Source organism: Prionailurus bengalensis, chromosome C2, assembly GCF_016509475.1.
Source record: "Prionailurus bengalensis isolate Pbe53 chromosome C2, Fcat_Pben_1.1_paternal_pri, whole genome shotgun sequence".
Classification (NCBI taxonomy): domain Eukaryota; kingdom Metazoa; phylum Chordata; class Mammalia; order Carnivora; family Felidae; genus Prionailurus; species Prionailurus bengalensis.
In genome coordinates, this window is record NC_057350.1 from 69791914 (window position 1) to 70863213 (window position 1071300).

The window sequence follows — 1071300 nt, forward strand, 5'->3', positions numbered from 1 at the left end:
TCAAAAAAAAAGTCAGAGTAGCAATACTTACATCAGACAAAACAGACTTAAAAATTTTTTTTAATGTTTATTTATTTTTGAGAGAGAGACAGAGACAGAATGCAAGTGGGAGAGGGGCAGAGAGAGAGGGAGACACAGAATCTGAAGCAAGATCCAGGCTCTGAGCTGTCAGCAAAAAGCCTGACATGTGGCTCGAACCCACAAACCGTGAGATCATGACCTGAGCTGAAGTAGAATGCTTAACCAACTGAGTCACCCAGGTACCCCATAGGCAAAATAGACTTTAAAACAAAGACTGTAGCAAGAGACAAATAAAAACACTACATAATAATAAAGGGGATAATCCAACAAGAAGATAGAAAAATTGTGAATATTTATGCACTCAACATGGAGCGCGCAAATACATAAGACAGTTAATAACAAATATAAAAGGAATTCGTCAATTGATAATAATATAATAATAGTAGCAGACTTTAATACCCCACTTACATCAATGGACAGACCATTTAAACAGAAAATCAACAAGGGAATAGCAGTTTGGAATGACACACTGAAACACATGGATTTAACACATATATTCAGAACATTCCATCCTAAAACAGCACAATACACATTCTTTTCAAGTACACACAGAACATTCTCCAGAGTAGATCACATATTAGTTCACAAAGCAAGCCTCAACAAATTCAAGAAGATTGAAGTCATACCATGCATCTTTTCTGACCACAGTGCAATGAAACTTGAAGTCAACCACAAGAAAAAGTTTGGAAAAACCACAAATACATGGAAGCTAAAACACACGCTACTAAATAATGAATGAGTCAACCAGAAAATAAAAGAAGAAATTAAAAAGTACATGAAAACAGACAAAAATGAAAACACAGTGGTCCAAAATCTTTGGAATGTAACAAAAGTGGTCCAAAGAGGGAAGTATACAGCAATACAGGCCTACCTCAAGAAGCAAGAAAAATCACAAATAAACAACCTAAACTTACACCTAAAGGAGCTACAGAAAGAACAACAAACAATGCCTAAAACTGGCAGAAAAAAAGGATATAATAAAGATTAGAGCAGATATAAATGATATAGAAACCAAAAAAAAAAGTAAAAGAACAGATCAATGAAACCAGGATCTGTTTTTTTTTAAATCAATAAAATTGATAAACATTTAGCCAGACTTAACATGAAAAAAAGAGAAAGAACCCAAATAAATAAAATAACAAGTGACAGAAGAGAAATAACAACCAACACCACAGAAATACAAACAATTATAAGAAAAACTATATGCCAATAAATTGGATAAGCTAGAAGACATGGGAAATTCCTAGACACATATAAACTACCAAAACTGAAATAGGAAGAAATAGAAAAATTGAACAGATTGAACCAGCAAAGAAATTGAATCAGTAGTCAAAAATTCCCCAAAAACAAAAGTCTAGGGCCATATGGTTCCACAGGCAAATTCTAGCAAACATCTAAACAAGAGTTAATACCTATTCTTCTCAAACTATTCCAAAAATAGAAAAGGAAGGAAAACTTCCAAATTCATTCTATGAGGCCTGCCTTACTCTGATACCAAAACCAAATAAAAACACCACTAAAAAACAGAACTACAGGCCAATAACTTCATGAACATAGATGCAAAAATCCTCAACAAAATACTAGCAAATCAAATCCAACAATACATTAAAAAAAAAATCATTCACCACAATCAAGTGGGATTTACGGGATACAAGGGGGGTTCAATATTCACAAATCAATCAATGTGATAGATAACATCAGTAATAGAAAGTAAGAAACATATGATCATTTCAATAGGCACAGAAAAAGCATTTGACAAAGTACAACATCCATTCACAATAAAAGTCCTCAACAAGTAGGTTTAGAGGGAACATATCTCAACATAATAAAGGCCGTATGTTAAAAATCCACAGCTAACATCATCTCTAATGGGGAAAAACTGAGAGCTGTTCCCCTAAGATCAGGGACAAGACAAAGATGCCCACTCTCACCACTTTTATTCAACATGTACCAGAAGTCCTAGACAGCAATCAGACAACCCAAAGAAATAAAAGGCATACAAATCAGTAAGGAAGAAGTAAAACTTTCAATATTTGCAGATTACATGATACCATATATAGAACAGAAAACCTTAAAGACCACCCAAAAAACTGCTAGAACTGATAAATAAATTCAGTAAAGCCACAGGATACAAAATCAATGTACAGAAATCTGTTGCATTTCTATACACCAATATTGAAGCAGCAGAAAGAAAAATTAAGAAAACAACCCCACTTCAACTGCACCAAAACCAAAAAAATATCTGGGAATAAACTTAAAGAGGTGAAAGACTTGTACTCAGAAAACTATAAAACACTGATGAAAGAAATTCAAGATGACACGAAGAAATAAAAAGATATTCGATGTTCATGGATTGGAAGAACAAATATTGTCAAAATGTCCATAGTCCCCAAAGCAATCTACACATTTAATTCAATCTCTATCAAAATACCACCAGCATTTTCAAGGAACTATAACAATCCTAATATTTGTATGCAACCACAGAAGACCCCAAATAGCAAAAGCAATCTTAAAAAAAGAAAAACAAAACTGGAGGCACCATAATTTTGGACTTCAAATTATATTACAAAGCCGTAGTAATCAAAACAGTATGCCACTGGCACAAAAAACAGACACATAGATCAATGTAACAGAACAGAAAACCCAGAAATAAACCCATAACTATATAGTCAATTAATCTTCAACAAAGCAGGAAAGAAAGCCAATGGGAAAAGGACGCTCCCTTCAACAAATGGTATTAGGAAAACTGGACAGCAACATGCAAAAGAAAGAAACTGAACCACTTTCACCACACACCTAAATAAATACAAAATGGATTAAAGACCTAAATGTTAGACCTGAAGCCACATAAATCCTAGAAAACAGGCAATAACCTTTTTGACGTCAGCCACGGCAATTTTTTTCTAGATACGACGCCTGAGGCAAGGGAAACAAAAGCAAAAATAAACTATTGGGACTACTTCAAAATAAAAAGCTTCTGCACAGCGAAGGAAACAAATCAACAAAACTAAAAGGCAACCTACAGAATGGGAGAATATATTTGCAAATAACATATCCAATAAAGGGCTAACATCCAAAATGTATGAAGAACTTATACAACTCAACATCCAGAAAACAAATAATCCAATTAAAAAAATGAGAAGACATGAAAAGACGTTTCTCCAAAAGAGACATCCAGATGGCCAAAAGACACAGGAAAATATGCTCATCAACATTTATCCTCAAGGAAATGCAAATGAAACTACAAGTAGGTATCACCTCCGCCTGTCAGAATGGTTAAAATCAACAGCGTAAGAAGTAACAGGTGTTGGCGAGGATGTGAAGAAAAAGAACACTTACACACAGTTGGTGGGAATGCAAACTGGTGCAGCCACTGTGGAAAACAGTATGGAGGTTCCTCAAAAAGCTAAAGATAGAATTACCTTATGATCCCACAACTGCACTACTAGGTATTTACTAGTAAATAGTAGGTATTCACCCAAAGAATACAAAAACACTAATTCAAAGTGATACAGGCACCCCTGTGTTTATAGCAGCATTATTTACAATAGCCAAGATATGGAAGCAGCCCAGTGTTCACTGACTGATGAATGGATAAAGAAGATGTGGTATACAGACACAGTGGAATATTATTCAGCCATAAAAAAGAATGAAATCTTGCCATGTGCAACAACATGGATACAGCTACAGAGTATAATGCTATGGGAAATAAGTCAGTCAGAGAAAGACAAATACCATATGATTTCACTCATATGTGGAATTCAAGAAACAAAACAAACAAGCAAAGGGAAAAAGAGAGAGAGAGACAAACCAAGAAACAGACTCTTACCTATAGAGAATAAACTGATGGTTACCTGAGGGGAGTTGGGGGGGTTGAGTGAAATAGGTGATGGTGATTAAGGAGTGTACTTGTAATGAGCACTGAATGATGTATGGAATTGTTGAGTCACTATACTGTATATGTGAAACTAATATAACACTGTATGTTAACTAACTGGAATTAAAATAAAAACTTAAAATCAAATACAATATTGAAGCCTTAATGACCTTGAATTAGGTAAATAGTTCTTGGACACAATGCCAAAAGAATACATTTTTAAAAATTGATAAATTAGACTTCATTAAAATTAAAATCTTCTGCTCAGCAATAGCAGACATTGTTAAGAGAATGAAGAGACAAGCCATACACAATGAGAAAATATTTGCCCAACATGTACCTGATAAAAGATTCACGTTCAGAATATAAAAGAATTATATCTCAAATCTCAACCATAAGGAAACAATACAATAAAACGTAGGCAAAAGATTTAAACAGACACTTCATCAAAAAAGACAAATAACAAAGAATAGGCCAAATAACAAAGATGTTCAACATCATTAAGGAAATGGAAATTAAAACCACAATGAAAAAACTATACCTATTAGAATATCTAAAATGTTTAAAATCTGACAAATACTAAGTGCTTACAAGGATGTGGAAACTATAACCCTCGCACATTGTTAGTGGGAACGCAAAATGGTACAGCCACTTTGGAAAAAAGTTGGACATTTTATTAGAATACACTTACCATGCTACCAGCAATCCCACGCCTAGGTGTTTACCCAAGGGAAATGAAAATCTATGTTCACATAAAAACCTGTATACCAATATTTATAGTGAATTATTCATTATCACCCCAAACTGGAAACAACCCAATGTCCTTCATTTGGTGAATAAATCTCTTGTGGTACATCCACACAATGAAATAAAAGTCAGCAACAACAAGGAGCAACCTACTGATACACCCAACAACGTGGATGAATCTCAAACACATTGTGCTAAGTAAAAGAAGGCAAACTAAAAAGGCTACATATCATGCGACTCCATTTAAATGACATTCTGAAGAAGGCAAAACCACAGGGACAGAAAAAAGATCAGTGGCTCCTTGAGTCTCCTCAGAACAACTCAACATCCAGTTGGACTACAAAAGTCAAGGTGGGGTGCCTGGGTGGCTCGGTCAGTTGGGCATCCAACTCTTGGTTCCAGCTCAGGTCATGATCCCAGGATGATGGTGGGATCGAGCCCCAGGTGGGGCTCTGCACTGAGTGTGGAGCCTGCTTAAGATTCTCTCTCTCTCTCTCTCTCTCTCTCTCCCTCTGCCCCTCTTCCCAACTCACATGCTTTCTCCCTCTCTCGAAAAATAAAAAAAAATTTAAGAAATACAAAAGGCAATTTTCTGGGAAATGGAACTTCCTGCACCTTGACTGTGATGGTGCTTATATGACTATGTATGTTGTCAAAATTCAGAACTGCACAATGAGTGAATGAGTGAATTTTATTGCATGTAAATTATACCTCAAATTTTTTAAAATGAAAAAAGAAAAAAATGTCTCTAAAGAGATTTCATCATGATGCAGCATTGAAAAGAAAAGTTATTGCATACCTAAAATAATGCTTACCACCTGTCAAGCAGTGGAATCAAACAGCAGTAAGAACTGCCAAATTTATCAGAATAAAGTATAGACTTTTCAAAACTAGGAAAATGTGAACTGATCATGTGCAACACATGATCATTTGGGTACTGAACAATAAGTGTTTCAAAGCTTCTGGTTAACTGTCAGAAGATATGTAACTTTTAGCAACATTATTTACTTCTAATAAAACCTGTAAGTTTGACCTAAAGAAAGTATAGATAGAAAAACCTGTAAGTTTTACCTAAAGAAAGTGTAGATAAAATTCTGGTATAATTTAACATTCCTCAGAATTATTCTGTTAATCCTGAAGGGGTTAAGATGTTAAAATTGTGGTCACATATGAAATTGGCCAAGGACAGAAAAGACTATAGCTATGCTTCTCACTTATGACCATAAATGCAATAAACCCAATAAAATATTAGCAAATCAAAGCCAACAGGGTATTTTTTAAAAACTATATGTATATGTCATGACCAAGAAGTTAACCCAGGATTTAAGAAGGAGTGAACACTGAAAACTCATGAGCACAGACTATGAAAAACAGCATTTCATCTTGAAATCATGTGTAACTGAAATAGACCAACACAATTCAGAAGGAGCTCAGTCAGTATTTTCATCGTGATAATGATGAAGAAAGTGACAGTTTCATGAATGAAGGCATATTGTAATCTAGAAGATTTCTAAAATTGTGTATATTAAAGAACGTGCTTTATTCCTAAGAAACTATAAAGTGTCTTACAGCCTATGGTAACTTGGAATCAAGAAAATATGCAATGTCATCTCCTTTTACCACACAACTATTATTACGTTTCTTTTCCTCATCAGCTAGCCTGAGTTGGTTTCTATTAATTTTAAAGAATCCTTCCTAATATATAAATCAAAGAAATAATTATACAATGAAAATTTGACCTAAACTGATTCCCAAATCTGGCTGACACAAGAAACACTTGGGAAGCTCTGGAAAAACAAAGATTCCCTGACTCCACAGGGGAGGCATGCATTATTTTGCAAACAAGGCTCCCAAAGGGATTTTGTTATCAGCTAGTTCTGGAACCACCACCATGAGAAAATAAAGGCATTAGGCATGTCCTTCCTTTGAAGTTTTTTCAATGTAGTTATAGATCTAAAATTTACCATGAAAAAAAAATGAAAACAAAAGATAAAAACATTCCATAATAATAAATGATGTATCACCACCAAAAGAATTTTGCAGAGACTAATTGCAACAGAAGTTGGAACAAAAACAAGAACTTGAAGCTAAAGAGGTCAGCTTCCATGTTGGGGCAGCACCTGACAGGTATTGGGAACTTAATTAATTCCCTGAGCAAATATTTAAGGATAGGACATGTTACTCAAAGAGGCAAGTGAAGAATATTCCAGAAGAGGATTAAGTCATAGTCAAAAGCAGAGAAGAAAGTGTATACATTGGCTTCAAGGACAATAAGTGAATCAGTCTCTCTGGTTTTGAGGTCAGATTATGGAAGCCGCTGAACTTCAGGTTAAGGTTGTACTGTAAGATGTGGGGAGCCACTGAAAGTTTCTGAAAGTGGAGTGAGGCAGTCAGGCCGGGCTTTTTATCAAGTGTGAAATGTATTTGTGCCACAGAGAGACTGTAGTTAATACTCCAAGTGTGAGTTAGCGAAGGTCTGGTTAGCAGCAATAACAATATGAAAATAAAACCAAGGGATTCTCTGTCTGGGAAAACCAGAGGGCCCATAGGAGGAGGGCCTGAGGTGGCTGCATTCATCTATGATCAGAAGGGGCCCTAGGTGGCTGTCCAATCACAACAAAAACCCTTAGAACTCCCCAAAACACCACTGGTTGAAATGCCATGGGGTAAAGTCAGTAGCAATTGCATTAATTTTATCATGCCCACCATGAGGCCCTACTGTGAAGACAGTAGCTTTTGGTAGTAAGAGGCAAGTTCCAGGCACTCTGAAACAACCTGTTGCCTCCTTATTTACATATTCATTTCCACATGGTTAGCAACCAAGTGGCTACAGAAATGATCACTCTGTTGACACTAATATGAAAATATCAAATAGTAACTTAACCTGGTTAATGGGGAAGGGTAGGAATAGGTCCACTGTAGGCATGTTCTATGACTAGGCTTAGCACTCAGCTAGAAAAATGCATAAAGTTCAGGAGAAGAATTAGAATGGTTATACCTAACCATAAAGACATAACTGCAAAAAATAGGAAGATGAGTGGAAAGTGCCTTCTTATAGAGCAGCAGATGGGAAATCCCTTAGAATCTTTTGCTGAACACTTCAATTCACCCCATTACCAAGTCTTAGACCAAGGAAGGTGGCCTTCTAGACTCTGGAAAACCAGGTGGAGATGATGGAACCAAACTGCATCCACTCCTATCCACTGCCTACATCAGGCCCTCTCACCCCATCACTGTCCTCCATCAGATTGGGGTGATAAGAACACTGGCTGCTTCCAGTTCTGCCACCCAATTGCTTGGCCTCTTAGGCCAGGGTTTCCACCTCAATATAATGCAGGGATCAGGTGGACTGGTCTCCCCCAGCCCCAATGCCTGCCATTCCAGAACCAGGAAATGAGCTACAATAAATGAATCACAAGGAAAGAACACAAAGCCCTGGGAACCCAAAAGTCTTTCATGGGTCTGGGCTTTCACTCTGGCTGTGGATTTGCCTCTCATCATTTTTGATTCAGTATAAAATTAAAACAAAAATTTTCCAGGAATATTCTGGGCAGCAGAGGGAAAACAAGCCTGGAATGAAAACCATCCCCCAAAGAAATCTCAGAACAAGCAGGCCTGCATGGCTGAAAGCTCACCGCAGGGTCAAAGGTGTGGCACCAGCTTCCCACAAAGGAGAGGCTGGAGCTTTCAGACACTAGACACTAGAGCCAAGTAATCCCACCTTCCTCTCTCCTGGTGAGTACCCATCCTCCCTTCAGGGTCTGCTCATGCCCACCTTCCTACCTCATCATCTTTGAGGCCTTTCCTGACCACTCCAGCCCTGAATTTTTGGCCACCCTTAATTCCCCTGATTGAGTCTGTGCCACAGAACTTGTCTGTTTTCTAATTTCTCCGTAATAGTTAGCTTTTCCCCCAAATAGACCCAAAGTCTCTTGGGCATACTACCTTTGTTTCATAAACCTCTACAGGGCCAGATGGAGGGCAGGTCCAGTAATTAATGTTTGTTGGCTGAGGTATAGGTCATTCTGTAAAGAGAACACTACTCAATTTGCATGGTAACAGTTATTCCTTCTTTTGTGCCTCTTATATTCATATATTCATTTAATTTTTATAACTACCCTCGTTGTCAGATGAGGAAACTGAAGTCACTCACCAAGGTTAAATACCATGGTCAAGAACCAGAGCCAGTAAGGGAACAGGATGGCTCTGAACCCAAGTTTAAAGCCAAAGTTCACATTCTACCCTTGTGCTGCTTCCTCCTGCCAGAAATCTGAAGGAGAGCTAGTCTGTACTAGAAATCTCAGTCCTGAAAATAAAGAAATAAAAAGCATCCTCAACTATGAAAATCCATAACGTAAGAGTTTGGTTCCCACAAGATTATGAGAAATAACTCATAAGATCCCAGATTAACAAATTAGCATCAGATCTGGGGGCCCAGAGTAGAGGTGGGGGTAAAGAGATCTAAAAAGGAATCTCTCATCATCCTTTTTGTCTCCAGAGGGCTCTGCACTCAGGGCCCAGGAGAAGAAGAGAGGAGGGGAGGAAGGGGACAGAAGTACCAACGGTGGGGGGGATGGGGACAATGGTGGGAAATCTAAGAAGCTGGATCTACATAAAAATTCCCACAGCTTCCTAGTGAGGTGCCCATTGTGGGCATTCACCCTCAGACACCAAGGGACAGTGGGCAGGAGGACAATGAAAATAAGGTGGTGTGACCATCTGGAAATTCAGCCTTATCCCCATTAGCTGCAAACAGAGACCTATTCTTACTGGTCCTCTTCCTGCCCCAGCCCCACTGGGCTAGCTGTCACTGTCCATTTTACAAGAGCCTCAGCCGGTGCGTACAAGACAAGGAAGGATGCATCTGCCCGGGTGTAGTGACAAACACTGAGGTCTGCTGACCTTGAGATTGTAAGAATTGCATTTTCTTGATACAATGACTTAAAACACATGGAAAGATACGAAGCCAAAACTCAATAAGGAGACAGGAATTCGTCTGCAGAATGGCACAGGTGGGAGAGGTGAGTGGCTGGCTCAGCAGACCCTAGCCCAGCACATTCACTTTCTGTGCTTGTGGGGCAAGAAGATGGAGGAGTGAAGGGAAAGGGGGCAAAAGTCACATGGCATGGGAACCTATCCCAGTGACATGTGCGACGTCCTCACTCTGGATTAATGCTGGATGGTTGCTTGAGTCTGAGCCTACATGCCACCCAAGTGTCCACCTGTAGATTTCCCACACAAATGGTCCTATCTAGGCTTCTCTGGGTGCACCTTCTGTTGGTCAGAGAAAAGTGACACAACAGTCAAGATAGGCAAAGACAGGGGCGCCTGGGTGGTGCAGTCGGTTAAGCGTCCGACTTCAGCCAGGTCACGATCTCGCAGTCCGGGAGTTCGAGCCCCGCGTCGGGCTCTGGGCTGATGGCTCAGAGCCTGGAGCCTGTTTCCGATTCTGTGTCTCCCTCTCTCTCTGCCCCTCCCCCATTCATGCTCTGTCTCTCTCTGTCCCAAAAATAAATAAAAAACGTTGAAAAAAAATTTTTTTTTAAAAAGATAGGCAAAGACGACATCTTCTGTGGGGAAAAGTTATTTTCTACGGCTTGTTCTCTAAATTCTACTACATTTCAGAAAGGATAGATGGGATGCTTTCGAGAATGAATAATTTTCTAACCTGCTTGTGTTGGTCTGAATTGGGGTAAAGGCAGTCAGGCTTCCAAGTGGGCTTGGTGTGTATTTCCAGAATACCAAGAAGTGCTGTTTCCAGAAAGATACTAAATAAAACTTCACGTGTTCATGGGTTACCTGGACCCGTACCTACATTCTGGGCTGCATTCTGAGCCCCTTAAAAGGCCAAGAGCCAAAAAACCAACTAGTTTCATAGACTTGACTCATATTTTGGGGGAAAAAATCTAGGGGTCATTCTTGTGGACACTGAGTACATGATGACCCCAGAGTGTTCATGATCTATTCCTCTGAGACTGGTGAAGACCCCTAACCAGGAACAAGACTCCTCCCACATCTTGTTGGCCCCTGGGAAAACAGTCTCTTGCTGAGGGGGTCAGCAAACCTCACACAAAGAAAAACTATTATAAGCCCCCAGCTAGCCCCCTCCTCAGTTAGCTAGCTATTGCACAAAAGAAACCAAATGAAGGAGGCTGGACCAGCACAAATCCTTTACCACTGTGGGGTCGTTCTCCAGGCTCATGCCTACTGGTGTGTGAGAACGAGCATCATTTTGCATCATCAGTGAATGAGGAAAAAGACACCTCCAGAGTACCCACTACCCAATCCAGCATCCAGTGTCCAGTCACTCCCCACCTAGAACCAATTCCCCAGACCCCTACCTGCTCTGGCTCAAGGACCCTGGTCCACTGAGGGTGGGAGACAAAGGGGGAACCTCACCAGGAGGGAACATTCCAAGCTGGCCTAGGGCACTGTGGTGCCACAGCATCAGACTCCACAGACCCTGGAGTGTGGGGAAGAGACAAAGGCTCACAGAAGAGAGAAGGGAAGGAGGTCAAGAATTTAAGGGAAAAGAAAAGACAGGGAAAGAAAGTGATAAAAACAAAAACTTTATTTTACTAGAACCCGAAATGCCCTTTAGGGACCCAATAAGGTTAGCACAAGCACCTACACTTCCCCCAGAGACTTGTATTGTGGATACCTGATGCTTTGAAGTGTCAAGCATTCCCCAATGGTCCTCTCAAGCCCCCCATTTGGAGATAATTTATTAACAAGTTGTTCACTTTGACCTAAAGGATTTTACCTTGTCCGGGAAGAAACCATACCCCCACTTGGAAGAGGAATGCAGTTCTAGGGCAAGCACCCAAAGCCTGGAGGGGGGAGGGGAGGGTGAGGGGGATGGGGACATTTCACATACTGCTCTTGGCACCTGGGGAGAGGAGGGAAAGTGAAAAACAGTGGCCTGGGGCCTGGCACCATGCCCACTGCCCAATTGTACTCCACACCCCGACCCAATTCCCTGGACTGAAATAGCTACTTTTACCCTTCTTTAGGTCCCAAAGGCCTGGGTCTTTCTCCTTCAGGTTATGATACACAGGGCATGTCCCCTAACCAAAGAAGGCCTAGTAAACCTCTCCCCATCAGTCCATCTTCCCATCTGTAGTATCACCCCTAAAAACAGTCCTTTGGGTCTTGAAGGGTGCTAGTAGTCACAAGTTCCAAGGAAGAGTTCTACATCAACCACTGACATCTAACGCGTCCTGGGAATTAGTTATCCAAAACTCTCTAACCGCAATGATCTGCAAACAAGGGTCCTTCAACCACAGAACCCCAGTAGAAGCTAACGAGGAAGAGGGAGGGGAGGAGTTTGAGAAAGTAGCTGGGAGAGAAAGCAAGACCGCAATGCCCGAAGCGCCAATTTTGCCCGGGACCCCGCGGCTGCCTCTACTGCCTCACCTTCCCAGACTCACGTTTGGGCTGGGAGGACCTTTACGTGGCACCCTGGGAACTGGCAGATGAGCCCACACCCTTCTTCCTTGAGGGCTTCGGCGATTAGCACACCTAAAAGCAAAGGCACCCCCCTTTCGAAAGACGCCTGTCCAGACCACCGTATCACTGTTCCCCAGGACCTCACTCCGCAAAAGAAAACTCCCGGCTGTCCGGAGTCACTGCGGTCGTTCCCTTACGCTGCTCCCCCTCGCCCCGAAAAAAAATCCTCCTTGCTGCACGTAGGAGCCCCTCTACAACTGGGGAGTCTGGGACAGGCTTCCCAACAAGGGTCCCGACCCCCGACCCCCACCCTCAGAGACTGACTCCCAGGGGCCGCGCCGGGACAAAAGCACGGGGCGGGCTCACTCACCCGCGCGGGGAGGGCGGCCGGGTAGCCAAGGCACCGCGCTTGGCGAGGGCGCCCCTGCTGCAGTCGCGCGGCGCGGGCCCCGAGCTCACTCAGCCGCGGGCAGCCGGCCCGGCAGCCGGGGAGACGACGAGGCGCGTCCTGGGCGGGCCGGATGGGACAGGGGTGAGCGCCCGGCGAGAAAGCAAGTGCGAGAGCGAAGAGCGAATGCGCGTGTGTGCGAGAACTGAGAGCTCGGTGCTCGGGATCGGACTCGGACGGCCGGCAGCGGCTCGCACGCGCTGATTTACATGTCATTTGCATAGCGCTCCGGGAATGGCCCGAGGTCCTTCCCGTCACGCCCACCGTCAATACGCCTTGGAGCCTGGAGCCCTGAATCCACGGCAAATCCAGCGCCCGACGCCGAGCCGCCCCGGGTCTTCTGGCTGCGGTCAGTGTGTTTTCTCGATTTGTTTTGTATTTTCGCCTGAAGACCACCCGATGTGGGACAAAAGAAGTCCGCTCACTGGAAAAACGCAGCGTAGGCTTCAAAATTAATTTCCTTTCTCTCTGATGTGGCGATCAAAAACAACGAATCGAGTAGATCCATCAAAGGGATACAATTTTGTTTCTTATATAAAGTATCGTGAAAAACTTAATGCGCCCACTTTTAAAATTAGAACAAGTTATGTGCCATTTTGTTCAATAAGTGAAGAAACACAAATTGTACAATCAGGATAACCTAGTTCTTAAGAGCACGGATTCTGGAGTTGAGAACCCTACTCTTTATAGCCGCAAAACTTTGGGCAAGTGATTTAGGATCTCTGTTACTCGGTTCTACCTCTCAAATAGAGTTAATCTAAGTGCGTCAAAGGAGTGTGAAGCTTCAATGAGATACGGCAGGTAGAGCTCTTAGGAAAGTACCCTCCATTCAGTTACTGTTAACTTTTTAAAAAATTTTTGTTAATGTTCGTTTGTTTTTGAGAAAGTGCGAGCGGGGGAGGGGCAGAGAGAAAGGGAAACACCGAATCCCAAGCAGGCTCCAGGCTCTGAGCTGTCAGCACAAGAGTCCTATGTAGGGCTCCAACGTAGGAACCATAACATCATGATCTGAGCCAAGTCGGAGGCTTAACCAACTGAGCCACCCAGGTGTCCCCAGTTATTGTTAACTCTTAAATGTGCAAGCATGATTAATATCTCTTTAACTGAGAGTCAGAGCAAGGAAAGGCACGGAGAGAGAAAGGGGAAGAAGTTATAGAAGGTAAAGAGAAAACGCCCTAAGGTTAGAGATAATATCTGGAAGATTCAGACCAGGGTTTTCCACCCAACTCTGCTGTCAGGCTAACTAGCCCTAGCTCTGAGAAAGCAGTTAATCTTTCTCCCCAGAAGATCCAACTTTGAATGCATTCTTTGAAACGTCCTCTTAGGAATGTTTTGGAGAAACATAAAAATTTCAACTAGCCATTTCTTTAAAAAAGAAAGGAAGAAAAGAAGAGAAAAGAAAAAGGGAAAGAAAAGAATTAAAGTGTAAAGGTAGCAAAGTCTGTGCTCTGGTGGGAAAAGTCCCAGACTGACAGACCTAGGTGTTAGACCTGCTTCTAGTACTAGCTTTGCGGAGCTTGCACAAGACACTCACTGTCTCTGGGCCTCAATTTTCTAATCGGTAAAATGGAGACTCCATGGGATTTTTTTTTTTTTTCAGGGATCTTTCATCTCTGAAATTTTAGCTCCAGGGTTCCTCTGACACTTTCCCTTCGTTGTGTGTTAAGAATCTCTTACTGGTTTGTAAGATACCGACAAAGTCTTAAAAAAAAAAAAAAAACTATATATATATGGCTCGCCTAATATATAGTTTGCACCGGAAATGAAATATATTGTGGAATTTTCTGATCTGTTCACTTGGTGTGTGAGGTAAATATCTTTGCAGTGACTACCTCAGTCAACACAGAGAACTCTGCCAGGCACCTTGCAAGTCTCTCCATTATCCCAGCCTAATAAGAGCCCCCAGTCTCTGTGCTCCTAAAAGCAACCATTAGCCTTGCTTTTTATGTAACCACTTTTGTGGTTGAACATCGGACTTTGGCTCAGGTCATAATCTCCTGGTGTGTGAGTTTGAGCCCTGCAACCTGTTCACTGCTGTCAGGGCAGAGCCTGCTTCAGATCTTCTGTCCCCCTCTGTCTGCCCCTTCCCTGCTTGTGCTATCTCCCAAAAATAAATAAATCCTTAAAAAAATTTATATATATATATATATATATATATATATATACACACACACACACATATATATAGTGATTTTATATATGTAAAGTGATTATATATATATATATATATATATATATACACACACATACATTTTGCTAGCTTCTTTGCAGTGTTATCTCCTAAATGCATCTTGTGGCTTGTTTGGTTTCGCTTTTGTTTTTAGCTTGAGGTCCCTTTTAAGTCTTTGTTACAATTATCAGTTGAAGAACTTAGGCCTTTTGACCTGTGGAGTTTCCCACAGTCTGGGAATTGCACTTTTATGGGGCAGTTCAGCATATTCCTGTCCTTTGCTTTTCCTTGAATTTGGCTGCTGATCCAGGGGCTTCACCAGACGGAGGTTTCATCCCTTTTGCAAGATTATAAGTAGTCGTGTAGTCTTTGATCAAGAGGCACATGATATTTGGTTTTGTTCTTTTCTAAGGTTAGCAGCTGTTAATGCTCAATTCTTAGATCCATGAATTCACTGAGGGTTGCAAAATGATGATATTTTAATTCTGTCATTTTGTCTTTATCTATTAGCTGAATACGTTTATAAGGAGGTGTTTCCTCTCATCTCATATCTGGTTGCTAGGAGGTAAGTTCATATAGGAAAGTCTGTATAAGTATTTGCTTCTTTCTTTTAATTTACCTCATTTTCAAGATAATAAATTGGTTCTGTCATCCCCAGAAGGTAACTTGTAAGTTTCTTTCTTAATATTTTTAAAAATTCATAGATTTAAAGGTATTTGATGGATTGCCATCTATTGCAATTTTAATCCTTATTAAAGCAAAAATTGTCCCTCCCATCTGTAGCCAGTAGGTAACTTCCTTGCTACCTGATGTGACAGGACGTTCCAGGCTCATCATTACACACTTGTTGTCCCAGACATGGAATCATCCATTTCTCCAAGAAGCTCTACTTCCTTTTCTTGACATTTTAAGATGACAATATGGGAACTAGGGGTATTCATTACTACTAGATTGGTAACTGTCTCTAGGCCTTTTCAAAAGATAAAACTAGGATAGAATACTTCATGAGTCCATATTAATATTTCAAATTCAGTTTCAGGACTATGGGGTTTTTACTTAACCTATTCTATATTTTCTATATTATACCCTTTCTTTCCTTTCGCACACATGAAGAATTCTGGTTCTCAAGGATAATGGAATTAAAATACTTACTAATTTGAAATGTACTATTTACAGTGTTGTATAACCATTGCCACTATTTCCAGACCTTTTTCATCATCTCAGATAGAAACTCTGTACATATTAAGCAACAACTCCCCCATACCCCACCCCCTCCAGTCCCTGGTAACCTCCATTCTACTTTCTGTCTCTCAATTTGCCTATTCTAGATACCCCATATAGTTGGACTCACACAATATTTGTCCTTCTATGTGTGTTCGTTTCATTTAAAATAATGCTTTCAAAAGCCATCCATGTTGTACTGTGCACCAAAGAGCTTCATTCCTTTTTATGGCTGAATAACACTCCATTGCACTTTACCTATTCATTCATCTATTGACAGACACTTGGGTTGATTCTACCTTTTTGCTATTGTGAACAATGCCATTATGAATATTGGCATATAAGTATCTGTTTGAGTCCTGTTTTCAACTCTGTTGAATATATATCTAGAAGTGGAATTGCTGGCTCACATGGTAAGTCTATTTATTTGAGGAACCACTAAAAGTTTTAGAGGAAACACCAAACTTTTTCCATAATGTTTGCACCTTTTATATTCTCACCAGCAATGCAGAAGGGTTCCAACTTCTCCTCATCCTCACCAATGTTAAGATTTCTTCTTTGATCCATGTGTTATATAGAAGTGTGTTATTTAATCCCCAAGTATTTTATGATTTTTCAGTTATCTTTCTGTTATTGGTTCCTAGTTCAATTCCACTGTGGTGTGAGAGCAGACATGTGATTTCTATTCTATTTGTTAAATGTGTTTTATGGTCCAGAATATGGTCTTTCAGTGAATGTTCCACGTGAGCTTGAGAAGATTGTTTATTCTGCTGTTACTAGATAAAGTAGTCAATAGATGTCAATTATATCCCATTGATTGATGGTGTTGTTGAATTCAACTATGTCCTTACTGATTTTCTGACTGCTGATTTGTCCATTTCTGATAGACAGTGATGATGGCTCCTACTATTAGTAGTGGATTCATCTATTTCTCCTTGCAGTTCTGTCATTCTTTGCTTCATGTATTTTGTTGCTCTGTTGTTAGGCACATACATACATGTTAAGGATTATTATGTCTTCTTGGAGAATTGAATCCTTCATCATTACATGATGCCCTCTTTATCTCCAATTACTTTCTTTGCTCTGAAGTCTGCTCTTTCTGAAATTAATATAACTACAACTGTGTTTGTAAATTGGTGTTAGCATAGGGTATCTTTCTCCAACCACATATTTTGTATTTATAAGTGTTTTTATATTTAAAGTGTGCTTGTTGCAGACAACATATAGTTGGGTCTTATTTTTTATCTACTGTGAATATTTCTGTGTTTTAATTTGGCACATTTAGACCATTAATATTCAAAGGGATTGTTGATATAGCTGGATTAATAGCTACCATATTTGCTACTGTTTTCTACTTGTTCCCTTTGTCCTTTTCTCTGATATTCACTGTGAAAGCCATGTTGAGCTACGGGAGGTAAAACTCACAAAAGTGTGGTTCCTTCTTCCCTCCATGTCTGGGATCCTCTGAAGGATTTCGATAGGGATTATATGGATTACTTTGGTAGTGTCATCTTAACAATACGAAGTCTTGCAACCATGAACATAGGATGTCTTCCTATTTATTTACATCTTCTTTAATTTCTTTCAGCAATGTCTTATAGTTTACAGTGTACAAGTCTCACCTTCTTGGTTAAATTTATTCCCAAGTACTTTATGCTTTTTGATGCTATCAAAAATGGAATTATTAATTTCCTTTTCAGATTGTTCATTGCTAGTGTATAGAAATACAACTGATTTTTTTGCTTGTTGATTTAGTATCTTGCCCTATTATGTCAATTTTATTCCACCTCTAAAAATTTCTTCTTAGAAAGAGTCCTGTCTTAAAAGGGAGACTTAGGGACGCCTGGGTGGCTCAGTCGGTTAAGCATCAGACTTCAGCTCAGGTCACAATCTCGCAGTCCATGAGTTCGAGCCCCGCGTCGGGCTCTGGGTTGATGGCTCGGAGCCTGGAGCCTGCTTCTGGTTCTGTGTCTCCCTCTCTCTCTGCCCCTCCCCCGTTCATGCTCTGTCTCTCTCTGTCTCAAAAATAAATAAAAAACGTTAAAAAAAATTAAAAAAAAAAAAGGAGACTTAGCTGGTCATTTTTAAGAGTTAATGAGAGCTAAACTGCACCAGTCCTTCCAAATTCTGGCTACTGACTGGAGATGAAGAGGTTTTGCCCAAAGTTCTAGGAAATATCTCACTTAGTCTGAAAAAAATGCCATGGTCCAAACACACAAACCCAGCAAATACTTCTGGTTTGTCAGGATGAAATAAATCTGCTTCGGAGAGAAACTTGTTTTTTGTTCCTTAAATAACCTGAAATGATGCACGTTAGCTCCTTTGCCCAAAAGCAAGAAACTAGTTGTAGAATACATTCCTTTCCTTGGTGGAGAAGGGGTGTCTTTTTATCTATACTGCCTTCCCAGGAAGTTTAATCTGCAAACCCTGGCCTCCATCTGTCTGTGCATATCCTCTACACTTCCTTCCTATCTCTGGATCCCTTCATTGGCCTGACCCCCTTTGCTTTTGGGCCCTTGTTAGGAAAGCCAAAGGAGAAGAAAAGGGAAAGAAGAGAACATAAAATGTCACCATTTATTAATCTTTCATAAGTATAAAATAATAAATGACTCACCTTAGTTTCTGAATTTATTAAATCCACCTAGATCAGCATTCATGGATTAAGGCTAAAGACTTGCTGGCTCTCAATTCTGTCTGCATGTTGTATTCACCTGTGGAGATTTTTAAAACTACTTATGTCTGGGTTCCTCCTCCAGAAATTGATTCAGTTGGTCTGGGGTGTGGCCTGGAAATTTTTTTTTTTTAATTCCCTGTAATTCTGATATGAGACCAGAGTTGAGAACTACTTATAGTTTAGGTAAAATCCAAAACAGAAAGAACAGTTTAGAAATCAACCAACTGTGCTTCTGTTTGCTCTTCAGTTCTTAAGGCTAATTATTTGTTTGAAGATCAGTGCCTTGACCAGAGGAATGAACATATGAAAATATAGACATACTGAACTCCATAATGTGCTTGTGGATTTGTTCCTGTAAATATTTACTGTAAATTGATTTTCTATTACAGTTGACCCTTGAACAACAAGAGTTTGAACTGTGTGGGTACACTTACATGTAGATTTTTTTTATATAGTACAATACTGTAAATGCATTTTCTCTTCTTCGTTAATGACATTTTCCCCCCTCTGGCTTACTTTATTGTAACAATACAATATACAATACATATAACATACAAAATATGTGTTAATTAATTGTTTATTTTATTGGTAAGGCTCCCAGTCAACAGTAGGCTATTAGTAGTTAAGTTTTGGGGGAGTCAAAAGTTATACATGGATTTTTGACTGCATATGGGGCTGGTTCCTCTAACCCCTCAGAATTTTCAAGGGTCAACGGCCTTTAAATCTTATTATTTCATGCATTATCATTATATAATTGAAAAGGTTAGTCTTTGGGGGAAAATATTTGACTACAAAACCAGAAATTAAAATATAATTCCTAAGTCCAGAAAAATGTTTAAATTAATTTTTTAACCATAAAAGTCACAATTCTAATTGGTAGGAAAAGAAATAAAGAAGAGAACAGTTTAGTAGGTAGAAAGTAAAAGGTAACCATCATATCCCCCACAGTTGCACACTGCAAACCCCGCAAGTATCCTGTAGTGAGTATTTCTTGGGTATCTTTCAGGAAAGGGCTATTTTATTAGGTCACTTCTTATAATAACAACTCTAAAATTTAGTCTGTGATGTTGTGGCTAGTATGTTAGAAACAAATTTAATCCAAGTCAATGATTTCAAACTGCAGAACCCCAGAATTCCAGAGGTGACTGGAGTGGATGGATTGGAGACTCAGGCAAGGTTCTCAAGTACTCATCCACTCCTTGTCCAGAGCAACTCTGCTTTTCTTCACTTTACGTATTAGGTTTTCATGTGTGACTTTGCAGAACACTTAAATCTTCTGTTTTATATAGTCAGAAAGAATAACAACAGTTTAAATAAACAGACAAATATGAACTCAAGTGATCACGTCCTATTATTTCACATTCTACCTATCGTTCTCCCTCATATTTTACTGCTAAACCTATAGGTTCTCTGTTTGCTCCCCTTCCCAACCAAACACACTGTAGAGGTTTACCTTAGAAACCACAGAAGGAAGTGCTATAAAAATACAGCACAGCAAAGACCACATTTAAGGACCAAATGAGCACATGAAAATCATGGCTGAGAAATCTATCTATTGTGTAAAGCACATTTGGGGCATCTCTATGTAAGGCCCTTGATTTACAAATTCGGTAAACTCAGTTTTCTGCATCATGAGAATCTACAACCAGATGATATTATCTACTAAAATTCCGTGTTTTACAGAAAGGGAAATGGAGGTTAGAGGTAAGTTGTACGTGTCTGTCTCAAATTCTTTGTGTGGAGGGAATATAGTATAGTGGTAAGATCTGAGTCAGCCACTTGGTTTGCATTGAAGCTTTGCCATTAACTAGTTGTGTGATCTTTGACAAGTAAATTCTTCTGAGTCTTAATTTTCTAACTGTTAAAAATGAGAGAAGTGAAATAAACCATGACTGCTTTATAGGGTTGTTTTGAAGGCTGAATGAGAAGATACACTGCAAAGCATACCAGCAAAGTCCTTGATACCTAATAATTGTTCCACAGATGGTAACTATTATTCTGCAGAGTATCAATTAGTTATTCAATCCTGCCATGCCAAATTCAATACTCTGGCCTCTGATGGGCAGAAATTTTCCATTATTTGTGAATATACAAAGTGAATAAATGGGTATATTTATTGTATTACTTACCTGTGGAAATTTTTTAAAAGGCAGTCATTGCAAAACAAAACAACAAAACTGTATCATAACAACAAAATGGAATTTCTAAGAGGAAAAGAAAATAACAGAAGAAATCCTTCTTTAGGAAATTTTTGCTCTGGATTTACCCCTGCATATTTTATATATAATGGCTTCCTATAAGTCCATGTACCCACTGGAAAAACTGGTCAATTAAGTCAAGAACCCTCACATAAACAGAAGCCTGACATTAAGAGGTTGGCTAAAACAATAATGTTCCAGATTCCTCTTCTTTGTAGGTCTTCCAGGACTCATCTGGTCATTCTTCCTACCACCAGCAAGACCATACCTAAATGGTCTTAGGTGCATATAGTCCTTTCCTTTCTGATAATATGAGAAGCAGACTTCAGTTATGAGTTCCAGTGACTGGACATTCTGTCTGGAAAGTTTTTTCTTATGTCTACGTAATCATTAATGCTGCTAATAAAATCCACTCAAATCATGACAGTGACAGCAATTCTAAATACTTGTAGATTTAACAAGATAGACTCAGGATCTATACTGAAAAAAACTGGAAAAAGAACATAACTATTAAAACAAAAAACCAGGATTTGAATACATTGAAAGTTATATTATGTTCCTAGAAGGAAAGAAAATATAAAACTATTAATACTAATAAATTTATTTTTTAAGTTTATTTTGAGAGAGTGAGCACGTGAGCAGGGGAGGGGCAGAGTGAGAGAGAGGCAGAGAGAGAGAATCCCAAGCAGCCTCCATGCTGCCAGCGCAGAGCCTGATGCGGGGCTTTATCTCACAAATTGTGAGATCATGGCATGAGCTGAAGTCAAGAGTCAGATGTTTAACCGATTGAGCCACCCGGGCACCCCTCTAGTAAATTTAATATATACATTTTATGTAGTTCCAATTATAATTCTAACAGTGTTTTTCTTGGAATTCGGTAAAATGATTCTAAAATTCACATGGGAAATGAATGCCAAAGAAGAGCTAATACAACTAAAAAATGTAAGAAAAGAGAGTGTGTACGGGGAAGGGCTTACTAAGATATCAGTTGTATGATAAACTTTATGTGTTCAAATCAATATGGCAGGATCAATATGGAACAGAATAAATAATTGCTAATTACATGACAGTGGTTATTAGAAATGTGCCAAAGTGGTAGTTCAATGGGGGAAAAGATGAAGTATTAAAAAAAAAAGTATAGGCACAACTGGCTACCCATCTGAAAGAAAATATAAATGGACTATATTCAAAAGTAAATTACAATGGATTAAAGATTTAAATATAAAGGAAAAATAATTTTAAAACTTGAAAAAAAATCTAAGAGATTACATGAACAATCTATGGTTTGGGGAGACTTTCCTTACTAAGAACCAAGAAACTATAAAATAAAAGGCATATTTGACCACATACAAATAACTTTTTTCTTTCTGGTATAGCAAAAGATACTAAAACAAAGTTAATAGCAATCAAGATATTAGGGAAAATGTTTGTGCAACTATATTCTTGCAAAGGATTCCTTTCTATACAAAGCACCCTTAAAACCTCATAAGATAAAACCAACAACTAAATAGAAAATTGTGCAAAAGACACAAACAATTCACTAGTGAGTAAAGTCAAAAGCCCAATAAACATGAATATGCCCAAATTCACTAGAAATTAAAGAAATAAAAATGAAAGCAACATAAAATGATTGTTACCCACCAAACTGGCACACATAAAAATAGCCATAGCAAAGCTTCCACTGATCAATTCAAGTATCAGTAAGAATCATAATTGCAATGAATTGAAACACATGAAATAAGTTTAATCCATGAATTTATAATGATACTAAAAAACATGTCGCCAATTGAAGAATGCCTGGAAACCAATTCATTATTTTGAAAACTGGTAAAAACCTGGAAAGAACCTAGCATTTTTCTTGTCTAATGCATATAAACTGTCTCATTGGGCAACCAAAAAGCAGAGTTGAGAAAGTTTTTACATCCTAAATGAAAAAGGACGGAGTTGGACTATCATCATTTTGCAACCCTAATGTATCTTGACACAGAGCATCAATGGTTGCTAACATCAAAAAGGGAGAGATAATCAGATATCATGTGACTTTGATGGAGGAACAGACACCGTCTATGAATTATTCTTGCCATAAAGGTCAAACCTGAATCTGACCAAATCTTTACATTCCACTAACAATTCACAGGAAATAACTAGGACAAGGAATACACTCCATTACAACATAGGGGTGCAATCTGCAAAATTCAGACTGTGGGAAACTTTACAGCACTGATACCCTGGTTCTTCCAACAAATAAATTGTAAGGAACAAAAGATGGAGGAGGGAACTATAAATTAAAAAGGACACAAAGACTTTAATTAATTGCAATTTGTGGGTCTTATTTGAATTTCTGCCCAAACAAAATGTAAACACCATTTGAATATTTTAAAAATCATTAATTTTTAAAGGTATGATAATATGCTTATTTTATATTTTAGAAATACATTTTTACTTATACTTATGGCTGGAATAATATGGTATCTAGGCTTTGCTTTAGCATATATGAAACAGGATAAATGGATGAGACAGGATTGGCCATGGATAGATGGTGGTTGAGACTGACTGATGGGAACATGAAAATTTATTATACTATTTGCCTACTCTATGCATATTTGAAATTCTCCATGATAAAAAGTAAACACACACACACATACACATACACATACACATACACATACACATACACAAAGCCATAGTGCCTATTGCTGTTTGCTGGTAGTGTGATGAAGGCAATTCTCACATGTTGCTGGCAGGAATGTAAAGTGGTACAGCCTTTTTAGAAGGCAATTTGGCAAGATCTATTTTGAAAGACACGTATCTCTGGTGACCCAGAGATTCTACTTCTGGGATGCTATTCCTTAGAAATAGAAATAGAGAATAGAAACACATGAGGCTGCATGACAAGTATGTTTGCTGTGAGAATGTTCCTGGTGGACCTCAAACTGGAAACAAAGTGAATCACAGAAGATTTGGGGACTGGCCCACTCTCCCTCCAATTAGCACTTTTCTTTTTCTTTTTTCTTCTTCTTCTTTTTTTAAATGTTTATTTATTTTTGAGAGAGAGAGAGAAAGAAAGAGAGAGAGAGACAAAGACAGAGAGTCTGAAACAGGCTCCAGGCTCCAAGTTGTCAGCACAGAGCCCAACACAGGGCTCAAACTTAGGAACGGTGAGATCATGACCAGAGACGAAATCAGATGCTTAACCAACTGAGCCACCCAGGTGCCCCCAGTTAACACTTTTCTTGTGCGTCTATTTTGCAGAGACTGGAAAGCTAAAGACATATTTCCCAGACTCTTTTGAAGCTAGGGGTTTAGACTGGGATTTAATTTTGCCAATTGTTAGTGCCAGTGCAGATCTGACTGACACAGTCTAGGTCTGGAGTCAAAAGTTCTGGTGGCAGCTACCTGATCCCCAGGTTACAGCTAAAGTGGAATGATTCTGGAACCAGCAACTGGGACAGCATCTTCCTGACTTTGATGGATACAGATGTCCCCTTGGGCGATAGGTTCTGTGGGACTGCTATGGGAGCCCTTCCTGAAAGCCCAGCCTAGAGTTTGCCTCTTGGGTCCCTCTAATAATTTTTTAAGTCCTGAGTTCCCCACATTAAATCCTTTTCTACTTAAGATAACTAATTTCTTTATTATACAATGAGCCAAACTGTTGAATAAATTATAGTATTATATTTCCATATCATGGAATATTAAGCAGCCATTGAAAAGAATAAATTGGATGCATACTGAATGACTTTCTGGTCATCTAGAGGGATTTTCATAGGTACTTCTAAGTGTGAGAAAATAAAAACAGAGAAAAATGAGTATAACATGACCCATTTTTGTTTTTTTTTTTTTTTTTAATTTTTTTTTTTCAACGTTTTATTTATTTTTTGGGACAGAGAGAGACAGAGCATGAATGGGGGAGGGGCAGAGAGAGAGGGAGACACAGAATTGGAAACAGGCTCCAGGCTCTGAGCCATCAGCCCAGAGCCTGATGCGGGGCTCGAACTCACGGACCGCGAGATCGTGACCTGGCTGAAGTCGGACGCTTAACCGACTGCGCCACCCAGGCGCCCCAACATGACCCATTTTTGTAAAATAATGATCAAGTCCCTGAAATCCCCATGAATCCATGTAAGATTTTATGAGCATGGAGAAAATACTGGGTTATGAATATAGGTTACAGGTATATAGCTAGGGAATAGAAAAGGTGCTAATATGGGAAGAGGAAGTGGAGAGGGAAGGTACTGATGAAAAAAATAGCAAGCACAATATGATCCTATATATATATGTGTGTGTGTGTGTGTGTGTGTGTGTGTTGTGTGTGTGTATATATACATTTATTTGTCTATGTATATTGCATGCATAAAGAATGCTTGAATGGAAAACCAACATGTCTCAGGATGTCAGGATGATGAAATTTTAGGTGGGATTTACTTTCTTCATATATTTATATAAAGATCAAATTTTTACAATGACCATTTGGTTTTTGGTTTTTTGGGGTTTCTTGGTATGATCAGAAAAAATAAAAGTATTTTCACTGTGGAAAAAAAAAGCCCAAAAAAACTGATTTACAATAGTAGTAAAAGCTATAAGGTACCTACAAATAAATCCCACAAAATTTTAACAAGATCTTTATGGGGCAAATAAATGGAGCATTATAAAATATTAATGGATTAAAGTTCTCGATATAATAAAGATGGCAATTCTCCAAATTAACCTATAAATTCAGAGCAATTCCAATAAAATCTCAAGAGGATTTTTCATAGAACTTGACAAACTGATCCCTGAATTCACACAGAAGAGTAAAGGGCCCAGAATAGCCAAGACAATTTACAAGATGAATGAGAAAGGATCACCCTATCAGATTTCAAGACACTATAAATCTGCAATAATTAAAAATGTCCTATTGCACAGAGGCAGATAATGCCTCAGTGAAACAGACTTGAGGGAGTAGCAATGGACCCACAGATATTGCAGAACATGGTGAGTGACAGAGGTGATATTACACATTATTGGGAAGGACAAGATGACAAACAAACATAGGTTGCTGGCCCCCTTTCACAATTCACCCTAAAAATGCTACGGAAGTGATGGGTGGGTTAATGAACAAGAGAATATTATATTAAAACATTGAGAAACATTCAGGAAGAGAGGAAGTGGCTTTGTTCCAGCATATATTTGGACAATGGCACCTTAGAATAGAAGAAGGCAAGGCAGAGGACAGGTTGCAGAAGAACAATTTTATTGTATTTTCTTCCCTCCCCCACACTGTTCTGGGTGTGTCACTGCTCACCTTGTCACTTCTGTGGAACAGAAGAGTAATGCTAGCACAGCACTCTGGATGGAAGAATAATACTATGGCACAGCTGCAGTCTTGCTGGTGGAGAGTGGCTAACACCAGGTGTAGATCAATGTTTTGACCCTGGAGCAATCCTTATTCCTATCCCAATAGTAAGGAAGGAAATCTTGAAAAAGAGCAGAGCTGAGGGAGAAGATACAGGAAAAGCCAGGTCACGAGGGTAGGTAAATAGGGAGTGATCAAATCCAGACTGAAATAACAGAAGTCATCAGTCTAAGGAATATTTCCTGCCACACATTGTATAAACTCATCACGAGAGGTCTTAGAGTATGGACTTCAGTCTCTTCTCCCAGGTATGAACTGCCTGTCTAGGTAGCTAGTATTCCCAAAGTAATATGAAATTATAGGGGGAAAGAATGATACAAATGAGGTGCACATGGTTAATGGCCCATGCTAAAGGGAACAGAATCAATAGATCAAAGATTTACAATATACATAATAAATGTATTGAACCAGATAAGAAGAGTATTAGAAATATGAAGCATGAACAACATAACAATTGAAATTAAGAATTCAATAAATGAATTTATCAGCAAAATATAGATGAAGAAAAAATTACTAAGATGAAAGACCAGATCAGGAAACTTTCCACATAAAAGTTAAGAATAGACAAAAAGATGGCAAAAATAAGAGAGAAGTTAAGAGACATGAAGGTTTGAAGTAAAAACTTAATACAGATCACAGTAGGAGACAGGAAAACAAATTATGAGGAAATACCAGAAGAAATACTGAGAATTTTCCAGAATTAGAAAAAGGTGTAAAATTATTGATTTAAAGAGTTCATAAAGCACTAATAGGAGACACTTAAAAACACACAGACACAGGGGCACCTGGGTAGCTGAGTTAAGCTTCCGACTTCAGCTCAGGTCATGATCTCATAGTTCGTAGATTTAAGCCCCGAGTCAGGCTCTGTGCTGACAGCTCAGAGCCTGGAGCCTGCTTCAGATTCTGTCTCTCTTTCTCTCTCCCCAACCCCCCCCTCTCTGCCCCTCCCCCACTCACGCGAGTGTGCATGCTCTCTAAAAAATAAATAAACATTAAAAAAAATTAAAAAACCCACACAGACACAAACACAATACTGTCATATTCATTAGAGTGAAATTGAAGATCAAATCCAGAGAAAATTCTAAAGGCTTCCAGAGAGACAAATTATATCACCTTCAAAGCAATAAGGATCTATGACAGGCTTCTTGCAAGCCACACTGGGAGCCAGAAGTCAACGGTGTAGTGTAATATGCAAAGTGCTGAAGGAAAACAAATTTGAACCTAGGATTTTGTAACAAAACTATCATGTTTTAATTTTATTGATTTTCCCATCATTTCTGAGATGGCTTAATTTTTGTCTTTCATTTCTTTCCTAAGCTCTGCTAGCATCTGCTTCATCAGCTATTGTCTCATCTTGTCCTTAAACTCTTGCTTCTCTGCTCAATGCTCTTGATTTGAGTAGTTATTTACTATATAATATAATAGCTTATATAATACTATAAATACTATATAATATAATAACTTAATAGCTATTAAGTCAGTTTTAAAAATTCATGGTCAAATATTTAGTCATAACTTGTATCTATTCTATGGCAACATTTTTCTGGTGGTTTTTAGTTTATAATTTGATTTTTCTATTTCTTTCATTTTCTTCTCTCAAAATATTTTAGTATAGATTCTCTGCTGGTCCTTTTTGATGACTCATTTTGTGAAGCAAATAAGGAAGTTTTCCCTGGATCAGCTATCTGCAGAATGCTTGTGTGTAAGAAGGGTTAGAATTTTCCTTAATGTTCAGAGTTCCGTGCAGTAATTTGTTAAGTGTTTCTTCTCTACATCGTTAATAGGCATCTGTGTGTTTTCCCCTAACGTAAAGCCTATGAATCTTCTTCTTGTGTCATAAACTAAGGATTTAAAATTTCTCTCTTTTGGGTGAGTTGTTCATCGCTGAGAAGTGTGCTTTACTAGCTCTTTCTTCTTCTATCTGGAGTCATAGCATCTTCCCTCTATTCCCTCTCATATGAACCCTGCTTGAAGACTATTACTTTTGGCAACCCTTCTAATCTGTGGCCTGGTTTTAGATCTGTCTCCTGTTTTCCCCCACAAATGGTATTTGTACTCCTCTTGTTCATTTTGATTTCTACAAAAGAAGGGAAAAGGACTTTACACTACCATCTTCACATTGAAATCCAATGGAAACTATTGTTTAAATGTGAGGGTGAAATTAAGATATTCAGTCATTAGAAAGTCACCACACAAAGATACTCTTTGAAAGTGACATCATCCAGAAGAAAAATAAATATAGGACAGCAATGCAAAGCTAAACTTCTATATGACGCCAACATGGTTTGAGTGTCTATCAGAGCTACATGCCTACTTGCTTGGAAATTCCTTTGGTATTGGGAGCCCTCTCCTTGGAAAATACAGCATTTTGAGCTGGAGAGTCTTCAAGATCCCATCTCCTCATTTGGCAGTTTCTGGGGCCCAAGGTTCCTCAGAGGCACACTTTGTGTGCACTTTGTGCTCAGTGTGTAGAACACAGTAGAGATATAATGTTATAAATAAATGAAGGTCACATAGAATATGAAGAGTCACTTGATCATCTGACTCATGATGCAGAATTCTTGCTCTTCTAATGCATTGTTATTAAAATGACCTTATCCACTGAAATATCCGTGTTATCCAGTGAAATATCACTGCTAAGTGTCTTATATTCATCAATGATCTCTCCTGACCTTTCCTCAATCTTTGGCCAAAGATACAAAACTACAATTTAAATTCTCATATGCTTTCTGGGTAAGTTAGGGGTTGAAGGAGTTGCTTTATGCATTAGTCATCCATTATTACAGAAATCTGATGAGATGGATTTTAATACAGTTGGGATGGGGAGAGGGAAGAGATGATGACAGAGGGCTCAGTTCTCTGGTGAAAAAATGATCATTAGCATTGTGGTGTGGGAAGAATGGAGAGGTGGCATATAGGTCACTGCTCTAAATAGTGAAGACCTACTTACTCACATATTTATGTATTAACTTGTTCTAGTAGTGTCTCATCTTCCACCAATCTCCCTACCCTAAGACAGCAAGTCTGATGATACTGACCTAAAAAAAAAGATTAATTTTCTCTCCATCCAGTTAGTCTCTGGATTTGAAACTTTATTTTCCCAAGGGGCGCCTGGGTGGCGCAGTCGGTTAAGCGTCCGACTTCAGCCAGGTCACGATCTCGCGGTCCGTGAGTTCGAGCCCCGTGTGGGGCTCTGGGCTGATGGCTCAGAGCCTGGAGCCTGTTTCCGATTCTGTGTCTCCCTCTCTCTCTGCCCCTCCCCCGTTCATGCTCTGTCTCTCTCTGTCCCAAAAATAAATAAACGTTGAAAAAAAAAATTAAAAAAAAAAAAAGAAACTTTATTTTCCCTTTACTTCTTTCTTATCATCAAACCACAAACAAACGACTACCCTCTGAGAAGGTCTGTTCTGCTTGTTTTGGAGCTGCTTAGTTTGAAATATTTGATTCTCCTAGCCTACCCCATTCTAGGCCTAGAGCTCACAGCCAAGTACAGAATAATCTGGAAAGGATGGTGGGGTAAATATGTACCTTGGCTGTGTGTTCCCTACTGAGCAGTGGACATTTCTTGCTGTAGATCTTAACAAATGTGTACTCCTACAGCTCCAAAGGGCATCAAAATTTCCTCCCGGATAGTTTGTGATGCCTCTGCATGTCTTTTTGAAGCGTTCAGGGAGAAATGAACACTTTAATCCCTTAGGCTGAGTAGATGGTAGTACTGGGGTCCTGGAAATGTCAGAATTCACTGTGAATGCCAGTGTTGATAGGAGAAAAACTCATGTAACTTTCTCCATCTACTTTAAAAACAAGTTTAAATAGTGACTTCTGATGAAATTAGCCAAGTGATTGGTTGGAGGATTGTCTTACTAGTATTATGCCAAATGCAAAACAGAGATTTTAAAAACATTGTGTGCCTCTCAGAAAGCAAAAGTAAAACCTTAAGTATCTAGTACAGTATATACACAGGTACATAGATCAACTATATATAGTGATCATTATCATCTATTTAGGGTTCATAATTCACAAAGTGGTTTTTACTTAATCCTTATGATAAATTCCAGGAGGAATTTTTATTTATTTATTTATTCATTCATTCATTCATTCATTCCATATTAGACCATACTAGTAGAGAAAGAATGCCATATAGCTAGATTCTGGTGACAGATTTGGGGCCCTGGGACTCAAATGGTCATGAGAGTTAGCTGATATCAGGGAAATTTTGACAAAAGTAGACTGAAAATCACAGTATCTGTTCAAGGATTTAGTTGTGTGGCTTTGAGCAAGGGTCTTTAAAATATTTTTTTGGTTTCAGTTTCCATATTTCTAAAAATGAGATTGGAGTAGAGAATCATAAGGTCCCTTTTATCTATAAAAGTCACTGTAAAAAATAAAGCAAAAATTATCCACAATCTTTTTTATACCAGGAGTATTTCAAACTTCTAAGTATAGAATGCTAATAGAAATGGTGATGTTCAAAAATTAGTCCTGTGATAGAATAATTAATAGAACAGTAATATCAGAATTTTTTTTTTTTTGAGACAGAGAGACAGAGCATGAATGGGGGAGGGGCAGAGAGAGAGGGAGACACAGAATCGGAAGCAGGCTCCAGGCTCTGGGCCATCAGCCCAGAGCCTGACGTGGGGCTCGAACTCACGGACCGCAAGATCGTGACCTGAGCCGAAGTCGGACGCTCAACCGACTGAGCCACCCAGGAGCCCCAATATCAGAATTTTTGAATCATAGGTGACAAATAATGACCTCCCTTCTATAAATCTTCTCTAGAGTTGACAGGGCCATCCCATTGATAGGGAAATGGGCTTTTCACTTCATCTGAAGTTCTACATACCCTGAGCATAACCTCCACAGCTGACTAATTGAAAGATGTCTAGTCAAAATGCTAGAATACAATATTAAAAAGAACGTCAAATCATGGAATGACCAAAGAACTTTAGTCAAATCCTCACATTTTATAACTGGAGAACCAAGTTCACACAGAGAAACAGTAGCAGAACCTGAATCTGGGTCTCCTGATGCCCAGTCTGCCTCTTTTCATGGTCCTTTACGGCCTCTATGAACAGTCCTGGCTTCAAGGACAGGGGAGTTTGTGGTAAATGTGAACTGTGGGGCAGCTGAGACCACTTGGTTGGTCAGAACCTCAGCTTTGAAGAACTGCTCACCAGCTGGACAGGAGCTGGGTCCCCCTGACCTGTCCTAATACGATGCTACTCAACACCAAGAACGACCATGTGAATACTATTTGGAAATGAACTATAGCCCTAATATGATCTGTAGTAGAATATAATGGCTAAAACAACTTTAACAAGATTTAGGAAGTGATAATCTAATTGCATTCTGCTTGATAACATCACATCTGGAGTTCATCTGCTCATTGCTGGATTTAAGTTTTAAGACATTGACAAACTAGAGGACATCAAGACAAGGCAAGCAGGATGGCGAGGGCTCTCTAAATGTTGTTGTAAATCAGGTTATACAGTGCCCTCCAGTTTTCAAAGTGCTTTGCCTACATTTATCCCTCCCACAAGGTGGTAAAGTAGGCTGGTAGGATAAATTATCCCTGCAATGGTGACAGAGTTAAATAAACGTTTCACCCTATCTCCCCTTCTAAATATTAAAGAAATCTGTGGCTTCTCCACAGCACAAGCAGTGTGCAGATGTTTGCTAAACAAATGAATTTTGCTTCAGAAGTGAATAAAGGGAATAAAGAATAAAAAATACAGGGAGGTTAATGCCAGGGGCTTAGATGTGTGTAATAAAGCTATCAACTGTTGCATGAACTTGCTGACATTAAGAGAAAATCAAGTGAAGCCGAGATGACCATTTGTCAGGGATTTAGTTAAGTCCAACAATTGTTATGAACTGCCTACTATATGACAGGCACCAAGTGCCATGAGGGGTGTCAAAAATGAATAAATCCTGGTCCCTACCCTTGAGAAGCATTCAGGGTAGGAAAGGTTAATATGTAAACTGATACATGCATCACTGGAGGCATATACAAGGTACAGTCGTAGTACCAGGGGTTTGAAGAATGAGGAAGAATTTGTCAGGAGGAGCCTGGACAAAAGGGTGGTCCAGGCAAAAGGAATATATGTGGTGTGCTTGGGATCTTACCAGTAGCAGGTATTCCTGTAGAAAAGATTCCTTCTTTGGGTGTAAGTGTGATATAGAGGACTTTTAAAGTTCTTTCAAAAACCCATCTTTAAGCCCCTCAGAAGTCTTTAACATCTTGCTCTCTCTGATTATAATTCTCAGGGAGGTCCTACTCAGGCCAACTGCTTTAAATAAGAGTGCCAAATTCTCTACAAATGTTGTACTAAAACGTCAAAATATGAGGCACATTCAAGCAATTGTGAGCAGGAGGAAACCAAAAATCAACAGATCTAAAAAATGATTAAGGGAGTGTTAGCTCACAAATCAAATCCAGCTTTATCTGGTGGTATGCTTAAATTCTAGATTCCTAAACAGAAGTCTTGAGAAGGAGCTTCTTACCCTAATAATGGAAAATTAAACCAATTCTATCATCTTTGTCCCCTTCCCATTTTTCTTCCAGCACTTATAACTTCTGTTCCTTTGCTTGTGCCCCACTGTAATGTAACCTCCTTGAGGGCAGAGAAAATGTCTCATTTATTGTATTCTCAGAGCCTAGAATAGTTGCTGGCAAATATTAAAGCTTTCATTTCATGTATTAATTTAATGAAGGAATCCTTAGCTGAAGAGATCACCCCACGATGTGAGCAGTAAATACTAAGTTGTGATTTGGCTGATGCCCTTTCTCTCTAATTACACTTTGCAATTCTGCCCTCCTCTCCATGTGGTTGAAGCAGGCCTTTATAACTTTTAAGGCACTTGACATAAATGCCACCATTAGTGAAAAGAAAAGATTTTTGCGAGACTTGCTAAACTCCAAGAGCAGCAGGAATAAAGGAAGAATGTGTACAAAGTACTTCTTTGGCTTCTTTGGCCCTTAGGATCTCTACACTTGGTGAGACAGAATCAGATGCTCTTCAGTGGTATGTATTCACAAATACTAAATCCATGTTGACATTTGCACATTATCTCCACAGATCCAAGACAGGACAGAACAGTGACAAAATGTTGGAGGATGGTTCTTTCCCATTCTACACTGAGTTCACCTTCTCAGAGGCTGGGAGAAACCTCACTAATCTGCTTTTCACATTCTGGGACATACGAAAAGGCTGTGTGTGGGGGTGCTGGGATTTGGGGCCAGACTGACCCTTCTGAGACTTACACTGACTTCTCATGTGAAGATTTCTAAAGAGGACTACTGAGAACAGGCATGCTGTCTCTCCTTTTTATCCCACTCTCCATTATCAGTATTGTTATCAAGACTTAATTTAGAACTTGACCAAGAATTTTATTTTTCACTTGAGACATTGCTCAGTGGACTCAAACTGATCAAACCGGAAAATTTGGGAGTCATCTTTGATTTCTCCTTCATTTTCTATCAAATCACCAAGCCAAATGAAAATTTTTCAATTTCCCTCTCCTTTTTCACTTTTATTGCCACTTTTATTTCTGTTTGTTGATTTGTCTGGACTACTGCCACAGCTTTCTAGGTGGTTTCCAGCCTCCCCTTCCTCTAATCTTTGTGTATGACCACTAAATGCAATTTTGAGAACACCCAGTTTTATCTGGTGATCCTCAATTAACAACAACAAAAACCACCACCACCAAATATTCCCAAATATCCAATGACTTCATGATTAGTGATCATTCCTCAGCCTGGAGCTCAAGACATTCTAGTCTGACCCTAACTATTCTAATTGTGCTATCATCATCTACTGTTACCATTATCATATACATTTGACCCTTGAACACAGGTTTGAACTATGCAGGTCACCTTACACATGGATTTTTTTTTTCTGATAAATATAGCACTGTGAATGTATTTTCTCTTCCTCGTGATTCTAACATTTCTTCTAGCTTATTCTAAAGATACAGTATATTAATACATGATAACATACAAAAAATATGTTAATCGATTACTTATGTTACCAGTAAGGCTTCTGGCTAACAGCAGGCTATAAGTAGTAGAGTTTTTGAGGAGTCTAAGTTATACATGGATTTTTGACTGCAGAGGGGGGTTGGTGTCCCTAACCCTTGTGTTGTTCAAGAGTTAACTGTAGTAATCTTAGTCCCTCTATTTTATAGTCAGGTTGGTATACCTATCATGTTTTTAATATACTACTCAACTCCATGTTTTGATGGTACTTTATGGGTAAACATTTTGAGGATACCCACATGATTATTCAGATCCTATATGTTCTTAAACATCCAAGTGAAGTTTCTTTTCTTCTAGGCCTTCCTCGACCATTTGTTGGCTTCCTTGTATTCTAAACTTCTATGAAGCTCACTGTCTATCTCATCCTTTTTGCTAGAATCTTATTCCACCTTGAAATTTAACCCAATTTTTCATGTTTCTGTGCCATATGTGTGTCTTATATTAAATAAAGACTAAGCTCCTGGTAAGGCTTCTAGAGGATTTTCTAGTCTCTTCTTTTTCAATCACATTGCTAACCCTAATTAACTGAAACTTATGGAAGCATTTAATAATTTTCTTTGCACATAAGAATGCCCATCCTGTTTTAAGGGGAAAATTCGATGCTCTTCTTGTATTATCATATAATAATCTTAAGAATTTACTTCTGCATATGAATAACAATTGAATATTTGGGCGTGGGCAGATGACACAATTTTCTTCCTTCCTGTATTTTATGTTTCTGAACTGTACTTCTGAACTTATATGTTAGAGTTGTGGCCTATTGCCTCCAAATGCATCAATTGATTAATTTATGAATACTGGAAGAAAAGCTAAAAATAGTCATGGACAATCCTGTGAAAATAACTGAAGATTCATTTAATATTTTTAGACTTAAATCTCTATAAAATCTGGACATGCCAAAGAGATTATATCTGGGTCCACCAGAAGATGCAGCACCAACACTTAAAAACTAATAGGGAGAGATCCTGCAGTCAGCAGAACACTTTAATGCTAAAGCCTGCCCAAGCACTCTGTAGAAAGGTACCAGGCAGTGGACCTGTAGGAAGTATTAGTGATAGGACAACCCTCAGCCTTCTAATTGCTCAAATGTGCTGCTCACACAGATGGTGCCGATACTGAATAGTTAAGAGCTGCTAGTAGAGAGAAGCAGAAACTAACTTAATTCATATTATTTACAAATAGAGAATGTTCTCAGCTAATGGGCTGAAAAAGAGTTATTAGTGCAGAAACGCAGAATTATAACCAGTGAAAGATTTAAAAACTCCTTTATGTTCAAATATAATAAGGACAAAAAAACCCAAATAAACATTTCGCATTTATTTAAAAACACAAATTTCCCAAGCTATGACTTATCTATTAGCATTTATCAGTCTGACTTTATTTTTAAAAGGTCTTAAACACCTATTCAGAATAAAACAAATAAAAGTGCCAAAGTTTTAAGAAACCATACGCTAACTGAGGATGTTATCTATATTTTCTTGGCCCAATCAATGTTTTTTAAGAGGTGGAGATATTGGCATTTTTCTCTTAAAAGAAATGTTTATACGTAACACTAGCCTGTAGCACAGAGCATCCCACAGAAAAACACGATGCCATTAAAAAACAAACAGGAATCCTGAAAGAGGAAAGAAAGCCTAGTTTGAATACAATAAATTGTACCCAGAGACTCCCTTCCCATTATTCTTTAGGACAACCAGAGAATCCTGACCTGGACCCTTAGCCCAGCTGGGTTAGAAAAGACCTCAAACTGCTAAGTACTAAAAATATTACTTGTGATACTTTCCCAATTACCTGTAATTGTCTTCTCTTAACAAATGTCAATTTCTTAAGATGACTTGTTTGTATAAGCTCCAGACTGTCAATATACTCTAACAATAAATTTATTATTCATACAATTAATTATAATACATAATTAATATCCATTTCGCTAAAGAAATTTAAAGTATACATTCAATTATAGCCAAGTTCTAGTCTTAAAAAGAGGTACTCAATCCCTTTTCTTCTGAGTTCATTTCTCCAGAAGACCAGTCCTTAAGGACTTCTGGAGTCGAGCGATATTGGCATCCAGCGCTGCAAGGCCATTTCGGAAGTCTTGTTCATCTCGAGAAGTGAACGTTGAAAAAGAGGAGATGCTCCAGTCAGACGTCAAGTCAGAATTAAAAAAGCTACCATCGGAGACAGCACTACTTTTCACTTGAATGCTGCCGCTCTGACAAGTAGAGGGGCCATGACACGCCGCCAGTTCTGGTGGCTCCTCAGGGGCGGCAGGTATCTTGCAGATGGCTTCCTTTATTTTCTTGAGGAGCTGCTTGTCTTCCATATCAGGTGTTCTGGAAAGTTTCTCAGGGGTATCTTCTGCTTCCTTTTTGGAAGAGGAACCAACTCCGGGTGTACACGATTTATTTTCTTTTTCAGAGACAAGTCCACTGTTGCTGACCAGCTGCGGTGAAGCCACAGTGATCTGTGGCTGGGGGGATAATCTCTTAGATAATGGTGATTTCTTTTTAGAAGTGCTTCTAGCAAATGGAATGTAAATTGTATTATCCAAATTATACTCATCGTCTATTAAAGTTGTGACTTCACTCTCATCAGAATCCTGTTTTGAAAGGGTAGGAATGATCCCAGGGGCTGATACTTCCTCCTTGTTCCTTGTGTTACCATGCTGAGGGCTTTTGGAGGGCAGAACATTTTCGTAAGGCCTACCTGGTTCTATGTTCTCCTCATTGTTAACTGTAGAAAGTGGCTGTGAATGTATGAAAGCGTGATCTGTTTCTAACTTATTTAGGTAGCTCATTATGGAAGTGTGAGCTGGGATTGGGTCACACTTGGGTTGTTTTTCATAAATGTTCAAAAGTGATTTGGTAAGATTATTTCCAGACTTGGAGCGAGCACTGTCCATACTAAGATCTGAGAGAAGCTTTGCCATACTGCTCTGTAAAGTTCTGTTAAGAAGAATTCAGTACACTAATTATTCTTTTTACCGGTTTCTTTCATTTATTTGTTTATACAGCTTCTTTAAAAGAAAGGATCTGAGGCAAGCACCTGGTTCATAACATTGAAAAAAAGTAACTAAAAGCAAAATTCAAGGAATGAACTCTGGAATGAGTACATTACAATAAAATCAATCAAAGATCTCAGTCTGTATCAAATCTAATATTATGATATTTAGAAATAGAGGCTCAGTATTTTTTTCTCTTAGGGTATAAAATGCTTTATTTTTGAGCAACATTGTAAAATGGTGTGAATTCTGTTAGTAATTAAGCTATTTCTCTCCATTCAAAAGATATATGCAAAGGACACTGGAACAATACTGGGAAAAAAGGATAGTTAGAGATAAATTCTGGTATAATTAGGTATGACCAGCAGCTAGGTACCAGAAGTGTGGCATACGAAAAACCACTCAGGGTCACATACTATCATCACTAGCTGTGATCTTGGGTAAGTCACTCAACCTTTCTGAATCTCAAGTTCCTCAATTGCAAAGTGAAGGTATCTACTTCAGAATTACAATGAACATCAAATAAGATAAAATATGAGGGTAATGTGCTTATTATCATTAGCACAGCTTCAGGCTATATGGGTGTTCATTTGATGGCAGCTTTTATTAGCAGACCTATTAAAGCCATTTTCTATCAAGCTTTTGGACTTTTTGAATTGAATCATATATATATTCTTACGTATCGATAAGAAAAGAAATACATCAATTTTTTAAAAGATACAAAGGACATTAACAGGAAATTTTGAAAGATTAAAAGTAGCCAGTAAGCATATCTTAAAAGTTCAACTTTTAAGTAGAGAAATTCAAATTTTGAAAATGTGATTATTTTGGAGGAGGCCTATCAAATTAACATAGTAAAATAAGAATAATACCCACTGTCAGAGAAGCTTGAAGAAGCAGGTACTATCAGTGGGACACGTACACTGGTATAACCCTTCCCGAGAGCAAACTGGCAATCCATCAGAAGACTTAAATATTTGTATATCGCACATTTTTGGATCCACTAATTTGCACTTCTAGGAATTCATCCTATATATATATATATATACCAAGAGGCTGTACCCAAGATATACTTGCAAAGATATAATTTATAATAGAAAATAGGTGGATTTAGTATCTTTATCTTCAAATAGAGTAGAATGATTTAGGTAAATTATGCTCTAATTGTACCATAGCTATTTATAGTTGTGTTGTAAGGAATATTTGTTGGGTCCATTATATAAGGTTAAATTTAAAAGAGCAGTCCATAAATAACATGGATACAATACTATTTTTTTTTTTTTGTAAAAACAGTCACACACGGCCAAATAAAATACTAAGAGGAAATCTATATTAAACAGCAGTGATTATATCTCTGGATATAGAATGAGTGGGTTTTTTCCTACAGAAGGAAAAATAAATTTTTTTCTAACCTGGCTTACTTATTACACTGTCATCTTAAACATACTTTGAGTTCTGACTGCTCTTCAAATGGTTATAGTTCTTACCACTTTTCCTCATGCCTTTTCAAAAAGCCAATGAGCTATTATTAAAAGAAAAAAATATGTTGTATGAACATATCTTTAAAAAAATTCTGAAATGATCCACTAATTAATTCGATCAGACTACATACTGGAACTTTCATTTTTATTTGTTTTTAGAAAAGGAATACTTATGTTGAGGTTTCTTTCCTGACTTAAAGAAAAGTGCTATCTTCACTGTGAACAAAATCAGTGATGAAGAAAGGGAGAAAGGGACAATGACATTAATAAGAGTTTAATCTCTGGAAATTAATAGCAATCATTAAGCATCCGATTTATAAACAAAATGTGACTCACCATTATCTCTGAAACTAAAAGAAAAATCTCTGTAAGTAAAGAAATGACAGTATGTCAAAAATTTAAAGGAAGCAATACGAGCACCTGAATAGCTACAAAGTAGATATATTTGTTTCTATTATATGGGAGACACTATTTAAATACACTGATTTTTAATGCTTAGAAAATGGACACATTTTTACAAGAAATTCAAGGTTCTCAGCTACTTATAAAAATATACTAATTTAAATAACTATCAGCACTAAGAGTGCTCTTAGAAGCTATTAGAATATTTACTACTTATTTACTGAAAATCTATTAATTTCCTCACATTTTAATGGTTTTGTAACATGTGTTGTAGTGAATTTTTGAAAAAGTGGTAAGGATATATTTCAAAATTATTCAAGGTTTCAGAAAGGAGAGACAGCGACGGTTTAGGGTGTTTGTTTAAAACTCCTATGTGTACCTTCTAGTCCCACTATCCTTCCCCAACATTCTGAAAAAGGCATTTAGAAATTTTTTGAAATCTTTAAGAGGTTACTTAAAACATGTGCAAAAAAACATCCATCCTTCTTACTGCAGTGTACGACTACAGGGAAGATGGAGGGGAGCTGAACGTGAAGATTTAGCTGTGCTGTCAGATGGTGCCGCTTTACCCTCTGGCAAAAGTAAAACTAAAGTGGTCACAGTAGCCCAGCTATAGTATTGGAGACGTTCCTAATTAACTGAATTGCACAGGGTATCACCAAACACAGTGTAAATCACCAACGTGGGTGAATTTTGATATAATTAAGCTCAACTACCAACTTTTTGTTTTGTTTTGACAAAACAAAAATTACCATCCATGGGTATACTTGGCATTTTGAAGTTCTTACTGAATCTTCAGAAAATGTAGGGGTAGTACTAAACTCTGTAAGACATTGTGCTAATTTAAGCTTGCCCACCATGTGTCTATAATCATTTAAAGAGACCCGCTAATCTAACAGGTGAGCTAGTAGTCAAGACACAGGATTTATGCCCAGAGTAAGAAGAAAACGTCCTTGACGACAATGGAAAAAACTGACAGGAAAAATCTTGGAGTCTTAAGAGTGTAAAACATTTACACCTAATATTTCAGACACAGTCTTCTAAAAGCAGATAATATACAAGAAGTAATAACCTTTTTCATTTCCTATGCTTCTATGTTAGGGTGAGTGTTAAGAAAAGGCTCTACTTGCAAACAAATCCTTTTTCATTCCTAGTGAAAAGGCAGACTGTTATTTTGAAAGAATGAGCAGGTACAAAGTTAGAAGAATCTCTCAAAACCACATCCTCTTCTCAAAGAGAAGCTGTCCTTTCCAAAAGAGAAAGCAAGGCTCAAGAGGGAAACTAACATCTTGGCTCAAGTCCCAGCTTGGGCCCCAACTAGCTGTGAAAGGCAGGCAAGTCCTTTCATTTCTTTGAGCTTCCATTTATGCTAATTTCTCTAATAATTAAACTATTACTTACTCTGAAAATTGCCCTTACATCTTTTTTATCAATTTTCTCCACAAATGGACCACTATGTTAAATAGTATTCAGTCAGGGCGACTGGGTAGCTCAGTCAGTTAAGCGTCCGACTTCGGCTCAGGTCATGATCTCACAGTTCTCGTGGGTTTGAGCCCCATATCGGCTCTGTGCTGACAGCTTGGAGCCTGGAGCCTGCTTCTGATTCTGTATCTCCCTCTCTCTCTGCCCCTTCCCCACGTGTGCCCTTCCCCACTTGTGCTCTGTCTCTCAAAAATAAATAAATGTACAAATTTTTAAAAATTAAATAGTAGTCAGTCAAGTTTAAAAAAAATTTTTTTAATGTTTATTTTTGAGAGAGAGAGAGAGAGAGAGAGAGAGGCAGGCAGAGAGAGAGGGAGACACAGAATCCAAAGCAGGCTCCAGGCTCCAAGCTGTCAGCACACAGCCCAACGCGGGGCTCGAACTCCTGAACTGAGAGATCATGACCTGAGCTGAGGTGGGATGCTTTACCGACTGAGCCACCCAGGCGCCTCTTCAGTCAAGTTTATTCTTAAAAAAGGCTGTATATGGGGCACCTGGGTGGCTCAGTCGGTTGAGTGTCCGACTTCGGCTCAGGTCATGATCTTGCGGTCTGTGAGTTCGAGCCCCGCATCAGGCTCTGTGCTGTCAGCTCAAAGCCTGGGGCCTGCTTTGGATTCTGTGTTTCCCTCTCTCTCTGCCCCTCCCCCACTCATGCTCTGTCTCTCTCTCAGTCAAAAATAAATAAAACATTAAAAAAATTTTTTTTAATTAAAAAAAAGGCTGTATCTTTCTATATACATCATCAAAGCACTAGAATAAGCTTTTAGCTTGATGACATGGATATTTAGCAACTAAAATGATTACATATTTTTGTATTTCACACATATATATTTGGAATATAATATACAATAAATGTTTGATGAATAAATGAATAAGTAAATGAATCCATCCATTCATCCCTACATCTCTCAGGTAAAACAAAACAAAACAAAACAAAACAAAACAAAACAAAACAAAACATCGAAGGTTCACTCAGACTAGCAGTTACGAGGAAGTGTTACCAGGAATAAACTATTTTAGCTAAGGACATACCATGTGCAAGAGAGAAAACCTGGCTAGGGATTAAGAGATGTGAGTTCTAGTCCTTGCTTATTAACTTTCTATTAATATTTAACTTGTATGGTCCCAGTTTCCCCATCTATGAAAATGCATTTATTAAAATCTTTCCATCATAGATGAGGAGACAAAATAATAGATATGAGAGAGAGAAGACTTCGGGGAAAAAAAATCAAAATAGACTATTAATAAAAGATAAACCAGTTTCTGATTTCATGCTCATAAAGGAGCTAGATTTAGTAGTATGAAAAAAAAAAACATTTTGAGAAGAAAAGCAATTTCTCAGGACACTAAATCCTCTGCTGCACTTTCTGCGAGAGGCTGAACACCACGCCCCTTAATGAGGAGATGCTCCCAGGGACACCTAAGCAACTGCTCATGGAACCTGACCATGCTGAGTGGCTATCCTATTTTTCTCTTCCAAATGGATTATATGCCATAGGTATGTTTTAAAAAACATTTATTGAGGGGCATCTGGGTGGTTCAGTCAGTTAAGCGTCCGACTCTTGGTTTTGGCTCAGGTCATGATCTCACAGTTCCTGAGTTTGAGCCCTGAGTCGGGCCTTGTGCTGACAGCGCGGAGCCTACTTGGGATTTCTCTCTCTCTCCCTCCCCAGCTTGATCTCTCTCTCTCTCTCAAAAATAAATAAATAAATAAATAAATAAATAAATAAATAAATAAATAAAAATAAACATTACAAAAATTAAAAATAAATTTTGTTATATAATTTACTATAAAATTCACCCCTTTAAAGTGTGCAACTGAGTTGTTTTTAATATATTCATACAGTTATATAATCATTACCTCTATCCAATTTCAGAATATTTTCATTACCCTAAAAAGAAACTCTGTATCCATCAGCACTCACTCCTCCTTCTTCCCCTTTTCTCTCAGCCCTTGGCAACCATCAATCTATTTTTTGTCTCCATGGGTTTGCCTATTCTGAACACTTCATATTAAGTGGAATAATACAATATGTGGTCTTTTGTGACTGGCTTCTTTTACCATAAATACTTGATAATAACAGAGTTTTCATCCCAAAAGTAGTCCTCAAAAAAGAGGAGATGCTTTTCTTTGGAGACTTTATAAAGGCTTTCATAAGGGGGACATTCTTTCACTTTTACTTTGAATAAGAGTGGTATAAGCCAACATTTTAGAAACTCTCACTAGAGCCTAATTAATTATAACACTACATGGATACACAAGTGTCTTGTTTTTCCCTATTGTTCAATAAATATTTGAATGAAATATGAATGTGGAAAAAAAACAGTATTTCTATGTTCACATAGCTTATATAGAATCATTTCAAATATATTTATAAAATTAAATAGATTAAGTATTATAGATACATTACTATTTCATCTATTTTCCTAAGTGTGTCATTCAAAATGGATCTTCTCATTTGAAATACGAAGGAGATTATTTTATATTCAAAATTATTTTATATCTGAACTATGAACTTCCAGTATCATTCAAGTGTATGGTCAGATCTAATGATATTCAGGCCTAAAATAACAGACTTCTCTAGGATTTAAGTAAGTAGTTGGAAATCCAATTCTTAACAAATGTCTCAAGAGAAAATTGTACTTTTAAAGTACCTATCAGGTAAAAATTGAGTGCAGTGATTTTATTGATTTGAGAAAAGACATATTAGGGAACAAAGGGCTCTTAGGGGTTGCTGCTGACTCCCTCACTTCACTGATGAAATAACTGAGGCTCACAGAGGCTACATGACTTTCCCAAGATCATCTGGCATGAGGGCTTACTGTGCTCAGTGCTTCATGTGAGTTATTTCTTAGTGTTCCCATCAACCCTAATCATGCTCCACGTTAAAGCGGAGGTTTATAGAGGTTAAATAACTTGGTTAAAGCCATACAGCTAGCACAGGGTAGAAATGGGATTCCATTCAGGTCTCTCTGGCGTCAGAACCAGAGGGCTCTTAACAATTTGCTAAGTGAGTCTTCAGCTTATGTACATATAATAAGCTGAAGCTCTTTACAAGAGCCCTTTTCTTGGAATCACATGGTTTAGAAAAGCATTGAGCCAGGTTTGGCATTTCTAAACCTAATTGGAGCAGAAGAAAACATCATTAGAAATTAGCAAAAACATTGACAAGAGAGAAAGGGGAAAGAGAGCAGACCTAAAATCATTTTTGAAGTCATAAGTAATCTGGCAAGAGGCATGTTATTCAAATGAAATCAACATTACCTTGTTAATTCTCTCAGTCGGGTCACCTCAGCGTCACGCTGACGTAATGTTATTCCCAATATTTGATTTTCCTTTTCAGCAGCTTCTAACTTAAACCGGGAGCTTTTCACATTGACTAAGGCTTCCTCCAATTCTGAAACCACAATAAAATTTCAGTTTCCTTTTCCTTTTTAAAAAATGTGACCACAACTATAGTTCAAATACATACCAATTTTTATTCTTGTCGTCTCAATGTCAAATTGCTGTTTATTTTCAAGTAGAGCTTGCTCTTTCTCTTTAAATATACCAGCAAATTTTTTGTTTTCATCTTTCTGATTTTCAATCACTTTTAAAAGTTCTTCATTTTTATTCTGTAGTAATTCCTGGCTCTTCAGTGACTCCTGTAATTGGTTTTGCAGGGACTTGTTCAATGACTGAAGAGAAAACACTGCAAGACAAAACAGATCAAATCATTGTTTCTCTAATTTAAAAAGATCTGTGTATAAAAAGGAAAAGATCTGGAACTTACTGATTTGTTTAACCATTATGTTTGAGCAGTTCCACGTAAATATTAAATATATTTCTAAAATTTGATGCAGGGATCATACCTTTCTTCTCCAACTGATATTTTGGGCATTAAGATTTTTTTTTTTTTTACCTTCGTTAATGAAAAAATAATACATGCACAAAGTAAAAAGAATTCAAACACGACGAAATACCAATTACCAAATTATTCTCAGTGAAGAATCTCCCTCCCCACCCCACCTCCACTCTCCTCCCAAAGGCAACCACAATTAACTTTGGTATCTTTCTGGAAAAACACTTGTGCATATAACATATATATTTAAACAGAGATGAATAACACTTTTTCTCCCATAAGATTAATATGTAATTAGCATATAGATTTATCACATTCTTTTTAATCTCTGTAAAAGTATACGGCACCATTCATTTAATAAATACAGCCTTGAGTGAAGACTTACTATGTGTGAGGCACGGAATTAGAACTTGGACATACAGTAGTGAATAGCAGAGACACAGCTGGTGCTCTCAAAGAGCTGATAACAAACAAGTAATCATAAATAGCGATAAATGCTTTCAAGAAAATAAGGCAAATGGTCAGAGACTAAAAAGATATAAGCTATTTAGAATGGCAACTACCAATCTCCTCATTTCCCTCTTTGCCCCTCTCTCCCACATATCTCCACCCCCACTGTTTATTCATAGTGGAATCAGAGTGACTTTTTCCAAGATTACTTTGGTGAAGATGAACACTTTTATGAAGTGTGTGTTCTGTTGGGTACTCGTATTTTTCTTATTGCTTTGTAAGAGCTATTTATATATTAAGAAAATTAAGCCTTTGTTATATCATGTATTATGAAAAAATTGTCTCCATTTTATTAATGCACTTTGAATGTGTTTACAATTTTGCCATGCAGAAAATGACAAAAAATTCTGAGAACAAATCTTATCAGTCTTTTCCTTTGTGTCATCTGAGTTTTGTCAAACTTAGGAAAAGATCCCAAGAATAAAAAAACAAAGAAACAAATTGTTCTAATCTTCTCCTTGTTAAGAGCAGTTTTTTTCTTTTTCCTAATATTTTAAGCTTTAGGATCCATAAGCACAATTTGGCAATATCTGTCAAAATTCGACTGACTCATTAATTCTACAGCTATTATCTACAAAATGCTCACACATGTGCACAAAGACACACGTACAAGATTTTCACTGTACCACTGTTTGCACTGGGAAAATACCTAGATAGCTATCATCAGAGGACTTCAAATGCATAATGCTAGAAGCAACATAAGCAGAATATTCAAATAGTTCTTAAACAGAATCTATGTATTTTGATACAGAAAAATGCGCACTACAGGTTTTACTGGAAGGGGGAGCTAAGATGGCAGCATAGCAGGAGGACCCTAGGCCTGCCTTATCCCTCGAACATAGCTGAGTAACTATCAAATCATTCTGAATACACAAGAAATTGACCTGAGGACTGACAGAACAAACTGTACAACTGGAGGGAGAAAAGAGGTCACATGGAGGAAGGTAAGAAGTGCAGAGACATGGTTTGGGGGAGAAACAGATCATGGGTGCTATGGAAGCAAAGGAGCCCTTACATACAAGGAGAACACTTTCACAAAGCATTGGCTGGGAAAACGAGACGGGCTGATTTTCATGAGTTTTTGCAATCAGTGGGGCACAAAGACTGGAGTTTTAGAGGTCTACCAGCTTGGCTGGGAAGAGAGACCTGAGGGGGCTGCCCTACTCCTGGAAAGAAGGCAGGCAAGCAACCCCGGGGCAAATGGCATGATCTGGGGATCGCCTAAGGCGCATTGGGAGAGACGGTTCCTACTTCTTGGAGCACATCTGTGAGAGGTGACGTTGCTTCTCCCGGGACAAAAGAGCTGGTGGGTGCCATTTCTCTCCCTTGCCCTCAGCAAAGGTACAGACACCTGCTGAGGGAAGCTAACCTGGATACCGGCTGGTTAGCCTGCTCCAAATCCCATGCCCCTGAGCTCCGGCACAACTGCCCTTCTCAGTCAAATCTGCATCACCCCCAGCGAGGCAAGACTCTCACCCTGAAGACCAGTGCAGGCCCCCCTCCACAGCACTTCCTTGAAGTTTGGAATTTTAAAAGTCAGCAGGTTTGGCTGGGATAGAGACCAAAGTGCACTGTGCTGCCCCAGACAGGCAAGCAAACTACAGACAAGCAGTGTGAAAACAGTGATCTGAAAAACACCTGAGAGGTACAAGGGGAAATCACTCACTCTTCTGGGAGTGCTTCTCTGAGAGCACCAAGCACTGAGTACCCTCTCCAGGACAAAGGAGCTGGCTGGAGCCATTTCTTTCCTCTACCCATAGGCATAAACCAACTTCAAAAAAAAAAAAGCACAGCACCAACACTGGTTGCTTAATCTGCTTACACGAAGACCTGTCCTCCTGTGCTCTGTTTGTACTGCTTTTCTCAGGCAAGTTTAAGGACCAGTGCAGTAGGCCCTTCCCCAAGAACACCAGCACAAACCCCTGCACACATCAGGTCTACTGACCATAGAGTTCTGCAAAGCATCAGTTCTAGTGGAAGTAGAATCAAGTCTCATTTAAGAAGGAGGCCAGACACCTAGATAAAACTGACCACAGTCTAGCCAAGGTCAAAGCACTGCCCACTGCAGGTAAGGAGAACCTCAGCAGAGGACTGACCTAAGGGATAGAGCAGCCAAAACACATTAGTGGAGTGCATGTAGCACACACCAAGGCACTCCCTGAAGCACCAGGCCCTACATACTATATAACCTCTTCATAAAGTCATTACTCTCAGGAGCAGGAAACACAACAGGCTTTTCTAACACACAGAAGAAGACAGAGACCTAGACAAAATGCCAAGATGGAGGAATTCATCCCAAAAGAAATAACAAGAAATGGTCATGGCTAGAAATCTAATTGAAACAGATATAAGTAATAAGACTGATGGAGATTTTAAAATAACAGTCATAAGGATACTCCCTGGGCTTGAGAACAGCATGGAAGATATCAGGGAAACCCTTACTACAGAAATAAGAGTTAAAAAACAATCAGACAGATATGAAAAATGCAATAACTGAGATTCGAAACAACCTGGATGTAATGACCACAAGGATGGAAGGATGAATAAGTGATACAGCAGATAGAATTATGGAAAATAATTGGGCTGCCTGGGTGGCTCAGTCAGTTAAGCATCCGACTCTTGATCTGGGCTCAGGTCACGATCTCATGGTTCGTGAGTTTGAGCCCCACATCAGGCTCCATGCTGTCAGCTTGGGATTCTGTCTCTTCCTTTCTCTGCCCCTTTCCTGCTTGCACACCCACGTTCTCCCTCAAACAAATAAATAAAAACTTAAAAAAAAAAAGAATTATGGAAAACAATGAAGCTGAACAAAAGAACGAAGAATGATGAATCAGGAGAGTAGACTTGGGGAACTCAGTGACTCCATTAAATGTAGTAACATTTGCATCGTAGGAGTCCCAGAAGAAAAAGAGAGAGAAAAGGGGAAAGAAAGTTTATTTGAGGAAATAATAGCTGAAAACTTCCCTAATCTGAGGAAGGAAACAGACATCCAAATCCAGGAGTTAGAGAGAACTGCTAACAAAATCAACAAAAGCAGGCCAACACCAAGACATATTATATTTAAATTTGCAAAATATAGTGATAAAGAAAAAAATCTAAAACCAGTAGGACAAAAAAGTCCCTAACTTACAAGGGAAGACCCATAAGGTTAGCTGTAGATCTCTCCACAGATCACTCCCTTGGCAAGCCAGAAGGGAGTGGCATGATATATTCTACATGCTGAATGGGAAAAATCTGCAGCCAAGAAAGAATACTCTATCCAGCAAGGTTGTCATTCAGAATAGAATGAGTTTCCCAGACAAACAAAAACTAAAGGAGTTCATGAACACTAAACCAGTCCTGCAAAAATATTGAAGGGGCTTCTTTGAGTGGGAAGGACAGATCAAAAGTGACAAAGACTAGAAAGGAACAGAAAATCTCTAGAAACAATGATAAAACAAGCAATAAAATGGCACTAAATACATATCTATCAATAATTACTCTGAATGTAAATGGACTAAATGTTCTAATCAAGACATAGAGTGTCAGAATGGACTAAAAAAAAAAAAAAAAAGACACATCTATATGCTGCCTACAAGAGACTCATTTTAGACCTAAAGACACCTGCAGATTGAAAGTGAGGGGATGGAGAAAGATCTATCATGCAAATGGACATTAAAATAAGCTGGAGTAGCAATACTTCTACCAGACCAACTAGATTTTAAAACAAAGACTGTAACAAGAGATGAAGAAGGGCACTATATCATGATAAAGGGGACTATCCAACAAGATCTAACAATTATAAATATTTATGCCCCCAAATTGAGAGAACCCAAACATATAAAACAATTAATAACAAACATAAAGGAACTCATTGATAGTAATACAATAATAGTAAGGGACTTTAACACCCCACTTACACCAATGAACAGATCATCTAAGAAGAAAATCAACAAGGAAACAATGGCTTTGAAAGACACCAGACCAGACTGATTTAACAGATATATTCAGAATATTTCATCCTAAAGCAGCAGAATACACATTCTTTTTGAGTGCACATGGGTCAGTCTCCAGAATAGATCACATACTAGGTCACAAATCAGGCTTCAACAAGTACAAAAAGATTGAGATCATACCATGCATATTTTCTGACCACAATGCTATGAAACTTGAAGTCAACCACAAGAAAAAACTTGGGAAGACCACAAATATAAGGAGGTTAAACAACATGCTACTAAAGAATGAATGGGTCAAGCAGGAAATTAAAGAAGAAATAAAAAATACATGGAAACAAATGAAAATGAAAACATGATGGTCTAAAACCTTTGGGATGCAGCAAAAGTGGTCATAAGAGGGAAGTATATAGCAATACAGGCCTACCTCAAGAAGCAAGAAAATTCTCAAATAAACAACCTAATCTTACACCTAAAGGAGCTAAAAACAACAACAACAACAACAAAATGAATCCTAAAGCCAGCAAAAGAAGGGAAATAATAAAGAATAGAGTAGAAGTAAGTGATAAAGAAACTGGAAAAAAACCCCCAAAACCAGAACAAATCAATGAAACCAGGAGCTGGTTCTTTGAAAAAATTAATAAACTTGATAAATCCCTAGCCAGACTTATCAAAACAAAAGAGAAAGGACCCAAATAAACAAAATCATAAATGAGAGAAGAGAAATAACAACCAATATCACAGAAATACAAATAATTATAAAAGAATATTATGAAAAACTATATGCCAACAAATTAGACAATCTGGAAGAAATGATAAGTTCCTAGAAACATATAAACTACCAAAACTGAAACAGGAAGAAATAGAAAACTAGAACAGACCGATACCAGCAAAGAAACTGGATCAGTAATAAAAAATCTCCCAAAAAGCAAAAGTCCAGGGCAAGACGGCTTCACAGGCAAATTCTAGCAAACATTTAAAGTTATAAATTTAATAGTTATAATATAAATATATATAACTATAACTATAAATTTAAATTTATAAAAAGACTTAACACCTATTCTTCTTAAACTATTCTAAAAAAATAGAAAAGGAAAGAAAACTTCCAAACTCATTCTATGGGGCCAGCATTACCCTGATTCCAAAACCAGACAAAGACTCCACTAAAACAAAGAACTACAGGCCAGTATCCCTGATGAAGATGGCTGCAAAAATTCTCAACACATTGCTAGCAAATCAAATCCAACAGTACATTAAAAGAATCATTCACCATCATCAAGTGGGATTTATTCCTGGGATGCAATAATGGCTCAATATTTGCAAATCAACCAATGTGATACATCACATTAAGAAGAGAAAGGATAAGAACCATATGATCCTCTCAATAGATGCAGAGAAAGCATTAGACAAAGTACAATATCCATTCATAATAAAAACCCTCAACAAAGTATAGATGGAGGGAACATACCTCAACATAATAAAGGCCATATACAAAAAAACCCACAGCTGATATCATCCTCAATGGGGAAAAACTGCAAACTTTTCCTCTATATAGTCAGGAACAAGACAGGAACAAGTCCACTCTCACCCTGTTATTTAACATAATACTAGAAGTTCTAGCCTCAGCAATCAGACAACACAAAAAAATAAAGGCATCCAAATCAGCAAGGAAGAAGTCAAACTCTCACTATTTGTAGATGACGTGATACTCTATGTAGAAAACCCAAAAGACCACCAAAAAAATTGCTAGAACTGATACATGAATTCAGTAAAGTCTCAGGATACAAAATCAATGTACGGTAATCTGTTGTACTTCTATACACCAACAATGAAACAGCCAAAAGAGAAATCAAGGACTCGATCCCATTTATAATTGCACCAAAAACCGTAAGATACCTAGGAATAAACCTAACCAAAGAGGTTAAAGATTTGTATTCTGAAAACTATAAAACACTAATGAAGGAAATTCAACACAACACAAAGCAATGGAAAAACATTCCATGTTCATGGATTGGAAGAATAAATATTGTTAAAATGTCTATACTACCCAAAGCAATCTACACATTTAATGCAATGCCTATCAAAATACCACCAGCATTTTTCACAGAGCTAGAACAAAAAATCCTAAAATTTGTATGGAACCACAAAAGACCCCGAATAGCCAAAGCAAAGGAAAGCAAAGCAAAGCAAAGCAAATGCAAAGCAAAGCAAAGAGGAGGCATCACAACTTCAGGCTTGAAGTTATATTACAAAGCTGTAGTGATCAAAACAGTATGATACTGGCAGAAAAACAACACAAAGATTGATGGAACAGAATAAAAACCCAGGAATAAACCCACAACTGTACAGTCAACTAATCTTCAACAAAGCAAGAAAGAATATCCAATGAAAAAAAGTCTCTTCAACAAATGGTGTTGGCAAAACTGGACAGCAACATGCAAAAGAATGGAACTGGACTGCTTTCTTACATCATACACAAAAATAAATTCAAAATGGATGAAAGACCTAAATGTGAGACAGGAAACCATCAAAATCCTAGAGGAGAACATAGGCAGTAACCTCTTTAACATCAGCCATGGCAACTTCTTACTATATATGTCTTCTGAGGCAAGTGAAACAAAAGCAAAAATAAACTATTGGGACTACTTCAAAATAAAAAGCTTCTGTACAGTGAAGGAACAATCAACAAAACTAAAAAGCAACTTACACAGTGGGAGAAGATATCTGCAAATGACATATTGGTTAAAGGATTAGTATCCAAAATACATAAAGAACTCACAAAATTGAACACCCAAAAAACAAATAATCCACTTAAAAAATGGGCAGAAGAAATGAGTAGACATTTTTCCAAAGATGACATACAGATGGCTAACAGAAAAGATGCTCAACATCACTCATCATCAGGAAAATACAAATCAAAACTATCATGAGAGGGGTGCCTGGTCAGTTAAGCTTCTGACTCTTGATTTCAGCTCAGGTTGTTCTCTCAATGTTTTGGGAGTTCGAGCCCCACATGGGGCCCCATGCTGAGAGTGCAGAGTCTGTTTGGGATTCTCCCTCTCCCTCTTTCTCTGCCCCTCCCCTGCTCACACATGCACACTCTCTTTCTCTCTCTCAAAATAGATTTAAAAAACCCAATGAGGTATCACCTCACACCTGTCAGAATGGCTAAAATGAACCACACAGGAAACAGGTGTTGGTGAGGTTGCAGAGAAAGGGGAACACTCTTACACTGTTGGTGGGAATGCAAACAGGTGCAGCCTATCTGGAAAACAGTATGGAGGTTCTTCAACGAGTTAAAAATAAAGCCAAGAGTGCCTGGGTGGCTCAGTTCGTTAAGCACCCACTTCGGCTCAGGTCATGATCTCACGGTTCATGGGTTTGAACCCCACATCAGGCTCTGTGCTGACAGTTCGGAGCCTAGAGCCTGCTTCCGATTCTGTGTCTCCCTCTTTCTTTGCCCCTCCCCCACTTGCACTCTGTTTCTCTCAAAAATAAAAATAAACATTAAAAAAAATATAAATAAATAAAATAAAACTATCCTATGATTCAGCAACTGCACTACTATCTAATAACCCAAAAGATACAAAAATACCGATTCAAAGAGATACATGCACTCTGTTGTTTACAGTAGCCTTATCAACAACAGCCAAATTATGGAAAAAGCCCAAATGGCCATCTACTGATGAATGGATAAAGAAGATGCGGTGTGTGTGTATGTATACACAATGGAATATTACTCAGCCATAAAAAGAATAAAATCTTGCATTTGCAATGACGTGGATGGAGCCAGAGAGTATCAATGATAAACAAAGTAAATCGGTCAGAGAGAGAAAATACCATATGATTTCACTCATATGTGGAATTTAATAAACAAAACAGGTGAACATAGGAAAAAAAGGGAGGCAAACCAGGAAACAGACTCTTAACAATAGAGAACAAACTAAGGGTTACTGGAGGAGAGGCAGGTGGGAGAATGGGTTAAATTGGTGATGGGTATTCAGGAGGGCACTTGTGATGAGCACTGGGTATTGTATGTAAGTGATGAGTCACTAAATTTTATATCTGAAACTAACAATACACTGTACACTAACAAACTGGAATTTAAATAAAAACCTGAACAAGAAAGGAAAAAAAAGAAAAATGCTCCCTACATGTTAAGTGAATAAATGCAAGCTACAGAAGAGCATATCGAGTGTAATCTCATTTTTAAAAAGAAAAAATAAAATACATATATAGTTCTATTAGTGCCTGGCATACAGTAGGAACTCAGTATTTATGAAACACATTAATTCTATATGAACAGAAGACATGTGAAAGGAAGTACAGCCTTTTAAAAAAGAAATAGGGGTGTATTATTGGGACATAATAGCACAGATCTTATATTTTTGTTTCTGTGCTATTTTAATTTTTAATAAGGGTATTATTCCTATTTTTTCAAATGTAGATTAAAAGAAAGTCCTCTTATGACAAAATAATTAAGAAAGCTCAATTCTTTATCAGTATTTCCAGAACCACAAAGAATTTATCATCAGTTCTTAAAGTTCTTTTACCTACATTCAAGGTTGCATTCCAGAGAACCAGGTGCCTTTTGAGTTTTTTCTTGTTCTCTAAGTTGTCGGTTTAAAATTCTCAGTTGCCTAAACGAAATAATAAAGAAACATGATTCCCAAACTCATTTAACACTGTACATCTAACAGCCTGTTAAAAAGGATAACACCTCCCCTCTCCTAACCATCAGTTTCTTCTCTGTAATTGAAAGTCTGTTTTTTGATTTGTCTCTTTTTCTCTCTTTGCTCATTTGTTTCTTAAATTCCACATGAGTGAGATCATATGGTATTTGTCTTCCTCTGACTTATTTCGCTCAGGGGTGGGGATTAAAGAGTACACTGATGTTGAAAAAAAAGATTAAAACAATAAAAAATAAAAAAGAGCATGAAAGACAGTACCCACTTAGGATAACAGAAGTCCATCTCATCCCCAGAAAAAAAGGCAAAAAACCAAATAAAACAACAAAACCACATCACTGCTACTATGTATAGAGCTTTTTTTTTTCTTAATGTGATATTTTTTAAAAGATTGCCTGGGACAACATTAAACTCTCCCCTCACAAGAAAAAGGCTGACATTTATTCTTCTTTTTTCCTTCTCTCAATGATTTCTTTGTCTTTTTTTTTTTTTACGTTTCCTATCTCCTCTTGCTATTTTCTTCTTCTGTCTTCCTTCTCTGTATTTTCATTACTGTAGTAACAATGTACTCTTTAAAAGATCTAACTATGCACTAGAACACCTACAGGGACTGACTGTTATCAGACATGTATTTGCTTGGTCTGTCATACATTGAAAAAATTGGGAAATGCAAATCTATGTTTCTAATAATTTCTTTATTAGATGGAAAATGTAATGGCCTTATTTTAAACGACAGAATGCTAAGAAGCAGCAACTTTGCCCTACAGTGAACTTCACAATGTGTAGTCCCCTCACAAATAGGAACATACAAAAGGAACTACAAAAATGTTTACTTCTAGGAAGTTAATGCTGAAAAAAAGTTGTCTCTATTATCTTTCCAAAATTAATTACCTGAACATAATTCTGTACTAAAATATTTATTTTTGTTACTGAATCTAAAATTACAGTGCTCTACCTCACATCACTTGCATGTATTAATTCCAGATAGATGAAAGAGGTATACAGAAAATATACAAACAAACAAGAGCAACTATACAAGCTTTAGGTAGAAATCTACATAATCTTGAAGTGGGGAAGGCATTTCTAAGCAAGATTCGAAACCCAGCAACCATCAAGGAAAAGAATAAAAGATTTAACAGTATCAAAATTTAAAACTTGTTCTAGAATTAACATTCTGGAAGACAATACCTGCCACATATATAAAAGACAAAAGATCCATAACACTTAAAGAGCTCCTGCAAATTGGTAAGAAAGGCAATAAAAACGGGCAATTCACATAAGAAATAGAAATGGCTTAAAAGCATATGAAAAATGCTCAGCGTCACTAATATGAAGAAATGCAAATTTAAAACAGGAGATATTTTATGGCCACAGGATTGACAAAAATGAAAAGAAATAACATTATTTGTTGGTGAGGCAAATTAATTCTCGACTGGTGAGAGCCTACTGATATAACCAATTGAACGGCAATTTGACAGTATCCAATGTGATACTGTGAAAATGTATTATCTTTAATGTGAAATGTTAATGTGAAATGTTTATTATCTTTAACAAAATAATTCTAACTCTAAATTATCTAGCCTAGAAATATAATTGAGCCTTGAATAACATGGGTTTCAACTGTGCAGGTCTACTTATCCACAGATTTTTGATAAACACAGTGCAGTACTGTTAATGTATTTTCTCTTCCTTATGATTTTCTTAATATTTTCTTTTTTCTAGCTTACTTTATTGCAAAAATATAGTACATAATACATATAACATACAAAATATATGTTAGTCAACAATACATTCAATGTTATTGATAAGGCTTCTGGTCAATAGTAGGCTATTAGCAGTTAAATTTTGGGGGAATCAAAAGTTACACACAGATTTTTTACTTTGTAGGGTGTAAGGACCCCTAACTCTTGCATTGCTCAAGGGTCAACGGTAGTACATGTGCAAAAGCATCTACAATCTTTAGATATATACAAAGATGTTCACAATAGCAATATTTAATAGCGAGAAGTTAGAAATAACTTAAAAGCCACATAAATTATGGTACATCCATAGTAAGAAATACTAATACACAGGTGTTGTTTTTAAAAAGAGATATCTACATGTACTGACATGGAAATATCTTCCAGACACATTATAAAATGAAAAAAAGCAAGCAACAGAAGAACAACAGTATAATACAATCCCATGTTTGTTTCAATACAATTCTACTTTTCTGAAATTTCCCCTTTATAATAAAGAGTGAGAATCTAGAAAAGGCAACAGAGACTGGCAATCTGCAACTCCAACTAGAATGCTGCTTTTGGTATTTTCTAGGAAAACAGAAGGTACTGAGGTCCTCTTACACACCAAGTATGTGACAGAAGCTTTGCTTGACAATCTTTTTGTACAACCATGGTCAATTTCTTCTCTTCTTCCCTTATATGACCAGCCTAAACTCTCATCCCTCACTGTAAGCCTGTCATTCCTATCCTCCAACTCTCAGTAGGATGCTTTCCTGTTTTCACTAAAAATAATATGGCTTGGGGACAAACCGTTATCCTTCTGCCCAGGGTGTACAAATGTATCCATATATATACACTAATCCTCACCTCTTTCTTCTAGTCTTAGAGAAGGGGAACCTCATCAACTGCCTCGATCCCATTTCTTCCTCTACCTTAAAGGACTCTGCTCCTATTCCACACCTTTTCTCTTCTGCACCTACAGCTTCTCACTCTTTACTGGCTCATGTGCCTTAGCTGAGAATATTAACAAAACAGCCCCCATATTTAAGAAGATATTCCCTCCAACCCAACTGTACAGTTACCTATTCTCCTTCCCTCTCATTCCCAGTTTTCAAAGCCAGACTTTTAAAACATAATTGATCTAGGGGCACCTGGAGTGGCTCACTCGGTTGGGTGTCTGACTTCGGCTCAGGTCATGATCTCACAGTTCATGAGTTCAAGCCCTACATCGGGCTCTGTGATAACAGCTCAGAGTCTGGAGCCTGCTTTGGATTCTGTCTCCATCACTCTCCTCCCCTCCCCCACTCACACTCTGTCTCTCTCAAAAATAAACAAACATTAAAAAAAATAAAACATGACTATTCTATAAAAAATGATATGACAAAAAATCTTTTAAAATAGTTGCACATGTTTTTAGCAAATATTATGTATTATATTTTCATATACTTGATTTAAACAAAGGAAAAGAACTGCTGACATTTAGGCAAATATTTCTTTTTTCAGTGTACTCATTGTTTTTAAATACAGCTTTATTAAAATAAAACATATTAAACTGCACATATTTGAAGTATATAATTTGATTAGTTTTAACATATGATGTGGTGGAACCATCACCACAATTACTATATTCATCACACCCCAAAATTTCCACATGCTCCATTTCAAAATATCCCCTTCCCAAACAACCACTAATTTATAAATTAGTTTGCATTTTCTGGAACTTTATACTATATATTTATATAGTATACAATTATATTAGTTTTTTGTTTTGTTTTGTTTTGTTTTGAGAGAGAGAGAAAGAGCATGAGCAGGGGAGGAACAGAGAAACAGGGAGAGAGAGGATCTCAAGCAGGCTCCGTGCCCAGCATGGAGCCCCATGTGGGGCTCAATCCCATGACTGTGAGATCATGACCTGAACTGACATCGAGTTGGATGCTTAACCAACTAAGCCACCCAGGCACCCCTACAATTATATTGTAAATAGAATCATATGATACATATTTATCCCGCCTTCTTTCATTCAGCATAATGATTTTGAGACTCATCCATGCTGTTGCACATATCAATAGTTCTTTCCTTTCCACTACTGAATGGTATTCTATTGTGTGAACATACCACCATCTGTTTATCCATTCACCTGCTAACAGACATTTAGCTTGTTTCCTTATGGACATTCACAAGTAAGCATTTATGTGGACATATGCTTTTACTTCTCTGAATACATACCTAAGAACAAAATGACTGGATCATATGGTTTATGTTTAATTTCTAAGAAACTACCAAACTATTTTCCAAAGTATTCATACCATTTTATATTCCCACCAGTAAATTATGCAAGTGCCAGTTCCTCCACATCCTTACATCTGGTATAGTCTTTTGAATTTTTAGCCATTCTAATGGATATGTAGTGTTATCTCATCATGGTTTTAGTTTGCATTTTCCTAATGATTAATGATGAGATACTTTCATGTGCTTATTTGATATCCATCTATCTTCTTTGATGTAGTGTCCATTATAATACTTTGCCAGTTTTTTGAGTTGTAACAGTTCTTCATATGTCCTATATGTATAAGTCCTTCATTAAATATATTGCAAATATTCTCTGTTGTTTGCCTCTTCACTTTTAGTAATAGTGTCTTTTGAAGAGCAAATTTTATATTTTGATGAAGTCCAACTTACAAATTTTTTCTACTTATATTTTCGTTATATTTAAGAAATCTTTTCTAACCCAGAATGACTAAGATTTTTTTTTTATCTTTTCTATAAGTTCTGTATATTTTAGTTATACATTTAGACTTGTGATTTATTTCAAGTTAATTTTTATATGTGGTGTAAGGTAAAGTTTGAAGTGGTTTTTTTTTTCTTTCCTTTTTTTGTTTTTGTTTTTGTTTTGTATATGGCTCTCCAATTGTTCCAGCACTGTTTATTGAAAAGGCTATTCTTTCTTTCCCCATTGAATTTCCCTGGCATCTTTGTCAAGAATTGGTTATCTTTGTGTGTGAGTTTATTTCTGGACTCCATTCTGTTTCAATTATACATGTCTCTCCTTACACCAATGCCACACTGTCTTGATAACTATAACTTTATGTCTTGAAATAGTATAGTACCAATTTTATTCTCCTTAAGTTGTTTTGGTTTGGTTATTTTAGATTCTTTGAATTTCCATATAAATTTTCAAATCACCTTTCTACAGAAAAACCTCTTGGGATTTTGACCACAATTACATAGAATCTATAGATCAATTTGGGGAGAACTAACATCTTAACAATAATAAGTCTTTTAATCTATGCATCTGGTTTATTTCTCACTTATATAGGTCTTCTTTAATTTCTCTCAGCAATGTTTTATAATGTTCAGTATACAGGTCTCAAACGTTTTTAATCAAACTTACCCCTAAATTGATCATATTTTTTGACCATACTATTAAAAGTATTGTTTTTAAATTTCATTTCAAATTGTTCATTGCCAGTATATAAAAATATAATTGCCTACGGTATATTGATCTCATATCCTACAACCTTGCTAGACTCATTTATTAATTTTAGTTGCTTTTTTGTAGGTTCTGTAGTATTTTCTACAAAGACTATCATGTCACCTGTGAATAATACAGCCTGTACTTTAAAAGGCTGTTATAGGGGCACCTGGGTGGCCCAGTTGGGTAAGTGTTGGACTTGAGGATCCTTAAGTCAGGTCAGGATATCACAGCTCATGAGTTTGAGCCTCGCATCGGACTGTTGTGGACAGCTCAGATCCTGGAATCTACTTCGAATTCTGTGTTTCCATCTCTCTCTGCCCCTCCCCCACTCATGCTTTGTCTCTCTCTCTCAAAAATAAATAAACATTACAAAAACATTAAAAAAATTAAATAAATAAAAGACGTTTACTTCCTTTTTTTGCCTTATTTTACTAGTTAGAACCTCTAGCACAATTCTAAGCAGAAATAATAATCACTACTTGTTGGACATCATTTAGACATTTTTTAAGCCTATAGAAAGAGGAAAAAATTAGCCAAACAGAATTTTTAAATAATAGGATAATATTACAAATACTATTTTATAGGTGTCTGGGTGGCTCAGTCAGTTAAGTGGCCGACTTCGGTCCAGGTCAGGATCTCACGGTTTGTGAGTTCAAGCCCCATAACGGGCTCTGTGTTGACAGCTCAGAGCCTGGAGCTTGCTTCAAATTCTGTGTCTCCCTCTCTCTCTCTGTCCCTCTCCTACTTGCACTCTGTCTCTCTTCTCTCTCAAAAATAAATAAACATTAAAAAAATACTATGTATTGAATTTAGGATTACATGATTTTATCTGAAGGAAAAAGTAACAAGTGAAATTAGAACTAATGAACTTTAGACAAATATTTCTCTACCTCATGAAATATTATTCCTAGATAACTTTAAATAAAGGAAATAGGATATAAAAACATTAATTTTGGAATCTATATTGTGAAGATTACTAACACATTCTACTCTGTAACCTGAATTCCCATAGTTGTCTTAGTTCTATGTATAGATTCAATGTTCATCTCTAATCCACTCCTTTATTTGAATTCATTTCTTGGTTGATTGGAATTTGCCATTCAATAATTTTTTTGTTCGTTTTAAAGGAGTCCAAGAGTGCTGTATTTTCTAAGTTCTTGCACTCCTGAGATTATGACTGATGACTTTACATGGAAAGGACTGCTGGGTCACATATGGGATTCTTGGGGCATCCTCACTTTCCCTTAGCTCTTTGTAAATAATGCTCTAAGATCTTCAGGCAATGAATATTCCTGTGAAAAGGCTGAGGCCAGCCTGATATTTTTCTTTTTATATATTTGCTTTTATTTTGAGTATCTATAAAACTTAATTTTATTTTATCCTTATGATATAGTGACTTTATTAGCTTATGTGTTGGTGTGGATCATTATAATAGTTTTCCTGGGACCCTGAATGCCCTGCTGATCCACTGACACAGATCTTTAGATTACTAAATTTCCCATTATTTACTTATCTTTAAAAAAATTTTTTTTATAAATGTTTATTTATTTTTGACAGAGAGAAAGAGACAGAGACAGAGCATGAGTGGGGGAGGGGCAAAGAGAGAGGGAGACCCAGAATTTGAAACAGGTTCCAGGTTCTGAGCTGTCAGCACAGAGCCTGACGCGGGCCGGAACTCACGGATTGTGAGATCGTGACCTGAGCCAAAGTCCGACGCTCAACCAACTGAGCCATCCAGGCACCCTTACATATCTTTTATCTTTAATCCATTTGTTCTGTTCTCTTTATCAGGAACGCTAATTATGCCAAATTTTGCATTCTTTGTTTCTCTTCCATATGTATCTTCTTTACAATAATTTTTAATTATTCTCTATTTTGTTTTGTTTCTTCAAGCTTATCCACCATGCCTTCAGTCATTTAACAAACATTTATCAGAGTGTTAGGCACAATTCTCAGCACTAGAAATACAGCAGCAAATAAAAGGGACAAACATTCAGCCTTCTCAAACTCACATGGAAAAGAGAACAGGCATTACCAGAGGCTAAGGGGAAGGAAGAAAGGCAATTACTGTTTAATGGGTACAAAGTTTATGTTGGGGATGAAAAAATTGGGGGAAACAGATAGTGGTTGAAGGAACACAGCATTGTGAATGTATTTAATGACCCTGAAATGTATACTTACAAAATGGTTAAAAAGACAAATATTATGTCATATATATTTTACCACAAAATTATATATATGTTTGCTTACCACAAAATCATATATATATCAATTATATATATAGGTATATATCAATTATATATATATATATATATGTATGTATATATCAATACTTTTTTTGAAAAAGGGTTTGGGAAGAAGAATAAGTGAAGGCTGGTTGGAGCCACTGAACTATGAATTTAGTAGTAATTGAAACCAAAAGATTTGGGGGGAAAAGAGCAAAACCTAAAAAAACAACAAAAATGAGCGTTCATATTACTTAGGTTCTAATGGAATATAAAAAAATATCCTAATGGAATATAAGATCCCTGACTTCATATTTGTTTGTTTTCATTTTTGTGAGATTTTTTGCTTCATTTTCCTGACCTCATCTAATTCACTTTTCTTCTCCTTTTCCTGTCTTTTCTCCTTTAAACATTCTCTCTTTTCCTGCCTTTAAGAAGGATTCTATTATCCTTAATTTCCTTAAAACTATGGAATACTGTTTCAAGTTTTCTTGGGTTTTCTTTGAGCCATTCATCTGGTGATGTTTATTCTCCACCCTCTTTTATCTCTTTTGTCAGTCTGTTTAGTCTGAATGCTATGCAAAGATCTTTCCTATAAAGTCTTCCTTCCCATGGCTTTTGTGACATCCCTCTCCCAGCTTTCCTGCTATATCCTGACTTGCTCCTTCTTGGGTTTCTCTCAGTCTCCTCCTCCTGTATTCTTTCCCTAAAAAGCTGTTATTCCCACCAGTTCACCCTTGCCTAAGTTCGCACTCTATACCTTCCTGATGAATTTACCACTTACACGCTGATAACAAATCACTTGTTCTTTTTTTTTTTAATTAATCTATTTAAATTTAAGTTAGTTAACATACAGTGTAGTTTAAGTTTCAGGAGTTGAACCCAGTGATTCATCACTTACAATGTAACACCCAGTGCTCATCCCAAGGAGTGGCCTCCTTAAGCCCATCATGCGTTTAGCCCATTTCCCCAATCACTTCCCCTCCAGCAACCTTCAGTTTGTTCTTTGTATTTAAGAGTCTCATGGTTTGCCTCTCTCTGTGTTTTTATCTTATTTTTCTTTCCCTTCCCTATGTTATCTGTTATGTTTCTCAAATTCTACGTGAGTGAAATTATATTGTATCTGTCTTTCCCTGACTAATTTTGCTTAGCATCAAACACTCTAGCTCCATCCTGGGTCACATCACTTCACAAATCACTTAGGGTTTTTTTGTTCATTTTTTTTAACAAATCACTTGTTCTTAATCACCGTTTTCTCCAGTGCCTACAACAGTGCCAAATCTATAACTCAACAAAAATGTGTTCAGGGAGTAACTCCCAAGTCTGCATTTCTATCCTGGATCTTGTTCCTGTGCTCTACTTATTACCATATAGATCTCCAGATGGTCTAAATGACAAACTGCATATCTAAATCTTAACTCACAGGCTTTCCCCTATCTTCGAACTCAAAAATAACATGAATAAACAAATAAACAATATATTCTTCCTCCAGTGGCTTCCATCTGAGAGAATTATGTACCATCTGTCAAATGACTAAGCCCAAAGACCAAATGCCACCCATGTCTCCTCCCACTCACTTCTATTTCATTTTTGTTGTTGTTGTTGTTCTATTATGAGTACATAGTGGTCTCAGACTTGAGTCTAAAGTCAGGAAGTGGTCATGAATTCTAACCTACCCTATAAATATTAAGGAACTCTCTAGCTCAATGGTTCTTAACTGGAAGTAGTACCCCTGCAAAACCTCATGCAGGAAATCTGGGAATGTGCCAGGGCTTTTGGGGGTCACAATGAATTGGGCACTATAGATATTTCATGGGAAGGGACGAGGAAGGCTAAATGTTGAGGATTTTATCAGAAGTTTCAAATAAAAATTGTGCAGCCCAAATTGCCATGCCCAAATACCATAGAATCATTGCACCTGGCTATTTTTTTTAAGCCACAAGATGGCAATAAACTCCAAGAGAAGTCCTGAAAGATCACTTTTCTGGCTAAATAGAAACATGTAGTTTCTAAATGTCCTGACAGAAAAAAAATGTTTTTGATTGAAAATGCTGAAAAACACTTTTTAATAAACCTATGTATAATGGAAATTACAGATGACTCTTTCCAAATAAAGTTACCAAAGAGGCACAAAACTTCCTATACCTCTGCTGGAAACCTCATTCCACTAAAAAGACAAACAGACAAATTCTTTATTTTTCAATAATTTCATTTTTAGAAGGTCAAGTAAACAGTGGGAATAGTATGGTATATAATCTTTGTCCTCTAAGGACACAGAACCAAAAGATCTGGTGCCATGTCTGAAGAAAGTGGTTGAACATCAAACTAATACCTTTTTAAAAAATGAAACACAAGCAGTGACCAATAAAGTAGTATGTCTCATTTTCCTGAGTGGCTTGTAAATTAGCTCCTAAAACAATTCTAAAATGTTCTAAAGAAGGAAAATAAATAAGAACTCCTGATACTTCCCATCGGCACATGTTAAAACAGACAATAGTCTGAGACTAAGTTCTGGTATGTTTATTTAAGAAAAAAAAAATTACTTGACAGTCATACCTTTAAAAACATTTCTTTCAAACAGCTTACAGTACAGTTTTGTTCCACAAAATACACTTAAATATTGAAGTACTGAAGTATAAGTAAGTTAGATTCTACTTCCTAGCAAAAGCAATGCAGAAATGTACAAATTAAGATAATTTGGCCTCTAAAAGCAAACTGCCTGGTTTGAATCTTCTTATATACATGACATTGGATAAATTATATAACCTCTCTGTGCATTGGTTTCACCATGTGTAAATGAGAATAACACAACAGAGCCATTCTGAGAATTTAAAGAGATGACATATATAAAGGACATAACCTGGCACATCAGAAACTTTCAATAAATGTTAGTAGTACTCCTGGCTATTACCATTACTATTATTCATACTTGTTTTTTATTTTGAAAAATTAATGCTATCGCTTAGGTCAGAACTGAAGACGTTATTATTAAAATTTAAAACCAGCAACCTCATCTTATATCATAGTATCTTAGAGACTAATGACCATTAGAGAAATAATCCTAAGCAAGTAAATCTCACTAGGTGTCATGCCTTTGCAGGCTCCAGATCTATAAATTTAAGCTGCTCTCCCAACTAGGAATCCTATTTTACTGCTTTCTGATTTCTTAAAAATGTTTGTGCAGGTCCTTTCAGGTCCTACCCAATACAATGTCTACAGCTCATACAACTCTTAGTACCTTCTCAGGACGCACTCACACTGCAGTGCTGCAGAAGCACTGAAAATGGATTCTAATTCTCTGCAAAGTATAAACCCTGGAGTAGTGGCCTTGGTGGTCATCGCTGAAACACGCAGAGTTAGGATATTGCTAATAATATGCAAATGGTTTCCAACATAAGTTATGATAGCCAAAAGACAAAATATCTAAGAATTTAAGTGAGTTTTTTCTGTGACTGAGTGTGGTGGAGCTACTGGTGCTCACCCCCATCAGGTTCTCCTTTCCTTCCGGGGTGCAGGGGCAGTATGGGAAAATGTTATGTCCCAGACCTTTACATTAGGCACGGCCATATGTGTCATTGCCCCATTTTAGCCCACAAAATAGAAGTGGAAGTGCGACTGTCGCTTCTGGGCTGGGAGGTACAGAGACGGTGTGCCAGATCCATGTTCTCTTTTCCCTGAAAAACATTATCTTATGAGACAGTGGCCTCAGAAGATAGAGGGAATCTAAATCCTGCGTCCTAGGATGACGGCCCATGCTGGTCTCGGCATGAGGGAGAAAGAAACTTTCACCGTGCTATACCACTGAGATTCTTAAGTTTCATATTGCAGCAGAGCCTAGACTAGCCTGACAAATACCTTGAGGAACTTCATTTTTCCTCTGTACCCTATGACCAAGTGACGATGGAGGTAAAGGAGGTGGGAGGAAAGACGTACCAGTGAGCAGAAGCAACAGAAGAGAAGTTAGAGAACGCTGGCAATGTTTAGAAATGGAGAGGTAAAAGTAGAAACACAATAAAATACTAAATCTATTTTTCACACAGAGTCCTAGATATCTCATTTCGCACCTTTGTTCTGGCTATGGGACATCTCTGCAAATGACAAAAATATGCAAAGAACAATGCTTACCTGCGTAACTGGGCATTTTCACTTCTTAGTGGTTGCATAGCCAGTGCTATTTCAACTTGAATATTTGTGTTTCCACTTATTGCTGGAAGCAGAGATATACACACCTCCAATTCTGCAATCAATCTCTGAATTTCTGAATCCTCTATGTACGGGCAAAGAAATAATAAAAACAATACCATTAATTGCTTTTGGATAAGATTATTTATGTATATTACTAAAAAAGAAAATTTCCCAGATATGTACATACTTGCTATAAACAAACAACTTGATTACTTATAAATTTGATATATAAATTTTATTTTCCTCTTTTCTGCTGCCTGAATTTGCTTACTCAAAAGAATTCTAAAGAAATTCAGTAAACTAAAGATTAATTTTCAATCACAGGATCATTAGTGTTTTGGGTTTTTTTCCAGTTCAAGAGTCTAGTAAGAAGATAACTATGTCTCCCAGTTCACATTCATATTCCCAAAGGACTACTGGATTCCTTATCATTGCTGAAGGGATTCCTAGAATTGATTACAGTATTAACGTTTACAACACAACCTTTGATCCTGGCATAAGCAAATAATTCTCTTAAGGTGATTCAATTTGGCAAAATATTGAAGGAGGATCTTCTCTGATAAGGTTTTAGTATTTAATATTATAAAGTAGATTTAAAACAACCAGTCACACCTTATTTGGTGTTGCATCAAAAGCAGTACCATTTCTGCTATTAATTGTGGAGACTGAATGGTTTTAGAGGTGGCAAACAGACAGGTAGGTGGATTTTAGATCTTTTGTCCTTTTATATTTGCCCCTTCATTTCCATTCAAATTTTCTGTCGACTGAAAACACTTAATAATTATAATATTAACTCTCTTATACCCTAAAGAAGTAGAAAGTATATTTTAAATTATAAAATGTGACTCAATCCCACGGGTGTTTTAATGTTTTATTATTTATTCTTGAGAGACAGAGAGAGACACAGCGTGAGTGGAGGAGGGGCAGCGAGAGGGAGACCCAGAATCCGCAGCAGGTTCCAAGATCTGAGCTGTCAGCACAGGGCCCAACTCAGGGCTTGAACTCACAAACTGTGAGATCATGACCTGAGCTGAAGTCGGACACTTAACCACTGAGCCACCCAGGCGCCCCAATCCCACGGGTATTTTAGCCCCCTAATGTAAAGTATATGTACATAGTAAACATCTGAGCACATAGTAAACAATTACTGAGAAGTTCCCTACCAATCCTTTGTAGAATGGTTTTGATCATAAGCATTAGAGGCAGAGACCTGAGCTCTGCCATTTTCTAGCAATAGAGTTTTAGTCAAACTTCTTAACTCTTGAGCCTAGATTTCTTCTCCATAGTTACCTGGAGATAACAACAATACCTCATAGGATTGCTGCGAGGATTAAATGAGATAATGCATATAAAATAGCACAGTGCCAGGCACATGTAAGTATCCAATAAATGATACCTCACATTATTACTCTTATTATTACTGTTATCATGACTCAGTATTTGGTCAAGAGAATAGTGATAAATTGAAAGTCTGAAAACACAGAGATTTTAATATATTGAGCCTTCAAATTAATAGTGCTATGTTCTTCCTATAAGACATTTTAAGATTTGGAATTTCTTTTTGTCTGAAAATATTAGGTATTCAGTCAGTGCTTCCACAATCAATTACTGTGTTTTCTAAGATGCCAAAACTGTAACTCACTCCCAGTGAAAGCCATTATTTAGCATATACACACAATGAAAACAAATGAATACAACTTGGCTCAAATATCTCATAATTCCATCTGAGACATTTGTCTTGATTTAATTAAAAAACCCACAAGTAAATTGAAAAGGGCATTAAAAAGTTTGGATTACTCCTCCGAGTCAGATTTGTTAAACCTTTGCAACAGTTGGTTATTAAAGAAATTATAGGAAGAAAATCTGCATCTTTTTAAAATAGGAAAAATTACCAGTCTATGCTAGGGAGCTAATCATCTTTAGGGGTCTTCTAACCCCTAAAAGTTTATGGCTATAAATTCTCTTTGATTGAATCTTTCCAAGGTCCTTCGGAATCAAGTAGAATGAATACATGCTTGCAAGTAAAAGAATGTTTTGATTCTTTCTTGTACATTTCAAACCCATAGGAAACATGAGGGATCAAAATCTAAACAATAAAATAGGCAGAACTCACTTCCTTATTAGCTCAAGACATATTCCTATGGAAAATATCACAAACTCTGTTTATTTTTCTAAATTTAAATGATGACTAAATAATAGGATACTGCTATTTAGCATTACCACCACAGAAATTCATTTTAAAAGTGCTCATATACCTTGCTCTGCTACCAGGGCCTTGAGCTCTCCCAACAAATACTTTATAGTTCTGACTTTTTCAGCACTCTGGTTCACATTTTTTGCTTTCTGCACATCCTTTATTCTTGAATCTTGCATGTGTATGTTTAAATCCTTTCTTTCACTTGGGACTTCTCCAATGTGTTCTTTGGCACATCTATCTTCATTACTGGACAGGAAAGCTGGTGGAAACAGAGTGGGGCTTTGGTGTGTCTGACTGTGCTGACGAGAATGCAATAGATTCATATATGTTTGAAAACATTTTAGTAGGTCTGGTTCCTTAGGAACTTCGTGTTGTGGCAGAATCCCACTGACAAGACCCAGCTGCTGGAATGGTGGAAGAGGTGGCCTGTCACTTTTGGGCAGGCTGCGTGGAACTCCAAGACCAGTACTGAAGGAATTCTGTAGAACGTTTGTACAGTTCATAGAAGCAGTTTTACCTTGTGATGCAAACTGGTTGTCACCATCAGTCTGAACTTCCTAAAGACAGAAAAAAACAAGGTAAGCCTTCAAAAATGTGAGCACTGACTTGTAGGCATTAACTATAATCAACTCAAACCAAAAATATTAGAAAATGACTTCTGCAGAATGGAGTTATAGATTACCAGTGAGGAAGCCAGATTTCCCCTCAGCACAATATTCTAGTTTTTTCAAGCTTATTAATTAGTTCCCCCTGCAATATGGGAACATTATAAAGCCATGACTACAATAAATTGTTTACAAATATCACATATGGTTTAAAGGCATCAAAAATCAGTCCACCTTGGGACTGAAACAAACTTCCACTTTGGGAAATTGCATTGCAAGAAAATAAGCTCAAACATACAAAAAGCTTTTGCACAAACATGTTTACAGAATTGTTATGGTAGTAAAAACCTATTACTTAAATGTCTAACCATAGGGGAGCAATTACATAGAGCACAGTATATCCACTAACTAGAGTATTCATTCACTTATTAAAAATTTACAAAAGGTATATATTAATACAGAAACACGTTCACAGTAAAATGCTAAATAAAAAAAGTAGTATATAAAACTTATAAAATTTAATTATGACCATATTCTTAAAAGTAAACTTAAATAAAAACCAGAAAACAAAATCAGAGAATTGATTAGAAAGTGCTCTATCAATATGTTAACAGCAATTGTGCTTAAGTGGTAGGTATGGGTGATTTCTTTTTTCTACTGATCTCTTTCCCTCCCCCTCCCACATTGTCCTTAATGAATGGGTAAAATATTTCTAGTAAAAAGTAATTTGAATAATTAATGTTTACATCCTAGGGCATTACTACAATCAGTAAATTCAAATTTCTCTCTTAAGGTGACAATTTCTAAAGGCAAATAATTATTTGTAGAATGTATAAAATGTACCCACAGAATGAACCATAGGAGGGCAGGATGGAGGCTGAAGTAACTGGACTGGGGTGGAGGTTGATAAGCCATAACTAGAATGTGGAGTTGCCTGAGACTCTAAAAGGTAAGAGGGGGAAAAGTTATCACATCTCATACTGCTTTTACAAAAAGTAGGAAACTTAGAGTTTATATTCATGCATTTTAAAACATCATTCATACTAACCAGAACCAGACATGGTATGGTAGGGTATAGCAGGAATTCCATCCGGGTTGTTCTTTGAAGCCAAGTTATTCATCAGTGACATTTGGGTCTGCACATGCTCACAGAGGGCTTGGTATATTATCGGTGAATACATTCTATAATGATCTTGAAATGACCAATTCTGTGGTATATCTGATGAGTCTCTCTCACTTCCAGCAGAAGTTTCATTAGGTACATATTTCTTATTATCTGAAGATACTAATGTGGAAGAAGGAAAAAAAAATTCTTGAAATAGGATTCTTCAAAAACTTTTATCATAAAATACAAGGTAAGAAAAAGACTCTCAGAAATAGCTCAATTCACCATATACTTTACAGAAGGGCTTTACCACTATCACCCCCTAAAGAAAATCACCTCAAATTCTCTTTTAAAAGTAGTTAATGAATTGTGTAAGCTCTCCAGTCAAAAATTATCTACACTACATCTTTAAAGTCTCTATTAAATGGTATTTGTGAAATCTCTCCTTCAATTATAAGACCTCTCTTTAAGGGTGTTATTTTAAAAATCCAGTAAAACTCTTTCACCTTGCTCCTTGTCCAGCTCATGCTCTCAGGGGAAAACGGAATAGGAGAGACAGAATAGTCTGTAAAAATTTGAATGCTTGGATCATTTTTTAAAAAATCAGAGCTCCAAGATGAAGAATAAAAGTGTACTTAATCTAGACAATGGGCCCTCAAAGAAAATCTTAACCTGGCATTTAAAGTTTCCAAAGCCTGACCACAACCAACTTTTCCCACCAACTTTTTCCAACTCAAATTTTCATTCCAGTCAAGTCAATTTAGACACCCAAAAAGCTTCTCTCACCTTCCTATAACATTACTTGTAATGAACCATTCTTCCAACTCTCAATTCTACCCACGCACCAAGGCTCATCTGAAGGCTTCCCTCTTCCATGAAGCCTTTTCCAATCATTCTACTCCAATGACCGCTCTTCACCATCCCAGAGCACATAGTGTCTATATGAGTTATATGTCACCTGCACATTACACTATATTGCTTATCTTTCATTCTCTTGTCTATCTGACTAAACTGTAAGCTTCTTTAGGCAGGGCTGTATCTTGTGCTTCATTATTTGCCCCCATAGAGTCTCATTATTAGTCTACCTACAAAGTAGTACAAGGGAGAAACCCGGAATTAATAAACTAATACATGAAAAGCAATGTTTTCTACATAGCACTACTCTAGAGATCTAGAGAGAAAAGTATCAAGATCTATTTCCCTAATGAGATCCCCTTCACAAACTTTTTCTATAAAATTATTAATAGAAATGAGAGTATTCTCGGTAGATCATTGGTTATCAGGGTGCAAAATAAATTCAGAAAATATCTAGCTTTTGGTAGTAGCTAAATATATATTCTAGATACAGCAAATGTATTCCCAGGTGTGAGTGTTCATGGTTACCAAAAGATCTGTACAAGGATATTCACAACAGCTTTATTTGCAGTAGCCAAAAATGTTAACATCCAAATAGCCATGAATAGTAGAAATGGATAAACTGTGGTATACTCGTACAATGGAACACTATGCAGCAATGGAAAAGAACAAATTACTCATTTTTCAACTGCCTCTATGAATCTGACAGACATAATGTATGAAAGATGTCAGACACAGACTACATAGTATATAAGTATATTTATATGAAGTTCAAATATAGGTAAAATTCTCCAATGCAGAATAGGTAAAATTCTCCAGTGCAGATAGAAGTCAGAAAACTAGTTACTTAAGGATGAGGGTAGGTGGTGAGGATGATGATGGGGCAGAAGCATAGTAGAGTGCTAAAAATGTTCTGTATCTTCATCTGGGTGGAAGCTACATGAGTGTATACATACGCAAAAATTTGTCAATTTGTGCAACTGATTTATGCAAGTTACTCATTGTTTAAAAAAGTGAAGTTTTAAAAAATGGTATGGAATTCTCCAAATATATATAGCTTACTAAAAATAAAAACATTGCCAAAGCATATAACTTACATGTAAAAGCAAAAAGTTAAAGGCAGATTAACTAATATAACCAATGAAGATTGAAAAAAAATCTAAAGAAAAAAACTACTAAATTATTATTTGACTATGAAAATGGATGAGATAGTAGATGCTTCTATTTAGACTTGGGGTATGCTTCCTTTTGAGATGATCTATTCCTGTGAACATATTTCCCAGACTTGAGTACAAGTTCTAACAGTTACTAGCTGAGTAACTTTTGGCAAATTACTGAACCTCTCTTGGCCTCTTCTTCCTCATCATAAAAATGATAATAATAAAAGTATCACCTACTTCTAGCACACAGTAAGAACTTAATGTTAGATCTATTACCAAATTGCTACAAAGTCTTAACTCAGACAAGTAAATATTTCATATTCACAAATATTCCCATCCGATATCAACACTATACCTCTAAACATGTGCCCTCTGAGGTGATTAAAACGAAAAAGAATGGCACAAAAACAGACACATAGACCAATGGAATAGAATAGAAACCCCAGAACTAGACCCACAAACGTATGGCCAACTCATCTTTGACAAAGCAGGAAAGAACATCCAATGGAAAAAAGACAGCCTCTTTAACAAATGGTGCTGGGAGAACTGGACAGCAACATGCAGAAGGTTGAAACTAGACCACTTTCTCACACCATTCACAAAAATAAACTCAAAATGGATAAAGGACCTAAATGTGAGACAGGAAACCATCAAAACCTTAGAGGAGAAAGCAGGAAAAGACCTCTCTGACCTCAGCCGTAGCAATCTCTTACTCGACACATCCCCAAAGGCAAGGGAATTAAAAGCAAAAGTGAATTACTGGGACCTTATGAAGATAAAAAGCTTCTGCACAGCAAAGGAAACAACCAACAAAACTAAAAGGCAACCAACGGAATGGGAAAAGATATTCGCAAATGACATATCGGACAAAGGGCTAGTATCCAAAATCTATAAAGAGCTCACCAAACTCCACACCCGAAAAACAAATAACCCAGTGAAGAAATGGGCAGAAAACATGAATAGACACTTCTCTAAAGAAGACATCCGGATGGCCAACAGGCATATGAAAAGATGTTCAGCGTCGCTCCTTATCAGGGAAATACAAATCAAAACCACACTCAGGTATCACCTCACGCCAGTCAGAGTGGCCAAAATGAACAAATCAGGAGACTATAGATGCTGGAGAGGATGTGGAGAAACGGGAACCCTCTTGCACTGTTGGTGGGAATGCAAATTGGTGCAGCCGCTCTGGAAAGCAGTGTGGAGGTTCCTCAGAAAATTAAAAATAGACCTACCCTATGACCCAGCAATAGCACTGCTAGGAATTTATCCAAGGGATACAGGAGTACTGATGCATAGGGGCACTTGTACCCCAATGTTCATAGCAGCACTCTCAACAATAGCCAAATTATGGAAAGAGCCTAAATGTCCATCAACTGATGAATGGATAAAGAAATTGTGGTTTATATACACAATGGAATATTACGTGGCAATGAGAAAAAATGAAATATGGCCTTTTGTAGCAACGTGGATGGAACTGGAGAGTGTGATGCTAAGTGAAATAAGCCACACAGAGAAAGACAGATACCATATGGTTTCACTCTTATGTGGATCCTGAGAAACTTAACAGGAACCCATGGGGGAGGGGAAGGAAAAAAAAAAAAAAGAGGTTAGAATGGGAGAGAGCCAAAGCATAAGAGACTGTTAAAAACTGAGAACAAACTGAGGGTTGATGGGGGGTGGGAGGGAGGAGAGGGTGGGTGATGGGTATTGAGGAGGGCACCTTTTGGGATGAGCACTGGGTGTTGTATGGAAACCAATTTGTCAATAAATTTCATTAAAAAAAAAAAAAAGAAAATGGAAGAAAAATAAAACAAAAAAAACCCAAAAAAAAACAAAAATGAAAAAGAAGTTATTCTTCATTATCTGAATAGATGAGCAACAAACTGGTTAATGAACATTTCTGCAAAAAAATTATTTCTTATTGGAAATACAATTTTATAATAAATCAAGTGGAAAAGTATCTCTAAAATATTTTTAGCTTTGAAACCTAAAATGGTGGAGGATGAGATCACAGGCAGCCCATGGCCATCCTGCACACTGGTCTTCCTTTCCTCCTGATTCCAGGTCTCTCTTCTGCACTTGAATTTTCTTTGGTCCCATAAGACAGAATTGCCTGGTTTGATGAATTCTAGATTTTACAGTTAGGGGTCCCAAGCATTGGCTCTCATTCACCTTCTTTTCAAGGAGTAGTTTTCACAATCTCTGATAAAGCTGAGCTACACTATTTTGCCTCTGCATCTGCTAGAAGATGTCATCATCCAACATAAATTAATAAACTTCAAACATATCTCTTAAAAAATCAAAGCCTTAGAATTAAAATGACTCAATTTATTCCTTTATTAACTTAGTCTATACAAAACTCTACTGATAATGCTACAGACTTGTATTTAAGAGGCAAATCTTAAAGCAAATTATTCAAGACAAGGTAAAAACCATAAATTCATATAAAAGATTGCATTTATGGGCACCTGGGTGGCTCTGTTGGTTAAGTGGTCAACTTTTGATTTCGGCTCAAGTCATGATATCATGGTTTGTGAGTTTAAGCCCCCTTCGGGCTCCTTGCTGACAATGTGGATCCGGCTTGGGATACTCTCTCTTTCCCTCTCTCTCTGCCCCTCCCCCGACCCACCCCCCCCCAAAAAAAATAAACTTAAAATTTTTTTAAATAAATAAATAAAAGACTGCAATTAAATTACTACTAATTTTAAAATTAAAAAAAAAAAACAAAACAGACAAACCACCACCAACAAAATGAGCCTGTTAATACACAAACACAAATAAGATATATTTTCTTGCTCTTGTTCATTACACCAAACCACACTACATGAAAATGTTACCTAACACATTAGGATGATGATATGTCTAATTGGTGTCAGTTGATAACTAGAACTCATGAAAGGAATGTACTCATTATTCAGTCCACAAAACTTCTTTAGTCCTTGAATCCTAGCTTCTATACAAGCACTACTGCTTGGATGTACAAGCATTGTCCAGTGGTAAGATACTTTCTGCCACTCATATAGAACAAATAACCACTACAGATAAGAGCTGCTGGATGCCTATTATAATTTGAAATATGTAAAAGAACACCTAGCCTTGAAGGGGGCAATCAATGCTCTCCCTGTAGCAGTTTATTTCCCCAAGGTGAGGGCAGCAATAGATGTATGTTACTGAAAGCAGAGCCATGTGCCCATAGCACTCAACAGCTATCAAATGTAAAAAGTTGCTTATTAAAAAAATGTTTTTTCTTTAAATGTCAGGAGCACTCTCAAGAAGCTCCATGCATTTCTGGAACTGCCTTTCTGCCTCCTTACTCCCAGTCTGCATAAGGTGGGTGAGCTTGACCCCACAGACACTCAATGATCAGGCAGGTTCCAGACAGAAAATACATAAGATCACACCCCAGGAGACGGTTAACATAAAATAGTAAGATAATGTATCTTAAAACTGAAATAATACATAAGATACTAGTTAACGTGCTGTAATAAATTCCTTAAAATTCTAGAGTCTGAGGATCTAGAAAGCCAGGTATCTCTCATCTGCTCCTCCAAATCCATCCTCTACTTGTCTCCACACTGCTCTTCCTGGGATGCTAATCCATATGGATTACACTGTTAAGAGACAGTCCTCATGGGCCTCTTGTCCTCCTACGTGTCTTGCTCAGTATACTAAGAAAGTAAGACCTTGACCTAAGCTCTTTATCTGGGCCATTTCTCAGGGTTGTGTTTGTAGTGAATAACCTCAAAGGATAAGGTAATGTTTCCCTGAGACAAGTGCTCACTACCAACACAATGGGTTTCCCAAGCTCAGTGTTCCTCAGCTGAAAGAAACCTACAGGATGAGCAGCATCCATCTGGGTCCATCACATTACCCCCACAGGAACTGGGAGTGAGGGGAAAATACGCTAACATACATGTTGCTTACTTTATTTACTGTGTGAGTAATAAAGTCCTTTGTCTCTGACCCAGGAATCTTGTGTCTCCTGCCAGCATCCATGACACAGTAAGGCTAACTTATTAGCCTGTAAGAATAAAAATCAAGTCCCAGACTTGATATACATCAAAAAGGGTCCAATTGGGTCTGACCCACTGGGAGTCTTGCAAGTACCAAAGAAAGAAGAAGCATGAAGTCAGAGTATTTATTCCCAAACCCCTCTCTTTGAAGAAACTTGGGTCAGCTTTGTTCCTTAAATGAAGCTCACCACTCTTCTCATGGCAGTCTACTCTAAATAACAGTGTCTGGGTCCTAGTAACCTCTCCCTAACCTCATCTCTTAAGGCCTCTGCTGCTGCTGCTTGCACTGGGTTAGCATAATCCCTTGCGGTTTCCCTATACCCCACTCACTCCTTTGTAATGAGTTCCTCTGTAAATAAACCCTCCTTGAATTATCTTAGAGTGTTGCCATCTCTTTTCTGTTGCAACTCTGACTAGTAAGCAGTTAAGCTGGGATCCAGAAAGTTGCTACCATGGCACCATTGTCAGCCACATATATTCCAAATGAGAGTTCCCTAAAGAGGAATGCCCTGGACAAGAAATAGCCTGCCTTGAGAAAAAAAAGAGGAGATTAGAGGAATGAGCAATTGGTGCTACCATTCCTTTATTTGTCCATTGGGCCCCAGTAAATAGACATTGGCTTTAAGAATTTGGACCAGGGGTTAGCACACTTTTCCTTAAAAGGCTAGAGAATAAATATTTCAGGCTTAGCAGACCAGATGGTCTCTGTCACAACACTCAACTCTATTGCTGCAGCACAAAAGTAGTCATAGAAAATACATAAATGAACTAGCATGGCTGCACTCCAATAAACCTTTATTTACAAAATAAATAACAAAACATTACTTATAAATAAACCAGGCTATACTATGCTTGTCCCTAGTTTAGATCAATGTTGCCCAATAGAAATATAATGTAAACCATGTATGCAATTAAAAATTTTCCAGTAGCTATATTAAAAAAGTAAAAATAGGTAAAATTTCAACATTTTATTTAAATCAATATATCCGAAACATTAACATTTCAACATGTAATTAATGTAAAATTTTTAGATATTTGTGTATTAAATCTTTTAAACCTAGTGTGTACTTTACACAAAGCACATCTCAACTTGGATGCAAAATTTTCATCAGAAATATCTGATCTGAATTTAGATTTAATAAAATTGACAGTTGAAAAAGTAGATTCATATATACAAGTTATTCCAAACATGCTTAAAAGTTTTCTAATAACTGGGTCAAGTATCTGTTTTCAAATTTAAGTTAATTAAAGTAAATAACATTTGCAATTCAGCTCCTTGGTTGTACTAGCCATACTTCAAGTGCTCAATGGCCACATGCACCTAAATACCTTCTTGAACAGTGCAAGTCAAGATAATATGAAGCTAAAAATGACTACCCTCCAAGATGGATTAGTAAGTTGTTCAGTTCTCTGCCTTATTCTCCAACTCATGACATTCCGAACATCAACCTCTACTCCTATAAATGCTCTACTCTCATTTTCTCAGCCTGTTTGCCTGGATCCAGATCTCTTAATATTCAGGGCTGTTGCTGTGGATAACTTTCTAGACTTTACCTCTTGCCTAAGCTGATTCTAATCATGCACTGCTGCACTGATATTTTTGGCCTGCCTGAACCACAGAACTAGCTAGTCTCATTCTTGTCTATCTGAATTCCCATTGTGGATATTTTCATCTCCATTTTGGGCTATCTTGTTCTACAGGCCTCCAGGGGGCAACATAATCAAAACTTGTTTGTTCTAAACTGTTTGCTGAATTATTACACTTTATAAAGTCAGCAAAGTTAACAGGGAGGATGTAAAATATTCTTGGCTACATTCACCATCAAGCAGTGGAAGGCTGTCTTTCCTTACTTACCTACCCAACTTGGAATTTTACCTTCTTAGGTACCATGTATTCTAACTGTGCAGCTCAACAAGTTGAGTTGCTAAACCTACTTAGGATATATACACATAAAATGATTTTAAATCAATTAGTATCTGTAAGTATGCACATGAAACAAAACCAATTTGTGGTTATCTATAGAAAGAAGTGGTAAGGAGAACAAAGATAACTCTATATACCTCCCAAATGTCATTCTGAGTTTGAACCTTTTCTTCTACAAAACCCAGTCAGTCACTTTTTCTACTTTTCTTCTTGGGAAAGTGATAGTAAACAAAGCAACTACCCACTAATTAGAAGCTGAATAGAGAAAGAGAAGCATAAGCACACACATACACCTTAATAACCACATATTATTAAAATGAAAGACCAACTGCATAATCCCAATAGTTTATCAAAACCCTCATAATTAAAGATTATATATATATTAAAGATTTTATTTATTCTTTAAGTAACCTCTGTATCCAACATGGGGGTCAAACACTGAACCCCACGATCAAGAGTCTCATATTCCACTGACTGAGCCAGCCAGGTACCCCAAAGCTTATATTTAAACAAAAAAAGGGGCGCCTGGGTGGCTCAGTCTGTTAAGTATCTGATTCTTGATTTGGGCTTGGGTCATAATCTCAGTTTGTGGGATCAAGTCCTGAGTTGGGCTCTGCACTGAAAGTGTGGAGCCTGCTTGGGATACTCTCCTTCTGCCCCTCCCCGACTTGTGTGTGCTCATGTGCACGTTCTCTGTCTCAAAATAAATAAATAAACATCAAAAAAAACCAAAAAAACAAAAAAGAGAAAACACTTACAAATTTCTTTCCGGACTCCTGAAGGAACATGTTTTTCATGTCCTTTCTTTTTGGATCCAAATCTTTTGCCTTCTAAAGATCTGGGGTTATATCTATTTTCTGAATATGCTATTTCTGAACCTATTAATAATTAAAACAAAACTTCATTTGTATTAAGAGAATTATTAATTTAGAAAAGGTGGTTAGCAAAGGGCATTTAAAAAATTAAAAAACCTGAATCTTCATTTCTTAAAATGTCCCGCAGCAAAGAAGCACAACCATCAAGCCCTTGCACAGTTTCAGTCTGTAAGGAGAAACTCATTTAGAAATTCATATATAAAATTTTAGCACAGAAAACAACAACAAATTATATAGTTTTAAAAAAATTTTTAGAAGCAATTTATTATTGGTAGAAAACATGTTTTAAAGCAAAAAGCCTTCATATGTCCTTAAGGCAATTAATACTTAACCTCTGCACTTTTATTCCTACTTTTTAGCTTTTACCTGAAGACTAATTAAGATACTGCGTATTGTAGGGGCATCTGGGTGGCTCAGTCAGTCAATCCTCTGACTCTTGATTTTGGCTCAGGTCACGAACTCATAGTTGGTGAGATGGAGCCCCACATCAGGCTCTACACTGATAACACGGAGTCTCCTTGAGATTCTCTCTTTCCCTCTCTCTCTGTCCCTCTCCCACTCTTGCTCTTTCTTCCTCCCTCAAAAATAAATAAACATTTTAAAAAAGATAGTATATATTTTATCTATTCAATCTTACCTGACTTTCTGAGTCAGAATGGATAGGATAGCCAGAATCTGCATTACAACGTGATATCTTTCTTAAATGTGTCCTAGAAAACAAGTTCATTAATATTTTCACATACTACAAAATTTGTTTCTAAAATATAAGTAGTCATTTTCTTTCCAGCAAAGGTTGAATAAGGAAGCTTGTCCATAAGATGGGATTTATATAAGATTTTATAATGATTATAAAGATTATTAAACACTAAGATGATCAACATGGGTAGATATGGAAGGTTCCTCCCCAGAGTCTGTGAAGGTAGATACCTATCTAGTTTTCTGGGATAGGCAAAATTTAGTCCAGCCCAAAGACTCAAGGAAAACTCTCTTGACATTTTCTCAAGTGGTGAACTTCTTTCAGTACTTACCCTTTCTTTCCATTTGTTAATTTAGCAGGCCCAGTGTGTTTCACTGATGATATCACCTATGGTATAATGCATTAAATTATAGTAAATATACACATATTTTTCTATTATATTCTCAGTAGGTTGTCTTGACAAAACCTGAAATGTTGTTTCCTTTCTTTTTGTCATAAAAATATAACATGAAATTTGCCAGTGTGGCCACTTTTTATTGCACAGTTCTGTGGCATTAAATATATTCAGTGACATTAAATATATTCACACTGCTGTACTTAACATCCATCTCCAGAACCTTCTCATCTTGCCAAAATGAAATTCTGTATCCATTACACATTAACTTCTCATCCACTCCTTCCCTCAGCCCCTGACAACCACACTTCTACTTAGAGTCTCTATGAATTTGACTACTCTAGGAAGCTCATATAAGTGGAATCATACAGTGTTTGTCCTTTTGTGACTGGCTTATTTCACTTAATCTAATGTCTTGTATTAAGTGTCAAAATTCCCTTCCTTTTTAAGGCTGAATAATATTCCATTTGATGTATATATCATGTTATTCATTTTTTAAAGGTGATATATCATACAAATCCACAATTACAATTGAAGTCAATAAATTATTTGTTCTAAGTAAAATGTCAAGCAAACAAGACATATTTGTCCCTTAAGTTTAAGTTGAAAATAAGGTTGAGATATTATTTTAACCAGAAGTATCTACTAGAGTAAATTTGGACTAAACTCAATCTCTGAACATGTTCTATATTCCCCAGTCTTCAAAACATGTAAGTTAAAGATAGAGCGCAGAGTTCATAACTCTGATTCTACTTATCTACATTTATTTATTGATTGATTGATTGATTGATTTATAAAATTTATTGTCAAGTTGGCTACCATACAGAGTATACAGTGTGCTCTTGGTTTTGGGGGTAGATTCCCGTGATCCATTGCTTATATACAATACCCAGTGCTCATCCCAACAAGTGCCCTCCTCAATGCCCATCACCCATTTTCCCCTCTCTCCCACCCCCACCCCCGCATCAACCTTCAGTTTGTTCTCTGTATTTAAGAGTCTGTTATAGGGGCGCCTGGGTGGCGCAGTCGGTTAAGCGTCCGACTTCAGCCAGGTCACGATCTCGCGGTCGGTGAGTTCGAGCCCCGCGTCGGGCTCTGGGCTGATGGCTCAGAGCCTGGAGCCTGTTTCCGATTCTGTGTCTCCCTCTCTATCTGCCCCTCCCCCGTTCATGCTCTGTCTCTCTCTGTCCCAAAAATAAATAAACGTTGAAAAAAAAAATTTTTTTAAGAGTCTGTTATGTTTGCCTCCCTCCCTCTCTGTTTATAACTATTTTTCCCCTTCCCTTCCCCCATGGTCTTCAGTTAAGTTTCTCAAGTTGCACCTATGAGTGAAAACATATTTTATCTGTCTCTCTCTGACTGACTTATTTCACTTAGCATAATACCCTCCAGTTCCATCCACGTTGCTACAAATGGCAGGATTTCATTCTTTCTCATTGCCAGGTAGTATCCCATTGTATACATAAACCACATCTTCTTTATCCATTCATCAGTTGATGGACATTTAGGCTCTTTCCACAATTTGGCTATTATTGAAAAGCACTGCTATAAACATTGGGGTACATGTGTCCCTATGCATCAGCATTCCTGTGTCTTTGGATAAATTCCTAGTAGTGCTATTGATGGGTTGTAGGGTAGTTCTATTTTTAATTTTTTGAAGAGCCTCCACACTGTTTTCCAGAGCAGCTGTACCAGTTTGCATTCCCACCAACAGTGCAAGAGGGTTTCCATTTCTCCACATTCCCACCAGCATCTGTAGTCTCCTGAGTTGTTCATTTTAGCCACTCTGACCAGTGTGAGCTGGTATCTGTGTGGTTTTGATTTGTATTTCCCTGATGATGAGTGACACTGAGCATCTTTTCATGTGTCTATTTGTCATCTGGATGTCTTCTTCAGAAAAGTGTCTATTCATGTCTTCTGCCCATTTCTTCATTGGGTTATTTGTTTTTTGGGTGTTGAATTTGGTAAGTTCCATATAGATGTTGGATACTAACCCTTTATCTAATTTGTCATTTGCAAATATCTTTTCTCATTCTGTTGGTTACCTTTTAGTTTTGTTGTTTCCTCTGCAGTGCAGAAGCTTTTTATCTTGATGAGGTCCCAACAAGGGACCTAGGTTTTTCATGCATTTTGAGTTCATTTTTGTGTATGGTGTAAGAAAGTGGTCTAGTTTCATTCTTCTGTTATGTTGCTGTCCAGTTCTCCCAGCACCATTTGCTAAAAAGACTTTTTTCCATTGAATACTCTTTCCTGCTTTGTCAAAAATTAGTTGGCCATACATTTGTGGGTCCAACCCTGGGTTCTCTATTCTATTCCATTGGTGTATGTGTCCATTGGTGTATGGTGCCTCTACTACAAAGTAGAGGCTAAAGTCTGGGATTGTGATGCCTTCCACTTTGGTTTTCTTTCTCAACATTATTTTGGCTATTTGGGGTCTTTTGTGGTTCCATACAAATTTTAGGATTGTTTGTTCTAGCTTTGAGAAAAATGCTGGCACAATTTTGATTGGGATTGCATTAAATGTGTAGATTGCTTTGGGTAGTATTGACATTTTAACAATAATTATTCTTCCAACCCATGAGCATGGAATGTTTTTCCATTTCTTTGTGTCTTCTTCAATTTCCTTCACAAGTTTTCTATAGTTTTCAGCATACATATCTTTTACATATTTGATTAGGCTTATTCCTAGGTATTTTATGGTTCTTGGGGCAATTGCAAATGGGATCCATTTCTTGATTTCTCTTTCTGTTGCTTCATTATTGGTGTACAGAAGTGCAACCAATTTCTGTACATTGATTTTGTATCCTGCAACTTTGCTGAATTCATTTATCAGCTCTAGCAGCTTTTTGGTGGTCTTTCAGGTTTTCCATGTAAAGTATCATGTCATCTGTGAAAAGTGAAAGTTTAACTTCTTCTTTGCCAATGTGGATGCCTTTTATTTCATTTTGTTGTTTGCCTGCTGAGGCTAGGACTTCCAACAGTGTGTTAAACAATAGTTATCCACATTATTTAGAATGCCTGACAAGACCAGCCCATGGAAACTCTACCATTCTTCTTTACCTACAGCTCATTCCCTCACTTTTTCTTTTCAAACTCATATAACAATATTGTTTTTCAAAAAACAATTTTATTTTAAAAGTAAAATAAGTGGGCTAATTTTTGTGTAGAAGAAAAAAAACGCACTTGCTTTAACATGCATCCATGTTATCTTGAAAGTTAGGCAACAAACAGTTCATTGTGTTTGCCTCTGGGGAGGGAAACTGAGAATCTAGAGGACAGAGCAAGGGAGATTTTCCAAGGTATGCCTCTTTATATCTTAATAACTTATATCAATAAATATAATCTCTATTTAAAATGTAATTTTTAGGGGTGCCTAGGTGGCTCAGTCGGTTAAGCAACTGACTTCAGTTCAGGTCATGATTTCACAGTCGTGAATCTGAGCCACAAGTTGGGCTCTGTGCTGACAGCTCAGAACCCGGAGACTGCTTCGAGTTTTGTGTCTCCCTCTCTCTGCCCTTCCCCAGCTTGCACGTGCGCTCTCTCTCTCTCTCTCAAAAATAAACATTCAAAAAATTTTTAATTAAAATACAATTTTTAAAAGACATAATGGGGTGCCTGGGTGGCTCAGTCAGTTGAGCGTCCAACTTTAGCTCAGGTCATAATCTCATGGTCAGTGGATTCAAACCCTGCATTGGGCTCTGTACTGACAGTTCAGAGCCTGGAGGCTGCTTCAGATTCTGTCTCTCCCCCTCTCTCTGCTCCTCCCCCACTCACGCTCTATTTCTCAAAATTGAATAAATGTTAAAAAAAATTTTTAAAGACATGAGTTAAATTCCCTACTCACCCCCTCATTTCACCCTTCACAAGTAGTCACTGTTGGCAGTTACATTTATGGTTTTTCTTTACATGTTGACATCTTTCATCCCAAGATAGCTTTGAGCAGTAACTATTAAACTAATCTGGAGTTATATGCTACTGAGAATACATTTTAAAAATTGGGTTAATGGAGTTATATTTCTTCTTGAGATAACTTGGGATATGATAGTCACGAAGCCAGTAAAGAGAACCAACCTTATAGGAAATAAGATCCTACATAGTACTGCTCCACTGGTCCCTGCATGACACCTTCAGGGTCCTTCCCTTTTATATATACATATGTTGGTGTCCTGGCCAAAACCGTAATAAAATTCCAAACCATGGTATTCTAATACACTGGACCAAGTCCAAAAACAGCTACCGCAATTATTATCTGTCAAAATTAAAAACAAAAAGTATACAGAGGTAAATGTATGGCATAATTGTAAGATTACACGTGATCTTTCTCCAAAAAACATGCATGAGCTTATATAACAGAAAGTCAGGTAATGAAAATTACCCAGGATAAAAGCACCCTAAAAAAGTAACTATCATATTGGCACATTTTCATCAAAACTCTTTTGTAATTTTCATTCTGAAATAACAGTCCAAAGAATTTCTATATACACTTTACCCAGATTCCCCAACTGTTGACATTTTACTACATCTGCCATGTTCTCTCAAAATATATGCAAAAACAAAATATATACAATAAAAACATAGAGAAATACTAAGTATTAGTGGTTTTCCTGAACTATTTCAGGCTAAGTTACAGATATGATACCCCTTTATATTAAATATTTACTCCTAAATATTTTCTAAGAACGAGGTCACTTATATAACTATGATATAATTATCAAAATCAGGAAATTAATATTGACACTGTATTATAAACTACAGATTTTATTCACATTTTGCCAATTATTCCAATAATGTCCTTTATTTAAAAAAATATTCTGGTCCATAACCAATGCAGGATCATATGTTGCATTTAATTGTCATACCTCATTAGTCTCCTTTAATCTGGAACAGTTCCTTGGATTATCGCTCATTGTCTTCCATAACCTTCACATATTTAAAGAGTACAAGCCACTTACATTGTAGAATGTCCCTCTTGACATTTAGACTTGTCTGATGTTCCCCCATGATTAGATTCAGGTTGTGCATTTTTGGCAGGAATACCACAAAAGGGAAATTTTGTCCTTCTTAATGTAAGTAGGCATATGGTACCAGTTTGTCCCATTACTGGTAATGTAAACTTTGATCATTTAAGATGGCATCTGCCAGGTTTTTCACTGTTAGTATTAAGGTTAGTATTTTTAACATTGTATTAAGTAATTAATGGGGAGATACTTTGAGATTATGCAGACTTCTATTCATCAGATTCACCCAGTAGTTGTAGCATCCCTTGATGATTGCCTTAATCCCAGCTTTTGTGAAATGGTGATTTGTGTAACTTCCATCTTCCTTCTATAGTTATTAGTTGGCATTCAACTGTAGGTAAGCACTTTTCCTTTGTTGTTTGTTAGTATGGATCAGTGATTCCTGTTATACCATGGGTTATGATCCATCATCATCATTATTTAAAATACTTTGATGCTCCAATTGTCCCAGATTCTATCAGTGGTAGTCTCTTCAAACTAGCTCCTGTATCATTTTAACATGGCCCCATTATTTTTTGAGCAATTCCTTACTTTCTGCAACAAGGTGCTCTGGGCTCATCTTTTGTTGTTGTTTTCATTGTAGTAAGAATACATAACACGAAATCTACTTTCTTAAATTTTTAAGTGCACAATACTATACAGGTGATTACTTGTATGATATTGTACAGCAGATCTCTAGAACTTATTTATCTTGTATAACTGAAACTTTATACCCAGTGGATAGCAACTCCCCGATTCCCCCTCCCTCCAGACCAGCCCCTGGCATCTACCATTCCGCTCTCTGCTTCTGAGTGTGACTATCTTAGGTCCCTTATGGAAGTGGAATAATGCACTGTCTGTCCTTTTGACTGGCTTATTTCACTTAGCATAATATCCTCAAGGTTCATCCATGTTGCACATGGCAGGATTTTTTTTTAAGGCTGAAAAATATTCTATTGTGTGTATATAGCATATTTTCTTTACCCATTTAACTATCAATAGACATTTAGATTATTTCCACATCTTGACTAATAATGTGAATAATGCTGCACTGAACAGAGAAGTGCAAATATCTCTTTGAGATCATGTTTTCAATTCTTTTGGAAAAAAAATCTGGAGTAGAACTTCTGGACCATACAAGAGCTCTATTTTTAATTTTTTGAGAAACCGTCATACTGTTTTCCATAGCAACTGCACCATTTTTCATTTCTGCAAAAAGTGTACAAGTATTCCAATTTCTCCACATTCTCACCAATGAGAATAGCCATCTAAAGAGGTGTAAGGTGTTATCTCACCGTGGTTTTGATTTGCATTTCCCTAATGACTAGTAACGTTGAGCACCTTTTCATGTGCTTTTTCATGTGCCTTTTATGTATCTTCTTTGGAGAAATGTCTATTCAGGCCCTTTGCTCATTTTTTAATCAGATTATTTGGTTTTTTGCTATTGGGTTGTAGGAGTTCCTTATATATTTTAGGTGTTAACCCTTTAGTAGGCAGAGGGTTTACAAATCTTTTTTCCCATTCCATAAGTTGCCTTTTCACTCTGTTGTTTCCTTTACTCTGCAGATGCTTTTTATTTTGATGTATCCAGGCTCATCTTATAATTTTCCTGTTCCAGCTGTGGAGTTGACCATTCCTCCTAGAAGTCATGGTTCCTTTTAGCGAATGATATTTAGAAACCAGATGTAGACACTAGATTTTGCTACTGGGTCTTCCAATCTTTTCCCATATGGATTTTCTTAGTCATAATGACTAGCTAGTTGCAAAAAAGTAAATTTTATGATATTATTTTTAAATTTTTCCATATTAACATAACTTCACAAAATTTTTTAATGGTTTTCTTGAGTGGAAGTAATATAACACATCCTTGGTTTGCTTCTATTTTTCACAATTGAAAAACAAGCCTGAAATAAACATTTCCATGTACAGAAAAAAGCGTTTTCATACTCAGGATTAAAAGCTTATTTATTTGGTGAAAGGCTATAATTCATTTAATAGCTCTTGATACAATTTACAAAAACACTCTCAAAAAGGAGTGCCCCAAACCACAATGCATGAGACCATAATTTTTCTTTATCTCACATTTACTTCTACTGGGTATTATCATTAAACTTTTTTTCTTTGCTATTTGAGAAAAATATATGCATTTCTTACAAGTTGTATCTCCTACTAACAGGTGCAAAGTAAGATTACATTTGTAGAATAATCCACACCCTATGATTTATCATTTCTGTGAGCTAGGAACCTAAATTACAGAAAGGAGGCTTGTTCAAAGTCATACATCTGATTATAGTATAATGTTTAAAAGAAGGGACTCTGGGACCAACTATGTGGGTCTGAATCCTGCTCCACTGCTAACCAGTTTTGTAACTGTAGGAAAATTATTCGAAGTCTTCATCCCTCAATTTCCTCATCTATAAAATGGAGATGATAATAGTATCTACTTCATAAGGCTATTATGAATATTAAATGAATTAGAAGCACTGTGGAAAAACACTTAAGAGTAACATCTACCACACAAGTGCTACCTCAGTGTTAGCTATTCTTTTTTTTTTTTTAATTTTTTAAAATGTTTATTTACTTTTGAGAGAAAGAATGAGAGAAACAGAGGTGTGAGCATGGGAGGGACAGAGAGAGGGAGACACAGAATCTGAAGCAGGCTCCAGGCTCTGAGCGGTCAGCACAGAGCCCGATGCGGGGCTTGAACCCACAGACTGAGAGATCATGACCTAAGCTGAAGTCGGAGGCCCAACCGACTGAGCCACCCAGGCGCCCCATTTTTCTTTTCTTTTTAATGTTTATTTATTTTTGAGAGACAGAGAGAGATACAGCATGAGCAGGGGAGGGGCAGAGAGAGAGACACACACAGAATTCGAAGCAGTCTCCAGACTCAGCTGTCAGCACAGAGCCGATGTGGGACTTGAACTCACAGACCACGAGTTCATGACCTGAGCCAAAGTCAGACACTTAACGACTGAGCCACCCAGGCACCCCAGTGTTAGCTATTCTTACCATTAAGATGATCGTAAACTGTTTTTAAGGGGACCAAATTTTGTTGCACATTTATGCCAAGAGTGAGATAGATGTTTTACCAGGTTCTCTCATGTAATTCTCCCCAATTCTTTGAGGCAGGATTTTATACCTATTTACAACTACTTTATGGCTAAGGGAAAGGAGGCTCAGAGTAGAAAGCACTTTGCTTAATATCACTACCATAGTAATGGCAGAATTGGAATGTGAATCTTGAAGGTGACCATGATTACAAAAACCACGTTTTCCCCCTTCCTGACTGCATGTATTCTGAGTTCATTCAATGTAAGAGAAAGACCTATAAGGGTGAGGATGCTCAGGAAGTACTCATGAAGAAAGTCTGAGCCAGGTATTTTTTTAAAAAGCATTAAGATTAATATTAATGGGGAAGACAGTATCATAGGTGAGTTGATATCAAGTGAGAGAATGAGAGACGTGGATATATTAAAGAGGATAAGATCACTCCAGGTAGTGAGTCTGTGTGAGAAATAGTTGATTCATTACCTAGAAATCTACTATATGCTATGTGCTATCCCAGGCCTTGAGGATATAGAGATAAATTGTGCAGTAAGGGAGGTATATAGATTAGGAAGGTCCCTAGTATGACAGTTTAATAATGGTCAGCACAAAGCACAAAAGGGGGAAGCAAGGAGCACCCAAACAATGGGAAAGTGAGAGGGGTAGGGAAGGCTCTTGAGTGGCTCCTGAGCTGAGGAAAAAGATAGAAAGTGGAGGTACCAGGAACAGAGGTTCATTCCAGGCAGTACAGAAAGGAAAGTGCAAAGACATGGAAGCATGAGAGGGCATGGGGCATCCAGGACACTGAAGAACATATCAGTGAACAGTTCTGGATATACTTGGAGTGGGGACGGGTCTGGTAAGAAATGCACTAGGGGAATCCAAAAATAGCTGTGTTGACAGGCCAAAGAACTGACATTTTACCTTGAAAGAGGATTCGTGTAGATTTTAAAGCAGAAAATAAATCATTTAGTGACAACGAGGGGGTGCTTTTGGAAAGGGTACGGCTGTCGGTGGGGGCACTAACTGGGAGACTTTAGTTTTTACAAGTAGTTGTAAAATACCAGTAATTGTGACGGAAGACCAGCTAATAGCAACACTTGGTGGAAAGCCAAGAAACTGTATTTGATGCAACAATATACTGAGCGTTGGAGAGGTTAAGTCACCCTAACCACGACGGAGGCTGGCCTCGAACCGGCGCCCTACACCAAAGCCAACGCTCTGGAAGACTACAATTGAAACAGAGCATACATCTATGGACAGTGCGGCTGTGTTAGGATGTTAACATTGGGTGTCCCCCCAACTCCCTTCTCCCAGCATTTTTAACGCCGCCACATTGTCTTTGCTTTTATTTTTTTCAGAGTTTTGCACTTCTCCTGGCCCTTGCCCCCTCAGTCCCTCTATACTCCCATAGTGGACGCCTCAGGTCCGCAGCCCTCACCTGGCCCGATCGAGATCCGGACCTGACCATCTCTTGCAGCCTCAGAAAAGCCCAGACGCAGGGAAGTAAAGCCAAACGATAAAAGAAATTAACCGCCGTGGACTCCCGGATCCCCTTGGCCCGCCCCCCGAGCTTCCGCTTCCGGGAAGGAGCCCGCCGAATATCGCGCCTCATAGTCTCGTGAGTGCTGCCGGGTCGTTTCCAGTACTCCCAGCGCAGCACCCTGAGCTTGCGCAATAGACCCCTCCCGGCGCCTTGCTCGTCACACACTGGCAGAGAAAGTGGGAGAAGTCCGCAGAACGCCGCAGGCCGGGCGGGGCGGGGCGGGGCGGGGTGGGACGGGGAGGGTCCGGGGTAGTGGGGGCGAGGTTGGCAGGAGGGGGCGGGGTCAGCCGGGAGGGGCGGGGCCGAAAGGAGCGGGGTTCCTGAACGCTTGAAAGAACTTCTGAAGAACCGCTACCCTGAATGAGCCGAGGGAAGAGGCGACTAGGACTCTCAAGGGCCAGAGGAAGGGACTGAGGGAGAGGACCAACAGGTTTCAAAAAGAATTGGCTCGGCTCGGTGTTTTGTGTGCCATTTTGAATGATTTTGATTTTGATAGTCAATAAAAGTCAATCCTTGGTCTGTTTAGCTTTGTGTAATTCTGATTGCAATTTCAGAATTACTCACTGTGGCCCTTGATCTCAGAATGGTGCTCATTAGTTGGGATTTTGTTTTACTTCCATGCATAGTTTGCTCTTCAGTCGAGGTAATTACTGTTAATGAAGAATGACTCCGTATTCTTACATTAGCATGCTTCACGATTTTTAATGGAAATTAGTCTTTGGTGTTTTAAGACATTGAGTTTGGGGTTAATGTTTTAAATCATATGGGGAGAAATTAAATAAGCCAACTAATTACATTTTTTAATAAGAAGGGCTAGATTTTGAAAATCTTAATTACAATGAAAATAAAAACTCAGAAACTAAAATCATACTGATTTGGGGAAACTGGGTATTTAATAAATTTAGCTTTGTATTGAATTAGACTTGAAAACTTCTCCCGTCTTCATCCTTCTATAAGTGTTTAACATATTTACTTGAGATTACAGGGTTTTTTCCTTAAGCTGACTTGATTTTTTTAGAAGCTTACATGGGTTTTTCTTAATACATGCTTATTTTAGAAAATAAAGATAAGAAATAAAAAATCACCCATAATCCCAAAGAGTACCACTGTTAGCAGTTTGGTACATTCCCTTCTAGACTTTTCCCAACTGTGTATATATGTATAAATATATTACAACAATAGGATATGATGCATATTACTGTCAGTGTTTTAATATCTCATCAACATCGCTTCTCAGTAATTTACAATTACAAAATGGCTGCCTGGTGTACCATTTTTCTACTGTTTGGAATTTTATGCTTCTCCCCTCCTTTTTGTTTGTGTTTTTTTGAGTTTTTCTTTTTTTCTCCCTTTTTAAATTTTTGAGGTAATCGCTTCCAGGGTTTTTTGTTTTTATTTTCTCAAATGTTTTTTTATTGTGGCAAAATACACAAATAATAAAATATACCATCTTAACCATCTTTAAGCGCACAATTCAGTGGTACTAAATACATTTATAATATTGTACAACCATCACCACCATCATCTCCAGAACTTTTTTCATCTTGTGAAAGTGAAATTCTATATGCATTGAACAACACCCCATTCTACTCTCCCCAAAAGCCCCTGGAAACCACCATTGTACTTTCTGTCTCTATGATTTTGACTAAGTACCTCATATAAACAAGATTATACAGTATTGATCCTTTTGTAACTGGCTTATTTCACTTATCTTTAAAAGTTTGTCCATGTTATAGCATATATCAAAATTCCGTTCCTTTTTAAGGCTAAATAATATTTCATTGTGCATATATAACACATTTTGTTTAGTTATCTGTTGACAGACACTTGGGTTGCTTCCATATTTTAGCTATCATAAATATTGTTGCTCTGAACATGTGTGTACCAATATCTCTGCTGGACCCTGCTTTCAATTTTGGGGGGGTATATATTCAGAATTGCTGGATCATATGGTAATTCTATTTTTAACTTTTTGAGGAACTGCTATACTGTTTTCTATATGCCTGTACCATTTTATATCCCCGCCAACAGTGATAAGGGTTCTAATTTCTCCACATTCTCCCCACCACTTGTTTTCCATTTATTTTGTTGTTTATTTTTTGGTTTTGGTAGTAGCCACCCTAATGAGGGTGAGGAGGTATTTCATTGTAATTTTGATTTGCATTTCCATAATGATTAGTAATGTTGAACATCTTTTCTTGTGATTATTGGTTATTTGTGTATCTTTTTTGGACAAATATCTGTTCAAGTCCTTTGCCCATTTTCTCTTATTCTGTGGGTTGCCTTTTTACTCTCTTGATACTGTCTTTTGATGTACAAACTTTATTTTCGTGAAGTTTTCAATTCATCCATTTTTATTTTGTTGCCTGTGTCTTTAGTGTCATATCCAAGATATCCATGGCAAAGCCAATATCATGAAATTTGCCTTATGTTTTTTCTAAGATTTCTATAGTTTAAAGTCTTATTTGTAGGTCTTTGATCTAGTTTTAGTTAATTTTTGTGTACAGTATCAGCTAAGGGTCCAACTTCATTCTTACATGTAGCTATCCACTTTTCCTGGCATCCTTTGTTCAGAAAATTATGCGTTTTTCATTGAATGGTCTTTTGACAATGTATGTAAGGGGTTATTTCTGGACTATCTACTCATTGGTCTGTATATCTGCCATTACCCCTGTACCACACTGTTTTTTTATTTCTGCTAAAACTGTCACTGGGATTGTGATAGGGATTAAGCTGTAAATCTCTGGGTAATACTGACATCTTAACAATATTAGGTATTTCAATCCATGAACATAGGATGTGTTTGCATTTTTTAAATTTCTTTGAACATAATTTTAAAGTTTTTATTGTACAAGTCTTTTACCTCCTTGATTAAGTTAATTCCTGGATATTTTATTCTTTTTTGAAGACTATTGTAAATGTAATTGTGTTCTTAACTTCCTTTTCAGGTTGTTCATTAGTTGTATATAAGTGCAACCAATTTTTGTGTGTTGACTTTGTATTCTGTTACTTTATTGAATTCATTTATTAGTTCTAACAGTTTTTTGGTAGAAACTTTAGGGTGTTCTACATGTAAGATCACATACTCTGTGGACAAGATTATTTTACTTCTTCCTTTCCAATTTGAATGTGTTTTATTTCTTTTTCTTGCTCAATTGCTCTGGCTTGAACTTCCAGTACTATGTTGAATAGAAGTGGTGAAAATGGGCATTCTTGTCATGTTCCTGATCTTAGAGGAAAATCTTTCAGTCTTACCATTAAATATGATGTTCACTGTGAGGTTTTCATATATGGCTTTTATTATGTTGAAGTAGTTTCCTTCTATTTCTATTTTGTTGAATGTATTTATCATAAAAGGATGTTGAGTTTTGTCAAATGCTTTTCAGCATCAGTTGAGATGATCATGTGTTTTTTCCCCCTCCATTCTATTAGTGTGATAAATTATATTGATCATTTTTCATGTGTTGAGCCATCCTTGCATCCCAGGAATAAATCCCACTTGATCATGGTATATAATACTTTTTTTAATATGGTGATGAAATCAGTTTGCAAGTATTTTGTTGAGGATTTTTACATCAGTATTCATAAGAGATATTGGTCTGTAGTTTTCTTATAGTGTCTTTGGCTTTCATATGAGAATAATGCTGGTTTTATGAAATGTGTTTTGAAGGGTTCCCTCCTCTTCAGTTTTTTCGAAAAGCTTAAGAATGATTAATATTAATTCCTATTTAGGTGTTTGGTAATATTCACTAGGGAAGCCCTCAGGTCCAGGACTTTTCATTATTAGGAGATTAAAAAAATAATTTTTAATGTTTATTATTTTTGAGAGAGAGACAGACAGAGAGCAAGCAGGGGAGGGGCAGAGAGAGAGAGGTAGACACAGAATCCGAAGCAGGCACCATGTTCCAAGCTGTCAGCACAGAGCTGGACACAGGGCTTGAACTCACAGACCACAAGATCATGACCTGAGCTGAAGTTGGCCGCTCAACCAACTGAGCCACTCAGGCGCCCCTGTCTGGAGATTTTTGATTGCAGCTTCAATCTCTTTATTACAGGTCTATTCAGATTTTCAATTTCTTCATGATTGGTAGTCTTGGTAGGTTTGATTTCTGGAATTTGTCCCATTTAGTGTAGGTTATCCAATATGTTCAAAGTACTCTCTTATATTTATTTCTGTAGACTCAGTAGTAATGTCACTACTTCATTTCTGATTTTAGTAATTTCAGTCTTTTCTCTTTTTTTCTTAGTCCATCTAGCTAATGTTTTGTCGATTTTGTTGATCTTTTGAAAAATCAACTTTTGGTTTCATGGATTTTTTCTAATGTTTTTCTGTTCTCTATCTCTGCTTTAATCATTATTCTTACCTTCAGCTGGCTTCCGGTTCAGGTTTTTTTTGTTTTTCTTTTTTGGCTCCTTAAGTTGTAAAGTTAGGCAGTTGATTTGTGGTTTTTCTTGTTTTTTAATGTAAGCATTTGTAAATTTTTCCCTTAGCACTACTTTTACTGTATCCTGTAAGTTTTGCCATGTTCTGTTTTTTTCATTGAGCTCAAAGTACTTTCTAATTTCTCTTGTGATTTCTTTTTTGATCCATTGGTTAAGAGTATGTTGTTTAATTTCCACAAATTTGTGACCTTCTCAGTTTTATTTTTGATATCTAACTTCATCCTGTTATAATTGGAGAAGAGACTTTGCATGATAATCTATCTTTTTAAATCTATTGAAACCTAATTTGTGGTCTAACATCTGGTCTATTCAGAAAATGTCCCATGTGCATTTGAAAAGAATGTGTATGCTGTTGTTGGATGGAATGTTCAATGTATGTCTGTTAAATTTACTTGGTTTATTGTGGTACTTAAGTCCTGTATTTCCTTATCTTCTGTCTAGCTGTTGTATCCATTATTGAAAGGGTGGTATTCATGTCTCCAACTATTATTATATGGCTGTTTATTTCTCCTTTCATTCTGTCAGTTTTGCTTTATCTATTTTGATGGTCTGTTATTAGGATTATTCAGGACTCAGCCCTTTGAGCCTGTTGTGGAACTTTAGGTCCCTCTAGTGTCATGGTTAGTGACTCTGCTTAGTCTAGGCAGTGTTATAATTTACAGCATTGGATCAATGGCTTTTCCAATTGGCTCACTTTTGAAGTGTGAAAGTGTCTGTTCATGTCAACCCAATTTCAGTTTATAGAAAACAAGCAAAGTTGAAAAATATATGAAAATCTAAAAACACGGTTATGATTTATAGCCAGGATATAAGAATCAAAAAGTAAGAAGCTGTGGACTGGATTATAAATTACATGTTGGAAGTATGAGCTTGGTTCTGCTTAGAAAAATCTGAGACTACCCTGTTGCTTTTCCTCAAGCCATTTAGTGTCTTGTGGAATTATTTGTTACCCAAAGGTTCTTAACCTTTTTTGATCATATACAATTTTGAAAATTTGCTAAAAGCTTTGTATTTTTTCCCCAGAAAAATGCTAATGTGCACATTTCATATATATATATATATATATACACATATATAGTACTCATATATATATAATGTGCACATTTCATATATATATATACATATATATGTATATATATATATACACATATATATATATATATACACACACACATATATATATATATATATATATATATATAGTTATCAGAAACATTCAGGAGCCTCTCCAAGGATTTTAGGTTAAGAATCCTATTCATACCTAATTCAAAATCAACTTTCCACATGTGAGTGTCCAGCTCCTTCTATTGTAGGACCCTGGTGATCTTGGATGTTGGTTAACTAGGGATGGTGAGGTGTCTGATTAAACAGTGTCAAGGGGAAAGAGGGCATGAAGCACAGAGAAAATGGAATTGAGCCATAATCTTTGCATTTCCCACTGAAGCTTTAAATGTATCTGCAGTCTTCACTTTAATCAAAATAGCTTAATTTAGGAAGGAAAGATCCCACTTCTTTTTCTTTATAAAATCCTGATTTTATTGCTTCCTGAATGTTTTTCTTTTTAAGGAGAAATATAAACCATATGTTATAGGGGTCTCAGTTTGACAGCTTGGCTGAGGTCATGCTAGGATTCATTTATTTCTGTTTATAATAGGAAGGTTAATGGAAAGGATCTGACAAGGGTCTGTTGGCATCAAGGACCAAGAAAACCCCCTTGGAATGATCTCATCACAAGGAAGAAACCATTGGTTTGGGACCATGTGCCAGGTTTGAGGGTCAAGTGTGATTTTAACACACACTGTCAGTCACTTACTGGCCTGCTGCCCCTACGGACTTGTGCCTAACCCAAGGAGAGAAACAATAGCGATTAAAATGCTAAAAAATTTTTTTTACTGAAATCTCTGTAAGGTATTGCAGCAGTTGTTGGTGGTACCCCATGCAAATGCCTTCAAAAGCTGCTTATTGTAAACACCTAGGACTTCCCACCTGAGAGCATTTTTTTTTTTTTTCTGCAGCAAAAGGAGCGAGCTCAGGCCTTAAGCCAGGCAAGTAAGTTAATGCCCCTGGAAACAGCCCTCAATGACAGAGGAGAACTGGGTGAGGAAGCAGCCTGTAGCCGATGATGAAGAGCTTCCTTGTCCCTCAGATTGGGATAATTCTTACATATGTTCCACCCTGTCTCCCAGAGTCCTCCAGCACAACTGGACTTTAGGGATAATTGCCTGGTAACACACTGTCTATTGGCTTTCTTTCCTTCACTATATTACTTTTCCTACTCCCTTTCCACTGTTCCTGACATTGCCTCCCAAATAAGCTATTTGCACTTAAATTCTTTTTATTTATTTTTTATTTTTTTTTATTTGCACTTAAATTCTTATCTCAGAGGCTGTTTCTGGGGAGATGCTACTAAAAGCATTGAGCAAACAAGACAGCACAAGGTTGGAGTCAGAAAGGCCTGGATGCAAATTCCTTCTCACCAGTGGCAGTGAACAACTTAATTTCTCTAAGGCTGTTTCTTCATCTATAGAATGGGGAGAATAGTACTGACTTTACAAGGTCAGGCTGTAAAGAAAATTTATATAAAGTGTTGTGCATAGTGGCTACCCATAGTAAGTGCTTAATACATGTTGGCAATTACCACTGATATAGTATTTATAATATTGTTACTACAGCACAGCACAGGCCGAGGCCAGCTGTTTCTCACCTTTGGGGTGACTGCTGAAGTAGGTTGATTTGGCTGACGTGCTATAAAGGCTGTCTCTAATGAGCATCTGTGGCTTAGCGGTATCAGTGGCTTAGAGGAAGCATCGCCGCAGTGAGCCAGGGCAGGAGAGGAGGAAAATGGCAGACATCAAGTTTAGAAGATGAACTAGTGGCACTGCCGACTGTGCTCAGTTTCAGTGGATGGCTACAGTACCATCAGTGACTTCATACATGGGTCCAGTATTCACTTTGATGGCTGGGGTCACATTGCCTCACTCTTGAGGGATTATGCTCAGGGCTCCTGAGGTTTAATTTCTAATTTCAGTCCGTTTTCTCAGACGTACAAAGGCCCCTTCTGCTTTCGTCTACGACCTTAACTTGTCTTAGGTCCTTTTAAATTGGGGCTATTCCCTCTGCTCCCCTTCACTCCCCACTCCCAGGCAAGATCCTATTTGAACTCTTTGGTCACAGTGAAAGAGAAATGGAGAGACTGAGGCAGGTTAGAGGACTTCACACTCATTCCCTAATCCCAGTTCATCAGGGTGCCAGGTCTCACCTGCAGGGCTTCAGCCTTTTCCAGCAGCCTCGGGTCCAGGAGTGGATAGACATGATAGGCCGCTTTGGCTAAGACGGCAGACAGCAGGGACAAATTGCTTGTTGCCCACCCCCTGCAGGTGCAGCTGGATGACCATGGGGGGAGAATGTGTTTCAGCTCTTTATTCTTTTACTCTAGGCCAAAATAAAAGACCTGCGGTGACGTCCCTTCACGATCTTCTCTTACTTATTTATCTTTACTTATTTTACTTTTACTAAATAGACACATTTCTCCCCAATTCAGTAGGAAGATATGTGTATATGAAAAGGCATGCCAACCTGATTGTTACACAAAAACAACTTTTATGAGAGAAGAGTATTACAAAAGGAAGGAATCCAGCAATCTTGGCACACGTGGCCTTAAAAACAATGACCCTATAGCCTGTTCATCTTGTCTGCTTCCTGGAAGAAAGAAAAATCTTTCAGTGACCATGTCAGAGGTCTTAAACTCATGCAGGGCAATTCCCAAGAGGGACCCATTATATCTGTATCTGGTGTCAGAGAAATCTGCTGACGTTGACACTTTAATACTGATCTCTGAAACATGTTATAGTACATCTCAGGGTGACTTACATTAAAGTGATTTAAGTTCATGAGGGCAGAATTCAGATATGATTTATTTGTATATGCCCAGAAGCCAGCATATTTCCTAGCTGGGTTGCCAGGTTTAGCAAGAATACAAAACAAAGCAAAGCAAAAATACTGAAAAGTTATCTGTTTATCCAAAATTCAAACTAAACTGGGTGTCCTGTATTTTGTCTGTCAGTCCTATTCCTCACATAAAGGTAATCTCAATAAATATTGGAGAGTGAGTGAGTGAATGATGAGCATCACACCCACAAATGGAGAACTAAACTGGTAAAAATGTGGGTTAACCATGTAAAAGATACTTATCTAAGTTATGCCTAATAGTCACAAAACATCAAAACTGTGTCTGGTTAACGTTCTACCTTTGAAAATCTGCCAGCCTGGCTTTGACTTGAGATACATTTTCTATCCACGCTTTGTTAGCCACTTTCATTCAGTGTCCATATGGGAAGAATACTAATCTTCTGTTAATGTAGGTGTTTTGTTCCAACAATTTTACATCTTAATTCCACACATTTCTGGTTTCGCATGTTTGCTTAATTGTTTATTAGTGTGTACCAGTTGTACAAGAAAATTGACATTGGATGGCACGTGGGATTCAGTCATTCTGAAGCTCAATCATCTCTGTATCTTCCTTTAAAATTGCCAAAACTGTGCTTTTACTCCAGCCGAACCCTGGGGTTTTGGGTAAAGTCATTGACCTTGATTAAACCATCAGGACCAATTCTGTTTGGGAAAAATATATATCTGGGGTTAGTTCGTTTAACAATCAATCTTAAGAAAGACAATATATTAACTCTCTCACTCCAAGTGAATTCTGCTGTGGCTTCTGCCCTTATCACCCTCTTTTTCTCTGACCTCTTGGCCCCCTGCTCCTCCTCCTCCTCCACTCCTACCCTACTCGTCAAACCTGAGCGTGAGCCAGAATCATCTGGGGGGCTTGCTAAGACACAGATGCCTGGGCTCTGCCCCTGAGTTTGTGACTGGGTATTTTAGGCAACAGCCTGAGAAGTAGCATTTCCAACCCCTCACCAGAATCACTGTCCTATGCCATTCTTTTTGCCTTTCCCCTTTGCTTTTGGGTCCTTATTTCTTGTTCTTTACAACATATCTCTGTTCCCAGGGCAGTATAATGTAGTAACTTCCCTATATCTTGGCCTGCTATGTTTGTTTTATTGGTATTCTTTCCCCTTCAATGTGTAACAGTTTACTTACACTTCCTGTTCAATGTAGTTCAGCATTCGGCTGACGTGTGAGGCAGAGATCTCCCCATCCACTTCGGCAATATATGTGTACAGAAACTGGAAGGTGCTAAATGGGATCCGGGGAGGTCCACAGTCATGGTCAGATGATAACACTTCACACACTATCTTGAGAGTTTTGGCAATGGTCTATAAAGCCATAAGATAAAATGAGAAAAAAGTCACTATTCCAAATTAAATTCCTAAGATGAGTTTAGAAGCCAGAAAGAAAACAAAAATATTGCTCTCATAAAATGAAATGGGAATGATGTAATACTCTGGAAAGCTTAAATATTTTTTACCCCCAAATGTCATTTAATTCGATCTAAAAAATATTGATATCCTGGGTGTCTTTCTTTTTTCCTTTCCTTTCTTTGTTGGAGGGATACTCTCAAGGGACTAAGTTTATGAACTGCTCAATACTTTACGATATTTATTACTTTAATCAGAATAACCTCACAATTTTTATATTATAAAAAATTAAAATTATTCTTATTGCTTTCCAATCTTACCTCTAAAGAGCTGAGGTAGTCTAGTTTATATGCTCCAGCAGTCTGTGGAACAATGCCACAGTAGGGGCAAGGAGGGAGGAGAAGGTGAGTCCCTGGGAAGATAGGAGTCCCGGATACAGGAAAAGTGACACTGAACATTAAAACCACTTCTTCTAAAACACGTAGATCCATCTAATCAGAACACCTAGTATTTTTTTTTTTTACATTTATTTATGTTTGAGAGAGAGAGACAGCGTGAGCAGGGGAGGCGGAGAGAGAGAGGGAGACACAGAATCTGAAGCAGGCTCCAGCCTCCAAGCTGTCAGCACAGAGCCCGATGCGGGGCTCGAACCATGAACTGTGAGATCATGACCTGAGCCGAAGTCAGATGCTCAACCGACTGAGCCACCCAGGTGCCCCAGAACACCTAGTATTTTTTTTTAATTTTTTTTATTTTTTGAGAAAGAGTGAGAGAGAGTGTGCATGCATGCAAGCAGGGTAGGGACAGAAGGAGAGGAAGGGAGAGAATCCCAAGCAGGCTCCACACTCTGCATGATGCCTGACACAGGGCTCGATCCCACAACCCTGGGATCATGACCACGCCATAATCAAGAGTCGAGCACTTAACTGACTGAGCCACCCAGGTGCCCCAAAACACCTAGTATTTTATATGACATAACATTCACCTTGTTGTTGCTGGGGAAAAATTAAGTAGATGATGGATTCCAGAGGGTTTATGGTACAGAAGCAAACACTGCTTACAATGAAACTTGAACATTTAAAAAGATCATGTTCAGAACTGAGGTTTTACCTGTGTCTATAAATAAACCTACTGTTTATATAAATTTCACAAGTGAAAAAGTTGTGAAATTATGGGATAAAGGAAAGAAGTGATTCGAAGAAAGGATTTTTTAGTTCTGAATTAGCAGAGATAGGTCAGCAAAAATGTCTTGATGGTTTACCAAAACAGATGATGTGCAGATTATCCTTAAACAGCTTCCAGGGATCAGTGAAAAATGAGTCTGGAGTGGTGAACTGGGTGTGCCTGGGTGAAAGAAAAGGCAGCTGCACTATCTCCCCAAAGGCTGGCCAGCACAGTTCTTTCTTTGCAATTGCTATTAGCTGTTCTGTTCCCTTCCTCCCCCTGAATATAATGGAAGTCTCAATAATGGTTCTTTAACTGGTGTGTGTTACCCAGGGGTGTAAATGGGTATGTCAGGAGGTATACGGGGATGCTGAGTAAACTTGGCCATCTTCCTAACAGTGACAAGTGATTTAAACATTTTTTGCATTAACTATTAATTTTAATTGATTTAATATTTACATTTTGTTTCTCTGCATTTACAAACATTGCCATTTTATGAAACAGAAGCATCAATGCACATGAATTTTAAAATGATAAGCCACATTATGTCAAAGAAATTTTGGTTTGCAGTAGGCCACTTTCATTGACTCTCCCCTGCCCTCGGGAGTCCTCACCTGGAAATCCTGTGAAGTGCTGTATGTGGCAGAGGGCCAGGCACTTCCAGGAAGGAGGGTGAGAGGCAGGCAGACAAAAGGCTGGGTAAGAGGCTGTCAGGGAGAGGGAGGGGCATGTAAGTGACATGACATCAAAGGGGTTTGGGGACTCTATGATCTCCATTCAGGGCTCATCCTCTCTGCTTCTCTTTAAATAAATAAAATTAAAAAAAGAATCCCCTACTGCCTTTGTTCTGCAGACTCATCCAGGTGGGGGTGCTGTTAAGGGCTGAACTGTGTTCATCCAAAATTCATATATTGAAGCCCTAACCCCAGGACCTCAGAATGTGACTGTATTTGGAGATGGGGCCTTTAAAGAGGTAATTAAGTTAAAATTAAGTCATCAGAGTGGGCCCTAACCCAATAGGACTGCTGTCCTTATAAGAAGAGGAGATTAGGACATAGAGACACCAGATATATGCATACCCAGAGGGACAGCCATATGAAGAAACAGGGAGACAAGGGCAATTTACAAGCCAAGGGGAGTGGCCTCAGACACCTTGATCTCAGACTTCCAGCCTCCAGGACTGTGAGACAATAAATTCCTGGTGTTTAAGCTGCCCAGTCTGTGGTACTTCGTTCTGGCAGCTCTACAAGCTAATGCAGGTGCTTTCTACTCTAAATAGTATCTTTTGCTGATCACTCAAACACAAACCTTTAAGCTCTATTGTCTTCATAAGATTTTAAAATATTTTAAAAGATTTAATACATGGATGAATGGGTAAAGAATTCTCTGGACAAGAGCTTTTTGGAAAACTTAAATAAATCTAACATAAACAGGGATCTGCCTTCTGTTGCACAAGATTTTTTTGGTCATGTGGGGCTCTACTTCATAAAGAGAGCCTTTATAAGCATCTTCTGAGACTCATTTTCAAACCCAGAGGTGAAAGGCTCAGAAAGTGAATCATTTGCTAACAAAATATGTCCTTCCTTCCAGTGAACACAATTACATGATCTTCCTTTTCTATAACCAGTCTCAGTGGAACAGGAGGTAATATATGCTAGTCTAACGGAAGGAGTGCTGAGAGAGAAGAGGAATACAAGTCTGCGTGCCACAGTCTTTTGAATCACGAGTGTAGAGCCAGAGAGCTCAAGAAAGTACCTGCTATCTAAAATTCCTGCCAGTAGACTGTAAGGAGGGAAGTGGTTTTTCTAAATGGCACCAAGATCATGGCTGGCTGGTGAATTGGCAAAGGAAGGAGGAAATTCCTGGGCTTGCCTCTAAGGATTTATGACTTAACTAGAATGCAAAGCCTCCACCAGACTGATGGCTCCTACCTCCACTTTTAAGTTCCTAGCAATAGTCCAGCATGAAAAAAATGGGTAAAATGGGCCAATTCCTGGATTCACAGAGCACCTTTTATTTACAGATTAGCCCTTTAGACTGACTTCACCTCTAGGTTTTCTATGATCTTGGGATGAGGAGGGGCACAGATACCTCAGGACCTCTCAGTATTGGAGGAGCCCACTGTTATCCAAAGCCAGGCCTGAGGGTATCTCAGTGGAAGCAGAGAAGGGGGAATAGAATCACAGAATGTTAGAGATGAAAGAACTTCATGGAACATCTAATTCAACCTCCTCATTTTAGAAGGAGGTAGAAAGATACAATTCCCCTCATGGTTTCCCCTCCCCAGCTTGGAGGCAGACATATCAAAGTAAACCTAAGCAACTGCGCTGTGAGCTAAGCAGAGGGAGGAATGGAATTTAGCTTTCCATAGTTACTCTTGGTTCCTGTGAGGTATGTGGACAAGGAAAGGACTCACACACCTCACCAAGGGATGTGGGAACCCCTTTCTTTGGTGGCTTTGCAGTCCTGAAGTCACTCTTTCCCTATTATGCACTCTGCTGCCATCTTGAAGAGTGGGGTGGTGTGAAGAAATCTGAGAGGCTGGGCCTTTACCTCAAAGCTGTTTCAGTTACTGCATCAGACTAAAATTCCTGGACTAGATCGAATCTACTTATTTTCTTACTCAACCCTTTGTGGGTAGGGTAGACCAGGGAAATCAGAATTAACTACAGACAGGGGTTCCCGGGTGGCTCAGTCGGTTAAGTGGCCAACTCTTGGTTTTGGCTCAAGTCATGATCCCTCAGTTCATGAGATCCAGTCCCAAACTGGGCTGTACAGTGACAGTATGGGGCCTGCTTGGGTTTCTCTCTCTGCCTCTCCCCCTCTCTGTCTCTCTCTCTCAAAATAAATAAACATTGAAAAAAATAACAAACTACAGATAAAATACAGTATGTCCCCCTCTCCTCACCCCAAACACTTCTGCAAGTAGTATGAATACATTTGTGACCCTATGAGAATTTAATAAAATGTGTCAATTTTTAATTTTCCCTTCTGGATTTCCCCCAATCTTTGGGGCTATTTCCACAAAAGTGTGATAGTGATGACAGGCAAAACATCTACTCTGGCTGCATTTTCCTCTCCTCTTTGGAGGAGAGCAATTTATTCATTATATAATGTTATTATTAGGACAATGAGACAAAAAACCATGAATGAATGGCCTCTCCTCACCTTGTCTCTGAAGAAATGGTTATAATGATGGGGCACCTAGGTTGCTCAGTCGGTTAAGTGTCCAACTTCAGGTCGTGATCTCGCAGTCTGTGAGCTTGAGCCCCAGGTCAGGCTCTGTGCTGACAGCTCAGAGCCTGGAGCCTGCTTCAGATTCTGTGTCTCCCTCTCTCTCTCTGACCCTCCCCCACTCACACTGTGTCTCTCAGTCTCTCTCAAAAATATACATTAAAAAAAATTATAAAAAAGAAATGATTGTAATGAAAGTTGTAGGGGAAACCCATAGGAAAAGTTGAACTATGTAGTTATTTCTCGTAACTTTTGTCAGAAACAAAAATGTCAGATACATATCCCAAGCATATTCAAGAACAAAGAATAAGATGGTGTTTAGATTTGTTGACTGATTCAAACTACCTCTGTGTACCATTTGCTTTTGGTGGAGGCAATGATTTTCTCATTAACTTTCAAACTTGCATGTATTCCAGGGATTTTTAAAAAACCATGTTTCTGATTCATTTTATTTATTTTTATTATTTTTTTAACATTTGTTCGTTTTTGAGAGACAGAGATAGAGTGCAAATGGGGGAGGAGCAGAGAAAAAGGGAGACACAGAATCTGAAGCAGGCTCCAGGCTCTGAGCTGTCAGCACAGAGCCTGATGCAGGGCTGGAACACATGAACCACGAGATTATGACCTGAGCCAAAGTCAGACGCTTAACCGAGTGAGCCACCGAGGTGCCCCCAGATTCATTTTCATTTAAGCTATTATAACAGTGTTTAACAAGAGTGAGTCCACATCTAAGAGGATACCTAAATATATATATATATATATATATGAACTGTGTGCAGTATCTTTTTCTTTAAAACAGAAACATTCCTTTTCCAATTGTAAATCAAGTCAAATTTGGAAAAGGCATGAATTTGTATGAGCATCCTGCATCCATGATGATGTCAAGACTATAAGTCTGGAAATAGCCTCATATCTCCTTTCCTGCTCTCTCATCTCTGATTTTTATATACAGTTAAGCTTATCAAATAGTAGTTTCTATAAGGCTGTACATCTTTTTAAAAGTCTCTATTGGTATATCTTCTAGGTATCTGAAACCCAAGTATAAGCAAATCTACAGCTGTCTCTTGGTTATCTTTAGGAATATGGGTGGAGTGGTGAGAGAAATAAATCTGAGTGCAATGTCTGAAATTCACAAATAATCCAAAATCCACACTCTAGTAACCTCTCTCCAGGGTCTGATGACAGTTTTCCCCTCTCTCCTCCTTCCCCCTGCTTCTGGCTGATGAGCAGAGGAAAGACCTAACTCAGAGAGGAGGAGAAGTAGACAAAAGAGGTATGCCCATCCTCAGCCCAGGAGACTGACCCTGTGTGCAGAACCACTGCTCTTCCAGGCTCAGACAGAGCTTTTCCTGTAAGGAACAAAAAAGCAGTAAAGCTCACTTACAACTCCAAGAGAACTGCAAGCAAGGGCTAAAAACTTCAGCCACTCAATCTCCTCCGTGAAGCGGCCCACGTTCATCACACTGTTAAACAGATCTGTTGGGAGACTCAGCACCTTCCATATCTGGGCCAGCTCATCTACATGGATGATCAGTCTGCCAGCAACCTGCAGGCCAGGGCACAGACGCAAGACAGAGAGTGAGGGACAGAATGAGAGGATGTCCCGAGGGACAATGCACAGCAAAGCCCATGTTCTCCCAGCACACAGCAAAGGGTTTGGTAGGGGGTGGTGGTCAGGGGTGGACCCTGGCAGTTCTCTTTGTAGGGTAGAGAAACATTCAGTGGAGTGGAAAGCATGCTGAGGTATAATTCAATCATTTTAACTCTAGATGTGAAAATCATAGGGAAATAATACACTTATTACATTTTCGTTTTTTTCTGATGCTTTTATTGTCTGCTGTTTCATCCCTAGTTTGTCCCTAGTTTGGCAGATAGGATAGACTGAAAATGAAACACCAAGGGGCAGAAGACTTGTCTGAGACCACTGATCAGTGAGGAAATAAAAACTAGATATTAAGTCTTTTGCTCCTAGGGTCTATGGACATCTTTGCACTAGACTTCCCATGCAACCCTCACACTTTCCCAAGAATATTATGGGGTCTGTGGTCTGGATGCCTAATATTACTTGGTCCCAGGCATGTCAGATCTCTGTCACATCTGTTGCATAAGGTGCTTGATGGTTAAGAGGAGGAAGGGAACAAATGGCCAGTTGTTGGCCAACGATGTAAGAAGGCTACAGATGCCCCAACAAAGTACTACTGCACCTTCCCTGCCCCTCTCACTCTAGTGAAATGCTAAGCCTCTGGGAGCAAGGCAGTTGGCTGTCAGTCCTGAATCACCGCAATCATCTCTGTCCTGGATTTTAAAGTGGAGTTTGGTGGTGCTAAACATTATTGCCTGAGAACTGGCCAAGCTGCAGCTTTGTCAAGTCAGACCTTCCTCATCCACTCACTGGGAAGTTCCCAGAATTATGTGGCTGTGAAGAGAGCCAGGATTTTCTCCAAAAGCTAGGTTATGTCTGCACCTGAGATAACTGGGGAACTAAATCACGCTCCTCTCCAAACTGTGACGGGCATCATATTATGATCTTGATGAGTAAGGCAGACATTGTCAAGGGACTCTGGATCTGCACTCCTCTGGGGTGAAGGGATTAGTATTGAATTGAGCCCCTGGACGTTCTGCCAGCTTCAGGGAAACCTGGGATGACTCCACTGATAACTCAGCTTACGGTCTATTTCATTATCATTCCTATTTCCCCAAGAGAAGATTTACTTCCAAGGCATCTTTAGTGAATTTCATGATACTGAGTGGCCAGCTGGCTGGACAGAGGATGGTGAGCTTTTGTTTTTATCCACCTGGACTCAGCATTGCCCATCCTCCCCCTTGATGCTGGGGTGTAGCCCTTACCCGAGAATGCAGGATCTTTAGCAGCTCAGGTGTAAGCTCTGCCCAGTTAGACAAAGTCACTCGCTCAGACCGCTCTCTCACTGGAGGAATCTCTCCACGAGACATAGCCCCAAAATAACTACAAGAAAAAAGTTAGGTGGGTGGGGAGAACATCCTATATGCCAGTGGCCTCTGGCTGCTTTGAGAATCCCCTTCCCCTTTTCTTGAGGGGAGGGGATGGAGAAAGAGCATTTGTTAGGGGCTTCTATATGCCAGACACTTTGTTTCGTTACATCAATGTACAGGAAAAGCCTGAATGTTACTTTCCCCTCAAGGTATAAAGAACACTTAGGGAGTAAAAAGATTTGCTTCTCTCTAAGGATGAGGAATGATCAATAAAAATTTTGGTATGGAATTCCCTGAAGCATCTTGAGCCTGGGTTTTTTCCCCAGTCACCCCTCCTAAGTGTTTTATATACACGTGTGTGCGCGCACACACATATACATACACACACACACACACATATATAATAGGAGATATATGTGTTCTATACAATAGATATGCATATAATATATATGTAATATAACAGTAATTTGTTTCTCTCTCCTATCATATACATTACACATACTACATATAATTATATAATATATGATATGTATATACACATATGCACATATACATACATATGTACATAGACTATACGTATTATACACATTATATATATATGTATATATAACACCACACACACACACACACATATATATATATATAATAGAGAGGAAAAGGTCACTGTTATTTTAAATCCACCTCTCTCTTTTATGGAGGAAGAATCCTAGTTACCTAGAGGACTGTCTTTCAAACATAAAATCTTTATTTTCAGTAAAATGGCTATTGACATACTAAAAGGTGACATTAGGTAGGGGGTAGGGATATGTGCTCTTGGAAAAAAGCTGGAAGAGCACTAAAGTGACCTGTATAAGAAAGAGGAGGAGAGGAAGCCGCTCTAGGGGTGATCCAGGAAAGGTCTCCAGCTGGAGGTGGTGAGGCTTGGGCTTAAAGGAGGAAGGGAGAGAAGGTTGGCAGGGCACTAAGGGAGGCTCAGGTGAGAAGACAAGCCACAGAGGGTCGAGACCACCTTATGTGGGGTGTGTGAAGTAAAACTGTTCTCTACCTTCCTTCAAAAATTTTCATAAAAACTTGCCTGCTCATAGATGTTTTGTGGCGTGGACTTTGTTTTGATGCAAGGTGAAAAAAATGCTGAGTCCTGTTTCAAAACTGGCTTCAGATAAAAAGGGCTGCCTGCAGCAGGCATGGACATAAGCAGTTGACACACGGGTCACCAATGCTGTCGGGAAGGGACTGTCTCCTTCAAAAGCCTTGTTAGTAATTATCCCTGGATCACATGCCTCTGCCTCTCTCTGGTTTAGTTTTCATGAATAAATATTTTCACTATTTTTTCCCCAAATCCGGGTAGTATAAAAAGAATGCAGAGGGAATTTTGTAGAAGCCCATTTTAGGGTCAAGCCATACAATGATGGGGATGAACCACTGCCTGTCCCTATGCCACAGACCAATGCAGAGCTAAAGCTACAAGGCCTAAAACAATACCTTCCAGGTACCCCTCAGACGTCAGCAGCAGAGAGGGCAGAAGAAATACTGTCTGGACGCCTTTTACAGTGTGCAGTGTTGGGGTACACGTGGGTTCAGACTGACAACAGGAGTGGACTAGAGAAACTTGGGTGGCATAAGTGGGAGAGACAGAAACATGGCACCTCATTTGACAGAAGTGACTGTGCAGATAGAGAGTGAGACTCAGCAGCAGTGTCTTTGGACTTCCTGGCCAAGTTATTTAGAGAATGTGGAAATGAGGCTGTACTCCCGGATTTAGTACCCTGTGGGTCATTTAGCTTCATTTGCAACCAACAGTTGCAGGGTTATTCGCATCTATGACCAATTCGTGTGGTCACACATACCATGAGACAAGTGTATGTCCTGCTGACGTCCAGGAGATGATTTCTTCACTGAGAGCACCTATGTAGGGAGATGCTTGCTTGTGATGAATTAAGCACAAAATTAAGACATATTTTGTCTTGGAAATACTTTATGGGGTTCCTAAAGTGCCATGGGCTTGTAAGTCACATAAAACCATCTGATAAGTGCTTTTCAGGTCTGAATAGATGGAGAGTGCTCTCAGGTCACGCTCTCCTTTTTCACTGCAGTTAAACTACAAACTGATTCTTCACGGATACTTAAAAAATTTATAGCACACGATACAAAATGGGAGCAAGCTGGCTACAACAGTGGAATGTTTTCTCCCATAAATGTCAGGGACAATCGCAAGAAATGTCATTTTCCTTGTTACAAAGCAGCAACATAATAAAATGGGGCTTTAAACTATTGTATGGTATAAAACAAAGTCTGTCTGAGTATGCCAAAAGAAATTAGTCTTCTGATGCCAAAGTTCAGTCTGAGAGAGAATATATAAAATTTAGAATGGAAAACGAAACAGTGTTCGTTACTAGCAAAGCAACCCCATTATGTTCCCTTTTACGAGCACCACTGGCTTATTTTCCTTCCATCTGTGAAAGCTTCATCCTGACCCAAACCCTGAGCGGGAGTGCACCGACTCAGAGACTGAGGCTCCACTCAGATAACACTGTGCGCCTTCTCGAGGTGCCCACATCCTCCCACCTGCTCAGTACTCCTCATGCTGAACTTTCTCCCTTCCCCCAGCCGACCGGCGAGGCTCCACAAGCCTCTCTGACTCCCCTATTCCCCCTGAAACGCTGCTGAGGAGGTCAGCATTAAGCAGTAAAACTAGCCTGAAAATGGTCCAGGAGGTCTGGTAAGCGCCCACCCCCTGCCTCAAGCCCCAGATCCCCAGTTTCGAGAGGGCATGTCTGTCTAAGAAGCAATTCCATAGCTGAGAGGCTTTCTGCGCAAAGCTGTTGCAATCCGGGCCAGCGGCTGGCTACCGCGGCGTGAGCTCCTTCCACCCAGCAGCCTCCGGGGGTCGCTCCCGAAAACGGGCCCTGAGCTAGAGGCACGGTGTTTTCAGCCAGGCCCGCGCTCCTCCGGCCCTCGGCACCCCGTTTTGCCTCCTTGCTCCTCAGTGCGGCGTGCACTGGGTGGACATCTTCATGTTGAGGGAACAAATTAGCTCCGAGAAACACTAAAGAAAATAACGATTTCCCCGAAGACCAGGTACAGAATGTCTGGCTGGGGCAAGAACGGGGCTGAACGGCCGCAGAGGAACGGGTCTCAAGAAAGCGCAACGGCAGAGGTGAACCAGCGTGGACTGAGCGCGCGCTGCCCGGCCCGCGGCCACATAGCCTCGCTCCCCGAGGCGCGTTGCTGCTCTCTAGTGGTGAGACCAGAGACCCGGCCTGGTTTAGACCAGGGACTGACTGCAGGCGCGGTTGCTGCGGGGCTCCAGGCGCCTGTGTCCTCTGGGACGGGGGAGGGGTGCAGGGACCGCCCTGGGACGTGTGCGGCCGAGCTGTGGGACTCTACTCCTGCTGATCGCCCCAGGACACTTGGCCGAGTGCTCTAGCGGCCTGTCGCTCAGTCTGGGTCGCTTAGGGGAGGGCAACCCACCCCGGCCCGGTGTGTTTTCTTGCGGTGTGGATTTTAAAGCATCAAAGCCATTCGAGAGCTGAACATCGCAAAGATTATGCTAATCAGTCCTGATTCCCAGTCTGCAGTCCTGACACCCTCCTCAGTTTTCCGGACGACCACCCCTCCTCCACCTCCAATGGGAACCCGGGGCTGAGGTGAGAAGGAGTACGTACTCAGCCGCCCACTGGATGAGGTCCTGTGGCTGGGTCCGAATGGCGGCTTTGGTGAATTGCTTCAGCAATTCCGGCAGCTCCGGGGGGATGCATATTTGCTTATCTGTCTGAGGCATTGATTGGTTGACCTAATGGCAGGGGAAAGATAAATTAATTGAGAATCTTTGAATCATAAGATGACAGGAATCCTGGACCAGAGGTCACCCAGCTTCTGTTTGATCTCCATCCTGGGGAGTTCATTACCCCACAAGGTATATACATTCCATTGTTACACAACTCCGAAGTTAGAAAATGGGTTACTAACCGCTGCTTTGTGTTCTTGTAAATAATTACGTCCTCTACTTAAAAACCGCACAATTCGTCTTCATTTAAAAAGTAAAGATCAGCAAGAAGTAAGCAAAAATATCCCCTAATGATGTCACCCCAAAATATTGGACATCTTCCAGAATGTTTTCAATATAAATACATGTATTTGTATAAATAAAAATGGGGTCGTGCACAACAGCATATCATGAACATCTTCCATGTCACACACACACAACTCTTATGGCAGGATAAGTTGTAGCAAAATTTACTCTGTGAATATTATTTGATACTAGGCTATTTCCAAATAAAAATAATCATTAAACAGCTCTCTGGTGAACATCTCTCCCTACATCTGCATGTATTTATCTTTTCTAATTGTAAAAGACAAAACTTGTACATTTCATTCAAAAAGTTCCAGGACAAATTGAAACAAAACATAAAAATCCATAGATGGTACACAAACAGCAGATTAAAAGATTTTGTCTGCTGTTAGCAGAGAAAAAGAGACAAGATAATCCAAAAAGTCCCACATTGGGTGCCTGGCTGGCTCATTTGGAGGAACTTGCAACTCATGATCTCAGGGCAGTGAGTTTGAGCCCCACGTTGGGTGTAAAGATTACTTACATAAATAAACCTTTAAAAAGAAAAAGCAAAACAAAGCCCCCCGCCCCTTCAAATCACATACATGTTGGACAAATCCCAGAAAACACACCTTTCAGATTGCCTTGCTGACATGGAAGAAAGGGAGGGATATCCTCAAGTGCCAAATAAAATGAGTAAAGCAGAAACCAAACTGGTAAGCAAATGAAGAAGGTAAGATGCAAATGTAGATGCCCAAAACTTGAAACTCTCAGACAAATGACCAGGCAAGTTGCAAACAAATCAGGTCTTAGGCCCACAAAAAGTGAACTGAACCAAAGGACTCTCTTACGCCCACCCCACAAACCTGATACCCTCCCAAGTTCACACACCCTCAACATAAACGGTGGAAATACTCTGCCGGTTGGCAGGGGGGAAAATACTGAAATGTGTCTCCATTGTTGCTTCTTGTTGGGGGCAAGCTAGTCTCCCACCAGTTTGTTGCCACAAACTAGGTCTTAGTGTAATAGGTCAACTTATAAGATAGCAGAAAGCTTATTGTATATAAGTTCAGCTTAACCTCACCTTTCATGAATAATTGAGATAAAAGCTTATGTAGTTCCCTATTAGGGTTATCGGAAATTACTAACCACCCTATCTCGCTTCTGTAACTTCACCGGCTTGCTAAATAGATAACTTAGGTTGCAAAACGCTCCCCCACCCCTTCTACCAAGATCTGGCCTAGGCAAGACCAACATGTAAAAAGTCACAAACTCACTGCCCCACAGTATCTTGGGTGTCTAACTATGATTGGTCATTTTCAACCCTCTTAGAACAAAGAACTTTAAATTGATAGGTTCTCACCAAAACTAATATCTATGTGTCACAATATAATTGGTTACCATGAAATGTTGTAAATTGTAATTGGTTAGCTAAATAATGACGTATTCTGACTTGCTAAAATCCATATAAGCTCACTGCTACCTTTGTTCAGGGCCATTCTCTGCACTTTTCTCCTTAAGATCAGGAGATCAGGTTTGGCCCGGATGTAAATAAAATCTTGCCTCACTTCTATTCGGCGTCTGGTTGTTTTTTTGACAGCGCCCTGTTTCATTAGTTGTAGATTTATACCTCCGACCCTGTTGGGAAGTCCCAAGACAAGAAACTAAAGTGGCTTCAGGTTGGTAGTACTCCATTATCATTCACTGTATGTTCTTTTATTTGGAAGAGTAGAAAGATTTGATTAATTTTAGACTTTGTAAAAACTCAAGTATGCATAGCAACATTTCAAGAGTAATTACTATGAAAATAATATAAACACCAAACTAGTAGAAAGGAGAAAAGGAATTAAAAACAATAGCAACAATGGGGCGCCTGGGTGGCTTAGTAGGTTGAGCATCAGACTTCGGCTCAGGTCATGACCTCACAGTTTGTGAGTTCCAGCCCCTCATCAGGCTCTGCACTGACAGTTCAGAGCCTGGAGCCTGCTTCAGATTCTGTGTCTCCCTCTCTCTCTGCTCCTCCCCCACTTGTACTCTGTCTCTGTCTGTCTCTCTCTCTCGAATAAACAAACATTAAAAAAAAACAAAAAATTCCCCACAAACAATAGCAACAAAACAACTTGATCAACCCACAAGAAGCCGAGAAAGGAGTGGGGAAAGCATAGGAAAAATGGGTAAACAACATGATAGTAAAGAACCCATTTACAGTATATCCATAATCAAAACAAAAAGAAATGGTCTTAAGTGTGGCCATTAAAATTATCAGACCAGATTTTTCAAAAATCCAAATTTGGGCACATCTGAGAAGACATAAGGACACAAAACAACTGAAGGTGAGAGGCTACATGGACAAATAGGCAAATAAAACCAAAAGAAATGTTCATACCAGACAGGAAACTTAAAGGCAAAATGCATTATTAGGAACAAGGAGGGTCAGCTCATAATGATAAAAGCTTCAATTCATTGAGAAGATAGCACAGTTCTCAGTGAGTATTGCTACAGATACCATCAGGGGTGAATGCTGGATGGAAAGGAAATCTGTTGTTTAGGGTTACATATATATGTCATAATATTACAACAAATAGCAAGGGATGACAAACACAGATTCCAACTTTGAGTTTCCTCTTTTGGGGAGGGAGAGAAGGTCGTCAGGGAGATGCAACAGAGATACCAACACCATTAGTGATAGTCTATATTTTAAATTGGATGGTGGCTGCATAGATGTTTGTTTCATTAGCTTTAATCCTATATTTATGTCATGCATTTTATTTTATATGTATGAAATATTTCGTAATTTAAAAGTTACCATTACATTTGTTTCTGATAACTTTTCAATCCATTTTATCTAGGAAAGGGCAGTGCCTTATTTTCTCATATTGTCTGAATATATGTATAAAATTGTGGTTAAGCACACATGACAAAATTTACCACTGTAACCATTTTTGAGCGTATGGTTCAGAGGCATGAAATGCATTCACACTGTTGTGCAACCATCACCACCATCCATCTCCAGGATTTTTTCATCTTCCAAGACTTAAAACTCTGTACCCATTATACAATAATTCTCCATTTCCCTCTCCTCTTAACACCTGGCAACCACCATTCTGCTTTCTTTATTTATGAATTTGACTACCCTAGGTACTTCATATAAGTAGAATCACACAATATTTGTTCTTTTGTATTTGGCTTGTTTCACTTAGCATAATGTCCTCAAGTTTCATCCATGTTGTAGAGTGTTAATATTCCATTGTGCGTGTGTGTGTGTGTGTGTGTTCAACCTGTTGTTGAACATTTGGGTTGTTTTTGTCTTTTGGCTATTGTGAGTAATGCTGTGATGAACTAGGTATACAAACACCTGTTCAAGTCCCTGCTTTCAATTCTTTTGGTATATACCCAGAAGTGGGGTCGCTGGATCAGATGGAAATTCAATTTTTGATTTTCTCAGGCAGTGCCATACTGTTCCTTCAAAGAGGCTGTACTTTTGCCTATTTGTATTTATTTTGACAGGATATTTTAGTTGTGCAATTGTTTGATTTCTATTCTAAAGGTTAAAATGGCATCATGTAAATGAAAAGATGGTCGGACCCTAATTAACCAGGCTTCCATGATAACAGTAAGAATGACAGCCCTTGGTCATTGCAGAGTAAATTTAAGCAAAGCCTTTACCCCATTGCCTCTTCTAAGAATATTCCGAGATCTCGCTCCATTTTTGGCCAATCTCTAGTGAGTTCTCCATATCTACAGTCTTTTCGGAATGCTTACTCCTTTTATAACCTCTTGCAATTCTTTCTGCTCTCACCACCCCATTTTTCCCTTAAAAGTCATCAGTTATACCTATTAACTTCTGGTCTATGCCAGATACTATGTTAAGTATTCTGTATACATATTCTCACTTAATCCTCAAAATATCCCTATGAGGTAGATTATATTATCACCATTCCACAGATGATGAAACTAAGGAGAAATAAAACTTTTGAAAGGACATGTAGCTCTTAAGAGACAGAAGCAGGGTTTGAACACACACAGTCTGATGTGGGAGATGCCTGTTAAACATGACTGTCCTTTCCTTCTTGAGGTTTTCTCTTCCTTTGATGGCGTATACCATTCTTGTCTTTCTATTTTTGTCAGCACTCCTCCTCTGTCACCATAACTTTTTTCCTCCTTCCTGGTGACAGACGAGTTTTCAATCTTCCCAAAACTCAGTCTTCAGCACCCTGAGCTCCTGTCTTTCTGTCCTTCTTGAAGAGCTCACATCCTCTCATGGCTCCATCTACCACAAAATGGCATTGATTATACTTGTCTGTCCATCCCTGATCTCACTTCCTACTATCTCCAGGACACATCTCTACTAAAATTCACTCTCCATCTCCCAACTAAGTCCCATGCCTAAATTCATTTCTGAACATCATGCCACTATTTTCTCAGTCATTTGACCTCCAAGCCCTGGGGAGAAGCTTCATCAACCCACAAGAAGGCAAGAATGGAATGGAGAAAGCATAGGAAAAATGGATAAAGGATAAACGACATGATAGCAAAGAATCCATATACAGTATATCCGTAATCACAATAAAAAGAAATGGTCTTAAGTGTAGCCATTAAAATACAGAAATTATCAGACCAGATTTTTCAAAAATCTCTCACTAAATCCCATTGATGCTTCCTCTGAAATATGTCTCCAAATCTTCCCTTCCTCTCTATTTCTACTCCTTTTATTCTGGTTCAGCCCCTCACCACCCGCTGTGCACTTCCTAACTGGCATCCCTGTCTCAGGTCATTCTCTGGTCTAGTCTGTGTGTCCAGCATGTCCACATCTATATTCTACGCTGCTGTTAATAGGTCAGAGAGCCCTGCTCACAAAATGGCAATCATATCCTGACTTTCAAGGTTCTCTATGATTTATACACAATTTTAAACTAGAATTTTTCTACTAATGTTTACCAACACAAATTTCCAATACGTAGTCTACTCTGGCATATTTCCAAGAGATTATATATCTGAAGGTTAGCACTTGTTCATCCATTGTTAGTAGAACTCTATCTTGCTTTTCTATTTTCCTCAGTGTTTTGCTAATTCTGGCTGGCTTACTTGAAGTGCTCTCTTTTTTTCCATCTATTCAAACTCTACACACCCCTAAGGTTCATCTTGCATCCTACTATGCCATAGGCCTTCCTAGAAAACTTGAGAATCATCAGATAGTATTGTAATACACATTTTACCATTTCACCCAATTCTATCTTTTACAGATCTCTATAGCTGAGTTTTCCACAAGTGGCCAAAGCAGAATGGGCTACAGGTGTCTCCAGGAGAGATCGATGGTTGTAAACTTTTTATAGTGATACAAAATTTACAACCATTTCACAACCATTCACCTACTTATAACGGTTGAAATTATATGTGGATACTGTTTGGCTCAGTCAGTAAACTTCCATATTCCAGTAATTATTGTTTTTGTGCTTAAGGTTTTATGTGCAGCACCTGCCAGAGGAGATGATTGTATAGTGTTTTCCACTTTAACCATCATGTTAGAACCATCTCCATAAGTCTGATAAACATAGCTTAATTGTAATGTATTTGTTATTAGTGATAATCATTTGTGCATATGTTTCAAATACTTAGGTCTTCCTTTGATTTAATTTGCTCTTATTTTTCACATTTTTTCCCCAACAAAGAAGGCACATATGCCTCATCATTATCATCATCACTTATTCATTTTTTGAAATTTTGACTTGATTTGTATAGTTATTTATTCTTGGCTTTTGATGTAAAATATTCAAAATCTGATAATGAAATTTTATAATGACATTTGTTATAGAAATAAAAAACAATATTTCTAAAAAGAAATAATAATGGAAAATAATTGGTTTAGTTGAGGGGTTTGAACCTTTTTAATATCTTACAAAAAATAGTTTTCAAACTATTTTAACTCCATTTGATTATAAGTAATCATTTATATTTTTAGAAATCTAACACTCTGATTATTAAATAATAGTATTTTCAAAATTCCCACTTTACTTATCAAATGCTCAGTTTTCAAAAATTTTGTGATTTATTTAAAAATACTTATAAGAAAATGGACCTTATTTTCTTTGCAAATTGATTTGTTATGGTCAAAAGACTTGTAGTCACCTTAATACTTGAAATATATTTTTTATTTTCCTACCATAAAGTAAAATTTAAAATTAAATATTAATCACTTTTATTTATACCTATTACTATTTTTTTTTTTTAAATTTTAGAGAGAGAGAGCATGAGCAGGGGAGAGGGGCAGAGGGAGAGAGAGAGACTCTTAAGCTGGCTCCACACCCAGTGCAGAGCCCAACACGGGGCTGGATTCCACGACCCTGGGATCATGACCTGAGCCAAAATCAAGAGTGTGATGCGCAACTGACTGAGCCACTCAGGAGCCCCTAATATATATTATTTTTAGTGTTATTTAAAATTTAGATTTGTTTTACCCTGATCATTTTTTGTCTATCTAAGTATCTTATTTTCATGGAAAAGTTATCAAATGAAGAAAATGGTGCCAGACAAATTATGCCAGGGACTTAGCAGAAAATACATTACACAGACAATTTCTTAAGAGACCAATTCTTAAAGTCTCTGGTCTCAGGACCCCTTAAAAGTTACTGAGGACCCCAAAGAGCTTTTGTTAATATGGGTTTTATCTATCAATATTTATCATTTTAGAAATTAAAACAAAAAATTTAAATATTAGTTTTAAAATAAAAATAAACCCTTTACATATCAACATAAGTAACATTTTAATGAAAAATAACTATACCTTCCACAAACAAAAAACCCCATAGTGAGAAGAGTGGCATTGTTTTACATTTTTTGCAAATCTCTTCATGTCTGGCTTAATGGACGATAGCCAGATTCTCATATCTACTTTGTACTCAATCTGTTATAGTATCACACATCATGTAGCTTCTGGAAAACACTGTACGCTCTTAAGAAAAAGAGTGAAGAAAGCATATCGTGTATTAACATTATTACAAAAAGTTTTAATTTCATGGACTCCTACTCCCCAAAGTCTCCAGGCTCCTCTGAAGTCCCTGAAATCACACTTTAAAAACCACTATTTTTAGGAAACTTTACAACAGTATTTACAATAGTAGTTTACATCAGATTGGATCCAAGATGCTAAGTAAAAGGTCCCATAATTAAGAAATAAAGCCAACATGTCTCTCACAGTTGTAGAATTACTCATTTTACCAACCTGCCTGGGAAATGACCACATGTTTGGGATCAAACGAAGCCAAGGAAAGATATAAATGCTATTCTGGAATAATACTATTAGAAGATTCATTGATGACATTCTGTACAAGACTAATGAATCAAAGCATTTCCTTGCAGAGTGGTGAATCTGCAGTTGTTAAGTAACTGCATTCAGTTAATAGCACTAGTTAGAATCCCTGGCGAGAAATGCTTGGAAAAGTATTGTTTTGCCAAAAAGTACCATAACTACTCAGGGCGATGTACATGGAGTAGTAACTAAGTACTTTAAAACAAATCAGATGTTCTAGATTATGCAAGCACAGCCGTTCCTATACCGGTGGGAAATCTGTGATGACAGGAAGGTGGGAAGGCTTTACACTCTATCTGCTCTCCATGTTCTCCGTGCCTGTGATGCAAGTAAGACATTATTTTGTTCACAATGAGCTCTTGTCTATACTTCCCCTGTAAATGTGAATTCCACATTAAAGTATGTTACTAATAAAATCCAAGCCATTCTGGTTCCGTCTGTTTTCAGCTTATGTGAAGAAACTGCTGTTTCCTACCAAGGTAATTATCAAAGGAAAATCTTTTTCTCTGGAGATTAGGAGCTAAAAGAAAAATTGGAAAAAAAAAAAAAAAGTCAATGATCTTTGTTGAAGAGAGATTATTGTCTTCAGAAAATTGGCCTGCTTGACATTTTTGAGCACCAGAATGAATTTAATCAAAATCTCAAGGAGTGTCTGAAAATAAGTATACTAACAATCCTTGCAGATTGAAAGGAAATGTGAAGTTACATGATACTGGTACTCTAGCTTCAATCCTAAAGAGACTAGCAGCAAAACATCTGTTAAGTGTCACATTATTTGGAAATACATGATATGAAAAAGTTCAAGTGCATTAGAAATCTATCATGTTATCATGAGAATTTCAATGAAAAAAAGAAAGAAGTTAAATGATCCAGGTTCTGGTTAAGAGTGAGAAAGGAGTTTCTGTCAACTGCAGAAAAATCAATAAATACCCTTCTACTATTTGCTAAAAGCCATATGTGAGGCAAACTTTTCCACTGATGTTAACTGTAAGAATTCGAAGAAAACATCATTAAAAGATTTTTGTCAGGAACCTCATGTATTCATTTCAACACAAAACTTGATATAAAGCAAAGTCATGATAAGAAAACAAACTTGACTTCTCTTTATAAAGTTTTCAAATGTTTATTTGGGAGTTTTATTCAAATTAAACAGTTATATCTTTACTGTTACTTTGTATTTTACTTTTTATTATAGTAATGTAATAAAAATGCACTGAATTTTTGTATAAGCTCCATAAAAACCTCCCAGTACCCTCCAGTTTACCTCAGTGTGTGCCTTCCATTTATTTCTTTGTGTGCCGTCACTTGAAAAAGGTTGAGGAAGTGCAAGCACTTCTGTAGAAAAACTTTTAAGTTTCCTTTTAATGTTTAAGTTTCAATGTTTTAAGATTATGTGTTACAGAAGAAATTCTGGTAACTATTGCGATTGATTTCTAGTAAAACCTGAGATTTCTATAACTTAAAAAGAATGTCCATTAGAAAACAAACTGTAAAAATAGTGGTTGTTAAAGGAAAAATTAGCTTCTAGTTTAAAATACTCACCTAGAGTATTAGAAGCCAGCAAGACAGTTTGGGACAAATTAGCAAAGTGGATAGATTTCTTTTGATTGCAGGGAAATAGAATTCACAGAATATTCCATGGGCCAAAGACACCTGGGACTTTCTAAAGAAAACAAGAGCCAAGGGAAGAAAGTAGGAACATCTGGTTAATCACTGGCAGAACCTCTCTTACTGAGGAAGCATTCTAAGGCAGTGTAACCTTACACTAGTTTTATAAATAGGAGCTGGGATTCCCTCATGAGAATTGACGTTGCTTGCTGGGTTGTTAGAGGAGGGGTCTTTAAGATTTCTGACACTTATAAAACACCATAGCACGAACAAGTTTTAAGATGGCCATGTGATTCTAAGATTGAGATCAGCTGAGTGCATTTGAAAGAACAGAAAAGTTCTAATCTATTACTAATCTATTCTTATTTTATAAAGCAGTAACAGCATAATAATCTTTACAATATCAGCGAGTGCATTACACTCCAACCATGCCTCACTTCTACTCTGTAACTGCTTTACTCCTGCTTCCACCTTGCTTGATTTGTGTGTTTTCCATCACTATAATTCTATTTTTTGTTTAATTTCCAGTGGACGACTTTCCCCTCAAGGCTGCATCCCACCCAACTATTACTGTCCCTACTCTCAGTACATGAAGTCATTACCTACCTGAGTGAGATGTCAGAATGAATTCACACAGCCATCCTTTGCCTACCTCAGTGTATCTAAACACATTTTCATGCTTCTTTGCATACCCAGTACTTTTTAAATTATATACCAGACATGTAAAAACTAAAGTTTCTAGTCTGTTGTGCCACTGGTGTTTGACTAACAAAAGCCTTGTCAGTTTCACTTTCCCCCCAGATAGTCTCTCTGCAAAGGGTCAAGCACAATCCTCAGTCCACAGCCAGAGTTGGCAAATAGCTCCAGGGGAAAAAATGGCTTGTGATCTTCAGCTCACCTTGGAAGGGCTCCACACCCTCCTGGAATTTTAATCAATCTAGTCCTCATTGCTTCTAAAGCCCTCTGCTGTCTTTACAATGTTTTCAAAACTATTTTCTCTAGATTTTTTAAAGATGTCGCAGTTGGAATCTTGAGCTGCTGCACCCTCCTGTATTCTAGCTGGAGGTCAGGCTGATTATTGTGGCTGCAACCAGAGCTCTACCCCAATGCTTCCCAAATCTCCAACTGTAGACTCTCAACCACGCTGCAGTCCTATCTACCAGCTACCCCTTCCTATCAGTTCCTCTTTCCCATAAAAGCACCTGAAACATACTTCTTTTACTTTCTCAGTTGCCTTGTCTAATACATCATGGCCATTTTAAAAAAATGGTTATTTTTGAGAGAGAAAGAGGGAGAGAACTAGTGGGGGAGGGGCAGAGAGGCAGGGGACAACAGAGAATCCGAAGGAGGCTCGTGCTGTCAGTGCAGAGCCTTACATGGGGCTCTAACTCAGGAACCATGAGATCATGACCTAAGCTGAAGTCAGACGTTTAACCAACTAAACCACCCAGGTGCCCCCATTATGGCCATTTTTGATTTATCCTCCTTCTCTTTCATTCCCTACTTCAGTCCCTGATGAGTTTTAGAAAACTGTCAAGAAAACAAAAAGGAGCACCTTTAAAAAAAAAAAAGGAAGGAGTTCAATTTGACTTACACTAATTTCCGTTTACAGATGAGAGAACTGACATACAAAAAGGTGGAGTGCATTGGCGCAAGGTAACAGTTTTATGTTGGAGCTGAAGCAAGAATCTGGGGCTACGTCACTGCTCTTTCCATACTATACTCCCTCCCTCTCTCTAAATAACACACTTACACATTACGGATTTTCTCTAGGACAAACCTAGTCTCAAATATTATGTCCTGCTGTCCCCCTAAATCACTGAAATATCCAAGATATTCCCATTTGTATCATGAAAAGTACATTTTTAGAACGTTGAAGTGGAACAAAAATTATTTGTCAGAGTATGTCCTAATTTTTTTGTCCTGGTGATATGGTAATTGTCTAACTACATTACACCCAGTTGCAAAGAATGAAAGGATGCCCAGCATAAGAAGGGCCTAAGAGCAGTCATTGCTCATTCATGATCTCATTTAATCTTTACAACACCCTATTTGTAGGTAATTTCTAATATTATAATCATTTTCCCAATGGCAGGAAACTCAGGCTTAGTTTTCCCACATAAAATGTCTTAACCACTCATCACATCACTCTCAAAAATCTTTAGTGGATCTTCATGTCTTTTCTTGTCAAAATGATGCCATGTCTGACTTCCAAGTTCTCCACAATTCAACTTATTCATATTAATTAGCTTTGCCTCTCCAACTTTATTTCACAGAAATCTGAATCTTTTTCCATCCTGGGCTTGATCCACGGTCCAGCCAATTTAGCATTTGGATGCCAACAGCAATATTGCTAAGAGCTGTCCTACCCGACCTTGTCCTTTTTTTTGAGCAGTAGTTTTTGGCTTTGTTATCAGCAAATTTATCAAAATTGCTTATATATCATGCTAATACCACCTCTTGGAAGTTATGAGTTCCACATATTTATCATTTAACAGGTGAACAGGTAACTCTTTTGATTTATCTTAAACTAGCCACGCTAATATTTTAAATCCCTCAGGTTCATATCACGGTCCACAAGCCCAGGACACCCTTTACAGACTGCTACATTAACTGTGCTCTCTAAAGTTGCATGACACGTCTTCTAATTTGGGGATCAGTGTACAAAACTGGGGTCACTTTAACACCGTCTGTCATAAGTTTATCAGCCTTCATTTTTTCAGAATGAAGTTGTCAGAATACCCCCAACATCACGTTCATACTTTTCCTTGTCTTCCCTACCTCCCATTTCATTATAGCATTACTATGATTTAGAAACTCAAAATATGTGACAACTCTGAGGGAAAGCACCACAGTTTTCCATATAAGATAGGGATCTATTTTTTTTTTCTGTTTCTTTTGTTATTCATGATGATGTTCAACATTGCACTTGTCTTTTCCAACAGAAAAACACTGTCCTTCACAGCAGGGTGAGGTATAACACCCACAGAGCAGAGAAAGCTCTAGTGAAGAGGCATTCTTGGCTATTAGACAGGAGACCAGGATTCTTGTCCTAGGCCTGTATTTGACTGATTATGTGATCCTGAGCTAATAATCCAATAAAACTTTATGGATCAGGACTAGTGCTGAATACTGTGATACAGAAATAAATGAGTCATACACTCTGCCCTCAGAGAGCTCATGGGTAGTAGAAGAGATTGATAGGACAATAAGTGACTAAAGTAGAGTATGATAAGTGTTAAAAAGTCTGCACTAGATATAGGAAAACAGAATCTTCTAGGTAAGACATCTAACATTTACAGGTAGGAGAAAGTCATCAGAAAATTCTTCCCAAAGAGTGATGGTATTTGAACAGAGACTTCGGAAGCCTGGTTTGTTCATTGTTGTATTGTCAATTCCCACAATAGTGCCAGGTATAGATACTCAGTAAGCATCTATTTACTGATAAGAGCAAGGAAGGATTTTTTTTTTTTTTAATGGCTAGGACTCCTTAGACAAAGGTATGGAAGTATCAGAGAATGTAGTGAATTAAGGGAACTGTGAGTAATTATGGAGGATTAGGGTGGGCAGAGGTGGAGTGGTTGGGTCTAGGCCTGGAACTATAGACCAAGTCCAGAATATAAAAGCCCTGGTAAGCTTTGCTAAGGCTTTAGAACTTTATCTTGAAGGCAATAGAGAGACACTAGAGGATTTAAGCACTAGGGTCACACAATCAGATTTGGGTGTTAGTTTGATATGCTTGTTACCAATTTATTGCCTCTCAGCTCCAAATTCACCCTGCATTGCCTTCTCAGCAAAAATTGAAGTAGGTTCTTTAAATATTTCTCCTTTGTTATCTGCCGTGTCAAACTCTGTTGGTAGAGTTTGACACTGGAGGGATACTGGAGGAAGAAAGGGTTTCTCTTGCAGTTTCCATATGCTCCACTTGCTAGGCGTCAGGAGCATGAAGTTTCTCCAGTGATGCAATCCTGTAGTGCACAGCTTCTTCAGCCTCTGGTTCCTACAGGATGTGATCTCATGCATGTCTGACTGCCACAATGCATGGCAGCTAGCAGGGCCCAATGCCTAGCAGCTTCCCCTGGCACCTCTCTTGGGAAGCTTTGTAGTAGAGTGCTCCCACTAAGTTTGGGCAGAGAACAATATTCACCCATGGTCATATTCTTTTCGTAAATGACTTCTTCAGTGTCCTAGACTGTGGATTTTTGCCTGCCTGGCACTTCAGCAATTTTTCTACCATTCAGTGAGTTGTGGCCACACTCTCTTTGACAAGCTCTTGGGAGGTCAGCTCTTTCTTGGGCAATCTATCTCGAGGGTAGTGGTTGCTCCTTACGTTTGTGATTACTTTATACTTCAGATCTCTCCTTACATCTTAACTAGCCAATCTTCCATTAGTCCAATCCCATTATAGCTAAAAACTCTTAATGTTGAACGCTGTTAAATTTGTATATGATTTCTTACTCTTTCTTGGACTCTGAAACACACATTGAAGGATCAACAGCTGTGTAGATGGGCTGAAGGAAGTGGAGTGAAGCTCCAGGCAGGGAGGTTGGTTAAAAGAATATGGTGGCACATTTAGCAACAACTCTTGAGAGCATCATTACCTTTTAGCAGTTACAATGGGGAGGGATAAGAGAGGCAGAAGTAAAGGACTTGGGAACCAGTGTAGGAGGAGGAGGAGAGAAGAGTATAGGGTGACCCCACTTTTCAAGTGTGCGTGACTGGGTAGATGGTAGTAGAAATGGAGGACACTGAAGGAGGGGCAGGTCAAATTCTCCTTCCATGTTTCATTTGACTCTCAGGAGTTCCATGTACTTTTGAGCCACAGAGACTTAGAATCATAGTCTTCTCAGGTTGAAGAGGCACCAAAGCCCAACTTTTCTGCCTTTGAGCAATAGAGACCATTTGTTCACATTAGATAAGTGAGGAAAGGTCCATTCTATCTTAATGTTCCATGATTCTAACGTTCTACAAAGTTCTTTTCCACTCCTAAAGCTCTCAGTATGGTAGACCTTCCTCAATTATTTATTCCAGGCCCCACAACTCTAAAATTCAATGGGTTTCCTTTTTTTCTGAAGCATACATGCCACCCAGTGTGGAATGGCAGGTTAACACATATGTGCTGGGTGCTGAAGAATATAGGACTTATCAAACGTGGAATATAGATTTGTTTCTGGAATTGCTCATTTGGTTTTATTGGTGTGGGCTAAGTAGAGCTTCAGTTCTATTAACGAAAGGCCACAGTTATGTGAATGAAAGGCTCCAGACACCAGAATCTCAGAGGCAGTTTCTACGAACAGCTCTTGGAAACAAGGACCAGGCAATCGTATACACTAGTCAGGGTTTGGAATAGAAGGTAGTGGGTTTGGGACACATGGTTCCCCTTGTTCGGAATTAACTCCTCACTTTTTCACAGGTTCTTAGATTTCAGGTCAGTTCCATTACACCTTCTCAGAGCACCACTTACCTGCCTCTCTCCTGGACAGCACTTGTCTCAGCTCTAATTACATTATTTGTGCGATTTTTAATGAACACCTGCCACCCCCATTAGACTATATACTTGAAGGTAGGGACAGTTTCTGCTCACTATAGGAATAGCCTAGCCTAGAATATAGTCACTGATCAATAGACATTAGGAAAATGAATGATTGATAGCAGTTTTTATAGTGCTACTCATGTCCACTAATCCTCATGACAATCCCCCCACAGGTAGGAAAAAAAAAAAGTGGTTTGGCTAGTCAGTAGGGGTCTCTGATCCTAGATTCCGTTCGGTTTTCAAATCACCATCGTCTGTGTAAGAAATCATAAAATAGTAGCCCTGGGTACAAAATATACACGTAGCTTGGGTACAGAGCCGTAATCTCCCAAGATCATATTCTCTTAAAGATCACAGTCCCCTCCTCTTGCTCGGTGAACAAGGAGGGATTCAGAATCCAGGTGAGCCCAAGGGCAGGACTCTTCCCTCAGACCCGCACAGCCCTCGGGGCGCTTGGGGCACTTCCCTCCCTCTTCTTCCCCTAGGGGTTGCTACCTGAGGCTAGTTCTCAAACAGGCTGTCGGGGACAAGGCCTCACCTCGCACCTGGCCTCAGGCGGAAGGAGATGTGAGGACAGATGGAGTCCCACACACCCTGGGCGGGGGCTGGGGAAAGCCGCAGAACTTGGGCGGGGAAAGGCGGTACCAGCTTTGGCCTCAAGGGACAGGAGAGGTGGGGCGGGACCAGGCTTTGTTAGCGCTTCGCCTTCCCCTGGCAACCCCGACGCCGCGCTGCGTTGCCTGGCAACCACGGGGGGGGAGGGGCCCTGTCGTGACGTCACAGAGCTGACCTCCCGCCGCCCTCCCGCCTCCCTCGGGCGGCGCCCCGCCCCCGCGCCCGCCACCATCCTGCAAAGTCTGGGTGGCGGAAGTTCAGAACCTGCAGGGCCCGGAGAGTTGAGAACTGCTTAGGGTTAGCTTGTGGTGGGAGGACCAGATGGCTTGGCTGTTTAAGATTAGGGCTGGGGGCGTTAGGGAACCTAGAGGGATGTGTGGCAATTTACGGTGGGCTTTGTATATTAAAGAGCGGAAGTGGAGGAGCTTAAAATGATGTTTTACCTTGTGGAAAGTGGACAGGTGAAGCCCTTGGGAATAATAGTTGCGAGCACTTCTTGCAGTGCTTTTTTTGTGTGCCAAAACGATCCCTAAATGCGTGACACATATTAATCCTTACAATCTCCCCACAAGGCAAGTACTGTTATTACCTCCCATTTTCACAGGTGAGGAAACAGCACAGAGCGGTCAAGTAACTTGCCCAAGATCACAGAAAGTGATAGGATTTGAACCATGTTGCCTGGTTCCAGATTCCTCATTCTTAATCTCTATGATGCTAAGAGAGGGAGCCCTTGTTAGTATGGAAATGAGCAGAGCTCGAGATGCCTGAGGCAACAGGGAAAGAAGAAAAATATTCACCGTGTAGCAAGGCATTAAAGTCTCACAGTAACTCTGAAGGTACGTACTTACCTTTGTTTTAGAAATAAGAAATAAGTTCAAAACTTCGAGTAACTGGCCTGTGGTCAAACAGCTGACGATAGGGACAAATTTGATTCCATGTCTTCTGATTTCAAGATTTTTTTTTTTTTTAAGCTCCCAAGGAGACAAAAGACCCATCTTTCTCTGCTTTACCTCTTGTCCCTTCACACTCGTTTTTAAAGATGTCCGTTGCATCATCCAGTCTTTTCAGTCCTTTTACATGGCTAGAGTGCGCTAGTCTAAATCATTGAGTTAGTTCATCCAGGGCCTTCAAAGCTTTCTCCAGTTGTGAGATGAAAGCCTGTTGTCTCTCCTTAAAGCAATTTCAAGCATCAGTGAGTAAGCGCGGGGGCTGGGTGTTTGGATTATGTATGCAGAAGGCTTCTCAGAACCTGCTGTCATCCATTTGTAAAGGGCCCAGTCTTTTGGCATTTGTCAAAGTTTTGCAGATCCCTGCATACCCTGAGAGTCCTTGCCCATGGGTGATTGGGCCACTTGCCCATGGGTGATTGGGGATCAAAGAAACCTGACAACCGCCTTCCTGAGCTCTCTGTGGAGGGGCCACCAGGAATTGATACCTGCCCCTCGGGGTGTGCCTTAGGACGAGAGGGGGAGGCTTGAGGTTTGAGGACTTGCAGGAGAAAAAGGGTGCTACGGCCAATGGGGTCTGTTCTGTGTGCACATGAGTGAAGAAGATGTGCTTGTCTCTTCCTGCTTTCATGTGGAGGACGTGATACAGAGAGGAATGACTAATATGATCCTCATGTCAAAGAAGGGGTGTTTCTGGTAAAGCAGTAGCCAGCTGGAGATGGAAGATGAAAAATGGACTTTTAGTGTGCAGGTTCAGTGTAAGAAAGGAATTTCATGAGACGGACCAAGGTGGTCTGATGCCTGTCTGCAGAAGGTAGGTTGAGGGGCAGAGAAGAGGTCTTCCTTGATCTATCAGTCAATAAATACAACAGATTATAGTGAAGAGATATGACTTTACAAGGAAATGACAACTGCAAAATTCAGGGAACTTGTTTTCTTCTGAGAGGCAGAGGGCTCGAGAGGGGAGGAGCACACATATAGATGTGATTGGTGGTGGTCCAGCTGTTGGTGTGGATGGTGGTTTTGTGGGTGTTCGTTGTGTTTCAGAATTTACATATTCTCTTTTATATATGTCAGCTATTACATACAATCTAAGTAAACTCATCAAATGGGCCACACTATTTCTGTTTTCTTGTGTAACGGAGAATTGACTATACACATTTTGTCATTATCCCTTTGCTCCCATCAACATACAGATACGCTCTAATTTCTCCCATCATAGTCCCGTGCAGCTCTGCCCCACTGCTCTACTCCTTTACTGCACAGCTCATTAAAAGAGTTGTCTGTACTTGCTGCCTCTAATTTCTCTCCGTCCAGTCTCTCTTGATGCTAATTGAATTGGGCTTTCATCCTCATCACTCCATCAAAACTATTCTTGTCAAGATCCCAGATGACATGATGCTAAATTGAAGGTTCTTAGCCTCAACTCAACCTGTCAGCAACATTTGACCCTGATGACCAGTCTCTCATCCTTGAAACTCTTGCCTTGGCTTCCAGAACATTACACTCTCTTGCTTTTTCTCCTTCTTTACTGCCTCTTCCTATCACTTTTGCTAGTTGCTGTGGACTCAAATGTTTTTGTCCCCCTCTTCCAAATTCTTTTTTTTAATGTTTATGTATTTTTGAGAGAAAGAGGGAGAAACAGAACGTGAGTGGGGGAGGGGCAGAGAGCGAGGGAGACACAGAATCCAAAGCAGACTCCAGGCTCTGAGCTGTCAGCACAGAGCCCCCTCTCCCAAATTCTTATGTTGGAGCCCTAAACCCCAGTGAGATGGTATTTGGTGGTAGGACCTTTGGGAGTTAATTAGGTTTAGATGAGGTCATTAGGGTGGAGTCCCTACGATGTGCTTAGTGTCCTTAGGAGAGAGAGACCGTTGCTTGCTCTCTGTGACATGTGAGGATACAGCAAGAAGGTGGCTATCTGCAAACCTTGATTAGGACCTCCCAGGAACCACATCTGCCAGCACTTTGATCTTGGACTTCCAGCATCTAGAACTGGGAGAAATAAATGTCTGTTGTTTTAAGTGCCCCCAGTCTGTGGTACTTTGTTATGGAAGCCTGGACTCAGACACTGGTTCTTTCTTTTCTCTGTGATACCTTAATGTCAGAGGCTCCCAGGATTTACCCTCATACTTCTTGATCCACATATACTCCCTTTTAATCTCAGCTGATCTCGTGTTTTAGATACTAAATTTATATCTCCAGTCCCAATGCTTCCCCAAACTCCACACTGGAATATCCCACTGTCTACAGGATAGCACCAATGGGTGTCCAATAGGCTCCTCAAACTTAACATGTCCCAAACTGCACTCCTGATATCCTTTTCCAAACCCTTTCCCTTCCAGCTCCTCTTTTGCTTTTCTGTCACTCCACACTATACTTTTAGATTTTTGTTTTATTAACTGGCCTCTCTTCTTTCACTGGAGTGTATGGATTTTTGTTTTATTCACTGTGTGTTGCTGGGGCCTAGAACAGGGCTGCCCATGTAATGAGCACCATAAATGTTTGTTTGCTGAATAAAATTCTCCTTTTTTTCTTCTCCTTCCACCTTTCTTCCATATCCTTCCTGCTTCGAAGAGGCCCTCCTGAGAAGCGATACATCAGTGCCCATTCAGCTTCGCTAGCTCAGTATCTGAAGGGCTAAAGTTATACTTGGCCAAGGAAGGGACAGATCTGTCACCAGGAGTAGGAATCCTGAGCAGACTTAGTGCCATGACGATCTCAGTTCAGAAAATAAGTTCTGCCTGTTCTGTGTGGCTTCTATTGTGTTTCAATTTCTCAGGTCTGAAGTTTGCCCTCTCATAGGAGGAGATGAGTTATGGCCCTATATGCTGTGGGCTGCTTGGGTCCTGGTGAAGCTGGGTCTGAGAAACAGCAAGGGTCACACCGTCTCAGCCTGCCCAGTCCCTGCATACTTGTGGGGCTCAGCTGTGGGTTGTGGTTGTCAGTCTCTTCATGGAGCCAACCCACCCTATGGACACAGTCTCTCTTCATATATGCCTTAGTTTTCTTTTGCTGCATAACAAATTACCACAAATGTAGTATCTAAAAACAACACAAATTTATGAACTCAATGTTTCCAGGACAGGACCCTCTGCTAAGGGTCTCATCAGGCTAAAATATAAGGGCTGGTTGGGGATCTGAGCTTATATGAAGCTCAGGGTCGTTTTTCATGATCACTGATTATAGGCAGAATTCAATTCCTTGTTGTTATAGGACTGAAGTCCATGTTTGCTTGCTCACTGTTGGCCAGGAATCACTCTCAGCTCCTAGAAGCCTCCGTCTGGTCCCAGTGATGTGGTCTTTTCAGGGCAGTTCACAACATGGCTGCTTTCTCTTTATCTGTTTTTTTTTTTAATTTTTTTTTCAACGTTTATTTATTTTTTGGGACAGAGAGAGACAGAGCATGAACGGGGGAGGGGCAGAGAGAGAGGGAGACACAGAATCGGAAACAGGCTCCAGGCTCTGAGCCATCAGCCCAGAGCCCGACGCGGGGCTCGAACTCACGGACCGCGAGATCGTGACCTGGCTGAAGTCGGACGCTTAACCGACTGAGCCACCCAGGCGCCCCTCTCTTTATCTGTTTTAAAGGCTCACCTGATTAGGTCAGGCTCACCCAGGACAATATCCTTTTTGAGGAACCCAAAGTCAACTAATTAGGGACCTTAATTACATCTGAAAATTCCTTTTTGCCCCATAATGTTAATCATGAATGTTAATCATCACCCTGTCACATCTACAGGTTCCACTCACAATCAAAGGGATGAGATTACACAAGGCATGTACAGCAGGGCCTGGAATCTTGGGGGGCATCTTAGAATTCTGCCTACCACAAATACATCTTTGTGAGAGGGAAAAAAAATACCCCAAGAAGATCCACCATTTTTCTTCATGTAGAAGGATGGAGACAGACAAGCAAGCTACCTTTGTGGATCTGGATCCTCAGGTCTTCCTACTACATTTGTGTGCAACCTCTCCTTCAGAACTCTAGGGGGATGACACTTCCTATAACTGCTCCCTCCCTGATGAAGAGCTGTTTATTCCACATAAGTGAAAATGTCCACCTAATCAAAGTCTCCTTCTTTCAGGATTTGAGTGATTTTAAAAAATAGAGGACTGTTAACTACGTGTGCGTGGGGGGTGGACAAGGCTCCTCTCCTGCCTTGACACTTGTGGCTCCCGTGGCATCTTTGATTCTCTTCAGGACTGCTCCTAGCCCAGCGGCACCTTTGTATATATTATAAAAGGTAGTTTCTTGTGGTAGACATAGCCCTTGGGGCATATGGACTGGTGAGAGGGTCTGGGGCTGGGCTTCACGACTTCCCCCCTCAGAAAACTGCCTGGTTTTCTTGCCTCTGGCACTTTCTATTTCTATCTCACATTATTCTTCTAAATATGCACGTCACCCTGCCCACCCACCCCCCACCCGCCCCCCCCACCCGCCAAAAAAAAAAAAAAAAAAAAAAGAGTAAGAGAGAGAAAACTTCAGTGCTTGGCTTCTCTACCTTCCTCTGGGAGAACTTCTATCCATAGGAGGTTTAGAAGCTTGTCTCTCTGTGGATGACTCAAATTCACACCTCCAGTCCCAGTCTCCCTCCTCAAGTCAGTCTCTTATCTAAATATCCCAGGCTTCCTTCAAACAAATTCACAGAAGACACATCATCCTTCCCCAAGGCCAGCCCCACACATTCCTGCCTCTTCAGTTAGAGATGTCATTCTCCCTGTGATCCAATCTACAAACTGAAATCACCCTCCACCACTCCCTCTACCCCTCCTCATGCAGCCTGCTTCCTCCTCCTTCATAGAGACTGCGACATTGGTTCTTGTCAGTGTCACCGTGCCACACTGGACTAAGCCCTTAGTGTCACCCGTCTGCACTGTATTTCAACAGTTATCTGCCTTCTTTGGTCTCTTTCCTTTCCTGTCCCAGTGGTTCTCAATCGGGGGCAATTTTGTGCCCCCCAAAAGATATCTGTCAATGTTTGAAGATACCTTCAGTTACCACCGCCAGGAGTGCATGCTAGCATCTAATGGGTAGTGGCCAGGGATGTTGCTAAACACCCTACAGTACACAGAACAGTCCCCAAAAAGAATCATCCATCCCCAGATGTCAATAGTGCTGAGATCAAGAAACCTTGCTTAGTGTCTTTTCCTCCAAGCTTCCTGAATGTTATAGCCTGACTTTTCTGTACAAAAAAAAAAAGCACTTTGTGTACATTACCTCCTGACAGAAAAAAAAAATTCCTTACTTCTTATATATATATGCTTGTCTTTCTCTGCCTCAGATGCCCTCCCCCTTCATTTTTTTAAATAAGTTTTTTTAACATCTATTTATTTTTGAGAGAGAGACAGAGGGTGAGTCGGGGAGGGGCAGAGAGAGAGGGAGACACAGAATCCAAAGCAGGCTCCAGGCTCTGAGCCGTCAGCACAGAGCCTAATGTGGAGCTTGAACCCACAGATGGTGAGATCATGACCTGAGCTGAAGTCAGACACTTAACCGACTGAGCCACCTAGGCACCCCTATCCTCCTCCTTCATTTTTATGCCAAGAAATCTCGTCTTTCTCTTAAGGCTCATAGCAAGGTGTCTAGCCCAGGTGCTGAGCTAGTCCATTTGTCCCTCTGGATCCACTCTCTGCTCTTCTCTCTCCTTATCTGTGCCCTAGGACTGTGTCTTCTGGCTCCCTTTCCCTCTAGTTTCTGGGTAGGTTTGGCTTATGGGAGGTATCAGCAGGGGATCGCAGGCTGGGTCTTTACTCCCCAATCCCAGCCTGAGTGTCCTGCCCCTCTACAGTCTCAGCTTGCGTGGGGCATCCCCTCTTCCATCGCACCAACTTTTGTGGGGCTCCAGTGACACCAACCTTGCCTTGCCTCAGGCCAAGAGTGGTGATGGCTCCCCACTGTTGCTAGTCCAGGAGTTCACCACTGTGATTAGTTGTCTTAAGTCTCCCCACATCTCAGTCAGTATTTCCTTAGTTAAACTCTCTCTAGTTAAATCCTTTGAGTGTGCCATCTGCTTCCTGCTAGATCCTCAGGGCCTTGGCAGTCACTTGAGGATTCGCCTTTCTCTTGGTTCCCACACAGAACTTATAGTCGGGACTGGTCCCATGTCATTCATTGTATACACCATTTAAACATCTATTTCCCAAACACATTGCAAACTCCTGTGGGTGGAGGCTGTTTAATATATCATGTACAAGCCCTTGGCACAGAGCCATGTTCAATGAACATTTACCAAGGAAAATTATGATAAAATGTATTGAAAAAAATCACCTGATTTCATGAACAAAGTGTTCTGAATTTAAATTACTTATTTTCTTTCGTACCATTGGTATTTGGGGTGATTTGAACTCAACTTTTACACAACATTTTAAAACCAACGGAGGCATGGGGTTTAAGACTTGAGAGTGGCTCTTCAGCTGCTGTGTGTGCTTCCTTCTTGGTTCCTGGTGGCATTCTGTGTGTTTGTGGCTGCTGAATAAGGGACTTGGAGTAAAATCGGGGCTTTCTGTATTGGCTCCCTCCCTTGAAACCAACATTCTCTCCCTTCAGATCTCTTTGATGTGCTCATTCTATTGCTGGTCTGCAGGGACCAAATGTTCTACTTGCTCCCTGAGCCTAAGACTTGGCGCTGCATTGTGCCCAAACATGTGCTTCATAAATGCCTTTTTGTCCCACAATTCACTTCGAGTTTTTATTTAAATATTTAATGATGCAAAAATTGGTGTAAGTGCCTCCTTAGGGAATCTTGGGAAAGTACAGGGATGTAATCAAATGGTTTGCAAATTGTACTTACTTATTTATAACTCTAATTTGAAAAGAAGGACCAGGGTTATTAAAGAGGATGTTCGCATTTCACAGACACCTTACCCTAAGGAATGAGGGATAATCATTCTTAAGAAAAAGGGGAAATGCCAAGTCATTTCTTAGAGTTATTGCTTCTTATCTTTCCTGTGTTGTAATGGTTGTTTGTGTGGGCAATTAAAAAAGCTATTTCTTCTTCTGTCTGCTAAATAGATCTTCATCTGCCTAATTCTGCTGTGGGGTTTCAGTTTGACCGAATGGTTAGTTATTTTCATGCCAAAAATCCACACCCAAGTTCTGTTTCTTTTGTACCAGAAACATGACAAAGATGAATAGAGAGGAGTGGTAGGCATGCTTGTCCACAGTCCACCTTTATTTCATGGAAGGGCTTGGAAAATATGGGGCTGATATGGTCTGAGCAGGGGCGTATTATGACTTTCATGGGCCTTAGGCACTTTTGCCTTCATGGGCAAAAAATATGAAAGCTTATATTGTACAACCATGTTGGCAAATATAAGATAAGGACAAATATGTTATCTATTAAAATGTTATGGACGTATAAAAGCACTATGGTCCCTAGGTACCGTGTCTCTTATGCCTAACGAATGTTAGCCCTATAAATGGGCCATGGGAAAAGAAGGTAGCTTGACTCCCCTTTTTCGAGAACTAAAGATACCTAGATGCCAGTCTGTTCTCAACAGTGCCTAAATCGGGAGATTTTGATCACAAATAAGGTGAATGAATCATCTTCCTTTGACAGGCATGGGGTCTTTGGAGGGGTGAGGAGAGGTGAATCATGCAGCTCAGCCACCTCCCAGATATGGGCTGGTTATCTTTTCATCTTGTCCAAGGACGGTGTGACATCTATAAAGGTTAGAGATGGTGTTAACAGTCTCTACTACGGAAGGTCCAGGGTGACTGTCCCATTTCACAGATGGAGAGCCTAAGGCATGATAAGATGAGCTTGAGTGGCCTCTTCACTGTAGCTGATTCAGATTCCAATGCCTTGCTGCTTTCTTGGCAGCCGAAAGAGGAAACACTTAAAATAATTTTTTTCTGACTATAAGAGTCATACTGGTTTATTAAGAAATTTGGAAAATAAAAGAAATCAAGAGAAGATTAAAAAACCAAACTCTTTTAATCCTACCTCTTAGACCAACTACTGCCCACTGCCCCATGAAATTGTATAAATAGGTGAACCAAACCCTTGGGATAGGACTACTCAAGTTGCCAGGAGCCAACCCAGCAGTGCTGGTCATTGCTGCCAATTCTGCCTGGTGTCATCCTCAATTGTAACATGGCTAGATTTTACTGCACCCCTTACCGCCCGCCCCCAAGGCTTATAAGCTACAATGTTAACTAAAGGAGATAGATTATAAAATTCATATATAATATGATCTCAATAATATAGGACCATGCATAAAAAATTGAGCAAGTCAATATAATTATGTCAACAGAGGGACTAGTCCATAGAGGCTCCTGTATGGGTGAGGAACAGCTTTCTGGGGGGATGGCAGCTTTTTAGCACCACATACACTCACCTCACAGGCAATTTCCTGTGCATGGGAAATTTCCTATGCAATTTTCAAGCAGTTTCCTATGAATAACATTGCTGCCGTTTCTACTCCCAGAAGAGTTCACTAGGGACAGTGACACCTCCATGCATAAACCCCAAACTTTTAGAGGTAGCTGTCCTCCCTGATGTCCTTTTCCCTGTGCCCACCCATGAAGCAGCAGTTTCAGCAGGCTCCCATTTGTATTCCAAGGCTGGCGATGGGGTTTCCTAGCTATCCTCTTGGGAACATGAATCTATTCTGTACATAAAAGCAAGGATGCAATTAAAGCTATGCATCAGAGAGCAATCAAGGGAACTAACAACTTCACATTACTGTGAAAAGGATGCCATTGAGTGAGGACAGTTTCTGCGACAGCTTCTCTTACCACAAATGCAGAAGAACGGCTCCTGGTGCCTCTGCAGACCCTCAGAGGCAAAGCCTTACCAGCAGGCAGGAATCTGGCTCATCCCAGAGAGATGGGGACCTGCAGGCAAAATATTTTGTCTTTCTTGTTGGTCTGGTCCAGTGTCTTATGTTTCCCTTAGTTCTAACCTAGATCCTGCCTGCTGAGCTTTCATCCTGTGTCTGTTTTCCTTGATGAAGACAGAGAACATAGGCCTGTGTGTCCCCATCTGATAATCTTCTAAAGCTTGATGGTGGATTTCCTCTAAAGTGTCTATATCAAGCCCAGAATGTTAGAATGTCATGCTAAGAAACTAAGCTGGAATGATATATCTGATAATTTAATTAAAATATTTGAGTAGCTACTATGTGCCAAACAGAAAAGAAATAGGCAGGGGGACACAGATTGAACCAGAGGTCATTAGCATGCGCTACCTTGGATGCTGTGTTCAAAGGCCCCAAATCCTCTTTAGGTTTTTGAAGTGAGCTTTGAGGGCAGATAGATTTGGGGTGAATCCACTTACTCTTTCTAGGGCAGTTTTGTTACCTACAAATGGGGATCAAAATCTTATTTCAGAGATTGTAGAATAAATGAAATAATTTAAGCAAAGCACCATTCCTAATAGTGGAAGACACCTTGTAAATGTTGCTCCTTCCTTTAGGTTTTATAATGATTCAGTGATGGGGACATCAGAGACGTTGGGTGTAATAAGAAACTGTTTTTTTTTTTTAATGTGAATTTTTATATGTAATGTTGACTTTGTGGATCAGCTATAATTCTAAATTGGCTTCCCACAAACTCAGTTATGACCTGTTATTAACATGCCAACATTTATTCACCCAACAAATATTTCTTAAATATCTTTTATGGTGTAGCCAATGTATGTTAGGGAATAGCACCTACCTTTAATATAAGCTTGGTCTAGACATAATCAGGAAGGGAAATCTGCCAGGAAGAAAATCCTATATGGCAGGAGTTTCCAGGACAGCGGAAGATGGGCTCAGAGAAACACAGCTGCCATCAGAGACATTTCTCAAATGCTGGCAAAAAAACTCCTAACCAATGCCTGACTGTAGAAGAATCCTGGGAGCCTGGACTTGTCTCTTATTCTTGAATTGCATTTATTCTGGGAACCAAGCAGAGTGCTGTGTCAATCTGCTAAGAGGGAGGCAGAATTATAAATAGGATATGTGCTGGAAATAGGAAATAAGATGAAAGATGGCATTTGGGGCTTTCACGGCTCATCCCCCCACTCCCTTAAGCAGCGGGAGAAAAGCCATCCAGTTCTGCTGGGGGCAAAAAATTCAGGAGCCATCCTTCCAAGAGAAGTGGAAGGGAGAGAGGAAGTGGAAAGTATGGTGGTGAAAGCAGGGATGGGGAAGAACCCAGTGAGGTGCCAGCAGAGGGGTGGGAAGGTGAGCTGCCCCCCCAGGCAGATGAGATGACATCAAAGAGAAAAACTCAGTGCTAAAACGTGTGTGAAGATTTTACCCAGCTGGACAGAAACCTGAAATAGCAAGATAGTAATCACACATGGCCAGAGAGAGGGATTAGGTAGGAAAAGAATTAAAAAGCTTAAGCCATAGGGGCGCCTGGGTGGCGCAGTCGGTTGGGCGTCCGACTTCAGCCAGGTCACGATCTCGAGGTCCAGGAGTTCGAGCCCCGTGTCAGGCTCTGGGCTGATGGCTCAGAGCCTGGAGGCTGTTTCCGATTCTGTGTCTCCCTCTCTCTCTGCCCCTCCCCCATTCATGCTCTGTCTCTCTCTGTCGCAGAAATGAATAAACGTTGAAAAAAAAATTAAAAAAAAAAAAAAAGCTTAATCCATAAAGATGGAATTAGGTGACAAGGTGAATATGACTGTGGGAAAGAAGACCAGGCCTGATCAGTAGCATTCCCAGGTAGCTCCATTTACCCTTCTCCCTCAGCTCTTAAGCTGGATTTCTTCAAAGGCATTAGTGAATCTATAATCCGAGTGGGGAAAGGGTATCCCAGCTATGGTTAAGGGAGACTGGAGTGGAAAAAAGTCTTGGAATTGGAGGCAGTTCTAGTCTTGCTGTTGCCATCAACCAGAAATATGGCCTCAAACAATTTACCTGACCTCTGTGAGCTGGGTCTCTGCTATGAACTGTTTGATCTTGAATGATTTTCCTGTCTTATAAACTTCCTTTTCTTTTTCCATATAGTGATATATAGTAGATTGTGTCTTAAAGCTGCTGCCATGTATAAAATTGGATGAATACTTAGGGTGGGAGAGAATAGTAACCCTTAATCTATTCTATAATAGGGAACAGCTCTCAAAGACAACATCCAACTTAGGTGCTAGAAGAATGGATAGCCTTAAGTCCTATTCTAGCCAGAGTGTGCCCCCTTTTGATAATACATACAGTCATGCCTTTTACCATCTCTCTCTTGCACGGATGCCAAGTCTGGATCTGTGCTGCTTGAATCAGGGAGGCCCAGCAATGTTAGACCATACAAAAGAGTTTCTAGCAACTATCCATCCAAGATAAGGTGAGAAGGACGTCTATAGATAACATGAAATGGAGGGTCCTCACAGAGCCATTGAGGGAAACAGTAAAGAAGCACTCTGCCAAGAAGATGAGACATACCTAGTTGTCTTGCAAATAGAAGGTATGGAACTGTAGGTATGGTTCTGTTTCATTGCCCTAAGTGATCTCTTTCTGAGGTCAAAACAAGGATTTGGAGAAGTCATAGGTCAGAGTATACTCAAGTACATTAATATTCAGAAGGGTGCTATGAAGTGGTTTTGCCCAAACTCATTAATCAAGAACGGCCACGTGTATATATAGAAACTTGCCTCCTTTAACCTTACAAATTACATTAACAATTCACTTGATAATATGACACACATAATGTGTCCTCCCATTGGTCCATGTGCTCTATTAAGGTTTCATGGGCCCTATAAAGATTATCTACATTATCTATAGGGATTCTCTTGCTTCTGCTCTGCCCTCCTGCCCATCTCACCCCTTCAGTCCCCAAAGGACCTAGTATATAAATCAAATCCTCATTAGAGAGATAAGGTTGAATCTTATCAGCCATTTATTACCTTGTCTGGTAGGGGAATCCTCAAATAGTTCAAACCTTAGAAATTTTCAAGAATAGGTATCAGTCTGGGGACTGGCTCTCTCAGTCACTGCCAGGGGACATAAGCCTTGGATGTTGGCCTATAAATCCTGGCCTAGGAGACAGGAGACTCATTATTATATTAAAGATTGTAAAATGTACCCCCCCCCCTCCATCGGGATGAATGTGAGTTTGGGTCAAAAACCATCCTTGTGGGAAACCATTATCAGTAGGCAGAGTTTCCCCTCTGCTACAGGTGTTTGATCATAGTGACAAAGTGTGGTGTTATGGTTAACATGTTGAGTACCATTACCTCTTGGGAGGCAAACCTTCATAAGGATGAAGGTAGAGTCAGACTGAATATTGTTTGGGATTAGAACTTCTTTTGAGTTAGGGCCTTGTTCCTCCACCTGCTATCCTGGATGGGCAGTGTCAGCATGGCCTGGGGGCTTGTCAGAGAAGCAGAATCTCAGGCCTCATGCCAGGCCTACTGGATCAAAATTGCAAGTGACAAGATTCCCAGGTAATTTGTATGCCCGTTAAAGTTTAAGAGCTGGGTTAGGGTGCTCCTTTAAAACAAATATACATGTCTCTTCTAGAAGGTTACTACTGGCCAGTCATTTAATGTAATGAGGACAGTTTAATCAGATTACTTCTCATTTATTCCTTAGCTAAAATAAGCCAGGGTGGGAATTTTGTTTGAAAGAGAAGGAAAAAATACCAAACTCCCAATCCCTAACCCCTACTGTAACCTTAGCTCTCACCACAGAGATCTGGCACATAGTAGGACTCAGGATATTTTATTTGGCCAAATAACTGATTCACAAGAAGAAAGAATATGTGGTTTTGTGGTTTCACTGTTTGCCATATGTAGTAGGCAGAATACTGGATCTCAAAATGTCAATGTCCTAATCCCTCAAACCTGTGAATCTGTTACCTTATGTGCAAAGGGGGATTAATCAGCTGATCTTAAGATAGGAAGATTATCCTGGATTACCCAGGTAAATCCCATGTAATTACAATGGTTCTGAAAAGTGGAAGAGGGAGACCAGAGAGAAGGTCAGAGTCAGGGAAGGAATGTGAGAAGACTTGCCTTTGGTGGCTTTGAAGACAGAGGAAGGGAGCCATGAGTCAAGGGATGTGGGCGATCTCTAGAAGCAAGAAAAAGCAAGGAAGCAGATTCTTCCATGGAGCCTCCAGAAAGGAAGGCAGTCCTTCTGACACTTTGTTTTTTGCCCAGGGACACCTGTGTTGGATTATTGGACTTCTTACCAACAGAGAACTGTCTGACACTGAGTTTATGTTGTTTTAAGCCACTAAATTTGTGGCACTTTGTAGCATCAATAGGAAAGTGATACACTACACTAGAAAAGTTTGTTCATTTTGAATATGAAAACAAACACAGAAGCAGCATGTGTATGTGTGTGTATATATGTATATGTGTGTGTATTTGTGTGTGTATGTTTGTGTATTTGTGTGTATATGTGTGTATATGTGTAATGTATATGTGTATATATGTGTCTATGTGTATGTGTTTGTATGTATGTACCAATCATCTGTCTATGTCTAACTTTTTTCTTTTTTAATTTTTTTAAGTTTATTTATTTATTTTTAAATATATATATTTTTTTCAACGTTTATTTATTTTTTTGGGACAGAGAGAGACAGAGCATGAACGGGGGAGGGGCAGAGAGAGAGGGAGACACAGAATCGGAAGCAGGCTCCAGGCTCTGAGCCATCAGCCCAGAGCCTGACGTGGGGCTGGAACTCACGGACCGCGAGATCGTGACCTGGCTGAAGTCAGACACTTAACCGACTGCGCCACCCAGGCGCCCCTATTTATTTATTTTTAGAGAGAGAGAAAGTTGGGGATGGGCAGAGAGAGGAGAGAGAATCCCAAGTAGGCTCCCACTGTCAGTGCAGAACCTGATACTGGGCTCGATATCATGAACAATGAGATCATGGCCTGAGCTGAAATCAAGAATCAGTCACTTAACCAACTGAACCACCCAGGTGCCCCCTAATTCTCTTCTTTCTTATATACTTTGGAAGTCAGATGCACATGCTTGCATTAATCCTCTTCTCATTTCACAGAATATCATCATCTATCCATGGAAGGGTTCTCTCTTTTCATAAGAAAATGTTTACTTTATTGTTTTTTTCCCCTTCATCCACCATTCCTAATCCCATGCCCTCCTCCCATAGGCATCCACTTGAATATATTTAATATAGTCTTTCCAATCCATCTGACAGATGTTTATTTAGCTATAAGAGCACACTTACAAAAATACACAAGGCTGTTTTATGTGGGTGTGTAATATATAAATGGAATTGTTCTATAAATCTCATTCTGTCTTTACTTTTTTTCTCTCAACTCTGTTCTTGAGATCAATCCAGATTGCTATATGGAAATCTAGTTCATTATCCTGGTGTGTACATATTGTACATTTTACTTGTACATTTCTTAAAGATGGACACCTAGGTTACCCCCAACAGTGTGACAGTAAACTTCCTTAGATACATCTTCTTGTGTTCCTAGGAAGAATTTTCCTAGGTGGGTACCCATAGGTCAGCTTGCTGGATTTTAAGGTACTTGATTGCCCTTCAGAATCTGCACTAGCAGTGAGTGTAGGTCTGGTTTCCCCCATGTCCTTGCCAATGCTTGGTAATCTCTAACCCAAAAAGCACAAATAGCTGTGGGCAAAAACTAGCTGCGAAAGGAAGTATAGATGATTTGGTGGAAATCATGCTGTGAATGCACAATGGGCAGGGATAAATTAGAAAATAATTCTTGGAAGAGGAGAGAGTCTTGCAAGAAGTGACATGTGGCTAGGAAGGGGAAAGCCTTTCAGGCAGAGAGGATGTGTTCAGGGCACACAGGGCTCGGACTGATCACCAGTGAGTGGTCCTTAAGGTCAGAGATCTCCCTTCTTCTGAACGGTCACTCCACTCTGTTTGCAGACTCCTACTCACCTTCCCACCCAAGGAAACAGGTCTTCTCTGAACTTCCCTGAGGATATGAGGGCTCTCAGGTTCTAACTCCCTCTCTTTAACTCTTCTCTTTGTCACTTTGTAAATTTATACAGTTTGACAAAATGTATAAAATTGATGCGTTTTGACAGATACGTAGCCCTGGGACATCACCAGCACAATCAACGTATAGAACATTTCCATCATCTCCCAAACCTTCCTTGTACATGTTTGCAGTCACCTTTCCCTCTGCCCCTAGCCCCATGGATCCACTGATCTGCCTTCTGTTACTATAGGGAAGTTTGCATTTTCCAGAATTCTGTGTAAATTGGATTTACAGTAAGTACTCTTTTGTGTCTGGCTCTTTTTCCCCCCACTGAGTATAATTATTTTGAGATTCATTCATCTTAGTGGCATATCAGTAATTTGTGATTGTTTTTTTTTTGTTTTTTTGGGTTTTTTTTTTTTTTGCTGAATGGTATTCCCTTGTGTGAATGTATGACATTTTCTTTATTCACTTGTTGAGAAATATTTAAACTATTTTCTATTTGGGGCTGTGATGATTAAAGCTGCTGTGAATATTCACGTATAAATTTTTGTGTTTGTTTTAACTCTTTGGGATAAATAGGAGTTCAGTGGCTGGATCAAATGACAGGTATGTTTCACATTTTAAAAACCAACACTCTCTTTTTCAAAGGGGTTGTACAATTTTCACTCTTAACAGCACTGTAGGAGAGTTCCAGCTGGTCCACATTCGTGCCAACAGTTTATACAGTCAGTCTTTTTAAATTTTTACCATTTGAATGGTATTTCATTGTGGTTTTAACTAGTACAATGACCAGTGCACAATACCAAGTAATGATGTTAAGGATTTCTTTGGTGCTTGTTGGCCATTCATATATCTTCCTTGGTGAACTGTCACTTTGAATTTTTGCCCCTAGTAAAATTGTTTTGTTTGTATTTTTATTATTGAGTTGTAAGAGTTCTTTATTTATTCTGGATATAAGTCCTTTGGCAGATTTGTGTATTGCAAATAATTTCTCCCATTCTGTGGCATAACTTTTCATTTTTTTTTTTTAACAATGTCTTTCAAAGAGCAACATTTAAAAATTTTGGCTACGGGGCTCCTGGGTGTCTCAGTTGGTTAATTGTCTGACCTCGGCTCAGGCCATGATCTTGTACTCTGTGAGTTCGAGCCCCGCATTGGGCTCTGTGCCAGCAGCTGAGAGCTCAGAGCCTAGGGCCTGCTTAGGATTCTGTGTCTCTCTCTCTTCTACCCCTCCCTGACTTGTGTGCTCTCTCTCGCGCGTGCGCACTCTCTCAAAAATAAACATTAAAAATGTTTTTTGGAATAAACTCAAAATGGTTGAAGGACCTAAATGTGAGACAGGAAACCATCAAAATCCTAGAGGAGAAAGCAGGAAAAAACTTCTCTGACCTCAGCCACAGCAATTTCTTACTTGAAATTTCCAAAGGCAAGGGAATTAAAAGCAAAATTGAACTATTGGGACCTCATCAAGATAAAAAGCTTCTGCACTGCAAAGGAAATAATCAACAAAAATAAAAGGCAACCGATGGAATGGGAAAATATATTTGCAAATGACATATTGGATAAAGGGCTAGCATCCAAAATCTATAAAGAACTCACCAAACTCCACACCTGAAAAACAAATAACCCAGTGAAGAAATGGGCAGAAGACATGAATAGACACTTTTCTAAAGAAGACATCCAGATGGCCAACAGGCATATTAAAAGATGCTCAATGTCACTCCTCATCAGGGAAATACAAATCAAAACCATACTGAGATACCACCTCATGCCAGTCAGAGCGGCTAAAATGAACAAATCAGGAGACTATAGATGCTGGCGAGGATGTGGAGAAATGGGTGGGAATGAAAACTGGTGCCACCACTCTGGGAAACAGTGTGGAGATTCCTTAAAAAATTAAAAATTGATCTACCCTATGACCCAGCAATAGCACTGCTAGGAATTTACCCAAGGGATACAGGAGTGCTGATGCATACGAGCACTTGTACCCCAATGTTTATAGCAGCACTTTTGACAAGAGCCAAATTATGGAAAGAGCCTAAATGTCCATCAACTGACGAATGGATAAAGAAGATGTGGTTTATATATACAATGGAATACTACTTGGCAATGAGAAAGAATGAAATCTGGCCATTTGTAGCAATGTGAATGGAACTGAAGAGTATTATGCTAAGTGAAATAAGTCAGGCAGAGAAAGACAGATACTATATGTTTTCACTCATATCTGGATCCTGAGAAACTCAACACAAGACCAGGGGGGAGGAGAAGGGGGAAAAAAAAAGTTACAGAGAGGGAAGGAGACAAACCGTAAGAGACTCTTAAATACTAAGAATAAACTGAGGGCTTATGGGGGGGGAGGGGAAAGTGGGTGATGGGCATTGAGGAGGGCACCTGTTGGGATGAGCACTGGGTGTTGTATGGAAGCCAATTTGACAATAAACTTCATATAAAAAAAGAAAATTACAACAGGTAAAAATAAAACATTTAAAAATATTTTTTGCTTAGATAAAATTTATCAACTCACTTTTCTATTGTTCATGTTTTCTGTAAACTAAGACATCTTTGCCTACCCTAAGGTTGCAAAAATTTTTCTATGTTTCATTCTAGAAATTGTGTTTTAGATTTTATACCACTTGTGCATAAACTTAACTTCCTCCTTTGATTCTGAGATCCTTGGATCCATTAGGTTTTCCTAGAAGGGTCAGTATCTCTTTTTATCTATAATGGGAATAAACTTTAAAACCTAGCTGAAGTCTCATAAATACATCATCATCCATTTGGGCTCACAGGTATAACAAAAGATAGAAGAAAAATTTTAATTTCCAGTGAGTGGTTCTCTCACTTAAGTACCACACATGTAGAATATGACTAGTTGTCTGTTATGGAACCCAAAGGAGATTCATATCTCCCCAAAGAAAAGAGAGCAGGTATGACAGGGGCTGATTTAGCTAAAGGAAGAGGGAAGGTGTTTTTGTTCAAGTACCTGGGGAAAAAGGGGGGAATCAGGAGGGAGCATAGTGTCTCTCCTGGGTATTTATGATGAGCCATGTTCTAGCAACTCAAGAAGTATCTGATGAATATGATCTCACAATTGATATTGTGAGCAGAGGAACATAAATAGAGGTGCTACAGTGGTACCAATGGGGGAAAGTGTTCTATGCAGTTACAAAAGGCCCTTTTCCCCACTTCACATAGACTCAGTAAGATTTTAACCCGGGAAGACTCTGGGTAGTATATGGCCAATGGTTCTGTGGGAGTTTGTGGCTCTAGGAGCTCCTAGAACCACCAGCATTGGCCCAGACACAGACATCAGTGTGGTCACAGAAAAAATAAGTGGGGAGGGAGATGAAAAACAAGAGAAAACCTTTTGAGTGCACAAGAGATTTCCCTTGGGAACTCTAAAAAATGTAGGAGTAGAGGGTTATTGCCAGTAACAAGACAGATTCTCATGTACCACCTCTAAGGGAATGCAGCTTCCTTCTACCTTGGCTTTTGAGAGTCACTGCTTGTAATGAGAAATATTAGTGATGTGGAGCCAGAAAAAAAGTCTGAGAGACACTGAATCATAGGAAAGAGAAGGTATTTTCTTGGCCTGGCACTATGGACTCAAGCTCATAAGAGACACAGAAGCAGACCCATATCCCTCAGGCCTTACCATTTCAGTGTGTTCCTTCTTCCTACTGCCAGTATCTGCATCTTGGTGCTTGAGGACTTCATATGGAAACCTGTAAGGTCACTAGGCCTGAGGTACATGGCAGTTCAGACATTCTGAGAGATTAACTGTCCCCTGTCCCCTAGAGCATCTTTCAACCAATAAGTGATGGGAGATGATGTGTAAATATCCCAGCAACCTCATCCCTTGGGTGGGATAATTCTGAGGTATATGTTTTGCATTGTTCCCCAGCAGGATTAAGCTGTGGTTGTCCACTGTATAGTTGGCTTAATAATCCACTTTTTATTGGCTGTCTTCCCCTCCCTGACTCATTTCCTTACGCTCTTGCTGGTATTTCCTTGGATTAAATCCCAAATAAACTACTTGCTCTCCAATCTTTGTTTCAAGGTCAGCTTCTGGAGGATCCCAAACTAAGACAATTCTCCATGATAAGTTAGCATCATGGCACACACATTGCCAGACAGCTGCTAAATGAGAGACACCCTTCCTCTTATTCCTCTCTTCTCATCTAAGCGAGTGGGGCCGGCACCCAGAGACCTATGGGTGTGTTGTATGTACTGTCATCTGTGCAGGCCTGGTATTGTGCAAACATGTTCACAGGCATTGAGGAATCTCTCATTGTGATCTTCTCAATTTCCTCACTGTTAAGTGGAAGGTGATCACCATGGAAAGAGTGACTGAGATGCTGTACTGATGGGGGATGAGGCGAGCCATCTTTATTGACAGTGGCATCTCTTGAACTGTGTTCCCTGGTGTTTTGGGAGATGCTTAAAGGAGACCCCAAAATCAAGTTCCTGAGGTCACATGTTTAGGAATTGCTGAGTTAAGCAGAGACTATTTTATGGTAAGACTTCTCAGGATCTTTAATAAGACAAGGTGCATTGTGATCTCTGAGAGATGGTGTTTTCCAAATCTCTCTGACCATAGACCTTTTGAGGAAACATCTATTAATACCCCACTGAAAACATTTTGGGAAGTAATGGTAGAGATACATGTATTTTCCTTCTTCCAAACTCATGTCTTTCAATCATGAGTGTTTTGAAATGAGTTCTGGCTTCCATCCCAGTGGTTGAAATGTCTTATGTCTTCTCTCTTCCCTGTGAAGCTAGACTTTGGTGGGGCTGTTACTCCTTAGTATATATGTAAAGTACCATAATCATCATAAGACCCAGAAATTTCCTGGCTTTTGCAGTCTCCAGACTGTGTTCCTATACATTAATCTTCACAACATCCCAGGAGGTAGTCTTCTAGATCCTTATTTAATCTTTTATTTTTTTAATGTGTATTTATTTTTGAGAGAGAGAGAGAGAGAGAATGAGCAGGGGACAGGCAGAGAGAGAAGGAGACACAGAATTCAAAGCAGGCTCCAGGCTCTGAACTATTAGCACAGAGGCTGATGTAGGACTCGAGCCCACAAACCGTGAGATTGTGACCTGAGCCAAAGTCAGATGCTTAACGGACAGAGCCACCCAGGTGCCCCTAGATCCTTATTTAATAGTGAGGAGTCTAGAGTTCAGAGGTTTTCCCAGGATTTCTTGGTAGTATCTCAGTGCAGGAAAACTGGGATTTGAAGAAAGCAACACAAGCAAGGGACTGTGATTTTCTCTAGATGGTCTGAACTTTGGGTAAAGATTCAGTTAACAGAGTAGACTTTTCTAAGACTTCGGGGTTTGAAAGGGTCATTGGACCAGGTCCAGAGAGAGATGAAGGCACATCAGTTCTCAGAGGATGACATTTGGGATTCCTCCAGGTGGTCTGTGGGCTGGGTCCATGACACCACCAAAGGAGGTGGCATCCTGAAGAAGACGGGGTTTCCAAAGTGAACCTTGGGTTTGAATTTTTGCTCCATCATTTAGCAGCAGTGTAGCTTTGGGCAAGGTACTTAAACAATCTGAATCTCAGTTTCCTCATCTCTGAAGCAGAGAGAATAATATTTTTCATGGGGCTGCTGTGAGGATGAAATCAGATAGTACACTCAAATTTCTTCACACAGAAGGTGCCTGGCATATAATAAAATGAAAAAGAAAAATCAGCTCTTACTAGTAGAATAGTATCCACAATTTTTACTTTCTGGCATGAATTAATCCATTTAACAAAAACCAGACATCATTTTTGTTGGTGCCTTACTAGAAATAGTGCTGTTTTCTAATGACTTCTGGCAGTAGTTTTAAAAAATTGTTGTTGTTTGTTTTGGGTTTTATTTTGTGTAAAAATAGGACTAAGCGAGACAGGTCTTTGCAGTTTTTTTCCCCTCCAGTTACACAGCCCATCTACACTCCCTCACACTCCACCCTGCCCCCTGAAAAGAAGGCAAAAGAACAAATTGAGAACGTATGGAACCACAACTCAGAAACCTGAGCGTTTTCCATTTCAGCTTTTCTTGGAATAATTTGATGAAAAGCCTATGCTGTGGTTTTAAATGGCATTAGGGTGCCCATCTTCTGTCCCTACCCCTAAGCTCCTGAACATGATTTATATTTCCCTATTTTAAGCTAGTGCAGATTTATGAGACTTTAAACACCATACTTGGAGTTATTGGAGGCTTAAAGGGATTAAGCAGGTCCAGCAGTACCTGGGGGGTGTACAGGTTGTTTGAAAGATTTATCAGTATTTCCATGTTAAAATCCACTTTTCAAGGATTCTCATAGCCTGGGTCTGAATCTGTGTATTTTGGACAGAGGAATGAATTTTTAGGATTTCTCTTAGGTGGAAAAAAAAAATCCATCCGTCTATTGCTTCCTGCTTTGTTGTATGGGTTGTGCCTCTGCCCTTTACCTCTTCATCTTTCAAGTCTAGCTTGCTCTGTCTTCTCTGGGGTTTCCTTTCTTCTCTCTGTCCCTGTCTTCTCTCAAGCAGTCTCTTGGTATTCCTCTATGTTCACGTGTTCACAAGCTCCGCCTCTGACCCATGAACCTAACAGCAGCTGGGAGGGAGTCTGATACTTCCCTGCTTGAGGGGGTCAGGGAAACGTGAAGGCAGGGGAGGGCTGCAGCGGGTGATAGATATATGGCTGTGTAGGTGGGAATGCCTTATGCCACAGGGGTGACAGATCCCCAGGTTTACACCAGAGGGTGCAATGACTCCGTTGCTGAGAGGGGCTGGCTGGAGTCTGGAGTTTCCAAATAAAGTGCCCATTCAAGGCAAAGAACACAAAATTCCTAGGCAGTTAGGTTTAAGACAAGCTGCATTGTGTGACATTGAAAATAGGTTCAGGGCACAAAGTGGGCACATGCTCTTTGTCATTTTCTACCAATGCTGTGAAAAGCCAACGTTCTTCTCATTGCCAAGTATTTTCTCATCAGCCTCCACTTACCTCTCAGATTTCGTCCACATCCTAGCTCTGCCCACCCTGTCAAATCACTGTGGGTGTAGGGAACATGAACTCATTTTAATATCAGCCTGAACCAGACATCACTTGGGAAGGAAATCAGAGAAGCTATTCCAAAGTCTAGTAAAAATAACTTTAGTGAGTACATACTCTATGATTCCATTTATATGAAAACCCTAGAAGAGACAAATCTAATCTATAGTGACAGAAAGCAGATTGGTGGTTGCCTGGGCGAAGGTAGGGGAAGATTAACTGAGATGGGACACATGAAAATGTTTTGGGATGCTGGAAATGTTCTTTGTCTTGATTATGGCAATGTTTGCACATCTTAAAACTCATTAAAGTGTACAGTTAGAACACGTATAAGTTATACCTTGATTTTTTAAAAAAAATTTAATGTTTATTTTTGAGAGGGAGAGAGAGACTGAGAAAGAGACAGAGTACAAGTGGAGGAGGGGCAGAGAGAGGGAGACACAGAATCTGAAGTAGGCTCCAGGCTCTGAGCTGTCAGCACAGAGCCCAATGCGGGGTTCCAACTCATGAACTGCGAGATCATGACTTGAGCCAAAGTCAGATACTTAACTGACTGAGCCACCTGTACTCCCCTATACCTTGGTTTTTAAAAATGTATCCTATGGGCATCCATACTCCTCACCCCTCTCTTATGATAGATAGGGGAAAGCTGAATACAAATCTTAGAAGATTCCCTAATCTGTGGCTGGTTGTTTACCTAGCCTATGCTATCTGTCTACACAGAGCATGGAGATAATCCAAAGCAGTAGATAAACACCTAATCAGTTTTAATTGACTTTGAAATGCTTTCTATGCCTTTACTTTCCCTGAATACAACCTGACTGACAAGGGCAGAAGGGAGCAGGCAGCCAAGAAATGTGGTGGGGAAGCCAGATTAAACAATTACCAGGGAGAGACAAGAACAGGGTGAATGACCACACAGATGATAAAGAACTGTTGACTTTGTAATATGAACTGCGCATTGTATGAAAGTGTAAAGGGATTGGTGAGGGGGAGCAGATGCTCATTAGAAATCAAACCAACCACACTGAACGGTCCTGGCATTTAGATTACAGGAGATCTTCACCAACTTCATCTTTTCCACATCTCTAATTACATCTTTGATATTGCTTAAGTCAGGCACAGTGCCCTATTCATTTTGACTCCAAATATCCACTTTAAAGTTGGCCAGGCTCACCCAAAGGATGATGTAAATAAATCAAAGATGGAGTTAAGATTTAGGACATTGGAGTTTTGTCCCTGCTGTGTGACCTTCTGAAAAATTACTTAACTTATTTATTTGCTCACTGATTCATTTATTCAATAAAATTATGGAGCACCTGCTATTAATCAGGTGTTTTGCAAGACACTGGGGATACATGGCTCTAGGCATAACTTTCCTCATTTGTAAATGTTCATTCTGGGATCCCTGCACCATCCCCCCACTGTGTCCATGGATAGTATGGGTAGTGATGTAGTCAGGCTCTGAGACCCTCGGGGCTGTGCCTCAATGATAAAGCTGACTAGGAGGTATAACAAAAATCGGACTCCCTAACTTCTCTGATGTGTATCTTTCCAAAGGATAATTCTAGGCCACTTAAAGCATCTTTGGCATAAAAAGTTCCATGGAAATGAAATTAAGCATTTTAGCTTTGTTTGTTGAAAAAATGCCCTTAAAAAACCTTCTTAGGCAGTTTTTAAATTAATTCCTCACTGTTTCGAAGCACAAACTCATATATAGTTATAAACTAAGTTTATGTTTGAGCTCATGCAGAGCAGTAGACCAAGGCTTTTGTCTAGCCTTCCCCTGATTTGCCGCATCCCCTGTCCTACCCACCCCCTCCCCAAGCAAGATTTAGAAGTCAACAGACACAAAATTGCTTCTCTTCCTGAAGTTCTTTTCACACTTATCTTCAAGTATACAGATTCTGTTCCTTTTCAGGTCATCAAACCAACTTTCAGAAGAGTCTGACAGAGTAGGACTCAAATTCAACTGTATAATATGTGACACAGGGAAAGTTCCCTAAACTTTCTGTGCCTCATCTTGAAGTGGGAATAACAATATCTACTTTGCGTTGTTGTGCAGTTTAAATAGGATAATAGATATAAAAATATCTAGCATGTAAAATATCTAGCAATTGTAGAAAACCAATTTATGGTTGTTATTAAAGCCAAGCAGAAATGAAGTCTGGGGATTGAAGGGAAAAAAAGTCCCCTGCAGAGATAGAAGTAGTCCATTGATTCTTGGAATGGAGGAACCAGGACTTTCAGCCTTATTGAGTGGGTGGTAACTATGGGGGATAGGACCATCAGGTTGTGAAGCTCATACCCCCAATCTGGAAGAAGGGTTTACTTTTTTATGAGGTAAATTAAGTATCCATATGCCCTTGACTCAAGAATGGAAGAGTTTTTCTCTTTCACCCAGTATCCAGCTATAGGAGGAATGCATATGGAACAATGATGGAAAAAAAGTCATGCCCAGCTAGCTGTGATGGCCACATCAGCAGACACAACAGTCAGATTACTTCCATATTCTCTTAGGAAAGGTTCAGATCTCCTGGCCCTTTCCAAAGAGAGCACTGTTCCACCCAACAGGTCAAAATTAGTGTCTCTATCTTTGGGCTGAGAACCCAAAGATAGAGTATGCCTGCTGATCCAAGAACAACAGACAACTGGCTCAGGCTGTGATTAAAGTTGGTTGGAATTCACAGCCATCAGAACAATGGCCACATTCATGAACTGAACTTCTGCTTACTCTCCTATTCCAAAGTTCTTCATCTTCCTTCCACATGGACAGCCAGCTGTGCTGGGAGATTTGTGTGTTAGCACCTGAAACTGTTGGATGGACTTGATTACTGTGTAATAGAATCTAACATGAATGACTTGAAAGTATAAAGGATGAAAACCTATCTGTAATTACTGGGGACCCCCCCCCCCCAGGCCCTTACCAAAGAAAAGCCCACTAGATTGTAGAGATCCTTATGAGCAGGGACTATATCTGTCTTCCTCACTGCTTTATATCCAATATCAAACACAGATCTTTGGGGGAATCTGACCATCTTGGTTTGCCTGGGACTCTGGTTTTAGCACTAAAAAATCCTGCATCTCAGGAAACCCCTATTTCACAGGCAAACTAGGATGACTGGTTATTCCAGGCTTGGCACATAGTAGATGTTTAAAAAAATTTAGTTAAACAAAAGAAATTAAATAAATAAGCAGTAGAAGTGTAGCTGGAATTATAATGCAATACATTGGATAGGAGTCTACCTTCAGCAGATGCTGGTTTGAAGTTGAGTTTGGTGAAACCAGCATACTATTTTGATTGTATATAGGTCCAGTCTTGCTTTAAATATCATCTCATTTCTGTCCCTCCTTTTACCTTTTTTTAAATACATCTGGGCCATCAGTCAGCAATAGGCTGCACAGTTTCAAAACTGTCAAAACATGGTGAAAATATGACTAAGATTTCTAAAGTCTTTTCCCAGTTGGCAACTTTCTCGCCCCATCTACATGGAAACCAGGTGTTTTAAACTGATCCATAATATACACTTGGGAAGGAAGGAGCATTTCTCCAATCAAAGTAAACAACCCTTTATTGAGTGACTGCTCTGGGCAATGTGCTGGGTGCTGCAGGGCATTCAGAATTAGTGACATAGGATCTTTGCACTTAGCAGCTCTCAACCTAGCAGGGGTGTGTCTGAATAAACATATATATGTATTTATGACATGAAGCAGGCTTGACACATGCATGCTATTTTAATGATTTCAGTTGTGCCCTATGTGACTGTGAGAGAATGGGAGATCAATTTTGAGATGTCATAGAATGCCTTCCAAAAGGAGGTGGGATTTAGGGTGGGCTTTGAAGAAAGCAACAGGACATCAAATACTGGCTATGCGGTGAGGAGAAAGCAACTTTCCAGGTGGAAGGAGTAGTATGGGTGTGACAAACAGTTGCATTAGGCTACTCATCACCTGAACCTGTAGGGCTTTAACTAAATGGAGGCATAATACTCTCACATACCAAGAAGTCCAAGTCTTTGCAGGAGCTCCAAGGTGGCATCAGCGTTCTAGGCTCCTTTCCTCCTTCTGCTCCATCATCCTTAGCTTGTGGCTTTGTTGTCTTCTGCTCCCAAGATGGTTACTCTACTTCCAGCCTCCTGTTTGTGGACCGGGCAGGAGAAAGAAGAAAAGAATGAAGGAACAAAAGGAGAAGAGAGAAAGGAGAGGCATGTGTGAGGGAAAGGCAGGGTCCTTACGAAGTGGGAAAACATTTTCCCCAACTCCCAACCTGACTCTCAGAGTCATGTCTCATAACAAGAAATGGGTTACATGGCACCCCAGGTATAAAGGAGTTGGGGCAGGGAGCATTTTTGCTGGGCACATTGCTCTTCTGAATAATATGGCAATTCTCTTAGTAAGGAGGCATGACTTTGGGGGTAGATAACCAGCAGTGTCTGTGCCTTTGAGTAGAAAGCTAGGGATGGGGACAGGGCAGGGATTGCTGGGTAGAGAAAGAAAAGTAGAATCTTGTACAAGAGATGGAGTGTGAGTGTATGTGTAGGCAGGACAAGATAGAATGGGATGACTTTGGAGGGTATGGAAAGGAGTAATTTGAAGAAGATAAGATTGGAAAAATATACACCAAATGGAGGAGACATGGGGTTTTTATTTGGCTCTTTAATTTCTCTGCAGAAGGTCCAGCACAGCCTAGATGATCCTGGTTCACATTCTGTGAGGTGGCTTTCATCCTTTACTCGCTGCTTTCGTCTTCCTCAGCCTCATGTTATCAAGCATCTTGGGTAGAGATATAAAAAACACCACTTTCACACTTGTCCCCTCATGTCATATAAAAAGATGATAAGGGAAACATTTAAACCATTTTCTTTCCCTAAATTCACCTGTTACCCATATTTTAATTTTATGTTATTATTATTCCTGTATTCTATTGATAAACTCCTTTAATTCCCTTGGGCACTATACTATACCAACTTTTACACCATGAAACAGTTGTGAGTTGTGTACTGCTAAATACTAATTGGAAAAAAATGTATATACAGAAACATTATACTTAGAAATATACACACATATATTTCTGTATATAGATTTCTAATTAGTATTTAGCAGTACTAAAATTGTATCTCTCTCTTGCTCTCTCACACACACACTCATACACACACACATACACACACACACACACACACACACGCATTTCCCATCCATAACTGTCTTTTGAGAGTCAGATTTGTTCTTCAGCTTTGCAATTTCTTTTGTACCTTAATGTAATTTGCTTTGGTCACTCTCTAAGCTACAATTCTGAATAATTTTCCCATTGCTTGGCTCCAGCCCTTTTTTTCTTCCAGGATAATAGTTTCTGAAGATAACTTTAAGCATTAAGAACAGTTGAAGAACCACAAAGAGTTTACTAGTATTAGAGGAAATTATGACATCCTTTATTACTCTAAGTCAGGAGTCAGCAAAACTTATTGTAAAAGGCCAGATAGTAAATATTTCCAACTTTGCAGACCATATGGTGTCTGTCACAACTCCTCAGCTCTGCTGCTATAACACAAAAGCAGCCATAGACACTAATTATATGAATGGGCATGGCTGTGTTGGAATAAAACTTTATTTATCAGACCCCTGCTTTAAGTGAACAGCAGAGATTCTCTCCCTTGCTCTCCATCTTTTTCTCTCTCCCTTTTTGTTGTCTTCTTATCACCATCTTTCTTCCATTTTTGTTTTTATTCCTTCTTCATCCAACCTGTTTCTTGCTTTCTTTTCCACATCTTGATTTCCTTCTTGTCACTTGCTACAAGACATATCCCCAAGGGATGCTTGGCAGATCCTCCTTAGCCTCTTGAGATGGCATCAGAGAGGAAACTTTACTCTTCCTTGAGTCCACTTGGTGACACAGAGAGACTCCTGGGGCTGACTGGATTATATGTCTGGTGACTTCTTAAACATATGTAACTCTTCTTGGCTAGCTTAAGATGTGCTTTAGTTTATTAGCTGCAGAATTCCTTCTGGCTTCCTTGGACCTGAATCTTTGAGATGACTAAAGAGGTCTTTCTCTTATAATGTCAGTGGAAATTGGCATGTATTTGAATGTTCTTTAATCTTTTTGAGTGCCCCTATCTTTTTAGGATAGGCAAGGCTGGCAGGTAACATGGGTGTACAGTCAATAACAACTTCCTTAGGATCTGGAGGAAATCCATGTTACTTTACCTGCTGCAGATTTCCTCATCCAGGCAGGCTTTTTGGCCATCACAGGCTTCCCCCGAAGACAGGATGAGAGGGAATTTGCTTCAGTTGGAGCAGGAAAGATTAAGAGTAGAGGTCAGGAAGAACTTTGGTTCTGTCACAACTGTATATTGAACAAGGCCAAGACCAGGGGATGTTTTGGCGTTCCCTTGGAATTGTTAAAAGAACAGGACAGATTACTTCCTATGCTTACTCTAAACAGAAAATAGTGTGACAAAGGAAGCAGCTTTGTGTTAGAAATTTCCTGTGCTGTATGGGCTGAGGGCTGGGAATCACGATTTGAGGCCCAAATATCTTCTACCAGCTTCCTCTATGCAGACCAACCCTCAGGATGCTGGCTGATCACTGCAACAGGGAGAGCCACCCACCCTTCCAGTTTCTGAGTGACTCTGATAGTTTTCCAGCTTCAGAATTTTCTAACTCCCTCTTATTCTTTCAGTTGTCTCTCAAGTCTGCACAGCTAGCTCCATTTTGAAAACCAGATAGAAACAAACATTTGGAAACTTGATCGTACTGTGGAACGACTGTCTGTCTGTCTGTCTGTCTGCCTTCGCTGCCCAAACTTCAGGGACAGATGATTCAGGTCTGCTGCTTCCATTCCCCTCAGGACACATTGGCCCCTGTCCTGTCTGCAGCCAGGTTCCGCCCTCTGCTTTCCCTCTCCAGGCCACTTGTAGCCTGCACTGACCAAATCCTGTCTCCATGCCCCAGTCCTTGCTGCCCCTCACTTCTCTGTGACATCTGACATTTTGGATCTGTCTGCCTGCCGACACCGCTTGTCTCCTATCTCCATGGCCAACATGCTCCTGTGACTTGTCTGTCTCTGTTTCTTTCATGTATTGGCTTTATTTCCACACCTTGCCTGGGAAAGCCAGTTGGCAAGCTATTGTAGAAATTCAAGATTATGGAGTCAAAGCCTGGTTTGGATGGTGTTGGTGGGAAAGGAGGCAATGGATACCATTTCAAAGGAAAACTTTGGCTTAATGAGAGCATGAAGGCAGGAAGTAGAGAGGGCAGAGGAGCCAGGCAAGTCTCCTAGGGTTCTAGTCTTTGACACTGGGATAATGAAGTCAGTAAAGTCAGGAAGAGGTGCTGGTTCCAAGGCAGATTTGATTTGAGTAGAAAGCAGGACATAGAAGTGGATAATATGTCTAAAGAGGGAAAGTTAATGGAAATGGATAGAAAACCTTTTATCTCATTTGCTGTTGCTGCTTCAGCCAACTTCTGGCTCCTTAATCAATATTTCCAGCTCCCAAGCTGTCCCAGGCTCTGCACTGACTGTTCTAATTGCTGGAAGGACACTACCACCTGGATGCCTATCATCCTTCAGACTCCTCAAGTGGGAGATGTGTTGTTATAGGGAAGCAGCCTGGAAAACTGGCCTAGGAGTCATGAGTTCTGGGGTTGGCTGTGTGACTTGGGGCAGGTCACTTTACTCTCCAGTTTATAGTTTTCTCATCAGTGAACTGAGGGGTAAAACTAAATAACATCTTTTAAAAATGTTTATTTATTTATTTTGAAAGAGAGAGGGAGGGAGAGAGAATGGGGTAGGGACAGAGAGAGAGGGGGAGAGAATCCCAAGCAGGCCTGATGTGGGTCTCAATCACACGAACCATGAGATCATGACCTGAGCTGAAATCAAGAGTAGGATGCTTAACTGGCTGAGCCACCCAGGCACCCCTAAAAGTAAGTAATATTAATCACTTTTCTGTATTTCCCCAGTTTGGTTTCTCACCTAGATCGTTTTTTCTTCTGTTAGTGGTGCCGCCATTTTCTCAGTTGCCTAGTGCCCAGAGGTATCCTGAACTACTCTTTACCACCATTCCCTCTTTCCTGCCCACATCTTCTCCCCTCCACATATACGCTTTCAACACATGCTATTGCTCTGTCCTTCTTATTGACTTCCACAACCTTCTGCTTCAGTCTCACAGCCATACCCTCCTTGAATTATTTACCACCTGCTCTTAGACTGTTGCTATGGACTCTGGTTGCCCCCTCCATTCTCCTGGGCATGTCTACCTTCCTAAGCATTTCTTCCATCCTGTCCTATTCTGATCCATTCCTCCTTAAATCTTCAAAGAGGAGTGGAGAAAAGGCAGTGTCTGTCAAGACTGAGAGTTTTTTTTTCCAAAATACTTGTACCTTAATATCTCTCCTCCTTCCTCCACCCTGACATTCTTGTGCTCCATGTAAGAAAGACTCCCCAGGGGATGATTCTCTCTCTTTCTCCTCATTGTAAAGAATCATGTTATGAAGTTTTAAATATTTAAATATAATGTTAAAATTTTGAGACCATGAAAATCCCATATATTCCTCACATGATAACTGCTATTTCCTTGTAAGTACATGGAGCTTTACCACATTTCCCCCCACATTTTTAAATTAATTAATTAATTTTAAAAGTTTATTTATGTACTTTGAGAGGGAGAAAGAGAGAGCAAGCTGGGGAGGGGCAGAGAGAGGGAGAGAGAGAGAATCCCAAGCAGGCTCCACACTGCCAGCATGGAGCCTGATGTGGGGCTTGAACCCATGAACCGTGAGACCATGACCTGATTTGAAGTTGGATGCTTAACCAACTGAGCCACCCAGGTGCCCCTATCACATTCTTTTTAACAAAAATTATTTTAAAAAATAGCTTTATTGAGGCATGATTGATATTTGATAAATTGAATGTATTTAAACTGCACAATTTGATCAGTTTTGACATAAGCATACACCTACACAACAATTGACACAATCAAGAACATACCCTTCACCTCCAAAAGTTTCAGTGTTCCTCTTCATTGTCCCAACTTCCTGCTCCTCCCCTCCCAGTCTCTGCCCTGCTGGTCATCTCTAGACAACCACTGATCTGCTTTCTGCCAGCATAGATCATTCGCATTTCCTAGAACTTTATATAAATGGAATAATTTAGTATGTGCTTTTTTTTGGTCTGACTTCTTTCACTCAGCATAATTAGTTTGAATTTCATCCACATGTTATTGGTATAGCAATAATTCATTTCTTTTTATTACCGAGTAGTAGTCCATCGTGTGTATATATGGTAATTCGTTTATCCTATCACTTGTTAATGGATTTTTGGATTGCTTCCAGATTTTGGCTATTATAAATAAAGCAGTTATGAGCATTTGTGTACAAGTCTTTGCATGATATATGCTTTTATTTCTCTTGGGTAAATACCAAGAATGATTGGGTCATACGGCAGGTGCATGTTTAACTATTTAATAAACTGTCAAACTGTTTTCTGAAGTGGTTGCACCCTTTTACATTCCACCAGAAGTGCAGGAGAGCTCCAGTTGTTTCACATTTTCACCAACACTGGAGATGAGCAAGTCTTTTTAATTTGAGACATTTTAATAGATTGTGGTATCTCATTGTGGTTTGGAAATTTGTATATCCCTAATGACGAATGATGTTGAATATTTTCTCAAGTGTTTATTTGCCATCCATGTATCTGCGAATATGGGTTTCTATTCAAATCTTTTGCCCAACTTTTAAAAATTGGGTTGTTTTCTTATTTAAAAAATTTGAGGGTTCTTTATGTATTCCAGAGATAGTCCTTCATCAGATATGTGATTTTCAAATATTTTCTCTGATGGCTTGTCTTTTCATTATCTTAATATCTTTTATTTTTATTTTTTTTCACCTCATACTTCTTTTTTTTTAATTTTTTTCAACGTTTTTTATTTATTTTTGGGACAGAGAGAGACAGAGCATGAACGGGGGAGGGGCAGAGAGAGAGGGAGTCACAGAATCAGAAACAGGCTCCAGGCTCCGAGCCATCAGCCCAGAGCCTGACGCAGGGCTCGAACTCACGGACCGCGAGATAGTGACCTGGCTGAAGTTGGACGCTTAACCGACTGCGCCACCCAGGCGCCCCTCTTAATATCTTTTAAAGAGTAGAACTTCTTAATTTTGTTGAAATTTTATAATTACAAGTTTATAATTTTTTCTTTTAGAGAATATGCCTTAGGTGTCATATCTGAGAAATCTTTGCCTACTCTAAGGTCACAAAGATTTTCTTCAATGTCTTCAAGAAATTTTATAGTGTTAGACTTTACATTTAGGTCTATGATCCATTTTGAGTTAATTTGTGTGAGATATTGATCTAAGTTTATTTTCTTTTTGCATATGGATATTATGTAGGCAGAATAATGCCTTTCCCCAAAGATGTCTATGTCCTGGCCCCCAGAACCTGTGGATACATTATGTTACATTGCAAATGGGAATTAAGGTTTCAGATGCAATTAAGATTGGTAATCAGATGACCTTAAAATAGGGAGATTATCTTAGATTTATCTGGGCAGGCCCTATGTAATCACAAGGGTCTTTAAGAGTGGGAGAGGGGGACTGAAAGAGAACCAGAGAAATGGCAGTGTAGAATGGAATTGGCCTATATTGTTGGTTTTGAAGATGGAAGAAGGGAGACATAAGCCAAAAAAAAAAAAAAAAAAAGCCTTCTAGAAGATGGGAAAAGCAAGGAAACAGTTCTCCCCAAGAACCTCTAGAAAGAATAGGAATCCCTTTTAATACCTCAATTTTAGCTCAGTGAGACCTGTTATGGACCTTTGACTTCCACAACTATAAGATAATAAAATGTGTGTTGTTTTAAGCCACTGAGTTTGTGGTAATTTGCTATTTGAGTCATAGAAACTAATACAGGTTTTCAGTTTTTCAGGCACCATTGTAAAGACTATCCTTATTATACCAAATTTCCTTTGATCTTTGTTGAAAATCACTTGAACATAAATATGTGGGTTTGTTTCTGGACTCCATTCTATTCCATTCATCTATTTTTCTATCTTAATGCCCAAATCACATTGTCTTGATAACTCTAACCTTATAGTGAGTCTTGAAGTTGGATAGGGTAAGTCCTCCTACTTTATTCTTTCTCAGATTTTTGAATTTTCTAGTTTATTTGGATTGAACCAGCTTGTCAATATCTACAGAAAAAATAAAAACAAAAAATGAAAAAACCCTACAAAACAATCCTCTGGGATCTTAGTTGGTATTGCATTGAATCCACAGATCAATTTGGAGAAAATTGATGTCTTAAGCATTTTGAGTCTTCTGACCCATGACACAGTATCTTTTCATTTATTTAAGTCTTCTTTAATTTCTTTCAGCAGTGTATTGTAGTTTGCAATGTGTGGGTCTTGCATATCTTTAATCAGAGTTAGCCTTCATCTTTATATTTTTCCAAGCAAATGTAAATAGTGATTTTTAAAATTTCAATTTCTAAACCTTCATTGCTAGTGTAGAGAAATACAATGTATTTTTATGTTGGTCTTACATCCTGAAATCTTGCTAAACACATTATTAGTTCTAGAGGCATTTGGATAGATTTCATGGAATTTTCTAAATAACCAATCATCTTGTCTGTGAATAAAGTTCTACCCCCTACTCTCTAATTTGGATGCCTTTAACTTCCTTTTCTTGCCTTATCATACTTGTTAGAACATCCAGTACAATGTTGAATAGGAGTCAGAGTGGACATACTTGCTTTGTTCTGATCCTAGGGGAAAAGCAGTCTTCTACCATTAATTTGAGTATTAGCCATAAGTTTTTAAAAATGTTTTTATTTATTTTTTGGGGGTAGGGGCAGGGACAGAGAGGGCAGAGGCTTTGCACTGACAGTAGGTGAGCCCGACGTGGGGCTTGAATTCACAAACCATGAGATCAGAATCTGAGCCGAAGTCAGATGCTCAACTGACTAAGCCAACCAGGTGCCCTGGCTTTTTTTTTTTTAATAGATGCTCTTTATTAAGTTGAGGAAGTTCCTTCTATTCCTAGTTTGCTGAGAGTCTTGATCAAAAACGAATATTGTATTTTGTCAAATGCTTTTCCTACATCTATTGAGATGATTGTATGGTTTTTCTTTTTTGATATGGCTTTTTTGATAGGGCTGCTGTAACAAAGTATCACAACTGGTTGGCTTAGAAGAACAAAAATTTATTTTGTCAGAGCTCTGGAGTCTAGGGGTCCAAAATCAAGGTGTCAGCAGGACTGTCCTCCCTCTGAAACTGGGTGGAATCCTTCCTTGCTTCTTCCTAGCTTCTGGTGGTGACCATTAATTTTTGGCATTCCTTGGCTTGTAGCTGCACCATTCCAGTCTCTGCCTCTATTGTCACATGGTGTTTTCCCTGTATGCCTCTTCTTCACAACACGTTTTTCTATCATAAGAACACCAGTCATATTGGACTAGGACCTACCATAATGACCCCATCCATAAGTCATTACATCTGTAAAGACCTTATTTCCAAAGTAGGTTATATTCACAGGTACTGGGGATTAAGATTTTTTTTTTTTTTTTTTTAAATTTTTTTTTTTTTTTCAACGTTTATTTATTTTTGGGACAGAGAGAGACAGAGCATGAACGGGGGAGGGGCAGAGAGAGGGAGACACAGAATCGGAAACAGGCTCCAGGCTCTGAGCCATCAGCCCAGAGCCCGACGCGGGGCTCGAACTCACGGACCGCGAGATCGTGACCTGGCTGAAGTCGGACGCTTAACCGACTGCGCCACCCAGGCGCCCCATTGGGGATTAAGATTTTAACTTATCTTTTGGGGGGACACAATTCAACCCATGACATATGGTAAATTACATTGGTAAATTTTCAAATGTCAAACCAACCTTTCATCCTTGCAAAAATGCACTTTATTATAATGTATTATCCTTTTTATATATTAGTGGATTTGATTTGCTAAAGTTTCATTAAGAATTTTGCATCTATGTTCACAAAGGAGAGTGGACAACAGTTTTGTTTTTGTTTTTTCTTTTCTCCTCTTCATTGGTCTTTGTTTAGTTTTAGCATAAGAGTAATGTTGGCATTGGGGTGCCTGGGTGGCTGAGTGTGTTAAGTGGCTCAGCTCAGGATCTCGTGGTTCATGAGTTTGAGCCCTGCATTGGGCTCTGTGCTGTTAGCTCAGAACCTGGAGCCTGCTTCAGATTCTGTGTCTCTCTCTCTCTCTGCACCTCCCCCACTCATGTTCTGTCTCTCAAAAATGAATAGACATTAAAAAAATTAAAAAAAAAAAAAAAAAAGAGTAATGTTGGCTTCATGCAAATAGCTGGGAATTATTTCCTCTTCTTCCCTTTTCTGGAAATGTGTGTGTGGATTGGTATTACTTTTCCTTTAAATGTTTCATAGAATTCACCAGTAAAGCCACATGGGTCTTGAATTTTCTTTATGGAAAATTTTAAGCTACAAATTTAATTTCTTTAATAGATATATGGCTATTTAAGTTATCTGTTTCTTCTTGAGTAAGCTTTAGTAGTTTGTGCCTTTCAAGAAATGTGTCCATTTTATGTAAGTTGTTGAATTTATTGGCATAAATAGCTCATAATATTTCCTTTTGTTGTTTTTACATCTCCATTATTTGTAGTGATGTCACCTCTCTCATTCCTGCTAATAGTAATTTAATTCTTCTCTCTTGTTTCCTTATTTCAGTTTGGCTAGAGATTTATCAATTTTGTTGATCTTTTCAAAGAACACAGTTTTGGTTTCATTGATTTTTCTCTTTTTTTCAGTTATCTATTTCATTGATTTCTGCCTTTTTAAAATGCTGTTCTTATGCTTTGGGTTTCATTTACTCTTAAGGTAGAACAGGAGATCCCTGGTGTGAGATATTTCATTTCAAAATAGGTATTTTAGTACTCTAAATTCCCCTCTAAATACTGCTTTAACTGTATCCCACAGATTCTTATATGACATATTCATTTTAATTCACTTTAAAATTCTTTCTAATATTCCTTTCAAGTTCTTAGTTGAGCATGGATTATTCAGAAATATGTTATTAAGTTTCCAAATATTTGGGGGATGTCCCATATATTTGTCATTGATTTGTTTTTTTCTTTTGAAATATGACTTATTTTAAAAATTTATTTATTTAAATTCAAGTTACTTAGTACACAATATAGTATTGATTTCAGGAGTACAGCCCAATGATTTACCACTTACATACAACACCCAGTGCTCATCCCAGCAAGTGCCCTCCTTAATAATGCCATCACTCATTCAGTCTAACCCTCTACTCACCTCCCCTCAAGCAACCCTGTTTGTTCTCTGTCTTTAAGAGTCTCTTATGGGTTGCCTCCCTCTGTTATCTTACTTTTCCTTCCCTTCCTCTATCTGTTATGTTTCTCAAATTTCACATTTGAGTGAAATCACATGATATTTATCTTTCTCTGACTGACTTATTTCACTTAGCATAATATACTCTGGTTCCATGCACATTCTTGCAAATGGCAAGATTTCATTTTTGCTGACTGGTATTCCACTGTATATATATGCCACATTTTCTTTGTCCATTCATCAGTCAACATCATTGATTTCTAATTTAACTCTATTGTGCTCAGAAAACATACTTTATATGATTTTAAAAAACCCCAAACAGGGGTGCCTGGGTGGCTCAGTCAGTTAAGCCTCCGACTTCAGCTCAGGTCATGATCTCACAGTCTGTGAGTTTGAGCCCCGCGTCGGGCTCTGTGCTGACAGCTTCAGATTCTGTGTCTCCCTCTCTCTCTGCCCCTCCCCTGCTCATGCTCTGTCTCTCTCTGTCTCAAAAATAAATAAAAACATTAAAAAAAAAAACCCAAACAACTGAGGTATAATTTACCTACTAGTCTGCATGGGGTTAATCCTTTTAAATTTGTTAGAGACTTGTTTTATGGCTTAGCACATGATTTATCTTGTGACATGTTACCTGTGCACTTGAAAAAAATGTGTACCTGCTGTTGTTGAGTGGAGTATTCTATAAACATCAGTTGGGTTAAATTGCACTGTTCATATTCTTACTGATGATCTGTCTCCTTATTCTATCAATTATTGAGACAGATATTAAAATGTCTGACCATAATTATCAATTTGTCTGCTTCTCCTTATAGTCCTATCGGTTTTGCTTCATATATTTTGAAACTCCCTTATTAAATGCAAAAACTCTTTGAATTGTTACATGTATCTGATGAATTGAAATGTCCCTCTTGATCTCTGGTAATATTCTTTGCTCTGAAATCTTCTTTGATAATGATATAGCTACATACATTTAAGATTTTAATACAAATTGCCAAATTTCCTCTCAAAAACTGGTGTTGTATAAGGTTTCCCCCCATTCTGGTTCACATTTATTGAGACTTTGATATGAAACTTCTTCTAAACATGTAATGTTTCTTCTGAATTTGGGATCAGCTAATACTCTTGCCAGACTTCTGGTTCTCTATCTGCACAAGTAGCTGTTAACAGCTCTGCCATCATGTGTATGGGGGAGTACAGGAAAGGGTTTAGGCATGGGGTTAAGCGGAGGCAAAAGTTAGAAAAGACAAATGAGAAGTACTTTCATTGTCAGAAAAGGTGGTAGGTAGGGGGGCATCTGGATGCTTTAAGCCAATTTAAGGTATCAGATGAATTAGATCTCATGGCAGTGAACTTGTGATCTCAGCGTCACTATTAATAATTTTTAAGAAATGGAGCCTGATAGATGTACCCAAGACTGGAGACAGGCAACAGTACTTATATTTTTAGTGGGTGAAAAAAAATGTGTGACATTCAGTAAAGAAAGTGATGAGTACTGGGAGCTAGAAAGGGTTCACTAAAATCTTATTTAATTCATTCTATTTGCTGTTAGAGTTACCCAGTTAATAGATCTGGAAAGGTCCCAGGTGCTTTGAACCGGAGAGAGGTGGAACCAAAGACGTTGTTAGAGATAAATACATCCAGGAGTGGGCCATCAAATTTAGACGAGAACCTGGTTTTTCTATTCCGTGTGTTTTAACACATTAGGTCAGGCCACAGCCTCTCCATCTGCCTGGATGAGGCAGCAGCAACACCTCCCAACACACCACATTAAGTACTTAGGTCTAAAGAGCCTCTGTTTTGTAGTCTCTGCAGTCACTAGAACTATAAACAGAATACTGGCTAATTATTGTTTAATTATTGCTTAAAAAACCAATTGGCACAATACAATCACTGCATTAATTACCCCATACAGCATCTGCTTTCTTTTTTGCCGTCATCCCCATTCCTCCCCAGCCCCTCTCCCCACTTTAATTGAAATTCAGCTTGCCGTAACACCTCCTTTCTCCAGGCCAACTGGATCTCTCCATTCACACGAGGGAGAGGAACAAAACAGAGAAGGCCCCCGGGGATTAGGGAGTTTTGACAGCTGTCCAAGAGGAGCTCAGAGATACGGGCCAAGTACAGAGGCAGGACAGAGACAAATGAGAGACAGAAGAGAGTGACAGAGGGAGGGAGAGATGGGCAGGGAGACATCGCAAGAGGAATGAGTGGGACAAAGAGTCACAGAGACAGGCAGAGATGTTTAAAGGGGCGCTGAAAAGGGGAAAAAGGAAACGAAAGGCTAAAAACGAGAGGAACTAAGGCGAGACGGAGAGGAAAATGCGAGAGGCTCAGGAGGGGAGGGAGACAGGAGAGAGCTTTGTCGGGAAGGAGAGGGAAAAGTCCGGTCTCTGAGGACAGGTCAGTGCAGCTTGGGTACCGGTCTGAAGAGGAGGCGGGCAGGCAGCGTGGGGTTCCCCTCGCATACCTGGGCGGCGGGTGGGGCGGAGAACCGCCGCCGGGCCCGGAGCATCGCAGCGCGAGCCGAGAGCTGAGCGCGCGGGACCGCGGCGGCAGGGCCCCTGGGCGAGCCCGGCGGCCCCGCACTAGCCCGGCGGCCCCGCCCCCTCCTCAGCCGCCTCCTTCGCCGGGGCTTTTCCTGCGGGGCTCAGGAAGCCGGCCTAGTGCCGCCACGAACAATAGCTCGCTGCTCGGGCTCGGCTCCGGGAGAGGCCGGCGCGCGGCCGCGGGGGAGGGAGGCGTCCGCGCCGCCGGGGGCCCGCGGTGAGCGGCCGGCCCGGGCCGGAGCTTCAGTTCAGCTCCGCGCCGTCCGGGTCATTGTTGGCCGGGACTGAGGGAGCGGGAGCCGGGGGAGGAGCTGGAGAGGCGGCGGCGGCGGCGGCGGCGGGAGCCAGAGGGGGAGCCAGAGAGCGAGCGAGCGAGCGCGGGAGGGAGGAGGTAGAGAGACAGGGAGGGTGGGAGGGAGGAGGAAAAATAAAGAGGAGAGCCGAGCAGGGCTGAACAATAGAGACAGGCGGACGGGCGAGGAGAAGAGCCAGCTGCCGCTGCTGGGGAAGAGCGGGCGCCCAGGCAGCGCGGACCCCGGCCCCGGCCCGGTCCGGCTCCGGCCAGACAGCAGGGCGGCCAGCGCCCGCGGGGAAGGGGTACCATGGGGGAGCCGGCGGCAGGCGCCCCCAGCCCGCCGCGCGCCTCCGCCTGAGGGAGGCTGGGCGTCCTTTGCCCCAGCCCCGCCGTCCCAGCCGCCCGAGCCGCCCGCCCTCGAAGCCGCGAGTCCTCCTGGTCTGCGGCCGCGGCCGCTGCGCCCCGCGCCCTCCGCCCAGCGGGCGCCCCGCAGCCCTCGGCCCCGGGCTCGGCCGGCCCCGGCTGCCCGCGGACGCCTCCCCCAGTCATGAACCCCCCGGAGGGGGCAGCGGAGGAAGGAGGAGCAGCCGACTCGGACGTAGATGCCTTTTTCCGGACAGGTAAGCTGGGCAGGGCGCGGGGGGCCCGGGGGAGGGCTGCTGCTCGGGACGCGGCGTCTCGGACAAGTTTGGGGAAGGAGGGCTGTTGCTGGGGTGTGCGTGTCGGGGGGCAGTCCTCGGTGTCGTGGGACTGGAGTTGCCGAGATTCTTGTTGTTATGGCAATGCTGCTTGCGTTTTGGGGAGGGGTGGGGGCTGGGAGCCCGGCACCCCTCGGCGTTCACCCCACTTGCGAGAGTCGGTGTTGGGGAGGCGGGAGGCGGTCCCCTCGGCCGCCTTCTCCTGGAGCGCGGGGATGGGGCGATGTTGGATCACTTTGCAGCGCGCGGCTCAGCTACCGGCGTCCCCGGCCCCTCCCTCGTCTCCCCCCTCCCCCAGCGCCTGTCAGCCAGCCTCCGGCCGCCCTGGGCTGGCACCCCATCTGGGGCCAGGGGCCCGGGGTCCTGACGTGTGGAGAGGGGCAAGAGGGGACCGGGAGTCGCGCACGCTGCAGACTGACAGTCAGGAGCCGGGCGGACCAAGGACGGTCATGCCTGGTGCGTGTGGGGAGTCGGCGTCTCGGACTTAAGAGGCAGACCGGGCTGGGAGGGCGGTGGGCGCCTTGGACCTCCTCCGTGTCCTCCTCTTCTCCAGTTCTGGGAACGGATGAGCTTTTCTTAGGAATCACTCATTCCTGGAAGTGTGAGTTAGCGTCCTCCTCATACACACCCACTGAATCTTTTGCTTGCCTGTGGTATAAGAGCCCCCAGATCTGTCTTTACAGCTGTTTGTTGCCCCTGCCACCTCCCATCCCCCAGGTCTATAGCTCTTGCTCCTGGGCTCCACAGCCCGTTCTCCAAAACAGACACCGACCACCCTCGTCTCCCACCACCTGTGGCCCTATTTCTCTGGCAGCCAGAGATTCCCCATCTCCCGTTTACCTGTGGCTTCCGCCAGTTCCTCATCTCCCGTGTCTGGAACCATTTTGTCTGGAATCTTTGTCCCAAGGAGTCCAATAAGTTATGGGGACCCTGCACATCTGCCCTGTCCTTCCATAAGTTGGATTAGAGGACATGAACTGGTGGGGTCAAGGATCAGGTTAGCTCTGAAGGCTGTCTGCACACCCATCTGTTTCCTAATCTCATTGCCTTGCCCTAGAGGTCATCTCTAGGGAAGAGGGTGGGGTGCTTTGTTGGGGGAGACTTGTGGCTTTAGAAGTCAAGACTTGATTGGCCCATATGTTCATTTTCTGGTTGGTCTGAAGAGGAAAGAGCTGGAGGGCAGGAGCTCATGCCAGGGCCTGGAGAAAGCAGAGGAAGAAGCCTCTGTTATACGCTACTGCTTCCCAGGGCTCAGCACCCCCCCCCCCCCCCCCCCCCCCATCAATCTCTATCTCTTGCACTCACACATACTCACACACACTGCCCAGGACCCAAAGCATGGATTCTAAAGAGGTGCCTGACCTAAGTTTATAACTTGACATCTAGGTTATAAGGTTCTGGGGCCTGAGTGATAACCAGAAATACTCATCAGGAGGTCTCCCCTGACACCCCCTGCTGCCCCACTCACCCCCCCTCTCTGTCCTCCCATCTCTGGACAAAGTCTGCCTTTTTTTAGCTCTAGGGAAAAAAAAAAAAACTCTTGGAGTGTGACCTTTCCCACCTTCCTTTTCTGGATCCCACTTTCATCTTTTGACAACCACTCCTCCTTCACCTTTCTTATTACCTTGTCCTGTCCATTCCTTGTCCCAGGCCCTTGGGCTGAGTTCAGTTTCTGGAGGCTTGATAATTTTGACAAATTCACACAGTGTTAATGGTGTTAATGGCCTATAATGGTCCAATGTGTTACTTTTCCCAGGGCCTTTCCAAATACAATGTGTGGCTTATGTATGGCTCAAATCACAGAATAAATAGCAGACTAGGGTCTGTCTCCTGTGGGACTCCTGTTGAGGATATTCCCCTTCCTCCTTGGGGAGCCTTTTTTTTGGGGGGGGGTTAGATCTGATGTGCACTTAGAATCAGAGAAAGCTTAAATCTGCAATGAAGAAGGCTGGAAATGACTGATGACCTGTAACAAGTTGCAAGTGGGGATGCACACTGCCAGTCGCTAGGTCTAGGACTGCTTCCCTCCCAGCCCCCCAACATGGTCCTCTGTGCTTTGCTTCCTGATTTTACCCCCACTAGTCTCTAGCCTGGGCTCTTGCTGAAGATTCTTAAGCCTGGGATAAGGCCACATTTTGTAACCTTCTCCCTTCTGATTCTCCAACATTATGGACCATAGCACTGTACCTGGTAGCTAGACAGATTATAAATTTATTCAGTTGAACTGAGAAAATTTCAAACACATTTTCAAAGTCCCTAGCACCAAAGTTACCCCCTACTTTCTGGTGGAAAATTTTGCATGCACAAGGACGAGACTGGCAATTGCTTTGTCAAACCCTGGCATACTGTGCTTCTAATTAGGAATGTTTCAAATAATTCTGTCATTTTGGTCCCTTACTAGTCCTCTTGTGATTATTTTGGTATCTCAAGTCTCCTGACCAGTTGATAAAGCTATATTCCCTAAATTTCAACTCCCTTGCACACATGTACATATGCACACACACAAACACACACACATACACACATGTACACACACCAGCCCACTATTCTTATTGGTGGATTCCATATTGTCTTCTTAGGAATTCTCTGTTCCAAGCCTGGGAGTGTGTCACAATAGTTTTATTTATCATTTTTATTAGGTAGAGGAGGGGAAATATGGGAACTCAAAACTGGGAATAGAAACCAATTGGAACAGAAAACCAACAAGGACTCGGGGCACCTGGGTGGCTCAGTCGGTTAAGTGTCCGACTTTGGCTCAGGTCATGATCTCACAGTTCGTGGGATTGAGCCCTGCATTTGGCTCTGTGCTGACAGCTCGGAGCCTGGAGCCTGCTTCTGATTCTGTGTCTCCCTCTCTCTCTAACCCTCCCCTACTCATGCTGTCTCTCTCTGTCTCTCAAAAATAAATAAATGTAAAAAAAATTTTTTTTAAAAAGAAAACCAACAAGGACTTTTCAACTCCTACTGGGAGTCTTCTGCTGTCCAGGGTGCTGTGGAATACAAAAGAAATATTCAGAGTGGTCTTTGACCTCAAAGAACTTTTAAAAGGAGTTTGACAATTATTGCTCAATTGGAGATTAATTAATTGGTAAACATGGTTCTATAAGATAAGAAGTTGACAGAACTATAGATGAGGTAGAACCAAAGGTAGTTCTATGTGGGCAAAAGGCACATAGGAGTTTGGGGCATGGACATTGAGGTTTCTGGGCTGACCAAATAGAAGGGGTAGGTTAGGGAGGAATAGGAAACAGGGATAGGTAAGTGGGGCAGGACAGATAGGGAGAGTCTGGGAAATCCAAGAAAGGATTTGGATTTGATTAAGAGTTAGTAGGGAGTCATTTTAGGTTCTTGAGCAAGGGCATATCATGAAGAAAGTGGTATTTGGAAAGGTTAATCTGGGGGTAATATGACTGATGAAGTGGAAAAGGGAGAGAAAGAATCCAGGGAGATGGAAAAGTGATTCAGAGCTGAGGGGGAGGGGGCTTGCTCTAGGTTGGTGGCAAAAAGGATGAGGAGTCAGGGACAGCTCTGAGAGACATTTTCAAAGGCAGAAAAGTGGGGATTTGTTGACAAACTGGCTATAGGGGGAAAAGAAAAGTAAGCCCATGAGGAAACAGAAGTAGCTGGGTTGAGAGTGTAGAGGACTAACAGTGTGCCATTGACATGGTCCGATTGGGACAGGAACCGATTTGCAAGGCAGGTGATGATATTGGCTTTGGAACTAGTGAACTGGAGATGACTGATGGACATCCAGGTGGAGTTTTTTTATGTGTGTGTGGGGAAAATGGGACTCAATACAGGAGCATAGGCAGGAGATTAGGGCTGGCGATGTGGACTTGGAAAGCTTCTGGGTCAAGGTTGGATGCAGCTGAAGCTTTGTGAATACACCATTTGTCAGAGGGAGGGACTGGAGGAAAGAGGGGAAGAACTAAAGTTAGAATTTGGGGGATAAACCCTTATTTATAACATGGCAGCAAAGGAGACTTGATTTTGGAGACCCCAGGGAGTCAGCGTGGGTTCTGAGGTGAAGACAGGCTGCAGACAGGTTGAGCAAGAGGAGTGCTGGGTAAGTGTCACCAGATGTGATTAAAACAAGGCCACTGTGAGCTCTCAGGAGCGCAGTATTAGAAGAGGCAGTCAGAGTAAGGATTTGGGGTAGTGGATAGGAACCCATTACTTGCACAGTTGATCAGTGAAAGGAAAAAGAGATTGGGTGCCAGTCAGAAGGAGTGTTAGTATGAAGAAAAGGAGTTTCATTTTTTTGCCAGGGAATCAGAAGAGGTTTGCAGGTGGAAGGGAGAAAGCTTGTGGACAGGGAACACTGCAGATGCTACATTAATTGTTGACTTAGATACCTGGAACCTGAGACAAAAGTAGGTTCCCTAACAAAAATAAGAGCTTAGCTTCGGTGAGCAGAGGAGAAAATTCTTTTTTTTTTTTTTGAGACTAAAAGGAAAAAAGTTAAAAGTTATAAGTGAAAAGAGATTGATATGGAAATATCTTCTACCTATATCTTTCTGTTGAGCTTTGGTCCTGTGAGTCCAGACATTTTCAACTGAAGTGTTTGCTGCTACTTGGACTTCATCCAGCTTCAAACTCAACTCTGTGTGTCTTTCCAACTCCCCACATTAACTTCTTCTCTTGTCTTCTTAGTTCTGTAAGTGACATCTCCCCTCTCCCAGTCATGATAGTTAAAACCTTGGTTTTGTCTGTGAGGAGTTTCTTTCCTCTAACAAATCCTATTGAATTATCTGTCATCATCAGCCCTTCCTGTTCATCAACAGCCTCTGCCCTAGTCCAGGATCTGTTATGCTGCCTGTGACCTCCTTTCTTGTCCCTTGGAATCTGCTCTCTCACCCCCACTCCAAATTGGCACCTGCAGGCAAGATGGCACTAATTTCATCACATTGCTGCCTGGTTTATGAACCTACAGTGACTTCCTAGTGTCTTCAGGGTCAAGTCTGTACTTCATATCTCAGCTCCAGCCAGGGTGCTTTTCTCACTTCCCAAGGGCATCATCTACCTTTGCACCCCCACTCTCCAAATCCAGTTCATTCTTCAAAGACTTGTGTCCTACCTTCTTCTGGGAGTCTTCACAGCTCACAGAACCAACTGTCTCCTCTGAATTCCTAAAACACTCACTTATCTATACTCATATTCTCACTGTATTAGTGGTATTATATTGTTTTTAGCCCTTTCATATGCATAAGGCTTGTCTCCCCCATTGAAGTTACTTGTTCTTTGCAGGTAAGGAAAAAGATATTTTAAAAACCTTGAAATTCATCAAAAACAAAAACAAATCACCTCCTCCTAATATAGATAAAACAAACATGGTAAAGTATATGCAATTGTTAAATCTAGGTGGTGGTATATTGATATTCACTATATGATTCTTTAAACTTTTGTCTCAGATGACAAACCTCATTCTTCCTGGACAGAGGAACTGGACAACATCATGTCCAGATCATCAAGAAGATGTTATTTTGGAGTAACACCTATTTTGTGCAATTATTTGAGTAAATATCACCTCTCCATCTGTGCCGTGCCAGGCACTGAAGGGGAGTGGTTTCTTCTGCAGCAAAGGAAAACATCTCTTTTTGACACTGGGCTTGATGCGATGCTCCAGAATCATGCTTAATTCATGTTTGTTTTCCTTTTTGATTCTCTTCTACTTCTGCCCACCATGAATTGGGCTTTAGGTCACATCACTTTCCAGGAACTTCTTGGGGAGTATGGAGAGGACTTTTTTTTTTCTGGAGATGGAATGTTGTTAATATTTCTAATATTGTATTTATGCAGGCTATTTCTACACTAATATATTTTAGAACATATCAACGACAGCCAAGCACACTATAAGATTTGGGAGGTTTTGCTTTATCCTGTGCCACCAATCATAAATAGTTTGATTATTGACACATTCTGTTCAATTGTATTTGAAAATCCTTTGGGGGAATGGAAGAAGTGTTGGAACAAACTGAAGCTGTAGAACAAAATTAGGTGAGAAGTAATAAAAATCTCTGTGGCTCTAAATATCAGTAAAACACTAGAACTGGTGAATTAGGAGTCCTTCTCAGATGTTAGAGAATTAACACTTTTACTTTACAGACTTCTTTCTGCTTCCAGAGGTAGGCAGTATGGTATAGTCCAGTGGTTCTCAGGTGGTGACAATTTTGTCCCTCAGGGAACATTTGGCAATATCTGGAGAGTTTTTTGATTGGCACACCTTGGCATCTAGTGGGTAGAGGTCAAGTGTTCTACTAACATCTTATAATGTACAGGACAACAAAGAATTTTCTAGCCCCCAGATGTCAATTGTGTTGAGGTTGAGAAACCCTGGAATAGCCTGAAGATCATGGGCTTTGGATCAGATAGGCCTGACACTAACCAGGGGTAGAATCTTGGGTAAATTATTTAATCTCTCTCATTTTCAGTCTTTTGCAAAATGGAACTAAGAATGCTTATTTCACAGGTTTGGAGGACTAAATAGGAAAAACGTGTAAACAGCATCTAGCCATTTCTGATACACAGTGGTAGCACAAGACATCCTAGCTGCCCCTGTTGTTCCTGTATCAATTATTAGGTGAATATGCTTACACACAGGCCGGGGGATCTCCAGAAGAGGTGTTGTGTAGGGCTTTTTCCAGGAGGTGGGAGAGGGTGCCAGAGAGGTACATGATGAAGTACAGGGAGCCTGTGTGTGGAATCAGAAGGTTAGGGTTTGGGCTTCAGCTGTCTTTTATTCATTCATTCAGTCATTTGTTTGACAGATATTTATGGCGTACCTACTGCAGCCATGTACTGTTCTATGGGAGTGTATAAAATCATTACAACAAAGAATATAGAGCAGGAAGGGGAATGGATATAAATATACCCCTTCAGGGAGCACTTGGATATAAGAGGTGGGAAAGGAAGGAAAAGCCTGTGAAGGAGGCTGAGAAGGTCAGACAAGAGAGCAGGAGATGAACACTCCCCTTTGAGCTCTACTTCTCTGAATGACTTGGGCAAGTGACTTTAATATCTGTGTAGCATGAGGATAATAGCCCTCTCTCCCCTTTCCTGTATAGGGCTGCTGAGAGACTCAAATAAGATACTGTATGTGAAGGGTCTTTATAAGTTGTACAGTTCTATCCACATATATGTAGATAGTTCCTTCTAAATCGAACATTCTATTACTCTAAGTGCCTCTCCTGACAAATATTATTTTATTTAATCTGACCTCTATGAGATCTTTCCAGTCCAGGAAGAAAGCAGTCCTTTTCAATTTGGTTTCCCAAAGGGACTGGATGGGGCACCCTTCTTACGACAGGTCAGGACACTCCTGTTCTCTCTCCCTCCACAAAAGTATAAAGATGCCAACCCCCAGCCCTCCAGACCCTGGCACATGGCCCCGTGCTTTCTGGAGGAGCCCAGTGAGAATGGAGTTCTTGCTTCTGCCAAGCCTCAGGTGGGTGCAGTGAATCAGTCCTTTCCTGCTCCTTCTCTGTCTGCATGCAGTTCAGACTCCTCCTGCCACTCCTTTGTGTGTGAATGACTGGCAGCAAAATAACTAGGAAATGATTGATGGTCACAGGGCTGTTGGATCAATAGAACTGCTTGAAATCGTGTCTACTGAGGAGTGAGGGAACAGAAAGAATAAGCTGGGAGGACAGAGGAATTAATTTAAAGAAGTAAAGAAACTGTTGGGGAATTAGCTTTGTCTCCTCCCCTTCTGCGTTATTAGAAGGGAACTGGAGACTAGCTAGAAAACATGGATACAAGGGATAAACAGGTGGGAAAATGAAAAGTGGCTGATGAGCTGTGCTGTCAAGGAAGTGGTTACTTATTGAGCTGAGGCTTGAAAGATGGGTGGGATTTAGATGGGGAGGACAGAAAGTGATGTGTTCCCATGTTGGGACAGTGTTAGAAGGAGGTACGAGGGCCCATGGCATGTTTGGGCCAGTAAGTGGTCCAGTTAATGTGACTTAGGGGATGCAGGTGGAGGGTCAATGGGAGATAAAACTCAGAAGGGGGTCGGGACGAGGTTGATTGATTGCTACATTTATCAAACATTTACTGGGCTCCCAGAGCCTACAGGGCTTTAAATGGCAGGCCAAGGAGTTTGGTCTTTATCTGCAGTTTCCTTTTGGGAGCTGCTAAAAATTTCTGGATGGGATGGAGGCACGATCAGGAAGATAAATCTGGCAGCCCCACAGAGGGTCAAATGGAATGGAGGAGGAACTTTTGGCCCGTGCCGGATTAGGAGGCCACTGTGATAGGTCTGAACTTGAGATGCTACAGTGGAAATGGAGAGGAGGGGGTGGCTGTGAGGGACCTTGTGGACGTAGGGTCTATGGGACTTGACAACTTGAATGTAGAGGTGTCAAGGAAGAGGCAGTAATCAAGGATGATGCCAAAGCTTAGAGCCTGGGTGACTGGAGGGATGGAGGTACCCTAAATGAAAATCAGGAGTTAGGAAGAGGAGGAGCAGCTATAGGGAGGCAGGAGGAGAGGGAGGATTTGGGAGTTTACTTTGGGACATGTTGCATTTCAGGTGTCAGTGAAATAGCTAGGGGAGGTGTCGGTTCTGTAGGCGGGTAAGGAAGGGAATCTGGAGCTTTGGAAGGAGGCCAGAGCCAGAAATATAGGTTTGGGAGATATCCGTAAGAAGTTGTGGCTGGAGCTATCAGAGTAGATGAGATAATAAATGAAAAGCATGTACAGACTTAAGGGCAGAGGGCCAAGGACAGGGCTGGAGGAGAACCAGGGGAGAGCAGTGCTTGGAGAAAAATGCTGCAGATGGCTTGAGGGAGATGAGGACTAAGCATACAGACTTGGTTCTGGAAATTGGGGGATCAGCGGTAACCTTTGCAAGAACAGTTTCAATCATGTAGGGGAGGTGGAATTCAAATTGCAAGGGGAATGGGGAGTGAGTGGATGGGAGGAAGTGGTGGGAGTGCATAGAGATGACTCTTTGGAAAGGTTTGGCTGTGAAAGGAAGGTTAAAAATAGTGAGGTAGTTGGAGATGGGTAGCAGTTGAGGGGAGGCTTTTTTTAGGTAGGGAAGATACATGAATACCTAGGGGTGGGGAGGAGGAAGAAGGCAGGCATGGGGAAGAGAATGAATATTTAGGAAAGAGAGAAGTCATGGATGGAGGAAGGTCCTGGATGGGTCTGGAGAGGTGGATCTCAAGGTCAGTTTAGGGATGAGCCTTGGGCCAGAGAAGGGGGTGGGGTAGGCAGACCTTAGTAAAGTAGCTGTCCAGAAAGGACCTTGGCTGAGGGCTCAATGTGCCTGATCAACAGCCCCACTAGAGGGAGTATCAGCTGGTTGGAGGTCTGGGGGCTACTGGTGGTGTGCTTGAGAGGGTAGCACGAGCTGAGGGCAGCTGTGAAGTGGACAGGCTGGGTTGGCATGGCCCTAGGAGGCCCTTGGGCAGAGAAGATGGGGAGCCAGCTGGGAGATCCCAAATTAGCAATCCTTTTCGAAGTGCTGGTGGCTTCTTTTTGTAGACTGAGGTGGGATTTGCTTCAGCCAATGGTGGGGTCTGCATAATTATCTCCTGCAGAGTATTAGGCAGAGAGGCAAGTCCCTGGGCTGGAGGGTAAGTGAGTAGAGGAGAGAGGGAGGTGGACCCATGCAAGAAGGTGTCACACGGCTTCCTGAGGAGGGGTACAGGCCTGGTCATGAGGCAGTATGTCTGTCAAGGATGGGACCTGCTCTTGAATTTCTAGAATTTCCTTAGAATTTCTAGAAGTCTCAGAAGAAAGAGGAAGCAGAGTAGGGATTATGGGAGAGCCTCTTGCACATTCTTCTCCATGAGTAGGAACCCTTCACACAAGAGGGAAGATGCCAGTTAGCACACCCATTTCTTTGGCCCCAAAGCACTCCCTCTGACTCTCATTTTAGGGGCAAATCCAAGAGCTGTCATCAAGTGAGGGGTCTTAGGTGGCCCTCCAGAGTGAGGGGAAATAGGAATCCAGGGGCTGCTATTACCATAAGGTGGGCTGTGTGGGACTGGGTTTAGAATCCCTAGACTTAGAGGAAGTGAGGGTTTCTTTAGGTATGGCTATAAACAGTAATAGAAAGGGCATTATAATAGAGTGTAATTGTATGTATATGACTATTTTACACATATATTACGATCATATTATTAGTTAGATAAATCCTTACATTGTCAAAATGATGAAAATTATGATGCTTCAATAGTTTCTTTCCCTCTCTTCTTCCTTCCTTCCTTCCTTCCTTCCTTCCTTCCTTCCTTCCTTCCTTCCTTCCTTCCCTAACAGTGCAGAGATAGATGAAGATGAAATTTTTGAGCTTGCAACTACAGTTATTCCAGGGCATGGCAGTCAGGGACTGGGAATGTAGCTAAAATCCCTGCCTTTTACACTCTTACCCTGCAGTGAGGGACAATGGCCGTATCTATTGGGGGGTGGGGGTGGGGAAACAGTATTGAGTTGGCAGCTGGACAGTGGGCCTAGGAAGAGGCCCAGGAGACTGGCAGATGGTTAATTGGATGTGACAAAAGGGGGCTGGGAGGAGGAGTCTGGGGTCTCCTGGGGGATTCTTGTCTCTGACTTCTTACTGTCCTAGAAATGATGTGAGGAGAGAGAGGAGTGGCTCCAGAAACAGTTGAGGAAAAAGGTTGGCAGGACTCCATGTTGGGTATGTGGCCATGGAAGGACAGAGTGCCATTGGGAGTAATGTCACAGCTTTAATTTGGAGGATGGGTGCAAGATATTAAGTCTCTTGTCTGTACCCCAGTGCATTGGCACATAACACGCTCAGATACTTAGATATAAAGAGAATACTTAACCAAATATTGGAACAATTTTCTAGCTATTCTTTCTGATCCCAACAACTAAGTTTTGACAACCAAATATCATTATTACTTTTGATAAGAACTGGACAAAGAACTGATTAATTTTAGCAGAATATCAGATTTCAGTGAGTGGATCTCTTCATTCATTCTTGCACTCATTCATTTAAGTGTCAAACACCAGCTGTACACCTACTGAGTGCCAGGCACTGGGAATACACAAACGAGTTGGAAATAATCTTTTCCACGGGAGGGTAACAGTCTAGTGGGATTGACTGATGCATAAGCAAACAATTGTGTTGTAGCATAGTAAGTGCCATAAAGAGGATTGGGTGTTGTACATTGAATGTATAGAGGGAAGATCAACAGCCTCACCTGGATGGGTGTGGGATTCAATGAAGAGGGGGTGCCTAGGCTGAAATAGATGAGGAGGTGGTGAAAATGAAGACAGACCACTGTTCAAGAAGTTTGGCAGTAAAAGTAAGGAGAAAATGAAAACAGTAATTGAAAGGACATTTTGGGAGTACAGTAGTGTTCTGTTTCTTGATCACAGATGTGATCTGTTTGTGAAATTTCAGAGTCCCATAAACTTATGTGTACAATTTCATGCATACACATTGTGCTTCAATAAAAATCTTTAGGGGTGCCTGAGTAGCTCAGTCAGTTGAGCATCTGACTCTTGATTTCAGCTTAGGTCAGGATCTCACAGTCTTGAGATAGAGCCTCATGTCAAGCATGAGATTCCCAGTTAAGAGGTTATCTCTGGAATGGAGGGACAGTTCTTCTTCTGTGGCCATGGGAAAAGACCAGGTGGTTATAGGTCAAATGCTAGAGCTTTTATTAAACTGACCTGCATCTTCAGATAGCCAAGGTTATCTGACAGACTGAGGGATACTGAGAGCCTGAGAAGAGAGGAGATGAAATGGATCTATTTGCTGGAGAATGAGTGAGAATTGCATGAAAAATGATCTGTCCATTGGAGTTCAGAGTGGGCTGAGGATGCAGGCTTCTGCATCTTGCTCAGCCCTGGAGACTCTGGAGTGGATGTGACACCAGTGGACTCTTGAGTTCTTGGGCGGTGACTGGACAAGATGTCTGGGGTAGGGATGAGATGTGCAACAGACTTGTTTGGAAACTAGCCTCTTCCCTGAACCTTACTGAACATTGATGACCCTAACGCCTCTTGGAGGCCCTACCTTGGAAAATGGTCATGTCTAGTTTCCCCATGTAGGATGTACATACCTTTTGCTTTGGACTTGTTTGTATTCTTCTCAACACCCAGATCAGTGCCTTGTGGTTAATACTTGCTTGTTTAGTATTTGTTGTCTTGAGTTTTTTTTTTTTTAAGAGCTATTTATTGGTGTGTAGGTCATTTGGGAGTTTCATAATAAAACACTATACTAAGGAAATAAATCATTTTTTTTGTGCGTGGACAGGCAGTTCTACCTTAAACAAATAGACTTATGAAATCAATATTGACTATGAAATATATCCCATAGCTCTTGTTGCTTCTGGATTAATTAGAGGGGATCCCTTTTATTGCTTGCTTATAATATTCATATATTTCATAGCCACGGGAAAACTGAAACTTCACTCTTTCTTCAGAAAAACCCGTGTAGAAAGTTCAAACACACAAATGGATTAGCTAATCAATATTGAATGAGTGTCTGCTACGTGCCAAATATTATGCTAGATATTAAGGGTGCTTCTAAAGATGGGCAACAAATGGTCCCTATTTCTGAAGAGTTTATGGTCTTGTTGAGTTTAGGGGACTGAAATAGGAAAAAATGGCTAATTGGAGATCAATCAGAAAGGGAGTTTCACTCACTCATTGATTCCTTTAATATGTGTTTATTGCCAATAAGCTAAAAGATCATTTAATTTAAATAAGTGGTAAACAAGGTCGCATTTAGAGAGATTTGATTTTTGGTATACCTTCATAGAACATTTATTTTTTATTCTACAGTTATTTTTCTATTATAAAAGCAATGCTGACTTACTGTAGAGTATTTAGAAAATGTGATGGAGTGTAACGGATGGAAAAGCCACTGTAACCTTCTCGCCCAGGGAGAGCCCCTATGTTAATTTGAGATACTTCCTTGTGGTCTTGTTTCCTATGTGCATTCTCTCCCTTGATCTATGGTTTGTTTTTTGATCATCAAATTAAGGTGAAAAACAAATTGACGGGTGATAGACTTTTTCCTAAATGAGGCCATTTTTCCCAGTTAATATAAATGTATGATGTACGTTTTTATGTGTACAGTATACACATATCTGTTGAGCAAAGTAAGACATTCATAAGCCAATTAGCCTTTATATGGGGATAATGTAGGAAGACAGAGGATATGTTGGTTTTTTGGAGGGGTAAAGGCATTGACGCTTATTGTTAAAACAATAGTTATGCAAAACAAAAGTGCCGAATCTAAAGTCAAAAGCAAATACTATTTCTCCCTTCTCCTCCCTGATGTTAAGATAAATTCAACAGACATACATGCCTGTTGAATATACAAGTACATGTTTATACAAATGCATAGCTTTCTTTTTTATTGTACTTAACAAAAAGAGAATCATGCTATTCCTGTTATTCTGCAACTTGTTCTTATCACTTTATAATCATGGACATTTTTCCATGTCAGTACATATAACTCTACCTCATTTGTTTTAGAGTTGTGCTACTTTCTGTTGTATGGATGCGCCGTGTTTTATTTAACCGTTCTCCTAATGATGGACATTTATAACCTGGCTTTTCTGTGGACCAGTGTCTGATCTGGGACATTATTTTGTCCAAAGAGTAGCAAGAAGGGTCACCCATTATTTGATCTTTTTCAAAGGTGACTGTAGGACGACTAATCATAGGTTCGGGATGTTCTCTGCTTTTATCCTCAGAAGAGCGTGAGGACAGCTAGTCCCTGTTTTCTGAAGGGTACCACTCTATGTAATATTTAAGGATGCTTTTGTTAGTGACATTTAAATAAGTGGTCTAGGCCATTAGCCTCTTTTGCTGTGTGTCTTTAAGTGATTTAGGAGCCAGATTTGTAGTCATAATTAGCCAAAAAAAAAAAAAAAACCAAACCAAAACAAAACAAAAAAACCCACATGTGTTCTGTGGGCTTGAGTGAAAGTTAATTCCAATACCACAGGTATGGAAGTGTTTTAGGTTGTGTGTGCAAAAGCCATAGTCTGCATTTGACTAGAAGAATCCAAGGATGTGATTTGAGAGACCTTGGTTTCCAATGCTCCCCACCATTAATTAGCTCTGTGACTTGGCCAGGCCAGTTAACATGTCTGTTTTTACAGATGGGGCCTCTCTTTCCTCATCTGGAGAAAGTGGTAAACATACTTGTCCTGCCATACCTCATAAGAAGAGTATGAGAGAAAGTGGGATAATAGAAGATCACTTTGGGCAAACAAAATTGCTGACTAAATGAAAGGAATTTTCGTCAGCTGCCTTTCTCTGAGCTCTCCCTTGGTTCTGAGTGTGGTTGAAAGCTGAGCTAGGGGACTTGGATGGGAGTGACAGCCCATACTGTGTTTGAGGACTGTACATTTTTTCATGTCTGGTAGGAAATTGGCAGCACTAGAGATGGAGTGAAACATTTCATGATATGTTCCATTTGCTTTTGGAAGAGACACGTGTGTATAGGAATGAAGAGTGGCTGGTCTAACTGCCCAGAACAGGGGAGGTTTTCTTTTTGATGGGTGGCAGTGTGGCTCAGCTGCAAACTTTCTCCTTATTACCCAAATATGCAAAGAAAACGTAGCTTTTAAATTTTCTAACGTGGAGCTAATCTTTCTCATGAGACCCTAACCCACCTTAACTAGTTTATAGTATACCAAGGTTTTTTTTTTTTTTTTTTCTTTTTTTTTCTGTTCTCTTCTGGATTAGTTTTTTTGGATGATTATTTTTTTCAGATGAATTGCTCAATCACTCAGATTTTCTCCCATTCTCCCACTTCTCTTCAGCATGACGTCTGGGTGTGTAGAGGTGGGGGAAGGGAGAGAAGGGTGCTTGGAGCTACTGTGTAATGACTGGTCTGGTCTGATGCTTGCACTGGTATTTGCAAAGGTGTGGCTAGACCTGTCTTGCTTTTTGGGGTATTTTGTTGATACTCAGCACTAACATTCATATTCTAACTATTTGCCTATGGAGTCGAAGTCCCTGTACATGACAGCCTCAGTGTTCTGACCCCAAGCCTTTGGTCACTGACTCTCTGAGTACCTCTGAGTACCATTATCATAGCCTCTTCCACACCATGTGGATCATGGTATGTGATTGATTGGTAGGCATTCTACAGGTCCACTGCTTCCTCAGGGGTGGCCTTAGGGTTGTTCAGTGTCATCACACCCACTGAGATCTTCTTTTCTACCTATTAGATCTTCTTTTCTAAAACTGCCTCCCTAAAACCTATCAGGTGTTCAGTTGCTCATATAGGAGGAAACCAAGACCCTGGTGTCTGATTTCCTAGGCTGAATTTTCCTGTGTTCCCCTGATGTTTGATCCTTCCCTCATGGCAAGAATCTGTCACTTTTTAAAACTTTATTTATTTATTCTGAGAGAGAGCGAGGGAGGGAGGGAGAGAGAGAACATATGCATGCACACATGCATGAGAGAGGGAGGGGCAGAGAGAGAGAATTTCATGCAGGCTCTGTGCTGACAGCTCAAAGCCCTACACAGGGCTCAAATTCATGAACTTTGAGATCATGACCTGAGCTGAAAACCATCCAAGAGTTGGATGTTTAACTGACTGAGCCACCCAGGTGCCCCCTGAATACTCTTTACCTCTCATTTAAAGTGATCTTAATGGTTAAGTCCACCCAGTGTGGATCTTGATATGTTAATGGGAGTTGAGAATTCAAGCTGCATACTAAAAAAACTCCTATCCTGGACGTTAGTAGCTGAACATTGATGCTTTCTCTTTGTCTGCTACTGTAACTAACCTAAACTTCCATGAGACAAATAGATGCTTCTGGCAGCGTAAAGGGAGGATAAATATATGTAATGACATACGAAAGAGAAAAATACATTATATTTTAAAGAGTATTATCCTAGTTAAAGCAATAACTTTGGGAAGAAAAGGTTTAGAAGTGGAGCTTCTAAAGCTGTCTTCTTTAGGATTCCATCCACACACATGTGTGTTTCTGTGTGCACGTAAACATGCCAGGGTATGATGATGTTGATTCTTCCTGCAGGCCTTTAGTGAGCACTCCTGACATCCCTTGCACTGTGCTAGAGAGGGGAGTATGGTACCGCCTCTGTCTTCAAGGGGCTCCCAGTCTTCAGAAGGTGAAAGAGTGGCAATAGATTATATACAGAGCTGCACTGCTGAATCCTGCTTTTCGAGAGGTTGGTGTTTCAGTCTGGTAACGTGACTGATGTTTGAGTTAGAAGTCTTAATGGGACTGGTGTCCCCTTACCTTGCTTGGATCTGCTTTTCAGTCCCCTAAAATGGCCAGTTCTGGTTAGTTTTGCTTTTTCCAAAAAAAGCTAATTCCTTTGGCATCGGTCTAAGTTTCCATGAGCATATATTCTATAGAAAGGCCATGGTAAACAAGATCAATTTAAATCGATAATAAATAAATAGAGAAATGAAGTCCAACTCAGGGCTGTTGCTCTGCTTCTTCTGTGATGGAGTTGTTTGTTGTTTATAACTAAAATTCTTTCATCACTTTTAGCACAGGAAAACTTCTGTGTTTTATAGGGTGTTTCCACTCCAAGGCTCTGGGGCTTAAATAGTCCTAGTGGCTATGAGCAGTGTTTCTATTTTGACCAGGGAAAATGGGAGCTTTGGTCTTTGTGAAGGTGGCAGAAACTGGGAGACTGGCAAGTCAGATGGGCCAGGAAAGTACAGAGCAGAAATAAAAAAGCAGGTAAATATGGTGCCAGATGGTTGGGTCCAAGAGGAAAGAATAGTAGGCTAGGTGCCAGGAGAACAGTATTGTTATTGATAAACTTGGTAAATCCCTTTCCCTCTCTGACACTGCTGAGAGTATTGAGCTAAGTGGCCTTGAATGCATCTACAACATTCTGAGCCAACTGGACACCAGAAAAGTCAACAGGGATAGAAACCAGGTGGTAAGTAGTCTCAGGACATTTGTGCCCTGGTTCTGTGAAGACTTTCCATCTTTCTGAGGCTTTCTGTCTCTGCAGCTTGAGACTGCTTAGTCAGTCCACCTGGTGCCAGAGCTAGTAGGTGACCCAACATTCTTGCTTGGGGAAGAAGGGCTCTAATTTCCTTGGGGAGAATCATCCTGGTGGTTAGCAAGTGGCCTCAAACTATTTTGGCCCTTAGAATCTTTTGAAATAAGGACCAAGCTCTGGGATTTCTGGGCCTGTGTTGAAAAGGCTATACTTTCTCAGCTTGTTCCTTTGGATCCCAAACCTATAATTAGAGATATACCTCAATACCCTAGATAATGCCTTCATCAAGGCTCCATCAGAGCTTCTCTGCCAAGGCACAGGGGGGACTAACTTATTGATCTTCCTGCCAGCTCATGTCCTTGAACTTTTCTTCTTTTGGGTCAGATAGAGAAGATAGTGAAAGCTACCCGAAATGTTCATTTCCTAGGGCATGTGCAAACCCAGCCACATCATCTCAAAAGGAGGCATGAGGTAATTAAGCAGCTGTCTTGGCTTTCTTCTAGGTTTCCTTCCACCCAGAACTCCTTATCCTTTCCTGCACATTCTGTAGACCTTCTGAGAACTCACATTTTGACAGAGAGAAACATTCCAATTTTGAAAAGTACACTAAAACATTCCAGGTACATGGTATGACTACGCAATGGAATACAGGGACCCAAACCAGGGAGTGGGGAAGCCTATTTAGGCAACTGTGGTGGTATGGTGGTCATAGAGTAAATGTGCTTCAATGGCAGTTGGAAGATGAGCTCATTATCCAGTGTGACATGGTGGAGAGGGGCATTCCTGGCAGAGGGAGAAGGGTGGGCAAAGGCAGAGAGTTGTACAGGGTCATGGAGTTAGAGGTTATAGGGTGAGAGAGACTGGAGATACATGTGAGATTTTGGATTTTCATATTCCAGGATTTGGATTTTATCCTGTAAGCAGTGGGGAATCATAAGGGATTGAAGTGATGGAATAAAAATTATAACTTAGGCTAGTACAGTGTTGGAAGGGACACAATTGGAGATGAAAATTCTAGTTAGGAAACTACTGAAAGATAGTTGATGATACAAGGGATGTAATGGTGGTAGATTTCATGTCTAGTTGATGTAAGGTTGAAGGGGTGGTAAAGTGTCAGATAATCAACAGGGTTTTGGCTTTGGTTGTGGATAAAGGGCGATGATAGTGCTTTCACCAAAACTGGCACCACAGAAATCACAGTGGAATCCTAGGAGAATTTCACAAGCTACCAGAACTTTTTACTGTGAAAGGGTTTAGCACTGCTGTATTCTTGCACTTCTTTCAACATTTTGAATACAAAACATAAACAAAATGACTGAAGGCTGGACAATTACACACCCAGATATCTTATTCCATGAGGATGGCAAGTGTGTATGCCTGTGTATGTGCATATATGTGCTTGTGTGTGTTGTTGCTCATGCTCTGGATGCATATATGTGTGCTGCTTCCATCATACTGGGTTCTCGACACAGTATCATTTTTCAGTATTATAATTCTCATCACCTCCCAGAAGTGCTCCCTTTAGGATCCATTTCTGCTTGGCTCAGTGTGCACAAACATTCCAGTGGGATTGATTGCTTGTGTCAAATTAATTTTTTCCCTTCCCATGGAGTGTCTGCCATGTGCAAAATGGGGAAATCCCTAGGCCTCTAGCCAAATGCAAGTTCAGATAGACGAGTAAAGTCAGGCTTGGGTCAAGAATTGGCTTAGATGGCCACAGAGGCTGCACCTGTATACTTAAGACACTTTTCCCAGCATGCTTTGTGTCTGTTCCTAGGCAACAGGAAACTTGAGGCTGGGTACAGATGGCTGCAGATGAGAGGCTTGGGTCTTTGTAGTATTAGCTGTGGTACCACTTCCTGATCTCTGCTCCATTTTCCTGTTACTGATTTATATAAAGGTTGCAAAAGCCTCTGGAAGCAAATGGAGAAAATGCTGACTGTCTTTCACCTGACTGTTGGGCAGTCAGTTTGCTGGACAAACTTTGGAGAGAAGCTCTGGGGTAGTTTTCCTTTCAGCCCCAATCCTGATGCTTCCCTGCAGGTTTTGGTGGATACTCAGAATGGACCTCCTAGGCCTTTCCCTAGCAGGTAGCCTTTAGTTTCATGGTGCTCAGCCAGCAGTCTTATCATATTATGCCTGATTCCAGACACCAGACCAGGGACCTTTCCCACAGTTGGAACCATTGGTCAACTGACCTGTGTACACCAGGGTGGTCTAGGCTATGATGAACTAATTTGTATCTCAGCAGTTTGAAGCTTTGTGAGATGTATGGTAAAGTTACCCTGAGGATGGTTATGTGTTCTTTTTCTATAACCTGAAATTCTGAAAGTCCTGATTAGCATTCATTTACTTTAAGTTCAGCTTTGTGGCTAATGGCTACCAGTAGTTCTAACCAAAGTTTCTTTAGCAGTTTATTGTCTATAGTCTAGTTGAATATAGCTCTTTAATTAGTGGGATTATGGCAAGTATCTTAGCTCATTCAGTTAACCACTAGCCTTCAGAACCTTTGGAACTTGAAGAAGTCTGATGAATTCCTCATCCCAAAGAGTAAAACGCTTAACTTCCACATTATTGGTGTAACAGTTACTGCTTTTGGTGCGTGTATGTGGGATTTGGATTCCATTTGCCAAGAACTTTTACATAAATCAATAACAGAAATGATTTTTAGCATTTCCCAACAGATTCTGTAATGTATCACTTCTAGTGGAGGGCACACATCAGACTTGGTTATACAATTTAATTCTCTATAATTCTTATAGAATCCGATTGTAATGTCTGGTTTTTGAGCCAGGACAATTGGATTGCTGGAAGGGTACTGAGTTCACAGAAGTCTGCTAAACTGTTTCCAGAGTGTTTCCTCCTCCCCACCTCTCATGACACCCAACATGTCTCTTGAATCCAAAAGGAGGTCATCTAATTTCTTCCCTTTACCCAGTTTCTAAACTCTTAGAGCCATTCAGTATAGTATACCTAGTTTGTTTTGATGTATTTATTTGATTTGTTATCCACAAGGGTAATTCTCTGACTGAGACTTTTTTCAGACCATCCTAATTATTTTATCTAGCATTATGCTAGTCGTGGAATAAGCATATTTGTGACTTTCCCTTTGGTTTTTAGTTTTCCTCGTGAGAAAGACCAAGGTAGCTACTCAGATGAGGTCCTTTATGTCAGACCCAGAGCCAAGTATGTAATCATGTGCTCCCTTAGGTTTCCCAGAGGCCCTAGGACTGTAGAACTCTAGATCTGGCAGGACCTGATGCCAAAAGTGGCACCATGAAATCCAACCCTGAATCTCTTTAATGTAGAGCAGAAGGACAATTCCTTTAGGACTCTGTCAAATACTCTGGTGGGTGCCATCTTTTTTCCATGTCAAGACTTTTAAATTCTTATGCATTTAAATAGTTCTGTATCCAGGTAAATGCTTTATTCATTCCTTCTGGGACTCTTGATATGTGCACTTGTGGGGCTTTGTTCTCAGGGACTTTTCCATTTCTGGGCTGTTGGATTCAATTTTATCTCCCCATACATCAGCTTATGGTGAGAACCTTGCAAATTCCTGGAGAGCCTTTGTAGAGGTTAAGAACAAAGGAGGTAATTTATCTCTTCAAGTGTCAGAGCTTTTAACCCTATGTTAGTTGTAGTTGGGGCTGTGCTTTCCAGATACTTCTCAGCCCTTGAAAGGAAATTTGCATATGATTGTTTTATTTTTTTTGGAGAGGGACTTACCCCAAAATATGAGCAGTGGAAGGCTGTTCTGTTTTGGATGTCAGTAGAGATCTTCTCAAGTTTTCTGGCTGGCTTGTAGCACAGACTGTGGCTGCAGTATGGTACAAAGGCACGTGTCCCCAGTCTGGAGAGCCCTGTGTGCTGCTCTTAGCTCTGCGCTGGCCTTCTGTGTGTTCTTGGACAGGCCACCTCACCTCCCTGGGCTTGAGTTTCTTCACTATAAAGTGAAGGTCCTAAAAGGGATTGTTACTGAGGTTCCCTAAGTCTCTAAGTCATTTTGAGAGTCATTTTGAGAGTCTACTTAGGAGAAGGTCCTCCTTTGCCTGTCTCAGCTCTGAGAAAATGCTGGCCTATAAAGATGGACTGAGGTGGGGGTGGGTCCTTATGTTTGCATATGACACACAACATTCAGAATAAATTACCACCGGCTGATCTGTTCCTAGCCATTAAAAATCCAACAATAATGAACTAGCTTGCCAATCTCTGGGTGAGTTGTATGAATAAATTCTGAGACAGTTATAGTATCCTTAGTTCATACTTTTATAGGACCTGCCAGATATTTATGGGCTTCCTAAGAAAGTACAGTCAACAATTTTAGGGTAGCTATAATCTATTTATAACAACTATCCTTAAACATGGTTTGTTTCCTCTCCTGGTCTGTAAAGAAGATTTTTAAAGGAAAAAAAAAATGTTTGAATTTTCTCAGAGGCTCCAACTTCTTTAAATTGGATATTTGGCAAATCTCTTTCCCCAGAGATACTCGTCTTGGCTGGCCCTACCAGATCTTTTCCCTCCCTATTAGAGGGAGTTTTAACTTTCATTGATTTATCCTTTACCACATTTGGCTTGGTCAAGAGTTGGTGGGGAGAGCAGTTGTCAGAGTGCTCCTTCCTCTGGACATTATACCTCCCGGACCATATCCTGTTATTGTTGTTGTTGTCGTCCTTCTTTTTCTCCTCCTCCTCCTTTTCTTTCTTCCTTCCTTCCTTCCTTTCTTTCTTTCTTTCTTTCTTTCTTTCTTTCTTTCTTTCTTTCTTTCTTTCTTTCTTTCTTTCTTTCTTTCTTTCTTTCTTTCTTTTCTTTCTTTCTTTCTTTCTTTCTTTCTTTCTTTCTTTCTTTCTTTCTTTCTTTCTTTCTTTCTTTCTTTCTTTCTTTCTTTCTTTCTTTCTTTCTTTCTTTCTTTCTTTCTTTCTTTCTTTCTTTCTTTCTTTCTTTCTTTCTTTCTTTCTTTCTTTCTTTCTTTCTTTCTTTCTTTTCTTTCTTTCTTTCTTTCTTTCTTTCTTTCTTTCTTTCTTTCTTTCTTTCTTTCTTTCTTTCTTTCTTTCTTTCTTTCTTTCTTTCTTTCTTTCTTTCTTTCTTTCTTTCTTTCTTTCTTTCTTTCTTTCTATGATGTGGGGCTCAATCTGTGAGATCATGACCCGAGCCAAAATCTAGAGCCAGATGCTTAACTGACTGAGCCACCTAGGTGCCTCCTGTTCTTTTTCTTAGAACCTCCCCCACCACATCCCATCTTCTGCCACTCTGTCTTCAGATACAAGTATTATTCTGGAAGCTGGGCAGAGGGTGAGAAACTGGGACTGAGGAAACAGAAGCAAGGTTTAAAGGCCAAGAAATTCTCTAAGTTTATAGAATGGCCATCAGTCAGACCAGAGAGCATAGCAAGGTCAGAGTACACCCCAAACCCAGATTCAGGACAGCAAGGGGCCAGGGAGGAGGAAGATAGATGAAGGCCAAGAAGATGAAATGGTAGAGGGTCAGTCAGGGAAAGCAGTAAAGGATCCACTCAGCATCTGGGGCATCTGCAGAAGTGAAGGGGCTGCAGGAGAGGGAGAGATGGATGGGAGTTCCAGCTATAGAAGTCTTATTGATTGAGGAGTCTCTTCACTTTGTCCCTGTCCCCTGCATGTACAGGTGCCAGCTCCCAAATAGGAGGAGCCCAGTGACAGCACCTGGTTGGGCATGGTTCTTGCTGTCATTAGCTGCTATCCCCATACCTCCCTCTAGATCAAGTCATTCCGTGAGGCTTTGCCATTTCTGCTGCTCATGGGCCTTCTGTTTTCTCCATTTAGTGAGCCTGCCTGTATCCAGGCTATTCTCTAAGCTTGGAGTTACAATTTGAAGGTTCAAACTATCTTACTGTTAAGAAAGTGAGACACTGGGCATCCACATTCCACACAGGACATTATCATTTAGTCCTAGAGGGTCTTTGCGTTGAGTCCTTGGGTGCAGTTAACTCACTCTGATGGGTGGGCCAGGTGCTCTTTCTGGCCACAGATAAAACAGATTGTACCCCGAAGCGGCCCATTTATCTTTGTCCTTTTATTCTGTAAACACGGGTGTCCCTTACTATTTTTTAATCCAAACTCTCCTCTGAATTCTTACCTCTCGAGCTTGCAAGTTTGGAAGTTATACACCTCCCTGTCGTGCCAGAGAGCATCAGCCTTATCTGTGGCCTGCCTCAGCACTGCAGGCTCTGTAGTCCTGACCTGCAATTGGATTTTTCTGGGATTTCCTACTAGAATTGATCCAGCCCAATGAAATTGTGAACTTCCCTGTAATATCTGTCTTTGCATCCTTTATCAATGGATTTAATGTCTTCTTCAACCTTTTCCAAATTGGCCCTTCCATCCTCCAGGCTGAAGATGAAAGTGTCTCGATTTATAATTTTTTTTTTTTTAGCATCTAGGTTTGAGTTTTGGAAGTAGCTTTTTAAAATGTAATGTGAGAAACGTCACTGTGCATCACTTATTGGTTAATACCTGGTTGAGTCCAGCTCTTGTTCCATTGGAGATATGCTCCTCATAATCCTCTTCCTTGTCCTCTCCTTGCAGAGACTTTCATTATTTGAAAAGAAGGGATTGGGTAGGGCAGAGGTTCCCAAACTTTCTCGGCTCATGGTACCTTCATGCCTCACTAATTTTCCCATGGCACCATTAGGCCAAACAAGACACTTAATAGATCTGTTCATAAAATAGTTAGATCCCCAAACCTTAACAAGTACTTATGTACTTTACTAACAATGTAGTAGCCATTTGAAAAAGTAGTACACATATATTGAGAGAAAAGTATTTTTATTTCATTCCTTAATAACCATGGTTACTTGGACATATGTGCCTGTTGGGCACTGCACAACTTCTCAGACCTTGGAATCAGATTAGATATTACTCCCTTCATTTCCTGCTGTCTATTGATTATTGTGTTATGTTTGTTTTTATCATAGCAACTGCCCCAACTCCAGTTTTGCAAAGATCTGATGTCATTGAAAGGAATGAAGTACAATTTAACGTTGAAGCTGACAACTGTCTTTTGCTAGTAGCCGTGTGGTGTCTGACAGACATCAAACATTGATATATTTCCCTCAAACATTTAAACATTCCACAGAGAACTGATGAATTTTCTTTGGTGCCTGGGTGCCTTGGTCATAGTTTGGGAACCATGGGGATAGTGGCATAAGTGTTGGGGAATCTTTTCTGGGGTGATTTTAGTGCTTTTTATCTCCTCAGCATAGTTGCCGTTCTCTAGCTTGCCATATATCTCCTGAGAATCCCTTAGATTCCAGGTGGCTGTGATTATTTTTTTAATTAAAAAAATTTTGTTTAATGTTTATTTATGTTTGAGAGAGAGAGAGAGGGAGGAGGAGGGGCAGAGACAGAGAGGATTCAGAGCTGGCTTTGTGCTGACAGCAGCAAGCCCAGTGTGGGGCTTGAACTCACGAGCTGTGATATCATGACCTGAGCCAAAGTCGGGTGCTCAATCGACAGCCACCCAGGTGCCCCAAGTGGCCATGATTCTTAAGCATTGCTTTCTCTCCACCCTCCATCTGCTCTGCTGACCATTCTTGAGACTGATTTGCACCTCTGATATAAGAGGCCTATATCAGAGGTCTCTTTCATGAGAAAGGGCTACATCTTGTTCCCCTTAAAGAGAGGAAGGGGAGATAAAAGCAGCATTAAGTAGGGGAGCTGGGTGGGGTGGGGCTGGAGGCTCATATTCAGGATGAGCAACATAATTTACAGGGCCCAGTACAAAATGAGAATGCAAAGCCTCTTGTTCGAAAACAGGAAAAAGTGCCATTAAAGGTGTCAAAATATAAAGCCTTTCCTTTCTCCCACGGTCTCTCTCTTGACCTGCCATGTGTTTTTTAAATGTTGTGGTCCATTAGCCAGTGCAGACTCTCACAGGTGCCTGGTCCCTTCTCTCTTGTCATTTGGATTGCTGGGTCCTGTCAGCTGCAGGACTGACCCCCTGGCCAGGGCCAGAGAGGGTGAGCCAGGCATCTCCCTTTTCCCATGGGCCCATGCCTCAACCTAGAATGGACAGTCCACCCCCAAGGACACTGCAAGCACAGGGACATGCTAGCTACCTAGATAGCAGGTGAGTGAGAGGCCTACTCCTGATGTTGCCTATTGAGCATGCTGTGGTATGGCCAGCTTGGAGGAGAAATGGCTGCCACCATGCCTTGTTTTGTCACTGTGGGTGTGTGTGTGTGACGTTGATTCCCCCACCCTCTGTGTTTGTGCTCAGGTCCCTGTGAGAGCCCAGGAATGGAGAGGCCAGGCAAAGCCCAGGGCCCCAGGGTATAGGAGAATGAATGGCTGAAAACCTGTCCCTGGAAGGTGGTCTGTGTATACGATTAGGCCCCAGTCCTCTGGCACGTGCTTCATTTCCCATCAGATTTCACTTACAAAACACAGATTCAAAGATTAAATTGTTAAGAATTTCAAGAGAGTGACCACAGAGCATTAAATCCCAAGCATAGGGCCTTCTGGATGCAGGATCCTGTGTGGCTACACACCCATGAAGCCAATAGTGAGGGCTGCTAAGGACAGTAGCAAGTACCCAGACATGGCCAACAGTGCACACGTGTCCCTGTCATAGGCCACGTTGCCTATCAGGGAGTTGCCCCAAGAAAATAGAAAAGACTGAACCAGTTGCCTTTCTCTGTGTTTTGTCCTACAAGCGAAGGCCTATAAGCCTTTGAGAGCCACATTTAGCAGACAATGCTGCCTTGTGTCTGAGCACGTTGAGCTCCCAGGGGTTGAGGAATTCACTAACCTGTGGTTCATTGGCTGTGCTCACATCTCTGGAGATGTAACCAGTTTGTATTGAATCTCACCATGTGTCAGGAATCATGCGGAATCCTCATTTGATTCTCATAATAACCCCATTTTACAGATGAGAAAGCTGAGGTTAGGTGACTTGCTCCAAATCCTGTGGTCTGTAAGTGGCAGAGCCAAGTTTTGAAAGCAGACAGGATGGTCTCAGAGCCCACCTACGAGCCTGCATGCCATTCTCTTCTGGGTATAATTCAGCTTTTGTTCACAGTGATAGTGCTACGTTCATCTCTATTTCCTGATCCCAAACAACATCTTTCCTTTGATTGTAGACGTATTTCCATACAAGGACATTTATTTTTAAGTTGAAAGTTTTTTTTCAAAATGAAATAATCTCCTAATTTACTAAATGTGTTTAAATTTTTTTATATTGTTTTTATTTATTTTTGAGAGAGAGCAGAGAGAGAGAGAGAGACACAGAATCTGAAGCAGGTTCCAGTCCAGGCCCTGAGCTGTCAGCACAGAGCCTGATGCGGTGCTCAAACTCATGAACTGTGAGCTCATGACCGGAGCCGAAGTCTGATGCTCAACTGACTAAGCCACCCAGGCACCCCAAAATGTGTTAAGAACAGCATGTGGCTACATTTTTTTTAAAGTCCCCAGTTTCCATCATCCCATTGCACTTCCAACATGGATGTTTTTGTGGTAGGGCCTAGGCCTGAGGTGTGTTAGCCCCATTTTGTTCTGGGCTCCATCCCTGCAGGCTGGCAGTCAGTGTTTAGTGGTCTAATCTGAGGCAGCGATGCAGCCAGTCCACTCCACACAGTGTGGCAGAGGAAACAAGGCTATGCTGCTTTCTGCAGCACAAGCGCTCACTGTAAAGAAATAGATTGTTGATTCAGAACAAGACAAGAATAGTTATTTTACTTTCTGAGACCTTACTACTCAACGAGTGGGTCACAAACCAGCCGCAGCTTCATCACCTGGGAGCTTGTTAGGAATGCAGGATCTCAGGCCCTCCCAGACTTGCTAAATCAGTTCTGCATATTAAAAAGAGCTTCATGTAATTCATTTGCACATTAAAATTTGAGATGTACTGTTTTAAGCGTGTGTGTGTGTGTGTGTGTGTGCTTATTTTGGAAAAAGACCTCCTTTGTCATTTATGTTAAACACTCTGCCTTGGACTTGTGTGGCTTTGGGTAGGTAGCAAACCTCCTCTGAGATTCAGTTTTCCTTTGTGAAATGTAGAAGTGAGACCAGATAATTTCTGTGGTCTTATCCTGGTTCTATGGTTTTAGTAGAAATCCCTATGCAACAGAACTTTGTAACAGTTTATTGTTTCTATTTAAAGCTACCTTTGGGCATTTTTGCATTTTTAGCCTTGTCTACTTTATCTTGTACACAACTACTAAAACCCAGTCTTTCCAGAATATGACTTGTGTGACTATTTGCACCAGAATCACTTGGCAGGGGCCGGAGGGGGAGGGACCATTGTTAAAATGCAGATTCCTGGGCCTCAGCCCAGACTTCCTGAATTGGAGTCTCTGGGGGTGGGACCTAGGCATCCACATCTTTAACCTCTGTGTTCCAGAGTGAGTGTTAACACTTTTCTGTTACTTTCTAAGTATAAAAATCTCTACTGGATGTCTATGATTATTTTCTCTTGCTTTTTTAACATCCCACACTTCCTTGGTGCCTTAGAAAAATGGAGCACAATGGAAGAAAGGAGGACGTTGGGAAAGGGAGCTAATTTGGAGAGATTTGACACTGAGTGCGTGGTGATAGCAGGTGACTCCAATGCAGTTGTCTAGAAAACACTTGAGGCTGTGGGACTAAGCATATAGAAGAGAAGAGGGTTGAGCTCTGGATTTGGCAGTGTCTGAGCTAGGATTAGGAAACAGTAGGGCACTGAGAGATGTAAAGGAAGAAGAATGCAGTTCGTTCAAGTGTGAGAAGATATTTTTGCATACGGCAGCAGAGCCTTTCCAGGAGTGGGAGTGCATGGGCAGTGGGAGGAGAGAGGTTGCAGGTGGCTCCATGACTCAGCTCTGAGAATGGCTCAGAGTTAGAGTTTGTGGGTAGAAAGGGGTCCATGAGTGTCCAAGCTGCATTGGAGGGGCAGAAGGAGAGCCAGGACAGCTCAAGGTGAGGACACCAGGAGAGAAGAGTGTAGAGTGGTCAACAGTCCAACACTGGAGACCAGTCTATCTCCAGGACTCATGCATTTGTGATTGAGGGCCGAGTAGCACCATGGCAACTAGATTATATGTGATTTAAGATGGTAGTGGGAAAAGAAGCTGAGGAAGGCAACAGGCCTGAGAGTGGGGTGATGGCATGGCTAGCACTTGTGCAGGGTAGGAGACCCACTGGGACACTGTGATGGTGGGCTTTTCCAGGAAGCAGAGCTGGTGGCTTGGCCTCCTCAGTGGGGTTGGGTATTTGCCCTTGGTGCCCACTTAGTGCTTACCCGGTAATGCCTGAGAAGTTGCCAGCTTGGGAAGGAAGTGATGGGGGAAGATGGTTGGTAAAGATGCAAATATTCTTGGCCAGTTGGCAAACATTGGGAGCAGCAAGCTGGAGGCAAACAGATGTCAGTATTTAGAACAAGATGTTTGGACATTTTGGAAGCAAGAGAGCCCTTCTCTTCACTCACTTCCAGGAAGGATTGGTAATTTTCTTCCTCCCTTGAACTTTGTCAGCTACTTAACATAATTCCAACACACTGTAGCTATATTTGGCAGATAGCCAGCTTCTCTGGGGAGCTTGGACACCATCAGGTCAATTCAACAAGGATTTCTTGAGGGGGTGCTCTATGTAAAGCACTGACTTTGGTGGAGTGAGGATCGAAAAAGTCTGGGCCAACTCTTCAGGAGTCTTCGTATAAAGGGATTGATGTCCACAACTCTAATAATAGTAATAATAATAATAATAATAATAACAACAACAACAACGACAACAACAAAGAGGCAGACTTACATTCTTTCTACACAGACACAAGTTTTTTTAGATGTGTGCTGTTTTCCAGTTGCTTTGATTATCAAGTAAGCTACTGAGGAGCAATTGGGATTTTTTTTTTTTAAGTAAGAGGAAGTAGGAGAAAGAAACACTCTAGTGCCATTAGCAAGACACAGAAGGTGGTTTTGGGAGGAGTGCTGGAATTCGGTTCATTTTGGCCAACCAAATGACTGATATCTGACAGGCCCTGTGGGCACAGCGATACATAAGACATGCTTTTGGCCTTAGGAGCTCAGAGTCTAGCAGGGAGACAACCAAGGAAACAGATAATTACAGCTCATTCTGACACATCCCGCAAGTGGGTCATCACTGGATGCTAAGCAAGCAGAGATGGGAGCACCAAACTCAGGAGGTGATTTTGGTTAAGCCTTAAAGAACTAGGAGGGGTTTAAAGGGCTGAGAGATGGTAAGAAACTTTTTTTTTCTTTTGTGAATCAGTGAATGAAATGATGTGATTCCTCTGGCAGCCCTTTAGCAGCAGGGCATACATTTAGGTATTTAGAGTTTTGTTGGGGACTTCCAGCTCCTGATTGCAAGCGGGGGGACTTCGGTGATGCTCTTGCTTCTGTACTCTTGTGCTTCTGTACTCTTTCCCCTCCATTTCTCCCTTCATTATGTTCCTCCTTCCTCAGAGAGGTCTGAAGCAGCAGTAATGATGACCCCTTCTGCTTGTCAACCCCCCCACCGCACACAGTCTACCTGAGGCTGGGGAGGATGTCTAAAGGTTTTTGGGAGGGTGCCCAAAGATGACATCTGAGCAACGAATGCGGTGCTTAGCTGGGAAATGAGGAAAAGATCGTGGTGTGTACATTAGGACTGCTTTGGGTTTGGGTCTAGAATATCAAAGTTGCCTCTCTGTACCTGTGAATGACCCAGTATTTCCTGACACACACATTGTTTTCAGAGCAAGAGTGCCCCTTGAAGCCATGAAGCAGATTGTAACAATTTCCTCCCCTCTGGGTGAGACTCCTCACCTCAGAGAGACCCCCCTCCTTCCCTTCAGGAGCCTCCCCACCTGTCTGGACTTCCTTGAGTCCCAGCAGACAGAAGCAGTGCTGTGTCTCATGCTTGTTTCTGTGTCTGTTACATGGTGGTGTCTGCAGTTGGGCAGTAGCTACATTGGGAAAGTTGGTCTTTTCCAGTCATGAAAGACTGCTTTGCACTAAATTTATACAGAACTGTGTGGAAGGAGAACTGGAATAAGAGAGAAGGTTTTTCATTTTAAAAGACTATTTAAGAAGGAAAAAGCCCAGCAAGCAGCAGATAGCATAGTGGCGATGGGGGTATGTACAGCATATGAACTAAAACTGGAACAATTCAGACAAGGTCAACCTGGCCCACACAAACTCATAAAAAGCCCCACGTGTTGTGGGGACAGTTGGGGAAATAGACTTGAATATAGACTAGTTATTAGATGATATGAAGGAATTATTATAATTATTTTTTAAATGTTTATTTTTGAGAGAGAGAAAGAGCACACTCTTGCATGCCTGTGTCGGGGAAGGGGCAGAGAAAGAGGGAGACAGAGGATTCGAAGCCGGGATCCATGCTTTCGGCCTGTCAACACAGAGGCTGACGCGGGCCTCTTACTTCACGAACTGTGTGAGATCATGACCCAAGCTGAAGTCAGATGCGAAACCGACTGAGCCACCGAGGTACCCCAGGAATTATTAAATTATTGTTTGGTAGGTGTGATAATGGTATTGTGGATAAGAAAATACCCTCATATTTAAGAGATTCACGTTGTAGTATTTATGGATAGAATGTCATGCTGTCTGTTATTTCCTTCAAAATACTGTAAAAATGATGAAGCAAATGTGGTGATGAGTTAATAATTGTTAAATCTAGGTTATTAGTATATGGGAACTAGCTATACTATTCTTTCTACTTTTCTATATGATTAAAATGTTTCATAATAAAACATTACCAAGAAAAAAAAAAAGAGTGAAGTCTCTGGAGCCAGACTTCCTGGCCTGAATCCTGGCGCATGGATTGAACTCTTTGTGCCACTTTCTTTTCTTTAAGATGGGGTGGGATGATAAAGGTACCGACTGCAGAGGACTGTGTGAAGATTGAATTGTGTAGCACATCAAATATTTAGATCAGTGTCTGGCAAACAAATAATAACTTTTATTATTATTACTATTATTATTGAAGAGAAACCATCTTGGGGCACCTGGGTGGCTCAGTTGGTTAAGTGTCTGACTTCAGCTCAGGTCATGATCTTGTGGTTCATGAGTTCGAGCCCCGCACTGGGCTCTGTGCTGATAGCTCAGAGCCTGGAGCCTGCTTCAGATTCTATGTCTCCCTCTCTCTGTCCCTCCTCTGCTCATGCTCTGTCTCTCTCTCTCTCTCTCTCTCTGTTAAAAATAAATAAACATAAAAAAAAAAGAAACCATCTCAAGAAGTTGAGATATGAAGCACAGACTGAGACTGAGAGAGGGTCATCTATCCAGAGGCTGAGGGACATCCTACCATCGGTGACAGCTCAGATGGGCCTAGAGGGCTTTATGCTGAGCAAAATAAGCCAGGCAGAGAAAGACAAATGCTACATGGTATCACTTACCTGTGGAATCTAAAAAAAAGAAAAAGCCAGACGCTTAGAAATAGAGTAGGAAAGTGGTTGCCAGAGGCACAGGGAAATAGGGAGAGTTTGGTAGAAGGGTACAAACTTTCAGCTGTTAAGATGAATAAGGTGTGAGGAGCTAATGTATAACATGGTGACTACAGTTGGCAATACTGTATTATATGATTGAAATTTGCTAAGGGAGTAGAACTTAAAAGTTCTCTCACACACAAAAAAAGATACGTATGTGAGGTGATGGATGTGTTAATCAACTAGATAGACAGGAATCTTTTCACAATGTATATGTGTATCAAATCACCATGATGTATACTTTAAATATCTTATATGTCAGTTATACCTCAATAAAGATGAAATTAAAATTTTTTTCTCTAAAGTCCAGACAAAAACATCCAATGTGGGTCACCTTTAAGTTTGCGTTGTGTCTAGGGGGGCAGAGGTGGATCTGGGCTTGATGGGGTCTAGGATCCCAGCTGGCACCCTTTTCGCTATAGGATGTGTGGGGTGTTGTCAGGGAGAGGCTTGTAAGTAGGAAGATGTTGCTGTGAGGGGTGACAAGCCTACCTCCAAGGAGAGACGTTGAGTCACCAGGTTGGGTGGAAGAGCTTAGTAGACAACGACATGAATGTTATGCTGCTTATCCACACGTGGAACTGAGGTTTTTAAGCCATTGTGATGCTTTTTGTTTTCTGTAGAACAGGAAATTTTGCAGGTAGGCATGAAGAGGGCTACAGAGAAAAGCTTCTGTCTGAGGATTCAGTTGCACCAGAGAAAGTCTGGAATGTGAGTTGCCTAGTGCATAAATTTTCAGAATGAATCTATCATTGAAAGATGGGACTAGGGTGGAAATGGATTCATTAGGTGTACCAGTCAGAGCCCCAGCAGGAAATAGGTGGCTCAGGCATGTTGGGCAATCTGGAGAAGATTATGAAGGGGCTCTTTACATAGGTGTGGACAGGGATTAATAATGGGGGGGGGGAGAGTTAGTTTCTCCAGACATACTTGAATGAGGGAAGGAGTAGTTACTAGACCCTGGGGACAGAGAGTCTGTGTGAGAGGGCTACCTCAAAAGGAGCCATGACTTTTGGTCTAGGGACACAGTTAGCACATCAGAACCCCATAGAGAGCTTGTGGAGAGCTAGGAATTATCCCAGGCTCATTCTCCTTGCTTCTCCTGATCTCTTGCTAGGGCTTTCCAGTGTCTGAACTCAGCAGGGCACCAGACAGCAAAGGAGCCTTGATGCAATCCAAACATGTCGGCCTCCCAGGGTGTGGAACAAGCTGGAGAAGGGTGGAGGGTGTACATAACACTTGCTGGAGAGCGATGGAGGGTGGATCTGGAGGGGCAAACAGGAGACCTCTAGTCCACTAGGAGAATATGAAACTTTTAGGAAAAACATTTTTTCCCCTGACCTTACTCTTAGTTACTTCCCCATTGCTAATATAGGAGCCAAGAGGTCTCTTTACACAAGCACCAGCAGCTTTATGCAAACACCATTTCGAAGGATGCAATGTTAGCTATGGAGTATAAGCTGGAAGCAGAGTATATATTCCCAAATGGGAGATCCAGAAGAGATAATTTCACCTGTCTCATTTCTACAGATAAGAAAACTGAATTCTCAAGACCTAAAGTGATATGTCCACAGCTTCTTAGTGGCAGAGCTGGAAAGAGGTCTCTCAGTGAAATGATCTTTCCTTGGGGCCCTAATTCTACTCTGACTTCAGACATGAAATTGGCACTTTTCCTCCTTTTCTACATTGCCTGACCTTGATTATTTTTTTAAAAACATTTTTATTTATTTATTTATTTATTTATTTATTTATTTATTATTTATTAAAAAAAATTTTTTTTTCAACGTTTATTTATTTTTGGGACAGAGAGAGACAGAGCATGAACGGGCGAGGGGCAGAGAGAGAGGGAGACACAGAATGGGAAACAGGCTCCAGGCTCTGAGCCATCAGCCCAGAGCCCGACGCGGGGCTCGAACTCACGGACCGCGAGATCGTGACCTGGCTGAAGTCGGACGCTTAACCGACTGCGCCACCCAGGCACCCCACATTTTTACTTATTTTTGAGAGAGAGAGAGAGAGAGAGAGAGAGAGAGAGAGAGAACGAGCGCACAGGGGAGGGGCAGAGAGAGAGGGAGACTCAGAATCCGAAGCAGGCTTCAGGCTCTGAGCTGTCAGCACAGAGCCCGATAGGAGGATCAAACCCACCAACTGTAAGATCATGACCTGAGTTGAAGTCTGATACTTAACTGACTGAGCCACCCAGGTGCTCCAACCTGACCTTGACTCTTTAAGGTCATCCCACCCACTCCTGTTATGGTAAGAAATTGCCTTTATTCAATCGTGTCCTCTAAGTGTGCTCTACACAGAATGGGTCATGGAACTGAAGGCTCGTGGCCAAAGTCATGGGATAGGTTTATGCACTTAGGATGGGTTACCTGTGGGTGGAAGGACCACATCCCTGACTTCTGTATTCTACAGGGTCATAGGTCCTGTTTGTCTCACTGCCATATCAGCTTTCCTGCTGCTGCTGTGGTTCTGGAAACCAGAATTGAGAGGTGAACAAGAGGGCACAGAAGGCAAAAGTTGCCTGTGGCAAGTACATACTTGCTTTTTTGGAGAGATTCTAGGGAGATAAGCCTGGCCGGAGCAATTTCAGTGAATAGCTATGGATCTTGTGTACATGGTTTAGGCAGAAGATCCATGAGGCCTCAGTGAATGCCACCAATGAGCGGTTGATGTCTGACACGAATGTTAGGTATCTACTTGGTCCTTCCCTCCCTTCCTAGCTTCTCTTCAACAGATGTACACTCTGTTTTTTCTAAATAGCTAAGCAAGTAGCTCACAAAGCATGTTAGAGATGCTTAGTTTTATCATCTTTATTTTGTTTTTGTTTGTTTTCTGTAGAGAAGAATTGAACATTCTTAAATAACAGAGCAAATACACATTACATTCTCTGAGCATTCAGGCTGAATGTTTATATTTTGTACCTTAGTTTCTAGGCTTTGGAGATAAAAAAAATTCTTTAACTTCTAAAGATAAAAAGAGCTAGAGGGCCCTCAAGTGACTTTTCTTCACTAAAATTATTTCCACCTGCTCATCTTCATAAGTCTCAGAATTGGATCATTAGATTATCTCCAACTATAAGATGTGAAGACACAGTCAAGAGGCTCCTCACATGGTCTGCTGACTGTCTACCTGCTTCTTGATGTCTTACACGTGTCTCCTCAGGACCTGTGTTGTTAGCTCAGCTGGTTAGCAGTGGCAACCAGGAGGCCAGAGCATGGGTCTGATCCCCATAGGGCCCAACTCATGTTGCACCAAGGAAGACATGGCTTCCCTTCCACAGATGGTGGAAGCTATTTAACCCTGGACAGCTAGTCTGACAATCCCTTTGTGAAGGGGGCAGTATGACAAAATTTGGATAACTTCATTCAACCAGATCTCAGCTCTAGGATCAACTAGAAGTTGGGGATGGGGTGTGGTCTTCCTTCATGAAGGAAACCACTCCATCTCCATCCATGGAACTCAAGGCCTTTGTCAGCCTCCACTTAGTGTAACATTGCTTTTCCATATGTGGCTGCCTCAGTGACATTCTGATTGTGACACTGAAGAGTCCAGTGAAATTGGGACTAAAATTAAAAAGGATGGTTGGTCCAGTGACACTGATGATAGCCCCAAACAGCACTTACTTTCTGAGTTCCTGGGAGAGGCTCTTTTTCTGAGTGTGCTATGGAGTGAGATTTAGCCCTTAGAGTTCATCTAGTACTAACCATTCCCCTGCCTTTTCCATGGAACACACTCAGTACTTCTGTTTAGCCCAGAGATACAAATATGAGGCAGCTAGAATAAAACCCCTTTCCCTGACTGCCTGTATCACAAACTAACAGTTAATTTTTCATTTGGACATCGAGACCTCCTGCTCCCTGCCATGTCTGGAGATGATAGAGAAACTGATGGAGTTTAGGTTTTTACTGATTCAGACCCTTTTCCCCAACAGTTGAATAATGCTTATTGACAGAAGCATTTGGAATATATCATTTTTACAAAAGGAAAAAAAAATCATAGAGCTTGGAGGATTGGGAGGGGTGAAGAGGTTCCCCTACTGAATGATGGTCTAAGGGAGGACTAGTGTGGCATTTTCCACTTGATGTATGAGGAAGCAATGCAATAGTGATTGGGGAAGGACCTCCAGGCTCTGAGCAGTGCCTGTGTTGAGACTGGAGACCATGGCCATGATGTGGGAGTCTGACTTTCTGCTCTTGTCTTTTATGACAAGGAAGCATGAATAATAAGGTCACTAGCCATCAGTCATCATACCTAGTATTATTTATTGAGCACCTTCCAGTGTTTGGGACAAGGCTGAGCATTTCCACAAATATCTAATTTAATTTTTAAAATAACATTTGTGGTCCCTATTTTAAAGGTAAAGAAACAGAAAGGTCAGGAACTTGCCTAAAATCTCACAGCTATTAAATGGCAGAGCTAGAATTTGAACCTAGAAATTGTCTACATGTCTACTTTCATGGTCCGTGTTCTTTCTGTTGCACTGCCCTAGGGGAAATAAATTCTTAGAGATCTAGGAGGAAGAGAAGGAGGAAGTGCTGAAGGAACAAAATTAAAATGTCTAAGGGACTGGGGATCTCCCAGAGCTGTGTCTACATGTGTGTCCCTCTAGCCAGTGCTCAGCCTGGGGATAGTGCTGGAGAGATACACACAAATCTTTTGCTCCCCTTTTACTTGTAGCATAGAATAGGACATGCTTGATGAGAAGCAGGCAGTTTGGATTATCAAACCAAACATGTCCCCAGAACATGTACACATCCACACACATTAGTGTGTAGGATGAAAATAGGAAATCAAACTAGGGTAAATTGGTGGTAAAGTGGGAGATTTGTTTACCGTGCAGTGTGAGAGCCATTGAGTGTTTTTGCGTGAGGGAATGACATGGTAGAGCTACTTTGCTGTAACAAAATTATTATTATCTTTTTAGTGTTTAGAGTGGATTATGGTATGGAATAGGGTATGTGCTATAAGGAGGTGATGGCACATGCATTTGAATCTCATGAAGGTAGAGGTGAGTTAGGGAATAGTCTGTAGGAAAGGTGACATTTGGCTTAGGCCTGAAATGATGGGAGAGAAATACTATCCCTAGAGGAGAGACTGTAGAACCTCTTGTCAGGTGGCTGTGCAAATGGGCTGACTAGCAGGCATGCATTTAGAGACCACCTTGCTTGTAAAAGGAGTTACAGCAGCTTATATGAAATATGCACTACAATAGGGTAAAATGAGGTGATGAAATAGCAGGAGAAAAAGTAAGGTAGGAAAAGTGAAAGGAAGGTAGGATTCGATCCCTATTTTCTGGGGACATGCCCTCCAAGATGTAGGACAGAGACTGCTATAAACGACAGAGCATATGTGCAGCAAAGACAGAGACAGCAGCACCAAGAATAGCTGGACAAACCTTTGTGGAGAGCAGGGATGAAGGCTGATTCAGTGACAGAGTGGTCAGAGCCTGGTGGAGCCTAGATGAGAATTCTCTGGGGTCGGAGAGCATGTAGGAAGAGAGAAATCTGAGCATCTGACTCCATTGCCATGTTGTGTGTGTTTGTGTGTGTGTGTGCTTGTGTACACGTGTGACCTCAGTGCCACAGTGATTGCTGAGAAAGTTGGAATCTTCAAGGTCTCTGCTTGGAGCACCAAGCTCCATGCTCTATGGTAAGAGGGCTAGGAAGCAGCCAAGTATGTAGTTACCAGGTTCTTGGAGAACCCGCTGGAGCTCTCTCATTACTGGCTTGAAAACATAACCATGCTGAGGTTAGACTCCAAGACTTCACTCCTGCTGGAACCTTTGTTTGAATGTCCCTTCTATCCTAGCCATGCTGTGGGTAATCTATCCATTTTGTGAGGTTGCAGCAGTATCCCACTCCAGGTGGGAAAGAAGTCTGCTGTGATATCACTCTGTTCCCATCTCTGATCTCCTTGAATGCATCCCAGGACTTGTCATCACAAACCTTCTTTCATTATTGTTATTTCATATGCCAGGTGTTTTCTTCCCAGCTAGACAGATGTTAAACTCCTAGAGGACAGCTGGGGATGTTTTTGTAAGTCTTAGTGTCCTTATGCTAGTGTTGTTTATACAGTAGAAGCTAAATAAAGCTTGCCAGTCCCTTCCTCTGGTATCTTGTCTCATGTGTCAGCTTCAGGCATTCTGTGTAGTGCAGGATTGTGAATAAAGCCCTCCACCCCGTCAGGAGGTCTTGGTTTTAGGATTGATCTGTCCTTGCCTTGGATCTGTCCCTTCTCCTTTCTATGTCTCAGTTTTCCCACCTGTAAAATCACAGGGTTGCACTAAATGATTGCTAGAGTCCCTTCTACAATATAATTATGTGATTGAAATCACCTTAATTCTTGTTATTTTCTGCTTTGTCTTGCTCTCTGCACCATTTTTCTTTGCCTGTTCCATGCTAATGTCTGTCCTTGAAGGATTTCTATGCACATTTAAATCTATCCATTTTGTGAGAAAGTTGGAATCTTCAAGGTCTCTGCTTGGAGCACCAAGCTCCATGCTCTATGGTAAGAGGGCTAGGAAGCAGCCAAGTGTATACTTCCTGGACTCAGGAAGAAACATTTCCATATGAAGGACCCCCAGGAAGGAGAGGGAGGCAGCCTTGTGTCTGGTTGGATGGTATGGGGCCATGGTGTTCCTGTGTCTTTAGGTGTGCTGGGATGCTTGGTGGTCTGAGCCCAGCCAGGTGTTACCTGGTGGTGAATTCTCCAAGTAGCATCCCTTATGGGTGTCAAGTTAGCTGAAAGTCCCCAGTAATAAGAGCAGCCATTGATTAAGCCCTTTGCAGATGTTATTGCTAGTCCTCTCCAAATGCTGAAAGGTAGTGGTTACTTCCATTTATAGCTGAGAGAATAGGTTCAGAGAGGTTAAGTGATTTGTTAGAAATTGTCAAAACCAGGTTCTTACCTAAAGCTCTCTGGGTCTAAGCATGAGCCCAAAGATATTGCCTTGCAACTCAATTAAACCCGGAAGAAGGGAGCAGAAGACATCCATGCTGTAACCACATAGGAAGATGAGAATCCCCCAACTGGTAAGGTGTCTCCTCTGTTAGAATTTCCTTCAGGCACATTAGTCCTTGAGCCAGAGGGATTCCTGAAAGACCTCTTGAAGATCCTCTTTAGCCTAAGGAGCCTGTGGTTTGTGGAATAAGACATATTTCTATCCCAAGCTCCAAATTTCTTTTTTCTAAACTAAAGCTGAATGTTCTTCCACAGGCTGTTAAGGCACCAGGGAAGGAAAAGAAGATATTAGCCAGGGTAAATGCAGTGGAAGAGGAGCTATTTCCTTTCAAGTAGTGGGTATCAATTTTCTAAATACAATCCAGGCACATGGCACATCTCCTTCTTTAATCCTTCTTCAAGTCCTTGTAAAGGAAACAGAGACAGCAGCTCAGTGCACCCTTCTTCCTGGTCTTGTTCTGTTCTACTCTGCTCCTTGAGTCCTCTCCCCTCCCCCCATGCTTAAAAGTGGTCTTTTCCTGTATGAAAGCAAATGTCTGCACCTTCACTAACCAAGTCAGTCAATGCTATTGATGAGGTGTCTGCTGCTAATGAATTCCTCTTCTCACTACAGAACCATGAAATAAAATAGAAGATGAGGATCCTGGTCTAGGGGAGTTTTGCCCATAGAGGTTTCATGGAGGTAACAGTGGAGTGTCCTAGGAACATGGAAACAACACGAAAGAAGCTGCCTCTGAGAGTTAAATCAGATGCATCCATGTCTCCTGCATGGGTAGATGTGATGTGTCATGTACAGCTTTGGCCTGGGAGATGTGCAGATGAGTGAAGGAAAAGAAAAGATGCCGTCATTGTGACCTGGGGATAATCAAAGGGTTGCTGGGCTGAAATGTTACTGTAATTTAGTAACCCTAAACCTACTTAATTGCATTGAGTGCAGTCTGGGGAGGACTGTGTGTAGAAGGTACTGGTCAGCTGAAGTACTTCTGAAAGGCAAGTTAAAGAGGCAGAAACTGATAGTGCCCATTTCGGCTCTGTCCACAGACGAGGGAACTTTGTTTCTCTGGCAGGTCTGTTCCTAATCTTGGGGTAGACACATCAGCCCATTATGGTCTTCTGCTACTGAGCCATGAATTATTCTGCAGACTCCCGTAACCTTGCTTACATGCTCACTAAGCAACTTTTGGATGATGGTTTGGTTTTCCTAGTCCATCAGCCTACACAGTCTATCAGCCTGCACTGACTTGAGCACTCCAGGTCCTATGACAGTTGTATTTTGCTGTTTTGGGACATCCAATAAATGGAGCTTCTGGTTTATATATCAGCTTTGTGAACTTGGTTGATGAATGTTATCCAACAAGGGAACTGTTCTCAAAGTGCTGTCAAAGTTTGGTTTCAGAGTGCACCCTCTTTACCTCGACAGCTTCACTGAGGACGATGTTATTTGTTGACTCTTTTAGAAGCAATTAGTTGTCTACTACTGGTAGAAACCAGGCTTGCTGCCTGTTCCCATGCAGGCTTTCCCAAGAGCAGACAGCAATGACATTGGCATATGGAAGGGACTTACCAGTTTATAAAGCAACGTACAGACAGGTCTAAGCAAATGTTGCACAGAAGATAATAAAGAGACAACTGAGAACTGAGGAGTTGTAGAACAGAGGCAGCTAGAATCACTCACCTTTTGAAAAAGGAGCCTCTTGAAAGTTACATTTAGATTGAGAAAACAAGTAAGAACATCAAGAAAGGAATAAATAGATCTTCTTGGGAAGACATTGTTAGTACTAACTAATATTTATCGAGTACTTATTTTGTGCCAGATACTGTATTAAGCTGTTTATAATCATGACCCCAACTGATCCCCAGAATTGCCCTTTGAAGTTGGTAAACATTATTATACCCATTTGACAAATGAGGATATTGATCTCTGAGTTCACTCAACCAGTAATTAGTAGAAGCAGAATTTGCACCTATGCATATATCCCCTATATTATTAGAACAAACGTTTGCGGATGACACAATAATGAAATCTTTTGCTTCTACCTTCTTCAACAAGACACTGGCCTCAAGCACAGAATGATAGAGGAAGTTTCAGGGTCCATGATGCTGGGGTATGCCTGTGAGGAGAAGTTGGGCCCTAGTTCTGACTTGGATAAGTGGAGATGGATACTGAGAAAGTGTAGCACGGATTCTTACCATGTGGCATTCATTCATGTGAGAAGCAGTAGGAGAGGCATAATAGGCAGATGGGATAGGTCATGGGGAAATGTGGGCCCAGAAAGGGATGCTGAGCTTGCTTAGGTTTGCATTTCTGTCGTCACCTTCTGCTATATGCTCCAGACAGAGGTGCCATAACAAAAATTAATTCAAAAGAATAGGTAAATCCAATCATACTCTATTGTTTGTTTTAGAATTCTTGGTTCATAGCATCACATTGGCTTTTCTGTGAATGTCTGCCTTGGGTTTATAAACCTGAAGTTCTTTCTGTGTATTGCAAGTGAGGGAAGACGAGCTGATCCATGGTGGGCCTGACTGGTCAGGGTTTAACCAAATGCAATGAACAGTCTCTCTCTTAGTCTAGCCAGAAGCATCTTCTTTGAGTTAAGTCTGAATTGGTTCCACTCTTCCAGGAAAATGTAGGTTCTGGAGCTCATAATCATGAGGTCTGGGGAATGGATCCCAGAATTCATCTTATTGGGAGAAAGGAGACTAAGGAAATGTCATGGGGCAGAGAGATCCCATTACACTGAAATTCAGTTGCCTCTTTTACATCAGCTCTGAGAACCTGAAAAGACCTTCCTATCATTCCTCTTGATCAGCAGTTCTTTTTCTTGCCTGGAAGAGTGTAGACCTGTAAAGTAGCTCACCACCAATACCCTCTAACGGATTATTTATAAGAATGTTATTTAAGACTAGTTCTAGTGTTGATGCCTTAACATCTTCATTTTTTTTATTTATTAACTTGAAGAAGTGTTGGTTTACTTTTTCCTTACGTTTCTCGTCTCCAACTCACTTCCATGAAAAAAATGTTTTTCTTAGTGTATCATTATTCAATTAAAAAAAGTTGTTACTTTTGAAAAGGTACAGCATAGGGAGTATAGTCAGTGGTGTTGTAGTGTTGTATGGTGACAGGTGGTAGCTACACTTAAAAGTATAGATTTGTGGAATCACTATGTTGTACACCTGAAACTAATGTAACATTGTGTGTCAACTATACCTCAATTAAATTTTTTTTTTACTATAATAATTTGCTAATAGTTTCTTGGAAATTTATGTAAATTATACCCATAGATTCTCTTTCATTTGCATTCATATCTAACTCTTTCAAAAACTCTTATATATGTTCTCTGCTCTTTTAAGACCCATCCTGTCTTTTCCTGTGATAGGTCATGCTTACATGCTCAGTGTTCTTGTTCTTCATATATTTTCTGCTGACTTTCCTGCTGTGAAAATGAGGATGCTCCCTGGATCCTTTCTTATGAATGGAGGCTACATGAGTAATCTGGCAGTTCCAGGGCACCAGTGACTTTGTAATAAGAGGTTACACATTTTGGCTAGCAGCTCCACACTTTCACCCTTGAATTCCTTTAGGACTCCCAGGTGGATGCCATATGGTCCTCGTGATTTATTTACACCTCATTTGTCAGTCAGGTTCCTGAGCATTTACTGCAGTTTCAACCCTGACCTCACTCCTGTCCATTGAGGAGGGCAAGCTGGGAAGGACTTCTATTTTTGAGGATACCTTTTGTACCAGGGATATCACCAACTGGTCCCCCTAATTCTCCATCTCATCTCCCTTTGGTGGAACAAAACCCCTGTGATTGACCTTGGCACTGGCATGCGTCAGTTTTATTTTTGGCTTAAGTTCCTGGGATGTTGTTATGTGTTTATGTGCCATTTCTTTTCCCATGGCCCCTTTGAAATTTCTACCTAGTCATGCAAGGACGCTTTCTTATCTGAGGGTCTGGTAATTTGGGCTCTAGCCTCCCCCCATCTATCCTGGAATTCTAGTACTGTATTTTAAAATAGACTCCAAGTTTCTGTGGACTTGTGGCTTTTTAGACTCTTTGTTTCAATCTTCCCATACCAGTGCATGTGTCTCTCTCTAAGATTTGGCATTTAGGGTTGAGGGTGAAGCTTGAGCAAGGACTTGGAGCAGGAGCAGGACAAGCTGGGCGAGGGAAGTATTGTGCATTCTACTGAGAGGCCCTCTGATGATGGGGAGCTGAGCTTGCTGAGTCAGGGCAGACCAGCCCTGAGACTTGTTCTCTGAGTCAGGATCTGTGCCCAGAATGTCCCAAGCATGCCAGCCTTGTGGATTTACTTGCCTCCCTGAAGTGTGGCCTCTGTGCAGGCTTCCTTTCCACACCCCAACTCCCCAAGGGCCAGAGAAGTGATTGACTAGAGCACACTGGCCTGGTTTGCTTTGCTTCCTGTGATGGGACCAGAATCTCTGCAGGACGGACTGAGAGGATGGGCTAAAGTTGTGGCAGGAGAAGCTGATTTTGGACACAAGGGGAGTTTCCAAGAAGTCCAGCTGGGAGGTTCAAAGAGAATGTGGAGCCTCTTTGGAGATATTTAGAAGATCTATCCGTGTGAGTGGCAGATGCAGACCCATCTGAAGGGAGGGCAGTTGGGGAGCGGGCTTCCCGAAGCTTCTAGGCTGAAGCTGCTGCTGATCCAGATCACTTCTCTGCTCCAGCAGCAAGTGCCTGACCAGGGTTGTTAAGCTAATTGTTAAATTAGAGTGGCTGGGGAAGCAAATTGCTTCATGATGGGGTTTCTCCGACTGTGTCCAAAGCTGATGTCATCCGCCTTGTTCCTCCTTGGTGGGGTGGGGCTGGGAGGATGGTGGGCGGGCCTGACACACGTGTTAATGAACCTTCTTCAGCTGCTGCAAGGCTCTGATGCTCTGAGAAGTCTGCACCTGCCATTGTGAGGTGCTGATTGCCAGTTTCTCAGTACCCCTGTTTACTGTCCCCAGTTCCTGAGCCTTACACTGATGACATTTTAGATCACTTCTTAGGTTCCTAGAGGAGCCAGACTATTAGTAGGAAGGATCGAAGTGGGCCAAGCATAGATGATGAGTGGAGACTAGCAGGGAGCAGTAGGGGTGGCAGGGGACTGTGGCAGACTGGAGAGTGGTGCCTCATCGAGGGTGACAGCAGCTCCTCAGCTCCAGCTGATTGATGCCATGTGGCAATGTAAGCTCCTTGTTGCCAGATTTTCTTATTTCAGAGGATTCAAACATGCTTTTCTTTGTGAGATAGCTTGGTTTTTAAATTAAGTTTTCAATGAAAAGACATTGCATTGGTCAAAATCCATTTGCAGGATGAGTTTGGCCTGCTGGACTCCAGTTTGCAACTTCTGATTCTGGTCCAAACTGCTTGTCTTACAGATGAAGAAACAGATCCAGAGACATGAAGCTTCTGGCTCACAGTTACAGGGAATCAGAATTCCTTCCTGGGGCCTGTAGCTCCTATCTGGCACCCTTCTGTTTCTTGGTGCTGGTTTGAGGCCAGGCATTCTCTGTGCCAGGGCAGGCTGTCCAGAGGAGAGTATACCTGGGTGGACATGGTTGTGTGAGGCCTTATGCCTTGTTATGACTCCTCTTGGGGGCTTGGATGCCCTGAGTGGTGGGGTGCCCAAGGGAATTCTGGAAGTTTTTGCAAGTAGCAGCAATGCCTAGGGAGAGGTGGGGTGTGGGGAGGTTTTAGGCTACCTCCAGTTTAGGAGTTTCTGAGGACTTACAGCTGCCATATTCCCACCCATAAGCCTGTAGTCACTCCCACTCCTTCCACAGACACCACACACACATGCACACATGCAGAGGTACTGGAGAAGCATGCACATGACACTTCCAAGTCCCCATCCTCTCCGTTACTCAGGTGTATACCTTGGGATCATCCTTGACTGTGTCCACTCTTCCTCTGGAAATGCCTCAGCTCTGAATCACCTTTCCAGTCTTGCTGCTGTTCTCCTAGAGCAGGAATTTCATGATACAACATCGGCCCATTGCAGTTTGCTTCAAATCTAACTGCCCAGTTCATTCTCTCCATTATTTTCTGATAAATCTTCCTAAGCACAAGCTTTTTTTGTTTTGTCTTTAAGTTTTTTAGTTCTTTTAAGAGAGGCAGAGACAGCTTGAGTGGGGGAAGGGCAGAGAGAGGGAGAGAGAGAATCCCAAGCAGGCTCTATGCCACCAGTGCAGAGTCTACAGGGCCCAATGCAGGGCTTGAACTCATGAAACTGAGAGATCATGATTTGAGTTGAAGCCAGGAGCTGGATGCTTAACCGACTGAGCCACCCAGGCACCCCACCAAGCACAAGCTTTGACCTTGGCATGTTCCTACTCAGAGTGGTTCCCCATTGTCCACTGGATAAAGTAATAACTCTGTAACTTGGCATCTCAGGTTTCAAAGTGCTGTGGATGACATTTGCTGCTATAGTGATCAGGCTGGCTTAGGTGTGGATTCCAGCTCTGCTGCTACTGGCTGTTCTAACTTGGGCAGTTTTCTTGACTTCTCTGAGCTTATTTACTTCTCTGTAGTAGAAATGCCTTACATAGAATTATTTCAAGAAATGTAAAGCACTTAGCCTGGAACATACTATTGAATTAAAGGTATTGTTGAAGAACCTTCAGGCTCTGGCCCCAGTATTACCTGTCCTATAGCCTTAGTTCAAGCTGCTTTGAATTTCTTGGTGATCCCTGTGCCTTGGCCACTGGTTCTCCACTTCCTAATATCTATCCTTTTTGGTGTTGCTGTACCCACTTTGCACAGTAGGTATTTATGTATTTGTTTTGGCTTCCTTCCTCCACTGCATGTTGAGGACTGGGCCTGGGTTTGACTCATCCTGTATCATACCAGCACAAGGGACACTCAGGAAATGTTTGTAGAAGGGATAAATATTATCCTCAATGGAACAGCTGCCTGGACTTGGGCTTCACATTAATTAGTTAATTGATAATGTGTATGTTTATGATAGTTTCATGAATATTTATTGAGTCCTACTGTTTAGGGGATTCAGTTGTAAAAGAAACAGATACAGTCTAGGTCTTCATGGATCCTACAGTATAACAGGGAAATGGGCTGGTACAGAGGCCGTTGAAGTGCATGTAGTTAGGATGGTGGTAGGGCAAGTGCAGGGCTGTGACAGGGCAGGTGCTGGGCTATGGTAGGGCAGGTACAGGGCTGTTCTGGGGCAGTTACAGGGTAGGGTAAGGGCAGGTGCAGGGCTATGTTGGGGCAGGTGCAGGGCTGTGATGAGGGCAGGTATCAGGCTTTGGTAGGGCAGGTGCAGGGCTGTGATGGGGCAGGTGTCAAGCTGTGGTAGGGCCGGTACAGGGCTGTTATGGGGCAGGTACAGGGTAGGGTAAGGGCAGGTGCAGGGCTATGATGGGGCAGGTGCAGGGCTGTAATGGGGCAGGTGTGGGGCTGTGATAGAGCAGGTGCAAGGCTGTGATGGGGCAGATTTCAGGCTGTGGTAGTGCAGGTGTGGGGCTGTGATGGACCAGGTGCAGAGCTGTGGGGGGCAAGTGGAGGGCTGTGACCAGGCAGGTGCATGGCTGTGACAGGGCAGGTTCAGGATTGTAGTAGCATAGGTTCTGGGCTGTGACAAGGCAGGTATGGAGCTATGGTAGGGCAGGTGCAGGACTATGGTGGGGTAGGTATAGGGCTGTGGTGGGGCAGGTACAGGGCTGTGGTGGGGCAGGTGCAGGGCTCTGGTAGGGTAGGTGCAGGGCTATGGTAAGGGTAGATAACAAGCTATGGTAGGGAAGGTACAGGGCTGTGGTAGAGAAGGTGTAGGGCTATGGTGGGGCAGGTGCAGGACTGTAGTGGAAGTGCAGGGCTGTGACAGGGCAGGGCACATATCAGGAGGAACAACGTAGTCTTAGGCTTCTGAAGTCTTCCTGGAAGAAGAGGAATTTCACCTGAGACCTGAAAGAAGCGTAGGACCTTGACTCAAGCATATGGTTTATCGTGATGAACCTGCTTTAAATCTAAGTTAAAAAAAAATCTTGTATCATTTGCATTAATTCACAAGCTCTTACCAGAATACTCCCTGAAAACTAGGGTTTCTAAAGTGATCTGTAACCAAGGCAGTGTTAACAGAGTTCTGGGTTGCTAGGGACTAGGACAAAGGTTGTTGATTGTATTCAAATTTTAGACAACGCTCAAGTCTACAGCTGTGGCTACAGAAGGAGAGTTTCTCTTTTCTCTAAGAGCTGGGTGGGAGATTATTCTCTTCTAATTGAGAAAAGATAATCATATACCTTCATGCTGTCAGGGTGGCGATTCAGCTACTTGGCTTATTCTGTGTTTATTGCTTGCTTGTTTTGTGGCTTCAGCTGTGTGGATATAGGGGCAGAAAAGATAGAAGCAGGAAATGGCTGGGGTGTTTCTCTGATTCTCCCATTGGTCCCTCTCCTTGGGCTGGGAAGAAAGACTGTAGTAGCAGACATGGTCTGCAGCTGTGGAGGAGGCAGAGGGAATTTTTGCATTAAGAGGACACACAGGGATCTGGAACTGTGTACAAGTCAGGAAACTTGACACCAGAGAGAGGAGGCCACAGAAGTTAAGGGTCTCTTTGTAGACCGTGTACAAAAGAGATGCGTAAGAGGAAAGCAAGTGATTAAGAATCATTGTGATGGAATCATCAGACAAATTATGAATTATACTTACATGTATCCTTGAAAAGGGCTGCTTATGGGCTTAGTGCTTGCATCTGTTCCTTTATTGTTATTTGTTTAATTTAAAAAGTGTTGGAAAACTGCAAACTTGAATTTTTCACATCTAGTACGTAGGACCCAGAGTCCAAGGCATCTACTGCCACCTGGTGGCAAAGTACACCACCTGTGGGATTTGGAGTTGATGAGGGTACATACTGATTGAAAATTGATTCTATAGTCAAAATATGGAATCACAGACTATTGGAGTTGTTAGAGATGTTAAAGTTTATATAGTTTTGCTTCTAATGTAATCCAGTATATCTCCCTATAGAATCTCTTACTTGAATGCTTCTAATGACAGGGAGCTCATGATCATGCCTGACAGACTATTCTATTGTCATTCATTCTTATTAGTTAGAATGTTTCTTTTTCAAATTTATTTTTAATAGGAATAATAACTTGTATTTATTTGTTCTAGTATTTACCTCTGAAAAAAACCCAAATAAATGTTTACTGCGTCATCTATGTAATAATCCTCCACATATTAGAAGGAACCTGTCTATCTCCCCATAATCTTGAGGTTAAACAGTTGTGATTTCTTCAGTCATTATTCTTAAGTCATGCTTTTTCAAACTCTGCATAGGCATTTCTTTTTTCTGGTCACATTTGACTTTGCCAGTGTCCCTGCCTAATTGTGTTGTCAGGATTGGATCCAACCCAGTGCTGCAGACATGACCAGCTTAGTGATCCCTGTACTTGCAGGCTGTCTGGGCACCAAGATTTGAATGCACTCTGTGTAGTATGAAATAGATTTTTGCAGTCTTTCCACAGTGCTGACCCCTATTAGGTTGTAAGGAAAACCCAAGAATTTGTGGCCTTTCCCATATTTTTGTACTTTTTTTTAAGAGCTAAAAGCAAGACTTTACTTTAGAAAGGAAGCTAGGGGCACCCGGGTGGCTCTCAGTTGGTTAAGCATACAACTCTTGATTTTGGCTCAGGTCATGATCTCACCATTAGTGAAATCTAGCTTCACATCAGGCTCTGTGCTGACAGCGCAGAGCCTGCTTGGGATTCTCTCTCTCCTTCTCTCTCTACCCCCCCTCCCCGCCTGCCACCCAAAATAAATAGACTTTAAAAAAATAAAAAGAAAGCTAAATTACACAGTTTCATATGATACATTCTGAATTTCAGATGCTGTAGGTACCCTTTTTGACTCTGTAACAACTTAATTGTTCCCTAGAGGTAGATCCTGGTATCAGTTTTTAGGGACCCTTCTAGATCTTTCTATGCATTTACATGTCTATCTATCGATCTAGATAGATGCGTAGAAATTTTAAAATTTCTGTCTGTATGTCTGTGGGTAACATATCATGCTTTTTATATCATTGTTTTTCTTTTATTTCATCAACTTTTCTTCATGCAGTGACATGTCTTGAACATCTTCTGCATAGTATTTCTCATTGTGGATATTCCGTAGTTGTCTTAGCAATTCTTCTATTCCTGTTTTTTACTTTTGTTTATTTTTTATCATTATCAACAATGCAGCAGTGAATGTTACTGAACATGCATGCACACACACACGTTTCTCTAGGGTAGATATAAAGAACTGGAATTGCTAGGTGAGGGATATGTACCTTTCTATTTTAAAATGTTCTCAGATATAAAATGTGCTCTTGTTAATTTTGACCTAGTATTCAAATCTGCTGAGATAAACTTACATATTGATTTTGGTCATCTCTTAAAGTATTAAGTCCACTATACCAGTTTTGTATCATCTGCCCATACTATAAACATATTTTTCATCTTGTTATCTTGGGAAATAATTTTTTAAAAAAGTTAAACACAGGGGTGCCTCGGTGGCTCAGTTGGTTAAGTGTCCAGCTTCAGCTCAGTTCACGATCTCATGGTTTGTGAGTTTGAGCCCCACGTCTGGCTCTGCACTGATGGCTTGGAGCTTGGAGCCTGTGTCAGATATTCTCTCTCTCTCTCTCTCTCTCTTTCTCTCTCTCTGCTCCTCCCCTGCTCACGATCTGTCTCTCACTGTCTCAAAAATAAATAAATATTAAAACTGTTTTTTTTAAATACAAAGTTAAACACGACAGTCAAAGGAAGAGCTTTGTGGCCATCACCAGAGACCAGCATCCCACCTAATGCTCACTGTATTCCCCTAATAAACACTCTTTGGGCCCTGTAGTTTATCTGCAGCAATCCACCAATGATACTCTTATCCTGTTCATTTTTCATTATCTTATCTACAAGGATATTGTGGAGGACATTTGTCAAAGGGTTAGCAGATATCCAGACAGACGCTGCGTGATGTTCTCCTGACTCCTCATTCCAGTGGACTTGTCATGGAGGAGAGTAAGGATGGCACTCATTGCTCCAAGGCAGGTGTCATTTAGAAGTCTCAGTAACACTTTAATGAGCAGTGTTTTTATGTACTTCCATGCAGGAGTGCATTCAGTCTCAAAGATATCGGGACAAAATAAACTATCGGTCTCCAGATTGCCCTTCTTACCTACATGTTTCCAAACCAGTTGGTCTCTTAGGGAGACTGTATCTGGTGGCAGAGACACAAGTGCCTTGGTGACAAAGTCAGTGCCTAGGGTTATATTCCCAATATTATTCAGGCTCCTTTGTCTGCCCTGACACAGTATATGGAGGTGTATTCACATGGGCACACCACAGGCTGACGTGCATATGTATGTGCACCAACTGATACACAGCCGTCCGTGCATGTTTTCTCTCTCTAGTGCTCATGGTAAAAGGTCATTCTCTGAGTCACAGTCCTTACTAGCTTACTCTGCATTATCCATGAGAAGGATGGAAATGATGGGGTAGACCAATTTCCAATTCACTTTCATCTGGCTTTGAAATTCATTATATGACATGCCACAGATAACCCTCAAAATGGTAGTGGTGGTGGGACCAGAGTCCTGGCATGGATGAAAGAAGACAGAGGTAGCCTAAGTCTCCAAAAACCCTCCAGGATAGGTGCCCAGTCACACTGCTACAGCTGCATTGGGTGACAGTGCTCTGGAGTTCCTGCTCCCAGGGCTGGGGATTGAGAACACCATTGTCCTTCTGGAGGCAGGTGGCTTTGGATTTTTCATTGAGGAAAAGATCTCTTGTTGCCTCATTTTTAGGGCACTCAGCATGGAAGACATAACCTCAAGTATCTATGATGTAATCTCAAAGGGAAAAGTTGCCTAGGCTTTTTCTTACTATAAGTAGAAATTCTGTTTCCTTTTTTTTTTTTTTTTTTTTTTTTTTGCTTTAGTGGGCTTGAACCATCAAAGGCTTCTGGAAAAGTTATAGCCAAGTAGATCTCTTGCTCTGATCCTAGAGCGGGCTTTATTTTGTGGGTGCGGTGGTGGTGGTTCTTGTTCTGCTTCACTAGAGAAAAGTGGAAGGAACAAAAAATATTCCTTTAACTCCTGATGTTTCTTTTTTCTTTTCCCTTAAGCTGATAAACAAAACATAAAAAAAAACATAGTGAGAAATGCAGAATGATAGAAATGATACAGAATGAGTAAACTTTTCCCTGTTTGTATCCTGCAATATTCCTTTACCCTGGGCAAGGCACCATGCTAGGCCCTTGGTGCCCATGGCAGACAGGAGGAGTGGGATGGGCTATAAAAATACATGATAATAAAATAAACTAAGACCTCTGTCTGTAGGAGTTTATAGTCTAGTGAGGATAGTTCGCAGACAGCTTGGATGTGATGATTGACCAGTGTTTCTCTTGAAAGAGTTAGATTGATACTCAGATAAATAAAGCATTTTTATAAAGAAGGGTCTACCTTTTGTTTTTCTTAGGTCATGCAAAGCCACATTTATTCTTCACATGTAGGGATGATAAACAGAATCTTAGGTTCAAGGCTTTTGTTGCTTGGTTCAAGTTAAACAGACCCATTCTAGGCCATCCTGTGTTTCCCTCCAAGAACCATCCTTTCCTTCTTGGACTGGGCTACACCCACCCCATCTTTTTTATTGAATTATTGCTAGAAGGCAGAAACTGCCTCTCAGACTGTGAGTTTTTGGAGAGCAGCCTGGGTGTTCTGTCCTTCTGTATTTCCAAGCATAGTCCAGGGTAATGCACAGAGTAGGCACTTAGTAAATACTTGTTGAATGAATGAAAGCTGCTCTTCACCTGTGTCTTATTCATTTATCCATTCACCAAACACATATTTATTGAGCGTCTTCTCTATGCCAGGCACTAGGGATGCAGGACCTCGCTGAGGAGGTACATATAGGCGATTGGAATAGAATATGATACTGAGGGTGTACAGATAATGGGTGCATATGCAGGACACGTAGCCCATATCAAGAAAGCCTTCCTACAGACTGGGAGAATTAGTTCAGAAAGCCAGGTGAAGACAGAGTGGGAAACAATGTCCCAAAGCATGGGAGGAATCTATGCAACGTTCCAAAGGGAAGAGAGAGCGTGGAGAGTGAAGGCCAGGCACATAATCATAATCATAGTCGTAAACACATATATAATATTTGTTGTGTGCCGGGTACTTTTCTAAGCCCTTTACATTTCTTATTTAAAAGCTATTATTTTCATCCTCATTTAGGTTAAGTAACTCAATCAATTTTATACAACTCGTAAGTGGCAGAATTGGCGTATGATATCTTGGTGGTGATAAAGCATTGAAGTCTGTGTGTGGGCAGCATTGAGTTCTGGTGGGAATCCTGGAATGCTGTTGCATGTGCATAGGTCCCGGGTGGTAATCTGCTTGGAGAATGTCTAGTTAAGGTTGACTGGGCTTCTGGGGAATCCTAATTGTTGAATCTGCTTTCATCAGCAGATGATGAGACTTTCCTTTGCCTCAGTGGATGGTTTTGTTGTGTCTTGTCCTCTGCAGAGAGACTGCAGAGGAGAATGCCCTCAACTACCTGGAGAGGATAGACGTGGGCAACAAAGAACAGTTTAACCATGGATGAGCAAATTGCATTCTCCATTTTTATCTATAAATGGGGAGAAGAAGGCAGAGTGGTTTAAAGACCTCTACCTGGAAAGTGGATGACCTGTGTCCTGGGGCTAGGCCAGTGTGTGATTGTCAGAGTTCTAGATTGTGAGGGATGGGTGAGGAAGAAGGATATTTGGTTAATGGCCAGCTCAGCCTCTAGAGAATGGTTCTGAAGAGGGGTGGAGGTATTGGCTCTGCTTTTTTCTTCCAAGTGTAGAGATGGGTAATCCACCCCAAGTCGTCAGCACCATGGGGCCTCGTGCAGCCCCTCCTGGAGGCAAGTCATGTTGCCTGGGCCCCTGCTTCTAAAACTTGCATCCTTTCCCGAAGACTTCACCACAACCACTTCCTCTGGAGCCCCACAGGCAGACCCTGCATGGAGAGGCGTCCTCAGCAGCTCCCTCACTGCCTGCTGCCACTTGCACAGGAACAGCCCTCGAAATGCACATTGGTGTTTGGAAAAATTAATGCTTTCAAGATGAGCTTCACACAGTCTTAGCACGTCTCTCTCTCTCTCCTTCTCTCTCTTTCTCTCTCAGCAGCTGAAAGAAAGAAGCATTCTTAGACAATTACTCCCTAAGAGAGCCCAAAGACTGGCTTTGTTTATTGAGTGTTTTTAGTTACAACATGTGAAGTTTTGAGATTTTTTTGGTTTGAGTTTTTTTTCCTCTTCCTATTTTTGCTTGCAGGGATAGGAAAGATGAGTGAATTCCCAGTTAATAGGGCACTTGGATGTTGCAAAATGGTGAGAGGCCGGTTCTTATGTGGGCATAATTGCTGAGTCCTCGGAATAAGGAACTCTGAATAAGACCTGACAGATGGAACCCAGACTCAGGGCTTTCTTCAGGCCTGCATTGTACCCAGATGTTCAGAGCCTTCCAGCTGCATCTGTTTGGGGCCACATCTCCACCTGTTGTTGGGGGCTCCTTCCCCTTCCTCAGACTCTCCACACCTTGACCCTGTCTTCTGACAGACATGGCACTTAATGACACAGTCACACTCAGCTGTCCCCCCCCCCCCCCAGCCACCTCCTACCACCATCAGCTCCCCACAACCGAAGTCTAATATTCTATGTAGAGAGAGTAGATTTGCAAGTGTCAGAGACTGTGAGTCAGAGTACAAGGGCAGGGTGACAGGCTGGATAGCTTGCATACTTACGGCTCTTCCTGCCTTGTCCTGGCAGATGTCACTAATTGATGGCACCACTCTTTCCTCATCTGTCCTGGGTATGGCCTCAGAAATTTCCTTTTCTTCTTTGTCTCGAAGATATTTGTTAATGCAAAGGGAAAGATAGTGATTTTATTTAACACAGAAGCTCTGGACAATCATTGCCCCTTGGTTAGAACTGGGACTTGGCACGAAACATAGTTGCCATCTCTGACCAAAATCCCACAAGCTCTCTAAGTGGCCACTAAGTGAATGGGCTGATAAGAGTTGGGGTTTTACTGAATGCTGGGGAAGTTCATGGAGCCACCATCCAGACTTGTGGTAAGCTGGGGTATGGAGCAAATGGGGGACGAACAGCATCTGCCAGCCGGTGGACAGGTACGTTAAGTCCAGGGAGCTGGTCGTTATGAGCAGTGGGTTCTCTGGAGACTCACATTCCAGATCCTGTGAGTGGGGAGTGAAGAAGGAACTGGCAGTCCTGGTCCTGAGGAGCACTCATTTTCCAGAAAAGGCCTGAGCTGCTCTTTTAGTCAGCCTGATTAATTGAATGCCTTGAAAATTACCAAAGGTAAGAATGCTGTGGCAAAAAATTATAACAACATAAAATTTTATAAAATACAATTCTCTAGCCATCCTTCCCCATTCTCCAGGGATAGCCACTGTTAATGATTTGGTTATATCCTACCAGAACTCTGTGTGTTGAAATCCATTTTCCTGCTGTGTATGTGTATTTATATACCCATATCTATGTTCACACAAGAATAGGATAATAAGAATTATTTCAAATGATTTTGCAAATTGTGTTCTCCTACCCAACGATGTATTATGGGCATTCTTTCATGTCACTACAAATGAAATTCATGCTTGTCCTTTTTAATGGTTTCAAAGTATAAAATATTGTATTGTAACTGTATTGTAATTTATTTTAACTGGTCCCTTATTGTTGGGCATTGGGATTACCTCCTGTTTTTGGCTGTTACAGAACACACTGCATTGTGTGTCTAAGTGCAGTAGGTGAGAGTCTTAGAAATAGGATTGCTGGCTTGGAGGCTATCCACTTTAGAAGTGTTGATAGGTACTGTCATACTGAGTTCTGAAACATTATATCAATTTGTTCTCTTACCAGATTTTATATTTATATATACATATTTCCATCCGGTGTGATAGATCAAATGTGGCATGATGTTATTGCTTTAATTTGCATTTCTCTGATCATTAATAACATTAGCACCTTTTGTTTGCTTTTTAGCAGTCATTTGTTTTTCCTTCTCTGTGAATTGCCTGTTCGTATTCTTGACCCATTTTTATACTGAGTTGCTTAACTTTTTCTTAAGTTTTTTGAGCTCTTTGTGCGTTAAGAGATTCTAATCCTTTGTGTGATGTATTGTTGCAATGTAGTGGATATTTGTCTCCTAGATTATCTGTTAACATTATCCATGTTTTTGCAATTTTATCTATTCCTTTTTTTTCCTGTGAAGACTTAAAAAAACCCTCACAATTCACATTGTTCAAAAATTAATACAATATAAAAAGGTCTTTATATGATCGTATGCTTGTCTACCCAGTCCCCTCCCCCCATAGGTAACTGTCAGTGTTAGTTTCTTGCTAAACTTCCCAGTGTTTCTTTTGGTAAATATAAGCAAATCGGAATCCATACTTATTTTACCCCCTTTTTTAAAATCAAAAGCAAGGAAATACTAACTATATTGTTCTATGCTTTGCATTTTGAACCTAAAAAATACTTCTGGAAGATCTTTTCATATCAATTTACAGAAAGCCTTGTCATTGTTTACCAATGGCTGTGTAGTATTCCATTGTGTGGGTATACCACACATAGTTCATTGAGCTTTTAAGATTTTTTTGCTTCTGCCTGCCTAAAAGAATATTGAAAACTATATACCACCCCACACACATTTAAGATGACATTAAACATTTTTTAACCATACATTTAAATGGTTGCAAATCATGTATTTTCTAGCATATTGTATATAGGCTTTATATATATATATATATATATATATACACACACATACATATGTATATATTTAATATGAAATTTATTGTCAAATTGGCTTCCATACAACACCCAGTGCTCATCCCAACAGGTGCCCTCCTCAATGGGCTTTTAATATATTTTATTCAAACTTTTGGAGCTGCAAATTTAAGGATTAGAAAAGGCAGCTCTTTTTGTCAAAGCGTGCAACTAAATCAGACATATTTACTTCCTGTCAGAGAAAATCTGACTTCTTTTTATTTTATTTTATTTTTTTTACTTAAAAATTTTTAATTTTTATTTTTTTCACCATTTTATTTAATTTGTTTTTTTTTTTTTAATTTTTTTTTCAACGTTTATTTATTTTTGGGACAGAGAGAGACAGAGCACGAACGGGGGAGGGGCAGAGAGAGAGGGAGACACAGAATCGGAAACAGGCTCCAGGCTCCGAGCCGTCAGCCCAGAGCCTGACGCGGGGCTCGAACTCACGGACAGCGAGATCGTGACCTGGCTGAAGTCGGACGCTTAACCGACTGCGCCACCCAGGCGCCCCTAATTTGTTTTTTAAAATTTACATCCAAGTTAGCATATAGTACAATAATGATTTCAGGAGTAGATTTCTTAATGCCCCTTACCCATTTAGCCCATCCCCCTCCCTCAACCCCTCCAGTAACTCTCTGTTCTCCATATTTAAGAGTGTATTATGTTTTGTCCCCCTCCCTGTTTTTATATTATTTTTGCTTCCCTTCCCTTATGTTCATCTGTTTTGTCTCTTTAAGTCCTCATATGAGTGAAGAAATCTGACTTCTTTTTAAAAATGGAAGCAAGCATGTTAATTAGACACCCTCTGTGACAACCCTGTCTTCAGGATTCTAATTCCAAGATAGGTAGATAGGTAGATAAAAAAGATACAGTCCTGAGACTAGCCATACTCTTGTCTTGTAGATGAAATAAGGTACAATCCATTTCAGTGCTTCCTTGGTGATTTCATCCAATCTTGTGGCTTTAATTGTTCTCCATTCACCAATGACTTCATTTTCATTTTATCTATTACACTCTGACAGGCCACCCCCAGTCTTAGTGGCTTAGGACAACAATTTGTTGTTTCTCATGATTATGAGGGTTGATGATGCAGTTCTTCTGTTTTACGTAGTGTCTGCCTGGGTGCTCGGAGGGCTGGAAGCTCCCCGGCTGGCCACACTCACACAGCGGCAGTCGGTGTGGGTTCGGCTGGGACCAGCTGCAGTTCTCGTCCCAGGTCTTTGCTTCTCTTTCATGTGGCCTTTCCATGTGGCTTGTGCTTCTCACCATGTGGCAGCTGGACTCCAAGAACAGTTTTATTTATTTTTGACTCCATCATCTTAAGAGGTCTTTTAAAAAGTTAGGTGATATAGTCCAAAGGTCAAAATTCAAAAGTTGGGAAAAGATATACAGTGAAAAGTATTCCTTTCACTGGTATTTTCCAGCCCTTATTTTTCTTAATTGATTTGTATACACATACAGAGATTTAAAAAAATGCCTATATAAGCCAACATATTGAGTTTTGTGTCTTGCTTAGGAAAACCTTCCCACCCTAAGGCTATAAAAACTTTTCTTCTTCTTTTTTAAAGGTTTATTTATTTTTGAGAGAGAGCTTGCGAGTATGGGGAGACAGGGAGAGAGGGGGACAGAGTATCCGAAGTTGGCTCCACGCTGACGGCACTGAGCCCGATAAGAGGCTCAAACTCATAAACTATGAGATCATGACACAGGCTAAAGTCGGACACTCAACCGACTGAGCCACTCAGGTAACCCTAAAACCTTTTCTTCTTGAAGTTGTATAGTTTGTTCTTCTTCATGGGCATTTTTAAGTAGGCTTTCCTGTGTACATGCTATAAGACCAGACTGATGGGCTTTTAGGGAAGCCACATGGTTGAAGGACCTGGAAACTCCAGCAGGGAGCTCCATAAAGTTTCTCACCTCCTCAGTGCTGAGGGTCACCCACACGATTCATGTGGGCATAGTCAAAGGATTTTTGATAATTGAATCTTTCTTGGAACTTTCTTTTTTTAAAATTGTTTTTAAATGTTTATTTTTGAGAGAGAAAGAGACAGAGCATGAGGTGGGGGCAGGGGGAGAGAGAGAGGGAGACATAGAATCTGAAGCAGGCTCCAGGCTCTGAGCTGTCAGTGCAGAGCCCAATGCGGGGCTCAAACTCGTGAACCACAAGATCATGACCTAAGCGGAACTCAGATACCCAACTGACTGAGCCACCCAGGTGCTGCTTTCTTGGAACTTTCTAACCTGTCTTAGAGCAGGGGGAAAAAGCCAGATGAATTGGGCAGTTGGGCAAGTAAGCTCTAGGAATCTGCCTCTGCCTGGCAGGTAGAGAAGCTGGGGGATTTGGTGTTGTGACTTTTCCCTAACTCAGGACTTCATAAGGGACATTTGGCTTAGAGTTGTCCTCAATGGCAAAACTGACACTGTTTTTTACTGGTTTATCTGTCCACTTAGGCTGTATGTAGTGAGAATTTCACACACGGATATGAGTTTTTTTCTATTGTAGAGAATGCACTAACTTTAGTAAGCACCTACCATATATTAGGTATAGTGCTTCATATTTTGAATGTTATTTTGTTTTTTCCTCATGAAGGTCATTCCAATTTTATAACATCATCCTTATCTTCATCCAAAAGATGAAGAAACATAGATATACAGAAGTGATTTGTCTCAAATTACTCAGCTAGAAAAAGGGATTTGAAATTTGGGATTTGAATGCAAAGCTCAGGTCCTTTCCCAACACTAGAAGGTTTCAAATTAGCAGTATAAGCAGATTAGAAAGAGATTATTTATAGATTTACAGGAATTAGTTATTTTTGAGAACCATAAGCAGAATTCATTTGCTAAAAAGTAAAGTGATGATGGCAACTGATTCTTTTCTTTTTGAAAATAAAAGCCAAGGAAGTGTGTAGCTCCTATGGTTATCCATCCTTGGGGTGTGTGTGTGGGGGGGAGGGGTAAGGGTATTCATGTGAGTCAAATATTCTGATGTGATAGTGGATTACCCTATGAAACACTCACAGAAAAAAACCCATTAGAAAATAGAAAAAAATGTTTAGTTCTAGATACATGCTAACCAAAATTTAATATTTCCTTAATGGGACAATGGGCTCTTTTTGATCCTGTTTAACTTCACATTCATTATTATCAACCCCAGTCATTATAGCCTGGTGCCTATTTAGCCTGATTTTATTGGGGGGTTGAGGGGAGGGGGACTATTTCGAAAAATTCGTGTAGGAGATGGTGAAGGCATGGGATGAAAACAGGAGAGAGAAGGGAGAGAATTCTCCTCAGTGGGGCTCCCTGTGGGCTGGGTGAGGTGTGAGGTTTCTGCTGTGGTGACTGACAACTTAGGTTTTCCTGATTCTGTGTTGATGAACTGTGAGAATTAAGAGATGAGAGAAATGGTTAAGAAAAACCTCACCAGGGTGGAATGGACCCCAAGCTTGAGGTGGCCTTTAGTTTTTTGAGTCATACCACCTCTCTTGATGGGTGAAGAAACTGTTATTAGTGGAGGTAAGATGGAGGCACCACCATATTGGCTGTGGGAAACAGGAGATAATAAAGAACCCTCTGGATTGATTACCTAGGCCTCTTGGGTTGGGTTCTGAGGTGTTCTCTCCAACTATTGATTAGCTTTTCTTTTTTGTCTTCAAGGAAAACTACTTTATAATGTAGGTGCTGTAGAGAAGGCAACCTACCAGGTAGTCATGTTCTGAGTAGGAAATGGGAGGTCATGGGAGTGAGTTAAGGAGAACAGTGGAGGCACCAGCTCCTGTGAGTTGTCTTCATCAAGATGGCCTAACAGGCTAATATCTATGAGACTTAGGGAAGATAGTCTTGGATCCTCCTCCTTGCCTCCAGTGTGCATCCCCACCTCTGCTTATCTAAGGCCTGGACTTCCATGCCCTTCCTTGTTTTTTCTTTAACAATGGAATAAATTTGGGGCACCTGGGTGGCTCAGTCAGTTGAGAGGCTGTCTTCAGCTCAGGACATGATCTCATGGTTCGTGAGTTTGAGCCCTGCATTGGGCTCTCTGCTGTCAGTACAGAGCCCACTTCAGATTCTCTGTCTTCCTCTCTCCCTGCCCCTCCCCCACTTTCTCTCTTTCAAATAAATAAACATTAAAAAAACTTTAACAATGGAATAAATTTACTTGTCATTCCAGATCATAATTGGTACAAATTAAGCTCTTTGTCATCAGAACATGTACATATACAAAAATCCCCAAAATAAAATGTTAATTTAGCATCTCCCATGATGGTAGAAATACACCATGTTATTTTTTTCCATTTCCTTTTTAAAAATTAAGATATGATTGGCATATAACATTATATTAGTTTTAGGTATAAAACATAGGGATTCAATATTTGTATATATTGCAAAATGATCACCATGATAAATCTAGTTAACATCATTCACCATATATAGTTACATTTTTTTTCTTGTGATGAGAACTTTTAAGATCCATTCAACAACTTTCATAACATGCAATACAGTATTATTAACTATAGTCACTGTGCTGTACATTACATCCCTGTGACTTATTTATTTTATTACTAGAAATTTGTACCTTTTGACCGCCTTCACCCATTTGCCCTCTCCCCTACTTTCTGACAAACACCAGTCTGTTCTCTGTATCTATGAGCTTGCATCCCCCCCCACCCCTTCCTTTGAAGCAATATCTTTTGCCAAAATGTAAATACTTCCCAAGGGCCTAAATGTAAAGATCTCATCATAAAGACCTTACAGGGGATGAGATTATCACGATACTCTTCACATACCCAGGATGGGAAAGCTTTGAAGAGGTAGAGAAAGATGGGATGAGTCTGGCTCTTGGGGCATGGGGGGGGAGGGGTTTGGGGATGGTGTGCTGTGGTTGGATATTCAGGGCAACATGGGGTTCTGTTGACTGGTGGGGGTAGGGGAAGTATAAATACTCAGAGCAAGGTAAGGGAGTTCCTCCATTAAACAGTTTGGTTTAGAACCTCGTGTGGTGAAATGTTGTGTGCAGTCTTCATGAGCTGGGGGCTCCCCAGCCAACGGATACTTAAAGATCTCAGCAGAGGTTGGAGGTGAGCAAGGATGAAAGCGACACAAAAGCCAGGGCAAGCAGGCTAATTAGCTTCTGCTTTTCCCTCCTGCTGCCTGGCCTGATATTTGAGGTGACATTTAAAGTTATTGTACAGATGTGCGGTGGAGCCAAGGCAAAACGAATGCTTTCTGGAGCCTGCGGAGAGAGATGAGACTGATGATTTCCCAGCCTTCTGGCTAGCAGTGTCTCAACACCTCCGTTTGGGTCCCTCTAATGGACCTTGGGAGGTAGGACATCCCTTTACCACCCAGGACACTCTAGTCTGCTTTGAGACTCAGAAACTCCCTGCCTACTGGACTCTTACGGTATATGGGGAGGTGGGTACACTCTAGAATTCAACCAGAAGAGTTAAATGAAGTCAGTGCCTTCTGTAAGAGAGGAGAGCTGGGGACAGAATCATCTGGGGAGCTTGTTAAATATGCAGGCCTCTGGGAGTGAGGCCTAGTTATCTGCATGGATAACAAACCCTCTAAGGTGATTCTGCTGCCCATTAAACTTTGAGAACCTCTGAGGTAGAGAATGAATGGGGTTAGCTAGAAAAGGCCTCTTGGGAGAGGTGGACTTGAATTTCAGTGTGATAGGTGATACTTGTCATAGGTGCTGTCTTCAGGTGTGGACCTAAGGAGCCTGTTCACCTGGGGACACCAGGCTCTCACAGGAGAGACTGGGGTGGCGGCGGGGGTCCTTCCCATCCCATAGATGGTGTTGCTGAGAATGTGCTGCCACAGGCTCACTTCAACACTTGGGTGCTAATCGCCAAGGGGACAGAAGTGGTGTGGGAGGTGGCTGGGGATGGTGTCTGCTGGAGTGTTTGATTCATGTTGCAACTGAAGCACAGCTTGCAGGGCAAAATGGCAGCCTGATGGAGCTCACTTCCTGGGGCATGGTGGGGGGAAGAACAGCATGTCGACGGATTGTCTCCACTCTGGTATGCTACCATATGACCTCTTGTGTGGCCTCCACTTGTCTGAAAGCCCCGTGTGTCCAAGGAGCTGGCCAGTGCTGCTGTGGGATTGGTGGTCATTGTCCCAGGAGATGAGTGGGAAAGATTTGGGACATGATTGGTTCTCTCCTCCCTCTGTGCTGTTTGCCTTCTGCTCCATACACTGTGCTGGCTTCATCTGATCGGGAACACAGTGTTTTCATGTTGGGGCGGGTGGAGAGAGGGAGAAAGAACAGTGCCAAGTTAAGAAGAAGGATCAGTGAAGAGAAGGCATCATATCTATGATGTGACATTGAGTAACCAGTGATCCTCCAGATGGGCATCAGTCCTCTGGAATGGACAGGCTGTTTGCTGGACTGAAGATGCTACTTGTCCCTGGAGAATATGTCCCTGTAGCCAGGTGGGTGGGCTGGAGGGCCCATGCCAATGGGAATGGCCATGCTTGTTTTGATCATGAGGAAAGAAGGAGCCACTGAGGAAGCATTGTTTAAGACAAAACAACAGCAACAAAAGTTAATAAAGCTCCGTCCTGGCCAATACCCTGTCCTTTCTAATTGCACTGCAGCTAAATGGAAACTCTCAGAGTTTCTTGGAACATTTTATTCAACTTCTGGAGGTGCTGCATTTACACTAAGGCTTATGAGGCTCTGTGGGGGTTGGAGGAATGAGCAGTGGTGGGCCAGCGAGCTCTAAGGAGCCCAGCTTGATAGGTTAGAGCTGATTTTAGTAAAATTCCTGGCTGAATGGGTTCATCCTGGGCCTAACCCAACAGGTGATGCTTATGTTTCTAGGTTCATAGTTGTGTGGGGAGGTGTTTACACCCATATTGTTCTTTAACAGATTTATTCCTTTTCTCTTTTTGAGGCTTTATTCCCTTTCTCTTTTTTAATTCTTTTCTCTTTTTTGAGGCTGTGTGGAATTGCCCTTGATTACTAGAGGGAGGGGAACAGGGCCAGCTGCTTTCTTCTAGCCCAAGTGGGACATGGAATAGAGTACTCTTGTTCACACCGTTCCACACAGTCAATGGAACTGTCTTGCCACAGCCCATCTCTGTCTAGGTCTCCTGCATGGTGGGAGAGCCATGTGTGCTCCTCTCCCACCTCCCACCCTCCATTTCGGATTTCTCCCAAGTTGTGTTCTGGAAAGCCCCCTTTGGCATTCTTCTTAGGAGACGCTCTCCCTTGGCAGCCACAGCCAGGAGCTAAAGAGAAAGGTGAAAGGCCATTAATGAGGCCTGCTTACCTCAGCCTGTGCCCATGGTATGTCAGCTGTATCCCTGAGGGACATCCTGTTGGGAAGTAGCCATGTTTCCCCAGTCCCTGCCCTACTGTGAGGGCTTCCATGGCTCTGGGAAAGATGTCACAGTTCCTCGGGGAACATTCCAGAGCCCCAGAAACTCTCTTTGGGAGGACGCAGATGGTACATATCTCTTTCTCAGCCCAGCTACCTACTAGGCATTTGACTCTAAGCAAGTTATTTAACCTCTTGGAATGTGGGTTTTCTCTTCAGTAGACCGGGGAAAATGATCCCTGTCCTACAGACCTTGTGGGGCTGTTCAGAGACCCAAAGTAGATGATGGATATGAAAGTACTTTGTGAGCCAAAAAAGTACTGGCTACACCTGAATGATGGATTTTATTGTTTGGGAAGGAAGGGGGAGCCTCCCGGGTCAGTGCACTGCTGTCTGGAGAGAGGAGGGGCTTGCATTCTTGTGTTAACTACAGGCTGGAGTCTTGTCCATTTAAGGTAATAACAAAATAATACTATTGGAGCCAGAGAGGTGGCTTCCAGGCAGTCTGTCTGCTCAGTCCCACTACTGCCCTTTCAGAAGGAACCACGATGCAGGGTGGTGCTGGTGCAGGGGCCAGGGGGTGGGGAGGTTGTGTCTGCGCTCACTTTCTCGTCTCCCTCCTAGCTCTTATCCCCACCCTCCCCCAGCCTCCGCCTCAGTCTGAGTTCTGTCAGGATCTTTGGCCTGTCTCAGCTCAGGGGCCTAAAGCTCCCAGGAAGGGAGGACTGAGGGAGGATTGCTCCCACCAGCTGCCCAATGAAGAACAGGAGGCCTGGGAAGCTAACATTTCTGTTAGGACAGTGAGAAGGCATTGCTGGTTTGGCCGAAGCTGACACAAAAGCTGTGATGGGTGTGCACAGGGCTGCCAGGTACCTTTTAGGCTTAGAGGACAGAGTGGTCCCAGAAGCTAGAGTCCCCTTGGGTTTCACTTCTGTGAACAGGACTCCCAGTCACTAGGGGTGCAGCCTCACTGCATGGGTGGCCAGTCCACTATAAAATGGGCTCCCAGCAGGGCAGGCATGGGGAGCCCCATCTCTTCCTACGGGCTTTAGGCAGTGCCCATGAACTGAGGTGCCATAGTGCATTCCTCTCCTTGCCATGAGAATGAAATTGTGTGGGATTCCCAGACTCACTTGCCTGTTCATTTATTCAGTAAGTAAATACTCGAGCACTTGTAAAGTTCAAGGCACTATGTGAAGTACATTGGGGGACACAACGATGATTACGAAGCAGTTCCTATGTTCGTGGAGTTTATGATCAAGTAAGGCAGCAGAGTCCTAGACAAGGAGAACGTGAAATGGAATATAAAGGGGAAGACCAGAGATGGCTGCCCAGTATGCGGTAGTTGAGTTAGACATTGGGAAAATCAGAGGAAGCCATGCTGTTGGCAGGAAGAGCAGGAGCAAAGGCAGGGAGGTAGGAAACCGTGGAATGTATGGACATGTGGGTGCGAAGGAGAGGGGTTGAGAGGTCAGGAGGATGAATGCTTGAGCACTGCTCTCCATTGAGTGCTATACCAGAAATGGCACATTCTTCCTTTCCTGGGAACCTCACAATGTTTCTGTGGGGTAGATGCTTTTCTCTCCAGTTTACAAGGAGGGAGCTGGGGCTAAGGGAGTTGAAGAAACTTGGTTGAAGCCAGGCAACTATTAAGTGGTAGCAGGATTTGAACCCATGACTGTGTGACTCCAGAGCCTGTGCTATCTCCATGATAACAGGATCTACAAATGGACATAGGGAGTAAGGGGCTGTGGCCTTTTTCTGCTCATGTGGGTCTAGCATTCTTGGACAGGAGTGTCTCTGGTCCCTGTGGAGTGAGGCGGTGAGACTCTGGGTCTTCTGGGCAGGCCTTGGAATCCTGGATGGCTGAGCTCCTGGCTTCCCACCCCAGTGCTATTAAGGGAGCCACTGGCCTCTGTCGTGAGAGGCAGGGAAAGCCAGAATGTTGAGGTATTCTGGAATGAAATTTAAGACATGACCTAGAATGTGGATTTTCATTCCCAAGACCACCTCTAACCTCGCCTCTTTGTGACAGCTCTCCCTGCCTCCCCCCCGCCCCGCCCCCCACATCTCTGACCTCCTCTTGGGCCCCTGCAGACTAGGTCTGCACAAGGCGGCGGTGTTCTGCACTTGTTCCTTTGTTGCTGTGAAACGGCTCCGGCACAGTCAGCCTCTGTGTGGGAGGACTGGTGGCTGTCTTCACAGGCAGGCATTTGCTCAGAGCAGGCTGCGTGTGAGCCCAGCATCAAGTAATTCCGGCCTCCTCGAGTCGGAGGTGGTGGGATGAGGCTCTGCTGAGGGACTGGCTGTGAAGGATGAGTTCAGGGTGGGATGACGGACCGCTTCTGGGACCAGTGGTATCTCTGGTATCTCCGCCTGCTCCGGCTGCTGGATCGAGGTATTCCTGAGTGTGTGTGTGTGTGTGTGTGTGTGTGTGTGTGTGTGTGTGTGCGTGCGCAAAAGAGAGAGAGAGGCAGAAACATGCACATGGAAAGACACAGAGTGCGGGGAGCAGGGAGCAAAAAGAGAGAACAGGGAATGAAACAGGAGAGTAGCCAACCCATGGAAAGTAAAGACAGGCTGTTTTTCTTGGGACATTTGTGACCCAGCTGGGAATTGGGATCACAGTGCCATTTGGGGAGCATCTGTATATCAGCATCTCATTTCTTGCTTTTTTTTTTTTTTTTTTTTAATCAAGCTCCATACTATAGTCAAAGACAAGTGTTGCAGGGCTTTTGATAGATCACTTTGAGAAGCCATGTAACAAGGAGAATGGTCCCTGCATCAAGAAGCTGGAAACAAACAGATGTAGGCTCAGATCTCAGCTCTGCCACTTACCAGCTCTGTGACCTTAGGCTGATTCATGTGACTTTTCTCAGCTTGTTTCCCCATCTGTAAAATGGGCTTGGTAAAGACCTATTTGCTAGGGTTGTTGGGGAATTATTATTTAATTTATACCTATAAAACACATAACATAATGTCTGGTGCACAATAGGTACTTTGTAAGTGTTCATTTCCTCTTTACGTGCCTTTCAGCATCATGGAGCTATATAGCACCTGTGCTGAGGACAGCTCCTTTTGTGGATTATCTGTAGATAGAGCCGGTTCAGAATTTGCAGTCAGTGGAACGAGAAGGGAAAGTCAGTTTTATTCCTCAGGTTAATCTGACCTTAATATATTTCACCCTCACATATTAATGTGTTTTAAATCTCTTGATAATGTGATGCAAATTCAGATACTCTGCTGTAAGGGAAAGCCACTACTAACTTGGTTGAGTAATTTTAAAAATATTGAGTGCTATTTTTAAAAGCTTTGGCTCCTTTAAGAGGTTTTGGCAAGAATGAGATCAAACCCCTGATGGAAAAGATGGTCCTGGGGAAGCCCTGCTGTATACCCAAGGTGTATTCATCTCCATTGGGAACATTCTTAGGTATGCCAGGAGGTCAGTTATAAGGCAGAAGCAGAAAGCTGCACAGAGCAGGTGAACCAGGGCTCTTATCAGGGAGAAATCAAAGATGGAGGACACATGTGAAAAGCAGTCTCTCACTGGCACTGAGAAACAGGCCAGTGGGAGCCCAGACTGGAGAGGAGATGAGAGTGTTAGGAGAGCCAGAACTTCTTACAGGTGGAGGTCATAGACTGGGGGACAGGGAAGAAGATCATAAGTGTGAATCCCCCTTACCTGTGTGATCTCAGGCAAGTTACTTAAACTCTCTGTGCCTCCTTTCCTTCCTTATAAACAGGGTGATGATGGTAATAATAGCACTGACCTAGAGGGTTGCTGTAAGGGTTGAGTGAGAAACTACAAGTGAAATACTTTACCCCAGTGTTTGGCATGAAGAAAGTGACACGTAAATGTTAGTTTTTATTACCAGGACAGTTAATTCTCACTCTCCTACAAACATCCTGGGAAAAACAGGAGCAGGTGGTATGGAATAACCAGGAGCTGAGAAAAGTCTAATTAAGAATTATTAGAAGCTTAGAGACAATTTATACTTATGTGAATTAAAACAAATTTAAACTAACATATGATACTAATTAGAAGAAGAGATTAGATGTTAGTGTATAAGGTATAATAATAATTTATTTATTTTATTTTTTGAAAATGCTTGAATCCATGAATTGCAAACTTAGATTCAAGTTCTGGCTTCATTACTTTCCAAGTGCCCTTGAATAAATGGTTTACTCTCAAATGGAACCTCAGTTTGTTAATTTGAAAACTGGGAATATTATACCAATACTTATAGAATTTGGGGGAAATTTATTGTTAGTGCATGTAAAAGTGTCAGTCATTCGGGGTGTCTGGGTGGCTCTTGATTTGGGGTCAGGTCATGATCTCATAGCTGTGGGATCAAGCCCCACATTGGGATCTATGCTGAGCATGGAGCCTGCTTGAGATTCTCTCTCTTTCTGTCTCTGCGCCTCTCCCCTTCTCTCGTGCATGCTCACTCTCTCTCAAAATAAATAAATAAGTAAACATTAAAAAAAAGAAAAAAGTGTCAAACATTCTTGAAATGCCAGGTTAATACATTTATGGATTTGTGGATTAACCTGTGCCCCTGGATAGCAAAAGTTGGTTGCCAGAATTGTGTGTTCTTCCATGAATGTTTTGTCATCATGTATGGCTGTAGATGAAAGTTTATGGTCTTTCATAAACAGTGTCTCTAGGGTTTTCTTTACTATGAGGCTTTAAATTAGCCCTTCCTGTGAAGGGTATTTTATTTCTAGGCTTCTGGGGTTGAATGTTAAGTTGCCCAGTTCTGGTTAGTGGGTGTCCTAGTACTATACGTGTACATGTGTGCACCCTCACATCTGTATTCAAGCAGAAGTTTTGGATAGAGAGCACCTCCCTAGCAGCTAATGTTACCTAACATTGTCTAGACAATGGCTTGATTTCAAGTGGCGTGCTAGATTGAGATAACTCATGGGAAATGCTCAGTAAATATTTGTTGAATGGATGGATGGATGAATGATGAACCCCGTCCTCCCGGGCGGTGAACGAAGTTCTCTTAGATCTCTTCTTAGTGTATCAGAATTTAGCTCCCTTCATCTGTTTTAGGATTTCATGTCATTTCACCCTCATTATTGTCATGCCTCATGTCATCTTGAAAGTAACAGGCCTCAAGAAAGTGAGGAGAGGATAAGAAATGAGAAGAAGGGGGGAAATGATGAGCTTAGCCCAGGAAATTGAAATAATCGACAAGCTGTGTGCCGCCTGAGTCATTCTCTTGGCTGTGACTGGGGGATACAGGAATCTGTGATTTGACACATCTAGGAAAGGGGAGGAAACAGAACACATTGTGGAGCGGAAATAAACTTTACTGAGAAATGACAGTGATTGCTTGGTGATTGCAGATGAACCTTTTGTCTCCCCCATCATTTAAAAAAAGTTAAGGGTGGGGATTTTAAATAATAAAAGGGATTGTTTTTTAGGGCTTGTAGTTAACTATGTGTAAGGATATTTTTAGTCTATATGTAAGGACCTATATGATAGTGAACTACCAACTTGCTCAGACATGGTTATTTTGATGATTTATTTTGTTAATAGCAGACACAGTTTTTATGGTGTTTGTTACTGGGTGTTGGTCAATTCTGCTGACTGTTCTGTGCTTACAGACAGTGACTGAGGAGATGGGTCCTGTGGTAGGTAGGGCTGCTCATGGAAAGAAAGGAGCTCATGCAGATAAGAAACACGAGTAGTGTATAAGAGAAGAGAAATAACATCACTTTTTGTGGTTGTTGAGTTTTGGCATGTCCTTGGGGACCTGACATGCGAAGTGGGGGTTTACATTTCTTTGTTTACGCGTAATCATGTTGGAGTGAAAGAGGAAGAGAGGGAAGACTGGTGGCTCCTTCTTCATAGGACATTGGGCAGTGTTTCCACCGTATGGAATGTCTACCACTGGTTGTCGTGAGATGATTTTAGGTGATTTACAGATGTTGCTGGAGGGTCTTTTGCTGGTCACTGCCTGGTGCTGTCCAAGAGACATTCTGTTCTGCCTGGTGTCTGTTTCTGTTGTGCTGTCCCCTGTCCCCACCCCCACTTCATCCAAGCAGGCCCTCTTCAGCCCCACTCATCTCTCAGATCGCCCCTCACTTCCAGCAGCCCCGCTTGGGTCTCATACTCTGCCCTGCCTTCATCTCTGACCTCAGCTTCTCTGCTTCCACATCCTCTCTCTCTCCTTAGGGCTTCTTCTTTTTTTCTTTTTTCTTTTTTTAATGTTTATTTATTTTTGAGACAGAGAGAGAGACAGAGTACAAGCCGGGGAGGGGCAGAGAGAGAGGGGGACACAGAATCTGAAGCAGGCTCCAGGCTCTGAGCTGTCAGCACAGAGCCTGACACAGGGCTCAAACCCACGAGCCATGAGATCATGACCTGAGCTGAAGTTGGACACTTAACCAACTGAGCCACCCAGGCACCCCTCTCCCTAGGGCTTCTTTAAGGGCACGGCCTCCTATAGGCACTTGCTACCTGTAACCCCATTCTCTGGCATTCTTCTGTTAGTCTCCAACCTATCTCTAAGCTTCCTATTTTCCTCACCCCATGCCTGTGCCAGCTTTGCCCCGCATCCTGGGTCTTCTGTCTTTCCCTGCCTCCTAACTTGAGTGCTTTTCCCTCTCAGGAGCAACTGTCTTTTCTTCTTTTGCCCCTGCCTTTTTATGTCACCTTGCCATTATCCTCAGTACAGTAGTTTCTTTTTAAAATAAATTTAAGTAAAATGGAATTGATTTAAAACACTATTGAGGAAATAACTGTAGGAGGTAATGGATATGGTTAAATGATGCCAGAAGTACATAAATGACTGATGTGTGGAAAACTTAAGTGATATATTGAATTTACAACATAGTTTTTAGACTGCTAATTTCTTCTTGGTGTTTTGTCCATATTCTTGTAGGTACCACACAGTACTTTGGCTTCTGGACCAGAAACCAACTGATTCTTGCCCCTGGATATACATGAGAATCACCCAGGAGCTGTTAGAGAGTGCAGTGTCCAGTTCCTTTCTTCCCACCACCACCCGCAGCCAATTAAGTGAGACTTGCTGGAGCTGGACATTGGCATTTTTAAGGGCTCTGCAGGTGATTCTGATGGTAGCCAGGCTTGAGGACTGCTCATTGCCATCCTGTAACATGGATGCCAGAGAGGAAAGGCAAAAATGCCTCTTTAGCAAAATGACAAAATAAATGAGAAAATCAGCCACTATATGAGAATAGTAAACACAGGAGTAAGCATAGGAATGCACTAAGGAGTAAAATTTAAAAGAACATAATCTTTTGGGTGTAATTCATGCAATTTTCTTCAAAAACTGCAACTGCAACCATTTTCTATCACTACCTAGCTAAACCTTGACTTTCCTTATTTCTAGGAACAAAATTTTTCTTGTGTGCAGGATGTTGTCTGACCCCAGCTTGCTTTGGGGTTTTTGCTAGACAGCAAAAACTGTTCTGGCTGCCTAAGGCTTTGGAGATTGGGATGGCAGTTTATCACTGCAGATGTCAAGCCCCTTTTATTCCTTCTTAGTATAGCCCCCAACAGCTGGCCCTGCCCAGAATTCGAGAAACAAAAATCCCTTTCTCCTTTCTGATAGATGGGCAGTGAGGAGAGTAACTTTCCTTAAGCCTTCACAGTGTTGGGCTGTAGTTCAGCCAGGAATCTGTGTTTCTCACCAAAGTTCACCTCTTCCTGTGCAGCTGTTCTCTCTTGCCTCAACCTTCACATCTCCTAAATGTCCTAATCCAAGGATTGACTCTGCCCAGGTGCAGTCAGTACAGGGTCAAGAGGCAGCTAGCTCTAATGGCTGTGTCTCTCAGGCATCCTGATTGTAGATCTCATCCTTCCCATGCCTACAGCCCTCTTCCTGGCCCTTGGTTTCCCATCACTGAAGATGGCCTGTCTGTGGTCTGCTTGCTGCTCAGTAATCTGCCCAGCTCTGGTCCCTGACTGGGTCAGGCTTGGTGTCTCTGCTTAGTCCATCTGCTTGTGGCCAGTCCCTATGGCCATGGATAGTAGGATACCCAGGTGATCCTGGACAAATGGATACCCATTTTTTTTTGGCTTGTCCTGCTTTTGTTAACTGTTGCATATGTGTGCCCAGCTTGACGTATGTCTTCTTTGTGCCAACCTTTATGACTTGTTCCTTCCCTCCTATGGTCTGTGGGAAAAAGGAGAAAAGCACACAGCATGTGTATGAAAAGTGTTGGATGGCTTCCTGCACTAGGGATTTTCCAATTAGAGGAATTTAGGTTGTAATCACCTTCCCGTTTGAGCTGAATATTCCTATATATACATAAAGAAGTTACTTTAACTTAGCTTTTTAAGTTACAAATATGTATCTCTTATAGTTATTTATTTATTTTTTAATGTTTTATTTATTTTTGAGACACAGAGAGACAGAGCATGAGCAGGGGAGGGGCAGAGAGAGAGCAAGACACAGAATCCGAAGCAGGCTCCAGGCTCTGAGCTGTCAGCACAGAGCCTGACGCGGGGCTCGAACTCACGAACCGTGAGATATGACCTGAGCCGAAGTTGGACACTCAACTGACTGAGCCATCCAGGCGCCCCTCTCTTATAGTTATTTAATTGGCTTTTGGCATAAGATCACTTTTCTAAAGGGACCAAGTAAGTGTCTTGTCCAATAAATAGTTTGAGCACAGCACCACTGGAAACACCATCCCAGACAATTCTTTGTTGCTCTGCTCCAGAATCTGCCCAGAAAGCTCTGTATTTTCCTGTGCTTCCACTAGAAATGCCCCAAGCGTCTCCTTCTTATAGTTAATTCACACCCTTCCCCTTCTAAACCTTGAAACTCACATGTCTTCCGAAAAGGCTCCCCTAATTAGTCATACCTGGTTCTGTTTGGAGGCAGGTGGGCACTTAGGTGTCCATAATTAGGCGTTCCATGATACACAATGGGCTCCTGTGGGTAGTAACAGGACATGTCTCACGGGGTTGTTGTGAGCGCTGAAGGAGTTAATATGTGTGGCAGTGCCTGAGCTGAAGAAGTGCTTGGTAGGTGCATGCTGTCCTCCCAGATTTGTGCTGCTGTTATGAGCTTAGTTACTTCTGGGTGAGTGCGTTTGTGGGGGGTCCTTTCCCCTCCCTGAGAGTGGATGTTCTCTGAGTTTAGGTCCTTGTCCCACTATCCCTTTGTATTCTCACCCAGACACCTAGTTCAGGGTTGTTTCCAGTAAATCACTTTGGCTAACAGAGTATCTGAACTCTCCAGGGAACAAAGAAAAGATACTGATTATCATGGCATTGTTAAGGAGAAAAAAAGAGAACTTAAATGATTTGACAATTCTTTTTTTTTTTTTTTATTTTTTATTTTTTTAATTTTTTTTTCAACGTTTATTTATTTTTGGGACAGAGAGAGACAGAGCACGAACGGGGGAAGGGCAGAGAGAGAGGGAGACACAGCATCGGAAACAGGCTCCAGGCTCTGAGCCATCAGCCCAGAGCCCGACGCGGGGCTCGAACTCACGGACCGCAAGATCGTGACCTGGCTGAAGTCGGACGCTTAACCGACTGCGCCACCCAGGCGCCCAATGATTTGACAATTCTAATGTCTTATATCTGTGGGTCCTCATTATGTATCTTTGAGATAGATTACTTTAGTCCCCATTTCCCAGATAGAAAATAGGCTTACAGAGGTTAGGTACTTTGCTAAAGCCACAGAGCTGCTATCCAGGACCCCTGACTCCCATCTGGGCTGAGTTCTCTCTATATGTGCTATGGTACAGGTGGGTGGGAAGACACTCACTTTTCCTCCAGCACACATGTTAAACTGGAGATCCTGTCCACCTCCCTTGTCAGCACATATAGAGTATATCACTGGGATGTCTTGTCTGTGGTGTGAGATCACTAGACAAGATATATCTAGGCCAAGTCCTGGGGGAAGGACACCGATAGCTGTCCTGTGAGGTGCAGGTGTGGTGTTTCCATCCAGCGAGGTGGAGGTTACCGTGATGTGAGAACAGCAAAGCAGCACTTTTCTGGGTGTGGCATGGCCTCCCAAGGCCTGTTCTTCTCTTGTGACATATTCAGTGATTGCTGATAGCCAAGGGATTGTGAGGTTGCTGTGTCCCTGGATGGTCAGAACGCCAGCTGGATTCTCAACCTAAGTGAAGAGTTTACCCTTCACCTTGCAGATGGAGGCAGTTTGTTATCAAAGAAATGGCCAAAGCAATAAATACTGTTGGTGTTATTGCTGGCAATAGTAATCATATCTACTAAGGGTCTACGCATAGCAGGGAGCATTTGGGGATAATAAGTAGGCTTCCTGCCCTCAGAGAGCTTACAATTCAAACTCCTGAAAGACCACAATCTATCAGTAATTTCTGCGAGTCTCTGTTGACCCCTCTATCAGATGATGGATTACTAGAAGGTAGATACCTTCTAGTCGTAAGGTTCCATGCTTCTATGTGGACAGTACTTGCAATACCTGCAAAATAATATACCTGCAGTACCTAAATATATCTACATGGTGCTGTCAGGTATTATTTCATAAGAGGGAGAAATAGTTTGAATGAAAGAAGAAATGTTTGCTCATTCACTGAATGTCTTCTGAGGGCCTACTATATGCTGTGCCCAATTAAGGCTCTGGGAATACAGTGCTGAAGAAGACAGTATTCTTGTATTCATAAGACTTTATAGTCTAGTGGGGGAAATAGACAGTAACAAATACTACAGTGACAGGTAGGATTAATAGGACAACACTGAGTTAAGCTTCAGTGGTACTTAACTAAGAGGATGGAAGTCAGAGAGTACAGACTTCCTGGATTGTGTGTGTGGTAAGAGTTAAGTTTAGAGAGATAGGTTGGGGCTGCCTTGTGAAGATTCTTGCTTGCATGTCAGGTTAAAGGCAGATGATGGCAGGGTAGTAGCATTTAATTTAAAAATGCACTGAACAATTTCTGCATGCCAGGCAGTAGGGAATGTAGGTACTGGGAATATGGTACCAGTGCCAGGTGCTGGAAATATGAAGAAGTATAACATGATATAACATAATGCCCAGCGTCTTCAGGTTTATGTTTCTAGAGAACAGTTAGGGTAGCAGATGCATGATTTTGATTTATTGGCCTAAAAGTGATCATGAAATTGATATTAGCTCAGGGAAGACAGTATAGGGGGAAATGTGATTAGTGTCGACTGATCTTGGAAAGTGTGGACATGGGGAGACAGGATCCAAGTGAGGAGAATATTCCCAAGGGTAGGAGGAGAGCCAGGACACAATAAATTCATGGGAGTAGAGGAGAAGGGACAGTTAGGGATCCCCATTTGCAGGGAAGTTGGGCAACTTTGAGGGGTTTGGTGACAGAAGGCTTTGGTGACTACTCACAGCTTTGTTTCAGCAGCCTTGGTGAGGAGAAACCAGATTGCAGTGGGAGGAGATGGTAAAGATGAGGCAGCAGCCGGCACATATTGTTTATTTGAGAACCATGTCAGAAAATGCAAGGTAAAAAATAGGTTGGTGAGACATTAAGGTCAAATGATGGTTTTGTTAAGGAAGGGAGGCCTGACTGTATTTGAGGATGGGGTGGGGCCAATGACAGAGAGAGGTTTGAAAATGATATACAGAAATGGATTTATTAATCCATTCAATAAATATTCATTGAGTACTGCCTATGTTCTGGGCCTGTGCTATTTTCTGGGGATACAGCATGAATAAGGCATGAAGTCTTCATGAAGTTTACATTCTAGTGAGTGAGACGGATAATACACAAGTCCAGCAACAGTTGAATTTATAATAAGAGCTTGTGATAAGTGCTGTAAAGTGCAGCAGTGACCTGGAGGAGGTAGGAATGGGCTGAAGCAAGAGTACAGATGGAAGTGGTAGACCGGAGGAGGGGAATGCTTCCTCTGTTGGAAAGAGGGTAGAAGGAGGTGCTTAGAAAGCTATTTTTAAGTAGAAAGAAGAAAAAAAAAGAGGAAATGCAGTTCAGGTGGCCTTGATATTCTTAGCAGAAGAGTAAGAAATGTTATGGGCTGAGACTGGAGAGGTGGGCTAGGTCAAGACCTTGGATAGGCTCTCACCTGCTTCATTCAGTCCTCCAACAACCCTGTGATGTAGGCGGTGTTATTCTCATTGTATCGATGAGATAGCTGAGGGGACTCAGAGAGGATCTATAATTAGAAAGTACAGGGGTGAGGTGGTGGGGAGGTCTATCACCTGTAAATTCTGCCATTGAATGGTTTAGGGGAAACGATAAATGAGTGGAGAATCATAAGCCTGCCAGTGAAATTGAGAGATCAGTCCCTCCTCCCTCCTCTGATACAAAACCCTATGCTGGGCCCTGTGGGAAACTCTTGGAGAGGAGATGACACCTGTGCATGGAATGCATTAAAGACATAAATCAAGCCATCAGCATGTATTTATGAATATTTGGATTTTTGAAGATTTGGGTACAGCAAGGGAAAAGGGCATTCCGGGTAAGAGAAAATGCAGTGCAAACGCTCTAGTGATTCAGAGGAAAGGTGTAATTAGAGAAGGCTGGAGCTTTATCAGATAAAAAGTGAATTTACTGGTTCAAGAGGTGGTATTGGGCCAAACAAGATCAGTGGTGAGAAGAGGTTTTGGTTTCTCACTCTTCTTTACCTCCATAATTGTACCCTCAGCAAAAGAACAGACAGAGTTGGAAGAGACCTCTCATTTAAGAGATGAGGAAACTGAGCCTGAAGAGAGGATTTCAGTTCCTGAAGCCATGCAGTTAGTTATTGGCTGAGCCTGCATATGAAAGCAGGACACAAAAACTCCTAGAGAGGCCTCTTTTCATTATATTCCCTGTAGTTTCAACCTCCAATCCTGCCCCCTTTAATAAGCTCAGCATCCCTGATGTAGTCATTGTATGTGGAAGAATGGGCAGGATGGAGAATTCATGGATTTGAGGGGTGTCTAGATTGGATCCAGCATCTTAAGACTCCAGGCAAAATTTCTAAGAGCCCCCAAACAGGTTGTATTTCTTTCTCCATCCTCCCTTGTTATTATCATGAAAAATAAACCAAGTGGAGTTGGAAGTGGCACCTCCTGGCTCTCCTGGTCTATTGCAGTATTGAGTTCTAAAGAACCCAGCCCAGAGCAAAGGCAGAGGAGTGTCTTTCTTATAAACTCAGGCTAGGAGGAAGAATTGGCATGGGGCTTTTAATCTACATTCATGCCAAATGAAATCTGTTAGATGGGATAATGAGCTCCATATTTTATGGACTATTTTAAGCCTGTCTCAAAATAAAGTACAGGACTAGGGGTGGAGGAAGGACGTAAGTCTTGGAGACAAAATGCCATGGCTTACTCATCAGTGTTTTCATTTTAATGATCCCAACCCCAGTACAAGTCCCTCAGTGACACTGTAATGGAAACCACATTCTTTTTTTCTGCTGGAAGTTTCAGGATGAACACAGCCAAATGCTTCAAGGCATAATTAAGGTTATAAACTCTCATCCCCGGTAAAACACAGACCTTTCACCCCAGGGGGCTCAGTTAGAGACAGTGTGGTTTGAAAGCAGTGGAAATTATAGAGACATTTCTTCTGCCAATCTCTAGCCCACCACAGCTTCTTTTCTGGGCCTTCCCTCTCTGTTCCTCCCCCCTCCTTTCCCCCTTAACCGCTGCCTCATCCCTGGGAAGGAATAAACCAACACATAAATAAATAAGAACACTGGTATTGACTCTTTCCCTGCCACAGGGAGAGAATCTCAGACAGCTGCTGCTGTGTTTGTAGAAGGCTGGACAGGACTGGCAGAGGCAGTCCATGTGTAGCAGGAAGGGCAGCTGGGGGACCCTGCCAGTAGATGTGGGGTACCGGAAAGAGGGAGGTGCATGTGTCATGAGTAGGTATGGGAGGAGGTAGAGAATGTTCTGCACAGTACAGGCTGGAAAATATACCTCATAGGAAGGTCTTGAGGAACTGAGAGAACAAGGTCATCCCTTCTATGTTCAGACATGATGGGTTAAGAGCTGTCTTTGTTTGCATATCCTTTGCCTTGACCAACTTTCTGAATTTGCAGAGATCAAAGTTAAGAAACTTGGCATGGCTAACTCGATTATGTGGGCTTATTTTCCCCCTCTCTTAACCATATCTTGAACACCTGGAATATATAAGATAGTGGGAACCCTTAGTGCATGTGTATAAATTCTTTCTCTGGCCAATTTCAGTCCAGTCTTATCCACACAGGGAAGGATCTAGTTAACATAAGGAATAAGGAAAGGACTAGAATATTTGCCTCCCGCATCTCCCCACCACTGGCTGCCTTGGTCCCATACTCTGCCCTTGAAGGTAGTGACTCTAGGATAGATCATGATGAGACCCAGCTAGATACTCTGCTTGGTTCCTTAGAGGTCATATCACTGCTTCATTTCTCTTCTCACTAACCTCATCACAAAAAGGCAAGTAGTTATGTCCATAATATCACCTTCAGGAAGATGCATTAAATGAGGGCATTGTCAACTCATCTATTTAACAAGTATTAAATACTTCTCTGAACCTTACCTTCCTCATTTGAAGAATTAGGGTAATACCTATCTGTGGTAGTCACAAGTATTCACTAATATTTACAGTTTTCCACCTTATGAGCACACAGTAAGATTGCACTTCCCTATAGCTTCGGCCACGTGATTTTTTTTTTAGCCAATGAAACGTGAGCAATCAGGTGTTTCATTTCCAAATGGAAGTTTTAAAAGCCCCTTACTATTTACTTCATTCTACTTCACTGATTGTAGAAGCTAGCTAGGATAAAGTCTCTAACATCCTGGGACTGTGAATGACTATGAGCATAGCCCTCTGTTGAACCATGTTGAACTTGTAGTACAAACAAGAAATAATCATCTTTTCTGCTAAGCTACTGAGATTTCACAGTGGTTTGTATCCATAGTCTACCATGCCTGTATTGACTGATACATACTGCCTTGTAAGGCTTTGTGAGGAATTACAGAAAATAGAAATCTATATGCAATGCTTGCCACATGGTCAGTATTCAGTAAATGGTGGATACATTATTCTCACTATGAATATCATTTAGGATGCTTTTGGCTGCAGGGAATTGAACCCAAACTCAAAATAGCCTAAACAATAAATACATCTGCCCTTCTCTTCTTGCTTCTTCTCCAGCTTAACAAGAAGTTCAGAAGGTGGGCTGTTAAATAAAAGGCTCAGTGGGGCACCTGGGTGGCTCAGTCGGTTGGGCTGCCGACTTCGGCTCAGGTCATGATCTCGCGATCCATGAGTTCGAGCCCTGCGTCAGGCTCTGTGCTGACAGCTCAGAGCCTGGAGCCTGTTTCAGATTCTGTGTCTCCCCCTCTCTGACCCTCCCCCGTTCATGCTCTGTCTCTCTGTGTCTCAAAAATAAATAAATGTTAAAAAAAAAAAAAGGCTCAGTATCATCACCAGATTCTCTCTTATTTAGTCAGCTTGGGTTCATTAGATTTCTTACAGGAAATCTGTAGATTGTTGCATTTCATCACTTTTGGGAAAATTCTCAGTGATTATCTCTGTTCTTTCTCTTCTCTCTTTTTGGGATACCAATTGATTAAAATAGAATTTTCTTGAATTTGAATCAATTTTGAAATTGATTGAAGTTGAAATTTCTCACTATATCTTCTATATTTATTATTGTTATTTCTATATTTTTCATTTTTTATCTCACCTTGGTGCATCCTAGATAGTTTCCTCTGGTTTCTTTTCCAGTTTATTAATTCTCTAGCCAACTAAGTCTAATCTGTAATTAAATTTGTTTTTTGACTTCTTAATTTCAAGTATTGTATTTTTCAGTGTGAGAATCCCTATTTAATTATTTTTCAAATAACTTTTTTTGAAGTTTTCAGTTCAATTAAAACCTTTAAAATCTTGTCTTTTGTTTCCCCGAACATAGCAAACATATTTGCTTTATAGTCTCTAGTTGGATAATTCCAATATCTGGAGTCTTTGTGGTCTGTTTCTGTAGTCTTGCTGTTTGTGATGGTTCTTGCTCCTGGTGTCTTTTTTCCTTGTATTATCTTTGATTGTGTCCTGGTCATTATTTTTGAAAAATATTTTATGATAATAATTTGAAGCCTAGAATTGTAATTTCGTCCTATAATGATAATTTTTCTTTTGCCAGACATCTATAGATACTATCAGTGCAATTCTACCTTAATCCAATCTTTGAATGCTTGGGGATCCTTGGACCCAGATTATAGGTAGCTGTGTTTCAAGTTTCCACGAAAGCTGGTGTGTTTCTAGGTTACCTTTCCCTTAACGGTGAAGCCTTTTCTCTGGGTAAAAGCCCAGCTTAGAGTGGAATGTTATTTATCAGAGTCCCTTCCTTGAGAAGGCCTAGAATTTTGATTTTTGCTCCCTCTGCCCATCCTGGCTGTCAAAGGAACAGTTTAGTTTTGCCACAGTTTCTTGCAGATTGGCAAATATTCTGAGAGCAAAAGCTCCTTTGTGTTTTGGACCAATCTCTGGATTCTCCCCTTCTCCTAGGTTTTGGTCTAGTACTTCTTTGTTATTTTTCTTAGTTCTTTAATGCCTTTAAGAAGATTGAAAAAGTCCACAATTGCCATTAGTGGGAGGGTTGATCCTAATTGCCTTGCCTGCCATTAAAAGAATGGAGATCCCCAGGACCCCAATTTTTTTCATCGTTCCATTCCTTATAGTCCCAAGATGGCTGCCAAAATGCCATGTGTCACATGGAGAAGTGACAACTGAAAAAGCCTAGTTTTCATGCATGTATGCACATAGGTCTTTTTTAAGAGCAAGAAAACCTATCCCAGATATCCCTTGGGAGACCTTTTCTCATGGCTCAAAGGACATAATTTCCCCACCAATTCCTAAACAAGTCACTGGAAAGGGGATATAATTTTCATGATTGGTATAACTTAATTAACATTTACCCTGTGGGGCTGGGAGCATCTCTTTTTCTCCTAAGGCTCTTGGATGCTGATTCTTGAACAAAATCTAGGTTCTGTAAGCAAGGAAGAAAAGGGTAAATTCCTACTCAGTAGGCAACCAACTGTATCAATCACACTCTGTGCTCAGCTAGAGTTAAGGATTAAGACATTTAGACATGTTTCTTGCCCTAATTGGGGGCCTACATGCTCTGAATGATGCAGAAAAATGCAGAGCCAAATTCTAATGAAAAGGATTCAGAAGTACTGGGGGCATGTCCCATAAAAACACATTTTGTGACTTAAGAAAAAAAATTGAGATAGCCTATGATCAAAATGTAATAAATTTATTTAATGAAAAATATTAAAAAATAAAATTCTATAGTAGAAAGAATGGCCTTATTGCATAAAAACTAATATATCTGATGGAGTCATATGGCTCCACTGGGTGAGCTGGGTCCTTGCAAATGTTCCTGGAAGGAGAAGGATCATATTAAGGTTTAAGAATCCTCACAGACCTTGGGAACACGAGCATCACTTCCCCAGCAGGGCTGGAAGGCTGTCCTTGCTATAATACATGCCCTTGTTACCTAGGAACAGGGTTGGAGGGCACAGGTGTGAGGTATGAGGGTACCAAAGATAGCCTTTCCTGAGGGCTGGCTTGCTCTCTGTATTTGAAAAACCAGATGTCTCTACATCCTCTCTTTAGTTATAAGAGGCTCCATAGGGAGGGACATTTATCCCCCTGCTCCCAACTGGACCCTCCATAGTTTCCACCTGAGAAGAGGAGGTCCAGTTTCTGAATCAATACCTTCTACAGGTTCAGGATCCATCTCTCCTTTCTCTCTTTTCCATATGCCATGTCTATAGCTTTGACCTCATGTTAGATGTTCCCCTTATCAGTCCATCACTTGCTGAAGGTTGCTAGCTCTTGGAAATCCCTCAAAGAAGATACTCAAAGAAGATGTGCCAAGTAGGTTGAAAGTGTGCATGGAGTGATATTTTTGGTCATGGGGAGATGAATACAGCTAGTTTGGGGAGGTGGTTTCATGTGGGGTGAAATTAAGTTGAAAGTACACCTACATGTAGCTTCTGTCCCCTTTTATCACCTCCACACTATTTATCCTTAAACTCTATCAGTTAAAGCTATTGATTTGCCTGACGAGGCTCCTTTAAAAACCAAAGCAAACCTAAAACTTAATAAAGCTTGGAAGTTTCAAGCACAATGGTAGGCTTATTTTACTGACTGACTGACTTTTTAGGCAGCGTGATGAGGCTTTGAAATCAAAATGGCCAGGGTTACCTCACACCACTCATCGCTGTGTAATGTTAGGCACTTCTATAAGCCTCCATTTCCTCATTTGTAAGATGCTGACAATATCAATATTTACCTCATAGGGTTATTGTATGGGTGAAGTGGTGTCAAGCATGTAAAAAGCCCAATAAATGTTAGCTGTTAATTATTGACTGAAATCTAACTTTTGGATGAGGAGACCATGGTGGAATGGTCAGGGTTGGGGGGGCGGTCTAAGGCCTGGAAGCTTAGGGGGGCAGGTTTCAATAAGCTGAGAAAGACAGAATGTGCCATAAGTGCTGGGTACTGGGGCTTTGAGAGGAGGCGACCGAAAGTTGGATGTGAAGGAGGGAACCAAAGACCAACCTCCACTTGCCTTGAAGTTTGGCCCCAGGCCTTGGGAAGAAACTTCAGCCTCAGGCTGCCCTCTGCACCTTTGACTGGGATGTGTTTCCAGAAGGAGCAGAGTCATCCATCAGTAGCTCCTTTTAAGGCCTTCTCCCTTACCTGGAGGCTACGTGCCAGGCCTCTGAGCTGGGCTACCTCCATGGGGGCCTTCACCATGCTGCCTCCTGCTGGCTCAGTCCACCAGCTCAAGGTGCTTTGTGCTTTGCTGGAGTTCCTTCTCCATAAAGTAGATTAAGGGCTGGAATGACCCAGCCCAGAATAACGGACACACTAATTGGCAGTCATTAGAGGTACTCAGCATTGATAAATCTTCAGGCCCTGGGCAGTATCTGCTGAAATCCATTTTTATCGACCACTTCAGGAGAGAAGGATTCAAGAGCCAGGGCAAATAAATGCCTGTCTAGATGCTAAGAGGAAGGGGCTGAAGCAACTGGTCCTCAGAGGTGCCGGATGGGTAGAGTAGGCCGTGGGGAGAGGTATTGAAAGAAAGAGAAAGGCAGAGGAAGGGCTTTGCTTTTTAACTAGGAAAGGTAGTAGTAGTTAGCACTTTTTGAGGACCTCAAACAGAGGCTGTGAGGGATGAGGCCTGAAGCAGCAGATTGGGAGTGAGGTTATGTCAGAGGCAAAGGAACATAGCTTCAGTTTACTAAACTTCAGTTTAGTGAACATACTGTGGCCACTGTTGGCGCTGGACATGTCCTGGCCATTTCATCAGAGTCAAGCAGCCTGTTGGTCCTGTTTGTATGATGACTTTGAATGGGAGGAAGGGGAAAATGGGTTTTGGAGAGACCAGGTGTTCTCTTTCCCAGATGTTCATCTCCAGCCAACCCCAAGCCTGTGGGATGGCATCTGAACCCTCAGGAAAGGAGTGCTGTGCAGAAGTTGAAGGAACTCTTCTCATGAGGACTCTGTGTGGCATACAGGTACAGAGGATGCCACCTTGTGAACACAGAGTGGGGAAGAAGGGCTTAGCTTCCATCAGGGCTTAATCCTGGGGTAGTGGCAACTCTGGGGGCGCTCAGGTGGTTTGGCACTTGGAGTGCTGAGGATTTGAGAGCTCTGGAACAGCACTTTGGGTCAGAAGCTGGTACCCTCAGAGAATAGCACCTTATGCATCTTTTAGCAGCGGTGGGCGGCCAGAGCAGAAGAGAAAAGACATGGCAGATGTGGCCAGTGGAATGCTCAATGAGCACAGGTGAGCACAGGCTCCTGGACATCATGGGATCAGACTTTCCAGGGACTGAGATACCACATGAGAAATGAAATCAGGCCAATAGCAGAATTGTCTCTGCTAAGGGGAACTTCTTGTCTGATGAGGACTAGAAAACTCAAGTTACAGAAGAATTATCTTGGCATTGAGGTAGTTATTAAATTGGCAAATATTTATTGGATACCTACTCTTCAAATTATGATACCTACTCTACTATTATGATAGTGAACAAGACAGGCAGTCTTTGTCTTCATGGAAATTACAGTGAAGGGAAAGGATTATTTAGTTGGAAAGTGCCATGGAGCAGAGAAGAGAATTCCAGCTGTGGATTTGGCCTTGAAAGGCCTTGAAGGATGGGTAGAAGCTGCACTTGTGGAGATGGAGAAGAGCTACAGAGGAAAGGTACAGAGTGGGAGGGTTTGGTGAGTTTGGAAAATAGTCTTTATGTGGGGGTTGTGTGTGTATGTTCATTGCAAGTGCACGTGTAGAGGATTTGGGATAATAAGAGACAAACGGGGAAAGGTTGGGTAAGTGGGCTTTATGTTCCACACTAGAGATTTAGGATTTTATTTAGTAGTTTATGGGCAGCTATTGGGAGATTTAGAGCAAGGAAAGTAACTTGATCAATCTTTTCCTGTCCCTGGTTGAGGTCACTTAGTAGCACTGGTGCTGGGCAGGGCTTCAGGCCATGATTGTTTCAATATGTTCTCTTCCTGGCTTTCTCACGGGAGCAGTCGTAATTTTATTTTTACCCACATCTATGTTTTGGGTGTGCGTCAGATTAGCAGCTCTATGCCTCCAGTTGGAAGAGAGCTTCTGTTCAAAGTGCTGTGTGGGTGGAGTCCTTCCGCCTCTGTCCAAGGCCTACTGCCCCTCCTGGGTGTTGACCTTGACTGTAGAGGGTGTGTTCCTTGATTTAATGTTGTTTGCTTCCCCTACTTTTTCAGCTCCTTCCCTGTGCTTCTGAATGACCCAGGGTTCCTGCAGGGAGATTGAGCAAGGGGCAGCTTATGGTTTGGGTGTTAGCTAGGGGCAGCAACTAATAAATGAATGGCCAGTTATCTCTGGAATGTAGGTCTTTGCTTCAGCCAGATTTACTTCCATTTTATCATAAATACAAGCAGCTTCATAAATTTAAATTGGTTTCCAGAAACAGACCCTGGTTCCAGGAATATTTCTCAGTGTAGAAGACAGGATTGTCAACAAAGATGGGGATGCATTTTTAAAGATAAGAATCTATTTGCCAGGACATGGTCTACAGAGAAACAAATTTGGTGGCTTAAAACCCTGCTGTATCCAAATAAAGGGTATGGAGCAGATTTAACTTTCAGTGACTGTGATGTTTAAAAATATCCTTATGGATATGGCCTGGACACTTTATTCATGAGGGGAAAGCTGTGGCTCAGCTCTCATCCCTTTGTTGGACAGATAACTTCTCTCTGGCCATGGTTAAAGACTGCATCTTTCTTTCATTCCAGCTGGTAGTCTCTCAGTAGCTTTTGATTAGTCATGCAAGGACCAGCAAAAATAGCATAGACAGACAACAAAAATCTAGTCTTCCTACTGGAAAAGGAATTCAGGGAAAATGGCCTGTTGATTATGGTTGTGTTGTAATTTAGTTTTTGGACATTAATTGTGTATTTCCTATGTGCCAGGAACTGTCCTAGGTGCTTATCTCGAACTTCACAATAGTACTATCCCTGTTTTACAGATGAGAAAACTGAGGCTCTGAGAAGTTAGGTGACTTGCCCAAATCATTCAACATATATAATGGATTCTAACCTAGGTTTTCTTATTCTAAACCTCGTGTTCTTTCCACTCCTTCATCTGGGAACTGTGATGAGAATACCCTAGGTGCCTGAAGGAAGAATCAGATGTTGGACCATTCAGTGACATCTTGGGGTCTCCTCTGGCTATGAAAGTACATTTGGCTATGACCTTGGGCCTCTTCTTGCTTTGAAGCAGAGTCACCTCTGTCCCGTTTGATGTCCAAGTTAACATCTGCTCATTGCCATGTGGACCTCTGGAGACCTTTATCTTCTAGTCCTCAGCTCCATGACGAATTGGGGAAGTGACAGATGGAAGAAGATCATATTTCAGACATTGAGGCTTCGTTCTGACCTGCAACCAGCTCAGAGGGAAAGGAGGGGTACTGGCCAGTGTGTGGACAAGTTGAGCTGCTACCCTGAGTTGGGGGTCCACACTGGGAATTTCTTTTATGAAAAAGAAAAAAACAGTGGTGTTTTTTCCTTAGGCATGTGGTGGGGAAAGAAACAGCAAATTATTTGATTATCTTTATAAATAAAATATTTATTAAACATTAGGTCTTGGAAAGGCAGAATTGGTGTGATTGGAAAGGTGCTAGAAAAGTGCTGTCTGCCCACAGCCTCTCTTACCCTGGCAATGCTTGGCACTCAGAACAGTTCATTCATTCTTTTGGGCTAATAAACCTCAGCTAATCCTTTAATGAGTGCAAAAATAATGCACCCTGCTGTTAATTTAAGATTCCTTGGCTCCGGAAGAAGTAGAGGAACATTAGGCTGTGTGTGTGGGGGTGTGTGGAGTAGGGTGGGTGGTGTCTAGAGTGAATGGAATGAGTCGGATGTGGTGGGAGTGTTCTGGGATGGCTTCCTGGAGGAGAGAAATACTTAACATGGTGTGGTGGTAGAGGACTGTTCTTTCAGGAGCCATGGAAGTTACCGAACATCAGTTTTTAGTTTCTCAGATAATGGAATTAGCTCTAATAGTACAAGGTACAAAGCTGTTATTAACTTCTAAGCTTTTATAATTGCTTTTTGGAAGCCCTTTCTGCTTTGGCATAGTAAATCTTTTTCACAGTGCCAGGGATTTAAAATTTTTAGAAATGACATTTAATTAATATAAAAGGTACAATCTCTTTGGATTTCAAGCTGCCTTGGGATTTTACTCATTCTGCCCCCACCAGGGCCTTACTGCCTCCTCTCAGGTGTCATCCAGGAAGCCTCCCTGAGGGTGGCATGGAGGGAGGCAGAGAAGAGCACCTTCCCTGAGAGCGACTGCTGTACTTCCTGGACTAAAGAAACATTCCATGGGGTTGTGGGAGACACTTCCATCTGTGCCAGGAGCCAGATTTCAGGGAGGCCGAGTGGTGAGCTCTCAGCTGGGGTCAGGACAGAGGGACCACAGATGGCAGACGGCTCTGGCTGCCACCTGACGGGGGCTGTTCTTGGGGCTAAGGGGGTATGAGTGGCATTGACTGCTCCCTGTGAAGGACACAGGGGAAGCTTTTCTTCAGATCTAGGGAAGTTTTAGCAACAGAGTGGGGATTATGCTGTCTCTGTGGGAGACTTACTTGAGACTGTGAAGACATGTATAAATATGAACAGTTTAAAGCTGTAGCACACACATACATACACAGAAAGTCTCTGCCTCTGACATGGGTTCTGGATATTCCTAAGAGTTCTGTACATCTGTACATGGGAGTAATAGAAACATTCACTTAGGCCACATGTAGACACGTTAGGCAGTGAGGCCTAAATAGTCACTGAGCTCTAATAAAAGTAAACAAATTTCATTTCTCATATTTTTTATAACTATGTCTTATTTGAGCATTTACTATATACCAGGTTTGTCCTAAATACTAGAAATGTATCTTTTCACATGTCATGACAGCACTGGGAGGTGGCTAAAATTCTTTATAGTTTATAAAACACCTCCATCATCTCATTTGATTCTCCCAACAGTATGTATTTGCCCATTATATGGGTAGGAAAGGGGCAGAAGTGGTGCCATTGGAATTGGAACTCAGAGCTCTTTACTGCAATTCCAGCCTCCTTTTTACCATACTGCAGTGCCAGGGGCTTTTCTTTGCCCCCTACCTTGTTCTACAAAGAGTTTCTTGGGATTCTGTGTCTGAGAGAGGTATCTGAGCAGGGTGAGCTTCCAGGTTGTGGTTTGAGGTTGAGAGCAAGGTAAGGGGGAGGACGGAATAGAGACTGACTGGCAGGGCCCTGGGGGATGTGTCGGGGGGGATGTGTCAGTGCAAGCATGGCTCAGGTACCCCTTTCAGAGGGAGCTGGACACGAAAACCTTCCACTTTGGGGAAGAACGAGGCTATTCTCAAAGTCTCCTTATCTGTGGGGGGACTGATGATACAAAGACTCACTGATGAATGGGCAGAAGTTTTCAGACCCAAGAAGATATTAAAATAAATATTTAATTGGAACAAATTATGCTGTGAATCATTAAGACAAACATAAATCTCATGAATAAGGTTTCTCTTATTTCTCTGAATCTCAATGAAATATTTATTGAGGAAAATGAAGTGAGCTCACTGCTTTGCATGACTAAATGTCATTGCTGACTTTCAAGAGCAGCTTACTCAGGATCCATTGGAATCATGAGGATGGGGAAGGAGGCAGGAATATGTAAAGGCTGACCTAACATGAGCAGGGGTCAGACTGCTCAGATCTGGAAAGACTGAAGCAAAGTCTAACATTGTGTCTGGGATAGAAAAGGGAATTCAATTTTGATTGGTCATTTGGTTATTTAATGTTGGTTTTGAAGGTCCCGGGATACTTTGTAATTTGGCAAATGGGAAGGATTGGCTTTAGGGTAAATGCTTTGAAGTTTGAGATGTTAAATCCTGAGACATCCTATGACTATGTCTGGAACTTAGAACTCTTTGATTTGGTGGGAAAAAAACCTCTCTGATTTGGATTAATGCCCTTGTGGGTGATACACAGATGTCCTAATCTGTGGCTGGCTGGCGTGGCGTGCTCTGCCAATACTAAATCATGTAGTCATTGGCAGTATAGGTGGTAGGACCAATGGCCGCCTGTGGGGATTGAGAGGGCATCATCACCTCACCTGATCTCACCTAGGCTAGTAAAGGATGTTGGTTCATCTCCCCACAGAGATCAACTCCAGCCCCTGACCTTGCTTAGCTGTCGCATCCCTAAGGGTGCTCACAGCAGAGCTGGCTATTCTAGGAGGTGGATTTCAAGAGACGGAGCCAAAAGATAGCAATTATGGGTACCTGGGGCAACGAGGATACCCAAGGGCTCTGGTCTCACGGGACTGGTTTTGGCTGCAACTGTCCCCCTGACAGGGTGGGTGGCCCTAACTCCTGGATTCATGATCTTTTGCCAGGCAGATCTTGTGTGGGTCGCATGATGGATGTTTCCATGGGTGGTGGTGCTGTCCAAAATCAAGGCTTGCTGCTCCAGTTTCATTCTGGTTTTCTTCTTGGAACGCAAAAGTGGCTTATGTCAGCCCTCCTGGATGAAAGATGACTTTATTCCTTCCTCACAAACAGTGCTCTAGTCTTGGAGAAGGCTCAGCCAGAATGTTAGAGGATTGTAGGTGACTTAGGACTGACTATATTGTTTTACTTGGCCTTAGGCTTCCCATTTTCTAAATCTAGGATATGATTAACAGGATTGGCATGGAAGGGGAACCCCCACTGCTAGCAGAACTACTGAATTCAAGTAAGTATGTACTGAGAATGAGCCATGTCCCAGCACTGGGTTGAATGCGCTCGAAGATAGAAATGTTAACAGAGAGATTCTTGTCTTTGAAGAAACTTAGCAGCTAGATGAGAAAATTATACACACACACATACATACACATCTGTTTAATTATATATACGTATATTTATATATAAATATATACATTCATTTATATGTAATTTTTATATTAATTATACATATAACTTTTATGTATTTATATATAAATATATATAAGTATATAGATGTTTATATATATCACATAGTTAGGTAAGTATTCATTCAGTGTTTATTTACTCAGCAGCTTCTTTTAGCAGACCATGAAGAAATCAGAAATGCTTAAGCTCAAGGTACTTAAGAAGACAGGTTCATAATTATAAAGTAAAGAGTAATACGAGTTTCAGGAAAATGTTCATTGTGAAGGAAAATGTTCATTCATTTAATGCAGAGGTATAAGCGTTTATTAGTAGATGAGAGGATGGAGCCACCAGACAGAGATTTTGACTGTTTAGATTGTTCTACCCCCAGGGGCACCTGGGTGGTTCAGTTGGTTGAGCATCTGACTTCGGCTCAGGTTGTGATGTCGTGGTTTGTGAGTTTAAGCCCTGCATCGGGATCTGTGCTGACAGCTCAGAGCTCTGAGCCTGGAGCCTGCTTCAAATTCTGTGTCTCCCTCTCTCTCTGGCCCTCTCCCACTCACTCTCTGTCTCTTTCTATCTCAAAAATAAATAAACATTAAAAAAATTAAAAAAATTTTTTAGATTGTTCTACCCCCAGGAGCTAGTATCTGGTACATAGAATGCTTAAATAAATAAATATTGAACGAATGAATGAATTTTGCTAGGCTGGAGTGATCGGAGAAAGTCATGTGGAAGAAGTCCAGCTTGAGTGAGCCATTTAAAACGTGATAGAATTTGGGTAGTACTGGGGAGGGCATTTTAGATTTTTCAGGGGAAATCATTGCCACCACCACTGCACTCTGATACTGATTTCTCTTTCATGTTTATAAAGTATTGTACAAATCACTTATGAGCACTCAGCCATTTCTTACCTTCTTTATCAGACTGTTAGAGAAGGGTTGACTCTGGGGCCCATGAACCTGATTGTATGATAAAGTGTAAAGAATAGTGATTTATTTTTACTTGAAACATTTTTACAGTTTGGAGATGCCTTCCAAGCCCTGTTGAATGAGGCTATGGATTGGAATTCTCCAGAAGGCCATTAGTTATTGAGTTGTGTTTGTTGTAAAACAAAGGAGATGTTTATAGGTGTCAGCTGTTGAAGGTGCAGAGTGAGTTGGTATCACCGTAAGTGCTCCCAGTCACAGGCAGACCTGGTAGCAGACGTGCAGGGAAAAAGACCGGACACTGTCAGCTCACTGCTGCGGGGAAGATGGGCCATTAGTGGCTTTAGATGTCACATAGCAGCCTTCTCTCTTTGGTCTCCCAGCTGTTTTCTGTTGGGCGATCAGAGATTTTAGTTATGACTCTAAAAACAAGTGCCCATGAGAGATTATGGGCCGTTAAGCTTGCCAAATGGTGAGGTGAGTGGTGCCAGGGAGTTTGGTTGCAGTGGTTGTAGTGGACGTTCTGCAGGTGGTGGTGCTAAGGAGAAGGAGGGAAAATTCCTGGTGTCATGGGGACGACTTACCTCCTGGGAAGTGGGACTGGATGTCTCAGTGTGGCCTATGCTGCTGGAGGAGGCTTGCCACCACTTTGTTACTGCTATTGTGTCCTTGAGCAGGCTCTGAGGGGTGGATCCACTATCCTGTCTCATGTCTGGGAATACATGAGGCCAGGCTGTAGGATCCTTCTCAGTGGGCATACACGGTAAAGCTGGGGAGAGGATCTCTAGTTAGCACTCTAGGGACATGGAAGGCATTCAGTGGCAGTTAAGCCGAATCTGTGCTGAGCCTGCAGAGGGGGCATAACCCTATTTCAGATGCTGGAGTATAAGAAACAAAGTCTTTGCACCACCAACAACAGAAACAGCTACTTTACAATTTATAAAAAGTTTTCACATGTGTTATCTGATTTGAAATCCACAACAGCCTTCTGAGATAGGTGGGACAATGATTATTATCCTTGTCCGGATGAGGTAACTGAAACTCAAGCAAGTGAAGAAATTTTGCCTAAGGTTGCCCAGCTAGCAAGAAGAAGCCACGCCTTGAATTCAGTGCCTCTTGCTTTGTTCTGTTATTTCATGTTGTCAGTTCCTAGTCATGAGAATAGACAAATATGCATGGCATGACTCAAAGATGCTAATATTGTGAAGAGGGAGGCACAAGGTTAGAGCCAGTGTGGTGAGTAAGCATGGATTCCAGGAGCAGGTGACCTTGAGCTGTGATGCGAAGGAGAAGAAGCCATGATTATGATGGCAGAGGGTTGTATTCTGTCTTCCTGGCAATGCTGATAGGCATCAGCGTTCAGGCCCACTCTTCATTATTCCTGGGCACGCAAGGGAGGCTGGGGGGAGTCGAGGGCACTGAGGGTCTGAATAATTGAAATCAGAGGAAACACAAACATCTCTTTTTAACTTACAACATAATCCTCTTTTCCTAGAAATGCTTTCAACATACTGCTCACAAATAGAAAAATGCCTTGGGATGGATTTCTTCCACACCTTGTCCTTGATTCCCCTGTGAGCAGAGAAATACTTAGGAGGGGAAAAGAGATGTCAAGAATCTGGATGACCTGCAGTTAGGCCATCAGCCCCTCTGTTTGATTAGGACCAGGCTGTGCTAATCAAGTATTTATACTTGAAGCAATGGTGGCTCTGTGAGTTAGTGGCCCCATCTTGGTTTGGGCCCTGACTATGTAGCATAGGTATGGAGAAAAAGGAGATAACCCACCAGCTTGTACCAAGAAACATCACATCTCATCTGCCAGTGCTCCCTGTTGACTCTGGCACACCCTTTAGCAACATCTCTTCTGCCTTCATGGCTTGCTTTCATGTTCACCATAGAAACATTGAATAAAAGAGGGAGTTTGTGGCTGAGAGTTAAGAGAAACTGCCTTACTTTTGCTGGGCCTCAAATGATTATGTTCTCTCCTTTTAAATAAATCATAAGTGAAAATTTCTCCACTTGAAAAGACAGACATCAGAAGGATTTTTCAGCAAGGTGCCCTTATTTTTTATTCAAAATTATGTTTAAAAATAATCCAGTATTACTCAAACTTTTTTCAGCCCCTGTTTATGAGTCTTTTCTCACTCAACCATTGGACTGTTTCAAATATCTGAGCAAATGCTTGAGAGTCCTTTCCACTTCCCACCACTGTTCCATCTTAGGAGAAGTAGACAATGGAGGTTTGTCTGTGGTCTCATGACAACAACTGGCCACTCTTCTCCTTTGTGGTGATTTACCTCCCTGGTTTAAACTGAAGATAGTGGACAGGAATGACATCCAGTCACAACTTCCCCTTTCTTTTCTTTTTTTTTTTTTTTTTAATTTTTTTTTTCAATGTTTATTTATTTTTGGGACAGAGAGAGACAGAGCATGAACGGGGGAGGGGCAGAGAGAGAGGGAGACACAGAATCGGAAACAGGCTCCAGGCTCCGAGCCATCAGCCCAGAGCCCGACGCGGGGCTCGAACTCACGGACCGCGAGATCGTGACCTGGCTGAAGTCGGACGCTTAACCGACTGCGCCACCCAGGCACCCCACAACTTCCCCTTTCTAATTTGAGGGCACCAAAGCCAGATTCTCCTAAGAGACATAACACAAAGTTAAATGCTTGCAAGAATTTCTCATGATGTAACACAGAATGTAAAGGATATTCCCTCGCTATAACTTTGGGAAAGTTTCTCATGGAAATGGAATGGCCCAGGGCCTGCTGTACCATGCTCTCCAAGTGTCAGTTTCATCAAGTCCATATGTTCACAGATGAAGGAAGTGTTGTCACATGGCAAATGGCCAAGAACGCCCCTGACCCACTTCCACAGGATTGTCCAAGAGCGCCTGGCACATTTCACCCCTCAATTATTCCCATCGATTGTGAACAGATGGGCACAATACTCTTTAAGTCATAGTAAAGTGACTTGTATTTGGCCATTATCCAAGCAGAATGAAAGAAGGTGCTGTTGTCTATCTGGCTCAGCTACAATATAGGATCCATAAAATAATGACCCCTGGTTCGATAATGACAAAGTCCAAGGCTGCCAGGATGGGTGCTTTTATGGCAGCAGCTCAGAGACCATCATTCACAAGTTTCAAATTGGTTACAGATTTGTGGGATAGACTTGCCTTGTTGTTGGCTTCCTTTAATTTCAAACTCTATGGCCTCTCCACATTGTATCAACTTGTTAAATATCTGGTAAGATTTTCACATTGCAGTTTGATCTAGTTTAGGATTATTTGCCAATATAGGAAGGTCTCAATTTACTCTAAACAGATGGTTCTGAGAATAATATGCATGGATCCTAAAGCATTCCTGACACAATTATTCTGGGTGATTTTTCATATCCTCTTCCCCTTAGTGAGGTTTTTGGGTCTTACACTCCAATATTCATTGTAGTAATTAGACTAACTTGCCATTCTGTGTCACCTCCTTCCTAATTTCATCTTCCAGGAAGTCTACTTTGCTTGACTCTATTTACTTGTGATCATAAGTTCTAGACTAATGGAATCTTAGTTATTGATGAGGTCTTAGAGTCCATTGAGTCTAACTTCCACTTGAAGCAGAAATTACCTTTGGACAATCTCTGACTGATGATGATCCATATCTTCTGTGACAAGGTGCTCATGACTCCACAAGATGACTCATTTTATTATTGGACAGATCTAATTGTTAGTAAATTATTTTATGTAATCGAAATCTGACTTTGTCTAATTTAGGCATGTTGATCCTAGTTCAGCCCTCTAGAGTAATACAGAGCTATGTAATTTCATTTTTACTTGAAGTCATTCAGGTAATTGAGGACAGCAGTTATTATTACCACACAGTCTATTTGACGATGCTTTATAGTTTTTGATTCATCCTTGTGTCCTTAATTTTGTTTTCTTTCTCTTATTCTTCACTTATTATTCTTATTCTACATTATTTTGTGTCCCTAAAGAATTTATGCCTTTGGGTGAGGATGTGGAGAAAGGGGAACGCTCATGCACTATTGGTGGGAATGCAAACTGGTGCAGCTACTCTGGAAACAGTATGGTGGTTCCTCAAAAAGTTAAAAATAGAACTACCTTATGGTCCAGCAATTGCATTACTAGGTATTTACCCAAAGGATACAAAAATACTAGTTCAAAGGGACACATGCACCCTGATATTTATAGCAGCATTATCTACAATAGCCAAACTATGGAAACAGTCCAAGTATCTACTGACTGATAAATAGATAAAGAAGATGTGGTATATATACACAATGGAATATTACTCACTCATCAAAAGGATGAAATCTTGCCATTTGCAATGACATGGATGGAGCTAGAGAGTATTATGCTAAGTGAAATAAGTCAGAGAAAGACAAATACCATATGATTTCACTAATATGTGGAATTTAAGAAACAAAATAAACAAGCAAAGGGGAAGAAAAAGAGAGAGAGGCAACCCAAGAAACAGACTGCTAACTATAGAGAATAAACTGATGGTTACCAGAGAGGAGGTGGGTAGGAGGATGGGTTAAATAGGTGATGGGGATTAACGAGTGCACTTGTTGTGATGAGTGCTGGGTGTTGTATGGAAGTGTTGAGTCACTATATTGTACCCCTGAAACTAATATTACACTGTATGTTAACTAACTGGAATTTAAATAAAAACTTAAAAAAAGAATTTATGCCTTTGATGTATACAGTGTTTTAAATTACTCAATTCTTTTCATCATTCATGTATTCCGTCCATTAATATTTAAGTATTTTTCTGTATGTGCAGGTCTATGGTAAGTGCTAGGAAGACAGCAATGACTAAGGCCAACTCCATGCCATCAAGAAGTGCTTATTGATGTGTCTCATTCTGACTTTTGTCAAGGTTTTCATTATACCTATAGTCAAAATGATCAGTGGAATAAAATCAATTAACGAAAAGAGAAAACCACAAGACTGGAATGTTGACACATACATGCTTTCAACTAATGTTACATTTGTTTAACTGATGACTACTCTTTGCCCCTCTTTCCACTAGTTACTTTATGTTTTTTTTTAAATTAAAAAAAATGTTTATTTATTTTTGAAGGAGACAGAAACAGAGCATGAGTGGGAGAAGAGCAGAGAGAGAGGGAGGCACAGAATCCAAAGCAGGCTCCAGGCTCTGAGCTTTCAGCACAGAGCCTGATGCGGGGCTCAAACTCACAAACTGTGAGATCATGACCTGAGCCAAAGTCGGAGCTTAACTGACTAGAGCCACCCAGGTGCCCCTACTTTTTGTATGTTAAAAGATGTTTGTCTTGAGGGTGCCTGGGTGGCTCAGTCTGTTAAGCGTCTGACTCTTGATTTCAGCTCAAGTCATGATCTCATAGATGGTGAGTTTGAGCCCTGCATCAGGCTCTGTGCTGACAGTGTGGAGCCTGCTTGGGATTCTCTGTCTCCCTTTCTCTCTGCCCCTCCCCTGCTCGCTTGCTCGCTCTCTCTCTCTCTCTCTCTCTCTCCCCCTCTCCTTCTCTCTCTCCCTCTCCCTCTCCCTGTTAAAATAAAGACATAAACATTTAAGAAAATAGATTTTTTAAAAAAGATATTTGTGTCTGAAAAAGATATGTTTCTTACAAAGGTTATTTAGTTATCAGACACTATTGAGGACAGAAGCCTGTGGTGAAATGAACTTTTGGGCTGAGAATGGAAGTCTCAGCCCAATCCTGTTTTTCTGATTGGCCATTTAAAAGTGGTAGTTTTACTTTTGCTCCATCCAGAAGAAAGGTATTCCTTATGAGTTGACAATATAAGGAAAAATAAATGAAAATTTAAACCAAGTGATAAGATGTCATTGGTCCCTCAGGATTGAATAAGTCTATAGATTCCTGACAAATATTGATTTGGATCCCCAAAAGATACCTGGATAAACAGCTTGACAGAGGGGAACATTATGATCCAAGAACCCTGGTATTGTGCCCCTACTCAGATGCTGTCTCTGCCCTCTTCAACTGGCCCTGAAGGGTTCTGGGGTCTAGAGTCACCTCATGGGCCTGACCCTCCTGTGCCTGTTCCTTGTCCCTTACCCTACTCCCCAATGCTAGCTGTCCTGTCAACATGGTTACACCTCTACACAGCAACAGAATCAGCTTTCCAATCCAGAAAAGCCATGAAGGTGTTCTTGGTCACTTGCACTTGACATCTAGAGAGCCAAGCCAGAAACTATGAATTGAGAAATTGAGGACTGTAGAATGCTGATGAGCAAAATTGTGCACAGCCTTATCTGTCTGCTTATGTGAGAGTGTTTCTAAGAAAGTCCCTAAAGTCTCTGTCACTCAGACAGCTTTTGTTTGAGTGAGAGAGTCAAGCCATACTCAGGAGCAATAGCTGAATCATGTCCCAGCATCATAGTGGTGTGGAAAGCCACTTAGATAGGCTGGCCCTGTTTATAGACTCTAAAGGTCCCGTGTTTCTTCCTGCTCATGTCCTTTGTTCTGTTAGAGGTCAAAACACTCTCCATCACTGTTCCACTGTTCTTCCTGAAGTCTTACCTGCTCTAAGGACCAGCTGAAAACTCATCCACTCTGCCTGCACATGCCAGTCCATAGCTACTCCTTCTTAGATTTAGTGATCACCCCAGATACATTCTTTAAGTTTGGCATATTCTGTACTGTTTGGGAATATGTCTTGTCTTGGCCACTATACCTGGTGGTAAAGTGTGGCATGGGTAGCATGCTCTGCTTCAATCATTTGGGCAATGGCACCAAGAGAAAGTAGCTGGAGAAGCAGCAGAAGGAAAGCTGGAGTAGCTTTCCTTCTCAGAAAGTGGTGGTGGGCTGAGGTCAGGGGAGGAAGGGATAAGGTATAACTTGACCTAGTCCCAAGAGAAAAGTAGACATTGCAGTCATCACCTTCAATCACCCATTTACTCTATCACCATGGCCCTATGGGCAGAACTATTTCCCTCTTCATTTTCGTTCCCTTAAGACTTGCTTTCCCCTGCAGGGCCAAGGCCATTACTGATGTTTGTTTTTTTTTTTTTTTTTTTAAATTTTTTTTTTTTTTTCAACGTTTATTTATTTTTGGGACAGAGAGAGACAGAGCATGAACGGGGGAGGGGCAGAGAGAGAGGGAGACACAGAATCAGAAACAGGCTCCAGGCTCCGAGCCATCCGCCCAGAGCCCGACGCGGGGCTCGAACTCACGGACCGCGAGATCGTGACCTGGCTGAAGTCGGACGCTTAACCGACTGCGCCACCCAGGCGCCCCAACTGATGTTTGTTTTAACCTCATTTATCTGTGAAAGAGATTGGTTGCATAAAGTGAGAGGAAGAAGGCAGGTGACACCATTCCATGTGATTTACTCTAGAGCCCTGCCCCATCAAAGGAAGCCTTGTTGGTTTTCTTTGTGACTTCCAGAATGTCTAGCTCAGTGACATAAAATATGTGCTTTGTAAGTATGTGTTGATTGTTTGAGTAACATTTGCCAAGCTACATAAAACGAATGAAATGAATAATAACTCATTTATTTATGGGGCAACTTTCACCATTCAGAAGATAGAAATAGCCTTATAGCAGCAAAGAAGCCCATGCACATTGAGACCAGAACTTATTGACTTATGACTGTGTAAATTAAAGTTCCTGATTGAGCCATCTTCAGTATTTCTTAGAACAGAAACTAAAGGGAGGTGCTATGACTTGCTGGTATGTTAGTGATGTCTACCCAGGAAGGAGGAGACAGTGAAATTCCTAGATATTTAATATGGGGGCAGACATCTCTCTGTACATCTCAGTATGGTCTGGCAAGGGTTAGGTGGTTTACTCTGTTCAAGAAGTAAAATTGTTTGAATATTCAAAAAAACTGCTTGAAGAATAAAGTCAGGAAATCTACCTGGGATACCTGGTTTCCCAGTGAGACTTTAAAGAAAAGTCTTTACCGATAATACCAAGTGTTGGTGAAGATGTGGAGCTCCTGGAACTCTCTTTGCTGGTAGAGTGTATATTGGTGCAATAACTGGGAAAAAATTTAGGTGGTATCTATTATGTATCTCCCCATGACCCTACAATTCTGTGCCTGGATATGCACAACAGGTATGAGGGTTTCTCTTCATTATAATATGTACAAGAATATTCATTATCAGCTTTATTCATAACAGCCCCAAACTGTAAACAACCATAATGTTTCTATATGCAGTAGAATGGCTAAATACATTGTTGTGTATTGATGCAACAGAATGTTATACAGCAACCAGAAAGAGCACTCTATTGGCATACTAACAGCATGAAGGAATCTTACCAACAGAATGTTGAGCAAACAAGCCAGATATAAAAGTATACATACCCTACTCATTTATATTAAGTTTAAGAACAAGCAAACCTGTTGTGTGGGGTAGAGGTCAGATAAAGATTAGTCTTGATTGGAAGGGGGAGTGAGGGAACATTTGGGTAGTTGTAAATGTTGTAAATTATTGTCTGGATGGTGGTGACATCAGTGCATACATATGCAAAGATTTACCCAGCTCTTAAGATTTGTACACTTTGCTGTGTTCAAGTTATACTTTAATAAAAGAAAAAGAAAAGGGAGAAAGAAAAAGGAGCTGTTACTAAAGTATGACACTGAGTAGTTTGCCCCAGACCTCTGTATCTTTATTTATTGGCAGGTTATCAGTGTCCTTATGGCTCTTGCCTCTGAAGCTTCTGGTGAAGTTTAGCTTCTTACTCCTGTTCTCAACTTGCTCTGGAAAGAGTTCAGGTCTGGGAGTCAGGAGGCTTCTGCTATAGTCTCTCTACCCCTCCTGCCAGCTGTTTACTTATGGGTAGGATCACCAGGGAAGTCTATGAAAGAGGCATCTCAATGCCTCCTTCACCTATAACCCACAGAGTTTGGTGAAATCATGTTAGGTACAACATGTTAAAGAGTTTTAGGAAAAATCAAAAATCAAAAGCGTCACCCAAATACCAAGATGATTATTATACTTGAACTTGATGAAGTTGATAGCAGCTACTGATTTTAATCATATGAAATGCTGCCATTAAAGGCCATGTTGTGACTTCAGACAATTGGGCAGTGATTTATGAGTCATTTTGGTACTCAGCCCAAGGCAGTCAGTTGCACATGAGGGTGACTTGTGTGTAGGGAAATGCGGTGATTACAGAATCAGCTATTGCCACAAGGCCTGGGGGTCCTCCAGGCGACACACTGGTCAGCATCAGGGGTTCAGGATGATGTTCTTTTCAAAGTGAAGGCTTTGGACCAATGTAGCTAGGTGAACAGTGCTCTACTCAGACAATCCAGTCTAGTTCTGGCTATTCTACCAAATGGCTGTGTGACAGAGGCAGTCCCTTCACTTCCCTGGGCCTTAGTTTTCTTATATATAAAATGGGGCACTAGATGTCTTAGGTTCTAGAGCTTTAACTTCCTGTGTGTCTTCCTCATACAGCTAACTCTCAGTTATTTCTGTACATGTATTATGTGGTCAACTTTAAATCCTGAACTGACTTTCTCTTTTCATGTGGCTGTTTTCTGTCTATCCTAGTCTTTGTGTTCAGGAAAGGCAGATTCATGTTTGAACAAATAGATCTTTCATAACTCAGCTGTGAACAATCATGTTGTCTCCTACCAATTATTCTGGATTATTGATTATCCATCATTTTGATCACCCAGTATCTTTCTACCATTAGTGCAGGTGACTAAGTGCTGCTGAATGACACAACTCTGTCGCTGTCCCTCCTGCTTCCCTCTGCTCCATTGGATTCCTAGCCTGGCATGCCTTGATGAGGAAAGCTGAGCATTGGTAATGTTCTGGGTTTGGCCACGTTTTCCTAAGGATCGTGAGGGCAGCTCCGTCAGTGCTTCCAGGGCCTGAGGTCTGGCACCTGAGCCAGTGACAGTACTGGTGTGAGGAAGATGAAGCCAGGGAGGAGAGACCTGCCAGTGCTGGGGAGGTGAGCACTGAGGTGTAGCACGACATGCTTATGGGCTTCTTGCCCAGCCTGAGCTTTTTAAGGCTGAATGAAAATGCAGAGCCAAGGAGAAAATCTCTCATTCTCCCCAGGCCAGGCTGGGCAGAGGTCTTATTCTGTATGTGGCAGGACCTGGGGAAGGAAGAGGAGGGGTGATGGGGCCAGGAGAGGGTGACTTGGCAGTGTCTGGGAAGGAATCAGGCCCTAGTATTATTGCTCAGGGAACTGGAGAAAAGCTGCGTGGCACCTTTATTTTTCCTGTTCCTTCATGACCGTTTCTGCAGGGATTTTTCTTCCTGTCTCTCATGTTCCAGATTCTTCTGTGGGGGTTCTGTGGGTCAGGGGCAGGAAACTAGGCCAGGCCTTGGCCTCTGAAGACACTGTTTATTCCCTGGAAGCACCCCACTCTTTGGAGAATAGTCCTGATTCCTGCTCTTGGGGTGTCTAAGCCCTTTTCTCTGAAGTTTTGTGCCTTCTTTTCTCTGTGTTACCTCCACCACTCCCTTATTTGGTGTGAGAGTTTGCTTTCTGGAGCCCCTCCTAGATGATGGCATACTGACACTTCCCTGCCCACTCCCAGCTGAAGTGGTACTCACTTCAAAGCAGGCCCCCAGTGGGGACTAAGGCCACTGATTCCACCTATGACCAAATCCTTTGGGTTCTGCATTCTTGAACTGTTTTGCAATGTGGTGGTGCAGATTTATTTTTTTCTAAATTACCCATAACAGTGACAAAACCTTGTTTTTGAACGTTAATTTGATTTTTGGAAAAAGCCCAGCTTCATTTGGGGAAATCTGGAAGAATAGGAAACCAAGTCTGGGCAAGCTGAGTGATAGTGGTTTTAGTATTTAAAAAAAAAAAAAAAAAAAAAAGCAAGGTTTGCCTGTGAAGTAATGATGCAATTTACTTATTGTTTATTTAAAAATGACAGTGAAGGTTACTCTCAAGAAGAGACCAAAAAATGTTTTCAGCATCTACTGGGATAAGCATAGAGCCCAGGGAGGGGGGCAACTACAAGGAAGTCCCCATTTTTCTGTTCAGTTTGGGTCGGGGGTTGCTTATGGGTCTGCAGCATCATACAAGGCCAGGGCACTCTCTGTGACTGCAGACACACTCCTGTGCCTTGTGGGGAGGGAGGAGTGGACTAATTTGGCTACTGCCAAGTCCCCTATAAATCCGAATTCAGATGTTGCTGGGGAGGGAGACTGAATGAGAGGATCTGTGTCAGAGAGGACCGCCTGATGTGGACAAAGCTCACCCCAAGCCAGTGGACCTGCATAGAACCACAGGCAAAAAAAGCTTGAGAGAAGTGGGAATAGGTCAGTGTGTTCCTTATGTAATTCAAGTGGCCTTTGTCAAGCTGTCTTAAAGAGCTGTTCTTTGAAAGAGTTGGGACTGTTAGAGCTGGGGTCTGGGCTATGACCAGACAGTCTGGTTCCCAATGACTCAGGCTGTTTTTCAAAACAGTGACCGAAGACATGGGGGAAGTTGAGATGGCTGCTGGAGAGAACTCTCGCCCAAAGCTGTGAACAACCAGGTTTTTCCTTCGTGGGTGGGGTCCTCGATGGTAAACTGATGTCGGGGACATTCTAAATACATCTATCCAGTTGCTGAGCTCAGAGTCAGCAAGGGGTCTATTCTGGGGTAGGGGGTAGAGCTGATGCAGATGGATCATCTACTGTGTACCAGGCATTTATATACATCATCTCAGGTAAGCTGGACATTATGATCCCCAATTACAGATGAGGAAACAGAGCTACATATAGTGAAGCCACTTCCTATGATCTCCTCACTGCCTTCTCCCTTCTCATTGCACTCTTGTTCAATCTAAGTGTTCTGCATGTTGCATTATGATTATTTTTCCACTCACAGCGATTCTAATGGAATTGGTTTAGGGTGGGGCCAGGCTTTGGTATTATTTTAAAAGCTCTCCAGGTGATTTTCATGTGCAGCCAGGGATGAGAACTGCTGGTCTAGATCATAGATTTTTCATTTTTATGTATCTCCAGGATCTAGATCAAATTTGAGTGTGTTTCAGAATGAGTTGGAGAGTTTGTTAAAACACAAGTTGCTGGCCCCATTCTCAGAGTTTCTGATTCAGCAGGTCTGAGGTTGACCCAAGAATGTGCGTTTCTAACAAGTTTCCAGGCATTGCTGCTGCTGCTGCTACTGATAGTGGTGGTCTAAGGACTAATTCTGTAAGAGCCCCTGATCCCTTGGAACAAGTGTATACACTCAGTGGATGCTGATTGAATTGGGTACACACCAAGTTGTCCAAGGATTTGAACCCTGGCTTGATTGGTAGCAAAGCCTGCCCTCTTACTATGATTCTAGGCCTACCGTCAGGGAACCTAGAAGGACAAATGAGGTGGCCCTGGTGTCTGCTTTACCTCTGAGAGGAGGGTAGAATGCAGCAGTCTTTAGAGTCTCCTCACAGGGAGAGACAATACCAGTTTCTTGCCAGAAAGCCTAGTGGCTGTTGCATGTTCAGAAATTCTGAGTGGAGGTTCGAGGCAACTAAGAGGTCCTAAAGTCCTAAGCCAGGACACAGATTGCTGATGCAAGGTGTGACCTGACAAAAGATGGTCACGGATGTGCACATCCCAGAGTGTTTGTTATACAGGGCTTGTGGGATCTGCTTTAACAAATTCCACCTTGTTTGTGCTCCACAGGAAATTCAGAAGATGGTTTAGTGATGTCAGAGGTTGAGGAGTGGGGTCCTGAGCCATCCTGAGTAGGGGAAAGGTTTGTTGGGGTAGAGCAGCTGTGACAGTCTGGGTAACTGGAACTGGAAAGGATGTTTCAGGCCAGAGTAGGAATATGGTGTTTAGAAGAGGGGGAGGAGAGGTATGTCGGCAAATGCAGCAGAAGATGTGGGGAGTTCCCTTCTCCTTCTGGAGGGATGTCTTGGACACCTGGAGACTTACGTTACCAGGTTTTGTTGAACAATGAATGATTTTTAAAAATCCACCCTAAAAAAAATCTTCATTTAGTGCTTGCTAGGTGCACAACATTGTTCTAAATGCTGTGTGGGGCCTCCAAAAAATAAATAATAAAATGCGGAGTATGATATGTCACATAATTGGTGCAGATGGGTCTTCAAGAATTGGGGGAGGAGTCCTTTGGGCTGTGGGCCTGTGGAAGGCTTTGGGAAGGCTGAGTCCACTGGTCCTGCAGGCTGAGTGAGTGTGAGATGGGCAGTGATAATAGACAGAGTGACGTTGGGGTGTGGCTCCTAATGTATGAGTAGCTTAGGCTAGGTATAATGGAGATTTGTGGGGAGTGATGGTGAGGATGTGGATGGCAAGGGGAAATGAATGTAAGATCCTTGTTCTGGATTGTTGTTCTATCCCGCCCTCAAATCATGAGAACTGGGATGCTTGGGGACCCTCCTGGGGCCCCCTAACTTTGACAGTAGGGCTGCTGGTACTGACTACTTCTTAGAAGAGTTTCTCCAAGGAGTCCTCACACACAAAATTTCATCTTTTTGGTTTTCCAGAAATTTTGGAGTTGGAGGGAGGACAGGAAAGCTCCCCTCTACTACTTTTTACAGTTGGCAGGACTGGGATTTAGGGAAGGGAATGGGCAAAAATATGATGCTCTGGGTGTGGGTTGGATGCAGGGGATGGATGAGATGGACATGTGAATGGAATGCTGTTAGCTTAGGGCAGGGGTGAAGGGCACAGTCTTCCTGGAATAGCACTGGGATGTGGACACTTGATTATAGCATTGTTTCTTACGCAATTTGTATTTTAGTGGGTCTGGGAAGAACTATGGAAAATAAGAGAGGTCAGAATGGCGGTGATGTGGGGACCATGGGGCCGGCCATGGCTACAAACCTGAGCCAGAGCGTGCTGGTGATGCAGGAGGCCTACATGTGAGTGGTCACCAAGAAGTTCCCGACTGACTGGGCTGTCTTTACCTATGAGGGTAACAGCAATGACATCCATGTGGCTGGCACTGGCGAGGGGGGCCTGGAGGAGATGGTGGAGGAGCTCAACAGCGGGAAGGTGATATATGCCTTCTGCAGGGTGAAGGACCCCAACTCTGACTTGCCCAAATTTGTCCTCATCAACTGAACAGGCGAGGGTGTGAATGATGTGCAGGAGCATGCGCCAACCATGTCAGCACTGTGGCCAGCTTTCTGAAGGGGGCCCATGTGACAGTCAATGTGAGGGCCAAGGAGGACATGGAGCCTGAGTGCATAATACACAAGATAGCCAGGGCCTCAGGTGCCAACTGCGCCTTCCATGGGGAGAGTTGCCATTTCCAGGACATGGGCCCCCAGGCCCCTGTGGGCTCTGTGTACCAGAAGATCAATGCCATGTCTTATATCTGAGCCAGCAAAGATAGCTTCTGGGCCAAAGCAGAGGAGGAAGAGGAGGAGGGAGAGGAGGAGAAGGAGGAAGAGGAAGAGGAGGAGGAAGAGGAAGAGGAGGAGGAAGAGGAGGAGGAGGAGGAGGAGGAGGAGGAGGAGGAGGAAGAGGAGGAGACAACTCACAGGCTGGAGAAGTGGCGGGAAGAGGAGAAGTGGCAGCCACTGGAGCAGGAGCACCAGGAGCAGGAGCTGTGTGAGGCCTCCCTCCAGGAGCAGTGCTATCGGGAGGAACAAGGCGGTGAGGCTGGACCCTAGGGGAAATGTGAGCAGCAGGAAGTAGTTTCAAGGAATAGAGAGGAACAGGAGCCTGTGTGTAAGCAGCCAGCACATGCATGGAGGGTTTTCAAGCAGAAGGAAAGGCCGTGTCCACCACGTCTGTCTCTAGCCCCCAGCCAGGTGAACTGAGGAGTCCCTTCCTGCAGAAGCAGCTCACCCAACCAGAGACCCACCTTGGCAAAGGGCTGACCCAAGCCTCATCAAGGCCCAGGATAGATCTCCATTAGGAGTCAGTACCTAGCACTCTGCTGTGTCTGGTACAGACGGAAGACGCCCCAATGCTGCAGCACTAAGATGGTGGCTCTGAGCATGTGGACCATGGTGCTGAATGGAAAAAGGCTCTGTGCTCAGACCCTATATGACTACCAGGCAGCCAAGGACACTGAGATCTCCTTCAACCCTGAGAACCTCATCATGGGCATTGAGGTGATCATTGAGCGCTGGTAGCATGGCTTTGGGCCAGATAGCCACTTTGCATATTTCCTGCCTACTCTGGAGCTCATTGGGTGAGGACCCTCTACTGCTGGCTGCACCAAGGCCATCCTTCCTTTCTCCGCCCAGATGTGCTTCACTTATTGCTGGGAGAGGTGGTGTTCATGGTGTGAGAGCCATAGACACTTCTCCAGGAATGGAGGAGTCTTGTCTTCCCAAAGAAGATAAGCCCTTGGGCTTTCTCAGTCTCAGTGGCTCAGCCTCTGTCTTTCTAAATGCAGCATTACCCTGCTGATTCCCAAACATGCTCTGGTAGCTCCCAGGGCCTGATCAGCCTGGCCTTTGACCCCAGCAGAAAACATTGAACCAAGCTCTGCCCATGACCAGCCCTTCAGTGACCTCTGCCTGAGGAGAATGGCACTGCCAAGCCTGGGCAGGGGCATTTGCCTTTTCTTTCTTTTCCTCTGGACTCTAAAGGGTGTTGGCTATGGCTGTTAGTGACCCTGGGAACCGTGAACTTAGTAGAGTTTATGTCTGAAGTCAGAGTCGGTCGTGAAAGTTTGGGCAACAGTAGATCATCTTTCTGGATCCTGCTTTGTGCTCCCGGTCCTCTCTCCCATTGCCTGGGCTGTGGTCTGTGAGCAGTGGGGACAAGGGTGACCAAGCCTCCATCTGTGTATATGAAAGAAGCTATGAAAACATCAGCAAACATGTATCTTTTTGCATGGCGAACCCTCTTCTGCTGGCCCTGGTGTGTGCTCTCAACTGATTCTGGCTCAGGAAAAGTAACCAGAGTGCTTATGCCTGCTGTCTCGCCTATTTCTCTCCCAGCCCACCTGTGTCTGCTTTCGGAGTAAGAATTGCCCTACACAGGCCCAGAGGTAATTTGCCCTGTTGTGACCTGAATGCCCATGTGTGGAAACAAACTCTTTTCCTGGGTGTCTGTGATGTGTTTGTGTGCACACAGGTACCCTCAGACCTTGGGCGAACCACTAGCCATCTGAAAGAGGCATAAACATTAAGATGTAGGGGGAAAAAAGAAGGAAAAAGAAGAGAGGGGAGGTCAGAGCAGCCCCAGGCAGAGCATACGTTTCCAACATCTCTTAGTGGCCCCAGCAGGCTGGCATCTCAGGGTTCGCAGGGCCTGTCCTAGTACTGTGGTTTCAGGAGTGCCCTCCCCCAACCAAAGTTCATGCTGCTTCCCCCCTTCCAGCCTTCCCTGGGCCTCCATGCCCACCTCTGGGCCCAGTGAGAGCTAAACATTTAATCAGAACTGCAACGTCCTCTCTCCCTGCTGGATTGTCCATTAGACAGTGACTTAGCTGGTCTGGAGGAACCCCCTTGTGCCACTCCCCCTGCTAAAACCAGTCATGGCTCCCCTAACTTTGAAGTCTGCCAGATCTGACTAAAGGAGGAGGGGGAGGTGTTTGTGCTCTACTCCACCAGGGGTATCACCCGTGAGTATTTATACCAGAGAGGAGTGTTCTGTTGCCTTGGCAACTTTCTTGCATGGGTTCTGGTGCTCAGAATATCTGACAAATCTCAGTGTTTCACACTCAATGGGCAGAGATGGAGGAGCAGATGAAAGGGTGAATCTCAGTGATCAGGGCCAGGGCCAAAGATATAAAGGGTGGCTAAGATAGCAAATGTCAGAAACTGCTGAGGTCACAGAGGTATCCTCCAGTTCCTCCATGTCTGCCATCTCTCCTTCCACCTTTTCCCCTGTAGTTACATCTCTCCCTTCGGTGATGCCCCTGGGGCCTCTTAGTTCTATGTATCATTCAGTCACTGGCATGAACAGGGGGTGCTCTCATGGGCAGAGTGTCCTGCTGGGTGCTGAAGGGAAGTGGTAGGTACAGAGGGAGGAAGAATCAAGGTCCAATGTGTGGCTTTTCACCATTGCTTTGGTCCTTAGAGAGCTCCCACTTGGTGGGGGAGAGCATGGCATCATTGCCATGGCATTTCTGCTGGAAGGAAAGGGAAGACAGTGGGGTGATGAGGCCCAAAGTTTAGGAGTGTGGTGTTCTCTGATGTTGTTCTCTGATGTTTGTGTCATGGTACATATAATCAGATGTGGGATGGCAGAAATAGTTCATTGCAGAGATAGTTGGTGCATCTCGGGCAAGGCCAGGGTCAGGGAGGATGCTAGAGGGCCTGCAGTAGGAGGGTCTGGGGAAGCTGGCTCTGACGAGGAGAGTCCCTGTGTATCAGAGAAGCTCTCTCCTCTCAGATTCCATCCACGGGACCTTTTCTTGTGATTATCAGTCCTCTATAAGAACGCCTCCTTAGATATAGGAGACCAGAATACTGAGGAGGCAAAGGGCCATGAGGTTGATAGCACCCTTTTAGGTTGTTCTTTGGAGAAAATATGCTGAATAGGTGTTTGTGTGTCTAAGTCCAGGTGTCAATGTTGAATAAGTGGAGCTTCCTCAGAAATACAACCAAGATCTGTACCTTCTGTGGCTTCCTATGATGGGATCCTTCTGACCCATAATTTGGCCAGCATTTGAAATGCATAATTGTCTCTATTACATCTGTAATTTATTATGTACCAGCCATATGCTAGGCTCTGTATGGTAGAGAATCTTTGGAGTGACTCTTTCCTGCTTTGCTGAGAACTGCTGGGCTATGGCTCCTCTGACTTGTTAGGAACAAGGGAGTGAGTGCAGAGAGGAGCAAGGCAGAGCCTGGGTCTCAGTGAGAAGGAAAGTGAGAGTGGTCACACCAAGGTGCCTGGGATTCCCTCACACAGGGGTTTCAAGGAGGGTGTGGGCATTGGCTTTTAATCTGCTGAGGAGGTAGGTAGGTAGAACCCTGGGGTTTGAATGTTAGGACATCAGGGGTCATCTTTGAAGGAACAGTTTCAGGAGAGTAGTGGGGGCAAGGAAAGCATAGCTGAGAATTTTTGCATTAGCTGGGAGTGCTTCCTGGCTCCAACCTCATTCTCTCCTGGTGTCCCATGATCCCTTTTATTTTGGTTCTGTGGGCAGTGGAGATGGCTTTTCTATGGTGCTTTGCTGCCTTTCTGCTACTGGGAAGTGCAGGGAGGTACTGTCTTGCTGACTCTCATTTTATACCCTCAGGGTCCCACATTGTCACCTGGTACTTCCAGCCAGCAGGTTATCTCTTTTATGACCCCTCTCATTCAGTGATCAAGGTAGATCCTGGTGAAGCTGTGAGCTTGCTCTTTTAGGTCCCTTTGCCCTCTGGTTTCTAGCTCACTTCAGTCTCCCCAAATAGGATCAGTGATCCAGCTCCAAAATGACCCCTTCCTCCTCTCCAAAGCATCAGAATTCTTGCTCTCTCAAGCAGCTAATAAATGCATGTATGTTTTGCAACTTATGATGGACTGGTACTAGCTCAATGGGCTTTCCTCATGGGAGAATTTGATATTTAAAAGAAGAATGTTAAACTGAGGAAGTAGATCTCTAATGGTAGAATTTCAATTGCCATTGACAATCAGGTGGAGTTGATATTTTGGGAACCCTGAGCTGTATTTACAGAAAAGCAGTTATATCCGCCCCCCCCCCCCCCCCCGCTTTAAGTCTATCAGATTTTATCTTGAGGATGGAATTTAGTTCATGGTTCCCCAAACCCAGCTCCAGGGGAAACATGCAACATTTGGCAGGTGGAAGAGGAAATTGACATTTTTTGTACTATCTCAGAGCGTATAACTAATTGGGTCTTCTGAGTAGTATTAATGGAAAAACTATATCATTGACAACTGGATGGGAATGAAAAGGCCTGCTCTCAGGTGGAGCTGAAGGGAACTAACATTTAACTCATGCCATCTGTATGCCCTACATTATGCCAGGTACCTGACACTAAGACACTTGTCTTATTTACTTTTCAGACAGGGTGGACAGCCAGCCCATGTACACTTAGGTGGAGCAACTGTCATTTGTCCCCACATTGTTCTGACTCCAGAGTCTTATCCCGTGTCTGTATACCAAAATGCTGGACAAGGTTCCCTGTGATCTTCTGTTCCTGGCAAGGCTGTGATCCCTCACTAGAGCACAGAAAGAAGTCCTTCTTGGGGAGGGAAGTGTACTAGATTCTTCTGGGCTTGACCCTGTTTGGGGGCCTCTCTTGCTCTATTGATGGGAATAATTAAATGTTGGCTCAGGGATTCTGTTTCCATTCTCTTCTCTTATCAGGACATACAGTTCCTAACTCACTGAGCAGCTGAGTTGCCTTCCCTGGGGGCTTAGGGAGCAGCCAAGGGCTGTCTCACCCTGGGTGAATGGTGACCCCTCATGCCCTCCCTCCAGCTTCAGGTTTCCTTTTCCTGAGTTTGTGATTCATCATTTTTTCACTTGAATATCTTAGAGGAACCTTAGGCAGAATGTCTAATGTGGAACTGGTCAACCTGATCATCACCCTTTCCCCCAATTTTATTTTTTGCTAGGCTTCTCTAGTTCTGAATATGGGATTCTGATTCTCTTGGTTTGAAGTTAGATTACTTTTGATTCCCCCTTCTCCTGTTCCCCAGTCACAAGGACTTTCATGTTCATCCTTGAAATAATTGGGAGACTAGTCCTTGCTTGCCATCCTCAGCACCATCCCCTATTTGGGACCCTTCTCGTCCCATGCCTCTCAGTCCCCTTCTCTGGCTCTCTGAGCACTGCTGCTTTCCTTTTCTTAAACTCCCCCACCCAAGCACAGCCAGTGGTTTCTCATAGCCTTACGGTCAAGGATTGGACCCTTCATTCCCTTAGCCTGGCCCCTATTGTCTCACACAACCCAACTGGTCTATAGTGTTTCCCACCAGCTCTTCTAAGTGAAATGTTCTTCCACAAAGCATGTTTCCTGCTTTTTCTCCTATGGATGAGATTTTTCCTGCCCCACATGCCCTCACTGTCTCCTTTCCACCCCCCCTCCCCAATCCTCCCCCCGAATCCTTTAAGGCCTGCCTCTAGTCCCCTTCCTACACAGAATCTCCTGTGCCCACCAAAATCAGAAGCAACACTTCCCGCATTTAAACTGTGCTATGATTTATTTTTGTATGCCTTCTTTGACAATTTTTGTAACATTTCACTAATTGTTAATTTTCACATTTTATCACCCTGGTTGCAAATTAATTCAGGGCAAGGACTGTTTAATATACCATTTTCTTTTCCATAGCATTTAGCGCAATGCAGGGTGTTGGCCAGGGACTGCCAAGTTCTCATTCTTTCTATTCACTGCACCATCCTCACACTCACAGCTCTGTTCTTATCCCCAGGAACCTTCCCTTATTAACCCTAGCAATTTTTCAGCCTATCAGTGTCTTTGCCCCTGTTACTTCCTGCAGTCCTTCTTATACCCAATTCTGATCCAAGTCTTACTGTCTTAGAGAAGCAATGTGATCCAGTGCAAAGTGCACAGACCATGGAGCCAAGTGGGCCTGGGTTTGAATCTTGCATCTACTATTTACCAGCTGTGTGGTTATGAGTAAGTTACTTAACCTCCTTGAGGCTAGGCTTCTTCAACTCTGAAAATGGGAGAACTATTTTTTTTTTTTTTTTTTGAGAGAGAGCTCTTGTGGGAGGGTAGAGGGCTAGGGAGAGAGAGAGGATCTTAAGCAACCTCAGGCAGTGCTGAGCCCAACTCAGGGCTTGATCTCACGACCTTGAAATCATGGCCTAAGTTGAAATTAAGGGTGGGACACTTAAGGGACTGAGTCACTCATGTGCCCCGGGGAAACTATTCTTTATCCTCAGGTAGAGGTACACAATAGACCTTCCAAAAAGATTAGACTCCTTCCCCCACTACATCCTCAATTTCTCCCTCTTCCATATGGCGTTTCCTGAGTATTCCATTTGATACTCAATTCTGCTATCTCTGCAGTCCTGTAGCATTTATAGTGTCAGGGACTCAGGTGTATAAAAACTGCTCATTTCAGAGATCCAGAGACTGAGGCCCAGAGAGCCTTGCCACAGGTTGTGCTGAGCCCATGTGTGGCCAAGCCAGGTCTAGCTCTCAGGCCTGAGTCCCCCTAGTTGTCTGTCAGCACCATGCTATCTGTCGTCTGCATGCTCTGACCCACCAGCATGAGCCCTTCCTCAGCACCACAGTGTCCTGCACTTTGCAGAAGGAACATGGAGGAGGTACTTAATAAATACTTGTTGATGCTGTGTTTATGCATGTATGTCTTACTCCCCTGATGAACTGTATGCTTCCCCAGGCCAGAAGCACGCCCAGCTTTATGCTGTTCTTTGTCCCTTTTTGGTATTCAGTACAGACCTGGATTTAATAATGGTAGGTTAATTTCAGGCCCAAGAACGAGGATTTTTGCAGCTGGGCAGGAGGCCTTCTCTCTGTGGTTCCTGGGCTGTCCCCACAATATTCTGGTTACCTCTGGTGAGCATGAATCTGTGCAGTGTCCAGTTGTTACCTGCTCCAGGGAGGAAGCCTGTGTGTGCAGCGGTGGTGCACAACGAGCCTCCCATTCGGTACTTCTGGGCCTCCTCCTCCCCCACTTCTCCTCCCCCCACCCACTCCCTGCACCATGCTGCTGCTCTGCCTGCTCTGGCTAAGAATATATCATCCTGGTTGCATAGCAACGAGTTTGGTTTCCTTTACTTCTTCTCCTCCTCCCACAAAACTGCCTGAGCTCTAAATTTAAGGTAGTGCGTCGGGAGATGTCACTACCCCACAAATGCCTCTGAAACCCAGCATTGTTCCTCCTATACTACTAGCTTTATGAGGACAGAAAATGACTCCTTTGTTTGCTATCCCCAACAGCTAGTATGGTTCTTGGCATATAGTAGGTGTTCAGTAAATATCTGCTGGGTGATGAGTGAATGAATTGTTTTCTCAGAATCCCTAAAGTTGAGAGGTGCTTCTGGGACTGGGAAAGGTTATCACTTACTCTGGAATGGTCTGACCACTTTTGGCTGGACACCTATCTCCTTTTTTTTTTTTTTTTTCCTCCAGTCAACTAAGAAGGTGGTGGAGGGCAAGAAGGCGTGTATTTCTTCATATTTTACTGGCATGTGGATGGCAAGTATGTTTTCCTCTTTCTTTTCTGGAAGCTGGTGGTTCAGTCAATCCACAGGATTTAAGGAGCCCAGTGGGAGGTACCAGTGTAATGGGGCTTCCTGACTTGGAAAGCTCACAGTCTAAAGGGCTGGGGATAGATCACTCTTATTTTCAGGGGTAAGTTTTTAAGTCACAAAGTACTAGGTTTGAATCCCAGCTCTGCTAACTACAAGTTGTGTGACCCTGGGTGGGTCCTTTCACTTAGCTCATGGATTGTAAGATTTATATGAGAAAAACCATGAATAGAGTCTAATAGAGTGCCCATATTAGTGCAAATTTTCTTTCCCATTTTTAGTGAGAAGACAGAAACATACCAGAAAATGCTTGTTGTCAGTGCTAGTGACGGGATGCCATCAATATGCAGACCCTGTAGAGAAAGTGGGACCCAGGACGTATCTGCTTTCGGGGGCCGGAGGGAATGCTCTCCCTGGACCTAATGCATTTCCTTTTTTATTTTTCCTGGTTTAAAAGATAAGTTTCGGATTTCACAACTGACTTCCCAGTTGCCCTGTATTCATTTCCTTCCAAACATCCCCACAAAACAACATCGCAAAATGACCTAGTGTAAGCCTCAAGGGGGAGTGGGAGGTTCAGGGTCCAGAGGCAGGATGAAAGTTCAGGGGCTTCTCTGGGGTCATGGAAATAAGCTAGAGAAGAGGAGGCTGGGAAGAGGCTGCTGTTCAGCTAAAAATAGTGTCAGCAGTGGCAGCTGCTTAGGGAGCAACCAGAGGTCAGAAGCTGTGGCAGCCCCAGGCACACATTCCTGGCGAAGAACTTGGTATGGCTAGCTGTTCCCTGCCCCTTGAGATGGGATGGTGGGCAGTGCCTAATCATGTGTGTCACCTGTGCCTGCCCACAGTGAGCAGCCAGCATCTCATCTTCCCTTCCAGACCACACCACATGTGCACACCACATTGCTTCCTCCTCTTCCTGGTCACTTCACATGCTGCCCCCCTACCTTGCCTTTCTATAGCAGTACAACAGCAACATCCATTTACTAGACCTTTTACAAACCAGTCACTTTGAACTAAGTGTTCTCAGGCCTCTGTACTCTGGAAGTCTGTTGTCTGAGATAGCATCCTGGACCCATGGACTGCCAGAAAAACAATCGAAGAACAACCATTAAATAAACACAAAATAGATGAGATAACATGTTCCCATCCTGTATGAGTTGAGACCAGTGGTAGTCGTGGGGGCCTTCTGGGTGTGTATTTGAGAAAGCTTGGGAGTTTCCTGCTTAAAAAAGGTGAGGATGAGCTCTCTTAAGGCCAGTGATCCAGAACCACCCCCCCCCCCCCCCCACCAACCAGCAAGAGAATGGAAGAGGGGTGTTTTCTGGCTGGAGTTTGAGGCTGGACCTTGGGAGAAGATGTACACCAGAGGTGAGGGGTCTGAGGAGACAGGAGTCAAAAGTGTCCACATTTACTGCAGACTCATTCTGATAATTGGATAGATCAATGGATTTAGATCCAATTGGATCAAATTAGATTGATCAATGGACTGATTCATTGGTTGAACCATTCACTCAGTCAACATGTAAGGAACATCTGCTAAACACCAGTGTGGATGTGAGGGCATTCCAAACCAGTGCTTTTTTTTTTTTTTTTTAACGTTTATTTATTTTTGGGACAGAGAGAGACAGAGCATGAATGGGGGAGGGGCAGAGAGAGAGGGAGACACAGAATTGGAAACAGGCTCCAGGCTCTGAGCCATCAGCCCAGAGCCTGACGCGGGGCTCGAACTCCCGGACCGCGAGATCGTGACCTGGCTGAAGTCGGACGCTTAACCGACTGCGCCACCCAGGCGCCCCCCAAACCAGTGCTTTTTCATCCTAGCCGCACATTGGAATTACCTATAGAATCTGAAAAATGGTGATGCTCAGGTTTCACCCCAGAAAAATTACATAAAAAAACATTTCTGGGTCTGGGAGGCAGGCCTGGGTATTTAAGTTCCCAGGTGATTCCACTGTGTATCCAGGATAGAAAGTCACTGGACTAAATGAGCCCGAGGCTCCTTCGTGTAACACTGCCACTCATTGCTCTTTTCTGGTCATGGCTACCCTTGCCTTCTGAGTGACGTGACTGAAAATATGACCTGCGGTCACTGAGATACAGCCAGCACTCTATGGCCAGTTTACACGAATACTTATTGAGCAGCTATCACGTGCCTGGCATTAGAGAGACACAGAGGTGAGATTAACAGTATCCCCTGGAAGTAAATTAGTATAAGCACTCCATTTCCTTGAATGTTTATTTGGTGAGCCAGAGCCAGATTTTCTGATGAATGGGATTTTATGTGATTTATCCTGTCTTGTCCCTTGGTGGAAGAGAAACAGTGACTATATCTGGTGCATGTCAGTTAAATGGAGTTAAAGCAGGTGGTGAAAATGACATAAACAGAAATAGATGGAAGGCAGGCAAATAGGGAAGGATGCTAAAGGCACAAAATGTGTTCATTAGGCAAGTTTTCACAAATGTGCAATCAGGTTGTCTAAATCATGAAAAAGTAAAAGTAACTAATATGCCTGTTTAATATTTGGATTATCAGCAAGGATTTGAACCCCTTTGAACTACCTGTCCTACCCTTGGCATAGTGGACACGACCCAGAGAGCATGCAATATAGCTTGGGAATCTAAATTGATATAAAAAATAGAGATTTTAAAGTACTCACTTGTGACTAAAGCCATTAAGGAGCTTGGAGAAAGGAGGTGCCAGACAGGTGCTACCTGAGGTGCAGTCCATGGCCCAGCTCTGTCAACTGTTTGTTATACAGTCAGTAATGAGAAGTAAAGAAATTTAAAGGAAGCATTTATAAACTTTTATAGCAACTTCCCAGAGTAATTTTGTCTGAATCTAAAACATTTTTAAAGGGACTTATATTTTGTTTTTAAAATTACAATGGAATATTACTCAGCAAGATAAAGCAATTAATGATACATATCAGACTGATAAATCTAAAAATATAGTATGTGAGGGGCACCTGGGTGGCTTGGTCAGTAAAGCATCCAGCTCTCCATTTGAGCTCAGGTTATGATCTCACAGTTTTGTGAGTTCAAACCCCACATTGGGCTCTACACTGACAGCACAGAGCATGCTTGGGATTCTCTCTCTCCCTCTCTCTCTGCCCTTTCTCCATTAACACTGTGTCTGTCTCTTTCAAAATAAATAAATAAATTTTAAAAATAAAAAATAATAAAATAAAATTATGTTTCTCTAGTAATTCATTTTTATTGTATCTTATGAAAGTACCAGTCTGTGACAGATTGGAATAAGAAATGAAAGAAAAAACAAAAACCAAACTAGTTCTTTACTGAAGAAGATTTAAAAAGCACTGGTTGGGGTAGCTGGACATCTGAGATGTCATGGCAAACTAGAGAGGTACCAGCAAGTGGGAGAAGGGTAGAAGTTCTATCTGATGTTACAAAGGGAGTAAGAGTGTGTCCTGAAAACTAGACCTTACTCATGCAGAAGACTCTCAGACCATGAATGTTTTAAGTTTTTGGTAGCTGCTGGAGCTTTATATGTGCTTTGTATGAATTATTTTATTGCCTCCTCTCATAATCCTATGTGATAATAGTGCTCTTCTCTGTCTCTGTTTTGTGGAGGGCTGAAGAAGGAAAATAATATGCTCAGGCCACCGCTGCTGGTGAGTGATAGGACTGCATTTTAAAGAAAGGTGTGTTGGACTCTGGAGCCTGATGATTCATGACCCCCTACCCCCACTCCACATAGCCCCTCCACATGCCAAGGAGCATGGATCACAGACTCTGCCCATCCAGATGTCCCAAGAATAGGAATGAGAAGGCCCTACAGATTCCAATCTCAGAGGTCAGGGTTGTCCTTCAGAAGGATGCCCTACCTCTTAGGGAGGGCAAGGTGTGGACCTTTATCTGACAGTCTTCTCTCTTCTCCTTAGTGCTCATTTCCAGAGGTATTTCAGTAGATGGATCCACCCTGGTTTGGGCCTTTTATTAGTCTTTGAACTGTCCCATTAGCAACTTTTGCCCGTGGGAGCTCATCCATCCACTTATTTCTAAACTTTTAATTTTGAAATAGAGATTCATAGGAGAGTGCAAAGAAACATACAGGGAACTCCTGTGCACCCTTTGCCCAGCATCTCCCACTATTAGTACAGTATCAAACCCAGGAAATTGACGTTGGTGTAATCTACAGACTCACTCATCCACTTTTTTCTATTAATTTCTTTAAAAGACTTTTTTTTAGAGCAGTTTTAGATTGACTAAAAAATGAAGAGAAGGATACAGAGATTTCCCTTTTATACCCAGCCCCGCTCCCCCACATACAATACACAGCCTCCCCCATTGTCAGCATCCCCGACCAGAGTGGTACGTTTGTGATAATTGATGAACCTGCATTGACATGTCATAATCACCCAAAGTCCATAGTTTACATTAGGGTTCACTGTTTTACATTCCATGGGTTGGACAAAGGTGTGGTATGTATCCACCATTATGGTATTATACACAGTAGTTTCACTGCCCTAAAAATCCCCTGTGTTCTGCCTTTTTATCCCTCCCTCCTGCTAACACCTGGTAACTAGTGATCTTTTTATTGTCTCCATGGTTTAACCTTTTCCAGAATGTCACATAGTTGGAATCATACAGTATGTAGTCTTTTCAGGTTGACTTCTTTCACTTAGCAATATGCTTTTAGGATTCCTCCATATATTTTCATGGCTTAACAGCTCATTTCTTTTTAGCACTGAATAATATTCCATTGTCTGGATAAATTTGTTTATCTGCTCACCAACTAAAAGATTGGTTGCTTACAAGTTTTGGTAATTTTGAATAAAGCTATAAACATTCATGTGCAAGTTTTTGGGTAGACATAGGTTTTAGCTCCTTTGGGTAAACACCAAGGAGCACAATGCTCCCATCTATATTTTCTCCCACATTCTGGGTACCAAGCTTGAAGAGAGGCATCAACAAGCCATAGTGTATCTGGAGGAGCGAGAGGGTGAGTAGTCTGGAAGCCAGGTCACATCCAGAGTTCTTAGGGACAAGTGTGACAATCTTGTATGAAGATGCCATATGTTATTTAGTTCTCCTGTCTTAGCACCTAAACTATGTGAGGCACATAGTTGACCTTCAACAGATGTTTTTTGAATTGACTGTTGATTTAGAGCAGAAAATGTGCATATAAACATAATAGCTGTCTTCCATATTGCTGGGCCTCCAATGTGGAAGAAAAGCAAGATTGATCTATGTCCCATTGCTATTTGCATTGCTCTTGAGGACAGAACTAGAATTAGTGGATGGGATGAAGACATAAGGGGAAGCATCCCAGCTGGATTTATGGAAGAACTTGACCGAGAATGGCAGCGGCTCCTCTATACTAGAAGACCATCATGATGCAGTAGAAATGATTCATGTGTGTGTGTGTGTGTGTGTGTGTGTGTGTGTGTGTGCATGTGTGTGTGTGTGTGTGTGTGTGTGTATTTGACATTGGGAATAATGGCTTTAATGGAAGTCCTTCCAGTTTCTTTATTCTGAAAACATGCAGGCATGGATAGAAATAGGACAGTTGGGTGGGAAGATCAGTTTATGGGTAGAGGGTATTCATAGAGTTTGAAGTCACAGCAAAAGATTTTTGTGGAAGAACACCTGCAGATTTTGAAAAGATTGTTTTTGCTTTTTAAGAGGAAAGTCATAGGTAGTCAGATGTAAGACTCTCTCAGCTTCTCTGTGTAACCTGTGGAATTTGTCCAGAGCAACATCTGGACTTAACCTGGCAATCAGACACTCATCTTTTCTTCCAGGCAGAATTTGGCAACATCAGTCCTAGAGAAAATCATGGGACTGGATTCTGACTACAGCTGACATGTTTTTGTCATGTTAATCACTTAGATTGGAATTAAGGAGAAGATTATTGCAATTTCTATTCCAGGAAATGAAGCAGGAATGAAGCAGGCATTGAGTTAATCAGATAGCTTCCAGGTGAAAAAGAAAAAAAAAAATAGGTCAAGGTTCTTAAATTGGGCCATCTTAGGTTATTATCTATTCATATATGATTATTCTGTAAGGTATGAATTTAGATGATTTATGTTTTTATTTTATTCTAGCTGCCAAGGAAGATGCAAACTGTAGCATATATTTTAAAAAACAAAAAGAAAACTTATTTTTTTTTAAATGTATGGAGTAGGGAAAGGAAGTAATATTTATTGCTCACTACATACAGGAACTTTACATATATTATTTCATTAATTTTCACAATGATTCTGATGCACAGGTATTATCATTGCTATTTTATGGTCAAGGAAACTGAAGCTCATCAGAGCAGAGTAACTTGTTCTGGGATGCATATCAAATGAAAAAGAGAGATGGAATTCAAAGCCAAATCTACTGGACTCTAAAGTTACTGCTCTTTATGCTGTTTGGTACTCACAATATACCATCTCTAGCAGAACCGAAACCTATCATATTCATGGATAGATTTCAGAACTATATCTTGTATGTTTCAAACCCACAGGTGTCAGTTCTCTATCTGCAGAAAAGCCCGCCCAGATGACACGTTTCTACCATTGCTGATGACTTTTCTATAATAGAGTCAGACTGAGGCATTCTGACCATTGTCACATTCAATAGCTAATTGCCCCTGGTCCTGGCTCCTACCCATGCCTGCTTTCTTCTCTCAGTGCCTCTGAATGTATGGTCCTGAATGTGTGAACACTATCCATGGGCTGGGGTACAGTTTCCAGCTTGCCTGCAGCCCAGTGTCTAATAATCCTAGACTAACTTTTTTTTAGGCCTTAGGATTGTGTTCTCATTGTCATAAGCAGGCTTAGAGGGGAGCCAGGAGACCTCATGGTACAGGTGTCAGAGCACGGTGCCTGAATGTGCTTTGTTCTTGCTGTGGACTTACCATTGCTGGGGCTGTAAGGAATCCCTCAGCTGTCTGAGTCTCAGTTCTTTCACAAGCAAAAAGGGGATTGTAATAACTCCTCTCTCTTTAGGATGAGCGAGAGACTCATATTTGTATCTAGGAAACTTTGTAAACCATAGGCATTGTACAAATATAAGTTCAGTGAGTGAAAGAGAACGACCCCATCTCCTGGAAAAGCTTTCCTCCATACGGGGTGGAAGCCAGTGCACACATCTAGGTAGGAAACCACGAGCTCCTTCTGGCTGGCCAGGCTCTGTTTCACTGGAGCAGGTTTGGTCTCTGTGCACAATGCCACCCCCCCGCCCCCCGCCACTCCCCCGTTTCTCCTGAATAGCATGGCTGTGTTTCTTGGCCTGGATTACTGAGATAATTGCTCCCAATCTTCCCTTTCCAGTGAGCACGAGCCTGTTAGACCCCAACGATAGCCACTGGCTGAAGCCTTCCGAAGACTGATTGGATAGACTGTGTTTGGCTCAGTTGAGTTTGCTTGCTGGCTATGTAAATATTAGGGTTGTTAATCTTTATTAGAAGGTGTTAGCCAAGAAAAATTGCATTTTTAAAAACCCATATATTAACATGGGAAAAAAGTAAAAGTAAACCAAGCAAAATTGAACAATTTTGATGTCCTAGAAGCTTCCAGTGAAGACTAAAAGGCCTCTAGTGCATATTTATTCAGTAAATAAGGCTGTGGCTTCCAATTCTTTGAGAGTGGGGCATAGATGTTAAATTAAAAAGCAAATTTTCATTTTAGAACAGAAAAATCTGAACAATTAGAAAGTCTTAATCTTGCTGTCATTTAATAGGTTTGGATTTGCAAGTCAGTTTTCATGGATTTTTTCCCCCACAAAGACTTTCTGTCTTAAATCTAATTTGCATTTATATTTTCATATTGTAAACTTTTTACTGAAGTATAACATACATACAGAAAAGTACATAAATCCTAAGCTCAGTGAATTTTTACCTAGTGAACATACTTGAATAACTAGTGTACAGATCAAGAAATAGAACATTATTCCAGAACACTGGCCCCCCAGTGTCCCCTTCCATTTACCAGGCCCTCCCATCAAGGGCAATCTCTAGGGTGACTTCCAGCATCTTAAGATTAGTTTGCCTGTTTTGAAACTCTATAGAAATGGAATCTTCATGTATGTATTATTTTGTCAAGTATATACTGTCTTCTTTTTTCCAACATTACCTGTGTGAGATTAATCCATGTTGACTGTAACAAATATATGTCACTTTCATTGCTATGTAATAGTGTACTGATTTTATGCTGCTATTTATTTATTCATTCATTTTACTGTATAAGGTATTTGAGTGTTTGAGTTGTTTCCAGTTTGGGGCTATTATGAATAAAGCTGCTCTGTGTAGATCTGTTGATGACTACTTGCATCCAGTATTGTAGAGTATATATCTAAGAGGGTAATTAGCAAACACTAGGGTAAGAGTATGTTTAGCTTTCATTAAATACTGCCAAATAGTTTTCCAAAGTAGTTGTAACAATTTATATCTCCACTAGCAAGGAGGATACTTCCAGTTGCTCCACATTTTTGCTAATAGTTGGTATTATTTGTCTTTTCCATTTCAGCTCTTCTGGTAGGTATGTGGTGATGCCACTTTATGGGTGGGTTTTGTTTTGTATTTCTTGGATGGTGAATGAAGTCAAGAACATTTTCATATGTTTATTGACCATTTGGATGTCTGTCCTTTTGTAAAGTGAACCTTTAGTTGTTCTGCCTTATCTTTGCTATTAAATTATCTGCATTTTTCTTATTAACTTGTAGGAGTTCTTTATATATTCTGGATATGAATCCTTTGAATATGTATATTGTTAATATCTCCTTCCAGTCTATGGCTTGCCTCTTCATGCTCTTCATGGTGTATTTTGTTGTGTATTAATGGTGTATTAATACTTTTAATGTATTCCAGTCTATAAAATATTTTCTTTTATGCTTAGTGCTTTATTTTGGTGACCTGTTTAAGAAATCTTTGTCTACTCTAAATTTTGTACTGAAAAAACTTTGCTGTTTTACTTTTCACATTTAGATTGATAATCCATTTGAAAGTGCTTTTTCCTGTACGGTGAGGGAAAGACTCTTTTCTTTTTTCTTCCTGTTTTGCCATCTAGTTGGCTTAGAGTCATTTGTTTAAAAGACCATCCTACCCCCACAGCACTGTAGTGTCACCCTGTCATAAACCAAGTGACCATATATGTATGAGTGTATTTTCAAGCATTAAAATTTGGAGGTGCTGCCAAGAAATTGGTACTACCTTGAGTTTGATTGCATTAAGTGGCTAGCTCAACCCTTGACACAGGCATGGATGACTAAGAGAGGCCAGGGCAGATCAGGGCTCCAGAAATTTTCCAGATATAAAACCCACTGACTCAGACTGTATTTAGATATGCTGCTCCAAATAAAATAACTCTAACAGAATACTGTCCTCTCTATTGGACAGTATTAGAAGATGGATATGCCATAAGAAATGGAGTTTAAAGGAATGTAATACCTACTTTCAAATTATGTATAAATTCTCACAAGATTGAACTGAAAACAATCATTATTTTATCTAATGCTAGTTCTCATAATAAGGGAATCCTTTCTTTGAAAACAGGCTTAGCTGGTGCCTATTCTTGGGGTTCATCACATCTGCCTGGTCTTAGTGCTCAGGAATTAGACCCCCAGACCCTTTAATTGCTTACTTAATTTAATGACTCTGTGGAGGGCCTTTGGTTTGTGTCCGACTACTTCTAGCAACCTGAAATCTTTTAGGTTTTCTAAGATGTTAAGGCAGCTGGGTAAGGGGTATTTCTTCAGATAGATGAGTACCCCTTTTCCAACTTAGACTATGGAAGACATTGGCTCTGTGATAGATCCCCAGCCCACAGCTCCTTTCCATCAGTGGTACCCAGGGTGGTTGATGAAGTTCATTTCTCCTTCCAGGGGACATGAACCTAGTCCAGGCACCTTTAAGCTTAGATAGCTACCCCTCATTCATTCCCATTTCCCTCTCTTGCAGCTGACCTGGCAGTCTGAGCTGCCATGAATGGGAAATATTCTTCAGTGAACAATGAAGCAGTAGCTTCTTTTGTAAGTTTCCATTTGGTCAACATGTACAGTTGAGCATCTTCTGTATACTAGCACTGAAGATCTTTTCCCAGCCCTTGAGGACTTAGTTTATTTCCCACTGTGTTAAGTGACAGTCTCTGTTAAATTTGGGGCCTGACAAAACCTTTCTGATGCTTGATTGCTTAACCTCACCTCTCATCCATCTCTCTTTCCCTGCCATGGCCAGATTTAGCTGAGTATATGGATGAATCTCACCTGTCTGTCCCTATATTGTACACCCCTCTTTATCTCCATTGTTACTTGAACTAATCTAGGGCCTGTTAACTAGGATGACTTCAACCTGGAGAGCAGTTTTTGCATAGTAACATCCAAACTGGCCACCTGCTGAAGCCCTGGTTGCCTCACCCAAGTTCTTAAGTATCTTGAGATGCTGTTCTGATGCTCCAGGGTCTGCCACTTAGCTGTGCCTTTGTCAAGAGACAATGGATCTTTTTTCACATAATGCCATCCATATGTTGGGATCTTGGCTTCCTTCTGTGCCTAATGGCAAAAGGTCTAGCAGTGACATGGAGTTAGGACTGTTGTATAATGTCCCGTAATTGTCATGTCTTGTTTCAATCAGCAGACAACCCAGTTACCAGTAGTCTTTGCCACTCCAGATGTTGTATAGCTTTGATGTCATCCACCCACTTTCTCTGTGTGTGAACACAGAATGGCTGGAGATTTTATTTTAGGCTCTTTAACTCTGTCCTTTAAACTGGGCATTAAAAAAGGAGTCTTCTGTTTGTTTAAATAAAATTTTTTTTTCTTACTAATCTTTACACATTAAAAAACCATTGTATATAATAGAATAACAGACTTTTAGAACCCAGAGATACTAGATATCATTAGTTCAATCTTCTCACGACTAAATAATATTGTGAGATTTATTTCCCTGGAGATATTTTTAAATGTCTTTTACAATCACAGGAAGTCAGAGCTGGAAGAGAACTGAGAACTGTGTGAGGCCAGCAAGCTCATTCTACGGATGAGGAGCCTGAGACTCTGAGGACACAAGTGACTGGATCACAGTGCTATGATAATATCCCGGGTCTCCAGACTCCGCAATCTAGGCGTCCTTGCTTGTGTAGACAAAGCTGTTTCTTACTTTCATTTTTGCTTCATTATTGTTACCTAGGGACAGCCAGGAATTTCTCATAGAATCTGTGAATGTGCTTGTCATGAGACATTAATCAGTGCCAGAATTTAAGGTAACATAGAAATAGCCAAAATGTACTTTGGGCAAGAGCCACGAATCCCAATGGGAGTGGGCTGGGATAAGTAGTTATGTTAATAAAACCTTTCCACATCAAAAGTATGAGTCAGATTCAATATATGAATATCATCAAGAAGTTACACATAGAGGGAGTTAATTTTAGTACAAATAGATCACCTGTTTGCATCTCTCTTCAGAAATAAAGGGGGTGGAAGTTGTTATGTCTTTCAAATTAGATTGATTGCTAAAAAAGGGAAAACAGTCTGGAGGATGGTTATTTTCCTTTGGACTCCTGTCCTGTGTACCATCTATTTCTAGCAAAGCTCGAATTTCCAGTTTAATAGCAGGTGGAAGTGGAGAGTGTGCCTTTTCTCCCCTAGTGCCTTAGCTGCATTCAGGAAATTCCCATGCCTGCCCCTTTCCCCTGCAACCACCCTCCACAGCTCTGTCCTGAAGCCTGTTGCTCTGGGCTAGTCTACAGCCTGCAAGGATGGTGGTGGTATGGGGCCAGTGGAAGCTTCCCGTGATGGTATACAAAGCTTTTCTTAAGAAGAAGGGAAGCCAAAGGAGTCAACCATCCTCCTGATCCTTGGATCTACCTTCTTCTGCTTGTATTTCTCCAGGAAGGCCTAAGGCAGATGGATCAGAGATGTACCTTGTGGACCTAAGAAATTATTCTGCCCACCATATTCTGGTTTGCTCCTGCCCCCTCCATGTCACCTCCACTTCTCCCTCTGCTCCTTAAGGTGTTAAGCAGGGGAGTTTGTGAGTGAATGAGGAGCACAGCCTCCCCTAGGCTTTGTTTCTGGTGACAGGAAGGGCCCTGATAGAGGGAGCCTTATGGGGAAGACAGTCCGCCTTCTTGGGAAGATCCCAATCACCTATATGGTGTCCTCTGCTGCAAAACAGTACCTGAGCTCAGGTCACTTTGTTACCTCATAAATGCTAGCACCAGTCCTAGGGAAGTGCAACAGTGGGAAGAAACAGGATCTGAGCTGAGATGGTGATTCTGTCTTCTCTGGACAGACCATTGTACATAAGAGGTGTTCGTGTGTTGATTTGCAAAGCACTCCTGAGCTTCTCTTCAGGGATTTTGTCTGAAGGGGATCTCCATTCCTGGAATTCACTGAAAGCTCTGCCTGACATGCCCTCTGCAACTCATCATGTTAATGGGAAGGGAGGGCTGGAGGCCAGCCAGGTGCCCTGCCCCCAGCCATGTCAGGATGGCTGTATTGATTGCAGAGTCTGATGGAAGGTTACTGCAATGGATGGGGATTCACTGCTAGTGGAGGAATAAAGCTCTGGCCCTGGAGCCTGTCTTCTTAACTGGGCTCCCTGCCAGGGCTTTCTTGCCAACTTTCTACTCCTCCCAGTCCATCTAGCTACTAGTCCATCTAGCTACTCCTCCCACACCCAGCTAGATCTGGCTTCCCTGAACACCACTTAGTCAAACTTCCCAATTGCTTCGAAACCATTAATGGGTCCTCTTGGCCTGGACTGAAGGCCCTATAGGATCAGGTACATATCCACCCATAGTAATCTTCACAACCGTGTCATTGATCCAGCCTACTCTCTGCAGCAAAGCCCATTGTGTAGTCAGATGTGTTCTGTTCACAGTCCCCAGAAGACTCCAGGGTTATTTGTATCTTCGTGCCTTTCCCCAGGTTGTCCTGTGTCATTTGCTGCTCCATCTGTGTCATCTACTCTATCCTTCAGTATTTTATTCTTTCACTTTCTCGGGTCATCTAGCTATGCAGTAGCTCACTTCTCTTACATGCACTAAGCCCTTTGAGGACAGGAACGCCTTAGCCCCCAGCGCAATACTGAATGTGAGGTGAGCACACATTGCTTCTTGGGTGAATGGGGAGAGATGAAATAATGAACCCTCCTGGGCAACTTACTATTATTTCCTTCTTGACCTGGTGTCCAGGCACCCATTTTAAAGTGAGGTCTTTAATGGGGTAGGGGGAATGGAGGCAGATGCCTCAGACTGGTTTTCAACAAAGTGGTCAAGAATAGGATTTAAATGAAACAGGTACTAAAGGTAAAACCCAAAAAAACTCCAAAGAAAACAAGAAATTGGATTTAACACATCTTAAAGATGAAAGATAGGTTAATGGGGGTTGAATAAGTGTCCTCTGAAAGTTCATGTCTATCTGAAACCTCAGAATATGACCTTATTTGGAAATAGAGTCCTTGCAGATGTGGTTAGTTAAGGTAGGGTGGGGTCATACTGGATTAGGGTGGACTCTAAATCCAATGATGTTCTTATAAGAAGAGCAGAGGACACATATAGAAGAGGGTCATGTGAAGGTGGAGACAGAGATGAGTGATGTAGCTTCAAGCCCAGGAATGCCAGGGATTGTCAGGACCTACTAGAAACTAACAGCAGGCAATGAAGGATCTTCCCTAGAGCCTTAGGTGGGAAGGCTGACATGGCACTGCTGACACCTTGATTTTGGACTTCTGGCTTGAACTGTGGGAGAATACATTTCTGTCATTTTAAGCCATCTAGTTTGTGGTAATTTGTTGTGGCAGCCCTAGTAAACCAACACAGTGGGGTCAGGTCATGACCAGTGCCACCCCTATGAGGTGCAGGAAGGAGAGATCACACCAGGTGGAGTCTGTTGGTTGCTTCCATTTTTATGCAGAAGAAACTTGGTTAAAATGATCATCAGGAATAGAGGAGGTGTGTGCTGGAAAGAGGGCTGGAAGAGGGTGTTATTATGGTGATCTTGTAAAAAAAGTGGATGGGGTGTGGGTTTGCTTTGATGCAAGGGAAGGAGAGGAGAGAAAGTACTAAACTACCCCAATTGGCTTTCATAATGAATGATGTGAATGAGAACTCCCCCCCCCTTTTTTTTCTGGGTCCCCAGACAGCTCTGGCTCTCTGTCCTCAAAGCAGTGAGAACCCATAAAGTAGAGGGTGGGGCAAGACAGAGCTCTGCCCTTGGAGGATCTTGTCAAGCACCACTTAGGCGGGGCCTTCTCTTCTTCCTCCTCAGTGTTAGCAGTGATGAGGTGCAGTGGGATGTGCACTGGAAGCCTAGCTCGTTTCCCATCTATTGTCACTGTTGTGTTTGAGCAAGTCTGTCCCCCTCTCTGAGCCTTGCTCTTCTCCCTTTTGCAGGAGGCATATAAGTCGTGTGTGCATTAAAGAAGAATACTTTGTAAATCTTAAAATGCCATATCATGTTGTATCTTAGAATTCTCCCCAGGGCTGAATGTGAAGCACAGGCAGATTCCTTGTGCTTTGGGGTCTGGGGTAGCTCACAGACTGTGTGAAAAATAATACAGTTTTCAGTTTGGGGTGATGAAGAGGTTCTGGACATGGATGGTGGTGATGGTTATACAGCAATGTAAATGTACTTAATGGCACTGAACTGTATGTACACTTAAAAATAATAGTTAAAATGCTAAATTTTATGTTATGTATATTTTACCACACACACAAAAAAACCACAAGCACCTCCCCCACAAGAAATGCAGATGACGTTCAAGCAAATTTGACATTCGGGTGTTAGTACAGGACAATTATTGCACTTTGTGGTGAATGCTCATATTTACGGTCAGTGTGAGGAATTAGCCCTGTTTACCAGGACTCCATTAACACAGTGGATTATTGTTATTACTTTTGGATGGCTTTAGAAATTCCCTTGGGAGTGGATAAATTAGATCACAATAATTGGAATTGAGATGAACTGTAAACTGTACTTAATAACATGTGATCTGAGGTCACCTTTCTGGCTCTGACTCTGCCCCAAGGTTATGTCCAATCCTCAGCACTATTCTTTCCTCTTTCTTCTTCCCTTTGGTACCCTATTTACTTTTCATCCCAAGATGTCAGGGTGCAAATGGATTTACATCTACAGCACAGAAACATGGGAGTCCCATGTGGCTTCAGGCACTTGACCAAAAGTGTCTCATGCTATCACAGACCCCAGTCCTTTGGCCCAGACTTTGCTCCCAGAAGCCAGAGCTATTTGCACACCTCCCAGACCATTTCATTCTGCAGGCCTATGGGCTTCCACATCAAAGCCTTATAGGATTACCTTCCAATTTTCTCCTCTCCTAGCTCTGAGCTGCTTCTGAAGATCAGAACCACAGGCATAAATATTGTCTGATAGCCTCTCAGTTTCAGAGGAGTCTCCCATAGCCTATGGGAGGCCTAAAGAATAACTCAGAAAGTAGCTGAAAGATGGACATGTTTTGGATTGAGAAGTTGTTTCATCTTAGCACAAAATAAAATGTTTACATTTTCATGTTCAAATATGGAAACCTGTATGGTGCCTCCTCTAAGTCATCTCCGAAAATGACACAACACTGTTTAATGTAGAATGCCCGTGGTGCCAGATGATTTTGAGTCATGCACAGAGCCAGGCACAGCTCTCAGATGCAACAGCTACATGTGCTTCTGCCTTCAAGGCAGGCAGCCACTTTCCTGAGAGGGGGCTGGGGATAGGGAAAATCAGTGCCTTCCTTGTGGGCTTCTTCTTGTTGAATTTTGCTCCACAGGTTGGAGGACAAGTTCCTGTCCTCCTAACTAGGCCTTAAAAGTCTGGGTGGAGTGGACTCTCGCTGGAACCTGTGGAGATTATAAAACAAGAAGCTCACTGCCTTGCGTGGCAGGAGTAAGAGCCAGTGTGAAGTGTAGGAGTTGGAAGGAAGTTGGAAATCAGCCCCTTGTGGCCCTTCACTTTGAGATTCACAAAGAAAAAAGGGATGTCTCCTCTCTGAAAGGTAAGAGTTTAAATTCATCTGAACTCATTATAATCTGTTTTAGCTCTAGTGGAATATTTCCATAATGTATGTAAATTATATTTGAATTCTTGTGAATCCGTGCTCTAAGGCAAAGTCAAACACCCAGTCTTACTCCTGAGGTGGAGCCTTCAGAGGCGGAATACTGCCTAGTGCCCTCTGAAGGGGCGATTATTAGAGTTATATATGATGAAGATTGCCTGGAAACTAGAGAAGCACCAACTACAGTTTTGTCCTTTTTCTCCTTAGCAAAATGGAACTTCCTTCCTGCACCTGAAGACCTTCCTCACTACAGGTTATTCCAAAGGAGAAGAAGCTTGACTTCCAAATACCATCACTGGAAATAAGGGTGTCTGAAGGAGACAGGGATGACTGAGTGTATCTCATGTGTGGGATGAATCTGCTGTATTAAGCAGTTCTTCATGAGTGAGAAGGGGTAACCTCCTTCTCGCACTCCACATCTCTACTTCCTGCTGCTGCTCTGTCCGAAACCATAGTATCCTCACCAGGACCATACAGGGAACAAATGCAAGCCACCCATAGTCCCCTTAGCTCTGTTCAAGACATGGCACAGAAAAAGATGATGTTCAAAGATGAGAGGGACAAAAATAAATAAATAAATAAATATATGAAAATTAAAAAAGAGCTCTGTGTTTTCCTGGCATGTTGGTATGAGTCCCTGAAAATGGATATTGGCCGGAAGGTTACATGTGTACATCAGTTCTGGCTCCAGAAGGCATTCCTGGCAAACCTCTTCAGAGTGAGGACATGAACAGGCAATGGAAGCATCCATGAAGACAAGTGGCTCCTGCAGGACTGCTGATGGGTGGTTGATCACTTACACAGAGGAGAAGGAACCGTGAATTCCATGATAGTGACACTTGAACCATCTTTTGTTTCCAGATGCATTAAAAATAGAAGGGAACCACCATGCATGGAATATATGAAGTCTTATTGAGAAGAGTGGTAAAGTATTTGTTTTGACAAATCACCTTGCAAGTGATATAAAAGCAGTATGGAGAAAAATGTCCTCATCTGATGCTGCATTAGAGTGTGCATTCTATAGCCTGAATCTGTTCATGACATTAAAATAGATTTCTTTGTTCGTGTTCCTTATAGGTGTTTACAAGCTGAATGCACTCCAGAAAATGGATAGAAAAGAAAAATAGTTTGTAAAACACATAATAGGCTCTAGAATTGGAGCTGCATAAGAAGTAAAAAGAAACAATATAGAAGTAGAATAAATGTATAAATATTGCAACAGGACATGGAACTATTTTAGGATCTTTACCCAGGGTTTAAAAACATTGGATAAGTCTACAAAAGCCTCTGCGAGTCTGTAGAAAAAACTAGATAATGTAGAGTAGTGATGTCCTTCTGGCAGTTTAGAACAAAATACCTAAGTTATTCATGAAAATAAGGATCTTAAAGGACTATAAAGTATGGTTTTAGAGCTCAGAAAGATTACCCAGTTCTGGGAACCCTAACCTCTATTCTAGACAGTGGTAGAGTTCTGAGTATATCCTGAGAAGATGCAGAGACAATTTCAGAGGATTTCTGGCTGAAGAAAGCGTACTGATGACTGTCCTGAAGTCAGAAGTGACCACTCGGGCTGGGAAGCCCTTTACCGAGGACTTCACATATTTCACCTCTAGGCTTGCTCCGAGCTAACCTTCAAGCTCTGTGCTCCTCCTTCTGAGTTTATCTCTATGTAGTCTTGCTCTTGGGCTACCTGACTGATTTTTAATGCCTGCAGATTTGCTTCCATCTTTGCATGACCAAGCCTTGGCCAAGCCACTGTTTCTGTTGACACAGTAGCATTATCTACCTCTGCTGGGGATGGTCATAGCTTTCAGAGCTGACACACAGTCTAGCTTGAACCCAGTCTCTTCTTTGGTCATTGTGGTAGCAAAAAGCACCATCTCTTGGATTCACTGAAAAACTCACACACTTAAATGTACAAAGTCAGTTTCTATGGATGGGTATTGCTGCATCCAGATTGGACAGCGACTTTGGCTGAGACATCCTTTACCTCTGTTTTCAGATAAACTCAGCTGGCATTTAAAATCTCAGTGCACTTCCTCCACCTTGTCCAGAGGAAAGTAAAATGAACGACTTAATCAAGAAATGGAGAAGAACTACATGGTTGGTCATTGCTGCTCTGTGAATATTGGGTCTGGAACTCAAAGGTGGCAGTCAGTATAAATGCAGATGGCACTGCTGCTCCGTTTGCCTGACATACATTTAAAATGTACAGCATATTTCAGCTTTCAGTGCTGGGATGGTATTTCAACTATAGACTCAAAACATGTTCAGGTGTTTGATTCTAACGTAGAGCCAGGGATTCTGTTATGAAATGCATCCTGCTGCGTGGGGAAAGGACCCAGTCTTCTATGTCTCTTGCTTCAAATACTTCTATCTTCCAGAGGCTGGAGAAAGATGTGGGTCTGCATCTTGAAATATGTGCCTTGAACAAGAATTGCTAACCTGTAGAAAACTTGTATTACTTTGAATAAATTCTCAGTTTGCAGAAGCCTATGGAAATAGCAGAAGAAAGCATGAGAAGAAGCAGTAACTTTAGCAGTCATAAACTAAGGGGATAACCTGAAAAATAAAGTTGTATGTGCACCAAACTATATTTAGTTTGGTTTTTTCCCCCCATCCTTTTCCTCTTTTATATTTCTCTTCTACAATTAAGTGCTCTTTCATGATCTACTTAATGTTGTGAAAGATGCCAAGTCCAGAAATTAGGATGGCTTTTCTTGAGTAATAAACATGCAGCATGGTGTGGTAGAAAAAGCTTGGTCTCCACTTCTGTCCTTGCTGCTAACCCTGGGTAACCTTGGCCTTGTCATGATACCTCTCTGAGCCTGCCTGCCTGTCTGTCTGTCTGTCTGTCTCTCTCTCTCTCTCTCTCTCTTTAAAAATATTTCCAAGGGTGTTTTTATTTTTATTATTTACTTTTATTTTTTTATATAACTTATTATCAAATGGGTTTCCATACAACATCCAGTGCTCATCCCAACAGGAGCCCTCCTCAATGCCCATCACCCACTTTCCCCCTTCCCCCACCCCTCATCAACCCTCAGTTTGTTTTCAGTATTCAAGAGTCTCTAATGGTTTGCCTCCTTCCCTCTCGGTAACTTTTTGTTCCCCCTTCCCCTCCCCCATGGTCTTCTGTTAAGTTTCTCAGGATCCACATATGAGTGAAAACATATGGCTTCTGTCTTTCTCTGCCTGACTTATTTCACTTAACATAATACTCTCCAGTTCATCCACACTGCTACAAATGGCCAGATTTCATTCTTTCTCATTGCCAAGTAGTATTCCATTGTATATATAAACCACATCTTTATCCATTTGTCGGTTGATGGACATTTAGTGAGCCTCTCTTTTTATATCTATAAAATAAAGGAGCTCTCTGGAGTACTATTCTGGTTCTAAAATCTACCAGTTCTGTACTGTTGATGGTTTCTTCTGTTTAAAAGTTTCTGGGTTTCTCATAAACTGTCATAAGGGCCAGAGTTCAGGAGGAATGGAAACTTGTGACTCCATTTGTGACAATGTTCAGCACTTTTAGATGTAAATGTAGTGTAATTAATTTGTCATCATCACTTGAATATATTATACTTTAAAAATACTGTATTCTAAAATATAATCTTTGGAAAAACAAATTTGTAATGGAAAATAAATAATTGTTACTGCTTGTCTCAAACCATGTAGGGCCCCTTAATCATCACCTACTGTGGTTCTCAGCCCTGACTGTATATTAGCATCACCCAGAGAACTTTTAAATATAATGGTGCCTGCCCTCCCACCTCAGAAGTTCTGATCTAATTGGTCTTGAGTAGGGCTTTATACCAGTATTTTAAGGTCAAGTTAAGAATCAGTGGCCTGCAAAATAACTGCAATTTCTGATGTCTAAGGTCTCCCAGGCATGGCTCATACCTACTTGGGCTCCATGCTGACTGACCACCTGTGGTCCTCTCCAGTGTGCCATCATGTTCACAGTGTTGTTTCACATATACACAAGTTTGCACCTGCAGTTATAGCCTGGAATGCTATCACACCGTGAGTGATGCAGGTTTTCTTATTAACATAGTTCCTGTAATACTTTGTAATGGCCTGCTTTGTAGTCATTTTCCTATTATAAATATTTTATCCATAATTGTATGTATTTGTGTTATAGATCTGATCATCTCTGTCTCTCACGTTTAAAACTCCCTAGTGCCTTCCCATTGTCTACAAATAGCATCCACACCTTTTACTTGCCTATAATGCCCTATGTAATCTGCACCTACCTCTTCCTCAGACCTCTTCTCTGAACCACTACCCACTTGTTCACTTCACTCTGGCCTTACTAATCTTGTTGTCATCTCAGGGCCTTTGTACCTAGTGTTCCTTCTACCTGGGGCATTTTCTCTCATCCTCTCATTTGCCTCCTTCCCAACATTCAGACTTTAGCTCAAATGTCACTTTCTTAAAGTGGCCTTTCCTGACCACCGTAGCAAAAGTAGCACATCCCCCACCCCACCCATCATGCTCTATCCTACTGTTTTTATTTTCTTTTAGGACTTATGCTATCTGAAATAATAGTTTTATTTTGTACACATGATTATTGAAAGCCTCCCATTACTGGAATATAAGTTCTATGAAGATAGGAACTTTGTCTAGTAGGGGCTCAATAAATACTGAATGGATGAATGTTACTTGTCTCTTCTATAAGATATAAGATGCTCTATGCCTAGTATAGTGACTCTAAAGAAGGTATTCAATAAGTTTTTGATGAATAATGTTTTTATGTCATAGTCATTTCTCCTTAACAGTATGACCAAAGATCTCTAAATAACACTAATAAAAATTGGCCTATATGCATCTGTGTTCTTCTGAATTTCCAATTTAAAAAAATCAGAGAAAAAGATATTTTCTTTTTATAAGAAAATTAGATTTTTTTCCTCTCCATAACTTAAAATCTTCATTTCTAGGACCCACACCAATGGGGGCCCCCTTTCTTCAGGGACCCATTCAGCAAATAACAAAGGGAAAGAAATTGCTCTGGGAGACAGTTTTGCCTACAAGCCTTCAGTTTAAACTGAGACCACTGCTCTGAGCTCATATGAAAGGAAAACAGATTTTTTTCTGAATATCAAATCAGGGGCTTTCCAAATAGGTGACTGGACAAGTGAAGATGGACAGTGGACAGGAACCAGAGAGGAACTGCTGGGCTCTGCATCAGGAGTCTGGCCCCAGCAACCCCCCTCTCCATCCCCCCCACCCTTACCCCACCCTCCACGCTGGCTTAGCTCTTTGCCTGAAGTTTACAAGGGTCTGACCTCTGGGCCCTATAAATCATTGAGGAGGAGATCCTGGTTGCTGATGGTGATGGTGGTGATTGTAATCTCCTCCCCAGCTTAGCTCTTACCCTGGTAAACACAGAGAAACAGAGTAACTGGGCAAGTTGTCAGAATATTTACGAGCAAGTATGGAACTACACAGGAATTCCTAGAACACATGAGATCTGTCAGGTACAGTCTGAGGAGAAATATATAGCATGTCTGTTTTCCCATGTATAAAATGAGGGGGTTGAGCTAGACAGTCTTTAGCATCTCCTCTGTTTCTAACCTTCTCAGTCTGTAAGAATGTAAGCATTTTGTTATTGAAGTGATCAATATCCAAACTGTAGGCAAAGGGTAATCCAGTTAGCCTTTTCATCTTGTGGTTCTTTTAGCACATATGTTAGGTATTCTCTGTGTAAAATTCCATAATGTTCTTTGGTCTGCGGAATACCATATAGCAAACTGAGGTCATAAATTACCATTGCCCATGAGGTCTGGTTGGGATGCTGCAGAACCACATTGTCCCATATAGTAGCCACTACCCACATGTGGCTATTAAAGTTAAAATTAAAATAAAATTAAAAATTTAGCTTCTCTGTTGCATTAGCCACATTTCAAATGATCAGTAGCTACATGTGACTAGTGAATGGGGTCTGTATTGGACAGAGCAAATATATTCATTTCCATCATCATAGAAAGTTTCCTGGACAGTGCTGTCTTACAAGGCACCCCTGCTGAGGATAAGAGAAATCTAGTTAGAGAGATGCTGAGGCCCTATCCATCTGTAGGGTTGAGTGATTTTGTGGCTTTGTATTGAGAAGGTCATATTCCTGCTTCTCCTCTGTTGAAAGTCTTTTGGTCTCTGAAGGTGCTGAGGCTGGTGGAGAGGGACGAAACAACTGTAAGGAATTCCTGTCTGCCTGAGGACATTGTTATTCACCCCAAGAACTGTGGTGAGATTAAGAGATGATGAGATGATACTGGAAAGCCCTTTAAAAAGTTGAAGAGTTACATGAGTATAAGGCATGATGATTGTGAAGTGAATGTATTAGACACAAAGGCAGCTTGGTCCTGGCTCCTCCTGGATGTCTGTACCTCTAAGCCAATCAAGGTGAAGTTGGATTTGTAGTAGTAGGGCTTGATTGCCATTGGCAACTGATTCTCTTGTCCAAGCTCTGGGAATGTCAATTAGAGAATGTGGAAGAGTTCAGGGAATAGCATGGAGAGGTGACTTCTGCTAGGGAGAGTTGTGTTTGCCTTCGCTTTAAGGGAGCCCCCAGGTGGTGGTGACCTCCCTTTATGAGTGGTCATGTGGTGGGCCTGGATCAGGGCCCAGCTGGGTTCAAAATCTAGAAAAAGCTCCCTAGGGAGAGGGAGTGGTGTTATCTTCTTTCCCAGATGAAGAGGGAGCTCATAGAAAAGGTGACTCTTTGGGGCATCTGGATGGCTCAGTCAGTTAAGCGTCTGACTTCAGTTCAGGTCATGATCTCACAGTTCACGGGTTTCAGCCCCACACTGCACTCTGTGCTGACAGCTCAGAGCCTGGAGTCTGCTTCAGATTCTGTGTCTCCCTCTCTCTCTGCCCCTCCCTTGCTTGTACTCTGTCTCTCTCTGTCTCTCAAAAATGAATAAATGCTAAAAGATGTTTTTTTTTAATTTATTTATTTATTTTTTTTTAATTTATTTTTTTTTATTTTTTTTCTGAAATTTATTGACAAATTGGTTTCCATACAACACCCAGTGCTCATCCCAAAAGGTGCCCTCCTCAATACCCATCACCCACCCTCTCCTCCCTCCCACCCCCCATCAACCCTCAGTTTGTTCTCAGTTTTTAACAGTCTCTTATGCTTTGGCTCTCTCCCATTCTAACCTCTTTTTTTTTTTTTTTTCCCTTCCCCTCCCCCATGGGTTCCTGTTAAGTTTCTCAGGATCCACATAAGAGTGAGACCATATGGTATCTGTCTTTCTCTGTATGGCTTATTTCACTTAGCATCACACTCTCCAGTTCCATCCACGTTGCTACAAAAGGCCATATTTCATTTTTTCTCATTGCCATGTAATATTCCATTGTGTATATAAACCACAATTTCTTTATCCATTCATCAGTTGATGGACATTTAGGCTCTTTCCATAATTTGGCTATTGTTGAGAGTGCTGCTATGAACATTGGGGTACAAGTGGCCCTATGCATCAGTGCTCCTGTATCCCTTGGATAAATTCCTAGCAGTGCTATTACTGGGTCATAGGGTAGGTCTATTTTTAATTTTCTGAGGAACCTCCACACTGCTTTCCAGAGCGGCTGCACCAATTTGCATTCCCACCAACAGTGCAAGAGGGTTCCCGTTTCTCCACATCCTCGCCAGCATCTATAGTCTCCTGATTTGTTCATTTTGGCCACTCTGACTGGCGTGAGGTGATACCTGAGTGTGGTTTTGATTTGTATTTCCCTGATAAGGAGCGACGCTGAACATCTTTTCATGTGCCTGTTGGCCATCCGGATGTCTTCTTTAGAGAAGTGTCTATTCATGTTTTCTGCCCATTTCTTCACTGGGTTATTTGTTTTTCGGGTGTGGAGTTTGGTGAGCTCTTTATAGATTTTGGATACTAGCCCTTTGTCCGATATGTCATTTGCGAATATCTTTTCCCATTCCGTTGGTTGCCTTTTAGTTTTGTGGGTTGTTTCCTTTGCTGTGCAGAAGCTTTTTATCTTCATAAGGTCCCAGTAATTCACTTTTGCTTTTAATTCCCTTGCCTTTGGGGATGTGTCGAGTAAGAGATTGCTACGGCTGAGGTCAGAGAGGTCTTTTCCTGCTTTCTCCTCTAAGGTTTTGATGGTTTCCTGTCTCACATTTAGGTCCTTTATCCATTTTGAGTTTATTTTTGTGAATGGTGTGAGAAAGTGGTCTAGTTTCAACCTTCTGCATGTTGCTGTCCAGTTCTCCCAGCACCATTTGTTAAAGAGGCTGTCTTTTTTCCATTGGATGTTCTTTCCTGCTTTGTCAAAGATGAGTTGGCCATACGTTTGTGGGTCTAGTTCTGGGGTTTCTATTCTATTCCATTGGTCTATGTGTCTGTTTTGGTGCCAATACCATGCTGTCTTGATGATGACAGCTTTGTAGTAGAGGCTAAAGTCTGGGATTGTGATGCCTCCTGCTTTGGTCTTCTTCTTCAAAATTCCTTTGGCTATTCGGGGCCTTTTGTGGTTCCATATGAATTTTAGGATTGCTTGTTCTAGTTTCGAGAAGAATGCTGGTGCAATTTTGATTGGGATTGCATTGAATGTGTAGATAGCTTTGGGTAGTATTGACATTTTGACAATATTTATTTTTCCAATCCATGAGCAGGGAATGTCTTTCCATTTCTTTAAATCTTCTTCAATTTCCTTCAGAAGCTTTCTATAGTTTTCAGCATACAGATCCTTTACATCTTTGGTTAGATTTATTCCTAGGTATTTTATGCTTCTTGGTGCAATTGTGAATGGGATCAGTTTCTTTATTTGTCTTTCTGTTGCTTCATTGTTAGTGTATAAGAATGCAACTGATTTCTGTACATTGATTTTGTATCCTGCAACTTTGCTGAATTCCTGTATCAGTTCTAGCAGACTTTTGGTGGAGTCTATCGGATTTTCCATGTATAATATCATGTCATCTGCAAAAAGCGAAAGCTTGACTTCATCTTTGCCAATTTTGATGCCTTTGATTTCCTTTTGTTGTCTGATTGCTGATGCTAGAACTTCCAGCACTATGTTAAACAGCAGCGGTGAGAGTGGGCATCCTTGTCGTGTTCCTGATCTCAGGGAAAAAGCTCTCAGTTTTTCCCCGTTGAGGATGATGTTAGCTGTGGGCTTTTCATAAATGGCTTTTATGATCTTTAAGTATGTTCCTTCTATCCCGACTTTCTCAAGGGTTTTTATTAAGAAAGGGTGCTGGATTTTGTCGAAGGCCTTTTCTGCATCGATTGACAGGATCATATGGTTCTTCTCTCTTTTTTTGTTAATGTGATGTATCACGTTGATTGATTTGCGAATGTTGAACCAGCCCTGCATCCCAGGAATGAATCCCACTTGATCATGGTGAATAATTCTTTTTATATGCCGTTGAATTCGATTTGCTAGTATCTTATTGAGAATTTTTGCATCCATATTCATCAGGGATATTGGCCTGTAGTTCTCTTTTTTTACTGGGTCTCTGTCTGGTTTAGGAATCAAAGTAATACTGGCTTCATAGAATGAGTCTGGAAGTTTTCCTTCCCTTTCTATTTCTTGGAATAGCTTGAGAAGGATAGGTATTATCTCTGCTTTAAACGTCTGGTAGAACTCCCCTGGGAAGCCATCTGGTCCTGGACTCTTATTTGTTGGGAGATTTTTGATAACCGATTCAATTTCTTCGCTGGTTATGGGTCTGTTCAAGCTTTCTATTTCCTCCTGATTGAGTTTTGGAAGCGTGTGGGTGTTCAGGAATTCGTCCATTTCTTCCAGGTTGTCCAATTTGTTGGCATATAAGTTTTCATAGTATTCCCTGATAATTGTTTGTATCTCTGAGGGATTGGTTGTAATCATTCCATTTTCATTCATGATTTTATCTATTTGGGTCATCTCCCTTTTCTTTTTGAGAAGCCTGGCTAGAGGTTTGTCAATTTTGTTTATTTTTTCAAAAAACCAACTCTTGGTTTCGTTGATCTGCTCTACAGTTTTTTTAGTTTCTATATTGTTTATTTCTGCTCTGATCTTTATTATTTCTCTTCTTCTGCTGGGCTTAGGCTGCCTTTGCTGTTCTGCTTCTAGTTCCTTTAGGTGTGCTGTTAGATTTCGTATTTAGGATTTTTCTTGTTTCTTGAGATAGGCCTGGATTGCAATGTATTTTCCTCTCAGGACTGCCTTTGCTGCGTCCCAAAGCGTTTGGATTGTTGTATTTTCATTTTCGTTTGTTTCCATATATTTTTTAATTTCTTCTCTAATTGCCTGGTTGACCCACTCATTCGTTAGTAGGGTGTTCTTTAACCTCCATGCTTTTGGAGGTTTTCCAGACTTTTTCCTGTGGTTGATTTCAAGCTTCATGGCATTGTGGTCTGAAAGTAAGCATGGTATAATTTCAATTCTTGTAAACTTATGAAGGGCTGTTTTGTGACCCAGTATATGATCTATCTTGGAGAATGTTCCATGTGCACTCGAGAAGAAAGTATATTCTGTTGCTTTGGGATGCAGAGTTCTAAATATATCTGTCAAGTCCATCTGATCCAATGTCTCATTCAGGGCCCTTGTTTCTTTATTGACCGTGTGTCTAGATGATCTATCCATTTCTGTAAGTGGTGTATTAAAGTCCCCTGCAATTACCACATTCTTATCAATAAGGTTGCTTATGTTTATGAGTAATTGTTTTATATATTTGGGGGCTCCGGTATTCGGTGCATAGACATTGATAATTGTTAGCTCTTCCTGATGGATAGACCCTGTAACTATTATATAATGTCCTTCTTCATCTCTTGTTACAGCCTTTAATTTAAAATCTAGTTTGTCTGATATAAGTATGGCTACTCCAGCTTTCTTTTGGCTTCCAGTCGCATGATAAATAGTTCTCCATCCCCTCACTCTCAATCTAAAGGTGTCCTCAGGTCTAAAATGAGTCTCTTGTAGACAGCAAATAGATGGGTCTTGTTTTTTTATCCATTCTGATACCCTATGTCTTTTGGTTGGCGCATTTAATCCATTTACATTCAGTGTTATTATAGAAAGATACGGGTTTAGAGTCATTGTGATGTCTGTATGTTTTATGCTTATAGTGATGTCTCTGGGACTTTGTCTCACAGGGTCCCCCTTAGGATCTCTTGTAGGGCTGGTTTAGTGGTGACAAATTCCTTCAGTTTTTGTTTGTTTGGGAAGACCTTTATCTCTCCTTCTATTCTAAATGACAGACTTGCTGGATAAAGGATTCTTGGCTGCATATTTTTTCTGTCTAGCACCCTGAAAATCTCTTGCCAATTCTTTCTGGCCTGCCAAGTTTCAAAAGAGAGATCAGTCACGAGTCTTATAGGTCTCCCTTTATATGTGAGGGCACGTTTACCCCTTGCTGCTTTCAGAATTTTCTCTTTATCCTTGTATTTTGCCAGTTTCACTATGATATGTCTTGCAGAAGATCGATTCAAGTTACGTCTGAAGGGAGTTCTCTGTGCCTCTTGGATTTCAATGCCTTTTTCCTTCCCCAGTTCAGGGAAGTTCTCAGCTATGATTTCTTCAAGTACCCCTTCAGCACCTTTCCCTCTCTCTTCCTCCTCTGGGATACCAATTATGCGTATATTATTTCTTTTTAGTGTATCACTTAATTCTCTAATTTTCCCCTCATACTCCTGGATTTTTTTATCTCTCTTTTTCTCAGCTTCCTCTTTTTCCATAACTTTATCTTCTAGTTCACCTATTCTCTCCTCTGCCTCTTCAAGCCGAGCTGTGGTGGTTTCCATTTTGTTATGCATTTCGTTTAAAGCGTTTTTCAGCTCCTCGTGACTGTTCCTTAGTCCCTTGATCTCTGTAGCAAGAGATTCTCTGCTGTCCTGTATACTGTTTTCAAGCCCAGCGATTAATTTTATGACTATTATTCTAAATTCACTTTCTGTTATATTATTTAAATCCTTTTTGATCAGCTCATTAGCTGTTGTTATTTCCTGGAGATTCTTCTAAGGGGAGTTCTTCCGCTTGGTCATTTTGGATAGCCCCTGGCATGGTGAGGACCTGCAGGGCACTTCCCCTGTGCTGTGGTGTATAACTGGAGTTGGTGGGCGGGGCCGCAGTCAGACCTGATGTCTGCCCCCAGCCCACCGCTGGGGCCACAGTCAGACTGGTGTGTGCCTTCTCTTCCCCTCTCCTAGGGGCGGGATTCACTGTGGGGTGGTGTGGCTCGTCTGGGCTACTTGCACCCTGCCAGGCTTGTGATGCTGGGGATCTGGCGTATTAGCTGGGGTGGGTAGGCAAGGTGCTCGGGGGCAGGAGGGGCAGGCTTAGATCGCTTCTCCTTAGGTGATCCACTTCAGGAGGGGCCCTGTGTCAGCGGGAGGGAGTCAGATCCGCTGCCGGAGGTTTGGCTCCGCAGAAGCGCAGAGTTGGGTGTTTGAGTTGGGTGTTTGCGCGGAGCGAGCAAGTTCCCTGGCAGGAACCGGTTCCCTTTGGGATTTCAGCTGGGGGATGGGCGGGGGAAATGGCGCTGGCGAGCGCCTTTGTTCCCCACCAAACTGAGCTCTGTTGTCAGGGGGCTCAGCAGCTCTCCCTCCCTTTGTCCTCCAGCCTTCCCGCTTTCCGAGCAGAGCTGTTAATTTCTGACCTCCCAGACGCTAAGTCGCGCTTGCTGTCGGAACACAGTCCGCCCGGCCCCTCCGCTTTTGCAAGCCCGACTCGGGGGCTCTGCTTGGCCGGCGAGCCGCCCCTCCGCCCCGGCTCCCTCCCGCCAGTCCGTGGAGCGCGCACCGCCTCGCCGCCCTTCCTACCCTCTTCCGTGGGCCTCTCGTCTGCGTTTGGCTCCGGCGACTCTGTTCTGCGAATCCTCTGGCGGTTTTCTGGGTTATTTAGGCAGGTGTAGATGGAATCTAAGTGATCAGCAGGACGTGCAGTGAGCCCAGCGTCCTCCTAAGCCGCCATCTTGCCGCAACCCTAAAAGATTTTTTTAAAATGAAAGGCGACTCTTTGTCTACCCTCTGTGCACATCTCCTTGTTGGGCTTTCCCTCTCATGTCTTTTCATTATGGTTTTAACTCATGGAATCCTATCATGACAACATAGTGTGTTAAATATTGTAGAAGGTACATTGCTTCTGATGAATGTGGCAGCTACATTCACATGCCCTTTTGTTTTGGGTTAGGTTTCAGTGGGCCTCTGATGAAGAGGACTCTGGGAAGGATTTGGAAAGTAACTTTGTTTGTTGCCATTGTGAACACTACCTCCAAGCACATGACACTGTGCTGGAGCTGTAGGAAACCAGTGGCAAAGGCACGAACTCCTAAACAAAGGCAGGTATAGTTAGAATACATGCTAAGAGAGTGCAACTCTAAATGTTGACTCCTGGGTGTAAAGTCATGGCTTTGAGATACATGGGCCTTGATGCAGGTCTTATTTATTGACTGTGTTACCTTTGGGCTGTATTAGCCTCAGTTTACTCATATGTAAAGTGGAAATAATAATGCCTTACCCACAGAGATGTTGTCGGAATGAATGATGTTTAAAGAATCAGGCAGAAGGGTTGACACATTGAGCCACTTAACAAATTATTTCCCTTCCCTTTAGGGGTTAGGACTATCATTTGGATGGGAGTGATGGAGCAATTATGGGGATCCATGTTTGGAGATTGGGAGCCACCACACTTTACAAATGATAGGGTATGGATAAGGGTGGGTTTGGCTTACTGGGTCAGGGAGGACCCCCCTATCGGATGAGGTATATAGGAACTTATTTCTCTCCAATCCTGAGTTAGTGGTTGATGTTTTAGAACTATAGGCTCTCCCTAACTATAGGCTATGGTTGGACAGGGGCTGATACTCATAGACAATGTACAACTACTCATTCAGTGAAATTCCAGAGGTTGACAGAGGGGCAGCATGTGTACATTTAGGGGAAGGGGAGGACGATTTCAATGACTCCCTGGCGCCTCTTGTTCAGTGAAATGCTGCTTCAGTCAATGGTATTGATTGATCTCTGATGGAAATTTCATTCTGTTTGGCTTCCCATTTTACTATAGAATATGACTATGTATTTGTAGAAAGACAGGGAAAGAGTTATTACCAACAATGGACTGACTTTCCTGTCAATAGGGGAGCAGGTAGGGGGAAAGGTGAGGGGCGATTATCTCTGGTACTTTCACTTGGCCTGGATGTGAGAGTGGTGTCTTGCTGGAGTGGCACTAAGAAAATGAGGGCTAGAGAGCTTCTTCCACTGAAGAAATGGGAGAAGGGGGTGAGAACAATCCCAATGTGGGACCAGTGTTCTGAGTACAAGAGGCAAATGCCCATTGTTGGGTATGAAGTGTAGGGTTAAGAGTAGGGTTGGCTTGGGGCGCCTGGATGACTGTCAGTTGAGAGTCTGACTTCAGCTCAGGTCATGCTCTCATAGTTCATGGGTTCAAGCCCCACATCAGGCTCTGTGCTGACAGCTCAGAGCCTGGAGCTTGCTTTGGGTTTTGTGTCTTCCACTCTCTCTGCCCCTCCTCCGCTCAGGCTCTGTCTCTCTGGAAAATAAACAGACATTAAAAAAAAAAAAAGTAGGGTTGGCTTGGGTAAAACTCAACCGAGAGCATTTCTAAGTTCCCTTCTCAGAAAATACTTTAGCAAAGCCTTAGTTAGATGCCTGATTGCTGTGTAGATGTACTTGGGATGTGCAGTAAAAACAAACAAACAAAGGACACAGGGACCTAGTCCATCACTCTGGTCCCTTTTCAACCATATCCAACTTCAAGATAACTGTACCTCTTCCCTGGCATATAACAAACTTTTCTGAAGGGATCTGTCTTCTCTGAGTTTGATGGAGGGTGTTGAACCATTGGAAAGGAAGTTTACATTTAGACAACATCCACTGTGTACCAGGGGCAATACGGGGCACTTTGTTATGTGTTACTTTTCATAACTTCCCTGTGATCTATGCATGTAAAATCCCAGTTTTACAGATTAAGAAACAGATTGCCAGGGTGAATAAATGGCAGTGCTAGGATTAGAACTCCGGATCTTTAGCCCCAGATCATGGAGAGCCCCTAAATGTCAACTTAAGGAATTTGGAATTCTTTTAGAAGGCAACAAGGATTGGTTGACTATGACCAACAGCTTGATATATGAGAGAAGACATTTCCTTTTGAGTACACACAGAGAAGTTGTACATCAAGAAAAGCAGTCTCTAAACCTTTACATTTTTATGAGCCCTTGTGAAACCCTTGGGCTTGGTTCTTCTTTATGCAGTTAGAACTATATGTGCTGTCTGGCTCCAGTCTTGGGGTTCTTGGAGCCTGCAGAGTTTTGGGCCATGAGCCACATCATCTTCCTTATCTGAAATATAGTTGCCATTTTTTTTCAGTTCCCACAGTTTTTATGCCATCCCTGCTCTCACAGGTGATGGATTTGTGCACTAGAGTAATCCTTTGTAAGGTGATTTGGAAAATTGGACCCTGAGCTACTTTTCTGCATGTTTCCCATTTATTCACATGTCTGCCCACCATGGGCACATGCTGTGGTGCCCAGCTCAACTGTACACTTCACATTTTGTTTTGTGTTGCTATTGTTTGGGGGCTTGGGTTGTTGACATACATAATAAGTTCACTGAGGAAAGAGTCCTCAACTTACACATCTATGAATGCCCTATGCCTGCCAGCACAATGCTGGGCTTGTAGGATATCTGCATAAATATATACAGAATGCAAGTGTTTGTTGGGAAGAAACTTCTGAGAGAAGTCCTACACAGTGGTTGCTTAGAACCAAAGGGGTTGCTGAGAAGGGTAGGTAAAGGAGGTATTCCCAGAGGCAAAGGGAAGATGTGTCAGTTATCTTTTGCTGCATAACAAAATACCCAAACCTTGGTGGCTTAAAACAACTTCTTATGTGCTTATAATTCTAAGCATCTGTCACTTGGGTTGGGATCATCTGGGTGGTTCTTCTGTTGGTCTTACCTGAAATCACTTATGTAGCTCTAGTCATTTGACAGCTTGGGTAGGTCTGGATAGTTAAGATGGCTTCATTCACATGTCTGGCAGTTCGTGCTACCAACAGCTGGGAAACTCTCTCTGTTCATCTTGTAACATCTCATCCACCAGAAGATCAGACTAAGTCTCCTTACATCATCGTAGAAATGTTCCAAGAGATGAAAGCAGTAGCTGTAACACCTTTAGAAGTTGAGGCATAGAAATCACATAGTGTCTCTTCTGCTGTATTCTTTTGATTTAGACAAGTCTCAGACTAGCTCAGATTCAGGGGGTAGGAAGATTAACTCCACCTCTTTATGGAAGGAGAGGCGAAGTCATATTGCAAAGGAGCATGCACAAATGAATGGGAGGATTGATGGGGCCAGTACTGGTAAACAGTCTATCATAGAAAGCCTTCTGTTTTTCTGACTCTCCCTTAGGTTTGAACTGCATGTTCCCTGAGGAATTTTTGGCTATGGAGATCCAATTGAAATTTGGATTCTCAGGAAGATGGTTTAATAATTGCAAGTGTTTGCCATCAGGTTCCCAAATAAAATAATCTTTCTGGAGATTCTGAGGAAGGTTCTGATGGATGTCATAAGCATCCTCCCCATAAAACCTTACTCTATCTCCATACATTTTCAGACACTTAGTAAGGAGGGAATCTTGGTGGAGTGGAAAAGCATGGGTTTGGGAGTTGGGCAGACCTGGGTTTAGCCAATCCAGCTTTAGTAGTGACTGGCCATATGGCTTTGAGTAGGTTATTTGACTTCTCTGAATCTTATTTTCCTCATCTATAATTTGTGTATATATATTTTATATGATTGGTGTGAGGTGTCATTCATTCAACAATAGGTAATGATGTTCTAGGAATACTTAGAATCTATTCCATGGAAAGAATGAGCCAAGTTCCTCATTCAGAGTTCCTGAATCAATCCAGTCTCACCCCTATCCCCCTACCTCTTCTCCTTACTTTGGCATACTGGCCAAAAGATCACAAGTTTCCCCAGGTCTTCCTATTTTATTCTGTCATGATTGCTGTGAGCAGGGTAGGTCAGAATGGGCCCACCTACCTAATCCTGGTCCCCTGCAGAAAGGCTAGAGGAGGAAGTTTAAGAATAATAGCTAGAAAATCTATCTTATACAACAAGAAATTCTGCTTGAGTACTGAATGGAACAACCAGAAATTATGCACAGAAAGCCAGGTCACTGCTTAGGGAAATATTGTGGGATTTGGGCGCAAAAGATTGGGATCCTGAGCCTTCTAGTTCTGAAGTCTTGAGTGAGCATTTTACTCTAGTTATCTGTAGGATGGGGATCAGAAGTTTGTTTTGCAAGTTTGTTTAGAACAGGAGGGAAAAAATTGCTAAGAGTCTAGCAGAATTCCTAGAATATAGCAGGAATGCAGTAAGTGATAGCTTTGTGATAATTTTCAACCCTGTCAATACTGTGCATCATTGCTCCCGTGTACTGGGCCTGTGATATCCACAGGAAGTGATAGAATAAAACCATTCCATGCTTTGAATGACCTGCCTCCTGGGATGTGACAAATGTTTCCGAAAAGTTGTGTGTCATGTGAATTTTATAAGTTGAATCCTATTTCCTTATTGACTGATCTGATAATTGATTTCAGTGAAAGTTTATTGAAAAGCAGATGTAATAGGAATGACCACAGCTGCCACAACCAGCTTCTACCCCCATCCTCATTTTAGCCAGGAAATTTGGCTTCAGGAGATTAAGTAAATAACTCATCCAAAGTCATACAAGTAGTAAGTGATGTACCTGGGGGAAAAGGCTATCTGATCCAGATGGGAAGAAAAAGGAAAAATGCACAGCAACTTGACTAGAAGGAAACACATAAAAATATTATTTATGCTGTTAATTTATGAAGAATGGGATTTAGACATTAGGTCATTTTATTTCCTCTATTTTTAAAAATTCCTATGATGAACATGCATTGTTTTTGTAATGACCAAAATACATTTGATAAAGAAGAAAAAGTAAATTTAGAAGGAGAAATTTTGGGAAAACAGAGCTTAAGTGGTGGCCAATGTTTGGATTACAGATGGGTGTTCCAGACGGGAAGGGAATGTATTGGTCAAAGGGCACACAGCATCAGGAGTAGATGCTAACCTTCTCTTAGGCTTTGAGGATGGAACTACTTTGTGGAGGTGGTACTTAGGATGATTTGAAGTTTTGGGGTGATGAGGGGCATGTCAGAGTTAATAAACCATTGCACCAAAGCTTCCTCTGCTTCATTTGACTTTTCTTGGCCTCGTGGCCTAATGATTAGGGGGAGGGAGAGTAGGAAGGAAGGGGCCAAGTTCCTATTGTTTTGGGTGGCCACATCTCAGGGCCAACTGGAAATACTGGGGCAAGGCCTCAGAAATCCCCAGCCAGACAGAGATAAAAGTTCTCTAGGAACTTTAGAAGAAAATATATAAAACATATTTTTATTGATTCTGTGAAGTACAAAATACCCCACTTTTCATTATTGCCAAGGGCATCTTGATGTTCCAGCAGACTTGCTGTAACAGTCAGGTGGGAGCTCTTAAGAGTACAGCATTTGTAGGGTTGCCTGGGTGGCTCAGTCGGTTAAGTGTCTGACTTCGATTCAGGTCATGATCTCGTGGTTTGTGGGTTCAAGCCCCACGTTGGGTTCTGTGCTGACAGCTCAGAGCCTGGAACCTGCTTCTTGTTCTGTGTCTCCCCTTCTCTGCCCCTACCATGCTCATGCTCTGTCTCTAAATAATAAATAAGTGTTAAAATTTCTTTTAAAAAAGAGTACAGCATTTGTCCATTTTAGGACAAGGTTTACATTCTTGTCAGTTGCTACCAATCTCCTCGTAGGTTTGGGTTGTCTCTCCTGGACCCCTCTACCAGAAACTCCTGCATCAGACTCCTTTCTTGGAGACAGAAGGGACCCTCTTTCACCCTCAGGGTGCCAGACCATTGGGCAAAGTGCGCAGAAGTCCAGAATCATAGCTGTCTCCCTGGAGAAGGGTGCAAGTAGATGATTCACCTCAGGTCCTGGTACTGGGTTTCTGCTAGTTCCCCTCCCCCTGCAGAGCAGGCCTGACCTGTTCAGACCCATAGTCAATGGAGTATATCCAGAGAGGAGCTTTCCTATAAGAGAGAGGAAGGAAGAAATTTATAGGCATGCAGGAGGTTTCCAGTGGGTATGTTCTGGGTATAGAGTCCTGAGTGTGAATGCAGGTTGTTGTTGCTGAGGTCTATTTCAGAGCTCAAGCTCTCGATTTTTGATCCCTGATCACATGAAGAAGGGGAGGGTGAACCACACTGGGATCCCATTCATCTGTTAGTGGGGAGCTTTATAGTACCCTCTGGAGAATGGATGCCTGTACGTTTCTTAGGCATTCCCTGACTCTAGTCATCCTTGCTGGCTTCTGTCTCAGACAAAAAGGAAAGAGATAGACCTTACCTTAAATATGTTCCTAAGTGATAGTAACTCTGTAGAAGTTGAATGCACCTGTTTGAGGAATATATCAGCATCTAGCTGTCAACTTGTCTGCTTAGCTCTTACCACATGACTTGAAAGAGCTATGTGAGCCCTGCTATTCTCATTGTGGGGCTAGGTGTAGAAAGACATATGGTGGGACTTTGCACCAGAGTCTAGGGAGGGATAGGAAGGTTACATGGTTGGAAACCAGAGTTGGACATTGGCCCAGGATAAACCTGTGTGTGTGGCCTCAGTTGAAGGTAGAAGGCTTTGTAGCCAAGGACTCACCCAAAAGGCCTAGAGCTTCCCTTGTTGGCCAGAGCCACTCTTTCTTTCTTGATTTCAACTCTTATTATCCTTGGCAGGGAAGATATTTGGAGGATGGCTTGGGTCCTGTGATCTAGTCATCATCTTCAGAATTGAGAAAACAGTGGCAGGAGTTAATTCACAGAAGAGACTCCTTTTTTTGCCCGGTTAGTCTCTGTGGATACCTGGTATTGTCCTCCCAAGAGATGGGGGAAGCTGGTAGGAAGGACCAGTGCCCATGGCCCTGGGCCAGCTTGACTTTTGTTGTCTTGAAAAATGATGTGGCAGGTGAGACAGTTTGTGGAGCCCTGTACCTGACATGCACTGCCCAGCTTGTGTGTGTAGCCAGAGGAGGTTTCAGTTCTGTGCTTCTCTGTTCCCTGTGCTGTGTATGGTAATGCACATGGAATAACAACATACCAAGTTCTCTGCCCTCAAGATGCTTACAAAATGTTAGGAACAGAAGACACATATACTTAGAGGCACTGAACCCCCACCCCAGCACAGTTTGCACAGCTGAGTGTCCAGGACTATCATGGTTGTGGCCACCCTGCTCCCATCTTTAGATTTCTGGCTCTCTCTCTAGCTCTCAGCTCTGTGACCCTGTGAATATCCTGTTTAACATGTCTAAAATTAAATTCAGCCTCTTCTCCCAAGGTACAGTTGCCTTTATTCCTCAAGACTTAACACCTTGAGGGGCGCCTGGGTGGCGCAGTCGGTTAAGCGTCCGACTTCAGCCAGGTCACGATCTCGCGGTCCGTGAGTTCGAGCCCCGCGTCAGGCTCTGGGCTGATGGCTCAGAGCCTGGAGCCTGTTTCCGATTCTGTGTCTCCCTCTCTCTCTGCCCCTCCCCCGTTCATGCTCTGTCTCTCTCTGTCCCAAAAATAAATAAACGTGAAAAAAAAATTAAAAAAAAAAAAAGACTTAACACCTTGAGTTTCTTTGTGCTTTTCTCTTTCCCATGGCTGCCTCATCTCAGTCTTCAAATCCAGTAGCCATTTTTTTTTCATTTTTTAATTAATTTATGATTTATTGTCAAGTTAACTAACATACAGTGTAGTCTTGGCTTTAGGAGTAGATTCTCATGATTCATCACTTATATAAAACACCCAGTGCTCATCCCGACAAGTACCCTCCTCAGGGCCCATCGCCCATTTTTCCTGCCCTCCCCCAAACCCCTACCTCCATTAACCCTCCATTTGTTCTCTGTATTTAAGAGTCTCTTATGGTTTGCCTCCCTCTCTGTTTGTAACTTATTTTTCCTTCCCTTCCCCTATGGTCTTCTATTAAGTTTCTCAAATTTATCATGAGTGAAAACATGATATGTCTTTTTCTGACTGACTTATTTCACTTAGCATAATACCCTACAGTTCCATACATATTGTTGCAAATGGCTGGATTTCATTCTTTTTTCATCGCCAAGTAGATCTAGTAGCCAGTTGTAACCACTTGGCTGCATCCCTTTTTCCTTATCATCACCTTTTACCTTATGCTTAGGTGCTTCCAAAGCCTCCTGGCCAGCCTTTTTGGTCCTGCCTTGCTTCTGTTTAGCTTACCCACAGATCCATCTTCTAATGCAGTCACCTTCCACCTCCTAGAGTACTGGGACTGTATCAGGATTGCCTGGGAGATCAAGTGGGATAATTGGGGTTACCAGGGAATCCATCCTAGGGAAACCCCCAATAGCATTTGGTGAAGTGATCATTTTTATTACCCGGGATTCTACACATAGATTACCCACATTGTGGTGCATTTATGGTGACTTGTAAAATCCAGGGCTGGTTTTTTTTCTGCCATTCAATAGGTGGCCATGGCACCTGTCCTAAACCATCTGACTCAAGATGTGTCTCAGGATGTGTGTGCTCAGGATGTTGACTCTTTGGGATATTAGCTGGAACCAAATACCCCTAAGATGGTAAACCAGCTGCTGATGCCAAAAGTCAGGGCATATAGTGTTAAGCCAAAGGTGGTAGACCTAAATGGTGGAAGGGGACAAGCATGAGAATCCAGGAGTCCTGGGTCCAACCCAGTTCAACCATCAATAATATCACCTGTGTGTGCATTATTTCCCCAGTCTGGCCTCAGTTTCCTCAAATGCAAAACAAAGTCCAATTCTAGATTAATCATACTACAGCTTTCCTCTATTTTCAAGGGATTTTGGGAGGGAGTTATATTTTCTGACTTTATGTCAATTGTCTCCTTACCTCATGCCAAAACAGCATCCTCAGGCCTTGGCTAAAAGGAGTTATAGAGTGTTGGTATCAGGAGGGACTTTGCAGATCATCTGATTCAAACTCCTACCTGATGGATATCTGTGATATTCAGAAAGCAAAGGAGACAACAGATTGATTTTCTATCAGATTCCTGGGGCAGAGAGGCCCACTGGATCCGAGGGCTCAGAGCACTTAGTAAAGATCACTTGACCATCCCTGAGAAGGAATGGAGGTGATTTCTCTTGTTAGAGGGGGACAGAATGCCCAGGTGGGAAACATTACAGGAGGAGATAAGCTAGCTGGATTTCTCTGTTCTCTCTTCTTTCCCTTCCATGGGACCTGGGAATCTGGGCACTCTGTTCCGTGCAGATGGAGACCTTTGTGCATGTCCTCTCCAGGGGAAGGTGAGTCACCTCCCATGCACTCAGGGCAAGGCTGTTGCTTGGCAAGTGTGGACTCAGGCAAAGCCCTCAGTTGCCTCTCTGCAGCATTTTAAACACAGTCAATATTCTGGCAACCTTGACTACAGCCCGTAGTCTAGTAAAAATATCAGGAGGGACAGTTATTTGGGGGCAACTTAGGGAGATGAGTGTCCCCAGTGAGTCAGAAGCTAGGAAAGGGGTCATAAGGAATCAGAAGATACATATGAAGTACTAGTAAGGAGTGGGTTTTGAAGTCTGTTGAAGGTAATTGTATTTTAGTGGCCAGTAGCCCAGAAGTTTCTTCTTATCCTCTGCAGTTTTCCCACAGTTTCCCAAGCCTCATGTCTTGCAGAGCTGTCACAATCTATTCAGTACATTGCTGTGTAATAAGTGAACTTTCCCACAGCTACTCGATCTAAGACAGTGTTTTCAGAAGTGTAGTGTGGACTACTTGCATCAGCTCCACTGGGGGTGGAGGGCTCTTTCAAAAGACAGATCTGGGCTCCACCTGAATGTGCAGGTCCAAGTAGTGGCATTCCAGTGTTTGCCTGAGATGAAAGAAGAACACAGGTTTTATATCTCTCTTGGGTTCACAGTATACTTCTTTATTAAAAGGTGATGTTTAAACAACACTAAGCAAGCAGTAAAAGGAAGATAATCCTTTCAGAGCAAACATTTTAAAGAAACGAATGCCCAGGGTGCACAGCTGTGTCTTACTTATTAAGCGATAGCTTCCCTTTCCTCTGTTTTCCCCTATCATCATACATCCCAACATTGATCCAAATGATGCTGAGTTTGAGTCTGGGGGGCAGGGTGTTTGGCCTTTCTTGGTTTCATAGTTTTGGCTTTTCAGCTGCTGATCTTGCCTTTGTCCTTCTCTGCCAGGGCTGTTCTGTGTTCACCTGTGGGAGAAACTGTATAGTGGCTTTTGGAAAGAGTGCCCTGGAATTCTCTTTCTAGTGCCCCTAAGTGGTTGCAGACCCAGCCTCTCCTGCCCTCCAGCTTCTACCCTGAAGGCCACAGGGTTTTCTGTGATTTGGGAAATACAAACTCTGGTTTCCCAGACTGTCTCCGCCAGTTTACTTTTGTGCTTTAGTATTTCCTTACCTTTCATCAGAAAAAGTAGAACAAATCCACCCTCTCTTTTTTGTTAACCTAGAAAAAGAAGGGATGGGTACACAGGGAAATAGCAAGAAGGTCTTGTTGGCTGTTCAAAAAGACCCAAGTGGAATCTTGACCCCAACACTTATGAGCTGTGTGACCTTCAGTGGGTTATATAAACACTCCAAGAATGAGTCTTCTCATCTGAAAAGTGGTAGGAGAAGATGACCTACCTCGCAGGACTGATGTGAAGATTCAGTACAGTAACAGTACAGTAACAGGGCTCTAGGTCAGTGCCCCTCACGTATCAGTTACTCTCTGAATACCATCATCCTTCCTTCCACTGTCCTCCCTCTGGCTCTTCCCATAGCCAGCTTCACTCTCTGTTCTTTCTCTCAGCTCCACTTGGCCCCTTGATCATGTATACACATTCCCCCTCTCTCATTCCAATGAATAACACCATCCTCACTCTACATGTATTTATAACCCCCATCTTAAAAGTGGGTTATTTCTAAAAATTCATCAATAAGTCAAGGGCCAAAACTTGTCTTGTGCTTTTGGAAAAACAACAACAACACATTTGTGTATAATGGTTAAATATTCCCAGGCTAGACCCAAAATAACTCACCAAATATCATACATTTGCAATGAAAAAAAAAAAAAAAGGAGAGCAACATTGTTTTAATAGTAAGCATAGAAAAAACCTCAGCAAAGTGGGGCACATGGGTAGCTCAGTCATTTAAGCGTCCAACTCTTAGTTTCAGCTCACGTCATGATCTCACAGTTCGTGGGTTCAAGCCCCGCATCAGACTCCACACGACAGTGCAGAGCCTGCTTGGGATTCTTTCTCTCTCTCCCCCTCTCGCTGCCCTTCTCTCCTCCCCCTTTTTCTCAAAATAAATAAATAAGCTTAAAAACAAACTCAGCAAAGGGAAGTCCTATTTTATTTTTTTTGAAAACCTGCTTATGATCAAAAGCAGGGTAAATTAAATTAGATGATGAGGAGTTGGATAGTTGAAGCTTTTGTAGCAGCTCTGATGTTGTTTTCGGGGTGCTTTCAAGGGCTTTAGAGTTGTTGGTTTTGGTTCTTTATTAGCTTTAATTTACTTCAAAATGCATGGTTCTGCCTTTTTTCCTGATGCAGGTGTAAATCCCTGGCATAGAGCTTGCACTTATCAGCCATGATTTGGATTATTTTTGGTTCAAAAATGGAACAAAGCAGGGAGGAGAAAGTACAGGGCAAGGAGAAAGAAATCTTTTCCTGAGGTAGTTTGAAAAGAGTTGGAAATAAAGGAGAGAGACAGACCTAGAATGGGTATGTATGTGCTATGAAGATATAGTTTGTGGTGGAGAGTGATTACTCTGAGGGATACAGGAGCATAGTATCTATCCTCTGATGGGGAAGAAAGGAGGAAATAGAAAAGAGAAACCAAGTCAAGTGGAAGAGTGAGTGCCAAGTTTTATAGGAACAGAGTATAGTGACACTATAACAGATTGTGGTAAGAATCTTGTCACCAAGCTAAGTTTGGATGTTTCTGTATTAGCTTTCAGTATGCCAGGAGTGGCTTTATAGTGACTACATCCTTTTGCAGTAGGAAAAGTCAATCTGGTGAAAATCATATACAAGGTAAAATTATCCTAAGGTAATTAGATACAATTGTGGGTACTAGAAGATATTAACTGGTCAGAAGTCAAAAACAATAGGGTGGCAAATATTTGGGGGCTAGAGAGAAGACTTTAGGGCAATGTATCAGTTACCTATTGCTATGTAGCTAGTTACTCCAAAACTTAATGGCTTAAAATAACACGCATTTATTCTCTTAAAGGTTTTGTGGGTCAGGAGTTCAGGAATTGCTTATTGGGTCCTCATAGTCTCTCATGAAGCTGCAGTCAAGGTATTATCCAGGGCTGGGATCTCACATGAAGACTTGAGAACAATCCACTTTCAAATTCAATTAATGGTTATAGGCAGTTACTCAAGAGTTACTTGACTGAGGACCTTAGTTTCTAGTTGGCTGTTGGCTGATCTCAGTTCCTTGCCATGTGGGTCTTTCCGACACGGCAGCTTATTTCATCAAAGTCAAGAGGAAAGAGTATTCCAGGAGTTGGAAGTCACAGTTGTATGTAACCTAATCACAGAAGTGACATCTCATCACCTCTTCCATATTCTCTTGGTTAAGGAGCAAGTCCTGTAGGCCAGTGTATACTCAAGGAAAGGGAATTTCGTGAGAGTATGGAAACTAGAAGGTGAGGATCACTGGGCACAGTCTTAGAGTCTGCTTGCCACAGGTAGGGAGCATTAACCAAGACAAGGACTGGGAGATTGAAGGACCTGGTGTCCCAATCCCATGTGGTTCCATCTAGTGGCTCTTTAGCCATCTCAGTATTGGCCTCCAGTCCTGAGGGATATGCTTTCTGCCTGGGTTCCTTGTGCTGCTCTGCCATGATGACCAAAACAGCATCTTTACCGATATTCTTCCTCATTAAAGATTTTCATACTGAATGAAAAAACTCATAAGAAGAAACATAAAGGGATGGGGAAGAGGGGCAGAAATGTTAAAAATATTGAATATATATTTATATATACAGGATTTTATGGACTGAATTGTGTTTCCACCTTTCACATGTTGAAGCCTTAACCCCTAATACCTCAGAATGTGACTGTATTTGGAGATAGGGCCTTTAAAGAACTGAGGGTTGATGGGGGGTGGGAGGGAGGGGAGGGTGGGTGATGGGTACTGAGGAGGGCACCTGTTGGGATGAGCACTGGGTGTCATATGGAAACCAATTTGACAATAAATTTCATATTTAAAAAAAAAAAAACTGATTGAGTTAAAATGAAGCCATCAGGGTAGGCCCTAATCCAAAAGGACTGGTGTCCTTATAAGAAGAGGAGATTAGGACACACAGACACCAAGAGCGAGTGTGTACACAGGGGCAACCATGTGAAGATGCAGCAGAAGGGAGGCCATCTGTGAGCAAAGAGAGAAGCCTCAGAAGAAATCAACCCTGCCAGGACTTTGTCTCATGCCTAAGGCCAAAGTTTATCCTAGGGTCCCCTGCTTACTCTAGACTCCTTGAGTTTCTCTCCCTTCTCTATCAGAAGCTTTGTATTTCTCTCAAAGCTCTAAGTAAAGCTGCTAGTTATGGGGCTTCTTCATTGGGCCCTATACCTGTGATCCTCCTAGATCCTAGGCTGAGGGTCTGCCCTCCTTGGAAGGTCTGTCTGGCTCAGACTCTTGGGTGACTAGTAGTTGCTACACTGTTTGTTCTTTCTGTTCTCTCATTAGGATCTCACCATAGGATGCTCTGGCCTGGGCAAATCTGGCACACAGTGCCAAACTGCCTTCTGTCATGCCCTGGGAGGAAGCTGCCTCATAAACTCACAAGGCAGTCAGGGACGAGGAGAAAAGGGTGAGAGGAATACCCAAAGCAACCCAAGGGTCATGTGTCAGCCAAGAACAACTCATCTCACCTCCAGCACTCAGATGGTAGTAGTGCCCATCTCCTGCTGCCAGCTGCCCTTCTGCCTTTCATTTTCAAGGCCACTGGGCGTTCATTTTGACCTGGTTTGTAAGCATGTTCAGCAGTGAGTTGGGGACAGACCTATGGGGTCTGCCCCTGGGCCAACGTAACTGCCCTTTGAGCCAGGTTAGAAGGGCAGAGACAAAGTCTCAAATGGTTAGTCTCACTTGAGTGGTGACCTAGAACGGAGTAACTCAGTTTGAGGGCACAGTTTGTTGGCGTCGGTTGCCTCATCAGAGGAAAAAGATGTGTTCAGTGGAGGATATTCACAAGACCCTGTGGGACAATTCCTAAAGAGAAGACATAGGACATCTTTGAGCAATAGTAATACTATTAGAATAATGTTGCCTTCTTTGGGGTTGCCCTTGAGGAGTACACCACTCATGGATATTTGGTGCCCCTGGTGTCTTAAACACATTCACCGCGTTGGTCAGATACGTGGATTCTGGAGCCAGATTTCCTGGGTTAAAATCCTTGTTCTACTTTCTTCTCCATTCCCCATTGTGCCCAATTGTAAAATGGGGATAATAGCAGTGGCAAACTCCTATTTGGAGTTTGGATTGGAGTGAGGATTAAATGAGTTAATATTGTATTTTATTGTATTTTATTTTATTGTATTTTATTTTATTGTATTTTATTTTATTGTATTTTATTGTATTTTATTTTATTATTTTTATTTTATTTTTAGTATGAAATTTATTGTCAAATTGGTTTCCATACAACACCCAGTGCTCATCCCAAAAGGTGTCCTCCTCCATACCCATCACACACCCTCCCGCCCTCCCACCTCCTATCAACCCTCAGTTTGTTCTCAGTTTTTAAGAGTCTCTTATGTTTTGGCTCCCTCCCTCTCTAACTTTTTTTTTTCCTTCCCCATCCCCATGGTCTTCCGTTAAGTTTCTCAGGATCCACATAAGCATGAAAACACATGACTTATTTCACTTAACATAACAATCTCCAGTTCCATCCACGTTGCTACAAAAGGCCATATCTCATTCTTTCTCATTGCCACATAGTATTCCATTGTGTATATAAACCACGATTTCTTTATCCATTCGTCAGTTGATGGACATTTAGGCTCTTTCCATAATTTGGCTATTGGCCAAATTGGCACACTCTCAAGTGCTGCTATAAACATTGGGGTACAAGTGCCCCTATGCATCAGCACTCCTGTATCCCTTGGGTAAATTCCTAGCAGTGCTATTGCTGGGTGATAGGGTAGGTCTATTTTTAATTTTTTGAGGAAGCTCCACACTGTTTTCCAGAACGGCTGCACCAGTTTGCATTCCCACCAACAGTGCAAGAGGGTTCCCATTTCTCCACATCCTCTCCAGCATCTAAAGTCTTCTGATTTGTTCATTTTAGCCACTAAATGAGTTAATATTTTAAAGGTGATTAGAAGCATGCCTTGCAAAAGTAATAGATGTTACTTTAAAAGTCTTTTTTTTCCAATTATTTTTATTGTGGTAAAATACATATCAAATTTAGCATCTTAACTACTTTAAGTGTACAGTTCAGTGGTATTAAATACATTCATAATGTGCAACCATCATCTCCATCCATCTCTAACTCTTCTTCTTATAAAAGCTGAAACTCTGTACCCATTAAACCTCATTCCCCTGCCCCCAGCCCCTGGCAACCACCATTCTACTTCTGTCTCTAGGATTTTGACTACTCTAAGTACCTCATATAAGAGGTACATAACATACAGTATTAGTCTTTTCATTACTGGTTTATTTTACTTAGCATAGTGTTCTTTTTTTTTAATATTTATTTTATTTTTGAGAGAGACAGAGACAGAGTGCGAGGGGGGAGGGGCAGAGAGAGAGGGAGACACAGAATCCGAAGCAGGCTCCAGGCTCTGAGCTGTCAGCACAGAGCCCAATGCGGGGCTCAAACCCACAAACTGCTAGATCAAGACCTGAGCTGAAGTCGGACGCTTAGCCGACTGAGTCACCCAGTGACCCCACTTAGCATGGTGTTCTTAAAGCTTATTTGTGTTGTAGCGCATGTCAAAATTTCCTCCCTTTTTAGGACCAATAATATTCCAGTATGTATGTACCACATTTTGCTTATCTATTCATCTATCAGTGGACACTTGGGTTGCTTCCACATTTCAGCTATAGTAAATAATGCTACTATGAACATGGATATACCATTCTCTTTGAGACCCTTCTTTCTTTTTTTTTTTTTTTTTTAACAAGTGTTTATTTATTTATTTTGAGAAAGAGAGAATGAGCAAGAGGGGAGGGCCAGAGAGAGAATGCCAAGCAGGCTCCACACTTTCAGTATGGAGCCCGACACTGGGTGACTTGAACTTACAAACCGTGAGATCATGACCTCAGCAGAAATCAAGAGTCATATGCTTAACCGACTGCGCCACCCAGGCACCCCTGAGACCCTTCTTTCAATTATTTTGGGTATATACGATCATGTGGCACTTCTATGTTTAATTTTTTGAGGAACTGCCATACTATTTTCCACAGCAGACACACCATTTTACCTTCCCACAATGTGGCACAAAGTTCTCAATTTCTGTATATCCTCACCAACATTTGTTAGTTTCTGGGTTTTGTTTTTATTTTTTATTTTTTATTTATTTATTTATTTTTTAATTTTTTTTTTCAACGTTTATTTATTTTTGGGACAGAGAGAGACAGAGCATGAACGGGGGAGGGGCAGAGAGAGGGAGACACAGAATCTGAAACAGGCTCCAGGCTCTGAGCCATCAGCCCAGAGCCTGACGCGGGGCTCGAACTCACGGACCGCGAGATCGTGACCTGGCTGAAGTTGGACGCTCAACCGACTGCGCCACCCAGGCGCCCCTGGGTTTTGTTTTTAATAGTAGTCATCCTAATGAGTGTGAAGGGATACCTCATTATAGTTTTGCTTAGTAATTCCCTAGTGATTAGTGATGTTGAGCATCTTTCATGTGCTTACTCGCCATTCATATATCTTCTAAAAGTCTTCTTTTTCTACGATCCAGTAAATTTTATTTTTTATTTTTTTAAATTTGCGTTAGTTGACATATGGTATTATATTTGTTTCAGGTGTACAGTATAGTGATTCAACAATTTCTTACAACATGGGGCTCATAACCACAAGTGCACTCCTTAATCCCCATCCCCTATTTCTCCCAGCGCCCCCCCCCCCTCACTTCTGGTAAACAGTTCTCTCTAATTAAGAGTCTATTCCTTGATTTCTGTCTCTTTATACCCTTTGCTCATTCCATATATGAATGAAATCATGGTATTTGTCTTTCTCTGACTGACTTATTTTGCTTAGCATAATACTTTCTAGCTCCATCCATGTTGTTGCAGATGGCAATATTTCATTCCTTTTATGGATAAATAATATTCCATGGTGTGTGTGTGTGTGTATATATATATTGCAGATGGCAATATTTCATTCCTTTTATGGATAAATAATATTCCATTGTCTGTGTGTGTGTATGTGTATGTGTATATATATATATATATATATATATATATATATACACATACACATACACTTAGGCTGCTTCCATAATTTGGCTATTGTAAATAATGCTGCTGTAAACATAGGGGTGCATGTATCCCTTTGAATTAGTGTTTTCATATTCTTTGAGTAAATACCTAGTAGTATGATTGCTGCATCATAGAGTAGTTCTAATGTTAACTTTAAAAAAAAATTTTTTTTAACGTTTTTTAATTTATTTTTGAGACAGGGAGAGACAGAGCATGAACAGGGGAGGGTCAAAGAGAGGGAGACACAGAATCTGAAACAGGCTCCAGGCTCTGAGCTGTCAGCAGAGCCTGACGCGGGGCTCGAACTCATGGACCGTGAGATCATGACCTGAGCCGAAGTCGGCTGCTTAACCGACTGAGCCACCCAGGCGCCCCTATTGTTAACTTTTTGAGGAACTTCCGAACTGTTTTCCACAGTGGCTGTACCAATTTGCATTCCCACCCACAGTACAGGAGTGTGGACTTTTCTCCACATCCTTGCCAACACTTGTTTCCTGTGTTTTTGATTTTAGCCATTCTGATAGGTCTAAAGTGATATCTCATTGAGTTTTGGTTTGCGTTTCCCTGACGGTAAGTGAGGATGAACATCTTTTTATGTGTTTGTTGGCCCCTGGATGTCTTCTGTGGAGAAATGTCTATTCATGTCTTCTGCCCGTTTTTAAATTGGGTTATTTGTCTTTTGAGTGTTGAGTCTTACAAGTTCTTCATATATTTTGGATACTAACTTTTTATCAGATATGTCATTTGCAAATATTTTCTCCCATTCAGTAGGTTGCCTTTTAGTTTTGTTGATTGTTTTCTCTGCTATGCAGAACCTTTTTATTTTGATGTCGTTCCCAATATTTTATTTATCTTCTAACAGTCTTCTTAATGTGTAATTGCCTTTGTGGTAGGCTCTGAAGGGAGGGGCCTTGTCTTAAATATCACTGAATCCACACAGTACCCAGCCACAGCCTGTTGTAAGTAGGTGCAAATATTTACTGAATGAAATGCTAAGAACTCTAATAACTTCCTGCATGTTATATATTCATTAGCAGGGGCTAAGACTAATAAACTTGTTCTTTTTTCCTTAGGAATAAAAACTTTCTCCCTGTTTTTTCCCTTAGAGAATCTCTCCAGCCAGTTTAACACAGCCCAAATTTCAGCCTTTAAGTAACATTCTATTTATGTAAGATGTTTCCCTCAGAATGCCTGTGTGGTGTTCCAAGACTGAGTGCTATCAGATCCCTCCTCGGTGATGGTTTTGACAGAGGATACTGTAGAGAGAATGCGGGGACAGTTATTGTGGGCAGGCATGGTAGAAGAGGGGGATATTGCTGGAAGAAATGGCTAGTGATTTATTATATAGATAGACCTTGATGACTTGGCAGCACTGCCCAGACAGAGCTCCCCGTGGTAGTATCTTTCTGAAAGGCACAGCAATTAGAACGTGGTGCATGTGGATTGTGCTGTCTTTAAAGACCGATTCCTGCTTCCAGGATGTGGAATAGATGCTCTGTATCATTCTCCTTTCTCCATCCCATAAAGAATTAAATGTCTTACATTAGAGATACCTAGGAGCCTTTCATTAAGTGGTACCCTCAAGAGCAGAGTGAGAGAGAGGCAGGTTTTCCATATCAGACCTGGTGAGTTTAATGTCTACATAGAGGATTCATGGAATCCTGGCCATTCATCCAGACACAGGAATGTGTAGAGAAGGAGGGACAGATCTTCTACAGCTGTTCAGACTCCACTTTATTAGTAAAAGCTCCTAAGCCTCTGGTGAGAAAGACTGTCTTCAACCCGGCTTCTGTTCCCTTTGAAGATCTGGGTGCTGAGGGATGCGTGCAGAGAGGAGGGAAGCACGAGGAACTGACCATGAATGGCAGGGAAATAAGCTAGGTTTCTGTTTCTGTAGATATCTTAGCAAGGTGCATAAGGATTGATGGGTAGATGAAGTGTAAATGGTTATTTGGAGTGCCAAGGTAGAGTAAAAGAAAGGGAATGGGCCTATTAAATTTACATCATGGGGGTAGATTGCTATTGTAGGTGCTTTTTAAAGAATTCCAAAGTGAGGGCAGGTCTTAAGATTTATATTTGAGAGGCTTCTGGGTGGCTCGGTCACTTAAGCGTCTGACTTTGGCTCAGGTCATGATCTTGCAGTTTGTGAGTTCAAGCCCCGCGTCAGGCTCTGTGCTGATAGCTCAGAGCCTGGAGCCTACTTTGTGTCTCCCTCTCTCTCTGCCCTTCCCCTGCTCATGCTCTGTCTCTCACTCTCAAAAATAAGTAAATAAACATTAATAAAAAGATTTATATTGAAAGGGGGAAGAACTAAACACATTTGCTGAAAGGCTATTAACATATTGGAATGGAGGAATATTGGGAACAAACGTCTCCATTATATGCATTTTTACCTGGTTTCTGTTCCCAGTAGGGTAGATAGATAGAAGGTTCTCAACCCTGACTGCAAATGGAATCTCTTAGGGAATCATGAAAAAAATCCCATGCCTAGCCTCACTCCAGAGATATTATTGACAGTCTGTGGGCTGGAGCCCAGACATCATGTTTTCATGTGCAGGCAGGGTTGAGCCCACAGTGTTTAGAACAAATTTTAGCATACTTAGGAATCACCTGGGGCACTTGTTTCAAATGCAGGTGCCAGGGCCCCACCTCCAGAGACTGATTCAGTTGGTCTGGGATGGAGCAGGCATCTGCATGTTTTACTGTGTCCTTAAGTAACTCCAATTCTAAAGTACGGATATAGGACTGGAGGATGTGGGCATTTAAGACAATAAGAAAACAGTCATGAGGGGTCAGGAGAAAATTTCTGTAGGGAAAAAGATGTTTCTGAACAGATTTCCCTTCAGAGCAAAAGCTGCTTTAGTTAGTGTCATTATCCCCTCAGTGTGGCTGCTTCTGACAGAAATTGGTGTCTAGCACTCGAATTAGTCACTTAATTACATTTACCTTCAGTTTCTCTTGTCTTGTGCCGGCACAGACAGTGGGTTTTGTAGGCACAGACAGTGGGTTTTGTATGGCAGAAGGAAACACTTTGGACAGGGAGAGTGAGAGAGCTGCAGCAGGTGTTTCAGAGGGGAGGTGTGTGTACTCTATTACCTAGTGTCAAGAACCAGGAAGGGTCTGAGGTGTTACCTACTTGCCAGCTAACAAGTGAGCCTGCCACAGTGTCTTGGATGCTGACAGAAGACATGAGACTCCTGGGTCAGAAAACATAGTACTTCATTTCTCATGGCAAAACAGGCAGCATTGCTTAGCATATTTGTGTTGGCACCCCTTACCCCAGCATGGCACAGGGGCAATGCACAGGGGCTCAGGGGATGCTACGTATGTGGTGGGTTTGCATCCAGTTGAGGAACCCTGAGGAACCCTGACCTTAGCTAACATCAGTCTTTAAAGGGGCTACAGGCAAATCTGCCCACCTTTATCCTAGAGGGAGATGTCTTTATTATGCTGGTTAGCAAACAAATCTGCTGTCTGCCTCCGAGGGAGCCAATTTCTCTGTCTTCCAAGACTATACACACTATATGAACATCCTCAAAAAGGAAGTTTGGAACAAAAGCTATCAGGGCCTCTACTCATAAGATGTGCAGAAATGTGAGAGGCTGCGGAGTCTTGTTTCCCAACACCTAACACCTAAGGTCTCCCGGTGAGTAGGTGTTGTAATGAGACTATCTTGGTCATGTCACTATACATTATAAGTTCAGGGAAGGCTGGGCACACAGGTTTGCCTTGGTATGGAGTGGAGAGTGTTCTGAGACTCTAAACCAAGTACCCATAGTGTTTAAGTCTGAAGGTGTTGATATCGTATGTGATGTTAGCTCATACCCTCAGAGCAGGCAAAGAATTCTAGGAGTTTTGAAAGAGGCACAAGAGGCAGGAGGTAGTAAATACTTCTCTCTCTAAAATTATAGATTATATGTAGGTTATATAGACAAAGAGCTTGTGTGAAAGCCCAAAAGCTAAAACAAACAGGAATCTTGGGAGTGGTTGGCACTCCTCTTCTGAACCCTTCCGAGGCCTCTGACTCTCTCCAGTGAAGTTATATGACTGAGCACTGTCATTTCTCTTTAAGACACTACCTCTCCCCCTTCCCTTTATTGCTAACCCTGATTTCATCTGTGGGCAGGTTACTTGGATCACAGTCCTGGGGGTAGACCAGATCACCTCTGAAGACTGCCAAACTCCGGCCACGTGTTCCATTTATCTACTGCTGACCCCAACACATAATGATGTGAGACAACAACCAATTTATTCTCACGATTTTGTGGGTCAAGAATTCAGGCAGAGCACAGTGGGGCTAGCTTATCTTTACTCCATAATACTTGGGGGCCTCAAGGGTGGCTCCAATAGTTAGAGACAGCTGGGACCAGTGCACTAGGGCCATATGTTTGGGGTTTCAATTTTGCCTGTAGCTAGATTCCTACCCCACTATATCCCCCCATTGTGTCTGCTGGGGCTAAAATATCTAAGATGTTTTCTTTATACTATGTCTGATGCCTGGGGGAACAGCTGGGCTGGTCAGCCTCTTTTACTATCTTTTTGTGGTCTCTCCACATGGTTAGCCTGGGCTTCTTCACAGCACAGTGATCTCAGGATTGTCAGATTTCCTATGTAGGAGTTGATTTTCCCAATTTGAATATTTGAAGGGTCCTGGGCATAAGCTACAAGGCCTCAAAAGTCCCAGAATGTCTCTCTCACTGCATCTATTGGTCAAGTAAGTCACAAAGCCCTAAGATTCAAAGGAAGGGGAATTGAACTCTGTCTTTAAATGGGAGGACAGCAAATAGTTTGTTACCATCTTCTGTCTACCACACTGGGCCTGGGCAGGTCAAATCTGTATCTCCAGGAGAGGGGCCTGGGAACTTGTGTGTGTGTTCAACAAGTGACCCAAGGGGACTTTTGCCATTAGGAGTTATTGAGTGTTGCTGTTAAACTAGAAGTTATGTTTGCCTTGATTTAATTATAAAGTGTATAAATTTATGTTCCCCAGAAAACTGTCAGCATCTGTGTTTTTATTCCTTAATGACCTCACATAGAATCTATTTGATAGTTGATCTAATTTTTACCCCTTTCATGCTGGTCCTGGGACAGTTTGCCTTCACATCTCCCTTACTGCCCAAAGTCTCCTGCCCTGTCCTGTTTTGTAGATGCCAACCTCTGCTTACTGCATTTCCCAGGCTCCATGAGCACTGGCTCATGGCTGTTTGCTCAGGCACTGACAAGAGATTGAAAAGCAGGGGAAAAGGGGAAGTGGGAGTATCTTACCCCCTCTCTTGATTCCCACATTTTCTGGGTGAGGGAAATGGTCTCGGCTCTCCTGGTGTTTCCATGGGTGACCCCAGCTCCTGGTAATCTCTGAGTTTCCCCTCCATCCTGTTAGGCTTCTTAGCTTTCCTATCACTTGGATAACCAACTTCTTGCATTGAATCCTCTCTGTTTATAGTTTCTGGAGTGATTTTTGTTTACCTGGTTGGACCCTGAATGATATATTCTTTTAATATTTTTTCCTAATTTAATGAACTGTGTACACCTCTTCACCTCTAAGCTTACTCCCACTAATTCCTGTACACATAGCATCCAATTTATTAACATCACTCTGGAATTTCCTTAAAGTGCAATTTCTGCCATTTCCAAAAGAAAGAAAACTAAATGGAAAAATAACAGTCTTTCAGAGTCCCACTTGTCAGAAATAACCCCTCTTTAACCTTTGGTATATTTTCTTCCAACCTTCATTTTTCCTTTTTCTTTAAAATATTTTCTCCAATATTTTTATGCATGTTTTTCCATAGTTGAGCTCACACAGTGTATCTATTTTTACATCCTATCTCTTAGCTTGACATTTTGTCATAAGCATGTTCCCATTTCTTTAAGTGGAACTCTTCATAGACACCACTTTAAGCTTGTGAAAGGGGACCAAAAAGGTAGAATTAGGGAGAATTCTGACTTTTGAAATTATATACTCTAAAAGGAGAGTTCTAACTAAGCATTGCATCTGTGTCTCTCAGACTAGTTGTTCAACAGATATTCATTGAGTGTTTGCAGTGGCCATGGCATTGTGGGAGAAGTAAGAGAAGAAATGATGCAGGAGGAGGGACTGGTCAGGAAGTCAAGAGGACATGTATGAAGCAATTAGAGGATTAAAAAAAAATCAATTGCTAGGTGGAATACTCGAGACTGTAAGTGTGATAAAAGAGCATAGGAGGGAAAGATCAATATGAGCTGGACTGGTCCCCAAAAGTCTCTTTCTGTGGTGCTATCTGAATAGTGAATCAACCATGGGCAGGATTTAGGTAAGTCTAGAGGAGCTCTAGGGGAAGGAAGGTACAGATTGAGGCCTTGGAGTCAGGCAGACCTAGGTCTAATCCTGGCTCTATCATCTCTACTAGCTGTATGAGAGACAAGTTAGGAGGCCTCCCTAGGCCCTGGGTGGTAATGATAGTACTGTCTACTTCTTGGAGTGAAATGCAGTATTCAAAAGATTTATACCCTTATTTCTTTAACCCTCCAGGATTAAAACTTCCCTCTAGGTGAGCATGGAAATGAATAATCTTCATGTGAGCACTTGCTGTGGGTTATCATTTGTGGTTAAAACTCAGTGTCCATATTACTAAAACTGTGGATGGCCTGCCCTACAAGAACAGAGAAGTTGGTGTCTGAGTTGAGTTTGGAGATGTATCTCTTGGTGTACCTGAACCCAAGGGATACTGAGCCTTCTCCCAGTGCCCCTTACATGCCAGATACTATCAGAGCCTATGGGTCAGCATGGCTTCTCAGAATTCAGCCTTGTCCTATTCCCTTTCTGGGTGGGCCCTTATCTGCAGCTCCATGGGAAGAGTGTTGTGTGTTGAGAGTATGTTTGCTAAGGCTATGTATTCGAGGACCCTGAAATGATAGACCTGAGTGTCAAGGAGAGAAGGTAGTAATGGTCAGGGTGGGAGAATTGGGGGTGGATGACAAGCATGAGAACATGTGTATGTGGTTGTTGTGCATATTGCAGACAGATGCAAATGTCTGTGGGCCCAAAATACCTTAAGAATTTGTTTGCGAAACAACGTGGATGGAACTAGAGGGTATTATGCTAAGCAAAATAAGCCAGAGAAAGATATCATGTGATTTCACACATATGTGGAATTTGAGAAACACAACAGATGAACATAGGGGAAGGGAAGGAAAAATAAGATAAAACCACAGAGGGAGGCAAAACATAAGAGATCCTTAGATACAGAGAACAAACTGAGGGTTGCTGGAGGGGAAGTGAGTGGGGGATGAGCTAAATGGGTGATGGGCATTGAGGAGGGCACTTGTTGGGATGAGCACTGGGTGTCATATGTAAGAGATGAATCATTGGGTTCTACTCCTGAAGCCAAGACTACATTGTATATTAACTGACTTGAATTAAAGAAAAAAATGTTGAGCTCCTGGGTGGCTTAGTCGTTAAGCATCTGACTTTGGCTCAGGTCATGATCTCACAGTTCATCAGTTCAAGTCCCACATAGGATAAGCTTGAGCCCCAAGTTGGGTGAGCTCAAGCCCCACTTCAGGGTGAACCCCACTTGGGGTAAAACATGAGCCCCTGGGTGAGCCCTGCTTCTCTCCCTCCCCTCTCTCTCTCTCTCTCTCTGCCTCTTGCTCACTTGCACCCTCTCTCTCTCTCTCTCTCAAAAAAAATGTTAATGATGAAAAAAGCAAAGAAAAAAAAAAAGAATTTGTTTGCAAAGATGGCTTGTTAATACTACTAGGGGAGACCTGGGGAGAAGAATTAGTGGGGAGGTTAAGACTGAGAGAGAAACCATATACACTCAGAAGGTATGACAAACATTCACTGTAGCCCCACATTAACCAAGTTCTCGGAGTTTAGCTCAGCAGATAAAGTCTTACCAGACTTCGCTGGGCCTCATTCCTCCCCCCACACTGTCAGTCTCCTTACTCAAGACCTCCTGTGGGACATGCTCCTTAGGATGCTGCCTGCTGTAAGCCTATCGGCTGCCCAGTTCCTGTGCTGTAAGGATCAGACCCACGGTGCGTGTAGAAGTGCTTTGTCAGTGGTGGGGCGGGGGCTCCTGGGGCGCAGGCCCTGATTTTCTAAGAGCTGTAATAGAGCATGTCGACATTTCCAATACCTCCTCCTGAGGCTCCCCTGTGTGGGCAGGGTGGGGGAATGGAAGAAATCTTTTCTTCCCCCTCTCCAAGGAGCTTAGAGAGCCACCATCTTGTCCAACCTGCCGTGAGAGGGGAAGTTCTTAAAATACAGAGCGCCAGTGAAGCACAGCTCGTGGGTGCGCATTTCTAGGCCTGAAATCAGTTCCACACGAGGCCCTGTCTTTCCTCTGCAGCATCTACCTCTTCACTGTATTGTTTGGGTAACAATGAGGAGCCGAGTTTAGCAGTGAGCATGGGGTGTTTTGTCCATGCTTCTGCACAAAAGGACAGCTGCAGAAGCCTTGTGAAGGCCTGCTGACCTGCCAGAAATCTAATTTCAGACACTTGCATCAGACCCACCTGCACTGTAGTGCACTCCTGTAATTGTTTTCATTCTTGTCAAAAGTGCTCTTTTGCTTTGGGAGGAGGCCAACCTCCATAGAGCCAAGCAGAGGGAACCAGGGACCCTTCTTTCATGGCTAGCTTTGTCCTTAAAGCTGGGAACTCTTTCCCCAGCTGAATAATGTCCACTCTGAATAATGGGCATGAATGGGAAAGAGTTCTCATATTTTCCATGACTCTGTGGTCTTTTTTTTTTTTTAATTTTTTTACATTTATTTATTTTTGAGAGACAGACAGAGCACAAGTGGAGAGGGGCAGAGAGAGGAGACGGAATCCAAAGCAGGCTCCGGGCTCCGAGCTGTCAGCACAGAGCCCAATGTGGGGCTCGAACTCACAAACCGTGAGATCATGACCTGAGCTGAAGTGGGATGCTCAACCAACTGAGCCACCCAGGCGCCCCCATGACTCTGCTGGTCTTAACTCGAGAGCCCCTAGAATTGCCCCTCAGTGATGTCTGCATAGTATATATGGTCTTCTCCTAGTTTGTGTGATCCTAGTGAGCGTCCTTGATTTACTCATTTGATTCCTGGTCCAAGGAGGTTTTGCCTCTCAGACTGAGACAAGCTGCAGGTGGGGTCCTACTCAAGGTCAACGCTCAGGTAAAGGTTGTTTTAAAGGCCATTTGTGTATGTGAAGGGCTCTGAATAAAGATGAGGTACTCTTCCCATGAGAGGTAATGTTACTGTTATTATTGATAATAATACTGGTAATAATGGAGACTGTTATTATTGATAATAATACTGGTAATAATGGAGACTGTTGCTGCCTGTTTCAGAGATTGGAGAGACCTAAATCCCTGTTCACGGACTGAAGATGAGAGAGAAGGGGCAGGATGGGAGATGGGCAGAATGACAGCCAGGAATTTTCTATAAGCTCACATCAAAGAAATTCCTCAGGAGCACATTCCCTTAGAGCTTTTTTTTTGGCTGTATTGAAGTTGGTCTTTTCTTCATTTCTGAGGGCGAAAGTAATTTCCTGTTCTTCTTGGGTATTTATTTCTGAATCTTCATCTCATTTTCTTCATCATCTAAATATATAAAGCACACACACGTATATGTGTGTGTGTTATAGATACATATAAACATAAATATATAAATATATGAAGAACAAAAATAAAGGATACATTGTGTTCATAATCTGCTTTCTAAAACCTAAAACACATTGTTTGTAAACATGTTTTAATATGATATTTCTGTGGGCACCTGGGTGGCTCAGTCAGTTAAGTGTCCAACTCTTGATTTTGGCTCACGTCATGATCTCACAGTCATGAGATCGAGCCCCATGTCAGGCTCTGTGCTGGCAGTGCCTGCTTGGGATTTTCTCTCTCTCGCCCTCTCTTTCTGGCCCTCCCCTACTTGCACACATACACTCTTTCAAAATAAATAAACAAACTTAAAAAATTATATTGCTACATATTATTTTTAATGGCTCAAGAGTAGGCTATCTTATGAATGCATCTTGCTAATGACAACAATACTACTAGCTAACATATCCTGAACGATTTCTTGCTATGCAGTTATCTAGGAATATATCAAGCACTGTGCCAAGTAACAATACAAGGAGGCAGGTACTGTAATTAAGCCCATTTGCAGGCAAGGAAATGGAAGCATAAGGAATTTAAGTAATTTTCAAAAGGTCACACAGTTCTTGTGTTGCAAAGCCAGGATTTAATCTAAGCAGTCTGATTGCAGACCCTAAACACCAATTACACTATGCAACCATGATTTAACTGCTCTCTTATTGTTTCACATTTAGGTTTTTTAATTAAAAAAATTATAAATCCTTGTTTAATCTTTGCATCCATGATGACATTGTTAACTAGATTTGCTTTATCTCATTCTACTATTTTTGAAGAACATGAGATCCTGCAGATTCATAACATGTTAAGCCTTTTATTTGCATTCTGTGTTAAAATTTTTTTGTTTGGGGGGCGCCTGGGTGGCTCATTCGGTTAAGCGGCCGACTTCGGCTCAGGTCACGATCTCATGCTCTGTGAGTTTGAGCCCCGCGTCGGGCTCTGTGCTGACAGCTCAGAGCCTGGAGCCCGTTTCAGATTCTGTGTCTCCCTCTCTCTCTGCCCCTCCCCCGTTCATGCTCTGTCTCTCTCTGTCTCAAAAATAAATAAACGTTAAAAGTTTAAAAAAAAATTTTTTTTGTTTGGTTTCCTGAACATCCATGATGCTAGGAAGAGGTGCCCACCTTCTCCAGGCACTTCAGTCAAGCCCAGCTCTCTGATTGAGCAAGCCCTTGCATTTGGGCTTTAAGAGCAAGCTCTGGGTGCTGGCTGTAAACAGACATCCAGAGTGCAGTCTTCTCCTGTCCTCTCATTTGCTCCCAACCTGCTTTCATTCCATCTTGCCTCATTGATTCCAGACTCTGCCAAACCTTTCTTCTGCATTGTCCCCACCCCTGGCCCTCCTGGCCATGTACTCTAATAGCTGTGGGCACCATCTTTTCTGGATGTTCTCTGCCTGGCTCACCCTCCAGCCTAGCCTCAGCATCTCTCGTGGTCAGTATGTGAAGGCAGTTCATTCTGAATGCCATTTTCAACCCCTACCCTGCTCCAGCCCATCAGCAGGTACCTGGCAGGAAAGGCTTCTCCTCTGCCCTGACCCCAGGCCCCTGCAGTGTTGTGCACAGGAAGGAATTTATTAGGAGTTGTCTTATCTTTTTTTCTTGCTACACAGTTTATCTAGGAAAGCTGCTTCCATCTGCCAGCTAATTTTCCTCATTATATCTTCAAAGATGCTCCCCTGCATATTCTTCTCTCTGCAACTTCAGCTGTTTTCTGCTGTTTCCTCCTGAAATGTTACTTTCACCTCACTTCTGGTTCACACTCACTGACTCAGGTGATAGTTCCAAGCACTGTCCAAAAAACAATTCCACATTTATTTAGAGGAGTGGACACATAACCATGAGATATCACTTCTCTTTTTAGCTAGATTTCTTTTTTTTTTAAATTTTTTTTTAACGTTTATTTATTTTTGAGACAGAGAGAGACAGAGCATGAACAGGGGAGGGTCAGAGAGAGGGAGACACAGAATCTGAAACAGGCTCCAGGCTCTGAGCCGTCAGCACAGAGCCCGACGCGGGGCTTGAACTCACGGACCGCGAGATCATGACCTGAACCAAAGTCGGCCGCTTAACCGACTGAGCCACCCAGGCGCCCCATTTTTTTTTTTTTAATTTTTTTTAACGTTTTTAGCTAGATTTCTGACTGTGGAATCAAAGGCTTTGAGCAACATGGAGGGAAGGGGGTTGGTTTTGGACGGTCCAGGGAGACTGCCTTTGCTTCCTCCTGAAGGTAACCTAGCCTTGGGACATCTCCAGAGTACAGTGCTCATAAGAGCAGAAATGGACCTGGAAAGGCCTGGGTCTCGTTCTGCACTGCATAACTCACTGTTTGTGTGACCATAGTCAATTCCTTAAGGAGCCCAATTTCCTCTTCTTAAATGGGATAATACCTACTTTGCAAGTTTATTGTAAAGATTAGATTTCTAGAAAATATATGTCAAGTCATTCAGCTTCCCACTGCTTACCACACAGTAGGGGTTCAGCAGTTTTTTCATCAAAAACTTGTGAGGTGGAAGGGATCAAAGAGACAATTTGTGTGCTTCCCTGTGGGGAGGACAAGCTGAGAAGTGCCTGACTGAGCTACTGGGGTTCTCCCAGGGAGGGAGCAGCCCTAAAACAAGAGTTGTGCATGACCCCCTCTGGATCAGGAGTTGTTATTCTAGGTCTGTGAGTGGGCCTTTTGGGAGGTCTATCCAGCTCCTATAATTGTATAGACATTTTGTGATGGTATGTTTATGTGTAGTTGACTAGGACCAAAGTCTGGGACTTTCACCAGATTCTCAAAGGGATCACTGACTTCAGAAACGCTAGGAAATGTTGCTTTAGAGGCTTGTTTGGCTTCTGCATCCTCTTCCTCTATCAGCAGTGGTTGTGGGATGCAGTGGGAAGGGCCTAGGAATGAATCATGGAGCCTCAGCTGGACTCAGGAAGTACATGGAAGCATGATGGATCAGTGCTAGGAAAGAGTGGCAAGGATGGGACAGGTACCAGCAGTCAAGGCAAGGCAGTGGGGCACACTTAAAGAAGCTTAAGGAAAGGCCTGATTGGCCAGAGACAGAGGGGCTCTGAAACTAAATCCGGGCTGCCTGTGTGACTGCAGCACTGAAAACCTGCCTGGGGGGCCCAGGTGGAGTGTCGGCACCAGTGCAGGCCTGGCATTCACTCTTGCAGCTCCTAGGCCTGACATCTCCCCATTTCCCTTCTCTTCTGGTTTCCTTGCATCAAGAAACCTGCCTGCCGGAAGTTCAGAGCCCATTTTCCTCTCCTTCTCACACATCCCACTCACCCCAGAAATGCAGCAAGATCACCTCCAATGCCATTGACCTCAGCCTCATTGGGCTCTTACAGCCTAAGAGCGTTCTGGATTTGTGCCAAATGGCTGAAATTCTACCCTCCCTGGGATCTGTGGAGTTCTAACTGGGCACACACAGGAGCGACCAGCTGTATGAAAAGAAATGTACAGCCACTGTAATAAGAAAGATTGGTGTTTTACACTCATATATTTGAATATTTTTTATTGAGAACTTACCATGTGCCAAGCATCATGTAGATGCTGGGGAAACAATATTAGACACCATCCTTTTATCTTAAGGGATGAAGGGTCTAGCGTGAAAGTCACAACAGTGGCCAGGAAATTACCAGGCAGTGATAAAAGTGCTCTATTGGAGGAAAACACAGCCAGCCTGAGCAATGATGAGCCTGTGTGGCAGGCAACATGCAGTAGGCAGGTAGTCATAGACATGCCAAAGAACTTCAAAATCTGTCCATGCTGTTTGAGGATGGTGGAGTGAAGGACATGGAGGGGATGACCCCTGGAATACACCTTCTGTTTGTGGATTTGGTTTTTTAGGACCTCTTTTTGATGGGCTTTGGGAGAGCATCCTACCAAGCAGCACATTCTGTTGGCAAGAGTGAGAGTTTCCTGATCTTTTTCAGCCTTCTGTGGGCATTTGCCAGATTCCCCATGACCTCTCTGCTCTTTCTGCATTAATTTAAATCTGTTTTTTAATTTTTTTTTTAATTTAAATCTTAAAATGGGAAAGGATCATCGTAAGGAAGAAAGCGGGCTGCAGCAGTAGCAGGAACAGTCAGGCATGCAGCATGATGAGAATGACCATAAAAAAAAGCACTGGTTTGAGGCTAGACCTCTGAGTTCAGAACTTGATTCTACCACCTATAAGCCATGGGACATTTGTCAAGTAACTTAACCTCTTTAAGCCTCTTTCTTCTTATCTAATAAAAGTGGGATGGATTACCCATGCCTAATAGTGGTAAAGAATATATGAGAGAATGCCTGTAAAAGTAACTCTTTGTGTTCAATAGGAGGGGACACATTCCAGAGCCTGAGAGGCTTTTCTGAATGAAAGGTGTGTGGGGCATATTTTTTTATCACATTTGGGAGAACAGGTTATAAAATGCATCCTACACCATCCTTCTTGGGAGGGTCTGAGTGTCCTTTTGATTTGTGAACCTGTGTATGTGGCACTGATACTGCAGGTTGGTATACTTAACATCCATTCCAATGACCTCATCCCTTTTCTTCCTTTATTATAAAGGGTGGAGGGTGACATATCGAAATTTCCAGTTTTCCTTGCCATGAAGGAAGACCATGTGACACAATTCTGACTATTACTCTCCTTAAGTAAAGATAAAGCCATACAAAGAGAAAGCTGTTTGCTCTTCACCCTTCTTCATCCCTAGAATGGGGACATGGTGCCAGAAGGTGTTGCAGCCATCTTGTGACCAAGAGACAAAAGCCATGCACAAAGATAGTGGATCAAGAAGACAATCACCACTGAGGCAGCTTGGACTGTCAGCTGCAGACTGTTTATTGCTTGAGACAAGGAAGCACCTTACTTATTTAAACCATTAGAGTAGGGTTTTCTGTTACTCTTAGCCAAACACAGTCAAAACCAATGCAGAATTATAAGGTCTGGGAAGTCCCAGCTGAACTTAGGCTCAGAGGGTGGTGGAGACACTGTGTGGTACAGGCTATCCTTCATAGCAGGAAGAACAATGGCTTCCCTTGACTCCGGCTGGCTAAGCTCCTGGTCACTGCAGTGTCTTGGCACTCCCTGTGGAAGACTGGAGCCTTGTGTATGTTTTCTTTTTTAACAGATATTGCTAGTTTTCAGAACTTTCCTCTTCCTGGAGAAGAATCCTTGGGGAAAATAGGGATTTATAATGCCATTCTCATCAAAAAGCATTTACAAAGTCCTGGTGTATGGAAGCTCTGCTGGGGTCTGTACAGGTTGATGGGTGTGATTTCTGTCCCCACAAAGCTCCTGATGGGAAGGGAGAAGCGTAGAGCTGCCCGTGGGAGCTCTGGATCTGATAGAGGACACTGAACCTCAACAAGTGATGGACCTGGGAATGTTTACTTTTTGAGAATGTTTAACTTTTAAGGACATGTTAATCAATTTGGTATGAATTATATCCATAAAGGCAACCAAGGGAGTTGTTCCAAGGATGTGGTTCCCATTTGGGAAGAAGTGGCTTCTACCCTGGGCTATATCCTCATCTCAGACTCGGGTCTTGGGGCTGTGACCTGGAGCTGTGGGAAGTGGGGCTCATCTGATCAGCAGGCTAGGGCCAGGTGAGCCCTTCTTGCTAAATCTTGTCCTTTTCACCCGCTCCCATCTCCCACTTCCCTTCACTTGCAGCAGAAAATAAGGGCTTCAGAGCTGGCTCAAGTAGGAAGTGTGGAACACCTCCTGTGCTTGGTATACTTCATTTACATGGAAGTGACTTAGAAAATTTAAATTAGAAAAAAGTCAGCACGAAGGCACGAAGGCCTAGGATTTTCTCTCTGTGTGAAGTGGCAGCTGCTCTACCCTACTCCTTTAAATAGAGCTTGAACTAACTTCCTTTGAACCCTCCCTCCTCCTCTTGATCTTTCTTTTCTTTTACCTTTCTTCAGGCTGCATTTTTACAGACTCTTCTCCCCTTCCCCTCTTCACAAGCCTGCCTCCTCCTCTGGTGGCATTTTTTGGTCTCTCTTGTGATTATCTCTTAGAACAATGCAACAGGGGTCCTTCCTCAGTAACTTTGCTTTGTCACCTTTTCTTCAAGACATACCTCCTCTCCTGTCTGGCAGAAAACAAAGTGCTGTTCCCTTAATCCCTGAGAATTGTCCAGATTCTCTCCAGCTTTCGAACTCTTGGTGGGTGCCACAGTGGTCTTCCATGGCCATCCTGCTGCTTGTCCGGCTGGCCACGTCTCATTTCTAGTGTGTTGTGCCAGCTGGCAGGCGGGACCAGCAGCACTCTCCATGCTTGGCTTTGCTTGTTTCCTTTTCTCCGACATGTTCTGGAGGTAGCTTGAGTTCCATTAATGTTTTATACACTGCCCCCAGGAACCTTGGTTGAATTACTCTGGGGAAGTTTCCCATCCTCCCTCCTCACTGCAGAGCTCTGGGGCTGGAGAGATCATTTTGTTTCCCAGAAACTTGGTGTCATCTGTCATCAAGCCTCCAATTAGCTGAAGCTCAGTGCAGCCGTTTGGGGATGCCAACAATCTTCCTGACTGGGGAGGGAAAGCTCCTGGGGACAGTGACAGGCTGACTCGTTATCCCTGGAATGTGTGAGCCTTCACATTAACCCCTTCTCCTGGGCTCTTCATTAGAGCTTCTGGCCAAGACAGGTTCTATTTGATTGTGTCCATTTGACAGGGCTAGAAATGAAGACCTAGGGAAACAGGAGGCTTGTTCAAGGTCATATTGAGGGCAGAGCCAAGTGAAAGCTGCTCTCTTGCTTTCTGGTCATGAGTGCAGTGATTAGCCTCCTCTGTTGTCCACTGAAGATTGCCATGAGTCTGTTGCTGTAGGCTTCTGTGAGAGGACAGTGGTTGGACGCACCCACGTAGCAGCTTCTGTAGCTTTATATGCTTTAGCATGTTATTATGTTCCCAAAAGGTACAAAAGACGTAAATGATAATGAGGCAGTACCTAACAGTGACCTCCTCTGTGCCAGGGACTGTGACAGGTACTTTCCAGTCTCTAACAGCCTAGCAATTTAGGTGTGAATCTCCTCATTTTATAGATGAGGATTCTGAAGCTTAGGGATGTTAAGTCACTTGCTCTCCAAACGTTACTAATAAGTGGCAATTAATCTTCCTTCCTTACACTCAGAGTCCTGCTAGATCCTAGTGCAACCTCTTCAAAAACTGGAATCCCCTTCACACCCTCTCTCCAAACTGTTTTCCCTTCCCTGGCTGTTCTTGGGTCTGGTGGTCAACCTTACTTAGGTTTCTTCTTGGGATCCTTTAATTGTCCTAATTATTGTTTTGGTGTTATGCTTTTATGAGTCTTTTCAGCTCAGTTCTAGCAAACATACAGTTTCTTAGACTCACTGAATCTATATTTAAATATAGATGCCAGAGCCTGTATTTTTTTTTTTTTTTTTTTTTTTAATTCTCAACCAAAGCTGATGATCAGGCATGTTTGGGAACAACTGCTGTAAGCCACAAATAAAAACACAATTTCTTTCTTTTTCTTTTTTTTTTTTCATGGAGATTATTTTCCACACGTGGAATGTTTACTCAAGAAGAAAAAAGTGGATGCAAGCTGATTGCTCCTAAACACTCTGTAAGCTACTATGCTCCTTCCTTCAAATATTGGGTAGCTAATTAAGATGCACTTTGATTGCAGAAGGTAAATCCTGTGCAGTTGATCAAAGATAATATGCCAGTCATTTACCTTTAGCTTTGGAATGCATCATGCGATTTTATTTTCTGCTGTGGATTATCTGTGCCACTGCATTAATATGCTAATTTTATGTTCATTAAAAAAAAAAGTCCCCGTTTTAGGATTTACCTCAGGAGGCTTGTGATGCCTCCCTCATTCCTTAGTTTAAAACTAAACTTCTGAGATCTTTCCACATTACCCCGGAATTTAACTCCCCACCTATAGTTAGTAATCATTCTCCCTAATTGTTTCTTACCAGTTTCTTAGGAGAGCTCTTTGTGGAACTGTCAGAAGCTTGAGCCATATTACACTTATTTCTTCCTTATTCCTTTATGTCTTTGTAACATTTGCCTTTACTTTTACAAGTTTTTGCTTGCAAGTCTGAAATCCAGGCCTATTTCATTCTACTTCTTATTCCTGAAATCTCAATAAAACGACCATGTTGCCTTGCCATATTGGTCCAAATAGAAAGGTGTAGTTACTGATGTGCTGGTAAATGTTTCCAAGGGGGAATGACAGCCCTGACGGTACCATTTGCAGCATTTGCTGATTTCCATTGTGTAAATACTCCTATTTGTGGCAGATTTTTCAAGCTACCAACCTATTTAACAACCAGTTGGCAAAAATCCTGAAAATTACAATTGGCTTTTGGGAGCCAGAACAGCAGGCTCCGGCACACCACCAGGTGTAAATAGTTGTTTAAGGGAGCAGTCTCATCGGTTTTGGTGTTTACATAAAAGAAAATTATTCTTTTAGTCCTAGTTACCAGTTATGTGACCTTGGGCAAATCACTTGACTTCTTTGAGTCTTAGCTTCCACATTTGTGGAAATAATGTCTCTATCTGTCTTTATGTGTCTGTATATCTACATAGACAGAAAGATAGATGTCTAGAAATGATACCTATCTCAAGAAAGAATATGAGAGGATTTAGTGAGGTAATTACTATAATTATAATACATATAATACTATATAATTATAATTATTATATATGGGTCTGGCATATGTTAGGTGTGAAGCAAGTGCTCAAACCCCTCTCCAACATGATGGAGACACAAAGTTGAAAACTTGGAAGATTTTGGACTTTGGGTGCCATCTAAATGGAAACACCTCATGGTGGCTGGTGATGCAACCGGAACTAGGCTGGGTAAGAGACAAGGCCAAGGATTTAGATTCAGGATCAGTACCTTGTGTTAATATTCCTCTCTAAAATTTGCCTGGTACTTTCACATGTGTTTGTCAGAGGCATGGGTGGTTTCTTTTAGAGAGAAGAGTAGAGAGCTGGATGACTACTGGCAACTTACAGCCAAGTCCTCCCAAGTTTCCCTTTTTCCTGTATTTATTGTTCTCCTCTTTGAAGTTCTCCTGCAGTTTTTGTACCCAGATCACTGAAATATACTTGTTTCTTTAAAAAGAGACCATGTTCAACCCTTGCAGAACATATGAACACCAGACAGATTTTGGAATGGAGATCAAAAGTAATTTCTTCCAGTTTACCACACTGATATTTTCTCTAAAAATTATGTCAGCAATGTCAGTGTTCTCTGCAAATTGGTCCACATAGGTTGACTACTGTAATAATCTGCAATTATCAGGGGTAATATAATAGAAGCTTATTTCTTTCTCACATTGCAGTCCACTACAGGTGTTCCTAGCTGGATGACAACCCGGGACCCAAGCTCCTTCCATTCAGTGACTCTGCCATCCCTTACAACCCTCTCCTGGGACCTCATCCAGCCAGTAGAGGACAGAGAGAGCATGGAATGATTTTGCGGGCCAGTCATGGGAGTGGCAGAGAATACTTCTTCCCACATTCCATTGGCTAGAGCTCAGTCACATGGTACTCCTAACTGCAAGGGAGGCTAGGAAATGTCAGAGTTGTGTCCTTCAAAAGGACAAATGGGCTTGGTGAGCACCTGGCCAATCTCTGGCCCATCCTTACATGGCTTGGTGGAAACAGTTGCCACAATGTATATGGGCCAATCTAGGTCACCTCAGAAGACTTCTTGAGCTTGGCCCCTAGGTGTGTCCTGGGTAGTGTGGCACCTTGAGAAATACATCTGCACTCCCACAGTCAGAAATTTCATTTTAAGTTAGATTTGCAGTTGTTGGATTTACTGTGTTATATGAGTTCTCCAAACTTTCTAGGACTGGAGCATTTTGCTGACTGTACTAGCTGGTTTCAAGTTAACACTTGAAGTTGGTAATAATATTTGCCGTCATGTTTATAATTACCATGTCATTAACAGTCAGTGGGGTGGAAGTTTCATGGGACTTTTCATTTTAATTTAGCCAATTGTAGTTGTTATCTGAAATGCCTCAGACAGTCTTTTATGGGTTGTTTTAGCCGCTTGCTTATATGAAGAAAACTGACTTCGTACTTCAAAACAAGATTGGCATTGGCACTTTTGAAAGGGTTGACAGAATGTCTGTCTGAGAGCTCAGGGACTGTGGGCTGGTCTGAAAGAGGCAAACAGTCAGCAGTGAAATACAGTGGACCCAATGGAGCATCACAAAAGCAAGTTTCCTTCAGGCCAGCACCACCATCCAAGGTGGGGGAGGGAGATTTGGGCAGTTCTAGGAGGGAGGTGTCCCAGAGTTCACAAGTGGCAAGAGACACTCAGGGTCTGGTGAGTCTGTGTTCCTACACCATGAGGCCATCCATCCATTCCTGTCAGGCCCCCAGACAGTAACTTGGGAGTGCAGGGACTCAGACCTACTTCCTTCCCCTAAGGGAGTGCCAGGAGAGGGGCACAGCAAGGGATGAAGGAGGCCCTAATGGCTCAGGTGGGGTTTCAGAGCAGAATGCTAACAGCAGGGTACTAACTAATCAGGAAACTGAGGCACTCACCAAGTCTGACCAACCTGTGACTCCACAGAAACTTAGGAGCTGGAGACTCATCCCAGACACATCAAATTCTGTGTCTGGGGCTGTACCAAACATGGCTACATCCCAATCCTGTAGGGATTGAAGCTCTGGATGTGCCTTGACTCAGAGTGACTTGGGTACTAGATGAGACAGATCCACATGGTATGAGGTTTTGTGCACAGGCTTAAGACAGACCTGAGTTCAAATTCTGTCTTCATCCTATCCTAGCTCTGTGACTTTGGGAAAATTATTTGATTTCTTGAATCTTTAGTTTTCACCTATAAATTGTGGAAAATAATATATATCCCATTGGGTAGTTGCGAGAATTAATCAACATAAGATATGTTAAGGCACTCAGGGAGCCTGCACCTAGGTAGTAACCTTTAATCACAGTAGCAAACATCTACTGCAAAGTCCCACAAAAGCAGCAAGAACAAAACAACAGCCAGGCAGAGCAGCTGGAATTTGGGCTCCTGTGATGTGTGATTTACAAAGCCTCTCTTTTGTGAACTAAGCTGTCACTGGGGTTGGGGATTGGTGGGGGGGTGTCTTGGTTATGCCTGCTGGTTTCAGCAGCTGGGCTTTTTTGGGTGGTTAACTAGTGAGGCTGGGCACAGGCTTTCCCCCAGTTAGGTGTCTTTAGAAGGGAAAGTAGGACTATTAAGTCAGCCCACATCCTGGCTACTTAGCTTCTTTAGCATTTTCCCCTTCCCAGCTTGAGGGCCTGCCCTTTCTCCAGGCAGCCTGCAACATAATTATTACATATTGTCTTCTATCATGTATGTAATGAGAAGCACAAAGATCCCTAAAAAGGTAGGGCTGTTACTGTACTGGCAGTCAACCTGCAATGGTTGGAAGATTGAACATAAAGTGATTTGACCTTGAGCTTCAAGTGGCTATGATATCTTGAGGGCTGACCACACCTTGGAAAGGGGTTGGCTTTCACTTTAAGACAAGTAGGATAAATCATAAAAGGAAAAGGACTTCCTCAAGAAGCTTGATTTTTAAAGGCCTTGTACAAACATTTAAAGGAAGGTCAGAGAACTGGATTAAAGCCACAGGAGGCAAACTTGTGAACAGTAGTGGTAGAGGAGGGTTTGAACTTCTGTTTGGAGAAGCTGTTTCATTGTAAAGGGAGATGAAGACAAGGATACAGGCCTGTGGTTCTGCTCCTGCTGTTTCCATCTAAGAGAATGTGCTTCAAATTAGAAAATGCAAAGCAGATGATCATATATGAACCAATGGTCAAGAAAGGTGAGGAGATTGTAAAAGCACCAACCTACTTCAACCGTCGTAGCCATAATAACTGTCATGCATTGTCTACTTACTGTGTGCCACTGGGACGTTATATACATGGTCTCTGTGTGAGTCTGGTGGTATCAGGCTCAATTTACATATGCATCTACAAGACATGGAGGAATTAAGCATGCTGTTTTCCTGGAGCTAGGGGTCTTAGAACCCAGCCCAGCTGTTCTGTCCACCCCCACACACTGCTTTGGGAATGGCTCCATAGCTCAGGCCTGAGGGAACTGCATTCTGGAGTGCTGAAGGAACTTGCCTGTGTAATCACAGGGAAGTCACGAAGAAGTCATTGAGTAGAGATGGGAAAATGCCCAGAACTTGAAAAGACAGGAATGGGTGTGTTCAGGAAACTATATAGACTTGCGATCTTGATCTTATTACTGGGCAAAATTCTAGAATCCTAGCTTTGGCAAAATTGGCTGTGTAACTTTGGGCAAATGACATAACTCCTCTGGGCTTTTTAGTTTCTTTGCCTGTAGAGTATGTGCTTATATTACATTATTTCTAAGGTCCCTTCCAGTTCTAAGTATTTTATCCTAGTGAATTCTGTTAATGTATACTGATAGTTTTAGTATTTTAGTCCTATATCCATCAGACAACTCATTTTCACTTTGTATCAAATGCTCCAGCCTTTCTTCAAAGGGTAAAGGGTTAAGAAGACAGAGTTTAGAGTGAAATAGTTGTAGGTTCAAATCTCACCTCTTCTACTGACCAGCTAGATGACCTTAAGCAAATTTTGTAAACCCCTTGTACCTCATTTTTTTTCCCTTGTAAAATGCTGATCTTTTGCACATTTCTATGTCACAGGGTTATTTGGGGGTTAAATGAAACAATATGTGTAAAACACTTAGCTCCATGCCTAGAGTATAACAAGTGCCCAGTTAGTTCTCATATTTCATTGATTCTAAGATGCCCTTTTCCTCTCCACATTTTTACTGTCTCTGCATCTTACAGTTTATGGTGTGTAATAGTTTAATTACAATAGTTTTTTCTTTCTTGATGGTACATAAACTAATGATGCATTTTACAATTAATTAAATATGGTATATCCCCAGCATGATTCTCACCCCTGAGGTTCTCAATTTCTTTCTGGGTTGCCCCCTTCTCTAACTTCTTGCCAGCCACGATCTCTTCTACAGCAAAGCAGAATTAGGGAATGGAATAGCCAGGGAGGGGACAGTCTCAATCATCAGCTTGTCTGGCTTGTTCATTTTACTGGTGTTGAAAATGAAGGCCAGAAAGGGAAGAGACTTTGAAAAAGCTCGCAGAGAACTTGGGTCTTTAGATTCCTAGTGTAGTGTTGTTTCCTGGGTCAGGAATCTTATTTGTCTGGAACAGTACCAGAACTATCACTGAGTTGCTCTTTGCATGCCTGGGCCCCAGTTAGATGGTGAACATTTCCAAATATACATATGGATTTTGACGGAAGGATTTTAGTCATGGAGCCCCAAAGCTAGCATGATTAGATTGTTGACTACTCTTGCCATCTGCACAAACACAGAATCAGATACATTTAGAGTTGAAGGGAAGATTATTTTCCATGGGAACTGTAATGTCCTTACCTTTGCAGTAGTCTGAATTTGCAAGGCATGCTCTCTGGAGGGAGCTTATTTCCTCCTAGTTATTGTATCTTCAATTTCAGGAGCTGACAGTATGTGGATGGTTGTGTCTTAAATTGTGAATGGTTTTCTGCAATTTGACTGCTTCCAGGTTTGTACAGCTGATCCCAGTGACAAGTCAGTCACAGAGTCCAGACACTTCATTAATTCATTCATTCACACAATCACCTAGCACTTACCGGACACCTGCAGTCTACCAGTCACAAGGTATGAACATAATCTCAGTTAATTCTCACAATAGCCTTATGAGATTGGTGTTACTTACATTTTGCAAATGGGAAAACTGAGGAACAGTCACATTTTTTTGTGTGTGTTGGACACTGATGAATCTTCCGTGTAGAAAATAGGGCTAGGGTATTCTAGAACAGGAAAGAACCTTATTGTTATAAAAAATGTCTTAAAATTGAAATAGCAACAGGAATTATTTTACACTGCAAGATGTGAACAAATACAAAAATACACCCATAACCTATAGAAAGAAATCAGTTGTTCATTGAGTATCTTACTAGCTCTAAGCATTAATTGTATAAATCACTCTTAATTGAGCCACTGGGCCTCAGAGTAGTTCCCTTCTTTGTCTTGTGTATAGTTAGAACTTCAGGTGTTAAAAATATCCAGGGGGCCTTGTGTTTTTCTAATCTCTGTAAGCAGCTAATTTCTCTCTCCTTTGGTCCCATTTTAATGAATGATTCTATATATTAAAAAGGGTATCTTTACTGGATTTTTTACATCTGTAAAGTTTTTATTGGCAGACATTTTCTTTTTAAAGTTTATTTATTTTTGAGAGAGAGAGAATGTGTGTGTGTGTGCGAGCAGGGGAGGGGCAGAGAAAGAGGGAGAGAGAGAATTCCAAGCAGGTTCCACAGTCAACGTGGAGCCTGATGTAGGGCTCAATCTCACAACTGATCATGACCTGAGCCGAAATCAAGAGTCTGACACATAACTGACTCAGCCACCTAGGTACCCCTGGCAGAAATTTTCTTAATCTATTACTCAAAATTTTGAGTAGAACAGAACAAGTCAAATCTGTTTGCAAAGGGGCTTTTTCTTTGACAGAATGTTCACCCAGTCCTTTGAATGACTTCTCACCCTACCTTGTGTTGAACTGTGGGTTTCAGAAGCCATTGGGCAGGTTGGCTTCTCACCATAGCATGATAGCCTGATGGCCTGATTTCCAGTGTGACCATTCAGCTTTTTGTTGGCTTAATAGAGGGTAATTGGACATTACAAAGTGAGTGCACATGTAAGTTTCAAATTGTCTCTTGAAAATGCTCTAGCTTTGTGAAGACTTTTTCCCATTAGGAACCTTCTCATTTAGAATTCTTGGTTTTCTGGCATAACTACCTCCCAAAGTGGCTGAAGCTCAAAGGCATCTACATGAAAGTTGGCAGTTAATAGCTGAAAGCTTTGGTTTCCACTGGGAAATTTGATCAAGTTTCAAAAGTTAACAATAACACTTTTTAAAGAAGTGGAGACAAGGGTGCCTGTGTGGCTCAGTTGGTTAAGTGTCTGACTTCAGCTCAGGTCATGATCTCACGGTTTGTGAGTTCAAGCCCCGCGTTGGGCTCTGAACGCCTAGAGCCTGCTTCAGATTCTGTGTCTCCCTCTCTCTCTGCCGCTCCCCTGCTCATGCTCTGTTTCTCTCTGTCTCAAAAATAAATAAACACTAAAAAAAAAAACCCCAGAAAACTTTTTTAAAAAAAGAAGTGGAGACAGAAGCCACTTGCTTCTTCCCTAGATTCATGTGCTTAAACCAAGGATGGCCATCTCTGTAGCTCTCCTAGATGGCAAATCCATGTTTATGGACCCTTGGTCCATACAGCCCCCCACTGGCTGTATCATGGACTGTTTTTTACTCATTCAGTTATTGGTTATAGGATATGGAGAATTTCTCAGTACATTCCAAGAGAGCTCTTGACAGACCCAGTACTCAAGGACTTAACCATTTGTTGGGTATCTATCATCTAAATGACTGACACTGTCAATAGAACTTTTCTGCAATGATAGAAATGTTCTCCAATGTGATAGCCATTAGCTACTTCAAATATGACCAATATGACAGAGGAACTGAATTTTAAATTTTATTTAATTAATGAAAATTTAAATTGCCTCATATAGCTAGTGGCTACTGTCTTAGGTAGCAAAGATCTAAACTATCATCTACCCATCCTTGCATTTTAATATGAATGCATCTATAGTGGGAATACTCTTCAGGCCATATGGTGTGAAGCAGAAAATGCTTGACTAAATTTGGGTTTATAGACTTACCATCTGACTTTGAGTGCCTTCCCCTCACTGGATTTTAGTTTTCCTTACTGTAAATGAAGGGCTAGCAGCTCTGTAAGGACTTTTAGATCTAGCATTCCATTTGGTTCTGCTTGGTTCTGGCATCTGATGGCCCCTCTAGGAAGGGGTATGTTTTGTCAGTGCTCTGAGGAGAAGAAAGGTTATTGTTTCTGCTCAACTCACTGGCATGCACTGTTTGTAAAGCCACTGGACACATTTAGGAGTTCTTTCTGGATGAAGTTAGTAGGAAGATGAGGTGAGAGGAAGTGATGCTTTACTCTGGGAGGCTGGTGAAGATGTTGAGGATGGAAACCCTGGCCCCACTCCTGGGATGGCAGTCTTTACACATTACAGGGGTTTCAAAGCTATATTCATTTGTCAGAAGAGAAAGTGGTTAGAACAGGACTCTACAGGGGTGGCATTTCATGAATAGCTGAGAGTGTCTTTCTAGGTTTGGTTCATCTGAGTGACCTAGTGCAAGTGCTGAGACAATTACACATGTAGGAATTCAAGGAAGTGCCTTTAGTTACTTTGATACAGACCTCACCCCACATTGGGAACCATGTCCCCTGTGTTCCCCAAGTGGGAAAGGGAACATAGCCACACAGTTACTCAACTTCTGGCCCCATACTTGTCCTACAGATTAATGCCTGCCAAGAGTTCAAGGTTACCATGAGCACATTTATCCTGAGAGCTGAGACACCAGAGCAGGGTAGGTAGGCATGGGATGACCCAGGCTTTCTCTGATTGTGTCACCAATACAGGGGGCTGTCTCTTTTCCGAAGTTGGTGGTGATGGTGTTAGTGGTGGGAAGGTTAACTAGAGCCTAAAAGCACAGGCAGACTTCAAGATCAGAAAGGCATAAAACCTGTAATTGCTTCCACAGAAAGGCTACCATACAGACATGACAACTAATACCTGGCTTTTGTATGGGGCTCTGAAGTTTGGCAACTGCTTTACCTTGAATTTATTTAATCTTAACTGGGGTAGTTGTGAAATATCCACTTGAGGAAATCAAAGGAGAAGGAGCAGCCTCCCCCACATTGCTAAGTTGATATGAGTTGAAACTGATCATCTCACTATAAGTCTTTCTGTCACTCCATGGGATCAAGAGCTTCGTGAGTGGCAAGTCAAGAGGAACTGGGAGAGGATGTGTCAGCAAGAAGTATGAGTCTTCATCATGTAGTGGGTGAGAACTCCCAACAGACATCTGGCAAGAATATAGAGCACAATAAGATGTCAGGCTTGGGGGGGGTGAGGCACTGGGATTAATTCTTCCCAACATGCTGTTGGAGGGAAGCTGTGCAATACCCTCTTCCAAGCCTCCCATAGAACAGGGGTAGGAACCTTAGTCTCATCCCTAAAGGAGTGGCAGTGACATGAGTGGAGAGGATTCCCCATGAGGAGGCTGCCTGCCTTCTTCTGTGGTCCTTCTGCTAATTATGGTCCTTCTACTGGCTACATTGGAGCAGTAGAAACCTCATGAATCTTGTGCCTGGTCTGAGAATGCTTCCTACAGGAAAGGGAACTGACAGCCCAGGTCAGACTCTTTCTAGGACCCTGCTTCTTATTCTAGGGATTAACTCGAGAACCAATTATAGAACATGCAAATAAATCAAAGGAGAGACAAAGATGAAGAGCATGGAGATAAAAAGATCAAAGAGGCAGAGGACTGCAAACTCTAGGCACGAGAAAAAGGAGAGATAGTTTAATATAGATTTGAGTTTTGGGTGTTTCTTTATATGATCTTCATGTAATTATACAACTTTAACATTTTAATACATATTCATTGTAGAAAATTTGAAAACTATAGAAAAGTATAAAGATGAAAATGAAATATCCCCGTAATCCCACAACCCAGAAATACATTATATCCATATTTGGGATCATACCAAATTGCTATTTCTGATAGTTAAAAAAGTTACGTCTCAAATTTCATATGATTCAACCTAACATATGTAGTACATGTATCATTAGATATTTTAGAAAATATTTAGATATTTAGAAAATACAATATTTTACTCTACATATTGTGAGCATTCTTCTATGAAATTATAAATTATTCAAACCATTTATAGCTATCTCAACATTGGTTAACTCACCCCTTTCTGTTGGACGTTTAAGTTGTTTGCAGTTTGAGACCACAATAAAACGTGCTGCTTAAAACTCCTTGTCCTCAAGTATTTGTCCTCAGTGTTCCTCAGTTCCTCAGGATAGACATCCAGAAGGGGAATTACTAAGTCATTGGCTATGCATGGTGTTATTATTCACGATTCATATTGCCAAATTGCTTTCTGGAAAGGTTACACTGGCAGAACTATGGGCAGGGAGGGCTAACACTGGACTCATGCCAGCATTGAGGATTATTGCCTTTTCAAAATCTTTGCAGATTTAATGGATTTTAAAACATCTCATTGTTTAGTTTGCATTTCCTTGATTAGTAATTAGGTTGACTGCTTTTTCTTATGTTTATTAGCCATTTCTCCTTTTTTGAAATGTCTATTCTTCGCTTGCTTTTCAAATAGGGAGCAGTATTAATCCTTATTCTGTCAAATTTGTTGTAAATATGTTCCCCAGCTTGTCCTTTGCATTCTAAATTTTGTTTATACTCTGACGTGTAGTTTAAAATTTTCCATACACAAAAATCGTCAATATTTTCCTTTCTGATTTCTTTTAGTGCTTTTATGCCTTGAGAACTCTTTTTTCACTCAGGGATCAGTTACATTTACTCACCCATATTTCTTCTTAAAATGTTTCTTATATGTCATTTTTAAGATTTGGGTTTCTAATCTGTCTACAATTTATTTTGGTGTATGGTATTAGGTTGTGAGGATGAGCTTGACTATTTTACCCCAAGTAGTCCTTTTTCCAGTGCCATTTATTGAATAATTTGTCTTTTCCTCATTGCTTTAGATTCTTTCCTTATCATATATTAGGTTCTTAAATATGCCAGATCTGTATTAGGTCTATGAATCAGACTCCATTCATTTGTATGTTAATTCTTGTGTCTGCTCCACCTTTTAATAATGCAGTTTAAAAAAGTATATTTTAATATCTAGTGGGGCAAGCCCAGCCCATTATTCATCTTTTTTTTCTCTAAAAAATGTTTAATTACTTTCACCTATTTATTCCTCCAAATGGAAGTCTAGTAAAAAATCCCTTTGGCACATAATAGGTACTTAGAGATTCATTCAATAGATATCTGCTATAATATTTAGCTTTTTAATCCAAAAACATGTTGATTTTATTTGAATTTAATTTTACTTGAGTCTTCTTGAATGTCTTGCATTCCTGAGATAAACTCTATTTGCATGCACAGCAAATCTTTAAATGACATTTAACAAAAAATTAATTTTCTTTTTACAGCTTATTTGGACTTCATTCTTTCAGTCGTAAGAAAACTATCTGTGATGAATGGTAGCCTTTTTTTATTTGTCATGGAATCATATCATAAACAGCTGCAGAACATGGTTATCCTAAACTTAAAATAAGTTCACTTTTAAAATGCTGTTTGCAGATGGTATCATAACCACAACCTAATTATTAAACTTTTTAAGTGCATGAATATTATACAAAGATCCTGTATATGAAAGACTAATACACAAAGGGGGGAATTTGCTTTTCTTGCATTATTTCAAGAATAAATAAGAAAAATTGGACAACAACAACAACAAAAAACATTGAAGAAACATTAAAATTCACATCAGCCATAATCCCATTTTCCAGAGATAACCAGTATGTATAGGTATGTATGCAGTTTTTATACACAGACACATACTAATATATTACAATTGGGATAAGTTTGTACATGCTGTTTTATAATCTATTTTTCCTACTTAACAGTAGGCCATGAAATTTCCCATGGCATTAATTACTCTTGCACAGTGTCATATTTAATGGCTACCCACAGTGGATATTCCATGGATTACTTTACCAATCCTGTCTGGATGAACATTTAGATTTTGTGTGATTTTCCAATAGTATAAAGCCATAATAAGCATCTTTACACTCTACTTCAACATTCTTCTAGTCTTTAGCATGTCATCTGTGTATTGAGTACATGTGCATATTCATTCATGGAAAAAGCAAACTCATGTCTCCCTGTCATGGCAGGGACTCCCATTCTATGAGAAGCTGGAAAAGAACAAAGAGGACCAGGTTTCCCAGCCTCAGGAGGTAATCTGCCCAGATTACTGGGGAAAAAATTCAAAGTGTTGGAGAATTGATGGAGAAAATAGCTTCAGAGAGCATAGTACAGAGAATTTTAGCAGCTTTGGACCATTTGTTCTACTTAGCAGGTGGATTTGAAGGTCTGGCTTACCTGAGTTTGTATTTGCCACTTTCCTGTGCATCCACACCTAGCTCCACAACCTCTAGCTTTTCTTCTTCTGTGAATTCCCCATTCACAATGGCCTGACAGCTCAAGGCCAGCCAAGGAAAAGGCCCACAGGGCATGGACTCTTTGGGACTCTTATTCTTTTTCCCTGCAGGCAGCTGGGACTCCTTAATGGGGCTCTGAAGGTTTAACCTATGGGTAGATGTTGGGGCTACCAACAGTGGTATGCATTTGCAATGGAGGTACTTCTCAGAAATGCCACCTGGACCCATACACCTTTGTCTGGAACCCAGCTTCATAAAGGCAGTGGGGGAGAGGAGCTGGGGAAGAAGGAATAAGACTGGCCAGCTGTAGTCTCCAACACATAGGAATCAGAGTGGAGGGATGCCCATGACCATAGCCCTTTGGACACAAGAGGAAGGGGCAAGTGCTTATTCAGCTCAATCAGCATCTGATCTTCCTTTGGGCACAGGAGGCTTTCCTTTGCATCTGAGGAAACTGGCTAGGGGAGCAGGAATGGTTGGAGTGCTCACCAAAAAGCTTAGATTGGATAGGGGTGAAAAACAATAAAAATTCACAGGAACCACACAGATGAATGTGAGCATCATGGCTTACAGGTATGTAGTGGGAAGGTGAGGAGGCAGTTTTTAGCTGCCATTTTCTGAATTTACTTTATTCACTTAACGTGTACACTTACATTTGTTTATTGACACAATCAACACTTATTAATAAGCACGTATTATTTACTAAGCCCCATGTTAATGCTGCTAAGCTGAACAGGGAAGAAGGAAGGAGTGTTATGTTTACTTAGCCATCAGTATATGTCTGATGCCTTCAAGTACATTTTGTCCTTTAATTGTCACCACAGCCTGTGAAGTAGGTATTCTTATCTCTGATAAGGAAACAGACTCAGAGAAGTTAAGTAAGTTGTCTAAGGGCACACAGCTAATAAGTGCTAGAGCTGGGAGTCAGACTTAGTTCTGTCTGAATGCAGAGCTGTGCTTTACTCAGGGCCATGAGTGCCTCTCAGGATGTGCCTGCCCTAGGAAAACTTACTATCTCATACAAAAAATAGCTTGTTGAGCAAATAGTGGCCAGGCATGCTCTTCTGTGGCTACCTGAGTAGGAACACTTGAGAACCCCCTTCTTATCCCACCATGATACAGCCTGTAAGGGATCTTGTTAAATAAATTTGCAGACCCCTTCTGCTGGCTCTAACTTTTTTCAGAACCCCTCACGGAGTCAGGAAGGGTCTTGAGTCAAGTTGTTATCCCTCTGCTAGCAGGGGTTAGAGGCTGGGAAATCTATTAGGAAGGCTTCCAGGAAAGGCAATGCCTATAAGCATCTGTAAAACTCCTTTCATGTTTAACTTCACTTCTTCTGGCTCTCAGTAACTCCACAGTGAGGGAGAACCACCTCTGGTTGAGCTCATCCTTAGAGCATAGGGTCCTGGTCCTGTACCCAGCCTTGACTTCCTACCATCTGCCTCAGCTGCCTTTTATTCAAGCTATGGAATCTAAATAATTTCTTTTTGGTTAAGTTTTCTGCCAGCCCAAGCACAGGATTGGGTCCCATCTAGGTCATGAGTGTTAGAAAGTGTGCCATGAGTGAGGCAGATGCTGGATTATAGGATGAAGTGGTTAGAACTCAAGAGAGATTATAGAATTTTTTTTTTACTTTGTTTTAGACAAATCGTTCTCAGCCATTTAGGAAGTCATTGACCCCTTTGAAAATCAGATGAAAATTGGAATTATACAGGTTCTTTTCTCAAAAACATGGGCACTTATGGACACATATGCAATAATTTGCATGCAGTTTCACGAGCTTTATGGTCCTTCCCAACCACACACATCTTGAGGCAGGGTTAGGAATCTTGCTTTGGTTTATTAAGTAGTCCTGGAATGTATGGCTTAGTATGTGCACTGGTAAGCACAATTGAGGGTTACCTAGGCAACCCTTTGTAGATCCCCACCCCCCCCAAGGTTCTTGTTTTTTCCAGAATTCTGGAGAAGGATTCTAGCTTTGTGAGGTATTTGGATTACTTTGATTTCCTATTTAGCACTTGACATCATTATGCTTCTTTCTAAAGAAATAGCAGACATCACGAGTCAGACTCTCTCTTGAAATTGGTCCTTTGCTAGCTTATGCTGGCTCCTGGTTATGCTAGGTTCACAGAGGAAGCTTAGTTCTGTCTAAATGCAGAGCTGTGCTTTACTCAGGGCCTCTCAGGATGTGCCTGCCCTAGGAAAGCTTACTATCTCACAGAGGAAGCTTTGTTGCTTATCTCTGGCAAACATTAACTCATCCTTCTGTTACTCTGGAGAAGGTTTAGGTCATGGTGGAAAAACCACATGTCTTAGCTACTCTTCTCCCTGTTCCCCTAAAACTACCAGAGAGATCATGGTTCTCACCAGTATCCTATCTGGTCCAGAACCTTGCTGAGGATCCTATAACCCTTTGCCTCTTCTCTAGATACTGCTTTTTCACTTTTTAGACAATTTCTTAGAGCTTGAGTTTTATTAGGCCTCTTCTGAATATTTATCTCTCATATGTACCTCTATCATTGTATTTCTTATATAATATTAAAATTACATGTTGATGTGTCTGATTTGCCTCCTATGCTCAAAGTCCCTTAGCGGGGTCAGAACTTTACATTTTTTTAAATCATTGTACCCATAGTGACTGGAATTTTCTCTGAAACATATATGTGCTAAATATATATTTGTTTAACTGAAGTGGGCAGTGTTTAGATACCCAAGGCAATAACTTAAGGAAAGTTTTAAAAATTGCTTAAAACTCTAGAAATGTTTCCATGGCCAATCCATCTACTTCAGAGATTACCAGCCAGAAAAACATAGTACTGGGATCCATAAGTAGTTCATGCTGTCTCATTTCCCTGGGAGGTGTGTGTGTGTGTGTGTGTGTGTGTGTGTGATATGCGTAGACTTTTTTCTGGGTTACTACAATTATTATTTATTAATTATTTTTAAAAATGTTTATTTTGAGAGGGAGAGAGAGTGGGGGAGAGGCAGAGAGAGAAGGAGAGAGAAAATCCCAAGGGGGGCTCGATCTCACGAGAACTTTGAGATCATGACCTGAGCTGAAATCAAGAGTTGGACACTTAATCGACTGAGCCACCCAGACACCCCTGCAATTATTTAAAAACAATACCAGAACAAATCTTTGTATTATCTTCTGTAATCTTTCCATGTCTATGTCCCTTCAACATTCCTTCATATTTGTTTATCTCCCTGATATATCTGAAGGTCTCTTTCATCTCTGCCTCTTTCTCACTTGGTTCATATATCCTCGTACAGGCTGGACAGCAGTCACTCTGAGTAGCAACTATGCAACTAGCTCAGGACCAAGGACAGCAGCATACATGTCCTTGAAGTGCGAGAAGGTGCTTTTGTTTGCTAAAATTTGTTCAATAATATGACCTTTGGGCATAGCTCTTCTCACCTGTCAGGCTGCATTTGCAATTCTGCAATCCTGGTTATTACTCTTTGCTTATTTGGTCATTGCTTGTGTCTGACCCATGTCTGCAGTGGATGTGTGTCCAGTCTGTGCCCACTATGTCCTTGTGGCATTGCTTCCACTGATGGGTAGTGAGACTAGGGCAAGAGTGGCACAGCTACGGAGTCAGAAAATATGGAGGTAGGGGTAGGGAGAAGCTCTGGACTTGGGTGAGGGGGACTGGTTTAGGAGCTCCCCATGAGGGTCTCTTGCTCTGAGCTCTGCAGTCATCTTTTGCTGCTTTACTGCTACCCACATCTGAACTTCCAGCTATGGGGAGCAGGGCAGAGTGAGGGGAAGTACAGGGCCATTCATGTTTGCATGCCTGCTGTTCCATAGTGACAGGGGCCAAAGATGCATTTTCAAATCAACAATTTCATCTTTAACCTAAAGTCATGTCCTGATTAAATTAAAATTAATTCAAATTCAAATATTACTGATATGCACCTGGGGAAGAGGGAGGGGGACTGAGAGTGAGGGTCCCAAGGAGTGAGCCTTTTATATGTCTGAACCACAGCACATACTTTCCGCCTCCACCTCTAAGTATCTCTGTAACTCTCTCTAAATATATTATATAAGCAAATATACTGCTAATGTTCAACAGCTGATTCATGTTCATCACTGACTAATTCATCACTAGCTAATGTTCTGTGTTACTTTGAGAACTCATGCAAGAGTAATACTCACTGTAACAAAAAGACAATAAATCTACAACCGTCACAACCCTCCATGAGGTATGAGCACTTTAAATAACCTAGTCAGTTAGCAAAGAATCTGTTTTTAAGAAGTGATGGGCAGATATAATCACTTCTGAAGTGGCCATTTTCTTGTGTCTAGAGAACACCAAATGTTGTCAAGTTTTCTGGGGAGGGAGGGAGGGAGAGAGGGCAAGTGAGCCTGTGTGCATTGCTGCTGAGGTCTCAACTCAGCTAATATTAAATCTTGTGAAGAATAAACAGAAACGGTTTGCTCATTAGCTGGGCTTACAGAGGTGTTACCCACATGTTTAAAGTGCTAATTAATAGTGATCTCTAATGCAGCTAATTTAGCAATGGTGTTACAAAATTTTGCTCTTCAAAAGTAGCCCATTAACCAGGCCTTTATATCTAATATTGACTTTAGAAAGTTAATATTGAAATTGGCCACAATTAGAGTTCATGCGGAAGGCAGAGAGAGAAAAAAGATAAAGATGGGGTAGAAATAGGCAGGGGAGAAGGCCTGGGGGAGGAAGAGGCACAGCAGTCAGTAAGCATCATTTGTGTGGAGGGCATCATGGCACTGTGGGTGAATAAGAATCTGTCCTGGGGCCTTCCTGAGCACAAGCTGTGTACTGGGAATTGGAGATACAGATATAAACACCCAGCCCAGACCTCTGGAGCTTAGGGTCTCGAAAGGGATCCAGATGTTGCAGTGGAGATGACACAACAGTGAGGGGTCTGCCATGTGACATACAGAGAAGGAGGAGCCAGCATAGCCTGGGCAGGGGAGGTGTCAGGGAAGGTACCCTGGGCAAGATACCCAGCTCATCATAGCACAGGGCAGGAAATGGTCATTGTGGGGAGTGATGAGCAAATGCAAATCAGACTTCAGAGAAGGTAAACGTTGCTTCTCCCTGGTGTAATGACTACCCAGTCTGACTACTGTCATCTCAAGTTCCTGACCGCTGCATGAGACCTAGTCAGTTTGCTTGGAAAAGCTTAGTATTTAGCATTTGCCAAAAGAGGAGCCCTTGTCTTTGTTTTTTCCCCTTCTCCTTTCTGTGTTGAAATCAGATTAGCTGAGGCTTGTGAATGTCCTTCTCTTAGAAGTGCCTGGGAGGAGGAGAGCTCTGCTACACTGTCCTTCCTCCCATAAAAGTGAGGGAGGTTGCTGCTGAGGCTGGTTTGACATTTGCAGGTGTCAGTGTTGAGGGACCGAGGCTGTGCTGTGGGCAGATGGATCCCCAGGTGGGGCAAGGCAGGTGGAGCTCCACACTGCACAGTGTGTTCTGTTGCTGACACAAAGCTGCCCAGTCTCTTTCTTTACCAGATTTATTCCTTCCTCTTAGCACACACTTCCTGCCTCAGTGGCAGTTGTTTTAACTAGAGATCTAAGGAATATATTTATAGTCTCTGGAAGAGTTTTCCAACAGCCAGTTTCCTCAATAGCTTGTTAGCATCTGTAAAGAGGAGACAAGACATTCACCTCCATCTGTGTGTGTGTGTGTGTGTGTGTGTGTGTGTGTGTGTGTGTGTGTTTCTCAACAGCTCTTTCTCTCTTGCTCTTACCCATTTCCTCTCATTCTTGCCACTCCTCTCTCTTTCTCTTGTGTTAATAAAGGAAAGAGGTGAGGGAGAGAAGGGATAGTGAGGGGAATGAAGATCATCGCTCCCACCCACCAATCCCTTCCTTCCCATCCACAGCTGTACTGACAGTGTCTTCTCCTAGGGCTTTGCCCATCTAGTCCTACACATAAGGGATCATATCCTTAAGTCTCTTCCTTTTATGATTCAGTGCCACATTGCATCTTATTATGGTCTTACTCAAACTCCCAGCCTCCTACTGGCCTGGCAGCTCACATCAGGTACCTCACAGATAAGCATTCTTCCTGCCTCTCTTGGAACTTCAGAAGATAAAAAGAGACAAAGTTCTAGTGGCCCCGTCCTCATATTCCAGCACCCACCTCAGCAAGAGCCACATGTCCCATCCTCCCCCACCTTTTGCACAGCAGAATGTGATATGGGGTTTGGGGTCAGAGCCTCCTGGCTCCAGCTCTGTTCTGGAACCACAGCCTTCCTTCAGGACCAGCCAGGTTCCACCTAGCTCTGGCCTGTGCTGCATTGTTGCAGTCCCAGCTCTCTGAGCTTCCGATGGCACTTGCAGCCACTTCTCTGCTCGTGCCTTCCCAGGAGCCCACCCTACTGAGATATCAGTTCAGAGTGTGATCATGGAGTTCAGCTACCACCTCCATGCCCTCTTTTCCATCACCCCCTCATCCTACTTTTCTGTTCACCCCGTAAGCTCTCTCCATCTTTGGCACAGGGTCAGCTCGCCCCTCCTCTCTGCTGTGGCATTTGCTGCTTGCCACCAGGACACTGTTCTGTGGCCCTACCCTTACTCAAACCCTGGTTCAAAGATCACCTCCTCAGGGGAGCCATCCCCCTGATGAATCACCTCCTACTCCCCACTCTTGCTCTCAGTCCTCTAGCACCTGTGTATGCTTGGTTTTGTGCAGTATATCTGGAGCCTTTTTTGCATGACAGGCACTGTGTGCTGAGTGCTAAGGTAAGGCAAAGAGTAAGACATGGTCCCTGCCTCCAGGGTTTCAGAATCTGTTAATGGTGAAAAGAATGAAAACATAGAAATGACTTTCAGGAGAGAGAGAGGAGGAGGCACAGTCAGGGATGGTTCCACTTGAGGAGAAGGTCAGAGAAACTGCACGGAGGAAATGATGGATTCAAGAAAGATTGAACGGGTAGAACCAGCAGAACCAAGCACTGAACTGATATTTGGGATGTAGGAGTGGGAGGAGTCTAGAAGGCCTCCCAGGTTTCTGTTTGCGTAAGGTAGTAGGTAATGGCACAAATAATTAGGATACAGGAGATATAGGGCAGCCAGGCTGGGGGAGCATGGGAGGGTCTTTGTCAGAACCTCAGAATCTTAAATCGTTTTTCATACAAAGTCTGGTCTCAGGTAGCATCCTGGTCTCAGGGGAATCGGGCACTAGGTATTTTATTAGGCTGGAAACTCTCAGAGAGCAAAAATTGGGTCTCCCCTCCAAGGGAGAGAATTGCACTGTGTTCTCATTAGACATGGAGCTCCCTAGGGTGCGAGCACCTTTCTTTCCTCTGCTTCTCATCCAGTATTGCCCAGTGTTCAGGGCTTTGTACCTTGTGGGTGGGAGTGCAGGTGCATTGAAGAGGCATAAACCGACTGGCTCCTCTGCTCTCCAGGGTCATCTTGGAGATGGCATCTTGGTCTATAAATGTATGTATAGTACTGACAGCAGTTAGAGAAGGTAGGGATCTGAGGATTGGGTTAGTGAGGAAGATTTGTTGTGAAATTAAACTATCTGATGCCTGAGAGAGTGGTTTAAGCTACCAAAATTCTGAGCAGTTTGGACAGGTGTTATTCATAACCACTCCTAGTGCCAAAAAACACAAGACATGGTCCAGTCTTGGTGCCCTGGAGGGGAAAGTTATCTATCTCCTCAATGGTTTGCAGAACTGAGTCTGGGTGATGGGTTCCAGGATAGTGGCTGACTTTTTGGAATTGTTGGGCGGTGGTGAGAGGTCTTCTCACAGTGGAGGTAGGAGGGGTGGTGGGTAGCACTAGATTATATTTTAGAAGTTCTATTTAGACTAGAAGGATGTTTTTATGGATCTATGCCTCTGAGGCAATTCTGGAATAGAAAGACATACTTTAGTGTATAGATTTCTGTAAATGCAACATGCATATGAATCACTGGGGTTTCTTGTTAAGATGCAGGTTCTGATTCTGTAGGGCTGGGGTGGGACCTAGATTTTCCATCTCTAGCAAGGTTCTAGCTGGTAAGTGCTGCTTGTTACTTTGAGTAGCAGGGCTTTAGGACTCACCTTTAGGAGACCTTTCCTTTGAGGCCCCTTATATTCTGTACAGATGATGTCCTGCCTCTAATAACAGTTCATTGTCCTGTCTACATATCTGTCTGTCTCTGCCTGCAAGCCCCCTGGAGAGCAGGGTCCATTGCCTATTTATCTAAGTACCTCCACGCCTCACATAAGGCCTCACACATAATAGGTGCTCAATAAAGAATTGATGAAAGAATGACTCTGGGAATAGGAAGCAGTCCAAATTATACCCAAAGTAAGGCTTGGTCCCAAGAGCTCTTGGAACTCTCAGTTGCAAACCAAATGTCTTCTGTGCAGCAGATCAGTCAGTGATTCAGGGCCACTTTGATCAAGGCTCCCGTGCTGGACATACAGGCATGGACTGGAAAGAGGAAGTGGAGGCCTACCTGAGCATTGATGAAACAGGTTCAGGCCCACTTGAGGCAATGAGACAATATTAGAAAACTTAACAGTAACTTCTAAGTAAGTGCACATTAAGGGGGTATGGCTGAGAACCAAAAGGAAATAGAGAGCAATCTGTGGGTACCCTGGCAGCTTGCACCTCCAAATGCTCAACAGTTAGCTGTTTGTGTCTTCACTTGTTGAAATCAGGGTAGCCAGGGGAGGCTAGCATGGAGCACAAGGCACCCAGCTGCCCTAGGGTGCTCACTGCCATCCTGGAGCCATGAAATGACAGATGGGGGTGGTGTGGGGGTTGGGACTATGACCCAAGGGCCAGTCCTCCTGTTGCCATGTGGGGCCCTGCAGAGGCTGGGGCCCAGAGTGAAGGAGATGGGCACTTTCCCGCATGGGGAAGCCTGACTAGGAAGAGGTGAAGAGGAACAGGCAGCAGCGATGTAAGCCTAACACATTTGGAGGGAGGAGGAGGCAAAAGTGGGGCTTGGAGAAGTCCCATGCTGGAGATCCTGGGGAGATAGCAGTGGTAATTTTTACTTCCCTAATAGATGCAGAGCATTTCAACTTTGCTAATTAACCAAACAGCAGGCTTGTAATTCTGACAGCAGCAGGACACAAATGGGGTGGGATGCGTGCTGAATGCCATCGAAGCATGCCTTTGTCCTTAAGAGAAAGCATGAAACTGACGTTGGGTCAGGTCCGTGAGGGTGCCCTCGGATTCTTTTTTCCCTGCAGTAACTCCAAAGGGCACAGGGACTTTCATTGCTTCTCAGGCTTTCTTTAGAGTTAGCAAGGGACCTACTGTTTCAACAGGCTTTTCTTTTTAAAGGGGAAAGCTAATCTACAGTTGGTCTAGAGTTTGTAGTCTAATAGTGCTATTATCAAATATACCTTGTATCAGAGACAGCAACTTCAGAGATACAAATAACTTGCCTCTTTCAAGGTATGTATGCTTCACAGACGTTCTTCCATCACTAGCCTTCCACTTTGGTAACTTAGGCCATCCACAGGACAGGGTGATGCGTCCTAGGCATCCCAATCCCTAAGCTGACTCCTAGAAAAGAATATGCTGGGAGGTCAGGGAAGAGTTGTTTTATCTTCCCCAAAACACACTGAACCTTGTTAGGGATTTTGTTCCCAGCGCTTTCTCTCAAAGCATATTGATCTGATAATCTGAGGATCTTAAAGGCCAATAAATATGAAGAAAATTTTAAAACATCTCAGACTATCAGAGCTGAGTGGGACCCTGGAGGTCCTCTACGCAGATCACCAGCACTTCGCGTGACAGATGAGGCCTGTGACCTTGTGCATGTCACTTGAGAAAGGGTTACCATTTCATTCATTTCTTTATCCTTTCATCAAATATTTATTAAACATTTTCTATGAGTCTGCCCAGACATGTACCTGATAGTGAAAACATGTTTCTATTTCATTGGTCCTGTTTGAGTTAGTTTTCAATAGACTTCCCCTTTATTATAGATGCTGACAGCTGGTTTCACAAGGGCCTGGGAGAATTGATACATAGGACCCTCGCTTGGTGCAAATAGGTTTTCTAGTCAAGGTCACCAACTTCTGAGCTGCTGAGCTAATTAGTTTAGCTCTACTTGGCTTTACATAATGCATATATTGTTGAAAAGTTGTTTGTAATTCAATTTTTAGCAAGTGAAAAACTAATTCAGACCATTAAGGCAAGTTTTATTTAAAGAGACCCTGGAGCAAATCCTTTTATAATGTGAAAAATCTTGTTGTTGTTGCAAATGATTATTTCCTACTTAAGGATTTTATAAATCCAGACACTTCAGGTTTTCTTATGGTAGACTCACAACCTGGGAGATAACTCAGCTCTCTCTGAACCAAATCAGGGAAGACTAGCCTGGGAAAAGGAAGCCCTAGGAATCTTAGACCAACCAGCCCAACCCAAGATACAGACATTTACTCTGGCCAGTGGTTGCAAGCTACATGGACAAGCCCCAGCCTTTCTCTTAGGCCCTGGAGTCTGGAGGGGAGAAGGAAGAGATGGGGCATGATGAATGGGGTGTGAGGGATGGAATTCAGAGCTCCCTCTTGCTCTCACTTCATGCATGGGAGCGATGAGAGGTTAGTATAGGGAACCTTTTGCTTCCATTGTAGCAAATTCCATGCTCTTCCTTAATGCCTGAGGACTGCGTGGAATTAGAGCCATCTGTACACTTAAAGGGAATTAAGGGAGAGGAAAAGCAGTGGGAAAAACAAGACAGGAGTTTAGGAGAAAAGAGGGTTATGTGGATTCTCATCATACAGTGAAATCTCATTCGTTTGGGCCTTGCTCGTTTTGAACTTGTAAATAACTTGAAAGACTGAAGTTTAACTTTTCTTATTAAATTTTTTTCCTACAGAAATTAATAGTAAATGTAGTAATATGGGGGAGAATGTTTTAAAATTGATGGATACAAAGGTGTATTTCACATATAAAAATAGGCTATTTTAGGGGCACCTGGGTGGCTCAGTTGGTTGAGTATTCAACTCTTGGCTCCGGCTCAGGTCATGATCTTGTGGTCATGGGATCAAGCCCCACATCAGGCTCCACACTGAGTGTGGAGCCTGCTTGATTCTCTCTCTCTCTCTCTCTCTCTGCCCCCCCCCCCTTGATTGATCTCTCTCTCTCTCTCAAAATAAATAAACTTAAAGAAATAATAAATTAATTTAAAAAAAGAAAATAGCTATTTTAATGCAAAGGCATCGTTCTACACAAACAATTCATGCATTAGCTCAATATGATCCTTGTCTAGTTGGTTAAGACTGATAGGACTTTTTTCCACCAAGGAAGCCAAAACATCTTATTGTGTGAAGATGAAAAAACCCTATGTATCTATTTGTAAATTTTGTAATCATTTATATTGATCCTAAGCAGTTTCTACTAGTGAGATTTCATAGTTTTTCTGTGTTGGACATAAGGTCAGAGAGTAAATATCTGTACAAACTAAGGATAATAAGTATAAAACAATGCTTATAGTTAGAGCTTTCTTTTTTTATGGTGTTTTCTTTCTTCTGTTGCTCACATCCGTCTCAAAGTGAGCCTTGTGGCTGGTTATTCCAGAATCAGGCACTCTGGGCCAGCTTATGAAAACAAGCAAATGATGCATAAAGAGGCTCACTGTCTTCATTTAGTGAAAAATGAAGAAGAAATAGGTGAAATGGTCAAAGACACATTGGAAATTTGTTGGGAGTTAGGATATAACCCCTGACCGTGGAAACTGGCATTCTGAGAACACATCTCTCCTCCTCTCTAGTTGAGTATACAACTGGCTCATTTTCCCTTCCCTAGGCCAGTGATCTTAATCCTGGGCTGTTGCCAGAATTCCCAGGTGCGTCTCTTGAAACAGTCAATGTTTAGAGGTTGAGACAGTCCTGAGTGGGACCATCCTCCCTAGTACGTTTCTCTGTGGACTGTCAGATTGGGACCACATGGGAGGAAGCCAAGTGGAGAAAGGCACTGGAGCAGGTGTCCATGGGCTCTGGTTCTGCTTCACTGAGCCGACGCAGAACCTCTTCTCTTCTGGGGTCCATGTGTGCAATACACAGCAGAGGCTCCAGTTATAGCTCACAGAGTGTGGGCTGGCTCTCCCTGAGAGTCCTTGTGGGTGGTCGGGTTAAATGTGGGGGCACAGTGGGCTGGCCTGGGGTTTTGTGCCTGTGTGCTGAGGCTTGTCTTCCCACACACCTTGCACTCACACTGGGCTGGGTTGCCTTTGAGGCTGTTTCTCCAGGCACATCATTATATTCCATTCTGTGTGAGCCCCAGGCCTCTGCCTCCCACCCCCTAAGAGGAAGTCAGCTGGACCCCAGAAGGGACTTTGCAGCTGAGAAGTGAAATTTAGGCAGAGAATGTGTTGCTGGAGAAGGGAATGTGTTTCCTTCCCAGGAGATTGGTGTCTCCCCACCTCCTGTCTGTTGTGGACTGGTGAGGGTGACATTGAGGGGGAGGAGGAAGAAGGCTGTTGCATTCAACTTAGCTTCCCACTTGGGGATATTGTGGTTTACTTTTCCCATTTGTACAATGAAGACTAAAAGTCACTGTGCCAGGTAGAGGAAAAGCAATAAACACTTATTTAGGGCATTGTAGTCCATCTTGATATTAATAAACCTGTTCCATAGATGTTTACTGAGTGCTTACTGTGTACCAGACACCATGCTAGGCAAAGAGGTACAAAAGTGGCTTTTAAAAAGCCCCATCGTCAAGTTGCTCACAGCAGCAGGGCTTGTGGTTGTTGCCTGCCAGGCACGGAGCTTTGTATACGTGGTGGGGGCAACTTGGACCATCCTTTCCCTGGAAGGGACACCTGCGTGGCCTGGCATCATGTGGAAGTGTCCTTCCTGTTGTGGACCCTCTCCTGCTCCATTGGGCTGGGCTGTAGCACCTGAACAAGGCACAACTTTTTGGCGCATGATAGCGTTGGGCCGCGGAGGGGGGCACCCGGGGATTCAGCCAGTTGACCTCTTTCACCCTGATTCCTCTGTTTTGTCATCCCACAGGATCTTTTCGGAATGATGGTTTGAAAGCTTCTGATGTCCTCCCCATCCTAAAGGAAAAAGTGGCCTTCGTGTCTGGTGAGTGTTTGTGGAACTTTGCTCTATAAGAGACCTGGAGGAGTGTGTGTACGTGTGCATGCTGGCAGTCACTTCTTGGTGTGTGAGAGAGAAGTGGGGGTGGGGTGGCACTCAGGAGCCGCTGGCTGCATCCTTGCTCCAGAGGCAGTCAGAAAGAGGAGGGAGAGCTCTGATCCTAGCTGGGTGCTCTGGACGACATTCAACACGACAGGTGGGTGCCTCTCACCTCACAGCCCCCACACATACACCTTACCTCACCCCACCATCCCAGGCCTGTGAGGTCCCTCATGGGCCACTAAGGTCCTTGTGGGAGATGGTCCAGTTGGAGGACTCTGTTCACCTCACACATTCCCAGAGGTTTCATTTGGGTTCATCTCTGACTGGATCACAGATAGGACATTAACCTCTTTATCTCTCCTTCTTGGCAAAGGGAACTCAAGTGAATGTTTATATCCGTTCATTTACCTTTCTTAGTAATGACTTCCAAATATTTATTTCCAACTTTTCTCTCCAACCCATCTTGTGCACCTGCATCTTTTACTGTCTGATTCAGGGGTCAGAAAACTATAGCTGGTGGGCCAGCCACCTGTTTTTGTAAGTAAAATTTTACTGGAACACAGCCATGTGCATTTGTTCAGGCAGTATTAGTCTCCTATTGCTGCTGTAAGAAGTTACCGCAAATTTGGTAGCACACAGCAACAGAAATTCATTGTCTCATGGTTCTGAAGGCCATGAAGTCAGTTTACTGAGTCTGAAATCAAGCTGTCAGCAAGGCTGTGCTACTTCCAGAAGCTCTTATGGGAGAACTCACTTCTTGCCTCTTCCGGCTTCTGGTGACTGCCAGCATTCACTCCCATCTCTGTCTCTCTGGTCACACTTATTCTCCTCTTCTGTCTGTGGCACATCTTCCTCTGCCTCCCTCTTACAGGATACCTGTAACTGCATTTAGGGCCCAGTCATTTAAGCCGGGCTCATCTTCCCATATTAAGATCCTTGACTCGGTCACATCTGTAGGTGCTTTTTCCAAATAAGGTGACATTTACAGGTTCCAGGGATTAAGACCTGATATTTTTTTTGGGGGGGGGCTACTATTCAGCCTGCTATAGGTAGTGTGAATGGATGCTTTCTTCCTTTAGTTTTTTTGTTTATTTGAGAGAGAGAGAGAGAGAGAGAGAGAGAGAGAGAGAGAGAGAACATGAGTGGGGGGAAGAGCAGAGAGAGAGGGAGAGAGAGAATCCTAAGCAGGGTCTGAACTGTCAGCACAGAGTGCTGCACAGGGCTCCAACTCATGGACTGTAAGATCATGACCGGAGATGAAATCAAGAGTCAGAAGTTTAACCAACTGAGCCACCCAGATGCCCCAATGGCTGCTTTCTAACTACAATCGCAGAGTTGAGTAATTTTATCAGAGTCCAGATAGTCATAAGCTTAAAACATTTACTATCTGGACCTTTAAGAAAAGTTTGGTGGCCTGTGATGTAATTGAAGGCAAGCTACAGGTGCACCAGCATCACTCTGGGTGCCAGTTCTTGAGTTCTACTGTAGACTTCCCTTGTAGAACCTCCAGCAGGGGCTGGGATGATGGCAGTGCCCCACCGAGGATCACAAGCATTCATGCCTTGTGGACTGAGCATTTGTTTCTGGATGATCCTGATTGTCCACAAGGTGTGGTGGTAGAATCACAGGGAAGAAGTGAGTACAGTCCCACAGGGCATGGCTGCACATCATAGGTGCTACTGGCCTGGATGATGGGCAACAGACACAATGAAGAGAAGGGAGAGTGAGGAGGGGTTTAGAGGGAGGTGAAACCAAGTGGCAGGTTTCTCCCACCTGCTGAGAGGGAAGGTGAGAGACTGATGATTCAGAATGTGGAGATGGGATGTGAGAGCAAAGTATGAGATGGGAGTATGTAAGGTACTAGATGTACTCTGTAGTAATAGTGATACCAGTGTTTTATTGTTGTTGCTGCTAGGTGAGATTGACCAAGAAGCTGCCTTTCTCCATTAGCGTTAGGGGCTTGTCTATCTTGTCAGGTAGTGAACCCCTGTCACTGCAGATGTTGAAGCACAGGCTGAACAGCCCTTGGCAGGATCATGTGGCGGCGATTATGGGTAGAGGGGTTGGTAAGGCAACCTCCAAAGTCTTTGTAAGCTTGGATCTGAGTGTTTGCTGAACATGTGGGAGGACCTTGTGTGGAGGTCCTGAGGGCCGCTGGGCAGTGCTAGGCCCCTGACTTCTGCTGCTGCCCAGAGCCTGGCTGTAGGACATGGCCCACAGCCTCTATTGTTTACTTTCTACTCCCAAGTAGAGCTCAGTCAGATCTTTTCTTTAGGGCCCAGAGCTTCATCTAACCTGATGTCCCTCCTGTCCCCTGGGTCTCCTGATAATCCTCCCATATCTCTTGTTCCCAAACTTCCTCTACCTGCAATGTTTTACCCACACTTTCTGCCATTTTGAGCCTCTGTTTTTCCCAAGTAAGTGCCCACTTTGCCTCCTCCAGGAGGCCTGCCTTGCTTTAGTGTAGAGCCTCTGAACACCATCCTGTTCTGCATCAGTTCAGGGCATATGAGTGCAGATACAGTAAACTCTGACATGGGGACCCTTGTTTGATTGTTCATGGCTTATTTTTTCCCATGTGAATTCAGTTGGAGCCCTGAGGCAGAGCTCAGCCAGCCCTAGAAAAAAACCTTCCCAACTAGACAGAGTTGTCCTAAGGGAGAACATAGAAGCAATGTGCCAGGAAGACAGTCCAGCATGAGGCAGGTAGATGCTTCCCGGAGCAGGAGTGAGGTGGCTGGGGCTGTGCAGCTCGCTCCCTTGAACTAATGTGGGCTGACCAGCCTGGGGTGCATCTTACTCATCTGCACGTGGTGCCAGGAGCTTTTGGGCTTAGGGGACATTGTCTTCCCGTGCCTGAGAAGGATGCTGAGGATGCTAGGGAGACAGCTGGCTGCATTAAAAACAAAAACAAAAACAAAACAAAAAAACCCAGAAACCAGAAACAAACCAATAAAGCCTCTTATATACTGAGCTTTTAAAAGACAAAACACAAGAATAAAACAAAACAAAGAAACCAGAATTAAATAATACAGTGTAGCAGCTGTATTTCTTTCTGAGAAGGAAGGTGGTGACCAGAGAAACGAACTGTCTCTTGTTCCTGCCCTCCTCTGCTCCTGCCCCTAGCATGGCCAGGGCAAAGGAAAGCGTGCTGCCATGGGAACGCACATTTGGAATAATCCAGTGCAGCCCAACAGCTTCTGTGTGTGGGCGTGTGCACGTGTGTGTGAGACAGGTTCTGTGGCTGTACCTTAGGGAGCCTCTGTCATTCCAGCCTGGTGGTCCTGCTCTATACTCACAACCTGTGGGCTCCCCCTTTGCCCTCTCTGGCTTCCTCTGAGTGCATATGCCTCCCACTCACAAGCACCCATTTGCGCCTTTTATCCAACTGCTTGTACAGGGCTTATTTCACCCCTATTATCATTTTGTGCACTCACACACTCCTTTTGGCCACCCCCTGATGTCTCTCTGCCTCCTGATCTCCCACCAGCAATGTTCTCTATGTTCTCAGGGAAATTTCATGCTGCCGTGGTACAGTCTTGTATCCTGGACCTGTGTCTCTCAAAGTATGTTCCATAAAACAGCAGTCCCACAAGATGGTCCTCAAAAAAATGAAAAGGGGTCCTATGCTTAAATAAGTTTGGGAAATGCATATTATAGCCACCTCATGGAGATTTGCTGTGTCCATTAAAGCACATGCCCATTAAACACATGAAAGCATCTCCCAAACTACAGAATAACTTCATTCCTTTAAGGAAATCATGTGTATCCATTAACGTCTTGCTAACTATTGTTACATGGACCAGAATTTTGGTACGATGCCCTCAATGTATTTTTCTTCTCCCACCACCCCCCACCTTCCCCACTTGCCCTAACTGGAGCCTGATACCCCCTGAAAATTTTTGAGCACATTGATCCTCTGGCTCAGTCAGGGAAGCCCTAATGGTCCCTGCTTTTGGTCTTGCCTCTTCCCCAACCCTACCCTGCCCTGCCTCTCTGGAAGGGGATCAGTGCTACTTCTAGAACATCAGACTGTCCCCTCCCTCTTTATCCTCTTTATACCTATCCTGTAGCTCTTGGCAACAAAGCCTCACATGCACAGGCCCACGGAAGGAATGTGATGAGTAAAGGAATACCAGCACCTTTTCAAAACTTGGCTACTTGTGTCTCATACCCTCTGGGATCCACCTCCATAATGCACACTGACTTCAGCAGGGAGGATTCTCATTCTTCATCCTTGTGTATCATGCTCTGTAGTTTCAGCACCATATCAACTATCCACCCAATCCTACACCTTCATGGCTTCTCAGCCTCCTTGAGAAGCTGAGGGGACATTGAATTTAGGCCATGAATATCTACGACCTTAACCCTTGATATGTGCATCCATGGACTTAGCCTCTTACCTTTGATCCTTTCTGGTGTTCTCCTATAAGTTGGGAAAGGATGGATTTCAGATGAGCAAAACATCTGTCCCCTCTTCTCTGGGAACTCATGATCCAGTAGGACATTTCCTACCTGCACTGGGCCCTCTCCACTAATGCATGCATTAGTTTTATTCTGCTCTCAGGTTAGAACCTAACATAGATACGATGGCTAGACCTCCCAAAAGAGGTCTCACTGTGCCCCAGTTCCCTGCCTCATTCCTTTTAGCCTACCTCATACACAGTCCTGCTGTTCATTCTCTTGGGACGCTGATCAGTGATGGTCTTCTCCCCTTTCTCCCAGCACCTCGAACCTATCCTGATCCTTGACAGGTGACCTCATTTGCTATTTCACCTAAAGAGCAGTGTCCCCCAGGCAGGCTGAATTTCTCCCACTCTTTCATTTATTTGTTTCCTCCTCCCTCTCTGAGTTGTATCAGCCTGCTTCAGAGAAGGGGACAGGACCCCTCTTCTTGCACCAGCTCTGAGGCCTTGTTCTACCCATTGTCCCACTCTTTCCAGCACAGTGATTCTCTTTTACTATGCCCCTTCCTCCTCTGCTTCCTACACACTTGCAAAGTCATCTCCTTTCTGAGAAACACCTGGCTGATCCTGCTGCCCCCTCTTGAATCCTTCTCCATGCTTACTGAAGGGACCGGGCTGCCCTGACCCAGGCTTTCTCCTTTCCCTCCCTTTCCTCTGCCATCTGGAACCTTCCCCAGCCATATTTATGAAACTCTTATTTCCAAGGGCAGAACTAGCTCTAGCTCAGGAAGGACAGTTCCAACAGTCCTACAAAGTCCATAGTGAGTCTTTGCCAAACAAGCCAGTCTTGGTACTCCATGTTCTCATGGCTCTACTGTGTCTACGGAAAGTCAGGAAGAAAGGCGACAACTGCAGTTAAAACCACCCAAGAGTGAAAATCCTTAGGATGGTTCATGGCTAGAGAGGAAGGTTGTGGGTACAAGGGCTGCTCCCAGCTTTTGGGATGTAATGCCCCCGATTTCGAATCCAAGAGACCACCAAGGAGCCAATACCGATGCAAACGCATGAGGGTTTATTTGCAGGCTCGAGCTTGGGCCCGAGTATACCCGACACAGCGGAGCAGGGACTTGGACCCCTAGGTTAAGAGGCGTAGCAGTTTTATAGGGGCCAGTGGTCAATGAGATTGTAACACACACAGAAAGTTGCACATTCATGTCAGTCCACACGCAGGTGGCCAATTGAGTTACAATTTACCCTATAGTAACTGTTTGAACTAGCCTATCACTCTGGTCTGAATTGACGCGCAAGTTTGGTGAGCAAAAGGCAGGGTTTACATTCTTTGGCGGTTAGGGGTTCCACATTCCTAAATGAACCGGTTTCCAGTAAGGGTGTGCTCAGCGGCTTGACTAGGGTGGGGGAATGTCTTACGCAATAAGTAGGTCATGTGGGGGTTATACATGAGATGGTGGGTGTAGCACAAAATGGAGTTAGTCTTGCTCTGCTTGTCCAGGGGTAGGGGATTTTTGTTAAATTCCTTGGGTCCCACAGGGAAACCTTCCATTTAATCCTTCTGCTTCCTTTTCCTCATGTGGAAGGCAGTTGGGAAATGGGGATCATTTCCAAGGTAGATGAGTTGGGGTGGTTTTTCATACAAAGAACCATGGAATGGAATGTCTGGTATGGAAGGTCTGGAACTAGGGGCCCAGGTCCCACTCTGTGGTGTGTCTACACAAATCGCCCTGCTGTGGGGCTGGAAGTGGGGGTGGTACTGCTGAAATGTTTTCTCATCAGGGCACGTCCCTCACTGGCCTGATCTTGTTTGATCCTTTTCTCTTTGCAGTCTTCCTATTTCCTCCTCAGGAGTATCCTGGAGTGGTTTAGGTTTTGTTTGTCGAGCTTCCCTTCTGTCTGTATGACTTCTGGACCCCACAATCAGAGGGAAACATTATTCATGAACTCACACTTGGGTGGGGACCCTGGGAGGCTCTGCCTTTCCTTGAAGAGCTCCTTATTCAGAGGGCTGAGCTTTAAGCTTCTTTTCTAGTATTGGTGATGGCCATGCCACTTCCTCCCCCTTCTTGAATTGTATCCCCTTGTGGTCCCCACTCTGGAGGATGTCAGGCAGCTGCCTGGGATGTGTGCAAGAGTCTGTGATCATGACAGGGGTTTTCTGTGCATAATAACCAGTGCCTGTAAGGATGTACCTTAGCTTTGTCCTCTGTGGCCCTCCTGAGAAACTTGGCCCTGCTTCCTAATCATAGCACCCATTAAAGAATAAATCTTTAAATCCTATAATAAATAGTGAAAAGAAAGTTTAGAAAAAAGAAGAAAAAGCAACCATGTAAAATCCCAGCCGTCTAATAGCAACAATGATTATCATTTCACTATACTCCTTCCTGCTTGTTTTAATGTGATATTGAGAAAACATTTTATAATCATAGTGTGTACATATGCATTTGCCATGATTAAGACCTTGAGCATCCTTGTTTCTGATCAAGATTCCTGTACTCCTCTAGCAGGAGTGACAGGTGGTACCTCAGGCAGGCAGACAGGCAGGGGTGGAATCTTGACTGTGTAGAAAGCACTTAACATCTTTTCTATGAATCTGAAAATCTCCCAGCAGTGATGTCCTGGATGGATGCTTTAAGGGTTTCTCACTACAGTAGTCAGTTCATCTTGAGCACTTCTACCTCACAGAGGTTTGCAAAGAGAAGTGAATTGAAGGTTAAATTTTCAAAGACCATAACACATTCGATAGCTTGTTTTCTCAATGAGAGCAGTCACCACCACCTTCATTATCATCTCACAGTTGTGGAGAGCTTTATGTTTTAAAGTGCTTCCCCATCAGTCCTTGTGGCAACCCTGTAAGATGCTCATCATTATTTTCAGGTGCACTTTGCAAATGAGGTGTCAGAGAAGTCAAAAAGTCTTGCCCAAGGTTACACATGTTAGCTACATCCAAACTCCATACCCTTCACCTAACCAGTGACTGCATTTCTCCGGGCACCATATTTCTGCCTGTTTCATCCAGCACTCAGATGGAATTCTTTTTTCTGTGCAGCATGCTTTCCAGCTGGTTTTCTTAACCGCCCTCCTCTTCCTCCCTACAGGGGGCCGTGATAAGCGAGGTGGACCCATTCTGACCTTCCCTGCTCGCAGCAATCATGACAGAATAAGACAGGAAGACCTGCGGAAACTCGTGACCTATTTGGCCAGTGTGCCAAGGTAAGGTGAAGGGGAAATATCCTGCCGGGGAGTGGGGAGCTGGGCTCGTGTGAGTGAGTTGGAATGAGCCTCCATCCCAGCCCGGGCAGTTGTTTCTGCCCTTGGAGTGGATTCTAATTATTCCTGGAACAATGTCACCCATTGTTCACCTTGTTCTCATCATTCCCATTGTTACTGCTGGGATCCATATGAATGGAGTAGGAGCCCTGGGCAGAGGTGAGGACCAGGACAGGGCCTGGAGTGGAGACTCTGTGGCCTGGGGAAGAGGGTGGGAAGCTGCTGTTTTCCTTAGGGAAGTAGGAAGTTAGCTGAGTCCACCTTGGCTTGTGCAATGGATTGTTTTCAAAACTTATGGCTTGTGAATATGGTTTATGGCTTTTGGAGTTTGGGACAAATAACCCCACTTGAATCATACAGTTAGACTCAGCCCTCAGTCCAATCTAGATCACACATTTTCAGCAGGGTTAATATTGTCTCTAAGGAGGATGAAAATTGGTTCTTGGTGTGGGGGGTAGCAAAAACCTGTCCTTTTATGTATTAAGCACAGGTATATATACGGTACCTAAAAAGGTATACAATATATTCACGGCATTAAATGTTCATTGACTGTGACAATTGAGGAAGGAAGCATAGAAAAGTTCTTTTGGGGGCAGGGAACGATGATTATTTTAACAGGTTGAGAAACATTGGTTTCCAAGTGTTTCCTGGTGGTGCTGGCCATGGAGGTGGTGGAGAGAGACGTGTTGAGGCCATGGTCTGTATCTTTTAAGAAGGGAGAATAAAGGCCTTTGTAGACTCAGAGAATCACGGAATGTGAATGCTGGAAGAGCCCTGAGAAGCTGTCTAGGCAACTACATGTTGTGCTCTGCTTAGGAATTAGGGTCAGTAGGGATGAGAGCTGCTCACCGGGCATCAGTATCAGTGGCTGGCCTAGAACTCTGCCTTCCTGACTCCTGATCCAGGGCTCTCCTGTCCTTGCACTTGGACAGAGAGATTTCTGTTCTCTGCCACTTAATGGAGCTGGAGCCTGTCAAGTGTTTCTTGTGGCAAATGAGAAGTGGTACTTTGGGCCTTCAAAATCTTCTTGTCTCTGTGCATTTTATAGGAGAATTAGTAAATTATAGACAGGAGCTCCATATTCAGCTCTGCCTCTGCTAGGAGACCTTGGATAATTGTTGTAAGCGCTGATTAGTTCTTGAAGCAGGTGTCAAATGAGGCAACAGCTAGATCTCAAAGTGCTATGAGGGAGACAAATGTAAAGGGATTGGTGGATGGTGATGGGCAGGTGGTAAAGGAGTTTTAAGAGCAGGCATCAAGTGCTTGGGAGGATATTGAATAGAATGGGGAGCCCTGAAGAGCCCCAGGCAGAAGGCTGTGAACAAATAGATGTTGAATAGTGTCTATTTTTTTTCTTTATGATATCCGCTGGAGACCAGAAAAAAAGATAAAAGGTCTTAAGTTCCAACAAAAGGGACTTGGGTTCTATGCAAAGAAGAACTTCTAAACTTGGAGTGCAAGAGTCTTTGGATGAGGAATAGAATAGAATACTTTTTTTTTTTCTTGGAGGTCTTTGGAGAGAAGAAATATTCCCATCTGTCTCAGAGGCAAGGAGATGGACTAAATAACCCATGATTGATGTAGGTAATTTAGCAATTTAGTCATCTAGGGGCTAAGCAGTTTTAAAAGCACCTTTCCCAAGTACACTACTATCAGGCATAAAACCAGACATTTTCTAAAGCAATTTACAAGAAAAGTTTTCATGGAGACCCATGATGAACTCTTAGTTCTTTCAGAGCCAGAAGAAATTGGGGTCCCAGGAGATACGAAAGGTATATTTTTTTCCTTTCTGGTATGTTTATCACATCCCTGCAGCTAATGTACACTTACCTTCTACAGAATAGAAGGTAAAAGAGTTTGAAGAACACTTTTCTTCATTCTGATTTGTTAAGCAAAGATAGGACAGAATAGATTGGAAGCAGTTAAAAGGAAAGATTTCTGCTGGGTGAAGGGGAATGAAACCCAAGAGGGGCGAAAGGAAGGTCACAGATAAGGAGAAACAATACATTATCATTGAAGGAGTATACTAGATGGTAGCTCTTTGCCTCTCAGAGGGTGGTCTCAGGCATTGCCCCTGAGAACAGAAGAGGTTCTTCACAGGTTCTGGCAGGTGGGGGGCAGGACTCCTGTTGCTACCTTCAGTGGGAAGGATTTTCCTTGGAGTTCTGCCACCTCTGTCCCAAGGGCTCTTGTTAAGGAGGATTGTGAGTACCTGGCAGGCTGCAGAGTTTACCAACTAGTCATGCCACTCATGTCCCCAAGTTCACATATGACTACTGTTGGAAGCAAAACCTGGAACAGAATTGTTCTAAAGACACTGAAGTCTAGGGAGGGAAACTGAAGAACTTAGTGGGTCAGATAATATTTGCCACTCTTCTGCTAACCACAGGTTTGGGAAAGAAGGGAAACTGTGAAAATGAATAGTTAGATGAGGTCAATGATACTGATGAGAAGAAATGATCTATTCTGGGTCATGGCCCAGGAAGCTAAAAGACAGGCTCCTTTTGGGGTGGAGTGTGCTCTACAGACTGGTGTAATCATCTGTAGGTGACATTTGACATTTACTTATTCATGCATTCATTCATTCTTTCTTTATTTAACAAATATTTAGAGGCTCTGTATGCCAGGCTGACTGAGTGTTCATGGTGAGCAGGAAAAGATATTTTGATAAAGTTAGGTAAAACCTGGATATTTCCCTACCTTGTACAAACCAGTAAGAATAAAGGGCAGTGCAATATATGACTGTGCTGGTAGCATAAGAGATGAGCTGGCTAAAAGAAGGCAGGCAAATAAGGACCAGTAAGTGATGAAAGAAGATCCTGAAATCTAAGGAATGAGTCATCTTGACGGCCATTTCTGGCACTATTCTAGAAAAGATGATTAAACAGATGGTTGTGGTAATTTATAAATGAATGGGAAGAAATAGTCCCACCATCCTCTGTGAAGGCCAGGCCACATCTGGACCACTGCATTCAACTCTGCAACACTGAACTCTGCCAGTCCATTTTTAAATTTTTAAAAAAATTTTTTAAATGTTTATTTTATTTTTGAGACAGAGAGAGACAGAGCATGAACGGGGGAGGGTCAGAGAGAGAGGGAGACACAGAATCCGAAGCAGGCTCCAGGCTCCAGGCTCCCAGCTGTCAGCACAGAGCCCGACGCGGGGCTTGAACTCACAGACCGCGAGATCATGACCTGAGCCGAAGTCTGATGCTTAACCGACTGAGCCACCCAGGCGCCCCTTTTAAATTTTTTTTAAATGTTTATTTATTTTTGAGAGAGAGAGGGAGGGAGGGAGAGAGGGAGGGAGGGAGAGAGAGAGAGAGAGAGAGAAAGAGAGAGAGAGAATGAGTGGGGGAGAGGCAGAGAAACAGGGAGACACAGAATCTAAAGCAGGTTCCAGGCTCTGACCTGTCAGCACAGAGCCAGCACGGGGCTCGAACTCATGAGTTGTAAGGTCATGACCTAAGCTGAAGTGGGACGCTTAACTGGTTGAGTCACCCAGGTGCACCTCTGCCAGTTGGTTTTAAGAATGCTGTTGACCACTTAGAGTATTGTCAGGGGAGCAGCGTATGAAAGAATCCACAAACTGGGTGTCTCTGTAGTTGAAGGATTGAAGGATGTTTTCTGGCAGGAATGAAAATGGAAGAACAGTGATTCCTGACTTCAGGTGTCAGGAGAGCTGTTGCAAAGAGGAGGGAGCAGGCATGGTCCCTGCTGCATCAATGGGTAGAAGTGAAGAAAGAACCTGCCCACCTGGGAGCTGTCCAGCAGTAATGCTGCTGCCCCTGGAGAAACTGGGTGGGCTTTCTGTCAGCTGGAGACTGGGTGACCTTCTGTTAGGGATACTGTAGGAAGAATTCCTCCATTGGGCTGGAGGCTGGATTAGATCATTTCTAAGATTTCTTGCCCCGAATTTTGTGTTTCTATGATATTGGGGGAAAAATGCATCATAAAATCTAGGACCTCAAAACAGAGTACTATTACCCCCACTAACATACACGTCATTTCTCAGGCTCACTAAATAAGTTAGGGCCTGGAATTTCACTTCAGATGATGTCTACATCTGAAATCCTGAGAGAACTGCTTTCTAGTTCCTTTGGACTCTGTGGGAATTTGGGGGCATCACATGGGACCAAGGATCATCCTGGAGTGTGACAGTTTGGAACAGTCCTGCTTACTCTTTTGGGATCCATCTTGGCAGGAATTAAGTTTTTTCCAACTTCCCTTTTGTGCCTCTGATGGCTTTGAGCACCCATCTCCAGGATCTTCTCCATGCTTTCTGTCATCTTGTTTTGAGGAATCACAGACTAGCAGTGTGGGAAGGGGCCTGAAAGGTCTTCCGGTTCAACTTGCTAATAAGTCCACTTACTAAATTCAACAATGTTTACTGAGTGCCTACTATGAGCCAGGGCCTGGATAGGCATCTTGGTGGGCTCTTGTGTTATCTTTTCTGACTGTCATCCATGCTATACTTAGCTAGCTTTTTTATCCTGCTCTGCTATCTGTTTGCAGCTACTTGTACATGAAAGGAACAGAAGGCAAATACTCAGATACAATCAACTGATGAATTTTCCTAGAAATTGAGGGACAGGATAGAAAATGTAGCCTGAGAGTAAATAATTGCCCAGGCAGAGCTCACAGTGTGGATAATCTACTCACCGTGATTATTGAGAGTTGAACAAATGCTTGAAATAGGAAATTCTAAGTATCTAGTAAAAAAAAAAAAACCTGGATTATTTTATTGCATTGAATTTCTCCTCTTCATCGTCCTTGTTATCCTGCTTTGTCATGACCATCTTTCTGCTACTTCTAAGGGCACTGATTGTTAGCCCCTTGATGTGTCTGCCACTTAATTCTGCTCTTAGCAGGGCAGCTGAGATGTTAAGTGTTCTGGCAAGAATTGCAGATATCATACTGGTGAGGAGAAATGACAAGAAATTAAGATGGGATATTCTGTAATGCCAATCAAACCAAAGTGCCAATATTCACAGCTTATTATTTGATAACACTTGCTCTTGTTCTACTGACTTCAGCAAGAGATAAATTGGGCTTATAGCCAGCACTGTCTTTGTACAGCATCACCAGAAAATAGAAATATGCAGAATGAGCCAGAAAGACAGTTAAAAGATGAGGAGGTAAAAACTGCAAGGGTTTCCTCCCACTATATTCAGCCTGAGAGAGCCCAAGCTATCCAAACTATAATCACTGAGTGCGTCTTATTGCAAGGGCCTGTTGAGATGTGTTGTTGGCATTCTGTCCTTTGTTCTGAGATTATCAATTAAAGGAGGAGGTAGGGAGTAGTGACAGGAGGTCCAGAAAATAGGACCAATGAGAACATTGTCCAAAACTTATGCCTTTTCACATTCATTTTAAATTTATTTTGTTGCTTATGTATAGAGGGCTTATAATTTTTATTACAGTTCCCAGATTCTACACAAATTGAGCAATAACAGTTAAGTGTCCCTATTGTTAAGCTGTGTGTAACACAAGTCCTGAAGAGCAAATAGTGTTCTACTCTGCTGCTAAGGAGTGTAAAATCACAACAGTAACTACCCTCATTAGTGATCACTCTCCTTGGAGCTGTGCAGACCTTCCAACAAAGGGAAGAGAAGCGTCCTAGGATGGCAGAAGATACTGAGGTTCAGATCCCAGCTCTATCACTACTCAGTAAGGAAGCTAAGGGCCACTCAACCTGGGTAATCTGAGAAGAGATTAAGGAAGGTACAATTTATAGTCATGCAGGCAGGGCACAGGGAAACCAGCAAGGTTTGGATTCCCAAGTTATACCAGGGCTAGAAACAATAGGGAGGGGAGATGTTACTGCTTCTAGCCCTGGGCAAGATGATCAACAGTTCTTAGAATCTGGAGAGAGACGGCTGTGTGAGAGGGCCACCTGACAGGAGCTGTGGCTATGGGTGATTCCATGATGGGGAGCAAGGGGAATCCAGACTCTTAACTTCACTGTCCTTTCATTCTCTGACCTCCTGTCATCGTTTGTCATTGACTGAATGCAACCAAAGCCAGGTAAGCCCATTGATGCAGTCCATGTGGGTCAGCCTCCTAGGGCGTCGGCTTGAGGGGAGAGGATGCAGAATGGATTTGGAGGGGCAAATGGAAGGTATTTGGCATGGGGTGAGACCTGGGGCATATTATTCAGTATTTCTGAGTCTAATGTTCTGATTTTTAATTTAGGAAAAGAATGCCCATCTCACAAGTGTGTGGTGAAGAATTATCTAGCAATCTCTCTGTAGCACCCAGGCACTCAGTACTTCTTAGTCTGTCTCCTAAAGTATAATAATAATAATTATTATACTTTATATATATAATTATATATATAATAATAATAATTATTATTATTATCCTGTATATACACATGCACATATAGTAATATTTGTTACCTATTAAGAAATAGATATAATGTATATGTAAGTTATGAAGCATAATAATAAAATGAACATCTGAGAGCCCACTCCTCAACTTTAAAAGTAGAATGTCACCTGTAGTGACATTTGAGGCTACCTGTGGCTACCTGAAGCTACCTGTGGCTCCTCCCCACCATGAACCCCCCTTCCCCACCCCCCACCCCCCACCCCCCAGAAACAACCATTACTCTGAGTTTTGTGTTTATCCTCTTGCTTTTTTGGTATAGTTTACCACATGTTTTCATAAACAATATGTTGTTTAGTTTTGCTTGTTTTTTTTAAAATTTATTTTTACATTTATTCATTTTTGAGAGAGAGAGAGAGTGTGTGAGCAGGGGAAGTACAGAGAGAGAGGTAGACACAGAATCCAAAGCAGGCTCCAGGCTCTAAGCTGTCAGCACAGAGCCTGCTGTGGGACTTGAACCCACAAACTGGGAGATCATGATCTGAGCCGAAGTTGTACACTTAAGCAACTGAACCACTCAGGCGCCCCTAGTTTTGCTTGTTTTTGAGTTTTACACAAAGGGTATCATACCATATGTAGTTTTCTTTGACTAGATTTTTAAACTACTGTGGTATTCAACAACATGGATGAATTTTCAGATGTGATTTTAAGGGGGAAAAGACAATGTGTCCAACCCCTGGAATTGATCTATTAAGTAATAAATAAATGCTAGCAATTATTATTTTTAACCTACATTATTGTGCTGTTATAAGTATTTGATATGCATAACTTTGAGGTGAGTATGTTTATTTCCTATTTTACATATGAGGGGACTGTGGCTCCAAGAGGTTAGGTAACTTGCCTAGGGACATAGAGCCAGTATAACAAGAAGCTAGGTGCTTTAGCACCAGAGCTTGAACTTTTATCCACTGAAGGGATGAGGAGCCAGAGTAAGGGAGGCCATGGTGATGGAGTGCAGGGGACACATCTGGGGAGAGTAGGATGGGCTAAAGATTGGATTGGAACAGGACAATGGAAGAGGGTGGTAAGGAGATGAGGGGGCCTACAGGTGTAATGATGGTGGGCAGCAATGGTCTGTACATCAAACCTGCTTTCTCTAAGGTTCTCTTTGGATTCTAAGTGTGAAGGTTGCTGCAGGTGTGGAATGCAGATGGCGATTGCCTCACACCTGGTTTCTACTGGTTAAGGCAGCCATGGTGACTGTGGATGTGCTGGACAATGGTGGTGGTTGTGGGGGGTGCCTCAGAATTTCTCCCCCAGGAGCAGATGTGTAAATGCTCCTTATTTATGCTCATCTGTGGATGATAGTCAACTATGCTTTAGTGACCACATAATACCAAGAGATGTAGTGAAAAAGCAGAAACACTTAAGACCATGGACACTATTTAAAGAGATAAGTAGGGGCACCTGGGTGGCGCAGTCGGTTAAGCGTCCAACTTCAGCCAGGTCACGATCTCACAGTCCGTGAGTTCGAGCCCCGCGTCAGGCTCTGGGCTGATGGCTCAGAGCCTGGAGCCTGTTTCCGATTCTGTGTCTCCCTCTCTCTCTGCCCCTCCCCCGTTCATGCTCTGTCTCTCTCTGTCCCAAAAATAAATAAACGTTGAAAAAAAAATTAAAAAAAAGAAAACCATTTCTTTATTATAGAAAGTAAGTGCAGAAAAATATAAAGAATTAAAGAAAATACTTTAATCATGTACTGTATCATATAGAGATAAGGACAGTTAATATATTGAAATATTTCCTTCCTGTCTTTTTTATTTAGAGCTTTTAAAAAAACAGAATTGAATTATTGCTTATTTAATTTCCTTCTTGTTTTATTCGACTCGACATTATACCAGAAGAATATTTTCCTAACATTCAAGACTTTTTATGCATAGTAGTGTGTATTGAAATGTACCATATTTTAATTGACCCTATCATTAGGCATCTAAGTTATTTTCAAAATTTCATTGCTATATAAACTCTCAGTAAACACCTTTGTGTGTAAACTGTTGTCTACTTTTTAGATAGTTTCTTTGGGATAGATTTATGGCAATCAGACATTTTTTAAAGGCTAGTGATTCACATTGCCACATTGCTTTCCAAATTTCCCAATTTATATATCCAGTATGCCTTGCCTTAGACTTCCAAGTCTTGAAATTTCTCCAGATTTGTTTATTTGCTCATCAATAACCAGGCCCCACTGTGCAAACATTGTTATCACTATCATCAGGAAACCCTAATGTAGTTCCATGTGTTACAGACTTAAGTCTGATCCTGGATTTGAAAAGACTAAAGGAGTCGGTCACAGGGCCTGCCCTTTGGGGGTCTGTCAGGTCTTTTTATTTTCCTGAACTAATAGGCCTCTTAATGGGGACCATACATTAAAGTTTGGACCTGATATGAAATCTAGAAGGACTTAATTGCTTTTTGCCCACGGTGAGTTTTTAGTTTTGCCTTTGGATGTGTTTCAGCTCCTTGGCTGGTTGTACAGTCAGTTCTTGGCTTGGCCTAAAGTGGTTGTTAACCTCCTCTGTGCTCATCTGAACTGAGGTCCTTATCTGCCTTCTAAGTTAGGTCTCCTTGGAGTTTTTCTCTGGGCAGCAATGGTGAATGAACTCAGGTGTAGCCCTACATTTTCTGCTTTAGGCTGCTGAAGGTTATGGCTCACCAACAGCAGGCTGATTGGGAAGCTGACATTTCTGGTGCTGCCTTGATTAGGTACATTTTAACATGTGAGGTGAAATAAGTCCCACTACATTCAGGTTTTTCTGGAATTCATGCTAGGGAATCAGGATGATTTAAATTTAGTTCTGATTTATTTGTCAATGCTGGAAATAATATAGACCTGAATATAGATGGACCTGAATGTAGATGCTGGAGAGACAGCCTAGCACTGGGGAAGAAGGATGTATTTTTCACTTAGCGGATTCTAGACTTGAGGCTGTTTTTCCCTTCTCTACCATATGATTATTTTTTTTACATGTTTTGTATTTCTTGCTTTACCTATCATTGGTTAGGTATTATGTGCCCTTTACTGGTGTTTGGGGTTGTGTACATTTTTAGGTATATATGACATTTTATGTTATAAAACTAATTTTGTAGAGAGATTGTCCTTATTATATACAAGCTGCCAAGTTAGGCATGCTGCCACCAAGTGGTGGAGTACCTCTGCTCAGCTACCCAAGGACACAGGTTGGTTTTATCAGAGGCTCTAAATGATAGTGTTCTGCTTGGGTTTTCAAGGCTTTACATTTTTATTAAAACACTGAAAATTAAGTAAGCAGTAAGTAATAATTTTTTTTCCAACTACAAAATGGGTTTAATATAATCTTTCTGATAATGTTAGTGCATATTCAATAAAGTTATGTTTGTGGAAATATTTAACTTGGGTATATACTAATTGCCATTTGAAACTGGGAATTTTATAGTGGTATTTTTTTAGGGAAAATGCATAAATAATGTGATATATCTATACCAATTCTTAACTTTCTTTTAAAAAGCTTCCTTTTTGTAATTTTTTCAAATTAAAAAAAAATCCTTCCCATTGGTTTGTCTTCAGTCTAAGGTAGATTGAAGTGACAGTGCCCCAAGCATAGAAGTACTTGGAACTTCTACTATCTCCCTTGCTATTTTCATCAGCCACAAACATTGAAGATAAAAGTCTTCATTTGTCTTTTCAAGCCTTGCCTTTTAGACACTGTTTTCTTTCTCTGAACACAAAAGACGAGAGTAAGAAAAACGCCACAACCTAGGGCTTTTTGTTGCTGAAAGTATAACCCTGGTGAATATACTCACTAGTTGCAAAAAATTTCTGTACCAGTTTGCCACTGTAGCTTTTACTAAAAGAAGAATGTCTCCCCCTTGCCTGTTCCACTCCATCTCTTCTCTTCTTGGATTGCTTTAAATAAAAACACTTAAATTCTTAAAAGTTCAGCATCAATAACTTAAACAGAACAAATAATTTGAACAAAATTTGAAAAAGACTTTTGAATCTAGAGAACTCATCATAAAGCTGTGATGGTCCCTGTCTCTTCTATAAGTTCTGACTGTCCACAAACCTTTCTCCTTGATGAATAGTGAGCTTCTTGAGGGCAGAAATGGCGAGTCTTGTTTAGTGAGTTTGTAGAGCAGTACCTAGCAAGTTGACAGAATTCCATTAGACTGGGAGCTCCCCCAGGGGAAAGGGCAGTGTCTTGTGCCTGGAACCCTTGGGGCCCTTGCCAACTTCTGTCTTCCAGACATGGAGTCAGTGAGGCCAGACCCAGGTTTCCTTTGGGATGTCGTCTTTCCTGTGTAACGGACTGTACCCACAGGGCATGGGTAGACTGGCTCTATGGCAGAAAGAAGGCAGGGCCCTTTGCCAGAGGATGAAGCATGGGGGAGCATGCGAGGGACCTGGGAGTGGACTCTGTCTCACCAAGGAGGAGTATTCCTGTTTCCAAGTTGAGCAAGTGTAACAGCCAGCCCCACTTGTCCCAAAACCCAGATAGGAGCACTTTGTCAGAGCTGTGGTGACTCAGCTAGGACAAATGCTTTTCTGGAGAATTTACTGACATATCCACGTGTGTGTTCTGATGGCCCTGCTTTGTCTTTTCTTTCGTCTCAGAGCCTCCCCTCTCCCTACCCCATCTGATTCTAGGTCAGACGAGCACCAGACTTCATTTTGAGAGCTACTCAAAACCCCCCAAACCAATGTTTTTCTCCCTCTCATCTCCTAGACTCTTCTGTGCCGTCTTGAGCTGGAAGTTCATCTGTTGTCATCCCTAGTAATTCATGGGCCAGGTCTTGCACAGAAACTCCTCTTGGCCTGGTACTTGAGGCCAGGTCTCAACCTAGTGCTGTGACTTGCCCCTCTCCCCTGATTCTCTGCCCAGGAAGGTAATGTGCACTTATCTCCCAACAGTAAGCTGTTTTCCTCTGCAAGAAACTCGGGCTTTGAACCCATTTCCTGAAAGAAAACTCCCTGTTTTGGACTTGGAGGAAGGCAAGAATCACTCCCACCCTTTACCAGCCTTGACCATGGTGGGGTGTTCTACTAGGACACCTGCCAATTGGTCGAGATTTCATTCTGTGCATACACAAGATGATTGTTTAGTTCTTATATATGTACCAACTCAGAGAGAATGGTCCAATAATCCTCTGGCTTTTTCAGGTTGCCCCTGAACTTATGGGCTAATGAGGGGACACCCAGTTCTTGCCCTTGGGACAACTCACAGTGTGTTTGAGGTTCTAAGGTCCACTGGAGAAGACAAAATTAACCATTTCAAGGCAATGGTTAAACAGGCATACCAGTTAAATGGACTTAACCAGAGAAGATTTATTGGACATGAAATTTGACCTAGATTTTTAAAAGAAGTAGGTGGATTCAAATCCTGGAGCTTGAGGCAGGAGGGGCTATAGAGGTCAGCCAGGCCAATTTCTTCACTTTAAAAGGGTAAAGTGCTGTCCAGAGAGTGCTCTGACATGCCCAGGGCTTCCCAGTTGGCCAGTGGTGTTGCTGGGACCAGTTGCTGCAACCTTACACTGACCCCTGACATGGGCAGAACCTGTGGGACAGCAGGTGACCCCCAGAGTGGCATGCACTGGAGGTCAGGACCTCCCCTGTGTCATAAGCAGAGGATTTTCCACTCACAGGTGAGCTTTCTAAGGCTCTGAGCTAGCTGCAGGTGGGAACAAAGACCTGTTGGAGCCCTGCCTATTTAGTGTCGAGTTCCAAACATGTCCCCCTCCCTCAGGTTTCCTCTGTCTGGCTCTCTGACCTCCCTTGCTGCTGTCAGGCTCCCCCTTGTGCCTAAGCCATTACAGGGTTTTTCTTCCATATACATCACAGGGATCTCATCAGTGCCCTTGGCCAGGGCACCTCCATCTGGGTGTCTGAGGGAAGGAAGGCTGGCTGCAGCACAAGGGCTTCCTGTGTTGGGAAGGAGGTCTCCTGTGTTGGTAGAACGTGGTGGGCATGCAGGAGTAGCTGTGTGAGGGGTAGCCGAGGGTGTCTGTGTTGGTAGGTTTGTTTGGGCATGTGTCTGCATGTGCTGTAGGCAAATAGCACCGGGCTTTCAAGAAAGTACCATTACTTGAGAAGGAGGAGGGGAAGGAGTGGAGGTGTGCACAGGCACGATTTGACCAAAGACGGTTTCCCAGAGGAAACGTGTGGTTTATTAATGAGGATTCTACCTGCCCTGCCAGGAAACCAGAGCCCAGCTGGAGAGTGGAGGGTCCCTTGCGAGGGTGGGGAGAGGTGACGGTGCAGCAGGCGGAGGAGAAGGAGTGGTGAGGGCAACAGGGATTGGGGTGAACAAGGAAGGCTGGCAGCACTGGCCCCACCTTTGCAGCCTCTCTTGGGCCCCCTCTCTTCTCTCTTTTCTTTCTCCCTGTTTTGGAAGAGTTTCCTGCATCTTTGTTGGGGTAACTGAGGGCACTGTGGTTAGTTAGACAGGAACAGGGGCTCCATCTTTGGTTTACTACCCACAGATTTTTGATCAGCGATTATAATGACATTTTTTAACATTAAAAGATACTGTTGTTCACCCGGCCTGACTATGGGAGAAAGATGGGGCAGTGGAAAAGGCCCGGGGAGCTTGGCCCTGGAGTCTGTCTGGAGAAGACAGGGAAAGGGGAGGGCTGTGTGGAGAGGTTGTGGTTTCCGTTTCCAGTCCGCTATTTCTTTTCCTCTGCTTGCTTTGGTTTCTGTTTTGTTTCTGCCTCATGTTCTGAATGCCCCAGAAGGAAAGGATGAACATCTCTGTGGGCACCGTGGGAAATGGGACAGGAGGCTGCTGCCGGGAAATAGTCACATCAGTTTCTATCCCAGCCTCCCTGAATGTGCCCCTCTGCCACTGTCCCTCTCTGCCAGCCAGCCCCAGACTTCTACAAGCAACAGTTCTGGTCCTTCTCTAAGACCTTCTAAGCTCTTCTTCCCCCTTCCAAGTGTCCTGCCCACAGGCCAGTCAGATTTAGAAAGTAAGGCCTCTTCCTTTGGTGAATGGAACGTGTGTTTGAGACTGTCAGGTGACCTGGCTGGTTAGCCGGGACACGAGGATTTGTGCAGCTAACCCAGGCTGGCCCCTCTGAGGTAGCCATGCTTTGGAAGGCTGGGTACTTTCACCTTGGTACTGCTGTCACCCATGCCATTTCCAGAACTCTCTTTGGGAGCTCCCTTCAGCCTGTGTCATTCTCTTTTGACTCTGAGCAGATTTGACTTTTTAGAAAGTGTTTTATTTAAAGGCAGCATCTAGGACAAGTCAGTAATGCAGATGTGAGGTCCTGCTGTGTTTTTTAGGCCATTAGACGTCTCATTGTATAGCCACATCTGGGGATACTTGGAGTAAGTAATCTTGGAAGCTGAGTCTGTGCTATTTAATATTTTACTACACCCTGGGTGGGGGTGGGGGAGGGGTGGCAGGTGGGAGAGGGGAAGAAAGACAATCAGCCACATCCTTGCTTTGGGCACATTTGCAGTCAGCATTGTTTGTTTGTTTGTTTGTTTAAACAGCTTCATTTGAGTGGAATTAGGGAATAGACTTTAAAGACTTGGAAAATGTTGGCCTTCTTCTTTTGTTCTCCAGTGTAAGGCTTCTCTGGGACTCTGACTTGGGCAGGAGTTGGGTTTGTTTTGGGGAAAGTTGGGCCCAGGGAACTGACAAAGAGGGAGCTCCTAGACCTGGAAATGGGCAAGGAAATCTGCAGAATCTTTACTGTAGTAGTGACTTAACCATGGTTGTACCTTTGAATTACCAGGGAACTTTTAAACACCACTAAGTCCAATCTCTGACCAATTAGTCAGAGTCTCCTCACTTTACAGAGGAGGAATTGAGGCTTTGGTTTAGAACAAAGCATTATTTTGACCTTTGTCCCCCAGCCCTGGCATCACAGCTCAGAGGCCCAGAGGCAAAAAATGTCTTGTTCAATGGGTAGAAAAGACACAAATTCTGTGGAATAATCATGACCTGGGAAAGTAGACAGTGTCTTCCAATAAAACAAACAAAAAACAAGAAACAAAGAAAAAAAAACCTCTGGATGGATTGACATGGATTCTGAGGAGACCTTGATGGTAGATGAACCTCCCATTGTGACAGAAAGCCACCTGATGGTGGACCATCACCTGTGAGCCAGGCAAGAGAGGTCCACAACAGGCCAGGGAGTCCTGCCACCTCTCAGAGCTCCTCTCTCCCACCTATCAGCCACCCAGCCATCCAGGAGCCCTCCACGTTTTGAAGGTGAGTTTGAGAACTATCTGTGCCAGCAAATGCTCATTCACCGCACAATGTTCCCTGGAGAGTGGCTCTTTTCTCAGTAAGGCACTGTCTCCTCCATGTGTTCTTTTTACTGCTTCTGATTATACCAATTAGAAAGCTTAATGCAGGTGCTAATGTGTCTTTAACACTTTTCTTTAACACCTGCTGATTTCTGGTTGTTTAAGAAAATGGGTGTGGTGTGGTTTGGGGCAATCTGCAGAGGGCTGCTGTGAGAATAGCAATAAGGAGTAGAAAGGGTTAACCCAGATCAGAGGTATGGATGAAAAACTGAAAGGAAATCTAGATCCTACAGCCAGGGACTCTTCAAGGCCTGAGAATGGCATGTGAACTCCAACACATAGGTCAGGGGGATCTTTTCCTTCTCAAAGCTCCACAGACCTTTCTTTTGCTTGAATTTTGAATGGAGAAGTCAGCTCATGAAATGATTTCAGGGAGACAGGGGTACAGCAAAGTTCTAGGGAAAAGGGCACAGCAAGTGACTCATTGGGGCTCCTCTCCCTTCCTCCCTTTGCTGGTTTCTGTCTGCTCACGGAGAACTGTCTCCAGGTATTAAAGGCTGTCATGCAGGATGGGTAAGACTTCTCCAGTCATCCTTCCAAATCATCCTTCATTGCTGATTGGCTTGCACTGCAGGGCCAGAGTTGTGTTGGCAGGGCCAGTATTGCCCTCATTAAACAGGGAGTCCTTCACTTACCTTGTCCTTCCTCTTTGTCATCCACTACTCAGTGACCAGTCTAGCTCTCTACCACAGTGTTTAATTTCTTACCTTCCCTAGACAACTTGGTGAGTAGGTCTGATTTGAAAATTATTTCATCACAGCCCAAGTACTGGACCTTCCTGGGCACCAGCACTAGGATTCTGATACCCTATACTGCTGACACCCTGTACCCCACAGTTTGCACCAACTGAACAGCCCGCAGCAGAACACACAAAGCAGAAACCCTTGTTGCCCCCTTGCCTGATCTGCTGGGGCATTTTCATTGTGGATCTCTGCTCTTCCACCTGCCATCAAGATGGTTCAATGTTGTATTTTTTCCAGGAGCTGTTTCAAGTGAGAAACTGCTGGACATTCATAGACGTGGGATAAATCTCAGGTGGCACCACAAAAGCTAGGGCAAACGAGGTCAGGCCATCCCTCTGCTGTTAGAGCACAGTGGAAACCATCAGCAGGATGGCCCTCATTCCTGGGGAAGGGGCATTAGTACTCAACAGAGGTTACCCTGAACCTCCAAACCAGATTATCTGAGGTTGGAGAGAATTTCCCTTCTCATTTCCAGAGTTCTCATGGCTTAATAGAAGACCTGAAGCAGGGAGATTGACAGCTGGAGGTCTGGCCCACATGGCCAAAATGTCCACCCACCTGTGTGACCCTGAGCAAATCACTTTCTTGCTCAGGAACTTGCTGCTCTCAACTCTAAAATGAAGGATTAGCAGGAGTAAGCATTAAAGTTGCTTCAAGCTTAAGCTGTCTTTGTCTCTCAGACAAGGTAGCATGACAGATACTGGAACTGAACAGACCAGATTCAAATACTGATTTTGACTCTTCCTGGTGACTTTAAGCAAGTTACTCAACCTCTTTGAGCCTCAGTTTCCTTAGCTATGGAGTGGGATAATAATAGCAGCTACTTATAAGTCTTATGTGAGGAATAAAATGCTTAGCATACATTGGATTCTCATATGCTCAATAGAATCAGCTTTTATCATTAATATGTGTATGTCCCATTTTTATCAAAGACAACTGCTCCATTTCATTAGTTGTACTCTCATTTTATATCTCTCCCCAGCTTGATTTTTGAGCTCCTCAAGATTTAGAGCTCCAGTCTAGGTCTCGCTGCTGGTCCCCTGTTTGCTTACTGAACTTTGCTATCCCTGATTCCTCCTTGTAATGGAGGAGCAGCCAGCAACACAGGTTCTTTTCTACCTCAGGGCCTTTGCACAGGCCATTGCTGCTCCCTGCATTATTCTTTCTACAGTATTTCCTTAACTAGCTTCTTCTTGGAATTTTGTTCTCTGCTTAAACTTCAGCTCTTCATAATGGCCTGTCCTGACCACCTGATAAGTTCTTAAGACTTATCACAATTTGCATTTATTCTGTTTATCTATCTACTCTCTTGTGTCCCTCTCTTTCCATAGAATGTAACTGTTTCTGTCTTGTTCACATTTATATTGCTAGTGTCTAGCACTAGGCCAGCCACAAAGTAAGGGCTCAGTATATATTTGTTGGATGAATAAGTTAATGAATAATATGACATATTTACATGACACCATATTATTTATGAAGCACCTTCGTAACTAGGCTCTCAGTGTGAAGCCATATAAATCTCTGTGAGGGATAAAGAAATTGATTAGCCAGAGCCTGGCGATAGTTACCCCACATATGACAGCTGCCATGCAGAGTAAGAACAAGGTTATGGCAATGTGTGGGAAGAACCTTCATCCCAGTGGGATGGGAGGAAATGTATCAATATGGGAAGACTTCTTGGAGGAGGAAGCATGTGAGTTGAGCTTTGAAATGGGAGTAGGAGTTATCTAGGCAAAGATGGGGTTAGTATGGGCAAGCACAAAGGCATAGAGGTAGGAGAGGCCAAAGTCTAATATAAGATTGAAACTAATAAGTCAGTTTAGAGAGACACGGATAACATGTCCATTTTAACAAGGGGGAGATCCCTCTGACAAGGAAGTCAGGGGAAAGCCCAAGGGAGAAGGTGGCATTTAAATCTGACCCCTTAGCCAGATGACCAGGGATGATATCCAGGGTGGTTCACTGATGTGGCCCAAATGGAATCCAGAGGGATGGTCTGGGCTTCCCTCGGCCAGGGACCTAGGGAGGAGTTGAGGGAGCAGTGATTGGGAAGAAGTGGCATTTGGCTTCCTGAAGCCAAACCTGTAACCCAGGGTGAAGACCTGGTCTGACAGGCATTTTGCCCTGCTCTTCAGGTCCCAGAGCAACCCTTCACTTGAGGCGCTGGTATCCAATCCCTGCCCCCTCCCCCCAGGCTAAAGGCATTGAGTCTTCAGATCTACGAAACAGGGTTGGGATGATAATAGCAGCTAAGATAGAGGAGGCAAATCCAAAGGCCAACAAGCAGACAGATCAAGTGAGTGTGTGAATGAGCTGGAAGTGGTTTAAAGAATGGAGAGTTTAAGCCTCCTCCAAAGACACTTGAATGCATTACAAGCAATAGTAATAGCCTTGCCTAATAAAACCATTTTGGAGGACTGGGTTCAATAGTGTGCTGCTAAATTGTAATTTCTGTTTGGTGTTGGGGGCCACCAGGAGTAAAAAAAGGGTCAGTGGTAACAGGCTTATTCATTGGTTCTTCACTGCCCACCACTGAGACCCTCCACACCTGTACCAGTCAAACCTGGGAAAGCCCTTACACCATTCACAGTCTAATGGGTCAAGAGACAACTCTGGGGCATCAGATGTGTGCAGGGCCTGGAGGACCCAGAGATAACCCAGGACTTGCCCAGATATTTTAGATAAGCCTGCCAGGTCAGGTGCATGATAAGAAGCTTCATAATGATTTAATGGCAATTTAGAAGTTCCTTTAGAGAGGAAGCTTGGGAAGGCAGGTCTCCAGCAGGCGTCTGGTTTGAACACAGAATTGCTGTGTTGGGGAAGGCAGCCACCAGGCCTTTCAGGGAAAGCCTCTCCAGGCCAAGAGAGGAGGAGCTCGGTTTTGCAAAAAGAAGGCAGAGAAGTGAGCACAGAAATCCTCCCATGCTTGTGCTTCCAATAAATGATTCCATTTGAGAGGACATGAGGATAGAGAGAGAAACATGCTAGCATTTTTGGCAGGCTCCTATAGAGCATAGCTGCTGGTTGACCTTGCAAACATTGCCCTGATGGTATAGCTGTGTGCTACCTGTTTATGAAAGCATATCCTAGTCTGATTTAGACAACGTGAGTATCACTAAAACCACACTTAAAAGAGTCTAGGTATTGTCCTTGGATCACCTGGAGAGACTCCTGGGTCTCATCCCAGACTGATTTTCATCATAATATCTGAAAGGTTTCCCCAAATCAGCATTTTTAAACAAGTGTTCTAGGTGATAATGAAAGTGACTAAAGTTTGAGAAGCATTGGCATAAAGCAGCACAAATGCTTTTTTGAGATGGTACAAACTTTCATGAGTGAAAACAGCTCCAGTAACGTGTAATGAACAAAAGACTAAATGGTCTAGAACTGAGTACAAGAAATATCCAATCAATCATAAAGTATACATTTATGTCCTGGGCCTGAGGGCTCTGAGAGTCCATGAAACAGTTTACCACGCAGTTTACCACACAGTTTACCACGCACAAAGGGCAAGAAGCTGGCCCAGGGGTCCAGGTCTCAAGCCCCAGATGGGAAACAAATGGGGCAGAGGGGTAGTGAGCAGTGGCTGTGTTCTCTGTCTAAAGGAAGGGGTGTGGTGGATGGGCAGGGTCACTCACTCTCCTTTCCTCTCTTTAGTGGATTTAAAGGCCTATTTCTCCAAGCTTCGCCTTTCTACACTCCCTCCTCCCCATATACAACGCGGCCATATGTGCTGCTGATCATTTAACTTGGGCTAATAAATATTATTTAAAAGGTAAATAACGTAAAGTGAAAAGGAAGGCTACCTGTTTTATTCCAGAGTAAATTGGTTTACTCAAATTGCTCTCCATCAAGCATGCTGAGAGTAAAAGAGGTCTGGGGGCATGTAGGCTTGGGGCAGAGGCAGGCTGGGGAGCCACCTGGGGCTTGGGCAGCCAAAGAGCAGGGTGCAGACCCTGGCTGTTTCCAGAGTTGGGAAGACAGGGCCAGGGATGGGAGTGCGCCAAAAGCAACCTAAGATGACTTTGACATTTCCTATAATCATCTCAGAGATCAAATAGGAAGACTGCTTCCCTGCTCCACCCAATCTCCGTGCTAACACCCCACTGAAATTGCCCTGACCGATGGGACCGATGCCTCTTAGTTGCTAAATGGAAAAGTTCTGACCTCAGTTAATGACTTACCTCTTTGCAGCATTTGACACTGCAGTTCCTCCTTGAAATCCTCCCTTCCCTGATTTCTTCCCCTCTTGGTTTTCTCTAACCTCTCTGCATTTTTCCTCAGGCTCATCTACTTTCTTCTCCCATCTCTGAAACACTGATATTCCCATAAATTCTATCTTTGACTCAGGAAGTTTCTCTTCGTCTTACTCATTTTCACTGGGTGCTTACTCACTTCTGTGCATATCTACTACCATAGTTCATGAATGTATTCATTCAGCAAATATTATTGAATGCCTACTCTGTGCCAGTCACTGTACGATCCCCGAGTCAAAATTTGCAACCTGGATTTCTTTTAATTTCCAGGACATATATCAAATTGTCTTCAGAATTTCATGTATGTAGGAAATTGGTGGATGTATGTTTTAGGCTATGTTTCTTCAGATGGGGATTCAGGTATAAATTATTCATTAAGGGAATTCTCTTCAAGAAAACCTTTAAGGGAGTTGGAGAAGCAGAGTAGGGAAGAGGAAGGGCTAAGCAAGGATGTGGTCTCAGTTAAAGTCTAGCCAGAGACCGACTTGGAGAATGAGAAGGCTCTGCAACGTAAGTCACACTTCAGAGCTACTCCACCTTGTGGTAGAGGGTCTGAGCTTTGGCACCTTTGTAATAGAAAGGCACCCCCACACACCCACCTGGTGTGAGGTTGTCACTGCCCACGTGTCTCTTGGAGAAGTGTCATCTATCAGTGGCAGGGAAGTCTCCAGAGATGGTCTCAAGTGTAAGCTGATAGCTACAGCACTTTTAGAGCTGGAGGCTGGGCACAGTGGTCAATAAAGTGTCCCTGGTGGGATACTCACCGCATCTCTTATAGCAGCTAAGACTTACATAGTACAGATTATGTGTCTAGCACCATGGTAAGCACTTTATGGGCATTAACAAACTTAACCTTTAAGTAGCCCTGTAGTATAGGCTGTTAGTATTCCTGTTCATTCATGTTTTGCAGTAAAAGGGCTAAGGCATAGAGGTTAAAAGTAACTTGCCTAAAGTGCCTCAATAAGTGAATGATGGAGCCAGGATTCAGACCAAAGAAGGCTGGTTCTAGATTCCATTGCCTTAAGTGCCACCTCAGTGTATTGAGTCTTAACAAGCACCAGGCACTGTATTAGGCATTGGGGATCCAGCAGTGGAATCAATACAAAACTCCCTGCCCTCACTGAGGTTACTTTCCAGTGAAGGAAGTGGGACAATAAGTAAATAAATAAAATATATGATCCAGATGGTAGTAAGTGCTAAGGAGAAAAATAAGGGCAGGGAAGTAGGCAGTGCCAGGCGAGAGCCATAGCCTTGAATAGGGTGGCCCAAGGGAGACTTAATTTAGGCGGCATTTTAGCAAAGATCCAAAGGAAGAGGGTTCTCTGCTTCTCCTTCTGCCACTCCCTCTGGCTGACCCTGATTTACTCTCCCTCTGCACAGCTTCAGGGCAAGCCTTTTGAATCACCTGATCATGTTCCTTCCCTAAATGACACCCTTCAGTGGTTCTTCATTGCCCTTAGGATAAATCCAGCGCTCCTGCCATGGTATGAGATACATCCTGATTTGAGGTCTGCTTCCACTCCTGTCTCTTCTAAGAAGGCCTGCTTCTAACTGTGATGCCCAGGGCAAGAGTACAAATAGAAACCCACATACCCTATGTGTAAATATTGAAAATTAATATAGCAAGCTAACAAAATGTTAAAGAGTCTACCCTCTACTTTGACAAATGCATTTTCATAGCAACTTAGGAGGCCAACTTAACTTTTATATTTGTTGGACTGCTCTGAGTTCCATGCTAGAACTTGACAGTCCAGGGAGACTGACCCCCAGCCCATGGTCTGCCTCCCTTCTCTGCCCACTGCCCAGCTCTGTCTTTCTGCATGCGTGTGGACACCTCAGCTCACATATCCATGTTCTAGCCACATTCTTGTGTTTATACTGCTGGTATTTCTTGTCCTTGGGGGAACTGAACCTAGGAAAGAAGTACACGTGGGTCCAGGGAGTAGGCTAAGGGCCCTTTGGGCAGAGAATTTTAGGGTTTTAGGTGGTAGGAGCTTAGTCTAGAAGGTGGGTGAGGGCAACACAGACTCTATGGGGCAAGTTGCCTTGTTCCCTGGGGGAGAAAATGTGCAAGAGGAGGGTCAGAGCACAGAACAGGGCTCTCTAAAGCACTCAGAGCAGCACCCCCTCATAGCTCTCTGACTCTTACTCATGTGCCAAAACCAAAGTGAATTGCTGGAACTTTTCAATATGCATGCTCTCTTGTTTCTGTGGTTTTGTGATTTTGCACAGACTACAGAATGGAAGGGCATACACTTAGAGTCCTTGTGCTAATTGCCCTCATCTCCAGTGAGCATCCTAATCCAATCCCCCATCATGAACTCTTAACCCCCACCCCCGATCACAGGAACACCACATGTAGCAGCAATACGGTAGGGTGTAGTATGATATAGTGACCTGAGCGTGGGCTTTAAAGTCCTGGTTTTGACCCTCTGTTTAGCCTCTTAGTGGTCATGTGACCTTAGGCAAATTCCATGCCTCTGTTTCATTATTCCTTACATGGAGATAACCATACCAAGTTTATAAGTTATTGTGAGGATAAAATGAAATAATGGGTATCAAGTGCCTAAGCGTAGGCTCTGGCATAGAATAAGCATTGGTAAAAAGTTCTTTTCCCTCCCCCAACTATGCTTCTTACTTGAAACGAAACATACAGAGCACTTTAGGAGATAAGACTATTTTCATAGAAAGATGCCAATTAGATTAGCTCTCAGCACTCAGCCCCTGGGCATCTATCCCCATCTCCTGAGCTAGGGAGAATTTCCTAGAGAATATTAGTGCCTGATTTCCACTTTTAGTTGTCCGGAATTATTAGTTCATAGTGTATAGGCTGCTGCTGCTCACCATATTTACATACTGGGATAGTCACTATTTGTTGTTAGGGATGTGAGCAAAAGGACAGTTACAGCAGTGGAACCTGAGGGGCAGGGAAACAAGGAAGCTGGGCATCTCGAAGGAAAGGCAGGACCCACGGTCAGCTCGCAGTGCCTGACATAGTGGGCATGTAACAAGTGGAAGTCAAGCCAAACGAAGCTAAGAACAGTGAGAGAAGCCAGTAAACTCTAATAGAAAAATAGATAAGAGAACTCTTCAGGTAATCACAGGGAAATACTTATGGAACAATAAGCTATACCTGGTAATCAAAGAAATGTGTATTTAAATGTAATGCAGTATTTTTCCTAGAAGATGGGCAAAGATGTAAAAAGTTCAATGGCCAGGAGCACTTGGGTGGCTCGGTTGGTTAAGTGTCTGACTCTTGATTTTGGCTCAGGTCATGATCTCACAGGTTTGTGAGTTTGTGCCCCACAAACTCTAACAGTAGACGCTGTGCACTGACAGTACAGAGCCTGCTCGGGATTTTCTGTCTCTTTCTCTCTCACTCTGCCCCTTCCTCATTGCGTGTGCATGCACGCATGCGCACACTCTCAAAATAAATAAACTTTAAAAAATTAAAGAAATAAAAAAAAATCAGTGGCCAGTGCTAATGAGACAGTGGGGGGGGGTCTACTCTCATGCACTGCTAGTGTGCACGGCAAAGTTGATTTGCCTTTCTGTAAAGAAATAATGAGAATGATTAAATAAGTTAGGATATAGGTATAAGATGGCCCATGTGTCATTAAATGTAATAGTTTTAAGACATTTTAGATATGAGGAAAAAACCTCTGTTGCAGTGAAAAATAGAACACTATATAGTGTTGAAAACCTCATGCACAAAAAAGACTAGAAGGAAATAGACCAGAGTATTGTAACTTCTTATCGTGAGCTTCTCTTATATAGGTCTTTGACTGTTTTAACTTTTCTATAAATTAGCAGGTGTTTCTCTTTTAATGGGAAAGAAATCCCATACATTAAGAAAAGTCACATTGCTTTCAGACAATAGGGCAGAGAGAATGTTTTATGGACGGCTCTGGCGACTTGTTGACTCAGTACGCGTCAAAGAAGAGGCAACTTCTTTCCTTTGGGATACACGCTTTGGGGAGAAATAAAAGACTCAGGTTTCCTCTCTTGTTTAGTCTAGTCATTTGTAGCAACAACTTGCCTGGGGAGTTTCCTGTCAAACTGGGAAGCCTAAGTGAGCTGCCTTATGCTTGAGACAGACACAAGGTCACAGGAGCTGTGGTCTCTTCACCAGTCTGTGACATTCTCAACGCTGGTTGAGATTTAAGAGGGGGCTTTGATTCCTTTTGTGGCCTAAATCCTCCAATTGTGGCCTTACCTCCAGTAGCTGTAAGTGATTAATAGGCGGTGTTACTCCTCTGTGGGTCACACAACAGGCACAGTGGTTTAAGCAAGTGCTATCTGGGTAATAGGAAATTAAGCAAAACACCCTGAAGCAATGCTACACCAGTATGTATATAAAAATGTGAACTGGGGCACCAGGGTGGCTCAGTTGGTTAAGTGTCCAACTTCACCTTAGGTCATGATGTCATGGTTTGTGAGTTCGAGCCCTGCATCGGGCTCTGTGCTGACAGCTCAGAGCCTGGAGCCTGCTTTGGATTCTGCATCTCCCTCTCTCTCTGCCCCTCCCCTGCTTGCACTCTGTCTCTCTCTCTCTCTCGAAAATAAATAAACATTAAAAAAAATTTTTAATGTGAACTAACCAAAATCTATTTTGAGTTATAAAATAGATACATACGTTAAGCAAACCAAGACGGATGGAAGGAAAGACCCCTAACTACCAAAACATAGAATTGCTTCCAAACTGACATGTTGTAACTATTTTTGCTTTCATTTTTTTCTTTGATTTCTTAGGAGTTATACTTAAAGTCCAAGTGCTTAAATAAATTTTGCTACTTAATAAGTTATATAGCAACATCTTGATTCACTTAGCCTAATTACTTTTTGGTGTTCAAGATGGTCACTGTCACTTCATCTGGCCTTGATTTCAAGAGTAGTTTCCCCTCTTTTAACTTCCTGAAACATATCTTTTTACATCCTGACTGGTGTAATGGAAGGACGTGAGACAACTGGACCACATCCCAACCAGCCCCACCCTTGGCCATCTAAGAGTAATCCGCATGACTCAGCAACATGATTTTTTAGAAGCCAATACACATTTTAAACTACAAGTAATACATTTTTTTAATGTTTATTTTATTTATTTATTTTGAGAGAGAGAGACAGACAGACAGACAGACAGACAGAAAGGCATAGAGAGAGGGAGAGAGAGAATCCCAAGCAGGCTCCACACTGTCAGCGCAGAGCTCTATGCAGGGCTCAATCTCACAATTGTGTGATCGTGACCTGAGCTGAAATCAAGAGTTGGACACTCAGCCAACTGAGTCACCCAGGTGCCTTTACAAGTAATACATTTTAAATACAGTGGTGGCAAATATATGTTATCAATGCTCTGTGTACCATTGCTAATCCACTGGTCAAATCAGCCTAGAGCCCACTGAGGAAAAAGATGTTTTGGCCCACTTTGAGTTCAGTGGTAAAGCATACCAGTGTCTGTATTGAGGTAGGCACAGGGAAGGTCAGAACTCATACCAAAAGCTTTTCATGTCATGTTTAAGGGCAGTAGGGTCCTTGTCTTTGAAGAGCTTGTATTCAAATGGGGAAATCATGATTCATGCCAGGAGCAAGAAAAGGAGACAAAAATTAAAAGAAAATCAAATACAACTCTGAACGCTTGCACATAAACATCCCAACAAGTACGACTGACTGTAGGGAGGGCTGAGTTACGTGTTAAGTGCTGGAAGAAGCCAGAATGCCCTAGGTCAGATGGGGTTAATCTAAAGGTTTTCTGAGGCAGTGCATTTTGGGTTGGGTTAGAAGGCAGCCAGGAAACATGGTGTGAAGCTGGAGGGGTCCAGGTGAAAAGGAAAGCAGCTTTCTGGATGCTTTCTGACTGCATTCCCCAAAGTCTTAGCCACCCAGAGTGACCATGCCTGACCTCTGACCTCCCCACAGTGAGGACGTGTGCAAACGTGGCTTCACCGTCATCATCGACATGCGGGGCTCCAAGTGGGACCTCATCAAGCCCCTCCTCAAGACGCTACAGGAAGCCTTTCCAGCTGAGATCCATGTGGCCCTCATCATCAAACCCGACAACTTCTGGCAGAAACAGAAGACCAACTTTGGCAGCTCCAAATTCATCTTTGAGGTGAGCCAGACCTCTCTCTTAGCACCCCCTTTCCCTTCTCTTCTGCTACCCACACATTTCTCACTTCTGCTTCTCCACTTACCCTATGATATGCAGGATGGCAGGGGCTGATATTTCAGGATTTGTTGGCTACTGTGGCCTTACCAGTAAGTCTTGGAAGGAATAAAAGCCCAAGAGATTGTCCTGGGCTGTCAGCCAGTCTGTTGAAACTGCTGACCCCGGCTGATTTGTGGCTCCTGACCCATGGGCTGCATGCTCTCCCACTCGCCCTTTCTGAGGCAGGCTGTGGTCATTAACGTGCGGATTTATGTCAAGCCTTTCCCCTTGACTTTCTGTCTTCTGCCTGGGGCTGCCCTGGGGTCTTCCCCCTGCGCACTCCACATCACTGAGTCCCCCTCTCTGTGTCTGCCCCTCTCAGACAAGCATGGTGTCCGTGGAGGGCCTCACAAAGCTGGTGGACCCCTCCCAGCTGACCGAGGAGTTTGATGGCTCCCTGGACTACAACCACGAAGAGTGGATCGAGCTACGGCTCTCCCTGGAGGAGTTCTTCAACAGTGCTGTGCACCTGCTGTCACGCCTCGAGGACCTACAGGAGATGCTGGCCCGGAAGGAGTTCCCCGTGGACGTGGAAGGCTCACGGCGGCTCATCGACGAGCACACGCAGCTCAAGAAGAAGGTGCTGAAGGCCCCTGTGGAGGAGCTGGACCGGGAGGGGCAGCGGCTGCTGCAGTGTATCCGCTGCAGTGACGGCTTCTCAGGGCGCAACTGCATCCCGGGCAGCGCTGACTTCCAGAGCCTGGTGCCCAAGATCACCAGCCTCCTGGACAAGCTGCACTCCACCCGGCAGCACCTGCACCAGATGTGGCATGTGCGCAAGCTCAAGTTGGACCAGTGCTTCCAGCTACGGCTTTTTGAGCAGGATGCCGAGAAGGTAGGAGGGGAGGCAGCCAGACTGAAGTGGGGCTTGTGTGTGTTGGGAGTTGCTGCTTAGCTTTTTAGGGGAACTTACAGAGGCTGCTGGTCCAACTTCCTGATTAATAATACTTTTGTGGAAAGCCTTAAAAATGTGCCTACTGGTTTGGGATGATTTATTTGGTCATTGATCACTGACTTTTTTTTAAAAAAAGTTTTTATTTATTTTTGAGAGAGAGAGAGAGAGAGAGAGAGCATGCAAGCGAGTGAGCATGGGAGGGGCAGAGAGAGAGGGAGAGAGAGAATCCCAAGCAGGCTCTGCACAGTCAGCACAGAGTCCGATGCGGGGCTCGAAGTCACAAATCATGAGATCATGACCTGAGCAGAAACCAAGAGTCAGACACTTAACTGACTGAGCCACCCAGGCCCTGATTGTTGACTCTTTAAATCTCCCTTTATGTAGTGTTTATTATATGCCAGATACTGTTGTAAGCACCATGTGTAAATTAACTTATTTTAATCATCTCAAGAGTTGTAAGGGGTAGGTATATGACAGTTATCCCATTTTATAGATGAAGAAACTGGGAAGGCAAATAACTTGGCCAGACTGAGAAGTATGATGTGATTGTGAAGTCCACACTTTTGCACTGTTGGATGCTGCCCCTCTCAGGACATGCAGTGAGTGGTTAAAGCCAGCTAAGCCACAAGAATAGCAATACTGTTACCAGTCACAATAACACAACTTAGTGATTATTGTCCTGCAGTGTCCTTTACCGTTGACAAAGCACTTTCACATACAGAGTCTTATTTAATCTGTGCAGCCCTTTGATCCTTTGAGGTGGGTGGTGGTGTTTCTGCTGATATACGGGAAACGGGTGCTCTTTGATCCTGGGGCTGTAATGGCAGACTTGACGTATGAATCCAGCTTTCTTCCGTTTGAAGTACAAGGTTCTTCCTTCCATACCACTGCTTTCTGGAGGATTTTCCTCAGCTGCTGTGTACTTTCTCAAGCAAGACCCCACTTTTCCAGCAGTGAATTTTCAAAGCTTTCCCCTTATCAGGGGACATGTGAGAAAGTGAAAAAGAAAAATATCATATAGTGCTTCTTTGCCAGGGATACAGAAGTATCTTCTCTAGATTCTCTCCAAGCTAAAGAAGAGAGTTTACTATTATATGCACTTTAAGAAGAGTGAAATAGGTTTTCCTCCTATCAGTGTTCTGGGGATAACTTCTATTCAAATGCATAATACCACTCTTAGGCATACCGTGACGTTGTGGTAACCTGTGAGTTTTATAGACAGCATCTGATGCAGTGGTTTTGTGTCTTTTAAGATCCTATATTGAAAATGTCCTTATGTGTTTGTAAGTAATGAAATCGGGATATAAAACTATATATAATTATCCCAATTTATGTGAGAGTGCCAACGTAGGTATAAATGGACAAAATTCATCACAGTGCTAATAGTTTTGATTTCAAGGGTTTATGGTTATGGTTGATTTAATTTCTGTATAAATATTCTTTTTTTATATAAATTTTTTCATTTTTATTTATTTTGGACAGAGAGAGAGGGAGAGAGACACAGAGTGTGAGCAGGGGAGGGGCAGAGAGAGAAGGAGACACAGAACCTGAAGCAGGCTCCAGGCTCTGGCCTGTCAGCACAGAGCCTGATGCAGGGCTTGAACCCATGAACTGTGAGATCATGACCTGAGCCAAAGTCAGATGCTCAGCTGGCTGAGCCACCCAGGAGCCCCTCTCTGTATAATTATTCTGTGCTTTCTAATCTTTTATAGTTCATAATCAGATGAAAACCAATATGTGTAATTTTTAAAGATTGCACAGCCCCTTTCTACAAAAGGAATTTTGAATCTCATTTAAGCCAGTTTTTGGAAGACATATGTAGGAGAGTTTCTTGCACAACCTTAGGAGCTGTGAGGTCTCCCTAGCCTTCCTGAGGGCTCCTTGCCCAGTGGCCCAGTGCCTGGTTCCAGCCCTGGCCTACTCTCCTCTAGGAAGGGCCCCTTGGACTACAGAGTCACTGTCACCGCTCACCAAATGATGAGAGACACCAGGTCAGAAGCCAGATGCTCTGTGAAGCCAGAGGCAGGTACTTTGGCTCCTGTAACCAATAGTGGAAAGATCTGGACATCTCCTTTTTACTTGCAGTCTCTTCTGCTCTGGGGCAAGGAATCTGCTTTATAGCCTGGCCTGGGTGCCTGTTTCAGTGAGCCAGGGTCATAAGGGGAGACGGAGGACTCAGGTCTGCCGAGAAGTGTTTTGTTTTAGGCACTTCCCTGCACCCGTGAAGCTCAAGGATATGGGAAGTCTGCATAGGGCACAGATAGCGCCTGTCTCACAAACAAAACACACAAAACAAAATAGCTTAACCTCAGAAGTCCCCAGGTAGGGAAGGCTGACCTTCTAGAGTCAGCCAAGCACCAGTCAGCCAGGCAGTAATTTCAGCCACACATGTATCTTCTCAATTCATGCTTGATTCTTTCTCTAACCCAGAGTGTGATTTTCTCAAGATCACACTCTTGGTTAGACAGAGCTAGTATTTGGTCTGTCTCCAAAGCCCAACCTAACTTTTAACCCAATAGCCCTGCTATCTCTCACTCCCAGGACCTGCCTCTTGCTACCACTGAACACTGGCTGTTAGCCCCTTAGCCATCTGGCCCATGCCCTGATGATTCTGGGGACGACCTCAAATCCCACCTTCAAAGGCACACTCAACAGCAGGTGCTTTTAACCTTTCTGTGCTATGGACCTCTTTGGTCTGGGGAAGCCTGTGGACCCTTCTCAGAGTAACATTTGTAAATGTACAAAATAATATATATGTACATGTACACACACATATGTGTATATACACACACATATATACATACATATCATACATATATATAATATATGTATATGTATGTATTACACACACACACATAATGGCCTTGAAAAATAATTATTGAAGTACAGTTATTACATTTTTTTAAAAATAGCCACAACTTGAATACTTCTTTAGGAACATTGTTAAATAACAAGTTCTATTTGAAGTCTTCTACCTACCATAATTTTGAAGTAGTGATGAGCATAAGTGACATTTCAGGGCAAAACCTGATGTGATCTGAGTGTGTGTTTCTGTTGATGTCAGAGGCACAAGTATTGCTAACATTAATGTAGTTTGCTGCCTACATTCATAACGGAAAGGAATGCTATATTTCAGTTACATGTTAGTGACAATAAGGGCATATTTTTTTCCTGTCCAAGTACACAAGCCCTGAGTTCTCTGCAGAGACTCTAAGTTTAGGATCCATGTTCTGTGGTGTATTCATACCATAGAAAGAAGTATGTGTGTGTGGCATGTGTGTGGTGTGCTTGGTGTGTGTAGAGGGGTAGGGGAGACAATATAAAAAATGAAACATGGAGTGAAAGGAATGATGGGAAGAGGGCAGCTCAGGAATGTTTTGATATTGAGTCAGTGGTGAAAATGTTGCTCAGGCTTGACCCAGCTGCCACAGAAAATGTGCTCGGTGTGGGGCAGGAGAGAAAACAGTCCTTTTAAGTTGCTTCAAGATTAATTTAAAATATCTGTGCAGAATCAAGTGCTCAGCCCTTGACTTATTTGGTGTTTTTGAAAGGGGATGAAGAGGGTGGTGGTTTGGGGTAAGGGTTGTCTGCGTGGATCCACATCTAAACAAGGGTGGGAGGAAATAGTTACTGCATGAGCCATGTCCTAGCCTCCCTTCTGGTGGGAGTCTTGTCGGAGGCCTGTAATTCCAGATCTGGGAAACTCTTAGCAAATCGAGGAGTCTGGTGATCACCCAGCTCCTACTTTTGTAAAGAGGTGAGTGCTGGGTCTGTCACCTCTGGCTCTGTGGGGTGACAGCTGTTTCCTAGGGCTTGAATAATACGTGGTACTCCCCATTTACCACCTGGTCTTGGGGAGTGAAGCCATTTCTCATCACTTTCCTCTGACCCCTGAAATGATCCTTCCTCATCTTGGGGGTGGTGAGGAGGGAGCCATTTTCTCTGCCAATTAAACACTTAGGGAGGAAGGACTGTGTTCCACGATAACTCGTAAAGTAGGCCGCTATTCATTTAATGAACTTCTGTGAGCAGTTGTCATGATCCCCAAACAAGGCACTTGGATAAAGATGAGTAGGCTAGAATTTCTGTCCTGGAACAGCAAGCTGTCACAAACTGCTATTTATTATTACTTATGTCTGCTGTGTGCACCCCATGCCCTAGGCACAACCTCCATGATTGGGGGTTTTTAGAGAAGAGGGAATATTGCAGCTCGGAAATGTTAGGAAAACCTTAATGAGCAATTTGTGGGAGGGCTGGGCAATTCAGAGGTGATACAAGTAGTGCACAATGTGTCTTGTTGGAAGATGAGCAGCACTGCCTTGGTCCTGTGCTCTCTAGCCTGTAACTAATGGGCCTGTCCTCCACTGTGCTCACAGAACACAGGCGGGCTGTCCTCATTAGCCAGGTGCAGATTACGACTCTCTTCGCAGACCTGTCTCACAGCTGATTGCCCCCACAGCTGCAGTGGACCTTGTATGATGGAGGTGTCTGCCCTGCAGTCATATCCCATTACCAGAGAGAAGGGAGGGCTCTTCCCCAGTAGGGGGCGGTTTGTGGTATTAATGTCGTTAAGTAGCCTCATTCCATGTCCTCTTGCTCCTCAGTGGAGGATCCTTCCTAGCTGCTCCCCTCCCTTTCCTGGGTGCCTAGGGCACATCTTAGAACGGCAGAACTGGAAAAGACCTTGAGATCAGAAAGTCTACCTCCCACACACTGTGGGGAACCCAGCCTTGTCGTCATGATGACAGCCATTGTGACCTCATGATGCCCACCAATGTACTGATGCCAGTGACATATATCAGAAACTACTGGAGCTGGGGCTCCTGGGTGGCTCAGTTGGTTAGGAGTCTGACTTCGGCTCAGGTCATGATCTCATGGCTCATGGGTTTGAGTCCCGTATCGGGCTCTGTGCTGACAGCTCAGAGCCTGGAGCCTGCTTTGGATTCTGTGTCTCCCTCTCTCTCTGCCCCTCCCCCGCTTGTACTCTCTCTTCCTCTCTCAAAAATGAATACAACCTTAAAAAAAAAAGATAAAGAAAATACTGGAGCTGCCGCACCATCCAACTTTCCAGTCTGCGGAAGGCCCACAATCTTCCAGTCTTTGCAGGAAACAAGAGCCTCAAAGGGTTCCAGTGTATAAGGGACTTAACTGATAGAGAAACCTTCATCTACTCCTCTTCTGAATAAAAACTGATGTCTACCCAGGAGGCCCATGCTCTAGTCTTGCCCAAAGCCATTCTAGAAAGGAGTATATTCCCACTACCTTGTGGGAGAATTCCCAAAAGAGGGAGGACTAAGCCACTCTGCAGGGCTTCCAGTACTGGAATTATGCTTATTATTGGTTTATGCAGCATAGTGTGTTTGTTTCATGGGTAAAACAATGCTTGGGACGTGCTCAAGACCACAGTTGGAGTGGTATTTAGGTGCCCACCTCCTCTGTAACCCAGGCATCTGCTCAGACGAGACCTTTGCATTTGCTCTGATGAGACTGGCCTCAGTGGTCACCTGAGCCTACCCCTCACGATGCTGCCTATGGGAAAGCTCCCTTTGCAGAACCTAATTCTAAATACCTTCCTGCATCTTCATCCTTGCATGGTGGAATTCTGTTTACATGCAAGGGTGCCATCTGGGCTGAAATGGAGCTGTGTGAGTGGGAATTCAGATTGGTTCTGAGGTGCCACTTTGTCAGTTGGGAGACCTTACACACGTCTTTAATCTCTGACCACTAGTTATGCTCCCAACAAAACAAAGATGAAGAATTTGGGCTAACTCAGTTTCTTTTAACTTTTCTGCTTCTACACCACACTATTCTTACTACTAATACTCTCTCTTTGTGAAAGTGCCTTTCAACGGGAGAAGTGTGGTGGTGAGGCATGTGTGTGGCTGTCGTAGTGGTGGCATTGTGGTAGAGAACAGGTTTGTAAGGGAACACATCAGAATCTCCAAAGTAGTTTGATAAAGACCCCCACCCACCTCAGTCAATAGTGCCTGTCATTCCTCTTCCTTTCAGACTTGCCCTACTAATGATATCTAAGCCTCTTTATAGCTCAGCAATTCTGTAAACATTTTTGCCTTTTTGTTATTCATTCTTCCCTATATATCTACAGTAGGCTCTTCTCTCTTCAGAGTTATCACCTTGGCTGGTGATGGAAAATAAGTCTTTCTCAGCAACTAAAACCATCATCTGTCGAGTTCTGTTCTTGCTTTAAAAAAAAAGCGGGGGGGGGGGGGTCCTGAGCTGCCCGGGCCTGTTATGAAAATCGAGTGGGGTGATGTGTGGAGGTACCTGGCACCAGATTTCCCTTCCTTCTTCTTGTGGTGGTTCAGTCATGGCTTCCTCTTCAGTCACTGGGTGCCTGCCAAGACCACACAGAGTGTCATCCAAGCTATCTTCCCAATGGACTTGCTCCAGATAATTTTTGGTAATCCCTAAATGAAACAAAATTGAGGATTGAGTTGTGAGAGAAATTGGCAATTAGGATGTAGGTTCATAGGGGTCCCCAAAGATCACTAGGTTGTGTGGTGCCCTGGCCCGAGGCACAGAGAGGAGCACCTAGGTCAAATGGGGGTCATATGTGATGGGTCCAGGTTTGGGAAGTTGCCACAGGAAAGGTCTCTTCGAAAACAGTCTGTCCCTGAAGCAGCCACAGAGGAAAGTGATTCTCCCAGGGGGATGGGATTGCCCCCTCCCCATGTACCTTATGTATCTGAGATACTTGTCACCTTCTGCTTTGCATTATAGCTAAAAGTGTATTTGTCTTATTCTCCTGCAAACTTGGGGCCAGAAACACTTCCTACAGTCCATCCAAGAAACACATCTATGTATTTTGATTTTCTTGGAGATCGGTGCAAAAAAAAAAAATAATGTTACTTTCATGTTACTATGAGAAAATATTTATGGGGCCCGCTGGGGGAAGGACATCGCAGCAGGCATCAGGGCACTGTGCTAAGGGTTACATGCTTATTGTGTTTTGCTGTTTGTATGTCTGTTAACCACATTAGCAATTTAGGACATCCCCAGGATGCCCTGTCACTGGGCAAAGTATCCACTGCTGTTTCCTGTCCTCTCCCTCCAAGGTATAAACATTTCTGATCATTCCCCAGGGCCCAAAGCAAGACCCAAAGTCTTATCCTGCCTGGAGCAATGAGAACCAGTAAGGCCACTTGTGGAGAAATTCCTCTGCCTCTCCTCCCTGCCAGACACTGGCTGTTTCTCTTTGCCACACGTCCAAGCCCCACACCCCTCAAGTCAGCAGCGAGCATGACTCCATAGTCATTTGTCAAACTGAAGTGCCATTGTAGCAATTATAATACATAATATTTTTTTTAAATGTCAGTTTTTAAAGTCTTCTCACACTCCTGACCTTAGAGGTTTTGTGGTCCAGCCCTTCCTTTTACATAAAAATCTTTGACCCAGAGTAGAGACCCACCCAAAGTCATCCAGTTGGTGGTTCATCATTTGGTCTCCCATCTGCTTTGTGTAGCAGGCCAGGCAGGCGTGAATATGGGCATCGTTTCGTGGGTGGGAGAGCTGAGGCTTGGTGAGGTTGGGAAGTATGCCTGGGAAAGAGTTGGGTGGGCAGTGTAAGAAGGTGGCCCTCTGCTCTGAGGCTGGGGCTACTCCCCTCCTCCAACACACACACACACACACACACACACACACACACACACACACGCTGACCTTGCCCTGCAGGGGAAGGGGTGCACGGGCCAGCTAGCAACCTAGGAGGTGGCTGCAGGGGCTGGGGAGGAATGGAGGTGGGGGTCCTCATCACTGCTGTCGTGAAAGGGAAGGCTCTGGACAGGTCTCCAGGGTACATGTGGCCAAGTCTCTGTGGTTCACTTGCCTGAGCCCTTCTTGTTGAGAGGATGGCTTCAAAAAGCTGCAATCTTGAGGCAGCCAGAGGGCAAGGTCTTTACTTGGCAGTTTGTAATTTCCTGCTTTTTTGGAGAAAAGCTTCATGCCCTCTTGTTCCTGCCCTCCCTCCTCCTACGGGAGCCTAAACCACCACCCTCTGCACCCCCCACTGCCTGGGCTCAGGGTGAGGAAGTGTGTCCGTATCCCGCCCCAAGACAGGACACAGTGTCCTGTATTATTTCCAGCCTGCCGGTCCTGGGAATCTCTACTTACTTTTCTCATTTCCTCCTCTTGAACATTAGAAACATTAGAGTCCAAAAATAATCCAAGTCACAGTGTTCTGCAGAGTGCATGTGCAAGTGTTTTCTCTCAAAGCTGTTTTTCTCCTCCTTCCATCCTTTCTGCCTCTCCTGCATTTTCAGCCCCAGTGTATACAGAGGTCACAGGTCTGCAGGAGGCCTGTGGGTGTGGAGAGCAGATTGGAGGAAGGACTGGGAGGAAGTCTAGGCACAGGGCGGAGGGGTGGAGCTCCCTCTCAGATCTCCCAAGGGGTGAGACCAGACAGCCCTATGTAAATAGCCTGCATATGTGGCCTCTACTTATAAGTGGACCCTACAGAACTGTGGACCCCATAGTGGCCCCTTGGAATCGAGAACATGGACACTACGTTAAAAATGTTTCTGTCTGATTCTGTCTGTAGCAATTTAGGTGAGCTAGAAACAGAAGGTCCTGATCAGAGACAGAAGTTGTGTGAGGCACAGGAAAGTAACTGAGAAACACTCACTGATTCACTCCCTTGTCAGCTGACATTACATGTCTACTATGTGCCAGGTCCTCTGCTAGGTGCTGGGGACCCTGTCTCCCACCCAAGCACTGGGTAGAGAAGCATAGGGAAAATCAGGTTCGGCATTGATGTGATTCCTGATACCTTATGAGAAAAGGATGGCACAAAAATAATACCCACTCTGGTGGTTAGAGCCTGGTTCAGTATCTAGGTCTGTGTTGCTTTCTAGGGGGGAATTAGGGCTGGGGTGCCTAGAGTGTTTTTGGGAAGACAGTGGGTGGTAACCCAAGGAATAAAGGTAACAGGTCAGCTCTGCCCCAGTAGGGGAAGTGGAAGGAATGTCTTAAGTACTGTTCTTAAAGAACAAAAAGAAATTCAGGTATAATTTGTTAAGTGAAAGAACAAACTGAGTCTCTACAGCAGGGACCAAAACACCTTCCTTCCCTTTTTCTTCTAGCCTACTTCCCTGCACCCCTCTCCTTCCTTTCCCATCTGTGACCTCTCTCCCCTGTGCCCTCACACCCCTCCAGCCTGCACTCATGCCACTCTTTTTGCTTCCATTCTCTCTGAACCTGTTGCTTCTCTTCCCTTTTGTGGTCCTGCTTCCTTCTGTGGGTGGAGCTAAGGCAGAGCTCCGTGTGTGGTGCAGACCTCCTCTGGAGGGCAGAGAGAGCAAAGGCCAGAAGACCCAGCAACCCTTATAGAAAGAGCACTGGCTTTGCAGTCACAGAGACCTGGATTTGAATCCCAGCCCAACCTCTTGCTAGCTGAATGGCTTTCTGTGGCCAGGTTATACTGTGTGAATTGTCTCTTTATCAGTAAAATGTAGATTTTAATAAACGCCTTAGGATTGGTAAAGAAAATGTGTATACAGCATCTAACATGCCCAGAGCCCAGTAGGTGCTCGGCAGATGGCCAGTTTGTGGAGGTAGACTCAAGGTGGACCATGTGCATAGATGGGATCAGGAATGGAAGAGAGGCATGCGGAGGCCTGCTGGGGCCTGGGGAAGGAGGGCAGAGAGTATATCCTCATTCACAGCAAGGGCGCTGGAGCAGACAGTGGGCAGCATGTGACAGCAGAGTGTGTAGGCGAGGTAGGTACCTGGTGCGTGGAGAGACCAGGAAGGGGTCTTGAGGAGGAACTGGTCAGTGAATAATAGCTACTAGATCTACTGCTAGTAGAAAGGAAAGGAAGTGGAAGCATGTGACCAGGATGGCAAGATCTTAGAACACTGTTGCTGAAGGTAAGCCAATTAAATAACTGCCAGATATTGCGCTGGGGCAGGCCACCGGCAGATGGGCTATGGTCAGGCCTTACCACGTTGGAGCAGGGGGCGCTGGCAAACAGTTAGCTGCTGCATAGAGAAAGTCTACCGAGGTGCCTATCCTGGCTATGTAAACAATGCAGATGGGGAAATGTTCAGCTGAACTTGGGGTGCAGAAAGAGGGAGGAGCATGAGCAAAGGCATGGCAGCCCCAAAGTACAGGGTGGGTTCTGGGAGCACCCCTTCCCAGAGAGGCTGGAGCTCAGGCTCTAGGACAGTGTCCCTGGGGCATGGCTCCCCAGGAGTTACAACTGGGGGTCTACTCCCCGAGGAACCAGGGGCCATGGGGAAAGCTGAAATTTGGTGAATAGTTCAGGCCCTGCCAGGATCATCTTAGAATGCTAGAATCTTTGAATCAGTGGGTCTAATCCTTTACTCAGGGCTTCTCTGACACGCATCCTCTAGACTCTCTGCTGAGCATTTCCTGGGTGGAGGAAGCCACAGCTTTGTGAAGCAGCCTGTTTGTTTCATCATTACACACCACTGTTTGTTAGAAAGGCCTCCTGCCACCAGACCAGCATCTTTCTTTCTGGAGCTTCCACCTTGTGGTCTCAGCTCTGCCCTAGAACCCCCCAGAACTAGTTCCTTCCGTCTCCTGGACAACAGCCCTCTGATGACTTGAAGACAATCCTCATGGACCTTCCCAGTCTTTTTTGCTCCAGGCGAGCTCCCATCACTTCTTCTGGCCTATTTTCACTTGATATGGGCTCTAAGCTCAGTGTGGCATTCCTGGGACCAGTTTTTCAAATGTGAAAAGGGATGGGGAGGGGTCTGCAGCTCTTGATCCCACTTCTACAAGTGAGAGAGATTTTGTGTGTGTGTTTTGGGGAGGGGTGGTGGTGCACTTGTTTCTTGTAGTTCAGGTTAGCCAGTCTGAAACTCCAAGGTATGCCCACCCAGAGAATTACATCCTCTCATTCAAACTGAATGAGGCACTATCTCGTATATGAGTAGAAGATGATGTCTTTTCACACGTATGCATAGAGAGGCTTTTCTAGTATGGAAATATTGACTTGACAGGATTCTGGTGCCCTGAGTTAGGTGTGCCCAGATCAGGGATGTTCATTCCTATGTCCCCTGGCGTTCCCTGAGGTCATTCCTAAGCAGAGCCAAAGCTTTGTGGTCTTATCTTGGAGAGTCAGAAAACTCATGGTAAAACACCCAAAGGAACATTAATTCCCTTGGAGGAAACCTGCCTCTCCTGAAATCCCAGAAGGCTTTTCCCCATGTTCCCCATTTCACCAAGAAACTCCATTCTCTTACTCTTTGGCTCACCTCCCTTCTCAGAGAGCCTTTTCTAGGACAAGAAAGTCCCTGCTATGGGGATGGTTGCTGATGTGGTGAGAGAAGACATGCCCTTTCTTGGTACAGAGAAAAAGGGATGTTTGGTTTTCTCCATGCAGATCAGGTAGACCAACTGGTCCTACCTTAGAGTGGTGCTTGTCTTGCCCTAGGAGGTTTCCCTGGGAAGCTGACCCTTGTCATGAGGTGTCAAGAGGAGGTGCAAACCGGAAGGGACTACAATGGGGAATGAGACTGGACTTGGGCATTTGGGCCACACCTTCAGGACATCCTTCTCTGTGCTTTGCACAGCCCTACCGTCTCCTGCCTTTATACCAACCTCCCTCCCACTCTGCCTATTGAAACCCTACCCTAGCTGAAGGTCTGCTCAAACACTGCTTTACTCATTCTTCCCTCTTGGAAGTGTTCTTTCTGTCCTCTGGGCATCTTCCTGTAGCCATTATCCATTCCCCTCAAACTGGACTATTCCAACCTGTATTGTGATTTTACGCTCAGAGGCCTCATTCCTCCCAATATATTGCAAATTCCTGGAGGTCAGGCCCGGTGTCTTAAGATACTTCTGTGTACCCCTGAGGCACACAGTCAGTACCAAATCAAGAGTGGACTGTGGCACAGTCCATGCTCACTGGGCTGCCTGATGGAGCAAAACTTTTGTGAGCATTCTGAGCTGGCACAAGAGCACCACCTACTGCTGAGTGGTTTCAAAGGATGCCACTTAAAAACTGGGGTTTTAGTAACTTTCATCTTGCAGTGCAGAGAGAGATTGGGAGGCAGGACCCCCACTTCTGGTCTTTTTATACTAATCCAAGGGTGAGCAGATGAGGTGGCAGTGGGAGTGGAAAAGAGAGGGGCAAACTCTGGAGACACTCGAAAGGAAAGGAAGTGGGACCAGGTGACCTACTGGATGCTGGGGAGGAAAGGGAGCTAAGGTAATGACCAGGCCTTCACCTCACGACAGTAGGATTGGGGGCTGGGGGTGGAAAGAAATCCCAAAAAACATTTTGGGAGAAGGATGGGTGACTAAATTAAATTTAAATTTCTTTGAAGGCACAGAAGCGTGACAGGAGTGGTGATCAGGCTGCTAAAAGCATTATGCCGTGAATGATCCCATTACTACATTTCTGCCCTGCTCACAGGGACAAGGGCACTAACTGAACCCAGGAGTTCTCCGCAGGCCTCTGCATAAGATTGTTAAAGAAATGGAGGGTTTTCATAAGAGACTCTTAAATACTGAGAACAAACTGAGGGTTGATGGGGGTTGAGGGAGAGGGGAAAGTGGCTGATGGGCATTGAGGAGGACACCTGTTGGGATGAGCACTGGGTGTTGTATGGAAATTAGTTTGACAATAAATTATATTTAATATAAAAATAAATAAATACAGGAAAAAAAAAAGAAAGAAATGAAGGGTTTTGAGGAGTGATTAGGCTCTTCATTCCCTAAGTTCTTCCTGAGCATCTGCAGGGTGTGCTCTGCCCGGTGGGGTCTGGAAGCAGGAAGCATGACCAAGCCTCTCTTCCTAGATGTGCCTGAGCCTGGCTCCTGTGCTGCACCTTGCCTGCCCAGACCCCACTGCCGAAGCTGTGGGAAGAGGGCAAAGAGAAAAGGGGGAGTGCCAGGTTCCTTCCTCAGCTGGAGCTCAAGCCCACCTAGCACACACCCCTGCAGCACAGCAGCCACCCTCTTCCCTCAGAGGGAGGGCCACCTCCTCCTTAGCGCATGTGGAATTTTTTCCCCAGATGTGCAAGTGATTGGCACAGCCGATTTTAGGATGCGTGGGAGGACTGGATGAGAACATCCAGCAGACGCTCCATTTTTGCAGTAACAATAATAGTTACCATTTACTGAGTGCATCCTGTATGCCAGGAACAAGCATTAGCTCATCTAAATTAACTTGCCAAGGGCCAGATCTCAGTTTATGTCTAAATTTAGCTTTGGGATAAAGTTGGGCACTCTTTTCTCAGCTTGGATTAAATAGAGTTTGACCTCTTCAATTCTACATTTTGGGAAGTAAGTGAAGCACATTTTCTCACTCGGTTGCTGAGAATATTTTATCAGCATCTGTGGTTCAGATGGAAGGAATTTGGCCACTCAGAGTCAATATCCTGGGGCTGCCTAGGCTGACTCCTGGCTTGGTTGGTCCTGTTTCTCCTCTGCTTGACTTGCTGGCTCCTGGATGACCGTTCCTTCCCCAGAAAGAGGGTACTGTGCATATTGCCAGTGCTGCAGGGAATTTGGTCCATCCAGGCAAACAGACTGGAAATGAAAAACACAAAAAAAACCTTATTTAAAGTCTGAAAGCATTTACATTAATTGTGGACTTGGTGAGACTTTTCACTCCATCACTTAGCATGAGGAAGGCATGAGTGAGGACCATGGCCTTTTAAGGCCTAACGTGATCATGTGCTTCTCTAGGCTGAGCTACAGCTCATTTTCAAGGGCAGTGTGTGATTTGAGCAGGAAGTTTTGCAGCCTGAGCTTCTCTAATCAGAAAGCAACTACTTTTTGTGACTGCCAGCTTATCCTGCTAAACCCAGGGGAAATAGAACGGGATTAACATGCATTCAGCATCTATTATGTGTTATATTCTGTGCTGGGCACCTTTAATACATTATCTTTACCTCCTCCTTCATATTTGACCCAGACATTGAAGGGGTTGTAAGAACAAGGAGTGTGAGGGGAAAACAAGGAGGGAGTGGGCATGGAGAACCCTCAGTCGGTGAGAAGTCTGTAATGTGCTAATTGATTTTGTTCTGTGAGATCAGGACTGGCTCGGACTCCCCTTTGCAATGAGGTAAATCACGGTCTTATCTGGGGACCTCAGGGTAGACACCCAGTCAGGGTTAAAAACAGATTTGACTGTTTTACTGCCCTTTACTGGTTCCCTGCTGCACACTGAATAAAGGCCAGTTTCTCTGCCTTTCAATCTCTGCCCCTCTGAGACCCAGCCCCTCCCTCATCTTTTGTCATCCTTTCTCACCACCTCTCACTTGTGGAACTCTGTGTACCTCCTCTCTATTCCATATTTTAAGCCTCCAGGCCTTTGCTCAAGTTATGTCATCTCATTAAGGTGTTTCCATCCACAACTTCACCTGACCAAATCCTTTTGTCTTTCAAGTGTTGTTCAGCTGTTGCCACTCTCTGGAAGCCATTCATGTTTTTCCATACCTCTACCTCCGCCAAATGGGACCAATGCTCCTCTGTTGTCAGCTCCTGGTATATACTTTTCATAGTACTTTTCACACTTAAAGTTGACAGACTATTGATTACATTTGTCTCCCTCGCTAGCCTCTGACATTGCTGTTTATCATTAGTCTGTTATTCAATGTCCAGAATACAGTGAATACTCACTAAGTAAATAAAATATTGTGCTAAGCATCATGAGCATGTGACTGTATCAGGATGCTTTGGGCTACAAGAAACAGAAAACTGGAAACTCTGTTTCAGGTTTTGTCTTTTAATTCATTTTGTCCCTTTCCTTCCTATTCTCTTTATGTTAATCATGATTATCTTGAAAATGTTACCTGCCAATTCATAGCCTGGTCATCTCTGAGTCTATTTTCATTGCCTTTTGTTCTCTGCTTGTCAATCACTTTTCACTGTGTCCTCACATGGCTTGTAATTTTATACTGGATATTGCAGATGACACATTGTAGAGACTCTGGATTAGGTTATTTCCTTCTAACCTTTAAATTTCGTTCTGGGATGCAGTTAAATTACTAGCAGATCTTGATCTTATTGAGCCTTGGTTTAGGCTTTGCTATGACAGATCTACTTCCATCTTTTCATTAATCCGAGGGTAGAGCCCTTATTTTTAGGTTGTAGTTCCTACTCCTATATCCTGGTTCTTTCTGGGGACCCAACTCAGTGCCCAGAATGTTTACCAAAGTCTCTTCACACGGTTTGATTTAGACCTCTGAACATTTCCCCAGTACTGCATAACCTAAAATTTCTGTTCAGCTCTCAATACGTTATTCTCTGCTAGACTTTCTGGAGTCTTGCCTTGCAGGTGCACAGCTTAGGATTTGGCCAAAGACCTAAAGGAAATTTTAATGAAGATTTTTAGGGCTCCTTCTCTTAGTTCCCTCTTCCCTAATATTCTATCACCAAAATTCCAACCACCTTACCAGCTCTGAACTCTGTTTTTTTTATACCCATCAAAACTGCTGCTCGCTACTCAGCTTGTAGTTCTCTGCTTCACAGAGGGCTTACATTATGTGCTTCTCTTCCTTCACGGGTCATTGGTCTATGTTGGTTGTTGGCTTGTGCTTTTAAATAGTTTATAGATGGTAGGGTTAAGTGTGATACCAGCTACCCTATAGTGGACAGATGATGAGTCTCCACATGCACCATTTAAATAAAAAATGCAAGTGTACCAGAATCATCTAGAGAGCTCCTACTAAATCAGAATCTTAAGAGCAAAGTTTAGGAAGCTATATTTTTTACAAAAACACTTCAGATAGTTCTGAATTAAGGCTAGGTTTGTGAACTCCTGCAGTAGATTCCAGAGCAGAGAGTTTGGAGAAAAGAAAAATCAGTATGGGTTCACTTGGTCAAAGAAGGCATGATGAGGAGATGACACTTTAATTGCATTTCAAAGGATGGGAATAATTTGGGTATTTGGGTGTGGATCATTTCATAGGGGGAAAGATGTAGCACAGATATGGGGGTGGCAGTGAGCACAGTATGATGTATTTCCGTGGCAGTGAATAGCATATGGCTTGAAAGGATGCTTGGTATAGGACAGTGGTATGAAATAATAGGGAAAGGCAGATTTGGACCAGTTGAGGAAGAGGGGGGAGTGTCTTGAATGCCAGAACAAGGAGACTGGATTTTGTTTGTATTGTAGATGACAGCAGCAATAATTGTGTGAATGTGTGTGTGTGTGTGTGCGCGCGCACGTGTGTGTGCTCATGTGTGCATACACATGCGTGTTTCGACATGTCGAAAGCAGTATATTAAAGCAATGAACCTGGTAGGGGCAGATGGCTTGGTATAAAGGAGAAGATGGAGTCCAGGGAGACCAGTATGGAAGTGACTGTAGTAATACAGGCAGGAGGGGCTGTGTGGCAATTAGTAGCAGTAATGAAAAATAAAGGGCATATGTCAGAGTTATTTGAGGGAAGGAAGAACAAATGGGATCTGGGAGATGGGGTAAAGATGTGGGAAGTCAGAAGAAGGTAATAGTTTTCATAGAAAAGACACAGTAATTGAAGATGCTGTCTTGGGATATTCATATTGAGTTGAGTCACTAGGAATAGTCTGAAATTTAAGTGTTTATTTGGGAGACAGTTTGGTAGTGATTTAAAAGCATGGACTTTGGAGTCATGCAGACCTAATGAGTCTTCAATATGCCATTTGAGTTTTCATTATGTGACTTCAGCCAAATCATTAAATCTCTTTGAATCTGTTTCTTTAGCTACAAAAAAAGGTGGTGATGATCCCCTAGCTCCCAGGGTTGAGGATTGAGACAGTGTTTATGCACAACGTTCATTGTGCAGAGCCTGGCATGTATTTATTCTTGTCAGTTATCTGGGAAGTTATGGTTAGAGGGCACGCCAGAACCAGGAAATTGTGTGGGATTTAGGTTTAGATGGACATGAGATTCTAAATTGATACTCATCACTTACAAGCTGCGGGATCTTTGACAATTTGCTTCAACTCTTCACACTGAGTTTTCAGCATATTTAAGGTGGATTGAACAATACTTTCTTCGTACCATTATTATAAGGACCGCATGAGGTCATCTATTGAAGTTCTTGGTGTGGAACCTCAAGTATAGCTTGGCACATGAAATAGGAAACACCACTCGTGTTGTTGAAGATGTGAGCTTAGATGGATGTTTAGATGGGCAGAGCCTGGTGAATACAAGTCAGAGGGCCAAGTCTTGAGACTGTCTCAGTAAGGGTGTGAAGGACATGAAAGGAGGTCATGAAGGGGCAGTGATAGAAGTGGGAGGCAAGTTTGGATAGATCAGTGTAGGACTGGACAATTGGTCAGTTTTCACAATGACAGTGTTTCTATTGTTGGTTGTGTGGAGACACGAGGTGTCAGGGAAGAGTGTGCGTGTAGACTTGCTGGTGCCTCAGGGAGAATTTTGCCTGGGGTGGAGGCCTGTGAAAGCAGGAGAGGAATCTGGGCACGCGGCCAGAGAGAGGGAGTTTCAGAAAGGCCCGTGCTGGATTGTGAGGTGAGACCAAAGGGAAGGAGGAGTGGCAGAACCAAGGGCTCAGAAAGGAGGAGATGGTTGGTTTTCACTGTGGGCGCAGACTTACAGAAGTAGGACAGGTAGCCCCTGTTACAAGGAGTTAGGGAGGAAGTGGGTGGAGGGAAAATGGAGGCAACAGGGGCAGAATGTACTTCTAGAAGTTTGATGATAACAGGAAGGGTAGCCGGAGTGAAGCTCTGAGCACATTGGAAGTGTTAACAACAGTGTTAAGAGCATCAGCACCTGGGTTTGAATCTCAGGTAACCTCTCTGTGCTTTAGCTTCCTAGTCTGTCAAATTGAAATGATAATATTGGGGGCTAATATTGGGGAGATAATTATGAGATGAAGAGGATTAAATGAGTTAACATGTAAGTGGTTAGAATAGTGCCTAGCACATAGGGAGCATTCAACAAATGTTAGATGCTGTTATTGTTACCACTATCATTACTCTGTCACCGAGAGAAATTGAGAATAGGAGCGCAAGATGGAGAAAGAAGGCAAGATGAGAAGAGGCACGGTACTGTTGTTCTTATAGTTTGGCTCTGAAATTTGGAGACAACACCTACCAGGGAGTCTCCTTGGACTCTACCGAACACTGACTGCAAGACCATCATGGGTCACATTTCGCACTGATCTACTCAAGATGATATAATATGGCAACCATGGCTTACCAACAGAATAGTCTTTGCAGCAGTCCAGCTCAGGTGCAAGAAGACAAGATTCACGGTGGGCAGCTACAGAAGATGTCATGGCTTAAAAACTCCATGTCCCATGGGAGCCAGTAGCTCTTATAACATCACTGGCACAGCTTCCAGAGTCCCTGTAATGGGCGTGCCGTTAACATGAGTTGTCAAACTCAGGGAAGCCCAGGTTATGGTGTCCCCATTGGGTATTTACAGTTCATTGATTATCCTTCCAATCCAGATAGTTTACCAGTCATGGTGGGTATTCTTACCATAGGCAACATGTAACATGTTGTCACATACTGTCTTCACCTGTTTCCAGGGAAACAGAATTGGGATATTAAATGAAGGTCAGATTATCATGCAGAAGGGGAAAGATTTTGTTAACCCACTGCTCACAGTGGGATATTGGCCTTTTTTAGGACCATTCTAGAGGTGAGCAACAGTTAGAATGTTAGATCTGAGATTTGGGAATTAGGGAATTTGAATAGGGAAAGTGTAAGAAATGTGCTAGGGGATTGATAGGATATCTATAGGTCAGAGACAGAGCCTGGTCAGTGAAACTGTTTGGTGTCCTGGTTGAGTCATTGAGAGGGTCTCCCAGGTAACCATGCTGAGCCATCCTCCCTAGAGCAGCTGGGATTATGGTGGAAGACGAAAAATGGCTTGTCTTCTATACAACATATAGAAGTGTACCATCGACACACCGAAAGCCTAAAGGGAAACAGGCAGAGCCCAGAGCACCTCCTCTCCCTCAGTGGATATTTATTGACGCCTAGAGTGCATCAGGCACAAGTCCTAACTGCCTGCCCTTTCCCAGTATAAAGATGGCCTTTCAGAGCCCTGAGTGCCCATGGCCTGCAAGCCTTGTGGATACGCATGAGGTGACATGTCAAAGTCTCTCCAGTGAGGAATTCTGGGAACCTAGAAACTAGGTCCACATTTGGGGTCCTTTATTTTTTCTCCTTTTGTTCCTTTTTTTCCTTTATCAGGAGAGCTTGCAATCCTAGGAGAGTAGATAATTACAAACCAGAGTTGAAGGGTCTTAAGGGTTACAGAGTCTACATGTTGCCCTGTTTGCATGAGAATATATGCCCCAGCATGAGTTAGAGTTCACATGAACACAGAATTGTAAGGTGGGGAGATTAGTCTTTGGTTCCCATGCACTTTTCATTCCTTGTTCCTTTCCACCTCTCTTATCCAGTGCTCCTCTGCCACCACAGTTTGGATCTCACCTGTGGGTCATGATCACAAAGGGCCTTACTTTCTCATTGAGCTGTTTCTATATCCAAAATAAACTGATTTCAGGGGGGCTGTGGGAATGATGCATTTTAATAGGAGTCTGTCCTGAGTGAAAAGCTGTGAAGAGCCTAAGGGACTGAGACTAATAGTGAAAAAGTTGGGGAAGGCAGAGAGGATAAGGAAGGGAAGGTCTGGAAGCAAGGCAGGAGAGAGCAAGGTCCTGGTCCGGCCACACCATTAGGCCAGGAGGGCACCAGTGCCCTCAAGCTTAACCCTTAGAGGGGTGTACAGGTCTCTGAATCCTGTGTGGGCAAGGGCACCCACAGTGCCCCTCTGTGTATGTGAAAGTGGAGGCAATGGGAAGATGCACAGGTGTCTCTGGGCTGTGTCTGTGCAGCACCCTGTGGTCACTGTGGGGTACTTCTTGGGGAGGGGTGGGCAGGGGACATGTTTGTATATGAGGTGCGGTATGATTCCTATTAGCCCACGGTGATTTTGCAGTAAGGTGAACCTACTGCAATTTTAAATCCATACTTTTCATCTGTTTTGTGCTCTAAATGAAAATGTTAGGGTAATATGTACACTAGAGTATGTTCGCTAAATAGGTTTAAAAATCTATCAGGTATGCAGCACTTAAAGAAAGAATAAAACCATTACCTTATTTAAATCTCACTATTACCCAAAGGTTAAAATAGTAAAAATTGTTATCCCATTTTGCAGATAAAGAAACAGATTTTCAGGCCAATAACCTAGCTTACCAAAGTTTATATAGCAGAATCTATATTCAAACCCAAGATTTGGAGGCTCTGTTCTTTGCACTCTAATACACATAAAACTTTGTTGTGGAACGGACCACGTGTGTCCAAGATGTAGCCAGGTTCACCGGCAAGGAGTTGTTAGCACTGTTTAGGGCATAAGCTTTTTGGCTGGGTCACTCCTGTGTACAAGCAGGGTCCAGGAGACACAGGTGATACCGCAATGTATGTATTTAGGCAAAGAAAATCCATTGCTTGCCTTCTATCCTCTTAATCAACTTATCAAAGCTGAATATAAGCAACTTGAAAAACAATATAATCTATAATTACAGACAATGTAAAATATTAACAGTAGGTGGTAAGGTGGTTTGAAAGTTAAAACTCTAAATCAGATACCATTGCTAAATTTGGCAAATGAAGGAAAATAAGCCCAAGATCCTTATTTAATTTCTTTGCTCCATGAAATAGTTTATGCTTCATTAAAAACAGAACAGAACAATAGTAACCTTTTTGCTATCCCTATCTTCATAACAAAAGGAGAAAAAGGTTTCTGTTTATTTCCCTAATTTGCATTTAAATAGATTCTTTTTGTCATTTATTATATACTAAGAACTAGATTTTTATCTTTCGGCAAAATTGTAGCCAGCATGAAAAAAAAAATTACATAGTTTAGTTAAAAGCAAAACATGAAAAAGAAAAAAAAAAACAACAAAAATCCAAGTAGCTTACATGTAACATCTATCTTCTTAATGAGACGAAACTATGTTAGTTTTCAAACAAAGAGATAAAATTTCATTATTTAGACATGAACTTTCCTCTTAGAAGAATTTTGTTGTCATATTAAATTTTGTTAAACCTACCATTTGTAGCTTCTCAAAAAAAAAAAAAAAAAAAGATCCAAATGTTTGAAACTACTGTGGAGATATTGTCTTTAGGTTTTTTTGTTTGTTTGTTTTCCTTTAGCTTTTTTGGGTCAGTCTAGTTCAAGTGTCTTCCAGAGAGCCCAATTCCAATAGATCAAATCATAAAATGACCTGGCTGGAATGGAGCTTAGAAAGGGCCAGCTTGTCTGGGAATTAGCAACCCCAGAGCCACCTCACGCATGCATTCATTCACTTGGCAAGTATTTACTGAGAGTAAGTGAGGCTGTTTGAATCAGCCATCCCCAGGCCCTAGTGGGGCAGACCTGAGGGGAGAGAAGCAGGCTGGGTATTGGAGAGTGAATGGCTTCATGTGAGCGATAGCACCTTACCTTATCTAGAACCTCACAGGGCCCTGGTGGCTGCTTTTTGTGTAGTAACTCCCCTGGGGGACCAGGCACAAGAGGTCCTACAGCTATGTGCAGGAGGCAGGGCAATGTCCCGAGAGCCTGGCTCAACAGGCACTCAGTGAATGTGCACTGGGTGTAGTGAATGAATTCTAGACCCCGGCCTTTGCTTCTCTGAGCCTGTTTCCCAGTCTATAAAACAGCCCTAATGGACGCAGTGAGATGAAGTGTTTGAATGGACGTGTTAGGTAGAAGCTAGATATGAGAAGTCAAAGGCAAGCCCTGAGGAACCTTCATCCCTTGACCTCAAAGATTTCAGAGTCCCAAAGATTTTATCCCAAGTGATAAAATGGGCAGTTAGACCTGAGCTCATGGCAAGAACAGTGATAAATAGATTGCACATGAGAAGCCTGGGGGCACAACATCCTGACCTTGGGTCTTCCAAGAGCTTGGGCCTGACTGATCAAGAGCCACAGGAGCAGAGCTTGCTCTTCTCTTCCACCTCTGCCCCAGGGTAACCCTAGACTCATTACAATGCATTTGTATTGTGGGTACAGCCCCGCCCCCATGGAAAAGGGCTGCCATGAAGAGTCTGGTACTAACACTGTGGGCTCAAAAACTCCCCCTCCCAACCTGTGAAAGGAGTACCCCAAATGATGGGAAGCAGCATCCATCAGAGACCACCCCGCTGTGCATCACCACTCCTTCTAGCCCAGAAGGACCCACTGAATATCCAATCCCAAACAACCTAGGGGCCAGTTCCACCTCTTGGAACCTGCCTGCTCTCCCTAGATGGTATACTGTTGCTCCAATAAGACTGTTCTCTGCTTTTACGTTGGGCACTGATCCTTAATTCTTTATTGCATTGGTGCCAAGAGCTGAGACACGCTTTTTGCACTGACAGACATTTTGGACTCTAACACACCAGACAAATGTCGGGGCTGAGACTAAGCCTTTCTCCGGCTACCAAATAACACCAGTTTTCTCACTGTCATTCTTTTCTTCAAATGTTAGAAATGTAAATTGCAGCAATGAATATACCTTCTGATCCAGGAGACTCATTAAAACTATTTTCTTCTGAATGAAAAAAAAATGCATTCCATAAATTTCCGAACTGGGCTGAACGTAAAACCAGGAGCTTACCTCCTTTCAGGGAGCCACTTATCCCTTGCAAATGAGGAGAAACCCAGAAATGAGACTTTCCCAGTCTCATGGGTACTTAGTGACAGAACCAGGCTTGGAGCCAGCCCCGTCCTCATCCTACTCAGTGCACACATGCACATGAGTGCACACACACATGCACATGTGCACATATGACCACATTCTCTCCACAACCAGTTGTATTGAATGCAGAAGAAATGATGGTGACCCTTGCAGATAGCCAGGTTTGCAAGGGTGCAAGTTATATACTATAAGGCAGTAGACGCGGGCCCAGAGAAGACTTGAGACTGTCTCTTAGGAAATAGCCACCTTGGAGAGATTCTGGTTTCTGATGTCATGTGGGACCATCTGGTCCCCAGAGTAGGTCTTTTTTTCTTTCTCCCTGAGGTATGTATCACCTCTTTGGAGCTCTGCCTCCGGCACCAGTGATCTTGCCAGAACCCCCAGCCACCCGAGAGCTGCTGGTGTGCTCCACGGTGGAGGCAGAATTGAGGAATGGCCTGGGTATGGACATTGTGTGAGAAGCCCATTCAGAGAAGTGCATAGTTTCTTCTGCGCACCCTACTCTTGCCTGTCTTTTCATTCCCTTCTCTTCTTGCTTTCCAGCCTGACTGGCCCCTATCCAGCAAGCCCTGCTCTGTAGTCCAGCAGGGACTTGGCACCAGGCAATCTAATCATTCTGGTGCTAGCATGTAACTTCACTGCTTATTTGCGTATCTAAATAGTCATTTAACAGAAAATACAGGGAAGGTCACTTCTCGGCCACTGTGATATCCAAGAAAGCATATGGAGTGAGTGCTTTTCATCACAAGTTCTAAGGACTTAAGACATTTCAGATTTTCATTAACTTTATTGATTCTTTTGTCAATAAGGAACAGAGATGAGAAATTATTTTAAAATGGGGTTGAGAGGCGGAATTTTAAAGATCTAAAATTACAGAATAAGATTCCTCTACACTCCTGGGGCACTTGTCTTCTTTTTCCCTTTGTCCTTAAGAATAATTGCGGGGGGAGGGAGAGCCCTGACCTGTGCCAGCGCCCTGGAGATGACTACTGCTGTCAGACCCAGGATACTGCACACAGCAGATGTTGACCCAGACTCTGCAGGAGCCCCCAGCCTGAAACATCCTCTGATACTCGAAAGTGAGGAGTGATACTTTCCTTCTTCCTTTATTATCCCAGAGAGATAGCTGAGAGTGATCTGGGTAATTCAAAAGGGAGAATCACTTCCAAGCCATGCATGATTGCATTTGGAAGGTGATGTGTTTATACTTAACTGTGAGTTACCACAGCCTCGATGTCTCTCTCCTGACCTCCTGACACAGAAGTCTAACTGCCCACAGTGCACCTCTGCTTGAAATTCTCATCAGCCTCTCAAACTTGGCACATCTAAGACAGAACCTGCTATCTCCTGATCCCCACCCCAGCTTCTTATCCTCCTCTTTATGTGGCACTCATGGTAGCACCTTTCCTATGAGGACCCAGGGTGCTGTGCCAGACACCTGGCTATTCCCTACCTCTTCCTCACCCTCCCTCCCAGAATAACTGTGAGTCCTCGGTCCCGTTCCCAGGAGCTCTCAAGCCTGCCCACTCCTGCCCATGGCAGACTCCGCTACCATGCCCCTAACCCAGGCTTCCAGATTCTAATCCCCACCCACCCCTCGTCAATGGGATTACTGTGACAGCTTCCTAACCCTTCTCTCTGCCCTGCCTCACCCCACCAGTCCACATCCCTCAGTGCGATCAAAGCTCATATCACACTTCACTGTTCGGCTTAAAACCTTCCACTGCTGCTTGTTGCCCACAGAATGTAGTCCAGGTTTCTTAAAGCCTGTGTCCAGGGCTCTCCATAGTCAGCTGCCTCATCTGCCTCTCCAGCCACATCTTCTCCTCACGTCAGGCTCCGGAAGCACAGCTGGGATGCTTCCAGAAGCTGCACATACTTCTGGAACTGGCTGCCCCAAGTTCTGCCTCTTAGGTCTTCCCATTGCCTGGAGCTCCCATCTCCCTCACCCAACCCTGGCTAATTCCAGGTGGCACCTCCTATGGGAAGCCTTCTCTGCTCTTCTTTGTCCCCACTCCATTAAGGATGGGAGCTAGTATGGAAGAACATATGGGACTTTATCTTGATAGATATTTTTCGAGTCATGATTTTAATCAAGTCCTGTGCCAAGTTGTACTAGCATTATATCTGAGTCCCTGTCTGTTTTCCATACTGGCCTTTAAACCACTTAAACCTAAGAACCATATTTTAGTCACTCTTGTTTTCCATTGCCTTGGACCGTACCTGGCACATAGCAAGTGTCTTGTAAATGTAAAAGGTTGAATACAACTGAAAAAGCAAATTCACTTCGCTGTTCAAAGGGGAATAATAAATGAGTCTGAGGTTCTGCCTCTAGGAAGGCTGGAGCCATCTTTGCAGCTTCTCCGCCTGCACCTGTGCTCAGCTCCTCCATGCTCTGCTCTGCAGCGGAGCCCGTCCCAAACTATGGGGCTTCAGTTCCAAGTATAGGAGTCGTCTTTTCAAAGGCTTCACACCTTTCCTGTTACATCACTTGACTGCACTTGGATGATAAAGAGGATTTCTTGGCTTGGGTACTAGGGAAGTCCAGAAACAAGCCAGAGATCAGGCAAAGCTCAATCAGGGATCTGCCTGCCTCCTGTCGGTGTTTTGGCTATACCCTTTCTCTGCTCATCAGCTTCACCCTTAGGCTGCCAGCAGAATGGCTGTAACAATTTGAGGCTCAGGGTCACAATGACAGTATCAGAGGACCAGAAATTATATCTGAAGAACTAGGTTCTATTTTCCCAGACCAGTGTCTTATTGTACTGAATTGGATAACATTCCTTTTCTGAGATAATCCCTTTGGCTGGGAAATGTCCTACACTGACTGGCTTAGATGTGGTGTCCTGAGGATGGATAACCTTTAGAGTGATCCCTCCCTTGGAACTGGGGTTCTGGTCAACTCCCCTTAATGTGTGTGGGCTGCCTGGGAGAGAGGTGGAAGGCGAAACAAAAACCAGGGTAGAGAGCTAAGGGGAGGAAAATGGCTCAGTGCCCACTGCGCCAGGCAGTGCTCACCCTACCCCCCAAATCCCTCCTCTTCTGGTTCCTGATAGGTTATAGCAGAAACCTTGGAACTGGGGAGCTGTGGAGTCATGAGAAAAGGTGGTTTAGTCCAGAGTCACTTCAACAATGTGTGTGGTTGGGTGACATGATATGGATCAGTGGCATGTTAGGGTGCCCTGTTGCTTCTCTTCTGCTAGTGCAGTAGGGAGTGGATTAAGCCTCCATGTTGTGCCCTCAGCGCCTGTCCTTAAAACAAGCATGGTGTCCTTTTGAGGCTTTGTAAATGTTTTTCCAAAGGAGTAGTAGATAGGGGTAATAACAATAGCTTTTTCCCCCATCTCCCTGATTCTCTCATTCGTTTTCTCTTCTTCCCCTAGGCTCTATAGAGTAGCACAGAGGCTGATGCATCCTTATGCTAAAAGTGAGGGCTTTCCTGGGAGACCAGGCTGTGGGCCACCCCCACTCTGAGAATGATGACTGGTTCTCACTGGGCTCCGGCAGGAGGACTCTTTTTTTTTTTTTTTTCTCCAGTAGCTCAAAGTTTTGCACTGTTGGACCCATGACCCTTCTGACTACTCTGTACCTTCTTGTCACCTCTAGATGTTCGACTGGATAAGCCACAACAAGGAGTTATTCCTCCAGAGCCATACGGAGATCGGCGTGAGCTACCAGCATGCTCTAGACCTCCAGACACAGCACAATCACTTTGCCATGAACTCCATGGTGAGTAGAGGGCCTGCTCTCTGTACTGCCTCTGGGGGCTGGGCAGTGGGAGTGGGAGGACCTGGGGGGGGGGGGGGAGGAGAAGAAGGAGGGAGGGGTGGAAATAGACTTGAGACCTGAGTGAAAAGGAGGAATTCTAAACATGCGGATTCTGTAGCATTCCGTGGGGATGTGTGCAGGACACATGGCCAGCCTGCTGTTCCTATCGCAGATTATGGCTCCATTTCTGCCTCTGGACTCTGCTTTACTTGGTGAAAGAAAGGTGCTGGGATTGTAGAAGGCATTTGCTCGGCACAGGACTATAAGGGAAAGTCACCAGTTCCACTCTGCTGATTTAACCAACATTTTTGGGTCCTTAGCATATGTGAGTGACTGAACTGGGATGGTGTGGGACCGCAGGCTCATTGGAAACAGTTGAGTGAATTGGGGCTGTTTAGACTGGAGAAGGGCAGCCTTAAGGGATACATAATTGCTGCCTTCAGATATATGAAGGTTTACCTTGGAGAAAGGAGGGTAGAATTGCTTTGTGTTGGTCTAGAAGGCAGAACTGTGGGGGAGTGCAGTTGGAAGGGGAGGCAGGATGTAGCTCAGGCGGGTGGGAGGCCCTGGGAGCTAGCAAACTCCCCAGGTTGAAGAGTGTTCAAGCAGATGCTGAATTCACAGAGAGATATTTGCTAGCTGTGTGGCCATATGGAATTTATTTCTCTGGGCTTCAGTTTCTTCATTTGTAAAATGACAGTAATAACTACCTTATAAGGTTGTTGTGAGGGTTCAATTAGTTAATTGTAAAGCGGTTAGAGTTGCGCCTGGTTCATAGTAAGTTATCAGTTAATATTGGTGTGATGATGATGATGATGATGATGATGATGATGAGGTCTAGTCCAGATAAAACCTATGATCCTTTGTAAACCTAACACTTTGGGATACTGTTTTTTCTGTGTGGTTGCCCCAAGACTTTATTTCAAAATCTTGTCTGCCCTTTGAACCTACTTTACTCAAAATGCCTGTAGCCTAATTTTTCTCTGACTTACCTCCCTCTGTTCTTCTGCCAGCTCTTCCTACTTGTGCTCCTGGTCAAAAAGAATAGCTCCACTGCCATTCCCCCCCCCCCCCCCCACACACACACACAAACACCAACCCCACCATATATCTGAACACCAAAGACACCTTCTTGTTTTCAGCCAGTGGTGCTGGGAGGGGGGGCAAGTGTTAGGAAAACATAAAACATGGAGGATCACAGAGGCCAGGAAGGAAGGGAGTTTCATTTTCTACCAGGTTGTTTTAAATACGCTACGTACTAAATTTCATGTCCTGAAGAAGAAACCATTTTGGCCTTAAGTTGTTCAGTGTCTAGTTGGGGAAATAACCCAATCATGATGTAGCTTGATATATGCAGTGATAGAGATATGCTGAGTTAACAAAAACTCTAATATCTCAGTGGTTTAAAACAATAGGGATTTATTTCTTGGTCCTACCATATGCCCATCACTGGCCGGTAGGAGTTCTTCTCATCAAGGTCACTGGGGATTCAGGCTGGCAGAGCAGCGGCTGTCTCACATGCTGCTGGTTGCCCCGCACTTGCTGGCTCTGAAGCCTTCTGCCTAGAAGTGTCACATGCCACTTTTGATCACATCTCATTAGCTGACATCAGGCATACGGCCACATCTAACCTGCTGAGTGGAGATGTATGTCCTACCATGTGTTCGGGAGAAGAGAGCGGGGTATTTGTGAATAGCCCTAATGACTAGCACAGGGAACCATAGCAAGGTGTAAGTCAGAGATGATCGTCATGAAATTAGCATAGCAAGAGAACTGTGGCTACAGAATAGGAGGTTGTAGGACCAGGCAAGGAAAACATCAACACTGATTTTGTTATCAGTTTTGCCTACAATAGACTTGTGTCTTCATCTAAATGTAAAGACTCATTTCCTTCTAACTAGTCTCCTATAATTATGTCTCATCCCTGGCTCACTTTAGTCACAGAGGAGCAAAGCAATTGATCACAGGTGATTAAGAATGTGAACTCAAATCTAGTCAAGTTTGATTATCTGGGTGCCTTGTGGACGTCCCCTGGTGAATTTTACAAATTCTGTGCCAGAATCTTCATGTCACCCAACTGCTTGGCCCTGAGGCAGAGAAACTCATTTTAATAAGAAGCAAAGACAAACATAATTAGGGAGGTAACTCTGCTACCAAGCCCCTCAAAACAATGAACTACAAAGCTAAATAGAGCCTTTGGCTTTGAATTATCTGCACCACTGCTCTTCTCTGTTAATATGGATCACTGAGAGTTAATGGCACAACAGAAACCTTTCTCATGACAAATTTACTTTAGAAGTCTCCATTTTCAGGACAAAAACAAGGGAGGAAATTTACTGAAGGGAAGCCTCTTGTGGAGCTGGGAGAGAGAGAAGAGATTTAATATACAACAGCCAATTAGCATGCTCAGCCCATCTCATAGTCTCCAACGGCTGGCTGTGAAGGCATGCCACACTCAGAGGCCTCCTTGGACTGATTAGGTTGGCTTTCCTCTCTGGCTGTAGGGCAAGGGAAGGGAAATCCCAGGGTTGTTTGATCAAACTGCCCGGGCACCAGTGCTTTATAAATGTGGCTTTGTGTCTTTGTTAACCAGTAGGTTTACAGGTTTGTTATTAAAAACAACTCCCACAAAGAGGGATGTCAGCATCCCAAACAGGTGAAAGGAGAGAATTATAGACTCCTTTTCTCTGGCCTGAGTGATGGATGTTGCTGCCAAGAAACAGATGAATGCAAGCAGCCACTCCTGGAGCCCAGTGACCATAGAATGATCAGCTACTCAGGGGAGGTGTGAATGTGGATTGTTCGGTAAATTTACTGAGGCATTTCTGTTACTGTTCTTGGAAATTATACACCCACCTATACATATGCCCACAAATCTGTCCATGTAAAGGTACATATAGCATACTTTGATTCAGGTTATAGGTAAGTTCTTTGGTATTGAATCCTCTTTTACTGCTGAAATAGGTCAGTGATTCCATACCTATCGGGAAAGTCACAGACCCCCTTGAAATCTAATAAGGGTTGTGGGTCCTTTCCCCAGAGCAATGTGTATATGAACACATTTTTAAAAGATAATTTTAGGGGATTCAAGAGTATCCTAAAACTTTTCAGTCAACCTTCCCAGTTTAAGATCTTAACATCATGACTTCCTCATTCATTCATTCATTCCACAAATAATTAAGAATCAGATTCTGTGCTGGATATTGTGCAGATAATAGTGAACAAAAGAGAGATGGTCTGTTCCATGGAGGTTCCAGAGTAGAGACAAATGTTTAATAAATAATCTCACCAATAAATATATAATTATAAACTAATAAGTCTTAGATTGGAAGAGTAGTTATGCTATGATAGAGTGTAATAAAAGGATCTCTATTTAAATGGGGGAGTCATGTACATTTAAACAAAATTTTTTTACATTTATTTATTTTTTGAGAGACATAGAGAGACAGAGCACAAGTTGGGGAGGGGCAGAGAGAGAAGGAGACACAGAATCTGAAGGAGGCTCCAGACTCAGCTGTCAGCACAGAGCCCGACGTGGGGCTCGCCCACAAACCATGAGATCATGACCTGAACCAAAGTCGGATGTTTAACCGACTGAGCCACCCAGGCGCCCCTCATGTACATTTTTAAATTGACAATCAACCCCGACTTAAAGCTCATTTTTTTTTTTTTTTACTGATGGTAATTAATGTTCTGTGAGTTAGTTCTACAATGGATCGAAGAACTTACAATTACAGAAGCCCCAAGTATGTTGTCTTATAAACAAAAGTAATCAACTTTATCTGTTTTTTAAGTTTTGTTTGTGTCTAATTTTATATACTGGCTAAAGACCCAATTCCAGCTGAGATGACTACTACTGAGAAGTAACTACATATCATTAAATCATGGAAGAAAAGCCAGAAATTTCCCAAGTTCTGTCAATGAATTGGTACCAATAAAGGCCATGAATTATTAACACACCAAGAGTGTGGGAGTGATACCCTACTGCATAAGGTACATGAGCAACTCTGAAAGAAAAAAGATTAAAATTGGTCGATCTTTGAATTTTTGCCACAACATGTTCTTTTACAGTTCCCACTGGGGAATCCTAGTTTTTTTGAATTTCAAAATAACAATGATAATAATAATAATAAAAATATCCCACCTACATAACCTAGTAAGAAGATATTCTCTGGTTTCTTACAGTGCCTCAGAAACCCAGGTTTCTTAAGCTCTCGGGGGCACTCTTCTTGCTTAATTTTGCCTGCTGCTGTGGGAGCCTTTCTCACAAATTCTCTTTCCTCTGAGTGTGGGCTTTTCCTCTGATGGGAGTGTGGACAGATGGAAGTAGGGTTGAGCTGTAATATGGAATAGAACAATTCCATAGTCATCCATGTTCTATTTCTTCATGAAAAACACTGACAGGAGTAAATCCAAACATAATGCAGCCTTATTTACAATTTTAATTAGCAGGTTCTTTGGGAAAAAGTAAATTGCTAATGGTTTCTGTCTAGAGTTTTAAAATATGGAATGATGTTCATTTTCTATTTTTATGACTGTGAGGATTCACATTAATGATAACCATGTGCAGCTGGGTGGTAGGAATCCTTTTTGCTAGAGCATGTTTGATAGCTGCTTTAATGCTATTAATTTGTTCACCAGAGGCACATATTCCCATTTGACTGTGTGTAAATCAGACCAATTGTAGCCAAGCCTTGGTGTTCTTTCTCTTTGTTTTGAGGAGAAATTACAAATGGTAGCACCAAGGAAAAGTCAAATCTGGTGCAAAAGAAATAAAGATTCTGAAGTGGGTCTCCTGCCCCCAATTTGAAAAGCCTTGTTCTGGGATTATCTGTCATCTTTGATGCTTGGCATCCCCAAGCCATGATGCTGCAGCAAGTCCCCAACCCCAAATAGGGAGCACTTCCTATAATGACAGTATTTCTAGATTTCAGTGTAAATACACACACACACACACACACACACACGCACACACACACACTCTGTTGTGATGTTTAAGTAGCCAGTGTTTGATCCTACCATAGCTGCAAAGCCCCTTGGTAGACAAAGAACCTGCTTAAAGAAGAAGAAAAAGATGAAGAGGAGGAGGAGGAAGAGATAAATCTTATCTGTTATGCATTAGTCTTTTTTTAAAATATTTTTATTTATTTTTGAGACAGAGAGAGACAGAGCATGAGCAGGGGAGGGGCAGAGAGAGAGGGAGACACAGAATCTGAAGCAGGGTCCAGGCTCTGAGCTGTCAGCACAGAGCCTGACACGGGGCTTGAACTCACAGACTGTGAGATCATGACCTGAGCTGAAGTTGGACGCTCAACCGACTGAGCCACCCAGGCGCCCCTGCATTAGTCTTTATAGTACAATTTTTCTTTTCAAAGATTCACATAGTAAGCTTGCTAAAAACTGTTTCTTTTGGCTTGCACCCTAGTCAAAGAAAATAATAATCTCTGGAGGATGGGGCCCCAGGAACCTGCATTTTTAACAAGATTCCCCACGTGATTTATATGCACATTAAAGCTAGAGAACTGTTGTTCTGTGGAATCTATATGTTTGAAATAGTCACCCTCTAAAATAAAGCACTGCAAATTCTGAAAGATAGTGCACTTCCAGCATAACAGCATGAGAAACTCCACAGATCCAGTCTTCAGTGAAACTGGTGAAAATTATTTTATTTTATTTTATTTTGTTTTATTTTGTTTTATTTTATTTTATTTTATTTTATTTTATTTTATTTATTTTATTTTAAAATTTGTTTAAACGTTTATTTATTTTTGAGGCAGAGAGAGACAGAGCATGAATGGGGGAGGGTCAGAAAGAAGGAGACACAGGATCCGAAACAGGCTCCAGGCTCTGAGCTGTCAGCACAGAGCCCGACGCGACGCTCGAACTCACGGACCGCGAGATCATGACCTGAGCCGAAGTCGGCTGCCTAACCAACTGAGACACCCAGGCGCCCCAAGTGGTGAAATTATTTTAAAAGAACCATTTTAAGTCTCTGGAAATGATCCTGAGTGCATTCAACAAATGAAGAGATGCATATTCAAGAAAACTACTAAAACTCAATAAGAACGTTGAACCTATGGTATCTGAACCAAGATCCACTTTCTCCCTTTCCCCTCCCAGTTCAATAAGATGAAATTGCCCTCCAAACTGGTACAACCAAGAACACAGGGCCCCTGGCTCCCAGTTGAAGACTATCATTACAGGACATTTCTTATCCTATTTAAAGTTACCTGTTGCTGAGGCCAAATTCCAGTGAATGTGGCCAAGCAAGGAGGACTCCTTCTTCTGCCTAGCTCCTACTCAGGGAACAGAGGTTCTGCCATAGGTGCAACACTGCTGAGAATTCTCGGGCTCCAGTCTCCCTTGCCCCAGCTTGTAAGACAGACATTCCAGGCTGGGAAAGGCAAACGGAGGCCTGAGGCTACTCATCCCATTCACTGAGTGTTCAGCTACTAAAGTAGGGGTGTCAGTCAGGAACTACACTTTTATCCCTAACCCCAGCTACAGAGCCATGGCTCAGAGATTTTGCCTGGGAGTAGAAACAAACAAAACTAAGAGTTTTTAAGTCTTTTCCCAAAGGAACTGACCTCATTTGCAACAGAATGGAGAAGTTTAAGCCAACAGCAGTCTCAAAAATACCCTTAGGGAGATTCTGGTGGAAAGCAATTGGGGAGATTGGTAGAGTCATTGGAGATATGGGATAAACAGTAAGCAGGCTAGTGTGCTGGAGAGAACTGGGGAATGAGACTTCCTGGAGCCAGAACAGATCTCAAACACTGACCTCACAGACTATCCCTTCAAAGTAGACTAAATTTGGTTGGATAAGTCTGTGGAGCATTTTTATGCCCCCAGGATGTTGTTGAAAATAAGAGAATAATCACCTGGAAATTAGTGGAATTTCATAGCAACATGTGGTCAGAGCAAGAGAAAATTTAAGAGAGTACTACTAAAACCACTGTCATCCCAGGATGTCCATGGGAATATACAAGGCTGCACCCCCTAGGGAACAACATCAGAGGTCACTCACTATGGGAGCTGAGGTGGAAATAGTCTTCACTAAAATAGTCCAGCCAGTCACAAAACAAGTAAGCAAGCAAATAACAATAACAAGCCCCAGGAGTGGGGGACTGGAACCCTGAGTTGCTATAATATATTATCTAAAATGTCCAGTTTCCAAAAAAAAATTAAGAGACACAAAGGAACAGAAAAATATGGCCAGGAAAAAAGGAAAAAATAGATAAAAAGCATACATTGGAAATAGCAGGCAACAGAAACTGCCTATGAGAGTGAGCAGATGTCAGATTTGATAAAAATTTCAAACTGTCCATTATAACTATGTTTTTTAAATTTATTTTATTTTTTAATGTTCATTTATTTTTGAGACAGAGAGAGAGAGAGACAAACAGAGCATGATCGGGGAGGTACAGAGAGAGAGGGAGACACAGAATCTGAGCTGTCAGCACAGAGCATGACGCAGGGCTTGAACCCACAAGCCATAAATTCATGACCTGAGCTGAAGTCGGATACTCAACCGAGTGAGCCACCCAGGCGCCCCATAACTTTTTATTTAAAAAAAATGAAACTAGGGGCGCCTGGGTGGCTCAGTCGGTTAAGCGTCCGACTTCAGCTCAGGTCACGATCTCGCGGTCTGTGAGTTCAAGCCCCATGTCGGGCTCTGGGCTGATGGGTCAGAGCCTGGAGCCTGCTTCCGATTCTGTGTCTCCCTCTCTCTCTGACCCTCCCCCGTTCATGCTCTGTCTCTCTCTGTCTCAAAAATAAATAAAAACATTTAAAAAAAAATAAAACTAAAGGAAACAATGATTAAAGAAGTAAAGGAAGTTTTGATGATAATGTCTCCATAAACAGAGAACATCACTAAAGAGATGGAAATTATAAAAATGAACCAAAAGGAAATTCTGGATTTGAAAAATACAATTACTGAAATGAAAAATTCACTAGAGAAGCTCAACAGTAGGTTTGAACTGTCAGAAGAAAGAATTAGCGACCTTTAAAATAGATCAGTATAAATTATACAATCTGAAGAATAGATAGAAAAAACACAGAGCCTCAGAAAAATATGGGCTACCATTAAGCACACCAACATATGCATAATGGGAGTACTAAAAGAAGAGGAGAGAAAGAAAGGAACAGAAAAAAATATTAGAAGAAATAATGGCCGAAATCTTCCCAAATTCACTGAAAAATATTACACAGCCAAGGAAGTTTATGAAGCTGTAAGTAAGATAACTGCAAAGACATCTACAAACAGGTACACCATAGTAAAAATACTGAAAGCAAAGACAAAGAGAAAATCTTGAAAGCAGCATGAAAAAAGTAACTGTTACAAGGGAACACAAATAAGATTAATAGCTGATTTCTCATCAGAAACAATGGAAGCCAGAAGGAAGTGAGAGAATATATTAAGTGCTCAAAGGAAAACACTGTCAACAAAGAATCCTATATCCAGCAAAGTTTTCATAAATGAAGGTGAAATAAAGATATTCCTAGATAAACAAAGATTGAGAAAATTTGTTGTCAGCAAACAAACTTTATGATAAATAGTAAAAGAAGACCCTAAACAGTAATTTGAATCCACACAAAAAGACAAAAAGTACCAGTAAAGGTAATTATGTAATTATAAAAGACAACATAAATGCATATGCCTTCTTTTTCTCTTAATTGATTTACAAATTAATTGTATAACATAATAATTATAAAATGTGCTATTGGGCCTGTAACATATAGAAATATATTTTCCAGTAACAGCACAAGTTGGTGAATGAGAACAAAGCTGTATTGGACTAAGGAAATTACTTCATATGGTAACTTGAATCCACAGATGCAAATGAAAAGACGCAGAAATGATAAATAAGGAAGTTAATATAACAAAAGCTATAAATATATACTTATTTTCTTTTTTTGTTTCTGTTTCTTTAAAAGACATATATAAAGGGGTGCCTGGGTGGCTTAGTAGGTTAAGCGTCCACCTTCGGCTCAGGTCATGATCTCACAGTTCATGGGTTTGAGCCCTACATTGGGCTCGGTGCTGATAGCTCAGAGCCTGGAGCCTGTTTCATATTCTGTGTCTCCCTCTCTCTCTGCCGCTCCCCTGCTTGTACTCTGTCTCTCTGTCTCTCTGAAAAATAAACATTAAAAAATATATTTTAAAAAAAGACATATATAAAAATTGACACTATAACAAACTAACCTTAAATTTATAGCATTTATAGATGTAATGTATATAGTAGTAATAGCACAAAAAAGAAGGAAGGGAATAAAACAATATAGGAATAAGATTTTTATATCTCACTGGAATTAAGTCAGTATACATCTGAAGCTGATTCTGATAATGGAAGATATATATGGTAAGCTCTAGAACAGTGGCTAAGAAAATAACTCAGAGGATATAGTGTAAAAAATCAGTAAAAATATTAAAATGCTACATTATAAAATGATTACCTAATGCAAAAGAAAGCAGTACAGGAAAAATAAAGGTATAAAAAGTGTGACATAGATTAAAAGTAAAATGGCAGACATAAATCCACCTATATCAATAATGACATTAAATGTGAAAAGGGTAACCACTCTAATCAAACGTAGAGATTGTCTGACTGAATTTTTAAAAAAGTACAAGATTCAACTACAGATTGTCTATAGGAGACACACTTCAGATTCAAAAATTATAATGCATTGAAAGTAAAAGGGTGGAAAAGGATATATTATGCAAACAACAACCACGAGAAAGCCAGAGTGGTTCCACTAATAACAGACTTTTAAAGAGACTTTGAAACAAGCAAACAAAAAAGTGTTACTAGAGATACAGAGGGACATTTTGTAATGATAAAAGGGTTACTCCATCAAGAAGGTATAACACTTACCTGAACATATATGTACCTAGCAATACAGCATCAAAATACATGAAACAAAATTGACAGAAATGAAGGGAGAACACAGTTCAACAATAATAGCTGGAGACTTCAACACTCTCACTTTTAATAATGGACAGAGCAACTAAGCAGACGATCAGCAAGAAAATAGAAAACTTGAACAAGGAAATAGAGGCTATAAACCAATTGACCTAACAGACATCATAGCATACGCTATCCAACAACAGCAGACCACACATTCTTTTCAAGGGTACATGAAAATTGTCCAGGATAGATCATATGCTAGGTCATAAAACAAACCTCAAGAAATAAAAAGGATAAAAATAATACAACGTTCTCTGGCCACAATGGAATAAAATTCTAAATCAAAAACAGAAAGAAATTTGGGAAATTTTGCAAACGTGGAAATTAAATAACATACTCCTAAATATACAATGGGTCTAAGAAGAAATAAAAAAGAAATTGTAAAATACTTGAAATGAATGAAAGTGAGACATAACTTATTAAAACTTACAGGATGCAACTAACAGTGCTTAGAGATAAATTTAGAGATGTAAATACCTGTGTTAAAAAAATTCTCAAATTAACAATCTAACCTTCCACCTTAAGGCACTGGAAAAAGAACAAAGTAAACCTAAAGCAAGCAGGAATAAGGAAATAATAAAATTAGAGTTGAAATTAATGAATTAGAGAATAGAAAACAACATAGAAAAATCAGTGAAACCAAAAGCTGGTTCTTTGAAAAGGTCAACAAAATTAACAAAACTTTAGCTAGATTCTAGGCCAAGAAAAACAGAATTACTAGATCTGAAGTGGAAAAGGAGACTACCAACCTTACAGAAATAAAAAGGATTATAAAGGAATATTACAAATAATTGTATGCCAATAAATAGAAACTTAGATGAAATGTACAAAAGCCCAGGCCCAGATGCCTTCACCACTGAATTCTGTGAAACATTTAAAGAAAAATTAATACCAATTTTTCAGAAGCTTTTCCAAAAAATAGAAGAAAACGCTTTCCAGTTCATTCTATTATTCTAGTAATACCTTGATGCCAAAACCAAAGACCTCACTCAAGAAAGCTACAGACCAATATTGCTTATGAATATGGATGCAAAAATTTTCACCAAAATACCGGCAAACTAAATACAGCAACATATAGAAAGAATTATATGTCATCACCAATTAGTAATTATTCCAGGATTGTGAGGTTAGTTTAACATCAGTAGAATAAAAAACAAAAACTACACGATACTCTCAGTAGACTTAGAAAAAGCACTTGACAAAATGCAACATCTTTTCATAATAAAAACATTCAACTAACTAGGAATATAATAAAACTTTCTCAACCTGATGAAGAGCACCTATGAAAAACCCACAGCTAATATCATACTTACTGATTAAAGACTGGACACTTTCCACCTAAGACTGGGAACAAGACAAGGATGTTTGGTCTTGCCACTTTCTATTCAATATTGGAAGTTCTAGCCAGGGTAATTATTGAGGAAAAAGAAAAGGCATCCACATTGGAAAGGAAGAACTAAAACTATCTCTATTCTCAGATAACATGATCTTTTTAAAATATTTTATTATTTATTTTGAGAGAGAGAGAGTGCACATGTGCTAGCAGGAGAGGGGACAGGGGGTGCAGGGGAGAGAGAATCCCAAGCAGGCTCCATACTCTTCGGGTGGAGCCCAATGCAGGGCTCGATTTTACAATCCATGAGATCATGACCTGAGTCAAAGTCAAGAGTCCGTTGCTCAACTGACAGCCACCCTGGTGCCTGTAGATAATATGATCTATATATGGAAAATCCTGAGACATCCACCAAAAAAGTATTAAAAGTAGTAAATTAGTTCAGCAAGGTTGCAGGATCTACAACCAATTTACAAAAACCATTTGTATTTCTACATACTTATAATGAATAATCTGAATATGAAATTAAGAAAACCATTCTATTTACAGTAGCAGGAAGAACAACAAAATACTTGGGAAACTTTTAACAAAAGAGGTGCACAACTTGTACTCTGAAAACTACAAAACATTGTTAAAAGAAACTAAAGAACTAAATAAACGGAAAAACATCTCATATTCATGGATTAACAGACTTTTTATTGTTAAGATGGCAATGAACCTACAGATTCAGCACATTTTTATCCAGTTCCCAGCTGGCTTGTAGAAGCCGATTCTAAAATTCACATGGAATTACATGGGACCCAGAATAACCAAACAATCTTGAAAAAGTTGGAGGATTCATATTTCCTGACTTCAGAACTTTGCACAAAGTAGTAGTAATCAAGACAGTGCAGTACCAGCATGGGACAGACATATAGATCAATGGAACAGAATTGAGAGTTCATAAATAAACCCATATGTCTGTGGTCAACTGAGTTTTGACAACGGTACCAAGACCATTCAGTTTGTAAAGAATAGTCTTTTTTTTTTTTTTAATTTTTTTTTTCAACGTTTATTTATTTTTGGGACAGAGAGAGACAGAGCATGAACGGGGGAGGGGCAGAGAGAGAGGGAGACACAGAATCGGAAACAGGCTCCAGGCTCCGAGCCATCAGCCCAGAGCCCGACGCGGGGCTCGAACTCGCGGACCGCGAGATCGTGACCTGGCTGAAGTCGGACGCTTAACCGACTGTGCCACCCAGGCGCCCCAAGAATAGTCTTTTTAACAAATGGTGCTGGGACAACTGGATAGCCCTGTGCAAAAGGATAAAGTTGGACACTTTCCTCACATTAAATTAAAAATAAATAATTTGGACTTCATCAAAATCAAAAACCTTTGTTCTCAAAAAGATATAATCAAGAAAGTGAAAAGATAACCCCATAAAGGAGAAAATATTTGCAAGTCATGTATCTGATAAGGGACTTGAATGTAGAATATATAAGGAATTCTTACAACTTAATAACAAAAAACAAATAACCTAATTTAAAAAATGAACAAAGGAGGGGCACCTGGCTGGCTCATTCATTAGAGTATGTGACTATTGATCTTGGGGTCATGAGTTCAAGTCCCTCACTGGTGTAGAGCTTTTTTAAAAATTGGACAAAGGATCAGAATATTTCTTCAAAGAAGATATATAGATGGTCAATAAGTACATGAAAAGATGCTTGACATTGCTAGTCATCAGGGAAATGCAAATCAAAACCATAATGAGAAATCATTTTATACTCATTAGGATGGCTATAATCAAAAAGTCAGGTAATAATAAATGTTGGCAAGGACAGTAAGAAATCAAAACCTACATATACTGCTTAAGGGAATGTAACATGATATGGCCACTTTGGAAGATAGTCTGGCAGTCCTTCAAATAGTTAAACATAGAGTTACCATATGTCCCAGTGATTCAACTTCTATGTATAAACCTAAGAGGAATGAAAGCATATGTTCACACAAAATGTTCATACATTGTACACAAATGTTTATAGAAACATTATTCATAATAACCAAAAGGTGGAAAGAACCCAGATTTCCATCAACCAATGAATGGATAAATGAAATATGGTGTATAGGTATAATGGAATATTATTTGCCCATAAAAAGGAATGGAGTGCTGATATATGTTATAACATGGATAAGCCTTGAAAACAATTTACTAAGTGAAACAAGCCAGTCACCTAAGGCCACATATTTATATGATTCCATTTATATAAAAAGTCCAGAATAGGTAAACCTATAGAGAAAGAAAGTAGATTAGTTGTTGCTTAGGGTTGGATGATGGGAGATGGGGATGGGAGAAAATAGCTGAAGGGAACATAGTTTCTTTTGAGATGATGAAAATGTTCTAAAATTGTGCTGCTGGTTGTGCATATCTGTAGACTAAATACTATTAAACTCAAAACCATTGAAGCATACACACTTTATTTTTTACAATAAGTTGTAAAAATGTTTTTAATGTTTATTTCTGAGAGAGAGACAGAGCATGATCAGGGGAGGGGCAGAGAGAGAGGGAGACACAGAATCTGAAGCAGGCTCCAGGCTCTGAGCTGTCAGCACACAGCCCAATGCAGGGCTTGAACTCACGAATGTGGGATCATGACCTGAGCCAAGGTTGGACGCTCAACTGACTGAGCCACCCAGGCGCCCCAAAACATATACACTTTAAATGGGTGAATCGTATAGTATGTGAATTATATCTCAATAAAACTGTTTTTAAAAATAAGAAAAAGACACCTGAAATATGTGTGTTTCATAAGTGGGTTCCCACTAGCTTTAGGATATAACCTTATTAATAGTAAAAGAGAGTGACCATGACAGAGCTTGAACACCAACCCTGGTGGTATTATAAGGCTGAGGTAGGAGGTGGGGGCGCACCACTTGGCATCCATTCATTGGTATATTCAGCAAACTTTGGCTGTTTGTATTCTCTGTATTTTTTGCTAGACCCTGAGGACAGCGAGGTTCACAAGACGCAAAGCAGTCTTCACTGATCTTGCAGTTTAGCCATACTCAAATTCATGTCCCTACTGCAAAGAGAATTTTGCCCACTAGGATATAAGCTACTAAGGGCACCTTTGTCTGTTTCATTCACACTTGTAGCCCCTGTACCCATGACGATGCCTGGTACCTAGAAGGTGCCTAATAATTACTTATTGGATAAATGGGGACATAAAGCATGCCACAGCATCTGTTGCCAACAAGGGACAGAGATTGGGCAGCAAGGATGCAGAACTGGTAAGGCAGGGCCTTGACTTCTGCAGAAGCTCTATAGGATGTGACTCTAGCAGAAGCTGAAGAACCACTGGAAAGCAGGTGAATGAGAGCAGTGGTTTCCATCAGGAGTGGGCTTGGGAGCCGGGCTGCTTACAAGGTTCCTAGGTGATACATACTAAATTCCAGAAACTATTGGACTGGAAGATCTTTCACATTCTGCCTGCCCTTGAGCATCTTTGTTTCTGAGGTTCTAATCCTAAAGGTGGAGACAAAGCAACTAAAATGTGACCCTCCCTGACAAGAATCAATGTGATCCTGTGTTTGCTGTTAACACTGGGATTCCTAAGGCAGGCCTTCTAAGGAAACCTATGCTTGTAAAATATTGCACATATCACCAGCCAGACCTATTCTTACGAATCAAGCTGAACAGAATGCAGTGTTTGTATCTCCACAAACAGCCATGTGGGTGGAATTTCGCTTTTCTTCCAACTTAGTGGGAGGATTAGATTTTATTTTCTGATCAGCTCAGTATCCATTTATGAATCCTCGTTCTTGGCACTACTGACAGCATTAAACTTGTCCTAAGGAGAGAGGAGTGTGCTTTGGATGGAGCCTGGGGAAACGGTGCACATGGCTAAGGCAGCAGTCCTCACGCCGGCTGCCCACTGGAGTCCCCTGGGAAACTTTGAAAAAACACCACATCTGGCCCCTACTGCCCTAGACTCTGATTTAACTGTGCTGGGTGGAGCCCGGGAAATCTGTACAAGTCTGAGAAGCAGATTGAGAATCTCAGGGTGAAGAGAACTAGCAACTGATAATAGCCCTGGGGTCAAACCCTGAAGCTACTGAGTAATTAGCCTGTGGAATTAGAGGTGAGGATTTCCCTTCAAAGTCAGAAGCATCCAGAGAGGAGTATCTGTCTTTATTCCCTGCTCCTTGCTCCCCACCCCAGCCTTTCTAAGTGCCCCATTTACCTTTGCCCACTGGTCTCTAATTGGCTTGTTTGGGGAATTGGCTTTGATTTAATAGAAAAACGTAGGGAAGCTCCTTGGCTGAGGCTGAGGCTTTCTCAGCCTTGTCCTGATACACAGTGCTGGCTGGGTCCCTTCTGAAAGCCTGCTGTGAGCTGATCCCCAGGGATTGGCTGACCACTCCGATATCTGACTTGTGGTTGGCACTGGCCTGGTTCAACCTTCTCTTTTGATCATACGCCCCCTCTAGGCCCCAGACTTTGCTCTCCCGCCTCACTCCTGATTCTCTGCCCACAGCCCTCGTACCTCTTTTCTGTTCTCTGGGGCCTTCTGTCAGCATGTTCCTTGCCCTCAGGTATTTGCTAGGCCCTCTTGGTGTGTATCCCTCGCGCCTTGTGGCTCAGTTTACCCGCACACTCTAACATGTTCGCATGCAGCCAGTGCCTGCTCTCTGACAGATCTGCAGCTGCCAAGGAGTTAATTTGCCTGAAATTCAGCCAAAGCTGACTCATGCCTCTTCTTTGACATCTCCTGGAGCCAAATGAAAAGCATGAAATAGTCTATGAAACCCAGCACGTCAGATGAGATAATATACACAAAAGGGCTTCAACTGCAAAGCATGACACAAATATAAAACATTGATAACAATAAGCAGCAGTAATGCTGCATATGCTATTGCATATGTCCCAGATAAGGGACAGAGACTGATCGAGGACATACAGGTGAGTTTGGGAACTGAGAGGCCAGGACCAGGTAGGCATATGGGAAGGGAGCATTACAAAAGGTGGAGGTCAGAGGGCCTGACACAGCCGGAGGCCTACAAATGAGTAAGAGCTAAAGAATTTCCATCCGTAGGTCCTTTTGGCTCTACCATCAAAAATATATCCCGAATCTGGTCATTTGTCACCACCTCCACAGCCACCACCCTGGTCCAAGCTGCCATCAGCTTCTTCCCGGACCATTATAGTAGCTCCTACCTGGTCTTCCTGCTCCTAGCTTTGTTCCCTTACAGTGTATTCTCAACACAACTGCCTGAACGTTCCTGCCAAGAGTAAGATACGTCATATTGTGTCACTCTTCCACTCAAAAATGCCTTAATGTCTTCCTGTCTTTCTCAGGATAAAAGCTGAAGTCCCCTACCATGGCTTACAAGGCTTTTCATGGTTTGGACCCCAGTTACCTCTCAGATCTCAGCCTCTACACCTACTCATCTGCTCTAGTCACCCTCGGCTTTTTGCCATTTCTTGAACCTACCAAGGCCATTCCTGCCTTGTGGTCTTCGCCCCTGTTGTCTCCTCTACCTGGAGCTTCTTCCTTCCCACAGCCATGTGTTCACTCTCTCACTTAATTCAGGGATGAGCTCGGGTGTCATCCCTGACTTCCAGGGTCAGCCTGCCTGGACTTCTCTATTTTAAGTAGTGTTTCCCAACCCCATCATGTACTATACTTTTCTCAGCTATATTTTATACAGAGCTGAAATAAGAAAGGTACAGTAAATATTTATTAATTTTTTGTCTGACTCTTCTACCAAAATGTAAGTTCCACCTGCATAGGAGTTTTATTTGTCTTGTTTCTGGCTGGCACAGTGTCTTGCATTGTTGAATGAAAGTTAAATAAGACAGCAGATTTAAACTCCAGAAATACAGCAAGATATTGATTAAAGGGGCAAAAAGTTGCCTTAGTCTTGGGCTCTCCCAAGGTTCTGTGGAGACAGGGACCTGTTCTTCAAGGTGACTGGCCTTAGGTTTGCAGGTGAAGATTATTGGTTCAAGGAGGGAGAGGACAAAAGACTCCTACCCATTCTAGAGTTGGACTGTTCTGGGAATTTTAAGGGCAAGTTAAGGTCCCCAGCTGGGAGACTTCAGACATTCAGATATTTTTACTGAATTCTCTCTCCAGGAGCCCTTACTTCTCTGAGGTGCAAGTCTTTGAATCTTTGAGAGAAATTTCTCTTCATCATCTCCCCTCTCCCTTTAGGGACATCCTTGGCCAGCCCAACTGCTTTCACATCTGTGGCAAAATAAAATAGCATGGTATAAAGAGCATGGACACTAGGTGTTAACTGTGGTTCTGTGTTTCCTGCTTGGTTGTGTGATCATAGGCAAGTTGTTTCAATTTCTCAGAGCCTTACCACTGGGTCTCTAAACAGGGGGATAATAATAGTATCTTTGCCACAGCTGTTGTAAGGATGAGATGTGATCATGCATTTTAAGCACACTTGGCACAATGTTGTGCTTGGCAAATGTTCAGGTATTATTGTCAGGGTCAGGAGTGCTAGAAGAAACAGTTCTCCTTGTTCTCAGAGTTCCCATCTACAGAACTTCTCAAACCTTAATGTACATGCATATCACTTGGGACAATCTTGTTGAAATGCAGATTCTAATCAGAAAGTTGGGAAGGAGCTTGAGATTTTGCATTTCTCTTCAGCTCCCAGGTTGTGCCAATGCACAGACCAAACTCTGAATAACCAGGCCTACGTGAGAAAGGGCGGGGGGAGAAGATACTGGTAAATATGTTTCCATGAAGTTTTATACCTTTGAACTTAATCTTAAAGGTGGCCTGAAATTACTATATCTTAATCTAGAAGAGCTACATTATTCCCAACCACTTTCCCCATTGGTGTCCACTAATCTGATTCCAGCCATACCCATCCCTCCCTAACATTTAAATCCTGTAGCACTGCCTCCTATAAAGACACTCACCCCTCTAAGGAAGTTTTGCTCGAGCTGAGAAAGGAGAGAGAGACCAGTTTCTCTTTTACTGAAATCTGCTCCTGGGTTTCCCTGGCCCTAGGACATATGGCCAAGGCACTTATTTTCATGGCTGCTTAATGGTTTGTAAAGCAATTGCTGGAGGAAACATTGCTACAGCACGCCAGGCCAGAGGGACAGAGGGATTCACGGGCCAATGTTATCTTTGCCGAGCACCAGGGCTGCTCCAGCTTCTTTCCTCCCTCCACCCAACAGTGACAGATGGCTTCCACATGGTCTGACCTACTGTCTGGCCAGACCTGACCAGATAGTCATCCATCAACTGCCCTATTTGGCCCCCTCGAGGGCACCCTGGGGTTTGCGGGAGGCAGAAGTTGGAGGTTTCATTTAGAGCTCATCACATCTCTTAGCTATTGTAGTAGAGTTTCAAGCATGGACAGTTCTTATTCCAGATGTTACTATCCCAGTGTCCATATGTTTCGAGGTGGGATCAGCAGGTTTACATGGTAATGTTAAACTAATTAATCATAAACTGATGCTTTAACAGCATCAGGACCCAAAGTGGGTTTGGTAATAGCAACATGGGTTTGGTACTAGCAAAGATGTTAGCAATACATATGGTATTATTAAGCTGGAAAGAGGAGGTGAGGTTCAGCTTTTTCCATTGCTCTGGCACAATCTATTTTCTTACTGATATTGAACGCTACTCACGAAGCCTCTGAAAGCTGTATGGGAAAATCTCCAAGTATTTTTCCTTATGGTTCTCTCTGAGTATGACAAAACAAAATCTTAAATTAATATAAGCTGCAGGGCATGGGAAAAAGATAGCTATAAACAGGGAGTCATGCCGACTAGGAATTAGGAGGCTGGGATGTAGTCCCAGTTAGCCTTTCTTTTGGTGACTTTGAACCTATCACCTAATTGATTTAACAAATTTTTAAACACCTCCTAGGTGGATTCAAGAAATGTCTGGGTTTTATTATTATTTTTCCTAACTATAAAATGAGATTGTTACATGAACTTGGCTTCTAAAAAGCTATAATGAAGAGTTTATTTTCTTTTTCTTATTAAAACAGTATTTGTGGGGCGCCTGGGGCTCAGTCAGTTAAGCATCCGACTTCTGCTCAGGTCATGATCTCACGGTCCATGAGTTTGAACACCGCATCAGGCTCTCTGCTGACAACTCAGAGCCTGGAGCCTGCCTTGGATTCTGTGTCTCCCTCCCTCTGCCCCTCACCCACTCACGCTCTTTCTCTCTGTCTCTCAAAAAAAATGAATAAACATTTTTTTAAAAAGCAGTATTTGCTCATTAAAACTTACCTATTTCACTGGTGGTACATTGTGCCTTACTTTGAAAAAAAATGCTTTTTTTTTTTATTTTATTTTTTGAGAGAGAGAAAGAGACAGAGAGTGAGCAGGGGAGGGGCAGAGAGAGGGAGACACAGAATCTGAAGCAGGCTCCAGGCTCTGAGCTGTCAGCACAGAGCCCGATGCGGGGCTCGAAGCCATGAACTGTGAGATACTGACCTGAGCTGAGGTCAGACACTTAACCAACTGAGCCACCCAGGCCCCCCTCTCCCACCAAAAAAAAACTTTATTAAAGTAGAAAGAGATGGAGGAATGTGAGTAATTACAGCTTTCATGGAATGTGCAACCTGACCAAATTCATGAAAGATACATTAAAATAATTCCTGAATCTAAAAAGTATTTAACACATCAAATCTGTTAAAATTAAAACTACTCCAAAACCTCAAGCATTATTTGTAGAGGAAACAAACCCAAACTAGAAACAACCTTTGTGTCTGAATAAAATGAATGAGTTTGATAAAAGTAAAAGATTGAATATAAATTCCCCTTCAGCCCCAACACCCATAGATATCTGATGCTTTGATATATGAACATCAGTGTGAGAGGAAGAGCTGGGCGATAAGATACGGTATATTTTCTCTGCATGGTTTTAGAACATTTCCTCCCAAATACTAAAAATATGTATATACCAAAATTATTTTTTTAAATGTTTCTCTATACACAAAAGAATTGAGATGAGAAAAAGAGCCTAGAGGAAAGTTTCTACCACCACGCATATCTGTACAAAGTAAGCATTCAATAACTAATGACATTTGGGTGTGCTTCCCTGGTACATGTAATGTTCTTCTCAGCTGAGGCCGTGTGTGTGTGTGTGTGTGTGTGTGTGTGTGTGTGTGTGTGTATTTCATATTTAGCATTTTGATTTAACATCCGTTTTTCATTTGACCCAAGTGATTTTATTGAGTGCCTTGGCCCTTGACCAGGTGCTTGCCTGGCTTCCCTCCCTTGGTTTTTGGATTTGGAGAGTCAAGGTGTCCAGGGCTTGTCTGCACTGAGCACGAGCCCCTTTCAGGAGAACGGCCTCTCTGTGACAGTTGTGCCTTTCCTCCTGTGGTGGCCTTAATGGATCACATCTTCCATTTTCGTAATGATAATTTAGAAGCTGTGGCCCCATTAACTGGGATGGAATTTGGAACCCTGTGCACAGAACGCATTCTTCCCAGAGATGAGACAGCTCTTCACTGACTCCCCTCTGCCTCTCTGGAGGTGAGCATGAGAAACATTGCCCCTGAGCGACAAGGTGGAGGGCCCCAGGCCAGGCCTGGGGAGGAGACTTCTGCCACCTTTTGCATTAGAGTCAGTGATAAGGCCCCTTGTGTCCTTATCTGTCCCCTTGTGTGAGGACAAGACATCCCCCGTTCTGGGTGCTCTGGGTATGCCAAAGTAGTGGAGATGCCTTAAGAAGGCTATCCCAAGAGACAAAGGCCTCTGTTTTTCCAGCTTAAGGTGTGAAAGGACACCGGGTTGCAAGGGCATGGTTCATAGAATAAGTCACTTGCTGATTCCAGATTTTCTGATCTCTCTGGGTCAAGGAAAGAACTGTGGACAATTCAGGGCCCCAGGCCCTTAAATCCTAAGAAAATGGTATCTGCCAGCAGAGGAGGTGTGCTGTGCGGGGCAGTGGGCTGACAACCAACTAGAGCAGCTTCCCCGGCTGCAGGGCTGTGCACATGTGGCAGGCTTCTGTGGAAAGGGACTCCCGCCCAGGAATAGTAGGGGACATTGAGGCATGTTTTCTGGGAAATACAATGGGAATTTGGATTGTTGAAATATTTAAGTCTTGTTGGAATCATTAATTTTTCTTTTTTAAAAGTATTTATTTATTTTTGAGAGGGAGAGAGAGGGAGAGCAGGGGAAGGGCAGAGAGAGAGAGAGGGAGAGGGAGAGAGAGAACCTTAAGCAGGCTCCACACTCAGTGCAGAGCCTGACACGGGGCTCAGTCTCACAACTGTGAGATCATGACCTGAGTCAAAATCAAGAGGAGGATGCTTAACGAACAGAGCCACCCAGGAACCCCTTGATAGGTTTCTCTTTTTGTTATGCTTTTTACTGATACTTTGATTTGGCCTGTACTTGATTTGGTGAATTAATGCCAGTCTCCTGGAACTGGATGAGAGAAAAGATAGGTCATTCATCGAGTTAACAGTTATATGTCAGACAACTAACTAAATACTTTATGTTACCTCATGTAACCCACAGGAGAGAGTTTCTGATTCAGAGTGGGGACCTATGACAAAGGTGTATAATGTACCCCTACTTTTAAGAGTGAAATCAATGGGATTCACATAATACACACATTTGCCAGTGATCTGCTCCTACCATTAGCCCCTGACACAGAGCTTAGCATTACCAAAATGATAGCTTCTATCAATTGATTATTTCTAGAAGAACCAGTATCTCTTTCAGAGTGTACTACATAAGTAACTTCATTTAGAGAGAAAATTTAGCTGGATTTTTTAATGGAAAGTTGTAATTATCTTGCAAGCTAACTTTGCATGCTTTTGTAGCCAGCCAGAGCAACCGGGAACCAGGTTCAAAGTGAGAACCTTTTGGCAAGGCTGAAAACTTTCATCAAGATTCTGCCAAGTAATTATTTCAGGAGAGTGACTGCTTGCTTCACTGGTTTCAGTTAATCACCGCAAGATAGGGCCTTGGGAGAAGGGCTGTCCATCCTATGATCTCCAGTTAATGACTGCAAGAATGAAACAGGAAAACAGAGTTTAGGCAACAAAAGTGGAGGCAGGGTGTAAGTATAGAGGGTTTTTGAGTTAGCAAGATTATGCTGGAATTTAATTATATTTTCCATTGTGACCAAAGTGATGGAGGGAGAGGCCTTGTCAGGGGGACAGGTAGGATGAGGTGGGTAATAAAACAGACTGTGCTGCAGGTGCATTGCATTTTACAGAACAGATTCTGTTTACATCTTGGGCTATGCAGTACTTTGAATATGATGATAATAATAGCACTGCATATATATAAGGGATTTAAATTAATAAAGCTGTTTTGAGGTAAGGGTTTAGGAAAATACTCATTAAGCCAGAATTGTTGGTCATATTACTGACTTCTGGCCAGGGAAGCTGGTTAGTCTAGGCAGCTCAGCTCAGGGGAAGGGGCAGGAGAGGAGAGGAGGAGGGAAGCATCTGGTCATTGGTCACCTGGAAGCTGAAGAACTCAAGGGGCCCAGCTCCAGCCGTGGCCCTCTCGTGACAGGCCAGAGAGCAGAACTAGGATGAAGGGCTGAGACATGTGGACAGCCAAGGCTGGGCTATGTCCCCTCCAGGGTAGGCAGCAATATTCTTGCTGTCTCACTCCATGCAAGCTTCTCCTTGCTGACCCTTGAGCTTACAGAGCAGTCTTTTAAAAGCGTAAATGAGATCACATCTCTTACTTAAAACATTCCTGTTGCACATGGACACTTGAAAGCTTTGAGTTACTCCTGTTTCCTCATGTTGTGCCTTACCTCCTGCAGAGAAGAGGGTTTGGGGAGGGGAATAGATTTAGTCGGTATTCCCCTAAGCCCTGAAGATAAGACAGGAGAAAACTGTGACCTCCTAAGTTCTCTCTACATTCCATCTGGAACTGACACTGCATACTCAGATGTAGAATGTCTGAGATTATTCAGTTCAACCCCCTCATTTTAAGGGTAGAGAAACTAAGGCACAGAAGAGACAAGTGACCTCTTAGGTGAGTGTTAGAGCTGGACCAGAACTCATGTCTCCTGACTCCTGGGCCAGTGACTTGGATGGAAGGGCATTTTAGGCTGGCCAAGAAGAACGGCAGTGCCAGACTGCAGGGAGTGGAGGAGACACCTGGTAGGGAATGGAAAGGCTATAAAGAATGAAAATATCTCTTCTTATTGGCCATATCCCCAGGACAAGCGTGACCCCCAAATGCTCCTTAACAGAGGCATAAACAGTGACACAGGAGAACCGCATGGCTAGATGGCTCAAAGGCCATGACATGTCATTTTTGCATAATGACTAAGCACCCCTGTTTATTCAGACTCTTTTTTTTTTTTTTAATTTTTTTTTTCAACGTTTATTTATTTTTGGGACAGAGAGAGGCAGAGCATGAACGGGGGAGGGGCAGAGAGAGAGGGAGACACAGAATCGGAAACTAGCTCCAGGCTCTGAGCCATCAGCCCAGAGAGCCTGACGCGGGGCTCGAACTCCCGGACCGCGAGATCGTGACCTGGCTGAAGTCGGACGCTTAACCGACTGCGCCACCCTGGCGCCCCCAGACCCTTAACCCAGCTCTTTGACCTTGCTCTTTCCTTTTAAGTCATGGGAGACCTTCTCTACCATTCTTATCTTTTCCTTTGATTTCTGGCTGCTGTTTAGAATCTAGGTGCCCATTTGTCTCAGGTTCTAGCTGAAGGAAAACGGAGGTGACGGTGATGAACCTGGGCAATGTGACTCGCCCCGCGGTGTTTTGCTGTTTTGAAAGGGGACTGTAGAGAAGAAGAATGCACAAATTCATGAGTCAACATTATATTTATCTCTCTATTGTGAGGAATACTCCCTCTCCTTCTTTTGTGAAGCATAATCACTTGTTAGTTTTAGTAAGACATTTCTCTGCCCACTGATAAGGAAACAAAAAAGGCATTTACTGTGCTAGTCTCTAGAATGTGAAATGTAAGCTGTGGTCTTTTGTTTGTTTGTTTGTTTTTAGCTTTCATTTATGATCACAGGCTTCAGGGTTGAAGGGGGCCTTGGAGGACTGCCAGCCTCACCACCCCTTCTGTGCAGGAAGCCCCTTCCCAACATCTCTGCCAGTGGTTCTGATCCCTTTCCTCTGCACCCCCACAGCGAGTTGCCTCCGCCTCCGTAGAAACACTTCATTTTGCTCTAAATTGCAGTTATTTGAGGACTTTTCTTAAGTCTCAGCTGTGAGCCCCTGAGGGCAGGAATCCTGTCTCATTTCTCTTTGATCTCCCACAGTCCCCAACACAGAGCCTGGCCAACTCTCCATAAATATTTGAATGAGTGACAAAGTGTTAACAGCCTCCAGAGGCAACCACAGTTAGACATCTCTAAGAGCTAGAAAGTTCTTCCTAAAAGTGAGCAGAACCATGCCTCCCTATGTTCCCTGTGGGGAGAGAATGTAAACAGGCAGTGATGACCGAGGGCCAGGCATCCATAAGATGCACATGAAGGACGCTGGAAAGAGGCTAGTGCCTGCTCTTATTGTTTTTCCTGCTTCCCATCTGGCCAAAGCTCATGAGGTCTTTAAAACCCAATAATCCTAGATAAATCCAGATAAATGTGGGGTGGGAGAGAGGGTCTTCAGGATTTGAATCCAGTTTGGAAGGACAGCTCTATCAGATGCTGTCAATGTCCCTCCTGTATCCTTTCAGCCAGCCCTGAAGGATAAATGCAGAGGGCTCCCATATACCCTGATAACTTCCTGAGTTTCTCTGCCCATGGTCACTTTCTGACCTGGGAAGTGTGCTTGACCTGTGTGTAGGGCAGGCTGGAATTGCCAGGGAGTGACTCCAGGAGGGACCCTCCACCATGAGCAATGGCACTTTAATGCATGAATACCCCAGATTCCTCACCTCCCAGTGAGACAGCCCAGATTCTACGCAGTCTTTTAAAAGGCTTCAGGAGGGATGACCTCCAATTGCTCATAGCACTAACCCACTCCTAAACACATGCTTTGTTCATTTTCGTTGTTTCTTTGACTTCTCCAGTCCCTCACCTTGCTTTTTGGAATCATGTCCAAATAAAGCATGCGACCCAAATACTTGTTGCAAGATCTGCTTTGGGGGCAACCCAAACTGAGACCGTGACACAAGCAGGAAATTTGAGGGAATCCAAATGTTATTCCCTTAGAAGATAGAACTATTAAAATCAGTGCATGCCTTTTTTTCTCTTTCTCTTTTCTTTCCAAGTACAGAGTTGGTTTTTCTGTTAGTTCTATAAATAGAGTTTAATTTTAGGTAGAATCTGTGTCCTAACTCAGAAAACAAGGCTGAGAATGACTCCTAAATCTTTGAAGGATAGTTATTTCAAATAACAAGAGTCAGTAATATTCTAGCTCTATTAAGGAAATGCACTGCATCAGAAAGGTCTTAGGCCAGACTAAAGAAAGAGATTACACATGGGGGTCATTAGACATCAGGATGGATTTGTGTTTGAGCATTTCACTTAACCTTTTAAACTTCCACAGGGACCTTTTAAATGAAGAGAGACCTTATCAACCTGGCTCAGGTTTGGGATGGAGTGCTTGAGGTCAGGGACAGCTAAGATGAATAGGGACCATGAGGGAAGGGGGAAAGGAAAACCAGAAACCTTCATTTAGCCAATACTAATGAACTACTCCTGCACTAATAATAGAGCCAGGAGAAAGTGCCATTGCTGAAGAATATTTATTGTCATTTGAGAAGATTTGTAACAAAGAACAAAGGTGCACAAGCAACTTGCTGCCATGGTCCTTCTTCAGGAAGACATTGTGTGATTCAGAAAGGCTCCTTGTGGATGCCACAATATTACTTGGTTGTTTTGACACCTCAAACAATTAATAGGAGGTAGCAGCTAAAAATATTCATGCTTGCTACTGGCTTATGTTTGTGCAGTTTTTCTTTTGCCTTGTTCCTGGAGGGTTTTCTGTTGGCCTAGTAGGAAATAACACACATGCCGTGAATTTTTAATTGGAAATCAAAGATGGGAATGACTGTAAACAAAACACGTGATGAAAGAAGTCAGCGGGTCCAGAAGAGGCCTACAGATGCTTTTCGGGGATAACCCACAGATGCTTTTTGAGGGTTAAGTAGGGAAATAACCCTAAGTCTAAAGGATAAGAAAGAATCCCACATATCTTATTTTTAGCATGGAAGAATATTGTTGCTTCAAATGGTCTTTTTATTTAAATCTTGACTGATGGCTAGTGTCCCAGCTCTTTCGGTAGGGAGAGGGGCAGAGGTTTAGCAAAGTCTTTGCTTGGTGATAGGAAGAAGCGTAGTTATCACAAGACTTGTGTTCTTTGCTCCTTTTGATGAACACCACTGCCCTGTTGTAGGTGGCAACAATGCCCTGGATATAACTCTCTTCTGAGCAAGAGAGGTGTCTTTTGCCCTAGTCTGAGCCTCTACTTCCAGAGAGTCACTCTTGGAAGCACCATGCTATGCTGTTCCTGTGGCATGACTTCATTAGATGATTGTGGGGATGACTAAGACTGTCTGAAAAGTGATTCCATTCATGTGCATTAATAGTTGGCACAAAAACTATGTTGGTCCCCAGAATGAAACATCTTGGTTACTGTACCGGCTATCAGTTGAAATTTTATGTTGTAGACAGACTTCTCTTGGGCCAAAAATGGATACACTCATGTGGCCTGTACTAGCCTCTCTCAAACTTTTTGTTTTGAGTAGGCTCCTTCCCCAAATACCCCACCCCAAAAGGGCTCAGTGAATGCTTTTCCAGCTTGCCCCACTAAATACTCTGTCTTCTCTACTTCCCAGAATGCTTATGTCAATATCAACCGCATCATGTCCGTGGCTTCCCGCCTCTCTGAGGCCGGCCATTATGCCTCACAGCAAATCAAGCAGATTTCCACACAGCTGGACCAGGAGTGGAAGAGCTTCGCTGCTGCTCTGGATGAACGCAGCACCATCCTTGCCATGTCTGCGGTATTCCACCAGAAGGCTGAGCAGGTGAGGCCAAGGGGGCTGCTGTAGCCACTGTTGGTCAGAAAGATGAGAGTATATGTACTGTCTCTCTCTTTGAAACACTCAAGGCCCTGCTGAGTAATTGCAGTAGTAACCCATGTTCTACTGCTTTCATGGCCCCTGCGCATATAAAGAAATATCGGTAACTCTGGATGGTTTTGCTTAACATCCAAACAAGGAACACAGAGCCTGTTTACATTCGGCTTGGTAGTTTATTATTACTGGTGTGTGTGTGTGTGTGTGTGTGTGTGTTGACTACATTCTCAGAACACAGATGAAATGGGGGAAACTAAATACTGATCACTGAGTGCTGAAATCAGGGGGATACTAATCTTACGTGAAGCACTGGCTATGGATAATAATAATTTAGTAATTACACAATGAATAGATATAATAATTCTTTGTTGCTACTTATTTACTGGCTTTGGTCAGTGACATTACCAAGCCATTTTACAGAGAGGAACACTGCAGCTTGGAGAGACTGAGTGACCTGCCTAAGACCCAGTGTTGTGTTGGAGCTAGCTCTAAGCAGCCTATGAAGAGCCAAAGGTCAAATTTTCAGCAAATTCATGAGCTGGTTATTAAACATAGCCATTATTTAAAACTAAATTATATAAATTTACAGTAAATATAGTAAAAACAAAGGTAATAGGTACTCAAAACTCATCACTCCTAGTTATTTTACTACATTTTATTATTACCTGTGCTCCTTAAATTATATCTATTTGTCTCTGTGGTGAAAATACTATATGGTTGTGTGCTCCTGATGAGTTCTTCCCAACTCCACATTCTGTGATGTCACATTGGTAGCTTGAAATAGACCAAGGTAGACGTTTTAAACCACGGGAATCATTAAATGCTACAACCAGGGCTTGATTTATTGTTTTGTTGATTGCCTGGAGTCTTAAGACAATGAAGGAAAAATATTTAAAGATGCAGACTGAACTTGATTAAAGATGTGTCCTGACTATAGCTGTTACATTGTGAATAGTAGCATACCAGGTTGAAGAAATACTCTTCTGATAGTCAAAAACTATTACTACATTTAGCACAGAAGTCACTCACATCACTGATGAAGGAATAATGCTCTGACATAAGTCTTGAGGTATTTTTCACTTTTGTCTTTCACCTTAATATTAGCAAAAATATTAGCTAACTTTCATATAAGTTTGTTGTTTGTAAACAAAAGCATCCTGTGAGAATTGGTCGGCTATATGGAATTTACAGTAAGGAACATTATATATATATATATATATATATATATATATATATATATATATATGTTGTCATTCTTTGTAAATTATGTGCTACACATTCTTTATATCAGTAAAGTTTACAATACTCTTGTGTATGTACACACACACACATGCTGTTTATTAAACATTTACCAACATACCACTGAGAAAATCACACAATCTGTGAACAGCTGGGATTTCAACCGAGATGTGTCTAACATTAAAGCTTGTGGTTTTAACCTCTAAATTCCTTTCTTTGTATGACATTTGGGTAGCTTGCAGATTGTGGGGAGTCCTAGATGAGGTCATACCTTAAATATCTCCCTCTGTTACCCACCTAGCATGGAAGGCAGCGTGGGATAATTGCAAGAGTGTAGGCTTCAAGGCCAGGCACATGTAGGTTCTAATAGTTAGCTCTTAGGCTAGTCACCTCACCAATCAGAGCCTGTTTCCTCATCTCTAATGCAAGGATAATCATAAACCTCACAGCACTATTATAAGAATTAGAGATGGAACATGTAATGTGCCTCATGTCCTTTTTAAATGCTAGACATCACAACTGTATTTGTTTAACATACTATCCTGGTATCTTTGTATTTCCTTCATTTGTATCTGTTTCCACCTGAGACCTTCCCAAAGACTGAAATACTTGTATCATAAGTCAAGGACAGCCCGACACATTGAAAGGGATCTAGGCCTTTTATTAAAGGATGATGGTGGTAGTGACTGATAATGACTCGTTAGTTCATTCCAAGGACCAGGAGAATATTCATGTCAAATCTCCTGTTCTCTCCTCAACCCTACCACTTGCACATTTTGTTCAAGGTGTGTCCAGATTGGCAAGGGAGACTCCATGCCTCCCTTTCTGTCTCTCTGCCTTTCTCTCCTTGAGGTGACCATTTTGTGGGGTCTGCTCTAGGGCTCTTGTTTTTTTTTTTTTTTTTTTTTTAATTTTTTTTTTTTTTTTCCAACGTTTATTTATTTTTGGGACAGAGAGAGACAGAGCATGAACGGGGGAGGGGCAGAGAGAGAGGGAGACACAGAATCGGAAACAGGCTCCAGGCTCCGAGCCATCAGCCCAGAGCCTGACGCGGGGCTCGAACTCACGGACCGCGAGATCGTGACCTGGCTGAAGTCGGACACTTAACCGACTGCGCCACCCAGGCGCCCCTTTTTTTAAATTTTTTTTTTTTTTTTTTCTTAACGTCTAGGGCTCTTGTTAAAGTATTACAGGGAAATCCCAAGGGCCTTGAAGAGGTGCGCCCCCCGTGGCTGACACACGAATGTCAGGTTGCTTTCAGGGTCCTCTGTGAAATGGTTATTGGTGGAGTAAAGAAGCTTCTGAGATGTTAGCAAGTGTGTGCAGTCTGATACTTGATGACACCCTGCACACTTTTGGAATTGTTAAGAGATGGCCTAATGCGATAAAAACATTCAGAATGAAAAGTCAACCACAGTAGCCGCAGGCCGGCGGCTGACACACACCCAGGCATGCTGACACACACCCAGACTACCCAGACTATAACTCACGCAGCTGCAGAAAGTACAGTGCCAGAACTGAGAGTGACTTGTAGTTGATGTTTCCTGACTTGGATTGCTTTGGATCAAAGCAATTTTATTTGTATCTATTTTTTAATGCAATTTCCTCAGGTATTACCAGTCCTTCAGGGAAACTCATAAACCATGCTTCTTTTTAGCTAGGAGAAAAAAACAAAAAACAAACATGCTCCAAACAGCAGATTCAAGGCTATTTTTTCAAAGCTATTATGCATTTATTTAGGCAGCTCTTTATTGTCCTCATATGGGCTGTTCTAGGCAATGAGATAAAAAGGTATTTAGGCAATTAATTTAAATGGAGCTGTGCACCCAGGCGAGAGGAATCACAGACAGAACCATTCCAGACTATTGGGTGAAGAATTATTTGCATTTTAGAGGTGTATTTTTCCACCCAATAAATCTGAGTGATTTCAGTTAGCTCACCTTTTGTGCATGGAGACCCATAGTCTTCCACAGTTGTTAATTTTAATTTTTAAATAATTTTATGTCTGTTGAGATCTATATCTATATATCACATCCCAGGAGCCAGTGCCATTATAGGCCCAGTGCAATTTGTCCCCCTAAGCTGCCCTTCCTCTCTCCTATCTCTGAGGATACTGACCCAACAGTGGAGATCTTGTTGAGCATTAATCTTCACCCCCTGTGAGAATGGCCTTTGCAAGTTCCCTGGAGTGCCCGATGGTCTTGTGTGAGGTGTTTTTTGTGCCTCTGCACAACTCATTACACGTGTGTGGAAATCTCCTGTGCCATTATATGCAGCCTTTCACATGCGCCTGTGAGTGTGCCTAGGACAAGAAGCTCTAAGGTGTATTGTAATGTAGTGAGCTCTTCCCACACCTGTATTTTGTAGCCAATGTGTGCATATAGCCTGTTGAACACGTAGACGGCTCCCCCCATCAGTGGTTTCATAACAATCATCTTTGCTTGTGGAAACTGCACTTCCTGAACAGGTACTGGGTCTTCTGTACAGGTGGAAACTGCGCTTTCTGAACAGGTACAGGTACTTCTTTTGTCGGGTTGGTGTTTGTAGAATTAGAAAACTCCATTCTCTGCAGTGGTCTCTGAGGCTCCCAGAGGTGCCAGATGTTTCTTCCAAAGGCATCTGACCACCTCTACAAAGATCTGCCCATTGCCCACCCCCAGTGCTCCCGCACTGACCCAGCTGCTGTCTCCTTCCAGTTCCTGTCGGGAGTGGACGCCTGGTGCAAGATGTGCAGTGAGGGTGGCCTGCCATCCGAGATGCAGGACCTGGAGCTGGCAATCCACCATCATCAGTCCTTGTATGAGCAGGTGACCCAGGCCTACACGGAGGTGAGAACCAAGCCGGACACCCAGGGCTCCTGGGTGTGTATATATGTGGGTGAGTGGCCAGAGCACTGGCCTGCATGCTGTGAAATAGCCTGGGTGGACTAAGAAGAAGAGAAAGATCATTTTTCTCCCTTTGGAGACATCTTTAAGATCCTTGATCTATGAATGATCTCCATTCATAGATCTCCGGCCAGGAAGCAAAAGAAGCGTGGCCATCAGCAGGCACCACCTTGTCGCACATGTGCTCATGTGCGCAAGCATGCCCCCCCCCCCCCCCACACACACACCCTTCACCCTGTGTGTGAAGATCGGGCTCTCTCCCCTGGAAGAGGAGTATAACAAAGCAAGGCTGTGTTCGTCCATTTGCTTTCTGTCTGGTGAATGGGTGTGTACACACTAGCCCTGCCATCCCTTTTATGAAGCAGCCCATCAACAAATACCAATTTTCTCACTAGAAAGTCTGGAGGAAAACTCACCATGGGGTGGAGATAAGTGTTTGCAGGAGTAAGAAGCTGTCATGGAAGTTAAGGACAAATTAAAAGACTCTTGCACTGAAAAACCAAAGGGTGGGCACGTGGTACAAGTTGAGAAGTGGGGGAAGTTTCTTGCCTTTGCTTTCCAAGGGAAAGGAAAGGGGCATACAGGCATTATCTGTGTGGAGGTACACAAGTAAGTGAGTTAACTAAAGGGCGTGAATTCTGAGAGAGAGGCTGGAGGGCATAAGAGATGGACTAATTAAGGAAGCTGCATGAGGAGGGGAAAGTGAATTCACATCTGGCCATGGGGCAGGGACATTTGGAACAGTGTTTCTCCAAGCCAGTTCTGGGACCCTCTGTCTCAGACTCCCCTGCAGTACTTGTTAAAGGTGCATCTTCCTGGATTCCACCTCCGACTGAATCAGGATGTCGAAAACTGGGCCTGGAACCTACATTTTAATAAATATTACGCCAGGTGAGTTTGATGCGTGCTGAAATCAAAGAACCAGTGGCTTCCTGGTAAGAGTCAAGGTTTTTGCCACAGTCAAAGCTGAGTTTGACTCTTGGCTCCCCTGCTTATAGGGGAGTGACTTGAGGCACGTTACTTAACTACTCTAAACCTCAGTTTCTTCTGTGAAGTGAAGGTGATAACACTTGCCTGTAGTTTGAAGGGTTACAAAGATAGTGCATGTAATGCACTTGGCCCAGTGCCTGACAGTAATAAGTGCTAAAAAAATGGTAACAGGTTTTGTTATTATAGGAGGCAGAGAGGAGGGCTTTTGAGCCAAATCTGATCTCATCAGCTCTGATCCAAATGGCCCAAGGCTTCTCTTTTAACAGAACTGTGCCACCATCCATGGGTCAAGAATCTCTAAATTTACTCCTTGTAAGATACAAAAATAGAGCGCACCAATGAGATTAATATTATACTTAACATGTTTCAGACTTGTGGGGTGTGTGTATTATTATATAGAGAGACACAATATTTCTCCCAAATTTTTGTCAGGCCCTAGCATTGTTGGACATAGACATTCCCTCCAAACCCACCTCAGAGTTCAGTGGGCTGTCCCTGCCTCCTGCAGATGTGGACTGAGGCAGAGGACTGGAGCTCTGTTGACTTGGATGTTAGGACTTGGCCCTCCAACTCTAACCACCCTGCCCTTGACATAGCACAGTGCCAAAGACAGCATCTGCTCAGAGTTCCCTGAGGAGAGCTCTCCTGGGTTTGGCCACAGGATATTTGTCTTATTCACATCTCTGGAGGGTGTTACCCCTGGCAATGCATTGGAGGCAGGAATAGTGGGATGGGGTAGGTAGAGGTAGTCACCTAGATTGGCTGTATTCCTCTAGCCAGGCTTCCTCTCCTGTCTCAGCCACAGATTCTCCACCCAGTATTCCTCTGAACCACCAACCCCCTGGCCCTACACTGTTTCTGTTGCCCCATGAACAGGGTGACTAACAGCTGCCTTTGTGTTCCTGAACCCTAATAAGCTATTTTTAGGACACAAAGGTGGGATAAGGGGAGGCCTGGGCCCAGCAACAGCACCTCATTCACCATCGTAAGGCTGGAGGTGGGAACACGCTTCCTTCCCCACCTTGATGTAAGAAAAAGAAGAGCATTCAACTCCAAACCAACTTTGATTTAATCTTTAACCAAATTAATTTAGGGCCTTAAAATCCCTGAATTCCCTAGTTACCACTGTTTTAAATTGAGAAGATACATGCTCTACTGGGTCCTCTGCCAGCTTTGGAGAGCCACAGGTGTCAATCAGATGATGCCAATTTCCAGAAATACTGGTGCCTGCAATTGTACCAAGATTCCAATAGGAATGACAGGGAGTGTCACCCCCACTGGTCTCCGCGCTGAGGGCGAATGTTGGGGAACATAAGAACATAGATATTGTGTCTACAAGCTAAAGGTCCCTCCCTGGGGTGCCTGGGTGGCTCAGTCAGTTAAGCGTCCAACTTCATTTCAGGTCATGATCTCATGTTCTGTGGGTTTGAACCCCGCATTGGGCTCTGTGCTGACAGTTCAGAGCCTGGAGCCTGCTTCATATTCTGTGTCTTTCTCTCTGCCTTTCCCCCCTCGCACTCTGTCTCTCTCTCTCTTAAAAGTAATTAAACATTAAAAATTAAAAAATAAATAAATAAAGGTCCCTCCCTTACTCTACATGTTCTGGAAAGATGGGGGTGTTACCATGCTCAGGAGGGAAAAAAAAGGAAGTTGTACAGAAGGAGAGCAAAAGAAGGATACATATTAAAAAAAGAAAGAAAATGAAGAGGAAGTAAGGAAGACGAGAGAGAGAAATGATGATGGTGGTGGAAATAGAATTAGGAACCAGTAGTACCTGCTGGCCCCCATTCTAAGCACTTCGCACATGTTAACTCACTCGATCCTCACCACTACTGTGGGAGGTTGCCCCGTTACTGTCCCTGTTTTACAGACAAGGAAACTGAGGCCCAAAGAGGTTAAGTAACTTGCCTCCGGTCACACATCTAGAAGTTTAGAGCTAGGTAGAAGCAGTGAAGAAAAAAGAGGGGGAGAGGTTTATGGTGTCAATTTATATTCAGCTTCATTTCTGAAATGAAACTCTGCTGCTCGACATAGTCAAAGAGTCAGTCGAAATATCTATCAGGTATGATGGACCAGGCACTGTTCTAAGTGCTGGAGAGAGATGAACGAGGCAGAGTCCCTGCCCTTGTGAAGCTAAAACTCAAGGCTGAGAGAGACACTGATTGAGTACCTCTCCTCCCTCAGGATTCAGGATACTGTGCTGTCCTCCAGACCACAGGCTGAGCACCAGGACAGCTCTGGCTGGCACATTCCTAGGGTGTCATGGGGTCTGGGTAGGGCTGGGATTCTCAGTCCTAACCAGGGATCCCAGGGGCAGACTCTCCTCGCCTCTCTGTCCATGCCTGCTCCTTGGCTCCCTTGGCCTAACCTTTCCTTCTTGCAGGTCAGCCAAGATGGCAAAGCACTGCTGGATGTGCTGCAGCGTCCCCTGAGTCCTGGGAACTCTGAGTCCCTCACGGCCACTGCCAACTACTCCAAGGCGGTGCACCAGGTGCTGGACGTGGTGCACGAGGTGCTGCACCACCAGCGGCGGCTCGAGAGCATCTGGCAGCACCGCAAGGTGCGGCTCCACCAGCGGCTGCAGCTCTGTGTATTCCAGCAAGACGTGCAACAGGTAACAAACAGGCCGCTTCCAGCACGAGGCATCCATCTCAGGCAGGCAGGTGGCCCAAGTCCCTGACCCAGGTGACCAGGCCTGGGGACACGTGATTTACGGAGGGAAGAGGGCAAATCAGCCCCAGCTGCCCCCACCCCTTTCACCATATGGACTTACTAGTTGCATGCTTCTTGCCTAAACAACTTTACAGATGGGCCTTCTCACTCTTTGGTGTGGGGCAGGAGACTCCGTCACAGCCTGGTTCCTTGTGTGTAGATGGCAGAGAACTTGACCCTCACTCAGGAGCTTTCTAGATGGCTCCAGGGCCTGGAGGTTATTTGAGCACTGTCAGGGTTAGACTACACACAGTGAGCTCACTTCTCAATCAGGGACACAGGTGGTCCGCTGAAGTTGGGGTGTGATGGTGGTATTCTTTGGCAAACCAGATTTAAAACATGGACTATTCATGATAAGGGGTTATTTATGGCTTATTCTGCCTTTTTGCATTATTATACCAGTCATAGCTTTTTCTTTCACCACAAACAATAAATAGTTATGTTTTGATGATGAAAGAACAGTCTTGCCACAAATGCCCTTTTGAATGAAATGACCCATTTGTTTCCTCTCATGCTTTCTCTGTCTGTCTCCTTGGGGACCCCAGGGGGCTTTGCTCTAGTGTGGATATTCTGGGGGATGGAGAGCTGGTTGGAAGCTTGAGACTGAAGCTGGGGCTTCACATCATCTCCCTGCTGTGAGAGGCAAAGGTGGGGGCACTCATGCTATCAGTGTCTGTGGCCAGCACATAACTTCAAGCTTATACGTATAAAATAACATTTCACACTCCTTCTATACTCTCTGTGGTACTGGCCAGTTGTAATCTAAAAGTGTATCAAAATTTACATGAAACACTGAGAGCCAATTGGACATGTCTTTGGAGTATTGAACCCCTTCTCAGCTGCTGTGGGAGGGTCCCCAGTGCCAGGTGCCCCAAGACAGAGAGGGGATGGAGGGTGAGCAGGACATCCTGTCACTGGCTGGGACACTCTCTGGGAAGAGGTTCACTATGCAACCAGGCCTGGGAGTAGGCAGACCTTCAGGAGTGTTTCCAATTCTCGAGCTACCCTAGCTTTGTCAAAGGCAGCCCTACTCCACCACCCCAGGTTGGAGCAGTGATTGAGTCATCAGAGGCGACAGACACCTCAGCCTCAAGAGAGACTGACACTTATATGCTGGCCCCAGCTCTGAAACCCTTGTGGGGCCTGCTGGGAAAGGAGAAGCAAATGAATCAGTTGCCTACTCCTGCCATCTGGAACTGTCCAGATAAATATATCATCCCTGAGCACAGGAGAGCACAGAGTCCATCTGTGATTGAGACAGAGTGAGGTGCCAGCCTCCAGAGGCATGCAGACAGGGTGTTACTATTTCAGTGAACTTTGAGTGACTCACAGAGGCAACCCAGGCTGCGGGTTGTGCAGTGTCCTTGGTGAGCTCTCCATCCTCCTGCTGTTTCATGGCTGTGGTACTGGGATGGGCCATAGAGAGGAACAGAGGGGCTGCGAGAGGGAGAGGCAAAAGGCCTCCCCAACATGAAGGTGGCATTCAAACTTGGACTATCTGGGAACTGCCGTCCCCAGACTTTTCTGTGGCCACCTTGACATCAACACTAAATCTAGAAAAAAAAAAAAAAGTATAGTAAAACTACACCTATGGCCATTCTACACCATGGTCTTAAAAATGAGAGTATTTCTGGAATTGTGATGCTATCATGTCTATTGTACAATCACATTGTTGGCACTGAGCAAGAGTAAGTAGAACGTTAGGAGGTGGATGTGATGGGCTCGGATCTTCCGTGAGAACTAAATCCCCTAGGATGGTAATTCCATTGTTGTTTTCAGGATACGTGACTGTCACTTCTGGAGCATAACTTCATTGACCCATTGTCTCACTCAGGCCTTCACTCTCCATGTCAGTGACACTGGGACAGTTGTACAAAGAAGAGTGCGGAAAAACAAGGGCTACCAAATCTTGTTCATCAGTTATTCAGAAAGTTCGGGCTTCTGCAATGGGCCTAGAACTGTACTGCATTAGATTCTGGCAGGATGCCTAGTTAGTTAGAATGGCTCAAGACATACCCATTTGAAAATATAAAGAACAGTTCTACCAGAACATGCCAATCAGTGTGCAGTGCAGTAGAGTATTGATGGAACGGTTATAGGCAGAGGCATGAGAAGTCAGAGTTGGTGTCTTGAGGGAGGAGAGGATTGACTGAACGCTATAGTCTGTATCCAAGACTCTTCAGCACATTTGGGGTCTAAGATGTTTACTTGGCAGCCTAAGTGGAGAGCTTGTGAGTGAGCATCAGTGGCTGGAACAATACAGATTGTGCCTAGGAACACAGGCTCTGGAACCAGACACCCTGAGGGCCAATCCTGTTCTACAGGTCTTGGCTGTATGACTGGGCAAGGCGTTTCACCTCTGGTGCTTCCGTTTCCTGACCTCTAAAATAGGAATGATCATCGTACCTATCTCATTGGACTGAATGAGATACAAGCGCAAGGCTTAGCACCCTGGCTGCCCCACATGTGGTAAAGCCTCCATCAGTGTGGTCTGGGTTGTTAGTCACATCCTCTGAGTGGTACTCCAGCGCCACCTGGTGCTTGTGCTGTTAGGGAACCCCCTCCCTGCCCCCCCCCCCCCCCCCCCCCCCCCCCGACATGAGCCTTTTGTTTCTAACAATAGCGACTGCTTCTGGGGTCTTCTGAGTTCTTTTCATTCAGTGATAGAATTTCAGAGCTGTCAAGGACCTGAAAGACCATCTAGTCTAACCTACATTACAATTGAGGCACTTGAGGTCCAGAGATGTGAAATAATTTGGCTGTAACCACACAGCTAGTTAATGTAGTACCAGGAGCAGAAGCTAAGTGTCCTGGCTCCCTGTCCACATATCCTACAGAAAAGCCACACAAGAGAGGAGCCAGGCAGATGGAGAAGGAGACCAGGGAGAGAGACAAGAAGCACACACGCATACTTAACATAGGGAGGGGAAAGACAGACAGACACATGCACATATCCCAAAACAGAAGAGGGAGAGACAGAGACAGCCCATGTGGCAAAGGAAGAAAGGGAGAAAGGTTTGAAGACAGAGGGCAGAGAAACAGACACCCATGGATGGGAGGAGAAACATAAAGAGGAAAGTGAGGGAGGGAGGCACAAAAAAGGAGAGACAGAGTCTCCTGCTGGTGGAGAAGAGAGGTCAGAAGAGCGAGCCAGCCTCTGCCTGCCTGACTTGTTGCCCCATTGCCATTACTGGGCATGGTCTTTGCCCAAGTAGGAATATTTTGCCCATTAAGGGCCCAAAGCAGAGTAAAGCAAAAAGATGAAGATCGAGGGTAGGCACCAGCGAAAAAGAGATTTCATTGAAACCTCTGCAACCAGAAGCGGCCTGGCACATCACCCTGGTGGTTGCCCTCCCTTGAGTCCCAACAGATGTGCTCAGGTTTCTCTTCCCTGCTGGGCCTGAGGGCAATGGAAATAAATCTCTAAGGACCAAACTGGAATTGGGGTTCATTAAGCTGCAGAAAGGTGCAGATAAGCCAGACCCTGCTCTAGTATCGCCAGCAGAATAATTTTCAGTACTATTGTTTTTCCTGTTTAGAGTAGGACAGCACTGAGCAAGAGCCAGAAAGGGCAGTCCATGACAACATCAGCCTATCTCCACCTTCTATTTCCCCCTAACTTCTGCGGCTTTCCAGGGGTGTAAGGGACTACTTCCCAGCCCAGAGAGGCCGGACTTTGTGCTGACAAGAACAAAGAGTAGCTAGATTCTTGATCTTTCTGGTAGATGCAAACTCTGTTCCGTTGTTTTCCACAGCCAGAGCAACTGGTTTTGAACACTGTCTGCAGGTCATCTTATTTTGCCTCCCCTTCTTTTTCTTCTCCCTCTGTTTTTTGCAAGAATGAATTGATGAAATGTTTTAGAATACCTGCTGTGTGCAAGACCCTGTGCTGGGAGTCCGGTCCCTCGCCTGAGAGAAGACATATGCACTGAAGGATGTATGAATGGCACACAGCTATCTGGGTTCAGAGCGAAAGAAGCAAAATAACCATGGGCTAGTGGAGTCAGAGCAGGGAAAGTTCCCTGTGCTTGGGGTGGGATTGCAGTGGTACTTAGAGCTCAGGCAGAGGAGATGGAGATGGTATTTCTGGGGAAGGCCAGGAAGCAGAGCTAAGTATAGCCAGGGGACAGAGAAGAGGAAGTCTAACTGGGTGCCCACCCTTGTCAGAGAACGTGGGAGGTAAGGCAGGAAGGGTTAGGGGTGGTCTCAGTGGTGTGGGTGGGACAGTGAGGTTTGAAGCTCCAATGCACTCCCTTAAAAACAATGTCTTTTGTTGTTAAGCAGTCCAGTTGGGTGAGCTGGTGAGGGGCAGTGATGGCAGAATTTATCAGGCTCGGTGATTTTCCCTTCTGAATGACTGTGTTAATATTAAAGTCCATAGTTCTTGTAGCACAAATGTATCTCACCTGTTTCTATCAGTTTTTTGGAGCCTCACATGGAAAATTATAGGTTTTATGATGTCAGTTCCTGCCTGCCAAAGAATATGTAAAAAGGATTTGAGAGTGATTTTTTTTTAAACTCTAGATATTCAATCTCTTACTAGCAGTAGTGACTATAGCTGCTTAATCATACTAAACCAGTTTGGACATTGTATGATCCAACTGAAGTTTTGCATAATAAAAGATGAGCACTTTGGGTTGCACATAGAATGATTAGTTAGAAAAGAGTGACCAGAATGATGATGGGTCTGGAAATGAACTCTTCTTCTAGGAAAGGATGAAAGTATCTAAGAAGGAAAATGCTCAGGGTGCAGTCCCAGGTAGATGAACCATCTGCAAAATTTGAAATGTGAACTGGTTACTTGTTGTATATGTTGTGGAGAGTATTCAAACCTCAGAGAGATGGTTGGGTTCCAACCCTGAGATTTTGTTACTGGGACTAAATGTGCCTATAAAAGTTGTATTGTTTAAAGCTCAGGATTCATCATCTTTCTGGGTACATATGATTAAGCATCTAATCTCTTCACTTGCCTTTTCTTATTTAATCTGCCAACCCTATGAAGCAGGTGATAGTTTGGCTCCCATCTTCCTGGTAAGGAAATTGAGCCTTAGAAAGGTTAAATAAATCTGCCTGAGGTGACACAGTAGTAGGAGAATAAGGATTCAAATCCAAGTCTGTCTGACATCAGGTCTTGCTCTTAGCCTCTCTGCTATGCCACAGGCACTATGCTACCTGACGGGAATGCAGGGAGATCCAGCCTCTCCCCTTGAGATGTTTGTAAATTATTGCTGGAATGCCATTGCTCAAAGGGCCCTGGTGGACAAGTTGGTCCCGAAGGATGGGACTTGCCCAAGGTCATGTAGCCTGATAGCTGAGATTCATCCTCAAACCACCTGTCCAGTAAGTCTCACACAGACAAGTCATACTCATACCCAAATACTCTTTCCTGTCTACTCTGTCATTATAAAATTGCCTTCTACAGTCATTTATCTCTGATACAAATTTCCCTAGAACAGACACTACCCATTCTCATGTTTTTCACACTCGTGTTGTCAGCATTGCTGATGCTCTTCTTTGTGACATGTATCTTGAATAATATCCATTTGCCCATGCGAGTACTTAGCAGTATTAAAGTTTCCAATTAAGTTATTTGATGGTCATAATCCAATTACTGAAATACATTCAAGAAGATGATAGGTGACTCTTTGGGGAGGGTGAACACCCCAAAAGAAACCAGGGTTGAGGCTCAGCTGCAGTAGGGAAGATAGGGAGGGAATCGAGGGAAGGTTCTCATTAGGTTTGCCTTCTGATTGGAGAGAAGATAGGGAAACATCCTAAACTTTAACCTCTCTGGTGTCCCTGATCTTAGAGGGAGCATTCTAACCCTCTGTCCATCCAGCCTTCTCCAAGTGTTCCCTACCTAGAATTGGCAGGGTTGGGGAGTGAGCTCTAGAGACTTGCCTCAGACATGCTCAGACCCTCCTGCCTGGGAATTGCTTGGATTTCTAGTACCCCTCACACTCTATACTCTAATCCTCCAATCCCTCCCCACCCCACCCGGGGCCCCTTCCTCTTGGCCCTACTTTCTGTCTTCCTCTCTCCCCTTCCCTGTCATGGTCTCTCTCTTGGTGCTTACTTTGATTTTCTGTATGCAAACTCTTCTCTGATTGAAGAGTAGTCATTCCATGGTGAGCACTTTCTAAGGAAGGACCTAGGTGCCTCCAACTGGCAGGGCTAGGAGGCTGGTGGCACCTGGGAGATGGTGAGAGAAGTCGCTTCCCGGGAGTTACTGAGCCTCAGGGCTTTCTTGATGCATGGAAATTTTAAGTGCATTTAATGTCCTTAATTCCTTTTTATTATTATGTTAATTATTGAGAAGCCGGCCATCTTCCAGGGTCCTGTTTTTCTGATAACCCCTATTCTCACCGTGTCCTTGACCCAACAAGCTATTTCTGAAACCTTGAATACAAGGCTAAAGAATAAAAAGACTAGCACTTTATAACCAGTGGAGAGCTATTCAGAGATTTGAGCAGAGGAAACATGCTATCGATTGAGTCTGAGGTGACTTGGTGCCAGTGGAAAGCTGAGTTGGAGTGCGAGGCTTCTGGGAGCCACAATCATCATGTGGCCATAAAGCATGAACTAGGGAATGGGGCAAGGGTAGATTTGAGAGCACCTGTGAAAAGATCACTAGGACCTTTTGTTAATGGAAAACAAGCAAGATGTCAAGTGCAAATGCGGAACTATATTTTCAGAGTGTGGTCCTTAGACTCCTGGCATTAAAATCATCTGCTCGGAGTGGAGAACTTGTTACAAACACAGATTATCTAGCCCTGTTCTGTATTTTTTGTTTCAGAATCTGTGGATAATGTGGGGTCTGTTGTCAGTGAGCAAGAATGTCCTGTCCCATTCTTGGGGACCAAGGATTCCTATCCCTTCAAAGGTCCTTCTAGCTGGGCTAAGAATCAAATTGATATGAGAAAGATTAACAGAGTTTGATTAAATAAAATTTAATAGGTATATGTATGGGGAATCCACATAAACATGAAAATTCCAAAGACGGGCAAAATGAGGTATATACGTCATTCTGAACTAAGGAGAATGGGGTGGGGGTCCGACATTGCAGAGGAAAGGAATGCGTGTCACAGGGCATTAAGAAGAGCAGAGATGTTTGGTAATTAGATGTTTACCCTATGGGTCACTCAGATAAAATTTGTCTCTACTAATAACCCTTATTCTAAACCCAATTTAGATTCTTCTGTGTAGTTAAGGGAGACCACAGGGTCTCAAGTGCCTTCAGCTCAAAATAATCCACATGCCAAAGTGGCACATTTTGGGGGTTGGGGGTGGAGCTGCCCTGAACACCCTGCCCTAAGTTTTAAAATGAACACCAGGTGATTCTCAAGTATTCTGAAGTTTGAGAACCTCTGACTTAAGACATCCAGGCCTTAGTGATGAGAAGTACAGGTATTAAGGCACCAGGGTGAAGAGATTCAAGGAGATGCCGAGGACAAAGATGAGTTCCGGTCACCCCAGCCTTGGCCTCATTGAGAAGGGACAGGTGTGGGCTGGCTGGGAGTAGAGGGCTGCAGGGTGGAAGCAGCTGAAACTCTAGGGCTTCATATCTGTTGACCAGCTTCTGCCCAGCATTGGTCTGTCAGGCCAAGGGACCACATTTCTCAGGGGAAAAAGAGTAGATACCTGCTAATGAGTTTCAGCTGAGATTTCTCAGAAAAATGATAGCTTCTCCTGCCATACCAAGACACTTATTTTTATTTATTTACTTTTTAAATATTTGTTTATTTATTTATTTTAATTTTAATTTTTTAAAATTTACATCCAAATTAGCATCTAGTGCAACAATGATTTCAGGAGTAGATTCCTTAATGCCCCTACCCATTTAGCCCATCCCCCCCCAACCCCTCCAGTAACCCTCTGTTTGTTCTCCATATTTATGAGTCTCTTCTGTTTTGCCCCCCTCCCTGTTTTTATATTATTTTTGTTTCCCTTCCTTTATGTTCATCTGTATTGTCTCTTAAAGTCCTCATATGAGTGAAGTCATGTGATTTTTGTCTTTCTCTGACTGATTAATTTCACTTATCATAATACCCTTCAGTTCCGTCCACATAGTTGCAAATGGCAAGATTTCATTCTTTTTGATTGCTGAGTAATACTCCATTGTATATATATATACCACATCTTCTTTATCCATTCATCCATCGATGGACATTTGGGCTCTTTCCATACTTTGGCTATTGTTGATAGAGCTGCTATAAACATTAGATGCATGTGTCCCTTCGAAACAGCATACCTATATCCTTTGGATAAATACCTACTAGTGCAATTGCTGGGTCGTACAGTAGTTCTATTTTTAATTTTTTGAGGAACCTCCATACTGTTTTCCAGAGTGGCTGCACCAGCTTGCATTGCCACCAACAATACAAAAGAGATCCTCTTTCTCCACATCCTCACCAACATCTGTTGTTGCCTGTTGTTATTGTTAGCCATTCTGACAGGTATAAGGTGGTATCTCATTGTAGTTTTGATTTGTATTTCCCTGATGATGAGTGATGTTGAGTATTTTTTCATGTGTCGGTTGGCCATCTGAATGTCTTCTTTGGAGAAGTGCCAAGACCTTTATTTTGATCATACTTGTTCCAAAGAAGGCACAGAAAATGACTTGCTGGTAAGTGGGCATTTCAATAGCGCCTACTGCTCTCCGGGCTCAGGTGATGGGAACTGAATGGTACGGGCACTGTGTGAGCCACTCCCCTTCAGGACTCACATTCACTGTGCTCTGCCAGGAGAAAGAAATAATGACATGATAGACTGCCCTGGGTGCTCTTATACATCGTGTGTACTGGAACCTTTAACAGAACAAAATGTGTTGTAGACAGATGATTTGTGTGTTTGCTCTTTTTTACTGGCCTCAGAATATGGTTTTCTGAAGAGTAGGAGCCTAGGGCCTGGGGAGGGGGGGAAGGGGTAGTTGCTGAGAGGGAGGGGTTCTTCAGTTTACTTAAAACAAGAAAAACTTCCTGCTTATTTTACTGTGAATCAGATTATGACGCAGGCTTAATAACCTGTGTCGAATAAGATGATTGATCAGGGGGAGCCAGATGAGGAAATCAGAGAGCTGGAATTCTGATTCCTCATGTGTTTGTCAGTTGTCTCCATTTCCTTTAATCATACAGGAAGGAAGTTCTCAAATCAGATGGGATGAGTTCATTCAGTCATTTATTTAGCAAATGCTCTTTGAGAACCCAGCCACGAACTAACAAAGCCCCTGCTCACATGGAGCATACATTCAGGACAAAGAGAGAAAATACCACCACTAACAAATGGATATGTAATATTTCGTATAGTGATAGTCAGCGATGTATGGAGAGAAAGCTGAATGAATAAGCCATGGGGATGTGTTTAAGAAGAGGTTCCAGGCATGTGGAATGGGATCTAAGAAGTCCTTGATACTAGAATGAGCTGGGTGCATTCCTGAAGATGAGAGAATGGCCAGGGTGGCTGTTGAATAGACAGCAGGACAAAAGGGTGAGAAGTTTGAGGAAATGGTCCAAGTCAAATCAGACTTATAAGCTAGAAAGACCATTTGAATTTTCTAAGTATGGTCAGAAACAATTGTAGAGTGTTTAGTAAAGGGAATGTCGTGAATTGATTTATGTTTAAAGAAATAGGTCCAGCTCCTGAGTGGTTGGGGGTGTCATGAGTAAAAAGAGGAAGACTAGGGGAGCATGGATGGCTCAGTCAGTTAGGCGGCCAACTTCGGCTCAGGTCATGGTCTTGCGGTTCATGAGTTTGAGCCCCGTGTCAGGCTCTGTGCTGACAGCTCAGAGCCTGAAGCCTGCTTCAGATTCTGTGTCTCCCTCTCTTCCTGCCCATCCCCTGTTCGTGCTCTGTTTCTCTCTCAAAAAATGAATAAATGTTAAAAAAAATATTGAAAAAAAAAAAGGAGGAAGACCACTGAGAGGGCTGGGGGGTGAGGGAGGAATGCTGGTGGCTTGGATTGGTAGTCGTTGTGTAAGAAACTGTGTATAAGAAAGGGTTAATAAGAAAGAATCTCAGGCTTGCGCTAAGCAGTGGGGCAAATTCTGGTATCTTTTGTTGAAGTGGAGAACACCAGGAAAGGAGGCCAGAAGAGAATCAAGAGCTCTGTTTTAGATATGTTAAGTCTGTGGTGCCCATTATATGCCAAATTGGAGATGGAAAGGAGGCCATTGGGTATGAGTCAATCTCAGAGAAATTCAGGTTGGAGCTGTGACTATGGAAATGACTAGCTTATCAATGATACTTAAAGCCATGGAACTGGGTGAGATAATGCAGGGAGTAAGAGAAGAGAAGGAAGAGATCCAGAACCCGAATCTTCAGGTATTCCAAAATTTAGAGGCTGGGAAGACTAAGACAGTTCAGAAAAGAAGACCACAGTGAAGGTAAGTGAGTCAAGAGCAATTCCTATTGAGGACAGTGTCCAAGGAGCTAATACAGAAATGTTTCTGAAAGAGGGCAGGTTCTTCCTCTTAAGTGGGCCTGAGCAAGGTGGGCATCTCCACAGGGTGAGAGGGCTGCAGTGGCCCAAGAAGGTCAGACCCCAAGTGGGCTGAGAATATCTTTGTGTGGGAGGGCAGCTCAGCACCAGAAGTCCCCAAGGAAGTGTGGTCCAGAGTGGAGTGGAGAGAGAGTCCCTCTACAGGGGCATCCTGGTGCAGGGTGTTAGAGCACCTGTAAGAGAGGGTAGCCTGGGGTAGGTGCAGACTGAGCAGGGTAAGGAGACCATCCACAAGGGACGGGCCCTATGGTGTGCAGTGTCACGGCCCGGGCTGAGTGAGGAGGGCGTCCATGCAGAGAGGGCAACCCCACTTAGAGAATCTGAGTCCAAACAGGGTGAAGAGGTGTCCACACAGGGAGGTAACCAGGGGAAATTTATTAGGAAGTGGTCTTGGAACCCCTGAGGAGGGAATCCTGACTCCACTATTTGAGAGGTGCACAAGCTCAGCCAAGTTAATTAACCTCTCTGAGACTTATTTGCTTCATCCAAACATGGGGATAATAACTCTCACTTCCCAGTGCTGTGGTGAGATAGCACAGATGAGGTGATGAGCCACATCCCCTGGCCAGGTGCTTGACAAAGAGTGAACCCTCCACAGACAGTAGTCTCTTCTTCTGAGGAGGGGAGTTGCTGTACCCTCTGTATAATAAAAGACCTCCATATAAATAAAGAAATATTTGAGTTGGAAGAAGACTTAGGGAGATGGTCTGATCCAGCGTTTCCATTTGAGGCAGTAAGGTCCAGAGATGAGAAGGTGCACACCCAGCTGGATCACAGCTGGTTAGGAGCAGAGCTGGGACCAGAATCTAGGTTCCTTTTAATCCCAAAGATGGTGTCTACAAATCTTGCTGACCATGGTGGTGCCACATTTTAATGATGCTTTAGGAACCTAAAATACTTTTATATGTAAGTAGAGCTGAGATACAAACTTAAAATTTCTAAGGTGGATATCTCTGGTTTGCCTCTAAAACTAAGATTCCATCACATTAGAAGAATTCAAAAAATCAGTCCCATAACAGCAAGCAGCTAGGCCCTTGATTTTCTCCCATTAATTCATTTGCATTCATGGCCACCGTTTAGAAAAATATCAATAGTTCTCTTCAAAATGACTTCTTTTCTTTCCCTTAGCAGCTAGAAAGGCCTGTCTCCTGCCCTGAAAAGCGCCCTGCCTTTTGTGTGCTCATTGGAATAAACACAATTAGATGAGGAAGAAAGGGGGCAATTAGGGAATTATGTGTAATGGCTGTTAGATTGGCTCCAGTATCCGGTTCAGGATGTGAGTATCTCTCTTGGAAAAGACTGTTCTGGGAAAGGACTAATTTCTGGTTGAACAGTTGGGGCACAAGAAAGGAAGAAGAGCTTTACAAGTTGTTTTTAAGACAGCCTGCCTGCTGGAGTGGCCAGGAGTCCTGGGTGTTTGTTCCCAAAGAAAGGGCACATATCAGGCCTCCAGAATAAGACAGCACAGCCTCTCTCAAGATGGTAGGGCAGGAGGCTCAGCCAGACTGCCCTTGACAGTAGGGCAGGATGCTCAGCCAGACTGCCCTTGACAGCTCCCAGATAGAAATGTTCTCCAGTATCTCCTGCATGTGCAGGGCCAGCAGGGATGCTGGGGGCAGGGGGAGGTGGTGGAAGGGTAGGATACAGTGGTGAAAATCCCACACTCCTCAGGAATTAATCACCTGTCAGGTGGGGCAGTGGGGAGGGTGGAGGCACACCAGGAGAGAGCTCTGGGTGCAGACTGAGAGAGGGTCTATGACAGAGTGAGGGAGGGGAGCATGGAGCTGACACATTCACCCCAAAGTCTTGTGCTGGGGATGAGCGTGAGCCGAGTGCAGTTCAACACGTCCTGAGCAAACCAGGCTGTTCTGTGTCTCACAAGGATGTCAGAGTCTAGTGGGAGAGACAGGCCTGGCGGCAGTAATTGTGGTTTGAGAAGAATCAGGGAAGAGTGGCATCCCACCCCCCAGCCCAGGCGGTTTATTGAAGAGAAGTCTTTATAATAGTCTTTCCAGAACTAGTAATTCTGAGATGGTGCTTCAAGGATGAGTAGGAAGGAAGCTGGGAAGTGGATGTAGGGAGAAAAAAGGGACATAGACATTTCAAGTAAAGTTAAAAATAGTAAAACTCAGGAGGCAAGAAGCAGGTTTTGGGGCATTTAGGGGTGAGGCAGGGACTCATTGGAGGTGGGGTTGAGAGGGGGTGGGGTGACCACAGAGGACTCTGCATGTCAGGTTAAGGAGCCCCTCAAAAACTATGTTCTAGTGAAATGTCCACTCAAGAATGCACAGGTTAATTCCATTTAAGCCTAAATTTGTGTTTTTCAAATGGATTGGTGTCCCTATTTTTTTTTATTATTAGCATCCAACTATATTAACAATTTATAACTTATTTTTAAACCTGAGTGTATAAAAATTGTTCCTTTGAAACTAAGGGCACATCTTGCCAGAATCAGATTGACAACTATCACTGGGTAGTGCTTCCCACTCAAGTTCACAGGCATAACTGTCATTTATCAAAACCAGAGCATATGAAAATGGAAAGAAAAAAAAATCTGTTATCTCTGTGCCATCCCTCGTAACTCATTTGCTTCTACACTGGTGACCGGACCTTTCTTCCATGCTGTATTCCAAGCCATGCCCCAGGGGGTGAGCCTCCACCTGCCTCTCCATTGCCCCCATACCCAACCACCAAATCCTGGCCATTCTCTCTCCCAAATATTACTCAGACCTGTGTCTCCACGGACACCGCCATCAGACTTGCCTGAGCCACCAGCACCTCTTGTCAGGATTTCTACAATAACGTCCTGTTTTCTCACCTCTACTCTTGTTTTCCTTGGAATCTCCACAAAGCAGTCAGAGCAATAGCTTTTAAATGCAGGTCTTTCTCCTCCTTGTAGCCCTTTGGTGGCTCTTAGGCTGAACCCTGGAATCTGACTGGGCACACTGGGGCTCGGCAGGTCTGGTTCCTGCCTTCTCCCAGCTCATTTCCTGCTTACCCCTATTCAAGCCATGCTGATGGTTTTCATTCCTTGCTTGGTTAAGTCCTACTCTCTCTCAGGTCTCAGCTAAACCTCACTTCTTCAAAGAGGCCTTCCCTGACTGTTGGCACTTTTCACCATTGCAATAAGTGACCAATTGTGTGATCTCATGCCTGGTGCCTGTTCCCCACATAGACTGAGCTCCCAGAGTCAGGGTGGTGCCTGCCTTGTTTCATACTGCACTCTGGGCTATTCTAGTGCCTGGCACTGGGGCACAGTAAGACTAGTAAGTATCTGTTTGAATATGTGATATTCACATCCCACATGTGCTTCTTTGATCCCCGAAGAACCTGAACACAAAAACTAAAAAATAAAACCATCTTAGGGTATATGTGCCCTTTCGAATCAGCATTTTTGTATCTTTTGGATAAATACTGAGTAGTGCAGTTGCCACCAACAATAGCCAAATTATGGAAAGAGCCCAAATGTCTATCACCTGGTGAATGGATAAAGAAGATGTGGTATGTATATATATGTTTATATATACACACACAAAATGGAATAGTACTTGGCAATCAAAAAGAATGAAATCTTGCCATTTGCAACAATGTAGATGGAACTAGAGTGTATTATGCTAAGTGAAATAAGTCATCAGAGAAAAACAAATATCATATAATTTCACTCATGTGTGGAATTTAAGAAACACAGCAGTTGAACATAGGGGAAGAGAAGGAAAAATAAGATAAAAATAGAGAAGGAGGCAAATCATAAGAGACTTAAATACAGAGAACTGAGTGTTGCTGGAAGGGAGGTAGATGTGGGGATGGTCTAAATGGGTGATGGGCATTAAGGAGGGCACTTGTTGGAAACAGTGGGTGTTATATGTAAGTGATGAATCACTGGGTTCTACTCCTGAAACCAATACTACACTGTATGTTAACTAACTTGAAATAAATAAATAAAATAAATAAATAAATAAATAAATAAATAAAGAAAGAAAGAAAGAAAGCCACCTATGTTGGAAACACTTGAATACCAATTCAAAGCCATTAATAGATATTAACTATCAACCTGTACTATCTTGACTGAAATTCATCAATGATTATTTTAAGTAAAATTCCATAAGATGAGAATTAAACAGGGATAGCTAATAAGGGGTACCTTGATGGGTATACACACTTTGGTAGGGGTTCAGGGATTTGGCTAGAAATGCAATTTATTCTTTAGCCAGTGATGCTCAGAGTCTGGGACTCACCAGAAACTGAGGGATATCCAGACTTCCAATGCTGCACGTTCATTGACAGAGTGTAATGTAATTGTCAGGCACTGCTGGTATCTGCTCAGAAAGCACATTTCTGTGCTGTGCAGTCTAGTGGGAAGCTGGGTGGTACTCTCAGGATTGTGGGACATGGGATCAGGGTCAAGAGAGCATGTGGTCTAAATGCATGTCAGGCAACGCTGGCTCTAAATGAACTGTCTGAAACGAAATAGTCAGAAATCAGTGTTTTAAACAGTACTTCCTATAGTGATTATGTTTCTCTATTCCCAGGTACGTTTGCAGTCTCTAGGTATTACTAAAGGAATTTTGTCCATATCCTAAATCATTTGCTTTTTTATTTGTTAAACTGATTTCCATGCAGTCCCTGCATCTTTGCTGAGATCACACGTGTTTCCCCAGCTTCAGTCCCAATGGCAGAAGTTAGGCTAAATGGAGACAATATAACAACACAGAGCAATCAAAATTATGTTTGAACTGATAAAAGCCTATCAGATATGAAATAAATACATTTTTAAGAGGTTAAGGTAGAGCTAATTAAGTAACCTTAGTGTCGTTAACTGATAATGAACTGACATTTTAAAGAAAGCAAAAGAACTTAAATAGGACGCAAATTGCTCTTTAAAAAACAGTTTATAAGTTGTGAAATCACCCATAGGGAGTATAAAAGCTAACCATTTGTGAACCAGTGGGTGAAAAGCTTTCCTGTTAAACCAATTTGTTTTAGCATAACAAACCCTATTAAAGCGAGAGAGAAACAACAAAATGAAACAAAATAAATTCACTGAAACATCGCCAGACAAGCAGGTCATACTTAACTGCTCAAAACTAAATAAAAAAAATAATAATTGTAATCTGAAAATCTGTCATAAATTCCAAAGCCTTTGTGAAAAACCAAAAGACAGCTCTTTTGTATATAAAAGTTATCAAAATTATCCATGAATTTCAATGCATTCTCAAAAAGGGATTAACGCAAGTCTAAATATGCATAAAAATAAAACCGCACTGTCTGTGGTACACAATATATGGGAAACTTTGTGGGCCATGCAGGCTGATGCCCATCATCCTCGTTACAACAGAGAATTGTGGGATCAGATTGTGTCGAGTCAAGTAAAAATGCACTCTCCTGATTTTCTGTGTGTTGAAATTTCACCATACATAATTCTGGAGAGACGTGGGCTCTTCTTTCCTCTAAGAAAGGAATCTTTCGAGTTCCTTTCAGTGCTGCCTTTCAGTGTTTGCAAAAGGTAAAAATCCAGTTCACTTATGACTGCAGTTTATTTTCACAGACATGCTTCTGGAATATGAAAAGCATATATTGCCAGAATTTGTTATATAAGGTATTTAAGTCTCTACACCCAATGTTTATATAGTCATTTCCTAAAAAGCCTCTCTTTTCTCCTTTTTAATGGACATTCCAGTTTTGTTAAGTGAATGTTTGTCAAACCTCATTTTTATATTCATACATACATTTCTCTGACCTAATACCAGTCCTATTGTGGGCTTTATGATAGTGTCGATGGAGACTTTGAAGGCTTCTATACTTTGCACAATTGCAAGTATAATTTATCTCAAATGTTAAAGGAAGTGAAGCCAAAGGCAAGGTTCTGTGGAGCCAGAACTCCCATGCCTGTAGTCCATGGAATGATCTGGTCTGTCTGCTTGCCACTGGGCAATCTGTAGAAGAAACAGAGGAAGGGACTAAAGCATCCTTTTAAACAGGCTCAGTTCATCTAAATCATTTTCCAGAAAGTCATTCTAGAACCTAGGAAGGCTAGTACATCGTTAATCAAATGTTCAGGTCAAGTCCAGAGTAACAGGAATGGAGTGGACTTAGTTGTCTTGGCAGGGTCTCTAACAGGTGTGTCTGTGCACTCTAACTGATTTAATTGCAGCCACCTGCTTCACTGAGCATTAGCTCTTCAGAGATGAACTGAAGCACCAGGAGATGAACTGCTTCCCTCTCCCTGAGAGGCACACAGTTTTGTTAGGCCATCAGTGTGAAAGCAAAACAGGTGTTAAAGGCTTTAGGCCCCGCCCCGCCCCCCCACCGCCACCCCCACCCCCACCCCCCATACATTTCAAGGCTCCTGCTAAAGGGTTTCTACTCCTCCTGTCCAGTGTTCCCCAGGACAACATATTTTCTCACCTTCTCAGCATCCCCTCCCTTGTCCCTCTACTTCTCCAGCTTCTCTCAATACCAAGGAAAATGTCCTGAGGCCAAATCACTAGATCTTGAGTCTAGAAATACACGGGGTCTCCACTGCTTCCTGGCAGAGAATCATAGATACTACAGGCCTTAGGATGCAAAGACCTTAAATTATCATTTGTTAACTGTTAGTTGATCAGTGCTGGTTGGAAGACAGGGCTGGAAAAAGCCTGAAAGGATAGTTTTCCTAGTGATCACTATCTGGAGCAGCCAGGTGGGGTCTAACCAGTACAGACTTTACTCTCAAGATTAGGAAGGGAGTCCCAGAAGCCCGAGAAGGCAGGGTTCCCATGACTAGTTGCCTCTGCTGTGAGCATTGTTACGGTGCAGTAAGGGAGGAGTAAGCCATGAGGGCCAGGGAACTGCCCTGACCTGATGCTGCCTAATTTCCTGCCAGCATCCCTGAATTTATGTGGTTGGAGTAAAGGTAGTAAGAGGTTTAAACTGTGCCTGATAGTCTGTGTAGCTTATTTAAAATAATGGACTAATTAAACCTGGGAAAACAGAAAGGGTAATGAGGGAATATTCTGGACACGAAAGATGAGTTGAATTTAGTGAAGGGTGGGACTGTTACATTGCCAATGACAGCAATGAAACCCCTGGATGGACAGTGGATTGAACATTTCCAGCTGTTGTGCTGCTTTCCGATTGGGATGGGAACTGTAGGACTCTTGTGGTAGCACATGTAGTCTCAGGTTTTTCCTTCTGTCTTCCTTCTCTGACCAGGTGTTGGATTGGATTGAAAACCATGGTGAGGCCTTTCTCAGCAAACACACCGGGGTTGGGAAGTCCCTGCATCGAGCCCGGGCCCTGCAGAAGAGGCATGATGACTTTGAAGAGGTGGCTCAGGTGAGATGCTGTTTGGTCGTGTGTGTGTGTGGAGCTGGGTAAGGGAGACCAGGGCTATGGCTTTGGTATTTGGTGAGGCATGTTGGGGTGATAGCCCAATGGCTTCTGGGCTGCCTTCCTGCCTGATGGAAGGAGACCCTTGTCTGTTTTGGGATCACTAGGTGAGTGATGAAGAGACCCTTAGTTTATGATCTTCAAAGCAAATTTCCTGCCAGCATGATATGTAAATGCCTTGTCACAAGGTAGTAATGGTGGAAGGAACTGACATTAGAAACAGCAACAGCCCAGAACTACTGCTTATGGTTATCCCTGTAGGCAAGTGGGAGCTGAAAATCAGCATTAGCTCTGCTTGCAAAGCTGTGCGTCTTCCAGGACCTGGAGGAAGAGATGGCACCTGTTCACCACATCATGTAGTCACAAGGCTGAATGTGCCCAGAGAACATGGTGTAATATTCAGTCTTTTAGCTGAGTTGCACATGTAATCCCAAAAGGGCATTTTTATCTAATTACACAAAGATGCTGTGAGAGGTCTTGACCATTTGAGTTCATGATAGTTATACAGGAGGGTTTTTTGTTCTGAGCCTCCAGCCCCCAAATTTTATCCTAACTCTTATATTCCTCTTTTGGGGAATCTCCGATGGATTCTGAACATCTTCATCTTCAAGATGAAATACTACCTTGTCCACTTATATTGTCAAGTGTGATCAGTTGCAGTGGAAACTAAGACTGAGGACTAAAGCAGGGAAGGGGCATCTGACGAGAATCCGTATGGGGCAGAAGGGAGGATGACAAAGTTAGGGTTTGCCACATGACAGCTTTAACCAGGGCTGGCTCTGATCCCACCATGCAGACAGTCCTCAGTGTGGGTGTCACACTGGGCATTGTGCAGAGTGCTACCGCTCACCCAAGGAGGCCACTAGCCCCAGACAGATGTGAGCTGTGGGTGGGGAAGGTGAGACCCTGCCAAGAACTGAAAGAATCTTCTAAAGGACAGGAAAATGGTGGGAGCGCGCCACATCTCTGGGGAAGTGGCAAGTATGTGCTGGAAAGTGAGAGGCCTGGCAGGTGCCAGAAAGACTGAGTCACTAGTGACCTCAAGCCAGAAATACAGATGGATTAGAGCCAACCTATCCAATAAAGAAAGCCTCAGATAGCATCTTTGTGCACAGTTGGTGAGAATGTGAAGTGGTATAGTCTCTGTATGGCAATTCCTCAAAAAATTAAGCATAAAGTCACCATATGATTCAGTAATCCTACTTCTACATTTATACTCAAAAGAATTAAGAGCAGGGATATGAAAAGATTCTTGTACACCAGTGTTCATAGCAGCATCATGTACAATAGCCAAAAGATAGAAGCAACCCAAGTATCCAGATGAAAGGATAAACAAAATGTGGTCCATACACAATGGAATATTATTCAGCCTTAAAAAGGAAAGAAATTGATACATGCTACAACATGAATGACTCTTGAAGACATTATGCTAGGTGAAGTAAGTCAGTCACAAAGGACCAATACTGTATGAGCCCACTTATATGAATTACCTGGAGTAGACACATTCACAGAGAAAGTAGAATGATGGTTGCCAGGGCTAGAGCGGGGTAGGGAGGAATGGAGAGTTATTATTTAATGAGTATCAAGTTTCAGTTTTACAAGATAAAGAGTTCTGGAGATGGATGGTGGTTGTACAGCAATGTGAATCTATTTAATGCCACTGAACTTAAAAACTTTATGTTATATTTATTTTGCCACCACTACAAAAGCAAAAAACTAAGCTTCATCCATACAAGGACCTTCTGCAGAATGGGCTGGATTCTGCCAATGTAATATAGACACAAGCCAAATATTCCTCTGGATGTAGCACAGTCCCAAAACATCTGAGTAGCCAGGCATCCTGGGTGCCTCTGCTGTCTGTTAGCGGGCAAAGGATGGGAGAGGGCCACATGGTCTCCCTGTATGCTGAGTGGGGAGTGTGGTATCTGAGACAAACTATTGGAATAGAGCCATCCTATAGTTGTGTGGTGTTCCTGCCTTTTGTCTGTCCTTTGGGTCAGCCCTTCCTCACTTAGAAAGGATATCCCCAGAGCCAGCCACAGCCCTGGCCCAGCGATCCGCCACCCCTTGCCCTCTTTCTGCTGTAGCCTCAAAGGCAATGCCAGCCTTGGTTATAGGCCCTTGAGGGAACTGTTGTTTTTGTGCATTGTTACAACTGGCTGCCACTGAAACCCTAACATTTCTACCAATTGCTCCCCTAGCTTCTCGCTGATACCTGATAATAAGCCTTTCACAGGGGCAGTGCCTTTCAATTACTAGTAGAGACGCACTCACTTAAATTCATACTAAAGAAAGAATGGACACATTTTTGAGAGCTTACACTTCCATTATATGTTTTAGTTCTCACCAATCCTGAATGATGCATAGGATTAGCCTTGTTTTATAGAAGACAACACTAAAGCTCAGAAAATTCCTCAGTGTCCCCAAGTCATCTGGCTTGTCAGTGGCTCTGCTAGCATTTAAAACGTCTGACTACAGAGTCATGTTTTCACCCTAACTCACTGCTGTCCTTCCTTATTGAAGTATAGGAACTGAGGGTAAAAATCATTTCCAAGTGCCAGTTTGCTCATGAAAAGTACAGGACAAATAGCAAGAGTAAGGGGAGTGGGAAGGAGATGCTGCAGTGGTCATTCCATTTGATGTAGTACATTACAGCCTTTCCTAGGCTCAATCTACTTCTCCCTGTCCTTGTTTTCAGATAAGACTGTGTCTTTCTTAGAGAGAGTTATATCTCTTTTTTTAAAAGGTCTATTTATTTTGAGAGAGAGAGAGGGAGAACCAGAGAGAGAGAAGGATAGAGAGAATCCCAAGCAGGTTCCATGCTGTCAGTGCAGAGCCGCACATGGGGCTCCATCCCATGAACCATGATATCATGACCTGAGCCAATACCAAGAGTCAGACAGTTAACCAACTAATGTGGTTAACCAGCTAACCAACTCATGTGTCCTGAGTTATACTTTCTAAAAGGCTCATGCTTTTAGAAATGTTTCCTCTGGAAAGGGGACAGATGTAGACAACAAAGAGAGCATGTAAGCAAGGGGCCATGAGGTTGCCTTATTGCCCTGTAAATAGGTCTCTAGAGATGCATCTGATAGCCTTGTAATAAATCCTATTTTGTTTTCTCATCCCTACTCTGAGGAAAGGAGTGGGCAGTGGAACTGCCTAGTATCCTGGAATTGGTAGTCCACATAGGAAAACCAACTTGACCATGGCAAAGGCAGATGGACTGTCAGGAGCCTCAGACCTGCTTTGTTCTGTGCAACATGATCATCACACACAAGTGCTGAGAAAGGGGTGATCCAGACAGGAAAGGGGGTGATCCAGACAGGAAAGGGAGTGTTGTCTCTCTCTCTCTCTCTCTCTCTCTCTCTCTCTCTCTCTCTCTCTCTCTCTTGCTTCTATTCTCAATCAAGTGAGGGCCATTGGGAGGGGAGGAGTGGATTTAACCAGAAATTGGACAATTCTTGAGTCAGAGATCAAGCCAAAGCATGGAAATTCTTGTTTCTTGTTTTTTGGATTGCTGATTATGAGATTTAGTCAGGAAGGGCATCGCAAATAGTGTGGTGTAGGAGGCTGGGTGGGGGGGGTCGTTTTTCACCAGTGCTATTTTAAATTTTGTATTTTTATGATTCTTTGACTAAGGCTGACTTGAAACAAAATTTCAAGCACTGATCCTCTAAAAATTAAAGAATTAATTAAAAAATTATCTTGAATCAAAGCAGAAAGAGAGCTGTTGCATCTGTTACAGCTCCTGGGAATCTGCCCTTCTACAGTGAAAAGCAAGCACGCAAGTGGAGAAAATGGTTACCCACAGGAGAAGGTCGAAGGGCAGTGTAAAGGCCTGGAACAAATATGTTTCTATTCTGTAGATAGTGTAAAGACATTTAAGGCAATAATAAATATAAATTATAGCTGTGAAAAATTAATGTAGCAAACTATTACCTGTCAGTAGCATTTAACTTAAATTTTGTGTTTATTAGAGCTTGAAGGAGTTTTAAACAAATTCTTTAACTTTATTTGAAGGAAATGAATGAAGTAGTTATGGTCCTCAGTTCATCCTGCAGATGGCACTCTTTGAATAGTCTACATAGAAGCTGAGCTGAATGAGGAAAGGAGCCACAGTCCTGACCACCTGGCCAGGGAGGCTCCTGACAGGCAGGTGGTGAGAGTCTGGGGCCAAGGATGTACCAGGGATCTGTCTCTATAGATCTTTCTAGTCCAAGATACTGAGATTTTCCATGCCCAAATAGAAGACCTGGGCACTAGCGGGAAACCCTCTGGTCCTGGTATGTACTTGACTCAAGTTGCTGATAAACTCATCACATGAAGAATAAATCAGTCCGTAGAGTAAATCAGATTTCAAAAGACACTTATTATATTTATATATATAAGTAAATATACTACTGTGGCACAGTAGTCATTATCAGAAGTCTAAAACAAGCATAGGGGCACCTGGGTGACTCAGTCATTTAAAAGTCCAACTTTCCCTCAGGTCATGGTTTCATGGTCTGTGGCCCACATTGGGCTCTGTGCTGACAGCTCAGAGCCTGGAGCCTGCTTCAGATTCAGTATCTCTGTCTCTTTCTGCCCTTTCCCCACTCATGCTCTGTCTCTCTCTTTCTCTCTCAAAAATAAATAAACATTAAATAACAGAAAAAAAAATAAAAATAAACAAGCATAGGATGGAGTTTCTGCCAATCACAGCATAACTGTCAGGGGGTAGATGTATCCATATCTTTCCAGGAGGTTGTATGGGGTTTGGTACTGTTATTTTGTCCTGAGATATTTGCTATCACTCAGTAGGAAAGTACTCAAGTGCCTGTGGTTTAGATAGCAGCTGTGCCTGCTCTGTGAGTGGTCTGCTTTATGACCTCATTATCTGAAATGCCAGACTTTCTGTAAGCTAGCTTAGTAAAAAAATTAGCAATCATTTACATTCAAATATATATTATCCAAAATCTCAAAGCACCAAATCACATTTAAGCAGCTAACCATATTAAATAGCGTTAGTGTAACATTTTTGAAAGAACAGACCATTTAAAGAAAGATTTAAAGGAATATAAAAACATAGGCACAATTAAGTACTTCATTCAATAATCTCTGGTTAGTTATTTATCTGACTCTTGCTTTATTCTCACATTTGAATAGAAAACACTTAAAAAAAATCATTCTGGGGGCACCTGGGTGGCTCAGTCAGTTGAGTGTCTTACTTTGGCTCAGGTTGTGAACTCATGGCTCATGAGTTAAAGCCCCGCATTGGGCTCTGTGTGGCACAGAGCCTGGAGCCTGCTTCAGATTCTGTGTCTCCCTCTTTCTCTGCCCTCCCCTGCTCATGCTCTGTCTCTTTCCCTCTTGAAAATGAAATAAACATTTTTAAAAATTAAAAAATCCATTCTGAATCTTGGGGTCAAAATAGGCAAAAATGGAAAGAAAACATTTTAATAGCCCTATCAGTGACCTTACCCATAAAAGATATTCAAAGTAAACAGCTAACCTACTGGAGCTCTAAGGGCAAGTAGAATAGGCAATTCATAGAGATAGAAAGCCCATGCCCTCAGAGTCAGACAGTGGTACTTATCAGTTCCCAAGCCTAATCAAGTCTGTGTTGGTCACCATGATAAATGAAAGAGATATAATAGTTTCTGTCTTGAAGAACTCATGATCCAAATAAAAACATGCAGGAAACATATCCTTTATTTTTAATTTTTAATTTTAAGTAGGCTCCACACCCATCAGGGGCTCACGACCCTGAGCTGTAGAGTCGCATGCTCTACCAACTGAGCCAGCCAGGTGCCCCCATTGGCAGGAAACATATTCTAACTCTCTAAGAAGTCCCATAGTCTGAGAGGAGGCATAATCTTTATTCTTCTAGGGTTTTAAAGAAGCATTTCTAGTGAAACCATTAGTTCGTTTGGTGATCCAGTAAATAGTCCTGCCTAGGAGATGGTATAGTGATCTTTGGAGTACATTCCATCTTTCTTTTCATCCCTGAGATGGTGACCAATTATAGCAACTGCAAATACAAGCAGGAAGAGAAGGTGGCAAAACTTCAATAGTTCCTTTTCACACTCTAGCTTCTTAGATAAGATAAAAGTTTCTTTGGTAGAATAAAAAAATAGTGAGGAAGAAAGCCAAGAAAATGCAGAGAAATTAATGTCATGATGTGGGCAAGTGGAAGAATGTGAAAAAGCAGACAAATGAAATACAGTCTCCCCCTTTGGGTCTTGCATGACATTTGTCCCACTTGAGTATATTCAGGACATTCCCTCCATGAAGCACCAGGGAAAAGTAGCATGAGCTGATGGGAGGGCTCTCATGACCGCTCTCAGGAAGAAGAAAGATATGTTATATTGTGGGTAACTCCCAACCATTGGTTTTTGAAGGTCACTTTATGTGGAAATTGAGAGGGGGTAGGAGGCAATATCTAAGGTAGTATAGCGAGCCTGCCAGGAACCTCTTATTAAGACCATGAATTGTCCCCCACTTCTGCTGCTTCCTGTATGGAACAAATGGCACATTCAGAAGAAAGTGAGACTGCATTCCCCATGACTTGAAGTTCTGGGTAGCAAACTGAAAGACTCAAAAGCGCAGGTGGTGTTTTTATCTTTTGTTCCATGTGATGGAAGTGACTATAGAAAAGAAGGGAGGCATTGAAAAACAAATGGCTGCCTATGTAGATGGTGTTTTAAAAAGTGTTCTGGAATATATCCTACACAGCCAGGATGATGGACTTCTGGCAAGAGGTGAGTGCATCTTATAAAGATTGGGAAAGATTGGGCAGAAAGCTTTGTTGATATATCTATAAAGAATTAAGTGAACTTTGCAGTGGAAGGAGAAAATTATCCCAGTAAAGCCCAAACCAGATATGTGGGGTACCACAGAGGTGACAGAGAAGCATCTTGTGAAGGAAATGCCCTTAGGTCACCTTAGTAGGAAAATACAATACAAATATTTTGCCTGCAAAATGTATATACATATATCAAGAAAAGTCATATGTAACAAACAGTATACTTAAATTTTAATACAAGAATATAAATTATCAAACATTGCTGAGACTTTAGGGTATTTTAACCCATGGTTGCTTTTTTATGATCTGTCCAAAATCAGATGGTGACAGAAGAAAAAATTTTTTTTAAAGACTCATTCTAATTCTCATGAAGGTATATGAGAAAGAATCACATCTATATGAAATCTACAAACCTGAGGGTAGTAAACAATATGGAGAAGTAGTAGACATATGAGAAGGGGTGGGCGGAAAGCCCTGACTGCTGCTAGAGAGGACCATGGTCTGCTCCATCGTATGGGGGATATGGAAATGCGGGTCTGATATGATTTCAATTCTGGTTCAAGGAAAACTATGGTAGTGAGGAGAGCCCTCAAATTTCCTGGCATCTCCCATAAATTTTGTGAGATCTATACGTTGTTGAGAGTGGAGGATTCTACATGGGAGAGAGTGGATCGTTGTAGAAAAGCTCAAAGGAGTGTAGGTTGTGTCTAGTCTCAAGAACTTTGACCTTTAGATGAAAGGGTCTAGACTTTGCTCTTACAACAGAGAGAAATATTAATGTCTTTTGAGTAATGATATAAATTAAAATATAGTTGACTTTTGAACAATTTAGTAGGTTAGACACTAGCACCTGCATAGTCAAAAATCTGCACATAACTTTTTTACTTCCCCCAAACTTAACTGCTAATAGCCTGTTGTTGAAAAGAAGCTTTACAGTTAACTAATACATATTTTTCTGTTTTGTGTATTACATGCTGTACTCTTACAATAAAGTAAACTGAGGAAAAGAAAATGTTAATAAAACTATAAAAAGAAAATACATTTGCAGTACTGTACTGTATTTATTTAAACATGTAAATGGACCCACACAGTTTAAGTTCATGTTAATCAATGGTTAACTGTATAATCTCTAAACCAGAGAAATAAAGATTTCTCTATCCACTGGTTATTTAAATCATATGTAGTATTGTGCCTAATTTGAGAAAATATATATTCAAATGGATATTGAAAAACCATACTGTGATTGTCAGAAGATTGCTGGGATAGTGAAGTTGAAGTAACTGTATATATTCAGTCTTGAGTAAATAATGTTTTATGGAAGGCAGGGGTTTGAAGTCTTCCTGTTAGAAGACATAAGGGTGGAAGGGATAGTGAAGCCAATTTTAGCTTAATTCAGGTATAACTTCTAACCCATGGTTGCTTTTTTATGAGCTGTCCAAAATCAGAATGATACTGTGTGCTTCATATCACTGGAGGTTTTCCAGGAGAGGTGACCCTTTATTCCCTTAGGATATAAACATCCTCAAGTCCTTCTTACCTTAAAAACAACAACAAAAGAATAAAAAGAAACTTAGACTTTGAGAGAAGAGTCTGTATTTGCCATCTCTACTTCCTCACCTCCTAGATGCCCTTTGACCCCTGCCATTGGACTTCTGTTTCCTCTGGGCAACTGAGGTTAATTTTACCAAAGTCTTCCTTTTTTCAAATATTAATTTGAATATATTTGAATATTTGAAAATATTAATTTTAATATTAATATTCAAATATTAATTGGTCTTCATGAAGCATTTGACCATGTTGACCACCTCCTCCCTTTTAAATTCTCTTCTCCCATCTTTTCCATGACATCATGCTCTCTTGGTTTCCTTATGTCATTCTGGTTGGTCCTTCTTAGACTCTTCTTCCTTTCCCCCAGGATTTCCTCAGACTGGCTCTTCTCACTGTACACTCCATGCATGATTTTATACTCTTTCCTAGCCTCAGCTGTCACCCCTAGTCTGATGGCTACAAATCCTTGTCTTGTCTCTGACCTCACCCTTGAACAACCTATTCATAAACTCATTGACTCTCTGGACACCTCCACTTTGATTTCTCAGATGGTTCTCAAACCCACTGTATCCCAAATTTATTTTATCATCTCCTATCCCTTCTAGGTACGCTCTTGCTTCTGTGTTCCCCATACCAGTAAAGGGTACCAACTGCTCAGTTTCTCAAGCCAAAAACTTGGGAGTCATTCTTGACTCCTCCTTTGCTGTCACCTTCATGAGTCTATTGCAAAGTCCTACTGATGCAATACCTCATTATCTCTTGCTTGGTTTATTGCATTATCCTCCTTTCCCCGACTCCAGTCGTTGTTGCCTTAAATCCTTTCCCTCACTGCCACAAGAGTGGTTTTCCTAAAATGCACACCTCATCATGCTACTCCATCAGTTACGGAACTCATAGATGGCTTCCCATTAGGATAAAGTTCAAACTATCAGTATCATAAACCTTTTATGATCTGGCTACTGCCTCTCTGGCTTTATCTTTTACCCTTCATGGGCTCCCTCTACCCCACCCTATACTTCTGCTGTCCTGTTATGAACCTGAATATGCCATGCTCCCAAGTTTCAGTGCTATTTGCCCTTTCATCACTCCCATTTATTTAAGTCGGACGTCCCCTGATAAACTTCTATTCATCTTTAAACACTCATCTCAAGTATCATCTCTTCTAGGAAGAGGTGGCCTCCATTGTTTGTGTTGAATGCCCCTTTGCTAGGATCCACTTATTTTGGTCACATCCCTGTCATGGTAGTTATCACACAGTGTCATGATTAATTTTATGCCAGCCTCATTCCTCAGCTGGACTGTGACCTTCCTTAGAAAAGGAATTTTGTCTCATTAGTCTTTTTATCTCAGTGCCCATCACAGTGGGCCTAACATCCAATTGGCACTTGAACAAGTAAATGAATGGTACAGAGAGGATTACTTTGTAGGGTGGATATCAAGTCAGGATATCCCTGAGATCCCTTCCAATTATAAGAATGACAAATGGAAGAGAAGTGGATTAGATGAACATTCATAAGAAGACAAACCCAAGAACCATATAGGCTGGGGCCTGAGAGCCACCCTGTTAGAATTACTGAGACTGTTCCGAGCTAGGATCAACCTGGACAGCCCTAGCCCAGGATCTGACACTTGGGAAGTAGCATTTTTTGAGTCAAATTTTGAGTGAGTTTTTTAGACTCTAATGTGTTTTTTTTAATTGAAAAAAAAACTAAAAAATTATTTCAGATGAACCAATCTTGACAAGAGGATATGGTAATCCTTACTATGTGTATTTCCCCAGCCCCACTAAGTTTCCATGATTTTTCCAGCTGGGATAGCTACCATCACACCATACCTTTAACCCTCTTCCTCTGCTAGTTTATATGTAGTGAAGTTCTTTTCCTCTTGCAAAAATTCTCCTTTTTGAGAGATGAATGATATTGTCCTTTTTCAGAAGGATTTTAAAGGCAACAAAAAGTAAATTAGACAAAAGAAGTATACTGACTACTGATTTTGTGTTCAGTATATTAATTTTAAGTTCAAAACAAGTCATCTAGTCATACTTATTTTCATTCAGTGTATCATGTTCATTGATAGACATTTTTTGCTGCTTCCTGTTGAAGATACCCTAATACCAACAACAATCATGACAGTAGCATAACACTTACTGAGTCCTCTCTGTGTGCTGGACATTGTTCTAATTATTTTTTCTTATATTCCTCATAACTTCAGTGTACTTCTTATAATCCTCATAACTTCAGTGAGTTAGGTATTTCTTTCTTTTTCAGTATTTTTTATTCAAGTATAATTCACATGCAGTCTTATTTTAGTTTTAGGTGTACAATGTAATAATTCAGCAATTCTGTACATTTTTCAGTGCTCATAAATATAAGTTTCTATTAGTCTCCTTTATCTATTCCACCCATTTCCCCACCCACCTCCCTTCCAGCAACCATCAGTTTAGTCTCTGTATTTAAGAGTCCATTCTTGGGGCGCCTGGGTGGCGCAGTCGGTTAAGCGTCTGACTTCAGCCAGGTCACGATCTCGCGGTCTGTGAGTTCGAGCCCCGCGTCAGGCTCTGGGCTGATGGCTCAGAGCCTGGAGCCTGTTTCTGATTCTGTGTCTCCCTCTCTCTCTGCCCCTCCCCCGTTCATGCTCTGTCTCTCTCTGTCCCAAAAATAAATAAACGTTGAAAAAAAAAAAAGAGTCCATTCTTTTGTTTGTCTCTTTTTTTTCCCTTTTTTTCATTGATTTTGCTTCTTAAATTCCACATGTGAGTACAATCATATGGTATTTGTTCCAGACTGACTTCTCTCATTTAGCATTATACCTTCTAGGTTCATCTATGTTGTTGTAAATGGCAAGATTTCGTTCTTTTTTAGGGCCAAGTAATATTCCATTATATATATTAATATTATATATTAAAATTCCATTAAGAGTCTTTAAAATATATTTTAATATATATTAATTTTCCATATAATAATATGGGTTTGGGTTACTTCCGTATCTTGGCTAGTGTAAATAATGCTGCAATAAATATAGGGGTGTGTATATCTTTTTGAATTAGTGTTTCTATTTTATTTGGATAAATACTCAGTAGTGGAATTACTGGATCATATGGTAATTCTACTTTTGATTTTTTGAGGATCCTCCACACTATTTTTCATAGTGGATACACCAGTCTGCATTCCCACCAACAGTGCACGAGAGTTCTTTTTTCTCCACATCCTTGCCAACACTTCGTGTTACTTATGTTTTTTATTTTAGCCATTCTGACAGGTATAAAGTGGTTTTTGTGGTCCTTGTGGTTTCAATTTGTATTTCCCTGGTGATTAGTGATATTGAGCATATTTTCATGTATCTGTTGGCCATTTGTATGTTTTCTTTGGAAAAATATGTATTCAGGTCCTCTGCTCATTTTTTAACTGGATTGTTTGGGGTTTTTTTTGGGGGGGGGTGTTGAGTTGTATAACTTTTTATATATTTTGCATATTAATTCCTCATTAGATATATAATTTGAAAATATCCTCTCTCATTCAGTAGGTTGCTTGTTTGTTTTGTTGACGTTTTCCTTCACTGTGCAAAGCTTTTAATTTGGTGTGGTACCAGTAGTTGAATTTTGCTTTTGTTTCCCTTACTTGAGGAAACATGTTTAGAAAAATGTTTCTATAGCCAATGTCAAAAGAATTACTGCCTATGATTTCTTCTAAGAGTTTTATGGTTTCAGTTCTCACATATAATCCATTTCGAATTTATTTTTATATGTGGTATAAGGAAGTGGCCCAGTGTCATTCTTTTGCATGTAGCTGTCCAGTTTTCCCAGAACCAGTTGTTGAAAAGACTGTTTTTTCCCTTTATATATTCACCTGAAGTGGGGCTCATGTTCACCTGAAGCAGGGCACGAGTTCACCCGATGTGGGACGCGAACTCGCAAACTATGAGATCATGACCTGAGCCAAAGTCAGATGCTTAACTGACTGAGCTACCCAGGCACCCCTTCATTTCCATTTTCTAGCACAGACTGGTGGACTACACTTTTGTCTCTTTCCTTTCACCTTTTGCTCAGGTCAGACTATAACTAAACGTTTTAGTTTCCCAAATCAACTCCCCTTGATAGCTACCCAAGCCCATTTGAGAGTTCCCTCTCAGCTGTGATTTCCTAGCTATTGGGATGTATGGTATAGTGAAGAGAAGCGTAGCATTTGGAATCAATCTGTTCTTTCCTTTTATTGGCTTTGCACCAGTCACTTAATTTTTCTGAGCCTCAGTAACCTTCTCTAAAATGGAGATAGTGACACCTACCCTGAAGAGTGATATGACAGTTAGAAATAACATATGGAGGGCACCTGGGTGGCTCAGTCAGTTAAGCATCCACCTCTTGATCTCGGCTCAAGTCATGATCTCACTGTTTGTGGGTTTGAGCCCCTCATCGTGCTCTGTCCTGACAGTATGGAGCCTGCTTGGGATTCTGTCTCTCCCTCTCTCTGCCCCTCCCCACCCCTCTCAAAATAAATGAATAGCTTAAAAAAAAAAAAAAGAAAGGACCTATGGCAAGTATGTAATAGAGAATTTGGTTCATAGGAGGTGCTTGATTAATAGTGGCCTTTGTGGCAGCAGTGGTCGCCATGGTAGTGTGGGTGATAGGATACATCTAAGCCTCATTCCCTTCCCTAGGTTATCAAGTACCCTGCTGTCATCTCTCAAGAGTCAGCTTAGTGGGGTCTGCTTAACTATGTTGGAAAGTGTAGGTCTATCCTTTGAAGTGGCCAGATGCAAGGGGACAGATCAGCTATGGGTACTGAGAAGTCTGACCCTCAGGTTAAACATTATGGAAGAAATGGCCATCTAATATGACCAGTCAGAACCAAGGTAGCAAATGGCATAAACGTGCATTCTGCCTGTGGTTGATAGATACGGGGTACCCAGCACTGGGCATCCAGGAGCGAATGTGTTCAGAGATCCAAAGAGGAGAATGGACAGTTTGCAAGGCTCTAGCCACTAGGCTGCAAGTTGGAGGCAAGGTTACTGGGACACCAGTAAGGAAGGGCTGACTCCTAGGGATAGGACAAAGTCTAGTTATCAAAACGGGGCACCAGGGCAGGGCTAGATGGTTGCCAAGAGGACCTGATTTGTAGGTCTTTTGGTGAGATGTGTGATTCCATTTTATTTCTGTAACTGGGCTGGAGCTGAGCTTGCCATGGGGTCCCAGAAAAGGGAGAAGGAGGAAAAGAAAGACTGAGCACCAAGTGAGAGCACTCTCTACTCTAATGAATTCTCTGACTCAGTGCCCTCCTTACAAGGGTACCAAGAGTGTAACCACTAGAGTTTCACAATGTGACAACATATTTACCATGCACAGTAACAACAACACAGGGAAGAGAAGAATAAAGTTACTGTCTCTCAGAAAGAACTGACATGGTTTAGAAAGGAAACAGGGAAGGCTGTTCCAGAGGAAAGCTCTTCTGTCTGCCCAGTATTGATTCTGAAAGCAAACCATTTATTATCATGTCTTCCAATAATTAATTTCAGCACAGGTCAACCTGCCCAGGTGAAGAGAAACCAAATTGATTTCCTTTCTCTTCCCTCTTCTTTCCATTTCTGTGACACCCTGAGCAGAGTGGACCTCAGAAGCGTGCTTGCCGCCCTAGAAGCCAGCTCTGGCTGGGCTGAAAGTTAGAGGGAGTGCTGATGGATTTGCATACAGGGGATAAAAATATTTTGAAACATATCTGCAAGCATCAAAGAATGAGTAATAATAATAAATGCCATTTATGTAACACATGACTTTACAAGGAATATTTCATTTAATCTTTGAAATCACTCTACAGAGTAGATGTTAATTCATCCTCATTTTCCCGATGAAGAATCAGGCCCAAAGAAGGCCATTCAAGTGCAGGAGGCAAAATTTGAACCCAGGCAGGCTCACCCCAAAGCCCACACTTATACCCCATTGGAGTATGGGAAAAAACTGAGCTGATTTAATGATCCTTTTGGGAATTTATTTATGTTCTTTATTTTTTTTTAATTTTTAATGTTTATTTATTTTTGAAGGAGAGAGACAGAGTGTGAGTGGGGGAGGGGCAGAGAGCGAGGGAGACACAGAATCTGAAGCAGGCTCCAGGCTCTGAGCTGTCAGCACAGAGCCCAACGCAGGGCTCGAACTCACGAACCCCAAGATCATGACCTGAGCCAAAGTCGGACACTCAACTGACTGAGGCACCCCTATATTCTTTATTTTTAATTACAAAATCACACATATTTAATATAGAAAAGCAGACAAACAAGTAGGAACAAAAACAGTCTACCCACTCAGTTGTCTAACAGTTGCTAATACATTGGTGTTTATTCTTCCAGATATTTTTCTCTATATAGAGTATGTGGGTATGTTGATCAATGCTACCTATCGCTATGGTATTGCAGATTACCGTGGTAGTCTACAATGTTATTTTTTTTTCTGGTGAAGTCTCTAATATTAAGACTTCTTACTCTTCCCCAGATTCAAATAATTTATAATTATAGACTATTTAAACCAGGTACACATATACATATGTAAAGAGAAGCAAAATAAGCACTGAAAAGGGAGGGCTGGGTTTAAGCCAAGGATTCAGAATCTTCTCCCAAGAAAAACCTTCAGAAAATGGCAATTTATGAATGCCCTCCAAGCCTTTCCTGTTCCCCACAGTAGATGCCTATACATTACAATGCCTTGAGGACTTTCTTTTTTCTTTTTTCTTTTTTTTTAATGTTTATTTTTGAGAGAGAGAGAGAGACAGACAGACAGAGTGCAAGCAGGGGAGGCACAGAGAGAGAGGGAGACATAGAATCTGGAGCAGGCTCCAGGCTCTGAGCTGACAGCTCAGAGCCCAAAGTGGGGCTTGACCTCACGAACCAGGAGATCATGACCTGAGCTAAAGTCAGACACTCAACCGACTGAACCACCCAGGTGCCCCCCTTGAGGACTTTCTGAGTCCTTAAAACCTGGCTGTGGTAGAGGGTGGTGACTGTGGTGTGGGGTGTGGAGGTGTGGGGGGGCACTTCAAAACAGTAGCCTTTGTAGCCTCTTTCCCCCTCCTCTTTCCTTCTCCTTCGCTCCTCCCTCCTCCTCTTTGTTTCCCCTTCATGTCTGTCCCATCTTCTCCTGGGACACACTTTCCTGAAATAGGGATTCTAGTCAGGGTCCAGGATACAGCGCGTAGCTCTGGTCCAAGAGTACTTTCAGGTAGGCAGTGTTTTCCAGGACCCCTGAGAGCTCCGTGAGGTAAACACTCCTTTGCTGCAGCATTTGGGGTGTTGGAGCAAATCAGAAGCATCTGGGCTGAAGGGTAAGGGCTTCTGAGAACTTGCTGGTAGATGGGGCAGCTGGGGCAGGTAACAAGTACCAGGAACCAGTACCTAAGAGCCTCTGAGAGGCTTCAGGCTGTATGTTACACAAACCAAAAAATAAAACACATATCACCAACAAGAATAACCCACCAAGCAGATAAATCTTTTTTTTTTTTTCCCTCTGCCAGTGAGCAACTGGAGGCATTTTCATGAGCTAATTTTATTTGGAATACATTTTTAAAAGGAGAAAAGTCCACTGCCAAGTTCTAAAAGGAACAAAGCATTACATCTGAGTTATTCCACCTGGAAAGAAAGGCAGGTTTGGGACAGAGGGAGCTGAACTCTTGTGGTATCCTATAGTATCAGGGGACATACAAGCCTCATTGGGATCGGCTTTGTTTGTCTTGGGATACACAGGCAAATGCCCAGCCAGCCCAGGGCATGCCCTTTGGGTTTCAGAGACTAGTGCAGCTGTCCCACTACATTCTAGATGCTGACAGCCCTAAACACTGGCAACCTCAGCTTTAATTACATATCTCCATGGTGTTTCACACTGTGGGCTATTTTGTACAATATATCTGGGTTTCAACAATGCCAAGTATGGCTTGAAATAACTCTAGTGGACGTTAGTCCGTCATATGCTTAGAATTTGAAAATAACATCGAGGGAAGGGGGCAGTGAGGCTAAAAAGAGAACTCCAATTCCATGTGATAGACATGTTTCAGTTTTCTTCTTTATGAGGCTTGGACTCTGCCTAAAATCATGGACTCTTTAATTTCTTGGGAATTCACAAGGTCAGTCTGATTTGCTTGTTAAAATACAGCTACAGAGAGAGTGTTATTTAGATGCAAATCTTGGGTCTGACCCACCCACCATAGTTGTCACTCTGATAAAAGTTTTACAAGTTTATGAAGTTAGAAGGGTTTGAGGTTCTTTTTCCAAGAAATTACATTCCATCATGGCTTCAGGTGGCCAGATGATTTGGCTGCATGACGCGACACAGGTTAATTTCCTAGATTCTCTTTCCTTAGTCAATGCCTTACATGAAGGCCAGTTAATAATTAGTACCATTATCTCCCCATCAGTTAAATAGGAGTTACAGATTCTTCTTCCCTTCTTCCTTATGGGAGGCAAAAGATCCAGTGAGAAGGGTTCAGGGATTGGAACGCCTGGGTTAGAAGGCCTAGGCCTACTCCAGCTGCACATGTAGGTCACTTAACCTTGCCAAACCTCATATCTACATCCATAAAATGGGAACAATATTTATTCCATCATAGTCAAAGTAGGCATTAAATGAAATAACGTACTTAAAAGCACGTAAAGTCTAGAGCAGAGAGCAGATGTAAATTATCATCATTATTATTTGGGGGATATAGTGACAGTAGATGAGATCATGTCTGGAACACACTTAGAAAAGAGGAACTAAAGATATAGAAAAGATTGATGATATTGCCCCGTACTGGGTGTCTCCCAAGAGAGAGAATGTGCTGACTAGTCTCCGAGTTTAACTGAACTCTTCATGCCCCAGGCTTCTTACACTGTTTAAGGGCCAGGATCCCATGCAGAGCAGGAGTTAGCAGGGGAGACTTTCCACATCCTAAAGCTAAAGCTGTTGATTTAATGAGCTTTGTTCTCATGTTTATATAAGTGTAGATCTGTGAGACTTTGGGGTCAAAAGTGGATTTTGGAAGTGAAAATGGAAACAGCATGATGCTTTGTATATAGTGTACTCTGGCCACTTATCTTACCTGCCCTTCTAACCAGAGAGAACAGAGAAGCCCTGCTCCCAGTGACCTGCTCAGCAGCGAGCAGTACTGCCCCCAATGCATGCCCGCCCCTCCCAGAGAGCCCTGTAGGTCTACTGTGGCTCTAGCACCCACCTTTTTGGGACTCGGTGAGATTATTTGTGACCTGCTAGACCCTGTCTCCTAGCTGGCTTGCTGCTCTTCATTGTGTCACTATCCACATAACCCCATTGCTTAACTTGCCCCTTGTAGCACTGAGGGTGAGTTTGCATGGAATTTCTTGCTGAGGCTTTCATAACTCTGAGGATTATGGGCACAGGCTAGGGTCATAGAAGATAGCTCTTGGCCTGTGAAAGTTGGGACCATTCAAGGGCTCCAGATGATGCAGTGAATGATGGGAGGTGAACCTGAACCTCATGATCCCTGTCTCACAGTCCCGTCTGCAGCTACTTGGATTCTGCACTTTCCTTTGACAGTCCTGTGCGGGGAAACGCTGATCTCCCACAGCCTCTCTCAACCAACTGAGGAAATGCTCCAATGGGTGAGCCTCTTCACGTAAATTCCTCAGGCTAGGAAATGGGAAGAACATGTTGTTTTCTCTTTGAAAGTACGCCCGGGTCTTGGCCCACAGTCTGCGGTGGACAGTCCTTGGTGGTAACGGTCTGCGGCTTGTCCCACAGAGACCAGGGAACTGAGTTCTCTGACTCCTGAACTGTGCTTCTCCAAAGACAGATGACTTTTCCTCCTGGAGAGCCCTTAGCCACCCCTGCTATGTACCCCCAGCGAGCTTTCAATATTCAACCGTGACTCAAAGGAGAAACCCTCAGGACTCTCTTAGCTCCCTGCCAAAGCCCCTCATGTCATCCTGACCTCCTAATCTGGACTTTTGCTCAAGCCATTCCCATGCCTGGTAGATTCCTCCCCTTTGCCTTCACACTTTAGACTTTAAAACTGGCTCCAAAATTGACCTCCTTCTGAAAACTTCTCCAGGCTTATCCATCTTACCCAATCATGTTGTTACTAGTGTGCCCTCAGCATTATATCACTACTTTGTACCTCTGTCACACCTCATTTCTTTTGTGTCCTTGGACAATGAACTCTTCTACATAATTTAATTTCATAGAGAATCAAGGCTTAACTAACCCTAAGTGCTTTGTGCTACAACTTTACATTTCACATTTATTGATGGTAAACTTTCTGAAATATAGTATAAACTCTCCCTTCCTTGTATATAAAGCATTCGGAATATAATTCACTTTTTTTTGGATGCTTTAGGGACATGGCAATGTTCACTAATTCCAGTCATGAGTAGAGACACCCCCAGGGCCATGCAGAGGCTAAGGTTTTCCTTTCCCTCCTCACTGATGGTTTTTCCCAACACTGCAGTAGCCTTCCGGGGGCAGGGGGGCATAATCAGGGAATTCGGCCCCTCAAGCAGTATGTGTCACTCCCTGTGGGCCCTGGAGCAGTCCTGTGGCTAACAGTCATATTTCTCCTGAATGATGATGATGATGATGATTTTTTTTAATTTTTTATTATTATGTTTATTTATTTTGAGAGAGAAAGAGATTATGTGTGTGTGTGTGTGTGTGTGTGTGTGTGTGTGTGTGTGTGTGTGTGTGAGAGTGAGTGGTGGAAGGTCAGAGGGAGAGGGAGACACAGAATCTGAATCAGGCTCCAGAGCTGTCAGCATAGAGCCCAACAAGCCGTGAGATCATGACCTGAGCCATGGTCAGACACTCAACCGACTAAGCCACCCAGGTGCCCTGATGATGATGATGATGATTTTAATGGTACACCTGCAGAAGGTGAGATGCAAGCAACTTAGGCTTTCTAAAGTCACCGAAATCCCAGTCCTAGAATGGACTAGTGAGACTGGAAGAGGGAAGATGATTCTAGAACTGGATCTCTCCTGTTACTGCTTTCACTTATGCATCATACTATCTTTATTTTGATGATTTTTATTTAAAGGGCTCCAGGCATTTCAATCCACACCAGCTTGTCAGTTTCATAGACAGCAGCATCCAAAGACTGACTCCTGCCTGTCAGTGTGCAGCTGTCAGCTCATGCCACAGGCATTAAATGGCTTTGATATTTATATGACGGTGATGGGGAAGTCTTTCAACCAAACCATACGGCCCTATTCCAGACAGAGGCTCTTGGAGTTATTGTCCAAAAGCCTGTTTCACTTTTAAGTATTTTCAAATTTGACATGTCTCTTACTTCTGACTGCTGAGGAAAACAACTCAGGGTCATGGGTAGTTGATGCTGGCATTGTGCCCAGGGAGAATAATTTCTAGGACTTCATAGGTGATTATTTTTAACTGGATCTTTTTTGCATATATATGCCATGCCAAAATCATGTTACTTCTAAGCTATGATAAGCAATTTCATAAACACCAAACTGAGAAAGATGACATCTCTGACTAGGGTTGCAGAGAGATTTTACATTTTTTGTAATTATATATTTCACTGTGGTTGGTCTAACATTAGTGTCTTCAGGATCCAGAGCTAGGAAATGCACCCATCTCTAAGCTAAATACATGGGTAATGAGGGGGCGCCTGGGTGGCTCAGTCAGTTGAGCCTCTGACTCTTGATTTTAGCTCAGGTCATGATCTCACAGTTTCATTGGTTTGAGCCCCACATCAGGCGTGGAGCCTGCCTGAGATTCTCCCTGTCTCTCTGCCCCGTCTCTGTGCTTACTCTCTCTGTCTCTCTCAAAATAAATAAATAAACTTTAAATTACAAATATCTTGTAATTGAATCTATTTATATTTCTAAATATAGTTGGTTCACAAAAATATATTAGATCCTTATCTTTTCCCTTAAAATTTCTTTTATTTGGTATTTTTCATATTTTGAAAGAGATTCCTGTTTGTTGTAATAACAAGTGAAATATTGCAAAGATATATATAAATAGAAATGCTAATTATCTCTTTACTCCTACTTCCCAATCCCTCCCTTCCAAGGTAATCACAGTTATCTTGCACATCTTTCTTCTTACACATACAAAAATGAGCAAATGTATATAGATATAAAAATTTGTTTATTTTTTGTTGTAATTTCTAAAGAATGCATATATTATTTTTATACTTTGGCTTTTCCATTTTTTTTTGTTTATGAAATTAACACATGTTCATCATGGATGTGGAAAACAAGAAAATAGTGGAAAAGAAAAATCATTCCTAATATCACTTAGAGATAATTATATATAAACTATTAATGTTTATTGGCAAATTTCTATTTAGCACAGCAGAGTGCAAAGAGCATTTTGCTTGGGGTGAAACGAATACAAATTCCAGACCAGTATATGCCATTCACCAGCTGTGGGAGCTTGCTCAAGTTTTTTTTTTCTTTCCAAAGCTCACTTTTCTTATCTGTAATTTAAGATAATGACGTAATCTACCACATGTAATAATGTTTGTAAGTGGATCCAAAACTAGCAGCTATCATGATCAGTGGTAGTTTTTTTGATAGATAGATAGACAGACAGACAGACAGACCATATGTTGGTTTACCTTCCTTCTTCATTTAATATTACATTAGGAACACTTGCTCAGATCACCGAATAGTCTTCAAGACATAATTGTAATGACTGCATCATGTGGCTGTACCATAATGTGGTGAGCCAATCTCCTATTATTGAACATTTTGGTTATGTCTACACGTCGGCAAAAGACGAGATTTATTTATCAGCTCGAAATTTCAGCCCAAGCTTTGAACCCTGCCCTTAGATGAGTGGTTTTAACTTTAGATCGTGGCTGCCATTATAGCTTTTAAAAAATATGCTGCCAGATGCCACCCCCCCAACCCCATTCTAATTTGAGTAACATGAGGTAGGGCCTATGTCTTGCTTTTCTCCTGCAATCTCCTTTATCTACCTCCTCACCCTGTCCTATAAGAACCACAGTACTAGATGATTTCTTAAACCTTCTGCCATCTGCAGATTATCAGGAAAGCACTGTAAGCTGAGGACATTGTATGGTCTTCCTCACTAGGGCTTCCTCTGTGGTCTTATGACCTAAAACAGTGGTTCTCAACTAGAAGGCAATTTTGCCCCCCAGGGGACATATGCGATGTCTGGGGCATTTTTTGTTTATTACATCTAGGGAAGGGATTGCTGTTACATCTGGGTACAGGCCAAGGATGCTGCTAAATGTTCTATAGTACAAAGAATAGCCCCTGTATTAGTTTCCTAGGGCTACTGTAATAAAGTACCATAAGCTAGGTGGCTACAAATAATAGAAATGAATGGTCTCATAGTTCTGGAAGCTGGAAGTCTGAGATCAAGGTATCAGCAGGGCTCGTTCCTTCTGAGGGCTGGGAGGGAGAATCTGTTCCAGGCCTCCCTCCTAGAGTTTGATGCTTTACTGGCTATCTTTGGTGTTCCTTGGCTTGTAGCTGTATCGCTCCAGTCTTGGCCTTCATGTCATATGGTGTTCTCTCTGTGTCTGTATCTTCACATGGCCATCTTTTTTTTTTTTTTTCCTATGGTGAAAAAATTTATATTTAGAATTAGCCAGCTGGACTCAACTTAGATGATCCCAATTTTGTTGGCAACATCCAAACATCATAGTCAGGAGCCAAACATATGCCTTCTTCTTTCCATCAGACCTGATCAGGGTGTTGACCTTGGTCACCTCAATGTCATAGAGCTTCCTCATAGCCTGTTTGATCTGGTGCTGGTTGACCTTGACATCCAGGTGAACACAAGTGTGCTGTTGTTTTCTGTTTTCTTCATGGCTGAGTAGGTAGAGGGAACTTGATGGTATAGTGGTCAAGCTTGTTTCTCCTGAGGGCCTTCTTTCAAGGTTATATGGGCTGCTTTTGGAGACAGTGTCTTGGTCTTCAGAAGGTAGGTGACATGCAGATCTTTTTTTGTGTGACAATGGATACCTTTCAGCACTGCTTTCTTAGGTTTCAAAGCCTTTGCTTTGGGTTTGGCTTGGGGGCAGGGGCCCCTTCCTTCACTTTTGGACCATCTTAATAAAAACGGTTTCCAAGGCCACAGACCATTTTTTATAAGGCTACCAGTCATATTGGATTAAAGCCCACCCAGTTTCAATATGACCTCATCTTCACAAATTGCATCTGCAATGACACTATTTCCAAAAGATGGTCACATTCTCAGGTACTAGAGATTAAGGCTTCGACATAATCTTTTTGGAGGAACAGAATTCAACCTGTGACAGTCTCCCAAACAAAGAATTATCTGGCCCAAAATGTTAATAGTGTTACTGTTGAGAAACACTTTCCATATAATCTGTAGATCAAACCCAAGGAGGTAGGTCAAGGTAAGAATAGGGCAGGTAGGAGCGGTCCAGGGTCTACAAAGATGGAAAGTGAACAGGAACACCATCAGTCAAGAGGGTCAGTGACCTCTGCTCTTGCATCAGAGGCTGTGGGCCTCTTGTAGATCTGTACAGACATGGGCAGCTGCGATCCACAGGGCTGTATGTGACCAAGAGGAAGGAAGGACATGAAGGGGCACTATACTAACTGGGCTGAAGCAGAAGTGTAGGTGGGTCAGAGCCTCTGCTTTGTTAACCCATTATCTGACCCCCATTTCCCTGGGTCAGGCCCAGCCTTTCCCTGTCTATCCCCTTCAGGATGGGGACAGAAGAAAAAAGTAAATCCCCAAGCCCACAGGTTTTCAGCAGTATTTTCAAGCCAACTGTCTTGTCTTCTCAGAGCCCTGCCTTCTCCCTCTCACACCCACTGCCTCCCACTGGGAGCCAAACATAGAACATGAAAAACAGGAAAAACAGCAACACTGCAAAGTTATATTTTCTGAGAGAGAACATTACTTTGGGTACACCCCCCCCACCAAGATGTCTTTAGCTGCCAAACCCTGCAGCAGGTGGCCCTATTCATCTTCATTCTGTGGGGATGCTATCTCACCAACTGCTTGTTTCCTTGGCTGTAAGATGTCCGCATGAGAATGAACTTTTACAGGGCCAGGGTGGCTGGGCAATCCATGTATCCACTTCTAAACACTTAGGTCTACCTTGTTCACTTTTCAAATATTTTTGTCCACATTCTCCTGTTGTGCTTACACACTCCCCTTCATTATTTTGCCAGTTTGAGTAGAGTGAAGGGAAAGGGGGTGGGGGAAGTGTGGCCAGGGTGGAGACAGTGTTATCAAATTCTGGGAGTGGTGGGTTGCTTACCAGCAGCAATGTGGATGCCAGCTAACTGCATCTGGGGCCTGTTAGGAAGAGGATTAAATGCTTCCCTTCTCTGTCTTCAGAGCTTTGTGTCTTTAGGGCATTCTCCTGGTTTTGATCTGATTGCTCAGTTCCCTGGGACCCTCTACTTTGCCCCAGGCTGGAGTTCTGGGACAATTTCTGGCCTCGAGTCCCCTTCATATTTGCTCTTCTTTGTGTTCAGGCTAAGTACCAGTCTTGGCTCTCCCAGGCCTGCCTACAGTCCTGTCTCTATCTTCAACTATTCTCCCTGTGTTGGAGGCATAGGTGGGGAGGGGCAGAGACAAAGTCCTTTCTTGCTTTCTGTCTCAGCCTAGTAGGTGTGGCCACATTTTCTGGAATCTTGACCAGTCCTTTCTTACAAGCTGGACCTGATGTTTTCTGTCCAATCTGTATTGGCAGCCTCTAGGATTGCCCTGCCTTTTGGTCCAGAAACAAGTTGTTTTGTGTTGTTGTTGTTGTTGTTCTACTAAATACATAATTTGCTAACAGTTAATTTTCATTGCTTCTTTTGCTCTCTTGCCTGCAAGTAACTGGATATTCAGCTTCCCACCTACAGCTGAGAGGAAATACATCAAAGTTTCTTTAAAGTATAACATGTAAATGAATACAGCTGGTGCAGAATAGAAGGATAGAGAAGGAATCAGTAAGAGAGAACAAACACCCTAGTGAAAAATAGCTGATATTCTTTTCTCAGAATTCCTAGACCTAGGTACATTCTTTTTTTTTTTAAAGAATTTTTTTTTTCAACGTTTATTTATTTTTGGGACAGAGAGAGACAGAGCATGAACGGGGGAGGGGCAGAGAGAGACGGAGACACAGAATCGGAAACAGGCTCCAGGCTCTGAGCCATCAGCCCAGAGCCTGACGTGGGGCTCAAACTCATGGACCGCGAGATTGTGACCTGGCTGAAGTCGGACGCTTAACCGACTGCGCCACCCAGGTGCCCCCTAGGTACATTCTTAAACACATAAAAATTAGACTGTAGAAAAATAAAACTTTACTTAAAAATTTTACTTAAAAAATATGGAGTTCTGAAAATATACCATTTATTGTTAATAGGAAAAGGTGATAAAGAGTTCCAGATATAGAGAGGAACATGTTCTCTAGCAAGTAGTGATGCACATGAGAATGGGACATGGTGGTGACTGTGTACGTAAGTGTGATACAGCCAGAGATAATCTCAACACCCAAACTATTGTGTTGGGAGATATTGGCATCTATAGTAGTTATTCTGGTATTAGTCCCAATTATTAGACTGAGTATTTGTACAGATAGTCTCCACTTTAAGGAGCATCTGATTAGGAATGTTCATTAGACATTCCTTGTTTGGACATACAAATTGCCTTAATGAAGGCAACTAGTGTTTGTTGCCTTATTTGGGAAGCCATAGGAAGATGTCCTTCTAGCAGGTGTAATGTGGTGGGCTAACCCATCACTGGTTCCAAGAAGTAGTTTCCTCCTTTTTTCCTACTGCTTCCAGCCAAAGACCACTTTGCCATTGCCCGAGTCCATCCCATTCCTCCCCTGTGAGTACCAACAAGTGGAGAAGAAATATGTGCCTGGTGCTACAGGATGAAAACTAAAAAGCATTTTCCTGTATCACCCTAGTTATAAATGTTGACTAATTGTACATGATGTACAATGTTAGTACCAAATTTTAAACACATTATGTGCACAACTGAATTTATTTATTTTTATCCTGGGAATCTAACTCCCATTTACATGGAAAATATATTCTCTGTACTAAATAAGAAGTTTACAAAGAAACTTTTAGGTCATTACTCATTTTTAAACTGGAGACTACCTACATTAGGAGATATGGTAAATGTCCATTTCCAACCATTACTACTGACAAGAGCTGGGCCTCACAGCTTTGGGGTTTAGTACTGGTTTAAAGGAGAGCACTGTGCCTAAGAGGAACATTTATGAGTAGTTGGAATAGAAAAAAATGAGTTATATAGGACTCTTTCCTTCAAGGAGAATGTAATTCTCTCTGGAAGTCACCATGTACACTTTGAAAGTGTATTACAAAACAAAACAAAATAAAACAAAACAAAACAAAACAAAACAAAAAATAGTCGCAAAAGAATAATTGCAACATCATATTTTAAAAATCAAAGGATGGTGCGCCTGGGTGACTCAGTCGGTTAAGCGTCTGACTTCGGCTCAGGTCATGATCTCTCAGTCCGTGAGTTCGAGCCCCGCGTTGGGCTCTGTGCTGACAGCTCAGAGCCTGGAGCCTGTTTCAGATTCTGTGTCTCCCTCTCTCTTTGACCCTCCCCCATTCATGCTGTCTCTCCCTGTCTCAAAGATAAATAAACTTTAAAAATATATATATAAAAAATTTAAAAAAAATCAAAGGCACAAGAACAAATATAATGCAAAGTAGCAGAGAAGCAGAAGAAGTAGAGTTTTACACTGAATCTTAGAGAGGTACATGGTTTAATGAAAAGTCCTGGAGGTTATATTCAGAGACATGACTTGCCATTGTCTAGCTATGTAACATACTTCAAACATGTTACTTCATCTTTCTGAGCCTCAGTTTTCTCATTTGAAAAATGTAATTAATAATGCCCATCTTACAATATCCTAAAGCTTAGAGGTAAAGTATATTAAGAGACTAATACAATGCCTAAAACACCTGTAGGTACCTGATAAACTTATATTGCCTTCTTTGACCCATAAATTATTTAAAAGTATGTTCTTTAGTTTCCAACTCTTTGGGGATTTTCCAGTGATATTTCTATCATTGATTTATAATTTAATTGTGTTATGATCAGAGAAGATATTTTGTATGACTATATCCTTTTGAATTTTTTGAGACTTGCTTATTAGCCCAGAATATGGTTTATCTTGGTAAATGTTCTGTGAGCACTTGAAAAGAATATACATTTTTTTCTTGTTGGGTGGAGTGTTAATAAATGTCAGATCAGTTAGATCAAGTCTTCAAATCTCCTATATCCTTACTAATTTCCTTTCTACTTGTTCTGTTTAATTATTGGGAGAGGGACATTAAATGTCTGATTATAATTGTGGATTTGTCTGCTTCTCCTTGAAAGTGTATCAGTTTTTGCTTCATGTATTTTAAAGCTTTGTTAGTAGGTGCATATATGTTTGGGATTATGGTGTCCTCTTGATGAATTGACCCCTTTATCATTATGAAATGAATTTCTTTTTCCCCAGTAATATGATTTGCAATGAAATCTACTATGTCTGATATTAATAAAGTCACCCCAGTTTCTTTCGATTAGTGTTATTATGCTATATTTTTTCCACCCTTTTACTTTTAACTTATTTGTGTCTTTACATTTGAAGTGCATTCCTTGTAGACAACATATAGTTGGGGCTTGCCTTTTTATCCAACCTGACAATCTCTGCCTTTTGATTGTAGTGTTTAGATAACTTATATTTAATGTGACTATTGATATGTTTGTCTATCATCTTGTTATATTTTTTCCATTTTGTTTCATCTATTCTCAATTATTTCTCTCTTCCTTTTTCTTCCTGTTTTGGGTTAATTGAATGTTTTTTTTTCCTTAAAAAAAAACCCCAGATTTATTGAGATATAATCCACATACATACCATTCACCCTTTTATTTATTTTTAAGTGCATTTATTTATTTTCAGAGAGAGAGACCATAAGTAGAGGAGGGGCAGAGACAGAGGGAGAGAGAAAATCCCAAGCAGACTCTGTGCTGTCAGCATAGAGCCCATCACAGAGCTCGATCTCATGAACCATGAGATCATGACTTGAGCCAAAATCAAGAGTTGGACGCTTAACCAACTGACCCACTGATGTGCCCCACAATTCACCCTTTTAAAGTATACAATTCCATGGTTGCAAGTGTATTCACAGAGTTATGCAAATATCACCACAGTTAATTTTGGAACAATTTCATCACCCCCAAAAGAAACTCTGTGCCCATTAGCAGTCACTCCAGCCTCAGTATCTCCTGGAAAGCAGTAACATCCTTTTAGTGTAGAACTAGAGAGTATAATGCTAAGTGAAATAAGCCAATCAGAGAAAGACAAATACCATATGATTTCACACATATGTGGAATTTAAGAAACAAAACAAACAAGGAAAGAAAAAAAAAAAGAAAGAAAGAGGTAGAGAAACCAAGAAACAGACTTTTAACTGTAGAGAACAAACTGTTACCAGAGGGGAGGTGGGTGAGGGGATGGGGAAAATAGATGAGGGGGATTAAAGAATACACTTATCATGATGAGAAGTGAATAATTTTTTATGATTCCATTTTATCTCTTTGTTGGCTTCTTAGCTATAACTCTTTATTTTGTTACTTTAATGGTGGCTTTAGGGTTGTTTGTAATATGTGACTTCAATTATTACAGTTCACCTTCAAATGATGTTTTGCCACTTTACATATAGTATAAGAACCTTACAATAGTATAGTACACTTCCATTTCTCCCTTTGTGACCTTTGTGCTATTGTTGTCATATGTTTTACTTATGCATGTGCTGTAAACCCCATGCTACACTATTGTTATGTTTGTATTATTATGTTTTTTTTAAGTTTTATTTATTTATTTTGGGGGGGAGAGAGAGAGAGCATGCACGCATGCGCGTGATGGGGGAGGGGCAGAGAGAGATTGAGAGAGAGAGAGAGAGAGAGAGAGAGAGAGAGAATGGGAGAATAGTAGGCTCCACATCAGCAGCACAGATCCCGACACGGGACTGGAACCCACAAACTGTGTGATCATGACCTGAGCTGAAACCAAGAGTCGGGCACTTAACCAACTGAGCCACCCAGGCACCCCTAAATTGTTATCTTTTAAAGAGATTTAAATAATAAGAAAAACTTACATTTTTTCCCCATACAGTTAACATTTCTAACGTTCTTCATTCCTGTGTGTGGATCTGTATTTCCATCCGATACCATTTTCCTTCTTCCTGAGGGACTTCCTTTAACATTTTTTTGTCATGTAAGTCTGCTGGTGAAGAATTTTTTCAGATTTGTATGTCTTAATATGTCTTTATTTTCACTTTTTTTGGACAAATATTTGTACTGGGCATAAGAATTCTAAGTTGACAAAATTTTTCTCTTTCAGTACTTTAAAGATATTGCTCTGCTATTTTCTGGCTTGTATTCTTCTGATGAGGAGTCTGCTGTCAATCCTTATATTTGGTGTGTGTGTGTGTAGCACGTCTTTTTTTCCTCTGGCCCCTTTTAAGATTTCCTTTTCTCTGTTTTTTCCCCACTTGGTTTGATTCAACTTTTATGTACCTTGGTGTAATTTTCTTTGGGTTTCTTGGGTTGAGTTTAGTTTCTTGTATCTGTGGATGTTTGGAAATTTTTTGGCCATTATTTCTTTAAATCTTTTATATCTTTTCTACTCCCCATACTGTCCTTTAGGGATTTCAATTACATGGGTATTAGCTTTATTAAAGTTGTCCCAACAGCTCACTGAGGCTTCATTTTAAAAAATTATTTTTCTGTGAGCATTTCAATTTGAACAGTTTCTATATTGCTGTGTTTTTGAGTTCAGTAATCTTTTCTTCTGCAGTGTTTAACCTACTTTTGATACAACCCAGTATTTTTTCATCTCTTGAAGTGCAAGATCTTTTTTTTTCTTTATGTCTTATGTTTCTCTACTTAACTTTTGAACATATGAAATACAGTTACAATAGCCATTTAAAAAAAACCTTGTCTACTATTTTTAACATCTATGGCAGTTATGGGTCAGTTTTGATTGCTTTTTGTCTTCATCATAGGTTATATTTTCCTGATCCTTTGTATATCTGGTAGTTTTTTATTAGATACCAGACACTGTGAATTTTACCTTGCTGGTTGCTGAATATTTCTATACTCCTATAAGTATGCCTAAATTTTTTTTTTAATTTTTATTTATTTTTGAGAGAGAGAGCAAGCAGGGGAAGGGCAGAGGAAGAGGAAAACAGAGGATCCAAAGCAGGCTCCCTGCAGACAGTAGAGAGCCCAATGCGGGGCTCAGACTCATGAACCGTTAGACCATGACCTGAGCCAAAGATGGACCCTAAAATGACTGAACCATCCAGGTGCCCCCTATAAATATTCTTAAGCTTTGTCTTGGGACACAGTTAAGTTACTTGAAAAAAGTTTGGTCTTTTTAGGTCTTTCTTATAAAATTTGTTAGGCAGGACCAGAGCAGTGCTTGGTCTAAGGCTAACTATTTACCCCTGCTGAGGCAAGACTCTTCTGAGTACTCTACCTAATATCCTGTGATTCATGAGGTTTTCCAATGTGACTGGTGGAAAGGGGTACCATTCCAGCCCTGTGTGAATACTGGGTGCCCTTACCTTTCATTCTTTCAGGTGGTTCTTTACCCCCAGATGCATTCCCTGCATACCTGCCCCCAGACTGTGTAAGGAAAGAAGGTGAAAGAAATTTATTGTCAACTTTAAAGTAGTATTCAAATGTAAAATTTTAGGCATCACCTTGATTTGTCTGCCGTTCACTATTGTCAAAACTAGAGTTAAGTCTGTATCTTCCCCAATGCCTGTACGTGCATGTCTCTCTTCCCCTCATTTGCTCCTTTCCTCTAACTGCCCATGAGTTCCAGTTATACCAGCCTGGAAAAATAATCATCGGGAAAGAAATTCTCTCCTGGTCTTCTGGTAGTCACATTCTCCAGTCCATACCACCTCTTTTGAATAGTGAAATTGCTTCCTGGGCCTTATCCTTCTCATCCCCAGAGCATACAGCCAAGAGTGCTAACTTCATGTTACCAAGGAAATGAACTCTTGATGCTATAGGTGTTTATTTTCACTGTCTCTTCCACTCCCTGCCACTTGCCCTTCTGCTTCAGCCCAGGGAAACGGAAACCATACCTGTGTTTTAGGGATGCCTCTGTTTTCAGAGACAAGTTATCCTAGAAGTTTCTGTTTCTTCCATGAGGAGAAAGCAAAAAAAAAAAATAATGGGCCAGGCCTGCAGCAGAGGGAGTGGAAGGTAGACTGAAGGCCTGAATATCTAGGGTATTTTACCTGGTTGACCTAGGGACTGAGGAGAGAAGGACAGAAACTGCAGCTATATCTGTGTCCCAAATGTCTGACTCAGGACTATCACAGGCCTTGCTTGAAAGCCCCAAAGGCTGAAGGATTAATAACCCAGCTCTTAGAACCCATTTTTGGCATATCAGTTGGGTAATGTTGATAAGGGGTCAAGTACAAGGCAGAGGCTATGCAGCTGGGAAACCAAAGAATGCCCAGGAACTGTACTCACAGTGAAGTCCAACTCTGGCCTTGGGGCAGAAACTGCTGTTTATTTGGTCAGAAGGTGAACAGAAGCCTGTCGTGATCCATGCTCCAATTTGGGGTGATGATAGGCATCAATACAGTGCTTTGGTAATACTCCAGTTGATATTCTCTAAGCACATTTCTATTTCAAGACTGTGCCAAGAGGTAGGATAAACCAAATGGTGTTGAACATTGAATATGAATTATAGCATGTAAGGTCTTATACCAAGTAGTTGATGAGAGCCAAGGATTGAATATTAGGATTAACGGGGAGTGATGTACTCTTTAATATATTAATTAATTCATTAAATATTTATGGAGTATTTACTTGGTGCCAGGCACTAAGGGAAAGAGATGAAAGACATTATTTGCCCCTAAGCAGACAAGAAAGGCAAACATTTGCATTAGAGTATGGCAGGTTGGCACAGATCACTCTGGGAGCTCAGAGGAGCACATCTAAGCCAACCTTGGGTGAGAAGTGGAGGTGAGGGTGGACTTCCTGGAAGAAGTGGTGCCTGGTCTGGGTCTTAAAGGGTAAGAGTTGATCATGTAAAAAAGAAAGGAGGAAAACATCCCAACCATAAGAATAGGGGCAGGATTCCGTGCAATGAGTTCTGGAAGTGTAAACAATTTATTTCATAGGCTGTAGGGGGAGAAATGTGAGTTGAAGCTGAAGAGAAAAAGCAAGCATCATATGAAGAAGGGCCTTGCATGCCATGCTAAGGCATTTTACCCCAAAGGCAATGGGAAGCCACTGAACAGTTTTAAGAAGAGAGGTGTGACTGGATCTGAATTTTAGAACCTCTTTCTGGTAGTGACAGGGAGGAAGGCTGAGCAGCAGGTAAAGCAAAGAGCACAGCTTTTAGCATTGACCCCATTGCCCTCCCACATGTCTTTACTATCCCTTTCTCTTTATAAATGTGTTCTGTAGCTCTTCTCAGCCTATCCAGTATGATTTCCTACCATTGTCTAATTTGTTCAGGTTGACTCAACTTATCAAACATACCATGCTCATTCCCATCTTTGTGCCTTGTTTATTCAGCAAACATTTAATAAGTGCCTATAGTATACCAGCCACAGCTCCTGGCATGAAGAACCAAAGATGAATGAAACATGGAGCCTACATTTAAGGAGCTCACAGACCAGTAGGAAGATACCCATTGAAGCACATTGTTACATGTGAGCCTGAAAATGGCTATGGAATGGGATAAACATAGAGTACCATGGGCATAAAGAAAAGTGGGTCCTGTCAATGAGAAGTCCTCTTCCTTCTCTACTGAGTCCTGCCCATCCTTAGGCTTCTGCCTTCACTCTGTATAGAGGTGGGGTAATGTCTCTATACGCTATACACCCATCACATCTGTCTTCTGCTTAAAACTGTTCAGTGGCTTCCTACTGCCTTTGGGGTAAAACATCTCAGTGTGGAAAGCCAAGGCCCTTCTTCATCTGACATAATAGTGTAATGGTTTGAGCTTGGGCTCTGAAACCAGGAAAGATTTTAATCTTGGTTCTATCATATGAAACATGTGACCTTGGCCAGAAATTATTTGTGCCTCAGTGTCTTCATGTGTAAAATGGAGCTGATGGCTGTACTGACTTCATAGCATTATTATGAAGATGAAGTGAGTTAATATGCATATAAATCTTTAGATTGTCTTTGGCATGTGAAAATTATTCAGTAATTATTGGCTATTTTTATTTTCAGTTTTTTCCATTTTTTCAGCATCTATATCATGATGTCAAAGAACTTTAACCTTTAATTATTATTGTGTTACTTGCTCAGTTTTCTGTGTTGCCATATTATGTCACGGATGACTACACAATAATCTATTGAGGCAGCATACATTGCATATGTATCTGTACTCCTGAAAGACTCACAGCATTAGATATGTATTAGGATAATGAGCCATCCCAACTTGCTTAGAATTGATAGGACTTTTGGTGTTAAAATCAGGAAAGTACCGGACAAACTGGGACAAGTTGTCTACTTTATATATACAGTAGGCACTTCAGTTTTGTTTTTTATATATCTCTTATTGGTCCCAAACTTAACTTTCAAGTAAGCTTGCTTTCACTTTGCCACAAATATTTATTTACTGCCTAGAAAATATAAAGTCACAACCTCTGGGTTTCTTTGGGGTTTCCTGAAATTCCCTAGGGTTTAAAGTAGAAAATCTGAGACATTCCTGAAAAACACTCTCTCCCATCAGCTCTGGGTGTATTTACTAGAAATTGTGGACAGCCCTGTAGGAGCCTTCTTCAACCTGGCCCACAGCCTAGGAAGTCTCTCCTGCCCATCATTTCCCATCTCTCTTGGTGTTTCCATCATGATTTTGAGTACCTCCTTCATTTGCTTTCCAGAATCAACATACCCTTAGTTGACTCAGTGGCAAAGCCTCTTTCTTCACACAAGGATCATGTTTTTTCCATGAATTCCCCAAGTGGGGCCAAAGGATTTTTCCTCTTTTTTGTGTACCACTACCACCCTACTTCAACCTGCCCTGGGACAGCATTTGCCCTAGGCCATTGTTTTTCAGATAGCATTCCTTAAGGATCCACTGTGGCCTCTTTAAGTATTTCTTTTTTTTTATTATTTATTTAATTAATTAATTATTTATTTATTTAATTTTTATTTTTTTCAATATATGAAATTTATTGTCAAATTGTTTTCCATACAACACCCAGTGCTCATCCCAAAAGGTGCCCTCCTCAATACCCATCACCCACCCTCCCCTCCCTCCCACTCCCCATCAACCCTCAGTTTATTCTCAGTTTTTAAGAGTCTCTTATGCTTTGGCTGTCTCCCACTCTAACCTCTTTTTTTTTTTTCTTAAAACCATGACAAGTGTTTGCGGAAGCCCGGCCAATCTTCTCCAGTACAATCAAGGGTCTGTGTCAACAGTCTCTGCAAGTTTGTACCCCAGTGTGTTAGTTTCCTGGGTCTTAAATAACAGAAATTTATTCTCTCTCAGTTCTGGAGCCTAGAAGTCCAGGGTCAAAGGTGTCAACAGGACTGGTTCTTTCTGAGGATATGTGGGAGAATGTGTTCCATGCCTCTCCTAACTCTGGTGGTTTACTGGCAATGTTTATCATTCCTTGGCAGGTAGATACATCTCCCAATCTCTGCTTCATCTTCACATGGCATTCTTTTTGTAAGGACAGCAGTCATGTTGGATTAAGAACCCACTCTACTCCAGTGTGACTTGATCTTAACTAATTACATCTGCAATGACCCTTTCCAAATAAGGTCACATTCTGAGGTTCTGGGGCTTAGGGCTTCAACATGTCAATTTCCAGGGTTGGGGAGGAAGTACAATTCAGTCTTTAATGCCCAGATCTTCAGGTAAGTTAAATAAAAACAAAATTCTGTGGACACTAAAGGCCACTTCTCCACCGTCATTGCTCATAAATCCATCTCCATTCTCCACTCACTTTGCATTTGATACTATTTCTGCTACAAGATTTGCATGGTTACCAGCATCCATTTATTTAGCACTCTATAGGGCATTGTATGACTGCAGGGATATTAAGAAATATAATATACACTTGACTCACCAGTTCTAAATCAGGGTATATCAGATCTTTTTTAAGGGAAGCCTGCTGAGGAAAAGTTGAATCCATGGCATAACTATTATAAAGGCAGTGACTCCCATCCTGATGAATAATAATTACAAGCTGGTTGCCTTTTTAAATGCTCTAGAGAATAGCATGGTGTGTACAGACATGGATTGAGAGAGTGTGTACATGTGTGCGTGCGTGCGTGCGTGTGCATGTGCATGGAGTAGTTTATGATGAAATCACCAGGCTCCTCCCCAGTCTTCCTGCAAACATTAAGCCTTCATTGGGTGCACAGGGAATAGCCTGCATCTCCTCACTCTGACTGTGGCCGCTTGCTTCCTTCTGTCAGATCCCTGGAATTGCTTGACCTCTTCCCCTATAAAGAGATAGCTCTGTTCCAAAAGATAAACACCAGTAGTTACGGGGAACTTGGGGGAGAAAGTCGAACAAGCCTTCCAGTTATTGTTTCCCTGGTGTTCTCACGTAGAAACACAGACGATCTTTGTGGATGAGGTATTTCTGACTCTGGCAGTTACAGCCTGAGATGTGAAGGCAATGATGGATCTTCACAAGGGTGGGGAATCAGAGCACATGGGAGAGGGGGTTCTTGCCTTGTCTCCTCGCTTCTTTCCAGGGACACCCCACCTCTGAGAAATCCCGGGAACGGAGGAGGCACCTAGCTAGTGCCCATTTATGCTGAGCTGCCAGGAAGGCTGCTAGCTTGCTGAGAGGCGGCGGGCAAGCCTGGCACTCAGCTCCTCTGCTGCCAGATCAGGGAGCTGTGTGCTTAGCGCCTACACCCTAGGCTCCAGCTCTGGGCAGCCCCGGGTGGGCTGGGGGAAAGCGTGAAGCTCTCAGTCAGTGGCTGCAAGTTGACTCTCCCTCACTGTTGCTGCTGGCAGAATACCTACACCAACGCGGACAAGCTCCTAGAGGCTGCAGAGCAGCTGGCTCAGACGGGGGAATGTGACCCCGAGGAGATCTACAAGGCAGCTCGACACCTGGAGGTGCGCATCCAGGACTTTGTGCGCAGGGTGGAACAGCGGAAGCTTCTCCTGGACATGTCTGTCTCCTTCCACACGCACACCAAAGAGGTAAGGCGAGTCGATGGAAAGGGGGCGTTGGCTGGGTTGATTTGTTCTGGCAAGGGTCAGGGCAGTTTCCCAGGAAAAAACGGCCTCCAAGGTATGCCCAGGGGCCTGGGTGGTCTTGGGGTTACTAACCTCCTGACAGTGATGATACTAACAATTTGCTCCTGATTACCTGTATTTACGTCTCAACCAAAATGAAACATTTCCTTTTCATCTCTAGTGAGGAGGGAGCCACCCAGGCAGGTAGTTTAGGGAGTCTGCTAGAGCATTCAGTCTGCAGCTAGAGAAACTGGGGGATCCCTAGTATAGAAATAGTCACTGCAAGAGGAAACGTAAAATAGCAGAGACTCCCTTCCCCCCCCCCATACCCAGTTTCTTATGGTTGCTGTTTCCTATCAGAAATCAGTCCCGCAAAACTTTGATCATCTTTGCTACCAGCAAGAAACGTACAGAGTTTGCAAATGTGTTCTATGCTTTTCTTTTATTTTTTTAAAACAGAGAATTAAATCTTCTTAATGAGGTCTGCTCCAGGGTGATGATGTTAATGTGAGTTGCTTCTCAACTTGTCTGATTGTGGAGTGGTGGCCAGTGACGGAAGGGAGACTGAGGTACCCTCCATGCAGGAGGAAGCCAGCTGGGCTAAAATCTGGTCCTGAATCATTCACAAAGCAGAGACGGGAAAGGGGAGAACGGATTATGTTCCACCGTTGGCAGGGCAGAGAGACTCCCAGAAAGGAGTTGGGTTGCAGACCTGCAATTGCTTTTCATTTCTGATTAACATGGGGGCATTTGAAATTGAGTAAGTGGCCAGTAAGGAGGCACATTTAGCATCTTCTATAATAACACCCTTGGCAGATGAACTCATTAGGTGTATGCATGCTTCTGTTCCCCCAGGAATTCATTTTAATGGAGTATTAATTAAAGTGTGATTGCTTCTCAGAAAAAAAAAATTAACCCTACTTAATTAAGTTGATTTGTGATATTTGAAATGCATTAAGAAGCCTGGTTGTTACTACTTCACAGGCTTTTCTGACACTTGGTGGGAATGAATGCAAATTGTTGCAGTGCCTATCAGAGAAAAACATGAAAAGATAATGTTTTCTAAACTGAGATTCCCCAGGCAGATGAAGGGGCTGTGAGCTCCCAGAAGATGGCTCTGCTTCCTCTCTGTGGGATCCACAGCTCCTCTCTGATGAGTGTCTGTAAAGCAAGGGGATTAGCTTTAATCCAGGTTTCCTGCCTGGTTGTCTGCTCGCTTGTGGCTCACCCGATTCTTAATAATGGTTTCTGAAACCAAAATCATGTGTATTCTCCTCTAATTATGAGCCTGTGGGTGATGGAATGGAACATGAATGAACAGGAGTCATATTCCTCGTGAGGGCTGTGGGGGTGCTAGCTGCCTAGGGAGATGGAGGATGAAGTCAGTTTAGCTATATCTCCCACCTTCTGTACATGGAGCTAGAAGGCTGGGATCCTAGTCCAGATTCTGCTGCTGTAGAACCAGGTGAGCTTGTGCAGATCACCGTGCCTCTGGCCCTGGGCTGCCTCATCTATAAAATCTGCTGTTGGATTCAGTGGCCCTGAGATCCCTGATGGTTCTAAAGTGAATTCAAAATTCCTTTCTTCTTCTCCTCTTCTTTATTTGCTGTTGATAACAATAATAATAAATAATAGTAATTCAGTCTGAAGTAATACACCGAAGTGACAGACCTGACCTAAGATATGGCTCATTGTGAGCACTCAATGTGTAGTAGGTAGCATTTTTTTAATTGGGTAGCTACTACGTGCCAGACACATGGAATCCTCATGGCGATCTTATGATCTAGATTTTATTAAACATACTTTCAAGTGGGAAAACTCAGGCTCACTAAAGAGTCTGTCTAAGTTACGGAGCTTCTAAGTCATACAGAGGAGATTTTACCTGGCTTCCTGAAGACTGTTCACACTTGCCCCTGCTGCTCCACACACTTCTGTTTTCCTCCTGCATCTCCTTTGCTCGTCTGCTCTTCTTCCTTCTCCTTACTCTTCTTTTTTCTCTTTACATTTCCAATCTCCAAAGCAGGCCTTGAGGGGGAGGGTGGATCTTAGCGGAGAAATGTAAAGTGTTGCCAGGTTGTGGGTGTGGGAGACAGATGCTGATAAGTACTGTCAGAGATGCTTCCTGCCTAGTTAGGGCTAATTTCTTCTTCTTTCCTTTCCTCCTTCCTTTTCTCTCTTCATTTCTGCCTGCATACAATCATTTTCTGAGTTTTTGCATTAATACCAGTGTGTAATAGAATGGCATTGTGGGATATAAATTTGAAGGAATTAGAGCCTCCTGCACAGGAGACTTCTGAGCAGGAACTGAGCATCCATCTTCCTAAGTGATATAACCTAGACTTCCTGTGACTCCCCAGGCTGAAGTTCATAATTTTACTTTTGCCTGCTTCCTACATCAAAAGATTTGTTCTACTTAGAGAGGAAACAGGAGGAAAATATGAAAAAGATATGCTCCAGGCCCATTTCTTCTGCAGATTTGAAGACTCTATTTAATCCTACTGGTCCTGCTTTATGAATTCTTGGTGGCCATACGAGTCTGGAAGGTTAAAATCTTCTAACCATTTTATTGCAGTGTTATTCATAATTTGAATAATTAGAAACTATTTGAATATTCCATGTTGAGTGATCCATTAAACATATCAGAGTGCATCTAGCTAGTGAAATATTATACAGTCATTATAAATCACATTGTAAAAGTTCATTAATAGCATGAGAAAGGGCTTGTAGTATAATACATAAAAAACTGTAGGGGCGCCTGGGTGGCGCAGTCGGTTAAGCGTCCGACTTCAGCCAGGTCACGATCTCGCGGTCCGTGAGTTCGAGCCCCGCGTCAGACTCTGGGCTGATGGCTCAGAGCCTGGAGCCTGTTTCCGATTCTGTATCTCCCTCTCTCTCTGCCCCTCCTCCATTCATGCTCTGTCTCTCTCTGTCCCAAAAATAAATACATAAAAAACTGTATATCCAGCATGACCACAATTTTGATATGCACATAGAATAAAGACTAGAAAGAAATATACAAAGAAGTTAAATGTTATGGGTGATTTAATTTTCTTTTGCATTTTTTTTGGTTTTATAACTTTTCTTCAATGATATTTTCAGCTGAAAATCAATAACAATCCCAATAATGTTATTTTACAAAAACAAAATTTGTCATCCCTACTTGGAGAGAAAAGTTACACTATAAAGAGAGGTGACAAACATGTGCCTGGGACCTTCCTATGCTTGCAAAGCCTCAGGTATTAGTATATATTGTGCTCAACTTTCAAATAGCTTCTTTTTGCCTGGGGACAGGAGGGCAGCTGGCATTTTGCTGTTCTGGAGAGTGAGGAAGCATGTAAGGAGAATTTACCCAGGTCCTCATTTTCTTTGTCCAGGGAGAAGGCATTTGTAGCAGGTGTCATCTGCTCTGCAGAGATTGTCCAGACAGAATTCTCCTTCCTTGCTGTGTTTCCATGGAAATACTGCAGTTTCTGGGCTTTCAAAATATCCCTTTTTAGGTATTTTTGTAGTAATAATATGAGAGTCAAATTAACTGAAGAATGTGGCCAAGATAATCAACCTCAACTCTTCATTACACAGCTTAACTAAATGCCCATTTCTCTTTGTTTCCAACCTTGTGAAATCATTCTTCCATGCTATTTCCTGCTCAAACAGGCACACACACACACACACACACACACACACACACTTCTCAAGACCCTCACGTGTACACATGTTTCTCTACCCACCACCCACCATAGAACCAAAACTAAATCAGTCTTCAAAAGGGATGATACTCTCAAGATCAAGACTGCTTCATCCTCTATTTCAGTTGCCAAACTGTCATGGTGCTTATCGAAGAAATAAAAGCTGATAATTGATGCCAAAGAAAAATGATCTCTTCAAAATGAGGGAGGGGCAGTTTACCCTGTGGAACTAGTGTCCATTAGACATCTTGGGGCAGTCGATTGTATCATCACAGTGGCGGCCAGGGCTGTGCAGATGGACTAGCCAATCAGCGGGTGAAAGTGATAGAGTAAAATACCTCTTTCCTTAACCACTTATCCATAAGCCTCATTATTTCTACAAACCTCCTAGTATCTCCCTTCCTTGTCCCTTCCTGACTGCCTTTTTCCATTGCCTCTTTCTCAGGCTGTCCCACTTTGCAGGCAGCATAGGCTCCATGGGCTGGCCCCTCCTAAATTCACTGATTCACTATTAGGACTAACTTTATGTAGGCTTCTAACTAACTTTAAGTCTTCCTTAACTTTACCCCTGAGAAGGTTCTCAAACTTCTCAAGTTAGGCCCATTCTTTGGGTATAGGTATTTGGGGCCACAACCACATGTGTTCTCTGAGAGAAAGAACACATAAAGCCTCTAAGTATGTATATCAACATGGACCAAGTATTCATTGCCAACCAAAGAGCAGACCCCTAAAGGGGTGGGTCACAGTACAGGTATGTTTGATCAAGAAGAACGTCTGGAAATGGCTGAAATGTGAGAGTCATTCTGAAGCACTGGATTAGTGGAGAAAGCGCAGTGCTAATGTGTGAGACTCTCAATAAGCAGAAGATAAAGAGGATTACCCTAGGGGAGAGAAAGCAAAATGGAGAACAATAGGGAAAAAAAATACATGGTTGCTGTTACTGATTACCTCACACACTCCATGATTTTACCCAGTTCTGGCAGTTGTTGCTTCTTGTAGCTTGAAGTGAGAGAGAGAGACCATTCTGACTAGGTCTCACTGGTGCTGCCTGATAATTAGTAAATTAGTAACAGAAGCAGCTCTCTGATGTGAATTCTTTTCAAAGCAACCTAGGCATGCTCTTTAGGGATAAGTCAGATGGACACATACACAGAAGGAAACCCACAGGATAGGAAAATTGCAGCCTAGGAAAGGAATATTGATCCTTACTCATAGTTTAGTGACACTAATGTTCAGTTCTGTCCACTTTATGCCTCGGAGGTGCTTATTCAGAATTATGAGCCTGCAATTTAAATTTGCTGCCACCAGGAGGTGACTGTGTACATGTGGCCTCATGGGATTGCAAGTGACTCACTACTCAAGCTTTCTAGGTTGTAAATAGTGTCTTAACTTGGTATCACAATTATCCTCAAACTAGTGTTAAACTTTTTGGACTTCGGATGTCTCAGTGTCTAAGTTGTGACTGCAGAGTTGCAGTTGAGAGAGGCATTTCTTTCTTTCTTTCTTTTTTAAACACACACACACACACACACACACACACACACACACCTGTGTTTATCTGTCTATATCTATATATCTATAATATAAAATACCCATATGTAGAGTTAAAATTCTGATTCAACACAAAAAAGTTTATTCCAACCTTCTCCCTTTCCCCTGGCAATAAGAAACCTTAATCCCATTGTATACAATATGTTTACTTCCTCGATCTTTCAATACACATTAATCATTTCTTTACTACCCTCTCCTTGACATCAGCCTTAAGAGACACCATAGCATGTTAGAGCTGGAAGGAATTTTAGAGACAAGCTGGAGAGACCACACATATACATGTGTACACATGCACACACCATGTTAAATATGAAGTAGTTGAAGTAAAGTAGTTTTCCCATGCTCACGGAATAGCCCGACAACGGCAGAATCAAGAATTATCACTAGTAAATATCAATTGCATTCAAGAGTTCCTTTCCTTCTGTTTGTTCTTTTAACAGAAGGAAAAACAGAGAAAGATGTCACTAACCCTTTGTATTTGGTGTTGAAGTCCCCTTCACTATCTCCAAGTCAAATTGTCTTTAATCACTAGCAATTTTATTTGACATTTTAAACTCTTGAATGTAGACTGCTTCCTTTTCTTATCAAGCTGTTAACCACTGGGCTGAGCTGCACTGAGTATTGTATCTTACTATTTATCTCTTAGCTGATTTTCCTTAGTAGGAAGTAGGTTTTCACTCTGCCTTAGACAAGACTTTGTTTATAATACAATAGAATATGGGAACAGAAGTGTGAGAAATCAGTTTCAGTTCACTGGTCAAAGAATATTTTGGGGGAGGACATGTTGTTTTAATAATATTGACTTCAGAGGCCAGAGTGTATCCTCATATGTCCCTAGTGTTTTCCTGGTCCCCTTGTTTGTAACACTGACACCTCATTTTTATCTGGAAAGTTCTGTCTTTGTCCCTGCTCTTTAACTGCATGACCATCAGGAGGAGGGAGTGCCATGAATCATGGTGGATGTCCTCAGAAAGAATGATGCTTTCTTCTGTACATCTACACCAGAAGTGTTCAAGTTTTATTAAGGATAAATAAAGGGGGGGGGGGAAGGCTATGAAGCCATTAAAATAGCTTAGGGATGGTACTGAGAACAAAATTATCTTAATTCAAATAAAATTCTCAAGATTCATATATGCCTCTTTTCTCTCTTATTCCTGTAACAATGAGTGCCAACCTTACCCTGATCAGTCTTCTATCTCAATGCCTGTCCTCCCTTGAGACATTGAGTTTCTTTTCCTTCTCTTACATGACAGGCTTGGTGTCCAGGTTTTATCTCTCTCTCTTCACATCTTTTCTTCCTCTCCTCTCCTCTTCTCTCCTCTTCTCTTCTCTCCTCTCCTCTCCTCTCCTCTCCTCTCCCCTCCTCTCCTCTCCCCTCCTCTCCCCCCCCTTTTTTCTTACCTTCAGAAATATCTAGGTTTTCCAGTCTCTAGGCTTTCCTTAGACATCCCAGGACAAAGCAGCAAAAACAGCAAAGAGAGGCCCAGCTCAGCCTAGAATTCTGAAGGACCAAATCCAGTGTTGATCTTTTACCAGTTAAAAATGGAAGAAGTATTTCACACTTTCCCTCTGCCTTCTAGTTGGACCTAGGGGTGGCTTGCATCAAAAATATCTTTTATTTTTGAGGTGCCTGGGTGGCTTAGTCAGTTAAGTGCCTGACTCTTGATTTTGGTTTAGGGCATGATCTCATGGTCATGTGATCAAGCCTTGTGTGAGCCTCTGTGCTGAGCAAGGAGCCTGCTTGGGATTTTCTCTCTCCCTCTCTTTTTGCCCCTCCCTTGCTTGCACTCTGTATCTCACACACACACAAAATAAACAAGCATTAAAAAAAAATTTTTAATACATTTTTTATTTTTATTTTTTATTTTTTTAGAGAGAGAGAGCAGAGAGGGGCAGAGGGAGAGAGAGAGAGAGGGAGAATCTTAAGCAGATTCCATGCCTAGCACAGAGCCTGATTCGGGGCTTGATCTCACGACCATGAAATCATGACCTGAGCTGAAATCAAGAGTCAGATGCTTAACTGACTGAGCCACCCAAGTGCCCCCAAAAATATCTTTTAAATATAGTATCTAGCATTTGCTATATACCAAGTACTGTTTCTAAATGATATATATAGATACAGATATCTATATAGATATAGATATATCTCACTTATTTGTGTATATATACACACAGACATGCATGCACACACATATATATCAAATTAGTAATATTTATGACTCTGTGGGGATAAACACTACTATTATCCCCATTTTGCTGATAAGGAATACTGAGGAACTGAGGTGCAGACAGGGTAGGTTATTTGCCCAAGCTTATATAGCTGATACATGGTAGAACTGTGGTTTGAAACTCTTTTTTTTTTTTTTTTTAATGTGGGACCTGAACTCATGACTCTAAGATCAAGACTGAGCTGAGATCAAGAGTCGGATGCTTAACAAACTGAGTCACCCAGGAACCACGGGGGTTTGAAATTCTTAACCATGCTACATGCTATATTGTCTCTGTATCCAGTAGTTTTTCAGAGAACCCATTATCTTTTACCCAGGGACTTCAGCACCTTTAGAAAATGCTTTTAGTCTCCAGGCAAAATGGCAGCCACAAAGTATGAAATAACAAGAAGCAACAGTGACCAATATCCTGAACTTCCTGATTTCATACTGATTTGTAATAAATACACTCATACTTATAGAAATATGATCCAGCTTATATGGTCTGGAAAACCTGTTTTATGTTTTTATAATAGAAAAGGTTATTTTTAAAGGAAATAAACTGAATTACAACCAGATTATTAACTGCTAAATGACAGGAACACTGAATAATAATAATTTGTATTCCTTGCAACTATAATCACAACACTATGAGCTTATTAATAATGCTATATGTTTACTTAAAGCATTAATAATAATTAAATAATTTAATATCCATAGTCTTTTATGAGCAGGGCAGATGTTACTCCCATTTTGTAGATTAGAAAGCTAAGGCTCAGAGAGTTTCTCACCTGTCAAAGAAGGACATTCTTTATACCCTCTTACATGCTACCTCTACGGCTTAGTGTTCTTGTTAACTCACCCTCTTCTGTCACATCCAGAGCCTCTCCTATCTGAAGAACAAAGAATAACTTGTCTGAAACTTGAAGACTATTTTTGTCTCTCTTTATTGATTCTTTTCTTATCTCTAGTTACAAAGGCCATACCATGATTTACCATCCTGAGAACTAACTAGATGAGATGATATTCTTGAGATGGATGTTTATCCGTGTTCTTAACATGGAAGACATACATAAATGTTAGAGCCAGAAGGCAATTAGCCATTTTATTTAATGCTTTCCTTTTTACACACGAGGTCATAGATGGGCAAGGGTGAAGTGATTTACTCAAAGGCACCACGAGTTATAGGAAGAACAGAGGCCAAAATCCACATCTTCTGATTCTATCAATTTTCTCTCTATACTGTTTCCCTCCCCCCACCCCCCGCCCCTGGTAGAGCCCTGAGCTGATCTTTCTGGATTGCCACGTGAAGATTCCTTATTTTTAAGTAAGCATCAGACTTGTCTTTCCCTCCATCATTTTATGAGCATGCTCCAGAGGAGTAATTAGCAGTAGAGCACTGTGGCAGGCCACTGAAGACCTAGTTTCTGTATGAGGAAGAGCTAATCATTACATGAGTTTTCAGAATTCAGTTCAACTCTTCATCATTTCTAATCCTTATTCTGCTCAAAACATTATACTTAGCTCTTTTAAAGTTGTCTGACCAGTCATATCACCCTGACTACATTTCAGTGCTTTGAATATCATGGGGGAAATGTCTCATACTTATATTGAAATTAAGATAAGCTACATTTTTAGCATTCAACCTTCTAACCAACCTAGTAGCCCTGAAAAGAAACAAATAATTTAGCATAGCACATATTTTTAAAATTAATCTTAATTTGGTTCTTATGGAGCATCACATTCTTTTTTGCGTATTTCCAAAATCATGATACATTTCTAGGAATCAGCATCTAGCTGCCTGAGGTGTGCAGAATCCTCCTTTCTGAAAGATGAAATAATATATGTCTATCACCAGCCCTCTGTTCTTCCTACTTTCTCAAAGATGAGCAATCAACCTTGCTCTAAGATTATAAGTTTCCCTGAACCACAGGGAGGTTAAGCCAGAGGTGGTGATCATCCTTAGGGAATGGAACCATTAATGGAGTAAACTTAGCAGAGATGAGTAATGAATATAAATATAGGTGTGCTGATGAGAATGATAGTCTGACATTGCACTGACTGGTTGAGGGTAGGCTGGGTGACCCCTGTCCCAACTATCTTGTCCTTGCTCCACCCCTGGCCTCTCCTGTCTGCCCTGAGTGGGGTCTCTGCTCTCTCCCCCACAGTTGTGGACATGGATGGAAGACCTTCAGAAGGAGATGCTGGAGGACGTCTGTGCAGACTCAGTGGATGCGGTCCAGGAACTGATCAAGCAGTTCCAGCAGCAGCAGACTGCCACTCTGGACGCCACGCTCAATGTCATCAAGGAAGGCGAAGACCTTATCCAGCAGCTCAGGTCAGCGCCTCCCTCCCTGGGGGAGCCCAGCGAGGCCAGGTCAGCATGGGCAGTGCTTTCCAGTGGGAAATGCCCTCGACTAGATGTGAGATAAGTCATGTCCCAGTCTTGGCTCAGCCACCACCAGCTTTGTGGTCTTGTGTGAGCTTCAGTTTCTCCATCTGTCAGATATGAAAATGCCTGTGCCATACCCAACTGGAGTTTAGAATGAGAGTAAATGGAAAATCTCTGATGTTTCAAGGAATTATTTATCATTCATGCTATTATTTAGCAATCAATAAGTAACATAAGTACAAAAGTTAACAACATTCAACAGAAAATAATAACATCTTCATTAAGAATTATGGCATATTCGGGGCACCTGGGTGGCTCACTCAGTTAAACATCTGACTCTTGGTTTTGGCTCAGGTCATGATCTCGCAGTTTGTGAGTTCGAGCCCCACTTCAGGCTCTGCACAGGTATCATGGAGTCTGCTTGGGATTCTCTCTCCCTCTCTCTCTCTCTGCCCCTCCTCTGCTCATGCTGTCTCTCTCAAAATAAATAAATAAAACTTAAAAAACAAGAAAGAGTTATGGCATATTTGGTCAGGTGGAGAAATAGCCATTATGGAGTATAGTGTTATTTGGTATCTGATCTCAGGCTGAACTCTGAACTCTAGTGCCCCAGCTGGCAAAAATGGTTGGCTTTGGGGATCCAAAGCCGTCCTCCATGAGGATATAGAGAGTTTGTATTGTCATCCCACTCTGTTCTCCATTACCCACGTATGACCCTTCCACCATTCCTTGCTGGCCAGAAAATACAACTCCTTCTGTATCAACTTAAACAAACATAACTAAGAAAGAAAATCCTGTCTAAAACCTTCTATTCATTTAGAATCATCCACACCATTGACTCCTTTCTGTTGGCATCAATATCCAGGTTCCTATCCCTGTCAAGGGCGCTGGCTCCTCAGATAAAGTGTCGTGAGGCCTTGAGAAAGCCCTCAGGACCACCCCTGTGCCCAGGTGCTGTATAAATAGGACTTGACGGTGCTAATGATGTCTGCCTGCAGGGACTTGTTCTATCCTAAAATCACCCAGTGCTGGGACCTCTGCCAGCTCCAGACAGGAATAATCTCATCAGCAAGTCCCAGGCCAGCGCTGGGCCCTGAGGGAATTACTTCAGTTGGAGAGGGCTTCCCCCACCCTGTATCAGTTGTCCAATTAAACAATGAAAAACTTACCTGGAGATAGCCCTGGCATGTTTTTCTGTTGGAAATTAATCATGTCTATTCCAAACATGCACATGAGATGTTTTGAATCCTCCTGTTGCATACTAACAAGACAGCCTCTTTCCCTTCTTCCTCCAGCTCATCTTTACAAATATATCATACATGAGTTTTGTCTGCCTAGCTAGGAAACCCTACTGTTATTTGCTTCTGAAAAAAAATTCCAAATAACGGGCAGTCACTTAATCTCTCTGGCCCTCAGCTGTTTTGTCTGTGTAATTAAGGAGGTTCTTCTAGGAGCTCTGTCAGCTCTAGAATTTTGTGATGCTTAGTGTTTTCTCTCCAAATAACTTTTCATAAACTTGGTCAGTTCCATTCTGTGTGAGTTGGGTCTGTGGGGATGACATTTGCTCTCAACTGCCAACCTTGCATGATGCCTAAGGGCTGAAGGCTGCTCTGTAATGGTGAAGGTAGTGACATGGCTGATGGCCGTTCTACAGGTTTAAATTCCATGGATGTCAGAGAGGACCATAGGTGTGTGATCAAGAACCTGGTGACCATGTATTCCCTCATTAGCCTGACTCTAGCCTAGGATCCCCTCCCTAATTTCAAGACTAGTCAAAGAAGAAAAGAAGTGAATGGTGCCTAGTGGAAATGGGCAGGATGCCTCAACACATCTTCCCTAGGTCTCCATGACTTTTCTGGCAATCATTACTGATGCACCTAAGGTAGTTTTTGCATCATTTCTGTGATTCCCAGTGAGTGAGATGCTGACATAGGTACTGTACAAAATGGTCAGAAATCATTCTCTTTCTTCTGGAAGCTTTGTGATGGAAAAAAGTCTGAGAGGATCAGTCAGAAAGAACAAGCATATCCTTCCAACAGCAAAGTCCTCAACAAATGCATAAGTCAGCATATCAGGTGCATGCCTTATATTCTTTTCATGATTGGGGTGTCTGTGCAATGGTGGAGTTTTGTGCCCAAATAGGCCAGAGTTGCAGGTAGAATCGGGAGCTCTCAGAATGACAGAAGGAGGGGCTCCTGACAACTGGCCTTATGCCCCCTTCAGAAATATAGGATGACCTCAGATCCTGCTGCTTCTGAGACAAACACAGGCTAAAAGGACTGGTTTTCAGAAAACCTGCTGATGGTTTGTCCTCCAACCTCTTACATTGTACAAGAAACCAGGATGCCACTAGATAATGAATGTGCCCATCTATTTCAAGCTTTAGGGCCATATAGAATCTAAACTTCTGAACTCCTGTAATTTTCCTATTATAATGATCTCTTAGGAGGCCTCACCACCCTTTACTTCTCTGAGCAGCTCAATTTGTTTACTTTTTGTTCCCCTCTATGACATGCCACCTTCCCCTCCCACTTTTGTATAGACGCTGCTGCTCAGAAAGTGCACCCCTCCTACCTGCTTGGCTGGGGTCGTCCTTTTCTTTTAACGCCCAAATCCAAATCGGAACTCATCCTCTTTGAAACTTTGCTGTTGTCCCAGCCTTTTGTGCCCTGTCCTCTACTCTCCCCAGCTAGGCCCATGCCCCAGTCAGCACTTGACCCTTTTGTGTTCTTTCAAGATTAACAGCCATTATTAACACAGCATGTTTCTGCTCACAGAGCACATTTCCATTCACTGTCTTATTTAACAGCAAACCAAGAAGTGAGCAGGGATTATTAAGTTCACTTTTCATGAGGCAGCGGGGTCTCCAGGAGGTGATTTCCCAAGGCCACAAGCCCATGTGTGCAGAGTGGGGACAATCTGGGCTTGTGGCCTCCAGATCCTGTGTTTTCCTAACTACAGCTTGGAGCTTGTGGAATAACACCAGCCCATAACTTTGGCATAGTGTTATAAAGTAGATGAATAATTTTGGTAGCCATGATCTCATTTTATTTTAATAGCAATCCTGTGAGATAAAACTAGGAAGGGTGATTTTTTTTCATATGCCTTTAATTTGTCTACTCTTACTCATTGTGATTAATGTGTCTACTCATATGCATGTGTATGTGTGTGTATTAAAACTCTGCATATTAGGCTACATATATGTATGGAACCATTCCATGTCCTTAATATATTATGCTTTGTAGAGCCCTTTCCATGCATTCCTTTGTCTGATGGCTTTCAGAGTTCTGAGGAATAAAGAGGAGAGCAGCTAGTCTCGAGCTACAGTGCTATGAACCCCAAAGAGGATACAAGTATCGTTGGTTCACCTACTAAGGAGATAGTGCCAGGGTCACAGTAGGAGTTTGATAAATATCTTGAATGATCCTGTTGATTCATATCCACCTTGCTCAAATGAGGAAGGCCCCCTGCCCCTATATCACTTTTAACATGGAAAGGCCCCTCCCTTCTCCCCCACTCTGCCACAGGGACTCGGCTGTGTCCAACAACAAGACACCCCACAGCAGCTCCATCAGCCACATTGAGTCAGTCCTTCAGCAGCTGGATGATGCCCAGGTACAGATGGAGGAGCTGTTCCACGAGCGGAAGATCAAGCTAGACATCTTCCTGCAGCTGCGCATCTTCGAGCAATATACCATTGAGGTAGAGGTGGCGGAGGGGGGCACTGGGAAAGGAGAGGGAGGGAGTCATGGAGAGTTCTGGGGGGGTGGGCTGCAGAATGGGCTACTTCCTGGTCAAGGGCGCTGCATCAAAGGCTGGGAATGGAGCATCAGGCAGTACCCTAAGGGAATCAGAGGGGATTGTGCATCAAGGATACATTTTTATAATCAACAGATTCACAGTTCACATTCTAGCATGTTCCATTCCTCTGTCCTTCTCACCTGCTCAGCCAAGAAGAGCCTCTCTGTTTCACTCTCTGTCTGGGATGACTTCACTAAGAAGGCTTTTGGTTGGGATTATGTGGACCCTTGGTACTTTGGTTCCTGAAAGACCATGGAGTTGTCTATTTGAGTTAGTGATTGGATCCTTTAGCATCAGGAGGAGGAGGTAGATGTTAAAATTTGGAGGCCTCCTCAGTTGGTGACCTTGGTTAGGAACTAGATGAAATCACAGAGCAGCCGGGAAGTCAGGCGCCACAGGGAAGAAGACCTTTTCTTCAGTTTGCTTTGTGCTCACTAAGAAGGTAAGTCTGTGCTAAGGCCATCTTGATTCATCTCATGGACTCCTCAGTTCCTTCTGGCAAGGTCAGGATCAGATGTTATAGTATATTTATATCCTCTTTGTGATGCCTATTAATAATGTCTGCTCCACATAATATACACCTTTTATTATTTTCTGCTTTGAAACAGTAACTAAAACCAGGCCAGGAGGGCTCCTGGGGTGTGGAGAGTATCTAACACCCAAGGCACTTTGTCCTTTTCAGGGATGGCAAAGGGTTAAATGAAAGATCCACTGTCTTCTCTTTGCTCCCTGCTGGTATGGTATTAGGGAAAGCTACTTCTCCACCCATCAATCTTTTACATTTTGTTTTGCATTCCAACCCTCTCCTCACAGTTGGGGCTTCTGGGTGTCTGGGACCGATCTTCCCAACAATATCTGTGGAAGCTTCATGAAACTGATTTGGAAGGAAATTACTTTGTTTTTAAATGTTGATATTCCAACATCCCCAAAACAGTCCCAGGCAGGACCAGAAAACTGCCCTGGCAAAAGATGCTCTTTTCTTCAATTCTGTGACCAAAAATGTTTATATTGAGAATCAGAAATATAAAAGAAAAGGAGTCCTAAAGCAATCCCTCCTATCCCTTATTGTCCTATGATTATTCTCTTCTCAAAACATACCTCTCCCCTTGCCTCCCTGGAAGCCACTACAGTTTCTTGCTTAAAGACTTCATGGTCTAAAAGGGGCATTCTGGACAATTTCTGGAACAAAGGAAAAGAGAAGTCTTTAAATCTGGATCTCAATTATCCTTACAACTTGTTCTATAAGTTTAGGTGATTTTTTGTGTACCCTTTACTTAATTTATTTTGAATCTACACTCAAAAGGATTTCAGGTGGCTACTAGTATTCAAACATATGTTGTAGGCCACTTGGCTGGTTCAGCCAGAGGTGCATGCGACTCGTTCTTGGGGTCATGAGTTCAAGCCCCATGCTGGGTGTAGAGATTACTTAAAACAAATAAACTTTAAGAAAAATAAATGTATACTTAAGAAAATATGTTGAAAGACTAGTAGGAATACTAGTGGAAAGTTAGAGATTTGGGCACGCAGCAGAGAGAACATGGTGAACCTCATAAAGCTGAGTAACAAAGGTAACAAAGAAGGAAAAGAGGGGGTGTGAGCTGTTAATCTTTGGTAATTGGGAGTCAGGCTCTCAGAAATAAGCAGTCACATTTGATTCCAGGACTCCTATCATCCCTCCTTGGCTCCACTTCACCTACCGAGAGTGAATATAGCCATTGGGAGATGATGTTAGCTGGTGTGGTGATATTGCAATTGTAGTCTTTCTTTACTCTTCTGTCATTCTGGGTCCACATCCAAAAATGCTTAAGAGGAAGGAGACAATCTGAGGGTTTGGCTGTTTAAGTTTTATTTCATTAGAGGGCATGGTTTTGAGGTCAGGGTTGCTGGTTTAGTTCTAGAATGGGACAGATAGCTTCAGTTTGCCATGAACTACACCCCTGACATGAGCCAGAGGGGGCGGGAGGCATCACCAGGGTATGTCTGCCTGCAGTGGTTCTGGGAAAATCCATTTCCATTCCTGAAAAACAATCCAGAGTATATGCCAAAATTACCCTTTAAAAAACAAACTGAACTATAAATCAAATACTTTAAAAGTGGATCCTATTTAACTGTTGCACTAGAGAAGCTTATTTCAATTATAGGATTTGAATTCTTCAGCCTTTGCATTATATAAAACTTCCCTCTCCCCACCCCCACCCCATACTATACAACAACCTGGATACTTGGTATGCAGTAGAGCAAAGTGGGGACATAGCATGAGGGAGATAAAAATAGTGATTTGGTGGCACCCTCTGGTTTAGGCAGTGGCAACCAGGTTTTAGAAGGGGTCTTGTTCCCCACTTGGGATATGGCCCAAAGCTTGGGAAATGCTGCATTTCATCTCAGATCGAAATGGAAATCCTGCCAAACCTATGGAGAAGTTGTGCCCCAACTCAATTGTCAGAAGTTAGTTTTTAGGGTGATGAAATTATTTCAAATACTGTCTAGTGTTTCACCATGGGCATGAAGAGTACGTCTAGAGAAGAGTCAGAGTGTGAAACTGAGGGTGGTTTCTCTAACGAGAGACATGTTGGAGCTGACATTAGCCAGGGCAGGGCTGTTACTGCAGGGACTTTCAGCTATGGCTTCCTAGAGGAAGCCTTCCTAGAGGAAGGCATTTGATGGACATGCTTGGAATTCCTGGGGATTACTGAAAAGCAGAGCAGGCCTGCTCCCCTGACATCTGGAAATCTAAGCATGACTCCTTAACCATGTCACTGATGCCTGAGATGGGCTAATTAATTTAAAAATTAAGGTAGTACTGGAGTTGCTCTACCAGTCACCTTTTCCTCAGTGAGAATGGTGTATATGGCGCCCACAGTATAACCTGGGGTGAAGTCATAGGGCACCCCCAGTAAGAGTGAAACTTAACTCAAATGTATTAGGCAAATGCTTAAAACTAGGACTGTAACTGCATTCCTGACATACCTTCTTAGCCTCCACGGAGACTGGACAGAATGACCCATATCAGAACATAATGTTCTGTAACGTTTTTCCTGTACGTTCAGCTTCCCTCAATGAAAGACATTTTATATCAAAAGGTTATAATAGCAGAGACCAATAGTGTTTATTTTGTGGCAGTAAGAATGTGGGTGATTTTCTCTTGTTTTTGAAGCTTCCATGCATTTCAAAGTTTTCTGCAATTGATGAGAATGATCAGAAAGAAATAAAAAATATGTTTAGAAGCAAGACTAGGCCAGTGGTCTCCAAACTCTTTTGATTGTTCACTCTCTTAAAATGTTTTTGAACTTGCAATTCCCTATCTGTGCATATATTAGTTTATGAATGGTACACATGTTCTGCTATCACTGACTAGTAATCTCAGAACTCAGTGTGCCCTTAGGGTGAAGTGTAGCTTTTTCATTAGAAGTTGTGGTTCATATTTCAAATCACCTTCTCGATAATTTCTAATCATTTTTTTTTTTGGCCTGGTTTCTTGACAGTTCTGATTAGATTATCGCTCTTTCTTTACCCCATAAGGTGGCTGACAGAGTTCAAAGTTCTCTTGTGCTTTCATGCTTATTATTATCTTCAAACTGCAGTTTCTTTGCAGGAAACTTGATAGGCCATGTGTCTTTCTGTGAAGATTAGTTAAAACTAGATAATAGATAAATCTTTTTAACTGGGTTCATGAAAAGAGCAATAATTTAAAATATGCTAAAAGCAACCCAACAAACAAGCCACAGTCAGCCCCTCTGCTCTGTGCGCTCCCGCCCTCCTGGAAGAGCCCTCTCCCACCCCACCATCTGCCAGTGGTTGCAGTGAGACTCCAGCATCAGTCTGCTAGTAAAAGTCTAGGGAAACTTTGCATCTTTCTTATGGTTTAATCAAATATGTGTGCATGTAATAAATATGCACATACATAAGCATATTTATACAGTGAAAATTTTTATGTTATCAGTGGATAATCTGGGACATCCCCTGGGGTGGTCATACTCACATTAGAGAGTACTAGAAATGACACCAGGAAAGATACTCTAAATAGGAAACTTTATGAAAAATGGGCCACAGTTACAGTTTTTCTTTTAAATCTCTGACTCTATAATTACACTCAAAGTTTGTTCAATGTACCTGAAAATTAATCTGTGTAGTTAACCTGAGTAAGGAATGAAACAGCCAACTATAAATCTATAGAGGTCACATTAGGACTAGTTGTGGTTAGGCTGGGGCTGGGGAAAATATAGCCTTCAAGGAAGAAAATTCTGCCTTCAGGAGGGGCAGTTGATGGAAATTTCCTGGTGGTCTCAACTCTTCAATTGGTTGTATGCAAGGGCGTTTAGTGTCTTGTATTTGAAAGAGACTGCTCCGTCAGCCTCTTGCCTGATCCAGCTCAATTAAACATTTAGTGAGCACCTAATATGAATCAAAAACTATGTTGGGCATTGAAGATACAAACCATCCTTGCCATTAGAGGGCTAGCTAGGGAGAAACAGAAAAATAGAATCATCATACAATGTGATGATTCTGTTGAGAGAAGACTCATGGTTGGATGAGATCACTGAGGCAGGAATATTTAGCTTAGTCGGGCTGTCCGTGGAAGGTTTCTTGGTGAGATTACATCTAGAAGACAGGTAAAATTTGGTGGCCAGGTTTTGACATCTCCAGGGGATGCCATCACTTCTCTACTGTGGTATCTCCAAAGCCTAGATGTGGGGTTTGGAGGGAAGGGAGAAGAGGGCAGACGAGGGAGCTCAGGATTTCATCAGTGTGTTGAACCAGAATCTCCACCCTCCTGCCCTTTAGTCCTAATTATGTTCTCTGGCAAAACAGAATAAATCTGTTCCCTCTTTTATTTGACGGCCTTAAAGATATTTGAAAATGGTCATCATAGCCTTCTTTTCCTTTATCTGAGAAATGTTGAGATTATATAGTTATTTCTACAGTCCTCTTGACTTTAAAATTTTGGTAACTATTTCTCTTCATCATCAACCCTTCTCTGTGGCACATATACCCAACTTATTCATGTCCTTCCGGATATGACGTGGTCTCAAGACACCATGGAGACCTGGGTGCCCTCTGCTGAAGGCAAGGGCCATGCCTTCCTACACATCCTGGGTGCAGTGTGTCCAGGACCCTGGTGCTCTCCCAGAGCAGGCCAGGAGTGAGGAGCCTTTTCAGTGACATAGACCCCTGCTTTGGCTAGGCTTGTGCTCCCTTAAAAGCCCCTGGGTGTTTTTTTCAAAGTGCTTCCAAAGCACTTGGCTTTTAAAAAACAAACTTAAATAGAAGCTTTTATACATTTTCCCTCTCAAATTGTACTTTTTTCTTCTTGGCCCAGTTCTTCAGCCTATCAAGGTAAATTTATTATTGCTTCAACATTGTAGCTATTTGAAATATTGGCCAGGTCAGGCAGGGCCCTGTGGCGCTTTACTGGAAGTTTTTCTTTGGTGATGCAGGGCCATCAGGCTGCACAGTCATTCTATTGCCTGGGATCATCTGAGGACCACATCATCTGGTCCACTTTCATAACCTCTTCTTCTACAGATACAGCGTCAGACTCTGCAAAGCCATGTGGTGCTCCATGTTTGGAACATGCCTCAAATCCGCCAACATCGTAACTATAACAAGAAAGAAAAGCTCTGTTTGAGAACTGTCTTTGTGGATTGCTCCCAGGGATCACTGAAGCATTCTCTAAATATGCACCAGTTCCTTTGAGAAGGAAATGCAGAATAAATTATATAAAGTAAACCAAAGTCTACACAAAATATTAATTTGATAGTCTCTTCTAGACTTTTGTTAAATTGATTTCAGGATCATTAGGGTAGGGGGTTGGGGGTGCTACTCCTACCCTCTTCCTTCCTAAAAAACAAACAAAATAAAAAAATGATTATTCATACAGCTTTTGTATTCTGGCAAGTCACTTGTTTTTGGTAAATTATCAAAGATCCCTGAAGGAAATTTTTCAGATCACTCTGTAATGGGATATGTCTGGCACTGTGGGCCTAAACTCAGTGTGTAATATCAAAGTACAAATTCTATATGCTTATTTCTGGTGAGGATGCTGGGGATTCAGTATTAGGAAGCAGATGTAAGCTCCAGGACTAAGTATTTCACTTACACAGGAAGAAAATCACTCTGACATTCAAGCATTGAGAAGTATGAATGAGAGGACAATATACGTTGTAGGAGCTCTTCAACAAAGGAGAGATCTTTCAAAAACAGAATAGATTCCCACAGGTCTCAAACTCCTTAAGAGGCAAAGATAGGGACAAAATACCCACTCAAGATCCAGTCAAGACCCCCTCAAGATCAGTCATGATTATATCAAAGATCTCTGTTTTACCATGATGTTAATGAAGAAAAGAACATGAAATTGTTCATAAAAATTATCCAGTTATCCATATTATCTACTGGAATAGAAATCAGGTAACTGAACATTGTAACTCAACAATTATAGCATGTTTCAATATAAACTGACACTATTTTGCCAAAAATTAAAAATGGTTCAGTGGATTTATTTATTGCCAAACCCTTCTGCTTTTCCCAAAAGTTCTTGCTATATCCCTAGAGGTCTTTATGTAGCTATATAAATAAATATTTTAACTCATTAGACAAGTCATATATATATATATATATATATATATATATATATATCCTAATAAAACAGAAGAAAATGCTCTAATAAACCTTTAAAATAATGTATATTAGAATTCACTAATCTCAACATTTTATAAATTGATTTTACAAACAAAAAGAACTCTCAGAAAAGAGAATACTAGACTAGACAAGAAGAATAAATGACTCTGGTAATTTGGTGAATTTTGGTTTCACAGTGGTAACCTATCAATATGCAAAACCTGTTAGAGATAAAAATAGCTCTTCCCATGCAATAAGACTGTCTCTTTAGCTGCAGCATGTCTTTCCCTATAATCTGGCACTTGTAGGTCAGTGGAAACTATTTAGCTTTCACTCTTCTCATCTTAATAAAAATAACAGCATCATAAAACAGAAAGATGCTCATTTTGCAGTTGACAGCCCTTGTGTTTCAGAGCATCTCACCATAATGAAGTGCTTTGGATCCTTCCTTCCCACTGTTAGTTGGAACAGGATTGGACCTTAATGTACACAATGTGTACTTGAACAAGTTCTCTGTGGCCTGCAATGCTGTTTGATAGCATTTTACCCATAGTAGAGCTTCCTTCAAGAAGAAGAGGATTGAGTCAAGCCTCCCAAACCCTGCTGCTGCTTTATCAGCTAAGTTGAAGTAATATTCTGGATCCTTTGTTGTCATTTTGACAATGTTCACAGCATCTTCACTAGAAGTAGTTTTCATATCAAGAAACCACTTTCTTTGCTCATCCCTAAGAAGCAACTCCTCATCCACTCAGGTTTCACCGTGAGACTGCAGCAATTCGGTCCCATCTTAAAGCTCCACTTCTGATTCTAATTCTCTTGCTGTTTCCCCCACATCTGCAGTTACTTCCTCCCCTGGAGTCTTGAGCCCTCAGAGTCATCTGTGAGGGCTAGAGTCAGCTTCCTCTAGAATCCTGTTAATGTTGATATTTTTATCTCTCCCTGTGAATTATGGATGTTCTTAATGCCACCTAGAATGGTGAATCCTTTCCAGAAGGTTTTTAATGTACTTTGTCCAGATCCATCAGAGGAATCACTATCTGTGGCAGCTATAGCCTTACAACATGTACTTGTTAAATAATAAGACTTGAAAGTTGAAAATACTCCTTGATCCATGGGTTGCAGAATAGATGTTGTTTTAGCAGGCATGAAAACAACATTAATCTCATCATATGTCTCCATCAGAGCTCTAGGGTGACCAGGTGCATTGTCAGTGAGGAGTGATATTTTGAAAAGAATATTTTTTTCTGAGTGGTACATCTCAACAGGGGGCTTAGAATATTTCATAAACCATGTTGTAAACAGATGTGCTGTCATCCAGGCTTTGTTGTTCCATTTATGAAGCACAGGCAGAATAGGTTCGGCACAATTCCTAAGGGCCCTAAGATTTTCAGCATGGCAAATGAGCACTTCAGTCACCATTCAACTTCAGGTCACCAGCTTCATCAGCTCCTAACAAGAGAGCCTGTCCTTTGAAGCTTTGAAGCTAGGCATTGACTTCTCTCTAGCTATGAAAGTCCTAGATGGGATCTTCTTCCAATAGAAGGCTGTGTTGTCTGTATTGAAAATCCATTGCTTCGTGTAGCCACGCCACCTTCCTTAATTACCTGAACTAGATCTTCTGGATAACTTGCTGTAGCTTCTACATCAGCACCTGCTGCGTTGCCTTGCACTTTTATGTTATGGAGATGGCTTCTCTCCTTAAGCCTCATGAATCAACCTCTGCTAGCATCCAACTTTTCACCTGCAGCTTCCTCACCTCCTCCGCCTTCACAGAATTGAAGAGTTAGGTCTTGTTTTAGATTAGGCTTTGGCTTAAGGGAATGTTGTGGCTGGTTTATTCTTCTATCCAGACAACTAACACTTCCTTCATATCAGCAATAAGACTATTTGCTTTCTTATCATCTGAGTGTTCACTAGAGTAGCACTTTTAATTTCCTTCAAGAACTCTTCCTTTGCATTCACAACTTGTCTAGCTGGTAGAAGAGGCCTAGCTTTCAGCCTGTCTCAGCTTTCAACATGCCTGCCTTCCTCATAGAGCTTAATCACTTCTATTTTTTTATTTGAAGTGAGAGACATACAGACTCTTCCTTTTACTGGAACACTTAAAGGCCATTTCAGGGTTATTAACTGGCCTGATTTCAATGTTGTTGTGTCTCAGGAAAAAGAGAGGCCCAAGGAGAAGGAGAGAGATGGGGGAATGGCTGGTTGGTGGAGCAATCAGAACACACATAGTATTAAGTTCACCATCTTACCTGGGTGTGGTTTATGGTGTTCCAAGGAAATTACAGTAGTAACATCAAAGATCACTGATCACAGATCACCATAACAAATATAATAATAATGAAAAAGTTTGTAATATTGTGAGAATTACCCGAATGTGACACAGACATGGAATGAACAAATGCTGTAGGCAAAATGGTGCCAATAGATTTGCTCAACACGGGGTTGCCACAAACCTTCAATTTGTAAAAAGCATAGTATCTGAAAAGTGCAATAAAACAAGGTATGCCTATACAAGGTAGATACCTTCTTCAACCCATGGCCATCATCTTCATCAGGATTACCAGCATCTTCAAATGATTTGGAGAAAAGGACCTCACAGTGAGATTTCCAAATTTGCAGGTGATAGTAAAGAGATAAGTAGATGGGAATAGACCAGAGGAAGAGGGAAGAGAAGCGGCAGGTGAATTTTGACTTGGGTAAGTACAGGATAAAACATTGGGAGGGGAGGGGCTGAAGTGTGCTCTATACGTAAATACTGGGGAAGACCCAGAAAATGGGAGGACCCAGTGCAGTGGGCACCCTGAGAACAAAGCCCAAGGCAGCTACTAAACCAAGTCCCTTGGGTAGTCTGTGTCAGCAGAATGCTGGATTCAGTGAATCCCATCTGGCAGGAAAGTCTTGGGCTTCATTTGGAAGTGAGCCTTCCCACTTCCCACTGCCTCTTATCCTTTCTTTCTGTTTTGCTCCTTCTCTGATTTCCCTTATGGCTATGGCTCTAGTAGACAATTGTTAGATTAGAAATATTGCCAATGTATCTCTCAAAGAGGTCATTGTATCCTAACACTCCAATTAATTCAGGAGAGAGAGGGAGATAGGAGCCACTGGAGCCAAGAGGGGAACTGAGTGGGCCAGAGCTGAGATGGACCTAATTGAGTGGAAGGAGAAAGCAAAATAGGGTGATTGAAAGCTGAATGCCCTGTGGGCAACTTGTGTTCTATCTTTCATTCATTTGGTTCAGGCCCTACTTTTGCCCTAAACAAATTCTTTCAGGTTTCTTTTCCAAATGGAGTTAAATGACCAAATTAATTCCCTAGTGCGGGATTTTCTTTTCATGGTCTCTGTATCAGCAAACAAGTCCATGTTTGATATTACAAAATAAGCCAGAGAAAAACATCTGGGTCTGGGGGTGGTCGTGAAGCTCTTCACGTCAGAGGGTTTACTTTGAAGAGTGGTAAGGACTTGAGCAGACTAGGAGAAGAAACAAGGGCATTTCAGGGCAATGGGACCAGGGAAGGAAGCTGGAGAGGGCAGGAGCCAACTCTCAGGGTCAGCGAGTAACCAGCTGACTGGTTTATGTAACAGAAGAGCATGAGATAAGACTGGAAAGCTAGGTTTGTTCATTAACAGTAGGTAAGCTTTAGGTTTGAAAACAGCTTTTTCTTAAAAAAAAAAACAAGTTCCCCTGCTGTGTACAACTCTTGCACCTCAGAAAGAGGGTAAGAAGGAAGAACGCAATGGAAGAACATCTTTTGACAAAACATAAAATGTGCAGGAAAGAAGATGAACTCCAGCAACTACTAGAAATACACAAATCAGACTTTTTCAAGGATCTGGGCATCACTGCTTGGGGGTAATTAGAAGAGCCAAACAAGAGAGAAAAGAGAGCAGACCCCAGAAGGACAGCCTTAGAAGTCAGGCTGATGTGTTGAGTAGCCTCTTGGAATTCTCATCCTTTGGGCCCTCAACCTAATGATGTCAAGGTGGTTAGGGTAGAGGAGGATAGGGAAAGGGAGAGGTAAAGAATATAGAAACACCAGCTTCAGAATGCTAGACATGCAACACATTTGTTTTAGATTCAGATTCCCAAGATCCCAGATTTCTGAGGCTCACTCTCCCAACTAAAGAACTTCAGCTGTGTCCTGCTCCTTACCAGGAGCCTCAACACATTCTTCTCCACATACTCCTGCCTTTGGACCCCTGTGGAGTCTTCCTGAAGCAAACAGACCCTGCATAAACTCAGTTTCATGGAAACAAAACAAAACTTAAAGTTGAAAGAAAAAACAGGCTCTTTCATGCTTGTTGTCTTTGTTTTATTCTAATTTTCTTTAATTTATAGGTCAGGAAATAGGCTAAAAAAATTATTTGGCTGTTGTCAGTACAATATCTGATAAAGGACTTATCCAGGATATATTAAGAACTCTTATGAGCACGTGTTATGGTGAGCACTGGGTGTTGTATGTAAGTGATGAATCACTGAAATCTACTCCTGAAACCAATCTTGTGCTGTATGCTTACTAACTAAAATTTAAATAAATTTTTAAAAAAAGAACTCTTACAAATCTATGAGCAAAAGATAATTAACCTAGTTTTTGAGAACTGGCCAAAAGATGTGAAAAGACACTTTGCAAAAGTGGATAAGAATGGCCAATAAGCATATGAAAAATGTGCTCACCATCATTAATATCCTAAAACCATAATGAGGTATCACTTCATGCCCCCCAGGATGACTAAATTTAAATAGACTGATGATGCAAAATGATGGTGACGATATAGAGCAACTGGAACTTTCACACATTCCTACTGGAATGTAAAATTGCTGTTGGGAATGTTTAACATGCACCTACCTTGTGACCCTATGACTTCACTCCCAGGCAACTCTCAAGAGAAATGAAAACATATGTCCACAGAAGGACTTGTATAAGAACGTTCACATCAGCTATACTTATAATAGGCAAACACTGGAAACAACCGAGAAATAACCCAAACGTTCATCAGCCAGAGAATGGATAAATAAATTGTGATACATCTATATAATGGAATACTATTTAGCAGTAGCAAAGAATGAACTACTCATACACATGACGATATGGGTGAATATTAAATATAGCATGTTGGGGTACCTGGGTGGCTCAGTTGGTTGAGCGTCCAACTCTTGGTTTCAGCTCAGGTCATGATTTCATGGTTCGTGAGTTCAAGCTCCACATCGGACTCTGCACTGGAGGCATGGAGCGTGCTTGGGATTTTGTCTCCCTCTCTCTTCCCCTCCCCTGCCTGCTCTCTATCTCTCCCTCAAATAAATAAACATTAAAAATAAATAAATATAGCATGTTGAATACAAGAAGCCAGACCTGAAAGAATGCATACTGTACTATTTCATTAGTATGAAATCCAAGAATAGGCAAAACTACATCCATGGTGATAAAAATCAGAATATGGTACCTGAGGTATGTCAAGGTTGGCAGGAATTGACTGGAAAAGGGCACAAGCACACTCCCTAGGGTGATGGAAAGGTCCATATTTTGTTTTTTGGTAACGGCCACATGGGTGTATAAAATTGTCAAAACTCATAGAACTGAATGCTTAGTTAAATATGTGCATTTTATTGTTATGTAAATTATACTTAAACTTTCTTAAATACATAAAGGAAAAACATATATGGGCCTAGTCTATATACAGGCCTATTCATCTTATAAATTATAAATGAATTATCTCTCTTATTCTCATTTTAATTCCTTACTCTAGTTAGAGAAGTACTTTTAAAAGATGGAATACAACAAAATCCTGTTTTGTCTGTCAACCTGCTGGTTCCCAGATCCCCAAGAACTCCCCAAGATAAGTAGATACTAGGTTTTCCTACTGAGCTCAATGGATCCCTTAGTTGACCTGAAAAGATGTGGGGCAATGAGGTGGGAACCTAGGACAGGAAAGGTGGTATTTTTACAATTCCCCCATCTTTGCTTCCAAGACAGCAACTACCCTTTCCATGAAGAAAGGTCTTACTGTTAGACAAAAAATGAAGTCCTGTGTGCCCCAGATGTCAGCCCCTTGTGCCAGACCACTTGTCTATCCCATTCCAGTCTGCATGGCCCCAGCACAGGATAGAAGTGTGCCATCTCCCAGCTGCCTCAAGCTGGTCTTCTCCCTCCCTCTGTCCCCGGATGTTCCTGGAGCAGTAGTAGTTGTCAGCCACAGGTCAGTGGTTGTGGGGGTTGGGGGGGGGGAGATGCATAATAATGGAAATCACTGAAGGGGACAGCAGGGGGGAGTGTCTAGGATTCGTGCCTAGGCTGCCTGGGCCATACTGCAACTGTCTGATGTGGGGTGAGGCTTTCATTCCCTCTTCTCAGAAAAGAAGGTGATGGTCCCTGTGCCATTTCCTTCACAGGGCCACCTGGGGGTATGAGCATGAGACAGCGACCCTGAAAACCATGTCAGAAGAGTTCTTTGATTCACAGATCAGGTGGAATTGCTTTTGTTCAGTACTGCCGAGTTCCCGTCTGTGAATGACGGCAGCTAGTGTAGAGGAAGTGTAGGATTCAGTCTCTCTGTGCAGTCATGTGTTCGAGGGTGAGCCAGGGGAAGTCACATGGGTGAAGGTACAGAGCAGTAACCAGTTGGCAAGTTTGTCTTAGGGCAGGGTTTTCATTCGTTACATGCTTCAGTCTTCATTAGAATCATGCCTTTTTATAGCATATATCTGCTTGGATTTCTAGAAGTCTGCTCTTGTTTCCACCTTTAGTCACCATCTCCAGGGATTAGCCTGTGCAGGCAGAGAGTCCTGCACAACAGAATAAGGGAACCACATGGGGCCCCTGGGTTTGATGTATACCAGCTCTGATTGTGTAACCCGGGGCCATTCATGGGTTTCTCCAGCCCTCAGTTTCTGTTTCTCAGAAACAGTGAGACTTAGATATTTAATTTCTGAGGTCCTCTCCAGTGATGAGATTTTTTTAGTAACACCATGGTATGTTGGACAAAGAAAAAGAATTGAGTTATATCCACAGGTATGTTCCTCACTAGCAGGGTGAACTCTGGACAGATTCCATCTGTCTGAGTGAACACCAGCTTCCTTTTCAGTACTATGGACCTGGAGATCTCCACCCCGTGGGCCCGTCTGGGTCATTGTGGGGGTGGAATAGAATGGGGTAGGCAAAAATTTTATAAATGGTAACTTACCATCCAACATTTACTGTTGTTCCTGTGCTGCTATCGACATCGAAACACACGGAGGCATGAAACACAATTACAGGTGTGCATATGTGGGGGTGTGGCACTGGTGCTTAAATGAGTTTAGGAGTCAGACAGATGCAAAGCAGGGATGGGTCCATGCATGGGCTTGGAATGGGTGAGCTTCAGCTCAGCAGGCTCTCACGGACCTGAGAGCCTATACTGACGGTCGTTCCCTAACAGGTGACAGCAGAGCTAGACGCCTGGAATGAAGACTTGCTCCGGCAGATGAATGACTTCAATACAGAGGATCTGACGCTTGCGGAGCAGCGGCTGCAACGCCACACGGAGCGGAAGCTGGCCATGAACAACATGACCTTCGAGGTCATCCAGCAGGGTCAGGATCTGCACCAGTACATCATGGAGGTCCAGGCCTCAGGCAAGTGACCTCTCCCATCCTCCTTCTTCTGGCAGGGAGGTGATGAAAACAAGAATGCCAGCTTGACTCCAACCAGCACTTGTACTCTGCACATTCATTCTATACCCTCCGACACAGGAACAGAGATTTTTGCCATTTTAAAAAAAGGAAAATTAAAGCATGAGAGCTGAAATAACATGTCTGAGATTGCCCCGTTTTAGGCACCAGTAAAGATGAGGATAGGTTTGGGGCGCCTGGGTGGCTCAGTCGGTTGAGCGTCTGACTTCGGCTCAGGTCATGATCTCATGGTTCGTGAGTTCGAGCCCCAGTCGGACTCACTGCTGTCAGTGCAGAGCCTGCTTCAGATCCTCAGTCCCCCTGTCTCTCTGCCCCTTCCCCACTCGCACTCTGTCTCTGTCTCTCTGTCTCTGTCTCTCTCTCAAAAGTAAACATTAAAAAAAGAAGATAAGGATGGGGCCACAGTCTCCTGGTGCTGTGTAGAGAATTGGGAACACAAATCATGGAAATTAGCGCAGATTAAAAAACAAATGGCGGCCTGCAGGGACAAACCAAAGGGGCTCCAAAAGCAGCCAGGCAGGCATGCAAATTGTATTCAAATGTGTAGACATGGCACTTCTGCTCCCCAACCTCCCTCTTCTGCTCTATCCTCCAACCCCAGCGCCGGCTCCAGGTCTCTGGTTCAGGCCTCTCAGAGACCTGTTTTCTTTATCACTGGTCTGTGCATCAGTGTAAGAAGTGATGATAAAAATTCATGGCAAGGTCGTATAATTTTATAACTTCTCAAAAAAACAAGGCTGAGTTACCCAGATTTCACTTCTTTTCGTGTTCAAGATTTATTCACTATTTACCCAACAAATACATGAACCCTTCCTGTTACACCTGCCACTCTCCAAAATGGCCTTTGGTGTTAGAACTGGAGAGAGCCATAGCTGTCCCATGGTCCAGCTAGTCCAGAAGACAAGAAGTCACTCATGGGGGCACATGAACAGTAGAGTGCTGGAACACAGTCTCTCCACCTAGACCCACTCATTGCTTTCACCACTGGGTCCTTATTGGCTCAGGTTTCTCACCCTCCAGGAAGAAGCAGACAGGGGCTCAGACCATCAGCTCTTTAAAACACAGTTGGTCCATGTCCCTGTTGACCGTGAAGGATGTTTAGAATCATGAGAGTGTCAGGCAGACGTTAGCCTGCAAGCAAACTTGACTGTAGGCTACTGTGTTTGTTTGAATGACCTGAAGGAATAAATAACAACATTCAAAGAAACTTCACTTCTAACCAGAGGAGAGACAGTCTGGTAAATTCTGTTCACTTTGCTCAGCATAATCTTGCCGTGAATTTTCATTTGTGTTGTGAACAGCTGCGGCTGCCCAGGCTTGTTTCCAGGGTGTAGACTGTGCCCCGCATAGCCCCAAGAAGGGCCATTCACATTGCAGTCTTTCTGGGCACTCATTTAAAAATGGCAGTGCCAGGCCCCAAGTGCAAATATTCTGATTTAACTACCTCTGAATGGGTCTTGCGCGTCAGCAAAATCTCCTCAGGTGACTTCACTGTGCAGCCAGAGCTGAGAACCACTGCTTTTATCATGATGATTAAATCACAAGAGCTGATGTCTGGCGTGCCCTGGGACAGGAACTTTCAGATGTGGTCCCCATATTGGCAGCATCAGCATCCCCAGAGAACTTGTAAAAAATGCAAGTTTGAGGGCCTATACAACCTGCCACATCAGGATCTTGGGGTGGGGCCCGACAATCTGTGTTTCAACAAGCCTCTAGGTGGTTTGAATGCACCACTGATCTAGGATCTACTCAGAGTGTGGGCCCTGGACCAGCAGCACCAGCATCACTTGAGAGCTGATTAGAAACATAGAATCCCAGCGCTTATCACCGACTTACAAATCTCAATCTGTACGTTAACAAAATCTCCAAGTCTATCATATGCACGTTAAAATTTGAGATGCATGGTTGGTAATGGCTTGTACATCTTTAAGGTCTTATTAGGGAAGGAGGGGGGAACAATGATCCTTTCTCTGTGATTGAGAGCCTTATCTGGACTCAGGGTTTCACCTTAGAGCTTGCCCTCAGGGTGCTCACAATAGCTAGCTATCCAGCTCAGGCTGGGAACCAGGAGAGAATGTACACCTAGTACATAGGAGAGAAGCTGGGATAGAGAAGCCTGGCAGGGATGCTCACCCTTCGTCCCTCGGTATTGATGCATCTGGCAAGAGGAAAGCTTGTCTGCCTACAAACCGCAGCACTTTATAGCAGGGGGCTGACATGACCTGGGCAAGCCCATCTCTGTCCCAAGAGCCAGGTATCCATGGTAACAGAAAGACTACCAGGAGCTGGCAGTCCCTGAAGCTGCTTGTGACTGAGGGTCAGCTGTGCTTGGTGGCTTCCTTAACCTTGAGGGCTAAGGCAGATGCGCTGCCCACACCCACAGTATCCTGATCCAGAAATGAGCTTTGTCAAAAGAGGCTTGATTGGCCTCTTCAGCCCTCTCTGCTGGGACTGGCTGTTCCCTCGTTCCTACCACAGCTAGCTAATCAGTCTGGCATAGTCCATGAGGCTTCAAAGGGAATGAATCCAAGGGTTTCATGCAAGCTCACTTCCTGTCTGCTGCTGAATGCCTGGTCCTGCAGAGAATGCATCTACCTCCTTTCCGGCGTGGAAGAAGGGAGATCAGAGTTGCACCAGGGCTGGGGGGTGGGGTGAAGGTTGGGGTGAACTCAGGGTGGGTCTTGCCCCCCAGGTGGTTGAAGAATGCATGACTTCAGAGACACCGGACTGAGGCAATAAATGTCTTAGTCATTTATAATGTGTGTTTAATAAACTATATTTGAAGCAAAGGGTAAATAAACTGTTGTCGTAGAAAAAGGACAGTTAACAAAATTAAGCATTTGGTGTTTAGCCCTCCATGCTAAATTAGTTAAGGGCTTATGCTTAGATTTTATAGGAATAAATGGAAGTAGGGAATCTCCATATATTTATTTTCAGGTGTGAAATCTGTAACGTTGAGGCAGGTTCCATTAAATCCCTCTGGTGTGCCCACAGCTGTAACCAAAGCAAAAGCCGTTGCTTAAGTCAGCATTAGCCTTAGGACGAAAAGGTGAATCCTGAACACTTTCTTCACTTGCTCATGGTTCTTCCCTCACTCTAGCATTATCTATTTCAGCCTCAAGTTGGGAGGTGCCAGGTTTTGCTGGAAAGAGTCAAGTTAGAGAAAACATGCTAGGTGAAGTCAAGGTCCAAATCCACTATCAGCAAACAGTCTGCCTTTGGAAGTTCCTGTTCTTTCTCTTTAGACCTTTCTTTTTCTGTCTAGTGTGGGAGGTGGGCCTGGATTCCTAAAGTCCTCTCCAGCTCTTACTTGCCATGATGATTCAGCCTAAGCACCCCCGTTGGCCATGCCACAGCTCTCTCCAATGAAATCTGACCATGTGGCTATTGCATGTGATCTTATAAGAAGAGAATAAGAAGAGCTGCATGTCCAATGGATATGTTGCTTTTGTGGTTTATTCAAAGCATCAAGCTCTTTTTTTTATGTTTATTTTTAAGAGAGAGAGAGTGTACAAGCATGAGTGGGGGAGGGCAGAGAGAGGGGGAGACAGAGAATCTGAAGCAGGCTCCGCACCCTCAGCACAGAGCCAGATGGGGGGCTTGAACTCACGAACCATGAGATCATGACCTGAGCCAAAGTCGGACACTTAACCGACTGAACCACCCAAGTACCCCTCAAGCTCTTTCTTTATGTGAGGTTTTTAAAGTGAAAACTTTTGGGGATCTGTGGCAATGATACTTAACATTTACTGTGCTTGGGAAGAACCCACCCCTGGAATTTGAATATCAATAAAAATAAGTTTGGTGGGGATCACTCTTCTCCTCCTTGAGCATAGAGCTTAGAGTACAGGTGGGACAGGAAGAGTGCCTGGGTTGGCATCCAGCCGTACCCTTCCCTGCCTGGGTGTGCTTGAACATGCTGCCCCATCTCTCCAAGCCTCACCTTCCCTGGAAAATGGCAATCATAAGAATACCCACCACGTAGGGTCATCGTGAAGATGCAGTGTGATAATATGTGAGCATGGTAAGGGTTCAAGAAAGTTTGATAACTATGACATATTGCACTTGGGTTCTAGCACATACTGTGTTCTGTTGCAGTTATGTGTTCCTGTAGCTTCTCCAGCAGCCTGAGGGCAGGACTCTTTCTTCCTTCTCTTTCCATTCCCAGCATCTAGCAGAGTGGTTATGTCTTGTACTCACAGCAAGTTCTCAATAACAGTATTTGCTTAGTTAATGGAGTGAACATCAATGCAGTGGAAGAGATGTGTAAAAATAACGGGCCATAAATAATTTCACTTGCATTATAAAAGGAAAGAAAAGCCTTGTGTTTTTTCCAAAAGAGGAGCTACTCTGGGGTTAATGGAAATGTGGATCTGATGGGGGCTGAGTGGAGGGGAAGAGAACTTAGATGTAAAACAATGGTTCTTAGCCTGGCTGCATATTTAGAATCACCTTCAGAACTTAAAAGTACCAAGGTCTGGGCCCCATTCCTCAGGGATTCTTGCTTAATTGGTCTGGAGTGGGCCCAGATTTTTTTTTTTTTAACTTCCCAGGTGATTCTAATATATGGCCAGGGTTGAGAATGCTGTTCTAAAAACCCAATTAAAAGATTTTGTAATTGCTGAACTGGATGTTACATTGAGGGAATTGCACAGAAAGAGGAGTGAGGAGGGGAGGAGAAAAGAGAAAGTATATTCTCTATTGGAGGCAGGCTGATGTTTAAAATTTTTTTTTTCCAACGTTTATTTATTTTTGGGACAGAGCATGAACGGGGGAGGGGCAGAGAGAGAGAGAGACACAGAATCGGAAACAGGCTCCAGGCTCTGAGCCATCAGCCCAGAGCCTGACGCGGGGCTCAAACTCACGGACCGCGAGATCGTGACCTGGCTGAAGTCGGACGCTCAACCGACTGCGCCACCCAGGCGCCCCTGGGCTGATGTTTAAAGAACACACAAAGAGTTGAAAGACATATCTCTGAGTAGCATAGCCAGGAATACCTATACCTTACCCTAGACCACAAGCACCTCTCTCCTGGAGGAAGTTTAAGTGGTACCCTCAACCTGGCAACAAAGGAAAGTATAGTGACATTATTAGCTGTGGCCTCAGGCTCTAAACAAACACAGTGTGGATCATTCTGCTGACTGAGTGTAGCATAAAGAATATCTCTGTCCCTGGATTGCTGGCCACTATACCCTCTTATCCTGTGGTTTCCCATCTCGGTTGTGTGTTTGGATCACCACAGGAGATTAAGACTTCCTGGTGACCAGGTCCCCCACCAAGACAGTCTCCTGGGTGTGGCCAGTGCATGGCAATTTTAAAAATTCTCCAGATCTAAAGTGAGCCAAAATTGAGAGCAGTGGTCTAATAGCATTTAGACCATCACAGTTTCTAATGATGTGCACTGAGCAAGTCCATAAATACCTCATGATAAGATTTTATATTTACATTTTTACAAGCCATTCAATGGTTCCATTGGTAATCAACAATGAATATGTTGTAATTAACTCAAGGGAAAGGAAAAAGTGGGAACACATATTTTGAGCCTACTAAATTCCAGGCACTGTATATCCCTAAACTTACTTAGTCCTATGACACCCCTAGAAGACATTGTTGGGATTGTTTTTACCCAAGCTCAGAGAGGATTTCAAGCCTGGAAATTCACTGGTAATAGGGGGCAGAGCATAGATTCAAACCTAAGTTTGTCCTTTCCCAGAGCTAGCAGATGCACAGTAGGACATGACCTGAGCCCTTTCCTGAAGAGGCCCATACATTCACTGAAGAAGTATTTATTGGGTGTTATGAGTCAAGCACTGTGCTAGGTGCTAAAGATGCATAGATATATAAGGCATGTGGCCGTAGCACCAGGGAGCCTAAATTCCTGTGAGAACATGGACAAATTCATGAGAGAACACCCCCAACAGTGTTCTGGTGGAAGGATCGGTAGAAAATACCATGGGACACATCACGGGGCGCCTGGGTGGCCCAGTTAGTTAAGCGTCCGACTTCAGCTCAGGTCGTGATCTCACGGTCCGTGAGTTCGAGCCCCACGTCGGGCTCTGTGCTGTCAGTTCAGAGCCTGGGGCTTGCTTCGGATTTTGTGTCTCCCTCTCTCTCTGCCCCCCCCCCCACTCATGCTCTGTCTCTATCAAAAAATGAATAAACGTTAAAAAGAAAAGAGAAAAGAAAAGAAAAAAGAAAATATTGTGGGACACGTCAACACAACTTGCCCTAAAGAGACTGACAAACTGTTTCATTATAGATAGGTTTCACTGCTTGATGGAAAGGACAAATGTGTCTTGCTGCATTTTGGAGAGCCCCTAGGAAAACAGGACTGTGACTAAATTGAGAACAGTAATGTGAACACAACCAAACTCCATTTGCTGTTGATTGATGGATATTTACCAGTTGATGAGTTCTGACTGGGACTCATGCCGATGCATTTGGAGGCACTGGGAGGGAGGGGTGAGCTTCTATCCTTCTAGGTGCCACTTGATGTACCTCCCATTCACTTCATCTACAACACGATGTGTTGTTGAGCACAGAAGTGCAGTAAGCATGGTCTTCACCTGTTTTATTTCCTGTGTTCATCTCTCATAAAATAATATCAAGGGAGGTAGGTGCAGATGAAGGGCTTGGGTCTCGGGGCAGGCTGGGAGCCGGCTCTGGATGGTATCCTAAGCAGGTGCTGGCCCCTTTGATGAGTTACCAGTTTAGAGGGCCCATTTACATGCGATGTGGCAGAGGTGAGCCATGGGCTTCCCAGAGAAAGACACTTTGTCCAAGCCTAGCATACTAAACACCACAGATGCATGTGGAATGAAAACAAGCTGGAAAAAACCTGCATTGTGGCTGGAACCAGGGAAGAGTTTCTGCTTCTGCAGATGGATCTTAAATTACATTTCCAGAAAGTAAATATGGAGGCCAAGGGTCATTGCACTATGCTGAGCACTGCAGAGATAGGAATTTTTGTGTTCTTATTTTTCCTTTCAGTCAGGGAGATGCTCTACCTTGTCCCCTTGGTAAATGAAAATAGTAACTTCAGGGACTTGACTGCCAAAAGAACAAGCCGTTCTTTTCTGTCTCCTACAGATATTTCAGGAGCTGGGATTTGGAATTATGAAACTGGTAGAAAAAAAATAAACATGAAAAGATACTGAAATTATTACCATGTAACACCAGAAAAGAAATTTTTCCCACTCTTCCATATTGTCCTTATATAAAACCCTATTTTTTGCCTCTAGAAATGAAGTTCGTTTAGCACGTGTACACTCTCTTTATACTCCTCCTCCCTGTATCCGGCAGGTGTGTTGGTGGTGATGGTAATGAATTTCTGAAGATGTGAGTCAGAGTGATGGGGATGTCTCCCAAAGGGGACTTGTTTTCATGTGACTGTACATTGGGATTGGCAGGCTGCTTGGGTTGTGATCCCCATGGAAGTACATTAGCCTTTTGTAACTTATCTGCTGGGAATTTTAGTCCCAACCCCATTGATGGGTGACTCCCTATTTGTGAGCTTCACTGGGTCATAAACTTGAGGATGAGGAGCTGGGGAAAGGATCTGGATGGAAGTGAGAAGTTGCAAGGCCAAGTGGTGTCAGGGATCAGAAGGAGGCAAGCAATCCTGAGTTTGGATTTTCTAAAGCTGGTGCACCTGGGTGGCTCAGTCAGTTGAGCATCCGACTCTGGATTTCAGCTCAGGTCTTCATCTCAGGGATCATGAGTTCAAGCCCCACGTCGGGCTCCTCACTGACAGTATGGAGCCTGCTTGGAATTCTCTCTCTCCCTCTCTCTGCCCCTCCCCACTTGCTCTCTCTTGAAGGAAATAAATTTTAAAAATTGTTTTTAATTAAAAATAAAAAGGATTTTTCTAAAGCTGTGGGTCTGAGCAAGGTTCAAAATTAGAACTAGGTGGACAACTGGAACCAAGAAACAATACAGGTTATAATTTTCATCAAGTTGGAGTTAGATAGCAACCAAGAGGGCATGAATATAAGAAGGCAGAGAGTTGAGAGTTTAAGAGTCAGGAATCAGGAAAGCCATGGGACTAAGGAGCGAGGTCTATGTGTATTATGTTACATGATGGATGCTCTACGTGCATTATCTCATTTAATCCTCCCAAGGAGCCCCTGAGCAGGTAGCTTATGAGACAAGTACGTATGTAAAGTCCTATTTTACATGTGAGAAGAGTGAAGCTTCTGACAGCTTAGATAATTTGCCCATGTTCACAATCCTGACTCAGGACTGGCTCCAGAGCTAGCACACTTTTCATGTGGTCTTCAAGAGCTAAGGAAGGAATCAAATTCAAGCCACTGGCAGACAAGTAGGCCTGTGATAACTAAGGCAGTCCCCTCATTCTGTCAGAGTTTTAATAATCCATCCTGAAACACAGATCTGTTTGAGGAAGGCTCCTCCAGTCTGTCTGCTGCTGACGTATAAATAGGAGCACTGGCTTGGTGGAGAGAAAGAGTGTGTGTGTCCACACCTGTCTGTTGGGAGAGGTATATGGAAAAAGTAAGGAAGGTGGAGAGGTGGATGGACAAGGAATGAGCCACAGCTTCTGTGTAGTGAGTATTGACTGGAGGCCCCATCACAGGTCAGATGGTTGGCCGCTTATTAATGCTGGGTGACATATCCATAAATGTTGGGAATGCTTGTCAGTGGCTGCCTGGGCTTACTCATTGCTTTGAATAAGCGGAAGGATGGTGAGCAAACTCTCCGTGTGTGGGCACAACTTTAACATGGTTTTTGTAAATGGATAAGCAGTCAGGACCCATGTGGTACTTCTGGGGTATGTTTATCAGGTGTATTTTCCTGTGTTTGAGAAACAGTATATGACAGCTAGCATGTGCATTTCTAAGAGTTGCCTTTTTAGGGGACCTAAGCTGTTGATTAATAAAATCGCCACTGCCCAGAGACTCGTCAGAACAAACTTGCCATCTAATTATAAATTGCGTCTGACCGGCTAAAAGACTCTGCCTTTGGCAGAAGTTATGGAGAGAGGTTTTGGTTTTGGTTTTTGGTGTTTTTTTTTTTTTTTTTTGGTTTTGTATTGTCTTTCCCAATACGATTGAGAGCCTTGCTTGTGAATATTGTAGGTGTTAGCAAACCCCCAACAGTTCCTACTAGTGCTTTCTTCTCTGGGGATAGACACCCTGAGAACCACCTCTCTGTAACTCCGGCTGATAATAAGCAGCTGATGAAATTCGCAGACAAAGGATCAGATAATCCAAAAGAGGTTGCATGGTTTGAACATCCCTAACAAAGGTTCAATATGACACTGTCTGGTTTCACAGAGGGATGTGTGAAGGCTGGGAGGGTCCTGCTCGCGGCTGTTTCCACATTCAGCTCTCCTCTGCTTATTGAAGGAAATGTCTTTATAGTACTATTTTTATTTGTTTTTACATGTGTTTTAAATCAGGAATTGAGTTAATCTGTGAGAAAGACATCGATCTGGCAGCCCAGGTACAAGAGCTACTGGAGTTTCTCCATGAGAAGCAGCACGAACTGGAGCTCAACGCGGAGCAGACCCATAAGCGGTTAGAGCAGTGCCTCCAGCTGCGGCACCTGCAGGCCGAGGTCAAACAGGTGAGCCTGGCCCCAACACCTTCCTCCCTTGGTCTGGGCTGCCCACCTGGCTGGGCCCTGCTCCTGGTACGGGGTGAGGCATGCAGAGCCACTGGTGTAACCCAAATGCAGAAAACAGGTGAGTTAAGGAGTGGTCATTTGGTTTTGAAAGTGACACTGCTATCTATCTACTGGATCTAACGACTAGATCTGATGGCGCAAGCCTCAAACTACAGATGTGTTAGTTTTCTCTCCAACAGTCTCCTGAGACTTTCGGAGCTTTCCCAAGTCGACCTCAGTCACTGAACCTGTTCTCTTCCTTTCTATCCTCAAGCCTGACACACAGCTCATGTGAAATACAAATCCTTCATCAATAAACATAGTCAGGCTTTCGAGCCAGGTTGGTTACCTTGGGGCACCTGTGTGCCTACTGCAACACCTGACGCAGAGTTGAGAGTCACTGAGTGGTAGCAGTTCCCATTGTTCTTTTCTTTTTTTTTTTTAATTTTTTTTTTTAACGTTTATTTATTTTTGAGACAGGGAGAGACAGAGCATGAACAGGGGAGGGTCAGAGAGAGGGAGACACAGAATCTGAAGCAGGCTCCAGGCTCTGAGCGGTCAGCACAGAGCCCGACGCGGGGCTTGAACTCATGGACCGCGAGATCATGACCTGAGCCAAAGTCGGCCGCTTAACTGACTGAGCCACCTAGGTGCCCCACCCATTGTTCTTTTCAACATGTGTGTGGTTCTTATAAGAAACTTTTTTGCCATATTAAAGTCAATTTAGGAAAAAAAAAAGATTTTTTATCTGTATGAGACATTATACTAAACATTTTACCAAAGGACATACCCAGACCTCTAGGAACCCCTAGGAAAACATAGTAACCAATGACACATTTTAAAAATATTACATGTTGGGGCACCTGGGTGTCTCAGTCGGTTAAGTGTCCACCTTCAGCTCAGGTCATGATCTCACAGTTTGTGAGTTCGAGCCCCTGCATCGGGCTCTGTGCTGACAGCTCAGAGCCTGGAGCCTGCTTCAGATTCTGTCTCCCTCTTTCTCTGCCCTTCCCCCACTTGTGCTCTGTCTCTCTGTCTCTCTCTGTCTCAAAATAAAAAAATGAACATTAAAAAATAGTAAAATTTTAAAGAATTAAACAAAAATATTACATATTTATATTATGAACAGACTAAATTTTAATTATTAGCATAATGAATGGAGTTTTTTATTGAGACAAAGTGGGATTGAAGAAATACAAATATAGTAGTTCAATTTGTTGAGTGCTGTGTACCATTTACATCTGTCTCTCCATCAATCCTCCAACTGTTCTCCGAAGCAGATATCATTTCCATTTTACAGATGAGGCCCCCGAAGCCTAGAGAGGTCACCAAACAGTGGTCACACTGATGGAAGAGCATGTTACTACCCTCCACTGCTCCAGGAGGGCTTCCTGGCAGGGTGGGCTCCATGGCACTTTTGTGGGTGTTCCCTGTGCTCCACACTCTTTCAAGCAATCCTGACCCCTGCACCCTGTAGGCAGAGCCCCGCCCAACGTATCCTAAGCAGAGAAACATCTTCCTGCCAAACATTTTTTCTTATGTAGTGTGGCTGCTACACTGTCGTATTTAACTCTATTAATTGAGTATAGGGGACAAAGACACCTTTTTAATTTAATCATTACTGTTCTTTTATATCCAGAGTATTTCTTGTTAATGCCTAGGTCTTAGCTATTATATTGTTATTTATTATAATGCACAAAATTGTCTTCTGTGCTCTGCTTCTCCCGATCAGTGCTCAGTGAGAGCCTACATATGCTGTGCTAAAGATCTGTCCTCCATGCAGATGAGATCACTGAGTGCCAAGTAAGGCAGAATCACAGGGCTGCCATCCAGGCTGTTTTCTGTGTAATTACACTGGGACCACTCCTAAATCTCTGGAGAGATGTGTTATTCACAGGAACGTGGTGGAAATCCTAGCAGACCCAGAGCAGTGATGAGTATACAAGTTCTGAAGCTTTTGGTAGTAATGATAGTACTTACTCTTCATATGAGAAATACTTCCTCATTTATAATCTCATTTTTTAAAATAAATTTTTTAAACGTTTACTTATTATTGAGAGACAGAGAGAGACAGAGCATGAACATGGGAGGGGCAGAGAGAGGAGGAGACACAGAATCCAAAGCAGGCTCCAGGCTCTGAGCTATCAGCACAGAGCCCAACGCAGGGCTTGAACTCACAAACCGTGAGATCGTGACCCGAGTCGAAGTCAGACGCTTAACCAACTGAGCCACCCAGGTGCCCCTATAATCTCATTTAGAGAAGAGACCCATGGAGAAAAAGGAGTGTCTGTTTATTTCACAGATGGGGAAACTGAGGCGGCATTGGGTTAGTGCTGCCAGGGACTGTTGACTGCTTAGCTGAAACTTCAGCCCAGCTTCCTTTATCCACAGTCCCACAGTTTGCCTCTCCTGGGCCTCACTCTTGCCCTCGGGCTCCAGGAGAAATAGGAAGCAGCCCTCCAGCAGAACACATCCTGGGGGGTCTTCCTGGCCTTCACAGCACTACATATTAGAGCACAGGCAGGCACGGCCTGTGCCTGGCACAAGGCGCCTGCCTCATCAATCAACACACTCCAACAGGTCATGGGAGTCCTCTGTCGTTCATGCATAGTTGTTCCCATCAGCTGAAGGTGGTGGGAGAGATCATCCAAACAGAGTAACAGGAAAATCATTCCTATTTGACTGTGAAATGAAATGTATACTTTTGTTTTGTTCCTGGTTTTTAATTTTATTGTTTGCTCCAACATTAATAATAGAGCTCACACCCTAATTACGTTTTTCTTGACTGGTATGGAAATGGAAACGAATTTTCATCCTCTAAGTATACATTCTGTGTAGAATGGGGAGTTGGGATGATGATAGGTACTTTATCAAATGGGGAAGTGGGATGTCTATATATGAATAATCCAGGCTTGACTAATATCTGAATACATTCCCATTCAGTATTTCGTGAGTTGGAAGACAAAAAATTCTTCTGCAGCAGCAAATGGCTTCTCCCCACCATGGTGAAGATGACACATATGGGACTGTAGTTCAAAACCATACTGAATTGCTTAAGTCAGACTGCAAGAAACCCACGAAGGCCTTCGGGAAGGACAGAGGTCCTGGGAGTCGCCAAGGGATTGCTGCTTAGTTAAGCCACCATGCCTCATTAGGCAGACTTGTTTTCCTTGTCAGCGTAGGGCTCTTTCTTTTGGGAGTCATCTGATCCAGTTTCAGAGAAGGCATTTGTGTTTGATGGAAGTTGGTGGAGCAGGAAATATTGATTTGAAAGCTGTTGACACTTGGAAAGAGGGAGTTAATTTAGATGTCAGTATTGATCAGTGGAGCTAAATTTAGACACCAGCTTGAGAGTTTCTCTTTTGAATATACTAAAAGAAAAAAAAGGAAAGAAAGAAAGAAAAAAAGAAAAAGGACACCTTAACTGAAATGCCATTAATGGGGACGGAAAGGGAGAGACCCACAATGTGCTGTTACACAGCTCTGTCGTTAGATCTCATAGATGAAAAGCTTAGATTTGGCCATAATAACCTATGGTGTAGTTACACCACAATTATATTAAACGTAAACTTTGAGGAGAGATGATGCTACGGATGTTAGACTGAAAATTATTTTCAAGTATTGAGAACAAATGAAGTTGTTTAATGCAACCTGTGTTCTTTCTGAGGGATTACGTAGGACTCTGTATCTTAGATAAATGGCCCAAACACCTCTGGAGAAATGTTGACTGCTTAAGGAAAACCACTCCCCTGATTATAGCCCATGGTCCAGGGCCCTAGACCACTCAGATGCCCCCTTTCTTCTAGAAAAGTGGTTCAGATTACTCTGTAGTCCCACAGCATTCTCTGATTGCTTTCCAGGAAAATTACTACTCTGATAAAGATGACCTCACATTTATTAGATAATCCAAGAAGATTTGAAAAACCTACTCAATGGGCATAAAACTAAGTGAATTTCCATATGTATTACCCCACAACAGTGCATTTAGCAGAAAATAGGCCAAAATGGATTTGTAAGATATTGGGGCTCTAAGCTATGGGGAAATAAATCATACTTATTTGTCTACTAAAGGCATTGACTTTCATTACTCCTGTGGACCAAATACTGCCCAAAACTTGCTTATGAACAAAAGGGACATTGAAAACAAAGGAGAAAATATGATCCTGTCAAGAATACTGTGTTCAATTCTGTTCACCACACATAAGGTAGAAAAGAGTTGGGGTAGAAAAGAGTTGGGGTAGACCAAAGGGACAAGTACTGTCCATTTGTTTCAAAATGGAGATAATTAAGAAGACATGGTCACAGTCTATAAAACCAGGAAGGATGATCACATACAATCTCTTAAATTGTGAATTTCTAGAACTAAGAAGTGCTGGAAATATGACAGGCTCTGAGTTACCATCTGAGGGGTGGGCGATTTTTCCTGCGGCCAGACTTTCAGAAATGACTGTGCCTTGTGATAAGTCATCAGCAACAGCTGGTCTTAGAGTCAGAGGCCTTGAGGGCATCTTCATAGCTTCATTGTGAATGTGACCTAGAGAACCGTATACAAACAGCTTCCCAGCCTGTGTGGTTACAGGGTACAGCTTGCCCCACCGAGATGGCATCATCATTTGTGGACATCCACATCCAGTTAACCAAATCCAGTCTTCTCACTGGGGTTTACCTGAGCTTTCTTAGCCTGAGGAAGCAGTAAATCCCCATTTTCAGTTTGCCATGTCAGCTCTGACTGAGCTGAATTCTTGGCCAGCTCCTGAGTCTCTGAGCACTGATATGCCTCTGGTCCCTCATTCTTACCCACCTGACTCTCTCTGGTATCCTGTGGTTTGCAGGGCCTCTGAATTTTGAAAGAAGTATGGAATGTTAGGATTCAAAGTGACCCTCAAAGATCATCTAACCTATAGGTAAATCGTTGCCTCAGATAATCGATCAACATAAAATGCTCGTGTTTTGGACTACATTTTATGGTTTGCAGAACACTTTTAGCTTACTTCATTTAGTCTTTCTTTGTGACTTAAGCAACCAAAGTGTTACCATTTTGCAGATGAGAAAACCGAGATTCAGAGAGATTAAATGAGGTTTCTGAAATTACACAGGATTAGAAAAACATTTTCTCATTTTTTCTGACAGCATTTCTTCTATTCCCTTGCACTCATTTGGATGCTCATAGAATAAATAACCAATTTTATGAGACAAGAAAATAAAGGACTACAGTAATAGAAAATTATACCAACAAGAGTTGTCACTGATCAGACTACAAAGAATGGTGGTAACAAAACAGCCAAGGGTCCCACATCACATCAGAATTTGCCAGTAAGCTCTACAAATACTGGAACAAAAATTAATAGTCCTAGCCTTTTTTTTTTCTTCTCATTGTGAGAGGGGTAAATGAAGAATCATAGCATTACCTCGCTTTGCTCCAAAACTAAACATCACCACCTCTACCATCGGCAGGTTTTACATCTTATCAGCCCTGATGTAGAAAGGAAAGGTACTATTATGTTAATTTTGTAGATGAGAAAACTGAGGGTTTTGTGGTTTTTCCAGGTAGTAAAAAAAGCCAGGTGTTCTGACTGCAGACTTTGTGTTTTTTCTTCACTATCCCAGTCCTACTTCGAGGACTGACTCGGGTATAAGAATCAGTCCCACCCCTGAACCTAAGCCATGGATATAAACATGCATTTTTATCTTCCTAAAATCAAAATTCCCATTCTGGTGACCTGACATGCCTTTATAAACAGCATTTGGAAGATCAAAATGAGTAAGAGTATCAAGGATATGGCATGACTTAATGAACGACGCAGAGACTGGAGCCTATAATCTCTAAATGGAAACGTAGTAAATGGAGATCCCCATCACCACAGCTATAACTGATGTTTCCAGTTGGCTGAAACTAGAAGGTAACATATGCCAGCAAGACTCAGGAGGCCCAGAGGGAGTCAAATTGCCCCTCAAACGTTGATTTGTGATGCACACAGAGTAAATGTTTCTCTGACACCCTCCAATGAATCTTGAACTAAGCAAAATGCAATGAAGCATGGCAGAAGGACTTGCATAGTTCAAAAGTATATATTGTGAGTTCCATTTTCCAAAGAGCTGAAGCTTTTGGCCATGCAATCCATGTATGCATGTACCCAAACTCACAGGCGGCTTTAGGAAATCATTAGCACCTCTAGCCAGCCAGCCACAGTACCCCACTGGCATCAGACATTTCCCACATACACACTCTGAGCAGTATTCCTGCGACTAATTGCTTTACAGATTTGGCATCTCATCCACAATCTGCCAGACTGGCCATGAGTTAGCATCTCAATCAAAATAGCCCAGCTTCCACAGGATTTTTGCCCTAGTGTTATCCATGTACAATATGTCATCAGTCATTTTCTGCCCAAGGAGGAAATTTGAGAACTGCCTATGAGGATTGTGGAATAGGAGAGCCCAGGCTTAGTATTTTTCTAACTGTTGAGCATGATGAAGTTGAGAGGGGGGAAAAAGTCTGCAAAAATCTGAAACAGATTGTGGTATCTTCTCCTTTGCCTTAAAGTAACAGATGGATGATATGTACTGATCTTGAAATTTCAGAAGAATTTTTATTTCCTCTCCAAGCAGGCTCTTAGACTCCCTAATAAATAAAGTATTTGGCAATTTTCTGGTGACAAGATGCAAGGTAGATTTTTAAGGCCTGATTCTTCCAGTGTGATGATTTGCTTGACTCGATCTTTGCTGGAGAATTGCCACATGTCCATTTCACCTAGGACTGTCTAGACAGTGTCAGCTTTTTCTCCTTCTATTCTAATATTCCATAACTGAATTCTCTTTCTCCAGTACTAATTAAGGTCACCTAGAAATTTTACTTAGCCTAGCCATTGCCTCTAGATAATATAAATCAATTATAACTTCCTCTCCCCTTGCCTTTTTTTTTTTTTAATGATCCAGTGTATGGATTATTTATGCTGTTTTACTTGTTTTCTTTCTCCCTCCTCTTTCCTTTGGGTCATTGACCTGTCAAAGCTCAGACTTGTCTACTTTTAACTATTTTGCAAGGCATAAGAGGTTGGACCCACTTGTTCAGGTGTGATTTGGGTATTGTCTATACAATAGATAATTATTCCCTTTTTCAAAAACATTACTGCATACTCACCACCTGCAAGGCACTGTGCTAGGCACTGTGTGAGACAAAGCATGACACGTATATTGCCCTAGTTTACATTTGGGGGGACAGAGTATGGTGGGATGTTGAACTTCAGAAGTGTACATACAATACAATCAGATAATGTTTAAATTAAGTGGGTGAGGAAATTGGGACAGAGGGGTAATAATGGTAGAGTAGAATAAATGTATCTAAGAATGAGGTTGATACTTACAATAAGAACCTTATGGCACATGGCGCCAGGTAAGATTGCAGAGATGAGCATTATCCAGAGCCTTCCTGTCCTCTCTCCAAGTGTGGTCAGAAAATAGCAGGGTCTGACTGAAGGACCAGTCAGAGAAAGCAAGAGCTCTGGGGACGTTGCAAAGGCCATTCACCTGTGTTCTTGTGCTGACTCCCTAGGTCCTGGGATGGATCCGCAATGGGGAGTCAATGCTCAATGCCAGCCTGGTCAATGCCAGCTCTTTGTCTGAAGCAGAGCAGCTGCAGAGGGAACACGAGCAGTTCCAACTGGCAATCGAGGTAACACCCAAATCTGACTACACTGTCCTCCCTTCCCCATTCTGCTCTGCGCTTCAGGCAAGATGATTCCTCAAGATGTGGGCATTTCTTTAGGTAGTGAAGCCTTAACTCTTTCTGGTTAAATGGTCCAGGTAGCTCCCTATTATGCAGGAATTGATGGAGAAGCAAATGCAAGGGTTCATCACCCCCAAGGAGTCCTAGTATGAGAAGACAAGTATTCACACCACAAATGTGCATCTTGGTTACCCATTGGTACCTTTCACCTTAAGACCCCAGGTACACTGAGCTTTTTGTACATCATGGACTATACACCATGTGAGACTGGTAAAGCCAAAAGGTTAGAAGTCCGTTTGAAGATCACTCAGAATTGAAGATAGACAAGTACAAAAGTCATTTGTACATTAGTATTCCATTTTAAAACCTTTGATTCCTAGGTAACATTTTGAGTCCTAGGTAAGATTTTCTTGTCAGATTCTGCCTCTTACCAAGAACAATGAGCACTGGAGCAGGTTGCACCAGATAGTTTGCTTCACTGAGAGTAGCTGTTTGATAAGTCACGTTTCAAGAATAAACTGAAACCAGAAGTTCACCAGCCAAGACTTGTCTTAAACACTATTTTAGGGGCGCCTGGGTGGCGCAGTCGGTTAAGCGTCCGACTTCAGCCAGGTCACGATCTCGCGGTCCGTGAGTTCGAGCCCCGCGTCGGGCTCTGGGCTGATGGCTCAGAGCCTGGAGCCTGTTTCCGATTCTGTGTCTCCCTCTCTCTCTGCCCCTCCCCCATTCATGCTCTGTCTCTCTCTGTCCCAAAAATAAATAAACGTTGAAAAAAAAATTTTTTTAAAAAGACTATTTTAAAATACAATTTCCTCTTACAACAATCTGATATAAATTTTTTCACCTTGCTTTAAATAATACCTTTAATTATCCTTTCTACTAGAACATTCTCCTTCCCAAAGAGACTTGAGCTGATTGCCTTAGAGTGGTGTGGGGGAAAGAGTAGGAAATGGGACATGGGAACTATATTAAAAATAAGTTCAGCACCAACGGGAACAGAGAGAAACCTTGAAAGACATCCATTACTTGTGGTTCAGTATAAACGTCAACCCACTTTTGAGTGAATAAGAAATGCAAAGGTGTTATCTTTTACTAAAAAAAATGATTGTTAATGAGAATTTTACACAATAATGATAAAATTTTAGCTGTTCATGCCCATACTTATATCTTTAATACAGTAATCATAGATAGCCTGCTATCTTCGTAGGAACCAGTACTAGTCGTAGTTTACTGTCTGGGATTTGAGATTTTAAAATAGGCTATATATTGCACACAGTGTGGGCAAATAATTTTCTAAGGAGGAACTAAGGAGAGAAGAGAGGTTTTATTATCATCAGCTGCCTCTTTCCCTTTTACTGGCATGCCCAAATATGAAAGTTGTTAAGACCTATTCACTGTCAAGGAAAAATCAGGATTGGGGTTACAATTGAAAATCAGGCACACAGTGGTCAAAGCCCCATAGAGAGTCAGCATGAAAGGGAACAGAGGTTGGGCAGACTAGGGGCATGGCATGGAGCTGTGAGAGTGCTAGACAGAGAGAAGACCATTGTTGGCCACACCTCCTCCTTGTTTATCTCCGCTGTGAAGGTTTACCTGCCCTATCAGGTAATTAAATTCCCTGTTCCATAAGCAAATGTTGGGCAAGTAAAACCAAGTGTCATGATGTACTTGGGCATTTCAGTGAGCTAGTGGAAAACTGGGTAAATGCATCAGCTCTGCTAGTGAAGTGACTAAATCCCACGACCTGCATATGCAGTATGTATTAATTTGCAATGGTGCTGTCGCACCCTTACAGAATAGAAGCTCACTAAGCATGTAGGTTTCTTAATTACATGGGTGCAACTTGATCAAATATTCTTGGAATTGATATTGAGATATAGGCCCCTGTGGAGTATATGTCTATGGTCTGAAGAGGAGATAGCAGAGCAGATAGGATTTCTGGAAGATCATGGGAGTGGAGGGTAGGCAGGGTCTGTCGCATAGTTAACTTCCAATTTGCTCCTTCTCCAGGGAGCCTGTGCTTCTCCCTAAACGTATTGGTTTAGACCATGTTCTGCATCAAGGGGAAAATATGTCAAGGAAGATTGAAGCAGTTTGAAAGGGGATCTGACTAGCCTGGTTTGGCTTGGCCCACTTTGATGGTATTACTGAGGCATTTCCAAGTAATGGCTGATAGAGAACATAATTTGACTTCTTGGACCCTGAGAAAAAATCCTATGTTCCAGAAGGGAAAACAAAATAAGTGTGGGTAGGATGATCATATAATTTATTGTTAAAACTGAGACACTTCTGAGAGGGAAGAAGGGAATTATTAGTAATTAAGCTAGAAAAAATAGGCATATACTAACACTATCATGGGCAGACTAGAATGTCTGCTTACCGTAGCTTGGGTGGATTTATGGGTTTTAAGGTTTTGGTCTCCCCGAAGAAGGTCAGAGTTTTTACTGGAAGTACCTGGGTTTCAGGAAAACAGAACAGTTAAGAACAGAGACCAGAACAAAGCACCCAAAGTATAGATTTATCAACAGACCCAAGTTATTGTTTGTTAGTATGCAAAATGTTATGGCTGATGGGGTTTCAAGAGCTGTGAATATCATAGAGATAAGCTCGATTTTGAAATCTATTTTATTTGAAATCCTCTTATGCATTTTAAGTATGAGCATTATGGCAGAAAAAGTAGTTAAAACTGGGTAATAAATTCAACTGATTTGGTTCAATTTTCTTCCATGTACTCCTATTTTACATCATATATTAACATCGTTGGTAATCCATGTCTTAAAGATATAATATTCAATAGGATTACATAGTACAGAGTAGAAGTACATGCAAAATAATGACTCAGGCGTATCAAAGCAAGATTATGTCGTGTGCATAAGAGTTTGTCATTTTGGAAATTAAAGGGGATGGAGTTCCAAGGACTATCAGATATAATGAGTTTCATAATAAGGAAGAGGATTTATTACATAGCCTAAATTATAGGACAATTAGAGTTATTCCTTCACTCTCAGAGAAAAAGACATAATGATGGGATTTTGAGACAATTACATGCTGATTTCATATATTGAGAAGCCAGTTAATTATCATAATCACTAATGTTCATTTGGTGAACCCTTCCTCCGAGTGAAGCACTGTAGATGCCATTCTAATTGCTAGAGATAAAACAGTCTGGTGTGATATGGTGGGAATGAACTTAGGAATAGTCAAACCTGAATCTTATTCCTGGTCTCATCACTTCCTTGGCTGTACATTTTTGGGAAAGTCATTCAACCGGCCTGAGCCTCATTTTTTTTTTTTATTTGTAAAATAGGAATAATAATACCCACCTTATAGTGGTGTCATAAGAAAGAACAAATATACATAAGCACAGTGCCTGATACAGCATATACCCTTGGATAAATGACAGTTATTAAAGTGATTTTTAAAGCAGTCATTGCTTTGAGAGTTTCACAGTCTAAGTAGGGAGAACCAGCCAAATATTAGATGATTCAGAAGAGAGTAGTTTTTAGTGAGTCCAGCTGTCCAAAAAGATTTTTGTATTCAGTTAAAAAAATTAATTTTAATATAGTTAACATACAGTGTTATATTAGTTTCAGATGTACAATATAGTGATTCAACAGTTCTAAACATTACCCAGTGTTCATGATGATAAGTATACTCTTAATCCCCATCACCTATTTTACCCATTCCCCACTGACCTCCCCTGTGGTTAGGATTTTCCTATCCCACCATCTTCCCCAGAAGTCCCCAAAAGACATTTTTTTAAGTTTACTCATTTATTTTGAGAGTGAGAGAGAGTGAGAGTGGAGGAGGAGCAGAGAGAGAGGGAGAGAGAGAGAATCCCAAGCAGGTTCTGCACTGTCAGCACAGAGCCAGATGCAGGGCTCGAACTCACAAACCATGAGCCACCCAGGCACACCCCCTCCCCCCAAAAAACAGCTCAGATTTGAGCTGAGTCTCAAAGTACTACTGGACCATAAGTGGGAGAGAATAAGGGATGTTCATTAAAAGGCAGGAAGAATGAAGGTAGCGAAAATTAAAAAGTGCATAGTGTGTTTTCAGAGGGTTTTTGTAAGGAGGTAGTAGATGATAGTGTTACAGACTACATTGGGAGGAGACTTTAATGACATCTTTTAAGTTTGGACTTAATTTCACAGCAGTAGGGGAACCACTGAAGGCTTATGAGTTGAGAGAAGGGAATGATATTATAGCATCAAATTAGAGTTTCAGAGCCGGAAGAACATTAGAAGTCACTTCATCCAAGAACTTCCTATTACAGGAAATCAAATTTATCTGTATGAAATGTGAAGGATGGGTTTGATGGATTAGAAATGGAAGGCAAGGAGACTAGCACTGGAACCACCACAGCAGTCTAGGCATGACGTGGGCTAGACCAGTCAAGGATGTTGTTCCTTGAGGAACAAGTCAAGGATGATGTCACTATTGGAACCCCAGGTGACAACAAGGAGGGCAGATGGTAGACTGCTGCTGGAAGATGCTTTCAGAGGAAGGAGTTTCATTTTAGATGTGGAACTTGAGAAGATCTCTAGGAGGAAGGTAGTGGCTCTGGCAGGGCAGTCAAGCCGTTTGCATTCACTGGCGAGCATTCCTCCTCTCTCCAGGAAGACCATTCATTTCTTTTACAAGAATGCATCTTTGTAAGTAGCTAACATGGGGCAGGCAGCTAGATCAGCTGAACCAGTGCTGCTGACCTGGAGTGAGAAGCGTGACAGGCAGCTCAAGACAATTAAAGATGACGGTCAGATGTAGGGCGAGAGATGGATACTGAGAGTCATCTACAAAGAGGAAATAATAGCAGCCATGGGAATAAATAAGAGCTCTGCAGAAGTGAAGGAAAACCGAGAATGCACTTTGGGATACCCCTCTATTTAGGAGACAGGAAAAGAAAATGGTTCTGATAAGTAAAACAGAAAGAAGTTGGGGATTTATAAAGGATCATTTCTGCCCCTTAGTTTACTCTTTCTAGCCATGTTCAGCATTTAGGAACTCAAATTCTGATGTGGTCATCATGACTGAGGGCTGATTTAGTGGCAAAGCAAGGGAATAAAGGAGTCTAGGTTGCTGGAGGCTGTCGTGCTAACATAGCTCACACTGAGTACAGATTTCAGAACAGGGAAGGGAAGCCAGGAGATGGTTGACAGACTAGGGAAAATCAACAGGACTATGCAAACTGCCCTCTGGGATGAGGGTGAAGGGGAAGCAGTGGTGTAGAGGAGAAAAGGAGGGAGGTTGTACTCACACAGGGAGTGCTGAATGGATCAGCTCTTGGGGACTGTCCTTGCACAGCTGCCCAAGAAGGGCAGAAGTAGTTCTGGAGTACGTTACTGGGCTGCTAGCTGTCCCTTTTTACTGGAAGCTGAGCTATACTTTCTTAAACATGCAGAAGCCAAATTACCACTATGCCATTGAGTTGAAATCATCCCAATGGCTGAGGTTGCAATAATATTAGCTCTTTGAAGTCCTGTTTCATCCACATCCGCACTTTATTTTAGTAAGTTTTAATCCCTTTTGGCTCTCTCTGCCACCCTGTCTTCCAGCCTGGTCTCCCTACCTCCTACAGTTAATATGAATCAGAGAATGCACACCACATTTAGCCTGAATAAGAAAATAAACCTTCCATGATATATATATTATCCTAAATGCAAACATAAGTAATGTAATAATGTAAGGATTGCACATTGAGCTAAATTATCTACTACACTGCTCTGTTCCCTTGGTGAGGTAGCGAAGTGATGGTGAGATGCTACTCTTAGGCTTTATTAACCTGCCAAATTTATTCCTTCTCCTGGAGTCCTTTTCAACTAATTATTAATGTTTAAAATAATTGCATTGTTGGCTGAGCTTTGTATTATATGGAGATTCTTTTTCTTATGTGCTATGTTTATATCATCTGTAAAATGGGACTACAGCAGTAACTTCCTTTGAAAACTCACTACAGTGAACAATTTTATGATGAGATTTGAAAAGAAAATTCACTAGTGTATGAACCAATCAGGGAGCAGATATATACACAACTGTTATTTTTCTACCACAGAAACTGAGATGTTTTTAGAACCAGTGATACAAGTAGGAGAGTGGGGGCGGGGGGGTGGGCAGGAGCCAGGGTCCTGAGCATTCAGTTAATGAAAATGCATGATGTTCTTTTTTTTTTTAATACGCTTTAAAAACAGTGATATATTAATCGTCATGACAAAATGTTTGAATCTACCATTTAAAGCTCTTTAACTTTTCTGCATCTTTCCACTCACGCCTCACTCCACCCCCTCCTGTACCACGCCTGGGTCGTTCCCACGGACCTCTCTCTCCTCCCCTTGTGCCCAGTCCCTCTTTCATGCCACTTCCTTGCAGAAGACGCACCAGAGCGCCCTGCAGGTACAGCAGAAAGCTGAGGCTCTGCTCCAGGCCGGCCACTATGATGCCGATGCCATCCGGGAATGTGCCGAGAAGGTGGCCCTCCACTGGCAGCAGCTCATGCTGAAGATGGAAGACCGGCTAAAACTAGTCAATGCCTCTGTGGCATTTTATAAAACTTCTGAACAGGTGAGGGAAGGGCTGCAGGGTATGAGGGACTGATGTTGATGGAGGGCTTTTTTTTTTTTTCCCCTCGTACCGCAAATCTGCAGTATCTCCCTTAACAAGAAGCTAGTATTCTCAGTCCTAACCTTTGAGAGTAGAAAAATGATGTGGAAATACTACAGTTAGCTTCCTTATAACATTTTCTTTAGAGAAGTGAGCCATGTGACTTGCTTCTTAGGAATTTCTCAAACTCATCAGACGTAGATGTTAAGGGACAAATTGGGTGTGCACTGAATACTAGATTTGAGGGGTGTATGGGTCAGCTATTGCCACAATAATGCTACCCCACAACTCAGTGGCATAAAACAATACGCATTTTGTTTTTAAGTATTTGAGTTCAGCTGATCTTGGCTAAGCTTGCTGGACTGGGCGCCCGGCTGCAGATTTGGTCTAGATCTGCTCTCATGTCTGTCATCCTCCTTGACCAGCAGCTATTTGAGGCACATTTATGGTGAAAAGCAAGAGTGCAAGAGCCCAAAATCTACTGTGCAGGTGCATCTCAAGTCTCTGCTTGCGTTACATGCTCTAACATCCTTTTGGCCGAAACAAGTCACGGGGCCAAGCCAACATCAATGAGGCAGGGAAGTATATGCCTCCTATGAAGGTCAGGAAAGTAGAGTGACCGTGATCTAATCTGCCACAGTCAGGCACTATGCCTGAAAAACAGTCAGCACTTTCACCTATGGGGCTCTCAGTCTGTTGGAGGAAACAGTTCTCTGTCACTGGTGGACCATGAGCCTAACTGGTAGGATGGTGCTGCCATGGGAGAAAAGGCAGGAGATACATACAGCAGGACATTAAAGATGTGGACCCTTTACTGTCCCATCTGTACAGCAATATGCACAGGGCCGAGAGGATTTTTAAATGATTCAGGTGCTTTTAAGGGAATTCTTTTCATGAAATAGAGCTTTAAAACACAGTAATTTTGGGACACCTGGGTGGCTTAGTCATTTGAGTATCCAACTCGTGATTTGGGCTCAGGTCATGATCCCAGGCGCCGTGGGATGAAGCCTCATATCAGGCTCTGTGTTGAGTCTGGAGCCTGCTTGGGATTCTCTCTCTCCATCTCTCTCTGCCCCTCCCTCACTCATTCTTTTTCTCTCTCTCTCAATAATAATTAAAAAAAACAGAAGTAATTTTATTTAATGTAAAATACTTTCCTCATTTGAATTGCTCCCTGGTAGAAACCAATCAGAAATGTTCTCCTCTGGATGACTTACAGGGACCATGAGAAAGTCTGTCTTGAAGCAAATATGACATGCCTGTCAGAGGGCCCAGTAGCCAGTGTTCCAGTCTCCAAACCTTTTCTCACTTCTCCTTTCTGTTGGAGTAATGGTGCCTTTGATGGTCACAGAATTGGGAGCAGCCGAATAGGACGGTTTATAGATGCAACACAATCCCAATCAAATCCCAGGCTTTTTTTGTAAAAAAAAAAAAAAAAAGATATGCTGATTGTAAGATTTATATGGAAATACAAAGAATCAAGAATAGCCAAACAATCTTGAAAAGAAAAAAAAAGTTGGAGGAGTTACACTACTTGATTTTAAGACTTACTCTAAAGCCACAATGATCAAGACAGAATGATGTTGGCGTAAGAATAGACACAATGAAACAGAATGGAGATTCCAAAAGGAGACCCACAAATATACAGTCAGTTGATTTTGACAAAACAATTCAAAAGCAAAGGAAAGAATGATGCTGGACAACTAAATATAGGTTTCTCCTGCTATCTGAATGTAGAGCGTTCCTATGAAAACTTGTGTAAGCTGAAGTCAGATGTAAAGCAAAAAAGCAATGACCATTAATTTACATGGGAAAAAATTTTGAACATTCCCAGACCCAAAAGTAACCTCTTGTAGGCCCTTTTGAAACCTTAGGGACACATCTTGCTAATGGACGCACAGAATAAGTCAAGATAAAGCACAGATGCTCACAGACACAGTTCAGAGCTGTGGCAGCTGGATGCTGAGAGGCTGAGTGTAGTTCCTGGAGAAGGAGGCTGGGGACCACCGTCACTACTTGGGTGCATGCTGCCTCTGTGACAGCTTCCCACAGAACAAATGCTGAACACCGTGTTTTACTTTTTACCTTTTTTCATAAAACCGAAAATCTTCCTCGTATTTCTTTCAGTTAGCAAAAACAGGTACTAATGTAGGTCTTTCACAAACGTCAAGTGGTGTTGTGAGTTTGTGAAAAGCAGGAAATACCTGTACCCAGATTTTTTTTAAATGAGGTTTAATCCCTGTCTAGTATCATACACCACTTTTAGTTTTTAATGGACCACGATGCTGAAGGGGACAAAGCTCTACATTAAGGAGTTAGTCAATTTGTCCCTGAACTGACCTTGCCAAAGGTTACCTTACCGCTCTGGATTTGTTTCTTTACCTGTTAAATTAAAGGACTTATGCTTGCTAATCTTTTCATTTCCTCTAGCTCCCAAATTGATTTTTAGTTCAGTATTATCATGGGACAGGCCTTAAGTACTCAAAGTTTTTTGCATGTCTGTAATCCGTTTTCTCTCAAGACATGGGCCTTCCTACACATATTCGCACCTTGCATGAGGAGAGGTGTGTGGTGCCAGAGGAGGCAGGATTCAGGGACAGGCCTTCTCGTGACATGGGGAGCATGTTGGCCATGAGGGTGATTTGCCTGGAACATTTTTCAGCTCAGTTCATCACTCAGTAAACATCCTGTCTAGTACCACACTCTTCATCAAAAGGGATGGCCTTCTCAGGCAAAGGGGACCCAGGATAGTTGTAGCTGTTCTCCCTGCTGCCATAGCCAAGCTTTCAAAGCCTAGTAAAAGAAAGTATAGGAATACAGGTTTCTATTTCCTGCACCCTTCCCTAGGCCCTGACACAAGGCTGCCCTAGGTCCCCTTCTGTTGCACCCAACCTGACTTCCATCCAAGTGCCATTTGCAACACTTTTGCTTTTAGAGTATGGCCTCTTAGCACTTTGAGAACCACTATCTTTTAAGTTGACCTAGATTTGTTATCCTCTGAAGGAAATGCACATTTTCTAATAGAAGACCTGACGTTGTCATTGCCTTATGATGGTAGCTCAAGACACTTTTGCTGGGATATGTTTGCCAAGGAGGAGGAAAGAAATCATTCACTTAGGACCCATAAATCCCTCAACACGGCCACTTCCTCCTTTATTCCTGTTTGGGGCTACTTCCTGTAGGGCAAGTACAGATGGGTGGGCAATCTTAGTATCTTCTCTAAACTTCGTTTTCCTGCTCTGCCATATTCACAGAGTCCTCAAGAGGTTCCAGAGATAGAATGAACATACACAAAACACTTTGAACCCCCCTCCCCCACAAATTACTAGTCTTTCTTCCTTTCTTACTCTGTATACTCTCCCTAAGTGATGTCTTCAACCCCATAGCTTCAGCCTTCAGCCAACAACTGTCAGAAGATGACTCCAAGTCTCCCAAACTCCACTGCATCCTGGACTTCTCTTAGATGTCCCAGGGGCACTGCATGTTCTAAATCTACAAACTGAACTTCAAAAGGAACATGTCACCTGTGCAGGGTTCTGTCAGCTGAAGCTGCTCAGAAAATCCTTCCTGACCGAGTAATCTACAGAGCCTTTCCTCCTTGGTTCATTAGGTCTGTAGTGTCCTGGAGAGTTTAGAGCAAGAATACCGGAGAGATGAGGACTGGTGTGGTGGACGAGACAAACTGGGACCAGCAGCAGAGATGGACCACGTCATCCCACTCATCAGTAAACATTTGGAACAAAAGGAGGCCTTTCTTAAGGTGAGAGCACATTGTCACCCACAGTGTGAGACATTAGCCTTGCTACTTGGTCTCCGTTCTCTCTGACTCTGTCACACACACGCGGGCATCATCATATGAGCTTTCCATCCCCCCCGTTTTCCTCACTTCTTATCTAAAGGGAGGTATCTGTAGAGAAGATAAAAGAAGATACTGGCTGGTTACCCTGAAAGGTTGAAAAGTTACACTTCAAATATTATTTCTCTCAGCACTTTCTAGATGACTAGGCAGTTATTATATACCATTAGTACAGGTGCCATGTTCGAATATCATGATATCCCGTTGATGTTGTTAATTGAGAAAAATACATAGTTTCACCCAGTGATGTTTGGTTTATAAAAATATTTTTAATTGAAATAGATAAGCCCAGGGGCACCTGGTCGTCTCAGTCAGTAGAGCATGCGACTCTCGCTTTTGGGGTCGTGAGTTTGAGCCCCCACATTGAGCACAGAGATTACTTAAAACAATTTTAAAAAGAAAGAAATATATAAGCCCAGATTAAATCAGTCTTAAAATAAATATTTTATAAATGGATGATGCAAAATTTAGGGCAAGAATTAAATGAATTTAGACACCTTATTTATCAATCGAACAATTATCAGTAACCAATGGATATAACACCACTTATTTATTCTGTTGCGTGAAGAGAGAAATACCTCAGTTTGTTTGTTTTGGTTTTTAATAGAGCCCTGGTTTCTCGGGGAGGAAGCACAGTCCTGCTCTGAGCAGGCTTTCAGCTGGTGTGGAAAGTCCTAGTAAGCCTCTTTCCTCTAGCCTTTGATCTGCTCTCTGCCAGAGTCATCTGTGTTAAAAATTATCTAAAGGCTCTGTTTACTCTCAAATTTCTTGCTTTCATGTTCTGCTTCCTTTCAGGTTTCTGAAAGTACAAAGAGAATTTTTATACTCTGACATGTTGCTACTGCTTTTCTATAATTCTATAATTAACTGACTTTCTTTTATTAGGGATTTTCTATACTTGACCACCTCTTTGAGTTTTACTTTTTTCTCTCTCTCTCTTTCTCTCTTTTTAAGATAGCTTCTCCCTGCACTCCTCCTTTCAGGCACTTGCACCTGCACTCAATCAGAACCCTTAGTAATCAGCTCTTACTAATAAGATTAAATAAAAAGTCCTCTATACCAGGCCTAAGAGATTTTAAAAGTCTTTTCTAGTACAAAACAAAGTTTAAAACAATAATTTAAGTGGAGCATATTAAAGAATTTTAAAAGAGGCATAACGTATTCCTTCATAAAATTACATGTTTCTTTTGAAGCATGAAAGAAAAAAATGTTTTCCATATGTGCCTAAAATCATAGGTGAGAAACCCCCTATTGCTGTGGGAATTAAATGCCCAATGGCAGACACTGAGTTCTCCATTTATGTGTATTAGTTCATCTATGTTGGATACTTTAGCTTTGGACCACCATCCAGCTGTTAAATTCATGGAATTCATGGTGGATAGACTCACCAACAGTCTTTTACCAGAGCTCCCAGAAACAATTGTTACTAATGCAAAATTTAAAATAATTTTTTACAGCATAATTTGTGGAATCAGTTGCTAAATGTAAAAAGGTGTCAAAATTTGACAGTTTTGTTTAGAGATACTATTGAAAACTGTAGATTAAAAATTAGTGGACTAGCATGTATCATAATCCCCCTTATCCATGGGGGATATGTTCCAAGACTCCCAGTGGATGCCTGAACTTATATATACTATGCTTTTTCCTATGTGTGTATACCTATGATAACGTTTAATTTATAAATTAGGTACAGTAAGAGTTCAACAACTGAAACGCCCAGAGTCTAAGAGACCCCCCAAAACGAACCACCAGAGTCCAGAGTCAAAGCTAAGCAGCAAGGGTCATGTATTGCATGTTCAAACCTGGACCTCTGCGCCCCCGTTGCCGGTGACGCCAAGAGGCCCTGAGAGAGGTTTTTACACCCCTTTTATAGACAGGTACAAACAAGTCATGGGGAAATCAGGAATTTTCCACAGTTACAGAGCTGTGATTGGTTGGTGTTTAAAGTTGGACACTTAACAGTATTCGATTGGTTCCTGCCTTTAGGTCAGACCACAACCGGGGGTACGGGTATCACAATGATTGATCAGGAATACACGGATGTGCCAAGCAACAATGATTGATCAGGAGTACACGGATGTGCCAAGTAACAATGGTTGATCAAGAATATACGGATGTGCCAGGCAATAATGATTGATCAGGAATACATGGGCATGCCAAGCAATTGTACAGAAGCGGAACAAGCTGGTTAAGCTTGGTTAGGTTTCAGTTTCCCATAACTTAAGCTTTTAAGTTTCAATTTTCTCAGGCCTCTCACAACGATAACTGATAATAAATAGAACTGTAACAATATGCAATAATAAAAGTTATGTGAGTGTAGTCTTTCAAAATACCTCATTGGACTGTACTCATCCTTCTTGTGATGCTGTGAGATGATAAAATGCCTACAAGATGAGATGAAGTGAGGTGGATGATGTCGGCACTGTGAAGTAGCAATAGGCTACATCACATCAGGAGGAGGACCACCTGCTTCTGGACCGCAGTTGACTGCGGGTAACTGACACTGCACAGATGGAAACTGTGGATAAGGGGCCCTGCTGCAGTACTTCTGCAACAGAAGAAAACCTCAAAGAAATTCAGAAATTCTTTGGCCTTGAGAGAAACTAGGAATAATCTGTCAGTAGTCCTAGATTCTAGCCCTGACATGTTTCATGATTCCTGCCCACTTGGAGCCTGGGTCTCCTCCATGGGGACAAGGAGAACGTGACCTGTCCTCTGCCATGCACAGCTAGCACGAATTGTCAAGAGGGTGGTGGAATGGCTCTTAGTCCTGTGTGTGGATCCATATTTCCCAGCAGTAGGATATTAGTGTCACTGAGGTAGGCGTGGATTTTATGGACAAATAAGGTTTTTTTAATGTAATTTCCATTTGGATATGGAATGTATGGTTAATAGGTTTGTTTACCAAATTTGCTTTCTCAAGTCTAAACTAATGTTAAAGTGACTTACCCCAGTGGTCATATAAGAGGCATTCTGGTGGCAGAGGAAAACCAGCCTGACGCAGTAACTATGACATTATTAACACTGAATCAACATATAGGGAGTCAAGGGATGGCTGATTCCTGATTTTGAGCTGGGATGGAAAGGAGAGAAGCCCAGGGAGTGATTCTTTCTTCCACAAAAGGGTGAGCCTCCTACATTGGGATTGGAGTATCTGTGAACCAGAAGTGGCCTCCAGGGCTCTGCTTACCCAGAGCTCCAGAAACCTCACCACCAGCACCCCTTTTCCAGTGTCTTAGACCCCAGGCACCTGCTGGGGTCCTCACACCTTTGTCTCTCTCAGGCCTGTACCCTGGCGCGGCGGAACGCTGAAGTGTTTCTCAAGTACATCCACAGGAACAACGTCAGCATGCCCAGTGCCGCCAGCCACACGCGGGGACCTGAGCAGCAAGTGAAAGGTCAGTGTGGGGGCTTCCAGCCGTGAGCCGCATCGGCAGCACTGACCGGAGGCTGTGTACCTTGTCTTTATGCAATCTCTGATTTCCTGATTCTTCTCCTTGGATAAGAAAAATGTTGATGTGAGATGGTATGGGCAGTGGTGATTCCTGGGCAATTTTTAAACATGCATCAAGATTTGGAATGGAAAAATGAAGATGTAATTTCCCCGGCACTTTTTCAGTTATCTTGATCTAGAGCAACACTTAATTTTATGAATTAAAAGAAATGGTCTGTATCTACACCGTTTGTATAGTAGCCACTAGTCACATGGGCTACTGAGCACTTGAAATGTGGTGAATGCAACTGAGGAACTAAATTTTTCCTTTTATTGAATATTAATTAACTTAAATGTAAATATCCAGATGTGGCTAACATGTATTGAAGAACACAAGACTAGGGTATCTTACAGCCCAGAAACAAGACAGACTGAGAAGCATAAAACCAAATTCTAATCCTGGCTTTATGACTCACCATGTAAGCTTTTATAATTTCAGTTTCTTATTTTATTTATTTATTTATTTTTATTTTTATTTTTATTTTTATTTTTATTTTTATTTTTATTTTGAGAGAGAGTGCGAGTGAGCTCGGGGCAGAGAGAGAGAGAGAGAGAGAGAGAGAATCCCAAAGTGGGGCTCAAGCTCACCCGATGCAGGGCTTGAACTCACTAAACGTGAGACCATGACCTGAGCCAAAGTTGGATGCTTGACCGACTGAGCCACCCCAGAGCCCCGTTTTCATACTTTAAAATGGAAGGTGTCTGAATTCTGGTTCCTCAAAATGTGGTCCCCAGACCAGCAGCACTGGTATCACCTGGAGACATGTGAGAAGCACAGACTCTCAGGCCCTGCCTAGACCTGCTGAGTGAGAAGCTGCGTTTTGACAAGAGCTCTTCCACCCCAACCAAGCAGATGATTTGTGTGCACATAAAATTTAGATAACTACTGGTCTAGATAATCTTTAATATCTCTCTGAAGTCTATAAAATCTACAATTGTATGAACAAATCAGTAACCTTCAATAATTACTAATCAGGTGACCACTTTCAGCTTAAATGATTATCATTGGTATCACTGATGCTGGGCCATGTGGAAATTGGCCTTCGAGTGAAGAATTTAACAAGTGTCATCTCATCTTGACACAGCAGAGGACTGCAAGTCTGGAGACCCAGGCTAGGGAGGGAGCTGAAACTGACCTGGAGTGAGGGGTGGGGACAGGCTGAGGGCTGAGAAGTGGGTGGCACTGATCTGCCATAGGAAGGGCCTCCCTCCCTGCTCAGAGAGCTCGAGAGGTGGGAAGATCAGAGGCCACTGGGAAGAATTACACTTAGGAATAAAATTTGCTGCAGAGAAGAAGGAAGCAGGGTTCCTTTTCCAGATATGCTCCCTGTTTGAGGTCAGGGGACCCGTGGGTGGCTGGCATTATGTCACTCTGTCCTTCGTGCACATTGCAGTGCTGGCAGCAGTCCGGGTGAGGCCAACTGCCTGTTGAGAGAGCATGTGCCTCCCCCTACACCTCACTGTACCAGGAGTGGCAGGCACCCAGAAAGACCAGAGTATGCTGCACCTTCATAAGGGTGAGGGCAGGTTGTTGTGTCCATAGGAAAGCTTTCCAGAAAGGGGAGAAATGAAATCTGAAACTCTAGGATTTTTGCCTGATCAGGGTTGATTCTCTTAACCACCGCAGAAGATTCTGCAGTGAGCAAAACAAGGATTAGGAGGCCAAAAGATTATAGTAAACACAGGTTCTTACTTGTCTTTGCCCAATTGAAGCTTCCACCTAAGCAGGGACCTACAATTTCTCCAATACCTATTTCCTTTCCACCTGCTGCCTGGACCCAAGGCCAGGACCACTTATTTTAAGTTTGTATTACAGGTGCAATTATTATGGCATAACAAGCAAAAATTCAGTGACATTCAACTGTAAGCATTTATTGTTCAAGTGACTGCATTGGCTGGGGACCAGCGGTCTTGGCTGGGCTTAGCAATGCGGCTTTGTTTCATGCTGCAAGTCTGGCTGGCTTGGTGCCTTCACTGCAGGTTGGGTTCTTGCCTGTTCCACATGTATTAATTCTGGGACCCCAGGTGAAGGAGAAATTACCCGGGAAAACTCCTTATAGTGGTGATGGCAAGGTCATGTGCACAAGCACACTAAGTTCCTGCTTGTATAATACCTGTTAACAACACATTTGCCAGATCAGGTCACACGGCTGAGCCTTAAAGCAGGGCAATTTGTCTCTTTGTGGAGGAACTAAAAAGTCACATAATAAAGGCATACATATAGGGATTGGTGACTAATTGAGACCTATGAAAGTTCTCAGCCTTAAAGGAAGAGAGACAGATTTTTGTCCTTCCAGGAGGATGCACTAAAAGTTCGAAGTACAAGTACTGTGATTTGATTGTGCCCTTTTTTGTAAAGCTTCTGTAGTGGTAGTCTGTGCTTCTCAGCCCCTCTAACCCAGAGGACCAGGGTAGCTAAGGACTCAGGCTCTGAGGTCAAACGTTTCTATCTGAATGACCCTGGGCAAGTTACCTAGCCTCTCTGAACCTCCGTGTCTTCGTCTCTAAATGGAGGTATTAATGGTATGTGCATCACAGAGTATTATGAGAATATGTGCTTGCTACCTAGAAAGTGCTTAATAAATATTAATTTTTCATATCATTGTGTATTTTATTAGTATCTAACAGAATTAGCAGGAAGCAGGAGGCAGACACAATACAAACTAAATAGGAGTGCTTCAAGCATAGAGCACACTATTAAAACACATAGGAAATTTAGGCATGTAGCCAGCTGCTGCTGGAATGACAGGAGGAGAGAGGGACATGACATGGATGAACACCTGCCGTGGCCCATCATGGTGCCACATGCCTGGTGCATGTCCTCTCACCTGATATCATTAGAGGTAACGAGAATAGCATTCACCTTTTCTTAGCATGGAAATTTGGACCTAGAGACCTGATTCCAGGTAGACATGATCCTAACACAGCTTCCCTACGCCCATGATTTCAAGGCTGTGCTGTGTGTGCATAGCCGCTTGTACAGGGCAGAGAGTGTGGCTCAGGACATGGGTTATCTATGCAGTTATACTGTCCCTCATACTGTTGTTCCTCTCCCACCCTCTCCTAGCACTCCAGAGTGGCTGGGATTCTTATCAAGTCTCCTTGCTCTCCATAGGCTCCAGAGGCCAACTGAGTTAGCTGTTATTTTAAGATCTGACACCTCCCAAGGTATCTTACCATCAAGCACTGGCTTTGGTATGAAGAGAATCAGGGTCACTTTTAAGTTACCCTGGGGGCATCCTCTTCCTCCCTTAACTGATGGAACTTCATCAACAGGCCTCACGCCCCCGATCTTGATCCCCTCTGGGAAGTTCTCTGTGGACCAAGCTTTTGGTTCCCCACATCTGGTGCCTGGATTAGTCCCATGGGGAGATTTGCAAGTCACAGTTATCTGGCCCCTGGGGTGTGCAGATTTGCTCAGGGCCCCCCAGAAGCAGCGCTCCTCTCTTCTGCCCCACAGCCATCTTGAGTGAGCTCTTACAGAGGGAGAATCGCGTCCTGCACTTCTGGACCTTGAAGAAGCGACGGTTAGACCAGTGCCAGCAATATGTGGTGTTTGAGCGCAGTGCTAAGCAGGTATGTTGCCCTGACTTTGCCTCAGTTCTGGGGACTGTGTGGACACCCAGATGACCACAGCATGGGACACAGAGGAGGGTCACAGCAGCAGGCATAGTAGAGATGGGAGGTGGTGCTGACAAAAGGAAGGAGAACAGACTGTCACTTAGCAGTCCTTCAGCCTTTACCCGTACTCTGTACCAGGAGTTGGGAGAAGATGCTGGGGTCAGATTGCCTCTAAGAGCTCATGGATGATCCTAGGCCTGGCCTAGAAGACGAGGATGAGACATTCTCTTTACTGGTAGGACGCTCTAAGTCTAACGGGAGAGGGCTCAGTCCTAAAATCAGCTTCCAAGCTCCATACTGACCAAATGGTGTCAGCATTTCCTGGGTCCGTCACACTGTCCCAAACAGTGTAACAATGCATGTTTTGCAATTGACAGCTGACTTTTGGGGGACTGGGTGGGTTGTTTCCTCCCACAGGCGCTGGACTGGATCCAAGAAACAGGTGAATATTACCTCTCAACACATACCTCCCCCGGAGAGACCACAGAGGAGACTCAGGAACTGCTGAAAGAGTATGGGGAATTCAGGGTGCCCGCCAAGGTAGGAAGCAATCTGGAGCCCTCCCCACACACACCCAGCACTCCCCAGTCTGGCCAGTTTTACATTATGAAAAGGAGAACAGCCTCAGTGCACAGAAATGTTGACCACAGGGGCAAGGGGTGGGGTGGCAGAGAGCGTGGGTAGGATGATCTCCATTGAAACCTGAATACCCAAAGAATTGCAGATGCTGGATGGAGCATCTGTATGAGAGAAGTCAGCTCCTATACACTGTGCTCCCAAATACTCACCTCCATGCTACAGGTGTAGACTCTGCTGTATTCTTTTAGACCAAATAAGGCGAAGGGGCACACTCATGTGAAATGCACACTGCACTGTGAACTTCTGCACCTATCCACACGTTCTTGACATTTGAATGGTTTGGGAAGTCTACCCGTATAGGCCAGTGACTGTGGATGGGTTCACAAAACAGGTGAGTTTCTTATTTCCTGAACCGACGGCTTCCATCTGGCCTCAGACCTGCAAACGAGCCAGGCCGGGGTCTCTGGGGAGCAAAATGTGCACTGGCGCACACAGCACACACTGTCACACCCCCATTCACACTGAGGCAGGAAATGCTGTCGTAGGAGGAAATCTGTTTTCACAGCCAGGGTTTGGTCTGAGGACCCTTGGGTCTGAATGAAAATCTCCTGTCTCAGTTCCCTCTTTGTGGCATCCTCGCGCCTCACACTGGGCTCCCTGCCATCGAGGAGCCTGTCTTGGCACCACTTCCTCACATGGCAGGTGCTGTAACCAGGATGAGAGCTGCTTTTGTGGGGGTCACAGTGGGGGGGAAACGTACTGATGCCCACCCCCCCGCCCCAAAGATCCCTGCTAAGGCACATTTCCTCTAGTTTCCTGTCACAAAATTAGGCCCTTAGCCTCTTTCTGGAACTGATACTTTACGAGTGGGTATTCACTTTATGAATTCTACACTATGAACTTCTGATAGTGGCAAACTTTCCCCTGCAACCCTGTGAGCTGCGGGGCCTTTTCATCCAATGTGAAAAGCTGTCAGTTCAGATAAGAGACTCATTTCAGTACCAACCAGAGCAAACAGCACTAGGAAGGTGACAGATGCCCAGAACTCTTTTCAAATCCAAATGAAAACAGCTTTTGAATGACCTATACTTTGTGTCTATCTGCCCCCCTCCAAATAATGAACCATTAACAAGCAGAATGGTATCAGATCCACTGGTGTTCCAACCCCATCAGATGGATTGTGGTAGATACCCAGAACTTGTTAGGATCGGAATCTGTTCATAACCTAAGAGGAAATGTAGAGAATTGTCTAGTCAACTTAACTTCCTCTTCCTTAAGATCTTCTTGCTGTCTTTCTCCTCTTTTCCATTCATATTCGCAACCACCCTAACTGGATTCCATGCTTTCAGCCTCTCCTTCCTTCCCATCCATCGTGCTCATCATTGAGGTTCATCTTGAAAACACTGGGTGGGCACTGTTTCCACCCAGTCCAAGAACTTCAGTGATTCGCCAGTGTCTTCAGATTAACAACCTCCTCAATAGCACCACCTCACCTCCCCAGTTTTATCTTCATTATTCTTTCGTGCAAATTTTATGCTCCAGCTGAATGGATGTATTTTCTTACCCTCTGAGAGATACATCATATGCTTTCTTGCCTCTGTACCTTTTCCATACTGTTTTTCTGCCTAGAATATTATTTTCTTCCTTCTGGTTTGTATTTTTAAAAAAGAGCCTGCCTTTCCACTGGAGTGCCTCCTCCTCTGTGATCATGCAGACATGCCGGGATGTGATCTGGCCCATCCCTGCATTCCGGCCACTGTTGTCTGTATAACCCTTAAGGGACCTGCCATGAACCATCCTGTTCTCCAGTAATCTGTGCGAAGTGTCATCTCATGTCTGAGCCAGCAAGATCCCAAAGGATAAGAACCACACTTTGTTTACTTGCCTGACTGAATCATGCATCAAAGGGAGGCTGCAAATATTTGTGAACATAGGAGAAAAAAGAAGTTTGGGTAGATTCAATGACTCCCTACACCAAATCTATATTTAATGTGATTCTATTCCTTTGGCTCTCTCTGTTCTCTCTCCCTCCTAACTTAACTCTTTCCATAATGGGGTTTCATTTTCCCATCTATCATGTTCTAAGTCTCAAGAATATTTATTACAGGGTAACAAATCCAGCTGAAGAGCTTCTGATTAAAGGCAACAGTTGCCTCCTGTTCCTCTCCAGCTGCACTTCCCAGAGGCAAGCCTCCTTTAACTAGCTACCTTTGATTTTAATCTTTATAACCAGTAAAGTGAATTGGAAACGGAAACCAAATTGACCTCAACACAGAGAGAAAATAGGGTGGCCCTCACAACTAAACAGGGCAATAGAGCATATTGAATATGTTGAATTATTATTCTCTGCTCCAAAGAAACAGATCAAATAGAAGAAACACTAAATATAAAAATATACTTTCTATATAGCAAGCCACAAGTGTAAAGAGAAAAATAAGATAAAGAGAATCGGGTGGGGATAAGAGGATAACAAAATTTTTCTTATTGTGGTAGGCTGTAGAAAATCCAGTTAGAAGAATACACGAGATATTTTCCTATGTGGGCTTCCAAATTTATAAGGAGTCAAAGTACATGATGATAGGAAAGCTTAATCATTTTGGCAGCTGGAAGAAATCTATTTCTTCTAATAGCAAAATTTTGTTTGAAGATTCTTTGGTTTTTCATTTTTTACAATTCAGTGGATTTTGTATATTCACAAGGTCATACAACCATTGCCACTATCTAGCTCCAGAACATTTTCATTACCCTCAAAAGAAACCCTGTACCCATTAGCAGTGACTCCCCATTCCTTCCTCTCCTCAGCCCCTGGAACCACTATTCTATTTTCTGTCTTTATGAATTTGCCTATTCTGGAAATTTCATATAAACAGAATCCAGGAATCCTGTAATACGTGGCCTTTTGTGTCTGGCTTTTTTCATGTATAATGTTTTCAAGGTTCATTCATGTTGTGGTATGCATCATTACTTCATCGCTTTGTCTGACTGAATAAATACTCCATTATAGAGATATGCCACACTTTTTATCCATTCATCAGTTGATGGACATTTGGGTTGTTTTCTGTTTGAGGCTACTATGAATAATGAATATTTGCATACAAGCCTTTGTGTAAACATCTCTTTTCAGTTCTCTTAGGTATATACCTAGGAGTGGAATGGCTGAGGCCTATGGTGACTGTATGTCTAACTTTTTGAGGAGCTGCCCAACTGTGGCTGTGCCATTTTACATCCCCACCAGTGGTGTATAGGAGTTCTGACTTCTCCACATCCCCTCCAACACTTGTTATCATTCGTCTTTTTAATATAGCCATTCTGGAGGGCATGGGGATTTTATTTACATCTCCCAAAGAGAACTGATGTTGAGAAGACACTTCTTTAAACTGGTAATTTTATCTCCAAAAGTGAAAGAAGCTATGAGATAAGTCAGACTTAATTCTTAACAAAAGAGAATTAAATGATAACAAAAGTGCCTTGTGCCTTAGCTGAACTAAATTAGCTAATTGAGAAATGAAGGCTGTGTGGAAAGGGGACACTGGGCTTGTTTGCAGGTGCTTTACACTGAGAAAAGTAGGATCTGAACAGTTCAGATAAAAGATGGACCTGATTTTGTTTCTGAGACTCGTAAGAGGATATAGTTTACATGCAATAGACATTTTTGAAAGTTTTAGTTTCTCACATATAGTGACAAACTCTCCCCTGTGGAATGAATATGAAGATGTATCTCAAGAGAACTTTTTACCCACACAGGGAGCTCAATAAATTCATATCTACAAAGAATGTATCAATAAATACAAGGAATATCAGCAATGAAAGGCAAATTGGAAGATTATAATGAGATTATGAGAATAATATCAGAAGGCTAAATAACTTTAATAACTTATCAAATGTGCAAAAGATACCAAAAGGGCTTTTTGAAAACTATATTCAGAGTAAGGCTCACTGATCAGGGAAAGATGGCATAATATTAACTGATCAAAGAAGGGAAAGAAGAAAAAGGTGGGGGGAGGAAGAAAAATAGAACTACTGACCCCTTTATTTTTACCTCTGACTTTTCTAGCAGATTACATAGAATTCAAAATAGAGCAAAACATACATTAGAGGAACCATGAAGCCCAGGATAAGTGAGATATTTATCCATTCTAAATTTCCAGGCTCAAATGAATTACATTTCCTAAAGGCTTCATGGCCCATACACCTGACCCTACCATTCAAGAGCCTCTGCAATCTGACCCCCATTTTTTCAGTCTATATAAGTTACTCTGTTTTGGTGGCAAGACTTGAGATTCAAACTGGCTTGAATTATGAAAGGGAAAAGATATTGTATGGCTGTATATGGAAATGAATATAGAAGCCATGGCTAGACCTCCCAGGAGTCCAAGAAAATCTGAATGACTCAGCCTTATGGGAAGAACAAGAAATGTGGCATAGTCTCACCTCTGGATGTGAACACTGGGCTGTCACCCTACACCAGGGGCCATCCTAGCAATCACACTGTCTCATCATCTCATGACAGGGGGATCAGGAATACATTATCACCGCTACTGTGATTCAGCTTGTCTTTCCCTTCTCATGTCTGCTGTCTGTTTTCAGTTCTACTCTGCAACCACCTACCCAGTTTTCCATGCAGTCCAAATCACCAGAAAAACAACTGGGGCCAGGACACCACACAAGAAGTCAGTGGCTTCATATTGATGGGCCACCCCAGTGATACAAGTGTTTGCCTCTGATATCATCAGCTGTGGCCAAGCATTTGGCAGGTCACATGGTGCCACCATAGTCACTCGTATGTGAGAATTCATTTCAGACTACTCTAAGTAGGTGCATGGTTGCAGTCCAGTGTATGGGCCAAATTTTTCATCTAATTCTCCCCAGTATAAACCCTCAACTTTTGCTGGTCCAGCTTTACTTACCTCCAAACACAATATTACTCACTAATTCATTTATTCAACATTTATGGTATGCCCACTATTTTCTAGACCCTGGAGATACAAATGAATCAGATGTAACACTTACCTTTGAGATGTGCACGGTCTAATGAAGGAGACACATAAGTGACTCAGACTGATATGTGCTGAAGTAGAGGTACACATATAGTGCTTTAGGGACAGGGGAAAGAGCATCCCCCATCAGCTGGTGGGGAAGAGGGCCACTGGATGGAAAGCAGGGATGAGTAGGTACCACCCATGACAGCAGGAGGGACATGTGAGGTCGGCATGACTGGTGCTTAGGGGCCATGGAGATCCTGGAGGCAGTCACTAAGGTAGGTGAGACCACATGAGGAGGGTTTGTCTACACTGCCCATTTTACTGTCCATTTGTTCCCCCAGGTCCATACATACCTGGGACCCTCTTGGTCACAAGCCATTCTCTCTGTTGCATCTGAATCACAGTTTCCAGGTTTCAGGATGCCATTTCCTGTGATGGAGCTGCCTGTAGGGCTGCTGCCACCAGCTGGCCATGAAACTCCCATTTCATGATGACATCTTACTGAGAGAGTAAATAAATAAAAATAAATAAGTGCTTTCAAGAGTTTTACATAAAGATTTCTTGATTATAGCTGCAAAAAATTAATCTCTGTTTTAAATAAATAGCAAACCTTATAACAATTGTTTTCAGAGGGGAAAAAAAAAACCCTAAATGTAGTGAGGTAGAAGTCCTTAGGATACCAGGGATCTTTTCTTAACCAATTCCCAATGCTATTATTCTTTGCCTTATCATGGCTAAGGAGATGCTTCTCCTGTCCCCATACCCACCTTCTTTCCTTCACACCAAAGTTTTTTGGGGCCCTCGTTTCCCAGCCTGGGTACCAGCTCATTGTCCTGAGACAGGAGAGGCTCAGACATGTGTGTTGCTGAAGAGCTGGATTCCACATCTTTCTGGCCTTGCTTGTCTTTCTGGCCAGAAGGAGTCCCTTTCTGGCATTTCTTGAGAGCGTTAGTCTATTGTGGGAGATGAGCCTGGAAAAGTGAGAGAGGAGGGTGGAATAAAGAAAGGCTCTTCTGGAGCACCTGGGTGACTCAGTTGGTTAAGCATCCAAATTTGGCTCAGGTCATGATCTCATGGTTCGTCGATTCAGGCCCCACATAGGGCTCTGTGCTGAGAGCGCAGAGCCTGGAGCCTGCTTCAGATTCTGTGTCTCCCTCTCTCTCTCTCTCTCTGCCCCTCTTCTGCTCATGCTCTGTCTCTCTCTCTCAAAATAAACATTAAAAAAAAAAAAAAGAAGAAGAAGAAAGGCTCTTCTGTCCGTTCTACTTTTGCTCCAGAAATTTTTTGCCTCAGTTATCTAGATTTTAGCATGATCTAAATCTTGGACCTACTCTCTTCCAATCCAAAAGATAATTTTACTTCTCAGAATATTATTCCAGTATTCTTTACTGTTTTGTAAAATTAATCAAGCTTCCCTGACTTTGGAGTTTCAAAACCCAACCTTAGGATAAAAGATAAGCAAGTGTTTACTTCTTTGAACATTTCTTCTGTTTCCGTATCTTACTGACATAGTCCTGCTTCCCCACGAGACCTTTCCTGCCCATGCCAGCCCACCTTCATTTTTTCCTGTTTTAAAATTCCTGCAGTGTTAACTCTACATACTTCTCATGTTGACGTTCAGTTACGTAATGCCCCAAGTTATTTAACCACTCTACATGACTATCTTATCCCCTCTAGAGATATAGACTGTTTAGGGAAAATGAGTATCTTTTTCTCTGCTTTTGTTTACCCCCCAAGCCTGTCCCCACAGCCTTCCGCACAGTGGTTTGGTACAGTGGTATGGACAGAGTAGATGTTGAACAACCTCTTGCTAGAAATGAAATTAATCCAATACACATCAAAACTCTACCTTAGCCCTGTAGTAGATACTAGCTTCATTAACTCCATTCTCTCTCTCTCTCTCTCTCTCTCTCTCTCCCTCCCTCCCTCCCTCCCTCCCTCTCTCTCTCTCTCTCTCTCCCTCCCTCCCCCACCTCCTCTCCCTCCCTCCTTCTCCTTCTCTCAGACAAGAGAGTAGTGAAAGGGGCAGACTTTACTCTTAAATATGTTAATTGGATTTCTTTAGATCCTGGCCTATGTCAGCTTTACCTGTTGACAAGCCCACTTCAGGCCAATACAGTGAAGGGAAGAGAACTAGGCACTTTGGTCCAGAGGCAAACAGGCTGTGTCGCTCACAGGTGGTATGAATTTGAACAAGCCCTAAGCCTCTCTAAGCCTCAGCTTTTTTCATCTTGGCTCAAAAAGACCCCACACCACCTCCTTCCATCCACCATTTAGAGATACTTTAAGACTCAAATGGATCTCAGATGTGACTTTAACCTATTCTGTGAACTGATAAATATATTAATGTGTAAGATTCTTACAGTAGTCATGATGGCTAACGTGTATTGCTTCCTGAGCTCTTAACATGAGCACTATGTTCCAGGCACTGTTCTGAGCATTCTACATTGTCATTTCATGAAATGTTCACAACAACCTATGATGTAGGATTATTATGATCCCTATTTTGCAGGTAAAGGAACTGAGGCACTGAGGATTTAACTAATTTATTCAAGATCTCCCAGCTAGTAAGTGAGAGCTGGGCTATAAACCCAGGCAGGCAGTGAGGTATCTGTGGCTGCTGTGAAGAAAAGAGGGATGGGACTGAAGGGCCATGAGAGTAAATGTAATCCAGTAATTTAAGACCATCTTTTGGGACAGCAAACAAAGGAGAAGGTGAAGCTTCTGATTCAACTGGCCGATAGCTTTGTGGAAAAAGGCCACATTCATGCCACAGAGATCAGGAAATGGGTGACCACAGTGGACAAGCATTACAGAGACTTCTCCTTGAGGATGGGAAAGTACCGGTACTCCCTGGAGAAAGCCCTCGGCGTCAACACAGAGGTAGGCATGGGGGTTGCTTAGCTGGGACATCCTCCCTTCTCTCCCTCTCCATGCCACTGATCTCATTACCATGGAAGGAAGTGGACTGTCCAGAGCAATCTTTCTGAGCTATTGACCCCTAGAACACCTGCCTTGTGTGGTTTTTCTAGTGGAGGGGATGGATCTTGGTAAGCCGTTGGCCTCCAGCCCCTCATGATTAGTACTATACAGCAAAATTGGCTGGCCAGGGGTGGGACCCATGGCTACAGAACAGTTTTTCTATGTGTAGAGTTAACTGTTGTCTTTGACGATTAAACCCTTTACCTTGGCTTCATCAGTACCATCTTCCAACCAATTATGTTAATCAGCAAATGTTAGGGTCCCCATTATGCACAATAGTGCTCTTTCAAGAATAAGGGATGCAGTTGTACAAAGGCTATTTGACATTTCAGCTGAAAAGAGATACTATTTGCCATGAATCAAGGAAAGACTGACTGTTAATCTCTTCTTTGTAATAGAGGTCAGTAACCTATGAATTAAGAGCTAAATATAGGCTGGCAATTTAATCCTAGGATTTCTAATTCTTAAATCTTTAAATAGGCTCATGCTCTGAAGCAGAGCAGACTAGAGAGTGCACTAGTTAAACCGCTAAAATTGAGGGAAATAATAACATATCCCCCATGCTTTAAACTGTGAGATTTTTTTCTAAAGGCTCCCACCCTGTATACATACAAAACAGTGGTTGAAATAAGCAGGGATGGGCAGCTAGAAAATTTCGTAATTGTTCTATCATGTAGCTTTCTATTTACAAGGGAAGTTGTTCATTAAATAAAAATATTGGCTTTTATTATTTTCCCTTGACAAATGAAAGTTTTCTTATATCTTTATGTATTTCGGTTTCACACTGTTTTAATGGTTAATAACCAATCTTAGACTAATTTATATGTGTGTGTGCGTATAGATTGATTGATTGATTGATTTAATAAGGACTGAAATCCTTGGGGAAATATGACACTAATTATTAAATATACTTATTGTTTTTCCTTGCTATGGATATTAGCCCTGACCATTTGAATTGAACATTTTATATATTTCTTATTTGGAAAAAAATGTATATTCCTTAAAGAAGAGCACTCGTAGGTGGCCATTTGAGGGATTCCCCATCTTCTGAACTTGCTCCGTTATATCTTTCTCCCGTCTTGCCTTCTACCTTCTCCCCTAACTTTGGTGAGTTGCTCTCCCGAAGCATCTCTCAGATGACCTCTGCCATCTCTCTCTGTGTAGGACAATAAGGACTTGGAGCTGGACATCATCCCAGCAAGCCTTTCAGATCGTGAGGTCAAGCTACGGGATGCCAACCACGAAGTCAATGAAGAGAAGCGGAAGTCAGCCCGGAAGAAAGAGTATGTTTTGGAGAGCTTTCACCCAATTAGCAAGCTCCTCTTCTTTTTCTCTGCTACATGACCCTTTTGACAGCTTAATGTGTCCTCATGATCACCCACAGAAGGGTGGAATGGACAGACATGGTGCTTCTAGCCACACTTCACACAAATCAAGAATTATAGAGCATTGGATAGTGGAAACAAGGAACCATGCCCACCATATAAAACATTTCTTGATCACTCTGCTTTATTTATATTGGTGCTGGGGAATTACACATACCCAGAGATCTTGCAAGGGCTTTATGGAAAACGTTTTGACAGATTCATTTTTGGGTAGTGCCGGAAAAAAATAGTGTGTCCTAAAATTAAGAAGCCCAATGTAGTTGATTTTATCAAAATAGAGTAGGACCACAGGTCCCTTGGAGCTGAAGAAACTGAAGCCAGTCTGCAAAGCCAGAGCTTGTGTTTTATCTGGGAAGTGTATTAGTTTGTTTGGGCTGCTGTAACAAAGTATGATGAATTAGGTAGTTTCAACAGCAGAAATATATTGTTTTACAGTTCTAGAGACTGGAAATCTGAGATCAAAATGTTGGCAGAGTTGATTCCTTCTGAGGGCTTGGAAGGAAGGATTTGTTCCAGGCCTTTCTCCTTACCTTCTGGATGGCTGGCTTCAGGTGCACATGGCATTCTCCCAAAATATACTTATATACATATTTCTCCCTTTTTAAAAAAAATTTTTTTTTAATGTTTATTTATTTTTGAGACAGAGAGAGACAGAGCATGAACAGGGGAGGGGCAGAGAAAGAGGGAGACACAGAATCTGAAACAGGCTCCAGGCTCTGAGCTGTCAGCACAGAGCCCAACGCGGGGCTCAAACTCACGGACCGTGAGATCATGACCTGAGCTGAAGTCGGGCGCTTAACCGACCGAGCCACCCAGGCGCCCCTATTTCTCCCTTTTTTAATGACACCAGTCACTTTGGAATAGGGCCCTACCCTTCTCCAGTATGACTCAGTCTTAACTATTTACATTTGTAATGGCTATTTCTAAATAAAGTTGCATTCTGAGGTACTAGGACTTTAACATATGAATTTTGGGGGAACACAATTCAGCCTGTAACAAAGAGGGTAATAAAGAGATCATACTTGGCCAAATCTTCCTGCTGGACTCTCTCAGGGTCACCAAATAGCCAGAGGATGTTAAAGGGCAGGTGGAAAAGAGAACAAAATGAGATGAAGGGTAGTGGAGCTAAATTATGAAGAAAGACAGTCAAGACTGCAGGAAGCAGATGGAGAAAAAGGAAGAGGGTGGAAGAATACCAGAAACCAAGGCAGTAAAATCAAAGATAACTTTTCAAAGCATCTCAGATTATGCTCCTCCTGATTTTCCCTCTTTCCTTGTCTACCAAGTACCTGCAGTGTATAAGAAACTTTGCTTATGTGATCTTTCTTAGTCCTTTCAGCAACCCTGTGTGATCAGCTGTTATATTAAGTAAGGAGTCTGAGGTTTAGAGAAGCAAGTCCTACCTCTAGTAAATGACAAAATCAAAACTCAGCTTCTATTTGTCTGACTTTAAAGCTCATGCCCTTTCCACTCTACCAATAGAATAAGAATATTAAGAGAGTGGCTACTTAACTCCTGCAAAAGGAAATTTAAAAAAAAATTTTTTTTTTCAACGTTTATTTATTTTTGGGACAGAGAGAGACAGAGCATGAACAGGGGAGGGGCAGAGAGAGAGGGAGGCACAGAATCGGAAACAGGCTCCAGGCTCTGAGCCATCAGCCCAGAGCCCGACGCGGGGCTCGAACTCACGGACCGCGAGATCGTGACCTGGCTGAAGTCAGACGCTTAACCGACTGCGCCACCCAGGCGCCCCAAAAGGAAATTTTTTTTAATTAATACTTTAATATTAATAGAAAGACCACTGCTAGAACAGTGTATTGCTTTAAGGAAAATCCCACAAAGGTAAAGGTCCAGGAAAAGATGCTGCTCATTTTCATATTTCTTGTGAAATTCCCCACAGGGGACACTTTAGGGATAGTCATTCTCAAAACTTTCATGTGATGGAGCACCTTCAAATTGGGGCTTTCGTTATGAACTACCATGAAAAACTGACATAGAAAGCCTATAAGATAAATGTGTAAGCATATACTTTGGCAAATTAGACATTACTGCATATCACATGTCAGCTAGGAAGCACCATTTTTTACTAAAAATCTGTAAAAGAAAGAAAATGAAGTAGGTATACTTCAGTGAAGCCACGCATCATAAGTTTAATAACTGCCAGAGAGCATTGTGTTGTTTTGGGGCCCAAGTGGAAGGGAGCTCTCTCCTTACAGATGTGAAGCACAAGCTTTGCTTTACGGGAGACCAAAAAGCAGTCACAACATTGTTAACTTGTGCTGTGCCTGGATTTGCTTGCTCAGCTTCACTCACACCAGTCTGTCCTGTAAACAAGCCCCGTTAGAATAGCATCAACGTGTACAGGATAATCTAGGCCAGAGGTCAGCAAACTATGGCCTACGGACCAAATCTGACCCCTCGTCTGTTTCACATAGTCTGTAAGCATAAAGTTATTTTTTAAATATTTTTAAGTGGTTGAAAAAATATCAAAAGAAAAATATTTTATGATGTGAAAATTGGATAAAATTCTTTTTGTGTCCATAAATAAAGTTTTATTGGAACACAACCACACTTTTTCTTTTCATATTGTCTGTGGCTCCTTTCACATTACAACAGCAAAGTTGCCCACAAATATTGACTATCAGGCTCTTTACAGAAAAAGTGTGCTACCCGTTCCCCCCCCCCCCCCCCCAAGTCTCAGTGGCAATGTCTTGGGCATCTGTGCCTGGCTTTTAAACCTGGTTTGACTTCTAGTACTGCTACCATTTTGGTAAAAGTCAACAGTTCTATTGAACAGGAAACAGAAATCCTCATTCTGGGAGCTGTGAGACTTCCATGCAGGAAGCTGAGAGTGGAGCTGTGTAGCTGGTGAGAATGAATATGAGTGTTGCTGCATGTTTGTGCATACATGTGAGCACACACGTGTAATGGAGGACACACGTGTGTCAGCAAAGCATCACAGAGTGGTGAGACTGAGGCAGGAAAGGGAGAGAATATGGAACTAGCTGAACACAAACATGCTGGAGCAATAGAGAACCAATGATAATACTCAGAGGCAAGGAATTTTGAAGAAAGGAAGAGACATGTTGGTAAAGCAAAAAAATGGGGTCATTCAGGAATGTCATAAATGCTGGGGTGGGGAAGAGAAGTTTGAAGGAGGGGAGGTATTATATCCCGAACCAACTAAAAGCCCATTTGTTTTCTTGTAGATTCATTATGGCTGAATTACTGCAGACAGAGAAGGCGTATGTAAGGGACTTACATGAGTGCTTAGAGGTAAGTCTTGCAATAATCGGTTCACAGCTGTATTGGAAAAATGACAGCCTTGCCAGCATCAAGTCCTTGAGAGGAGCTCAGTGCTCCTTGTCTTCTCCCGGAGCTTAACACATAAAAGCCAACAAAGGAAATCTTTCTCCCAGAGTCAGTAGTAATTGCAGGGGATTTTAAAATGCTTTTGAAAAGAAACTCTTCTCAGATTGGAGCTAGCCCCAGCTAGCATAGACAAGACTTGAATTCAAAATAAAAACCATGACATACTCAGTGAACTTAAGTTGAGTCTGCAATTTACACCTTCCCCCAGACACACTCAAACACACACGCATTTAATAAGAGGAATGTGGAGTTTGTACTTTGCTAGAGTCCAGAATGTGAGTTTCCCTAGCAACAGTTGAAGGTAATGGAACATTTGGGTTTTCTTTCTTCCCGTTCTGTTTATTTACCATCTCACTTTTTACACTCCATATGCAAGCCCAGTCTGAGTCTTAGCCCTCCCGTGTGAAGACCTGTTTATTTTGTCTGCATTTTGTAGTACTTGCCAGTGATGAAGATGTTGCTATCTTACAGACCTACCTGTGGGAAATGACCAGTGGCGTGGAGGAGATCCCCCCTGGGATCCTTAATAAAGAGCATATCATCTTTGGCAACATCCAGGAGATCTACGATTTTCATAACAAGTAGGTTGGTGGAGGGTTTCCCCAGAGCATACTTAGGGCCATAAATACTCATCATCAGGGCCTCTCAATGAGTGGATCAAAGCTGATTGGCAAATGTTGCCTGGTAATATTTACCTATTACTGCCTGGTGATATTACCTGTTAAATTTTCTTTTCTTTTTTATTTTTTCATGTTTGTTTATTTTTGAGAGAGAGCATGAGTGGGGGAGGGGCACCGAGAGGGGGACACAGGATCCAAAGTAGGCTTTGCGCCAACTGCAGAGAGCCAGATGCTGGGGCTTGAACTCACGAACCATGAGATCGTGACCTGAGCCGAAGTCAGACGCTCAACTGACTGAGCCACCTACGCACCCCTACCTGTTAAGTTTTCTAAGTCAGTTGCTGTCAGACTTTTTTCTCACTCACCCCTATTTTTCCACAATTGTCCAAAATTGCTCATGGAGAGTGAAGTCAAGAATTTGGCAATGTCCCTCCCCAGTTCTCCTTAGGGCAGCATCTTCATATCCAATCAGAATGATAACCAGGCTTTGAGGAACTGAAAGTAGCTTCCCCTCAGCAAAATTGTGGGGAATTCTGACACTAGAATTCATCTAAGGCTAATTATTCTACCTTGTGGGCCATACGTATCAAATTCCATTGAAGTTTTTTTTTTTTTTTCAAGTTAAATTCCTCCTCTATCCCCAACTACCTGATAATCCCCACCTTCAACCAAAACAAAAACATATGTAAATAAATATATAGATAATCAGAATACCTAATGGGACACATTTTTTGACAGCTTATAGGGAATATCAGTCACAGCTGTATTGGAAAATGGGACACATTTTTTGACAGCTTATAGGGAATATCAGTCAACCCTCTATGTTTTGTTAAAATAGAACCATAGGGCCCTAAAGCCTCATAGTTCATTTTGTCCAACTCCTAATTTAAGTATCTTCTCTACAGCATACTAAACACGTTCCATTGTTAACTGAGTCAGCAAGAACATTGGTTGGTTAATTACATAGCCAACAAATGGAAATAACTCAGTTTCCAAAATATAACAAAGAAAGGGAATCTCAAGACACAAGAATAGTGTTGGTATAAAGTCCTAATGCTCTCTCAGAACTCTGTTGCAGAAAGGGGCTAAAGGTAGAGGTTGAATGTTGTAGGATACAATTCAGGAGGAAGTCCTATGGTCAGGCTTATCAAGGCATTTACCAAGTTAAGTAGTCATGCTGGAGATAAAACTACCAGCCCCAAGAGTTCCTGATGAGACTCTATGAACAGGTGAGGCAAGAATGTAGAACAGTACTATCCAATAAAGCTTTCTTCAATGTTTCTGGAAATGTTCTGTGTCCTTGCTGTTTAATACTATAGCCACCAGACTTGCATGGCAGCTGAACACTTGAAGTGTGATCTGTGCTACTGAGAACAGAGTTTTTCATTTTATTCAATTTAACAAATTTAGATGGCAAGTGGCTATCAAACTGGACAGCCCAGCTCTAGAAAATAAGACCTCAGTATGGCCCTTTGCTAGGAATAACTAAGAGCAAGCAAGAGTTGGATGTAAAATGATCCAGAGCTCTAAAAGGTCTGAATAGGATGTGGAGAACCACTCTTCTCTTATCAAGTCCTAATGATTAATACCCTGTTATGTCATCAAATGGCATCAGTTTTAAAAGAACAGAAAATGCGTAGTTCCCATGACATGATAACTTTGTCAGACTATGAAACCAATAAGCTCTAAGGGAAAACTTTCTGGAGTACTTAATAGAAGTTCCCAGTCTTTCTTTTCCTTCCTTCCTTCCTTCCTTCCTTCCTTCCTTTCTTTCCTTCTTTTTTTTTTTTTTATCACAAATTTCAGCACTTTCCATTTGGTTTGTCTGGAAGTCTCCAGACATAGAAATATTCTTCCTCCTGTCTCTTTAATAAGATCCCAGTAAAGCCATTCTTGACCACTGATCCCCAGTTCTGTCCTCTGAGTCCTGCTCAGCATTATCCCACCTCCCTCAGGATATCTGAGAAGACATTGGACTGGTAAGCAGTAAGGCGTATTACTTTCACTTTTTTGATTTATGATCTCTGGAATTTAGTCAACAAGTCTCACTCTCCCCATTTTCTTACCAAACCGATTAGATATAGAAGTCTAGAGATCACAACATGCACTTCCTGTGAGCCCTGCTTTTGCCAAATCAATGTATAAGGGAAAAGAATATTCATTTCAAAGTAACAAAGTATCTACCTCTTACTCTTGTTTTGTGATATCACTCTAGTAAGCCATAGTAAGCAGTTTGGTAATTTTTAAGTAGCTGAAACAGCTACCAGTTACAAAATATAGTTCTAGGGGCACCTGGGTAGCTCAGTCGGTTGAGCGACTGACTTTGGCTCAGGTCATGATCTCACGGTTTGTGAGGTCGAGCCCTGCGTCGGGCTCTGTGCTGCCAGCTCAGAGCCTGGAGCCTGCTTCTGATTCTGTGTCTCCCTCTCTCTCTGACCCTCCCCCACTCATGCTCTGTCTCTCTCTGCCTCAGAAATAAATAAACATTAAAAAAAAAACAAAAACAGGGGCGCCTGGGTGGCGCAGTCGGTTAAGCGTCCGACTTCAGCCAGGTCACGATCTTGCGGTCCGGGAGTTCGAGCCCCGCGTCAGGCTCTGGGCTGATGGCTCGGAGCCTGGAGCCTGTTTCCGATTCTGTGTCTCCCTCTCTCTCTGCCCCTCCCCCGTTCATGCTCTGTCTCTCTCTGTCCCCAAAAAATAAATAAACGTTGAAAAAAAAAAATTAAAAAAAAAAACACAAAAACAAAAACAAAATATAGTTCTAAGAAACCCTCAAGTTAAACCACATGGAATACTACATTCTGTAGAGGCATAAATTTAATTATCAAGAACACAGCTATTCAGCAAATGTTACCTATTTATAATGTTATTAAGAAACCAGAAGTGGGGCGCCTGGGTGGCGCAGTCGGTTAAGCATCCGACTTCAGCCAGGTCACGATCTCGCGGTCTGGGAGTTCGAGCCCCGCGTCAGGCTCTGGGCTGATGGCTCAGAGCCTGGAGCCTGTTTCCGATTCTGTGTCTCCCTCTCTCTCTGCCCCTCCCCTGTTCATGCTCTGTCTCTCTCTGTCCCAAAAATAAATAAACGGAAAAAAAAAAAAAGAAACCAGAAGAAAATAAAAACCAACCTCTGAGCAACCAAAAGAGATATCACAAAGATACAGCTCTTATCTTTCCGGAGAAGCACCTTTCTATCTGTCCCAACAACCACTTTACCTCTTGTTAGATTATTTAACAATCTTGTTAGATGGTTAGGTCATTTCCAAGACCATAGCAACTTAGAAGCAGTAAATAAGACTCAAGAACTTGAGCAAGTAATTTGATATTACTAGCGTAAAGTAAAAGAAGGTAGATAAACTGCAAAAAAAAAAAAAAAAGAGGGAAAAAGAACCCCTGAAATCATGGTGGTCAAGGTCTACTCAGTATTGATTCTCTATCCCAATACAGAGCCCAGCACAACCACTGTATTATAGTATAGCATAATTACTGATATTAGTACTAATGCTGAATCATTAGTATATTCTACATTAAAAAGAAAAGAATTCTGCATAGAGTAAGCTCTCCACCAAAAAAAATTAATGTTTTAAATTATTCACAGTTTAGGGAACATCCAAGAAAATCAAGCTGTGTATTAATTCTCTACAGTATCTGGAGGCTAAGGCTTTTCTCATATTGTGGGCTTTCCCTTTATGCCATACACATGTTGATAAATTGAAAAAAGCATAACACCTCTAAAATCTCTAATAAATAAGAGAGAAAATGGCAATTAAGGCAACTTTGAAAATGCAGGAAATGTGAACTCTGTAAAAGACCATGTCTTTTACTGCATACCCTGGCACACAGTACACTTTAAGTAAATATTTGTTGGATGGATGGATGGATGGATGGATGGGCTCACAGACTAAAAATAGAATTACAGTTTGCAGACTAATGGCTAGTGCCACTTAAGTCATAATTCAGTCTTTTGTTTGTGAAAGTCTCAAGATAGGGAAAACCATTAGGTATGGTTTTTTTTCCCTCATCACTACCAGAATCTTAACAATTATAGCCTTCATAGCACAATGATTGAATATCTGAATGAAGGAGTTTCCTGGAGGCTTCTTTTTTTAATTTTTAGTTTTTTTTATTTGTGTGTAATTGACACATTAGTTTCAGGTGCACAACATGGTGACTTGATGAGTTTGTGTATTACGCTGTGCTCCCCACAAGCATAGCTGCCATCTGTCACCATACAACATGATTACAAGGCCATCAACTGTATTTCCTATGCTGCGCCTTTCATTCCTGTGACGTAATCATTCCACAACTGGAGGCCTGTATCTCCCACTTCCTTTCACCCATTTTGCCCATCTTCCCCATGCCCCTCTGTCTGGCAGCCATCAGTTTGTTCTCTATATTTATAGGTTGATTTTGCTTTTTGTTTGTTTAGTCATTTGGGTTTTTTAAGACTCCACATATGAGTAAAACCATATGGCATTTGGCTTTCTCAGTCTGACTTATTTCATTTAGCATAATGCCCTCTAGGTCCATCCATGTTGTTGCACCTGGCAAGTTCTCATCCTTTTTACGGCTGTGTAATATTTCAGTGTGTGTGTGTGTGTGTGTGTGTGTGTGTGTGTGTGTGTTTACACCACATCTTCCTTGTCCATTCATCTGTTGATGGGTTCTTAGGTCATTTCCTTATCTTGGCTATTGTAAGTAATGCTACAATAAACATAGAGTGCATGTATATTTTCAAATTAGTGTTTTTGCTTCCTTTGGGTAAAAATGTAGTAGAATTATTGGATCATGTGGTATTTCTATTTTTAATTTTTTGAGGAGCTTCCATACAGTTTTCCATATTGACTGCACCAATTTACATTCCCACCAACAGTGCATAAGGGTCTCTTTTTCTCCACATCCTCTGTAGTGCTTGTTATCTCTTGTCTTTTTATTTTAGCCATTTTGAGAAGAGTAAGGTGGTATCTCAGTGTGGTTTTGATTTGCATTTCCCTGATGATCGGTGATGTTGATCACATTTTCATGTTGTGTTAGCCATCTGTATGTCTTCTTTGGAAAATGTCTATTCGGGTCCTCTGTTTATTTTTTTATTGTATTGTTTGGGGGCTTTTTGGTGTTGAGTTGTATAAATTCTTCATATATTTTGGATACTAACTTCCTGGGAGCTTCTTAATGGGAGGACCATAGAATGGTCCAAACACCTGTTTGCTTTTCAGGAATACTTATGAAATAGTTACTTTTTAACCTGAAAATATCCAAAGGTTCTTTTTAACCCCAGTTGTTTGCATCTTTACAAAGTTACGGTTAAGTGCCACTAACAGACACATTCCTCTCGTTACTAGTGCACAGTTTAGGTTATCTGCCTATGCTCCAGAGAGTGAGGGAAGGAGGGAGGGAGGGAGGGAGAAAAGAATATTGGGAAGTGGAGAGATTGAGCTCCTGAATGAGGTAGCTCATACTACCTGAATGATACAGTTAGCTGAGCCACTAGGAAATTATTACGTAGACCAAGGCTGATATGAAGAATATGTTAAATTTCTCAGCTTGTTAGTGTTGATCTTTTAAATGGTGTCACTTTGAAAAATGACAACCAAGATTAGTGTGTGTATGTGTGTGTTATCATTCTCAAGGACCTTTGTCTATATAAATATTGAACAGAGAAATTCTCAAGCACCAAAATTTCTGTGAAGAAGAACAATTCAATGTAAGTAATGGTTTTAGAGAAACTGGAGGTATAAATGGAATGATACTTAGTTTTTACCCTCTGTTCTCCCCATTTTCATACTATACCTCCTTTTTATAAAATCATAAAGATAATGAAACTTATATACACGAGAACTAAATCCATTTCTATTGTATTTTGCTAAGCATTGCAGGAGCACTCAGGTAAGATAGTATATTCCATAAATAGAGCCCCCAAACAGTAATGTTTTTTTTTAAGTTTATTTGTTTATTCTGAGAGAGAGAAAGAGAGAGAACATGAGCAGGGGAGGGGAAGAGAGAGAAAGGGAGAAAAAGAATCCCAAGCAGGCTCCGCACTATTAGCTGTCAGCCTGGCATGGGGCTTGAACTTATGAACTGTGAGATCATGAGCTGAGCTGAAACCAAGAGTCCGGCACTTAATTGACTGAGCCACCCAGGCGCCCCCCAAGTAATGGTTGTTTTTTTTAACCAACTTGCAATTTGTAATTCAAAAAAATTATTTATTTTCAATTTGCCTTTATTAGATTTTCAGCTTCTGTAAGTAAGGACAATGGTTTAAAATGCTTATCACCTTCAGTTGAATCTGAACTTTACTTTTTTGCTTTCCAGTTATTTTTATGTTATTTGTATGTGAGTCTGAGTAATAACATTAAAAAAATTTTTCTAATGTTTATTTATTTTTGAGAGAGAGAGACAGAGAGAGACAGAGTGTGAATAGGGGAGGGGCAGAGAGAGAGGGAGACACAGAACCCAAAACAGGCTCCAGGCTCTGAGCTGTCAGTACAGAGCCCTATGTGGGGCTGGAACTCACAAATGGCGAGATCATGACCTGAGCTGAAGTCGGACATTTAATCTACTGCGCCACCCACACGCCCCAGAGTAATAACATTTTTATAAAATCTCTGCTCTCAGGGCTCTGACGGTCTTCCTCACCATCAAGTACAACTATCTCCATTTACAGATAAGGACATTGAGACCCAGAAAGGAGCCAGTGACTTACCCAGTGTGGGACACCCTCTCCCCCTTTAAAGATCAGGCATAGATCCCAGGGGTTTGGTTTCCCATGTCAGTGCTCTCTCCCCTCCCCCCACTCCATAGACCACCAACTGGGACTGCAAAAGCTGGTTGATTTGATTCATATCTAACCAGCTTTTAGGTGGATCCCCACATTTGAGGAACACTTCAACCCCGTTCTTCCACAGGTATGTCACCAAGGTCCCACAGTCTTACAATAATTACCTGAAATATGTAATTTTTCAGCAAGGGTTGGAAAGGCAAGTGGAAGACTGACAACCAGAGCCATATATCTCTCTGGTACACTTCTTCCCTGCTGGCTTGGCTGGAAGCTTAGATTTGGCCCTGGCCTCTACCCAATGCAGTCCCAGCCCTCGAGTTTCTGGGCTCGAGGCTGAGGGAGAAGGACCTGAGCTATGTGTGACTAAGTTGGGAACACTGGCCGGGCCAAAGTCAGCCCACCAGGGTACCAGGTGGCCAAGGTCAGCCAGCAGCAGAGGATGGTGTGCAGCAGTGGGGGAGAGCTGGGGGAAGTGATGGGAAATAACAGTGAACCAGTGGCCCAGCCCACAGTTCCATTATCTTCCCAGAGTTCCTTCTTGGGCCAGCCCTGTGCTAGTTGGAGCTAGTACCCAGTGATGAATCAAACGCAGGCTCTGCCCCCTGAGTTCTGGGAATTATTTAGGTCCTTGTGATCAGGGTGGAGGGAAGCACAAATGCAGTTAAAAGGAGCAAAGAAAATAGCTTCCGTTGGAAAAATAGGAAAGGTTTCACAGAGGGGAGGGCATTTGAGATTGGATTTAAGTAGCTGGTAGTATTTCTACAACCAGGGATGGCTCCCTTAATGATGGAGGAAAGTTTGAAAAAAGGCCTGCCAAGGGAGGAGAGTGGTGAAGTCTAGCAAGGAGGCTGAGAGAGGCAACAGGGAGAAGTTTGTGAGTCAGTCTCAACCCTGGGGGAGGGGTGGGGCAAGGTCCCGGTGTCAGGCTCCCAGTTCCACTGTGTCTTGTGCGGTAAGATTGAGGTGGAGGAAGGGAGAGGTGGAAGAGGGAAGTAGTTCCAGGCAGAAATGACGTTGGCCAGGGTTGGGGGGCACAAAGCAAGGTGGTGGATAGAGAGGGATTAAATACCTAGATAGAGGAGAGGCTAGAGAGAGCAGTAAAGTGGGTGGGTAACAAGGGGAAGAAGAGGGAAAGGAGGGAGAGAGGGGAGGGAAGCAGTAGTCAGGGAGGTTAGAGAGGGGAGACAGAAGGGAAGTTATGGGGGTGTGGGGGGAGGAGAGATGGAGACCTAGGTAGATAGAGACCTAGACCTCCCTAGGGCTACAATTCTATTTTGGAAGGGAACATCAGCAAGGTGTTTATCAAACATGTTTGATCACGAACCAAAGAAAAAGTTTATAACATTATGTCCTGATAATGCACATTCTTATACGTAATAGGGAAACTAAATTTGTCAAAATAACACCCTATGTCTGATGCATTCTGATATTTGGGGTTAGGTTCTGTTTCACTTTCTCCTCCTTATTTAATGCTGGTTTCCACCCACTAAACCTGCAACGCCGTGGGGCCATCTGCAGCTACAAGGCGAGGAGCTGGCTCCACCCAGTGGTGAGAGAGAGGATGTGCAGCCTACAGCAGTGTCCGCTGGGCCACCAGGTCGCTTCCTGCTTTGCCTCTACTATCCCTTCCCGACACACACCCTTGCTTAAAATATGCCCATTCTATGCCTTCTATGCTGCATCTCCCCTCCTAGTGCCCTTGGTATTAGTTTTATCTCATTTATAGAAATCACAGAATTACAAAATATAAAAGTCTGGGAAAAACCTTTAAAGACAGTCTAGTTCTATTCTCCTCCCTTGTTTTATGGAAACTGGAGCTTACAAAGGTCTGTGACCTGCCCAAGCCTATTGGTAGCAGAGCGAAGATTTCAGGTCTGAATAACTCCCTATTAAATCACACTGTCATTTTCTTAACATTCAAATGTCAGAGAAAAAGGAAGGGGAAGGCCTGCTGTGGTTTTTCTTGGGCCCTAAACCCATACCCTAAGGCATAGCTAACTGCAAGCCCTACACAAGCCATCAGGAGAGCCCATAGAAATTCACCTGTGGTTTTGTTGTTGGGGTTTGTTTTCTCAGTGAGCTGTGGACATTGGTGTTGGTTGTGGATACTGGGGCACACCCAAAGCAAGACAAAGTGTAGCCATTTATGTGGATGTGTCAAAGTCATGTTAATTTTAGTTGTGCACACTAACTATTGAGCTTCTGTACCTAGTTGCCGAACAGCACATTCATGGGTATGAATGACATTAAATGTGAGATTTTTTATGTTTATTTTAACATTAAAATAAGCTATAGGTCTATGCAAATGCTTTTTGGCTCATCTGATCACACAAGTTAAACAAGATTAGAAAGCATTAGCGAAACATATTCAACAGGTAGCAGTGCAGCAAGGTAAATTCTTCTTGAGGTTGGAGCCTGAGGGCAGAAATGTGCTGAGGAGAAGCCCAGCCCTGGACACCTCTCCCCTTCATCTCTAATCTAGGCTGAAATTCCTGGTGTGTAATCAAGGGACAGAGAGGGGTGACTCACATGGCTCAGCCCAGGTGATCAGACTTGACTGAAACAACCCCCTGAATAATCCCACACCTTCCCTGGACTGCACACGACTCCTCATTGGTTTAATAGCTGTCCCGGTATGCTAATCAGCTGTCCTAGCCCCTGTAATCCAGAGCCTCTGAATCTGGCCACTGATGGATTCTTTAGAAATGATGTCTAGCTCCACTTATACGAAAACAGTAACCAGCCTGGCTTTGATAAGGAGGCAACATCCTGGACTTCCTGCAAAGAAGTGAACCTAAGAGCTTTCTCCGTACCCTACCTCCGGCTTTATTTATATATATATCCTCCTCATTGTTCTTCTCCTTGCCATGGCCTCTACCTTCATTCCCCTTCTCACTACCTCTATCATTCTAACAAGTGCACATGCGTGAGAGTCATTCATACACACACACGTATGTACACACATCATCATCATCAAATATATAACCCTTTAAATGCGGACCGCCCCCTTGATGTAAAGGTCTGTCTGCTGGACCACACTGATGGATGCACTTCTCTAGAATCAGTGAGACCATTGAACAAATTTACCTTTGGAGAAAATAACAAAATCAAAATGACTCAATGTACGTTTGGAATGGTGCTGTTTCCACAGTACTTCATCACAGACCATCTAAAAGTTTTTCCATCAATAATCGCTAGAGGTTTCATTTCCCAAGATTCCGTACAAAGTCAGAGGGAAGCATTTTCCTCAGAAAGCGTACAATATATTGCATCATGGTAATTTAATAGAGTAATGACTTTGTTTAGATTGTGACATTTCTTTAAAAGTTGTATTCATTTCAGAAAGAACCCCAGACATTCACACAAACACTTAAACTATTTGCTTTGCTTGTTCCCTCATGATCTACTATGTATAATTATTGAAATGGTGAGGACAAATGTGGCTATAGAAGAGCTGAAGTGGAATATTCTATCATTTGTGAAGAGTGTTGTGACCTCTTATGCTTTAATTTAAACTCATCACGTCCACTTGAAGCAGACAGAATGATATTGATCAGAGTTACATAATCTATCATCTTCATAACCTTTAAATTAAAAAGCAAAATAAAGTTTAATATTGCCACTTGCCTTCAACAATCACATTAAGATGGTAATGAATGTCTTACTCAAAGTTATGAATTGATATGCCCAGCACAAAGTAGTTTTTCTAATTCTTAGATTTTTTAATTAAAAAATTAAGTCATACAGAGTCAATATAGAATCTGCCAACTGGAATCTGGGGTAGCTACCATCAAATGCTGGTCTATGGATTGGATACAGTGGAATTACCCAGGGAGCTTTTCTGAATAATACAGCAGCTCAGATCCTAACCCCAGAGGGCGGTGCATGGCCAGGTACAAGGGCCATTAACTAGGGGTTTCCAGGAGTGTTCCTTGAGACAAGGTCTGATACTGCCCCCAAAAGAGTTCCACTTGCAAAGAAGTTTGGGAAGCACTGCACACTGTTTACTTCAGTAAAATGTACCTCATCATTTTATAGGATTTTGGAAGCCCTCCAGTAAAGAAACCAGCTTAGCAATATTTCCCAAACTTAAATGATATGTGACCTTGGAATCCAATTTTTATAACACCCAATCACGATTTTCCCAGGATATTTTCTAGGGAAAGGTAATCTAGTATCAATTTTCCAACACAGTCTCCCCTAGGGGAGAGTTCCCTAGGAATGAGTCTCCAGGAATGGGGAAGAGTGTGCAAATGTATGTTTATCAGATGGTGACTTTATTAAGATTAGGAAGCACTGGTCCTAAAAAACTAGTAGTTATTTAATGTCTACTGTATGCTAGGCCCTGGGTTGGTCTCTTTACCTACATGGATTTATTAAATCCTCACAACAACCCCACGAGGTTGTGGTTCAAAGATGCAAAAAATGAGGCGTCAGAAGAAACTCCCCCCCACACAACTGTGAGTAAGTGTGAACTGTGGCTCTTTAACTTGTGCTTGGCTCTGGGAGGAAAGGAAAGTGAGAGACAGGATCAGTAGATGGGTGGGCTAGTGGCCGTTGCTGCTAAAACCTTCATTTTCCAGAAAGGCATTAATTATACAAATAGTATTCTAGACATGTAATTCATTTTACAGGGCTTTCATTTCTTCAGAATTTTCAAACTGAGCATTCTCTCATAGGTTTTTGATAGCTGCTATCACAAAAAGTCATGATTAGTGTATCAGGATTTTAAAGAAAATTCCTAGCACTGTCTTTAGCATCTAGATCAAGGATCAATTCTGTTGGTATAATTACCACTGTTTGCTTAAATTTAACCTTAAGTGACCAGGTCAGCAAGGTCACTTTTGACCTTAGGTCAAAAGTCAAGGAAAGAAGGAAAGTCTCCCTGAGTTGTATCCTGTGTGGAATGTCATGATCTGGCTGTTTTGTTTATTTGATCACCCTAACGTAGAAGGGCCTAAATACCGTGGGAGTCAGAGCTTAGGGGACTGGAGTGACATCCCAAGAGTAGGGAGGAAGAGGTTTTCCACAAGCTGAGAGAGTTTATCCCAATTGCCAGGGACCTTTGGATTACCCATTTTTTCCCTCTCTCTCTTCTTCCAGGACCTCTCTCCTTTTGGGTCCTTCTTTCTTTAAAGTAACTCATTTTCTTTCACCAGTCATTATCCTAGAACAGCCCATCAGATTTCCTCCCTCGTCACCAAGTCATTCCAGTCCACACCCCAGGCCCTGTTCAGTCTATCATGGGACAGAGCTGACGTTCTAATCATTGTCTTCACTGAGATTTATAGTGAAGATTTATATGAGAAATGTCCACGTAAAGAATAGCTCAACACCTTCTGAAAGAGTACTTATGAAGATGTTGTACATTATATTATTTAGTGTTCCTCACAGAGAAGGACCACATGATAAATGTCTTTTATTTATTTTTATTTATTTTTTATGAAATTTATTGTCAAATTGGTTTCCATACAACACCCAGTGTTCATCCCAACAGGTTCCCTCCTCAGTGTCTTTTAGAATTCAGTGATGATGTGATATGGTGGGGAGCCAGACTGCTTCTCTTGCAGCAAAAAAGGATGTTTCCTTTTTGGCCTGGAAAGAAGTTTGAGCCTCAATTACAGCATTATATAATATTTTTTCCTATTTATGTTTTAGAAGTCATATTAAGTACATGTACGTCACCTGCAGTTCTTCTAAAAGTATCACTTGAGGCACCTGGGTGGTTCAGTTGGTTAAGCGTCTGACTCTTGATTTCCACTCAGGTCATGATCTCACGGTTCATGAGTTTGAGCCCCACGTCGAGCTCCGTACTAGCAGTGCAGAGCCTGCTTGAGATTCTCTGTCTCCCTCTCTCTCTGCCCCTCCCCTGCTCACTCTCTCTCTCTAAAAATACATAAATAAACATTAAAAAACCATGTCAGTAAATATGATACTTTATTGATTTTTGAGCACTGCATATTTGTATTTTGAAAGCCCAACTTGCATTATAATTACTTCTGTTCCATGAGTCAAATCAGGATGCTCTAAAATTCACGTTAGGGGAGGATGATTATCTTCAAATGGGTATTGCTAAGAGTCCCCCAAAATTTTTAAGTGACTTTTCTTTATTATTACAGCAATGCTCATTTATTATAGAAAAACTTGCATTGCAGGTGGACAAAAAAATTATATGTGATCCCACCAATCATTATTAGCATTTTGGCCTTCCAAATATTACTAAAACTAAAAACAACATCTTTTTATGTTGTTGAAGGGGAAACACAAGTAGCAGATACTGCCAGAATGCTTGGGCAATAGGAGCCAGAGTAGGTCAAATCAATACAATTTATTTTTTCCAATGCTGGAAGTAAGTAGTGGAATGATTCAGAACTGCTTTATATCTTTTAATTTAATTTTGAATTAATTTTAAAATTCAAAATTAAATTAAAAAATATAGATTGGGATTTCCAACTCACCACTATCTTTACCCTATTCCTTTAGCTGGTTTCCTATGGTAATGACTTTTTTTTTAATTTTTAAATTTATTTTATTTAAATTTTAGTTAACATACAGTGCAACATTAGTTTCAGGAGTGATTCACTTCCATACAACACCCAGTGCTCATCACAACTAGTGCCCCCCTTAGTACCCATCATCCATCTAGCCCATCTCCCACCCACCTCCCCTCCAGCAACCTTAGTTTGTTAAGAGTCTTTTGTGGTTTGTTTCCCTCTCTTCTCTTCCCCCCTACTTACCATATGTTCATCTGTTTGTTTCTTAAGTTCCACATATGAGTGAAAGCATACGGTATTTATCTTTCTCTGATTGACTTATTTTGCTTAGCATAATACATTCAGGCTCCATCCACATCATTGCAAATGGCAAGATTTAATTCTTTTTGATGGCTGAGTAATATTTCATTGTATGTATATGTGTATGTGTGTATATATATACATGTGTATATGTATATATGTGTATGTGTGTGTATGTGTGTGTGTATATATATACGTGTGTATGTGTGTGCATGTGTGTGTATATATACATTATATATATACAACGTATATTGTATTGTTGATAATGCTGCTATAAGCATTGAGTTGCATGTACCATTTTGAATCTGTATTTTTGTATTCTTTGGATAAATACCTGATAGTGCTATTGCTAGATTGTAGGGTAGTTCTATTTTTAGTTTCTTGAGGAACCTCCATACTATTCTCCAGACCAGCTGCACCAGTTTGCATTCCAACCAGCAGTGCAAGAGGGTTCCCCTTTCTCCACATCCTTGTCAATACTTGTTTCCTGTGTTAATTTTAGCCATTCTGATAGATGTAAGGTGACATCTCATCATGGCTTTGATTTGTATTTCCCTGATGATGAATGCTGTTGAGCATCTTTTCATGTGTCTGTTAGCCATCTGGATGTCTGAAAAAGTGTCTATTCATGTCTTCTGCCCATTTCTTCACTGTGTTATTTATTTTGGGGGGTACTGAGTTTGATAAGTTCTTTACAGATTTTGGATACTATCCCTTTATCAAATATGTTGTTGGCAAATAGCTTCTCCCATTCCACAGGCTGCCTTTTAGTTTTGTTGATTGTTTCCTTTGCTGTGCAGAAGCTTTTTATCTTGATTAAGTCCCAATAGTTCATGTTTGGTGACCTTTTTTTAAAGAAACCACCATAGCAAATTTTGATTGACATGTAAAAAGCTGTACATGTATAATATATACAATTTGATGAGTTTAGAGATAAGTGTACACCCATGAAGCTATCACAATAATCAAGGCCATGAACATATCCATCACCTCCCAAAGTATCCTCCCTCTATGATGATGATGATGATGATGATGATGATGATCGTGATGACGATGATGATGAAAGAACACTTAATGTAAGCGTACACTTAGCAAACTTTAAGTGTACAATACAATATTGTTAGCTATAGGTACTATGCTTATAGTGGCTCTCACGATTTACCTCTCATAACTGACCTTGTACCCTTTGACCATTAATTTCTTGGGTTGGAAATAAGAGTACATATTCCCTACTTATACAAAAGGCGGCATGTTGTATACATTCTTCCACACCTTGCTTTTTTTACTTAACAGCCTGCCTTGGAGATCTTTCATGTGAAAACATAGGAAGCCTTGTCATTTTTGTTATAACTGTGTACTATCCGGTTCTGTGGCTATACGGGTTATTTTGTCACCTACAGTCCACCTTTTAATATTATGAACAGTAACACATTGAATACACATGTTTACATCATCCTCTACGTAAGTAGATTAAAATATATATGAAATTTTCCAGGATTAAAGTTGCAGAAACAAAAGATAAGTATACATTTTTTTTTATTTTGGTAGGTATTGTCAAATTGCCCTTTGAAAAGATTATAGCTTCCATTTTCATCAGTGAGTTTCCCCACAGCATCATAATTATTTTTTATTTTAAAACCCCTGTGTGATTTCTAGTTTTTAATGTTTATTTATTCAGAGAGAGAGAGAGCAGGGGAGGGTTAGAGAGAGACAGAATCCCAAGCAGGCTCCACGCTGTCAGTGCAGAGCCTAATGCAGGGCTTGAACAAACTCACAAACCATGATCATGACCTAAGCAGAAATCAAGAGTCGGATGCTTAACCGACTGAGCTACTCAGGCACCCTAAACCTTTCTGTGTGATTTAAAAAAAACAAATTCCATTCTGGTGATGCTGGCTCATTAGAGCTTATATTCTCTGAGCCCAATCCAATTGTTTAATATATGAACTTGAAATTGGTATAGTCAGCCCTTCATTATTTACTCACACATAAAGGAACCATGGCATAGATATCCACAGAGGCAGATAATTCCCTGGTAATTCAATTCAGCTTTGAAATATATTGTGACTTTTTCCATATTGAATTTTCTTTCCTAATGATGTCTGCATTAGGAAACATTAACTCATAACTTTTAGCACAAAGTGCCTGCTGGTAGAAGAAGAAAGCCAAGAACTGGAAAGAAATTACTATAGGACTCAAAATGTTTCCACTACATCTCCGGGATCATAGATGATATTTATTTCATTGTTTTTGATATCTGTATTTACAAATTTTTTTAATGTTACCATGTATTCAGATTACTTGTATAAAAAATAGATTCATGGTGGCAGTTAAAATGGAAGTCCCAACACAAGTATAATATTTAATTTCTTTTCAACCTGAGAAATGTAAATCCGTAAGAGAAACAATATAATTTTAAGTAGCACTAATTAATCAATGAATGTAAATTATAATGAAAACAGTTCTAATATATTTAAAACTACTCCTCACCATGTATCACTTCAAGAATGCAGAAGCCAAGTGTAAATAACGGAGAGCTTACGGGGTTGTGATGGCCGCAGCATAATCATCTGGGTGGGGAGGGAGGCAGTACAGAGATGTCTGATCCAGCCTTTCTCTCCCCTTGCAGCATCTTCCTCAAAGAGCTGGAGAAGTATGAGCAGCTGCCTGAGGATGTGGGACACTGCTTTGTTACCTGGGTAACTGACCTGAAATGCTTCTTCTCCCACTGTGCCATCCTTTCCAGGAGGGTACATGGTGTCAGATGGCATACTGTTTGCTGCCTGACCTGAGGGCTAGTGTCACTGACATTCTAACACAGTGCCAGGGACTCTAGGGAGGGGGCACAAGTATATCTGAGAGGAGCAGACCATCCCCAAGGAGCAGAGTCCTCCTTGGGAAAAGTCTTTAGACATTGTGTCCAAGCTCCACATTGAGTTCTCCAGGAACTTTCTAAAACTGAGACATCAGGAGAGTGGAACAGGATCACCACCCATGATAGAGGAGCCACTCCAGTTCTAACCATTGGTTTTGTTTTGTTTTGTTTTTACAGGATTAGGATTAGGGCAAAATTAGGCCTTCAGGAATCCATCAAACCATTGGTTACATTTTCTTCCTTCATAGAGAAAAACAGATTCCATAGGTATCCATCCCAGTTCTGACCTACAAAATTAGTGTCTAGTCATTTTCTTTCCTGGTGCTATTGTCATGGGCCAAGTAAATGGGCTAAATGTACCAGGTTCTAATTATATAAATGGGAACATTAGTCTCCATTAGCATCCACACCATGTTATTCTGAGCTCAGGTTCATGACAGGAATGCAGACATCTCCAGGGAAATCCACCTGTGATACTAAGTGCAACTAAATATGGAAATCCTTCCCTGGGGTCAGGAGTTCTGTTTTATAATTATCTCATTATAATTTCCACTCAAAATCGGCTACTTTTCAAAATGTATTCGTGATTCAGAGATTTTATGCTCTCAACAACCTATGGAATAGGTAGGGCTATAGTTATGCCTTATATTTTATAGATGGAAACAATTTAGATGACCTAGGAGGTTGACTAGTCCACTGACATGTAATAAATAGCACAGCCAATTCCACAGCTTAAGACCTGAATTGTTTTCTTTACATGAAACCTTAGTGTTTGCTTCCTGGCATACTATCATTTCTTAAGGAAGTTTCAGACTTTGTGTTAATACATTTTCTACCTCTAAATACATGAGCCTGTGCACAGTTCACATTAATGCTGATCAACAATTTATGATCCCTTGCACAGCCAATGTAGAGGAAAAAAATAAGTGAAGGGATTTTTTTTTCACATCTTGTTTCATACAATTTGTGGATCTGCCTAACAATCAGCCATAAGTAGGATTTATCATTATGTCCTAGGGCTGATAAATGCCTCCCAGGTAGTATATAAGCCCTAAAATTGGTCTCAGAAAACCTTTGATGATTGCATAAAATAGGCACATTTTTCCCAGAATTATCCCAAGGTGACTTTGTTAAGTCTCATAATCTTCACATATGAGGCTAGAAAGAGTTGTTTCAGTATACTGGAAGGCAGTGGTTATGACCAAGAAGCACGAAGTCAGCTTGCCTGGGCTCTACCACTTTCTAACTGTGGGAATTGAAAGTTACTTAACCAACCAGTGCCGCAGTTTTCACATCTGTAAAATGGGGATGCTGCATAGTGTTCTCAGGAGGATCAGATGAGTTAATATATAAGAGAAGCTCTGAGCATAGTGCTGGCATGAATGAGACCTGCTATACTTAACACATATCTATCTGGGCTGCTGTCTCAGAAGAGGATATCCCAGGTGTTCTGTAGGCACCAACACTGGCAGCATTTCACAAATGGGAAAACTACTTAGTGGCCAACATATGCACACCTTTCCCAGTAGCAGGGACATGGAGTATTAACCCAGAGGGTACTAAGAGAAACAAGAAATGATTTTTTTGCCAAGCTACAAGGTTGTTGGCTTGAAGTTACAATTGGATTAGGACTCATTGTTCATCCCTGTCCCTAGAGGGTCCCCTTGCTTTCCTTTCCCCCATCATTGCTTCTGGAAAATTGGAGATGACGGCATAGACACTTGGCATGGCCTACAAACTACCCCCAATGGAGACATTTGGGATACAGTCAGGTCTTCCTCTGAGATCACACTTTATTTTCATTCTTTGAGTTTTGTTTTTAGAGAAAATGCTATCATTTTTCAAGATGGGAAGGACAGTTGTAGGTAATCCAGAAAAGGGATGACGTCTAAACAAATTCTATCCAACTTCAAAATACGTTATGTGAATTGGGTTTTCAAAGTCTTTCTAGTACAGTCTAGTATTAAAATAAGCTCACTTTCAGCAAGCTTTCTCCACCTGCAGAAAGGAGAAAAGTATCTCCAAGTTTGTTAGGGGAACACGGGCAGATAAGCCCAGAACATTTGCCACAGATAATCCTGTGCCACACAATATCTGAGAGCTTAACTACACAACCCCTGCTGGGTCCTTCAGGCACAGTCAACAGAAGGGAGCAGCTAACGGACGCTTACCTGTCATTGCCTTTGTTCTTTTCAGGCAGACAAATTTCAGATGTACGTCACCTACTGTAAAAACAAGCCTGATTCCAACCAGCTGATCCTGGAGCATGCAGGCACCTTCTTTGATGTAAGCCATGATTTTCCATTCTTGAGTCATTGATGAGTGGGTGGGTGGAAATGTTTCTCTACTTTGGGATAGTGGGTTTTTATCCTTTAGTCCTCTTTTTAATTTGGCCACCCAAACCTCTATCTCAGGAGTAAAGCATGGAGAAAAGCCAAAGCAGTGCTTGTCTTTTGTTTTACCCCATCCCATCTCAAGTGGTGTGGTTTTAGACAAGGAACATTGGTCCTTCATGCCTCAGCACCAAACTGGGCTGGCCACCATCTTGTGTGCAGAGAGACCGGCAGTATAACCCACACGTTAAGATGTTTCATTTCTTCATACACAGCTCCCTCAAATGCATACACAGCTCCTTCATACACAGCTCCCTCAAATGCAGGGCTTCTCAAAGTGTGGTCCTCAGAGCAGCCACATCAACTTCACCTGAGAACTTGTTAGAAAGGCATATTTTGGACCACCTCCCCAGATCTGTTGAGTCAGAGTCTCCAGGGCTGAAGCCCAACAATCTGAGTTTTAAGAAGCCACTCAAGTTTGAGAGACACTACTCACATGCAATTATTTCAACCTTGACTACACATTTGAATCACCTGGGAAGTTTTGAAAATACTGATTCCTGGGTCCCACCCTTGTGATTCTGGTATGATTGGCTTGGGTTTGGCCTGGACTTTGAGAGTTATAGCACAGCCAGTGCTGATCACTTGGGCTGTAATGGAAGCCAAGCAAAGATGGCACGGATGTACCTTTTGTCTGGTCCCTTGCTTTAGAACAAGGATCCATCCCTGCTAGTGAATGATGGCATAAGTCTACATATTGCTAGGCCCAAAAGAGTGACCTGTTGGCTATAAAGTGAACAGCATCAAATGGGTCAATGTAGGATGTAAGGGAAGAACGAGGCGTGAAGAAATTGGGGGAGGGAAGTTCACTGAGAAAGAGACTGTAGCAGTGATGGCCATTATGGTAGTCCCATCAGAAGTGACAACAACTTGAAATACAGAACTTTTTAATGTTTGTTAGTCTGTGTTTCTGCCTACCTGCTTTCATTTCTCCCATGAATATTTGAGTATTTACTATAGAGAAGATGGTGTTCTAGGCACCTTCAGGAATACAGACATTTAAACATCATTCCCATATTCAAGTTTACAAAATGAACCTCTGAGCATCTTTCTAGACTGATGCTGCCAAAATAGAAATGATTCCACAAGTGTCTCATTGCTCTGTAAAGGAATGACCCTTGAATGGGAGAAAGCCAGGCAAGAAAAAACATACATGACTTTTTTAAATGAAGCGTTGATATGCAAATGGTCCTGAGTGTCCCAAACTGGAATTTTAAGGTTAGATTTGATAAAACAGAAAATTCAAGAAAAGTACTTCTTTAACTTGGTATCTGAATTTATTGGATATCATACTGGATGTTCTCTACCACTATTACCTCTGTTAATAATGTATTTTCTTTAACATGTTTCTGGTCGATTACTCATCAATAGTATGCAGAAGGGTGTTTGTGAAGTTTTAAATGCATTGTGTCCTGTCTTCCACATAGCATTTTTCTGAACATCCATGTCCTGTGCTCTGAGCATGCCTCAGACTCCCCCGCTTCCTCGTCTTTGCTCACAGTGCACTCTCTGCCTTACCACTCTGTGTGTAAAATGCACCTGCACAGACACACACATACACACGCACACACTGTCACTCTTCGGAATTCTTTCTATCCTTTAAAAGTCAAATGTGTCCTGCAGGAACCCTTCCCTTTCCCTATGCATGTGTTATACTTTGTATCTCTCTTATAGTGTTTATAACAATTTCCCTTATGGAGGTTATCAATGTACCTTTTTATTACACATACCTCCTCCCACCTATGAGCCCCTTGAGGTTGGCTGATGATTTGCTTGGTTTATTTTGTACACATCATAGTGTGCGGTGCTAATTGGCCTTTTCCTTTAGTCCTATGGTCATCATATTCCTGTTTCTAGCCAATTTCTAGACTTTGACTAGTAAGTTAGATAACCTCCAAATTTTACACCCTTCCCCCACCCTCCATTCCCAACATAGTGCCTGATGAGCCTCTACTTTAGTTGGGAAGACCACTGGAAGCCAGGAAAACCGTCCACTAGGTAGGAGTCCCTGGATCTTGGCATAGAGATGGAGAGGGAGAACAGTAACCTCTCAGTAACCTCTCCTGATTGTTCCCAGAGCTTTCCAGAACCCGTAATATTTGTAGCTTTTTTTCCGTTTCATCAGAAAGGGTTCCCTAAGTTCTTCACTTAGAAAATATCTGCTTTAGGCCCTCATTCTATAAAAGAGATAAGCCCTTAAGAAAGGCTGTCTTTTAGTATCCATTATCGTAAAGAGTGCACAGAACATTGAAGTTCCAGAAAGGGGCACACCTTCACACGATCCAGAATTTTCTACTTCGGATGTGAGAGCTGTGAGGCTGTGGTGTTTGATGCTAAGCTGGTTAGCAAGCATGGTTCGGCGGACCTAGCCCCCGGAGGCAACGCCTTCCTCCCTTCCTCGCTGCCCCACATGCAGCCTTCCCAGAGTTGGCAGAGATGGACGGCTGTCAAAGGTGCCCTATTGCCGGTGCTCTCTTGCCAGAGCTGCCAAGTAAACAGACGATGTTCCTTTGCCCAGAGGGTCAGGCTGCCAGCTCTTTTGCCCATCACCCTCGGACAAGTCCAGCTAGAACTCCACACCTCTAGGGAAGAGGCACACGGGTGAGAAAGTTGCTACCTTCTGGGATAGCTGGCAGGAATGCGAAAATTGTTTTTTATTCCCTTTTCTTCCCCTTCCTTCATGGCCACATGACAAGTCCTCTCTCACATAACTTTAAAATGTTTCTTGGGCGCCTGGGTGGCTCAGTTGGGTAAGCATCTGACTTTGCTTCAGGTCATGATCTCACAGTTCATGAGTTCAAGCCCCACAGCAGGCTCTCTGCTGTCAGAGCAGAGCCTGCTTCAGATCCTCTCTCTGCCTCTCCCCTGCTCAAACTCTCCCTCTCTCAAAAATGGATAACATTAAATTAATTAACGAGTTGATTAATTAATTAAATGTTCCTCCCAGTGCTTTGTTCTTACTGACCCTAGCCTAGGACAAGCCCGTGGTACACACCTACAGATATAGATAGATAGATAGATAGATAGATAGATAGATAGATAGATAGATAGATATAGCTATACGTTATATGTATATTTAAAGTGAACACTTTAATGGTTTTAGTATATTCACAGATATGTGCAACTATCTCCACAGTCAATTTTAGAACATTTTCATCACCTCAAAAAGCAGCCCCACACCCTTTAGCCATCACCCCACCTTATCCTCCCACCTGTCCTTAGTGCTAAACAACCAATGGTACATTTTCTGTCTCTACAGATTCACCTATTCTGGACATTTCATAAAAATTGAATCATATAATATGTATTCTTTTGTGACTGACTTTTTTTACTTAGCATAATGCTTTCAAGGGTCCATCTATGTTATAGCATATATCAGGACTGCATTCCTCCTCATGGCCAAATAATATCCCATTGCATGGATATCTCACATTGTATATCTCCATTCATCAATTGATGGACATTTGGGTTGTATCCACTTTTTCACTATTATTAATAATACTGCTGTAAACAGTGTATATAAGTTTTTGTGTGGGAGTATGTTTTCATTTCTCTCAGGTATATACCTAGGAGTAGAATTGCTGGATCGCATGGTAACTCTGTGTTTACATGCTTGGGATTTTTCAACAACCTCCTAACTGGTTTCTCCATCTCTATATCCCAACCTCCGCCCTGTATGTTGTTATTAGGCTAAATTGCTCTCTCTGAGACATCGCTTTCACCATGTTTTTCTCCTATTTAAGATCTACAGTACTTTTCCATTGAGAAGCTCACCACCAAATCCTATTTTTTTTTTTTATCTAGCTCAACCCTATCAATGGCCTAAATATATCTTGCTTATCTAACTGTACTTTTCATTTTTTCCTGGACTCCAGGTGTACATCCTCTATACCATTCTGCATGGTCCTCATTATCATATAAATACCCAATGATTATTTCCTGTGCATTTTTTATATGCTTTCCATTTATAGAATGCCACTCGTCCAGTTTTGCACTTCCCCACCCCCACTTATCCTCTAAACCTCAGCTGAAGGCTTTATCTCTACTAAGCCATCCACCACTCCTGAGCCCAGCCATTGCTCTCTGTTCTCGCTGGGAATACCTTCCATCTCCTTTGTTGCTATTTATGTGTGTGAGTATTCTGAGCCACCTGGTGTGTGAGGTTCTTGAGGCAAGGGGACTACATAGACCCTTCACTAACCTTCACAGCACCTACACCTTGGGGCGTGGAAGGTCATTTTGGAGGCAGGATAGAGAATGGTGTAAAATGAGAGGCTAGAGGCCCTAACAGCAGCTGGAGGTCATGGGTGTAGCCTGGGCATGAATGGCGTGGAGAGGAAAGACTTGTCACTGGGGATAACACAAGGAGAACAACTAAAAGTGATTCCATGGCTATCAGCTCAAGAGACCTAAATGAGGGAGATGCCATTGATCACAATGAAGAAGTTGTAAAGAATACAGTGGTGATTCTGGGTTGGGATGGGTCTAAGTTGAAGAGAGAAGGGATGGTAAAGGAGATATGCCCTCGTGCTGTTTTAAGGAGACTGAGGGAGAGGAAGACTCAGGAGCCATCGGCATAGAAATCCGAGCCCCACGCCCTTATTCTCATCGTCCTGCTAGCCCCTTGTGATCACCTCCGCTCTGGGTTGATTTTTCCTTTCACTTTCTGCTTCACCACCTCTCCTTTACCCTTCTGTCTGCTGTTACCTCCTCACTCTTGTTTTCCACTTTTATCCTTCCCCATTTCTTTATAAGTTTCATTTCTGACACACAAATCTGCTTTCTCTCCCTAAAGCTCCTCCCCTTTCACCACCTCTCCTTTTCTCTGTGTGTTCATCTTGGTCTCTCTTGGTTCTCTCCCCATCAAAGAACGGTTCCTCATAATTTTCTACCCTTTTTCCTTTTGCTCTCTTCTCACCCCACCGACTTCCTCCCAAGATACACTCATACACACACCCTTTTGTATGTCATGGTGCCTGTTTTCATCCCTGTAGGAGATACAGCAGCGGCATGGTCTGGCCAACTCCATCTCTTCCTACCTAATCAAGCCCGTCCAGAGGATCACCAAGTACCAGCTGCTCCTGAAGGTACTTCCCCTCCCCTCTGGGCACCTCCTCCTGCACTACTGATCAGGTCCAGGGAGCCCCAGCTTTGCCCAGGATGGGAAAGCTTCCATCTCAAGACCTTTCCTCCATCTAGAGCAAAACTTCAGAGGTGAACCCCCATTGGCTTTGCTGGCTCCCAGACTGCATGACCTATCCTGTGAAACTCTAGGTGTTTATTTGCTGGGGGACAGAGGAGAAATGAGAGCAGGAACACGTTTTGACTGCTTTCATACCTGCCCACCACTGCACAGTTTGGAGCAGTTATGGCTGACACTTAGGGCCTCACTTGCTCTTCCCTCCTGGGACAGATTCCTCCTCGTGGTCCCTCCTACTGTCAGGGGTCAAGGGGACACTGCCAGTCAACATAGACAGTGGAGGCCCAGGGTGGCATCTACCATTGCCTTAATCTCTGTGTTTATCAAGACTATGAGGTTTTTGAGAGAAAACACTCAAAGAGTGCATATTAAAACACAATGACACTCTTGTGTCTGGAGGATCCCATATGTTAGGTAGGGGTTCTTTTGGAGCCAAGCAAACAGATTTGGATTTTCTCCAAAATATTTTCTTTGAAATTCAAATAATCAAATTATGTAAAATAGTAAGTAATGTGGGCTGCTTCTTCAGAGAAGGATACACCAACAGTCTGAAGATGTGACATTTCCCCCACAGAAAGCCTGGGAAATCGATATTATAAGCAGTTATATAACCCCTATGTATATTAATTCTCAAGGTGTAAGGGTAGAGTTTTCCCTGAGTTTGAATATTTGGCTGGTTGCTCCTCAAATGCAAAGGATAAAGGGATAGTGAGAGGCATGTTGTAAGTAGTATAGCTCCAGAGAAAATCTGCTGAAATTCAACTCATGTTTAGAGATGCTTGCAGAATCCCAGATATTCTAGCTTCACTAAACCTGAAAAACAGTCTAGTTTCACATCTAGGTTTCTGGTCACACTGGAGGTGCCCACGGACAGCCACTAGGGTCTCCCTGCTTAGCACATGTGATTCCATGATGAGAAGAGCATGAGCCCCCATGGGGCCCCATGAGCCCATGCCCTGGACCTCTTCCCCACTGAGGGTCAGGTCAGGGACTAGCACCACCCTTTCCCTCCTGCCTCCGCCTTCAAACCTTCTCTTTCCTCGTCTCCAAGAAAAGACATTTTGGGCTTCTGCTTCCAGGCACTCAACATCCAGGCCTGCAGAAATGGCTTAGAGAGTTACAACACGGCATCATGCCCTTGGCCTTTGTTGAGAACTCATGTGAGAAGTAACAATGTGCAGAACATCTTGGCTGTTTTGGCAGAACTGCTTTTGAAGATGTCATCTTTTTTTTTTTAAGTTCTTTATATAAAGACTCACAGAAATTCTCGTAAGATCTCAGAGTAGGGTGTGGGGGTTCTCTCCTAAATGATTGGTGTACTCTCTACCTTTAAATCACAAGAGCTTTTAGCTCCTTCTTTGCCTTTGACTATCAGACAATTAGCATTGAGTCCTATTACGACTACTGTATTGTTACTGGTTTCTCCTTAGCCCAGATTTCTGTGTGTAATGATCCTCTCCTTCCCTATCCCATTTAACGCTTGATCCTTTAAAATGATTTTTCTTGTACTGGAAGATTTTTTGAAATTCATGTTTGTGGTTATTAAATTTAAGCATCTCAAAGCTTTTCAGGAATTGGTGGGGTTGTGAATTAAAAAGTAAAACAAAACAAAACAGAAACTTGCCCATCCACACTTGCCAATGCCTTAAGTCAAGTAAGATCCAGTTCAGGGCGCCTGGGTGGCTCAGTCGGTTAAGCGGTTAAGCGTCTGGCTTCGGCTTAGGTCATGATCTCACGGCTTGCCTGCCTCATGAGTTTGAGCCCCATGTCCGGCTTTGTACTGACAGCTCAGAGCCTGGAGCCTGCTTCAGATTCTGTGTCTCCCTCTCTGCCCCTCCCCCACTCGTGCTCTGTCTTTCTCCTTCAAAAAATAAATAAACAATTAAAAAAAATTTTTTTTAAACGTAAGATCCAGTTCTAACAGAAATATAGCTTTTCAGCTCTCCCTTTTAATCCCACAGGGCTGAAGTTCCCCGGATAATTATGTGACAGATAAGAGAGGAAAGTGGAGGATGGACAGGCTGCCCTGTGTTTTGCTTTAGGTGATGGGTGGGTGGGCTCTGGGCCCTTCACTCTATAACTGGATGTTTTAGGAAGAGATGACTGTGCAGGTAACTGAGAAGGAAAAAAAATGAAGTAGTGGGAATTTGTGGAAAATCTGTAAAAAAGATTTACCAAGGTAATTTTGACCTCTTATAAATGCATTGGTAGCAGAGTACTGCGGAGTAAAAGCTCAGTTTGCTGAGCTCTTACTATAAATAAACAATATGGGATTTATTTTCTTATTAAAGACAGTTTTATTCCAAAAAAACTGACATTTAATTATCAGTATCCTCTGGGATTCCTCACTTTGGGTGTTGCATGAAAGTCAAAACTATCTGTCAGTTAGTGTTCAATATTCTCCATGTAAATCTGCTACAGATGTCCTTTGAAGTCTAAATTAAATTGGAGCTTTCTCTTTAATAACAAGTATATCAAGGATCCAAGGAGAATTTATGGGCTTTGGTGGTTGATTGATGGACTTGCCACACTGCTTTGGGGGGTTAAACCATTTGGAATTTTCTATTGCACACTGAAGCATATATTTCTTATTTGTCTCTTGTGCTTCTGCCTGGAAATTCCTTTGAGGATGTATGGGAAACAAGGTCAGGAGAGTTAAAATTAGGAAAGGGTTGGGGAGAGTCAGAGAACTTCAGGTTGGCAGAAGTAAGTGCAACTTTCTGAACAGTGATGCCGTTATACCGACTGGAACCAAGGACAGAGCTGAGAACTGATCACTTCTGCCTCCCCAACATGCTCGAGGCAGTTCACCTCTCCTTTGGGCACTCAAAGCTCCCTTCTTCATATGGGATTGTATCTGAGATGACACAAAGGATTGGACTTTCGTGTCAGATGCTCACTAATCAGATATCTTACCAAGTATAAAGCTTTTACTAATAATTTCAAGGATACAAATAATCCCAAGGAAGAGATAACGCAGAGAGAAGTCCAGAACCATCAACAGCTCTAAGCCCTTTCTTGGAGCATCAGGACATGCTGTGGCCCAGACTAACACACAGACTTTCTAAATGGTATATCTTGTATGATATCATTTACCCTGAAGAGAGCCATTTTGTTTATGAAACATACTATTTACTTAGATAGTTGCATAGCATATGTGATATCTTACAGGGAGCCATGCCCCTAAAGCCATAGATTCCAGGTTTGTTTACCGTAAGAAGTCCTAGACAAACCAGATATATCCTACTAAAAGCATTCCCTAGATAAGGATTCTCCTGCTAGGTACTACCATTAGCCAGGAAGTCTGACATGTTTACAGGGTTTGATCTGGTCAACTTCTTTCTTTCCTGGAAGTGCATCTCTACCCCATCCACCCATCCTCTGCCTTCACCAGCCCCTACAGAAGGAGAGGGTATGGATTGCAGATCTGTTGCTTAACTGTTTTGTTTCCAGTGTCAAAACGAACAAAATACAATAACCCTCATAGGAAAAATGAATGCCAATATTCCTCTGGTTTGGGCAAAATCACTCCAAATGGCCCTTAGAATTTTTAAGATAGTTGAAGATTATTTTTTCTCCATCAACCAGATACTATATGTTTTTGTGGAGAGAATACTGACCTAGTCTTCAATGAGGAAGTAAGAGAGGGCATGCTCTGAGAAGCCTCAGCGTGGTGGACGTCATGGGGGAGATAGGGTTGGCATGGTGGGTAGATTCTAGATTTAAGATTTAAAAAGAACTAGTCCAGAATCCCATATACTGGTCCCAAGGTATGAACTCCTGATTTATATGATCTAAAAATATGTTATAACTCTGAAATTCTATAAACCTATAATGTCTACGAGCCCAGGTTGCTCCCAGTATGGTGGGAAGTCAGCATTAGGGAGAAGAGGTACATAAATAAATGTGGTGCCAGAAGTAGATGTCTGTTGCTAAGTCTAGGGAAAAAATATAGTGGTAGAATCCTTTGGAGATAACTCTCCATCCCACCCCACTTTTCTTATAGCTTAGAGGAAACCATTACGGAGAACAAAGTTGGTCTGTAATCACCTTGATGGGTTAGGTGGTGGGAGGGTGGGAAAGCTGGGGCAAATGACTCTAATTGTTTCTGGACTTTTTCCCCAGGAACTTTTAACTTGCTGCGAAGAAGGGAAGGGAGAGCTCAAGGATGGCCTGGAGGTGATGCTCAGTGTCCCAAAGAAAGCCAATGATGCCATGCATGTCAGCATGCTGGAAGGTAGCTGTCTTCCCAGCCTCCCTGGGGGGCCTCCTCCTTTCCTAAGACTAGGGAGCTTGTGTTGTGGGAAGGAAGTGGCATGACATCAGGCAACGGGCAAGGCTGGAAGAGAGGAGAAATGGCAAGTTGTTACATAGGTCCTCAGGAGGTGTGAGAGGAGCTCCACAGGGGCCAACTCGATCAATACCTGCCTCCAGATAGAATCAGACCTCAGCTGTTTTGGATATGTGGATAACTCACTGCATGGGAGGTAGTCCAGGACAGGCCATCATCCTCACTATAAATGTGCTAGAACCCTGACCCACAGCAGTCCTGTTCATCTGCAATAGCATTTGCATCGCATTTGTCATCAGAATGAGTAGAAGTCCTGCATGCATGTGGACATACATCCAAGGTCTCCAGCCTTATGTTCTTCTTTTTCTTCTATTGTAATAAAATATACATAACATAAAATTTACCATTCTAACTATTTTTAAGCACACAGTTCAGTGGCATTGGGTTCACATTGATGTTCACATTGGTGAGCAACCATCCTTACGGCCTTCCTAGCAGGTGAGAAAAGTCCAGCCAGACAGACCTGATAGGACTTCACCAATGTACATTTAGTCCACTGGAACCATGGTCTTGGGACCCAGAAACCTGGTAGAGTGAGACTCCAATAAAATGCCCTTAACACCACAGAACAGAGGAGCAGAGCAGTTGCACTGGGACGGAAGTTGTCGGATGAGTTCAGACTCCACATTCCAGTCTGGCCTGGAAAACAGATGTTAAGGGGGATCAGTGTACTCTGTTGTAAATATGCAGAGCTGTGGGCTGTTTTTTCTCCTCTGGACTCCATCTCTCATCATCACCTTCCCTCCCACCTCCCCCACCTCTAATCTTGGTCTGGTCTCACTACTTCCTGGGCCACTCTGAATATAGGACGCTATAATTCTTCATATAGCGGAGCCCTGGTTACCTTCTCCAGACTGAGCACTAACCATCTGAACATATTCCTGTTGCCACAGTTCTCTGCCCCCTTTTCTGTTTGCACTCCATCCCCATCCCCAGCCCTGGGTGTCCTCATCTGTTAGCACCCTTCTCCTCCAGCCTGTCCCTGACCTATATTCTGGATCCAGTTACTCCAAGTATGTGGAACAGTAGCAGCAACACCTGGGAGCTTGTCAAAAGAGCAAATTCCTGGACTCCACCCCACAGCTACCGAATCCCAGTATTCTAGGGGCAGGAGTGGGCAGGAATCTGTGTTTCGACAAGCTCTGCAGGTGATTCTCAAGCACACTAAGTTTCAGAACCCCTGTTCAAATTTAAAGTGGAATAAATACAGCTGTTAAAGGCTTACGCACCACATTGGACAGGAGCCATCAAAGGGAAGAGTCCTGGGAATGGACTGTAAGAAATACAGCAATGACAAATAAAGTGGAGTGGAGGGCTCTCCATCAGACAGTCCTCAACCCCAGTCAGAGCTTGGAGCCCAAGTCTGTGGGGAGCTGTAGAGGAAGAAGGTGATATGGGGTTTGCCCTTGCAGGACGTCCCAGGCTTTTGAGAAGATACCACTGATACTGGTTATGTGTAGGAGACCGGTGCAGAAAGGGAGATCTGATTACAGTTCCCTAAAGCTATCTACTCAAGTATTTAGGAGTGTCAGGAATCAGAGAGAGAAAGCGATGTGGGAACGGAATGCTCACAGTCAGGGAGACCTTTCCAAGAGGGGAGTGGACCATGGCACCCAGACGGGGTGCTACAGAAACTCCACAGGGTGGAAACGGGTGTCTTTCAGGGTTCGACGAGAACCTGGATGTGCAGGGGGAGCTGATTCTCCAGGATGCCTTTCAAGTGTGGGACCCAAAGTCACTGATCCGGAAGGGGCGAGAGCGGCACTTGTTCCTCTTTGAGATCTCCTTGGTTTTTAGCAAGGAGATCAAAGACTCTTCAGGACACACGAAATATGTTTACAAGAACAAGCTACTGGTAGGTGGGGCAGGTGGGGCAAGACAAGTCTCCCTGTTGTCATAGAGCCTTTGGGCAGGAAGGGCTCTTGAACACTCAGCTCATCTCTCCCCTGGTGCCACACCAAAACCATCCTGGACAAATGAAAATGCCTCCTATTTGGAAAGCTGCCCCCTCGACTCCCCCTTCTGCATTTTAGAGTCCATCGTTCTTCTTGATGTCTGCTTTTAGCGCCTCCCTCTTCACCTTCCCTCCCTGCAACCTGCTAATCAGGCAGGTGCTTGTAGATCCTTTCAGCCTGGGTAGAGGAACAAAGCTTCCAGTCTGTTGAAGTTTGATTGACAGAAGCCCCTCCCTCGGTCCTCTCCTCTTTGTCACCTTTCCCTTCCCACCCCAGCCCTAAGTTTCCTACTGCCCTCCCCTTCCCCGCCTCTCACAGGCATTTCCTGTCTACAGACCTCAGAGCTGGGTGTGACGGAGCATGTAGAAGGTGATCCCTGCAAATTCGCCTTGTGGTCTGGGCGCACCCCTTCCTCAGACAATAAAACAGTGCTGAAAGTAAGTACTGCTCTCCACTGGGGCTGGGTTGAGGGTTGAGGGTGGCAGGAGAAAGGCAGGGGGCTGGGGCACATGATTCCTGAAAGGTGGGACCTGGAGACTCCACCGGGAAGGGCAGTATCACATTGGTATCAAAAAGCAAGTTCTATCATGGACATAGACTTGAAATCTCAAAGATCTGTGGTCCCCTAAGTCGATCCCCTCAAGCGCATGAAGAGGGAGGGATGCAGGGAGTAGCTGCTGCGCTTCCTCAGCAGGGCCCACTTAGATATGTTCTGTCCACGTGTCCCCTTCAAGGGCAAGGACAACTGACCATTTGACAAAAGGTACCTTGATTTGATCCACGTTCGTTCAATACTTTTTCCTGAACACCTACATAGAAGGTATTCTGCTCAGTGCTGCTTGTAACTACAAATGAGAGATGGACCTTGTCCTCTGGAAACTTACATTCTAGAAGCTCTCATAAATCACACTAGCAAGGGAATTATGTTGATTGAAAGGAGTACTAAGAAAGGGCCTTTCTCCAGATGAGGGCCTTAAGGAGTCATTCTAACTTTCCAGAGCTCACACAGCCTGGGAATATGCTCGTGGTAACGTACATCTAACCAAGAAGGGGTCCTGCGGATGGGGCACCCATCAGTCAGTTGCTTATCAGTGGGTGGCTATCACCAAGGAAAAGATGGTCCAACCCTGACAAATGCTTCACACTTGTTCACTAGGAATTGCCTGCCTAGCCGCCACCTGCCATCAGACAGAATTACCTGAAAAAAATTCCACAAAGACAAATGGGATACTTATGAGATGGTAGAAGTGCCTTCAATTAACATGTTTACCAGGCTAAAAACCCAGCATTGACTTTCAGTCAGCATAAGCCTATGTAGCCATGCTAGGAGTTGAATGTGCTGATATAGACCCATACCACTTGGTGAATAGCCACTGCCTTCAAATGCCCCTTGCTACATCTCCAGTGTTCCCCAGAACTCCCAGCATCTGGTAACTGATGTGTTCATCCCTGGCCCGGCGGGGGACCTCCACATATGCTCCCACACCAGGACAGATGTCAGTATTGGTCAGTGCCATGTGGAGTATTAAATACTTTGAAAATCACCCCCGTACAAGTGTCCATTGAGTCTTGAGGTTATAGCCCCATTCTAGGAGTTGCAGAAGAATTGAAGAGTCATATGCGTAAAATAGAAATGAATTCCTCAAACATTTGGTGTCCTTAAAAGTAGTGGGTTAAGCCTGCAGGAGGAGGATTGAGAACAAAGGAAGATGGGGTGTTTACTGTTTCTCTCTGTGGCACTCCAGGCCTCCAACATAGAAACCAAGCAGGAGTGGATCAAGAACATTCGAGAGGTGATTCAAGAGAGGATCATTCACCTGAAAGGAGCTTTAAAGGAGCCAATTCAACTCCCCAAAACACCAGCCAAACAAAGGAACAATAGTAAGAGGTAACCAGCGTCTCTCCTCTCAGCACTGCCTCACATGCTCCGGGAGCGGGAGTGGGGTCTCCCTCTGCTTCCACAGAAGGGGTGTGCTGTGTAGTTGGCACCATTCTCTGTGAAGTCCCATCTAAGATGAGCAATCTTTTCTTTAAGCATCTCACCAGTAACTGTCAATTGAATTCAGCAGGGCTTCATTGGGCACCTCTTATTTCATAGACACTCTGCTGGGTGCTCTGAGAAGAGAAGGGGAAGATGCATGATGAGTCCCTTCCCTCGAGAACCATCTAACAGTTGTGTCTCCCACGCAGAATGGTTAGACTAGAAGAACCAGTGCTGCTGATGGGGACAGTAAATGCTGTAAAAATTCATTCAGAGGGGACTTTAGATGAGCACTTGAGAGGAGCGTCCAGGGAAGGCTTTGGGAGGGAGGGGGGCCTAAGTGGACTGTGTAAGACAGTAAATGAGTTTTGCATACTGTAATGGGTAGGGGATAGTATGATGGGGTTATCACTGCAGCTCTTCTGTAACCCTCGAGTCCTCACCTTCATTTATCTGAGATAAGCAGGGGGACTGATTTTTTTGTATCTTTATCTCTCTGGGCCCTCCTGAATCCCAGTTGCCCTAAACTGGTGGAAGACTTCCTAGGTGTTCCTTTCACAAGTCTCCATGTGACAGTCACTCACAATGACTCTTTTAGAGGGCACTTCAAAAGAAAGCATTCAAAACCATCATGTTAACATTGAAACAAAACAAAACAGAGTTCTGGGGTGATAGTCATTGACGGCAACAGGCTCTCCTTTCCTCCCCTATTCATGAACAGGGTAAATCACAAGGATTTAGTTGACCTTTTGGTGCCAACAAGGATGCATTAACTGAGGACCTGTGGATAGTAGCATTAGTACAAAGGGAGGTGGTAGCCCAAAGAAGGGTGTGACTAAGGTAGGGAGAGATACCACCACAGGACAGAAGCCCCCAAACCTGCGTGGCCAGAATAAAGTCACCTCTCAGTGCTGGAAGGACAAATTATGAATGTGTTGGAGGAGGAATTATTTGCATTTCAGTTACCTGCATCCAGGATCCAGGGATGGAATAGACTTACTTTAGCACTAGAGGCAGACCCTGCTGTAGGAGGCCTCTACTTTAATATAGAAGGTAGAGTGGAAATGTTAAGAGCTCAATGTCCAGGAGCATGCAGGAAAGGATATTCAGGTGAGGTTGGTTCAAGTTTCCCTGTGAAAGTGCCCCTTTTTCCTACGTAGCAGAGTTTGAGCATCTATAGAACATGAGGTGGACATATCTTGGAAATGCCTCCCACCTTTTCTCTGTCATTGTCCTGAAATAGGAGGGTGAAAAGCCTTGGCAGATTCTGCAGAGAACAGTCAGGCTGTCTGTAATTTCATTAGCTTGGCTCCCAAGATATGGGGACAGAGTTTACGGAGGAGTGAATTGGCTTGGAGAACACTACCCACACTCCTGGATGGGCTCCCCACCTCCCTCAGAACTGGCTTCATCTGCAATGGACCAGAAGGGCCCACGATGGGCCAGAATGGTGGGAGGCGCAAAGTACAGCCAACTCTCAACTCTGTGCACATGGCAGGGAGCAACGGCCCAGATATCTAAAACAGCAGATGATCTACAAGTCCTTTATTCCTGGTCTTGAAATGCATCACGGAATTTCATTTTACAGCAGAATTTCCTTCCTATGAATGTGTGGCTTACGTTATTAAAATAAGTTGGCATTTCCCAGCCCGTAAGTGGCGGTGAGAAAGCAGTTGACCTAGAAGTGTTCTGAGCAGGAGAAGGCACTTTTTGGTGGCTAGAAGATACTGTACCCGCATGCACACTAACGTCCATGTACACCAGATCATAATTGTCTAGACTCTGTGAGGCGGCTTCAGTATATGGGGAATTTTGTCCATGTGGTGTCATCCTTATGCAGCAACTTCCTGATGCCATTACTTCTCCATAAGTAGCATCAGGGGAGTAACCTTCATAAGCTGGGAAGAACTGTCAAGTTTTGTGGTAATTTTTCCATGTCCATGTCCCTGGCCCACACCTCCTTCAGTTTTTCCTGACACTGACCACCCAGCCTCACCAGTTCCCAGGCATCTAATCCCCTTTGCCCTGGCTATGCATTCAGTGCAGGACTGAGACATAATTCTTAAGCTGGAGAATTGAAGGGATATGTAAGTGGGACAGCTAAATGGTCTAGTGGCCCAGGAAGGGCATATGCCGGGAGTACACTCAAGAGATTACCTTACCGGATGCTCAGGAGCAAGCTGACTCAAAAAGCTACTGTGGAATCTGTGATCTTTGAGATGATGCCTTTGTGTTGATAAGAAATCATCATAAATAGGCATGAGATCAACAGGACCCACCAAGTTGAAGGAAATAATCTCTTCCTCCATACACAGGAGTTGAGCATCCAGCATCAGGAACTCCCCAAAGATTATCTCCTCTGGAGGAATATCTCACGTCGTTTTCTTAAGCAGAAGAAATACAAGTCAAAATATCTTATCAGCTCTGTTTTCTTTATAAGCCAGCTATAAACTAACCCCCATCCTCTTACAGCATGTAGAAAAACTATTTGAACACTTTAAACTCTGGGGTTGTCAGAGATTACCCAGTCAGCTGGATAGAAGCCTTGGTTCTAAGTAGGATATACCTCTTCCTACTGCCTATTATAGACCCATTCCCAGTAATAAATAAATAAATAACTGCCTCCTCTATGCCATGGGTCAGAGGAGTTATGGTGTGGGGGGATCATTCTGTGTTCAGTTATCAGCACAGGGATTGTGTGCTTAAGTGCAAAGGTGACATCTTCGAAAATCACATAGGGCTGCTCCTTTTAGTGGGATAATTTTAGACAAATCCCTGTTCGAAAGTGCTGAGACTCTGCTCTGCCAGCACAGCTGGAAATCCTAGTGTGCTCTAAACCCACAGTGGTTCCCCCCACCCCCACCCCTGTTTTTTTTTTCTCTTCTTCCTGCAGGGATGGAGTGGAGGATGTTGACAGCCAGGGGGATGGAAGCAGCCAGCCAGACACCATCTCTATCGCCTCTAGGACCTCTCAGAATACAGTGGACAGTGACAAGGTAGGACAGTGTCCCAACCTTCCTTCCCCCAAGACTTCTTGTTGGCTTAACCACCCCTGGAGAGTTACCCTCAGAGGAATTTCTCCCACTATGGAGCCCAGCCTCAGGAACCGGTTGTTTCTTTGTGCCAGCCAAAGTGGAAAGAGCAGGGCTGGAGGAGCTATGTCATAGTGTGGAGATGTCGTCTGAGGGGACAAAAGACCAGGTGATCAACCAGACCTCTCCTGTCGTGAGAGTTTAGCAGAAGGAGCAAAGTTGAAGGGTGAGAGGGTCTGGGTCTCCCGTCCTCTAGAGATGTCCCACTGGGCGGCTTGGGTGGCTCTGCCTCGTGGGAGGCTGGACCTCAGGGCGCTGAGGCTGGGATAGTTTCCTGAGACCTTAGTGGCTATGATTGGCTCCTATTTATAATGGTTGAATGGAATCATCTAAAATTAGACCAAGACCAGTGATTTGGCAAATGGCCACAGAGATGCTGTTTGGTAAGAGCCTTCTTTCTGAAGGGGCTCCAGTGGAAATGATGCCTTCCTTGGGCCAGAGTATCAGGGCTCAGTTCCTGAGGCACAGAGGACCAAGAAGTGGTGGTGTGTGAAGCAGCTTGGAGGGATGTAATAGTCTTGCAAGAAAGCCTGGTCGCTTGGTCTCTTATATTTTGGAGCAAATAAGCAAGAAGTTAGTAGCTCTGGAGGCAGTGAAAGAAAGGAGACTGTAGCAGAGACCCTATGTATTTGTTCAAGCGAGGGGAAGAATTCAGCTGTCTAAATTTGCATCAGAGACAGGAAGATTTTTGTCTCTAACCCTATAATCATTTGCTTACCTCAGGGTGTTAGGGTATGAAATGATCTTTTGCAGCATATTAGTGATTTTATGAATGAAGGTATGGATTTCCAAAGACTATTTGGCCCTAGTCTATCAAGACCCAATATGTTGGCCTAGTCCTTCAGCCTCAGGCAACAGGCTGTGTCCTTGCTTCATTTTTGTTTTCTAAGTTATGTTTTTTTAAAGATGATCTATATTCATTAGGATTTTTCCTAAATTTTTTTTCTTACTGGGGGAAAAAAAAGACTGTGCCCCATGGTTTCCAAGATCATGGTGCTAAATCACACTCTAGACTAGCATTCAAGGACATTCAAGCTAATTCTGTCTGATGTCCTGCCTTCAAGTTTCTAAGCCATTTTTGACTATCAAAGTGTATGGAAAATTGTTTTTTTCCATTTGTAAAAACATACAAAGAAAACTATTCCTGTACCTCCCTTTCTCCTTTGATGTGTTGTTTAGAAATGTAACCTAGAATATCCCACAAATGAGTGTTTCTTTTTAAACAGTCAGTGGGTGGGAAGGAAAATGCAATGCTTCCCATGTTCAGAGAGAGCCTGTTAGCCCAGGGGATCCATCCCTTCCAGCTGCTACTCCATCCTCCCACAGCCCTGACCTAGACGCAGGGCATTTGTCTTGTCTTCGGCTCCAGCCATTCCTTGTCTTCTGGCAAGGTAAGTGAGGCTAGATTAGAACACTTCTGATGGCAGGCATGTCACTGTTAACAAAGAATCTTGGTTACTTACATGTTATTCTATGAATAAGGAAACTGAGGCCCAGAAAGATTGAGTGACTCAACCAAGAAGGTTCTAGTCATTAGTGGAAAAGCAGGAACTAGAACCCAGATCATTCTGCTTCACTGTCACGTTTTTCCCTCACTCTCAAAGCCAAGGCATTGTACTCCCAATGCTAAGATTAACTTGGCTGGTCGGTCTTTCTACACATTCCATAAAAACATTAGTCACATATTCGTGAAAAAGCACCCACCATGTGCCGAGCTCTGTGCTGGATACTATAGAGTGATGTGGACTATTTGTTGAATGTGAATCCTTCTTTGTGTAATTTTCGTTTGATGTGTGTCTCTATAGCCAGGCCATTAAGCCCTGATGAGGGCAAGGTTGTCTGTCTGCTTCACTGATGTCCTGGGCCCACAGCACACATGGATGCTTGGGAAAGACTTGTGGAATGAATGAACAGAAGGAACATAGTCCCTGATCTCAGAAAATTCCAGCATTGAGGGGCAGCTAAAACAGCTGGTCTGAAAGCAGCCAGATATACAAACATTGTATTTTTAAATGTGCTAAAGAAATCTAGAAGTTCCCTTACCTCCAAGCAGAAAGCATTAGTCAGCTGGAGAACCTGGCCTGTTGGGAACAGGAACCCCCAAATCCCTTCTCAGACCCTGGGAAACATGGGCAGCAGGTCTTGAGATCTTAAGAGATTCTGTGTTCTGTACCTGAAACCTGAAAAATCACCTAGAAATAGTCACACTCTCAGAATAAAATAGAGGGCCTGTCTGTGACCTTGCACTGTAATTTAGAATGTTCTTACTCTTCTAACACAGAACAGTGATGCCGGGACAGCCATATGTCCTCCTACACTCCCTTTCATCAGGCAAACCATTAAGTGGGATCTTTGATTTCATAGATGTCAACAGTGTTAAGCCTTCCCCTAACTGTACCAGAAGACCTGGAAACTGGTCTTGTTGGTTTCCAAATAGTCAGGTGAACGGACTCTGAAGAAGAACAAGGTAACCAAATGGACTGATTCAGCTAAACTGAATCATATTCAACAGGGCAGCTGTGACTCACCCCACAGGGATCAGGGTCATTTTAACAATGGGTTTCTAGAAAAGGCCCCAGTCTTCCTTTTTTAATCCAGAGGAATTAGAGCACAGCCCCGCTATATTGGGTAGATGAGGAAAACGTAACCATTAAAGAGTCATGACAGACCAACTTGAGGAGCTGTGGGGCCCTAGGACCTCTCCAATCACCTTGTGTGTATTTTGTGTGCTGTGGTGGGGTGGAAGGAGTTTAGACACATCTGGGTTCAAATCCCAGCTCTGGTGGTTGCCCTCTGTGTCATGTTGTGTGAGTTGCTGTGCCTTAATTTCCCTATCTATAAGACAAGTAATACTCATCTCACTGAGTCCTTGGGAAGATTAAGTAAAATACATTTACTTGGCACCTATAAGACATTCAGTAAGGGTTAATTTTCCACCATTATTTGAGGGAAAACAAAAGTTTAGGCGCTATGAATATGAGTACACAATTATTTAACAGGTTGTGAGGATCTACTTCTTGAGTAGAATTCTGCCCTCTTTGTTCATTGACTATCAGCAGGTTCTTTTCTATACTATAGCTGAACAGATGTAGCTTCAACTTACTTGTGTGTAAACAGAGCAACTTTACTTCTCTTTCCATTTGTTAGCCCTTAGCATCTAAGGCTTAGATACTTGTTGTTAGCCTTGGCTCATGGGTTATTTGAGTAGCTGATGGATTATAATTCATTACTGTCAGGTATTCATTTTAATCATCAATTTGTAGCATCGTTGGCCATTGGCAACCCCTGGACTTTAGATATTTGAAGACGGTTGTCTTGTCTTCTAATCTTCTGTCTATAAGTCCTCAGTTTCTCCAACTGTTCCTTGTATCAGTGTATTTTCATACCCTCCTGTACCCTGGTTGCCTTCCTCTGGATTTCCTTCAGTGTGTAACGATCTGTATAAAGTGGGGCATACAAGAATGGTACTTAATACAGCAGATGTGATCTAACTAATACAAATTCAGCTTCTTGTTCTAGGGCTGCTATGCCTAGTCTCCTCCCTAAGGTGGTACATGTGTCTAGGAGTGGTGTGCAGTGGTTGGCTTATCAAATCCCCATGCCTGTTTTCGTGGACCCCCCTCATTGCACAGGTGACTTAGTAACCTGAGGGTGGGAACACTTTATATCTATCAGATTTTCTCCTGTTCAGTTCCATCCCAGTATTCTAGTACATTTTGAGTGTGAATTTATATTTGGAATATAAATTTTGTCCAGTACATCAGCCACATCTCCCAGCATTATTAGATAAATATACCATCTGTAGCTTCATCCAAATACTTGCTAAAAAGACAAGCTTGAGGATAGAAGACTAATGCCCAGCCCCTTTTCTGTGTAGCAGAGAATCTGGGGTTGCTTACTTGTGTTATGAATCTCCCTATGATGAGGAATCAGTCTGGTATTCTTTATTCTTCATTAAGTGCTAATAAAACCAGCATGGGGGCTTCAGTAAATAGCATTGATCGCTTTCCCCCAAGTTGCTTTTGTTTCACCCACAGATGGGTCTGCATAATTAAGTTCTACCTTACACCTGTCCCATGCAAAAGTGTTATTTTATGAAGGCAAATGGGTGTGCTTACTTGGTTCTGTTGTGCTCTGAGCCCTTTTCTGTTCCACCCAAAACATGCTCATGCTACTCTGGGCGTTCCACTGTTAAGACTGTTCTGTATGTGTGTGTATTATGAAGTGATGGGACTTTGCAACCACACTTCAAAGAAATACAGAATTATAGAATTCCAGGGAGGTAAGGCTCGGAATGAACTGGCAGTGAAGAAGTAGCTTGTTCAACATGATGGATGTCTGCTGAATAATTTCCAGCTAATGGCCCAGAAGCAGCCACCTGCGCAGTGATGGCCCCTGTGCATATATTTACTGTGTGGGGTAGGCATGCTGCACATGTTCAGTAACTGCTTACTCCGTTGAACATTACAAACTCATCCTGGTTGAAATACTCTCCAACTAAAAATCACTATAAATTTGTAGACATGTCTGGGCTGGCTGAATACAGGGAAGTGGAAGTGAAATGGAGTTGCAGATGTTATTCTCCATAAAAATTCTAAGGGCAAGAACACTGTCAGAACATCCCAGAGCTGATTGTGATTCAAGTGAGAAATTTCAAGTACAAGCTAATGTGATCTAAGTTAACATACCAGGTGGGCTGATAATGGCAATGTGCTGAAGGGGGACAAGAAAATTTGTGAAGAAGCCTGGAGATTTCAGGATCTAACTTAATAGTTTTTAAACTGGACTGTCAAATCAGTTTAGTGGGTCATGGCCAAAATTTTGTTTCACTGGTAGGGAAGTCTCAGTTTAGAGACAGCGAAGGCTCAGCTAAGGGGAAAGTCAAAGGATTCCAACAGTGTCACTCACTGCAGTAACATGATACCTATAACAAGAGGTGGGGAAGCCTGGCTGCAGGAGCGTTCTGAGAATAGACTTCCTTAGAGCCTCACCTGGTTTATCAGAATTTGGTAATCCTGATGCCTACACTTTGGGAGTACTTAGCAAGCCACTGGGTGCAAAGGCTGTAGTCAGAGAAGGTCCAACCCTTGAACTGGTGCATTGGTGACAGTGTAACCCATGCCATGGAGCATAGACACTGCATGAAAGAGTGTCTGTGTGCAGAGGAGACATGTGATAGGTCCCTCTCTGGGTTACTGCCCGGCACTCCCATGAAAATGGACAACATGCTTCCTAAAAAATGGACAGTATGCTTCCTGGAGTTTTAAGAACCCACAAATCACTGGGTTTTGCCACTGAAGAGAAAACCAGACACCTAGAAATGTGGAGACTCAACAGTGTAAGGACTAATAAACATCCTATCAGTTCATACAAGGTAATAATCTTTGCTTGGCAAGTTCTTAAAAACCATCAGGTTGGTCCACCCAAGGTTGAGTCTTCAGAATGTGATTGTGACAGCTTGTTCCATTTAGCTGTGGTGCCAGAGCAGGTGAACCATCCACTGGAGATCTAGCCCATTAAATGCACTCTACCAGAAACCGAAAAAAACGTGATGGGGAGATCCCTCTGTACTTCTGCTACTCTGCCCTTGATCTCAGTGGCGCCTGAGGGCCCTAAGATATTTCCTTCTAGGGAGAGATTTATGTTACATCCTACCTAGTAACCAAACACGTTCTAACCCCAGAATAAATGAGAAGAGTATATAATTGTACTTCCAGTTACCAGGGCTTGGAGAAACCCAAACTTGACTTTATAAGCCAGTCGGTCACATCTCACCTCCACAACACTATTATGGGTCAGAATTGCCATGTGAATCCTAGATGGAGGAATTCTGGTTTTTCTGGAGGACTTGCTAGTCACTCCAAAGTCTCTTCCAATTTTAAGTGCAAATCGTGATCCGCCCCCCCCCCCCCCCAGAGGTTCTGAATAACCTAAGTCCTGGACTAGGTTTGAAGATGGCTTTTGTTCCTAGTACCGTTCCTGTGGTGGGCGGGGCCCTGGGGGAGGGGTCAGGTGGCTGTGGGCAGCAAGAAGCTGAGGATTTCCTGCTTCCCAGGAAGCCAGAAGCTCCCTCCTCCTGTGCTGCTGTCACCTCCCTAGAAACACTGCTCAGTTCTCTCCTGAGCCACGTTCAACATGGTACAAATGTGCTGCCTTTTCAGAGCAAACTGATAAAGTGTGAGGAGTTGAGGTCACAGGTTTTTCTCTAAATAAAAGGTTCCTCAAATAAATGACTGGCTTCCAGCTGTTGCATACTACCAATGGGTGTGAAATACACTTTGCTGAAAAATGCAACCTAGGTTCATGGGGCAGAATCTCTCATGACGACATTATCTTAATATTTTAATTTATACTCCATAGCTTAAAAACTTCCCTCAAGAGACCTACTTTTTAAAATTGCCAATCATCTGGAAAAGCAAGTAAGTTCCAGAAGCTCCAGCACCTGAGTAGCTTGCTGCACACAGGCAAATTGCAGGAACGCCAGGAAGTGCCCTCATGATGTTCATGGCTCGGCAGCCACGAGGAATCTTTTTGGTTCTAGAGGCAGCAGTGCCCGAGCATCTGTTACAGAAATAGGGAAACTGCAAAAGGTGATTTGCCAGTAGATCAGGTCTATGTGTGATAGCTGCAGGGGTGGCCAGAGGCCAGATCTGATCCAGGTGAGTTTGGAACTTGGAAATAGAAGCTTAGGGAAGAAAGGAACTTTAGAGACCATCTGTCCCTCTGCCTTCATGGACGTGTTTAAAAGAAACAAGTGACTTGCTCAGAGTCACAAAACCAGTTAATGACACACCTAACACTGAAATCCAACTCAATCTCCTGCCTATTAAATAAATTGGCTTAGGGGCGCCTGGGTGGCTCAGTCGGTTAAGTGTCCGACTTCAGCTCAGGTCATGATCTCACGGTTCATGGGTTCAAGCCCCACATCGAGCTCTGCTGACAGCTCAGAGTCTGGACCCTGCTTTGGATTCTGTGTCTCCCTCTCTCTCTGCCCCTCCCCACTCATGCTCTGTCTCTGTCTCTCAAAAATAAATAAATTTTAAAAAAAAATTTTTTTTAATAAAAAATAAATAAATTGGGTTAAAAACAGTACTTTTAGAGTAACCCTGATTCCTCAACTTGTAGAACCTTGTAAGCAAAAACCAAACACTATTGTTACCCCCTTCTCCAACACCCTGCCCTGGCCATGCCCATCTGTGCTGGCCCAAGTAAATTACAAAGTGATTCTCCAGCCCAGTCCAGTGCCTCCAGGGCTGGCATGTGGCAAAGTGGGGAAAGAGAACTTCCCAAGTACGAATGCCTATCACAGACTCTTTGATACCAAGAACTTGTGACTCCTGTAGTGGCCTTGGTCAGGGAGTGATTCTGCCCCAGGCAGAGTCTTCAGGCCTCTCAAGGCAAATACTTGGTTGGGCTCTGAGAGCTTGGCAGTGAGCACAGAGATGTGACTGATCCCTGCCTCCAAGCTGCCCGGGAGCAGTGAGTCCTGCTGTGGCTTGGCACAAATATGAACTCTGTTTTTAAAAATTTTGATGGAAAGAGAAAGCAAATTTGAGAGCAAGCCAAAATGTTAAAGTGGATTAGCTGGCGACAGTCCAAGGCAAACAAGACCCAAGTGAGTATGTCTCCCACCGGACATACTGTGCTCGGGAGGAGAGGCATGAGTGGGGGGATGGCACGCCGCTTGGGGGTCTGGGGGCAGAGAGAGAAGTGGCAGCTCTCAGGGCAAGGATTTTACTGGAGAGTTCTGCACAGACCTCTTGGCGTATCACTTACCCTTTTTTTCTTCTGTGTCGGTTAAAAGGTTCTTTTAGTACAAAGCAAGAAGACTGAATGCCTTATTAAAGTGAACGGTAGGGGAGACAGGCTGTGAGAAGTATTGTTCTTAAAAAGTTGAGCTCCTGGAGGACTAGAAGTGACACCAGGAGTATGGTGTCTGGGGGTAAGCAATCCTGGTGGGTATGAAAGTGAACTCTTTCAGAAAATTCAGGCAGAAATGTTGCTGGAATGAACATCTGCAGCCACAGCAGTGAGACTAGAATGGATGGGGCAGGTGAAGGGGGCTTCGAGTGGTGTTTGTGCCTTAGCTGGAGCTACCTCTGTCTATGCTCACTGTGCTGTAAAGCTGGACACCGGTTACCTGTGGCCACAACGTAGGATTCTTGGGAAAAGCCTGTTGGATAGCAAGTGCATCAGTGTTACCCTGTTTCTTGATCTTGAGCTTAGATGGGACATGCTTGCTCAGAGTTCACCCGCCTGGAAGCTCAGTGTCACTTCCTCGCTGCTCGACAGCTACTGCCCACCTGTCTGCATAACGCATGTTGCATGGGTCTTGGGATTTGTGGCACTGGGGTGAAGTGAGGCCAAAAAGCAGGTCCTTGTCAAGAGAAGTAAGTTTGAATGTCCTCCGTGGTGGCTCTCTACAAGGAGCAACAGCGAGGACGTGACTTTGGCTCAGGGCCTCTCCCAGGGGCAGTGAGCAGCAGTTGCCTTCTGATGGGAGCAGCCTGTTTCTGCCCCAATACCTCTGCCTGTTGAAAGAAACCTGCTAGAAGAAGATGCAGAACTGTGCACACGGGACCCAGGATAGATGTCCTTTCCCTCATTGCAGGCAGACTCTTGCCCCCAGCAGTCGGTCTTTCCATTCTTCCCCCACCATGTGCTGTGCAGAACGGGCCCCGGCTGTGCTGGAGAAGCCACTTCTGTGTATCAGGGCCAGTGGTCAGTTTTCAGCCTCCCCATACACAAGGGCTTAAAATTGAGTCTTCTGAGTTCAGAAAGGTTCACCTACCAGCCTTTTTTAATGCTCTACCTGGTTCTGTTGGAAATTGGTAATGGCAGAGAGATGTATGCACTCACGACAAGCTCGGGAGAGAGCCTCTGTTCTGCCTGGCCCCTGCTGATGCTGGCTGTGGACTGCTTAGTGAGTGTCCCGTACACAGTGCTCTCACCCCGTACCAATGGCAAGGGCTTATATCCCCTCTGAACTTCATGATGCACCGAAGGGAAAGAAAGCCTCCACCTTTTACTATGTCTGTCTCTGGTCTCCTGCCAAATGGTGTCATTTCAGCTGCAGGAATGGGGTTTAACAAGTGTCATTTGCTACTTGCTATCACTGATTTGCATGCACATGGAAGACTTGATTTTAGTGAGCACCAGGGAGATTAAAAATTCACTATCTTCTTTTCCTTGGGATTTTGATGGATGCCACCTTTTATGTCACGGATTCATTGACCACTTCTTGAGCTCTACTATATGGCAGGCACAGTTCTAGACACAGAGGATATGGCAGTGAACAAAAGAAAATACCTTGGTTTCCTGCTTCGACCTGTCTCTCTTTCCTGCTGATTGGCAGCCTAAATATGCTCAATTTTAAGGCATTTGTAATGCATTGGAACTGACTTTTGTTTTAACCTCTATCTCTATATGTGTATCTGTGACTGACACCTTTGGGGCTTTTATCTAAAAAGAACTCAGCAATCCTTTTAAAAAGATCACTTGGGAACACTTGGAGGTAGTCCTGCAATTTTCAGTTCTCTGATTCATAACCATTGCAGATCAGAATGCCAGATTACACACCCACACCCCCCCACACACACACACACACAAACAATACTATTATCTTTTGGCCCTGATTGCGTTCGGCACACTCCTGATTAGAGAAGGTTACACTCATGGCAGGAAGACAGACATTCTAGACAAAGAGAAAAGAGGAGGACGTATTCAACCTAACCCCCAAATACTTTTAAATTTTGTGTATCTCATGAAACAGTTAGGAATATTGGAAGGAAGTTGTTCGTAAAAGAAAAGTATTCTCATGTTTAAAAAAAGAATGTGAGGGTATGAGGAGTGGGAAAAGGTTTGTTTAAAGGAGGTGCTTCAAACTGTGGAATGTGAAATGTGTAATGCAGAGTCCAGGTCCTCACTCTGCCCCACTGCACCTACATGTAACCCCGAAAAAGTCACAATTTTTATGCCTTTTGCACATGAAACTTTATTGCATTCATGAAAAAATTTTTGAAAAATCCCCAAAGAGGGAGATTTTTAGGATATGTTCTCTAACATTTAAACTCAAGACAGTGCTTCTGAGGCATCTGTGTGTCTCACTAGGTTAAGCCTCCAACTTTGGCTCAGGTCATGACTTCACGGTTTGTGGGTTCGAGCCTCATGTGGGGCTCTGTGTTGACAGCTCAGAGCCTGGAACCTGCTTCAGATTCTGTGTCTCCCTTTCTCTCTGCTCCTCGCCTGCTCACACTCTATCTCTGTCTCTCGAACATGAATAAATGTTAAAAAAAAAAAATTAAGACAGTGCTTCTAACAGGAACGTGAAGTCCAAACCACTAGGTTGGTTGTGTTATTTAAAGAGCAAACTAGTTGGCACAACCATTAACACATGACCAAGTAAAAAAGATCTGTTAACAGAGAAGAATGAAATTAGCTAGAGGTAGAATAGAAAATTGTTTCAAATATATTGGTATACTGATTTCATTCTTTTATTCAATGGAATGCTACTGAGTGTCCACTGTTGACAAGATACCATGGAGATTCCCGATACCTAACAACAACCTCTGTCCTTTCACACCCCAGGTGTCTTATCTGTGATGCCAAACACGGTGACTATGGGCATGTTTCATGTATTTATGAAAGGGACCATTGTACTTAGCACTTCCTTTATGCCAGTTGCTTTGCAAATTAGCTGAGAAATTAGAAAGACTTACCATACTGTATGCTAGGTTTTGTAACAGAAGCATACCCACTTTGTGCAACAAACTTACCCCCGGGAAGGGGATGGCTTCTACACCAAAAGTGAAATTTGAGCTTCACCGTAAGGTTCATCTTTCTATCTGTTTCTCCTCCTTTGCATCAGTTTTGATACACAAATAAGTTATTCTCATCAGGGACAATATGTAGAAGAGAAGTACTACTGATACATCTGTATCAAAAGAATTACTTGGTTTTGATGTGGAATTTGGCTTTTTTTTTTTTAATGGGCTATTAGCTCTGATAGGAACTATTCAGAAAAATAGTTAGAATCTTTACCAAAATCTTCTTACACTTCCTCATAATAATTCAATCAAACCTGATTTTCCTTAAAGATATGCATTCAAGATTCTTAAGATGAACTTTTAAAGTAGTGAACTTTTAAACCCACATGTTTCAAAATGTGGGTATTCTAGAGAGATTCTTTAAAAACATGAAGGCTCATATTTATTCTTCTTAAAAATGTTTAAGGGCACATGGGTGGCTCAGTTGGGGAATCATGTGACTTTGGCTCAGGTCATGATCTTGCAGTCTGTGAGCTTGAGCTCTGCGTCAGGCTCTGTGCTGATAGCTCAGAGCCTGGAGATTGCTTCAGATTCTGTGTCTTCCTCCCTCTCTGCTTTTCCCTCACTCACACTCCATTTCTCTTTCTCTCTTTCTCTCAAAAATAAATAAATATCTTTTAAAAAGTTTAAGCAAGTAGTTGTATACAATAAGTACCATTTTTCACTTTTTCCATGTAACAAATTTGGGTAATTATACAGTGAGTCATGTAATGCTACTTCATTCTTTTTGATGATTATGCAGTATTCCATTACTTACGGTACTATAGGTTATTTAACTAGTTCTCTGTTGATGGGTAAATGAAATGTTTCCGATCTTTTGCCATTACAAACAAGGCTGTAATTGGTAGCTTTGTATAGATACAGTTTCTCACACTTGTGAATTATGAGTATATTAATAGGGTAACTTCCTAGAAGTACAACTACTACATCAAAAGGATTTACATTTAAAATTTTGATAGCCATTGTCAGATTGCTCTGTGTGGATGTTGTACCAGTCCATACTCCCATCAGTTGAATTTAAGAGTCCCCACAATCTTGCAATTTAGTGTAGCATCGATATTTTAATCTTTTCCAAGCTGATATCAGATACTGTAAAAATAATCCTTATTCATTATTGCTCTGTGTGTTTTGTTTAACTGATAATATTAGTTTCTTTTATTTTTATTGAAATGTCCAGTGTTTATACTGTTACCCAAATGAGACTTGTGGGTTTGTCTCATTAATGTTAATTATACTTTTGTTTCTATGGATAAAATACATTCCTAATTAAAAGTATTTGGTTTACATTAAACTTTAAAAAAAAATTTTAAAGTAAAATACAGGGGCACCTGGGTGGCTCAGTGAGTTAAGCGTCTGACTTCAGCTCAGGTCATGATCTCACACTTCATGAATTAGAGCCCCACATCAGGCTCTGTGCTGACAGCTTGGAGCCTGGAGCCTGCTTCGGATTCTCTGTCTCCTGCTCTCTCTCTCTCTGCCCCTCCCCCACTTGTACTCTCTCTCAAAATAAATAAATAAATAAACTTTTTTTTTTTTTAAGTAAAATACATATGCTAAAAATGTATACAAACTCCCAGACAATTGAATGGACAATTATAAAGTGAACATACAGGAAATAACCATGCTGGTCAGAAAGGCAGGACATTGCCAGCTTTCCAGAAGCCCCCTGTGTGTCCCTTCCTGGTCACAACCCTGTTCTTCTCCCTTAGAGGTAATCATTCTCGTAACATTCGTGATAATACTATCCTTACTTTTATTTATATTTTTACCTCCTTTGTATGTGTCCCTAAGCAATATAGTTTCAATGCGGCTGTTCTTAAATTTCATATGACTGGAATTATATTGCATGTTTGTGTGCGTGTGTGTGTGTGTGTGTGTGTGTGTGTGTGTGATTTTTATGGAATTCATCCATGCTGATGTGTGTCATTCATTCATTTAGTTGTTATGTAGTATTCCATTATATGACTATACCACAATTTATCCATTCTGTGCATGGGATATTTGGGGCTGCTGGAGCAATACTGCTATAAATATTCTTGTATCTGTATGCTTGGGCACACTTGCTTGAGCTTCCCTACAGTGTAAAGCGAGGCGTGGAATTTCTAGGTGAACAAAAAAGGACTTACTGAGTGATAGGGTATATCTCTGTCTATACCTTCAACTTTACTAGATGATGTGAACTATTTTTCAAAATGCTGGTGCCAAATGGACACTCCTACCAGTATATATGAGAGTTTCGATTGCTCTGTACACTAGCCTATACCTGACACTGTCAGACTTCAAAATGTTTGCAGGTCTGGTGGGTATATGGTAGTATCTGCTTATGGTTTTAATTTGCATTTCCCTAAGCATTAATGAGGTTGGATACTTTTTCATGTCCTTAATGGGGCTTTGGGTTTTCTTTCTTTTTTTTTTTTTTTTTTTTTTTTTTGATGCCCTGTTCAAGCCTCCTGCCCATCCATGTATCTAGTGAGTTGTCTAGGGGTTTCTTGTCATACATTCTAGATATTAGTCCCTTATTGGTTATATATGTTGTAAATGTCTGTTCTCACTCTGTGGCTCATCTTTCTACTCTCTTTATTCTGTCTTGATAAACATAAAATTTGTCATTTTGAAGTCAATATATTTGTAAGTTAGAGGTTCATGTGATGTCATATGAGACGTTTCCTACATTTAGTATTTTCAAATATAATTCACCATTTATTTCTCCTCAGAATAGTATAGCAACACGGAAACTTTATTTTTAATGCGGGTTTCTGTCAATCCCTAAGCATCCCTCCTCTATTTTAATGAAAGAATAAGAACTGCTTGACTTTTGAAGGTATCGGTCTGTTGTCCTACATTATATGACAGGGAACACAGCTAAAGCAATGAAGTGTGTTAGAATAAAAGGTAATAAATATATTGGATTTGGAACTCAGCTGTCCAACAAACAGATCCAAGACATAGGAAGTCTTCACATAGCAAAACTAAACACGTACGCTCACAGGAAAGCCTCTTGAATCCTGATTTGGTATGTAATTCTTACCATCTTGGCCATCTAGTTACTTAGATATTACTTAGAAAATTAGAAGAGGAGAAAGTTCCTTCTGTCTAGACCCACCAATAGCCACAAAGGCTGAGCTACTGTCAGCAAGAGAGGAAGCAGAAAAGCTCTGAGAGCAAAAGCTGATGGGTGCATTAAAACTCCCAACAGTTTGGTTCTCTTCAGTGAGGGTACCAAGATTTCATCATGACTGAGCATATCTGAGGACCCCCTTATATTCTGCACTACACCATAATTATTCATCATGGTGGTATTTGTATTGTAAACAGAAGGGAAAATTATGTTCACCGTATTCTGTTTCAGAAGTTAGAGATAATAAAGATATCCATAAAGATGGCTAAATCGGGGAGATAAAGTGCTGGTGTTTAGCTATTCAGAAAACTTGATTATCCCACCAGGCACATTTCCCAGGGGTTCTGGGGACCTGAGGTGATGCTGACGGGGGTTTACATTAGCGGAATGATTGGTGAGACTCAACTTTTCTCAGTCCTAGGGTTTGACCCCAAAAAGACTGAGGGCTACACTTCGTATCTGCGTCATTCACTGTAGTGTGAGCCGGTGTCCTACCACATGTGGCCTATGGGCAGAGCCTCCCCACTGTTCCCCGGGCCTTCACGCTTACCTCCCTCCGCTCCCTTCTCCACTCTGCAGGCAGTGTGATCTGTTTTTCTTTTTGTTTGTTTTAATTTTTTTTATGTTTATTCATTTTTGAGAGAGAGACAGAGCATGAGCGGGGGAAGGGCAGAGAGAGAGGGAGACACAGAATCTGAAGCAGGCTCCAGGCTCTGAGCTGTCAGCACAGAGCCTGACACAAGGCTTGAACTCACAGACTGCGAAAACATGACCTGAGCCAAAGTTGGACGCTCAACTAACTGAGCCACCCAGGCGCCCCCAGTGGACAAGCTGTCCACATCACTTTATGGCCTTAAGCCCTTCAATAGTGTCTCTTTGTTCTGAGGCTGAATGTCAAAATCTTCATCATGACCTATGTGGCTGCATGGTCTGGCCTCGGCCCACTTCTCTGGCCTCATGAGAACCACTCTTTTCCTCCTGTATTCTGCCTTGCAGCCTGTACCTGGCCTTCCTTGAATGTCCCAGGTTTCTTCCCATCCCAAGACCTGTAGACAGGGCCTGTTTTCTCTGTCTGGAAGATCATCTCTCCTCCCATGCCACAGTCCACCCCTTTTGCCCTCTTTTCTTTCTGATTTTATCCTGTCCTAATCCACTGCCCAAGTCCCCTCCCCAAGCCACATCTCTCACAACACTCTGTACTGTTATTTCTCAGTACCTGCCGCTGTGGCCATAAGCATTTGTGTGGTTATATGACTGCCTCCTATGCTAGACTTTCAGTCCATGAGGATGGAGGGATGTCTGTTTTATACCCCCATTGCATCACCGAATCCAGCAAAGTACTGACTCCTAGAAGGTGCTCAGTAAATATTTGTTCAAGGAATAACTGGATAACAAATAAACACAAGGTAACATGTTTGGCATTGTGGGTAAGAGAGAGATCTGGAAATTGAGACCAAATGTAATTAAGAAACTAAAAATCCTAGTTTGGGAGGATCAGAGAAGTTTTAGCATTAGACTTTACTAAGTGGGTAGAATTTATCAGGCAGCACTGTGGAGGCAAGGGTGGGGCGCAGAGAAAGGTCATACTACATGGATGAAACAGTAAGAGCAGGTAAGGGAGAAAGGGGAAAATAGGATGGGTTTGGGGCTTGCAGGGGAGATATATGTCTGGTTGAAGTTCTGGGTCTGTGAGGTGAGCTGTGGGAGATTAAGACCAGAAGGATTGCTTGGCTCAGATCATGGAAGACCCTGGACACCATTCAAAGGAATTTAGACGTTATTCATTAACATCCAAGAAACACCGTTGGTTTGGGGGTTTTGTTTGTTTGTTTGTCTGCATGGCAGTGACTTTCATCCTCACCCAAATGCATCACTGTCATTTTACTCTGTCATTCTTTCTCTAGTCTCAGAAAGAGTCTAATGCTAACCCACCCATCCACAACCCTCTAAATCTCATCCTTTATACCCACTGGAGTATATCACTTCAACACCTCCTCTCCCACATGTCGTCAACCACTGCCTGCCATGCTGCCATCTACCACATGTTGTCCCCTCATGCTCCAGTGAGAGCCACATTTGAACTTCTGCTCATGATTCTTCTTTCTCTACATCACCCCGCCACCCCCAGCCATGGTTTTTGTTGCTTCGATTCTGATGTCCATGACAAAAATGCCAAGATTATAGCTCTGAAGTGACTTTACTCCTAATGGCAGTTTTCACTTTAATTTACTCACCCACCACGTGCCGGGCACTGTTCCAGAATGGAGATGCAGCACTGAAACAAAACAGGCCAGTCCCCACCCATCTGAAGTTCTGAGGAACCAGAAAACCAATAAGCAAATTCGAGACTGAGTGGCCACATAATGAACACTGTTAGTGCCGGGCACCGTTATTATAACTGGTCACCTGTGTGTTTCCAGTTTGATGTCCGACTTTTCCTCAGTCTCAGTCTCAGAAAATTATTTCTTTTTCTCTCAAACTAGTAACGTGGTTTGACTTCCCCATTTGGGGCAGAACAATATGATTTTCCCAAATACCCATGTTTTATCTTTGGGTCCATTCTCGGCATATTCCCTGACAGCCAGTCTGTTGCTAAGTCCTGAGAACGAGTCCCTCAAAATATCTGTCACACCACTCTGCTGGGCCTTGGTTACTGTTTGCTGAAATTCTTTCAGTAACCTCCCTGCTTTCTGGGATTTTGCTCCTGTGTCTTATCTTTTCTTCTGATACCAGATTCATCCTCCTCAAACTATTCCTTCAATGTCTCACTTGTCAGCTAAAAGCCTCAGTAGCACATTCACTAAGGATCAAGTACAGATGTTTATAAAGTTTTCCCTTTAACATATCCTTTAGAGATCTTTGCTGTCATATATGCTATAATGCATCTGCTTCCGATTAAATCATATGAAACTGCCATTTTTGTGTATCCAAAATGGGTGAATCCTGGCAATTTATATGTTTCAGCCTAATTACACTTATCACATAATGGGTTGCCTATGTGTCTTTCTCCCATGTTACATTGTGAGTTCCTTGACAATCATGTCTCGGTGCTAATGATGCTCCCATCTCTACTGTCTGCGACAGCATCTAGCACATAATAAATAATGGCAGTCGAATGCCCCCAGCCATGTCATGCTTTGCTCCTGCTGTGTCCACCAGTAATGCTTACTGACTTGCATAATCACATCTGGCCCACCCTTCACTGCCAGCCTGACTCATGCCTCCTTCATGCTAATGCTCACTACTTCTCCCACCACACCTCTGAGCACAAGCATTGCCCCCTCTCCTGTCCCCTCCCCCACCTCAAACAAGTCAAATATCATTGTTTAACATCCAGGTCATATGTTAGGTGTTTTACATAGTATTTGCCATGTTGTTTAGCATAAAGTTGCACCCTTAACAATGAGTTGAGAAATCTCTGTTTCTAGCCCTTATCTCTCACACTCAGGTCGATAGTGCTATGTTTCCAACTGTCTGCGGCCGAACTGCACTTGGGTGACTCACGCGCTCTCTTTGGCAGACCTGAAACTGAACGCATCCCCTACCATCTCCCAGACAATCTTTTCTTAACCCCCATCTACAACTGTACCTTTAAGGCATCTTGGCTCTCCTTCATTCTTGATCCTTTTCCTGAAATCGTGTTGCAATGAATCATCGCGGAGATTGCATAGTCTTCATCCTGACTCTAGATTTTCATGGGATATATAAAGTCTATCCCTGGCAGCTTTAAGAGGAGACGCATGTCTCCCAAACCACAAGAACATTCTCTAGGACTTACAGCCTCCTGATACACAGGCCCCTTACCCCCTAGCCCTGCCCCTTTTCTGGGTTCCTTACTGTCTGCAAACCTCTCCTCTAATATATGTTTATATGTTTTCTGGTAGATTATCTGTGTGATTCTCTTCACTAAAATATAATGACCTTTTAAATAATAATCGCCTTTGTCTACCAACCTATCACAGACATCACTATGTTTCCAAAACTATTTCTCTGTACTGGTGGATACAGGAAAAGTGATGTTGAAACAAGTTTTCTTCATTATTGGAATGATTTCTGGAGTCCCTTCCCTTAGCACTTTGTGAGACAGCATCTTCTTCCGGTTCCCTTTTGTTTCCTTTGGGCTGGTTTTTATGTCAGCAACTGAGTCCCGAGATCCATAAAGACAAGGTTCACGTGGGATACCGTCTGCTGTGTTCAGTGCACTGCCACACAGTTAGACATTCATAGACATGCTCAGAAATACTTGTTTGAATAATATGTTTTATGTGTATAAGTTCTGTTTTTGTATATTGATGAATTGTGTGTCTCTGAATGTGTTTCCCATACACTCTGTAGGAAATATTCATCGACGTGGTCTGGGAGGCAGGGATATCTTGAACATATTTTCTGGCCATCAGGCCATTGTAAACCATTATGTCATGGGCTCCAAAACCTCATGGCTGTGGGGGGCACAGGTGAAGAGCCTACCTGAGCTGCAGCATGTAATTCCTTTTCTTCCCACCTGCTTGGGAGTCTTCCTTTTCCTTCTAAACATGAGAGACTAATTTTTCTGTGTTAAACATAAAAAACAAATGTGTACATGTATATATGTGTGTATTGTGCTTATGTATGCATATGTACATATATATGTATATACATATATGTGTGCATGTATGTATATATGAAGGAAATACACCAAAACGTAAATAGTGGTTATTTCTGGATGGTGGCTTTTTCCAAATTTTCTATAAGAAAATTACTTTTATTAACAAAGAAAACCCTACTAGATGTTATTTTTAAAGGACAGGAAAGAACATGATTATTAAATGGTTGCTTAGGTCCACCCTCAGCATGAACCTAAGACAAGGGACAAGCAGGTGCCCGGTAGGAAACAGGGTGATCAATGTCTCAGTATCTTGAGAGGAGGGAAAGTGACCAGAGAGTGAATTTGGGCTGATGTGTAGGATGGGCCAAGGTTGCGAGCTGAGGAGCTGGAAACTTTGGTTGTGAAGGACAGGAACCTTGGACAGTGAAAGGAAAGAGAAGGAAAATTCAGGGGGTGGGCAGTTGGGGGTGATAAGGGAATGAGTTCATCAGGGTTTCCCCCCGAATGCAGCTATTTAGTGAAGCATGGAAAAGGTAAGGAAGAGCTGAAATTACACTTTCAAGTTCATGAGGAGATTCTATGAAGAGATACACAGTGTGAGAGACAGAAAGCAGACATGTTTCAAGTTTGATTTTAAGCCCCTGTAATTCCAGAGGGGTTTCAGAGTGACTGAGCGTGGGGATATTGGGACCCAGGTTAGGAAGACACAGAGAGCCTCCAGGAAGGAAACTGGTTACCCTGCGTGGGCAGCAAGGTTTCAAACACGAGATTCATCATTAGGTCAAACCCCAGCTCTTCCCCAGCCCCTCACCTCCCTCTCTCCCTTCAACTCCCACAGTCTAAGTGTAGAGGGAATGTTTTCTGATAAGAATTCTTGGGAAAGAGGCAATTTCTAAACTTTCTGAACTTGAAACAAAAAAAATAATTACATGAAACCAATATTTTCAAGGATGTTTCTCCCACACTTCCTGGTTCCATGGTGCTCTCAGAGGGTTCCCTGAGCAGAGGGAAAAGCAGAAAGAAGAAATACAGGGGGATGAACTCTTCCTTCCTGTGACTGATTTCTTTCACGGGGGTGGCCTTCCTGAGGTGGGGAGAGCCTGGCCTGTCACTTGGGAGGGAGCACAGCAGGGCATAACTCTGTGCCACCTTCCAGGCCAGTTGGTCCTTCTCAGTAGCTCCTAACAGCATCCTAGATAAGGAACCCTGGGGTCCGCATGAGCAGCAGACATCTAGAAGCCAAAAGGAGACCCTTCAGGCAGAGTAGAAAGCAAGAAAGAACACATAAGAAAGTCACAAAATAAATCCTTAAAAAAAGAGCTGAAGTAAAAATATACTTTCTGGTGTTTATATCTTTCCCGTATGCACGATTCAATATTTTTACTACTCTGTATCGCAGTTTGTGATTCTGATGGCTACATCAAGGAAAATTTCCAGTCTGGGCTCTACATTGAAATTTGGGGGTAGAGAAAGCCTCTTTTAAACCAGTTAACATAGTATTTGCAGAGTTCCCTGTGTATAATGGAAACAAGAGGGCACATAAAGTCCCCATCAAGGATAATACCCCCGCCCCCTGCTGCCCCATCTAATGGGGGAGATATAGTCCCTCTCTAAGTAGTCCCTGCTACAATTGGGAAGGCCAGGGAAAGCACAGAGGCTGCCTGCTAAGGAAGCCATTCAGAGCATAAACAGCTCACAATGACAACTGCCTCTCTTGCTGAACTCTTAATATGAGCCTGGCATTTTATCTATAATCTTTCATTTGGTCCTCACAACAATTCTTCAAGGTAAGTATCATTATCCTCATTTTGCAGATGAGGAACATGTCACTCTAAGAGGTTCAATAACTTGCCCAAGGTCACACAACCAGAACATGGCAGAACATAGATATGAACCCAAGTCTTGCTGGTGTCCACTATGCACACTGCCTTCCACTGGATAAGCTCACTAAGGGAAACAATTGGATAATTCAAGCCAAAGCACACAAAATAACATTTTACCCAAATGGTCTAAGTCCTATCATTTCCCCCTTGATCATCTGAGTAAAACACACCTGCATTAAAATACCAAGAACATTCCATGTTCCCTATATCCCATGTGTCAATCGCTCACTGGGTAGCAAAACAAGGCATGAGTCAGGAATGTGGAAGAGGCTCTTTATTATGTCTTAACTATGGGAGTAGTAATTCAGGCATACTTCTGACTCACTGGCTTCCCAGTCCATCAGAGAGAAACATCAGAAGATACAGCCAACTGGAGATGCACTTAAAAACATATTGCCAAATAGTTGTCTCAAATTCTTTATGGACCAAGAAAGGGTTTAAATCTATAATATATAAATATGTTCCCCATTTGTGGCTATTATTATACCACTGGATGTCCAATGATGTCTCTTATGCACCCAGGGTCTGCAGAACATCTCCGGTAGTTCAGAAAGCTCATGTCACGAGTGTCTAGTATTTGAATGGAGCCTACATTGTATTATATAAAGTATTTATAAAAAGGGTGTCTATACCTGAATAGTGGAAGATAGGGGAAATATCAACATAGGACCCTCCTTAAAGATAAAAGAATAATGAGGAGGTCTGGTTAATAAAAGCTACTGCTCTAGTGAAGTGGGTCTCACTGATTGTTGCCCCTCATGGAAAATGCCAAAGACAAGTACTTCTGGACAGTGTGTGCTGTCGGTTGTGAAAATGCAGTTCAAACACTACAACACTCAGGTTTTCCAGCGATGGAGTGTGCCGAGGATTCCAAACCAGGCATCCCACAGAATTATGAGGGAAATATATCTAAAAGCTAACTACAGGCCCTACCCTGGCCTACTGAATTGAAATGCCAAAGGTATAGGGTGATTGGATGTGGAACATATATATGAATTCCAAGCTGAGAGATATTTTCTAAATAATAGAAATAATTATCATCTCAAACAAATTTAATGGCCTTTCCCTCTCCTCACACCTTCATTTAAACTTTTCTTATTAGTTCTTTTTAATGATGATTCTTAGAAAATCATCTCAAAGAGATTATGAACGGCTGTCATTTTTGAAGTTAAGAGCTATGCATTGGTGTTCACTACTCTTTCATGAAGTTACCAACTGGGCTATGTAAAATAGTAGCCTCCTATATGAATGTGTCTGTATTTTCTCAGGGTTTTAGAGAACAAGCATTCAGTTTGCCTACATGCATTTATTTCTTAGATGTCTCACACATCAAACCAGCAGACATGTGCAGGTGCACAGAGACAATTATAACTTGAGGTTTAAAAGGGGGTAAAAATTCTTCTGCAAGACCTAATGGATATATATATATATATATATATATATATATATATATATATATATATAATGAAGTGACCCAAACCTCTTCTAGATAGGTCCTTGAGGATAAGATGGATCCACAAAATACGTGAGATGCTTTCCAAGACCTTGGGAATCCACAAACATCCAGACATCACTTAGGAAGATCAATTCTCCTTTGCAGGAGCCACCGTAGCACAATGGTTAAGGACAGCCTTGGAATCAAACCAACCACAGTACAGATCTCACCCCCTTCACTTGCCAGTTGTATGATCCTGGGCAGGGCCTCTCAGGGCTTCAGTCTGCAAAATGGAGGTAATGGTATTACCTATCCCATAACGTTGTGGTGCAAAATACATGAAATGATGCAAGCCAGACACTCAGCTCTTTGCCTAGCATGTGCTAAACACTCAACAAATATTAGCTATTAATAATAATGACAATAAAAATATTTTTAAAAACTGTCTCTCCCTTCAGAATTTTAAGAACTGTGTAAAGAATAAAATGTCAAAGTCAGCATCTATAAAACTGTTAAATTCTGCCACTAAATTCTCCAGATCTTATAGCACATCTATTCATTAAACTGGTAATGACAGTAACTTATAGTGTGGGGAACTAACTAATCAGGACATCAGATACCACCCCTCTGCCCCACCTCCCTATTAATGTAATGTATATAAAATTCCTAAGACCCTTTGCCTTAGTAAAGATGAACTCTGTGGTCACCAGCACCTTCTATGAGTTACTTCACAAATGCATATGTACAGCTCCTGGCTTTCTTCAGAATCTCCTCTCCTTTCTGAATTCTAAGTATCCCCTATCTTCCTCACAGCTCAGAGTAACTGCCATTTTACCTTGATGCTGAAGTGTTTTCTTTCCCTAACGAACAGTTTTTGGCTGGCTGGAGTTCTTACTAAGGGAGTTTGAGATTGTTTTCTCATTTCTATATGGCAAGTATGATGGAACCTTTAGCATCATAATCTGAGCCACAGTCAAATATGAGATCATACTCTTTAATTTACCTTGGACTTTTCTCTTGGCTGAGCCATTGCTTTTTAGAATATTTCACACCTCCAATAGCACTAGAAGTTGACTTTCTTTGAGGGGCCTTTATTAAAGAAACGATTCCATTGCTTCTGGTGTCTGAGTAGAGTAGGTGTGGCCACACTGGAATATGGAAGCTGGGTCTCTGGAAGGCTCCCTCATTCACCCATTGATCCACTCCTTCAGCCAGCCATGTGGCCTCACAAACCAACCACATGCCTTGGAAAAATCACAGATTACCACATGTCACGAACCCTGGAGATACTTGAAATCGGGAATTTTAGGTCACTTACTGCCAAAGACATGCTACATAAATGGTTAAACTTTTCTCAGTTTCTTTCCCCCCAAATGAATGTCATAGTGAGACTTGCTGGCAGGGCACAGGGATCCTAAAAGAGTTGAAACAAAGAAACACAACAGAAGGGTATGAAATAAACACTAATGATCGCTGTCACTAGGACTTCATATTTAACGCATCTCTCTTTATATTCTTCCTGGCTCTCCTCCTGCTTTTATGTGTGGGATGTTGGGAAACCACAGGACTGCTCAACGAGCATCTAATGCGAGGAAAAGTGTATGGATTTGAGCCCTGCCAGAGTTAGTGAAAGTGGCCAGTCAGCGATCCTCATCTGGATCCTGGACTTGGTTGGCTTCTTCTGAACCTTCAGACCAAGGAATGTCCTCCTACACAGCACTGTGTTCCCTCCATTTCCTCTTCTAAAAAAATGATGGTGTATCTGCCAGGTTGCACTCTGTGCATTGGGTTGCTAGAAATACAGTAGGTTGCACTGATGATTTAACTCTGTTTTCTATAAAGGGCTACGGGATCTCGTGCAGATTTTTGCAAAGTCATATGCAAATCACAGAGCCCCGGCCCTTTTCTTAACAGGATGGCAACCTTGCTCCTCGGTGGCACCTGGGACCTGGAGATCCTTTCTCCACTTACGTTTAGCGCGCAGCCTGGGACTTGTCCCTGCAGCTCACCGGGTTAGCCGTGCCGCCGTTGGGACCTCCCACCTGGACTCCCATCACCCACCTCTCTTGAGACTGCTCTGGCAGGGCTGGTGTGGGGTACAGCCTTTGCTCAGAGGGCAACATGTTCCAGGCAAAATCTGCCCCCCTGGGCCATGGGCTTGCCCCTCGGGCTCCCTGCTTCTCTACCAGGTGCGATTCGAGGTTGCTGAGCTTCTCTCCAAAGCTGAAAATGGTGGGACGGTAGGGATCTGTGAGAGGCCCCATGACCCAAGCCACTCCCCCTGATTCCCAATCCAAACAGCAGGCACCCCAGGTCCTCTTCGCCCCGGGCGTCTGCCACGTGAGTGGGCATGCTCATCCAAGGGACATACTTATCTCTGGAGTTTTTGTCCAGATTGAACATTTCTATTGTCAGTGGCTCCTGACCTGGAAAACCCATCATTCTAATCTAGCCCTCCTCCCCCACATCATGAGAAAGAGGGAGGAGGAATAAGGGGTAGTTTATGGTAGAGAAGAGGAGGGTTAACTCTAGCGGTTCCTGAACATTGGCCCAACCATGTCCCCAACCAGTGTTCTCTCTGTGTCAGCCTGCCCAGGTTTTGTCGGAATTTCCTGGCTCCTCTAACCTCACTGTGGTTCAAAGACCACCCTCCTGACTCCCAAATTATCCTGTGGGGGGTGGGGGATGGGAAGAGGGAGAAGAAATAAATGAAACAAACTGGCTGCATGTTGGTAACTGTTGAGACTAGATGGTCAGTTCATGGGCATTCATTATACCATCTCTCCACTTTTGTATGTGTTTGCAATTTTTCATAATAAAAAGTTAAAAGTTTAAAAAGCCCTCCAGCTTCCAAGACACTCAAGAGAGCCCCATCCCCTAACAGAGTTTCCTGGAAACCCCACACCAAGGCAAGAAAGAGGATTCCATTACCTACATATATATATATGTATATATATATACTCATTTTCTAATTTTTTAAGGCCCACTGCTTTATTTTCAATAGACTAAACCATATTTCTAAGAGGGCCCCACGTTGGGCTTACTTCCTCCAGCTGGGTTATGGGGGAGGGCTGGGTAAAGGGGTCTTTAAAATCCTGAAAGTTTACACTTCCATGTACCTCGCAATCTTGTTGTGAGGATGGGACTTGTTCAGTGTTCTGAACTTTGTGGAGGAAACACGCGCCCAATTCACAGTGTCACTCCCTGGAATTGCACCTGGCTCAGGAAAGGACTGTCTTTGTACTTGAACTTAATCCAATGGAGAACCTTAACACGGGCATTTGCATGACTGAGAATTGCTGCTGTCTTTTTTCCATATGTCACTTTCATGAATGTGTTCTAATAAAATGATTCTAAAGCAGGCTGTTGATATACAGTGATTTATAAATACTCTCTGTTGAGTGCTGAGGCCATTAATTTTCTACCAAGAATCCACCCCATCCCACTTTCTGGAAAGGTCTGTCTAGCTGGGGACAGACGCAGTGAGCATACATGTGGCATGCCGTCATGGCGGCACTTCTGCAGTTGCTATCACTAATAAGAATCATGTCAACCACAGCAATTTTGTGTTCTGGTTGCCTAGCAGCAGAATTTGTTTTCCAGAAGAAAGATGGCTATATGTAGTAGATTAGTATGGTGGGGAGAGAGGAGGAGGCAGGGCAAGAACAGGAGTAGCATTCACTCTACCAGGGAGGGGTGGGGGGGAGCAAGGTGGAAGGAGAGACAAAGGCAGCCAAAAAGAGAGACAAGCAAAGTTCAAACTTGTTCAGTGATAAATCTCAGCACATTCAAAAGATAGTGTTGTTAAATTTTATTTACAAAATAGCACCTTTTGCTCTCTAGCCATAGCAAGTCAGAAATCTCCAAATCTCATTAAGCAAACTGGAAGCAAAAGAAGAAAATCGATATTTCTGAAGGTAGATATTTTGAGAAACACTTTTTATCCCAATCTTTATTCCCCTCAGCCGGGCTGGCCAGGGCACTGCCATGAGCTGGTAACAAACTTAGTCTGGTTCTCTGGGGAAGCAGGCATTGTTAGAAACCTCATGGGGCGGGGGGCGGGTCAGGAGGGCAGAACCAGACAAAGAGGCTTCCATTTACTGAGCACGTTTCTCATACAGATGCTGGGAAGGCACCCGATATACATCATCTCCTCTAATCTTCACAGTCATCCTGAGAGGCAGGCAGTTCTGTCTTCATTTTCCAGCTGAAGAGGCTGAAGCTAAGAGAAGTAAATAACTTACACGATAAGTCATAAAGCTAGAAAATAGCAGCTCTGAGATTCAAATGTAGGTCTCTGATCTCCAGATCCATGTTTTTTCAAACCACAGGCCTGATGGCCCAGTGCCAGCTTGGGCTCTCCCCTGTGTACTGTCACGGTCTTCACCTTAATGAATTGTGCACCTTCTGTATGCCCTGGGGGTAGGGGGCGAGCACAGCCAGTATCCTGCTCTTCCTTGTGTGATTGGAGGTCTCTTCCAGGCCAGGTCTTTGTGGCCACATCCATGTCCCTGTGACTTATGCAGAGCACAGGCTGATGAGGCTAAGATCACCATCTGGCTTTCACAGGGATTTGCTCACTCAGCAAATACCTAGTACCTGCAAGTACTGGGCATTATGAACTAGGTGGACAAATATAGACTCACCCCGTTCTCAGGGAGCTTACCAGTAGAGGAGACATACATTAATCAAGTAACTCATCAATGGATCTATAATAACCGCTGAAAGGGACCTTGAAGATCACTGAGATCAACAAATGAAATGAGACCCAGAATAGCTACCCAGTTTGCCCAAGACCACACAGCGAGTTAGGGGCAGAGGACTAGAACTCAGAACTCCTGTTTTTCACTCTTAGACTACTGTTTTCCCTGCCACATCACACTGTAGTCTGCTACAAACATAGACTGCCCCCAGCCCCAAACAGCCAGATAAACATGTTGATCAATCAGTACACTAGCCCGTCTAGTAGAATCCAGATAGCACATTTTGTAATGATAAAGAGTATAGTGAACCAAATCCCCAAGGATGGCATATACTCAACCCATATTTATAGACTTATTTCAGAGCCCAAAGCAGGAGCAGAGAGGCAAGGCTCTCATGTTGTAGCAACCTTGCCTAATAAGGATGCTCGCAGGTGTTTCGGTGTTTTGGTCTGACCCCACTATTTCCTCATCTCCCAGTTTCAGCAGATATTCATTCACTCATTAATTCAACAGATATTTACTGAGTGTCCGCTAGTCCACTAGGCACAGTTCTCAGAGCTGGGGACACAGCAGTGGACAAAATGGACTGCCCTTGTGGAGTATACTTTCTAGCTGAGAGGGAGACAGACAATCCACCAAGTAAAGAAGTAAATAACACAGCAAATTAGAAAGTGATAAGTGTTACAAAGAAAAGTAAATCAAGAAAGGGGTAGGCAGTCTCTGAGGTGGGGATGCATTTTTAGGGTGGTTGGGATAGAGACCTACCTGAGAAAATGATGTTCCAGATCATCATTTACATACACACACACACACACACGCACACACACATACCCACATACTCACACTGTGCACTGTGAAGAGTCCCATAAGCCTTCCCCTACCTCCTGCAGAAAAATAAGTTTGTCAGTGGAATGTCCCAGAGTCTGATTCCTAGCTTGCTTTTTTTGTTCTTAAATTTGAGCATGTATCAGACTCATCCGGAGGACTTGTTAAAACAGATTGCTGGGCCCCACTCCCAGAGTTTGTGATTCAGTAGGTGGGGGTAGATCCAAGAATTTGCATTTCTAACAAATTCCCAGGTAATACTAATGCTTCTCATCCAGGGACCACACTTTTAAAGCCACCAAGTTAATCTATTATAGATGGAAGGTCCCTGTTACCCAAAAAAGGATGCATCCATTCACTAGGGTGCATGGATATTATCAGAGTAGCTATCCTTGAAGAGCAGGGGTCTATCAAGAAAGGGGACTATTTTTAATTGGGGTAAGCTTCAGAAACCCCAGCCTGAGGCCCCAAGCACTGAAGAGGTAGGGCAAGGGACAGTTCCTGGAAAGGTGGAAACAATAATATTTCATTGCTTATCTAATAGTGCTTTACATTTTCATAGCATTTAATACTTTTACAAGTCCTTTAGCCCACTATCCTCTTTTGGCACAGTTAACTTGTGAGGTAGACAGAATAGGTGTCATTATCACATTTTTTGGAAACTTGAGACACAAAGAGGTTATATGACCTCCCTTGGGCATCAAGGAACCCTAGTGGCCTTATGAATAGTCCAGTGTTCTTTCTCTTTTAACACTTCTCATAATGCTAGCTATGGTTTCCTCCTTGGCCATCTACCCGTTGGTCATTGAAATCCAGGACATCTAGTCACTCTTTGCCTTTTGCTCTGTTTAAAATCCCACTCGCTGCAAGTGGATCATCCATGTGGGCGATTAACTGTGGCAAATACTAAGCCTTGCATGAGTTTCCTCTGCCGTAAACACATCTCTTCTACTACCAGCTATTGTCCATAGAAAATGCTAACTCATTTTAATATTAACCTAAGCTAGAACTGATCATTATGAAAGCAAACCTGCTGGGGGAAAAGCACACATAATACTTCCAAAGGCAAATAGAAATGGCATTTTGATTATATGTACCATTGCTTCCTTTCCATTAGCAGAGATAATTGAAAATTTTCTGTATCACTAAAGCACACAGCAAAATGAGAGTGGGTTTTGTTAAATCTGATGGCTGGTGAATCACTTTCCCAGGTATTCAAATATATATTTAAAAACAAAACAAAACAAAACATGGGCATGAAAGGTAAAATTCTCCCTTCCAGTATTTGCTCTTCTGGTGATTTTCTCCAGTCCTGCACTGATTCCTCACAGTGAGAGAGTGAAGTCTCTCACTGAATCTCACAGACACTGGGTTTCAAAGAGCTGTCTCTTTTCAACTTCCATACTGTTTTTGATCAACCAAGAGCCCAAGGTTTTAAAAGTTTTATTTCTAAAATTTCCCTCATCTGTCCCTCAACCCATTGACATTCTGACATCTTCCTTTAGTAGTGCCATTGGGACCACTCATTGGTTCAATAAGCATTTATTAAGCACTTATTGTGACCAGACCTTGTAAGAGCCACTGAACAGGCTATAAGATTGAGTTAGAACTAATCCTGTCCTCAAAGAACATGGCATATAATAGAATCACTCTATAAATTATATAGAATAATTAACATTCAAGTCTATTCTGGATGCAAATTATAAACCCATGTAAGTTTCTCCCATTTTCATTCTCTTTACTCACTGTATGCTTAATTAAAGCTAACTGATGAGTTATTTTAGCTTCAACATAAAATAGGCATCATTAGGAAAAAAGATGTACCTGGGAAGGAAAAGAGTGGGATGGAGAAGGAGCACTGCTCTCTATTTTGAGCTCGCATGGAGATCTGCATCAGCAGCCCAAAAGCATGGTAACAGGGGACAGTATAGGATCTACAATCTGCTGTTGATTTCCACACATGGACTGTCACAAACTGACTATATAAGGGTCATAAAGCTTATATGATTAGAAATTCCATATTGATGAAAGATCCAGTGTGAATGTGTTTTTACTGAGTTTTAGAGTCCAAAGTATGATATAAAAATGACTATTCCTTAAGAAAAAGTCCATGCCCACTACAACACAGGGACTGAGCAAATAAGAAAACAAGTGGATCTGGGGGAGATGGGGTGAGATGCAGAAGATTCTATTAGTTGGGTCAGTGTTAGAGAGTCCATGAGAAGAAGAGATTCAGACCACAATCCAACAATGTATGTGTATGTGCATGTTTGTGTGTGGATATATACACAATTACCTATACATAGAAAGGTGTTGAAGGCCAGTAAAAAGGATTTTGTAAGAATGTGAGCCCTTAAATACATTGTTTTTTTTTTTAATTTTTTTTAACGTTTATTTATTTTTGAGACAGAGAGAGAGCATGAATGGGGGAGGGTCAGAGAGAAGGAGACACAGAATCCGAAGCAGGCTCCAGGCCCCGAGCTGTCAGCACAGGGCCCAACGCGGGGTTCGAACTCAGGGACCACGAGATCATGACCTGAGCTGAAGTTGGCCCCTTAACTGACTGAGCCACCCAGGCACCCCTAAATTCTAAATTCATAATCCAAAAAAGAAGATGAGTTTAGAAAACCAAAAGTACAGCTGAAGGATAAGGATAAAATTGTAGTTCTGCTGACCAAGTGACTCAAAGAATACCACTAACACCCTTCCCCCTGTTTATTGGGCCACCTGAATGTGCAGCACCTTAAAGTAGCTGCTCAGGCTCTGACCCCCCTCTGGGCTTTGTAGATAGTAGAATCCCAAGAGAGGGGGTTGGGGCAGATATGCAGCTAAATCTCATATCTGTCTCGTGAACTCTATTTCTGCCAGCTCTGCAAGCCTCTCCTGGCCCTAGAGGGGGTTTTCACAGCACAGGTGCTATATCCAGTCTTACCAGTGACTATCAAGCGTGCTAGTGGCATGATAAAGTAACCAGGCATACTGTGGGTGGGTGTGGTCATGGATAGTGGTAGACACAGAGAGAATTTAGAGGATTCAGAAATAGCAGAGATGGGGGATGGGGTCTCTATGTATCTGCCTTCGAGTTTCTGGGATGATGGAAGAAGGAGTGTCATTCTGTTTGTAAGAATATCCAAGGACTCTGTTATCTATTAGTGGTGGCCTTTTAATGGGCCTTACACCCAAGCGTAACCTAGAGTTTTTAGATTTGGTATTGCCAAGTTTTGCCCAGTTGTTATGGCACCAATCAGGGTAAAAAGAAGTACTAGGGTGGGAGTGGGAACTGAAACATAGTTGATGTAAAAGCAGGATTTAGATTGCATTGGTTTGGCACACTTACTCAGAGAGTGACCCAAAATATGGCACTCCAAGTATTGCTCTGGTGTCGCATAGATTCATGAGGACTTGCGCGGGCTTCTTGGCCCTGAGAGGAGCAAGTCAGTGATAAAATTGATTTACATAGTTCAGTTCCTCCAAGACCAGATGGAAGTTAAGATGGAAATAGGAGGCTTTGTACTTTCCAGACTCTTCCTACATTCTCATTTGGTGTTGAATGTGTTACATATTGCTTTATTTTTTGGTATTTCTGGGACTATCCAACCAACAGATTTGTTGGAGAGCCATAGATGTAGACCTCCAAGCCCAGCCATCACAAACAATCTAAGTACTCTCAGGCTTAGAGATGGAATAGGTCATTAAAGAGGGGGCCCCTTGTAGGGCACAATTGATTGGTTAATGTTGCATAATATAAGTGGTGACATTTCAGCTTCATGGCACAGTCCAAGATTGTTGATAGGGCCAGCAGGTACCTAGGCTTCTAGGAGACGCGATCAACTCAGCATTCCTAGCTTCTGAGGAATGAATGACTCAAAAATTAAAGTGAGAAGGTAATTAGCCCACTGTGTCTGATGGTGTAACAAGCACGATTGCTTAGATCATCCCACATGCCCATTTCCCATCATGCTATTGGCCCCATATTTGGCCATAATAGTCATAAATCTGGCTTGTTTTCTCCTGGATTAAATGTCTTATATAAGAATGCATATACAAGTAGAGGTGGAGAATGTAGAGGGTTGGGATGGGATAGCATCAATAGTTACATTGGACATATTGGTCTCTTTGGCAAATGCTTGACATGGGGGAGGCATGTCAAGGATTATGCCCAAAGTAATGTGATGATTTGGGTTCTAGATGGTCCCCTCAACTATCAGAGACTTGGGAAAGACTAATACATCCAAGGGGTCAATGTGGGGGTCATTCATCAAAAAAAAAAAACAAGAAAATGGATGTTGTCAGTAATTGGTGACTCTCAACAAATACTTAGATATCCATCACATAATTTACTCATTCAACAAATATTTATTGAATACCTACTCTGCCAGGCACTATTTTAGACAACAGCAACAACAACAAAACAGAGATTTCCTACCCTCATGGAGCTGACATTCTGGTGGGAATACAGACAAATAAGTAAAATATGTAAAGTGCCAGCTGATGATATATGCCATACAGAAAAGTATAACTTCAGAGGGAGGTGAGGAGTGGAGGGGGTGAGGGAAGAAGTGAGAGGAGGGTCTGAGTTCTAATGACTGACATGAACAGGGATATAGAGTATAATGAAATTATACTCACTCCCAAGTCACATAGTGGTGATGAGGCTGTGAGTGTTGGAGGAGGTGGTGGTGGTGAGGGTTCTAGTAGGAGGACACACAAGGTTTTAGAAATCTCTCTCCATTACTCCCCAGTCAAACATGAAGATGTGGGGAGGAGTGGTCTTACCTAGGAACAGATAGCAGCTCTCAAGTAAGATGGCTTCTTCCCCAGCCTTCATGCCTCCATTGGAACCAAGAGGATGCCCAAGAGTGTGCCCTAGAATTCACATGGGTCCCCAGACTACTCCCTCGGTCTCTACCAGTACAAGGGAGCCTTTCTGATGTGGTATTAGGCTGGGTCAGAGGAACCTATATTCCATTCAGACTGATAAGGACCTCACCTGTACTATTTCCAAACATCTCTCAAAGTTCACATGATAAGATCCTTGAATGTAAACCCATATATGGTCCAAATATAAAATGAATCTAGGAACCAAGAGTTCATGGAATACAGTATGCATAAGTGTCTGGAAGCTCCAAGGGGCATTGCAGATCATGAGAAGTGTCACAGTATTTTTATCCTTAATAGATTGAAAATATCAATTCCCTTTCATTACCTCCCCCAGCTCCCAGTAGACTGCAGGGTGCCTTAAGTGTAGCTTGATAAAGGTTTAGCAGCAGCAGGAAGAATAGTTTCCAACTATACCTGTTTAGAGACAAACCTCAGTCACCAGTACTAAGGCAGAGAGAGTCCTGGTTCTCTTTATCACAAACAGCACAGGGCCCCAGGAGACCCATTGAAGAGGTCCGGAAATTCCTGTTAAAGTCTTGAGATAGGAATCTATTTCTTGGGTGCAAATAATAGATATGTTCAACCTCTATCTGAGTCCTTGCCAACAGGAAGATGGCTCAGTTACAGTTGTGGTATAAATGGAGTTTCCCGATTTCCACTCCCCAGACCTTATTGAGGACTCATTAAATGTAGACAGCAAACTTGGGGGTTAAGGAGAAGCTGGCTGTCTCCTCCCACTTATGGGTTTGCCCTTGAGAGACAAGCTTTTGAGGTTGAAGCCGAATGAGAGAGGAGCTCAGATACTACTGTGCGCATGTGCACACGCACACGTTTGTTGTGTGATAGCTTCTATCTAATGCTAAGCCTTATCTCCAGAGAGATACACTGTTCAATCAAGTCCAGAGAGTTGTCTCCCAGAGCTATTTAGAAAGATTAGTCTCAAATGGCATTGGTTAGGCCCTCTGGAAAAGGGCCGCATGGGACAAGTTCCTTGCAGCTCAGCTTTTGGTCCAGGAGCCAATTGGTGGCAAATAAAGTGACAAACAAAATCACATTTTCTGTGTGGCTGTGAGAAATCAGATGTGGCACTTAGTTACTTTCTATTTTCCTGGAGCAACATGTGTTGCCTGTGTGGCAGGGGACTTCTGACCATACCTGATATGGGTCAACTGTCTTTTGGCCTGTTTCAATGAAAATTTAGTTGTAAACTAAAACTAAAAAAAAAAAAAAAGATGCAAATGGATGTAAGTTTGAACTTACATGCAGATATAGATCATTATCTAGACAAGGAATCAGGACAGTTTTATAGGATCCATGTCAGATCATACTAGGAATTGGACTTGTCATTGCTGCAGGGTAAGTTCTGTGAGGGCAAGTATTCTTGTCTGACTTTTTCACTGTTGTATCTCCACTGCCTATACCAGTGCCAGACACATAGTACGGACTGCAAGTCCAATTGCATAATGTAGAGCATTAGTGTGCAGAAAGACAGAGAGAAATATTCTACATCTTTAATGCAACCAGACTGGCAGCCAAATACCTGCATTGCACCACCAGGGAGTAGGAAGGCATTCCACAGAATAATGTCATTCTTGGCAAAAACAGGATCATGATGCTTGAGTTCCATCCAGATAATGCAAGAGTAGAAGACAGGTCTGGTGTGTGATTGTACAGGCAAAGTTCAAATGTAAGACTGAAAGCCAAGGAAACCAATTGAAAATTTAGCAAAGAAATTGCAGGGTCATAATCCAAGGAGCAAAGGGGAACCTGGCTGCACAGCCACATGTGGGAAACTACCATGAGGTTGGTCGCTGACAATTCAAAGGATTCTGATAAATGCCAACTCCTTTCTCAACAGTTTTTATTGTATTACCAGTCATGAAACTTTAAATGAATCACTTGGCCTTTGGAGCTCTGTAGAGCATTTTTAATTAAGAATGGCAAATGGGAAGATTAAAAAAGGAAAAGCACCAAGGGCCAGGAGCTACAGAGAGAATAAACCCAGCAAAACACATGCTCAAGAAAAATGAAACACTTGCTCTAAGAAGTCAATTTGAAAAATGTCTGTCACTTGATTTTCTTTACTGAGTTGGTCACCAATGAGGAATAAAGTTCTAAAAATAGAACTGGGGGCACCTGGGTGGCTCAGTCAGTTGAGCGTCCAACTTCGGCTCAGCTCGTGATCTCATGGTTAGTGAGTTTGAGCCCCACTTGTGCTCTATGCTGACAGCTCAGAGCCTGGAGCCTGCTGAGGTCTGTGTCTCCCTGTCTCTCTGCCCCTCCCCCACACACGTGCACACACATGCACGCTCTCGTTCTCTCTTTTTCTCTCAAAAATAAACATGAAAATAAATAAATAAAAGTAAAAATAATGTTGATTGAAAATGCACTTCTCCCCCGCCCTGCCCCACCCCCATGCCCTTGACTCTTATTAAGCATTCCTAAGACTCCAGGAAATGACAAATGCGAGCATTAATGCCCTTGTTGTGAGTCAGCCTAAGAGAAGGCCAACAATGGTATCTGATGCAAATTCCCTAATAGCAAGTGAAGCTGGCCTTCAGCTTGATTTTATTGAGTTTTAAGACCATTCCAAAGTATACACAAGGAATATAAAATATGGTCCTTAACTAGAAGAATTATGTAGTCCAATTGTGTGAGGAAATACAAATACTCAAAGAACAAAATTCACACTATGTATAATGAATAGCTTTTGCATTAGCCTGAGGGATCCAAAAACTAGGATGATCTGTCCTCCCTCTGTGTCTTTATCCAACACCAAGGATGAGTCATATCATGTAATAACAGTAATCTTCAGGTTGTTAAAAAAAATAATAATAGAACTAATAATAATAATCATGGTAGCAGTAGTAACAGCAGCAACAATAATAAAATCCAGTAGGTTTACACAAATTGCATTCAATTTGTATATGTCCATATTTGTCTCAGAATGGCCCCATTGCAACTCTCTCCCTTTCTTAACTTTATCTTTCCTACCACTCTCTCAATGTTCCTGGAGTCCTACCAGTATCCTTCCCTAAGACTGTTCCATCCAAAGAAGAGAATTAAAGTAGATGTATTTATCAGGATAAACTAGGTTATAGTGTGTCAACAACTCTGAAAATATTGGTGGGCTTAAAACAACAAGGATTTATTTCTTGCTGACACTATTATGTTCATAATGGGTTGGCAAGGGGCTCTGTTCATCATAGGGAATCAGGGGTTTTGGCTGATAGACCAGCTTCTAAAGTTGTCAATTACCATCCTAGACAAAAAGAGAATTCTTCAGAATCTTAACCCACAATTAAATGACCCAGTGTGGAAATGACTCAGCATCAATGGCCAGAACTAGTCTTAGGCCCTACAAAACCAACAGGAGCCAGAAAAAACAGCTGAGCTATGTGTCCAGAAGGCAGAGGGCTAAAAATATTTGGTGAACATCAGAATAACTACATTAGCAGTTAACATCAAGTGGTATTTGCAAATAATTTACATTTTGGCTCTTAACTCGATTATTTGGATTTTGGCTCTAACTCAGATTCTCAAATTTTGGGTCTGCTCAACAGATGAGTGTGTGTGTGTGTGTGTGTGTGTGTGTGTATGAATTTCAAATGTATGTAGGCATACCTTGAAGATATTGTAGGTTCAGTTCCAGACCACTGCAAAATAAAGCAAATACTACAATAAATTTAAAGCAAGTCAAATGAACTTTTTGTTTTCCAGTGCATATAAAAGTTAGGTTGGCACTATACTGTAGTCTATTAAGTATACATTAACATTATTTCTAAAAAACACTGTGTATAACTTAGTTAAAAAATACTTTATTGTTAAAAAATGCTGACCATAATCAGAGCTTTCAGCAAATTGTAATCGTTTTACTGGTGGAGGGTCTTGCCTCTAAGTTATTGGCTGCTGACAGGTCAGGGTCATGGCTGCTAAAGGTTGGATGGCTGCAGCAATTCTTTTTTTTTTAATTAATTTTTTAAAATATAATTTAATGTCAAATTGGCTAACATACAATGTGTTCAGTGTGCTCTTGGTTTGGGGAGTAGATTCCCATGATTCATCGCTTACATACAACACCCAGTGCTCATCCCGACAAGTGTCCATCACCGATTTTCCCCTTTCCCCCACCCCCCTATTAACGCTCAGTTTGTTCTCTGTATTTAATAGTCTCTTATGGTTTGCCTCTCTCCCTCTCAGTTTGTAATATTTTTTCCCCTTCCCCATGGTCTTCTGTTAAGGTTCTCAAATCAAACAACAATGAGGTTCATGCACAGATTAAGTCCTCTGTTCACAATTTATCTGTAGCATGCAATGCTGTTTGGTAGTATTTTACCAACAGTAGAACTTCTTTCAAAATTGGAGTCAATCCTCTTAAAGCCTGCTGCTGCTTTATCAACTCAGTTTGTATAATATTCTAAATCCTTTGTTGTCATTTCAACAGTCTTCACAGCATCTTGCCCAAGAGTAGTTTCCAGCTCCAGAAGCCAGTTTCTTTGTTCATCCGTAAGAAGCAACTGTTCATCCTTTAAGATTTTATCTTGAGATGGCAGCAGTCTGTCACATCTTTAGGCTCCACTTCTAATTCTAGTTCTCATGCTGTTTCCACCACATCTGTAGTTACTTCCTCTGCTGGAATCTTGACCTTCACAAGTTCTAACCAACTTCTTTCAAACTCCTGTTAATGTTGCTATTTTGACCTCTTCCCATGAATCACAAATGTTCTTACTGGCATTTAGAATGGTGAAAGCTTTCCAGAAGGTTTTCAGTGTACTTTGCCCAGATGCATCAGTGGAATCACTGTCTATCACAGCTATAGCCTTACAAAATGTATTTCTTAAATAATAAAACTCAAAAGTTGAATTTATTTCTTGATCCATGGGCTGCAGAATGGATGTTGTGTTAACAACAGTGTTGAAAACAACATTAATCTTGTACATCTCCATCAAAGTTCTTGTGGGTCCAGGTGCATTGTCAGTGATGAGTAATGTTTTAAAAGGAATCTTTTTTCTGAGCAGTAGGTCTCAACAGTGCACTTAAAATCATAAGTAAACCATGTTGTAAACAGATATGCTGTCATCCAGGCTTTGTCATTCCATTCATAGAGCACAAGTAGAGTAGATTTAGCATAATTCTTGATAGCATAATTCCTAAGGGCCCTAGGATTTTCAGAATGGTAAATGAGCATTGGCTTCAAATTAAAGTCAGCAGTTGCATTAGCCCCTAAGAAGAGAGTTAGCCTGTCCTTTGAAGGTTTGAAGCATTGACTTCTCCTCTCCAGCTATGAAAGTCTTAGATAGCATCTGCTTTCAATAAAAGGCTGTGTTGTCCACACTGAGAATTTATTGCTTAGTGTAGCCACCTTCATGAGCTATCTTAGCTAGATCTTCTGGATAACTCGCTGCTGCTTCTACATCAGCACCTGCTCTTCACCTTGCACTTTATGCTATGGAGACAGCTTCTCTCCTTTAAACGTCATGAGCCAGCCTCTGCTAGTTGCCAACTTTTATTCTGCAGCATCCTCACCTCTCTCAGCCTTCACAGAATTGAAGAGAGTTAGGACCTTGTTCTAGATTAGGCTTTGCCTTAAGGGAGTGTTGTGTCTAGTTTGATCTTCCATCTAGATCACTCAAACTTTCTCCATATCAGCAATAAGGCTGTTTCACTTTCTTGTCATTTGTGTGTTAACTAGAGTAGCAATTTTAATTTCATTCAAGAACTTTTCCTTTGCATTCGCAACTTGGCTAACTGTTTGGTGCAAGAGGCCTAGCTTTTGGCCTATGTTGGCTTTCAACATACCTTCTCATAAAGCTTAACTATTTCTAGCTTGTGATTTAAATTAAAAGATATACAGGCTCTTTATTTCACTTGAACACTTAGAGACCTTTGTAGGATTATTAGTTGGCCTAATTTCAGTATTGTTGTGTCTTAGGGAATAAGGAGGCCCAAGGGTAAGGGGAGATATGCGGGAATAGTTCATCAATGGAGCAGTCAGAACATACCACATTGATTAAGTTCATTGTCTTACATGGACATAGTTCATGGCAAACAATGACAATAGTAACATCACAGATCAACATAACAAGCATAATAATAATGAAAAATTTGAAATACTGTGAGAATTACTAAAATGTGACACAGAGACGCAAAGTAAGCAAATGCTGTTGGAAAATGATACCAATTGACTTGCTCGATGTAGGGTTGCCACATACCTTCAATTTATAAAAAGCACAGTATCTGCAATGCAGAATAAAGCAAAGCACAATAAAACAAGGTGTGCCTGTATGTTGAAATAATATTATTCATGTAAGCTGGGGGTTTTTTCCTGTTACTCTCACTGCCTAACTTCCACCAGGCTCTGTCCATGACTGTTAGTCCCTATGTGTATTGGATAAGTGTTAAAGTTAATGTCTAGTCAGAGTATAGAGATGAGAAGGCTTCTTGTTCTTCTTGAGACTTTTTCCAGACTTAGGGAACCAGTTTTTGAGGGTGCAATGTCCTGATGGGCCTAGAGGGCTAAGACATGTATCTTAGGGCTTAATTTACTACACTATTTATACATTAGCCTGTAGAGTTCTCTATTGGCTTCTGGCTTTGGACTCTACACCGTAGGTATTACACAGTCGGGATGTGAATTTATTAAATCCCCTGTGGCAGAGTCACCGACTAATGTTCAAAAGGATGTTTTACCCAAGTGTAAGAATATGACATATGCACCGCATTGCTCCTATTGTAAGTAGTGCTTTAAGATTGCATGACCTTATTCTAGAAATCTTGTGGTCAACCCAACATTAAGTAGTTCATGGTATCACTGGGAAGCCAGGGCAAGCTGTACTGTAAACCACATTCAAATTGTCTACAAACACCAAGTATTGGATACAAGCAGACCTGGGTAAGAAAATACAGTACTGCTGTGGGATGGAAAGAACCTTAGGTTGGAATCAAGAGGTTTGGTTTGGGTCCTAATTTTGTTGTTAAGCAGCTGTAAGAGCTTTGAAAAACATTTTAGCCAAATTATCTATATTCTGAAAACCTCAGTTTTGTCATCTGTAAAAATGGAAAGTAATAGGAAATTATTTCTAAATTTCATTCATGCTTAAACATTCTGCTTTTCCATTACTGACTTAATTATAAACCTGAAGTCTATGGCTTTTGGCTAGAAAAATAAATAAGCACACATCATAAGTAATGTAGAATTGAGGAAATGACAGTTATATGTAAGGGATAATCCAATTTTATATATAATTGTTATTTATATGGATAAAAGATACATAGTACTATAAAGCAATGATATTTAAAAATTGTTTAGCTTTGAATTATAGGCAAAGGGGTTGTCAGAAATTAACACATATGCTCTGTTTTCTCATGTATTTATCCATTCATTTTTAAATATATTGTATTTCCACTATGTAAACAGCTGGGCTAAATGAGCAGAGAGGAGTGAGGAAATTGAAGACATTAGCAAGAGCATTACTAAAACAATGGATCATGAAATCCAAGGTGCATAAGAAGGAAAGTGATGAAGGAAGAGTATTAATGGATTGGGCAAAAGAGAGGCTCCATGAACTAGAGGTCCCAGTGAAGTTAAAGAAAGGTCATAATAAGTGTAAGTAAACAAGAAAGTTGGAAGGAGAATAAGTTATGGTCAGGAAGGAAGATGTGAGACTTCTGCTTCTGATCAACATAGAGAAGCAAGGACCAGATATACACTCCCCACCTGAAACAACCAGAAAACCAGACACAATATAAGAAGCAACCATTTTCAAGACCCTGGACATCAGACAACAAAGGACAGTGATCACTGAGAGATAGGAAACAAACAAAGTGAGCCCTATGAATACCCTAGCTTGCCACCTTGCGTTTCCAGTTTAGTGCAGGAGACATAACACAGCAGTCTCTCTGAGTTATAAGATGGAGCTGAGTGTCCAGTGAGACCAAGGCAGCTAGACTTCATGGGACAGAAGAGTGGAGAGGAGAAAACTGCACAGAAAGAGAACTCTGGAGATCTTCAGAGGGTCTCCCTTAAGTATTCCTCAATTATTGATAAGCACATGCATATGAAGAAACTTCCCTAGGTTGGGAAAGAATTACCTGAATAATTAGAGTGAAGAGGTCCCCAGTGCCCACAAGGGGGAACAGTGCCTGTTCCTACCAGCCAGATTAGAACACCTGAAATTCATAGGATATCAGGTAGAGATTCAGAAGGGTCTTGCCTTCATAGTGGTGAATAGTAAACCCTTGGCCAACTAGGTTCTGGTTTCACCTAACAAAATCTTAAAAGGATCAATCTGTCAAAGTAATTGTCCAGCATGCCAGGACAAAGCTCATGAATAGTTGGGGACACAAAACATTAGGATACAAAATAATAGGAATACAAAAATATTGAGCATCCAATAAGATAAAATCTGCGATGTCATCCAATAAAAAATTACCAGGCATGCAAAGAAGAAGGAAAATTGACCCATAATTGGAGGGGTGGGGGGAGGGAGAGATCAACTGAAACTTAGGCAGAATTGACACAGAGGTTAGAATTAGCAGAGATAGACATAAAAGCAGGTATTAAAGGTATTCAAAAAGAAAAAGTATTCCATACATTCAAAAGTTAAGTAGACACATGGAAAACATAAAGAAAAATGCACGTTGAACTTCTCAGTGAAAACTACAATGGCTGAGGTGAAAAATACCAGGATGCAATTAACAGTACATTAGATGGTGCAGGAAAAAACCTAAGTGTACTGGAAAGCACAGTAATAGAAACTATCCAAAAGGAAACACATGGAAATGATTTTTTAAAAAGAACAATCAGTGAGCTGTGTAACAACTCAAGCAGCCTAATATTCAGTAATTGGAGTTAAAATAAAAGATAAAAAAGATGGAATGAAAAATCATTTTAATAAGAATTCTGTAATAAAGTGAGGAGGATGGCAAGAAGACATTTTTCAAATAGAAAATGGCTAAGAATTTTCCAGAAATAAGGAAATATAAAAACACTGTCCTGAAACTAGAGAAAATCAAGAATAATAACAAATCGTAACAATAAGAGAAAGAACCAGTTACCAAAAAGGAAAAACAGTTTGTTAGCAGTCTTCTCATCCACTACCACAGAGACTAAGAGAACAGAGTAAGAGCTCCAATGTTCTCATAGAAAATCCTTGTGACCTAGAATTCCATGCCCAGCAAAATGATAATTTAAGAATGTGAAATAAGGATATTTTCAGATGTAAAAGAACATAGAGATTTCACTACTCATAACTTATCACTTTTTGCAAAAAGAAAAATGAACCCAATAGGGAAGGATTAAATGCAAAAAGATACATTAAAACATTGTGGTAAGTTAAAGAAAACGTTAAAACATTGTGGTAATTATAATTTAATGTTGAGTACAAAAAATAAGAATAAAATACTAACCTCTTAAAACAAAATGCAGTGATCTGAGGAAGGCTTAAACAAGCTCAGATCTTTGTCTGACTTTACAGAAGGATAGAAGTAGGAATTAACTTAAAGTTTGTTAGAAAAATATACATCTGGGGTGCCTGAGTGGCTCAGTCGGTTAAGTGTCTGACTCTCGATCTCAGCTCAAGTCATGATCTCATGGTTTGTGACTTTGAGCCTTGCATCAGGCTCGATGCTGAAAAGGCAGAACCTGCTTGGGATTCTCTCTCTCCTTCTTTCTCTCTCTCTCAAAATAAAATAAATAAACATTAAAAAAAAACAAGGCCAAACTATATGCTACCTACAGGAAATGAACTTTAAATATGAATATACAAATAAGACTTTTTTTTAAAAAAAGGATACCATCCTAACTTTCTTCCAAAAAAAATCTTGAGTGGCTACATTAATATTTTCCAAAGTAGGTTTCAGAGCTATATATATTACCAAGGATAAAGCTGGATATTTCACATCTTCTGTTAGGAAGACCTAACAACTCTAAACTTTTAAGCATGCAATAACAGAACCTCAAAATACAGGAAACAAAAACTGATAGAACTGCAAGGAGAAGTAGACAAATCAACAGTTACCTTTGGGGGTTTTAATATCCCTCTTTCAATAATTGACAGGATCAATAGAAAATCAGTAAGGATGTAGCAGACTTGAACACAACCAACCAACTTGACCACATTGACATTTTTAGAACACTCTACCCAACAATAGCAGAATATACATCCTTTTCAAATTCACACAAAGTATTTACCAAAAGAGGCCATTCTGTGGACCATAAAATAAGTCTCAATACATTGAAAGGGATTCAAGTCATACAAAGTATGTTCTCTGCTACAATAGAATTATAAATAAATAGCAGAAAGATCTCTGGAAATTTTCCAAGTATTTGGGAACTAAATAATACACTTCTAAATAATCCATGGGTCAAAGTGGAAAGCAAAAGGGAAATAAGTAGAATTAAATGAAAATAAAAATACAACATACCAAAATGTGTAGAATGTTGTTAACAAAGTCAGATGTTTAATTTAATGATGTGGCAGTCAGAACAGTCAAAAATGGTGACCATGAGATCAAAGGGTGGCCATGGGAGGGGGCTTCTGAAGTAGAATGAAGGAGGAGCTCGGGGGAGATGAGAAGGTCAAAGAACCGAAAGGCCAAGGTGCTGGAGAGGCTGCCCATAGGGAGATGAAGTCACTCAAGATGATGGCAGAACTCAAGGTGGGGAGGGAAAGTATCAGCCTGGAGCCTAAGTAACCAATAAAGGAAGAATTTATGGTCCCAGCCCCTTGTTGTTGCAAAACACTTTGTCTCTCTGAGTCTCTGTTCCTTATGTGTAAACAAGGGAGTTATAAATCCCCCCTCTCTGTTACTTTTGTATTTTAAATGTCTTAATATATGTTTCTTCCACAAGCCTCTCCAGATACTCTTTTGGGAAATGGCTAGGCATTAAATGATAAATGAACACATAATCCCTTAGGTTCCATTGAAACCCTGGCATTCCCTGATTTATGCCTATAAACAACATCATCTCTAACATGGCACCTGGAGCTAGGCAGCAGTATCCTCCAGTTACTATGGACAGTCCAGAGAGGATTAAACTGTATGGACAGTAATTGACTCTGTATGGACTCTCTAAAGAGGAATTCTCCTGAATCTTCACAGCATCAAGAGAAAACAAAGTGAGGGTTGCTGGAAGGAAGGTGAGCAGGAGATTGGCTAGATGGATGATGGGTATTAGGGAAGACACCTGTTGGGATGAGCACTGGATGTTAAATGTAAGTGATGAATCACTCAATTGTACTCCTGAAACCAGTATTGCACTGTATGCTAACTAACTAAAATTTAAATTTAAAAAAATAAAAGAGGCTGGCTTCCGTTGTCACAGTTACAGTTAGGCCTGAGAAACAGACTTCTTTCTTGTACCCAGATGGTGAGGCCAGGAAACAGGTTCGCTGGGTGGAAAACCAGAATTTGGAGCTCCACCCAGTTGAGCATTCAGGTGGTTGCAGTTACTGACCCCTTCCACTGCCTCCCTAATCCTATCCCATTCATTATGATTATAAGGCTTCCAGAAAGTGAAATGCAGCTTCTCCTGATGAAAGGGTTTGATTTCACATAGCAATTTCCTCAAGAGGAGACGGGGACAGGACCCATTGTTCCTCGCCATGTGTCTTCTGAGGATCTAGAACAACTATGAAGTCCACAGGACACACTCCTCCTGGATTTCCTATCCTTGAAATTTGCAGATTTGTTCAATAATTTGAGTATAGTTAGCTCTCTTTCAATATTGTCTCAAAACTGTTGGCCATATGCTAAAACACAATAAAAAATAAGTTATATGAACCATCACCTGCCCTTGGAGTGAGGAGTGGAGATGTGTGGGGTTGGGTAGATAGTGCCATGTTGTTGAAGTAGCCCAGGAGGAAATTCACTCACAGATACAGAAGAGCAGAATCTTAGATTTAGAAGAATCCTTAAGGATTATCATTTTGTAGATAAAGAATCTAAAGCACATAAAGGTGAAATAACTAGTCCTGAACTCATATAACTAGTAGAACCAGGGCTAGTTTTATGTCTCCTGACTTGCAGTCCACTCAGGCATAAAGGAAACACATAGTCTACGAGAGTGTGGAATAATGCTAATTTAACAAAGCCATGCATTTAGAAGGACACATTTCATTTATGGGGGTGCCAAGTGCATTGAGGATGTAGTGAGGAGATGGTTAAATTGAATCTTGGAAATTTTTAGTTAGCCAGGAAAAACTTCATACAAGAGAATGGAGGATGAGGGAGAAAGAAAGCTGTTGTGAGGAGGAGACTCCCTACATGTCACGAAACTTTCAAGAAAGGATGCGCAAATGGTTGTGTTTGGGACAAGATTCTCTTAGATGGAAAAGGCATGTTAATGACAGGAGAAAATGTATATTCACTTTATTAAATGTCAGAAATTTTAAGGAAATGACCATGGTTGAAAACTGGATGTGTGTGTGTGTGGAAACCTAGTTCATAATCGTTCAGGAGGACTCCTGGAGGAGATGAGCCTGTGAATTTAGCATGGGAAAAGGTTGGTTGGCAGAGTGAATGAAGAGAAAAGGTATTTTTCATGCATCCAGCATGGCCTGAGCAAAGGTTGAGAAGCAGGAACAGAAGAGCTTAAAGAAATAAATGATGAAAAGGCTCTCGTGGTTGGAACTTGAAAGCCTGGACACTAGGACAAATCAGATGAATGCAGGCTGGGAAAGGTGTAGGGAGTTAATACTTCAGTACTGGAGAGTCTCTGAGGCCTGACATCTGCAGAGGGCTGCCTTCACGCGGGCAGGACTGAAGGCGGCAGGACTGAAGTTCATCGTGGAAGAACACAGAATAACCAGAGTAAAGGAGAGCCTGGTGAAAATACTAGACGGCCAATTTGGGGTTAAAGTGAAGTTAATTGATATTCATCACTGCTTAATAGGTTTAGAAATTCAAGACTAACCCTCTAGAGGCTAATTATCCCATTGCCCTCACTTGTCCTGCAATTTTTGTAGCTGCTACCAGGAGACTAAGTGGGTTTTTTTAACGAGTGGGAAAACATCAGAGTCTCCCCAGGAATGTAAATTTAAAAAAAAGAAAGAAAGAAAGAAAGAAAAAAGTACATGACTGTACAAGTAGGCAGGTAAGGGGATATTTCTTTTATTTTTATTGTTTATTTATTTTGGAGAAAGAGAGACAGAGAGAGAGGGAGCAGAGGATGGGCAGAGAGAGAGGGAGACAGAGAACCCCAAACAGGCTCCACGCTGTCAGCACAGAGCCTGGTGCAAGGCTCAAACTCATGAGTTGTGAGGTCATGATGTGAGCCGAAACCAAGAGTCAGATGCTCAACCAGCCGAGCTACCCAGGCGCCACTCTTTTCTTCCCCCAGTGTTTATTTATTTATTTATTCAGGGGGCAGGGAGGGGCAGAGATGGAGAGAGAGAGAGAGAGAGAGAGAGAGAGAGAATGAATGAATCCCAAGCAGGCTCCCTACTGTCAGCACAGAGCCCAATGCGAGATTCAATCCCATTAACTGTGAGATCATGACCTGAGCTGAAATCTAGAGTCAGATGCTTAACCAATGGAGTCACCCAGGCACTAGGGAATATTTCATGTAAAGATTTTTTTTAAGACTGTAAACTTGTGAACATTCTTGTATATATTAAGCTTGTGAACATTAAAATATATAAAATAAAGAAACTTTGAAAAGAATTTTTATTATATACAAATATTCTCACAAAACCTCAGTCATGGTCAACCACTCTAGGTTGCCCTATATTTACTTCTTATACTGATTCACAGCTTGTTTCTTTTCTTTTAGACGAGACTTTCTGGGCTCAGCTTGTACCAGTAGCCCTTGAGTTTTCTAAGAATGCTGCAGCCTGACCTGTGTGAATACTTGTCCCTTCAGTCTGTTCCAATCTGTTCTGGTCACTGGAGTTTCAGAGAAGCCATGTTGCTGGCATTGCTGTCAGCTGAGATCTCATAATTGGTTCTGTGGCATCGCCTCACTCTGTCTTCTTTTGTCAAAGATGTGGTCCTCTGATCCAACCTGCTTTTGAATTTGCTTTTCTCTCCCGATCAGAATAGAAAATTATGGAGATTAAAAAACATTTCCAAAACTCCCCTTTCTACCTTCATAAAACCCTCTCATCTATATCAATTAGGATTAAAAGGCTTAGCTACATAAAAAAGCTCCAAATGACACTGGCTTAAATAAAATAGAAGTTTGTTTTTCTTTCACATAGTAGACCCCTGAGGATAAGCAGTCTAGGACTGGTGGAGAAGACCCACAACATCATCAGTACCCAGGCTCCTTCTAACTTATTCCTCCACTATTCATAGAGTGTGGTCTGACTCATAGTGCAGGAGGGCAAGTGTTCCAGGGAGCACGCTGGGCAAAAGGGAAGAAGAGCCACCCCCCCCCCCCCCCCACCACCACATTAAGGAGACTAGTCACAACTAGCACTCAGGCTTTCATCTCACTCGCCAAAGTCTGGTGACATGGCTACTTTAGCTGCAAGGGGACCTGGGGGAATGTACTCTTTTACTAGGTGACAATGTATAGCCCCTCAAAAAAATGAGTATTACTAAGAAATCAGGGCAGAATGGAATTGGGAGACACCTAGAATTCTTTGCCAGACTATCTCTTATTATCAGAAAAATAGTGGCAATCTATCATATATCTCCCTAGTTAATTCCCTCCTCCACATCTTGTGTTTATTTTGTACAGAAGAGTATTAAGTATAGTAAAAAGATCTTTGAGACTCATAACTCCTCTTTCCATATATTGTAAAGGATCATTGTTTCCCCATCTTAAAATATAAAATAGGTTTTTAAACAGATTAAGTTTTAGGGGTGCCTGGGTGGCTCAGTAGGTTGGGCGTCCGACTTTGGCTCAGGTCATGATCTTATGGTTCACAAGTTCAAGCCCCACATCAGGCTCTGTGTTGACAGCTCAGAGCCTGGAGTCTGCTTCGGATTCTGTGTCTCCCTCTCTCTCTGCCCCTCCCCTGCTCACACTTAGTCTGTCTGTCTGTCTGTCTCTCTCTCTCTCAAAAATTAATAAACATTAAAAAATAAATAAACAGATTAAGTTTTAAAGAATTATGAGGAAATTCCTCAAAATTAATTATGGTCCAATGAAAAGCCCAAAATTATAAACCAATAAAGAGCATTTAAACTATATACTCCACCTATTTCCAGAAGTACTTGGAAGTTTAATTAAAACACTAAAAAAGATGAAGAATTTCAAAAGTAAACATAAGAGAGTCCAGATGGAGGAAGCAGGGGCTGTAGAAGTTTCAAAACCGTGAGGTCTCAGAGCACAGCAATTCCCATCTATTTCAGCAAATTTAAAGCAACAATAATTGAAAATCCTTTCTATATAAGAAAAATTTAAAAACCACCCAGACTATACTGATAAGGCACTTTCAATCCTGTGGAAGATACAGGAATGTACAAATATCCAAGGCAAAGATGTTCTATAATGTATATAAATAGCACTCTGCTAGAAAGGTAGGGAGGAAATTATTTGAAACTGGTTGTGGACGGGTTCATGGATGGGGCTACATCTGAGCTAGGTGTGAAGGCGGGAAAGGATTTCCAGAAGGTGAGAGGGGTGTGTGGCTTGGGAGAGGGAGTTAGAACCCCCTCTGGACAGAAAACACCATACATATGAATCAGGGGGTTGACAAAATGTTGGTATGTTTGGGAATCAACAAGTGTCACTGTGACTTGAAGCAGAGGATCAGTCTTGGTAGCAGATGAGTTGGAAAGGAGGAATTGCATGTGAAAAGCCTTAAATTATATGCTCAGGGACATGGACCTGGTTCTCTAGGCAATAGAGGAGTAGGTGAAGAAGAAGGTCGAGCATGTTCACGGTTTATGACCTCTTGTTCCTCAGAAGGTCATGAGCAGGACTACTTACTGTGGGTGACAAGTCTGTTAGCTTATGAAGAATGGAAAAGGTTTAGAAGGTAATATGATGAGAACTCAGAACAGGAATGAACAAAGGGTTGTGAGCAATCTGAGTCCCCACTGCAGTGATGGAAGTGAACTTGTCTTGAAGTTTTCTGACAGCAAGAACAAAAAGGCAAACGTGTTAGGTTAAGTAACATTTTGGTTTTTGACAAGCACGAGTATACCATGGTGTGTTTTTCTTAAACCGCATGGATTGACAATGCAAGATGTACCTTCTCTCGCTTACCTGCTTTCAGACCGTGGGATGATTTTGACTGACCTTGATCTAGGAACCAAGGAATCACATTGAGTGGCGCCAGACAGAGACAAAGAAGAGTGGTATTTGCTACTTTCAGTTCTAACTAGTGAAGGGTAAGCGGTCACTGGCAGTAGCTTGTGGTCATAGGTATAAGACATGTATACACTGTGGATAAGCTGGCTGACATTTGGAGTAAGTTCTTAAAGCAGTGCTGGATGTTCCAGGACAAAGTGACACTAAAAGAAGAGAACACAATTTTCCATGAGGAAACTTTCAGCAAGAGAAATTTTTAAATGGGAACTGAATTATTGTCTCTAGAGCAGGAAAGAGACAGACTTCTCCCTTATTTCTTTCAGAAGAGTATCGTAATGTCAAAATGACGATGATAAATATGGAGATTTAAACAGAATGTCTTTCAGAATGACAAGCCTACAGCAGAGCAAATCATGGGTCCCCAGGAGGCCACAGAGCTCAGTGGCTGTAGCTACTCACCAACCACACTTGCACTCAGTCCTTGGCATTGGCCCCAGTGACTTGGGGAAGGCCAAGCTGTGAATCAGAACACAAAGCTAGAGCCTGAGGATGCCTTTATATGTAGTTTGTTTATGTACCCAGTGATCTCATTGATAAATGAGTGAATAAGTCCAGAGAGATTCACAGGCCTGCTCAGGATCACCAGCCATTTAGCAGAAGAACCAGTGGCCACCCAGACTCCTTAACTCCTGGCCTAGGGCACCACCACCATGTCTACCATGCTGTCGCATGGCGTCATAAGGGCTAGTGGAGTCCACTATGAGAGTGCCACACTCTGTGCTGGACCTCATGGCTGAGCTTGTCACTCCCAGAGAAGGAGGGTGGGCGGGGGGGTGATCTGTAGCCTGCAGATGAAGAGGTGCTGAGGGAGGCAGTCAGATGGGGATTTCAGGATATCCTAAAATGGTTTTAGAGGGTTTTAGGAAAAAATCTACTTACCACCATGCTTCAGGGATATTAAAATGCTGTACGAACCACCCTCCTGCATTTAGGCTCCCTGGGCCTTCTGGGGACTGATAGATTTTCTTTCTAAAGTACATTGATCCTCTGAGGGAAAGAGCCTGCTGTCCAAGTTCCAAATCCTTTCCCAACCCAGAGACAAGAGGCTGGAAGCTTTAAAGCACTGAATGTTGTTCCATTAGAAATGATGAGTATGACAATAGTTGTACGAATCACTTTTCCACCAGCTCATGGTCTCCCTCACTGAGGCCCAGGACCAGATGCACCCTGTGCTCCTCCAGCAGGTGGATGCTTTAGGGCTTAGTGCAAAGCAAAATTGGAGGGGAATGTAAATACTTTGCCTAGGAATTTAATGAGATGTCAAATAAAGAACAGGGTGTGGCCACTGGTGTTTTTATAAGAAAATCTGAGAGAAAAGAGCCAGACAAACTTAGGTTTTCCAGATTCTTTTAGAAAGGAGTAAGAGAGGGAAAAGGGGCAAGAGGTCGGAGTTGTATATATTCAGTGCTCTTGGCCGTGAGTTATTTTATTTTATTTATTTATTTTTTTAATTTTTTTTCAACGTTTATTTATTTTTGCGACAGAGAGAGACAGAGCATGAACGGGGGAGGGGCAGAGAGAGAGGGAGACACAGAATCGGAAACAGGCTCCAGGCTCTGAGCCATCAGCCCAGAGCCCGACGCGGGGCTCAAACTCTCAGACCGCGAGATCGTGACCTGGCTGAAGTCGGAGGCTCAACCGACTGCGCCACCCAGGCTCCCCAGGCCGTGAGTTATTTTAAATGTAAATGAAATGAGGGGTGCCTGGCTGACTCAGTTGGTGGAGCATGAGACTCTTGATCCTGGGGTTGTGAGTTCGAGCCCCATGTTGGGTGTGGAGCTTACTTTAAAAAAAAAATGAGGTAAGAAATGAACTATGCAAACAAGTCCTTTTTATTTTTAGTCACCCATTCAGGCTCTTCTAGGAGAAGAGTGGGCCTGGGAGCCATGGCCCAGGTGTATACATAAAGTAGTTTATGGAACAATTCTGATTTTAAAGAAGTTGTCCTGTGGCCAGACCATGCGTCCTGGTTTTTTGTTTGGACTTTTCCAGACATACTATGGACATGTGGTCCCCATCCGGGTATGGTGAGTGACTACTTGAATAGCCAGCTATACACTGTGTTGTTGAAAATCTTACATCACACTTACACACTTTCAGAGTGGGAATAGACCTTGATGATCTTTTAGCCCATGTTTTTTTTGTTTTAGAAATGGAGGAAGTCGCTTATCCAAGCCACATAGCTACTAAGTGACAGCTGGGGGCCTATCCAGGACCCTTCACTGTCAGTCGGAACTCTACACTGTATCAGTCTATCATGCTGCCACAAATGTCAACTTTTTGGCAGGTCAAGGCTACTCAGAGGGCACTGTTTAACAAAATGCAGTCTTTTATGAAGTACGAGTCCATCACAAGTGACTTTGAGAGGGTCACAAGCCTGTTCCCTAATTGTTTGCCAGTCAAACCCCACATGTATCATAATTGGTCTTTGTATTACTGTGGGCTGACTAGTCCTCTTTTACAAGGTTTGAGCAATTTCTTAAAAAGTGTAAAACAGTTGGTTGGTTCCTAGTCACAGCTCATCCTGTAAGGGAGTAGAGCCCATGTTCTGTGTCCTGGTGCCATGAAATACAGCTTTTGGTGTCACAGGTGTTTCTGTTGTCAGAATCCATGGAGGTCTTTGTGTATGTGTGTTCTATTTTAGAAAACCCTTATGATTATTGGAACTTTATAATCACACAGTTTTATGTTTTAAATTTTAAAGCAGCCTTGGCAGCCCTAATTAAATTCATTTAGTTACAGGTAAGAGCACTCTGCAGATAGCTCAAGGAAGAGAATTGATGAGATGGAATCACATAGGAATCAAATACAAGTGGCCACGGTTGATTTGTACCTCGTGAGCCTGAGCCCATAGGATGGTCCTGGATCTGGAGGGCTATAGGGACCTCACTTCTGGCTCTAGTTTAAGCCCCTCTCCCCAAGTCCCACATGATATGTACCTTTTCTTCACTTTATTGCCACCACTTGCTCTGAGCTGCTGTTCCCTCATAATCTTGGCTTGCCTGTGGCCCATTATGGCCTGTCTGACCTTTCTCCCCCTCCTAAAAACCTTTACTGACCTTGGGTAAGTGTTCTTGAAAGATGGAATCTAATTGGCCACACTCATCTTTTTGCCCCAGGCCATATCATTTGTCACTGGCAGCCTTTAGGGCAGCTTCCCAAGGACAGATGCCCAGTCCGGGGCAGCCGCCTACAGGCACGAGGCAGAATGGAGCTGTGTGATAGGGCATGTGGCACTGTCAGTAGCCTTAAGGAATGCAGCTTCTTACAGAACAACCATGGCCATGCCAGGCAATGTCCTCAACCTGCCCGGTGTAGCACACGGTCCAGTCATCAGGGAGGCAGCTGAGAGTAAAAGAAAGCAGAATGCAGCAACAAAGAGTCTGTGGTTCTGTTTCAGCTCTGGAACTTTATAACTGTGTGGCTTTGAGCAAGTTACCAAAACTTTCTGAGCCCCAACCTTCCATCTGTAGAATGGAGATTTGTGAGCCCTAAGTGAGATAATATTCATGGAAACGCATTAACTCTGAAGACCACACCCATGTAAAGCATACTGCCTTCTCTAGGCCCCTCCTAAGCATGAAGCCTTCCATGTGTGCAATTTTTGTTTCTCCAAGTTGAATATCACATCCCAGAACACAGCTTGCATCTGTGAGTTCAGGTAATGACCACCTTGCTATCTGAATCTCCAGAAATACCCCAGAGAGATCAAGACTGTCACATTTTACACATAGCTGACCCAAACTACATTATTCCTGGAGTGTTGTTGTTGTTGTTGTTCAGGGAATATGGGGTGTAAGAGCGGGCACTCCTTAGAGTCTTCTGACCCCCTTTGCTAACAGCTGAGAAACTAAGGCTTAGTGAGGTTAATTGACTTCCTCAATGTCAGTGATAGAACCAGAACCAGAACTCAATTATTTATTGCTGTAGAACAAATTACCTCAAAGCTTAGAGACTTCAAACAACAAGCACTTATTATCTAATAGTTCCTATGGGTCAGGAATCCAAGAGTGGCTTGGCCGGTGGGTCTGGCTCCAAGATTCTCATGAGGTTGCAGGATGCCAGCCATACCTGTAGTCTCTGAAGGTGTGCTGGAAGACTTGCTTCCAAGACAGCTCTCTCACCTGATGCCTAAGGGTCCTCATGACACCATGTCCTCATGACATGGCAGCTGGCTTCCCCCACAGCCTATGATCCCACGAAGAGCAAGGAGGAAGCTAAGATGTTTCCTATGTCCTCACTTCGGAAGGTGCCCATTATTACTTCCAGCCTATTTCACTCATTAGAAGCAAGCCACAAAGTCCAGCCCATGCTCGAGTAGAGGAAACCAAAGGGTGGAGTTATCAAAGAATTTGTGGACATATTTTTGAAATACCACACATTTCTTTCATGAAATTATTTTCTCTGCAAACGAGTTTCCATAAAAAGATCATGTTTGTTTCCCCCAGTTATTTGATGAGAGGCTGTTCTCATTCAGAAATCAGTAGCGGGAGGGAAATTAATCTATGAGGATATTTTCTCAGGAGAGTATTAAGAAAACCTCAGTTGCAAACAGGAGAGTAAAACAAGGAGAAGAAGCTGTAGGCAAAAAGCACCAAGGGGCAGAGACACAAGCAGGTGCAGTAGATTCTGACTTCTATGGACAGTTCTCCCTCAATTCAGGAAACACCGCGTGAACAGATGCTGAGTAAAGAGTGTCTAGGGGCTGGAGTTTGGAGATACAGAGCCCTAGGGGCTCCAGTTCCAGTTGCAGAGCACCACCCACATATATAAATAGCCCCTATGTAAATATAAAGAAGCTTATGCTGATACCGTAACAGAGGTACCTACAATGTACATTAGGAATGCTTGAGGATACCACCTCACCACCACCACCACCACCCACACACCACACTCCCTATTCCCTTTCCATTCTCTGGTTTTCGTTTCAGTGCTTGCCACTGTCTTCCTAAGGTTCTGCCTACTTGGCCTGTTTATCTTGTGTACTGCCTGCCTCCCCTATAAGAATGTGGACTCCATGAGGGTAAAAGTATTTGTGGGGGGTGGCTAGTGCTGAACCCCAGCACCTAAAGGAGTACTTGGCACATAGTAACTACTCAACAAATATTTGTTGAATGAGAAAACCAGGTAATTAATCAGGACCTAAGGAAATCGAGCTCGACCATAAAGGAGAGGGAAACTGGCAGGAGGGGACCGGAGGGAGGATGTTCCAGGCGGACAGGACAGTTGACCAAAGGTGCTTGGATGTTCAGGTCCTGGACGTCTATGGCTACAACTGTGGACTGTACGTTGCTGTGGTTGAAGTTAAGACTGAGAGGCGGGTGGCAGAGGATACTTGTAAAAAGGTTAAGATTTTATTATGTACAAAGGGGATCCACTTAAGTTTTAAGGCCAGAAGGTACATCTGTGCTGTTTCCTTATGGTCTGGCTGTATTTAAGAACACACAACACTAGGAAGACCCCTACAATTCCTACGTTACCTAACATTTGATTTGTTGCACGTTGGCCAGAAATTCGGACTCTTCTACTGTAGCAAACAGCATTTCATTCTTCATTTTCTCTTTCTGCCAAAGGAAGGGTAAAACTCTCTAAATGCTGGCATCTTTTAGGTTCTCCCTCCTTTGCCAGTGAGCCTGAGGTCAACATTCGACCCTGGGAGACTTGGTGGCATCTGTGGCACCTGTGACACAGTGGCTTTATGCCTAGAGAATGAATGAATCATGTCGTTCTTGCTATAATTTTTGAATTACCTGATGTGTAGGGTGTCTTTGTTTTCTCAAACTTCATTTTCTGAGATAAAAAGAAATCCCTGTGGCAGCTGCTAGCAACACCTGTGCTGAAGTGTGGGCATCCACATAGAGACACAAGGATGTTCCTGGAGGCTCAGCAAGTGAGGGACCTCTGCTTTCTGCCCTTTTCCAAGAGAGGAGCAGAGCTGGGACTGGGTTCCCAGTGCCCTCTGCCCAGGGGGTTGCATTCTTTCCTGGCTGTCTGTCCAAAGGCAAGGGTACTCAATACATATTTATTGTATGTATGTATGTATGTATGTTATATATGTATGTATGTATGTATGTTATGTATGTATGTATGTATGTATGAATGAATGAATGAATGAATGAAAACTTGAGGTCAGCCTTAAAAGGAGAATTTCTATCTTTATGTCTACCTTAGATTACCTAAGCAGTCTCTCACCTTCAGAAACCAAGTTGGTTTGAAGTTGACCAGACCTTCCAGAAGGGGTGATGTAAATGCTGGAAGAGGAGTACAGCTTTGTACCTGGGATGAGAGGTGACCACCTCTCATTCAGAATTCAATGTATTACCAGTAGCTGAAGACGCAGGAAAGTGGGGATATTCAGGGTGGGCTCCCTCCCCTGTTGTGGTGCTGAGGGTGAGTGTGATTTCCCACTTGTATACCGAAGTTTTCAGCTCAAGCAGGAGACTCCCTTTTTTGTTTTTTTGTGGGTTTTTTTTTGGGGGGGGGTTCTGAAATATACCAAATACATCCCAAGGTTGGCACTACTAACCATCTCTATAATTAAGCTCATTCTTGTCCTTAAGTGCTAAAATTTAGGGCATAGGAAGGAGCCTTCCCATGAGTGCAGGCCCCAAGTTTTCTTTAACTTGCCCAAGTGCCGCCCAAATTCCTGCCTTTTCCTAAAGATATAAAGACATCTGCTGTCCACCTACATGCTACCACCAGGGGCTCCTAGCCAGGCTCGTGTGTGATCTGGGCTGTCAGCTTTCTTTACCAAGTCCTCTCTCCCCACTCCCTTTTTATTCCATCTGGTCAAGTGGGCCCTGCCTAGAGGCCAAACTCCCAATCACAGGCAAAGGGGCACAGGGAAGAAAGAACTGTAACATTTTAAAGATATCTAAATAGGTGTTTCCTCTCTTTCGCTGAAATTGTGTGGATGGCTGCTCGTGACCCACATTTGGCGTAGTTGCTTTGTATTTAAAGGAGAATAAAACCCTCATCTCTCCCTAGTCCATGGAGGGTCTGTGATCTTGGCTTTGCATTCTGCTATAGCTGTTAAATATTATTCTAGCCAAGACGTTCCAATTGGACCTACAGTTTAATATTCTTCTATAGTATTCTAGCCCCAGCTCCTGCAGCTATCAGAGAAAGTCAAAATTGTCTAATTCTGCTGAAACCCCACTGCTCAGAGCCACTGAGTCAGGAAGGCAGTGGGACAAAAGTGACAGAATGGAGTATGCCAAGTTCTAGGGATCTGCTATACAACATTGTGCCCGTAGTCAACAGTGCTCTATTGCGCACTGAAACATTTGTTGAGCGGGCAGATCTCATGCTAAGTGTTTTCGCTATGATAATAAAAAAAATGCTAAGAATAGTGGATTGTGGGGGAGTAGTGCCCAGGAGTGTGAATGAGGCTCCTGTTCTCTTCCATGATCTGGGAGCTCATTACACAGATGTGTTCAGTTTGAGAAAATTCATTGAGCTGATAGATGCACTTCTCTGTGTGTATGTTATAAAAAATTTAAAAATAAAATGAGTAATTGCTCTCTATAAAAAAGGGGACTTCATGACTCAACCAATCACACCAAATAATAATGAAAATAGCAACAACAATGACAATAGCCATTAACTAGACAGTAAGTACGTCACATATGTTACAGTCTTTAATCAAAATAGCATATTCTGGGGCACCTGGGTGGCTCAGTCAGTTGAGTGTCTGACTTCAGCTCACGTTATGATCTCATAGTTTGTGAGTTCGAGCCCCACGTCAGGCCCTGTGCTGACAGCTCAGAGCCTGGAGCCTGCTTCGGATTCTGTTTCTCCCTGTCTCTCTCTCTCTCTCTCTGCCTCTCCCTCGCTCATGCCCTGTCTCTCTCTCCTTCAAAAATAAATAAATAAATTTTAAAAATTGAAAAAAATAGTGTGTTCTGTTATCACTAGTACCTTGATACTTTTGGTGAAGAACTAAAACACTATCGGACCTTGTATTTTTAACACTTCCAAGGTAATTGCCAGTCATCGGTGGAACTTGGATTCAGTCAGGGATACTGAGTTCAGAATCCAGACTCTGAACCACCATGCTGTCATGCAGTGAACTCCTAGACTTACCAGTTCCCTCAGTTGCCCCCTACACCATTGCCACCACTACTAACTGAGACACAAATTCTAAGTTAGAAATATTGGCATATTTTTGGTAGGAAAAAAATTCAAGAAAATAAAAATTATGAAGAAAAATGCAGTAATTTTTTCTAAACCAAACACGGAGCTCTAGGATGTCCCGTTGTCAATACGGTGCCATAGAATAGGAGAAAATTGATAAAACTACGAAGGTAATCTAAATATTCAGTCACTAAGCCAATAGCCAGAAATATATAATGTTTTGTAGTATACGCACATACACAAGCCATCCAAAGTGAGGGATCTGTTGGGGTTTTTTTTTAATTTTTTTGATGTTTATTCTGATAGGGAGAGAGTGCACACATGTGTATGCATACAGGAGGGGCAGAGAGAGAGAGAAAGAATCCCAAGCAGGCTTTGCCCTGCCAGCGCAGAGCCCAATGCAGGATTCAAACCCAGGAACTGTGAGATCATGCATGACCTGAGCCAAAATCAAGAGTCAGACACTTAACCGATTGAGCCACCCAGCTGCCCCAAGGGATCTGTCCTTCTGACTACTCATGTATCTGAATGGATGAGACAAATAAGATTAATCCTAGGAAGAGGAAAGCCCTTGGTGGAGATCACTGCCAAAGAACATGTGAAATATGAGATACTGGGGAAGCCAGCACTGTACGTGACCTTTGAGAGTGGGGAACATGAGGTCTGGAGAGGAAAAGGGAAACTTTCAGTTGGAACGTTACCCATCAATAGAAGTCCAGAGGCAGAAATGACCAGGACATATTCAGGGAACCATCAAGACACAAAACAGAGAAAATCTATGGGCAAGTAGTTGAACAGGTGGCTGGGGAGGATTATAAAGAGCTGTGAGTGCCTGGAGGAGGCTGGTAGAATTTGAAAGGCAAAGTCTATATAAATTCTGAAATAATAAAGTGCATGAGGGTGCAGCATGGGAGAGAGGAGACAATGAGGAGACAGTGAGGTGGCCTGGATTAACAAGGGAGCTGCCCAGAAAACAAAAGAAAGATTTTTAATAACCTGGCAGGACTCAGTGACAAATTCGATGTAAGGGACAGAGAAAAGAGTCTCGAGTGACTACTGTTTATCCAAAAATGTTTCAAAAATGGACTGGGGTAGGTGGTTTACCTGGGTTGAACCACACAGGAGGAGCAGGGCTGATGGACTGTGTGATGGAAAGGCACACTGGCCTGAGGACGAGACCAGATCCTGACACCAGCTAATTTCCTGATCACATCACTTGCTTTCTCATTTCTAAAACCAGGAATTTCATCCAGGAAGCATTTATTGAGCACTCATCCTGCACCAGGCACTATGCAATTGTCTGTGTGTTTCCCACTTAGGTGGGCAGTGATGTGCCCCAGCAAGTAACCTGTGTGTTGCCGGTTCCTTTAGTAAACCCTAGCTTCTGCTTCCCTCTAGTGGCCACTTAGTGCCACTTTTGCTCTTTTGTTCCTAGAATGCTGATCTGAATGGAAAGTCAAGAAGTCTCTAAGATGGAGCTGAGTCATAGATCATGCACATAGACAAGGGAACAAGTTGTAAGCGGTGTCCAAAGGGCGTGTCCTGATAGTTGGTAACCAGGAAGGAAGGTGGTGGTAGGAAAGATCCACTGTCATTAACCAGACATGAGATGGGGGTGACAGTCAAGCCCAGAGCAAAACTAGCCAAGAGCTGCAGACAGAAGCAGAAAATCCCATTAGGACTCACTCAATAAATGGGCAAGTCTGGACAAGGAAGACGTGTTGGGTCACAGATAAAGGCCCTTTCTTCACGCTGAAGGGGCAAGGATAGGACCAGGGATAAGGAAAAGTCTTTAATTCACTGAGAACATAAACCTGACAACTTTTTTTTTAATTGTTAATATTTATTTATTTTTGAGAGAGAGACAGGGCATGAGCGGGAGAGGGGCAGAGAGAGAGGGAGACACAGAATCTGAAGCAGGCTCCAGTCTCTGAGCTGTCAGCGCAGAGCCCAATGCAGGACTCGAATCCACAAACTGTGAGATCATGACCCAAGCCGAGGTCGGACACCCAACTGACTGAGCCACCCAGGTACCCCTAAACTTGACAACTTTTGAGGAAGACACTGTTAAGACTCTAGGAACCCCTTCATTTGCTGCTGCTGTTCTCTTCCTTGCTGGGCACATGTTTTGGATCATTCATCGGGACAACTGGCATCTCCTCTAGCTCCCACCACCAGGGTGGTGCCCCACAGCTGGGGATGGCTGGATGGTGATGAAGCTGAGCAGGCTGGCATAGGACAGGGTAGATGCTCTGGGATCCCACTGGCTGATGGGTAAGCAGGAGAAGAGTTGTTATCAAGTGTCACAGCCAAGGGCAAGTGACATAGACATGTCTGTATCATATCTGAGGAGACACAGCCATGGCAGTATCCAGTGCGCAGTTGGGTTAGGCAGTAGTGGGAAGAGTTAATCACTTTCTGAGGAACCCCTGTTGTCATACATGGGGTGTTTGTACGCTATTCCTCATCAGACAGTAAGCTCAGTGAGGGCAGGGCCATCCTGACTATCTGCTTCAGCCCTCTGTGCCCTGTGTGCAGCATAAGGGCTGGCTGGTGAGTAAGCAAATAAGTGATGGGTGACATAACTGGATTTATAAGACTTGGGGACCTGCCTTTGCGATCGATGTACTGCTCTGTGATCCTGAGCAAGACAGTTCACCTCTCTGAGTCTCCATTGCCTCATCTGTAAAATAAGATCATAATGCTAACTTACAGAATCCGTGAAGATCAGATTGATGTCTGTGAGAGAGTTTTGTAAAGGGTCACACAAGTGTGCAGTGTTCTCTTATTCTGCTTGAAAATGGGAAAGTAACCAGATGTCCACTGGGATCTCTTTGGGCCTGGTAAACAGTGACTCTGGATGTTTGCTTTCTGAGCCAAAGCATTTAGAGCGTGCTTCTTCTGAATGTGTATTTGAATTCCCCACCCCCTGCCCCACCCCAGGCTGCCATCACCTGGCTGGCTGTGTTTCTGAGACAGGTTCCCCCCCCCCCCCCCCCCCCGGGCATTAAGCAGCACACCCCTGCACTTCACCTGTGCCCTCAACCCAATTCTGGTCCTGGCAGACTTGCTCCCTGTGCTCAGATTACATAACAATATTCAGGCTGACTGGTGTTCTTTGGTCAATCCTGGGGGAGGATGGCCTCTTTCCAGGGATTATTTTGCCAGGTATCTCTATGTGAGTGGATATTTGTTATTGTTGTTATTCATTATACATTGTTATTCACCTGATCTGGCAAATAGTTCCAAGAAATCTCTCCCAACCTGATGTAGTCTGCTGTCTCTCTAGGAGGCCTAGTGTGGAGAAAGAAGAAAAGTTCCTATCCATGGCCCTACAAAGGGCAATTGTAACTTAAATCATACCCTAAACCCAACTGCCAGTTTTCCCTCAATATGTGTCATTAAGGATGCTTTAGAAATGGATTTCTATACCCTACACACATGATATCGGTACAGAAAATATGCCTTGGATATGTGCCGAGTTATGATTGATGGGTAAACAGTAGGTAGCATTTATTGAGCATGTGACGCGTGGCATGGTACCTGTGTGAACTCATGGAATCCTTGCAATGAGTCTGTATGGTAGGATTCATATTTCCCGTATTTTATAGTTAAGGAAGATTAGCCAAAGAGAGGCTGATTAATTTACTTAAGGTTATACAGACAGTAACGATGGAGACAGGTGCAAACCCAGCAGTCTGACTCCAGACCCAGTGACCCACAACACGGAAAATGGTGACCCACATCTGAATAACTGAGGTTGGATAACTTTGTGTACTTTTGTGAAATCCTGCCTGGTCTTTGGCCAGATTTTCCCTGGAGCTCAACTTTTCAATGTTGCCTGACCTGCACAGAGGACAATTTGCAAGAATGCCTGATTTGCAAGAATGCCTGAGGGCAGCCACAACTTCTTATCTCTCTGTTCCTGGAGAATGGCTGTTTGAAATCCCTGCTTCTCCCAGCCACCTCTCTCAGGCTTCTGCTGCAGGTAAACTTGGGTTTTGAGAGCTGGTGCCCTGGCTCTTTTCCCCTTTCCCAAGTTATGGTGTGTGTTGCAGGAAAGTGCCTTCCTGCCCAGGTACAGTCAGAACATCAGTAAGGATAGGGAAGCACAGAGGAGCCAGGAGATGCCCTGCGCTCCCATCAGGACCATTGTCTCCAGACTAGGGGGGCAGTGTTGCAGAGGCCTGTGTTCATGGACAGGCTATGCATCCTCTCAGCCCTGTCTGCTGACAGCTTGTGCCCAGTCTAGATGGTCTCTGAAGCCTGGGCAGTGAATACAGAGGTGAGGCGCAGACAGAATTCACAATCTGTTTGCAATTCCTCCCTTTGCTGGAGAGCTCTGACCCTCTAACCAGCATTTGGCAAGTTCTTGTTGGATGAACAAATGAATAAACATTAAGTTAAGCCAGATCTGAGACCTTATAACTTCCACCCCTGGTGTTAATTATGCCCAAGGCAAATCTAGTTCCTCCTCTGGGTAGATGGTGTCTGTCTGCTACGAGCTCTGTCCTTGTTCCTACTTTGTTCTCCATGTTTGTCTCTCACTTGGATGAACATATTGAAACATACATTTCAGGTTTGTAGATGACACAAAGCTGGAAGGAATCACTAATCTGATAGATGAAAGAGTCAAGAACACAACTCTTTAGCTAGAAATTTAAAGTTAGGGGCGCCTGGGTGGTGCAGTCGGTTAAGCGTCCGACTTCAGCCAGGTCACGATCTCGCGGTCCGGGAGTTCGAGCCCCGCGTCAGGCTCTGGGCTGATGGCTCAGAGCCTGGAGCCTGTTTCCGATTCTGTGTCTCCCTCTCTCTCTGCCCCTCCCCCGTTCATGCTCTGTCTCTCTCTGTCCCAAAAATAAATTTAAAAAAAATGAAAAAATAAAAAATAAAAAAAATAAAGTTAACAGAGATAAATATAAATTTCTCTGAGCTAAAGCCTCACGTAGAAAAAGGGAAGAAGCTAGCTTGAAAGGACCCTGTGAGTCAGATTGGGGTCTTCAGTAGGCGACATGCTCACTAGAAGCCAATGGCTTGACTTAATTAAAAGACTCTGAGACCACATCGATGGAAGTACAGTGTCTAGACCTAGAAGTGAGTGCTTTGCTTAGCCTGTGCTGGGCACAATAAGTCTAAAGGATTCAGTTCAGTTCTGGGGGTCTCTATCAGAGGGACAGTACATGCCGATGTTCATCCAGAAGCATATGATGAAAATATTGAACTACACATTTGAGATCCATTTGAAGGAATATTCAAAAAAGAGAAGACTTAAGGAATTATCAATCTGGTCTTCACATATGTGGAGCTCCATAGAAGAAAGGAAGATTTCTTCTGTATTACCCTAGAGGGCAACTAAGAACCGTGGATGGAAATTACAAAAACAAAGAAAATGTTCTCAAAATTGCAGCTTTCCACCAGGAGGGAACAGTGTCATAATACAAAGAGCTAGATGTTGTTCAAAGGATCCTGCCTTGAGTGGGGGGTTGGGGTGGAAGCTCATGAGGGTCCTGGGTTTCTGTGATCTGTAATCTCAGCTGCCTTTCTCAGCCTCATGTCCTCTGCAGCTTTGTCAGGCATGAATTTGAAAATCCTCTTCCCACAGTGACGCCAATCCATATATCAATACATGGGGTGCAGGTGTGAACCTAGAGCCTTATGACACTCTCCTCAAGTGGTAGCCATTATTAACTGAGCAAGATCTAGTGAGAAGTGTTCTGAATCCAGAATTTGAAAACCTGAGTCTAGTCTTAGCTCTGCTCCCAACTATCTTGGGGTCCTCAGTTTTTCTACTTATGAGTTAAAAGTATTGAATCATCTCTGGCTTAACTCATTGACTTACCCACTAACACACTCATTCATTCAACTAATGTTTATTGAGTATTTACCATCTTTTAGACATGATCTTCCTTAGGTAAGTCCTTCTTCTTTGGGGGATTAATTTTCCTCTTCTGTACAATAGGGGTATTGGATTTTGGATGAACCCTTGCACCTTAGCTAGGCCATGAATCCACCTCAGTTCACATTTCATAGCTTTGGCTAAAAGATTGTCACATAAGGCCTGGATGAAATCTTTGCTAAATAAAAAAAAAATATTATGTGGTTCAGGCACTCCTCAAATATGTCTATTAACTCATTTTTAAAAAATTTTTTTAACGTTTATTTATTTTTGAGACAGAGAGAGACAGAGCATGAATGGGGGAGAGTCAGAGAGAGGGAGACACAGAATCTGAAACAGGCTCCAGGCTCTGAGCTGTCAGCACAGAGCCCGACACGGGGCTCGAACTCACGGACCATGAGATCATGACCTGAGCTGAAGCTGGCCGCTTAACCGACTGAGCCACCCAGGCGCCCCTCATTTTTTAAAAAGGGAATGAAGGGATTAATTTTAATTTGCATCTATCAAAGGCACATCACATTAAGAGAAACAAAAAAAAAAAATAAAGAGAATAAAAGAGAAAAATTGGGAGACCGACATACTAATCATAATTGTTGCCACTCATGGAATGTTTATTGGTGCAAATTTCTGAGACTTTGAAAGTGTAAAAATGTCTTTAGTGTGCCCTCATCTTGACTGACAGTTTGTTTGGACACACAATTCTAGGTTGGTAATAATTCCCACGCAGAATTTTGAAGGAAGTACTCCATTTTCTTTAACATTCTAAGGCTGTTGTTGAAAAACACTGTCATTATGATTCTTGATTTGTTGGATTTTACCTGACTTTTTCCCCTCCTTCTCTCTCTGAAAGCTTTTAGAATGCCCTTTTTACTGCCTATGTGTCCTGATGCTGTGATTTAGAGGAGGTCTTTTTAAATTAATCACAGCAGGCACTTGGAACATCGTATCAATTTGGCACTTTGTGCCCTTCAGTCCTGGGAATTTTTCTTTACAATTTATTCCTTTTCATTCTGTCTGTCTTATACTTGTTAGATTGATTCTTTAATTTTCTTATATTTTCTCTCTTACTTTCCTCTCTCACTGGTCTTGTTCTAGTCTCAGGAAAATTTCTTTGACTTTATCTTCCAATCCATATATGAAATGTTTCATTTCAACCATATTTTTAATTTTTTTATTTTTTTAATGTTTATTTATTTTTGAGAGAGAGAAAGAGTGCACATGGGGGAGGGGCAGAGAGAGAGAGGGAGACACAGAATCTAAAGCAGGCTCCAGGCTCTGAGCTGTCAGCACAAACCGTGAGTTCATGACCTGAGCTGAAGTCAGATGCTTAACTGACTGAGCCACCCAGGTGCCCCATATTTTTAACTTCTGAGAGCTCTTTCTATTCTGTAATTTCCCCCCGTTTCTGTAGCAGCTTGTTCTTTTTTTATGGACACAATACCTTTCTCACCTCTCCAAGGACTATAGTAGTGTTGAAGATTTATTGTTTTGCCTGTATCTTGTTTCCTCTGAATGCCTGATCCTTTTTGTTTGTTTAGTTTGGTTTCTATCAGAGAGGCTTTTCTGCAAAGTCTGGTGATCTTTGACTGAATCGTATTCATATTTATGAATGGGGCACCAAAAAAGCTGAGTGGATACTCTGTTTAATGGATGGAGTGTATTTACTGGAAGGTTTCACTCTGCAGTGATCCAGCAAGACACTGGAGATTTGGGGGCGGGATCTCCAAATGTCAGTGTTTGACTACCTGTACATCTTTTTTGGTTTCTCCAATGAAAGATCCTCAAATCCGCCTAAAATGTTTATATTTGGCTGCCAGTATCCTGGGAGCCAATAAGATCAAGGATGGTGGCCATCTCCCTCTTCTGTATATGGACCTTCAGTGAATTCCAAGTTCTCAGGAAAGTGCACATCACATACAAGAGGGACCTAGGGGTCTACTCCCTTTACAGACTTTCAACCCCTCTTCCCTTTTTTAGCCCCACCCATACCCCTACCCTCAGTGCAACCTGGTGCTTCCACTTCCTCAGTCTCTCCGAGGTTGTGCAGGGCTAATGGCAGGAACATGCATCTCATTTTCTCCATGCTGCCAAGTCAGAATCCACTCTTGCAGCTACTTTCTGTTACTCAAAAAAATGTTGACTTGTCTATTACTTCTCATTCTCTTTATTCTTGTTGGTTTATCTTTGCCCTCTTGTGTCATTTTTTGCAGATTTAGGAATTAATGACGATATAGCCAAATGATCGAAGGGTAAGATAATTTTTCAAAAGGGGATTCAGAACAAATAAACTGGGGTCTGGAAGACACTGACAAGAATAGGTGGGCAGCCAGTGCGAGAGACGGCTCAGGCACTGTGGGTCCACATTGCAGGTACGCAGTTATGTAGCAGGAAATAGCTTGAGGACCTCATTCACTCCGGCATTCAGTGAGTATCTGTTGATCACCTGCTATGTGCCAGACTCGGCAGATGTGACTGTGAGCAAGACAGAGAAGGCTTCTGCTCTTCGGGACCTTATATTTTCACGTGCAATAAGGCCACAAATAACAAATAAACAAGGCAACCTGTTAATGATAAGTGCTCAAGAAAATTAAACACGGTTGGGTGTTAATGAGTGACCACAGGAACTACTTGAATGGAAGGGCCCCTGAAATCCAGTTTCCTCATCCTAAGAATGAGGAAGTTCAGGTACTGAGAAGGGAAGGGACTTTCCCAATGTCACACACAGTTAGGACCTGCACCAGTACCGAGGAGGCCTCCTGATTCCCACTCCTGTGTTCTTTGTGCTATTAATTTCTACGCAGTTCTTGAGACCTCTGCTGACTGCAGACCACACCCTTGGCCTCTCTGTGGCTCTGCCTTCCATCTCCGCACCGTGGAAAACAACTAAGCTAAATAGCTCCTTCAGCTGAGGTCAGGGAAGCCCCAGCTCCAGTGAACAAAGATGAAGCAAATCATCAGCTTTAGAGTCTTTTTTTTTTTTTAACATTTATTTATTTTTGAGAAACAGAGTGAGACAAAGCGTGAGCGGGGAGGGGCAGAGAGAGAAAGAGACACAGAGTCTGAAGCAGCCTCCAGGCTCTGAGCAAGCGGTCAGCACAGAGCCTGATGCGGGGTTCGAACCCACAAACTGTGAGTTCATGACCTGAGCCGAAGTCAGACGCTCAACCGACTGAGCCACCCAGGTGCCACCAGTTTTAGAGTCTTAATTGGACTTAGCAGCAACACGGGCTGTTTACCTGCAGACTGAAGGTGGCCCCTCACTGCCCACACATTGCGTTACGCCTGTTTCAAATCTCAGTCAAGGTAGAAACAGAGCACTAAACTCCTGTCAAGAGACCGGCTTTCTGGAGAGCTCACCTGGATTTCACAGGAGTGCAAGGACAGAGGTTTATAGGGATGGATTTTGAAGCCACTAAACTGAGGCATCATGGGCAACGCAGGGCTTTTCTGAGGCTCACACGGTGATCCTGGAGCAGAACTGGGAACTATCCATCTGTCCACTGACCTTTTTTCCCTCAAAGTATTATGCCTCCTTCAAATATTGCAACCCCCACCCCCGCCGCCATGATATTGTTGATCTGCTGTACGTGTTGTTATTGTTACTTTCATTATGAAATAACTCTGGAAATAGAAGGGAGGGGGGGAATCACGCAGAGTTTTCCACCCAGTAAAGCCAGTCATAACATTTTGATGAATTTCCTTCCTGTGAATTTCCAACGTATAGGGTTGTTGTTAGTGATGTTCACCACCTAGTTATATATTCAACTTTACATCCTGTCCTTTTCCTTAAACTTTGTATGAGTTCAGCAATTTGTAACTGTTATAAAGCTTTATGAATATCTAATGACCGCTTAATTAAACAGTCACTTTATATATCATAATTACTTAACTATTCCCTTCCTGTTAGATTTTTGTTCTTTAGTATTAGGTTTTTTTTTGTTGTTGTTATAGCTATTGTTTCTCACACTTTAAAATGCTGTTATGAACATACTCATGCTCAAAGCCATATGAGTACAACTGCCTGTCACCTGTATGCTACTTCTCATCCCTTTGCAATTGGAAGGGGGTCGTATACATACTCTGCTTTGAGATGTTTCATGGTAAGGAATGTTATCTAATGAAATTAATCTGTGACTGTGGGAACAGAAGCATCGGCAGCAGGCACAGGGACCGCTGGGGGAGAGAAGGACTGTTTTGAACAGGAGCTGGCAGGCCCTCTCAGTGCCCCTGAAACCTCACCAAGTAGACACCCTCCCACTTCACATTTTTCTAAGGCCGAGTCTGGCCTCCCTTGTTGCCATTCACATGCAGACGTTACTTCAGAGAACTCTGTGCCTCGCGCTGGCCGAACACCGTGGAGGACTTAACCAGAGTGAATCAGAGGGCAGGCAGCCAGGAGAGGAGGAGGAGGTCTGGCTTATCTGATGGACGAAGTGATGGCAGGAGCTGATGTCCACAGTGTCAGCAGGCTCAGGTGGCAGGTGTTGTGTGCCGTTGGCAGGCTCATGGGTAGGGGAGGTGGTCATCAGATGGGTGGTACGCGGCAAGCAATGAAGAATGAATCTTCATTTTCCATAAAGGGATCCAGGGTCCCACCATCCCCTTGTTTTTTGCAGAAAAAGTTTATGCTGACCTGGGGACCCTTAAAGGCATGTGAGTCACCTTCCCTAAAACCTTTCAGGCCAGTTCTTTTCATTGCACTGGTTTAGGGTAAGACTCCATTAAGATTATTAAAGAGGGAAAAGATCTGATTTCCTTACATAATAATTTTCATACCTGTGTACGTCTGGTGCAGTCTATCCAAGGACAGTGGGCCATCAAATTAACTCCTTTTTTCTACTTCTTCTCTACTTGGTAACTTTCCTCTCATATTTAAGTAATAATGATAATTAATTAATTCCTCTAGAATTTATTTGTAAACAAGCACTTGGAGAGCTAACTCTGTTGGAACCACCATCCTAAGTCCTTTAAAAATATCATCTCACTGGGGTGCATGGCTGGCTCAGTTGGGAGAGCATGTGACTGTCAATCTCAGGATCATGAGTTCAAGCCCCACATTGGGCATGGAGCCTACTTCAAAACAAAATTATTTCATTTAATCTTCATAGCAATCTCTGAAGCAGATACCATTATGTCCCCATTCCACAGATGAGGAAACTGAAACCAGGAGGTTAAATAACTTGCCCCTGGTCACACAACCGGTGAGGGGCTCCAGAGTCCGTAGCCCTCAGGAGAATCTGGTGGAGACAGATGCAGGCTGAAGCTGAGGCCCTAAAATGACAACAGTAGAATCCTGAGCAGGGTGGTATGCTACCTCTCCTAATGTCACTGGAAACCCCACAGGGAATAATCTTACCTTTTTCCATAAAATGAGGAAATTCTTAGGGGTAATCTGGCTCACACTGTTTATACACAGAGGAGGTGCAGTCAATCTCCAAATAGTCACCAAGCAAACATGGACCTCAATGAAAGCAATAGTTTCTGGCAAATACGAGTAAGAACGAGGGAGGTTATGATGTCTCCTCTGCATGTGTAGTGGTACCAGCTAGAAAGAAGACAACCGGGCTATGGCTGAGAAGCAGGAGGAAAGTGAGGGTGTGAGGAGCTCCTTCCGCCCCTCAGGATGCACCTTGGAGTGGGAAAGACAAAGTCCAGGGACTGGACAACATAGGAACAAGTTTCCTTGGGAAATGGCCAGGACCCAGGAAGGAGAGAGGCTGGGAAAGTAAGGGGAAAAGAATCAGACAGTGATTCACCAGCAGGGGGGAGGGGCACCCTGAGGGGGAGGGCAGAAATCCAACTAGCCATTAGCATCAGAAAGGTTTAGCAAGCCCTGTGCAAGATCCTAAGGAGCTAAGCAAAGAAAACAGCTGAGATACTCCCAGGAAGGGGCCACGTCAGAGACTGCTGAGATTGGGGGGGGGGGGGGGGGCACCGTGAAGGAACTAGGCAAGAGAAAATTATAGAAACTGCGGTACACAGTCAGAGAAGACTCAGAACACCTGACTTCATGCTGAGAGTCCGTGTTACCAGCTCATGGCTCCCAACATTTCCCTCCTAGGAATGAGTTTGGTCTTAGAATCTGGAGTGGGATCAAACTGGTAGATTGAAAGTCAAGCATCCATAGCCGACAGTTGGAAAATAAACAGGACAGATAATATGCAGCCTTGGACTTTTGAGCAGGGTGTGATAGCCCCTTCCTGACACCGTTGAATCACCAGGACCTCTGTGGTGGGGAGAGGTTGGGCCCCCTCCCTCCACACCCCTGATTTCAGCAAGAGGGTGTCTGTCAAATTGGAACATGGTTCCCTGAGACAATACCTTAAAGATTTCCAAGGAGGATGTTGAAACCATTCTTAAAAGGCTTTGGGGAGGAGAAGAGCGAGGTGAAGACAGATGTTTGCAACATTCTGTGCAACACGCTGTTGGATAAGACCTATTTAAATTTCTGGGACAGAGATTCAGCTCAGAGAGAGGAGTGTGGACTCCTGAATGTGCCACTGGAGAGGAGTACAGCCCTGCAGAGAAGAAGGGACAGTGAGAGTGGGGACATGGTCACTGGGCCTGTCCAGATGGGAAGAGGAAGAAGAGAAAGTAATGACCCTGGGGCCCTGTGAGACAGTAGACCTGCTGGCCCCCAACAGAACTGGTCAGAAAGAAAAATACACACCTACTTTCCTAAGAAACTGATAATCTAGTGTCTGTGAGGGAATTTGGTTTTATTGGTTAATGAGGGGAACACTCTGTAATTGTTCAATAGGTGGTGTGGCTTATTACAGTCCAGGAGAAGTCTTAGAGCATGCAGCATGAATGAATTATTTTGAGGGTTGCAATTAAAAATGCTTTAAGTGTGCCCAGATTCCTCAAAGGTCTTTTGGCCCCTCTGCCCTTGCCCCCTCCCCTACTGGCAAGGGCTCTTAGAACTTTCCAGGGCTAATTCTAGTCCTGGGTTCTCTGAAGCACAGTTTGTCAAGTGTAAACTCCGAGTCCCCTGGGCACCTGAAGCTCCCTTGCTGCTCTGGGGAGGAATTGTTACAGGGGCGGCTCTGTCTGGCCTCTGACTCATCCATTTCTCCTAACTCCCTCACTGCCACTGTTGAGAATTCCCTTGTCGCTCTGGAGTGGGGACCGAGTGTGATAAATCTATTTGATCACGCCATTGAGGTGAGGCAAAACCAGGACATTCATCCTCTATTTGAACCGTAATGTTTTGGGGCTGGGTCTCTGAGCACCAGCGAAACTGACTGTTGATCATCTTTCATCATCTTTTGTCTGGCCTGGGCAGCCTACAGCAAGCAAAAATCGCCATCTAATGGTGTTTTCCAGCTTTCTCTTGATCTTTGAATTGTAGAAGCACACTGTCTGGCTGTTAATCCTCTCCTGCCCCCCACCGTAGCTCCCTGCCTGCCCGTGGGTGGGTCTGGCTGTAACTTGTCCTGAGGGGCAGTGGGCCTTGTATCTGGTGACATGCTAGGCTGTTTGCAACCAGAGCCTTAGGTGTCCTCTGCTTTGCAAAAGTCTGCAAAAGGGCCATACCCATCCCTGAAAGGGCTGTAAATTGCATCTCAGGCCATGTGCGCGCTTGACCTTTGGGAAAGAATCCTGAGGTTGGCACAGAGGAGTGACTCCACTGAAGCATAGAAGCTCGGTGACAGAAATTCTCAGAGTTAGCAGGAAATGTTGTGGTCATCTAGTCCAACATTCTACAAATGGAATTTGCAAATTCTACAAATTTCCATTAGTGGAAAGTGGAATCAATTTAGTGGGATGCCACCAGCAAGTGAGAAAAAAAATGAAATAGAATATCAGTGAAATTAACTCAGCGAAACTTGTGTTTCACTGAAATTTGTGTTTCAGTGATGTAGCTGTTCATATGTTAGTGCAGACTGGTTAAGGTTAAGATTATAAACTGCAGTCCGGAAAGTTTAAGCAACTTGTTGTAGGCCAAGCAAACCCTCAGAGGACCAGTAGCTCAGGCCAGTGTTGTCTTCTCGCCACCTGTCTCCCACCCCCTCCAACCACATACATACCTAAAACTTGTACATAATTTGCTCTGGTATGTGGTTTAAGGAACATGGGATTTGTGGTGGAAGGCTGGATTCAAGTCCAGCTGGGTGACTGTGGGAAACCATCTGGCCAGTGTTTCTCAGACAGTATCTCAGGGACCCTCCATTTAGAATCATGAGTTGGGGGAGTCTTGTTAAAAATATACATCCCTGGGTCCCCTGAATCAGAACCTGTGATTGGAGGCTCGGGCAAGTGAGAGACCAGCAAAGGCATCTGCACATTCAATAAACTCCTGAGGCAATTTTTATGCGCACTCATTGTCCCAAACAATGATCTTGATGTTTCTGAGCTTAAAGTTCTTGATGGATGAGGTGGAGATAGTAGCATCGCCTGGTTGTTGTGAGAATCAAGTGGATAGTTAACGTGAGGGTGAAAGCACTCTACAGACCTGAGGTATTACCATCTCACAACATCCCTCTCAAAATGATGCTTTGGGAAGATGGCACCAGAAGGGCACAGAGGTAGAGTCTGTGCATTTAATGGGACGAGGAAAGTTAAATGGAAAAATGAGCCAACAAGCATGTTTTCTCCTTCTTCTGTCTCTTTCCCTCTTCCAACTTCTGTCCTACGAATTTCTCTTCCTGATCCAATCTCAATGGCTGCGCCCTGCCCATCCCCGGACACGTGTTTAGAGCAGGCTCCTTACTCCGTGATTGGGAGCCATACATTTTGCAACCATCATTTCAATGCATTGTGTAACCTTCTCAAGCCCACTGTGACATTCAAGTTCCTTTAACAGGAAATTCTCACAGTCCTGAATGCTGAGCTCTTGGTCCTGGTGGGACTGTTGTTTCTCTGCATACTGGGCTGCTTGCTGTATTTACCATTAAGCAGAAGCTTCCCGGGACATATAGCTACACAATGTACTTGGACTGGTGCGTTAGTACGACTGCTGGTGCAGGCAATGCAGGCCCTGAAGGCTTCAATTAGAGATGCACAGACTGAGGCCAAGTTCCTTGGAGGTGGTAGCGGGACTTTCCCACTGAGTCGCTGTCTGGGCTGAACCTTGGGGAGAATAGGCTGCCCCTGTGGGCCTCTGGGTCTCCCACTCCTTCCCTTATTTCCCCTCTGCCCCTAAGTGCAGCTGCTATTTCAAGAGAGAAGCTTTGCAGGGGTGCTTGGGTGGCTCAGTTGATTAAGGGTTTGACTCAGCTCAGGTCATGATCTCGTGGTATGGGTTCAAGCCCCAGCTCTGAGCTGATAGCTTGGAGCCTGGAACCTGCTTCGGATTCTGTGTCTTCCTCTTTCTCTCTCTCTCTCTCTCTCTCTCTCTCTCTCCCTCCCTCTCCCTTCCCCCCCCCACCCCATCCCACTCACGCTCTGTCTCTTTCTATCTCTCAAAAATAAATAAGACATTTAAAAACATTTTTTTTAAGAGAGAGGCTCTGTGCTTAGCTCTGTGAGACAAACTAATAACTAGTGGTTTCTCACGATGAGAAGTGAAAGTCTCAGTGTTCAGCTAGAAGAGGTTGCTCTTATCCTGAGGTCGCTCTACCCAGTTTTACTGGTTCTGCCCCAGAACCAGTGCAGTGGGGAAGTGCCAGGCCCAGAGGGAGGGTAGGCTGGGGTACTGAGGATGGCTCCTAAGTAAGATGTGACCCCTCTTCCTCCCTTCCCATTCTTTCTCCTGGTCCCCAGTGGTTGGGCTAAGGTAAACCAATTCTATTCCCTTCTCTTCTGCTTCTCCTTTGTGTTCACACCTCATTCTTTTTTGTGTCACTGGCAACATCTGTTTTAAGCTGATGGCTCCAGCTGGGGGTGGGGTAGGGAAGGTTGCAAAAGTTAGAAGGAAGGAGGTTGTCTCTTCCATTATTCCCAAATAAGAATTGAGATAGAAGCAGGTAAGAGTGAGTGAGTTAGAAATGGTGCCCAGTAAGAGTCATAGGGGCAAGGAGGGGCACAGGGTAGTGCCCTGGGAAGACGTAAACAGACATACTGGGAAAGGGGGTAGAAGGCACAGCTAGCTGGAAGCTTGGCAAAGGAAAATGAAAATAACTCCAAGTGAACAAGAAAGAATTAGAATTAAGCTCGGTTCTGGGCAGGCTCCAGATTGTGGCTGGAGCTAGAGCAGCAGAATGATTGAATGGCACTGTGTCAATTACTTTATTTTCTTGTTTTCTTTCCTGTTCCCAACTCCCTCTTCTGCCTTCTTTCCACTCCGGACCCCATCTTTCCCCCGCTTTCTTCCTCTTTTCCTCTGCATGCATCCTTTCTCCCTCCCCCCTCACCCACCCCCTCCTCCCCCAACCCCTCACGTTCCACTCCACGCCCCACCCCAAGCTCTCTGGCGGATGTGAGTTGACCGTGGTCCTCCAGGACTTCAATGCAGGCCACAGCAGCGAGCTGACCATCCAGGTGGGACAGACGGTGGAGCTGCTGGAGCGGCCCAGCGAGCGGCCGGGCTGGTGTCTGGTCCGCACCACGGAAAGGAGCCCCCCGCAGGAGGGCCTGGTTCCCAGCAGCGCCCTGTGCATCTCCCATTCCCGAAGCAGCGTGGAGATGGACTGCTTCTTCCCCCTGGTGAAAGGTAGGGGGACTGAGGGGGGGTGGGCACGTGCAGAAGGCGCTGGGCGTGAGCCCACCCTAACCGAAGAGCACCACTGAGCTAACCTGTCTCGTCAACCTATTCTGACCTTGTGGGATTTCTCTTGACCTGCTTGTGAAAGGAGTGGGTTGGGGACTTGAGGAGAAAGAGCTACCGAGTGGCCATGTGACTTTGGAAAAGTCATTTAACCTTTGTGAGTCCATTTCAGCCTAAAATGAAAGCTGAATTAGATGGCCTCTAAGACCTCTTCTAGCTCTCCCACTACATTCAGAAAAGTCTTCTACCTGTGACCAAGCCTAGACTTCTCCCTTCTGCACTGAAGGCTCCAGAGCTGCTTTGGGCTCCCTGGCCCCCCACCCCCACCCAAGTGCTAGCATAGCTGAGTTAGGTTTGACCCTCCCCTCAGCCCTGCCATGGCACAGGACACTCATTTATGGGGCCTTAATGGATATGTTCTTTGAGCCCAGGCTTCTGTTTTACACAAGTTCTGTGTTACTCATTTTATATAAGTTCTCTGCTTATTTATTCATTTTTCCCCTCCCACCAAGGAGACTGAACTACTTAGAACAGTGACTCTCCAAGGCGGGGCGGGGGTGGGGGGTGTCTCAGGATTGGCAAGGTCAATATCCCTCCGGAACTTTTAGAAATGCAAACTCAGACTCCGCTCCAGACCCACTGGGTCTGAATAGCTGGGGTGGGGGCCAGCAGTCTGTGTTTTAGCAAGCTCCCCTGTGACTTTCATGCTCACTCTCGAATGAGACCCTCTAACTTTGACAGTCAAGGCTGGCAGGGGCTTTGGAGTTACTCATTTTACATTGAGTAAACTGAGGCGCAGAAGGCGACGCTGAGCTCTCCTGGGGTTCTGAGCTTCTTTTCTTAACTGGTCACATGACCTCCTTCGGGGGCGCCCTCTGTGCAGACCCATGCTGAGTATTTGTGAAATGGGGAGAGGGTAGGGGCCTTTGGGGAGGCAGGGACACCAGGGTCACCACAGAGACCTGCTACAGACTTCTTGGTAGGTACTGCAGGCTAATTAAATTTCTGAAAAGTTGCTGATTTTGCTGGAATTGCATCTGGTCCACCTCTAAAACCTGCCATCCTCCTTTCACCCACCAGATGGCAGTAGCAGGTTGCATTATTGGAGCTGTCCAACTCTCCCAAGGGGCGTCCCTGGGTTTTTTTCCATCAGAAGAAAACTGGAAACTAAGACCCTCTTCCCTCCACACTCACACACCCTCGTGCCCCCTTCCCTCTGTTCATCCATCGCTTGCTTCTCCCCCTCCTTTTCTCTGAACACAGGAGGAACTGTGTCAGGAAATTGTGTGGAATTTGTAATTGCAGATACAGCTCGCCGGTCCTTTGAAGTGTCCACTGGAGAAACTCGTGGTACCGGGAAGAGATGGGTGAAACTCAGGAATGTGGTTCTGTTTGAAGTCTAACCAAAGGGAAACTGGGACCCAAAGGGGCTAGAAGTGTGAGGGTGAATGATGCAATATACACAAAACACTTAGAACAGTGCCTGGCACGCAATGTGTGGTAGTTGTCATGATAAGTGATAGTTATTCCATTATTTGCCATCGATTCTTCAGCAAAATAGCTACCAACACCCACACATCCAGTCTAGAGACCCCCATCTTTGGAGACAAAACCAAGGATGGCACTTCCTTTACTGGGGAGGGCTAACTTGTCATAGATCTCTGGTGTGCGTTGTTCATCAGGAAGGACTTACCTTGCAGAGAGGAGCTGAGACTTCCTGATGAAGCCCCAGCCTCTCCAGCCTGTGGCTGGGTAGGATATGCATGCCTTCCTTGCCCCTGCCCATCTGGGACCCTACCGCTTGTGGCAGGAGCAAACCCACAGTGGAGAGGCAGAGAGCAGTCAGAGGGGATCTGTGATCCAGAGGCATTCAGGGTGAGAACTCTAGAGGGAGAGGGATTAGTGGAGGGTCAACTGCGAAATGGACACTAAGGAGGAGGGATGGAATATAGAGGCAAGAGAGAAAGTGGAGAGGGAGACCAGCATGGAACTTTCTGGCGCACTCCACCAGCAGGCATGGCTTCTTACAGGCAGTATCCTACCAGTGCCTATCACCCATTTCCTTGGCTCTGTTGGTTTGTAGGCTGGTTCCTCTCTCTCCAAGCATAGGCCAAGTAGGTGAACCTTCAGATGGCCACCTGTGAGCTCTTACTGCCCTCTCACCTGTGTGGGCTCAGAATACACAGGTGCCCAATTCCTGACAGTCAGGCCTCCATGGAGCAGCCATAACACAGCCTCATTTGAAAGCGCGTGCTCTCGGGGCGCCTGGGTGGCTCAGTCGGTTGGGGGTCATGATCTCGCGGTCTGTGAGTTTGAGCCCTGCGTCGAGCTCTGTGCCGACAGCTCAGAGCCTGGAGCCTGTTTTGGATTCTGTGTCTCCCTCTCTCTGACCCTCTCCCCAGTTCATGCTCTGTCTCTCCCTGTCTCAAAAATAAATAAACGTTAAAAAAAAAATTTAAATAAAGAAAGCGCGTGCTCTCATGCACACACCCCAGTTTGGAAAGCCATCTCCCACTCCAGGGCCTCTTAGCAGAAACTCCAATAACTGTTCCTTCTCCCCATTCTGAGGGCTGCCTGCTGGCCCCCTGGCCTTTTCCCCTCCCAGCTGATGTGTCTCCAACAGGTGCTTCACCTTACAAGTTATGCACAGCAGGACTGAGAATGAAGCATTCCTCTGGGGGTTGTGGACTAGTACAGGGTGGCCTCACCCAATATCACTGGAGGTCAAAATCTGTTCCTTTTTCAATTCTTAGGAGGGAACTGGTCCTCTTAACCTTTGTAGAGAGCATCAGGTCAGTGCTTCTGTGGACTGTGAGAAAAAATGCAGTGTTTGTGTGATGTACTAAGTGCCAGATGAGTGCTCAGGCCATGACTGTCACCCCCCCAGATATGCAGGTGGAAGAATCTTGGAATGTTAACACCGAGAAGGGAACTTGGAGAACCACTAGACCAGGCTCTCAACCCTGGCTGCATGGAATCCCCTGGAAGCTTTACTGAATGACAATGCCCAATCCTCACCCAAAACAACTGGATTCAGAGTCTCTGGAATGGGACCTGAGGGTCCATGTTTTTAAATGCTCCTTGGGGGGCGCCTGGGTGGCGCAGTCAGTTAAGCGTCCGACTTCAGCCAGGTCACGATCTCGCGGTCCGTGAGTTCGAGCCCCGCGTCAGGCTCTGGGCTGATGGCTCAGAGCCTGGAGCCTGTTTCCGATTCTGTGTCTCCCTCTCTCTCTGTCCCTCCCCTGTTCATGCTCTGTCTCTCTCTGTCCCAAAAATAAATAAACGTTGAAAAAAAAATAAAATTAAATTAAAAAAATAATAATAATAATAAAAAAATAAATAAATGCTTCTTGGGTGAATCCAAGGTACAGCCAAGTCTGAGAAACAGTGCACTAGTCCAGTTTCCTTTCCTCTAGGGCCACTCTTGGGCACAGGAAAGCAAGATGACTTTTCAGAAGCCACAGGGAAGTTGATGGCAAAGCTGGAGTAGAACCAAGCTCCAACCCCCTTGCCCAGTGCTCTCCACCACACTGCCTATGGTGCTTCTGGGTAGCTCTGGGGTCCTCTCTTGTCTTTCCTTCCTGTGCCTTCTCAGGAGACAGCGGTTGGTTGTTTCCCCCAATATATCTGTGGCAGGACTGGTGATAGGGCTGTGTGACAAAGTGGGGGGCCTGCCTTTCTTATTTCTTTGCTGCCACCTGACACTCTCACTGGTGTTGGGCCCTGTGGGGCCTCATCATTCCTCTTCCTAATCTATCCCCTCTCACTTTCTTAGCAGCAAGTGGTGGAGGGCAGCACCTCCCAAGGGACAAAGACTTTGTAGCAACAGTTTCAACTCTGGGTACATTTTAGAACCACTCAGAGGAGACTTTTAAAGTCTACTGATGCCTCACACCTCACCCTAGACCAATTAATTCATAACTACTTGGGCATCAGTATTTTTTTTTTTTGGTTCCTTGGTAATTCTGTTGTTCCATGAGCATTGAGAGTCACTGCCTTATGGGTTTAGCAACCCCCGATTATCAGGCATAGGAGATTTTAAAGATGAATTGGGAGGGATTAATATGCAAGTTATATAAAGAACTCCTACAACACAACTACAAAAAACAATTTGATTTAAAAAATAGGCAAAGGACTCGAATAGACATTTCTCCATAGAAGGTATACAAATGGCCAATAAGATGAAAAGATGGGCAACATCACTAACAATTAGGGATCTGCAAATCAATACTACAATGAGATACCAGTTTATATCCATTAGGGTGGCTATTATTTTTTTAAAAAGCATAGGAAATAACAGGCATTGGTGAGGATGTGGAGAAATTGGACCCTTCTGCACTGCTCATGGGAAAGTAAAATAGTGAACTGCTATGGAAAACAGTATGGGGTCCCTTAAAAGCTTAAACATAGAATTACCATATGATCCAGGAATTCCACATCCAGGTATACACCCAAAAGAATCAAAAGCAGGGACTCAAGGAGCTACTTGCGCACCCATATTCAGAGCAGCACTATTCACAAAAGTCAAAAGATGGAAGCTCTGGTGTCCATCAGTGGATGCATGGGTAAATAAAATGTTCCATACACACTGAATGGAGTATTGTCCAGTCTTTAAAAAGAAGGAAACTCTGGGAGCACCTGCATGGTTCAGTTGGTTCAGCATCCGACTTCAGCTCAGGTCATGGTCTCACGGTTTGGGAGTTCGAGCCCCACATTGGTCTCTGTGCTGACAGCTCAGAGCCTGAAGCCTGCTTCAGATTCTGTCTCTCTCTCTCTCTCTCTCTCTCTCTCTCTCTCTCTCTCTCTCCCTGCCCCTTACCCCACTCACTCTCTGTCATTCTCTGTCTCTCAAAAATAAATAAATGTTAAAAAAAAATAAAAATATATAAAAAGAAGGAAAATCCAACACATGATACAACATGAATAAACTTTGGAGACATCATGTTGTGTGAACTCAACTAGTCACAAAAGAGCAAATACTGGATGGTTCCAGTTATAGGAGGTACCTAGAAGAGTCAAATTCACTGAGACAGAAAGAAGAATAGTGGTTATGAGCAGCTGGAAGGAGAGGAGGAATGGGGAGTTAGTGTTTAATGGGTACAGAGTTTCAGTTTTGCAAGATGAGAAAAGTCCTGGAGATGGATGGTGCTGATGGTTGCACAACCAAGGGAGTGTTATTACTTAATGCTACTGAACTATATACTTAAAAATGGTTAAAATGGTGTTAAAAAAAAACCAAAAAAACAAAAAAATAAACAAAAAAAAACAAGCGTTGGTCCTGGGTGCTTCTGCCTTTCGACCCAAAACCTGTCTAGGCTTTTCTCTACCCAGCTATGTAAGACTTCTGTGTCCCTTTTCCTTTCCTCCCCAGTTTCTTCCTGGCTCCAGCTGAGTGCCTGGAGAAGCTATAAGGAAACACCTCTTTGCTTAGCAAAACCTAGCCCAGGAGGTGAGCCCTATGAGCAGATGTCCTGGAGGAAAGGGGCAGGGGCCCAAAGTGGCCATCGCTTATTCACAGGGAGTGCTCTCCCGTAGAGTCTCCTGATGATTTCTGCTATCATCACCCAGCTGCCCTCAGGAACAGCTTACCCAGGCTGTGGTGTGCAGGTCTAGAACAGTGGAGAAAACCTGGGCTCTGGAGACACACCTCACCAGCAGCCTGAAGATGCTGAGCAGGTCTGTGATACTATTGACTTACATTAAGTTTGTAGTCAAGTCATAAAAATACCTGACATTTATTGAGCCTTCCTATGGGCCAGGTTTCTAGGTTAGTGCTTTAACACGAGTAACAATAATCTTTTCTCATTTTATAGACAAGGAAGGTCAGTCTTAGAAAGATTAGGTGACTTGCCTGAAGTCACATAGCTCACGAGTGGAGGACCTTGATTTGAAGGCAGGTCTGTCAATTTCCCAGGGTCTCACTCTTTAAGTATGCTCTATACCCCCCCAGGTCTGAAGGCATTTGTGACAGGTACTCAAATTCACTGACCTTCCATCTGACAAGGCTCCCCTTTATGCAACCAATCTAGCTGGATGAGAATTTGGAGAGAGATGGCCACGCATCCTGCTCTCTCACTCTCCCTTCGCCTCTGGCCTCATGTGCTCCCTTCCCTAGAGGTAGTAGCAACAGACAGATTTTCTCCTGTGGGTTCTTTGCCCGCTAGAAAGATCTTGGTGTCCCTGGCTAGAGCAGAAAAACTCTCACCAGCCCTGTGGATCGTAGGCGGAACTGGGTCCAATTAGGGACCTGATAGGGGCTGGCCTAACCCTGGAGCTGGTCCAGGCTGTCCAACAGATTTTCTGCAGGGATGGGAACTTCCTGCACTTTCTGCTGCCAGGAACCAAAATGAGCCTTTCCTATCCCCTCTGCTGTCAGAGACTAAAAGCTTCCTTCTGCCTGCAGACTAGAGAGTCCACTAAAAGTCTCTCTCTTAGTTTTCAGTGTAATTCTGCATTAAGAGAAGCTACTTCAGGTTTTAGTTGACTCCATAATGCCTACCACGGGGATTCACCATGGGAAGCTAAAAAATAATTGTCACCAGACATTTCCCTTCAGGTATGAAGTGACATATTAAAACTATAGTCTCTGGTCTACACTCCTACTCTGTTTGGGTGTCTGTAACTGACCTGCTATGAGGGAGCCACCCTGGAATTCAGAACTCATTTTCTTCTAGAACAAAATTATACCCCGGAGAAGGATGAATGGCAGTGGGAAGAGTTTTCCATACAAAATTGTATTTAAGAGTAACATAGCTGAGGGGCACCTGGGTGGCTCAGGCGGGTAAGCATATGACTCATGGTTTTGGCTCAGGTCATGATCTCATGGTTCGGTGTGTGGGGTCGAGCCCCACATCAGGCCCTGAGCTGACAGCATGGTGCCTTTGTGGGATTCCCTCTCTTTCCCTCACTCTCTGCCCCTCCCCTCCCTCTCTCTCTCAAAATAAAGAAATAAACTTATGAAAAAAGAGTAACAGAGTTGAATATAGTATGTTTGCAGTGAAAAATGATGGCAAGGTTGTTTTTATTAACTGAAACCAAAAAATAGTGCATTTGCATGAGAAATGTAACTAACTTGAGTGCTGATACTTCTTGAAGAAAAGTGTGTTTTAAGACAGGTGGAGATGCATTGGGAGAGATTCTAAAAGGAGGTCCTAGTCACTTTTCAGAATTATAAAAAATTAGAATTAAAATTTTTTCTTTTTGTAATTGAATAAAAGTCCTTGATTAGATTTCATTTCGCTTCAGAACATAGGCTTTTATGGATTCTCGGAATCTTAGAATTGAAAAGCACAATAATGGTCCTCTGATTCACTCTTTCCCTAATATAGGGACCCCATTCTACACGCCTCTGATACTCAGCCAAGCATTACTTGAGTGCTCCCCAGGACTGGGAGCTCATTACTTCTAGAAGAAGCCTACTGGATTTTAGTACAGTTCTAATGGTGAGAAATTCCTCTTACTTAGTGCTGAAACCCAGATGCTTCCTGCCCATCCCTCCTGCTAGTCTCCTTCCTCCAGTCCCCCACTTGAAACCTACCAGTCCTAACTCTCATGCTCCATCTCCTGATTCTTATCTAGAACAGACTAATTTAATTTGCATATAAAATGTTAGACACTTCTTTCCTAAGGTACAGTTTAATAAAAGCCTAGTAACTTTTCTGTACTCTTTTACTGAATCCGTGGGGGCAGCACAAAACATCTTGGATTAACTTCAACAACCTTCATTTGTTTACAGTGATTATTTGTGTGTGTGGTTTTAAATCCTCCTCACCATCCTTGGATTTAGGAACATCCAGCCATCCAGCTTTACTTCAGGTGCCCCAAAGCCCCTCATGCTTGGGAGACCTGGTCCCCTGCTCTCTGGGCACAGCTCAGAGGCAACTGAATTGCACTCTGAGGCTCTCTGCTGGCTTGTCTTTTTTCCTGGTTATTCCCTACCGTCATTCATGCCTTCATCCCTATCTGAATTATCTGTAGGATCCCCTCCAGTTCTAAAGATGTCTGGTTTTTTCTTTCCATATTGGGTAATCATCTTTGATAACCTAAGGCAATCATCCCATATTTTTCTCAGAAATGTACTTGCACATCTTTGAGGAAACAGGCGAGGGTTTGGCTCTCGGGGAGACAGGCCAGGAAGAGGACAGGGTGTAGAATTAGGGAGAGTCACTTTATCTTAGTTTCCATATCTATGCAAAGGGAAGCTGACAAAAAAATACCTATCTTACAGAGTTGCTGGAAGACTCAAAGGTGGCAGTGTTATTAAGTAAAAGTACTTTTTTATTTTAGATTTTTTAAAAGTAATCTCTACACCCAACCTGGGCCTCGAACCCACGGCCCCGAAATCAAGAGTCGCAGTCTCTACTGACTGAACGAGCCAGATGCCAAGAGTGGTTTTAACTGTAAAGTTGAGGGACACATGGGTGGCTCAGTCAGTTGAGCATCTGACTTTGGCTCAGGTCATGATCTCACAGTTCGAGGGTTCAAGCCCCACACTGTGCAGAGCCTGCTTCAGATTTTCTGTCTCCCTTGCTCTCTTCCCCTCCCCACTCATGCTCTGGCTCTCTCAAAAGTAAACATTAAACACATTAAAAAATAAATAAGTAAATAAAAGAAACTGTAAAGTTGGTGATACAGTTGTGTACATAGGTGGTTTAGAATGAAACATGGATGGCTTGGCTACCATGAGGCTTTGCAGCATATGTAGCAGGCCATAAGGTGAATGATGACAGGTGCGGAGAGACTACAAGTCTTGACGTGAAAGACCTGGGTCTGAATCCCAGCTTAGCCCCTGAGTAGCTCATGACCTTAGGCAAGATCCTGAAAGTCAATAAAAAGGAGCAACAGTACTTGCTTCCCTTGAATTAGACTTCCCCGCCTAGGTACATCTCACTAGAGGTCAATTAATGTTCATCTCCCTGCCTGCCCTTTGTCCCAATGCTGATAACCCCATAGCAGTGACTCTAGGGCTTTTCCAGCCTGAATGCATGCCAGGGCTATTCACAAGGACAAGGTTTTGTTTCTAGTTTCATCCACAGGTTCTGCAGAGGCCCCCACACTGTCTCTAGTCTGTATCCCCTTTCCCTCAGTTTCTATTCCTGGCCTATCCCAGGCCCTTTCAGCAAGCTACTAACAGTAGGTCTGTCTGGCTCTATGATTTCCCCCCAAATAATGGTTTATTCCTGTCTTCTTTCTTTTACCTTTGACCCAGAGAGTTGAGATCATATTTGATAATAATTGAACTGAAAATTAAAGTTATTCCCTGGCTTGCACCTGCCAGTGACATATTCTCTTTCAATGATTAACTCAGGTCATTGAAGGAGGCATTCGGATCACACTGTAGAGATGGGCCGACCTGCGTGATGGAGGGCAGTGTGAGACCTTGAGTGTCAGGGTGGGTGTGGGTGTATCATTCCTCAATGGGATGGGCCAGAAATGTCTCAGTGGTTATTGACCAACAATCTGGGAGCCCTCAAAGGATGCAATTGCAGGAAGAGGGAGATGTAGGGGCCATCCAGTCCCACTCCCCACCCCCCACTTTCTTTTAAAAGAGTAAAAGAGAGCAAGGCCTACTTGGTTCTTGGTGAGATGTAGGCCCCAGGTTCATTATGTTCCCCATCCCCTAAAAACTGTAGTGGAAACTGGTGTAAGCTTTAGCAGGAGCCCGAGGATGGGAACAAGGAGTAATGTTCTGATGTTAGGAGTTTTGACCGAAGAAGTCTTCGCATTCCTGTTTCCTGGGAAGTCTTCTCTGGGGACACATGGGCCAAGTACATCTCATTTATTTGGAATGGTTGAAAACTCAGAAATATAAGGATGGGCAGTGTCTCCCACATTCCTCTTATTATTCAAATCTTTAATAAACTGACCCGAGGGGCACCTGGGTGGCTCAGTCGGTTAAGTGTCCGACTTAGGCTCAGGTCATGGTCTCACAGTTTCTGAGTTCAAGCCCCGTGTTGGGCTCTGTGCCGACAGCTCAGAGCCGGGAGCCTGCTTTGGATTCTGTGTCTCCCTTTCTCTCTGCCCCTCCCCTGCTGATGCTCTGTCTCTCAAAAATAAATAAACATTAAACAACTTTTTTAAATAAATAAACTGACCTGAGCTACATCAAGGCAAAATCCACTTTGCATTTGATGCCTGAGAAACCTCTGCATGGCTGCCGTGAGTCTACAAGCAGCTGCTCCTGCATCGGGGGCAGGGAGGTGGGAGGACCGCGTCGAAGTGCCAGTGCCGTCCCGTGAAGTGTCCCGTGAAGGCAATGGTGAGCCTTCCTGAACTGGAACTCAGCCACAGCGATAGACTGGCACTTGTTACTGCCCTACTTCAGGAACACTTTGACCTACTTACAAGTAAGCATTTCTGGATGCAGATAAAACCTGGAAGGGTTTGTTTTTAGCAACTCCAGCATCAGGCATCTTTCACTTTGATAAATAGCTTGTCTCCTCCAGAGCACAGGCAGCCACTCAGCACAGATCTTCAGGAAGCCGGCCTGGCTGCCCGCCGCTCTACCTCCCTGTCCCCATGGAACAGGAAGCATTGGCTGTTCTAGGGAGACACCTGGGTCCTCAGTGAAATGCCACTGACTTCCTCAATACTGCTTAGACCTCTCCCCCACCTGGGGCCTGGTTCAGACGGGAGAGTGATGGGTGAGACTTCCTTCCTGGGAAAACAAAGAGGATGATTGACGGGATATGCTGGGGCTTAAGGTTCTTGAGTGTAAGTGAGTCAGAAGAAAGAGGCAGACATGTGTCAGGTGGGCAAGCACGGAGGAACCCATTTACACGTATAAGATGAGCTCAGTGATGGTTTCATCACTGGAGTCTCGGAGCTTTCACCAGGTGGGGGGGTTAGACCACACTAAATGGGGAAGAGGGTACTGCATATAAGGCTGGCAGTCATGCCTTTTCTGTAGACACTACTATTAAAATAGCACATATTGCCAGGGAATAGTTACCCATGCAGACACTGTATAGTTTTGTAAGATATATCTGGAGTTCAAATTAAATATAGTAAAGCACACCTTCCACCCCCATTCTCTAATCTGAAGTGTTTCTGGTAACTGATGATGATTATCTCAGTTCCTCTTTTTCACCTAAAGACAAAACCTCTACCTATTCTCAGTCCTGGTCTATCTCCAGTTTCCTTTTTCTGCCACAAAACAATTAAACAAACTGATTCTCCCAGAACTCACCCAGTTTTTGTTTTGTTTTGTTTTTTCATATTTGCTCAAAGTACATGTCTTATTCAATTTGTATTTCTCATAAATTTCCCAAATTCCTGTATACAGTTTAGCTAAGTGACTCATAGACAGTAGATGTTCAAAAACCAACCATTTGTTAAATAAACAGTAAGAAGCTTAGAGTTTTAAGCCACAGTCATCCACTGAAGCCAGGAATGGGTAATTTGGGAAAAATTATGAGCCACCCTGGCATCAGCAATCAGGCAGTTCACAGGTCAGAAGTCCACAGAGGGAAGATGAGGATAGGGACCTGCAATTAGCAACTGGAGAAAGTAACAGGCCACAGAAGAATGAGTGAAGATGCCAGTTGTCAGAGTTTGAGAAAGTGAAAACATCTGAGTCCCGTTGCTCCCTAAACTCTGTATCAACCGTTGAGGAAGTAGTCCCAGGGTGTAGGTGGCCTTGAGCCCCAAGGTCAGTGGTTCTTAGCCCTGACTGGACACTGACATCTTCTGCGGAGCTTTAAAAAACTATCGATCTGAATCTGGATCGGAATCCAGAAGTTCCAGAATCCATCGGAATGGGTGCTAGAAGTGTCACTGCTGGGGGAGGAAAAGGCAGGTACAGGACTATCTGGGGGTGGGGGCGGGAGGAAAGCAGGGCCTGTTTCCACATTCACCCGGAGCCCCAGTGCAGCCCTCTCTGAGCCTGTTCAGGTATGTTTTCTAGAAGTTGTGCATGTACTTGTCACAGGGGTCTCTAGGCCTGAGGTGGGGCACAGTTGCTATTCCCTATGTCTCTGCGCTGAGCTCTCACTAAGAAATGTGGGGAAGTGCTATGAATTTGAAAACCTCTATGCCTGTAAAGCTGAAGAGAAGAAGCCTAAAGGAAAAAATTGGACATATGTCTGTTGGTGGAAAAGGCAGATGCCTGAGGTCATGGTCCAGTGTCATCCTGTGGCTGACATGGGGGAGAGGGCAGTCCCTTCAGTCTCCAGTATCAGGCCCCCATTATGGTGTACTGGGCCCAGTATGTCTGCAGGTTGAGACCAGCAGGAATTCTTTGGGGTTCACTGGGGGCAGAGTGGAGACGAGACATAAAGCGGACACACAGGTAGGTAGAAAGGCTAATTCGTGCAAAATGGACTTTGGAGGAGGCCTCACGATAGAAGCTGCCAAATAAGAATAAATAAACTCTGCCAAATAAACTCTGCCAAATAAGAATGAGGCTCAGCCATCTGTTTGGAAATAAGAACACTCTAAAGATATTGCTATAGCTCAGGGATTCTTAGCCTGCACCTTGGGAGTGGATGGACAGGTGTTTGAAAACCCAGAGATTAAAGATGTTCACCTGTCTTCTGCAAAAAGAAGTTTATCTGGGTGTGCAAAGTCCAGGGCTCAGCAAGCCTGTGAGAAAAATTGTATCCAGTTATTCAGGTAATATTATCAAGCCTCTCCCCAACTTGTCTGTCTGTCTTTCTCTCTGTCTCTCCTCTCTATCACTGTCTCTAGCTCTGTTATATCTCTCCTCCATGTTGACTCAGGCAGCTTCTTCCTATGTGGTTATGGGCAGATGGTCTCCAGCTGCTTTAGGTCAATATTCCATCAACTTAGGAGGACACTTGTTGGTCTGAGCACTGGGTGTTGTATGGAAACCAACTTGACAAATTATATTATAAAATACATAAATAAAATAATAAAAAAATAATATTCCACCAACTTAGAAATCTTGTGAGAAGAGATTGCTGCCTTCCTTGTACTTCTTGCTAGGTGCTCACCGTTTATGCTCATTGGCTAAAATTGGGTCATGTGTTAAATTTGAACCAATCCCTGTGACTGACTGACTGGCAAAGCCCAGGTCATAGGGTCATCCTTGAAGTGGAGGGTGGACGGGGAATGATGTCAGCTCTACCCAAAAACATGGTCTGAGAAGGGATGAGGGCTACTTCCTCTAAGAAAAATCAAGATGCTATTACAAAAAGAAGGGAGCACAGGTTGCAAACACATGGGGGGGAAATTCTCTATGCTATTAATTCTCAAAGTGTGGCCCCTGTACCAACATCAGCATCCCCTGGGAACCTGTAGAAATGCAGATCCTCAGGCCCCACTCCAGACCTACTCAATCAGAAACTCTGGGAGTGGAGCCAGATCATCCACTTTTTTTTTTTGGTTTTTTTTTTGGGTTTTTTTTTAATGTTTATTTATTTTTGAGACAGAGAGAGACAGAGCATGAACAGGGGAGGGGCAGAGAGAGAGGGAGACACAGAATCTGAAACAGGCTTCAGGCTCTGAGCTGTCAGCACAGAGCCTGACGCGGGGCTCGAACTCACGGACCGTGAGATCATGACCTGAGCTGAAGTCAGACGCTTAACCGACCAAGCCACCCAGGCGCCCCATCCACGTTTTAACTCACCCTCCAGGTAATTCTGAGGCACACTCAAGTCTGGAAACTAATACATTACTGGTTCTCAAACTATGCTGCATGTTACAAACACCTGGGGAACTGTTAAAAATACTGATGCCGAGGGGCACCTGGGTGGCTCAGTCGCCGAAGTGTCCAACTCTTGATTTCGGCTCAGGTCATGATCTCAGGTTCATGGGTTTGAGCCCCTCATTGGGCTTCCATGCTGATAGTGTGGGGCCTGCTTGGGATTCTCTCTCTCTCTCTCTCTCTCTCTCTCTCTCTCTCTCTCCCCTCCTCTGCTTGTGCTCTCTCACTCTGTCTCTCAACATAAAAAAAAACAAAAAACCTTTAGGGGCACCAGCATGGTTCAATAGGTTGAGTGTCTGATTCTTGATTTCGGCTCAGGTCATGATCCTAGGGTCGTGGGATCAAGCTCTGAATCGGGCTCCCTGCTGAGCGTGGATTCTGCTTAAGATTCTCTCTCTCTCTCTCTCTCTCTCTCTCTCTCTCTGTCTCCCTCTCTCTCTCCCTCTGCCCCTCTACCCTGCTTGCTCTCTCTCTTTCTCTAAAATAATAATTAAAAAAAAATACTGATGCCTAGATGCACCCAAAGTGAATTAATCTGAGGATGTGAGGACGATCTGGCTGTGGTCACCCCATTGATCACCAGGGTTGATTCTCGGCTGTTCTGGCTGGCTAGGCCAGTGTCCCCTTCCTTCCTCACCATTCCACATGCATCCCTCCCACAGCTGAGTGCTTGGTTGAAGTGGACGGCCTTCCTGATAGAGGAGGACCTGTTCTTCAGTCAAGGGTATATGAGTAGCTGTGCCCCCCCCCCCTGCTAGAATCTCTAAAGAAGCTCTCAAGTCCATTGTAGAAGAACATAGGGCAGTCAGTCTTCTGAGACTCCAGACACATCCAAAGGAGGTGCTGCATGTGGCTGTCTGCCTTTCTTTAGAAAAAAAAAAAAAAAAAAGTGAAAAGAGTGAATCAATCCGAATCTCCAGGGGGTGAGGGAGGAAGACCTAGGGCATCAATTCTTAAATTTTGTTCTGCCCTGGAATCACCTGTGGAGACTTAAAAACAAAGAACAAAAACAAAAAAAACTAATGCCTAGAATTTTTTTATCTTAATTCCAGTATCATTAACATACAGCATTATATTAGTTTCAGGTGTACAATATAGTGATTCAGCACTCTAATACAACACCCAGTGCTCATCATGGCAAGTGAACTCTTTAATCACCATCACCTATTTCACCCATCCCCCCACCTCCCTTCTGGTAATCATCCCTTTGTCCTCTACAGCTAAGAGTCTGGGTTTTTTTTGTTTGTTTGCCTCATTTTGCTGTTTGTTCATTTGTTTCTTAAATTCGACATAAGTGAAATCATATGGTGTCATTCTCTGACTTATTTCACTTAGCATTTTACTCTCTAGATCCATTCATGTTGTTGCAAATGGCAAGATTTCATTCTTTCTTATGGCTGAGTAATATTCCACTATACACAGATACCACATCTTCTGTATTCATCCATCAATGGACACTTGGACTGCTTCCATAATTTGGCTATTGTAAATAATGCCACTATAAACATAGGGATGCATATATCTTTTTTGAATTAGTGTTTTTGTATTCTTTGGGTAAATACCCAGTGGTGGAATTACTCAGTATTTTTACTTTTTAGTTTTTTGAGGAATCTCCTTACTGTTTTCCACATTGGTTGCACCAATTTGCATTTCCACTAATTTGCATTCCCACTAGCAAGGCACCAGCGTTCCTTTTTCTCCACATTTTCTCCAATACTTGTTGTTTCTTGTGTTTTTCTTCTCTTTTTTTTAAGTTCATGTATCTATTTTAAGAGAAAGAGTGTGAGTGGGGAGAGGCAGAAAGAGAAGGAGAGAGAGAGAATCCCCAACAGGCTCCACACTGATAGCAATGAGGCCTATGTGGGACTTGAACCCATGAACTGTGAGATCATGACCTGAGCCAAAATCAAGAGTTGGACACTTAACTGACTGAGCCACCCAGGAGCCCCTCTTGTGTTTTTCTTTTTAGCCATTCTGACAGCTGTGAGGTGATATCTCATTATGTTTTTGATTCACATTTCCTTGATGATAAGTGATGTTGAACATCTTTTCATGTGTCTGTTGGCATCTGTCTCCTTTGGAGAAATGTTTGTTCGTGACTTCCGCCCATTTTTAATTGGATTATTTGTGGGGTTTTTGATGTTGAGTTATAGAAGTTCTTTATATATTTTGGATACTGACCCCTTATTGGTTATATTGTTTGCAAATATCTTCTCCCATTCAGTAGGTTGTCTTTATTTCGTTGATTGTTTCCTTTGCTGTGCAGAAACTTTTTTTTTTAAGTTTATTTATTTATTTTGAGAGAGGATGCAAGCAGGGGAAGGGCAGAGAGAAAGAATCCCAAGCAGGCCCCAAATTGTCAGCACAGAGCCCAATGTGAGGCTCAGTCCCACAAATGGTGAGATCATGACCTGAGCCAAAACTGAGAGTCAGAGGCTTAACTGACTGAACCACCCGGCTGCTCCAGAAGCTTTTTATTTTGATGTAGTCCCAATAGATTATTTTTGCTTTTGCTTCCCTTGCCTCAGGAGACATATCTAGAAAAATGTAGCTACAGCCAATGTCAAAGAAATTATTGCCTATGCTCTCCTCTAGGATTTTCATGGTTTTAAGTCTCACATTTAGGTCTTTAATCCATTTTGACTTTATTCTTGTGTATAGTGTAAGAAAGTGGTTCAATTTTATTATTTTTGGGTGTAGCTGTCCAGTTTTCCCATTTCATCATTTGTTGAAGAGACTGTCTTTTTCCCATTGTATATTCTTGCCTATTTTGGTGAAGATTAATTGACCATATAGTCATAGGTTTATTTCTGGGCTTCTATTCTGTTCCACTGATCTATGTATCTATTTTTGTGTCACTACCATATTGTTTTGATTACTACAGCTTTGTAGTATGTCTTAAAATCTGGGGTTGTGATACTTCCAGTTTTTTTGTTCTTTTTCAAGATTGCTTTGGCTATTCATGGTCTTTTGTGGTTCCTTAAAAATTTTAGGATTATTTGTTCCAGTTCTGTGAAAAATGCTATTGGTATTTTGATAGGAATTATATTAAATCTGGATTGCTTTGGATAGTTTGGACATTTTAACAATATTTGTTTTCCCAATCCATGAGCATGGAATATCTTTCCATTTGTTTGTGTCATCTTCCATTTCTTTTATTAATGTTTTATAGTTTTCAGAGCACAGGCCTTTTTGGTTAAGTTTATTCCTAGGTATTTCAGTATTTTTGGAACAATTCTAAATCACACTGTTTTCTTAATTCTCTCTCTGCTACTTCATTATTAGTGTATAGAAATGCAACAGATATCTGTATATTGATTTTGTATCCTGCAACCTTACCAAATTCATTTGTCAGTTCTAGCAGTTTTTTTGTGGAGTCTCCAGGGTTTTCTACATATAGTATCATGTCATCTGAAAATAATGAAACTTTTACTTCTTCCTTACCAATTTGGATGCATTTTATTTCTTTTTCTTGTCTGATTGCTGTGGCTAGGATTTCTGGTACTATGTTGAATAAAAGTGATGAGAGAGGACATCTTTGTCTTGTTCTTGATATTAGGGAGAAAGCTTCTAGTTTTTCACCATTGAGTATGATGTTAGCTGTGAGCTTTTCATACATGAATGCCTAGAATTTTTGAAAGCTTCTCTGATGATTCTATAGGCACCAGTGTTTAATAACTATTTCCCTACCATCCCCTTTAAATTGTCCTGAGGACATTGCCATAAAACATATAGATGAAGTTTAGAAGAAGCAGGCATCTATTTTCTTAAATCCCTCAACTCATAACTTGGTCAGAGGGGCACCTGGGTGGCTCAGTCGGTTAAGCAACCAACTTCAGCTCAGGTCATGATCTCATGGTTTGTGGGGTTGAGCCCCACATTGGGCTCTGTGCTGACAGCTCAGAGCCTGGAGCCTGCTTCTGATTCTGTGTTTTCCTCTCTCTCTCTCTGCCCCTCCCTCTGCTTGCAGTCTGCCTCTCTCTCTCCAAAAAATAAACATTAATTTTTAAAAAAAAAACTTAGGTATCTGATGTTGATTCCCTTTTCTTTCACATTCTTGGTGAGTCTGTCTTAACAGCTAGCTCCACAGGGCTGGGATTGGTTTTGTTCACCAATGTAGACCCACTACCTAGAACAGAGCCTGGCACATAGTAGGCATTCAGTAAGTACTTGCTGAATTATTGAATAGGTCTGCAATCTGTCTCAGTTGTGTTCAAGACTTTCTTGTCAGGTTGTAGACATCACTGGTGTACTGAGGCTGGCATTACTGGTTACTGAGTTATTGGTGCCTAACCCCAGAATGAATCTCCATTGGATGTGTTGACTTTATCAACTTAAGATGGGTTAGTGTTCCTAATGGTTTTACATCTTTATGTTGATAATAGGATGGATCCTGGGTTATAAGGACCAGTAGAAATATGCCTGATGGATTCTTTTCTTGGAGACTAAGACTACTTTAGGGCCTACTCATGCTCTGATTTCTGAAGTAAAGGCTGGGTCTCCCACAAACATCTAACTCAAGCCAGTTTCTGCAAGATGATGTCATCAGCCTCTCGCAAAGGATTATGACAGAAAAGTGATCAAGGTAACCTGAACACAAAGGCCCAGAAGGAAGATTTAACTGAAAAAGTGTTTACCAAGCAATTTTGAAACATCTTTCAATTTCTGTCAGAATGCCTGAGAAGTATCCAGAGAGGTGGATTAGGTAGATAGACCAAATATAGACTATCGTATCATAGCCCCATGCAGTGGATCACAAGCAAATAAAGCTCACTTTATTAGAAGGGCTGAGGTCCTGGCCAATTATCTGTACTGGAAAGGACAGCAAAGTGGGTTTTGTCTTAAGAGAGAACTAGACAACAGTATGTGTTGGTGGCCACAGGTCAGAACTGGAATCCAGGATAACTATGATCCTGAAGTCATTCAGGCTGGCAAGCTGAGACTGACCAATAGGATGATCAGTGAATCAGGAATCTGGGGTGCAGGCTGCATGAGCAATTTGAACTTTTATTTCTCTGTTTTGTATGTGGATTACCAGGGGCATATTTCCTGCTCAACGATGAGATTCTTATATAACCCTTGCCAGGAGAAGCTATCAAGGAAATGGCAGTGGCAAAACTAGAAGTTAGATTCTGACTCTAGGTTCTACTGTTTCTACGGGGTGAAGCTCTTTAGAGTTTCTCTTTAGGCCCAAACCATCAAAGCCTTATCATAGTTCATTCAGCTTCCTCAGTTATAAAAGAGGACCCTTCCTTTTAAGGGGTGTGTGTGTGTGTGTGTGTGTGTGTGTGTATAAATGAGTTAATGTGTACAAAGCAATGAGGAGAGTGCTTGGCACAAATAAATGCTCAATACATGGTAGCCACTGTTACTCATTAAGTGGTGCTGCTGTTATTTACTGAGCATCTACTGGGTTCCAACCATGTGGCAGGTGCTGCAACATTGGATCTAAACATGGTTCAAACTGAGAAATGAAGCCCCAGATCCCAGTCACTTCTAAAAGGCTTGTCCCCTGGCTGTCTTTCTTGCAGGTGGGAATTGGTTACCTGAGTGATCACCTTCTGTTTTTGATTCCTCTCACAGATCTCCCTTTTTTCTGATCAATGGGCCCTCTCTATGAGTGTTGTATGTCTCCAGAAATTCCTTTTTCCTAAATCTGGACACAAGGGGATGGGAGAGGTGACCCGTGAGTGATAAACACAGTGGTTCATAGGAAGGTCCAGTGGATGTGATCCAGGTGGATTTCGCGGAGCGAGTGAGGGATATATGTCCTTAAATATGAAAAATATTTTTAAAGGAAAAGCTTAGGGAAATAAGTAAAGAAATGGTAGACCCATTAGGTGTGGTTGGAGGGATGGGACTCTTAAACATCTAACAGGCATTTGCGTGGACATGTCTTTTAAAATTCTACTGGCAATCCTGTAACATAAGAATTCTTTCTCCTTTTATTTATTTATTTTTTTAAGTTTATTTATTTTTGGGACAGAGAGAGACAGAGCATGAACGGGGGAGGGGCAGAGAGAGAGGGAGACACAGAATCGGAAGCAGGCTCCAGGCTCTGAGCCATCAGCCCAGAGCCTGACACGGGGCTCAAACTCACGGACCGGGAGATCGTGACCTGGGCGGAAGTCGGCCGGCCCAACCGACTGAGCCACCCAGGCGCCCCTCTCCTTTTATTTTTTAAATGAGGAATTTGATTATCACAAAAGTGAAGGGACTTGCCTAAAGTCAAACGGTTAGCAGGCGACAAAACAGCTTTGAATTTTGGGTTTCATCATTAGGGGCGCGGAGCCTAGAAAAAATTCCGGCGCTATTATCATTATTAGCATTCACTATTGAAAGGAGGGAAAGGGGAGGGTTAAGTGAAGGTGTTTTCAATGCGGAGGGGACGTCCTCCTTCCCAGGCTGAGGGGAAGGAGAGGGTGAATCTGTTAGAGAAAAGGCATTATTGGGTCTTGAGCCTTCTAAATCTGCTCCTGCCCCACCTCCTTGGCCTCATCTGGTTGTATATGTTAAACCGAAGCTGAGGAGAGGAAGCTGCACACGAGGAGAAACACCTGTTGTGTGCCGGAGGCGGGGGTATACCCCAGACCGCCCCCCCCCCCCCCCCCCCCCCCCCCCAGTGCTCGCCCAGGGTCACAGCAGAGCGGCTGGCGGAGACTCCGGCCAACAGCTGGACTTTGGAACTCCGCCCCCTTAGGCCCTCCCTCCAGGCCGGCACCCCGCCCCTCCTCCCCAAGGTGGCTGTGGCTCCCAGAAACAGCGGCGGCCGCGCTGCGGGGAGAGGACGGCGGGCGGGCCGGCCGGGAGGAGGGAGAGAACTGGCTCGCGGCCGCGGCGCTGAAGTTTCCTGCCCGCCGCGCTCCCACCCTCTGCTGGCGGCCCGGGCCATGCCGGAGCGCTGGGGTCGAGCGGCAGCATGAAGGGCGGCGACCGCGCTTACACCCGAGGTCCCTCTTGGGGGTGGCTCTTTGCTGCCAAGTGCTGCTGTTGCCTCCCGTGCAGAGGTGAGTAGCTGTTGGCGTTCTCGCCTTCTTTTAGCAAAGCCCGGGACCGCGGGGCGGTGGGGTGGGCGGGCGTGAGGGAGGGGATGGGAGGGCCGGCCAGGGGGGGTCGCGTCAGTTTCCCTAGCAGAAAGCGGGCTCGCTCGCGGGGAAGTTCGGACTCGGAGGCAGAGCTGCAGTTTGGCAACTCAGTTACTTACTTGTCAGCGACTTTGGATGTCAGGACTCCAGCCTGCCGGGGGGGAGGGGGGATGCGGGGGGATGGGGAGGAGGCCCTCTGGGGCTGTGCGTCCCTGTAGTGGCCGAGTCGCACTTCCCTCATCTCATTTACATATGGATCTCAGCGGAAGGATTAACGAGTGACTCCTAGCTATAGGAATGTATTTGACACTTGTCTCTACACTAGGAACTATTTTTGCCAAGTGACAATTTTCTTTGGGGACTGGAGCGGGCTTTTCTTTGCCTGGGCTTTCGCAGGCCAGCTGGGTGTGCAACTCTGGGCCGAGGTTCGCTCATTAATTAACCAAGAACTCTCTATGTACCCAATTAGGGCTGTATTTAACTATTCTGCTAATTTTAATGTTGTTGAGGAGATTGCGGGAAGCAACTAATTTCTCCAAAATCAGCCTGCAAAGCAAAATGGTGAGAAGGTTCACGGAAAGGTCTATCAGTTGTGGAGCCTCACCTGAAAAAGGAATCCGGCGTTTCCTAGACAGAGTTGACATATGTTTCTAAAACTGTCCCTGACACTTTAACACTTCAGCTTGGAGGGTGGGGGAAGAGAAATTTTGTTTCTGTGTGGTTAGAAGTGAGAATATAGCCTCTCACTGGACATTTGCCATTTTTAAATTTCGCCTATTGGACCTCTTGCCTCCACCCCAATTTACAGTGCCCCAGTCTCCGTCGCCATCCTCATCTGACAAAGTCCGGATGCAGCTTTCTCTCTGAGTTACTGATAAATAAACTTCATTCATCATCATCTATGCCACATACAACAGAGACCTGACACAGTCCTCATCCTGAGCTGATACAAGGCTACAAAAACTAATTAAATCTGAAGGACCTTTTCCCAAGTCATTAAGGTTCATAATGCCAGCATTAGGTTCTCAGTCTCTGCATTTAATTAGAACAGGCTGAAACTGTATGATAGCCAGCTCTAAAAGCCAGAATTCAGACGGAGAAGGAATCTTCGAGGGCCGGGGACCCTCACCAGCATCCAAGCCTAGTTCAGAAACATTCAAAACCAAGGCTGGGAATTGAAGGAAAGGGACATTAGAAAGGAGAGGAAGCAGGAAATGACCAAAGGGAATCTGAGTGGGTGGGATTGCTCTGCAGTCTGGGCTGCTTTCGTGGGGAAGGGTTTCCAAGCAGGATTTCTTGGGAGCCCATTTCCTGTCAAAAGGCAGAATTCGGGAACTTGGGCAGTGCTTTTCTAAAGCTCCTGCAGCTGCCTGCTTGAATCCAGATGTGTGGGAGCCCCAGCTTCCCTGCAGAGGAATTCTCCTGGGGTCTCTCAACCCTTTGCTTTGTGTATTGCCCCGGCTTCCCCTCCAGCTCCCAGGCCCAGGAAGTAGGGGTGGGGCGGGGAGCCCACCTCCTGCCTGCAGGACTGGGAAAGCTGTGGCTGCAGGCTCTGTGGCTGGCAGAGGGGGCGTGAGAGGGAAGGGGGGTGTTGCAGGAGCCAAGCCAGAGGTCCAGGACACCACTGACCCTCAGCTGAAGGTGGAGGGAAGCCAAAGACCCAAGCAGTGAAAGCAGCATAAAAGGAGAAAGGGGGGTAACAGAAGTGGGTGCCTCGTCACTTTCTTCCACTTTACTCCTTACTCTTTCCTAGATGGGAGACATGAGGAAGATGGGAGGGGGAGCTGAGATATCCACCCTTTAAAGAACTCCTGGCCTCAGTGGCAGGGTGGTTATATCTGAGGTATGGGGCACTACCCCGAGGCTCCCTAGGTCTGCTCCAACAGAAAAGAGAGCTCTGCGTCTCCACCCAGACTGGAGGCATCTATTCGGAAGCAGATTGCAAAGATAAGTCTTGTACTGAGCCTGAACAGAGCCCCGAACGCTGTGGGAGAAAGCTCGCCCAGTTGCAACACGGAGCAGGACTGAGGGAAATCTGAGAGGCTGACTGGAGTGGAGGGCAGCACAGCCAGGGACGGTTGCTTCTCTTTTCAGCTGAACCAGTTTCTCTGGTTGTACAGACTTCATACAATTGAAAGGTAGCTTCCCTTTTAAATAAAGGCAGCTGGCTATTTGGCCTCTCTCTCTCCTCAGAGAACTTGGCTCCTGCTGTTCCAGTAGCTGCACTCTGAAGCTAGTAGGTCAGAACCACTACCAAGGTTCCCAAGTCAAGGGGCCTTCCCAACTGGCTGCCAGTCACTCAGAATTCAAAGGGCTGAGGAAAGTCTAAGCCAAGTCCTTCTAAAGTCTGAAGAAAAGAGGAATTGGAATGTTCTGGTTATTTTTGATCAACCCAAAGCTAAGTGAGGCATCCTGGACTTTCCCTGGGTGGATCCTAAGTGGCTATACTTGTTAGCACAAGGGCGAGTCAAGGTTTTAGTGATATACCTGTGTGGTTTTTAAATATTGTATTTGAGAAAAACATGAGTGAAATTAGTTGAGCTTGTCCTTTGACTTGGAAAAGTGAGGAAATCAACTATCTGTTTTCTCTTCCGGTTTTTGGCTCTACTGAGTATGAGTATGGTAAAGGGGTTTGATGCGAGGTGATCTTTCTTCCCTACCCTGAAACTGGTGTTGAAGAGCAGAAAAACTGAAGACCAGAGATAGGCTGGAAATAGACATCAGGTGCAAAGGAAGAAAGACAGCAAATGCATTTATAACTGCCTTTTTGAAAGTGAAAAATAGCCACACGTGAGATAATAGCATGTGTGCGTCCGAAAGCTGATTAATCATTGATGTCACACTTTGTGAGAAGTTTCAGGATTGCTGAAAGGCTATTTAGACTTTCCTTTAAGCCTGAAGAAGTGGGACACTTCTGGATTCTCCTTCAGTTATCTTAAATTTTTAAAAAGCACCTTGTTTCAGAGACAAAAAGGAATTCAAATCACCGGGAAGTTGCTAAGTTCTGTGTTGCAGACTGAAACTTGTGACTTCTTAGATCATGGAGCCTGGAAATTCTTTCTGACCTTGCTAGGTGGAAGCCAGTTTTAGAGCCTTTAATTTTCTAGTCCACTTGTAATTAACTTTGAGTATGTGGACAAAAGTGCCCTTCTTGGAAACCCTTCCTGATGGCTGTCCTCTTCTGCTTCTCCACAGTGTGTGCAGGATTTATTTATATTTATTACTGTATCACTGTCCTTGCATCTCAAACCCTCCTGCCATTGTGTGTCCCCATTCATGCTGCAAGTGCCAGGTTTAGGAGTCTAACTATCTCAGAGGTAAAGAGAGAGAGGAGTGGTGACTTAAGCAGACTGAATCAGCTTACAGGGGAGATGCTGGGATCACATTCCCATGGCTTTTTCACCACGTGGGCAGTTGGGTTCCAGCTTGACTCTGACGTCATGGGGCCTGGGTAAGGGCTATGAGGCTCCACAGGCATCCTACGTCATCATCATCTGTTAGCTCTCTTTTTCCCCTACCTTTTCCCAGAATCACTAGACAGGGACCTTATGACTTGATGTGACTGCCTTTTCTATGGCCCATAAATTAATATAGCTCATTTTATAAACTGAATTTAATGTGTGAAAGCATGACATCAAGTTCCTTTAGAAAGGTGCTAGTAACCTCAAAGAGCAGCCCTTGTAACATTCACTATTACAGATTTAACTCACCACTCAAGGCACAAAATTCTTGGGACCTTAATGCACATACCCTTTCATTTCTTCATCTTCCAGGAAGTGCCTGTATCACAAAGAAAACTGCATCAACCATTTAGCATGTATGTTTTTCCAGTGTATCTTTCGGATTTTCTGCCTCCTGAGGAGATTTCCTAATGTAAGGAGAGTTCCCACACATACCTACTCTCCCCAACCCATATCCTTCCTATGTCCCTTCCCCTGTCTGATTCTCTAAGGACTAGGAAGAAGGACATCCATGGTTACCTGGATAACAGTACTTAGTGCCAGTTGTAATGTCCCTAGTAGAAATGGTAGTGTATGGGTTTGGTAGGATGAGGTGGAAATTGGAAATGGAAGCCAAATATCTCTCCCCTGGTACAGCTGTGGGTCCCATAATCACCCATAATGCCGTAGGCATCACCCCCATAGTTCCATGTGCTACAAGTTGGTTAAGTCCTAACATGAGATAAAAAAGCAAAAATTCAGACTCTGTAACCATGTTTTTATGAAAAATTATTTTAAAGTTAAAAAAAAATAAGGGGCACCTGGGTGGCTCAGCTGGTTAAATGTCCAACTTCGGCTCAGGTCATGATCTCATGGTTTGAGGGTTTAAGCCCCACATCATGCTCTGTGCTGACAGCTCAGAGCCTGGAGCCTGCTTCAGATTCTGTGTCTCCCTCTCTCTCTGCCCCTTTTCCACTCACATTCTGTCTCTCTCTCTGTCTCTCTGTGTCTCTCTCAAAAAATAAATGAACATTAAAAAAAAATTTCAAGTTAACAAATAAAAGTGAACATTGGAGGTTCACTTTTGAGCCCCGTACTATAGGCATATCTTACACTGGAGAAGGGTTACTGATATTCTACTTCATGATCATTCCCCTCAAGAATCTTGACGCCGTTGTGCTCTTCTGCCCTAAAAATATTCCTTATGCTTTGAAGTGCTTCTCCTCTTTCAGTGAGTGAGTGGCTGCCGTCTCCTTCAGACCAAACCCCAGATTTTTCCTGAAGGAGGGCCCTACAAAAAGCATGGATCTGAAACCAGAGGGAGGGCTTCTTGAACAGAAGGGTCTAAATCATGGAAAGTTGGAGATCACTGAATAGATCTTTTATAGAGGAGGAAGCTGAGATACAGCCACTTACTAACAGGTCAGAACTAGAGCCCTTTTCCTGTGCTCTTTCCTCAACTCTGTTACTGTCTTCACGGGTGTGGACTTCTCATACTGTGGACACAGGTGAGGTCGAGACAGCTGAGGAGGGTAGAGGCAGTCCCTAAACTGGAACTAAGGTGTTGACTGTGGATTATCCGTAGTTCTGTGGGATGACTGCATTGCCTGGAGCCATTTGGAACTAGACCTGTCTGGTCAGCTTGGAAGGGCTATTTGAAGGGCTATCCTGACCACAGAAGGCAAAGGCTGTCACATCCCTGACCCGAACCAGCTTGTGTGCATGTTCTTGATAAATATCTGTTCGTGTTTTTCCCTCTGGTTCAATTTTTTTCAGAAGGTCCCTTTTCTCCTTTCTTATCCCTTTTCTTGAAATGTGCCCTTTCAGGTGGAAATGAACCAATGAAATGCTTTCCTATCATTCTATCTTTGAGTGCCTCTGGTTTTTATGTAACACACAATGTTTCAATTCATTTGACAGATGTTTATGTGCTGACTGCCTGCCAACCCTTCACTAGGTACTGGGGGAGAATGGATGGGAATCATAATGGTGCTGGCCCCGTTTGGGTGTTGTGAGGATGAGTTAAGAAAATGTATGTAAAGGGCTTAGCATAACACAAGGCATATGAAGTGTTTTAAAAAAGGTAGCTACTAATGGTAACAGTAATTTCATTGCTAGACATAGACCCTATCCCGATGGGACTCCCACCTAAATATTTGTGAGTCCTCTGGGTGGTAATACTATACGTCTACGTTCCTAAGCAATTTCACGCTCTTGGTTCAAACCACTGTCAGCTGTGCCTCAATGCTGTGGCATCATCGCTGTGGGAAAGAAAGTTTGTGATGTAGAAGTATGATAGGGATCTCCTCCTTCCTTCTATTAAACAAATTTTTAAAAGAAACACATAACTCTCCTAGTGTTACAATCTCTGTGTGTTACATGGAGGAACATTCCAAAAAGGATACTGGCAAGAACACTAAGCATCCCTGAGTTGTTCTTTGAGTGAGAGCACAAGGTACAAGAATTGGAGCATAACTACACTAATATTAAAATTCACATCCTGAGGACCCACCTGATATAAAAACACATCACTTCTTCTTTCCTGCCCTTTGACTTTGGCTAACAATCTAATGACACACATTTTTCTATTTACTTCAGCTAACATTTTTTGCACATGCGTCATATGCAAAGCTTTGCTAGTCTTCTTTTTTTCAATGTTTATTTATTTTTGAGAGAGAGACAGAGAGAGACAGAGGGTGAGTGGGGGAGGGGCAGAGAGAAAGGGACACAGAATCTGAAGCAGGCTCCAGGCTCTGAGCTGTCAGCACAGCCCAAGGTAGGGCTCGAACCCATGAACTGTGAGATCATGGCCTAAGCCGAAGTCGGATGCTTAACCGACTGAGCCACCCAGGCACCTCTTTGCTAGTCTTCTTTAGACTGTTTTTGCCTAGATAAAAATCATCACCTGCTGCCCACAGCAGCCCCCATGGTTCTGAGGTTTGGCCAGTATCTTGTGTATTTCTTGCAGATGGTGGACATGGGTAGTTTGGCTCCCCCACTGGGTCTGTTCAGTGACTAGTGGAGGATATCGTTCCTGGTTGACAAGTAACCTTCTGTGTTATACCTTGTGGAAGGAGGGGGAGCCCTGGTCACACCTGTGAGACAGCAAGAAGGCTTCCAGGTTGGCTTCAGCCAGGTAACAGAGCAAAGATCACAGTTACAGAACAGGTTGTTCCACATTCTTCTTGCTTTCCTGGTGACCACAGTGAGGAAACTGTCCAATTGAAAGGAAGGGAAATCCCTTCTACCACTAGATTGAAACAGTACCTCATAAAACATTTCTGTTTCCAGGTGTTTGCTTTCCATGGGGCAGGATTAGTTGAAAGCACGTGTTTGTTCTCCTGCAGCACCTGGTGTGTAACAGGCTCTCAGGACATTCCCACTATCTGCCCTCCTGTCGTTAGAACCTCCGTATTGCTCCCATGGAAAAAGGGATGTTACCTTTCCCCATCCAAAAGGGAACCAAGCCTCGTGTTAGAAAGAATGCCAAACACTCCACTTCTGCAAATTTTGAACCTCAGTCCCACACCTGTGCAGTGCCTCTTTCTCTTCTCTCTCTACTTGGAGCAGAAATTCTTGAAGAATGGTCACTGGGGAACATGATAGAAATGCAGATTCTTGGATCCATTGACTCAGACCCTGCAGTCTGTGTTTTAACAAGCCCTCCAGGTGGCTTGGTTTTTTTGTTTGTCTGTTTGCTCTTTTTCTTTCTACTCTCCACTTGACCCCCTCCCTCCTCCTACCTCCCCCCTTCTCCCAGCCCCAGCAAAAGCATTCTACTGAAGATGTCCAGCTTCCCTGGGGATTCCTGCTTTGAGAAGTGGAGGAGGCCCCTGTGAGACTCACTTTTCACTTGTGCGACTAGTGAGCTAGGAATCCCCTACATTTTTCATGAACTCCTTTGCTTTTGTTTTGATTTTATTATCTGCTTTTATTTCATTACTCTTAAAGCTAACTATGCTCGCTGCAGAAAAAGTCAAGTTAGGCAAACAGAAGACCATAACAGCATAACTTCTAGGATTATAGCATAATCCTAACCACTTAGAAACAACTACTTAACTACTTAATAGGTTCTTTTCTATATGTTTCCCCCCCCTTAATAAATGGGTTCATATCTTACATAGTGCTTTATAACTTGATTTCCCTTAATCTTCTGAACGTCCTCCCAGGTAGAGGCATTTCCAAGGCATTTTTAACGGCTGCACAGTGTTTCACTGCAGACAAGACGTGATTGACCATTGTTAGTATTGATTTAATATAATGGGTAAAAGTTTTGTGAGGAGGGATGAGGAAGAGCCCTGGGTGGAGAAATAGATCTTTCCAGAATCAGATTCTACACCAGACTGATCCTTGTCCTGTGGTTTACACATTTCCACTCCCTATATTCCACCTTTCCTTTCCTTGGGATGTATGATTTACCCCACCAGAGAGGTATGATTTCTTACTCAGGAGATCAGCATACACTGTAACAAGGACATAGGTTTCCCCCACTCATCCTTCTCTTCTTAAGTGGTGTTAGGAGTCTTCTCGCTCCTTAGGCACTGAGCAGGCCTAGGAATTTTTCTTTTCTTTCTTTAATTATTTTAAGACATACCTTTGAAAATAGGTCATTTTTAAATTATTGTAACTGGGAAAGAGCCTTGATTAATTTTTTCCTAGAAAAATCATATATAAATGTTGGGAAAGCATTTGGAAATACAAATAAATGAAAATAAAATCTCATTACCTAGAGATAGCCATAGTGACACTTTGAATAAGCCTTTTAATCTTTTTTCCCATGTATCTATTTTTTTTTCCAAAAATACAACATAGTAGTATTATAAACTTCCTTCACATAACATATTGAACAACTTCTATGATGCTTTTTCTGTATTCATTCAGTGAAATGCTGGAGCCAGGTTGAGATCATTAAATATTTAGGGTTTTGAGGGTGGATTGTTAAACCATTGGTAGCTTGAGATCATCCATGGCGGGATGTCATGAGATACCACAAATCAAGGGTTTTTTTTGTTTTTTTCAAAGAGCTGGTTTCTCAGCATACCACTAGATGCACATTTTACCTTGTGTGAATATGTTTTTTTTTAATTTTCAATCTGTTTTTGCTTGTTTCTACTTTTTGCTATTATAAGCAATGTTGTAACGGCCAGTCTTATAGTTAAGTCTTAGCATACACCAATCATTACTTCCTTAGGATAAATCCCTAGAAGTGGGGTTCCTCCATCAAAGAACATTCAGAATTTCACAACTCCTTTGTTGCCAGTTAAACCCCCCTCCCCTTCCCCTTTCACACCCTGTGAAAGGAAGAGTGTACTGCTTTTTGTTTTAAGAGGATTTATGAGAAACCTCTGGGACAAGGAATTTCATCTCTCTCCTGTTGTTTGCTTCTGTTTACATTTTCTGAATTAACTTAATTCTTTTTATATAAGGAAACGCCCTGGCAAAGAGCCTTTGATTCTTAGGCTACATACTGATATGCAAGTTGTAAAAAATATGTTTTGTGTTTGTGCTGGGTTGAGAGGCAATATATCATGATGATTAAGAGCTTAGACTCTGGAGCCAGAATGAGTTTGAATCCCAGCTCTGCTACTTATCTGTGTGACCGTGTGCAAATTATACAAACTCTTTGGCTCATTTTCCTCATCTGGAAAACGGAGATGATGAAGGAATCTAGTCTTGGGGTTTCTACAAGGCTTAGATGAGTTGACATACGTAAACCACTTAGAACCAGCACATGGTAAGTTCTAGGTAACTGTTAGGTTATTATTAACATTAACAAGTATATAGAAGTCTCCGTGGAACTTTGCCAACTGTCACATTCAGATTATTTCATTAGCTCCTTCATCATATGGGAAATCGAGCTGAGCGTTTCTTGTATCAACCCCCAAATATTTGAGTACCACGTGGCAGGTATTGAACTAGCGACAGTAGAGAACTTAAAATGTTTTCATCCCCTTGAGGATCTTACAGTCCAACTTGAGAGCTGTTCCATAAATATGAAACAGTAAATAATAACAAAAAACAATGGGGAATAGTTGCTGAAGACAATAAGGGGAGAGATACTCCAGGGTTCTACCTGATTGCTGACTAAAATAATTATGCAAAATCTGCTGGAAGCACAGTGGCCTGGGCTGGTCTGGGAGGACTTCTCAGGAGATACAAAGTTGTCTCTGGGCCCTAAAGGGCAAGATGGGGTTTTTAAAGGGCTGAATATATGGTGAGAGCAGAGCAGCGGGTACATGCAGGGGACCCCAGAGGAAATCAGGTCAGACCTGCCTTCTAGAAGTACACTGTCCAGTTTGGTGGCCATTATCTGTATGTAGCTATTGAAGACTTGAAATGAAGCTAGTTCAAACTGAGATGTTCTGTAAGTATGAATTACATATCAAATTTCAAAGATTTAGTACAAAAAAAACCACATTGAGAATCTCAATAATTTAGGTATTGATTGATTGCAATTGAAATGACAATATTTTGGAGATATTGTTTAAATACAGTATATTAAAATTAATTGCACCTGTATATTTTTACTTTTTATCAGACACTAGAAAAATTTTAATTATATAAAACTTATATAACATTATTTTATATTACGTAAAAAATAAAATCATATGTGTGGGTCACATTTATGGCTTGCAATTTATTTCTGTTGGACAGAGCTGTCTGAGAGCTTATAGTCCATGATACAGTGATGTGCCAGAGTAGAAAGTTTCCATCCCATCCCAGGGCCAACCCTAGGCCCTCTTCCCAGCCATCTCCATGATTGTAGGAGGATGCAATCTCTCTGATGATGCTGAAAGATGCCCACGAGCCTTCTCAACCTAAACTTTTAAGAGAGGCAGTTACCTATTTTCATTTCTGAGCAACACAGTTTGTGAGGAAACAGGGCTTAAATTGCAAGTTCTCCCACAAAGCTCAGACAAGGCAGCTTTTAGGAATGTAATGAGGGAAGATCCTGAAAACAGTGCTAAAAACAGGAAGAGTGACAACATGCTACCATCTCCCAACCCCGTAACCCCTCAACCAAAACCCTCTGGTCCTGCTCCTTTATGTAACAAAAACAGCATTGCTGGCTGGCATGTCCCCAGGGTCTGAGGGAGAAGATGGCTGGTATGGCAGGGCAGAATGGAGATGGAGAGATGTGACTAGGTGGGTCCGTGGAGCCCCAGGCTGAACTCAGGCAAGTTTCATTTTGTCCTTTAACTAAATGATGTGTGAGTGTTCAAATGTATCATTCTGAGCAGCATTTTTTATCTTTATTTTTGTCCTCATGCAGCATCACCAGGTGTCTCGCTGAGCACAGTGCTATCCAGGGTATTGGGGTCATTTCCCTATTTGTCTAGAGAAAGCTGTACATGTAGCCTGTCTTGATTATACATCATAGGACACTAGAATTTTACAGCATGTCAGATCATAAAGTTCTGAGTTTTATACATGAGAAGAACACTTAAGAAAAAAGAAATGACTTATCTGAGGTGTCAACTGGTAATTCATGAAATGAGATCATTCTGTCTGTAGCATATTGCTTGTGTTTTTTATTTTTTATTTTTTATTAAAAAAAAATTTTTTTTAACGTTTATTTATTTTTGCGACAGAGAGAGACAGAGCATGAACAGGGGAGGGTCAGAAAGAGAGGGAGACACAGAATCTGAAACAAGCTCCAGGCTCTGAGCAGTCAGCACAGAGCCCGACGCGGGGCTCGAACTCACATACCGCGAGATCGTGACCTGAGCCGAAGTCGGACGCTTAACCGACTGAGCCACCCAGGCGCCCCTGCTTGTGTTTTTTAGAGAAGATGATGAAAGGTAGACTAGTCCCGTCATTTTGTTTGGGGGGATGGAAAGGGTAGAGGCACTGGATCAAGTCTGAGAGGAGACCCAGCTCTTTGGAAGGAATCTAAGGGCTGGGGATCCTAGTGAATCAGAAATCACTCTTAGCTTCCTGGAACTGTGTCCTAGCTACCTGCTCTAGATTTGCTCCTGTAGAAACCTGCCCCATGGTGTCCACTTACATCTGGTGTTTCTAAATGTCTAGAGGGATTCTGGGGGAACTTACCTGCTCTGAAATCGCAGCTGGACTCCCCGAATTTAGAACTGAGGGCTAGGTCCCTCTGGCTCTGATGAAATCAGGGTCTGCCCCATTGGCCTGGAGTCTCCAAGCAAGACTAGCCAATTCAGGGGACCTTCTTGGGATATCTCAAAGGGCCTTTCTGTGACCTTCCAAGCAAAATGGAAGGTCAGGTTGATCTGAAGCCAGGCCTTGATAGCCAATGTGCTCCAATCTAATCAGGTTCCCATGAGGTCTTCCTGGAGAACCCAGGATATCTGTGGCTGCCACAATATTCCAGGGATGTTACCCAAGGTCTCTTGCACTGGTCATTTCTGACTCCTCCAAGACTGGGGGATAATCAGAAATCATAGCCAGGGAACGAAATAGACATGGCACGTCCCTCAAAAACTTACGGTTTAGAGGGGACAACAGATATCACATACCTTTTTCTAAGTGTTCTCAGAGGATGCTGTGAGAATATCTGTTGGTAGTAGGAGTCAGGGTGGAATTTAGATTGGGTGGGAACCCTGCCTGAAGAACTAACAAAGTACCTAAAGTCTAGTTACTACCACTCTTCTGGTCCCCAAATGAGTATTATTTGCATTCTGGACCAAGCTAAAGAGTCCTTCCAAAAGGTTTTGCTAAATATTATGGGAAAACACAAGGGAAGTAGAATAAAAGAAGCATAAAGCCAGACAGTTTTCTAAAATTCATTTTTTTGGTGCCTTGTTCAAAGCTGGCTTGCTTCAAGGGCTCATGTACCATTCTTAAGTCCCCAGGCACCAGAGGAACCTGTACTGTGTCCATAAGGGATCATTGCTGAGGCCCTCACTTGCTAACTCATGACATGGGGAGCTGTTATCTTGTGATCAGAGCTCCCCTTCCTACATATTTTGTCCCTGGAATCCAGTTAAAGGGGCCAGATTCCCATTCACCATTCTGCACTTTGGGCCTTCCCATCTGGCTTAGTTTCTGCTCTAAGGCGTTGTCATCCACCGCTGCTGTCTCCCACAGTGATACGCCACTGATCATGCACGCTGGCAGGTCCCACTGAGGCTAAGTGACCCTCTCTTGGCAATCTTATAGACTTGACTCTACAACATATGGGACACTGTGCTCAGAGTACCTTGCGATCTTTCCCAATTCCCATTTCAAAAGGGGATTTAAAAAATATGTTTACTTGGATTCTGCATGAAAGCAGGGGAAGACCTCAATAACCTTTTGAGGTTTTTTTCAGCCTTTCTAATTTGTAGGTGCCTTTTTATGTGTGTGCACTATGGTTAGGAAGTTCTACCCCCTTCTCAATTTAACTTCCATCCTAACCACCAAATAGTGCTTCCATTTTAGAGTGGCAGCAGCCAACTCTACCAGAGTGTCTGTGGATCTCTCCAAACAGCCGGTTTCCCAGCCCATTCCCAGTGAGGTGGTCAGGTCTAAATTTAACCATGACCTTCTGCCAGCATACGCAAGCTAGGGCTGCAAGAGCAAAATCAGAGCTGGACTGTTCTCAGGGGTGTGTGTGTGTGTGTGTGTGTGTGTGTGTAGGAGTTAAAAGAGAAGGTAAGCAAAGCTTCCCAAAAGTCCAGATGAGCCCTGGGGGAAGAGAAGATGTTCAGGGCAGGGGGAGTATAGTCATCCCAAGTGACTATGGTAGTTTATGCCAGCCTGGCCAGGTCTTGTGGAGAAAATCAGCCAAATTCTCCACTCTCTCGGTTTCCTCCCATATAAAGTATCTGTGACGTAATTCACCTGGATTTGTAATTACCATGGCTGCCTGCCAAGCGTTATACCACACTTATGTGCTCACTCTTGTCTCTTATTCCACAATTCCTGATCCCAGGTTTGTGAGATACAATCTGCACATTGTCTTGTATAGACAATGAGGGGCTGAAACAAGATTTCAGCTCTTGTTTACTTGTCTGGCTTGCATCTTTTTCTGTATCAGTGGGTACGTATCTCAGACACAGGTCAAGGGCAGTGCTGTAATTCTATTGGTGGAATGGTCTTACACATTTTTATACCAAATACGTATGAATGCAAAGCACTGAAAGTGGTGTAGTTCATAAAATTTAAATTTAGCTCATTATAATTTTGTCACACCTTCAATTTGTATTTATAGTCATAATTAACATCCTATACTATAAAATTTATAGGCATATATGTGACATCATGTATATATATATATATATATATATATATATATATATACATGACATTTTTAGAATGGCATCAGTTTAGGACTCAAATAGGACAATCTTTTTTTAAGTAGGCTCCACACCCAATGTGGGGGCTTGAACTCATGACCCTGAGATCAAGACTCACATGCTTTACTGACTGAGCCTGTCAGGCACCCCGCAAATAGGACAATCCTTATTTTCTGTTTGATCCCTAACAACAGATTGGAAGTAATGTAGAGGCAGGTTTGGAGATGCTGCCTTGAATCTATGTCTTTCTGAAATGCCTTGGCTCACAGCTAAGAGAAGAACCAAACTACAGAGCTTCTGGAACTGGGGTTCTAGTAATCTCTGAATGTGCCCATCACAACAGGGATGTGTCTAAGAAGGGAGCATGGGCCAGTTGGCTCTCTTGCGCTCATCTGTCATTTTCTGTAGGTAATTTAGAGGAGTTCTACAGGCAATTTTATATTTAGCTCTAGTCTCCAAGGGAAGGGCCCACATTAGGGAGGGTCAGACTGGTTCCATCAGGCAGCACTTACTAAGCGCATTGCATTATTCTAGTTACTGAACTTCTTTATGCCAGTTTATTCATCTGTGTACTTGGGAAAATATACTTATCTATGCCTAAGGTATTTGTAAGGATTCAAATAAAAAAAGATGTGGACCATGTGTGACATTTAGTATATAGTTCCTGGCTTCCTGGCCCATAGAATATACTTGATAAATGCTAGTTTATGAAAAATGATATTTTTTCTTATTATTAGACATTTCTCTGACTTACAGGGCAGTAGTTTTAGGTAAGCCATTAAGTTGGGTGGGGATTAGTGAATACTTTTCAAAACTCTCTGGGAAAACAGACATATAACTTACACTTGTAATTACTGGCCTTTTGCTCAATTTTTGGTCCCTAGGAGTGTCCCTGTTGAAAACAAGTTGCTGATCTGGTGGATCATAGGGCTGATTCAGGGTGACAGTTTTTATTAAGAAAGAGATAAAAGGTTGGGGCACCTGGGTAACTCATCCTACTCTTGATTAAGGCTCAGGTCATGATCCCAGGGTCATGGGATCAAGCACCAAGTTGGGCTCCATGCTGAGCGTGCAGCCTGCTTAGGATTCTCTCTCTCTCCCTCTGCCCCTCACCCCCACTCATGCAGCGCTCTCTCTCTAAAAAGAAAGAGATAAAAGGTCTCCTCCCTACATCTGGAGGCCAGTGTGTTGGGTTCTTAAGCAATTCTTCAGCATGTCACTGCTAAAGATCTTTATTTATTAGTTTATATTTATTTCTTAGTTTAGTGTATGCCATTATCCTTTGTTCATGTCTAAAGCGAATCATCTTAGATGTGTTTCTTTAATTAGTACAGTTATCAGCTGTGTTCTGGTAAATATCTGATCTACCATTTATGGGTCAGAAATTTCTGTTCTGTCATCAGTAACCAATCAGGACTTATTGTATTTAGTAACCACATTTATCACTTTTAGACAAAACAAACAAACAAACAAACTTGACATTTTGGTTAAACGTGTTGTTGGTTGGATTTAGATTACTTTCTGCAATAGTGAAACTCACTTATAGATCTTCAGGTTCAGTGGGAAGAGGGAAGTCAAAAGTCCCCCAAATTGACTCCCATTAGGCCTGTCTACATTGCGTCCTGTCACATGCCCATCCTTGAATTGCTCCCCATGTCCCAGGAAATAAAATACTCAGGTTCTTTTTGGCTCTGCCTCTGGCGGTGGGGTTGGAGGTGGAGATTGAGCAGGAAACAGGATTTCTACATACAAAGCTGGGCAATCTGGGATGCTCTTGTGAAGGGGAAAGAGAAGTGGGTACTGGGGAGGGGGCCAGCATGTGTCCTCTCTTGACCAGTGTGCATCTTCGTCTGCTGAGAAACTGCAGTGAGGTTAAGCCCAGCTGAAGTCCCACTGCCTCTCATGTTGTACATGCTCAGAGGACAGGGTGACTGGCCCCTCTAGAGGAGAGTAAGGAGATGTGTGCAGGTGAGGCCTTGTGAGGAAGTAACACAGGGACTGGGTCTTGAAGGGGAGGGAGAGGGGGGATATTCTTCATCTAAGAAGTTAGGCAAAGGAAATAGCATGAGGAAGGACATAAAGTCCTGGATGCGAATGGAGTGTTATGGAAATGAGGAACAGATAGTGATCTACCGTGTGACTCTAGTATCTCCTTTGGTCTCCAGCTTCTGGGAGTCAGCCTGCACATTTCACAGATGAGAAGACTGAGGCTCAGAGAGACTAAACCGTTCTCCCAAGAGCATGTGGGTAATAAGTTGAATCCTGGTTTTCCTCTCCAAGTTCTACTTTTTCTCCTGCTTACCCTGCTGCAAACTAGATTCTGCTCCTTGTATCAAGTTCTATTTTTTTATTTACCATCCTGGAATCTGGTACAGTTCCATATTATGTCCCTGAAACTATAGGATGGCTTAGCAGTTCCACAAGCAGCCTTTCTTGTGGGGTATTACTTTTATTTGCATATATAAACCCTGTGCCGCCAAAGGTCTTAACATAAGCATTGCCTGGCATACACACACACACGTTTATACCCTAAATAGCAGAGGCCTAGAAATGTTTGTCTACTTTTGCCAACATCTGACTGTGATTATCTTTAACCACAGTCACACTGTTTGTCTCTTAAAATAGCACTGACTCTCCCAAGGAGGCTGTTTCTGGTTGTCACAGTGCTCCCAGAACTGTTCCACCTGACTTCTCCTGGTAGCCTCGACAGCCCATGATTTACTGTGATTACTTTCACTGCTCCCTTATGGTGACCCTCCAGAATTCTTCCTTAGGATTCATAGACCCCTCCAGGTGGTCCCAGAGCCCACCTCTTGACTCACGTATAGCTCTCCCTGCCATGTCCATTGGCCTTTTTTCCTTCCTACTCCTGGCTCTGCCCTCAGGCCATGTCAGTGTGCAGGGCTCAACTTCCCACTTTCCCAGAGGAGAGCAGCTCAAAAAGGTCAGGCTATGTCTGACCTGTGGGATGGACCTGGCCAATTTTGGAAAGGCTGCCCCCCAGCATGGATATTAAAAATTTGTCCTTGCTTCGGGTTCTGCCTCCCAGAAACTCAATATCCCCCTATGCTAGCCCTGGGTTCTTTTGCTTTAAAGTAAAAGCCTGATTTTGACTTTGACCTTGATGAGAGTAAAAGGAGAGAATGAAGAAGGTATTTTTACCTTATAGTTTCTACCTTTGCATCACCCTGTCCCGCCCTCCTCCACCCCTTAGAATAATACATCATACCAAGCTAGGGGAAACCACTACCTGAAAGAGCCTAGTGATCTTTCTCAAACCATCACCAGGATCAAGGGAATGAACATCAATTTACATACGTGATTCTGGGTTGTGTGCTCTGGGCTTGGATCCTTTCACTAAGAAATCCTTTTTCTGAACAATTGGGGCGACATGTGGGTGGCAAACACAAAAGCCAACAGAGTAAGAACGGTGAAAATATAGATTGTCAGGATTGCTTTCCCATTTTTCAGGCTTGCTCTGTGATTTGAACAGTGTGTTCTCCAGAGCGGGCACGTGGAGGTCACCCGCTGAGCTCTGGTAAGAGCTACTCTTGGTGCCACTTTTGGACTATATTGCTCTCCCTGAACCACAAAGGTTCTTTCTGCATAACCTTGTAAAAGTAGAATTGAAAGTTGAGGTGCCTAATTGTGGAAAATAGGTTTGGGAGATGAAGATTACAGATGAGCTCATGAAAGCCCTATAAATATTTTTATGATCCTTAAAATAAATTATCCCACTAAATATAAGGAGAAGGAGTACCATGCAATTTCCATTCTGTTGGAGTAGAAGTATTTCAAAGTTTCCTAATGCAAAATTTGAACTAGATACTTTTCAATTCATTTTTGGGTGTAGATAATGGGTGTGTTAAGACACTTTCAACCCCACCCCCACTGTGGTCCCTCATCCAGATGGGACTCAAAACTTTAGAAGAATATAGGCTTTAGAGTCCAGCAGACCTGCCCTGAATACTCACTCCGTCATTTACCAGCTGTGTCACCTGCTATAGGGATTTAACTCTCTGGGCCACATTCTCATGGGCAGCAAAATGGACATAATGTGCATGAAGTGTACCTATGTGCATGAAGTGTACAAGTGTTACTGAGAATGGCATTGAAATGCTTAGCATTTCTGTCATGTTGTAAGTTCTCTTAAAGAATAGCATATAAACGTACAGACGATGATTGTAAAACATGGTTGTACATGTACAAGGGGTTAAAGTGGTAACTTTTGTGTTGTATAAATTCTATCACGATAAAAATAATTTTAAAATTATACCCCCCAAAATGCTAAGTGTATGTGTGAAAGAGAGCATTTTATTAATTTATAAGAAACTAGAAGGAAGCTCATCAAAACATGTTATATGGAAGGATTCTGAATTACTTTTTTATCCTCTTCCTTAAATTTTAATTTTTCTAAATTTCTACAATAACATTACTTACTTCTGTGGCTGGAAAATATTAAGTTACAACAAAAGCCTAAATGGACAGATGCATAAACAAAACAATGGCAGGCCACCCACACTGTCAAGCAGGTGCCAGGACTCTTTGCTCTCCACCTGCCCTGTCATTCTTGGAGCTGGTGGGGGCAGGGTCACAAGTGCAGTCTCTCCCTGTCCTTCTCCTGCACTGCCCTCTGCCCTAGTCAGCTGTCTACCATATCCATGGCCACGGTCAGGGGAGGAATTGAGTGGGACAGTATAGATGGTTCCTTGTGGCCCACCCCCCTGAGCTGCGGTGACTATAGGTGCCACATCAGTTTTGACTCCCATCTACAGAGTTTCTGTACCTTGGGGTTTTTTGGTGTCATGTATTTCGTAAAGATGCATGTGCACCCAGAGGCGTTTTTCAGTCCCTGTGCTTGATCTGTGGCATTGCGATGTGTCGGAACACCCAAGAGCAGGGCAGCAACTGCCCCTACGTACACTACTCACCCCTTCCCATTGCACATGACTGAGAATTGCCTTCTTCCAAACACATACACTAGAATGGTATTCTTGACATTAGAGCCTCTAACCTGTCCTGAGACTTCATTGGAAAATCTACTTGTTAACTTTATCCCCCTTATCATCCCAATGCCCAAACAACTCCTTCTGATTATCTCCAGCATGAATGATTTAAAAATAATGATGCATTTATCCAGCATTTATTGAACCTAAATATACTGAAACTTAAAACAGAGAAAAATAAAATCACATTTATTGTAGTTTTTGCATGAAGGGATTTATGCTTTGGAGTAACTATTCTGTAGTCCTCATATGGGACATTTTAGGTCCTTAAACTTTGGTGTTCAGTGATATCCTCTCTTATATGGGGACCCACAATGGTTACATGTGGCCCAGAGGAGCATAGGAACTGCCCTCAAGAGCCAGAGCCTGAGAGATCTATCTGCATCTTACACATCTGGCGAGCTCAGTGCTCCCACAGCACGCTGCATACACTGAGCTATGAAAATACCCAGGCTATGAGATGTATGACAAAGCTTCTTAATCCTTTCTTATAGTCCTGTCTCCTTAAAAATTCCATAACTTTGATTTATAAAATACGGGGAGTTTATCAGACAAATATAACATGAGAAATGTTATATTTGTTATATAACATGACAAAACATAAGAAAGAAGTTTCTCATTTACTTTTTTTTTTAATTTTTTCAATGTTTTATTTATTTTTGAGACAGAAGAGAGACAGAGCATGAGCAAGGGAGGGGAAGAGAGAGAGGGAGACACAGAATCTGAAGCAGGCTCCAGGCTCTGAGCTGTCAGCACAGAGCCCGACGTGGGGCTCGAACTCACAAACTGCAAGATCATGACCTGAGCCGAAGTCAGACGCTTAACCGACTGAGCCACCCAGGCGCTCCTGAAGTTTCTCCTTTAAAATATTTTCCCTGACATTAAAGTAAGGTAAATTATATCCACAAATAACATTATAAATAGAAATAAACTATAAATGGATTTCAGACAAATAGACACTATAAAAGAAGTTAGGACAAATAATAAGACCAGGGGAAAATACTTGCACCCTACATAATAGACAAAGAGTAATATTCAAAATACATCAAGAATTTTATAAATCAATAAGAAAAAAAGCCAACAACCCAATAGAAAAATGGGCAAAAGTTATAAACGGGCAGGATTTTTAAAAAAGCAATAACCTTTGAAAAGATAATTATCAGAACTAATCAGAAAATACAAGTAAATAGGATAACTTTCACCCTTCAGATTAGCAAAATTATAGGTAAGGGGGTAGAGAAGTAGACCATTGTATACTCATGGGAAAATAAATTGATGCAGTCTTTCTGGAGGGCCATTTGGCAGAATCCTTGCAATTGAAAAGATATTATGTTTTTTGACCTCCTTCTAGGAGCATGGCCTAAAGAAGTTCTCCATTTATCTCCATTTATCCAAGGATGTCCATGTGGTAATTTTTGTAATAGCTGACAAGGAGATGGGCAGTAGCATTATTTCCAATAGAAGAATGGTACCATTTTACTGTGCAATACTATGTAGCCATCTAAAACAAGCAAAAAAGAAAATATAGGCAGGAAAATCTTATCCTTGTTAAATGAAAAAAATGTATAGAAACCTTTAACTATATAGTGTGAATTGCTTTGTGCAGGAACTATGCATGTGTACGTGTGTGTGTGTGTGTGTGTGTGTGTGTGTGTGTGAATGCATGAAAATGCTCTGAGAGTCCTATATCAGCCATGGTTACCTCTAGGTAGGAGAGTGGGACTGGGATACAAGGGAATACCTGGGAAGGAATTGGAAAGATTAGCCTGTAATTTTCTAAGATGTTGTTTAAAATTTCATGTACATATATTTACATATGATATACTTTTAAATGTTTATTTATTTTGAGAGAGAGAGTGAGAAAGCACATGAAAGAGGAGCAGGGGCAGAGAGGGAGGAAGACTGAGAATCCCAAGCAGGCTCCATGCTGCCAGTGCAGAGCCCCATGTGGGGCTCGAACCCATGAACCGTGAGATCATGACCCGAGCCAAGATCAACTGACTGGCTGAGCCCCTAAAGTGTAATATAGAAGATAATTTGGAAAACATAGGAAAAATTAAGGAAAATATATCACCTATAATTCTAGACAGCTTGACTTTAGTTACTTACCCTCAGTCTTTTTTTTTTAAATTTTTTTTTTTCAACGTTTATTTATTTTTGGGACAGAGAGAGACAGAACATGAACGGGGGAGGGGCAGAGAGAGAGGGAGACACAGAATCGGAAACAGGCTCCAGGCTCTGAGCCATCAGCCCAGAGCCCGACGCGGGGCTCGAACTCACAGACCGCGAGATCGTGACCTGGCTGAAGTCGGACGCTCAACCGACTGCGCCACCCAGGCGCCCCACCCTCAGTCTTTTCTATGTGTACGTTATGTGTGTGTGTGGCTGGGGGGGGGGGGTGGGTGTTCAGTTTTATACTCAACGTTGTATTCTGTTTCTTTCACTTAATGTTTAAACATTTCCCCATAGTTTTACAAACTTAGTCTCTGGTACCACCTTTGAATGGTCATTATATATTCATTCCTTATGGCCATGAGGAACAGGTACCTGGAGACTGAGCACCTGCCCTGCCTGCCCAGGGGTGGTCAATGGTGGGGGCAGCTAGGTCAGGCATGAGGACTACATGCTGGAGATCTGAGGAAACCATGTAGCATCCTCTCTCCCCTTTCACCTTCTCTGGTTATCAGTGGACCTTCTGTTTTTCTTTCTCCCCAGCTCAGGCTCGAACTCTGACTTCTGGGAGCTGCTTTCTCTGCTCTGGGCCTGTCTGAGAATTGAGGCCAAAGGGCAAGATTTGAAATTTTGGCCCTCCCCTGGAGTGATGGCATCTGAAAGGCAGTTTAGAACATAGGCTTCAGTCTCTCTGAGTTAGAAAGGTCAAAGGAAAGGATTAGTGCCGATAATCTAGAGTTGTTCTTCCATTTGGTAGGTTGGTAAACTGAAACCCAGCAAGATTGAGATTTGCCTAAAACCATGCGGCAAGTCAGCAGTAAAGCTAGAATCCTCTACTGGGATTCTTGGTGTGGCCCAGTGCTCTTTTTACTCTACTGTGAAAGGTATCTAAGCACCATTCAGGCTGCCTGGAGCCCTGAGACTTAGGCAACAGCACCATGGGCTGAAGAAGGTTCACTGGGGCTTCAGTTTTAGTTCATTCATTCAGCAAACATCCTGCTCTACACACACACACACACACACACACACACACACACACACACACAAAGATGAAGTAAATGTTCCAAAGTAGTATAGATGTAGCTATTACATGGTGGTAGGTTTACTGAAACTTTGTTTTTTCCTATAACGGCCATATATTACATTTGAAAGCTTCACTTTTTTAAAAGTCTTCCTGTTCATTTAAATATTTTTAATTTTCAAAGTCATGAAGTACTTCCTAACTTTAGAGTAAGAAATGGGTGCAACCCATTTTGTGAACCAGATAAATCTTCTCTCCTATGTGAGTCAGATGATTGTGGGGTCTCGGACCTGAGTTCACGAACGCCCTGTAGCATGCCATGAACCTGTTGGCACTTGTCATGCACATCTGTGAGTGTGTGTGTGAGAGAGTGTGTGCGTGTGTTTGCACTTGCTGGGATCTGCTTCTGACTCTGTGACTGATGAGAAGCAGCAGGCTACAGAAGGGCATAGGAGTAAGTGCATTCTCCCTTCGCTGCTGTCGGTGAAGGAAAGTGAGCAAGAATTCGTGGAGCAGGTGACTCAGACACAGCGGTCTGGTGGCTCAGGATCAGGGCTGGCCATCTCCCAGGCCCTGTAGGCATGGCTGTATTACAACACAATATTGCTTATTGTCATCCAGCTGTCATTATTATCATTGCTGTTTATCATCATGTAATAACCTTTCCCTGTTACTTTAAGGGTGCATCATTATGTCACGGGGAGGTGTCGCTTCTCCCCAGTTTATAGATGAGGAAACCCAAGTTCAGAAGGGTGAAGAGGCAGAGCTGGAACTCAAATCCTGAGGTCACCCCACTCTACCACACCCCTCCTGTATTTACCCGTGCACACACAGGCAAGCACCTTGGCTTTTTTTATTATTCATTTAATATTTAAAACATATTCGTTGAGCATTTTCTCTGAAATCTTTTTTCCAGCCAGTGTCTACTGAATGTTTTAATTCTCATGTCAGAGGCTCTTCTAGGTGCTGGGAACACAATAGTGAACAAAAGGAGACAAAAACTCCCTGCCCTCCTGGAGCTCATATTTTAGCGAGGAAAGTAGAAGAGAGAAATAATAAAAGTCAATTATATAGTAGGTATTTTTTAACAGGAAAAATTTGCAGTTCACCAAGGCCAACAGATGAGGGGATGCTTGCCTCTGAAAACACAGCCTGCTCTTCACATTGCCACCATGCAGGGCCACAGAAGAAGACATGGAGTTTGTTTGCAGGCAGAGAGAGGAAAGGAACCAGGGGGCTGAGGCTTTTAAGAGGCTAGCCAGGGAAATCAGGCTTCTGGTTGGCTAGTTTGAATAATTTCAGCAGGCTCTGGCATGTAGGGGCTCTCCCCAGCTGTCGGTTCCTGGCTCTGGGATGCTTAGGGCAGGTGGATGGTGGCCCCAAATGCAGAGCTCAATGAAGAAGATGGTTGGAGTGTGGGCTCTGAATTGGTGGGTTTGTGTATGAAAGGCTGAAAGGCACAGTCACAGTTGAGTTGTTTGCTATCTCTAGGAATTAGGTAGCCCTGGGAAGAACTGTCCCTCCACATAGCAACACATCAGAATGCAGAAAATAAAAAGACATGGTTAATACAATAAGCTAAATGGCAGCAAATGGTACAGGAAAAATAAAAGGGGAAGGGAATAGGGACTATCAGGGTGGAGGGGTGAGATGTTGCAGTTTTAAATAGAGTAGTCAGGGGAGACTGTACTGGGAAGGTAGTATTTCAATAAAGACCTGAAGGCAGAGAGGAAATGAGCTACATGGGATCTGGGGGAAGAACTTTCTAAACAGGGAGATTAGCAAGATCAGAGGTGCAAGCATATCTCATTGATAATGCCACCTGAAGCTATATCAATATGCATAGCATATTAGACCATAGCAGGAAACATATAGTTGAGAGCTCAGGTCATACATAGGGATTGGAAACACAAGCTGATAGTAGGAAGGAATGAGGTGGCCTTATGTGTATGAGTATTTTGGCCTGTATATGGAGTATTTTGTCCGGAGACCAAATTTGAATATCCTGATATTTCCCATTCATCCATATTTGGTACGATGTTTCTCCCCAGATCCTTAAAGAAGAGGTGATTCTTTTTCTTTTCAATTTTTTTTAATTTTTTTTTTTTTTTGAGACAGAGAGAGACAGAGCATGAGCAGGGGAGGGGCAGAGAGAGAGGGAGACACAGAATCTGAAGCAGGCTCCAGGCTCTGAGCTGTCAGCACAGAGCTGACGCGGGGCTCAAACTCACGGAGTGTGAGATCATGACCTGAGCTGAAGTCGGACGCTTAAACGACTGAGCCACCCAGGCGCCCCAGAAGAGGTGATTCTTGATGGAAAAGTGACTCCAGTTCAGAAGAAATTTATCTGGCTACACAACACAGACCAATCAGAAATTAATGCTTGTCGATTAAAGTAAAATTGTATCTCATCACATATCCATCACCCCAGCCTTTTTTGAAAACCCTCCAGTGGTTTCCCATTCCATTTAGGATAAAGTTGTAACTCGCTGCTATGGCCTGCAAGGCTCTGGGTCCAGCTTCCACCTTCCCAACTTCATTTCATATCCCTCCACCCATCACCTATACTCCAGCCACAAGAACTTCCATAATAACTTGGACGTCCCAAATTTTTTTCTGCCTTAGGATTTCTGAACAGGCTGTATTCTTGGCAGAAGGCCTTAGTCCCGTCCTTACATGGCTGGTTCCTTCTTGTCATTTGGGTCTCAGCTTCTCAGAGAGACTGTCACCAGCTTCTCCCTCTAAAGATGTTATTATCCAGGCCCTCTACAGCTCATTAACCAGTTTAATTCTCTAAAAATTGTTCAACAGTATTGGAAATTTTAAAAACTCATGTATTCATTTATTATCTGACCTCACTCCTACCCCAACTAGAACTTCAACTTGACTTTTTCTCCTTCACTGCTATAGCCCAGCGTCAAGAGTGGCACCCGGCACATAGATAGCACACAACAAGCATCTGTTGAATGAATGAATAATAACATAATATCTTCATATATAAATGTTATATAATTGAGCCTATAGGACCTAGGAGTTTAGAGCCATCATAATGGGGCAGGATCTAGGCAGTCTTCTAGGAAGGAAGCACTCTTATGGAAATAGTCTAATTGTGTATCTTTCCTGTGAAGGTTATCTCCAGAGATATCTGTGGTGCTGGATGATACCCCATCCCAATCATTGCTGACCATGAAGCTGGGGGTTCCAGCTCTAGAAAAGAGGAGGTGGTCTGTCATCCTTGAGCAGGCATGGCAAAGTAGCAGCCCTTGTGCCTTTGGTCCTAATGTGTAGTATGTGGTGGCAGAATACTTGGATTTTTTTAAAAATTATGAATTTGAATATGAATGTCTTTGGCTGACCTAGTACTGTCTTGCCACATATGCCTCTTCTAACTGTCCTGTATCCAAAGTCTTCTCATGTTTGCCTTACCAATGAAGACATTGGACCTAGACCCTTGACCTAGGTAAATAAGTGCCCTGTTCCCTAGGAGTCCATTGGGTAGTCTGGATGTTTTTCCTGATTGAAGGGAAGTTGAAATACTACTGATAAATCTCAGGAACTAGCTCATGTTTAGAAGAGTGGGTTTCAGCTTGTCTTACCTCTAACCTTCTTCAACCTCTAACCTTTTCAGCTGGTCAGGTCCCATACTGAAGACTGTAGCAACCAGCATTCTTTGTCATGTTGATCTCTCTGTATTTATTAGTAAAATATCATAGGTAATTAACAGAGCCAACCAGCCTTTTATGACTCCCTCAAACCCACATCACCATTTTCAATGACAATTTCAAGATCTATTGAAGGGACTCATAGGTCAAGTACAAACCTGACCCCAGACTAGCTTTCAGAATTCCCATTTAGGAGTATGGGTTTCAGTGTGTAAACTTCATGTTGACTAATAGTGTACTCCCACAAGGCCAAAGTCAACCTTAAGCAGCAAGTCAAAGCACAAGTTGTACAGTTTTAACAATCTAGGTCTAGCCTTTTGCATAGCCACCATTTTCATTGTTAAATCTGTTTTCAGTGGAGTGGAAAATTACTCTCCTGTCATACTCATGATCAGGAGATTATTTCATGAATGGAATTGGGTATTATATGCAGGAATTGCATTCAAACATGACTTACAGTTGATTTGTACCAGAATTTTAAAACATCAGTACTGAGCAAGTATGCAATTCAACTTGATGTATTAGAAAATTGTACCAGAAACCTTAACTGAGAGATCAAACTTAACATCACTAGAATTGGATCAAATCAATATTACATGTTTCCTCACATGGTACATCATTTTCAGGGATATTCCTACTAAAAATGCACACTAAATCTAATCATAAGGCAACATCCGGCAAACCCAAACTGACAGATGTTTTACAAAATAACTACCCTGTACTCATAAAGATATCCAAGTCATCAAAGACATGACCTTTTTCTATAAAGGACATTATTTGAACAATTGGCAATATTTGAAGAGAATGTCAATGGTAAATTCCTGATTTGGCTAAATGTACTGTGGCTATGTAAGAGAACACCCATGTTTTTAGGAAACATATACAAGTATTTAGGGATCAAGAGGAATCTTTAACTTATTCTCAGCTCAGAAAAAGAGAGAGAAGGTAATTGAGAAAAAGAGAAACGAAAAAGCAAGTGGTAAACTATTAATATTTGGGAATTCTGGGTGAAGGATATATAGAAATTCTTTGTACTAATTGTGCAACTTTTCTCTAAATCTGAAATTATGTGGGGCGCCTGGGTGGCGCAGTCGGTTGAGCGTCCGACTTCAGCCAGGTCACGATCTCGAGGTCCGGGAGTTCAAGCCCCGCGTCAGGCTCTGGGCTGATGGCTCAGAGCCTGGAGCCTATTTCCGATTCTGTGTCTCCCTCTCTCTCTGCCCCTCCCCCGTTCATGCTCTGTCTCTCTCTGTCCCAAAAATAAATAAACGTTGAAAAAAAATTAAAAAAAAAAACAAATCTGAAATTATGTCAAAATAAAAAGTTTTAAAGAAGCCATGGGATCGTACTTGTGAATCTCATCCCCTTGTAGGCCAGGCAGTGGGTTTTCCTGGCCATGTGCACTCTTAGTGTTGAATCTGAGCTCTGGGTCTGAGAAGGCAAGGGAGGATGGCCATGAGAGCACTGTTGTGTGAACAGAGGAGAGAAATGTAGAATGAGACATTGCTCTTGGTTGGGAAGCTTAGACTGAACTCAGCTTGTTTGTTGCTTTTTTTCCAAGCCAGGTAGCAAGGACCCAGAGAAAGACTCACTTGGCACAGGTGCTTGGGGGAAGCAGGGCCCGGTTAAGCCTGCAGGGTCTCAAACTACATTAAGCCCAGGACACTCTGTACCCTAATACTTTCTTTCCCACCCTCCACCCACCCCCCCACCCCAGCACACAAAATGTAGTTTTCCCAAAAAAGGACACTGAAAACATAGCCATTGACCACCAGCCACTTATTTCTTCCTCCAGGTATGCAGCTTCCCCTCTTCTTCCCTTGGGTTCCCTAGGAGAGTTTCCATTGCAACATTTCTAGTTAAGTAGCGCTTAATTACAGTCTTAAACTTTCCAGCGTCACCCTGCTTAACTCTTTCACTCCGCCTCTATAATTAAGCCTGGCATGGCTAACTTTGGTTTAGGTTACTATTGAAGGGCATTGTAAGTTGAATCCAGGACAGGCTTCCTGCTGACTTCTGGGAGACTCTGAGATAGCACGTAAGTCGAAAATAACTAGACTGTAACTTACCTCCTACTTTGGTGTTCATAAGATGTTTTAAGTCTGACTGGCAACCCTGCTGTCAGGATAGCCTCCTCAGAGTGTGATTCACCTTTTGTGTTCTAGACTGAGTGGAATAATAGCCAAGATCAATGCTAACCACCTTGCTTTCTACAACATATTAATAGAATTCTGTAAATGTTGTATGTTCCCCTTGTGGAGTCATCATCTATATGGCATGTTAATTAGCATAGTAAAGATTCCAAGAAGTCTTGCAGTAAAGAAACAGGTAACTTTGTTTAACCCATCTTTAATTGCCTGAGCAACACAGAACATCTTAAGGAAAAGGATGCACTAGCCTATGTTGATAGTCACCTTGCTAAGTTTAAGGGATGAGCACCTCACCAACATTGACTTTTTCTTAGAGGTCTCTGGGCCTAAAAATACTCAGGCTCCAATGATTTATCATTCTTTGTCCTTAGCCATTCATCACTGACCATTTAATGAGCTCCTCTGTGCCCAAAGAGTTTGGGCTGGGGATACAAAGATGAAGGACATCTCTGTCCCCAAGGACTTTCCTCAGAGTTGGGGAGGTGAAGGCACATAAACAAGCATCTGTCAGTGCCAAATGAATGGTACGAGAGGCATTCTCAGAGAAAAAGGAGAACATGCTGGGCTTGGTCATCCAAGAAGTGGTAGGTAGGCTTTAGACGAGCAGAGAGGCTGCAGGGTGATATGAGAAATGAGGACCACACCATGGCTGCTGCAGCAAACTGACTAAATGAATTATTAGACTAAAGTGGGGGGTTCATCTAAAATCATCTTCAGGGGCATCCGGGTGGCTTAGTCCATTAAGCATCTGACTTCAGCTGAGGTCATGATCTCACAGTTCGTGGGTTTGTGCCCCACATCGGGCTCTATGCTGACAGCTCAGAGCCTGGAGCCCGCTTCGTCTCCCTCTCTCTCTGCTGCTTCCCTGCTTGTGCTCTCTCTCCCTCTCAAAAATAAATATATATGAAAAAAAAATTTTAATCGTCATCTCTGCCCCTCCTTGGCTCACACACTCTCTCTCTCTCCCCACCCCTTACTCTCTCTCTCAAAAATAAATAAATATTAAAAAATTTTTTTAAATAAAAAATTAAAATCATCATCTTTAGGGGAGCATGGGTGGCTCAGTCAGTTAAGCGTCTGACTTCAGCTCAGGTCATGATCTCACAGTCCCTGAATCGAGCCCCATGTCAGGCTCTGTACTGACAGCTCAGATCCTGGAGCTTGCTTCAGATTCTGTGTCTCCCTCTCTCTCTTCCCCTCCCCTGCTCTGTCTCTCTCTTCCTCAAAAACAAATATATATTAAAACAAAAAACTAACGACCCAATGCTAATATCATCCTCAATGGAGAAAAACTGAGAGCTTTCCCCCTAAGGTTGGGAGCAAGACAGGGATGTCCACTCTCGCCACTGTTATTCAACATAGTATTGGAAGTCTTAGCCTCTGCAATCAGACAACACAAAGAAATAAAAGGCATCCAAATTGGCCAGGAGGAGGTCAAACCTTCACTCTTCGCAGATGACATGATACTCTATATGGAAAACCCAAAAGATTCCACCAAAAAACTGCTAGAACTGATTCATGAATTCAGCAAAGTTGCGGGATATAAAATCAATGCACAGAAATCGGTTGCATTCCTATACACCAACAATGAAGCGACAGAAAGAGAAATCAAGGAATTGATCCCATTTACAGTTGCACAAAAAAAAACTATACAATACCTAGGAATAAATCTAACCAAAGAGGTGAAAAATCTATACACTTAAAACTATAGAAAGCTTATGAAGGAAATTGAAGAAGACACAAAAAAATGGAAAAGATTCCATGCTCCTGGATAGGGAGAACAAATATTGTTAAAATATCCATATTACCCAAAGCAACGTACATATTCAATGCAATCCCTATCAAAATAACACCAGCATTCTTCACAGAGCTAGAACAAACAATCCTAAAATTTGTACGGAACCAAAAAAGACCCCGAACAGCCAAAGCAATCTTGAAAAAGAAAACCAAAGCAGGAGGCATCACAATCCCAGACTTCAAGCTATACTACAAAGCTGTAATCATCAAGACAGTATGTATGGTACTGGCACAAGAACAGACACTCAGACAAATGAAACAGAATAGATAACCCAGAAATGGACCCACAAATGTATGGCCAACTAATCTTTGACAAAGCAGAAAAGAATATCGAATGGAATAAAGACAGTCTCTTCAGGAAGTGGTGCTGGGAAAACTGGACAACAACACACAGAAGAATGAACCTGGGCCACTTTCTTACAACATACACAAAAATAAACTCAAAATGGATCAAAGACCTCAATGTAAGACAGGAAGCCATCAAAATCCTCAAGGAGAAAGCAGGCAAAAACCTCTTTTATCTTGCCTGCAGCACCTTCTTACTCAACACGTCTCTGGAAGCAAGAGAAACAAAAGCAAAAATGAACTACTGGAACCTCATCAAAATAAAAACTTCTGCACAGCAAAGGAAACAATTAGCAAAACTAAAAGGCAACCGATGGAATGGGAGAAGATATTTGCAAATGACATATCAGATAAAGGGTTACTGTCCAAAATCTATAAAGAACTTATCAAACTCAACACCCAAAAAACAAAGAATCCAGTGAAGAAATGGGCAAAAGACATGAATGGACACTTCTCCAAGGAAGACATCCAGATGGCCAGCCGACACATGAAAAAATCCTCAACATCACTCATCATCAGGGAAATACAAATCAAAACCACAATGAGATACCACATCACACCTGTCAGAATGGCTAACATTAACAACTCAGGCAAAAACAGATGCTGGCAAGGATGCAGAGAAAGAGGATCTCTTTTGCATTGTTGGTGGGAATGCAAGCTGGTGTAGCCACTCTGGAAAACAGTATGGAGGTTCCTCAAAAAACTAAAAATAGAACTACCCTACGACCCAGCAATTGCACTACTAGGCGTTTATCCACGGGATACAGGTGTGCTGTTTTGAAGGGACACATGCACCCCTATTTTTATAGCAGCACTATCAACAATAGCCAAAGTATGGAAAGAGCCCAAATGTCCATCGATGGATGGATAAAGAAAATGTGGTGTGTGTGTGTGTGTGTGTGTGTGTATCTGTGTGTGTTTATGTGTATATATATATGTATATATTCACATATACATATACATATATATACACACACACACATATATATATACACACACATACATACAGTGGAGTATTACTCAGCAATCAAAAAGAATGAAATCTTGCCATTTGCAACTATGTGGACAGAACTGGAGGGTATTATGCTAAGTGAAATTAGTCAGAGAAAGACAAAAATCATATGACTTCACTCACATGAGGACTTAAAGAGACAAAACAGATGAACATAAGGGAAGGGAAACAAAAATAATATAAAAACAGGGAGGGGGACAAAACAGAAGAGACTCATAAATATGGAGAACAAACTGAGGGTTGCTGGAGGGGTTGTGGGAGGGGGGATGGGCTAAATGGGTAAGGGGCACTAAGGAATCTACTCCTGAAATCATTGTTGCACTATATGCTAACTAATTTGGATGTAAATTTAAAAAAATAAAATAAAAACTTTTAAATCATCATCTTGAAACTTGAGCATACATCAGAATTACTTGGAGGGCTTGTTAAAACGCAGTGCTGGGTCACCCCCATAGATTCTAATTCAGTAGCTCCAGAATGAGACCCAGGAGTTTGTATTTCCAGCAAATTCCCAGATGATGCTTCCACTGTTGGTCTGAGGACCACAGTTTGGGAACCTCAGATTATCAAAGAAGGAAAGCTCGTAGAGCTGGAAAGGTGAGCAGGCCTGACCATAGAGTAGTTTAGTTTAAGTAGCAGGCTGACAAGTTTTATATCTATACATATATATATATATATACACACACACACACACACATATATACACATATATATGTATGTATATACATATATATATACATACACACGTACATATATACATATGTATTTTTTTTTTGAGAAAGAGAGCACATGCAGAAGAGGAGGAGCAGAGAGAGAGGGAGAGCTAGAGAATCCCAAGCAGGCTCCACTCTGTCAGCACAGAGTTTGACCTTGGACTTGATCTCACAAACCGTGAGATCATGACCTGAGCCAAAATCAAGAGCCAAACACTCAACTGACTAAGCCACCCAGGGGCCTCTAGATTTTATTGATCAAGTGATTTCTGTAGACCAATGTCATTGTTCTGGGAGCAGAGATATGTCAGATGGATAAGAGAAAGAGATTAGATGCAGAGGAATCCATTTGAGATTGTTACATAGGTTAAAAGATCTGAATTAGGGCAATGACAATAGGTACAGAAAGAAAAATATCCATGCAGAAGGTCTTTGTGAAGGAAGAATCTGCTTCCAGTTGAATAAACCTGAAAGACAGCCTTGGTCATCATCTGAGAGAATCTTCAGTTACATGCAGTAATTTGTGTAATGTTAGTTTGAGGCTTGGGGGTTTTATTAGGGTTGAACTGGTTTATGTTCCCCCAACCTGAAAAGAAAAGTGCAAAATGCTGCTATTTAAGTGAACAGCCTAAACTTTTTATGGAGCTCACTTAACCTACTGGAAGTCTTATTTGAAGGCTTAGGAGAAAACTGGGGTATAAATACATCCTGGACTCCAGAGTAGCCCTTTTTAACCAGAGAAATTTGGCTTACCTGCCATATATGGAGGTTAGGAGGGTTGAAAATTAAGCTGCAAGAAGATGTCTACCCCAGGCTTGGAACTTGGCAGGTGCCATGGGTCATGATTTGAGAACCCCCTTGTGCTCATCATATATCTTTATAGATGAAAGCTGATCTCAGATGACCTTGGTTCCGGTGGAGCCACTGATTCTTGTTGCCTTACCATAAGTAGAAACCATTTCTAAAATAAATTTCTGTGTTTAGGTTTTATATGAATGTGGCAATGTCCTTTTCTCGGTCTAGATTTGTGAAGTTTCACCATGTTCTCTTGGTTATGTTTTGAGCAGTTCAGAAGCCTTTTAGGAGGATTTCCTACATTATACTGTAGAAAAAAAAGGTACATTCCCTCTCTAGAAGCTGTGGACAAGTCTGGGGGAATGAAATGGGCATATAAATGGAAATGTCTAGAATGTTTACTCTTGGAAGAGCAGCAGATATGTTTTCACTGACTTTTGACAATCTGATATGTCAAGTTTCAGAATCCACCCCTTGGAATATAGAGAGGATTTTTAGCCCTTGACTTCCAAAGGCCACCAAAAAGGTAGTGAATCAAGTGAGTGATTGTAGCAACATGTCACAGCAATGGAGTGCGTGTTTAGAACATGCATATCTGGGATGGGAGGAAGGCACTGACTCATCGCCCTTTGAGGGCTCTCCTCACTCTTTGTCTGTTGGAGAGAATATTATACAAGGGAAACTAAGGCCAAGGAGACAGTGAGAACAAGCAGTTGGAAATAGTCACTTTACCCACTGTGTCCCATGGCAACCTGATGGGAATCAAGGTGGCAGGGGAGGCACTGAAGGAGCCAGCAGTGATTGAGTGAGATCTGGACCGAATTATAATAGAACTCGAAAGAGTTCATCTCAATTGAAGCCAGAGGTACTGGCTTTTCACCCCTGTGAAGATTGTTTAGTCTGTTGGAGAAGACCCTGATACTAAGAGCTAGTGTCCCAATGAGCTCTGAAGATGAAAAGAATTTCTGCCCTATGTGGAGCCACTGGATTTGGAATTCTCAGATCTGTGCACATTCTACCAGGTAGGATCAGCACTACAGGGAAGAGAAGGGGACAAGGAAGTAGAAATGAACTAAACTGTAGCTCAATACAATGTGTCATTGAGGCTCAGAGTGATCTTTCATTTTGTACTCTTTGTTTAATGGGATGGGGCGCCTGGGTGGTGCAGTCGGTTAAGCGTCCGACTTCAGCCAGGTCACGATCTCGAGGTCCATGAGTTCAAGCCCCGCGTCGGGCTCTGGGCTGATGGCTCAGAGCCTGGAGCCTGTTTCCGATTCTGTGTCTCCCTCTCTCTCTGCCCTTCCCCCGTTCATGCTCTGTCTCTCTCTGTCCCAAAAATAAATAAACGTTGAAAAAAAAATTTAAAAAAAAATAATGGGAAAAATCAGGAGTTCCAAATCCATAGGGATGTAGGTATAAAAAAAAAATTAGAGAAAACACGTGAAGTCTATGAGTGAGATAGAGTAGTGAGATAAAGAACGGTGGGTTGGCAAAGGGCTCATTGGAAAAGACATTCCTGAACTAAGTATAAAAGCAGTGTAACAAGCAGGAGTCAGGGGCTTGCACTGTGCATTTGAGACTTGACTATTGTGGAAGAGATGGGAGAAGGAGTATCCGGAGCCAAGAAGTGTTTGCCAAGTTTAGTCGCAAGTTGTGGTAGGGGCAAATTGCAAGGGCTACAAGTTTTCTAGTGTTAAGAAACTGCTTGTGGGTGCTCCTGGGTGGCTCAGTCTTGTTAAGCATCCATCCATTGATTTGGGCTCAGGTCATGATCTCACAGTACATGAGATCAAGCCCCAAGTCGGGCTCTGTGCTGACAGCACAGAGCCTGCTTGGGATTCTCTCTCTCCTCTCTCTCCGCCTTTCCCCCTGCGTGGGCACTCTCTCATTCTCTCTCTCTTTCTCTCTCTCTCTCACGTCTCTCTCTCTCACGTGTGCACACTCTATCTCTAAATAAATAAACATTAAAGAAACAAAACAATGTTTGTGGACCAGACTGATTCTCCCCCTTTCCCATGTCCTGTTATTGTCACTGTAGCCTGTAGCTTTCTTCATCCTCTGGCACCAAGTAGTCCAACCAAATGGCCAACCAAATGACCAAGCAATGGTTTGCTGGGAAGCCAGCCATTCCAGGAACTGGTGATGCATAGCCTTAGGACCTCAGCTAAATATGCACCCAGGAGTTTGGCTTTCAAAGCATTCCACTAAAAGACCTGTCAGAGCCATCAACTTATGCCATGAGGGATATATTACTATTTACTGTAGATTTTGTGTTTCCATGCTTACAAACAATTGGATTTATGTATTTATTACCCAAAGAATTTTTATCCTTGACCTTCCCATCATCCCCTTCTCTAGATGTGCAATTTCCAGTGTGAGAAAAATGTATATATGATACTTCTATAATTTTTATATTAAGTAAATTATTTATAGCAAAGCCAAAGAAAACAGGAGTGTTTGGGTATCTAATCACTGCAAACAGATGTAATGAAATGCATTTGCCTTATATATCTCAAGCCACAGAAGGCAATAAGGATGAGTTTATAATTATTCCTGTATCATTGGAAATCAAGTAAGACAGAAGAGCAGGGGGTTAAAGGGCTCTTCTGTAAATATCTGGTGGATTTTAGGAGTCTGCATTTTCTTCCGATTTCAGCCATTGGAATCAAAGCTTCCAGTAGATTATTATAGATGCCAGAGGGACATTTGTAGACTCATTGACCATCTAGATAAAACAGGTATGATTGATATAGAACAACTAGACTTCATATCTTTTAGCAATTGCATAATACAATATGTCAAAAAAAAAAAGCCAGCCTTTGGGATATGGTTGAGTACCATCACTGAACTGCAGCAGAATGGACTGAAAATGAGTTGTGGATTCTTCATTTGCATCCCTCAAGCCAGTATAGAAAACAGCTGGCCAGTTTAGTGGGTTGGTTACACACCCAGGGTGCTCACAGTCCACTGAAAGGTTTGGTGACCTTACACATGCGTATGCTCTCTGCAGGCCTACCCTAGGCCTTTAGAGGACAGTGTTCCTGGACTTTGGGGATACTAACCCCTCAAAAGTAATAGGACTCTCTTCTCATTTTGTCTAGGAGGTTCAATCCTTTATTTTTACCTTACTTTGAGGTCAGTGCGAAGAAGGCTGATGAATCAGTATTTTATGATTGAATAAAATCATAAAATAATGAAATAGTGGATGCAGTACTACGGAGGCAGCCATAGTCCTTTGACATGTCTTACATTTGCATTCTGTGATGGCTTGTGCAAAATGTATTTTGCTTTCAGAATAGTTTTACAAATTTTATACCAGACCATAAACGGTAGAAGAAGCTTTTTTTTAAGGTGTAACATAAAAGTGAAATAAATATGAGTTGAAACTTTTTAAAAAGGAAACTGAATTTATAAATGGCTGTATTAAATATAGCACATTTCTTTTTTTTAAGCTTATTTATTTATTTTGAGGGGATGGAGGGGCAGAGAGAGAGGGAGAGAGAGAAGCCCAAGCAGGCAGCACAGAGCCCAACATGGGGCCCGAACTCACGAACCATGAGCTTATGACCTGAGCTGAAATCAAGAGCCAGACGTCTAACCAACTGAGCCATCCAGGTGCCCCACCACATTTCTAGTATATTCAGTTACTATCCTTTTGTACACAATTATCTTCTATTTTGGTAGCTAATGAAGGTCTATCCAAGTAAGGAAGGACCATGTTTGACCTAGACAATGGATTTGTTAGGACGTGTTCAGTTGTGCCTGCTTTCATGGGTTTCGTTCCACTTTTCCTCTTCACATCAAGCAGACAGCCCTCATCTCCTGTACTGCTTAGAAACATGCTGCTGTGCTGAAATCGTGGAGTCCTTGTCCAAAGGCTTAAACCGATAACACTAACATGTTTATTCTAACCCCACGATGGTATTTGAGACCCTAATATCAAGAGGTGTTCAATTGGCCCTAAAATCCATCTGAAGCTCCCATTCTAAGAGACACCCTATAAAAGGAGGCATATGTCACTTCCAGGAAATAACAACCTGTGCTGCTTAAACTTCCAAATAGTGGGAAAGGGGGACAACTATGGCCACATAGCCCAAGGATATGGCCACCTTATTCTCAGACAAGAGTGGTTCCCTGAAGTGAAGAGGGGAAAATGACACAGAATGGCAGCTGGTAGCATTAAGTGTTTCTTTGCTTTCAGGAGGCATGAATCTTTAAGGGTAAAAATGGCCTTAAATCATCTAGTCTAAGCTTTAGAAGACCATGAGATAGAATGAAGGAACATAGAGAATAAACTCACAGTCATGGACTTAGGGGAGCTTTTTATGGTTTTATTAATTTTTATTTAACTTCTATTGTGCTTCTATGGGTTTAAAGTGTTCTAAACACTTAACAAACGTTAACTCCTTAATCTTAATGGCAACCCTATAGGGTAGATACTAATATTATCTTCAGTCACTGATGAGGAAACTGAGATACAGAGACGTTAAGTAAATGGAACAGAGTCACACAGCTGGCCAGTGGTGGAGCCAGGCTTTGAGTGCATCCTGTCTAATCTGTCCCAGTTTCTGCCCCCTAGTTAGTGGCATAGAAGGTCCAGAAGCCAACTCATCTCTTTGTTGCAATCCAATGACGAGGCACCAGTGGGTTGTTCTTAGGTCATACAAGCAAGGCAGGAACATTATACGAGCAGAGTTTCTCTTTTCATCAACTTCAACAAAAGATCATTAGGAGATGAGTGTTGAGGTCAAGAATTCTCTAGTCATCGGCTAAGCTTTGGAATGTGTTGTGTGACCATGCAGCCTGTCTTCTGTCAGGTGTTAAGGAGGAAATCAGATGGTTCAGAGAGGTGGCTTGGGATTTGAAGGAAGTAGGGATAACAAATAGTGTGCAAGTCTGAAGGATAAGCATCGGTTGTCGGTTTATTTATTTAGATTCTCTTGATTTCATTAGTATCTTTATATTCCCATGACCAATCAGCTAAGCTATCCCACTCAGAGCCTGTGAAAAGTTGGACCTTCAACCTCAGGGATTGCCCTGACAAGTTTTCTATTTCCCCAGTTTGTGGCTAAGATACCAATTATAAGATGCATTTCCTACCAACCTAGAGGCACTGGTTTTTACCTTTTCATTACTTCTTGTGACATTCTACTTTAATCTCAATTTGTTTCCTTAAACTATGTGCTTTTGGGTAGGAAGGAGACATTTAATTTTTCCAGAGGAAAATTGTATGCTAGTGTACATAATGAAGCATCAAGAGGAATGCAGGAAGATAAGAATTCTTTTCTTTTTTTCCTGTCTTTTTTTTTTTTTAAAATCAAGATCTAATTGACATATAACATTATATTAGTTGCAGGTGTACAATATCATGATTCAGTATTTGTATCGTGAAATGATCACCACAATCAGTCTACCTAGCATCCATCATCACACATAAAAGGTTTTTTTTTTCTTTCCCTGTGATGAGAACTTTTAAGATTTATTCTCTCAGCAACTTGCAAATATATAATACAGCATTATTCAGTATGGTCACCATGCTGTACATTATATCCCCATGACTTATTTATTTTATACTGGAAGTTTGTATCTTTTGAACCTTCACCCATTTTGTGTACCCTCCTTCCCCAGCTCTAGCAACCAACAATATGTTTTCTGTATCTGTGAGTTTGAAGTTTGTTTGGTTTTTTACTTAGATTCCTCATATTAAGTGAGGTCATATGGTCTTTGTCTTTCTCTGTCTGACTTATTTCATTTAGCATAATGCCCTCAAGGTTCATCCACCTTACTTTTTGTGGCTAAATAATATTGCAATGTATACATTTACCACATTTTCTTGTTATTTATTTATTTATTTATTTATTTATTTATTTATGAGAGAGTGGGGGAGGGGCAAAGGGGGGTGGGGAGAGAGGGAGAGGGAGGGAAGGAGGGAATCCCAAGCAGGCTTCATGCTCAGCACGGAGCCCAATACGGGGCTCAATCCCACAACCCTGGGATCATGACCTGAGCTGAAATCAGGAGTTGGGTGCTCAACCGACTGAGCCACCCAGGAGCCCTGTACATTTACACATTTTTTTTTTAATCTATTCATCCTCTGATGGACACTTAGTTTGCCTCTATGTCTTGGGTATTATGAATACTGCTGCAATTAATACAGGAGTTTTAATATCTTTGTGAGTATTTTCATTTCTTTCAAATAAATACCCAGACGTGGAATTTCTGGGTCATAGGGTAGTTCTGTTTTTAATTTTTTGAAGAACCTCCATACTGTTTTCCAGAGTGGCTGCACTAGTTTGCATTCCCACCAACAGTGCACAAGAGTTTCCTTTCTCCACATTCTCACCCAACACTCATTATCTCTTATCTTTTTGGTAATAACCATTGTAACAGGTGTGAGGTAGCATCTCATTGTGGTTTTGATTTGCATTTCTCTGATAATGAGTGATGTTGAGCATCTTTTCATGTACCTGCCGACCGTCTGTAGGTCCCGTTTGGAAAAAGGTCTATTCAGATCCTCTGCCCATTTTTTAATCAGATTGTTTGCTATTGAGTTCTATGAGTCCTTTATATATTTTGGATATTAACCTCTCATCAGATACACGATTAGTAAATTTTTCTCCCACTTGGTAGATTGCCTTTTCATTTTGTTGATGATTTCCAGAAGATGAGAGGTTCCGTGCAGTGTTGGTGGGAGTAAATCAGGGTGCAATATGGCAGTACCTAGTGAAGGTGGTGAGGTGTCTTCTCTAAAGCCCAGCCAGTCCACCTTGACATACATTCTCTGGATGCTGTAAAGTTGAGAGCAAGGTGTGTTCTCCTCAGTGTATGATCTGTACGTGGTAAAGGTTTGTTAGCCCTTTGTTTCCAGTCCACAGGGAGGTAAGTACAGAAATGGGAATAAGCATGTAGAAGCTTTTATAGCAATCTGACACTTCCACCACATCGAAGAGTATGATTTTGTATTTTATAAAAGTATTGGTCTGAAACAGATTGGAAATAAGAAAAGTAGATCCTTGGGGCGCCTGGGTGGCGCAGTCGGTTAAGCGTCCGACTTCAGCCAGGTCACGATCTCACGGTCCGTGAGTTCGAGCCCCGCGTCAGGCTCTGGGCTGATGGCTCAGAGCCTGGACCCTGTTTCCGATTCTGTGTCTCCCTCTCTCTCTGCCCCTCCCCCGTTCATGCTCTGTCTCTCTCTGTCCCAAAAATAAATAAAAAACGTTGAAAAAAAAAAATTAAAAAAAAAAAAAAAAAAAGAAAAGTAGATCCTTGACTCCCTGACCATGAGTAGTTTGGAAAGCACTGCCCTGGAGGAATTCTCACAAATCTACAGAGACCTGTACCGGACTGCTTAAAATGAGTGTGCGTGTGTGAACATCCTCAGTATCCATCATTAGGAAAATGTGTTACAAGCTCCACAATATGTCCTGTGAAAGAATATTATTCAACAATTAAAATCAGTGAACTAGATCTACATGACTGAACATGGATAAATCTCAGATAATTTTGAATTAATGAGTATGTTGAAAAATGACATATTAGGGTAATGATATAAAGAACACTGGATTCCCATACAAAGTAAATGGCTAACTACATGAACGGGAAAGATGCACACCAACTTGAGAAGGGAAGGGAAAGTGGTGGGTGTGACTGTGAACGGGTGGAAAAAAATTTAAAAGCTTCAACTGTATACACAGTATTTTCTTTTTTTAAAAAGCTGAAGGAAATATGGCAAAACATATTTACATTTATCATACCTAGATGGTGGGTACCTGGATGTTACATTTTTTCTACATTTTTATCTATCTTAAAAATATCTCATAGTAAAATCAGCCTCAGAATGTGACTTTTTTCTGATCCAGAAAGCTAAGTTGAACATACTGGAACATCTGGGGAACTTGATTACGTACAATGCCCAGGGACACATTTGTTTTCCTTGTGACTTAAAACCAGATATTAGCCTCACAGACCCCTTCTATGCCGCAGGGCCGGAGAGGAAGCACTGGTTCAGAGTCCTGGGGCAGATGTAGAGATGCCTGACTTCTGGTCCTAGCTTTGTGATCAACTCATTTGCGACCGTGGATTTCTCATATTTAAACCTTCATTGCTTTATCTGTAAAATTAGTTTTCAGCATTGCAATTGTATAACTTGTATAAATCATGTATAAATGTATATTTGAAATGTTAAATAGACATAACAGCTTGATGTTCCTTTTACAATCATTATAGAGGCTAAAGGGATACATGGAGTGAATACAGATGTAGGAATAAGATGAATATACGTGCAGTGGAGTCAGATCAGGATTTAAGTCTTTCCTGTCTGCCACTTAACCAACTATGAGCCTTGGTTTCCTGAAAAACTGATTTTCTGTTTCCTATGACCAGAATCCTAATAAATAGCACCTCCCTTAGCTTGGAATGGTTCAATAACAGTCTTGTTGTTGCAGCTGTTACAAATCAGTCACTTAACTTTTGTGCCTGGAAAGGTACTAGAATAAAATCTCCATTGTCTGCTAATTGTAGACATCTTCCAAAGATGGGGTGAACATAGCATGCCAATTATTCTTTAAAGCCGTAATAAAGTAAGTACAAATTTTCTAAATCGTGCCACATTCTTTTTTAATTTTTTTTTACATGTTTATTTATTTTTGAGAGGGAAAGAGAGAGACAGAAAGTGAACGGGGGAGGGGCAGAGAGAGAGGGAGACACAGGATCCGAAATAGGTTCCAGGCTCTGAGCTGTCAGCAGAGAACACAATGTAGGACTTGAAGTCAGGAGCTATGAGATCATGACCTGAGCTGAAGTCTCATGCTTAACCAACTGAACCACCCAGGCGCCCGTGCCACATTCTTTATAATCATGCATTCAAAGTAATTTAGTAAAAATTCTCATCACACACACACACACACACACACACACACACACACACACAAAGGTAAGTATATGAGATGGTGGATGTTAACTAGACTTATTGTGATCATTTCACAACAGATACAAGTATCAAGTCATTGATGTACGCTTTGGACTAATACCATGTTATATGTCAATGATATCAAAACCAGAAAATAAAAACAGGAACAAACAAGAAACAAAGTAATTTAGAAACAGTCCTGTCTCCATTTAGGACTCTAACAGTGAATTATGGATTGCTTCCGACACGTGACTTCTCTTGTATGTGGGCTGTGATTGAATGGCCCTAATTGTTTACACAGAGTAAACTTGAAACAACAAAAGTGAGAGTACACTTGATTGTTAACCTGGACTCCTGTGAGCATTTGTACAGAATGCACCAAGGCAGAGCCACAGGACAGTGGGGAAGGACAGTCCATCAAGATTTGCATTTATGAATCTCGAAGTCACGCTATGCTTTGCGATGGAACAGGGAACCTGGAGAGCTGCCTACCCTGCCTAGTAACACAAAGCACGGTTAATGTGATTGGGCCTCTAGTTCTGCTGACACAGTATGTGCTGATTAAGTTTTTGAAGGCTTGGTTTCATAGAGCCATGTGCTATCACAGGGGTCTGGTGAATGAAAAGCTTTTGCAGCTTATCAGCAGAAAGATAACAGAAAGGCCTGGTTCCACTACCAGCTCTGGGGAGATGTTTATCACTCAGGCTTCTGAGAACAGGAGTTTGAGCCATACCAAACACTTCGGAAATAATGTCAACATACCCAGGACCACAGCCAGCAAGGAATTCCCTGAGATAAGATTACAACACTGTCCTTAAAGGGACGCCAACCAAGTCAGCGGATCCCAAATGTTCCCTGAGCAGAGCAATCCTGTATATTATCCTTTATACCAGGGGACTTTAGGACCTCAATTTTTGTGCTACTAGATGCAAATGCTCAGGTGTTGCTTTCCAAAGTACACACAAAACTCTAGCAGCGTTGAAGAAGATCCCCACAGGGTCAAGATCCTGAGCTTGCAGCCCTCAAGGTCAGCCAGTTGTAGAAGCTGGAGGCAGCTTTCTATTGGCAAAAAGGATTCATTCACCTTCTTATGGGATTTTGTTTCTTCTCTGTCGGCTACGTCTAGGCCAGAAGGCCTCTAAAGCCAGATTAGTCCTCCAGGCTGGGTCTAGGATGAAGTCGTTATAGGAAAAGATGATTCCGTCTTTGAGAGGAGTAGGTATAAAAAACCACTTCAGTCATTTGTTTCTATACCTAGTCATGTGTTTGGTTTAAATATCAGTATGCGAACTGGCACCACCAGGGCGGTAGGCCCATCAGGGGTCAAGGCAGAGCGGGTCAGGTATTCTCCCAAGACCATTTTTGCAGTGAGAAGCAGCAGCATGCAGAGAGGTGAGTTGTCTTTGATTTGTCATCCAGACACTTCTTGCTTTGGAGGGCCTCACATTCATTCCTCTGCACCCCTGTGCACAGCCCCATTGTGGCCGTCTGGACTCTGACTCCTCCTTCCCAGGGCTATGCTGTCTATAGTTACCAGATGAATTAACAAACAAAAAAACCCCTTTTTAGTGTGTCCTTTATAAACCCTTTTATTGTGTCTCATAGTAAAGGTCACACACTATTTGATTATTAAATGACCTCACTAATACTTTCTATCCAGTTTCTCCTTCTCCATCAAATCTTTATTTCATTCAGAGGATCTACTTATTTGGGCTGTGTTCACTTACTTTTCAATATTCGTACCTCTGTGCTTTTGTTCCTGCTGTCTCCCCCTTTTGAAATTCCTTCTCCCCTTCGTGAAGCCAGTTCAGACCAATCCCGCCTACACTGATCTGACCTTCCTCTGAACTCTGCTAGCTTATCGCCCGAAGTCCATACCAGCCCTGTGGCAATTAATCACATACCACTTTGTGAATTTGTCTTTATTTTACATGCTCCGTCTTGCTCTTTCACTCTTCTTTCACACACACTGTGTGTGTGTGTGTGTGTGTGTGTGTGTGTGTGTGTGTGTGTAGCTAGATACGAGGTCTTTGAAAATAAAACCTACGTCTTATACGTCTTTAAAATACACTACCTAATAGGTGCTCCATGACATTGTTTTTGGTTGGTGATTCTTGCTTAGGATTTTAATTTTGTTTCAATGAAGGTAGGATTCTTTGTCTTCTCTTCACTCCTATATCCACAGAACCTGGAGCAGTGCCTTGCACATTAAAATTTGATTGTCAGCTGTTACTACCCTCTAGAGAGGGTTGCCTTGACCAGGGTCTGCAGCTGGCCTTGACATTCTGCCTTGTATCCTAGCTTCCTGAGGATGGAGTTGTCTTACTCCCAGGCCAGCCACCTCCCTTAACCACCTCTGACATGGCCATGTCTGTCTGTTCTTTCTCCTCAGATGCATACTCCCATTCCTCAAGTGAAAACGGAGGCAAGTCTGAGTCAGTGGCCAACCTGCAGTCTCAGCCCTCCCTGAACTCCATCCACAGCTCCCCTGGTCCCAAGCGTTCCACTAACACCCTTAAGAAGTGGCTGACGAGCCCCGTGCGCCGGCTCAACAGCGGGAAAGCAGATGGAAATATCAAGAAGCAGAAGAAAGTACGAGATGGCCGGAAGAGCTTCGACCTGGGATCTCCCAAGCCTGGGGATGAGACGACCCCTCAGGGAGACAGTGCAGATGAGGTACTTCCACGTGGCCCTGGAGCCTCCCTCAGGAGGGGGCTTCTGACATACATCCTTCCTGGAACCTTGTGAGGCATCCTTCCGTGGGTTCTGTAAACCAGCCAGTCTCTAGTCCCCAGGAGTTTGTGTTCTTGAACCCAGGTGATCTGAGCTTTTGTACTAACAAGACCTTGCCAGTCTGATGTGTGACCAATTCAGAGACTGGCACATAGAATTTCCAGCAGATAGCCAACATCTTGCCAGATTTGGAGATAGGGGCGTGGGCCTAAAGGGAGTCGTCTGGTCACCTAATCCCCTACCTCTACTAAGGACTACATCAAAACCTGCTAGTTGAGAATAAGAATAAAAGCTGAGAGATTATAGCTGTTTTCAAGTATCTAGAGCAGTGCCACATATGAAAGGGAGTGGACAACTCCATGTTGCTCCAGATGGGAGAATTATGAGTAACAGGTGAAGGTTTACAGAAGGCAAGGTTTCAGCTCAAAGAGTGATTTTAATGGGGGTCAACCAGTGATGAGGTAGGCTGTCATGAAAGCGAATGGACACCTGTGCTAGAAGGGGTGGGGATACCACATGACCTCACAAAGCGGTCGGAGAGGTCCCTGTGTTAGCCCAGAGGTCAGACCAGGTGACCTCTGAAGTCCCTTTCAGAGCTGAGATTCTGTAATTAAAATACAGTGGGTATGTTTTAGTTGAGAGAATGAGAGCTATTTTTTTTTTTCTGGCAAACCCACTCTAGTCCCTGATGTGGCTAAGCAATTCTTCCTGCTGTGTAACCAGACTCTCTTTGTAATTTCATGCTATCTGCCCTTTCTCCTTCTGAGAATGACAGTAGAGCCTGGTGATACTCAGATTGTGGTTTAATAGTCCTTCAAAAGCTTAAAAAGTTAGGCTCTCTCTGACCACTCTCAGCTTTTTCTTTTCCTGGCTAATCAATGAGGTAGATGTTTCTCGTGTGTGTGTGTGTGTGTGTGTGTCCCTATTTGAACCTCACTGTCCTTTGAGATAAGAAGGTGTACCCATTCCACAGAGGAGGGCAGTGAGGCTGAAAAAATAGGGATGTATTAAGAAAGGAGATCTTACATGTTGCTTTTTTAAAAATTCTAAGTCCTGAACCATTGATATCTTTAACTGCATAATACATATGACTGTATGACTAATACTGCTCTTTTGTTCTAGAAGAACAAGAAAGGATGGGGTGAAGATGAGCCAGATGAAGAGTCACACACACCCCTCCCTCCACCTATGAAGATCTTTGACAATGACCCTACACAGGACGAGATGGTAGGATTTCCTTACTTTCTGATCTGAAAGAACAATGTGTAATACATGCGATTTTGTTGTGTGTGTGCGGTGGGGGTAGTAATACTCTCTCTTCCTTGTTATCTCTCCGAATCCATGGTGATGTAGGTTCCCTCTGTATTTGATAGGTGTCCCCGCCCCCAGCCCTGGAGGTCTGATTTCATTCTGGGCAGGGTAGGGGCATGCAGAAGTGGGAATCTGTCTGGTCTCTCCTCCTGTTGATGAAGGGTAATGACTCTGTCTTTGGAAGCTATAGATCCCAAAAGAAACTGTTTGTCTCAAAAGGAGTCTGAGATGGTTCCAGGCCGTGATCACTTTGTTGCACCTGACTTCCGACTTCTGTTTTGGTTGGTTGTTTTTCCCTATACTCAACTCTAAAATCCAAATAATGGTAACTTCCAGTCAGCCCCGGTGGTATGAAAATTCCACAAGTACTGCGTGAGGGATGGAGGCGCTGCTGACGGGAGGCTGCCGGCAAAGGCGGGAGAGCCTAAGGTGCAGGCTGCCACATTCTTGGTGTTACAGAATTCCCTGAGTCACCAGCATGCATAGGCTCACAGGTGTCCGAAGTGTGGATGTCTCCAAGGGCTCTAATCGCAGAGCGATCGCCCCGATGGCTCTAGAGCAGAGGCTCGGCTTGGATGTGCTTCCAAGCGTGCTGGCCGAGACGTGGGCTGCTCTAACTGTGTGCTCTGTCACTCATCTTGCTTGCAAACCATGCTTTCACCTCACTGCGTTTTTCCTGCCTTCTCTTAGTGTTGCTATCCTGTTGGGTTTGACAGGTTGGAGTGGTGGTTTCAGGTTTCAATGGTGCTTTACATTTTCTTTTCAGAGTGGTTTGTGGTCGTGGTGGTGGTGGTGGTGGTGGTGGCCTAGCCATCCCTTCAGGGTCTTCTTGTATTGTCTACTGCCCTGCCTTGTAGTAGCACAGCCTCCCCTAAGGTGGTGAGCCCAGCCTGGGCAGGGAACACATCTTGACAACATCACCTGGGATACAATTCAGAAAGTACTGTTTGCCGATGCTTCAGCATTTCTGGTGATGTCCCCATTCTTGTTTTAATTCCCTCTGCTTTGCATTTGGGTCATTATTAACCCACAGACATTAATTGAGGTCTTCCTGGGTGCCACGCTAGAGGGACAGATTCTAGGGACAGGATGATGACTGAGATGACTGAGATGCCCCCCTCTGTGGACTCAATCATGAGGGGTGCACAGTTGTGTGGCCCCTCCTAAGGTGACGTTGGTGGCCCTGACTCTTAACTTTTGGAAGGAAAAGTGTCAGGAAGCATGGCGTGATGCCCATCCTAGATTCCCAGGGGCAGAAATGCCCGTGCTTCACACTGAGATCAGAATGAGAACCAACCTGCTGCGTTCCCAGAGGCCTATCCTTGTAAAATGTTCCACAAACAGTGACAGCATATGTGGGGAGTGGGGAGCTCATGTGACTGTATCTGCCACCCCACACAGCACAGCCCTCCACACGGAGGTGCCAGCTTGCGTAAGATAAGTAAAGGTCACGAACCCTCTCCCTCAAGTTCCCTCAAACACAGCTTGTTTTGGGAAAGAGGATGTTATGTTGTTTCTGGATAATCTTTAACTGAAAATGCAGACTTACCCCAAACATTCATGTAGGCTTTTTGTTATCCGGAAAGAGGGCAGACACATTAGCCCTCCTCAGTCCTACTTGTTTGATTCCCAGAAATTTGTTTCTCTGAAATATTTGCTAAGCCTCAGAACTTCTAGCAAATGGAGTTGAACTTACTAAGTAATTTTTACAACAGTCTAAGGAATTTTTAAGTCTACCTATTGTAATGTTATCTGATCACCTTGATTCTCCATGTTTCCTTCTAATAACTGTTCATATGCATGTGTGTTTTATTTTATCATTTTAATATGCACATCTTATGTTCAATGCTTTCCTTAGTATTTTTCTAAAATTGTGTTGATTTTACCTTTGTAAGTGTGATTTTAATAGCTGGGGACAGTGTCACTTATTTGATGTGCCATAATTTGCTTTACCAGCCTGTTTTGGGATATCCTGGGGTGTTTTCAGTTTTTGCTCTCCTAGATAACACTGCTACAGATCATTTTGTACATACAGCATTTGTTCTTTTGACGTCTGTCCTTGGAATAAGTTCCCAGGGGTAGGATTACTAAATCAAAAATTTGATAGCTTGGATTTCCAAACAAACTTAACCTCCTTTCCTGCATTCTCCAGAAGAGGAAAAAGAGTGTTCTTCTATCTCCTTAATTACATTTATTTGGCTTTTTTCTTTTTACCCCATCTCCGAAGCAAAGACATAAACTAACTTTTAGATTAGACAACAAGTAGCTTCCTTTTTGAAACTCTTCCCCCTAACTTAAGGGACAAACTTGAAGCCAGACCGTGGCCGGAACAGTCAGCTTTTTACCCTTGCAGTGATCAGTGTCAGACGCTGAAGGAGTATGTGTCCCGGGCCCTCTGTTTTGCCTTCTGCTTTGCTCTGCCGGGGGTGGGGGAAGCTCATACATGCATGCAGGGCTAACCATTTCTCCCCAGTTTCTTCTCAAGTAGGAGAAGAAAGACAAAAACCACTGTCCCTCCATGAGCAGGATTCCCCAAACCAATGACGAAACAGCCACATAGACCAGTCCCTATTGCTGATACAGGGGGATGGGCAGCAGGCCCTTGGCTTGAACCTCCTTTACTGTGAACAGGATAGTCCTTGGTCACTTCGGCAAGACACACAGAACTCCTTGGTAAAATCGTTTATTACATCCTGGTGTTCCAGTTAGGGGCCTTACCAGAAGCAGCTGTGTGTGTGTGTGTGTGTGTGTGTGTGTGTGTGTGTGCGTGCGCGTGTGTGTGTGTGTGTATGTGTGAATGCATGTGCACACATGTGAGTGGGGAGGGGGTTTCTAGCTTCCTGGTCTTTAAGTGCTCTGCCCTTGAATTTTTGTTTGATACACACTGAAGATCTATATTTTAAATCTGTATTTGGCTAAAGCAAAAACAATTTCTTTGGATACATTTGAGGCTAGGTTTATGGACTCCTTTCATACCCTGGAACGGCAATGGGCAGCCCTTTAACAGCCAAAATTCTGTCTGTCCCTCTCTCCTGTTGCTGACAGTGGGTGCAGCCCTTACATTTGGCCCCCCAGGAAGTCAGCAAACCCTGCTCTCAGCTGCTCCAGAAGCCTGCCTAAGGAGAGCCTAGTCCCATGCCTGCTTTGCTGCTGGCCAGAATTCCTGACAAGGGGACAGGAGGGCCTGTCCCCATACCCACACTGCCTTCTATCTCCCTCTGTGATCTCTTCCCTCTAAACATAAAGCTTTGCTTCCCTTGCCTGCCTTGAGCTTTGGACTTGCTGTTTTGCTTCCTAATTGCTATTCCTCATTCCTTGCTAATCTGCTTTTCCTTTGCTGCTCAATGTCTTGCAGTCCTCCTCTTTGCTAGCAGCCCGGCAGGCTTCCACTGAAGTACCTTCTGCTGCAGACCTTGTCAGTGCAATAGAACAATTGGTCAAAAGCAAGCTGGTAAGTGGGGTCCTGGAGGCAGTTCTGTGTGTGTGTTACCTCCATGCGGCTCCCAGGGCCTGGCATCTATGTGCCGTGTCCTCCTTTGCGCCTATCCCCATTCCTCCTATAGGATTGTTTCTGGCTGATGATTGTTTCTAAAAACCTTTGCCCCAAAGCCTGTTTTTGTTTTTTGGTTTTTGGTTTTTGGTTTTGGAATGGGCATAGGCAATTAACAGGCCCTTTGGGGATTGTGGCATTGATGAAAGGAAAAAAGTATCCAAGACAAAATAGCCTTCCTGTGAGACCAGTCCACTGGCCTGCAGGGACGCAGCATTTGGACAGTGACTGATGTATGTCTGGTTAGCCCTGAAGCTAACTTGGCTGCTGAGACACAGAACATGGATTGGATCTTTGAAAGCACCAGGTAATTTTATTCGGGGACCCCAGACAATTTTCTAGCTTGCAGAGTCTGCAAGATTGCTAATTATAAAGGGGAATGGGCAAAAGGGTATGGATGCCTGAGCACAAGAGATCAGGGGTGTTGGTGCATACTCCATTCATGGGGGCAAACCAAACTTCTACCACTGAACACTAGCCTAGCTTGTCACTGTCTCAAGGGCCAATTGGACCACTGCAGAGAAGGGTTCTGGGTCTGGCTGCTGTAGGTTTTGGCACCACGATGATGAAAGAGCTCGTGTTTGGATAATGCCGTTCCTCTACTCCATGTTGGTACACTGACCCGTACCCCTAAAGGATGACAATTTGAAGCATTTTCATTGCCTTCACTCTCATCCAGGTTTGGCGTTTCCTGCAACTCTCATGAGGATAATGACTGACTTCTGTCAGGCAGTCCTGCTAATCAGCACCATTTGCACCCTTCTCCCCTTGGCCCAGGAATTAGAGGAAAATGATAGATGCTGTGCCGATGACACTGCCTGATAATAATTCTGATTATAGTATCTCGCTTTTCAAATCTCGCAGCTTAGAGAGTACCCATGAAATTCAACACATGACTTTCTTCTTCTTCTAAGTTGTCCTTCCTAACTTAGAGTAGTTCAGCTGATGTCCTTAGTAGCTGTGTCCAGCTCTTGAAAGTTGTCCATTTTCCCCACCACCCTCCCTGCCTCGCTGGTGGGATTTCAGCACTCTCGTGGGCACTGCATTGGCTTCTTAAAGCTCACCTCTCTGCCCACTGCCCACTTGCTCTCCTTTCCTCACACACCCTCCTCGTTCTCCAAATACCATTAAATTTTTTTTCCCCTTTTACCACCTGAGCCTGAGCCCTGACCTCATGCCTGGACTATCGCAGTACTTGTTGTTTGATCTTCCCCTGCCCCAGTCAGCCTCCCCCCACCCCTGGGGCCTCAGTCTCCTGGTGGGTCTTCTACAGCATTACCCCCCCTCCTCAATGAAGGCTCACTGCCTCCCTCTTGCCTACATGAGCAGTCCTCTCCAATGGGAGAAGTGCCTTTAGGTACATGAGACACTTTACTGAGGTATACAGGAAGACAATTTCAGAATCTCTTCATCTCATTTAAAAATTATTTGGGGTATATTTTATTACATACATAAGGATAACACAGCAGTCCAGAAATGTAATTTATAAATAGGTTACATGTTTTGGCAATGCATGACCAAAATTGTGCCTATTGATAGACGTATACAATCAAAGTTAAAAGATAAATATAGATAAAGTTCACACTTATCCTGTATTCTAATGTTTGGTAGCCGGCCTACACCCACTTATTTATTCTGGTTGATGAACTCTGCTCCAACTGAATTGTTTCCCTCGCTCTCCCCAAACATGCACTTGGCTTTCCTCTCTCCAAGTTTCTGTTCATACCACCACCCTACTTCTCTGGAATGTTCCCCCACTCGTTCTTGCTTTCTAAAGCATAACAGTCCTTCAAGGCCCCACTGGGATCTCATCTCTCCAAAAGGGCTTCCCTGACCAGCCCAGGCCAGATTTCCTCTGCAGCCCCATGGCAATTACTATGTAAGCCACCTGCTGCCGGGGACAGCTCTTAGATAGTTCCATTGGGTTATTTGTTGAAATGTCTTAATCTCTTCATTGCCTTCATCTTCACAGCTTCCATACCCAACTAGATGATCGGTCATTTAGGACATTTTCTTCTCCTCCATTAACACACAGGAATCTTTCACACTCACACTTTCATCAGTACACACTTGTTTCCAAAAGGTTATATTTTCCTATATTTTGGATTACCTGTATCCTGCTCTTTGTGCTCACCTTAGCACTGTTGGGAATCCCTGCAGACCTCTGGTTATGTAGTTGCCGTGTCTGGTGTTAAACAGGTAAGTGCAGATATTGAGAAGCCCCATAAGAGCAAGTCTCCCAGAAGAGAGGGGGCATAGGATGGAGTCGATCAGCCCCGTAACAGGCTTTCAGCAAATGTCTGTGAGACGAGTGGTTTTTTTGTGGTGCGTTTCCCATAAGAAGAACTTTAACTTCCTCCTCCACCAATAATTACTTCTTGAGGACCTGCGGTGAACCCAGAATTAGAGAGATTTCTTTGGCCAAACATGTGAAACCAAGCCCATATCATGGAGAGGAATGAGGGAACGGTAATTTGGTTTCTCAGAATCTTCTCACCAAAATTTTGCCCTCTCCTTTGCCCTCTCCTCTGCTTTCTCTTTCTTCCCATCCTAGTATGCATCCACTGTGGGATAGCAGCGAAGCAACGGTGGGTGGTTGTTTCCCCTGCCACATTTGGAAATCCTGAGTTGCATTCTTACTTCTGAGACTTGTATTTTTATTCCTCATTAGCTCTTTAGCTTAAAAGAGGGTAGGATCTAGGAGCACCTGGGTGGCTCAGCAGGTTAAGGGTCTGACTTCGGCTCAGGTCATGATTTTGCAGTTCGTGAATTTGAGCCCCACATCAAGCTCTGTGATGACAGCTCAGAACCTGGAGCCTGCTTCAGATTCTGGGTCTCTCTCTCTCTCTCTCTCTCTCTCTGCCCCTCCCCCCACCTGTGCTCTGTCTCTCTCAAAAAATGAATTAATATTTAAAATTTTTTTAAAAAGAGGGTAGGATCCAGAGCCTATGAAAGTTCTGGAGTTTTTATTTGACTGTAAGTTCAACAGTGTGACTGCTACCAAAATAGCTCGTGTGGTCATAGGCTAGGTTAACGAAAGTACAGTGTACAATCAAGGAAAGTAATAGCTCCATTGTAGTCAAAGTTCTTTAGCCCATACCAGTCATGAGTAGTGTGGGAGTCATGTATCAGGCTCTGAATGCTGCATTCTGAAGTGTTCTTGAACTCAGTGAAAGGGCCCCAGAGGAGGTAACCAGTACCATGTGGTACGTATCCTTTGAAGGAAAGTTGAAGACACTGGGTTAAGTATGGGGAGAAGTTAGGAGAGAGAAGGCTCATGAGAGCTATCCTGACATAATCAAGGACTGCTGTGGGAAAGAAGAGTTGGTGTCACTCTTTGTTGCTCCAGAGGGTGGAGCCTAGACCTGTGGGTAGAAGTTATCTTAGTTCAGTATAGCATGAGCTAGTAAGTTCCTTTCCAGTGTACAGGCTGGAAATTTTACAGGAGCATCTAGTATACTTGGACTTTTATATCTAGGGCTTGGATTCTTTCTGCTTTCTTTTTCGGTTGCTCCAGAGGTAGCACCAAACTCTGCTCCACCCAAAAGTCCTGAGATCCCTTGTGTCTCTGAGTCCCAGAGCCGTCCTTGGTGCTTTATGGTCACATGGTCATGGCTGCACTGAGGCGGCTGCCCCAGAGGTACCATCTCCGCTGAGCGGCTGGTAGGAAGCAAGGGTAGGTGTCCTCTAGCTCACCTGCAATGCAGATAAAGCCCTTGAAGCTCCCCCACAACCTCCTTTGGCAAGTCCCTCTGAACATTAATGGACACTGGAGTTCTTCTCTGCCAGCCCTGGTCTTTAATCACTGCTTTCATTTACCAGGAGAAGACGCCCACCCACCTCTCCCCAAATAGAGCTAACGCATTTTTTTCCACATTTTGTATTAAGGTATAGTCTCTAACTCCAAGCCAGGTACAAGGACTCCCCTTCTTTCCCTGTATGATCTTTGTTTTTACTTTTTTAAGTAACCTATACCCCTAACATAGGGCTCAAACTGACGACCCTGAGACCAAGAGTCACATACATGCTCTACTGACTGAGCCAGCCAGGTGCCCCTCCCTGTGTGATTTTTAATAAAGCTTTTCCTAGATGTGTGGACTGGTGGTGGCAGTGGTGGGTGTGTAAGGAATCAGAGATCTAGCTGGTAGTCCTGCCTCTGCTACTTTACTGTGTAGCCTTGGGCAAGTTACTTAGTCTACTGGGGCCTCTCTTTATCTCCTTTATCAGCAGTGAGGATTCTGTCCACCTGAATCTTAGCTCAAAAGAGATACCATGATGATTGAGTAGGTGTGGATGAGCTTTGTAAAATGATAAGTAAGCATCCTACAAATGTTAGCTCTTAGCCACCTCATCTGTACTCTGAATGGCAGGGAAAGGGAACAGCGTCATCCCTTATCTCCCACAGCCCTGTTCGAGTCATGGGAACATAGAATGTGTCAGCCAATAGATTGCTGGTTGGATGAAAGTTGCAGGGTGATAGCTTAACAATCTATGTGACTTGGTTTTATCCCTCAAGCTTGAGGAACAAGAGCTTCCTGGCCATGTGAAAATGTGTCTTTGAACTTGTGTCTCTAAACAGCCACAGGATTTCACAACCTGCCTGAGATGAAAGATCAAGCCTCCTCCCTGAGCCCTTGTCCTCAGGTGGCATGTCACAATAGTTTATTGGGCTTGGGAAGGTACCAATGGCCCCTTGACTGATAATCCCCTGCCTTTGGGGGAGGGGCTGCCCGGGATTGAGCTCCTGTTCAGTCTGCCTGGTAGACTGGCATCCTAGAATGTGTCTACCTGCTTCCGCAAGACTTCCTGCCCTCTGATTCTCCTACTTTGATAGCATTCACCTCCCGAGGCCAGCCATGTGGGCCGAGAAACATGTCTAGGGCCAGGCCACATCTGTGTGTGTGCTTTGCATTCTATTAGGTGAATCAGCCTGCTTTCTCAGTGGCAATCTAGTTAGCCAAGTTCAGAGCCCAGAGAAGAGGAAATAATGGCTGCATCACACCCATGGTGGAGGTGTGTGTTTTCAGGAACTGGGTTCCTCTGGCATCCCTCGATGGAAAAGTTTCAATTTCCACCAAAAAAAATTTTAAGGCAGTCACAAACCTGAAATGTCATTTGCCTGAAAAGCCCAGACTTTAGTTTTTCTCCTATACAGTTATCTTCCCCACCCCCACCCTTAATTTGTCTGGAAATGACTATGATCTAATACTTTTTGTCCAGAGACTGTTATACAAATTTTTAGAAAAGGGTGGGGCTGATAAGAGGTTGGTGTGCTGCCGGGTGCTGGACCAGCACCCTTTTCCTGTTTTATCAGATGACCTTTGATCACTCCCCAAGAGTCCCACAGTACATTCAATAAATTCTCGGAGTCCTACTGTGTGCCAGCTCTGAGATCAAGCATAGAATCTTCCATAATGAAGCTCACAGTCTAGGGTTAGTGCTCACAATGCTCTCCTGCCTGGACTATTAGAATATTTTCCTCCCTGATTTCAGTATGACATCTGTCTACATGACTATCAGACAGATTTTCTTTCTTTTTTTAAAAGAACTTTTTAATAGTTCTTTTTTTTTTACTAATAAAATAAGAATATGCTTATTCAAGAAAAATTGGAATAATAACAAGAATATAAACACAAATTATATCTCTGATAATTATCATCTAGACATATTCAGTGCTAAATATTGATACATTTTCTCCTAGACCCTTTGAAAAATAATGTAGTTAATCAGAATACAGACAAATCCTTTTTTGCCTTACTGTCATATCAGGGACATTTTCCCAAGAGATGAAAAGCCCTTAGAAATATTAAGAGTGATCTTCCTGGAGAGACTTCGGCTTAGGTCATGATTTCACAGTTCCTAGGTTCCAGTCCTGCACTGGGCTCTGTGCTGTCAGCACAGAGCTTGCTTGGGATCCTCTGTCTCCCTCTCTCTCTGCCCCTCCCTGCTCACACTCTGTCTCTCTCTTCTCTCAAAATTGTTTGAATAAACATTTAAAAAAAATTAAAAACCCTTTTGTCATTCATTTTAGAAAGTACAGTCTCTACTTATTAATGCTACACGTAAGGCTTTACACATATGATTTATCCCTGTGCACTTCCCCAGGGTTGTCTACCTCACCCTTTACCTCTTCCTTCCCTAGCACTCACTCACCCCAACTCACACAACACACAATCACTTGCCACCAGCCCCCACATCTCGCCCTTTCATACCCCATATCCCATCTGTGTCAGGCTGCTTCCAGCTTCCCAGGCTGCCCTGGGAAGGTTCACAGCTTGATCCTTTACTCAGAGTGCTGCTCCCACCTGGGATGCTCTCCCATCAGTGTATTTATTTCTCAATACTCACTTCAAGCATTGCCTCTTCCATTAAGCCTTTCCCTTCCCTCTCTACCCCACCATAGAGCTGCCCACCCCCCTTTTCATCCTCCTTGATACCTTTTCCATCTAGAACAGCACCCAGGATAGGTAAGGTAGGAAGCCAAATCTTACTCATTTTCATTTCTGCAGTTGCTTGGCAAATATTCAGCATGTAGTAGCTGTTCAATAAATATTTATTTGAGTACAAACAAATGATCAATTGCAGTTCTGTGTAATGAATGCTGTGCAGGGGATGTGTAAAGGGTGCTTAGAGGAGCCCAGACGAGGGGGGTTTTATGGGTGTGTGATCCACGATCCAGCAGACAGGAAATGTGTTCATTTTTATTGTGGTGACAGCTCTCCTCTCTTCTTAATCTACTGCTTTGAATCCTATTTGCATTTCTGTTCCCTGACCTTGGACCAGCTAGAGGAACTTCTGTTGTTCTCTTCCTTGTATACTTTCTCCTTTGCCTCCTGAGACTGTTGTGGGCTGAGCCCCAGACAAGGCAGAAGTCTTCCCTGTGGCTACACAGCCCACTACTCATCAGACCTGTGCCTGCTTCCCACCAGAAGCAGCACAGGCACTTGCAGGTCGCCCCCAGCTGCCCTTGCCTGGGACCCAGGATCCCCACTGTAGCACAGGTAGCCAGGTCTCAGAGGGAATTGTATTCAAATTATAAGCACTGATAGCTAACACCATTATTTGAGGCAGATTACCCAGACTACAGTTTGGCCAGACCCTTTATTTCTCTCTTCCTTTCTCACTGCCTCTGCTCTGCTCACCCTCTCGCAGAGAGACTTTCCCCAGAGATAATTTGGGCTTCTTTGCTCATAGAACAGGTCAGGCAGGAGGATATGGAACATATTTCCCTGTGTGACACTTTGGACTCCACAGATGTCCTTCATTCCAGAAGGTTGAAAATGGCCCACACCAAGTGGGATGTTGCACAGGAGAACCTTGCAGGCAGAGATGTAAGCCTGTCTCCCCGGGCCTTGCAGTCAGCATCCTGCCAGCCAACAGGCTGCAGAACAAAGGTTGTAATAGGACAATGGGCCAAGGAGGAGGGGAAGTAAAAGGCATGTAATCAGATCAATCACCAGCTGGGTCCATCTGCCTGGGGAGCCTGTCTCTGGTGATGGCACCAGCAGACATGTCACATGTCTCGAAAAGCCTGCCTGTCCACTGGTTTGTCAGACCTCAGCACCAGACATTCTCATTTCCTTAATAACTGGTTACAGATCCTGAATCTATAAATTTTTCTAAACTCTCCTTGACCTTTCTGTATTTTTAGCCTATGCTGCTTCTAGGGATAACTTCCATGGTTGATTACTTGTCCTGTAAAATAACTTGTCAAGTTAAAAGAAACTCTCTCTCTCTCTCTCAAACTTGAAGACACTATCTTCTTAATTCTAGTTTCTACTGTTGTTAACAAATTCATGCTTGGCCCTTGGTACACTTTGTTGGTTTCGGGGTGGGGTGAGGGGCAAGAAGGTTGACATCTCTTCTCAGCTTGAAAATTTTCACCTTTAGGGGCACCTGGGTGGCTCAGTCAGTTAAGCGTCCGACTCTTGATTTCAGCTCAGGTCATGATCTCACGGTTCATGAGATAGAGCCCCACGTCGGGCTCTGCACTTACAGCACAGAGCCTGCTTGGGATTCTCTCTCTCCCTCTCTCTCTGCTCCTCTTCTGCTCACACATATGCTCTCTCTCTCTCAAAAATAAAAATAAATATTTAAAATTTTCAGCTTTAAGTCTTAATATTCCCCACCTGTTCTCATATAATGACTGGCCCATTGGGCACCTCATTTGCTTTTTGTTTCATTCCCCTGGACTTCGCCTACTTTTCTTTGGCCTATTGAAATAGAGCAGCTGAGAGAATTTGGACAGATACTCTAAGTGCAGGGTGTTTAAGACCATGGTGAAGCCTTTTGTTTCTCCTACCTTTTTGGACACTTTCTGATTTTTGTGATTTTAACCTTAGGGCTGATGTTTTCAAAGACTACCAAAGTGAAGCCTTCCCTTTGAGCCTCAGAGGCTGTTGTAAATAGGCCCCTTGTATGGATAGTTTGGACTAGACTCCCATATTTGTTTTGGAGTTGCTCACCTTGACCTTCATCTCCAGTCTTACTGTGTATCCACATTGCTTCTGCCAGTTTCCATAATGAAATGCTAAGCGTCACTGTATGATCTTTCTTCAAGGACACCTGTAAAAATGCTAAGATCGGCCCCATTTTTGAGTATCCTTCTTGTTAACAATTCCATCCAAGGACGAGGGTGAACATTTTTAATTTTTCAAGGGATCTACAACTTTTATCTCTGTCTATTCTGTAGAAGTCTGTAGAAAGGAGAGATCTGATCTGAAAATTGAAAAAAACTAAAGCATACATGGGATAACTGTAGCTGTCTCACTCAAGATCGTCCAGTGACTAGGAGATCTGGGGTTAGAATCCTTTGCCCTTAACTCTTGCTAGAGAACTGTAGTAATCCCTTTACTTTGTTTCTCAGTCCTGCAGCACCTTAATTAAAAGAAATTAAAGGGATTCATAAATGAAAGAAAACCCTTGGTAAATAACCTTAGCAAAGATATTTTTAGGAAAGGCTAAATTTATTGCTCTCTTCTTGTCTACATCTCATCGGCTCTTGGGGGGAAAATGTAGCTAATTTAACACACGTGGATTTAGCCAACTAGCTCTCCTATGACTACCCTCTCCTTATCAATTGGATAAGGACCATCAATTGATGGTCCTACAACTGATTAGCATTACTTCTGGCACCCTTACCCAGAGATGTCACTTTTGACAATTTTCATTATGGCAGGAAATTGGTAGCCCGTGACGCCAAGTTCCTCCTGATTGCCCAAGAAGGCAGCAGTTCTGGGCTGTCTGCTGCTGGAAGAGGGGAGTACCTAGCCTCCTGGTACCTCACTGACATTCAGTGAACACAGCCTTGGCCACTGACCAACCAACTCAGCTGCTGCTAGGCTGGAGGGGGACACGAGGGCTTCCAGATGACTTTTCAATGTACAGTTCTCTAAGGCTATTTTTCTCCTCTTTCCAGAGTCTAGAAGGAGGCTCATACCGGGGAAGCCTGAAAGACCCTGTAGGCTGCCTGAATGAGGGAATGACCCCACCCACACCTCCTAGAAACCTGGAAGAAGAACAGAAAGCCAAGGCCCTGAGGGGCAGGATGTAAGTGACTCCTCCAGATTCTATCCTGGTGCACATGTGTGTGGTGAACAATTGGCTAAGGTCAGAGAAATATGGGGGAGAATTACACTATGTTTCCATTGATATCATTCATTCTAAGTAAAGGTGACCTAGATCTGTGCAGTGTAGCATTGTGAACAAGGCACTGTAGTGGCACCGACTTTAAGAATTTTAGGCTGAGGTGTTTTCTGGGAGATAGCAGCTATGGCTGACCAAGTGTGGTTATAACCAAGGTCTGTTAGAAATTTAAAACATACTGATAAAAGGAAACCAACAAAGTTTAGGAAACTCTGGGACTATTACTATGCTCCCATACTAGAGAATCCATGGCAGAAAGTTGGAAGAGTTTCATCTGAGGAAACATTTCTCAAAATGAAGGGACATAGTATATAGGAAAAGGGAGCCATTGTGCCAGCCAGACAGGGCCTAGCTCCACTCCTTCTCTAAAGGTTTAGTTTTGCATCCATTTGTGGACTTAGCTCCAAGAGAATCTTTTCACTTTTTTAATAGTTGGGGGGAGGGGGGCGCAAATACAATTCACATTGCAGTCCATTTCACAAAAACCCATATATTATGCAAGGTTTGAGTTATCCACCCTGATGTGAAGTCAATCTTCTATTACTTGGGCTGATCAAGAAGATATCGGATACCATGAATGCAAAACCACAGTTCCTCCAAAACTTTAGTTTTCTTATTTAGGATTTGACTCCATGTTGGAAGCAGAGCTTCATGAGTCTTGGACATTGCCTGGTGTGTGTGAGATAGTAAGCACAGAGAACTGGTCCCTCCCTGTTGCTAATTAGTCTGTCTTCTCCCTCAGACTCCTCATCCCTTTAACCTGGTCACAGACATGAGGATTAGCAAAAGTGAGTGAGGCCAGGTCCTTCTGTTGCCTGGAAACAGGCCAAGTGAACATTTATAACTTTCTTTCCTAGGAAACTGAAGTAGAAATGTCATAGCCAAGGCCTGGCCTCAGAGCAGGGCTGTCACCTCACAGTGGAGCTGAGCAAGTGTCTCTTCAGTTCCATATTTACCCCTCAACTTTATGGGTACTCAGGGGAACCTCAAGAATGGAATAGAGATAAAAAAATACCATCTGCAAATGGAAATTTCCTAGGACTTACACAAAGCTGGTTCTCTTTCACTTCTAGGGTTGTTTTTACATAGATGAGACCTGGAGCCAATGTTCCAGTCCTTTGCCAAGCCAAGTAAAACTCAGGTCAGGGAGGAGACCTTTGGGGTAGCAGGTGGTTCTTGGCAAAGCCTGTCACTGCTCTTGTCACTTCAGTTGGAAGGGCCCACGAGCAGTCATGGAAGCCATTGCCCTGCTTCCAGATGTGATATTATCTGATTTTGCTCCAACAGGCAAAAGTCTGTTGCCTCTTTAACTCACTTTACCCATTTCTTCTCCCTCTTCTTATTCTCTTGCGTGAATCTACAGCTCTCCACATCCTGAGCTATCCTGAAAATCCAACTATTAGAGTATCTCATTGCTCTTGCTGTAACTTATGGCCACAATGAAAGAGAGGATATATAGGTGTCTAATTGTGAAGACTGTGTGAGGCTAGAGGCTGGGTCGGGCAGACAGGTACAGAGAATGGAGACTCAATACAGACATTGAAGGGTTAAATGGGAGCTCCATGGAAAAAAGATGAAAACAAAAGGAGAAGAAAAAAGGCTGAGAGTGGACTTGATTGTCCTGAAGTTTTAGTCACCCATTCATTCCATAATAGGTGTTGAGGGCACCTGGGTGGCTTGGTTGGTTTAGCATCCGACTCTTGATTTCAGCTCAGGTCATCATCCCAGGTCATCGGATTGAGCCCCTCTAAAATTAAAAACTAAAAAAAATAGGTGTTGAATGCCTATTATGCACTAAGGCATAGGATATATCAGTGAATAAAATAAACAATAACAACAAAAGAAAAGTCCTTGCTCTCATGGCAAGTTTGCACCATAAAGGGAGAAATAATACAATAAGCAGAATAAAAATAAATTATTTAATATATTAGAAGCTGGGAAAAGAAAAAGTAGTGAGGGAGATTCAGAACATGGTTGGGGCCATGCTGCACTTTTAGATGGTTCTGACATTTGCACGAAGACCAAAAGGAGGTAAGGAATTAGCCATTAGCCATGGAGGAAAAGTGTTCTTGGCTGAGGCAACAGCCAGTGCAAAGGCTCTAAGAGATTTTCTGTGCAAGACCAGCTCTTCCCCACCATTGTGAAACACAGAGGTTAGAAGGAGGTCTGAGCTGTAGCTGGTAGAAGTTTTGTTGGACCAAAGGATAACATTTACCTCATAAAGAATCCTTACTAATAACTGAACATTTTCTAAAATTGCATGATTATCAGTTCAGTTTTTTTGGCAATTGATCATGCATGGTCTTGTGATGCCTGTAACTTAAATCTTTTATGTACCTCTTCAGACTGTCTGGTAATGTGTCATTATCTCCCCAAGTGTTTCATCAGCCCTTCAAGGGAAGTGATGCCAGGTCCACTAGCAGCACCCAGTTTAATCAGTCCCCTTCCCTTCCCTCGAGGCTGGAAAGCCGAAGACAGCCCTCAATCTGTCAGCAGATAGCATATGATAAAAATATCCCCTGAGGACAGAGAGCTGGACTTCATCTCCAGAGGGCCCTCCCAGCCCCAAATTCCAACTCCCACTTTCCTGTGGGTTTTCTTTTACCACTTTCTTCCAAGCAGTAACATGGGCCATGCTAAAGATATATTTAAATGCTTTTATTTGGCCTTGCTGGTTCCTTCCTGTGGCCTATAACGCATGATTGTGGATTGTGTGTGTTAGAGAGAGGAAACTGGTTGGAAGTACTGGGCATGCTGATAAAGAAGTGCATGTTCCTTTTGCTTTCTCCCTGTCACCCTGAGGCCCAGACCTGGGGATTCGTTGGCTTTTCTGTGTGGTATAGACCAAGAATTTCAGATGAATTGCTTCCTGGGTTCAGAACAGTTATAACCCTTATGCCGGGGGTCCCCTCTGGACATCCCAGAACTTTTTCCCTTCTGCCATTTGGGCCCAAAATGCAGTTGTGTGGCTCCAGGTGAAACTCTTTCAAACTTCGCTAGGACGAGTCAGACTCCAGTAAGCTGCACAGCACCTAGCCTGTTCCAGTACATGGCCCTGAGTGTTTTATGTCCAGCTCTTTACTCTCTGGACAGAAAGAGAAGTGCTTGGTTTTGAGGCCCTGGGGACTCCAGAGAGCCAGTCTGAATAGTTTGCCAGGCAGCAGGTGACAATGAAAGAGCAGAGTCTTTGGACTCTGGTACAATAGGTTCAAATCCCAACTGTGGTACAGACTTTGTCACCATGGGTAATATGGCCTCAGTAATTTTCATCCATATGAAATGGGGCTTATAGTACCTACCTTGATATAAGCATGAGAAAACCTAGATAAAGCACTAGCACAAAGTAAATGCTCCAAGAGGAGGAAATCATTAACAAGAAAGAAACCACGAAAGCAAGTGTCCTTGTAGTGGTTAACCCCCCCCCATCTGGTGGGTGAGGGGAGGCTGCTGCATGGAAAGTTGTGATTATGAGGTGTTGGCAGTCCATCTTTCTGGCCTTGACTGGGGGTTTTGCAGGCCAGTTACCAGGGACACCTCTCTGAGTAATTGTAACTTCTGTATCTCAGAAGCCTCACTTGGTATTGGTATCTCTGAGGCCTCAAAGGTTGTTTATCAAGCAAATGTCTTTCTCCTCTTGATAAGCAAAGAATGGAGTTGAAAGAAAGGAAGAAAAGCCTCACATTGATTCCTTAGCCACAAAGCTTTCATAACTCAGTTTTGCCAAAGTGCCTGTTATTCCTCCTGTCTTGTGTCAACTCGACTGTTCAGTTATAGGTGAGGGAGGAAAGACCATTAAGAACAGAAAAAAAGGGGGGGAGTGGCACCTGGATGGCTCAGTCAGTTGAGCATCTGACTCCTGATTTTAGTTCAGGTCACCATCTCCCTGTTCGTAGGATAGAGCCCCGTGTTGGGCTCTGTGCTGACAGTGCAGAGCCTGCTTGGGATTCTCTCTCTCCCTCTCTCCCTGCCGCTCCCCCCTCAAAATAAATAAATACATTTTTAAAAAGAACGGGAAGGAAAAGGAGGAGTCCTGACCATTGGTGTCCCTCTGGCTATTGTGTGCCACCTGGGAAAGCCCCTCTCAGCTCGGTGCCCTCCGCTCTTCAGCAGGACCCTGTCACAGGGAGAGCAACAGTAAGCACCTTCCAAGGGCTCCCAAGTGTGAGGTTTGGGGTGGTCTTCTCATAAAGGTGCCAAAGTAACTTTCCTGTCAACTTTTGTGCGAAGGTTTCTTGCTTCACAGTGAAGAGGGCCCTCATTGTTCTTAATCTCCTGCTCAGGTTTGTCTTGAATGAGCTGGTACAGACAGAAAAAGACTATGTCAAAGATCTGGGGATTGTGGTGGAGGTGAGTATGTGGCTTGGGGTGGGTCTGCGGTCACCCAGCCAGGGGCATTTTGGACCCTACCTGGGCCGAGGGGTTTGTAACTTGAAGGTTACATGTTTTTAACTTAGTGTTGTTTACTCTCTCTGGGTATTTGCAGAAATTAAACGAAAAGTGATAATAGACCAAATGAACTATGTAGGGTGTTTTTCTTTTTCTCTTTGAAATATCATGAGACATTCAGAGAGAGATGGGGTCCCAGATGTTGCAGCATTTATGGGAGCCTCTTGGTTAGAGTTGAGTCCTTTCACCTTGTTTTTGGTGACCAACTTTCTAACTTAAGAGTTCTTCTTTGGCATTTAACCATGTGGACATATATTCTTCAGAACTACCGGTCCCCATGGGCACTAAGCAGGACACTCCTAGTGAGAGCTTGAGGCTTAGAGTCTCCTTAGATTTTAAGAAGGATGTTTTGGCTACCGAGAGGACAAGCAAAAGTCCACACGTAAGACAAGACCTTGGACAAGTCCACAGTTAGGAGTCAACTTGGTAGTATATAAAACAGCTCTCTCTCCTCAGGGATTTACTTTAGGGGCATTTAGATACTTGGGTGAGAAAGACTTTCTCTTAAGGGGCTGGAGACAACAAAAGGAACCCAGAGCTCCGTCAGAGTTGTGTCTGTCACTCTGCACGGGGTAAAGTCCTGGCTGCACACTGAGAAACCACAGAGAGTGGGCACTTACGCGGGGCTGCGGTATGGGGCTTGTCAAGAAAGCTATCTCCTGAAAACGCCCTGCTGACCGCTGCCTCTGCCCTACAGGGCTTCATGAAGAGAATAGAAGAAAAGGGTGTCCCTGAGGACATGCGAGGAAAGGATAAAATCGTGTTTGGAAATATTCACCAGATTTACGACTGGCATAAGGAGTAAGTGCTACGTTGTCCTGAGGACCAGGGGACATCCTAGGAATCCAGGACCCTCCCACCCACCCCCTGCATCTGGCCTTAGGGGTAGGGTAGGGTTTGGGGAGCCTCTGGTGTTGTTTATCTCCTCACCGAGAAATAATGCAGTTATGAAGGACGTGGCTTCCTTCCCTTACCCCCTCCCTCCTTTTAGTTTTTTCCTGGCTGAACTGGAAAAATGTATCCAGGAGCAAGACAGGCTGGCACAGCTCTTCATCAAACACGTGAGTTCTTCTTTCCCCCTCTCTGCCCACCCCTTCCGCCTACCCTCCCCACCCCCCCAACCCCCACCTGCTCCTGTGCTTGCCTCTGAAAATTCCTTCTCTCTCCTGCTCTTCCTCGACTTGCCTTCCCTCTTGTCCCTCTCTGAGTTGTTGCCTTTTTTGTAACCTCCTTGGCAATTTGAAAGGTGGGCTCTTGCCTAGCGCACGTACTCTCCTACCATCGATATTTAAGTGCCTTGGCGTGTCCCCGAAGTGTGGAGCGTGTCTGTTGTTCTCGGGGTGAGCAGACCAGCACCCTGGGAGCCCAAGGCACAGGGTGCCTGAGTGCCTTCTTCCCTGCCTCTGCAGGAGCGGAAGCTGCACATCTACGTGTGGTACTGCCAGAACAAGCCGCGCTCAGAGTACATCGTCGCGGAGTACGACGCTTACTTTGAAGTAAGCTGCTCGGGCTTTGCTGGGCCGGGTGGGGGAAGAAAGTCAGGCCAAGGCAGCCACATTCAGAAATGCCAGCCTTATCTATCCCCAGACCCCCCCATCCAGTGCCGCGACCCCTTCAGGACAGGGAGAGCTGGCTCGACGGGGCCGTCGGATTAGCTAGATTCCCGATGACCACCTTTCCTCGAGAGGAGCTGAGGCACCCAGGGTGTGGACAGCTCTCAGAAGCCTCTGTCTGTGGAATGACTGTCAGCCAGACACTGCTTCAGAAGCTCTGTCCCCGTTCGGTGACCCCAGCTCAGACCATGCCCACACACTTCCTGCCAGTCCCTGGACACTGTGTGCAGAAGCCCCTCCTCCTTGTCCCCATGCTCCAAGTCACCCCATGCTCTCTGCTCTCGTTCCCAGAGGTTCTGTCAAGCACCATAAAGTGTTTGTTTTGCCCCAACCTGTAAATGCTTATTTTGCTGGAGGAGAGGCAAGGCTGTCCCTTGGAAAGAGCTCTCAGCTGAGTGTTTGCAGATCTGCATTGAGGGCCCAGCCCATGAGGCCTATGTCCCAGGAGAAGCCCTTCATTCCTGATGTGGGCCCTGGAGCAGCAGAGAGAACAGAATACCCATCCCAGTTTGTCCCCAGGGCTGGGGTGAGGACACAGGGTGGGAAAGTGCTAGACGTGCAGAACGGTGTGGCAATGTGTGCTGCATGTTGTTAATAACACATTGGCAGTTGTGTGGGCAACTCCACCTCTCGCGTGGGTTGAGGATTCTAAAACTTTATTGGCAAAAGCGAAGTCCTGTCTGTCTCACCTCGAACCCTAATCCCCAGGACCCCAGTTCTTTGGCTCTTTTTTCCCCTAACATATCTCCCTCGCGTTCCAGGAGGTGAAACAGGAGATAAATCAAAGGCTGACACTTAGTGACTTCCTTATCAAGCCCATTCAGAGAATCACAAAATACCAGTTGCTCCTCAAGGTAAGAGAGCTGTGAGCCCGGGTCAGAGCCGGAGAAGGGTCTTCTCCGGCTCTGAGCCGGTGAGCAGGTCAGTGTGAGGCTCAGTCTCCACCACACTTTCCCCGTGAACTAGCAGGGGCATCTGTGGGCTCTTACCTTGCCTGTTGGTTTCTTGTGTCAGCTCCGCCTCCAAATAAATTGCACGCAAGCCATTCCTGCCTTTAAGGTTGGTTTTTCGTTCACTGTCTTTCTTTCAATTCACTTTCTTCCTTTGTCACCATCACTGACTTGGGACTTTTAAAAAATAAAAAAATAGTAAGAGCATAAAAATAGAGCAACCACAAGGAGAAAGAAAAGCAAAGGCAAGACCCTCCCTCAAAAGCTTAGATGAGTAATACCTACAATTTGATCATATTTTACTTTTTACAATGGTTTAATTTCATTTGTCTTACAGAATATGAAGTAAATGGAAGAGAGAGGTTGAGCTTTCCTTTCTCCCAGCCTTTCTGGACATAACTCCCCCCCCCCCCTTCCTGCTCACAGTCTCCCTCTCCTTTCTTCCCTCCCTCCCCACCTCCTTTTTCCCATAACTTTTAATCTCTGAGTATTTGGGGTTTTTCTCCATGTTGTTGTTTCCAATATGACTCATGAATTCATATCTCAGCTTCTACAATGCACTGTCATGTCTGTTAGGGAGGAAAGTAGCCTGGGTATCATCACAGGTTTTATGATGCTGGGTTTTTTTTTATAGTGCTCTGTTTTCCTAACTGATGTCACCCTCCCGCACCCATCCCCGCTTCCCCCACTTGCTAGGACTTCCTGAGATACAGCGAGAAGGCTGGTTTGGAGTGTTCAGATATCGAGGTGAGTCTTCTGCTCACAACGCTGGCTGCTCTGGGAGCCAGTGTTGGATATCTGTCTCTAACGGGGAAGAGCTGGCTCTAGAGGACCAGCGGTCCAAGCTAACTCCTCAGTGAGAGCCCCTTGCAAACAAGTGCTCCACAAGATGAGAAATGGCAAGTAATAATGAACACATTGAGTCTTTTTCTGGAACCCAAGAATTCTGTCCTGGGACAGAGCAGAGTTTCACCCCACTCCTGTTCTCTATGTGGCTCTAGTGACATAGGATAAGAAAGGGGGGTATTTGAGTCCCCTGACATCCTTCAGAGATTGAGTGTTTCTTTTTTTTTTTTTTTTTAATTTTTTTTTTAACGTTTATTTATTTTTGAGACAGGGAAAGACAGCATGAATGGGGGAGGGTCAGAGAGAGAGGGAGACACAGAATTTGAAACAGGCTCCAGGCTCTGAGCTGTCAGCACAGAGCCTGATGCGGGGCTCGAACTCACGGACCACGAGATCATGACCTGAGCCGAAGTCGGATGCTTAACCGACTGAGCCACCCAGGAGCCCCAGAGATTGAGTGTTTCAGTGTGCAGTTTTATCCATGAATCCAGGTACTCTTGGAGTTCAAAATATAACATATCTCATTTTCACTCCCTCTTCTACCCCCAAGGATTACTCCCTAAGTGAAGTCCTTTGAGACAATGTCGCCATGGGGATTATTTTAAGCCAGAGAGGTTATAGACCATTCTGGCATGTTATTTTAGGTTCAAACCTCTAGTGTTTCGCAAACCAGGCTAAGCTGTTGCTTAGGCAGCCAAGAAGCAACAAAGAAGAAAGAAAATATGAGAAGGAAAGAGAATTGCTAAAAGAAAGTGGGAAGGAGGAAAAGGCAGACTGGGTAGCGTGCCCCCCACAGGTGGTCACTGGTTCACTTGGAGCCCTATACTGATGACCAACACCCAAGCTAGAACAGAAACCCCTGCCCTTTTCTAGGAGTGGGTGGCAGGGACCAATGTCCTTTCCTAGAATGAAGGAGCCGCTAGGAGGTCCCTGACTTCCAGCACGGAATTGCCTTAAGCTTCCTGCATGAGTGTTCATCCCCTTCCTGAGCCGCTGTTGTTCTTTCCCACAGAAAGCAGTGGAGTTAATGTGCCTTGTTCCAAAACGCTGCAATGACATGATGAATCTGGGACGCCTGCAGGGCTTTGAGGTGAGCCCTTAAGAATGCTTCCGAGCCTCTCTCTTCCGGACAGCAGGAGCCTGGGCTGTGAGGCAGTTTCCCTTTGAAGCCCTGTGCCCGCCTCCGCTGCCGCCTCCACTTACCATCTGTGCCTTTGTTCCAGGTCCCTCTGGCTCACGGGCCCAGAAGATTTATCTAATTAGGATATGCAGTGATAGGGCAGTGAGAGAAAGTTACAGAGCAGTCCACAAAGCTGGAGTCACAATTCCAATGGGGCTGGAAAGACCCAAAGTTCCTTGTAACTGTGGAACTGGCAGCAACCTCTTTCCTTTCTTGCTTGCTTGAGGAGTGAGCGCTGGGAATTTGAGGGAGCACAGAACTATGGGATGGCAGTACACCTGAGGAAAATTGGAACACATTTTTTTTCTTAGAGAGGATGCTTCTAATAAAGAGATGCACATATTGGCTGGCTTTTCAGTTAAATGAACATTTAAAGCTTTAACACATCATGTGCACATTTCTATTCTTTGAAGAAGAGAACCAAGTCTTAAGAGAAACAGCTAGAAGTCCCCAAAATTTTGGCTTCTGTGAATGAACTAGTTTGCTAGGGCTGCTATAACAAAGTCCCACTGGGTGGCTTAAACAACAGAATTTATCGTCTCATTTTTCCGGAAGCTAGGAGTCTGAGATCAAGGATAGGCAGCGGTGTATGTAAGAGATGTAAGAGCACCATCTCTTACAACCATCAACCTGGATCTGACCAGGCCTCCCTCCTTGGATTGTAGATTGCTGTCTTCATGTTCACATGACATTCTTCTTGTGTCTTCACATTGTCCTCCCTCTGCACATTTTTCTGTGTCCAACTCTTCCCTTTTTATAAGGATACCAGTGATGTTCGAGTAGCACTTACCATAATGACCTCACTTTAACTTCATTCCCTCTGTAAAGACCTTATGTCCCAATATGGTCACATTCTGAGATACTGGGGGGTTAGGACTTCAACATATGAATTGGACAGGGGGAGTAATTCAGCCAATAAAGGTGAACCTTTGAAGAAAAAATTGACTTTCCTACTTTAAGCTTGCTAAGTGGCTGCTGTTAGTTTATATCCAAACCTCATATGCTAACTACATATAATCTGAGAATTAATGTGATAAAATTGGAACTGACACAATTATTGACTGGTATTTAATAATTGTTGAACAACTTAGAAAAAGGTGGGGATCTTCTAATCCTGTTTCCTGATAATCCTGCAACCTAAGACTTTATTACTTTCTAGAGAAAAGGGGTTCCTAGAAGTTGAGATAATAAAGAAAGTAATAGCTTTTTTTCCTTGGCTAAATTAAAATAGAAAAGAAAAAAGAGAAAAAAGAAAAGAAAAGAAAAAAAGAAAAGCAGCAGACTTGTCTATAAGTAAATTTAGGAGATGCTACATTCAGGCTTGGGTTAATTAGTTGGATTCATGATATTCTTGAGCCAAATTCTCTTGTCCTCCTTGCCCTCCAAGGCCTTTCTGGTGTCCCTGTCTGCCACTGCTTTGTTATGACCAGGAACTATGTGGAGTTTTTCTTTGCTGTTTATTTTTCATAGATTCCTGATTCTCCACGGTACACCTGTGGTGTTAGAGTAAGCAGGGGTTTGCAGCAGAAATCTACTCTGCGTTCTTACATGGTTTTCCTCTAGTCATACTAGATGAACTTTTACACTTTTTCCCTTGGGGCTATGCTAGGTCTGAGGCTATTCTGAACAAACCAAGTAATCCCTTTTGGTCTTAAGCCTTGATGTCCCCGTGTTTCTGAGGAGGAGTCTGGCTTGACCTTCTCTGAGTCTTTGGAGATGCTGACCACTAACAGGGGAAGAGCATCTGACTGTGTTGGCTCAAGTTAGACTCCACAGGAGCTGTGTCATGCATGCACATGTATGTCCACAGAAGGCCACACACAGGCTGCAAAATTACCTTCTCTTTTCAGTCAAACACCACCATCTCCTTTTTCCATCCAGTTGCAGGGAATCTTCTTTGCATTCCTTCAGCTAATTAAGAAGGGCCATGAATGTCCCTATGTCCTTTCTGAAGCCCGGGGCTTTAGACCAGGGAGAAGTTAGCCTCCCCACTTAGAGACTCTCTGTCTTTTAAATCCTCTAGCTTTCCCTTCAGCATCAGCAGGGCTATCATTCATGGGTCAGGTTCTTATGTAATATTAATAGAGCTTTTAGAGCTTTCCTGGCTAGCTGGTCACTGGCTTAATATTAACTCTGGACCAGGAGAGAGATAAGCCTGTTTGGCTGCCGACCTTGGCAATAAGGAGCCATGATCCAAGCAGAGGGCAGGCATTTCTCAGGAATAGGGAAGAAAAATGACCCATGTGCCGGGTACTGTTTGGAATAAGGCATCATGTGCAGCAAATGGCCCACATTTTTACTGAAGGGTGAAAGTCGTCACCTGAGAGAGTATGGTTCAGAGGTGGCCCTCTGGCTGCTATCTCAGGTGTCGGCGTGTTCTTGCTGCAGAACAGTAGAGAAAGCAGGGGTCTCCAATAGCATCTCTGAAGACCTGCTGGGCTGGGCCATATTCCCTTTGAAGATGTGAAGATGTCTCTGAAAATCGGGTTAGAAACTGGCAAACCAAATAGGCTCCACTACCTAGGCTGGCAAGTGACCTGCTAGCTGGAAGCATTTTAAGAAGGATCACAGGACCCAAAGAAATATCTATCAGCTTATAAAACATGGGCACCTGTGTATGGTACTCCAACTTCACCTGTTGATCGGTAGCAGGAGACTAAGACTTCAGAATTAGACTAATTCTAAGACTTCATCCTGAAATAACAGATGGAGAGGAGAGCGGCCCAATTCAGATTACCTGTGGTCCTGCCTGTATTACTTCCCTTGGCCACAGATTGGTTTGTGGCCATAAGGGTAGCCGAGGTCCTTGGCCCATGCTGCGAGGGAGCCAGGAAGGCAACAGTTCTCAGAGCCCTAGGGGCAAAAAGGCTACAGGTGTCCCCTACTTCCTGCTCTCCTTTTAATAAAAAATAAGAAGAGCCAGGATAATTCCAGAACATCGTTTTAGCTAATAATTTTACCTTTCTTCCTTCTGGCATTTTCTCAGAGCTGCTTCTTAGTGGTTTCTTTCCCTTTTCCCCCAGAGCTCTGTATCTGCCCTAGCTGAATGGTTGGGTCTTAATTCAGTCTCTTACTAGAGTCCTGGGGCTTTTAGTGCCAGGTCTGTTGTCTGTGTCCTCAGTGGGGCAGGTCCTGTGGACCCAGAGGGCTGTGGCCCCCTGCCGGGTTTTCACTTCCTTCACCCCAGCACCTCCTTCCATCAGGGCACCCTGACCGCTCAGGGGAAGCTGCTGCAGCAGGACACGTTCTATGTGATTGAGCTGGACGCAGGCATGCAGTCCCGGACCAAGGAGAGGCGCGTGTTCCTCTTTGAGCAAATCGTCATCTTCAGTGAACTGCTAAGGAAGGGATCCCTCACCCCAGGCTACATGTTCAAAAGGAGCATCAAGGTAAGGCTCCCAGTGGGGATGACAAAGAGCAAGGAAGAGCCAAACCCAGGGAGCTGCTTCCCTGAGACAGAGAAGAGTACCAATTCACAACCTTGACAGTCTTTCAGCCCAACATGCAGGGGGCATGAAGGTTAAATATTCTGAAAGAAAAAGATAGGCTGAGTGCAGGTCCTATAGATCCTGCAGGCTCTCCAGTTCCGTGTCATTCATCAAAGACAGAAACCAAAGTATTTAGCTATTAGATCCAGGACAAAAGTGTGGAAATGTTTCCTGAAATAAAAACTTTGAGGAAGTATAATATGTTGTTGATTTTTTTTTAATATAATTTATTGTCAAGATGGCTAACATACAGTGTATACAGGGTGCTCTTGGTTTTTTAAACCACTTAAATACCAAAAGAATTGACTTGGGTTCTTCCAGATGAATTACTTGGTCCTGGAGGAGAACGTGGACAATGACCCCTGCAAGTTTGCACTCATGAACAGGGAGACTTCAGAGAGGGTCATTCTGCAAGCTGCCAACGCGGACATCCAGCAGGCCTGGGTGCAGGACATCAATCAAGTCTTAGAAACACAGCGAGACTTCCTAAATGGTAGGTATCAGTGGGCCTGGCTTCCAGCAGCCATTTTCAGGGAACCCCATGCCTCTGAGCTTCCTTGTGTCTGGGCTCATGGTGACTTCATGAGCCCAGATGACATTTTATGTGGATGACAAACTTGTAGTTTTCAGGAACACTTTGTTTAGATTTTTTCTAAGCCTGAATACACCAGTGGAACAGATGGAACATGATAAAGAAACCCCAAGTTTCCAAAAGAAGAGCTGTTCTCTAGAGCCTAGACATAGGGTGTATGCTTTGTGGCCAGCTGCCAGTTGGTACTAATTGTGGCAAAAGGCTGAGTTGGGCACATCAATGATCAGTGACCTATGTTTTCCCATTTGGTGGCTAATGGCTGGTACTTTCTCAGGTTCTCTGGTGTTACCTAGCAAATACTGGGAGTTTGACAGATCAGTGCGAGAGCCTAGATGAGTCCTCTTGCTGGCCAACCTGAGCCCTTTCAAATGAGAGGTGATCACTGAATTTCGGTAATACTTTGAAACTTTTCAAAACAGATGACTACACACAGAATATAGCTCGCTACGGACCCTGCAGGAGCCCCCTAACCAGAAATGGCATTGCTACCTTGTTTACATTTCTATATTTTTTTCACTGCTGGGATTGTCTTCATGTTGAGCTTGGCATGTGAGAGGAAGTATAGGGTGTTAAACTAGCACTCACCTCTCAAGCTGAGGAGCTCAGAAGTTTCTCTGAGCAGAAACAGAGCTTGAAGTTGAAGGCAGAATATAACCAGTAATGAAGTTACCCCAGAGACTCAGCAAGTACGTATGGCTGTATGTACACACACACGTGCACACACACACACACACACACACACACAGACTCAGTGAGCACATATGCCTGTATGTACACACACATGCACACACATGCACAAACTGAGCAAGCATATATGCCCATACACACACACACACACACACACACACACACACACACACAGATCCACTATCAGATGTGTCACCTCTTGCCAGTACTGGAATCTGGACTCTTTCCAATGGCGCAAACAGCACTTGCTGGGTATCCGGCATGGACCTGAATGCTATGGGGGAAAGATGAAAGGTGACATGCCATTTAGGACTGTGGGCAGGTCACGACATTTCTCTGGGCCTCTGTTGGCTCATTGTGTGAAAAAGAGGGACGATCTACTCTGCCCACGCTGCACATACTGTGTGCGCCTGCCAGCGGTACTGGGAGCAGGCAGACACGGCCAGCTCCCTATAGCGTCAGTCTTACTCCTGGAACTTTGAATTAATACCTTTGTTGATAACACAGTTTTGTGCAAAAAAGAGCACGTATATAAAATATGTCATTATATTGCATTCTGTTAGTTAAGCATTTCTGATTCTAAGCCACAATGAGATGTTTAAGTTTATCAAGTCAGTACAAAAGACAAATAAGAAAAAAATTGAAACTAGAAATAATTGAAGTAACAATAATGGCTCACACATGTTGAGTCCTTTCTGTGTGCCAGACACGATGCTAAGCAAGTATTCACATGTATCATCACATTTAATCCTCATGTCAACATGGAAAGGTAAGTCCTATCACCCTGTCGTTTTCAGGTGAGGAAAAGGAGTCATGGAGGTTAATAAACTTGTCCAAGATCACAAAAACAGTAGGTGATAGAAAAAGGACTTGAACCCAGAACCGTATAACTTAAAATTAGGCTTTTAACCACAAACTACAGATAGTTGCTAATGGTAGGGCACACATGTATCTATGAACTCCCTAGCAAACAAAGCAAAGAAAGAAACAGGATCAGGCATAAGATGCTGTATATCAGCCAGAAACAAACCCTCTCAGGAGGGATTAGCTTCCCAGATCCTAAGACCTGAGCTATACAAACTGAGACTGACTAGCAGAAGAACAGAGGCTCTCTGTGTCATTCATTTAAAAAGCCATATTACTTTGAAACACTTCAGCACAGTTATTACACCTAATCAAGTAATACCCCAATTCCATGTGATGAGTACTGATTCATGAAGTTAGTTCAATAAGGCCTGCTTCCAAACTCCCTGCTATCTACTTAAAACTTAGAACTGCATTTCTTTGGGCATAATCAGTGATTCAGACTTTTACATGGTTCCAAGAGATCTTTCTCTTAATTATAGTGAATTATGGAGATATTACTGAACTCGATTACCAATACCTAAATATTTAATGCCTACAGAACACCAGGGAGAAAGACTGAGCTCTGGCAAGAGCCTGTTTTATCCTTTGACACACTCAGGAGACAAGGATGTGATGATAGAGTAGGGCTAGCCTTTTACTTACAGAGGCATATGCAGGCATCTCGGCCAATCTTTCCCTCCTGAGACCTCAAAGAGAAGTGTGAACCCTATGTTGAGTCCTACTGAACCACACACTTATTGCTATAGAAATATCCCTATAATTGAAAGTTCTCTGGGCCCCAGCTGTTAACCTACTTAAATATTTGTTGCAGAAAATACTGATAAAAATGACAAAATTGGGCCAGCAGTGGAAGTCATTATTACAGAATTTGACCTGTATGATTTTTGCCTGGCTATACCTCTTTAGCACTCAAGCCTTTGAACTTTCTTATCTTAAACTCTGTAAAACAAAGCTCATGTCTTTCCTCTGTCTCCTGAGTTCCACTGACGACCATTCTGCCAGACCCCAAACCCAAGTGACTTGGCTTCTTCTCCCATCCGGGCTGTGGCAGAGTCTAATCTCCCTCTGAACACCTGCCACGTCATATCCATTCTACATTTTCATTGACTCTGCTCCGCTTGGGTTGCTGGCTTGCCACTGTCTCATGGTTTCTGAACTGGCCTCTCCAGCCCTCCTCCCAACTGCTGCTCCAAGGCTAATATATTCCTCAAAATGTGGCTCTGGCGAGAGAATTTCAAATGTTCAAGTTCATTTAATCCAATCACTTCTCAAGATCTTTGGAATTAAACCCAGCCTCGTTAGCAGGGCTTTGCAGATTTTTCAGTCATGGTGCCAACAACCTCCCTTATGTCTCATCTCTTCCTCCACCGATGGTCTTCTGCTGCAGGTGATCTGACTCCATCCTGTTGCCCAGACACACTTCACACTTGCCTACCTCCTGCACAGTCTGAAGCTTAGTACCACCACCACCCCCATAGAAGTGTCCACCCACACGCATGCACACACTTCTCTCCATCCTTTTGCACAGCACTTTGTACCTCATATATGGCACCATTTTGTTTTTGCATTTCCATCATTAAGGTAGGTTTCTTTGTCCTCACGGTAGATCATAAGTTCCTTAAAAACAAGAATAGTGTCTTCCTCGTGTATTACCATTATGCCTGGCATAAAGCCTGTGTGTACTAAGCTTCCAAATCCTTGTGAGATTCCTAGACCTCAGAGTAACTGTCTGCTCTTACCCTGTAGCACTACAGTCGCCCATTGAGTACCAGCGGAAAGAAAGGAACACAGCTGTGATGAGGTCCCAGCCATCTAGAGTTCCCCAAGCCAGCCCCAGGCCCTACTCCTCTGTCCCCGGGGGCTCTGACAAGCCCCCAAAGGGCTCCAGCTATAACCCGCCTCTGCCACCCCTGAAGATATCTACCTCCAATGGCAGTCCAGGGTTTGACTATCACCAGCCTGGGGACAAGTTTGAGGCCACCAAGGTAAGTGACAGCCTATTACCCCCAGCCTCACCACTCTGAGGGCACAGCCTCTGTGCTCACTTTAGAAAAAAGAAGTAGCTTCTTTTTATGCTGCTCATTTACCAGAACAACCCACTGAATACAGCCTAGTCTCAATTATTTCTCTTTCTTCCCCTACAAATTGAGTGAGTTAGACCAGCTCCCTGTGCTCAGACATTCTGTGTTAAAGAGCTATTGTCATCTGCAGAAGCCCTGCAGATATAAGGTAATATTGTAGTGGCAATGATGACTTATACCAGAGTAGTCGTGCTTTGGGTCACCTAAAAGTCACAGCTCTAGTGTTTGACGTCTGAAAGAGATCATGCTTTCTAATGATGAGCTGCTGAAGTGAGCTCACAGTCCTTTGCCCTCCACTGACGGATGCAGTGTGGGGAAATGGGTCATCTGTGTGTAAATGGGAAAAGCAGGTTTGGATTAGACATTTATCACAGATAATCCACAATTTAAACATCACTGTAAGGACGGCATAGAACTAACTGTAGACCCGTCCACACAACTGTGTAGGACCCTACAAAGTGGTAGGCATGGGAATAAATGGGAAAAGTGCTAGATTAGGAATTCAGGCAATCTGGGTTCCAACCCAAATTCTGTAACTCACTTGCCCTAGAACCTCAGGCAGTTCATTAATCTCATTAGGCCTCAGTTGCCTCTAGAACTCAATGGGTCTGTGAACAGGAACGTCTACATTTTTTTTTACTTACGTGTTCTGATTTTATACTTTTATTTGTTTTATCCAAATTATTGGATGATATTGATTTTTTTAATTATTAATAAAAATATTTTTAAAAAATCAACTATTAATATCCAAGTTCAATTCTGTATTAGACTAACTGTACTGACCTATTTCATCATATTACCTGGAAATGATTTTCTACCTTAAAAACTCCTTGTGAATTAGGTGAAGTCATAACGGCCTTTTGTCAAATTTATTGAAGAATTTCTGGCTCTCATCGTGCTCTGTGAGGTAGCCAGGCCTCCATGGGAGGTACAGGTCTAGAAGTAGCTTTCCTGATATAGTCATGTGAAAAAGCCACAGAGGTATGACCTCTTGTTTTAATGAACACAGGCAGGACCAGAGGAGTTTTGTTCCCACTAGAGTTGGGTCAGGGTAGGTCATGGTCTTGCCATTGAACTGGGCAAATATCTCATTGTTACTTCTGTCTCAAAGGAGATCAGAATGTAGCAGGAAACTGATGCTTTTTCACAAAGAAGAAAAAATGTTTCAGAAGGTCTGTCTTCTTTCCATTAGGGGGGTGTGACCCTGACCTGACCTTTGCCCTGACCTCACTCTGCCCAACTGCTTATGTATCCCTGTGCCACCCTCTTCCTTACATTAGAGGATGCTGGCAGGAAGGTTGCATGCTAGTGAGGGGCTTCCAGGTGGAAGGTGTGTTTATGCTTTTCCCTAGGCTGGACAGTTCTCTACCCATTCACCCCTGATTATAATATTATATACAACATTGCTATAACAAATAGATTTTCAGAGCACATTTGTACATGTAATTTTATTGCTCAAGATAATCTTCTGCCTGCTATTTACCCTGCTGGTGGGAAATTTGGCCTTTAAGCACGCAGTGGGATATAAGGCTACCTGTGTGAACCAGCCTTCCTGTATCCATGTCCCCCTTGCCCTTGTCTCCTAGCAGGGCGACCTGGGGGGCTGCAATGGGACCTCCTCCATGGCCGTGATCAAAGATTACTATGCACTGAAGGAGAACGAAATCTGTGTGAGCCAAGGTGAGGTGGTCCAGGTCCTCGCCGTCAACCAGCAGAACATGTGCCTGGTGTACCAGCCGGCCAGCGACTGTTCCCCTGCGGCCGAGGGCTGGGTCCCGGGCAGCGTCCTGGCACCCCTCACCAAAGCCACCGCGGCAGCAGAAAGTAGTGACGGAAGCATCAAGTAAGTGCCTCGTTGGCTTCCCCGGGAGAGGAGTGTGTGGATTAGAAAATCAAAACCAAACAAAGAACACAAAAATGCAAACACACGCTAGGGAATGACCGCTGCTTATTCTCGACAGTGCCACCGGAACCAATATTTGAGTGCTGGAACCGCACGCAGCATGGGGCATCCAGGCTGGATTGTTCCGGGCTTTTTTTGTGGTTGTTGACGGTAGTGGCTGTGGGTTTTTTTCCTTTTGGGTTATAATTTTCTGTTCATTTTTTTTCTCCCCCTCCCCCATTAAGAAAAGAACCCTACTGAAACCCTAGATGACAAAAGGCATGCCTTCCGTTGCTCCATTTGACCCACCACAGGATTCACTGGACTGGACTTTATTTATATTGTATTAAGTTACTGATATATATATATATATATTTTTTTTTGATTGACACCAAAAAATGACCTTAGCACCAATGCCAGACCTGTGTAGGTCAGAGGCCTGCTGCTTCTCTCAGGAGAGAGGGAACTTTTTGGTTGTCTATGGCAATTCCTCTGTACAGATTGTAACTTTTTTTTTTTTTAACTTCTCCCCTCCCCTGTCACTTTAATATATGTTCATGGTAATTTGTAAGATATTTCTTTTCCTTAGTTTGGTTGCGAAGACCCTTTCGAACACATTCCTGTATAAAGTATTTTGCACTATTTAAAGAACCCCATATGGATGAAGTCAGGTTGTGCAATATAAATGGAGAGCCACAATGTTCATCATTGTACCTGTAATGTAACTAATAATTTTAAATGTACTATTTTAAATATGTAAAATAAATTTTCACCATGAGCATGTTTTAATGAGGTTAAAGACTAGTTGACCCTTTTTCCCCTATTTCACTATTCTGGGAGTTTTAAATGTGCAAACAATTCTTTTTTTTTTTTTTTTTTTCTTTTCTGTATTTTAGGAATTGGTTGAATGCATTGGCAGTTTTTCCCTACACAAAAAGTGCTTTTGTCACCCAAGCTCCAATACTAGGCTTCCCTTCTAAACAGCCCCTATTGTTTTTCTCTAACCTCCGAGATGTGGAATGATTCCGATTGGATGCTGTCCCGCTGGGCGCCTTTGAGGTGCTGACATGAAGTGGTGACTTGAGCACAAGACAGTGTTTAGATTGCATCCCCCACCACTCTCCAAGCTCAGTGGTCATCCATGGCACAGGTGGAAGGGACTCCCCCATGACATAGCTGAGCAGGGGCACAACAGGACACAGTGCTTCTTTGGCATTTCTCTAGTTTGGAGGATAGAGGCTACCAGCCTCACCCTGGCCTTTCTAGGTAACCACAGGCCCAGCTGGAAATCAGTGGGGGTCTCTAAGGCACCATAGACCCAATCCAGTTTACTTTTAAGACATTTGTTTTGGTACCATTTAAGAAGGCTTGGAAATAAAGGCGCTCAAAGCATTGAAGTTCTTATTAGTCAACGGCCTTCTAGAGCTCACTTACCACGATTTGTAATCTAATTATCCAGGCACCCAGCATTTCCTCCTCACTTTTGCACCTTTTTCCTGCCTTCCATGGGAGGGATGTGAGTCTGGGTGAAAGAGAACAGATCCAAATACAATTGGGTCATTCTGGTTCCTTGTCAGCCTCTCTTGTGCAGGGGTTGGTGGGGATGGAACAGAGCGTCTGACTCAAAGTGGCTGTCAGTATTTATCAGGGAAGGACACTCACCGCACCCTCCCCAGGGACTGCTGTGACCACAAGGGGCAGAGTTGGTTGTGATGCCCACAGCATAAATGTCACTGAAACCCTGTCTCCACATCAGTTCCTGGGCTTGTGGCCAAGAGATGGAAGCTCCCCAAACCATGATGACGACTTCTTCTGGAAAGAAGAATATGAAATTGACCCTGTCCTGCCACTGATACTACTGAGTCTTCCTTCTGAACATTATTTGTCACATTTCTAGTCTCTCACCAAGCACACTGAATGACCCAGAGGGTTGTGATAAATGCAGGAACACACCCCCACACTCACACACGCACTCAACGTGCTGTTCACCCTGGGAATCTTTTCAGCATGGGCCTCCCTGACTCAAGATGTTCTCAAACTGGGTCAGGGATGTGGATTCGGGGGGTAAAGATATGAAGTGAGTGTTGGAAGTTAACAGTGATATTATCTAAGGTTAGTTTCCATGACTGGTTCTTGCTCAGGTACAACAACTGAAGCGAGTTGCTGGTGTGCTTAGAGAGCCTGCCTATTCGGGAGATACAAGAGAAATTCTGGCCAAGAGATTCTTGCTTTCTGGTGGAGCCCGCTTGACCCCCAAATTGAGAACATGACTGTTCTTGCCCTTTCCTATTCAGAAGGGTGATCACTGAGCATGTGTGTTAGTGATAAATATTTTGGGAACACCGTCAGGATGTCCTAAAATTCCTGACATATATGGAGTTTTATGGAGGAGATGCTATGCATTTTGAAACATTCTCCTTTCTCCTAAATCTCATATGCCTCTCTCTCTCTCCTCCTTCTCTCCTCCCTCCCTTACTGAAGGCTCTTTTCATCAAGCTCTGTCTGCAAAGGACCAAATTTGACAAGGACACACTGAAGGAAAGCCAACCTCACTTATTCCAGGCAATGATAGAACTTCATCCAAATTCTGTGACCACACCTGAAATTGAGGATGCCTGCCCAGGGTCACTAATGTTCTTTGTGACTTGGCTTTTGCTGTCTTTGTCTTTTGAGTCCTGACATATATGCAACTCAAGAGCTCTGCTCTGAGTTTTTCTTTACAGGTCTGTGAAGTAGCTTCCAACCCCCTTGTGGGAAGGAAGAAGTTAAGGGTAGTGTGAAAGGGGATTGCTGCCCTCATCTCCTTGAGAGCACACATTGGGTCTTCTCCCAGCAGGAAAACTCTAGGACTTCTTAGTGGTCGACAGAGCTTTTTATTCACAAACACTGATAGATGTGGAGGACATAGACCAAGAAGCACTTCATCCTAAAATATCCAGATAAATGAGTGGTGCTCAACCATGTGTCAAGTCAAATGCCCCAGAAAAAAGTCCTATCTGTACTGCAGTGTGTGGAAGTGGCCACAGCCCAAATACAAATAATGGGATGAAAACCTCAAAATCATCCTTTTGGGTCTTTATATCTAGTCCTGGGAAAGTGCCAGTAGCTTATACACTATAAAACACACTTATCTTTTCTGTTTTACTCCCACCCCCCCCCCCCGACCCTGTTTTTCCACCACCCACCATACTGTTCAGGAAGGGACTTCCTCAGTCCTTGAGGGATTCATCATCAGTATGATATAAAAACTTTCCTTGGTAGATTTTAATAATCCAGTACTCATATTTTCCTCAAATGCTGCGGCCAACCTGGCACATCTCTCAAGAAAGGTCAAAGCTCATCCTCACTCACTTCTTATTGGAGGTGAGATCAACTAGCTACCAGCCACCACATGAGCTGGCACACAGATTTGGGGCCTCTGGAGCTGGGACTTGACTGGAGCACCTCACCTACTGACTCACCCAAGGGTGGTGAGCCCACCCACCGCCTCACTCTGCCCTGACCTGCCATTTTGATTGGTGCATTTTTTGGTACAACAGGAAGTCATGTTCATGGCATACCCTACGAATGAGAAAGCGGGCGGAAGTGGAGAACACGGGTAAAAATGAAGCCACAGGGCCTCGTAAACCCAAGGATATTCTGGGCAACAAAGTCTCTGTTAAAGTGAGTAAGGTATTCCAGAGCCGTGCCCCACCTCTCATCTACTCCCACCCTGCAGCATTCTCACGAGGCAATTTGGGTGGATGGGGATTTTTTTTTCCCAGTGTGGGGACCAGAGGGGAAGTAGTTTAGCAGGATTTTGCATGCAAGATCAATTTATTTTTTATGTTTTGTTTCTCCTGGCAACTTCAATTCAAATACGTAAGTATCTTTTATTTTCTTTTATACCTTTCTCTTTATACTGTGCACATGTTTTATAACAAAATTATCTGCAGCATTCTTTTTGTAAAAATGCAAGATGCTTGATTCATACTAAAGTTCCCAAAGCTGCCCGTTCAGTATCCTAGGTTTGAAAATACACGCAGGGTAAGGAGATTAGGAGTGCCTGTCAAACCTTCAACCATGTGAAGTCTGAGGTTTGGAATTTAAGAGCCACTGTGGCCTTGGTAAAGTTTCATTTCTTTTCCCCAGAATTCAGACGATGACATTTTCAGGCCTACACATGGGCAGGAAAGGGAGGCACGCTGGCGAAGCCCAAGTTACTGTTTTGTAATAATCCACCATCTTACTGTGAACCCACTGATTCTAAGCTTTGGCAGACCCTTGTTGTCCCCCATCTTGGAATGATGGGATCTGTTTTTCTTACATTGGGCCTTCTGGAAAGATCTGACTCTGGACCATGGGAGTTAGACTGCTCATGTTTAACATTGTTATAGCGTGTGATTATCTACCTGGCACTTTTCCCCCTTCCTGAGCAAAAAAAAGAACAACCGAAGCCTATTCTAACGTCCTTCTTGGGGAAAAGAAATTGCGTTCCCTCCTTCACTCTCATCTGGGAAGTCCAGCCTCACAGAAGACAAGAGTTTAAATTATCCAGCATTCATGCTTCATGTGGTTGCTTCCACTGCTATTTCCTGTGAGATGCTCGGCCGCACACAATCCCAGCCTCCTCCCCCTGGAAAGAGCATGCTGCCACCCTTGGTGATCAGCACCCCCTCCTTAGAAGCACCTGGGATTTTTTCTCTGCCCAACTTCCCATTGCTCATGCCTTTCTGAAGTTCTCCTCACTCCCCAGCAAAAGCTGCCTGTGGTTCTAACTGTTTTCTCTTTCTTCCCCCTCCTCATGCTGCCCTTCAAGGAGACGAACAGTTCCGAGGAGTCAGAGTGTGATGATCTTGACCCTAATACTAGCATGGAGGTAGAAGCAGCTATTGTTGTCCTATTTCCTATAATGATTGTCTTTTTAAATGTGTTCTATAACAGTGACCTTCCTGAAGTGATCAGCCAGTCAAGGATAAATTGTGATCTTAGGGCATATCTGGGTGCCCCATCCCAACTTAAAAACAAAAAAGAAAATTCAGCTCAATTCTGATAGAAAACTTGACGTAGATTATTTAAAAAAAAAAAAAAAGACTAAAACTTCTGGTTCTCTTGAATGCTTACTTAATATTTCCTTCCTTGGCGGGTATGGCTTTGTTTAGAAGATATCCAACTTCATTACTGGAAACTTAGAGCACATTTTCCCCCTGTAGAAAGTGGCATTATAAAGAGTGGCTGGTTCCCAGTTGAAACACAAGAACCCTTTTAGTTGTAGTTTCTCCTTCATTTGTTTCTCCTTCCTCCCTTTTCCCTCTTTTTCTTTCCCCTTTATCCTCTTCATCTGGTTCTTCTACTAGAACCTATTCCTCCCTTGAGGCCCCAGCAAAATTATGGACTAAGTATGGCCTGGTGGGTGACCTGGCCCCTAGTCACTGTATATCGCTGGCTGAGAGCAAGTGAGTGATTGCAGCCTCTGCCTGGTCCTAGGGATCCTGGGTGGTGGCTGTCCCACCAGGAGGTAAAAGCGGCCCTGGAATGACCTCCTTCTGTAGCCTTGGCAGAGGTCTCTCTAAAGATTGAGAGACTAGAACGTTGTCAGGGGCCTCTCTTACCTTGGAGGATTCCGGGGGTATGGGAGTGGAATTAACACCTCCACCAACAGGAATACCAAATCAAATCAACTTCCGACCCCTTCTTGGCTAGAAACTATCTTGGGTTAGAGAAACAGGACTCCTACATGGCTTGCCACTGAGTGACAACCCTCATGAATTTGCAAACCCTAGACAATTAGAGCAAATATGGAGCTGGCTTTCCCTGCCATTTCGTCTTTTAGAGGAAATTGAAATGTTTTTCTCCAAATCTGTGTTCCCATCACCAGGAATAGACAAAAGTTTAAAAGTTTCCTCTAAGTACAAAATAGTATTTTTTAAAACTCTTTTCCTTTGTATAGACCTAAAGTTTTCACTTAACTGGATGGACTTTTATTATTCTTATTCTAATTTGACCTGATCCCAAAGAAATCCACCAAAAACCCAAGAAAGACCATTCTTCCCAAGAAGGGGTAAAGGAGCTGTGGAAGATGCCAATTGTGTTGAATGAAGCCAGAGACAAGTGGTTGAAAGCAAGAGTTCTGCCAGGATACAGTGGTCACCTGTGGCTGTGGGTATTGCCACAGGCCTAAATTCGTCATGTGTAGGTCAATGCAATGCTCCCCCATGGGAGGAAGTGGGTACGGCACTCATAGCCTAAATGTATCTTGGAGAATGAGGCAGCCAGGGGAGATTTCTGGCTCTGCTTTCCTTGCATCCCATGGGATAGGCACCCGCTCCTATCCACACCTGTCAGCTTGTAGCCCCCTTGTGACACCTGCATCCCCAGTCTAAGTGTTCCTGGCCCGTGTCAGGGATGTCATCCGTAAGTAGAGGAAGTCCAGGCAGAAGGAGGGGGACAGCCAGGTATTTGTGATCTAGAGGGCAATTTGGGACATTTTTCAGCTCAGGTGGACCAGGGAGAGAAGAGTGGCTTTCCCACTCTTCAGTGTAAGAAGTGGGCACAGAGCGATGCGGGGCAGGGGAGCAATGCAAATGGAGAAAGTTAACTGATGTGATCAGACGCTCCATTCTACGTTTAGGGAAGCAAAACTATGTAAATCCGCACATACACATATGTCAGCCCTGCTTTGTGAGTTGAACACATTTCTGAGGTTCTGATTCATCCAAGGCTTGCAGCCCTTTGCATAGACTAAATAAGATTGGTCCCAGGGAGGTGCTTTGGGATGTGTAAGCAAAGGCATTAGGATGTTAGTGCTGAAGGGAAGAAAGCCATGAATTTTGTTGATGTATGTCTGAAAAGTTTCAAATACAATGCTCGAGGCAGACATTTCAACTAACTGGCACTGTTGAGGGGCATGCTGTTAGAAACCAACCAAATATTCTGGTTAATCCAAGTTTTCTGTCGTAGGTATGTATGCTGCCCTTGCACTTTCCCTCCATACAGATCCTCTTAAGCATCAGTGAGCTCTTGTGTGCTGTATTGCCATGTTAAATTTAACTGAGCACATAAGCAGGTGCTGCGGGAAAGCAGGCATCTTGGCATTGCTAGCTTAAAATTTTCAGACACAAATAGCAAATATGGTATAGAAAGTCAACCTGTTCAGCATGAGTTGAGAATTTCCCCACAGGATAGGTAAGGAGAACTTTATTGCAGTGTTCATTGCAGAGGGAAAACGATGGCCAGGGCTGTATGCTAAAGAGAGCTATTCTTTAACGACTCAGCTTGAGAAACAGGTGGCCTCCTGAAGGCCGCTGGCTGCTAAATTAATAATTTGGGGCATCATTAGCAGGCCCATCCTGGCCCCCAACCTCACTCCTAATTCCTGAACCCGATTACTCTAATATGTGTTGTCTGATTGAGAGTGTGTCCTGTGCCCTTGAGCTGAACTACAACTCCCGTGGCTTATGGTCTGAGACCCTGTGCCTGGAATCCCAGCTGACATGCCGACCTATTCACCCTGTGCACTGCTCCGTGCTAGGTGTCTGAATGCTAAGGTCTGCCCTCTTGACTGCCTACCCCTTGACCTGATGCCAGCATGTTGATTGCAATCCCAGCTGTATTTAGGCTCTTTTCCCCTGCTTCCACATGTATATGACTATCAAATTGTTTCCTTTACTATTTTTCTCAATTGGTGGATTGAAGGGTTCTCTTAAGGAGCAGTTTCTTTGGGTCTTTGCATATGTCCCACCATATTGTTTTATGGAGGTTTATAGGCACATCCTTGAATGCTAATTAAGAGGAAAATGAAGCACCTTGAATCCTAAGAATTTGGCTTACAAAGCTTTCCAAGAACATATAGTTATGTAAAAAGAGGCAATTCTGCTCTAATGTATCCTTTCTTTTTCTTCCCCTATAGAGAAACACTTGTGAATATTCTCAGGTACAGCCCCCACTTCCCAGCACACAAGCCACACCACCATTCACTGCAAGATTGTCTCCCAGTCTACATGATCCTCTGATGGTCTGGCACCCCCCTCTCTCCTGCTGATCTGTGACCACACCTTAGAGATAACTATTCTAGAAATGGCAAAGGTCTGCCCATAGTTCACCTTACTTTATCTTGTATTGATTACACTTTGGGGGCTAGAGGAGATTATATATGAGAGAAATGTTTCTACATGGAAGAAGAATCCAATCAGGCTGAAAATCAGACACTAGACTGTTTGAGGAACAAGTTAATATTCATTTATTTCCAGTACAGCTTACACTGCTGACTGCCTCTTATTGATGAGGACTGCAGATGTGATGGTGGGCTGAGCATCATATCCCCACCTGCCAGCTTCCCAGTCCTGCCTCTGCCCCAGTATCTGCACTGATGCCCAGGTTAGAGCCAGGGTGCAAGGGTCAAGGATCTGCACCCACCCTCTGAGCCAATGCCCACCTCCGAGAAAGCTGGATCCTCCCTGAACTGTACCAGTTTCCCTTAGGACCCAGGCTAGGCAGATCCCCACGCCCATGCAGCTCAGAAAATCATCCGAGGACCATGTTGAGACTTGAGGTTTTGCACCTGCCCTCCAGCCCCAGAACTGCCACTTGCCTACATCATGTGCTGGAGTAGAAAGGCCTGAACCAGCCTCCTAGACTTGGGCCTTCATCTTCAGGGATGAAGTTTCTCTGTCCAGTTTTTATGTCAAGCCCAATTAAATAAATGCATCTTAATTTGAAAAAAAAAAAAAGCCCAATGCCACTTTTAGCAGAGAACATCAATCTGTCAAATTGAGGCCGTCTCAATTCCAAAAATGTTCCATCTCTGTCCCAGCCATTTAACAAGGAGCCAACCTCATCCTCATCCACGACACAGTCTAAATGTAGACATTACCCTCAGTCATTATACCAGCTGCGAGACAGTTAGCTTGGGGGGGGGGGGCTTACTTTCTGCATAAGAACAGCGTTGGGGTCTTGTGCGAGAGGGTTCTGAGAGACAAGGGGGAGAAAGTACCTGGAAAGGCAAATATACTTTGGAAGGAAATTTCCAGTCAGGGTAAGAACCCTAGACTTGGAGAGTTGACAGAAACTTAGAAACCTTCAGTTAACCCTATCCCCTTAATTTTCTTATTTTTTATTGTGGTAAAACATCCATGACATAAAATTTACCATTTTAACCATTTTTAAGTGGCATTAAATACCTTCACAATGTTGTACCATTGTCACCGCTATTCATTTCCAGAACTTTCTCTTCATCCCAAATTGAAACAGTACCCACTGAACAATAACTCCCCGATTCCTTTCCACCCACATCCTCCCCACCCCTGGGCCCTTCAGAGACTTTTAGAAGGGGAAACTGAGGCAAAGAAGTTGTAACTTTCAGTTTGAAAATGAGAAGCTTCCCTGAGGGCAGATTCTGGCTTCTCCCAGCCATTGTCCCCCCACCTACACCATCCTGCTCCCTTCTTAGAATCTCCCATCTCCAGGTTGTTTTTAATCTAAAACACAGATCCTGGCAGATGAGAAGACCTGCCTTCCAGTGCCAGTTTTTCTATGTGGATTTCAACTTATTCAACTTTCCAGCTCAACAAAGAGGAATATCATTTATGCCCAGCGTTCCAGAGCAAAAGTATGACTTAAATAAAAATCACAGAAAGGTGGGGTGCCTGGCTGGCTCAGTCACTAGAGCATCCGACTCTTGATCTTGGGGTCGTGACTTCAAACCCCACATTGGGTGTAGAGATTACTTAAAAAAAAAAATCACACAAAGGCAGCACCACATGGAAAGAACACTTTAACAGGAGTCAGAAAGCCTGGATCGCAGTCTGCATGCTGTCAACTGTGAGGCCTTGGCCACTTAGCCTTTCTGAGTCTCGGGTTTCTGTGAGAGGTCGCATAGCTCTGAGGGTCCAGGTGTTTATGTCTGTGGTGTGGAATGAGCACCGTGCAGATCCAAGGCGTGATGTCAGTGGACTCTGAGACCCTTCGCTTTCCTGAACTTCTAACTGAAAACACTGAGACCCTCCAACAGAAGAAGTCGAGATTCTGTGCCTTGACCCTGGAACTTGCTTTGAAGCGGGTATGCCAGAAATGGCCTGGGTACATTTCCTCCTGAGACCGGACTGGAACGTCCACCACCAGCCCTGGGAAGGGTCTGGGTGGCCAGCACTGACCGTTCAGCCCTTGCCCCTACCCACAGTTCCCAAGCCCCTGCTTCTACATCCTGAAAGAGTCAGCCTGCTGCTCCCACGTCAGCTGCTTGTGCTCCTTGTCCCAGACTCATGCCTTCAACATAACCTGGCCACACAGATTGAAGGAAACTTTTACACCCCTAGTCAAGTGACTGGCCTCCTGGCATCACCAGTGTGTTTCCACCCATGCCTGGTAATGCATTATATAAAAAGAATTTTTTTATGAAAAGAACTCTGGAGAAAAGAGAGTGAAGCATCACATTCCTCTCTTTATTTTTACAAAATATTTTCTTTGTAATATATCTGATAGGTTTGGCCTGGACACTCACTCGTGTTGCCTAGCTTTGTTCTGACTCTATGTGTAGACTGATTTATATTCTACCACTGAGGAAAGGGCACTTTGCTTGCCAGAGCTGGCATTTTCTCTCTCCTAGGAGAATTACAAGAAAATCTTCCACTGCATATTCATTTCTGTTATGTTTTCTGTTCCTTCCAACGATCCTGTGAAGATGGGGTTTTCTTACCCTCCTAGAGGAAACAGTGTCAGAGAGGTCATGGTCACACAACCAACAAAAAGAACAGGTCTGAGGTGCCTGTCTGGCTCAGTCAGAAGAGCATGTGACTCTTGATCTCGGGGTCATGAGTTGGAGCCCCATGTTGGGTGTAGAGAATACTTAAGAGAGAGAGAGAGAGAGAGCAGGTCTTGAATATGGTGAGGTGAGAGACCAAACCTGGCATGTGATATGGAGGAAATCTGCTCACTGAAGCTCAGGTACTTTCTTAAGAAGGTTCAGGCCCTCCCTTGTTGCACATCTGCTTGTTGGAGGAGAATTTCTCCCTCAACAACCTTTTTAATCCCTTGATGTGGCCTCACCCACACCCTACCCCAGTGACTCAGGAGTTCAACCACAGAAGCCAAGAAAGGAGACCCAATCGCACTGGTTGGAAATGTCTGAATCGGTTTCTCAGGCCAATGCAGTCACCTAGCAACCCCCAGTCATGTGTGTCCTGTGGTATTGTCACCCTTGTCTAGAGGCCTTAACCACCTCATTTATGTTGTACATTAATGAGATTATGAGGTGCCATTGATCCAGGAGAAATTGCTTTAAGAGCCAACTGTTAGAGAAGGCCACCACCTCCCTCCCCAACCCAGCACTGTCAAGGTTCACCTACAGGCTCACTCAACATGATATCCTAGTCAATTCAATTTATCAAAAGTTAATAACACAAAGCACTGCAGTAAGTACTATGGAAAGCCAACAAATTACATAAGATTAGGCCCCATGCTTAAGAAGCATGCAGTCACGTAGAGAGAGGCAGTTTTGATTAATGTTCACGTTACACAGTAAACTTTACGTGCTCTATTAAGAGTCATGAGGCCATTATTCATTCAGTGGGAATTTACACACCCACTCAGGCACTGGGATAATAATAATAGCAGCTACTGTTTATCAGTGTTCCCTGTGTACCTGGCTCTGCTGAGTCCTTTCCTCCCAACAGTGTCAATACATAGGTACTATTATCATTGTTTCTGTTTTACAGATGAGAAAACTGGAGCACAGAGAGAGAGGTTAAGTGTCTTCCCCAAGTTTGTATATTCACAGCCTGTCTCCTAGGAAGGCTGTGAGAACAATCATTGGCTTCACATGATGGTAGTGTTTGGGTTGGGTGGACTACTAGAATGTAAACAGTTTTGGAGAAGGGTAAAGTGGGAGGAAAGAGCATGAGCAAAGGGCCTGAGGTATGAAAGTGCCTGGCACATTTTGAGAAAAACATATGGTCTGTAGCTGGAGTTCAGATACATGAGAAGAGCTGTAGGAAATAAAGCCTAACAGATGAGTTGGGACCAAATTATGAGGGCCTCGAGGAATTTTCTAGGAAGCCTGGATTTGACCCAGTGGTCGACAAGAACAAAAGTAGGTTTTTAAGCAGAGTCTGTGTGTTTCATTCTGCACTTTAGGGAGATAGCTGGCACCTGAGCAAACAACAGGTGCAGACCTATTAACTGTTGCAGTAGACCCAGTGGTAGGTGAAAAAAGAGTAAAGATAAAAAAGTAAGAAGCAAAAGAAGTTTTGGGGATAGGAATGTAAGGACAGTCAAATCATTAAGGGATGAGACCTCAGAACATTCATCCATAAAACCTTTATCCAAGGTCAAGATCTTGACTTCCAGGTGGGACATGTGCCATATGAAAAGGCAGTCCTAGCAACCCCCCTTACCCCCAGTCCCCTCTGAGCAGAACTGCAGGCTGCTGAGAGCACGGGAGACCCATGCATGCACAGTAATAAACCACCTTCTGCTTTAACTATTTTGTGGGATGGGTGGTAGATTTTTTTTTCATTATTCTGTTAAAAGTCAAATTTTTATCCTTTTTATTTTCAAGGACATGCCAAATGTTCTCTAACCAAAATACTGAGAAGGGGTGGAAAGAAGAGTCAGACTAGCAATCCCCATAAAACAGCGAATGTGTTTGACATGTGAACATTCATAGAGACCTATATCCAACAGCTAGTGCTTATACATTCTTGTCAAGAACACAACTTTTTACAAAAATCAACCATGTACTGATAAAGCAGGTCTCATCAAAAATCAAGGAATTAGTATCCTATAGAGCAAGTCCTCCAACCACAATGCCATTAAGTTAGAAATCAGTCACAAAAATAATTTGTAAAACTCACAATTTGGAAATTTTTAAACATTTTATTACAGCCAGGTCAAAGGGTGAAGAAAAGCCAAAGTTGAAGAAAAAATACTTAGAACTAGACGGTAATGAAAATACTCGGGGATAAGAAATGCTCCACCCATCCCTGCCCCACCCCAGAAAAGCCTGGGGGTGGGGGGGAGTTGGTTTGCCTGAGCCCAGTTCCCTTGGCTAGAGCAGCTTTCCTTGAACCAGGCTACATGTTGATTCATGTAGCTTTCAAAACTCCCATTGCTGTTTGGAATTGTGTTGCATTCACAAACTTTTTGTATTGCAGCTTGCTTAATGTCCACTTAGAAATAAGCAGAGGTAGGGATATTTCCTAAACATTCAAAAAAATTATGTCTGGTTTGACCAGATCGAAAATAGGAAGGGTTATGAGGTGCCTAGGCGACTCAGTTGAGTGTCTGACTCTTGACTTCAGTTTAGGTCATGATCCCACGGTGTGGGATTGAGCCCCGTGTTGGACTCTACATTGGGTGCAGAGAGCCTGCTTAAGGTTCTTTCTCTTTCTCCCTCTGCCCCTCTCCCCTGCTTGCACTCTCTCTCTCTCTAAAACTTGAAAAAAAATTTTTAATTAAAAAAAAATTAGAAACAAGGACCTGTTAAACCTCCAAACCAGAACTCATACCTAAATTTTTAAAAATTGGTTTTCTTATATCTATTCCAAATTTCCTTGCCTAAAATCATCTAAACTCCCTTCTCTTCCTCTTTTGAACAGAAATTCCCATGAAACAAGCACAAAAGGAATAGAAAAATGAGGCAGGCTATACAAATTCTGAGTTCATTCAAGGTAGTTGAGTTGAGCTTAGAACATCTGGTTTGAGTTTCTTTGGGCCATTTTGGTTCCTAAATACATGGTTTTGAACTGTGCTTTGTGACTGATGATGAGGGATTGAGAAAGAATGGGGTGGGTGTGCTTTCCTTCTGGAGTCCGTTGACACCTGGTTATCTAGACAAGGATTTTGTCCTCACTCTCAGGACATGGGGTCAGAATCTTGGACATTGACTGGCAAGAAAAATAGGCTCAAGGTTTCTTCAGAGCTCAGCTTCTTATTCAGTGCTGGTTGATTTTACCTATAACTCTTTCCCATAACCTTGCTGCCTTCCCATTTTGAAGACAATCAAGAAGACATTGGAATTCTCCCCAGAAGGAAGAAACTAGGTTGCCGGTGGACCACATTGTGGTGGTTCTTTTCTCCCTGAGGAGGAAGCGCTACCACCTGCCGCCCTCTGCTGTTCAAATAAAACCAGATTCCCAAACAGCTCTTTGCCATGCTGTCAATACCAGCCTTGCCCTCTTGGATTTGGGTCTCCCAGAGAGTGAACATGTGCGGTGTATGCAACCGGGTCATCTTCCTCCGCTACCACATCCGTCTCGATTTCCATTCTCTCCTCTTTCCCATCTACCACCATCCATGAACTCTCAAACTGTTTCTAAGGAAGGAAAACGTGAGGTTTCAAGAAATATGTGTAGCTTATGATGAACCCTTCTGGCCCCAGGGGCTGATACCTCACGTCTCTGACACCTTAGACAAGGTGGTCAGGAGGCCTAAATTCTAGTCTATTAATTGGGTGAGTTAATTTGATTCAGCAAATACTTGGTCTTCCACTATGTGCAAGATGCTATGTGCTACTGTCTTCAAAGGGTTCATGAGTCTGGTAGGATAATAGCATGCAGGGAAGATGTCGTGATAGACAGAAGCATGTGACCATACGTACCAGCCTCTGGAAGAGCGGAGAGGAGGAAAAGATCACTGTTGCCTAAATTTCAGGCAAGGACTGACTGATGAGATTGTAGAGCAAGTCACATTCCAATTGATGGAAATAGGAAAACACTCCAAGTTCATGGCAAGACATTTTCTCAACTCCCCGCCCTCCCCCAAATTAGGATCCCACCACTTTATTATTTATTTATTTGTTTATGTACGTATGTATGTATGTATATTAGATTTGACAAATATCAACGGAGCTCTTATGTGCCAGATATTGTGCTAGGCTCTGAGGCAACAACAGTGAACAAGGCTCTTGCCTACATGGATCTTGCAGTCCATAGGGAGCCACAGACAAATACATAGACTGTTCCACTACCGTGTGAGAAGGCTGTCATGACCCTCCATACTGTACCAGTCTATGCTGCACATCGCTTAAAAGCAGAAAGGGAAAAAGGAGGGAGGAATCTTCGATGGGCATAATCCAGGGTCAAAGTTAGAAAAAACATTAGCATGGATTTCAGCCAAGCTCTTGGTCCTTGCCGGAGGAGTTTAAATGGGAGGACTAGGTAGAAATGGGTTGGAGAGCCAGGTTAGGCAGCAAAGGGAAGCAGGCCTTTGACATCAACGACAAAGTGTCGCAATGCTTTCCCCAAGACCTTGCTTGTACATGGAATGCTAAGGTGGAAGGAGCCTTCTGTGACCTTACAGGCACTTCTCTGTCTCATCTGGAAATGAGAACAAATAACACCTGCTTGGCACATCCCCCCAGAGTTTTGGGTGAGCAAACGAAGGAGTTTGTGAGTAGTTTATGCCAATTATATAATACTACACAAATCACTGATGTTATTACCATTATGAGCAACACTTGGGCTGCCCAAGAGGCAGAGGAATGAAGACTGATGCCTTCCACAAGCCCCTTCCAGATAAAGAACCTGCAAGGAAGCCTTGTTGGCAAGCTTTCTCTCCAACTTCCCCGCCAAAGTTTACCTCCAAACTCGGAAGATTTGCTTTTTAAATAGTGCCTGTGTTTAACAATATACTAAACGCAGTTGGTATTGATGAGAGAAAGGAATAAGGCAGGAAATTCCCTAAGCAGTGATTTGGGGTGCTTTTTTATAGACGTACTGCCACAGTGCAGGTTTATGAAACCCCACTTAAAATGTTATGATGTGGGAAAGTGCCATTTGCCCCTTCCAAGTGTCATTTGTCTCCTCGCTGGCACTCCTGGCATGCAATCACTGCCTTACTCCCTTGTGGATTCCCATCAGGATAGGAAATACAGGCCACTGGACAAACCTGGCCGCATTCCCTTATCGTTTCTACCCTAACTGACAGGGGAGGCAGGACGAGTGAGAAGGCTGTGCTCTTCTGTGCCTGTCTGCTGCAGGCTGGGCGTTAACAGCAGCCAGGCACCATCCTGGACGCTGTGCAGAGGTCTCTTAATTGCATCTTCCCCACCAGACTTTTGGCCTAACTAGGGTGGTGAGCATATCTGCTTCACTCCCTGCTGGCCACAACCAAGGAGCTGCTCAATAAATCTTCATCAAACAAATGAGTCCTTGTGTCAAACAAGCTTCCAGAGGGGCACCATTATCCCCAATTTACAGCTAAAACTGAGGCCTAACCTTCTTAAGAATGTTGTCCAAGGTAAGAGAGCACGTCTGGCTTGGGGTCTGGATTCTCTGTGCTCCGTCAGCTCCTGGAGTTTATATTCCGTCCTGCATGGAACGCCGCTAAGATCCTCCTCTCACAGAGGCAATGGTTTTTATTGTTTTTAAATTTTTCCAAAAAGCTTGCAACCCATCTGTGTTTGAAAACAGGCTCTAGTCAAATATTATTAGTAATATACCCTGAAGTAATTATTTTATAGATCTTAAGGACCTAGTGCCTCAGTTCTTGGAACCAGTCCTCAATTCTTGGAAGAACTGAAATGAGGACACAGGTCAAATATTCATTCAAGCAGCATGTATTAAATTCCCATTTTGCAGCAGAACCCAGGCTAGGGTCCTGAGGACGTGCCCCTGTCCTTGAAGAACCTACAGTCTAGTGGATCTGACTGTGCCTTTTTTCGTCCTTAAGAAAAAATTACAAAAGTGAAAGATACTAATTGCAGAATATTTGGAAAGCCCAGGTAAGAAGACAAAGAAAAAACTCACTACAAATTCAAACACTTCCTGACTCCCGAGGGTAGGGCCTCTGTCCTGCATATCTGTATCCATAAAACCTGGCACCAGCCTGGAGGAGGAGGCCATGTTTTCTGAACGGGGAAAAGCCACCCTTGATCTCAACACCTTGTGATAAACACTGATAATATTTAGAAAATAGTCCTCATCTCCTTTTCTTTGTGAAGTGACTAGTGCAGGCATCATTCTTTGCATCCCCTAAGCCAGGTGGCCTCCGAGGCCTCCTTAGCCTTCTGCAAGTGATATGCTGCCACCCTCCCGCGTTCCCTGGCTGCACCCTGCCCCCCCCAGCCATGGCCCCACGTCTCCTCACAAAGTGGGGGTCTCTCAAGGTGTGGGAAAAGCAGCTCCACCAAATGCCCTCACCTACCCCTGGGCCACCCCAGAAAAGCCTCAGAGGCAGGGAGTTGGTTTACCTGAGCCCAGTTCCCTTGGATAGAGCAACTTTCCTCCAGCCAGGCTGCATGTTGATTCACCTGCCACAGCTTTCAAAACTCCGGGTGCCTGGCCCAGGCCTGAGGCTTTTTCGTGCTGCTAAAGCTGCTAGGGTTAAGGACTGCGAACCACTGATTTAAAGGAAGGCCAGGCGGTGGTATAGTGGCCTCTTGAGACTAGCAGAGGACACTGCAGTGGCAGTCTCAAGACACACAGCCCCAGGACGTGGCATTGCAAGAGTTTTCTGCAGCTCACTTCATGAAAAAGCTGGTGGTATATGTGGGCAATTGGTTTGCAAACGGAAATCCAAAGGGGGGAGTAGCATCTTTGTTCCAAAGGGCCCATATGGATCCTGTATAAGGGAAGGACAGAAACTGTGTTCACTTATGACACGTGTTCACATAAATACAGGGAGATAAGTATGAATGCCCCAGGGAGCCATTTGTAAGACACGTGAGCTTTCTGGCTTCATTAGGAAGGAAAGAAGACTTCTACAACAAACTCTTAAGAGAAAAGCCACTGTAACAGTAGGCTGCTTTGCAGAAGGGAGATGTTTACAATTAGATAATCGTTCTTTACTTAAGTAGTCATTGAATACTTGTTATTGGTCAACCACTGTGCTAAGCACTTGACATATGTTGCTCATCTAATCTTTGCAATAACACTTTGCAATAGATATTATTTATCCCCATTTTATAGGGAAGGAAATTGATGTCATAAATCTTAAGTGATTATCATAAAATCACATGAAACAAAAGAGGTGAGCCCCAGCCTCTCTGACTCCAAAACCCATGTTTCGTTCACTCCACCAAGGTTTATAACCTGGACCCACATGATTAGAGGTAAAACAAAAGATGGCAGAAAAATCAAGAAGGGATGACTTTTCAGCATGGCTAGTCAGCTGGAAGTCGATCTTTTGTGAAGATGCATGGGGTCACGAGGCAGCCTTTACAGTGCGTGTAAAGAATCCCCCCACCCCGCAGTGCCTCTGCCAACCAGCCATATGACCAGACAAGTCACTTAGTTGGCCTAAGTCCGGTTTTCTCACCTAAGCAGCAAAAAAAGGGCCAGAACCTCCAGGTCGGCGCTTTTCAATTTGGCCTATGGAAGCTTGGGCTATAGGAGGCCATGCTGGGGACAAAATGGACAGGTATGACATCTCTTTCCCCTTCAACCAGACAAGCTCTGCATTTAACTGCTTGGAGAGAACTCTCTCCTGTTTGGGGGAAGGGGGTACATTTGGAAGGAAATCATTAGGCTAATGGTTAGTGGTTAATGTCAATGACCATTCCAGTTCGATAAATGTCAGGTGCTCTGTTTTTGAAAATTTGTGATGCTGGGAGGAATCAGTGCCAACACATTGCTTGAGTGCATATTGAAGGGGGGGGGGCAGGCAGGGAGAATGACTTTTATGCATGTGACAGAGAGGAAGAGCAATAAGGAAGTAAAATGCAGGCAAGAGAGGCCAGCTGCAGCCAGAAGAGCTTTTGCGGTCATGATACACCTGCTTAGGACCCTGGGTCACCCAGAGGCACGTGAAGAAGCAGAGTAGAGAGGAAAGTAAAGCAGGTGCCCTGGGTTGTTACTGCAATAGTGATACGGTCACAAACAACAGAGGCTGGGCTCCTGGCTTCATCTCCCTAAATGGTGCTTCCTTTTTACTCAATAGGGTCAAAGTCTCCTGCTCTCTTTCAGTAGTTTAGGATTTAAGCAGTTTTCTGTCTCTTTGTGTTTTTCAGATCTTAAATCCAAATTTCATCCAAGAAGGTGAGTTAAAAAGTAGAACTGAGAACACGAGGATTGGCTAAATAAATTGTGGCAAATCCAGCAGTGAGGTAGAGGCTGTAAATATTGGTGATGTCATTCTGTGCTATGGACAAGAAAAGGTGTTTAGAATAAACTGTTGGGGTGGAAAAGACTACAATTTGCCATATGTATAATTCGTGTAATAAAAAGTGTGTTGATAAAAGCCAAAAAGACATACACCAAGATGCTCACGGTTGTTAATGTCTGTATCAGGACATCATGGAGCTTTTCATTCTATTTATCTGTACTTCCTAATTTTCTACAATAAACATTTATTACTTTTAAATACTTGTCAGTGGGACATGGATGATTGAGCAACATAAGCTGAAGGATATTTGAATCATTACACGTGGGTAGGGAATGAGAGGGTTGTGTTGTAAAATGGCTGTGTATTCTGTTTATTCTAAATGATGTGAATTTATGTCAATTTGACCACAGTGGCCCCAGAATTCCTTGTGCCCTTAGTGGATGTGACCTGCTTGCTTGGGGACACAGTGACATTGCAGTGCAAAGTCTGTGGGCGGCCGAAGCCCACCATCACCTGGAAGGGTCCAGACCAGAACATCCTTGACACTGACAACAGCTCGGCCACATACACCGTCTCCTCCTGGTAAGCTGATCGCCCTGCATCGACACTCCCAGCTCCTTGGTGCAGCTCCCATGCTGGTTACTTAGTCTCTCCAAGAGAACAGCTGCCCTGGGTCCTATTCTAGCACAAATACTTGGCATTGATTAGGAGAGAAATTGAGTCAACAGTGTACCCAGGGCTGGGAGGTTTAGGCACGGCCTCCACCGCTCACTACAACCTGCCATGGAGCCTGTCAAACATCTGACTGATGGCCAGCACATAGCCGCATGCTGCTCAACATCACGTAGACATGGCTTAACAAATGAGAACAGGTTGGAAAGACTGCATTCTGGACCCACATTCAATAAATTAAAACATAAAACTTTATATGTCAGGTCAACCATAAGCCATACCTTCAAAGAGCTCTGGCAGTCACTGACTTACATTCAGCCAGTTGATCTTTCCCAAAAGGATCCCCAAGAGAATCTCTATGTTAGTGGAAATGGCAAAGGCCCCAGACTTGTGGAAGCAATGTGGGTCTCCCATCCCAACATCCCAGTGTTCTTTGTGCCCCTCAGGATCCTGTGAAACAGTGATCTATTTAATTCCTTCAATAACCTAAGAATAATTTTCTTAGAAGAATAAAAAAAAAAAAAGACTTGCTCCAAAATATGCAATGCTAAACAGAAAATCTAGCCATAAACATGCTTCCACACAGAAAGGCTGTTTAACAAAACCTAGTTGACTGCCTCCCAATCATTATGTTAGCATTTATTGCTACTAATGATGAACTTTATTGTGCACTACCCTTTACAGTGGACACGCAGTAACAAGCCCTAAGTGCTTAAACATCTATCAAAGAATCATTTAGAATCAAACTCCTATCCATTAACTTAATTTTTGTGCATATGAAATGGTATTTCCAGCAAAGATGGCAAGGGCTGGCCAAGCCCTAAGATTAGGGGGCCCAAGGAATTTAGTGTAAGAGCCAGTGCTTGGTGAGGATCCTGAAGACCAGCAGGCTCCGTATGTCTCAGCTGGAGGGAGGGAGCGGGGTTGACCATGACTGCTGCATTTCACTCTTCCTGAGCAGTGCTATCCCTTGTGACTGGGACTACTAGGGAAGTTAGCATTTAGTAGAGGAATTTGCCCTTTACTTAATTCACTTAATTGTTTTGAGGGTCCCATATGTAGAATTTGAAATACTTAAACATTTTCATTCTTCAGTCTATTTTCTTGTATGACTTATTATTGATGTGTGACACTGAGAATATTTTAGGACAGAGTTGCTCATGGTAATAAGACTAGTAATATTGTATAGGGCTTTATATATTTCAAACCCTGCTCTAATTCTTATCTCATTTTACTTCTTTTCTATCCCTACACCCCATATACAACAAACATGAGAGTTGGGGGTGACAAGAATCCCCCCCCATAAGGAAATGGGAATATAGAAAAATAAGGTGATCACCCAAGGTGTGTAGGAAAATAACAGAGCTGGGATGAGACCTTGAGCCTGAGGATTCAGCTCAGCACACCTTGTGCCCACCCTGGGGATTTTACCCATCAGTCAATTGACTCATTATTGGAGTCTGAAGAGCATCCTTTTGGTGTCTCTAGTGATTCCGGGGAAATCACCCTGAAGATCTGCAATCTGATGCCCCAGGACAGTGGGATTTATACCTGCATAGCAATGAACGACCATGGCACCACATCTACGTCTGCTACAGTTAAAGTGCAAGGTACAGGGTCTTCTTTAGTCAAACCCTTTTTATACTTTTAAGATATTTTTTATTATGGTGAAATACATATAACATAAAATCTATCGTCTGCACCAATGTTAACTGTACATTCTGTAATGTTAAGTACATTCATATTGTTGTGCAACCTATCTCTAGAACTCTTTTCATCTTGCAAAACTAAGGTCTATATCCATTAAGCAACAGCTCCCCAACCCCCCTCCCCACCACCCCTGGCAACCACCATTCTACTTTTTCTCTCTCTGAGTTTGTGTTAACCGAATATTTTAAGTGGACATTACAAGGGTTCCCTGCAACCTGGGGAAGCAGAGGTCCATTGTGAAATTCCAAAGTAAAGGTCTAGCAAATGGAAGAGAAGGCGTCTTCACTAAGAGCTATCTGTGGTCCCCCATAACTTCCCGTATCGTTGCCTGGCCAAGCTCTAACTCCAGTGTGCAGTCCTTAGCCCAAGGAAGAAGTTCTAACCCCAAAGTGTATCTCCCAGGCTTCCCCAGGGCCTGGAGAGAGGTGTGCCACTTGGTAGAAAAGACCCTAGGAAAAATTTGAGACACAGGGAAGGTAATGTTTCGTAGGTAACTTTCAACCTTGGTGTAAAGTGCCAAGTTCTGCAGAAATAGCACTTGACCGTAATTTCTGTCCCCAAAGGTGTTCCAGCAGCCCCTAACCGCCCCATTGCCCAGGAGAGAAGCTGCACTTCTGTGATTCTCCGCTGGCTGCCTCCCTCCAGCACTGGGAACTGCACTATTTCTGGTTACACTGTGGAGTACCGGGAGGAAGGTACGCTCGCTCCCCTGCCCTTCTGTTTCTTCCTTCTCTTCCTTGAAAGGAGATCCTTCAGAGTCATGAACTACTTGCCTTCATGCCTTTCATTAGCTGTCCCTTCTTGTGTCTTCCAACTCAGCACAAGGACCTCAGCTCCAGGCCACAGCCGCCTCCTGCTCTCCAACTTCGCCCAAGGGCTGATGACTCTTGGCAAGTTTCAAAGTGCCTTCGCGTGCACTTTTGTCCTTAACAAGTCTAATCACCCAGACAGGAGCAGTCAGGCCCATTTTACACATGAGGACGCTAAGGCCTGAAGAAAGTTGAGGAACACGGAGGCAGGAGTTAGTAAGAGACAGGCCTGGCATTAAACCCAGGTATCAAGTTTGCTAATTTGTGACCTTTCTCCCAGAGTAGTAACTAGGGTAGCATGAGCAGAGCTTTATCCCCATCCCCAGATAAAATTTAGAGATTTTATATATATATAGCATATGTATATGGGTGTATATATATATAGCATATGTATATGTATATATATAGCATATGTTATATATATATCATATATTTTGTGTGATCTTTAAATTTTATATATATATACACATATGTATGATTTTTTAAAAACTGTTCATTTTTTAATTTTGTTACATTTACATGCTAAGGATGCATGCATTAGTTTAGCAGTTAGAAACACCTGAACCTGTCACCTATTATCAAGAAGAATTAGTTAAATAAGAAGCTGCCAGGTAGCTCTAGTTGTTAACACATCTCTGAACCACATAATGAATTACAGAACTGAATTTCAAACAACTGCTTGTTGTGGCCAGAGCCTAACTCATTTGTGTTACTCACCATTACTCGTAGTTTTTTAACTCTTCTTTCTTCTACCAAACAGGCCCTGTGCAGTTACAGAGCTGTTCATTTCTGCATCTTTCTGAAGCTGTTCACTCTTGGGTCTCCCCACTCAGCAGAGAGGTGTTCGTGCTGAGCTGGGAGACGTGTCTCACAAAAGCTTGCACTTAGTTCCGCGCTGTTCAGTTCATAGTTCATCCTATTAACACAGTTCTCTTGAGAAAATCACTTCCTCTTTCTGAGCCTCTATTTCTTCACGTATAAAGTGAGATCTGTGTTCCCAACCTCACCGGTTTCTGGAGATTTAAGTGCGAAAGTTAAATGAGAGAATTCTGGGAAGACACTTTCTGCGGTATTTTACATGTATGGCGTGCTCAATGCATGTTCACTTCTATTTTGTTTCCATTTCCAAATGTGTATTTTCTCTCATTTTGCTATTTATAATATATTTTTATGCCTTATTAAGAATTTGCCACACGTCCTTCTGTCAATTCTGTATGATCTGTGTCTTTTCCTTCTCGCACATACACATTTGGAAATGACCAGAACCCCTAGGCCAGCTGCTTCCACACCCCTCATGATATACGCAGTCACTTAGGAAACTGAGCCCAAACCTGCCACCGTTGGCCCACAGGCTTTCAGAGCCCACTTTGTAACCCCTTGAATGGAACAGAATGTGTCAGCTTTCCTTTCTTTGTTTGCTGAAGGTCTTTGAAACAATGTCCCTCTGGCGTTTTCTTCTTTCCCTCTCCTTGGAAATTGTGTGCTAGGTTCCCAGGCCTGGCAGCAGTCTGTAGCTTCGACCTTGGACACTTACCTCGTCATCGAAGACCTCAGCCCTGGGAGTCCTTATCAGTTCAGAGTCAGCGCCAGTAACCCCTGGGGGATCAGCCTTCCCAGCGAGCCCTCAGAGTTTGTGCGACTCCCAGAGTACGGTGAGTCCCAGCCATGCCCAGCAGCCCTGGTGGAGACAAGGCACCTGGCCAGCTGTCACACACTCACTGGTGCCGGCCACCCTGCGGGAGGTAACCTGGATTGTCCAGTGTCTTCAGTCAAGTAACATTTCAGAGACCTGATGAAAAGTGTGATTTCAACCATTTTGGAGCAAAAGTTTGGTCTGCCACCAGTGTCTGCCCTGGGCCTGCCAGGGTCCCTGGACACCCACATGTGTCTCCAGGAACAGAGAGGGGTGAGAAGGAGTCATGAGTCGTATGGATGCTGTCTGCCCCTTTTCCTGGATGGGAACACCAGCCCTCCTCTCCCTGGGAACCCCTGCCAGGACTAAGTGTGCCTCCCAGCATCAGACACAGCCCCACTCACCAATTTAAACTGGGGAGAGGAAAGCAACCTGGTTGAAGGACTGGAATCAGAATGAGTATTTGATAGTTTCCCCACCCCTAGCCTTCCCACAATGTCTTACTTCAAGTGGACACATTTTTAGGTGGATGTGTTGGATGATGAAGATGTATCTATAGCTACACATGAGTATTTCACAAATGTGGTTCTCGTTTTGGCCCCCCATTCACTGTCTCACCAAGCCGCTTTGGTCCCAAGAACATTTGAAAGAGGACACTTGCTAGCCCAAAGAAATCTCCAAGTGGTGAGGTATTCCGTGGTGCAAGGGGGTGGGGAGTGGGTTGGGGTGGAGGAGGAGGCCACCACACTGAGAAGGCAAGAAACCCATGTCTCTCCAGGGTCAGGGAATCCCAGAGTTCCCAGGGGGCTTCAGAAACCCTCTACGGCCCTTGGCTATAACCCAACCCCCAGCTGAGTCTGGAAGTGTTCCCCAGCGCGTCCTCAGGGGCTAAGCTCCCTCCCAGTCACCCTGCTCCCTAAGACCCATGACTCACTGGGAAACCTGGGCCCTGGGTCTCTATTGTGTCAGAATTCAATGTAGGTAAGGCACCTGAACCTCAGCCCAGCTATGGTCAGAAGACCCACACTGCGGGGGTGGTCCTCTCCTCTGGAGCTACTAACTAAATTCTGTCACATGTTTTGCTTCTTGTGAGCCTTGTTCCCCAGGGACAACACAAATACATACTGGTGTGCATGTGTGCATGTGTGCGTGTGTGTGTTTAAATTATTGCCAGAGAATGAACACCTCTTAAGGTAATACTGCCACATTCTGCTCAGGCACGTATTTTGGGTTAAACTAAATCATTCAGCATTCAGTATACCAGATAGGCTCGTTAATGTCTGAGGACAGCAGGGTGAGAGAGAGCAGTGGTTAGGGTATTTCCAGCACATTCCTCTCCTTTCCTCCTCTGGGCCTTGTAACTCTTCCCTTCTCCTCTGCTGCCTTCACCCTCAGCCCTGATTCTCACTGGCTTTTCTAGACCTTCCATGTGTTTCTCTCTCTCTCTCTTTTAATTTTTTCTACCAAATTTCTATTTTTAAAATATCCAGAGGTTGTGTCTCTGATTGTCCCAAGTTTTCTTTTGTTTATGTAGATGGCACAGGGAGGGGGAGTCTGCCTCTGTCATGTCAGTTTCCCCTGGGATGATATTTTTAAAAATAACATTTCAGAGAATCCTGGCCTTTTCCCACTGAGCTAGACTCCATATTTGGCCATGAGAATTGCTTTGGGGCAAGGCGGGAGCTTTTCTGTCAACCTTTTCTTTATTCTTACATGACTTCCTCAGTGTCATAAATGGATTCTCTCTCTTCCAAAGATGCTGCTGCTGATGGTGCCACCATTTCTTGGAAGGATAATTTTGATTCAGCTTATACTGAGCTGAATGAAATTGGAAGGTAATGACCCCATTTTCTATTCCTTCATGAGCACTTAACAACATCACATCCGAATAATGACTTGCTTTTACCGTTTGTTTCTTTTCCTCCGTGTACTCTCTCTATAGTAAGAAAACGCTAGAATATTTATGTGTACTTTTATTGCTCTTTTTTTAACTTTTTACGTTGGAAGCCTCACTCATCAACTATCAGCCTTTCTTCTGTTCTAATATAAAAATTTAAAGCTCAGCCTTTTCTTTAAGGTACAATTTTAGCTACCTCCCCTGAGTTCTGGTATGTGGCAGTTTCATTATCATTCAGTTCAACCATGATTATTTTCTTTGACCTAATCATAATAGAAATATTTTAAGTTTTTCAACTGTAGGGGCTCCATCGGTTAAGCTTCCGACTTCAGCTTAGGTCGTGATCTCGAGGTCCATGAGTTCGAGCCCCACATCATGCTCTGTGCTGACAGCTCAGAGCCTGGGGCCTGCTTCGGATTCTGTGTCTCCCTCTCTCTCTGCTCCTCTACTGCTCTCTCTCTCTCTCTCTCTCTCAAAAATAAATAAATAAATAAATATCCTTTAAAAAGTAAATTTTTCAACTGTATGAGAGTTTTACAAACTATCTACTTGTCACTGATTTCTAACTTAATTACACTGTGGTTGAAGAACTTGATTTATATGATACCGATGCTGATTTTTGTTGGGACTTCATTTATAAGCAGTACATGGTCAATTTTTGTTAAAAATTCCATGTGTTCCTGGAAAGAAGGTATAATCACTAATTTTTGGTACAGGTTTCCATTCTTGTCCATGTTTCAAGCACAAGTGCATTGTTTCATGGATGTTTTCAATCCAGTGCCCCCTACATACACACACGCACACACACACACACCTCTGTCTCTGTCTCTTTCTCTCTGTCTCCGTCTCTCTCTCTCTCTCTCTCTCTGTTTCTATCTCTTTCTTTTGGTTAGAAAAGTATGTCCCCAAAAGTAAAAAAGATAAAAATATAACTTTTAACAAAATAATGAAAAAACTCTATCACCTGGCCCACAAAATAGTTGATGGGCCTAAACGAAAAGGGGGCTCGTCTCTAGATGTGCATCAGTTTGCACGTGGTCTAGGTGAGAGGGTAGGTAGTGCTGGCAAGTCTCCCACTCCCTGAATGTGTAAATAAAAGAGCACCCACAAACAATGGGCCATTAGCATCTTCTCCATCTCTGATTGACGTCTCTCAATGAAGCATAAAATTTCCTAAGCGAGGTGGTTGCGACAGAGGTTGTGGAGAGAGCCAAAATGCTTATTATTCCCATTTCTTAGACAGGATTTAAATGTAATTCACCGCCTTTCATTACAGCGCTTTTCGTCAAAAACCAACTTTATCTCTGGGCGCCTGGGTGGCTCAGTCAGTTGAACGTCTGACTCTTGATAAGGGGCTCAGGTCATGATGCCAGTGTGGTGGGATTGAGCCCCACATCAAGTTCTGTGCTGAGCGTGGAGCCTGCTTGAAATTCTCTCTCTTTCTCTAAAAAAAACACAAACAAGCAAACAAAAAACAACAACTTTAGCTCAGCTTTCTCTCTTCTTTGTATGGCCAGAGGGGCAGGGAAGGGCCAATGGAAATTTCCAAGGTGATAATGATGGTGCTTATTGAGTTTCTGTAGTGTTCCAAATACTATGCAGGTATTATACAAAAGGTATTAAATCTAATCCTTATAACACGTGAGGTGTAGTGTTTGAGTAGATTTCCAGGAAAGGAACTCAGGCTTCGGGAGGTAAGTAACTTTTTCAAGGTCCTACAACTAGGAAGTAGAGAGCCAGGATTCCAGCCCTGGGCTACCCAATTCTTAAGCCTGTGTTTGTTTTACTAGCATATGTGGTTTCTCATTGTAGAAATTTTGGTCAAAAATAAGCTCTAGCAATTGAAATCTAGTTTGCCACATTATATTGAAGTTTGTGAAGCTAGGCATGACTCCAGTAGTGAATCCCCACCTGGTTCTTTTTTTTTTTTTTTTTTAATTTTTGTTTGTTTGTTTGTTGAAAGAGAGAGAGAGAGAATGAGTGCTCACAAGCAGGGGAGAGGCAGAGAGAAAGGGAGACAGAGGATCCAAAGCAGGCTCTGCGCTGACAGTAGAGAACCTGATGCAGGGCTCAAACTCATGAACAGTGAGATCATGACCTGAGCTGAAGTCAGACACTTAACAGACTGAGCCACCCAGGTGCCCCTCCCCACCTGGTTCTAAATGAAACTGGTGGCATCACCTGGATGTACCAGTGAATTCCTTCCCGAGATATGCATTTACTGTTGATAGCCACGGGCTAAGGCATGTTTTACCTGGAACAAATGGATGCTTTCATATTTCCTGAAGGGGAGATCAAGTTTCTGATTTGTTCAAAGCAATCAATGTTTTATGAAAAAAAAAAATCTCATCTCCAACAATCTGAAGTTTTGCCTCTCTTCCAAGTATAGTCCTCATAGTCTCAGGAGATCCTTTAAAAATGCTGTATGTTAACAGAAAGGAAATAAAACATGTAGACACTTACATGAAACACATGAAAGGTATTTGAGGGCCATAGAAGTGAGTCAACTTTCTCCATCACACCTAAACCTAGAATTCTAGGCCTCTATGACTATCTTGTTAAAAATAATTCTCTGGTGGGGTGCCTGGGTGTCTCAGTCGATTAAGCATTCGACTTCAGCTCAGGTCATGATCTCATGGTTCGTGAGTTCGAGCCCCACATCGAGCTCTATGCTGACAGTTCAGAGCCTGGAGCCTGCTTGGGATTCTGTGTCCCCCTCTCTCTCTGCCCTCCCCCACTCACATTCTGTCTGTCTGTCTCTCTCTCTCTCTCTCTGTCTCTCAAAAATGAATCAACATTTAAAAACTAGTTCTCTGATAATAAGATATGATAAAAACCATGGTGCAGAAAGAAATATCTTCTCTGCTAAAGTCCATCTGAAGGAAAGAGCACTTGAGCATAGCACGGTTAGCTGGAAATAAATTAGATGGGCACCTCTATAATATAAAGAAGTCAGAGATTTATCCCTGGGAATGCTGACTGGTTATCTGCACAGGATCCAGAAAGGTAGCAGGGCCAGGCCTCCAGGTAAGGAAGGCAAGTTGAACAGAGCCATCAGTTTTCTCTCCCTCCCGAGACTTCACCGAATCCGCACTAAAGGACTTTTTCGAATCAGGCACATGAGGATGAAGACACGGGACGAAGAGACAACAATAATAACGGGTTAGAGGCAGAAAACAAGTGACAGAGTGACAAATGACCTAGCACTCAATCCGAGTCAGTCGCGGGGTCAAGTGAGAGGCTGTGCAACTTTTGCAGCAGAATTCCCCCAAAGGCTCGGGTACTGGCAGCGCAAGTACTTCTGCAAATCGGTGTAAAGAGGATGCTGAAACTGGAGGGTTGGCTGAAACTCTGTGTGAGAGGCTGCGGCTCCAGATCTCCAAATTGTCCTTCCACATCCAGGAAAACGCCGGAGGCTCATTCTATAGACAGGGTAAAAGAAAGTATCTTTGTTCTCAGGGACACTGGCACAGCTGGGGGCAGCAGAATCTGACTGCGAGTGGACCAGTTATGAGGCCAAATCCTTGCTTGGATAACTCAGGACCCCAGCTCTCTTAGCCAGCGGGCTCCAGAAGTGGATAACCAGGACTTCACCACTAGGCAGGGAGGAGGAGGAGGATCTTTCTCTGGGAAATCTGACCAGCCCAAGAGGAAAGTCTTAAAGATACTGGCTTCGGAGATTTCCCAACCAAACAGTCCACTCAGATCGCCCTACTGTGAAGGTCGAGTTGACAGACACCAACACCCCTGATCAGAGCTTGCAAACAGCTGTTTAGTCCCCAGCTTTTAGAATGAGCCAACCCCCAGTGCCGGCCAGGACAGAGTAAGCCCAGGGTAGCCTATCCCACTGATGACGACCAGAAGCCCTGGACAAAATCCAAAATAGCAACTACCTCAGGATTCTGTAAGTCAATAACATGGAGAATGGGGAACCAAGTTAAAACTTGAAGAAAGTCAAGGATGGTAGCAGTGAGTTCTCCTGTTTGTTTGTCGGGCTTTAGCCCAAGTGTGGGTCAAACCAGGGAACTGGGCAGCATGCACAGGGAGCAACTCCAAAAGAAACCCATCTTTCTGGCCAAAAGACAGGAAAAGAGGTCCCTCTGAGCTGAAGAGAGCAGGAAAATGCTTTTCCCTCCCTCCCTTCTTTCTCTCACTACATTACTCCAAGCCAGAGGCTAAAACTCTGAGGGAATCCCATCCACAAAAATGGGCCCTTGGGAGCCAACGAATGAGTGGGAAATCTCAGTGAAGAGATAGCTAAAGAAGAAGATCCCCTAATTCTGTGCATGGAACAACACAAATCCCAGGCCACGTTCAAGCTGTGCATGGATAGAACATATCCACAGAAGCAGAGCAAGGCTCTGAGAATGGAACCGTGATAAAAACCACCGCTCAGTCACACTGCGGTGACTTCTTAGTCCCAGACTAATCTTTGAGTGGTGCTCATAAGGGACACACTTTGTCAGAAATGATGATTGAATTCTATCACAAGGAAAATATTCATAGTTTACTGGAGCTTCATCTGTGAATAGCCCTGATCTAGTCGCAAGAATGGAAACACTGAATATTAATTAAGGTGTCATTCTGTTGGGGGTGCCTGGGTGGCTCAGTTGGTTGAGCATCTGGCTTTGGCTCAGGTCATGATCTGATGGTTAGCACGTTCAAGCCCCATGTCAGGCTCAGTGCTGACAGCTAGGAGCCTGGAACCTGCTTCAGAGTCTGTGTCTCCTCCTCTCTCTCTCTGCCCCTCCCCTACTCACACTGTGTGTGTGTCTCTCTCAAAAATAAATAAACATTAAAAAAAATTTTTTTTAATATTCTGTTGAGAGGACAGGGGATGGGAAAAGTGGTCACGTGCTGGGGAAAGGGAGGGAGAGAGACTAATATCTCACTCTCCATGGTAGGTATCAGCAGATTACAATGAAGACTGAAACACTAAGAAGTAGCCACACAAACATAGACTACCTGAATAATCAGCTAAATATAACTAACTGCTATATTAAACTGCCTCTAGTGTAAGGGAAAATGGGGGTGGGGGTAGGAGAATGGGATACTATTAGTTTTAATAAGAAACCTTGTTAAAGCTAATTGACTTTTTAAGTCATGGGAATGCATAACTCAGATAAACACACATGTTTTTTGGTTTTTTTTTAAATTAAGGTGTAGCAGGGGCAGCACCTGGGTGGCTCAGTCAGTTAAGCATCTGATTCTTGATTTTGGCTTAGGTCACAATCTCATGGTTTGTGCGAGCCCCATGTTGGGTTCTGCACCTGCTTGGGATTCTCTCTCTCCTCTCCCTGTCTGCCCCTCCCCACCTCAAAATAAATAAATAAACTTTTTTTTAAGTGTCCAATTCTTTATCTCAGCTCAGTTCATGATCTAATGGTTCATGGGATTGCCCCCACCCCCACCCCGTCCCATCAGACTCTTTGGGATCCTCTCTCTCCCTCTCTCTCTGTGCCCCTCTCCACTCAAAATAAATTAATTAATTTAAAAATTTAAGGTACAGCAGTACCTCAACATGACCACTTAATTCAGGAGAGTTCTCCCCAATATTCAATTGTTCTCATGCATCTGAAGTCCTCTGGAAGGAGTGACCTCTAATAATCAAACAAAAGAATGCTGTTAAAAACCAGAATGGAGGGGCACGCACTTGGCTGGCTCAGTTGGTATATTATGCAACTCTTGATCTGGGGATCATGACTTCAAGCCTCATGTTAGGCATAGAGACTACTTTAAAAAATATGAGAATGGCAATTTTTTTTTAGAATGGCAATTTATTAATTTATGATGTAGAATAGAGCTGCCAGTTTGACCAAATATTTGCTTACTATGCAAGAAGAATAATGTCTGCTATATAATAGGCATTCAATTAATATTTACCTAATATGTGCTTTATTTATTAGCACATTATTTCTTTTGTGAAAATCTATGGTGGAAAAACACTTATTATTGTCAGAAAGTCACTTGGTGAGCACAGAGTCAGGTCAAGGAGTCAGTTGGACAATCTTCATGGTGGTGTCGGATACATACATTTCCTCTAGAGGAATGGACTGCTCTTTGGGCCATTGACTTCTCTACTCGTGGGTTAGGGTGCCTCAGGGACAGGCCTAGGATGGCACTGTCTTGTCACCTCTTTGACTCTCCCTTTCTCTGACCAGTTGTTGGTAAGTTCCCTCTTCTACTTCCCATTCTTACTACATCCTATTGGGCTACTGCTGAGTCTGGAAACCATTCTATTTTAGATGTGGCAAATTTTGTTAGATGTGAAAATGGCATGGTGGTTATACATTTTTTTATGTTTATTTATTTTGGAGAGAGCACAAGCAGAGGAGGGACAGAGAGAGGAGAACAGAGTATCTGAAGCAGTCTCTGTGCTGACACAGTGAGCCCGATGTGGGGCTCAAACCCAGGAATTGTGAGATCATGACCTGAGCTGAAGCCAGAAGCTCAACCTACTGAGCCCCCCGGGACCCTGGTCGTTATACATTTTTAAGTATTCTTATCAATCAGAGATGCAAACTCAAGAATTACTGAATTAAATAACATGATATCTGGATTTTGCTTAAAATACTACATAAAAAAAAAGGCAAGGGGTGGGAAAGGAATAGATGAAATGAGGTTGGCAAAATGTTGACAATTAATGAAGCTGGCTTCTGGGTGCACAGATCTGTTATACTATTCTTTCTACTTGTGTGTGTATTAGAAAGTTTCCATAACACCAAGATAATAAAAATAAAATTAAATTTAAAAATTGACTCTTTATTTTTTTAATGCTTTTATTCATTTATTAGTGAGAGAGTGAGAGAGAGCACACACACTCCTGTGAACCGTGAGACCATGACCTGAGCCAAAGTTGGACGCTTAACTGAGCCAGCCATCCACCCCAAAAATGACTCTTTAAAAATGTTTTTGAAATTATCATAGACTAGAATTCCTCCTTCTTTAACATTACTATTGTTGTATTTTATGTAAATATACTCTGCTTGGAAAATTGAACCTGTGGGACATCTGGGTGGCTCAGTCGATAGAACGTCCAACTCTTGATTTCAGCTCAGGTCATGACCCCAGTGTTGTGAGATCGAGCCCCGCATAGGCCTCCACACTGACAGTGAGGAGCCTGCTTGGGATTCTCTCACTCCCTCTCCCTCTGCCCCTCCCCTGCTTGTGCTCTCTCTCTCAAAATAAATAAACTTTAAAAAATATTAAAATATAGAAAAGGTAGGATTCCTAATAAGATGCTACTGTCTAACCACTTCAGATAAAAATTTACACACCCTTGAATAAAATAATACCTAATTGATCAATGAAGCTTGGCAAAACGCTTTCTCCCTTTCGCTTTCCAGAGGCCGTTTCTCCATTGTAAAGAAATGCATTCACAAAGCTACCCGCAAGGATGTCGCTGTGAAATTTGTTAGCAAAAAAATGAAGAAAAAAGAGCAGGCCGCCCACGAGGCTGCCCTACTTCAGCACCTGCAGCACCCCCAGTACATCACTCTCCATGACACTTATGAGTCCCCCACATCCTACATCCTGATTTTGGAACTGTAAGTACAGGTGTCTCTTAGTGGTCCCCGGCTGTCTGGGGTCTGGGTCATTTATTGTCCACTGGAAACAGCAGTTTCATTTTATGCAACATTTTTTAGTGTACAAAGTGTCGTATGTAACATGCATTCTCCCATCCATTTATAAAAATGCGGTTCCCATTTATAGATTAGAGAAAATCAAGGATAAGGAAGGTCCTTACAACTAGGGGATGGAGAAACTGGGACTTGAACCCATATCTCTCCCACTCTGATTCTGATGTGCTTTCTATTATGGACTCTGCGGCTGGGCAGGAGTTTAGGAAAAGCTTCTTGACAATAGGGGGTGGAGCTGAGATGAAAGAGGGGTTTGTGCATCAATTTACTGCCATGGCATGGTCTACCACCCAAGAAATTCTTATAACGTGGACACTTGTCTTGAAAATAGTCTACTCATTCCAGATTTTCTAGGAATTCAGGCAACCATATACTTAGCTCCAGAATACATCAAATAAAGCACATTCTCCCCACTGCTACCCCAAGCTAAGGATGGAGATCATGCTCTGTGGTTTACAGAGATCTAACAGAGGCTAAAGAGAACAAAGTCCTTTCAGAAGTATTGAGCCCTCCTAGCAATGTTATCAGATGGGTGCTGATGACCTGGCACCCAACACCAGTGCTGTGTATGGCTCCACATGAGCCTGTGTTCAGAAGAGAAGTGTCTTCACTTACAGCTTTTCAGGTGCCATTTTAGTGTTGCTCTTATGTGCTTGTTCGTCTAGGTGTTTGTGTATGAAGGCCTTTAGAACCAATAACTTATAAATTTATTTATGAAAAAAAGACAGCCAAAAGACAAACCTCTTTGGCTACACTTTTTAATTGGTTGCCAAGAAACAAGAGAAGAAAGACAAAACCAACTCTATTAATACTTGTAGTTCTTGTTTGATACTTTATATAGCTGTGTAGTGGCTGGTCAATTGTCACTTTGGACTTAACAAATGATACTTACAAACAGCCTTCTGGAACCTAACGTTTTGTTGGGACAGCTTCCTAACTCAAAAGGTATATTCTGTTGGCAGTGAACTATTTTCATTTGCAGGTGACAATGTGTTATGCCCAAGTTCCAATAAAAGATATTATCACTCACATATCAAAGTAGTACGACTGACTCAGAAACTTGGCCTCTTCAGATTCACTAACTGTCATTCCAAGGGAAGGTGCTATTTACCAAGCTGCCACAGTGCAATGGAAGGAAGCCATTCTTGGAGTAAAGAGCCTGGGCTCTAATCCCCTCTCTGTGATTTGGGGCAAGATCTTTAGATTTCTGGTCCTCACATCTTCATCTGTGAAGTCTGAAATAATCTGAAGTCTGAAATAAGTCTGAAATCTGTGAAGATTTATTTCCACTTCTCAGACTTGTTACAGGGATTAAATGAGATGAATAGTGGATTGAGCTAGTTTAGCAAATATTTATGAGTACCCCCGTGTGCCAACTGCCGTGTGGACTTGGGCCAGGGTGGAAGGAACAAAGATGGAAAGGTGTGGTTCTTGCCCTTGAGGAGCTCAAAGTCTGATGAGGAAGACCAGTCACTGAGTAAATGATTTCAGTTTCATGTGGCAAGTGTTGAGAAAGAAACGCACATTTTGGGGAGGGTTGTTGTGAGACCATGGAAGGGTGTTTGTTGGACTTGAGGTTTAGGAGATGAGTGGAGAGGCAGTGTCTGAGCTAAACCCTGTGCTAAAGCTTGGTAACGCTCTGACCAGAGGTCCCCCCTTGGTGACTATCCAAATCTCTGGTAAAGCTTTTCTCTGCTGGGCAACTGGGGTTCTGAACCCCTAGTCTAGGGTGGAGCCTGGGTGTCTGCATGACCCAAAAGTTCTGAGAGTGAACTTAATGCTGAGGCTTTCAGGTCTCAGAGCAGTGCTGCAAGAAGTCCAGGGGTGGGGTGCGTCTAACAAACCCAGTCCTACTCCACTCCACTCCACTCCACGCTAATCACTCCCACCCCACCCCTGGCAAGGCCCTAGGCTTTACCCCCATCCAGGAGAGCAGGAGAGACCAGTGGGAAGGAATAAGCTAGAGAGGAGAATGGAAGCATGGCTGGGGGTGAGGCTCAGCTGTGCTCAAAGGTTGTTTCTGCCTCTTGTTCAAGCTCCTCTGCCTATTTCCTGGGGATGTGCCTTTGATAGCCCAGTGCACATTAGAATGTCAGTCTGACATCTGGTCACTCCTTGCTAAAGAGGGCACAGGGTACCTGAAGATACTATTTATTGAGCATTTACTATTTCTACCAATTATGTTTAAATGCCACATTGCCTCACTTGATTCTTGCACAACGCTCATAATGAAGTAGGTGTTATTGCTGTTGTTGTCATTCCCACTTGAAAGATAAAGAAACTCAAACATGGAGTTTAAATGTCTGGTCCCAAGCCCCCAGCCTGTAGGTGGCAGAATCAGGATTCAAATCTGGATCAGACTGGCGCCCCCCACCGTGTCCTTAGTCAACAGTTTTTAAGATTGGAAACTTGCTCCAAAGGCAAAGGATCCAAAAAGGGGTCAAGAATGCCAAGGACAAACTTTGTTCACTTTCCATTTTCCCCAATTAAACATGGACAAATAAAAGAAATTTGCAAAATATATTTGGGGCAGCCTGCAGCCACCAGGTTCCAGTTAATTGGAATATGGAGGGAAAGCAACTCTCTCTTTCTTTCTCAAGACTTTCTTTTGCAATCTAATCTCTTAAGAGTGTCAGACCTTTTTCCTCGTGAGCGACTTTTAGCAACATAAAATGTGTCTTAAGGTTACACAGATTTCTTCCGTGGGGCACATCACATCTATAATTTTTTTAATTAATTAATTTTAGTTCTGAGCCTTAGAGTAACTTTGGGCTCTAACTAAAATATGCACGTGTGGCAAATAGATCTTCATTTCTAAGGGGGATAGGAGAGATTTTAGAGCTCTTGCGGATTTGTATTGTGTTACTTTTCCATTTCTTTCCAAACGTATCTCCTCTGCCTTTTCCTTCCTCCCTGCTTCCAGGATGGATGATGGCCGGCTCTTAGACTACCTTATGCATCACGATGAGCTGATGGAAGAGAAAGTAGCTTTCTATATCCGAGACATCATAGAAGCTCTGCAGTATCTTCACAACTGCAGGGTGGCCCATTTGGACATCAAGGTAATAAGAAATAGCTACCCTTGCAGGGAGATGGCCTGTTCATCATTACCCTTGAGAGATGTACATTCTAATTCATTTCATTTCCTTAGATTAGGATCCTTAGGAATATTAAACAGAAACTGGGTTGTCAAACAATTTGAGTGTGTTTCTCGTGAATTATGAGAACTCACCAGAGTCACAGTGACATCTGGGGTGAGAGAAGGTAGGGAAGCTTTTACCACTTCGTCTAACATTTTAGAAGGAAGCCAGTAAATGTCAGTTTTTTGACGGTGCTCCCAAAGAAGGTTCTGTTTTCCAAAATGAATAATTCATTCTTTTTTTCTGAATCAGTGCAGAAGTAAGGGGTGGTTGAGAAGACATGATTTTCAATGTCAAACAGCTTCTCTGAACTGCCACCCAAACTCCGAATTTAGTCTAGTTTGGAGCCCCCTGTGCACTTTGCATGGGCAATTTCTCATGCTCTATAGGCTTTTTCAAAGAATAGCAGAACCGTGTTTGAACCACCAGAGTCGTACTGGTAGTCAAGACAAGTCAGAGAGCTGAACTTGCCTTCTCTTCTCCCTCACGCCTGGGTCTCCTCAGCCGGAAAACCTGCTCATCGACCTTCGCATTCCAGTACCTCGAGTGAAGCTCATCGACCTGGAGGATGCCGTCCAGATCTCGGGCCACTTCCACATCCACCACCTGCTGGGGAACCCCGAGTTTGCTGCCCCAGAAGTGATCCAAGGCATCCCCGTCTCCCTGGGCACAGATATCTGGAGCATCGGGGTGCTGACATATGTCATGCTCAGTGGGGTGTCCCCCTTCTTGGATGAGAGTAAAGAGGAGACATGTATCAATGTGTGCAGGGTGGACTTCAGCTTCCCGCACGAATACTTCTGTGGTGTGAGCAATGCCGCCAGAGACTTCATCAATGTGATCCTACAGGAAGACTTTCGGAGGAGGCCCACGGCAGCCACCTGCCTGCAGCATCCCTGGCTGCAGCCCCACAATGGCAGCTACTCCAAGATCCCCCTGGACACCTCCCGCCTGGCGTGCTTCATAGAACGCCGCAAGCATCAGAACGACGTGCGGCCTATCCCCAATGTCAAGAGCTACATCGTCAACCGAGTAAACCAAGGGACATAGCCATCTCCTGGCCCTTGGGGTTTCACATGGAAGTGCAGTGTGAACCAAAGCAAGACTGAATGTCTGTAAATAATTCTGTTAGTTCACTCCATGCAGTTCTCTGGATCAAGCGATGTACCTCTTAAACCTCGTCAGTGGTTATTCAGGGTCTGGGCAGCCGTAAAATTACCCTAAATCCAGGGACATTTCAGAAGGTCATTTGGAAGAGGTAAAGATGCAAAGAGTCACCCAAAGCATTAAAGAGAGGGCCAAGGAGGACAAGAATATTAGCTGTTAGACAATTTTAATAGAGTGTTCCAAAATGAGTGGTTAACCGGGCAAACCCAAAGCTCACTGTAGTGAGTATAAAAGGTTTCTAACTCTGCTGAAATTTTAAGCAAAAAGTTCTATTTAACAGAGACATCATGTATGCCAACTATTCTGGTTTAGATTACTTAGATATAGTTTCTTAATAGGATACATATACACATACAGTAAAATATATCCCATTCAGGTTTCAGAGTTTTATAATATAGAGGTATATATGAAATCAATCATAAGTAACTTTGAGTGCTCCAGTTAAGACAGTAATTTATTTACCGAAGCATTACGTTGTTTTGACTAAGCACAATTAGATGACAAGTTTTTTAGAGCATTTTATAAATCTTGTATAGAAATCTTTTACCAGAACCCGTGCATTAAGAGAAAGCAATGTTACCCTTTTGCAGTCCGTGAATGAGAAGATTTTTCTCTCAGTCACAAGTATTTGATTAACATAGGTTCTGTATATGAAATGCTACCCCCAAATTCACTGGCAGCTCAGAGTTCATCTGGCAGGAAAGCCTGCCAGAAAAGAAGTCCAAATACAGTAAGAGTTCTGGGGTTATTTTTATGTCTACACTCGGTTTGAACTAGGTAATGAATATAACAGGTTCATACAAAAGGGCAAGTAGAAACCTTTCCTACGGTTCCTAAGAACAACGTAACGACACTTTCTGACTTCTACAGCTGTAGAAGGCAGTCCTCAGAAAGTTGGCTTGCTTTATTTCTAACCCCTTCTGGAAGCTAAGGGGTGCTTACCAAAAGGAGGCAGCCATATAGGCCTTTTAAAGGCCTGGTCCCAAGTCCTTTTTGTTGAAGCCATGGAATAAAATCTGATATATCACTCTAACAGAGCATTGAGTTTCAACTGTGATTGCAATACCTGTCACCACTCAGCCGCTGATATTTCCCTGGACCAAAAGGACTCATTGCACTTTGAGGCCAATGCTGCTTTCTGGCATGTATTCTCCACACACAGTGATTCTGAACTGCCCTTTCCCCTGCTAGTGGGGGGGAAAAAAAAACTTCAACCTGGGCATTTCATGGTTGTTTTTCTTTCTTTGTTTTTGAGGAACAATTTTGGGTTTTTTGTGTTGGTACACGACCCACCCTTTGTTTTCTAGGATGTGTTTTAAAAGTTGCTATTATGCAAATAATATTTTAAAAATATAACTCAAGTGTTTATCCTCCAATCAGGTTTAATGGCATTGCTTCTCTCCTATGATAGGATTGAGAAAATTAAAATCGAGCTGCACAAAAGTGCAAGCAGAGAGTTTAAGAAGGATAAATAGAATTACAAATCTGTCTAAATGAAAAAGAATGGTGGAAATGAAGCCTGAACTTTAATATATTAAAACACTTATTCCCACAGCGGAAATAGAGAATTAAAAATACTCATCTGTCTTTTCCATTGGTCTCAGAGCCAACTTCGTCATCCACCCTCCACCTCATCCCATCCAAGATTATAGATTAATCAATTAGTAGAAAGTACAAGCAATAAGACTAGATAGCATTTCGTATTTTTAGGATTAACCAAATACGTGGAAACTGATTCCGACTGTTATTTGGTTCCTAGTTTCGAATGGCCCTGGGTCACCGAGGTGCCCTCCCTCAGACCCTGCCCTTGACCAACCCTCTCTAGTCTTCATTTAAACCTACATGTATATACAAATACTATCTGATATAATATTTTAAAATTTAAAACATATTTACTAAAAAACCTTTTAGTAAACATGTCTTCATTGTGAGATCTAGCCTAAAAGAAGAAAGCCTGGTCCCTAGGGCTAGTCACAGGATGGAGGGCAGGTGCTGAGGATTCCAAATACCCATAAAATGTGGCTTGGCAAGGTCTGTTTCATCCACTGTGCACAGCAACTAAAGAACTCTCTGCCGAGTCCTTTTGAGTTTGTATGACCATGTAAGAGATGGGTTGAGTTTCTGCTGGAGAAGATTTGGGCCTTGGACAGTGGTGCACAGAGGGCACAGGAGAGCATTCATGAAATCATGTTGTGGGAAGGCAGCTGACAGAACGTTATAGCCAAAGGTTTTATATCAGCTTTTACATCAGAGTTGGGACAGCCCAGGTGTGGGGTTGCGTGAAATTTCCCCTCCCCGCAAGTACACATGCTGGGGAAGTGAGGAGACAGGACAAGCAGGACATAGAAATGAAAAGTAGGATGATTCTGTTAACTGGAGCCAAAGTACAATCATTAGAGTAGAATTCATTTAATAGAGGCCCCAAGAGAAAGGGTGTGTATTTTATATAGTTTGATAACGGAAGAATAACAGAGAGGTTCCCTGTCTGCAAAGCCCCTGCTCACTCCCCTGCTATCCCAAGTAAGAGAGCAGTCCTGGTTCAAGATTTCTCCACAGGGCGTTGGAAATAACAAGGAAGGCTTTAACAAGGAAGCCCAGAAGGTGGGGCTGGGAAACGTACTTGAGGTTGCGCTGTGGGCAACCATGGTGAGGGACAAAGGATTAGTAACCACTTTCTTGTACCTGTTTTAGCAGATATGACTTTCTGGTAGAGAGAGGAAGAAGAGAAAATGGTCCACTTCAACCGCAGTTCTTAAAATCAAAACTTAACTGGGAATTAGTGAAAGTGAGCTTCTAGTTGAAATGGGAAAAATTAATGTTGGTGAAAGTCCTAAGTTTCTTGCTTGTTGTTTTTCATTGCATAGAGTTTTGAGGTTTGTTTTGTAAGGGTGGGATGCAGAAAGAAGAAAAGATCAGGGACAACCCGTAATAATTTTTTAAAGATACCATGATTTACTGCATCTTCTACATTTGTTTCAGATTAAATAGATTTATATCCACTTACAGCTGAATGTGGGAAAATTTTTAAGAGAAAAATTGTAATGTGGAGGTGTCCTTCAGGACTCTCACAGCCATAAACACTCGTGGGTGAGTAGAGGAAGCAGAGGAAAAGCTGGCTTCACTGCTTTGTTGTTCACAAAGCCTTTATAAATAGTAGTGCCTTTCAGAGGGGAGGTGGGGAGATAAAGAAGTTCATTGTATTTAGACTGACTGATACTGCAGCATTTTTTTTCTTTATGTTAAAATATCTTTTAAATGAAAACATCTGAATATAGGGTGAGGCCAGGAATGCTTGAGTTTCAACCTCAGCTATTCCTGATTCGTCCTTTCTTACAGAAAGTCTTTGTTTTTTTCTGTCCCAAATGTCCCCATTGTTGAAATGGGATGGGGGGGGGGTGGAGAGGAGGGACTTTAATCTCATAGGAATGTTGGGAAAATAGCATAGTTGGGATGCCTAAAAAAAAACACTTTGATTTTTTTAAAGTGCTACACACTGCCAGTGCTAAGAATTTTATTGATAGTAACTTTGAACATTCCAGGTTTTCAATACTCATGTTTTAGGATACCATTTGCAAACTCGTAAGATTAAATTCTGTAATTTGATTTTAATTGGAAGTACCAGGTGCTCTTTGTCTAAATGTTACTTGGTCTTAGCCTGTAATTTCAATCATTTAAAAAGCATGTCTACAGAAAAAGGTTAGGAGACCTGATGGTCTTATGTGAATAAACTGTTTTCTCCAGTATTTCTGATGGCAGACACAGATTAGGGTGCCCTCCAAAGCAACTGCTGCTCTCTCTTCTCAAGCTATATGCTTGGGAAACATTGACAGAGAGAACCCAAACAGCCACTTTCCTCAGTGGGAGGGCAGAAGTAAGAATAAAATATTGTCTGATATCACAACTCATTTCTTCAGAATCTCACTGGCATCCACCGTAAGAAGCAAATTACATGTACAGGTGTAGAAATGAATAGAACTGTTGGATTTTAGAGGGGAAACCTTGGATTTCTCTCTCCCTCTCTCTCTTTCTCTCTCTCTTTTTTAAGATACTTAAGAGTTTCTGGAGTAGCATATTTCCTTTCTTATAGTCTCCATGATTTAGTGCCCAGGAGTTAGTCATTCCTGTTTGCTTGCCTATGTGAAAGAGCATGGAAATTTAGATTTGTGAGAACATGAGGGAGCAAATACCGTATAAACTAGGTGGTGGTCATTTCTGTGTATTAACTAAAACTTGGTCCCACAAATTTGATAGAGGAGGAAATATTGCAAACATAAGGGGTCTCTGCAGTAGGGCAAAAGTGCAAACTCACCACTCCCCTGTTTGGTTTTGAGGAATGTGGGCTTTATTCCTTTTTCTCCCATGTAGCGTGTCTGTGGAGTCTGGGTTAGGCTAACACTGTCTGTGGGGTTCCAGTGGATTTATTCGCATTATGATTGTTCTTAACTATTTAAAGTCTAGGGGTCATTTGGAAATTAACACTTAAACCTGGGGCAGGTTTAGAAAAGATAAAGTTCATACATACTCCACTAAGAAAAGGGAAGCTACTGTGTTAATATTTATTTTCTAAAAACTATAAGGCTCTCAGTTGTTTCATTAATTCTAGAGGATTGGAAAGAGCTGAAATTTGTCCATAGCCCTAGACATTTTGATAGGAAATATTATTCATGTGAGAAATCTATATAGAAATAGAACACAGAAATATCATAGGCTGTATCTTCTATGAAAGGCATTTCTGCATTTTTCATATGTGTAGAAGTTAGAGGAGAGGAGAAATCAATTACTCTTAAGACAAATTTTCATCTTTAAGGGTCATTTTTGGGAAGCTTGAAATTAATACTCGTGAAAGCCTGAAATACTCATAGGCTATTGTGTTTTGTCAGCCTGTTTGTTGGGAGATTCTAAAATGTGGTCAGATTTAGTTTTATTCAAATGATTGAGATTAATTGTTTATTCAGATGCCTGTTATTTCAGAGGGTGAGGATAGCTGAGAAAAAGGTGGGTAGTGGGAAAACAGTGCAAATAAAATTTAACAAGCTAATTTGCTAGCCCAGGGATAGCTAGCATTAAGAGTTCCATCAATGCCTGACTTCTATCAAGAGATGAATCCACATCGTGGAGTATTATGGGGACTGTTACCATGCTCTCAGAGACTGTGGTTATGAAGTTAACAAAACATATATCTCCTCTTACTAACTTAAGCCATATCTGTCATCTCTGTGTCTGATTTTTTTGACCCTGGTGCTTTTACTTCTGTTTCTGCCAAACTCCAGCCTGCTCTATGGGGAAGGTGAGTAAAACCAGTAGTTAGGACCAATGTGAAGACTGTGAAAAACACTAAACATACCCGTCAGAATGAGATCCTAGTCAGAAAACAGTAGTGATCAAAGTGCAAACTGTTGGAATATATGGATATATGTACATCTGTACATGTATATAGTGTATAATATGTATGTATATGTTATTGCTCATATGCAGAAATCTATCCAGTTGAAGACAGCCCAGGTCGGTCAGTTTTTCTACTGGAAAACCACTTAGAGCCATTCAAAACCATTAGGGCTGATGGGTGGAGTTAGGGTCTACTCATTTGGGAACTACTTGCTGTCCTTTAAAGTCCACAGAGCCAAGTGAACAAAGCCTGAAACATAATGGGGCCATCATTTAGGTTATCTGTTTACCTGGGGTCAGGAGTATCTTTATATTTGAATTATTAATAGTTGGTTTGCAAACTGCATTGGCACCTCTTGGTTTTGAGTGACCCATCCCCACCAAGTCTTTTGAGAGTTTGGGGTGGCTTCTCTGGCCCTTGAGATCAAGGGCCTTATCCATAAGTGGATAGGTTTCCCCATAGGGACCATTACACATATACATATAAGTACATACTTCCATCAGGCTTGTAACAATTGATTTAAAACCACTCCACAGTATTGATAAATAGCTCTATATTTTCAAGGTGCAGAAGACTTCCACAGCCTTAATTATTTCAGTGTCTTGCTGGTCTGCCTTAAGTGTATCTTCTGGGTTTTTGGTTGTCTTATTATTTTTAAAATTTTCTGCAGTTCATTTTGTATGCACACAATGTCGTTTTGTAAAGGTAGGTTGTAAATATTTTATTTGTAAGTCAAAATCACTCATGTGTAATGTTGTAAAGTGATGACCTTCTGTCTTGTTATTACTACAGTAAATGTTATAAGTCATGGATGAAACTTCAAAATGTACATCTCACAAGTTATGCATTCCTATAAATACACTATACTAAAGATATTATTTCTGGTGGTCTTTTTCTTTTCTTTCTAATTAAAACCATTGTTCAAAGGAAAGAGTAATTTTTTTTCTCTTTCCCAAATATATGAAAGCCTTTGACAAGATGAAAATATCACATTATTATTACAACACTTTTTGCCCAGCATTTTGGAAAGAAAGCAACAATTTTGCAGCCTGGAGAAGTATCCTAAGGCATTTCCCTATCCAAAAAAAAAAAAAAAAAAGGAAAAAAGAAAAAAAGTCAAGTAAATCTCAGATGTGTGTTGTTAACTTCAGCCTTGTGTTCCAAATGCCAACTTTCTTAGAAAATTGTCAGGCCTTCTGAGCTGGATCTCAGAAATTTGTGCTGCTGAATCATGGTCTGCTCTCAGGATCTGGATTAGCCTATACAGACATGAACAGGTCTGGGTGAGCCACCCAAGCGTAAGTGAGGCTAGCTAGAGTATTACAGATCAAGTGTTTTGATTAGCTTACTTTGCCAATAAGAATAAAACTGTTATAAACATTTGGCTTCTTTTTCATCAAAATTTTACTGTATTTATTTGAAATGAGAAACAACTCTCAAAAGCATGGGTTCTTCATACTGGCTGGTCAGCACAATCTCTTCAGAGAACATACAGACATTAGAAATATCGAAATATAGAAATGAAATCAGAATCACTTTAATGAGTAACCATCATGAGCCCTATGATTTTAAGGGTTATTTCCCTTAAATGTGTGCCTTCTACACATAATGGGAATTCCCCCACATTAAGAGATTTATTTGTAAGGACCAAATACGCTTGCATTTTCAGATTGGCAAGATTATCCTCCTGGATAACCTTGATACGGAGCAATTTATCCTCCTCTTCTCCTCCCTCCCTTCCACATCTGCTGTACACTTACAACGCGCCAAGCAGCTGAGCTATTCCAACAGGAATTAACACAAGTCCTCCTCCAGGACACAGTTCCGACAGAAGAGGTAATAAACAATTACCTAAGCGCTTTATGGTCCCATGTACGAATTGCTATGACATTGTCATGTGCCAGATGCCATGAAGTTAACAAGAATTAAGACATATCCCTGTCTTCGAGAGCTTTCAGTCTATTTGGAGAAACCAGGGTCGAGGCAGGGATGGGTACGCGGAGGGAGGGAGGCGGGAATCATGGCTAACATTGGCGATTAACGACAGGCTCAGCCAGGAAGTAGATTAATTAAGGGGCCATTGCGCTACAAAGTGGGCAGGATTTACACAAACTCTCCAGAGAGCCTTGGCTTAATGACTCGGGAGTCAATCTAGGTATTCGGAACTTTGAACTCCAGCGACCCGATCCAGAGTCAGCCAGCAGAAGCACAAACGACTGCATCCACCTCGCTTCCACCACCAGACAGCCCGCGCTACTTTTAGATTGGCAGAGGTGCGCCCTGACCGCCGGAAGTCAGGGAGGAAGAGGCGGGGCTTTCTCGGGTGACGGTATTGGGGCGCCGCAGGCCTGGCGCGCTTTGGAGTTTAGAACGGGAGCGGGAGCGCGTGGCCATGGCAGCCCAAGAAGCGGATTTGGAGTCGTTGGTAACGGGTTTGTACGACGTGCAGGCTTTTAAATTTGGGAACTTCGTACTGAAGAGCGGGCTCTCTTCCCCCGTTTACATCGATCTGCGCGGCATCGTGTCTCGACCACGTCTTCTCAGTCAGGTGCCAGCCGGGGAAAGGGGAAGAACGGGGCTGGGTGGTCGGAATGGGGACCTGGAGGTGGAGAGGGTGAAGGAGTTGGACTGTGGATGAGAGCAAGAAAGCCGAACAGGCAGCCGACCCTACTTACTGTCGGCCTGGGGAGTCGATTTGAGAAGCCCAGAGGCCAGGCACTGTTAGGCTTTTGCGGAATGTTGATGCAAAATGAGCAAACCTTTCTTAAATTTTAAAGGAAAAGAGTTTTATTCGGACCCAAGTTAGCCTCTCTGTATACACAGTCTTCACAAAGAGAGAGCTCCAGGGCAGGAACATTTGGTGGTTTTTTCTTTTTTACATAAAGAGTTAGGAATTACCATGGCCAAAGGCATTTCAGAAAGTTACAGATTTTATCTTAGGTTTTTAGTATGTAGAAGGTTGTATGACTTTAATCTTATAGGAACCTAGGAACCAGGGAGGTTTGTAAGCTTTTTTTACCCCCCCCCCCCCCCCCCCCCCCCCCCCCCCATGAAGCAGATGTACAAGGTGTGCTTTGGGCAGAAATAGAGCCCATGTGGTGAGGATTTGCTTCCCTGGGAGCCCAGAAGCAGGGCCTACAAACAGGAAAAATTGTTTCCTTTATTTTATCAGGATGTAGAATGCAGCCTGCTCCTTGACACGCTTGCTTTGACACGTGCTTTGCAAGAGAGTCAGGAAGCCCAATTTGGGGCACTGTCCATATGTAGCCCTGAGAAAACTAGATGTGGGGATAGAGGAAAAGATGGGTGGGGAAGAATTTTTGGAAGGGCTTAAATATTTGGAAGGACTGTTGCTTAGAAAGGAGGATTTGATTTTGCACTTTGTGGCCAGGAGGGAGAATGAAGGCCAAAGGATGGCGTTTCGTGGAAGCACTTTTTTGGTCAGTATAAGGAAAAACTGTACAAATTAGAGGTTTCTAGCACAGTGCTTCTCAATCTCTGAGTATATTTGAATCACCTGGGAATTTTGTTAAACTGTGTAATCTGATTCAGTAGATCTAAGGCAGGGCCTAAGGTTATGTCTTTCAAACAAGCTGTCGGCCAAAGCTACTGACCACACTGAGTAGAAGGGTTTGAATGTCCTGTCCGTTAGAGTTGCTACTAGCCTCATCTGAATACTGAACATTACGAATTTTAAAGTTGAAATAGTCACATGTGGCTAGTGTCCCATTGGACAGTGCAGATGTAGAACATTTCCGTCCTCACGGCAGTTCAGTCAAGAAGACACACATATTTCCTCCACTGCCTAAGGGTTTATTCTCATCCTTTGGGAACCCTATTTTGTGAGGTTATTTATTATACAAAGGATTGAAGCACTAGTTCAAGTGGGTTGGTCTATTCTCACCATCCAGAATCATACTGTGGTACATCTGTCTCAGTCCTGAGAAGGTAAATGACTAGGGAATCTTCTAATGAAAATTTGGCTTAGGTTTTATCAAGTCAATTAGTTGATGACTAAAAATTGCTTTTAGATACTAGATCTTAGTGTGCGTGTGTGATTTTTGGTAGTTAACTCAGGAATTGAAAACGTTGAGAAACCTGGCTGTAATGGAACTCCTTTCGTATCTACTTATTTATGCGAACAGTATGTCTCAATATTTATACCCCCCAAAAACCCGATTGAATTTACACTGAACTCTGACTTCCTGGTTGTAATACTTAGCATAAGTAAATACATAAACAGATGAGGGGGTACCATTCCTCTCACTAAGAGAAGTATTTCCAAAATAATTCATTCTTCTGCTTCTATCAAAATTTGCAAATTTTTGTGTTTTAATTAATTTCATGTTTGTAGTAATTGTAATAATACATAACAGTTTTCAACACTTAAGAGATTTATGGTCATAGGAATTGTTTTAATTTACAGTTTTAAATTTGAATTTCTATACATTTTTGTCATGGAGAAATATGATAGAGTGATCACTAAAAGTTTTCCAAGTATAAACTTAATTACATTAGAATAAAATTCTGTGCATAGTGGAATGAAAAGGAGTTCCAAAAATGTAAAATTTTCCACCTTTCTTACTGCAGCATTTTCATATTTTTTAAAAAGATGTTCAGTATCAAATCACTACAGCATTTGCATCCTATTGTGTTCACTTTTAAAAGAGTGACATAACAGTTCTAGGAAAATGTAATTTTTTAGTACTCTAGAAATTATATCTTTTGCAACTTAAAAATATTCACGGAATTTTCAAATCTTTAGAAGTATAGGTGCAAAAAATTTTGAAGACCTGATCTAGTTCACTAAGCAATTCGTGAGTGATTGTTTGCTTTCCTTTTTTTAAAAAATAAGGTGGATGAGAGTGTGCATTCTAGCATTAAAATGCGATGATTTATGTGGCAAAGGATATTATAGTACTTCACACAATAGGCACTGTACTTATGAAACTTTTTCTTTTTTTAACATTTTGGTATGTAAGCTTCCTGTTTTTTTTTTTTTTTTTTTTTTCCAGTATTATTGACTATAAACTCTATGCTGTTCATTACATCTCTGTGACTTATTTATAACTGGAAGTTTTTATCATTTAATCCCCATCATGTATTTCACCCGCTCCCCCCAACCCCTCCCAACTAATAACTGATAGTTACTTAGTTTGTTACCTGTGTCAATAATTGTTTGTTTTGTTTATTCATTTTGTTTTTTAGATTCCACATGTAGATGAAATCATATGGTATTGCTCTCTCTGTCTTGTTTAACTTAGCATAGTAAATACCGTCTAGGTCCATCCATGTTGTTGTAAATGGCAAGATTTCATTCTTTTTTTATGGTTGAACGATATTCCATTGTGTATATGTGTGTATTGTATATATATGTGTGTGTATACACATACACCACATCTTTATCCATTTATCTACTGATGGACACGAAGGCTGCTTCCACATCTTGGCTATTGTAAGTAATGCTGCGGTGAACATAGGGGTGCATGTATCTCTTCGAATTGAAGTTTTTGTTTTCTTCACATAATTACCTAAAAGCGGAATTGCTGGATCATATGATACTTCTATTTTTAATTTTTTAAGAATCCCCATACAGTTTTCCATACCGCCTGTACCATATCCTTAAGGACACTTGTTATTTCTTGTGTTTTTGATAACAGCCAACCTGACATGTATGAGGTGATACTTCATTGTAGTTTTCATTTGCCTTTCCCTCTTTTCATGTACCTGTTGGCCATCTGTATGTTTTTGGAAAAATGTCTTTTCAAGTTTGTGCCTCTTTAAAAAATGTTTTTATATTGTGTAAGTTCTTTATATATTTTGGACATTAACCCCATATTGGATATATGATTTGCAAATATCTTCTCACACTAAGTAGATTGCCTTTTCATTTTGTTGATAATTTCCTTCACTGCACAAAAGCTTTTTAGCTTGATGTAGTCCCATTTGCTTATTTTAGCTTTTCTCGGCCTTGGCCTGAGGAGGCTGGTCCGATTACTAGGGGCACCTGGGTGGCTCCGTTGCTTAAGTATCTGATTCTTGATATCTGCTCAGGTCATTATCTTGGGCTCTGCGCTTACAGTGCGGAGCCTGCTTGGGATTCTCTCTCTCTCTCTCTCTCTCTCTCTCTCTCTCTCTCTCTCTCTCTCTCTCTCTCTCTCTCTCTCTTTCTCTCTCCCTCTCTCTCTCTGTCTCTCTCCGTCTCTCTCCGTCCCTCTCTCCCTCTCTCCCTCTCCCCCCTCTTCCTCCCTCTCCCTCCATGCTTCTCCCTCTGCCTCTCCCTCTGCCTCTCCCTCTCCCTCCATCTCCCTCTGCCTTCCTGTGTCTGCCCCTTTCCTGCTCACTCTCTCCCAAAATAAACAAACATTAAAATACATTAGTAAGGCCAGTGTTAAAGAGCTTAATTGATTTTGAAGTGTAATTGACATACATTATGTTAGTTTCAGGTGTTACAGTTCAGGTGTTATATTAGTTCAGTATATTAGTTTCAGGTGGATATTTGCATGTATTGTTAAATGATCACAGTAAGCCTAATTAGTGTCTTTCACCACACATAATTTTATTCCTAATTGAAGTTGAAATATTAGATTAGTATCAGGTAAACAACATACTGATTCCACATTTAAATACATTATGAATAGCTTACCATGGTAAGTGTAGTTACCAACTGTTGCCTTACAAAATTAATGAAATATCATTTATTATATTCTCTATGCTGCACTTTACACCCCCATGACTTATTTATGTTCTAACTGGAAGTTTGTATCACTTAATTCCCTTCACCTGTTTTTCCCATAGCCCTATCCCCTTCTCTGCAACCAACAGTTCACATTCTATATTTATGAGTCTGTTTTGTTTTGCTTTTTAGATTCCATATATAAGTGAAATCATATGGGTTTTGTCTTTCTCTGTCTAGCTTCACTTTGCATAACACACTCTAGGTCCATCCATGTTATCACAGATGGCAAGATTTCATTCTTTTTTTTAGGGCTGAGTAATACTCTGTTGTGCATATATACAACATCTCTATCCATCTATCAGTGGACACTTAGGTTGCTTCTATATCTTATCTATTGTAAACAATGTTGGGGTGCATTTTCTTTTCAAATTAGTGTTTTCATTTTCTTCAGGTAAATACCCAGAAGTGGAATTACTGGATTGTATAGCATTTCTGTTTATAATTTTTTGATGAACTTCCATACTGTTTTCCGAGTGGTTGCCGCAGTTTACATTCCTTCCAACATTGCATTGCACAGCATTGTACGACATTGCACGAGGGTTCCCTTTTTCTCCCCATTGTCTCCAGCTGCTGTTTTTTGTCTCTTTGATAGAGGCATTCTGACAGGTGTGAGGTGATCTTCTCATTGTGGTTTTGATTTGTATTTCCTTGATTAATGATGTTGAGGATCTTTTCACTTGGCCTATCAGCCATCTGTATGTCTTCCTTGAAGAAAGGTGTATTTGGGTCCCCTGCCCATTTTCTAATTGGATTGTTTGTTTTGTTGGTGTTGTGTTATAGGAGTTCTTTATACAGTTTGGATATTAACCCTTTATTGGATATATCACTTGCAGTTATCCTCTCTGATCAGTAGGTTTCCTTTTTGCTTTGTTGGTTTTCTTTGCTGTGCAAAAAGCTTTTTATTTAATGTATTCCCAATTGTTTATTTTTGTTTTTGTTGCCTTTGCCTGAAGAGACCGATCAAAAAAATATTGCATAAAAATTAAATCTTTAAAAAGAAAAAAAGGAGGGGGGTCCTGGCTTGCTCATTCCATAGAGCATGTGACTCTTGATCTTGAGTTTGAGCCCCATGTTGGGTGTACAAATTGCTTAAAATCTTAAAAAAAAAAAAAAAAAAAAAAGACATTGCTAAAACTCTTGTCCAAGAGCTTATTGCCACTGTTTTGTTTTAGGAGTTTTATGGTTTCAGGTCTTACATTTAGGTCTTTAATTCATTTTGAGTTTATGTATGGTGTGAGAAAGCAGTCTAGTTTAGTTCTTTTGCCTGTAGCTGTCCAGTTTTCCCAACAGCATATATTGAAAAGACTGTCTGTCTCTTCTTTCCTCCTTTGTTGTAGATTAATTTATTCCTCCTTTGTTGTAGATTAATTGATCATATATGAGTGGGTTTATTTCCAGGCTCTCAGTTCCACTGATCTGTGTATCCACTTTTGGGCCAGTACCTTACTGTTTTGGTTACTTTAGCTTTGTAGGATAGTTTGAAGTCTGGGATTGTGATGTCTCTAGCTTTGTTCTCCTTTCTCAAGATTTCTCTGGCTATGTGGGAGTCTTTTGTGGTTCCATACATATTTTAGGATTATTTATTCTAGTTCTGTGAAAAATGCTGTTGGGATTTTGGTAGCGATTTCACTGAATCTACAGTTCCCTTTGAGGAGTATGGACCTTTTAGCAAGAATTAATATTGCTAATCCATGAACATAATATATCTTTTCATTTATTTGTGTCATCTTCAATTTCTTTTCATCAGTCTTACGGTTCAGTGTACACCTTTCACCTTCTTGGTTAAATTTATTCCTAGGTATTTAATTCTTTTTGATGCGATTGTAAGTGGGATTGTTTTCTTGATTTCTCTTGTGTATAGAAACACCACAGCTATCTATATATTGCTTTTGTATCCTTCAACTTTACTGAATTCACTTATTCTAATAGTTTTTTTTGTGGAATCCTTAGGTTTTTTTCCTTTTTTAAAAATTTTTAGTTGAAGTATGGTTGACATATTAGTTTCGGGTATACAGCATAGTGATTTGACAGTTATATGCATTGTGAAATGTACACCACAGTAAGTGTAGTTACCATCTGTCACTGCACAAAGTTCTTATGATATTATTCATTATATTCTCTGTGCTGTACTTTTCTTCCCAGTGACATTTATTTTAAACCCTCAATTCCCTTCAGCTATTTCTCCTACCCCCCCACCCCACTCTGCTCTGGTAACCACCAGTTATCTATATTTATGAGTCTTTTTCTTTTCTTTTTTTTTTAATTGAAATATAGTTGTCACACAACTATAATTTCAGGTGTACACCACAGTGATTGAACAACTCTACTTTCTGCTGTGCTCACCACAAGTGTAGCTACCATCTGTCACTGTTCCCTACCTGTACCTTTAATTCCCATAATTTATTTCAGTCCATAACTGGAAACCTGTATTTCCCACCCCGCCCTTCACCCACTTTGCTCATCTCTCCGCCCTCCTCCCCTCTGGCAACAACCAGTTCCTTCTCTGTTTTTGTGGGTCTGTTTCTGCTTTTTTGTTCTTTTATTTTTTACATTCCACATATAAGTGAAATCCTATGGTATTTGTCTTTGACTTCATTTAGCATCATACCTTCTAGGTCCATCTGTATTATCATGAATGGCAAGATTTTATTCTTTTTTTATGTCTGAGTAATATTCCATGTGTATACCAAATCTTTATCCATTCATCTATTGATGGACACTTGGGCTGCTTCCATATCTTGGCTATTGTAAATAATGCTGCTGTAAATATAAGGATGCATATATCTTTTCAAATTAGCGTTTTGGTGTTTTTTTTTTTTAATAAATACTCCAAAGTGAAATTGCTAGATCATATGGTAGTTCTGTTTTTAATTTTTTGAGGAATGTCCATACTGTTTTCCATAGTGTTTGTACCAGTTTACGTTCCCACCACCAGGACATAAGGGTTCCCTTTTCTTCACATCCTTGCTGACACTTTTTATTCTTGTCCTTTTGGTGACAAGCCATTCTAACAGGTGTGAAGTGTACCTCACTGTGGTTTGGATTTGCGTTTCCTTGTGGCTTAGTAATGTTGAGCATCTTTTCATGTATGAGTTGGCCATTTGTGTTCTCTAGAGAGAAGTGTGTTTGAGTCCTCTGCCCGTGTTTTAATTGGATTGATTGTTTTTTGCTATTGAGGTATGTGATTTCTTTATATATTTTGGATATTAGCCCCATAGCAGATAAATGATCTGCAAATACTTTCTCCCATCTAGTAGGTTCTTCACTTTGTTGGTGGTTTCCTTTGCTGTGCAGAAGCTTTTTAGTTAGATGTAGTCCCACTTGTTTACTTTTGCTTTTGTTGCCTTTGCTTTTGGTGTCAAATCCAAAAAATCATTGCCAAGACCTATGTCAGGGAACTTACTGCCCATTTTTTTCTAGGAATTTTTATGGTTTCAGGTCTTACATTCAAGTCTAATCCATTTTGTGTTATTTTTGTGTATGGTGTAAGATAGTGGTCCAGTTTCATTCTTTTGCGTGTGGCTGTCCAGCTTTCCCGACACCATTTTTTGAAGAGATTGTCCTTTTCCCATTGTATATTCTTGGCTCCTTTGCCATAAATTAATTGACCACATTTATTTCTGGGCTCTGTTCTGTTCCATTGATCTATGTGTCTGTTTTTATGCCAGTACCACATTCTTTATTACCCTAGCAGCTTTGTAGTATAGTCTGAAGTCAGGGAGTATGATGTTTTCAGCTTCATCTTTCTTTTTTTTTTTTTTTTTTTTTTTTTTTTTTTTAAATTTTTTTTTAACGTTTTATTTATTTTTGGGACAGAGAGAGACAGAGCATGAACGGGGGAGGGGCAGAGAGAGAGGGAGACACAGAATGGGAAACAGGCTCCAGGCTCCGAGCCATCAGCCCAGAGCCTGACGCGGGGCTCGAACTCACGGACCGCGAGATCGTGACCTGGCTGAAGTCGGACGCTCAACCGACTGCGCCACCCAGGCGCCCCAGCTTCATCTTTCTTAAGATTGCTTTGATTGTTTGGTGCTTTTGGGCTTCCATTCACATTTTAGTATCGTTCTATTTCTATAAAAAATGCCATTGGAATTTTAATAGGGATTGCATTATATCTGCTTTGGGTAGTATGGACATTGACAATTCATAAGTAAGGAATACTATTGCATTTATTTCTGTCTTCACTTTCTTGCACCACTGTCTTATAGTTTTCAGTTTACAGGTCTTTGATCTTGGTTAAATTTATTCCTGGGTATTTGATTCTTTTTGATGCAAATTAAACAGTATTGTTCTCTTAATTTCTTTTATGAAACTTTTCACTGAAGACTTCTTTCAGGCAGAAAATGTAGCTAGCAGGTTATAGAAAGGTTTAGATAATCAACTCATAATGGATTACTAAGGGAAACTGGGAGGACTGGGAACCCTTCTTGGTCTTTGGGGTCAACATCATAGCCTTCCCTAACACATACCATGTTGCCCTCAGAGTAGACCCTGAGTCGTCTAGACAAGTGGGTTCATTCTTGTGTTTTCATATTTGTAAACTGGGATTTATAGAAAGGGTACCATTTAACAAAAAGGCATACATATTTTTCTGATCAAGTTTGAGGATATCCCCTATGGGGTTATTACTGTCTTTAATGTTCTGTTAACATGATTTATATACTATTCAAGATAACAATAATATATAGTTTATGTGTTCATTTTCTTACAGGTTGCAGAAATTTTATTCCAAACTGCCCAAAATGCGGGAATCAATTTTGACACTGTGTGTGGAGTACCTTATACAGCTTTACCATTGGCTACAGTTATCTGTTCAACCAACCAAATTCCAATGCTTATTAGAAGGAAAGAATCAAAGGATTATGGTAAAATAAAAGTAGTATAAACTTTAAGTTGATATGTAACCTGATAATAGAATTTTTTCATCTTCTGGGCACTGATGTTTTACCAAAGTCACCTTGAATATTCTTCATATGAAGGTCCTTGAGAATTGGTTAGCTATTACTGTAAATCACCTTCCTTTCCTTTAGATTCTAGGGGTGAAATGTTTTGTATTGACTTAACAATTTAAAAAAAAAAAATGCTTGTTTTGCCCCACATGTATGAAACCCAGCATTTTTAACCAGTCCTTCCCTTACCAGCAGAATGTTCTAAGAGATTGTACTTTCCTAATATGTTTGTTTATAATTTAAACTGCATAAAGAGAAATGCCACATAAAATTCTCTAAATGAAGATATTTTTTTCATGAGTCCTTGGCAGGAGGTTATCAGGTGTGTGTTTTATACATATGAGCTTGCTTTAAAAACAAAACAATCTAGGGATGCCTGGCTGGCTCATTTGGGAGAGCATGAGACTCCTGATCTTGTGGTCTTGAGTTTGAGCCCCATGTTGGGTATAGAGATTACCAAAGAAAATAAATCAATCTAAAAATATTGGAACTGACTTCATATTTTTTCTTATTTGATGACATTAAGGAATTAATAGGTCTTTTTGTTTTATGTTGGTGTGATAGTGTCTTTAATAGAGTCCTTACCTTTTACAAGCTGCGTTTTAAAATTTTTTATGATGAAAATCATATGATATCTGGAGTTTGCTTCTAAAAATTGTGGAGGGAGGGAAGGGGGGGTGGGGATGTAGCTGAAACAAGATTGACCATGAGTTAAGTGGCGAAGTATTTATGGGTGTTTGTTATACTTTTTTTCTAGTATTGTTTGAAATTCTCCATTTAAAAAAGCCTGTCTGTACGAGTCCTGCCCATTAGGAAACTGTTGTTTGTCTTTATTATGTTTTTAAAAATATTTCTTAGGATAAGATCAGCAATTGTTAAATATGTATATAAGTATCATAGGCTTATGTACTAGTCTAAGCTGATTCAGTTCAACTTGCTCTTTCAAGGGAAGGAAAGGAATGGGGAAGGGCAAGGACGGTACCTGTGATAAAGCTCAAACATTGGGCAAATTGCTCACCAATTCTTAGGTTTCAAAGTAAGACAAATTTGGTAGTGGAAACTATAAAATGAGTCTATAAAGTCTATAGCCTTAGATACTTAACATTTTGTAGATTATCTGAAAGTAGTCTATAGTAGGGGTTGGAGTGGGGAAGTACATTCACTCACATTGCATTGTGTATTCGTAAAGTTGTAGTGATCTAAATGGTTGCTGAATATTTTTTTTCCTGAATTTATTTCCCAAAAGGCTAGTTAGTTGATCTTGAATAATGAACTTGTTTGTTGATGGAAGAAAAAGGAACGATTTCATTGATGGTACTGGGTTATTGTTTCATAACTTCTTGGTCTAGGTAGGTTATCTTGCATTAAGAAACCCCATATTTGAAATTTTGATCATGAACATGTTAAGTGGTGTTCTATTTACACTATAAAGTAATTTGCTAGTTTTACTGAAAATATTCTATATATGTAACTTTGGCAATTTTCAGATACAGGGACACTGAACAAAATGGTGTCATGGCTCATTGAAGGTTTGTCAGGAATAAAGTTAAAGTAGCTCTGAAGTAGATTATCAGAAAATAAGATTTAGATCATCCACCTCTTCGTAAATACATGCCAAATTTATAATGTAAGATACGTCTTGAGTTGGCTGAAATATATAATTTTAAATTGAAATAATTGGTTTTTTTTTCCTAGGTACTAAGCGTCTTGTAGAAGGGGCTGTTAATCCAGGAGAAACCTGTTTGATCATTGAAGATGTCGTTACCAGTGGATCTAGTGTTCTGGAAACTGTTGAGGTTCTTCAGAAGGAGGGTTTGAAGGTCACCGATGCCATAGTGCTGCTGGACAGAGAGCAAGGAGGCAAAGACAAGTTGCAGGCACATGGGATCCATCTTCACTCAGTGTGTACATTGTCCAAAATGCTGGAGATTCTCGAGCGACAGAAAAAAATTGATGCTGAGATGGTCGAGAGAGTGAAGAGATTTATTCAGGAGAATGTTTTTGTAGCAGCTAGTCATAATGGTTCTCTCTGTTCTGTAAACAAAGCTCCCGCTCCCGGAGAACTCAGCTTTGGTGCACGTGCAGAGCTGCCCAGGGTCCACCCAGTTGCAGCGAAGCTTCTCAAGCTTATGCAAAAGAAAGAGACTAATCTGTGTCTGTCTGCAGATATTTCAGAGTCTAGAGAGCTGTTGCAGCTAGCTGATGCTTTAGGACCCAGCATCTGCATGCTCAAGACTCATGTAGATATTTTGAATGATTTTACTCTGGATGTGATGAAGGAGTTAACAACTCTGGCAAAACGCCACGAGTTCTTAATATTTGAAGACCGGAAGTTTGCAGATATAGGAAATACAGTAAAAAAACAGTATGAAGGTAAGTATTATTTAGGAATCTACAAAAATACAAATTTAGCTCCAACTGTCTGAAGAACTAAAGGAAATGTACTGGCTCACATCACAGAGTCCGGCCATAGAACGGTCTGTTAAGCGTGGTTAGATCTAGGAGCTCAAGTGCAAGTCTTTGGACTTGCCTTCTTGCCATTTTTTAGCTCTGCTTTCTTCTCTCTTGACTTCTTTCTCAGGTAGACAACACTCCTCATTCCTACCCCAAAGTAATCACTCAGGCCTGGGTTATAGAATACCTTTATTAGCTTGGTAATATTTGCCCCACTTCTGGTGATGTGAGGTTGTTAACTATAAATTTTTTGAACCAAAGTGTGGTCAAAGGTAGTTTCCCCATAGAAGATGGGTGTGCTGATGCCAGAAGAAGGGGCTGCAGGTCCTAGGCAGACAAAAATGATAGATGTTGGCCCTGGCAGAACACACCTAGTTCTAAATATTTGAAAAATGAAAATTGCAGGTATAGGAAACAATGAAATAGAAGTGTAAAGTTTTAACATTTGCCTCTGGCCAAAAAAAGATCTGTTTGTGTGCTTTTTTGGTTGTTAAATAGGAACTCAAAGCCAGGTATATTGGTTGAGAAAGAAAAACTATTTCTACCCATTATTTTATGCAAGTTTCTGTCATTGTATATGACAGCTTTTTTTTGCTTAAATAATAGCATAAAATGTCTATTAAAAGGTTAATGCTTATCAGCATCTTTAGAGATAACAGTTTTCCTTAAAGTAATAACATGTATGTGCTTAAGCTGTTTCTTCAGGATAGATTTATGTATGACTTTCTTCCTGTGCTTTAAGGTGTTCTACTGGGGCGCCTGGGTGGCCCAGTCGGTTTAGCGTCCAAGTGTCCGACCTCAGCTCAGGTTATGATCTCCCGGTTCATGGGTTTGAGCCCTGCATCGGGCTGTGTGCTGACAGCTCAGAGCCTGGAGCCTGCTTTGGATTCTGTGTCTCCCTCTCTCTCTGCCCCTTCCCCACTCACACTCAGTGTGTCTCTCTCAAAAATAATAAACATTGAAAAAATTTAAAAGGGTGCCTGGGTGGCTCAGTGGGTTAAGTCTGACTGTTGATTTCACCTCGGGTCATGAGCTCAGTATTTGTGGTTGAGCCACACATCGGGCTCTCTGCTGACAGTGTGGAGCCTGCTTGGGATTCTTACTCTCCCTCTTAACCCCTCCCCACTTGTGCACTTGTGTGCACATGCTCGCTCGCGCTCTCTCGCTCTCTGCCTCGTACATGTGTGAAATAGATAAACTTAAAAAAAAAAAAGATATTCTATCATCACATTGCTTAGTTTTGACTAATGTAAGAGTTATACAAACTACACGTTTACATACTGTTTTTTCAGAAATCAATTAGGGGTATTGCTGTCAGTTTTTAAAATGAATACAATTGCCTGCTGAAATTAAGAGACCTAAGGAACAAGTAGAACTTTTGAGAGATAGTAAAGTTGCTGAGAGATTCCTGCAGAATGAAAATTTGTCATCTTCAGGGGAATTTCAGAATGTTGGTATCTTTGGCCTCAAATGCCCATCTTCACTGGAGTCCCATTTCTTTTTTCTTTTTAAGTTTATTTAGTGTGTGTGTGTGAGTGTGAGTGAGAGAGAGAGAGAGAGAGAGAGAGAGAGAGAGAGAGAAAGCGAATGGGGGAGGGGCATACAATCCTAGGCAAGGTCTGCTCTGCCAGCACTGAGCTCAACGCAGGGGTCTATCTCACGAACCATGAGATCATGACCTGAGCCAAAATCACGCATTGGACGCTTAACTGTCTGAGCTGCCCAGGTGCCCCTGGAGTCCCATTTCTAATTACATAGGTTTTATTGGTGGTCAGAAGTCAGCCTGCAAGGAAAACCAGTCTTAATCAGTGTTATTGATAAACTAAGTGCAGAAATTGTAAGACATTTTTCTCATTATGATCTTTTAGCCAGCTACCAGGTGAATAGTTTTTCATAGATGGAACCATAGGTCCACTGATGAGCACTAAAATTTTTGAAGTGCTTCACTATGACATTAGCATGTTACTTTGAGATTATTTCTTACTGTAGTTGGTTGGGCAGTAAGTTAGTGGTTTTTATTTGAAAACTTACTTTTTTTCTTTTTTCTTTTTTTAACCTTCTTAGGTGGTATCTTTAAAATAGCTTCTTGGGCAGATCTGGTCAATGCTCACGTGGTGCCTGGTTCGGGGGTCGTGAGAGGCCTGAGAGAAGTAGGCCTGCCTTTGCACCGGGGGTGCCTGCTCATTGCAGAAATGAGCTCTGCTGGCTCCTTGGCTACAGGCAACTACACAACAGCAGCGGTAAGTGACAAAATGGCTGGGGTGACAGGGGGTCCAGGCTGTTGTGCTAGAAGTTACAGGGGAAGAAAACATGTGACATTTAAGATTTATGGAACCTCTGCCAAATTAAAAAAGAAAAAAAATCAAGTGTTGTTAGGGTGACAGTAATGCTAGGTGGCTAGAGTTTCCTGATAATAGCATTTTCTATCTTGTAGTGGACATTTAAGAGATATAAACACTGAAATATAAATATTTGGTTAAATATCTACCTATTCTTACTTGGTCTTTAAGATACAATTGGTTTTTTTTTTTTTTTTCATTTTGCCATGAGTTGAAGTTGAAGGGCTTCTTGCCAGACTTGCAGTTTCTCAGAATCCCCTAAGTCCCACAGGGATGCACATTCTCATGACAGCAGCCCAGATGAAGTACTTTTATCTTTTTCAGGCTTTGCTATTGATTGGTTTTGGGTGGGAAAGCTGTAAATTAGAGTTCAGACATACTGTTTACTCCAGTAACTACCCCATTTTTGAAAGTTCTTATAACACTACATGTTAATACCCAACCCCTACACCTACACACCAGAATGAAATTGAATGGATAATTATTTAAAAAGTTTCTTTACAGGGGCACCTGGGTAGCTCAGTCAGTTAAGTGTCTGGCTTTGGCTCAGATCATGATCTCCCATTCCTTGAGTTCGAGTCCCGCGTCAGGCTCTGTGCTGACAGCTTAGAGCCTGGAGCCTGCTTCAGATTCTGCATGTCCCTCTCTCTCTGTTTCTCCCTGCTTGTGCTCCGTCTCTCTCTCTCTCTCTCAAAAAATAAGTAATCATTAAAAAAAACAAACTTCCTTTATAGATATGTTAAAGACTATTACTTTTAAAAGTAATAAAATTTTAGTAAAATGTTAATTTTTAAGCGGGAATTTATTATATTATTTCAAAGACTGGAACTCTGAAGAAATCACATGGCCCTCGGGCCAGGTTTTAACCTCACCCCTATATTGAACATAAATGTGATTTCCCAGATCTCATAGCGGAGGGTCCATGAATCAGTTCTAATATTTGGCACTGGGGTTCTGGGTCTGCCTCAAGTACAAGACATGGCTTGATGGGTGAGAATACTTGGTGGCACGAATGGAACAGTATGAGCCTCATGGAAGAGCCTTCTATAAATGTGAGGAAATGCTATAGAAATTGTGGAGACCAGTTATTGGCAAACGTAGATGAGATTTCTTTAGCCCTTGACAATATGATAGGTATCTGGATATGGAGTAGTACCCTGTGTGGGTAGGAGTTAGTCTTCAATTTGGTTTCGTATCATCATAAATGTATTCTAGAGTACTTTCCACATACCCTTTTTAGAAGTAGGTGGGTTCTCAAGCATGATTATGCAGCATCTCAATTTTAGATGCACATGGTATAGGATTCTATAATGTTTTTAAGGTATGATTAATTGGGAGAAAGGGTTATCTCAGGGTCTTATTAGATAAAATATATAGAGTCATAAATTACTTGTTTTAGATATAATGAGTTTAATATCAGGTGAGATAAGACATATATAAAGTAGAAGTTTCTTGTTAGTTAATAGAATCAAGTTTTTACTTGTAGAGCTGTTACTCTGTGTAATTAACTACTTTCTTGTAATCTATATTATGTTCCTTATAGGTTAAAATGGCTGAAGAGCATTCTGAGTTTGTGGTTGGTTTTATCTCTGGCTCCCGAGTAAGCATGAAACCAGAATTTCTTCACTTGACTCCAGGAGTTCAGTTAGAAGCAGGAGGTAAATCTGTTTATTGGTCACGGTTTTTCCAAAATGCTTCTTTACTCACAATAAAATTTTGTTATTACAAAGTTACTAAAGAGAAAGCTTGTTCGCCCAGAACAGTAACGAATGAGCCCTTTGGCTTGGTAATCCTGACCTGATGTGCAAAATAACTTGCAGGCTAATTTTAGGGTGAAAGTTTAGAGTTACTTTTTGTTGAAATATGCCTAGAAACTGATAATTTTAGTTTAGTCTATCCCAACTAATGTTCTGAATATGCTGCCATAAAAGGTATTCTATGATCAAGGAAGAATGCTCTAAGCTAACAAAATCCAACATTTATTTCTTTGTTAGAGGACCTTGCAGAACTGTTGACATGTTAATGCGTATTGTGCCTTCTGAGTGTGGAGATAGGTGGTTCTTTCACGTCTCCCAAACATAAAACACTTTTAGCAGTCTGAGAAAAATAGTTATAGTGGAAAAACAGGACAAACACAGTCTGTAGTGAAGGGAGTGATCTGGGTTATAAAAATATGCATTTTTAAATGTCCTGTGGGACTCAGTAAAATGGCTTTGGTTTTGAATGGGGAAGAAATGATGACCTAGAAACATTTTTCCCGAATTGATTTTTGTCCAAGAAAGATTGCTTATCACAGGTAGGGGAGTTCATTCTATCCCGTTTTCTCTCTCTTTCCTTCTTTATAGGTTAGGCTTAAGAAGTTGGAGTTGGAAACTATGAAATACAGTAGGGTTCTTCTTAGTTAGCAAAACTATTTAAAATGACAACAGCTGTGCTTGTCTCCCCTCAGTGCAATTTGTCAGGTGTTCAAAAGGTACCTGTGAAAATATTGTGAGCAAAGTAGGTTTTGTATTAGTCATTCTTGTATATATCATGCTCATCTTTCCATTGCACCCTGCATTCCCCAGTCTAGCTTTCCCCTCCAATTGGTGTGTTATGTATCCTTCGAAACCTTTGGCTTTGTATATACTCACATATGCAGGTAAAGTTTAGAATGTTTTCTGTATATGTGGCTATATTACATTTTTACATCCAGAGTTAACCTTTTAACAACTACATAGTGTTTCCTAGTTATAACTGGGCTAAAATTGTTTAACCGTTTCCCCTGTTGATTTGGACTGTTATACAAACAGTGAACATTCTTGTATATATTTTTGCACATGTGGAGTATTTCTGGAATATTCTTCTAGGCTAAAAACTCCTTGAGGATGAGAACTCTTTCTGAAGATTGCATATCCTCCAGCACAATGCTCCTGTGCTTCATAAATGGTCTGTAAATACTCGTATAAATGTTGAAGGAGTGAACAATATGCTGTATAAGAACAGTTGAAAGGGTTGGTGTGACTGAAACGATAATATGAGAACGTGATGATTGAAGGTATGAGTTTGGTAAACCTTGGTTTTCTTTTTAAACCCCGACATACTAGGACTAGTGGATTCCTGTTAGGTCCTTCAAGGTTAATTATTTTATATAATACCACCATACTTAAGGAAGGTACCACCTTTTGGGGGGTTGGTGGTTTGTTTTTAACTGTGTACTTTAAGCAGAAAACATTATAGAAAGTTAACCAGGAAGAAACTCATAGGCTAATGAAAATTCAGGTAAGTGAATGAATGGCTGCTGAATCTGTGGGGTTAACAAGTATTGGGGGTTTTACAGATTGTATTTGCCACAGAGCAGGCTGCAGCAGAATGACTCACCCAAGTTTGCGACAGCTGCCTTAGTGCTGGACAACTTTGACATTTTAATTTTGCACTAAATGTTTTGAGTCAGATTTGGGTTTCTGGCCCTTCCATTTAGCAGCCATGTATATTTGGACAAGTCACTTCACTTCTTCCGGTCTCATTGTCAAGTGTAAAATGGGAATAATAACAGCGTTGACCTCTTACAATTGAGAGGCTTACGTGAGATAGTGATGTATAGAATGCACTTCACACAGTGCTATGCTTGTCAACTGTTAATGTTCATTATAAGCTGCCCTAATTCTTTGACTAAAAAGGATCTAGGCTTTTAGGAACATTTAAAGCATCTTGGATTTGAAAGATAAGCCATTTAGCAGAAGAGTTCAAGAACAACAAAATTTAAAAAGAAAAATGTGGGACTCTGGTTCAAGATGGTGATGTTGGAAGATCTTGAACTCCTCTTCTCCCACGAACACACGGAGTCTACAGCTGCACATGGAACGTTTTTCTCTGAAAAAAATCCTAATGTCTGGCTAAGCAAGAACTGTGTATCTGGCAAATGAGAAGAAAACCACATCAAAGTGGGTAGGAGATGCTGGGACTCAGTCTCACCATAAAGCAAACTTAGGAGGGAAGTCAAAACTTGGAGCATCTCCGTGAGGAGTGAAGGAGTTGAATTGCACATCAGGTACTCCCAACTTTTAAGACCTATACCCAGGGGCGCCTGGGTGGCGCAGTCGGTTAAGCGTCTGACTTCAGCCAGGTCACGATCTCACGGTCCGGGAGTTCGAGCCCCGCGTCGGGCTCTGGGCTGATGGCTCAGAGCCTGGAGCCTGTTTCTGATTCTGTGTCTCCCTCTCTGCCCCTCCCCCGTTCATGCTCTGTCTCTCTCTGTCCCAAAAATGAATAAACGTTGAAAAAAAAAAAAAATTTAAGACCTATACCCAAGAGACACAGTTTTATAAACCAACAGGGCTTATATCCATAAGGCTAGTGGGTGGCTTAGTCGGTTAAGCGTCCAACTCTTCATCTCAGTTCAGGTTTTGATCTCAGGGTCTTAAGTTCAGGCACTGCATTGGGGTCTGCACTGGGGGTGAAGCCTACTTTAGTAATCTTAGAAATGTCTCTTAAAGGGCTCAGAGATAGCTGATGGTGCCCAGACTTTAAGTAAAAAAGGCTCATTTGCTACTGTTAACGTGCTGCCCTAGGGGGTAGGCACCTAATTTAACACATACGTTTGAGAGCCTACTACAACACTTGTCGGGGACAGAGACTGGTGAGTGCCATCTTCATGCTCTTCCCCCGAGCACACTCCACAGTACCAGTATCTTCCAGAAGGGAGTTTTTACACATACCTGGTGTCCTGATTTTTACATCTGCCAAGGCGTTCCCCTTATTTACTCGGATTCACTATATATATTTGATTTTAAATTGGAATTTAAATAAAAACTTGGAGGAAAAAAAGTAAAAAAAAAAGTTAAAGACCAGGAGGACTCTTAAAAGCAGCAAGAGCAAAACAACTCCCTTGTATGTATACAAGGGAAGCCCCATAAGATTAAAGATTATCTGTAGATTTTTCAGCAGAAACTGCAGGCCAGAAGAGTGGTGAGATAGATTCAAAGTGCTTGAAGAAAAAAAATCTTCCAACAAAGAACTCTCCTCAGCAAAGTTTGGAATTGAAGTATAAGAGAGTTTTCCAGAACAGCAAAAGCTAACGGAGAAGTTCATCATCCCTAAACCAGCCTTATAAGAAATTATTAAAGGGGTTTTTTTAAGCTGAAACAAAAGGATGCTAATTGGTAACAAGAAAACATGAAAGAATAAATCTCCCTGGAAAGGCAAATAGAAGTAGATTAAATGAACTTATTAAAAGGAATTATTTATTTATTTTGAGAGCGATAGTGAGCATGAGTGGGGTAGGGGTAAGAGAGAATTCCAAGCAGTCTCCACGCTGACACAGTACAGAGCCCGATGCAGGGCTCGAACTCACAAACTGTGAGATTGTGACCTGAGCCAAAATCAGGAGTCAGATGCTTAACCGACTGAGCTACCCAGGTGCCCCTAGATTAATCCCTTTTAAGTTAAAAGACAAAAGTAATAAAAAAATATCCTTTAGTTCTTGTAGTTACAATTATAAGATAAAATGTGATATTGAAAATGTAAAAGGGGGGATAAAAATGTAGAGCTTTATTATTATTTTTGAGTTTATTTTGAGAGAGAGCACAAGCGGGGGAGGGGCAGAGGAGGGAAAAAGAATCCCAAGCAGGTTCCACACTGTTAGGGCAGAGCCTGATGTGGGGCTTGAACCTACAAACTGTGAGATCATGACCTGAGCCAAAATCCGGAGTCAGACATTCAACTGACTGAGCCACCCAGGCACCCCAAAAAAATGTAGAGCTTTAGAATGCTGTCAAACATAATTTGTTAAAATAGATGTAAGTTGTTAAATGTAAGCCTTATTGTAACAACAAAACACATCCTTAATTAGATGCACGGGATAAAGAAATCCAAGCATACCACTTAAGAAAGTCATCAAATTACAAAGGAAGAGAGGAAGAGAAGAACAGAGAGCAGCCAAAAAACAATTTAACGAAATGGCAAAAAGTATATACCTAACAAGAATTATTTTATGTATGTATGTATTAGAGTGTGGGGGAGAGGAAGAGAGAATCCATGCTCTGCACAGAGCCTTATGCAGGGCTCGATCCCACAACTCTGGGATTGTGACCTGAGCCAAAATCAAGAGTTGGATGCTCAACTGACTGAACCACCAAGGCTCCCCTTAACAATAATTACTTTAAATGGACTAAATTTTCCAGTCAAAAGACAGAGTGGCTGAATGGATTTTAAAAACCAGACCTATCCATGTGCTGGCTATAAAAGACTCCATTCAGGTAGAAGCAAAGTATAAGAACTCACTTCATACATAGACTGAAAATAAAGAGATGGGGAAGATATTCCATGCAAATGGAAACCAAAAGAAATAGACCCTTATCAGACCAAATAGACTTTCAAACAATGACTAATGAGAGACAGACTAAGGTATTACATGATAAAGGAGTCATTCCAACAAGAGGATGTAACATTTGTAAATCTTTTTGCATCTGGCATAGGAGCACCTAAATATATAAATATCAATAGGCCTAGAGGGAGAAATAGTAATACAAGAATAGTAGGGAATTTTAATATCTCACATCAGTAGATAGACGATCCAAACAGAAAACCAGTAAAGGAACATCAGCTTAAAACAACACATTAGATGAGATGGACTTAACAGATATATACAGAACATTCTGTCCAAAAGCAATAGAATAGAGGTTTTTCTCAAGTGCACATGGAACATTCTTCAGGGTGGATCGCATGGTAGGCCACATAATAAGTCTTAAACACCAAAACCAGATAAGAATGCCACAAGAACAGAAAATTAAAAGCCAATATATTCCTGATGAACATAGATGCAAAAATCCTCGACAAAAGAGCAAACTGAATTCAGTGGTATCTTAAATGGATTATGCACCATGGTCAACTGGAATTCTAAGGACACAGGGATGGTTCAGCTTCTGCAAATCAGTGTGATATACTACATTAACAAAATGAAGGGTAAAAATCATATTATCTCAACACATGCAGAAAGAACATTTGACAAAATTCAGTATCCATTTATGATAAAGGCCTAAGGTGGCTATAGAGGGAACATACCTCAACATAATAAAGGCCATGGATGACAGGCCTACAGCTAACATTGTATTCAGCAGTGGAAAGATAAAAACTTGTCCTCTTAAATCAGGAACAAGACTTGGATGGCCACTCTTACCACTCTTATTCGACATAGTACTAGATAGAAGTCCTAGCCACAGAAATTAGTCAGAAAAAAGAAACAAAAGTCATCCAAATTGGAAATGAAGATGTGAAGCTGTCAGTCACTATTTGCAGATTATGATATTATTATATAGAAAACCCTGAAAGACCACCAAAAACAGGTTAGAACTAATAAACGAATTCAGTCAAGTTGCAGGATACAAAAATCTTGCATTCTCTGCACTTAATATCCTACTGTCAGAAAGGGAAATTAAGACCATCGCATTTACAATGGCATTGAAAAGAATAAAATACCTAGGAATAAATTTAACCAAAGAAGTTGAAGGCCTGTATACTGAAAACTGTAAGACATTGATGAAAGAATTGAAGAAGATACAAATAAATGGAAAGATACTCATGTTCATGGATTGAAAGAATATTGTTAAAATGTCCATACTACTCAAAATATATCAACAGATTCAGTGCACTCCCTATCAAAATTCCGGTGAGATTTTTCACTGAAGTAAAATAAACTACCCTAGTACTTGTATAGAATCAAAAAAGATCCCAAATAGCTAAAGCAATCTAGAGAAAAAAGAACAAAATTAGAGGTTTCACACTCCCTGATTTCAAACTATAATTACGAAGCTATAGTAATCAAAACAGTATGGTAGTGGTTTAAAAACAGACACAATGATCAGTGGAATACAGAACAGAGCCCAGAAAAAACTGTGCAAATATGATCAATTGATTTATGACAAAGGAGCTAAGAATATACAATGGGGAAAGGACAGTCTCTTCAATAAAATGGTGTTGAGAAACAGATGTTGGTGAGGATGCAGAGAAAGAGGATCTCTTTTGCATTGTTGGTGGGAATGCAAGCTGGTGCAGCCACTCTGGAAAACAGTATGGAGGTTCCTCAAAAAATTAAGAATAGAACTACCCTATGACCTAGCAATTGCACTAGGCATTTATCCACGGGATACAGGTGTGCTGTTTCGAAGGGACACATACACCCCCATGTTTATATAGTAGCACTATCAACAATAGCCAAAGTATGGAAAGAGCCCAAGTGTCCATCAATGGATGAATGGGTGAATGTATACAATGGAGTATTACTTGGCAATCAAAAAGAATGAAATCTTGCCATTTGCAACTACGTGGGTGGTATGTGGATGGAACTGGAGGGTATTATGCTAAGTGAAATTAGAGAAAAACAAAAATCCTATGACTTCACTCATGAAGACTTCAGACAAAACAGATGAACGTAAGGGAAGGGAAGCAAAAATAATATAAAAACAGGGAGGGGGACAAAACAGAAGAGACTCATAAATATGGAGAACAAACTGAGGGTTACTGGAGGGGTTGTGGGTAAGGGACATTAAGGAATCTACTCCTGAAAACATTGTTTCACTATATGCTGATTAATTTGGATGTAAATTTTCAAAAATTAAAAAAGTAAAAAAATAATAAAATGGTGTTGAGAAAACTGGACAGGCAAAAGGATGTAACTGTGTCACTGTCTTATACTATACACAGATATTAATACAAAATGGATTAAAGACTTGAAATAAGGCTTGAAACCATAAAACTCCTGGAAGAAAACATAGGTGATAAGCTCCTTGACATCAGTGTTGGCAGTGATTTGTCTGACACCAAAACTAAAAGCAACAAAAGCAAAAATAAGTGGAACAATATTAAACTAAAAATATTCTGTACAGCAAAGGAAATCATCAACAAAGTTAAAAAGCAACTTACTAAATGGGAGGAAATATTCGCTAATCATATATCTGATAAAGTGTTAACACCCAAAACATACAGTAAACTCATGTACATCAATAGCCAAAAAAAAATAATAATAATCCAATTAAAAAATAGGCAGAAGATCTGAAAAGGCATTTTACACAGATGACATACAGATGGCCAACATGAAAAGATGCTTAACATCACTAATCAGGGAGATGCAAATCAAAACCACAGTGAGATATCACCTCACACCTGTCAGATTGGCTACTATCAAAAAGATGGGAACCCTTGTCTGCTATTGGTGGTATGTAGATTGGTATGGCCAACATGGGAAACCATGTGAAAGTTCCACAAAAAGTTAAAAATATATATCAATACTACCCAAGGCAATCTACATATTCAATCCAATACCTATCAAAATAACACCAGCATTCTTCACAGAGCTAGAACAAACAATCCTAAAATTTGTATGGAACCAGAAAAGACCCCAAATAGCCAAAGCAATCTTGAAAACCAAAGCAGGAGGCATCACAATCCCAGACTTCAAGCTGTATTACAAAGCTGTAATCATCGAGACAGTATGGTACTGGCAGAAGAATAGACACTGAGATCAGTGGGACAGAATAGAGAACCCAGAAATGGATCCACAAGCATATGGCCAACTAATCTTTGACAAAGCAGGAGAGAATATTCAATGGAATAAAAACAGTCTCTTTATTAAGTGGTACTGGGAAAACTGGACACGACATGTGGAAGAATGAACCTGGACCACTTTCTTACACCATACACAAAAATAAAATGGATCAAAGACCTCAATGTAAGACAGGAAGCCACCAAAATCCTCAAGGAGAAAGCAGGCAGAAACCTCTTTGACCTTGGCCGCAGCAACTTCTTATTCAACATGTCTCCAGAGGCAAGGGAAACAAAAGCAAAAATGAACTATTGGGACCTCATCAAAGTAAAAAACTTCTGCACAGCGAAGGAAACAGTCAGCAAAACTAAAAGGCAACCGACAGAATGGGAGAAGATATTTGCAAATGACATATCAGATAAAGGGTTAGTATCCAAAATCTATAAAGAACTTCTCAAACTCAACACCCAAAAAATAAACAATCCAGTGAAGAAATGGGCAAAAGACATGAATAGATTCTCCAAAGAAGACCTCCAGATGGCCAACCGACACATGAAAAAATGCTCAACATCACTCATCATCAGAAATACAAATCAAAACCACAATGAGATACCACCTTATACCTATCAGAATGGCTAACATTAACTCAGGCAACAACAGATATTGGTGAGGATGCGGAGAAAGAGGATCTCTTTTGCGCTGCGTGGGAACGCAAACTGGTGCAGCCACTCTGGAAAACAGTATGGAGGTTCCTCAAAAAATTAAAAATAAAACTACCCTATGACCCAGCAGTTGCACTAGTAGGTATTTACCCAAGGGATACAGGTATGCTGTTTTGAAGGGGTACATGCACCCCAGTGTTTATAGCAGCACTATCAACAATAGCCAAAGTATGAAAAGAGCCCAAATGTCCATCGATGGATGAATGGATAAAGAAGATGTGGTGTATATAGATTGTTACTCGGCAATCAAAAAGAACGAATTCTTGCCATTTGCAATGACGTGCTAAGTGAAATTAAAGAAAGACAAAAATCATATGACTTCACTCATATGAGGACTTTAAGAGACAAAACAGATGAACATAAGGGAAGGGAAACAAAAACAATATAACAACAGGGAGGGGGACAAACCATAAAAGACTCTTAAATATGGAGAACAAACAGGGTTAGTGGAGGGGTTGTGGGAAGGGGGGGTGGGCTAAAAGGATAAGGGACATTAAGGAATCTACTCCTGAAATTGTTGCACTATATGCTAACTAAACTTGGATATAAATTAAAAAAATAAAAATTTTAAAAAATTAAAAAAAGAACTATCTGACCCATTAATTCTACTTCTATTAATCCAAGGAAAACAAAACACTAACTCAAAATGATATGTGTACCCCCATATTCATTGCAGCACTCTTTATAATAGCCAAGATATGGAAATAACCTAAGTGTCAATGGATGAATAGAGATGTATACGTGTGTGTGTGTACCGTGGAATATATATACACACAATGAAATATGACATAAAAATAATGAAATTTTGCCATTTGTGACAACATGGATGGACCTTGAGGGCATTATGCGGAATGAAATAAGTCAGAGAATGACAGATACCATATGATCTCACTTGTATGTGGAGTATAATACTAGAACAAGTTTCATAGATAAAAAGAATAGATTAGTGGTTGCCAGAGGCTGGGGTAGGAAGTAGGTGAAATGGGTGAAGGGTGTCGAAGGTACATACTTCCAGTTATAAAATAAGTCACAGGGATGTAATGTACAGCATGGTGACTATAATTAGTAATATTGTATTTCATATTGGAAAGTTGCTAAGAGAGTCTTAATTCTTAGCACAGAAAAAAAATTTTTTTGTAATTAAGGTGATAATTGTCAGGTAGTCAATGTGATGACTTGGCAGTGTATACAAATACCAAATCATTAATGTTGTACACCTGAAACTAATGTTATATGTCAGTTATACCTCAATAAAAAAAAATTCATCATAGCATTGGAAGTCCTGCTGACAGCATTTAGGCAAGAAAAATAAAAGTCATCTAAATTGAAAAGGAAAGAAAGTAAAACTCAGTAGTTGCAGATGACATGATACTGTACACAGGAATACTTCAGAGATATTGTGGCTTCAGTTCCAAACCAGTGCAATAGTGCCAATAAAGTAAATATTGCCAATAAAGCAAGCCAAGTGAAACTTTTGGTTTCGCAGTGCATATAAAAGTTGTGTTTATACTGTAGAGTATTAAGTGTGCAGTAGCTTTATGTCTAAAACAACAAAGTACATACTTTAAAAATACTTTTAATTTTTTTAACGTTTATTTTTGAGAGAGACAGAGCATGAACGGGGGAGGGTCAGAGAGAGAGAATCCGAAACAGGCTCCAGGCTCTGAGCTGTCAGCACAGAGCCTGACACGGGGCTCAAACTCACAGACCACGAGATATGACCTGAGCCGAAGTCAGAGGCTTAACTGACTGAACCACCTGGGTGCCCCGAAAAATATTTTATTGCAGGAGCGCCTGGGTGGTTCAGTCAGTTAAGCCTCCGACTTCGTCCCAGGTCATGATTTCACAGTTCGTGAGTTCAAGCCCCGTGTCGGGCTCTGTGCTGACAGCTCAGAGCCGGGAGCCTGCTTCAGATTCTGTGTCTCCCTCTCTCTCTGCCCCTCTCATGCTCATGCTCTAACAACTAAATAAACATTAAAAAATTTTTTTTTAATAAATAAAAATATTTTATTGCTGAAAAACTAACCTTTATCTGAGCTTTCAGCAAGTTGCAGTCTTTTTGCTGGTGCAGAGTCTTGCCATGATGTTGATGGCTGCTGAGTGATGGTGGTGGTGGTTGAGCATTAGGGTAGCTGTGGCAATTTTTAAAAATAAGACAGCAGTGAAGTAAGTTGATGGACTCTTTCATGAACAATGCTCTCTGCATGCTCTCTGGAGCATGCAGTGCTGTTTGATAGCATTTTTAACCACTAAAAATTGGTGTCAGTCCTTTCAAACCCTGCCATTGCTTGATCAACTATGTTGAGGTAATATTCTGAATCCTTTGTTGTCCTTGCAACAGTCTTCACAGCATCTTCACCAAGAGTAGTTTCCATTTCCAGAAACCATGTCTTTGCTCATCCATTAGAAGCAAGTAATGGGGCACCTGGGTGGCTCGGTCAGTTGAGCGTCTGACTTCAGCTCAAGTCATGATCTCTTGGTTTGTGAGTTCAAGCTCCATGTTGGGCTCTGTGCTGACAGCTCAGAGCCTGGAGCCTGCTACAGATTCTGTGTCTCCCTCTCTTTCTGCCCGCTCCTCTCTCTCTCTCAAAAATAAACATTTAAAAAAATTTTCTTACAAGCGTCATGTGTTATAGTTTTATCCGGAAACTGCAGCAATTCAGTTGCCTCTTCAGGTTCCACTTCTAATTCTAGATCTCTTGGTGTTTCTACTACATCTATAGTTACTTCCTCCACTGGAGTCTTGAGCCCACAAGGTCATCCATCAGGGTTAGAGCCTGTGAATGCTGGTATTTTGACCTCTTTCCATGAATCACAAATGTTCTTAATGGCAGCTAGAATGGTGAATCCTTTCCAGAAGATTTTCAGTGTACTTTCCATCAGAGGAATCACTGTCTGTAGCAGCTATAGCTTTATAAGACCTATTTCTTAAATAATAAGACTTGAAATTTGAAATTACCACTTGATTTATGGGTTTAGAATGGATATTGTATTACAGGCATGACGACATTGATGTCATTGTACCTCTCCAACAGAGCTCTTAGGAAATCAAGTACATTGTCAGTAAGCAGTAATTTTTGGAAAGGAATCTTTTTTTCTGAGCAGTAGGTCTTAACAGTGGGCTTAAAATTCTCAGTGAACCATGTTGTAAACAAATGTGCAGTCATCCAGTCTTTGTCCCATTATAGAGCACAGGCAGAGAAGATTTAGCATAATTCTTAAGGACCCTAGGATTTTTCAGAATGGTAAATAAGCATGGTCTTCAGGTTAAAGTCACAGACTACATCAGCACCCAACAAAAGAGGGTCAGCCTTTGAAACTTTGAAGCCAGGTATTAACTTCTAACTATGAAAGTCCTAAATGGCATCTTCTTCCAAAAGAAAGCTGTTTCATCTACATTGAAAATCTGTTGCTTAGTGTAGCCACCTTCACTAATTAATGAATTATTGATTACCTGAGCTAGATCTTCTGGATAACTTGTTGCAGCTTCTACATCAGCACCTGCCTCTTCACCTTGTACTTTATGCTATGGAGACGGCTTCTTTCCTTAAAACCTCATGGGCCAACCTCTGCTAGCTTCCAGCTTTTCTTCTGAAGGTTCCTCACCTCTCTCAGCCTTCATAGAATTGAAGAGAGTTAGGGCCTTGCCCTGGATAAGGCTTTGGCTTAAGGGCTGGTTCAGTCTTTGATCCAAATCACGAAAACTTTCTCCATGTCAGCAATAAGGTGGTGTTGCTTATCTTTCACATGTTCGGTAAGAGTAGCACTTTTACTTCAAGAAATTACTTCAAGAATTTTTCCTTTGCATTCACAGCTTTGCTGTTTGGTGCAAGAGGACTAGTTTTCAGCCTGCCTTGACTTCTGACATGACTTCCTTGCTGTTCTTAGTCATTTCTAGCTTTTGATTCAAAATGAGAGACATGCAATTCATCCTTTCACTTGAACACTTAAGAGGCCATGTAGCGTTATTAACTGGCCCGATTTCAGTATTGCTGTGTCTCAGAGAATAGGGAGGCACAAGAAGAGGGAGAGAGATGCTGGTGGAGCAGTCAGAACACACATTTATTAATTTCACCATCATATATGGGCAGTCTGTTGTGCCCCACAACAGTTGTGTTAGTAACATCAAAGATCGCTGATCACAGATTACTATAACGATGAAAAAGTTTGACATATTGTGACAAGTACGAACATGTGATAGAGATACAAAGTAAGCACAGGCTATTGGAAAAATCAGGTCAATAGACTTGTTGAATACAAGGTTGCCTCAAACCTTCAATTTGTAAAAAACAAAAAACAAAACAGTATATGCAAAGCACAGTAAAGTGAAATGCAGTAAAACAAGGTATGTCTCTACAGAAAATCTGAGAGTCCACCAAAAAATTATTAGAATAAATGAATTCAGTAGAGTTGCAGGATACAAAATTAACATGCAGAAATTAGTTGTGTTTCTATGTACTGATAATAAGCTATCGGGAAGAGAAGAAAACCCATTTACAATTGCATCCAAAGAAATAAAATACCTAGGAATAAATTTAACCAAGGAAGTCAAAGACCTGTACTCTGAAAACTGTTAAGACATTGGTGAAAGATTTGAAGATGATACAAATGTAAAGTATTAGGTGCTCATGGATTTAAAGAATTATAAAATGTCCATACTACCCAACGCAATGTACAGATTCGGTACAATCTCCATCAATACCAATGATATTTTTTACAGAACTAGAACAAAGAATCCTAAAATTTGTATAGAACCACAAAAGACTTTGAATAGCCAAAGCAGTCTTGAGGAAGAGGAACAAAGCTGGAAGTCTCATGCTTCCTGATTACAAAGCTATAGTAATTGAAGTAGTATGTTATTGGCATGGAAACAGACACATAGATGACTGGAACAGAAGGGAGAGCCCAAAGATAAAGCCACTCTTACCTGGTCAACCTATGACAAAGGAGACAAGAATTCACAATGGAGAAAAGATAGTCTTTTTATTATTTTTTTAAATGTTTATTTATTTTTTAATGTTTGTTTTTGAGAGAGAGAGAGAGAGAGAGAGAGAGTGAGCTGGGGAATGGGCCAAGAGAGAGGGAGACACAGAATCTGAAGCAGGCTCCAGGCTCCGCGAGCCTGACGCGGGGCTCGAACTCACAAGCAGTGAGATCATGACCTAAGCGCAAGTCAGACACTTAATTGACTGAGCCACCCAGGTGCCCCATAATGTTTATTTTAGAGAGAGACACAGTGTGAGCAGTGGAGGGGGCAGAGAGAGAGGGAGACACAGAATCTGAAGCAGGCTCCAGGCTCTGAGCTGTCAGCACAGAGCCCAATGCGGGGCTCGAACCCATGAACTGTGAGATCATGACCTGAGCCAAAGTCAGATGCTTAACTGACCGAGACACCCAGGTGCCCCAATAGTATTTTTAATAAGTGGTGCTGAGAAAACTGTACAGCTACATGGAAAAGAATGAAACTGGACCACTTCTTAAATCATACAAAAATAAATTCAAAACGTATTAAACTTGAAAGTGAGACCTGAAGTTATAAAACTCCTAGAAGAAAACATAGGCAATTACCTCTTTTAGCACTATTTTTTTTGATAGGTCTCCTTAGGCAAGGGCAACAAAAACTAAAATAAATGGGATTGCATCCAACTAAAAAGTTTTTGGACAGTGAAGGAAACCATCAAATAAAAGGTACCCACTGAATGGGAGAAGGAATTTGTAAGTAGTCATATATCAGATAAGAATAAAAGGTTAATATCCAAAATATATAAAGAACTTAAACATTTTATGAAAAAATGGGCAAACGACTTGAATAGACATTTTCCCAAAGGAGACAGGTAGATAGTGGTCAGCAGGTACACGAAAAGATATCAGCATCACTAATCATCAGGGAAAATAAAATCAAAACCATAATGAGATAATACCTCATACCAGTCAGAGTAGCTAATATCAGAAAGACAAGAAATAACAAGTGTTCACCAGGTTGTGGAGAAAAGGGAACCCTAGTCCACTAGTGTTAGTAGGAATGTAAATTGGTATAGCCATGGTGGAAAACAGTACTGGTTTCTCAGAAAATTAAAAATAAAGCTGTCATACAATCCAGGAATTCTAGTTCTGGGTATTTATCAGAAGGAAAAAAATCCCAGTTTGAAGAGATATATGCACCCATATATTCATTGCTGCATTATTTACAATAGCCAAGATAAGGAAGCAACCTAAGTATCCATCAATAGATGAATGGAGAAAGGTGTGATATATATCTATAATGGGAAAAAAAGGTGAAGTCTTGCTATTTGCGACATACTGAGGGTACTATGCCAAGTGAAATAGGTCAAAGACGAGTACCTGATGATTTCACTTATATTAGAATCTTGAAAAATCAAACCAAACAAAGCAGAAACACTCATAGATACAGAAAACAAAGTGTTAGTTACTAGTTGAGGGAGCAGTTGGGGAATGGATGAAATAGGTGAAGGGGGGATTAAGAGGTAAACTTCTAGATATAAAATAAACCATGGAGATGTAATGTATAGTCAATATTGTAATAACTATATGGTGACTGATAGTAATGACTTATTTTGGGGATCAGTTCCTAATGTATAAAAATACCAAATCACTATGATGTACACCTGAATACTAGGATATTCTGTATAATTATACTTAATTAAGAAACAAATTATTGGGGCGCCTGGGTGGCTCAGTTGCTTAAGCCTCCAACTCCTGATTTCTGCTAAGGTCATGATCTCATAATTCATGAGATCAAGCTCCACATCAAGTTCTGCTGACAGTCTGGAGCCTGCTTGAGATTCTCTCTTTCCCTCTATGCCCCTCCCCCACTCATTCTTTTTTCTCTCTCAAAATAAACAAACATGAAAAAAAAACAAGTTAAAACAAATTGTGATAGAGTAAGAAAGTCAGTAGTCAAAATTAAGAATTGGGATTTGTACATAATCTGGTACTTAATGGGTGCGGAAAGGCTCACTTTGGCTGTGGTCAGATTAGAGGTTTGTGAGGAATTTTTCAACAGTGTCACAGTGATTCTAAGAGTATAAATGTCTGATTGCAAGGTCAGTTTTTATTGAGTTTGCTATTTGGTAACGAACCTTTTTTGGCAACATCGAAGATTTACGGTTTTTGATACTGTTAACCTATAAATGCTCTAAAATTAGACATTGAAGAGGAGTTGGCTAGCATCATTCTCTGCCATGGGGGTCTCTGGCCTATCCACAGAGTCACTTCACCTGCTTTTACTCACTTGCTGTCCAGCAGGGGCATGGAAAGCAATGGCACATACTGATTTAAAATTGGCTAGGTACTTGACAAATTTCATATTAAAAAAAAAATTGGTTAGGTACTTTTTCAGAAAAGTCATGATCAGTTTCTTGATTTTTTTATTTTTAATATTGTGTTATTAACAAACAGTGACTTTGGTGTTTTTGCAGGGGATAATCTTGGCCAACAGTATAATAGCCCACAAGAAGTTATTGGCAAACGAGGATCTGATATCATCATTGTAGGCCGGGGCATAATAATGTCATCTAATCGTCTGGAAGCAGCTGAGTTGTACCGAAAAGCTGCTTGGGAAGCTTATTTGAGTAGACTTGGAATTTGAGTGTCTTGGATACATGTTTGTGAAGACCTTGAAGATACATAGTCTCCTGAGAAGCGTGGCATGAAATAATAAGCAGCATTTAATGGATTGGATTCTTTCATGGGTTCTGTGTTGGAGTGACTTCTGGATTTCTAACAGTCTTTAGGAAATAATGAATGATGAGTAATCATTGCGTTGTTACTATAATAAATTTATTTTCAAGCTTTTTTTTAATTGAGATTGATGTTGGTTAGGCACAGTCCTGCTTGTGTTGGGGGTCTTTCATATTTGAAAGATCAGACTTTCTTTTAATTGTTGTGACACAAAAATTTTAAGACATCAAAAGGCCCAAACCGTTGTAGTATTTCATGTGCCTTATGTGATGCCCAAATAATATTTAAATATTTGCTGTTCTCCTTTTCTATTTAAAAGTGATAGTCGAGGTATCCAAAGGGAAATACGAAGTGGGGAAGGTGATGGTAGCTGCAACCCTGAAGCCAATATCTGGCTTTCATTTTGATCACAGGCAGCAGTTATGGACCTGTGCTGAAGCAGGCAGAGCTTCCTCATGCCTTATTGGATTACAGGTGGACAAGCTGCTCTTTCATTTGTTTAAAGACAATAGTCAAGACATCTAAGGTTCCATTTGAAGGTTTGCTCAGATCCTCCACAATTACCCCAGCTGCCCTAGACAAGGAAGTCTGCCTTCACCAGAAATAGGAGCCCAGCAACAGAGCTGATGCTGTTACCAACATTTCTGGGTTTCCACTGAGGTAGGGCCAGGGACATGCACCTTCACAGGCCCCACCTGCACGCATGTGCCATAACCAGTTGAGCAGCCCCTCTCTGGTCCCAAATACACTATTTTTCCCACCAGTTCTTCTGAGTTTCTGCACGATCCCTCTTTTCCAGTAGTGACAGAGATTTGCCCCCATTCTATATATTTCTTTTCATCTTTTCAGGAACAGTCTTGGGAGTAAAGGGTACGAGCTCAGATGCCCATTTTGAAACAGATGGCCCCACCCTGTATGTTCAAGGTCTTGTTTAGGAGGGTCAGTGTGGCAATTGCAGCTGAAGGCTCTCCGTCCTTAATCCATCAGCATGTTGAGAAGCATGCTAAGAACTACTGAACTGGTAAGATAATGTTTTTCAGATACAATGAGACATCTTAGGGTGTCCCATTCCCGCTGGGTCACCTACACCCGGCCTTCACAGGTATAAGCTCTGGCCACATCAGTGTACTAGCACTGCCTCTTCTACTGAAGCTCATCCAAGACCCACTAGGTAATGAAATCAGAGGCCCCGACCATGCATTTAAAATGCAAATTCTGGGCCCCACCAGAGATGCTGCCTCAGATTTGGGGTAAGGCATTTCTAACAAGTGCTTCCTGTGATTCTGATGTTTGAGAATAAGCCCAGCGTTTTTGCAGGCCTTTTATCTAAGCAAAAACCCCACCTGGACTCATAGAACTTTGGAACACAAACTGATTCAGATAAATAACGTGGCTATCTCAGGAACTATGAGAGTACTTTTCAGCTTGGAAGTATTTTGGAGACATTAGATCGTGCAGCCCTTCTTAGTCAAGGCATATTTACAGAGCATAAGCACTGAGCATTATAACCTGTCCTAGTAACAAAAGGGAACAGCCTTCACAGGGCACCCAGAACACGTGTAAGACTAATGGAGTGGAGAATTCTATCCCCTGGCCTCTTCCAGTATTCTAGGCATTTAGTAATGCATAAGCCAATTGCTTTGTAGTGCTGGAAGGACCTAAGAAATCTGGTCTGGCTCCCTTACTGTTCAGCTACAGGAGTATAGACCCAGGATGGTAACAAGATCCATTCACTGCAGCTTGTGGCTAACACAGCCCCGGAGTCTCAGTCCCAACTCAACCTTAATCATTGTAGTTACCTCTAGGAAAAGTCCCCTAACGTAGCCCCTAGGGACTGACAGAAGGCACCTTCAATGTTACTTCCTCTCAACTCCCATTCACCCATCTCTCTGAAGAAAATGGCTGGGAGTTGCGGCAAGATGGCGGCTTAGGAGGACGCTGGGCTCACCGCACGTCCTACTGATCACTTAGATTCCATCTACACCTGCCTAAATAACCCAGAAAACCGCCAGAGGATTAGCAGAACGGAGTCGCCGGAGTCAAACGCAGACGAGAGGCCCACGGAAGAGGATAGGAAGGGCGGTGAGGCGGTGCGCGCTCCACGGACTGGCGGGAGGGAGCCGGGGCGGAGGGGCAGCTCGCCGGCCAAGCAGAGCCCCCGAGTCTGGCTTGCAAAAGCGGAGGGGCCTGACGGACTGTGTTCCCACAACAAGCGCGACTTAGCGTCTGGGAGGTCATAAGTTAACAGCTCTGCTCGGAAAGCGGGAAGGCTGGAGGACAAAGGGAGGGAGAGCTGCTGAGCCCCCTGACGACAGAGCTCAGTTTGGTGGGGAACAAAGGCGCTCGCCAGCGCCATCTCCCCCGCCCATCCCCCAGCCGAAATCCCAAAGGGAACTGGTTCCTGCCAGGGAACTTGCTCGCTCCACGCAAACACCCAACTCTGCGCTTCTGCGGAGCCAAACCTCCGGCAGCGGATCTGACTCCCTCCTGCTGCCACAGGGCCCCTCCTGAAGTGGATCACCTAAGGAGAAGCGATCTAAGCCTGCCCCTCCTGCCCCCGAGCACCTTGCCTACCCACCCCAGCTAATACGCCAGATCCCCAGCATCACAAGCCTGGCAGGGTGCAAGTAGCCCAGACGAGCCACACCACCCCACAGTGAATCCCACCCCTAGGAGACGGGAAGAGAAGGCACACACCAGTCTGACTGTGGCCCCAGCGGTGGGCTGGGGGCAGACATCAGGTCCGATTGCGGCCCCGCCCACCAACTCCAGTTATACACCACAGCACAGGGGAAGTGCCCTGCAGGTCCTCACCACGCCAGGGACTATCCAAAATGACCAAGCGGAAGAATTCCCCTCAGAAGAATCTCCAGGAAATAACAACAGCTAATGAGCTGATCAAAAAGGACTTAAATAACATAACAGAAAGTGAATTTAGAATAATAGTCATAAAATTAATCGCTGGGCTTGAAAACAGTATACAGGACAGCAGAGAATCTCTTGCTACAGAGATCAAGGGACTAAGGAACAGTCACGAGGAGCTGAAAAACGCTTTAAACGAAATGCATAACAAAATGGAAACCACCACAGCTCGGCTTGAAGAGGCAGAGGAGAGAATAGGTGAACTAGAAGATAAAGTTATGGAAAAAGAGGAAGCTGAGAAAAAGAGAGATAAAAAAATCCAGGAGTATGAGGGGAAAATTAGAGAACTAAGTGATACACTAAAAAGAAATAATATACGCATAATTGGTATCCCAGAGGAGGAAGAGAGAGGGAAAGGGTGCTGAAGGGGTACTTGAAGAAATAATAGCTGAGAACTTCCCTGAACTGGGGAAGGAAAAAGGCATTGAAATCCAAGAGGCACAGAGAACTCCCTTCAGACGTAACTTGAATCGATCTTCTGCACGACATATCATAGTGAAACTGGCAAAATACAAGGATAAAGAGAAAATTCTGAAAGCAGCAAGGGGTAAACGTGCCCTCACATATAAAGGGAGACCTATAAGACTCGTGACTGATCTCTCTTTTGAAACTTGGCAGGCCAGAAAGAATTGGCACGAGATTTTCAGGGTGCTAGACAGAAAAAATATGCAGCCAAGAATCCTCTATCCAGCAAGTCTGTCATTTAGAATAGAAGGAGAGATAAAGGTCTTCCCAAACAAACAAAAACTGAAGGAATTTGTCACCACTAAACCAGCCCTACAAGAGATCCTAAGGGGGACCCTGTGAGACAAAGTCCCAGAGACATCACTACAAGCATAAAACATACAGACATCACAATGACTCTAAACCCGTATCTTTCTATAATAACACTGAATGTAAATGGATTAAATGCGCCAACCAAAAGACATAGGGTATCAGAATGGATAAAAAAACAAGACCCATCTATTTGCTGTCTACAAGAGACTCATTTTAGACCTGAGGACACCTTTAGATTGAGAGTGAGGGGATGGAAAACTATTTATCATGCGACTGGAAGCCAAAAGAAAGCTGGAGTAGCCATACTTATATCAGACAAACTAGACTTTAAATTAAAGGCTGTAACAAGAGATGAAGAAGGACATTATATAATAGTTACAGGGTCTATCCATCAGGAAGAGCTAACAATTATAAATGTCTATGCGGCGAATACCGGAGCCCCCAAATATATAAAACAATTACTCATAAACACAAGCAACCTTATTGATAAGAATGTGGTAATTGCAGGGGACTTTAATACACCACTTACAGAAATGGATAGATCATCTAGACACACGGTCAATAAAGAAACAAGGGCCCTGAATGAGACATTGGATCAGATGGACTTGACAGATATATTTAGAACTCTGCATCCCAAAGCAACAGAATATACTTTCTTCTCGAGTGCACATGGAACATTCTCCAAGATAGATCATATACTGGGTCACAAAACAGCCCTTCATAAGTTTACAAGAATTGAAATTATACCATGCTTACTTTCAGACCACAATGCTATGAAGCTTGAAATCAACCACAGAAAAAAGTCTGGAAAACCTCCAAAAGCATGGAGGTTAAAGAACACCCTACTAACGAATGAGTGGGTCAACCAGACAATTAGAGAAGAAATTAAAAAATATATGGAAACAAACGAAAATGAAAATACAACAATCCAAACGCTTTGGGACGCAGCAAAGGCAGTCCTGAGAGGAAAATACATTGCAATCCAGGCCTATCTCAAGAAACAAGAAAAATCCCAAATACAAAATCTAACAGCACACCTAAAGGAACTAGAAGCAGAACAGCAAAGGCAGCCTAAGCCCAGCAGAAGAAGAGAAATAATAAAGATCAGAGCAGAAATAAACAATATAGAAACTAAAAAAACTGTAGAGCAGATCAACGAAACCAAGAGTTGGTTTTTTGAAAAAATAAACAAAATTGACAAACCTCTAGCCAGGCTTCTCAAAAAGAAAAGGGAGATGACCCAAATAGATAAAATCATGAATGAAAATGGAATTATTACAACCAATCCCTCAGAGATACAAACAATTATCAGGGAATACTATGAAAAACTATATGCCAACAAATTGGACAACCTGGAAGAAATGGACAAATTCCTGAACACCCACACTCTTCCAAAACTCAATCAGGAGGAAATAGAAAGCTTGAACAGACCCATAACCAGCGAAGAAATTGAATCGGTTATCAAAAATCTCCCAACAAATAAGAGTCCAGGACCAGATGGCTTCCCAGGGGAGTTCTACCAGACGTTTAAAGCAGAGATAATACCTATCCTTCTCAAGCTATTCCAAGAAATAGAAAGGGAAGGAAAACTTCCAGACTCATTCTATGAAGCCAGTATTACTTTGATTCCTAAACCAGACAGAGACCCAGTAAAAAAAGAGAACTACAGGCCAATATCCCTGATGAATATGGATGCAAAAATTCTCAATAAGATACTAGCAAATCGAATTCAACAGCATATAAAAAGAATTATTCACCATGATCAAGTGGGATTCATTCCTGGGATGCAGGGCTGGTTCAACATTCGCAAATCAATCAACGTGATACATCACATTAACAAAAAAAAAGAGAAGAACCATATGATCCTGTCAATCGATGCAGAAAAGGCCTTCGACAAAATCCAGCACCCTTTCTTAATAAAAACCCTTGAGAAAGTTGGGATAGAAGGAACATACTTAAAGATCATAAAAGCCATTTATGAAAAGCCCACAGCTAACATCATCCTCAACGGGGAAAAACTGAGAGCTTTTTCCCTGAGATCAGGAACACGACAAGGATGCCCACTCTCACCGCTGCTGTTTAACATAGTGCTGGAAGTTCTAGCATCAGCAATCAGACAACAAAAGGAAATCAAAGGCATCAAAATTGGCAAAGATGAAGTCAAGCTTTCGCTTTTTGCAGATGACATGATATTATACATGGAAAATCCGATAGACTCCACCAAAAGTCTGCTAGAACTGATACAGGAATTCAGCAAAGTTGCAGGATACAAAATCAATGTACAGAAATCAGTTGCATTCTTATACACTAACAATGAAGCAACAGAAAGACAAATAAAGAAACTGATCCCATTCACAATTGCACCAAGAAGCATAAAATACCTAGGAATAAATCTAACCAAAGATGTAAAGGATCTGTATGCTGAAAACTATAGAAAGCTTATGAAGGAAATTGAAGAAGATTTAAAGAAATGGAAAGACATTCCCTGCTCATGGATTGGAAAAATAAATATTGTCAAAATGTCAATACTACCCAAAGCTATCTACACATTCAATGCAATCCCAATCAAAATTGCACCAGCATTCTTCTCGAAACTAGAACAAGCAATCCTAAAATTCATATGGAACCACAAAAGGCCCCGAATAGCCAAAGGAATTTTGAAGAAGAAGACCAAAGCAGGAGGCATCACAATCCCAGACTTTAGCCTCTACTACAAAGCTGTCATCATCAAGACAGCATGGTATTGGCACCAAAACAGACACATAGACCAATGGAATAGAATAGAAACCCCAGAACTAGACCCACAAACGTATGGCCAACTCATCTTTGACAAAGCAGGAAAGAACATCCAATGGAAAAAAGACAGCCTCTTTAACAAATGGTGCTGGGAGAACTGGACAGCAACATGCAGAAGGTTGAAACTAGACCACTTTCTCACACCATTCACAAAAATAAACTCAAAATGGATAAAGGACCTAAATGTGAGACAGGAAACCATCAAAACCTTAGAGGAGAAAGCAGGAAAAGACCTCTCTGACCTCAGCCGTAGCAATCTCTTACTCGACACATCCCCAAAGGCAAGGGAATTAAAAGCAAAAGTGAATTACTGGGACCTTATGAAGATAAAAAGCTTCTGCACAGCAAAGGAAACAACCAACAAAACTAAAAGGCAACCAACGGAATGGGAAAAGATATTTGCAAATGACATATCGGACAAAGGGCTAGTATCCAAAATCTATAAAGAGCTCACCAAACTCCACACCCGAAAAACAAATAACCCAGTGAAGAAATGGGCAGAAAACATGAATAGACACTTCTCTAAAGAAGACATCCGGATGGCCAACAGGCACATGAAAAGATGTTCAGCGTCGCTCCTTATCAGGGAAATACAAATCAAAACCACACTCAGGTATCACCTCACGCCAGTCAGAGTGGCCAAAATGAACAAATCAGGAGACTATAGATGCTGGAGAGGATGTGGAGAAACGGGAACCCTCTTGCACTGTTGGTGGGAATGCAAATTGGTGCAGCCGCTCTGGAAAGCAGTGTGGAGGTTCCTCAGAAAATTAAAAATAGACCTACCCTATGACCCAGCAATAGCACTGCTAGGAATTTATCCAAGGGATACAGGAGCACTGATGCATAGGGCCACTTGTACCCCAATGTTCATAGCAGCACTCTCAACAATAGCCAAATTATGGAAAGAGCCTAAATGTCCATCAACTGATGAATGGATAAAGAAATTGTGGTTTATATACACAATGGAATATTACGTGGCAATGAGAAAAAATGAAATATGGCCTTTTGTAGCAACGTGGATGGAACTGGAGAGTGTGATGCTAAGTGAAATAAGCCATACAGAGAAAGACAGATACCATATGGTTTCACTCTTATGTGGATCCTGAGAAACTGAACAGGAACCCATGGGGGAGGGGAAGGGAAAAAAAAAAAAAAAGAGGTTAGAATGGGAGAGAGCCAAAGCATAAGAGACTGTTAAAAACTGAGAACAAACTGAGGGTTGATGGGGGGTGGGAGGGAGGAGAGGGTGGGTGATGGGTATTGAGGAGGGCACCTTTTGGGATGAGCACTGGGTGTTGTATGGAAACCAATTTGTCAATAAATTTCATAAAAAAAAAAAAAAGAAAGAAAATGGCTGCTGGGTTCATTCAGGTAAGCCCTAGAAGCATGATTACAGGCTCTGCCAATATGTCCAAAGAAGAGAGCAGGTGCCAGGTATTGTCTCCATTAAGGTAGAAGAAGGAACAATAGTGAGGAGGCTCAGGACTTGTGGAGGAGTGTGTGTGTGTGTGTGTGTGTGTGTACGTACGTGTGTGTGTACACCCCAGCGGGTCAACTGGATTTTCCTTGGCTAGGGGGGAACTGAGGTTTCTGACAGAGATTATCCTAGTTACTGTAATGCTGGCCCTTAGAAGTCTGTAGGCCTCCTACCAGCCACAGGTTTGCTGTTCTAGGAGCATCTGCCCCACCTCTCAAGGTGTACAGACACTTTGTCTGAGGAAATCCAGCAACCTGGGGAGGAAAGCAAAAAAACCCACCCATAGTAGCTCCAAGAGAGCAGGGATTCAATCTTGACTTCATTGCAATATTCTCTGTACTTGGGATGGGGCCCAGCAAACTTTCTGAATGTTCACACAAGGCTTCTGGTAAGAGTGCGCTGCCCCAAGAAACACCACACTTCAGAGACCAAAGTACCAAAAACGAGACCTGAGTTTTGGGAGAACTTAAATAATTTTAGTTTTGAATTTGAAAGTGGGATGGAAAATTTTAAAGATGGTATGATAATATTGAGAACTACATTCACGGGCTGGAAGAGCAAGTGGAAGAAACCATTAAAATTCAGAACAAGGAGACAAAAAAATGGAAGTAGTAAGGGAGTAGATGACAGCCTTAGAAGACAGATGCAGCAATAAAACTGGGAGGAGAGGCAATCATTTTAAAATAACTGACCTCTCTTGGGGGCGCCTGGGTGGCTCAGTCGGTTAAGGGTCCGAATTCAACTCAGGTCATGATCTCGTGGTCTGTGAGTTCGAGCCCCGTGTCGGGCTCTGGGCTGATGGCTCGGAGCCTGGAGCCTGCTTCCAATTCTGTGTCTCCCTCTCTCTCTGCCCCTCCCCCGTTCATGCTCTGTCTCTGTCTCAAAAATAAATGTAAAAAAAAAGAAAAAGACAAAGAAATAACTGACTTCTCTAGTTTGAAAAAATACTTGAGTTTGCAGATTAAAAGAGCCCACTAAGTTCTAGGCAGGAGTTATGGACAAAGGCATAGACTTAGGCATATCCTATGAAAATTATTGAATTTCTAGGATAAAGATTACTTAAAAAAAAAAAATCAGACCAGTAGTAGACTGTCACCTTTAACACTGGAAGCCTGGAGACAGGTAGTGACACATGCGGGCCCCAAGAGGAGAAGACAGCCATAACCAGTAATCTGAGCCCAGCCATATGATCCCCTGTCAGGTGGTAGCAGCCAGTTGTAAGTGTTTCTTAGGCTTCTTGTTCACGGGGTACTTTAGGACTCAGACTCAATATCTGCATCTAGATATTAGAATAGAATTGCAATAGAATACAATCGCCACTTTAGTTTGGTACTTTCTATTCAATCCTGAGAAGATTCAGTATCTTCTTGGAAGAACATATCTCTTGAGGCTGATAGGAAGGAAAATCTGGCTGATGTCTCTTATGATGGTATGGAAGTCCTTTTCAAAGTCTAGAAACTAAGTTCCATGATGAGCAGGACAGTGACAGTCTGGTGCACTTCCTGTATGCAAGAAATACTTGGTTGATTAAATGATGAAAGAATATACATATAGCTGCAAATCTACATATAGACATAAAGGGGTAAAAAAGCTGAATGTATCTACCTCTATAGAAAGGGGGTAAAGAGTATAACAAAAATACGAAATTGTTAGTCAAGAGACAGGGATTCTCATCCTAAACTCTGCTTGTAATTAGCTCTTCTGCAGCCTTGTGCAAATCATTTCTCATTGGTCCTCAATTTCTTCATCTGTGAAATGGGGTGATTGGATTAGATGATCTCTAAGGGGCTTCCAATTTCAGTTCCCTAAGATTCTGAGATTTCCTAAGATTCCAAGTCACCACTTCAGCTACTAGCAGATCCCAGTTCAATTGGCTAGATACACCCACTCTACCTCTGTGCCACCAGCTTCCACCTGATGGGCCCTTTAAAAGGCACAGGCTCAGTGCATCTCGCCTGCTAGTGTAGATATTGAGTAAGAAAAAAGTAGAGTGGAGCCCACACCAACCTTCCACAGGAGACCTAGCTGATTTATAAGCATACTAATAAATGCTTATTATTGTATGCCATGGAATTCTGAGGTGGTTTGTTATGCAAGGGTAGCTTAACGACGTGTTGCAGCTCTCCAAGACCTACCCCTGGTTACCAGGAAGACAAAAATTTTATTCCACCAAGAATCAGCCTTCCCAGTCCTCCCCTCTGGGTGCTTTCAGTAATCTCTCTAAAAGAAATGGCTGCCTGACTGTGGCAGACATGCTAACTGCAGACAGTGAGTCTGATGGCTAGCTCTGCCCACCAACAAGAGCCTTTCAGTTAAACAGGAAGGGAGCAAGACATGCCCCAGGTGTGACAGAAAAGCTAGTTGCAGACAACAAGTCTGACTGTTAGCCCTACCTGCTAATGAGCCCAAAGTGGTGGCCTCAGGCTTCTCAACAGCATGGAGATCAAACCCTGTGCACTGCACCCACAGCAGACAAAGCAGGTCATTGCAGCTGGCTGGGCTGAAGGCCACCATGGCTCAGCCACACACAGTAGGGCACATGCAGCCCACACAGGGGATACCCCAGGAGCACCTGGTTCTGGTGACCAGCGGGGATTGCACTACAAGATGACACAGGACTTCTACAAAAAAGATACTACTTTTAAGACCAGGAGCTGTAGCTGACTTACTGAATACATAGAAACAAACACAGAATTAGATAAAATGAGGAGATACAGGAATATGTCTCAAATGAAAGAACAAGACAAGAATCATAGTAAAAGCCCTAAATAAAATGGAGGTAAACAACATGCCTGATAACTCAAAGCAATCGTCATAAAGATACTCAATGGACTTGAGAAAAGAGTATATGAGCTCATAACTTCAACAAAGAAATAGAAGATTTAAAAATCAAGTCAGAGCTGAAGAATTCAATAACTGAAATTAAAAAATAAACTAGAGGGAATCAATAGCAGATTAGAGGATACAGAAAAATGGATCAGCGATCTGGGAAACAGTATAAGGAAAACAACCAGTCTGAACAGCAAAACTAAACATAACAAAAAAAAATTAGAATAGGGTAAGGGAACTCAGCAACACCATCAAGTATAATAACATTTGAATTATAGGGATCCCAGGAGAAGAGAGAGATAAGGACACAGAAAATTTATTTTAAGAAATAATAGCTGATAACTTCTCTAATCTGGGGACGAGAACAAACATCCAGATCAAGGAATCACAGAGAGCTCCCAGCAAAATTAACCCAAGGAGGTCCATTCCAACACACATAATAATTTATATGGCAAAAAAATAGGGATAAAGAGATTTTCAAGAGCAGCAAGAGAAAAGAGTTACATACAAGAGAAACCCCATAAGGGTATCAGCTGACTTTAAAGCAGAAATTTTGCAGGCCAGAAGGGAGTGGCATGATATATTCAAAATACTGAAAAGAAAAAAAACAAAAACTCAATAACCAATACTCTACCCAGCAAGTTTATCATTCATATTAGAAGGAAAGATAAAGAGTTTCCCAAACAAACAAAAGCTAAAAGAGCTCATCACTGCTAAACTAGCCTTAAAAGAAACATTAAAGGAGATACTTTAAGTGGAAGGAAGAGGCTGTAAATAGAGGAAAATTATGAAAGAAATTCACAGGTAAAAGCAAACCTATAGTAAAGGTAGATTAATCACTTATAAACCCAGTATGGAGGTTAAAACATCAAAGTGATAAAAATCAATTATACCCACAAAAATTAGTCAAGAGATGCACAAGATAAAATGTTAAAGATGACATACATAGAACATGGAGGTGGGGGGAGTAGAAATTTGGTGATTTTAGAATGTGTTAGAACTTAAATGACCATCAGCTGAATAAAGACTACTATAAGATGTTGTAGATGAACCCAACGGTAACCACAAATCAAAAATCTGTAATAGACACACAAAAGTAAAAAGAAGGGAATGCAAGCAAAACATCAACACAAACCATCAAACCACAGGGAAGAGAGCAAGAAATAAAGAAAGAAACAGAGAAGTTACAAAAACAATCAGAAGACAAATTAACAAAACAGCAGTTAGTATAAACCTACCAATAATTACTTTAAATGTAAGTAAACTAAATGTTCCAATCAAGACAAAGGATGACTGAATGGATAAAAAAATAATAATAATCTATTTGCTGCCTACAAGAGACTTATTGCAGACCTAAAGACACATGCAGACTGAAAGTGAAGGGATGGAAAAAACATATGCAAATGGAAGGTGGGGGGTGGCACAGAGTAGCGATACTTCTATCAGACAAAATAGATTTTAAAACAGACTGTAACAGTCTACAGCCATACCACCTTGAATGTGCCTGATCTCATCTAAAACGGACTGTAACAAGAGACAAAGAAGGACACTACATAATGATAAAGGGATTAACCCAACAAGAGGAGGATATAATAATTGTAAATATCTATGCATACAACTTAGGAGCACCTAATACCTGAAGCAAACATTAGTGGACATAAAGGGAGAAACTGACACCAGTACAATAATAGTAGGGGAGTTTAACACCTTACTTACATCAATGGATAGATCATCCAGCTAGAAAATCAACAAGGCAGCAATGGCTTTGAACAATACATTAGACCAGATGGACCTAACACATATACAAAACATTCCATCCAAGAACAGACTACACATTCAAGTGCACATGGAACATTCTCTAGGATAATAGATCACATGTTAAGCCCAAAGCAAGTCTCAACAAATTTAAGAAGGTTTAGGTCATATCAAGCATCTTCTCTGACCACAACAGTATGAAACTAGAAATCCATTACAAGAAAAAAATCTGGAAAAATACACAAGGAGGCTAAACAACATGCTACTAAACAATGAATGTGTCATGGAAGAAATCAAAAGGGAAATTTAAAAATACATGGAAACAAAACACAGTAGTCCAAAATCTTTGGGACACAGCAAAAGAAGTTCTAAGGGGGAAGTTTAAAGTGTTATAGGCCTACCTCAAGAAACAAGAGAAATCTCAAACAACCTAACCTTATACCTAAAGGATCTAGAAAAATAAGAACAAAGCCCAAAGATAGTAAAATCAAGAACATAATAAAGATTAGAGCAGAAATATGTGAAATAGAGACAAAACACACACACACACACACACACACACACACACACACACACACACCAAACCCCAATGAAACCAAGAGCTGGTTCTTTGAAAAGATGAACAAAATTGATAAACCTTTACCCAGACTCATCAAGGAAAAACAAGAGAGGACTCAAAATCAGAAATGAAGGAAGAGAAATAATAACCATGTGACAACACAGAAATACAAAGGATTATAAGAAACCACTACAAAAAATTATATGCCACAAATTGGACCGCCTAGAAGAAATGGATAAATTCCTAGAAACATACAATGTTCTAAAACTGAATCAATAAAAAATAAAACATTTAAATAGACTTACTGGGAGTAATGAATTCAATCAGTAATCAAAACTTTTCCAACAAACAAAAGCCCAGGACGAGATGTGGCTTCACAGGTGAATTCTACCAAACATTTAAAGAGTTAATATTTACTCTTCTCAAAGTATTTCAAAAAATAGAAGAGGAAGAAAAAATTCCAAATTCATTCTGTGAGGTCAGCATTACCCAGATACCCAAACCAGACAAAGACAGTGCCCTAATCCAAAACAAAAACAAAAACACCTACAGGCCAATATCTTAAATGAAAATAGATGCAAAATTCTCAACAAAATATTAGCAAAATGAATTCAACAATTCTTAAAATATACCATTCACCACGATCAAGTGGGATTTAGTCCAAGGATGCAAGAGTTGTTCAATATTCACAAATCTACCAACATGATATATCACATTAACAAGAGGAAAGATAAAAAACATATGATCATCTTAGTAGATACAGAAAAAACATTTGACAAAATACATCCATTCATGATAAAATTTTCAACAAAGTAGGTTTAGTGGGAACATACTTAAACATAACAAAGGCTCTATATGAAAAACATACAGTTAACATCACACTCAATGTTGAAAAATGGAAAGCTTTTCCTCTAAGGTCAGGAACAAGACAAGGATGTCCACTCTCACCACTTTTATTCGACATAGTACTGGAAGTCCTAGCCACAACAATCAGACAAGAAATAAAAGGCATCCAAGATGGTAAGGAAGAAGTAAACCTCACTCTTTGCAGATGACACAATACTTATATGTAGAAAACCCTAAAGACTGCACCAAAAAAACTATTAGAATTGATAAATGAATTCAGTAAGGTTGAAGGATACAAAATTAAGGCACAGAAATCTGTTGCATTTGTATACACTAATAATGAAGTAGCAGAAAGAGAAATTAAGGAAAATTTACAATTACACCAAAACAAATTAAATACCTAGGAATAAATTTAAGGAAGTGAAAGGTCTGTATTCTGAAAACTGTAAGACACTGATGAAAGAAATTAAAGATTTTGACACAAACCAATGAAAAGCTATTATATGCTCATGGTTTGGGACAATATCATTATAATGTTCATGACCACCCAAATCAATCTCTATCAAAATACCAAATTTTATTGAAATCCTAAAATTTGTGTGAAACCAAAGACCCTGAATAGCCAAAGCAATCTTGAAAAAGGACAAAGTTGGAGGTATCACAATCTCAGATTTCAAGACATACTACAGCACTGTAGTAATCAAAATGGTAGGGTTCTGCCACAAATGCAGACACATAGATCAATGGATATGTGAGGATAGAGAGCCCAGAAATAAACCCACACCTATATTATCAATCTACAACAAAGGAGGCAAGAGTATATGATGGGGAAAAGAGTCTTTTCAATAGGTGGTGTTGGGAAAACAGCTCCATGCAAACGAATGAAACTGGACCACATTCTTCCACTGTACCCAAAAATGAACTCAAAAAGGGTTAAAAACCCAAACGTGACACCTGAAACCATACAACTTCTAAAAGAAAACATAGGCAGTAATCTCTTGGACACTGCCTTTAGCAACCTATTTATGGATGTCTCCTCTGGCAAGGGAAAGAAACGCAAATATGAACTATTGGGACTATAATACCCAATATACACCAAATAAATAAGATAAATAAAATAAAAAGATTTTGCATGGCAAAGGAAACCACCAACAAAATGAAAAGGCAACCTACTGAATAAGAGAAAGTATTTGCAAATGATATATCTGATAAGGGGTTAATATACAAAATATATTAAGAACTCATATGACTAAATACCAAGAAAAAAACACTTGATTAAAAAATGGGCAGAAGCCCTGAATAGACATTTCCAAAGAAGACACAGAGATGGCTAACAGACACATGAAAAGATGCTCAGCATCACTAAACATCAGGGAAATGCAAATAAAAACCACAATGAGGTGTCACCTCATACCTGTAAGAGTGGCTAGTATCAAAAAGATGAGAAATAACAAGTGTTGGTGAGAATGGGGAGAAAAGTGAAACCTTGTGCACTGTTGGTGGGAATGCAAACTAGTGCAGCCACTATGGAAAACTGAATGGTGATTCCTCAAAAAAAAAAAAAAAAAGAAAAAAAAAAAAGAAAAAAGAAAAAAAGGAAATATCATATAATCCAGTAATTCCACTTCTGGAAATCTATCTAAAGAAAATGACAACATTAATTTAAAAATATATATGCATCTCTATGTTTGCTGCAGCATTTACAATAGCCATGTTATGGAAGCAGCCCAAGAATCCATTGATAGATGAATGGATAAAGAAGATATGGTGTGTGTGTGTGTGCGCACACACACACACACACACACACACACACACACATATATATATACAGTGGGATATTACTCAGCCATTAAAAAGAATGAGATCTTGCCATTTGTGACATGGATGGATCTAGAGGGTATCGTGCTAAGTGAAATAAGTAAAAAAAGACAAATACCATATGATTTCACTTATATGTGAGCTCTAGGATAAGAAGCCAGTCACACATTTTCCAGAAGGTGCAGTATGGATGGAAAATCATCAAACCAGAGAAGGGGTCCCTGAGCTGGGGTCTAACACTCGCCCCAGAGGTGACTGACCTCAATTTCCTCTTTTGTAAAATGAGGAAATGCCTTCCCTGAACACCATGTGGGCCTATCGTGAGTGTCAAATGAGGAGAGGCTGCTGTTAGTCTCAGGGGTTTGCTATTTGAAGCAGGTTAAGACCAACCAAGTTTTAATTGGTGAGCCTTCCAGGGTGTTTCTGGAGTCAAACGAAGATGTTAAATGTTAACCAGTTGCCCTGAGAAGTAGGTCCAGACTTTTTTATATGTTACCTATTTATATATTTTATATGCATTATTCTGACAAGGGGTCAGTAGTAGTCACCAGAACAAAAAAGTAAAGTATCCTCCTATCCTAGAAAGTTAGGGCTTATGGTTACTTACAGGTTAGATCTTGCCTTTATGCACCAAGGTGTGAGGCTCTTCAGATGAAGAAATGACACAGAAGGACATGGTCAGAAGGATCCAAAAGTGTGTGTGGAGGGAGGAAAGGTGTGAGGAGGGGGCAGCAGAGAAGACAGTTCAGGGAAGAGGTCAAGGATCTCAATAAGAACCAGAGGCAGGTTATATTTTGTTGCATTTAGTTTCCAGCTTCCCGACAATCAAGATATCCAGACAGACCAGGTCCCATCATATGACAAAATGAAGCATCAGAACTTCCTGGCATGGAACTCTTAAGAGAAATAAATTGGATATGAAGACCTTCTCACTGGGACACATCACCCAACCATCTCAGAGGCTGCTGTCAGACAGGCTGATGGGCGGTGACCATCCAAGAGTTCCTCCCACAAACGCGACCTCACCAGGAGGGGCCTTGGGAGCTGAGAAGGGGGGGCTCTACAGACACGGCTCTCCCTGCCAACACCACCATCTCTCCCCATCTCTCCTCCCCCTCCACTTCCCATCCTCCCTGGAGGGGCTAAGGCCTGAATGGAGCCAGGTCCTAAGACGTCGGGAGCCCTGAGCGGGGGGAGGACAGAAGCCAGGTGGGAGAAACCGAAGGCCTCAGCCCACTGCCCCGAATGAGAGGGACCAGAAGGTCTCATTCCCAGCCATGCTAAAAGCCATAGCTGTTGGAGTGCAGCTATGAGACAAGCCTAAGCAGAGAAACTGCTCAGCCCTTGCTCCCGGTCTGCATTTTCAGTGCTGGCCCAACACGCACCACCCCGCATTCCTTGGTGCCTCAGACACAGGTCCAACACGTACCTCCTCCTGAGTTTCATCTGAGCACTGCCAGCTTCCTCCTCTTCACCACTGCCCCTCTCAGCCAGTCACAAAGCACCCACCAGCGGCCTAGTGCCCCAGGATGGCCCTTCTCCGAAGCAGGCAGGAGCCAACACACTGGAAGCCCTCTCAAGAGAGGGAGGAGCCAGCCAGTTAAAAGGTGATACTGGAGCAGAGATAAAACACCCCTTTCCCCTTCCCATTTCCCCATCTGTTTGTTGTTACCTGTAACCCAGCCCAACAGTTTAATGATAATGAACCTCAAGCTTTGGTCCTAATTAAACAAATTAAAAAAAAAAACCATCTCTCTTCCCCCAAAGAGGTGGCTGTTAGTTACTTTAAGAACTAGTCAAACAAGTGGAATGAGGATCCCTGGTTCTTTTAAAGAGGGCAATAGTTGGGGCACCTGGGTGGCTCAGTCGGTTAAGTGTCCAGCTGCAGCTCAGGGCATGATCTTATAGTTCATGGGTTTGAGACCAGCATCAGGCTCTCTGCTGTCAGCACAGAACTTCTTCAGATCCTCTCTCTCTCCCCAAAATAAATAAACAAACATTAAAGAGGGCAATAGTTGAATCCTAATTTGGTGAAAATTTTACACACACACACACACACACACACACACACACAGAAAAAGACTGAAGTCATACACAAAAAGCTGGAGTAGTTACCCCTGCTTGGTATAATTATAAAAGATTCTCTATGATATCTTTATATTTTTCCATCTTTTCCATGCATTACTTTTGCGATTATAAAAAGTTGTTTAAAATCAGTCAATAAAGATAAGCACCATTTGAAAACCTATATTAAGTCAGTATAGATTAATTACAAAGGCAAATAGCCCCCATCCCTCCTTTCCAACAAGTGCATCCCTGACCATCTTTCCAACCAGATACCAGGAGAAGCTTTTCCAGAGACTGCCAGGTGCTCTTTGCAGGCCCCTCTGCAATCATGAGAACTCCCATCTGTGTGCTTTCACAGCAATGGCAAAAGGGCAGCGACCATCTGCCCACCCCCAGCTCCTGCTCCATTATTTCTATTAATCGAGGAGTGCTGGTGGTGACGCCTATGTGTGGGGGCGGGGCAGGGTACCAGCATGGACACACCGCCTAAGGAAAGGAATAAGAATCACAAATTGGGGGGGCACCTGGGTGGCCCAGTCAGTACAGCCTCCAACTTCGGCTCAGGTCATGTTCTCACAGTTTGTGGGTTCAAGCCCCACATCAGGCTCTGTGCTGCAAGCTCAGAACCTGGAGCCTGCTTCTGATTCTGTGTCTTGCTCTCTCTCTGCCCCTCCGCTGCTCATGCTCTCTCTCAAAAATAAATAAACATTACCAAAAAAAAGAATCACGGAGTGGGTCAGAATGTCAGTAGTCAGGTGTCCAAATTAGCTAGTCCCAGGAGCTTCCAGCAGGGGGCAGCAGGGCGCTGTGAGCAGCTGGCTCCCACACCAGCGGTGGGTGTCACAGATGAAATAGACCTAACTTCTCTGTCAGGTGGACGCCAGGAGCAAGTAATCCTTTAGAGTGTGTGGCTCAGGAACTGAGTGCCCTTACAGAACTGCCTGATAGAAAATAAGACTTTCAACAAGTTGATGATTGTCGCCAGGAAACCACAACTGAACAGAAGAGAAACCCGATTTCTTCCAAAATCATATTTTTCTCAATTTAGAATCTCAAAGTCACCATTTTATGTATCTATTTTATGTATTTATTTACACTTGGACTTACTACAAAAAGGTTTTAAGGCAGCTTCACCAAGTCACGAGGCCTCTGTTTCATCCTAACTACACAGAACAAAGGAAACTCAGAATCCGTCCATATTTTCCCCAGGTGATAGGCCCTATTTACTGACAGACACTTGCCTTAGTGTTTGCCAAAATGAAAGAACGGTACAGGGCGCCCTGGTGACTCAGTCGATTGAGTGTCCAACTTCAGCTCAGGTCATGATCTCACAGTTGATGAGTTCGAGCGCCACATCTGGCTGGCCGCTGTCAGAGCAGACCCCCCTTCCGATCCTCTGTCCCCCTCTCTCTCTCTGCCCCTCCCTAGCTCGCACGCGTGTGCACTCTCTCTCTCAAAAACAAATAATAAACATTTTTTTAAAATGAAGGAAGGGGAATTTGGTCCAAGGCTGAAAACAGATGAATTTGGAATGAAAGCCTAATAGCCCTGAAGTGATGCCAAGAGCAAAAAAACTGGTCAGTGAAAGACATCCTACAAGAAAGAGCAGGTATTAGGAGGCCAACACTCTGGCTGTCATCAGCTGACCTCCTGACACGTGTCTGGGCAAGCAACTGCCCCTCTCTCACAGCTTCCTCTTACATAAATAGGGGATAGGATCAGATAATTTGTCAGGTCCCTTCTATCTCAGATATGGGAACCTAAGGGAACTTCAGGGGTCTACAGGGAAAAAAAAAAGCTGAAATGGGTTTTGTGCTTTAGGCCTGGTTGGGACATAGGAATTGAGCGGGGAAGGCACTGTTCTTTTTTTTTCTTTTAACATTTATTCATTTTTGAGAGAGAGCGTGAGCAGGAGAGGGGCAGAGAGAGAAGGAGACACAATATCCAAGCAGGCTCCAGGCTCCGAGCTGTCAGCACAGATCCCGACGCAGGGCTTGAACCCACGCACCGCGAGATCATGACCTGAGCCGAAGTCGGACGCCCAACCTACTGAGCCACCCAGATGCTTCCTGTTCTTAATAAGGTGTAGAGAGTGACTATTTGTGGAAATCACATCTTGACCTTTCTTTACGTGCACAATCCATTTCCAGCCTCAGCACCTTGAAACAGGGGAGGCAGGCCAGTGTGGTTTTCACACTTTCTAGCTTGGAAGTCTTCCTTTTAACCAAAATTGGGAGGGTCCAAAGGCATAGGCTTAGGTCTCTCTCGGGCATCCCATGAGGCCCTGTTTGAAGAGCCCTGGTCTGGAATAGGGAATTGGCTCTTGTTGGGTCCCCCGAGGAAGTACACAGCCTTTTCAACCCCCCACCAGGGCACCACTTAAAACCACGTCAGGATAGGAATACGCGCGTGACACATCACACATCACACAAACTTTGTGTTTGTGTCAGGCAAACACAAAGTCTTGTTTAATCTTTACTTTCAATCCCAATCTTTTCCCCTTTCATTACAAAAGTACTAAACAAACACAGACAGAATTGGAAAACTGACATCTGCAACTGTGTGCCTTCGGCAGGCATCTCAATAATCCCATCACCAACACCCCTGTGCAAGGACAGACATCAGGCAGATAATTCGCAGTAATCAGAGCTATACCATAAATGCATGATCTTTTTATTTTGTATAAAAATGATCAACACGACAAAAGCCAGAGCGCGTGTTGGTTTTGCACACTCTGATACTCCCAAGATCCTTCTCCTCTGGCCAGGCTGGAGGCTCAGCCTTCCTGGAAGGGAGAGACAACCTAGACCCCCAGCAGCTCACCCAAGTCAGCAAGCCGGATGTGGTGTGGAAAGCTGAGAGTGTCAAAGTCCCAGGCCTTTCCTGGGCTTGGAGGGGTGGCGGCCTGGTGTGGCTGTGGCCCAGAAGCCAGGTGGAACTCTGGCTGCCTTTCCGTGCAGGCAATGGGCTCCTGGCCCAGGCTCACAGGAAGGTGTCTTTGCTTGTCCCTCTAGGGAGCTGTGATCCAGTCGAGCAGCTGTCCAGGGCGTATCAGTCTCCGACTTATCGTCAGCCCCCTCTGGCCCTCCTCGGAGGAGCTGTCAGTCCACTGTGCCATTGTAGGGTTTGTTGAACTTGTTAAAGGTGAAATCCACAGTGTGTGTGGAGATGGGCTTTCTGTACAGAGGGTTGGAAGCCTGCAGAACACAGAAGGTAAGAGGACACGTGTGCGTCCATTCATTTGAACACACACTCTTGGGGTCAGAGGCCCTTCCTCAGTCAGTCACCCCGGAAGGCGGAGCATGCCGGCAGTGGCAACCCCGTCCTGCAGGACCATCCCTGCCTCCACCTGTCATGCCCTGGGAAGGACCCTCCCTGTCTCTAAGATTCCCTCTTTCTCTCTCAGACGGGCTTGGCCAGATGGTCTGTGAGGTTCCTTCCAACTTTAACAGAAACTAAGTGGGGATTCAGGGGTGCTGCTCCCTGTGCTGCTCAGTCCTTCAGGAGCATGCAATTTGCTTGGGGAGACAAGACTCACACAAATGGATGCTATCATAGACTCTAACAACTTGAGTTCATTTACTGAGTCTGCAGTCGCTCTAGGACTGTCCAGACTCTTTCTCTGAGGCTGCACCAAGTGCCTCTTCCCTAGAAGAGTCCTGAGCTAGGTCTGGTGTGAGGCTCTACACAGAGCCCCCTGTGCTTCTGGACCATGCATTCTCACCTTCTAGAATGGGGTGCACACCACCTCTCTTTGATTTCAATGCCAAAGATGTTAGTGGGCCTTAAAGCTTGTCTGACCTCAACCAGATCTCTAAGCTTGGCTTTTTTTCTTACTTCTGGCTCCCCACTGGCTTACCATTTCATAGCGGGCCCTGGACCTCTCACTCTGGAACTTGGCAAACTCTCTCCGGTCATGGATGGTGACGAGCAGCTTCCAGATGGCCAGGAGCGCAATCCCAATCAGGAGGATACTGCCAACCACGGCCAGGAGGATGGTCGTGGCGTTGGGGGCAGTTCCACACTCTGGAGGGGACCAGGAGAAACCATGAGCAAAGCCACTAGGATAGCATCCCTACCCCCTCCCCCACAATGTCAGGCCTATCTGGAACGACAGGTGCACCTCTCTTCCTTCCACCTTCTACCAAACACCTTCCCTCTCTTCTCTCTTAGATCCCCATGCTGTTTTTGGGAGACCTGGGGGTGCTGGAAGTTTTCTTCAATGCACACAAAGGGGAAGAGTCAAAGAGGGATGGTGACTGTTCCAAGGCCACATGTAGAAGAGACCCTTGGTGGCCGCACCCCTTTCTCCCAGACGCCATGGTGCACTGTGTGCTCAGCAGCACCTCCCCTTACATGAGTGTACGTGTGCCAGCCTGGCCCATTCTCCGCTCTCCAGACTGGATGTGTCTCAGCCTCCATGTAAATGGTTTCAGAGGCAGACTGGGCAGGCAGGAGGTTTCATGAAGCCGTATCCACAAGGGCTGGGCTGGAGGCCAGCCAACGTTTGTAACCCCAGAGTGTGACCCTTTGGAGCGAATGTGCTTATTTTCAAAGAACCACAAAGACAGCGCTTGGAAACAAAGCCTCATTCTTACAGGCATGCATCTTGGGCTGGTACCACAGCACTTCCTCTGCCGCTGGCCCAGAGAAGGCGTATTATGTGGTCTGGCTCAATTTGGAAAAACAGTTTGCAAGGCTGTAAATTGAAGGGAGCAAAACCTTTTCTCCTCGCCCCTGTCCCCCTCCAGGGAAGCATAAAAGGGGTCATACTAGAAACCCTAATTACTCCAAAGCAAAAGGCCATTAGTCCCAGGGTCCAAAGCATGAGGCAGAATTATCAATGTCTGCACTAAGGCTTGGCCTCCTCAGTGGCCCAGGAGCTGAGCGTGGCAGTTTAACCCAGAGCCCCGTCTGCCCTTCTTGGACTTCACGGTGGCAAGTGCAGGTACCCCTCCAGGGCTGTGTGTGTGTGTGTACCCAGATGGCCTGCCCAGCCTTGACCGTCCACGCCCCCCCCCCCCCCCCCCCCCCCCCCGCCCGCCGCACACCCCATGCAGAGCCTGTAGCTGCTCAGGGCCATCAGCGTCAGCTGTGCAGGTGAAATGTGTGCTATGGCCACTTCTACCCCTGTGCTCCATCTCCTCCAAGATGAGACACTATAACTCCCGTGCCTCCACGCCATGACCTCCAGAGCTCTGCCCGGCAGTGGGTCCCCAGGTGTACATCATCTTTCTTCCAAACTCCAGGAACTGGGTAGGGGTGGCCTTAGATACCGGTCTTTATAAGGAATTGTGACCCTTGTCTCTCTGGAGTTTGGAAAGCCAGTGAGGACGGAAGGGCGACAAGCCTAGAGCAGGGAAAGGTATCAGAAGCCGAGCTCCCAGGGGAGCAGAGCCGGCCCTCACCCACCTGGCTCCCTGAGGACTGTCAGGTTGGCCCTCCCGCTGGGGAGCTCTGTGTAGGCGAACATCATGACACAGTCCTTGGCGGTTTTGTAGAAACAAAGCGCAGCCTCTTGGTCATCTTTCACTGGAAGAAAACCAGGTACAAGTGTCCTCTCGGAGCAACCCAGTGTGCTGATGGACAGGGTGGGGAGTCAAGCACCTCAGTTAGGAAAGGGGTGCAGGGAGGCATGAAGCGGAGGCTGGGCCTTCACAAATGAGTTCGGGTTTCTCACGTGAAGAATGTGGGCCCAGCATGGAATCTGAATTGCTCTGGGAACACGAATCCCCTGAATGGTGAGGAATCCCTGGGGAATGCAAGAGCCCCCCAGAGTGTTTGCTGGGAGCAATGTGAAACAGAAGAAGGCGTTATGCTTGGAGGTGAGGTTGGTAAGTGGAAGTGCCCTGGACATTAAAGGGACACAGAAAAGAAGGAGCCATTCTGATGCCCTTTGGGGCCTGAGAGTTCACAGTTGAGTCCACTTGGCTGAGAGCCAGCTGTAGTGGCCAAGCATCAGCAGCTCTTTGGTAGGGTGTAAAACCAAAAGGACCCAAGGATGACGAGGACGTCTGGACAAGAGTTGGGCACCTGCCGTGGTGCCTCACCCACAGATGCCACGGGCCAGCGCCCGAGGCCAGGGCCGAGCCCAGACCACCCGCTCCACTCTTCTAGGGAGCAGTGCCCACCTGTCCCCACATGCCATTAACCCAACATAATGGACTCATAACCCCCTGTCCAGATGTCACCTGCACTCCAAGGCTTCTCTGGGGAAGGGTTAGACTGATCTCTAGGAGGAAAAAGGAGCAGGGAAGAGGAAAGCAAAGGGGACATTGTTCCGCAATGGACAATCGGTCCTGAAAAACAGCTGTGGATTGATGTTGTGGCGTGAAATGCTTTTTAGCTCTTGCCTTTGTGACCCTGTTGCTCAAAGGAGGGTTTTTTTGGTTGTTTTTGTTCTGTTTTGTTTTGTTTTGAGAGCGAGCATGAGCAGAGGAGAGGCAGAGAGAGAGGGGGACAGAGAATCCGAAGCGGGCTCTGCATGATAGCAGAGAGCCCAATGTGGGGTTCAAACTCATGAACTGTGAGATCGTGACCTGAGCCAAAGTCAGAGGCTCAGCCAACTGAGCCACCCAGGCACCCCTGCTCAAAGGAGTTTTAACCTGGAACCAGACAAATTAGTGTGGTTATCAGATGGGAAATCCTGGACTTTTTCTCCTAGGCCCCAACCATAAGCCTGGCCTGGGTGAGTGTATGTGTATGAAGAAAGTGGAGAGAGGGAAGGAAGGAGGATAAACAGTGAATCTGAACAGAAAGCTTCTCACTGAGGATTACACTGAGAGGCAGCTGTGCATAACAGCTCAGAGCAAGGGCCTCAGTCAGGGGGCCACAGGAAGGCAGCATCTCCTTCCGACTGTGTGCGCCCAGGCGGTTGGGGCGGGGGAGTGGCGAGCACTGCCCCAGGTCTGCGGGCAGAACTTGCTGTGAGCCAGTCCTGAAGCACCAAGCAGACATGGTGGCAGGAAAATGGCCACGAGACAAGACTCGGTAGGCTCCCGACCGGCTCCCCTGGTCTAACACAAGCCCCGGCACGCAGGAGATGCTCAACGAACAAGTGCAGGCTGAATGCATGACTCAACATACTCGGGAGCCTCATGTGGCCACAGCGGTCGGTCAGAACCAGGGACGTCTACAGAGGGGGTGAGTCAGGACCAAGAGAGAAGGCAGGGGCTGGGAGCCTGCAGCAGCTGAGGTCAAGGTAGAGGGCAAGGCTGCCAGCAAGGGAGCCTCAGAGGCAGAATCCCTTTCATGGTACACAGTCTTGTTCCCCTCCCACCCCGCCTCACCATTTTAAATGTATAATTCAGTGGCTTTAGTATATTTACAATGCTGTGTAACTATTCCATCCAATTCCAGAACATGTCCGTCACCCCAAACAGACACCATCTTTGTTAGCGCTCAGCCCCAGTTCCCTTCTCTCCCCAGCCCTGACGACCACCAATCTATTTTCTGTCTCTGTGCTTTTGCCTATTTTGGACATTTCACATAAATGGAATCCTACGATATATATCCTTTTCTTTCTGGCTTCTCACACATAGCATAGTACTTACAAGAGTCATCTCTCTTGCAGTGTGCATCAGGACGCCATTCCTTTTTCCACTGTATGGATGTACCACATTTTATTTTTCCATTCATCGGTTCATGTACATTTGGGTTGGTTCTCATTTTTCACTCTCATGAATAACGCTGCTATGAACATTGTGCACAAGTTTTTGTGTTAACGTGTTTTCAGTTCTCTTGTGTATATACCCAGGAGTGATGTTACTGAATTGTGCGGTAACTCCGGTAATTTGCGGGGAACTGCCAGACCATTTTCCAAAGTAGATGCACAAATCTGCACTACCACCACACTGTATGAGGGTTCTGACATAGGGGCACTTTGATTCGGTGTAATTATAGTGCTCCAGACCACTTCCAAAGCCGGTCACATGCATACGGGGCTAAGATATGTGATTTGCATTTAGAAACTCCTCAGCCTGGACAGAAATGGCTGTACTAGTAAAGGGATGGAGGCAGCCCAGAAAGGGTGAAACACAAAGGTCTGTGCACTTCTGTCTGAGCCACCCTGTGGGCTCCCACTCAGAATGGGCTTATAGCCATTTGTTCAGAGATAAAGCAAAGGGTTGGATGGATGGAGTCAAACTGGAGTGGTCAGAATGAGAAGAACCCTAAAATGTGATCTGCCACGAAAGATAACAGAACAAGGAGTGAGCGACAGCTGCAGGAACAGGTGTCTGTTGCCGGGGGGGACAGTTGGGACAGCACTCAATCCCAGTGCTGGGATCACTGTGCAATCTAGGCCACAGGAGACCCCTGCCCCTTCTGATGCCTTGCAGCATCATGAGAGCCACACCAGGCTGAGGCCAATGTGGTAAAGACTAGGCAGCCATTCATCAAACAGGGTTTCCTTGCCCCCTGGGCACACGACTTGACTACATTTCCCAGCAACCCTTACATCTAAATGTGTCCAAACAACTGAGTTGAAGTCGTGAGCACCATTTCCAGGCCTGGCCGATAACAGCATCTCACATGATCCCTCACTGTCTTCCCCCATTTGCTGACTGAGTGGAGAGGATTCCAGGGACCTTGAGGAGAATAGAACCTTCAGGTAGAGGGAGCCTGGTTTCCTGAATGACCTTATCAACCAAGGCCTTATCAACCAAAAAGGTCTTCAATGGACTCGCAGTGAGTGACTTATATTTAGTTAAGTCACTGAGGTCTGGGATTTGTTTTAGCAGCTAACATGACTTGTCCTAACTAATATAGCAACTTCTCCAAGAGCCTGGGAGATGTGACTAAGATGGGGCTCCAGTGATGGTGCAGAAAGTTATGAACAAGAAGTCTTACACCCCAGAGAGCCCAGGGACCCAACAGTAGTATCCAGGACACTGACGTCATGCTTCTCAACTCCAGACTAGAACCACCCTGCTCCCTACCAGGTGGCCCTGAGAATCGATGGTCTCCACAGAGGAGGAAGCCTCAAGGTGTCTACCACAATACAAAAGGGAACAGTCACCCAGGGTCACTTGGACACACTCACCGATGGTGTCCACCCACGTGATCACCTCATCCTTGCACAGGTTTTGGCAGGTCTGGTTGTCGGCCGGGTCCCCCACGTGAAGTAGCAAGCACTCAACACAGTCTCTTTGGAAAAGAGGCAATAAATGAGGGTGTTAGATGCTGTGCGGTGGTTCCCCACAGGTAACTGAGCTCCCAGGGGTGCACTGCCCACTCTTCTGCTGGGCCTGGGCCCTTGAAGGTTCTACTTCACCCTATCTTCAGATTTTTGGCCTCAGTCAGTGTTTCTGCTGGCCTCTGGTTACCCAAGGGTACTTGGAGAAACATGTGAGTTTAGAGGCATGCCTGGTCTACACATCAAGTTGCAGGTTAGAGACTTTCCCATTTTTTTTTAAAAGTAGGTTCCACGCTGGGTCTTGAACTCATGATTCTGAGATCAAGACCTGAGCTGAGATCAAGAGTCATCCACTTAACTGACTGGTGCCCCAGAAACCGTTCAATTTCTGATACCAGGAGCCAAACCCATCTTCACTCAGCTGTATCACATGCCTTTGAAGAGTCTGCTCCAAGCAGGAAACTTTGGAGTGATTAAAAAAATGGGGTTCCTGGCCTCATAGAGGGGTCCTCACACCCCCCGACCAGTGCTTAATGCTGCCAAATTGCCCCATTTCCCAGGATTCCTACTAGGGGATCACTGCCAGGGCAGGGCCCTTAACCCTCCCACATATTAGACTCTACAGGAGGCTTTCTAGAAAATACCATCTCCAGGGCCTGACCACACCAATGGGATCCACATCTCTGGGGCAGAGCCTGGGCTTCTGGATTCAGATTCATACAGTGAGGGTTGTGAACCATTGTCCTGGAGCCCTTCTCCCTCCCAGATGGAGCCTGCCTGGAGGGTTCTACCCTCTATGAGTTGGTCTACACTAGACTCTGGTAGAGGCTACAGGGTGGCAGTCTCCTTCCAGGAAACCCACATTTCAACAGGGGCCTTCTGGAGAAATTGGGTTAGGAGCCAAAAAGTCTCGTTTTGAGCCCCTTCTCCTCCCACCTCAGGTGCACAGTTTAAGTCAGATATTGTGTAAAAATGCTTATGTAAAATGCTCAATTAAGGATCAGTACTCTACTTCCCATAGTCAAACCCAGTTCCAGACAGTCCCCATCTACCTTCACTTTACATCAGTGAGAACAGAATCCCGAGGCTGTGGGGCCAGAGAAGCAAAGCTTTCACAAAAGGTCTGTGACGCCTGCAGTGGTGGGAGAGGGGCCCGACCCCTCTGGGGGACTGTGGGATGGGGGAGCACAAACAGAACCCCAGGGAGGAGCGGGCTGGGCAGGACAACCAGCTGACAGTGAATTCTCAGGGACTTAGTGGGGTGATGGTGCCCGGTGGCGATGGGGGTGGCTGCCCCAGAAGCAGGGGCTTCCTTGAGACTGGGTTAGGGCCGAATCTGTGGAACACAGGTGCTGATACCACAGAGCCACAGTGACCCGGGGGATGGCCACTCTGCTCACCCATAGGCCCATGGGGACCAGTGAGGTTATGTGTCTGGAAAGCTCTCTGGCAAAAATGTAGAGGGATGTACAACCACGATGCACGGCCTGAATTACCATCATCTGTTTTTTTAATTCCTTGAGATTGAGGCCAGTTACTAGATTTCCAGGGGAGAAACTTCAGGGGAGCAGCAGAACTGGAAGGGAGCTGGAGAGCACTTCAGGCGCCCCCCTTTGAGGCCAGGGGAGACAGCAGGGCCATGAGACGCTGTGGCCGCTGCTCCAGCACCCAGTGCCCTGCCTCTCGGTAAGCCCCTCCCAAGTCCTCACTTCCCTTTCTGAACGTTGGGGAGGAAAGCAGGCAGGACTTTCTTAGGAATTCAGGGGTGCCTAGGTGGCTCAGTTAGTTGATCGTTGGACTTTTGATTTTGGCTCAGGTCATGATCTCATGATTCATGAGATCCAGCCCCACATCAGGCTCATGCACTGACAGCTTGGAGCCTACTTGGGACTCTCTCTCTCTCTCTCTCTCTCTCTCTCTCTCTGCCCCTCCCCGGCTTGCGCTCTCTCGCTCTCTCTCAAAATAAACAAGGAAAAAAAAAAAAGGAATGCAGCTACCCCAGAATTGGCCATAACATCCCACTCTCCTGGAACACTCCATAGAAACATTCTGGAGTTACAAACAAGTTGGTAATGTTTGCATTTCCCCTGAGGCCAGAGTCCCAGAGGCAGACAACTGAGACTTGGCTGCAGGCCAGGAAGGGGCGGTTTAGCTCTGGCCCTTTCTCCGGCCTCTGGGATTAGCACACAGCAAGTGACCCCCAAGCTGACCCTCCTCTCAGCGAGGATTCGCCAGCCTTCCAACTGCAACCGTTGTTATTAAACCACATTAAACCACAGGGCCACTTCCAGGAAACGTTCCCTAATTATCCATGTGGATTTATCAGTCTAACTTGTGTGCTCCACATACTGGGTTGAAACTTGTGATATATTGTAGTCATGTGTTAAAATAAGTCTGGCCTTTTAAACAAACAAGTTGCTGAGAGAGACTTTACTCAGAGAGCCTGTTAATTGAAATCAGCTGAGCCTGAGTGTGAACTCACCCAAGGTGAAGGGTATGTTTGGTTAGTTCTAGAAAGTGGAGACTGGCTGTTCTGAAACCCCAAGTGGGGAGGGTGGGCAAGACAAGGCATTCAAAACCTGGTGGTTCTTGGCAAACCAACAAGTAGAAAAACATCACATAAGTCACTTTCAAAGGGAATTTGTTTAAAAAAAAAAAAGAAGTTGCAACTAGGCTTTGAAAGAAACAGAGAGCATCAGTGTGGCCCAAAGATGAAAAAGGAATAGTGAGGCTTCCTTATGGCATCTCTTTGCTCTCCTTGTGTCTTTAGTATTGCTTAATGGATAACAAATTATCAGATACTGTTTCTTCTCGGAAATGAATGCTTTAAACATTTAAAGCTACGGTTGTTGTGCCCTTTTGACCTAAAGCTAAGGTTGTCAGGCCTTTTAACTGACCTACGCCAAAACTGCATTGCCTTGCTGCTCGAGGGGAATGGAAGAAACGGGCTTGATCTACTTTTATTGATTCCATGTGTGTTGTCCTAGCTTGCCCCCCTCCCTCCACTAACCTCGTGTGTCCCAAGGACAGCCCGAAACAGTTCTGCGAGAGGAGCTGGGGGAGCGTGCCCCGCTCCGTCATAAAACGTGGGTGATGGCCGTGATTCCATGCTCACACGGCCCCAGCTACTTGGGCTCCAGATCCAGGATCCTACCCTCCTCCCCTGGGACGTTGCTATTTGGATTTCTGTTATTTCTCCACTCTTAGCAGGTCTAAAGTGGGTCTGCTTTTCTTCTCCCTCCCTTTCCCCGGCTCTTCTCCAATTACACAAAATAAAATCTGGTCCTGTCTATCTTGTCTCTCGATCTACAGCCAGCTTTCAATTACCCACGCCTGGATTATTTGAGGCAAACAGCCTAGTAGGGGTTGTGCCACCCAGAACATTTCTGAGCAAGGACCGACCAGCAGCCAAGGCAGGCTCGGAGAGCATGAACTCCTTTCTTTATCAGCCCAAGCCAGACATGTGGAGGGGAAATCTGCCAAAAGAAAATTGCACAGTTGCGTTCCCCAGCCCAAGAGAAACGACGTCTGTACTATTATTTGTTTCTGATTATCTGTGCCTGTTTCCCTCACGCCGGGCCCCCTAGCGTGGATGATGATGACACAGCTGTTCCTTTAGCAAAATTCAAGAGAAACGGTCACTCATGCCTTCCTGATGGCATAGCTCCTGGATCCCTTTAATTCCCGCCCATTCACACTCTGGCAGAGGGGGAAGGGCAGAGCTGCGGGGAGGTCAGCATGGAGAACGTGACCCCGTGGCTGAGTCAGTGGAGGCGCGGTGCCCACTGTCCAGACAATCTCTGCATTCAGCTGCAGTGCAGGGCCAGCGTTCTATTATCTGTATAAATGGAGCAGAAAATTCAAAAGCCATTGTGGTTTGTTTCTGGCATGCCTTATCTAGGTCGAATGCCCTCCTATCCGATCCACGTTCTGATTATGTTTTGTTCCAAGCAACATTTGCCATACGGTGTCCTGTGACACATTATTTGGGAAATGTTAATGTCAGGGAGGGGATCCAACTTGTTTGAAAAACAGAAGCATACTACATCCCCCTGTGAAATACTCAATAGCACTCAAAAGGCTCTGAGAAGCCACTATTTTGGTACCCAAACCAGTTGAATTTAATTCAGTGATCTGGTAACTTCTAAGTTGGGGAATAGAATAACAGTCTTTTTTTTTGTTGTTCTGTTTTTATTTTCTTACAAAATCCCCAAGGAACCAGTGTTTCAAAGACACTATTTTAATATACAGTTAAAGTCTAGTTAATGTTCGTATGAGTTTTGCTCCCCAGAAAAGGCTGGGCAGTGGAAAATGCGGGAGATGGGGACTAAGAGGTGGGCCGGCTCCAAGGGCTGACGGGCTGAAAGACAGGCCTGGTCTGGGGTGAGAAGCGGGAGTGAGGGTGCCATTACCTCTTGGTGCTGCAGGCATCTGGGCAAGTCGGGCATTTCTCACACGTCTCCCCAAAAGCTCCTGGCTCTGTGCACTGGCACTGCCCACAGACACAGTGCCCACGGTCGCTGCAGATCTGGCCATCCTTGGCCAAGCACGTGCTGATGTCTGTTGAGCAGTTACAGTTGTCCCCAATGTAACCTGCGTGGCACTTGCATTCTCCACAGTGACACTCGCCGTGGCCTAAAGGGACACACACAGCACATCAGCGCCTGCCTGCATGAACACATAACCAACCACCCAGCGTCTGCCTTGCACCAAGACAATGGGGAGCCAATACAACAAGATACTGACTGTGCCCTCCAACTCTGTTTGGGCAGACAAGGAGGGCCTAGAGCCCACATGCTTGCATAGCAGGGGGCCGGGCAGCTTGTGTGGCCCAGCTAGGTCTGGGGTGGTGCTCTAAGTTGGTCCAGAATTTGACCAAGTAACGCCACAGGACCATGACCCCAGAGAGTTTCTTCCTGTCTCAGTTGTCATGTGAAGAATGGCCACCAAATATGTCTGCTTCCAAATCCCCAGAGTAAATGTTAACCTCCTGCAGATATGACTAGGTGAAGGATTTTGAAATGGGAGGTTCTCCTGGGTTCTCCAGGTGGGCCCCAATGCCATCACAAGGGTCCCTAGAGGACGAAGACAGAGGGAGACTGGACCACAGTGGTGATGGGACAACAGAAGCAAGATGCTAGCTCCTGCCTTTGAAGATGGAGGAAGAGGCCACAGAGCCAAAGAATGTGAGGAATGCAGCTCTAGAAGCTGGAGATGGCAAGGACATGGATCCTCCCGAGAGCCTCGGAGGGAGTATGGCCCAGTCAGCCCGGTGACTTTAGCCCAGACCTCCAGAATTCAAGAGAATAAATCCATGTTGTTAAAGGCCACTAACTTTGTGGTAATTTATTACAGCCACGGCGTGCAGTGATGCTGAATTCTGGCTCCGGCCTCAGAGCCATAGCCCCGAGTGGGATGATTCAGGCACAGGCGCCAAGGTCAGCAGTGGCTAATTGAACAGCACTCACTATATACACATCAGGCTTTGCAGCATAAACTTGAGCAGTTTCTACAACGGGGCCATGTGGCAGGGACTGTTCCCTCCCTCACATCACAGCTGCTGCAGATGAGACACAGAGATGAAGCTGCTTGTTGAAGATAACCTGCCTGTGATGGAGTCAGGACTCACACCAGGGAGTCTGAACCCCAGCACCCACTGCCTCTCTGGAGGAAAGACAGCAGAATAGGCCCTAACCAGGTGGACAACCAGTGGAAGGTTGCCCTGCTCTTTGTAGGAGGGCGAGGGGCTGGGCATGCCCCTTGCAGGCATCAAGGGTAGAGGCTCACTGGGCTCAGAGGACAAGTGTCAGCGTGAGCGAGTGTTTCGCTCAGGGAAAAAAAAAGCATGGAGAGCGCCATCTTCCAAGAGTGCCAAGAGCCTGACAATGGATTCTCAATCCTCTGCACTAACAGAGGCAGAAAGCAGCGCTACGGCACTTAACTTTACAAACTTTCCCTTACACTAACTATTATGACAGCATGCTTTCCTTCCTGATGACATTTTGCTAAGGCTAAGACTAAAAGAACCAAGAATTGGGGCGCCTGGGTGGCTCAGTAGGTTAAGCGTCCTACTTTGGCTCAGATCATGATCTCCTAGTTCGCGGGTTTGAGCCCCGTGTTGGGCTCTGTGCTGATAGCTCAGAGCCTGGAGCCTGCTTCAGATTCTGTATCTCTCTCTCTCTCTCCCTCTCTGCCCCTCCCCTGCTCACACTCTGTCTCTCTCTCTCTCTCTCTTTCTCAAAAATAAACAAACATTAAAAGTAAATTTACAAAAAAGAACCAAGAATCTGTATCATTGTGCAGCCAGTTACATACCAGCAGGAGACCGCAGCAGTGGGGGATGGGCATCAGACAGGTGGAGGCCTTGCATTTTATTCCCACACCTGAGCCAGTTATCCCAGTATCTGGATCCCAGCACCTTCTGTGAGACTGCCAATGAATGTGACCCACAATTTAGTTCAGGACCTAACTCCAGAGAGCTTCTTCACCGGCCACTTACTTCCTGCCCACCCCCCCTCTCGTGCTCTGTCGGCTCCGCGGTGCCTAGAATCTGCAGGCAGGAGGGAGGCCATCTGGAGCGACCAAGTCTCCCAACCTTCCCGGGGCCAGACAGCCTCTCTGCTTTTACACCACGGCTCAGAGCCTCAGCAGATACTGTGCCGGGCGAGAGCCCCCTCCCATTGCCCGGGCAGTGCCGAGGCATATGGCAACCCTCTGGGAAAGGTGAGGAAAGCCAGCAGGAGGCTGGGTGCAGTCTAACTGCCTAGGAGCTGGCATGTGAAGGTGAGGCACAGGAGAGGGCAGCACACCTACTCAAGGGTTACACAAGGTGGGGGCAAGGGGCTGGAGGGCACTGGTAGCAGAGTGCACGGCTCCCACGGGAGGGCGGCTGCAGACCCCTCCTCTAGCCCGGTCTGTGAACAGTGCAGGTTTCAAGGCTTGGCAGGCAGGAAGCCACCCCCCACAGGAAGCCTTCCCGAATGAAATGGATCCAATCTGCACAACCCCTTCACTCTCCAGCCTCAGGGGCCACACTGGTCAAGAGCCTGTTTCAAATTAAAAATGGGTCACTGTCGAGGGTAATTTCCATCCCTCCCCCACCATTTTATTATGAAAGTTTCCAAACCTGCAGCCAAGTTGAAAGGATTGTACAGTGAACATCCATATGCTTGCCACCCACACTCCACCGTTAGCGTGTTACCTGCTGCTCTATCGCACATCCACCCCACCCCCTCCACCGGTCAGTGCAGCTTCCAAAACGCATTTCCAAGTGAGCTGCAGATATGAGTGCACTTCTGGGGAAGGTTTCTAACATAGCTCTGGCACTCCCCAGCAGCCTGTACGCCACACTTCCCATAAAACATGGTCAGTGCCGTATTTACAAGCAGCACGACGGTACCTGGGTCAGAGGGACTGCTTCGCTGGAGACAGCGGGTGCTGTTTTTCTCCCTGCTCTAATTGTGTGTGGCAGCAACATAACATTAGCCAATAACAACCTGACACCGTATTCCAACGTGCCAACATTCTGGAGAAGAGGCAGGATATCATTTGGTTGAAGTCTTGGGTTTCAGGTGAAGTGTGTGTGTGCTGAAGGAAGAACTTGCTCCCCATGGTGACTGGGCGTCGAAGTGACAGAACCTGCTTGCTGAGAATGCCGGCGAAGGCACCTGCTGCTCTGTGTTCTCCACCATGATGCCAGATCAGCAACGAGCCTCGCCATGTTGGATACATCTGACACCACACAGTCCCGAGAGCCCCCAAACCCAGCCAGAGGTCAAAGGAGTTGAGTGTGTCCCAGATCTAGGGCTCAGGCAGAGAAAGTTAGGGGTCAAGGGCAGGAGAGGGACAGGACTCCCCACCAGAGACATGAGCCATTCCAGAAAGCCTCCCACGACACCTGAGCAGTGAGGACATGACGAGAAACAATGTGTAAGATAAAGTAGACAGAGCACGGACAGCCCCTGCCCACTTAAGTGGGCTGAGCAAGCAGCTGGGTGCTGAGGGACTGTGGGACATCAGTAAATCCTTATCCATGTGGCTTTTGGCCTCAGAAATTTGACAGCTCCAAAGTCAAGTCCCAGCAAGTCAAAGCAGGGCAGCCTCCGGGCCTGGTGAAATGGCGGCGACCTCTCAAAGGCTTGCCCTCACTGGCTCCCTGGCTCCCTTGCTGGCCCCAGTTTGTCCGGCGGTTCTTCCACTCTCAAAGACAGCTTGAAGCAGCTACGGCAAAGATGTGGCCTGTGCTCTCATGTCCTCCTCCCCATCTATGGCACATCACGCCATCTGATCACAGGAGCCTTGGCTTGGTCTCAGGATCCCCCTCAACACAGTAGTCCAAGGAGGTTCTACCAACTAGGCGGACTGGCACAGAAGATACAACCATTTGCCATCTTGGTTTAAAGCTTTCAAGCCTCCTTTAGAAAGCATGACCCATCCAGGTTTTCAAAAACTAGGTCAGTATGGTTACACTTTACCCTGATCCAAATGTCTCAGATCCTGTAGTTGGGCCTCAACCTGTATGCATGGAGGTTCCCCACATCTTGTGGTCAGCCCTTAGTCTCTGCCAATGCCCTAGCAGGAACACGTTATTAAAATAACAAGGGTCATTTGGCCCTGTCCCAAGGATCAATAACCTACCAATCACCAGTAAAACTAAATGGGGGACTGGGGACATTATCCCGGTTAACAACACCCAGGGGGCCTTAAGCAAGGACTCTTCAGCAAAACACAGCTCCTTTATAATGCTACCCCCAACACCTTGGCAGAGTAAGTCAAATTTAATGATGCCTGTTTAATACCGTGCAGACATAAAAATATTTTCATTGCACATAGGTAGGGATACTGAAAGGCATGCAAAAGCACTTTGTAAGCTGTGACTTGCTACATGTGCAAGTTATTAATAGTACTACCTTTGTTAGAATGATTGATAGCTAAATGGACAGGAAGTTGTAAATGTGTCTATTTATACAGAACTTCAGCTCTACAGAATTCAACAGCTTTCCATCAGCAAAACAGTGCTTGTGTGGGCTGTGGGCCAAGACGTGGCCCCATGCCTCCCTTTATAAAATAGAATATCGGCGATTTAGGGGGAGGGGAGCCCTTAAAGCAGGCTGGGAAGGAGATGCCAGGGACAAGCGGGAGAGAACCAGTGGTTTGGAAGCCCAAAGAGACATGATCGGAAGCCCGAGCAACTGCAAAAAGAGATCAGGAAGTGCAAATCCCAGGTGGCTACTGTGGATTTGCCACAATCTGGAGGGGTGAGGGCAGAATCCAGGGGGCAGTGAGGTGGCTGCAAGCAGGCAGCTCCCACAAGTGGTCTGGAAGTGTGGGAAGAGATGGGGAGGAAGGCAGACAGGATATTCTGAAGATGGGGTATATTTGTGCCTTCTTCTGACTGCAGACAAAGATTCAGAAGAGAAATGGTTTGGGAGGAAACGAAGAGATGGAGGGAATGGCACGCTCTAAAGAGAAGAGATTACAGCAGAGAAAGAGGCAGAGAGAAAGAGAGGGGACACGCTGAGGGGTGAGGACTGTGGCCAGAGTGCAATGTGCAAGTTTCCAGCTCCAGCCATGTTGAGAGAGGCTGAGAGGCTGCATGGAGCCAAGTTCACGTATGTCCTCCACCATTCACTATGTCACCACGGGCAAGTCCCTAAACCTGTCTAATGATCTGTTTCCTCATCTGTCAACAAGGACAATGCCCTCCTTGTAGAAATACGGTGCTATTGCAGGTAAAGCCCTCACTCAGCATCTGGTGCGTGGGGGCGCCCAGGAAACGGGCTAGAATTGCTATGAACCGCCACTGGAGCTGAGCAACAAGGCGCTTGGAGACCGATGCGTTGGACAACTGTCTCAGGGAGATGCAGGGATGGTGGGGCCTGAGGGGGAGGGGGGAGCATGAGGTGGGTCCCAAGGTCTTTGAGGAATGCAGGGATGGCCAGGATGTCAGTAAGGGGGGAGGGAGGGGAGAAAAGTCAAGGTGCACAGCTCAAAGGAGGGGAGGGTGTGGGAGTAGGTGAAAAGCAAACATCCAAGGGGGTCCTGAGGAGCTGGGAGAGTGCCGACCAGGAGGGGCCAGACTCCCAGGCTCCCCCAACTTCCCTCAGGGACCACCAGGAAAGAGAAGGGAGGGGGGGATTTCTGCACAGGCCCAGGATGAAGAGCAGCCTGTTTACCACGGAACATGAGTGGTGGAGAATGGGGTGGGGACACAAGGAAACACTGGGAAAATGAGGCAGTGGTGCGTGGTGAATATGTGGCTTCCAGAATCACAGTGCCTGAGCTGGCCTCCTCAATCTGCCACTTACCAGCAGTTACTAACGTCTAACCCATCTGTATCTTGGTTTCTTCATTTTTTTTAATGTTTATTTACTTTTTTTTTTTTTTTTTTACATTTATTTATTTCTGAGAGAGACAGAGAGACAGAGCACAAGTAGGGGAGGGGCAGAGAGAGAATGAGACACAGAATCCGAAGCAGGATCCAGGCTCTGAGCTGTCAGTACACAACCTGATGCGGGGCTTGAACTCACACACTGTGAGATCATGACCTTAGCCGAAGTTGGATGCTCAACCAACTGAGCCACCCAGGCGCCCCAATGTTTATTTACTTTTGAGAGAGACAGACACACAATGCGAGTAGGTTAGGGGCAGAGAGAGAGGGGGTCACAGACTCCGAAGCAGGCTCCAGGCTCCGAGCTGTCAGCACAGAGCCTGACGCGGGGCTCCAACTCACGAGCTGTGAGATCATGACCTGAGCCGAAGTCGGATGCTCAACCAACTGAACCACCCAGGAGCCCCAGTTTCTTCAATTTTAAATGGGGCTGATACGGGACACCTGGGTGGCTCAGTCAGTTAAGCATCCGACTTTGGCTCGAGTCATGATCTCGCAGTCTGTGAGTTCGAGCCCTGCATCAGGCTCTGTGCTGACAGCTCGGAGCCTGGAGCCTGCTTCGGATTCTGTCTTACCCTCTCTATGTCTCTCTGTCTCTCAAAAATGAATAAATGTTTTTTAAAAAATTGTTTTTTAAATGGGGCTGATATAAATGCCCCCGTCATTGGTTTGCTGTAGGAGTTAATCACTTAACCTGAATAAAGCACTCACTCAGTGTTCGGCATATAGTAAGTGCTCCCTCACTATTGAGGAAGCTCAGAGTAGATCTCGGAGGATCGGAAGAGAAGTACTTTCTGCGAGGTTGGGTCAAAAGCCGCCGGGGTTAAAATCTCCCATGAGGTTATGTATCCATGTCCAGCCCGAAGCGAGCAAACCCAGGACCTGGTGCAGCTGTTCTGAGCCCTCCAGAGCCTCGGTGGGAAGGCTGATACCACAAAGGCGCCCGAGGCCCTGTGGGGACGCTCCCTGAGGCATGTCAGGCAGCACATAAGCGGTCTAGGAGGGAAGCCACCGCTCCCCCTCACCCCCAAGCTGGACTTGGACTCAGGGCCTGCAGAGGACCCAGATGGCCATGGGGTGACCTCGGAGGAGATGCCTGAGGGCAGTGGGGCAGGCCTGAGATGGGCAGAACCGAGAAGTGATTCTCTTCTCCCCATTCTCACCCAGCACAGGAGCAAGGGGTCACAACCAGGCAGACGTCAGACCCTTAGGGCACAAGCCAACTCTCCACAGCTGGTCCCCAAATAGTTTCCATCCAGCTCCGGAACACACTGTGGCTTCCTTCAGCAGCGGCTTCAGGCCCCTCCAGGAGTCCCAAGTCCGGTCCTAGCTCCCAGAAGGCCCGGGAGGGGAGGGAGGACTAAGCCCAGTTCCTGAGACAGGAAGGGCGCTTCCCTCCTCTTTCTCACGGTCCTGCCTCCCTCCCTCCCTCTCCCCACAGCCAGTGTTCCTCCCTCACACAAGCAGTTCCCTTCCTCTCGCCTTCCTAGTTTCCTCTCCTCACAGACCCTGCACCCCTTCTCTCAGGGCTCTGCGTCTGCTCCCCAGTCTCCCCTCCTGTCAGAAGAGGCAGCCCTGTAAATAGGAAGTGGTGAAGAGGAAAGAAAAAGAAGGGGCGTGTTCTGAAAATCCCTGCTCATTCAGGTGGCTACTGTGTCACCAAAGTCGGGTCTTGAATTCTCCAACAATTGGCTTAAAAAGAGCAGGAGGCCAACTCAGAACGTTACGTGCCTCCAGTCACCCCTGTCTGTGAGACTCGCGGCCCCGAGGGCTGCCAAGCCAGGGCACCAGGGCAACCGGGGTCAGAGGCCACCGTTCTGCCTCCTTTAACATCAGGGGGGGTGTCTGGAGTCCCCGTTCGGAGCCTGTGGACACACAGCAGAGGGCCCTTGGCACACGTCCTGGTACAAACACAAATCGAGGAGAACAAAACCAGACACGGGCCCACCTCTCTGTGGCCAAACACATATGCAGGCTTCCAAAGGGCATGGCCTCTCTGTGTGGGGCTCCTGGGCAGGAAGGGGAAATCCCTCATAGGAAGTACTCTTCCTGGTTCGCTGCTGACAAGCAGATTAGCGTTACATAACAGGCCCTCGTGTCCTCACAGGCCCTGCTCCGCCTGTGCTGCCTGCTACCCTCAGGGTGTCTCTGAGCCTGGTCCCATGGGAATGTGCCCCTCCCGTATCTTATCTTTCCCTTCTGTACACTGACTTGGTTCTAGAAAAAGTAAAGAAAGGAGATTTGGGATCTTAGCCTGGCTCCAGGCACTTTAGCAACAACTAAATAAACCTCCAGGGGCAAGCGAGATGTCGTTCTTGACAAGTGTACCTTTGCTCCACAGGCTTTCTGAGGCTGTAAACACAGATTCTCCTGCCAAGGACCGTCACTGACTGGAGAACTCGCTCTGCAAGGGCGGCTCCCCAACAAAGAAGCATAGCGCTGCCTCGCCCCACACCAAGCCTGGACCTCAGCTCCCTCTGTCCTATCCTTGTCACTCTACTTGAAATGCCTCAGAAAAGCTCAGTTTGGGGACATCTTTTTTCAGCAGTGCTGCTGTGCAATCTCAGCTACCTACCTGCTATCTCGGGGCAGTGGTCCGGTTTTCTCGTCAATGAAAGAGGGATACTGCCTTGTCCCCCGTACAGGATTGGGAAAATTCTTTGTAATGTGCAATAGAGAATGTGTGGTGTACTGCCTCCAAGAGACTTTTAATTTCACTGGAACATCAAGCCACTTTTAAAATCTCTTCACCTAGAGAAACTTCATGGAATACTTACAACAGACTAGGCATTGTTCGAAGCCCTTTACATGGATTATTTCATTAGTCCCCCCCGCCCCCACCCCCGGGGCCGATAACCCCGTGCCACGGTACAAGCACCACCCTAATTTTCCCAGAGCTGGCAAATGAGGCACGGAGAGGCCAAACGAGGCCAAGTAATTTATCCAAAGCTACACAACAAGTGGGTGTCAGGGCAAGGATCTAAACCACATTTGTTTGACTCTGGAGCCCATATTCCTAACCACTGCACACACTGCTTCTGCAGTATCATCCACTCATGATTACGTGATAACAATTAAAATAGCATATGGGATATGGGGAGCCTGGGTGGCTCAGTAGTTAAGCGTCCTACTTTGGCTCAGGTCATGATCTCATAGATCGTGCGTTTGAGCCCCGTGTTGGGCTCTGTGCTGACAGCTCAGAGCCTGGAGCCTGAGCTTCGGATTCTGTGTCTCCCTCTCTCTCTGCCCCTTCCTGGCTCATGCTGTCTCTCTCTGTCTCTCAAAAACATTTTTTAAAAATTTTTAAAAATAACATATGGGATAAATGTTCAAAGAGCCCAGGACGTGGTACAGTTAAAAATGTGCAACACGGCCATCCACAAGACTGGCTCTTTTAACCACTGATCCTTCAAGCACTCTTGGCCTCTTCTGTAAAGCAAGGGTGGTAGATCAGGTGGGCTCTCCAGTTCCTCCACAACCATCATAACGCTGCTTAAGGTCAGGGCACAGAGAAATGTGGAGAGCCCGACGTGGGCTTCAGGCTCAGCTGTGGGTTTCAGAATAGTAGAGGAGAGAAGGCATTTGGGATGCAATAAAGCAGCACAAGCTCACACGTGATGATGAATAGGGTGGGCAGCTGGGAGGGAAGTATTTGAAGAGGAGAGGTTTTGGGGAGCCTGGGTGGCTCAGTCAGTTGAGCAGCCGACTTCGGCTCAGGTCATGATCTCGCGGTCCGTGAGTTCGAGCCCCGCATCGGGCTCTGTGCTGACAGCTCAGAGCCTGGAGCCCGTTTCAGATTCTGTGTCTCCCTCTCTCTGACCCTCCCCTGTTCATGCTCTGTCTCTCCCTGTCTCAAAAATAAATAAAACGTTAAGAAAAAAATTTAAAAAACAATGAAGAGGAGAGGTTTTGGGGAGCCTGGCTGGCTCAGTCGGTTGAGCATCAAGACTTTAGCTCAGGTCATGATCTCGCTGTTCCCGAGTTTGAGCCCTCCGTTGGGTTCTGTGCTGATAGCTCAGAGCCTGGAGCCTATTTTGGGTTCTGTGTCTCCCTCTCTCCCTCTCTCTCTCTGCTCCTCCTCTGCTCATGTTCTGTCTCTCTCAAAAATAAATAAAGATTAAAAAAAAAAAAGAAAAAAAGGAGAGGTCTACTAGGATGGGAAGCGAGGGTGTGGAAATAGATACAGGCCTATTGCATGTACATATATATGAATGAATGGACAAGTAGACGGTAAAAGGGAGGGAAGGAAGGAGATTATGGAGGAAGGAGGCCTGAGTGTTAGACTAAGGAGTTTGAATTTATCCCTTAGGCCCTAAATGTCCTGACAATAGACTCCTATCACTTGAGGTAAGCCACAAGCCTCACCTGGATGCCGCAGCATCCTCCTGGCTGCCTTCCCATTCTATGGTCTGTCTCCCCCCCAAGTCAGTTTCCACCTGGGCTCCACAGCGTTTCTCTAAAATATAAACTACGTGATGATGCTCTTGCATAAAGCCCTTCCATGGCTTCTCATCACCTACAGCATAGCTTCTACGTCTCTACTTTGTGGTGCAACATCCCAGGCTACCCCGTGAGTCTCTTCAGCCGTCCCTGCTTTCCAAGGCACCCCAGGTTCTGGCCATCCCCACATACGTGCAGCCTCTATGAGGTGATGAACATCAGCATGTTTTGGTTTTAAAACAATCGCCTTGTGGTGTGGAGAACAGATAGACCAGGATGGTGGTCAAGGAGTTGAATTTCAAAGAAATAAGAGGTCAGTGGACAACCTGGTAGCATATGGGATGTAGGCGTTGAGGAGAAGGTGGGAAAAGGATGATTCCTAGGTTTTTGGCTTATGCAAACAGATCAAAGGAGAGATAAGGAGAATCAGAAGAGAACCACGGCTGGGAGGAAGATCATGAGATCAGTTTGAGCCATCTTGAGACTGAGGTGCACTGAAGACACCCACTGGAGATGTCAAGAAGGCAAGTGGTGGAGGGAGCTCAGCAGCAGGTCTGAGCAATGGATGGTGTGGGTGTGATGAGATTCCCAAGAGAGAGTGTTGGGAAGGGACATCCAGGCCATGCCTTGGACAAGTGGACAAGCCAGCATTGAGTGGGTGGCTAGAGGTGAAGGATCCCGCAAAGGAGACGCCAAAGGAGACGGCCAAAGGCTGAACGTGGAGAGAGAGGATTTCAAGGTAGGGGTGGTCAACAGTGTCAACTGTTCCAGAAAAGTCAAGAGCTAAAAAAAAGTCTATGAGATGTAGCAGCACAAGGCCATTAAGGATCTGGGAAGACCTATTCTGAATCCCAACTGGACTGAGGTTAAGGCTGACTGGGTGGAGACAAATGTCAGAAATATAGCTGTGAATACAGAGGAAAGAAGGGGACAGTGAATGGGTAGGAGGCTGAGGGTTTCTCTTTCTCTGTTTTTTTCTAGAACGAAGAGACCTGAGCATGCTCAAAAGCTGATGGGAGGCTTAGTTAAGAGGAAAGCTTAAATATAAAATCGATTATCACACAGATATATCTGTTTGTTTACTCATTTGCTTCAACCCATTAGTCAGCAAACCCAAACAAAATCAAAGATGGCATTTTATTTTTCTTTGTCCAATGCCTAGAATCGTCAGGCCCACAGTGGATGCTCAGAACATGGGCTGGAGGCTGAGAATATCATCAGCACAAACCTGAAGCCCTGGAGGAAGATATCCAAAGCCGTAAATTAGAAAGGGAACAGAAGCATTATTGAGGCTTATGAACTTAAATAGGATTCTTGAGGTATTTCAAATTCTTAACACGTGCCCAAGAAATCCAGAGACTTAAAATACCATGAGGAAAAAATGGTTAAGAATTCTCTTTCCTTTGGCAGGTCAAGGTTATAGTCCAGCAGCACAAGCTTTGCACCCCGCTATTGCTCTTGCGTATTGTTCAGATTTCTCCAGCAAAAAAATGTCCTTCAGACATGTGAACAATGATGCATCGTCAGTCTCAAGGCCAACCGCTCCTCTGTCTTTGGCTTAGTGCTAATGAACCAGCCCTGACAAGGTCAACTGATGGTGCTTCCCAAAAGTCAATGCTCCAACAAGCCTCTCGCCCTTTGCCTTCATCTGCCGAACCGTATGTTGCATTCATGTTGTATCTGAGCAGCAAAATATGATGACCACTAAACAAATAAGGTGATGTTGCTTTAAGCTAAGCTTCTCCAAACCTCAACATTCCTTTCGGAGATGACAGCACTGGCTAGAAAGCTAAGACTCCACTGTCAAAGGGAACAGTCCTCCCAAAGGATGCCTTTGCCTTTCTTGTCCTCACACCTGATTTCTCAATGCTGAGGCCCTGCTGCCGAGCCCCTCAAATTACTATTGCATTTCACATGAGGGCAGCAAAGAAAGGACTTGGTCTCTGACCGAAGTCTATCGATCACAGGAGATTAAAGCAATGGACACAAGAGGGCAAAATCTGTGTTCTTTAAGGAACTCATCTTTCCAGTCTCAAAAAAATCTATAAACAGCTAAGTGAGATGAACCACAGTCCTCACAGGACCCTAAGGAATGCTGACTCAGAAAGAAAAACAGAGGGCCTGTGGCCAAAAGAAACCGAGGTTTCTCAGATCAACATCTTCAGTTTGGCTTAACCTGCCCAATCCACCTGGCAGGCACTTCTGGGGGAATGCCAACCACATCCGGAGAGATATAAGTTCACTACCCTTGGTCAGTGCAACAGGATGGGAGAGTTACTATTTTCAACCTGGAAAACCATCGTGTTGTTGTGGTTGGTTAACAGCTGCCATGTTCCACCCTCAGCTGGCCACTGTTCAGAGCTGGGTGCAGCACTCTTAATGGACAGAGCTGGTTTGGAATGTCACATGAGTGGGCCACGTTGAAGCTTGGCTGCCAGGAGCCCAGCTAAGCCACAAGATGGCAGGAAGCAGCTGCCCAGAGAAGAGAAGAGCGCTCCCCTAGAGTTAGGAAAGGTGGGCTTTTATTGGGTCAAGGCTTCGGGCCAACCATTGGTGGGGAGTGTGGCCAACGTGCCAATCTTCTCGGCCACAGCCTCCTCCACTTGGGTCAGGTCAGTAACAGCCACATCAATCGCCTGGTAGAGTAACAACAACTTAATGACATCACTCATGTCAAAAGCATTTTATAAATTAGAACAGGCCCACAAAGGTTCATTTAAGGAAAGTGGGTTTAGCATAACCAATAACAACAGCCAGACACCCACTGAATATGAAGAGGAACACTCTGCCTTCCATCAAATAATAGTCAGAAAAGGACAGCTACCTCAGCCTGTCTTCTGGTCCACGTGTCTCCTTCAGCCTGGTCTGCTGTATCTGATATGTCCTTACGTAACCCAGACAAACACTCACTTAGGAAAACAGACACTAAATGTTTCCTAAAATTTTGACCGAAATAAAGAGCACTTATTAGGTAAGACTTGGAAAATGCGGGCTCAATGCTTGGGTGGTGGCAGAGAAAACTGGATTGGTAATTCAGAGATTTGGGAAGGGCCTCAAGCTAATCAAAATAAGTAAAATTTGGTAGAAATGAGGTAACTATTTACTTGCAAGGTTCTCCTGGTCTGAATCTATAACCAAGAATCCCAGCAAGCTTTAGTCCAGGTTCTGAGTCTCAGTTTCCCCAAATGTACACAGTCAAGCAGGTAGTAAAATGTCAACCCACTGTGTGTGACAGATGCTATTAGCAAAGGCACAAGACACAAATAATCCTACTATTAAGTGCTTGCTCATTATGAGCGCAAAATACTAACAAATGAGCCTCAGTTTGTTTCCAAGGAAACCACCTCAATATAGTGAAAAGGGCATTAAAATAGATGTTCTTTATATTATTACATTTGCCTATTACTAAAGACCAATGTTGTGTCAAATAACATACCAACATGGGAAGGATATTCCTTTAGCTTAGGAATGGTGGGGTCACCTGATCAAGACATGGTGGTTGTGGGCTGGAGTGATTGGAGGTCCCCTCTTCTGGGTCCCAGGGTGACCGGCAGGTGTCCCGGACAGGGGAAGCCAAGGGTGCAACAGGTCAGACTCACTCAGAGCAGCTTCCAGACACCGGGGAGTATTAGAATCTGGGTGGGGCTCTTAGGTCAGTTTTCATAGAGTCATGGACGCTCATCCCAAAGGAAAACCGGGCTACTCCTTCCAATTCCACCCCACCCCACCAGAGGCACTGAGCAGCAGAGGCCTATAATCAGTATGTCACAGTTTCCAAGTCGAGATCAAACTCAAAGCCAGGGCTCAACATTGAAGAAATGAAACCAATACTGGAGATAATATAGTTCTCAATTTAACTAAGAATGGAAAATTGCCTAATGTGTTATCCTATAATATCAAAAAACTAATGCCACCCAAACCTATACATGACTAAGATCTTATCTTGGGCATTCTCATGGCCTTTCTAGGATTTTCCTTTGCTTTTTAAGTTTCATGATCTCTTTCACAAGCCAAGTGTCATGCCCTTAAGATCAGTCCTGAAGTTTAAAGGCATGTATGGGTTCTTCACCACAGGGGCTTTGCTTGCACATTTCCCTTTCTAACTAGCAAGAGAAGGGCAGTGAGGTAAGATCCAATGCTTAGGATGGTCCATTTTTCAGAATCACTGGTGGACTGTTGCTTAAGATCTTTGCAGAAACAGGATCTGAGCAGGGAGCAAGGGCAGCAAGAAAACTCCACCCAGAGCTGAGCTCAGAGCATGGAACAAGGCAGGTTCTCAACCCAGTCTCCCAATACTCTCTCCCTTGTCTTTCAAGATCTCATAAAGTCAGATGGTCAAGGTAGAAGTGCGAATGACTCATATCCTCATTCCTCAGTCTCAGAAAGTTTCTGAGAAGTGGAAAAGTCTAGGGGCAACAAACATTTAGATATTAATTCAAGACTGTAAGCAGCCCCAGCTGTGACCCTGGCTCAAAGCACAGCCCTGGCAGGTGAACAGTGCTCAGTGAGCTCTTACTGCAGGAGACGGAATCAGCCACTCACCTAAAACAAGATGACCCTCAGGCAGAGATCACGGTTTCTGCATCTGCAGCTGCACTAACATCGGGTACTTGCTACGCTCTGGTTTTCCCAAAGAACTCTCTCCAGTCACAAGCTGCAAGAAGCTGGCTGACCCTGGGGAGAGCAGCTCAGTGCACCTGGTTCATGCACTGTTTCGTGATAGGACTAGGCCCTAAATGTGGGTCCCTTTGTGTCTTTCAAGTGAACTTGGGCAGTATCTGGATACAGATGGAATTCTTACTAAATTCTTGATCATGAAATGAACTTCTGAAACCGACCTGTTCTGATGCTATGAATGTCTCTGATGCTTATCTCTACGCAAGAAGATGTGCCTCCAAGAAGGGGTGCACGGGGGAGGCTAGGTAGTGACATTTACTCAAACCCCCAATGTGAGGCAGTGTTCAAGGAGATTTACGGACATTGTTCTATTTGATGCTCACAACCCCCTGGGGTATTTGACAGATAAGAAAACCTGTCAAAAGCTGTTGGTTGGGGCGCCTGGGTGGCGCAGTCGGTTAAGCGTCCGACTTCAGCCAGGTCACGATCTCACGGTCTGTGAGTTCGAGCCCCGCGTCGGGCTCTGGGCTGATGGCTCAGAGCCTGGAGCCTGTTTCCGATTCTGTGTCTGCCTCTCTCTCTGCCCCTCCCCCGTTCATGCTCTGTCTCTCTCTGTCCCAAAAATAAATAAATGTTGAAAAAAAATTAAAAAAAAAAAAAGCTGTTGGTTACCAGAAGTGGGGTGGGTGGGGAGATGGGGGAAATAGGAGATGGGGATTAAAGAGGGCACTTGTTGTGATGAGCACCGGATGATGTTTAGAATTGTTGAATTGCTGTATTGTACACCTGAAACTAATATTACACTGTAATTAGATGGTAACATCTAATTGGAGTTTAAGTAAAAACTTACAAAAAAAAAAAAAAGAAAGAAAAAGAAAGAAAGAAAATCTGTCAGGGAGGGTAAGTGAAGAGTCCAAGGTCACAGAAGTAGAAAGGGGCAGGGCCGGGTTTAGAATCCAGATTTGAACATGGACCGGTAAATGGAAGTGTCTTTACTAATTAGGGGTATGTCATTCCTTATGATCATAATTATTGAAGAATCCTGTAACAAATTCTGCTCTTAGACCCACCGTATTCTGAGTGCTCCACAATGGAATAGGACCCTCTTAACTTCTGCTGTCATGTGCATAATTAGGATTTATGTAATAGCAAATAAGGGAAACTGCTATGCAGGACATTCCTGTGGGGGACAAGAGGCCCTTTCTCTAGAAAATGTATATATTTTGCATTTTTATATTTGCAAGTAGTACCCACGTAACCATCAACAAACTAAGAAGAGATTAATATACATGCAAAAACCTGAAGAATTTTCTAGGCTCTCTCACCTGAGGCTCTATAGGGGTAGCAATCCCACCAAGAGGCCCCTTTCTTGGAAAATTCAAGATGTCAAATCATGGTTCATTCAAAAGGTACTTTTTGAGGCCTCTGTTGTGCAGCCACATTCAATTCGGTTTTATAACAAGCCATTTATGATCTATGCAAATTGCAATGCAGTGGCAGAAAGTACCGTGACCACAGACCCAGGAACGGCACTGGGATACTTACCATGAGTGTGAAAATTACATTTCTGAAGAAAACAGGAGAAATATGGTGAGAAATATTGTTATGAACATAGCTGGATAATTGTTGCCAAAGGAGGTGTTTCATTTGGCAAGAATCAAGAAGTCTAGAACCAGGCCTTAATGTCAGAGGTGTTTTTAACTGGAGAGGTTTCACACAGCCTTGTGAAGCCTTCTGGAATCCATCAGCCCAGCCCCAGCCCCAGCGTTTAGATGCTGGCTCTGACCACTAAAACGATGCCACCATTGTCACTCTCCCATTTTTTTTATGTTTGAGAGAGAACCGCAGATGTCCCTTAATCTCTAACTGCCTGCCACACATTAAATAATTTTTATATCTATATAAAAATCTGTATGGAAAAGAAAAACATAAATATATGTATATATGTATGTATAACCTGGCCAAAAAGCCTACTAGAGGAAGTAAAATATTTGAGACCTTACTTAGAGGTACTTTTGGGATCTCACAGTCAGAAGACCTAAAGGGCTCTGTTCAAAATTCCCTATCCTATTTGATTTAAATTTTCTCAATATATGAAACCCAAGAAGTAGGCTGACCATTAATTAGCAAGCTATTCACTGCACCCCAGGGCCGTCATCCAAGGCACAGAGAGTGCTGAAATCTTCCATGTGGAGACTGATTTCAACAGTTTACCACAAAGAAGTAACTCAAGTCCCAGCACATGCACTGTTTGGGTATAGAAACCAACAAAGAACAACAAAGTTTGAGCAATAATCTTTTACTACATTAAAAACAACTAAACAGGGGCGCCTGGGTGGCTCAATCGGTTAAGCATCTGACTTCGGCTCAGGTCATGATCTCGTGGTTTGTGAGTTCAAGCCCCGCATCGGGCTCTGTGTTGACACCTTGGAGCCTGAAGCCTGCTTGGGATTCTAGGTCTCTCTTTCTGCCCCTCCCCTGCTCATGCTTTGTCTGTCTGTCTGTCTCTCTCTCAAAAATAAATAAACATTAAAAAAAAAACAACAAAAAAACAAAACTAAACAGACCATGTCCTACTTCTTATGTTCCACTGGGGGAGGGACTCTGAAGGGTCAACACTTTATGAGACTCAGAAGAATAGAAACCTCACAGTGGCTCCATAAAGCTCCCTTTGCACACACAGGGACCGTCTGTGGACAGAACCATTCCCTAGGTTATGATGCCTCTAGAAACCAGAGAGAAACACAACACACACACATGGCATTCCCATGACAATGGTCCCAAAAGTCACTGCTTTCAAACCTTAGTCTGATTTGCTTCACTACCAACTTTTATGCTGAATGACACATTACAAACTTGTACTGTCTTGCATTCCCCCCCTCGGTCCTCTCTGGGGGTAGGGCAGACAACGAGACAAGGATAGACAAAAAGGCCAGAGAGAAGTGGAAGGAGCTTCTCTAGGATGTCCCCACCGAGCCTGGCCCTGGCTCCCTGCCTGACCCTCCCGTCTGAAGACAGACCACAACCACACGGCCCCTTGCGGGCAGGCTGCAGGGAAAGGGGCGGGAAGGACTGTGGGAGAACGCTGAAGTCAGCTGCTCATGAGCCTCTGAGTCAGCACCTTCAAGACCAGAGTGGCTGCTGGGAAACAGACTTCTCTCCCACAAAAACCCCAAATATAACAACAATCTAAGAGCTTGAAACCAATGGACACAGTTCCAGGCGGGAGTTCCAAGCTGATCATGGGTGCCAAGGAACTGGGGAACGGAACCCATCACCCACCCAGTCATGGCTGCCTTCCCGAGACAGCAGCAGTGTTCGAGAGACAAGGAAAGACGAGTGGGGTGCTACATGGATGTGCAGGAGTGAGTCCTGCCTGGAGCTGGGCTCAGTTTTAAGTCCTTACCAAATAACCAAACACAACAATGACCTCATTCCAGAAACTGTTTTCCCCAGGAAGACTTGGATGGCTTCACGTTTCAACTTAGTTGTTGCTTTTAAAGTGAACGGGTATAGAGGGTAATTGGGGATGCAATGGAAAGAGACTCAAAATGTTCTAATCAATGAGGTATGAAAGTCATGCAACTTTAAGTACGTCTCAGGATGTATTACCCGAGAAAAGCACAACACAAAATTGTACACAGACACACACATACTTAGAAAAAAAGTTTAGAAGGAAAGATACTGACTGACATCTCCAAGTATGAGTGAAGGAATTATAAACAATTTATTTAATTTTTTTCTACTCTTCTAAACCTAAGAATTCTCCAGCTATCTGACCAAGCACACAGTTTCACAAAGGATGTACGTTAACCAGTACGGGAGGAAGGAGTTCCTTGTCTGGGTCACCAGATGTTCCAAATTAATCCCAGTGACCAAGACGGATGCAGACAGCAAGGACAGCCAGCACATCTATCGACAGAACTATTTTTCACATTCTCTTTAATGAATGTGTATGGCTTTTCCAACGGGGGTGGAAAACATCCTAAGAAGTTAGTGGCCTGAGACATCATGCATGTGGGAGCCTTGAGAGCTTCAAGAATCTGCCTCTTCTCTACCCAGGGAGAGTCTCTCAATACTGTAGGATTGTATGGGGTGAAGGGAGGCAGAGAGAAACAGCACCCAGGCAGAATTCTGAAATGCAAGCTTAACTCAGAACTGCCCATTCCGGTGGTTGGACAAAACAGCTGCGTACTCTCTCAACTACATAATACTCCTGCTTCCAAAATGACAAGTTTTCCATGCTGAGGCCACTCACACCTCACCCACACCCGCCCTGCACACCCAGACTCTGCACTGTATGCAAAGAAATGTTAACATCTGTCGGGGGGCGGGGGGGAGAGGAGGCATCTACTGCATGCTGGGCCCCTCTCCTAACTAGCACCAGGCCAGGTCCCTCCCCTATGTCTTCTCCTTCAAAGTTCAAAATAATGTAGAAACAAGGGGTTGTGAGCTATTTTAAGACAGGAAACCAGAAGTACAAGACAACCCGTCAGTAGGCTGAGAAACTACGGGGATGGAATTGGCACATGTCATCTGGCTTAGAAGCCCTTGCTCCCAGGCAATGTGGACACAAGCAGCCTTCTGCGTAAAGACACATCAGGGGATTGTTTCTGGCTCCTGAAGGAGGGACAGTTTCATGAGAATGGTTGTGAAAGTTTGAAAAAAGAAAAAATGCTGCTAAAAGCCAGTTACGGACACTGCCAGGCTCCTTGGGGCTTTTATGGTGCTGCTAAAGGGAAGCAAGGTCCATTCTGCCATGCTGGCACTCCTTAGGCAAAGCCTGGTGATTCACAGGGGGAGGCCGGCCCCTTCTGCACATTGGGCAGCGGCTGCAGCGACCAGAGGTGGTGGCACTGACTCATAAAGCAGCCAGTGGTCACTGAGCCCTCCTTTTGTTCCAGGCTGTGCACTGGGTGCTTTATTCACATTCTCTCTCGTTTGCAAGAGCTCTATGCCCAGAGTGACACAAGCAGCAGGTGGTGTTATTGGATTCAGACCCAGGACAGCCTGATCCTAAGCACTTTTCCTGCTAACACAGATAGAACCATGTCGCGAATCCCAGACCCTCATCTCTTTGACAGAGGAAGAGTGGATCCCTGCTGCACGGTCAGCACATCAAATCCTAATCCTGTTCACAACTTGAATTGCTCCAGAAGGTACAGGGCATGTGAATGTCCTAGAGAAATGTCATGGGTGGAAGAATTAGGATTTGATGTGCTGACCGTGCAGCAGGGATCCAAATCAAATCCCAGGAGGCCTCACCTGCTAACCCATGTCCAGGCCACCCTCAGCACCTGCTCCTTCCACAGAGGGATGGTCATTCTTCCACAGTGACAGGTCATTTATATGCTCTGGTTTGCTTCCTATGTTTCTGCTTTCTCTTCCCTACTATACTCAAAGTTCCTTTCAAATCAGTACTTCCCAACTGTAAGACCATTTGCAAGGAGGAATCACAGAAACAACAGAATACACTGCAGAAGAAACTAAGATCCTGCCTAAAATTGTTCCACTTACTGTATTTGCAGGCAGCATGGTTTTGGATGGAGTGACCCCTCTGAGACACGATTCTACAGTATCTCATAAGAATGCAACTTCCAGAATGGGAGCTGCCAATTGCAATTTCACTGGAATCCATGGAAAGTCTTATTCTTAGATTGAAAACTTCAAGCGCTCAAACAGGAGACAACAAACACTTGGCTTGGCCATAGTTCCTTTAAAAAATTAAAAACCTTCAACTTTTGGTAGTAATGTTAAAAAGCACCTCAACAGTATCATGTGATTGTTTAACAGAAAATAAAAAGTGGACATATTGTTAGGATGTGCTAATGGAAGTGGAATGTCCAGATCACAGAAATGTTCAGCTGAACTCTGGGCCGAGCCCTCGTTATCCAAAATGACAACACGCTCGATGCTGAGAAGTGCACTTAACAAACTGCTAGAGTCCTCAGAGGAGGAAGAGCCTTGGTGTCTTTGTGGTAAGAAAAGAGCACAGAGAAATGTAAAGAAATTTTCGGATGTTTGACAGGCTGACATATGGAAGAGGGGGTCTAGAACATGAACCGGTGGGTAGAAATTACTGAGAAACAATGTTCTGTTCAATCAAAAGAAACTTGCAAACTGTGTCTGTGGGAGGCAGAATGACGGCCCCCAAAGATGCCCACGCCCCAATCCCAGAACCCGTGTCTGTGTTACCTTAAGTGGTAAAGGGACTTTGCAAGTTTGATGAAGTCAAGGATCTTAAGATGGGGAGACTCCAGGATTAGCCTTGTAATCACAAGGCTTCTTATAAGAGGGAGGCAGGAATGTCAGAGAAAGAGATGCGACAACAAAGCAGAGGTCAGACTCACAGAAAGATCTGGGTGTGAAAGTGGAGGAAGGGGCTACAAGCTAAGGAATGCAGACAGCTTCTAGAAGCTGGAACAGGGTGGGGAACCACAACGGAACCGATTCTCCCCTGGAGCTTCTAAAAGGAATGCAGCCCCACGGACACCTGAATTTTAGCTAACTAGTATCCACTGTGGACTTCGGACTTTCATAACAGTAACAGAATGCATGTGTGTTGTTTTAAGCCACTAAGTCTGTAGAAATTTGTCAGAGCAGCAACAGGCAATGAATGCCATGTCTAACAAGGGAATAACCACTACCGGCCCCAGTGAGCTCCCTGTCTCAGAAGGCAATCCAGAAGAGACTGAACACCTACCCATCAGGAATGCTGTGCAAGAAGTCCTGGATGACTCACAGCACACACTGTGACCCTGAGAGTCCACATGCACTTGGCTGGTTCTTCTCCTGCCATTGTGTTCAACACACTGGTCTCCACCCCAGCCTGGTGGCAGGCAAGGCTTGCCCTCGCCTTCTCCCAGGAGGACAGCAGCAGTTAGTAAAAGGCACACTTCGGGTGGGGGATGTCCCAGTGGTGCCCGGGCCTGGCTCAGCACTACAGTGCTTGCGGGGTGCCTACCTGAGCAGAGGACCCCTCTGTTTCTGGCACAGGAAAAGTTGTCACATTGGCAGAAAGCCCCGTAGATCTTGCCGAACTCGCTCTCGAAGCAGGAGCACTGGTTGCAGCTGCACTCCCCACGCCCGCTACACAGGGGCTTGCCCTCTGCTTCCCGGCACAGGTTCTGGTATCCACTCTGGCTCTCCCCTTCCTGGCACTCGCACCTGGTGCCCAGGTAGCTGGGGTTGCAGTCGCACAGGCCACAGACGTAAGTCCCGTTCCCACTGCATCTGGCGCTGTCGGGCTCCAGCCCTGTGCTGCAGCCGCACCTGCAGCTGTAGGTGACCCCCACCTCCAGGCTGTCCCGGAACCCCACTGGCCGCAGCGTGAATGTGTGCTCCGCCTGCTTGCCGGGACAGCTCCGGGCCTCCGCCGACACCGCGAAGGACGCCTGGGCAGAAAGAAGAGAGGGGACGTGGCGTGGCTAGTCAAGAGCTCTGGGGTATCTGCACCGGCCTCCTAACCACCCCCCGGGGACCCAGGGAACTTCCTCCCACCCCCATCCCGAGGTCCTTGATGCAGAGCTGCCACTGAGCCCCAAGGAGGAAGAGGCCCCAGGCCACTAAGCGCCCTCACTGTACCGAGGACGAGAACACTCGGGCGCGCCCATGTTCGACAGGCACGTTATCTTTTAATCTGCACGACCCTGAGGAAACTTCGGGCTTCCACAGAAAGGTAGAGACTCACTCCAGGTCACACGGTTCTTCCTGCATTTCACTTGTATCCTATCCTCTCCCCTGGCCATTGTGGAAGTCACTCAGTCAACAAGTACTTGCTAAGCATGTCTTCCATGCCGGGCACTGAGCTAGAAGTGCTCCCTGACCTCACAGGGCACGGAGGTCCACGGACCCTGGCCGATTGCCTGCCCCTCTGCAGAAGGGTTTCCTCTCCTGCTGGAGAGGGGACGGGATGACCCTGGGTCCCTTCCAGGGTATCTGTCTTCCCACAGGTAACACCTGAAGCCTCGCTCACGCTCGACCCAGGTTCCTCCTCTGGCTGGTCCTCGTAGCTGCGTCTTTCACGATCACGGCCCCAAGGTCGTAAACAAGAGTCATCACAGATGAAACACTCCACACACATGGACAATATTTCTCTTTTTAAACAAGGCATGAAGAGAAGTGCCGCTACCTCCTGAGCTTCTCATGGGTTGCCCTGGAAACAGGCAGCAAGGTGGTCCTAGGTGGCAGACAGTGGTGCAGGAAAGATGCCTGTTGGCTGCCCACAGGGCTGCAGCGTGAGGACGGCAAGGACACCGCTGCCTGGCTGTCCCAGGGGGCGGAGCCTGGCTCCCCGCCACCTCCCACCGAGAAAGGAGCCATGTGCTGCGGTAGTCATCCGACACTTGGCTCAGAGCCCAGCACAGGTGGGGTCCGCAGACAGGTAGCTGGCACCCCCTGACCAAACACTACTCTGAAACGCTCCTCTCAATGGTGGCACTCTCTGACCAGACAGAGGCCTGTGCCCACTCCAGAAACTGACTCACTGCATCTGGCCAAATGTCTTTATTTTATTTCATCTCATTTCATGTTTATTTTTGAGACAGAGACAAAGCGTGAGCAGGGGAGGGGCAGAGAGAGAGGGAGACACGGAATCCGAAGCAGGCTCCAGGCTCCGAGCTGTCAGCACAGAGTCCGACGCGGAGCTTAAACTCATGGACCGCAACATCATGACCTGAACTGAAGTCCGACGCTTAACCGTCTGAGCCACCCAGGCGCCCCTATTTTTTTTTTTAATTTTTTTTTTAACATTTATTTTTGAGACAGAGAGAGACAGAGCATGAACGGGGGAGGGCCAGAGAGAGAGGGAGACACAGAATCCGAAGCAGGCTCCAGGCTCTGAGCTGTCAGCACAGAGCCCGACGCGGGGCTCGAACTCACAGAGCGCGAGATCATGACCTGAGCCGAAGTTGGACGCTAACCGACTGAGCCACTCAGGCGCCCCAAGGTGCCCCTATCTTTGAAAAGGTTCCTCAGTTCATTCTGAAGATCAGAATGGGTTGGAACCAGTTTTAGATGTTGTTATTCTTAATTCTATTATTTGGGCTGGATTAAAACTGATTTTTAAAAAGTCATCTAGGCTTAGTTGGTTATGTATCGACTCTGATTTCAATTCAGGTTATGATCTCACAGTTCGTGAGTTCGAGCCCTGCGTCAGGCTCCGTGCTGGCAGTGCAGAGTCTGCTTGGGATTCTCTCTCTCCCTCTCTCTCTGCCCTTCCCCACTCATTTCCCCCCTCAAAGATGAGTAAGTACACATTTAAAGTTAAATAAATAAATAAACAAACAAACAAACAAATAAATAAATAAATAATCCTCTATTACTTGTTTTACTGTTACTTAGGTAACAATGCATATTTTTAGAGAACACTGAAAACATGGTTTTTCTAAATGTTCTACAGATCCCTATCACTTTGGGGTCTTTAATAATTCTAAAAGGCTTCCTCTCGGATTCTAGGACCTGTGGGGCCACCCCAGTGTAGGGGTAGGTGAGACTGAGCAGGAGGACAGACCCAGCACTCCAGGCACCAGAGAGAGGTCCTACTTGGTGGCACACATGGCTCCAAGGGGACTCAACAACAGACATCCAGGAATCAGTGTTAGCCAAGGGAATCACAGGTGAGCTGAGGATGGTGACCACTAGCCAGAATCACAGGGTTCTGGGAGAGCCAAACCAGCAGCAGACAGTAGGGACTAACCCATCCCCTTTCCAGAGAGGAAACAGGGTTGGTGGGTCAGGGACCTTAATGCTGGTCACACAGCTGGCGGGGGTGGGACCGGGCCTGTGCTCTCCTTGGCACATCACTTCCTGGAAGTGGGGAAGGCGCCAGATATTCAGTGTCCTTATCTGGGGACAGAGGGAGAGGTGGCCCAGCTCACTGCAGGGACCACTAGATGGTGATCCCCAAGGTGGTGACCAGAGGCGTCTCCAAATCATCCTGCCTTGTGCTAGCCTACAGATAGGAAGTGTGTGTGTGGGGGGGGTGGGTACTTGACTGAAGCCACCCACGGGGCCATCGAGAATGCAGAGGTGAGCATCCCTCCGTTCAGAGAGAAGCCATGGCTTGCTCAAGGCTACTACTTCTGAGGGCTACAATTGTGTGGGACCTATGAAGTGAAACGCCCTTGCCTCCCAAAGGCACCTGTGGGTCAGAAGTGGAATAAGCTACAGAGGAATAACCCAGACCAAAAGCCAAAGGGATTTAATTACTGAAAGATGGTGAGGAGTGTCCATCTGTGAGCATAACCTTCCCCCAGGGAAACGTGCCTGCATTAAGGGACAAAGTAACGAGAGAATTAAATCTCCCCAGTCTTACCAGCGTGTCTGTGTTCTCCAGGGCCTAAGTGCAGAAGCTAGGGGAGCCCCTGCATCAGTGCAGGGAGCCAGTCACCCAGGACTTAGAAAGGCTCACATGCCATCCACCTGGCCAGCAGCACAAGGATGACTGGCTTTAAGCGGTCCCGGTGGCCTTCCCCAGCTAAAGTTGTGGTCTAACCGAGGTCCTAGCTGTCGGGCCCGTGCAGCCAGCCACCTGATCACCAGAGAATGACTCTAATTCAGCCATGGGGTCTCATGTCCTGCCGGGCACAGGAAGGCTATAAAAAGCACTTCAGGAACAAGTAAATCTGTTCTGCTAACCTCCTTTCAGAGTCCATTCCCTGAGGGATCAGGAAGGAATCCAGAGTCTGTCAGGCAGCTGGAATGAGACTTTTCCCTGATTACCGCAGACTTCAACTGATACTGAAAGCTCCCCAGTTCCTTGAGACTTTCCATCTCCCACTCGGAGATTCCAGAGAAAGGTCATGGACACAGCAGCCCTCCCTCCCATCCAGTCTTGTTATTGAAGCCTCATTGGGATGCTCCTGGTTTCCCCACAGGGCTCTTGGCCTGACCCTCGCTTTCAAAAGGGCTGCCCAGCCCCCACCCCAAACCCACCAAACCCAGGGCTGTACAGACGCCAAGTCCACCAGGAACTCACTGAAACAAAGCGCTGGGCACGGGCATGGGGTACAGAGCCCCACAGGAGGTGACAGGAGAGGGGGATGCTGTGGGAAGCCCGTGATGGGCTCACTGCGTCCTTTGTACTGGGCGTTAGTGCTTGCTGCACGGCTGGCCACTTGCATACTGATTTGTCAAAGCCGGTTCATGAGAAAATCAACTCCCAGCGGCCGGGCCCACTCCATCAGCACTGGCTGGTGTTGGGGCCAGAGGAGGAAAATTAGAGAAAACACGGAAATCACTGGAGAAGAGAACCTTATTGGAGATGACACTTTCAACAATTTGAGGAGTGTTTCTCGTTGAGGATGACCTTGTCCCTTACCCCCTGCCATCTTTTCTGCTTCTTGCCCAGAAGAGCTCTCTTAACCCAGAGAACACAGGACAGTCACAAAACTGTGGCCTCTGGTTGGAAGTGACCACAGAGTCCCTGCCTGTGGAAGCTTTAGCTACAGGGGTGAGACCCACCTGGCTGCCACCTGAACCCAGCTGTCCCAAGGCTGCACCCCACACACGCACGCCATGGGGCACATCTTCATCCATAGACCAGACCCAGAGGTACCCCGTGACAGTTATTCCCTGTGTGCTTCCCCTAATCCCGCTTCCCTAGGGTAAGTCCCCGAGCCCTTCTGCTCGCTCTACACTCCTGCCTACTTCCTGCCATTTGCCACCTTGTCCATGGGGCTCCCAAATCATGGCACTGAAGAAAAACACCCGGCTGCCAAATAACACCAGACACCTTGGCACATCTGTCCTACCCGTATGGCCCGGGCCTGCCTCTGCAGCCTCCACTCCAGCCACCCTCTCCTCAGGCCCCAACACTCCCCTCAGCTGCTTCCTCCTACAAAAGGGCAATGCTTGTTCACAGCCTCAGAGCCTCACCTGCTGCTCACCATGCCATGCCCACTCCTCCCCCTCCATGCCTGGAAAACCCCTACTCATGCTTCTTAGCTCGAACAGCACCCCTGTGATGTGGTCCTTCTTCCTCGGGGCTGCAGTGACACCTTGCTGAGCTTTTATAGCCGCACCCATCACCCTCTATGGGGCTGCCTCATCTGCACGTGTATTTCCTCTGCCAGATTTGTCCTTGAGACAGATGTTAGAGCAGGGAAGTGCCCACATACTCAGTAGCCGGCCTGGTTGCTGAAGCTCAACTGGGAGCCCCCTAGAGAAAGCTCAGTCTGGGAGGAGGGACAGAAGTTTGCCTTCCTGGCCCAGGGCTAAGAGAATCAGATTGGCCTAGCCAGAAGTGCAGAAATGCATCTCTCTTTCAGCAAAAAGGTGGCTGAGGGAGCGCCCCCTCATTCCCTGCCAGGACCGGCTCCACGGGCCTGTGTCTGTGCACTCCCAGGGCCCCACACTCTGAAGGGCCCTGTGCCGTTTAATCCTCTGCTGTTGTCACCTTCAGACTCTGCATTTTTGAACAAGGACCCCATGCTTTGATTTTGCACTGGGCCCTGCACCTTATGCCGCCAGCTCTGCCCCCACTGCTTCCGGGGCCCTCAAAGAGCTAGCCTCTCGTGGGCTGGCGTGGCCCTCGCGGGCAGCAGCATGTTCAGCTGTGACGGGTGAGTGGCTGCCGCTCGGTGCCAGTCCCTCTTCATCCCCAGAAAATGAAAACTCTACCTCCCTTGCAGCAGAGCCAGGGGCCATGTGACCATGGCCTCCCAGACCGGAAGACAACACTGCGCGGTGAGCTGCCACGGCAGGCTTCCGTCTGAGTCAAGGGGACGCTCCCGGCACACGCGTGCGGAAGAGCCGTTGAGGGCATCCGTGTGGAGGCAGCGCCCTTCTTTCTCTATCGCAGATGCTCTACCAATCATCCCAAGACAGCTGAGATTTTTTGTGTTTGCGAGAAAATGCCATTTAAGAATCTTTTTTTTTTTTTTTGTCCTCTGGACAATGTCCTTACTGTTTCTGAGCTATCCTGGCAAAAAACCAAAATCTGTACAGCACGGTGTCTGTATGTAAGTGGTAATGATAGCACCTTGGGCTTCCTTGAAAGCTTTTTCTTCCAAAGTGCATGAGGTATACCATAGGCTTTGGTACCAGCAGCTTCAGTTTCGACTGCTGGTGTTTGGGGTTCGACAGCAGCAGGATTTCCGGCAAGTTTCTCAGGTCCCCCTTAGAGCCTCAGTCTTTCTCACATGAAGTGGGGAAGTAATGTCTACCTTACAGGCGCTGCAAGAAGCAGAGGCAGCAGCAGTCAATCCCTACGGCAGAACGGGGCCCATGATAAACCCCCAGAGTGGTACTCATGTTATCCCCTCCATGATAAGGAGGACTAATCAGATGACCTTGGTTTGAGTGGCAAGTCCACTGCTTGCTAGCTGGGGGATCTCGGGCATGTTGTCACCCTCCCAAATCTCAGTCTAGCAGCAATGGGTGCAGCGTCCCATCCCCCACCTGAGCCAGGGGGTGTGTGCACTGGGTGCCTAAAGGCACTCGATAAACTGTGTTCCCCGTGTGAGGGCCCCCATTCTTTGTTACCGTACTTTGCTTCGAAATGAACCCTCTGAAATAGATAGGACAGAACAGAATCATAGGCACTAAAAGGCCAGGGAAAGGTGGTCTAGGGTACCAGCATCAGAGCCAGAAAGCCCCAGCTTTGAATTTTCACTTTGCTACTTATGGTAGTGGAATCCGGGCAATTCAATTCTTTGTGCCTGAGTCTTTCTCATCTGTCAATATAAATAATGGTATCTTCCTCACAGGGAAGTGGTGAGGAACACAGAGCTACTTTGTTCCTGGTCTTTCCTAAGGCTAACTGCATGTCCCTCTTGGGTCCATGAGGGACCCCAATATTCTCATAACAATTTTCTCATTTTTGCTTAAGGCAGCGTAAATTGCCTGAGTTTCTTGCATATCCCAAAAGAAATCTAACCTTATGCTGTCATTATCAAAAAACACCAGTTCCTTTGACCTTTCTGGTTTCTAGACAATTCATCGTGATAGTTGCTTGTCATTTGCTCTTTGAAAAAAAGAGAACTGAGCACAGAACTCCAGATGTAGTCTTACCCACACGAAGAAGAGTGGAACCATTATCTCTGGGATTTCAAAATACTTCCGTTAATATGACCTCAATGGCTTTTTTTTTTTTTTAAGCAGCATTGTGTATTCATATTAAGCCTTTGAGAATCAGAATCTGCCAGGTCCTTATCTTAAAAACTACTAGCAAACTAAGTTTCCTCTACCCTGTTAATAGTCTGAACTAAATGCAAGATATCAGTCCTGTGATTTCAATACTGCTGAATTTTGAAAATGATTTTAAGTCTTGGTTTTCCTGGAGCAAAGATAATCTGTGTTCTCTAGTTCTGTGACCTTTTCATACTTGATAAGCAGTCTTTCGTGAGTTCCACTCAAGCCAGTAGAAAACACAAGTAGATAAGAGACATTTGGAACCTCATTCAAGTCTTCCCTCCAGCTGACATTATGAACACTCCTCAGAAGCAAGTTTACTCAGCTACAAATCTGCCTAACTGTGCTGTCATCAACTCACATCATTTATCTTATCCATAAGGATGTCATGAGACATTGCCAAGAGCCTTCCTGAACCCCAGGTGTCTTGTGTGTGTGCTGTGGGTCCTCTCTCTCACTTCTGTCCCACTGCACCTATTTCTCCAAGTAAGGGTTCCTTGCTGGGTGTTTTTCATGTGTTATTCTTGCGCCTTCCTGACACTGCCCCAGGCATTCTAGTCACGGATCCACAGAACTCACTTACATGTCATTTTCTCTGGTTATCTCTACCTCCTTCTGTTTTTCATAGCTGTCTCTCTAAACCCTGTGACAATCATCTGGATTGATCAAAACAACATAAATATGTTGCAAAATTTGACAAGTATTAAAAAACAAAATTTTCTTGGAAGTGCTTCTTTAATGAGATGACGCTTTCCCCACCTAAACAGTCCATGTATATATTATTACTTATTGCTAAATAAGACAGGGATCAATTCTATTCCAATTTTGTATTGGTCTAGATTAAAGCACAACCTCCAAACAAACTGATTCATTTAATTAGGAAGATGGGAATGGAAGGATTTTTGTACGGCAATGTTACCTTATTCTATGAGTGCCTTCTGAGTTAAATGCCACAATCATTTTTAATTTTTAATGATTTATCATCTGACAACTGATTAGGACCTCTTTCACTTTTTTTTTTGTAAATAAGCTTGGAAAAAAACATGCTTTAGAAAAAGAGCTGTTACTTAGAGTCCTTCACTTTCTCAACACTGATGCCATGTTCTGAATTTTCCCTTTGACAGGGCGAGGCACCACTGTAAGACTTAGAACAGGCGAGACATCCACCTGTATGTCATAAATGAGGGCTGCTGTGAAGGGGAAGGAAGGAGAGGATCAGGCATGGCATGTGGGAAAGGCCCAGAAGACCATATGGAGGCTCAACCAGACACGTGGCTACACCTACTTTTAGAGCTCTTTCCCCTAGAGCCCTGGGTATAAGTGTGTGTGTATCCACTTTGGCCTTCATTAGTGCTTAGTGCCCCCAAAGATATGGTCATCTATTTTCAAGGTCCCTATCCATTTTTTTGGCTCTAGTCAGATTCTTTTATGTGTGGAAGAGAACTTTCTCTCACTGCCTTTCTGTTTTCTGAGCAATGAAACTATCAACATAGCAAGGAAAGGATCCACGGTCTGCTTCTAAGCAGCAGGAAGCTCTGGAAGACGTGTGGACAGCTCTCCATCACCACTCTGCCTGCCTCTGTGCCTGGGTTTGTTCTTTGTTCTCATCACCCATATATTCTCCCCCTCCCTTAAGCCCTTGGCTTGGCACATAGGTACATATCTTTACATACAATATTTCTTAATTATACCCACTTAACCCACACAGAGCTTCTAAGCCCTCCATCACTGTGGAGTTATCCATTCCATGTGACCAAATCAGAAGAAATGGATGGCTTTCTTCATATTTTGCAGAAGAGAAAAGGGAGGGTCAGATTATCCGAGACACAGAGCAGGCTGCAGAGGACTAGGAAGGATGGGCAGTTCTCTTAGATTCCCACCCATACTCTCCCACCTGATTTCATCCCTGTCAGATGAAAATAATAATGGTTGAAAACACCAAGGGCACAATGTGAACTTGAGGAAGCCTTAGGTGGCGATGCACTGAACATTGTCGACTGACCAGATCCACCCGGCACCTTAAACACACAACACAGAGCATGCCTAGGAAGGTCCCCCAGCATGTTATGCTGAGTTGGAAGACAGAATATAAACTCCTAAAGGACTCTAATAAGTCACAAAATTTACCAGAAGTCAAAGAATGATGACCAATGCTAACAGGTATAAATGGGGGTGAGAACTTACCGTGTCCCCAATCTTCAGGCCTTCACACTTCCTCTGGCCAGGGTAGGACATACCATCCTGGCAGGTAGCAGTAAAGAAGAGATTAAGATCCTCAGGCTGATCCCAGACAGACAGCTCCACTTTAGACCGGATGCTCTGAACAGAGAGAGAAAATGGAACCAGAACCAGTTAGTAAAGGCTGCAGTTCTCCACACTGGTTCTCTGAGGCCCACTTGACTATCTCTAACTCAGGAGTCTCAGGCCAAGGAAAGTTGGGCTTGGTTCACTGCCAGCCCCACATCCTTTCCCTTCTCTCCACACGTATGCCATCTTGCTAGACCTGGCCCGAAATCTCCCTCCATGAGCTCAGAGAGGTTGATGATGGTCCACCCACCATATGGTAACTTTATCTACTTCACAGGGGTGATGCTCTGTCCCTGCTCACCATTCCAGAGTCACTTGTCATCCCCACTCAGCTTCGCACATGCAGCTCCTCAAATCTTGCCATGTGCTCTCTAGACTGTGGGCCTTTCCATGAGCCTGGGAGAGTGTTCCCCTGGTCAGTGGCCCTTCTCTCTTCTTTTTCCCTGACTAGCATCTTGTCAACCTTCAACACCAGTTCAGCAGGCACTTTCTCCTGGAACCACCCTGCCAATCCCCATGCTCACACCCCACCTCCAGTAGATGAGGGCTACATGTGCTGAGTTTTGAACTGCATTCTGAAAGAGTCATATCTTACATGTGGGTGATGTTCTCAAGATGGTGACTGAAATCAACATCAGGCCAGAATTACCCATCAGAATAGAAAAAATAAAAGACCAAAAATATCAAGTGTTGAAAAGAATGCAGAGCAATAGGAGCCCTCACCCTGCTGGTGTTGAGTGTGAATTGGTATAAAAACCTTTAGAAAACCATTAGGCAGTATCTACTGCTGTTTGGACCAACCTTAGATCTACCAATTCATTGTAGGATTATATCCAACCGAGATATGTAGTGACCAGAGATATGTATGAGAATGTTTATAGCAACACTGTCTCATAATAGTTAGAAAACAGAACTACCCAAATGCCTATCAACAGCAGAACAGACTTTTAGCAAACCAAGTTACGGTGTGTTCGTATAGAACACCATACACTAACAATTAATGAAACATGACTACATTCCATGACATAGATGAATCGTAGGACACTGCCTGAAAGAAGCCAGACACAAAAAGCATACATACTTGTACGGTTCTATTTATATGAAATTTAAAAGTAGGCAAAAATGATTGGTTACCCTTGGGGGATGGCAAAAGAATAGGGCACAACGGGTGCTTCGGGGTGTTAGTAATATTCTGTTTTTTGACCTGGGTCCTGGATACTCAGGTGTATTTAGTTTGTGAAAAGTTTGTGCAATTTTCTGCATGCCTGCAAGTTTAAAAACTTGCCAAATCTCTAAGGACATGCCTTTGGAGACTGAAGCCAAATGAACCAGCTTGTGTCTAGGGGCCACATCTTACAAAAAATACATCTGTTTATACACTAAATACATTCAGTATGACAGGATGCACACATTCTGAGAGACGAAAGCACACATGGACCCCAAGATCAACTGATGATCCTCCAGGCTCCCACTCCCCTTCTCAGGTGCACTTTGGGGAACATGGCATTGAACAGATGGCAGGCAGAACTTCCTCTTGCTCACGTGGGGTTCTTTTCTTTCTTTTCTTTTTTGCTGAGCCTATAGTGCTAAACTTGAATATGTTACAGATGCAGTTTTCCCAACAAATTAATAGCTTGTTGAAAATACTCTCTGCAAAAAATAGTCTCCTCCTTTGCAACAAATTGTTCAAGTGCTTCCACAACTCTAAAAATACTCTTTCTTCAATCCACTTCCTCTTGTGCCAGCCTCAACTGGCAGAGAGTTTGGTGAACACCTCTCAACATACAGCACTCAACAGCACTCTCCTGCTAAACACAATCAGTTATTTCCAAGGCTGCCTTCCCCAGTGAGCTGTGAGTTCCCAGAGCCATACCCTATTTCTCCTTAGGACTGAACACACCTTCTGTTGAATGAATGGATGGATGTCCTAATGGCAGCTATGCTAACGGGCTCAGACCGAGTGGAAGAAACTTAGAAGTTATTTCTGAAAAGTCAAAAAGTTTATCCCTTTTACCGTGTCTTTTATTCCTGTGACTTATCCATCTCATAAGTGGAAGCCTGTGTCTCTCCTGTTCACCCATTTTGCCCAATCCCCTACTTCCCCTCCCCTCTGGCAACCATCAGTTTGTTCTCTTTATGTGTAGGTCTGATTCTGCTTTTTGTTTGTTTCTTTTTTTTTAAGATTCCACTTATGAGTAGAATCATTGGTATTTGTCTTTCTCAGTCTGACTTACTTCACTTGCATAATACCCTCTAGGTCCATTCATGTTGTCACAAATGGCACAATATCATCCTTTTATGGCTGCATAATATTCCATTGCGTATATATACAACGCCTTCTTTACCCATTTGTCCATGACAGACACTGAAGCTGTTTTCATATCTTGACTCTTGTAAATATGTAAACATATGGGTGCATATATCTTTTCAAATTAGTGTTTTCACTTTCTTTGGGTAAATACCCAGTAATGGAATTATTGGATCATATGGTACTCTATTTTTAATTTTTTCAGGAAAACTCCATACTATGTTCCACAGTGGTTGTACCAATTTGCATCCCAACAACAGTGCATAAGGGTTCCATTTTCTCCACATCTTTCGCCAACACTTGCTATTTCTTCTTGTCATTTTCATGTTAGCCATTCTGACTGGTGTAAGGTACTGTCTCATTGTGGCTTTGATTTACAATTCCCTGATGATGCCAAGCATCTTTTCATGTGTCCATTGGCTATCTGTATATCTTTGGAAAAGTGTCTGTTTGGGTCCTCTGTCCATTTTTTAATGATCATTTTTTGGTACTGAGTGGTATAATTTTTTTTTAAGATTTTATTTTTAAGTAATCTCTACACCCAACATGGGGTTCAAACTCATAACCCCAAGATCAAGAGTCATACGCTTTGCCAACTGAGCCAGCCAGGCACTCTGAGTTATATAAATTCTTTTTATTTTAATATTTATGTATTTATGTATATGTATGTATGTATGTATTGATTGATTGATTGATTTGAGAGAGATAGCAAGCAGAGGAGGGACAGAGAGAGAGACAGAATCCCAAGCAGGCTCTGTGCCATCAGCATAGAACGTGATGTAGGGCTTGAACCCATGAGATCACAACCTGAGCCAAAATCAAGAATCGGACGCTTAACCAACTAAGCCCCCAGACACTCCTATAAATTCTTTATAGACTTTGAATATTAACCCTGTAATTGGATATGTCACTTGAAAATAAATTTTCCCATTTAGTAGACTGTCTTTTTGTTTTGTTGATGTTTTCTTCAAGTGTGCAAAAGCTTTTTATTTTGATGTAGTCCCAATAGTTTATTTTTGCTTTTCTTACCTTTACCTTAGGAGACATGCAGAAAAATGTTGCTATAACTCATGTCAGAGAATTTCCTACCTGTGCTCTCCTCTAGGATTTGTATGGTTTCAGATATCACATTTAGGTCTTTAATCCATTTTATTTATTTTTATATACATGTTAGAAAGTGGTCCAGCTTAATTCTTTTTCATGTAGCTCTCCAGTTTTCCCAGCACCACTTACTGAAGAGGCTTTCTTTGTTTCATTGTATATTTTTGCCTACTTTCACATAGGTTAACTGACATACAATTGTGGATTTATTTCTGGAGTCTCTATTCTGTTCCATTGATCTATGTGTCTATTTTTGTACCAGTACCATACTATTTTGATTACTATAGATTTATATTATATCTAAGACAAGGTCAATTTAAAAAATATATATGTTCGGGGGTGCCTGGATGGCTCATTCGGTTCAGCGTCTGACTTTGGCTCAGGTCAAGATCTCACAGCTCATGGGTTCGGGCCCTGCATCGAGCCCTGCTGATAGCTCGGAGCCTGGAACCCGCTTCGGATTCTGTGTCTCCCTCTCTCTCTACCCTGCTCCTGCTTGTGCTTGCTCTCTCTCTCTCTCTCTCTCAAAAAATGAACAAACATTAACTTTCTTTTTTTTTTTTTTTATCTTTTTGATATATATATTTTTGAGTTGCAAATAACTATGAGAATAAGGCAAATCAATGTATCATAAAAGGGCTAGGTAGACTGGAGCTACATAAAAAATTACTTGGGATCAGTCACATAAAACATGAGGGCCCTGTAGCTCACCAACAAGACATTAGGAGGAAATACCAATCCTCCCACCCCATGAAGGTCTGCTGGAGCTGCCACCCAGAAGGGTTAATGGGGAGTTTGGTAGGGGGAGAAAGAACACTGGGGACTGGGACTCCTACTGAATGAATTGGTAACTATAATGGATAGAAATTAAATCTATGCTCTACTCTAGCCCCCCAAAGCCTTGTGTTGTGATCTGAAGTTTTTATTACTCCTGGCCCCCATAGGAATCAGAAACTCTTAAGATGTTGACAGCGGGGGGGGGGGGGGGGGGGGGGGGGGGGGGGGGGATAGGAATCATGAAGATTATTCAGTTTAAACCTATCAGTTTACGGAAATGGGAACTGAGGTCAAAGAAAAGGCATTGCCCAGGGTCATTCAGCGCCTAGAGGCAGGCAGGACAGAACCAGGCCTTCTTGATCTCCCTGCAGTGCTCTGACCTTGGAGAATATGGACAATCAGGTTGTATTCTGATCATAAAGGTCTATCTCCTATAAAAGACTATGGCCTCCCAGAGGGCAGGACTGTATTCTGCTTGCTGTTTTTGTTTTGTTTTGTTTCTCAAGATGTAGACGGTATCTGCCACACATTAGGCCATTATTATATATTTGCTGGACAAATGAATGAATTAATGGAATGGAGCATAAAATATAATAAAGAAGCAAAGCTACAGGCAATACATGAAGACTTACAGATGACTCCTGAAATTCAGTTAACTCCTACCAGCCCTGCCCCTGAAGACATTTCCTTACTCCTCATTCTGGGACAAGGAGACAATGTCAAGAATGTCAGAAGTTTAAAGGCTATTAAAATACTCCATCAGCCTAGGTCACATCTGCAATTGCTTTAAGTCAGGCCAGCTGTGGAATGGGTGGGCGCAGACTTTATGGCAACAACAAAAAGAGAAACATGTGCTCCACTAGGAGACACATACACCACAGCCTCTGATACCACCCTCCGCATGCAATTCTAGCGGTTTCCAGCTCCTTCTGTTCTTTCCCATTCTGAAAAGAGCCCCCAGTGATTCTCTGAGTCCTTGTCCCCTTTCTCAATGTGACACAGTGCTCGTGTTCTGTATGTGTGCACCCAGGGCCTCTCTCTGGGCTCGGGGCTCTCCTTAGCACCTCCAGTACAGCCAAGCTCCAGTTTAGCCAAGCTAAACCCCCTTGGGAGGACTTGGTGATCTCTCGCAATGAAGAATTTGGCAGAGCAAGAAAAGACATATAAATCAAAGCCCAGAGTTGAAGTTTCACATTATGAAAGCTGCATACAACAGACTTGAGTCTACAAGACATTAAACATGCCCTTCCCATTCTGCTCCCTCCGCAGCCTAGCTAAAAACCACAGCTATTTCATCTGTTACATGTGCTTCAACCAAAATCTTTTCAGAATGTCCCCACAGACGGTTTGCCAGCTCTCTAGGGGAGGTCAAAGTCAACACCCATACTTAGTCATGTGTTGCATGACTCATATGGGATCCGCCACAAACTGCCGAGGCGGTAAGGTGACACAGAGAAAAGCAAACAGTCCGGTTAGAGTTGGGCTTAGATCCAGGCCAAGGAGAGGAGCAGGTGAAAGGATAACCACCGCTAAGCTCCTCCACACACATGCACACGCACACACGCACACTCAAGGCCCAGCCTGGGCCCTCCCCTCTGTCAGAAATGACCACAGCCAGTGAAGCAGGTCCTAATCACTGTTGGGCACCAACACGGCTTCCATCCGTTGGACTTGGCTCCAAATACCTTGCTGTCTCACATTCGTATATTTAATAGCTTTCAAATCCCCACTGAGGGAAAGAGGCAGAAGTAGGGAATTGACGACGATCCTAACTTTTTGGGTTGATGCACACGTTCAATACCGTGGTGATGGTGGTGATGGTTTCAAAGATGTGTATACATGTCAAAACTTAACAAGTTTTACACTTTCAATCTGTACAGTTTATTTGTTCCCCATCTCAATAACGCTGCTTTAAATTTTTCCAGTGAACTGTTGATAGCATTCCAGAATCACCCATGTTAAAAGTTGAGTTTCCGGGTGCCTGGGTGGCTCAGTCGGTTGAGCATCTGACTTCGGCTCAGGTCATGATCTTGCGGCTCGTGAGTTCGAGCCCCACGTCGGTCTCTGCGCTGACAGCTCGGAGCCTGGAACCTACTTTTGATTCTGTGTCCTCCTCTCTCTCCGCCCCACCCCTGCTTGTGCTCTGTCTCTGTCTTTCAAAAATGAATAAACATTAAAAAAATTTAAAAAAATAGTTGAGTTTCAAATGTTCATTCATAAGTTGTGTGTCTCATTTCCTAACGCATTCTTTCATAGGAACCAGATGAACTCAGAGCTAAGCTACAGTTCTGGATTCCCAGACTTCTTCAGGGGTTTCATCCCAGGTTAAATGTAGCTCCTGCCTAGAAAAGATCATTTTCTATGTTCATCCCAATCCTGACTCCTTAACAGCAGACAGGGCTCTCAGCTCCTCTCCTAACCTCCACCAACCACACGAAGCATATTCCCCAGGTCCCTGGATTTTAATTAGGAAAATGAGTTTAGGGGCACCTGGGTGGCTCAGTCAGTTAAGTGTCTGACTGTTGGTATCGGCTCAGGTCATGATATCATGGTTCATGAGATCGAGCCCCACATCCGGCTCTGAGCTGACAGCGCAGGGCCTGCTTGGGATTCTCTCTCACTTCCTCCCTCTCTGCCCCTCCCCTGCTTATGCACTCTCTCTCTCTCTCTCTCTCTCTCAAATAGATAAATAAACATTACAAAAAAAGATGAATTTATATGTAATAAACTTGCTCAGAGCCACTGTAACACATCTCAGGGAAAGAACTCCCCCAGTTATTTACAAGCTCCCACACAGAAAACCTACAATGCCCTGTACTCCCTGGTTTTTAGTGGTCCCACACACAGGTATCAAAGTACAGAACCACCCAGCCACACAAAGCACCGACAGAGCAGAGTGTTTTTTCCATTTCTGGCAAATACCACCCAGTCAGTTCTGTGCAACTCAGAGTCATTATGCTCTCCTTTCTTAAAGTCATGAGGAGCAGAGGGCCTAGGCCTTCAGCACGTAGCACTCTTAGGGGAGCCCCAGAGGTAGCCCCAGAGGCTCCTGGGGAGCCTCCCAGCAGGATCTGAACTCAGGAGCTGACTGAGGATGAAAATCCGCCCTAGAAACCCAGGAGAAATTCTCACCCACCCTAGAGCCCAAGATGGGCTTGCTCTTCAGCCACTTATTCCCCAAAGGTGTGGGCTTGGCAGGAGACAAGCTATGGTCACCCCACCCCCAGTGACAGCAGGCCTAGCAGCAGCCCCTCTCCTTACCCAGGGGTCTCTCAGCCACGGTGCCCCCAGAGGCAGCAGTCCTAGCTCCTACTTTAACTCCTTTGGTCCAGCATCCAGAGCTTGAGGCCGAATAAGTTCACAAAAAGAGAGGCCCTCAGAAAGGGGGTGACATTTGGCAGGCCTGGGCCCCCTCCCTCACACACACACTCTCTTCCCAGACACTCTCTCGGTAGGTCACGTTTCCACTCACTGTGGAAATGTGAAAACCACCAAAGGTGAACCTGGAAACCCTGGCCCACTGAGTCTGGTGAAGACTTAAATGTCAGGGAACAGAAAAGAGGATGTCAGTATGTAGGGAACAGGGTAGGAAGAGGGGAAGGAAGTCTGGTTTCTCTCAACAGGAAGTTCTAGGAGTGAGGGGGAATCAGAGCACTTGTGAGAGGAAGAGGATCCTTGTGTGCAATAGAAGATGGGGAGGGCAGAGGACAGAAAACCATCCACAAATCCTCACTGCCACTCAGCTCACGCCAGGACCACTGAGGGCTCTGGGGTCCCCCAGTGGTGAGGACATTACCTCCGACTCCTGGTCTAACTGAGCAATATTTTGTAACTCAAAAGAGGGCTGCACCAGCAGGTTGACAAAGTCAACCCTGGAAAGGCAGAGTTCCACATACTCATTTGTACATCAGTCATGGTTGGGAAAGTAAGATGGCTTCTCTACCACACATGTGATGCCATAGTGGATAATCAAGTTCCCAGGTCTGCCCACAAATGTCTATTTTCATGAGTTTAGGACTAGCAGTGCTACTTCAACGATATTTGCTTTATGTACACTTTGATTTAACAGGAAGATGTACCCTGAATTCCAATTTGTGAATTACCTGGCCCCGTGAAGGACTGATAGCGGGGCTTAGCAGGGAGGGGAGAGCTGAGGGTATAAACTTGCCAGCACGAGAACCTGTGCTTGCCATTTTCCTGAGAAAAGTAGGTCTGAGTCAAGTACTCCTCGGGTATCTGGAACTGAGGGAAAGGAGGACAGGAGGGAGAACCTGTGCCCACCCAACCGTGGTGCTCCAGTGGGGGGCCCAGGCTGTCACGGAGTCAGAACCTGAGCATGTCCAGGGGCCACTGGCCGGAGTCTGACTGAGCCATTTGCTGCTCACTGGGTTCAAATTTTGATGAGAGTCAAGAGAACAGAGGTGAGGGGAGAGGATGCATCAAGTAGGATGGGGGCCTTCTCCACCACAAACCGGAGTGAAGGAGGAAGGCACCAAACTCAAGAGGCAGGCGGCAGGAAGCAGAGCCATGTACGCAGGCTGCCCATGTACGCATTCACTGCCCACTTGCGTCCACAGCAGCTCCTGGAGCCTCAGCGGGAGAGGGCGGGAGGCGGCAGTGGGGAAGAAACTGGTGACTTACGTTGTACGCATTGATGATCAGCTGAATGATATTTTTGGAGTCTCCATGTAAAATCTCCACTGTTGTTCCAGGTATCAGGGCTGTAAAATTCTTGAAGGAAAAAAAAAAAAAAAAGAAAGAAGAGATATAAGCCAATTTTGTCCTTCTATACCGTCAGAGTAAACACTGGTCTCCTGAGCTAGACCAGCAAGGGCCCCCCAGCACCACACTCTGCCAGTCTTGCACACCATAAACTGGAGAAGGTGTCACAAGGAAAGTCAAGCACGGGCCCTGGGGGACAGAGCTATGCAGCAGGCTGTGGAACATCAACCTTCGAAGGTCTAAGTGCAAAGGGGCCTGGCAAGATCTGTTCCCAAAGTAGAATGTCCTGCTCCTTCTGGGAGGCCGCTCCCATCTGGCATGTAACAGACAGATCTCTGAAATTTCATCCTCTATGGACAACATACTCTTGATATTCTTTTTTTTTTTTATGAAATTTATTGACAAATTGGTTTCCATACAACACCCAGTGCTCATCCCAAAAGGTGCCCTCCTCAATACCCATCCCCCACCCTCTCCTCCCTCCCACCCCCCATCAACCCTCAGTTTGTTCTCAGTTTTTAACAGTCTCTTATGCTTTGGCTCTCTCCCATTCTATCCTCTTTTTTTTTTTTTCTTCCCCTCCCCCATGGGTTCCTGTTAAGTTTCTCAGGATCCACATAAGAGTGAAACCATATGGTATCTGTCTTTCTCTGTATGGCTTATTTCACTTAGCATCACACTCTCCAGTTCCATCCACGCTGCTACAAAAGGCCATATTTCATTTTTTCTCATTGCCACGTAATATTCCATTGTGTATATAAACCACAATTTCTTTATCCATTCATCAGTTGATGGACATTTAGGCTCTTTCCATAATTTGGCTATTGTTGAGAGTGCTGCTGTGAACATTGGGGTACAAATGGCCCTATGCATCAGTACTCCTGTATCCCTTGGATAAATTCCTAGCAGTGCTATTGCTGGGTCATAGGGTAGGTCTATTTTCAATTTTCTGAGGAACTTCCACACTGCTTTCCAGAGCGGCTGCACCAATTTGCATTCCCACCAACAGTGCAAGAGGGTTCCCTTTCTCCACATCCTCTCCAGCATCTATAGTCTCCTGATTTGTTCATTTTGGCCACTCTGACTGGCGTGAGGTGATACCTGAGTGTGGTTTTGATTTGTATTTCCCTGATAAGGAGCGACGCTGAACATCTTTTCATGTGCCTATTGGCCATCCGGATGTCTTGTTTAGAGAAGTGTCTATCCATGTTTTCTGCCTATTTCTTCACTGGGTTATTTGTTTTTCGGGTGTGGAGTTTGGTGAGCTCATTATAGATTTTGGATACTAGCCCTTTATCCGATATGTCATTTGCGAATATCTTTTCCCATTCCGTTGGTTGCCTTTTAGTTTTGTTGGTTGTTTCCTTTGCTGTGCAGAAGCTTTTTATCTTCATAAGGTCCCAGTAATTCACTTTTGCTTTTAATTCCCTTGCCTTTGGGGATGTGTCGAGTAAGAGATTGCTACGGCTGAGGTCAGAGAGGTCTTTTCCTGCTTTCTCCTCTAAGGTTTTGATGGTTTCCTGTCTCACATTTAGGTCCTTTATCCATTTTGAGTTTATTTTTGTGAATGGTGTGAGAAAGTGGTCTAGTTTCAACCTTCTGCATGTTGCTATCCAGTTCTCCCAGCACCATTTGTTAAAGAGACTGTCTTTTTTCCATTGGATGTTCTTTCCTGCTTTGTCAAAGATGAGTTGGCCATACGTTTGTGAGTCTAGTTCTGGGGTTTCTATTCTATTCCATTGGTCTATGTGTCTGTTTTTGTGCCAATTACTCTTGATATTCTTGCCATCTTTCCTCAAGTCTACCTAGATCCATATTCCCAGCTTCAGCTCAAGGATGCCCACAATCTTTTCAGCAGGAGTAAAAGGGGAATCTCTTCTAAGTCTCTCAAATATGGCCTCTTTCCTGAATAGGGAACTGACATGTGAATGATGGCCTCCCAAGGACATCTGGGTATCTCTGGGTGAAATCCTGTGGCACAGCAGGCAGCCTTGAAGTGGTTGCCTTTCCTCTTTCATTTGTCCTAGTGACTGAGTATGTCACTTATTAAAGTTTCTAGACCTCTAGAAACACCCACTGCCCTCAGCCTGCCTTGGACTATGTGGACCTACTCCCTGAGCAAGGTGTCCTTGGTTCTGAGCAAGGATGGCTTAGGCCAAAGTGGATCAATTCCATCTTGAAGTATCTGGAAGCATACCCAGTCTAGTCGGTGCAATCGATACCTCTAAAGAAGTTACGTGTAAATGGCTGGGTTTTATCCTGCTATCTTCCACTGAACAACAAAAAAATAAAACCAACAATCCTCTTCCTTTGTTTTCATCTTCTAAAATTGATTCAGACTAACAGAAGAGAAAGAACTGAAGTTTTAAGTGGAATTTTCTCAGTGATCATCTCAGGCAGGAGCAATAGAAAGACATGATCAGACAGAGGTTATTCTGTGGATATTTAAGAGCAGCCCAGAGAGGGGACTGGGGCAGGCAGTCTGAGGGGTGGACAGGGTTGGGGAGGGATTGCTGACTCAGTTCTCATAACCTCTCAAGTCAAAGGAAGTCAGAGGTGAGCCAAGTTTTACATTTAGTTTACGTGAACACTCCTTGAGCAACTCAGATAGTTCTAGTTCAAAATGTGACTTGCCTGTGGTTGTGAGGAAGAACACATTCACGAGAGGATTTTATAACGATGGCCCAGAGGACTGCCCAGGAAAAGTCTCTGAGACAGAATAGGTTCATACACAGACTGCTCTATTCGCCCAAGACATTTATTGTTTTCTTTGGGAAATCCTATCTCAGACTGACCCCTTGGTCTAACCTACTCTGTGAGTAAGGCATAAAACTCTGGGAATACTGGAATTAGTAATGTAACCTGCTTCAATGCCTTAGTTTTCTTTCTGTACACTTTTATTTTATATTGTCCTTCCCCATGGATTACATTGTACATCCATTTCATCATCTGAAAAATGGGAGCTCCTACTGTCTCCAAAGTTTTTCTCAGGATCACATCAGATGCCCTATGTTTAAATTGCTTATAAAGGCACGTGCTGCTAAGTGAATGTTGAATAGCTTCATCAATACTATTATTTCCCACTAGATCAAGGCAGGGCTATAATTTCACTTCTCCCTTGGATCTCCCACATAGAGGAAGGCTGGTAACACTCCTCAGACCACTACCTCACACTTTGCCTCACCCCACATCCTAATCTCCTATTCACCTTTGGGTCATCATGGGCCCCAGAATCAGGCCATTGGCTCCCCTCATTCCCTCGAGGCTTACCTTGTAGAGCATATAGTGGCTTTTTGTCACTGCAAAGATGAGGTTGATGTTGTTCTCTGCCAATTTCTCTCCAAGCAAGGCAAGAGATGGATAGTCCTAGCGCCAAGGCAAAAGGTCAAGGCTGTAATGTTTCCTTTTTTTTTTTTTTAATGTTTATTTACTTTTGAGAGAGAGAAAGATAGAATGTGAGTGGAGGAGGGGCAGCTAGAGAGGGAGACACAGAATCTGAAGCAGGCTCCAGGCTCTGAGCTGTCAGCACAGGGCCCAACGTGGGGCTCAAACTCACGAACTGTGACATCGTGACCTGAGCTGAAGTCACTTAGCTGACTGAGCCATCCAGGCGCCCCAAGGCTGTAACATTTCTAACAGGCTGAGATACCATCCCCAGCTCCAACATGCATTCAGGAACCCACACTTGCTAGGAAAAGCATCTTCCCCTGGCCATCCTTAATAACCAAGCCCCACTGGCAGCTCCAAATTGGGGAAATATGCAGAAAGGATGTCCAGGTAAGGGCCTTTTGGCACCTCCCAAACTAGATGCATTCCCCTCACCCCTCCCAAGCCAGAATGGAGACATAATGAGTGGAAGATTCCCACAGCTGGTCTGTGCCTCCGTCCTTTTAGGAAGGATGGGGCATAGAGGAGAGGCCCCCCAAAGTCCAGCCACCATACCCTATCATCTACCATCAGCAACCATTATCTTTATCTTCCTTAGGACTTCTCCTCCCTAACTCCTTGCCCTACTTTCCTTCTCCTGAGCCCAACTAGGCCCCCCAATGTCTCTCATGGGTCCTGCTCACTACTCAGAATGGGCAGAAGAGGCTGTTGACCTCTCGCTTAAATGTTGGGCTATGGTGCAGGAGGGGTCCAAGCAAGAGGGGAGGGTGGAGGCTGAGAGGCAGTCTAATAATGTCCTGAAGGATTTTAAGGGCTAATGATGGGTAGAAGGGTCCTCATTAGCTCTACAGTTATCAGGTTCTATAGTTAGGAGTCCTTTTTCCAGACTCCATTATTCTTGGGATAATATGGAAGGCTTGAAACTGGAGAAATTGGGCTTGCCAAGCAAAGAAAATTACAAAGTATTCCCAGAATGGATTTGGGAAGGAAGAGGGTACAGGTTTTTGTTTGTTTGCCTGTTTGCACAGTAAATGTGGCAAGATCTTGGTAACTATTGCATCTGGGCAATAGGCATATAGGGGTTCATTCCAATGATCTATTTTTATGATATATGTTTGAATTCTGCATAAATTCTTTTCAATGACATGGTGATGGTCATAGACTGTTGACAGTGGAAGGTCCTTGGGGCCTCCCATTCTGTGCAGGACACCTGCAGCCCCACTCCTGAAGGTGACAGGACTCAGTGCCTCAGGGAGCCCCTTTCTAGAAGTCACAATGTCTTATCCTCATTTATTTTGCCCTATAACTTCTATGCAAGTTTTGATCTCTGCAGGAGCACAGTCCCTGGCCTCCTGTAAGTTCACCTCTCCCCTCTGAGATCTATCCGGTCTCCCCAAGTCACTTCTTCCTTAACTAAATGCTTCCATTTAGGTGCACGATGGCAGAAGATGAACCAGCTGCAGAAATCTGTGAGAAATGTTCTGAGTTAATGAGTTCTGAAAGCCTAGCTGGAGAAGATGGACTAGAAACCCAATTCCCAGAACGGACTGGAAAGTCCATGAGTAGAGGGCCAGGTGAGCACCTGGCCCACGGGCAGGATCATGGGAGCGGGGCTGGGACCCCTGGTCCTCACCATCTGATTGGACACTGTGTACTCGTTGGCCTCATTCAGGTGGCACTGGCCATCGTGTGGCTGCACCAGGCCCCCCAGTTTTCCATCCAGTGCAATGTGGGGCACGTCGTCTGTAGTGAACACCAGCAAATGCAGTGCATCCTTTCTCCAGCCGATCTTCTCCTAAGGGACAGAAGTTTGAGGGAGGCCAGGAGCTTCTGACTGCTGCCAGGCCTGCCCCAGGACATCAGAAAGCGCACTGGCCTGTCTCCCAGGGTCGTGGAATCAGAGGCATTCTTCTACGTGCGTATCTGGGGAGCACTCATAGAAACCACTCAAGAATGATCCACAGAACTCAGAAGAGACACAGCCTGAACTGGGGAAGCCTAAATGCACAGAGACACAGCTGCACAGCTGGGCCCGTGCAGGCCCAGGCACCTGGAACCTCCCTCCCAACCACCATATGCTTCTCTGTTCCTTTTGGTTATACCTGAGGGCTACCCCTTCTGGACGTTTCCCGTCTGAGCCTCATGTATTATTCCATCCCTGGAAAAGTCTTTAACCCACCTCAACCCAACCCCTGACAATGCACTCGGGTTAGCTGGCCTTATCTAAGATGACCAGTAAGGGAACATTTCAGTCCCCCAGTGAGACACAAATCACCCAGAATGGAGTGTTCCAATGGTCAATGGATCTTCTTTCAGAGGATTTGGTAAAATCTGCCATCTATTCTGATAGGTGGAAACCACTCCAATCATTAACTGAAATACCTCAGTGTTTAAAGTCAGTAAGATTAGCTCTGTTCTCCCTTTACTGCTTCATGTATCCATTCCAGCAAAAGGCACAGCTACATACAGTCTGTATTGCAAGAGAAAGACTCTATTTCTCACCTGCAGCCACTGTGGCCCCAATGCTACAAACACCCCAGCCATTATTATTAGGAACAGCTGGACCCTGATACAGAGCAACAGAAACTGAGATATGGCCACTTTCTTACTAACAGTGAAAAGGCATCCCCAAATATGTTGGTGGCAGAGGGAATACATGCTGAGAGTTATCTACACATGCACGCTTGATATGGAAGCCAAAGACTGGATTCACAGACTTTACAAGTTAAAAGCTGTTGTTCTTCCAGCAGATGAGGAGTTGAAGGCATCACCCTCTTTCTTACCACCATATTGATGAATTTAACAGCCTTTAAGAGCCATAATATTTTCTCACTTGCTCCAAAAGCGGCGTGGAAATAAAACAATAATAATAAATGACAAAAAGTCAGACTAATGTGGGGGGGGGGATGTTTTGTCCCAGATCCCAAAGAGTTTACAGTCAAATGGAAACAGGACTCCAACACATCCCCATTAAGGTGCTAAATGAAGGTAAATACAATGTCAGTGGAAACCAGAGAGGAGGAGGCTTGAAAGCCTTCTCAGGGTGCATGAAACTTAAGCTAAGCTGGAAGAATAGGAAGGGCTCTTCAAGGAAGCTGGAGGAAGAAATGCCCCAGAAGGCAGAAGAGGGGGTGGGCATTATAAGCACTAGCCAAGGCACAAAGAGGAGGCCAAGCACACTTTGGGACCTGGAATAAGAAACCTAGAAGGTCCCTGACAGCAATGACATCTAAGCCATGACAAAACTGATCTGTGATGTTAGAAGGCAAGACAGTGGTTCCCCTTGACAGCATGAATGGGGGTAGTTAATAACTGAAAAGGGTCACAAGGAGGCTTCTGGGTTGCTGGTAATGTTCTGTCTATTGACCTGGTATTTCTACTTTGTGAAAATTGACCGAGATGCTGCACTCTTTGTACACTTTTCTGCAGGTATGTTAGACTTTGATAAAGAGTTTCAAACTGTGAAGTAGTTAAAGCAGTACATTATAAGCCATGGAAGGGAGGGCACAATGCTTTGGAGATAAGGCATAATCAAGAGGGTGTAAACCAACAGTGCTTTTTGTAGGAAAAATGTGGATCTGTTATTCACAAAGACACAATAATGTGCTAAACACCCTGACAAGAAAGTAGAACAATCTTTAATTTGACAATGTGTATTAAGAACCTTAAAGGAAATCAGAGACCTAAAAAAATGGACAGAAAGATAGTTTCCATGGATCAGAAGTGTCAATGTCACTGAGAGGTCATCTGCCCCCAGACTGATCTATAAACTTGACACAATCCCAATCAAACGCCCAGAAGGCCTTTTTGAGAAAATGTAAGCTTAGTCTAAAATTTATATGGAAAGTCAAACAATGGAGACCAGAAACAATTTTCTAAAAAGAACAACCAAGTTGAGGGACTCGTTACCTAAGGTCAAGGCTTACCATAAAGCTACCATAATCAAGATAGTGCATTAAACATAAAGACCAATGGAGCAAGATAGAGATAAATAGACCCACGCATATATGGTCAATTCAACAGCAGGTACTAGAACAATTAGACATCCATATGGAAAGAAATGAAGCTCAAGCCAAAGCTCCCTATATATACAAAAATTGATTAGGACTAAGACAGTAAAGTTCCTGAAGGAAACAGGAGAAAGCCCTTGTGACTTTCGTATAGGCAAAGATTTCTTACATATCATGATTTATGGAATAAAAATTGATGAATTGGACTTCATCAAAGTTAAAAACATCTGCTCTTTGAAAGATACCAATAAGAAAATGAAATGACAAGGTTGGGACTGGGAGAAAATATTTGCAAAGAAATAAAAATCTGATAGAACCGATATCCGGAATACATAAAGAATGTTCATAAGTGAATCAGAAAATAAATTGAATTTAAAAAGATAGAGACTTGAACAAACATTTCACCAAAGAAGAGAGAGGAATGAAGATAAGCACAAGAATGGAGTCTCAACATTGGTAGTCACTGAGGAAACGCACATTAAAACCACAATAAGATAGCTATAAGATAGCTCTTCCAATGGCAAACACACTAACCCTAATAATACCAAGTGGCAGTAATGGTGTGGAAAAATTGGAACTCTCATAATTGCTAATGAGAATACAAAAGTCCCAGCAACTTTGGAAACAGTTTGACAGATTCTTATAAAGTTACACATACACTTACCATCAGCCCCAAGACAAATGCAAATTTATGCTCGCATGAAAATTTCTACGCAGCTTTATATTTTTAAAGATTTTATTTTTAAGTTATCTCTATATCCAACGTGGGGCTTAAACCCTTTTGAATCAAAAGTCGCATACTCAGGGTGCCTGAGTGGCTCAGTCAGTTAAGAGTCTGACTCTTGGTTTCAGCTCAGGTCATGATCTCACAGTTGTGGGTTTGAGCCCTGCATCAGGCTCCATGCTGCTGACGGAAAGCCTACTTGGGATTCTGGGATTCGTTCTTTCTCTCTCAAAATAAATAAATTTTAAAAAATCAATTTATAAAAAAGAAAAAAGAGTTGCATACTCTACTGACTGAGCTACCCAGGCACCCCTCAATGTAAATACTTATTATAGCAGTTATTCATAATCATCAAAAACCAGAAACAATGTGCATCAAGTGGTTTAGAGAGACACAATGTAGTACATCTACACAATGAAATACTGTTCTGGAAAAAAAAAAAAAAGACCAAACTACTGACACACACAACTTGGATGAATCTCCAAAGCATTATGTTAAGTGAAAAAAGCCTGACTCCAAAGGCAACTTACTGTCTAACTCCATCCATGTGATACTTGGGAAAAGACAAAAATATAGGGACAGAAACAAATTGGTAGTTGCCAAAGGCTGAGAATAAAGGGAGGGGTCAGCAACAAAGGGATGCTAGGAAACTTTGAAGGGTTCTAGAAATAATCTCTATCTTCATTGTGGGGGTGGCTAGAAGGCATTAGCCTAAAAAGGTGAATTTTACTCTGTGTAAACTATCCCTCCATAACCCGGAGGGACCCTCTGTGTAAACTATCCATCCATAACCAAAAATTCCCTTAAAGTATACATCTTTTGACTCAATTATTCTACTTCAAGAACCCTCTCTGCAAGAAGTATTCTGAAATATGCACAGCAATATTTTCACTAGTAGTGACAAAAAGGGATCTTGTTTAGGAATGGTTAAGTAAAGGGAGGTATCTTCTCTCTGGCCAACAGAAATTATGTTCATAAAAAGTATGACCTTCTGGTCGACAGGTGTAATGTTAGCTGGAAGACGAAGTATACAATACTTTAATGGCAATGTGATTACAAACCATGTAAGAGATGAGCATTACTTTCTATTAAAAAGAGAGTAAGATCCATTCATCAGTTGATGGACATTTAGGCTCTTTCCATAATTGGGCTATTGTTGAAAGTGCTGCTATAAACATTGGGGTACAAGTGCCCCTATGCATCAGCACTCCTGTATCCCTTGGGTAAATTCCTAGTAGTGCTATTGCTGGGTCATAGGGCAGGTCTATTTTTAATTTTTTAAGGAACCTCCACACTGTTTTCCAGAGTGGCTGCACCAGTTTGCATTCCCACCAACAGTGCAAGAGGGTTCCCTTTCTCCACATCCTCTCCAGCATCTATAGTCTCCTGATTTGTTCATTTTAGCCACTCTGACTGGCATGAGGTGATATCTCAGTGTGGTTTTGATTTGTATTTCCCTGATGAGGAATGACATTGAGCATCTTTTCGTGTGCCTGTTGGCCATCTAGATGTCTTCTTTAGAGAAGTGTCTATTTATGTCTTCTGCCCATTTCTTCACTGGATTATTTGTTTTTCGGGTGTGGCAATATGGCCTTTTGTAGCAACATGGATGGAACTGGAGAATGTTATGCTAAGTGAAATAAGTCAGGCAGAGAAAGATACCATATGTTTTCACTCTTACGTGGATCCTGAGAAACTTAACAGAAGACCATGGGGGAGGGGAAGGGAAAAAAAAAGTTAGAGAGGGAGGGAGCCAAACCATAAGAGACTATTAAAAACTGAAAACAAACTCAGGGTTGATGGGGAGTGGGAGGGAGGGGAGGGTGGGTGATGGGTATTGAAGAGGGCACCTGTTGGGATGAGCACTGGGTGTTGTATGGAAACCAATTTGACAATAAATTTCATATAAAAAAAAAAGAGAGAGAGAGAAAGAGAGATTGAAACAAAATACCATCATGTGGTTGGGGTAGAGATGACAGGCAACATCTTTCTCTTTTTTCCCATTTTTCCCCCCAACTATCTTTCAGAAGCAAGTATTACTTTCACAAGACTGGGTTTTGAATGCTGCTGGTCTGCTGTTTAACTGTTTCAGTCTCCTTTTCCTCCACAACGGCTTCCCAGAGGACTTGCAGGAACATAATGGAAGCTGGCAACAAGGACACAGAACAATGTGGAACCCAGGTGCCCCAGGACAGGCACTGTAATGTTGTTGCCACCCCTAATTACTCATGTAGCTTTGACCTAATGAGTTAACACTTCAAAAGCTTTTTTCTTGATAGGAAACAAGGAAGAATAATACTTAATACTTACTCCACCTCCACCATGCCACTTCATCTTCACCACAACCTCTGTAAAGCAGGTAAAATACTGCCCTCGTGCAGATGAGGTAACTGGTGGTTAGAGGCATTAAGTAACCAGTCCAAGGTCACTGCACTAGCAAGGGCCAGAGAAGCCAGATTCAGATGATCTGCTTCTTACTCACAAAGCGAAACTACCCAATCATACAGGAGGAGAGGATGGTGCAGGGTGTGTGTGTGCATGTGTGTGTGCGTGCACGTGTGTGCATGACCAACAAGAGAATTCATTCAAGTACTTAGTAGGCTCTCCACTAATGATTGTTGGGTCCAAGATAAATGTCTGTCAAGTTGAAAGGTGGCATCTGACACAGAAATAGCTCTACAGATGAAGAATGGCACAGCATAATAATAATAATTCTGTTTTCCCTGAAGTGGACTCCCGTTATGTAAGTGATGGCCCAGAGGCTGGGCTGCAGAGCACGAGTCAGAACCTCCTCATTCAGTAACCCAGGCTTTTGGGCTCAGAGATTTTTTAAGCAGTGACTCCACAGAGAATTTACATTAGAAAGAATTTTCCTACTGTCCGCCTGGACTATCTTGAAGGCTTAAGTTCTGTATTCCATGTTTGGAGCAGAAGGCAACAGTGGGAAAATAGATTATGTTTTGTTTTGTTTTTTAAAGAAAGAATAACTACAAAATGCAGTATGGTGTGGGGAGCCAGAGGACATGAGCTTTCGAACAGATGAGGCTAAGTTCAAATATGCTTTGCGCTAACTGGGACACCTCTCTCAGCCTTGCTTTCTTAATCTGTAACATGGAAAAAATCCTATTTTGCAGGGTTGATGCTAGGTTTAGACATAATTGTATTAAAAAGCCCTCAGCACATGAGAGGCTACAAAAAGGATCTATAATTATTACTTTTTAAAAAAATTTTAATGTTTATTTATTTTTGAGAGCGAGAGAGACAGAGTGTGAGTTGGAGAGGGGCAGAAAGAGAGGGAGACCCAGAATCCAAAGCAGGCTCCAGGCTCTGAACTGTCAGCACAGAGCCCAGTGGGGGGGCTCAAACTCCCAAACAGTGAGATCATGACCTGAGCTGAAGTTGGACATTTAACCGACTGAGCCACCCAAGGCGCCCCTATAATTATTACTCTTAAGACTGGTAATAATTTCTACATTTCTTCTCTTCACCTTTCACTACTTGATGTGGGAGGCTCCACAATCATTGTAGGGACTATGAAGTATTGCATACTGAAAAGTTTTTTAAAGCCTTGAATTGGGGTGCTTGGGTGGCTCCGTCAGTCAGGTGTCTGTCTCTTGATTTCAGTTCAGGTCACGACCTCATGGGTTTGTGAGATCAAGCCCACATCAAGCTCTGTGCTGGTGTCGTGAAGACTTACTTGGGATTCTGTCTCTACCTCTGTCTGCTCTTCCCCCACTCATGCTCTTTCTCTCTCACGAGAAATAAATAAACATGGAAAAAACTTTAAAGCCTTGAATTAATACCACAATGAGATTCTACCTACCACACACCTGACAGAATGGCTGAAAGTGAAAAGACCAACCACACCAAATGTTGATGTAAATGTGGAGTCACACACTGCCGTTAGGAATGTAAAATGCTATGTGTACTTTGGAAAACAGTCTGGCAGTTTCTTGAAAAGTTAAACACCTACCAGATGACCCAGTAAATCCACTCCCAAGTCTAGAGATAAAAGAAATAAAAGCAAACATCTATACAAACACTCGAACACACTTACAGCAGCTCTATTTGTAATAAGCAAAAACTACCAGCCATCCAAAACAACCCAAACATCTACCAACAGGACAGAACAGATAGACAAAAAGTGCTCCATCCACGCAAAGGAATTCTACTCAGTGACAAAAGGAAAGGATGGAGACACTTGACAGCACAGATAAATCTCAAAATAATTGTGCTCAGTGAAATAAACCAGGCTAAACAAGTATTTATACTGGATATATACAATTTTTGCAAATGCAAACTAACGTATAGTGAGAGAAAGCAAATTAGTAGCTGCCTGGGGTGAGGAATAGGAGGCACAGGAGGGAGCAAATGACAAAGAAGCATAAATGTTCACTGTGAGGGAAAGGATATGTTCATTATCTTGATCATGGTATCTGTGTGTGTGTGTGTGTATATATATATATATATGTATATGTACATATATATGTATGTATGTACGTATCTCTCACAGGTGTAAACATGTCAAAACTTCTCAAACTGTACACTTTCAATATGTGTAGTGTATTATACATCAAGTATACCTCATTGAAGCTCTTTCATTTAAAGAAGACTTGGTTTGCTCATAAAGTCTCTTAATACAAGAATCTACACGAATAGACTGAAGTCAGTAATGTGCTGGGAATACCACTTACACACGTTCTTTTGTTTGGTGACACTATCGCGTAGCAGTTAGGGGCTGGTCTGGCCAGTCTCGGGTTAGCCCTACACCTGCCTCAGCTTGTCCTTCTGGCCTCAGGCAAGTTACTCAATCCTTCCCAGGCCAGCTTCTCTTCTATAAAATGGAGATGATAATAAGAGTAGCAATAAAATAGGGTGACAAGAAGATTAAACAGAGGAGGAACACCCAGCTCCGTGACTGTATGTGGTAGGCAACTACAAACTGACAGTGATCATCATCAGTATTTCCCTGGACTTGAGAATCTGTGACTTACGTCTGTAATTCAGAAGCATACAATCTTATCTTTGGACTGTAGGTTTATGGGTGATGTTTATTTTAGTTTCTGCTTATCTGCATTTTCTATATTTTTAGATTGAATATATTTTCTCTTAAGAAAAAAATTACTTTAAGTGAAACCAAACCTATTTATTTCGCTAAATTTTCTCCATGTCTCAGAGTAAAAACAAAAATTTAAAAGCCAATTTCATTTGGGGCACTGGGTGGCTCAGTCAATTAAGTGTCCAACTTTGGCTCAGGTCATGATCTCATGGTTTGTGGGTTTGAGCCCTGCATCAGGCTCTCTGCTGTCAGTGCACAGCCCACGTCAGATCCTCTGTCTCCCTCTCTCTCTGTCCCTCATCTGCTTGCTTGCGTACTTTCTCCCTCTCAAAAACAAATAAACATTTTTCTAAAAAAAGCCAATTTCATTAAATGTCACTGAAGTCAGCCCTTAGATGAAAATGTCAGGGGCTGGGCGGGACGGATATGTACCAGACTCAGAAGCAAGAAACCCGGCATCTGGCCAAGGTCACGATTCACTTAACTTCTCTTTGTTTGATGCTCAGACCTGCATCAAATTCACCACAAGGTCTGTTTCAGCCTTCAAACCCCTAGTTCCCACACTCGCTCAGGAGGTGACCTTGCCTTTTTCATCACCGAAAGAAACAGATAACGGGACTTGCCTCCTCGTCTACTCCCAGTGGCTCAGAGTGTCTGGTCCCACAGCCTGAGGATGGCTTCCAGTCACAGGGGCATCCTCCTGGCATCTCTGATCTGTCTGCCCCCAAAGAAGAAGTGCTTCTTCCACCCCAAGGAAACACAGCTCATACAGCCCGCCCTCTTTGGAGAATTTGTTCTCTCAGTCTCTCTTCTGGTTCCCATCCATGTGCCTAAAACACATGCTCGTGAGCCAATTAAAATAACCCTTCTTGTGACCCGGCTACTCTGCCAATCTCACTTGCTTCTTTCTCTTTTGTAAGACTGGCAGATTTATGGCCTCTATTTCCTCTCCTCAATTCCTTATAATCAGACTTCTCCACATGACCCCTAGACAGCAGTTCTTGGATCCTGTCTTCCTCCCTCATGCACACAGGGTTCTCTGCCCTGGCTGCACTTTAGGGCGCTCTAGGGAGCCTCACCAATACTAATGCCCAGGGGTCCTGACCTAACTGGGCCGATCTGCCACCCCGCCCTTAGGGTTTTTTAGGCTCCCTGGATGAGCCTAACGTGCAGCCGAGGATAAGAATTAATCCCATGGCCTTGGGCCTCACTCTTGTGGCCTCTGCACTGACTGGGAACTCCTGTGAGCCCCCTGCACTGTCCTACCCCTGCCCCTCTGGCTGCTCTCCCAGCAGGTGGATGAGGTCAGAGATAACATTCCCCACCCCTCCATCTCCCTTTGTGGAGATTTACTTGGATGACTCACAATCACAGCCCGCACTTGACCTTTCTCCTGAGCTTTACTCCCAGGTCTGCGCCGAAAACCAAAGTGTCTGCTGTGACCTGGAACTCAACTAATCGGAAGACGCGGCACCACATTTACCCCCAGATCAACCGCCCCTCCAGGCGTCCCCATTTCTGACAATGGGGCGATCACATGCCTTCTTTAGAAACCTTGGAATTATCTTTTTTATCTTCTTTCTCTGGTTCTATGACAGCACCAGGCCTGTCCCAAACTGTCAATTCTCTCTTACAGGCCATTCCTATGTTGAACCAGAGCCCCTGGACAATGCTACATACAATTTCCAGAGTTTTCTCTTCACTTACTAACACACCAGGTTAGCAGGCATAGCCTGAGGCTCGCCTTCCTCCTGGCCACCCACCTGCACTCTGCCAGGGAGGTATGACTGTCACCCCGTGTATTCCAGCTGTTCCAGGCAGGCAACACACATGGGTAGGTGACCATACTATGTGACACACAGCCATCCACAGACTGTGGCTGGGAGAACCGTCACCAAGCCCCAAATCTCTGGCTCCATCCACGTCCCAGGAGGCAGACCTTCTAGTTCTATGGGGACGAACTGGCCTGACCAGGGCTGGGGCCAAAGAACTCTTTCCCAGGGTGGAAAGCTCAGTGGGTGGGGAAATTTGTCCTCAGAAAGCAGCAAAGATCTGGGGCTGAGGGAAAAGAGAAAGGGGTGCAGGACCCAAGCCCCAGAATCACAAGAGCACTGTGCCCAGCACAGGCTCAGCACTCAGTGAAAAAGGAGCAAACGAACACACAGACAGAATCAGAGCTGGGTACCAACACCCTCCCTGGCCAGGTTAGAAGTCTTCGATCATGACACTCACAATGCCACCAGCTCCTCATACGCTTTCCAATCTAGCAAACACCTTATTTGAAACCCCCAAATATGGGAAGAGTTAAGAGCTATCGAATTGCTTGCCGTCTGCTAGGAGCTGCAAGAGCAGGACAGGGGCGAGGCCAGGCAGTCACTGGGGATGGTTCCTGGGACGGCCCCAGGCAGCCAGGCCTGGAAGTCAGCCAGGGCGACCTGGGGCTTTGTGCAATGGTGAAGAGGAGGCCGGAGTCCAAGAAATAGGGAAGCAGGAACGGAGATGCTAGACCAGGTCTTCCCAGCTTTGAGAAAATAAATAAAAATTGGCTCCTCCCCAGAGTGAAGACAAACTTGGTTTGTTTACCTCTAACATCTGGCCCAGGACAGCACGGGAACTGGGCAGTAGAGGATGTGGTTTCTCTGTCGTAATCCGGGACTGCAAGGTCTGACAAAGGAGGAAGGTCACTCAAGGGATCAAAAATAGGCTTCCATCTCCCTTGTCCACTTCCAGTCTGTCTCTGGGTCCCTCTTAACAGCTCCCCCACTGTACCTAGACTTTTACGTCATGGCAAGGTGGCTCCGTGGCAAAGCCACTGGGAGCAGGGAAAGCTTTTTTAGGCACCAGGTCAAAGTAAGCTGTGCCTGGCACACAAGTGAGTGTGCATGATAGGGTTCACGGTCATGGCAGCCAAATACAAAGGCAGCTGAGAGAGTACACTGCTGAGAGTAACAGAAAACAAGCTAGAAGGGGCTACTCCAGAACAAACACACCAGGGGCTACTGGGCCCAAAAACTGACTCAGAGGAAATATGTAGCACCTGCAGTTTGGAAGGAACCCAGAGGTTATCTTGTCCTCGCTCCTGTCCAGTACATGGAGCTTTCCTCTGGTGCCCCCACTACGTGGGCAGGGGGCCCACACACACAGTCACTGCCCCATCTGGCATCTGGCAGCCTGCTCCACTGCAGAGCAGAGATCTTTGTTAGAGAATTCTTCCTTGCCTTGAACTCAAACCTGCTTCCCTGCAGCTATCCTAGCACCTCCCCACCCCTAAATAGCCAGGGGAGTCTACTCCCTCTTCTATGACGATGTCTGAGGTCACCTATGCTTTTCTCCAGGTATCTCTCTTCCTGGGTAACCTTTAACCACTGCCCCTAAGATATGGCTTCCAAGCCAGCACCATCCACTTACTCACCCTCTTCCACTCTCTCACAGTCAATGTCCGTCTTAAACACAGCCCCCGGGGCCTATGCAGTTCCTGGGATGTGATCTGAGCTCACAGAGGAAAGCAGGGCTGGGACTCGGGTGTTGCATTTGGCAGCTGAATCTTCTGACTAGCTCAAATTAAGCGTGTCAGTCCCCAGATCCATTTCATAGTGACCTGCTTACACACAGGGACCACAGCAGGGCATGTGGAGCGATGAGGGTAGCCTCAATGACGCCCGTACAGGAAAGTGCCAGGAAGGGCCTGAAATGCTGGTTCGTGGGAATGTGGAAAAGTTGATGTCCCTGCTCGGCTGCCTTAGGAAACATTGATGGATGCCTGCCTGAATGTGGGCTGGCCTGCTTGTTCAGAGGCGATACTCACAACACTCTCTGGTAAATGGTGTTCAAACCCCAAGGTGGCCTGAAGTCAATACATCATTCCAGGGGCATTTTCAGTGAAGATGGAAGCACTAGCTTTAAATGACTGAGTGTTCTGATCTCAAGCGCAATCTCATTAAAGTGAATGCTCACCCAACATAAAGGTATTAATACAACACATGGGCCTCAGTCGTCACTGAAGAGTAACCAGCCACATGCCCCCTTATCGCTGGAAAAGACCCACCATCTGAAAAAGTGTCTTGCCACAGCAGAACCACTGAATTATGAATGAGAAGGCAGATTATCAGAGTCCCATTTTACAGATAATAAAGCCACGGTCAAAGATAAGCATGCTTGCTCAAAGGGCTGGGCTCCAACAGAATTCTGACCTTGGGACGGTACAAGTGGTCCCTCTGGAAAGTGCTTAGGGCTGCCAGAGCCATGTTATAAGTGCTTCCTGATAAACAAGAAACTCTTAGTTCCAGAGAACAGTTGCATATGCAACTGTGTTCTACCGGGACTGTACCAGTCCTCCTTACCTGTGAAATTGTAATGGTTCCTTAGAGGAGGACTTGCTGTCTTTGGAAGCACACGCCTCCCACTGCTCTGCTCCGGTGTGAACACAACAGTCTGCAGGCACTCTAACGTCAAGGTTAAGAACTCTGGCCTTAGAGCAAGGGGGCTGGGTACAGTTTCCATCTCCGGCTCTGTCATTTCTAGCTATAACAACCTTGAGAAATTACTCTGCCTTTCTAGGCTTGTTTCTTCATCAAAAGGGGACAATAAAACCACACTCAAAGGATTAAGTAAAATCAGCCCTGGGAAGTACATGGCATAAGGCCAGGCTCTCAGAAAGCACTGAACCAATGGTAATCAATAACATCATCAGCATTGGAAACCAAGAGGCAGGGAGACCAAGGGAGACACTGAAGGAGAAGATGCTGTGATTCAGTCAGCGGCTCCTAAGGTGCCGTCTCTGTGCATTCTGCTGTGTGCTCCACTGGTATCTCAGGTTGTTGGACAAGCACCTGTCATCCAATCAGAGTCATGAGCACAGGGACAGGAGCCGTGGCTCATTCATCTATGCATCCCCGCAGCACCTAACACGGTGTCCTGCACGCAGTAAGTACTCCACAGATCTTCAAAAGTAATGACAGGACACTGTACGTTACCCTTTTGGGCAAGCACTCGGGGAGAGAACAAGTTGTGGGGAGGAAATGAAGAAGGAAAAAGGACTGACCTGACCAGCCAGCAGGCAGACCCCACAGCAGATCTGAACACGGGGACCGAGTCTGAATTCGAACACGGCACATAAGGAAAACCGAGGTTAGTTCTGAGATTGGCTTCCTCTACCAGGCTGACATTCAAGTCTATTTCGGGCACTTTATAAAATAATCGTGTTCCCATTAGTTGTTTTTCCTGCTTCCATGCATACTTTTCAAATGAAAAGTTAAAAAAAAAATCTTTTCTGTGGTTAAACACAAGGAGGACAAAAGTGCAGTAATTCTTTCCTTGGGGAAAAGAAATCTTGGCCTGTGAGTCAGGATTTAGACATTTACTTTGAGCCCAAGCCCCAACAACACACAATACAGCATGTCTGATGTGGACTCCATGAAAGAGTCCAGTCTGAATGGAAGAGAAACATTTGGAATGTTGGCATGGCTGAACCACATGAGGTTATTTTTGCAGGAGAAATTATTAGTAGTCAAGTATCAAATATCATTGATTGTCAAATATCAGTAACTTCATGTGGTTCCCTCTAATGTTTACAAAACTGGTTGTTTATAACCTTCCGGTGGATCTACAAGCTCAAATCAAACCCCTGCAAGCTCAAATCAGAAGCCATAGGGACTTTTCCCCATCTTTCTTTAGCTTTCCCCACCATACCTGCCAGTATACACTGACTAGGCTGAGTTGGAAAGTCCTGCCAGCTAATGGCATCTGGTTCTCTTCAGTGGATGTCCATGAAGCACTGTAAATGCCATGGAGGCAGCCTGGTACAACAGGCGGGTGGACGGGCTTGGAGCCAGGTGACCTGTGGGTTCCTGAACTCAGAAGCATAAAGGAATCTGTGAGAACAAAGCATCTGTTTATTCACCAAATGTTTAAGGAGGGCCTGTTATGTGCCAGGCAATGTGCTGGGTGCTAGGGAAATACAGCAGTGAGAAAAGAGATGGGGTCCCTGCCTTCAGGGGGCTTACTGTCTCAGAGCGGAGGTAGACATCACTCAAGGAGTGGCCCAAATAAAAACAAAATGGCTACTGAAGTAGATGTGACCAAGGGCTTTGTGCTCTGACCTCATCAGAAGGCTCAATCAGGGAAGCCTTCCCTGACACATAGACAAGTAGAGGTCCAAAACAGAAGTAGGCAGAGACTACACATTCCAAGAAAAGCAGGTTTGGGGATATGAAGGAAGGAAGGAGGAAGAGAAGTAAAGATTTTTAGGGCAGTGAAACTGTTCTGTAGGATAGAACAGTAGTGGATACATGTCATTGTACATTTGTCCAAACCCACAGAAATGCAATAGCAAGAGGGAACCCCGAAGTTAACTATGGACTCTGGCTGACAATGATGTTCATGGACTATAATAAATATACCACTCTGGTGAGGGATGTTGATGGTGGGGGGGGGGGGCCACGGGGGTGGAATGGGGGGTTCAGGGACAGGAATTATATGAAACACTGTACTTTCTGCTCTATTTTGCTGTGAACCTAAATCTGCTCTGAAATGAAATAAAGTTTATTAATAAAAAAGGGAAAGAAAGAAAGAAAGAAAGAAAGAAAGAAAGAAAGAAAGAAAGAAAGAAAGAAAGAAGCAGGAATATAGGGGAGGAGTATTCCAAAGAGAGGAAATAGCATGTGCAAAGGGCCCCATAGAGTAACTGATTCAAGGTCATTTGGCTGGAATGCAGAGGCCAGGGGTGAGTGGTTTGGGGAGAGAGCAGTTCCAGAAGAGCCTGAGAATAAATCTTTGTCTCTTTGCCTCTTTGCCAAATGGACATGTAAAGCACAGAGGAGCCCATCGCTTGAAATCAAAACTGACATTCTAACCAGATTTGGAAATATTGCCCCAGTCATTGAAGGGGCCTTCTAACTTTTCTGCAGGGTGTTTCTTTCCTGCCATATCATTAGTCAAGTGAGCCAAGGGGTGTAAAACACCCTCAACACAGGGAACACAGGCTTATGCTGGAGGAACAAGAGACAAAAACTCTCATCTGTGCCCTGGTGACAATTCTGGTTTGTAACTCAGTCAGTTCCCATCCCTTGTGTCAATAAGCAGCTGTCAGCAGGGTAGTAATACCCAAACGCAGTTCATGGGCACGAGGCAGAACAAGGAAACGTCGCTTCAGGGCTGGACACAGTCAAGTGATTAAAAAATGCACATTAAACCACAAACATCTGCAAAATAGAACGCCAAGAGAAACTTTCACCACCTCTGGCAAAAAAGCTGCATGGGCATGGGCAGAAGACGTGCATACCTGCACACATGGCCCCTAAAGCTTCACTGGGCCACAGGAAGTTCAATACTTTCACGGTGTTTCACCAAGACACTGAGCCAGAGGAAGAGCAAGCAGGTTGGGGCTGGAACAAGCCCCCCAAACTTGGTGCAATCCGCTAGCAGAAGCAGTTCACGCATGCTGACAGATAACCCAGATGGTGAGAAAACAGAACACGTTAGGGACTCCTTTTCAGGTGACATGAAGTGTCAGGGATGGCTGCCTTCTTCAAGGAATTCCATACATTTCTCAACTCATGCTTAGAAAAACAACGCAAGTCTGAGGTCTAAAAGAAATCAGGCGGGGTGCCTGGGTGGCTCAGTCAGTTAAGGTTAAGCATCTGACTCTTGATTACAACTCAGGTCATGATCTCAACAGTTCCTGACTGAGCCCCATGTCAGGCTCTGCGCTGACAGTGTGGAGCCTGCTTGGAATTCTCTCTCTCTCTCTCTCTCTCTCTCTCTCCCTCTCCCTCTCTCTCTGTCCCTCCTCTGCTCATCCTCTCTCTCTCAAAATGAATAAACTTGAAAAAAAAAAGTTCCTAATAAATACGTAAATAAACAAAAGAAATCAGGCAACAAGTAAAAACAAAAACAAACAAAAAAACCTCAAATTAACTCTGTGGGAGGCTGGGACAGGGGAGGGGGCAGAGTAGAAACTTCTAGCAGTGCCCGATTCCAGGCATGGGGAATTTTCCAACCTCTACAGGTACCTGTGGCAGCCCCTCCCTGGCCTGAGGCTCAAGACTGAACAGGGAGTGACCAAAAAGGCAAAATCAAGGGCTCTGAGCAAAAGGGGAGGAGTCCTTTATGAAAAATAGCATGGACCAGCCCAATGGAGGGCATCCTAGAGATCTCCCCTCCATTCCCACCTCCTTGCATTTTCCAGATGCTCTGCGGCCCAGAGAGGTCAGCTGGCCTCCACAGAGTCACTTAGCAGCAGGCTTAGCTTGATTAGGACAACATGACTCTAAGTTGAGCCTCCCTGCTCTGCAGGGTACTGTCACTACTTCCCAAAGCACCAGGTACCAGGTAACAGAGCATGGGCCTCAGAATCAATCAGATCTGGTTCAAATTATGGCTCTACTCCTTATTAACAGTAAGTTTCATGAATCCTTGTCCTACTCCGTTTCCTTCTCCATAAGCAGGGGACAGCCCCCACTGCCAATACACTGAAGGGCTGTTGTGAGCATCAGAGATAATGTATGTAAAACATCTGGAGCATGGATGAGGGGTGAGCAAGGGCAGCAATTATTCTGTTTCTAGAGGTCCACAGAATTTGCATTCCTACAGAAAGTCTTGCCAGAGTAAAGCTGTCCCCCCAAGCAATTCTGCAGCCGGGTCTCCATTTTAGATCAGAATGCTCTCACCAGCGAAGGAATAAAGGACTCAGATCATGCTGCAGACTTTTTACTCAGCATGTAAACTTCCTTTGTTTGCTTTGAGACTCACTCATCCACCTATTTCTGAGAGGATATACAATGGTTTAAAAATCTAACATACAATACAAAATTAGAGAATCAAGATTCAAACAGAAAGTCTGCCTGAAGGATGTGGAGGTCTAGATGCTGAAACAAAAAGGGGAACGTACTGGGTGGCAAAGATCTTATTTTCTTGTCTAACTGTTGAAAGCAGCCCACAGAACCCTGTGCGGCCAGGATGCACCCAGCCAAGCTCAAACTGGCAGGTCACTTCTTTAAGCACGAACAACAGCAAAGTGGTGACTGGCAACCTGGAAGGCAGAAGTCCTCGGCCACCCCTCCCCTGTCACCCGAGGCCAGGGACAGGCCCAGTTTAGGGAGAGCAGGAAAGCAGTCCTTGTTCCAGTCTGAACCACTCATCACATTTTCATCCACACAATTTCAGAATAAACAACTTACAGTCAACTTCTAGAAAGTTCTGGAAGAACAAGAAAAGCAGTAAAGGGAAATTATTATTTTGACCAAGGAAGGTTCAAGAATAGATTTCTAGGTAAAGATAAGAAATTAAGAGCAGGAGCATTCCCTCATCTGGCCTAGCCAGATACAATGTATTGGAAAAAAAATGCCTGCATTGATGACAGAGGCGTCCCTTAGCTGTGGACACTGTTAAATGACCTCTCACAGCAATGTGACCTGAGCGGGATAAAGACTTCCACTCATAGAATCAGGGTCCTTGTCCTAAATGGAATCCTACATAGAAACAGTTTCCTTCTTTTTGCAAAGAACAGCTTTCCAAGAAATATAAAGTGGGCCACAGAGGTGGGATTTAGGGCCAGTCATATGAACATACTCCTAAATCACACAAGTTGATAACTAACAGTCTATCCCAGGAAAACCAGAGCAAGAAGGAAACCAGAACAAAGAGCCCCCTGTGGGCTGCGACACAGGCCTGCTATCAGCTCATCTCCAAGGGCTCAGGGTCGCTCCCTTCAGGGGAGGTAGGGGCGCGGGGAGAGGTGGGGGGGGGGGGGAGGGGGACACACGCACTGCCTAGCCAGCTCCAGCCTTCCTGACACCACTCTCCAGCCAGAGCTCACAGGCCTGTGGGCTCTGTCACAGTCAGTTTGCAGGATTCAGTGGAAGCACCTTTAATCTGCCCAAATCAGGAGGCAGCAGAAAACTCAGTAAACAAAGTAAGAAATGCTTAGGACTCTTAAAAAACAACTCTCAAAATCTAATTATTATTACAAATCTAAATATCATTGAAATAAATGGTATCTGGGATTTACTTCAAATAATGGGAGAGAGTGGTTAGGCACACAAATCAGATCGTCTAGGAGTTGGTAACTGGCAAAGATGGACAACAGGTACGTGGGTTTAATCTCACTGTTCTACTTCCATATGTTTGAGCTGTTTCATTATAAAACAGGGGCACTGGGGTGGCTCAGTTGGTGAAGCATCCAACTCTTGATTTTGGCTTAGGTCATGATCTCAAGGTTTGTGAGACTGAGGCCCATGTCGGGCTCTGCACTGACAGTGCGGAGCCTACTTGGGATTCTCTCTCCGCCCCTTCCATACTCAAGTGCTCTCTCTTGCTCTCTCTCTCTCTCTCTAAATAAATTAAAAAAAAAAAAAAGTAAAAACATCATACCAAATCATTGTGAAAATGTAGGTAAATATAAAATTAAAAAAAAAAAAACAGAGAAAACAAAAACCACACATAATCCTATCACCAGAGACAACCACTGTTAACACTTCAGTCTATATACTTCCAATCTTTTCCACATTCTTCTCTCTTTTGTTTGTCAAGTAGGATCATATGTTTATGCTGTTTTATTACTTGCTTTCCCTTCCTCTCTTACTTTATCAAGAATTATTCAAATCCTTGGGAATGCAAGCTGGGGCAGCCACTCTGGAAAACAGTACAGAGGTTCCTCAAAAAACTAAAAATAGAACTACCCTACGACCCAGCAATTGCACTACTAGGCATTTATCCACGGGATACAGGAGTGCTATTTCTAAGGAACACATGCACCCCAATGTTTATAGCAGCACTATCAACAATAGCCAAAGTATGGAAAGAGCCCAAATGGTCATCGATCGATGAATGAAGAAGATGTGGTATATATGTACAATGGAGTATTACTCGACAATCAAAAAGAATGAAATCTTGCCATTTGCAACTACATGGATGGACCTGGAGGGTATTATGCTAAGTGAAATTAGCCAGTCAGAGAAAGACAAATATCATATGACTTCACTCATACGAGGACTTTAAGAGACAAAACAGATGAACATAAGGGAAGGGAAGCAAAAATAATATAAAAACAGGGAGGGGGACAAAACAGAAGAGACTCATAAATATGGAAAACAAACAGAGGGTTACTGGAGGGGTTCGGGGGGGGATGGGCTAAATGGGTAAGGGGCACTAAGGAATCTACTCCTGAAATCATTGTTGCACTATATGCTAAGTAATTTGGATGTAAATTTTAAAAAATAAAATTAACAAAATAAAAATAAAAATAAAAAAAAAGAATTATTCAAATCTTTAAATGTCCTTTAAGGGTATGATTGCTACATGGTCTTTTATCAAAAGGTAAGCCAAAATCTACTTCCAATATATGGCTTCTATAAGTAAGGGTGTGGTGAACTAGGAAGGATGACAATTTGTTATAAATAGGTGATTCCAAGTAAGAAAAAACTGCATGAAATGTCCCCAAGCAGAAACTGACAGTACACATGAAAAGAAATACTAAGAGAGCCACTGCTGGCTCATAGACTACATAATTCCCAGCAGTTAGGAACCTTCCAGGTACTCGCCATTGCTAAGGCCATGGTGGGAAGAAGAGGAAAATGTCAACACCTAAAACTGAAATATGCTCATAAAGTGAGCAATAATTCACACAGTACATTCACACAGTGGTTTAAGAAATCTGCCAGCATCTCTGAAATGCTGGAGTGTTGATATACTGAGTTTTCAAAGGGAAGAAGATTTGCATGGGCTTGGGGTGGTATGGGAAGGTTCTGTAAACACAAGAGTAGATCCTGCGGCTTCTCGGCTTCTCGGAGACCACTGTGCCTCAGGCATTCAACCGTGGCCTTTCCGATCACTCTATCAGAATTAACATAACTGGACATGGCTTTGTTCTGTCACTGAGTTCTTTCCCTCAAGCCCTAAGGATGATTTCCTCCCCCATAAAAAGAAAATCCACAAAATCCTCGAGCTGGGGAGATAGATGAGAGGGATCCTGTTTTCCCTGCACTATTTGTCCCTGCCAAGAAGGAGATTCGGCAGAATATCTGTGAAGACAACGCCTCATATGATCAATGTCTGAATGCCAGTCAAAAATGTAATTTTTCTTTCTGAAGCAAATCCATAAATGGCCTATATTGTGACACACTGTAAAGACTGAGAGCTGAACACATTCCAGCTATGTTCCGTCTGGCTTTCCTGGGCTGCTACAAACCACCAGAGGCCTCTGAACCAAACTGTTTGGCTCTGGCCCAGCAGCCGGGAAGGGTGGCACAGCCATCGCAAGGCCATCTCCTCTAGGGGTGGCCCCGAGGACACAGTGAATGACGACAGAGCTGCAGGGGGGCCAAGAAGGCAACCGCAGGCAACTACGCTTTCTTCCCATTTTTTCCTTCCCCTTATCCCTCCCTGTCTACCATTTCAGTTTTTTATTTCAGAAAGGACAACTGTGGCTCTCTTATCACCAGGTCAAGGATGGAGTGGAGAAAAAGTGGGTCTGTGACACACTGGACACGTGCTGAGGTCAGAAACTATGTAAGTGGTTAATTAAGTGCTTACCACTTAGTAAATGAACAGCAGCCTCTCCAAACTGAGTTTTAGCCCCTCCCCCAAACATGGGGGGCCCAGCGATTGCCCTACTGCTGAGCCACCGAAATTTTCAAGAGGGCATGCTCAGTGATGAGCACTCTGAAAAAATTGTAAAAGTATGTGTTGGAATGGCAAATTCAAGAGTGATTTTTTAAAAAAATCTTGCTGTTATTGAGTTGTTTTGATAGTAGAAAACTAGTTTAGGAATAAGTTATTACCTAACAAGTGTCAGGGCAGATGTGGAGAAAAAGGAACTCTCATGTACTGTTGGTGAGAATAGAAATCGGTAGAGCCACTGGAAAATCATAGGGAAGTTCCTTAAAAAGTGAAAAATATAAATACCATATCATCAGTAATTCTACTACTGTATTGACCAAAGAAAATGAAAACACTTGAAAAGATCTATGTGTTCTATGTTTAATGCAGCATTATTTACAGTGCCAAGATATGGGGACACCCCAAGTGTCCACTGAGAGATGAATGGATAAAGAGGAAATGGTGTGTGCACACACACATACACATATAATGGAATATTATTCAGCTACACAAAAAGAATGAGATCTTGACATTTGCAACAACATGGATGGGCCTCGAGGGTATAACGCTAAATGAAAGAAGTCGGACAGAGAAAGACACATACCATACGATGTCACTTACATGTGGAATTTAAAAAACAAATCAAATGAACAAACAAATAAACAAAAAGCAGAAATAGACCCAGAGAACAAGCTGATGATTGCCAGAGAGGAGGGCAGTGGGAGAATGGGCCAAATGAGTGAAGGGTCGTGGGAGGGATGGGCTTCCAGTTCTGGGAAGAATAATGTACGGAGATCAAAGGCACAGCATAGGGAATGTAGTCAGTGGTATTATAACACGTACTATGATGACAGAGGGTAGCTACTCTTGTGATGAACACAGCATAATACATATGTTTATCAAATCACTATGTTGTACACCTGAAATTAATGCACCATGTGTCAACTATACTTCGATTAAAACAAAAAGCTATCACCAACGTTCCATTTATCTATTTCACTGGGACTGGAACCTCTCAGAGCATGGGTTCATTTATGACCTAGCTCTGTGTCCTCCCTCTGGATTCATACACCACAGAAAAGCTGGAGAAAAACAAATAGAAATGCAACCTGAGATGACATGCAGTTCTCTTTTTCAGCAGATTCGCTAATCCAGCAATCTTTAAGGTTGGCCAAAACTGGGCCAGAAGGCTCAACAGGCCTCATGCATAGGGCTTGAACTTTACCTTTTCCCACCAAAAGAAGCAAGAGTCTAATGCATAAATGCAGAACAGCTGTCTTCTGGCAAAGACAGCGTCCCGTCACACACACATGGCCACACCCTGAAACAGAGACATACACCCGCCCCGACCCATCACTGAGCTCCAGCTGACTTGACTGCTGTAGGTTTCCCCAAAGGTCCCTGAGCTCACCCTCGGATGTAAGAATGGACACGAACCACAGGCTGGGGTGGCTCAAAATCTGCCATCTCCTACCGGCAGGGCCAACGCCCGCCCACATGTAGAGATGAAACAGAAAGAAAAGTTACCTTGCAGACAGCCGCCTGGAGTATTGCATCAAAGCCTCCTTCGGGAGCATCGCGGTTCCGGGACACCCTCTGTTTCCGAACCTCCTCATTGAAGCTGTCAACTCTGTCTGTAAGGGGCAGCAGATGGCGGAACCCAAAGGATGGGACGCAGTTTGGGAATAATTTGTAACTAGAGAGAAAGAAGAGAAGAGTCACTTTCCATCACTGTAGGTAAATCTTAAGCAACCAAGTACTCTGTGTGTTCACTGAGTGCCTTGAGCAGCAGTAATGAATATTTACCCAGCACCTACTGTGTGCCCCTGGGACACACAAAGAGAGATGATTCTTACTCTACAAAGGCCAAGCCCTACACTACAGGCAAGTCAGCATATCCAGGTTGTATGTGAATGGAATGGACAAATGGTTCGAAAAAAGGAGATAATAGCAGACTACTGCTGTCAGAGGAATACGTCACAGAGATGCCCTGCCATGGGCCTTGAAAGATGGGAGGGACCAGTGGCATGGGCACCATGGCCTGGGCAGCACAGCAGGGAAGGATCTTTTGGGCTAAGAAAGGTGGGCAGTGTCGAGTGAGAGCAGCCTGAACAGAGGTACTATATGAAAGCAGCTTCCCACATCAACTCTGCTGCTGCCACGTGTTAAAAGATCACATAGAATCCCTTTGAGTGAACCCACTCAGAGACTCGAAGGACATCCTGGCACATGAGCAAAAGCTAGTGGAACAGGAACAAAGACATTCTATCTGCTACTTCATTCATTTATAAATATTGTGATGATAAGCGACCAGCTCTCCTAAATGCAACAGAGATCACTCAGAAGCTAACTGTCCTCAGATGGAAAATTAGATGTGGCAATTTGGGAAGAGGCAAGTATTGCATCTCAATAGCAAGTTAATGCCACATCTTTCTCCTGCAATACTGGGCGATCTCATCTTCAGTCTGCAGTAGAGATCCTGAGTGGTTCCATCCCTGGAGGAAATTAGATTCCAATTACAGATCTAGGAGTCTCAGCTTGACATGCAGTCACTGACACAGGAAGAGAGGCCTTCCATTGTTTCACCAGTGGATTCTTGAGGGGAGAGGGAAGAGGGTCCTGGCCAGAGAGAAGCACACATGCAAGAGCCCCATGGCAGGAGAGAACACAGGGAGCCCAAGAACAAGGAAGGCCAGTGAAGCTGCAGCAGGGGCAGACAAGGTGAGGATGGGCCAAGGGGAGGCTGAGAAGGCAGACTGAAAGAGACTGTGCAAGTTTGTGGCCACGTTAAGAAAGGATCTCTTTTAGAACAAAAGATGGAAAAAAACAAAAAAACAACACTAACAGAGAGGCATGGGCGGGGGGGGGGGGGGGGGGCGCGGGAGGGGTGGTTATAATCCAACTTAAGCCATGTGCATGGAGAGGGAAACAGGCTTAGCAACTGCTAGGGAATCCTGCCTAACTGCAGCCAAGAAGCAGCAGCCAGGGCAGGTCTGGACAGGTTCCCTTCCTCCAAACAAGAGGCAAACTTTGGCTTTCTAAGAGGCCGTTCCACTCTCCTCCAGGACCTACAGTGCCTGCTCCATCCACCAGTCACCGCAGCAAACCGGCTCTGGACAGAGTCAACCCCACTGCCATTCTGGCCACGACTCTCTCTGGATGGGGGCGGGAGCTACAGGCTTCATCCACCTGCCTTCCCTTGGCTTCACTCCCTCCTTCTTCCTCAGACTTCACTTGTACCTTGTGCTTGTCAGAACAGACTTTTCTATATATGATCTGGACCATCAAATTTTTTATTCCCATCTCATTTTTCCATGAAGAAAAGGTCATGGAAATTATATTCCCGGAGAGAAGAAGGAAATGAGCTGAGGTCCTATTGGTAGTTATTTGACAAATGGACAGGTGCAGGAGGAAGAAAACACACAAAAATTTTCCCTTCCTTCAAGCCGCTCCTCCTCTCTGTGTGGTTCTGGTCTACTATGCAGGACTTTGGGAATGTGATTGTTGTCACAGTTGACCGAGTGGGTTGAGGAGAGAAAGGAGAGGAAAAGAATGATAATTGCTGTTCAGCGAGAAAGCCAGGGAAGCTGTGAAAACTCACCAAAATTAGCTTGGCATTTTTTACCTTTCCCCTTTTATTTGTGCTAACAACATTAAGTAGATATATTTTTACTTGGAGAATTACTATTAAATAATCAGGAAATGGGGCGCCTGGGTGGCGCAGTCCGTTAAGCGTCCGACTTCAGCCAGGTCACGATCTCACGGTCCGGGAGTTCGAGCCCCGCGTCAGGCTCTGGGCTGATGGCTCAGAGCCTGGAGCCTGTTTCCGATTCTGTGTCTCCCTCTCTCTCTGCCCCTCCCCCATTCATGCTCTGTCTCTCTCTGTCCCAAAAATAAATAAACGTTGAAAAAAAAAAATCTTTAAAAAAAAAATAATCAGGAAATAGAAAATGTGTTTGCCAGAGAGAAGCCTTCATGGCAGAGAATTTACTACAACCAAATCAGTCATCTCTTCGAGGAAAACAGCTTTGTCACACAGATCCTGCCACATGTCCCATAGTCACTAAAATACAATGTCCCCTGTGACTATTTAACCTCTGGCAGAACTGAGTGAACTGAAGGTCTGGGCACTTGGGGGTCTAACTCCAGGAAATGCTCCAGCCCCCACCCTGTGTCTGTCTGTAGAGCCCTGTTTGGGGCCATGTATAGGGAGTTATTCCATCAAGGATTATAAACAAGAAGGTAAGTAAAATATATATGCTTAAATTGCCTGGGGGAGCATGTACATATAAAAAGTGATTCCAACTTGAAGACACTAGACCCAGGCAAATCCAGAAAACAATCTATGGCTTCAGGACAATATTGTGGGACAAGCTGACTGGAAACAGCTCCGTCTTAGTCTAAATACAGAACTGCCAGATAACATATAATTTTTCAAAATGCTCATACGTAAATGTTAATATGGAAGCTTAGCGGGGAAATCCCAGCTGCCGGAGATGAAGGAAAAAAAAAACCATTCAACAAATGAGTACAGTTACAAGATGAGGTGGGCCTGGAGTAAGAGCTCATGCCAAAGAGCTCCCGGATGTGCCAGGACCCGACGGAGGTCCTAAGGGTTGGGGGCACGATTCTAACGGGGACGGATGAAGCACTGGAACAGGGCTCTCTTCATAAAGCTAAGCTCTACAAAGAGCTGCCCTGTCACCAAAATGAAAGACACAAATTCCAGCCACTAGCCTGGGAAAGAAGCAAGGAGGAGCCATTCTGGGCCGAGAGCAAGATGAATCACCCATAAAAATTGTTAACTCCAGGCTCAAGCAAGTCAGGATTCACTACTTTATGGTGAAGGAACCCCCAAAGGAACAATAAACAGGAAAACTAGTCCCATCGAAACCTGGAGGATCCAGGCAAACACATAACTGCCCTACAAGGATGGGGCTGTGATCCTCGCCCAGAAAACCACCTCGGATGAAGAGGAGCTTATGACAAACTTATGGATCCCATGAGAAACAAACCACCATGAAGGAATGTCCACAAATGCAACAAACTGAATGATGTGCCGTTCAAGAAACAGAGATAACAGAATGATTTGAAGCACTGTAAACGCAAGGATATTTAAAACATTAAAGGAGAGGAAAGAATACATACCAAAAGTCAGAACAGGATATTATTAGAAGAATAAAAACAAGGCTGTGAAAACAAAACAATATAAAAAACAGAAGTTTGGAAAAAGAACGAAATAAAAACTATAGTCAGTGAAATTCAAATATGAAACTTCAGTGTATGGACTAACCAACTAAAAACCAAAATGGTAAACTAGAAGAAATTTCTTACTAGGGAAATTAGCGTTAGAAAATGAAGAGGAGAGGAGCCCCTCAGTGGCTCAGTCAGTTAAGAGTCTGACTCTTGATCTTGGCTCAGGTCATGATCTTACGGGTTCATGGGTTCAAGCCCCAGGTCAGGCTCAGCACCGACAGTGCGGAGTCTGCTTGCCTGCTTGGGATCCTCTCTCCCCCACTCTTTCCCTTCCCCAACTCGTGTGTACGTGTGCATATTCTCTCAGAAATAAATAATAAACATCTTTTTTAAAAAAAAAATTTTTTTTCAACGTTTATTTATTTTTGAGACAGAGAGAGACAGAGCATGAATGGGGGAGGGGCAGAGAGAGAGGGAGACACAGAATCGGAAACAGGCTCCAGGCTCTGAGCCATCAGCCCAGAGCCTGACGCGGGGCTCGAACTCACGGACCGCGAGATCGTGACCTGGCTGAAGTCGGACGCTTAACCGACTGCGCCACCCATGCGCCCCAATAAACATCTTTTTAAAAAAGAAAGAAAATTAAGAAGATAGAGGAATCAAAGGCAAAATGTCTGAGAATTTTCAAGGATAAAGACGTATTCTCCGATTAAACAAGCAGACCAGATTCTGAGCAATGTAAATAAAAGCAAATCCAATCTAGACACATTCAAATGTGTATCATTATAGAATATGAAAAGCACAGGAAAATATTAAAAGCCACCAGAGAGAAGGAAAACCATTAGATGGACAGCCACCTTCTCATCAGCCACAGGACATGTCAGAAGACAATGAAATAACACCATCAAGGTGATGAAGGAATACTATGACCCTTGGAAGAAACACACGGAGGGTAAGGGAAAACATAAATGATGAAGGATGAAATATGTCAGTTTACTTGCCCAGGTTTGTGCATGTGTATTTCCATTTTTGTTGTGTGGTGAGAACATTTAAGATCTACTCACTCTCTTCCAAGTATACAAGTGTATGCTCCAAGTATAATACCGTTAACTAGCATCACTGTGCCATACGCTACATCCCCAGGACATACTCATCTTATAACTGGAAATCTGTACCTTTTGACCAACATCTCCATGTTCCCCCCACCTCCCAGCAATTACCAGTCTACTCTGTTTCCGTGAGTTTGGCTTTGTTAGGCCCCACCTATAAATGAGACATGACATGTATTTCAACAACAGCCCGATACCTCGAGCAAAAGGAAATGTCTTCAGGGCCGGGGATAACAGGCTGCATTAATCCTTCAAATCCTCTATCAGTAAATCCCACATGACTTTTCCCAGTGACACTCTTCCTGTTACTCAAAATAGCAAGTAAACAGATCTTTAATCTGGTGATTAAATGATACTGTGCCTTTTTTCCGATTATGGCAGCCCTGTTACTACTACTTACTCCAGTCCTGGCATTTCTAGCACATTCTAAGATAGGAAGGGATGAATCTAGGATTTTGATCCTTTGGCAAAAACGTTTGGAGCAGGAGGAGGGACAAACCTCAGAAAAGCCCCATGAAAAACCAGCTCTCTTTTCTCTGAGGTGTCCTGTATAGGTGATTAAGTCACTCCTGACTCTATCTTCCCAAAACTTCCTGGGGGCTCTTGCTGTTCCCACTCCCTCAGGGGAGAAAAATCCAACTGAAGGGGCCATCGGAGCTTGAGGAGAACCCCATGACTCTCCTCTGCGCACTAGCTGAAGGAAAAGAATAGATGAGGATTGCAGGCAGTGTGCACTGGGCCAGGGATGAAAGGCAGACAAGGGAGGCGGGCCAGCTGTGCGACATGAAGAGTGGTAAGGACAGCAGCAGCCGAGCATGTGGTACAAACCCAGCTCCAACAGACCTGCCTGCTGTTCTAGAAAACCTGGAAATCCTGGTTATTCTTGGTCAAATCTTCTAACAAAGCACACACAGGCTGGATCAGGTATAGGTATAAGAACAGCCACCGTTCGCTGTTCTCCCCAGGAACAGCGGGAATCTCTGGGACCCAGGACACCACATGCATTCCACTGCCTGGCCGTGCGGAGATAAACCTCAGCCTGCTCACTGAGCCAGAGTGACTCCCTGATGCGGTGCCCAGCTTACAGAAGAGAGATTTGCATGACTCGGCCCTGCTGTTTCCTTCAGAACTCCTGTTCTTCACTAGATTTCCTGCCTTGCAAGTCTTTCAGGGTACCTGTGCTCACTGAGAAGACTTTTACATCTACAATTGGTTCTGCCTTCCAGGCCTCCAAGAGGGACTCTGGATAAATTGTGCGTGATAACCCTGAATATCTGAATGCTGAGTCTCCAGAGATAGTCCCCTCCATCCTCTCTGGGCTGCCAATCTAGCACATCTTACAGTGAGTGGATGGTCCTGGGGAAGTGACCGTGGAGATATACCCTGTCTGTCCAGAAACAGGGCCCAATCAGAAGGCAGAGGTGAAAAGAAGCAGACAGAATCACTGTTAGGGATGAATTGAAAAAGGCTTTGGTTAAGCTGCTGTTGTACCTGGTAAGAAGCAAAACTCCAACAACAGGTCACGGCACTGAGACTCAGCTGAAAAGGCCTTGGAGACGGGGACCAAAGTAATAATAATGCCAGAGGCCACCTGTGGCCAGGAGGAAGCTAAACCCAGCAAATGATGACACCTGGGCCTCTTCACAGTTCAGGAACTTAGAATTGCTTTTGTATTTAAACCTTTTTCTTATCTATTATCTTCCCCACCATTGTGTCAGTTCCCACCCCCTGGGGAACACGTAAGGGAGCTTCTAGGAGATTTACAGAAAATTAGGAAAGATTCCGGAAAACATATATTACCAGCATAAACACCACTGCATCCTGAGCACCCAGCCAAACCCAGGCCTGGGAGCTGTTGAGGTTGTGGAAGATTAGCTGGGGAGCTGGGCAGGCTCAGGGGCTTAGGAACAGCTCTCTTCCCCCCAGGGGCAGCCAAGTAACCTAAGAACTGAAAATGCCACCACAGGTGGAAGGTCCTGGATCCGAGTCACCGCTGAAAGGAGAGCTGCCGTGGAAACCAGTTCAGACCTCATCAGAGTTTGTACAAGCAAGAAAGACACTCTGATGGTGCTGAGCCACTGAGATTTGGGGGCTATGTTACTGTTGCATCACCTAACATTACCCTTAGGCAAGCGCCTTGAAGGTCGGGTTGTTTGGGGATGGGCGTTTGTCCTCAGACTCAGGTAAAGCCTCTGTGCGGTCATGTGATTTGAATTCGGAAAAAGCAAGCACCATATTAATGGGAATGCAGACTCTAAAACTAGTTTGTCTGGACTCTTACCCCAAATATACCCCTTACAAGTTGTGTAATCTTAGGTAAGTGGTTTATCCTAAGCCTTGGTTGGCTCACATAAATCTTAGAGACCTCAAAAGATTGCCATCAGACTTGAATGAGATAATCCACATGGTTCAAGGCATATAGTACAGTGCCTGATGCTTGGTAAGAATCTCAGTCTTAGCAGCTTCTTATCTAATAAGTATTCTGGGGTCTTACATCCCAAAGCCTAACTAAAGTTGTATGTGGGGATGAGAAAGAAAAACTTGGAAGTTACCACTCATTGTAATCCTGCCTACATCATCCTGACATTTACAGGAACACTCGTAAGACTAGAAAGGAAACAAACCAACCTTATAGAGGTTGCCTTGGGGGAGTTGGAGGCTGTGACCCTCCAGCCCACACACAAACACACCATGGCAGAGTCCTGTCCACCAATCCTATTTCCTCTTCTTCCTGAGCACAACTGAACTGGTTTCCAGCTTCATTGCTAGAATTCCATCGTGTCTGATAAAGTGCAGAAGTGGCAAAGGCTATTCACTGGTGGCCCATAAGCTCCTCCTATGAGCGTCCGCCCAGGCACAATGACCCTAAAAGCCACATGTAGAAGATAGAGGAGTACAGGGTGGGCAGAGCAAGGGTCCCTGAGTCACCGCGTGGAAGGGAGGTGTCCACTGGATTTAGGTAAGCAGGAAATAAACTTCTATCATGACACACTTTTTGATTTATTTATTAGAGCAGTTAGAAATTCCTGCTGTCTGATAATCTGTCAAATATTTTCCAATTCAAGTACTTGACTTATGTTGGAAAAAACAAAATCATACCTTTATTTTTTTTTTAATTTTTTTTAATGTTTTTAATTATTTTTGAGGCAGAGAGAGACAGAGCATGAACGGGGGAGGGTCAGAGAGAGAGGGAGACACAGAATCCAAAACAGGCTCCAGGCTCTGGGCTGTCAGCACAGAGCCCAATGCGGGGCTCGAACTCACAGACTGTGATATCATGACCTGAGCTGAAGTCGGATGCTTAACCAACTGAGCCACCCAGGTGCCCCCAAAATCATACCTTTAAAACCCAGGACTTCCATTTCATTTTGCCAAGGTAAGTTATATTTACATAACAACAGAGACAGATTTTGAATTCACTTATCCCCAAGCACCTCAGTTTACCCCAAGCAAGAGGAAAGGTTACACTGTTCTGCCTGCTCCCTCCCTGAACCTGGGTGTCCACTTACTGAAAACATTGTCTAAAATCACTCAATGTAGAGGGACGCCTGGGAGGTTCCGTTGGATTAGCGTTTGACTCTTGGTTTCGGCTCAGGTCATGATCTCACAGTTTTGTGAGTTCAAGCCCCACTCTGGGCTCTGCGCTGGTAGCATGGAGCCTGCTTGGGATTCTGTCTCTCTCCCTTTTTCTCTGCCCCTCCCCCACTCACACTGTCTATGTCTCTCTCAAAATGAATAAATAAGCTTAAAAATAAATAAATATGGCACAAAAACAGATACTCAGATCAATGGAACAGAACAGAGAACCCAGAAATGGACCCACAAACGTATGGCCAACTAATCTTTGACAAAGCAGCAAAGAATATCCAATGGAATAAAGACAGTCTCTTCAGCAAGTGGTGCTGGGAAAACTGGACAGCGACATGCGGAAAAATGAACCTGGACCACTTTCTTTACCCCATACACAAAAAATAAACTCAAAATGGATGAAAGACCTAAACTTAAGACAGGAAGCCATCAAAATCCTTGAGGAGAAAGCAGGCAAAAACCTCTATGACCTCAGCCGCAGCAACTTCTTACTCAGCATGTCTCCGGAGGCAAGGGAAACAAAAGCAAAAATGAACTCTTGGGACCTCATCCTTCACTTCTGCACAGTGAAGGAAACAATCAGCAAAACTAAAAGGCAACCGACGGAATGGCAGAAGATATTTGCAAAGGTTTAGTATCCAAAATCTATAAAGAATTTATCAAACTCAACACCCAAAAAACAAAGAATCCAGTGAAGAAATGGGCAAAAGACATGAATACACACTTCTCCAAAGGAGACATCCAGATGGCTAACAGACATGTGAAAAAATGCTCAACATCACTCATCATCTGGGAAATGCAAATCAAAACCACAATGAGATACTACCTCACATCTGTCAGAATGGCTAACATTAACAACTCAGGCAACAACAGATGTTGGCGAGGATGCGGAGAGAGAGGATCTCTTTTGCACTGCCGGTGGGAATGCAAACTGGTGCAGCCACTCTGGAAAACAGGATGGAGGTTCCTCAAAAAACTAAAACTACAACTACCCTATGACCTAGCAATTGTACTACTAGGCATCTATCCAAGGGATACAGGTGTGCTGTTTTGAAGGGGCACATGTACCCCACAGTTTACAGCAGCGCTATTGACAATAGCCAAAGTATGGAAAGAGCCCAAATGTCCATCGATGAATGAATGGATAAAGGATAAAGAAGATGTCATATATATACATACATACATACATACATATATATATATATATACACACATATATACATATATATATGCATACATACACATACACACACATACACAAAATGGAGTATTAGTCGGCAAACAGCAAAATGGAAATCTTGCCATTTGCAACTACGTGGATGGAACTAGAGGTATTATACTAAGTGAAATTCATCAGAGAAAGACAAATATCATATGGCTTCACTCATATGTGGAATTTAAGATACAAAACAAATGAACATAAGGGAAGGGAAGCAAAAATTATATATAAACAGAGAGGGGGACAAAACATAAGAGACTCTTAAATATAGAGAACAAACAGAGGGTTACTGGAGGGGTTGTGGGAGGGGGAATGGGCTAAATGGGTAAGAGGCATTAAGGAATCTACTGAAATCATTGTTGCACTATATGTTAACTAACTTGGATGTAAATTAAAAATAAATAAATTAAAAATACATACATACATACATACATAAAACCTCTCAATGTAGAAAACAGTGCTACATCAGGCAGGAAAACAAATGAGCTATGATCATTATGCCTTCCCACAGCCCTGCAACAGTTCACATCTTCACACACAGTTGGGGAGACAGGACTAGGTCATCACTGATCAGATTAAACACTGAAGCCTGCCCCATCCCCCAATATGCCTTCCCTAGTCCTTTCTTTGGGCTAAGTTTTCCTGCTACTCCATTCCCCCTACACTTAAATACCCAGCATAAGGATGACTGGTCACTCACCCAATGCATGGATTGGTCTGGTACCTCGGTGCTGTGTAGGAGAAAGGGGAGATGTTCTTGTCTACAAAAGACCCGAACCCCAACCGGAAGTTGCTGGTGAGCTTCCTCATCTCCTCAGCCAGCTTGGTGCCCAGGTTTCGGATGCTGTCCAAGTCATCCTTCATGGACAGGGAGAGGTCCATCAGGTAGTACAAGTCCACAGGGTAATCCTCCACCTGTCGAACCTGCAGCTGGAAGGTAGTCTTATCGCCTGTGCCAACAGAGAGGCCATGCAATTAGAGGTCATCCAACTCGCTGGGGGCTGAAGGGATGGATTTCACTTTCAAAGCTGGTCCCCCTCTTACTTTTCTTTAGTGACCACATGCCTCTCAAAAGAAATATTGTTCTTAAAAAAAAAAAAAAGAAGAAATATTTTTCTTGGAAGAAGAGTAACTGAAGGGAATATGGTATTGAGGGTGAAGTTCTAGGTTCTCCTTCCAAATACTTCGCTCGGCATTTTTGAGGAAACTCCTTAACAACAAGTCTCCCCAGTGGTGTTCTGTTTTGTCAACAAAAGGACTCTTGGGCAGTTGGTGGATAATGGACCAAACAATTCCATGGACACAGATTAGGTGAGAGTTAACCCACCAACCCGCACCAACTTCAGGGAAAAGAGAAGCCAAGGTGGGAATGTGGCCAGGAGGAGACTGCCAAGGTGTGTATGAAACAGAAAACAGGGAAGAAATAAACAAAAGGAGGTACGGGAATGAGTAAGAACTGAGGGCAAAGGGAGAGAGGTATAAGGCAAGCGAGAGCAGGGACAACTGTCACTTAAAATACACCAAAAGGGCAAAAACATTTTTTGCTTGTGCCATGTCTCCTATTTCTACTTTCCTAGGCATTTATAGGCAACAGTATTTAGTTCTTGGGCATATTTGACATTTTGGGATATCATAGACACAAATTATTATCATTAGAAATTATATGTACAGGGGTGCCTGGGTGGCTCAGTTGGTTGAGCATCCAACTCTAGACTTTGGCTCAGGTCATGATCCCAGGGTCATGGGATCAAGCCCCTTGCCAGGCTCCACTCTGGGCATAGAGCCTGCTTGAGATTCTCTGTCTCTCCCTCTGCCCCTCTCCCCTGTTCATGTGCTCTCTTGCACTCACTGTCTCTAAAGTAAAAAGAAAAAAAAAATAAGTTATATATATAAATACAGGAAGACAGATTCTAAATTTTAGCACCATCAAAACGAAGGGGGGGAAGGAAGGAAGGAAGGAAGGAAGGAAGGAAGGAAGGAAGGAAGGAAAGAAAGAAAGAAAAGAAAGAAAGAAAGAAAGAAAGAAAGAAAGAAAGAAAGAAAACACTACTAGATTTGTCTACCAGCTACAAGAAAAAGAAAATAATTCTTGGTTGTAAAATAAGAGTCAGAGACAGAGGAAAGAGGAATTAATTCAGAGAAAATGAACAAAGAGAAAAGCCAGTGTCTGGGAGGCGTGGCCCTCTGCAAGGTCACCTCCCAGGGCTTACAGAAAGACCCAAGTCAGTGCAGCAACCAGGGGACCCATGCCAGGATAATTATCCTACATCATTTCATAGGCTCTAAAAACACATCATTTAGAACTGACTTCAAGAGGCAATCATACCAAGTAATTCTATCTGTCCTTGAGCTTATTAGTTTTTCAGAGGCACCAAGATGTCCTTGAACTCTCTAGGTAGGATTGCTGCACACACACATTTGACATCTGGACATACTCATGTATTCAGAAGAGCACAGTGAGGCTGGCCTCTCCTGCCCACAGAGTCCACACCTGGTGGTGGCAGTCACCTCTCAGAGAAGCTGGTCTCCCTGAACACGCCCGATCTCGTCTGATCTCAGAAGCTAAGCAGGGTCGGGCCTGGTTAGTACTTGGATGGGAGAGAAGCTGGTCTCCCATCTCGACCTGACAACCAGCAAGCTGAAGCCTTCTTGAACTTGGAGGATAGGGACCCCAATCCCATGTGCTCCTTCTCCTTCTCCCACCCCAGACAAGTCGCATTATATTAACTAGACCATGCAGATTCAGATGACCGAAAGATTTCAATCCAAGTTCCAGCTCGGTCCCTCAACTAGGGGAGCAACCTGAGCCTGTGTCCTTAGATCAACAATGGAAATAATAACAGCACAGCACTGATTAAGCCTATGAAGCGTTCATTTGAAGAGCAGTGTTTGGTAAGCAGTAATGCCTGCACAAATGAAGTATAATTATTATAATTACTATTTTTTGCCTGAGTGACAGCACTGAGCCTGCTTCCCGGGACTTGTCTTTGCGTGTCCTGTCCTCGCCTCCTCAAGACTGATGCAGTTTGGGTTGTCTGTTCATAGGAGCCTATTTTTAAAAACCATCAGAGTCTGACTCAAGCTGAGGAATGTTGGAGATTTCTTCCAGAATGAATTCTAGACTGCTGTAATGTCTGCCTCTGGCTCCCATCAGGCAGACAGAGCAGGTCCCTGCTCTGAGCCCCTCCCAGCCCTGGATGCCACATCACAGTGGGGGAGGGGCAGGAGGGAAGAGAACTTGGGGGAAGGGAGAACCTCCTTGGTCTTTGTGTGGGCAGACCACAGACCCCAAATGGGCAGAGCCTATAATCATGTCTGCTCTGTCCAATCCCATGACCTCTTGGCAGAGTCTTCTACATTTTCTGTCCGCCTGTGCCCTTCCCCCCAACTTCCCAACTACATCTTCTTCTTCTTTTTTTTTTTTTTAATTTTTTTTTAACGTTTTATTTATTTTTGAGACAGGGAGAGACAGAGCATGAACAGGGGAGGGTCAGAGAGAGGGAGACACAGAATCTGAAACAGGCTCCAGGCTCTGAGCTGTCAGCACAGAGCCCGACGCGGGGCTCGAACTCACGGACGGCGTGATCATGACCTGAGCCGAAGTCAGCCGCTTAACCGACTGAGCCACCCAGGTGCCCCAACTACATCTTCTTTTATCCAGAATCCACTTCTACCTTTTTGTGGATTATGAGTAATGAACAGATGAGGATTTTAGGACCAGAGAGCAGAGAACAGGCTTGGACTTGGGAGGCACCCCTGGGAGGGAAAAGGGCACCAGATTTGGAGAGCGAGAGCTGGCTTAAAATCCAGACCTTGTCACCCAGAACCTGGAAGACTTCAGTCTCCTCTAAATTTGCTCCTCAGTTTCTGGATCAGTAAAATGGGAGGATGTTAATTACTGTGGGGATCAAAGGACACAATGTATCCTAACACCACACAAATGCTTGTACACAAGGAAAACCTCCCCTGGGTTCCCCCAAAAGTCAGTTATTAAAGCAATTTCCGGGGCACCTGGGTGGCTCAGTCGGTTAAGCATCCGACTTCAGCTCAGGTCACGATCTCGTGGTGAGTTTGAGCCCCACATCGGGCTCTGGGCTGATGGCTCAGAGCCTGGAGCCTGCTTTGGATTCTGTGTCTCCCTCTCTCTCTGCCCCTCCCCCATTCTCTGTCTCTCTCTGTCTCAAAAATAAATAAACATTAAAAAAACAAATAAATAAATAAAATAAAGCAATTTCCCCTAATGACAAAAAGGGAGATAGAAAATTCTGCCAGGAACTTAATTGTGAACGGCTCTAGCCTTGGGTATTAAATTTTAACTCCACATTTTTCAGGCATGAAAGCAAAAAGACAAACAAGGTATGATATACACGTTTGTGTGCGTTAAGGTGGCATCTACTCTGAAGTCAGAAATCTCTTTGGCATCATATTCTGAGGGAAACTGATTACTTTAAAAAGCACACATGGGGGGCTGCAAATATTAAAAAGAAGTATTTCTCCCAGTTTTTCCAAAAACTGAAGGGTATAAGAAAGAGGGTAGTATGATTAGGGTTCAGAATGAGGGTTTACTGCTATGTCAACTCCACCTGATTTTTTAAAATTAATTAATTAATTAATTAATTAATTAATTAATTTTAATGTTTATTCATTTTTGAGAGACAGAGAGAGAGAGAGACAGAGACAGACAGAGAGCAAGCAGGGGGTGGGGGGAGGGAGAGAGAGAGAGAGAGAGAGAGAGAGAGAGGGAGACACAATCCAAAGCAGGCTCCAGGCTCTGAGCTGTCGGCACAGAGCCTGACACGGGGCTCGAACCCACGAACTATGAGATCATGACCTGAGCTGAAGTCGGAAGTTTAATCTACTGAGCCCCACTATACCTGATTTTAAATGCCACAAACTCCTGAGGGGGCCTTGGCAATATTGGGATGTCCCATCAGCAGATTTTGGAAGGAAGGACATTCCTGGACCAATTCTCAGCGTGAGTGCTAAGTGTGGGAGTTAAGCAGCCGTGCACTAGCTCCCCTACAAGCAAGGCCTCCGAGGTCAGCCAACTGAAGGAGAGGCCACTGGCCACATGCAGAGAGAAAGTCTGGGACCCATTTTCCATCTTTGGGCACACTTCCAGAACCATGCAAACTTAGATACACTCTGGCAACACATCCCACCACACAGCTCTGCACCACTGGAGACCTGTCACTTCCATGCATCCAGCAGAGCCCTTATCAACTTCACCATGAGCGCTCCATCAGTGCCCGCTTCTGGTGACACCATCCCAGCGCACATGCCCCCCTGCCCCACTCCAGGTCAGACCACTACAGGCTCGTCATCCCCTGTGGCTTTACCCCTCCTCTCTGGGGCCATTCCACAGGACCCCCATTTTACCAGCAGCAGGATCAAACAAATGGAACAAAGCACACCCCCCAAAACAGCCAAGCACCTGGCATCTGCCCTGCAAGCAGGCCCTCTCATGTCCTGGTTTTTCCCATTTCCAAAGCTCCCAGCTCTGGCGGGGCTTTGCTCAAAATGCCTGCCTCTTGCTCAGGTTCCCCCACTGTAGTCAAGTATCAATCATCTGCTTGAAATGTACTTTCACAGTTTGTTTTCTCTCTGCCGCCCCTTCAATAAGAAGTGGAGACAGTGAAGGTAGGGATTCCACCAAGGATCCCTGGTGTGTTTAAGATCGATTTTTGTTCAAACATTCAGACAAAGCAGTATTCCAACCGACAGAGATGCGTGCCATCCCCAAAGGAATGTAAGTAGTTTTTGATTCCCCAGAAATACCCTTCTGTGCCAAAAATTGAAAGAAAGAAGGGACACCTTAAAATCAGGTATATTGCAAACAGGACCTACAGGGAATTAGGGCCCAGGTGCATACCTCAGGACTCTCATCTAGCTCTTCTGTTTACTGTAGCCGAAGGTAATTAGCATCCAAGAATTAAATCCAGACATGGAGCCAAAGAATTGCTTCCCTGGTCAAGGACAAGGCTGGTGTGCTGCAACCCACCCCACTCCTCAGCCCAGAATTCTGACTCTTGACAGATGGAACCCAGGAAGGCACCACATGAAGACACAGTTGGCCTCTACAGTGTCCACCCCTGAGCACCAGGGCTTGGCATCCCTAGTGTCCTTGAAAATAACCTTGTCTTGGGCCATTTGGGCTTACAAGTACCATAGACTGGATGGCTTTTAAACACCAGAAATTTCAGGGCGCCTGGGTGGCTCAGTCGGTTGAGCGTCCGACTTCGCTCAGGTCACGATCTCACGGTCCGTGAGTTCGAGCCCTGCATCAGGCTCTGTGCTGACAGCTCAGAGCCTGGAGCCTGCTTCAGATTCTGTGTCTCCCTCTCTCTCTGGCCCTCCCCCCGTTCATGCTCTGTCTCTCTCTGTCTCAAAAATAAATAAATGTTAAAAAAAAAAAAATTTTTTTTTAAATAAAAATAAACAACAGAAATTTCTCTCTCACAGTCCTGAAGCCTTCAAGTCCAAGATCAACATGCCAGCACGGTTGAGTTCTGGTGAGATCCTCTTCTGGGATGCAGACTGCTGACTTCTTGCTGTGTCCTCACATGGCAGAAGGGACAGGGAGCCCTCTGCGGTCTTTTATAAATTCAAAGCAGTAATACCAATCACAAGGGCTCTGTCCTCATGCCTTAATCACTTCCCAAGGCCCTAACACCTCCTGATACAATCACACTGGGGGTTAGATTTCAATTTATAAATGTTGGGGGCAGGGCGCCTAGGTAGCTCAGTCGGTTAAGAGTCTGACTCTTGGTTTCGGCTCAGGTCATGATCTCATGATTCATGAGTTTAAGCCCCACCATCGGGCTCTGTGCAGACAGCACAGAACCTGGTTGGGATTCTCTCTCTGCCCCTCCCCTGTTTGTGTTCTCTGTCTCTGTCTCTCTCTCTCTCTCAAAATGAATAAACTTAAAAATAAAAATAAATAAATAAACTTCGGAGGGAGGCCACAAACATTCCATCTATAGCCAACCTCTTATCTACCCACCATGAAGTCTTTCTTAGTCTTTTTAATAAAGTATATACTCTGTCATTCTGGGTGGCAGAAGCAATCTGTAAGTCCGGTAACTGGCATCCCCAAAGTAGAACCTGGGAGGAGGGGGAAAAAAGCACAGATACGGACTGGCAGGAAATCCATCTCAAAAGCAACCAATCACCTGTAGTTTAGTTGATAGTGCTGTACCAATGTCAGTTTCCTAGTTTCAGTAATGTACTTTGGTTATGTAACATGTTATCAGGGAACACTAGGAAGGGTATAAAAAACTCTATTACTTTTGCAACTTCTTGTGAACCTAAAATTATTTCAAAATAAAGCACACGAAAAAACAAACTACTGGTCAATGAGCTAAAGGATCGAGGCAAATGATGACTTAAGTAAATCCCTTCTAACTGCCCCAGTGCTTCAACCTACCTATGGCCTTTTATTCACCATTTCAATAACCTTTATTCCAAAGTTTACATCCTTTGTTAAGAATTTTTTAAGGTTGTTATCCTCACATACAGTTCCAGGACTGAAAACAAAATGGAAAACATGATCCTGTGTTTACACAAACTCTTGCTTAAAGTTGGCAGTTCCTCAAAAAGTTAAACACAGAATTACCATATGACCCACAAATTCTTCTCCTAGCAATGTACTCAAGATTACTGAAAACACATGTCCAAACAAAAACTTGTGCATGAATTTTTACAGTAGCATTAGTCATGACTGCCCCAAAGTGAAAACAGCCCCAGTATTCATCAGCTAAAATGTGGTATATCTATACAGACCCAATGGAATATTATCTGGCCATGAAAAGGAAGGAAGGAAGTGATAAATGCTACAACATCGATGAATCTTGAAGATATTTTGCAAAGTGAAAGAAGCCAGACATAATGCCATATACCATACGATTTATATATAATGTCCAGAATAGGGACACCTGGGTGACTTTGTTGGTTGAGTGTCCCACTCTTGATTTCAGCTCAGGTCATGATTCCAGGGTCATGGGATTCAGCCCTGCATCAGACTCAGTGCTGAGCGTGGAGCCTACTTAGGATTCTCTCTCTCTCCCTTTGCCCTCTCTCCCCAACTCATGCTCTTCCTCTCTCTCCAAATAGAAAGAAAGAAAGAAAGAAAGAAAGAAAGAAAGAAAGAAAGAAAGAAAGAAAGAAAGAAAGAAAGAAAACAATGTCCAGAATAAGCAAAAACATAGAAATAGGAAGTAGATTGGAGGCTGCCAGGACCTATGTGGCAGGGAGGGAAAAGATAAGGAGGGTATGTTAATGCATATAGGGTTTCTTTTTGAGGTAAGGCAAGTATTCTGGAATGAGACAGTGGTGATGGTTGCACAATGTTGCAAATATGCTACAAACCACTGAATTATACACTTAAAAAAATTTTTTTTAAATGTTTTTTATTTTTGAAAGAGAGACAGAGCATGAGCCGGGGAGGGGTAGAGAGAGAGGGAGACACAGAATCTGAAGCAGGCTCCAGGCTCTGAGCTGTCAGCACAGAGCCCAATGCAGGCTCGAATCCACAAACCATGAGATCATGACCTGAGCCGAAGTCAGACACTTAACCAATTGAGACACCCAGGCACTCCTGAATTGTATACTTTAAAATGGTGACTTGGGCACCCAGCTGGTTCACTCAGAAAAGCGTGCAACTCTTGATATCAGGGTTGTGAGTTCAAGCCCCCTGTTAGGTGTACAGATTATTTAAAAAACCAAATACGCTTAAAAAATTATTTAAAAACATAAAAATAAGATAATAAAATTGTGACTTCTACAGTATGGGAATCACGTTTTAATGAAAGAAAGGAAGAAAGAAAAGCAAAACAAAAAGTTCTGTATAGAGGGAAATTTTCCTTTCTTTTCCCCAGGCTTCCCCTGGAACAACAACTCACTCATACTATACCAAGGCTTGCCTTCGATTAGTCTGGTATAAGGCTGGCAAAGGGTTACACTTCACTCAGCAAATATCTATGTGAGGGAGGAGACAAAAAAGCATTTCTAAAAATAAATAATGGAAAAAATCACTATATCTCAAGGGCTTCTCCAGAGTCAGGGGGTGATTAACTTAGGTTAACTATGCACTTGGTAAACTGAATGTTGCTGACGACAACATAGCATTCTCTACCTCCATCAAATAAATAAATATCTGGGGCCTGCCTGTCCTTCTCTTTAAAAATATTAAAATGTTCAAGATTTTAAGAGGCTTCATTGGCTTCAGGTGTTTCTACATTTCATAAATATATTTACAAGGTTCTAGACCTTTAGGAATTCGTATTTTCATCAGATCTCCTCCAAGTGTTCATCTCTATAGACAAACATCCTCACAGTTTGAGTATACCTTAACTGGGCGGCCAGTCCCTCCATCACCTTGACCTCCCAGAAATGGGCTCTCCATCACCACATACACAATCAGAGCCCATCCACAGCACCCACAAAATGATTTTGTCTTGAAAAAAGGATCGGGGCACCTGGATGGCTCAGTCAGTTGAGCGTCCAACTCTTGGTTTCGGCTTGGGTCATGATCTCATGGTTCGTGGGTTCGAGCCCCAAGGTGGGCTCTGTGCTGACAGTGCATGGAGCCTGTTTGGTATTCTGTCTGTCTCTGTCCCTCCCTTGCTTGCTCTCTGTGTCTCTCTCAAAATAAATAAAGTTTGGGGCTCCTGGGTGGCTCAGTCGTTTAAGTGTCCGACTTCGGCTCAGATCATAATCTCGCAGTTTGTGACTTTGAGCCTGCATCGAGCTCTGTAATGACAGCTCAGGGCCTGGAGCCTGCTTCAAATTCTGTGTCTCCTTCTCTCTCTGCCCCTCCCCCACTTGTGCTGTCTCTCTCTGTCTCAAAAATAAATAAATGTAAAAACAATTTTTTAAATAAAAAAATAAAGTTTAAAAAAATTAAAAAATAAAAATAAACAAAAAAATAGAAAAAGGATCACGCTTTCCATTTTATTTCCAACACCAGAAACTGTATCACAATGCTTAGCATGAGATGAGACTCTACCCAGACTGCTAACATCAGTAACCTCAACTAACCCCAGCACTAATCCCTGGCAATCCAGCAGGGCCCCATACACCCTTTTTTTGTTCATTTCTGAGACAGTTCAGTAGGCAAAATAATGCATTTCTTAAATATGTGATGACTTGGAATTCTAACAACAAGCATATTAAAATAAGACTGACTTCTTTCTTCTTTAACTGAGCATACATTGTGCTTTGTGCATAAATCAGTGCTGTGCATAAATATACTGCCAAGAAAACTTTGCCCATGGAGGCTACCTTCACTCAAATCACTTCTTTAACTCCTCTTTGAGAGCTGTTGAAAAGCCAGTCGGTAAGTCAAGTCAAACAACAGTTCCTCTGCCTCAGAGTCATACCTTAACTCTGATTTTAAGAAGGAGAATTAAAACTATAACATCTCTGGATTTGTGTGACTTCCAACTCCTTCCTAAACTAAATCTACCCTGAAGAATAAGGATTTGCCACCTTGAAGGAAAATACTTCTTAGAAAACCATGGGCTCTGAGAGCAATTCTAAATGACAAGTTGCAAAAATATAAGTTAAAAACCTCCCTTGTTGGTGACCCTGAAACTATAAACTGGTTTGGAGGTACGAATTTTGTTCTTTGTTAATTACTGAAGACAGTACATGATTATAAATACATTATAAGTATATGAAAAATATGAACACAAGAATAGAGACAGGATCTAGTAAAAATGAAAAATAATATTGCATTAAAGTAGATTTTTCAAGAATTTCCTTTAAGTTACTGTTATACTATAATTAAATAAAAAAGAAGACACATCATTCACATTAACGGCCAGCCACTTTACCCTACACAATGTTCTAATATCTTAATAGTCTACCACAATTCCTACATCCCCTTCTGGGTCACAGCCCCTGACCCTGAGCCTGTCTTCACATAAGGAGATGGGTTATTTTAACCCAGAGCACATCACCAAATAGCTACCCACATAATGGCTCAGCTGACTCTTCTCTACACTGGCACACAGCTCTGCCAGAGCTCCCTTCCTTCTCTCTCTCAGCATGGTATCTCACCAAACAAAAAGCCTAAGTGTCACTTACAGTGGACTCATAAAAATAGCAACCTCAACTAATCCCCACACTAATTCCTGTGATCTGGTAGTGTGTGCCTCTCTAAGTAGCAGGGCCACATACACCCTTATTTTGTTTCGTATTTCCAAGACCATTCAAGAGGCAGAACAAAACAATTCTTAACCATAGGATGTCAGCAACAAGAGCAAGCATAACTAAGTGCTTATGATGGCGGTGCTGGGCTAAAACCAATTCTGAGACACGGAGAGTCACTATTCAAACCCAGACCTGACCGACTCCAGAATTGACACCTTTGGCCACTACTCTTTGAAAATAATGCTAATTTTAGGGGCAGCGGGGTGGCTCAGTTGGTTAAGCCTCCGACTTCGGCTCAGGTCATGATCTCATGGTTTACGGGTTTGAGCCCCGTGTCGGGCTCTGTGCTGACAGCTCGGAGCCTGGAGCCTGCTTCAGATTCTATGTCTCCTTCTCTCTCTGCCCCTCTCCCCCTCACACTCTGTCTCTCTCTCCTTCAAAAATAAACAAACATCAAAAAAAAATTTTTAAGGGGCGCCTGGGTGGCTCAGTCGGTTGAGGGACTGACTTCGGCTCAGGTCATGATCTCACAGTTTGTGGGTTCAAGCCCCGCGTCGGGCTCTATGCTGTGACAGCTCAGAGCCTGGAGCCTGCTTCTGATTCTGTGTCTCCCTCTCTCTCTGCCCCTCCCCCACTCATGCTCTGTCTCTGTCTCAGAAATAAACATTAAAAAAAATTTTGGGGGGGGCACCTGGGTGGCTCAGTCGGTTGGGCATCTGACTTCGGCTCAGGTCATGATCTTGTGGTCGTGAGTTCCAGCCCCGCATCAGGCTCTGTGCTCAGAGCCTGCAGCCTGTTTCAGATTCTGTGTCTCCCTCTCTCTCTGACCCTCCCCCATTCATGCTCTGTCTCTCTCTGTCTCAAAAATAAATAAGCATAAAAAAAATTTTTTTAAGTGTATTTAGGGGCACCTGGGTGGCTCAGTCGGTTAAGCATCCAACAGCAATTCAAGTCATGATCTCATGGTTTGTGGGTTCGAGCCCCGCGTTGGGCTCTGTGCTGACAGCTCAGAGCCTGGAGCCCGCTTCAGATTCTGTATCTCCCTCTCTCTGTCTGCCCCTGCCCCACTTGTGCCGCCCCCCTCAAAAATAAATAAACACAAAAAAATTTTTTTAGGTGTGTCTACACAAAAAGTCTCATTTGTCACAAAGACCTTGAGATGCTAAGGGAAGGGCTAACCTGTCCATGCCCTCTGAGCTAGGGACAGAACCAGAGCTGGAACCCAGGATGGCCAACCACATCCATGATTCTTGCCACTGGCTCCAAGCAACTCTGAGGTCTATATAAACCCTCTGGAAATAGTTATTGCCAATGGTTTTTTAGGCAATGACATAGAAGAAAAGGCTAAAACTCAAAGGAATTTGGAAATAAGCTATCTTCTCTTGATAATGTGGTATTTCCTAATTTAGACACACGCATATCTACTCTTTGACATCATAACAATTCTAATATGTAGAATAATATATAACAAAAGTGATGAAATAGAAAAAAACAGCAGTTTTACAGTCACAAAGACCTGGAGCTGACTCAGAGACCATTTCTTTTTTCTTTTTTTTTTTTTTTTTAATTTTTTTTTAACGTTTTATTTATTTTTGAGACAGAGGGAGACAGAGCATGAACGGGGGAGGGTCAGAGAGAGGGAGACACAGAATCTGAAACAGGCTCCAGGCTCTGAGCTGTCAGCACAGAGCCCGACGCGGGGCTCGAACTCACAGAGTGTGAGATCACGACCTGAGCCGAAGTCGGACGCTTAACCGACTGAGCCACCCAGGCGCTCCTCAGAGACCATTTCTAAGTGGAAGACCTTGAGTGGGTCACCCTTCGTGTGTAAAATGGTATTAGCTACCTTAGAGTCGGCCAGGTATTCAGCACACAGCAGGTATGCAAAATCTGTTAGTTTCTTCACATCACCATCAATTCTAGGGCTTGCAGGGGCTCTAGGGTCGTAAGACAAAACACCTCTACTCTGAAAGTCTGTCCCTTCAGAATGCCATGAACTCAAATGGAATTTGCTGACAAGAAAACATACTTTTTCCTGGAAGCAGCACTTTCCTGAGAAACTTGCATTCACTAGGGAGTAAACCGGCCAGTATCCTCCCATAAAATGCAATAATGCTATTTATAATAGCTGAAAAGTGGAAGCAACTCGAGTGTCCACGGATGAACAGACAAACAATGCAGCATACATGTATGAGGGAGTTTCAACCGGCCTTAAAAAGGAAGCAGATTCTGACACCTGCTACAACATGGATGAACCCTGAAGACATTTTCTGGGTAAAACAAGCCTGACACAGAAGGAAAACTACCGTATGAGTCTACTCATATGGGGCACCTAGAGGAGCACCTACAGTGGTGGCTTCCAGGGGCGAGAGTGAGGGTACAACCGAGAATTCGTGTTTAATGGGCACAGAGTTTCAGGCTGGGGTAATGAGAAGATCTGGAAACGGATGGTGGTGCTACTTAGACAACTTGGTGCATGAATATACTTAATGCCACTGAACTATATACTTTAAAATGGCTAAAATTCTAAATTTTCTGCAATTAAAAAAACAGCAAAGCTACCCATCTGTCCACGGGGGACTTGGACTCTGCTTCTGGGGTCTGGGCCACACATTGCCATTTCCCTCTATCAGCTCTGCTCTCAGCCTGCCCGGGCTGGGTTTCTCATTATTAACACGTCCCATCCGAGGGCACTCACCGGGCCGCAGGCTCAGGGCAACCTGCTGGGGCGTCATCTGAATGACATCCGAACTCGTGGGACTGGAGCCCTTGCTGCTGAGAGGCAGGCTTCGCAGGACCCGGGTGCTGCTGGCTGGGCTCTCAAACTCGCCTCCGCAGCCGTTTTTGACCAGGTTTGCCTCCAAGTCACACCGGGAGGTGACTGAGCGCAGGCTGCCGAAGTCCTAGGTGCAGAGACAGAGGAGGAGAGAGCACACGGTGGTCAGGCTGTCTTTCCAGAGCACCTCAGGTGGCAGACCCATCACCATCTCGTGGACCTGAAACCCTCTGCACTCCATTTTTATCGTCTGAAAGCGGTAAAAGTGATAGCATAGACCCCAATATGCCTCACCGAGGATTACAAGAGTTAATTAAAGTACTGGATATGACTGCACTTTGTAAACTGTAAACGCATAATGAAACTGTTTCATTTCACTGTTCCTTTAATGGTCAAAATTCGCCTGAAAAAATGCATGTGTCTACATGATTACCGGGGGGGGGAGTAACTGGTCAGTTACACAACTGAAAAATTTTGAAAGATGCTATATAAGTGGACAAGTAGTCATTCAGGCAATGAAGAGTTAACTTTTGAGCCGTCCACTCATCTACTGTGCAGGACCTGTACATTCTGCACAGTCATTCTGTTAGACAACATGGCAACGAACACAGTGCCCTTTGACCCAGCGGTCCACTCCTAGGAATTTATCACAAGAAATTAATCAGAAGGGGAAACTCTATAAGAAGATATATACTGCAGCGTTATTTAGAATAGCATGATCTTATAAACCTAAATCCCCAAATGATAAGAAAAACATGGTATATGATCTCCAAACACAGTCATTCAAAACTATGAAGACTAAATCAGAAAATAAAATCACATCTGCATTGGGATTCAAAACTAAAGTTTTTTTTTAATTAAGGATAGTTGAGGCATTAGAGTGACTAAAACTATATTTTATATTATCTTTACTGTTATTTGAATAATAAACAAGAAAGGTACTTTCTTTTCTTTTTTCTTAAAAATTTTTTAATGTTTGTTTATTTTTGAGAGAGAGAGAAAGTGTGAGCGGGCAAGGGATAGAAAGAGAAGGGGACACAGAATCCGAAGCAGGCTCCAGGCTCTGAGCTGTCAACACAGAGACCGACGCAGGGCTCGAGCTCATGAACCGTGAGATCATGACCTGAGCTGAAGACAGACGCTTAACTGACTGAGCCACCTAGGCGCCCCGACACTTTCTTTTCTTAAACTGGATTTAGGAGAAGGCTGTGTATCAGATTGACCCAACCTTATCTGGGCATCAGGAGTTTAGGCCACTCACTTTAAAATGAAATAATATACTCTGTTATAAAATATGGTACTTATAAGTATTCATCATTTTGCAGTAAGGGGATTTTCAACAGCAAAGTAAACCCAAGATTCTCTCTGAACATCCTTTCACTGATGGATGTAGAAAATAGGGGCGCCTGGGTGGCGCAGTCGGTTAAGCATCTGACTTCAGCCAGGTCACGATCTCGCGGTCCGTGAGTTCGAGCCCCACGTCAGGCTCTGGGCTGATGGCACAGAGCCTGGAGCCTGTTTCCGATTCTGTGTCTCCCTCTCTCTCTGCCCCTCCCCCGTTCATGCTCTGTCTCTCTCTGTCCCAAAAATAAATAAAAAATGTTGAAAAAAAATTTTTCAAAAAAAAAAAAAAAGAAAAGAAAAACAAAAAAGAAAATAAGATCACCTCCACCAGCTGGCTGAATGCCAGTACTCGATTAGATAATCCTTGTAATAGCTAGAGGAGTTACAATGCTGATCTCTTCCCCTCCCCTCTGTAACATTTTGTCAGAAAGCCTCAGATGATTCAAGTGTCCTGACTGCTGTGTTAAGAGCCAGACTGCTGGGAGAAGCACAGACACTCGGAGGACTCGCCGTTTGTTCATCATGGTCCAGGATGCCCCAGGACTAGCCAATGCCTATTAGAGCCTTCACAAGGTTCAAGACCAAGAAGTCAAGAACAATTTGCAGTGTTTTTATATAAGTAAAACCAGATGTGTTGTTCTGGGCCTCTGTGATTTTGTTGGTGTTTTTTGTTTCATAATTGATTTTTTTTTTTTTTTTTTTTTGTATATTGAACCCCTGGGATCTTGCCTGTCAACCTCAGGGCTGGTACTGTAAGTATAAGTGGCTCCAGACACTTGTGTAACAGGTGAGAAAAATAATGATTCCAGCTAAAACTAATTATCCTTGAAATTATACAGGATTTCAAAGCTAGGCTTTCCAAACTGGGTTCCACATGGCCAAGTTCGGCTCTGATGTAGACATTCTAATGAAGCAGTACAAAAGCACAGGGATGGGGGAAGGGAGAGGTCTGCAGTCCTGAGCTGTCTGCAGCGGAGGTCTAATTGGCTGTCCAGAGCTGGAAGGGCTCGGGGGCTCGCCTGCTCAGAGCCTACTTGGCGAGAATTTCTGAACTTCTTGCTGACATACTAGGCCTTGCTGCCAGCTCCTCCAATTCTGACGAGCTGGTCATGCTTGGCCCAGTTCTGATTGTCAAGGTACACCGTCTTGAGCTGTCCAGGGCAAAACTCTGCCATCAGGTTGGCAATGAAAGCATCTTTGGTGTCCCCAGAGTGACAGGGAGCCCTGACATCCCTCCCATTGGTCTGGAGCAGCTTGCATTCTAAAACAGACCAGGTTACAGAGCCAACGTGCTTCCCGCAGGAGGTGGTTGCATGATTCCTAATCCATAGCCTTGGCGATTCATTTCAGCTTGGCCATCGAGATCATGCCCTACAGCCCAGACACCAGCATTAGCAGTGAACTTCACCCAAGCTTCCTAGTCATCCTGCTCAAAAGATTTTTGACAGACACTACCAGTCCTTGATGGAGAACTTGTACAGGGCCACCTGCTGGCCAGGGAAGATGCACCTGCTAGGATCATCAGCCGACTTAATTAGAGTCCAGGTCATCCTTCCTAGACCTGACGGCCACACCCGTGCCAAGTACAGCCTTTTCTGTGTGTCTGGCTTTCCCAACGGTACTCTAGCGGCTCTGAGGCCTCTTTAATCTCTAGGATGTTAGGGGCAACGCTCTCTTCATTCCCCTCACTGGTAGCAGCTTATGTCTCCTTAATAATATTCTTCAAGGTTGTGGTAAACCTTCACTACAATGCACGTGGCTTCCCGGAAGTTTGCTGTGCAGCCAAGGGAGGGCCACTGACCTTTGTATTGTCACCTGGTTGCCAGTATGAGAACTACCAATGACCATATTAAAACCACAACTCGTGGGGCGGCTGGCTGGCTCAGCTGGCGGAGCATGTGACTCTTGATCTAGGGATCGTTGAGTTCAAGCCCCACATTGGACATAGAGCTTACTATAAAAACAAAACAAAACAAAACAAAACTCTCAAGGTGACTTCAGTAGTGCCAACCAAGTCAGAAAGGGGACACTACAGAGAGCCCCCTTCTCAGCACACAGCCAGGGACACCCTACAACGGCACCTACACCAAATTTAGACTTAGTCTCAGTGACCTCCACCTCTATCATCAATTTGTCAACCTTCTCCTATTTCACAAAGTTCAGTGTCTCGTTATTTGGGGCAGGCCCAATGGTTTCACTGATGTGTTCAACAGCCTTTGAGACATCTTTACCTATTATTTGAGCCTTGTCATTGTCTCAGGGCTCTAAGGCCTCAAGGACACCACCTGAGGCACCTCTGAGCTTAGCAGGTCTGAAGCACCTTTTAAGAGTAAGGCAGCTCCCTCAGTGGTGGGACTCCCACAGTAGTTGAAGGTTCATCTGGCACAGTCTTCCGAAAATAGCCAAGACTAATTTCCAGCCATAGGTTCTTGCTGGTCAAGCAAAGGACAGAGTGCTGCAGGCCCAACAGGAGTGCTGACCCCACAAGCCCAGGTGAGTCTCCTCTATTCCTGAACTCCTTTCTAGATAGTTTAATTTTGAATGAAAACAGATGCATATTTAAAGACAAGGACCTAGGGGCGCCTGGGTGGCTCAGTCAGTTAAGCATCCAACTCTTGATTTCTGCTCAGGTCATGATCTCACGGTTCATGGGATCGAGCCCCTGCATTGGTATCCACAATGGCAGAGCAGAGCCTGCTTGGGATTCTCTCTCTCCCTCTCTCTCTGCCCCTCCCTTGCTCATGTGTGCTCTCTCAAAATAAATAAATAATCAAATTAGTTAATTAATTCATTTAAAAAACAAAATAAACACAGGGACCTAAAACCACAGAGATCAGGGGCATACACTGTAGTGGTTATAACCTTCCAGATATGCAAGCATTATAAATAAAAGGAAATGTCTCAATATCTCCATTTTAGGCTTCAATTCTGTGAATGCAGATGCCCCAAACTATAAATCCCTGGAGGAAAGAAAGACTCATGATTGAGAAAAATCTTCCTCACATGAATGACATCCCGCTATCTGATGTGTTAAGAGTCTTCAGATCCCAGAGGCCGGATATTTGGAACCTCTCCAGGTGTCAGAATACAGTGAGTTCCAAGGGGAATGGACGTCAGATGCACCACCTGGTGTCAGCCCCTCCTCTCTACGGGTGAGGAATCAGAGGCCCACATGCCAAAGTTCATGCCAAACTTCACCCAAGAAATTCAAATTCATCCGGCCTCAGCTGCCTGGACCGCAGTGCTCTTTGCATCACCTACCTTCCAACTCAAACAAGGCCATGGCTGAATTCTGCAGCAAGAAACTAACTCTGGGTCCCTGGATTCCATTCCTCTGAATTTAGTACTTTCTTGTTGCCCCCAAAGCAGAGATCTTCCTGCCATCTATCAAACTTGGAGGATAAATATTCTCTCTTATGCAGAAAAACAGGTACGGAAGGAGAGTGGGGACTTCATCTCAACTTGGAAAAATGGAAACTAGTTTCAGGAAGGGCTTCTAATTGGGCACAGCTCAACCGTTGCAGGTGCTCCCGATGCTCGATGCTAAAAAGTTTCACTTCATGGAGGAAGCATCTGTCCATGGTCTCCAGAAACGCATCCATCAACCCTCCAAGGACTCATAAAAGGAAACTGCATTACAGGCAAACTTCCAAAAGAAGCAACAGAATGGGAACAGGAACTTGAAACATCTTTTATGGCTTTTAGTCACTATGCCCATGATATAAAAAAGAAAACGGAAGTGTTCCAAATTTAGATCCCTTTTAATTTGCTACCACATTGGCCTTTGCAAGTTGTTTTAACTTGCTCTCTTTCGCTCCCTCCATCACCTACTATGTAGAAGATACAGTGAGCTCCACTGTTTGTAACATTGTAACACCTAACTCCCTGAACGTTTGGCTCACCAAAATCTCTCTCCCTGCAGTGAAGGCCTGTGCCTGAGTGCGATCAGGTTCATTCAGGTTCTAGTGATTGTGTCATAGCAGTCATTACATTATCTGCACCCCATCCTGCCTACTCTGGCTGAAGGTTGAAACTCTAAGAAGATGTGGGTGGTGGTTTGGGGGAAAGGGTGGATTTTTGTTTGTCTCTGAAACAGCAGGGGTGGGTGAGCTGAGAAACTTGCAGGCCCTGGGAGAAGAGGAACCCAGGCAGGAAAGACGCAGACAGTCCCAATTTCTGGGATGAAAAGGGAAGAAACAAACTTGTGAATGGGCAGAGAGCCTGGGAGAGAAGTGGGCACAGGTGGGGAGCTGACCACCATCTGAGGCTGGCCTCTTCCCTGGGATATGGCAGGGCCAGGCCAGCCCCTCAGAGCCTGAGTGGATGTGGGGGCAGTGAGGGGAGAGGGTAAGCGATCCAAACTGAAATCTGTGCATGAGCAACACCCTCCCACATGTACCCTCTGCCCCGGGGATGGAGAAATCCCTCCGGCAGCTTTCAGGCGGCTCATTTAATTCACTGAACAAATATTTATGAAGCATCCACAATAGGCCAAGATTATTCCTTTCATGACCACAAAGAGATGCTCTCAAAGAATCTATATTTTATTGTGAGCTGGAGTGAATGCTCATTTTTTTTTTCTTCATTTCCTCCTAGCTCAAAGGAAAATACAGGCAATGTCTCATTTATGCCCCAGCCACCATAATTTCCCCAGAAGGTCTGCTTGGTCTGTCTTGTTTCCCAGCTTCTAAAAAGTCCCCTTCCTCATTTTCCTGCACCCGGCCCTATTGACCCTTCATTTCTGCCTCTCCATGTCTACCTCCCTGGCAAAGACCCCTCACCCTGGCCCAGGCTTCCCCAGTCTTCTTCCACGTCCATCCCCGTTTCCTCCTATCCAAACACCACAGGCCAGCGGCCTTGCCTCCCTGGTTCTTCTCCTTCTGGCTTCTCAGCAGCCTGCGCTGCCGTGGACACAAGGTGCCTCACTGTCATGCCCAACAGACTCCCCACTTCCCCAGTCCTGTATGCAATCCCCTAGCCTATCTTTGTCTCCACCCGCACAAACTCTGCTCTTTCTATCCTCATAGGGAGCCTGGGTGCTTCAGCCCTGTCCACTTCTCCCAAACCACCGTCCTCCTACAAGCCACACTGGCTTCCCTGCTTCAAGCACATTCTGCTCATGCATAGGGTCTCCCTGGGCACACAGCTAGGTCCGGTCTCCCAGTTCTCACTGCACGTAGGCAAAGTGATGTGACTGGGTCATAGGCAAGAAAGTGTGTGCAGGCTGCCCGGGGCCTCCCAAAGCGCGAGCGCACGCACACACACACACACACACACACGCACGCACGCACGCGCGCCATGCCCTGCAAATTCCTCTTCACAGCTAACTGGGTTGTGAAACTTATAATCTTAGATCAGGGGAAATTTTCCACTAAAGAAAAAAAATGACAGACAAAATGGATAATAAGCTGCTGGGGTTTGTTGTGTGTTTCATCCTGTGCAGTACAAAGAGCCCCATAAGTGTTCGTGCTGGTTGAGAAGCAGGGGCCATGGGGGTATCACAAAGTATTAGGGGCAGGGGCTGAGGTGTGCAATGGGAACAGGTGAGGACAGGCAGCCTCCTACACTCCTAGTCTAAGAGTACAAAAAAGCCTGGCAATTCTGGTCTCGAAGCCAGAGGGTGAGTCTGAAGCCACCAGTAAACTACATCAGGAAACAAAGACAAGAGGGATGTCTGGTTGGCATCAGTTGGTTGAGCATCCCACTCTTGATTTCAGTTCAGGTCATGCTCTCACAGTTCGTGAGTTCGAGCCCTGTGTCAGGCTCTGTGCTGATAGCACCTGCTTGGGATTCTCTTTCTCCCTCTCTTTCTCAAAATAAATAAATAAACTTTAAAAATTAAGAAAGCAAGCAAGCAAGCAAGCAAAGACAAGAGAGCAAAAGAGCCAGGTTGACAAGGCCATTCAGGGGGCACCTGGCTGTCTCAGTCAGTAAAGCATGTGACTCTTGATCTTGGGGTTGTGAGTTCGAGCCCCATGTTGGGCATAGCGATTACTTAAAAATAAAATCTTAAAAAAGGAGAGAGAGAGAGAGAGAGAGAGAATGAGGCAACGCAGCAGAACTCTGTAGAGAACCAGAGTGAGGTGCTGAGCAGGAGCTGAACAAGGGCAGACTCAAACTCGATACCTGTGGGAGAATACAGTGAGGGAGGGCAGACTGGGTAGAAGATGTGGAATTAGGTTACAAGGAATGTTAAATGCAGAGTGAGGATCCCCACCCCACCTCAAGTAAAATAAGAAAGCACGGTGAGTTCAAGAGCAGGGGAGTCTTGATGGAATATGTTCTGAGATTAATCTGTGCTGGTGTGCAACGACAAGGCAGGTGGGTGGATCAGAATCCACACAAACACACTGATTAGGGACCTGGCCCTCCCTGGCTGTCCATTAGGCACCAGCCCTCAATGTACATACACATCATACACTCTTGGCCACGCATTACCTCTCTGATGACGTCCCAGGATATATGGTTAAGAAGGCACTCGGCCACACTTACTCTGTCCTGCTAAAGGGCAGAGACTGATCAAAAACTATTCCTGAACTCTCCAAACTCAGCTCCCTGAAATACACTCAGGCCCCAGGGGCAGTTCGCCCCAAGAAAATGAGGAGTTCTTCAACCAAGACTGAGGCTCCGCCGAAGCACAGGGAACCAGATGGGCGAGAGAGGGAACCCAAGTGTGGCCTGGGACAGTGACATGTTCCTTGAGATAATGTCATTCACTATCAATATTAGGACATCAGACTCGCGGAGGTACTAGCACAAGAAAAGGAAGAAAACCAAAGTAGACCACTGATCCTGATTTGAAGATCCCACTGCCTACATTTACTAGAAAATGTCACGACAACAGAAGCAGTTTGCTGGATAATACTCATTCTGTTAATCAGCAGTCCCATTCACAAACCCTCTCGCGGCCTGATCTCATTCTACACTCCCAGTTATGCTGGAGGGTGGGAGCTGTCACCTTCGTTTTACATATCAAGAAACTGGGAGGAAATATGGCAAAACTGAGATTTAAACTTTGGTTTTCTAACGACATGTTGTTTAAGCCCACCTCTTTTATCCAATAGGAATTTCTGCCAGATTCTTGGCTGAATCTGGAGAGGCCAAGATGAGTAAGACATAGTTTAGATTTTCAAGAAGATGATTTAGTCAGTAACCGGCCTGAAAACAAGTTAATAACAATAAAAGGTTATAAGTGCTACCAATGAAGTACAGAATATGGGGAGACAAAGAGGTGGTCATGGCCTGCACGTGCAGATAATCAATAGCAGTCCAGTGAAAGCCTTCAGCCAGTATTTATTGAGCAACTACTGTGTGCCAGGTTAACACTCTGGGTACTGGGGATCCAGCAGTGCAGAAAACAGATAAAACCCCTGCCCCAACATTCGGGAAGAGAGAGATAACATTTCCTTGCCAAATGGCGTGGATGGACTGAGGGATGGATAGGTGGACAGATGTGTCTGGGAAAACCATGAAAGTCTTCATAGAGGAGATGAGTCTTGAACTGATTCTTGAAAACGGGGGAAGACAAATGTTGGTCAGGAAAAGGGCAGAAGCACAGGAGCACGCACAGGAAAAACCATGAGGGTATTCATCAGGCAGGGCTCTCTAGGGATCTTTGGGTAGTTCCCTCTGACCAAAGTGCTGGGGGCAGGCAAGTGATGATGGTGGGGAGACAGGTGGGGGCCAAGGAACTTGGATTTGTCATGCAAGTCATAGGGTACCAGTGAAAGGTTTTAAAGAAATTTCATAATAAACACACCACAATTAAGCACAAACACAATGAAGGTTCATACATTGAGAAGATTTCTTGGGATAAATTTATTGGGATTGGAATCACTTATTTAGTAATCTTACTCTCTACTAAAAAAAAACTCGAGAGGTCACACTTGAGAGGCCGAGTGGCCTCGAGGAAAGAGCTTGGACTCAGAAATCCAAGAAGGCAGACTGAAACTCAGCTTTGGCACAATGCGTAGTCTTGAAAAAGTCACTTCACCTCTCTGAGCCTTCAATTTTCATCAATAAAATGGTTGTTATTCCCACCTACCTGACAGAGCTGTTGTGAGGGCCGGAGATGCCATGTAAAAGGTGTGCAGTATCTAGCGGGGCTCCCCACATGGCCATCTGTAGCCATCGAAGAGGAAACCAATCCCTAGGCTCTGAGGCTGCATCGTGGTGAAGAAGCATGGCCTCCCAGGAGCCCTCTCTTGTCCTCCTGACAGGCCCCACGCACTGAATTGCAGACACTTAGCCAGTGCGAGATAGCAAGTCTTAGCTTCTTCAAAAAATAACCTTAACAGGGTGCTTGTGCAAAGAGGGTTCGTGCCCTGTGCTTCTGACAATAGTTTTGACAAGTGATCCAGAAATGTCCTTCAAGAGAGGAATTTTAGAAATTGATCATTTGCTGATGAGCGCACCAAGCTCTGGTATTTGCATCGCTTTGTGAAAGCAGTATGCCTAACATCTTTCTGAACTTATAACCCTTCTTACAGGGTGGGAAGAAACAGCAACCATTATTTTTAACTATTCCATAAAGGCTGACTCATAATACTCATCCTCAGACGAGCCCCATGAAGATGACTGGCCTCCACCAACATGCCACCCACCCCTGCAGGTTCTGAACTGTCACAAAACAACTCACTTCACATGCTCACATCTCTTACCAAAGAGCAGAAAACCATACGAGGGTCATAACTGGCTTCCCCACAAGGGGAAGGAAGGCCCTGTTTTCCTAAAATAGGGTGAAAACACTCAACACGATCTGAAGACCCATGTTATAAATGCCCTAGAAAAAAAAAAAGAGGAAGACGCAGTCTGCAGAATTTTCTGCACAGTCAACTTGGCGAGCTGTGGGGTAGCCTGCCCCTTCTTCCCCTTCCCCACCCCCACCCCGGCCACATACCTCTTTGAAGCACCAGGCACATTTCGGGTGGATTAACAGACATTCTTCACAGGAGGTGGCACTTCCACTAGTGCATATGTTAAGACCTTCAAAGAAAGATAAAGATGCACCAATTAGTTCCAGGCCATAAACCTGATTGACGAGGCTTTTGTATGGGGTGGGGGGAGGGGTCACTTCCTTTTTTAACAGGGAGCCTGGGTAAGGCTGAAGGGTACAGGCCCCAGTGCTAATCGCAAGTTAAGGCTCATTGGCCGCACCCTAAACGCTGTGACAGTTTTTGAAGCGCTCACCGAGCGTGCCCACTAGCGTGAGCAACTCCCATTACTTCTGCTGGATCCCCGTGGATTTCCAGCCCCATCACACAGGAGGGCCTCCCTCACCGAAGGCCTCACTACACTCAGTCCACCCAAAATGACAGAAATTGTACGATAAAAGGAAAGAAAAAAGAAGAGGGGCGCCTGGCTGGCTCGGTGGGAAGCGCTTCTAACTCTTGATCTCAGGGCTGTAAGTTGGAGCCTCATGTTGACCGGAGAGAGGACTTAAAAATAAAATCCTTATTAAAAAGAAAAAAGAGGGGGCGGGGCGCCTGGGTGGCGCAGTTGGTTAAGCGTCCAACTTCAGCCAGGTCACGATCTCGCGGTCGGTGAGTTCGAGCCCTGCGTCGGGCTCTGGGCTGATGGCTCAGAGCCTGGAGCCTGTTTCCGATTCTGTGTCTCCCTCTCTCTCTGCCCCTCCCCCGTTCATGCTCTGTCTCTCTCTGTCCCAAAAATAAATAAACGTTGAAAAAAATTAAAAAAAAAAAAAAAAGAAAAGAAAAAAGAGGGGCACCTGGGTGGCTCAGTCAGTTAAGCATCTGACTCTTGGCTTCAGCTCAGGTCATGATTTCATGATTCACGAGTTCGAGCCTTACATCCGGCTCTGCGCTGGCAGTGGGGAGCCTGCTTAGGATTCTCTCTCTCCCTCTCTTTCTCTGCCCTTCCCCCACTCACTCTTACTCTCTCTCTGAAATTAATTAATTAATGGGTTAAGATAAAATCCATTAATTCAGTATACCTACTAGTAGGTCAAATAAGAAAAACCATATCATCACCTCACTGGGTAATAAAAAGGCATTTGACCAAATTCAAAACCCATCCTGATTTAAAAAAAAAAAAAAAAAATCAGAAACTAAGATTAGAAGATTTCTTTATCATCGTAAAGCTTACTTATTTCAAACCAAGACCAGTCCCTTCTCTCCCATTAATCTGGGGAGGGGTTTCCTGAGGGGGGTGCTAAACTGCAGTGGTGAAGTTAAATTCACTGCCCCCTCAACTCCCTACCCCACACCTGCACCCACCCTTCTTCAACCTTGCGAACCTTGAAACTTATCATTCTTTTCTTTTCCTTCTTCTCAGAAACATCAAGGACACAGTTCTTTTGACCGAGAGGAGAGGATGTTGGTATTTCTCTGAATGAACATGGCTCTCTGTTCAGCCCTCATAGCACTAAGGACCCACTAGTCTCTTCTGGTCATTGCCCTGAATTTCAAGAAGAGAGAATGTCCACTGAACTGATGGAAAAAAGAGAAACCCAGGGCCACCAGCCCTAGAAAGAAGGGTCCAAACTGTAAGGGGAAAAACAGCCGGAAAAGATTAAAAGGGAGAGTGGAGGGGGAAAAATATAGGGAACTCCATGAAATACCATAAAAACAACTATTGTAAGACCTCTTGAAACCCTAGCATTTCCCCAATTTGCTAGTTTTAACTCTCTGCTTCTCCTTTGCCACTAGCAGTAAAACAACAGAAATCGACACAGGGAGCTGCACTTAGTCACCACGAGGGACACTAAAGGGAACAAATACCATCTGGGATTAGAATGGCCACCGGGGTGGAAGGGAGGAGACCCTAGCAGGACCAGAGATGCTGGGAAGAAAGGAGGAAGGGCTTTGGAGGCCCCGAGAGAGTAAAGTCAGATGCTTTCCCCCAGCTCGATGCAGCACTCTGGGCTCCTGGGCACCACCAGCCGCCTTGCTGAGCCCCTGCCACACCCACAGAGCTGGGGGACTCCAATCTCACTGCCAGGCCTGCAACAGGACCTCCTGGGTGCAAGTCCTGGACTCAGAACACATTTCGCTGGAGAAACAAGCTGGGATAGCATGCATAACCTCATTTCAGCAGAAGAGCCCTTCCCAGGTCCAAACACTAACCAAGAAGGTCTTTGAATCCAGCCCACTGGGAATTCGGACCTGCCTGCCTCCTGCTTGCACTGACAAGTTCCTTTCTCATTTTAAAGCGAATCCACTCACTTGATGATGTTTAAATAGGCTTAAAAAAAATATGTAGGCAGGAAGAGTTTCAAAATGCCAGTTCCACTTTGTGGTCAAATCTCCTTACGTGTCAGAAACTCAAATGGGGGTGGAGGGATCAAATCCAGAATGAAAGTGACTTTCCCCCTGCTCTCCTTATCAAGTACAAATTCAGGCCCTTGAGGCACCTGGGGTGGCTCAGCGGGTTAAGAGGTGACTCTTGATTTCGGCTCAGGTCATGATCTCATGGTTCATGGGTTCATGGTTCATATGGCTCTGTCAGAGCACGAGGCCTGCTTGGGATCCTCTGTGTCCCTATCTCTGCCCCTCCCCCTCTCTCAAAAAGAAATAAATGTTAAAAAATTAACAAAAAAATTCAGGTCCTTGTGGCACACCATCTCCTTTGACACCCAAAATCATTTCCATAAAATCATGGGAGTTGCAGACCCTCAGAGCTAGAACTGTTTTATTTATTTTTTTTTTTTTAATTTTTTTTTTCAACGTTTATTTATTTTTGGGACAGAGAGACAGAGCATGAACGGGGGAAGGGCAGAGAGAGAGGGAGACACAGAATCGGAAACAGGCTCCAGGCTCTGAGCCATCAGCCCAGAGCCCGACGCGGGGCTCGAACTCACGGACCGCGAGATCGTGACCTGGCTGAAGTTGGACGCTTAACTGACTGCGCCACCCAGGCGCCCCTAGAGCTAGAACTGTTTTAAAATGAGCTGGCCAAGTCAGCTCATTTTAGAGATGAAAACATGAGAAAACAGGAGTCAGTGACTTGAAACAAGGAGCCCCGTCTGCCAGAAAGAGGTCAGAAGGGGTGCTGGTTAGCAAGTGCCCAAATCGGGGATCTGCCTGGCAATCCCTGACCCAGCCCAGGCTCAGGGCAGTGTGACCAGTGAGCTCTGGGATCTCCTTGAGGAGATCTATAACAGGCTCTCAATCAGAAAGGAATTTGAGGTCAGCTGTCTTATTCGTGTCTCTGCTTAGATGCACAGAAATTCACAAAGACTACTTTCTAAATACCAGGGCCTCATTCATCACTGAGCTTTAGGAACTTGGGTGGAGGGTCTTGAGCTCAAGGCAATAAGGCTCCTCAGTGCGGACCCAGACAGACTGGGCTCTGGTCTTCTGTTTTGTCAGCCTACAAGAGCTTGGAGGTAATACTGAAGAGGCTCAAAGGATGGGACAGACATCTGCTATGAAAACATACTGAACAACTGTAAAATACGTGTTGTCCTGATTTCCTAATTGATTCTATTATTACATATTGACAAGCAACAGTAAAGTAGTTGTGCTGCACTCGAAATGATTCCTCTAAAATTAGGCTCCTGGGACAAATTCAAATTCAAGAAAGCCTGCACGAAGCATGTACTAAATGCCAAGCTCTGCACTAGGGGATGCTAGAAATACAGAGATGAATGCGCCTTGCTCCCCGGGAGCTCAGTGTACCGGGTAACAGGGACCAGACAGGCACTCCAGGAACCAAAAGCATAGGTTGTGTGCTGACACCCACCACAGCACCAGAGCTCTTCCCTTGGCATTTCTCCTCTCTCCACCTATTAATATTTCAGAGTTTGGATTTGGCTGGATGAGTCACTCGGCACCAACAGCATTTTGAAAGGACGGAAGCAATGAATAAAAAGCTAAACAGCTAGAGTTCCCAAATGTCAGAGTGTCGTGTCTAGGTCATGGAAATAGGAACTAGTGGCCCAGACGATGGCCACATCTTTTCTTGGTTTGCACTGTGACTATTTCCAGTCCAACTGCAACTGCCTGCAGCCCTTAACACCCCCGAAGCTGGGGTTTAGTGCAAACCATAATCTAAAAATATGCTCTCCTTCCGAAACTCATTGACTCACCCCTCTCTTTCATCAATCATATCCAGGCAGCTACCACGTCCGGTTGATCATTCCTTCAATATGCATGAAATGTTGCTTTTAATCCAGCCCTTCCTGCCTGCCCTCTCTGGCCCCACAATGCCCAAGCCAGGCCCTCTGCACTGAGTCTAGATTCCTGCAGTGGCTTCCTGCCAGCCTCCCTCCATGCAGTCTCTCCCCATCTCTGTCCACCCCACATGTCCAAGGTCAGACAACACCTGCTATAGCACACATCCAGCAGGTGGAATTTCCTGATCCAAAACATTCAGTGGGTTAACAGAAATGAGTACCGAGCTAGAATAACCCTATACTGGCAGGGAGAGAGGGGACATGACACTACTCAGCTGGGAGAGTGGGAAAAGCATGGTGAGTATGTAGGGTGTGTTCTCACCCTAGAAAGCACATTAACAGTAACAGATCGTAACATTCAGAATGGTTCATGTGTGTGTCATCTTCATGATTCAAGCGAGAAGCGGGGTTTCTCATGATCCTAAATTACATTTTAGTTACTGTTGTCAAGACAACAGAAAATAAAGACATTTCATTATTGTTGTTTTCTTTGTTAAAAATTGGCAACAATGGAGTGCCTCTCCTCATATCCTGAACCACGCCCCCCATACTTCTCACACAATAAATGAAATGTTTCTGGTACAAAATCTAGCAACTAGTCGTTGGTCCAAAGATGTTACCATGAACTGTAAATATATGCCTCAGGAAGGCCAGTTCCCATCTTAGACTACCTTTCTGAACATCACACATCTGCAGAACACCCCGCTTGACAGATATGACTTGTATTTTTAAAACAAATTCATATATTTGCATATAATATGCAGTTTTAAAAAAGAATGTGCACGCTCCCTATATACTGATACAAACCTTACCTCGATATATTAAGTTGCAAATAAAAGGCAAGACATACAACAGTGTGTATAGTGCTTTCAACACACATAGGGGAGGAATATTTGCTTTTTAATTTTTTTAAGTTTATGTATCCATTTTGAGAGAGAGAGAGAGTGAGAGAGCAAGGGAGGGGCAGCAAGAGAGCGAGACAGAGAATCCCAAGCAGCACTGTCAGGGCAGAGCCTGATGTAAGGCTTGAACTCACAAACCACAAGATCATGACCTGAGTCAAAATCAAGAGCCGGAGGCTTAACCTACTCAGTCAACCAAGTGCCCCAGGGGAGGGATATCTGTAACATACGTGTAGAAAACACCCTGAATACATAAGAAACCTAACAGGGGTAATGTGTGAGGGAAGGGGTCAGGGCAAGATGCTAGACTGATGGGCACTGAGAATGGAAAACAGATTTCTCACTGTACAATCGTTATACTATAAAAAAAAAAAATCATACAACTATACTACCTATTCAAATAATTTTTAAAAAGGCAATTGATTACCTCTATGGCCTTCTCCAAAAACCATAACTCCAGCCTAATCATGAGGAAAAACATCAGACAATCTACAAAATATCTCCTCAAAACTGTCAAAGTCATCAGGGTGCCTGGGTGGCTCAGTGGCTGAGTGTCCGACCTCAGCTCAAGTCATGATCTCACCACATGGGAGTTTGAGCCCTGCATCAGGCTCTGTGCTGACAGCTCAGAGCCTGGAGCCTGCTTTAGATTCTGTCTTTTCCTCTCTCTCTACCCCTCCCCGACTCGTGCTCTGTCTCTGTCTCTAAAAAATGAACAAACTTTAAAAAAAATTTTTTTAAACTGTCAAGGTCATCATAAACAAGAAAAGACTGAGAAACTGTCACAGTCCAAAGGAGACTGAGACAAGGCAACTCAATTTATGTGGCATTCTGAATGGGATCCTAGAACAGAAAAGGGGCATTGGGTAAAAACTAAAGAAATCAGACTAAAGTATGAACCTCAGCGGTACCTGGCTAGCTCATGAGTAGAGTATGTGACTCACAACCTCAGGGTTGTGAGTTCAAGTTTGTTTTTCTTTTTTTTTTTTTTTTAAGTGGGCCTGGGGCTTATTTAAAAAAAAAAATTAAATAAAATAAAGTATGAACTGGGGCGCCTGGGTGGCTCAGTCAGTTAAACGTCTGACTTTGACTCCGGTCATGATCTCTCAGTTTATGAGTTCGAGCCCTGCATCGGGCTCTGTGCCGACAGCTCAGCCCCTGGAGCCTGCCTCAGATTCTGTGTCTCCCCCTCTCTCTGCCCCTCCCCTGCTCATGCTCTGTGTCTATCTCTCAATAATAAATAAACGTTAAAAAAATTATTACAAAAATAAAGTGTGAACTGTAGTTAATAATAATGTATCAATGTGGCTGATTAATTGTAAAAAACATACGGTACTAAGGTAAGATGCTAATAATAGGCAAACTGGGTGTGGGGTATATAGGAACTCTCTGTACTATCTTCTCAATTTTCCTGTATATCTAAAACTAATATACGTTTTTAGAAAATTGAGGGGTTTTTTAAAGACCACTGAAACCATGGGGTAGTGGAGTGGGGATGGGAGGGGGGATCCATTGTGGCTGTATTAGGAACCTAAAGGTAAATAAGGCCTGGTTAATTTGCCACGCAGTATGTGAGGGGGACACCTGGCCCCTAGTGTAACAGAATGTACTGTGGGAGCAAGGGAAGGACAGGCCAATTCCACCTACCCGAAGGGGGCAGAGTAGGCTTCACAGAGGAGGGGACATTGGGCTGGAATTACGGGAAGAGGCTATCCTGGACACAAAAGATCCAAGTACTTGTTCTGCCACTTACTGGCTACATGACCTTGGGCAAGCCACTTACTCTTTCCAGGCCTCAGCATTCTCATGCAAACAATTCAGGGGGTACAATACACGGCCTCTATCATATATTCCAGCTCAAAAAATCTTGCCAAGACTCAAGCTCATCCATCCATTCAACAAATATGACCCAGGCAATATCCTAGGCAGAGGCCACAGTGATAAACAAAATCGACAGAACCCTCTGCCCTCACAGTGCTTCCGGTTGGGGGAGAATCCTCATTGGGGAAGAGGGCACTGACAGTGAACAAGACCAGTAAGTACACGAGATGACGGTGAGGGCTGAGGAGAAAAATTAAGGAAAGAAAAGAGACAGGAGGGATGTGGGGCAGGAGGTTTAGTTGCGAGTGGCCAGGGACAACTTGCTGAGCAGGAGACCGCCAAGAAAGGGCTGCAGGGTGGAGGCAGCATGCCCTACGGATATCTGGGGAGACAGTACCCCAGGCCCAGAGAGGGGCCCGCTGTGCAGCATAGGTGGCATGCTGGAAGAAAAGGGAGAGCCAAGTGCGCCACTGGGAGTGGTGAGAAAAATAAAGTCGGGGAAGTCAGAGTTCCCAGAGAGGCCTGGCAGGCCACTGTCAGGACTTCTGGAAGCCACTGGAGGGTTTTAAGCAGAGCGCATGATCTGACTTGAGTTTTAACAGAATCACTCTGAGTGAGAGCTGAGGATAGGTAAAGGGGACAAGAGCAGGAGCAGGGCCCCAGCTATACGAGACAAGCAAGCATCTCAGAAACTCTGGTGGTGTTAGGGGAGGAGGGTGAGTGAGGGAGGGAATCCAGTAAGGAGGGTAGGCCACACTACCTGCCCCTCCAGCATCCACCACAGGGGATGTGTCAAGGCCTGTCTATGAGCAAACTTTTCACCAGGTGGCCCAGGAATCAAACCCTGCATTCAACAGAAGCAAGAAGAAGCCTCACAAACAAATGGGGCCTATAAATAACGTGTTCCTTTACATTTATAAAGGCTATTAATCCCATTCCAAGTGGAAAGAAAGCAAAGAAACTATAGCAGTGGGCTTTTTGAAGCTTCACCCCCAGCCAACAGAAAATACCTGTGAAAAGAGATATCCGCCCCCCCCACCCCCCACGAACCCAGCTGCACACTGCCACATGAAAAGGACACTATTATTTAGGCAGTAATTGTTCCACATTACTGATATCGTGAAAACTTTTCAGAGTATTTCCATGAGCCGGCTCAAGAAGAGAAACTAGTTACCAGGGTAGGCAGGCACAAAAAGCCTTTTGCCAAGTATTTAGGTATTTTAATTCTCCGTTGCCTCAGTAGCTAAATAAGCACGGAGAACAAGCAGGAGGAGAATACTAATTAGAGCTAATTAGACCCTGCCCTCTTCTGCCTCAATCCCCTTTATAAAAAGCCCCCCTCCCCCCAACTCAAGGATGATGGAGCTAAAATGTAAATACCCAGGGTAAACAGCAGTCTCCAGACCAAGCCCACTGTTTGCATTTCACTGCCCCGTTATTGCTAGACCCAGGCCTGGTTACCTGAAGAGAGCTACAAACCCAAGGCCGAACTCCAGCAGCCCCCTCACAGGCCATGAAACATGTGGTGGAGGGGAGAGCACTGTCAGCAGGAGCCCACTAAATAGAGTACAGGGCTCTCCTAGGATTCAGAGCATTCTAACTGGCAGGGCATTCACTAAAGGAACATACGATTTTTTTTTTTTTTTTTTTTTTAATAAACTATGATAGTAAACATGACTCCAGTCCTGCAGCAGGATCAATACCACACTCCTCCCCTTCCCTCTCAGGGAGCAAAGGCCTCACCCCAGAGAAGCCCTTCTCTGGTTTTGTGGGAAGACCATGTCCTCGAGTCCTGTCCAGAGGCTCTTGGCCATGGGATAAGGAGAGCAGGAGATAACTCTGAATAGGAGAGAGCTGGTCAACCTGCCAGAGACTTGTTTGAAATGAGTCCTCTTCAATTAAAAGTCTGCTTCCTGCTGGATTAAGCACAGGGATGGAAGTGTAGTGAAAGCAACAGACGTGCAACTTGGCCACTGGTCTAGGGACACCCAGGCAGGCATGGCCCCGTGGGTCACCTCTTTCTTTCACTGGGCAATGAAGGTTTTTCTTTCCAGTCATGTTCCTAGGAGCGAGACAGAAACAAGCTCTGGGAAAAGTACCTGTGGGGCCTCAAGAAAAAAAGAAGAAAAGGGAAGGAAAAGAAAAACTGTTTCAAAGTCTGTGTGAAGCCGGCTCAGCAACCCTGGGGCACTAGGAGAAATCACACAAATATGTGTCAGTCTCTTCCAACCTTGAGAGGCTCCGGGGCTAAGAGGGAGGTGACCGGTCTGGAGGCCAGTGATGAGCTCGCTCCATCATGGCCCTGCTGGCCCACAGCAGGCTGGCTGAGCTCTAGCAGGCAGCAGCAGCAGAAAAGGGAATTCAGAAGGAGTTGGAAATAAACCACCAAGACTCAATGCTTTTCTCCCTACCTAAACTGCATCATGTAGGACAAAGGGCACTAGACCAAAAAGCTTTTGAGATCCATCAGTGGACAAGGAAGAGTGGGCAAGTCACGTTGCCCTTTTGGGCCCATTCGGAAAATGGACATCACTGTGAAGATGCATATGAACTGTGAAAAACGGAAATCACAACGCAAATGGAAAGCAATATATTAAAAGAATTCTTCACAAATGCAAACATTTGAGTTTTTATTAGAATCGCAGAAGGTCAAGCTGTAAGGCAACTTAGAAATCATCTCCTTTAGCAGTTGCCAAACTTTGGGATTTCACAGAACATTACGAACAAAACAGGGGCGCCTAGGTGGCTCAGTCAGTTAAGCGTCTGACTTTGACTCAGGTCATGACTCACAGTTTGTGGGTCTGAGCCCCGCATCGGTTCGCACTGACAGTGCAGAGCCTGCTTGGGATTCTCTCTCTCTGCCCTCCCCCCACTTGTGTGCTCATGAGCTCTCTCTCTCTCCCTCTCGCTCCCAAAATAAATAAACTTTAAAAAAAAAAAAAAAAAAAACAGAAGAAACAGAAAAAGAGGAGGGGAAATTTATACAGGATTGCTAGATTTTTTATTTTGCCAAAAAGAAAAACTACCCTCTGTCATCACTATAAATCACTAAAAAAATAAATGAAACCAACTATACCAACCAAAAATGAAAAAGACATCATTTCAAAGGGCAGTCCTGTGAGGCAGGGGACCACTGACAAAGATAAACTCCTGTGTGTGCCACAAGCTGCCATCCTTCTCTGAGCTGCATTTCCCTGAGGACCCATGAAAACATCAGCGATAGGCACTGCTTGCCAGATGGGTGTTTGGAAACCACTGATCTACTCCACGTTCTACAGTGATTACTTTCCCATAAAAGATATCTTGCTCCAGTATTAAGTTTGCATTAGGGCCTAAAGAAGTTTTTGTTTGCCCAGAACCCTCCTCCTGCTCAGAGGTAAACCTCCAGGTCTTCATGTAAATGAGGCCCCGTAGGGGACTTGTGCCCTCTCCCTTGGCAGCCAGGCACAAGAGCAATCCAGTATCGTGGGCCTGCTAGAGAATGAAGCAATAAAGGACACAATTATTTCCTCCGGGAAAGGAGAAAAGCTAGAGCTTCCTGATTTTTTTGTAGGGGCTCGGGGTAGCTTATCTGTCTGGCAGCCCCTGCGCAAAAACGGAGCATCCTTCCTCTGGGGCCTCCTAACTGCCACATCCACTCTCGTCCCAACTCGGAAAACTTAAAGCAGGTAAGTGAGGGCTCCTCACACAGCCTCCAGCCCCTGGCAGTATCGCGCCAAAGCAATAGCACACCTCCTGCCCTCCGCCCCAGAATCCTCCAGAGTTAGGGGAATGTTCCAGGGCGAGTGTTTCGTGTATCTCGGGATAAACCCAGGCAGGAGTCAGGTCGGTAAGTCCCAGGTGGGGCTGTGACTTGGGACGCCGGTGTCCCAAGGGTTTGGCGGTGGCTTCGGGAGGAAGCAAGGGGATTAAACTTTAAAAGAAGGCCGTTAAACTGGGTGCTGTGAAACTCTAGGATGCGCTTAGGGGCCCCGAGCACCCGCAGTTCGAAGAGACAAGCCCTCCGGAGTAGCCGTGGCTCCAGCAAGGACTCCGGCTCTCGCGCCCCCCTCGCTGCCCTTCGCCTTCTGGGGACCAGGGCACTGGCGGCATCCCTCGGCGCCTCCCCGCAGCCCGCCCGCCCCCGGCTGGCCGGCCACAAGGGCCGCTTTGTGCCCGGGAGCGAGGCGCCCCGGCCCCCACGCAGGGCTGGCGGCGGCCCTCCCCGGGCAGAGGGCGCGGGCGCACGCGGGCCGGTCAGCAGCCGGGCAAGGCTGTTTACACAGGAAGGGGAGACTCCTCCTCGGCCCGGGACTGACCGGCGGCCGACGACAGCGCGCCGGGGCGGCTGCTGGCTGCGCGCGGGGTGGCGCACGCACCTCGCGAGCCCCCCACCGGGCGGCACCCCGCCGCTCGCCCCCTGGGGGGTGGGGAGCCCGGAAGACGCTCCCCCACCCAGACAGCGCCCCTCGCCCCGCCCTCCACGCCGCCGGCGGGAGGCTCCGAGCGGGACAAAGTTTCTCTGCGCGGCGGGCGACGCGGCTTACCTGGGAGGCTGGGCACCAGCGCGCAGAGCCCGAGCAGGCAGGCGTACAGGGGCGCCGGGGCCCGCGGCATGGTGGGGGCGCCCGGCCTCAGCGGCGGCGCGGACGGCGGGCTCCGCGGGGGCCCGGGGCCGAGGCCGGAGCGCGGGGGGCGAGGGCCGGGGGCCGCAGCCGCATGCCCGGCTCACAGCCCCCCTGGCCGGGCGGGAGGAGCTGGCGGCTGCGCTGGCCGGCGCCCCGCCACCACCATCCCTCCCGCAGTGCTCGCAGCCGAGTCCCGGGGCTGCCGGGGGATCGCGGCTCGGGACGGCCCCGGCGGGCGGCTCTGGGCCGGGGAGGGGCGGGCTCCGCGCTGGGGCCGCGACTTGGGCTCCGGGACGCGCCGCCACACTCTGCCCTGCGCCTCCGCCCCTTCCCTTCCTCCCTCCGGCCCGCCAGGCTCCACTTTCCTCCCTCCTCTCTCCTCCCCTTCTCCCCCCTCTAAGCCCCCGCCCGGCTGCCACACGGTCAGTTTACGGCGGGGCGGGGCGAGCTCCGGGCCGGGCCAGCTCCGCCCCGAGCGGGGACCCGCCCGGGGACGCGGAGCCCGGGGCGCCCAGGTGCAAGTCCCTTACGCCGCGCTTACTGGGGGGACCCGGGGGAGCGAAGTCGCTAAGGAGGGTCTCGCTCTGCTTTCTTAGCAGCCTGGCGCCACGGGGAAAGACGGGCACGCTCCAAGGGGCGAACCGTGATTACTTTGAATTACTAGACTTCGAGACGGAGAGCAGGTATGGTGAGATCCTGCCTTGGCCGTCTGGCTCTCCCAAAGTCGCACCTCCAGCAGCGCGATCGCCCCGAGGAGAGACGGAAGGGCCTGCGGGTGTAGTAAGAGGAGACGAGCTGGATCTCGAAGGGAGGGCATGTGGGGCGTGGAGGCACATGTAAAGCCCACTTTTCCCTCGCAAGCACTTTGCCGTTTTCGAGGATTCGAGCCTGGACGATATGCCGCTAGCCTTCCTCATCCCTGGCGGTTTCCGTGAAGTTAAACTGATAAACTCAGAAACAGGTGCTCAGGCTTTCACCTTATCCTTCAGCAGAGCTGGTTCTGAACTTACCAGTAGCAATTGGGGAGCTTCCCCTGACAGCGCGTGAGAAGGGACAGGTGGCCTTGAGCTGGGCCACGATGAATGGATTAAGACTGGAATGGTTTATAGGCAAGAGGAGGAGAGGCGGTCTTCATGTAAAAGGCAATAGAAAGAGCATGTCTAACGCGGACAGAGAACAGTGCTAGCAAGGCACGGCACTAAATTACCTTGTTAACTCACTTAATTGTCCCCAAAACCCTACTGTTATCCGGATGAGAAAACTGACGATGAGAAAACTGACGCACAGAGGTGTTAACTTGCCAGAAGAAGTGACAGACCTGGGATGCCTGTCCAAAGGTTCAGAATGCCTTTACTAAAAACAGAAGCAGTTAAGGAGTAAAGAGCAAAGTGGCAGCTCCCAGAGGCCAGGCAGGAGATAGTTCTGACTGCCCAGATTAAGGAGTTTGCAATTTAATACGCATGCCCCTTTCCCCTCCCAGACTCTGCCAGGGTGGTGCCCTGATGCCCAAGGATGTAAACTTCCTCTTGGAGTATACTGGGCCTAGATGAAAAGCTCCAAATTTCACTGAAGGCCAGGATTTTGTCCTTAAACTGCATGCAAACATTGGATTCTACAATATCCCCATGTTTGTTCTGATGTAAAAATCGTACTTATCCCCAAATATTTGCCAAGAGAATTGGTGCTGCAGAGCGCCCCCCCCTCCACTCCGGCCCCCTTCGAGGTCTATCTAGTGTCTTCCTGCCCCTCAGGGGAATGGCCTTGGGAGCTACTCTTATCCAACCTTGGGAGGCAATGGTCATAAATAATGGGAAGCTAGAGAAGACAGTTTGAACCAGGAGCTGTCATGTGCCAAGTGGTGATTTCAGATTTGTCTGGCAGAGATGGAAAGATGGATTAGATGGAAGTAAAGTCTCAAAAACTGGGTAAATATTGCATTGATAAGTACAGTAATTTGTACGTATCAAGCATTCTCTGAGTTTAGGCCTTTTGATGTCCGATCTTCTGTGCATCACTTCCCCCACCCCCAACACAGTGTTTCCCAGTTCAGACTCTTATTTGCTTACGTGAAATAAGCTAGACACAAAAGGAAAAATATTGTGTGATTCTGCTGATATAAGAAACCTAAAATAGGCCAATTCTTAGAGTCAGAACGTATAATAGCAGTTACTAGGGGCTGGAGAGAGGGGGGAATGGGGAGTTATTAATGGGTACAGGCCTAACACAGACCCCTGTTTACCAGGACTGCACCTGGAAAGGGCTGCAATCAAGTCTGCCCCTATCGCATCCCACCTGGTAGTTCCCAACCTGCCCAGACCTGCCATAAGCCGCTGAGTCCCAAATGATGACAACATTCTTCCATGCTCCATTATCTTAGAACTATTTTGCAAATGCCTTTTCTAATTCCTCTGAAGCTTTTTGTTTCTAGTTTGCGCCTTTTACCCTGTCCTAGAACTCTTCATTTCATTATGCTGGGGGGTGGAAGTGCCCTTCAAATGCTTTGCCTTCCTCTAAGGGGCAGAGTCAGGGTGTACAGATGCACCTGCTCAGAAAGGGAGACCCGCAGCACTGCCCAAGGCGTCTGGAACGGCTTCCCTTGTAGCTGCTGGGAGCACATCCCATTGCCGATCACTGCTGAGCTGCCGGGCCCAAAGGAGACCCCTGGTTGGCTTGGGGTTCACTCTCAAGGTTTGAGCAAGGATAACCCAGAGAAATGTTATGTGTCTTCTAGTGTTAAAACAAGATTAGTTCTTCAAAAAGTTAAACACAGAAGGGTGCCTGGGTGGCTCAGTCGGTTGAGCATCCGACTTGGGCTCAGGTCATGATCTCACGGTCTGTGAGTTCGAGCCCCGCGTCAGGCTCTGTGCTGACAGCTCAGAGCCTGGCACCTGCTTCAGATTCTGTGTCTCCCTCTCCCTCTGCCCCTCCCCCACTCATGCTCTGTCTCTCTCTCTCTCTCTCTCTCTCTCTCTGTGTGTCAAAAATAATAAACATTTAAAAAAGTTAAACACAGAATTACCCATATGATCCAGCAACTGCTGTTCTGGGGATATACCCAGAGTAATTGGAAAAAAAAAAAAGGGACTCAAACAGCTGTATACCCATGTTCAAAGCAGCAGTATTCAAAATAGCCAAAAGGTGGAAACAACTCAGATGTCCATGGACAGATGAGTGGATAAACAAAATGTAGTATCTACATACACTGGACTATTATTTAGCCTTAGAAGGGAATTCAATTCTGACACGTGCTATAACACAGATAAACTGTGGGGCATCTGGGTGGGTCAGTCTGTTGAGCGTCACACTTCAGCTCAGGTCATGATGTCACAGTTTGTGGGTTCGAGCCCCGCATCAGGCTCTGTGCTGACCGCTTGCTCAGAGCCTGGAGGCTGCTTCAGATTCTGTGTCTCCTTCTCTCTCTGCCCCTCCCCCACTCACGCTTTGTCTCACTCTGTTTCTCAAAAATAAATAAATGTAAAAAAAAAATTAAAAAAAAAAACACAGATAAACTGTGACAACATGCCGAGTGAAATAAGCAAGACACAAAGGACAAATATTATACGATTCTACATATTTGAGGTATCGAGAGTAGGCCAATTCATAGAGCGGGGAGGGATGGGGAATTATTAATTAATGGCTATAAATTTCCAGTTTGGGGTAATGGAAAAGTTCTGGGAATGAATGGATCGTAGTGATGGCTGCACAACACTGTGAGCGTACTTAATGCCACTGAACTGTGCACTTTAAAATGGCTAAAATGGTAAATTTTATGTAATGTATATTTTGCCATAATTTAAAAAAAATAGTTAAAAAATCAGATTAGTTAAAACTTTTCTGGTTCACAATTCAGATTTACATGCCAACTCATTCCCATAGTGAGTTGGCACATTGTGAAATTCAATCTATAATCCAGATCAAAAAATTTTTGCCGATACATAGTTGTAATTTAATATGCAGGTCATTATTCAAGGTGAGAGGAGACGACAACAACACTGGGGTGTTCACCTTAGTTTAGATAATATGCTTCATTTCCTCTGCTTTTAACAGTCCTGCCTAGGATTTGTCACAGTGCAAGAAATGAATGACCCTGGTGACAGAATGTTACAAAATTCCTTTGCAGCAATTAACAGGGCTATGAAGCATGTACAACATTTTCTTTAAAGTTAATATTAACTTTTTATTTTAAAAATACCAAATTCTAGGGGTGGCTGGGTGGCTCAGTCGGTTGGGTGTTCAACTTCGGCTCAGGCGTGATCTCACAGTTCACGAGCTGGACCCTGCGTCAGGCTCTGTGCTGACAGGTCAGAACCTGGAGCCTCCTTCAGATTCTGTCTCTCCCTCTCTCTCTGTCCCTCCCCCACTCGCACTGTCTCTCTCTCTCTCTCTCTCTCTCTCAGAAATAAAGTAAATATTGAAAAATTTAAAAAATACCAAATTATATTTCTTTAAAAAAAATATTTATTAGTTTTTGGGAGAGCACAAATGGGGGAATGAGCAAAGAGAGGGGAGGGAACAGAGGATCTGAAGGGGGCTGATAGGCTGACAGCAGCGGGCCCAATGTGGGGTCAAACCCACAAATTGCGAGATCATGATCTGAGCTGAAGTCAGATGCTCAACCAACTGAGCCACCCAGGTGCCTCCCGAATGCGATTTCTTTTTATAGGAAAATGTTCTTTATAGGTTTTTCTCCTCCTGTGCACCATGGTCCTGGGGTTAGGAAAATATAACCCCTGTACTGGCTCTCAGAGTTTACAGGCACTAGGGGACCACCAAGGACACAGCTAGAGGCAATGTCGAGGTAATGGGTACACACGGGAGATGGGCACATGACAAGCCGTGGTGAGCACACCAGGTTCCATTTTGGTGAAAATAGCCTATGATGTTAACTGGCCTATAATAGATCCCTGTTATTTTTGTTTGTTTTTGGGTTAAGCAGTCACATTGGGGTTATGCCAAGCCTGAGGTGGATAGAATTTCACATGAAGAAATGGAATACAAAACAGGTCTTGACAGAAATTTTCAACAATAAGGAATGGGCTTTCTGTTTGTTGTTGCTCTTAATGTAAAAATGTAGCCGTAAGTCATAGAAATGTCACATTTCTCTGAGGCTAAGAAGCATATGCAAGCATTTTAAACTCATTTATGAAGTAGCTAGCATGCTCTTGCTAAATAAGCTGCATGTTTTCAGCCCTCGTCCTGTTCATATAATTATCAATTCTGAAAACACTCATTATTATATCTTTCTGAGAGCAATTTTTCAAAGGTTAGTTTTGAAAATATTTTTAAGATTATCTATTCCAGAGGGAATATCTGTTTTCTGGCTTTCATGAACTGAAACATTTAAAAATAATATCCGTAAATTAAATTACAGTGAAAAGTTGTTATGTTTTTCAACTAATTTTGGCATGTGTGTTTTCTTTTCAGAAAACTTGTCTTTAAAATTATCCGTAGGGCTTGGACCCCGAAGAGACTGCTGGAGTCCTTCCCTAAATGTGCCTTCTCCACGCCAGCAAAGCCATCAGGATATGTTTCTTTCTAGAAGTTACTTCACACCACCTAGAGGCATGGATTCTTTTCCAGTTGTCTCAATAAAATTACAATGAATGAATACAAGCACACACACACACACACACACACACCCCACACCTTTTAAATTAATCATGTCTAGAGACCTGGAGAGTAAGTAGCAAGAAAAAAGGAGAGAGCAGGGGATGGGGGGGAAGGGGCACAGAGCAGGTGCGGTCCACGCAGATGTGGCCTGGGGAAATGCCACAGAGTAGGAGGATGGGACAGAAGGCAGTGAACACAGGCAGGGACGGAGACATCTGAAGACAGGAGGGAAGAAGCCAGTAACTTGGGAATGCTCCTGGAAGCTGAGCATTGGCCACCTGAGAACCACCTTCTTTTTATCCTCCTTTTCACCTACACTCCATTCCCTTACTTGCCACCTCCCACTTTCTTCCTGTCTCTCTCTCCTGCCTTGCGTTAGCGCTATCAGCAGTCCTTAAGACAATGCTTAGCTAGAAGATCAGCAGCTTTTCAAAAGGTAGGACAAGCTTCTGACCCCCTATGTCTTTCTGGGGGACCAGGTCGGGGTGGGGTGGGGGCATGGAGATGAGTAACTGCTTGGGGACAGGGTCTACAGGAAGCCAAGGGCCAATAGCACTGCAACAAGCATCAGGCTAGCTATTGGGATCCAACTTTGGCCTGTGTGCAGGGCCTGCTGCCCTTCTGTGGAATATAGCTCTTCATATATAATTGCTAGTGGAGGAAAACTAGCAATCTGGGCTCCAAATCAGAAGAACTGAGTTCCAGTCTCAATGCCATAACCTAGCTGAGCAGCCGTGCAACGGCCTGCCCCTCTTTGGACCACAGTTTGCTCACGTGGAAAGAGAAGACTCTAGTCCATGCCAGACCTGGTTCTGTAATTACTACTTGTGAAGTCAAATGTGTTTGGCACTTGGCAGCAGGCTCTGCTTTACATAACCTGTTGTACCAACTGAAAGTTGTCCTTCAAAAAACCACTGCCCTTTAACAGAGGGTGCAAGGCCTGTGGGAAGTCAGTGAAGATCTGTCTTGAGAATGGACTCTGAAGATGGTCACCCCACCTCTTAAACAATTTTTTTAGATGTTTGTTTATTTTTGAAACAGTAGAGTCGGGGAGGAGCATGGAGGAGGGGCGGAGCGAGGGGGAGACAGAGGATCCAAAGCAGAATTCAGGTTAACAGCAGAGAGCCTGATGTGAGGCTTGAACCCATGAACCATGAAATTATGCCCTGAGCCGAAGTCAGACGCTTGACCGACTGAGCCACCCAGGCGCCCCTGATGCACCTCTTTAAATGATGTCGCAGGATCTTCCATAAGCCCCCTAGCTAAGATGCTCTGATTGTTTAATCATTAATCACAGCAAATTCTTCATTCCATGTAAACCCAAGCTCCTTCTTTGACAGTTTCCTTTTCCCTGGCTTCAGTAGAGATAAGTCACTGTCTGCTCTAACATTTCAGAGATCATGAAATAAGCCACGATGCCTGCAGTGGCCACCTGAGGTCCCTCCTAGGTTCAACTAAACATTCAGACCACAAGCCTTCCAGAGGCCACACTTGACTTTAGTCAGAAAATGTGGCTAGGAATCCTAGCTGACCGGCCTGGCACTATCCACAGTTCATCACATGGAGCTCTGGTGTTAGCCCAGCGTCGCGGTCAGGTCAGGTAGGAAAGAAGGGCCTTGTTGCACTGTAGGAGATTTGCTGGCTTTCCAGCTTCCTCACAAAGACACAGTTCAAAAAGTTGCCACGCTCAGGCCCAAAGGATGGTGCCCAACCAGGTATGTATAGTTCATACAAATCCTCACTGTAAAACATGCCTTATTCTCCCCTTTTGGACTGGGGCTTAGAGAAGTGATAAGTGAGAGAGCCAAGATCTCCTGACTCCGGGGACCATTCTTCTTTCTACTACATCACAGCTGCCTCATTTGGAATTTCTGATCTTCAGTGTGACTATGACATAGTCTTGACATAATTTGAGTGTATTTTAAAGAAATACATGGTAATATTGTAATATTTTCTAAAGTGCAATAGGTAGTCTTATGATTATTTTAGAAAATATTTGTATGCAGGTTAAATTAGTAAATACATCTGAAAATTCCTGGTACATGGTCGGCATTCAGTAATTAATTGAATACTTCCTCAATTTGGGAGATCCCTGAATGACTTCTAAGGGCAATAGCTTTGACCTACAAGTCTAAGTCATGTTAAACAGATGGCCCCTCCAGGGTTACAGCAGGCCTTTGGTCACAAGAGCTCTATGCTGTATAGCTGTCCTTCCAGCACTCGTCCCCAACCACAATTAAATCTTCACTGACAGCAAACACAGGGCCTTTCACCCTCTCAGATCAACAGGCCAAAATGTAATTAGCTGAGGGGTGTGTGGCTCTTAGACGAGGTCACCCAAATCACTGTTTTCCAAGTGGCGCAGAAGGACAGAGCCAAGTCAGACCCAAGGCAGGATACTCACAGGCCTTAACTTGAGCAAGCTGGGTTCCTTCCTTCCAAAGAGACCACGGAGGGCTTGCAAGTTATCTACGTTAGAAGATGTGGTCAATGCCTTACTAATTATAGTTGTTTAGCCTGCTCTTTAGAAAAAGAAGATGGGATACATACTTGGTATAACTGAAAGACCAGGAATCCAGTGATTATGTGACACGCAAGGCCCTCCGACCCCCCACCCGGCATTTCTGCCTCATAAACACACTCTCACCTTTGCATGTTGGTGTTTCTTCCTCGAAGAAGGCCTTATCCCTTCTCTCTTCCGACTAGTCAACTCTGACTCATCCCTTGATACTTAGTCCAAACGTTCCAGAACTGACCTGTGCAGAATGTTTTCCTTCTCTCACCTGAAGGCAGAAGAAAATTCTATTGGACCATATGTCATGACTGTGGGCTCAGAAAATCAGGTCTGCAGGAATTAAGCCTTTGATGATTTGTCCCAGGCTTCTTTGAGTAAAATAACACACATTTCATGACTGGAGGTTGAGGGGAAGGCCCCTATGCTGTGCCCCAGGCCTTTCCTCAACCTCATTCCCTTAAACAGCCAGACCTGCTCACCTCATGAAAGCTGATGAAAGAGACTTCCCATTGGTGGCATTTTGTACTTTTACCTTAACTGAAGAATTTTTCAGTGAAAATGAATTTCCTTTTTCTATTTTGGAAAATTGCCATGAAATAAAAAATCTGTTATCTAAACAGTTGTATCAAATTTTATGCACGATGTTAACATGACTTCAATACTCAGTTATCTTAGAGCCAATGAAGGGAACCACGTACGATCTCTAATGACCCAGGGAAAATGATGCAAATATTACTAGAGTGAGATTATAAGAGTCATATTCATGTTTCTCTGGCACAAGAGTGAGGATTGAAGAGACCAAGAAGTCAAGGGGAAATTATTTACTATTAGCGCATTCAAACAATTTCAAAGGAGTCTTTTGAAAGCGCCGCCCTACCAGACGTGGGGGTTTTTGCAAGTCAGAGGATACAGCGCCACCTACTGGCCATGGGATTTGCCCAGCTGCTAGGAAGGGTTGGGGGGACTTTGGTTCAGGGGCAAAACTGCCCCAGAGATTTGAATCTCAAGCCAGTTTGGTGTTGACGGCAACTGGTGGTTGCTTCTTGGGCACAACGGACTCTCGGGAAGGAATTGGAAATGATGCGATCTAGGTTCTGGCCAAACCACTCACTGATCTAAAACAGTGGTTCTCAAAATCTGCCGCACATTCGTGTCACCTGGGGGCCTTAACGATCCTGATAGGCTGCCCTAGACCAGTGAAGTGCTCTGGGAAGGGCCCCAGGCATCAGTGAGTTTTCAACCTCCTCAGGTGACTCCAACGGACAGCTGAGACCTGCTGTTGACAGCCAGTGTCCCATCTCCAGTTGGTGTCCCCCCCCCCCCCAGTGCTGACCCCAGAGAAACCTTGGCCTGAAGAACAGCAGAATAACACGTACATGTTCCTGCCCTGTCTTAGGGCTGTGATCAGAGAATGCCTCCCTGAAGGTCTGAGAGGACCCTGTGTGAGAGTCCGCCCCCCACTTACAAAAATAACTTTGTTGAGGTATAACTGACATACAATAAACTGGAAATATGTCACGTGTGCAACTGGACAAGTTTTGATATAGCCGTGAAACCATCACCACAATGAACCGTCACCACATAATGAACACATTCTTCAAGACTGAGCTGGGAGAGTCTGTTTCACACTGCTGTTTCACATTTAATATTCCATGCCAGGCATTGTGCTGGGGAGAAGGAAACACGGACTCGCCATGCACCACCCCTTTCCCGGGGGAGCTGGCTTCGGGGCATAGCTGGGATGTGAAGGAGGCATGTCTCTACCTGAGAGCACTGGTGGGGGAAGACAGGACTCAGGGAAGCTGGTCAGAGGGGATTGATGGTTTAGCTAATGAAGACGGAGAGGATTGTTAGCAGTTGAAGGAAAGGGGCTTTCTAAGCGCAGGGAACAGCGTGAATAGAGAATTGGAGGTACGGAGAGGAGGTGTGTTTGCGGAGCGACAGTGGGGCCAGAGTGTCAGTGCCCTGGGCATTAGGCAAAGCTGGAGTGATGGGCCACAAGAGTTTGCCTCAATTCCGTGAGCTTTATTCTCTCAGGGGAGAACCCCCAAAAGCCTGAAGCAGGGGGCATCGTGATCTAATTCGCATCTTAGAAAGTTCATTCTGAGAGCCCTCCGAGGTTGCAGGACAACCAACATGGGAAACCCTTGCAAAGTTCCCAGTGAGCAGAAACAAATGAATCGTAAGTCATATTATGTAAGAATCAAAAGCATCTTTGTACGTGAAAGCCATTTTTGTAATGTAATGTAATGTAAACATTACACGTATACATATTTAGAACAATTTTTTATTTAAACAATAGCAATGAAAGTCTCTGAAAAATGGATGATAGTCCAGTCCATGAAGCCCAGAGTTATATGGCCCAGGATGTTTGAGAAGTGATGGAGACTGGCATATGGTGATGGGGGCACAAGGACGGGGCGGGAGGGGGAGGTCTGTTTAGAAAAGATGTTCAAATAGCCTACTTCTAGTACTGAATCCAGAATCATCTTCAAATGTAAAGGAGGTAACACACAGATCATCTGTGATGACAAGTTACAAGGTCAGCCAGTTTTAAGTTACATCTACATAAATTCTGCTGTGAACTGTTGACTGATGTCTTTATAGGTGTTAACAGTTCATAAGAGTGTTTCCTTTATACCGTTTACCACCCAGCCTTCAGAACAGGAGAATAAACAAAGTGATATCTGTGAGGATGCTTTCAACTTCAAAAACAGAAATAACTATTCACAGTGGACTAACAGTCAAGTCCAGATGCTTCAGGCATGGTCTGATCAGAGCTCCAGCTCCATTCTTCCTTGGTTCTCTTAGCTCTGCCCTCCTCTACATGTTGGCTCAGCAAAACCGAAGCAGTCCGAGGCTTCATACCTTTAAGCCCTCTTTGTCAAGGGAACAAAGGATTTCTCTTCCTCCAAGCTTCCTACCAAAACTGGGGCTTTTTTCTAATTGCATCCACTTATGCCATGTGCTCACCAAATCAATCACTGGCAAGGGGGATGGGGTTCCACTGATGGGCTTGGGCAAACCAAGACCCACCCTTGGAGCTGGGGGTCAGATCGGTCCTATCCAAAATGTTTGGCTGCTTCATAATGTGAGACAAGTTAAGATGTGCATGGGGAAGCAGCTGAAAATGTCTATCACATGATTAAAAATTGCCCTGGGTAGTCTAACAGGCCCTAACAAGGACGGAAGATATCAGTCTTGTTTGTCATGTGTCACGTTTGCTATTGAAAGTGAGACTCACTGCTGTGTGCATCCCCAAACGCCCACACACAAGGAAGGACACCGCCTACCAAACACACTTTATTTGTTACCTTTACAGTTAATAGTCAAGAACAAATAATAATAACAACAAATAAAAATAACTTGCAAGGGGATCAGACATCAGACATAAACAAGGACACTATTAACAGTAAAGAAAGCCTGTGCTGGGCGTGGCTCTGTGTGGGCTGGTGGCCGCTGCTGAGCCTCTGTCCCCAGGGAAGGCCGAGGCCTCCACGAAGCATCTCTGGACTCTATATTACAAGGCTGGACACCTAGATCGGGTCACAAGCTCTCTCTTTCATCAGCAGCAGAACAGAATATCTGCAATTTCAAAGTGACTTCCAGCTCTTGCTCCTGGGGTTTTGTCTTCACTCTTGTACGTAGGCTCTGGGTCTCGGGTAGGACATAAGTGGGAGGAAATGTCCGTTCACTCATTGAGGAGGGGATCTGAGGACGAAGGTGATCATGCATGCCTGCCTTCATACTCATCCTCCAGGCCCAGACTCCTGCCTCTGTTCCTTCCATTCCTGGTTACATTTTTCTTTCTCCCTGCCTCTACCCACTCCTGGCATTTCGACAACTTTAGAATGTACTCCATGGTGGACATTTCTAGTCTAGGCCTTCTAATTAACATCAAAAAGATCCTGGATTCCCAGTCACTTCTCCTCCAAAAAGCTGAGAGACAGGTCTTCTTTCTGTCTTCTTGGTATGAGACCAGGTCACAAGATCCTGGCAGGTCAAAAGTGATGAAATCCCGTATTTGAGGGCTAGAAGTAGCATCCTATGTTAACTTGTGAGAGAATAAGCCCGAGAACCTTAAAAGATGGTAGTTCTTCCCACCCCTCCCTGGGATCTCCATACCTGATGTGTAAGAGTCTCTCAGAAGATAGCCATGATCAGTAGGCTATCACAGTAACATTCTCCCAGGTGCAAACAATCCTGGGGAGCTTTCCTCTAGGTTAGAAATGGTTATTGTTGCCAGGAAAAACAAAAACAGAAACCTAACCATTGTACTGATTGGACAAAATCAACTGCCTTACAAGTGCGAATCGCATCTACGTGCATTTAATTTCATAGGTACTTAGCAAACAAGCATTCACTACAGTCACAGCTTCCACTGAGAGAGGCTAGGTGCTGGGTGGCAGAGAAATACCAAAGGCCAGATCTTTGTGGCTGCTCACTTGTCCATTAGTCTTTCAGACACTCAAAGTAAAAGCTCGTACACTGAGTTGAGGCCATGGATGGTCCCCAGTTTTGGCCATTCTAGACAAAAAGAGAGAAAGGGAGAGGGGGAGAGAAACTCTTAGAAAGGAACTATTGCAACAGCAACATATGAGAAAATTTAGATCAATAAATTATTAACATTACTTTAATTAACATTACTTGAACAGTATTATTCAAGTTAGAATAGTCACTGGGCTAGGTTTTTATACATATTAGCTTGTTTTTTATCCTATGAGATAGGCTTTATTTTGTCCATTTCATAGACGAGAAAACAAACCTAGAGAAGTCAAATAACTTGTCAAAGATCACACAGCTAGTACTAGTAACAAAAGATGCAAGGCATCAAACTCAGGTCTGACTCTAAATCCCATGCTTATTCTACCTCTAAAGGATTCTCTTTAGAGATTATGCTTAAAGTAAAGGCTCCCTGCATAAGGAGGAAAGGAGGTTTTACTGAGTTTGCTGGCTAGGGTTCACCTTGGTGGGAGGGCAGCAGACACTCCCATAGGATGCTCGTTCTTGGCTAGACCACGTGTCTGACCCAACATGGCACCTTCTTGTACAAGTCAACTGCTTGCACATACATTTACTGTTCAGACTTCCATGACTAAAGAAAACTTTATGTGCAAAACAAATCATGGGATTTCAAAATAGAGATAAGCCAAGTTTTCCCAGAATGTCCCTAGAACACTAAGATCCTTGGAGGCAGTGTGCTCACCTGGGCAGTCTGTAGAAGTGTAATGTGCACAGAGAATGCGGAGCCTATGCTCCCCTTCCTCAGCCCCCTCTGCCATCCTCCCGTGTCCTCCTCTTCCTTTATCCTCTTTATAATCTACTCTTCTGGGTAGGCCTCACTCACACCCCTCCTTCTTTCCCTTCCTCCCCTATTCTTCGTCTTTTAAGAACTCATTTCTCTCCTTGCTGCTCTTCTTACCTCTCTCTTCTCTGGCCCCCTTTTCCTCTTCCTCCCTTTCTTCCTTCCTTCCTTCCTTCCTTCCTTCCTTCCTTCCAGCTCAGGCCCCTAGTCCCCTTTCCCCATAAAAGTGGCCTCTTACAGTTTTCTTCAGATCACACTAAACAATGCCAGCATGCTTATCCAATACAAATCTAATGAATACAAGCTATGCGCCTTGAAAATCCTCCCAAGGGAAATAAAGCATCACCAACCTAACTTGCCTTATCTCTCTAGAAATTGATTGGGTTATGCCTTGAAGTCTGGGGAGAGGAAAGGAGAAATTTGCCTTTATATGGGCAGGCTGGAAGGAATCCACAGAACCATGTTTTCATCCAACACTTCTTCCCAGGCCTAACCTCGGTCCTAGGCCCTTAAACAGGTTAGGAATTTTCATCACAAAGACTGGAGTCATATCTGTAGAAGTTTGTAATTTAAAGGGACCTTGAAGACATCTAAATTGTTTTTATAGCTGAGGAAATAGAAGGTCAGGGAAATTAAGTGATGTGTCTAAAGTTACATAGATGGTCAGTGTTAGGGACCAAGTGGTGACTGTGTAGCAATAGGAGGGAACATCCTCTAACCTTTCTCTTTTGATTAGAAAATAAACACAAAAAAGACGGCAAGGCAGCCAGGACTTGAAGATACAATAGCCCAGTGCCTGCTCTGTCCTGGGCATTTTACTCAAAAGCCAGCTGACTCACCTAGTAGTCGGGGCGAGGCATACTTCTCTGGTTTGCATAGGGATTGTGTAGCTGACTGGGGACGTTCATCCTGATTTTAGGGAAGATACTCTCGTCTGCTCCTAGATTGCTGAAGCCTGTAGTCTGCTTCAGTCTCAGATTTTGAAAGTCGTTCTCAATCAAGTTCTGTTCTTCAATATTCTTGTTTTTGTTCTTTGACCTATAAATGGTAACAAGAATTAGTAGGATCTGACAATGGCAGAAAGTTCCTTGAAGCAGACATTAATATCCTTTTTTAAAAATATTTTAAAATTTTGAAATAATTTCCAATTTACATATAAGGTACAAAACAAAAACTACATGCAGCTTCCATATGCCCATCACCCAGATTCCCCAATTTGTTAACATGTCTGAACCATTTAAGAATAAGTTCTTAGGTGCCCCAGGACCCATGATACCTCATTACTCGCTAAGTTTTAGGACAATCTCCTCGTAAACTCTCTGTAACCATCAAAAACAGAACATTAACACTGGTCCAACAGTGTCATGTAATTCGGTTGGTCTCATGGAAATCTTGCTAATAATGCTACTATTCTTAAGGTGCTTTTGAATCATATATGGAAACAATCATAGAGGTCAAAGAGAAAAGCTGATTGGTGGCACCATTTTTCATTCAAGCAAAGTCAGTGTGTGTGGAAGCACCTAGGTGAACAAAAGTTCGAGGTATAAAGGTCTTACAAGGAGAAAAAGGCATTTCCCAGGTTCTGCTGTGACCCCTCAAGGACCTCAAGTGGAAGCATTCAAAGTCAAGGATACACACTTGCAGGTGAGGGAGGTACCTGCCCCGGATGAACTCTGTTTCCCACACACAGACCTGCCCCTGCAGTGCCCGGATGCCACAGTGCAGAGTGCATTGGTTGCATCTCTGATGCCCACAGGACACTCCTGGGGTGACAGTCATCCACTGGAAATGTCATAAGGGAAGACCCACTCACCCTGTGGACCCTGGTAGCCATCCCAGCCTACAACAGAATCGCCTCCCTTTGAGAGCACTCCTGTCTAAGGTGCCTGAGGAGAGACTTCCTTCCCTTTGAAATGGGCAAGAAATTATAATTCTTTTTTTTATTTCTTTATTTTTTTTATTTTTTTTTCAGCGTTTTTTTTTTAAATTTATTTTTGGGACAGAGAGAGACAGAGCATCAACGGGGGAGGGGCAGAGAGAGAGGGAGACACAGAATCGGAAACAAGAAATTATAATTCTTGATGTGTTCCCAAGAATCATGAATGTGAGGCTGAACTAGGGGCAAACCTGGCTCTGTAGCAGGAAGGAGGAACTGAGAAACATAGCTGTCACGGGGTCACAAGTTTCCACAAACAGGCCTGAGGACACTGGACACCCAAGACAGTTAGCCATCCTCCTAGGAAAGGAGGAGACAGCTTTGGTCCATAACAGAATGTTCTAGCCATCTTCCTAGAAAAGGGAAATTCACATTCCCATTTCCCAGCTTTGCATCCTTATGATAAAGGCTCTAGAGGAAAGAGTTAATATCAAACTGGAATAAAAAAAAAAAGAAAGAGAGAAGAAGAAACAAAATCTATTTATCCTCTCACATTATAGTGCAAAAATACCTATTTTGCCAAAATATAAGATATGAGCTAAATGTTACAAACAAGTAGCTTTGTTTTTGCCAAAGTGCACCCGCACTTGGCACATTTAGAAGGGGAACGGAGATAATAGTGTTCTCTCTCCCTGTTAATGGAGGGAACTTTATCGAAATATTTGTCGAATAAATGAAACGACTCGACCCAAGTTCTTAGGAAGGGCACTAAAGGCACCAGGCTGCCGAGTGGCTCTACTGACGTTGATGTGAGAACCGCTGCTGCAGGGTTCTGGGCCAGTCCTTGCTGAGAACAGCACTTGACAACATCAGTGGGGTTGAAAACTGCTAACAAAGGGTTTTGGTGACATCAGAAAATAGTTGCTATGTCACATTACGTGCTAAAAAAATATATAATAAACCTTAACCATATATGTTTTAAAACACAAAGGATACAGGGGGCCTGGGTAGCTCAGTCGGCTGAGTGTCCAACTCTTGATGTCAGCTCAGGTCATGGTCTCATGGTTCGTGGAGTTTGAACTCCACGTCCGACTCTGCACTGACAGTGATGAGTCTGCTTGGGATTCTCTCTCTGCCCCTGCCTCCACTTGCTCTCTCTCCCTCTCCCTCTCTCAAAAATAAATAAATAACAATTTTAAAAAGGAATAAAAAAAACCCACAAAAGATACAAAATTATGTCTATAATATCATTGAAAAAGAAAAACAATCTGGAAAGATATATGCCAAAATGTCAGTTGCCTCAGGGTGGTCAATTTTGTGAACGATTTTTTAATTGTGCTCCTTTACACATTTTTCTGTTTTCTTCAGTGATCACGTATGGCTTATATAAGCCAAAGAAAATTAAGGTAAGAAAAAAAGCCAACACGCCCACAGTATTAAAGAGGCCTCGCCTTATTTCCCTTCTCTTGCCGCAGGAAGGCTGGGTATGTTTAGAACCTCGAGTATGATGCTGGTGGTGCTGTGCCCTAGGGAAAGGGACCCATCCACTCCGTACCTCACTGAGAAGATCAGTGCAATCACCAGGCCAAGAACGAGGATGCCAGCGATGCTGCCCACAATAGTTAGGATCAGCTGAAATTCTGAAAAAGAAGAGCAAAGAGTAGGCACAACCTCCCATGAGCGGCCCCCCACTGTCTACTGCAAAGGTACATGTGTTCCCAGTGGTCCCTGACTGTGAAGACAATCAGGCTCTGGTCTCTGACCCCACCAGGGGCAGCTTAGGTGGCAGGTTGGGTGGGAGACTCATCTCCTTTAGCACCTCCCCCACAACTGTGTTTTCCGAACCCAATCAAGAGAGGCTGCCTTTCCAGATAAAAGAAGACCAAAAACATAAAGGAGGCCATGGTCAGTGGCAGGGCCTTCCTGGACTTTGTAGGAGTTGAGATCTCAACTGAGGTCCACATCCTGGCCTCACCTCTGCTGCCTTTTCCTGCCCACTGTATCTGGCCTTGTTGATAAGCAGGGAGAACTAGACTGGACTTAAATTTCTCACTAATAGAGGCTTAATACAATCAGCGAGGGGAGAGTTCATTACAGCCTATTCTCTTCCTCTAGAGCTGCTCTGGCTAGCACCATCGAGCACTACAAATGTGGCTACGAGATGGCCTGTGAGTATAACACCCACAGCAGATTTCAAATACATGGTATGAAAACAAGTAAAATTTCTCATTAATAACATTTATATTGATCACATGTTAAAAAATGATATTTGTGATATATTGAGTGAAATAAAATGTTATTAAATTAATTTTATTTATGTATCTTTTAAAAATTGACTTGGGGCACCCAGGTGGCTCAGTTGGTTAAGTGTCTGACCAGCTTAGGTCAGGATCTCATGGTTGGTAGGTTCGAGCCCCGCGTCGGGCTCTGTGCTGACAGCTCAGAACCTGGAGCCTGGTTCAGATTCTGCGTCTCCCTCTCTCTCTGTTCCTCCCCCACTCACTTTCTGCTTCTTTCTCTCTCAAATATAAATAAGATATTAAAAGTTTTTTTAATTTACTTAGAATTTTTTAAATTTGAAGTTAAATATGGAGCTCACATTACATTCCTATTGGACAGTGCTATTCTAGAACCCTTTCTCTCTGTCTGCTTTGTGACTGCCATATATGCCACCTCCAACTTGGATTCATGGGGGCACAGACCACTCTGGAAACGACCTCAGAGGTCATTTGGTCCAAAACTCTCATTTTGTAGGTGCAGATGCTAAAAGCCCAGAAGGAAGAAATGACTTAGCAAATACAGCCTTGCAACCAAATATAGTAGAAATTGAGAGCATTTTTCATCATGAATTTTGTGGCTCACTGGGAGGCCACAGTCATGTTTCCTTCATCTTGGATCATTGGTCTTTAGTTAGTTAGGTAAGATTTAAAATATAATTAAAAATATAAAGTTAGTATTGTCCTAGACTGGTGGCAGTGGGTTGTGGGAGAGAACAAAGCATCTGAACTTGCAACAATACACTGCAAGCTAGTAAATGGCTCTGGAACAAAAAGATTTGAGTATCTCAATGTCTGGGTTTTAGTTCTGCTCTCCCACGATCACAGACATTTTTGGAACATACTGGTCTTTTACCCTTACTAGTAACAGAAAATGCATATTTCAGCCGATGTACAGAATGAACAGAATGTTTGGACGCCCTCCTCTGGTCCGGCCAAGTGCAGAGGCGCCAGCCTCCCTCGTGGGCTGGGTTCTGTTATTTCCTACAGCTGAGGTGCTGCTGCTCATGACCTAAGGGCAGGAATGGGATGGCATGACCCAGAAGACTAACTGGAGGCAGAGTTTCTCACTCTTTATGAAGGGAGCCAGAGACTTTGGAGTCCTGGGCAGAATTCTGAATGTGCTCCATATTTCTCAGATGATTACTAACAAAGCAAAACTTTTATACTCACGGTCTTTACAGTTGACTCCGTTGTAGCCAAAGGCACACCTAAAATACAATAATGGAAACCATGGTACAGAGTCTCCACGGGGAGCATGTCAGACTTCCCACCCAGTCTCCAGTCTTCCTTTCCATCTTCCTTTCATTCTCCCCCCTCCTTCTCTTCTTCCTCTTTTCTGCCTTACGCTTCCATTCTTCTGGGTGAGCAACTTCCATGGAGCTCTGGAAGGCTGAAGAGGGTACACAATTCCCAGTGGCCCCATTTCCCACTGACTGAACACTCCATCCTCTGGGCTCCAGAAAGATTCGGCAATTCAGGCTACGCTGAACCCTAGAGGCATGGAGCATTGTGGGTTCCCCTTGGCTGTGAGGCCACATGTCCCTGCCACTTATCTGCTGCCCTGTGAGCTGGGGCTTGTTATTTACATTCTCTGAGCTTCACTTTCCTCACCTGCAAATGGGGAACAAATCCATTCCCGACAGCGTTGTTTTGGGAGACATGTTACCTAGCATGGTTCCCAGCGCACAGAGAATGTTCAAAAACCATTGATGATGATGACGGTGATAGGATCATGCTCTTATCTTACCAACTTATGGAAGCATTCCAACATCCTGACCCTAAACCCATGCATATGTCTACAAGTTCTATCCTTTTTGGCTAGTTCAAGCTATGGCAAGATGAAAAAGAGTGGTTTCTCTTACTCTCGACAGATCCCATGATCATCTTCCTCGTAGCCTGAGAGGCACACGCATTCGGGGCTCCCACTGTTCTTGTTCAGTAAGCATTGCTTATTATGGTCTGCATTGCAGGTGTCAGGACACTTTGGAGCAGAGGCTTCAAAACAGAATTTCTGGGTGATTTTCAGAAACAACGCCTTCAACCCCCAAGTGATATGTCACAGAACACAATTTTTCACATTGCTTTTTCTGGGTCAGATGAGGTGCTCCCTGGCTGTGCACATGACACGCTCCCTGTGAAGCTGCACATGGGCTTCCTCACCAGCTCGGAGCCAAGGCCTCAGTCCAGGCCCATGTGGCTAAAGCCCAAATGCACACCCCTGAGACACATGGACACTTGAGCAGTAAAGCCTGTATTTTGCAAATGCAAAAGGAGAGAAGGTGGGGGTTGTGAAGAAATTTCACAAGCAGGTAGAACACTCACCAACACACACAGGGATCTGGGGGTTAGGTCTTTCCATCCCCAGCTTGCATTTACACAGCAAACCATTGTCACATTTGTCTTGCTGGTTTTCCTTTTCACAACCATAATAATCACACAGGCTTTGAACTGAGAGAGACAAGCAATTCAAGAATACAGTCAGAAAGACAATATGAATAAAGTAACTTGTGAAAGCATTTTACTCCATTGTTATACACACCTTTCTATACAGTTTGGGATTTAACAAAAGGAAATCTGGGATTTTGAAATCCAACTCCCTAATTTTCCCTTCTATGACCATGTCCTTATAGTATTCAATTCAAATTAATTCAATAGAAGGTAGTACAATTATGTTCAAGGGCAAGATCTCTTTTTCACTTAGTTCTATGCTGGGATCCACAAGGGACATAGTAGTTATATAACTTTTGGGCCCCATCTTTGTGGAGTTACATGTCTGAGCCCACAGAAAGTCCCCCCAGTCAACTCATGGTCCAGACTTTAAGTACAATGGGAATTCAGAGGCTCAACTAGCTAAAGACAACCTTATGAAGGTTCTAGGAGGTGGGCTAAGTCTTGAAGGATAGGGAAGATTTGAGCAGTCAAAGGAGAGGCAGTCTGTCAAGTGGAGAAAAGTAGGCATGAAAAACAGCAAAGGACTCTTGTCAGGGAGTAGTGAAGTTGTCCTTGGGCAGGGGAGAGGTGGTGTGTCGAGGTGGGAGAGAGATGAGAATTCTTGGCCCTGCCATTTACAGGCTATGAGCTGTCTGTTCAGTTTTTTGATTTTTGGTGGATCCAGGTGTCCTCTATCTATAAAACAGGGCTAATAATTCTTGTTTCACATGATTATTTTGAGATTGAATGATGTCAATGCAAGTGCCACACCAGGAACCTCAACAAATAATCATGCTTTTGTTCAGTCACATGTACAGCAGAGTTTGAATGCCAGGCTAAGGATGTTGACTTTTATCCTACAAGCCTGGGAATCCATTGGTAGATTCTGAGCAGAAGCATGGCATGAGAACGCATTCTTTTAAGAATGTTAGTCTAGAAGCATGTTGAAAGACATTAGGGATAAAAAAAATGAATCTGAATAGAGTAAGGGGCAAACATAGGAGCAGGTAAAACAGAAAGTAGTTATTCTCTTCTAAACATCCCACACCTGTAACTAACCTTCCTTCATCGCCTACCATTTGAAAAAGCCGACTAGGGGCACCTGCATGGCTCAGTCAATTAAGTATCCAACTCTTGATTTCAGCTCAGGTCATGATCTCATGGTTTGTGAGTTTGAGCCCCACATCAGGCTCTGCACTGACAGCACAGAGCCTGCCCAGGATTCTCTCTTTCCCTCTCTCTTTATCCTTCCTCCACTCTTTTTCTCAAAATAAATAAACTTAAAAAAAAAAAATAAATAAAAAATAAAAAGAAATGGACATATGGTTTGCACAGGAAATTCTCAGATGAGATTTATAAACAAAATACAGAAAGAAGGTCCCATAACCAAAGACAGAATATTAGTAGTGTAATAAAGTCTAGAGCCCCAAATGAGATCAAGCTTGCCACAGACAAAACCCAAACAACAAACAGAAAAACCAACAACAAAGAGAAAACGGGTAAAATAGAAAGATAGGTGAACAAATGGAGGGTCATGTGTGTATTTCATGCTATGGAGCCCACAGAAAGGCCAGGCCTGCCTGGCGGCTGTCATGTTGATGGGTGACATGAGAGAAACACAACTAGTCTTCTCCAGTCTCTTCTGCCAGGAAGGAACACTCAGTGAAGAGTTGAATGCACGTTGCCAAGAGGCAGCACCCAAGGAGAAGGTATGGTGCAGAGGGGCCTCCATTGTTTCAGGTAGAAGGTTAAGTGCTTTACCCCAGAGCATTTACATTCCAGATCCTGAGAGAACAGTGAGAATCTGGGTGAAATCTCGAAGAAAGTGGAAAGGTGCTGGAAAGCTATACACGAACAGGATTTGTGTATTTTCAAAAAGAGAAAACAGTTTTGCAAACTAAGCCATAAAGGTTACATTCATTAAAAAGCAAAAATTTAAGAGACTCAAGGAGAAGTTTCAGCAGGAGCAAAAAGAAGGATGAGAGAGGCCAGGAGGGGAATTATGGCCTTACAACAAATAAATGGTTGCTGTTTCATGCCGCTAAGGTTGGGGTGGTTTGTGACACAGCAAAAGTGAATTGTTCCAGCTGTGCTAGGGGCTTGCGTGTCAGCCTAAGGGGGAAACAGAGTAAGGAAGGCTTTCTATGATCATTTGGAAGCTACAAGTTGGTATAAAGCCTTCTTGTTTCTCCTTTCTTTATCTTTTCCTGTCCAGAGACCATCTGTTCACGACTGCCTTCCAAAGAGAGGAGCAAAGTGGTCAGAGTGATAAGTAGAGCCAGTGAGGGAGGAGAGGGAAGAAGAATGACTAATTAACAGGCATTGGGCCCATCAGTGGATTCAATTCTCCTGCTTTTCTTGCCCTCTTCTCACATGTAATGGAAATGTTTTCACAAAGGGAGGTCTTTAGGTAAACTTCGAATAAAATTACTGAATACTTACTAATATATCCTGTAATGTCATCCTTGTTGTTTTCAATTGCTTTCTGAATGGATTTAAACACGGTCACCTCATTTTCTTTTGTAGTTTGTGTGAAAATGTTTACGACTTCTACAGAGACGTCCTTATCACCAGCACGTGTTTCCGATCTTGCTGAAGGAGAGGTGCTAAAAATGAAATGAATCCATCACTTGATGAACTGAACTGAAGAACTGACAGATTGATTTTCAAACCTCCTGGACTCCCCAGTCTCTCAGCTCCAGCCCTGAGCCGCTGTCTTATATCCACAACTGGGGCCCAAACATAAAGGCCTGGCTTTGTAGTATGCTAGCAATTTACAGGCCTGGAGCTCTATCTCTCTTCCATGTGCGCTCAGAGGAAATCTATGGCTAAAACGATGCCCTATTGGAGGATATTGAGAAAAATTGTGGACAGTCCATTTTAGGTGCTAAAAGCCTGAAACTAACCAGAACAAGAACAAGTAACATCTGATATAGTAAGTTGTCACTTTCTGTAGAAAATCAAGAGTAGGTCTTAGGGCACCTGTGTGGCTCAGTCGGTTAAGCATCTGACTTTGGCTCAGGTCATGATCTCCTGATTCCTGAGTTTGAGCCCCACATCGGGCTCTCTGCTGTCAGCATGGAACCCACTGTGGGTCCAGTCTCACTCTCTCTGCCTCTCTCCCATGCTCGCTCACACGCGCGCTCTCTCTCTCTCAAAAATAAATAAACATTAAAAAAACAAATTAAAAAAAAGAGTAGGTTTCTTGCTGAGCTGGCAAACCTCACTTATACTTTAAGGGAGACAGAAGGGTGTGAATGTGCATTCCTCTCTTGCACAGAGAGAGCAGTAATCAACCACACTGAGTCTGGGTCATTTCCCAGAGGGCCAGGGGGGTCAGCAGGCAGATTCAGCTCAGACACTGAACGAAGGAGGGTGGGGCTATAGGGAACATGAGCACAGAACACCACATCAGATCCCCTGATTGTGAGTGCCTGCTGTGAGCAAGACATTGCATGGTCTCTCTCCACTGGGCGCTGCAGTTTAGAGCCCCAAGAACCTCTGTGTCAAATTCTAATTCTTCCACTGTCCAAGAGGAATCGAGTGATACAATCACTAAAAGAGAGGGGTGGGGGAAAGGACTTTCAAAAAGTCCTTCCCTCTCCAGCCCGTGGCTGTGTGTGTGTGTGTGTGTGTGTGTGTGTGTGTGTGTGTGTGTTTTAAGCAGGCTTCACACCCAAGCACAGGACCCAACATGGGGCTTGAACTCACAACTCTCACATCAAGACCTGAGCTGAGGTCAGGAGTCAGACACTCAACAGACAGAGCCACGCAGGTGCACCATTGGCTATGTGTTTTTTAAGATTCATGCTATATTTTTCCTGTTCTTTTTTTCTTCTAGACTCCATTTTGACTTCTGAATAAATATCAGAAGCTTGAAAACATAGCCAACCTACTTAGGAAATGTTTATAGCCATATTCATTCCTCAGAACAATTGAGAAAATCCAAACTCAAATGGTCACCGCAAAAGGGAGTCCAAAAAGCAAAATGGGATTCAGATTCTAATTTAAAATTCCCTCCCGTGATTAATTCATGATAGGATTTGGAGGTGACGATGGAACAGACAGGGCAGTGAGAAAGGGGTATTTGATACAAGTCCTTTATCAGGTGAAAAATGACCAGAAATCTACAGAATAATTTTGCAGTAGGGCAGGAAGGAAAGGCTATCCACAATTCATTCACTCAAAGGACCTACTAGCACACCCTCCAATTCAGGAGGCAAGATATTACAACAAAGGGAAAAAACGGAACTGCTGTATATTTAGTGACAAAACAACGCGGCATATTACCTGCCTCCAAAGTCCCCCATCGATCCACTTACCTTACTTCACGAATTATAGTCTGTCCATAATCAAAACTGTTAAATGCATTCACAAACTGTGAAGGAGAAGAACAGATTTAGTAATAACCATGAAGAGGGGGGGAAATGTGATACAATATCTAAGTGTTCACATAAACACATTTCTAACCTCCTTGGTGTAAATATGCGTGGTTAATCACAGCAGTTTGCTCCTTGCATGTGCTCTAACACATTTTGATAATTTTTGTTCCAAAATAGTAAGATTCTGATGTAAAGTCAGAGTTCTCCAGGAAAAAAAACAGACACCTAAAGCACCCAGCCAAATCAATGATCATACATTTAAAACTAAGGAGACTAACTTGTTAAGTTTGTATTTTCAAAGTCACTGTGAAGTTTTGCATATTTGTTAGACTTATCTATAAAGCATACTTCACACACTCATCAGTCTACCCAAAGAACGCTTATTTAATTTCCCACCTTGCTGAGGCAAGATGCCAGACACAGAGGTTACAAAGACGGCAGGCTGTGCCCTGAGATCGGACAGGGGACTACACCGTGAAGTTGAGACAGGTAAGCACCACGGAGCAATATGATCTACCAGAGAAATCCAGAAAAACTCTCTTCCAGTTGCAGAGAACCAGAGAGGGCTTCCTAAAGCAGACAAGCCTTAAAGCATTTCAGAGGCAGTGCTGGGACACAGAGAGGGGGAAGGAGCCCACACTGTAATGTTCAGAAGCAGTGTGGCTCAGAAAAGAGCAGGCTGGACGGGGAAGAACACCTAAGGTCACAGTTCTCCATGTGTCAGCTTTTGTAGAACTTCTTTGGACCTCATTCTTCTCCTGGGAACCCTTGCTGTAGCAGTAATTCCTACCAACAGGGCTATTATTGGTATAAAATGAGATGGAATTGATACATGACTTTGTGAGCTGGAAGGGGGTCCAGCACAAGTACATGTCACTAGGCAGAATTGTGTCGTGGGACCTCAGGCAGGGGTGAAGTGGAGGGGGTGTGGGACCTCAGGCAGGGGTGAAGTGGAGGGGGGTGTGAGAGGGTCCCAATTAGAATGTAAGTTTTCTCTTTCTCATAACCTCCCCCGCCCCCACCCCATAGCACTCAACACAGGTCAATCCCCAGGAAATGTTCAACAAACACTAGCTGACTGATGACTGAATAAATTAAATGTGAAAGACATGACCTTGAACATGTCTTCCCTCCTGCGGGCCCCAGTCTCCATATTTTATTATATGAGTGTTCCACTGGGTTGGTGCAACCTTTTTATAATCCAACGACTTTTTACTATTTTTCTCCTCATGGTGACCCAATGCTTTAAAAGATCCTGGTAACCAATGTCGTTTAAAAAGATGTTAAATCATTTCTCTTTTATTCTAGTCAAATTCAAACAAATCTGATGCTCTAGGGAGTCTGGGTAGCCTTACATCCAGAATACATCCATATGCCTTTTAGTTCTTTTAAATACGAGGAATAGCTGGCATTTATGTAAACCATCAGGGGCCTGGGAGTTCACTTAGCAACAAGTTCATTGGTCATCCTCCAAGGGCCCTCTCCTTCCCCTACTGACCATTGCCCACTTAATTTTCTTATGCCTATAGAAGAGATTACAAAATTAGCATCTGGCATAGGAGAAAGTGTCTCTGTTTTTTTGTTTTTGTTTTTTGTTTTTTTCAAATCTTCCAGGTCACCCTTTGAGGCTGTCCGGATATACACATATCAAACTGAAGGGCTGTAAGTCTGGACAAGAAGGCAGTAGCTACCCAAACAGGCCTGCCGGCCCTCTACTGCACGACACAGCCAGCAGGAGAAGGAGAAGAAGCAGTTTTGTGGTCAGGCAGGTCTGAGTTCAAGTCCCTACCTCCTCACTCATCAGCTGGGTAACCTTCAGTCAGTTAATTAACCTTCCTGATCCTTAACAGCCTCATCAGCAAAATAGCACCATTGTACCACCTTCCCCATTAGGTTGTTTTGGGAATTAGAAACATTACACATAAAATTCCAGGCACGTATGCAACAGGGAAACTCCACATCCCTTTGCAGACTGTCCATCTGGATCCAGCTGGATAGAAAATGGGCCCTGGGAGACATCTTGGGGCCTGAGCTGGGACTGCCCTGGCTACAAAGTCTGCTAATAGGACCTTGAAGAAAGTCAATTATCTCTCTTTTCTTGTCTGTAAGAGCCGCAAATGAGTTCTGGCATATCCTCTTCAGAAAAAAAACTTCCTGAAAATTATAAGAATGCTCTCTCCCCTTCATGGTCCCTCTGAAACCATCAAGACCTGACTGAGACCAAGTCTCAAAATCGGTCTCTGAAGACCAGGGCATAGGCCTGTAGCAGGAGGGCGCTTGTGGACACTCATACCCAAAGCAAGTTTGGGGAACATGGTGGCCACAGGGGCCACTGCTCAGTAAAGCCACCTGAGACAGTAGAGGGGTTCCCTGGAAATAGGAACACATGGATGTTGCTGTCCTCAATGCACCGGAAAATCATCCAAGTGGGAGAACTGGAATGTAGATCTAGGATAAGACGATAGGTCATGGCCAGCTGGCCTGTCGTGCACAGGCGGTATGTGCAAGGCCAAGGCCAGGAGGCTGCAGTCAGGTTTCACCCTCGCAGTGCCAGGCACCGGCTGTTTGGTCATGAGCACTAGCTGTCTCTGTACAATCTGTAAATCATCTGGACAATAATGTTTTATGTTTTACCGTTCTACTAGCAAAACTCTTCTGTGATGAAATAATTCAGAATTGAAAGGTATGGTCTTCCATGTCTTTTTAGCTTTTAAAAGTGTTTCCCCACCTAGGGTTCTAAGACATATTTACTGGCTCCTTGTTGTTTTTTTTTTTTCTTTAAAACTAAACTTTCAGAAACACTGGTCTAACATAGATCCAGAATGGAGATTTCCACCCCTTTTCATGCTGGCACATTCACTCACAATCATCAAAATGAAATGAAGCTAAGGTTCATTTTGACATTTTCGACAGTGGGGGGAGAAAAAGTAACAGATACTAATCCGAACAGAGTTCCTTTTCCAGGCATTAAAAAAAAGCCCAACTAGGATGGAAGTATAAGCAAATTTGAGGGTAGAAAGGAAAAAAAGAAACCTTGATTTTTTTCTCTTCAATCCTACGAAAATATTTTATTTTTTATTTTTTTTCCTACGAAAATATTTTAAAACATCATTATATTTATGTGTCCATTTTAAAATATTCTTTTCTCTTAATGTTTATTTTTGGGAGAGAGAGAGAGGATGCAAGTGGGGGAGGGGCAGAGAGAGAAGGAGACAGAGGATCTGAAACAGTCTTTGGACTGAAAGCAGAGAGCCCGACGTGGGGCTGGAACTCACGAATTTTGAGACCATGACCCGAGGCGAAGTCTGCCGCTTAACTGCTGAGCCACCCAGAAACCCCTCCATTTAAAAATATTCTCATAGCTTCTGTATCAAAGAGTATGGCATCGTTGGAACAAGTCTCGAAGGCCCCTCTGCCGTGCTTAGTGTTAGTCATCTAGGTGCAGGATCATGGGGAGGCCTAAGCGTGCTAGCGGAGGAGCCCGGGCAACCAGGTGCCAGGGGCTCAGGACAGTTGCTATTTACCAACCAGTAAGGGTGCATTTCACTATTTCACGGACTAATACAGCTGCACCAGTGTGTACGGACTGAATACCAGTCCTACATCTGTAAGTCATTGTTAGAATAAAGGACACTTATGCAGGAAGAAAGGTAGGAAAATACTTACAAATTCAGTAACTTTAATATGTAATTTTTGATAGGCCATAGAATTTTCATCTTCCAAACCAGACGTTTCTGATACTTTTACTGTAATTTTTCCAGGGAATAGCTTTCCTGAAATTTAAGCAGAATATTTTTTGTAATATTTAACGTAAAAAGGGTTAATTTCCATTGTGTTTAAAACATAGATTATTCTCTAAAATTCTAAACACTATATGATGATTATTATGGGAAGTCTGGGAGTACCAAAAATGTTGCCCCAAATCTCACCCAGCCTAATGCAACCACTTTTGCTTTGGTACAGTTCGCCCAGCTTTTGTTTTCTGTGCATAGTTTGCATCGTTACAATTCCACGTTTACATTGTGAGTCTTCTTTACCTATTGTCACATAATAAACACTTTTCCAAATAATTACCTAGTCTTCATAACTATTTCATTTACTTGTATGCTTATTCATTAAAGTAGGCTCCACGCCCAATATGGGACTTGAACTCGTGACCCTGAGATCAAGAGTTGCATGCTCTCCCAACTGAGCCAACCAGGCACCCCCCCATAACTATTGGGTTTTTTCTGATAACTATTATTTTTAAAGACTGAAAAATACTCTATGAAATATATATTATCTTCATTAATAGTCTTTATTTGTTTTAATGCTACCAACTATTTAAAAGGAAAAATAAAGTTTGCAGCAAACATCTTTATGCAGAAACCTTTCTATATTTGGGGTCCCTTACTTAGAGTGGATGCCCAGAAATGAGATTATTAGTGCTGAAATATGAACGTCCGTTTGGCTTTTGGGGTATCTCTAATCCCTGTGGCCAACATGGTACATTCATTTCCTGTATAATTGGTCTGCTCTGGCAGGGGGAGATATTTTTCATTCATGAAACAGAGAACAATTTCTAACTCAGGAAACAGCCTTGGACCTGCAGAGCACCCAGCTGAACTAACCAAAAAAGGGTTATGCCAGAGGTGTATTGATTTGCTCCTAAAGTCCATTTCAGGAGCCAAGAGGCTCTTAAGTCTCTAAAAATGGAGCTTTCTGTTGGGAGCAAGCAAATTCTGTGACAGAGAACTGAATCGAGGTCAGAGAGTAGGCTCTCATGTTTGTCTTAAGTATGGCACCTTATCCTGAATCGGTGTCCCCATGTAACAGCACGACTTTGTATTTATGCAGTTGTCAGAATTTTCCAGGGGCTACAACACTCATCATTTTGTCCCTATGGCACCGTTCCCTTTAACCAGTACAGTGAAGGGACACACCCACTCCCAGACCTTTAGGACAAGCTCATGCACACCTCTGATTTGGTCCATCTCCCATCCCTCTAGTTTCCACTGAACTAAAAGCAGGAGCTTTTTCTCTTCTCAGCAGGCCTTTGTTACCTATAAATCATCCTCTACCTCTACTATTCTGGAGGCTCTTTTGACATTATTTTACATTTCCCATTCCACTTTAGGTCTGAAATGCAGCTCTGCCCGGTTCATCCCTTGTAACTCACCTTCTTTGCATGTGGAAGAGTTATAGTAATATCCTAACAAACACAGGCAAAAATAGGTATCATTCAGGCTAACACATGAAGAACCGCCTTTACAGGGAGCTCCTTGGCAAGGACTGCTGGGATCTGAGATGGAAGAGAAAGAGATTAAAAATCCACAGAATGACAACAAATTACACCCAGAAACATACTTCAAAATCTTCTTGCCTCCCTCTGGGCACTTTCCATTCCTTGGTTATGTTACTCTACAGCACACCCTTAGAAGAGCTAGAAGCAAATACATATTCCCTTACGTCTTGAGGGAGTTTGTTGCTGAAATTCTGGAGCCAGAGGCTTGTCAACGATAGAGGGCAGGGGCCGGTGGGCAGGAGTGTACTTATAGAGACAGCAGTCTTCTAATTCCATCGTTGGAATCTTTGGATTGCAAGGATCCTTCAGAACCTTGATGTCTGTGCCTCTGACACTAGGTAGGGCTCCTTAACACCATTTGAGAGAGAGAATCCTATTTTCTAGGAAAGTATGAATAACTGTCTTATAGGGAGGTAGAGGCAAGAAGCACCCCCCCAAGAAACTAGGTGTTCTATTTGAGTTAACTAACATAGCACACAGGTGCATGAAGAAAGGAAAAGGGACAGGAAGGGGCCCCTGCAGATTAACTCAGTGAAAATTCTCAGAGAAAGTGATGATGGCACACTCTCTCCCCTGGCTTTCTGAGTGGATGACTTGAATAGTTGGTGAGAATTATATTGCAATGGTGTCCACACCATTGGGTGGTGCTCCCAGACCAGGCAGGGTATAGCCTCTTCCTCTCTCTGGAGAAGTGGTGGGATCGGGGAGTGGAGTTAGGTCAGAGGCCAAATTGGCTGGCCATTTTCTCCACCTCTGTCGAATGAAATGATTCTGAGCTTTGATTTCAGAAACAGTCAAGTGACTGATCAAAAGGTGTTAATATTCTTACGAACTTATAGGTAGAAATTGTTGATTTTTTTTAAAAAAAGCTATATATAAGGTGCAATGTGTACAACATGCTCTCTTTTGTGATAAAAAGAGAGGAACATGCACAAACACACAAATGTGTATGCTCGTATTTGCACAAATTCCTCTGGAGAAAGATATGAGAAGCTGGCCACAGAAGTTGCCTCTGAGGAAGGAAACTGGGGTCTGGGTCCTAGGAGCTTAGGATAGGAGGGAGATTTAGTTTTTACTGAATATACTTTTGCCCTGTTTAAGCTTCTTTTCTTCCATAACTTTGGGCCTAATTCATTTCTTAAAAAATTTTTTTTAATGTTTATGTATTTTTGAGAGAGAGAGAGAGCATGAGCGGGGTAGGGGCAGAGAGAGGGGGAGACACAGAATCCGAAGCAGGCTCCAGGCTCTAAGCTGTCAACACAGAGCCCGATGTGGGGCTCAAACCCAGGAACCGAGAGATCATGACCTGAGCAGAAGTCGGATGCTCAACCGAGCCACCCAGGCACCCCTACTTTTATTTAAAAAAATAGAAATTAGGGGCACCTGGGTGGCTCAGTAAGTTAAGTGTCCAACTCTCGATTTGGACTCAGGTCATGATCTCGGTTTGTGAGATCGAGCCCCCACATCAGGCTCTGCACTGACAGCACGAAGCCTGCTTAGGATTCTCTCTCTCCTCTCTCTCTCTGCCCCTCCGCTGCTTGCACACTCCACTCTCTCCTCTCTCTCAAAATAAATAGATAGATAGATAGCGCTGATGAGGATTTGGAGCAATGGGAACTCTCATTGGTGGGAAAGCAAGATGGTATAGCTTCTTTGGAAGACAGTTTGGTAGTTTCTTACAAAACTGAACATACCATATAATTCAGCAAGCACATTCCTTGGTATTTACCCAAAGGAGTTGAAAACATGCCCACTCAAAAACCTGCACAGACATATTTATGGCAGCTTTATTCATAATTGCCAAAATTTGGAAGCAACCAAGATATTCTTCAGTAGGTGAATGGATAAAACTGTGCTACATTCAGGCAGTGGAATATTATTCAGAGTTAAAAAGAAAGGAGCTTTGAAGCCCTGAAAAGACATGAAGGAATCTTTTTTTTTTTAATGTTTATTTATTTTTGAGAGAAAGAGTACAAGTGGGGAAGGGGCAGAGGGAAAAGGGGACAGAAAACCCCAAGCAGGCTCTGCACTGTCAGCACAGAGCCTGACGCGGGGCTCAAACCCACAAACCGGGAGATCACGACCTGAGCCAAAGTCAGATGCTTAACTGACTGAGCTACTAAGGCACCTCGGTATGAACTAATATGCTAAGTAAAATAAAAGGTGTTTTCAAAAATCCCCACATTGCAAGGATGATTTGGAAAATCCTAGGGAAGGAACTGAGCACAACCCCACTCAGGATACACCAGGCAGACAAGTCCTGGAATGCTTTCTCTCCGGCAATAAAGGATAGACTTGTCAGCCTGTTCTGTGCGACAGGAATAAAGTTACAGGATGTTGCAGCCGGAAGGGATTTTGATGGCTATTTGGTTCAGTCACACCTTATTACAGATGGGTAAGTTGAAGCCAGGAGAGAAGTGACTTGCCCCCTCCCCAGGTAGCTAGTGGAGGGGTTTTACTCTGAGGGAATGTCCAGGGAAGCAGAAATTGCTTAGAAAAGTTCCCTTTCCTGACTTCAGTAGAGCCGATTGTGCAGCTGTGACCCAGGTGGCCTAGTCTTCAGAGTGGTCCCTCCAAACATGAAGGCAGACCGGGACCCAGGTCTTAGATACAGGTTCTGTCTCCCCTTGCTTAACCAGCCAGTTCTTAGATCTATCTAGACCCTTCAAGCCTAGGTTTGACGATTCTTTTAGACCAGGGGTTGGTAAACTATGACTCATGAGACAGATCTGGCCCGTCTTCAGTTTCTGTAAATAAAGTTTTACTGGTGTGCAGCCAGGCTCGTTCATTTGTGTATGGACTGTGACCGCTTTCGTGTTAAAATGGCAGGCTGGAGTAGCTACAACAGAAACCCTATTGTGGCCCACAAAACCGAAAATATTTACTAGCTGGCTTTTGCTGATAAAGTTCGCTGACCCTTATTCTAATAAGACCAAACTTTGGGAAATGAGGCAAATGGTTTCTGTTTCAATAATTTTGACTTGAGGTCAACTGCCAACTCTTCAGGACAGTATTCCTGAAACATCTGTCCTTTGGACAATGGCCCCATGTCTAGGACCATTTGAGCACTACTGTTGTTTGGCTTTTTATTCCTCAGACTCACATTCCGTGAATTAACTCAAACTCCAAACTGTGAACAGCCACCATTGCAATGTCATACTTTCCCCTAACATTGAGTCAGGATAGCACTGACTCCTTCCTTGCATAGATCAGGGAGACAGACCAGTGGGGCTGGAGAGACAGTGCTTATTTGGACCTTGCCTTCTCAGAGAAGCTGAAACTATTTCTTAAAATCTCCTAGGGAGATGGAAGCTAGAAAAGTAGCTTTCATGATGCCCAAGTCCATAAAAATATTCCATAACTGGGGCGCCTGGGTGGCTCAGTCAGTTAAGCGGCCGACTTCAGCTTAGGTCATGATCTCGCGGTCCGTGAGTTCTAGCCCCACGTCGGGTTCTGTGCTGACAGCTCAGAGCCTGGAGCCTGTTTCAGATTCTGTGTCTCCCTCTCTCTGACCCTCCCCTGTTCATGCTGTGTCTCTCCCTGTCTCAAAAATAAATAAACATTAAAAAAAAAAATTAAAAAAAAAATATTCCGTAACTAACTTGAAGTAGGATAGGTGGAGGGCAAAGGAGAACAGAATGAAACCGTGGGTTATATTTTAGGGTCTCTGCCATGACTACTAGCCTTTGTGACTCAGGGTTTTTTTTTTTTAATTTTTTAATATTTACTCATTTTTGAGATAGAGAGTGGGGGAGGGGCAGAGAGAGAGAGAGGGGGCAGAGAATCAGAAGCAGGCTCTGTTCTGACAGCAGAGAGCCTGACGTGGGGCTCGAACTCACAAACCGTGAGACCATGGCCAAAGTCGGATGCTTAACCGACTGAGCCACCCAGGTGCCCCTTGACTCAGAGTTTATAATTCCAGGGGTTCATATTCAAGGAAACCTTGGGTCTCTCTATACCCACTTTCCTCCCCCCCACAGAACACACTTACCTACCATCCTCCACAATGCTAGGACTCTGCAAAGGAGCAGTCTTTAAGGAAATCGCTCTTACCTGGGGGACCAGGGTTTGGGGGGCTGCTCTCAGGCGAAGTGACATTGCCAGAAGTCACTGAAGGAACAGCCTCTGAGGAATTACTTTGGGGGACTGTGATGAGGGATGATCCAGTGTCCGTCTCTGTCGTTTGTGTTTCTGGAGAAGTAACCACTGTGGTTGGCTCATTGCTCCCAGAAGAAACGCAGCCAGGGGTAGGTGCAGTTGTTGTGTTTTCATCTGTGCTTGATTTACTTGTTGTAGACGTGACAGTGGCGACTGTAACTGAACTCGATATAGAAACAGAGGCCACAGAGGAAGTAGGTGGAGTTTTTGTGGCAGTTGTGACGATTGTTGTGGCAGTTGTGGCAGTTGTTGTGGTAGGCGTTGTGGCAGTTGTTGTGGTAAGTGTTGTGGCAGTTGTTGTGGTAGGTGTTGTGGCAGTTGTTGTGGTAAGTGTTGTGGCAGTTGTTGTGGCAGTTGTTGTAGCAGTTGTTGTGGCAGTTGTTGTGGCAGGTGTTGTGGCAGTAGTAATTACGTCATTCATGGTAGTGCTACTTGAAGGAGTTGTATTTTGCCCAATGGCTAGAGGAACAAAGATACCAAGTTTCAGAAGAAAGAACATTCGATATATAACTGCAGTTACTTACTCTTTAATACTAATTAGTACCCAATCATTCTTTCTTGAAAAATAAATATAGTTGACTACATTAAAAACGATATGCATGGGGACACCTGGGTGGCTCAGTTGGTTGAGAGTCCAACTTTTGATTTTGGTGCAGGTCACAATCCCAGGGTTGTGAGATCGAGCCCTGCATTGGGCTCCGTACAGAGCATGAGCCCTGCTTAAGATTCTCTCTATTTCTCTTTGCCCCTCTCCCCCACTCATGCACTCTCTCTCTCTCTCTCTCTCTCGCTCTCTCTCTCTTTTAAAAAAAAAGTAAAGAAAATACATGACTACTTTGGTCACACACACACAAAACCCTCACAATAGATAAAGAGAAAGAAACTGGAAAAATGTTACTGAAATATATTACAAAAAGTTAATATGGATGAAGATAAGGACCAAGAAGTAACATCATTTAGGCCTGTAGTTGCTGGACTATTAATCCGGGTTTAATATTCTCTAGTAGTCTTCTGAGGACAATTGACAGTGCCAGCAGGTGGCGCTGTTACTACCTGAAAGTGGCAGTCTTTGTCCTTTTTTGTCTTTTTATAGTTTAAGGCAATAGTCCCCATTTTAGGGAGGGCGGGGGAGGGGGGTTATTTAAAGAGAGATGAAATAAAAATACCTCATTACGTGTGTGTTAAACTTTCTCCAAAAATTGTTTCCTAGGGATGTTTACCCATTAATAATTTTAGACACATTAATTTTTTAAAGAGCAGGATGAGTAGAGATGATTTTTGCCCTAAGGGCTACGGTGATCATCAGAGTTGCCTTTTTTCCAACTCTTAGAAACCCCTGGACACGTGGAAGAGTAGTAAACTCTTAGTGACCCAGGGATTACTCTTTTAGAACCCTTGTCTCAAAGAACGCTGACACTGACAACCAGTTTAAAAACAAATATTAGAAGGTTTCGTGAGAAAAAAAAAAAAAAAAGAAAGAAAAGTTTAAGTGAGGAAGCAATTCCTAACCCCTCCGATATAGAAAGACCACTGATTCCCCCACAAGGCTGTGAGCCCCTGGATGGCAGAATCTGGCTCTCTACCTTCAACAGGGCCTGGCTTAAACAGTCATTAAGTGTTGAAGAGATAAACCATTGCTCTGCCAGGAGCAAGAAAATAGTTCACCAACTGACCACCTTTTTTTTTTTTTTTTTTTAAAGTGTATTTTTAGGTAATCTCTACACCCAACGGGGGGCTCAATCCTGAGACAGAGTGGTGAGCTCCACTGACGGAGCCAGCCTGGGTGCCCCACCCGCTGGCCATCTTCACTGCTGCTCCTCCTATCCCTGCTACTCTTCTCATTTCACAAGGGCTCACCCTGAGTCAGAGAGTAACTGTGAGATTGATACGCGCATCCATCTTTGATAGAAGGGCCAACCAATACCCAGATGGGTTTTAGGGATTTGCCCAGAGATAAACCGTAATTCCCATGTAGAAGGAGACAAAAGACTCCTGATGCTGGAATCAGGGATTAAACCAGATCCCTGCACTGCATTACGGTCCAAATGACATTTGGGGGCCAAAGAAAAGGCTACTGAAGGGCATCAGGCCCTCGGAACCTACTGAGTTGTTCTTGTCTGGCCTGAGGAACTCTGGAGGACAAATCTCTGGCTTGCTGAACCCCACACCTTAGCCCAGAGCCCCCTATACTTGTGCTCTGTCTTCCTTCATCGCACGGAAATGCCCTACGTCTTTGAGCAGAATGGGAGAGGAAACTTCAGCCATGAAATAGTCTGCTTTGTTGGACCTTGGAGCTAGTAGCTTAAGCCCGCTGGTTCTATCTCAGAGACGGCAAACATGATTAAAAGAATAAAAATTGCAAAATGTTCCTTACCTGAGGCTCCGAAAAGGAGGATGAGAAGAGCGAGGTGACGAAAGGCTTTCATTTTAGATGTTCTTGCCGGGCAATCCAAGGAGGAAATGACTTCCCTCCAACTGTCTTCGGTTTTAACCTTCTTTTGGGTACAAAGTCCAGTCATTAACTGACGTCAATCAGCCAGAGGCAATTACTCCTTGGGGTTTGGTCATATACCATAGGTCTCTTCCGAGCTTTTGAGATAAAAGAGGTAACCTGGACTTAGTATTTTTCTGTCCAAAATATTCTATCCAAAGTATTATAGTTCAAAATAGCTCAAAACAGCCCAAACCTCCTTGGGAGGTTGCGAGGTGTGTGGGGGGGAGGGGGCGGGGGGTGAGTCGTTAAACATCCCAAATGTCCCTGGGCTACCACGCTTTAGGAGGTCACCATTCCTTCAAACACCGCATGTAGTGTCTGTGCTCCACTTCCTGCCATATGAGCGTGGAGACGGTAGTTCCAAGAATCCCTGAGGGGCTCTTCCATGTTTTCCCCAAACCGTTTGCTGTTTAGCTTTTCAGGGGCCTCCCTGATGGTCACTTCTAGCAACTTTGTAATCCTATCTCCAGGCTTCCATGGCTCTCCACAGATCACTTTACCTGGACGCTGCGCCCCATAAATACCCGCAAACACAGTTAATATTGAACTGTAGCATTTAGCCTAACTTTACCGAAGGCTTGTGGGTGACAGCTCAGGGAGGGGAAATACAGTACAGAAAGGGGAAAAACTTAAAATGGATGACCGTATCTCTTCACTCCTGGTTGTTTGTTCGCTGTCCTGGCCTCCCTCTCCCAGCTCCTCTACTCACCTCTTGTCCCCGAACCCCTGAGCCCCTGACTTCTCACTACATTTCAGGAACCAGCCCATCACTTAGAGTAGGGTCTTCTTAACTCACGCCTCCCTCCCTACAGCTCAGAACCCCAATTCCCCCTGGGTCTAGCCCCGGACAGAGGGGTGAAAACAGTTGCTCCTTGTGAGTATTAGGCAGCTTTACCTCTGACCTTAGTGAAGACAAAATTTTTTGTTATTACACAGAAGGTTAATTCCTTGTTGTCCCCAAGGTCTCCATTCAGGAATAGAATTTCGGGTTTGCTCTTATATAGCTGAGAGGCCCATTTAAATATTTTTCCCAGGCAAAACGCCTGTGCTGTTATTCTCGGCTTGAAGCATTCCTGGCACCAGAAGTTAAACTAAGGCCTCTTTTTCGTCTCTTCTGTTTTCTTTTTAAATTCACTTTATTGAGTTAGGTCTAATTTACATCAATAAGCGAATCCATTTAAAGGGTAAATTTTGGTGAGTTTTGATAGATGTGTATACGTGTGAAACCACCGTTACAATCACGACATGGAACATTTCTATCGCGCCCCAAAGTTTCCTCTTGCCCCTTGGCAGTGTGTTCCTCCCTCCACCCCCCACCCCAGGCAACCACTGACCTGCTTTTGTCACTAGAGATTAGTTTGCTTTTTCTAGAATTGTATATAAATGGAGTCATACAGCATGTATTACTTATTCTATGTCTGGTTTTCCCCCTTAGTACAATGATTTCACAATTCATCCAGATTACTGTGTCTATCAGCCCTTTCTTTTTCTTTTCTTTTACAACTTTATTGAGGTATAATTTATGTAATATGAATGCACATATTTAACGTTTTGATATGGGCTTATACCCATGAAACGATGATCGTGATCAAGATACCAAACATTCTCACAATCCCCAAAAGTTTTGTGCCCATCCTTCCCCACACCCCCAGTCTGAGGTAACCACTCCTCTGTTTTCTCTCACTATAGATTAATTTGCATTTCCTAGAATTTTATAGAAATGGAATCAAACAGATGTACTGGGTCTGGGGGCTTTTATTTTTTGGTCCGGCTTCTTTTACTCAGGATAATTATTTTGAGATTCATTCATGTCGTGCGTGTATTAATAGTTTGTACATATAATTTTCCATTCATTTGGAAGTCTTTCCTTAGGATAAAGTCCCAGAAGTGAATTTCTCAGGAAGTGGGTAATTTTTTATGTCATGTCTCAGTCAAAAAACCATTTTCTATGGCTCCTGATATCTGTTGCCGCATTTCCTTTTGAAGGGAATTTAGCCTTTGTAAGCTTATTAAAGTATCTACACCCTCACCAGAATTGACTATTATCCATGCAAACATTTTTAAAGATGTAAAATGTTATTTTGTTTTGCTAGTAGCATATCTGTAAAATGAGTGAAGGGTATTTCCCTGACATTTCTTTATGAATTTTATTTTCTCTTTTTATGAATAATTTGATAATGGCAACCAGCTTTTGGAAAATAAGTTATCCAAATATCTGTGAGCCTGAAGACCCATGACTATATCTCATTTACTTTGCATTCCTTGCTCCCTGAATCTAGAACAGACTGAATGGCATTCGGCCATCCTTTCCTTTATTCCATAAATATTTAGGAAGCACCCGCTTTGCGCCAGCTGCTCTGGATGCTGGGGACAGAGGAGTGAACAAAGCAGGGAGGCTCTCATGGAAGAGGAGCAACAGACAACCAAACCAACAAAGAGACCACGGAAGTTCACATTGTGAGGATGGTCATGCAAAATGAACTGGGGGCCTGTAGTCAGGTGGGGAGAGGGGCTCCTTTAGATGAGACCACCAAGAACCTTCCTGTTGTTGCACTTAGACTAAAATTTACACTTCCTGTGGCATCAGGCCACACTTCTCTGACATCACGGTTCCATTATCTATCTTCTGGAATTAAGCTCTTAGGGAAGTTATATGGAGGGGCTTTCCCCAGGAAGCAGCTTCACCTTTCACACACCCAGCTCCGAGAATGGGATGACGGGAGATTCCATGTAGGGGAGGAAGGTCCCTATCGCCTCCACCAACTGTAATTCAGATTTCCTCCTGGAGGGGTGAGTGGTTCAAGAGATTATAACGCTGCTGTTAGGATGCTAGCACTGGGCCTGGGCTCGTTGCTCTTGGAGAGGAAAATTGCCAACACCAGAGGGGAGTACATTAGCACCTGTTTAGGGATCACAGTGGTTTCTGGTTTGCACCTGCCAGCGTCCCCAGTCCAGTTGCTCCTAAGATGGGAGACAACCCAACGAGCAATGAGGGCAGTGGCCCTCAAAGTGTTCCCCGCACAAGCAGCATGCCCACAACTCGGGAACTTTTTAGAAATGCACATCTCAATCCCCAGCCCAGACTTACTGCATCAGCCATCTGTGTTTTAACAAGACTCCAGGTAATTTTGCTGTGTGCTCAGGTGTGACAATCACTGTGCCCATGGCACAAAGTTGATTTTAAGTGGTCTGTGGTCACTGTTAGAAACCATTGATTTACTTGGAGGAGGAAAGTAATTGCCTTTTCAAACGCATTTCAGACACTCTGATTACACAGGGAGAAAATCACGCTGACTGCCAATGTATCTGTGTTCTGATACTTGCATATTTCCTTTACAAGGAAGACAGAGCAGCCCCAGGCACAGAGCCTTTGGCAGAGATATGCACCTAGAACCCACTAACACTTAATTTTTGTTGTGTTTATTTTACGATGACTTTCTATTTATGAGAAAGGAAACTAGTTTTTTTATTTAAGGTGATGATGTAAAGTTTATTTTAAAAGTAAATTCATTTAGGTCTTAAGTCAATTTCCAAACGATATTCTAGAGGAAAGAGTAAAGACGGCATGTGGTTTGTCAAGAATCCCGAGGGTGGGACAAAACTGCCTGACATTCAGAGGACACCATGCTGGGACACATCCTTGGGTGAGTTGAAGAAAAGTGGGGGTGGGGAAGCAAACAAAGTAAGTTAGCTAAAATATAAATAAAAGAAATACCAAATATCAACACCATGAAAAGTGTCACTTTGCACGAGGAAAAGAGAAAACTAAACTAAGCCTCATTTGAAGCTGAACTCTGAGTTATTTTCAAATGGAATTTAATCAGATAAGTGCCTATTCTTGGGAATTTGGCTCCTATACCCCCCCAGCTGGCTGTCAGTCTGGGGAGGGGGAGGGCCATAACATTTCATTTGACATTCAAGGCTTGAACTCAACTCCACTCCACAATCTTTAACTAGACATTCTTTTGAATTGTTGTTCAAGTTACCTATGAAATATCTCTTCTAAGAAGGAATTTTTGATTTGGCTTTCTAAGCAACTGTTTTCTTTATGACAAATTTGAAATAAAACGTCAGCACATGTCCACAAGCAATTACCTGAGAGGTTGCTCAGCACCAGGAACCAATTAGATACTATGGCTGTGGGCCTATTTTGAAAGATTGAAAGATTGATAGATCTTGAAGATTGAAAGATTGAAAGAATGATAAGATCTGCTGTTGGCAATGGTGTGTGACCAACATGCCATTACAGAAATTGCAACATGTATTACAGACCTTTAAAAATGGACAACTTCTGGGGCACCTGGGTGGCTGAATCAGTTAAGTGTCCGATTTTGCTCAGGTCATGATCTCACGGTCCGTGAGTTCGAGCCCCACTTGGGGCTCTGTGCTGACAGCTCAGAGCCTGGAGCCTGCTTCGGATTCTGTGTCTCCCTCTCTCTCTGCCCCTCCCCACTTGCACTCTGTCTTTCTCTCTCTCTCAAAACTAAATAAACATTAAAAAAAAATGGACAACTTCTGGGAGGATGGCGGAGTAAAAGGATCCTACTAGATCCTATCATCTATTCCAATAGACACACTGAGACAACAGGCAGATTAGTGCAAGGAACTCTGAAAACAACCTGACGACTGGCAGAACAGACTTTCCACAGATAAGTGTAGAGAGGAGGCCGCATCAAAACGGGTAGGAGGGGCAGAGACATGGCTGAGAACCAACACCCCCCAGCAGGACTAACCACAAACAGGAAAGATACCACAAGCCAGAGAAGTTAGCACTGAGAGAGGATCAGACGCCACCCTAGGCATGGGTGACCTGCATTGGGAAGACAGGTTCTCATAACATCTGGCTTCGAAAACCAGTGAGGCTTAACTTTTTGAATTTTTACAATAATCAGGGCTTAACTCTGGGTACTTTAAAAACCATCCGGACTTAACTCTGGGAGAGCTGGAAGGCAGGAGGAAACTGACACCCCGCCCTTAAAGAGCCTGCATAACAACCCCACTGAGAAATAGCATAGAAGCAGCTGTTTGAAAAGCACCTGGGGTATATGTGAAGATTTATTTACTAACCTCAGAATGTGCGCTGGAAGGCTTGTCCAAGAACAGAAGGGCTGGCACACACCTCCCCCCTCTCCACCACCCAGCCGAGATATCAGGACACTTTCAGAACCAGCAGGAACACTCTCCACCAGGCTCACCAGGCTGCCCCAGAGAGGGGAAGACAACCACACCTGCGGTCCCAGCAGCCAAACTCGCAGGCCACGAAACAACTCTCAATAAATTAAAAAAGATTGATACCAGATCATGCATCTTTCTGACCACAGCGGCATGAACCTAGAAGTCAATCACAAGAAAAAATGTGCAAAGAACACAAATGCACGGAGGGTAAGTAAAATGCTACTAAACAATGAATAGGTCAACCAAGAAATCAAAGAGGAAATCAAAAATTAAAAATAGAATTACCGTCTGATTCAGTAATTCCACTGCTGGGTATTTACCTAAAGAAAATAAAAACACTAATTTGAAAAGATATTTGCACCCCTATGTTTATTGCAGCATTCTTTACAATAGCCAAATTATGGAAGCAACATAGACCCAAGGGCCCATTGATAGATGGATAAAGAAGATATGGTATAGATATGCAATGGAATATTACTCAGCCACAAAAAAAGGATGAGATCTTGCCATTTGCAACAACATGGATGTATCTAGAGGGTATAATGCTAAGTGAAATAAGCCAGAGAAAGACAAATGCAATATGATTTCATTAATATGTGGAATTTGAGAAACAAACAAATTAAAAAAGAGACAAATATCAAAACAGACTCTTAACTATAGAGAACAAACTGGTGGTTACCAGAGAGGAGGTGGATGGGAGGATGGGTGAAATAGGTGTTGGGGGGCATCTGGGTGGCTCAGTCAGTTAAGCACCTTGACTTCAGCTCAGGTCATGATCTCTAGGTTGGTGAATTCGAGCCCTACAGCAGGCTCTCTACTGTCAGCACAGAGCCTGCTTCAGATCTTCTGTCTCTCTCTCTCTGCCCCTCCCTCACTTACTCTCTCTCTCTCAAAAATAAATAAACATTAAAAAAAATACGTGGTGGGGATTAAGGAGAGCACTTGTGATGAGTATCAGGTGTTGCATGGAAGTGTTTGTTCACCATATTCTACACGTGAAAGTAATACAACCTTGTATGTTAATTACACCTCAATAAAAAAAGAAAGCAAAGAAAATAGACATATCCCTTGACCAGCGATTTCATTCTAGGAATTTGCCCAAAGGACATAACTAGACATGTACTCAAAGATGCTTGTACAAGGATGCATTACTATTATTTTTCAAAGAAAAAAAACATAAAACTATATAAATGTCCAAAAGCTGAGCTAGGTCAAGACAAATTTGGTGACTTCTTGAGAAGAATATTAAGCAGTCATCATAACAAAGGAAATTTTCAACAGAACTGTATTTTTACTAAGTGTGACTAAACTACCAAATAATCTACATAGGGAGGCATTGGACTTGGGGTCCGCCACCCATTATTGACTTTAGATTATTTCCTTTATTCACCAAGTACGTTAGAGCATCTTACAAGCACCAGAGGACCGTCCCAGGCTCTGAGGTTATAGCGATGAATTGAAATGAGCATTTCTGAGATAACTCTGTACAAAGCGCTACGAGGGACACATTCAGGATGTGGTGGGAGGATGTATAAGGGGATGAGCTCACCTTGGAACACTCAGCAAAGTGCACCCAGGAAGCAGGACACCCCACAGAAGCCAGCACGCAGTAGGCGTGCAATAGCCTTTGACTGGCTGACATTGTTCACGGGTGTGAAAATAAAATAAACCTCATTTAAAACCAAGTTGGGGAGCTCTGAAGGGGATCTCTCACGCAGGTACCGCTCCGTGCAGCCTGTATAACCAGCAGGAAGAAGGAAGACCATTCTTACCTTGACAGGAGAGGACATTTTTCACATCAGAATGTCACTGCCTGCTTTTAAGAAAAAGAAGGAAGATCCTTCCGGGCCTATGAGCACTAACTACCACTTGCAGCCAGTGAGAAACCGCCACAAGCTCCAACTCTTGCTCTGCGCCAGCGAACTTGTATTCAAAACAACCCTCCCTGATTTCTAAAAGCTAATAGAAGCTGACCTTCCCTTCCCTTTATCTCTGGACTTGTCTGTCATCCACCATAGTTTCCAATTCTTCTGTTATTCTCCCATAAACTTTTTTGCTGGTAAAATAACTGGCTATTTTATTTTTAAGGTTGGCAGGTACAAATATCCCCATTTCTGCTCCACCCCGGGGGAGCTGCTGCCTCTCAGGGCAGGACCGGAAACCAGTGTCCCCTCTGACCTTCTGTCCCGGTGTGGGGCCTGCCTCTCCAGGAGCCCTCCTTCCTGTATGGAGACTTCTTTCCCAGTGCCCCTGCTTCCTCTCCCCAGAAGAGAGAGGAGAGATTTAAGTCTCTGTAAATCGCAGGGATGGAGGGGGGGAGGTGCACAGTAATCTCTGCAGAACTTCTTTCTGGAAGCAATCTTGTCTTGCTGAGTCAAGCTCCCTAGTAATAATCTGCCTGTAAGTATTTGTAGTTCTTTGAAAAACATTTCCACATTTCCCAATAATGCTTCTTAGAGGGTTAAGTAAATGCGTAGTTTTGTGAACTGGAAAGCTACCAGTGGGGCATAATCTCTGGGATCCTTTTCTCCTATGAGAAAAACTTAACTTTTGGTGGAAATATCCCAATGTGCTCTTAGAGCTGGGCTCCCAGGGTGGTGTCCCCACATGGACCCAACCTAGAGTGGTGAGGAAGGTAGTTTTCCAACACCCCATGTCAGAGAATTAAAAATGAACTGGATGGTACTTTACAGTCACTAGGAATGCTATAATAATAATAATAATAATAATAAGCAGATTAATTGCAAGTGTTGGTGAAGATGTGAAATCAGAGCCCTCATACTGCTGGTGGAAATGCAAACTTGGTGTAGCCACTTTGGAAAACAGTTTGGTGATTCCTCAAAATTAGACAGAGAGTTATCATGTGACCCAGTGATTCTACTTCTAGGTGTCTTCCTAAGAGAAATGAAAATACGTCTACATAAAAACATATACATGAGTGTCCATTATTCATAATAGCCAAAAGATAGAAAGAACCCAATGTCTATCAGCTAATGAACAAAATTGGTATTTCCATACAATGGACTATTATTCTGCCATAAAAAAAAGAAGTACTGATACTTGCTACAATGTGGATGAAGCTTGAAAATATTTTGCCAAGAAAAGCAAGCCAGTCACAAAAGACCACATTTCAGATGCTTCCACTTATGTTAAATGTCCAGAACATGTAAATCTATGGAGACTCAAAGTGGATTAGTTGCAGCCTAGGGCTGTGGGGGAGGTGAGAGGATTGGGAGATGACAGCTGAGAAAGTGCAGGTTTCCTTCTGGGTTGACAGAAATGTTCTAAAATTGGTTGTAGCGATGCATTGAATGAAATGAGTGAATTGTAGAGTATGTGATTTATATCTCAATAAAGCTGCTACTAAAAAATGAAAGAGGAGGAGGAGGGGTAGAGGAAGGGGAAGTGAGCAGGGATAGGGAGGTGAGTGGGGGGGAGTAGCTCAGTTAGTTAAACATTGGGCTCAGGTCATGATTCACAGTTGGTGGGTCAAATCCCGTGTTGGGCTCTGTGCTGACAGGTTGGAGCCTGGAGCCTGCTTCAGATACTGTTTCCCTCCCTCTCTGCCCCTCCCCCTCTTGTGTGTGTGCTCTCTCTCAAAGGTAATAAATAAACCAGGGCACCTGGGTAGCTCAGTCGGTGGATCATCCGACTTCAGCTTAGATCATGATCTCACAGTTTGTGGGTTCAAGCCCCATGTCGGGCTCTGTGCTGAACACTTGCTCAGAGACTGGAGCCTGCTTCAGATTCTGTGTCTCCTTCTCTCTCTGCCCCTCCCCTGCTCACGCTCTGTCTCACTCTGTCTGTCAAAAATAAATAAATGTAAAACAAACAAACATTTAGAAAAAAGTGAGCTGGGATGGATTAGGTAGAAACCACTTTAGGACACTTTTAGAGAGGACTGTCTTAAAGGACATTTTTACTGACAGATAACCTTTTTTGTAATGACCACAATTCTATAGAGTTCAGAAGAGCTATAGAAATATAGCTATTAATGTTAATAACTTGCATTAAAAAAGCACCTACCACATGCCACCATTCTACACACTTTACACTTATTAACTCGAAACCATGAAGTAGATTTACTATCATAGCATAGGTAGGACTGTGACTTAGATCAAGCTTAGCAAATACCTTCTATAAAGAGCTAGATAGTAAGTAATATAGGCTTTGTGGGCCAAGAGGTAAGATTGAGGATATTATGTAGACATTTGTAGAGGAAAGAAAACAAATTTCCAAAATAAATTTTATTGATAAAATGTAAAATATAATAATAATTGAGCACAATTTTTGGTAATACTGGTTTACTAATAGAAGAATGGAATTCTTTTTTTTTTTAGCAATCAATTTCCAGTTTGTTTTCTTTTAATATATGAAATTTATTGTCAAATTGGTTTCCATACAACACCCAGTGCTCATCCCAAAAGATGCCCTCTTCAATACCCATCACCCACCCTCCTCTCCCTCCCACCCCCCATCAACCCTGAGTTTGTTCTCAGTTTTTAAGAGTCTTTTATGCTTTGGCTCTCTCCCACTCTAACCTTTTTTTTTTTTCTCTCCCCTCCCCCATGGGTTTCTGTTAAGTTTCTCAGGATCCACATAAGAGTGAAAACATATGGTATCTGTCTTTCTCTGTATGGCTTATTTCACTTAGCATCACACTCTCCAGTTCCACCCACGTTGCTACAAAGGGCTATATTTCATTCTTTCTCATTGCCACGTAGTACTCCATTGTGTATATAAACCACAATTTCTTTATACATTCATCAGTTGATGGACATGTAGGTTCTTTCCACAATTTGGCTATTGTTGAGAGTGCTGCTATAAACATTGGGATACAGGTGCCCCTATCCATCAGTACTCCTGTATCCCTTGGGTAAATTCCTAGCAGTGCTATTGCTGGGTCATAGGGTAGGTCTATTTTTAATTTTTTGAGGAACTTCCACACTGTTTTCCAGAGTGGCTGCACCAGTTTGCATTCCCACCAACAGTGCAAGAGGGTTCCCGTTTCTCCACATCCTCTCCAGCATCTATAGTCTCCTGATTTGTTCATTTTGGCCACTGACTGGCATGAGGTGATATCTGAGTGTGGTTTTGATTTGTATTTCCCTGAGGAGGAGGGACGTTGAGCATCTTTTCATGTGCCTGTTGGCCATCGGATGTCTTCTTTAGAGAAGTGTCTATTCATGTTTTCTGCCCATTTCTTCACTGGATTATTTGTTTTTCGGGTGTGGAGTTTGGTGAGCTCATTATAGATTTTGGATACTAGCCCTTTATCCGATATGTCATTTGCAAATATCTTTTCCCATTCCGTTGGTTGCCTTTTAGTTTTGTTGATTGTTTCCTTTGCTGTGCAGACGCTTTTTATCTTCATGAGGTCCCAATAGTTCATTTTTGGTTTTAATTCCCTTGCCTTTGGGGATGTGTCAAGTAAGAAATTGCTGTGGCAGAGGTCAGAGAGGTCTTTTCCTGCTTTCTCCTCTAGGGTTTTGATGGTTTCCTGTCTCACATTCAGGTCCTTTATCCATTTTGAGTTTATTTTTGTGAATGGTGTAAGAAAGTGGTCTAGTTTCATCCTTCTGCATGTTGCTGTCCAGGTCTCCCAGCACCATTTGTTAAAGAGACTTTTTTCCATTGAATATTCTTTCCTGCTTTGTCAAAGATTAGTTGGCCATACTTTTGTGGATCTAGTTCCAGGGTTTCTATTCTATTCCATTGGTCTATGTGTCTGTTTTTGTGCCAATACCATGCTGTCTTGATGATTACAGCTTTGTACTAGAGGCTAAAGTCTGGGATTGTGATGCCTCATGCTTTGGTCTTCTTCTTCAAAATTACTTTGGCTATTCGGGGCCTTTTGTGGTTCCATATGAATTTTAGGATTACTTGTTCTAGCTTTGAGAAGAATGCTGGTGCAATTTTGATTGGGATTGCAGTGAATGTGTAGATAGCTTTGGGTAGTATTGACATTTTAACAATATTTATTCTTCCAACCCATGAGCACGGAATGCTTTTCCATTTCTTTATATCTTTTTCAATTTCCTTCATAAGCTTTCTATAGCTTTCAGCATACAGATCTTTTACATCTTTGGTTAGATTTATTCCTAGGTATTTTATGCTTCTTGGTGCAATTGTGAATGGGATCAGTTTCTTTATTTGTCTTTCTGTTCCTTCATTATTAGTGTATAAGAATGCAATTGATTTCTGTACATTGATTTTGTATCCTGCGACTTTGCTGAATTCATGGATCAGTTCTAGCAGACTTTTGGTCGAGTCTATTGGATTTTCCATGTATAATATCATGTCATCTGCAAAAAAGTGAAAGCTTGACTTCATCTTTGCCAATTTTGATGCCTTTGATTTCCTTTTGTTGTCTGATTGCTGACGCTAGCACTTCCAACACTATGTTAAACAGCAGCCGTGAGAGTGGACATCCCTGTCGTGTTCCTGATCTCAGGGGGAAGCTCTCAGTTCTTCCCCACTGAGGATGATATTAGCTGTGGGCTTTTCATAAATGGCTTCTATGATGTTTAAGTATGTTCCTTCTATCCCGACTTTCTCGAGGGTTTTTATTAAGAAAGGATGCTGAATTTTGTCAAATGCTTTTTCTGCATTGATTGACAGGATCATATGATTCTTATCTTTTCTTTCATTAATGTGATGTATATCGTTGATTGATTTGCGAATGTTGAACCAGCCCTGCATCCCAGGAATGAATGCCACTTGATCATGGTGAAGAATTCTTTTTATAAGCTGTTGAATTCGATTTGCTAGTATCTTATTGAGAATTTTTGCATCCATATTCATCAGGGATATTGGCCTGTAGTTCTCTTTTTTTACTGGGTCTCTGGTTTAGGAATCAAAGTAATACTGGCTTCATAGAATGAGTCTGGAAGTTTTCCTTCCCTTTATATTTTTTGGAATAGCTTGAGAAGGATAGGTATTATCTCTGCTTTAAATGTCTGGTAGAATTCCCCAGGGAAGCCATCTGGTCTTGGACTCTTATTTGTTGGGAGATTTTTGATAACTGATTCAATTTCTTTGCTGGTTATAGGTCTGTTCAAGCTTTCTATTTCCTCCTGATTGAGTTTTGGAAGTGTGTGGGTGTTTAGGAATTTGTCCATTTCTTCCAGGTTTTCCAGTTTGTTGGCATATAATTTTTCATAGTATTACCTGATAATTGCTTGTATTTCTGAGGGATTGGTTGTAATAACTCCATTTTCATTCATGATTTTATCTATTTGGGTCATCTCCCTTTTCTTTTTGAGAAGCCTGGCTAGAGGTTTGTCAATTTTGTTTATTTTTTCAAAAAACCAACTCTTGGTTTCGTTGATCTGCTCTACAGTTTTTTTAGATTCTATATTGTTTATTTCTGCTCTGATCTTTATTATTTCCCTTCTTCTGCTGGGTTTTGGGTGTCTTTGCTCCTCTGCTTCTATTTCCTTTAGGTGTGCTGTTAGATTTTGTATTTGGGATTTTTCTTGTTTCTTGAGATAGGCCTGGATTGCAATGTATTTTCCTCTCAGGACTGCCTTCACTGCATCCAAAAGCGTTTGGATTGTTGTATTTTCATTTTCGTTTGTTTCCATATATTTTTTAATTTCTTCTCTAATTGCCTGGTTGACCCATTCATCTTTACTAGGGTGTTCTTTAACTTCCATGCTTTTGGAGGTTTTCCAGACTTTTTCCAGTGGTTGATTTCAAGCTTCATAGCATTGTGGCCCAAAAGTATGCATGGTATGATCTCAATTCTTGTATACTTATGAAGGGCTGTTTTGTGACCCAGCATGTGATCTGTATTGGCAAATGTTCCATGTGCACTCAAGAAGAAAGTATATTCTATTGCTTTGGGATGCAGAGTTCTAAATATATGTCAAGTCCATCTGATCCAATGTATCATTCAGGGCCCTTGTTTCTTTATTGACCTTGTGTCTAGATGATCTATCCATTGTTGTAAGTGGGGTATTAAAGTCCCCTGCAATTACCACATTCTTGTCAATAAGGTTGCTTATGTTTGTAATTGTTTTATATATTTGGGGGCTCCCATATTCGGCACATAGAATTTATATTTGTTAGTTCTTCTTGATGGATAGACCCTGTAATTATTATATAATGCCCTTCTTCATCTCTTGTTACAGCCTTTAATTTAAAGTCTAGTTTGTCTGATATAAGTATGGCTACCCCAGCTTTCTTTTGACTTCCAGTAGCATGATAAATAGTTCTCCATCCCCTCACTTTCAATCTGAAGGTGTCCTCAGGTCTAAAATGAGTCTCTTGTAGACAGCAAATAGATGGGTCTTGTTTTTTTATCCATTCTGATACCCTACATCTTTTGATTGGCACATTTAGTCCATTTACAATTACAATCAGTGTTATAGAAAGATATGGGTTTAGAGTCATTGTGATGTCTGTAGGTTTCATACTTGTAGTGATGTCTCTGGTACTTTGTCTCACAGGATCCCCCTTAGGATCTCTTGTAGGGCTGGTTTAGTGGTGATGAATTCCTTCAGTTTTTGTTTGTTTAGGAAGACCTTTATCTCTCCTTATATTCTAAATGACAGATTTGCTGGATAAAGGATTCTCGGCTGCTTATTTTTTCTGTTGATCACATTGAAGATTTCCTGCCATTCCTTTCTGGACTGCCAAGTTTCACTAGAGAGATCTGTCAGTAGTCTTATCAGTCTCCCTTTATAAGTTAGAGCACGTTTATCCCTAGCTGCTTTCACAATTTTCTCTTTATCCTTGTATTTTGCCAGTTTCACTATGATATGTCATGCAGAAGATTGATTCAAGTTACGTCTGAAGGGAGTTTTCTGTGCTTGGATTTCAATGCCTTTTTCCTTCCCCAGATCAGGAAGTTCTCAGCTATTATTTCTTCAAGTACACCTTCAGCACCTTTCCCTCCTCTCTCTTCCTCCTCTGGAATACCAATTATGCGTAGATTATTTCTCTTTAGTGCATCACTTAATTCTCTAATTTTCCCCTCATACTCCTGGATTTTTTTATCTCTCTTTTTCTCAGCTTCTTCTTTTTCCATAATTTTATCTTCTAGTTCACCTATTCTCTCCTCTGCCTCTTCAATCTGAGCTGTGGTTGTCTCCATTTTATTTTGCAGCTCATTCATAGCATTTTTAAGCTCCTCCTGGCTGTTCCTGAGTCCCTTGATCTCTGTAGCAATAGATTCTCTGCTGTCCTCTATACTGTTTTCAAGCCCAGTGCTTAATTTTATGACTATTATTCTAAATTCACTTTCTGTTATATTGTTTAAATCCTTTTTGATCAGTTCATTAGCTGTCGTTATTTCCTGGAGATTCTTTTGAGGGGAATTCTTCCATTTCATCATTTTTGATAGTCCCTGGAGTGGTGCGGACCTGCAGGACACTTCCCCTGTGCTGTCT

The 1071300-nt window shown here is 43.0% G+C and overlaps 6 protein-coding genes across 42 annotated transcripts; 2 read left to right on the top strand and 4 right to left on the bottom strand.

Moving 5' to 3' along the window:
• Nucleotides 1-35597: 35597 nt before the first annotated feature.
• On the bottom strand, nt 35598-88782 carry CCDC14 (coiled-coil domain containing 14). Of its 2 annotated transcripts, XM_043594349.1 has the most exons (14): nt 88551-88782; nt 79002-79057; nt 78611-78683; nt 78070-78139; nt 77857-77976; nt 69087-69323; nt 68886-68980; nt 67951-67990; nt 67492-67692; nt 65177-65318; nt 53500-53582; nt 44132-44350; nt 43924-44056; nt 35598-37237 (listed from the first exon to the last, which is right to left on the bottom strand). In XM_043594349.1, exons 1-14 carry the CDS (start codon nt 88722-88724, stop codon nt 36304-36306), a joined length of 2577 nt encoding a protein of 858 aa, XP_043450284.1. In that variant the 5' UTR covers nt 88725-88782; the 3' UTR covers nt 35598-36303. The 2 variants fall into 2 exon arrangements, with proteins under 2 accessions (XP_043450284.1, XP_043450283.1); XM_043594348.1 differs by having other exon boundaries at nt 67492-67990; nt 88551-88780.
• An 8720-nt stretch (nt 88783-97502) lies between these two features.
• Nucleotides 97503-124981, bottom strand: ROPN1 (rhophilin associated tail protein 1). Of its 8 annotated transcripts, XM_043594355.1 has the most exons (8): nt 124760-124981; nt 118666-118786; nt 111301-111455; nt 109432-109559; nt 105662-105779; nt 104199-104360; nt 98199-98374; nt 97503-97709 (listed from the first exon to the last, which is right to left on the bottom strand). In XM_043594355.1, the coding sequence occupies exons 4-8, from the start codon at nt 109545-109547 to the stop codon at nt 97643-97645; spliced, it is 639 nt and encodes a 212-aa protein (XP_043450290.1). In that variant the 5' UTR covers nt 109548-109559; nt 111301-111455; nt 118666-118786; nt 124760-124981; the 3' UTR covers nt 97503-97642. The 8 variants fall into 8 exon arrangements, with proteins under 8 accessions (XP_043450290.1, XP_043450288.1, XP_043450287.1 ...); XM_043594353.1 differs by lacking the exon at nt 111301-111455 and having other exon boundaries at nt 124810-124979; XM_043594352.1 differs by lacking the exon at nt 111301-111455 and having other exon boundaries at nt 124803-124979.
• A 40044-nt stretch (nt 124982-165025) lies between these two features.
• Nucleotides 165026-842449, top strand: KALRN (kalirin RhoGEF kinase). Of its 27 annotated transcripts, none has more exons than XM_043594359.1 (60): nt 165026-165502; nt 365703-365777; nt 373351-373465; nt 399121-399313; nt 399732-400244; nt 426557-426679; nt 453782-453973; nt 457960-458091; nt 461522-461752; nt 479540-479662; nt 515006-515197; nt 524846-525054; nt 528597-528771; nt 542899-543094; nt 552570-552736; nt 560328-560447; nt 566841-567059; nt 570709-570858; nt 574238-574352; nt 577908-578023; nt 578486-578608; nt 586330-586512; nt 587776-587894; nt 591206-591272; nt 591840-591949; nt 608187-608256; nt 610629-610718; nt 615820-615912; nt 620151-620262; nt 622041-622231; nt 622667-622768; nt 624077-624219; nt 627206-627308; nt 700307-700553; nt 765022-765305; nt 766485-766589; nt 770029-770124; nt 779642-779772; nt 784149-784215; nt 785012-785115; nt 785306-785375; nt 785724-785810; nt 786689-786781; nt 787574-787624; nt 788736-788813; nt 792107-792292; nt 792713-792884; nt 796284-796522; nt 798205-798461; nt 802040-802163; nt 803299-803358; nt 817423-817450; nt 817928-818099; nt 819678-819799; nt 820463-820594; nt 822196-822360; nt 824098-824176; nt 831585-831785; nt 834802-834940; nt 835523-842449. In XM_043594359.1, the coding sequence occupies exons 1-60, from the start codon at nt 165430-165432 to the stop codon at nt 836066-836068; spliced, it is 8970 nt and encodes a 2989-aa protein (XP_043450294.1). In that variant the 5' UTR covers nt 165026-165429; the 3' UTR covers nt 836069-842449. The 27 variants fall into 27 exon arrangements, with proteins under 27 accessions (XP_043450294.1, XP_043450296.1, XP_043450295.1 ...); XM_043594361.1 differs by having other exon boundaries at nt 798208-798461; XM_043594360.1 differs by having other exon boundaries at nt 766488-766589.
• A 1424-nt stretch (nt 842450-843873) lies between these two features.
• Nucleotides 843874-876106, top strand: UMPS (uridine monophosphate synthetase). The gene is made up of 6 exons (XM_043594388.1): nt 843874-844119; nt 853022-853175; nt 854955-855632; nt 857778-857953; nt 859596-859710; nt 875731-876106. Exons 1-6 carry the CDS (start codon nt 843964-843966, stop codon nt 875898-875900), a joined length of 1449 nt encoding a protein of 482 aa, XP_043450323.1. The 5' UTR covers nt 843874-843963; the 3' UTR covers nt 875901-876106.
• Nucleotides 876107-896303: 20197 nt separating this feature from the next.
• ITGB5 (integrin subunit beta 5) lies at nt 896304-1020727 on the bottom strand. Of its 3 annotated transcripts, none has more exons than XM_043594389.1 (15): nt 1020317-1020727; nt 1008832-1008917; nt 998511-998715; nt 985359-985608; nt 975074-975242; nt 952793-952954; nt 951043-951138; nt 947692-947781; nt 938742-938876; nt 929389-929818; nt 907390-907612; nt 902885-902988; nt 899254-899373; nt 897701-897867; nt 896304-897038 (listed from the first exon to the last, which is right to left on the bottom strand). In XM_043594389.1, exons 1-15 carry the CDS (start codon nt 1020384-1020386, stop codon nt 896943-896945), a joined length of 2403 nt encoding a protein of 800 aa, XP_043450324.1. In that variant the 5' UTR covers nt 1020387-1020727; the 3' UTR covers nt 896304-896942. The 3 variants fall into 3 exon arrangements, with proteins under 3 accessions (XP_043450324.1, XP_043450326.1, XP_043450325.1); XM_043594390.1 differs by lacking the exon at nt 896304-897038 and adding an exon at nt 897965-898070; XM_043594391.1 differs by lacking the exon at nt 952793-952954.
• Nucleotides 1020728-1031812: 11085 nt separating this feature from the next.
• MUC13 (mucin 13, cell surface associated) lies at nt 1031813-1056823 on the bottom strand. Its single transcript, XM_043594392.1, has 12 exons — nt 1056611-1056823; nt 1054132-1054695; nt 1049953-1050075; nt 1048461-1048567; nt 1044735-1044790; nt 1042855-1043018; nt 1040305-1040430; nt 1039845-1039977; nt 1039153-1039190; nt 1037259-1037343; nt 1034667-1034865; nt 1031813-1033049 (listed from the first exon to the last, which is right to left on the bottom strand). The coding sequence occupies exons 1-11, from the start codon at nt 1056753-1056755 to the stop codon at nt 1034667-1034669; spliced, it is 1740 nt and encodes a 579-aa protein (XP_043450327.1). The 5' UTR covers nt 1056756-1056823; the 3' UTR covers nt 1031813-1033049.
• Nucleotides 1056824-1071300: the final 14477 nt, after the last annotated feature.

Coding starts and splice junctions, on each gene's coding strand:
- CCDC14 (XM_043594348.1), bottom strand. CDS start 88,724: ATGAGGCGCGATATTCGGCGGGCTCCTTCCCGGAAGCGGAAGCTCGGG. Junction 65,319..67,491: donor GGCCCTGGTAGCAGAGCAAG/GTATATGAGCAC, acceptor GCCCGTACATAG/AGGATTCAGAAATTCAGAGA. Junction 44,057..44,131: donor GACGACAAGAATAAAAATTG/GTATGTATTTGA, acceptor TTGTGGTTTCAG/AATTGGAGGAAGCCTTAGTC.
- ROPN1 (XM_043594358.1), bottom strand. CDS start 109,547: ATGCCTCAGACAGATAAGCAAATATGCATCCCCCCGGAGCTGCCGGAA. Junction 104,361..105,661: donor TAAAGATCCTGCATTCTCGG/GTAAGGGCTACA, acceptor CCTGGCCTGCAG/GTTGCTGGCAGACTGATCAT. Junction 97,710..98,198: donor AACTACATTGAACAGGAAGT/GTAAGTAAACTG, acceptor TTTCCCAAACAG/AATTGGTCCTGATGGTTTAA.
- KALRN (XM_043594359.1), top strand. CDS start 165,430: ATGAACCCCCCGGAGGGGGCAGCGGAGGAAGGAGGAGCAGCCGACTCG. Junction 591,950..608,186: donor ATCTACGATTTTCATAACAA/GTAGGTTGGTGG, acceptor CTCCCCTTGCAG/CATCTTCCTCAAAGAGCTGG. Junction 824,177..831,584: donor GAGCTGAATGAAATTGGAAG/GTAATGACCCCA, acceptor TTCGCTTTCCAG/AGGCCGTTTCTCCATTGTAA.
- UMPS (XM_043594388.1), top strand. CDS start 843,964: ATGGCAGCCCAAGAAGCGGATTTGGAGTCGTTGGTAACGGGTTTGTAC. Junction 853,176..854,954: donor GAAAGAATCAAAGGATTATG/GTAAAATAAAAG, acceptor TTTTTTTCCTAG/GTACTAAGCGTCTTGTAGAA. Junction 857,954..859,595: donor GCAACTACACAACAGCAGCG/GTAAGTGACAAA, acceptor TGTTCCTTATAG/GTTAAAATGGCTGAAGAGCA.
- ITGB5 (XM_043594389.1), bottom strand. CDS start 1,020,386: ATGCCGCGGGCCCCGGCGCCCCTGTACGCCTGCCTGCTCGGGCTCTGC. Junction 985,609..998,510: donor TGCCCTGAGCCTGCGGCCCG/GTGAGTGCCCTC, acceptor CTGTTGGCACAG/GCGATAAGACTACCTTCCAG. Junction 938,877..947,691: donor TGATCATCAATGCGTACAAC/GTAAGTCACCAG, acceptor CTCTCTGTTCAG/AGCATCCGGTCTAAAGTGGA.
- MUC13 (XM_043594392.1), bottom strand. CDS start 1,056,755: ATGACTGGACTTTGTACCCAAAAGAAGGTTAAAACCGAAGACAGTTGG. Junction 1,050,076..1,054,131: donor CCCAAACCCTGGTCCCCCAG/GTAAGAGCGATT, acceptor CTTCCATCTCAG/ATCCCAGCAGTCCTTGCCAA. Junction 1,037,344..1,039,152: donor CGGAGTCAACTGTAAAGACC/GTGAGTATAAAA, acceptor CTTCTTTTTCAG/AATTTCAGCTGATCCTAACT.